General features: G+C 41.1%; 3 protein-coding genes and 1 long non-coding RNA gene across 14 annotated transcripts; 2 read left to right on the forward strand and 2 right to left on the reverse strand.

Annotated features, from left to right (window-relative positions):
• Positions 1-123068: 123068 nt before the first annotated feature.
• On the forward strand, positions 123069-704078 carry KCNIP4 (potassium voltage-gated channel interacting protein 4). Of its 5 annotated transcripts, none has more exons than XM_075930664.1 (8): positions 123069-123305; positions 600983-601107; positions 662147-662216; positions 673560-673630; positions 694348-694455; positions 695913-696017; positions 696701-696763; positions 703942-704078. In XM_075930664.1, exons 1-8 carry the CDS (start codon positions 123218-123220, stop codon positions 703987-703989), a joined length of 678 nt encoding a protein of 225 aa, XP_075786779.1. In that variant the 5' UTR covers positions 123069-123217; the 3' UTR covers positions 703990-704078. The 5 variants fall into 5 exon arrangements, with proteins under 5 accessions (XP_075786779.1, XP_075786778.1, XP_075786781.1 ...); XM_075930663.1 differs by lacking the exon at positions 123069-123305 and adding an exon at positions 328738-329290; XM_075930666.1 differs by lacking the exon at positions 123069-123305 and adding an exon at positions 517725-517856.
• Positions 235056-243834, forward strand: LOC142829477 (uncharacterized). The gene is made up of 3 exons (XR_012903901.1): positions 235056-235295; positions 235726-235832; positions 243673-243834. It is a non-coding gene; the product is annotated as an uncharacterized LOC142829477 (long non-coding RNA).
• Positions 704079-704225: 147 nt separating the features above from the next.
• PACRGL (parkin coregulated like) lies at positions 704226-725322 on the reverse strand. Of its 4 annotated transcripts, none has more exons than XR_012904356.1 (8): positions 725158-725322; positions 720206-720273; positions 716097-716187; positions 711742-711876; positions 708907-709014; positions 708061-708141; positions 706224-706364; positions 704226-704972 (listed from the first exon to the last, which is right to left on the reverse strand). XR_012904356.1 is itself a non-coding variant. In XM_014574487.3 (8 exons), exons 2-8 carry the CDS (start codon positions 722689-722691, stop codon positions 706308-706310), a joined length of 684 nt encoding a protein of 227 aa, XP_014429973.1. In that variant the 5' UTR covers positions 722692-722708; positions 725158-725293; the 3' UTR covers positions 706030-706307. The 4 variants fall into 4 exon arrangements, 3 of the variants coding, with proteins under 3 accessions (XP_014429973.1, XP_025041326.1, XP_075786777.1); XM_014574487.3 differs by lacking the exon at positions 704226-704972 and adding an exon at positions 722548-722708 and having other exon boundaries at positions 706030-706364; positions 725158-725293; XM_025185541.2 differs by lacking the exon at positions 704226-704972 and having other exon boundaries at positions 706030-706364.
• Positions 725323-758116: 32794 nt separating this feature from the next.
• Positions 758117-1146679, reverse strand: SLIT2 (slit guidance ligand 2). Of its 4 annotated transcripts, none has more exons than XM_075930670.1 (37): positions 1146360-1146679; positions 1143963-1144034; positions 1142773-1142844; positions 1128901-1128972; positions 926513-926584; positions 896563-896634; positions 892177-892248; positions 888376-888539; positions 886279-886417; positions 861698-861769; positions 860988-861059; positions 858676-858747; positions 855668-855811; positions 855369-855532; positions 850552-850702; positions 840517-840591; positions 835197-835340; positions 832240-832383; positions 830019-830185; positions 828504-828636; positions 823182-823250; positions 819739-819810; positions 819438-819509; positions 814617-814688; positions 811995-812158; positions 803889-804013; positions 803680-803777; positions 802076-802215; positions 780613-780706; positions 777715-777852; positions 777383-777623; positions 776509-776639; positions 771147-771301; positions 765035-765323; positions 761033-761183; positions 760614-760702; positions 758117-759949 (listed from the first exon to the last, which is right to left on the reverse strand). In XM_075930670.1, the coding sequence occupies exons 1-37, from the start codon at positions 1146527-1146529 to the stop codon at positions 759850-759852; spliced, it is 4443 nt and encodes a 1480-aa protein (XP_075786785.1). In that variant the 5' UTR covers positions 1146530-1146679; the 3' UTR covers positions 758117-759849. The 4 variants fall into 4 exon arrangements, with proteins under 4 accessions (XP_075786785.1, XP_075786783.1, XP_075786784.1 ...); XM_075930669.1 differs by having other exon boundaries at positions 759716-759949; positions 761033-761244; XM_075930668.1 differs by lacking the exon at positions 760614-760702 and having other exon boundaries at positions 761033-761244.
• Positions 1146680-1153433: the final 6754 nt, after the last annotated feature.

Here is a 1153433-nt window from a genome sequence, read left to right on the forward strand (position 1 = left end):
TATTCAACTTGTGGTCCACTATGACCCCTAGATCCCTTTCCGCCATGCTCCTTCCTAGACTGTCGCTTCCCATCTTGTATGTATGGAACTGATTGTTCCTTCCTAAGTGGAGCACTCTGCATTTCTCCTTATTAAACCTCATCCTGTTTACCTCTGACCATTTCTCTAACTTGCTAAGGTCATTTTGAATTATGTCCCTATCCTCCAAAGAAGTTGCAACCCCACCCAGTTTGGTATCATCTGCAAACTTAATAAGAGTACTCTCTATCCCAATATCTACATCATTGATGAAGATATTGAATAGTACGGGTCCCAAAACAGACCCTTGAGGAACTCCACTTGTTATCCCTTTCCAGCAGGATTTAGAACCGTTAACAACAACTCTCTGACTACGGTTATCCAGCCAATTATGCACCCACCTTATCGTGGCCCTATCTAAGTTATATTTGCCTAGTTTATCAATAAGAATATCATGCGAGACCGTATCAAATGCCTTACTAAAATCTAGGTATATGACATCCACCGCTTCTCCCTTATCCACAAGGCTCGTTATCTTTTCAAAGAAAGCTATCAGATTAGTTTGGCATGACTTGTTCTTCACAAACCCATGCTGGCTATTCCCTATCACTTTATTACTTTCCAAGTGTTTGCATACGATTTCCTTAATTACCTGCTCCATTATCTTCCCTGCGACAGACGTTAAACTGACCGGTCTATAATTTCCTGGGTTGTTCTTATTCCCCTTTTTATAGATGGGCACAATATTTGCCCTTTTCCAGTCTTCTGGAATCTCCCCTGTCTGCCATGATTTTTCAAAGATCATAGCTAAAGGCTCAGATACCTCCTCTATCAGCTCCTTGAGTATCCTGGGATGCATTTCATCAGGACCTGGTGACTTGCTGACATCTAACTTTCCTAAGTGATTTTTAACTTGTTCTTTGTGTATCCTGTCTTCTAAACTTACCCTCTCTCTGCTTGTATTCACTACGTTAGGCACACCTCCAGACTTCTCGGTGAAGACCGAAACAAAGAAGTCATTGAGCATCTCCGCCATTTCCAAGTTCCCTGTTACTGCTTCTCCCTCCTCGCTAAGCAGTGGGCCTACCCTGTCCTTGGTCTTCCTCTTGCTTTTAATGTATTTATAAAAGGTCTTCTTGTTTCCCTTTATGCCTGTAGCTAGTTTGATCTCATTTTGTGCCTTTGCCTTTCTAATCTTGCCCCTGCATTCCCGTGTTGCTTGCCTATATTCATCCTTTGTTAGTTGTCCTAGTTTCCATTTTTTATATGACTCCTTTTTTATTTTGAGATCATGCAAGATCTCCTTGTTAAGCCAAGCTGGTCTTTTGCCATATTTTCTATCTTTCCTACACAGCGGAATTGTTTGCTTTTGGGCCCTTAACAACGTCCCTTTGAAATACTTCCAACTCTCCTCAGTTGTTTTTCCCTTCAGTCTTGCTTCCCATGGGACCTTACCTACAAGTTCTCTGAGCTTATCAAAATCTGCCTTCCTGAAATCCATAACCTCAATTGTGGTGGTCTCCCTTCTACCTTTCCTTAAGATCATGAACTCTATTATTTCGTGATCACTGTCCCCTATACTGTCTTCCACTTTCAAGTTCTCAACTAGTTCCTCCCTATTTGTTAAAACCAAATCCAGAACAGCTTCTCCTCTGGTAGCTTTTTCAAGCTTCTGAAACAGAAAGTTGTCTCCAATGCAGTCCAGAAACTTATTGGATATCCTGTGCCTCGCTGTGTTAGTTTCCCAACATATGTCTGGATAGTTGAAGTCCCCCATCACCACCAAATCTTGGGCTTTGGATAGTTTTGTTAATTGTTTAAAAAAGGCCTCATCCACCTCTTCCACCTGGCTAGGTGGCCTGTAGTAGACTCCTAGCATGATATCACCCTCGTTTTTTACCCCTTTTAGCTTAACCCAGAGACTCTCTACACAGCTATCTCCTACGTTCATCTCCACTTCAGTCCAAGTGTGTACATTTTTAATATACAAGGCAACCCCTCCTCCCTTTTTTCCCTGTCTGTCCTTCCTGAGCAAGCCGTACCCTTCCATACCAATATTCCAATCATGCGTCCCATCCCACCAGGTTTCTGTAATACCAATGATATCATAGTTGTATTTATTGGTTAGCAATTCCAGTTCTTCCTGCTTATTACCCATACTTCTCGCATTTGTATATAGGCATCTAAGATACTGATTTGATCTTGCCTCCCTGTTGTGCCCTGACCCTCCTTTCTCCTTGCCATTATAGGCCGTAGTCCCCCCCATTTCCAACCCATCTCCCAGTCCCGCACATTCAGCACTTACCTGTGGGCTTTGCTCACCTGCCCCCGACAAACCTAGTTTAAAGCCCTCCTCACAAGGTTAGCCAGTCTGTGTCCAAACAAGGCCTTCCCGCTCCTGGAAAGGTGAACTCCATCTCCGCCAAGCAGTCCTTCCTGGAAGAGCACCCCGTGATCAAGGAAGCCGAATCTTCCTTGAATCAAGGAAGATTCAAGATCTACAGGTCTATTTCTTGTTGAAATTTGTAGTGTAGAAAAAGTTGCAGTATTTCCTGAAAAGTATAATTTTGAGTTAGTGGTGATACTTTTTAGCACTCATCAACTTATGTATACAGGGCCACATGTGTTCAAAATGACTATTAAATAGTACTAATCTGATTCTGTCATATTTTGCTGTCATGGTGCAATATAACTGCACTATATGAGGACCAATGTTTCAAGACCTTGGTTGGACCCCAAATCCTGTAACCCATTCTGTGGCAAAACTGCCACAGTGGGATTTTCTTTGAATAATTCCAGGATAATTATAGAACCTGTAAAAAAGGCAGCATTGTCAATGCCATTTTATATTTTAGGGATGTTAACATGGTTAATAATGTAACTGTGTAACAGTTAAAAATCTTACGCAGTTACACATTGTGGGTTCTGCAGCAGAAATCTCACACTGCAGAGCCTGCAGAGTAGCCAGCGTACATACCGGGAGGTGGCTCCCGGCTGCCAGCCCCACTCCCAGTCAGCAGACTGTGCTGCAGGCTTTGCAGTATAAGATTTATACTGCAGAGCCCACAGCGCAGGACGACAGCTGGCTTTGACAAGGGCAGAGCTGGTAGCTGGAGCCAGTGCCCGTTGGGAGTCATCTTACTAGTAAACTAACTCCCAGTTGTTGGCCTCTCTGCTGGGGAGCTGGTTGCCGTCCTGCAATGCAGACTCTGATACAGACCCAGCAGCACAGTACGGTAGACGGCTCTCTGGGCGGCAGAGCCAGCACTGTGAGATGACAGCTGGCTCCCCAGGAGCGGGGCCAGTAATTGGTGTGTACTGTTATAGAAACAGATAAGCTCATGGTTTTCAGTTAACTGTTTATACAGTTACGCTTTTACATCCCTATATATATATGGAAGTGTTACTTTTGTACTGTATTTAACAGAAAACTTTACAAGAGTTGTATTGTCTAACTGGAAAGTCAAACCTTTTGCAAAACCTTGAAAATATAGAGGTCAGGCCCTCTGATTTGGGGGGGGGGAGACTTGCTCCGGGGCCCAGAGATTCAAAGAGATTCAAAGAGGGCCCCTGGCTGCTACTGCTACTATTGTGGCAACGCCCGTGACCTGAGCCCCAGGCTGTTTAAATTGCCATTGGAGGCCAATGTGGCATCCTGGAGAGACCTGGATGGTGCACTCTGGATGGTACTGAGGGGGGGAGGTGGTCTAGGCAGTGCAAAAAGATGGCTGTCCCCAACCTCTCCTCTTCTGCCCAGGTCCCTACCCTTCTGGGAGCACAGAGCCACTCTCCCTCCCGCCTTCCCAAGGGCCTGCTAAGGCTGTAGGCTCGCCTGACGGAGGTTCCCTTAATGAATAATAAATAATTTAAAACCTTACTTCTGCAAAGTCAGTGTCAAAATTCTCATTGACTTCTATAGAAACAACTTCCTGCTTCATATTGTTTAACCAGGGAACAGAATGTTTAACCAGGGAACATTTTCACTTAGCCATGCAATATAACGGCCCTGATTCTGCACCTTGTGCAGTCATATACACCTATACAATGGATGTAGAACACTGTTATTCTGATTACTCTCACAAATATAAATTATTATCCAAGATGTAAGGCTGTAAAACATAAGGTTCTAAGTAAATGTAATATGTATTTAAATGGATAACATAGTGGTGTTTAAAAACAGCAGGTTGAAACAATGCCAAGTGTGAACTTTGATTTTGTTGTTTATATATGAATTAAGAAAAATGCTCTAGTGGCTTAGCTTCAGAATTCTAAAAATTAAGATAAACACTATCTACCTTTTTGTGTAAGCAATTCTCTTCACTGTATTATCTATTTGTCTACCCATTGGTAAGGAAATATGCTTTTTAAGAGAAGCTAAATTGTTTAATTTTCCTTGACCAACTCATTTTTAATGCTTCAGCTGAATATCTCCCATGAATGGCTCCTTTAATCACCACACAATGTCCCTTGCTAAAGTTATAATGTTTGATATGTGATTACTATATAAATTTGAACCTATACTTCTCTTCAGATTATGAACCATTTATTTTGTTTTTAATATTAGAATTAATGAAGCAAAAACAAATTTGCTGTAATGTTTTCAACTCTCTCATCCTTATGCTATTGTTTAAAGTAGTTTTAGATTTTTGTTCTTCCACTTGTGGCATGAATATGCCTAAACAACAAGCTGTACAGACTTACTAAATTAGAATGTAAATGCTCAGACAACTTTAGGTTCTAGAGGGCCACACAATCCACTGAGAGACTGGTGGGCCCTGAGGTATGAGATAGGAGGGAGGACAGGTCCTGCCCCAAGTTGGGGCAGTTGTGATATGAAGAGTGATCCTGCTCCTCAGTCACACTTCATTGGCAGTTCCTAGCCTCCAGGGGTGGGCCTGACTCCCCACATGGCCCACTGACTTTCAGCATAGCATCTGGTCACATGTTCACATGCCTATCCCCTAAAATGTGTCTCTTGTGCCTGGCCCCGCTAGACTACATCCTTTGAACTGAGCTGCACCAGGCCATATAGAATTATGGATGTGATCCACAGACCACCAGTTATCCATCCAAAGTCTAGAGCCACTCTACTCCAGGTAAGGGCCTGATCATTCATTGTTTCAACTTGTCTAGTAACTTGCATGTTTGCAAAATGTGTATAAAGTTCACTGATTCAGAATGATAGAAGCTTTGTACTGCTGTAGTATTTTAATGATTTAACCATAGGCTCAGAATACATAATCTTTAACCTTTTTGATAAAAACATTATAATGTCTAGACCTTGTAATTTAATTCATCCCATTAAACATTTCCAATATTGAAAAAGAAAAAGAGTTTTACAGTTTGAATAGTGACTCTTAAAGTTCTTAACTCTTTTCTTTGGAGTGTTCTAAATAGCGCTGGGCAGACGCTGGTTAAGAAAGAGTCCAGAAATAAAATATGGCTTGTGGTGCAAATGATGGAGTATTCAAATCCCTAAAAGTCAAGGGGGTTCAGACACCAAAATATAACACTATAACTGCAGGAGCAGATTTTGAATAATGCCAGGGTGTATGGCATTAAGCCATTTGTCCTGCAATGAGTTATCTCTAGGAGTGCACCTATATGGAGTTCTGGACAAGACAGGGGGTCTTAAACTTCTAAATAATGAACTGTGTTGGATTAATCTGCTTAATTGGCAACCAATTCAAAATACAAGGTGTAGTTATAATAAAGTATCCTGGTTGCTCAAACTAGTGAATAAACATTCTACTGTACACTTAACAAGGTGCAAGAAATAGAGACATCGAAAGAGTCACAAATATGTTACAATACACAATGCCCCAGAATTATATGGCCCAGAGTTCTTGGAGTTCCACCTCCTGACACCACTGACAATATGGGTTTTTGAGTTTTCAGAAACATTTCATGCAATATGTCTGGTTGAAACTGAGGTCTTCTGAAATTTATCTGAGAAAACAAACACAGATGATTAGGTTAGGATACTCACCGAGACATTGGAGATCTAGATTAAAGATTTGGAACAGAGTCTTCAACCTAAGTCTCCTCATCACAGGTGAGTGGCCTCACAACTGGGCTATAGAGGATCTCATTCTGGACCAATGAATGCTTATTTATACAAAGTGGAGCAGCTCCCTCAAACAAAGTGAAAAATGCTTACCTTGAAATAGCCAATAGCCTGGCGGTCAGGACACGCACATGGAAGGTAGACCCACATTCAAGTCCCCATTCCACATGAGACATAGGTTCATTCTTTTCTCATGTCTTTATGGTTCCTAGGCCCAGTTGGAATAGTCTTTGTGGTCTCAGCTCTCATTCTGGTTTCTGGCTCTTCCTTCTCCTAACAGAAATGGAATGCCCCTTTAAATCCTAGCCTCAACTTCTTTCACCTTAGAGAAGTAGGAACTAATTTAAGATTTGCACGTGAGAGACCAAATTAGATCATCTCCAACTTGATGCATTTACATGGGGATTGTGTACATTCTCGTACAAAGTAAGGTTTGCCCTATAACAATAAAGAACTAGAACCTCCTCTGTGAAGCCCTGGCTACCTCAAGGTTGCAGTCTATTCTGAAGATGTTGAGAGAGACTCCCCTTCTCCCCTCCACCAGAACACCAGTCAGAACCCTTGTTCTCTCTGGAGTGGGCCCTCAGCATGTACATGAATGCTAAGTTTGGCACAAAGAAGACTGAAACACTTTGGGGAAGATCTAGAGCACATTAGATGTCCTGAAAGGTCTTGCTATCTTCCATGGGCACTTCCTACTTCTCTTTCTGCAGATCTCACAAGAGGGTTTCCCTAGTTTGCTGCTCCCTCAGCCTCTTTGTCCTTGTGGAGGATTTGTTCCCTTGGTGTAGGTTTGTTGGTCCAGGGCTCCTCTGAGAGATTCCAGTTGGGTCCACCTTTGGTCCTTTAAGATGGCTCAAGAACCATATCCTATTTGTGCCCATTGATCCTTCCCAGGATCTTGCTGCTGCCAATAGGAAATGGAAGACCTTCACAAGCCAGCCATTTGGATCTAGTTCTTTCCTCTCCTGAACCAGTAAGATTGGAGTTTCTGTTCCTCATATTAGCAACTATAGAAACGTCCAGGTCCAGCCTGCAAGCAATCTATTGGTAGGCCTGAATTCCTGCCTTCATATCCCATTTATTTGTCCTATCCCTACTACCTGCATTTCACTCTAGGAAATCTTCATTTCCAAATCTTCACCCTTACTTTTGGGCTCTTGCCCCCTGTGTATTTGTGTCTTTAGTAGGACACTCGTTGTTCTCATAAGCCACAGACATCAGAACACTTGGATAACCTCTTGATTCCTTGTCCTTGTCCAGTCTTGGGAGTGCATCTCTCAGTAATAGATACTCATGCCCTATAAAATAAACTGTAAGAAATTGCAGCTGTCTTTCTCCTAGGAGGTAGCCCATGTGGTTTGGAGAACAGTCCCCAGACTGGGATTGACACAGAGCACTGATTCGTCCTGAATACCTTTCTAGCAGACATTGTTTGGGGGCTATGACTATGCCAGCCTGAATACACCCATTGTCAGGAGCAAATCTATCTTGAGCATGTTCACTTGTATGGGAGAGCACCACTTTGTACTCAGCACAGATCTGTTGTCCCAGACTCAAATCTCCATTGACTGCAGTGTTATCCTCCAGAGATACATTCTTCTTTGGTGGTGTTCAGGATCACAGAAAAGAAAATACCACGCTGAAATAAGGATTGAAGCCAATAAATTGTGGTAGTCCACAGATAATTCACTAACTATTGACTTGTATATTCCTCCCCGGTGCTTGTTCATCCAGTGTCTAACAAAATACTTGAATATCTTCATAATGACAGAAATGTGGTTCCAGACCTTACCTGAAACTATAGTAGTTTAAACAGGGCTAAGAATTTGCATACAAATTGTAGCTTATATAGTGCTGATCAAAAATTATCATGCTTATATAGTGCAGATCATGTCTAGACTGGCATGATTTTGCACAAATACTTTTAAAGGAAAAGTTTTTCCATTAAAAACATTTGTGCAAGAGAGCATCTATACTGTCATGTGCCTTTGCACAAAAGATTTGCTTTTGCAAAAAAGCATCAGTGCCAGTGTAGACGCTCTCTTGCGCCAGAAAGCTCCAATGACCATTTTAGCCATCTGGCTTTCTTGCTCAAGAAATTAACTTGGCTGTCTACACTGGCCCTCTTGCGCAAGAATACTTGCACAAGAGGGCTTATCCCTGAGCGGGCGTGTCGGAGTATTTGTGCAAGAAAGTACAGTACAAAGTCAGTGTTCTTGCGCAAATACTCGTGGCCAGTGTAGACAGGCGGCAAGATTTTGTGCAAAAGCAATTGCTTTTGCGCGAAATCTTGCCAGTCTAGATGCACCCATGGTGTATAACCTCTGGTACCCTTCTCAGTTTTATTTCAAATTTATATTTCTTGATATTTTCACATTTATATTTATGTATATTCTTTGTTTAATACTGCAAACTCTTGGGTCTGATTCTGCAGCAAGTCACAGCATGTCTGAGCCAGTCCTAAAGACCCTATTCAATGAGGATAGTGACCCACTTTAGGGTCCTGACCCACAGTTTGCAAAATGCTGAAATGGATTATGTGATGGGTATGTTATGTCTCCAGCCTTTATCAGGTTGGTTTGGGTTTTGGTTTTGTTGTTTGTTTTTTGGAGGAGGAGGAGGAGTTTATCTATGGGGAGTCCAAGAATGTTTTGTCAAAAACAGGTATCATGAAAGAATGTATAGACACCAGAATAAAGAAAGGAGGCAGCTACAAGTCACCCATTTTAAAAAAAAATTACTTTTTAGGGAAATCCTGGTCCTGGATGAAGTCAATGGCAATAGTTTTAGTGAAATTGAGCACAAGATATCACCCTTTATGTCTAAGTTAAGATAGTTGGGCATGTCTACACTGGGAATTATTTCGAAATAGCTCCCTTATTTCAAAATAACAAGATGAGCATCCACACGACCAAGCCTGTTATTTTGAAAAAATGGGCTTGTTACTTCGAAATAATAACTTCTGCTTGTGAAGAGGAATAAGCTTATTTTGCAATAGTTATTTCGGGAGTTACTATTTTGAAATAACTTATTTCAAAATAACCAGGTAGTGTAAACATAGCCTTTCTGAATGTGATGGATGTTGGGCTTTTTACTAATGTGTTTTGGATATATGTTAACTTTAAGCCACCATAACCCTAACCATTTGAAAAGCAGAGATATATTAAGTGCAACCATAGATTCTTATATTCTTAAATTGTATCTACACTGCACTGTAGGTTGAAATAAGATATGCAATTTGAGCAAAATTTTTCAATCTTATTTTGAAATAGCTTATTTTGAAATTTGGTACTGTCTACACAGTACTTATATCAAATAAATTGCTATTCTGAAACATGCCATACTCCTCATGGAATGTGGTTTACGTTGGACTAGCAAGCCTGTTATATTTCGAAATAGCAGGCACACTCAAAAGACATGGAATAGCTATTTCGGGAGTGCCACTGTTTTGAAATAGCATTGCAGTGTAGACGTAGCCTTAGTAACTACATTATATCCCTTAATAGCTCTCTCAGGAAAAAATTAATATTATTCTAGACCTTTGGCTCTTGTGATTCTACAGACTTGTTTGCTTGAATATGATTTTAATAAAACCTTGAAGAAAAATGAGTTCTTCCCTGAGTTTTCTTCTCTGAAGTTATTCAATAAATTAATAAGAATACCGTGAGTGTATTTTGTAAACTTCAGCTGCTTTATGTATAAAGCTCTAGCTAATAAAACAAGAAGGTGTGTAGAATCAAAACATAAAAAAACTTCAATTTTGTTATGAAAGGTTAAAAATGAAGAAAAAATATATATGCACTTTATTGGACAGAGCATATTTTATCAGTTTGAGGTTGTGTGTCAGGTGAAATTCTGATGAATTGGATTTATTTATTAGGATGATGCTATTAAATGTCTGCTTTACTTAATTGGGTTGTGAAGATCAGGGCTTTTACAGGGTTCAAAGAAGAACTAGATAAATTCATGGAGGTTAGGTCTATCAAAGGTATTATGCACAACTTTGTCTACCAGGTAACTAAGGGTGTGTCTAGACTACATGCCTCCTTCGACGGAGGCATGTAGATTAGCCAGATCGGAAGAGGGAAATGAAGCCGCGATTAAAATAATCGCGGCTTCATTTAAATTTAAATGGCTGCCCCGATCTGCCGATCAGCTGTTTGTCGGCAGATCGGGGGAGTCTGGACGCGATGCCCCGACAAAGAAGCCTTTCTTCATCGACACAGGTAAACCTGGTTTCACGAGGCTTACCTGTGTCGATGAAGAAAGGCTTCTTTGTCGGGGCATCGCGTCCAGACTCCCCCGATCTGCCGACAAACAGCTGATCGGCAGATCGGGGCAGCCATTTAAATTTAAATGAAGCCGCGATTATTTTAATCGCGGCTTCATTTCCCTCTTCCGATCTGGCTAATCTACATGCCTCCGTCGAAGGAGGCATGTAGTCTAGACACACCCTAAGAGTGCAATTTAAAAAAAAAAAACCATGGATTTCCACAATTTAGAATTATTTGAGTTATTTGTTTTTAAAAAGGGCTTTTAACATGTGATTATAAAATGAACCAGGAAAGTGATCAATGTATGGAGTTGCCAAGACTCTGAGCAGCAGCAGGCACTTATGAAATTAATGTAGCATAATTTTCTGGCTAGAACTAGTTTGCCGCATCATCTTTCTGCAGAAGTTTGTGCAAGGACATTAAAACACCCTTGATCCTTTTTCCTGATTAATTTTTAATATTTTAATTGTAAACACACAAACTGTCAAGTCCGGAGGGTTATGACTGGGATAAAAGAACCTATTGTTCTAGGTTAAGCACAAACAAACGTGAAGGACCTGAATAAAGAACTAACACAAAGGTGACTTGGTATAACCATTATTTTTAAAAGCTTCAGGGGATAGTCGAGTTAGTCTGTACAGAAAAAAACAACAACAAATGGTCCGGTAGCACTTTATAGACTAACAAAACATGTAGATGGTATCATGAGCTTTCGTGGGCACAGCCCATTTAGAAGTGGGCTGTGCCCACAAAAGCTCATGATACCATCTAAATGTTTTGTTAGTCTATAAAGTGCTACCAGACCATTTGTCATTATTTTTAAAGCAATTCAATTAAAAAAGCACTTCAATAAAAAAAGATGATTGCCTCAAAAACATAGACCACAAATAATTGTGTACTTTAAAATATGCTCAATACAAGGGCACCAATCAAACAGGTGCAACATGGGAGTTCAGCTCATCTTAGGGTGCATCTACTCAGCATACTAAACTTGAAATAAGATATCTTAGCTCGAATCTATTTCAAAATAGCTTATTTTGAAATTTGGCACGTCTACATAGTGCCAGATTTTGAAATAACACTCTATTTTGAAGCAAAATGCAGGACAATGTAGCACTTTAAAGACTAACAAGATGGTTTATTAGATGATGAGCTTTCGTGGGCCAGACCCACTTCCTCAGATCAAATAGTGGAAGAAAGTAGTCACAACCATATATACCAAAGGATACAATTAAAAAAATGAACAAATATGAAAAGGACAAATCACATTGCAGAACAGAAGGGGGATGCGGGGGGGGGGGGGGGAGGAAGGAAGGTAAGTGTCTGTGAATTGATGATATTAAAGGTAGGGAGAGTGGGATGTTTGTGAGTTAATGGTATTACAGGTGATAATTGGGGAAACTGTCTTGGTAATGGTTGCAGAACAGAAGGGGGATGCGGGGGGGGGGGGGAGGGGGAGGAAGGAAGTTCATTTTTTTAATTGTATCCTTTGGTATATATGGTTGTGACTACTTTCTTCCACTATTTGATCTGAGGAAGTGGGTCTGGCCCACGAAAGCTCATCATCTAATAAACCATCTTGTTAGTCTTTAAAGTGCTACATTGTCCTGCATTTTGCTTCAACTACCCCAGACTAACACGGCTACATTTCTATCACTACTCTATTTTGAGCCATCCCTTTTCCCTCACACAATGAGGTTTATCAGAATGGTGAAATAGGACACCTGTTATTTTGAAAAATATTTTAAAATAACAGGTGGCTTGTGTAGATACAGGGCAGCTATTTTGAGATACTGGAGGTATCCCAAAATAGCTGTGCAGTGTATATGTACCCCTGGATGTAAAGTGCAGGAATTAGGATCTCACAGGTTATAAATTGTCTAAAGAGTCAAATGCTCCCAATGGAGAGTCTCTGGGAAAGATGGCCCAAAAAGACTTGTGTGCAGAAATGCAGAGCTGCTGCTTTGCTCTTCCCTGGTTAGGAGGGCTTCACACAGAAGGCCTGTGTCACAACATTTCTGAGTCTTGGATCCTTATGGATTTCTGAGCAACCTGCTGTCATTGCCTCCCTTGCTATTCCTGCACCTCTCTGAATGAGGTTTGGATGTTGAACTTCCATGCATGGTGCTACCCAGGGCTGGCCCACAACATTTTGGCACCTGAGGCGGGGAGCACAAATGACGCCCCCATGTCCCCTCGCTTGGGCTAAAACTTTGAAAGGTCTCAATTCTGCCTTCTTCCTGTTCTACTCCTTTCATGGTACTGCAGAGAGAATACATATGCACCAGCAGCAGACACAATTTTCTACACTCTGGGTCCTAGTGATGCCCCCTCACAGTCTGGCACCTGAGGCAGCCGCCTCCGTTCACCTCATGGTAAGGCCTGAAGGCAAGTGCTACTTGAAATTATGCAAACTGGACAGATTGCAGCTGCTTTCCAAATCTCTCTTCTGGCCTGACAATTTCTCCCTTTCCCCATTCAGCAGTGTTCATATAAATCTTGGGATAAGCTTGGGAGTTAGAAAGCATTATTCATCTAATTCTAATAGAGACTTTCTCATTGTTTGGTTTCTGAGAAGCTATTTCTCAGTGAATGTGTTTGTTTTTTCTTTGATGTAATCTAGAAGGTCTGCTGCTTCCAGCTTGGTTATTCCGTTATTCCTCATAGAATGAGGTTTACCAAATTCGAAATAAGCGTTCTGCTATTTTGAATTTATTTTGAAATAGTGGTTTGGCTGTGCAGATGCTAAGAAAGTTATTTTGAAATAAGAGCTGTTATTTCGAAATAACTTTGCTGTGTAGACACACCCTTTGTCTGATCTCCTATTAATCTGACAGCCAATGTTGGCTTTTTCAGTTTATTGTTGCTCGATATTTTTTTCCTGGGGTAAATAGCTACTGAACTTGATTTGTTCAATTAACTTCTTGAGAGACTGCTACTCAAGAAAGCTCTCAAGTTATCTTTGAGAGGAATAGATATGAGTGTACAGAGGATCACTGCTTTTGGGAAACTGGGGAGGAGGTGAAACCCAGAAATATATCTATTTCATCTCTGTACTCACAGTTTCACTCCTAGTCTCAGTCCTGGTTTTTAAAAAGATATCAGTCAAAAAGTAATAATACAACCTAATGTATTGTATTAAGTGGAGGGACTCTTTTATTCATGCGACACTTAGCAAACTGAATCAATCTTTACACATCTTGCCACTTTCTCTCTGGGCATTACTCCAGCAATTTAAACTGCTAAATATATTGAGAGTATTCAAAATTAAATGCTATCTCTGAAAGTGTTTTTGTAAATGAATACAGCCTATAAAGAACTGATGTTGTTGTTAATGATATCTGCATTTTTTTTATTGAAGTAGGTAGGACACAGACTATTAGTACATTGTATTTTCAAGTAATTTGTGCTGGAGACATTGACTTGATAGACATTGACTTGATAGAAGAACCAGTTCTATCTCAGATCTAGAGAACCTTACAGAAACAGCAGGTATTAGGAAGACAAAGGCTACCCAGATTTTTTATTTGTTACAACATGAGACACAGGGAATGGCGGTATGTCTACACTACCCCACTAGTTCGAACTAGCGGGGGTAATGTAGTCATCCGCAGTTGCAAATGAAGCCCGGGATTTGAATTTCCCGGGCTTCATTTGCATGAAGCTGGCCGGCGCCATTTTTAAATGCCGGCTAGTTCGAACCCCGTGCCGCGTGTAGCCACGCGGCACGGGGTTCGAACTAGCCGGCATTTAAAAATGGCGCCGGCCGGCTTCATGCAAATGAAGCCCGGGAAATACAAATCCCGGGCTTCATTTGCAACTGCGGATGACTACATTACCCCCGCTAGTTCAAACTAGCGGGGTAGTGTAGCCATACCCTGGAAGGCTTTTAGGCTATGTCTACACAGCACTGTTATTTCAGAATAACTGACGTTGTTCCGAAATAACATAGTCTGCTTCTACACTACAAGCAGTTATTTTGACATAATGTCGAGCTGGAGGGCTTCTTACTCTGATTCCTGTAACTCTCATTGTATGAGGAGCAAGGGATTTTGGAGGAAGAATGCTCTTTCTTGGACTTCCTGCTGTCTAGACAGAGCCAAAAGCCGAAATTAGCTATTTCAACTTAAGCTATGCAATTAACATAGCTTAAGTTGCGTAGCTTATATCAGCTTTAGCCCTGTTGCGTAGACGTGACCTTGGATTGCTTAAAAAAAAAGTAGAAGGAGATAAGGAAGAGTGAAACCAGTATTATTCAAATAACGAGCCAATTAGTCCGTCATAAGACGGGATTTTCAGGTCTCTCCTCCACGTTGGTCTTCTCTCCTGAGCCTCCAGTCTCTCGCTCCGTGTCTCTCTCGCTCTCTCCTCCTCCTACTGCCTCCCCCGCTCTCTCTCTCAGGTCTCCTCCCCCTCCTGCCTCTCACTTGGGGGACCGCGGAGCCCAAACAGCCATTTGGGCATCGCGCTGCCCATGCTGCATGGGGAGTGTGGAGCCCAAATGGTTGTTTGCGCCACTTGCTCCCACACGGCGACCCAGCTGAGCGGCGCAGAAGTCAGCCAAGCCCCACTGCAGAAGGCGAAGGGGTGCGGGGTGGTGATGTTCACGGCCAAGGGGTGGAGCCTGGAGCCACTGTCACGCTGCACATCACTGTCCTGCCCCCCTGCGCCTCCCGCCGTGGTGCTTGGCTGACTTCTGCGCCATTCAGCTGGGCAGCCGCAGGGGAGCAAGCGGTGCAAGCGGGGGTTTGAGCTCCCCTGCGGTGGCCTGGCTGAGTAGTGAAGGGGGGCGCGAAGGGGGGCAGGGTCCCGCCCCCTGGCCGTGTACGTCACTGCCCCACCCCCCTTCCACTCCTGCTGTGATGTTTGGCTGACTTTTGCATTGCTCAGCCGGGCTGCCGCGGGGGAGCAAGTGGCACAAGCAGCCGTTTGGGCCCCGCGCTCCTCATGCAGCACCCCCCTTGCTCCCCTGTGGCAGAGTGGCTGAGTGGCGCAGAAGTCAGCCGAGCACTGTGGCGGGAGGTGAAGGACGTGACTCAGGCAACTGTGCCACTCAGAGGGAACAGCCAGGGAGGCAACAGAGCCGCCCAGAGGGAACAGCCAGCATTTCAGCGTTACAGAGTCACAGATATTGGGCTACTATATATATGATGAATTGCTGTCTAATGTGCTTTCTCTGTGTTAGGTCTCCCTGTTTAACTGAATTTGCTTTTCTTTTTGCCTTCTTTGAATAGTCTCTTCCATTTGTCTGTATCCCAGGCCCAATAGGTCTTGAAGGAGACAAACCATCTCTGAGTAGAATACTATTTCACAGCTCTTCAGTCAGAAACTGGGGAACTGTGAGGACTCAGTGCTCTTTGGTCTGTGCAAGTACAGAAAGCTTTCTTTGGCAATGTTGTTTTTCTGGGACACCCCTGCTGTTCCTGTTAGCAGTATCTTCTTTTTGGCAAGAAAATCAGTTCTGTGTATTTCAAATTGTTCTGGCTTCGCTCACTTGTCCCATGTGTGTGGAAATCCTTCATTGTGTGATAAAAGGGGCTTGTGGGCATGAGTTCAGGATTACTCATAAATATCAAAGCTTCCATTTAATTATGCAGCAGAACCCAGCCAATTGCCAGTTAAAACCTCTATTTCATAGCAAACATCCTGCTGGTGACACATATGTCATTGCAAATGAACCTAGAAATATTTAGGTGATTTCAATAGTTTTCAGTATTGTTGTCCATGTCCATCCACCTGTGAAACCAAGGTATTCTTCTTACTGTAGATCCAAACGTACAAGCTGTGCAGAGGAAAATTAAAACTAATGTATCTATGGGACCCCAATGATTATCAAAAATTGCTTTTTCAGGTCTAATCATATTGTGATTTTAAAATCTGATCTTGAAAATCTTCAAGACTAGCAACTGTGCTGTGCTTGCCCTGGGAAACCAGAGACTTCCAGTACATAGCAAGCTCTTCTTGCCATAGGTCTCAAGGGGTATGTCTACACTACAGCGCTAATTCGAACTAACTTAGTTCGAATTAGTTAATTTGAACTAAGCTAATTCGAATTAGCGCAGCTAGACTTAAAAACTAGTTCGAATTAGCGTTTTGCTAATTCAAACTAGCATGTCCATACAGAGTGGACCCTGAACAGAGGTTAAGGATGGCCAGAAGCAGTGCCGGCAGGGCATCAGATAAGGACTTAGAGCGTGGAGCTGCTGTCTCAGGCTAGCCGAGGGCTGTGCTTAAAGGGACCCGACTCCCACCCCGGACAGACAGTTCTCAGGGTTCCCCGCTAGCAAAGCAGTCCTGGCTTGGAGTGCTTTGAGTGCCCACACGTGGAACATCACAGCACTCAGCCATCAGCCCAGCTGCACTTGCCACAGGCTGCCATCCGGGGGGAGAGGGCAATCGGGGGGCTGCAGGAGAACTTCCACCCCGAGAAGCCCGCAGAGCCAGCCCAGTCCTCCCCATCGGGGGCACGTACCCCATTCCTCCCTCACCTCCTTCCACTTACCCTTCCCTAGCCCCCCTTCCTGATGTACAAAATAAAGAAAACGTGTGTTCAAAAATAGAAACTCTCTTTATTGAACAAAACTGGGGGAGACTGGGAAAAAGAGGTGGGAGAGGGGAAGAGAGAGGCTGGGAGAGGGGAGGGCAACTAAAATGATCAGGGGTTGGGAACAGGTCCCATATGAAGAGAGGCTAAGAGACTGGGAATTTTCAGCTTAGAGAAGAGGAGACGGAGGGGGGATAGGATAGAGGTCTATAAAAGCAAGAGTGGTGTGGAGGGGGTGCAGAAAGAAAAGTTCTCCATTAGTTCCCATAATAGAAGGACTAGAGGACACCACAGGAAAGGAATGGGTAGCAGGCTTCAAACTAGTAACAGAAAGTTGTTCTTCACAAAGCAAAGAGTCAACCTGTGGAACTCCTTGCTGCAGGAGGCTGTGAAGGCTAGAACTAGAACAGAGTTTAAAGAGAAGTTAGATCAAGTCATGGAGGTTGGGTCCATGGAGTGGTATTAGCCAGGGGGTAGAAATGGTGTCCCTGCCCAAAGTTTGTGGAAGGCTGGAGATGGATGGTACAAGACAAACGGCTTGGTCACTGTCTTTGGTCCATCCCCTCCAGGGTACCTAGGGTTGGCTGCTGTCAGCAGACAGGCTACTGGACTGGATGGACTTTTGGTCTGACCCAGTACGGCCATTCTAAGCTCAGGGCTCAGGCCAGGCTGGCAGCTCTCCTGCCCTAGACGGCCACTTTCCTGTGCCTAGTGCGGAGTTCGTGGACAAGGTCCACGATGTCTGCACTAGCCCAGGAAGGTGCCCGCCTCTTGCGGTCCCGGGCAAGCTCCCAGGAGCCGCCAGCCTGGTCCCGGGAAGAGGGGGAGGGCTGGGGGGCATCGGGTGGGTGGCTCGATCCGTGCCAGGTGCAGGGTCTGCTGGCTGGGTGCTGGCAAGCTTGCACCTGGCATGGGCACCGTAGCCAGCCCGTGCCCCTTTAAGGGCTCCGGGGCCGGGAGGGGGACATACCAGAGTGGCCACCAGGGAAAGCTGGGGAGGGCTAGCCTCCCACTAGTTTGAATTAAGGGGCAACACACCCCTTAATTCGAACTAGTAAGTTCGAACTAGGCTTAGTCCTCGTAAAATGAGGTTTACCTAGTTCGAACTAAGCGCTCCGCTAGTTCGAATTAAGTTCGAACTAGCGGTTTGCTAGTGTAGTGCCTATCAAAGTTAATCAAAGTCCGTTAGTTCGAATTAACTTTGCAGTGTAGACATACCCAAGGTTCTCTACATCTGGATCCACTTGGGGCAGCAGAGTAAGGGTACTGCCAGTGATCTGGTTACAGCTCTGTGCTAGTTAGCACCTCAGTGCAGGGTAGAGGTGCTGGAACTGGGGTTGCTGGGGTATTGCCACACTCCCTGGCTTGAAGGAACAATAATCCAAATACATGGTTTCTGCCTTTTGCCTTCAGCACCTTCCACTATAAAAATTGTTCTAGCACCTCTAGCAACACATCCCATGAGACCAAGCAGAGCAACAAAAGCAACTAATAGATCTTCAGTAGGTAAGTTACATCAATCCTTCTAACTCACTCCACTCAGGCTTATGTTTTCACTGCAGTCTGAGATCTAACTGCAGCTTAGTTAGGCAAGCTTTATCCATTTTTCGGAGGCTATTAATACCAGTGCAGGCTATTGCTGCCATTAAATTTAGGGGGCCAGGATTTTACCCAAAATTTGCTTTCTAAATAGTATTATAAGGGTTTTAAGTAAAACTTAAGAAGTTATACTGTAAATTAAAAAAATCACAGTTCTGCTAAGTTTCACTTTCTCTAATGAACATTTATATTTGAACGGAAACATAAGGTTCTGCTTCTACTGTTGTACCAAGATCTGCCAATGTTTGCTAACACCAGATAGTACCTTAATCTGTAAGCAATCTCAATATTGTCAGAGGGACTACTTGTGAAGTAAGTGGAGGTCCCCTTGCTTATTTACAATGCACAGCATAAAGCCTCTAAACAATGGACGGCGGGAAAGAACTTTTTTGTTTTCATTGTTAAAATCAACTCACAAAAACCAAATAGCAAAAGAGATTTATATTTTTATAATTCAGTTAAGCTACAATTGATTTTGTACTAAAAACTAATGCGTATACTATAATTGAAGGGATATTTGTGGCGCATCAGACCAGCTGGCAGCATAGACAGTACAGATGGCATAAGGCACTCTAATGGGATGGAGATAATGTGTTGGCACAAAGAGATTTAAGTGTATGAACATGGGAACTTTTTTCTATTTCGAACTATTTAATCAACTTTACTTGATACAGAATCAACACATTTATAAATCATACACCTAAATAAATATTAGTAGCAATCAGAAATATTGTGCAGTCAGAGTTCATAAAAAAAGAATAATGCAGCAGTAATTCACTCAGAGAAAAGGTGACATGTGTGACTGTAGGGGAGGGATAGTTCAGTGGTTTAAGCATTGGTCTGCTAAACCCAGGGCTGTGAATTCAATTCTTGAGCAGCCCATTTAGGCATGTGGGGTAAATCTGTCAGGGATGTACTTGGTCCTGTTGTGAGAGCAGTGGACTGGAGTCAATGACCTCTCAAGGTCCTTTCTAGTTCTATGAGATGGTATATCTCCATATACTATAACCACTAAACAATCTAAGGTATTGTTTTGTAATTTAAGAGGAAGAGTTACAGGATCAAGTTAGTATTAAATACTCTATCCATCATTCTTAAAGATAAAGAAGGTTGTGGTGATAGTTGGACAACTCATTCTTCTGATCCTGATTTATGCCCAGGCATGGCAAAGAAACAGTGCTTTGCACATATCTCCACACTCCAATGTTCAGCTTACATGCAAACATACCTACATCTTAGCTTAGGGCATGTCTACATTGGGGAGTTATTTTGAAGATAGGCTAACTAGGAACTGTTGGATGTTGAGCTTTTTTTGAAAATCTGGACCTAATAGAAGAAACCAAATGGGAGCCAGTGTAGACTGTAGAACAGTAGTGTTGCTCTCATCAGTTGACTCAGAAGATAGGCTGCCACATATTGTACAAGTTGAAGTCTCTGTTTATTCATTACAGTAGACTTAGAAGTTCCTTGTTAGACTGATATAAATTTATGGAAAACTTTATCTGAGCTAATGTCTGGATGGTCTAATGTCATGTATTTACATTACAATGTATTTGCAGCACTAGTTTATATAATTTATATCCCAAACTCTCCATTGTCCTCTATTACACAATTGTAATAAACATCTTTTTAAAAAGTTGATCTTATAGTGCTGTACAAAATAAAGTATTGTGGTACCTGGTTTACTGATTTATTTTGAGGTTATTAGTTGACAAATGATAAAACTAAAATAATTGGCATTAGTAGCTAATGAGGACATTTTTGGGTTGGGTTGCAGTCTCAAAGAAGAAATGCTTTTACTTTACCTTTGACTTCAATTTCCTCTTCTGAATTTCAGGCCCAGATTTACACCTGTGCATTTCCATTTATAAATAAAATCTCACCGCTTGAAGTAATCGTATCTATTACATCTTTGCAGCCCTAAACACTTACTAGGAAAAATAATAGCCTCTTAGGGCCTTTTGTGCCAAACACTGTTCAATCTCAATCTAACAATCATAAATGGCAGATAAAGTTGTTGCCTGAGGATTTCCCTAGCTAATTTTCACTTTATCTCCCTGATATGAAAGCTAGGAGAAAGGAAATACAGAAGGATCTCTAAATATTGCAATTCCAGCCAATACTTCTCTTGCTTTCTTCCATATTCTCTAGGTAATAATGAAGGCAGTTCCTCTTTCAAACTCACAGGACTTAGTGATCATCATGTCCAGTCTTTATAGGTGTTGTGCATCCTCTGCCCTCCTGTCAATGGGAACACAACATTCAGCTTTTCAGTCTGAGGCAGTAGTAGTCCGATTCTGAATTGCACGTCAGTGAGGTTATTGATATAAGAACAGCCATACTGGGTCATACTAATGGTCCAACTAGCTTAGTATCCAGAGTTCTGACAGTGGTGAGTGCAAGATGCTTCAGATGCAAGATTCTTTTTGAACCCTGTTGTAGTGTTTTCACAATATTACTTGACAAAGAATCCTACAGGTTGACTGTGCTTTGTGTGAAGAAATACTTCCTTTTGTTTTAAACCTGCTGTCTATTAATTTCACTAGGTGACCCATAGTCTTATGTTATGAGTAAATAACACTTTCTTCCTTACTTTCTCCACAACAGTCAATATTTTTAGACCTCTATAATATCTCCCCTCAGCCATCTATTTCCTAAGCAAAATAGTCCAAATCATATTAGTTTCTTGTCATATTGGAGCTGTTCCATACCTCTAATGAGTTTGTTGATGTTTTATGTACCTGTTCCTATTCCAATATATCTTTTTTAGATAGGGCAACCAGATCTGCACAGAGTATGAAAGATTTAAGTGTACTGTGGATTTATACAGAGACAAAACATTTTCTCTCTTTTCTATCTGTCCTTTGCCTAATGATTCCCAACTTTCAGATAGGATTGGGGATATAGAAAAGAAAAACTTAGGAGCTGCAGGAAAGTGATGTCAGTGATTAAGTAGGTGGTACTCTTCCTTGATGGTTAGTCGGGAAGGTGGGGGTCATTCAGAAAATTTTGTTTATGTGCACAGGGAGGCCCCTACAATTCTCCTGAGATCTCTAGATCTTTCCAGGTGGTATCCTGTATTTACCCTTCCTAAGCTTTCTAGTCTTATTCCTTCCTTGTGATAAGATGCTTTCCCATGCCACTTCACAACAGCTCTGGCAGGCACAACAGCTCTGTAGTTAACACTAGCCACATACAGGTCTGGGCAGCTTCCAGAAGACATCATCAGCTGTGCTCTCTGTGCCTCTGTCACCCTCAGGATTGAACTATCCACTAAAATCACCGCCACCTATTATCATAGAATCATAGAATCATAGGACTGGAAGGGACCTCGAGAGATCATCGAGTCCAGCCCCCCGCCCTCAAGGCAGGACCAAGCTCCGTCTACACCATCCCTGACAGATGTCTATCTAACCTGTTCTTAAATATCTCCAGAGAGGGAGATTCCACCACCTCCCTTAGCAATTTATTCCAATATTTGACCACCCTGACAGTTAGGAATTTTTTCCTAATGTTCAATCTAAACCTCCCTTGCTGCACTTTAAGCCCATTACTCCTTGTCCTGTCCTCAGAAACCAAGAGGAACAAATTTTCTCCTTCCTCCTTGTGACACCCTTTTAGATATTTGAAATCCGCTATCATGTCCCCCCTTAAGCTTCTTTTTTCCAAACTAAACAAGCCTAGTTCATGAAGCCTGGCTTCATAGGTCATGTTCTCTAGACCTTTAATTATTCTTGTCGCTCTTCTCTGTACCCTTTCCAATTTCTCCACATCTTTCTTGAAATGTGGCGCCCAGAACTGGACACAGTACTCCAGCTGAGGCCTAACTAGTGCAGAGTAGAGCGGCAGAATGACTTCACGAGTTTTGCTTACAACACACCTGTTGATACAACCTAGAATCATATTTGCTTTTTTTGCAACAGCATCACACTGTTGACTCATATTCAACTTGTGGTCCACTATGACCCCTAGATCCCTTTCTGCCATGCTCCTTCCTATACAGTCACTTCCCATCTTGTATGTATGGAACTGATTGTTCCTTCCTAAGTGGAGCACTTTGCATTTCTCTTTATTAAACTTCATCCTGTTTACCTCTGACCATTTCTCTAACTTGCTAAGGTCATTTTGAATTATGTCCCTATCCTCCAAAGAAGTTGCAACCCCACCCAGTTTGGTATCATCTGCAAACTTAATGAGCGTACTCTCTATCCCAATATCTACATCATTGATGAAGATATTATAACAGGGCTTGTACTCAGTGCCATTTCCTTGTAGTTGTATTGGTTCATACAACTAAAGATTTCCCTCTATTTCCCCCAATGCTCCAACTAAACCATACTTGCCTTTTAGATGTTACTGAAGAACCATGTTGAGCTTTGGCACCCCTGTTATACAAATGTCACCAAGCATATCTTGTGTAAAGCTGCAGCAGAGGAAAAGGGAAGTGAGTTCTGAATGAATGTTTTCCATTGCGACTAGAATGACAGGTATCTCTGTTTCATCTATAGCTGCTACCAGCTCAGCTTTCAGTGGTCCCTTCTCTACATGTGCAGATGCCTGAGCTAGATAAGGAGGAGGAAGAGGAGAACTTGGGATGACATGTTTGCAGGATCTCAATTAGCAAATGCTGCATGACTGTGAATAGAAGCCCTGGAGGGTGAATATTTCAGACTATATGGCGAAAGTCCTACCAGAAAATGGAGATGTAGGGAGATAAAACAGAATATAGTATGGCTTCCCTGGCAGTAAATACAGTTGTTGCAGACTCCTGGAGGTTCAAGCTCAGATGTGCCCCTCCCCACCCATTGCTCTCACTGGAGACCTCCATTTTAGTACTTCCTTTCACCTCCCACCCAGTAGCCCATAAGGCATTAGGGGCTGCATCTCAACCCCTATCACTCCAAACTGGGACCATAAGAACAATCAAAGCTTCACCTACACTCTCCAATGAGAGCCATGCTTGCTGTGTATATAGCCAAGATGGACATGAATGTTCCTTCACCTTACATTCTGGTCCTTTAAACTATTTCATAAGTTTTTTATTTGTGGTAGAAATTGTATTGTATTTATTTTTAATTGCACATAGTTTCTGTGCACTTATTTTGGTACACAATCAAATCTGTTTTTGGGGAAATAAATAATTACTCCACAACATATGTTGCAAAATGTATAGTGCTGCTGAAATTTCCCACTGCTTGCTACAGTAAAGGACCACAGAACTCATGGGAACAGTGAGAGAATTATAAAGGTACAGTATGCACTGCAAAAATTAATAGTTATATTAACAGAATTATTGTCATTAATGTACACCAAGAACCATATATTTCCTAACACCCCACAAAACTTCAGGGCCAGGAGGAGCACAGTCCATCACACCACCTTACTGTCACTGCTTGCAAGGTCTCCCTAAGCTTCTTAGTTCTATGTAAAAGCCCCTGTCTGATTGTTCAACTAAGAAGACAGCTGTTCTTCTTTCATCCACTTTTCCTCACAGCTATTATAGTGGCCTGTTGTATCCTGCATTGCCACTGGAATATATTTTCCTGACAGAAATCCAGTCTTGTAAGTAAATAATACCTGTGTCTCTTCCATCTACCAAAAGCACGTTCAGCTGTCATTCTGCACCTGCTCAGCCAGTAATTGAGTCTTTCCATGGCCCTCTTGATGTGGCTGGTGTGTGACTTCATGAGCCATGGAAGCAAGAGGTAGGCAGGATTGCCCAGGATCACTTCTGGTATTTCATCATTGCCAATGGTAGTCTGCTGGTTGGGAAAAAGTCCCTGCTTCTAGCTTTCTGAGCAGCCTTGTGTCCTGAAAGATGCAAGCATCATGCATCATCCCTAACCAGCAAACTGCTGTCTGTGAAATGTTCCTGGTGAGCTTCCTCAACCATATTAAAATAGCCATAGGATACGTCTAGACTACATGCCTCTGTCGCCTGTCGCCAGAGGTATGTAGATTAGGCTACCAGGCATAGGAAAATGAAGCGGCGATTTAAATAATCGCCGCTTCATTTAAATTTACATGGCTGCCACGCTGAGCCGATCAGCTGTTTGTTGGCTCAGCACGGTAGTCTGGATGCGCGGGTGTCGACATCAAAGGCATTTGTCGACCACCCAGGTATGCCTCCTGGGATGAGGTTTACCTGGGTGGTCGACAAATGCCTTTGATGTTGACACCCGCGTGTCCAGACTACCGCGCTGAGCCGACAAACAGCTGATCGGCTCAGCGCGGCAGCCATGTAAATTTAAATGAAGCAGCGATTATTTAAATAGACGCTTCATTTTCCTATGCCTGGTAGCCTAATCTACATGCCTCTGGCGACAGAGGCATGTAGTCTAGACGTACCCATAGAGTACCTCCACGGAAAGGGCCAGGTGGGCTTGTGAAGAAATAGGGATGTGTACGCCATCTATCACCCCACTGAAGTTTGGGAACCCCATTACTACAATCCACCCACTCTGTCATTGTCAACTGTCAGCATGGCTCTGTTTTTGAAGCTGTGCAAATAGCAAATGATCATGTGACCAGTGTTTGCAATTATCATGACAATAGTCCAGAATTGTGCAGATTCCATGCTTGTGTCAAAGGTGCCAGACAATGACAAGTCCCACACAGTTATGAGATTTTTATAAAAGCATGAAGTTATGGAATAGGGATGGCATTATACTATGGAGAAAGTTGCATGAGAGAATTTGATCTCCTCACTCTGTTAGGTCGTGAGACCTATTTCTACCCCATCATGCATTACTTAAATTTCCCAAAAGATAGTTTGCTGGGTGGTGGCAGATTGCCCAGTGGGATACTTGCCCATGGTGCACCAATTGTGCATCAGAATACTTATCTGCTGGTGACTATGTGCAGGAGACAAGCACACATACACACAAGCAATATGCTAACTGCTTTATGCCAATGGACCATGTACTGAGCAAGGTCTGTGGCATAAACATGACATGGAGTGATTCAGCATTGTACGGCCAGAGTACAGGTAGAGCTGAGTAAAATTATTTTTGTCCAAAACTTTTTTCACCAAAAATGTAGATTTGACTGAGACATTTTTCAAATTCATGTTAAATTCCTGAAATTGTTTGTCAACCCTCTTTCTCTGAAAAATCAAAATGTTTAACACTTTTTAATTGATTTTATTTTATTAAAAAATATTTGGTTTCAAAGTTTCCTTCATTAAAATGTATTTTGAAATTAAAAAATAATGTCAAGGTATGACAAAGCAACTATATTCTTTGACTTGAAATCATTTTAATTTACTCTTTGGTTGTGGGGAAAAAAATCTTTTGAGTTGACCCAAATTGAATTAAAAAAAATGATATAGCCAGCAATTTGAACACCATTGATAATGTAGCTTTCAGTTTGACATCTTCTAGGTATCGCTTTCTCCCTAAAATGGAACTCAGGGATCAATTGTGCCTAAGTAAACTGGGGTCAAGCCTCTTCCTCACTCACTCCTGTCTCCTTTTCAGTTGATCGTGACTTTCAAGAAGCATAGGGCAGCAATTAGTTACTGTTTCCCACCCAAGTGAAACTACTACTGATATTCCTTCTAGCTCTTATCTGGAAAGCGGGGTGTGCACCATTTTCATTTTATGTCTCAGGTTCTAATTGTGTCCCAGAGATTGTTGAGTAGGCATTTGAGTCTTGTGTAGGCATTTATGCTTGTGCAAAGCCAGCCTAATCCAAAACAGTACAGTATAGCATCTTGTACAGTACAGTATAGCACCCACATTACACAGATACAAATGGTTGTGCAAGGCACTAGAGAACCAATCCCTCTATATTTCATGAAAATCTAATCTGTCAACATTCCTAAATACCTTATAAAGTCTTATGGGCTCCTAACTGATGAATAGTATTATATAAATATTAGTTGTCTTCAGCCCCTCAGGATCTCTCACAAGTTCCAGCTGAGAAGTCAGCTAACTTTATTGATTTAACAGATGCTGTTGTCCTTAACTTTTCAAAGTAAAAAGACTAGTGCAAATATGCTGTAGATTCATGAGTTCTTATATTCATAAATACTCCTTACACAGTAGCCATTGCTGGGAGGAAAGACCTATTATAAGATAATTAGACAATTTTAGGATCATTTCTATCTACTATTTTCATAAATGAGTGGATGATAGTATGTAATAAAATAGATTGTCATAGATGAAATCTCTAAGGGTTGTAGATTACTATATTTAGTGAGGGCTCAATTGTTCAGTTTCAATATTGTTCTGCTCTGTCATACTAAGATTTTTTTTAAAAAAAGCCCTGTACTCTACAAGGAGCAAATTTATAAGCAGTGCTTGGCTTTAGACAATGAAAATACAGTGCAAAATGAATGTCAAAGCAACTGAAGTGATGCCATCTGAGTAATGCACATTTATATACAGGTAGTCCCCGGGTTACGTGGGTCTGACTTAAGTCGGACCCCTAGCTACGAACCGGGGGGGGGGGGCTGCTAGTGCGGGGTACCTCCCCCACCGTCGCCGACTTCCGCGGAGCGGAGGGCGCTTCCCCCCAGCAGACCAGGGAGACACGGAGTGGCTTTTCTCATCACGGAGGACACAGGCAGTGGGACAGCATTGCGTCTCAGCGGTCCCGCCACCCGCGTCCTCCGCGGCGAGAAAAGCCGCTCTGCATCTCCCTGGTCTGCTGGGGGGGGAGGGGCAGCTAGTGCACCCCCCCCCCCAAGCAGACCAGGCTTTTCTCGCCGACGCCTGCGGTAGAGCAGCTGGGGGGCTGCCGGGTTGGTCCCATAGCGCTGAGGTGCGGCGCTACTGGACCAACCCAGCAGCACCCCAGCTGCTCTACCCCGGGCTTCCTGAAATCAGCCGCTGATCAGTTTCAGCAGCGGCTGACTTGGGGACACCTGGGGTAGAGCAGCTGGGGTGCTGCCGGGTTGGTCCCCGCAGCACCGAGGTGCGGCGCTGCGGGGACCTACCCGGCAGCACCCCAGCTGCTCTGTCCTAGGCGTCCAGTTGTCCAGATTCAGCCGCTGTTGAAACTGATCAGCGGCTGATTCCAGGAAGCCCAGGGCAGAGCAGCTCTGCCTCAGGCTTCCTGTAGTCAGCCGCTGGTGAGTTTCAGCAGCAGCTTACTTGGGAACACCTGGGGCAGAGCAGCTGGGGTGCTGCCGGGTTGGTCCAGTAGCACCAAGAAGCGGTGCTGCGGGACCAACCCAGCAGCACCCCAGCTGCTCTGCCCCAGGCATGTCCGATTCAGCCGCTGCTGGTCAGTTTCAACAGCGGCTGAATCTGGATGCCAGTTCCGACTTACATACAAATTCAACTTAAGAACAAACCTACAGTCCCTATCTTGTACGTAACCCGGGGACTGCCTGTATTTACAAATGTATATCTCTGTTGAATTCTCATGTGTAAATTGCATGACATCTCAACATGGGGACACATTTTCTTCTCTCTCCTGGTCCCTATATCCTCCTAAGACAGGTTATAGCAGCCAAAGTTGGAATCAGGACAAGTCAGATATGCTTGTGCGGTGGGACATGCCAGATATGCTGCTGTGGAAATTCTGGACTGCTTCAGATTGCAGATTGGTTCACAGGCAGTGCTTGGGAGTGTGCTGTAGACTAGAATCTCTCCCCCAATCCCAGCTACTCATGTCAGGAGTCATGTATGCTCTTTGAACAGCCCAGATTACTGAGGGTACGTGACAAAGTTTGGAGAGAAATCCAAACCTGTAAGACATTATCACCACTTGCAACCCTCAGTGCCTCATAACACTCTGCTGTTGTAGTTCCCAAGCTGGAATGCTCATTATCAGCACACTAGCATTCAGATAGACCCCCTAGGCAGCTCTGATTCAGCAGCTCTGACCTCAGCTTCCTGTCTACATCCCCATAACCCCTCTCTGGTTAATGATAGCCTTGGCTACAACCAAGGAGGTAGCCCCCAATTGACTCCCAGTTCTGAATTTCTCCAGAACTGTGCACTCTGCAATGTCCAGACTTCTTCTGGATAATTCAGAGAAATAATATGGTTTGGATTTTTTTCCTCTGAAAACAACCAAACATATTACAACTTACTAATATACTCTTTCATTTAAACACAGTGCTGGTGTATAAGAAGAATAAAACAAATGTATTAACAATAGGATATAGGTTAAGTGATGCCAAATAAATGAAAAAATAAGAAAGGGTTACAAGTAAAACACAAGTGAAAACACTCATCTGAGAATCTAAAGCTTAGTCTAGCAAAATACAATCTTTGTGTAAGCAGGTTTTCTCACTATGTTAATTTCCCAGAGTCTTCAACTCCATCTGCCCTTAATTGGAGGTCCCATCTTTCCCAGCTGGCAAAAGTGCTAGTGTCTTGTGTTTGTCTAATAATGGATGCCAAAGATGGACTCTATCCTTGCTTCAAGAGACAGGATTACCTCATCAAGCTGTTCTTCCCTTCCTGTGGGCTTTACATCCATCTGTATATCTGTGGGCTTCCACTGTCTTGATTCCACCATGCTTAATTTACATAGACAGGTAAATAGCTGCCTTCTCTCCTAACTGGAAGAGAAACTATTTCCCTCTTCTTGGCACAGACTTTGAAACATATCAGCTACGTCTACACTGGCATGATTTTGTGCAAATACTTTTAACGCAAGAGTTTTTGTGTTAAAGTATTTGGGCAAGAGAGCGTCTACATTGGCATGTGCCTTTGCACAAGAGACGTGCTTTTGCGCAAAAGCATCCGTGCCAGTGTAGATGCTCTCTTGCGCAAGAAAGCTCCGATGGCCATTTTAGCCATCGGGCTTTCTTGTGCAAGAAATTAATGTTGCCTGTCTACGCTGGCCTCTTGCACAAGAACAGTTGCGCAAGAGGGCTTATTCCTGAGCGGGAGCGTCAGAGTATTTGTGCAAGAAGCACTGATTTCCTACATTAGAATGTCAGTGTTCTAGCACAATTACTCTCGGCCAGTGTAGACAGGTGGCAAGATTTTGCGCAAATCTTGCCAATGTAGACACAGCCATCCATATTTCCTCCTATAGTATTAATACATACTGGCTACATCTAGACTGGCATGATTTTCCAGAAATGCTTTTAACGGAAAACTTCTCCGTTAAAACCATTTTCAGAACAGAGCGTCTAGATTGGCACGGACGCTTTTCCACAAAATCACTTTTTGCGGAAAAGCATCCATGCCAATCTAGACGTGCTTTTCCACAAAAAAGCCCCAATCGCCATTTTCGTGATCGGGGCTTTTTTGTGGAAAACAAATCTGGGCTGTCTACACTGGCCCTTTTGAGCAAAAGTTTGGCACAAAAGGACTTTTTCCCGAATGGGAGCAGCATAGTATTTCTGCAAGAACACTGACAATCTTACATGAGATCGTCAGTGCTTTTGTGGAAATTCAAGTGGCCAGTGTAGACAGCTGGCTAGTTTTTCCGGAAAAGTGGCTGATTTTCCCGAAAAACTGGCCAGTCTAGACACAGCCACTGTGGCAGGGCATTGCCCTGTACTGGCCCTTTAAGGGGCTGAGACCTGGAGTCAGGAGGAAGCCCAGCTGAGGCAGCTAAGGAGGGCCCAGCTGGAGGCCATATAGAGCAGCTCCTGGGAGGAGCAGAGGGACCAGAGCCTGCCTGCAATGAGAGAGGCTTTGGCCTAGCAAACCCAGGCTTCCTGGCCTGAGGTCCAGGGCTGCAAGGAGGCAGTCATGGAGGGTGGGGCTTGCATGGAGGCAGTCCTAAAAGGCCAGGCTGCAAGGAGGCAGCCGCAGTTTGCAAGGAGATAACTGTGGTAGACTGGGGGAGTTTGAGCCAGGGAAACCCCAGGCTGTAAGTCCACAAGGTAGGGAGGCAACCGGGCAGGCAGAGTGGGAGAAGAACTAGAGGTCCTAGGGAGGACCCTGGAGGAGAAGCAGAGGAAGAACAATGACTCTCCTCCCTTCCCCCCCCCCCCCCCCCGAAGGGGACAAAGACCAAGACCGGCGTCATCACTGCTAGAGGGCAGTTCCCTAAAGAGAACTCCTCACCCAAAGGGGGCGTGTTGGCATCAGAGCAGCTGGTTACTTCCCCAAAAGCCATCCTGAAGGAAGAGGCCATAAAAGTGAGTCAAAACCACTACAATACATTTCATAATGCTATTAATGCCAGTGTGTCAGAAAAGACCTCACTCCTATACACTGTGTATACTATATTACTGTATTATAAATTAGCTAATTTAGTTGGTATCACTTGAGGTCCAGGCCCCTTGTCTTCATAATTCAGAAAACCTTTGCAATGTATTCTTTTGAAAAGTAAAGACTCTGTCTTTGGTGGGTGTCCATGCCACCCTATATTCTCCCCCAATTGTGAGTGTGTGGTTTGCTTCTATGCATTGTTAGCTTAATGGGTCTATTTGATATGTAAATATATTTTGTTATCTTTTAGAGTTATTTGGAAATAATCCCAGGTGGGGAAAACTTGCCTTTGTTTAGTGCAGTCTTCTTTAAAAACTTCCAAAGGCATGCCCCCGGGTTAAACACAGGGTAGTCAGAACTCTAGCCCATCACATACATACATCACACAAGAGTATTCATTTCAAATGATACCTCACGGCATATTTTATACAAAAATTATTATAATAGAATGTATGGTCTGAATACAGACGTGCTAAGTGTCACGGGATGCAAGTTGGCTTTAAGTAACGGTGGCCTAACAGTAGCTAGATTAGACCATTAATAGAGAGGTGGTCAGCTGCAGATGTTCAGAGCAGGTCAGCCTCCTACTCTAAGATATGATTTTATATACTATGGTCTTTTCTATCGGCAAATCCTTCCCTCAGTGACTGGATGGAGGGGGACCCATATAGTGGGTCAACAATTCCTTTATACCACTGAGTGTTCCAGCTTCAAAAATGCAGATCTAAAGACCCTTACTCCATGAAGGTGTGGTGCAAAAGTCATGGAAACCACTACAGCCCCAAGTCTGGAACAGTGTAGCTCAGGGGAAGATTTGGTCGTCTCCTCTACAAAACCCCCTTTACCAACCCTGAAACATTGACTCTTACTGGGTAATATTCACTTTGCTTTTCCACATCTGTTTTTCTTCTTTTGAATTACTCTTCATTTATCATTTCCAGGAAAGTATTTTCATGACTTGTGAGTGGTCAGGAAGCTTTGGAAAGAAATAAATGAAAACATGCCCATGATTAATGACTTATCTTTGTCTACCTTCATTTATGGCATGTACGGCACATATATTAAAGGTGCTATAAAATCAATAAATAATATACTCAGTTCTTGCACAAAGATAAATACTAATTAGCATGAAAGCACAGTGGAGATCTACTTACTCAGACTTGCGGTAAGTCCATTAGGAGAAACTTTTTAGGGGAAATCCTAATTCCATTTAAGTCCAGAGCCAATGGGGCTAGGAGTTCACCCTCTGTTCTCTTCGCCAACACAAATTTGCAGAGTCTGAAAATCAGTCCTCAGTTGCACTCTGTTGTATAACTGTTCCCATTTACTGCTCCAAATGTGTAATATCTGCAATATAGTTTTTAAAATCCCTTTGTTCTTAATGTTTGTATGTCTCCAGGTATAACTCAGTGTTGGGGTGCACAGCTCCAGTGTTAGCCCGATCGGATCTCAATTTTTCTTGTGGTCAAAAATAAGACACTCCCATTAGCTCAAGCACTTATTTTTAAATGATTTACTCAGCTGTAAAGAAAAAAAGTTTGGGACTCAGTTGCATGATTGACAAAAAAAAAAAAAAAAAACCCAAAAAACCTGAGACTTGTTTTCATGGAGACAAAAACAATCGCAGTAAATATCCAACAAAAATGTACTTTTATCTGGCATCAGCAATGCTGTCAGTATGTCTTGTCCCTGCATTAATTGTCAGGGCCTGTTCAGGTGATGCTGCCAACCCTGCAGCCACAAAGGGCCTCTCGGTCAGATGGCTCCAGCTCATCTTGGACAGGTTGTGATGTTAGTAAGATGTTTTTGTTGTTGACTCCATTGTCATCTGTGAAGAATGCAAGCTGCTTTATTCTGACAGACAGCTTTGTGGAGATAACTGGCGTGCCTTCATGAAAAATATACAAACCGCTTCTGGACATACTCCCTTTGCTTCCAAACTCTTCTGGTTTGAAAAAGGGGGAGGATAAGGCTCTGGACAGCCGGCAGCATAAGGTGTGAGATGTTTGCTATGATTGCCATGGAACTTTGCTTTTGAATGGGGCGCATGTTTACCCTGCCATGGCATCTGCACGGATAACCAGAGGGGAAATGGGTGCAAAAAGATTATTTGCTGTTGCTTTCAAGGGAGGGAGGGATGGAGATAAGTGCATTCTGGGATTCTGATGACATGTACCCAGAACCACTTGCTGTACTGTTTTGATCCCATCGGTTACTGGGAACCTAACCCAAAATGGAAAAGGGCAGTAGGAACTGTGGGATAGCTACCTATAGTGCAATGCTGACACAGTCAACGGTAGCCAATCTACTGGGGATGCAATATGTTGAACTCTGTTGCACAGTGGAGACAAGCACCTTTGACTTTAAAAAATGGGTGATAAAAAAATCAACCGTAATGATTCAACCTTATGTTGTAGTATAGAAAAGGCCTAAGATAAAACTTCTCCCTGAACTCTACTCTCTGGAGAGATGAGTAGCTGAATAACTTTGCAAAGGGCCAGTTTTGTTAAACTAGCCCTCTCCATTCCACTTGAAATGGCTCAAAGTGCATGCTTGAACTCTAAATTGGATATCCCATCAGACTTTGTTTCCTTAATGAAGAACTTAGTTTTTTCTGTTGTACTATACAATATTAGAAAATCTTGTCTCCAAGGAAAGAAAGACAGAAATAAATAGGTTTGGTAAGGAGAGATACTGAATTTCTACAAAGTAAATAGTTTAGTATGCCTGTTAGGAAGCAAAAGCTTAAATCAAACAATAGCCCCATCCTGGGAAGGAAGAGAAGGAAAAGAGGAAATATGTCTTCTCCTGGGAGGGAGGAGAAAGTGACTATGATGGCGCGTCGGGGACCCCAGATCCTGCACCCTCATCTGTAGCAAGATGCGACTCTGCCAGCCAGTAGAATAAGGAGTGTTTATTGCTTCTCAGAGATACAACACAGTGCTGCGGGCACCTGCCACTGGCCACTATCGGCAGACAGGATACTGGTCTAGATGGGCCTTTGGTCTGACCCAGTACGGCCATTCTTATGTTATGTTCGTAAAAGATCTTCCCCCCCCCCCCAAAAAAAAAAACTTCTTCCAAAAGAGAGCGTCCACACACAGGTGCATCGAAAAAGCGATCTGCTTTTTTGAGAGAGCATCCACACTCAATGGACGCTCTCACATGTAAGCTATAATTACTATGGACGGAGTGGTCACCAGGGCACTTGTGTTTTTTCCTCTTTCCTCTTATTTTGAAAGAACTCCCTCTTCCCCATTCTCACACACCTTTCTCTGAAAGAGCTCTTTCAGAAGAAGGTTTCCTCATAGAAAGAGTATTACCAACACCGGAAAAACCTCTGTTCTTTCGATTTACTTTCAGAAGAATACGATTGCAGTGTGGATGTAACTCAGGTTTTGTGGAAAAACGGCCATTTTTCTGACAAACTCTGTAGTGTAGACATACCCCCCAATTATGCCATTTTAAAGAATGTAGCCAATTTCCACCTGCATACAATTTTGCAGCCCCATTGAATTGGATTAGGTATTACAGATATAATTGAGGATGGAATTATAATGATGATGATTTTTCAGTGGGTTTGAGTCACCTTTTTAAAGATGGAAATACATGCACTGGTTTGACCTTTCTATTTACAGAGAAATTCAATACAAATGGGAATTAATATTTTTATTAAAATATATACAGCGTTGTTTTTGAAACATTAAAATGAGCTTGTTCATACCAAAGCATTGACATTTGTTTTTTTAATTGAGAGTGTGTAGAAGAAATGAAAAGCATAATAAGCACTTATTTAGGAAAGCTCTTACTTCTGACTATAGATTATATACTGTTTTTATTAAAAAATATTTTTAGACTGTTAGTTGATTTGGTCAAAAGAAGTTCAACAAATTAATATTCTGTTTAATTCAAAAGCAGTTTATAAAAAAATCAAAGCCTGCAATTTTGATGCTTCAAAACCAGGTGCTTGTTTTTAATTTTATTTTTCTGGCCATTGAGAGGTTAAAGGAAAAAAATGTAATGTACTGATATTTATAAGAATTAGAAGATGCTTTAAAACAATTCCATGGAGTCTTTATTTTTGGCTCAGCTGCATGATATAACAACTTTTGTTCTGTCCTCAATAGAGCTATTTATACTTTGTGGTGCTCTGAGGACTGCTCCTGAAGATGCTATTTTTTTCTCCCTCCTGTTTGTGTTTTGAAGCAAGAATTTAGATCTTTATTCAAAACTTGATTTTATTTTAATACACAATGAAAAACTAACATTTGCTTTTATATTAATTCCATCAAATAATGCTTGCTGTTTAGTTGAATTCAGTTTAAAATGAGTGAAATAAAGTATTTTTATGTAAGGTAGGTCATGAGGAATTGGGTTGGCTGTCAAGTAAAGGGAGCCTCTTACCTATTGAAGGAGGAATGGGACTCATCCTTCCTCCCATACTTTTGTGTGGTGGGGTAGGATATCAACATTCCATGATATTATGATGGTGTGGTGACAGCAAAATCACCACACCCAGAACTTGTAAAAACCTTCAAGAGCCTCTCAAAAGATAGTAGAAACAGGAAATAAAATGAGTGGATGTATTGGAAGTTTTGCACACAAAGATATATTGGGATGATTAGAACTACTTGTCTTAAAAGAGAGGCTAAAAGAGGGGCTACAAAATATCAAATAGCACAAGAAGGTAAATCAGCCATTCCTATCTATCCTACCCCACAAAGGACTTAATCCAAAATCCACTGTAGTCAATGGTAGTCTTTTCTGAGACATTATTAGATTATGGATCAGATCCAATACAAGATCAAAGAGACAGCCAATGAAACAAAAAGTAAAGTGATAACAGGCAATTATTTTTATGCATGGTATAATTAGCATTTGGAACTCAGTGCTTTAAGGTGTAGTTGAATCTAAGAGCTTAGCAGTATTTGGAAAAGCAAACTACAGATCTACTATTACATCAGATACGTTTATGAATGTGCGGGGAAAAGCTGCCAAGCAGTATGCAACTACTTTGCCTAACTCTTACAAAACTACAAAATCCATATACTGCAACTGGTACTACAGAGGGAGCACTCCAGTTTGGAGTTGACCAAAAGACCATGTCCTCTTTGCAAGGCTGAAAAGAGAAAGGGAACCTTAGCCTGCATTTAGTCAAGGGAATTGCTTTTCTTTTCTTTTTTTTTAAATAAAATTTTCTGCCCTGAGGCATGGCTGTGAAATGCTTAGGCATGGCACTAGTTCTTTTGTGGTCCAGTGCAATAACCCCTCCAGCTCTTATGTGGTGGAAATGCCAGGAAATTGCCACAACCTGAAGATAAAAATGGATCCAGAGGCAATATTGAAATGGATAGAGGCACAATAACAGCAGCTGTAGCATCACCACCTACAACTCCAGCAACAGTAGTTTCAGTGGATACAGGAAAGACAGTGGCATGTTCTGCTCCAAGTACTGGGTCAGAAGGGCTCAGACTCAGGCTTTATCTACACTTAATAGCTTAAAGTGCAGATGTGGCTCTAAACTGAAAGTATGGCCATAGCATGCGTGTTGGGAGAGAGATCTATGTAAACCACCTCTGCAAGGGGAATAGGTAATTGCACTGGGAGTACAGCTCCCAGTATTGTAGCCTGGTTCATATTGGTGCTTTACAGCACTATAACTTGATGTGGTCAGAGTGTGGGGAGGGTCAGGTCACACCCTTGAGCCAGAAGGTTACTTGTAAAGACTTGTCCTTAGATTGGAGTGACATCATGATGCTCCAGGAAGGTGGAGAATTTCTCACTAAGACGGAGGGCGAACATGACCCTTGTTGACCACTTGGACAGGAGGCAGAGGGTCAGCAATGAACCCTGGAGGTGTGGGCTATCAAGATAATCTGCTACTTGGCAGGAGAGCCATAGGCTGCATATCACATTATGCGGGGGTCACAGCAAAGGCCTGAAGTGCTGAAAGTGGGCATCTTGGTGCATTTGGGGTTCAGTAAGGGAGGATATCTCCACAGATTTAGACAGACATAATTTGCCCCAGAATCTCAGTCTTGAGCAATGGCTTAAAACTGAGGTTTCTGCTCTCCCTAGTTTAAACTGGAAATTCTCTCCCCATAGGAAACAGTGGCATTACCAACAGTACCAAATGAGCAGGTCATCTGCTGCTGGACTGCCAGTGTGCCTCCTGGAAAGCTTTCTGAAGGCAGGACTGGAGTATGGAGTACTGACAGACCTTGAAACAGGCTGTCACGTTATTGGATTTTAAGGGAAGCAGACAGATTACTGCTGCACTCACAGGGGGATGTTTGCCCAAAAGTCTGTACAAAGGGGGCCATGTGAGGTATCAAATGAAAGCTTGTGTTCTGCTGATTCTGTGTATGCTACTTGTGTGATATCTGTATGTGGAGTGAATATGGACTCTGTGCTTATACTGTGAATGTTCTCTGTCTGAGACAGAGCAATGGGCCTGGGCTGCCTGTTGTAAAGAAGGAATGTCCAGTGAATGACTGTTAATTAGCATGGCCCCAAGGACAGTGTGTCTCAAGGTGGGCGATGCACATCTGAGGAATGCATCTGGAAACCTGCAAACCAGTCAATAGCTAATGGGTGCTGGCAGGGGACACTGGGATAGGTCACTTGACCATGTGACCCACTCCAGCTTGAAAGGTACAAGGAGAAAGAGATAAGTGCCATGAGGCAGACTCCATCTTCTCTTCAATTCTGCTACTGATCCTAGATGCAGCCTTGCGAGGGAAAGAGAGCCGGGAAGGATTGTCGACCCATCCTGACATAGGAAGTACACCAGAGACTTTAAAGATAGTTGTTTGTAACATCTCTTCCGAGAGCCTACATCAAGAACTTGGTTATTGGTACATGTAATGTATACTCCTTAATAACCTTACTCTCAACCTTTTCTTTGTTTTATTAATAAACCTTTAGATTATAGATTCTTAAGGATTGGCCCAGCATGATCTTTTGGGTAAGATCTAAAGTGTAAATTGACAGGGGATCTGTGGCTGGCTCTTTGGGACTGGGAGAATCCGTTCAGGGTAGGTGGGATTGGGTTCTATAATCCCTCACCTGTGTGTAAGGCCTGGGGCTGATTGTGACACAGAGAGAGGTGGGGGGTTTTGCTCATGAAGCTTCCTGCTGGCTGGATTGGCGGCTGAAGTGCTCTGTGTGACTGCTTTATGGCATATTTGGGAAAGGTCACCAGTCTACAGCCATAAGGAGCCCTGGTTTTGAACAATTTGCCCTGAGCAGACGCTCTCAGTGGTGCCAAGACCCAGCCTGGTACGTCACAAAGGCCCATTGCTTGAAGTGAAGCCTGTGGGATCTGAGACTATGCTGGGATGACCAGAGGTTCAGAAGCTCTCATTAAGGAGGGTTCCAGTAGACAGTGAAGCATACTTACAGGCACCAGGGAATTAAGGATAGGTGTAAACATGATATTAGGACTGGGGCTAGAGGCAAGGGAGGCCATTAGCTAAAGGGAAGAGGGATGCCACACTGAGATTGGCACTAATTTGTTTCTTCTGTGTTCAAGTCGTCCCCGGATAATGGGTTTGTTCAATGGGGATTGTGATTATGCCTTAACCTATCCATGTGGATTGTGATTATGCATAAATCTTTTTGGCTGGCTCCCTTTGCATGCCAGTTTCCGCAGAGCCACCTCCCCACTCCCCCACACACTTTTCTGCCTCTCATAGAGGCAGCAGCACAGGTGGAGGGGGACAGGCGGGAGCTCCAACCCGTGCTGTTGCCCAGAAGTGGATGCAAGTTTTGCGGGGCCCAGGGCAGCAGAATTTCGTGCATGCGCCATGGCCACAGCCGACAGGTAGTAGCACGTGTGCAATGTCTATTGAAGTGCAGGGCCCGAGGAAGCCACCCCGCTTGCCCTGCCCTATATCTGCGGCTGCCTCTGGGAGAGGCAGCGAGGGGAGGCAGGAAGCTCTGCCGAGCCAGCACGAGCAGAGAGTTGGCCAGCTCCTCCGCACCTATTAGCTCCTGCCTGCCTCTTTTTGCTGCTTCCTCTGATACAGAGGAAGCCAGGGGAGAGGAGTTATATGTAGTCGATATGATTAACCAATGAGCAGGTTTATCAGTTAGTTATGTAATTGACTACATGCTAACATGCCTTGTAGCCACCTTAATCCTGGGAGCTCTCTTTAGAAGTGCTGATTCCAAACTGCAGAGTGAATGAGGAAGATGGTGATGAGGGAATTAAATATGTTCCAATTAGTGGTGGTAGAATCACAGAGGGGGTGTTCAAAGTATGCCCCAAGCCCATGGCTCATTGGGCTGACAGTTAGGATTAATTTATAGCTAACAGTTTATGGGAGTAATTGGTCAGGATCATATCTTGTTGCCTTTGGATGCCTTAACCCAAATGATCAGAAACCTCTTTTGCACTTCTTTTGAACTGGAGGTGACCTGAAGTTGAGACTTCAACCCACAACCTTCAGATGGTCAGGTACCTTCATTATTTAGCTACTATATCTGCAAATTGGGGCATCATTGTGAAGTTACCCAAAAAAAGGCGATCTGTCCATCTGTGGGAATTGGAGAGGCATTAATCTGCTGTCTGTGCTGGGAAAGATTTTCTGTAGAATCCAGCTACAGAGAATGCGAAAGGGCATTGAGAAAATCCTCAGGGAAGAACAGGCTGGCTTCAGAAGTAGAAGGTTGTGCACGGACCAGATCTTCGTCCTACGCACCATAGTGGAGCAGTCAATAGAGTGGAACTCTTCGCTCTACATTAACTTCATCGATTTTGAGAAGGCGTCTGATAGCATCCACCACCCCTCACTCTGGAGGATTCTACAAGCATTCGGGTTCCCTGAGAAGGTCATTAACATCTTGAAGGACCTGTACACTGAGAATCAATGCTGTGTGCCACATGAAGGACAGCAGAGTGACTGATTTCACATGAAGACAGGGGTCAGACAAGGCGCTGTAATCTCACCTGTTACCTTCCTTGTGGTCATCGACTGGGTGATGTGCAGAGCCACTGAGGGCAGATCAAGGGGAGTGCTATGGGAACCGACTGCTCGGCTTGAGGACTGCGACTTCGCAGATGACCTGGTGCTTTTCGCTCATGATCAGCAGGACATCCAAGAAAAGACCGACATTGTTGACCGGACAGCCAGAAGCATTGGGCTCAGAATTCACCCTGGCAAGTCCAAAGTGATGAAACTGAGGACAACTAACACCAATAAAACCACCGTCCTGTGTGAAGAATTAGAAGAAGTAAATGACTTCAGGTATCTCGGCAGTTACATCTCGGCGGACAGCAACATCAACGAAGAGATCTCCGCTAGAATTGCCCTGGCAGCTCAAGCCTTCCAAAAGCTTAGCAGCATTTGGAAGTCATCACTGTTGCAGACCAGGTCTAAACTGAAGATCTATAGGTCGAACGTGCGCTCAGTCCTGCTGTATGCCGTAGAGACTTGGAGGACTAACAAGAAGATTGAGAGCAGACTCAGAGGCTTTGAAGGGCGGTGCCTTCGTCGTATCCTCAGTCTGCTGGGAACAGCATGTTACCAACAAGGAGATAAGTGAACGCACTGGCATCAACAATGTTGTGAACGAGATCAAGCAGAGGCGCTGGAGATGGCTGGGGCATGTCCTTCGGATGAGCGAAACAAGACTTCCTCCTATGGCACTCAGATGGACTCCACCTGGAAAGCATAAAAGAGGGAGGCCATCGGGCACCTGGAGGAGGACTGTGGAGGAGGACATGAAAAGGAAGGGCACGACCTGGGAAGAGGTCAGCTGGCTTTCTCAGGACTGAAGGCTGGAGAAGATTCGTTGGCGCTTTATGCTCCATGAGGAGCGAAGAGGATTAATAAATAATCTGCAAAATGAGTAGTTCAGTTCTTTCAGTAAGTCTTAGAAGGAGATTTCAAAAAGACAAGGAGATTTCAAAAAGACTAGAAGAGAGCTTTTTTTTTTTTTTTGAAAAGGTTAAATGGGATGACCCGAGTAATTATAGGCCCTGTCAATCTGAATCAGTCATAGGCAAGATAATAGAGCACCTAATGCAGGGTTTGATTAATAAAGAATTAATGAAGAGTAATATAATGAATGCCAACTAACATGGGTTTATGGAAAATACAGCCTATCAAACTTTATCTCTCTTAACGAGTTTGCAAATTGTATCGATAAAGGTAATACTATTGGTGTAATGGGGTTAGGCTTCTGTAAGACATTTGAGTTGGTACTTTGTGACATTTTAATTAAAAAGCTAGAAAGATTTAAAATTAAAATGGCACACATTACAAGGGTTAAAAGCTGACTAACCTATAGGACTCGAAATGTAATTTTAAAAGCAGAATCATGATTGAACAGATGTTCTCTGAATGCTTGCTCATGTCAATCCCATTCTAGATGTGACCTAGATGTGACCAAATGCAGGGCCACTGGACATTTTGGCCTTTGTGCTATCTGTAGGATCAGTAGTGGTGTCCCCTTAAGTGCCACTTTCATGCATTGGTATATCAGGTGCTGCCAGCCTGACTCCTTCTGGTGGTTAGGGTGCTTTTCTGTGCATAACAAGGTCTAGTGGGTTCATCTCTTCAGATTTCAAGAACTAGGGCCTTGTAAATAGCTTAATTAACATGGGTCCTACAATTGACAGGTACAGGTTATCTCCCAGGTCCAGAACCCTCAGGACTTGATTGGTCCTGAACCAGGGAATTTGCTGGATCGGGGAGGTCAATGTGGCAGGGGCTCTGCTTTCCCCTTGCTGTCTGGGAGCTCTGCTTTTTCCCAGGCAGCTCCACTACAACCGAGGGCTCTGATCTTCCCACAACATGGGGGGAAGGGAGGTGCTCTACTTCTCCCGTCCTCTCCTCTCCTCTCCTCTCCATGCTCCTCCAGTGACTCTGTGCTCTTCCCCCAGCCTCCCCACTATGGCCAAAGGGCCCCCACAATCCCCTCCGGCAGCCATGCTGCTGCTCTCCTCCTGGTAACGGAGCTCTGCTCTCCCTACCCTGAGACTGTGTGCTCTGCTTTCCTCCAGGTGACTCTTCTGCCCCCAGGACTCTGTCTTGGCCTCCTAGTTTGGCAATGCTCCTGGCCCAGCCCAACAGTTTATTCCCATGATTGCTCTCACGGACAATACTGGACCAGAGGTGTTGCTGGACAAGGGAAATCCAGATTATGGAGTTGCAATCTGTACTTTTTTTTGCTGTTATATCTTGGTTTCTGTTATTTCTACTCCTACTCATCTGATGTGGGTCTTTCCTACAAAACCTCATGATCCTATATATTTTTGTTAGTTTCTAAGGTGCCACAGGACTACTCATTGATTTTAAAGTTACAGATTAACATGGCTACTCCTCTGAAACTTTGCATATAGTTTTTAGTGTTACATCGTTTTGCTCCTACACCCTCCCTCATGGCCAGACACGCAACTCCCAGCCTGCTTCTGCATTGTACCTCCCACCTAGACCTCACCCCTTCCTGTAACCTGCCTCCTGCCCCCATCCCTAGCCCACTCACTGGCAGCCCTGTCCCACACTCTGAACCTTAGGCTGATTCAGCCAGTTCCCTGGCATGGGGTCCCACGCCTGAGGGGGCCCCATGCCCAGAGAAGCGACGCGTCTGCCGGGAGCACGAGTCTTGCGCAGGGCCCCTGAGTGCACGGTGCATTCGCCCAGGGGCCACGCATTCATTGTACTCCTGGGGCAGTGCACATGTGTGGGCGCACAGCGCCTGCGTCATGACGCACAGGGCATGCGTTGTGCCTCCGGCGCGCAACACATGCGCCGTGCTGCCCGGGGCTCTGCGCATGTGTGGCTCCACTCCCGGAATTGGGCCCTGCGCTCTGTAGAGCCAGCCCTGCACTGAACCCCTTGTTTTTGTCCCCACCTCTAAGGGGGTCCACAAAATCCACTAACTCCAGAATCCCAAAAAAGTAATCTGACCTATAGGAAGCCCTGATCTTCATTCCTCCCTGTCCCTTTCCCTTGCCCCATGGGGCTGAAGCACTGGAGGAATGAGATGTCTCAGTCAGGATTGGAGGGTTTTGGAGGAGTTTTTTTGCTTCACTTGTGTGGTCCCCAACTGATTTGTCTGTGGATCAGTGGCCTCCAGTCCAAAAAAGATTTCCCACCCCTGCCATAAATAAAGAAAACATTGAAACCTTTAGTGTTGGATGTAATTAATATATTTTATTTTAAATCTAATTTGATAAACTAACATGAGACAGTCAAAACACTTAATCTGCCCCCTTCTGCCTGAGGCCCCACCCCACTCCACTATTGCTCCCCTGTGCATTGTATTCATGACTACTTGTTTTTAAATAATAAATTGTGCCTAGAAGCAAGGCCTGAAACAGACAATGTCAGATGTGACATTGATTTTTTTTCTCAGGCTGGTGAGGAAGGCCTTCAGTGTACTTACTGCTTTATCTCTCAGATCACCTGTGTCATTGTGACTTCTCCTGCTGGGATTACTAATTCTCTAAGTAGGTGGTACCCTGTTCTAATGGTCGCCTACTTACATTATCCTGTTAAATGATTTACATGCTGTAGGAATGGAAGAGCATATTACAGGCATATACCATTTCAGGCCAAACTAAGTATTGATGTGCAATGGGGTATAAATTATATGCCAACAAATGAGTGTGAATTTGAGACTCAATCAGAAAATAAGACAGTTTAATATAACATATGCAGAGGAGGTCCAGAAGAAAGTGGTGAAACCATAGATCAAACCAGGACCATGGCCTTTTCCTTGTCTCCTTCATTCTTTCTGAAGTTTGGATGTCTGACTTAATGTCTTTACAGCCTTTATACTGTAATCTAAACTTTCTCCTCATCCTAGCCACACAACCCTCCAGTCAGCATTTCCTATATGGTATCGCACTGAGTAAGCTTCAGTGCTGTTTCATAATGCAAGATATCTTAAGCTGCGTCTAGACTGGCAAGCTTTTCCGCAAAAGCAAGTGCTTTTGCGGAAAAACTTGCCAACTGTCTACACTGGCCGCTTGAATTTCCACAAGAACACTGACTTCCTACTGTCTGAAATCAGTGCTTCTTGCAGAAATGCTATGCTGCTCCCGTTCAGGCAAAAGCCCACTTGTGCAAATGCTTTTGCGCAAGAGGGCCAGTGTAGACAACGCAGTATTGTTTTGCGCAAAAAAGCCCCGATCGCGAAAATGGCGATCAGGGCTTTCTTGCGCAAAACCGCGCCTAGATTGGCACGGAAGCTTTTCCACAAAAAGTGCTTTTGCGGAAAGGCATACGTGCCAATCTAGATGCTCTTTTCCGCAAATGCTTTTAACGGAAAACTTTTCTGTTAAAAGCATTTGCAGAAAATCATGCCAGTCTAGATGTAGCCCCGGTGTATTTCTTGATACGCTAATGTAGTGCTTATGCTGGAAACACAAAGAAACTGTTTTTTGTTTGTTTTTATTTGTATCATATTTGCATTTTAATTTCTTCTGGTATCAAATGTTCTCATAAATAGTCAACTTCAGGCCAACTTTCAGTCAGAATAGTTTACACAATCTTGTGGCATTAGGGTTGCCAGGTAACCTGTTTTTGACTGCAAAGTCAAATCAAAAAGGGGATCTATGTAATGTCTGGTCAGTACTTCTGACTGGATGCCATCAGTCTAGTTGTCAGTGTAACCACAATCAGTCTCCACCACTGGCAGGGTTGAACTGGGAAGAGCAGCTATTACTAGAGGAAGTAAGATCCTGCCAGTAAACAGCATTTGAGGAGTGGGCCAGTGGCCAAGCTCGCCACCTGTAATGGCCTATCCTGTTTTCTCAGCCTCTCCAGCCCGTCGTTTTGGGGGCTCACTCCCCCTCCTTCAGTCCTACCATGCTCCAGTTAGACAGACAGGCAGGCTTCACCTCAGCTTCTTCTAGCCCGGGTCTGCAAGTGGCAGGTGAGTCCCAGAGGATGGGGGAGCAGAGGAGAGAGCAACAGAGGGGCCTGTAGTATCCAGTTTTGAAAAATTGGAAAGTTGGCAACTTTACATAGCATGGTTTATGATTGTAGGCAATATGAAGGTGGAAAAGAATACACAAGTCTTTCCTCTTATGTCTATATTTTTAAAATGTTGGATCAATAAGATGCGTTCTGACACGATCTCAACTCTCACTGTTTTGGCTTGCTGATGTGAGCAGAGTTCATTTGCAGTATGTTTTATTAAGTTTTCATTTAAAATGAGCAATTTAGAAAATATTATTGCCAAAATTCACTTTTGCACGGCTCCAGGGAGCAAAAGGAGGAGTGTATTTAAATATCCCGTGCTTCATTAGCATGATCTCGCCAGCGCGTTACTCTGCTCAATAGCTGTTTTGAAAGTGAAAGTGCACACTGGGACACGTTAGTTCGAACCAAACCCCTTGGTTCAAACTAACGTTACTCCTCAAAAAATGCGTCCTAATGCACACTTTCACTTTTGAAACAGCTTTTGAGCAGAGCCGGCGAGATCATGCTAATGAAGCGCGGGATATTTAAATCCCCACTTCATTAGCAGTTTTGGTTGCCTACATTAGCATCCCTAGTTCGAACTAGTATAGACGTACCCTATGTGAATAGTGTTTCCATGCACATTTTACCCTGTTCTACGATTTCACATTGGAAGGATTAATCAGTGTCAGTCAATTAAAAAATCATGCATAGGACTGTGCAAATCTTTAAAACGATGGCCCTCATGCTTGATGGGCCTGTTGTGGTGTTTTTTGTTTAACTGTAACTCTCTCCTTCCAAATTTAATGTGAAAGAACCTCTGGTGGCAGCTTCATACATGGGGAGGAAGACAAACTGAGGAAGTTTGCCCCTGCTACATACAGGGTGTTATCTAGCCAAAAGAACAAAGTGTATTTCTAATGCACTCAGAGTGTATGATTATTTTAAACTGTATTGCCAGTTGTACAGATTACATTTACTTTGGAAGTCAAATGCTAATCTGTGTTGAGCTATCACCACCTAGTGGTGTAACTTTTCGGAAGTGAAAAAGTTTAACGTGCTGCTAGATTTGTTGTGTTACTCACTTCCTAGAAAAACGTATGACAAATACAGGTGACCCCCGCACTTATGATCTAATTGGTTCCTGGAGAACCATCAGAAGTCGAGCCGTTGTAAGTGGAACCCCTTTTTTCCATAGGCGCAATGATAAAAATGGGGGTTCCATTCCTGGAACCCCATTTCATGCCCTAAAAATGCCAAAATTGACTATGGAAGTGGAGGAAAAGTAAATAAAACAATACTATATGCTTTTACAAACATTTATTAACTTAAAATAAAACATTCATTTTGAATATAAAGCACAGAAAATACCTACATCTTCTTAACTTGGAGAGAGAGATGGTTATTAGAGAAAAGCAAAAGGGGAGGGGACTGGGACTGCATGGCGGGGGGCGGAGATGGTGGTGACAGCCTACCGGAGGGGGGGAGAGGGAGCCGTGGGGGTGCCGAGCTGCTGGGAGCCATGTGGGGGGGGGGGACGCGTGCCATGATGCAGGCTGGCAAGGAGGGGCAGCCTGGCTACCTGCCGGGGAGGGAGGGAGGTAGGAGATGGAGCTGGGGGGGGGGGGGCCTGGGCTTCCAGGGGGGGGTTGGTCACCAGTCAGCGACCTTGGGCGGGGGGAGCTGGGAGCTGCAGGGGGGCAGGGGGTGGGAAGCTGAGAGGCTGACCTGGCAGGGAGGGCCGTGAGCCGTGCGGCACAGAAGCAGGCAGGCCCACTTGTAGGAGGTGGCGGGGGCAGCCTGCCTCATTGCCGGCCTGCCAGTTGGGGAGGGGTGAGTAGGCCTCCGGAGGCCCCCTGGAGGTGCTAGCACAGAGGCAGGCAGGGCTGTCTGTAGAAGCTGGGCGGCCTGCTGGGGGACAGGGAAGGCTGGGAGCCAGAGTTTGCAGGGCTGCCTGCCTCGACAAAGTAACCAGGAAGCAGAGCACACTTGCAGGAGCTAGAACTGGCAGGATGGCCGGCATGTGCACAAGAGGGGAAAGTTTTAAAAAAAAATTGTAAATGGGGGGGGTCATAAGTAGGGCAGTCGTAAGTCAAGGGTCACCTGTAAACTACTATTTATTTCAATTACTTTCCGAGAGACAAGGTGGATGAGTTAATATATTTTATTGACAAGTATCAGAGGGGTAGCCATGTTAGTCTGAATCTGCAAGAACGAGAAGTCCTGTGGCCAGAAGTGGGTCTCTGCCCACAAAAACTTATGCTCCAATAAATCTGTTAGTCTATAAGGTGCCACAGGACTTCTTGCTGTATCTTTTATTGGAGAAACTTCTATCAGAGTTCTTTTTCAGTTTCTGGGAAAAGTACTCAGTGATATTCTGAAGTGTTTTGTTTTCTGGACTGGTACTGTGCACTTTGGGTGCCAGCTACACAGCAGGGCTTAGCTCAATTTGCATAGCTTATTTTGAATTATGTCAATTGCATAGCTTATTTCAAAAGAGCTTATTTTGAAATTGGGAGTGTCTGCACAGCGCTTCTTTCAAAATAGAGCACTCTTCCTCTGACTTCCCTTACTCCTCATACAATGAGGCTGTGTCTAGACTGGCAAGTTTTTCTGCAAAATCATATGATTTTGCCGAAAAATTTGCCAGCTGTCTACACTGGCCGCTTGAATTTCCAGAAAAGCACTGACGATCTCCTGTAAAATCATCAGTGCTTTTCCAGAAATACTATGCTGCTCCCGTTCGGGAAAAAGTCTTTTTCCGAAAGACTTTTGCGCGAAAGGGCCAGTGTAGACAGCATAGTACTGTTTTCCGAAAAAAAGCCCCGATCGCGAAAATGGCGATCGGGGCTTTTTTGCGGAAAAGCGCGTCTAGATTGGCCACGGACGCTTTTCCGCAAAAAGTGCTTTTGTGGAAAAGCATCCTGCCAATCTAGACGTGCTTTTCCGAAAATGCTTTTAACGGTAAACTTTTCCATTAAAAGCATTTTCGGAAATTCATGCCAGTGTAGACGTAGCCTGAGAGTTATAGGAGTCAAAGTAGGAAATCCTCCAGCTTGACAGTATTTCAACGTTATTTCGAAACAACTGCCTGCTGTGTAGACACGGACTAAGTTATTTCAAAATAACACTAGTTATTTTAAAATAATGTTCCTGTGTAGATGTACCCTTTGTGTGGCATAGGCAGATGAGTTCAATCAAAGTTTTCTTCGAAATGCTTATGATTTACAGAGTGAATTTTTGTTCTTTTTAAGAAAAGAAAAGATGCTGCATATCATGGAAAAATTGTTTCTGGGGAGGTGGGGGGTAACTGTAGTTTTCTAAATGCGGTAAAATTAATATATCTGGGATGACACTTATCCACATTATATTTTATTTGCCATTTTGTTGCCCAGTCACTCAGTTTGGTGAGATCTTTTTGAAGTTCCTCACAGTCTGCTTCTATCTGGACTATCTTAAACAGTTTAGTATCATCTGCAAACTTTACCACCTGATTGCTTACACCTTTCTCCAGATCGTTTATGACTAAGTTGAACAGGATTGGTCCCAGGATTGGTGACCCTTGGGGGACACCACTAGTTACCCCTCTCCATTCTGAAAATTTACCATTTATTCCTACCCTTTGTTTCCTGTCTTTTAACCAGTTCTCAATCCAAGAAAGGACCTTCCCTCTTATCCCATGACAATGTAATTTACACAAGAGCCTTTGGTGAGGGACCTTGTGTGACGTAGTGGGGGTACTTGCTGGGCTGTGGTGACCCCTGCTGTCTGGAGCAAGACCCAGCAGGGAAAACCTCATTATGCAAAGCTAATGCCAAACTTGTTGAACCAGTGGCCAGACACCCCCCATGGAGAGGAACAAAGGAAGGTGGAAGGGTGCCCTGGCTGGGGGGCAGGGCTGGAAGTTAGTGAGTTGGTGGCTGGCTGTCTGTGAGCATGGAGGAGACAGCCTAGGGAGAGGAGCTGGAGTTTAGGGGCCCAGTCTCCCCCCAACTCAAGGGGGCCTGAGGCATCCTAGCCCAGCTCTGTGACCAGATTACATCTGTGCTGTGCTGTATCCTGGAGAGGCAATAAACTTCCTCTATTCCACGGGCTGGTGCGGTCTGTTTGTGCCATTTCGGGGTGCAGGAGACAGGGGACCCCCAACGCGCCGTCACACCTTTTCAAAGGCTTTCTGAAAATCTAAGTAATCATATCTACTGGATCCCCCTTGTCTGCATGTTTGTTAACCCCTTCAAAGAACTCTAATAGATTAGTAAGACATGATTTCCCTTTACAGAAACCATGTTGACTTTTTTCCAGCAAATTATGTTGTTCTACGTGCCTGACAATTTTATTCTTTACTATTGTTTCGACTAATTTGCCCGGTACTGAAGTTAGACTTACCGGTCTGTAATTGCCAGGATCGCCTCTAGAGCCCTTTTAAATATTGGTGTCACATTAGCTATCTTCCAGTCATTAGGTACGGAAGTCGATTTAAAGGATACGTTAGAAACCACAGATAATATTTCTGCAATTTCCCATTTGAGTTCTTTCAGAACCCTTGGATGAATGCTATCCGGTCCCAGTGATTTGTTAACGTTACGTTTTTCTATTTGTTCCAAAACCTCCTCTAATGACACTTCAATCCAGGACAGTTCCTCAGATTCATCACCCACAAAGTATGGTGCAGATTTGGTATCTCCCTAACATCTTCAGCCATGAAGACTGAAGCAAAGAAATCATTTAGTTTCTCTGCAAGGGCTTTATCATCCTTGATTGCTCCTTTTGTATCTCGATCGTCTAGGGGACCCAAAGGTTTTTTAGCAATCTTCCTGCTCCTAATGTACTTAAATATTTTGCTATTGCTTTTTGAGTTTTTGGCTAGCTATTCCTCAATTGTTTTTTGCTTATTACATTTTTACACTTAATTTGACAGTGTTTATGGTCCTTTCTATTTATCTCACTACGATTGGACTTCCACTTCTAGAAAGATGCCTTTTTGTCACTCTCTGCTTTTACATGGTGGTTAAGCCTCGATGACTCTTTTTTAGGTCTCTTCCTTTGTCTTTTAATTTGGGGTATACATTTAAGTTGAGCCTCTATTATGGTGTCTTTAAAAAGTTTCCATGTAGCTTGCAGGGATTTGGATCTAGTCACTGTGCCTTTTAATTTCTGTTTAACTAACCTCCTCATTTTTGTGTAATTCCCCTTTTTGAAATTAAATGCCAGAGTGCTGGACTGCTGAGGTGTTCCTCCCACCACAGGAATGTTAAATGTTGTTATATTATGGTCACTATTCCCAAGCGGTCCTGTAATAGTTATCTCCTGGACCGGATCCTGTGCTCTACTCAGGACTAAATAGAGAATTGCCTCTCCCTTTGTGGGTTCCTGTACCAGCTGCTCCAAGAAGCAGTCATGTAAGTCATTGAGAAATTTTATTTCTGCTTCTCTTCCTGAGGTGACATGTACCCAGTCAATATGGGGATAATTAAAATCCCCCATTATTATAGAGTTCTTTATTTTGGTAGCCTTTCTAATCTCCCTCAGCATTTCAATGTCAGTATCACTGTTCTGGTCAGGTGGCCGATAATATATCCCTACTGCTAAATTCTTATTATTGGAGCATGAAATTACTATCCATAGTGATTCTATTGAACATGTTGATTAATTTAAGATTTTTATTTCATTTGATTCTATGTTATCTTTCATATACAGTGCCACTCGGCCACCCACACGGCCTGCTCTGTCCTTCCAATATATTTTATATCTTGGTATGATTGTGTCCCACAGATTTTCCTCATTCCACCAGGTTTCAGTGATACCTATTATATCAATCTCCTCCTTTAATACTAGGTACCCTAGTTCACCCATCTTATTAGTCAGACTCCTAGCATTTATGTAGACGCACTTTAAAAAATTGCCACTGTTTATTTGTCTGCTCTTCCCTGATGCATTGGATTCCTTTATATGCAGTTGTCTGCTCTGGCCCATTGTTTGTCCTCTCCCCTCATCTCTTTCTGACTACAGCCTAGAGAATCTCCATGAATGGATTCTCCTCTAAGAGAAATCTCCATCCGATTTACGTGCTTCTCTGCACCAATTGGCTTTCCCCCATCTCTTAGTTTAAAAACTGCTCTACTATCTTTTTAATGTTTAGTGCCAGCAGTCTGGTTCCACTCTGGTTTAGGTGGAGCCCATCCTTTCTGTATAGGCTCCCCCTCTCCCAAAAGTATCCCCAGTTCCTAATAAATCTAAAGCCCCCCTCTCTACACCATCGTCTCATCCATGCATTGAGACTCTGAAGCTCTGCTTGCCTACCTCGCCCTTTGCATGGAACTGAAAGCATTTCCGAGAATGCCACCATAGAGGTCCTGGATTTCAGTCTCTTTCCTAACAACCTAAATTTGTCCTCAGGACATCTCTCCTATCCATCCCTACATCATTGGTACCTACATGGGCTTGGGTGAGCAGACTTCCAGTACAAAATTTTGGGGAAAGGGGAGGGATTAGCTAGAGCCCCTGGATTTCCCACCTCTTGAGCTGATGAAGGAGAATGGGAAAGCATGGCAACTCAGCACCTCCCTGTATCAACATGACTTGGGTTCAACTATAGGTAAGCTACAAGGTGCTAACTAGGCCAGGATATATAGGTGCCTAATCCAGCAGCGTATTTCACGTGCAGTTTTCCAGTGTCGTTGCTTTTTAGTGTCATTGAGTTTTTATGATTAAAAAAAACAACTCAGTGATTTGGGTTTGCATAAAGTGGAGCAGATCACAGCTACTTTTCTCACAACCAGGAAGGTCTCACCTGCAGAGATTAGAGGTCCCAGCATGGAGTCTGTCTCTTGCACCAATTATACACTTGCTAGGGATGCCCTAAGTACACACTGAAAGGGCTTGCATTTATAGGACATTATTCTCACAACGTATGACTATAACAACGTCCTAATGCTTTAATTAGTAAATTCCTTGTTTTAATGAACTGAAGTTGTATTTTTGGAGCTTTAAATTTATTAGTAGCCAAACACTGTCTGGAAATAGATGTGACCACTAGCTGTTTAGCTTTGGAAACAGAACACAAATGTAGGTCAGCATATGACAAATGAAAGCCCTTAAGGTGGCTGCCAGTAGGACTGTGTACCGTCTCGTAACTTATGTATTTTTATTTGAAGCTGTTATAATTTCATCTGGTGTTTCAAGTGAAAATTTGTCTGTGGGGATAATTGTCTAGCCTACTGCTTCTATTTCTGACATGTATTGCTTCTAGCTATTATGTGACTTTCCCTAGACATGTTGACCTATGTAGTTTCTTTAAGGTCTGTTTACACAAGACTGCTATTGCCTGGTAAACACTCTAGCAGTTCAGATGTCAATCTATCAAGTTAGCTGGGACAAAGCTATCCAGTACATGGCTAAAAAGGCTTGGTCTTCTCCAGTGTCCATTGCTTTTTAGTGACAATGAGTTTTTATGATGAAACAATTCAATTGTCCTGGCACTCTCAGGGTATGTCTACACTACCCCGCTAGATCGAACTAGCGGGGTAAGGTATGCATACCGAACGTGCAAATGAAGCCCGGGATTTGAATTTCCCAGGCTTTATTTGCATAAGCCGGCCGGCGCCATTTTTAAATGCCGGCTTGTTCGAACCCCGTGCCGCGCGGCTACTCGCGGCACGGGCTAGATAGTTCGAACTAGCTAGCCATTCTGAACTATCTGTACGCCTCGTTCCACGTGGAACGAGGCGTACAGATAGTTCGGAATGGCTAGCTAGTTCACACTATCTAGCCCGTGCCACATGTAGCCGCGCGGCACGGGGTTCGAACAAGCCGGCATTTAAAAATGGCGCCGGCCGGCTTATGCAAATAAAGCCCGGGAAATTCAAATCCCGGGCTTCATTTGCATGTTCAGTATGCATACATTACCCTGCTAGTTCGAACTAGCGGGGTAGTGTAGACATACCCTAAGGTAGCAAAGGTTAAAAAGGTATAAGGAGAGATTAAAAAACCCTCATTCCTGTTTATTGGTTCTATGTGAGCACAGAGGTTTACTCACATGTGGCTTATAAGAGTGATGCCTGAGTTTCTCTAAGACTAACAGCTTTTGCATAGTGTGTGGATATGTCAATACCAAATTATAAACTCTGTTTCATGCTGAAATCAAGTCTCAGCTTTCTCAGGGCAGCTTATTATATTACAAGTGAAAGGGTGCTGTACTCAGGGGGAAAAAGTCTCAGTATTTGACACTTCATGGAAGGATTATCATAGCGAAACTATCAGTACTGTAATCAAGGACCATTCATTTTGAATGCCTGTCAGATGACGGCCCTCACCATGGAACAATACTTTTCTCTACATAGGACCCTGTAGCTGGGGCAAGCATGACTGGTGAAGGAGGCTGAAGCATCCCCTGGAACACATTGCAAAGAGAGAAACTCAACTTAAAACAATGCTGCTCTGAGTAGTGGGGAGTGACCATTGCTATATATAACAATGTATTACAGGACAGGGAGAGCAGGATGGATTCTGCTAGCTTGAAATGCTCACAGAATCAGAAAAGACAAGTGCAAAGAACAATACATAAGGAAAAAAATCAACTGCAAAATGGGGAATAAATGGGTACTTGATAGTACTGTTGAAAAGGATCTGGGGGCATAGAATCATAGAATACTAGGACTGGAAGAGACCTCAAGAAGTCATCAAGTCCAGTCCCCTGCCCTGATGGCAGGACCAAATACTGTCTAGACCATCCCTGATAGACATTTATCTAACCTACTCTTAAATATCTCCAGAGATGGAGATTCCACAACCTCCCTAGGCAATTTATTCCAGTATTTGACTACCCTAACCGTTAGGAACTTTTTCCTAATGTCCAACCTAAACCTCTCTTGCTGCAGTTTAAGCCCATTGCTTCTTGTTCTATCCTCAGAGGCCAAGATGAACAAGTTTTCTCCCTCCTCCTTATGACACCCTTTTAGATACCTGAAAACTGCTATCATGTCTCCCCTCATGATAGTTCATAGCTTATAAATTGAATGAGTTAGTGTGATGTAGTTGTAAAAAAAAAAGAGACTAATAATAGTTTAGGATGTATTGACAGGAACATCTTATGTTAAGTCCTCGGAAACGGTTGGTAATAGCGACCATAATGTAATTAAATGTAACATGCTTGAAGGGGAAAATGCCAAAGAAATGCAATACAGCAGCACTTAGCTATAAAAAAAAGGAGCTTCATAAACTAGTTAAAAGGAACTAAAAAAGAATGGTTACAAGAGTGAAATGCCTGCAAATTGCATGGAGATTATTTCAAAACACCATACAAGAGGCTCAGACTAAATGTAAGAGGGAAAACAAAATGCCACTATGGCTACACAACATAGTAAAAAAAGAGGCAGAGACAAAAAGGCATCCTTTAAAAGATAGAAGTCAGACCCTAGTGAGGAAAATAAAAGGAAGCATAAACTCTGGTAAGTCAAGAAGAATGTATAATAGGCAGGCTAAGAAAGTATGTGAAGAATGAGCTAAAGCAACAAAAATTAACAACATTTTGTTTTAAGTGCAGAAGCAGGAAGCCTGTCAGTCAGTGGGACAACTGAACATTGAGGTGTAAAGGAGCACTCAAGGAGGATAAGTTCATTGCAGAGATGCTAAATAAATTCTTTGCATTGTTCTCACTGAAGTGACAAATCTGATAATTTTCCCAGACAGAGGTGTCAGTAGAGGAGATTTTGAAACAAATTAATAAATTAATGAGTATTCAACATTGTAACTGTGCATTAGAGAAACAAGGTGATTGACATGTGTCGTTGATGAGAGAGAAACTTTTGGGCTTCCACAGAAGACTAATATTCCGATTCTCACCAATCATTAGCATGGTACTGCAGAGTGATTGGTTTCTTGAAGCATTAAATGTATACAGGCAAAGTTTTCTATACACTACATATCACTATGGGCAGTGCATGATGTACACCAAGATCACTAAAATTATACTTAACACTAAAACTATGCTGAACTTAATTTAATCTTTGATTCAGAGGGTAATTCAGGATCTTGTAGTGCCTTACGGTCATCTTTATCAACATCAGTTATTGTAGATGTAGAAGGTGTGTAGGAGAATGGGCTGAATCTGTAATGACCATATGACATACCCTGGAAGCTGCATTTTTTTAAAATAAATCCCTCATATCAACTTGTTTGTCTTCTGCCTCTTTTTTTTCATAAAAGTAGAGCACAGAATGTGCAATTGCATAACCTCTTGGACACTATCCTAGTCCAGGTTACTAGAATGAAGATTTATATTGGGAGATATCAGAAATGCCCATTAATTGAGCTTTCTTATTGATTAAGTGCTGGATAATAGAGCTTTTACTGTAGTGAAAACATATTTCAAGGAACCATTCCAGGTGTAGTGGCCCATTAACACCCCACTGAAAGAGGGTTTTGGGGGGAGAACTGACGGCCATGGGGTTGTTAGATTACAGATTGTGGTAATAGGTCATAAATCCAGGGACTTTGTTTTTTGTCTGATACTTAGTGTGCAAAAAAGTTATGAATTTAAGCTCCTTGGCTTATCTTTTAAAGGTGCTGTGCAGTTTTCCTTTGAGAATGAAGACTGAAAGGTCAGATATAGAGTGCTTATTTTGTGAAAAGCATTCACTCACAGGTGACCTGGTGCTTCTGTTTTATTATTTTCCTGTGTGAGTTCATTCAAGTGTGTTGTGATTGCCTGGTTTTACCCCCGTAGTTGTTGTTGAGGCATTTAGGGCACGGGATGAGGTACCTACGTTCTTGAAGGAACTCTCAAAGGAAAATGATAAAAGACAAAAGCACCAGATCTTCTGTGGGTGAGCACTTTTCACAAAACAAGCACTCTGTATCTGACCTCTCAGCCCTCATTCTCAAAGGAAACTTTCACAACACTTCAAAAGATAAGCCTGGCAGCTTAAATTCATAACTTTTTCCCAGACAATAAAAATCATGGACTGAATTAGAGACAGTGGATTTAAGGCTTATTAAAACAAATTATAATCTATTAGCAATCCTCTCTCCACCCTTAACCCATGACTAGAGGAATATTAAGGGACCATTTCATTTTGAATGGTCCCTTGAAATGTGTTAATTACTTCTGCTAAACAATCTGTTCTACCTTGAATTCAGCTGTGCCACTCTTGAATGTGTTTCCCAGACCTGAAGAGGAGTGCTATGTAAGCTTGAAAACTTGTTTGTCACTAGCAGAAAATGGTTCCAAAAAGGTATTGTCTCATCCACTTTCAGTCTCTGAATTAAACAGTAAGTTGCCAGGATCAAATGGCATTTACCCAAAAGTTCTGAAATCATTCAGATATGAAATTGCAGTCTTACTGGAGTATATAACTTAAAATCAGCCTCTGAACCAGATGATTGGAGGTGAGCTAATGTGATACCAGTTTTTTTTAAAGGCTCTAGAGGCAATCCTAGCAGTTACCAAAACTGCATTTATCTGAAAACTTGTTTTTCTTGCCTACCTGTAAGTCTAACTTCAGTATGAGGCAGATTGGTTGAAAAGCTAGTAAAGAACAAAATTACCAAACGCACCAATAGGTTGAAGTATAGCCAACTCAGCTTTTGTGGACAAGAGAGAGATCTAGTCAATATGATGTTCTTGGACTTTCAGAAAGCGTTCAACAAGGTCTCTCCAAATTTCTTAAGTAAAGTAAGCAGTCAGGAGCTCCAGCTATCAGTGCTTCCACACAGTTAATTTAGGGAAAGTGTTATTGGTGAGGATGAACACTACTGACCAAGGGAGCATAAAGTGGACATAAACCACTGCAGTAATTACTCTGGTGGCTGTACATCAACCTAATTTAGGTTGAACTCCATTTTGTAGTGTACTCTTTCCTTAAGTCGGCAAGATGTTTACCTTGGGCAGGATGTTCCTATCTTGGGCCCTTCCATGGTTGCACAGCAACAAGGAATCCTCATTTCACTTTCTAATTTCAAAGCTGCTTTCTATCACATTAAAACTATTTTTACACTGTTTGTAAGGTGTCAGACTGTTACTCATGTGAAAGTGAAATTAAAAAGAGAACTTCCTGTGCCAGGGTTAGTGGGCTGTGTCCTCAGCAAGGGAAGTGAAGGGTTATTAAACTTAATTGCAAGGAATTGAATGCATAGTCTCTTGAGAGCATATGACAAGATGATAGGCATGACAGAGAGGCTGACATTAGGGCCTCATTTAAAAAACAAGACCTTTAAAAAAAGGAAGGATTTTTAAAGGGAAAGACTCTTGCTCCTTTGATTTTCATTGCAGTCCTCTCTCCTTTCAGATTTGTTCCCAATCTGCTTCTACTGAGCCCAGTTTCTTTGAATTACCCATCAGTAATTATTGTAACTGAAAACTACTCCAGAACCATTTCCAACTGTTTTATAAGCAGATTTTATTGGCACACAATAGAGCTAGGGAATAGTGGTCAGGAAATGAAGCTAAACAGAATATACCCATCCTACAGAGATGTTATGGAAAGCTTCGCTCATAGGAGTCAGAATATACTTTACAAGGTATGCCTTTAAGATCCATTATAAAAGAAAAGTCTTTGCTCTCACCTCTACAACTTTAGTGATTCTCAGCTCAGTGTTTCAAGGAAATGCAATGGTCAGCTTTCTCATTTCTATCCCAATTCCTGCTACAGGGGCACACTCTAGTGCCCCTCTTCCCCCCCCCCCTCCCCTGGGGTAGAGCAGCTGGGGGCTACCAGGTTGGTCCCGCAGCGCCGCTCCGGACCAACCCGGCAGCACCCCAGCTGCTCTGCCCCAGGCGTCCTGATTCAGCCACTGCTGGTCAGTTTCAGCAGTGGCTGAATCAGGACTCCTGGGGCAGAGCAGCTGGGGTGCTACTGGGTTGCTCCAGTAGAGCCGAGGAGCCGCGCTACTGGAGCAACCCAGCAGCACCCCAGCTGCTCTGCCCTAGGCATTCCCAAGTCAGCCACTGCTGAAACTGACCAGCGGCTGACTACAGGAAGCCCCAGGCAGAGTTGCTCTGCCCCAGGCTTCCTGGAATCAGCCGCTGATCAGTTTCAGCAGCAGCTGACTTGGGGACGCCTGGGTTTCTTAAGTTGAATCTGTATGTAAGTCAGAACTGGCATCCAGATTCAGCCACGGTTGAAACTGATCAGTTTCAGCAGCGGCTGACGCCAGTTCCGACTTACATACAGATTCAACTTAAGAACAAACCTACAGTCCCTATCTTGTATGTAACCGGGGACTGCCTGTACATTTAAAGGTTTTAGCAAATACTCTGCTTATTGTTTTTAAAAGTTAGAAATTAATAGCCTGTGGATAAGTTATTATCTTAGCATGCTGTAGTTAAGGATTATGGATAAAGCTTTTAAGGTGATAAAGTTATTCTTGAACTTCATATGGAATGGAAAGCATGTATCTCACAAAAAGTAATGAATACAAAACGGCATCTAGGATGCTTAAATCTGATAGATGTATATCTGCTCTTTTTCCTATCCATTGGTGAAATGATTCTTATTGTTGTGGGAGGAATGTCAACCTGGGCTTTTAATAAGTAATGCAGCATTTCCTTTCGGTTCAGTTGAAAATCTTACTATAGTCAAAACAATTGTTGTCAATTATAGAGGAATCCAATATTTCACAAAGCTTCGTGTGTTGGGAATAATTGCCATAGCTAGTAGAGAGTCCTAAAAATTGAATCTGAAATAAAATCTGCAGTAAAATTATGGCTGAAAATATCCTTTTGAAAGGAAATTTAAAAAAAATTTTGAGAGCTCATTAATGGCTATTCAAAAATTAGGAAACCTATGTATAAAAATGTCTCCTTTTCTTCTCAACTATGAATTATCTGATCAGTTACAAAGATTATTAAAAAGCTATTTAGACCTAGATAGAAATGTTACCCCTGGGAGATTTCTTGGCTAGTGTGCCATCAAAATTGTATCTGAGGCCATGTCAACACTAGGAAATTATTTTGAATTTACTAAATTTGACTTATAAACTCTCAATTTAACAAATTCGAATTGGTGTGTCCCCACTGAGAAAACATCAGTCAGTCTGAACTAGCACATACACATTGAACAGAGCCTGTCTCGGACTTAGAACCCCAGAAGCACTTTGGGGAGTGTGCTAGAAAGGCAGAAACTTCCTGTGGCTCTTTGGTCTGGCAAACTGTGACGGGTGCTTACAGGGGCTCCTTTTCACACCTGTGTTTCACAAGGCACTCCTCTACCATCTCCCCCTCGTGGAACAGAAAAGGGATGCAGCACGAACCCCAAATCCTGGTGCTCCTTCTCCTGGGCATGCCCCTTGATCTCCTGGACACAGTGGAACGCTGCTTATATTGTTATTTGGCAGAGAAAAGGGAGCTCTGTTTCTGGTTTGTCCTGTTTGAGAAGATAGGTGCCTTCCAATATTACTGATTCCTTCCTGTATTTGCTAGGTGAGCCGTAGTGGAACATATATTGCAATATAATAAGACTTAGCACTTACATCACTCTTTTAATCTCTGAGATGCTTCACAAACATTAACTGGTCATCATACTATCAAAAGATCCCCAAAGGTGGAGAATCAGCAGGTGATTTAATACTGGTAATATCATGAAAGCTCATTGTTCAAAGGTGTTTATTCTTCTTGTTGCAGATAGATACAGTCAAAAAAGTAATGAAACAATAAGCAGTGAAGTCTTGAGATAGAAGAAAATGTGCAGTATTGTTTATCCTAGGTAGCACAAAACTTCCCGCTCAGCTGGGAAGTAGTTTGGGGGCGAGAAATCCACAGCTGGGACTGTGTTCATACAAGTAGCCAAAGCCATCAACCACATCTTGTTAGGGAAGGTCATCACTCTGGGCAACCTGGACGGCATTGTCGACTGCTTTGCCAACATAGGCTTCCCCAACGGGGGGGGGAGAGTGGCATATAGGGAACACACTTCCTGGCCCCTGACCACCAGGCCTTGGAGTTCATCGACCACAACAGGTACTTCTCCATGGTGTTACAGGTGCTTGTGGATCACAAGGAATACTTAACCGACATCAGTGTCGGAGGGTCGGGAAAGGTGCATGACACCTGCATCTTTTGGAACTCCTGCCTCTTCCAAAAGATGCATGCTGGCACTTTTTTCTCAGACTGGACAGTCAGAGTCAGAGAGGTGGACATGACCATTGTGCTCGTGAGTGATGCACCTATCCTTTGCTCCCTGGCTCATGAAGCCCTACGTGAGCAGCCTGGACCCCTAGGATCTCCTCGTGGAAGTGGAACGAGGAGTACCAGTAGTTCGAATTAGAGATCCTCATTCGAACTACTTACTCCGTGCCGCGTGTAGCTGTGGGCATGGAGTTCGGACTAAGGGGGATTTAAAAATGGCGGCGCCCATGAAGATGCAAATGAAGCCCGGGATATTTAAATCCCGGGCTTCATTTGCAACTCCGGTTGCCCTCATTTGCCTACCTAGCTCGAACTACCGAGCTAGTGTAGACATACCCTCACTGAGGTGAGGGTGGAGAACATGTCTTCATGCTAGCTTTTCCCAAGCAGCTTTTCTCTCCTCCCGGTCAGCCAGCTACTCCTTTCTTGGTGACCTGCTCCTGGTGCTCTGCCTCAAGTTCTTGCACAAGGGACTTCAGGCAGACCAACTACTCCCTCATGAGCCCATCTGGGTTCTTTTCCACCTGTGAATCCCACTCAGGTGAGTAGATGCAGTGGGAGGTGGAGGTGGACCTCAGCTCACAACTGTCCCAGCTGTGAAGAAAAGTTACAAGGGCAGTTATCACAGGAGACACTGTATAATGCCTAGCTCTAATCTCTGAGCTGACACTGAAGGTCTCAGTTCAGACAATGGTGCTGTTTTGAGCAAGGCCACATGTTACCTAGAAAGGAGGAGCACATATTTCCAGCAGGAGCATCGATGTCACAGGTGAGCATCGCAATACACACAGCCTGGGGTCAAGCAGGCATGGGAAGGTGCCAGCCAGACCAGGAGCCTGCTGGCAGGAGAGGGGGATGGGGTGGCTCAACTTCCTTCTTTGTCTTGCACACACTGGGTCTGGCATTTGCAGTGTCCCGCAGAGAGAACTTCTTTCCCTGCCTGCTGGAGGAAAGGGGGAGGAAAGGGGTAGGTGTGTGTGAATGGTCACCTCCTCTGCCACCCTGTCCTCCTGCAGGGTGACCACTTGCCAGAGTGATACTAGGGTCCCCTCCTCTTCCTCCTTCTGGCAGGTTCCCATACACAGTACCAGTGTTCTTCTCATTACCACGCTTAATTGGGAGGGAATGCTGACTAGGTGTGGGCATGATTCTGTGTTGTGTGCAGCACTGCTGTGTGGTTCCATGACCCCAAGGCTACTTATTGGTGGCTCGGCATGAGACGATGTCCCATCGCAGAGACTGGAGTATGGCAGGCTTCTCCAGGAACCTTGTGAGAAGGATCAAGGGATTTCTGTGTGAGAGAGTCATGGTGCTGAGTGCACCAGACTGTAGCTCCATCTGGAGACACATGAACAAGCTGTTTTGTGAGCCCCAGACTGAGTAGGCCGAGAGAGGAGCACACAGCCTCTCTCAACCTGTCGCCTGACCCTGCTTGTAGGTAGAGAAAGTTCCCTCCCCGGGGTCGTTGGAAGCCTGGGAAATTTCCTAAGAGGGGGGAACGCCAGCTTCAAGGTGAGGAGCAGCTACTGGTTCTCAGGCATCATCGCCTGGCTAGCATTCTCCTCCTCCTCCACATTGTCATAATCTTCCTCTGCCACCCTGCCCTCCTCCAGGGCGGTGGGAGAGGTGACAAGCCCCCCATCCAGGATGGCATCCAGCTGGTTGTAATAGAGGCAGGTGTGAGGTCTCCTCAGAGCATCTACTCTACTTACTGGTGGCTTGGCATGGGAAGATGTCCCATTGCAGAGACTGGAGTAAGGCCAGGCACAGCTCTCTTATTTTGAGCCTGCATTGCTCCTGGTTCCTCCTGTGGCCTTTCTCTGCCAGGCTGGCAGTGATCCTGCCATAGATATAGGTGTTCCTCCTCCTGGTCTGAAGTTCCTGGCAGTTGGACTCAACTCCCCAGATCTTGATTTGTTCCAGGATCTCTGTAGCAGTCCAGGCTGTAGCTCTTCTGTATCCTTGGGCAGTGGAGGCTGTGGAAGCAGAAGTGCTGGTAGCCATCAGAGTACTGGAGGGGACATTGAGGGTGCTCATATTTTCATGTGCTACTCGCTTGCATGGGGCTTGTGAAGCTGGCCATGTGGGACAGGCCCTTCTCTTTTAGAGCTCTGCAGGAGGAGAACAGTGGAGACACCAGGTATGGCGATAGCAGTCAGAGCTAACAGCTGCAGGAGGCTTCCAGAGGACAATTAGTTCAAATTAGTGGCACTGGAGCGTACACACTAAGTTCAGAATTTGTTACTCTTGATGAAAAGCAGGCATACAGAGTTTGAATTCTGTGGCCCCTTATTTCAGAATAATGGGCTTGGTAATGTGGATGCACCGCTTAGAAATTCAAACTTGTGGGTTATTTTGGAATAAGTATCAGAGGGGTAGTCGTGTTAGTCTGACTCTGCAAAAACGGCGAGGAGTCCTGTGGCACCTTATAGACTAACTGAAGTGTAGGAGCATAAGCTTTCGTGGGCAAAGACCCACTTCGTCAGATGCATGTCATCTGACGAAGTGGGTCTTTTCCCACAAAAGCTTATGCTCCTACACTTCAGTTAGTCTATTTTGGAATAAGATTCTAGTGTAGACCCGGCCTGTAGTGAAATGTACAGATGACTAAACAGTAGAATATATCCTTTAGTTATCAAAATTACATCCAAATTGCAGGATGACCTACAAATAACTTTTTCTGAAGTTAAAAGAAAAAAATGGTTTGACTTTAAAAATATTTTATGTAAATATTTACTGAGATTCCTTCTGCACAGTATTTGACTACTTGTTACTGGGCCTATTTAAACTTGTCTAAGGCTGATTTTTCTATACACGAAACTGTTGAGATGTCATTCCCAAAAGAAGGCAGATATAACAACACATTCTGTTCCTTGCCCAAAGCTGAAGAAATACTGAAATGACATTTTGCAGAAATCTCTGGAACCCATTTTCTTTTGACTATAAAATTGTATTCTTTGCTTCATGGGTCACAATTTACATCCCACCTCATTTCCCTCTAGATAGCTATATATTGCCTTAAACATTGCCCAAGACATGTTCTTAAGAAAATGGAAAAGCTCTGTATATCTAATCTAGGTGGAATTATTTTCTTAACAGCTTTCACCTCGTTTACTAGTAGAAATAATAGAAATATTTTCAATACAAACTGGGTTTATTGCTGTAAGTTAACTGAGGCTATTGCAAAAGTCTTTCCATTCTTTTTAATTGATTGAATTTCATTGACCACTAACCACTAGAACAGTATTAGTTTTCTTTCTTCATGATTGATATTTTGTCTATCCCCTTTGTCTTTTTCTAAATGGAAAACCTCAAATAAAACAGTGCTTTGATGTTTAATTTATTAAGAATACATGGTATAAGACACAGTTAACAGAAAGGGGGGATAGCAAGAAGGGGAAAAGCAGCGGGTGAAGGTTGGGCTGAAGGAAGACTGTGGTGAGGGAGATTAAGGTGGAAACAGTGGGCAGTATTGAAGGTGTAGGTGAATGATTCAGATGTCTTGACATCTATTTATATCTATTAATACATTTGCAGCTTAAACAATCTCATGATGATTCTTACTTCACCAGGAATGGAGGAGAGAGAAATACTCACTCTATTGTTTGCTGGAAGTGTGGGGCATTCTGGGAGAGAATTCTTGGTGTGAAGGATGCCACGTTGCTCCCTGGATTCCTTGTGTGTTGAGTTGAACACTGGCCTGCTCCTCAGGATCCCTTTTGCTCAAGCTACTTCCTCTTCCGCACATGCAACTTCCCTGCTCTGTAGAATGACAGCTTACTAAGTTTGAAAACTGGATCCCCAAGCTCCAGCTCTTCCCTTGAGATCCTGTCCCCAACTTGCTTCTTTCCCTCCTCTCCTTTTCTTGACACTTGATACTCTCCACCTCCCTCTTTTATTCCCTCCCTCCGAAGCTGGCTTTCCTGTGTTCCAGGGCTAGGATTGAAGCTGCAGCTGTCTTAGAGCCTGCTGCTGCTCACCCATAGGCTGGTGTGGATTTATGACCCAGAGCTTTCCCACCTCCTATCCATGTCCCCCTTTTGACTGGACTTTTCTGGTTTAAAACTGAACTCTCCTGACCATCACTAAAACTGCTGCTTCCTGTCCTTGTAATTCAGACAAGAAAGGGGCTTTTAAAAATGCTGTTGTGGGGAGTGGACTGTACAGGAGATCTCTGCCGTGAATGGATTTCAGGCCCTGAAAACAAATGGATGCCAGAATGGTTTGGGAGTGGGATGAGAGAGATCTGGGGAATGAAAGATAGTATGTGACTAAGGTAAATAATCACTGAAAGAGTTACTTCTTCTAAAGTAGAATAATGCTAAGGAGTAAAAAACGTTCCTAAAGTTATTTTCTCTCATTCTGTAGAAGCTGAGTGAGGTGGTATTTGGTGATGAAGCATTATCTAGCAGCAGAGAATGAATTGGGTTCCTTAGCTATTCATTTCCAGGCATTTTAATTTTGCAGCTGTTCAAGAATATTAAAAAGGTGTAATTTTGTATTTTAGGTGTTAGCGGGACTCAATGAGATTTACAACCTTGATTCATTAACAAATCTTAGGTTTCAAAAGTGTTAAAATAGTGTAGTCATTTTAAATCTTATTTTTGCTCCCCTTACTGAAAATAATCACTGGAGGAGAGACTTTTAAGTGGAATTGGATTAGAGCTTTAAGATTGCTTTAGTTAAAATATATTTGTGTATAATTGTGCTTTGTGTGTATTAAGTTATCCATCTATTAATTTACTCAAGAATCTTCAAATTAGAGAGTCTCTAGTTACATGACACCACTATAGACATAGCAGTTTAGGGTATCATGTAATATTCATTATAGATTCTACTGGTAGAAATTTACATATTAAATAGTAATGGGTCCTTTGGAACCATTACTGTCTTAATGCGTTTATGATCCATGTATTATGGATTCCCTAAGTAGATACTGACATCTATCATTTTGAGTAGGAAAAAAATGGACATTGAACACCTCTTTTATATCCGCTGGGATCATACATTTAAGAAAACTTGATGTAAAACTCAGCTGTAAATTAAAAAATAAATGAAATGAGAACTGTTAAAAATAAGTGTATGGGAGGGGAAAACATGCTTTGGAGTAAGCTTTAGATTTAAAAAACCTAAGTGTTTTCAGAAACTTATACAAATGAAAACTTTGGGTGGATGGATATTTTGTTTTGTTGCATATTTTGTTAGAGAGGTTTGTAGAAAGTAAAACATTTCAAATTAGTGCAAAGTGAAACAAACTAGAACTCAGCGTATGAAAATTGGTATAGTTTTGTTTTCCAAGGTAAATGAAAGGTTAAAAGTCTTAACTAGAGAAGTAAATTATATTTATTAGAATATTACATTTCAAAATTCTTCCAATATTCTTTGTGACAAAATAAGAAATGTTTTAAAATGTTTTGAAGTCCATCAGTATTTCCTTAACTCATCCCTATTGTATAGATGCTGGCACTACAGAGGTCTATAAACCCAAGAATATGAGATGACTTTACAATAATCTGGAATACTTAGATGCACTCCATTATGCAGGTGATCAGATACGTCACTGAAAGCTTTTGCCTACCTGAGAGGTGTGGGGCACTGGAGCAAGCATACAGTGGCAATATTAAATGTAAAAGGTTAATATTGGAATCTTTCAGATTGCTCCATGAAGGTGGACACCTGGCCCCAATATAGCCCCCATGTCTACCCATGCAGAGCAGCTTTCAGGATTAGGGCCTAAAATTTTATTTATAGATCTTCATCCTGATGCTGGTTGCATTTAATATTCTTTTTATGGTACACTGTCTGGAAGATACAATAATTGTCTGGTACTCCATCAGATGTTTGGCCTTCAGTGATCCCTTGGGGTATGTCTACACTACCCTCCTAATTCGAACTAGGAGGGCAATGTAGGCATACCACACTTGCAAATGAAGCCCGGGATTTGAATTTCCCGGGCTTCATTTGCATGAAGCCGGCCAGCGCCGTTTTTAAATGCCGGCAGTTCGAACCCCGTGCCGCGTGGCTACACGCGTCACGGAGTAGCTAGTTCGGATTAGGCTTCCTAATCCAAACTAGCTGTACTCCTCGTGGAATGAGGAGTACAGCTAGTTCGGATTAGGAAACCTAATCCGAACTAGCTACTCCGTGCCGCGTGTAGCTGCGCGGCACGGGGTTCGAACTGCCGGCATTTAAAAATGGTGCCGGCCGGCTTCATGCAAATGAAGCCCAGGAAATTCAAATCCCGGGCTTCATTTGCAAGTGTGGTATGCCTACATTACCCTCCTAGTTCGAATTAGGAGGGTAGTGTAGACATACCCTTGATGTTTTGGGGGTTTGAGTTCCATTTCCTTCAGAATTATCGTTACATCATTTCAGAGAATGTATGGGTCAGATATCCCACTTTAAGTTTAAGACATGAAAGCTATTAATTGTGGACAGTTTTGCATATTAGTAAAAGAAATGGAAATCAAAAGGATTGTAAATTTATACCCCTAAATACTATGGCATAAGGGATCAGACTAATTTACTGGAATTGCATTTTTTTAAAAAAAAATTAGTGTCTAGTTATGTTGCTTGTGGCCAGCAGATGGCATTATCAACAAGCATTATTTAAGCACAAAGAGAAATAATATACATTTGCTTCTCTACAAATGTATTATGAAGATTTTAGTTTCGTTTCACCATGCTCTGGGGTCTGTTCTGTTTCATGTCCATATTACTATAATCTCACAATTGAGGGCTTCAGCCAGTCACATGCAGGGGTCAGGAAGAGAACCCTCCCCTCACTGCCCCCAGTGTATTTTTGTCTGCTCTCCTGCCTCTGAAGCATAAAAGATTGTGGATGCAGATTTAATATCAGACAGGGTAGGCCAGAGCTTTGAGGCGGCAATGAACATTCTCTCAAGTGCTTGGCTACCTGGTGCTTGCTCAGATCTGTGGATCTGATCAACATATGCGGAGTTGAGTGGGAATTTCCCCCAGTCAGATTAGCAGTGACTTTGGGATTTTTTTTTAATTCCTCTGTAGCATGTGGTGTGGGTCACTCACCAAGATCATATATCTTAATTAGTTATTCCCTGCCATTGTAAAGGCTTTGGCATTGGTGCATCTTGGTCCCTCCTGTTATCTGCCTATGGCACAGTCTCCTGGTGGTTGGGTTTACTGTGTAGTGCTGGGTGGTGGTGGTAGTTTGTGATATACAAAAGGTCATATTAGAGCAGGAGTTCTCAAACTGTGAGTTGGGACTCCAAAGTGACAGGGCTCAGGTTACAGGCCACCTGCCTGGGGCTGAATCCCTTGGGCTTTGGCTCCCCACTCCCCCACATCCCCAATGGCAGGGCTCAGGTGGACTCGGGCTTCCATCCCCACTTCTGGGATTCTGTAATAATTTTTGTTGTCAAAAGGTGGCATAGTGCAATGAAGTTTGAGAGCCCCTGGGCTAGAGGATCTGATGATCTCTTCTGCCCTTAAAGTCTATGATTGTGACTTTTTTCTTATGATGTAACATGTGTATGGTGGACATTTACAATCATACAATTACTCAGAGCAATATATTTATTACAATTAAGACCAGGAGGTCAAATGTCAGTACCGGGCAAATTAGTTGAAACTATAGTAAAATTGTCAGACACATAGATTAACATAATATTGAGGGGAAAGTTAACATTGCTTCTTTAGTAAGGCATGATTTCCCTTTAATCTACTAGAGCAGTGGTCGCCAACCTTTAACCACAAAATCACTTTTTCAATTTAAGTGCAATGTAAGATCTACCTCAAACCCAAATACCTTGCCCTGCTTCCTTCCCACCCCTTCTTTGAGGCCCTGCCCATGCTCCATCACTTCTCTGAGGCCTCTTCCTGCTCATTCCATCCCCTTACCTCCCCGTCCTCACTCACTTTCACCAAGCTGGGGTAGGGGGTTGGGGTGCAAGCTCTGGTCTTGGGCCAGGAGCCTGGAGTGCGGGAGGGGCTCCAGGCTTAGCCCAATGTGGGAGATTGGGACCCAAGAGGAGTTTCAGGTGCAAGATCTGGGAATGAGTTTTGGTACAGGGGAACTCACTTGTGGGGCAGGAGGTTGGGTGAAGGAGGAGGTTCAGGGCTGGGGTTCAGGAAGCAGGCTCTGGCTAACTGGGATTAACTGAGATGGCTTCTGGGTGGTGAAGCAGTAGAGTTAAGGTGGGAAGAAAGGAGTCTAACTAGGCATGTGAAATCCTAATTAATCAGTTAACCAGTTAACTGACTGAGTTCCCAGGTGGGAGACGACTCCAGCCCAGCTGGAGTAGCAGCCAGCTCACACAGCTACTGCTGGGGATGGCTCCCAGTCTCAGCCCCCAACTGCACGGGGCAGGTTGCTGGCTGGAATTCTTTGCAAGGGCTCAGTGGGCCTGGGACAAGAATGAAGGAGGTCTTGCAGGGAGCTTCAGCAAAGCTGGTGGACAAAAAACAGTATTGCAAGAAAGAGCATTACAATGCACCAGAAATATACAGTCTTTTGATTGGAGTGACTAGTAAGAATAAAAAATGATTTGGGGATTAAGAATAAAAACTTAATTCTCAAACTTTTAGAGTCCTCTACTCTTTTCCATCCATGTCTGGAATACATTTTTTATGTTCACCGAGGCATGTGTGAAAGTGCACGACTAGCAGAAACAAAAGCCTAGATATAGGCACTCTGCTTATCATCTTGACAGCTTTTGTATCTCTTTTGAGCTGGTGGCACAAGTGCCCAGTATACAAGGAACCATGGTCCATTGTCATTTACTGGGCTGATGATGTCAAACACATCATAAACAAAAACAATGAGGAGTCCTGTGGTACCTTATCCACTTAACAGATTTATTTGGGCATAAGCTTTCATGGACAAAAACTACTTCCTCGGATGTATGGAGGTTTTACCCAAGCAAGCTTATGCCCAAATAAATCTGATAGTCTTTATGGTGCCATAAGACTCCTCCTTGTTTTTGAAGATATAGACTAACATGGCTACTCCTCTAAGACAGGTCCTACACTCTGTCTCCTCTGACTGGAAGACATCCCAAGCATACCTTATGACCTACCCTGCCCTATTTTTGTTGTCACTTTCTCTCCTCACTACCCCCTCACTCCCCTCCGTGGATATGTTGTGATATGCATTGATCCATACATCCTGTTCTACTGACACCTCTCTGTCTGTTCTTTGCAAACGAACACAATCTCTCAAAGGTTGAAGCACCTGGGGATTTAAGGATCAAGGAATTAATTGCAGGCATTTAAGATGCTTTCACTCCTCCATTCCATAAAGTGTTGACTTCACTTTTCTTATGGCTACAAAATACAATCCATCCATTTGCAACAAATACAATTAGTACATAATTATCTGATTGCATAAAAGCAATCTGAAGTGGTGTTCCTGGAATGCAAACTCTTTGCTTTTACAAGACCTTACAGATTTAAAGCACTTCCTTATGAGAAAACAAGCCCATCATTGTAATGTTAATGTTCGGGATGAAAATCCTGCACTTCTTTGAAATTAGTGGTAGTTTTGCCTTGGAGTATTATTTCCAAATACGTTGTTGTTTGCTTTCTCAGTATATGCTCTTCATTTGAAGAGAGAAAACCCTTAACCGAAAAATGAAATAATGAGTTAGAGGGAAAAAGTGGGTGAGGTCCAGCAACACAGCACATGCTATTAATGGATGTTGGGCAGCATTTATCGTATCTGCTGCCATTTCTATTTTGTTTTTAGGAAAAGGACAAAGAGGCATGCTCTCTCATGCTAGGGTAGGGATAGATGGAAAATATGTCTTAAAGTATGATACAAATAAAATCCATAAAAGTTATTTTCTGTTTGAGACCTTGGGGTAGTAATTTATGGATATGAGTACAGCTTATTTAATGAACACACGTGCGCGCTCACACACAATCACACTTCTACAGGGTGGTAAATGCAACTCCTTCTCCTTTTGTCCCCTGCCTGTTCTTCCTGAACAGTTTATAGCCTTCCAAGACAGTGCTCCAGTCATGTGAGTCATCCAACCAAGTCTCTGTTATTCCAATCAAATCATAGTTCTTCGACTGAGCCAGGGCTTCTAATTCTTCCTGTTTGTTTCCCAGTCTTCTTGCATTTGTGCACAAACACCTTAGATAACCAGTTGATCTCCCTACCTTCTCCAACCGAATCAGGGGTCCTCCTTTGTTGCACGTTCCTCTTTGTGATTCTTTCCGGTGTCCGACTTCCTCACTTACCTGGTAGCGTCTTGGCGTTTAGGCAGATGTTGGGGTTTGTAGGGAGGTGGCCAGGCACGTTCTCTCCTTCTGGCTGCCAGCCTCAATGGAGCTGAGCTGCTCTCTATAGCAGTGCAGCCTGAACATTCCCAATAATTTAAAGGAATTGAGGCCTTCTCAGCTCTCAGGGCTGAGTTAACCCCCTCCTACTCAGAGCGGGGAGAGTATGTCCCATCACATTCCTCTTAACAAAAAAATGAAAGATCAACTCTCAGTTTGATGTCTTCTCCGAGCTAGTGTTAGTTGGCAGGCAAATTATCTAGTTTAACACTTTTCATCCTGAGCACTTTAAAGTTAGCTAGCTAAGCCTCACAACGCCCTGTAGAGCAAATAAGTAACTTTTCCCATATTACTGTGGGGAAACAGAGGGGCAGGGAATTTAAGGGTGAAGCTGGAGAAAGCTAAAAAATCGTTGATAAAGTACTTCAAAATCCTCAAAATTGGCTTTAGAAGCTATGAAGTACTATTAATTTTGTACCCAGAACAGAAATGTAAATGCAGTACAGGAAGTGACATTAAATATACCAGCTATGTGCACACTAAATCTCTCTGTAAATTATTATATATTTATTTTACACCAGAAAAATGTAACCAACCCATACCTGAAAGTTCCACAGAGAAAATTGCTGAGTAGCCACATCCTTCATTTTATATTAAATAGTGAGTATATGGGAAAGCTATTTCAAGAGCAAAATGAGATCAGTCCAAGGGCACTTGGAGTGGGGGAACCATATACACATAAGACTAATAACTTCTCTCTCATTTATTTTTGTGAGGTTTCATATGGTTTCATACTCACCCACTTATAACTCATTATCTCCTAAATGTCCTGCTAACAACTGCCTGTCAGAAAATAAAAGCTTGATGAAAAAAACCCAAACCCTTCAGTTTTGAAGATGCATTTAAACATGTTTTCAGGTCATCTTATCACTTGGTACTGGTTTTCTATTTTAGTCTTTATTTTAGTACAAACTAGGAAACTGCCTACTGCTCAAGATTTGATGACCTCTGTGTCTAGGAACTTTTTTTTTTTTACTAGGATATCACAAAGCAAAATTCTAGTAAAGGCAAGCCATTTGCAATTTTAACATGGTAAGCTCTAGGATTCTCAGCATCAATAACAATTAACACTTAACTATTTAGGTAGTTACAACCAGGAACTATCTTGTCTCCAAAGTGTTAATTTGTATTAGCTAACCTTTTGGTGATAACAAGGTCTACGTGGATACCTAGTGAAAGAAGGGTAATGGTCCCGCTATTGTGGGGAACTTTCCTGGCTTCTATACCACCCCGGTGAAATGGACCAGCGAAAGGATCTGAGTCCCCGCTCCCACTTCCTTTACCCCACGGCTCCCTGATCCTGAGGGCTCCCCCTCCACTCTCCTGAGTAGCAGAGTCCTCGAAACCCCAACAAGGCTGGGCCCAGGTTTCCTGGGGCTTAATCCCCAACTTTGTAGTCACTAGGGGCAGCAGTTATGGTGTCCCCACTCTGAGGTGCTCTCTTTACACTGCAGACTTTCTTGGCCCAGTGATCACTTCATAAGGTTCAAATGAAGTACAATTTATTAAACATCAACTGATTAAAGAGAAAAGAATAAGAAAAAATGAGAATGGTTAAATGAGAATACACAGCCCTGCTCTGTAGCACAGGGACATCAAAACAGCAGTCTGCAGAGTGTAAGGACAGTCCACAGTCTCTTCCTTAGAGGCCCTGGATGTGCTGCAGGGGGGCTGCAGGCTGGACACGCTTGCTCTGGCAGTGACCACACAGCCTCAAGCTCTAAGTGGCCAGACCCCTCTCCCAGTCTGGCCTGCTGGGCCTACTGGCTGGTGATATCTCCCTGCCAAGAGCCTCTCCCCGCACTTTGCTGGTCCCAGCTGCTCACGACACCCAGCTGCAGGCTGTGCTGCTTTGCCAGTCTCCAGCTCCTTGCGTTGCTTCTCTGTCCCTTTTGGCTCTCTGAGCACTGCCAGTCTGCCTCTCAACACAGGGTCTGTGCTCCTTGAGCTGTGTGTGCCTGGCTCTGTTGCTGCAAAACTGCCCCTCAGCACAGCTTGCACTCCTTGGGCTGTCTGTGCCTGGCTCTGTTGCTGCAGGACTTCTTCTCCACACAGCTTGCTCCTCTTAGCAGTCTCTCAGCTCTCTCCTTCCTCAGAGAGACCCAGAAAAAATCCCAGCTCACAGGGAGGATGGGGCCTGGCCTCTCACTTTCCTCACTGGCCTGTCCAACCTGTTAATCAGGCCGAGCTGGAGTGTTGGCTGCTTTCCATTGTCTCTGGGGTCTGTCAGTCTCAGGGCCCTGATTTCTCATGGACCCTTCCCTTATTGACACTGGGAGCTGGCGAACCAAAAACTCCCTCAGAGTTTTAGTAAGGGGCTAACAGTCCCCTTACACTAGTACGTCATGTTATTCTGATTGCACTTTCCAATACAATGTCTTTCAAAGTCTGGGATATGATGTAGAAGCCTCTTCCAGCCTTGTGCCTTTGACTTTGTAGACCACTCACAGGTGCTATCTCTATATCTGTAGTCTGGCATGGAATGCTTACAAACAGGGAAACTGGAACTGTTAAGAGAATTGCAGAGTTCCAGATGCCTTGCAGAGTTCCAGATGCCTAGAAGAGCTATGAGGCAGACTCTTCAGTGTTGCGGAGTAGGATGTATTGGGCTAGGTAAGAGGGTTCTCTTTCTGATCAGGGACAAGACCTCGGACTGGCAGATTCCCATATTCTAGATTTTCTCTTCTCCTCCTATCCTCCCTACCCCCCGTGTTGCCATATGAGAAAGGAGATGGATTAGGTATTCTGTGGATTTCCTGTTGGCATCTCAGTGCTGCCAGCTCTTATGACTTTATCATAAAACTTGTGCTATATAGTGTTTTGCTTAAAGTTCATGTGACAATCTTCCATTTTTAAAAAATAAGGGGGAAGAGGGAAGCATAAATATAGAATAACAGAAATGTAGGGCTAGAAAGGATTGAGAGAAGTTATCTAATCCCATCTTCTTCTGTGGTAAAGGATCAAGTAAATCTAGACAACACCAGATAGGTGTTTAGCTTGTTATTAAAAACTTCTAATGATTGAAGTTTGACTGTCTTCCTGATCAAGAGCTTAACTATTCTTACAGTTGGAAGATTTCCCCCTAATATCTAACCTAAATCTCCCTTGCTGCAAATTAACTCCATTATATTATGTCTTACCTTCAGTGGACACAGAGAACAGCTGACCACCATCCTCTTTTTAATAGCCTTTAGCTTATCTGAAAACAGGTATGAGTCCCCTGATATGTCATCTTTTCTTAGGAAAAACATACCCAGTATTTTTAACCTTTCCTCATAGGTCAGGTTTTTCTAAACTTTTTTGTTGCTTTTCTCTGTATTCTCCCCAGTTTGTTCTTGTCTGTCTTAAGGAGCAGCGCTCAGAACTGGACATAGTATTCCAACTGAGCAAGATAATTACCTTCAGTCTCTTATTTATGACACTCCAATTAATATACCCCAGTATGATATTAGCCTCTTTCTGAAATACACTGTTACCTCACTCAAACTGTGATTCACGTGAAACCCTGTATCTTTTTCAGCAATACTGCTGCATGGACAGTTAAGGTATGCATATACTGTGGCACTATTTTGGGATATTTCAGGTAACCCTGAAATAGTTATTCTGTGTCTTTTGAATAAGCCCATTATTTTGAATTATAATAGGTTCGCTATTCCGACATCCCTGTAAACTTCATTCCACAAGGATTAAGGGATGTTTCGGAATAGCGCTCTATTTCGAAATTTGGTGTTGTATAGACAGCACCAAATTTTGAAATAAGCTATTTCAAAATAAGCTACACAATTTGCGTAGCTCAAATTACGTAGCTTATTTCCAGTTAAGAGTGCAGTGTAGACTCACCCTACGTCAGCATTTTGTACTTGTGCATTTGATTTTTCTTTCCTAAGAATAGAATCTTACACTTGTTTTCAAATTTGTCAAGTTTGTTTTGAATTAAAATCCTGTCCTCCAAAATGCTTACAACAGCTCCCAGCTTGGTGTCATCTGCAAATCTACAGGTGTATATGCTCTACTGAATTATCAGTCAATAATGAAAATATTCACTAGTATCAGACCCAGGACAGACCCCAGCAGGACTGCACTAGAAATCAGAGTGTCTCAAAAGTCATTGCATTGCCACCTTCCCAGACCCCTGGGAAGTGGGTCTGAAGTCCAAACTCCACCATCATGGGGAGCACCAAAACTTAAGGACGTCAGCCCTGGACTGAGGGGCTCAGACTTTGGCTTGAGCCCCAAGCCCAAGCAAATCTAATTCTGGCCCTAGCAAATCCATTAAAGTGGGGTTGTGATCCACTTTGGGGCCCTAACCCACAGGTTAGAAACCACTGCACTAGCACCCAATTGTAACGCCAACAGGTGGAAGCAAATCTGAGACTTCTGGAGTTTAGTGCATGAGCCTCTACAACATGAGCTAAAAGTCAGCTGGCTCTTAGCTAAGGCTGTAGAGCAGACTTTTTATTCTCTCTTTAACTGCTCTTGGTGCCACTAGGTGGGACAGTACAACACACCCAGCAGCTGTGTGAGTTACACTAACACAAAATGACAGTGTGTAATCATCGAAACTCACCAGTCCCTCTGTTGCTAGCTTAGCAATATCAGTATTTCCAAGCCACAGGCAGCAGGTGCTCCCCAGGTACTCCTCCAAAATGCACAAGTCCCTTCCATTGCCAGCTGAGCTGCTCTGATTCCGGGCTACATAGACTGAGGGTATGTCTAGACTGCAAGCCTCTTTCGAAAGAGATAGTCTAGACAGCCACAAGGGTTTTGAAAAAGTGAGCCACTTTTTCGAAAGAAAGCACGCAGGCAATCTGGATGTTCTCTTTTGAAAAAGCTCTGTTTGTGTTCAAGATCACCTTTTTTCGAAAGAGCTCTTTCAAAAAAAGGCGTGCTTCCTGGTAAAAGTAGATTTACCAATTTTGGGGAAAAAAAAGCCGTGATCTTTCGATTTAAGTTTGAAAGATTGTGACGGCAGGCCCCCCCTTTTTTAAAAAAAACTCAGTAGTCTAGACACGCCCTAAGAGCTACTCCTTACTTAACTCCTTCTCCAATGTGGAATTTGTATAAGCCATCACATCAAGCCATTAATAACTACTCTTTGAGTACAGTCTTTCAATCAGTTAAGCACTCATCTCATAGTTCATTTAGATCACATTTCCTTGGTTGATTATGAGAATGACATGTATGTCTAAAACTATATTAAAATCAAGATATATCACATATGCAGCTTTCCACCATTCACTAAGTCAGCAAACCTGCCAAAGAAGGAAAATTGGTGTGATATGATTTATTCTTGAAAAAGCCATTTGGCTATTACTTATTAACTCATTAGCCCCAGGTGCTTATAAAGTGGTTATTTAATTATTTTTTCCTGTATTTTTCCAGATGTTGAAGTTAGTCCAACTGGCCTATAACTTCTCAGGTTCTCTTTGTTCCCCTTTTAAAAGATTGGTACTGTATTTACTCATCTCCAGTTCTCTGGGACCTCATCCTCTAGAAGTTATTCAAGAAAATCACTGACATGGTGAATTTCATCAGGCCCTACTAACCTGAATTCATCTAGTCTATAACCTGTTCTTTCCTCATTTTGATTCCTTCACCCTTGTTAATATTGCATTAAATAGCTGGTCATCATGTATTGAAGATTAAAGCAAAATAGGCAATAAACACTTCACCTTTCTTGATGTCATCCATTATTAGATCTTCTTCTGCATTAAATAGTAGAGCTATCTTCTCCATCTTTTTATTGTTCCTGATGTATTGATAAAAGATAATGATGTTCTATGTCCCTTGCTATCTGTAACTTGCTGTGTGCCTTAGCCTTTTTGATTTTGTCCCTACATTCTTCTGCTATTTATTTTATACTCCTTCTTAGCAATTTGTCCATGTTTCCAATTTTTGTAGAGTTCTTCATTAATTTTTCAGGTCACTGAAGAGATCCTTATGGCACTATATTGGTGTCTTACTATTCTATCTTTTCTTCAGATAGCAATAGTTTGCTGTTGTATGTTTAATACTGAACCTAAAGACTCAAATGTCAAAAGATAAAATAATATAAAAATGTACTGGATTTTAAAACCTTGTGATTTCTAAGCCACTCTTACAATTCTTTGAGGTCTGATTCTTGCTTTTTAATATGTGGAATTGATGCTATTGGAGCCCTTACCAGTAGGAGACTGAACAGAACTGTAGTCTTGCTATGTAATATCTCGCTTTGCTGATCTATTTCCCCCTTTCTATATCCTATCTTAGATTGCTTTTCTTTCTTCCTTTTTAACCCCTACTCTAAACCTGGAATAGTGAAAGAAGCAGAGTACCAGGACAGAAGGACTGATGCTGAAGAACAAATGGGCATAAGAAATGAAAAGAAGAGGTGGACTAGGATTTCATATGCATGCTTTGACTGAGGTCTGTTGTGTCCTTGCTTTCTGTTTTTGGCTCAGAGATACATGGTCTTTCATGGAATGTCTGCTCATAGGATGGGAGAAGAGAGAGATACTGTAATAATAAAATCTTTGGTACCTTGCAGGTCTCATGAGCAAGGCAGCATCTGGGCAGTTCATCAAGGTGTGAGTTCCTCACATATATACTTAAGTAATTAATGAACACCACAGATATCCCCTAATTAATCATATTACATGCTGAATTTTGTATAAAACTACTGAGACTGTTGTTTTTGATTGAATGAAGATCTTTTCAACAAATAAGTGAAAATGAATACAAGTGGCTGTATACCATTAAGATAACTCACAAAAGAACTCAAGTTTAGCTTATCTAGATATTAATAGAAAACAATTAATTATGGAAAAGGACCAAATATACAAAGATCATTGATTTTTAAAAAAAAAGAACATGAAATAGCTGTTGTCACCAACCCTGTGTAACTGTCTATGAACCAACTACACAATTTAAAAGGTTTAGCATCACTTTGAATGGGGGCTATATGTCTTTAAATAGAAGGTGGGGATGACATGTGGGCCAGCTCTTCAGATTATTTTCCTTTTCCACCAGCATCACTTAAGTCTTCTCCAGGTTCAGTCTGAGTCAGCTTCTCTTTATCCAAGAACTAATTTCAAGTAGTCATTCAGATAGTGGAAATGGTTATATTGGTAGAGAATGGAGAGAGACAGATGAATTTCATCAGCATACTAGTGGCAGCTAAGCACATGGTATCTCACTATTGCTCCTAATGGTCTCATGTAGCTATTGAAAAAAAGAGGAGATAGTCTGGAGCCTGTGGGACTCTGCAGGGAAAAGTTTTTGGAGAGGAACAGGAAAATGATTTGACTTCTGAATGTCAGATCTGCCAAAGCTGTCCTGTGTTTTGAGAGCAGTTAGAGATGCTACCTTTCTCTTTTGCAAGTAAGCCCCATAGAGTTCCCAAAGGCACTGACATTTGAGGCACATCTCATAGGGTATGTCTACACTACAAAGTTAGTTCGAACTAACAGACGTTAGTTCGAACTAACTTTCATAGGCGCTACACTAGTGCTCCGTTAGTTCGAACTTAATTCGAACTAACGGAGCACTTAGTTCGAACTAGGTAAACCTCATTTTACGAGGATTAAGCCTAGTTCGAACTTACTAGTTCAAACTAAGGGCTGTCACCTGCCCCTACTTCACTGCCCTCCACCAACTCTTGGGGGGCAGGGCAGTCTGTGCCAGCCCGGGGGACATCGAGCCAGGACCAGAGGGCCCTGACCTGGGCGCACCGGAGGGGCCACCGCCAGCTGTTCCAGCAGGGTCGTCCAGGGAGACCGTACCGGGTAAGTAGTTTGAATTAAGTAGTTCGGGGGGGGGGGGGGGGGAGGTGGGAGGGAGACCAGAGTCCGCGTGCGTGGGCCATGCCTTCCACGGATCACGCAGACACCTGTGCACGTGTGAGCACGTGCCATGCCACCCTTGGGCAGGTGGCTCCAGCTGCGTGACACCCAGGGGCCATTGCCCAATAGGCACATGCTTGTGCAAAGAGACGTGACATGCTCCCGACCCCGGGGCAGGACCCAGCAGGATGCTTTCCCTTCACATGTCCCCTCTACACGGAGGCAGGGGACATCTCCCTTTCCCCCCGCCACCCCGGCCACACTATACATGGCACAGAGACATGGGTGCGGTCTTGGGGCAGCTCCCAGTCCCGGGGAGAGCCAGACATCCTGACCATGGCCTCTGTACAAGTGCAGCGGCTGTGACGGTGCAGGACATGGTCACCCTCACGTTGCAGAGTTGGGGAGGGGGCTGGGCATCATCCTCTGCGTCCCCAGGGAGAACTGACCACTTCTCTTCTTTCTCTACAGCTGCACTAGCTGCTCGTGCAAGGTGCACCACCCCGCCCGGGACATGCTCCTGCACCCGTGGCCTGCTCCGGACCGCCAGCACAGAGCAGGAGTACTGGGACCAGCACCTGGGGGCCCTGCGAGCCGTGCACCGCACACTACAGGCCTGGATGAGGGAAGACCTGCAGGTCTGCCACGAGCTGCTGGCTGAGCTCCGAGGGCTGAGCACCAAGCTGCAGCTCCTGCTGCAGAGCATGGTGCCCCGTGCTGGTCCTGCGCCTGCTGCACCCCCAACTGCTGTCCCACCTCTCCCTCCTCAACCCCCACAACCTCTTCCTCAATGTCCACACCCCCCACCTCAACCTCCGCACCCTTCACCCCATCCCCCCGGGGACACCGAGGTCCCCTCCCTCGCCGTGCTGGGAGGCAGTTGGCCCGGCGAGACCCCCACCCCTGATCCTTCAGTTTCCCCACTCCCTCCTTTCCCTTGCTTCCCCCTTTCAGCTCCCTCCTCCCAGTTTTCCCCCTCCCCTCTCCCACCGTCTCTTCCCCTCTCCCACCTCCTTTTCCCAGTTTCCCCGAGTTTTGTTAAATAAACAGAGTTTCTAGTTTTGTCCACACGTTTTCTTCAATAAAGACAGATTCCATTTTGGAAGACACGTTATCTTTATTTTGTACATCAAGAAGAGGGGCTAGGGAAGGGTAAGTGGAAGGAGGTGAGGGAGGACCGGGGCACGAGCCCCCGATGGGGAGGACTGGGCTGGTTCTGCGGGCTTCTGGGGGTGGAAGCTCTCCTGCAGCCCCCCAATTGCCCCCTCTCCCCAGATGGCAGCCTGCGGCAAGTGCAGCCGGGCTGATGGCTGAGTGGTGTGATGTGCCCAGTGTGGGTAGTCCGGGCACTCCAAGCCAGGACTGCTTTGCAAGCGGGGCACCCCTGAGAACTGTCTGTCTGGGGTGGGGGTCGGGTCCCTTTAAGCGCAGCCCTCGGCTAGCCTGAGGCAGCATCTCCACGCTCTAAGTCCTCCTCTGATGCCCTGCCGGCACTGCTTCCGGCCATCCTTAAGCCCAGTTCAGGGTCCACTCTGTGTGGACATGCTAGTTCGAATTAGCAAAACGCTAATTCGAACTAGTTTTTTAGTCTAGATCCGTTAGTTCGAATTAGCTTAGTTCGAATTAACGTTGTAGTGTAGACTTACCCATACTTCTGATGAATCTGGATCTCTCTTCCAATGCCTTGTCTAGTCAGGTAATGTCCTGCAGATGTGAAAAAGAGTCAGGGATTTGTCTAGCCAAATATTGCACTTTCCTGGTGTCTAGAGGAAAATGTAATGGCTGAGCTGGGAGTAAAGAGACGAAGTTCTGCTCTCACTTCTGCCAACTGCTATTTATATATCTGTGCCCTTGATTGCCCTTAGTATTGATCAAAGTGTCTCTTACATTACTGTAGAAAGGAAACAAGTATAATTCATTTTGTTATAAATAAATGAATTGAGAAGTTGCACACTAATATAAAGAACTGGAAACTAAATCCTAGTCTCTAACTTAATTTAGCAGAAATTAGTCCTTCTGCATATTGACTTGCAGATGGAATGAGCCAAACCTGTGCACTAGGCTATCCTGTCTCTAATTACTAGACCACATGCCCCATCCTAATGCCCTACCATTCTATTAGTGCTTAGCAAGTAGCTGTGGAATTTACTGCCATAACACAAGTACACACTAATAAATAAGTCTTCCTTTAGATCAAGCAGTAGATCCTTCATTTTTTTATATTCTTTTACTCCTAATGTCTTTAAGGAAACTTTTATTTCCTTCTATGTCCGTTGCTAGATGTAACTAGTTCTGTTTGTGCCTTGGCCCTTCTGATTTTGTGGTTATTTTTTCTATTATTCCTTTGCAATTTCTTTGTTTCTACTTTTTGTAGGATTCCATATTGATTTTCAGATCATTGAAGAGGTGCTGATGGAGCCATATTGGCCTCTTATTAGTCTTCCTCTTACGATTCTTTCTGTTGCATTGGGGTATTTACAGTTGAGCCTTTAATATTGTCTCCTTGAGAAAATGCCAGCTTTCTTAAATTCCTGTTCTCCTTAGATTTTCTTCCTGTGCACCTTACGTACGAGTTTTCTGAGTTAAAGTCTGCTTTTTGAAGTCTGTTTTTCTTCTCCTGCTGTCACTTGTTCCTTTCCTTAGAATCATCAGATCTATCATTTCGTAATCACATTCATCCAAATTGTCTTCCATATGCAGATTTGCTACCAGTTCCTCTCTACTAATGAGAATCATGTCTAAAATGGTCATCTTGCTTGGTACTTCCTTCACCCTCTGAAAATTAAAATTGTTTCTAGTATATTTATTAGCAGCACTTGTGTTTTCTATATTTCTAATATGGTGCCTCAGTGCCAAACACTAGGATTTAGAATACCTACATTAGTGTTACTGAGTTACCAAATTTTCTCATAACATTATCATTCCTGCTCTGCCTGTTCCTGAAATGTAAACAACAGTTGTTGCTTTATGCCGTGAAAGCTGTCAGGAGTACAAAAACGACTCTTTAGAGCTAGGATTAAATAGCTAGGGGAAAGTGAGTTTTGAAGAAAGAGAAGTATCGTTAGTAAACCTTTTCCACAGACCAGTTAAAGTGTGTGACTATAGGGGAGATACAACTCTGAAGGATTCTGTACCTCTTCTCTAGAGACTCTGTGGATCAATTTTGCAGCTTACTAAGCTTGTAACCTGCCTGTGACGTGAAATGTTTCAGCCTCTCCAGAGATGAGTTATCCCAAAGAGTAATTTATACATACAGAGTTGAATTTCAAATGCATACCCAGGGCTGGGCAAGAGTCTGCCAGTGCACCGGATCCAGCCCACTAAGCTCTTTCATTCAGCCTGCACGGCAGCTCCCGGCCCCACCCCCTAACACGTTGCCTGGGAGTGGGAAGGTGCAAGCCCTTTCAACTGTTTTATTTAAAGGGCCCGCATCTCCCCCACAAGCCCTTTAAATAGAAGCAGTTGAAAGGGCTCGCAACTCCTGGCCCTGCATTGCCTGGAAGCCACCAGAGAGGTACAAGCCCTTTCAGCGTCTGCTATTTAAAGGCCCTGCCCCTTCTGCCTGAGGCACCGCACCCTTCCAGGGAAGCCTGCAATCACTTCAAAACATTTTGAAGTGGACCCCCCCCTTCAAAAATTACTGCCCATCCCTGTGCTTAACTTTGCATTTATAATACATGTAGCTGGTATCGCCTATCAAGCATTTTTCATCTAAGTAATGTGTTTCAGTTCATTGTACTTTATTTGTTGTTTAAAATATATGGCTTGCTGTTCTTGACAAGATCCAGGAATTTGACATTGACTGTCCCTGGGTGGGGAAGAGGTCAAAGTCAAAGCCCACAGGCTTCAGCCCCAGCCATGAGGCCTGTAACTTGAACTCTGCCACTCAGGGCGGAGTCCCTTAGGCTTCATCTTTGGCCCTGAGCCCCAACAAGTCTGTGCAAGTCCTGGTGATTCCATGAAAATAGGGTCACAGCACACATTGAAGTACCAACCCACAGTTTGAGGACTTCTGGTATAAAACATGTTTGCTGATTCTAAACACATTGCACAGCACTAATAAGAGAGGAAGGGGAGAATTTTTTATAAGTGTTTGAATAATAATTGCCGACACGAGAGCAAAAATCAGCCACCCCAAAAATTGCTTCGTACGTCTACGAGTGTTAGTAATCTCCTCCTGCAGCAACCTTGTAAGATGGCCAAAGCCACTATCTCCTTCCCAGTCTCGTGTGAGATTAACAGGAATCCATAACTCAGGGCGTCGTCGAAGAGGGAACACAAAGGTTACATTATCACTCATGGAAATGCAGGTCTTATATCGCACCTCAGACAACATAACAAAATAACAAGAATGGGAAAAATTACATCTCTTAAAACTTGCATTTTTTGCCAAGGCAAAAGCATATGGATGCGAAGTACAAACAATAACACTATTATCTTGCTGCTTAATATAGTTAGATGTATAATGTTCTAAAATCAAACTCCCTAAATTATAACCCATAAATGCTAACCCTATCCGCCACACCCCCTTATGTAACGTGGAGGCCGTGGCGTTATCCCCATTAGTAATAAATTGTAACACAGGACCAGCAGAGCCTCCCCCATGCCACGAAAGGCTATGATTATACCGGCTGAAGGGGACAGTGCGATTGTCCACTTTATCCCACAGCATACCGTGAGGGCCCCAATCCACAACCGTGCCGAATTCGCCCCGGAGTACCAAGGGGCTGCGTCCACGACATGCCTGCCAAACCGGTGTCGCGTCTGCTGATATCCTCTTTATCTTGCAGTGGGGCAAATCAGGGGCGTACGGCTCCCAGGAGTCATTACCGCTTCCGTGCATCCCGGGAATGCTCAGTAAGGTATAGTTAACCCTTCTGTCGTGCTCCCGCGCCACTAGGTGCAACTGTGGCTGCACGGGCACACAACCTGAGTCATAAAGGGTAGAAAAGCAAAGCAGTGGGATGTCAGTGACAAAGGTGACATTGGTAACATTAACGACCTCGGTTTCCTGTTCCGCTGTAGGGCGTATCCACATCCCTCCCACCCAATCGGTACCATTGTTACTGATGGGTGGTGAGGGATCCCACCACGTCACAGGCCTGAATACGGGGGGGGATCAATCATGTGCGCCCAATACAAATGTGCTGTCGCAGTATGCACTCAGAAACCGCTCCACAGGAACCACAAAAATGCAGCGGTGACCGTCATGGATTTGTCGCTATGGATCGGCAGCGGTCCCTTCATTCTCGAGTTGAATCTCTTGCGCCGATGGCGTACCAATCCTGGCTGGCTTAACAAATCACACAGGAAGCCAATAGGGACCTGAGGGAAGAGAAACACAGGCATACCCGTGTCCCCACGTGATTAATGGAACGGGACCTTGCCACTGTCCGGAGTCCAGGTGTCTGTAGTAAACCTGTGGCCGCTCCGGCCACACAGAGCCTCGCCCAAAGTGGTGCTGTGCTGCCGTGAAAGACAAATCAGAAAGATTTAAAAAGTTTAACACATACATAGCTTTGTCCAAACGCTCCTGTGGGGTCATTCCCACTGGATTCCCCCTTTTTTGTTTATCAAGAAGGGTCTTGAGAGTGCGGTGCGTGCGTTCAACAATCACCTGGCCCGTGGGGGAGTGTGGAATTCCTGTGGCTTACACCCCAATCCTGAAAAAAGGACTGAACTTTGTGGGAGATATAAGCGGGACCATTATCAGTTTTAACAGAAACTGGAACACCCATGACAGCAAAACAATGCCGAACAACATCAGGAGCCTTTTCTCCCACATGGGCAGTAGCAACAATAAGGTGGGAAAAGGTATCAACAGTAACATGTACATAGCGCAATCTGCCAAATTCGGAAAAGTGGGTCACACCAGCCTGCCAAAGTTCATTGGCTCATAGGCCTCGTGGATTAACACCGCTAGGTACCGGTATGGCGGATAGACGCTGGCAATCCGGACAGGCGCGAACTATATCTTGCGCCTGCTGTTTAGTAAGGGAAAATTGCTGAACTAATGATCTAGCATTCTGGTGAAAAAAATCATGTGAAAGTCGTGCTTGTTGTAACACATTGGGCCGGATAACTGGCATAGTCAGGGCATCAGCCACAGCATTAGCCTCCGTGATGGGCCCCGGTAAAGTGGTATGTGAGCGAATATGGACCACAAAGTACAGGTGTGTCCAAGCCAATAAAAGTCGTGACAATTGCAAAAGGAGCTGAAAGAGGAGGCGATTATTGACCTCCTTGAGAAAGGAGCTCTCCAAACGCTGTACTATACCAGACACATAATGCCGAGTCTACAACAAGATTTAACTGTTCCTCCAAAAATAGTTCAAAAGCACGCACAGCCACGGCGAGCTCAACAATTTGGGTTGAGCCTTGCACACGGAAAACGTCTGAGTTCCAGGGGGCATCATCGCCGTCCCTCCACACAACTATGGCCTTGCCAGTGTTCCCTGAGCCATCAACAAATACAGTGCGTGCACCAGGGAGGGGGATGTGAGAAAGCATGGTCCGGGGCTGCAGAGGCAGTTGTGGCAAAGATTGTAATAGCTGATGGCATGGCAAGGTGTACTCAATCTGCCTCAAGTAATCGGCCAGTGCAATCTGTAAACTAAGGCTTTGAGACAGCCAAAAATCAAAATCAGCGCGTGTCACAGGAATATGAAGGACAGAAGGATCCGCTCCGGTGAGTTGTTGGCAATGGACACGACCCTGAGAGATTAGACAAGCCAGCATATCCGTTGCCGTGGTAACCGTTTTTGAAAAGGAGTGCGGAAGAAAAAGCCACTCCAAGGTGCGCAAAGATAAGTTTGGGGACACGGGACTGTTGTCCCACTGGCCAATCAATGCATAAGGCTGAAACGTCTGGTAGATTAAAAACAGTCGAATTGGAAGGTACGCATCTCGGCGGTGACCAAAGGCCGTCTGTATTTTTTCCACTACGCGCTGTAACACAGCCACAGCTTTGGGTGTTAAAGCACGAGGCGAGGACAAATCAGAGTTGCCCCTCAAAAGTTGGAACAATGGAGACAATTCTTCTGTAGTGACCCCCAAGGTTGGCTGAATCCAATTGATGGTGCCTAAAAGTTTTTGTAGATCATTTAAAGTGGTGATGGATGTGGCAATTTTCAATGGCTGCGGGCGGATCTCAGACTCATAAAGTTTCCACCCCAGATATCTCCAAAGGGGCACAGTTTGAACTTTCTCCTCAGCGATACACAATCCATATCGTCGCAACAGTCGAGAAGCCAAATCATATAAAGCCTGTAGGACCGCTTGATCAGCGGTGGCAAAAAGAATGTCGTCCATATAATTGTATATAATGGCCTGTTGGTGGCATGTCCGTGCTTCGGTCAGTGCTGAATCCACCACAATCTGGCAAATGGTGGGGCTATTCATCATGCCTTGGGGCAGAACAACCCAATGATATCGTTGCATCAGGCCCTCGTTATTAACCGTGGGTACAGAAAAGGCAAAATGCGAAAAATCATCAGGATGGAGTGGGATGGTGGTAAAGCAGTCCTTTAAATCAATCACCTTCATACATCACTGCTCAGGTATCATGGAAGGAGAAGGGACCCCCGGCTGAAGGGGCCCCATTTCCTCCATAATGGCATTAATCGCTCTGAGATCTTGTAACAATCTCCACTTCCCCGACTTTTTGGGGATGGTAAAAATAGGAGTGTTCCATGGGCTGGTGGAAGGGACAATGTGTCCCAAGGCCAAATGCTCCTTCACAAGTTTTTGCACTTGCAACAGCCTCTCATCCTTCAGGGGCCACTGATCAACCCAAACAGGTTTGTCAGTTTTCCAAGTCAGTTTGAGATGAGGCTGTACGTCAATGGCCCATGCTATACATTTTTTGAGAGAGTGACATTCCACTGGGACAAAAGGTCCTGTCCCCATAAGGTGCAAGGCACTGCCAGTACATAAGGCCGCAAGAGACTCTGCTTGCCTTCGGGTCCCTCGATTAAGAGGTAACGTGTGCTTTGCCAAGGCACCTGCATACCCCCTATACTGGCCACCGCAGCTACAGCACGGATCAGGGGCCACTCCAACGGCCACTGAGACTGTTGTATAATAGTAACATCAGCGCCCGTATCAACCAATCCGGTGAAGGGCCAGCCACTGACCAAGCAAGTTATCATAGGTTGCCCTGGTAAAAGTTTATGGGCCCAGAAAATCGCCTGTGACCCCGTGCTGCTGAAACCCCCGGTCCTTTTGTGGGCCTCTTCACCCACAACCACCCTGGGAAACAACATGAGCTGCTCTATACGCTCACCCTGGGGTACAGTGCAGGGTGGAGAAGGTGTCCAGACCATGATTTTGATCTCGCCGGTGTAATCTGAGTCAATAACACCAGGCAGCACAAACAAGCTGCTCTGGGAAGTAGAGGAGCGTCCCAGCAGGAGGGCCACGGTGTCCGCGGGCAATGGCCCATAGATGCTGGTAGGTATTAAGTGTACACTGGAGTCTGTAATGACTGTTGGTCCGGCAGTGGCCAAGTCCAACCCGACGCTTCCCACGGTGGTTGGGTGGAGGCTGGCGATGCCGCGACGTGTGCCTGGCCCGGCACATTCTCCATGTGCCCCACAAAGGGTTTGTTCATGGCCCTGTTCATAAATCTCGGGGCACCGGGCCGTGCGCCCCTCTGGCCGTTTCCCGGCGGCTCTGCAAGTGGGTTTCCCTGCACATCAAATTTAGAACGGCACTGGTTTCCCCAAAGGTACCCCCTTCAGCATCTGGGACATGGTTGAGACGGGGGGGGGGGGGTCTCTCGTCTAGGTTGGGTCCCACCAGCACCCCTTCTGGGACAATCACGCTTTACATGTCCTTCCCTACCACATGAAAAGCATTTAATGGCCGCTCTGCCCACAGTCAGCTGCTATGCCAGCGCCAATGCTAACATTTCAGCTTTATGTTGTTCAGACCCAACATTTTGACATGCCTTGATCAGTTCTGAAAGAGTTTTCGCCTTATTATGCAGGGGGTCCAAAGCCTTCCTGCAGTCTATATTAGCGTTTTCAGTAGCCAATTGAAACAGCAACAGGTGCTGAGCCTCCTCTGAGTCTACTTGTCATTGTATGGCGGTTTGGAGCCTATCCAAAAATGACACATAGGGTTCCTGGGGACCCTGGTGGACCGTAGCAAAAGATGTGTCCCTTCGGCCCGCATCAGGGACCTGTCGTAAGGCTTGAAGGGTCAGCGATGTTGCTGGCGTAAATACCAAGTGATTCATCTGAGCCTGAGCCTGGGGAGTAGCATATTGACCCTGCCCTATAAGTTCATCCATGCCAACATTTACCCCATTGGTAATATTATCCATAACTTGCGACGTAACACCATCACGATACACGGTGTCCCAAACTGCATACTGCGCCGGGCTAAGTAGCAGGCGTAATAGCGCGCGCCAGTCATGAGGAGCCATAACATATGACTCCGAAATAGCCACAACCAAATTCATCGTATAAGAAGACTGTAATCCATAATCCTTCGCAGATTTGTGCAACTCTTTTACGAGTTCATATGGCAAAGCCTCATGTCGGGCGGGCCGTTGGGGCGCATATACAATTGGAAAAGCTTGTAGAAGCTGCACATCTCCTTGCCGAAGAGCTTCACGTCGGCATTCAGATAAAACCCCTGCCTGTTCATTATGCAAGGGCGCTGCCAAGGGGGGCCCATATGGAGCGACTGTGTGGCTTGTGGACCTGTATGAAGAAGCGGGAGCTAATGCTGGGGCAAAAGGCAGAGGGGCTACAATTGAGGACCGAGAAACAGCTCGTAGCCTCTGAGTCTGTAAAATTTGCTCTGCCATCAGCGCAGATGTCGCCAGGGCCTTGACAGGCTTGAGCGACGGGTATGAGTCAGGCCCTACGCTGACCGCCGCCATCCCTGTGTCAAAGGGGTCCTCGGGCCCGCCGTCCTCAGATTCACTGTCCTCAGGGCCGAGGCAGAAGTCCTCAGGCTCCGGGGAGACCGGGACCGTGGCGTACACTGGCTCACAATCCTCCCCGGGGGGTTTTGGGGGAGGGGACGAGGGATCCTCTGGGTCCTGATATGGCCTGGGATCAAATGTTGCCGACGCTTCCTTCAGGACCCGCTCGGCGGGATGCAATGCCCGTATGGCTGTATAAACAGTTCGCCATGTTACTATGATCCCTTTTGAGAGGGATAATGCAAGATGTTCAGAGGTTCTCAATTCCTTGCCCACCTTCTCCCAGAAGGTCAAATCATAAGAACCCCTTTCTGGGAACCATGGGCAATGGTCTCGTATCCAAACCAACAGCTGAACCAGCTGTACAGGGGGAACCTTAAACCCCTGTTCCTTCACAATGCGCTGCAAGATCTCAAGCTGCAGTTTTTGCTCTTTCGTGGATTGGATAAATGGATGGTAAGATGGATAGAAAGCTGGCTAAAAGGTCAGGCCCAGCGGGTAGAGATCAACGGCTCCATGTCAGGATGGCAGTCGGTTTCTAGCGAAGTGCCCTAAGGTTTGGTTCTAGGACCGGTTTTGTTTAATATCTTTATTAATGACCTGGATGAGGTGATGGATTGCACCCTCAACAAGTTTGCAGATTACACTAAGCTAGGGGGCGAGGTAGATAGGGTCCAGAGTGACTTAGACAAATTGGAGGATTGGGCCACAAGAAATCTGATTAGGTTCAACAAGGATAAGTGCAGAGTCCTGCACTTGGGATAGAAGAATCCCTAGCATTGTTACAAGCTGGGGACCAACCAGCTAAGTAGTAGTTCTGCAGAAAAGGACCTGGGAGTTACAGTGGATGAGAAGCTGGATATGAGTCAACAGTGTTCCCTTGTATCCAAGAAGGCTAATAGCATATTAGATTGCATTAAGAGGAGCATTACCAGCAGATCCAGAGATGTGATTATTCCCTTTTATTTGGCTATGGTGAGGCCACATCTGGAGTATTGTGTCCAGTTGTGGGCCCTCCCACTACAAAAAGGATGTGGACACATTGGAGAGGGTCCAGTGGAGGGCAACCAAAATGATTAGGGGGCTGGAGCATATGACCTACAAGGAGAGGCTGAAGGAGTTGGGTCTGTTTAATCTGCAGAGGTGAAGGCTGCTATCAAATCCCCCCTCACTCTTCAACTTCCTGAAAGGAGGCTCCAAAGAGTGTCAGTAGTGACAGATGGCAGAACAAGGAGCAATGGTCTCAAATTGCGGTGGGAGAGGTCCAGGTTAGGTATTAGGAAATACTATTTCACTAGGAGGGTGGTGAAGCACTGGAATGGGTTACCTAGGGAAGTAGTAGAGTCTCCATCCCTAGAGGTGTTTAAGTCTTGGCTTGACAAAGCCCTGGCTGGGTTGATTTAGTTGGGATTGGTCCTGCCTAGGGCAGGGAGCTGGACTTGATGACCTTCTGAGGTCTCTTCCAGCTCTATGATTTTATGATTCTATGAATGTGTCTGTATACCTACTTGTATAGTATAACTCTGTAGGAACATAATTAACTGCTATAGCTTTGCTAAAAAATCATACTAGTATGCAAACTGATAGCACAATTGTGTAAAGTAGCTTATGGCCCTGTGTTCCAGATGTGTCCATATAGAGGAAAAGAAGCTATGTCTTTCCCTAGTCCCAGCAGAAACCTTTATGGGACTTCATGGGATTGTAGCTTTGATTAGTTGGGTAGAATTGGGAAAGCAGATTGACTCCTTTGGATTTTTGCTCCACCCAGAATTTCTGTTGGAAGCACAAGTTAATGCAGCGCTAATGCTGTTTTTTTCTTACTTACCATGGAACAATTTTTTAAGGGATAGGGAGGATAACTTTCAGGGAGAGCTACAATAGAGAGCACCTGGAAATACAGCTCCTGTAGAAGCTTGCAGCCAAGCATTACAATGGAGGCAGGTGCACTTAAATAATAATCTCCTTTGTCTGGTGTGAAGTATACCTGGATTACTAGTGGGTTAAGCAGGTTAAAATTCTAGCTTCTTCCAGGGGGAGTTAGGCACCTGGGCACAGCACACCTCTCCTACTGAAAAATTATTAGCAAGTTCCTTTTATTGTAGCTCACATAATCTCTCTCCTGTGTAACTGAGTGAGATCCTTATTTTGATTTTTACTGTAATGCTACTTTTGTACCCTACAATTCCTTGTCCTGCTGGTTTGTCAATTCAGTGTATTAGGCTGTGGAATAGGTGTCCAAGAGAAGTGGTAGAACCCAGACTGCTTTTGATGCTTAACATTAAACTTAACAAAACACATGAAAATACATTATAGGGAACCACTGAGCATTTTCAGGGAGATGAGTTATAGTGGCTTTGTGCTCCCTAGTAATTCTCCTTATACGATGGAAATCATAAAGTGCTAAAATCAACACTATTTTACACCAGAGAATCCAACCACATACCCAAATATTTTAGTCCAACATTTTGTTCATCCCGCCACTTGTAGTTGCTAGAGCTTCCATAGGGATGCCCAAAAGGAATGGAGAAACAGGTCTTACTCCTGATAGATTCCTCTTACCTACATACATGCCTGAGAAGTTAGTCCATTTTGTGGTATGAGAGTTTTAGAATTAAATCAAACAACTGGTACAATTTTTCAGGTATAATTTTGCTCACTGCGTTTGTCATTTGCTGTAAAGACTTTTGGTACAATACAAATGTTTGAATGTTTTTCTGTTGTCCATGTTGTTTTAGAGGATGTGTACAAACCAGAAGCATCACTTTTTATTTTCTTTATTCTTTCCCTTTACTTTTTTTCTCCCTTTACTTTATGCTTTCCCTTTACTTTTTTTCTCCCTGTTTGGATTATCCCAATGGCATTCCTTTTTTTTCAAACGCCTTCTACCATTTAATCAGATATTAACTGCTAGCTAGTTCTATTAAAAACAGAGCTCCTGGGAAAGTTCAAACCTTCTCATTATTGAATGCACTATATCTCTTTGGCACTGTTGAAGTCTTATTTGTTCAAACTAGTAGCACTGGGAAGCTATTAATAACATGTTTATATAACTTTAATAAATTAAACTTGGTTAGGATACACACACTTTTAAGAATTTCATTGCTAGTGTATTCACTAGTACTTTTGCTAGTATCTTGCTATCCAATTTGATAATTTACATTAGATGACGATTAGTGCCATATAAAATTATTTTTGACTTTAAGCATGGATATATTCAGAGCAGTTCTTAGGACAAGAGAGACGTTGACTCAAATAGATACAATATAGGTGCATAACAGTTTATGCAGTCTTTTAAAAAACAAATCCAAAATCATCTGTTGTAGATTACAGCCAAATCCATATAGAAAATATGAATTACTTGGTGTTATTGAGTTGTAGAATTTCATGTGCTTCAGAATTTCATCACTCTGAACATCAGCATTAGTAAATGATCTGCTCACCTGATTACATCTTTAATATACATTCAGTCATTCCTAACTGTCAATCCTGCAAACATTTACTACCAGGCATACTAGTTATTTCCAATTGTAAGCACTCTAGCTGGTGGCAAGTATTCAGGCTTTTCAAGACTGGAATCTAAGTTTGCAGCATAAATTGATACAGCTGTGCCTCTTCAAACTTCTTTTGGCAATTGCATTCAACATCTTATAAAACAAGTAAGCGAAGGCACAATATGCCAATTTAAGAGACCTGATGTAAGGAATTTTATTAAATAACTCATGCCATAGTTATGGTTAGGAAATATGCAGAGTACAAAATTATGATGATCTTCATAAACTGTTGAGATTTAACTATCAGAGTCTAACCGTACTGTTGCCAAAAAAAATCCAGATTTCATTTCAACTTAATTTGTATGCAGGTCACGTGTCCCAGGACACTTTAAAATAATTATTTTTTGTCAAGAAAGAAGGCAATTAAAATTTTAATTCCATTAATGGATGGAAATTCATAAAAGACCATTTGGAAGGTGAGGGATAGAAAAATACCAATTAACATTTTTAACCTCTTTTCCCCACATAAAATACCAGATGGAGAAAATTCTCACTATGTAAATCTAGCAGAGACTATAAACTCTTATTTCCTGTGAAACTGAGGAAAATCATAGTCAGAAGTTCTGGAATCCCTCAGACTCTCAACATGGATAAACTTAAACAACAAATGGTCTGGTAGCACTTCTTATATCCCTATAGAGGGCAATTCCTTCATGGAGTGCTAAGAACTCATTCTCTTTATATGCTAATATTTGCAGAAGAAAACTAGTTGCATGCCCACTACAATTTATCATGACTTATACAGGTATTAGTGTGTGCCCTAACCACTGCTTTTTCAAGCTGAACAGTTTTCCTGACTTGTTTCCTTGTGCTACCATGTCTGTCTGTATCTATCTATTGCTTCTATCTTATGTTTGCGTATTAATTAGAGCTGGTTGGAAGTTGTCTGATGATGGGTTTCTCCACTGCAAAATGTCAATTTGTCAAACTCAAAATATTCCTTGTCTACCTCTCTGGTTACCTGCCAGCTGACGTGCCAGTCTGCCTGATGAGTTGATAGTAGTATTCCAGCAGCACCAGTGGGCCCACATCACCAGACTAGGTACTGTAAAAAGACAGTTCCCGCCTCAAGGAACTTACATTTATCAATGTGTGGAGAAAGGTAATTCTGTTTTGTTTACATTTTGATGTTTCAAACTCTGTGTTTTGTTTAGGTTTGGAATGAAAGCCTAACATTTAGAAATTCTCCATGAGCAGAGTATTTGTGATATGTGGTTATTCAAAGTCTGCTTAAGCCTTTTTATATCCAAAGCTGCAAACTTATGTTTTTTTTAAATGGGGGGAATTATCTATGTTTAATTAATTTGCAAACTATTCTTTTATTGTAGTTTGATATGTTTAGGCTATGCCTTCACGGCATGCTATGCACTCTGTTTCCTTGGGGAAAAAAATCAGTTTTTCAACACTTGTTTTAATTCCACATCAGAACATAACTGAGACCTTACAAAGCTTTTTGCAGTGAGAGAGAGCAAGACACCCACCTACCTCAGAATAACTAGGGGTATGTCTACACTACAAAGTTAATTCGAACTAATGGACGTTAGTTCGAATTAACTTTGATAGGCGCTACACTAGTGCTCTGCTAGTTCGAACTTAATTCGAACTAGCGGAGCGCTTAGTTCGAACTAGGTAAACCACATTCCACGAGGACTAAGTCTAGTTCGAACTAGCTAGTTCGAATTAAGGGGTGTGTAGCCCCTTAATTCGAACTAGTGGGAGGCTAGCCCTCCCCAGCTTTCCCTGGTGGCCACTCTGGCCAACACCAGGGAAACTCGTATGCCCCCCTCACGGCCCCAGACCCCTTAAAGGGGCATGGGCTGGCTATGATGCGCTATGAAACGCTAATTCGAACTAGTTTTTAAGTCTGGATGCGTTAGTTCGAATTAACTAATTCGAACTAAGTTAGTTCAAATTAGCGCTGTAGTGTAGACATACCCTAGTAGTCTAGTGCCTTTGCCTCCAAAGCTATTAGCTATTTTGAACAAACATTCCTGGACTTGAGTAACCTTCCTAACTAAACCAAGAAGTTTCTGTACAAAGTTTTGGTTTCTGAAATGGGCATTTTGAGATGGAGAAACATTTGTTTAAAAATTTGCAACCAGCTCTAATTATGACTTCCATGTTGCTAATGCATGCAATTATATAACGTAATATATATTGAAAAAATATTGAAAAAATATTGTATCAGTATTTCTTGTGCAAGAACCTAAAGACATGTAGAAATATTAGTGCGCTAAGTTTCACAACACCCCTGTAATGTCAGGCTTATTTTATATCTGCTATACAGGTGGGTAAATAAAAGCTCAAAGGTGATTTAATTCTTCTCACCATGGACAGAAAAGAGAGCCAATGCACTGTGCAAACAGCAGAGTTAAAGTAGCTAATTGGGATGCCAGTGTGTTCCACAAAGCTTACCTTTCCACCTTCCTAATATCTGCATAGTTCCTAAAGCCTGGGTAAGGTGAGGGTCTGGAAAATATGTGGTCTATTTGGCTCCATTAATTTGCTCCGCTGTGCAGTTTATACTCCCTTTTTTAAGCAAATTGATCCTAATTTTTCTTGTGGCCGTGGAATGTTGAACCTTTATTCATTCTTAATGTTATCCTGATAATTTTATGGAAGTAAATGGAATTTTTATGGACTAAGATATTAGTGTGAGTAATGTTATCACAGTTTGCCCTTTGTATTATAGGTACATATGCCTTTTTACAGAATTAAATATAAAACCATACTCGAGAGAGTTTACAATTTTTATATGAGCTATCAGAAGGCAATGGTTGCACACTGAATGGAATCAGAAGTGTTCAATAGTGTGTAATGGACACTGTTCAACTAGCTGGCCAAGGAGATTATCCTTTAGCTCACATATTAGATCCCAATTGTCTTTGGCGTATAAACACTGGTGTATCGCTGCTGTCACAATTAGGGTTGGAGTGGCAATAGCATCCAGCCTATGAAATGACAGTTGTTAAGACTTTGGTTGAAAGATTTTACAACAGCCAGTTAAAACTATTTTAGCATTATTTGTTTGTATTTCCCCTTGAAATAATATTATAGTGTAATGAAAAACTGAAAAAATTGGTGATGGACATGTACAAAAGCTGAAATAAAAGAGCAGCTTGAAGTAAGGCATTAAGGTCAGTTATAAACAAAGATCTGGACTATTTTGAAAAACATATAATTTTCTAAATGAATTAGATGGAGGCTTCAGTCTTCCATGTAATTATTTGTATTTGGACATTTCTAAATGGGGACTTTTTGTCACAGTAGATTGTAGCAGTTTTACCAAAACCATTATAGCATATATATACCTTGGCATACCAATGACATTGCACAGAATATATGCGGAGTGAAAACACCAGTCAGGATATTGTACAGAAAGAAGTTGAAGCCATGTAACAGATTGGATTCACTGTGGTGGTACCTCCTGTGGTCTCTTAGCCCATGTTTACACTAAGGTGTTATTTCAAAATAACCCTCTTAGGTGGATTTTATCAGCAGAATGTCCATACTACCAAACCCGTAATTTTGAAAGAACAGGCTGATTATTTAAAAATAATAACTCTTGCTTGGTTATTTTGAAATAGCATTACTGTGGACACACCAGTGCCGCTATTTGAAATAACTACTCCCTAGAACCTTGGTTACCAACCTGTCGATTGTGATTGACTGATCAATTGGGAAGCCCCGACCAGTCGATCGCGAGGTGTTCAGGGACCCCCCCCATACCCCCCGCCCCGAAGAAGCCCCACTACCTACATCCAGCAACTAGGGAGGCAGTGCCAGGTTCTTGCGGGGTGGACAGAAGCCCAGCAGCTGCGCACCACTTCCGGGGTTTGAGGAAGTGCACAGGCTGCTCCCCCTCCCCCAAACAGCTGGCGCCGTATGACAAAGCATGCCTCTGGCGTGCCGGATACTCTCCGCGTAGGGGGGGTGGTAGGAGTCCCCAGAGGAGGTAAGCACCGGGGCTTCCCTTCTCCACGCGGGGGCGGGGGGAGGGGTTTCTAACCCCTCATGAAGAGGTGTGTGCCTGGGCTTCCCTTCTCTATGGGGGGGGATGAATCCCCAGAGGAGGTGTGCGCTGGGGCTTCCCTCCTCTGCATGGGCGGGGGGTTAGAAGTCCCAAGAAGAGGCATGTGACCGGACTTCTCTCTTCTGGGGGGGAGGAGTCCACAGAGGAGGCGCATGCTGGGGACTCCCTGTCCCCTGCCGCAGAACCCAGTGGCATCTTATTCCCACTGGCACTCCATCCCCTTCTGCAGAACCCTGTCCCCTGCTCCAGTACCCACTAGCACCCTTCCCCAGTACCATGTCCCCTGCTCTCACCACCACAGTTGGGGCCACATTCGTGAGGTGGGGGCGGAGAGGATTAGAGGAGGGTTTTTTTGCATCTGATTTGTGTGACCCCAACTGACTTTTCTGTGGGTCAGTGACCCCTGACTCAAAACAGGTTTCCTGCCCTTCTCATAAATAAAGACAATGCTGAAACTTTTTGTGTTTGACATATTTTATTTAAAAATGAAGCCTGGCCAACAAACCCCAAATTCCCAAGCCCAAATTCATCTGGCCGCAGCATCATAACACTCGTGCCCTCCCCACCCCCGACCCTAGATCTCAGCCTATCACTCGAACCCCCTGTCCTGAGCCTCTCACATCCCCAAACTACTGTAGCCCCACATCCTCAATCTTCTGCCGCAACACTCCTGCACCATTTACACACCTGAAAATCTGCACCATCCACCCACTGCCCATCTTACTCCCAACCTCCCTGCCCTGAGCCGTACCCTAAGAGTGTATAAGGGCTGGGGATAGCAAGTGATGGAGAGAAGGAGAACAGAGGGCAGGGCTTCAAGGACGGGGTGGGGTTTTGAGGGAAGGATGGGGAAGTAGATCTTGGATGTAAAAAGGTTGGAGATCACTGCCCTAGAGTAATTTGAACTAATTACTCCCAGTGGTTCCTGAGGCTCTAAGTCAAGTAGCGCATCCACATTAATGGAGCCTCTGACTAATTTTGATTTCAATTTTTCAATATCAGGGGTTAAATTCAAATTTAGTTATTTTGAAATAGTTTACTAAAGTAGACATGCCCCCAAGGAATTAGCAATTGCCCATTCCTGAGCAGCTACTCTCTGGGTTCCTCTCTTTCGGGGAATGGCTACTCCTAATCCTACTACTCACCTCAGTAGCCGCTGCTATCCTTAGTCTAGACCAGTGGTCTCCAACCTTTTTACACCCAAGATAACTTTTTAAATGACAGACCAAGCCAAGATCTACCACCCCGCCCCTTCCTTGAAGCCCCGCCCTCTATTCTCCTCCTCTCCATCTCTTGCTATCCCCAATCCTTATACTGCTACTTTAAAAAAAAATTCCCATCATTCCTCGCAGCTACTCACCTGTGCTGTTGCTCGGTGAGTAGTTGCTCCTCAAATGAGGAAATCTAATGTAAATGTACTGCGCAGGTATGCAGTTCAGAGAGGGGTCAAGAGCTACTCTTAGAGCCTCTGAGATCTACCGGTAGATCGCGATCTACTGGTTAGTGACCACAGGTCTAGACTCTTGCTCCAGGGGGGATTTCAGTCTAAACTGGACATACTGCTTCTTTCATTCCCCTGGCTGGCCCTCTGCAACCCTAATACCCTCATGGGTCCCTTAGTTAGGACTTGAGCCTAGGAGTTAATCAGGCTGGAACTTTGCTGGCTCCCTGGCCTTTCGCAGCCTCCTCTGACGGCAGTACAAGACTCTGTTAGGAAGCTTAGTCCATCTCCCTTCACAGCTGTAGAGAGACTGAGCTTCCTCTGCCCTGAAGCCCATTATATATGGCCCAAGCGGCATCTGCCTTAAGCCTTGTCTCAATTGGCTTCTAAAAACAGTCCTCTCCCAGAGCTGTTTTAACCCCTTCTTTTCCAGTGTGGGACAACCCCTGTCATCCTGCAAGGATATTCAGTGGAAGTTGAGGTTACTCAGCAGCTTGCAGGACTAGGCCTTTATTCAGTGCAGTGGATAACTGCCTTTTAAATGTGAATTGGTTGGGTGACTTACATTTTAAATACAAAGGCACAGGTCCAAATTAAGGACTGTCTGGAAAACTTCATTTTTTAAATAAGTGAAACCAATTCTGCACTGTTGGAATACAAACAAGTTCTTTAAGCCACATCCATTACATAAGTAAAACAAATTCAAACCATTTTTTCTTCTTGGTAATGGCTTGGCAGGACATATATCTTTCTAATGCTAAAAGAGCCAAACCCCCACCACAAACTATGGGCATGAATATCTCCTGCACTGAAGTCTACATATACACTCATAGTGACTTCAGAACCTTTGCAATAAGATTCTGGGATTCAGTATAGTAGCTGTTTAATAGTAGTCGGCATCACTACATAACAATTGGGGCAGGAAGTAAAGAATACAGTGTTGTTTTGGGATTACATAGGAAACTCTGGGTAAGCAGAATGTAATTTAAATCTGGCCAGGGCACAAGGGCTAACACAGTAAAAAATTCCATGTAATTTTCATGGGCCACAGCTGGGTAAGATGTAGACATCCTCTGAGAATTTCAGGGTGATGAGCAGACTTACTCCTCTTTAGAGTTTCTTTTCAGCATGGATTACATAGTGCTCTTCCCTCCCTGACCCTCTACTTAGAATCTTTTGTGAGAGTTGGCTAGTCTCTCTCTTCAGGCTGGGGCATTAGGATTTAGAAGTGTCTATAGAACTTCCTGCTTCTCTGGCCCTTAAGGACTGAAAATATAATCTGGAGTCTTGCCTCTCCAATGAATTGTGGGTTTCAGAAATTCCTGATCTCAAACGATTAGCATTAATAAAATTATGCATGAAGGATGGATTATTTATTGCATAGCTAGAGCTGCTTAAAACTTCATGCTTTTTTTCAATTATAGAATTAACTACTTTCCCAAGGATGATTACAATCCCCAGTTTAGACAATAAAAATAAAAATTCACAATCAGATATGCATATCTGATATCTTGCACAACCCTACATTGACTTTGCCATGCTGGTGCAAGTAAAATAGATAAATCTGGACGATGAGTCAAATACTATTCTACTCACCCAGGCAAAACTAATTCATTACTTCAGAGTCTCCATTGTGATTGCAGGACCTGACTCTCTAGCAGAGAAGCAGGAGGTTTTAAAATATTTTATTCTGATATGGTATTTTACAAGTCAAACCTATTTCCCTTTATTAGAAAGTAGCCATCCAGTGCTCACTGCCCATGTAAATCTTTATAAAAACTGAAACAAAAGACAACTATGTAACACTTTAAAGACTAATAAGATGGTTTATTAGGTGATGAACTGAGTGCTGAATTTAGAACTCATGTTGAGAACTAAGGCTACGTCTAGACTACAAGCCTCTTTCGAAAGCCATCTGTGTCTAACATTCTTTCAGAAAATTCTCTGGCTTTTCACACGTTACTGACATATTTTCCAAGGCAACAACAACAAAACTGTTACTTCAGCTGTCTTTCCTTATAAGCCTTTATCTAAGCCTGTATCTGAGCCTTTAGCTATCATAATTGAAAAATCATGGAAGACAGAAGAGACTCCAGAAGACTGGAAAAGGACAAATACAGTGCCCATCTATAAAAAGGGAAATAAGAACAAACCAGGAAACTACAGACATGTCACTTTCACTTCTGTGCCAGGAAAGATAATGGAGCAAGTAATTAAGGAATTCATCTGAAAATACCTGGAAGATAATATGGTAATAGGCAGGGCTCGACAAATAATGTAATCTACTCACTCGTGGCGAGTAGATTACAACCCAGAAGAGCCGGCACTGAGCGATCTGCACATGCACAGAATGCAGAACGGCGCGAAACCGTGTGGCTGGTGAGCAGGGCTCACCACCACTTGGCGAGCAGGGCTCACCACCACTTGGTGAGCCCTGGTGATAGGTAACAGCCAGCATGGATTTGTAAAAAACAAATCATGTCAAACCAATCTGATAGCTTTCTTTGATAGGATAACAAGTCTTGTGGATAAGGGAAAAGCGGTGGATGTGGTATCGATTGACTCTAGTAAGGCATTTGATATGGTCTCTCATGATCTTCTTATCAATAAACTAGGCAAATGCAACTTAGATGGGGCTACTATATGGTGGGTGCATAACTGGCTGGATAACCATTCTCAGAGAGTAGTTAACAGTTCACAATCCTGTTGGAAGGGCATAACAAGTGGGTTCCGCAGGGTCTGTTTTGGGACCGGCTCTGTTCAATATCTTCATCAACGATTTAGATATTGGCATAGAGAGCACGCTTCTTAAGTTTGCAGAGGATACCAAACTGGGAGGGTTTGCAACTGCTTTGGAGGATTGGGTCATCATTCAAAGTGATCGGGACAAACTGGAGAAATAGTCTAAGGTAAATAGGATGAAGTTTAATAAGGACAAATACAAAGTACTCCACTTGGGAAGGAACAATCCATTTCACACATATAGAGTGGGAAGCGACTGTCTAGGAAGAAGTACTACAGAAAGGAATCTAGGGGTCATAGTGGACAAGCTAAATATGAGTCAACAGCATGATACTGTCACAAAAAAAGCAAACATAATTCTGGGATGCATTAATAGGAGTGTTGTGAGGAAGACACGAGAAGTCATTCTTCCGTTCTACTTTGCGCTGATCAGGCTTCAATTGGAGAATTGTGTCCAGTTCTGGGCACCGCATTTCAAGAAGGAGGTGGAGAAATTGGAGAAGGTCCAGAGAAGAGCAACAAGAATGTTTAAAGGTCTAGAGAACATGGCCTATGAAGGAAGACTGAAAGAATTGGGCTTGTTTAGTTTGGAAAGGAGAAGACTGAGAAGGGGTCATGATAGAGGTTTTCAGGTATCTAAAGGGGTGTCACAAGGAGGAGGGAGAAAAATTGTTCTCCTTGGCCTAACAGGATAGGACAAGAAACAAAGGGCTTAAACTGCAACAAGGGAGTACATCTTTTGTGCAAAGGCACATGCCAGTGTAGACGCTCTCTTACTCAAATACTCTACTGCAAAAACTCTTGCGGTAAAGAGTATTTGTGCAAAATCTTGCCAATATAGATGTAGCCCTATAGTCTAGCCCTAAAAGCTATTTAACCTGTTCAGTGAAATGATGATACAAGGGGGTGCTTAACCACTGTGTATGAAAAGCAGATGTGATCAGGAAAATAGGAGTGAGCATGATGCCACTAAGCTATGCTGATCCTTGGCCATGTCTCCAGTTCCACAGGGTTATTTGTAGATTGTGTAAATTAAGGTAACTCTGCAGCTTTGTTGACTTGGCTTCAGAGGACCAGGTATGCAAAGGTGAGCTTTAAGCAACTTTTATACATACATGATATAACTTATCTTTGCCCAGTGCAATTCATCCATAACCCAGCTTTGTCAACATAATTTTGATCTTGTGGCTTTCAATCTGTATCTCTGTTGTATATCTTTGATTGCCATCAGTACTAAAACTAAAAATCCAAACTGCAATATCAGTGCAAAGTTAAGGTTCAAACATTTTAAAGGTTGATTGCTTTTTTGGAAGTTTGAGAGAGATTCCTTGTCTCAGAGGCTATGTCTACACTACAGGGTTTTTGTCCCAAAACAGGCATTTTTGTGCAAAACCCCTTGGTGCGTCCATACCTCAAGCACATTTTTGTGCAAGAAAATCTACAATCAACAGAACAGGTTTTTTTTTTGCAGTGTAGGTATACCTCCTTTTACGAGGCATAACTCCTTTGTGCAAGAGTTATTGCGCAAAAAGGTGCATGTGGACGTTCAACAGGAGTTTCTTATGCAAAAAGAGCCTATTGCAAAAAGCACAGGTGCTCTGATTGCCATTCACAGAATGGCAATCAGAACTTTCTTGCGCAAGAGTGTCCATGCAATATGGATGCTCTCTTGTGCAAAAGCACATCACTTTTGTGATGCACTTTTGAGGTGTAGACGCGCTTTTGCACGAGAACCACAAAAAGTTTCTTGCGCAAAAACCCTGCAGTGTAGACAAAGCCAAAAGGTATGTCTACACTCCAGAGAAGATCAAAGCTGCCACTGTCAATCTTCTAGGATTTTAATTGGCAGGTCTTGTGAAGACACGCTAATTTGAACCTAGAGGGATACTCTGGTAGATGCTGTTAGTCCTGTTTCCATGAGGAATAAGGGAAGTCAAAGGGAGAGTCTTCTCCCTTTAACTTCCTGCAGTGTGGACAGCCCCAAATGTCAAGTTAAGGTAATTGGACTTCAGCTATGCAATTAATGTAGCTGAAGTTGTGTATCTTAATTCGACCTTATCTCATAGCGTAGACATATCCATGATGAATTACACCAAAGAGATTATTAAAATGTTTCTACTGGCTTGAAAGTTTTAACTGCAACCTCTGTGATGCAGTTAGCTGAGTCAGTTTTTCAAGGACTTACTTTTAACAATGTTTGCAACCTGAGTAAAAAATTGAAGATATTTCATGCTACTAGATTATTAGGATCCTTATCTAAATTGTTTATATGTCAGGTTTTCTTTGTAGCACTGAATAATTTGGATGAATGAGCTTTCAGCTGGTAATTGCATTTCCTTAACAACATTTGGGCAATGGTACATAAAAAGTAGTAAAAGCCTTTATCTGTGCCCTTTGCTGGAGCTTGTCACAGTCTCTAGCTCTGATAGTGTCTGACACTTACTACTCAAGTCATATTTTTCTGAAAGCAGTGGCTTTACCAAGGTTCTCTCCGGAGAGAGACAATCTCTTTTAAGGGAATTGTTTAAATGAAAGAAACTGATGTTTCAAATGGCTTCTTTCCCCCCCATAACTACTGAAATATTATCTTGAAGGAACTTCATGGTATCTCACTAGAGCTTTCTTATACATTATAAAAATGCTTGAGAAGCTCTTTTTCCAAACACAGTGTTTTATGTAATATCTCACACCTGTTTTATATTGGGGAAATATGTAATGGTGCAGAATCAAATCCAACAGAGATGTGTACACATTGCCTGTTTGTTAAAGTGCTTGATTTGGTTTTTTATTTGTTTTGTTTTGTTGTTTGTTTGTTTTTTTGTTTTTGTTTTTGGGGTTTTTTTGGGTCAAAACTGCAACTGAAAACACTGGAAGTTTTGCAGGCCTAAGAATTTGAGGATGTGGCCCATCATACACAGTTATATCTGATTATAAAGTGAGCATTAATTTTAAGGCTAAATTGTGAAACCCTTCCTCTTGTTGAGCAATTACTCCGAGGATTAGTGGCAGATACACCAGCGTTAGCAGTTAAAAATATAGCCTGGAAAATTAAAGCCTTTGTAGACAGCCAACAACACACGAGTACTTGACCATACAAGAATGACTTTAAGCAACTTTTATTCATACATGATGTAACTGATCTTTGCCCTGTGTAATTCATCCATAACCCAGGCTTTGTCAACATAATTTTGATCTTGTGGCTTTCAGTCTGTATCTGTCCTAAATGTGCAGTTTGGGACACTTGTATATCTAAGTTTGGTATGTGCAGAAGGAATATTGGCCACATTGTATTAGTCTAACTTTTTGTTGTTGTTGTTAGCCTTCCATTGATGCTGTGAAAGTAGTCTGTAGTGCTCCCATGTGTCTTGTATATCATTTCTACCATATTTCTCTTGGAAGCTCATCAGAGAGATTTGCTCACATTTAACTAATGTTTTTGATTCTGTATGTTAACTCAAATGTGATACCTTGTTACCAAATTGTCATTAATCTTCCATTCATGTCCACTCTTTTTATTCTTGTTCACTGTTTTGTGTGTGTGTGTGCGCGCTACGAAGTGAAGGGTACTTCTATGATTTTGTTAGTGCTCCTCTAATCTGAAAATAACCCTTACCTGGCACTCTGTGATATATGTAACATTCATCAGAAGACTGTGTGCAATATTAGACACGGTGCCAATTACAAATATCCGATGCCCATAACTTGTTTGTAATTTGAGGTTGCTTGTATGTGTGTGTCTATGCAGGCATATATGTCACTTATTCACTTAAGCTTTGTAAACTCACTTGGTTAATTTACTTTGTTTTTTTCTCTTACCCTTATCTTCTCTGTCATTTGACTTTTACAGACTGCTAAGTCCTTCTTTTGTTTGGAAAGCACCAGCACATTGTGATAGCTCCTGGAACCAACAATTAACAATAGAGATTGCAGACTCTTGCTTAAGGATAAAACTGTCAAAAGTTTGTTAAATTCTTATCATTATTTGGTGGCAAATTGGAAAAGAGTATTGTTTAGTTTAATTCCTAGTATGTATGTGCGAGCCAGAATCATGACTGGCACTACTTGGCTTTTTTAAGGATATCATTATTTTAGTTCCTCTATATATGCTTGATTAGTCTGCTTTTTTGAATAACAAATGTTCTAAAATAAGAACATTAGCATATCATCTGTACAATAGCCTCTTCATGCATTTTCTGTATCACTGCTTTTGTTTGATGAGGGTAGGATTTGCAAAGAACTGTTATACATCCAAAGATTGCTGATTGCTGTAAATAAAATAATTGTACTAGATTACAAAAAGCAAAATTTCCTTATTGCATGAAAATATTCAGGCCACTTTGTAATTTATTACACAAGCAGACATTTTCATCAAGGTTATCAGAGGGATGATATTGAATGTGCTATAAAAACTAGCAATGCTCTAGTAATTTCTTCAATTCAAATGTCATCAATGTACTAGAATAATAAGCAACATTCAGAACTGACTTTTTTTTTTCTTCTGGAGACAGTATAATTTTGATACTGTTACAGTGCAAAAAGTGGTTACTAAGAGTTATGATAATGACATATGAATACTTAAATTGTAAATAATCTCAAACTCTTACTATTAATTTCATTCTTATGGTGCCTGCCTTCTAAGTAGTGTTTATACCAGTTTTTCAGCTAAAGCATTTACTACCGTAGTGTTTGTCCTTCAGTTTAAAAATATCTGTTGTACTCATTTCCCCATTTTAGAAAGTAATTCTTGCCTTCTGAAAAGTGATCCTTGAAGAATAATTTTGTCCTGCCAATCAGGCCTTAGAAACTTCCCTAGAAGAACTACTTTTGAAGGCAGTATTGCTATGAGTTCATTACAAACATATGTGCATGAACTGTTCAGAAATGTAACGATACAATCATTTCCATCTTCAGAAACTCAGAATTTCCACATATATTCTCCATCTCTACTAAGTGGTTATCTCTTTAAAACTTCATCAGGTACTTTATTTTCTTAATTTCTTTGGTCTAGATGATATTCTGGGGAAGATCTTCAAGAATACTTGCCTAAATTTAGGCCCCTAAATCATATATATAAAATACACGTACAGATATACACCCTTTTGGCTTTTAAAGGGGTGGGCACCCAGCACCTCCGATTGACCTCAAAACATGTGCACATATGCACACAAGTTGAGTGCCTGTTTCTATCAGCCTTAGTTATATCAAGTAGCATCTTACTTTGCATGTAGTTCCACTGATATCAAGAATAATTACAGCATAATGTACTACAGAGTACAACTAAGGAAGGCAGAATGGTGTAGATAAGAGTTGCTAGCTCTTCATCCTCTCTCAGAAACATAAGTTACTTCTTTGGAGCTCAGTGCCCATTCTCAGAGAAACTGACAGCTGAAGCAAACCCTAAGGCCATAAGTATATTGACACCAGCACAGACTTCAGTATATTAACACTTTGGTAACAAGCATCAAAATGAATGAAATGGAATTTTTTACTCTAAATACCACACACACTCCATCTGTCTTCTGTGCCTCTGAAAGCTGCACACATCTGTGCAAGACACACTAAATTAATATTTTAGTTGCTATTCTGACTTCCAAGTTGTGAAAATGTTATTGAATTCAGCTTCTTAAAGGGCAGTTTTATTTTGAAGGCACATGGCTTAGAATATATACCATATGGTGCCATTCACAATCCTCCTAACATCCACTGCTCAGTTTTCTATGAAAACAAAACTGATAAGAATATGACAAAGCGTCAGAGGGGTAGCTGTGTTAATCTGTAACTTTAAAAAATGAGTATTCCTGTAGTTTGTACTGACTTCGCTAATTATTTTTATGTAGTCTGTTGTAAAATTACACAAATATCTAGATGTACTGATGTACTCCCTGAAAGACCTCTGTGTACCTCCAGGGGAACATCTACCCTTGGTTGATAACCACTGATGTACATATCCTGTCCCCAAACGTGGCGGAGTTAGGGGGTGGCAGAAAACTTTGCAGCTGAGGAAGCAGTCGGTAGAAGGAAGCTTGAAAGGCTGTTAAGGTAGACGGATGGATGAGTGCAAAGGAGTGTCCAAGTGGAAAAGAAAGGTGGGCTCTGAACAATTTTAGGGTGTCTGGAAGGAGGTGTCTAGGTTTGCTACATATATATTGAGAGGATTTGGAATTGCTGAGGCATGTTGTGGGGTTGTAAATGAGTAGCTAAGTGGGGATGTTAGGTGGATCAATGATTAAACATCTAACATAATTAGTTTCTTCTCTAATGTTGCATTACTGTGATCAGTTAGGAAATGTCAAACTCAGTGAAGTCATAGGTGCGCAGAGCTTGATGGAGAATGAACATGTAGCCAAGGGCTTACTACTAGAGCTGACAGAAAAATTTCTGACAGAATAGTTTTCAGTCAGAAAATATGGATTCATTTAAATGGAAAGGATTTACTTAAACATAGTGATTTTTGACAAATGTTTTGATGGAAAGATTGGTGGAGAGCGTTCCCTTCACCTGTCAGCCCAGGGCAGCCATTACGTTTCTGCTATCTGATAGCAAGAAAGTTGGAGCAGCGGTGGGTAAAGGGACACCATGGAGAGGTGGCAGTAGCAATAACACATTTCCAAATTGAAATGGCAAGGTGCAGCACTTCATTCGTATGTGGAATGAAACAAAACAAATCATTAACATTTGGAATTTCCCATGGAATTAATTTCCATTTTGTGGACAGCTCTTCTAATCCTAAGGATCATGGGCTCCTTGCAGTATTAGCCAGACAAATTGAAATAAAAAAGTTGAATATTGTGGACATCTGTCATGGTCTGTTCAAAGGATTAGGATACTAAGATAACAGCACAATCTGTGGTTTAATAGAAAAACAGCAGGTTCAGGAAACAGAAATGAAAATGTATTTTCAAAGGGATCTTCTGGGCCTTAAGAGAATTGCAGGTTTCTAAAGAAAAATGTTTTAAAAAGTACTGTCCTTGCTCTATTAAATTTTTCAACAGCATAAATATTGACTCCATTCATCTTCTTTTCATCAGCTTCCCTTAGGTCAGTTCTACACTGTGATACGTTTTATTTAAGATACACAACTCCAGTTATGAGAATAGCATAGCTGGAGTCGACATACCTTAAATCGAATTTCTCTGTTGTCCTTACTGCAGGAGATCAACAGGAGAAACTCTTGCATCAACTTTCCTTAGTCCTTGACCCGGTGGAGTACTGGAGTTGATAGGGATGCCACCAGAGTTCAATTTAGTGGGTCCTTACTATATCCACTAAATCAATCCCTGGAAGATCGATCTCCAGAGCATGAATCTTTCCATAGGTATAGACGAGGCCTTAGCAATGGGAGCAGTATTAGATTGTGACCAACTCTATCTCATTTCTTGTTTAGTCCTTTGGCTTTTCCCATTGTATTCACCCACTGGAAGAACACGGTTCACTGAAAGAGAAATTTTTGGTTTAGACTGACTAATATGTAGTTTCCTGAAACAATAAACTTAGATAAAACAAGCTTTTTACAACACAGAAAAAGGAATTAAAACTAAAGGAAATGTATTTCCAAATTCAAATTTACATTTCTCATAGACTAAACTGGACAAGGCATTCTCAGTTCAGTTACAGACCAGAAAGAAAAGTGACTTGCTTATTTCCCTCTACAGAAGTGATACTCAGTAGATGGGCCAAGGGCCACAGACCAAGGACAGCTTACCTTAGAAATGTTTATAATTAAATTCATTGTTATTTACTGCTTACCATTTCCCTATGAAGTCCTTAGTAAGTAACTTACTGAATTTGCGGGAAGATGCTTACAGGTGACAAGCAAGAAGAGGAATGGAAATTATAGCTGTTTTTCAGGCATGTACATGGTGGATAAGATGACTTGTTCTAATCAATTTTTTTTTATAGAAGCATCTTATCTATGCCTTTTTCAGAATAGTTTCTGCACTAGATGAAGCTTTCCTATTTTGATGGGAAGAGTTTGAAAGCATAATTTGTGTGACATTTAAGGGAATAAATTCATCCAACAAAAACTGCTTTGAGTACCAAACCCTATCCAAAAATCCTTCTCAAGCACACTGTTTAAGCAGCTGGAATGTGAACTGTGGATTATCTGCTTCATTGAATGGGAAACTGCAGTCCCAGGCTTTGGAATGTTTCCACAAGTCACTGTGGCTCCTGTTCCAGCATATGGGAACTTGTTGGGCCTTCTTGCCCCACCCCTCATGCAGAGTACATCAGGTAGTGGATCTGCATTAGTCCTGTCACCATAGCCTTTACTAGTACATGGACATCCCTTATCTCTCAAAACAGCTCAGTGTGGTGATCTCTAAAAGAAAGGAAAATGCACAATTTTGTCAGTGGTAACTTTGGTAACTTTCCCCTTGTGGGTTGGAGCTACCAGACTGACTTTTCCTCTGCAATACATAAACTACATTTTAGTCAATAGCTAGATATTGGCTGACCTGTCTTATTTGGGCAAATACACAACTCTACCTATTCAGACTATCCTCTTTCAACCCACTGATCATTCTAATGTTGTAAAAATGGTGTGTGTAATGAAAACCCATTAACTGTCTTTTATCTTTGACATTAGAAATGGATTAGAAGTTATGTTTGAGTCTGAGTTTTTTAGCAGAGTGTTTTCTCTCTTTTTTAAGAAACTGCAGTAATTCTCTTCATCCTTCTTAAAGTTTGTTTTATAGGCTGATAGCAGATAAGTTATCTTACAGTCTTGCTTTTTTCAGCTTTAAGAATTACTTACCACACTCCTGCTGTTGCCAGTGTTTCAAAGCACATATGAAGATTTACTCAACCTCCCAGCCACAACGCTCTTCCCAATCTAGATGTCTAACTCTGTGTGGGTCTCATTTGAGACTGAATTCACAGACTTCTCCCCTCACCCTCTCGTCTCTCTAAGTTGCATTTCCTGCCTTTTTGAATAGGGTTATCAGTAGCTATCCTTGTTTCACAAGCAGATACAGTTTACCTGAAGCTAAAGGAAGTTGGCAAGCACGTGGGAGACAAATGTGAAGTTGTATGTGGTAGTAGAAGGAAATGGTTACAAGTTGAAAAGTGACATGGTTGTGCCCTACAGATGTTACAAGACCACAGCCACCTGTATCCATATGGATATGTTTTTAGGAATATCTTAAATATCTGCACAAGATGCACTTTCAGGGAGCTAGTTTACTATGCTCCTGCAGAATTAAATAGAAAACTGTGATGTGTAACATGTCCCTAAGGCCACAGAGATGTCACTTTGTCCTATGTTCAGTCCCATCATTTTAAATTTGCAATAGGTTTGTAGCTCCTGCATGAGTCTACCGAGCATAGGCTATGAACCACAGACTGATTCTGAGTTGATAGGAATGGGTCCCGCAGTTGAATCAGTCATTTGAAAGAGGTAAGAGGTGAAATGTTGAGTAAAAAGGCTTTCATCATCTCTTTAGGTGTGGCTTTTTGTCATTACTTACTTAGCTGTATTTTCATAAAATTCTCAATCCATTTGCAAGAAAAGTTTTATGTGGTTTAAAACTATCATCCATTGCTATGTTTTCACACATCATAAGGGCATGTCTACACAGCCAGGCTAAAGCCAAAATAAGCAATTCAACTTGAACTACATCAGTTGCACAGCTTAAGTCGAAAGCTTATTTCGGCTTTTGGTGCTGCCTATACAGCAGGAAGTTCAAGAGAGCACTCTTCCTCCAATTTCCCTTCCTCCTCGTAAAATGAGGTTAACAGGAGTTGGAGTAAGAAGTCCTCCAGCTTGACATTATTTCAACAATATGTCAAAATAACTGCTTCTAGTGTAGACGTAGACTATGTTACTTCAGAATAACATCAGTTATTCCGAAATAACACTACTGTGTAGATGTACCCTAATTGTTAATGCACATCGTTTCTTCTATGTTTGAAAGGACACCTTTGTAAATTAAATGTTTCATCTCAATAGGTCCTTTCATTCTGCATTAATAGGCACCTATAATATCACTGATTTCTCTGTTGCCAGTTACATACATCAAGAATACATAATGTTGTGCAGTAGCACAAGGGTCTGACCATTTGCCCATTATAGGCAGTGGGAATCTTTTATCTGACATTAGTGAGCTCTGGAGCAGGCTGTAAAGTAGGTACAAACTGCTACCTCCGCTGCCATATTTAAACAGACAGAAATTCAAAATTTGGGAGAAGCCAAAAGAAAGAAGTAAAAGTTAATCTGGAGATTCTGAGAATTCTGGACACTTGTAAAACTTATTAGCTGTCAGTAGTGTTTATCAGGTCCTGTAACTACATTGTCCAATTCCCTTACACTTATGCAAAACTTTGCCTTTTATAGTAAAAAGGGAGAGGGTACCTTCTAAGAATATTATTTAAGGTACTGAAAATAAACTTTTGTGTCTCTGATCAGTAGTATAGTGGCTCTAGTTCCTCTCCAGCAGAACTCAAAATAACAAGTGTTATTTACTCCTCTCCTGCAGGTCTCACTAGGTTCCATATTATTCCCAGTTTACCTCAATAGCTACAGACCATAGGGAAAGATGGTGTAATGCTGCTGAGTTAGCAGCCAACAGTGTGCAGATAGCACTCAACTATATATAACTCTTTCTCTCAAATAATGTAAACATCTCAAAAATATACAAAGAATCTGTTCTTGGATGAAGAGCAAATGTCTCAAGCTCAGCCCTGGCAAACACCAAGTCATGATGACTGGAGAGAGAAAGTGCTTTGAAGAACTGTCTCAGATGTTGAAGACCTATAGCTCTCATTCGTGAAAGTGGTGCAAAGGATCTGATTCCTGTCTGATTTGTTATGCTTGGATGCCCTGGAGCATCAATATCTAAAAAGGCCTTTTTCAACCTCCAGTTTGCTAGAAAATGTTGTTCCTTCCTCCCAATAAAGGACCTGGCCAGTACTCTATGCACTCATAAACTTGAGGTGGATTACCATAATTTGGAGTTTATCAAGATATATATGAAAGAGAATGCATAGACTCCAGCTGGTATAAAATGCAGCTGTCCACAATTCTCCATAGCTAAGACTGCCAGGAGCATACCAGGTCTATGCTCATGCCTCCATTGGTGCTTGCCAGTTTTGATGCCAGTTTAAGGTTGAAACAATGAGGACCAAATATTGATATGTGAACCGTTGCAACAGTTGTGCTTCTTTGGGACAAGGTAATCACAACTCCCAGAACTAGTGCATGAGAGCTGGAAGAAAGCACTCTCAAATGAGAGGATCTGGCTATTGAACAATCTTTCAGAGATCAGTGGAATCAATAGTCTGACCACGTATAGGAAACATTACAAAACCTTCCTCTCTGAAAAAGCCTTTCCAGCACACATCTAGGACTTGCAATACTGACATCTCTTCTACCCAATTAACCTCTAACAACCTACCTACCAACAGACCAACCAAAAAAGGAAATTAATAAAATGTAAAAAAATTAGATACAAAACCACAATTACAAGTAGAGTTCTTCTCTATAACAGGGAGACGTGTCCAAAACTCCATGAAATCCCTTTGGATCTTGACTCTTGCAAATGACTTTACATAGAAAGTTCTAAGATACTATGGTAACAAGCAGCAGTATAAAGCCCCTAAACAAAGTTAGAAGAATTATTACGCCTCCCAAGGTGATGAATGGCCCATGGCCTTCAACCACATACTTGATAACAATTGCCAGGATGTACTTCCTACCCAAGCTTTGCATTGTTTGGTCCAAAATGTACATATTATCTGTTGTACTTGCAGAACCATATCTAAGAACATAAGAATGGCCGTACTGGGTCAGACCAAAGGTCCATCTAGCCCAGTAGCCTGTCTACCGACAGTGGCCAGCACCAGGTGCCCCAGAGAGGGTGGACCAAAGACAATGATCAAGTGATTTGTCTCCTGCCGTCCTTCTCCAGCCTCTGACAAACAGAGACCAGGGACACCATTTCTATCCCCTGGCTAATAACCTTTTATGGACCTAACCTCCATGAAATTATCTAGCTTCTCTTTAAACTCTGTTATAGTCCTAGCCTTCACAGCCTCCTCTGGCAAGGAGTTCCACAGGTTGACTACGCACTGTGTAAAGAAGAATTTTCTTTTATTAGTTTTAACCCTGCTACCCATTAATTGCATTTGGTGTCCTCTAGTTCTTCTATTATGGGAACTTTTCTTTATTCACCCTCTCCACACCACTCATTATTTTATATACCTCTATCATATCCCCCTTCAGTCTCCTCTTTTCTAAACTGAAAAGTCCCAGTCGCTTTAACCTCTCTTCATATCTCAGTGATGTTTGCAAGCACAATGGCTGATTTAATACAGGAGGCCTTTGCATGTGTCAAATCAATAGCTGGAATTTGGGTAGTATGACTTTTTACATAGCCTTGTTTCTATTTGCACAGTGTGTCAATATATTGTTGGCTTCCTTTAAATTGATGTATAATGTTGAGCAGGGCTGAATTTAAATCTCTCTGTGATGCTTTTATTAAATATTTAGATTGTGTCCATTTTTAATATTGGTATATGTCAGGCTTCAAAGAACACGGAGTATATGAGAATCAATGGTAGGAAAACTATTTCCTTTTTTATTTTTCACAGGGAACTCTTCTTTTTCTCTTGTAGTCACCAAATCCACTTAATAGATATACCATCTAGTATGCGAGAGCTGAGTCAACTCCAGAAACCCTTTCAGTTAGAAATGGTGCATCTGAATTCATGACATGCAATATTTGTATGGTAAGGGCAAGCTATATAGCTTTCATTAATGGGTTATGGCAAATTTTTAAGATGGAAGTTCAAAGTTTCAAAAATCAACTTGCTGACAATAGCGGAGTAATGTTTTGTTCTCCTGGTTGTATTAAAAGATTAAAAGTTTTAATCATTTTAAAATATAAAATACATTTGACAGAGTACACAAAACCATGGGTCTCCAAATACTGCAATAAATATTTTAGCTTTCTGCACCAGGAATATTGATACATCTTTCTGTGCAGTTAGTTTTTATTGTTAGGTTGGCATGCAGAGGTTAAAATTATATCACACACTAAAAGGCTATGAGCACTTTAGGTTTCTCAGTGAGAATTTAACAGTATATGCACACTACCTAAGTGTGAGACATGGAAACTACATTACACTGCTCTGTCTGTGTTAAAGCAGATCTACACAAGTCTTGTTTATTTTCTAACATTGTTCTGTAGCTGCCTCTTATGGAAGGCCAAACCAAAAAGTTGCTTGAGTTGATGTAATATTATTCTGGGGATGTCAACATTTAATTAGGCTAATGAGAATGGTGTGGGAGGTTAAGGCAGCAGTTTCTAGTTGATAATCTGCAATATTATTTTCTGTATAAAAAAGAATCCTTGGAGTAAAGCTTTAAGAACTCAGAATAGACCAATACAAGTATTCTGGTTGTTCAGCTAGTTGCAGAGAAACTAGAAAACCACAAAGTGTAATGTTTTCAGAATTATTATTGTTTTAATAAATCGAGATGTAGGCTTCTAGCAGGCTAGCTGCTATATTTATGAATAATATTATGTAGACATAATATGGAGTATGCAATTTTGAAATTATACATGCTGGAAATGTAGCAATGGTGACAGTCATTTTCTGAATGCAGGTACAGGTTATTGTAATGGAACACACATAATTTGTTGATATTATGCTAAGACTCTGTGATGACAGAAATTTTTTCTAATGGTTTTCAGTGTTTATGTTTGGTTTGTGGACATATTCTAAGCACAGCTATTCAGTGAAATACCAAAAAAACAGACATAAGAAGCAAGCAGAAAACCTATATTAATTCTCAATGGGCTAAGTCAACAAAAAGATCCATTAATATGTGGGCTACGTCCTCAGAGGCATCTTATTATGGGATAGAGAGGTTTCAGGCCCATTTGAAACTAATAATACAACTTCAAAGGGGAAGGCGTGGGCTCTTGTTAAAGTCACTTTGGAATATTTTAATCAGTTTTGGGCACTTCGCTAGCAGAAAGATATTACCAAGGAAGAGGGAGCTAAAAGAAGAGCCACAAAAATTGAAGGGATTAATTTAGAAGGATAAAATGAGTCAAATTTGTATAATCTGATCAGTAGTGTGCCATGACAGTTTTAGTAAGGAATGTAGCAACTCAGTTGCATGCTTGAGGCCTATATTGGAACCATGGATGTTTCCAGATCAGAGAATCCTAGATTTTAGAGGTGCAACCTGTATTATGACAGAGAGCTCCCCAGTCTGGAAAAATGCCTCATTCAGTACCAGTCAGGTCCCAAGGGTGCCAGACCTGGAAGTTCCAGCCTGCAGTTAATTTAGTCCCCATTTTTTAGCATATATACCTGGGATTGTTTTCCTACATGCTTTACTTTGAATTTATCAACATTAAAGTTTGTTTGACATTTTGTTGCCCACTCCCCTAGTTTTGTGTGAGCCCTCTGAAGCTGCGCACACCCATCATCTTCAGGTGAGGTTCTTTTATAGTCATTCTGAAATTATTTTCTTAATTACCCCCAGGTGTCCTAATTGGCCTAGGCTGGCTTGACTCTACAGAACTGGTCAATGAGCCTCGAGTGTTCTACTGCCCCTGATTGATTCTGCTGGTTCTAAACCAGCCCTTCCCCATTCTCTCGGGTTATGTCTACACTCGTGGCTTCTTGCTTGAGTAATATGCAAATGAGTCTAAACGTGAAATATTGCCAATCCTCATTTGCATACCTAATGAGCCACCATTTTTTTCAGAAGAGGCTCTTGCTCAAGAAGGAGCTTCTACACTGCCCCTTCTTGCACAAGAAAAACCCCCTTGCGCAATGCCGTTACACCTATTAATTTTCAGGAAGAACGGCATTGCGCAAGAGGGTTTTTCTTGCACAAGAAGGGGCAGTGTAGACGTTCCTTCTTGTGCAAGAGCCTCTTCTGAAAAAAATTGTGGCTCATTAGGTATGCAAATGAGGCTCGACGATATTCCACATTTAGCCTCATTTGATTATTACTCATGCAAGAAGCTGCGAGTGCAGACATAGCTTGGGGGCGGTGATCTCCCATCCAAAACTTTTTTTGATAGCCTTCTGTTATAACCTTGTCACATATCCCCACCCCCACACTCCTGCTCAACACCTTGGGGTTGGGCAACGTGGGTCATCATGCAATATACTCATGACAGACCATCTGCATTGCCAAGATGGCTTCCAGCCTGGTGTTGCATAGAGAATTAGAAGGGTTGTAAAGACAAAAACCATCTGGTTACTCTCTCATTCTTTTCGTTATTGTGCTGCATCCACTGAAGGGGTGCATGGTCAGTCACAAAAGTAAAGTATCAGCACAGCAGATACTAACGGAGTGTTTCCATAACCCACTTGATGGCAAGACATTCTCTTTCCACCACTCCATATTTCTGATATCTCACTAGGAGTTTTCTACTGAGGTAGAGAACTGGTTGCTCTTCATCTCTGACCATCTGTGACAAGACAGCACCCAAGCCTACTTTAGACGTGTCTGTCTGGAAAATGAATTATTTGTCAAAGTGAGGAGCTATGAGTACCGGATTACTGCAGAGAGCTTTACGTAAACCCAAGAATGCTTTTTTTCACTGCATCAGTCCACTTCACCATGTCAGCAGCACCCTGAGCTTTTATCAGATCTGTTGGGACTTGCTCTGGTAGCAAAATGGGGAATGAACCATCTATAAAACCACACCACACCCAGGAATTCTTGGACTTGTTTTTTTCTATTTGGCCAAGTCCAGTTCTGGATGGCATCCAGCTTATTCACCTGGGGTTTTTCCACACCTCTTCCTATGATATAGCTGTGGCATTTGGCATTGGCAAGCCCTGTGGCACACATGGCTGGGTTAGCTATAAGACTAGTCTGTCAGGGTATTCAGTGCTGCTTCCATGTTTTCTAGATGTCTCCCAATTGGGGGTCTGAATTATTATGTTGTCAAGGTTTGCTGCTGCATAACTAGTATGGGGGCATAGGAGCTTGTCCATCAGATGTTGAAAGGTGGCAGGAGCCCCATGTATTCCAAAGAGAGGACAGTATATTGAAATAAGCCCTAAGGTGTAGACAATGCAGTTTTTTCCTTTTGCTAACTTGGCTAAGGGAATCTGCCAATATCCTTTCATTAAATCTAGGGTGGTCATCAAAAATCAGGCATTGCCCAAGTGGTCAACTAACTCATCGGGTAAAGGGTATGCGTCAAATGTGGATATTTCATTCAACAGCCGAAAGTCATTACAGAACCGAGTGGTACTATCGGGCTTTGGCACCAATACAATTGGGCCAGACTATTCACTGTGGGATTCCTCAATGACTCCCAACTCCAACATGCTCTTTACTTCAGACTTAATTTCTTCCCTCTTTCTGGCAGGGACCCGATAGGTTCTCAGTGTAACTTTGACCACAGGGTTTGTGGTTATGTGATGATAAACTTTGGTTGTTCGGCCAGGCTTAGTTGAAAACACATCACGATGTCGGTTGATCATCTTGATTACCTCACTCTTTTGGTGTGGTGTCAGGTCAGGAGATATCTTGGCTTGCTCATGTGAGGTATCTTCCTGGTTTGGTGCCTCCTTGGCAGTCCAGAGAGGCATGTGTGGTCACTCAGATCTAAAGAGATTCATGTGATAAATCTGTTCCCATTTCTTAAGTCCTGGCTGCCTCACCTTATATTTTACCACCTCACAGAACCCTTGCCATTGGGCCAAAAGTTGCTCTCTGCTATGGGTATCAATACAATCACTTGGTCACCTGGCTGGAACTGTGAAACCTTTTCCTGGCAGTTGTAATGAGTTTCCTGGGCCTCCTTGGCCTTTTCCAGATATACAATGGGAACGACTTGAGCTATTGATTCTTTTCATCTGCAAGAAGTGCACATTTATGTTCTTTCTTATATTGAGTTCCTCTTCCCAGATTTCTTTAGCAATATCCAGGATGCCCTAGGGCTGGCAACCATATAATAGTTCAAAGTGTCAAAATTTAGTAGAGGCCTGAGTTACCTCCTGGGCTGTGTCCATACTCAGGGGTTTTTTCGAAAAAAGTAGCCTTTTTCCGAAAAAACTTCACCTGCGTCTAGACTGCAGCCGCGTTCTTTCGAAATTAAATAGAAAGAATGCGGCTTTTCTTTCGACGGTGGTAAACCTAATTCCACGAGGAAGAACGCCTTCTTTTGAAAGTGCTCTTTCGAAAGAAGGCTTTCTTGAAAGCAAACAGGCTTTTTAGAAAGAGAGCATCCAGACTCACTGGGTGCTTTCTTTCGAAAAAGCGGCTTGCTTTTTCGAAAGTTCCGCGTGCAGTCTAGACGCTCTCTTTTGAAAGAGGCTCTTTCGAAAGTATCTTTCGAAAGAGCCTCTTTCGAAAGAGGTTTGCAGTCTAGACATAGCCCTGGATAGTGAACATTAGGTAAAGTAGCAGGGTGTCACAGTCCTTCCCATTTGACTTACTACCTTCCATATCATAGCTTTGAAGGTTTGATTGAATCTTTCAGCCAATCCATCTGTCTGGAAATGATAGACAGAAGTCCTTAGGGCATGTGTATGGAGTAAGGTGCTCCGCAGGGGTACAGTTTTGAGATACTGTGTAGTCTAAGATGACCAGAGTTGTTTTCTCTAAAGGTTCTACCTTTATATGCTTGAATGGGACTTCTGTGATTGGGTGGGATTTTAACAGTGCTTTCAGGTGGGGCCAAGGGCTGTGCAGTTGACACTCAGGACATGATGTACAATACTGGCATACATCCTCATGTACTCCTGGCCAAAAGACTCTTTATAGGACCCACGCTAGGGATTTTTCTAAACCAAGATGCCCCCCAAACTGATGGTTGTGGGCAAGGCTTAATATGGCTTTCTGGTGCTTCTGAGGTTCCAGTAGATGATGTACCTCCTCCCCCTGTATTGAGGTGACCTGATATAGGAGATTCTTCTTCATGCTGAAGTGTAGTCCAAACCCCTGGGTTTTCCATTCCACTAGGACTCCATCTTTTTCAGTCACCTCCTTCCCATATCTGGGATTTTCAGCTTGATCTCATCCAAAATTTTCCCTCCCTGGGCTAATCTGCCCAAATTCTGGTGAAGAAGTGGCTGCCTCTGTCTGATTGGAGGCATTAGAATGTGAGTCAAGTTCTGACACTTCCTTCTCTGGGGAAGTCTCCTGTCTGGCTGCCCTGGTTGGTCTGACCACAAGAGCAGCCTTTTGGTTCTAGGCTTGAATTCAGGTTCCCAAAGCCTTTACGGCCCTCCTTTCTTTTTTTGTTTTGTTTTCTGCGGGGTGGCGAGGGGAGAGAAGAGGGGTCCCTGTAGAGATGGAGAACCAATCAGGGGATATTTCAGAAAAAAATTGGAGGTTGACAATCTGTGGTAGCCACTTCACTTACTTCCAGCTCCACTTCTTTTACCAATTCCCCTGTTGGGAGTAGAGCTTCAAACCCTGAGAAGTCCCTTCCTATGAGCACCAAGTAGGGAAGTTGAGGGACTACCCCTGCAATAATCCCAGTAGTGTGTTGCCCTGGATTTCAATCTGTACTGATATGGTGGGGTAGTAACAAACTGCCCATGGACACACATGTATATTTTGCCTGGAGCGATAGACTATGCTTCCCTGAGATGAGCGTGATGGCACTACCTGAATCTATCGGTGCCATGGTTTCTACTCCATTTAACCTTACTAACTTAGTATATTGGTGTAGGGTCAATGTGACCCCCACAAGATGTATCACAGAGCATGTGTAATTGCCACCAGGCAGATTTAAATCTGGGACCTCTGGAGCTTAGTGTAGGAGCCTCTACAGCTTGAGCTATAAAGCCAGTTGGCGCTCAGCTTAGGCTGTAGAGCTCCCTTGTTCTTATCTGTCGCTGTAAGTGGTCTAAATGCCACTATATGGGACGCTAAGCATGTGGATTACACATGCGTTTTCCAGTCTCCCATACTGCATTGCATTGGATCCTCTGCATTGGGACACTGTGTGTGTCTGTGCTCCCATTCTCCATAAGCGTAGCATTGGTAGGAAGCCCTAAGTGTTCCTCAGTCTCTCAGCTTAAAGTGTCTGATCTCCCAAACTCCTTCACCTTTATTAATTGGAGCTCTTATCACCTCCAATAGGTCCTCTCTTCTTCTTTTCTCCCACCAGGGCTTCCCTGAGGGTCCAGGTATTAGAACCCGGGAGATTGGTGCTGTTGATTTAAGATGAGGGACTTCTCCTCTAATTGGTCTGGTCAGTTCCCTTGTGGCCCTCTGCCTCTCCACTTGTATAACAACTCCTTCATACATGGTTGGTTCATTCTGGATCACCCAAGTGCAAAGGTGTGGTGGTAGCCCCCTCAAGTATCAGTCAATAACCAGTGCCTCTAGCATTTTTTTAAGAGCTATAGACCCCATGTTGTAACCACTTCCAGGCAAGGTGGATCAGGTCATATAATTGAGAATGTGGAGGTTTGTTCTCCTAGTAACTCCATTCATGATATTGCTGGGCCCATACTATGGCCGTCACTCCTGCTTAGGCTAAGATTTCTGCCTTCACCTGAGTGTAGTCTGGTGCAGCTTCAGCAGGCAGGTCATGGTATGCCTTCAGGGCTTCTCCACACAGGAATGGGCCAAGTATAGTGGCCCATTAGTCTCTAGGCCACTTCTCATATTCTGCAATGCTCTTAAAAGTGAGCAGGTAGGCTTCCACATCATCCTCCATACTCCTCTTGGGTTAAAAAGCTAGTGGCTTTTCACCCTTTGGCCATCTAGGCTCCTGGAGTTAGGGTTTTCAGTTGGGCCACTATTTTCCACAGGAGTGCTCAATCTTGAGCTGCCTGATTAACAATTGATTGGTTTCCTACTGCAGCCTCACTACCTCTTGTTGAACATTCAGCTGGGCTTGGGTAGCCTCCTGCTATACTATTGTATCTTGCATTAATGCTTGTACTATTGCATCAATTTAGGTGAGAACATACTCCAAACCCAACCCCACTTTATTTCTTCCTTTTTTCCCTTCTTTCGCCATGCTGTGCACCAATTTCACGCCTGACACCAGTTGTGACAAAGCTCCTATGAAAACTCAGTGGATCCTGTGCTTCTGGAAGATTTGATTGCCTGAGCGGCTCACAGCAGCCACAATTTTAAGCACCATGCCCAGGGCTTTCATTTACTGTTTGTTGAGCAATGTTCATCATTGGCTAGTATGTGGTAAAATGGAGAATAAACTCCACAATCTTTTTCCCTGAGTGAAAATGGGATATTGAGGGGAACCCAGACCCATTTCTACTCCAGGTTTCAGCCTACGGCCCTGTGATAGTAGCTGCTCATGTGAATCCCCAATACCTCCAAGACCCCTGGACTACTTCCCCCCCCACCTTCCTTCTCTCCAGTTCGTTCTCCTAATTGTGATGGTCTTTCCTCCTATTCCCAGCACCACTCTCCTCCTTGCTCCCAGCTGCATGCACCCTATAGCTGCAGGCAAGGTTCTTTCATTGCCATTCTGAACTGGTTTTGTTAATTACCCCAGGTGTCCTAATTGGCCTAAGCTGGCTTGACTCTGCAGGCCTGGTCAATTAGCCCTAGGTTTTCTACTGCCCCTGAGTGCCTCTGCTAGTTCTAAACCAGCCCTCCCTGTTACTCTGGGGGCAGGGATCTCCTCAGTCTAAGACTTATAGATCTCCCCTCCGCTACTGTTTTATAGCATCTGCTCTGACCCTGTCAGTTACAAACCATAGTTAGTAGTTCCACAATTTTACATCTGAGCTCTTTCAGAATGCCATCTGGCCCTGGTGACTTGTTACTGTTTGGTTTATCAATTTGTTCCCAAAACTCCACTAATGACATGCCAATCTGGCACAATTCCTCAGATGTGTCACCTAAAAAGAATGGATCAAGTTTGGGAATCTCCCTTACATTCTCAGCCGTGAAAACTGATGCAAAGAATTAATTTAATTTTTCTGCAATTAACTCATCATCCTTAAATGCTCTTTTGGCATCTTGATCATCCAATGACCTCATTGGTTGTTTAGCAGGCTTCCTGCTTCTGAAGTACTTAAAAAGGTTTTGCTATTACTTTTTGAATTTTTGGTTAGCTGTTCTTCAAATTCCTTTTTGGCTTTCTTAATTATATTTTTACACTTCATTTGACAGAGTTTATGGTCCTTTCTATTTTCCTCACTAGGATTTAAACCACACTTTTTAAATGATGCCTTTTTATCTCTTATTGCTTCTTTTACTTAGTTGTTAAGCCATAGTGGCACTTCTTTGGTTCTCTTACCGTGTTTTTTTTTTTTTTTTTTTTTTTTTTTTTAAATTTGGAGTATACGTTTAAGTTGAGCCTCTAATATAGTGTCTTTGAAAAATTTCTATGCAGCTTTTGCAGGGATTTTGCTTTTGGCATAGTACCTTTTTAATTTCTGTTTAACCTCCTCATTTTTAAGTAGTTCCCCTTTCTAAAATGAAATGCCACAGTGTTGGGTTGCTGTGGTGATTTTTCCACCACAGGGATGTTCCATTTTATTATATTATGGTGACTAATTTCAAGTGGTCCAGCTATATTCACCTCTTGGATCAGATCCTGTGCTCTACTTAGCAGTAAATCAAGAATTACCTCTCCTCTTGTAGATTTAAGAATCAGCTGCTCTAAGAAGGAGTCATTTAAGGTGTCAAGAAACGTTATCTCTGCATCCCATAGTGAGATGATGTGTATCGAGTCAATATAGGCACTTCAGTGTCCCCTATTTTCTGCCTATGACACAACAGTTTAGATTCCTGAGGGCTAAAATCCTTTAGGATAACCCAAGTTATTGGGCTCAGCACAGGGGTAACTATAAAATGTAATGTTTGAAATACATATTATGTTTCATAGATTTCATAGAGTTTTGGGTGTAATTCTATCCCTACACAGAGTGGAATATTAAAAATGCTTACAGATGTGTTCTTTCAGATATGATGATTTTTTTAGAGAAAAATGCACAAAAATATTGTACTTGGTCAATGCTGCCTTTAGAATTAGATCAGACTGTTATTTTTCCTCTGTTAAGCTTTTCTTTAATGGGTTCTCTGTCCTTTAATGGTATTAGACATTATATATTACACTAATAAGTAATGCAATATCCAAAGAATTTAGTTTTCTGTTTGTTTACATAGTATTTGGAATTATTTCTGTAGAAAAACATTAGGAAAAAGTAGTCCGGTGTTTTCTTTTTCATGTTTAAAATGCTCAGTGATTACAGAGAAAACTAAACTTCCTAAAAGAGGCGAATTCTCTCTTATCCAAGCTAATGAATAAAGAATTTGAATCTGGTGGGAAAGGACAAGCTCTTCAGCAGTTGTGGGATGGTCTCTTTTAGGTCGTGGAGTACCAGCAGTCATTTCATAGATGCCACTGCATCTTTACACATATCCCTTCCCCATCGGGGTTTTAAGTGTTAGAGCTACATACCAGCAAACCCAGTAACCATGTCATAGTCTACCTTTTTTACCCCTTCCTTTGTGTATGGAAGGTGCAGGGCAGGTGCACCCCTGTAAAATGCAACCCTATAGCCCTAGGCAGGGGATCTATATTGTAACAGCTCTGTAGAGTTTAACTCTTGTTCTGTGGCAATCTGAGATTCCCACTGCCCTTAGCTGGGTTGAAGGATTTGTCCATTAACATTTAGATCAACTGAGCTGCTCTTTCAAGAAAGTAACTTTGCTCCAGTATACACTATGGAGTTATTTCAAAACAACTCCCCTTATTCTGAAATAACAAGCAGAGCATGCACATCACCAAGCCCATTATTTCAAAATAACAGGTTGATTATTTCAAAATAATAACTCCTGCTTACCATAAGGAATAATGCTAATTTTAAAATAGTTATTTTGAAATAGTAGTAGTGTGGAGACTCTGGTGCAGCTATTTCAAAATAACTACTCCCCAGAGTAACTCTCACTAATTACTGCCTAGTATGTCCTGGGACTCTGAGTCAAGGTAGCACATCCACTTTAACAGAGCCTGCCTTGGACTAATTTTGACGTTTCCTTGCAGTAGAGACACACTGTTTCAAAATGATTTGGAAGTTATTTCAAAATAATTTCCTAGTGTAGACATGCCCTTTCAGGTTAAAATTTTGTTTTACTTCCAGCAGGTGAGATATTATAGAAATAGTGTTGGCTTAGTGTGTATCTGACCTTGAACAGCATGCTTTAACATTTTCTCGGTTCATAATATAGAGTATTGAGTTATTTTGTAAAAAAAACTGTTGCTGTTCTGCAGGATAATTTTTGTCAGAAAACATAGAAATCAAACACGGTCCTGCCATCTATCGCTCCCCACCTGCTTATATGCTGATTCATTGATGAGGAGAAATCTGTGTGTAGAATGGGCATGCAGGCCCCGCCTCTGACTGAATGGTCTGTGAGGTTGCAGTATCTACTGAGGAGATTTCTGTATAAGTGAATGTCTGCTATACTATATCCAGTTTACTACAAGTGTTCCTCTTCAGATAGCTTGTCTATATTGTCAGACAAGGAACTAAGTGACCATACTGATCAGCATCCTATTGTCAGTTCATTATTGTACTTTCATCTGAATTGAACTCCACTAGCTATTTAAGGAATCTCCTTTTCAGACATCAGAGATAAATCAAAGGAGCTTGTTTGGCTTTAACAAGGCAAGTTGTAAGGCAGTCTGTGATATAAACTGGGACAGAAGTTTTCTGTCAGAAACAATTCTCTTTATTTGCTCTTCTCAGAGGAATACCTTATTGCTTAAGATGAGTGGCTGTAGAAAGCGCTGTAAACGTGAAATATTGAAATTTGCCCAGTACCTTCTCAGGCTAATCACAGGTTCTCTTCATACAGGTAATGATTTTTTTTTCTTTTATAGTCAAGATGTGCAGTGTGGTAACATTGTAGCTAAGTTTAAAATAGTCAGTATAATGCTTTGTGCTTTGATATTCATCTAGTGAATAAGAAAATACAGTATGATAAATTGTGGAAGTATTTGGCTGAATATAATAATTTAAGGAATTTATGGCTAAATATAAAAAATTATTATATAGAATTCTGTTTTTTCTAGAGTACTTGACTGTATAACTACATTCACACCTGAATTAGGGTGTGTGTGTGAGAGAGAGAGAATGGAAAGCACCCACAATTATTAGGTTTTTTTTTTCTTACTCTCTCTTTCTGTTCCTTATGTTTTACCTGGTCAATCACTGTATAAAAACTGACATTAACATTCTCTTTCAGCTTACTAGGGCTTACATGGCTCTTGAACTGTACTTCAGCTAAATGTTAATATAACATTTAAAATCCTATTACAAAATGTCTATACAAAACATAGACCTTAAGAGCATTTGCAATCTGTGAAATACCTGTGATAGATTTGTTCTCACATTACATTAACTGAAATAAAAATTCCTAAGCTTATATTGTTGCTTTTAAAATGTGGGCATATTAAGTTTGGACAAGTAAACCATTTTGTTTTTAAAATACAAAGCTCAGCAGACAATGCAGTTGTACTCTTAAATAACACTTTGGAAAATATAGTTTTTTCATTGTAATAGGCATTCTTGATAACTGTGCCAGATGTCAGAGATTCATAGGCTGACTTGTATAATAGCATGTCATTCTGGTGCACTAAAATATAACTGCTTTTTGGACATTGAATATAACTTTTAGCTTCCTGGATCAAAACATAAGTCAGGACTGTGAGTATAGGGTAAAGATGCAATAATTGAACATATTAAAAACTCTTATTTAAAAATAAATGTCATTCAAATCATCATAAGTAATGTTTCATAATTAATTTTCAAAAGTTACTGATGTTGATCGTGAATATGTTTACTTAAAAGCCTATGCCAAGAAAGCTGAAACAAATTGCAAAGAAATTTCACAAATAATTTTAATTGTTAAATACAGGGAGTAGCAAATATCAATGTAGTAGTCATTATTGTATAAACATTGACAAATGGTGCTTAAATAGGAGTGTTCTAGCATTGTAACTCTGTTATGGCCTTTTGGTAACTTTGACTACGGTAAAAGTTCATTAATAGCAACATATAACTGTTGTCTAAAGTCTCCCTGTCTCTGTATTTAGAATAAACACCATTTCCTTTTCCAGCACTTCCTTACCACGGTTCACCCTTTTTTGTGTGTTGTATCAAATGTCAGATTTTTTTAAAATGCTGGTTGTATGTTGCTATGGAAATTAAGTAATATATTATGTAAGAAGAAAGATTTTTTTGAAATAAAAACCAACATTCTCCTATATCCATTTATTTTTCTTTGTTTTCAGTTTATGATGTCTGCCCACAGGCTTCTTAAATACACAATGTTAGAACCATTTTGTTAATAAAAGTATAATGAGTTGTTATAGATGTGATTATTATGGTCGTGAATCTTACATGGCATTATCTTAAGTTTTTCAGTTAAAATTAGCACTCTGGAACAGTGGCTCTCAACCTTTCCATATTATTGCATCCTATTTGAGAGTCTCATGTGGTTTGCATACTCCCAAGTTTCATCTCACTTAAAAACTACTTGATTACAAAATCAGGTATAAAAATACAAAAGTACCTCAACACATTAGTACTGAAAAATTGCTTACTTTCTCATGTTTACTGTATAGAAAAACATAAATTGGAATATAAATATTCTGCTTACATTTCAATGTATAGTATAGAGAGAAGTATAAACATGTCACTGTATGACATGTGAGTGTGTACTGACTTTGCTAAAGCAATTTAGGCAGCCTGTTGTAAAACTATACACATATTTAAGTGAGTTAATGTACACCCCCCTCCCCCCGGAAGATCTCTGCAAACTTCTCAGGACTACACTTACCCCTAAATAAGAACCATTGTTTTAGAAGAAGCTTGCTTAGTTTACAATGATAAATTGCTGGAAGAATGAGAGCATAATATGAAATGTGGCTATTTATAAAAAGTCTCTATGTACTTAGTTCTGAGAAAATTGGATTTCACATCTTTTAACAGTCCTCTTCAATACTGGAAGAAACAAGTATTTGAAAAGTTCACTGATCATATTTACTATAGCTACTATCATAATAATTCCCATCATATTCAATAGTGTGACAAACATATATGAAATGTACAGTGCAATGTAAAATACAGCTTAAGATTTATAGAGCTCCTTTAAGTTCTCATAAAAGCTGGTCTATAAGTTTATTACAACTGTTGTAATAATAGCCACTGTTCACAACTTGGTATCGAACGTGTAATTCATTAGGCAACTTTTAAGTTCCTTAGTTGGCAACTAATGAAAACATTGAAAGCTTAATGGAAAGAAATAGAAAATCTTACCTTTTGGGAATACTTAAGAAAAGTACTATTTCTATCTCCAAAAAAATTAGAAAATACAGAACTGATTATCTGAAGCAATGTTTTTTGTGCTTATGGAAGATGAGCCTTTTGGCTTACAACCCAGGTTTTTGTGTTCTTGTTACTTTATTCATGTGATTCATAGTAGCTGGTGCCATTGAATAATTTCTGCAGTTGCAAGATTTCTCTACTGTAGCCTGTCATGTTTTGATTATGGCATATAAACTATATATGTAACTACTCATGGAAAACACAAGTATCCATTCTCACCTACATTGGAGTAAATTGTTGTAAACAGTCGTCCAAAGGCAGTGCAGTTACAATAGTGTACTAACAGAGGATAGGTCTACAATATAGCTTTTTCTGATTGCTTTTTCGCCATTTGGCCCAGTCTAGACGGGGCCAAATGGCGGAAAAGCCTCCTCTTTCAGCAGAGTCCTTATCCCTCGTAGAAGCAAAAGAGCAAACCTGTTCCTTGGATGCGGTGGAGTTTTTCCAGGATACCTCTGGTATCCCGGAAACCCCCCGCAGTATAGACGTACCCAGAGGGAGAAAAGAAAAAAGCCCACTGTGTTCCTGTAGAAATAGTTGATGTCACTGCCAATCACCATCCACATCAGGTTACAATTTCACAGTCAGCACTTGCCAACACACATTGTTATTTAAGATACCATTATGTGTCCTGATATTTAGAACATTAAAATAATCATAATGCCTCACATGCCTATGTATGTTAATGGCTTAGAAGATGACTCATCATTAACTTTCATCACAGGGATAGCACTACTCCCATTGGTAGGATTACTCGGATGTTTAAAATTAAATACTCATACAATGAGGTGAACCCTGTATTAATAAATCAAAATTTTTCTTCTTTTTACCCCTCTTCAGCAAAAAAGAATCTTTATCCCCATTTGTTTGTTCCTAACAATACTGAGCCATGAGCATCTAGGTTGTGGAAGGGAGTCTTGGTTTAAAAAAAATAATTATAAGGAACATTTTTGTTTAAAAAAAGCCTTTTTAACCTAGTTCTACTACAGACACTTGATCCAGTTCTGTGTATCCAGTCTTCTGCTTAGGAGACTTTCAGTTACCTGCAGACAGTGCTTTTCAAATACCAGCAACATCCATAAGTCATTGCCCTAAAAGCCCAGGAGGAGGAAAAAGTCAATTGGAACAAGGGTCTGGTGATACTGGGACTGGATGAATCAGGAAGAAAAACTCGGAGTTGGAGAAGGAAGACTGAGATTATTGGGAAAGGAGATTGGAGCTGGGAGCAGCCTACTACTGTTTGGCCAAACAGACTGCGACTGGATATAGGGAGGAGAAGACACTGGATTCTGGGTGGAAGATTGGACAGGTGGACAGCAAGCCTGCAGGGGAGGTAAGAGTGTCTGGGCAAGGAGATTAGCACTAGGAGCAGAAGAACGAGGAGTGGAGATTGTGACTAGGTGGAGAAATTGAATAGCTTTTTGTTCAATTTCAAAGATGGGGAAGAGAGAGAACTGGACAAGGGACAGGTTGGAAGGGATAGCGCCAAAGGGAGTCCAACTTGGGACAAGGGTCTGTGCCCACTGAAATGCATTTCCCTCTAAAGCCTGGAATGGAACTCAATATCTTTGAATTACACTATACCTCTGTTGTCAGCAAAAATCTATAAAACCCACTGATTATGGCTTTGTCTACACTAAATGGAAGATCGCTGCTGCTAGGATTGATCTCCCAGACTTTGACTGAGCAAGTCTAGTTAAGACTCACTAAATCAAACTCAGAGGGTGCCCCTGCTGGCATCCAGTACTCTTACTTTTGTGGCCTTGTCTACACTAAATGGAAGATCGCTGCTGCCATGATCGATCTTCTGGAGTTCAATTTAACAATTCCAGTTAAGACTCACTAAATCGAATTCAGAGGGTGCCCCCACTAATGGCCAGGACTCCTGCTTTGCCAGGAGTAAGGGAAGCTGATGGGCATTTGCTTTCATGGGATTACACTGTTGCGACACCACCAAGCTCATCTTAAAGTAAGTCAATTCCAGCTACGTATTCAACATAGATGGAATTGTGTACCTTAAGCCGAGCTGCTGGGTCTAGTGTAGACCTTCCCTGTGTGTTTCATCCCCCTCTACTGCTGGATCACATAGATGATAATAGCCTGTTACTACTGACAGTTACTCCATGAGCTCAAGTGGCAGAGAGGTCTGTGCAGTAGATCTAAAAGTCCCAACCCTGATGTGATCTAAGTGATGGAAATGAACATTAAAAGGATTGCAAAGTCTAGCATTCTAAGTTATCGAATGCCAGAATTAAGGTTTTCTGGGTTTATCTACTTGTGAATATGCACTGAGAGTGTTTACTTACATGAACTCACATTTTTTTCCCCAGAGGGCCCAGGGCAAACTTGTTTTGGGAAAGAATGAGAGTTGTATAGTGAAGGGAGATGTTTATAGGACTGTATCATTGGTTGCAGAAGTTGGGAAGTCTGTAATGAATTAGATAGGGGATTTCAGGAAGAGAAAGAAGGGTCTCATACTTAAGATGGTTGAATGTTTTTGTGGGGAACTAGATTCTGTTTTGGTTCTGCTCAAGATTTCATTTATGATGCTGGGCAAGTCACTTAGGGTACATCTACACAGCAAAATTATTTCAAAATAACTAGCGTTATTTCTAAATAACTTAGTCCGTGTCTACACAGCAATAAGTTATTTCAACATTATTTTGAAATACTGTCAAGCTGGAGGACTTCTTCCAACTCCTGTAACCCGCTGGCTGTGTCTACATTGGCACCCTTTTTCGGAAAAGGGATGCTAATGAGACACTTTGGAATTGCAAATGCCACGGGGGATTTAAATATCCTCCGCGGCATTTGCATGAACATGGCTGCCACTTTTTTCTAGCTTGGGGCTTTGCCGGAGAAAAGCGCCAGTCTAGATGGGATCTTTCAGAAAATAAAGCCTTTTCCGGAAGATCCCTTATTCCTGAATTTAAGAGGAATAAGGGATCTTCCGGAAAAGGCTTTATTTTCCAAAAGATCCTGTCTAGACTGGCGCTTTTCTCCGGCAAAGCCCTGAGCCGGAAAAAAGCGGCAGCCATGTTCATGCAAATGCCGCGAGGGATATTTAAATCGCCCGCGGCATTTGCAATTCCGAAGTGTCTCATTAGCATCCCTTTTCCAGAAAAGGGTGCCAATGTAGACACAGCCTCATTGTACGAGGAGTAAGGGAAGTTGGAGGAAGAGTCTCTATTTCAAAATAAGTGCCGTGTAGATGCTCTGAATTTCAAAGTAAGCTATTTTGAAATAAGCTATGCAATTGGCATAGCTTAATTTGTATAGCTTATTTCGAGTTAAGCCCTGCTGTGTGGATGCATCTTTAGACCAGACTTTTCATGGGTGATCATTAATTGTGTGTTCTACTGTTTGGAATATCTGGTTTGGTATGCTAAGATCTGATTAGCAGAAGTGCTGAGCACTCTTGGCTGCAATCACTGGGAGCTGTGTTTGAATATATAGAATATGCAGTACTCTGCAAAAACAAGTTCTACACATCTCAAGTTGCGCACCCAAAATTAATGGATACTTTTTAACCTTAATCTCTGTGTTTCAGGTTCCTTTCTATAAAATGATCATAAGAACATCCCCTCAGTTCACAGGAGTGTTTGTAAAGATAAATGAATGTTTGTGAAGCAGTAGGGTACAATAATGATGATTTTTTTTAATAGAGTGCAGTTGGTAAGATCTACAGTCATCAGGTGAATAATTAAAATAACACCAAATATTGATAGCTGCTCATTTATTGAGCATTATCTATCACATGCAGAATTTTAAAAAAGTGGAAGGGAAAATAGCATGTGATCATATAAAATACCATAATGCATATGTACAAGAGAAAATTTTTGTTGAGCAAATAAAAAAAAACCATTTTGGTCCCTTTAATTTAAAGCACTGGTCCGCTCCCCTGCAACCCCTGATGATAGTCCACACCTCTCCCTTCAGGATCCTTCTCTGTTCTGTGAAGCAACTTTAGAAAGATGCTTATAAGCAGCTTCAAGCTGTGGAGGCCAGATAACTAGTATAGAGTTAAAGGCTTCTGAACAGATTCACCTTTGGGTGGAGGCTGGGGCAAAGTGGATAATTGTTTCAATGCTTCAAAAGGGTCCAGGGTTTCCAGCCACCACCGCCAATACTGGGCAGCAGCAGCGGCCAGAACATAGGCCCTTTAAATTGCTGACGGAGCTCCATGTGGCATGTTCCAGAGCCCCTGGTGGTGCTGAAGGGTTGGCTGGGGAAGTTCGCCTCAGTCCGGACCCTTCTACCTGAAACTGCACCTTCTGAGAGCATGGAGAGGGCCCTTGCCACCCGGTCCAAAGGCCTGGCAAGTCTGTCGGCCCCTCTGCTTCTGACCCATGTCCTTGCACCTACAATGATTCCCTTTGTGATATCAGTAAAAATGTGTCAGGTAAATCCTCTGCTTTGTGTATGTGGAGGGATTTAGAGGAAACTCGGAGGAATACCTCGTAGAGTTTTCACTCTTGCAGTGACTCTTGCTATCAGCTTTGACATGGGGAGAAGTGGTCTGAGGTTTTCGATATATACCCATGGCTCACTGGCATGCTAATTATCAACTTCTTTAAAAAAATAAAGCTCCAAAAAGTGGTTACAGTTATGTGATAAACTAAAGATTAATTAAAATAAAACCTTTTACATAATCATAATACAGGTGTAACAATCTTGTTAGTGACAGTAGTTAAATATTCCAGACTTTCTTCAAAGTGCAGAGGTTATGTAAAAGAAGAATACTGGGACTAATTAACTCTAATTTTCATATTTAATTATACAGTCTTTTTCCCTCTTGTATTTTAGCACAGAATGTAATGAACAAAACTTGGAGAACATTTTGTAGTTAATTACTGAGTGGTAAATTTAAGTATATCTAATGAAATTACTCCAGCAACTGGTTAGAGCCCTCTTATTCAAGGGATAGTTAGCACAAGAAAATGTTTTGCCTGCTTGTTTTGTGTAAAAGCTGAGAAATTTCTGGTCAAACAAATACAGTGCCTTTTAAATTAGTCTGAACATACCTTTGCAGGCATTTCCCTGAGAAAAGTTATAAATGAGTGATGTTGTATTTCAGAGGTGAACTGATACATCTAATGCTCTAAGTAGAACTGGGTTGTGTCTACACTTATGGACCTTACAACGGCTTGTACTGCCGCTTCTGTTGTGCCGCTTCTGTAGTTATCTTCTACATAACTGCTCTTTGTCACCTGGAGAGAACACTCCCACTCACATAATTAAGCTACTTGCAGTTTTTGGGGGAGGGTTGGGTGTGGTTTAGTTATATATGTAGTTATGTCCACAGGAGACACTTTTCTGTACATGTAGCACTGTCCACGCTGGCAGGTTTGTCAGTGAAACTTGTCAGTTTCTTTCACGCTCCAGCCAACAAAAGTTTTGCAGACAAAAGTGCAAGTACAGACAATGCCTTAGATTATTATTCTGTCTAGATTATCTAGTGATAATGCCTTAATATGTGAGTCTAATGACAAGAAGGGGATTTTGATTAATTATTCACCTAACTCTCCAATTTTGCTTTTTTAATAGTGATTTTTTTTCTCCGCAAACATGGTTGGATTTTCTGAAGTTTCTCACCGAATATGATTGGCAATTAATTGTGAACATTCAAAGCATTTTTCCTGCCTAATTGATCACATGGTGAGGTACTTTTTCCTGACTGATGGGCTTCTTAACCCGTGCGTATGCTAGCGAATGTTCTAAAAAGTTTCTTGTATTGTCAATGCTGTGTTATCAGCACTACATCTATAGTACCGACAGGCTCTGCACTGCAGTCACTTTTAATGCTGCACTAATTTAACCTGCTCAGGACAAGTGTTAATAAAGTGTTAATAATGGCTGTAGCCACTGGAGTCTTAGCTGCACTAGGGCTCCTCATGTTGCAAGCCCTAGAACAGAGGTCGGCAAACTTTCCAAAGTGGCATGCCAAGATTTAACCCTCCTGCCCTGGGCCGTGCCACTGTCCTAGGAGCAGGGAAGTGCTGTCTCCACCATGTACTCCTCTTGGTCTCCTGCCTTGGGGTCCTCTCCAGCATTTCCTGTGGGGAGAGGAGGAGCAGAATGCGTGCGTTTCCCTGCAAGCCAGATCCTGTGTGAAGCTTTGGGGCTATCCCCACCCCAGGAAGCAGGCACTGACTTCAATCTTGCAGAAGATGTGATGCTAGATCACCAGCACAGGCTCCCCATTGGGGGGGGGGGGGAGTGAAGGGGATCCCGTTCACTGCATGTGCCACTGAAAATCATCTTACGTGCCACATGTTGCCAACCCCTGCCATAGTACATATTGCACTGGTTGATTTTTAGCAAACAAGTATAAAAAAGTGATCTGTGCATGAGGTTTCTAGTACAAATATTGCCTTAGGTTTTGGGGAAAGAGATGTTTTATTTCTCAGGGACTGAGCAGTGGGAAACTATAATCAGAGGTCAAATGTATTGTTTTAATATCTTTTCTTTTCTGTTAAGGTCAATTTTGCCAGGAGGGCAATGGTTGGAAAGGAAATCTTTCTTGGAGCTGTCATAAGAGAAAATGGTATAAAGATGACTTGAAACCCCCTGTTTTATTGCAATTCTTGTAAAAAGAAAAATGTTGTAACAAAACATTTCTGCTTTATAGAAGTTCCAGCTTAGGAACCTATCACCGTTCCATAGTAAATGAATGAATGTTAAATTAAAAGCAACCCAAAGTACCGTATTTTCCAGCGTATAAGACGACTTTTTATACTAAAAAATATTCCCCAAAAATCGGGGGTCGTCTTATACGCCGGGTATAAACATACTGTAGCTTCGGCTACATACAGAACGTCCCTATCATTACCTTTTAGCCCGCTGGATGTGCCCTAATACAGTACTGTAGCTTCGGCTACATACAGAACGTCCCTGTGCTGATACTGTATGTACCGCGCTGAGCCAATCACAGCAAGTGGTGTCATCTATTAATGCATACAAAGCCTGCTCGGATTGGCTGAGTCAGAGAGGCAGGCTATTACAACCTTTGCCAATCTGAGCAGGCTTTGTATGCATTAATAGAATACACCGCTTGCCGGGATTGGCTCAGCGCGGTACATACAGTATCAGCACAGGGACATTCTGTATGTAGCCGAAGCTACAGTACTGATGTTATTAAATGGTGTTTCCTCGGAAGGGGGGGTAGTCTTATACGGCGAGTATAGGCCAAAACCTATGTTTTAACTGGAAAATCAGGGGGTTGTCTTATACGCCCAGTCGCCTTATACGCCGGAAAATACAGTAAATAGGGAACTTAAACCCTGAAAAGCCTTTGGTAAATGGAACTAGTTCCAAGTTACAACTTTGACAAAGGAAAGGAAATATGTTTTTTAATGATTTTTTAAAATTTATTTATAAATTGAGTTAAAATTATAGTTCAGCACTTGATTTGTTGGTATGTTGGTGGTGATTGCACTATATAAACAATGACCTGGTTCTCCATTCACTTATTCCAGTTTAACTCAATTTACACTGAGATAAATGAGAGGAGAATCATACCCTTAGATTGAGACAATACCCCAAGACTGAGGCCATCTTCATAAGATCAATATACTTTCCCCTAGCATTTTCTGAGGAAGAGGCTAGAAATGATCCAGTATCAAGGAATACAGAGATTCAGTGAGAAGGATGGAACAATACAAATAATTGCCACCAAGCCTGCTAAAGCAACACATTTGCAAAACTAAATCACTACATCATGCAAAGTGTTACACATGCACAGTGGGATTTCAGTCATAGATTCTTTATTTTACATGAGTAAGGGACTCAGTTAAAGAACATTAATTGGGCACTGTGACCCTGATTCATGTAAGCACGTAGTTTAGTACTTTGCTGAATCAAGACCAATGAGCATTGGATATTGGTAAAGTGCTTAAAATGTTATTTAGAGGTGTGGATTGTATGATCTCTACCCAGAAATAGTGATTGAGTTGCAAAAAGGAATGTGGATGGTTTAATCCTTTTTAGTGATTTCTGTTCCTTTTAAAGATTCTTTGTTCCTTATTGGTCAATATTTTTGAGGGGGTATTTGTTTTTCAGAGAGAGCTGGCAATGGCAGTCCACAAAAACCACAAGCACTTATAAAAGATACTCAAGCAGTAGCTACAAAGGCCACATGAATAACCTGTGCATCAGAGCTCTGTCTGAGATCTATGTATTTTCAAAATAGATTTTAAAAGCCATTCTTTAAATTAACATGAGAGATCTATTGGCAAGATTGTTCTGTATATGTAGTGTAAACACTAGCTGATGAATGAAAAAGTGGCTCCTAAAATACTGCAAAACTTCAGACAGTGAAACTGATGTCAGCATCCATCTCTTGGTACTGTAAGTACTCTCGCCAATAGACGCACATAGGGTATGTCTACATTACATTCCTCTTTCGAGAGAGGAATACAAATGCAGACAAATGAAATTGCAAACAAAGCGCGGATTTGAATTTCCCGCCCTTCATTTTCATAATGGCGTCCAGCTGCTTTTCCAAAATAGTGTATTTCAAGGGGGAAAAAAAGGGGTTATTTAAAAAAGAAACCCTTCTTTTCGAAATAACCCATTTTTTCCCCCTCAAAATACACTATTTTGGAAAAGTGGCTGGCCGCCATTATGAAAATGAAGCACGGGAAATGAAAATCCGCGCTTCGTTTGCAATTTCATTTGTCTGCATTTGCATTCCTCTCGAAGGAGGAATGCAATGTAGACATACCCATAGAAGGGTATTCCTCAGATATGTGTGAATATTTTTTAAGTAGAAGTGAGGTGTATGTAGAGGAGGGCCAAATTTAACCCAATAAGTAAATATAGTAGCATAAGTCTTAAAAAGTACAGTAGATTAAATCCACAGGCCCTTAGTCTCCAACACACATGCACTGAAAGAATGTGTAATCTAACTTTTGAAGGGAACTCTTGGTATCTGACAGGCGCAGAGACAACAAAATATGTACATGCTCACACACACCTTTCTCAAGCATTCTGTGAATATTCCGACCAGTAGACTGGAATGGTAGTTGTTCCTTCTCCATATCTCTGTGTGTGGGCATAAAGGAACACAAGATCTGCAGCCATGGATTTCATGTCCCCTTTGTCAGTCCACTCCAACATTTCTCCTATACTGGCCTGTTTGGATCTTGCATATAGCTCCCTTTCTGTACACAGGAAGTGTGCAAGAAACCTTTAAGAAATCCATCCATTTTCAGCCCTGTGTGTATAGCCCCATCATAAAACTTTAATGCTGCCAAAGCAAGGTTCTCTGTGCACTGGAACAAATGGTGTGAATTCCACCAAACATGAATCTGGGCCTAATAAGGAATTTTAATTGTGTTCTTGGAGTGTTAGCCCAGTCTGACCAGTCATATGCTATTCTCTCCATCATACTGAAAGACATCTTTCCAAGACTAATTTTTCGAAAGACGAGTGTTTTACAGTAAGACAGATGTATAATCTCTTGCTTTTAAAAAGCATCTTATATTGTTATTTGGCAGAGAAAAGGGAGCTCTGTTTCTGGTTTGTCCTGTTTGAGAAGATAGGTGCCTTCCAGTACTACTGATTCCTTCCTGTATTTGCTAGGTGAGATGTAGTGGAATATATATTGCAATATAATAAGACTTAGCACTTACATCACTCTTTTAGTCTCTGAGATGCTTCATAAACATTAACTGGTCATCATACTATCAAAAAATCCCCAAAGGTGGAGAATCAGCAGGTGATTTAATGCCAGTAATATCATGAATGAAAGCTCATTGTTCAAAGGTGTTTATTTTTCTTGTTGCAGACAGATACAGTAAAAAAAAAAAAAAAATGAAACAATAAGCAGTGAAGTCTCCAGATAGAAGAAAATGTGCAGTTTTGTTTACCATAGGTAGCACAAAGCCTTCAGTATTGTCTAATTGCTCTACAGAATAAAATAAAACAGCTACACAATGAACATTAAACTCTGACAAAACTAATCCCCAGGCAGCACTATTGGCCCTCAGTGAAGTCTAAGGCATTCTTTGTGAGCTTTTACATAGACACACAATCTCCTTATTTCTCAATTTTACTTTCTTGGACTCAAATCCTGGACATAGAGCAGAAGCCTGATAAAAAGACTTTGTTCAGCAATCAAGGTGAATAACTAAGGATTGGAATCTCAAGCCCAATTTGTAATGCAGTACCAGCTGCAGAAAGAGCAGATAACATAATTTCATTCACTAAATGATTTTGTCATCCATTTAACTGAAATGGACTAAATTCCAAAATGGAGCACATTTCTCCTTCCCTGCCATCGCATAGTTTACTACCTTTAGGTGCCTCAGTAGACCCTTGAATGGTTGCAGAGAGGTGCACTTAGAGGCCCAGTAATGTAAAGCTGTAGTTTTTAAGAAAGGGGAATGTTTGTATCAAAAGTCTGTACTTTTCCCTTATAATCACTTTGACTGTGTTTTTTACTGTTTGTATTTCTTTGTCATTTTGAACTCCACATGATGGGGTAGAGACATCAAGGCCTGAGCATACCATCCACCATTATCAGATACATGTTGCTATCTGTGGCATCTCATAAATTTTGCATTCACTCATAGCACAGTAATCCCTTCCATTACTGTATTAATGAACATTAAAATAGAGCCAGCATCTTATTGGACTAAGGAGAAGCTTCTGGTCTTCTGTGACTGTTACAAGCTTATTGGTGGCCTGTTCCAAAGGTGATGTACCAAACAGTTCCTTGAAGGATGGCCCCAGAATGTGCTGCTGCTTCTTCTACAGAGCTTTCTCTGGGTTTGGTTTAAGCAACTATTGTCACTTGGCACCTATTGTTGGCTACCTTCAGTCCTCATGCTGGATTCTGTGGCCAGGAGTCTATTCTGGCTGACCAGATTATCATGTATCACTTGTTGGTTCTGTGCATGTCATAAAATGGACATAACATCAGTGGCTTTGTCTCCACTGCAGGTTTTTTGCGCAAGAAGCTTTTTGTGGAAGAGATGTTCAGCAAAAACTTCTGGCACAAAAACGCATCCAGACTTCAAAGTGCAACGCTAAAGTGATGTGCTTTTGCAAAAGAGAGCATCCACGCTGCACAGACACTCTGACAGAATGGCCATCAGAGCACTTGTGCTTTTGCCAATAGGGATTTCTTGTGCAAAAACCTCTCAGGAGCATCCACATCTTCCTTTTTGCATGAGATCTGTAGCGCAAAAAGGAGTTATTCCGAGTGGGAAGAGGAATAACTCTACCGGCAAAAGCCCTCTGTTCTGCCATTTTACTTGCGCAAAAATGTGCTTGAGGTGTGGACGCTCTGCCGGTTTTTGCGCAAAAATGGCTGTTTTTGCGCAAAAAACTTGTAGTGTAGACATAGCCAATGAGCTGACTGAGGAACAATTCTGGTACCTGGATTTTCTTCGCTCAATCTTAAACCAGGTAATCCACTCCCTCTGGTGGTCATTGGTTGGGAAATTTGCAATCTTCTTTGCTATTTGCTAGTATTCCTGGTGGTTCCTGGTACTCTTACTGATGTCCACTGTTTTGTGGCATTGCACCATAGATTTAACAAAATCTGGCTGTGCTCCTGTGACCATAAATCAGTGTGCTTGGCAGAAGGCTTGTTCAGGTCCATTGCAAGGACAGAAAGCTCTCCAATGATGTGTTTGCAACTTGGTGGTTAGAAGATTCATGGACTCATGTTGGGGGAACTGTCTGCACCGCAAAGCAATAGGGCTCAAACCCTGGGATCTGGCTTGACTCAGGGTTAAATTCTCTGTCCCTACAAGGCCCTAGGACCCTACATCCATGTCCAAGTAGGAGAGATTTGTGGGTAGACAGAAGGAGGCTCAAGGCTGAGTCTGAGTGAATGCTGGTAAAAAATGAGTTAAGTTCAAAAGATAAAAAAGGAGAATAACAAATTAAAGATTACTTAGCCAAGTTAGTTGTCTTCAATCACCAGAGCTTCAGGACATGCACAATAGAATTCTCAAAGGGCTAGTTGAGGAGATATCTGAGCCATTCACTATTATCTTTGAAAAGTCATGGAAGACAGGAATGATTCCAGCAGACTAGAAAAAGGCAAGTATAGTGCCCATCTATAAAAAGGGAAAAAAAGACAACCCAGGAAACTACAGACCCAGTCGTCTTAACTTCTGTACCAGGAAAGATAATGGAGCAAATAATTAAGGAGTTTTTTCAAACATCTAAAAGATAAGGTGATAAATAAGAGTCAGCATGGATTTGTCAAGATCAAATCATGTCAAACCAAGCTGATAGCTTTCTTTGATACAATAAGTCTTGTGGATAACAGGAAAACAGCAGATGTAGTAAAAAAAAGGTTGGGAACTACCGCACATGGGAAACTGGAAAACCCATTCAGACACGTTTAGTGGATGGAAACAGTGTATTTCCATATTTGCATATTCATTATTCACGTGACACTTCCGGCCCCGGGCTCCAGAGCCACCGGGGCCCGGCAGCTAACAAGCCACCACCTGGCAGTCTCTCATGACTTCCTAATTAATAAGATAGGAATATACAACCTAGATGGGGTTACCAAACTGTGAGAGCATAACTGATTGGATAAATTTTCCAAGAGAGTAGTTACCAATGGTTCACAGCTGGAAGGGCATGACAAGTGGGATTCTGCAGGAATCTATTTTGGGACTGGTTCTGTTCAATATCTTCATCATAGAATACTAGGACTGGAAGGGAGCTTGAGAGGTCAACGAGTTCAGTCCCCTGCCTCCTGGCAGGACCAAGTACTGACTAGACCAAATCTGATAGACATTTATCTAACCTACTCTTAAATATCTCCAGAGATGGAGAATCTACAGCCTCCCTGAGCAATTTATTCCCCAGTGTTTGACTACCCTGACAGGAACTTTTTCCTAATGTCCAACCTAAACCTCCCTTGCTGCAGTTTAAGCCCATTGCTTCTTGTTCTATCCTCAGAGGCCAAGATGAACAAGTTTTCTCCCTCCTCCTCACGATACCCTTCTAGATACCTGAAAACTTCTATCGTCCCCCCTCAGATTTGGTTTTCTAAACTAAACAAACCCAATTCTTTCAGCCTTCCTTCATAGGTCATGTTCTCTAGACCTTTAATCATTCTTGTTGCTCTTCTCTGGACCCTCTCCAGTTTCTCCACATCTTTCTTGAAATGCGGTGCCCAGAACTGGACACAATACTCCAACTGAGGCCTAACCAGCTCAGAGTAGAGTGGAAGAATGACTTCTCATGTTTTGCTGAAAAGTAATTTAGACAATGGTATAGATAGTATGCTTATAAAGTTAGTGAATTATACCAGCTGGGAGAGGTTGCAAGTGTTTTGGAGGTTAGGATTATAATTCAGAATGAACTGGAAAGTCTGGAGAAATGGTCTGAGTAAATAGGATGAAAATCAACAAGGACAAATGCAAAGTACTTAACTTAGGAAGGAACAGTTTCACAAATACAAAATGGAATATAACTGCCTCGGAAGACATAGTGCAGATAGTGATCTAGGGGTCATGGTGGACCACAACCTAAAAATGAGTTAACAATGTGACACTGTTGCAGAAAAAGCAAACATCATCCTGGGATGTATTAGAAGGAATATTGTAAGTGAGACACGAGATGTAATTCTTTCATTCTACTCTGTGCAGATTAGCTATCAGCTGGGGAATTGTGTCCAGTTCTAGGCTCTGCATTTAAAGAAAGATGTGGACAAATTGGAGAGGGCCCAGAGAAAAGCAAGAAAAATGATTAAATGTCTAGAAAACATGATTTATGAGGGAAGATTGAAAATTGGGATAGTTTAATGTGAAAAACAAATGATTGAGAAGATGACATAACAGCTTTCAAATACCTGAAAGGAGGAGGGAGAAACATTAGTGTCCCTAGCTGCTGATGATAGGCCAAGAAGCAATGAGCTTAAATTGCAGCAAGGGAGGTTTTTGTTGGACATTAGGAAAAACTTCCTATCAGGGTGGTTAAGCACTGGAATAAATTGCTTAGTGTGGTTGTAGAATCTTCACCATTGGAGATTTTTAAGAACAGGTTAGACGAACACCTGTTACCGATGGTCTAGATGAGTAGAGGGGACTGGACTTGATGACCTCTTGAGGTTTCTTCCAGTTCTATGATTCTCTGCATAGGAGCTGGAGAAAAATGCCAGCTCTTTCCAGTGTACAGAGCAAGGGCAGGTAGAGAGTCTGCCTAGCTGCCTGTCAGACTGCACTTTTAATGTCCCATTCAGCACTTAAGGTGCGTCTATACAGAATGTTTATTTTGAAATAACAGCTGTTTTTAAGCAAGCCTGCCTCAGACTAATTTGGAGTTTTGCATGTAGTGTAGAGGTGCTATTTTGAAATAAGCTATTTTAGGAAAAAAATCCAAAATAGCTTATTTCGAAATAAGTATGCTCTGTAGATGTACCCTTAATGGACCTAGATCCCTTTTTGACTCAACATTCTGGTCAAAAACTGGACAGCAATTGTGGCTTCTAAGCTCTTTTTACTCTGTATGCCTGGCCCCCTTAAAGAATTTAACTAAAACTTTCTTTATTTGAATTACCTATCTAATTTCATCTGACTTGTGTTCAAGATGCTCTGACAAAAGCCTTAGTCCTTATCTAAAGACTTCCTTTTTTAACTGAACTTTATTTATGAATGACATTTCATGTGCTGAATTAATGATCCTGAGTAATACTAATAACCAAAAAGTTGGTGCTTTTTAATCTTTCCTTACCATTTGGATCTCTGATAGAAGATACAATTCAGCTTCTCTTACAAGAGATGTAATGAAATACCTATATCAATTACCTCTTTCAACAAGCGTGCTTATTATTCTGTGAGCTATAATGCTTTTGTAAAAAATTCTGTTGTTGGAGTGTTTTACAAGGACATTAAAACTGCATCCTTATATAGGACAGCAGTCTACAGCGCATAAAAAAACAAAGTGAAATGAATGTTAAGTGCAAAGTCAAGCATTCAAAAGTTAGGAAATGCCAGAATTGTTTACTGTGAAATCTTAATTCAGTCCCTTGTACATATACATTACGATGCAGTCTTTAATTCTGTGATCACATACAATTTTTTCCACAAGACAGCTGCCTCATTTAGTGAATGAGTTCTTAAGTATTTACTATAACTCTCATCATTCAGTGTTTGACTCCAGGCCTGCCCTCAACATGCAGTCAAATCCCACATTGAATACAGATGAATATAGTGCTTTCATTTAATATCTTGGTATTTTATAAACATTAAAAATGTATCTTTACAAATACCCTGGTGAGAGAAGATAGTATTCGTCTTCTTCATGGTTTACAGGTAGGAAACAGATTCAGATTCACCAACAAATGTCATCGAGGGAGAGGGCTGCTAAGACCTGACATTGCTAAGAGGCATTGCAAGCAAAATTTGAAGGGGGATCATAACCATGATTCGGGGGAGAAGGGACTTTGAAGGCATGTGGCCACTGCCAGAGTAAGTGTGCGACCCTCCAACACCCCTGCAGTACAGCCAGACTTTGGAAGGGGTGCCTGGGTTATGTGAGGAACAGACTGTGAGCTGCCCTTACATTCCAGAGATGCTATTTGGATGTTCCCATGCTAAGGCATGTGATTATGTGTTTTCTTTTAACCTTCCCCATTTTTCCTTATTTTTTAAAATTGATTGTTTAATAAACTGTATGTAATGATCAGAGAGCCAGGAAAGCCTCTAGAGCAGAAAGAGCACTCAGAGGGGGGACACTTTGGCCCTTCTCCATGTCAAAGTTGGGAGCCAAGCCCCCCCAGGAATACTGGGCTCAGCCTTGTTGCCACCTAGGCAAGGAAGTTGGGGCAGTGTTGCCTCTAAGCTGGGCAACAGCACAGCTTCACAGGTGATTAATCAGCCAGTAAGAGGCTCAGGGCTCTGTGCAGAAGAGCTGACTGACTGGGCAGAGCTGTTTAATCACCTGTGAAGCTGTGCTGCACTGAAGTTTAGAGGAGGGGAAAATAAATGGAGATTGCCTATCTCCTAGAATGGGAAAGGACATCAAGTCCAGTCCTCTGCCTTCACAGCAGGACCAAGTACCATGCCTGACAATTTTTTGCCCCAAATCACCTCCGCAAGGATTGAACACTCAACCCTGGGTTTAGCAGGCAAATGCTTAAACCAATGAGCTATCCTTCACTGATTAGGAATAAGGACTCAGATCCTTTCACTAGCTGATTTCAGTGGGACAGTGTATAAGCCAGAAAAGTCTCTCACAATAGTGGGACCAGCCCCTTGCTTGCATTAGTATATCTGTGTTTGTTTGAAGCAGGGGCAGATGATGATTTTGCAGAGCCTAAGGCAGCACAATTTTGCGGGTCCCCCCCTTTGACACGGTGCATGCGCGGGGCTTCTTGAAGCACGGGGCCCGGGGCGGCCGCCCCGCTCGCCCTGCCCTATATTCACCAGTTGAAGCCTTTGCCAGTTAGCCTACTGATCAGAGTGTTGTGAGGAATGTGTTGGGAGTAACTTCAGATTTGTTGGGGTTTTTTTTCTGACTTTTGCTAAAGTCAGGCAGTTATCCTGGACAGAAATCAAGCAAAAATCTTTCCAACCAAGCCAGAACAGACTTCTTCCTGAACCGTGTTACTCTGTTAGCAGTTCATTTGGTGCAGCTGAATGCAGTTGGAATTTAATGGGTGGAATAAGGAGTTCAAGTTAAATACCATGGTCAGTTCTGAGTCAATTGTTCTTTCTAGAAAGGCAAGTATTAATTTCTCTGGTTTAATTAGCAAAAATAATACCTAGTAGTAAAGTAAACTGCAGTTTGTGTATATCTTGATTTGTAGGCAGGATATAATCTTTCCCTAATACTTGGCTACCTCTTTTGCAATTGTTGTTTTTTGCTTTTCAGATTGCAAATTGCAATCTGGTAAATTGCAATCACTAAAATAATTAAAGCAACAAGTCAAACACTTTGCACAATTTAAAAGTCAATATTTCAACTGAAAAAATGTGTCAGACCAATCTTATTGGATGTCTGGGATAAAACCCCAAACAAGTATAAACTCAGCATGACTCTGTTTACAGCAATGCTGAATGACTTTGGTCAAGTAAAACTTAAGAATGTGGCACATTAAAATATGTTAAGAAATGCGAGAAATGTAGCTTCAAGTACATTCTCCAGAATTTGCATTTATGTAATTTATTGAAAGCATGAGGTATATTCTTAAAAGTGGTCATGAAATTTTTGGATTAGATACTGTAAGTTTGTTCTGCTTTATCCACACAGAGATCTTGTTACTATACAATGCCTTAATATATAACATGAGGAGATCTAAAAGTTTTACCTTGTTTATATGGTCAGTAAACATGACTTCAGTTTTAGAGCTTTGGATTGTCAATTTTCATTTCTAAAGTGGCCTTAATCTTGGATTGAGTTGTACTAACACCAACAGACAGCCCCTTCTCTTTCCAATCAAGGAATTACACTTAAATACTGTGGAATCAGTAATCAACAGACCACCTGCCTTTCAGGATATTTTCCTTGTAACAGAAATACTGTTCTTATTGTCTTGTAGCACTCTAAGGCTGCATCTAGACTGGCAAATTTTTCCGCAAAAGCAGTTGCTTTTGTGGAAAAACTTGCCAGCTGTCTACACTGGCCGCTTGAATTTGCACAAGAACACTGATTAAGATTGTCAGTGTTCTTGCGCAAATACTATGATGCTCCCACTCTGGGATAAGCCCTCTTGCACAAATGTATTTGCTCAAGAGGGCCAGTGTAGACAGGGGAGGACTGTTTTGCGCAAAAAAGCCCCGATGGCGAAAATGGCGATTGGAGCTTTCTTGCGCAAAACCGCGTCTAGATTGGCACGGATGCTTTTCTGCAAAAAGTGCTTTTGCGCAAAAGCATATGTGCCCATCAAGATGCTCTTTTCTGCAAATGCTTTTAATGGAAAAACTTTTCCGTTAAAAGTATTTAAGGAAAATCATGCCAGTCTAGATGCAGCCTAACAGTAGAATATATGGGTTTTCCACAATGAACTGAATCAAAACAAGCCTATGTATATATACTCTGCCAAGCATGTTCTAATTCTTGATACAGATACAGGCAGTGCCCGACTTACGCGGATCCGACTTATGTCGGATCCGCACTTACGAACGGGGCTTTTCTTGCCACGGAGCTCACGGGTGGCGGGTCGCCGCCCATGTCCTCCGGGGCGAGAAAAGTTTCTCCCGGTCTCCCTGGTCTGCCGGGGGGGGGGGTCCAGCGGCTTTGCTGGACCCCCCCAGCAGACCAGGGAGACAGGAGCAAAGCCTCACAGGCGGCATCCCTCCACCTGTGCAGCTTTGCTCGGGGGCAAAAGGAGCAAAGCCACACGGGCGGCGGGGTCCCTCCGCCTGTGCGGGTTTGCCCGGGTCTCCCTGGTCTGCTGGGGAGGGAGGGGGCGCAGCTAGTGCGCCCCCCCCCCCAGACCAGGCTTTTGTTGCGGGACGTCTCGGGTAGAGCAGCTGGGGTGCTGTTGGGTTGGTCCTGTGGGAACCTACCAGGCAGCGCCCCAGCTGTTCTGTCCCAGGCTCCAGATTCAGCAGCTGTTGAAACTGATCAGGCTGATTCCAGGAAGCTGGGGGCAGAGCAACTCTGCCTCTGGCTTCCTGTAGTCAGCCCCTGGTCAGTTTCAGTGGCAGCAGCTGAATCTGGAGCCAGTTCCGACTTACATACCAATTCAACTTAAGAACAAACCTATAGTCCCTATCTTGTACGTAACCCGGGGACTGCCTGTACTAGAAGATTAGCCCAAGTGTTGGTGCTTTTTAGCCCTATCAAACTTGAAAGAGACCAGAAACAAGACATATTCATGGATACAGTCAAAATGAGTATTCATATACAATAACAAGTTAGCACAAATGATAGACTAGACCTATCACTGGGAGGGACAATATCCTTTATACTGAAGTATTGGCATTTTTACTTAGTCTCAGTTCTGTTCTCAGTCTGATTGGAGGCAGATTGGAACATGTTTTTCTTTGTGTATGCTTGAAAGCTTGTCTCTGTCACCAACAGAAGTTGGCTCAATAAAAGATATGACCTCACCTATGCTATGTTTCTGCACAGTATTATTCTGGCAGAATAGTCCAAAAGATAAGTGTTCAGAGAAGTGCTTTTAGATAAATCACAAAAACATCATGTTGGTGTTTACTTGAGAGACTGAACTTGTAACCCCCAAATTTAGAAAACAGTAATTTCTTGTTGGACAATCAAATATGAAGGGCTACCTGTCCATGCACCTGTGACCAGAGATATTTTTTTACAAGCCTGTTTTACAATTATATGCTGTAAAAGTGCTACTGTTGCATGATGGTCAACATAATACCATAGTTATGTATGTAAAATACAAAAGACACTTTGAAAAAAAACAATAACATGTTTCCTGGAAAATATATGGGCAATGAACTGTTTGTTAACAATAGTCCAAATTTTACCTGGCTATTCAATATTATTGACTAAGATGCAGTCAAGAAGAAATGGTAAACCAGATAAAATTCTATAGGACTTTCTGAGCCTGGAGAAAATCAGCTTGTTATGCCATGTTATAGTTGACTATTTGCAACAGTACAATAATACTTTTCATCACACATTACTGTTACATGTCTCAGAGCTAAACGTATTTGTGATAGGGTAAATGCTGACTAGGTTAAGGTGGTCTAAAATGGGCCTATTCACCTTCACAGGTACACCTGAAAGGAGGCCTGGGGAATTAGTGTTTATAACAAGAGATGAAGCCCAGCTGAGGAAGAAGCTGGGAAAGGTTTATAAAGAAAGCAAGTTGCCAACAGTTGGAGTCTGTTGGGAGAATCTTTTAACATTTTTTGAGAGAAATGAGGAGTAAATCCAGGGGGAAATAATAAGTTGTGGGATTCTAGCCTTAAAAATGAGAAGAAACAAGTCTGGGAAGGTCGTGTAGGAAGAAGGGAAACAGCTGCAAGGAGGGAGACTGTATATTTTGGTTGCTGATTATAGGATCTTAGGTCTGGAACCGAGTATGAGCCAGGAAAGCAGTGCAAGACTGTTGGAGGTGCCATCAGGACAGCTGGTCTGGCAAAATGTTGATACCCTGAAATTAGGGAAGGAGGGCATAATATACTGATGCACCCAGAGAGCTGAGTTGCAAAGAAACAGCATTGTGAATTACAAGAAGAGAGACCACTGAAGTGATGGTGTGATGTTTTGGCAGGGGATGCTGTATAAGAAGGAAGCCCCTATTCTGAGTAAGTCTCCTTCTGTTATAATTCTTTGCCTGCGTCAAATATTGATTTTTCTGATACTGTGCTTTCAGATACAGCTCTAAATTTTTAATGATGTGAATAATCATTGGAACAGTTACCAAAGGTTGTGGTGGAGTCTCCAGTATTGACAATTTTTAAATAAAAAGGGAATGTTTTTCTGAAAAATGCACTCTAGGAATTGCTTTAGGGAAGTTTTATGGCCTGTGTTATACAGTAGGCCAGACTACATGATCACCATGGCCATGGAATCTGTGACTCTATATAAGATTATTTAGAATTCTGTGCATAGACTATTTTATATGGTGTGGGTTTGTTTGTTTGTTTTAGAAACTGAGACTTGATGGGTGATAATTGCATGCTGGATTGTAGCATCCTTCACTGTCAAAAATATCAAACTGAAAATCTGTAAGGACTCCAGCTGTTTTATGCTTTGCATGTATTTTATATTTTCCTCATTCATATATAACATCAAAAATACTGGCCAATTTTTTTAATGTCTGAAATTATGCATATTTTAATGGGAATTACTGGATGTTAGTATTTCTGATAATTAGGTGATTTATTTGACTTTCCAAATGTAGATTAAGGAGCCCAAATTTAGGCACCATTTTACTCCTGAATGTGCCAATTTGGTGTCTTAGGGTATGTGTACACTGAGAAGCTATTTCGGGAACCTTTCAGTATCCCAAAATAGCTATTCTGCATCTTGACCGTGCATGCCCATTATTTCAAAATATCTTTCCACGAGGATTAAGGGATGTTTCAGAATAGCGGTTTATTTTGAAATTTGATGTTGTGTAGACAGCACCAAATTACAGAATAAGCTATTTTGAGTTAAGTGTGCTGTGTAGACAGACACATCCTTATTGATTTCAGTAAAGCTGCAAAAATGTGAGGTTCAGAATTAGATCCTTTTGTAAGGGGTCACTTTACCAACAAAAATATCTTGATTTTAATTAAATCTTGCAAAATCAAAATCTTGCAAAAGCAAAATATCTTTTAGCGCTCTGTGACAGTCACAGATAGACACAATCTTCCTAATAAATATTATAGTGTTTACCTCCCATGCTATGTTCCTTTCATGTTCTAAATTTCAGTATTCCAGGTAATCTCGCTGATATTGTCTGATAGCTGTCACCGTTAAGACAGTGCAGTTATATTTTCTGAATGGAATGTTATCCCTCTGTATTTCCAACATTTTGATGTTCAGAGATAAATTTCATTTTATTGTATCTGTTCCATTGAATACATAGTTGAACCATGGATTAAAAAATCATGTAAATGTTCATGTTTTCCCACACATACAAGTTAAGATTTGTATATGTATACTGTATTTTTGAAAATATTTAGCACAGATGTGACACCCATGTTTGATTAAGCCATTGCTTAGAGATCTTCTGGTAAAAGAGTTTTTGCTGCCAAATTTAATGTTTCATGAACATTACTAGTTCAAGCAAAACAAGGTTGCAGGATGCTAAATACAGAAACAAAGCTTTCAAGAGTTAATGATTCTTGAAGCAAGGTGGCACCACACTCCAAAACTGAAAAGCTTCTCCAAATTTATCAGTTCTCTATAGTTGTTCAAATTGTCAGTGTCACATCCATTAGTGTTTAATACTGAAACTTTTATAGGCCTTTCATCTTATACAAACAAGGGCTAGAACTACTTGTTGTTTCTGGGCATTATACTTGGCTGGTTCTGTTTTTCTTTATGGAAGGAATCGTAAGATCCTGATCCTGCAATTTACATTATGCTCATGTGAAGCTTCAGTAGTTCCTTAAACTCCACCCATTATCTGTATCCATGTGTTGTCTATGATCTTATGCTTAAATAATAAGCTCTAAAGAACAATAACAAAAAAGGTTGAAAATAGTTGACTTCTGTGTTCTAAAAGAATGTTTTTGTTTTTGCTATTAGGAAAAAGGGCAAGTAAGAAGTTACATGAAAAAACATATCTAGAATCATTCTTGTCTTAGGTGTAAACTCATTGAAACAATGGAGTTACATCAACAAAGAACTTGTCTGATAAAGTAAATATTGATGCACGGAATGTTTAAAAAAACCACCAAAAACCCATAAATATCCTGGATTTGTTAATTTTCACTTACTATATTTTTTGAATCAAATAAAGTGAAAATTAACAAATCCAGGATATTTTTTAGAAAGACTTGTTAAAATGGATATAAGTGCATTATATGCAATGGGGCATCTTTATATAAGTAATCTCTTTTTAAAGCAATTTTTAAGAAAACATATTAAGAATAAGGAATATTATGTTAGATGGTAGTTATGTTGCATTTTAACACTGATTTTCTTTTTAATTCTTAAATGTCACCAGCAATTGTTAATTAAGTAGCATTTCAGGATATTGCTAATATGTATGTTGTGGAAGATCAAAATGCTTGAGAGTTTAATAGATTCACCTATTTATCTGACAAACTTATGACAAAATGTAAAAACTCTTTTGTTGATGGTTTCATTATCATCATTAGAGCCCTGCAAATCTGTGTGTATCTGCTTTTTATCAGTGAGTGTGGATGCAGATATCTGTACCTCATTTTTGTAGATATGGATGTGAAAACAAATTTTGTATCTAGAACTCTGAAAACTTATATCTGTTGGTATTCATGTCTGTGAATGTGGATGTGGACACCCAGAACTCATTTTTGAAAATGCGTACACAACTTTTGTATCCCTGCGGGGCTCTAATCATCATCATCATGACTATCTGTCTTTACTATAAAGACATTTTAATGTCCATACTTTTTGGGTTTTGGGGCTTTCTTTGAATGAGTAGCAGATTTGAATGGAAACAGAGCATTCCCATTTTTATAAAGGATAATTAGATAAAGTCACTGATACCGATCAAATGATTAGTATAAACTATTGTGGACAACTGACTGAATGCATGTATTTATTTACAGGAAGCTCTGGACAGGTCTGTTACATTACTTGCTTATTGTTTGTATAGTGCTATATTGAGCAGCTATTGAATTGCTGCCATTTTGGGAGTATTTTGGTGTAAGTTATAGCACTTTTCTGATCACTTTGTTAAGTGCTTCTTCATTCTAGTCAGTCTAGAAAAACTTATTTTGATAAAAAGGAAATGGCTTTAAAATAAACTGACCTTATTCTAAAAGCAGGCAGCATTTGACATCAAAACTGAGACACTATGTTCAATAGATCATGGAAATTTATGTAGTTTGATGACCAGCTCAGAAAGCAGGACCAAGATCTTCTGAGTCTCAATTCCAAGCTCTGAGATTGGCGCACATCAACTAATTTCTCTGAGCTCTTTTGGAGAAAAACTTTTTGACTTTATTTCCATAATGTTTATCTGTAGTATATGTAAAGTATTTAGGAAATCTGAGTTGGAATAACAGTCTAAATTATCAGACCATGCTGAGGGAGAATATTGTCAAGATGCTAGGGTACATATACACTGCAACACTATTTCAGGATACCAGAGTATCCCCAACTAACTATCCTATATCTTCATAGTAAGCCCATTATTTCGGGCTCGTTATTCCAACATCCCCATAAACCTCATTCTATGTGGAGGAAGAGACTTTTTGTAGACCGCACCAAATTACAAAATAAGCTATTTTGAAATAGCATCAAAATAAGATGCACAATTTTAAGTTACGATGCAATGCAGACGCACCCCTTATAAGGATCTGTCGTGGTTTCCAAAGAAAGCAAACTCAGAGTAAAAGAAACCCCTACATGACAAATATTTAGTAATGCTGCTGGATGCACTTAGGCTCATGGACTTCAAGGCTACAAGGGAACATTGTGATCACTTAGTTCGATCTCTTGTACATCAGAGACGCAGAACCTCACCAACCAACTCCTGTAATAGGCCCATAATGTCTGTTAATGAAGCCCTCTAAGCTTGTGTTTTTTTTGTTTTTTTTTGTTTTTTTAAATCCAGTTACAATGACTCTAGTTCAACGTAACAAGTGCCCTGTGACCCATGCTGCTGAGGAGAAACCTTCTCCCCCGCCCTTCTCCCTTCCTCCCCCCCAGAACAAATGGCCATTTCTAGTGTGACCAGGGGAAAATTCCTCCCCGACTCTAAATTATGGCTATCAGACCCTGAGCATGTGAACAAGACCTACCAGCCTAATATCTTGGAAAGAGTTATCTGGAGTAACTCAGAGCCCTCGCCATATAGTGCCCTCCTCTCTGGCCATTGGAGATTTGCTAATAGCTGTCACAAATGGGTGATATACCATTGTAGGCAATCTCGATTTTTACCATCCCCTCCATTAACTTATCAAGTTCAGTCATGCAGCCAGTTCCTCTTGGAAGATTGTTTCAGAACTTTGCTCTTCTGATGGTTAGTAACCTTTATCTAACGTACAGCCTAAGTTGATGGCCAGTTTACATGCATTTGATCTTTTGTCTGCATTGATGCTTTACTTCCTCCCTTCCTGGTATTCCTCCCTCTGATTTATTTATAGATAGCAATTATAACACTTTCAGCCTTCTTTTTGTTAGGCTATACAGGCCAAACTATGAGTCTCTTCTTGTAAGGGAGGGTTTTTGTTCCTTGGATCATCCTAGTAGCCCTTTTCTGCACCTGTTCCAGGTTGAAGTAATTACACATGGGAGATGAAAACTGAACACATTATGGCTGTCTACACTACAAGGTTTTTTGCAGAAAATATGCTAATGAGGGTCTCATTAACATGAGTTGCGACATTGTTAGCATATTTTCTAATGTTTCTTCTTTGTGCAAGGGGTTTTTCCGCAAAAAGAAGCAGCGTGGATTTTTTAAATTTTTATTTATTTATTTTTTGCACAAAAACCCCAGAGAGGCATAAGGATCTTGCACAAAATGGGGGTGCCTGACACTTTTTAAAAAAATAATCATGATTTTTTTTTTTTAATTCTCAATTATTTGGGAGGATGGGGGGGGAAGGGCGGGCAGGAGATGATACAGACTTTTGTAAGTCTGGGTTTGGGAACACCACAGCATGAAACATGCAGGGAGGGAGGTAGCGAGTAGAAAAACTTATTGCTCTTAACAGTGTAGGCTCTAGCTACTTTTGAGGTTTGATTTGAGACGGTTATTGACTAGTATATTAACTTACCTTAAAAAGCAGATAAGGCGTATCCACCATTACATCTGAAGTTGGCAGGTGACTGTGCTTTGTGACATTTGGTCTTTGTGAAACTCGTTCCCACAACCTTGAAATCAGTCCCACTTTGTAGTTAGAATGATGAGGTCAAATCCAGTTGCAATAATACTTATCTACCAATGACTGACTTGAAAACCAACTGCGCTCCCCAATAAAGAGCATCACATGCTTGACAGCAATGAAGTATCGAGTATGACTTTCCTTATTCCTTATAATGAGCACATCACAGAGTGGAAGGCAGCTTTCCATAGTTTAAACACACAACATATATTTTTGTCCAGTACCATTTTCCTTCTTAATGCATTTCAAGGTCTTATCTAAGAGGATAAGCTTGTTAAACCTTTCAGAATACACAGTGAAATCTTCGAGCATGGCAAATGCAATAATCAACCACTTCTTAATGTGCTTCATCATTAAAATTATTATTATATTGAGTAGAAAAAAATCTATACTGCAGTGTATTGACAAGGAAGGTGATGCAAGTGTACACTGTATAAAAGAAAAGGGGCAAAGTGTAGAGGCTGCAATCTGTAGAAAATGATTATGAAATGAGTTGTGTAAAATAAGAAATTCGTGTCTGCTTTTGATCAACTCCTTCTCCCGTTCCCCCTACACCATATACAAATAGTTAATAAAATTATACTGTCATAATCTTTTTCTGCAGGTTATTTTGCTATTATTGCATTTCATTTTTATATAAACAGCAAATAATTAAAATAGGCAATGTAGTGGCCTACAGTACTAATGAAAAATTGTTTAGACCATAAAATTATTTGTTCTGCTAGAAAAAATAAAAATTAATCCAAAAATGGACCAACACATTAATATTTAAGAATATCCTACCATAACAGATAAAAACGCTGTTTTTTCTAGGAAATATGAAGCTAGAAAGAATAAATTATGAGCTATTGGTGGAGAGAGATCCTAAATTGAAAAAATTCTTAATTGCTTTGATCCCTATGAAAACAGGGATCGGCAAAGTAATGCAAAGGCACCTCAAAACAGTACCTACGCAGTCCAGTCCTATTACACAGAATTAAGAAGTCTTACTTTTAAGAGAATTTAATCCACTGAACGCATGTTTCTGTGCCTTAGACTCACTTTCAGTTCTCTGCTTCAACACAAATCTGGTATGACCTTCGGCAATTCATTTAGGTCAGATTTTGAAAGGTACTAGGACAACTAATTGTCTTTGATTTTAATGTCAGGTGCTTTAATTCCTTTGAAAAATCTGGCCTATACCTTCTCTGCCTCAGTTCCCTGCGTATACAGTATGGGACAAAATATTTTCTTATCTCTCAGGCATAATGTGAGGATAAATACACTGGGCATTGTGACATACTTGGATACTAGTTCAGTAGGGGTCATATAACTATCCTTACTCACTTAACTCAAAACACTAATTCCCAATATTTCAGGGATAGCCACCTCAGAATGATCTTTCTTTAATATTTGAAAATGAGTGGATTTCATCTGTGCTAGTAGGCTTGTTAATCTTTTGTTCTGAAGCAATCAAACCTATTGCACAATGCCCTGCTTCTTAGTTCTATAGAATGTTTTAAAGTTTCATAACTCTGGTTAGGAACAATTGCACATAGTTTGTTGCAGTCTTTTTATTTTTCTTCCCTTCATTTTTTGAGATTGTGAATGGTTATCAGCAAAGGAGTTAGCTACACGGCAAAGTATGACAAATTGGCTAGTCACAGATATTGTACCAACACTTGAAGTAAGAATACTAAATTGTTTCAGCTGTCTGTGCAAATGTGATTGTTCAGTTTGAATTCCCATATGATGTTTATTGCATTTTATTTCTCTGTAAAAGAGCTAGGTCTTCAGTGTCTGTGCTTCATATGTGGCAAGAAAATCTTAGGAATTTTAAATGAGATGAAAATGTTCTGTAGAGTGTCCAATAATCAACTGTTTTCTATCTCTTTTTTTGTTTTTTCTTTAACCCACATCCAAGTCACCTTGCTTTTAGAAGTCTTTCAAATACATTTGAATAACATGAATTTCATATAGTTCTTATTCTAGAGTTAGAAAATAATTACTGCTCCTATCATATGAATTTATTTGACAAAGTGGGAAACAGTTTAAATGTGTGTTATAAGGTGTTGCTGACTTTGTGTAACACTGAAAAATATTGAGCATATACTGCATTTTACCTTTGACATTAATAGCTGCTGAATGCTGATCAGACTTTTTTTCTTCCACCAATGTTCATATTCCAAAAGCTGTTATAATGCACATGAAGGTTTAGGAATGAGAAAAAAGATGCTTTGTCTGCTGAAGATGAGGAGGGTAGAGTCTGGCATATAAGGCACCTCTCTTAAAACCAGCATCCTGATATTTTTACTTTCTACTGATGCACTAATATAAATACTGTAGTCAAAAAGGTCTTTTGGGGCAGAGCAAATCCCACCATAAATTTCTTTCGTTTCCTTGCCTTCTCAGAGACAGATGTTACTGTCATAGCTTTTTTCCACGTGAAGCCATTCAGTGGCATTAAGATGACAGGTTCCTTTTACTACCATAAGGCCTAATTAATGTTCAGCAAGTCAGAAAAATGTTTCCAAAAACCAAAGAATAGATCCCAAAATGGATGTCAGTTACTGGTGCAAAAGGTATGTAAGCTGTCAGAACTTGTGATCATTTTCGTATGTGATGGCTCCTATGATGCACAAGGATATGTTCCCAGAGGTACATCTCAGTTCCGTAATGGAAAAGAGAGCTGAATGGCAGACTCTGGTCCTTAGAGTCTTTCCCAATTTATCAAGGTCAATACCTCTTGCAGAGTTTTCTCCCCTGATGCTAACTGGACCAAGTATTGAGGAAATCCAAGGAGTCTGAACAGAGTCCAGACAGAGAAAAACACATGCAGATATTTAGAGCAAATACAATTAATTGTATCAGTGTTTTTGTGCTGGTCAATTCCTAAATGAACGAAAGGGAAGAGAGTCACTGCTTTTTAGAAGGGACAAAGAATGAGAAGCCATTATATTAAGCATTATATGAATTGACATCTATCAGTGTCTTGCATGCAGTTATCCTCTAATAAGGAAGAATCCGCAGCACCTTTCTTTAATTTAGCTTTGTATTTATAAAATGTGCCTACACACACAGCATTTGCAAAGGGTTACATCGAGATTTTGCTGCATGTCTCACATAAAGGATATAAAAGACCCATGCTGCCTTAGATGAGCTCTGGAAAGGATCTACCACTCAGTCACTTTTTCCCAGGAACTTGCTGATCCCTTATACTTCAGCTTATTTTCTCTGTGCTAGCTCTGCTACACTGGGTAGCAGAGGGAAAGAAGGGCAGGGCATTTGTGTGGCCTATTCTTTGCCCCATTCTGCCTTCTCAAGGGAAGTGATGGTGAGGAAGCACATCCTTTGTTCTCTTACTCCAGTCAAATGAGGTGGAGAGTGCAGTGGTGGAAGAGGTGTCTTTCCTTTCATATGATCATATTAGGCTAAGCTGCTATCTTGCCCAAAGCTATCAAGTTATCTGTTACAAACTCCTGCATCCACTCAACCTTAAAGGATGAATAACTTGATTACCTCTCCCCCTTCTCTTTTGTGTGTCTCAGCTAGACCCTTTTTCCATACCCTGAACAAATAAACAGGCCTTGTAGTATGCTCTGAATGTCAATTAAAATTGCAGTTTTCTCCAGAAACTGCAACAATTCAAATATGATGAAATTGCAACGAATCTTAGTTTTCTACTGTATTTAATATAGTGTTCCCACTCATCAGTTTTTCCTGTTTCTTTAAGGTTCTTATGCTATTTGGTAATGGGTTCCTTGATTTTTCCCAGATAATCCTTCTCTACTGTAGTGAATAAATCCTTGAAGACTTAAACAAAGGAACATGCTTGTCATTGATGAGAGAAGTCTCTGCTTGTGAACCGTATAAGTACACCTAGCTGCTTTTAAAGCAAAAAGGTGTATAACTTAGCAGGATGGTGACGGCCAAAGTACTGCAATGAGCAGGTGAAAGCCTATATGAGCACAAGGAAGTCAATATAGCTTTTAAAAGAAAATACTGGAGCACTGATAACTATAAGAAGTGCTTAATATAATGGCCTCTCATTCTTCTAAAATCAGCTATTCTCTTCCCTTTTGTTCACTTAGGAATTGACCAGCACAAATAATTAAGCAATTAGCTTCCAGAGCATGGTTCTGTACTGGAAATATTCCACTTATTGTGATGCCTTATATGGGATGTATAACTTCAGACACCTAGGTACAGCAAAATCCTATTTAACACAATTTAGGAAAAGGTGTTGGATTGTGTTCCATACTTGACGAAATGCAACCAGCTATTTCTACCCCTTTATGTAGCAGTAGATGGTAATTCTAGTTGTATAGATCTTTATACTTGGTCCTGCTGAGGTCAGGGTTGGTGACCTTGCTGGTGAGACTTCTCCAGTTTTAACATGTGTCCAGAGAACAATGTGAGTTATTTGAATATGGGACTTAGAAATTGTGGTACCATGGTGATTTCATTATTTTAAAAATAAGAATTCAATAAAATATTTTTTTCTGAGGATACATAACACACTTTGAGATCTTCATTAAAATTCTCATGATGAATATAAAATTACTTTTATACAGGCAGTCCCAGGGTTACATACAAATTCAACTTAAGAACAAACCTACAGTCCCTATCTTGTATGTAAGTCGGAACTGGTACATATTGTAGGGGAAACTCTAGCCAAACATTTCTCCAGAGCTCAGTTTTATTCTCCCACACCTCACTTCCCTCAGTCCTTTATTCTCAAGCTGAAGTGTCTGCTGAGAAGCCGCTGTAAGTCTCCCTGGTCTGCTGGGGGGAAGCAGCTAGTGCGGGGTTTCCTCACCCCGTTTGTAAGTAGGGATCCGATGTAAGCCGGATCCATGTAACCCGGGGACTGCCTGTAATGCAACTACATGCTTGGTATTTTGAGGTGACTAAAGATTTGGGATACTATTTTCTAATGATATCAGTAACACCATGCACAGTCTTGTGTGGGTAAAAGCAGCGTTTCAGGACTTTTCATTTCATTTGCTACTGATGGCTAGCAGCTTTAATCTGGTTGTATATAATTAGGCAAAGCTGCTGGTGGTTTTAAATGTAATAATTATGGTGCTTAGAACTTGGAAGCTTTTAATTATGGCAATGTCCAAATAAACATAAAGAAAAATTTCCACAGAAGAGAATCTCTGGGGATTTCTTTTCTTTAGCTTCTAGAGAGCTGTTTATGTATATGCTATTGTATTCCATTCCTTGCTTTCACCCAAATATGTCCGTGTTTGTGACACAATGTCCTTTTTTTGTTTGTTTTGTTTTCTCCATGATGTTTGCACAGAATCCTGTGGTTAAAATAATCTCTTGAAGTTTTCATCTAATTGGGTAAATTTACAGTTCTTTCTCTACAGTCTGTGGCATGCCCATTCTAAAGTGCTAGCAATCAGTCACTGCCAAGATATAACCTTACCTAGTATAGTCACCAGGCTCTGGGATTGCTATTACTGTTTTAACACTTTGGCTTGAAGCTTAAAAAAATTAGCATTACTTCCTTAAGGACCTGTTCTACTAGCCTACTTAATATCCCCAGATAACTTTCCTCTGCATGAGTCAGACTTGCTATAAGGGCACTTCATTACATCTGACAGTGATGGCAAATGACTTACCAGTCCCTCTAATTGCACAGTGCAATTTAGGAAGCAGCCAAACCACTGTGACTGTCACTACCATAAAAATCTATGCCTGGCACTACTGCAAAGCACTCTAGAGAACTACGCAAGACAGCATAGGATTAACCAGAGCTGTTAGTGCTGGCCATCAAAAGCACAACTGAATAGAAGAAATGATCAGAGAAAATGGAGATTGACTTAAAATAATATGAAGTTGCAACTAATTTTGGTTCTCGGCTCTACTCAATATAAGGAAATATTGTTCCCACTATCGAATTCTATCAGTTTCTCCTGTTTCTTTTAGGGTTCTTTATGTTATTTGGTAATGGCTTTCTTGACCTCCCCAGATAATCCATAGTGAATAATTATTGCAAGAACTTTTATTGTGTTTTTCTAGTAAATTCTATTGTCATATTCTGTAGATATTTTTAGTAGTTCACCTGTTCCTACTGCTCTTTCCTCACTTGACCTTCAATGAGGGAAAAATCGGACATTGCAGGAGGAATCTGGGGAACATGTGGATAATATCCAGAAAAGAGGATTTTCTGTGTGGGTTGAAAACATGGGTTTGATTTGACAAATACACTTTTGAATTATCTGGTCAACTCATTTCCAGGATGATCTCATTGAATCATAAAACACTTCACAGCTTGTCCTAGTGGTTTCATGCAAATGCAAGTAATGTCTCTAAGTTAGATTTACTTATGTCATGTTGTAGCATCTGGCAAGGAAGAGGATTGAACAGAAAACTTATAAAAGCCATGTTTTTGTAGAACTTCATATTGAAGTGTCTGAGAGAGACAGGCTGTAAGATTAAATATAATTCTTTTAAAGAGGAAAATTAGGAATAATATGTCAGGGAGAACAGATGGCACTTCAGACAAGATTGGGAAAAAAAAGTTACCAGGGAAAGGGTGATAGAAGAACCTACTGCTTACTGTGGCTGGACTGAGGGAAGACTGAAAGAAATATAAAACTCAAGATACATAGGGAGAAATAAGTATAATAGAGGATCAGATCATCTAGGTTGAGGTAATCTAGAGTAAAATCTCAAAGTAGTATGGACATTTCACAATGGGTTCTGAAACAGGAAATCAGGATACAAGAGGAATATGCGTTCCAAGTTTTCATGAAGACCAGGTTTGCATGTTGGATCGACTGGCTAGGGGGAACTTATGGGAGAAGAAGTTGATGCAGTTAAAGAAGGCAATTGTAAATTGTATCCAAAAGCACATTCAAGAAATAGTGATCTTCAGAGAAGTGTCATCCCAAGACTGAATTCAGAAAGACAGCCAAGATGTAGGCAATAGATGGAGCCAAGAATTTAACAATAATACTATATTCTGCAGGCACTGGTAGTAGCTGCATAGCTGCCTGGCTGATAATGATTTAAGTTCTAGTTCAGAGAAGCATAGTCCAGTGGGAAGGGCACTGGACTATGGCTCAGTCCTGGTTCAGATTATTAGTAGTACTAGATTCCTCATTGACCGCTGTGTAGCAATGCAAATATACTTGTCCTCTGCATGTATAATTCTCAAACAATATGCACAGATTTTTAAAAATATAGCGTGGGAGGAAGGACTCCAGACTTAGCCATATATTTAACTCCTACCCTCATTTTAATCTTTTGAGAAACACCCCTCTCCCCTTTCTGGAATTGATTTTTGTCTAAACATACAGGAGTTGATGTGCTAGCATGTGGCCTCGATAGGGATTGACATTGTCTCTTCTGGATCTTCTGAGATCTATGAGTTCTTAAACTCTACCTGTTCTCAGGAGGTGGGCAAATATCCACTTTCCTTGCCTAGGAAACTCTGCAGGCAAACTTTGCCTGGTATTCATTCCTTCCCCTACTCACTACTTTCAGATTTCTCGATCAAAGCAACTAGTCTAGCCTGTAGATTTTTATTTTTTCATTGTAGCTACAAAAAGTTGATTCCAAATGTATAATTCTTCTCCTTCCCTTCTAACTGATTTTGAATGGTAAATTAAGTTTACTTATTTTACATGCATTCTGGTTCTCTGAAGAATCTTTTCTGTTTAAAAAAATAATTAAGTGCAGCATGTTAGTGAATTACTAATCCTGGTTAATAGAATTTTAAACTGATTTAATTCTTTACTGTTTTCTGTACTATGCCAAATAGAGCAGCAGGATTGTATATCATGTAGATAAGCCTGCTCAAGCAGCTGAAAGATTCATGGGGAGGGGGGAGGGATCTGCTATTAAAGGAATAGATAAGCAAGCCTTCACAAAAATGTCCACAATTCAGTCAGACATAGTTAAACCATGCTTGCGGTAACTTTCTTTGGGTAGCTACAGTCAGTTGTCTGAGTTTGCAGGCAGTCTGAAGCAATGGTTCAGATCTGTGAACTCCTTTGTCTAATATTTAATCTGAAGAGTCATAACAGTTGACACTGGTCAGTCAACATTACTTATGTAATCTTTTTTGTGGATAGAATGAGAGTAAAAGGTACACTGGGAATTGGGAGTTGTTGTACAAAAGGAAATGGAGACTCAAAGGCAAGGGAGAAGATGGAGGAGGAAGAAAAGCAAAGGGCAGAAATACCTGTGGAGGCAACAAGGGAACATACTTTCTCATTGAAAATGATATGGCTTGAAACAAATAATAAACTAAGCATTTACTTACTATATCATGATCAGTTTCCTTCTCTATGCAAAACTCCTCCCAGCTTCAGTGGGCATTCTGAATGTATTACACACATTCCACAATGCATAGTAGAGAGCCTTTAACAAACTGCCAGCCCTCCGATAATTAGCTGAGGAGATTGAAATAGGAAAAGATGCTGAAGGTCAAAAAATTTAGTGGTATGGAACTACTTCCTTGTCTACTAAATATTTGAGAGAGTCTGTCCAAGAACTCTTAAACCGTAAGAGCTAGGACCACCAAATTCAGTATGCAGCTTCCTCTTGTTATAACTTAAACCAGGGCTAATCAACATAAGGCACAAAGGACACATGCAGCCTGCGGCCTGTTTGTTGGCTTCCTGTGGCCCATTTTGGGTTTACATGGGGCTCAACATGCAGCCCTGTTACATGGGATTCTTTCTACCCAAACCTCTCGGTAACTTTTACTCTCTGCAAGATGGTGTCAGGAAATAATTCAGGGGAGACACGGTCATCTGACCGATAGATGGATGGTACAAACAGGACAACACAAGTGCTTTCACTTAAAGCTAAACTTTACTTGGTCTCAAGCACTTACACACATCCGCAACAGGTTAGTAAATCACCCTCAATAATCACCGAAGTTGTGTGGCTCTTGAGTGACACCGGGTAGGCTTCCATCTGCCTGTGGGGATGAAAATGTGTCCAGATGTGAAGAGTTCTCAAGGAGTCCTCGGTGTCCCTCCACGTGTTCCCCAAAATTGTCCCCCTAATTCACTTTCCTTCCCTATTTATCCATTAGCATTACAACACCATGTCACTCAAACTTGTTAGGCAAGCACTTTTTGAAGTTTAGGCAAGAGGTTTTCTTCTGATCATCACTTTCACCAGATATGTGTTTTCTTTTTCAGAGACTCCATGTCCGTGAGTCCTGATAGATATCTGTCTTAGGGCATTTAGACAAACTTCCTATTTTTCTAAGGCTGCATCTAGACTGGCAAGTTTTTCCGCAAAAGCAGCCGCTTTCGGGGAAAAACTTGCCAGCTGTTTACACTGGCCGCTTGATTTTGCGCAAAAGCACTGACGTTCTACTGTCCAAAATCAGTGCTGCTTGTGCAAATGCTTTGACATTCCTGTTCGGGCAAAAGCCCTTTTCCGGAAATGCTTTTGCGCAAAAGGGCCAGTGTAGACAGCTGAAAATTGTTTTGTGCAAAAAAGCCTTGATGGTGAAAACGGTGATTGGGGCTTTCTTGCACAAAACCCCGTCTAGATTGGCACGGATGCTTTTCTGAAAAAGCACTTTTTGCGGAAAAGCGTCCGTGCCAATCTAGATGCTCTTTTCCGCAAATGCTTTTAATGGAAAAACTTTTCAGTTAAAAGCATTTGTGGAAAATCATGCCAGTCTAAACGCAGCCTAAATGTATAGCTCAGCAATTTCACTAGAGATTTGAGCCTCAGGAAGGACGCAGGTCAAGCTGCCCTCTCTGTGGCACCCAAACTCTTTTTCCTCTCTCCTGACTGTGGTCATGTCTAGGTCTAACTTGGGCTTGTTAGCTTGGTTGCTAACGTTTAAGAAGTAAGCAATAGTGGTTCAAGCACATTACTGGATTTGCTGAAATCTCCCTGTACAGCCCAAGGGTGGGAGCAGAAACAAAAAAGTAGTCAATATAATGGCCTTCCGTTGATATGTGTTTTTGTAGTTAATTTCCTGGACTGTCATTGCTCATTAGAAGTGCTATCATATGGATGGAAATCAGGTAAGTATTACATTTTGTTAGTATCAGTAGAACTGACTTAAATAGGGCCTGTGTTGGGTAGTCTTGCTTTAATCTTTGTATTCATGCCCGTCAGTATGAAAGAAGCTATTTGCATGTATATGCAACCACACTTAAGTTATGGCCCTCAGCATGTGTTGTGAGTATCACTGTGGCCCCCGAGGCTTCCAAAGTTGAGTAGCCCTGACTTAAACCAAGGTAAGGATTTGGTTGTGCCAGAAAAATGAGATGTTTCTGGAATGGGATTCTTCTCAATACGTTGCAGAAAAGTGTGAAGGATTGCTTCTGTTCCTCCGAAGCAACTTTACTTTTCTCTCCCCTGCATTTTAAGAGGAGGGGGACACAGACTTGTCAGTTAGCTCACATTTCTGTATCTTGCACTGGTGTTGGGCACCGATTCCCATTTTAGTGTGCGAAGACACTGCAGCTTGCACTCAGAACTACTTTGTATAGAAATCACTAATGTGTATATAAAGCAATCTACAATGCTGTTATATTTTTTAGGATAGGTATTAAAGAATTTCCTGGAATGTTTCCTAGCTGTAAGTGATGTTTGCTTTACTCTGCCAGGCATCCAGGAGAGAAATGCTTTTTCAACTCATGACAAAAAAAAAATAGATTGTCTTGAGCTTCTGAGAACAAGTTCTATGCCAGTGATATTTATATATAAATGTGTTTGTAAAGTTTTTGGCTCTCTTTTTCATCCCCTGTATTATAAGGGAAGGATTCTTAGGGAAATATGCATTGCAAAAAATGTTTTACTCTATCACCTCATTCTTACCCATCTCTCAGTGAAGTTCCTGATGGAGAAAGCTGAGAATCTTGTTCTCTTTTCCTCACCCATCGAAGACCCTAGACTGTTCCAACTTCATAGTTTTTTGTGGTCAAAAGTAACTGATGGGGTGTCCTGATAGGTATCTTGCGCTGTTAAATGTTAACCATGCCAGGGGTTGTGTGTGTGTTCCCACTGTGTGCTGCCCTCACTCTGCACAGCTAGCCAGCACAACAGGCTCTGGGAGAACCGCCCAAGAATCACTCAATCAGATGAGGTAGGAAGGCGCCAGGCCAGGTTTACTGTAAAAAAGCACAGTAGCAGCACCTGGTAGACTTTGAGGATACTAAGAATGGGTACCCGTGACCATAGATACAGATCAGTGGCAGGATTTTCCACTGGCTCCTCAGTTGGATTAAGACAGCCCCTGTAATGTGCATTTTTATACACAGATTCAAACACATTACACCTGAGGTATGAGGGAGCCATCTTCTGACATAATTAGATACCGCTTATTACCTCGTACCTGCTGGTTCAATCAAAACATTGCTGTCATCCTGACCTTATGCTGAACGTAGGACAGTATGTTCCTGTTCTCTGGGGAGTGTGTTAGTACTAAGATGTTTCCTAATGTGGTGTTCTGGTACCACCCTTCTGGAATGTGTTTATATGACTTGTGCCTAGTACCTTTTAGGTATGAGTGTTTCTGCCATATCAGCCCTGTTCCTGCCAGATTCTGTGAGCAGGGCCTGCTCTTGCTCACAGCTCAGCTTTGCTTTGTTAGCAAAGTCTTGGCCACTTTTACCTAGACTTCAGACAAGGCCTATGATCTATATATGGGCTTATGTTTCAGGCCCTCTTCTTATTATAGTCTATTTTGTACTGGAGATCTTTTTAGCCTATTTTGTACTGGAGATCTTTTTAGCATATGTACATAATGCCAATAAAATATGTACTATAAACCATCCTTTTCATTTCTTTCTTCAACTCCTTCTGCAGTATGTATCCTTCTTGCCCTTCCAAAGGATCAGGGAGGAAACTATACCTCTGCTTTCCCCCTGTTAAATCGATTCTTTTAGCTGTTGAGGAAAGGGCCTTCCTCTCTGAAGCAATCAAACACTCCCTGAGAAATGCAGACATAACTCCAGCTGCGCTAACCTTAAGTATCTTTAACAAGTTGATGCAATATGTAAGTACTATCCGTGTACAGTAGGTTAGTAAAAAGAATCTGCAGTATGCATCAGAGTCCCCTTATTACAGGTCCAGCAGATAATCCTGAGGAAGAAGTGGTATAGTCCCAGCAAAAGAAATTGGATATTTCAAGATTTGGCTTAAATAGGCGAATCTACAAAATTCCTTTACTTAAAATTAGTTTTTATGTTATTAAGTCAAAGAATATACAAGTTTGCTCATGATGCACCTCTTACTGTGATTATTGCAAGTGCTCTGATTTATAAGGCCAGCTTTGTTAAGCAGTCTCTGCAGTCAACTCAAACAACTTCTGATAGCATCCCATCCCTGCCTGAATTAATTAAAAATCTGTGTTATTTATCCACTTGCATTGTTCCTGACTCCTTTGAGCATCTTGCAATGAAATGGTTATGTAAAATCAGCTGGTAGAGCAATGAAGTATATTCTGGTTTTGTAAATATTCTGTAAATGGGATTTTTTAAAAAAATCCCCATATAGAACCACATCTTTACCAAACCAGCTGTTAAATATTTCTCTTCCCCATATGTCTCAGAGGATCTGTTAAGAGGGACGGAAACAATGCAACAATGTCCAAATAAGAATCACTTTGTGAAGTGAAAATTATGGCAGCTGTTTAGGGAAATGATTGCAGATGAAGGAAAACTAAAATATCCCCTATAGCCAATTTTGATTAAAAAAATACTGATTAGTCTTTCATGGGGGGGGGGGGGGGGGAACTACTTGCAAATGAAGACAGGCCTCTTTTGTTTATAGAAGACACTAGTGTCACTGAGGAATTTCCAAGGCCTAAACAGGGCCTGGAAAACCGCATTAATGATTAGATGCTCCATCTCTCTCTATGGACTTAAGTCCTTTAATAGAACATTCAGCATTCCACAGAACTTGGTATTATGCCATAGAATGAGGGTTAGAGATTTTGCCACTGACACAATGGCTGTAGAACTCCCATTGACATAACTGGGGCTAGTCTAAATTGTGTAGAATTTGAATCCTATCTAAGAGCTGTCTTCCTCAAGTAGGGTCAATCAGCATTTGGTTTCTTATTGCAACCTTTGTCATGAAGGGTTATATTTTGTCATGACTATTTTTAAGTCACATGCAATACACATTCACAGAAACCCCTGACCTGTCCTTGACATTATTAAAACTATGTGACAAAATAGGGCTAAGTCCCAGTGCTTCTGTGTGAGGGGCATGTGGGATCCAATGCGTGCCCTTATTGCACCCATTATCTCCAGGGTCCCCCAGGACTCATGGTGGCTGGGAGCTCCAGGTGTGTCCCCTCCTCCAGCTCTTGAAGCGGAGCAAATCATGGGTTCTATAACAATCTTACCCTTAATTCTCTTTGAATTATCACCTTTGGATCTAAATCCCTGATGTAACCTCACTGGCCTTAATGGAGATACATGGGGTGGATATGTGAAATTGGCACAATGATTAAAGGAAGCGGATTGTTCTTGTTATGTATACATTCTATAAGACTGCAATTGGGGCACTGCTCTTGGCTATGGGTTTCAGGTCTGGCCCTCCAAAACTTCTGCATTCACCTGGGCTAGACTCAGCAGTGAACAAATCAGTACTTCTATTTGCTCTATGAGGGCACAATGGGCTCGATGTTTGGCTGGTAGTCGGTTTCAAGTGGAGTGCCCCAAGGATTGGTTCTAAGGCTGGTTTTGTTCAACATCTTTCTTTATTAATGACCTGGATGAGGGGATGGATTGCATCCTCAGCAAGTTTTCAGATGACAAGAAGGCCCCACCACACTGCCAATCTGCTCGTGTGTGGTGACCCCTCAAAGCACTCAACCTGATGTTCTTTGGACAAGGGTACCTCTCGCCATCTGCAGGGAAGCCTTCAGATTTTGTAAACAGCAATGGAGTGGAACAGAGATCAAGTGCCCTAGCTTAGTGAGTCAAAGGTCTATGGAAACTCCCATATGTACACTTAGTCCACTAAAGTCTTGCAGACACCTTGCCTGCCACTTCCATGGCTGCAATATTGAAGTTCCTATGCCCAGGAGAATTGGGTTTTGATAGGAAGAAATAAGTGTGAAAACTTTTCTCTGAGTTCTTTTAAGTCTTCTCCATGACTGGTTAGGAGCCATTGATTAATGCATATTTTATATGTGCCATAGTGCATGAATGGGGTTTTCTAGAGTGGGAGATGTTGAAAAGTCTTTTGTCTAGGATTATGCTGACCTTACTTTGAACTTAGGAACATAACTCACTGAGCAGTACTTAGGGGACTGGTTGGCATCAGTCATTATGTATTTTACTAGGATTGGTATGGACTATATAAAATGAGGCATTTGTGTTCCTTTTTTGCAATATTCTTAGTGAAGGTCAATCACAGCAACTGGTTTATCTGTTCTTATTGTATAGTGTTACAGAATCACTTCCTACCATAAAAAGAAACTGCTGAAGAGAGGAGAAAATCAAAGTGAGTCAGAAACTGATAGCACAATGCAAGGACAGGAAAATAGGGGGAGAAAAATGCATGGCTACAGAAACTGAAAGAAATGGAAAGCAATCACTGAGTATTTTATTTTTGATAAAATAACAAACTCATTTGTGTTTAGTGTAGCGGTAAAATATTTGTGAAAAAGCTTAGAGCCACTTTACAAACACTGGTGTATATTGAAGCTATGATAGTATCCATCTAGCAGTGTGACTACACTTGAAGCTGGGGATGTGATATCCAGGTAAAGATACTTGCGCTAGCTCTCATTGATCCCATGTAAAAATAACGTATAGCTCTGGTGGCATGAGCTAATTGCCCCAAGTATGTACCTATGGGACTGGATGCAAAAGGACAGAGGGTGACTAACAAGTAACTCCACTTTCAATGCTGTGGCTGAGTACTTACCCATTTGGCAGTCATCTTAGGCAATTGGTACATTTCCTCCAAGACAGGAGCATTATCTGAAAAACTGAGGCGTGCATCATGTTTATTTCTACTCTGATTTGTATTGTAGTGCCATTGTACAAACCAGACAGTCCATTCAGTTCTCAAATATTTTCAGTTTTCAAAATACTATTTTAAAAAATGCCAAGTGTTGTGTGAATAATTTGAAATTGATTTTGTCAGTCATGTAATCTGAACAAATTGTGCTTGGTGGGTTCCATTCCTTGACCACTGAGTATAATAAACTTCAAGACTGTGATTCCAGGCCAAAGAATGGGATTTTTTTTAATTCAATACTCTATTTAAACATGAATAGAGCTCTTCAATCTGGTTAAAACTATTGGCTCACCACTTTCTTAGGAAGTGACAGGGCATAACAAATGGCAGCCCGTTACAACTTGATAGACAATTGGAGATAATTGTTTTAGTGAATCTTTACTAAATTCACAGATGAAGCTACCAGAAATCCATGGTGGAAAAGATAAATGCATAATGAAAATGCTTGGCACTTAGTGTTTCTGCTTAAAGGACTCCATAAAGATGGATACGCTCTATAACCTTCATTTTTTATGATGAGCCATTGAGATAGCAGTTGTACGGAATGACAACGGTCTTGCAGCAAATTAGTGGCAGAGATGGGAACAAAACTGAGGTCTCCTGATTGCTAGGCCTACCTGCTGGCTAGGATGTCCAGCTGCCCATAGCACCTTATACCCAATGTTCACCAGTTCATCCAGACACTCTGACCATGCTCTTTGTTCTCCCAGGAATTCATTCTGTCCAAGGGCCTGGGGAGCTTGGGCTAAAAGCCATTAGGTCAAATATATGCCATCTGGGTATTCCTTTTACATGTGAAAACACTTCACTGGGTATGGAAAACCATTTTTTTGGGGGGGGGGGGCACTAAGTTTAAAGTTGCCATTTTAAATTGTTTGGTCTCCACAAAGTGCCAGCCTGTCCTTTCAGCATCACTTCGTTGTTAATCAGCTTCTATTGTGTGTTTAAAAAAAAAAAAAAAAACCACTGGAGAATAACTGCATCGATTTCACTGATCTTTGGTTTAGGTCCCTTAATTTGGAACTCATTTATAGAAAGTGAATAGAACTTTGTTGTTTTCTCCAGATCAGTATGGTCCGGGCTACCCCTAGATATCTTAATGTCTAGAGAGATAGATCACCAGTCACTATGTCTAGGCATATCTTATCCTTTTCCTGATATATTCTCATGTTTTCTACTAGAAAGTTTCAGGAACTTTTACAGAAGAATGATGTGTAGCAATACAACATTCCAGGGTCCCCATTAATAGGCCATCAGTGCTTAGATACACAAAAGATCAAACTCCTATTCTTCAGACTGTGTGATAGTTGAAGGTGTTAAAATTGCCATTTCTATTGTCATGGAATAAACACAGGCTGAGTTTTCATAGAATAATAGAGTACTAGGACAGGAAGGGACCTCAAGAGGTCATTGAGTCCAGTCCCCTACTGGCAGGACCAAATACTGTCTAGACCATCCCTGATAGATATTTATCTAATTTTAAATATCTCCAGAGATGAAGATTCCATAACCTCCCTGGGCAATTTATTCCAGTGTTGATTACCCTGACAGTTAGGAACTTTTTCTTAATGTCCAACCTAAACCTTCCTTGCTGCAGTTTAAGCCCATTGCTTCTTGTTCTATCCTCATAGGCCAAGATGAACAAGTTTTCTCCCTCCTCCTTATGACAGCCTTATATCTGAAAACTGCTATCATGTCCCCCGTCAATCTTCTCTTTTCTAAACTAAACAAACCCAGTTCTTTCTGCCTTTCTTCATAGGTCATGTTCTTTAGACCTTTAATCATTCTCGTTGCTATTCCCTGGATCCTCTCCAGTTTCTCCCTATCTTTCTTGAAATGCGGTGCCTAGAACTGGACACAATATTCCAACTGAGGCCTAACTGGGCAGAGTAGAGTGGAAGAATGACTTCTCATGTCTTGCTCACAACGCATCTGTTAATGCATCCCAGAATCATGTTGGCTTTTTTTGCAACAGCATCACACAGCTGACTCATATTTAGCTTGTGGTCCACTAGAACCACTAGATCCCTTTCTGCTGTACTCCTTTCTAGACCGTCGCTTCCCATTCTGTATATGTGAAACTGATTGTTCCTTTCTAAGTGGAGCACTTTGCATTTGTCTTTATTAAACTTCATCCTGTTTACCTCAGACCATTTCTCCAATTTGTCCAGATCAGTTTGAATTATGACCCTATCTTCCAGATTAGTCGCAACCCCTTCCAGCTTGGTACCATCTGCAAACTTAAGCGTATTTTCTATGCCAATATCTAAATCGTTGATGAAGATATTGAAGAGAGCCGGTCCCAAAACAGACCCATGAGGAGCCCCACTTGTTATACCTTTCCAGCAGGATTGTGAACCATTAATAACTACTCTCTGAGTATGGTTATCCAGCCAGTTATGCACCCATCTTATAGTAGCCCCATCTAAGTTGTATTTGCCTAGTTTATTGATAAGAATATCATGCGAGACCGTATCAAATGCCTTACTAAAGTCTAGGTATACCATATCCACAAGACCAATATCAGATTGGTTTGACATGATTTGTTATTTACAAATCAGTGCTGGCTTTTCCCTATCACCTTACCACCTTCCAAGTGTTTGCAGATTTCCTTAATTATTTGCTCCATTATCTTCCCTGGCACAGAAGTTAAACTAACTGGTCTGTAGTTTCCTGGGTTGTTCTTATTTCCCTTTTTATAAATGGGCACTATAGTTGCCCTTTTCCAGTCCTCTGGAATCTCTCCCATCTTCCATGATTTTCCAAAGATGATAGCTAGAGGCTCAGATACCTCCTCTATCAGCTCCTTTAGTATTCTAGGATGCATTTCATCAGGCCCTGGTGGCTTGCAGGCATCTAACTTTTCTAGGTGATTTTTAACTTGTTCTTTTTTATTTTATCTTCTAAACCTCCCCCTTTCCCACTAGCATTCACTATGTTAGTCGTTCCTTCATACTTCTTGGTGAAGACCAAAACAAAGAAGTCATTAAGCATCTCTGCCATTTCCAAGTTTCCTGTTACTGTTCTCCCTCCGCACTGACCAGTGGGCCTACCCTGACCTTGGTCTTCCTCTTGCTTCTAATGTATTTATAAAAGTCATCTCGTTTCCCTTTATTCCAATAGCTAGTTTGAGCTCATTTTGTGCCTTTGCCTTTCTAATCTTGCCCTTGCATTCCTGTGTTTGCCTGTATTCATCCTTTGTAATTTGTCCTACTTTCCATTTTTATGAGACTCCTTTTTTATTTTTAGATCATGCAAAATCTCGTGGTTAAGCCAAGGCTGTCTCTTGCCATATTTTCTATCTTTCCAACACAGTGGAATAGCTTGCTTTTGGACCCTTAATAATGTTCCTTAAATTGCCAGCTCTCCTCGGCTGTTTTTCCCCTCAGTCTTGATTCCCATAGGACCTTATCTGTCAGCTCTCTGAGCTTACCAAAATCCACCTTCCTGAAATCTATTGACTCTATTTTGCTGTTCTCCCTTCTAGCCTTCCTCAGAATTGTGAACTCTATGATTTAATGATTTTCACCCAAACTGCCTTCCACTTCCAAATTCTCAACCAGTTCCTCCCTACTTGTTAGGATCAAATCTAGAACAGCTCCCCTCCCCCCCACCCCCCCGTAGCTTTTTCAACCTTCTGAAATAAAAAGTTGTCTCCAATGCAGTCCAAGAACTTATTGGATAGTCTGTGCCCTGCTGTGTTGTTTTCTCAACATATATCTGGATAGTTCAAGTCCCCCATCACCACCAAATCTCGGGCTTTGGATGGTATTGTTGTTTCTAAAAAGCCTAATCCACTTCTTCCACCTGGGTAGGTAGCCTGTAGTAGACTCCTAGCACGACATCACTCTTGTTTTTTAACCCCTTTTAGCCTAACTCAGAGACTTTCAACACTTCCGTCTCCTACGTTCATCTCCGCCTCCCTCCAAGTGTGTTCATTTTTTAATATATAAGGCAACCCCTCCTCCCTTTTTTCCCTGTCTATCTTTCCTGAGCAAGCTGTACCCTTCCATACAAACATTCCAATCGCATGTATTATCCCACCAAGTGTCTGTGATGCCAACAATGTCATGATGGTACTTATTTATTAGCACTTCTAGTTGTTCCTGCTTATTACCCTTACTTCCCACATTTGCATATAGGCATCTAAGATACTGATTTGACCTTGCCTCCCAGTTTTGCCCTGATCCTCCTTTCTCTCTGCCATTATAGCCCATGTTCCCTCCCATTTCCGACTCATCTCCCAGGTCTCCATGTTCTCCTCCTCACTAGGTTAGCCACTCTGTCCAAATAGGGTCTTCCCCCTCCTCAAAAGGTGAATGCCATTTCTGCCTAGCAATCCTTCCTGGAATAGCATCCTGTGGTCGAGGAAGCCAAAGCCCTCCTGGCAACACCATCTATGCAGCCAGGCATTCACCTCCAGGATGCCTGGAGATTGAGAGGTTGTTTCATTATCTCAAGAACTTTCTTCTTAAGTAAATGGGGAGAACTCAAAGATTTAGCCTGTCTTTAATTGACAGAAAAAAAACTTGCATCAACATAGCTTTACCTTCCCATCTTCCCTACCAGACTCTCTGTTGTCTTTCGCTTTCAATAAGCAGCTTCCTTCCACTTCTGAAGAGGATATTCTAGGGAGCTGGCACCTGTCCATTTTCCTCAGTGTTGAGAACTGCCTGCTCCTGCTGCTTGTGCATGCTGAGCACTGTGGCACAAGATGCCCCAGAAGTTATTGTTTATTCCAGGGAAATTTATAAATGGAAAGTTCATAGAAACCTACTGGTAAGTCAGGCAAGTTTTTCCAGCGCAACTTGTGCCTTTATATGAGCAAGGAGAACCCATTCTCTGGTAGCAGCAGTTTCTTATCCAAGTGTTGCCCTGTAGGCAGAGGTGATGCATGTGCATGCAAGGTTACATGTTCACCTTCTTTTCTTCACTCCTTCCCCTCCCCCGCCCCCCCCCCTCCAGTGCTGCTTGGCGTATACTGAGCATGATCAAGAATACTGCTGAAGGTGGCTATCCTTGCTGTACTCCCCCCCCCCCCCCAGCAGACATGGGTCATCTCTGCCTATTAGGATAGTGGGGAAGAGGGCAGAAGTCACCCTGGGCAGCTCTTCCCCCAAACACTAGTCCCACTATATTTAAACTGATACTTCTTTTTAAGGTGTAATTCTGATGCATTAAAGAAATGGTTAATTTGTTCTCTTTCAAGGACATCAATTTTCTATTTGTCTAAGTTTGGAAGCCATTAGTAAGACAGATGTCAGCTATGTCTTATTAGGTTAGACTCTGTGCACTCAATAAAAATGTACATGACAGGTGTACTAATGGGTCTCCATGCTTTTGTTCCTATGGAAATATCCATCAGTGAAAATGCTATGTAGAGGTGAGTCAAACTGATGTTATGACCTTCAGATATCTCTGATCCTAGGGGTGTTTAGATGTTTAAGTGTGATAAGCAGTCTTGCATCTGCTGCCAATAGGTAGTTCAGGCTACTTTGTGAAATTACCATCTGCGAGGCACAGTTTCTATAGTTAATATTCCAATATGAAACCTAGCGTATGCCTCATTAGCTCTTAAATGCTGCAAATCCATTTTGTTACTTTTACGGAACTGAAAAGCTAATTAAATTGGCAACAGCTATGTGGGCTATGGGAGGTGCTGAGTAAGACTCCCAATGCAACTTTGTCAGTTTAAGGGTCTCTCCTCTTTCCTCATGTGAAGAATAGATCTATTTTAGGATAGAAGAAAATAATTTCATAACTGTCAAAGAGAAAAAGGCAAAATACCTTGCTCACTGTTATCAGCTTGGCAGAAATATTAATGAGTGTGTTTCCCTGAAGATTTTATAATTTTGAAACTACTAGTGGGCTGCATCCCCTGCTAGCTATGCTTTCCAACCCCCTTCTCTTTGGGGGCAGGTGTCTGGCCAGGGTGAGGATACAGGAGTGGGGTGGGGTGGGGGGGAGACAGGTGTCTGGCCAGGAAGGAGTGGGCAGGAGAAGGCTGGGGTTGCAGGGTCTCAATGGAAGGGGTAAGTGAGGGGGCTGGCGGTGTAGGGTCTCTGGAGATGTGTGAGGGCGCTGGGGGTGTGGGGTCTCGGCCAATGGTGTATGTGACGGGGCTGGGGAAGGGTGAATGGCTCATGGCTCCCACCCCTCCAAAGCACCAGGGAGGAAGGGAGGCTACACAGCTCCCCCTTCCCACCCCAGAGCACAGGGAGGAGGGAAGAGAGGGGGAGGCCTCACAGCTCCCACCACGCAGCACTAGTGAGAGAGGAGACTGGTGGCTGAGGGTGAAAGGGTGGCAGAATGCAGAGTGACGTGTTTACATCACTTTGTGATTCTGCAGGAAATTGATATAAGAGACTCTTCTTAATATAAAAGTGACGAGGAGTCCTGTGGCACCTTATAGACTAACTGAAGTGTCGGAGCATAAGCTTTCGTGGGCAAAGACCCACTTCGTCAGATGCATGCATCTGACGAAGTGGGTCTTTGCCCACGAAAGCTTATGCTCCGACACTTCAGTTAGTCTATAAGGTGCCACAGGAGTCCTCGTCACTTTTGCAGATTCAGACTAACACAGCTACCCCTCTGATTCTTAATATAGTCTTGCAATATTTGTTTCATAATTATAAACTTGTTTAGATTTTATTCCCCATGCTAACATTTTCAAAGCTTGCAGGCTAACTTATGCTCTACCAATTGGGGATGGTAAAGCAGAATATGGGTGTGCTAAACAGAGAAAATGGCTGCTTTCAATATATTTGTGCCAGGCCTGGGACTAATCTGACCACCTGTGCATGGAACTGGAAGCATTTCTAAGAATGTTACCAGGTTCTGGACTTGAGTCTCTTACTTGGATACCTAAATTCAGCCTTCCAGGACCCCTCTTATCCTTCCCTGTTTCATTGGTACCTGCAAGTACTACAGCCACCAGCTCCTTCTCAGCACTACATAGAAGTCTGTCCAGGTGTCTTGAGAGATCAGCCACCTTTGTACGAGGCACGCAAGTGATCATGTGTTTTTTGTTTTTGTTTTTTGTTTTTTTCCAAGTCATCTCAAGCCCAGCAATCTATTGCTAATTATCAAATCCCCTGTTATTATTAATTTTTTCTTCCAATAACTGGAGTTCACTACAGTAGAGTGGTATCCTCAGCATGCGAGGATACCACATCATCATCTGAAAGGAGGTCCCAACTATGGGATCATTTCCTTCTGTTCCAGTTGTATGTTCTCCTTTCCTGAAACATTCCTCTCCTCAACAGCACAGAACTATTCTCCTGTGTCCAAGAAAGCCTCCTCTATATACCCTCAGTCTTCCTTAGCTCCTCCATTTCAGCCACTCTGGTCCCCAAGCCCAAATACCCTCTCTGAAGACCAGGAGCACCTTGCACTAAAGATACATATTTACAACTTGCTCGTAAGTTAGGTTATTGTACATTCTGTGTAGGGTGAAATAAACGGGATGGCCTCCAGTTGCTGCATCCCCTCTTCCCCTCCCCCCGATCCCCTTGCCTCATAAAAATAAAGTATTTTTAAAAATGTGTTTGGCTTTGTTTAAAGAATATTGAGTATATTCTCACTCATCTCCCTCCAGCACACAGTCCTACCAACAAGCAGACCACATGGCATTTTTCAGGTAAGTGGCATGTGCACACATGCTACAGACAACAGCATTACCCCGAGGGTCATGTAATCACTGCCACCTGGAGAACTCCCTCACAAAACTCGTCTGTTAGTAGCTTCTATTCACTAGCTTGAAATGTTTGTTTGTTTGTTTGTTTGTTTAGTCCTACTAAGCAGAACTAGTTACAATAGAACTCCAGGTTCTAGAGGGAATGATTTTTGTTCAGTACATTACTTCCATCCCTCAATGTAAATTTAAAGTTCCACTCAGTTAAAATACAGCATAAATATGAAGTCTGTGTTACAGTCAAACCTCATTACAAATGCATAATTTCAGTCTTACTTGGAGGAAGTAAAACTCCCAAACAACTGATCCTTACATAGGGTATGTCTACACCGCATTCCTCTTTTGAGAGAGGAATGCAAATGCAACTGAGTGAAATTGCAAATGAAGCATGGATTTGATTTTTCCTGCACTTCATTTGCATAATCCCATCTGGGAGCTATTTTGAAATACCCTATTTTGAAAAAAGAAACAGTCTAGATGCAGTTATTTCGGGGAAAAAAAACCCTTTCTTTCGGAATTACTCTTACTCTGTCTAGACTGCAAGTCTCTTTTGAAAAAGAGCATCTAGACTACAACCAGTACTTTCGAAAAAGCAAGCCGCTTTTACGAAAGAGCACGCAGGCAGTCTGGATGCTCTCTTTTGAAAAAGCAGTTTGCATTACATAGCACTCTTTTTGAAAGAGCGCTTTCGAAAAGCGTTATTCCTCTTAAAACAAGGTTTTCCGTGGTCGAAAAAACTGTTGCGTTCTTTCCATTTACTTTAGAAAGAATGTGGCAGCAGTTTAGAAGCAGGGAAAGATTTTTTTTTTTTTTTTTGAAAAAAGCCCTGTAGTCTGGGCACACCCTAAATGAGGCTTAAGGGTGAAAGAAGGGTTTTCTTTCAAAATGACCGCATCTAGACAACATTTCTTTTTTTGAAATAGGGTATTTTGAAATAGTGCCCAGATGCAATTATGCAAATGAAGCGCAGGAAATTCAAATCCGTGCTTCGTTTGCAATTTCGTTCAGCTTCATTTGCATTCCTCTCTCAAAAGACGAATGCAGTGTAGACATACCCATATAGAAAAAGATTAATTAAATCCTATGCAACAACAAAACATCCCAAGTCCATTGGACAAAATACTAGTACAGATGTGGAATGATCTGCTACAGATTCACACGATGAACTGAAATTTTGGAACACACAATGGTTGCTGCAATGGAACTATTTTAAAAGGGTTAACAGATATTAGTGAGTTTAGTGTCACACTCTGTCTAGTCAGTCTTTTATTTTTATTGACCCAGGGTGCCAAGTATAGTGCTTGATTTTGTGCTCCTGAATCCTTTTTCTTTAATTAAACTTGAAACCACAAAACAATTCAGATAGGCTACCAAAAATATTTACAATTGTTACAATTATCAATTAGTAGTTCATTGAACTGGATTTGAGCTATTACTGCACAGTGGAAATATGTATTGTATTTCTAATCCTGAAGTCCTATCATAGGAATAACAGAGGTTGATTAAGAATAACTTATGTAGATTCAGTCAGGGGAGGTCACGCTTTACAAACCTGCTATAAATCTTTGCAGATATTATGGCCATATTAGAAAATTCAGAGGATGTAATGTACTTTGATTTTCAAAAAGTATCTGACAAAGTCCTATGAGATTAATGCCTAGAATAAAGAAATTTGCAATAGAACATAAGGACACTGTTAAAAATAGACTATTCCATGATGTTCAATGTTCAGCTACCAAACTCACCAGCATTGACAAGTGTTATGGGTTACCTCAAAGTCTGTTTTATGACCAGTCACTTAGACAATTTCAGTTCTTTAGAATATGATCACTGAAGCATGATTTAGTCACTGATGCTTTTAGTATAAGTCATGAGCAGGTCACAGGCAGTTTTCCCTCAAAGCTGGGCTGCAGCACAGCTTCTCAGGTGATTAATCGTCCCCACCCCGCTCAGGGCTGTATGCAAGGAGCTGACAGACTGGGTGGGGCTCAGTAATCGTGCTGCGCCACAGCTTGGAACACAGGTCACAGGCAACAAACACATTCACAATCTGTGACCTGTCCATGAGTACTAAAAATGCCTGTGATTAAATCTTGTGGGAGGAAAAATTGGGGTGCCAGGGGGAGGGAGAGGTAGCAGACCACAGCTGCTCCTTGAAACCAGTTGGTCTGGTTGTTCATGGGGCTGCCTCCAGAGCCAGATACTTGGATAGCCCTGGGATTAGCCCCTGCAGAAGTCACGGAACATCAGATTCCATGACCTCCTTGACAGAGCCCTAATAATCACAAGTGAATTGCCACTAACCTCAGTATGCTACTCCTTTTATTGGGCCTCTGATAAGAGTTCCATATGCTCACCATTGTTCCAGATTAGACCCCCCTGTGCTTTTTGTACTATGTCATATTAAGAGTATTTGTCTTAGTCAAAATAGCATCATTTTTTTTCTCATTTTACATCTCTCTAAAGAAAATTGGCTCTAAAGTTATTTCTATGTGCACAGGACTGGCCACTGCTATTCTGCCACTGCTACAGAGTGAGATGGTTATATAAACCTGCTAATCTCATCTTGAGATGCTCATGTAATATCAAACTTGCACTGCAATGTATCAGTGAACCTTACTCTGACTTTCACCCATTGCGGTCTCCTTTCCAGATTTCCCTTTACAGTACCATATTTAAAAATGACCCTTTAAACCATAATGTAGCAAAAGCAGCTCCATTGCATCTCAGTTTTAAATGACAGAATGATACTCTTACCAAACATGCTTACGTAGGCTGTGATATAGGCCTAGACTGTCAGCAGTAGTTACTCACATACGTAATAGTGTGCACAGGGCTATGTTGGCAGGAGAGTTTCTCCTGCCAACATAGCTTATGTCACTTGGGGAGGTGGTTCTTTTATGCTGATGGGAGCTCTGATTGAAGAGCACAGAGCGTCTTCACCACACATGCTTCAGCAGTGCAGCAGCATTGTACATATGGACAAGGTCATAGTCATGATAAGACAGCATAGATATTAAGCTTCCTATTGTATATGAAAATTTATATCTCACAACATGGTATTATGCAAATGCCTTTCAGTACAGCATTAAGTGATATGGAAGAGAGGCATATTCAATGGAATGTTATATTTTATAGAGGTTTTTTAATATACTTACATTGCTATTTGTGTTAGAGAAGGTAAGGTCAAAGACATGCTTCTTTTCCTTGGAGTCCAAGGTGGTGAGGTTTGTGATTACTCTAGGAGTTCATTCCAGCTGCATACAACAGTACAGCTTCTGCACTCAACATGGAGCACAGCCTAAAATAACTTCTGTATTTAAAATATTTTTTTAGGGTATGCTCTACTTATTGGGTGTCTATGGAGCCTTTTGGAGTATGTTCTCTTGTGAAATGAATGAGGCAGGTTTCTATTCAATGCACATGTTTAGAATCAATGAATTGAATTTTGAATCTTGTGAATTCCTGCTGTCTTCCATTTCCTGCAGAGTTGAGAAGAACAGCTACGGAGATCCCAAACTCCTTGAGCTCTGCAGAAGGCAGGGAACTTGTAGCTGCTCTCCTGGGATGTATCTAGACTACATGGCTCAGTCGACGGAGCCATGTAAAGTAGTTTACTCGACATAGTCAATGAAGTGGGGATTTAAATAATCCCTGCTTCATTAAAATAAAAATGGCCTCTGTGCTGTGCCAACGATCAGCTGATCCGGCACGGCTATCTAGACGTGGCGCAGTCGACAAGGGAAGCTGTTGTCAACCGATCTGGTATGCCTTATGAAATGAGGTTTACCAGAAGGCATACCGGAGCGGATGACAAAAGCTTCCCTTGTCGACCACGCCACATCTAGACTGCCGTGCTGTGCCAGATCAGCTAATTGTCAGCAGAGTGCGGTGGCCATTTTTATTTTAATGAAGCAGGGATTATTGAAATCCCCGCTTCACTGACTATGTCGAGTAAAATACTTTACATGGGTCCGTCAACGGAGCCATGTAGTCTAGACACACCCCTTCATAGGTCCTGCTGAACTCAGTTTATCCGTTGACTTATCAGAGCACCTAAAAAGCTACATTGATATTCAGGTAAAGTGTTTTTTTTGTACATGTGTTGGAGAAAGTTGGTTTTCATTTCAAACTGCTTAAAGGCATTTGTCATAATTTTGGGCTATTTCCCTGCCACATTTCAATGTTCCCTTCCTAACTGCTTCAGCTGAACCTTTAAGGAAACCCCACTATTCTTTAATATTATAAACTTGGGAAAGCATTAGCTGAAGGCCTTTTCCTCGAACTTTGGGGGGAAAAAAAATCACTCTTTGGGATGAATAACAGTTATGTTTTGAAGCTCAGGTCAGAAAATCTTGCTCTATATTGGAGAAATTTGCATTCTGTCTATGGGTGCATTTGTTCAAGATCTCCTCCTAAATGGTAAGAGTGAGGACTGCCAAATTTGGTATGCAGCTTCCTATTGTCGTAACTTAAAGGAAGGTCAGGGTTTGGTTGCCCCAAGATAATTGGATGTGCATGGAATTGGATTGCTTCTCATAAAATGAAAAGGGAAGGGTATGGTAGGAGGAAGTTATCCTGTAGAATTACCGCAAGGGGCCAGAGATGAGGATTGGGGCAGCTGTAACCCCATTGGGCTGGCAGGGATGGAGAAAGGAAAAGCTACCTACTACAGATTTCAGAATTTCTGTTGCAGTTTGCAGTTGCAGCAGCCATGGATAGGTACTTCTAACATGGCCTCAAGCTGCCGTGGTGTGTCCTCTCCCCTCCCCACCCAGGGCAGCGTGCATCCTGAACCCTTCAGTCCCACCCCAGAATAAATTATTTAAATGAAGAAAAAGAAAGCTTATTTGAGTTAAGGACCCAAGCAATGCTGGGTAAATCTTCTAGTTATAAAATATTCAATCTAGTGGCATGGATAGAAATACTTAAGTGAGGCTAACAAGGTGGGGACAGTAGCAACAACTATGTCATCTTTATTATATAAACCATTTGTCAAATACAGAGTCATCTGAAATCCAGTCATTCTAAAACTTGGAATTACCATGTTACTTCTACAATTAGACTCACTTAAGAAATTACTACTTCAGGAAAATATCTTGCTAATCATTCTGCAGTGACTGAATTCTATTTATTCTCAAGTGTAAATTACACATAACTACTGTAGGTTGAACTTAAACAACAAATAGTCTGGTAGCACTTTAAAGACTAACAAAATATGTAGATGGTATGAGCTTTTGTGGGCATAGCCCACTTCTTCAGATGACTGGAGTGTTAGTTGAACACCACTGGCAGAGAAAAGCTGACTGGTGTTGTGTACCGAGCTAAAATGTATAACCATTTTTTCACTGTGTAGCTGTTTGTCCATTGCTAATATAAAGATGCTGACTTTTATCCCTAAAAGTCATATCTAGCAAGGTACAATATAAGCAGTGAGTACTATTCAGATAGGGTGGATTTAAGTAAAGTTTATTGAATTGTCACATTGCAGCTTTTCCAAGTCTTCTTACTTTCTTCTAATTCTCATCTCATGGATGGTATAATTAGGCTGGACTAAAATATTTTTTAGGCTTATAGGTGATCTCATAAAACGTTTAGAAATTCCTAAATAGGAAGTTGTTGACTTAAGCTGGGACATTGTCCCTTGAACAGGAAAAAATGTTCTTTTAGTTTACAATGCATTTTTAAGTATGGAAAACATTGTGTGGAATAAGATCATTGGTATATCATTTCTGTTCTGTGAGAGCTGTAATGTGTTTTTCCTTTCGGTACAAAGGGGTTGTAAGTATATTTTTAAGGCAAGGGCTAGAGTCCTAGACGGCATGTTAAAATGACTAAACTATTCCACGTCCAGTTAAAATATCTGTTACATCGCCTGGTGACTCTTCTTCAATAAATTGGTGATTCAGCTAATGTAAACTAGCTGTTGGCCTCTTATCTGAAGAGAAATTTAACTGAGCCTAAAATGAGAGCAGTTAAAGCAGCTTTACACCATGTAAGCCAACAAAAGAAGAAAAATAGACTAGGAATTGGCAAGTATTTGGCATGCTAAATGTTATCTGCCTTAGAACCCCTAAATTTACTTTTGTTGAAAGGGAAGTATGAATGTGAAATTAAATACAAATTTGGAACATCAGAACACTGAGGTTTCCAGAGGAAGATATGAACTCGTGCATTTGTAAGAGAGTGCTCTTTGTGCTCTCTGCTTGGAAGCAATTTCCATACTGAGAACTAGAAATGTTACTAGTATGGATATTAGAACTATAATTAGGAAATAGTGGGTGGTGTGGGGTTTGGATTCCAACCTCCCACCCAGGGTTAAGTAGTAAATTTGTTGTTGGAAGGGGGTCACAGTGCAATGAAGTTTGAGAACTTCTGTTCTAAAGCTGTCTGGAGTGTATTTTTTATTATTTATTTTGATTGATTTTCAGGATAAAATATATAGTAATGTATAGTGTCAAACTTATGAAGAGGGACCACTTGCTATGTCCCAGAAGAATGGAAAGCTTATTTCTGTGAACCTGTCTAAGACGAAAATAATAGTAATGGAGGTCTTAGCTTTCTCAATGCAGCATGACAAGCCTTCTGTAACGTGTTAAGTGCACAGCAACATCACATAAATCATTTCATTCCTTGAGGTGTGAAAATTGTTATATTAAAGATTGAAAGCAAACAGTGCTCCTAGCAGAATAGTGATGGAACGCATTAATACGTAGAGAACTTACAAAAAGGCTTCACCATTAGCATAGACAGTTGATTGCTTTTCTGCTGTGTTGCTTTTCTGCTGTGTTGTCTATCTAGCACAACTAATTTCTCACATAATTAAAAACATCCTGTGGAGCTTTAGGAAAAGTATAACTTCTTGTTTCTGGAGCGGATTGATCAGTCCCACCAGAAAAGTAAGCCTAAAATAACATTGTTACAACAGTCTCTTAAGCAATCTTGTCATGGCTGACAAATTTACTCAGTGTCTTGTCTTAGTCTTAGATTAGATTGATGCAGAGTTTTTGATTTAGTAATGCATGCATGCAATTATTGTGCTCCCCGCACACATACCATACACCTTTTATACTTTTTAAATTGCTTTGTCTGGGTCTGAATTTGATCCCACTGAAAGCAAATGAAAAATTCCCTTTGACTTAGCCTAAGATCAGGCTCTACACTTCATACACATTTGAAAGGTCTACATGACATTATACAATGTTAGGAAGAACCCTGGAAGGAGTCCAGCTGAGACTGGTATGAAATAGCCCAGGGTGGGAGATTGTATCTTGTGGAACTCAGTATATTGCAGTGGGATTCTTCGCTGAATGAGAAGTAGATTGTACTATTGCTGATAGGGCCCTGGGTTAGAACCCAGTGAGTAGGGTGGGCCTGGGTCCCCCTACCATTTCCTCAATCTCCAACCTATGGGGCCTTTGCACGCTTATTACTGACACTGGCCACTAGGCTTCACTGTCCCAGCAAGAGGGGTGTTGGTTACTGACTCCGGCAGCTAGACTGCATAGTCCCAACCAGAGTGTCATGTGTTCAGGACAAGAGAAGAATTGCTGAAAGCATGGGATTGGGGCATGATTTCAAGGGCCCTAGAGACTTGACTATTCCCCCTTGCGAATAGGGAAAGAACAAGTTAAAAATTACTTAGACAAGTTAGATGTCTTCAAGTCACCAGGACCTGATAAAATGTAACCTAGAATACTCAAGGAGCTGATTGGGGAGATCAGAGCCATTAGTCATTATTGATGAAAAGTCATGGAAGGAAGGAGAGCATGCTGAAGACAAGAACAAGGCAAATATAGTTCCCATCTGTAAAAAGGGATATCAGGACAACCCAGGTGTCACACAAAGTCATATATGGGTCCTGCAGCATAGCAGAACTGGGATGGAAGTTTCCATCCTTGAAGTACATAGCCTGGGACCCTGCAAGCACAAATAGCAGCTAGCCCTTATCAGCTTTAACCCATGCACTTGACTTGGGAAACTACTAAGTAGTAAACAAGTTTGATCTCCGGCTCAGCTCATGAGAATGTTAAGAGTGGCATTGAGCCAGTGTGTGCACACCCAGTAAACAGCTGTAGTATCACTAGTGTACAGAGTCCCATGCCTGGTGAGTCTCACCAGGGATCTAGACCTAGGAGGGTGCCCTGGATTCCCCCAGCTGGAGCTATATCCACTGCGGCCTGGTGTGAGGTGACAGGAATGAGACTCCCCGCGGACTGAAGGAGCGTAAGCATTTCTAAGTGACTGTTACTTTGTGCTTATTGATGTCACTTTGCAGTAGCTGTGTAAAGTTCACACTAGAAAACTACAGACTAGGAATGTAAAAGAATAGTCAAGCTTAGGCCTATCAGGTAGTCAAATAATTATTGGGTACTCAAGTCGACTATTTGCACTTCTCCCTCCCTCCCCCCCCCACCCATTTGTCAGAGGCAGCAAGGGAGTGGGAAACAAGAGCCAATGTTGAGGGGGAGCCGACTTAGAAGCCGGTTTCCCCCCAGCACTATCTCCGTGGTGCTACTTGCCTTCTCCCCATGCTGCTGCCTTTACCAGTTGGGTCCCCTTGCAGACAGGGGCTGCTGCCGGAGAAGGCTCTGTTTATGGCCAATTGTGGCAGCTGGGGCTGGCTGTGAACAGAGGCTACTCTGCAGCAGCCCCTGTCCATTGGGGGTCCCAGCTCCCCACTGGGGGTCCCCTTTGTGGACAGGGGCTGCTGGACCTGGCACGAGCCAGGACTGAGCAAGTTTGGCTCAGTCTCAGCTTGCAGCAGGTCCAGGAGCAACACCTGCTACGGCTCTCTAGTTTAAATGCAGTAGGAGCCGGGCTGCCTGTGCACCCAGCTCTTACTACATTTAAACTGCAGGGGCTCAGCGGGGGTAGCTCCTTTTGGGCACCTTCCCTTATCGACTAATCATGTAGCGGATACAAATTGTATTGACAAAATGATTACCTAACTACCCACCTCTTAACATCCTTACTACAGACCAGTCAGCTTAACTTCTGTGTCAGGGAAAATCATGGAGCAAATAATTGAAGAATCCATTTGCAAACATGTAGAAGATAAGGTGATAATCACGTTCAGTATGGATTTATAAGGAACATATCCTGTCAGACCAACTCCATAGCTCTCTTGGGTAAGATGGATGTGATATATACCTAGACTTTAGTAAAACCATTGATAACCTCTTTAATAAACAAGGGATATACAACCTACATGGGGCTACTATAAGGTGGTGTGTAACTGGTTGGATAACCATTCCAAGAGAGTAGTAATCAGTGAGTGGTTCATAGTTAAGTTGGAAGGGCAAAACAAATGAGTTCCATAGGGATCGCATTTGGAACCAATTCTGTTCAAGATCTTCATCCAATTATTTAGATAATGGCATAGGGAGCATGTGTATGTAGTTTGCAGATGATACCAACCTGGGAAGGGTTGCAAGTGCTTTGGAGGATAGAATTAAATTTCAAAATGATCTGGACAAACTGGAGAAATAGGCAAAATGGATGAAATTCAGTAATGATCAATCCAAAGTACTCCACTTAGGAAGGAACAATCAGTTGCACTCATACAGAATGGGAAGTGACTGTCTAGGAAAGAATCCTGTAGAAAGGTATCTAAGGGCCATAGTAGGCAGGGGTGCTAGAACAATTTGTCTAATGGGATGCTGAGAACCATTGAGCCAAACTGTAAACCTTCTATATAATGGAAACCACATCATGCCAGGGGATATTGCAGCACTCTCCCCACACCCTTAGTTCCAGTTCTATGAGTATAACACAAGCCAAACGTGAACAGTGTTACTACCATTTCAGAAAAAGCAAACATCATTCATCCTCTGGTATTAGCAGGCGTATTCAAAGCATAACCTTCTCTGTTCTGATTAGGCCTCAACTGGAGTATTGTGTGCAGATTCAGAGGAGAGCAACAAAAATGATTCCAGTTCTAAAAAACATGACCTTTGAAGGAAGATTGAAAGTATTGGATTGTTACTCTAGAAAAAGAAGATTGAGAGGGGACATACCAGTGTTCAAGTATTTTAAAAGGTTGTTACAAGTGTAGTCCCCTTACTAAAGGAGCCGCTGACTTTTACTAGGAGGATCCTTTGTGTTGCAATCTAGCCCTTGAGACAACAACTCTCATAAACCTTTGGGGAAAAAGGAGGGAACGGTGGCTCTTCCAGGCATGGAGAGAGGTGATGAGTTCCATTTTTGGAGAGAGGAGTCTGGCTGCTGGTGGGGAGTATTTCCAGGCCAGGAGCTGTTGATTGTAGCTAGAGCCTGCCAGGGCAGTATCTAGCAAGCTGCTTCAGCGGCTATTGATTGTCCCTAGAGGGAAGAGAGTCTGGCGCTGCCTGTGGCTGAGAAGGGCCCACATAAACCTGCACAGGAGGTAACTGAGTACCTGGGATCTTTGGGAAAGTATTGCTTGCGACAGAGCACAGAAGACAGACTGACTCTGGGTCCAAAGAGAGGCAGTGTGATCAGCCCAGTGAACCAGAGCTGCTGGCATTTGGTGAGGCCTGCTCCAGTGGCAGAGGGATTTTGCAGCTTGGTTGTCAGCTTGGACTAACACACACAGCACCTGCACAGTGCTGTCTCCACTCCAGCTACAGGCCTTCAAGAGTGCCCACACAAGCAAGTGTCTGGGACTCTGAATCCAGAGGAGTGCACACTCTGCGGTGGGATAAAGGATGGCAATATAAATGCCAGGTAGGCAAGTTTCCTTTCTTTCTGTGTATCTTGTTAATTGATTGTGTTCACTTTTAATCTGTTAAACCCTGTTTCTTTAAGTTATTTAGTAAAGGTGTGTTAATTCTAATTTAATCAATTAGATATATATTATTTATAATTGTCTTGGAGATAGATGCAGACTATTCCTTGAGGCTCCCAAGGCATACCATTAAGTGCGTATAGGGCCAGCGAGGTAGAGGCACTGCCATTGTATATCCTTTAGGAGCAAGGGACAGCAGCAAGGGGTGGATAGGGAATCCCCAACTAAACAATATCACCACTGGGGTACTCAGGATCTCCTTTTATGTTACAAACATCAGGAGCCCAGGCACACATGTGAATGTGACCTGCTCCTGAGTAACCCAGGGAGGAATAACGGGGTTACATAAGAAATATTCTCCTTAAACTCTGATAGGCAAGAAGCAATGGGCTTAAATTGTAACAAGGGAAGTTTAGTTTGGACAATAGGAAAAACTTCATAATTGTCAGGTTGGCTAAACACTAGAACACATTGCTTAGGGAGGTTGGGGAATCTCCATTGGAGATTTTAAAGAGCAGGCTAGACAAACACCTTTCAAGGATGGTTTAGCACAATGGTTCCTAACCTCTTTGGCACTGTTACTCCATAAGCTTAACCAATAAACCAAAATTAGCCCTCCTTTTTTAAATGGCAATAGACAAAAATAAAATTACTATTAATCATTGTTATTGTATTTCATTTTCTCATACATTATGTTGAACAAAATTGAACACCTAATGTATTTTAAACTTATTACCCCTTGAGGGGTAATTACCCCCGGGTTAAGAACCACTAATCTAGAGGGTTTGGGGTCCTACCATTCGTTCAGAGAACTGGACTTAATGACAAGGACAGAGTTTCAGGAGGGCTGGGGGGCAGCAACTGGGCATACTGGGATGCAGCTTGCTTTTCTTCCTATTCCCTGGACTATCCTACACAGACTCTCCTGCCAATTCTGCCCCTAGCTTGGCTCCTTTTGCCCTATGCCCTCCAAACTGTCTTTTTGTCTGAGTCCATTGTCTGTCCCACCACTAGCTCCTTGTTCCCTCAGTCAGCTCCAGTCTCCACTCCTCAGGTTTCTCATCCAATTCTAGCCCAGCCAGTGTCTCACCTGTCATTCTCAGTGTCCCCTTCTTGCTACAGCTCCTAGACCCCTTGTACAGTCTGTCCTTACGCCTTTCTACTCTCATATGTCCACACACATGCGCGCACATACTTCCAGTAATGTGCATGTCCCCACTGGCTCCCAGTTTGCTCCTTATTTAGGGTGTGTCTTCTCCTCTTCCAGCTTTGTCCCATTTTTAATCCAGCCAGTCCTAATCCACCTCCTCACACTCATTCCAGCTCCTTGTCCCAACTATCTCCTTCCCTCAGCCCCCGTGTTTCCCAGGTTCATTCCCGTAATCCTGTCAGCCCCAGCTTCCTCCCCCAACTCTTCATCAATTCTCAGTTCTTCCAGCAAATCATTGTCTCTCTGCCTGCACTAGATTAGAGAAGTTGGGAGCAACCTTTAAAGGGAAATCCAGCTTTGCCCTTTTAATTCTGTGGAGATGGTGTATGGGCAGCCTGCTCAGCACTGGGGGCTATTATCCTCTTGTGGGTCCCTACTTAGCAAATTGTTGTGGGTCCCTACTTAGCAAATTGTTGTTTTTATCAAAGGCTTATAACTTGCTAAATTAGGGCAGAAGTTCAAGGAGACAACCTCTCTCTCTCTGTCTCTCTCTCTCATTTCAAATCCTGCTCCAAAGCATAGGTGCACTACACTGCCAATAAAACTTTGTTTTAACAAAGTACATTTTTCCTAGCAATGTTCTGAGAAACAGCTGAACTCTTTTAGCTGAAAAAAAAAAATTCAGCCTGAGTACAACCCTATGGAAAATTCAGACTAAATGGTTAAAACCAAGCAAAGTGATGAGAGAAACAGAGACTTGTAATAGGAAATGTCAGGCAACCTTAACAGGAACTCCACCTATAATTGTTTTGTTGGTTGGTTTGTTCATATCTGCATCTGCTTGTAAGTGCAAGATAAGCAGTCATGGGTAATATTTCCATCAACCTTATAAAGCGGCAAGAAATTATTTCCAATTTAAATACCGAAATTTCAGACTTTCACTGCCAGTCTTTCACTACAGTTAGACTGAGGATTCAGGAGTATCCTCTTTAGTCTCCTAAACTAGGCCTCACTGGGTATGTCTACACTACAGAGTTTTGTCGGAAAAATGGCGCTTTTCCGACAAAACTTGAGGAAAGCCCACACTGCATTGCATTCTTCCATGAGAAAATAGAAAGAACAGAGATTTTTTTTCCAGTGTTAGTAATCCTCATTCTATGAGGAAAAAGCCTTTTTGCAAAAAAGCGCTTTTTGCAAAATGGCGTGTAGATGGGGAAGAAGGAATTCTTTTGAAAAACAAGAAAAGAGGAAAAAGCATAAGTGCCCTGGTGGCCATTCTGTCCATAGCAATCACAGCTTACATGCAAGAGAATGTCCATTCAGTCTGGATGCTCTTTCGAAAAAGTAGTTTGCTTTTTTGATGCACTTTTGCAGTGTGCAAAATGCAGGACAATGTAGCACTTTAAAGACTAACAAGATGGTTTATTAGATGATGAGCTTGATCTGAGGAAGTGGGTCTGGCCCACGAAAGCTCATCTAATAAACCATCTTGTTAGTCTTTAAAGTGCTACATTGTCCTGCATTTTGCTTCAGCTACTCCAGACTAACACGGCTACATTTCTACCACTATTTTGCAGTGTGGGCGCTCTCTTTTGGAAGAAGTTTTTCTGAAGATCTCTTCCAAAAAAAGCTTCTTCTGAAAGAAGCCCTCAGTCTCGATGTAGCCACTGTCTATGCTGCTATTTATAACTGTATGTGTGCGTCCTCCATATGCTGCCACAAGGAGAGTGCAATAGGGATGTTAAAACAGTTAACTGGTTAAACTCTAGTGCTCAACCAGTTACATTTTCAATTAAGCTCAATTGGCCAACATGTGCTGCTACTAGCTCCTCTGCAGCAGGGCCTGCTCCAGCCAAAGGCTGTTTACCACTGGAGTTCACCAGCAAGGGCTGGTGAACCAGTATGTACGTATGCCAGTATACACCAGACCCATCAGTTGATTCCTCTGTCAGTCTGGATGAGGGATTCTGCACCTGGAAGGCCTAGGGGTATTACCTCTCTGTGTCAAATGCACATTTTCCCCCATATTCAATATTCTAAATTACATCACTTTATTAAGTAGAAAGAAGCAATAGTTTTAATAGCATTAGCAGGGGAGCAGGAACTCTTCATTTCTTTCACAGTGTGTGATCTACAGCCAATCACAGAATCTTTATTTCCCTTCTTTAAAATTGGGTTTCCTTGAAGTGGGTTAGTGTTGTTTTCATTGTTTATATAGCCCTTGGAAAAGGTAAAGCATGAAATAAATACAAACTATTTATTAAGGGGTAGAGAGGACACCATTTAAATTTAATTCAGTAGTAAATGAAGCATGATAAATTGGAAAATGTGTGACTCTCATGCTCTAGTCGTCAGCTACCTAAAATACGTTTTTAAAATTCAAACTCTAAGTTTCATTTAAAATTATAATGAAAGGTTTCTATCAAATCATTGTGTAAATGGATCATCATTGCTAATTATGGAATGCTTTCTAATTATGGAGTGGTTAAATGAGCCATCTTAAGGTATACTTAGCTTGACTCTTAGGATGTTGGTTTTCAATTCAGTAAGACAAGGGGGAAAAAAGGTTAGGCTAGCGTAAAAGTCTTCAACAATTTCTCATGTTAATTTCTGTCAGTCATGTAAATAGCTGTTAACTGTTACACCTTAGTTGTCATCTGTGTATCCTATTAGTATTCGCTGTATAAACACTCCTAAACCAAATTCTTTACAGCAACAATGTAACTTCTCTCCTTATTAAGCAGTATGAGCCAATGCCCTATTTTATGCCTATTATAAATCCATTGCATTCAAGGAGTTGCTCGTCACTACTTCCTTTAACTTAGAATGATCTCTCTTATCCTTCATGACTAAGACCATACTGTTTTCACAGAATTTGGAACCTGGCCACTTATTATGGGGAAAAATATGAAGCTCAAGCTTCCTTCTACTCTTTGTACAGTGCTTGTGCAAAGAAGGTGAAATACCTCAGGAATAAGGCATCCCTGATGTGGTTAAGTCCCCTGTGAAGTACCAGGATAATTCTTTACAGTAAGAAATGATGGGTCTGGAGTAAAATGAATGGCTTACAAAGTGGCCGACATTTACAAAAGCTCAGTAGATCAGATGTAGCAGTTACAATGGCAGTAAAGAAGCAGGATCTCTAGGCTATGATCAGCATACAGGCTTAACAAATCACTATGCCTGAATCTAAATATCTGCTTGCTTTTTATCATCCAAGTTTGAATAGTCTCCCCTCTTTCTGCTTCTGTTGCAGATGATTGGAAAATGAGATCTGTGGAACAATGGGGGGGGGGGGGGGGAAGGGGTAGGAGAGGAAGAGCTGTTGATGGCAGAAGCTGTCATTTATCCATGAAATAGTGTTAGATAGCATCGACCTGAAAAGTGCGGTCACTTTTTTGTACAAACTCACTTTATATCCCCTCGATCGAAAAGAAAAGAATCAACGAAGCATTTGTGTCATAGTTCTACTCAAAAGCTGCACTATTGTGTCTATATTGAAGTGCTGAAGTATTCATATTCACACAGCAGTTTACTGAAGCTGCAAGATTGTCTTCCCCAAAGATTCTATTCTGCAGAATTCAAACTATTTTAGCTTACCCACTAATATTTTATATTCTTTGCAAAAAAAAAATGAATGTCATGCATTTTTATTTTTATTTTTTAACATAGGTTTATGGCATAACTGAGAGTGATGGCCTTATGTTTTATTGCTATTTCTTTCTTTGCATCTGATGTTTAAATGAGATGGTTATACTGCCATTAGGATTCAGCAGCTGAATTTGATTTGTTGTAGAGTAGATGAATATTTTATGCAAAAATGAAGCTGAAGGGGGATTTAGTTTTTATGTATTTATTAATGCACATCTTTAGACAAATTGTGTCTTAACTAATGGAACCACCTTCTTTTGCTGTAAATATGTATACTTGGTTTGGGAGTTCTAAGTTCAGATTTGTTAACCATTTTTTAAGTTCTCAAGAAGTCTGCAGAACTTGGAGTCTGAAAATCAAGGTATAATTCCTTCCAATATGGTATTATATTATTTGCTCAGTCACAAGCCATTCAGGCAGATGATTCTTGCACAGCATATTACTTCTGGTAGTGAAAATACATGCTGAAATACTGAAATTGCTGAAGCACTCCATCTCCGTGAGACCTATCCAGCAAGAAGTAAGAACTGGCCCACAGATTCTCATGGGAGTGTCTGACTAGTCAGCTGCTCCCTTTGTTGCACGGAGTTTCCCTCTTAGATAATGGATGTCCAAGATGAAAATGTTCAGATGCCCAGATATGAGAAGTGGGTTTTCTGGCTGTTCTAGTTGGGATTTGTCCTGCCTAGAGCAGGGGGCTGGACTTGATGACCTCCTGAGGTCTCTTCCAGCTCTATGATTCTATGATTTTTAGATGTTAAAGGGCAACTAGAAACCTAAAGTCCACTCATTGGCAGACAGCAGAATTCTGGTGCTCACAAAAGGAAAAGAGCCCTTGGGTTGAATGGAAACAAATTTGCACACACTCCTATCTCTCTTCCTTCCCACAACCAGCAGTAATTGGAGACACTGCCCTTGAACATCTTAAAGGAGCCATAAAATAGAGTGGTCTGTCTGTCTGTCTAGATGTCTATTATGTTTCTCCTCATGGTATCTCAGCACCTGAATTTATCGTACATCACTCAGGTGGTTGTGATCAGTGAACCCCTCTTTTATATCAGCAGTGACAAATGCAGCACTTTTTTAGTATGTGGCCTTTAAGATAACTGGAACCAGATCCTTCCCCCATCTTGGGTCTCCACATGTGGGAGAGTAGGAGAGGATTGGGTACTACTCTACCCCAAGGCTTCAGAAGTACCCATTGCATGAGTGGCCTCAGTTGGAGGAATTGGGAGTTCTGGAAAGAGTTGCAAATTCCAAGTGGTAGAAATGATTTTGCATGAGCTCTGTTTCTGAGCAACTCTTCAGTGCCGTCGGTGTGTGTGGAAGCCACTTTGTAAGCCTAGAGTGGTCGCTCTTAATTTGACATAGATAACTGTACCTCACTGATCGTGACTTTCTTTTAAGAAAGTGTAAGAAATACTGCCAAGATCAAAGTAACCTTCTCTAGTTAGCAAAATTAAGTCAACCACTACACCTATTCATACAAGGATGATGTGAGGCCTGCATCTGTTGTTGCCAACATTTTTGAGAGTCCTGGGAGACTGTGGACCTTCTCTGCTGGGACAGATCTTGCATTACTGGAGAATCAGACATTACTTACAACTTCCTGATCAGTCATTTACAGTATAATACGAATGTGTTCATAAGGTCTCAGATTTAAGCCGGTATATGTAAAGTTGTGAAGTTCTCACAAAGAAACCTCATTTCAGATGTTTTTGTGTCACTTAAAACATCTTTTTCTGAATTGGAGTTTATAGAGTCTGACTATCTCTATAGGTTTATAAGAATGTCAGCAAGCATGATGGCAGTGTAATGCACTAAATAAAAAAATTGAAAGTATTACAGCTACAATTCATAAATAACTCAAGAGAATTTCAGCTTTAGCTGTTAACCTAGTTCAGTGAACAAGGCTATATAGTTTATCCTCTAAGATGACTGACAGTTTTTTTTAAAGAAAACTGAATTTGTTCTACTTTAATTTTCAGTTTGCTCTTAAATTCACTTTATTTTTTGTATTTTATGAAGTGTTTCATTTATTATGGCACTAAGGATGTTTTCAGTTACCAAAAGAATTAATCAAATGTGGGGGGAAATGTATTCGTGGAAGCATTCAAACTCACTTTGGTATTGGAATAGTGAGAAATCTGTGGAGGTTGTGTAAATACATATTGCCAATGCTGTCACATATTGCCAATGGTGTCAACCATAGGCTTTCACTCCATAGGTGATTTGGGAAAGGAGAAGAATGTGGGGAGATGAAGGGAGGATGGATGATTCAGTAAGTGGGAATTGCAAGCCGCAGACCTTGCAAAACCACACCAAGGTCTGGATAGAGGCATCCATGCTCACGTGCTCTGTCTGGCTATAGGCACAGGTGGAGGAGACAGAAGCAGTGCTGGCACAGGTGTTGCGGGTCTTCCTGACCATAGTTGGCCTCCCTCTGTCAAACTCCCTCTCAAACTCCCCGGTTTGCAGCCCCCTGTCTGCTTTTGTTCCCTGGTCTCTCTGCCTCTGGCTTTTAAAGCCTGCTTGCCCAGGCCAGGCCTACCCCCTCATGAGTCACACAAGGGAAGGCTGACCAGATCAACAATTTAGATATTGACATAGAAAGTACACTTGTTAAGTTTGCAGATGATACCTAGCTGGGAGGGGTTGCAACTGCTCTGGAGGGATAGGGTCATAATTCAAAATGATCTGGACAAATTGGAGAAATGATCTGAGGTAAACAGGATGAAGTTTAATAAGGACAAAGGCTCCACTTAAGAAGGAACAATCAGTTTCACACATACAGAATGGGAAGCAACTGTCTAGGAAGGAGTATGGCAGAAAGGGATCTAGGGGTTATAGTGGACCACACGCTGAAAATGAGTCAGCTGTGATTTTTTTTTTTTTCCAAAAAAAAATCATACCTGATTCTGGGATGCATTAACAGGTGTGTTGTGAGCAAGACACGAGAAGTCATTTTTCTGCTCTGTTCTGGTTAGGCCTCAATTGAAGTATTGTGTCCAGTTCTGGGCACCGCATTTCAAGAAAGATGTGGAGAAATTGGAGAGGGGGTCCAGAGAAGAGCAATGAGAATGATTAAAGGTCTAGAGAACATGACCTATGAAGGAAGGCAGAAAAAACTGGGTTTGTTTAGTTTAGAAAAGAGAAGATTGAGGGGAGACATAACAGTTTTCAGGTATCTCAAAGGGTGTCATAAGGAGGAGGGAGAAAACTTGTTCATCTTGGCCTCTGGGGATAGAACAAGAAGCAATGGGCTTAAACTGCAGCAAGGAAGGTTTAGGTTGGACATTAGGAAAAAGTTCCTAACTATCAGGATAGTCCAACACTGGAATAAATTGCCCAGGGAGGTTGTGGAATCCCCATCTCTGGAGATATTTAAGAGTAGGTTAGATAAATGTCTATCAGAGATGGTCTAGACAGTATTTGGTCCTGCCATGAGGGCAGGGGACTGGACTCGATGACCTCTTGAGGTCCCTTCCAGTCCTAGTATTCTAGGATTCTGAGAGAGTTTGGGTGAAGTGGTAGAATGAGGGCAGGGCTGAGAGCAGAGCAGGGACTGAGTATCCTGCTGCAGGAGAAGGCACCTATGCTGCAAACACACTCAGGGTATGTCTACACTACCCCGCTAGTTTGAACTAGCGGGGTAATGTAGGCATACCGCACTTGCAAATGAAGCCCGGGATTTGAATTTCCCGGGCTTCACTTGCATAAGCGGGGAGCCGTCATTTATAAAACCCCGCTGGTTCGAACCCCGTGCAGTGCGGCTACACGGGGCTCGAACTAGGTAGTTTGGACTAGGATTCCTATTCCGAACTACCGGTACTACATGGAACGAGGTGTACCGGTAGTTCGGAATAGGAATCCTAGTCCAAACTACCTAGTTCGAGCCCCGTGAAGCCACGCTGCATGGGGTCGAACCAGCGGGGTTTTAAAAATGGCGGCTCCCCGCTTATGCAAGTGAAGCCCGGGAAATTCAAATCCCGGGCTTCATTTGCAAGTGCGGTATGCCTACATTACCCCGCTAGTTCGAACTAGCGGGGTAGTGTAGACATACCCTCACAGAGTTCAACAAAGCTACTTGTGAGAATCAAATTAGTCCTATGCCAAAATGTTTGCAGGTTTGAGTCTTTAGGAGTTGCAGTGTGCTTTCATAGTTCTTTGATTCAGGCCTTGGGTGTGTGTGGGGGGGTAGTCTTTGTTTTATTTTTATTTCAAAGTCACATGTACATTCTTTCTAAAGATCAAATATGCACATGGGGTATTTCAGTAGCACCTAAATCCCATTTTTCAGAAGTAATACTTTTAGGAGCCCAAAGCCTGGTCTCAAACTTAGGTAGACCTAGCTACATCACTCAGGGATTTGAGAGAACCCCTCTCAGCAGGATATAATTAGGTTGAGAAATCCCACTGTAGACATAAGTAGGTCAACAAAGATTCTGCCATGGGCCTAGTTATTGCTTCAAGGTGGGTTTACTACAGAATAGAAAAACCTCTTCAATCATTGTAGTGTGTTGTAAGCTACAGTGGCAAAGTTATGTTGCTGTAGCATTTGTATAAAGTAGACGTGGCGTAAGACTTACTGAAAATCAATGGGCAGTCCCTTAGGACCTTTGGAACTTTAAAAATGTTATTCATACCCTTTCCTGTAGTCTTTGTTAGGGACTTTCTTTGTGGTTCTATCCCTTCATTCAGAATCTAGAGTAAAGGCATTTGTGTGGGACTGGACTTCTCATCCTATCCGCATTCTTTCTAAACTGCATTCAGTTAAAACTAGAGTTCATATCACTGACTCATTTTCTCTGCTCTGGATTCACAAAGGAATGTTAGTAATTTTTTGCAGTCACACAAGGTACAAAATTCAGGAATTTATTTTAACATTAAAATTAGTAAACACAAATATCACAGCATGTCAACAGTCTATGCATAGTTTTTTTTTTTTTTTTTTTTTTTTTTTTTTTCCCCCTGATGGCAGAGATGAGCTTCAAGGAGAAATTTTGAATGAGGACAAAGATGATTTTTAAGCCAGTGAGATTATTTTCTTTAGCTTAACTTTTCCTGGTTCCAATACATAAAAATAGGTGGTCTCCTTAAAAATAAAAAGGCAGGAGTAGGTATGGAAATCAAGCTCAGATAAAGCCAGTGAAAAGGACCACGTTATGGTAGAAAATGTTAAAAAGACTAAGGAGGAGTTAGGAAAGCAATTATCCAGAGACAAAGATCAAATATTTTTAAAAAATTCAGTTGTCACTTGACTCCCTATTGCTTCAACAGACCCATTGTCTCTTATGCTTTTGTATGTATGTCTAAATGACAAGTGGGAAGATTGGTGTGGAGGGGAAGTCCTCGCCTTCTAAGTTCCTATTTTATTCAGTGATATGCGTTGTCTCCATACATATACAGGTGCATTCTTGGCAGGGCAGGAACACCTCCATTTAAAAACAAGCAACTGCATTCTTAATAGCCTCCTAAAATGAAGAAAACATTTTTTCCTCACCTGCCTGCAGAAGCCATCTTTTACTTAACATATGGAACTCTCCTCACCTCAGAATGAGAATGGGAGAGGACAACTTTTCATGATTTTTGTTCACTAAGCAATAGTCTAGAGTAAATAACTAGAGTAACTATCCCATGATGATAGGAAACATACTACAGTAGACTTCCAATAATCTGGCACCTTTTGGACCTCGATGGTGCCGGATTATCAGATTTGCCAGAGAATCAGGAGGTCTGGTACAGCTGCAGGGCTTAACAGCTGGCCAGGACACAATCTCCCTTCCTCTCCCCTCCCCTTTCCTCTTTGCATCTCTCTCCTCCCTGCTGTAACCTTATCCTCCTCCTCCCTCCCCCAACCTTATGCTCCCTCTTATGCAGTTGCTGAGCGGCAGGCTTTTTAATCAGCTGGTCAGGAGCACTTGGCAGTATGCCGGAGTATTGGGAGTGCTGAACAGTTGGATGCAGGACTATCGGAGTTTTACTGTAGTTGTGAGACTAGATTAGTTAAAGAATATAAAGAACAAAAAATCCCAAGAGCTATATGAATGTTTCATTATTATTGAAATTTTAATACTACATGGCAACTTTTAGATTTACAGTCAGTATCTCACAAAGTTAGCAACCTAAATAGGGCTTTATAGTTAATGTCTTAATTATCCTGAACTTTCCCAAAAAAGCCACAGAAAAATTTGTGATCCAAACATTACAAATGGACAAAATGATGCCTCCTAGTGGGCTGCAGGGTTCTTTCTAATACTACTTGGAGCAAGTATCTAAGATAATTGTATAATTATGCAAATAAACTTGTAATTACTTTTAAATGCAAGAACATTTCCTCTCTAGATTCTGCTTCATGAAATGAACATATTTGAATATGGTACCTTTTATTTTTCTTGATCCTTATTGACTATAAGACCTGTAAGTTTTCATTGCTTAATTTAAAAACATGCTGCTTTTCATTGTTGTTAAGTAATATAATAATAATAAAAAAAAGCCTGGCACTTTAAGGACTTAGTTTTCAGGTCCTACATGTCCAGCAACATCTGTGGTCCAGCATGATTTTAGTTAGCTGCATGTCCACTTATCATAGGTGTGACCAAGTATCCCATGGTCCCATAGTTTGTTTATAGCCATGAGTCCTGTCTCTGTGCTGTTATTTAGCACTAATGTACCCCTAAATGTCTTCTAAGAGCTCATTAAGCAGTGGAAGTGTTGGTAATGCAACTAGACAATACTGACCTCCCATAGTTCAGCAAATTCTCTGGTTCGGTACCAGTCAGGTCCCAATGGTGCCAGACTAGAGGGATTCAACCCACAGTGCTATATGACAAGACATATCTAAAAAAGCTGTGAATATGATTTCTCTATCTGAGCTGAATCCTATATACACTATTTTGTTTACTGCTTAAGTCAATAGGTGCTGCATTAGTGGAGTTTTTCCCCAACTGTGGTATGTAAAATGAATATTGCTGCATTGCCATTTAATCATCATATTTCTACAATTGAATGGCATAACTACTTCAATCCAAACAACTCAATTCTCTGTGAAATGTTTCAATTCAGGACAACTTTTGAAGAGCATTAACCAACTAAGTCCACAAACCTAGGACAGCTGATCTTGTCATTTAAAATTTTCTCTTACTCATTTGAAAGTGTTAACAAGCACAGGCATTGCAGTCTATGTAACACAGCTTAAGGCAGAGTATCATAGCTACCAATCTGCACTCCACTTTTTCCACTGACTTCCTCTGTGGACTTGGGCAAATCTCACTTTGTATTTCAGACACCTCTGTAAAATGGGAATGCCACAATCACCATCTAATCTTTCTAACTTTTTAGAAAGATTTTTTTTTCAGATTTATTCTACTGAGAAGATAAGGTGTATAGCATTCTGAATATTAACATAAGCTCCTGTTTTCTCTCATGCTGACAAGCTCACCTCAGGCACCTTAAGGATTTCTAAATTTTCATTATGGAGTGCAACTGGAAGGTGTTAAACAGGACCTGATTAAAAGGGCAGAGTGCAATATGTAGGGACCCAGCTCATGGGGACATGTGATTACATGAGAACCTCAGCTTTCATTTAAGGGGAGAGTTTCTAGCTCTCGTGTTTTTGAAGAAAAGCTTAAAACCATAGGGAAAGTGTAATCAAAACAGTGAAATCTGCCTGAATCTGGAGGCAGCCAGACACAGTAACTGAGAGTAACTTACTATGAACTACCTGAGTAATATCAATGAAACATTTAATCTAAGACCCCCACTTCTTTGAGGGTTCTTACCTATATTATAACAAAAGGGCTATGCAAATGCAAGGGGCTGCCACATCCACCCAAGCAACTATATCCTGGTTCCTGGGGTAAGTACTTGGGAGGTCCTTTGATGTCCCTCATGCCTCTCAGGAGTCAAGAGTAAAAAGGTGGCATGTGCTGCTCCCAAGGGAAGGTAGGATCCTGTTGCCTCTTCTGAGAGGCGAAATTCATGCATGTGCCTTACTATTGGCTACTTCAAAAACTCCTTGGCTGTGTCTGGACTGGCAAGTTTTTCCTGCTTTTGCGGAAAAACTTGCCAGCTGTCTACACTGGCTGCTTGAATTTCCGCAAGAACACTGACGATCTAATGTAAGAAATCAGTGCTTCTTGCAGAAATACTATGCTGCTCCCATTCGGGCAAAAGCCCTCTTGCGCAAAAGGGCCAGTGTAGACCGCTCAGATTTGTTTTGCGCAAAAAAGGCCCGATCATGAAAATGGCGATCGGGGTTTTTTTTTTTTTTGTACAAAAGCTCATCTAGATTGGCCTGGACGCTTTTCTGGAAAAGCGTCTGTGCCAATCTAGACGCTCTTTTCTGCAACTGCTTTTAACGGAAAACTTTTCTGTTTAAAAGCATTTGGGGAAAAATCATGCCAGTCTAGACGTAGCCCTTGGGAAGATACACCGCAAGGTCTGATGGTCAGCAGCTGTAGCATGGTATTCCAGATTGGGGTCCTCACACAACACACCTAAGTGGCATTGGCACCTACATAGGAATAATCTACAGTGTGTGCTTATGTGTTGGGACAGAGGTATATTCTTTGGCCATGGTGAAAATAACATAACTTTAAAAAAAAATGTCCAGCAGTAAGTATGGCAAGTTGCATAAAATTTACTTATCCTTCTCTAGGTTTTTACTCCAGTAAATTCCTAAACAATTTGGCTGTTAAGTAACAGTTCTAACAAATTGAGGTTTCCCTGATTAGCTGTTAATTTATTTTGATGATCTAATGTGAAACCAAAAACTTACGTTGCAGTATATGAGGACAAATTGATCAATTTAATAAATGTTCAAATTCATTTAAATTAAAAATTCATTTATGACCTGACCAGCCCAGGAAAGTAACATGCAGATATTAGTATTCACTCTAGTCAAAATGGGACTCAACTTCCCATTCTCCAAAAATACAATAGCCCTTCTCCCCCTCAATTACCTGAAGTGACAATTTAAAAAATGGAGCAGTTAATATGCTTAACAAGATGCTTTTAGCATAATCAAAGGCATTCACAGCTTGATAATGTGATAGAAAGGCTTCATAGGGTTTGTTCTACTTAATCTGCAATCTTGGATGAAGGGGTTTGTGTAACATGAGAAATCAACAGCTGCTAGAGGCCTGAACCAGGCTGAGTCCATTGTGATAGGCATTGTTCAGACATATTGCTCACCAAACTCCACTGAAAGTAATTTTCAAGGTAATTATTTCATTCGTATGATTAACCTTTAATTCCAATCTTGGCTTCACTGCCAAAGTCACATCAGATATCATCTAGGTTCCTCTATAGGCTCCCATCACAATATATGAGCAACTCACAAACATTAACATACCCTTATGACAATACTGTAAAGGCAGCAAGATGCAGTCATCCTCCCCCTTTGATAGTTAGGAATCTGAACTACAGAAAGATGAAACAGCTGAAGACACAGAAAAGCTGTATTAGTTACCAGAATTTGAAGTCAGGTCTTGTAAGTCCTCCTCCAGTTTCTTAGCCACAAGGCCAATCATCTCACATGGATGCATTCTATCCAACGCAGCTAAACAGAATATATTCCATAAGTGGTTATGTATTTTAGTCCATAATGTTGCTTACTTTATAACTAGAGATGAGCTAATTACAGAAGCCCTCTTTTTACTTTGGCCATTATGGATAAATTGGCCATAACAGATCTCCTGCTAGAGACATCTGGGGTACCTCTGCAAATGAGGCCCAACATAAGCAACTTTAACTGAAGTCAGTGGAAGCTGCAAGTGACGAGTACGTTGAAAAACTCAGGTTCTACATATAACAAATCAGGACTCTGAAATACTGAGGTATGAGTCAAGTCAAGCATAGAATCAGTACTCTAGTTTGTTTAATTATTTTAGAATTGTTTGAAACCTCATCTTTTAATGCATTAATTCTAGTAATTTTAGAAATTATTTCCCATAACTCAACTGTCCCAATTTCTATTAATAAGGATAACCTTTCCTAGAGATGAAAAACCATTTGGAATGTACCATAATCTTGAGAAAAATAAAGTAGCTGAGTAGGAAAGTGCTTGTTATTTATTGGGTAAGTATTTATTGTAATATATTGCTTTTTGAACTCTAGAATTTTAAATAGCTACTTCTTTCAGTAAAACATGCATAACTATAACTGTGTCCTTAACAGTTTTAAATGACTCAAAACATATGATATCCTGTCACAAACCAATACAGAGGGAACACTTTAAACACTATTAAAATCTCATTGACATTAATGAGAAATTACAATTTCAGATTTGTTACTCTTGTATTCTAAATCAAAGGTAAAAGTAATTAGTTAATTGCAAAGATATTTTGGGTTTTGTATATTTGAGCAAATGCGAAGAGGTGGAATATATATAATTTTTTTTCTCTGACACACTTGGAGCTTGAAACAATTGCTCGTGAACAGTAGTACATTTTCATATTTCACATGTTAACAGCTGAAGGTACAGCAACTGATTATAACCTGTTTTGCTATAATATAAAATTTAAGACTTTTTTTAAATTTAATTGTTTTTGACTGCTAGATTTAATTAAGCATGGGAAAGTTTGATTGTAGAAAAGATATTGGGGGGAGAGATAGCTTAGTAGTTTGAGCATTGGCCCGTTAAACCCAGGCTTGTGAGCCCAATCCTTGAGGGGGCCATTTAGAGATGTGGAGCAAATCTGTCAGGGATGGTATTTGGTCCTGCTGTGAGGGCAGGGGACTGGACATGATGACCTCTCAAGGTCCCTTCCAGTTCTATGAGATGGTATGATATATTTTCATGTAACCCTTCATGGTTTTCTACTCTGCTCACTTATTATCAAGTGAGCAGAATAAATCCTATTATATAACATTGGTAATACTTTAAAAAGTATAACAATCTTTAGTGTCATAGAATACTGAATGTTTAATCCCTTCTGAGTATTCAAATCATTTAATTTTTTTAAGTGCAAGATTAACCATGTTACATAAAACTATTTTTAAGCCAAGTTCAGACATGTTTTAATGGACTAGGCAGAAGCAATACATATGCATTATCCATAATGGATCTTTAATATCTACCATTCAAGATTTATTATCCTCTATACATTTAAATTGTAATGCTTTATTCAGTCTATGGTGTGGCTGCCTTACAATCAGTGTTACAGATACCAGATGTCTACAGGAGATTAAAGAGTGTTTTAAAATCTCTTCCTTTGTATTGAGTTAAAAAGCTATGAGCGTTATCGGTCCCATCATTGCTGCATCAATTTGTACAGGGTGGAATGGCAGAAGCCCTTCACTCTTGGTCTGACTAGAATTGTGTGGGGAGTGCTTGTTGGAATCATTTGGCAATAGTGTAGAAGTGGAGCTACTGATGGGTCAGGTAGAGTGATGACAGGAAAAAGGGGGCCAGTCAGGTGTTGTGACTGTTGGGAGGTAGGGGAAGGGTCCAATGGATAGGAAGTGTCAGGGACTGCGATGTATCAAGTAGATGGATCAGGCAGTTGTTAGAGTTGAGGTAGGGCTGGGGAGGGAACCAGAGACAATGCCAGCTAGAACTTTAGGAAATGAAGCCATCAAGAATGAAATAGAGGGGTCATTGCCAAGGGAGAACCTAAACTCTTAAGACATGGCAGGTCCAATGGAGGAGAAGATGTATCTGCTGACAGAAGTAACTACATAGGGTTTTTGAAACAACGGGAGCTGTGTTGCCCTTTGACAAGAGTAGTACCAGCAGCTGGGGGCAAAGAATAATCCTGTGCTTTTTACTTCATCCTAGTGAAATGTGGCATACTGGCATTAATCATGTTTTCATTTGAGGGATATTCAAGTTTTTTTTTCCCCACTGCTTGGTGTGTGAACAGGGGGAATATAGGGCTAGATAATCAGCTAGTATAACTCAGCATAGCTCCATTTTTGTCTTTCTAGACCATGATCAAAATTAGAGGGAAAAAGTTTGCTGGCAACATTGATGCTCATGTTGCTGTAAAATAGGTTTCACTGTCCAAGTGAAATATTGCATACTTCTGTTTTATAGTACGTATTAAGACTGAGTAATTTTTAAAAATTTGCATGAGCAGTTTTTTCTTTCAAAGTAGATATAATGCATGTAAATTGAGTTCTCTTCCTAAAATTATCCAAAGTCACTTCTGACATGACTCCAGGGCTTTAAATCTTATTAAAATATAAGGCTACATCTACATTGGCAAGATTTTGCGCAAATACTTTTAACGCAAGCGTTTTTGCGTTAAAATATTTGCGCAAGAGAGCGTCTACACTGGCATGTGCTTTTGCGCAAAAGCATCCGTACCAGTGTAGATGCTCTCTTGTGCAAGAGAGCTCCGATGGCCATGTTAGCCATTGGGTTTTCTTGTGCAAGAAATTCATGTTGCCTGTCTACACTGGCCTCTTGCGTGAAAACAGTTGTGCAAGAGGGCTTATTCCTGAGTGGGAGCATCATAGTTCTTGTGCAGGAAATACTGATTTCACACATTAGAACATCAGTGTTCTTGCACAAGAACTCCCCGCCAGTGTAGACAGGCAGCATGTTTTTGCACAAAAGTGGGTGCTTTGGGGCAAAATCATGCCAATGTAGATGTAGCCTAAGTTTATTGTCAACGACCTGTGGAGTAAGAACTCCCAAAGTGCGCACTAACATGATGGACTTCAATGATTGCATTTGTGCCCCCTCTCAAAATAAAACCCTCTCAGTGGAAAATGGGTCAACTATGCCCTTCAGTCCAGTCACATTGGTACCTTTACAATGTGGTGAATTCTGTTACTCTCACATATATACACCTATGCCATGACTTGTCGCTCCTGTAATGTCATAACCAAAAGCAAAGAAGTGTTGAAAAGAAGACAGAAGGTTGCTGCAGCAGTTAGAATTAGAGCTGGTGGGGAAAAAATTCCTGCAAAAACTTCAAAATTTCCAAGTTTCCCATCCAAAATAAGATGAAAATTTGAGATTTCAACTTTGCATAAGCTGAACCTCCTCCCCTCTGCCTCCCAGAATTAATTCACGTCAATCAAAACAGTCTGATTTTTCCTATTCTTATTTACTGATTTGTAATAATCAGTGTTTTTTAGCCTGTAGTCTGAAGTCCACTGGAAATCTACAGACTATCCTTAAGATTTCCAAGTGAGTCTGCCACACGTTCATTCAAAAAAATTTAGGCATCTCAAATGAAAAAGATTGAAAATCTTTGGTATAAATTAAATTTCAAAATAGTAATTTTGAATGATTAAAGTTAAGGGCATGAATGCAGGATCAGGCTCTAAATCATGAGGCAATGTAAATTCTCCATACCCACTACATGACCCTGTCTCTGAAAATCAGGCCACTTTTATTTAGATTTTTAAATGAAGATTTTGCTTCCCAAATCCACATACTCAAGCTTCCATATTTTGGTCTTAATATTACTGTTCTTCTGTTTTCATATCTGCAAAATTGGTTCACATTTGTACAGTGAATGTGTTGTAGTAATTAAGTGCCTAATAATATTAACAAAAATTTATGTAAATCATAAAACTCACAATGCCTCTTAGCCTATTTACAGTTTTCTCTTGTCTTGTTTGGAAGGCTGAAGATCCTGGTTGTGGAAAGCAAAGGCAGAATTTTGGAGGGATGAGGCACAGGAATAACTATGTGCTCCAGGATGCAGCTTGCTTTTCATCCCGTTCCCCGGACGCTAAGGGAGTGAGGGGAAAGTACTTGCATTCTGGCCATACCACGTGTGAGAGGCATGAATAGAATGCAAGAACTTTCCCCTCACTTTCTTAGCATCTGGGGAATGGGATGAAAAGCTAGCCATGTCCTGGAGTTCATGGCTTTTGTCACCCCCTCTTCCCCCCCCCCCTCCCAAAATTCTGCCCTTGCAGAAAAACAGTGGGGGAGAGATCCTACAAAATCTTGCACAAATCTTACTTTGAACTCACCATTCACTGAAGCTAACTGTTAACTCAGCTCTAAACTATAACTGGAATGTATAAAAGAGGTCTATCCTCAACTATTATCAATTATCTGGAACTCAGCAGCGGATGAGATCCATTGTTTGCTTCTCAGAAAGAGTTAAAGTGAGCCTTCTTGACTGCAGGTGTGCCCCAAGGGCCTTCTTATTAATAAACCGCTTTAAAACTGTGTACATCTCCCTTGTGAGCAGATTTGTTTCTATGGCTGGCTCTGTGGCTCATGGATTAAAGTGGCCAACCTCTTCCTTAGCTGATTATTAATGAGCTGGAGAATGTTCCATCTCCACAGGGTACCAGAAGGCGAGACACCATTGTCATCAAGCGTGCAGGATAGATGTAGTTGAAGGCTCTACCTCTGAAGGGGAATCATTGAGGCTGCCAAAACAGTGGCTTCAGGGAGTCTCTTCTCTATGGAGCCCAAAAGACCAGCAGTGCTTCTATAAGTCTGCAATTGCTGCACTTCAATTTTGTATAGGTCTAGTCCCAGACTTGTTCAGAAATCTGTAGGGTTTTGGCATTGCATTGGAGCGGGGGAGGCGTTAACTGAGAGACTCCTGCAATCCATATGCTAGTGAGTGAATGTGAAGGACTGAATTCTTTCCCTATGACAGATAAATATCATTGGTGTAATAGGCTCCTCACCATGCAGAGCTTTCTTTTAGGTGATTCCCAGCTTACTAACGTTCAAGTGGAGACCTCAGGATTCCTTATTCCAAGGACTTTTCAAGGACTAATCTTGTCCTCCTGTGGAAACCTTGAAGGTGTAAGTGACCATGCCTGGCGCACTATTATTTGTATCAGCCATGCTGTGTGAACATGCAAGCAATGTTTGTGCTTGTGTTGGCAAAGACTTTCAGAACTCCAGCCTGTATTGTTCACTTGTCAACATCAAGGATTTCAGAGCAAAATGAAAAATTAAAATATAGATCAAAGGATGGCTCATAGGACAAGAATTTTTAAAATACTGCACGGTTGATTTCCCATTACAGGCAGTCCCTGGGTTACGTACAAGATAGGGACTGTAGGTTTGTTCTTAAGTTGAATCTGTATGTAAGTCGGAACTGGCGTCCAGATTCAGCCGCTGAACCCCAGGCGTCCCCAAGTCAGCTGCTGCTGAAACTGATCAGCAGCTGATTCCAGGAAGCCTGGGGCAGAGCAACTCTGCCTCGGGCTTCCTGTAGTCAGCCGCTGGTCAGTTTCAGCAGCGGCTAAATTGGGGACGCCTGGGGTAGAGCAGCTCGGGTGCTGCTGGGTTGGTCCAATAGCGCGGCCGCTCCTTGGCGCTACTGGACCAACCCAGCAGCACCCGAGCTGCTCTGCCCCAGGAGTCCTGATTCAGCCGCTGCTGAAACTGATCAGCAGCGGCTGAATCAGGACTCCTGGGGCTGAGCAGCTGGGATGCTGCCGGGTTGGTCCAGTAGCGCCAAGGAGCGGTGCTGCGGGACCAACCGGCAGCGCCCCACCTGCTCTACCACAGGCCCCGGGCTTTGCTCCACATCTCCCTGGTCTGCTGGAGGGAGGGGGGGCACTAGCTGCATTCCCCCCCCCCAGAAGACCAGGGAGGCGCTGAGCAAAGCGGCGCAGGACCCGGGGCCGCACCCGGGGCGCTTCCAGATCAGCTGGAAGCGCCGCGGGTTGGGCCGGGTCCTGAGCCACTTTGCTGATCTGGAAGCGGCCGCGGGTCCGGCCCCGGGTCCTCCGCTGCTTTGCTCCCTGTCTCCCTGGTCTGCTGGCTCCCGCAGCAGACCAGGGAGACGGGGAGCAGCTTTTCTCGCCCCGGAGGAGGTGGGCGGCGGGACCGTAAATCGGATCCGCGTAACTCGGGGACTACCTGTAATCATGCATAGTGAGCTCTTAACACTTCTGCCATTTATCGCTGAAGGCAGTGTTTGAGTTAGTTCTCCTTGCAACTAAGGAGTTATTCACATACTCACTTGGCAGGCACAATGCAGGAAGATATTTTGCAGGTATAACTGATGTGTTTTACTGCTTGATTTCCTCCCACTGGCCTGTGAGTTTGTTACATGCTTTCTGCACTGTTGTGTGAGAGTAACTTGTGGCAGTAAATGATAAGGGTTCTTTCTTTTAAAACCGTTTGTGTAGCTGAAACGGAGAACAGAATGGGAAGCATACCTGACGATCTTCATGTTCTCTGAGCACAGTCTAGACTAGGAAAATGGATAACTTTCATAAACATGTTTAATGCTAGATAAGCTTTTAAAGCCTGGTCACTGATCATGGTCTATCCTAGAGTGGTTGGAGCAAAAAGATAAAAATGAACTTTTACAAATCAATATGAAAAGTCAAAATATCAATTTCACAGAATGAAAAATTGAGGAAATGTTTCACTTTGTATCAGGCCACAGCCATGGGTGGGCCTGAGTGGGCCATAGTCCACCCACTTTATATCCAGGCTCACACCTCCACCAGCTCACCCAATGCTCCAGCTGGGCGAGTGGGGCCGAAGTGCCAAGGCTTACCCTGCTTTGCCCTGGCACTCTGGCTGGGGAGCGGGATCAGGGCTTTCCTTCCTCATCCCTCCTGTCCTATTCCCCCCACTCTTGCCCACTCATCCAAAGTCTGGACCCACCTAAGGGGGGGGGGTGTCTTCTGGCTATACCACTGTTTCCTATCCCTTTAACAAATCTTTGAACTTCTGAACTGTTGCAGTACCTATGAGAGACTTAGATCAGAAGCCTATTCTCCTCTGAGCCAGGATGCCATGATGAGCCATGAGCCAAACTAGATCTCCCATGATGCACCACAATGGTTCAATCATTGGATGCACTATGTTCCAGTCAGGGAGCCCCACCCACTGAAGGGAATAAGGACATAACATGTGGCACCATCACAGCTCAGGTAGACACAGATTAATGTAGAACTGACTCAAAATGAGACATTTAAATTCAGTGCAATGCATAACAATATATTGATTCAGGTCAACATGATCCAACATAGTATTACAATTACATTTTTTTTCTGATCAGAAATGAGAAATATTTAGCAAAATTTGGAATTTTCGTGCAGAAATTCATTTTTCATTAACTGATTTTTTTTTCCATTTTAAAAATATTTCAGTAAATTTCCTGATGAATTCTAATAGTAGTGAACTGGCTTATTTGTATGTGTATTAGTATGCTCTTGAGGCTGAAATCAGAACTGTTCAGTTTTGTTGTATGCCTTATACTTTAAAACACAGATTCTCTTTGTGATCAAATGGTAGGAGGTTGGCAGCTATTGATGAAAAGCAGTCTCTATATACCCGGGGCAATCTAATTGTTACGCCCAAGTCTCCTTAAATCTAATAGGAGTTTTTTTCAGGGATAAAGTGGTTTGACTGGAAATTCTCAGCAGACATATCTTGAAGAAGTAATCAACTCTGTTCATGTGCATTTCAGGTGAAGACTAAAGACTGAGACCCACCTGAGAGTAGTCCATAGCCTGAGAGAATTGAGGTTAAAGTCCTTTGACTAAAACAGGCAGATAAAAGACTAGACCCTAGATCTCCCACATCCCAAACATGTCCTCACTATGGGGTTATTAGCTTTTTTTCCCCTCTCCCTTATCCTGCCTTCCTAATGCGGGAGCCAGCTCCATCCAAGAGGCAACTGAATGACCAGGGCATCCCCAGATAGTTCATTCTGGACTATCAAAACAGGCACATTTTCACAAATAGTGTCAATTTTGACAAATTGGCATTTCTCAACCCCAAATAAAAATTTAATTGCAGTTCTTGCTCAGCTGTGGCTAAGCAGCATGCTTCTCTGTGGATGTGATACCTTGGGGAAATTCTGATTCTCGGGTTGTTATCGTTTGCTTTTCTTTCTTATGCATCTACTGTGTTTTGTGAATTAATCATTGCTTACAGGTAAGTTACTCTTATTTTCAATTAAAAAAAATACATGAAACACTTTCTGCTGTGGTTTTTGCCAGATTTTATCCTGTCACATGGAAGAATAATTCAATTTTTATCAGGCTGTCAAGCACATTTAGTATTTTGGTAACACAACAGAGTTTTGATGTCACACTATCATATTTCTGTGAACTGTAGTGAAATCCAAAAAGCGTTTAATTCAAAATGAAGTTCCTAGTAACATGGTAGTAAAAATGTTAGTGGCTAGATCAGGGCTACTCAACTTTGGAAGCCCCGGGGACCACAATGATACTCACAGCACAATGCAAAGGGCCGCAACTTAAGTGTGGTTACATATATGCAAATAGCTTCTTTCACGTTGATGGGCATAAATACAAAATTTAAGGCAAGACTATACAACACGCAAACCCCAGTTAAGTCAGTTCTGCTGATATTAATAAAATGCAGTATTTACCCCATTTCCACACGTACGACAGCACTTCTAATGAGTAATGATAATCCAAGAATTTAACTACTAAAATGCATATCTAAGCAAGCCGCACCTCAGGCCGTGAACAAATGGGTTGCAGACCGCATGTTGAGTAGCCCCGGGCTAGATGTATCCTAAAGAGGTGAAAAAATTGACCCTTTGGTGCACATGTGGTTTTGTGTTTTGGTTTTGGGGCTTTTTATTTTGTTTTTTGTTTAGAAGTATTATTCTCTCAACATGTTTGTTGTATGGAATCATATTTCCTAGCACTTCTTTATTTAAATGTTTCATACTGAATAAATCCTTTAACTAACCTGCATATTCACATAACACAGGTTATAAAGCCAATTTCTGAACCAAGAAAGCACAGTATATATTATAGGTTATTGTCAGCTTAATACTGTATGTGATCAGTTTTACTTTTTCATATTTTGGGGGCAATTTTATGTCTGATTCATTTCCTAAAAAAGTAGCATGCTTTGTTGCATTTTGACATGAAAAATAAGGCCTTTCTAAATTCAGCAATTATGTAGACATGTTTTCTCATAACAAAACCAGTCATATTTATTTTACATAATTTGCAAGGTACAAATTATTTCCGTCAGCCTCAGACTCAGCAGGGTGCTATAAAAAAGCACTTTGGTAATGCTACAATCAGCAGTACTGTAACAATGCTAGAAACATTTATATTGCTCTGTGCTGTGCCTAGAAAGAGTGGCAATGCTGCCAATTCCATCCTGTCTCAAGGTCCAGCATTGTAAGGACCTTTGACTTCCACTCCTGCAGGTAGTACTCACTAGGCAACTGTTTTTGCAGTGTTGCCAGCTCTTAGACTGTCTTTCTGAACTATGGGGCTGCGTCTAGACTGGCAAAATCTTTCCGCCTGTCTACACTGGTCACGAGTATTTGCGCAAGAACACTGACTTTGTACTGTACCAAATTAGTGGTTCTTGCGCAAATACTCCAATGCTCCTGCTCAGGGATAAGCCCTCTTGCACAAGTATTCTTGCGCAAGAGGGCCAGTGTAGACAGCCAAGTTAATTTCTTGTGCAAGAAAGCCCGATGGGTAAAATGGCCATCGGAACTTTCTTGCACAAGAGAACATCTACACTGGCACGGATGCTTTTGTGCAAAAGCATCCATGCCAGTGTAGAGGCTATCTTGTGCAAATACTTTTAACGGAAAAACTTTTCTGTTAAAAGTATTTGTGAAAAATCTTGCCAGTCTGACGCAGCCTGAGAGTTTACTTGGGGTGAAGTTGGTTTCTTCATGAGACACCCTCCACCCAACAAATATATTTCAGCCTTGATTGACTTGGGAGAATCTCTCGCCCCTTGATGGTGGACAATGGGACTGGCAATCAATCAGGTCTCTTCAGGAAAGAGGCAATGCTTTCTCAGATTCCCTCAGCAACTAAAGGACTTTGAGCAGGGGAGGGATGAGAGGAAGCTGCCATGTTAGCTGGGGCAGGAGTGAGTGGAAAGAGACCAGTAGTTCAAGGCAGCGCTGCTGTAATCTCTCTGCTCCTCCCACCTCTTTGCCTCTAATGCCAGAGCAGCAAGAGGAACAGAGATGAAATGAGGCATGGGTGCATGCACATATGTGAGGCTCAGTAGCAGAACTGAGGGGGAGGCTGAGAAGGTGCACAAGATTTTTGGGCTAAGGGCTGGTCCAATGCAGGAATGAGAGGGCCACTATTTAAAATGGAAATTTTACCCCAGGCCATCCAGTGAGAGCTTCTGCAGCAGGGACTACTATGTCCTTACCCAATAAATGTAGGAGAGTTGGCTCTCTCACGAATGAACAGGAGGCATCCGTACATCAAGACAGACCAAAAAAACTTTGACCCAAAAATCATACTTTTTTTTTTTAATCTCACCATCTTTTAAGGTCTTAGCACCTTAGGTGTAAATACATTTGGATGCTCCAGGGCCATTGTTTCCCTCCAAGGCAGATGTTGCCTGTGGCACCAGTGTGTTTGGTACGGAGGGCACTACACTCATTAGGCTCAATAATTACTGCCTTGTTCTGGGCAATGGATGAATCAGACTGGCTATGGGTTTCCTCTGGTGGTGGTCTGCCCATATTACTAAGATCCTGGGACTCTGATTCCAAGTTGTCAACATTATCCTCCGGCTCCACATCACCTAAAGAACTCTGGTACTTGCAAGTGGGCCAGTATGGCTTGCGGGATTGATGTGTGCCTTATGGAGGTCCTTGGTCCCACCCTTACTGGCCACCAATGCCAGAGCACTTGAACTTAATTGGATGTTCCTCATTCAAAGATCCCACTCACAGCTATAGCAGTAGCTTTAGATCAGCCAAAAGCCCAGGTATTGACCGTTTGAGTCAGGATGTGGACACTGCTCATGCTCTCCCTCAGTACAAGCCAGGCTCCCATTTTTGACTCCTTAGTCCAGAGCACTGTTCTGGTTGGTGGTAGTGGCTTCAGATCAGCCAAAGGCACAGGTGTTGGCAAGCTTCTTCTCTTCAAAAATTGCCAGTGTTCTCCAGCCAGGTACATCTCTGTGAGCGTAAGAGCCAATTCTGGCTGAGACCAGACTTGAATTTTTATTAACAGACAATTCTGTGCTGCTTAGTTCATTATCCCCTCCTCTCCCAAGGTACATCTACACTGCACCTCTCTTGCACAAAAGCCTATGCAAATGATGCATGGATTAGCATATTGCTGTGCTTCACTTGCATACTTCATTTGCATAATTAATTTGGCTGTTTTTGATCAAGAGGCTTTTTTTGTGTAAAATCCCTTTCTTGCGCAAGAGCTGTTCTTCCTGAAAAAATGAGGCATAGGCCTTTGTGCAAGAGAGGCACGGTGTAGACATAGCCCCAAAGGGCTTAAGGCTTACTAAGACCTTTCATGCCACATAGCTTCTATCCCTGGGTATCCACGTAGAGCTCCTTTATGAGAACATACAAACTGGGGGACATTTTACCAGCCCACCATTCCCAGGATAGTAGCTCACTTGCACAATGTGATCTTTGGCTGGTGAGAGCGTTGTGGAGTACATTAGCCTCTGCACTACCAGTAGTGAAATGCATGGAAAAAACACTACTTTGTTCCCATGCAGGGATATGAGGACCCTCTGGGAAGACCTTGAAGTAGAACCTCTAGTCTTTTGGATGGAGTAGAGTTAGTTGAGGTAGTTTAGGTACCTAATAAGGGTGCTTCTTGGGAGGCTTCTATTAGAACTAGAAGCACATCCCACTCGGGGCAGGCCCCAAGACCAATCTAGGACATACTGGAAGGATTCTTTCTCCTAGATGGCTTGGAAATTATGGGGAATTTCCCAGAGAAGCTGGAACCTGGTGCTCCTGTGACCCTCCATGCTGCTATCATGACCATCAGAAAAGTGGTTCTAGTTCCACCAAGGACAAGACTTCAAGTGGCTGGATCTTCTGGGTAGAAAGATCTGTAGGGCCAATAAGGTATACCAAAAATTGCTAACTAACAAGCTATGTGGGCCAAGTGATTTCCTCATTTGGTCAGTTATTCAAAATTTGAAAAACAGTTGCCTACAGTCTCACATAAGGAGCTCCAGGCACTTATTATAGAAGGCTGATTGATGGCCAAAATGTCCATGCCATCTGCCCTTGATGTGACAGATACCTCCACTCTTGCCTGTTACTATAAAGAGGGCTTTATGGTTGCAAAACTGTGGATTCACTGTAGATGTCCATAAGAACATAAGAATGGCCATACTGGGTAAGACCAAAGCTCCATCTAACCTAATATCCTGTCTGCTGACAGTCGCCAATACCAGATGCCCTAGAGGAAGGAAATCCAACAGATAATCATCACATGATCCCTCTCCAGTCAGTCATTTCTGAATAGAGGCTAGGGACACCATTCCTACTTGGTGATCCCTAGTTCTTATATTGCGGGAATAAGTAAATACCTTTTCCTTATTCACTTTTTCTTCACCAGTCATGATTTTATAGACCTCTATGATATCCCCCCAGTCTCCTCTTTTCTAAGCTGAAAAGTCAAAATCTATTTTAATCTCTCTTCATATGGGACCCGTTCCAAACACCTAAACATTTTTGTTGCCCTTTTCTGAACCTTTTCCAATGCCAAGGTATCTTTTTTTTTTTTTTAAAGATGAAGCGACCATATCTGTATGCAGTATTCAAGATGTGGGCATACTATAGTTTTAAATAGAGGCAATAAGATATTCTCTGTCTTATACTCTATCCCTTTTTTAGTGATTCCTAACATTCTGATTGCTTTTTTGACTACCACTGCACACTGAGTGTTTTCAGAGAACTATCCACAATGACTCCAAGATCTCTTGAGTAGTTGTATCTAAATGCATCCCCATCAAGCCATTAAGGACTTTCCCTTTGACACCCCAATCATATATCTTGTCAAAGCACAAGACACTTCAGACTCCTTGTAGGAGTCCCAGGACTACTTTGAGGTCTTTGGAGATTTTGCATAGATAGCATGTATACTCCCACTATGGAACACAGCAGCAACATCCCTTTGCACAACCTTATCCCCTGGAACAACGAGATTGCCTTAGAAGGAGAGTTAGATCCCACAAAAGAAAGCAGTATGGGTTGGGATTGGACACTGATCAAGCCCAGGCTCCCATTTTTTTACTCCTTTGTCCAGAGTACAGATCTAGTCATTCCTCTGTTCTCTATATCCCTCTGGAGACAGCCTGACCCACTTTTTATAATGCTTGTGTAACTATTACCTCAGACAGAAAAGTCTTGGACAGTCAGAATGGGATATGAATCAAATTCATCTCTGTCTCCTTTCCCATTCCTCTTCCGGTACCTCTTTCACAAGACTCTGCTCATAGAGCAGGTCTGGTCTCAGTTAAAGTTGCGTGCAGTGGAGGAGATTCTACCAGAACAACCGAGCCATAGATTTTACTTCCAGATAATGAAATCAAAGAACATGATGACACCCTTTGTGGCCCAAATTCATCAAGTACAGAAGATTCTTTATGGTCATGTTATCTCATCCCTGGGGTTGTTTCAGAATGACTCATTCACTTCTCTAGACAGTCAAGATGCTTACTTTCATGTGGTGATTCTGCCAAGCCATTTTCATTGCCTTCTGCTGGACTCTCTCCAATATGTCCACATCCTTTCTGTAGTGGACTGGGAGCCAAAACTGTATGCAATACTCCTTCTCATCCATTGTAGTCCCAGGTCTTTTCCTATAGGTTTCCTTCTGTAGATAGTCTCTGTGTACCCCTTTCCATTTTCTGTAGTCAGTCTTTCTATACCCCTTCTCCCCATTTTGATCATTCTACACATCAGGCTCAAAGCAGATCATACCAAGTTAATCCTCATTCTTGCAGTGTAGCTGAGACCATGCTGGTTTTCAGTCCTTGTTCTATCATCTTAGCAATATGAAAAACTGCTGCTTCAGAACCATGACCACACTCTTAATGCTGCAGTCAACTCCCTGCACCTTATGGCATTGTTGCTACATGGCTGTCTGAAGAGAAGCAATGCTTAGCAGCTGTCCATCAAGTCCTCCACAGTAATAACTCCAGCAATATGTCAGATTACTAAATGAAATGGAAGAGTGTCTTGTTGTGGTTCTTGGCCTATGAGATCTAACCAAAGGGGTTTCCATTCAGGGCATCTTGGAAAATGTGTGACTTCTTCAAGCCTCATGCTCAGTTAACTGAGAGCATTTGGCAATGATACCAGTTTTTCATCCCCTGATTCAAAAGAAGTCAGGGTTCCCCCCCCCCCCCCAATATCATGATGGTCATATTCCTAAGGGGACTACTCAGTTCTCTGACTGGAGGATATAAACAGATTCCCTTTTGGAACCTGTAACTTGGTGGCACTCAGAAGTACCCCTGTCTCGCTAAGTGTGTATACCGGCACTCTCTCAGCCTTTTAGCTACTCACAGTCTGTATGAAATACTCAACCTCTTCTGTGATATACATCTAATTGGAGCCCATCCCAGTGCCCTCTGCTACTGTGCCTCTGTTTGTCTCAGATGTTTTCCTCACACAGAGTGGTGCCTCCACGGCTCGCCCACCTGTTGACAGCTTCTTGCCCTTATCTTAGGACTTGTACCTCAAGTCCCACGTAGTCTCACCATTGTCCACACTAGCTCACCACACAGCACTCTCCCTGGTGCTGCTGCTCCCTCAGCCAGCCAGTCACCTGATCTTCACAGGTTCAGGGCTCTGGAGACACTGAGCTGACTCTGGTCCTACAGCTTCTTCTTATAGGCCAGAGATAGAGAACCTTTTTTGGGCCAGGGGTCACTGGCCCACAGAAAAATCAGTCGGGGGCCACATAAGTGAGAAGCAAAAACAAAAAACCCCAAACCCTCACTGATGTGGCCACCAACAGAGAAAAATACTCCCCACATTCCCCTCACATGCCAGAGCCTAACGGGGCCCAGGCTAGTCAGTTGTGTGTGCTCCGGCCCCTCAGGTGTAGGGGCTGGAGTGCCAGTGTGAGTTCCCCAGTGCTGGGGAGGGGGAGCCCCAAACCTCAGGGGCTGGATCCAGGCAGCCTAGGGGCTGAATCCAGCTCCTGGGACTCCAGGCCTTAGGTTCTGCACCACTATTATAGGCCTTCTGACACCTGTTTGACTGGTTTCTCTGCAGCCACTCTAGCTTCCTTGAAAAACTTTTCTATGGCCCTTTTCTGGTGTCAGAGCCTGGTCTGCCCCATCACAAGACCTAGAGTCCACTGCACATTGATGACGGCCATAACTTCAGCATGGATTGGATTTGAGTTGTAGGCATTCATGTCTGAGCTGCCTTGTCTTGGTCTTGTAGAGTAGAGAATAATGCTGCAACCACACCCAATTTTTTTATCCAAATCAGATGATTTTATTTACCTGTGTTTATTTACCTAAGATACACTCTTCCCCAGAAGAACGGTGGCTTCACACTTTGGTATTAAGCAATGTCTAGACTTCTCTGTAGACAGGACTGAACCAGTTAGTGTTCTGCCTTGCATGTTTGTGTTGTGTTCAAACTGCATGAAGGGACAAGTGTTCTCTATGCAGACCATCGCTTGTTGGATAATATCCTGTATCAAGGCTGTGTATGAGGTAACTTCAGCTACGTCTCCTCAGTGGCTATGGGCTCACTCCATGAGAGCACAGTTGACATCACTAGTGTTCCTCAGTGACTTCCATACTGGACATTTGCAGGGTGGCCACTTGGCTGTCCATACAGATGTTTACAGCTAACGATGCTGTTATTACTGTCTCGGGCTCCTGTGCTTTATGAAAATTGGCACATGAATGCACAACTCAAACACTCTTTATGCAAAATGCACCATGAGACGTACTATTTTAAAGTTATAACCTGCTGAATTTGTATAATCTGTTTCTGTACATTTATCAATCTTGTATGTGAAGTTAAAAAAAAATGAAGTGTGACTCTATTTATAAATTTAGATATGCTATTGCTGATGAGGGCCATTGGTGATATGCCAGAAACATAATGACTCAATACTCAAACTAATGACCTGTGAACAGCCTCGTTCTTCTTGTAAGACTGCATTGTGGTTGGTTCTGCCAGGTCATGTCAGGACACATGACCAGGCCACCTGGTGCTGAAACCCATTTTGGATCTTGCACTTGTCCATTCAACATGAGAAATTTAACTGAACACAAAGAAAATTCTGACTTGGGCAAAGTGCTTATAAAGGTGGGAAACCAAATTGTAGGGGAAGTTGCCAGATGCAAGGAAACTCCACTTATTACCCATAATGCCTAGGGGAAATCTCTAAGACTAAATAGGAGGAAGGATTGGGCCCAAGTAAGGAGAATGTCTAACTTGTAGAAAAAATTATTAGGACTACTACTAGGTAAAAATTTGCATGTAATAAGTTTCCTAATACAGGCAGTCCCCGGGTTACGTACAAGATAGGGACTGTAGGTTTGTTCTTAAGTTGAATCTGTAAGTTGGAACTGGCGTCCAGATTCAGACACTGCTGAAACTGACCGCCAGTTCTGACTTACATACAGAATCAACTTAAGAACCCCAGGCGTCCCCAAGTCAGCTGCTGAAACTGATCAGCAGCTGATTCCAGGAAGCCCGGGGCAGAGCAACTCTGCCTGGGGCTTCCTGTAGTCAGCGCTGGTCAGTTTCAGCAGAAGCTGACTTGGGGACGCCTGGGGCAGAGCAGCTGGGGTGCTGCTGGGTTGCTCCAGTAGCGCCACTCCTGGGTGCTATTGGACCAACCTAGCAGCACCCCATCTGCTCTGCCCCAGGCGTCCTGATTCAGCCGCTGCTGAAACTGACCAGCAGCGGCTGAATCAGGACCTGGGGCAGAGCAGCTGGGGTGCTGCCGGGTTGGTCCAGTAGTGCCCAGAGCGGGCGCTGCAGGACCAATCGGCAGCGCCCCAGCTGCTCTGCCCCAGAGTCCAAAACAAAAGTCTGGTCTGCTGGGGGAGGGGGGAGCACACTAGCTGCGCGCCCCCCCCCCCCCTCCCCAGCAGACCAGGGACACGGGGAGCAGAGCCTCTGAGGCTTTGCTCTGGCAAAGCCTCAGAGGGAGGGACCCCGCCGCTGCTGCCGCTTCAATCTGGGTGCCTGTGGTCTGCTGGGGACCGTCCCCAGCAGACCACAGGCTCCCGGACTGAAGCCGCAGCCGCGGGGGGGTCCCGCGCCTCTGAAGCTTTGGTCTGGCAAAGCCTCAGAAGCGCGGGAACCCGCCCGGTGCCCCTGGTCTGCTGGAGACGGTCTCCAGCAGACCAGGGGCACCGGAGCAGCTTACGAACGGGGCTTTCTCGCCCCGACTTCCGGGGCGAGAGCCCCGTTTGTAAGTGCGGATCCGACGTAAGTCGGATCCGCGTAAGTCGGGGACTGCCTATATATTGGGCTTAGCTGGAATTATTTTATTTTACTTTATTTTGCTTAGTAATTTACTTGGATCTTCTGTAACTTGTAATCATTAAAATCCTTTCATTCATAAAGAGGGCAAACTTATAAACTTATAAACTCCATGTAAAACTTTTATGCAAAATAAGACAGACTTGTGCAACTGTATGTACACTGTTCCTTCTTATACCTGAATAAGAAATCCAGAATTGAGAAACGGTGTATAAAACAGTTTGACCTGCACTAACAAAAATATTTGGTTAATAAATAGTTCTCAAAGTATAGAAAAGTATAGAAAGTGTATCTGTTACATTCCTATAGTTCAATCAGCCTTTCAACATAATATCCACAATCAGTAGGAACAGTGACATGTAATAGCTTGAGGTAGCAGTCGTTCTCAGTTGATTTTAAATGCTTTCATTAAATTTTTATGAAAATTAATTATATCACTTTAATATGTTAAACATAAGTGCTGATTCAGTATGACCTTGAGATTAGCAGTTTTATACTGAATGGACCCTACCTAAGGTATATTCCCCAGCAAGGTTTGGACAAAAGTTTGAATAAATCTGATTTTTGATTAGAAAAAAATGGGCTGGTTCACATTACTGATGATCAATGATGGTAATGAAATAAGTCAGTATTTTATCAGAAAATTATGAAAATAATACTTCAAGGATGAGCAGTCTTGTGGCACCTCACAGACTAACAAATATAGGTTTTTACCTCTATAAATGGGAACTCTCAGGAATCAGAGTCCTGGTGTGATACAAGGGGCAGGGAAGGATGGTGCTTAGCCTGGCTCTTCTGTGGGTGGGGGAGGGTCCATCGGAAGCTGGGCACATGGGCTGGTTGGGCTAGGGAAGTGCGGGGCCTGGCACATGGCTTGGCTGGGCTGGGGGGAGAGTGGGGAGCCGAGGAGAAGATGAGGGGGGAGCATGGCAACAGGAAGGCCAAAATCCCTATCTGGGACCAGTCCAGTCAGTTGTCAAGCATGCAGGACCAGGTAGGGCCACCTGTATGAACTTTCGTTTATTGCTCAGCATAAATGTGAGATGTTAGTGTTAAGATGCTCAGTATAAATTGGCTTGTGGAATAGTCTGTATCCAGCCTCCAGTCACAGACAGTGAATGAAGAACTTGGCTTGAAGACTCTGGCTTTCAGTGATAGAAATGTAGCCGTGTTAGCCTGGTGTAGCTGAAACAAAAAACAGGACTATGTAGCATCCTGCTTCAAAGGCCTTTTAAGACTTCACTTGAAAGAGAATCCTCTGAGCTGTCATTATGCTTAAATTGGACACTTTACACTCAAGTTTGAATAAAGACGCTAATTATCTTACACATTACAAAGATAGCTTCCTCAATTATCACCTCTAATATCATTAGCTCACAGACATTTACCTCCCCCCCCCATCTCCCTTCTGTTCTGAAATTTGATTTGTCCTTTTCATGTGTGTTCATTTTTTTTAATTGTATCCTTTGGTATATATAGTTATGACAATTTTCTTCCACTATTTGATCTGAGGAAGTGGGTCTGGCCCACGAAAGCTCATCACCTAATAAACCATCTTGTTAGTCTTTAAAGTGCTGCATAGTCCTGTCTTTTGTTCTGGCTTTCAGGAGATACAAATCCATAGTTCAATTATTAACATGGTATTGTGTTGAAGTAATCTGTGGAAGGAGTTGTTTTCCTGCTCTCCCATGTGATAGTGAATTGCTGATATGCAATAATCCACCAGGAAAAGAAAAGGAATTGTTATTGGTGGGGGGGGTGGGGAATTTAGGCATTCATTCTCTGAGAAGCAGGGGCATGCTTGAATCCTTATGGCTGTAAAGGTGGCCGGTGGCCCTTTAACTTCAGTGAGCGTGGTTGCAGAAGTAATGAAGAAGAGCATAGTAATGGCTATATTGCGTCAGACCAAAGGTCCATCTGACAGTGGTCGATGCCAGATGCTCCAGAGGGAATGAATAGAACAGGTAATCAAGTGCTCCATCCCCTGTTAATTACCAGGTTCTGAAAAACAGAGGCTAAGGAAACCATCCCTTCCATCCCAGCTAATAACCCTTGATGGACCTATTTACCATGAATTTATCTAGCTCTTTTTTGAACCCTGTTATGGTTTGGCCTCTACAATATCCTCTGGGAAGGAGTTCTACAGGTTGACTGTGCATTGTTTGAATAAATACTTTTATCACAGGGTCTTGTTGAGCCCCCACGAAACTCCACCTATCCGATCTATCCCCACCCCCTTAACTCAGGTCCCCACTCAGGGTCCTTATGGTTACGCCTCAGCCTATTACCTGGCCAAGGCTCTCTAGTTCCACCAGATACAGTGGTCCCAGCCTCAGTTCAATGCCAGGATCCCTGCTGGGAGGGGGATCACCAAGTCAGTTCTAAGTTCAGTAAGGGGGACCTGGGCCCACCGATTCTCCGGGTCCTGACCTAGGGCCCTAAACACGGGGAAAACCCTTCCCTGACCTGGTTGATGGGGTGCTCTACGCATAACATGTCAACCCACCGGCCTTCCAACAGCTCTGCCCTGGGTCACTTCCTTCCTCACCTCCTCCGTCTCTGGGCTGCCACTTGCCCAGTTCCCTTCTCTGCGGGGAGTTTCCACAGCACTCTTTGGTCTCCTACCACTGCTCTCGTGTGCCCCCTTCTCTCCTGAGCAATGCCCCTTTTCAAGGTGCCGTCCTGCACCACGCCAATATTGACCCCACCCGCCCGGCATTCCAGCATATGCTCCGCACTCAGAACCTGCGTCCCCGCCAGAACCCACCATCCAGTGTCAAGACAGCCGGCCTCCACTTTGTGCATGCGCGGCTGATGGGACACCGCAATTCCCCCTCCCCCAGCGGGCCCCAAGCCGGGCTGTGGCCTGTGGCCTGTGTTAATGGTGCCTCGGCGCCCTGTCACAACTTCCTTTTGTTTGTTTTTTTTTAAACTTGAGACCTGTTTATTTTCATTTGGTGACCCCTAGTTCTTGCGTTTGAGCAGTAGTAATTTTTTTCCTTGTTTGCTTTCTCCATACCAGTCATGATTTTCTAGACCTCTATCATGTCCTCCCTTAATTGCCTCTTTTCCATTTTGAAAAGTCCCAGTCTTAATAATTACTCCTCCTATGGCAGCTGTTCCATATCCCTAATAACTTTCCAGGTCACTACTATTAAAAGGATGAAATAAGGTCCTGAATCTACACACTTGATACATGTGCTTAATTTAACTAATCTGAATAGTTCTGTTGAAGTCGGAGGTACTATATTCATGCTTATTGTACAACACACGCCTAAAGGCTTTGCAGGATTAGAACTTAACTGAATATAAGGAGGAAATAGTGAACATGACTTTACTCTCTCTCTTTGACAGTACTTTGTATAAACTGGAAAAAAAATTTCTCTCTACTCTTACTTACTGTTGTGTTAGATTCCTAGTAAACATCATGGGTAAATATTAATAGATAAAAGTGGGATTTTCTTAGGTGCACACGAATAAACTTCTTAAACACGATGGAGGTGAAAAGTTGGAGGTAAGAGCTGCGTTGGAAACTGGAATATTCCAGGTCAATAAGATGTCCCTTGATCATTGACCAAGGAAGTGTGGCTAGAATTCTTGCTACCTCTGAGTTAATGGTCTGAATATGAAAGTCTCAGACTGCAACTGTAGGCAGGCATGGCAGAATTCAATTTTTTCCCCTACTTTCAACAAATCTCCATGTTTTTATGATTTTTTTTTCTATTTAAATTGTCATTGTGGGAAAACTCTGGGGGTTATCAGACAATTATATAATGACAGTAAACATTGATTTCAAAAGTTTAAATCCTGATAATTAAAACAAATTGTAAACATCATACATCAAAACATTCCTAGTTTGATTGAAAGATACTAAGTTCTCAAGCAACATTTTTCTTTCTTTGTTCGTGTGTAAATTTCAGTTACTAGTGATGCTTTTTGTTTTTTTGTGTGGATAGAGTGAAATCTGTGTACTGACACAACAGCAATCTAAGCCTTCCAACCCAAAGTGTAAGGTTCTCCATATAGATACTTCTGAAATGAGCCAGTAAGATTCTATTCCAATTTTCATCATCCTGGTTAAGCCCTATCCCTTAATGTATTGTATCGGGAGTGAAAATATACATTTTTGGGGATTGAGAAGAATGGCATTGCTTTCTACTTATTGCTTAAAAGGACCATTTTCCACTCCATTTTCCACAGAGCTTATCCAACTGGAGGCTAACAAGGCTACAGAGTGTACCCTCCCTTCGATATTCCCATCTAGCATTGTAGAAAGGGGTTCCTCTAGTTCCCCCACGAGAGGGGCATAATTAGTATGCTCATATAACACAATAGTCATTGTATCAAATGTAAAAAGCAAAACACTTTCCATAAAAAGGCAAAGAATGACCCACAAAATTGTTATTTGTAAATGGGGGGGGGGGACCTGTACTTACCCATAATTTTAAAGAATTTAATCTTTTTTGGGGAATGAATTTGTAGGATTTTCTAAATTATCCCCATTTCTTATATGTTCTAGCAGTGATCTCTTGAAACTGCACTGTTTTTTTTTTTTTCTTTTTTAAGGACTCTGCTGCCACAGTGTGGATAAAAATATAAATTTTGTAATATTCATATTGCTGGTTGCAGCTCATTCTTTTTTCTTTCTTTTCATTGGGGGGGGGGAGGAGATAAACATTGTACCTCAGAATCTTTCACTTATGAGATTTAAATAATTGTACACTAGGGAAGACCAGTAAGGAAGGAGAAGAGTTTGCAAGAAATCAAATAAAATCCAACATTGGTTCCTGAAGTGGTCTAGAGGTAGGATTGTACTCCATCTGGGTCATGTGGGGGCAACATGGTCTCAGTACATATCTGTACAGGGTATGTCTATACTACAGAGGCTTTTTTCAGAAAAACAGCCATTTTTCTCCAAAAAAATCAATTACGTCCACACTGCAATCACGTTCTTTCAAAAGAAAAGAGGGGTTTTTCCAGCATTGGTAATCCTCTTTCTACGAGGAAGAAGTCTTTTTCTAAAAGAGCACTTTTGGTAAAAACGCATGTGTGGACAGGGAAGAGGGAGTTCTTTCGCAAGAAGAGGAAAGAGGAAAAAGCACAGGTGCCCTGGTGGCCACTCCACCCATAGCAATCAAAGCTTACATGTGAGAGAGCATCCATTCAGTATGGATGCTATCTTTTGAAAAAGCAGATCGCATTTTCAATATGCTTGGGCAGTATGGACATCCTCTTCCGGAAGAAGTGTTTTTGGAAGATCTCTTCTGGAAAAGCTTCTTCCGAAAGAAGACTGTAATCTAGATGTAGCCTGTGTCACCTGCTGTGAGCAATTACACACCTGTACGTCATTGTGAGGCATTAACAGGACAAGAAGTTTCAAGTTCAGGCCTGATTTTCAGGGAGTGAACAATAAACATGGTTAGCCCATACCTGCAGTCAGGGCAGATCATCAAGAATCTGGATGCAGGGCTGAGCAGCCAGTGGAGTTAATAAGCCTGGATCTTTAGGGTGGAGCAGGAAGAGTGTATGGCTCAGGCCTGGACGCAGGACAGAGCAGCCAAGAAAGGAAGTGGATCGGGCATTCTAGCTCTGGTGGATAGTGTGCCTTCTTGGCCCAGAGAGGGGTAGACTGCCCTGGGCTGAGACACAATGGAGCAGGTGGGCCTGAACCCTTACCACCTCAAACTGTGAGGAGACAATCTGCCACTAGATCAGCAGAGCTCATTTATTCAATTGCTCTCAGATTCCATCCTTCTCTTTGGGACGTTATTTCCATAGATTATAGGTAGACAGAAAAAGATCTGATGATTACCATACCCAACTGTTTATCAGATTCCTAGTTCATGGAAAATTTGCACTCATCACAGGACCTTCACTATTACTGAGTGTAACTTCTCAATAGGCTATGATCTGGACCTCATGGGCTTGGTTTTATTTTTTGTCATTGTCTGGAACAGGAGGATCCTTGCACTTGAAGGGAAAACACAAGATAAAAGGTATCCTTTTTCATGCTCTTCCTAGTTTTGGGGCACCCAATGTATTGGAGCATCTGGTCCAGATCTTCAGGTCCTATCTTTCAGATATTTAAAAATATCCTACTTTAAGTGGGTTGCATACCCATGTTTTTAGTGTTTTTAATTTTTTTTCATTTTAAGATTTCTCATTATCTCAGAAGCAATCCTCCCTAGTTATAGATTTTTTTTATATATATAAATTGTTACTTAGTAATCATAAGGCCAGAAAGTCTGTTGTGCAGGCATAAAAATAAGTTCAAAAAAATCTCAAGCCAACAGTTTTAATAGTTGTCCAGTTAAGGACAAAATGATGAGAATATTACTCAGTATTCAGCCTTGATATTAACCCAATTTAAAGGGATCAATAGTAGTTTATATAATATGCAGATTCATGTCTCCCCTAGGCTCTGTAATAACTGATGAATACGAATTTTTAAAAAGTAAAATAGAAGCTTTCCCCTGCAGCCCAAATATGATGTGTCCCTGAAAGGTTAGCATTAACGTTATTTTAATAATAGGTTTTAAATTTTTCCTTATTCAATCCAGTACTGAAAGTTGCTTGTTAAATCACAATGTTTATATAGGTCTTGGAGCGGTAGCTGTGTTACTCTGTTTCAACAAAGAGTCCAGTGGCACTTTAAAGACTAACAAATGTATTAGGTTATTAGCGCATAAGCTTTCATGAGCTACAACTCCTACAGAGATGGGAGTATGACAACAGTGCTAATTAAGGAAGCATAGATTGGTTAAATGGGCGTAAAGTGGCTGGAAAGCTGGCTAGATTGTCAGGTTCAATGGCTCAGTGTCTGGCTGGTGGTCGGTTTCAAGCGGAGTGTCCCAAGAATCAGTTCTTGGGCCAGTTTTGTTCAACATCTTTCTTAATGACCTGGATGAGGGGATAGGTTGCATCCTCAGTAAGTTTGTCGATGACAGTAAGCTGGGTGAGGAGGAAGATACATTAGAAGGTAGGGATAGGGTCCAGAGTGACCTAGACAAATTGGAGGATTGGGCCAAAAGAAATCTGATGAGGTTCAACAAGGACAAGTGCAGAATCCTGCACTTGGGACGGCAGGATCCCAAACATTGTTACAGACTGAGGACTGACTAGCTAAGTAGCAGTTCCTCAGAAAAGGGCCTGGGGATTACAGTGGATGAGAAGCTACATAAAAGTCAACAGTGTGTCCTTGTAGCCAAGAAGGCTAATGGCATATTGGGGTGCATTAGGAGGAGCATTTCCAGCAGATCTAGAGAAGTTATTCCCTTTTATTCAACACTAGTGAGGCCACATCTAGAGTATTGTGTCCAGTTCTGCCCTCTCCCCCCCACCCACTATAGAAAGGATGTGGACACATTGGAGAGGGGCCAGCAGAGGGCAACCAAAATGATTAGAATGTGGGGGAATGTGACCTAATAGTAGAGTCTGAGGGATTTGGGCTTATTTCGTCTGCTGAAGAAAAGAGTGAGGTGGGATTTCATAGCAGCCATCAACTTTCTATAGGGAGGTCCCAGAGGAGATGGAGCTATGTTCTCAATGGTGATGGATGGCAGAACAAGGAGCAATGGTCACAAATTACAGGGGGAGAGGTCTAGGTTGGATATTAGGAAAAACTATTTCACTAGGAGGGTGGTGAAGTACTGGAATGGGTTACCTAAGGAGGTGGTGGAATCTCTATCCCTAGAGGTTTTTAAATCACAGCTTGACAAAGCCCTGGCTGTAATGATTTATTTAGGGTTGGTTCGGCCTAGACTCAATGTTCTCCTGAGATCTCTTCCAGCCCTAGGATTCTATGATTCTGTGATTCTAAGTCAGAGTCCATGTGGCTCATCTCCAACTGTGGTGAGAAGGTGAGAGTACCTGAATGGGAAACTTACCTATTGTAACGTGAGAGCCATTCCATGTGTTTATTTTTAGAGCTTGGTTCAGCATGTCAAATTTGTATACGAATTCCATCTGAGCAATTTCTCTCTGAAGTCTATTTTTGAAGTTTTTCTGTCAGAGAATGGCAACTTGTAAATCCAAAACTGTGTGCCCAGGGAAGTTAAATTGCTCCCCTACTGACTTTTGGATCTTCCTATTCTTAATATTTATATAGTAAGACACTGTAGAACAACTTTAAAGGTGTGGGAGGTCAAAGTAACTTTTTTGTTATAGCTCTTTGGGATCAATATAGAATCGGGCAGACAGGCTTAATCTGATTTAGCAATTTTTTTGCAGAAGGGACATTGCAGAAGATATATTCTTTGGCAGATCTGTTTGACTCAGATTTTCCTGGATTCCTGAGAACCTGTAAGATTTCTAATGTGAAGGTCAAGAGACCGTATGGCAGTTAGGAAGCAGGAGAGATTAGAGCTTTTTCCTTCAGAGCCCAACCTCTTATCTGCCTGCCAGTTCAGGAAAACTGTCACTGGCCCTCTCTCTACACACGTTGTCATTTGACTCTCCCTTCAGCTGCCCTTTCCCATGTACATGCACATACACACACACACACATACATACAATATATCCCATGTTACCAGTTAGCAAAAAGTTTCTCTGACATATTGGGAATCAAATATTTAATACAGGCAGTCCCCGGGTTACGTACAAGATAGGGACTGTAGGTTTGTTCTTAAGTTGAATCTGTATGTAAGTCGGAACTGGCGTCCAGATTCAGCCGCTGCTGAAACTGACCGCCAGTTCTGACTTACATACAGAATCAACTTAAGAACCCCAAACGTCCCCAAGTCAGCTGCTGCTGAAACTGATCAGCAGCTGATTCCAGGAAGCCCGGGGCAGAGCAACTCTGCCTCGGGCTTCCTATAGTCAGCGCTGGTCAGTTTCAGCAGCGGCTAAATCAGGACGCCTGGGGCAGAGCAGCTGGGGTGCTGCTGGGTTGCTCCAGTAGCGCCGCTCCTCGGCACTACTGGACCAACCCAGCAGCACCCCATCTGCTCTGCCCCAGGCGTCCTGATTCAGCCGCTGCTGAAACTGACCAGCAGCGGCTGAATCAGGACCAGAGCAGCTGGGGTGCTGCTGGGTTGGACCAGTAGCGCCCAGAGCAGCGCTGCGGGACCAACCGGCAGCACCCCAGCTGCTCTGCCACAGGCGTCCGGAGAAAAGCCTAGTCTGCTGGGGGGGCGTACTAGCTGCGCCCCCCCCCCCCCCACCCCAGCAGACCAGGAAGACACGGGCGGCGGACCGAGACGCACCGTGGTCCCGCCACCTGGGTCCTCCGCGGCTTTGCTCCCCGTCTCCCTGGTCTGCTGGAGACCAGCAGACCAGGGAGACGGGGAGCAAAGCCTCTGAGGACGCCGGCGGCGGGACAGCCGCGGGGCGTCTAGGCTGTCCCGCTGCCGGCTTCCCCCGCGGCTTTGCAAAGCCGTGGGGGAAGCCAGCAGCGGGACAGCCCAGACGCCCCGCGGCTGTCCCACTGCCGGCGTCCTCAGAGGCTGTGCAAAGCCTCGGGGAAGCTGGCAGCGGAGCAGCCCAGGCGCGCCTGGGGTGCCCCGCTGCCCGAGCCCCCCCCTCAGCTTTGCAAAGCCTCGGGGAAGCCGGCAGCGGAGCAGTCCAGGCGCGCCTGGGCTGCCTCGCTGCCCAAGCCCCCCCACGGCTTTGCAAAGCCACGGGGGGGCTCGGGCAGCGGAGCAGTCCAGGCGCGCCTGGGCTGCCTCGCTGCCCAAGCCCCCCCACGGCTTTGCAAAGCCACGGGGGGGCTCGGGCAGCGAGGCAGCCCAGGCGCGCCTGGACTGCTCTGCTGCTGGCTTCCCCGCGGCTTTGCAAAGCCGCGGTGGGGGGGGCGGGGGGGGGACTCGGGCAGCCCAGGCGCCCCTGGGCTGCCCGAGCCCCTCCGCGGCTTTGCTCTGCGTCTTCCTGGTCTGCAGACCAGGGAGACGCAGAGAAAGCCCCAGAGTACACGGGCGGCAGGACCGCGAGGTCCCGCAGTCCGTGTACTCTGGGGCAGCCCCGTTCGTAACTGCGGATCCGACATAAGTCGGATCCGACATAAGTCGGGGACTGCCTGTACTAGAAATCACACGAATTACAATGCTAGATGCAAAAAACTTATTCTAATTTATAAATGCAGTATAGTAGAAGCTGTGGCAGTCCTGGGATATTAGAGATGAGATGGGTAAAGTAATCTCTTTTACTGGACCAACTTCTGTTGGTAAGAGAAACAAGCTGTTGGTGTTTCTCACCAATAGAAATTGGTCCAATAAAAGAGATTACCTCGCTCACCTTGTGTCTCTGCCTTTAAAAGGTATTTATTTTAACAGCAGCACCAATAAGAAAAAAGTGTCTTATTGACATGTTCTAAATAATAATGTAATTATAAAAGTTGATTTCATTTGACAAGCTATTTGGCAAAAAAGCTATTTTGATATATCATGAATTAATGGCTATTTATGAAGTCAATGGCTGAATACCATTAGCAAATACGTAGTTGATCTTTGTTATTGCCTTGCTTGGAAATTGACTTTCACTCTTCCACAATGACATAATAAATATGAATGAAAATTTAAAAAATAATCCCTGAGGTTTAAAGAAATTTCCTACTACTTCCTTTCAGCTTGAAACACTCATCACTCAGGTTGGTTTCAATGGCAGAAAGGAGTATTCAACACCACTTAGATCAAGACCAATATTAGTAACAGTAATACTTCAGGTGCTGTTAATGTTTTGAGTGGACATTCATTTGAAGATAACCTGACAGATGAAAATGTTTTCAAGGTTCCCCCCCTCCCCCCCAGCATTGAACTGGATTGATGAAGGAACATATGATGAAGGAACATATAGTAACTAGCTTATGCTCTGTTTTATTTAGTGGTTTATAGGCTTGAAACAAGTGGGCTGAGGTAGTCCTATTCAAGTGAAATATTAATCTTTATCAGCCAATAGAACATTTAGAGGTTTTTCCCCGAGTATACACTCGGGATTTAACACTATATTTTTGTAAACCTATAACGAAAACCTTCCAATTGTATACTGTATTACTACCTAATTCTGTTTACTCAATTTTGCACAACAACTAACTGCAATAATAAGCTCATTCTTTTTATAGCTTAAGAACATTTAAATCCACTATTTAAAGTATGAGAATTGCACTGCACATGCCACAGCAATGCACAAAGCAGCAGAAAGCTCAATTAATCTAGATGTTTGGAGACAAGAAGGCTACATTGTATTTATTCAGGCTCTCCCACTGAAGTGTGTACATCAGAAGCTGAAACCTGGAGGGCATAACCTTTAAATGCATAATATTGCAAACAATTGATGCAAGTACTTGGAGTGAAGACAGTAAGGCTACGTCTACACTGGCCCCTTTTTCAAAAGGGGCATGCTAATTTTCAACTTCAGAATAGGGAAATCCGCGGGGGATTTAAATATCCCCTGCGGGATTTAAATAAAGATGTCCGCCGCTTTTTTTCCGGCTTGGGGAAAAGCCGGAAAAAAGCGTCTAGACTGGCCCGATCCTCCGGAATAAAGCCCTATTTCGGAGGATCTCTTATTCCTACTTCAAAGTAAGAATAAGAGATCCTCTGGAATAGGGCTTTATTCCGGAGGATCGGGCCAGTCTAGACGCTTTTTTCCGGCTTTTCCCCAAGCCGGGAAAAAAGTGGCAGACATCTTTATTTAAATCCCGCGGGGGATATTTAAATCCCCCGCGGATTTCCCTATTCTGAAGTTGAAAATTAGCATGCCCCTTTTGAAAAAGGGGCCAGTGTAGACGTAGCCTATGTGTAGAAGCCTTCTAGGCTTACTTTGTCACAGTGTCAGTTTATTGCTGTGTGCTGTATGACAGAACTCCTGAACACATCAAGTTAGCAAAAGGAATTGGAAGGTCTGAAATAGAAGTTTGAATGGGAGCTATTACAGTGACCTTTTACATGCTTACAAAAGATACTGTGAAGGTAGGGTGGTAACTCTTGATCCATTTCCAAATATATGTATCTTACCTTACATGCAACTTCTGCAAAACTGCTGTATTGTATAAAACAACAGTTGTCAATATATAGATATATGATTTTTATATCAATTTAGGCTTTGGGTTATTTGCTAAAGACAGTTTTCTTCCTAATGAGGCCATTGCTTTTGAGTAATTAGAGTATCTTGACTTTATAGAATAGAATATGGAGATAGTGCCAAAGAGACTATAGGCAAATGTTAAAATGTTAGACAGACATTTAGACTTACAGAGATATATCCTCAAGAGGTTTAAATAGTTACCTTTCCATTAAAACCAATGGAGTTTGACAGTTTACACATGCTGGGGTTGTGGCCCGTGGTCTTGATTTGTTTATTTTTAAATAGTGTATTAGACATTTAGGAACACTTTGGCCTGGAATAGATATTTCTTGTATGAAAATATTTTAAGAAAACTATTTTGGATAATAAAGCTACGTTCATAATCAAATTAATTATTTATAAACTCACAGGCACGCCCAAGGGAAAAAATATGAATCTATTAGTGTGTGCTGTCCTGAACTTAGAATTCAGGAGCAACATGATATTAGAACATATTAAAATTGTGTTGCTATAGTTTGTAATGCAATGACTCTTGAACTACAAGCACCATACATTCATCAGGACTTCAGATTTATATGATTTCAGTTGGAGGGCACTCAACTAAAACTTCAAGTCTGAATGGTTCACCTCCAGCCCTCCTGCAAATTAAATTATATGAGGAAACCTGCAGTAATTTATCTGTCAGTCTAAAATTAGAACAGCTGTCCAATTGCTAGTTTGCTACTCATTATTTGAGAAAAGGTTGCCCTTTTGTGATAGATACTTCTTAGAAGATATCAGGGTTGATATACAAGTTGAACTTTCTTCTAATTATTTACAGCCTTAGCTAATATCCAGAACTGTTAAGGGAATGTTATTTATTTTCTAAGGTTGCCTTAATATAGGAGACAATTAAATAATTTGTTTTTGTCATGTCATTTTAGGTTTCTAACATTTTTACTTGATTTTATTTATTGCAGTAAAATTGTAGGTAATCATGTCTCTCTCATTGATTTATAGAACATACTGCTACGTGTATGAGGAATGAGTGCTTTTAATCTCTCCTTCGATGTAATTATTAAATTAAGATGAGGAAAAAGTTTTAAAAAATGACAACTACACAATTTAGTTTTATAAGTAACTAGAAGATCCCCAGCATTGCTCAGGTCCTTAACTCAATTAATGTTTGCTTTTCTTCATTTAAATCATTACTCTAGGGTGGGACTGGGGACAAAAGGTTCAGTATGTAGGCTTCCTCAGGTGCAAAGAACTACCCCAGCCCTCTCTCACCGCATCAGTTTGGGCCAGGAGAGAAATACCGTATTTTCCGGCGTATAGGGCGACTGGGTGTATAAGACGACCCCCTATCTTTTTAATTAAAAGATAGGGTTTCATCTTATACCCCAGCACCCCTCCGCCTCCTTTGCTCCCGGTGTCCCTGGTCTGCTGGAGATGGTCCCCAGCAGACCAGAGGCACCGGGAGCAAAGCCGCCAGGAGCGCCTGGGCTGCCCCCCCCCCCCCCCGCCGGAGCCCCTCCGCGGCTTTGAAAGCCTCGGGGGAAGCCGGCGGGGGGGCATCCCAGGCGCGCCTGGGCTGCCCCCCCGCCGGAGCCCAGGCGCGCCTGGGATGCCCCCCCGCCGGTTCCCCCGAGGCTTTCAAAGCCGCGGAGGGGCTCCGGCGGGGGGGCAGCCCAGGCGCGCCTGGGATGCCCCGCCGCCGGCTTCCCCCGAGGCTTTCAAAGCCGCGGAGGGGCTCCGGCGGCGGGGCATCCGGCGTACAAGACGACCCCCGATTTTTGGGGGATGTTTTTTAACATCAGAGGTCGTCTTGTACGCCGGAATATACGGTATGTCTCTCTATTAGGGATGATGACGTATAGATGACTACATGATTAACCAATAAACCTGAGTTTATTAGTTAATCCAGTCAGCTACACGAATTCCACCCCCTCTAGCTGCCTCTGTATGAGTGCATCTACACTGCACCATAGCTCGAAATAAGATATGTAATTTGAGCTATGTAAATCTTATTTTGAGAGCTTATTTTGTACCTTATTTTGAAATAACCCGCTATTCTGAAACATTCCTTACTCCTCATGGAATGAGGTTTACAGGGATGTTGGAATAGCAAACCTATTCTATTTTGAAATAGATGCAGGATAGCTATTTCGGTATCCCAAAATAGCATTGCAGTGAGACGTAGACTGTGAGGCAGCAAGGGGGGGAAGGTGGGTTCTGGTGCCCATAAGGAGCTGACTTTTAAACCAGCTCCCCATGAGCACTGGATCTGCCTTCTCCCTTCCCCCCCCCCCCCCCCCCCCCCCCCCATGCTGCTACTGCTGATAGAGAGGTAGAAGTGCAGAGGGTGAGGGGGGCAGGCAGGAGTTGATATGCATGAGGAGCTGACTTTCAAGCTGGCTCTTCGTGAGTGCTGGCTCTGCGGATCCATATGTCCCTCTTTCACCTCCCCGCCCGCTGCCTCCCACAGAGGGGAGGGGGGCAGGAACTGTTGCCCCCTTCCTGCCCCTTTCACCTGCCTGATGATGTCACTTTTTTCCTGTGTATTTTTATGCATCCCTATACAAATCGGGGGAGGGGATAGCTTGAGCCACGCACTGACACCCTTATCTTGTAAGTTATAAGAGGAAGCTGTATACCAACGTTGGTGGTCTTAGCTCTTACCTTTTAGGAGGAGTTCTTGAATAAACAGACCAGAGAGAGAGCTACTTACTCTTTCTCTCTCAGATGTATAGTGGATAACTGTTGTAGTTGTCTGAGAATACACAGATATACTCACGTGAAAAATATTTTAAATGTGTTTTTAATTTGTGAATATTCACCAAATATACTGTGAATAAAACGGCATAATAGACTTCCTTGGGGAAAGTCACTTTCAGGAAATGCTGTATCTAATGTGTCTATTTTCTGGCATTTAAAATAATTGTATTAATCCTTGTTTGTAAAATTTGTGCCAACTTTTTTCAAGATTATCGTTTAAAAAAGCAACATAAGATTTACTAGGTAAATCTTGCTTATTAGTTACTTTTGAGAGAAAATTACTATAAAAGTATTTCCTAAATCATTCTATATTTTCTTGTTTAATATGCCAAAATATATAAAGCTCATAATGTCCATTGCTTGAAATTGAGACTTTCCAGCATGAATGATCAGCTATTGTATTAGGATCAGTTAAGATCCAGACTCCAAAGTAAATAATTAAAATCAATAATAATTAAAGACTTTGGGAATCCATTCAAAAGCATCTGGTAGCCCAGATTTGGCCTACAGTCTGTCTGTCTGATCACACCTATTTACATGATTCTGGGAAGAAACAATAAAACTCTATGTACACTATGCTATATTTATAGAATTAAGTAGCCACTATTGAAGCCTTTAACACTCTATAAATAGACATCTGCTTATTTAAGGACAATTCATGTAAACAGAAACTTCAGCTTGTGTACATGGCAAGCGTATTAATTTTATTCTTTAGCTTTATGGTAGAATAAAGACTCCTCAAGTTAAGTTAATCAAGTAGATGACCTTGTGATAAATTTCAGTGCTGATCAAAATGTTAAACGCACACAAATATAGGTTAATTAAATAAAAACATACATAACCTTCACTTAATTGTGCAAATAGCATTTCTGCAATTTAGGCCAATATATTTCCAAAGTAAACACTGAGGTATTGTTAGCTTATTTTAGAAAGCCATCACATTGACATAAAATCAAAGTGATATAAATGGGAAATCAAATTAACTGTCTGTGTGATCTATTAGACAGTTTTAGCTTCAGTAAGCAAACTGTATGCAAAATGAAAACTCAATTTTCATTAAGCAATGGTATGAGTACAGAAGAAATAAATTCCAAAATAACTTTATAATCTCTTTGATTAGGAGACACTTTAAGATAAGAGTGGCCATAGTACATAATACCTGCATTTTGTAAGAGCTCTCTGCATGCATACTATACATCCCAAAACTGAATGAGTCGTCTTGGCAATGGCATATTATAAAATCATGTTCAATTTTCCTGCTATTATACAAAACCGGTTTGGTTTCTAGATAACTCTCACCTAACATTATACCTGTACTATGATTTTTTTTCTCTAGCCTTTAATCAGCAGTGTCAAGGATGCCAGTGATCTTACTGTTTTGCCAGTGTCCAGAATTACTGAATGACTTCTGTACTTCAGATAAAACTAATGTCATTAAGCAGAAAAGCAGAACACAAGAATGGCCATGCTGGATAAAACCAAATGTTCATTTAGCCTAGTATCCTGTCTTCAAGACTGGCCAATGACAGGTGTCCCAGAGGGAATGGACATAACAGGTAATCATGAAGTGATCCATCCTGTCACCCATTTCCAGCTTCTGGCAAACAGACTTGGGACTAGTAAAAAGCCATCAGTCTTGTCTAAGTGAGAAGGCAGCTGAAATATGAAGGAGAAGATATTCCACAAATACGGAACCTGAGTATTTTTAAGATGAAAAATAATAGCCAGTTTGAGAGTGTGAAAAATGAGGATGTGACAAAGTAATATCTCTTGGATTTGGATTTAGGAATCTGCAAAATGCCACCTAGTTTTAGATTAAAAGGAAAAAAGAACCAAGTATTTTATTTGGGAAGACAGCACAGCCATGTTCAATAGCATGCAGCCATAAACAAAATCACAACCCCACAGTATGTTGGGTAGTATCCTTTGCCTCTGTTTCCTACCTTTTGCATATGTCTCCCCTCTCCTTCCACTACACCCCACTCACAGTTGGCCATCCTTGGTTAATGAGGACCCAGAATTAAGAGGTACATTATGGGGATAAGGGTGTTGAGTAGTTGCTGTGCTTCTCTTCAGCTGGCTGTGGTCCCCTGAGTGAGAGGCAGGAGGGGGAGGAGAAGAGAAAGAGAGAAAGAGAAGAGCAGGAGGCGGAGGAAAGCTGAGAGAGAGGATGAGGGGGAGGGAGGAGGAGGGGGGGGGAGAGAGATGGAGCGAGAGACCCAAGGCTCAGGAGAGAAGACCAACGTGGAGGAGAGACCTGAAAATCCTGTCTTATGACAGGCTAATTGGCTAATATAGGCAAAAAGGGGTGAAATAAGTAATGGTGGGATTATATTACATGAAGTCGTGCTACCAGATAGTCACCCCTGTAGGTTTCCTGTGGGTGAACTTTTCTAAGGGTACGTCTAGACTACCGCGTTTTGTCGACAGATACTGTCGACAAAACTTCTGTCGACAAAGAGCGTCCAGACACATTGAGTTCTGTCGACAAAGCAAGCTGCTTTGTCGACAGAACTCCGTAGTCTGGACGCAACGTTACAGGCAATAACACCTTCTGTCAACAGAGTTCTGTCGACAGAAGGTGTTATGCCTCGTAAAATGAGGTATACCAGCGTCGACAAAACTGCTGAGTTCTGTCGACGTTATGTCGACAGAACTCAGCGGTAGTGTAGACGCTGGTATAGTTTTGTCGACAAAAGTCCACTTTTGTCGACAAAACTAGGTAGTCTAAACACACCCTAAGAAATATAATTTATTTTGTAGATATTAAGTTTCTGTTTGGATAAGTCCTCAGTGTTTGTCTCAGGTTTTCTGTATCCCATCACCTCTCTCCCATTCTCCATTACCTTTATATCATTTTAGGATAGATGTTGTGGACTAAAGGGGGAAATAAGGTTATGTGAGCATCAAGGATCCAGATGTGCAGTTGGGAGCTCCCACTTCAGAGGCATTAAAGACTAATGGCCTTGCTGAAGGAAGGTGAAACATCTGTGTTGAGCCTGAGCCTTCAGCATCAAATCTAGCTGAGCCCTTGCTCTGTGTGTCCAGCTCTCCTTGTGTTCCTTGCTCCACAGCTAGCAGATGCTGCTCCTTTTTTGGAGAGGAATATAAAACAGTAGTAAGGCCCCCAATACACGGGGATTCAGGCCAGTGCACGAGTATAAGTTGTGGATGGGGAGAAGGATTCATCTGAACCCCTTTTTTTGTGTATCTGTGCAGGGACCAGCCAAAATTTAGTTTGTGTTGTCATAGAGCTAGTACCTTAAAGAGAAAGTGAATGAGAACATATGTAGTCTGCTAGCAGCTGCCACTATAGCATCATACAGGACTTCCCGAGAGCAATTCAGACGTCACATCCAGGGGCTCAAATCACATAACTTTTCAAGTTTAAAAAAGTGTGCCTCATTAGTGAGGCAGGAACTAGAAGTGGCTGGCGGGCAGCACTAGAAAAATCAATGGTTTTGAATTGCTCAATGAATAAGAGTGCTAGTTATGTGTCAGCTGACCTATGCAGTATAGTTGTCTCCATAGTAACTAATTATTGGGTTACCTTGGTGATTCCTTGGCAAGCAGCATAAAGAGGTAAATATGAGATCTGGATCCAAGTCACAGGAACCATGTGATGTTCTTAGATGATGAGCACTGTTTCTGGGTAATAACAATAGAGTCCTGACAATGCAGATAGAAAAGCAGGTAAAACTCCCAGACCTAAAAACATTAATCTGTATTGTCAGATTTAGGGAAGAAGGATATTAAGGACTCTCAGTTAATCCTCTAGCCTCCCTTTCTATGGTAATGAGTCCTGCAACCCGGCAGTATGCTTGGAAGGAACATTTTTAACATGAGGTAAGGTTCAGATTTAATAAGAGACAGAAAATATTTGATAGCAGTTACTTAAAATTAATTTTGTATTGTCTCACTAATTTGTTGAATTACTGGCATAAAACAATCCAAATTTGTAGCTACATTTCAGTATAATGAATAATACCTGAAGAAGAATGCGGGGGTGGGGGATGGAATCCCTTTTAATTGGAAGGGGGAGTCTGGTAATGTGAGCATTGGAATGATTTCTGTGCTCACCTCTGCCACCATGTGTGATTTTTTTTTTTGGGGGGCAGGCCAGTTAGTTGACAGTACATTGGAAAACTTTGATATGTCCGTGTTAATCCATCCTTGATGGACCTAGCTATTAAGATTACCAAACTTAGCTTGTATTGAGAGAGGTTAATCTTGTCCCTAGTCAAATGAGTAACCAGCATATTTTGCAATTTTGCAGACACCAATTAGTAACTCAAATTAGGAAATCTACTTGCTTTCCTGCTGTGTGATTAAAGCTACAGTAACTACTGAAAATCAAATGGGAAATTGCGGAACTGCTAACTGGTATGTAGCCTATCATTTGAAATCTGCTTCTGTACCAGATGCCTGGATATAGCTAATGTGATGCCAATTTTTTTAAAAAGACTCCAGTGGTGATCTCAGCAATTGTAGGCCAGTAAGCCTAACTTCATTACCAGGCAAGCTGGTTAAAACTGTAGTAAATAACAAAACTGTCAGACATATAGATGAACAAAATTTGTTGGGGAATAGTTGAGGTAGCTCAGGCTCAGCTAGCCTGGGGAGCAGATATGGGCAGGCAGCCCCCGCCTTCACACTCCCTCCTAGTCCCAGCTGGCTTCTCTTGAACCTTCCATCCTGAGCCCTCCCCTTGACTCCTGCACCCCCACGTCCTCCACTGAGGGGCCTCCATACCACATTGTTATTATTAATTTAGGATATGTCTAGACTACATGCCTCTGTCCACAGGTTTACAGGAGCGGTCGAAAAAGGCTTCCCTTGTTGACCGATCCGCATCTTGAGCCAGCACAGCGCGGTGGCCATTTTTATTTTAATGAAGCCGGGGATATTTAAATCCTGGCTTCGTTGACTATGTCGGGTAGCCTATTTTACATGCCTCTGCCAACAGAGGCATGTAGTCTAGACATACCCTTAGAGTGGTATTGCTAAGTACAGAATATCATCCACTGGCAATTGTAAATTGCTTAATTTTTATTTTCACTCTTCTTAGTCAAATTACTGATGTGTTTTGCATGTGGAACAGAGCTCACAAATATTCATACCCAATTATCACTTAAATCTTTGATTTTTAAAAAAATGAACAACAAAACAAAGTCCAACAACCAGATTCTGAGTGGCCACACCTCTTCCATAGCATCATCATAGTGCAGATAAGAGCAGCCTGAATGCACCTGTAACTCAAGTTGGATGCCATTGAATCCACTATAGACAACCAGGCCATCCCGGATTCCTCTGTTTCCTGACTAAGTAGCAGGTTTTAGGCCACATGCTATGGCTGGGAAGAGCTGCCCAGTTCATATAAGGAGAGAAATACATAAAGCAAATGTGATGTTCTGCAGAAGGGAAAATCAGTCATCCTAGTGGTAAATGAGGATGTGTCTACACAGCATAATTATTTTGAAATAACTGACATAATTTCCACATAACAATGCAAGCATCTACACAGCAATTCTGTTGTTTAAAAATAAGAGAGAGCTTATTTTGAAATCTGCAAACTTCATTCCATGAGAAAAAACACTTATTCCAAAATAGCTATTTCGGAATAGCAGTAGTGTGAATGCTCCACTGCTGCTATTTGGAAATAGCTCCTCCCCAGGGCCAAACTAATTACTCCCCAGTGGCTCCTGGGGCTCTAATTCAAGTAGCATGTCTACATTAGGGTAGACTGCTCCAGACTAATTTTGAGGCTTCCCTGTAGTGTAGACATGCTATTTCAAAATAAACTATTTCAGAGTATTTCTTCTGGAATAGCTTATTTTGATATAAGTGTGCAGTGCAGACATATCCTGAGAGAGCAAGTAATCTGTTCCAGAATTTGCTTAACTCATTTGATTGCCATTGGTTTGTAGGTGAAAGGCAGATGAGTCAAGGGATTCTAAGCCAAGAAGACTTAGGCTACATCTAGACTGCTCTGCTTTTTGAGGATACTGGAAGTATCCTGGAAAACCAATACTGTGTCCAAGGAATGCATCTGCTCTTTTGGAAAAAAATTCGAAAAGCGGATGCAACTCTTGTGCCATCCCTGTAAACCTCATGTTATGAGGAATAAAGGATGTCGAAAGAGCACTTTTTTCCAAAATTTGACACCCTGTAGAAGCACCAAACTTCAGAAAAGCTTCTTTTGACAGTAAAGCGGAAATATGCAATTTGTGTACCACAAATAGCGTTTCTTTTTCTGACTTACCATCACAGTGCAGACCTAGCCTTAGACTCTCCTGACAAAAAAAGGACATAACTGAAGACCCCAGTCCAACATGATGGCTAGTAGTAGTTTGTGGTAATGGAAGATCTTCTCTAAGAAGAGAAGTGCTGTTTCCAAGGTGGTAGGAATAATGCAGCATAGGCCAAAGTATTCCATCTTAGTATCACCATATACCTAAGAAGTAAGGCAGCTCCACTTGCAATGGATATATAGACCAAGGCTGAGATGGAATGGGCAAGGGCTGGAGAAAGTCAAGTAGCTTCAATTACAGGATCTTTTTTCAAGATAAAACTTATTATATTCTTTGATGCAAGTGTGTGGACCTGACCACCCGAAACGCTTATGAAACCAGATTTCAAGTCTTGGATTGGCCAACATGACTAGGTAGCCATAATTTCAAGAGCCAAAGTCTAGGCTGTCCTTCCAAAATACAAATATGATCCCTCTTCTGTAGGATCATAAAATCATAGGACTGGAAGGGACCTCGAGAGGTCGAGTCCAGCCCCCCCCACCCTCAAGGCAAGCTCCGTCTACACCATCCCTGACAGATGTCTATCTAACGTGTTCTTAAATATCTCCAGAAAGGGAGATTCCACCACCTCCCTTGCAATTTATTCCAATATTTGACCACCCTGACAGTTAGGAATTTTTTCCTAATGTCCAATCTAAACCTCCCCTGCTGCACTTTATGCCCATTACTCCTTGTCCTGTCCTCAGAAACCAAGAGGAACAAATTTTCTCCTTCCTCCTTGTGACACCCTTTTAGATATTTGAAAACCGCTATCATGTCCCCCCTTAATCTTCTTTTTTCCAAACTAAACAAGCCCAGTTCATGAAGCCTGGCTTCATAGGTCATGTTCTCTAGACCTTTAATCATTCTTGTCGCTCTTCTCTATACCCTTTCCAATTTCTCCACATCTTTCTTGAAATGTGGCGCCCAGAACTGGACACAGTACTCCAGCTGAGGCCTAACTAGTGCAGAGTAGAGCGGCAGAATGACTTCACGAGTTTTGCTTACAACACACCTGTTGATACAACCTAGAATCATATTTGCTTTTTTTGCAACAGCATCACACTGTTGACTCATATTCAGCTTGTGGTCCACTATGACCCCTAGATCCCTTTCCGCCATGCTCCTTCCTAGACAGTCACTTCCCATCTTGTATGTATGGAACTGATTGTTCCTTCCTAAGTGGAGCACTTTGCATTTCTCTTTATTAAACTTCATCCTGTTTACCTCTGACCATTTCTCTAACTTGCTAAGGTCATTTTGAATTATGTCCCTATCCTCCAAAGAAGTTGCAACCCCACCCAGTTCGGTATCATCTGCAAACTTAATAAGCATACTCTCTATCCCAATATCTACATCATTGATGAAGATATTGAACAGTACGGGTCCCAAAACAGACCCTTGAGGAACTCCACTTGTTATCCCTTTCCAGCAGGATTTAGCACCGTTAACAACAACTCTCTGACTACGGTTATCCAGCCAATTACGCACCCACCTAATCGTGGCCCTATCTAAGTTATATTTGCCTAGTTTATCAATAAGAATATCATGCGAGACCGTATCAAATGCCTTACTAAAATCTAGGTATATGACATCCATCTCTTCTCCCTTATCCACAAGGCTCATTATCCTATCAAAGCTATCAGATTAGTTTGGCATGACTTGTTCTTCACAAACCCATGCTGGCTATTCCCTATCACTTTATTACCTTCCAAGTGTTTGCATATGATTTCCTTAATTACCTGCTCCATTATCTTCCCTGGGACAGATGTTAAACTGACCGGTCTGTAGTTTCCTGGGTTGTTCTTATTCCCCTTTTTACAGATGGGCACAATATTTGCCCTTTTCCAGTCTTCTGGAATCTCCCCTGTCTTCCATGATTTTTCAAAGATCATAGCTAAAGGCTCAGATACCTCCTCTATCAGCTCCTTGAGTATCCTGGGATGCACTTCATCAGGACCTGATGACTTGCTGACATCTAACTTTCCTAAGTGATTTTTAACTTGTTCTTTGTGTATCCTATCTTCTAAACTTACCCTCTCTCTGCTTGTATTCACTACATTAGGCACACTTCCAGAATTCTCGGTGAAGACCGAAACAAAGAAGTCATTGAGCATCTCCGCCATTTCCAAGTTTCCTGTTACTGCTTCTCCCTCCTCGCTGAGCAGTGGGCCTACCCTGTCCTTGGTCTTCCTCTTGCTTTTAATGTATTTATAAAAGGTCTTCTTGTTTCCCTTTATGCCTGTAGTTAGTTTGATCTTGTTTTGTGCCTTTGCCTTTCTAATCTTGCCCCTGAATTCCCGTGTTGCTTGCCTATATTCATCCTTTGTTATTTGTCCTAGTTTCCATTTTTTATAGGACTCCTTTTTTATTTTGAGATCATGCAAGATCTCCTTGTTAAGCCAAGCTGGTCTTTTGCCATATTTTCTATCTTTCCTACACAGCGGAATTGTTTGCTTTTGGGCCCTTAACAACGTCCCTTTGAAATACTTCCAACTCTCCTCAGTTGTTTTTCCCTTCAGTCTTGCTTCCCATGGGACCTTACCTACAAGTTCTCTGAGCTTATCAAAATCCGCCTTCCTGAAATCCATTACCTCAATTGTGCTGGTCTCCCTTCTACCTTTCCTTAAAATCATGAACTCTGTTATTTCATGATCATTGTCCCCCATACTGTCTTCCACTTTCAAGTTCTCAACTAGTTCCTCCCTATTTGTTAAAATCAAATCGAGAACAGCTTCTCCTCTGGTAGCTTTTTCAACCTTCTGAAACAGAAAGTTGTCTCCAATGCAGTCCAGAAACTTATTGGATAGCCTGTGCCCCGCTGTGTTAGTTTCCCAACATATGTCTGGATAGTTGAAAAAATTCCTAACTGTCAGGGTGGTCAAATATTGGAATAAATTGCCAAGGGAGGTGGTGGAATCTCCCTCTCTGGAGATATTTAAGAACAGGTTAGATAGACATCTGTCAGGGATGGTGTGGACGGAGCTTGGTCTTGCCTTGAGGGCGGGGGGCTGGACTCGATGATCTCTCGAGGTCCCTTCCAGTCCTATTATTCTATGATTCTATGAAGTCCCCCATCACCACCAAATCTTGGGCTTTGGATAGTTTTGTTAATTGTTTAAAAAAGGCCTCATCCACCTCTTCCACCTGGCTAGGTGGCCTGTAGTAGACTCCTAGCATGACATCACCCTCATTTTTTACCCCTTTTAGCTTAACCCAGAGACTCTCTACACAGCTATCTCCTACATTCATCTCCACTTCAGTCCAAGTGTGTACATTTTTAATATACAAGGCAACCCCTCCTCCCTTTTTTCCCCTGTCTGTCCTTCCATACCAACATTCCAATCATGCGTCCCATCCCACCAGGTTTCTGTAATACCAATGATATCATAGTTGTATTTATTTGTTAGCAATTCCAGTTCTTCCTGCTTATTACCCGTACTTCTCGCATTTGTATATAGGCATCTAAGATACTGATTTGATCTTGCCTCCCTGTTGTGCCCTGACCCTCCTTTCTCCTTGCCATTATAGGCCGTAGTCCCCCCCATTTCCAACCCATTTCCCAGTCCCGCACATTCAGCACTTACCTGTGGGCTTTGCTCACCTGTCCCCATCAAACCTAGTTTAAAGCCCTCCTCACAAGGTTAGCCAGTCTGTGTCCAAACAAAGCCTTCCTGCTCCTGGAAAGGTGAACTCCATCTCTGCCAAGCAGTCCTTCCTGGAAGAGCACCCCGTGGTCAAGGAAGCCGAAGCCATCCTGGCAACACCATCTTCGCAGCCAGGCATTCACCTCCAGGATGCACCTCTCTTCCCAGGCCCCTGCCTTTGACAGGAAGGATCGAAGAGAATACCACCTGCGCCCCAAACTCCCTCACCTGTACTCCCAAAGCCCTGTAGTCATGCTTGAGCCGCTCAGTGTCACACCTGGCAGTATCATTTGTGCCCACATGGATGAGTAGCATGGGGTAGTAGTCAGAGGGCCGGATAATCCTCGACAATGCCTCCATAACATCTTGGATACGGGCCCCTGGCAGACAGCATACCTCTCAAGATGAGCTGTCAGGGCGACAGATGGGCGCCTCTGTTCCCCTCAGAAAAGAGTCTCCAACCACCACTACCCTACGTTTCTTCCTCGCAGTGGTGGCAGGAGACTGCTCAACCTTGGTGGTGCAAGGCCTGGTCTCCTCCACTGTGGGGGGTGACTCCTTGTTTCCTGCAGAAAGTAAAGTGTAACGGTTATGTAACAACACAGTGGGAGGGTTAGGAGCAGGGGTGGAACACTGCCTGCTGCCAGAAGTAACTAGCTGCCAGTGCTCACCCTGCACCACTGCCGCTTCCATAAGTGGCGGATCAGCAGTCCCACATCCTAGGACAGTGACCTCAGTGGACTCCACAGGAATACTGTCCAGGAATTCCTTATGCCACCCTGCACCCTGAAAGCTGAATTAGGCTCAGCACTTGCATCACCTCAGTCTGGCAGATCTGGGTTATGAATGGATTGATGGGCAATAGAGAGCAAATGAAAGACATGAGACTGCTGTTCACATACCCACTGACAAAATTGGATGCCTTAAAATGTGAAAGGGGGTTCTCTACCAGGTTTTGAGGTGCTCACTCTTGTGAGACAAAGTATCTGCCTTTTCATTTCTTGTCCCTGGGCAATATGTCGTTATAAAGTCAAATTAGTCAAAGCAGGATCAGCAGATCTGGCATTGGTTGAGGTATCTGTCTGCTTGAAGTTATTCCAGGTTCTTGTGGAACTTAAGGAACGGGACTGGAAATCAAGCTTCCTGCAGGAGATTATGCCAACCTTTGAATGCCACCTTGAAATCTGGGACAAGAAGTTGTTAGCTATACATTTCTTTCTGTGTGGCTTAATTTATGGGAATAAAAGGGATGGAGTGAAATTGATTCCAGGGACCCACTTGTTTGGATAACATCATGCCTGTGGCAAAGTTTAACATGTCAGCATCTACCATAAATGGTTTAGTGGAGTATAGATGATCAAGGATGGATGTACTCTTTAGTTCATGGAGACAGGTTTTTGAAGACCAGATGAGCTTGACTCATACCATCAGGGTGACGAAGCTGAAAAAAACATTGAGGAACTTCGGAATGCATCAGTTGGCCATGGCTGCTGCCATATGTAGGTCCGTGGTTACTTCTTGGGGGAGACAGTACACCACAGAAATTTGAACCTGTCCAGGTCAAATTCACACTATTTGAGCTTCAAATACAGATAGCTTTGGTGAAGTCACTAAAACATAGTGTACATGTTCACTAAAATACCCGAGCATCAGGAAAAAAGAGGTAAATAGCTAATTGGTCCAGTATGTCTCTAAAAATATCATGAATGAAATGTTGGAAAGTTGTACAAGTATTGAATAGACTGAGTGGCATACCCAAGTAGCCAATTTCCATACTGAATGTGGAAGGTGGTCTCTTTATGAAATGTGAACCAACCTGTAAACTGCACAAAAGGTCCAAATTAATGAATTTGTTGGCAGAAAAGAGCTTCTTCAAAGAGCTCATTGATATGGGGTAAAGGATACCTGTCTCAGATATAACCCCTGGGAACCCCTGCTAATCCAGACATGGCCACAGGAATACCTCTTCATACTTGCAAAGAAAATCAGAAAACAGGCACGTGGAAAAATTGAAAAGCTTCCTTTTGCAAGGGTGGTGGGTTTTTTGTTTAAGATATACCCTGTCTAGTGCTAACTCAGATTTGAAGAGAGAATAGATACATTCAAAAAATATCTTTTCTCTAGGCTGAAGATAGATTGAGTAGATAAGTCATAGCTACGATGGGGCAGAAAGCTGTTAGCTTTCTTTTTGTCAAACATGTTGGTGAAATTTGATATTTGGATGGCACAATCAAGGTTGTTGGGGAGACTTCACAGGTCCAACCCCTTCTGTCTCAAATTTCCTAGGAGGCAGGCAGAGCCACAGAGGACTTCTATGGCTGGAATTTTTTGAGGAAGCAACCCTGCTTTCACTACCAGATATGTGGCTCATGGGCAATGAGTCAGGAAATCTAGATGATGACTGGAGAAGGAGATGCATAGCTCCATGATTTCAAAGGGAAATGTCTGCTAAAGGAATAGTCGGGTAAGTGACTGGGCATGAAGAGAGGAGAGATCCATGAATGGAGTCTACCAGTTAGGAAATTTTGCGCTGGGTGGGGACATTATGGGCTCATCTAGACTATGCTAAAGTGTTGAAAGAGGGTATACAAATTCCACAGGAATTTGCATATCTTCTTCTGATCTCACTTTTGAAAGTGGAGTTTTCAAAAGTGAAAGTAGTTTGGACATGGCTTTTTTGGCAAAACTGCTTCCCCTTTTTCAAAAAGCTGCTCTTCCTCAAAAAATGAGGTTTACGCGGCTTTTCGAAAAGGAGACGGGCACCGATAAAGCCATGTCCAAACTAGTTTTACTTTCAAAAGCAGATATGCAAATTCCTGAAGAAGTTGCATATCCTCTTTCGACATTTTTAGCGTGGTCTAGATGAGCCCTACATGCTTGAACAGAGTCCAAGTCCATCAGAGTCCACTTCTAAGCCTTTCCCATTTTAGTGCCATAGGCAGTTGTTGCTTCTATCAGGAGGCTCGGATACACTCAGTGAAGCCACACCAGGTGCATAAACATAAGAGGTTTTATTGCCAAAGCATATTATGCCTTATAGCCTTCATGCATTACTAAATATGTGCTTCTCAGCGCAGAGAAGCAGGCAATTAAGCAAACAAGCGAGCATTCAGGCAAGCAAGGATCCAATGCTTACATCCCTTCTCCAGCTACCACCAGTCCCGGGCCCTTCCGTCTGTGCTTTTGAGGGCTGGTAGTGGGTGCTGCTCCAGCATGGGGAACTCCTGGGCATCCACACGGCCTAGATCCACAGGTGGGACTGCCCATTCAAGCAGTGCCTTTCAGCTGTTTTATAGCTCTCTCTTTCTGAGAAGCACAAACATTCACAGGCAGATTCTAGCAAGAAGCACCACGGCTATCCCATTCCCACACATGTCCTTGGGCTTAATTATCTCACAACTTGTTTATGTAGCTAAGGAGGCCTTGAGCCAGCTCATCACCGGTTACAACCAGCCCAGCGATGGCTCCAGTCAAGCCACCTGCAAAAAACTGCAGGGGTAACTAATGGTCACCCCTGACAGCAGTCACTTCAATTTCCTTTTGGGTAGCATTAACACTGGAGGTATTCATTTATATATGCAAGGTACATTTTAAATGAAACTTTACTGACACTGGATGCCAGACTATAGAACCTCACATCAGCAAGTCTTGGAGAAAGTTTTACAATAAGAAATCATAGTATTTTAAATTTAAGGATTTAACAATACAGTAAAGACAGTTGTTCACAGGAGAGTGTTTTTAAAGTAAAATTTGTAGAAAATAAATTCTAGGTGGTATGATTGTCTAATTTATAACTTCTTCGATGTTGTGAAGGAACAAACATAATTTTTACAATTCACTGGCGTTAATCTGATCTGTTATGAAGTTAACTAATAGTTTTTCAGCTATCATATTCTATATTCTCCAAAGCTTATGTCTTTACATTGGCAGTATAGCTGAATTTGCATTTTAATGAAAGTGCTCACATGAGTGGCATTAAACCCTGGAGCAGAGAGCATAATTTTTCTAAACTCCAAAATGTAGCTTTTAAACATATTTCAGCTACCAAATGGAACTAAAATGCAACCTATTTGTTGATTATTTTACAGTGCATTTAATAGTTCCTTTTTAATTAAGCGTGTTAAACCTATGCCTTAGCCTTTTATTATTTACTATAAATTAATGCAATATTAAGCTATGTAGTAGTAGCATCATTATTTCACACAATAAAATTCTAATCTGAAGAGCTGGATATAGAGTGCCATATGTCAGCATGATTTTATGAACACTTTGATAGCCTGCTAGGTTGCAATTACAACATAAATGTTTAGGCTAATGTTTTGTTTTTTCTTACATCTCTGCTAATGCATAAAACCATACAACAGAATGCTGAGATATTTCAAAGTCAACTAGTATTCAATCTTACATATTTATGTAAGTACTCAGTACTCTGAGTTTGTGTTTCTAGATCAACCAAAACTGAAGGTTGTGTGTGTAAGTCCAGGGTATGAAAGTCTTAGTGTTCTAAAGGTTAAAACACTATTGATGAAGACCAATATTTAGGTCATGGATTACTTTTTTTTTATCCCAGATCTGTTAGCAATATTTGAAAGTAAGTAACTATGGATATGTGGAGGAAGAGTCCAAAATAGCCATTATCTGAAGTTTTTCCACAATTTATCAGTGGCGTAGCGATGGAGGAGGGAGGCAGTTGCCCCCGAGTGCCACGCTATGGGAGGCGCCAATTTAGCTGCCAAAAGTTACGTTGTTAACTTCGTTATAGTATAGTATATAGGAAATAATTATACTACAGCATTCCCCAAAGTATGGGCCATGGCCCGGTACTGGGCCACAGGAAAAAAATACCAGGCCTCAGCAGGTTGCCAGGGTGTTCCAGGATCCCGGAGTGCCTGAGTGGCACTGGGTCTCCCAAGCCCTCGGCCGGCCTGGGCGGGGTCTGCAGCCGGATGTTCCGGCTCCCGGCAGAGGCATAACTAGGGGACATCGGGGGGGGGGGGGGGGGGTGGAAGGAGGAGGAGGGGAGAGCCGGCCACTGGAAGCAGCACTGGATGGGAGAATCGGGGTGGGCTGGGGATATTGAGGGGGAGGGGCATCCGCCGAAAGCAGAGCTGGCAGGGGGGTAGGGGGCTGGCCGGGGACATCTGTGATGGGTTATTTGTCTAAAATGCTGAGAGAAAGCAGATGAGGAATAGAAAATTTAAACAATGTCCATATTTAACAATCAGAAAATACCAAACCATTGGGAAAAATGTCAATCTGGGGAGGAGGGGAAAACTTTAACACGTTATTAAAAACCGTACTCATGGCAAAACAAAGAATACAGATTCATGGGAATGAAAATATAACAAAATAACTTTTTTTATTAACCATAGATGAATTATTTGGGTGTGTGTTTTTGTGTCATTTTTTTTTCTTAAAAGAACATACAAAGAAAGGTGTTAGGAATTTTGATTTACTTCAAGGATACATTTTGGTAAACCAGAACAGAAGAAAAATTAAAACAATTTATGTTCACAAAACACCTCTAATAGAATGCTATTAAAAATACCAGTATTTGCCTGAAATTTCCTCAGACTACTTTCTTTTATTTATTTATTTATTCTAACAGCTTGTCCCCAGATGTGGTTAAAATAACTGAGAAAGATGTATGGTGCAAAGCTCATTAAATGACTAACTGTAGTGCCAGTTTGATGAAATTATGGGCAGGATTTTATTTTGCATAGTAAGTTATTTTTCTTTATCAACAATGGATGTCAGACTATAGCTTTCCTTTTTCCAGAAACTCTTTGTATGCTGTACTTTGTAACTCAGTTTTGCATTTCTAAACTTTGTAACTCAAGTTTTGCATTCAGTTTTGCTGTTCTGATAAAGGGCTTTAGAGGGCAGCAAAGAAGTTGCCAGGAGGGGGAAAAAAATTGTTATAGCAAAAAGTTTCTCTCAGTTTAGATTTTCAGTAAAAGGATTTAAGTTGTCAAGTTACTGAGGAATAATGAAAATTTTTAAACTACAGATAAAATGTGTTTTTCTTCATGGAGTATTGTAAGAAGTGTTCACTTTTCTTTTAAACAATTGTGTAATTGACAGAATTATTGGTATATGGGTAAGAAATAATGGTCACTTTATACTCCTGCTCAAGGAAAATAAGGTAGCTGGTGGATTGTATAGTGCAGGTGTTTTAAGCTCAGTATCTTATTACCAAACACCACAGTTATGAACTGACCAGTCAACCACACTTTTCACTGGATGTTCACAATCGGGCAACAACAAAGACAAAAAAGGAAGTATAGTAGAGTGCTGTATTATATAAACCACTGAATAAAGTAAAGGGAAAGCAGTGGGTTTTTTTCTGAATGGTAAAGTTTTAAATTGGTTTAAGTTACTGTTCGGTTGTAAGCTTTTTAAAAAGAAATACCCATAATGTGTTGTTCAGAGTTACACATTTCAGAGTTACAAATTACCTTGGGAATGGAAGTTCTTTGTAACTCTGAAGCTCTTCTATATAGATAGAACTTTTCATCACTCAGTGAATCAGATCCAACACAAGTGCATAGGCACCACTAGTCATTATCATATGAAAATTGTTTAACAAATATGAAATGATATGGTGGTTGTTAGAACCTTTCCTGATGCATCTCTGAAAAGTCACCGATATATTGCAAGTAGACTCAGTTGCTAGATCCCACATGCTTCTAAGTTAACTGATCTGAGTAGAACTCAGTCGCTATTCCTAGCTTTAGATCTATAGGAAACATTTGAGTTGGAGCTCATCTTATTTTCTTGGAACGTGCGGTGCTGCTGCAGTGATTTCCCAAACCCCAAAATCAGTTTCAAACCTCAGTAGTTCCCCAGTCACAAATGCCCCCAAAACTTTCCCGAGGCTGAGGGCTCTCAAGGATTCTAGTTTAACCCCTGCAGGGACAATGTGTCAGGAAAACAAGGAAGCAAAGGAATAAATGTTTTTCTTAAACATTCAGAAATTACAGAGCTTTGAAAAATAACGGAAGTCCTGAGATGCCCCCTCCCCATTTCAGACCTCTTCTCTTATTTGCACCAAAATAGTCCCAATATTTCAGAACAGACTGGATTTTTCCTGCACTCTTTTCTGCAATCCTATGACTTGCCCAAGGTTACTAGAAATGTTTGTGGTTTCTGAGCAGGATTTAAACATAGGTGTCTCTCAGCCCAGGCTAGTACTCTAGCTCCTGGACCATACTTCCACGATGAAGGCTGAAGAAGCTATAGAAAACAGTGCAGAGAAGCTTGTTCAGCTGCTGTCCATGCTGTACCTATAGTGTGTGCATAAATCATGTCTGGAGCAAGCTGGGGTAGGTGTCTGGCCAGGAGGGAGAAGGCAGGAGCAGGGTGCTGGTGGCGGCAGGGGAAAGGGTGCTAGTGGGAGCCAGGACAGGGTGCTGATGGGGGAAGGATCAGGGTGCAGATGGTATTCTGGCCAGGGGGCAGGGTGCTGGTGGGGATCTGGCCAGGGGCAGGAGCAGAGTGCTGGTGGGGATTTGGGTGGGTGGGTGCTGGTGGGGGCCTGGGCAAGGTGCAGATGGGAGTCTGGCCAGGGGGCAGGGTGCAATTGGGGATTGGGCCCTGGGCAGGGTGCTCATGGGGGTCTGGGCAGGAGGTATTATAGCCAAAAACACAGGCACAAGGACTGGTTTGACAAGGACAGAGATGCCAAAGTTCTTCTTGATAAGAGGTATGGCACACACCTGGCTTGGATCAATAATAAAGAGAATGCTTCCAGGAAATCAGCATATGTTCGAGCTAAGCAAGAGGCACAAGTCAAATTATGGCAAATGAAAGAGGACTGGTGGAAACTTCAAGAAGTTAAACTCCAGGATGCAGCTGATAGACATGACTTTAAAGCATTCAATAATGGGATGAAGACGGTCTATGGACCACGCAAAGCTGGCTGTACACCCATGTGCTCTGCTGATGGCCTCACTTTGATGCTAAAATCCATGACCGCTGGGCTGAACATTTCCACAAAGTATTGAACCAGACCTCAACTTTTTTGGCAGCAGCATCATTGAAGAGATTCCTCAGTGGGCTAATGATGTACAGCTGGATATACCACCAACTGTTGATGAGGTACAAAAAGCTGTTAAACAGATGAAATCTGGAAAGGCACCTGGCAGCGATGCAATTCCATCAGAAATTTATAAAGCTGCTGGTGGCCAGCTGATGTACTGTCTCATTTATTTAGCACTGTTTGGGAGAAGGAGCTAGTCTCCCAGGACTTCAAAGATGCCGTGTGTGTGTGTGTGTGTGTGTGTGTGTGTGTGTGTGTGTGTGTATATATATATATATATATATATATATATATATATATATATATATATATAAAATGAGGAAAGGTGACCGTGCGTGTTGTGATGACCATCTGGGCATCTCTGCTCTCTATAGCTGGTAAGATCTTGGCCTGCATCCTTTACAATCGGCTCTCACTACAAATGTTTAAAAATGGTATTATTCCTGAAAGCCAGTGTGGATTTTGTGCCAGTCAAGACACTGCTGATATATTTACAGCCAGAAAGATACAAGAGAAATGTAGAGAGCAACATCAGGACCTCTATGTGATTTTCATTAATTTGACCAAGGCATTCGACACGGTCAACAGAGATGGGCTCTGGAAAATACTTGGACATATTGTTTGTCCTGAAAAATTTATCAACATTGTTCAGTCTCTCTACAATGGCATGCTTGGTTGCATCCTTGACAATAGAGACACATCAGCACCTTTTGAAATATCAAACGGTACAAAGCAAGGATGTGTCCTTGCTCCTCTCCTGTTCAACATCTACTTTTCAATTATGCTGTTAGTTGCTTTTAAGGACTGCACATTGGGCATACCTATTCAGTTTTGAACAGATGGCAGTATTCTCAGTCTCTGGAATCTCCAGGCTCGTACTAAAATGTTTACTACAACTATTCGTGACCTTCTGTTTGCCAATGACTATGCATTGCTGGCTCATTCAGTGAAGGATGCACAAGAGCTTTTTGATCACTTTGTTACTTCTGCTCACCATTTTGGACTCACAATGAGCCTCAAGAAGACAGAAGTTATGCCTTAGCCTGTCTGGAAAGAGCCCAGTACTCCAGTGATTACTGCTGTTGTTACAGTCCTTAAGGCTGTTGACAAGTTCTGCTACCTGGGAAGTGTGCTGTCCTCTAGTGTAAATGTGGATCATGATGTATTTGCTCGACTAGCCAAAGCCAGCGCTGCCTTTGGAATACTGACCAAACACCTATGGACTGACTCTGGTATTAAACCGCTATCTTGGTATGGAGTTTATCAGGCAGTTGTCCTGAATGTCCTGCTCTATGGCTCGGAGTCATGGACAGTACATCATCACCATGTTTTGAAGCTTGATCAGTTCCATATGCATTGTCTGAGGAAGATTGCCCATGTGAACTGTTGGGACAAAATTCCTAATAAACTGTGTGGTGTCCTGGGCATGGAAGCAATGCTTATGAAAAGTTTTGCTGGATTGGTCATGTTACGAGGATGGATGACACATGGATACCAAAGATCTGGCATGCAGCCAGGGACTTCCTCCCTGCCCCCGCCCCCACCATACAGCAGGAAGCCAGTGCTACCTCCATTTTCCCAGAAGGTAGTGCCAGTGTGGGCTCTTCTTGGGGGTGGAGAGCAAGGGGAGGTTGGAACACCTCATGATCAACTGGTTGTGCCCCCCCCAAAATCAACTATTCAAGCCCCAAAATCAATCGGTCAATCTCAATAGACGGGTTGGTGATCAATGTGTTAGGACATAGCTATTCAGGGCTTCCTGTAAAGGCATAAATAAGAGCAAACCTACAAGAAAGGTAAATGCCAAACATTCCAAAGCAGTAAGGAAGGTACATTCCAAACCAGTCATTGAAACTTAGGTTGACAGCTTTCTGTTTGGCAAGGACCCACTCCGTCTCTCTATTGTTCATCTATCTGGTTCCTTGATTGCTTTTGTCTCCTGTTTACACTCAGCAAAATTAAGCTGGTGGGATATAATTGGTTAGATAATCATGTTACAATATGTTAGGATTGGATAGCTACATATGTATATTAGGGAGGAACAGGAAGTGAGGGGAAAACACAATGGAACAGGGGAAGAAAGGAAAGGAAACAGGATTCTTGTTTGCTGGAAGCTAACCCCAATATACATTGAATTATTCGTATCTCTGGACTTTGGGTATTGTTGTTTTCTATTCAGGTGAGAAGGACCAGTGAAGTTGGACGGTAAAGGAACAAGCCCTCTAACGATGATGTGATTTCAGCCTTCATTCCTAAAGAGAAAAGTACGTTTTTAGCATTCATGGTTCTGAAGACAGCTTCAAAATGCAAACAAAGTACACTGTAAAGACTCAAAGCAGAATGCAAATAAAAACACCAGAACTATTGTATTTACATAATCAAGTGACCTTAAAGCTAGTTTCCTGGTTTTGGATGTGACTTACTCATGATTTTTGAACATATGGGGTTGGCAATACTGGGGATGTTTCACTGACGATGTTTGTCTAGTAGTTAAGCACAATGGAATCCTGATTATTAAACACAAAAGATGCACAGCAGGGAAGAAAATTCTAATGAAAAACCAATCTTGATTTTTTTTTTAACTCTTATACTTAATTTGCACTTCCCTGTGGCTTTTATAGTAGAAATACATAGCTCTTCTAAAACTGGAAATCGCTTTCTGGGAACATAAATAAATACGTGAGTGGTATGAAGGATATACTTGAATTGAAACTTGTTTTGGAGGGGTGCAAAACAACAGACAATGTTAGTGAACCTTACATACCACAAGATTCACCCATATTTAATAATAACTGATGAAAAAACTGAGTTATAAATGTCTATGAACCAGCATAGTTATTCATAATTTGAAATTCACGAAGAAAATGATAAATATTTAAGTATAAGAAGCATTAAAGCTAGGGTATCAGTAGTCTTGTTCTGTTAAATTTTCAAGTAATGGGAATATCATGGCATTAATTTGAGTTCACTTTCTGTGTTCGTACTTTGATAGTACAGTTTGTCATTTGAAAAGTAGCCACAATGTTCTTGAATAAGTAACATACCAAGGAAGTGGAGGTATAATGTGCAGTATTTCATAGATGAATGATTAAATGGAGCATTTATCTCTGTATTGCTCTGGCTACTGCAAATTTGCTGACTGAAGAAGCTAAAGGGCGCTGTTCCTTAAGTTTCGACCAGAGAGCATGGCTGCATAAATGCAGAAGGAGAGTGCAATGAGCAGATACCTATGGAGGTTACTGCTGCCACAACAGAACTATTTACACTAACTTGAGATCAAGGTCAATGTGTGGCTAGGGCTGCCTAAAAGCACTAGAAGGAAATGGTCACAAACTGACCTCCAACCCTTGCACCAGCTAGCAGAGCTGGCCAGCATCAGACGGGCACGGCTACTCTGCTTTAAAGATTTACGGCAGCTTTTCACTCCCCCTTTATGAGAGTCCCTTTGGAAGCCACAGGCTGTGGACAGCGCTGCTGCACATTGCCCTGAATGTGGATGAGAGTCTTAACAGAGCCCTTTATAAATAAGGCTTTGCATAATGTATGAAAGCAGAGGTACAGTAAGACACAGGTATGTGAAGAATAAAAACCTAAAAATCTTTGCTAAAAGCCCCCCAAGCACTAGGAATATAGGTTTTTTGTGAATCCCCACATTCAGTATAAACATATACAGAAGCCTTTAAAGCCATGCTGCTGATGTAAATTGTAATATAAATTGTGTGACTCAAGTGTCATATCAAGCTTCATAGCAAACCACAGTACTTTATTTTATAATGCTGATGAAAGAATTGAGTTTCCAGAAGGAAGAGTCCACCTTCATTTTAATCTGATCTTACATCAGAGGCATCAGAGTTGCTTCTTAAAACTGTGAGGCCCAGCATTAGCATAATTCAAACACTGGATGAAGTTTACTCACGGTATTAGTAGTGAAGTGCCATTAGCTTTCTTTGTTTTATTGGATTTGGTAATATAGGATAAATTTGGCATAGGGAATTAATCATCCTGCATAATATTTACTGATGTAGATGAACTTTGGAGAGATTAAATCCTGCTGTTTAATATAACAGAATTCAAATATCTGTGTAGGACATGTTGTTAGTAATAAAGTGCACTTTCCTAAGTCACAAGAGAACAAATTATAATACATAAGCGATGAAAAAGATTAAATTTTTCAGTCACAAATGGCTAGATTTATGGAGGGACTCAGGTGCCTAACTGCTTTTTTAGGTATCAGTGACATTCACAACGCCGCTACTCAGCTGCCACCTAACCCATAGGTGCTGGAACTCCAGTGCCGGTGGTAGCGCAGCACTTGCTGGCTTGAAGTGGCTTCCATCCTATACAGGATTTACAGTGTGGTTTAATGGCTCTCAGTACCCGGCTTCGCATACAAATTGTTCCATCCCTGGCCTAACCCATCAACTTTCTGCTGATAGCGTCCCTTAAGTGCCTAAGCTTACATTGGTGGTGTACACAAACATGCCTAAAGCAATGTCTATACAACAGACTTTGGATGATGCAAGTAAAATGAGCACAGGACTGCCACAGTTAGTATATCACTTGTGCACCTGCACATTTGGCTACTTGCATCAGTGCAGTGTGAGCTCACCAAGGGGGCTTGTGACAATTCATCGTGTGGGGTACTCCTATTATAGGTTAGAATACCCCGGTACTGCACCCTCATGAAATAAGAAGGAAGTTTGCCAGACCTAGGGAGGTCAATTCTGCCCCTCTGCTGACAGATTCTGGGCTCTCCCAGGGTCCATCAAAAGACCTGTCAGGGCTCCCCTACTGCTATCCTGGGGCTGCTGCTGCCCTTGGGCCTGGGCCATCTGGCTCCCAGGTCTGTTCCCTGCCAGTGGGCTCCTTGGGCTTTCTGGTCCACCAGCATCATGATCCTGCTGGACCACAGATATTGCCAGAGTAGAGTGTCCCGGACCCGAGTAATGTGAATCAACAACGCAATAATGTTGCAAAAAAAGCAAACATCATCCTGAGATATGTTAGCAGGAGAATTGTAAGTAAGACAATAAGTATTTCTTCTACTCTACTCAGCACTGATAAGTTTTGAACTGGAGAGCTCTGGACTCCCTGGTCTGGATCTTGCCAGATCAGAGCATCCCAGACCAGAGAGGTTCCACATATAGTTTGTGATCATTATAACCCTCAGATCCTTTTCTTTATATTCCTTCCTAAGCAGTTATTTCCCCTTTTGTGTTTGTACAATTGGTCATTCTTTCCTAACAGTAGTGCTTTGCATTGACCTCACTGAATTTCATCCTATTTCAGATCATTTCTCAAGATCATGACAGTTGATTGGGCTGTTGCACATAACAGGAGTGCTGTTAGGTGTGCTCACTAAGCTGATGAATCAGGAAAACACACTTCTAAAATACACAGGGGAGGAAAGACCCCTGGGCTGAGAGTCACAGTTGTGACCAGAGTGGTGTATGTGGGGACAGTTTGTAGAGGATTCATGTTGTGTCTACACTCAGACTCTATTGACCATAATACATGGACCATGGCTCATCCCATTGACAGTAGTGGTAGTACTGCTATAATGGGGCTCTTACACTAGCAGGAGACAAATCTGAGTGTAGACAAGCACATGCTTAGGTTGACAGAAGGCAACTGCTGCTTTTCTAACTTCATAGGATAGGCAAGGCCTAAGTCCTGACACCACCAAGTAGCAGACTTAGGACAAGGAACACAAGTCTCTTACTTCCCTGAAGGCTGCTGGATATGCTGGGGTTTGTTCCCTCATCTCTTCTTTTGAAGCTGTTCCCCTATTTATAGCTAAGAAGGGACTAGAACGCATGGCCCCCATCTCACAGGGGAGTGACCTAACCACTTGGCTATGGAGTCACTTTGTGGCACACTGCAGTTCCATAAATATTTAATTATTTTTGCAAAGTGGAGCACTTCCAACAGGCTACAAAACAGCCAATACCCTGGTAGTCAGTGGATGGCTGGGGTTCAGCTCTGTCCTAATGAGACAGAGCAACAATTCCAACATGGGTCTCTAACATCCCAGTTAAGTGCTCTGACCACTGGAGCATTGGGGTGGAGTAGCTCTGCTTTTACACAACAAAGTCTGACTTTCTCCTAATTGAGAGGGTTCAGCATTGTGATTCCCAAGCTGTGACAGGTGTTTCCTTTTGGCCTGTGAGTCAAGCACCTCAGTTCATTTATGGAGCTGAGCACTAACACTCCAATTCTTTTTCTCTACATTTCATTCACGGAAAGCTTATGTGGTTATTGCTTAGCTTTGCTGTCTTCTCTGAGTTCCTAGTCTAGGCACCCTACTCTCCCCATAAAATGTGAGGTGCTTAACAGTTAGGAGCTATCAAACACAAGACTACATTATGAATCCACTCCATCAGTAGTGGCTTTACTTTTTAGGTATTGCTTAAAATTCTGATGTTTTGTTATTTTGTAGAACATCATACAGTTGATATTGCTGTATTATACTTGAATTAAATATTTTGGGGAAGAAAATCAGCGTATCAGGTTTTTTCCCATGTAATCCATCTTGTTTGTTCATTGCAATTGTTACAGCATAAACATTAGGCAATTATAAATCTGTCAAATTATTAGTGGGATAAATAAAAAGGCTATTGTTTAGATAACAGATGTGTTAATAAAGGGTAATTATGTTGACTGAAAATAAGTGAAAGCTCCATCAAGCAGACACGTACATTTTCCCCATCACTGTCAGAAATTAATACCATTTTAATACAGTAGAAAACTACTAGGCATGCCTGAAATAACTACACAATTATTGTGGCTTTGTTTAAAATTCCTTGAGAGACCAGCACAAAGAAAATGATTACGTATTTCAACAATATGGCACTTGCACATGAAAAATAAACTTAGAATGAATTATCAATGATCAGTGTATGATATACTGAAATGGCTTCAACATTAAGTATTCATACATCTGTTGTGAAGATTACCTGGAAAAAAAGGCTAGAGCATAAGTATTAAACCAGAATGCCTTTTAAGTACTGGAGATGGTAGTCTCAGGGCTAAATCTGCAAAGGAATGTAAGGCATTACAATGCTCAAAATTGCAGTACCTAACTTTGATACCTTGATACCCAGTGGAATCTGGAGCCCTGAGTTAGGTGCCTCATCTTCCATTTATCTAGACAGAGGCAGCAGTGTTCATGCTTGCACAGAAACTTAAGTGAATAAGGGACTATAATCATGGAAATGTAGGTGCTATGGATTTAGGGGGCAGTCAAGGAGGCTCTCTAGAGCCTAAATGTTGGACTTAAGTGCCTAAGTACCAGTTAGATGTCTAAGACCTTTGTGGATCTAGCCACCGGTCCCCTCAATCCACTCTGAAACCTAAAATGCACCAGTGAAGTCAGTACAAATTAAAATCTCATATGGACAAGGACTTATTTATACTGTACACTGAAATGTAAGTACGATATTTATACTCCAGTTGATGAATTTTATAATTGCATGGTAAAATGGGAAAGCAAGCCAGGCCCGATGATGGGGGAGAGCAAATGCCCTGGAGTCTGGTGGTTCAGTGGAGCCTGGGGCTCTCGCTGCTGTTGCTACTGCAACAGCAGCAATGCCTGGAGCCCTGAGCTCTTTAATTCACTGCTGGATCACTATGCAGCACACTCTGAGCAGCTCTTAGGGCTGCCTGAGGAGGTGTGGGTGACATATGGCAGACTCGGTGTGCCACTGAGGGTAAGATGCTCTCAGCAATGCCCCTTCCACAGAAAGGAAGGGCCGTAAATTGGTAATGGTCCTGGTCCACAGTAAAGTGCAGGAACCTCCTGTGATGGGGGGTTGGCAATAGAAATGTGGAAGTAGGTGTCTCTTAGATTGACGGCAGCGTAAGCAGTTTCCGGGATTGAGGGAGGGAATGATATATGCCAACATTGCCATCTTGAATTTGATTTTGATGATGAAGGCATTGAGGTCCCTGATGTCTAAGATGGGCTGGAAACCACCCTTCACCTTGGAGTCCAGGAAATACTGGGAGTAGAATTCCTTGTCCCTGAGCTCCAGGGGGATCACTTCCACTGCTCTGAGATTTAGGAGCTGTTGCACCTCTTTTTGCAAGAGATGCTCATGAGGGGGGTCCCTGAAAAGGGATGGGGTAGGGAATTGGGAGGGCATAACCACTCCCTACCATTTCTAGGATCCAACAATCTGAAGTAATGGACACCCAGGCATGGTAGAAAGGGTGTAGGCAATTCAAGAAAGGCTGTCCTCAGGCTCACCTTCAAAACCCCTGGTGAGGATTTTGGGGTTTGTTGGAGGGGCCCACCCCCGATCGCAGGAAGCATGGGAGCAACACTGAAGACCTGGGTGCCAATCCTGTCAGTGCCAGGTGCCCCAACTGAAGGCATGTGCCTCAATGCAGACCTGCCCCTGCTAGGTCTCCGCTTTTTCTGAGGCACAGGAGATTGCAACCCATTCTGAGGCTTACATGGTGCCGAAGAGGCATGTGAATGGCTGGATGTCACAAACTGAGGCTGGGACACTTGAGATGCCAGTGCGGAGTCCAGTGCCACTGCTGGATGGAGGGCTGCCTCCATAAAGAGAATCTTCAAGCAGGAGTCTCTCTCTTGAGTTAAAACCCCTGCATATTTTTCAGGAGGCAGAAAGGTGAGTCTACCCAATGCACTTTAAGCAGGCTTCATGGGGGTCCCCACAGGCATAGGTTTCTGACACTTGATGCAGGGCTTGAAGCCTTGGAGCTCGGGCATACCCCACTCCAGGTGCCAACCCAGGGATGCAAAGTGAGTCCCAAGCCAACAACGACTATCTACACTAGATAACTATTTACAGAAGATAAGAACAATTAACAGTAAAAAAATTAACAAGATAACAAATAACTGCTAAGTTGCACTTGTAGTAGTAAGAGCAAAGCCGGTTCCAACGACCGTCACAGGCGGTGAGAAGGAACTAAGGGGAGCGGAAGGGCAGTGGGGGTATATATCAACAGATACGGCAGCGCTTCTCCAGGAAGCTCCCATGCTGGCCCAATGGATACTGTTAAGGGAAAAACTTTCCAACAACACTTGCATATGGCGTGCACACATCTAGATGGAATGGACATGAGCAACGGGGTCTCGAACAAGAGTTACGAGAGATAAGTAACCATTTTATTTACTCTGTATCCAAACCCTTAGGATACCAGTAGTCTGCAAAGTGTTCTGTGTCTGAGGCAATACTGTAACTGCCTCAGTATCTACAGCTTGTAGGCACTAGCTCTGATGAAGGTCCTAGTCTGATCTGACGAAGTGGGTCTTTGCCCACGAAAGCTTATGCTCCAATAAATCTGTTAGTTTATAAGGTGCCACAGGATTTCTCGTCACTTTTGCAGATTCAGACTAATATGGCTACCCCTCTTATACTTAAAACTTGTTTATAGTTTTTACTTGTTTGTTTTGACTGTTTCAGGTATTTTTTCAACCGTGTGTGTGTGTTGTTTTAAAATTGACCAGATTTAAAATTGAAATCACATTTTAGAAAAATAATCATCCATTTCTACTAAGAACTGCAATCTTCAGCTGTTTGACTGGGAGGCATATCCAAACAAATATGAATCTCTGGAGGAGAAAGAAGGAATGGATGAGAGATTGGTACACTGGAATTTTCTAGCTAGTTGACTATAATCTAGACCAGGGCTACTCAACATGCAGCCCATGAGCCACATGTGGCCCATGGCCCATTTGTTTGTGGCCCACGGTAGGGTTTGGGTTTACGCGGAGCTCAACACATGGTCCACGGACGGGATCCAAAACAAAAGAGTAGTCAATATAATGGTCTTCTGTTGAAGTGTGTCTTAGTAGTTAAATTCCTGGACTGTCATTGCTCATTAAAGTGCTGTCATATGGGTGGAAATGGGGTAAATATTGCATATTATTATCAGCAGAACTGACTTAAATGGAGCCTGTGTGTTGTGAAGTTTGCTTTAATCTTTGTGAAAGAAGCTATTTGCACATATTTGCATGTATATGCAACCACACTTAAGTTGCAACCCTCCACATGTGCTGTGAGTATCGTTGTGGCCCCCAGGGCTTCCAAAGTTAAGTAGCCCTGATCTAGAGGATCAGGGGAAAAAAAAGCTCTCTCTCCTCAAGATTGAAACAGAAACCTGATTGCTTGGCTACCTAGCATATTTTTACATTCACATTTTTCTTGTCACACCAGCTCCAAAGAATTGCATGTGGTCTCACAAAATTTGTGATATATCATTGCCTGGCTTGAGTCCTAGGATCCTGGGGAGAGGTATGGAGGAGGAACTGCTGAGTATAGCTCTATTTATGAATGCCACGTCACCTTCATATATGTGCCATGTGAATGAATTGAAATGTATGTGCTGCTTACCTGTCAGCAGTCATTGACACGATGTGCCTGTCTTGCTGCAGAATATTTGCCTTAGGTAACCATTTCTACATATGGTCCAGGACCATGTACATATGGCCAGATGGGCAAGTGTGTGCATAAGATGCAGTTATTCACAGGTAGGGGACCCAGAATTTGTATGTATTTTCTATTCTAATGCTGAGAAGTCACCATCCTCATAATGTTAAAATAACAAAAAAACACCCTAAAATACTATTTTAAGTTACACAATAGGCCAAATTCATTGATTTTTTTTTTTTTTTTTTTTTGTATCTCTGACTTCAACATGTTTAAACTGGCGTAGTCTTGCATATTTAATCCCCCTTTTTTTTTGTTTTGGTTCTCTGTCTAAAAGTCATTCTCAAGATTTTTACAAACTACGTCTTCTGTCTAGTATTATTTGCAAACTGCTGTAGATGAAACATAGCCTGATCCAATTCATTCCATTTTCTTTTCTTCAAACTCTCTCAGGTGATTTTCTCCCCTTTCAATGTTTAAATGATTGTTAACTATGAAGGAGACTAAAATAGACGAAGTAATTGCCACTTATTCCTTTGTCTCATTGTGTCATGCTGTGCTATAAATGTATTTAATCTGGACAGAACTGAGGGGGTAAAACCTAATTTAATAGCTATCAATCAAATGCAGCAAGCTAGCCAGAAAGACTCTAATGCTATTACTCAGATCTAGAAAAGAAGAAAAGTTACTTACCACAGTAACTGATTCTTTGAGGATGTTGCCTCTGCACATCCAAATTTGTAGGGTATCTGCCACTCTCCTCCCTCAGTCCTTCTAGGCTTTGGAAACTTTTCTGGAAAACAGTACTTGTTGGGATGTTGTGAGTGCCCTTTCATGGTACTGAATGTTCATAGCCAATGTTGTGAAAAGAGTATATACCTCCAAGTTGCTCAGTCCTTTCAGGCAAACTCAAGAGTTCACAACGGTAGAACTCCAAGGAAGCAGTGAATTGGCCACATTAATATGGACCAGAAATACATCAACTCCAGTTACAAGGACAAACAAGAGTTTTCCTTTTCAGGGTGGATATTCAGAGTTTTTGGAGGTTTGTTGAACAGTAAAATCTCCAGGAATGTCGGCTGAGATGTTCCAGTTAACAAGATGGTAGAACAGCCCTCTCAAAGCAAGAATCAGATCTAGAAATGATTTTAGAGAAAGAAGTGATAGTTATGTAAACAGCATCACATAATAAGCAAATCTGCAGATTTTCATGCTGGAAATATTAAAGATGTGGTATAGATATCACCTTGACACCTGTAGAGTGGCTTTAACACCCTAAGGTACTATAAGTAATTGAGGTCTCAATTCATATCTTGACCCAATTAAAACGGTGATAAATAGAAATGGCTATTCATTCACTATGATTCCCACCTCCCACCCCCAATCTAGTTGATTTTGTAAATGCTAGTAGTGGGGCAGTTGCCCCAGTTTGGCCAGAAAGGATAAAGCAAGCTGGAGGAAGCCTACGCAGAGCCCCAGCCAATTATGGAGTTAGTGGCTTGCTGAAGCAGCCCTTTTTATAAGGAGCTACTCAGCAGAGCAGTGAACAGCTGGGTCATGACCAATGAGGATGCAGAACTGGTTCCCTGAGAGAAAGCACCTTAGGTAGAGCAAAGCTGGGCATGCTCAGGAGAGCTAGGGAGAGAAACCCCAGCAGGAAGAGTTAATTCCCAATGCAATCAGCAGCATGTACCATACCAATGCTGAATCCTGCTACACTGCTCTAGTCAAACACACACTGGCTGTGTCTAGACTGGTCAGTTTTTCCGGAAAATCAGCCGCTTTTCCAGAAAAACTTGCCAGCTGTCTACACTGGCCGCTTGAATTTCCGCAAAAGCACTGACTTCCTACTGTAAGAAATCAGTGCTTCTTGCAGAAATACTATGCTGCTCCCATTCGGGCAAAAGTCCCTTTTGCGCAAAGCTTTTGCGCAAAAGGGCCAGTGTAGACAGCTCAGATTTCTTTTCCGCAAAAAAGCCCCGATCACAAAAATGGCAATCGGGGCTTTTTTGCGGAAAAGTGCGTCTAGATTGGCACGGACGCTTTTTTCCGCAAAAAGTACTTTTGTGGAAAAGAGTCCGTGCCAATCTAGACGCTCTGTTCCGAAAATGCTTTTAACGGAAAACTTTTCCGTTAAAAGCATTTCCGGAAAATCATGCCAATCTAGATGCAGCCACTGTCTTTTGACACATAGCATATTGTGTTTAATTTGCTCCAGGCCAGAATAAAATTTTAGGAAGATCATTGAGAGATGCTGGTCTAATTCAAGTACAACTAGGATGCTACCTTTTGATATTAATTGGGCTATATAAGCTCAAGACTACTTTGCCCCTTAAGAATATGTGAAAGGATGATCAGACCTAGAAGTCATGAGTGAGAATGCACAAAGGCTACCTCAAAAAGGAATTAAACATTCTGCATCATGACAGGAATCCTTCATCATTTGAAATTTGTAACAATTTGCATATATACTTATCCCATATGCTAAGATCCTAGTGTTAAATATTTTCTCTGAATAATTAGACGAGGGAGACTACAGATTGCACTTCTTACATTTTATGGCATTTGTTGGCTCCTCATTATGTAGATTAAGAAGATTTCTCTGGAGAAGTATTTTTTTATGGAGGCTAACCTTAAAACTAAATGAGTAACAAGTCACATTTTTTATGTAGAACAGCTTCATCACTGGTTCGGGTAATAGAAATACCATTATAATCTTCCTAGCTTTCAGTTAAGATATCTAGAAGAGCTTTTAAGTGCTGCCCAGACAGTACTAGTGCCAGATTTAAGGCTGCTTCACGCTTAAATTCTAGCACAGCTGGTGACACTAATGAATAAAAGCACATCTGCAAGGACAGTACAGTAACTCTACTGCATCAAGTTTTAGCTGAACACTTCTTTTGGGATTCCAGCAGAGAGCATTTCCTATAGACTTTTTGGGCCTGTTCCAACTCCAGGAGAAGTCTCTGAAACTCTTTCCATTGACTTTAGTGAAAGTAGGATAAAGCCATAGATTCACAGACAGGGTGAAGAGTAGATCAATAAGAAACCATATGTTGCTTTCATCTTTCTAGTGCCCATTTAAACATGTTGTAATGGCCATAGTAAAATTAGCGAGATTTAAATTTTTCAGTAAACTAACAAAGTTCTACATTTTACCATTACTTCTGAAAGGGAAAAAATAGTGTCGATTTTTTTTTTTGTTTTGTTTTCAGTTGTACAGCTAATGCTGTAAAGAAAAGCCTCAAGTTTTATGCCTTGTGTCATTTCATTCTTTCTTATTTCCCAGTGGCCTTTGCTGTACAGCTTACATTTTTCATTTTAACATTCTTGTTCTGAATTTCCTGTCTCAGAAAGTGTAAAATAGCTAATGATTCAGAGACCAATACACATCAAAGAAATGTAAATCATGCTTGAAATTCCAAGATAGCCATAAAAGAAGAGGACCCCTGCTGGCTAGTTAGATATTTTATGGATGAGGACTGGTGAAAAGCAGATAGCAGGAGAAGAAAGGAAGGCTATGATGCTGTAGTATTTTGAATATTAGTAGCTGTCATTTTCTCTTTGCTGTTTGTGATACATTGTGGACATCAGCATAGTGGAGAAAAACATAAATTATCTCAATTGTAGCTTGCAAGTAGTCCAAATTGAGGAGATAGTACAAAGTTTTAAAAATGGGACTTTCTCCAAAATATGCTGGACCATCTTTCTGTAGTAAGATTACTCTGGATGAAAGCACCTTATTTATTAAACAAGTATATGGTTAAATGACATGGAATTGTTCAGGCAGCATGGGTGGTGATGATATTGTTGTATCCTGCTCAAGCAATGATAGTTCTCTGTATGTGGAAATGAGAGAGAGACTTAAAATGTATTTACCCTTTGTCTAACAAGCTATCCACTAAGGGGGAAAATAATATGGGAGGAGGACTATGGGGGATGGGGGAACAACAGCAATGACAGTAGAAGGCAATTAGTTTTACTGAGTGATTAAATGTGTCTCATGTCTTCTGAAAGTACCCTAATCTGGCTCTTTGTGGCAGAGTATGCACTTCCCGTCACTGGGGTGACCTAATTCCAGGGTGTGGATGCCACCTCCTCTGCCAAAAGAGGGTTGGTCGTCACTATAATCTGTAACACTTTGTCAGTATCTGGGCAACCCCGAGTCTATAAGCAGCTCAGCTCGCCAGGCAGCATGGCCCAATGGCCAGGGTTTTTACACACACACACACACACACACACACACACACACACACACACACACACACACACACACACACACACCCTGCATGCCAGCTGCACGGTTTCCCACTGTTCTACGCATGCGCAGATCGCTTTGTGCTGGCTCTTCCGGGTAGTTATCTACTCACATAGATTACATTATTTGTTGAGCCCTGTGTGTGTAAAAAATATATAAATATATAGTAGCCCAGTGTCTGAGAGTCTGTAACGCTGAAATGCTGGCTGTTCCCTCTGGGGGGCGCTGTTGCTGAAATGCTGGCTGTTCTCACTGGGCAGCCCATGCTGCATGGGGAGTGCGGGGCCCAAATGGCTGCTTGCGCCACTTGCTTCCCCGTGGTGGCCCAGCTGAGCGGCGCAGAAGTCAGCCGAGTGCCACAGTGGAAGGGAAAAGGGGGCGGGGTGGTGATGTACATGCCCAGGGGGTGGGGCCTGGCCATGTACGTCACCGCCTCGCCCCCCTTCGTCTCCTGCCATGGTGCCACGGGGAAGCCCAAATAGCTGCTTGCTGCCCCGCAGCGGCCTGGTTGAGCACCGCAGAAAGTCAGCCGAGCGCCATGGCAGGAGGCGAAGGGGGGCGGGGTGGTGATGCGCGGTGTGACAGCGGCTCCGGGCCCCGCCCCCTGGCTGTGAATGTCACTGTCCCCCTTCACCTCCTGCAGTAGCACTTGTCTGACTTCTGCACCACTCAGACAGGCCTCCCCATGGGAGCAAGTGGTGCAAGTGACCGTTTGGACTCCGTGGGGGGGGGAGAGAGGGAGAGAGGGAGAGAGCTGAAAATCCTGTCTTATGATGGGCTAATTGGCTAGTGTGTGTGTATATATAGTGTGTATGTGTATAGTAGTCTGAGAGTCTGTAATGCTGAAATGCCGGCTGTTCCCTCTGGGGGACGCTGTTGCCTGAAATGCTGGCTGTTCCCTCTGGGCAACCTGTGCTGCATGGGGAGTGCGGGGCCCAAACGGCTGCTTGCTCCGCTTGCTCCCCCGTGGTGGCCCGGCCGAGCAGTGCAGAAGTCAGCCGAGTGCCATGACGGGAGGGGAAGGGAGCAGGGTGGTGACATGTGGTGTGACAGCGGCTCCAGGCCCCGCCCCCTGGCCGTGAACATCACCACACCACCTCCCTTTGCTTCCCGCCATGGCGCTGAGCTGACTTCTGTCCCACTCAGCCAGGCTGCCGCATGGGAGCAAGTGGCGCAAGTGACCGTTTGGGCTCCATGCTCCCCAAGTAGCACAGGGGGTGTGGAGCCCAAACAGTTGTTTGGGCTCCGTGGTCCCCCGAGTGAGAGGCAGGAGGTAGAGGAGAAGAGAAAGAGAGAGGAGGCAGGCAGGCGAGGAGGGGGAGGGGGAGAGAGAGAGAGAAACATGGAGCTAGAGACCAGAGGCTCAGGAGAGAAGACTGATGTGGAGAAGAGACCTGAAAATCCCATCTTATGACGGGCTAATTGGCTAGTGTATATATATAATCTCCCTCAGTTCAGGGTAGTATGCCTTACTGGTTAGAGACAATAAATGGTAGCCCTCAGTCCAGGACAGTAGGTCCTACTGGCTAGAGTCAATAAATGATAGCCCTTGGTCTAGAGCAGTATGGCCCACTGGCCAGAGTCAACGAATAGCCCTCAGTTCAAGGCAATATCGCTTAATAACCAGGGTCAGTGCTGTTGGGGCTAGCACTCCAGTAGGGGGACCCGGGCCTACCATGCTCCACCAGGTCCCCACCCAGGGCCCTGTGATTAGCAGCACAGTCTGCAACTCCCTCGGTGGGGTATCCAGCTGAAACACGCCGAGGATAAAGGGCAGGGCGAACAGGGCGGCCGCCTCGGGCCCCGTGCTGAAAAAAGCCCCGCGCATGCACCGTGGCGCCGCCGCGCATGCTCATGGCGTCACGGTGCATGCGCCGTGGCAAAGGGGGGCCCCGCGGAGTTATGCTGCCCAGGGCCCCGCAAAACAGTCATCTGCCCCTGGCTAGAGTTTCCCCTACAATATGTACCAGTTCCGACTTGCATACAAATTCAACTTAAGAACAAACCTACAGTCCCTATCTTGTACGTAACCCGGGGACTGCCTGCATAATGCTTTATTTTTCTGTGTGGGTACAAGTTATAATGGAATTAAGATGTGATTTCAGCTCATGGAGACACTCACAAACTACCTTTAATCTAGCTATCTAGGCCTCACGCTGACTTGTTTGTTTTTATAAGTGAGTACTTTTGAATAATTGTGAGTGTGTTTGGGGTGAGTCAGTTTTGTGGGAAGACTATTTTCAGCATATTTACACACTTTCATATTCTATTTATTGAATGTGTCTGATAGGTATCTTTTCCATGTTAGTAGTAATTCAGTTGTTATAATCTACATAATTACATTATCATGAATTACAGTATACTAAAATCATTGCAATCACCCACAAACTGTATTTACTAATGTCCCAGTTTAAAGACAGTGTCTCATTAGCTTTCTGAATTAAACTGTCTGCAATCTTATTTATATGTAGGACCCCTGGTATGTTGCAGTACAGTAAGGACAGCTACATTTATTCATTTGTATCTGTCACATTGATGACGGGAGATCATTTTTAAGTCTTCTGAAGCTGGAAAATGAGAATTCCATTGTTGGGGATGATACAGGTACAGAGAATTTACAGTATTTTGGAAATATAGTGCTACTGGAAATACTCCAAAATCTCTTTCTTGATGGATAGCAGCTAAGTTAGGCACCATCATTTTGTATGTATGTTTTGCCATATGCATTACTTTTCATTTAACATTTAATTTTATCTGCCATTTTGTTGCCAAGTCACCCAGTTTCGTGAAATCCCTTTGTAACTCTCTCTGTGGTCTGTTTTGGACTCCACTATCTTGATGTATTTTGTATCCTTTGCAAACTTTGCTACCTCACTGTTTATCCCTTTTTGCAGACCACTTATGAATATGATAAACAGCACTGATCTCAGCCCATTATGAGTCCTGCAGAGGGCACCTCTGTTCCTCTCCAATTTGAAAATGGACCATTTACTCCTACCCTTTGTTTCATTATCTTTTAACGGGAGTGCTGGGAAATGCTTTCAGGATCATCTGCGGATCCTTAATTTAATTTAATGACAAGCATTTTGTTATCTTAATCACCCTGCTTCTGTTTATAAACAAAGACAAACGTTCTGAGCAGCACAGAGCTCATCACATTCCATACTCAAGCTCTGAGTGCTGAACACTATTTTTTTCCCATAGGTGCTTGAGCCCTGAAGCAAGCATGGAGTCAGGGCACCTATGCTAGCTAGGATACTGCAGCAGTAAGGACAGGGCAGTACTGGCTTCACGTTGGGCTGTACAAGTCGACCTACAGCCTTTAGTGAGTTACTCTGGCAGCTAGCTGGTATGGCTGTGACTTCACTGCTTCAGGGTCAAATTAGCTGGAATAAATCTTGTTCAGCGACAGCCCGTGGCTGCAGAATAGACACATTGTGTGTCTGACTTTCAAGATGAGTTGGTTCCAAGTGGGAGGATTTTTATTTTATTTTGTGTTCAAAAGAATTGCACAGGAGCTTGTCAGTTACCATTCCCTGAGTCCCATCCAGTCCTGGAGCAGAGAGGTTGGTCTTCACCCTTTCTCCCCCATTTCTTCAGCCAATCACATTGCCACAAAGAGCAGTAGAGAAGAGTCGAACTTCAGCGTTTGTCTTCTCAGCACTGCAGCAGTCCCTGAGTATCCTTTTCCACAGGAAGCAGTGGAAAGAAGCTGAGCACAAAGTCTCACCTCTGCCTTCTCTGACTCCAACCACTAACAGGGTGCAGCAGTGGAGTGGTGTCTATCTCCTGAACCAGAGTGCAGCAGCATGAGCTGTAGAGAGAAGGGGAGAGAAAGTAGAGGCCTCAATACTATCCTTGCTCTGCTCTTTGTTCTGGGAGTGAGGGAGGTCCGCATTAAACTCAAATCCCTGCATCTCTAATAAGAGCTAAAGCTAACACCAAGAAAGCACTAAAAGCACACAGAAGCATAAGTGTTTCTGCTACATTCCGGCCTTTGCACTGAAGGGCAGATGGATGGGATTTAGCTGATGATCGTCCTCTGTCTAGATACTGCAATGCTATCCCATCCAGGGATGACGGATCCCTGGCTCGAGCTGACTTTTAAATGTAACATACCTAACAGACTGAGCAAGAAATCATTTGATCTGAAATACCAAATTGGGGTTGGTTGGTTGTAGCACAGCAGTGATCAGTAAGAGCCAGCTTGACTTGGGGCAGTGATACATATACCACAAAATGTTACTGTTTGCACATATTGCAAAATTTGTCATTTTCATTTCTCTCTTCTGATCAGTCTGTGAATGAAAACAATTGTATGCTGATTTTAAACTTCCAGGACAAATTAACTTTGCCCTACAGTGCAGCTGTCACATAATGATGGGATGTGACATGTAAGCAGCCCATATCTGGGTCATATAGCTTGTAACATTTTAGTCTCCCTACCAGTTCACTGAAGCATTTCTCTCATATTCTTGATGGCAGAAAAAGTGGAAGAGAAACAAAAATATGTTGTATTAGTTTATGCTGGGTAGAACCACACCAATGTGGCCTTGTGTTCATATCAAGGTCATTGAGCCAGTAGCATTATTCTGAAGGCTCATTTGTTACTGAGCTTCCTCAAAATACAAGCCTTAATAGGTCAGCCAAAAAGATGAATTACACCAATGTTAAAGGGCCTTTGAGGGGTTCTCATTGAGTCTGATCCGAGTAGGCTTATACAATGGGGCATGACTGAAATAGGATTCACTCTTTAACAGCTTGATCCTTGGAGGAGTATGTAATGTCTTTATGAAGAAACAGGCTATCTGAAATAAAGTAACTGTGACCTATGAAAAGAAACAATTTTCACCACAGGGATCCCTCCAGGAAACGGACAAATCTGAATTTTAACCTATCTGAAAAACCATTTTATAAAAACCTCTCTGCCATCATAACATCTTTGAGCTGCCCCATATTAGGGCTGCAGAATAAGTAGTGCAACCCATGGTAATCGGTTTCCTCTGCTGCTGGCATTTAAGTAGCTATCTTTTAAAATGTGCTGCAGTCCAAAGTGATCTTTTACAAAAAGTTTCAAAGCAGCAGGACATTTCAATATTCAGATATCATAATACTAAGCAATAACATTGTTTACTGCTTTGGTAAACTTTATTTCTTGTGTAAAGAAATTCAATGTAGGGGGCATATATACCACATCTAAATAATAGAAGAGAAGTATTTACCTGCCATACTGTTTCTGTAGACCCACAATTGGTCCATACCTTCACTATGGAAGAATAGGGCTTTTAACAGCATACAGCTAAAAGGGAGCATGGTCAAAATAATTACATACGCTAAAAAGTGTTGTGTAATTTCCCAAGAACCTCCAATTATAGTAGGAAACTTTTGTCTCTGCATGACATAGCTATATGAACAGTAAAAACTTTAAAAACAACAAATAGACTAGTAGCACCTTAAAGACTAACATAACATGAAGATGGTATCATGAGCTTTCGTGGGTACAACCCACTTCTTCAGCTGACTGGCGTTTTAGAAGTCCAGATCTCTCTGAAACATATTAACAGTATCACCCACGCCATATTCATTTTGGCATCCTCCAACTCATGCATACCTGTAATCCCTCTGAGAGGATGCTAAAACACACGTGGATATGTTTAAGAACACACAAATGGACATACTAGGTTGAGCCTAACCAAATGTCCATCTAGCCCAGTATCCTGTCTGCCGACAGTGGCCAATGTCAGGTGCCCCAGAAGGAATGAACAGAACAGGTAATCATCAAGTGATCCATCCCCTGTAGCCCATTCAGGGACACCATTCCTGCACATCCTGGCTAATAACCATTGATGGACCTACCTGCCATGAATTTATCAACCTCCCTTTTTGAACCCTGTTAAAGTCCTTGCATTCACAACATCCTTGGACAAGGATTTCGACAGGTTGACTGTGTTGTGTGAAGAAATACTTCCTTTTGTTTATTTGAAAACCGCAGCCTATTAATTTCATTTGGTGACCCCCTGGTTCTTGTATTATGGAAACAAGGAAATAACATTTCCTTATTTACTTTTTCCATACCAGCCATAATTTTATAGACCTCTGTCATATCCCCCTTAGTCATCTCTTTTCCAGGCTGAAAAGTCCAAGTCTTTAAGCTCTGCTCATATTGTAGCCATTGCATATCACCAGGGCTTGACAAGTGGCAGTGAGTCCTGCTTGCCAGCCAGGTGGTTTGGCACGCTGCGCATGCACAGACTGCGCTGTGGCGCCATGCCAGCTTAAAATCTACTCGCCCCGGGCGAGTAGACTGACTAATTTGTTGAGCCCTGCATATCCCTAAAATTTTTTTTTGCCCCTTTTCTCCACTTTTTCCAAAGACAAGATATCTTTTCTGAGATGATGCTACCACATCTGTATCCATTATTCAGGATATGTGCATACATGATTTATACAGAGGTATTAAGATATTCTCTGTCTTATTCTCTATCCCTTTCTTAATGATTTCTTATATTCTAATTGCTTTTTTGACTGCTGCTGCACATTGAGTGGATGTTTTCAGAGAATTATTCACAATGACTCCAAGATCTCTCTCTCTCACTCTCTCTCAATCTCACACACACACACACACACACTTCAGTGTTAACAGCTAATTTTAGTCCCCATAATTTTATATATATTGGGGATGATTTTTTACAACATGCATTACTTTGCATTTATCAACATTAATACTCATCTGCCATTTTGTTGCCCAGTCACCTAGATTTGTGATAGCCTTTAGAAGCTCTCCCAATATTCTCTGGATTTTATGTATCTTGAGCAGTTTAGTATCATCTGCCAATTTTGCCAACTCACTGTTTACCCCTTTCTCCAGATCATTTATGAATGTGTCGAATAGGATTGGTCCCAGTATAGACCGCTGTGGGATACCATTAGTTACCACTCTCCATTCTGAAGCCTGACCATTTATTCATACTCTTTGTTTCTTATCTCCCTTGTCCACATGCTTGAATTCTAGTAGATTAGTGAGGCATGATTTCCCTTTACAGGAACCATGTTAACTATCCCCCCACCCCTGAGAGATTATGTTAATCTATATGTCTGACGGTTCTGTTCTTTGCTATAGTTTCAACCAATTTGCCAGGCCCTGTAGTTAGATTTACCAGCCTGTAATTTCCAGGATCACCCTTTAGAGTTCATTTTAAAAAATAGCATCACATTAGCTATTCTACAGTAATTTGGTACAGAAGATGATTTAAAGTATAGGTTACAAACCACAGTTAGTAAGTTTTATAAATTCATTCCTCTAATGATACCTCAATCTGGGACAGTTTCTGATATTTGTCACGTAAAACGATTGGTACAAGTTTGGAAAGCTTCCTCACAACCTCAGCCATGAAGACCATTTCAAAGAATTAATTTAGTTTCTCTGCATTGATCTTAATGTCCTTGAGTGCTCCTTTAGCATCTCGATCATCCAATGGTCCTACTGGTTGTTGAGCAGGCTTTCTGCTTCTGATGCACTTAAAAAAATTGCTATTACTTTTTGAGTTTGGCTAGCTGTTCTTGAGATTACTTTTTTGCCTTTCTAATTATATTTTTACACTTCATTTGACAGGAGTTTATGCTCCTTTTTATTTTCCTCACTAGGATTTAACTTCCACTTTTTAAAAGATTCCTTTTTATATCTCACTGCTTCTTCTACTTGTTTAAGTCAAGTCACAGTGGCACTTTTTTTGGTTCTCTTACTTTAATTAGGGATGTACCTTTAAGTTGAGCTTCTGTTATGGTGTCTTTGAAAAGTTTCCATCCAGCTTGAAAAGATTTCACTTTTGGTACTGTACCTTTTATTTTCCCTTTAAGCAGTCTCCTCATTTTTGTAGCTCCCCTTTCTAGTGTTGGGCTGCTGTGGTGTTTTTCCTGCCACAGAGATGTCTAGACGGTGCTTGGTCCTCCCATGAGGGTAGGGGACTGGACTTGATCTCTCTAGGTCCTTTCCAGTTCTAATATTCTATGATTCTATGATTTTTTTGTGTTATGAAACCCTATTTCCAAGCAGATCAGCTATATTTCCTTTCTCCAATTGGAACCCATATTCCATTTAGGACTAAATCAAGAATTGGCTCTCCTCCCCTGAGTTCCAGAAGCAGCTGCTTCAAAAAAGCAGTCATTTAAGGTGTCAAGAAACTTTATCTGCTCCCATTCCGAGGTGATGTGTATCCCCATTATTATGTACTTTTTTATTTTTATAGCCTCTGTAATCTTCCTTAGCATTTCACAGTCACTGTTACCATCCTGGTCAGGTGGTTGGTAATATAACCCTACTGTTATAGTCATATTATTAGAATTTTTTTATGAAACAGTTTGGTCCCTTTAAAATTTTTACTTCATTTGATTCTACACTTTCTTTCAAATATAGTGCCACTCCTCTCTCCCTCCAATAGTACAACTTGTTCTGTCCTCCCAATATATTTTGTACCCTGGTATCACTGTGTCCCATTGACTATCCTCATTTACCAAGTTTCTGTGATGCCTACTATATCAATATCCTCATTTAATATAAAAAACAGGACTATGTAGCACTTTAAAGACTAACAAGATGGTTTATTAGGTGATGAGCTTTCGTGGGCCAGACCCACTTCCTCAGATCAAATAGTGGAAGAAAATTGTCACAACAATTATATCCTTTGGTGTATATGGTTGTGACAATTTTCTTCCACTACTTGATCTGAGGGAGTGGGTCTGGTCCACGAAAGCTCATCACCTAATTAACCATTTCGTTAGTCTTTAAAGTGCTACATAGTCCTGTTTTTTGATTCAGCTACACCAGACTAACACAGCTACATTTCTATCACTATTTTCATTTAATATGAGGCATTTGAGTTCACACCTCTTATCTAAACTTACAACAGTTGTATATAAGCATTACAAAACTTTAGATGTCTGCCATTGCCTGATATGATTGAATGGGACTCTCATTTGACAGCATCTCATGTTTGTAGTCCATGGTTTGACAAGGAAACATATCATGTAGACCAGATTTTGCTGGACTTCTTCATTCCCCTCTAATGCACCATACTTCCCGCACCCTTCTTACTCTGCTGCATTAATGAATTTTTGATGCAGTTGAGCTTTTGGTGGCTATGCAGTGATGAGGGAACATTGCCACATCCCATCTGAAGGACATTTAAGAACCAATTTTCATGTGATTAACAGTCAGACATAATATCTCTGACAGGAGTATAGGACTCTTTAGCTCACAAAACATCATAATTTGGAAACAGTCTTCACACATATATGTTTTATTAATTCTGTTCTAACGTGCAATTTAGAACTTTTTTCCTCTTGCTTTTTTTTATATTGTAAGGACCGAAAAAAGGATTTTGAGATGGATAAATGTTCAAAAATAAAAGCTTTCTTGCAGGATAATACAATAGTGGCAACTCCATACACAGTTGGAGAAAGAACATTTTGTACTCCTTATCTAAAATGGTGTAGTTTCAGAACAATAGAACAGAATTACAGAGTGGTATGCTGTACATTTATTCCTGTGATATATGAGAAAGCCGGTACTCCTGCTCTGATCTTTATGCCTAGCACTCTTGCAGTGCAGTTCAGCTGATTTGGTATTCCTGGTGAATAACTGATATGATGAATTCTGCTTTTTTTCCTGGTAGTGAATTATTCACCAATAGATTTTAGTTTTTGCAAATTAAATTATCCCATAGTTTATGCAAACAAACTTCAAAGTATTGGCTGTTTGTGATATGTTCTTGTCAACTATTTGTCATGTTTGATTGGTCAGCTAAGCCACTTAATTATTATTTCTGTTCCATTCCTGCTACTTTCTAGAATAATGAATTGAGCTTGCTCACAAATATCCTTCTCTCTCACACAGACAGATAGATAGGTTTTAAGTCCAGAGGGGATCTTTGTGATCTTGCCCAATCTCCTGCAAACCATAGGCCAAAGAATCTAATCCAGTAACTTCCGCATTAAGCCCACAACTTCTGTTTGAGCTGTAGCTTTTCTTAAGTGTTAAATTAAAGACTTCATGTGATGGAGAAGCCACTATGTTCCTACTAAGTAAGTTGTTTCAATGGTTAATTAAACTCACTCTTAAAAATTGTGCTTTATTTCTAGTCTGAATTTTGTTAGCTTCTTCTTCCATCCATTGGAGTTTATGCCTTTGTTTACTAGGTTAAAGGGCAGTCCACTACTGGAAATCTCTTCTCTGTGCAGGTATTTATAGATTGGGATCAAGTTAATAAATAACTTTCTATTAAAGTCACTAAGATTGAACTTCTTTAGACTCTTCTATGGAACATGTTTTCCAGACCTAGAACAATTCTTGCAGATATTTTCTAAAACCTTATGGATATCTTTTATGAACAGCAGTCATTCCTTCAACATTTATGCAAAAACTTACTTTCGTGAAAGAGCATGAATAGGGTCATGAAATCAGTTGAAGGGCTGAATTGGATTTTTCACTGTTTTTCCTTAAATTCAATTACTGAGGAACTTACCCTAGCCGAGTATAGCCATTCCATAGAATAAAGAGAAGCTAGCAAGAAAACAGTGTATTTAACAAAGCATAGGAAGCTGTTGTGGACAAATACAGTGTTCAGCTATCAGCTGAGATGCAACAGAATGGCACAAACTGGATTGTGTATCTGCTTATAAGAAAAACTAAATATAAAACCGAGTTTACATGTTTATTCTACTAGATAAGCAATCTTGATTGTAGGTAAACCCTATCAGTACCGATCTCCAGTGAGTTAAGTATTATTGTCCATTCTCCTTATTCAAAATATACCCAGTAGATTCTGCTATTTGAGGATTCCACTTTTATATGAGGATCAATCATAGCTTGATGCAAACCTATCTTAGTGACCTCTTCCCCCATCCATTAGACATATCCCCTATTCTATGGAAAAGGGGACATAGGATGTAAGGATGTTTTGAGTGTTGGAAAGAGAGCTTCTCAGAACCAGTGGTAAACTGGTGCAACTGGCTGTTCTCAATTGTGTTTGGAACTAGCCAACATTGCCAATCTTGTGATCAAAGGTGATAATATGGCATTCCAGCTACTTTGCACCTACTCCTTCCAAGATGCCTAATGTTCTTCAGAAGCAGCCCAGGACTCAAGTCATAGTAATTATTATGCTTGGCCAGACTCTTAGGGTTGCAGACTTTTTTCTGCTTACATGACAGATGGGAGATGAAACTAACAAAACAAACAAAAACCCTAAATCCCCAAGTCCTTCTTGGGTTGGGCACCAAAAAACTAGAGGAGGATAAAATGAATAGCCTGAAAATGTTTGCCGTAAGTATTTTTTCCTCAGCTTTTCAGTCTTTATAAGGGGCATAATATTAATACTTATCCCTTGTCCTCTATTTTAATGTACCTATAAAGAGGAGTCAGCATATGATGCTGTCAGCTAAGTTCAGGGTCAGGGTTGGGTTAGTGGGGAAGGGAATACGGGGCCTCTCATAACTCTAGAAATAACTTTTTAAGTTCAAACTAAGTTTGCTTATGGGATAGGCTACTCTGCCAAATAGACAGATTCAGAGCTTCAGTTATGGGAAGTTCTTGACAAGTGTATAGTTTTTTGGCTCCTATTTGGAAAAAAAAGAACAAATAATAAAAAAAATAATTTGATTACAATATCTAAACATTACCTGGACTGATTATATTCTCATGTAGTCCTATAGGTCTGTATGGATTAGGGTCAAATATTTAAGGTATTTAGGCACCTAACTCTCTTTAAATCTCTGGCCCTTAATACTCCACATAGCCCAAAGCATGCAACTCAATGAGCTGTGTGGGCTTAATTAATAGTGAGCAGTGTTAACTGGATTTAAATTACTTTTTATCTGCTCTTTGAGTGACTTTTTTCAATCTTAGGTTAATTGAAAAAAAATCTCTCCAATCTTCAAGAAGTCAAAGAAGATTTTGTTGCATGCCAGTGCCATACAAAAGAGAAACTGTTATTCAAATTGGTCTTCTGAAAAAAAAAAACATATTCTCCCCTAATGAAAATAGATTGAATATTTGCCTATTGATTACCTATTGTTAGGAAATGGTTGCCAACAATTCAATTGAGAGGAAATCTTTCAAGCAATATATTATTACAACAAATTTGATTCTATTTCAGCAGCAAGGCTCATATAAAAATCAGCACGAATATAAAAACTACCACCACAGTCTAACGTCCCTTGCTATGATTGATTGCATTAGTTATAGTATTGCTTCAGGTGTAATCAGGAATATTTGTCTTTGTGACATTGCAACAATGATATTCGGTAAAATATGCTAATATGCCTATCTTGGTTTATAAAGTGCTATTAGTCTTTTGTTTCTTTCAATCTCTTAATTAGTGACAGTTGTTTAAAGTCATCCATCTTAGTACACATTTATGCAAATAGTACAAGTTATTAACTACAGTTTCAAAAGAGTTGCATTTATCAGCAGTTATCAAGAAATGTTTACCAAGGCCTAGCTCTGTCACCATTACTCACATGGAGTAGAACCATACTCTGTGAATATCTCTGATGGTTTTGATGAGAAAGGCACTACTCTGTTTGAGTAAGCAGGATAGAATTGTGATCAGAGGGACTTTAAATAAAATGTTATACTAAAAGTCTATAAATCAACTCTTCAGCCATACAATTCTTCAGAATACCAAAAGATCATTTTGCAATGACACAGAATGCAGTAAACAAAATAGGAATCCAAAAAGGGTACAAATTTGTCAGTGACTCAAATTGACATGTAAGACCAGATTTGATGGAGTCAATAATAACAAAAAAACCCCACATTGATTCAATTATGCCTTTCTGCATCAGATGGAGATGCTAGGCTGCAATTGGTGGAAAACTCAGATGAAATGTTAATACCTTGTGCTACTGATTAGTACTAGAAAGGATTGCATCCCATTGATCACAAATCTTTTGAATATCTTTAAGAAGTCATTCAATGTTATCCCTCTCAATATCTAATATAGCATTGCGTGTTTCAATTACATGGTGAGTTTCATGGAACATTTTTAGCAGTTTCATCCACATGGATGACATTAAAATGCATTCAAATTTAGATGTATACTTCTGAATTGACTTAAGCTCAGTGTGAGCCTGTGCTGTGAGAGCAAGAGATTCAAGTTCACTTAAAGCCTTTCTCAGAGTTCAAATGGTGTGCAACTCATTTAATGCCATCAGTATGTGCTGACCATCTCATTGTTGACATACCATGAAAGGAAACAGGCAGATGCTGCTTCAGAATTTCCCACTTTTGAGGACTGCTCTTGAATAGGTTGTGCAACTGCTGGATTGTTCCAAAGTACTTGATTGTGTCCTTGCATTATTCAGTGCAATAAAAGCTGATGTGATTTAGTGTGTGGTTGCCACAAGTGGAGAAAACACAGTTTGGATTTTGCTCCATAAGGACTGCCTATACTCCATTGTACTTCACAGCCATATTGAATCCATTGTCATAGGCGTGGCCAATGCAGACTTGAACATTTAATTAGAAGCCTTCCAGAATTTCTAATACTTGAGTGGTGATTTCTTTTCCATTTTTTCATGAAATTATCAAATAAAATTAATCATTCTTCAATTGAAACCTTTGAATTTTCTGCCATTTTAATGTATTGAACAACCAAAGTCATCTTGTATGTGATCAATTCTTGTATTCCAAGTGTTTGTGGAGGTATTTGCAAGGGAGAGCCAAAAGACTTCTATTGAAGTCCTGCATTTACATAACTAAAGGTCTTGTGCATACTGGGGCATGGCTGGACCCAAGGTTAAGGTATGCTTGTATCATAAGAATTGAAATGTGGTGGTACCATACAAATATTACTGTGGATGGGGTGGGAGAAAATTAATTTGTCAGTAATTGTACCTTTTTATAAGGTAATGTATAGCTGCTAGAATGGAATATATTAATATATTTTAAGGTCAGAAGAGACCATTGTGATAATCTGTTGTCCCCTTGTACAACACCGGAGGATAACTAGAATTATATCTACGTTTGAAACAAAGCTGGTCCTATAAAATGCTAGTTAGTATTTTTTAATGCTTTCATCCTTCCTGTTATGAAGTTGATTTTGATGCTGCAAACTTAGTTGCACAATGAAGGATTACTCAAATGACTAAGCATATGCAGGATCCTTGTAATGAGCAGCGTAGAGGGCCTATTGACTAGAGCATATAGACTCAAGTTCCAATGGTTGCAGTCTTTAAGACGAGGAAAAGTCGGGGGTACCTGTTCCTTTCCTCTTCATGGAATCTTAACTCACGCGCTTTGTCTACTCCTGAACAGGAACAGCTCTTCTGGTGAGAGCCTAAATTCACTGCCCTGGGATACTTACTTCCTGTTTTCTTTGGGGGTGGCCCCACAATGTCCCTGGGCTTCACTCAGTTGCCTCCAAAACTTAGGTCTTCTCCAGAGACTCCCATAGCTGGGGAGGAAACAATGCATCTCTTGGGAGGCTGCACTAGTGATCAGGTTTTATTGGCCCTTCCCATCAGTTAGGGAGGTAGCTAGCTTCTGCCCCTTCACCAGTACACCCTGAACTGAACCTGACTCTCTTCTCTTTTCTTCCTTACAAGTCTGGCATTGGCTGAATGTATTCTACTGAAGGTCTAGCTGGGCGCAGAATCTCTCTTTAACCCAGCTTTGCTGGTTGATAGTAGCTCTGCTTCAAACCAGTCCTCTTAGTCAGAGTAGCTGCACATGAACTGCTTTCTTGCAGTATCCTGTGTTCTCTTTCAGCCATGGTGCTTGCCTGTAGCATGAATCTGGAGAGACCTTTTCTTAAATGCTAAAATGGGCTGTGTTGAAAAGTCCAGGGAATGGTTGAATGGGCATTGTTACAAGTATGGGGACCTGAGTAATTGCCTGAAGTGACGTTTTAAGCGTCTCTCGAATAGATGGGAAATATTCAGTCCTCAAAACTTCCAGCTATTTGTTTTTAAATTCCTAAATCGTTGAAAAATAAACACCTCAAAGTTTCTCACCAAATGTTCACTTTTGTTATCAAACAAATAATTGTGTACAGATGCACTGAAAAAGACAACTCTGATAAACAGCTTTGTTTTCCCTCTAGAGTTGCCTGCATCAAGCACTAAACTGGAGGAATTCATATTTTGTTAAAGAGCTCTATGCTGTGACACATTCAGGCAACCCAACAAGTAAAATATAGCAACTAAATATTGTTGTAGGAATTATTTTCAGAACAAACTATTTATCAGGGGAACACCACCAAAGGTTAGAGTTTACTATGCACAGTGTAGTATGAAGAGAGCAAGTATGTATATCTTTAAAAACATATTAGCCCCAGAAGTAAAATTACTGTTAACTAAGGACATTTATTTATTGAGGTAGCTGCTAAAGGTCCTAATCTGGATCAAGCTTTGTTTGATGCAATGTATGATTATAGGACGATAGATTTCCCACCCCACAATTTTACGAGCTAATGTAATATGAGAAAAAAAGAGTGTTTGTAGCTAGAAAATGCTAGTTCAAGAAAAATAATCAGTATCATTTATTTAGATAAATTCTTGTGTAAATCGGCTGATTTCTTATAGGAACAATGGCCGAGGTAGGTCTTCAGATGAGATTTGAAGGAAGAGGGGGCCGTGACCTTATGGGTCAGTCTGGAGTACGTATTTCATTTATAAAAGGTAATCTGTAAACCCTTTTCAAAAGGTAATCCCTTTTCACCAGGAAAGGGGTTGAGGGTTGTTGAGAATGGGGGGTAGATGTGATACTTGATCTTGTCTTGTAAGTAGAAAGGAGTAAGGTCGGGGGAATGAGATGATGCCACCTATCTGTGTCGTATATCCACTAGCGGCACACTGGTATGGGCTTTGTGCCTTGTTGCACTGTCTCCTTAATTAGTCAGTTTGGCTTCCCCTATTATTTCTGGTGTTAGATCTGACTGCCACAGGAAGGAATATTCGCCTAACTTTTTCCATCCCAATGTGAATCTCTAGAGGTGTCTCTGACTCCTTGAAGGATGGTGTGGTGTGGCAATATATTTGTGGTGCAGCTTACTTCATTTGATTTTACTTGTTTGTGTGTGCTCATTGGGGGCACTGTGCCAATAACATGATCCAGGGAAGCAGCTGAATCATCCTCTAGCGACAAGGCTGTGGGGAGCTTAAACATATATAGCAGCCCTAACTACATATACCACATAGAAGGTGGGGCTCTTGTAGGCAGAGGCCAATATACCTGTGGCATGGTTATCCAATCTATGGGTAGGATTCAGCACCAACCCCTGTGGAATAGTACAGCTGTTCCCACAATGGCTACGGTGCTCTTGGTCTAGTTTGGTATAGGCTTCTTGCCTGTGGGTCAAACTGTTTTTAATAAAAGTGCAGGCACTTGTGACTGATTTGAGGTGTACTGTCAATCACATATCCAGTCTGCTGCTTGGTAACATTGTTTCACTGCAAGCTGCAGATTACATTTCAGATGGAAACAGCCCTTTTCTTGATCACTGGTAATAGCCCTCCATGAATGTGTAACATTTACCATTTTATTTGTAGCAGCTGAGGATGATCTATAAATAGATGTGCGAAAAGATGGACAGTTCATCGTTTGTTGGCATGGAATCAAGACCTGACAGAAGGGGCAGTATGAGTCAATTGCATCATCATTGCCAGGGTTACCATGGAAGCTTTAGCACTTCATAAGACCTTTGCCTCCCTTGTCTACCTAATTTGCTCAGTACACTTTAATTGTTATGGATGAAGTGTATTTCGTACTGTAAAACCTACCTGCCCGTGTTAAGTGAAAGTGTCAGACATGATTTAAATTGCTATATATATTCATAACATCTAATGAGAATGCAAATTTACCTGCTGAGGTTTACACAGCAAAAAGTAGTAGACATGCAAAATTTAAATACATTTTCATCCTGGTGCATATTTGAATATATGTACATAGATTTGCTTAGAACATGAGAGACAGATGCACAGAGAGAACAGAAAATGAAGGGAAGGAAAGGAGAAGAGAGAGAAAATGAAAAAGAGGGAGACCCTAGCATTTAATTCTATTCTTCTGTCTTTCCTGCCTACCATCATCATTTCATTTCACTCTTCCACCTGGAGATTTATTTTAACCTATCTCTACAACACATTGTCATATTTACACCCTTTTCCTCTTCTGTCATTTCAATTTAATTCCTCCCGAGTCCCTCACAAATTACACAATTTCATACATCTGCTTCCAACTGTATTGTGTTAATTGTGCCCCACAAACATGTGCCGCACCCCTCAACATCTTATGTAAACTACCTTTCACATACACCCACTCCTGGTCATTGCGTTTTGAACACTCTTCCCTGCACGTCATTTCAACGCCTGCCCTTACACACACCCCAATTTTTAAAACCCCACCCCCACCACAAGCAATTCATTTGAATCCCTCCCTCAGAAAGCTGGACACTGAGTTCCTCCTCCTTTGGTCATAGTGGAGGGGAATCAGAACACAAGCTGCAGGGCTAGCAAGGTCAACACATCTGCAAGTTCCCCACCCCTTTATGGGTATTATTGCCCTCTACCTCCTTGCCTTCAGGAAAGGGATGGAGTGAAGATGTTGGACTTGCCCCTCTCCTGAAAGCTCGCTATGGGTGGGTTCCACTTTCTGTCTGGGTCCCCACTGTAGCCCTTTCGGCTTTCAGATGGGTTCCTTCCTGTACCCAGAACTTCCTTGCCTCAGTTTCCCCCTCTGCCTGGGTCCCAGTTGTCACTACTGCCTCCCTCAGGTCAGTCTCAGACTGAGCCCATCCCTTTGGCACTCCTTCATGTTTACTTGGGGCACAGGGGGAAGCACCTCTTTATATGGCCCTTCTGGTGGCAGTGAAAGCATCTCTTGTGCCTTCCACTGGCCATGGGCTTCCCATAATCAATGTTTTGCTTAGCCCTTCCCTCAGGGTTAGCTGGAGCCTTGAAGGTCCCATTGGGGCACTCTCTCTTTTTACAAGCCTGGGCTCCTTACAGGCCCAAAATATTTGGTGGGCCCCCTGTTAGCTTCACAGGTGGCACTTTCCTGTCACTCTGTCTAGCTGTGTGGAGCCACCTTGCCCCATATTGGTAGGGGCACTCCCTCTTGCAGTGTCCTTCACACCCACACACATAGCAGTTCCTTGGCCTCTTGTGGTCTCCTGCCTTTTGTGCCTGGCCTCCCTTGAAGTCTATGTGCCCACCCCCCGCAGCATCCAGAGACCCTCTTTTGCTGCTGGGCAAGTCACACTGCATATGCCCTCTACTAAATGTTCATCTTGTACTTTTTCTCCCACAGTTTCTCAAGTTCAGAGTACCTGTCCTCCTGTGGTATGTGGTGTCTGGGTGGACAGGTGGCAGCTCCTCTGTGTCATCAAGGCCTACTACCTGCTTCTGCTGCTGCTCCATGGCCCTTGTTTGCAGGCCCAGTCTGAAGTCCCCAGTTGACACTCACCTGTCATGAGTGCCCCCCATCTAGCAGTGAGCATGTGCCTGCACCGTCTCCTTTTTTAAAGCCTTCCTGGCTACTCAGCCCTCCAGCTGAGTCACGCTCTATGTGAAATATTCAAACCCCTTCCAGAGTACATACTCTGCTAGTGTCTCCAAGTCTGTTCCATACTTGAAAAGAGTGGTGCCTCCAGGTTCTTCCTCCCCTAGAGACAACTTCTTCAGACAGCCTCACAATTTGCCCTCTCTGAGCTCTTCCTTGCACTAATTACTCCTCTGTTTTGCAGTGCCCTTTGTAGCCTTCCTGGTCCCTGATTTACTAGTTCCTCAGCTGCCACTTTTGCCTACTTGGAGGACCACTCTGTTTTCTCTGAGGCAGGGTGTAGCCAGATCACCCTGTCACAAAAGACCAGAATAGAATGAAGAATAGCTAGCCAAAGACTGATAAGGTAATTTAAACATGATGTACGTTTAGACAGGAAGTCTGCTAAACAACCAGAGGGGCTACTGGGCAATTGAGATTCAGGCGTACTCAATCATGATATGGCCATTGGAGAGTAACTAAATGACTCTTTGCATTGGTCTTCATGGCTGAGGATCAGGGAGATTCTCAAATTTGAGCCATTCTTTTTAGTGACAAATATGAGAAATTTTTCCAGACTGTGGGGTCATTAGAGGCCATTTTCCAACAAATTGATAAACTGAACTGTAATAGCTCATCAGGACCAGATGGTATTTATCCAAGAGTTCTGAGGGAACTCAGATTTGAAACTGCAGTAGTACTAACTGTGGTCTGTGACCTATCACTTGAATCACCATCTGTACCAAATTATTGGAGGATAGCTAATGTGATGGCAATTTCTAAAAATTGCTCGAGAGATGATCCAGGCAATTACAGACTAGTATGCCTGACTTCAGTTCTGGGCAAAGTGACTGAAACTATAGTGAAAAACAATATTGTCATACATATGTGAACATATTTGTTGAGAGAATCAACATGATTTTGCAAAGGGAAATCATGCCTCAACAATCTACTAAAATTCTTTGAGGGAGATTAACATGCATGTGGACAAAGGAAAAGCAAGGGCTATAGTGTACATAGAATTTCAAAAAGTCTTTGACAAGGTCCTTCACCAAAAACTCTTAAGCAAAGTAAGCTGCCATAGGATAAGAGGGTTTGGAAACACTGGGTAGGTATAAATCATCAGTTTTCAGAATGGAGAAATATGAGAGAGGAAAATAATGGTGCCCCTAGGAGGCTGTTATGGGACCAGTCCTATCTAACATTCATAAATATTCAAAAGTCCGAGGCAGACTAAAGAGCTACAAAAGGATCTCTCAAAACTGGTTGATTTGGCAAAAAAAGAATGAAGGGTAATATTGATTAATGCAAAGTAGAACACATTGAACATATAATCCCAAAGACAATTATAAAAGGATGTTACCACTCAAAATGAGATCTTGGAATTATTGTGGATAGTTCTCTGAAAACATCCACTCCACGTTTAACAGCCGCAGTCAAAAAAGTAAACAATGTTGAGAATCATTAAGAAAACAATAACTAATAACTTAGGAAATATCATATTGCTTCTGTATAAATCTACAGTATGCCCAAATCTTGAATACTGTGTGCAGATGTGATTGCTTCAACTTAAAAAAATAAAAGGTTCAGAAAGTAGCAGAACATGATTAGGGCTATGGAATGTCTGCCATATAAGGAGAGATTAAGACTGGAACTTTTTAACTTAGTTATCTCTTTTCTAAGGGGGTATATGATTGATGTCTATAAAGTCATGAGTGGTGTGGAGAAAGTAAATAAGGAAAAGTTATTTACTAGTTTCCATAACACAAGAATTAGAAGTCACCCCAAATGAAATTAATATCTTGCCATTTTAAAACAAACAAAAGGAAGTATTTCTTCACACAATGCCTAGTCATTTGCCAGAGGATGTTTTGAAGTCAAAGGATTCAAAAAAGAGCAAAATAAGTTTGAGGGACAGGTCCATCAGTGGGCTATTAGCCAGGATAGCCAGGAATGGTGTCCCTAGCATGTGTTTGCCAGAAGCTGGGAATGAATGACAAGAATGGATTGCTTCATGAGTACCTGTTCTGTTTCTTCCCTCTGTGGCACCTGGCATTGACCACCATTGGAAGACAGATTGGGCTAGATGACCTCTTGTCTGAAGCTGTATGGCTGTTCTTATCCTCTATATCAGTTAAATCGTCCCTCAGCTAGAACTGTGTTTTTTAAGATCCCTTTACACTGTTCTATCTTTTTACTTGGCATAAAAGTGTTAGTGCAGCAATGAAGATATCACCCCAAGTTGGGGGCTGAGAAGTAGAATACAAAAGTATTGCTGTGGTCTTGAGCTATGTTGTCTGGTGGAGAGAAACCTTTGTCAGAATTGCACAGTACAGGAAAAAAATTGTTAGAATAATTGTGTAAGAAATACTGTACTAGAGGTCACAGCTAGGTTAAAACAATACCCCTTCTGTTGACACTGCCTTGACCTTATGGAGTTTGTGGTCCTCATCATTTCATGGATAATATCTGATGAAAATCCCCTGCGAATGAATACATTTCTTGGAAACCTTCATGCTGTTCTTACAGCTTCTCTAGGTATAAAATATTTTAAGAATATTTTATGCTGAGATGAAAAGGCAAGAGGCTATACTTCGAAATTTCTTTTCTGTTGTATTATTTCTTTCTAGCAAGCTTGTGGTGAAGAGTAATATATCTCATCCTTCACTGTTGACTTTAAAACACAGTAGAATTTGCCAGATTATAAAGTAACAAAATTGGAGTCCTCTGTTTAGATCTACCTCTTAGCTTTTATCTAATGAGTTGAATGTGGGTCTGGATGGGAGAAGAGCTGAGCTATATTCTTGACTACCATTTTGTGACTTTGGTCAACTCTCACAGCATCTCTGTGCCTCATTTTTCTTATCTAAAAATGGAAACAAAAATACCTATTTTGCAAAGCTCTTAGGGTATGTCTACACTACAGCACTAATTCGAACTAACTTAATTTGAATTAGTTCATTCGAACTAAGCTAATTCGAACTAGTGCATCTAGACCTAAAAACTAGTTCGAATTAGCGTTTTGCTAATTTGAACTAGCATGTCCACACTGAGTGGACCCTGAACCGAGGTTAAGGATGGCCGGAAGCAGTACTGGCAGGGCATTAGATTAGTACTTAGAGCATGGAGCTGCTGCCTCAGGCTAGCCGAGGACTGTGCTTAAAGGGACCCGACCCCCACCCCGGACAGACAGTTCTCAGGGGTTCCCCGCTCGCTTGTCTAACTCGATGAGGGACAGCAAAGCAGTCCTTGCTTGCAGTGCCCTGAATGCCCACACTCGGCACATCACAGCACTCGGCCATCAGCCCGGTGGCACTTGCCGCAGGCTGCCATCCGGGGAGGGGGGTCAATCGAGGTGCTGCAGGAGAACTTCCAGCCCGGGGAGCCCGCAGAGCCAGCCCAGTTCTCCCCATCGGGGGCTTGTACCCCATTCCTCCCTCACTTCCTTCCACTTACCTCTCCCTAGTCCCCCTTCCTGATGTACAAAATAAAGGACACGTGTGTTCAAAAATAGAAACTCTCTTTATTTAACAAAACTTGGGGGGGATAAAACTGTGGGGAGATGGGGGGAAAGGAGGCGGGAAAGGGCAGGAGAGAGTGTGGGAGAGGGGAGGGGGAAAACTGGGAGGAGGGAGCTGGAAAGGGGAAGCAAGGGAAAGGAGGGGAAGGGGAAACTCAGGGATTGGGGTGGGGGTCTCGCCAGGCCAACCGCCTCTGAGCATGGCGAGAGAGGAGGCCTCGGCATCCCTGGGGGACAGGGTGGAGGGTGCGAAGGTTGAGGTGGGGGGTGTGGACATTGAGGAAGAGGGTGTGGGGGTTGAGGAGGAAGAGGTGGGAGGGGGGCAGGAGTGGGAGAAGGGACAGTAGTTGGGGGGGCAGCAGGCACAGGACCTGCACGGGGCACCATGCTCTGCAGCAGGGCCTGCAGGTTTGAGTTCAGCCCTCGGACCTCAGCCAGCTGCTCCTGGAGGAGCTGTAGGTCTGCCCGCATCCAGGCCTCCACAGTGCGGTGCAGGGCTCGCAAGGACCCCAGGTGCTGGTCCCAGTACTCCTGCTCCGTGGTGGTGGTCCGGAGCAGGCAGCGGGTGCGGGAGCACGTCCCGGGCGGGGTGGTGCGCCCTGCACGAGCAGCTGGTGCAGCTGTAGAGAAAGAAGAGAAGTAGTCAGTTCTCCCTGGGGACGCAGCGGATGATGCCCAGCCCCCTCTCCCCCCTCCCCCCACGACATGAGGTTGACCATGCCCTGCACCGTCAGAGCCGCTGTGCTTGTACGGAGGCCATGGTCAGGATGTCTGGCTCTCCCTGGGACAGGGAGCTGCCCCAAGACCGCACCCATGTCCCTGTGCCATGTATAGTGTGGCCGGGGTGGCAGAAGGGGAGGGGGGAGATGTCCCCTGCCTCCGTGTAGAGGGGACATGTGAAGGGAAAGCATCCTGCTGGATACCACCCTGGGGTCAGGAGCATGTCAGGTCTCTTCACACATGCATGTGCCTATTGGGCCATGGCCCCTGGGTGTCATGCAGCTGGAGCCACCTGCCCAAGGGTGGCATGGCACGTGCTCACACGTGCACAGGTGTCTGCGTGATCCGTGGAAGGCATGGCCCACGCGCACGGTCTCTGGTCTCCCTCCCGCATCCCCCCCCCCCCAACTACTTAATTCGAACTACTTACCCGGTACGGTCACCCTGGACGACCCTGCTGGAACAGCTGGCAGTGGCCCCTCCGGTGCGCCCGGCTCAGGGCCCTCTGGTCCCGGTTTGCTGTCCCCCGGGCTGGCACAGACCGCCCCGCCCCCCAAGAGTCGGTCGCGGGCGGGGAAGTAGAGGTAGGTGGCAGCCCCTGCTGCGGCACCGCCCCTGGTGGCCCTGGCGTACGCCTGACGCAGATGCTTTACTTTCAGGCGCACCTGCTCCTGGGTGCGCCTGTGTCCCTTTCGGGCCATGGCGGCTGCTATGCGGCCGTAGACAGCCGTGTTCCTCCACCTAGTGCAGAGATCGTGGAGGTTGGGGGCCTGCCCCAAACCTCAATGAGGTCCATGACCTCCGCACTAGACAAGGAGGGCGCGCGCTGTCTATGGCCCCTGGGTACTGGGGGACTGGGCAGGGGACGGCTCGCTGGCACTGGCTGCCTGGCTCATCGTGGGGCCACTGGGTTGGGGCAGAGACCGCTGGCAGGGCTGGCTGTGTCAAGTGCCGTCTGGCCAGAATCTACCCCTTAAGGGCCCGGGGCTGGGGGAGAGGAGAGGAGAGGAGTTTTCCTGGTTGTGCCCAGAGTGGCCACCAGGGGAACCTGGGAAGGGCTAGCCTCCCACTAGTTCGAATTAAGTGGCTACACAGCCCTTAATTCAAACTAGTTAATTCGAACTAGGCGTTAGTCCTCGTAAAATGAGGTTTACCTAGTTCGAATTAAGCGCTCCACTAGTTCGAATTAAGTTGGAACAAGTGGATCGCTAGTGTAGCACCTATCAAAGTTAATTCGAACTAACGGCTGTTAGTTCGAATTAACTTTGTAGTGTAGACATACCCTCAGATATTTGTGGATGAAAGTATTAAGGGCATTATTGTTATAAAAATAGATTGTATCTATATGTTGAAAGCAAAGCAATTTTCCAAACTCATTAGGAATGTGCTGGTGAAGTTAAATTTACTTCCAAAATTGCATTTTTCTTTAGATAATATGTAATGAATGGAAAAGAATATTTACCCAGATGAGTGATAGTTGTGAATTTCCTTGTCAGTGAAAAATATTGTACCTTCTCTTCTGTACTAATGAACCCGGTTTCACAAAGTGGACTATTATTTTGCACAGAGCTCAATTCGGCTGAAGCAAAATTGATTCTGTTCCACTTTGGTAGGAATGCAGGAACCAGTACAAACAAGGATGATTATTTTTATTAAAGAGAGAGATGAAAAGAATCATGATTGGGAGCCATGACTCATTTCTCATGAAATCTGAGGTAAGTATCCATTCATTTGCTTCTATTTTTGAAAAATTAAAGATCCCTCTGAGGCATTCCATCAGATTGCTTTGAAGCAAAGAAATACAGAGTTGAATTCTTGTTGCAAATTCCTAATTATGTTAATGTTATCTGTCCCATTAAAATATCCCACTTCAGTTGTAGCACTGCCTGTCAGTCACAAACTCTCTGAAGAATTGAATGAGATTTCTAGCTCTTCTCAACGCATGAAGTATTGTATGTAATTGGCTGCATGTAGCAGTAGTAGCTGAAAATATAAAGTGCATGTTTTCAATGTTACTATACATGAAGAGGATGATTCTCTCTTTCTGGCACTGTAGTAATATATCTTTGGACAAACATGGGTGGAAAGTTACTGCCTGTGTGTGTGGAGCATTTTGTGTAGCAGACTTTTATGTCTACTTTGCAGAAGTGTGAAGGACTACATAGGATACAAAGCAGCGGAGAATCAGGCCCAAGGGACTCTTCTTTGCTTCTGTGGGCTACAGCCATGATGGAGGTGGGAACAGAAGTTCCCAGCACCAGCAGGGGTATCCTGACTCTAGCTCAGAAAGCAGAGACCATGCCCATTCTGGCAAGGGGGAACATCCTGAAGATTTTTGCTTACATTTCTGCACTGTTATGAGGAATGCAGCGGAAAATTGCCAGGCTTGGACCCCTTAACTCATTTTTGAGATGTCTGCTAATGCTACTGCCGCTGTGATTGACTTTTTCTACCTTTGTTAGGGATTGCAGACTCTAGGAGTATGGCTTCCCCTGCAAAGGTGATTTGGAAGAAATCTCATACACACACTGTGTGGAATGGGGAGTAGACTTGGCAATATTGAACCATGAAAACATACAGACTCCATAAGGAGCTCTTTTCACTTACCTTTTTCTCACTGAAGCCACATCTGCATTCACAACAGAGACACAATAAGCCCAGAGAGAGAGATGCTTTTGTTCTTGTAATTGGATCTCTCATTTTCACTGTTTCATATCTGCTCTTGTGATTTATGTTGATGGAAAAGAAAAGACAAGTTGTACTTAAAAGCTAATTCCCATGTTGGGAGGACAGGATCACACGCAGGTGGCTGATTGCAGGCAGACCCAATAGCCTCAATCATTGTCCTGCTCTTTGTTTATAGCCATTTCCACCAGGGTAAACTTTAACAACTGCAGGACTTCCATTTTGTTTTAAAAATTTTCATGGACCCATAACCATAAACTGGCTTCTAATTTCCCTTGAGGATGCACAGCCACTGGCCTCACCCCCACTCCACCCGTGCTCTGACTCTGCCCCCATTTCCTTCTAACCTGTTTCTGCCCCTCCCCTGAGTGTGCCCCATCCCTATTCCTCCTCTTCCCTCCCTGTGCCTCCTCCACACAGTGGAACAGCTGTTCCACAGCATGCAGAGGACCTGGGAGGAGGGGGAAGAGTTGATTTAACTTCTGGATTTAATGCATGGACCACCTGAAAGCGTCCTCTGTTGCAAACCTCATTTTCAGCTCTACTGATATAGTGGATGTTTCTCTCCTCTATTGATCTTTTTGAAGTCTCTTTCATGAATTACTTTTACTCATTTAGGCTTGATCTTCATGTAATTTATCATAAATTGTGTAATATCTCTCCAGTGGACAGTAAATTCCATGATACTGAAATTCATCCACATCAGCTATTAGTATGCAAAGGGATACACTGCAGGGCAAAAGTCAAATTTAAGCTATGCAGCTTCATCTACGTCAATCGTGTAGCCGAAATCAAAATAGATTAATTCAGGTTTTAGCGCTGTCTACACAGTAGGAAGGCAAAGGAAGAACACTCTTCCTTCAACTTCCCTTACTCCACTTCCCTTACTACTTGTGAAATGAAGGTTACCGGAGTTGGAGTAAGAAGTGCTCCAGCTCACCATTATTTTGAGATAATGGCTTGCTGTGTAGATGTGCTCTTTGTTATTTTGGAATAACATCGGTTCTTCCAAAATAACGCTGCTGTGTAGACAAACCCTTAGGGTTCTTACACACTCAAGAATGGAATAAGTATTTGGCAGAAGCTGCTTCAGCACAGGAGGGATAAAGGTGACCCAAATTAATCTTATTTTTGGCCCCAATGGTCTAGCAACATCTCTGTCTGCCCTAATCACTCAGCTGTATCATGATTTTACCTCTGTCTGGACCAATGAGTATTTATTTATTTCTACACGGTAGAACAGTCTTAACTGGAGAAATCAAGAGAGACCCAGCGTGGAATACCTCCTAGTAGGAGGGTGACCCAAGTTCGGATACCTTCTGTATATCAGACAGAGGGGGGATTGAAACTAGTTTTCTCACATTGCAGACTAAAGGATGGAAGAGTAACGCCTCTTCCTCCAAAAACAATGAGCAGTCCTGTGGGACCTTTGAGACTAACAGATTTATTAGGACATAAGCTTTTGTGAGATGAATTGGAAATTACAGAAGAAGGGGTATGTGTATGTGTGTATCCTGAAAGAATGCAGAGAAGAGTAAATATAAGAGGTTCAGGAAGAGGTAGGCCAAGCAGCTTCAACCTTCCTCCCTGGAGGGCTCTACCTATCCTAAGGACACATCCAAGCACCCTTTTTGAGGATGTGCCCGAGGACAATGTAACTCTCATACTGCTGGATCCTTCCCCTGTGTTATTTTCCCACTGTTTGTGCCCCTTCCTCCCTGCTTGGTGCTTTATCAGTATGGACCATAGGCTTCTTGGTATGTGTAGCAGGGCAATACACTTCAGCTCTACTCCACCAGTTCCGCTCCCTATCCCTCTTCATGGACCTGTCTCACAAAAAATAACTGTTCATGTAGGATTCAAAAGTATTGCTGTGACTCAGGGTGGTGAAGAAAGTTCTGCACTGCTCCCAAGCTGAGAAGGGTTGCAAGTGCTTTGGAGAGTAGGATTAAAATTCAAAATCATTTGAACAAACTGGAGAACAGGTCTGAAGTAAACAGGATGAAATTCCATAAGAACAAATGCAAAGTATTCCACTTAAGAAGACACAATCAGTTATACACATACAAATTTGGAAGCAACTGTCTAGTAAGGTGTACTATGGAAAGGGATCAGAGGGTCAGAGTGGACCACAGGCTAAATATCTGTCAACAGTATAATATTGATGCAAGAAAAACAAACAACATTCTGGCATGTATTAACAAGAGTGCTGTAAGAAAGACATAAGAAGCAATTCTGCCCTGCTCTGCACTGATTAGGTCTCATTTGGAGCATTGTATCCAGTTCTGTGTACCTCATATTAGGAAAGATGTAGACAAATTGGAGAAAGTCCAGACAAGAGCAATAAAAATGATTAAAGGTCTAGTAAACACAATCTATGAGGGAAGATTGAAAAAACTGGGTTTGTTAGTCTGGGAACAACAACTTTTCAATTACCTAAAAGATTGTTAGGAGGAGGAGGGGAAAAATTTTTCTTAACCTCTCAGGATAGGGCAAAAAGCAATGGGCTTAAATTGCAGTAAGAGAATCATATGTTGGGCATTAGGAAAAACCTAATAATTGTCATGGTAGTGAAGCACTGGAATAAATTGCTTAGGGAGATTGTGAAATGTCCATCATTGGAGATTTTTAAGAATAGATTAGACAAACACCCGTCAGAGATGGTCTAGATAAAAAATACTCTTGCCATGAGTGCATAGGACTGGACTAGATGACCTCTTGAGGTCCCTTGAAGGCCTATGTTTCTATAATGCCACAATATTTCTCAGTAATCTTTGTACTTAGCTAAGTTACAAAGAGGTCTAACACAATCTGGGTGCTTGGGCAAGAAATCAGCAGATGAAATTAAACATTGACAAATGTAAATAACACTGGCAAACATAGCCTCAGGTATGTTTACAGATTGATGGGGTCTAAATTAGCTGTTCCACTCAGAGATCTTGGAGTCATCCTGAAATGAATTTTTTTCTGAAATCATCTGCTCAGTGTATAGTTGTAGTCAAGAAAGCCACAAAATGCTAGAAATCAATAGGAAAATGGTAGATAGGAGAAACTATCATAATAGCTCTAATCCGTGATACTTCCACAAATTTAATATTGCATGCAGTTCTGATTGCCCCATTTCCAAAAGAAATATTGGAATTGGAAAAGCATCAAAATTATCATGTCTATGGAACAGCTTCCATGTAAGAAGACTTTAAAAAAACTTAGAAAAGAGGCAACAAAAGGGGGATATGTAACCGAGGTCTATAAAAACATGACAGTTGGACAGAAAGTAACTGGGGCAGAGTTACCTCTTCACAACACAGGAACTAGAGGATATCTAATTAAATAAATAAGCGCTGGTTTAAAACCAATAAAAAAGAAGTACTTTTCCACTCAATGTATAGTCAGCCCATGCAACACTTTGCAAAGGGATATTGTGAAATCCAAATGTATGCATGGGTTCAGAAAAGAATTAGATAAGCTCATGAAGGATAGATCCACAAATGGCTATTAGCCAAGATGCTTAGGGACACGTATGTCCCTGAACCTCCAATGGGCAGAATGTGTGACTGAATGTCAGGTTGGATCATTCAAAATTACCTAGTTCTGTTCCTTCCCTCTGAAGCATCTGGCACTGGCTGTCAGAGATAGGATACTGGGCTATATGGATCCTTGGTGAGACCCAGTATGGCTGTTCTTGTGTTCCTTATTGTACGACTTCTTTTCAGTTCCTTGATTGGTAACTTTAATTAACATTGTTTCACTTACAGATCCTCACACTTTAGTAAATGGATACAGATGGCACCTCTGTAAACTAGAACTCTGGTACAGCAACATTTGTGGGCCAGAAGGACCATAGATGTTGCAGGATCAGAGAATCCTGGCACAATGCGTGGGGGGTGTGTGAGAAAGGGGGGATTCAAGGGTGGATCCCAGTGCTATGTGTGTATGGGGGGGTGGGCTAACATGCAGCTCAGCTGGGCTGCAGGGGGTGGTGAGCCAGGAAGCCTGGTGGGGGCAGAGAGGAGGGAGAGGTGGTAGCAGTAGGGCCAGAAATGACCTCACCTGGTCTAGAAAAATCCCCCATCCCAGACCAGTCAGGTCCAAAGGTTGCCCGACCAGATAGGGCCAACATGTATAAGTAAGTCAATGGGAGGAGTTTAATTCTGGATATGTCTGTACTATGGGGACTCTACCAGTACAGTTATGTCAGCATAGATATGATGGCGTAACCACAATTTGTTAGGGCTCTAACAAATTCATGATAATGAAAAATACATCGTGGACTGTGAAATATTGTCTCCCCCAATGAAATCTGGTCTTTTTTGTGCTTTTACCCAATAGTATACAGATTTCACATGGGAAATCAATATCTCTCAAATTTGGGGTCTTGACCCAAAAAGGAGTTGCAGCAGATCACAAGATCATTTTAGTAGATTCACAGTCTTGCCACTCTTATTCTGCACTGCCTCCAAGCTGGGCAGCTGGAGAGTGCCAGCTGTTGTCTAGGTGTCCGCTTCTGAAGAGGGTATCCTTTTAGCAGCAGGACAGAAGTAATGGTGGCAATACCATCCCGTGGCACTCTTTGCTGCTTTCAGGGTGGTAGCTGCTCAGGGCCCACCTCTACAAGCAACAGTAAAGAAATAAGGATAACCATAGCAAACCATACCATACTTACTTCTGTGCTGCTGCTGGCAATGGCTCTTCCCAGACAGCAGCTGTTGCTTTCCAGATGCCCAGATCTGAAGGCAGCACTCTCACCAGCAGCAGCATACAAGTAAGGGTGGTAATACCTCAACCCCCCTACAATAACCTTGTGACCCTCCACAACTCCTTTTTAGGCCAGGAACCCTACATTAATAATACCATACAATTTACTAATTTTAAAATCCCATGGCCATGAAATTGAACAAAATGGACCATGAATCATAGCACAGTAGAACTGGAAGGGACCTCGAGAGGTCACTGAGTCCTGTCTCCTTCCCTCATGGCAGGACCCAGTACCGTCTAGACGATCCCTGATAGATGTCTATCTAATCTGCTTTTAAATATCTCCAAAGATGAAGATTCCACAATCTCCCTAGGCAGCATAATCCAGTGTTTAATCACCCTGACAGTTAGGAAGTTTTTCCTAATGTCCAACCTAAACCTCCCTTGATGCAGTTTAAGCCTATCGCTTTTTGTCCTATCCTCAGAGGCCAAAGAGAACAATTTTTCTCTCTCCTTGTGATACCCTTTAAGATACCTGAAAACCGCTATCATGTCCCCTCTCAGGATATGTTGACACAGCAAAGTTATTTTGAAATAACTTTCCTAGCATCTACACCAGGCTTGCAGCAACATGTCCAAGAGAAGCACCAGAGTGCCCGGGGCAGCTTTGGCTCCATGTTGCAGAGTGCTGTAGTGTCCCGAGTGAGGGCAAGCAGAGCACATAGAGACAAAATGCTTTGCTGTCCCTCATCGAGATAGACAAGCAAGCAGGGAAACCTGAGAACTGGCTGTCCGAGGGTGGGGAGGGGAGATCCCTTTAAGCACAGACCTCAGATAGCCTCAGGCAGCAGCCCCGTGCAGTAAGTCCTGACCTGGTACCCTGCTGGAACTGGTTCTGGCCAGCCTTAAATGTGATTCAGAGTCCACTCAGCGTGGACGTGCTATTTCAAAATAGCAAAATGCTATTTCGAAATGCATTTTGTGTGTAGACGCGTTATTTTGAAATAAGATATTTTGAAATAACACTGTAGAGTAGACATACCCTAAGTCTTCTCCTTTCCAAACCAAACAAGCCCAGTTCTTTCAGTCTTCCTTCATAGATCATGTTCTCTAGACCTTTAAACATTCTTGTTGCTCTTCTCTGGACCTTCTCCAATTTTTCCACATCTTTCTTGAAATGTAGTGCCCAGAACTGGACACAATACTCCATCTGAGGCCTGATCAGTGCAAAGTAGAGTGGAAGAATGACTTCTCGTGTCTTGCTCCAACACTCCTATTAATGCATCCCAGAATTATGTTTGCTTTTTTTGCAACAACGTCACACTGTTGACTCATATTTAGCTTGTGATCCACTATGACCCCTAGATCCCTTTCTGCAGTACTCCTTCCTAGACTTTCACTTCCCATTCTGTATGTGTGAAACTGAATGTTCCTTCCTAAGTGGAGTACTTTGTATTTGTCCTTATTAAACTTCATCCTGTTTATCTCAAACCATTTCTCCAGTTTGTCCAGATCATTTTGAATAATGACCCTATCCTCCAAAGCAGTGGCAACCCTTCCAGCTTGGTATCATGTGCAAACTTAGTAAGCGTACTCTCTATGCCACTATCTAAATCGTTGATTAAGATATTGAACAGAACTGGTCCCAAAACTGACCCCTGCGGAACCCCACTTGTTATGCCCTTCCATCAGGATTTTGAACCATTAATAACTACACTCCGAGGGTATGTCTACACTACCCTCCTAGTTCGAACTAGGAAGGTAATGTAGGCATACTGCACTTGCAAATGAAGACCGGGATTTGAATTTCCCGGGCTTCATTTGCATAAGCGGGGCGCCGCCATTTTTAAAACCCCGCTGGTTCGAACCCCGTGCAGCACGGCTACACGGGGCACGAACTAGGTAGTTCAAACTAGGCTTCCTAGTTCGAACTACCGTTACTCCTCGTGGAATGAGGAGTAACGGTAGTTCGAACTAGGAAGCCTAGTTCGAACTACCTAGTTCGTGCCCCGTGTAGCCGTGCTGCACGGGGTTCGAACCAGCGGGGTTTTAAAAATGGCAGCACCCCGCTTATGCAAATGAAGCCCATGAAATTCAAATCGCGGGCTTCATTTGCAAGTGCGGTACGCCTACATTACCCCACTAGTTCGAATTAGCGGGGTAGTGTAGACATACCCTGAGACTGGTTATCCTGCCAGTTATGCACCCACCTTATAATAGTCTCATATAAGTTGTATTTGCCTAAAATGTGGTAGTGCCTTACCCATAGTGTAGACAAGGCCTCCTCCAATGGAGATTTTTTCCATTGGTGTAGGAATCCAACCCATCTGAATGACAGTAACTGTGCTGAGAGAAGCATTCTTCTATCGACATAGCTGCACCTACACAAGGAGTTAGATCAGCATATTGGTCAAATTTGTGATTTTCTTACATCCCAGACTCACATAGCTATGTTAACCTAACTTGTAAGTGCAGACCAAGACCTAGTGTAAGAGTCTGAATCTATAGAAGTCTTAAGTTTCCCCATAATTTCTGTCTTATCCTCACTACTACGGAATTTTTTGGAGAATATTTCCTTCATGATGCATCTTTCATAACTATATTCCAACAGGCTCTTGGAAAATATTTTCCCTGTAATCTCTCCTTCCCCATAACATCATTACTATTTTTTTCTCAGTTCTGATGATGCTTAAGCCTTGCTTTCAAAATTCATCCCTCAAGCTCAGTAGACTTAAAAAAAAAAAAAAAAAAAAACCATGCAGCACTAGTACTGTGTGTCATTAATTCTATGCTGAGCCCTGTGTCTCATTAACATCTGCTGCAGGTTCCCATCTAAGATAATTATTGCATATAAATTATTAGTATAATCTCTTTACAATTTTTGCCACATTATGAAATAGCTATATAAAATATTTTAACAGGTCAAATTGGAGGAGGAAAAATGGAGGTATTCCTCCAAACTCAACCCACAAAATAAGCTCTACTCATGTGAATTGCCAGAATGAGAAACTGCGTATAGTAATCATGCTTTCTAAGCTCCAATTGGGATACTAGAGCATGATTCTCCCTTAGTGGGCTACAATAATACAATGGGCTCTATAGCTAGCTGGATGCAGCCCTCCTATTGGGATGTAGCTTGCTTGACACGACTCCCCTCTGTTTCTCCCTCTCAGCTACAGCTTGACTAGTTCCTGTTAAGCAAATGCAGTTTAGACCGTTCATATTAGCTGAGCAAATGTGGCTTACATAGTTCCTGTTATGTTGGAAAGTTCCTATAGTGTTAAATATTTGTTAAAATCATGACGCCTTAATAGGATTAATTGTATTCTACTTAAGAACATGTAACTTGTCAAAGTATGCATGAGAGAGAGTGAGTAAGAAACCAATCATGAGACAGCACAGCCTGTATTGCCTTTTATGGCGAAGGAAAACTACAAAGTGCTTAAATGGATGTAACAGGCAGCCAGGTGGGGCCCTTTGCCTTGGAAAGATGTAAAAGCATGCCAAGCTTGGGACCAGACCAGAAGTAGTAGAGACCTCCTGAGGATCTCAAGGGACCCCAGAGACCCCTCTGTTGCCTTACGGCTGATCTCTGGGAGAGCTGTCGCCCAGCCAGTCTCAGCCACTTGTGAAATCAAAACTAACTCTCCTTGTCTGCAGCCTGCCTCCAAACTCTTAGCGTGAATGTGATGTGTATTGCCATACCATTAAGAATCCGTACTAATAAACAAGCTTCAGTACTGCTCAAGTTCACCCTTTGTATGGACTTATTTCTTGGCTGATTCCAAGGGCAGGCAACAGGCTCTACTAACCTGTTCGGGCATGACACCTTTTTGATATGAGGAAAGAAGTGGTGGTATCACCCAAATCCCCCTTATTTATGTGTGAAATAAGATATTACTCATCGTAAATTGTACAGCTCTGAAATCCTGCCCCTCTTTTTACGCTGACTCTTCAAACAGCTATGATGCTCAATAATAATGGGACCTCACTAAGAAGAATGGGCCAGCCTGCATCTCTGCAGGCCCATGTAGACATCTGTGCATAATTTACACCTGATCCATATTTCTGAGCTGTTCTGCACAGCTGTAGTGCTACAGACTTGCCTATTAGAAAATTAAGGCTAAGGCCAAATCTATGCTATAGCTATATCTCAGTGCAGATGTACTGATATAGCATGTCTAGTCAAGATATGCTATATCAGTGGGAGAACACTCTCCTTTCAGCATAATTACTCCACGTCCATGAGAAGCTGAAGGTATGTCAGCAGGAGAACATCATTGTGCAGGTGTGGATAGTGTAAAACTTGCATCTCTTGGGTTAGGTTGTTTTTACACACCCTTGAGAGATGTAAATTATATCAACATAGGCCTTTGTATAGACCTGCCCTGAGATTGAGGATAATAAAAAAGAGGGTCCAAAATGCTGTGGAACTATCTATTAGATCTGTCTAAGCCCTTTGTTTAAAGTAGTAGTGGTTTAAGCTTAACTCTGACCTCAGCAATATTAGCGGTGGTGAAGTGAAGGGACTCAATCTGTATTGCAAGTCCACTCGAAAAGTGTAGAGGTTGTTAATGCAGACAGATTTGATTTCCGGTCAGACAATTCACTCCAACCTCGCTCTAATCATGTTGTAGGTGGCTACTTTTAGAAAAAATAACAGCAGTGTGGGTGATCAAATGATCACTGCTTCTCGTATTATGGATTGATATGTTTCTGAGTGATTGGTCAACCTATTTTTCTACAGAAGTCTGGTCAGCAGTAGAGCACGGATGTCTGAAAGAAGAATTAATGCACTTTACTACTGACAATTGGAAGTTAACCTCTTCACAACAGCACCTAACATTTTCCAGCATAAAATGATCTGCTGGAATGGTGTGCAGTCATTTAGGAGGTCAAATAAGAAAATAGGAAATTCAGAAAATTTTGAGTTGCACCACTGCTCATCTGATTCTTTGTCCAGTTTTGCTGAAACAAGGAGAGCACATTCCTGATATGGTTTAGTTAAACCAGAACTTTTATTTTAAGTGTCTTTTAATTGCCTGGGTGGGTGCCAAGGCTCGTAGGCATAGGCAATGAATGGGTGCTGAGAACCCACCAGCATGCCCCCTGATCCTCTCCAGCCCTCCCATCAGCAGTGGACCTACCAATCAGCTCATCCCCTCCCCCACATTTGCTGCCCATCTGCCACTGTCAGTTGATTGGTGGTATGCCATAGGCATTGGACTAAGGGGAGGAGTTGGGATTGGGAAGAGGCAGGGCAAAGTTCAGCCTGGGCGATGCATGGCCTAGATGTTAGAAGTAGAAGGGGTGGGAACAGCACCTTCTACAACTGAGAGGCTTCTCTGCAGCCCTGCCTGGTGGCTGCCTGAGAGAGCCTGGCTGAGGAGATGTCTTCTTCCTGACTGGGCTCAGGAGCCAGGGTCTCCTGCAACTGAGTCAGGAGGAGAGGGGAAGCGATTTTCTCCCCAGCCAGAGTCTCTCAGATAGCTGACAAGCAGGACTGAAGAGCAGTGTCTGAGAGGGTCCAGCATTAAAATTAGCTCTCTGGGCATACTAGGGAGGACATCAGAATGTGCTGGGAGGTGGCCCTGAGCTGGGCATGTGGAGGGGAAGGGAGAGAAGCAGTACATGACCTGCCCTTTAAAGGCACCATTTGTATATGGAGTGCCCTGAGGGGAAAAGGAAGAACAGGAGTGGAAAGAGGTGGGGTCCTAGGGAAAGGAGACTAGGACAGAGGAGGGGGTTGAGCACCTCCTGGGAAATCTGGTAGTCAGTGCCTGTGCTCCTAGGTGTGTGCGTGGGGTGGTACCAGTGGCAGCAAAGGCAGCCGAGTGTACATGTGGAATCCTTGGCCATGCTGAAAGAGCACTCCCAGCAAAGCATCCAGGAGCCCTTGACTATTGTACATTGGGGCCTGATTTTGCTTGGTATGAAATCTATTCATTTTCCCTCTTCCGGCCAACTAAGGGAGATGGGGTGAGAATGGCTGACCTGGTTTGCAGCTGCAGCAGAATGTCACTCCCTGGCTCCCTAGTCCGCGTGGGCCACACACTTTTTTAACTATCCAGATATTCACTTCCATCACTTAATCTGCGGTGAAGTCATTTGTATGAAAAAGGTGTTTTAGATCTTCTGGTCATCATTACTATAGCAGAATGACATATTACAGTGATGTAATATCTGGGTTTAAGATAAACATGAAAAACAAGGACCAAGGAACAAAAGAACAATTCTTTAGGTAAGAATTTAAGGTAGAAGACAGCTATTGGAAAACTGTATGTAAAAACAAACAGAAATGGTTGCTCTCAGGCACACAACAGGTCAAAAACCCTTTTGATAAACCTCATTTTCCCCTAACAGGACCACACTAGTTGTACTACTAATGCAAGCTCTGCAGCTACAAAAGCATGGACAGGACTTATCCTTTAGGGTACACTCCTAGTAATTCTCAGTGAAGTGGTTTGTTAATTCATGTGATTTTGCAATTTGCCTTTACTGATGATCTAGGTACATCTGCAAAATGAAAAAAAAATTTCCATCAGTTTTCAGTAAGGATGAGAATACAGAACATGTGCATGTAAGTAGTACAGATGATGGAAATAAGTGTTTGAACATGGAAATTACCACATCTGAAGTGGAAGAAAGATTTAAGTTCTTATTACATTCAAATCATGGGGACTGGATCCATCCCAGAATACTGAAAGAAGTGGCACATGTGATTTTCCAGTCTGGTAGCAAAGATTTTTAATGTATCTGTTTGGAGGCTATAGCACATCAGTAGAGAACAGTTAACATAGCACCTGTATTTAATAAAAAGAAAAAAAATTGCAGACCTGTTAATTTAACCTCAATAGTATGCAATGCTTTAGAACAAATTGTGAAGGAAATAATTGAATTCATGGAGGTAAATGAAATGTAGTGCAACATAGATTTGTTTCATGCTAGACTAACCTGATTTCCTTCTTTCAGAAAAGAAATGTGTTTTTTTTATAAGCAAAGTGCACTAAATAGCTGCAGCGGCACAGGAACCAAGCAAACAGAGTTGTAAACAGGGGAGTTTGAGTGGGAGTTTATAAGGGGAGTTTGGATTGTGGGACTTGTTTGGAGTTTGTTTTTGCTGTGGAGGGGGTGTTTTGGTTTGTTTTTGTGTTCACCGGACTAATAGGATTTTGGTGAGAGAGTAGATAAAACACAGAGGCATTAGTGGCCATGGCCCAAGTAGTAGAGAACACAAGGAGGATGATTGGATGTGGTAGCTGCTGTATGTACATGATTCTGGAGGGGGTACCTGAAAGGAGTTTTGTTTGCATGAAGTGCCGCCTGATCGAGCTGATGGAAGAAAAGATCCGAGGACTGGAGATGCAGGTGGAAACTCTGGTTGAGTTTAGAAGGGGGTTTGAGCAGATGATGGGGCAAAGGCATGACGTGGCTGAAGGGGAAAGTTTAGATATGCAGGTGGAAGCAGGATCAAGGGCCTCAGAGGGGGGACTGCTGGGCGAAGAAAATGGACAGTGGAAGCATGTGACTCAGAGAACCAGGCAGAGGAAAAGATGGGTCAGTGAAGGAAAAATAGAGCTCAAGAACAGGTATGTGGAGCTGGAGAATGAAGAAGGGGTACAGCAGGTAGATAATGAAGATGGAAGGGTGAGGAAGAAGAGAAGATAGATAAAGGGGAAGACTTAATGGAGACAACACCAAAAAATAGCATTAGGAGGCTACAGGATGGGTTAAAGAGGATTAGAAGGGAAAATAGGAATGGCAAGGACTTGCAGCCAGAGGAAGCTAGAGATAGACCAGAGAATTTCACTGTCCCTAGGAAAAGGCAGGTCTATGTGATTGGGGACTCCTTATTGAGAAGAATAGATAGGCCTGTTACCAGAGCTGATCCAGAAAACAGAAGGGTGTGCTGTCTGCCAGGTGCTAAGATACGAGATGTGGAACTGAGGTTGAAGAGGATTATTAAGGGAGCAGGAAGGAATCCATTGATCATCTTTCATGTAGGAACAAATGATACGGCTAGATTCTCGCTGGAATGAATTAAGGGAGATTATGCTAGGCTGGGGAGGATGCTCAAGGAAATTGAGGCTCAGGTGATCTTTAGTGGGATTCTGACTGTTCCTAGAGAAGGGCAACTAAGATGTGACAGGATTATGATGATCAATAGATGGCTTAGGCAGTGGTGCTATAAGGAGGGCTTTGGGATGTATGGTCACTGGGAGGCATTTATGGACAGAGGACTGTTCTCTAGGGATGGACTTCACCTAAGTAGGGAGGGAAATAGACTTCTAGGATGGAGGCTGGCTCAACTGATTAAGAGAGCTTTAAACTAGGAATTTGGGGGAGACGGTTGGGAGATGCCCAGGTAATCTCTACGCCAGATTTTAACACTGAGAGGGAGGAAAACGAAGTAAGAAGGGATATAGCTGGGGGTAGGAGAATGTACATGAGGAAGGGTGGGGTGGATACTAGTATAATAGGTCATATTGGAGGTATAACGTCCATGCCAAATTGGGTAAAGAATGTGAATGAGGCCAAACAGCAAAAATTAAGATGTTTGTACACCAATGCGAGGAGCCTAGGTAACAAAAAGGAGGAACTAGAGCTATTGGTCCAGGAAGTGAAACCAGATATTATAGGAATAACAGAAACATGGTGGAATACTAGGCATGACTGGAGTACAGGTATTGAAGGGTATGTGCTGTTTAGGAAAGACAGAAATAAGGGTAAAGGTGGTGGAGTCGCATTGTATATTAAAGATGAGGTAGATTGTAAAGAAATAAAAAGTGGTGGAATGGAGAAGACAGAGTCTGTTTGGGCAAAAATCACATTGGGGAAGAAAACTATCAGATCCTCCCCTGGGATAGTGCTTGGGGTGTGCTATAGACCACCAGGATCCAATTTGGATATGGATAGAGACCTCTTTAATGTTTTTAATGAAGGAAATCCTCATGGAAACTGCGTAATCATGGGAGATTTCAACTTTCCAGATATAGACTGGAGAACAAGTGTTAGTAATAATAATAGGGCTCAGATTTTCCTAGATGTGTTAGCTGATGAATTCCTTCATCAAGTAGTTGCTGAACCAACAAGGAGGGGATGCTATTTTAGATTTGGTTTTGGTGAGTAGCGAGGACCTCATAGATGAAATGGTTGTAGGAGACAACCTTGGTGAGAGTGATCATGAGCTAATTCAGTTCAAATTAAATGGAAGGATAAACAAAAATAAATCTGAGACTAGGGTTTTTGATTTCAAAATTGCTAACTTTAGTAAATTAAGGAAATTAGTTAGGGAAGTTGATTGGAATAAAGAAATTATGGATCTTAAAGTGGAGGAGGCCTGGAATTATTTTAAGTTAAAGTTGCAGAAGCTGTCAGAAGCCTGTATCCCTAGAAAAGGGAAAAAATTTATAGGCAGGTGTGTTAGACCAAGTTGGATGAGCAAGCATCTCAGAGAGGTGATTAAGAAAAAGCAGAAAGCATATAAGGAGTGGAAAATGGGAGGAATCAGTAAAAAAAGCTATCTTATTGAGGTTAGAGCATGTAGGGACAAAGTGAGAGAGGCTAAAAGTCAGGTAGAGTTGGACCTTGCAAAGGGAATTAAAACCAATAGTAAAAGGTTTTATAGCCATATAAATAGGAAAAAAACAAAAAAAGAAGTAGGACCGCTAATTACTAAGGATGGAGTGGAGGTTAAGGATAATCTAGGAATGGCCCAATATTTGAACAAATACTTTGCTTCAGTCTTTAATGAGGCTAATGAAGAGCTTAGGGATAATGGTAACTTAACAAATGGGACTAAAGATATGGAGGTAGATATTACCATATCAGAGGTAAAAGCCAAACTGGAACAGCTTAATGGGAGTAAATCTGGGGGCCCAGATAATCTTCATCCAAGAATATTGAAGGACCTTGCAAGTCCATTAGCAAAATTTTTTAATAAATCTCTAAACTCAGGGGTTGTATCATTTGACTGGAGAATTGCTAATATAGTTCCGATTTTTAAGAAAGGGGGAAAAAAACGACCCGGGTAACTATAGGCCTGTTAGTTTGACATCTGTAGTATGTAAAATCCTGGAAAAAATTTTGAAGGAGAAAGTAGTTAGAGACATTGAGGCTAATGGCAATCGGGACAAATTACAACATGGTTTTACAAAAGGTAGATCGTGCCAAACCAATCTGATCTCCTTTTTTGAGAAAGTAACAGATTTTTTAGATAAAGGAAATGCAGTGGATCTAATCTACCTCGACATTAGTAAGGCATTTGATACAGTACCACATGGGGAATTATTGGTTACATTGGAAATATAGGGATTAATATGAAAGTTGAGAGGTGGATAAGCAACTGGTTAAAGGGGAGACAACAGCGGGTCATATTGAAAGGTGAACTGTCAATACCTAGCGGAGTTCCTCAGGGATCAGTTTTGGGGCCAATTTTATTTAATCTTTTTATTGCTGACCTTGGCACCAAAAGTGGAAGTGTCCTAATAAAATTTGCGGGTGACACAAAGTTGGGAGCTATTGCCAATTCAGAAAAGGATCGGGATATCATACAGGGAGATCTGGATGATCTTGTAAATCGGAGTGATAGCAATAGGATGAAATTTAATAGTGAGAAGTGTAAGGTTATGCATTTAGGGATTAATAACAAGAATTTTAGTTATAAGCTGGGGACACATCAGTTGGAAGTAACGGAGGAAGAGAAGGACCTCGGAGTCCTGGTTGATTATAAAATGACTATGAGCCACCATTGTGACATGGCCGTGAAAAAGGCTAATATGGTCTTGGGATGTATTAGGCAAGGTATTTCCAGTAGGGATAAGGAGGTGTTAGTGCCATTATACAAGGCATTGGTGAGACCCCATTTGGAATACTGTGTGCAGTTCTGGTCTTCCATGTTTAAGAAGGATGAATTCAAACTGGAACAGGTACAAAGAAGGGCCACTAGGATGATCCGAGGAATGGAAAACCTGTCTTATGAAAGGAGACTCAAGGAGCTTGGCTTGTTTACCTTAACCAAAAGAAGGCTGAGAGGGGACATGATTGCACTTTTTAAATATATTAGAGGGATAAATACCAGGGAGGGAGAGGAATTATTTAAGCTTAATACCAATGTGGACACAAGAACAAATGGATATAAGCTGGCTAGTAGGAAGTTTAGACTTGAGATTAGACGAAGGTTTCTAACCATTAGAGGAGTGAGGTTCTGGAACGGCCTTCCAAGGGAAGTAGTGGGGGCAAAAGATCTATCTGGTTTCAAGATTAAACTAGATGGGTTTATGAAGGGGATGGTTTGAGATAACATGATCTTGGTAACTAATTGTCCATTCATTATCAGTGGGAAATAGGTCAATGGAGGGATGATAGGAGTTACTATAGAGAACTTTCTGGGTGTCTGGCTGATGAGTCTTGCCTACATGCTCAGGGTTTAGCTGATCGCCATATTTGGGGTCGGGAAGGAATTTTCCTCCAGGGTAGATTGGCAGAGGCCCTGGAGGTTTTTCGCCTTCCTCTGTAGCATGGGGTACAGATCACAGCTGGAGGATTCTCTGCATCTTGGGGTCTTCAAAGTATTTGAAGGCTTCAATATCTGAGATATAGGTGAGAGGATTATTCTGGGAGAGGTGGGTGAGATTCTGTGGCCTGCACTGTGCAGGGGGTCAGACTAGATGATCATAATGGTCCTTTCTGACCTTAAAGTCTATGAGTCTGAGTCTAGATCTAATGCACTTGGATTTCAGGAGAGCAGTTGACATAATACCTCATGGGATATTATTAGTTAAATTAGGGAGGGAGGACATTGATAGAAGAATTGCAAGGTGGGTAAGAAATTGACTGACTAAATGGAAGAAGGAACAGACTGTTGAAAGGTGAATTTTTGGACTGGAGGGAGATTACTAATGGCATTTCAAGGATTTGTCTTAGGAATCAATCTTTTATTCAATATTTTTATTAATGGCCTGGGCACAAAAATAGGAATGTATTAATGATATGTATTGATACAAAGTTTGGAGGCATTGTCAATCCAAAGGAAGATCAGAATATTATACAGGACGACCTTGAGGACAGAAGTGACAGAAATGGTATGAAATTCAATAACATGAAGTGCAATGTCATGCACTTAGGGGCTAATAAGAATTTCTGCTACACACTGGAAACTCATAATTTAGAAGCAACAGAGGAGGCCAGAGACTCTGGTATGTGAGTAGATTCCAGGATGGCTATAAGCTATGAATGTGAAGCAGCTGTGCAAAAAAGGCAAATTCAGTCCTAGGATTGCATCAGGCAAAGAAATTTCCAGTACAGGTTGGTCTTCCCTTTTCCAGCACCCTGGGGACCTCAGCAGTCCCAGACCAAGGGGTTTGCCAGACCAGAAGAGGTTAATGCTCCTCTGTTAGCTGCCTCACTGCTGGCTTCTCTCCCTGGGGCTCCCAAGGCTAGCACTCCCCACCCTGCCAATGCTGGCCTGGCTGGGACTCCTCACCGGGCTGCTTGCCCTCTGCCACCAGGGTAATCCCCAGGTTTCCTGGCCGAGACTGCCTAGCTACTGCCACCGGGGTTCCTTGCCAGGCAGCCCTGCTACCGCCAGCCCCACTGCTGCTGGGCCATTCCCCAGCTGCCTAGCCCCACTGGCCACCTGGTCCCACTAACACCGGGGTTCCCTGGTCCAGCTGCTGCTGGCCCAGCTGCGACTTCCTAGCCCTCAAGTTCTTCTGGCTGACTTGCCCTCCCGGCCTCTGGGGCTCCTTTGTCCAGCAACATCTGTGGACCTGCTAGACCAGAGAATCCTGGATTTGAAAGGCAGAGAGCTGTAGAGTTAAAGAAGTAGTAATGCCATCCAATTATAGTTACATACAGAAAAAGAATTCTAAACACCCAGGTGCCAAAACATAGCTACTTAGGTGAGTAGGGGAATGAAGGGCCTGTATATGAGAGGAGATCAAAAGATACTGACTTGTTTAACCCAGCGAAAAAGGGTTCTGAGAAGATATGATTGCTCTCTAATACATTAAATAGCTCTTTGCCTTCTCTAATCTAAAAAATAATGTTTGCACAAGAACAAATGGATATAAAGTTGTTATGAATAAATTTGGGCTGGAAAGTAGATGATTTCTGACCGTCAGAGGAGTGAGGCTCTAGAATAGCCCTCCAAAAGGAGTTGGGAGGGTAAATACCTTAATTAGATTTAAGAGAAATGGACAGATTTATAAGCTTAGTTTGATGCAGTTGCTTATGATCAGTTGCCCTAGGCCTCCGTTCCAGTTTCCGTCTTATGTTTTTAAAAGTTCCTGCTTCAGGATTTCAGCTGGCTCCTTTCAGCTTCAGATTCCTTCCTCTGAAGCATCAGGGATGGGTTCAGATGGAGATGGGATATAGTCTGGGGAGAGCCAGTGCTCTGAGATGGCACAGATCATTCTCTCGGGTGGTTGGCTGCTCATTTGCTAAGAGTCTGACTGATTGCCATATATGGAGTCAGGAAGGAATTTTTCCCCAGATCACACTGGCAATGATCTTGGTTTTTTTCCCCCACCATTTTCTGCAGCATGTAGGTGCTAGTCAATTATCTGGGTATATTTCACTCATTTCCCTATGTGGGCCTCGGGTGTTGATAAACCTCCATCCCTTCTATTCTCCTCCTGTGGCACATAATAGTATAATCTGTGGGCTGTGATAATTCAGTTTAATTTTGGTTGTTGAGTTCAGCTGCAGGTGCTGAGTGGTTTTGGTGGCTTGTGATATGGCCATGGCCAATAGGAGCTGCTCTTGCCCTTCCTTGCTGAGGCACAGGTAAGGTTTTCACAGCCAGCCAGCAGCTTGTCCTTATGAGCCATGACCCAGAGGTTGATAACCCTGGGACTAGATGATCTGGTCCTTTCTGGTCTTAAGCTCTATGACTACTTACTTGACATGCCCAGTCTTCTGGTTTTTCTGTTTGTTTAGGAGCCCTTTTTCCTATCTCTGCCTCCGGCAATTTTCATTTCTTCTTCCATTCTTTCATGTTTTTCCATTATTTCTGCCTTCCAAACCTATATTGCTAATCAGTGACTAGTTTGCAACTCCCTCTCTTTGGCAAGTAAAGTTCTCATCTTTCCTCTTCATTGTTCACCTAATCCTGAAAGGTGCTAAGCATCTGTATCTCCCATGGCTAGTCATTAGAAGCAGCAGGTGTTTAGCATTTCTTAGAGGTCAAGTTCCATTTGGAGCCTTTAGTCCCATGACTGTCTTCTCACTATCTATTTCATCACACACTTCCCAATCTACATAATTTTCTGCTAAATGATATAGATCTACTATAAACACGTTTGCCATCAAACTCATCTCTTTGAATCTCAGATTCAATTTTGCACACTCATCTTTTATTTCTAGCTGCTTTCAGATCACAGAATTAATAAAATATTTAAATTAGAGTATTATTTATTTGTCGTCTCTGTATTCTTTCACAGGTCTGATACCAGTCTGAATTGCATAGATGGAAACGGAATATAAACAAATTCATACGTTAAATAAGACACCCATTTTAACAGCGATGTTAATTAACCATTGGAACAATATACCTAAAGTTGTGATAGATTCTCCTCCACTTGCTGTTGATGCAGGAATTAAGGGATGAAGTTCAATGGTCTGGATTCTACAGACTGCCAGATAAAATTATCACAATGGCTCCCTCTTTGTTTAAAATCTAAAAGTTTAGGAATTTCTCAAATTTTAACATATATTTTGGGTAGTTTTCATGGTTCTTAAAGTGAAAACATTCAGGTGTTTTCTGGATTCAATCAGCTCGTGTTGGTAATGAGATATAGGTAGTTACCACTTAGCTGTTTAGTTATGTATAAAATGTTAGTGACTTCAGACAATTGTCCACATAATATGAAGAGGTTCCACATAACTGGAAAACCATGCCATGACTGGCAAAACTGCTCACATCTTTTTAGAGAGAATTCCAGATACACTTGCATCTTGAAAACTACATGGAGATGTGGTTGCCCTATCTCAAAAAAGATATATTGAAACTGGAAAAGGTTCAGAAAAGTGCAACAAAAATGATTGGGGTATGGAACAGCTTCCGTGTGAAGAGAGATTAATAAAACCAGGGCTTTTCAGCTTGGAAAAGGGATGATTAATGGGGGATAGGATAGAGGTCTATAAAATCATGACTGGAACAGAGGAAGTAAATAAGGAAATGTTATTTATGCCTCCTAACACAAGAACTATGGGTGTGTTATTGAAATTAACAAGCAGCAGTTTTAAAACAAGCAAACAAAAGGAAATTTTTCCCTCATGATGCTCAGTCAATCTGTGGAATTCTTTTCCAGATGAGGTTGTGAAGTCAAAGATCATAACAAGGCTAAAAAATAGCTTGCTCCACTCATCTGAAGAAGTGGGTTGTGCCCACCAAAGCTCATAATACAATACATTTTTTTGTTAGTCTCTAAGCTGCTACTGGGCCACTCATTCATTTGTGTGGGTTTTTTAAAATTAAGTTTAGGGACTTTTAAATTAAGTGTAGCACTGCTGACATGTTTATTAATCAACTTTAATTCAACAACTTAAACAAAAACAGTTAGGATCAAAGAATTTTAAAAATGTATGGCTCTCTGATAACTGACTTTTCTAATTGGTTAATTTTCCTTGGGTTTGCTATATTGACTTTTTTATTTAATATAGTATCCTGTAAGCTTTGGCTATTAGGCAGAGATGACAGTCAAAATTCCCCATATGTTTTAGTCACATAAAGCTGCCCTTTCTTTTCTTTTTTGTTAATTGTTTCTTAAGAATTTGTCAGGAGTTATGGCCAGATCATCACCCCTGCCTAGCTGCTTTAGCTTAATGAGGGATGTTGCCCTAGAGGGGCAACCAGAGATTCCCTTGACCATCCTTGAATGCCGTAACACCTGGCTGGCTGGCTCCTGGCCACTTCCCACTTTGAGTATAGGATGTATCTGGGTGAGGATCACCAGCTGGTGTACCAGTCCCTATGAGACTAATTTACAGTTGCCCTTAGGCAATTTTAAATTATTCTGGGGATCTTTTCAGCACCTGCCAGGTGCCTGATTGGGGAATGGAAGAGTGGCTTAGAGGCCACGTAGAAGCCTCAAAACTTTTCTCCCCCACATCTACAGTTATCTCTGCAATTTGGAGCCCGAGCCCTTACTGTTTGATGTGAGATTGATCAGAGTGAGAGAGATCAATTTAAGAGTCTTTCTGTTGATATATGCTTCTTACCTTGAGAGTTAGATTTAGTGTCCTTCTCACAGAAGGCATGGATGGCACCTACTATTAGTATACTAGTCAATTAGCCCGTCATAAGACGGGATTTTCAGGTCTCTCCTCCACGTCAGTCTTCTCTCCTGAGCCTCCGGTCTCTCTCTCCTCCTCCTACTGCCTCCCCCACCCCTCAGCTCTCCTCCACCTTCTGCCTCTCTCTCCGTCTCTCTCCTTCTCTTCTCCCCCTCTTGCCTCTCACTCTCTCTCTCTCTGCTCTCCTCTGTCTCCATCAGGGATGCGTGCTCGTCCACGCCCTGCCCCCTTTTGCCTCCCACCATAGCACTCGGTTGACTTCTGCACCACTCAGTCGGGCTGCCGCGTGAGAGCAAGCAGTGCAAGCAGCCGTTTGGGACCCGTGCTCCACAAGCAGCACCCCTATGCTGCATGGGGAGTGTGGACCCCAAACAGCTGCTTGCACCACTTGCTTCCATGTGGCGGCCTGGCTGAGCTGTGCAGAAGTCAGCCGAGTGCCATGGCGGGAGGCAACAGCGCTGCCCACAGTGAACAGCCAGCATTTCAGCATTAGAGTCACATACATTGGGCTACTATATATACAATTTTATGTCCTCAAGGAGTGGACCCTATGGTTCCCCTCAGGAGTGTACTTTTATTTTTCTCAAGTAGAGCAAAAACATAGTTTGAAGTACTTTTTCTGTTCTACTCTGTGAAGTGGTTAATATGCTTGCAGCAAATGGAAACCAACCCATTCTCTCTGCCTGTGCACATGACAAGCATAATCTTTTTGTTTGTTTCTAAAGCAGCACAAGTTTAGTTTGTTCACTGGTCTCAGTGATACTGATGGAACAGGATTTGTCAATTGTACTCCCTTTGCTTCCTGGCAATCTAGCTTTTTATTAGCAGGGCAAAAACAGTGCTAGATTAATGCATGTAGAAACATAGTTTGTCATTTTACAGTAAAATATTTAGGCAATAGAAATAATAGAAAATTAAATTTATCCAAAATACCAGGTTTTTTAAGTTAATGAAATTTTAGAACAAAGATATTGTAAATTACTCTGGTTTTAACAAAGTGTGCTCTCAGATTACTCTATCCTTTATTCCTCCACTCATGATAAGCTAATGCTCAATGTAAATGTTCACTACTAAAAATTCAGTTGGGTTAAAAGCATGTTTCCTGATGTTGTGATGATACATAAAAAGCAGCCCCTCGCTTTGAAGCACTTCTCTTTGTTATTGGTTGATCAGTATTGATTCTCCCCACTACTGAAACCCCATTATAGGAACTCTTTTCTCAGTATGCCTTTAAGGAGCGGGGCTTTTAAATTTGACAGAGTGGGACTTATAGCCCAACCATGGAGCCTTTAGATATGGGCAGACTTGTGTCCTCTCATCCCCAGATGCTTAAGAGACGCAGCTCTAATATGATCATTTGTGCGCTCACTGATGCTCCTCTGAACTTCCACCTCAATATATATATTGATAAATTAATAAATATTTGATAAATGTTAATAATTCCAGTTCTGTTTTTTCCCCAGTTTCTCCTATTTCATTCTTTGAGCAGTCTGCCATGTTCTAACACTCAACCTACCTCGTTCATTGGCTTCTCTTCTTCTTATGTAAATTACAGAAAATATGGATCCATAGGTGGCTGAGTACAAATTCTCCATATTAAAATTTAAAGAATCATAGGGTATGTCTACACAGCAAAGTTATTTCAGAAAAACAGCCCTTATTGAAATAACTTTACTAGCGTCTACACAGCCAAACTGCTATTTCGAAATAAATTTGAAATAGCGGAGCGCTTCTTTCAAATTTGGTGAACCTCATTCTATGAGTAATAATGCCAAATTCAAAATCGCTATTTTGAAATAAGTGCTATGTAGACACTTATTTCGAAATAGGGGTCCTCCAGCCTTCCCAGGGTGCCCTGGTGGCCACTCTGGGCACAACCAAGAACACTCCTCTTCCTCCCTTCCTCCCCTGAGCCCTTAAAGGGGTAGACTCTGGCCACAGTGCCTGTGCCAGCTCCAAACCTGCCAGCCCATAGCCAGCAGTGACTGCCGCGATCCAGTGGCCCCAAAACATGAGCCAGCAACCACTGGCAGCCAGCCCTCCACTGCTCCTCGGGAGCAGTCTGCCAGTTCCCAGGAGCTTGCCAGGACCCAGAGAAGGCGGGCACCTTCCTGGTCCAGGGCAGAGATCATGGACCTTATTCAAGTTTGGGGGGGGTGCCCCCAACACCCATGATCTCCGCACTAGACAGAGAAACACGGCCGTCAATGGCAGGATAGCTGCCAGCCTGGCCACAAAAGGTCACATGTGAACCCAGGAGCAGGTTCGCATGAAAATCAAGTTGATTCAGCGAGAACCTGAGCCCTGAGCTTCCCCTCCCCATTCTTCCCCTTGCTTCCCCCTTCCAGCACCCTCCTCAGGTTTCCCCCTCCCCGCTTCCACCCTCCTTCCTCCCCTCTCCCACCTCCTTTCCCGAGTCTCACCAGAGTTTCATAGCACCCCCCCCCCCCCCTTCGCAGTTTGGTTAAATAAAGACAGTTTGTGTTTATGAAAAAATGTGTGTTTTATTTTACATCAGGAACAGGGGTTCGGGGGGGGGGGGGGGATAAGTGGAAGGACGTGAGGGAGGAATGAGGCACAAGCCCCCAGTGGGGCAGATCAGGGAGACTGTTAGTGCTTCTCAGGGTGGAAGCTCTCCTGCAGGGCCTCCTGGATACTGATAGCCCCCCAATGGACCTCCCGGATGGCAGCCTGCAGAAAGTGCAGCCAGGCTTGCAGCAATGCATCCAAGAGAAGCACCAGAGTGCCAAGGGGCAGCTCTGGCTCCATGTTGCAGTGTGCTGTGGTGTCCCGAGTGAGGGCAATCAGAGCACGCAGAGACAAAATGCTTTGCTGTTTCCCATCGAGGTAGGCAAGCAAGCAGGGAAACCTGAGAATGGGCTGTCGGGGGTGGGGAGGTCCCTTTTAAGCATAGGCCTCAGATAACCTCAGGCAGCAACCACACAAAGTAAATCCCGACCTGATGCCCTGCCGGACTTGGTTCTGGCCGGCCTTAAATGTGATTCAGCATCCACTCAGTGTGGACGCTCTATTTCGAAATAGCAAAATGCTATTTCAAAATGCATTTTGTGAATAGACGCATTATTTCTAAATAAGCTATTTTGAATTAACTATTTTGAAATAGCTTATTTTGAAATAACGCAGTATTATAGACATACCCATACAGATCTTGGTAACATTTTGATTGGAGGTCAGCAAATGTCACTTGTATGTTAGTCTTTCATCCTTCAAAAAGTTGATGCAGTTATGGGAAATAGTAGGAAAAATTCGGTCTTAGAGAAGTCATTCTTGTTTTAGTGCATTTTTCCAAATGAGGTATTTGAAATATGACATGTCTTATCTTACTTTTTCTAATGTCTTTGACACAACCTCATCCCTGTTTGTTACATTTGCCAGCTAAGATAACAAAAAATATGTTTTGCTTTCATTAAAACCTTTGTATTTGTTATTAAAATGAAAGAGTAACACAGATTTTTTGCAATGTAAACCTAACATTTTTCACACACTACATTACCAAATGACAGGAGAACATCTGACAGACCTTTTAAAGGTGAAAGGAAAGGACGAGCTATTTGCTTTTTTCCTAAGAGCAAAATTTTTATGCTAATAATGCTTTGTACTACTAAATCACTGCCTATCAGGATCCTAGATTCTATTATTCCTTAGCCATTTGTCTGTAATGTGGGGAAAGAAATATTGTTGTGCTATGAGGGACTTGAATGTGATGGGGTATATATCCCACACAGGCTCCAAGAAAGGTTAATGTGGGCTTGAGAGGCCAGTTAATGAGCCAGGGTGCAATTGGAGGGAAAGCTATGCATAATTAAGGATGAAGAACAGATGGGAGAAGAACTGTATGTTGGCTATAAGGTAGCGGTCTGATACTCCCCACCTGTGGGCCAGTCCCGGGCAGAATGGTTGTGGGATGATGGCCGGAAGGGACGGAGCTTGGAGAGAGGTAATAGATAGTCATGTCACCCTGCCCCTCACCGACCAACCAGGAGTCCCAGATCACATTGCACAATGGCTTGGGCTGGGACTGGTCTGTGGGCCAGGAGTTTGCAGGACCTGCTATAAGTAAGGAACTGCAGAGCGGAAAATAGGTTTCAGGTAGTAAGTAAAGCAATGTAATCACTGTGACATTACATTTCAGGGAATCCAAGAGATGAGGTAGAAATAAGCCCTGACATGATCTTTGACTTACAAAAGTCTAGCAAAAGTCATGGTGAGAGATGAAGCACTCGTAGAGAGTGGAACAAGCTTCACTAGTAAGCCTTGATATAAGGACTTAAATGTTCAGGGGTAAGTACATCAGGATTACTGTAATAGAGGGAGCCAGGGACTGTATTCCCCCTCTTTATCAGCCATATGGGTGAGTGACACAGGAATGGGGCCCCAATTTTGATACTGGTGGTTCCCCAACTTTTGAAGGCCTTCTGTCATTCCTGAAGAGCACTGGGAGGTGTTCAGTGGAGGAACAGAGAAAGGGGAACATAAAAGGCCTGAGAGTGGATGGGTAGAAAGAAGCCTAGGGAGGCAGCAGCAGGTAGCTGTGCAGAGTACACTTTGACTGCTGGTTATTGGGTCCCTTGACCAGAGCTTAGTATAATGGGAAACTGAGTTCACCAATCAACGGCCAGAGAAGCTGGCAGGACAGGGGAAGCAATATGGCAAGAGGGAACAATGAGTGTGGAACCCAGAGTTGGAGCTAGAGAAAATATATAAGGACACTGGACTTCAATGTGTGGGACTCTGTTATCCTGGAAGGGAGGAACTTAAATCATTATCTGGCTGGAGGTCCAAGATATGGAGCAGTCATCTGCAGAGTGCACAGTATAGGGTGAGAGCTATTGTGCCATATCACGCCACAAGGAGGAATTTTAGTGGGGAGTGAACTTCACATGGAGGTCTCGCTCAGACAGAAGTAAAATGTTGACATTTTTAAATATAGTCTTGGAGGGGTAGCCATGTTAGTCTGTAACTTTAAAAAAAAAAAGCAACCTTAAAAGCAATGGTTCTGTAAAACCTTAGAGATTAACCAAAAAATATACAGCTAGTATCATGAGCTTTGGTGGGCACCACCCACTTAGTTGATATCTGACGAAGTGGCTTGTGTCCATGAAAGCTCTTGATACTATCTATATATTTTGGTTAGTCTTTAAGGTGCTATGGGATCATTGGTGTTTTTTTTTAAATATTATAGATCACTTTCTAACAGCTATTACAATATGCGAACTATCTGATATAGATGAATTAAACACTGTACTTGTAGTTGATGGTTTCCTAGGGATCAGTGATCATGAATTCACCATACTCCAAAGAAGGAATAGTCCCAACTAGTAACTATACATATATATGCACACTTGGCACTTCAAAAGGGCTAATTTTTCAAAGCTAAAGAAAACTGTGAGAGAGGCTATTTAGAAGGAAACTTTAGGCAAAAAAAAAAATGAAAATTGGTAATTCTTTAAGAAGAATTCTATTGGATAGTCAAATAGCCATTATTCCACAATTAAGCAAAAGGACATGTCTGAAAATTTGGCTAAAAGACCATTTTGGTTCAGCAGTGGAATGAAGACAGCAGTTAGAAAGGAAAATGTAATCTATTAAATGGGAGGGAGAAGCTGATTTAGAAAGCAATCAATATGATTTTGAAGTTATGACATGCAGAAAATTGATAAGGATAGGTAAAATAAGAAAATGTGTGGAAGGGCTGAGGCCTACAAGGAGGAGTTTAAGTGTATTAGGAGCAAAAGAAATCCCTGCAGTGTTATACAGCCATTACTAGGTGGAACTGGTAAGATTATTAATGATGTAGAAAAGGTGGAACTATCAATACATATTTCTATTCTGTTTTTGGAGAGAAACAGGATGGTGTAACAGTGTCATATATGAATGACATTCTTTCCAGTCAATTAGTAAAGCAGGAGGATGTTAACATGCATTAGAGGTAAACATTTTAAAATTAGCAAGCCTGGGTAACTTGTACCTTGGACTCGTACAAGATCGAGCTGAGGAAAGTGCTGGACCACTGGTGCTAATTTTTTTTAATAAACTTTGGAATACTGGGGACATTCCAAAAGATTGAAGAGTGATAATGCTGTGCCAAAGTGTGAAAAGGGCAAGAAAGTTTACTCTGGCAACTCTAGGCTAGTTAGCCTGACATCAGTTCCAGGCAAAATAATGGGAAAAGTTTTTATGAAACTCAATTGACCAACAATTAAGGACATCAGTATAATTAAGGTCAATCAACATGGTTTTATGGAAAATGGTTCTGGACAGATAAACTTGACTTTGTCTGAAGAGAAGAGTATAAGATTGGTTGATAAAGGTAATTGCATAATTCTAGTGTATTTAGACTTTTGTAAAGTGTTTGGCTTATTAATGCATGATGTAGTCCTATAGGATATCAACAAATCATGTGTTAAAAGGATTAAGGACTTACTAACTGACAAATCTAAAAAGTACAATTTTCAATAGTAAACATTTCTATGGATTCCCACATTTTTATGGTTGTGTACTGTCTGTCAACATTTTTATAAGAATGTAGAAAAATCAGAGTGCAGAAAAGAGCTATAAAATAATTTGAGGGCCAGCAAAAAAGTCTTCCAGTGAGAAACTTAAAGAGCTTGATCTATTCAGCTTATCAAAGAAGATTGAGCAGTGACTTAATTACAGTGTGCTAATACCTTCATGGGAAGAAAATACTGGGTACTAAAGGCATAACAAGAATTGATTGGCTGGAAGACGAAGTTAGACCAATTCAACTGGGTAATGAGGCACACATTTTTTAACGGTGAGGATGATTAACCATTGGATCAAACTTCCAAGGGAAATGGTAGATTCTCTGTTTCTTGATGTCTTTCTGGAAGATGTGCTGTATTCAGACACAAATTATTGGGGTTAATACAAGGCTATCTGAATAAAATTTAAAAGCTTGTAATATATTGAAGCTCATACTATGTGATCTAATGGTCCCATTTGGCCTTGAATGTTATGAATGAACCTTAATAAACTGGGCCTAAAGCAATTCTCACCTGTCCTGATCCATCCTGCAAACACTTTCCCAGGTGCTTAACATTAAGCACAGGTGATCCCAGTGACCTAACTGGGATATTTTACATACCTAATACTAAGCATATATCGAGCCAGAAATAGAGATCAAATCAGTTTGCTTTAGATCTTGTTCTTTAAATTTTCTAATATACTTCTTCCTCAAGCTTAGTATCAGAAATAGCATACAATGAATTGTTGCACATGAAAGGAAAAGTCTATGGCTTCCATAGTCTATCTTTCTCAACACCCTTCTCCACAGGTCATGAAGGAAGAGGGTTGCAGAAAGGACTTTTTTAAAACCACCTTTGTATCCCTGTAAGCCTGAAGTCATTGGGTGCATCTAGACTGGCAAGATTTTGCACAAAAGCACCTGCTTTTGCGCAAAAACTTGCCAGCTGTCTACACTGGCCACTTGAATTTGCACAAGAGCACTGATGTTCTAATGTAAGAATTCAGTGCTTCTTGCACAAATACTTTGACACTCCCACTCAGGGATAAGCCCTCTTGTGCAAGAAGACTTGCACAAGAGGGCCAGTGTAGACAGGCACCTTAATTTTTTGTGCAAGAAAGCCCAATGGCTAAAATGGCCATCAGAGCTTTCTTGCGCAAAAGCGCATCTATACTGGGCACGGATACTTTACAAAAGCATCCGTGCCAATCTAGATGCTCTTTTGCAGAAATACTTTTAACAGAAAAGTTTTATTTCCGCAAAATCATGCCAGTCTAGACGCAGCCATTCTGTTTGGGCTGATCATCTAATAATAAAGCTGACTGAAAACTACTGTATCTTATGATGATACAACTAGCGTTAAGGATCAGATGGGGATCACAGGTATGCTGTGGCCATGATGATCCCCCTCCTTATTGATTTCCATTGATAGCTAGGGGTATCTGCAGTGAAGTTGTGCTCACTTTTACCTGCAGTGAATCTGACCCCAGATTTCATTAAGTGCAAATAAAATACTCTGAAATATAAAAACAATTTATCCTTTAGCTTTTTGTTTACCCCTGTGTGTATCTCCTGAAACCAGGGGTCCAATATTGCCGTTGTTTCATGTACAGAACTCCCTTTGTTCTGTAATGAGAGCTTTTACTGGGTATCAATGGATCTGTAACCCTGTCAGAGAAAGGTAGTGTTTCATCTTAATAGCTTATCTGCTTTTGAATATAAGTGAAGCTGTTCACCTTGAGCAAAGAGAGTAAACATTAGAGGAAAGCATCTTGCTCTGATGTAGATGAAAAAGTGCAAAACTGAAAATTATAGTCACCTTCAAGCTAGAAGTTATATGGAAATAAAGAACAAAATAAAAGTTTTTTTTTTCTAGCTTGACTACTGTGATAATGACAATGGTAACTATAATGAGAGGGGGCAGCAGCGGTGGCAAAATAGCTTCTGCAGCATATCAGGACATAATGAAACTGAGAAATGGAGTCTATGTGTGTTGTTGATGACCACATCTGTTAATGGGCTATTGAGGAAAGCAATAAACTTGCAGGAGTCAGAGGAAAGGAGGAGATGAATGAGCAGCCAATGAAATTCATTAGCTCACAATGCTAAAGGATTACTGAATTTGGGGCTTTTAATTTCTCAGCCATGCTTCAGAAGTTTTCCCTGGGAAAGTGGCTTTAAAGCTGACTTACCCAGCTACTGAAGCATTCTCCTCTGTGTAGAGAAATACTCAAGAGGGACAGAGCCACTTCATTATTTTGCAGTAAGAATGATCTGTGTATATTTTCATTTTCTTACATCCAGTTGCATCTAAATGATTTTTCTAGGCTTTCAGTTGTTGCCCACTCTTCCTTAAGTAGATAAGTCTACTTGCTAGATATAGAAAGTGTCTAAACCAAAATTACAAACATATCCATCAGACTTTGAACTGAAGGCAGGATGTGGAATTTTTTTAAAAGAAGCATCACTGGTTCTTTTATATAATGCCAGGAAAATGGTTTAAAAAATGGATGCTAATATTCTTGCCATGTGTCAGCAGACTGCATGCTGGTTACAAATAGTTCTCTGAAGCATGTAATCACTTTTGAGACTATTTTAAGATTTACAGGTAAATAAAACTCAAAGGCAGCACTATTGTATTTCTCAACATCTGAGAATTACAAAACATCCTGAGAGAGATCTCTGGCTTACGCAGACATGTACATATTCTGTTTCACACATTCCTGAACTAACCAGAAATGATATAAATCAATCCCTAATCTTTCAAGTGCAATAAATCTGAATTTTAAATAAAGTCTGCTTTCAAAAGGCTTAGAATGATCAGAACTAAAGAATGAATTAGAATGAATAATCTGATTCAGATTTACATTTTTGGAAAATAAATGAACTAGTTATTAAAAGGAAGAAATTAATTTTAATAGAATCCTAACAAGTGTAATAGTGTAAGAATCAGATTATAAAATAGAAATGTCTCACAGAAAAGAGTGAAGCAGCAAGTATATGAAGACAATTTTTACCAAAGTTTTGCTTTGGTGAATCACTGTTTTGTAGGAAAAAGTTTTCACTTCAACCACTTAAGATGCAGTATAGAGAAGCCTGAAGTGCTAGCTCCACCAGTGTGCCTTAATGTTAATCTTCAAACATTTAAAACAAAACAAAACTTCAGGGCTGAGAAGTTAGTGCAGTCTTCCTGCTTGTTGGGGTGCTCTGCTGACAATGCTAACAAAGGCGTCTGTTTTTTGAGGAAGATGCATGCAAAGTGGTCCTCTGACCTTGGAACTATAACTCATTTTGCATAGCGCAAAGAGCCATTCAATAATGTATATGTATATGGAGTTGATATAAAAAGTTGAAGATCATATTAATACTCTGTGAAGGTGGGCATGGACCCTTTAGGGGTGTTGACAGCTCTGTGACATCCCTGATTCAGTTTCCATAATAAAGTGAAACATCATCCACCTAGATTTTGAGACGACAACTCCAGGGAAACTAGAACTCAGGCTTTTAATACTGCTATGAGCTCCTCGTAGTCAAAGAGGTATGCCTGCACAGAAGTACTACAGTGTTTGAGACCCAGGTTAGCATGATTCAGGGGTCAGAGAGAGACACCTGAATGGATTTAGGAGTTTGACATACTAAAACAAAGGTAGCTGTGCAACCTCACTAATGGAGAGGCTTCATATTTTCTGGCAGGCTTGGAGAATCAATAGGAGCAACATGGGAATTAAAACCTGCAACCTATTTAAGCTATTTTTGTGTAGCCAGCCCATTGGAACTAGGGAAGATATTCAGTCTAAAGTCCCTTTGTTTGTTGTAGTTCTAATAACTGAAGTTCTCTGAAAAAAGAGGTTTATTTCTTTTAAGCATAGGTACCCTTGGTGCTCTGGGAGACTGGAACTCTACCCTGACCATAGGCGGATGCTTGACTCCAAATATCACGTTGTTGAATTGATGCTGCACTCCAGACTTGTTTTTTAAGATGAGCTTTACAGAATGTTGTTTGGTTTCAGTCTCTCTGGGGAGGTTCCTATGGAAATATGAGCTAGAATTTTGGGGGGGACTTTTACTGTTGATTGGCATGAAAGTCCCTTGTTGTTTGTGGTGAACTATTAATGAGCTAATAAGGGATTAGAAAGAAAATGCCAGGCTATCATACATATGTTGTATCAGCTGAAGAAAAAGAACTGTTCTATCAATCCTATTTGTATGTAGAGTTCGTTTTTGCTAAAGGTTTACAGTTGGTATCAACACTAACTAATGAAGCCAACAGGGAGATTTTTTTTCAGTCTGTAGGGATAAGCATACAGCAAAAGACAAATATTTTCATATCCTTGAGGTAACTTTTCCCTTTTCAAAATCAGAGTTGGATATAAACTGTGAATAAATATTTGCTTTGAAATGCCAATTTTATTGTGACAAATGGTCTGGACCCTGTCTCTGATTCTCAGTTCATAGCTTGGAAAATGACCCTATTGGGACTAGTACCAGGGAAAATGCCAATCTAGCTATTGGCAATGGATGGGGCCAAAACATGCCTTTTCAGAATGGTCTATGACATGTGGTCATTAAGCCTTTAAAAGTTGACTAACAATCATCATTCGGGATCATCGTATCTTCAGTGGACCATATCTTAGAAAAGTAAGTGGGGCCAAAAGTCTATTGTGGGTATTTAGGTAACTGGAGAAAACTGATTTCAATGCGGAAGGCTGGCCTACCTCCAGGCAAATGCCTGGACAAATCAGGGCTTTGGTATCTGGACAGCAAGTGTTGCTGGTTGGTTGACCAAAGAGTGATAAGAGGAGAGGATTGAACTGATAAGATATTTTAGTCAGCTCTTTTTAAAAGGTAATTAATCAGATAGTACTGTTTTCTGGAATCTAGATATGTTAAGATCCATTTTTCTTTTCAGATCATTTTCTCTCTTGCTTTGCCTTCTCTTGTTTTTGTTAAGATTACCATTGTTGGGCTACTTTTACAGATGTTCCTGAGAGATAAAGAACCCAGTCACATCTAAAGAGAAACAATAAAAGGAAACAAGCCAAGTTGATAAAACCTTGTCTTTTTTAAGAGCCAAGTGAATTTTGGAAGTGCTAGCAGCACTGAATATTCTGAATATTTCCAATTTAAAAATTAATGTGGTGCTTTCTTTTTCACTTTTCTTACTGAGTGGCACTATTTGTAACTTTAATTAATGTGAGTTTTCAGTACTGAATTATAAATATCCTAATTTTCAATTGCTTTATAGTGGAGTGCAAAATACTTTTTAAATAGTAAATTCTATGAGACTTAGATACTGCATCTAGGATGGGTGCAGCAAATGTATCCCACATGCCTAATGAGGAGATATATCTTTAAGAGAGCTAAAGAGAAGGGAATTGTCTGGCTCATGGCAGCTATGCAGGTGCACAATTAGCATTCTATGCCCAGAAGTTTCTGGAATTGAATGTGATAGTTCTGGGCATGCCCCTTTTTCTGGGCTCATAGATCCCATTCAGGGCCAGTAGTCAGAGCAGCTGCTTTACAAAAGGCCATGGGGATGGGAAACGCATAGCAGCAGAAGCAGGTGGCTTTCCTCTAAATGGGAAACATTTTGCAGCAGGTTTGTGCTATTAACTTTCTAGCAAAGGGAGGCATTATTTATGTTTATATCATGGGTATAGTTCTCCCCTTTCCTTTTTCAAACTTTTCATGTTAATTGTATACCTCAAATGTCTTAAAGCCACACTGTTTTTAGTTAAATGGTTTTAACTGGTATTGATCAACTCTTATTTAAATGTGATGGTGGGGAAAGAGTCACTTATGTTGTGCTATTTTCAGGGTTTTTTTTTCTCTTCTACTTAGTAGTGCTTGGTTAGTTAGCTGACTCCATAGTCCAGCAAAGGAGTAGAAAAAGTGTCTGACTGTATTTCAACTAAAGATTTCTGCAATACAAACAAGAGGAGGAAAGATTATTTTGCTATGCTTTTAAAATGTATACAACCAGTGGGTAAAAACTCTAGCTGGAGCTCAGGTGAACTTTAGATACGCTTTTCAAAATTTGCATTACTTTTTCACTGCAAGTGGATTCACCTGTTTAGATTTGAAGTTTTCTTTGGTTTACATTCATGTACAACAGTGAAGATTATCTGGAGTAGCCTTCTGTAGTAAAAATGTATCTGTTTGTCATAAGAATTTATAGATTCGGAATGAAGTGAAGATTTAAGCACCTTTTTTGGAGTTGACTAAGAGGAGGTTGACTTTGCAGTCCCTGCCGAAAATCCCCAATGACTAAATTCTGGGTCTCCATAAGATTGCTTTTTTTTAATGGGATGTAGTGGTCCAACTATGTTCTAAAATCTACAATTAGTGTGACATCCAGGGACAACCTCCCTCCCCCTGCTTCTGCCTAGAAGACTGGGAAAATGGAGCTCATTACTTCTACCCTGCTGGGCTAGGGGCTTCTGCCAGAGACCAGTAATGCCTACTGAGAGTGGGTGTGTACAGATTAAAGGTTTCTCACCTCCTCCTCCGCACTCCTCCTTCTTACCTTCAGTGGTCCCATTCTGAAGCTCCCAGTTGTTAACTCCATGTGGGGAGGCAGAGGTGAGCTGTTAGGAGGAACCATTGCTTTATTTTCAAGGGAGAGGCAGCAGTAAAACTATTGACTCACTTTGCAGCCCCCAACTGTTTGCTACTGCCTCTTCACATGGTCGCAGTTCCATGCGTCACTTTTGGCTTCTGTTCAGTGGGGTGTGGTCTTGGGGTTTTGGTCCCATGGGCCACAATTGTGGGGGCTTCGGGCTTCAGCCTCAAGACCCCTCTCTACACAGTGCTGAAGCTTGGAGACTGCAGGAAGAGTGATGGCCTAGTAAATTGTAGCCTGCCAAAGATAATGCAAACATGCTCCATCACCCTCTCTGGGGACTCTGCTCTAAAAGTTGCTGAGTTAGATTGATGCTCTGTCTAATCCAGTAGCCAAGTCCAGATGTTTCAGAAGGAGCAACAAATCTCAAAAGGCATAATTGTCTTAGTAGGCAGGTTATTACACACATTTCTCTCTAACTCCTGCTCTGTTAGTCACCTGAGGTTTCAGAATTTGTTATTTATATATTCTCATTCTGGTAGATATTTTTACTCAATATATGTCTACTTTATTTAATCCTCTCTGAATGTTGACCCTGACAGTATCTTGTGACGGGTGAGTTCCAAAGACTCTTCGTTGTGTAAAATAGAATAGAATCTGTGTGTGTGTGTAAATAAATCATCTAGAGTGAGTGAGTGAGATCATTTCACTCTGGCATCCCACAGGCTCTGCCCTCCCACAGCTTCCCTACCCCAGACACTATTCAGGGACCAGCAAAGCCTCCTGGCAGCCCAGACTGAGCAGATTCTGCCTCCCAAAAGGCTGCTGCCAGAGCTGAGTGGGAAGGACCTGTAGGAGGCAGAATCTCTCCAGGTCGCGCTGCCAGGTGGCTTTGCCAGTCCCCAAACAGTGACCGGGGCAGGGAGCAATTCCATCTACAGTCTGCCTTTCTGGATAAGCCTACCAGAGGGAATAGGGCTGCAGCAGCGTGGTTGCCATTGCCTGCAAGGGAAACCCTAGGTAGAGGCTCTGGGGTGGCTGGACCTGGGGACACTGGGGGCCTTCCTGGCAGCAGGCCCACAGGGGAAGTGGTGTAGGGCCCGGTGGCCAAGGGAAGGTGCTGGCTGCACACTGGACTGGCCCTGGCAGCCTCCTGTTTGCACGAAGCAACCACAGTGCCATCTCCCCTTCTGGAAGCTGTCTCTGGTGCCCGACTGCATGTGTGGGGCGAGTGGAATTTTGGCTCATTGCCTGAGTCCGGCTTGTGCTTTGCTCCGGGAGACACCTGTGCTGTGGTTCTGCATTTTAAATGTAGTAAATGCCGATGGATTCTTACTACATTTCAAATGCAGAGGTGCAGTATCCTGGACCAGTGCGAACCAGAACTGCTTGGTCCCACCTCATGCTGAGTCCAGCAGCTCTAGTTTGTAGTGGTCAGCCCTGACTACATCGAACAGAGGCTGCTCTAGCACCAGTCCCGTTTTGTGGGGGACAGGGGCTGCCCTTGCTCGAGGCCAGCCCGGGCTGCCCTTGCTCGAGGCCAGCCCAGGCTGCCGCGAAAAGGGGCTGCTTGGTGGCAGCAGCAGCCCCTGTCTGTGTGGGGGTCCCAGCTGCCTTCTGGGACCCCCACAAACAGGAGCTGTTGCCAGAGCAGCCTCTGCCCATGACAAGCTTTGCCCCCATTGCAGGGTGGTAGGCAGGCATCTTCGCAGAGATGGTCCTGGGGGACCTGGCTTTTAAGCCAACTCCCCCCAGCACTGGCTCTTGTTCCCTGGCACTCAGAGGCAGTAAGAGGCGGGAGAGGGAAGTAAGTGGTCCATACTCCACTCAACTACCCAATAACCTTTTACTTATCCCTAGTCTGAAGAGGGTGAAATTGAAGATGGCACCCAAGGTACCAGGCTGGGTGACAGTTGAAGGCTGGAAAGGGTTGAAAGCAGTGGGACTAATCATGTGACTAAAGTTACTCCTTTGCTTAAATCTTTGCAGGTCCTCAAGCAGGTCAGCTAAATGCATAATATAACTCTTTTGCTGCTTTAAACTTAGGGCTTCTGTTTACAGTAAGCATAAATAATAGTTCAGTTTCCTACTGCTTTAAGTGATTTTCTCTGTCAAATGATTCACAGAAGCATTCTGCTTATTTCCACATATTTTGGATGTGGAACTTCATCACATCCGTATGAATCTATTCATTTGTGTCTTTACAATGATAGGTGTAAATGACTTGCTCAGCAGTCTGTGAATGTATGGGTTTTGTGTCTTGTGTAATTATTAAAAAGGCAATTAAAGAGCTCCTTGTGTGGTTTATAGCACTACTAAAGATTAAGAATAGCAGATACATTATTTACAAATATTTTAACACTGAATCAAGATGTGAAGATGGCTACAGAACTCTAAAATACTGAACCTTATTTAATATCTTTTGTTCTCAGTCACTTGAAAATTTGGTGTTCATTTGGTGCTCTTCATCCCTGTGCTATTACGTCTGTTCTATATGTTACTTTATATTTGCTTTTATGTGTTGGTATTGGGTAAATACAGCTGCTTTCCATAGTGCACCTATGCAAAAGCACTGTAGGTCATGCTCTTTCTTATTAAGAAGAGGTTGCAGTTAATGAATGTCATGGTGCACTACCAGGTCCAGCTAGACATGGTTAACTAACTGGCTTCAAAAAGCATGAAGTCCCACCAGCTTCCAAAACTAGGCAAGATGTCAATAACTCAAAACTTGATGTTCTGTATCACTTAGTTAAAACCAAAGCATGCTGTAAAATAGATTCCCCTCAAATAGTTTTAACACCAACCCCTGACAGTCCACTTTATGTACACCCACAATTGTCATTTTTCAAAAACAGCTTATACAGCATGTTATGTCTCTACAGGTGCACAGACTTTCCCAAATGACAGTTAATAAAACATTTAAAACAATATAAGACTAGATTGAGCCTGTGGTTTAGCAAATGATCAAGCTGTTCTCTCAATAGGATGCAATGCAAAGTAGCTTTTTAAATCTGGCTGAAAAGACTCGTGGAAGATCCCCACAATAGAGGAATCTCTGGGTGATATAGCACCATCATAGCCACTGATAAAATGGTCCTTTTGTTTTCTTTGCACTTCTTAACTATTTACTTCAAAGACTAAATACAAAGGATTAAAGATACAAATGTTTATTCATATCTAATAGTTTTGTTCTAGCCATTTTAAGATAGAATAACTGCAAGATTTCAAATTATTTTTATAGTTTAACAGCATTCTGTGTTGTGTGCATTCTCTATTTTTATGCAAATAAGAAAGTTTAACAGATACAGCTGGATTAACAGGAGTCTCCTAAAAGTGAATGACTAGCCTGTTGAATGTTCACCTTGAACATAAGGAGTGGCAGAGGGGCAACCTCTTCATAGAAGGGGAGAATTCTGCTTATTTGGTTTTTTTAACATTAGAAGTGCCAATTATTATAAGACGCTGAAATGCAGACGTGAGGTTTTAATATAAAAAAAAGCCTAACAGAATATATTTTATTATGGTGATACTGATTTGTCAAAATAGTAAAGGACAAATAGGCAAGAGTAATGTTGCCATTGATTTGCAGGGGCTGAGCTTGGGAGATCTGGGTTCAGTTTTCTCCTCTCTTGCAGACTTCCTGGGGCAAGGGGGGGGGGGTCACTTAACAACTTTGTGCTACAGATTCTCATCTATAAAATGGGGGAAGAGATAAAGGAAGAATTATCCATCTTTTGTCTGTTTTATCTAAATAAACAAACTCTTCATGCCAAAGGCTCTCTTAGTATGTGTGTACAATGGGTAGCTCAGTTTTGGTTGGGGCTTTCAGAAGTTAGCATAATAAAACAGTAATTAAAATTACTCTTTGCAATAAACTTTTAACATTTCCAGCAGCCGTGTTTTAATCTGTGGGCATAGATAGACTAACTCATATTATAATATAATCTCACCCACTTTATCTCTCTAATATGCATCCAAAATTACTTTTGTACCTTTTGCTGCTTTGCGTGCCCTGCATCAAAAGGTTGTGTTGTTGACACTAGTAGGTTTGCTCAGAATGGGATTGTAATTTGCCAGTGTTGGGTCTGTGACCTGTTTGTCTATTGATAAGGTGTCCTTGAAGAAAGTTTAGCATAAGCGGAACAACTTTAGAAAAGTACCTGGTTTGAGAAAAAGGGTGGATGATGGAAGGCTTTACAAACAACCCAGGGAAAGGTAGCCTGAAGAAAGTCCACATACGCAAAATCATTAAGACCTACAGCATTTCTGAAAAAGAACCAGTGAGGCTCTCAGGTGAATCCCTTTAAAGGGAAATTTGAGATTCCGCACAATGTTTTTTTTTCCTCCTAACCATTGACTTCAAGAAGAGCTAAGATGTCACCCTGCAGGCTTAGATTTGCTGCAGCTGCACTGTTGCTCATAGTGTTGTGATACAGCCCCAAGTTTTACTCATATACATGCATACTTAAGCTTAACTACAAAGGACTTTAGATTAACTAATGGTCTAAACTACACCATGAGTTGTATGCTTCATGTGACAATGCTAGTATAGTAAGGTCTAATAAAAATGGACCACTGTATGTCTTGCTATAGAAGCACTGTAACTCTCTTCCATGGGTAACTGATATTACATTGTTGCTGACCATTTTGAAAATATTTTGTATAGCTAATTCTCAAAGGTTGTTTTTCTTTACTAAAGCTTTGTTAGTGAACTTTTTCCCTTTTCATGCTCCCTTTATCTTTCTCTGTTTTAATTTCTTTAATTTCACAAATTTGTTCCTAAACCTCAAAAAAGATACAAGGGCATAATGGATCAGGCTTATACTTTGTATTTAAAAAAAAACCCCCAAAAATAAGTCTCTCTAAATTCCAGAAATAAAATAAAAATATACTTGGTAGGTACAGCTTTGAATTCAAAATCTTCAGGCTCTCTTTTTGACAAGAGAAAACTAAATGAAAAGTCATACCATATTCAGTCTTAAGCTACAATATTTGTCTACAATTTCCTTAGTTTATGGGAGACTATATAGTACTACGTTTCTGGAAACACAAATTTCAAGCCACTGTGATTTAATAATCCTCCTCCTGATTATTTCATGTTCCAATTCTTATTTAGATATGAGGCCTTTTTGTCCCTTAGTGTCCAATGTGAGTCCACGTATTAGTTAGCTTCTGTTACCTAGGCAACTGAATATCCACAACAATGCTACAGTACCAGCAGCACTGGCACAAGAAGCAGCATATTCCCAGATGTCTAGCTATCACTCTAGACACGTCATTTTTACAAGGGACATTTACACGGTGACCTCCTGGGTCCTTGGGTGATCGGCACTTTACTTCATGCATGACTGTCTTTCTGTGTAAGAGTGATAACAAGCAAACGGATAATCCTGACAGGCCTGAGTTTATCCGTCTGCCACTTCTGGCCTCTGTTAGTGTAGACAGGTTGTATTCTCTCTCTCTCTCTCTCTCTCTCTCCCCCTTCCCTTGCAGTAGCCTTCTTAATGTAGTTTAATGGCTTTACAAAGCCAGGCAGAAGAGCACTTTTCTCTGTGGCTGTGGTCGGACCATGACCTAACTCACCATGAACTTGGAAGGGCTTGAAATGATAGCAGTTTTGATCGTGATTGTGCTTTTTGTTAAAGTGTTGGAACAATTTGGGCTGATTGAAGCAGGTTTAGAAGGTAAGGGAGTATATTTCAGTGACTTCTAAAAAATTTTGTTATGACTGATCTCTTGTAACAATGCAAGGGGCACCTGTAAATCAGATGTAAGATATGACCTAAGTCACCCTGACATGCACAACAGAAGCTTTGTGGCTTAAACATTACAAGTTTTAGTGATTTATTTTTCTTTTAACAGCAAAAATGTCATTAAAATGCTTTCAAGTACTGCACACATATAAACTAAATGTTTAGCAAAGATGTTAAAATGTTAGCTCCTCATTGATCTATACTTATTGGAATCAGATTTTAAAATAGTTAACATGCAAATAGATTTGATCTATAGCTATGAGAACATGATATGGGCTGAGAGTGGTGCAATGAGCTATACATGTTAGAATATTTGCAAATCTGTTTATAGTATTAATTAAAGTTAAACAGTGGGTTTGGGGAAAATAACTGGAATCCTTATATTCTGATGAACAACTCTAACATTCATGTAAGGGCAGCCAATGTTATTTGCAAGTTTGTTTTGTTTGCTGTTTATCTTAGACAGTTGTCTTACCCTTATTAAAAATGAAATCTGTATATAAATCATTAAACATAGAAAATCAGGTGCTTGCATTTTTTCAGTATAGCTTTTCTGAGTGCAGTTTGATTTATTGTGATCTTGTTAAAGCGTAGTTATTCTTTTAAGTAGTTAATCTACCAAGGAAGCTGGCTGCAGTATAGAAGAAAATATACAGATATTGTTTTCTAAAGTTCTACAAGGTAGTAGGCTGAAATAATCTGTTTTGTAAATATTCCTGTAAGCCTGAATTTAAGATGATGTACATGTACTTATACATATACATTTGGGAACTCTGTCTATGAGCAGATTATGTTTTATAGGCTAACAAGTAAAAAAAAATCTCAGCAAAATACATTTGCCACTGTGACAAGGCTTACAGTAATCCTGTGTGTAACCCTTTAGAGAAATGCATTCTTTTCTTGAACTGATTTTTAAATGAGAGAGTTCATTGAGAGCTGGCTGTCTTTCTTTCTTTCTGTGTATATTTAGAAATGGGTAGACTTACAGCTCCTGAAAATATTAGTGTCTTCCAGAGAGACATTATCAGATGCATTCTTGTTAAAGCTTGTTTAGGATGGTTTGAGAGTGCATTAGAGTTCACTTGATTGCATATATAATGATTATTGAGATAGAGAACTGAGACCTTATGCTTTTTGAATGTATTATTAGAACCTGATTTTTGTCTTAAATTTCTGTTAGTTACATAACTGATATACTAATGCAGTGCAGTGTAGTGGTAAAAGTTACCTATAGTGATAGCCTCTAACAAAATACAATGTGTTGAACTGGCATATTTCTACATGATCTCTTTTAAGTATGACTTTCGGACTCAAGTGTTTCTATGGTAAAATCCACTGTTCGTGTATGTGTGTGTTGGGGTGATGGAAACTGGGAGACAGGTTATGGAGAATAGGTTTGCTTCTAAGGGTCTGTAAAATTCCTATAAGTTATGTACAGGTTTACAGAAGAACTGACTTTGTTTCAAAAATCCTGCTGTCTAAAGAGAACTGTCCATTTGCATGTATATACAGTCTTTCTACCACTTATTATACAGCTTTCCAGATTGCCAGCTGAATAAAATTATAAGAAGTATAAAACTTATTGCTTCATGGTATTCCAAGTAGTAAAGGAAACAATATGTATGAAATACATGCATATATGTTGAAACTGCTCATTAGATTTATTAATGATTAAATACACAAAAGGGGCTTACACAGAAAAGATAAATGGATGTCTTAGGTTTATTCTTGAAAAGCAGCTTTACTCCTTGCATGTTTCTTAGACATGGAAAATTAAGATTTTTGAATGATGCAAGAGAGAAACGTGTGTGTGTGTGTGTATGTGTGTGCGCGCGCGCGCAAATGTTACTGGGGGATATAAACAATTGTCTGAGATGTTTTAGATAAACTCTAATGAAGTAAACTCTCGCACATGCTACTTTGTGACACACACATTGCATGGGTAAGTACTCAAAAGTTTGTAGAACATTAAAAAATAAATTTGCACAATTACAAACTCATTCATGATGTTTGTATAGTTTTCTGAAAACACTGATAGTTTCTTTAAAATATTTTTATCGTGATATATTGTTTCAGCTTTCATTTTGACATTCCTTTCCATTTTCTATGCTCCAGAATTCATCTTTCGTAGTAAGATCTCCTTGCATATTACATGGAAAAAACAATAGCTCACCTTGACTGACATTGATTTGCTTTCTTTTCACAAGGGAAGAATTGTACTTATCCTTAGATATTTATTTGCAGATATGTGTGGGAAGTTAACTTTTAAAATTCAATAATCATTATGGATCCAAATTAGGATACCAAATAAAACATTTGTTTAACTCTGAAGTTCAGAGCCATGCTTAAACTTCAGAGTTTGTTCCTCCAGATGGAAAGAAAACAAAATCTTGGATTTACACATCATCAAATTTGGGGAAGCTTATATCTGGAGTTGAATTTTGTGATTTGGATACTTTGTCTAGAAGGCTCAAATACTTACCCTATTTAACAAAATCAAAATTCCATTTACTCAATTGAGATTCTGATTTAGATTTGTCTACATAAATATACACTATTCAGTATTTTTTCAGTATTGTGGCATGTAGTTACTGTGCGATATTTGAATACATGCCATTATGCATTACATTTAATTCAGCACTAAGGTACTTTTTATATGCAAAAATGAAGTATTATAATGGCAGAATCAGAACATTTATTTTACAATCTGTTGCACTCACCTAAATAACTATTTTTAATGAGCCTTCTCAATCATTCTCAGGTGCCAAAAGATACTGCTGTGATTATTGTATGTCTATACTAAAAGGAAAGATGTTTTTAAAAATGTATAGCAGATATTAAGGGAAGAAATAGTGTAATTATACATATTGCAAGATTTTATACTTGTAATTGCTCTTCAATTGCTTGTGAACTGAACAGGTGCCTATTGTCCTGCTTTAGTGTATCTCACTGGCATTTTTTTCAAAGGAGAGTATTTACAGTATGGATGAACTATTAATAGAAACATTTCAATGTTTTACTACAGTACAAAGTGAAGTTTGAGATGTTCTTCATAAACCGCACATAATTGTGTGGGAGAACAGGCTTGTTAGATACAAGAACAAGTAAATTAAAATGGGTAGAACAGTAGTCAGGATATCAATTTATATTTTGTAATTTTTGTAGTTTTCTTAATGAAAGTTGATGACATGTATACAAGTTAATCAAATTCACATGATACAGTTTTAAATATATATATTTCCCCTCTGAATCTGTGTCATTGTTGGCAAAGGTCAGGTAGTCTAATCTACCTTTTAAAACAAATATGTAAGAGTAAAAACTTTGAGGGTTGCTGTGTTAGTGGACTACTCATTGTATGTAAGAGTAAAGTTAAGGCACCCTATCAAGTTACAAACATTAAACTGGGTTTCTCTTAAAATTTTTAGAATTTGAATCTCATTACTAAAACTAAATGTATAATAAAGGGTTGTGAAATGACCTGGTCAGTCAATCTCAGAGAGATAGCTGTGTTAGTCTGTAACTTTAAAAGAGTAGTCCTGTAACATCTTAGGGTATGTCTACACTACCACCCTAGTTCGAACCGAAGTTGCAAATGAAGCCCGGGATTTGAATTTCCCGGGCTTCATTTGCATCTTGCCGGGCGCCGCCATTTTTAAATGTCCGCTAGTTCGGACTCCGTGCCCGCGGCTACACGCGGCACGGACTAGGTAGTTCGGATTAGGCTTCCTATTCCGAACTACTGGTACACCTCGTTCCACGAGGAGTAACGGTAGTTCGGAATAGGAAACCTAATACGAACTACCTAGTCCGTGCCGCGTGTAGCTGCGGGCACGGAGTCCGAACTAGCGGACATTTAAAAATGGCGGCGCCCGGCAAGATGCAAATGAAGCCCGGGAAATTCAAATCCCGGGCTTCATTTGCAACTTCTGTTGCCTACATTAACCACCCTAGTTCGAACTAGGGTGGTAGTGTAGATATACCCAAAAAGACTAGCTATATAATACCTATCATGAGCATTCTGAAGAAGTGGGTTTTGCCAATGAAAGCTCACGATACTAATATATAACATTTGTTAATCTCTAAGGTGGTACAGGACTATTCCGTTCACTCAACTAAGTAAGCCCTTATTACGAAATAACAAGTGGAGCATCCACACTACCAAGCCCAATATCACTAAATAATGGGCTGGTCATTTTGAAATAACATCTTCTGCTTTCCATGAGGAATAACTATCTTGAAATAAGCATTATTTAGAAATAGTGGTAGTGTGGACGCTCCGCTGCTGCAATTTCGAAATCATTATTCCCCATAGTCATTCAAAGTAATTACTCCCCAGTGCTTCGAGGGCTCTATGTCAAGGAAGTGCATCCACATTAAGAGATCCAGTCTCAGACTAATTTTGAAGCTTCCCTGTAATGTGGACATGCTATTTTGCAATAGTTATTTCAGGAATTATAGACACACAACTAGTAATAGATACTGCTCAAACAATAAGTTGCCACTAATAAAATTCAGCCAGGAATACAAAGCTGGCATAAAGGGTAGTTATTGTTACACTGAAAAATTGTTGGTTTGTTATACTATTCCTGAATTTAAAATGTTAATTTCATGATATCAATAATAATTTAAAAAACTTCCTTGTGGGGCCTGAGAGTGGCAGCAATAGTTTGCTCTAAACTTTACAGCTGAAATCATTATAATGGAAATAAGTCCACTGGATCACTGGCTTGCTGTAAAATGCCAAAGTTTCTAACACAATCTTAATGGTAGGTACTTCGATGACTTGCTTTCAGTTGGAAAACAGTGCATGACTATGGATATATAAAGAGTTGCTGAGTGATGTTGTAGTGCTTGTTAAAAAGAGAGCAGTATGTATGACTGATAATGACAGCCTCCCTTGTGTTACTTGTGGCTGCTCTTTTCATTCTGCTCTGAAAACAGGAGCTATTGAACCTGTTTGTGACCCAAACTGCAGTCTCAGGGGAACTTCAGAATAATCATGCTTCATTGTGATCTCCATGAAAGGAAGTGGTGGCGGGTGGGATCACATTGGCAATCACTAACCTGTAACAATCACCCAGGATTGTGTGCCATTCTGCCTTTCTTAGAAATGATATTGTACAGTTCTTCTCCTTGATGTCATAGGATGTTGAATGCATGGATGCTTAAAATACACTCATAAACTAGAATACGAGTACATCTAGCTGCATGTGTCAATAGGAAAGTGAGGGGAAATCTTGGACATTTTAAATGGCATTTTCAGTTACTTGCTTGGAAATAGTTGCTACATTATATTTTCAGATTTTTAGAAGAAATTGAAAGAACAGCCATAAAGCAGACCGTATAACAAGACAAAATAGCTGCAGTGCAAGCAACAGATGGTCATCTGTACATTTCAGATATTTACCACATTGGAATATAAGATTCTGGGTGCAATGTCTGAAAACTGGAAGTGTGTGAAGAGGGGTTAGCTAACTCAGGAAATTTAATAATGGGTTCCTTTAACTTTTGTTTCTCTTTGTTATGACTAACCTAATACCTGAGAGTCATTACCTTCTGACACCTGTTCAGCTGCCTTTGTGAAATGTGTATGTGGCCTTAGTTCAACATCCAGTGAAGAACTTCACTTGTGGGACTAATTGCTACTTTTTAAGATGATACTCTACATTTCTTTAGTGATCCTCATCCATGGATATTAAACATGGTAAAGTTATAGTTGATGGCTTTGGCAAATATTTCAAGGTTCTAAAAGGTATGTAGTAGGAGATTGCATCACCCAACATTGATTGGGCTGGCCAATCAGAAATCATGTACACTGATAAAATTACATACTTAGCCTTTGCCATGTAATTGATGGTAGACACAGAATATTAAATTGATGTTGTCAATGTGATACTTTTCACAAAGCTAAATACTCAAAATGAATCCCCAAAAAGCAATGGGAAAGTTTTAAAGACAGAGTTAAATATGAGCAGACATGTAGGCCGTAACTAAAAACTTAACTTGCACATAGGCATGTGACTTCTGGAATAATCTTCTTTTTCTGTCACTATTAGACTTGTTTCCTGGTTCAGTGACTCTCAGCTCCCCCTCTACACAAATTGGTCTAGCAACATTGATAGTGGCAAGCACTATTAATCAAACTATTCATAAATTCTCAGACCCAGAAAGGTCCATTTGATTCTCTAGCCTGTACAACACAGGCCATTGGGTTTCCCTGAATTCATTCTTGTTTGAACAACACATCTTTTAAAACCCATCCCATCATCTATTCCATTGATTAATTATCCTCACTGTAACAAATGTATTATCTCCTGTAGGAATGTATCTAGCTTCAATTCCTGTCATTCATTGGATCTTGTTATACCTTTTTGTCTGCTAAATTGAACAGCTCTTTTTTTTTGTCCATATAGGTACTTATAAATTGTCAAGTCATCCTTTAATCTTCTCCTTGTTAAGCTAATTAGATTGAAGTCCCTCCATCCTTTCACTGACACATTTTCCACTTTCTTAATCACTTTCATGTCTCTAAATTTTCCTCTGAACCCTCTCCAGTTCATCAACATCTTCTTTGAACTATGGAGACTAGAACTGTACATGCTATTCCATGTGGCACTAGTACCAGACAGAGGAAATATAGCCTCCATACTCTTTCCCCTTATCCCCTGTTTATACATCTAAGGATTGCATTGATCCTTTGAGCTCATGTCCCACTGATTATCCACTATGACCCTAAGATCTTTGTCACCTCAAGATAGAGATCTCCATCGTAAACTATGACATGCAGTTTTTCCTAGATGTTTTACTTCACAATGGACTGCACTGAATGCATATAGTTTGCAACTAGTTACAAAGTTATCCCGACTGCTTTGAATCCAGTGCCTGCTTATATTTTGAAGAGCAAATTAAAGTAGCCAATAGTTCAGAGACTGACTAGAAGTCCATAATACCAGAGGGTATGTCTACACTACAAAGTTAGTTCGAACTAACGGACGTTAGTTCGAACTAACTTTAATAGGTGCTACACTAGCGCTCCGCTAGTTCGAATTTGAATCGAACTAGCGGAGCGCTTAGTTCGAACTAGGTAAACCTCATTTTACGAGGACTAACGCCTAGTTCGAACTAGCTAGTTCGAACTAAGGGCTGTGTAGCCCTTTAGTTCGAACTAGTGGGAGGCTAGCCCTCCCCAGGTTTCCCTGGTGGCCACTCTGGGCACCACCAGGGAAACGCTATGCCCCCCTCCCGGCCCCGGACCCCTTAATGGGGCACGGGCTGGCTACGGTGCCCGTGCCAGGTGCAAGCCTGCCAGCACCCAGCTAGCAGACCCTGCACCTGGCACGGCACAGAGCCACCCACCCGATGCCCCCCAGCCCACCCCCTCTTGCCGGGACCAGGCTGGCGGCTCCTGGGAGCTTGCCCTGGACCGCAAGAGGCGGGCACCTTCCTGGGCTAGTGCGGACATCGTGGACCTCGTCCCCGATCTCCGCACTAGGCACAGGAAAGCGGCCATCTAGGGCAGGAGAGCTGCCAGCCTGGCCAGCCAGGAGCAGGTGTGCATGAAAATCAAGGGGGTCCACTGAGACCCCCGACCCTGAGCCCTGAGCTTACAATGGCCGTCCTGGGTCAGACCAAAGGTCCATCTAGCCCAGTAGCCTGTCTGCCGACAGCGGCCAACCCTAGGGACCCTGGAGGGGATGGACCGAAGACAGTGACCAAGCCATTTGTCTCGTGCCATCCCTCTCCAGCCTTCCACAAACCTTGGGCAGGGACACCACTCCTACCCCCTGGCTAATAGGACTCCATGGACCCAACCTCCATGACTTGATCTCACTTCCCTTTCAACTCTGTTCTAGTTCTAGCCTTCACAGCCTCCTGCAGCAAGGAGTTCCGCAGGTTAACTATTTGCTTTGGGAAGAAGAACAACTTTCTCTTACTAGTTTGAAGCCTGCTACCCATTCCTTTCCTTTGGTGTCCTCTAGTCCTTCTTTATGGGAACTCAGGAAGAACTTTTCTGAATGCACCCTCTCCACCCAACCCCTGCTTTTAGAGACCTCTATCCTGTCCCCCCTCCGTCTCTTCTTTTCTAAGCTGAACAGTCCCAGTCTCTGTAGCCTTTCTTCATCTGGGACCTGTTCCCAACCCCTGATCATGTTAGTTGCCCTCCCTTCTCCCAGCCTTTCTCTTCCCCTCTCCCACCTCCTTTTCCCAGTCTCCCCCAGTTTTGTTCAATAAAGACAGAGTCAATGTTGGAAGAAACGTTATCTTTATTTTGTACATCAATAAGAAGGGGGGCTAGGGAAGGGTAAGTGGAAGGAGGTGAGGGAGGAATGGGGTACGAGCCCCCGATGGGGAGGACTGGGCTGGCTCTGAGGGCTTCTGGGGGTGGAAGCTCTCCTGCAGCCCCCCAATTACTCCCTCTCCCCAGATGGCAGCCTGCGGCAAGTGCAGCCGGGCTGATGGCCGAGTGGTGTGATGTGCCCAGTGTGGGTACTCCGGGCACTCCAAGCCAGAACTTCTTTGCAAGCGGGGCACCCCTTAGAACTGTCTGTCCGGGGTGGGGGTCGGGACCCTTTAAGCGCAGCCCTCGGCTAGCCTGAGACAGCATCTCCATGCTCTAAGTCCTCCTTTTATGCCCTGCCGGCACTGCTTCCGGCCATCCTTAAGCCCTGTTCAGAGTCCACTCAATGTGGACTTGCTAGTTCGAATTAGCAAAACGCTAATTCCAACTAGTTTTTAGTTCTAGACGCGTTAGTTCGAATTAGCTTAGTTCGAATTAACTAATTCGAACTAAGTTAGTTCGAACTAGCGCTGTAGTGTAGACATACCCAGAGCTATTAAAAGGCGTCCAAATAGCCCTGTTTTGGGGGCACTTGCACCTTGAAAACTCTTCAGATATCTTTATAAAAATTGTATATGAAATCAATTTAACACCTGCCTATCTTGCTATTGTGAGCATTTTAAAACTGGTATTTTTTAAAATTATCCTTCAAAAATGTATTTGCCTTAACCTTCCAAAATTCCACTTAAGTTACAATATGTGGTACAGAGCACTGCTTTATATTGTTTACAATTATTAAAAGTTAGAGATGAAAATTAAATGTTTGATGTGGGTTAGAATTGTTGTTTTGGTATCTTCCAAAGTGAGGTATTATCTCTCTTCAGGGTGGATTCAGTTTTTAATGACAACTGCTATCCTCCCTGTTTCATTAACACTGAATGATGTAGCGAACACATACAATTGAAAAAAAGACTGCTTTGCTGAGCAGGATGAGAGGTTCTTCTGAATGTCTCCCACCCTCCACTCCCCAGTTTCTGGTCAGTGCTGACTCCTGATTCTCTTTCTCAAGGTTTGACTGAAGTAGTATATTCCTTGTGTGATCTTCTGGAGTGGGAGAGGGACTGCAAACTCTATGCTGTCCCACTGAAGACAGGAGTGTTCTGAGAGGGGAAGAGAGAGAGACATTTTGGGCTGGAGGAGCACCTGTATGCTGATGATATTTACAGTTCCTTCTAAAGTATCCAGTTAGACTGGAGACTGCAATCTTTCCTTTGATAGGACCATTTTTGTCTTCAAGATGCCGCATGTTAGGGACATCCTGAAGACAAAAATGGAAAGTCAACTATTCATTTCCCCCTTCCCTTGCTGCCTCTATCAGAGAGAGGCAATAAGAGGGCGGGAGGAGGAAAGAAGGGGTTCTTCAAAGCAACATTGCTGTGGGGTACTCCAGGCTCCATGCAGCATTGCTGCTTTGAAACGTTGCAGGGAGCACAGGGCCAGTGGGGGACTGCTTAAGTCTCCTGCTGGCCCCTTGCTCCCCGCAGTGCTTTGGCCTTTGAAGTGTAGCAACAGCCTTAGGTAGCCTTAGTGTTGCTACACTTCAAAGGCAAAAGCACAGCAGGGAGCAACTAATCGGATTGTTGATGCAAATTGCATTAACTATTCAGTTAGCCGAATAATCTAAATTTAACATCCCTATTCCAAACCAGACCACTCTCTAGCCAAGTTATTGAAAGGTGCTTTACTTGGGGATACTTGATAGTGGGAAGTTTCAGCTAATGAAGCTTTTAGCTATCCATCTCTTAAGCAAGGGAAATCTGTGTAATATATAACACCTGAATTACAATCTGCGGCCTGGTGTAATTGAAGGGGTTGGCTATCCTCTGAAATGGTATAGCTAGCCTGGGATATCAGTTAGCGGACAGGCCTCTTCCCCTGTTCTTACTAAAATTCTGCTGGAATTCTATTAAGAACATAAAACAGCCATACTGGGTCAGACCAACCATTTGTCTAGCCCAGAGGTGGGCAAGAGAGCCTCTATGGGCCAAATCTGGCCTGCAAAGTCAGTTGATCCACCCTGCCACTCCCCTATACCCAGACCAATCGAGACCTGATGGCAGGGGAGCTCACAGTCTTCTCCCCGGCCGGGGCATATGGCACCTAGAGTAAACTGCCAGCTGTTCAGTCTTGGGGCTGCGCACTCATTGCAAGATAGGGTCAGGGGCAAGAGACTTCACACTCTCCCATGCCCCCAGGCCCTGATTGGGTTGGGGGCAGGGTGAGCATGCGAAGTCTCCTGCCCTGCAAAGGGTGCACAGTGTTTAGAGTGAACCACCAGCTGTTCAGAACAGCTGGTGGTTCTTTCTTAGGCGCCCAAAGACAGGAGGTAAAGATTTCATGTGCGCCCCCAGGCCAGTCAGGGTCCATGGGCAGGGGAGCATGGGAAGTGTCCTGGCCGCACTCCTTTCTCCTGAGGTCTGGTGCATTCTGGGGTGGCATAGGGCAACTTCAAAATTTGTGAAGTGGCCTCCCTCTTAAAATTATTGCCCACCAGTGGTCTAGCCCAATCTCCTGTCTTCCAACAGTAATCAATGCCAGGAGCTTCAGAGTGAATGAACAGAATAGGAAATCATCAAGTGATTCAGCATCTGGCAAACAGGCTAGGGACACTTCAGAGCATGGTTTTGCATCCCTACCCTTTCTGGCTAATAGCCTTTGAACTTATCTAGTTCATTTTTGAACCCTGTTAGTCTTGGCCTTCAGAACATCCCCTAACAATGAGTTCCATAGGTTTACTGCACATTGTGTGAAGAAAGACTTCCTTATTTTAAAACCTGTTGCCTATTAATTTCCCCCTAGCTCTTGTGTTATGAGTCATAAATTACTGTTTACTTTTCCCCCCACCAGTCATAATTTCATAGACCTCTACCATAACCCTGAGTCATCTTTAAGCTGAAAGGTTCTAGTATTCTCTCTCCTTGCATGGAAGCTGTTTCTTATCCCTTATCATTTTTGTAACCCTTTTTTGTAACTTTTCTGATTTCAATAGATCTTTTTTTAATGGAGCAACCAGATCTGCACACAGCATAAAAGATATGGAAGTAGCATGGATTTATACAGAGGCAGTAATGATTATCCCTTTCCTAATGATTGCCAAATTGTTAGCTTTTTTTCTGCTGCTGCATATTGAGTAGATGTTTTCAGAGAACTGTCCACAGTGACTACAAGATCTTTCTTGAGTGGTAACAACTTTTTCTATTGTTCATTTTATACTTCTCCTTTCATCTCTTTTTGTGCAAGTATGAGAATATCTGCAGAAGTCTTATCATACCAGCAAAGAGGTGACTGCTGCTGCTTATACACTTGTCCATTACTTTTCTGCTCTGCTTCTTACCATAGTACTTTGTTTTGTCTTTTGGGGTTAAAAAATGTATTCCACCCAGCCACAAATGTTTTGCTTTCAAAGGTCACTGTAGGCAGAGGATGCCTCTTTGCCACCCGCTCCCTTTGTCACAGTTTTACTTTTGCTTCATATTTGCAAAATTGAATTCTATTCTGATGAAAATCTTCATGAGGCTTTCTATAATGCATTTCACTATTTTTTTTCTTAGTTTTGAGCTATAGCCAGTGGCTGCTTATTTTTCAATGCGTGTAGATAGTACAGGCTAACTTAGGATGGATTTGTACTCATTTGGGGGAAGGTATATTCCTCTTAAATACTAGTAGTTTAAATGGACCCAGTATAAATGTCTTGTTATAGAGACGAGAAATGGGTTATTAAGGATTTTTTTAATCAAATTTTTACCAAGTCATAATTCAGTTTCCAGCAGGAGTGTGGAACCTCAGGCCCGGGGCTGAGGAGGGGAGTGGGGTTGGAGGGAGCAGGGCTGGCCGGGGGAGATCGGGATGGGGGAGAACCAGCCAGCGGGAAACAGGACTGGTTGGGAGGGGGGTTGCAGGGAGAGGCACTGGCCGGAGGGAGGAGCGAGGGTGGAGGGGAACCGGCTGGTGGGGAGAGGGCTGGCCCGGGTGCATGCAGATCCCAGGGTGCTACCCGTCCCGCGCACAGTCCCGGCGGGGCACACAGGTGAGTCCGGCCCCAGAGATCCATCCCGCCTTGGCTCTGCCCTCCCCTCCCCCACTGTGTAGTTGCATACTGCCTGGCTCGTAGACACACTCACGTAGTGTGAGCGTGTCTACCTGCCAGGCAGTATGCAACCCCGTACATCAGTGGTTATTTATTACTCATGATAATAATAAAACTTACTTAATTAGAAAATACCGGACATTTATATGTCTGGTATTTTCTCAATTTGTTTCCCGAACAGAAAGTTCAAAACCGGACACCTGGCAACTCTGTAGGCTGGGCCCCTCTAGACTCTGGTACATGAAGGGAATGTGAAGAGTGTCTTTCTCCTTCTCAGTCAAGAGCCATGTCTGTGAGGGTTTGGTTTCGGTTTTTTGCTTCTCACCCTCAACCCAAAAAATGGTTTCCCATCCCTGGTTTACAGTATAGTGGATTAAATAGATCGGTAACTCTTTCATACTGTAAGAGTGTAGCTGAGTTATGGGATAATTTCTCTTCCAGCCCACCTTGCAATTAACAGGTTAAAATTAATCTGAGTAGTAAAATCTAGTTTTATTTCCAAAAAGCATTAGTACCTGTTACTATTACTGGTTCTTAGTGTGCTTTTTCATCTATAGATCTCACAGCACTTAACAAGGGAGGTAAATATCATTACCCCAATTTTTCAGGTGAGGAAACTGAAGCCCAGAGTACTAAAATAAATAACCAAAAGCCTATACAGATAAAATCAGAATGCCTAAGACACAAAAGGAGTTACATCACGTAAGAGAGAGAAGTCAGCAAGAGATTCTTTGAAGACAGTAGGAACAAGGGAAAGATGAATGCATGGATAGGCTCTCTACTTGTTGGCTCCCCTTCTCCACTGATGACACTGAAAAGCCTGAGGCAGTCGATTATTTTGCTTCAGCTTTCCATAAAAAAAGTTAATGCTGACAAACAATTAAGAAGGGTGAACGAATACAAGTTAAAATAAGGAAATAAAAAATTAAAGTAACTAGATAAATTAGATGCATTCAAGTTGGAATGGCCTGATGGAAATTCATCCTGGTGTACTTAAGGAACTAGTTGAAGCAATTTCAGACCTATTAGTGATTACTTCCAGAAAGAATGTATCCCAGTGGGATAGAGAAGAGTAAATATAGTACCTCTCTTTACATAGGGGGGAGGCAAAGAGGATTCAGGGAATTACAGGCTACTCAGCCTAACTTTGATGCCTGGAAAGATAATGGAATAAATTATTTAACAATCTGTAAGCACGTAGAATTAATAAGGATGTAAAGAATAGCCAGTATGGATTTGTCAAGAATAAACCATGTCATATCAACATAATCTTTTCTTGACAGTGTTCCTGAGCTAGTAGATGGAGGAGGGCAACCATAGAAATCATATCTTCGTTTTCAGTAAGGCTTTTGATACAATCCTACATGGCATTCATATAAGAAAAACAGGGAAATGTCATTTAGATGAAATTAGTGTACCAGTGCGCAGCCGGTTCAAAGATCAGAAACAATAGTTATCAGTGGCTTGATGTCAAAATAGGAAGGCATATCTAGTGGGGTCCTGCAGTGATCTGACCTGGGTCTGTTGCTGACCAATATTTTCAATATGAACTGGTTAATGAATAGGATAATATTCTTATATATCTTGAAGATGACACCAAGGTGAGGGGTTGAAGCCACTTTGGAAGACAAGTTAAGAATCCAAAACGACCTTAACAAATTGAGGAGTTGAACAGATGTCAGCAAGATGAAAATCAATAAAGTGTAAGTCGAAATAGCTTATTTAGACTTTTGGTGCTGTCTACACAGCAGTTATTTGAAAATAGATCAATTTTTCCCCAACTTCCCTTATTCTTCATACAATGAGGGTTACGGGAGTTGGAATAAGAACCCCATTATTCTGAATTTATTTTGAAATAATGGACCTCCTATATAGACGCACACTACATTATTTCGGAATAACAAACGTTATTCTGAAATAACGCTGCTGAGTAGAAGTAGCCTGAGTGCCAAGGGTCCAGAACCTCTGGGCAGCCCAAGTGTTTGGTAAGGGGGTGACCCACAGTGGAGAATAGAAGTGGAGTAATGCAATTCTGCTCCCCTAGCTCACGTCACTCATAGGAAAGGCAGAACCACCCCCCTGTGCTCACCAGTGATGTGGCTGACAAAGTGGCTGGCAACCAGAGGAGTGGGCTGGGGCTGCATCACTCCACTTCCTGCCATTGCTGGTGAGCATGGGTGAGAGAGACTCCTGCTGCTGCATCAGTCCCTCTGGTAGTCCCCTGGGGTGCGACGCTTGGAGCAGGGGATGAAAACAGGGGTGGATCATGGTATCTGTAATATTTGAATGCTTATAGATCAGTGTACTAATTTTAAAAAAGCCCAGGATAACATACAGGTGAGAGTCTGTTATACAGACCTGTAGCAGTGTCTCCTTCCATGCTTATGAGATCCATAATTCTAAATTAGATAATGGTGTCTTTAATATAGTGCCACACTTACACTTTCCTTTCCCTTTTGTGTCCTGACCAGGTTAAAACTGAAGATTTTCACATTATATCATGTGAACTATCCCACCAAGTTTGTTATGCCAATTACTGCACATTTCTTATTTGTAAGACTTTCTAGTCATGCTTGTTACTCAGACTCCTCACATTGCTACATAAGCAACTGAAAAAGTCTTTGCATTCTTTATCACACTGGTTTAATTTACTCATGATATGCTGAATTTCAGTTTGCACTACATTTTCTTTCCTGGTGTCTTCCTGTTCCTTTGTGTGATGTATTTCTGGTTTCTACAGGTAAGAAGTTTAGGACTTCTACCTATGAGAGAGGCTATTCTGGTTATGGAATATGGCCCTTGACCAACAAAATAAAAACCATCAGCTTCACACCCAGTCATATAGTCTCCATTCAACTCCCAGGGGCTACATCTACACTGAAAAGTTATTTTGGAATAAGCTATTCTGGAATAGTTATTCTGAAATAGCTTATTTCAAAATACCACGTCTACACGGCAGAGAAGGCCTCACAATTAGTCCAAGGCAGGCTTCCCTGATGTAGATGTGCTATCTTGATTTAGAGCCCCAGTAAGAGTAACTAAGAATGGCCCTAGTGAGGGCCAGTTTCGAAACAGCAGAATGGAGCATCTACACACATCTTATTTCGAAATAGCTATTTTGGAATAGGCATTATTCTTCGTAGAATGAGGTTTACAGAAGGAGGAATAAGCTGTCTGTTATTTCAAAATTATTTACTGTGTAGACATTTGCATAGTTGTTTTGGAATAATGGCTGTTGTTACCCTCACTGTCTTCTTCCTTCTCCGGCTTCTGGGACCAGAAGGATTTCTGATACTATCCCTTGAAGTTTCCTCTTTTTCTGTTCTCTTCCAAGGTCCCTACAGTAATCTATAGTGCTTGGACTTTTAAATTCTGCTGAACCATTGGATCCACTATATATCATCCTCACTGGAGACTTACCAGACTTCATAAACCTGTTCAAACTTGGGTCTTACATCTCATTTTTGCTGTGGGGATGCAACATCATCATTTTGTTCTCATGGCCCTTGATGAATCCTCTGTCCACTCTTCTTACTGTGGAATTAACAGTTGACCATTTGTTGCCTTTTTAAGAAGGTAAAACAGTGTGTTGTATAGCTGCTTGCTTCATACACCAAGGACAATCCAACAGATAAGTTCCCTTTAACTTTCTGCTCTGTGCTTTGAGTACAGTCTTTCAATAGCTGATTCACTGGTTGCCTGATAATGATTCAGTTAATCTACTCAGAATATTTTCCTCCTTGATCTTTTCCTCGCTTTGTTGCTCCTGTTCATCTAAGATCAGAAGTTCATTTGCCAACTATATAGCTCATAAGTCCAGAAGGAACTATTTTGATTGCCTAATCTGACTCCCTGAATGACATAGGACTAATTCTGGTTTGCACAACAGGTTATCTTTTAGGAAAATCTCAGCAGTTGACTTAAATACCAATAATGGATTTTTTTAAAGTACCCTACTTCCAGTTTGAATTTTTTCTCCAGCCTAAGGAAGCACAGAGAAGTACAGTGACTTGCTCAAGGTCACCTAGCAGACCAGTGGCAGAGCTAGGAAAAGAACTTAGGTCTCTTGAGTCCCAATCCGGTGCTATATCCAGAAGGTTGCATTGTGGTGGTGTTGTTTTTTGGTTGGTTGGGGGTTTTTTTTAGGATAAGGAGATAACTTCCGTTTTTCCATTAGTTCCTTGGGATTTCCAGTAGATAAATCTGATCAATCTATTCAGCCTTGATATGATTGTTCTCAGATAGCTTTAATTGAAAATAGCCTTTTACAGCTGTGTTAAATATTACTCAGCCATAGGGCATACCTCTTAAGTGTTTAAAAGAGCATTGAGGCCAGCACTTGTGTTGATTCCTTCCTTTAAAGTCTGAAACTTAATTTATATTTGAAAGATATGTTTTCTCTCACCTATTTTCCTCAGGACCTTTGTTAAATCTGCAGTGAAAAATATTTGTCAAAGGCCTGGTTTACTTTATTTTGTGACCTTAGGGAAAGGGAGGTGTGTTTAATTTAATACAGAATTTATTTCAAAAGGAGCGATTACAACAGCAGTATACCTAGTTCTTTTAATTAGCCTAAAGTGCTGGATGTCATCTTTATAGCTCAAGGGCCTGATAGTTCACCATGGAAGTTAACAGCAGATTTAGCTCTGACAAATGTCTGTAAAAATGACATTGTGTGCTTCTGTGCTTGTCAATGATTTCCATATCCAATTGTCTCCATTCATGGGGCTGTGCCGGGAATGGGAAATTAAGTGCTGCATTTGTCAAGTCCAGCTGCGATGTGAAGATGAAGCTGGGTTCTCTTGTCTCATTAAATATTTCTGGTAAGAAAAGCAGTAACTTCACCAATCTTCAGATTGTGGTCTTTTTAAAATGTGGGTAATCCTGAGGTAAATTAGTTAACAAAGGTGTAAATAACTGTCATGTTTGGGGTGATGTGTATTTGAGAGTGGATTATAGCCCTGCAAGTTTACTTACTGGTGCTGATTGAAAAGAAATAGAATACAACTCATTCTGTCACAGCTCTGTAGTGCTAAAACAAATCTCAATTTTTAACACTATCATGTGCAGAAGAGACTGAGTCCAACTGGGCAGAAAATCTGTTCAATGGATGGTTGCCATTTTATATCACTATTGAGTATATTTCTTCTGTTCAACTTATTGAAATATTAGGCTATGTCTAGACTATGGAGTTTTATCGGAAAAAGATGTGCAAATTGTGCACCACAATTTGCGTACCTTTCTGATAGTTTTGTCAGAAGAGTCTTTTCTGAAATTTGGCCTGCCTACACTAGGCCAAATGTCAGAAAAAACTCTTCTTTTGGAAGAGCCCTTTTTCCTCATGAAATCAGCAGACAGGTCTTCTGAAAGAGTGCATCTGCTCTTCTGCAAAAAATGTTGGAAGAGTAGATGTGTTCCATAGTCTAGACATAGCCTTAATTACTGTGTTTGGGAATTTTTTTTTGGCCTCTACATGACTCTCTTTGAAAACAAATTTAACTAATCTGAACAAGGAAAACAAAATGGTTTCTGGGTGTTAGTAATTCTTAGATTATAAAACTAGAGCATATCTCTTTCAAGACATATAACCTGGATTTAAAAACTCAAGTGATTATCCATCATGTTCCTTGATAAATTGATATAATTAATTACCTTTGCTGTTAATGTGAGCCATGTTTCAGTTGAAATTATTTTAGCTTAACTTTCTAGTCATATGATTCTACTATGTCTTTGCTAATTTTAAAATGCTCTGTGGCTCAGATGGTTTCTCTATGTAAGCCCTTGTTGCTTTTTTATCTGTTTTAAAGGATTTTAAATTACCTGTTAAAATATACACCATGAAGGGTGAAATACAACATTGCATTGAGAGAAGTGACTTAAAATACACTCCCATTCATGACTGGATTCTGAAACTACTTTTCAGAGAATCTTCTATGGGAATTTTGAATATAGGTGAGCAGGTTATTTTAACCTTGTTGGAATCCATACTTTTCTACACTTCTGTCTTTACAGAGATTTTTGAAAAGCGAGAGCAATATAACAACTTTCCCAGAGCTTAGTCCATCACCACCATTTCTAACTCAGCTGAGGCCAGTCTTTGCAGAAAGATGCACCAGATGCCTACCGTTTTCAAGGACATTTAAGTTCTGTAAAGCTGTGGGCTGACACAAAATGCATACTAGTAAACACAATAACTGTAAAGAAAGTGTACTCCCTGTGGTTTGGTGAGAAATATTAATTAGCAAGCTATGGTTAGGTAGTCTTGTTCAACATTGTAGTGAAGTAATAGGGTTATTTTGTTGTAGAGAGATATTAGCAGGGAAGTCTAGTTTTCATTGGAATAGAACAACGCTCTTCTAGCACCCTATTTTTTCAGAACAAAATACAACAGTTTGGAGGGAGAGGTGTTTTGTTCAGTGGCTTCCCAATACCATATAAGAAACTTGCTTTGATACCTAATCTCATGATCTATAGAAGGTCATCTGGGGCTAGGAGTATTGTGGAGACAGTACTTCTTCCTCTCCCCAAAGGCTTGTCTTCCACTTCTCTAGACTAGTGTAAGGAATCCATCTCCAAAAACACAGATGTGATGCATAAATTAAGTGATCTAAAGCACAGTCTCGCTCAGCATGGTCTTCCTTAGCTGTCATCAGTAAGAGCATTTATACCTTCTGGTGTCCATTTGGTTAAAATACTTCAGTTAGCCACCCTTTTTTTCAAGTTGCCATGAATAAATCTATATATTTTAAAGTTAGGTGTTGTGACCATAATTTTTGAGCAATGCAGCATAGTGGTTTCAATCCTTTTTTCTTATTAAAAATCAGTAGTGAGTCCTGCTTTGAAACTGATACCCATAATATAGCCACCCATTTCCTCTCTGAATGTGAAAGGTAAAAATATTGACATGAAAAATTAAGGGATCTCTGTATTCACAACAATGAACACCAAGCAAAAGAGCTACCTTCGTTTTAAACTATAGTACTTCACGATATAACAACACAAGGAAGGTTACAGCAAACCAGGTAGAACTTGATCAGGAAATTACAACTATGGACATATAGATGCTTACATAAGAATATTGCCACATAGTGAAAACAAGCTTTGATTATCATATATTGTTGGATCCTGAACTGTTAATTTCTAGTGAACAACAATTTTAACATTTGGTAGATTGCTGACTCCGGATGTAAGCGACTAGTTGAGTAATCAACTACCTGATAAGCTTAGTTGCTTCTCCCAAACTAGTCTCCCCTGTCCCCCAGAGGCAGGAAAGGGGGATAGCAGGAGCTGGTGCTGGGGAGAAGCCAGTTCCTCCCTCAGCTGGTTCCTCCCCCAGCACTATCTCCATGTAGAGGCACAGCGGAGGACCAGGCACAAGTTGGGATGCAGGTGTCCCAACTTGCATCCCATCCCAAACGCTGCAGCTCTGCCTTTTATACGTAGTAAGAGCCAACTGGCTCCTACTGCATGTAAAAGGTAGAACCACAGTAGCGTCCCACACTGTGCCTCTGCTTTCTAAATATAGTAAGAGCCAGGTGGCTCTTAATACATGTAAAAGGCAGAGCTGCAGTGAAGTTAGCTCCTGCCCCCAGAAGCTAGCCTTGCTGCAGCTCTGAAGTTCCCCCCATATTAACTAATCAAGTAGTTGATGGAAATTCCATTGACTACTCGATTAGTTGATTAAATGCAATTTAACATCCTCATTACTGACTACAATCTGCAGTCTCGTATAGCTGAGGAATGCTGAAGTGAAGAGGCACAATAAACAGAATATCTCATCCAAGACATTCACCACTGGCCTATGATATTGTTGTCTCTGCGTAAGACTTCAACTCATATATTATCAGCCAGGAGCTGACAAGACACAATTGTGATAAATTATAATCCCACTAGCATGCACTTTCTGAATGCTAACTTTAAAAAAAAAGATAAAATTATTTTCTATTTTTAAATTTTCAATTAGTTTAGTTTTAAAGCACCAATATGTGAAACTCGAGTTATATTAGCCATCTTCTTTTAGGTAAGCCATATATCTAAACACGATGCATCCTTGATTTGCAATAGTGAATAATGATGTCATCAAAAAGAGCTGACAGTTTCTGTTCCACTAGATGAACAGAAACAAGATATGTCAAACAGGAAAAAGAAAACAATAGTAAAGAGATGTCTTTTGTATGACAAACAATGAGGAAATCATGATGAGGAGGGAGAGGATGCTAAAGTGACTGCAACAATATTAGCTATATTAGCTAATACAATGTTTTCTACAATGCTGTCTTACTCTGACTCCTGTGACCCTAATTTTATGAAGAGTAAGGGAAGTCAGAAGAAGAATGATCTAACTCGGACTTCCTGCTATGTAAACAGCACCAAAAGTTGAAATAAGCTATTTCGACTTAAGCTACGCAATTGACGTAACTCAAGTCGCATAGCTTATTTAGGCTTTAGCTTTGCTGTGTAGCTGTGCCTGAGTTAATGCCTTACCCATATGTTCACACAGGTGCCCCCTCTCCCTTTTATGAGTAGCCGATGACTGCTTGTTGCTGTCATCAAAGGAAGTGTCATTCTTTGCAATATGATCTTTGCTGCTTTCCCCCACTTCAATACTGGCCTTGCTATAACACTATGGAAAGGGATGGATGCATGAAGACAAAAATGAGAATGTCAGTCGGTGTTTGATCTTGGGATATGTGGATCACGTGTCATCTTTATTAATTTAATTCCTGTCCATTAGTCTTTCTCTATAGAATTAGGTAGTTTTTACTCCTAAAAGGCATGCTACCAATACAGATTATACTTGATGTCTTGTATAATTTCTGCAAAGAAAAACATTTTAATACATTTTCTTACTTCTCATATTAGGAAACCAGCATGTCTGAAAGATTTATAGACATTTAACAGTTACTCAGAGGAAAACATTACTGAAAATGTTAGTTAGTACAACAAATCATATAAGTGTATGGTATTCATATACTGCAATAGAGTATATTAATATGGGAATATAACACATTTACTGTTGAATTTCTTATATGACATTTATTTTAAAAGTGTGAAGACATTTTCATAGTATCTCTACAGCATAAGATTTGTTTCTTTTCACAATATACAAACTACCATTTTGAAAATACATTTTGAAGCAAAACACTAGAAAATTGTTTACTCTAAATGACTGATTTTTATATTGCAAGTCGTGCTTGATTAATATTGGTTGTAAAATGCCATTGTCACAATTTGAGGGCAACTTCCCTCCTCCTCCAGGACACTTAAATGTTTCTGGCTCCCTGTTGTCATCTGTACTGGGCGGAGACGTGGCTCACTGCCTACCGACCAGGTTCTAAAGCAGAGGTAAAACTCCCAGCCCCCCGGCCATCTACAATCTGAACACTTCCCCTATCTGGCCTGCAAAAATAGTTTGAAAAAGTTATTTAATCTAGCCCATATTGCACCTACGTAGTCACGGCCACAAAGGGTGCTGCTCAGTCTGTGAAGTCATACTGACTGCCTCTTCCACAATGTGAGCCACACTGGACAGAGAGCTGACACACTTCTGGAGCTAGTGGGGGCTGAACCAGTAAGTTTCACTTCAGGTTACTCCAGTGGGTGATCCTAGTCTGGATTTATCTAGGGGAAAAAAAAGCCCCACTAACTTGGAGGCTTGTGATCAAATGAGGAGAGTTGGCATCACTGATATCTAGTCAGTTTTACAAAATGAATTAAGTTTCACAGCTTATACATATGGATAGAATGGCTCTGCATACTATGGATGTTAAATTTAGATTAATGGGCTAATCAAATAGTCGATGCAATTAGCATCGACTATTCAATTAGTCAATAAAGGCGCCTTTGCCTTCCCCTATGCTTCAAAGGTGAAAGCACTGCAGGAACACTGGGCCAGCAGGGAACTCAAGCAGTCTCCCGCTGGCTCTGTGCTCCCCCTGGCGTTTCAAAGTAGCAGCACCACATGGAGCCCGGGATCAGCTGAGGAGTCAGCGAGCCCCGGGCTCCACGCAGTGCTGACCCTTTGAAGCACCGTCTTTTCTTCTCCCCCCACCCCTTGCTGCTGCTTTCTGATAGAGGCAGCAATGTGGGGGGAAGCTATGATGAGCATGTTCCCAACAGTTACTAGCTACCATACAGCTCTTTCTGAGCAAAAGCTTTTATTCCTAGGTAAAAAGCATTGTAGAGAGACACACAAAAAAAAGTTCCACATTCCGGAAAAACTTCAAAAACACACTTCAGGGTGAAACCAAATTTGGAATTAATATGCAAACTTGACACTATCAGACTGACACTAACCCAGGCATGCAAGTTTGGAGTAAGGATGTAAATTAACAAGTAATTTATTAGTTGAGTAGTCAATGGAATTTCCATTGACTAGTTGATAGGCATTTCCGCATTCTTCCTTTACATTTCAAAGACTCTTGTACTTTTCAAAGAAAGAATGCGGAACTTCACGTTCAGCCCGGGGCCAGCAAGAAGTCCTGCTGACTTCAGGCTCCCGGAGGATGCTTACCCTTTGAAATGCACAAGAGCTCCTGGTGGCTTTTGTGCATTTCAAAGCAGAAGCACCTGTGTGGAGTCTGGAGTTAAGCGAGACTTGCCACTGGCTCCAGGCTGCACAAGGCGTGCCAACTTTGAAATGTACAAGAGTCTCCAGCAGGGGCTCTTGTGCATTTCAAAGTGGAAGCACCCTCATGGAGCCTGGGCTCAGCGGGGGACACAGTCCCCTGCTGACCCCGAGCTCCATACTGTGCTGCTGCTTTGAAATGCCACACAGAGCCTGGGGTCAGCTGGGCACTCCCTAGCTGACCCCAGGCTCTGTGTGTTTTGAAATGCCATGCTGGAGCCTGGGGTCAGCTGGGGAGTCCCCAGCTGATCCCGGGTTCCGTGGAAATGCTGCACGGAGCCCGGGGTCAGGTGGGGACTGAGCCTGGGCTCCACATGGCATTTCCCCAGAACCCAGAGTCAGCTGGGGACCCTCCCCCCAGCTGACCCCGGCTCTGCCGCAGGGCTGCGCTTGGCATTTCAAAGCAGCAGCACTGCATGGAGCCCAGGATCAACTAGGGACGCCCCAGATGACTCTGGGTTTATGGAAATGCCACAGGGAGCCTGGGGTCAGCTAGGGAATCCCCAGCTGACCCCAGGCTCCATGGATTGCTGCCCCTTTGAAATGCCACCGCAACGTTTCCAAGCAGCAACACTGCAGGAAGCCCAGGTATGGGATTCCTCCACTTCCCCCTTTTGCTGCCTCTATCTGATGAGGGGATTGACTAGTCGACTTGACTATCTGATAAGCATTTGCTTATCGGATAGTCAACTAATCCTTAACATCCTTAGTTTGGAGTGGCTAAGTCACTACAAAAAGTAACTTTCTCTTTTTTGGTAGCCACACCTTCTCATCAACTGTTGGGAATGGACCACATCCACCCTGATTGAAATTACCTTGATAGCACTGCTAATATACAAAGTGGTTTGCCCATCCTGTCACAGGAAGTTTGGGGCAGCAGAAGGAATGCAACCGGATCTTCTGAGTCTAAGGTTAGTATCTTAGTCACTGGAAGATCTTTTCTTTTTTGGGAAGGGTATCATGGTAAAAGTAAGCCTTAAGAAAGGCTTTTAAAGAGATCAGGATAGTGGCCATTCACAAGTGGATCAAACTGCAATGCTTGATATATTCATTTTTTGCAAAGTTAGGTATATCTGGATTTTATTTCAACCCAGAAAAGTGGAGGGAAGGTGGCAGCCACAGAGTTCAGCTCTGAATCTGAATTGTACCAAAGTTTGGTGCTGTTTGGATCAATGGCTTTTTGCAGACTCTTCTGCTAACCCTGAAAACTGGATATTTTTAATGTAGTGCTTTTGTGTGTTCAACAGTGTTTTCTGTCAAGTTCCTGTTTTTGTTGTTTTAAACCATGAGGAAATTTGGGTAGAATTTTTTATTTTTTATTTTTGGGTGGGCTGGGGAGTAGTAAAGTTTTTAATATGAAAGTTCAGAATTGTCATGTTCAATCATAATGCTTTTTGATGGAATGATCCACTTCAGTGCAACAATTTAATGCCATATTGAAATGACTGATGCAAAACAACCCAGTTCAGCGCATTACATAAAGGACATAAGCTATTTATTCTGAGTGCACAAATTTAGAGCCATATTTAAGAGTTAATATTTAAGTGACCCATTTGGTAACTTGAGAACCAGAAAGAGTATCAACAGTAGAAATAGGCAGTTATTCAGCTGCAGTTATGAAGTTAGAACTGTTTTAGAATCAATAGCTGACCTTTTATTCTGTGTGTGTATGTGATTTTTTTTTCTGAAAAACAATCCGCTGATGTGATAGGTTTAAATGGAGATTGCAAGTAATTTAAATTTCTTCCTAATTGATCTAAAATCTTTGTATTTGATTCTGGTTTATCAGAAGTAATGAGACCAGGGGTCTCAAATGAGATTTTTACAAGAAACAACATGGGAAAATGTATTCATTATTTATAAAATGTAGTATTTGTTTCTGGATTTTAACAACTTAAAAGTGAGCATCAGCTCTACACATCCAGCTTTGAACGTGTGTTTTAATCAAGCATTTGTGCCAAAGGTTGATTGTATGTTAATCAGTTCAAATAAACCAGAACTTGAGTGTCTTGTGACACATAAAAAGGCTATTTTTAGACCAAGTCAGTCAGCGTTGAGGAGGAATTAAAATTCTGTAGCTTACTGCTAGAAAACTGAACTGGAGACACATTTTCCTCTCCGTGGAATTATTTTTTTGGCTGAATATTATAAATAGAATCAATTCATAGTCAGTAACAAACAGCTGCTTTTGTATTCATCCTTCCTTTAACATTCACTGAGGTTAAAATTCATGATAGTATTTACTGAGAGATACAGTATCTGACAAAATTAAATTAAACATGTAATATTCATAATGAAGTGATTTTAGGTTATATTTATGAAGCAGCAACAAATTGGATGGATGAATAGGACTTCCTTTTGGTTTTTTTGAAAGCTGAATCTGGATCTGAACTTATTTCCTTTGAAGTTGATAGACTGAAATAACGCTACCTGATTCTTGGCAATAATTATCATCACTCTGTGTAAGTGCTTTTCTTTAAAAAGCCCAAAATTTCCCATTACCTGAAAAAGCCCTCTTGTACAGCATATTGCACAGATTTTTCCATGCTGAGTAGAAAATGTAATCCTGTGCAGGAAAACACGGTCACTAAAGAGTTATGTTGGTACACGGTCCCTGCAGTCATTTTGGCACTGATGACTGGGTTAAACTGTAGTTGTAACAACATTGGGGAATGAAAAATTCAGGATTCTCTTTATCTACCAAAATTTACCTAAATATTCTTGACTCCACCCAAACTCTATAGGTTGCATCTTTGACCCCCTTGCTCCCAGGCTTTCTCCCATAACTTTATTTTCTGTAAAACAATGTTGGTATTATTTAGTTCACTTTCAGGTGCTCAGTGCTGTTGACAATGCAGTGGTTCTGCACTGAGGTTTTACTATATCTCTATTCATGTTTGTGCTGTTGTGTTTTGATCTGCAAAAATAATTTCAATTATTTTCTGAGAAACATAAAAACAATCTTGAAAGCTGTAAATGTTTTTCTGCGCCAGTCTGGGTAATGTTGCCAAATTGGCAAGACACAAGCAGTCTGTCAGCTGTCAAGCCACTGAAAGTGGTGATCAGCAGTTCACTATTAACCATCTGTCTAAAGAATTCTCAAAACCTGTTGTTATAGTTGCTTCATGGATAATCTTTAAATCTGTTGTTAAAACATTGCACATTATTTCAGTAACTAATGGCTAAATAGATGAAACCATATGGTTTTGACACAGGACATATTTACAACTATGTCATGGATCCATTGAATATTCGTCTGAGGCTAATTAAGCAATGCTATTAACAAGAATTTCTCCTGAAAACACACATTAAATGATTTATAGAGTCTATAAAAATATGTATTAAAACATTCTAGTATGTCTGAATCAAGTACTCCAGAGTTACTTATACTTTCTTTGCCTGCATCGCTTGTGAGCTAGCCATTCATGTGCACAAACTCCCATGTTTGTGCATGCATGCAAATGCTTATGTGTAGAGTCCCATGAATCTGTGGATAGCTGAAGATAAGGATGCAGTTGTAATGCTCTTTACAGATTGGAGATCAGGTGTGGATTCATATTTTTGTATCCATCAAAGGCTGTAACAACGATACTGCTGGTGTGGGTGCAGATGCAGATGCAGATACTAGGGATGTAGTAGTATAGTCAATTAACCAATAAGCAAAAACGTACAGGTTAATGCTATAGACTACATGCATTCTTACCTCCACCCCACCCCCTCACCCCCCGCCAGTAAAAAATTTTTAGCAGGCTGGCTAGCCGGTCTGGGACCTACACGCACTGCGGCTCTGCATTTAAAGTATATTAGGAGCCAGGCAGGTAGGCAGCCTGGCTCAGTTCTCCCCAGACAGGGGCTGCTGCCACCCCATGCTGCTGCCTCTGTATCCAAGGCAGCAGCACAGGGCGACAGGCACTTGGTCTGTGAGGGGAGCTGGTTTTTAAACTGGCTCCCCTTGCAGACCAGCTCCCACCTGGCACCCCATGAATTATGGTTTTATTTTTAATACTGTGCCATGTAAAGATGTGCACAAATTGTGATCAGCTTCCAAACTTTCACAAGACTCAAGAGGTTTCTCTGCAGATGGCTCTTGGGTCAGGACTATCTCTGAGTACATTGTTGCGTGTTTGTTGAATATTGTGCACCTGTACCAAGCATATAAAGCCCTCCATAGGAGACTTGTTTGTAAGTCCTCTCACTAGTACTACATGAGAAACATTTATTTGAACCAGAAGCCAGTTGATACATAAAGTAACTTAATTATGGGGGATAAGGAAGGAAATAAATGGGGGTCTTGACTCAATTTTTGATCTGATACCCTGAAACTCGTGGCCAGATTTCCATTGTGTGTTTCCACAATAATTGTGGGCAATAATTGAAGAAATTCATATGAATAAAAGAGGACAGACAATAGAAATGCAAAATCATGTATGAAGAACTGACTGCTGCTTGAAATCAGATATTGGGAGTTTATTACACTATGGTATAGTCAGTGAAAGCCAGAGAGAACAAAAGTTAGACATTCCTGGCTGCCATTGTCATATTGATTAGGAAATAGATTGCTTTTTGTATATCACTTATAGTATATACTTTGGGTGACATTTAAAACATGAATATTCATCACTCACAGTACTTACATTCATTGTGGTTCTCCTATTACGTCCACTATTATGATTTGGTAAATACGTATTTTTACATAAATAACAGATGTTGGACTGACCTGATAATTAAAGAGTTAAATTAGCCATAGATAGTGACATTATGGTGGGAATGATACAATGGCATGTGGATCATTAGCAAGACTTAAATTCTGAGGGTACTCTACTCTTTCACATTGAGAACTTCGGGCTTCACTTGTGAGGCTTTTAGCTTTGGCCTCGTGTTTAAAAAATATTTACTGGAGTTCTGCTGCAGTGGGCTCCTGATGTATTTAAGCCCAGCCAATTGGTAACTGTCAATAGCAAAAAAACTCCAAAGGTCAGAGATGGGACACTAGTTGGGGAAAGCTGTGACATTCTTTCCTAGATATTTGCCTAATGTATCTTGTCCACATGTTCAAGATCTGTTTGCCATATTCAAGGTCAGGAAGAAATTTCCCCTTCAGATTGGATTGGCAGAAACCCTTACAAGTTTTTCTGCTTCCTCTGCAGCATGGAGCAGAGGTCATATGTAAGTTTAAATGTGTGTAAATGGTGAATTTTCTGTAACTTAGTCTTTAAACCTTGATTTGTGGATTTCAGTAACTTGTCTGGCAGTTAAGGGTTTATTACAGGAGTGGGTGAGTAAGTTTCTGTGACTTGCAGTCTGAAGGGAATTGACTAGGGCTATGTCTAGACTGCAAGCCTCTTTCGAAAGAGGCTAGACTGCACGTTTGCGTCTAGACTGCACGTTGAACTTTCGAAAAAGCGGCTTGCTTTTTCGAAAGAAAGCATCCAGCGAGTCTGGATGCTCTCTTTCGAAGAAGCCCTATTTACATTGAAGAACGCCTTCTTTCGAAAGAGGAACTTTCGAAAGAAGGCGTTCTTCCTCGTGAAATGAGGTTTACCGTCATCGAAAGAAAAGCCGCGTTCTTTCGATTTAATTTCGAAAGAATGCGGCTTGAGTCTGGACGCAGGGGAAGTTTTTTCGGAAAAAGGCTACTTTTCCCGAAAAAACCCCTGAGTCTGGACACATCCTAGATGATCAGGTTTATTCCTTCTGGCCGAAGCCTGAGTTGATTATTTCAAAACTAAGACACAATTCCTTCCCCCCTTTTAAATTAATTTTTTAAGATGAGTAGATCTAAATTCCTCACTTGGATCTAAATATTTCGGCACACCTCTCTGTGTGTGTTATGTGCATTAACATTGTGTATTCACTTATAAGTATTTTTGTGATCCTCCTGACCAGCGCATGAGCATTTAATGAGTTATTCTCAGGATCATCATCCATATCCCATTTTACAGTTAGTACAACTGAGACACAGGCAGATTAGATTATATGGTTTTCTAAGATCAAACAGTTTGAGGTACAGCTGAGAACAGAATCCAGAGACCCTGACTTCAGTCCTGTACATTTGATTAGGAAACCATCAATATTGTGTGTGACAAAGAGACAACATTGTTAAGTTATGTCTCTTATAAGGCAGCATCATTAACATTTACTGAAGTTTCAACATATGGAACTATTTTCTGTCTTATTTTCTTACAAAATCCACTGCTGTGGTTTTTTTTTAGAATCCACTTGAAAGAGCTTGTGCTGTAGGTGATTTTTAGGTGTTCATGATAAATTTTGTTAAAATGTTTGAGTATATAATGTCTTTTAGGTTCAATTTACCCCTTCTCATAAGTATTGTGAGCAAAATCTTGCCTTTTTGAAGTCAGTATGAGTTTTCTTATGATTTAAACAGCTTTAACACTTTAGCATGTAACAAAAAGACAGACAGACACTTGCTAGACATGATACTTTTTCACACTACGCAGAAATTACTTTGTGCTTTTTGTTTTTTGGATGTGCATGGTAAATGGAAAATGCAACCATTCTGATCTGATGCTATTTTGCTAGGACTGAGCAAAACTTGGAAATTCTGTTCTGTGGAAAATTCCAATATTTTGAAATCTGTTTTTATTCTGAATGGAGATAAAAACATAATATTGAAAATTTCTTGCAAAACTAAATTTTTGAAAATTTCATTTTAACTTGATTGAAACATTTTCTTCCAATTTTGACTTTTTAAAAATGTTCTATATTATAATGTAAACTTCAGAACAGAAAATCAGATTACTCCTTCTTGACAATATCAAGATAGAATAGATGGACCTCATCAAAATAGCATTTTCAGATTTTTCCTTAAAGAAAAACAAGTCAGCATTGACATGCTAAAACACATGGGCAGCTGGTATATTAGGCAGGGGAAGGCATTGCCTCCCCAAACCGCCAGCCTACTTCTGCCCACACTCCACCCCCAGGAAGCCTAGTGTAAGCATACTAGGGGCAGAATGTTGCTGCCCCTGAGCACCTGCCCTCACTATACTCTGGGGTCAGGGAGGCTGGAGCTGTGTGCCCTCCTTGCTCCCTGTGCTCTGGGGCCAGAGAGGCTAGGGCTACACACCCTCCTTGCTCCACATGTTCTGGGGTCAGGGAGGCTGTGTGTGTGTGGTGCGCTGCTCTGCCTCCCTGTGTTACAGGAGTGGGGGAAGGGGAGCTGGTTTGGCTCCCATGGGGAGCGGGGCTTCAGCAGAAAGGACAGGGCTTGGGGCTTGCCTCTCCTAGCACTACCTTCACCCATTGCTCATGTTCTTACAGAAAGCTTTGATTTCTAGAAAAAGCATTTTCTAATGGGAAAAAAATCCATCAGAAAATTTTCAATTTGCTCTACTTTTTGCAGCGATAGAAATAACTATTCAAATCACAAGGTGATAGACTCAAGCTCTCTTTAATGTTTGTGCACATAGAGGTATGTGAAACTGTGAGAGTACGTACTAGCAAATCCTGAGTTTCTACCGTTTCTTCTGACTTGTTCCATTTGGGGAGGGATTATTTCTCTCTCAGGAACAGTCTGGCATCCACCTTTATTTGTATATATCTTGGAGCAAGTGAAAAGGCAAATAACCAGCATCTCTGTGCTCTCTTGGGTTCCACCTTCTCATAGCTTCATGGTGATTGTGAAGACATAATGCACAATCCCATGTGCCTACTCTATCCCAAATTTTACAAAATAAGAAAAACACCGCTCAGGACTCTGCAAGAGTTGAAGGGGAAAGAGTATGGAAAGGGCCTTCTTCCCAACATCTGCTGAAACTCCAGTGCCAAGATCATCATCTTGCTGCTCTATGCAGGTTGCCCCACCAATTATTTAATTTTTGTATCATCTTCTCTTCCTCCACATCAAATTCAAGCTTCTCCTCTTCATGTTCAAATCCACTCTGTGATTAAAATCCTGAGACTGTTAAAGTCAATGTCCAAAATCCTATTAACTCAATGGGGCCAGTATTTCACCCTTTAACCTTGTCCCCGTCTATACAACTTCTACATGCTACCCAATTCCTCTCTCCTCTTTGCTCCCTTTGTCTGCCCCTTTCCTTCAAATTAGGCCTTAAACTTAGATTACCCTCCCAGTTCATAAATGCCAACCATCTCTTCCTCCTCTCTCATCTTATTCCAAAAATTAATTCACCTGAGCCATGACTCGTTCAGTTATTATGTCCATACTATCAGTATAGTTTTGGTGCTTTTACTTTGGCTGTATTGTTTTGTATTCCCATCTGTGAATAGACACTGTTTGCTATTTAGTGCTCGAAACTGTTTTGGTTTCAGCATAGTCCAGCAGTTGCACAGTACCTTGTAAAATCATAGTGCTTACACTGATTTTCCTGCTTACGCAGTAGTTTATCCGTATACATGGGGTTTTTATCTGGCCAAATCAGTGCAGCTGCTGTGCACAAACTTTTGCACAAAGTATTCTCCATATTACAATTACATGAACTTTATGATTAAAAAATGAACTAGATAGGTGGGTGACCGCTGAAAGCATATTAATTAACATTGTCACAGTGGCTCTCTTCAGTAATGAGTCTCGGCATGACTCTCAAATCAAAGATACTACTCCTTTGTTCTGACATTGATCTGTGCTTTGTCTGATTTTTTTTTCCCTATGTGTTTTAATTACATGTAAACATTCATTTGCTCTTCTTTGTGATAAAGTAAACAATTGAATTCTGTGAAGCTTAAATAAAAAGTCCCCATTCATCCCATGAGAGGTACCAAATAAGTTCGCCTTGCTGTGAAGTAGGGAGAAGACAAGATGTTTGATTAATCAGATAGGCCTGAAGATATTTATAATACTTGAAAATTTATCCAGCATTGTTCAGGTCCTTAACCTAAATACATTTTTAAAATTCATTTAGGTCATTGTTCTGGGGTGAGGTTGGTGGTGAAGGGTTCAGTATGTATGCTGACCTAGGGAGAAAGGACAACCCCAGCCCTCTCTCTCACATAGCAGCTTGGTGCCAGGTGAGAAGTACCTGTCCATAGCTGCTACAGCGGGTACAGCCAGGGAAGAGGTGAATGTCCCCCGGATGGACAGGCAACAGACACACTCTCTGAAGTATGTAGTAGATAGCTGTCCCTTTCTGTATTACTGCTCCCTGTTTTCCTAATATGGTTATAGCTGTTGCAGTCCCCATCTCTGGCTCTGCAATTTATCTGTGCCTCCTATCAGATCTTTCCCTTTCCATTTTATGAGATTGCATTTTGGGCACATCCCATTGTCCTGGCACAACTCAGCCTTTGCCTTCCTTTAAGTTATGATAAGAGAGAGCTGCATACCAAATTTCATGGTCTTACCACTTATCATTTAGGAGGAGTTCTTGAACAAACATACTCATGAATGGACAGACAGACCACTGCACATTTCTAAAATATATAGAAAACTTTGAGACCTCTCTCCGATCACCGTTGCACATAAATCCAATAGCAAAGTCCTTAGGAGACTTGGTGGAGTCCCTGGTACTTTTCCTCTTTGGGTCCAAATAAGAGCTGGAAAAAGAGCTTTGGTGAATAGAAAGGCTGAATAGACATGGCTGTATTTTTTTAAAACTGAGGGACAATTTACAAAAGGGCTAGTGGAGAAAGAGATGTGGGCCTTTTAACCCTTTGTCCGAAGGTTGGAACTAGGCATGTTAGATAGCAGGTAATAGAATAGTCAACTAACTGCATGAATTCTTAGCAGTTAGTCAACTATTTTATAATCCCCAGGGGTGGGGCTGGCAGTCAGTTCAATCTGGCTTCACTCCTGGGGAGCCCCTGCCACCCGCGCTGCTGCCTCTGTATCAGAAGCAGAAGCATGGGGTGCTAGACAGAAGCTGGTGTGAGGGGAGCTGGTTTAAAAACCAGCTCCCCTCATGGACTGGCTACCTGACATCCCATGATGCTGCCTCTGTAGCAGAGGCAGCAGCATGGGGTGGCAGCAGCCCCTGTCTGTGGAGGGTCTGAGCTCCCCACGGACAGAGGCTGATGGGGGAGGAGAAGCAGGGGAGGCTGCTGTGAAGCAGCCTCTGTCCACAGAGGCCTGGGCTGATAGCTGTCAGAGGCTGCTCCAGCAGCAGCTCCTGTCCATGGGGAGTTCTGACCCACCGCAGACAGGGGCTGTTTCATGGCAGCCACCTCTCCCCTTCCCCCACCCACCATGCTGCTGTCTCTAATAGAGACAGCATTGCGGGGGGCACAGATGACAATGCAGAGCTGGTGCTGAGGGGAACTGTCTTTGAAGATGGCTTCCCCCAGTACCGGCTCTTATTCCCTCCCCGCACCCTTGCTGCCTCTGAATGCAAGGGGGGAATGCAAGTATAAAGAAGATTAGGCCTAGGCTTAATGATTAATCGTCTAACTCAGCTACTCATTCACGTCCCTACTTGGAGCACTCTGCTTGTGGAGAGCAGAGGAACAAACATGGGTTTTGTTGCTCCCTTTAATGTGGAAAACACACATGAACTTAGATTTCCCATGTTGCAGGAAGAATGTGTCTAGATTATTGAATAGTCTAGGATGAATCTTGCTTAATCTTTCCTCTTGAAGCTCTTTTCCTTTCTATAAATACATAGTCACCTGGCTAAAGAGAGTGATTCTATATCCCAGTGGTTCAGGCACTCACCCGAGAACTAGGAGGCCTAAGTTTACATGTGTTGAAGTAGTTGATTATAGGCAATGAACTAGGGATGTTAGCATATAGTTGTTTAAATGATTAACTGATAAGCATAGGCTTATCAGTTAATACCGATGACTGCATGCACACACATCCTTGCTGCCGCTGTATCAGAGGCAGCAGTAGGAAAAGCAGGAACCAGGACCCATGGAGATCTGTCTTTTAAGCTGGTTCCCCCTGTATGCTGTGTGAGCTGTCTGCCCCCCCTTGTTGCCACCCACAGAGGCTGCAGTGTGGGTGACAGGCAGGGGGTGGTGGAACCCATTCCAGGGAAATTTAGGGGAAGGGGGTTTTATTCCCAGTACTTTCTCATTTCAAAGGGAGGTCTTCAACCCATTCTGGATCTCTGGGACCTCAATGAGTTCATAAAGAAAACAAGGGTCAGAATGGTCAATTTTTCAGGCCATATCAAGCATAGCAAAATGGTGTGCAGACCTTGAATTTCAGCAAAGAAAAAGTGAAGGATTTTCCAAAAATTTTAAGTGCTGTTTTGTTTTGCACTTTCTAGTGCTGTCAGCAGCACAGACTTGGGATTTTATTCATCTCCACTTTGGCACATTGTAAATGTGTTTAATGGAGCAGATGCACCCTAGAAAATGGTGGTAATAGTGGAAGTATTTTACCAGGAAACCACCTTTTAAATTGTGCCTCCAATTCCCATAGCACTTCCGCTAGAAGCTTCTTCTGCCTCGAGGATTCATTGAATCATCAGATCTTCCAAGTTGTCTGGTTATGACCCCACTATGGCCAGTAACCCATTGATTGAAGTGGCACTGGCTAGCTGTGGATCCTTTCATGCAGTGGGGATAGGAGCAGATGCTGAAGCATCCTTTTAGGTGAACTTTACACTAATAGCAGCTCTATGCTCTGGGTTATGTGGTCATAACCCAATGCTAGTGAGGGCAGATTAAGACCCGTACATTTCCCTTTCCTTATTCTCTTCCAAGAATAAGTATTTCTAAAGATGCATGATTTTGTAGTACTTTGGTTTTATCTCATCTTTTAAACTGATCTCTATTTACTTTGTATACACTTTGACCAGTTATGTGATATAATGATTTTATTTAAAGAGTTAGCCTTCACATTTTACACCCAGTCTTCTTACTGATTAGATAAACTTTCACTGAGTTTAGCAGGATCAGTACTTCAATCCGTTTCCATTAAACTGATATGTAGAAGTTAATGTATAATAAAATTATCTTCTTGTTTCTATGTCATATCCTTTAGCAATAAAGCAGCTTGAATAAAGAAGTGGTAAAATAATATATGGCAAAGATAGAGGGCAATGTATCAGGAAGGAAAATACTTAGTAGAGGGAAAGTTCTTGATATCTATCGGAGTTCCACAAGCAGAATGAATATAAAATAATCAGCAAGGCAAAAGCACAATTGGAATTGCAGCTAGCAAGGGATGTGATGGTAACAAGAAAGGTTTCTACAGGCATCTTAGCAATAAGAAGGTGACAGGGAGAGTGTGGGGCCCTTACTGGATGAGGGAGGTAACCTATTAAGAGATCATATGGAAAAAGCTGAAGTACTCCATGCTTTTTTTTCCCCTCTGTCTTTACAGACAAGGTCAGCTCTGACTACTGCATTAGGCAATGCAGTATGGGAAGGAGGTGGGCAGCTCTTGGTGAAGAAAGAACAGGTTAGGAACTATTTAGAAAAGCAAGATATACACAAATCCATGGGTCCAGATTTAATGCATCTACAGGTACTTGAAGGAGTTGGCAGATGTCATTGCAGAGCCTTTGGCCATTATCTTTGAAAACTTGTGGAGATCAGGAGAGGTGCCAGATGATTGGAAAAAGGCAGATGTAGTGCCCATTTTTAAAAAAGGGAAGAAGGACAATCCAGGGAACTATTGACTGGTCAGCTTCACCTCAGTCCCCGGAAAAAATCATGGAGAGGATGCTTATAGAATCCATTTTGAAGCACTTGGAAGAGGAGAAAGTGATCAGGAATAGTCAACATGGATTCACCAAGGGCAAGTCATGTGTGACTAATCTGATAAGCCTCTGTGATGAAGTAATTGGCTCTGTGGACATGGGGAAGTCAGTGGATGTGATATACCTTGACTTTAGCAAAGGTTTTTATATGGTCTCCACAATATTCTTGCCAGAATTTCAGGAAGTATGGATTGGATAAATGGATTGTAAGATGGCTTTTTTGGCTAGCTAGATTGTCAGGATCAATGGGTAGTGATCAATGGCTCAATGTCTGGCTGGTGGTCGGTTTTAAGCAGAGTTCCCCAGGGATTGGTTCTAGGGCTTGTTTTGTTCAACATCTTTATTAATGACCTTGATGAGGAGATGGATTGCACCTTGATGAGGGGATGGATTGTCCACCCACTGCTTGAATGGGGGCTGGGAGTACTCTAATCTACCACCCTGTGCTCCAGATGCTGATGCCCTATCCCTTGGGCCCCTCCAGAACCCACACCTCCTCCCTATTCTCAGGGCGTCCCTTATCCTGACTTCCTAATACAGGAGCCAGCTCCAACCCCGGCAACCTGTGTTGGCTGTCCAGCCACTGCCTGGGTGGGTGGAGAAGGGTGGGATCAAGCCCACCACTATGTGTTCCAGAGTCTGATGCTCTACCCCCGAGTTCACTGGAGATCCCACTCCCGCTCCTTCAGCAGGCCCCTTATCCTGTTTTACAAATGTGGTAGCCAGCTCCATCCCTGGGACAGTCTGTGTCATCTGTGCTATCACTAAGCTAGGGGGAGAGGTAGATAAATTGGAGGGTAGGGATAGGGTCCAGAGTGACCTACACAAATTAGAGGATTGGGCCAAAAGAAATCTGATGAGGTTCAACAAGAATCCCAAGCACTATTAGAGGCTGGGAATCGACTAGCTAAGTAGCAGCTCTGCAGAAAAAGACCTGGGAGTTACAGTGAATGAAAAGCTGGATACGAGTCAACAGTGTGCCCTTGTAGCCAAGAAGGCTAATGGCACATTAGGGTGTATTAAGAGGAGCATTACTAGCAAATCTAGAGAAGGGATTATTCCCCTTTATTCAGTACTGGTGAGGCCACATCTGGAGTATTGTCCAGTTGTGGACCCCTCACTATAGAAAGGATGTGGAGTCTTTGGAGAAGGTCCAGTAGAGGGCAATCAGAATGGTTAGGTGGATGGAGCACATGACCTACGAGGAGAGGCTGAAGGATTTAGTCTGCAGAAGAGAAGGGTGGGGGCGGGGCTTTGATAGCAGCCTTCAAGTTCCTGAAGGGAGGTTCCAAAGAGGATGGAGAGAGGCTGTTCTCAGTAGTGGCGAATGGCAGAACAAGGAGTAATGGTTTCAATTTACAGTGGGAGAGGCCTAGTTTGGCTATTAGGAAAAACTATTTCAGTAAGAGGGTGATGAAGCACTGGAATGGGTTACCTAGGGAGGTAATGGAATCTCCATCCCTAGAGGTTTTTTTAAGTCCCAGCGTGAAAAAGCTCTGGCTGATACGATTTAGTTAGAACTGGTCCTGCTTTGGGCAGTGGGCTGGACTCGATGACCTCCTGAGGTCTCTTCCAGTCCTAGGATTCTATGATTCTGTGATAAAATATGAGATCTAGAATAAGTACTGCAGAGGAAATTTTTGCTCAACTTGAATTGAAAATTTGACCTATGGGAATTTAATTGTAACAGAAGTATGGAAAGAAAAGTTCAAAGAGGATTAACCATCCTATTCTGCTGTGGTTACATTTCCCTTATGGATCATACACCTTCTGAACCATGTTTTCTAGCTCAGGCCTGTATGCAGCATGTCAGAATTTTTTACCTCTTTTAGTTCCTACTTTTAGTGCCAGTTTCAAGGCAGAAGTCTTTTTTTTTTTTTCAATTTACCTGCATTCCTGGAAAAAAAAATTATTCTGTGTCCTGGTATCAGATCCTCAGATGCCATAAATAGTTAAAGCTTTACTGAGGTCAGTGGACCTACACTTGTTTGCATCATCTGAGCACCTGATCCCTGAAATAATTAAAATATTTTCAAAATAGAAGGGGGCTTATTGTAGCAAAGGATGCAAGGGTTTGAACTAATCTTGTCTTTAGTTCACTCTGCCCTGAAATTGTATAATTCATGTAAATTTTGAAGCTGCACCAGCTACTGTCATCTTTGGGAAAGCCTGACTAATCTTCTGCATATAATAACATTTTAATCCTCTAGAATTTGTTTTCCCATTCTGCTACTGTCTGGCATCTTCTGTCTTTTTGTTGGTAACATGTTCTTTTAATACGTATCAACTGTGGGCCTTGGGGGAAACAGTTGCTAAGACTTTGCCCTGTCATCATTCACATCTTTCCAGAGGCATAGGAAGACAGTGACAGTGGTTGGTCACCAGCTGATAGGGTTACGAAAAGTTCATTCATCAAGCACTTACTGTAAAAATGAAAATAACTAATGAACCAAATGGAAAAAGAAACAGCTATATTTAGAAACAAAATACAGGACTATGTAGCACTTTAAAGACTAACAAGATGATTTATTAGATGATGAGCTTTCGTGGGCCAGACCCACTTCCTCAGATCAGTCTAGATCTCATATTTTATTTCGTGGGTCTGGCCCATGAAAGCTCATCATCTAATAAACCATCTTGTTAGTCTTTAAAGTGCTACATAGTCCTGTATTTTGTTTCAGCTACACAAGACTAACACGGCTACATTTCTATCAGGTATATTTAGGTGATTTTTAAAGTTAAATTCTTAAATATCTTTTTGCATGTTTGATTAAAAATAAATGCATCTTCAGTTCCCATTTCTCTCCCAAAAGATTTTAACTGTTACACAAAACAACACAAATTGTGCCTAAATCTCTGAGGGAACTTATCTACTGTGTGTTCAGCCAAATCTTCAAAAATGGCTTTTTAGTTTATCTGTAAAACTGCAGCTGATATTGCGAAATCCCACACTTCTGCATTTATAAAGCTGCAGAGCTCAGATTGTGTGCGCCAATCTGATACTGTAATAGAGGTATGCAGTTTCTGCACTCACTGATTGCAAACACAGGTTCTTATAGGTATTAGTAAAAATGTGATCCAATTTTGAAATAAATCATCTTCAAATACATAATTTTTACATGCTGAGGAAGGACACTATAAATTAAATCTTTAGAAAAGCTCCTTTAACTGTTCAACTTGTCCTATTTGGTTCTAGGATACCTAGTTCTTCCTTGCATGTGTGTAGGTAGGTTTTTCCAAAGATCTCTTCTCCTTGCCTGCTCTGCCTGTGGATTCTTCTCCAGGCAGAGTGTATGTGTCTGGTGTATGTGTATGTGTCCACATTCTGCTTTAATGTTGACTGCTATCCCAAGATCCAGGGAAATATTTTCCCACCTCCAGTTCACACATGTTGTTTCCAATGGCTATGTCCCAGTTCAAGGCAACTGCACCTGTATTCCCTCTCCCTGGTCTACGAAGCACCCCCCAGTTGTTTCCTCCTGTGTCTTGCTCTCTGCTTCACGAGGGTTTTTTCCAGGCTTCACAGTTCCCTGATTACACTGTCTGTACTTGGAGTGACATAGATTGCCTCCCATGCTGATCCTCAGAGACCATGAATAGTGTACGTATTCACAGTTATATAAAATTATCATGCAGTCCCCTTTAAGTCATCCCCTTCATTAGGATAAAAGCATTCCAAAGAAAAGTTACCAAAAACAATTGTAACCCCTCCTGTTGGCTAGCCCAGTGTGAGGTTATTCGGCATAGGGGAAGCTTGTGACTTCTTACACCACTGTGGGGGGAGGGCTAGGCCTGAGGCTGCTTGGTGTGCTCTGCGTTGTGTATGTGTGAGTGCACCTCAGACCAGACCCACTCTGACAAATCACCAGGAACAGGCTTTATTCTGTAAAAAACATAGAACAGGAAAACAGTTCAGCAGCCCCTTCTCTCAGCATGCAGCCTGTGTGCTGCTTCTAGCACAGTCCTTGCTGAGACCCTGCTGGGGGCAGAGGGCACATCCTTGCAGGAACCAGGAAGTTCTCCCAACATGCTGCAGTTTGTAGTCCACAACTTGTAGTTCCCAGGGCTGCTGCTGAAACACACTGGACCTTGGGCTACACAATGAAAGAATTCTCATATTCTCAAACAATGAATGTACATTCTCATAAGCTTACCCAGTATTGCTTACTGATTCAGGCAGGAGCTCTGGCAGATGAGCAGTCCCTCAGATCTCACCCAGGGGAATTTCTGTGGTCACAAATTCATAACAGCAATTGGCTCAGAACCAGTGCATCTATAAGTCTGACTCATTTTTCTATTTAGTTTGGGTCTCTTGTCTTCTTCTCATGTAACAGGCAATCAGCAGACAATGGGTTTCTCCTCCAAGCATAGCTTAAAAACGAGGGGTCCAGAGTTGGAAAGTTGCATTTCCATCCTCTGAAGTAATTCCTTGGCCCTGGCTAGAATTTTGTGTGGAAACCCCATTCCACCCTTTCCACCTGTGGTCTTACCCATGGTCTTATCCCATTCCGCCCTTTCCCCTGCAGCCCTGCCTCTTCCCCCAAGGTCCTCATCCCCACTTGATCCTCCACACCACCCCACCACTGTGGCCATGAGACCAGAAAATGGTCTGTGCCCTGGGTGGAACTAGAGGTTCTCTAGTCTTGGGGCTGTGAGGGGGGGAAATTCTTTTTTGGTGACCTGCATTCCCTACTGCCTGTCATGGCCGTGCAAGTTCTAGGAAGGTTTAATCTCCCACAGCCTACATTACACACTGTCTGTGAGTGAGCTTGTCATGATCATGAGGGTTAGCCAGCAGCCTGGGGACTAAGGGGTTAACTATGTCCCTTACCTAGCCAGGTGGAGTGGCCAATAGGAATGTAGGTAGAAATTTCAAACTGGGACAAAGGAATTTTTGGTTTTTCCCTCCTTTGTTCTGGGCAGTTCTATTCAGCTATTGAGGGGGACAGACACTATGTCTCCCTCCAAGAAAATACTCTTTCTTCACTTTCTGTAAGTAGGGTAAAGTTTAGATAAATCTGTTAGGTTTCATTGTTTTATGGTTTGGATATGGGATCTGCTGTCTGTGCACTTTTTAAAAGATGTTTGGCTTTTCTTCGTAACTAAGTTCTAGGCCCATGGAGTTTCTCCATGAGTATATTATTTTTTACTCTTCCATCTAGTTATTATGTTTGCAGCCCAATATCACAGGAATATTGTGATGATAATAAAAGTTTTCTCTTTTCTTTTAGTAACCTGGTATTGGTGAATGGTTGTGTCCTGCTTTGTACTTTAGGGCTGAGATTTCCCAAGTGATCTCTCCCCTGAATTTTCACATCAGTACTTGGGTGGTGAAAGTTTTATTCCCAAAATCTAGGGTTGTAAGATTTTGGGGGGAAGTTTTATACCAAGGCCTGGTAGATAAGGTTTTGGGGTACTTGCTGGCCCCCACTTCTGCATTTATCATGCCAAAGTGGGGAAGGAGCCATGACAGAGCTAAAATATTTCAGCTTAATTCAGAAAAGGTTATCTTAATAAAGTTTGTTCGGGATATGTCAAGGAACTCCACTCAGGAACTGCCAGTCATCTGTGATAAGAGCACCATCACTTGCTCTCTGACTGCTACTCGGTTCTGTCTGCATGCTGCTTCCACTGTACAATACCACTCTTCTTGCACTGCCATTTAAACAATTTCCTGAGTGAATAAGCAGTCACTCCAGCATCATAGTTAGTTTTAGCATCAGTTACTACAGAGAGCACACACAACTGCATGGGGGTGCCTCAAGAAGATTTAATCTGTTTTATGTAGCAATAGGGAAACTTCAGTACGTTCCTGGCTCACTCAAAAGTCTTGGCACTTAGTTGGGCTGCTTCACTCTCTCAAATCTGCAATATTGGGTGGGAATGATGCAAAGAGAGATGTTGTGGTGAGTTTTCTGCTTTCTGGTGCTTGGCCATAAGTATAGACTTTCTTGTATTTTGGCAAATCTACTTCTGAATCCAGCCAAATTCAAGAATTGTAGAGACCTATGAATATGGTGGGCAAAGAGAGTTTTTATGCCTCTTCCCCTAATAAACTTGCTCATCCATACTTAACACATTACTAAATTATCTAGATTTATGGATTCCAAGACAAAGGACCATAGTGATCATCCATTCTGACTTCTTGTATAGCACAGGTGATAGGAGTTTACCAAAATAATTCCTACAGCATATTTTTGTAGAAAACATCCAATCTTGATTTTAAAATGATCAGTGATATCATCACAAATTGTTTCAAAGGTTAATTACTCACAGTTAAAAAATTTTACATCTTTTGGCAACTGCGGAACACTTGGAGTTCACGTTCAGATGATTATCTAACAGGACTTGCAAATATTTTCAGTCACTGGTCCCCCATCCTGTAACTGGTGTAATGGCCTACATTCTTTGTCCCCAATATATACATTTGCATGTAGCCATATTAAAATGAATATTTTTCCTTGCACCTGTCCTCTTCATTATTTGCCACTCTTCCCCCATCTATGTCATTTGCAAACTTTATCATTGGGGGCATGTCTACACTACAGTGTTATTTCGAAATATCTTATTTCAAAATAGTTATTTTGAAATAACACGTCTACACACACAATGCATTTCAAAATAGCATTTTGCTATTTTGAAATAGCATGTTCACACTGAATGGGCTCTGAATCGCATTTAGGGCTGGCTGGGACCAGTTCCAGCAGGGCTCCAGTTCAGGACTTACTGCATGGGGCTGCTGCCCGAGGCTATCTGAGGACTGTGCGTAAAGAGACACCCCCCCCCCTTCCCCAGACAGCCAGTTCTCACGTTTCCCTGCTTGCCTGTCTACCTTGATGAGAGACAGCAATGCATTTTGTCTCTTCATACTCTGGTTGACCTCACTCGGGACACCACAGCGCTCTGCAACATGGAGCCAAAGCTGCCTCTGGGCACTCTGGTGCTTCTCCTGGATGCGTTGCTGTGAGCCTGGCTGCACTTTCTTCAAGCTGCCATCTGGGAGGTCCATTGGGGGGCTGTCAGTATCCAGGAGCCCCTGCAGGAGAGCTTCCACCCTGAGGAGCACTAAGAGCCTCCCTGGTCTGCCACACTGGAGGCTTGTGCCTCATTCCTTCCTCACATCCTTCCACTTACCCCTCCCTAACCTCCCTTCCTGATGTCAAATAAAATACATGTATTTTCATGAACACAAACTCTCTTTATTTAACAATATGGGGGGGGGGGGTGAGGAATGAAACTCTGGTGACACTGGGGAAAGGAGGCGGGAGAGGGGGGAAGAAAAGGTGGGAGAGGGGAGGGGGAAACCTGGGAAGTTCAGGTGTGGGGGTCTCACCAGACCAACTTGATTTTCATGCGAACCTGCTCCTGGGTTCTCATGTGGCCAGGCTGGCAGCTACCCTGCCATAGATGGCCGTGTTCCTCCATCTAGTGTGGAGATCATGAACGTTGGGGGCATCCCCCCCAAACCTGAATAAGGTCCATGATCTCCATCCTAGACTAGGAAGGTGCCCACCTTCTTCGGGCCCTGGCAGTCTCCTGGGAGCTGGCAGACTGCTCCTAGGGAGCGGTGGAGGGCTGGCTGCCAGTGGCTTTCTGGCTTATGTTTTGGGGCCACCGGGTCAGGGGCTGTGCCTGCTGGCTCTGGGCTGGCAGGCTAGGAGTTGGCACAAGGACTGTGGCCAGAGTCTACCCATTTAAGGGTTCCAGGGCAGGGCGGGAAGAGAAGAGTTCTTGGTTGAGGCTGGAGTGTACACATCATGGGCACAATGAATTCAAAAAAGAAAAAGGATACCTATTACTGAGCAGAACTCTTAGTTTTCTAACCATACCACTACTACTCTCCACTTGCAATACCTACTTCTAGCCACACTGTAGCTTGAGCCAATTCTCAGAGCTCTGTTAAGGTTGCATTATCAAACATAACATTAAAGTACTGCAGACTAACATATATGTGAGTGTCCTTGCAATGATGAGATTAGATACTCATTTAAGTGAGTTGGAGAGTCACTAGTTCAGTCCTTTTTGAAAAGACCATGAATAGTTAATTCATTGTTTAAGGTGTAGCTTCAAAAGGATAGCTTTGAAAGTGGGTCATTTTGCTTTTTTTCCTGACCAAATATTTCCTGTGAAACCCACTGAATGCTTGTTTTATGCTTGTTTTATCCCATAGTTTTAAGAATCCTCTGAAGCTCTTCTGTATGATCCCGCAATAAAACATAGATGTTTATATTTTTAATACAGTGAGTTCCAAAGCATCAAAGCTTACTGGTTAACTTAAAATCCATAAGGTTTGTCTAGGTTTGTTACATAGTCATCTGTCACACTCATACTTTTAAGAACAGAATGTTAACGAAATATGACCTAACTAACTCTCTCACATGAATCTCTTCCTCACTTGCTACCCACAATAACATTCCTCATAGTCCTCCCCTTACCTCTCCACTTCGCGTTTACACACATCTCTTCCCAACTCCTGGACTCACTTCATCTTGGTGTCTGTCACCCCTTCCCTCATCCTTTGCCTTGTTACATTGTCTAGAGTAGCTCATTACCATGAGTGCCTACTTCAAGACAAGTATCAGAGAGTTAGCCGTGTTAGTCTGAATCTGCAAAAGCAGCGAGGAGTCCTGTGGTACCTTATAGACTAACTGATGAAGTGGGTCTTTGCCCATGAAAGCTTATGGTCCAACACTTCAGTTAGTCTATACGGTGCCACAGGACTTCTCGCCACTACTTCAAGGCAGATAACCCAAATTGGTGCTATGTTCTATGTCTAGGTTTCAGATTAGATAACAGATGTGAATTCCTGGATCACTATAATAGTCTTATCATGGAGTCAGACAGTTTCCTATTGGCTCTCCAGTTTTATCTTGCCATCTAGACAAGCTGAACTTAGTGATAAATGGTCAGTTATGCCAAATATTGCATAATATTCAGGTTGTTTCTGCTCTTGTGACACCAGTCACCCCAGATCAACTGGTATCCTAGGTCTTCCACCAAAAGCAATGCCTGTTGCCAGTTCTGTAGTAAACTATCTAAAGGCTTATTAATAAGGAAAAAGAAAAACTTAAACAACAAAATAGTCTAGCAGTACCTTAAAGACTAACAAACCATGTAGGTGGTATCATGAGCTTTTGTGGGCACAACCCACTTCAGTCCATTCATCTAAAGAAGAGGGTTGTGCCCATGAAAGCTCATGATACTATCTGCATGTTTTGTTACTCTTTAAGGTGCTGCTAGACTATTCACTGTTTTTTTTTAAAGATTTTTCCACTTCCAGACTCACTCAGCTACACCTCTGAAGGAAAAAGAAGTTAGAGTTATTTACAGTTTCACATATCAAAGATGCAGTAGGGCTATTAACCAAACCTTTGTATTGTGATGTTTCATCTGATTTTGATAGTCCTCCTGGATGGCTGGAAGGATCAGCATCCAGGAACACAAATTCAGAGGATTCAATTTCAGTATTATAAAGCAAAATTCACATATTTTCTTATAGTATGTAATACTGATTTTACATGTAAGATTAATACATGCAGCAGCTAGCAAGCATGTTACAACATACACTCTGATAATACTACTTTTGTAAGCAAAACTAACATATGGGTGAACTGATCTTGTCTCCAGCTAGGAATCTGTTAGTTCTTAGCTAATGCCGTCAGTATAGTCAAGAGCTGGCATTTGGTTTGCCACCATCACATGCCTCATCGTCACATCCTCACTCTGCTGTAATTCCTTCTGTTCATAATAAAGGCATACTGTTTCTTCTAGGGATGTTAGATATTGAATAGTTGTGTAACCACATGAATTCTTATTGGTTAAATGAATGTTCAGTAGTCCCTGGGGGTAGGGCCTGCAGCCAGTGCACTCCAGCCCCACTCCTGGGGAGCCCCCTGCCAGCGCATGCTGCTGCCTTAGTATCAGAGGCAGAAGCGTGGGGTGCCAGGCGGGAGTTGGTCCACAAGAGGAGCTAGTTGAAAAACCAGCTCCCTATGCAGACCTGCTGCCCTGTGCTGCTGCTTCTGATACAGAGGCAGCAGCGCAGGGTTGCAGCAGCCCCTGTCAGCAGGGGTCCAAGTTCTCTGTGGACAGATGCTGCTCTGCCTCCCATGGAGCAGCCTCTGTCTGCAGGGAGCTCAGACTTCCCATGGACAGGGTCTGCTGCTTGGGACCAGCCTCTGTCCATGTCAGCTCTAGGCTCTGTCTACAGGGAGCTCACGCCGGTCATGGACAGGGCTGCTTCATAGCAGCCTCCCTTTCCCCCACCCCATGCTGCCTTTGATACAAAGTAAAACCATTTTAACATGAAAGACGGAGACTCCCACATCAGCAGAGTTAATAAGGCCAGGGTACTTAGCTAGGATATAGGAGAACTGAGTTTTAAGTCACTGCTACGAAATGGGTGTCCCCCATCTTAGGTAAGTGCACAAACCACAAGGATGTGGGCATAGGGAAGGTATCCCCACTGTTTTATGAATAACACTTAAATCTCCTTGTGAATCTACCTCAAACAAGTTGACAAAATTGTGAATTTGCAAAGCATTTCAGTTAACCTGAATCTTCAATTTTCAGTGGAAATTTTATTTTTAGCCAAAAATGTTTGCCCGTCTGTATTCAATAGTTTTTTTTGATTGGGCTTTTCATAAGCATGAACATATGCAAATTAAAGTCCATTTGTGAACATACCATCTGCTTATGTACAGGCAAGAAACAGTGTTAATTTACATACTTTAGATGCTTTTATTACATTTCTACATCCTATTAAGCAGAGGGTAATTCACCCATAGAGGAAATCTGTCACAGACTACATAAAGCCCTGTGGAGGGGCATGGAGACTCAGGGCTTTTTCTAAGTTTCTGGAGTGGAGACAGAAATGGTGCACACAGACTTTCTGAGCCAAGCTTCCACGATAGTCCCTGTGCTTGGCTGCTGCAGGAACAGCTAACCATCCTGGCACCATAGCTTCCCCTGCAGCACTGCAGCAGGGTTAGTTGGAATTTGTGATTCCAACCCCTCTCGGGGTGTTGAGATTCCAGGCTTCTGCCACACACCCGATGAAATTTAGTAGGGGCCAGAGCTTCTACCTCTGCTCTTCAGGGCCATCTCTCTCAATTCTTCTTTTTTGAAGCAGAGCTTTTGATTTGTTTCCCTAACAGTTAAATCAAATAGTTCTACACTGTGAACTGATATCAAATGTCAAGCTCTTAATGAATGAGTTGCCGTCTTTTGATTGACATCTGAAGATAATAAGATTGTGAACAAATCAAACAACCCCACTGAGTTTGTGTAAGTAGCTGATAGAACAGTGTGTTGGCAGATGTGTGTTGTTTTTCCCAGTTATACTTTTTGAATAATTAATCCTAACTTCCTCTGTCTGCAGCAAACTGTAGAGTTGTTTTGGGTTTTTTCCCTCCTTAAAAATAAAGGAAAGTTTTCCAAGTGAAGACTGAACAAAATAGTCAGGAATTAAGAATGTTTAAATTTACTATAATGTAAGAAAATATTTTTTTTCGCTTTGCAATGAGTTTTGGGGGCACTTACATCAAAGGTCCAGAAGTCTAATTGCAAAGTAAGTAACTTGTACACTGTTTACAAATATTAAAAGTATAACGTATCACATTCTGTCTGCATACATTCTATATTTTACATGTCTTGAAAGGTTCCTTAGTGAAGAGTTTTGCTGCTGAATGTAATAAATGGCACAAATAGAATGCATGTGGGACTCAAATTTAAAAATATTCTTGAAGATTGATTTATTGCAAATGCATTCATTCTTGTAAACTATGATCATTTTATATGCTAAAACTGAACTTGTTTTCTGTCTATGGGAGGATTATAGTGACAACCGAACACTGCTTTCTAAATATTTTATTTTCATTCATAGATACTATTTCAAACAAAGTAGATAACAGCAGTTTCCTCAATTGGTCTCTTCTAAATATAATTACATTTTTAATTTGTATAACATAAGAGGAGGTAGAAGAAAATGCAAACAAATGTCTCATGTATTAAAGGTCATTGATTTTTCAGTTTCTTAAAATAACTTCACATAACTTCCACACAATCTTGCCATTTTTTAGCTTCCATGATGGTAACATCACATGTGGACCCAAAACATAATATTGGGACAATACGATGGAAATGCTGTTTGTTTTCTTGAATGAAATACTTCGGGCGAAACTCCTCCACAATTTTACTGAAGATAGGCCACCAATTAATTTGGCTAACTTTTGTAAAGGCACCACTTTTCTTCTGTAATAGAATGAAATGTGTTCTTCCAGATTGCATCCATTATCTCTGGGGACTATCTTCCTGACATTCAGCTCTATTACTAAACAGTAGAATTCTGTGTGTTAAATATTAATATCACTAATTTGAATTAGGTCATCAGTTTTGCAGAGATACGCAAAACAAGTACATGGTGAGAAAATGATAAATCATTCATTTATTTAGCATACTAGATGTTGATTCCTGCCATTTCAGTTACTAGCTTTTTAATCATAATAAATCAATCACATTTTATTTTAATGATTTTAAGGGGTGGGTTGATTATTTTAGGTGATATTGTCAGCTCACTGTGATCGGATAGGCAGCTATGCATATAGTGTCTGTTTTCAGGGAGGGTTAAAATGTTCTTAGATTTACCATTTCACTTGTGCAAAAGGAAGTCCAGTTGCATTAGTGTGTTTTTAAGGTAGAATCATTATGAATGCGGATATAAGTGAAATGTATAGGTAGCATAAAAACAAACTACAAGTATGAAGTTTATTGGCTTTGACACATCTGTCTCTTGGAGCTTTATCTAAGTAAATGAGTTACTGTTTGCCATATTGCAGAAAGGAAGCTAAAACATATGAAAATGTTCATAGTGCCTAAAGCTCAACAGATGGAGTTTGGGAAAAAATTAGTGATGTACTTGTACACTGTTTAGTTGCTTATTTTTAAAAGCTAGTGTTTGGTTATACAAAGTAAACTTTCCTACTGCCCTTCACAATTTTAAGGGCAATTCCAAAGCTGTGTGGTGAAGATTAGAATGCTATTTGAATCTTTGTTGGGTTTAGAGATAGACGCACCTATCCCTATAACTGGCTGTTATGTAACAGTGGGTCTGATTTTGATCTTGCTCACAGATATAAATCAGGATTAACTTCACTCAGGTTAGAGGAATCTAAAGGATGTGTGTAAAACCAATATTGGTAAGAGGAGAAACAGTCCTGGAACCTTTTTGTTTCAGGAGAGCTGGAACAATTTTTTATGATGGGGGTGTTAAAAAACATAGATCCAAACTGTAACCCTTTATAGAATGGAAACGACACAAGACCAGGGAGGTTGAGAGAGGAAGGAAAGTTTGTTTTAAACCACCATGCATCCTCATCTCCAGCATGAAGCATAGTTGTTTGAGCTACTCTGACTTACACCCAGATATTTTCTAGGGGCACATTTATACTTTCTGGAAGATTGATGCTCTGGAGGACAATCTTCTGGGTTCAATTTAGTGGGTCTTGTATAGACCTGTAAATTGAATGCTAAGGGCAGCCCCTGCCAATGTCTTGTGGTACTCCTTTTGTGAGGACTAAGGAAAGCTGACGAGTGTTTTCTCCCATCAGCCTCCCACAGTGTGGACGTCATCAAGGCTCAACTTGTGGTATGCCATCTCCAGCTATTGGCTCAGGCCTAACAACCCTGACCTAGAAAAAGCTTTTGTTATGGAAACAGCAACAAAGAATTCCTTCTCAACTGTGTGTGGTGGCCTTCCAGAGTCACTTACAGTGATGTGTATAACTGCCAGTGGTGAAAACAGAAATGAAGCTACTGACATGAAGATGGAAGTCCTGAGTGCCAAGATTAAGACCAGAATTGGGTTCTGGAATGTACGTACCATGTATGAAATGATATGGCTACCATCGTTATGAAAAGAGGCTAGAGATGGATTGGGCACGTGCTCAGGAAAGATGGAAGCTCCATCACAAAGATTGCTGCGCACTGGACCCCTGAAGCGAAGCGGAAATGAGGATGACCCAAGACAACATAGTGCCGGACTGTTGAAGTAGAAATGAACAGCATGAATCACACTTGGGGTACTATTGAGAGGCTGGCCAAAGACAGAAGTGGAGGCTGCTGCCCTATACACCAGTGAGAGTGAAGGGCAATGATGATGATGACTCCAGCTATGCATTTTGCATAGCTGGATTTGAGTACCTTAAGCCGACCTTCCTAGTCTAGTGTAGAACAGATGTCAGAATCTTGTTGAGCTCTTGAGCTCTTGACTACATCTGGGTCCCAACTGTAGCAGCTCCCAAAATACATTTTGTCATCTTCAGTTGACTAGGTGGTTACAGCCTTTATTTTGGATATGACCCTCACTATGGTTAACCAGGTCTTTGTCATGTCTACTGAAAAGCTCTTTCTGTGGGGCTACTACATCAACCAGAAACCTTTGTCTACTGCTCTTTACTACTTTTGATTTATCTGTATTGCATGTCGCTTATGTTGCGTCTATACTGCATGCTTCTTGTGCAAGAAGCTTTTTGCAGAAGAGATCTTCCGCAAAAACTTCTTGAACAAGAGCGTGTCCACACTACAAGGCTGTGTCTAGACTGGCAAGCTTTTCTGCAGAAGCAGCTGCTTTTGTGGAAAAACTTGCCAGATGTCTACACTGGCCACTTGAATTTCCACAAGAACACTGACTTCCTACTGTCTGAAATCAGTGCTTCTTGTGAAAATGCTATGCTGCTCCCATTCGGGCAAAAGCCCTCTTGTGCAAATATTTTTGCGCAAGAGGGCCAGTGTAGACAGCGCGGTATTGTTTTCTGCGAAAATGGCGATTGGGGCTTTCTTGCGCAAAACTGCGTCTAGATTGGCACGGACGCTTTTCCGCAAAAAGTGCTTTTGCGGAAAAGCGTCTGTGCCAATCTAGATGCTCTTTTCCGCAAATGCTTTTAACGGAAAACTTTTCCGTTAAAAGCATTTGCGGAAAATCATGCCAGTCTAGACGTAGCCCAAAAGTGCATCGCAAAAGAGATGCGTTTTTGCACAAGAGAGCATCCAGATTCTCTCTTGAAAGAAAGCTCTGATTGCTATTCACAAAATAGCCACCAGAGCACTTGTGCTTTTCGATTGGCTCTTTTTGCGCAAAAAAATCCTGTTGCCCATCCACACACACCTTTTTGCACAAGAACTCTTGTGCAAAAAGGAGTTATTCCTCATAGAAAGAGAAATATCTACACCACAAAAATCCCTCTGTTCTTTTGATTTACTGTAAATGTACTTGTGCAAAAATGCTCTTGAGGTGTGGACAAACAGCCATTTTTGCTAAACCCCTGTAGCGTAGATGTAGCCTTAGAGTCCCCACTTACTAGAATTTCATTGTACTAGGAATTGTTCAAATCATAGCAAAACACAATCCTTGACCGAAAAATGTGAAGACTAAGAGTGCCATTGTAGTTTTGCTACAAACTCTGGTAAAGGAGCAGCTTGTAGCTGCAGTGCCCTGAAGCATAATGCGTATTGTTTTCTGGCCCACCTATTGCTCCATGGAGGAAGCAGTTCCATACCTACTGCAGTTTGCTTTCCCCTTCATGCCAGCTGAGCTGATTTGGTAGCCAGTAAGTCTGAGAGGGATTGAGCTATGGCTATGCCCACTCTTTGTGCTCTTGTATAGAAGGGAAAGTAGTAGCCACATAAAGACCACCCTTCAAGGGGACATCACTTTGTGCTGCTACTCAGGATATAGGAAGCCTGAATAAGGATGCAAGGAAGGTGGTTTGATGTCCCCTTACTGCCCTACACAAGCATGTCTGGCCTGCTTAAAGTGAGAGTTCTGTTCAAAGGGAAAACTAAAATGGAAGGCGTCATTCCAACTTGCATTGTTAAGTGCTGTTTGTAATGGTTCCCATTTGGAAGACTAATAGTCACACAGTGGGAAGTAAGAAAATGAGATTGGAAAGAAAAAGCTAGCCTGGGAAGGAAGAAGAAGAGTAGAGGTGGGGTGGGGAGGCAACTGGTTCTTTCAAAATGCCTAGGCGATACTTCCCCGATGTAGCTGGTAGAGAGTCAAGGAAATCCATTCCAAAGGAATTCAGGATAAATACATGTTCTAACAAGTGTTCTGTACTGAAAGGGAGACCCTGCCCAAGGAGGAGTTTCAGAGTCACTGTTGCAGTCATATTGAAGCATAGTTCTGCTCAGGTTCTTAAACTAGTGTCTTGGTGCTTATATATTGTGGTAGGGTCCGTCCCACTTCTAGGTCCCAGCCCTGTGTTCAGTCCACAATCTCCAATCTAGGTACTGCAGCACAGATTTTGCTTACCCCTTTCAATGTTTTTGAGGAGGGTTGTCCCTTGGCAAAATGGCTGTCAGGACAGATACTTCTAGTCAGCTTGGGCTGGGTTACCAGTCCTCTCAGTTACCAGCTCATCTCTCTGGTTGTTTGGGGGAAGGGAGCCCAAATATTACCTGTTGGAGCTCCTCACCTTCCTCCTACCTCGGCAAAGCAGTCATTCTTCTACTCTATTCATATCAGTAGTAACTCCTCTTCACCTCCTTCCAAGCTCCCCTTCTGCTCACCTCCCTCCCCTCCCCCACAGGAAAGGTTTTGAAAGAGCTCAGGTGGCAGCCTGAATCAGCTCATGTGGCCCTTAATTGATAGCAGCCATCTCACCTGCCCCTGATTAGCTAGAGCTGTTGCTGTTCCTTTTTTTTAAGAGCTGCTCTCTCCCCTTCTGTCAAGCCCTTTAACCTGCCCTGACACAATATATATTCTTCTGAGTTCCACTCCTTCATGCACATTTAGGAAAACTGCCTACATTTGGAAGGCTTTCTTCATAATCACACAATCATAGAGCTGGAAGAGACCTCAGAAGGTCATCAAGTCCAGCCCCCTGTTCTAGGCAGGACCAATCCCAACTAAATCAACCCGGCCAGGGCTTTGTCAAGCCGAGATTTAAACAGTAACAAGAAAGGGCAGACTTAATTTTTTTTAAATCACCTCTTCCTTACACCTGTTTTACATTACTGTAATTATGATTCTGCAAGCATTTCTGTGCAGAATCTTCTTCCAACAGTCATCTCACTTTCCAGTAACCCTCCAGACTACACCCTCCTACATTAATACCTTCTGGTCAGTTGTGGAAGTGACAGTGGCCTGCCCGCCTTCCTGCTTGATTCTCCTGAATCAAGCTGGCTCCTCTGCATTGGTCTCTGACTTTCTAGGTTTGTCAATGGTTTTTCTTACACCAAGAAGTCCTTTGAAGAGTTGCCAGCTGTGGGGCTCTTTCCCCAGTCATATTTTTTTCTCCTGGGATTAAGGACTACATGAAGATATGTGTGTTGCCATCTTACCACTAATAGTGCAATGGGAGTAGGAAATACACTTCTAACGGTGTCCCTCTGGGTGCTCCACACTAGATGTCAGTACATCCCAGTGCTGTTGATTGGAGACTTTTGACAGCAATGCCCAATCTGGAAATGCATAAGTAATTGGTGCTTGCAGAGTCAGATTCTGTTTGGTGTGCACGCTTTCTGAGCTCCTCTGTTCTTTTTCAACCATTTTTGACTGAACATGGAATTCAGAGCAGTGCTGCACCTCCTTCCAATGTGACGTGGGGGGAAACAAATAGACTGCTTCAGATGAGTGTATGCAAGTTTTTTACATTTTTAGAAATAGAAATTTAAGTACGGTATTACAAAAAAATTATTTTGTTGTTCCGCTTGCCCATTTTTTTTCTTTGGACTCAATTTACCAGCCTTCCATCATTCAAGGCTCTCCACGTTTTAAAAAATGTCTCTCTTCTAAGGACTCCACGCCACAATCAGACAGACATTCCAACTGTGTCAAATATCTAAGTAAGATGTGCATTCCTTCTAAAGTGCATACAACCTGCAACAACCAGGACTCATCATTACTGGGACCTGCACTTAAAGATGATTCTTGTGGAGAAATCTCTACAACCTACTATAGATATGTGTGGCCCTAAACCCTCTTTTAGATGCTCTCCCTTATGGTCAGAACCAACCAAGAGCACAATTTCATCCTTTACTGAGAAGAAGAAAAGCACCTTGACCTCTCCTCATAGGTTTCAGGAGGTAGCTATGTTAGTCTGTAAGGGCGCACCTACACAATAGGGCTTAACTAGAAATAAGCCATATCAATTGCATAGCTTATTTCAAAATAGCTTATTTTGAAATTGGGAGCCTCTATAGAGCACTTACTTTGAAATAGAGCACTCTTCCTCCGACTTCCAGTAGTTTCAGGAGTTATTCAAGAGAGTGGCAATTGACTAAGACATCTCTCTAGAGGAGATCCAGGAGACTCAACATAAACTTCTGAAGATTCTCCAACCTTCCACGCCATCTAAGATCACTCTCCCTATTAATGAGTCTATACTAGAATGAATGATAATTTTGTGAAACTGCTCTACTTCGTTTCTGCAAAATGCAGGACAATGTAGCACTTTAAAGACTAACAAGATGGTTTATTAGATGATGAGCTTTCGTGGGCCAGACCCACTTCCTCAGACTATTTGATCTGAGGAAGTGGGTCTGGCCCACGAAAGCTCATCATCTAATAAACCATCTTGTTAGTCTTTAAAGTGCTACATTGTCCTGCATTTTGCTTCAACTACCCCAGACTAACACGGCTACATTTCTATCACTATTCTACTTCGTTTCTGTTCTTCCTGGCAACAAACGTGCAGATTTCAAATTAGCCCACATAGAGGGGCAGCTGGAGGTAGAGGACTTGTCTTTTGCCAAAAAAACAAACCAACCAACCCTTTTAAAATCTAAAACAGATGAAGTCCGCCACACTATGAAAGACTCCATAGTCACTCTATGCATACCGGAAATCGATACTGCCCCATCCAACAGGAAACCATACCAGCTGTAACAGTCCTCCTGCCCACCATAATATGCTCTGCTCACCCATGATCCAGAGCATACGAGTCTCCTAGTAACCCTAACAGTCTGAACAGATGCAGACAACCATGGGAAGACATAGTCATCCCAGTTATTGGGAACCACGCCATAATTTTGTATGAATGGTTGAGTGTCTGCATGACTGCTGCTTAATACCAGTGCCAACCTGCCATTTGGCCACTACCTCCACCTTTCCCTCTATGCTTGGCAACAGATAGTACAGAGCTGCTCTAGAAATAGTTTAGTCAGGTTACTGACTTTACTTCATGCCCCCTTTCTCTGTTCCTCTTCAGGGACCCTTCATGAGCATCTACTTCAAGCAGAGGTTACTCACTTTTTCAGCTTAGTGCTGTGTGATCTATTCCACCACAACACAGAGGAAATGTGTGTAATTCCCACTACTTCCTAATCCAGAAGAAAAGTGGAAATCTGTGACAACTCAACAAATACTTCTGCTCCCAGCAATTCAGGATGACTACATTGGAGACAATCATACTTGTGCTGGACCAAAAAGACTGGTTCTCAGCCCTCGATCTTCAAGACACTTATTTCCACATCTCAATACATTCAACACAAAAATGATCCTCACATTTACAATGGAGCAAATAATTTTTAATACAGAGACTTCCCTTTTGGACTCTCCACAGTGCCCAGAGTGTTTTTCAAAAATCTCATGTAGTTACCCTCCTCTGCAAACAAGGGGTCATGGTTTTCCCATACCTTATCAAAAGGCAGTCTTATGATGTGAACCTATTCAGCATGATGTCTTACGATGTGTACCTGCCATGAGGGCAGGGGACTGGACACGATGACCTCTCAAGGTCCCTTCCAGTGTTAGTCTCCTATGATTCTAAGAGCCACCATCTCTTCCTATCCCGCTTCTCTCCCCCCCCCCCCCCCCCCCCCAAGCTCTGGCTTCCAAATCAACGTCCAAAAATCCATTCTCATTCTAACGCAACAAACAGAATTCACTGGGGATTCTCTAGACTCAGTGTCATTCAAAGTCTCCCTGCCTCATGACAGATTCCGCACCATCACACATCTTATATTGACAATGTCTACCTGCCCTATGATCAAAGCCAGAATGTGCCTAATAACTTCTAGGACACGTTGCCGCCACCACTTATGAAGGGCGATTTGAGAGAACACATGCGATGCCTTCAGGCTGGCTAAGCTCAGTATAAAAACACTTCAAGCACAGCCTGCATATGGTAACTCTGCCAAAAAACATTTTATTCTCCCTGTAGTGGTGGACAAAGAGGGAGAACATATGCATGGGCATGCCATTTCACCGAAGACCCATCAATGATACTCACCACAGACACCTCCCTCCTAGGCATCGACGTGGCTACACAGCACAAGGCAGCTGGTCTCCAATAGAGGCCCAACTGCCTGTCAGCATCCTAGAGTTCAGAACAGCCAGGTGTGCCTTCACTTCCTCCCGCTCATGAGACACACCATCATTCAGGACCTCAGGGAAAACATTGCATGCATGTTCTACATCAACAGACGAGAAGGAGTATGCTCATGCTCCCTGTGCATAGAGCCAATCAGACTACGAAGTTGGTGCATCAAGCAGCACATAGACATCTCTGCTGCTTATCTCCTGGAAAATTGTAACATGACTTATAGTCTTAGCAGACATTTCTCATGTGAACATTAATGGGAGCTCAAACTCTCAGTAGTGTGCTGCCTGTTTTTTCTGTGGAGCATTCCAGATATAAAATTCTTCACAATGCCAAGGAACCACAAATGCCATCCTCTTTTTTGCTTGGGGATGGGAATTGGGACCAAATCCAAGGGGGAGATAAGTTCCAAATTTTATGGAACGTTTATGCCTTTCCAGCATTTCCACTTATGGATCATCTGCTAGATCAAGGACAACAAAGCCAAGATCTTACTAACTGCCCCACTATGTCTTAAACAGACATGGTTTAATTATCACCTTTGCACATCTATTCACCCTCCCATAACTCTCCTGCTGAGACCAGATCTCCTCAGGACAACAGTCGCATCTTTCATCTTCAACCTCAGAAACTCCATCTGTAAGCATGGCTCATCTATGTTTCCAGGTGCTCAAGCAGAGCTGTTAAGAACAAGTCATGCATGTCTTACTGCACAACAGATGAATATCCACCCACAGGACTTTCCTACATAAATGGAAACTGTTCACCATGTGGTGCTCATTGCAAACACCCTACCACAAAATGCTTTCTGATTGGACTCCAAAACATGTATCAGGAGCACCCATGTGGGATCTGATTATAGTTTTTTGAGGCCTCACTAGATCTCCCTTTGAACTTCTAGCCATCTGTTCCCTCCTTCATAGATCCATGAAGGTGGCTTTATTTGTGGCTATCACATCAGCCAGTAGAATAGGAGAACTTAGTGTTCCAATGGCTGACCTTCCCTACACTATATTCCTCAAAAACAAGGTCACTATGTGACCCCATCTTAAATTTCTTCCAAAGGTGGCATCCATTTCCACCTTAATTAACCTATACATCTTCCTGCATTTTATCCCACATCCCATAAAAGCCACAAGAGGTGACACTTCACAACATCAACATCAAATGGGCATCTGCCCCTGCTTGGACAGAACTAAGCCATTCTACAAATCCCAAAACTTTTTTTCTGTCCATTACCAAGTGCTCCAAAGACTTTCCCTTATCTGTTGATGTCTCTAAGCAGCAACTGTCCAAGTGGATATTAAGCTGTAATAGGTCCTGCTACCAATACATGCGCTCAAATTCCCTAAGGAAATCTGCACTCATTCCAACTGGAGCTATCTGTTTTCACAGGCTTTCTGTACAATATTTTTATTAACAGGGCTTGACAAATGGCAGCAAAGGCCGCTTGCCAGCCCTGTACTGCTCATGCACAAGAGCCACATTGCGCATGCACATGCCGCTGGTAAACGGGGCGTGTGTCGAGCCCTGTTTATTAATGATATATGCAAAGCCACACTATACAATTGCTGAAAGTTCTGCAGTCATCCAGGATGCTAGATCAGACACCCTACTAACCCACAGGTTGTTGTCTGCTTCTAGTAATCTTGAACCTCCAAAGCAATCTCACCATTAGGGGCACTGTGTTAGCACCTAAGAGGAACAACTCAATCCATAGGGATGTTACTCAGAGAAGAAGAGTTACTCATCTTTTTACAGTAACTGAGGTTCTATGAGATGAGTTTCCCTCTGGGTGCTCCACTTCCCACCTTTTCCCCCTCTAGTTTAGAGGTCACCTTCATAACTCTATGGTAGAGAAGGAATTCAGGGTCTCAGAAAACATGCACACCAATGCCACAAGACACCAATTGTGCGTCTCCAATCAACTGTATAAGGACATGTCAATTCTTAGAGTGTAACACAGGGGGACACATCTTGAAAAACCTTGGTAAATGCACAAGGTGAGTAAACTTCTTTTCTGCTGTCAACTGTCTTTTCTGAGCTGTATATAAAAGGAGTCCCATGATTCTTAGATAAGGAACTGTATTGCTTTCTCATCAACTGCACATCATAGTTAATGTTTCTCTCCTATGTTCAGGTGTTTTTTAGCTACCAAATAATAGAGCTATTGTCGTCCTCTGCTCCAAAGAGCTAGCTAGTATTGCGAGTGGGGATCGGAGATGGTTTGGGAAGAGTTTGTGCAAGTCTTGTATGACTGGGAAGCAACCGTGGAGAGAAATGTGTAAATATGCATGATGCCATCGTTGTCCTTGGTAAGATGCTTTAAGGAAAGAATAATCTAACTTGAATCATCTCATGAATCTGCAAGCAGTTTGTTTCCTTCAGAAGTAAACTCTGTAGAGTTTGCACAGCTCTGTTATTAACTAATAAATCAGAAACTGGAAACAAATGCAAACATGAATAAACCAACTTTTAATCATTTTGCAGTTGCCAGTGCTTGAGCTAATAGTATGCTGTACATTTTGGCCACTCGTTTTAGACTATTTGTTTTAGCTCCCATATCATCAGAAATGGTCTCGCACCAATGATTTGTGATATTTTGTGCTTTTTGAGGAATAATTGAACATTTAATTTAGAGTGCCTAAGAATTTAAGTGAATAGTTAAGTCAATATTGCAGGTCTTAGGAATTGGGGGTAAGGGTACAACGTAGCACTTAAAGCTCTTTATATATTCACAGAGATTTGCAAATGCTAAGTGGTGGATTTCTGAAAAAAAACCACACACAAAAAACCCATCCTTCACTGACTATTTATTCATTTCTTTTTAAAAGCAAGTTCTGCAGTCATGTTTGTGTGTCTCTTGTGTTCTGTAGCCAATGTGCCATTAAAGTTTTCCTGGCATGAATGTTCACGTAAGCTGAATGTCAACATTGCATGCACATTCATTTGAGGAAACAATGTGTTTCTAAAATTTGCATTAATGAGTATTCATGCTACAAGTGTTTGTGTGCTCATGTAACCAGTACCATGTGTCTCATTTGATCCATTATAAGCAGCCCTCACAATATCATGATTAGTATTTTTGAGTGATAATGCACAAAAGCCCTAGTTGGGAATATTTCTGATTTACAGAGAAATAGCCACAATCAACACACAAATCACAAACAAACAATTGAATGCTATTTATATTTGGGGCAATTGCCTCCTGTTTACAGAAAGCCCCTCTTCCATACTGTCCTCTCCCTTTTAGCTGTTTCCTCAAAATTCTGTGGAAGCACAGAGGGTATGTCTACATTGTGTTCCTCTTACAAGAGAGGAATGCAAATGCAGCTTAGCAAAATTACAAATGAAGCACGGATTTGAATTTTCCACGCTTAATTTGCAGAATCTTGTCTGGGCACTATTTCGAAATCCCCTATTTCGAAAAAAGAAATGATGTCTAGACGCAGTTATTTTGAAAGAAAACCTTTCTTTCAAAATTGATCCTTACTCCTTATAAAATGGGGTTTAAGGGTAATTTCGAAAGAAGGGTTTTCTTTTGAAATACCTGCATCTAGACAGCATTTCTTTTTTTGAAATAGCGCCTGGATGCGATTATACAAATGAAGTGTGAGAAATTCAAATCCGTGCTTCATTTGCAATTTCATTCAGCTTCATTTGCATTCCTCTCTCAAAAGAGGAATGCAATGTAGACATACCTAGAGATGTGGAGAAGCCCATCTAGACAACCAGCCTTTTTAAAAAGGAACAAACCATGCCACATAGCTGTCACTCATTCCATTTCTTATGTGATCCTTTGCCACATGTATCTCTTTGCATACATTTCTTTCTTTCCACACAGGACCTTGAAAGAGTTAGCACATCTCTCATAACATTGAATTTCTACATTATCTTTCTTTAGATGCATTAAGTGCTCATTTGTTTTCTTTCATAATATTTCCTAGATTATTCATGTAAAATTACTGAATGCAACCCAGATTAAAGTGCTTCTCATGCAACCTCTTTACATGTCACGCTTCAGCCTCCCATTGCAATTCCAGAATACATGTTTTAACTAGCAAAAGGTTAAAGGTGGATAGGTTAAAAAGTGAGGTGTAATTATCAGTCTGCTGGATAGAACCATTTGTTAATTTAATCCCCATTTGGATAAAAAAAAATCTCATGTATATACAAATAATGAAACCGACAGCTTGGTTAATGCGTCTCGAAAGTAAACTCCAGATAATCTCATTTCACCAGCCCTATCAGGTATCAAGTCATGAGCAGGGACATTATCTCTGGGATAACTGGGTACCAGATTATTAGGGCTCTAGAGATAATGAGCAATAGCCTGGTTTGCACTCAGAAGTGAACTGGCGGCTGATGAAGTTACAGTGTAGTGGTATGCCATCTCTTCATTGGCCTAGTAGAAGGGTGGGCAATAAAATGATGGTGGTTCTCCAGGGTTAGCCCCAGCTGGGCTACCACTGCTATAGTTACCTGAACCTCCACAGGTACTGGAGATTGCAGGTCCCATTGGCCGCAGATCGCCATTCCCAGCCAATGGGAGCTGCAGGAAATGGTGCAGACTAGTATTGGTATTTGTCCACCACTGGTCTAGTTTATATAGAAGGTGGGATGCAGCTTCCTGGTGGGCCTTCAGGATAATATCAAGTGTAATATGCTGCAGTATTTTGAAAATGACTAAGGAACAAATAAACACGGTAAAGAGAACTTTGAGAAGAAGCGGTGGAATCACTTTGACCAGCTGTAATCAAAATATTCTGTGGTATCTTTTTTTTCTGCTTATATTAAAGGCAACTGAACTGGAACTGAACCACAAAGTGAGATGCACTGGTCTCTGCAGGAAGTGGTTATAAGATCTCTGCTGATCACAATTGTCAATCACAAGCCCATCTGTTAAAGCTAAACTCAGCCACTTTTATTTTTGCGTTTTCATGGCCAATTATCCTTATGTTGCGTTGAGATACTTGAGTTACATTTGCACTGTATTGCACTTTGTTTTTAGAGAAGAGGAGTTATGGAATCTATTATAATACTGGACTAGGAGTTAAGAGGATTCTTGATTTCCATTCCAGCTTTGGCATTGACATTTTATCTCTAGCCAGGGGTAGGTCACTTTGGCTGATGCTTTCAAAGGGGGCACTTATTTGGGGTTAATTTTAGATACGAGGGCAAAAAAAGAGATAATGGAAAGACAAAGGTGATAGAAGCTTGTTCGCTGACTTAGTTTGAAATTAACTTGCTTAATGATATGGCAACTAGTGTGTGCTGGTAAAAATTATTCAGAGCTCCTCTATGGGAAGCTGCTGGTCCCATCAAGTACTTCTGTTAATTAAGAAAGACCTGAGCTGTAACTTTTTAATCCATATTATGAAGGCTTCAGATGTCTGTGGTGGTGAGATCCACAGTTTTAGTTCTTTACCTGCAGAGCTGGGCACAGCTTTTTGGACTCAGATACTGTTTAGACTTTGAATCCTTCACATATCAAAATTCAGAAATGTTTGGATAAGGGATAACCGGTTAACCAGTTCCATGGTAAGCAACACCTTTACCAGGTGATGCTTATTGGGTAACAGTTAACTGGGTTTTTAGGGGCAGCATCTTCCCCTCCCCATGGAAGGATGGCTAGAGCTGGGGAGCAATGTGGTCTGGGGGCTGCTTCAGCCAGGCTTGAGTGTACCTCACTTCCCCCTCCAATCCCCCAGGGATCTTGCTTATTCAGTTAAACAGTAAACATTAGATTAACCTAATGTTTAACAGGGTAACTGATAATTGCTATTTTACATCCCTAGTTTGGATTAGGGATGTTAAATATTGGTTAATTGAATAGTCAAATAACCTCATGAATTCTTACCAGTTAGTCAACTATGCTTTAGTCTCTGGGGGCGGGGGCGGTAGCCAGTACACTTCGGCTTCATTCCCGAGGAGCCCCTGCCACTCTGCACTACTGCCTCTGTGTCAGAGGCAGCAGCGTGGGGTACCAGGTGGGAGCTGGTCTGTGAGGGGAGCTAATTTAAAAACCATAGATAGAGGCAGCAGTGTGGGGTGGTGTCAGCCTCTGTCTAGCGGGGATCTGAGCTCCCGGGTCTGGCATGCCCAGAACTGAGCTGGGCTGCCTGCCCACCTGTCTCCTAATGCACTTTAAATGCAGAGCCTTGGCCAGGATAGGTCCTGGACCCAGTCTGAGCCAGGACTGAGCTGGGCTGCTAGCCAGCCTGCTAAAAAAATGTACTGGTGAGGGTGGAGGAATGTGTGCAGTCTATAGCATTAACCTATATGCTTTTGCTTATCTGTTAATTGATTAATTGACTACACTATTACATCCCTAGCTTGGATGTGTTTTGATCCTTATATTAAATTTTAAAATAACTAACAGGCAGTTTTCAGGAAACACGTTTTGAAATAGTGATTCCGTGTCTTGAAATAACACCAAAACTTGATTGCAAGTAAAAAATGTAAATCAGTTATTCACTCTAGACTTTTATTCACTCTAGATAAGCATGTTTTAATAATATTAATGATCTGTACAGCTGAGTGAACTCGAGTTTGTTTTATAATATAAAATATGGACATTTTCCATTATCACAATGCATTAGCCACTATCAGAGATATTCCAGTGTCTTTTTATAATCTCCTTTATCTCACATGGCGTTTAAGAAAATAGAGGCACAGAAATCACAAAATGTTTTTTTGCATGCTATTTTGATTGTCATAAAGTGGTTTGCTGTGACCTCAAGTAAAGCTCTTTAAGCCATTTGGTAATTTATTCTTTAGCTGACAATTCTTTGAATGCTACATGCTTAAAGCCAGATCAATTCAAATACTCCCAGACTGTATCTAGATGAGTCATTCTATATGGGCTGAAATTTTCCATTGAGGGAAAATATGGTTTGGACCCAGACATAAATTATTCATATTTCTGTACCTTGCTAAATAAAATGATTTTATTAATTAAACAAATAGAACTGAGAAGCTGAGTTTCCTGCGAGGTACAGATTTTGTATTTGATGTGACTTGTCAAAGGAACTCTGTCTAATCTTTTTTAAAATACTGATTTTTGGGAATATTTGAATGTAAATTTTGCCCACTTTGCAGACTAATGCTTTGGTGAAAATACATTGTTTTCACCATGTGGTAATTTGCCTCATTTGGGTCCTTATTTTGGACTTTAACTGATTCTGAGTAACACCTGTCTATTAGGCAGTCCTTAATTGAATAATCCTAATTTAGGATTCCATAAATTAGCCTTTTATATAAAAGGAGAATTAAAATTAAAGGCAAATATACCAGGGGTTTAAAGATGATTGAATTTGGAAATGATCAAGGTTCTGTGTATGTAGAAAGTTTTCTGACCAGTATTAGCTGATGAGAGGCTCTCTGATTTGGAGAAATGAAAGTCATATGCTTGGAAATGTGTTATGCTCATGCTGAACTTGAAGAGGGCAGGATGTTCAATAGCCAAAAGGAATGGGTACTGTGGTGAAATGGGTGTTACTTCTCACAAGAGCCAGACTTGCTCTTCTGTCACAGAGTAATTTGGCCAAAATTATAATTAAATTGCATTTCAGTGACCAAATATTAACACAATAATAATAGTAATCAAATTATTGAAATGTGTCACGTTTGACCCAACAGAGTTTTTCAGCTTCTCCTGCACCCTACGCTTATCCCTGGCCCTATGCCAGAGCTCTTACTCCCAGCCAGAGCCCTCATTCTCTTCTGAACTCAGTCACATGCCCCAGGCCAGATCCTCCTCTCATACCCTGAACCAGTCATTTCTGGCCCCACTCCAGAGGTCCTCTCCCTCCCGCTCCAGTACAGAGTCTATACCCCCTTCCACACTCCATCCTTTTTTCTCAGTCCAGAGCTCCCTCCCATATTCCAAACTCTTACTTAACCAGAATATTTGACTAACCTGTCACCCCTGTTCTCCAACATGACAGATAACAAATCTTTTACTGCACTGTACTCCCCCCCCCCTACCCCATCCCCCCATCTGAATACCCTCTTCTAAGCTTAAGAGAATGGAATAATCCTTTTGACCAGCAGAGAGCAGCAATGATGCACTATATAATGACCTTGCACTGAGCCTGCCCTTACAAAACTTTTCAGCAATCTGTCCTATTCCAGCTGCTATACTGGGTATAAATATATTGTACAGTTACCATAAATGTGTTTACTGGTCACTTTGTATTATAATTTAATCATTAGCTGCCAAAATTTGGGTCCTGTTAATCATTTGTACTTATGCTTTATTTGAAAATTTGATTTGTCTCTCCTTTAGTATCTTTCACTGTGAGAATACTAAAGATGAGCTAGCTTTTTTTTAAGTGCTTCTTACATCATCCTCATTTCTTATGGATGGTAGTATTCCCACTAAGCAAAAACATTCCCTATGGAGGTTTCCTGTTTTTTGTTTAGCAATACTTTAGATGTTTAGAGTAAAATCATGACACAGCTGGCAGTTTTGTTATTGACTTCAGCAGGGCCAGGATTTCACCTTTGATGTATCATATGGAATTATAGGTGAGACTGCCTGTTATTAAGGTTACTCAACATTTCCCTTAAGATTTGTTTTCAGTCATTTATAACTCTGCGTACTTAGCCATTTCAGCTGAAATTTTCTCTGTTGGGTTTAATACCTGAGGCTGCTTGCTTTTTTTAAAGAAATCTTCATACAGAACTATGTGGCATTTCCCAGCTTTTGAGTGCTTTACATTGCAACCTTAATGTTTAACTGTTATTTTTTGTGTAATGCAGGCACAAAATATGTAATTATTTGCTCATTTGTATTAGGGTGACATCTAGGGCCACCAATCAAACCCAGGACCTTACTGCATAAAATTATCAGTAGGAAACAGTCACTGCCCGAAAAGATTACATTCCAAATAAATAGAACAGCTAAGAGTGGGGAAGAGCCGATATAACTCACAAGAATGTAGAATAATGTGGTAATCTGAAAATGTCATATTGTTTCCAGGACAGAGATTTTGGAATAATTCATATAGTCAGGGTACTACAAGCAATTGAAATGTACAATAAGCCCTGAATATAATGGAAATCACTTCATGTCAAGGGTGTGTGATAGCACTCCCAGTATCCCTAGTTTCAACACCAATGTTCTGTATATATGGGAGGGGGCTTTTAAAATTTATTTTTAAAGTGGAGTTTTGTTCTGAGGAGATTAGCAAAAAAGAGATGAGGGGCTAGAAATAGGGTAGAGGATATATAAGGGAGTAATGAGATGGAAGAAGAGCATGATGGGGAAAGCAAAATAATGCAAAGTCACAGTTTTATCACAGGGGACAAGTTGGGGGAGGCAAGTACAGGGAGAGCAAAACTGTAGAAACCAATAGAGCATGTTATAGCATCCCTGTTGTCATGTTCTTCTGCATCTCCCACTAGTTTCAGCTTCTCTGGTTCTTCCCAAGGGTTCCTTTATTTCTTGGGCAGCGTTATGTACAATCACATTAATAATTTTAGAACTGAGTATATAATGCTATCTGCTAATACTTTAATAAGGGTAACATGCTCATGTTTTGCAGCAGTCTGTTTACAGTGCTTATTTTGTACATGCTGTAGTGCAGCTCTAAATATCAGTATGATGACTTCATAGACTGTCAAGCAGATTTATAGCCTTTTTTCTGAATTTTGTTACTTTTTGACATCCAAGACCATTTTACTATAGCACTATTGTACTTTAGGTTTTGCCTTTAAAGGATTCCAAAGCTCTGTAATTGCTGACATTTTAAAAATCTAGTCGTGCAATGGATGTGATATATCCAAACTGATCTCTGGGAAGAATGATAGGGTTGACAGCCCCTGAGCTCAATGTTTTGAAAGGTTTGCACTGGCTGGGGACCTCACCATTCTCTGCCCTCACACTGTAAGGAGACCTCATGCAGCTTGATACAAATGTTCTGTGGACCTTTGCAACTAGAGTGTGTGCACCAGCAGAGATCCTTTTAGACTGAGTAAATGGGTCCATTTTAAATGGGGTTATCAAGAGTCAAAGCACAAATTGTAGAGAGACCATAAACAGGAATTAGCAAAAGTGGCTCAGGAAGAAACTAAATATCTCTGTCATATTACTTCTCAGAGGACTCCAACAGATGTAGGGAAAGCACTTTGGGTAAAATAAAAATCATGTTGAATTGAATCAAAAATAAGGTTTTATTCCATTTAGTTTTACTTTGAATTTATTTGAATTTTCATACAGCTGCACACTTTTGAGGTATAACTAGAAATGGGAATGTCAAACTACCGTAAAATAGTATTATTATTTTTTTTTGCTTCCAGCTGGGTTGGCAATACTCTGAAAAATCTCAGAAATGTCTTTCATGAGAAGATTTCCATACCAATTTTGCTGACCCAAGAGGTCTTTGTATTTTGAATAACTATCTGAGGCTTTAGAGTGAGGTGTGGGAAATTATCACTGTCTTACACAAAGCTGACGCTTGAGTAGTTTACCCATCACTGCTTGCTAGTTTGTACCTTCTTTTGAAGAGAAACTTTTATTAATTATGATATTAATTTCTAATTGCAGAGTTTCAGAACTAGGTATAATTCTGTTTTAAGAATCCATTATGGTATTCTAGTCAGTCAATAACCACCACTTGTCCAAGTGTGTAAAGTGAGTTTTGGCCATTTAGTATTATTACACCTGATATGGCATCACCCATAAGTGTTTAGTGGTACACTATCAAATATAAGATTAATGTAAAGTTTCTGGCTTTCTTTTTTATTCAGTCAAGGTGCCCACTTGTATATTTCTTAATGGCATGAACATGTGATGGCTTAACTTTTGGCACTATTATAAACTGATAAAAGCAGCCAAATTTATACTAATATTTTTTCTGAGTTGTAAATTTATTAGAACAAATATTAAAGTTGGTTTAATAGTTTTGATAACTTCCGAATGTGAAACTCGACATTTTAAAGTACAGTTTGAGATAAATCCTAGAAAGCAAGAAGACAGAGTTTAACTAAATTATAAAACCCCTTGGAAAATACATAATAAGAAAAGCTTAAGGTTATCAAATAAATAGAATCACTCGGTACATCTGCCAAATGCAGAGAATGTGTATAGCATGCTCGTATGCTCAATTTTTGTCCTGGTCTTTTATAATGCTGTCATAAAGCAACACCCCAACAGAAGGTCTAATAATAGTAGTATATGAAGTGGACTGGCCTTAGTCATCCATTAAGTTACAGTATTCATATTTTACCGCACAAGTTTAGTTTGTCTTTAACCTGGAAATAGCATATTTTAATATGATTATCAGATAAAAACAGTCCCAAATAACTGTCAAAATAAACATACTGCTTTTCACAGCAGAAGAATCATACTGAGTATTGAAACTATAATGTGTTCACCAATTGCTCCTACTTTTCATAAGTTTGAGAGATACTGTTGAACTTGAAATGAGCAAAAGGAAATCATATGGAAAAAAATATAATTACAGAAACATAAGCATACATAAAATATTTCATATTAAACTGATGAAATATTTGTGACTGTTCTCAAACATTACCATACAAGAAATTATTGAATAGCTATTTTCATTTATCTAAGATGACTGAGAATTCTAATAAAAAAATAGCTTGACAGTTGCTTTTCTCGGCAGTTTTGCATGTTTTTGCTTGTTGAGTGAGTTAGTGAAACTACCTGAAAGTTTCACTTTCTGGAGTCTTACAGTTTTGTATCATTTAATGTTTGTGCTTAATTTTTCAAAATAGTGTGAAGATGGAGGCAGCTTTGCACATTCTAATTAGGCCTGCAGTCATGGCTGTTGGTTTATTTTTACATCTTCTAAATGTACATGTGTACTACAAACATGAGCAATAACATAGGCATCTTAAGTGCCTGCTAATTCAAACATCTGTAGGATTTGTTTTTGTTTTTTGAAGTGATATTATAGTTGTATGTTCCCAGGATATGAAAGACACACAAAGTAGGTGAGGTAATCTAATATATAAAGGAGAATGTTTGTATGCTTGTGCTCTAATAACTTGGACACTATAAGAGCTACCACAACCAAACTTTGCATGGGATAACCTTTCATCCAGGAGAAGGTTTTAAGGTACTTTTGGATCCAAGTGGGCCTGAGCTCAAGCTGTAAAAATAAAGTAACCCACTGTGCTGCGCTGCAGGGGCCACCCGGCCCACCCTAGGTCCCGTGCCCGCCGCCTGTGGCCCCCCAACGCTGTCCAGGACACTCCTCCTCCCACCTGCGATGTTACATAAGTGATCCTCTTCCCCCTCCCCCATGCCGGCACACAGTGTTCCAACCCCCATGCTCACAACGGCTCGGGCGGCTGCCCTGCCCCCCGCTGCACCTGCAGCCCCAGGCGCAAGCTGGGGTACCCCTCCCGCGTGTAACCTCCCCTCCACCCGGGGTCGCGCCCCCCCCCCCCCGGGGATGATGCGGACCTATATTTTAATGCCTATAAAAATCAGTGCAACTTTTCTACCATTCAAAAAAAGATAATGGACTACTGTTTTTCTACATTTTGTTCCTGATAGGCTGAAATCTTTCGAACCTTTGAAGAGCATTGGAGGCCCTAGGACAAAAGTTCATGTCCATTTGTTGGATCAGAAGAAGGCCTAAGCTTTTTTTGTTTAGGAAGGCAAGCTTCAAAGCTGTCTTGGAAGATCATAGTAATCACCCCTAGTGATCCCAGATTATGCAGAAAACACTCTCTCTAGTGAGACAGAACACACAAATACTCATCACCTCTATTCATAAAGGCTTCAAACTAGAGATAAAAGGGGTTAACCAGTTACCTGGTAAGCATGCCCCCACTTGCCCGTGCTATGGTGTGGCAGGTTTGACCTAGTCTGGTTGGAGCAGCCCCCCTCATGCACCAACCACACCATGCTGTGCCGCAGGAGCTGGGGCACTCTGACCCACCCATGCTTGCCACCTTGCACCATGGCTGGAGTGCTGCTCTAGCCTGGCCAGGCTGAAGTGCTCCCTTTCCAAGGTGTGGTGGGCCTGGCCTGAATGAAACAGCCCTCCACCCACAGTGTGGTGCAGCAGGCTCTGCCCAGCTGGTGTGGCAGGCCCAACTGGACTGGAATAGTCACCCCGTATTCCCACTGTGGGCAGGGGGCTGCTCCAGCCCTGCTTGCTTTTACAAGTTAAACATTTTAACAATCTTCTAACTGAGATTTTTACATCCCTGCTTTGAATGTTCTATAGATCTTGCTGTCTGGACCATCTCAGTATAAAATGTTTTGAAATTCAAACATACCATACAGTTTGATACCCCTAAGATGGTGAATGTGGTTGCAATATCTCCCTCACAATGAAGTGGATGAAACTAGGATGACTGCAAAGTTGTAGCTGTGTTGGTCCCAGGATATTTGAGACACAAACATCTTTTATTGAAGGTAAAAAAAGACAACCTTTTAAACTACACAGAGTTCTTCAAGCATGAAAGCTAGTCTGTTTCAGGAATAGAAGTTGGTCCAATGAAAGACATTACTTCCCCACTTTGTTTGTAGGGCTGTGTCTAAACTACATCCTTTTTCTCAAAAACGGGATTTAATTAGACACGTTGATATTGCAAATGAAGCAGAGATTTAAATTTCCCACGCTTCATTTGTATAATGGTGGTCGCGGGGGGGGTTTCGAAATGTGGCTGTTTTCGAAAGAATAATGGCTGTTTAGATGGGGATCTATCGAAAATTAAACCCTTTTTTGAAAGATCCTGTACTCTCAGCCGATGGTCAGGACAGTGAGTGGTGTGTGTGTGTGTGCTATATACCTGAGACTTCAACTGCTGAGACCGGGGTCCCTTGCAGCGGGCAACCTGGAGGAGGTTGACGAGCGCCCCAATAAGTTTACAGGGAGAGCTTATTACACTTCAGATTTTAGCTGCTAGAATCTGTGATTCCTTCGCAGCGGGCAGCCTGGGGGAGGTGAGAAGTGCCCCCAACGGGTCTGCCACCTGGGAGTGACACAAATCCAAACGCCCAAGCTCTCCCTATATCTGTCCCTTAAGACCAGCTGAAGTTATTTTAAATTGTGCCTGGTTCTGTTACAGCAACTGAAGAAGTCAGGTTAAAGCTTAAACAGTTACAGGTTTATTGAGGAAGCTTATAAATCATATGGTTGCAATGGCTATTGTTCTATTTCTTAACTGCTAGCAAAATATAGATCTTAAAAATGGTTACAAAGAAGATAAAGATAGGAAAACAGAAATAATAGTACCAAGTAACAGCTTAATCTTTAAAGAGCTCTAAGTCTGTGTACACTTAAGACAGAGGACCACATCCAGGTACAATTTTTACCCCCTTCTGTGCCTCTCGACTCCAGTGTGTCAGGCCAGGGCCGGTCCCTCAATTCCTAGGAAAGACGAAAATACGAGGTGGGCGTCCCCATAGAACCTCGGGAGGTGAAACACCTAACCCGACCAGCAGGTAGAGGGTAGATTAACACTCAAAGTGAGTGTGCTGCTGTACCCATCTTTATACCCATGGGGTCACGTATTTCTCTTTCTTATCTGTGATGCCAAATAGTGCTGGTCTGCCTTTTGTGAGACCAGTTCTTACAAGGGAGTTGTGAACTTAATTTACACTTGTAAGAGAGAGTTGAGAGGATTAAATTGGAAATACTGGGCATTCTTTTTTCAGTGGGGTATTCCTCTCCCAGGGACGGCTGTGTGTGTTCCTATCAACATGGGTGCCAGCTGGGCACTTCTTGCAGCCTCGAGCTCAGCTTATTGCCTTAATCGTTCTCTCCTCATATCCATGTTTTCAGCTTACTCAGAGTCAGAGAAAACTTGCATATCCTGATCTCGCATCAAAGCAGATCAAAGCTTAATGGCTATGCTGATTTTCCTTATTGTTCCTTCTCTGCCCTGTATACAGACATCTCAGAGGGCAAGCAAGATTGATGAGATGGGGGGACGGGGCTGTCTGGCTACATGTACTCCTGAAAAAATGAAGAGTACAGGATCTTTCGAAAAAGGGTTTGATTTTCAATTGATCCCTTTCGAAACAGACGCTTTTCTTTCGAAAAGCCCCGTTTTGAAAAAAAACATGGCCGCTATTATGCAAATGAAGTGTGGGAAATTTAAATCCCAGATTCATTTGCAATTTCGAAGTGTCTAATTTACATCCCTTTTTCGAGAAAAGGGATGTAGTTTAGACACAGCCTAGGTTCTCTGTGCTCAGATAAAGTGCATGGTAAGGAATTAAGAAAAGTCAGAACAGATAAACTTTATCAAAGGTGGTAGACTGGCAGCAGTAGCTGTGTCAATATAATTACCACATACCGTGATGGTTAACCTTGACAAAGGGCTTCTGGCCTAAGGCCTTAATCAATTTCTACTGTATCTTGTGTTTTTCCATTGATTTCAAAATGAGCAATGCCATATCCACTTCCTATAAAAATTGGCACTTTACAGCAAGATGGTTAGCATCCTAAATTCAGAGAAACCAACTATAATTGTAAAAACTGATATTATTCAAAGTTTGTTTTATAGTAAGAATAACTATTTGCACTAAATACATGAGCTGACCAAATCTGAATATGAAACTGTACATTAGTGTCCATTTTTTGGGGAAATGCAATTGTCTGTCCTCATTATGTAAATTCAGAGCACAAAACTGTTTTTTCACCTTTGATTTTGAGGTTGTAATGTCCATGTGCAAGATCTAAGAGCTTTTAAAATTATTTAAAATTACAAAAACTAAATATAGTTGGAACCAGTCACCCTTTCTGCAGGAATTGCACATAACAATACTAATATCCCATTTCATCAGCCTGCACCACCCTCTGTCTATACTTCTCTTCAAAAACCAACTGAAACAAATGGGCTCTTGCAGCAAGCTCTGAAAGTTAGCAAATCTGGGATGTTAGACCTGGCTTGGGAGGACACTTCAGAATCCTGGGCCTTTATAGAGAATGCTGCCCCCTCTCCACTATATCAGTGCCCTTCTTATATTAACAGCAATCTAGCATCAGCACTTCCAGTGATCACAGCTCTGTCAGTGTGTTATAGACTGAGAGGCACTCTAATGTATGCTCGGATGTAAAACATAATAGATAAGGCTGGATCTCCCTGCTGAAACAAGTTGCTTAAAATCAGCAAAGAGCTGGCAGTTTGCATAGTTTTGGTGGTGTCATTTGCTTGCATTGTATGCAAATATATCCTAATTCCCCTAAACAATGATTTTGATGCACAACACAGAAAAGGTGTAAAAATCTCTTAAAATCTTTTGATGCATGTTTCTTTTTCTAACTTTTTCTCGTTCACAGACACACTTTATCTCTCTTATAGACTACTTTTGCCTTTGGCTTTATTTTATATTGTTTCAGTTCCTCCTTGTAGTTCTTTCTAACCTAGATGAATGAACAAGCCACAGTGATTAACTTTAATCCCCAGGCTATTAAACCTTACACTTGAAGGTCAAATTTAAGCAGAGGCAAATCTATGCTACTTTTAGTAAACTTTGGTTCTTCAAATAAAGCATGATTGATACTGAATGGGAACGGAATTTCATTTTAGGAAATTTCTTGTTCTTCTGGTAAATATTGGTTTAAGGAGCATAATGAGAATCTAAAGTTACTTGTCCCCCCAGAGTGGAGGCATCGTTTTCATATGGCTTTGCTGGAATGTTATGAGATTTACTATTTTTACCAGGTACAAACCATGAGTTCATAGTAGAAATGGAAAAACTTCAGAGAAAGTTAACAGAAATTGATGGTATGGAAAAGTTTTCAGTATGAGGACAAATAGAAAAGGACATCTTGCTCCTTTCCATAATACAAGTCCAAGAGCAATGGTTTGAGTAGCTATATACCCAATCATCTTGCTTGCTAGTAGTTTCTGCAGCCAACAAGAAGGATGAGCAGGAGCAAATCAATTCAACCACCAAAACTAGAAAGGCCAAAAGATTGGACCTTTTCTTAAGGAATCACTTATTCACAGCCAGCCTGTGATTCCAGGTGGCAAACTATCAGGCTGTCATGGGCAGGTACAGTTTTGCTTATGGGATTCCTTTTATAATTTCAAGGAGTTCCTTCCCCAATATTTGAACCAAGAATTTGGCACCTGGGTAGAAAAGGGAACTGCAGCAGCAAGGTGCTGTCTTTTAGTGGCATGGGACTCAGTTGACTTGGTGGGTAGGGCGATCATATTGGTAGTAGTCATAAGGGCAGCTCCTGGTGTCAGACTGCTGGTCTGTCTCAAGATGTGAGTAGGCTCTTTGCAGAGGAGACAGATGCAAGGCAGCATGGTTGAAGGATACTCACGCCTTTTTGGCTCATTTGGTATGCACACACCATAGTCTTCACAGCCTTGATGGGGTCTGCAAGAAGGGATAGTAACACAAGCTTTAGCTGTTGCCACCCTTCCTCCTCCTCAACCATGCAGTGCAGTCTGGCAAAGCATTCGGGGTCCAGAAGTACTCATTCTCAAGGAGCACTCAAGAGCAATGCCCCAGTTATCTCCTGGATTCACTAGATTCTTTCTTCAACCCAATCTCAACTTCTTCACAATGTCATACCTCTTTTCAGTCACTTAAAGTGTGAAGAAAAGCAGAACATCATGCATGGTGCTTTCTTGGTGTGGAAAATAGGACTGTCAAAGGATTAAAAATTAATTGCAAGATTAAAAATTAATCACGACTCACTGCAATTTTAATTCCACTATTAATAATAGAATAGTAATTTAAATTAATATTTGGATGTTTTTCTACGTTTGTTATAATGCAGAAATGCTAGTGTACAGTGTTTATATTATTTTTATTACATATATTTGCACTGTAAAAAAGATATAAGTACATCCACAAGTTGAAGCATGAAGAGACATCAAATGTTTAGCCCAGCTGGCACATAAATGGTTTGCAGCATTGGATACAAGGGTGCCATGTGAATGCCTGTTTTCACTTTCAAGTGATATTTCTAAATAAGAAGAGGGCAGCATTATCTCCTGTAAATGTAAACAAACTTGCTTGTCATAACAATTGGCTTAACAAAAGTAGGACTGAGTAGATTTTACATTTTTTTGGAGAGGGTGCTGCTATGTAAAAACAAAAAAACCCCAACATTTGTAAGTTACACTTTCACAATGAAGACTGTGCTACAGAATGAAAAATCAATTTATGTTGCTAATATTTTTATAATGCAGATATTTAAAATCGAAAATTCACAATGAGCACTGTGTGCTTTCTATTATGTGTTATATTGAAATCAACATATTTGCAAATGTAGAAAAACATCCAAAACATTTATAATAACTTTAAATTGTTGTTCTATTATTTAACAGTGTGATTAGCACTGCAATTTTTAATCATTAATTTATTATGATTTAATTGCTTGAGTTAACAGTGATTAATTGACAGGTCTAATGGAAAACATATCATATTTGGCTACCTCTTATAACTAACTCTGTGGGCTTGTTAAACCCTGTATATTGTGTGACATTATCTGATTTAAATGTGACCATATAGAATGTTGTTGCAACCCCTTTATATATTGCAACAAATTTTGTACAAAGCATGCCAATTAAGGTGTCTATGTAAAGCTATAGTCTTCTGGTTATGATTGTACTATTTGTATGCATATGTCACTTTGGTTTTAAAGTTATGTGTATTGGCTTTGTATTTGTATTTCAAATGATAGTTCCTGGAAAAATACCCACAGAACAGCTAGCCAGCATATTTGGGAAAGAAAGACTATTCATGTTTATTGGCCCATCAAGAAACATTCAATGAACAGTGAAGTATGGGAGGCACTCAGTGCACTGACTGAACTTTAGTGCAAACCTTCAATCTGGAATGTGGGCCATGGTGTCCACCTACAAAGAATGGAGTCATGCATGGACATATGACATGCTCATAAAACTCCAAACTAAATATTGGGAAATACTTTTCCACAGCAAGAACAATGTGACTCCCTTCACAAAGGATATATAAAAGGCCATGGAAATTTTTCCATTGTCTTCAATCCTGCTTCTTACTTCTGGAGGAGCTTTGCTATGAACAGAAGCTATGAACAAAGGACTGAATGACCCATACAATGCAGATCTACTCCAGAAACTTGACTTAAGACAACAGATTATCCTAGAACTGCTGCAAGCCTGAATCAAGAACATTACACATGTTGTATGTATCTGATTCTTTTAACAATTTTAAATCTCACCCTTCCTTTCAATAAACCTTTAGATTCTAAAAGATTGGCTACAGCATGCTTTTTAGGTAAGAGTCTAAGTTATAAATTGATGTGGGAAGTGGGTAGTCCTTTGGGATTGGAAGAATCTTTTTGAGTTGGGTTTTCGTAACTTCTCTTCTATACAAGGAGTGGCATTGGTAGTGATATGAGAGAACTAGAGTGTCTGAGGGAATAGCTTGTATGACTTCTTGTTAGCCACTTTGGAGAACGGAAGTTTTCTTTTTGACTGTTTTGGTGGGCTTTATAGTGGAGAACCCCCAGGCTTGGGCTGTAAGTAGCCATGTCTCTAAGCAGTTTGCCCTGAATAGATATTTTCAGCGATGTCCCTCAAGTTCCCCCTTGTTACAGCTTGGCCATCTTATCTCTGTGACATGAGAAATCGTGATGAATTTTTGATCCTATTGAAATAAAAAGGCAAAACTCCCATTTCACACCTTAAATTCAGAGAACTCAGACTGCTCATATTGTCCTTATGCTCCATATCCTCAGACAGGTTTTGCCATTGAAATAGTTTTTGGTATTATGATTCTTTTCTTGGGCACATCACCAACTTATTCACACAAAGCATTTTGGGCCTTGAGCCATCACCTCTCTCAGAATGGCATCAAGGGGTTCTCCCATTCTCAGGCTACTACCTAGGTTGCAGTCTCCTGGAACTAATTTAGTTTGCCTCATAAAATCTGACTTCAACAAGCCCAGTCAGAATTATAGGATTAGAAGAGACCACGGAAGGTCATTGAATCCAATCCCGTGCTAAATGCATGACCAGTCCCAACTAACCAGTCCCAACCAGCTCTCTTCCATATGAGGCATTGACAGTGGCTAAAGCCTGCTGAAAGCAAAATATTTGTGTATACAGGCAGTCCCCGACTTACGCGGATCCGACTTATGTCGGATCCGCACTTACGAACGGGGCTTTTCTCGCCCCGGAGCTCACGGGCGAAGGGACTGCCCAGAGCGCAGCGGTCCCACCACCGCGTCCTCCGGGGCGAGAAAAGCTGCTCCGGGTCTCCCTGGTGTGCTGGGGGGGACTCCCCAGCACAGCAGGGAGACCCGAGCAAAGCCGCACAGGCGGCGGGACCCCGCTGCCCGTGCGGCTTTGCTGCTTTGCTCCGAGGTAAAGGAGCAAAGCCGCACGGGCAGTGGGGTCCCGCCGCCTGTACGGCTTTGCTCAGATCTCCCTGCTGTTCTGGGGGGGACTCCCCCCCCCCCCCCCCAGCACAGCAGGGAGACGGGAGCAAAGCCGCAGAGGCGGGGGACCCCGCCGCCTGTGCAGCTTTGCTCGGGTCTCCCTGGTCTGCTGGGGGGGGAGGGGGCGCAGCTAGTGCACCCCCCCCCCAGCAGACCAGGCTTTTGTTGCGGGATGCCTGGGGTAGAGCAGCTGGGGTGCTGCCGGGTTGGTCCTGTGGAGACCTACCCGGCAGTGCCCCAGCTGTTCTGTCCCAGGAGTCCAGATTCAGCCACTGTTGAAACTGATCAGCGGCTGATTCCAGGAAGCTGGGGGCAGAGCAACTCTGCCTAGGGCTTCCTGAAGTCAGCCGCTGATCAGTTTCAGCAACGGCTGAATCTGGAGCCAGTTCTGACTTACATACAAATTCAATTTAAGAACAAACCTACAGTCCCTATCTTGTACATAACCCGGGGACTGCCTGTATAGCAAAAGTGCTTCAGCAGAAACATATCTTACAAAAACAGTAAGGATATGTCTACACTACAAAGTTAATTCGAACTAACAGCTCGAATAGGGGCTACACATACAAACCGCTAGTTCGAATATAAATTGAACTAGCGGAGCGCTTAATTTGAACTAGGTAAACCTCATTCTACGAGGACTAACGCCTAGTTCGAATTAAGTAGTTCGAATTAAGGGCTGTGTAGCCACTTAATTCGAACTAGTTGGAGGCTAGCCCTTCCCAGCTTGCCGTGGTGGCGACTCTGGGCCAAACCAGGGAAATTCTTCTGCCCCCCTCCTAGCCCCGGAGCCCTTAAAGGGGCACGGTCTGGCTCCAGTGCTCATGCCAGTTGCAAGCCTCTCAGCACCCAGCCAGCAGACCCTGCTGCCACCTCGCCCTCCGCCTCTTCCCAGGACCAGGCTGGCAGCTCCCACGAGCCTGCCCGGGGCTGCAAGAGGTGGGCACCTGCCTGGTCTAGTGCGGAGATCTTGGACCTCATTGAGGTTTGAGGGGAGGCCTCCAACGTCCACGATCTCTGCACTAGGCACAGGAATGCGGCCGTCTAAGGCAGGATAGCTGCCAGCCTGGCCACCAAAGGCCACATGCGAACCCAGGAGCAGGTTTGCATGAAAATCAAGTTGGTCCAGTGAGAACCCCCAACCCTGAGCCCTGAGCTTAGAACATAAGAATGGCCGTACTGGGTCAGACCAAAGGTCCATCTAGCCCAGTAGCCTGTCGGTCGACAGTGGCCAGCACCAGGTACCCTGGAGGGGATGGACCAAAGACAATGACCAAGCAATCTGTCTCATGCCATCCATCTCCAGCCTTCCACAAACAGAGGCCAGGGACGCCATTCCTACCCCCTGGCTAATAGCACTCCATGGACCCAACCTCTGTGAATTTATCTAACTTCTCTTTAAACTCTGTTATAGTTCTAGCCTTTACAGCCTCCTGCGGCAAGGAGTTCCACAGGTTGACTATGTGCTGTGTGAAGAACTTTTGGTTATTAGTTTTAAACCTGCTGACTATTAATTTCATTTGGTGTCCTCTAGTCCTTATATTATGGGACCTAATGAAGAACTTTTCTTTATTCACCCTCTCCACGCCACCTATGATTTTATATACCTCTATCGTATCCCCCCTCAGTCTCCTCTTTTCTAAGCTGAAAAGTCCCAGTCTTTTTAGCCTCTCTTCATATGGGACCTGTTCCAAACCCCTACTCATTTTAGTTTCCCTTTTCTGAACCCTTTCCAAGGCCAAAATATCTTTTTTGAGATGAGGAGACCACATCTGTACACAGTACTGAAGATATGGCGTACCATAGTTTTATACTTCCCCTCCTCCTTCTTCCCCTTGCTTCCCCCTTTCAGTTCCCTCCTCCCAAGTTTCCCCCTTCCCTCTCCCACCATCTCTCTTCCCCTTTCCCACCTCCTTTTCCCAGTTTCCCCAGAGGTTATTCTCCCTACCCCCCCCCCCCCCCATTTTTGTTAAATAAAGAGAGTTTCTATTTTTGAACACGTGTCCTTTATTTTTTACATCAGGAAGGGGGGTTAGGGAGGGGTAAGTGGAAGGAGGTGAGGGAGGAATGGGGCACGAGCCCCTGATGGGGAGGATTGGGGTGGCTCTGCGGGCTCCTCGGGGTGGAAGCTCTCCTGCAGGGCCTCCTGGATCCTGACAGCCCCCCCGATTGACCCCCTGGATGGCAGCCTGCGGCAAGTGCAGCCGGGCTGATGGGAGAGTGCTGTGATGTGCCAAGTGTGGGCACTCAGGGCACTCCAAGACAGGACTGCTTTGCTGTCCCTCATCGAGGTAGACAAGCAAGCGGGGAACCCTGAGAACTGTCTGTCTGGGGTGGGGGTCGGGTCCCTTTAAGCACGGCCCTCGGCTAGCCTGAGGCAGCAGCTCCACACTCTAAGTCCTAACCTGATGCCTTGCCAGCACTGGTTCCAGCCAGCCTTAACTTCGGTTCAGGGTCCACTCAATGTGGACATGCTATTTTGAATTAGCAAAACACTAATTTGAATTAGTTTTTAGGTCTAGATGCACTAATTCGAATTAGCTTAGTTCGAATTAACTAATTCGAATTAAGTTAGTTCGAATTAGTGCTGTAGTGTAAACATACCCTAAGATAGCTTAGAGTCTGACACTTCCTAGATCTGTGAAGGCCTAAATTCTTTAAATCAGGTTGGCAGTCTAAACCATATTTAACAAAGATATTTGCTAATAAGAAGAGATAACTTAACCTTGTCCTAGAGAAATAAAAACAGCCCAAAATTGAAACCTGATTGAATCTTATTACAGTGGAAATTTTTCTCCCTCCTCTTTGCAACACCTTTTTAGATACTTGAAAACTGCTATCGTGTCCCCTCTGTCTTCTCCATTCCAAACTAAACAAGCCCAATTTTTTTCAGTCTTCCTTCATAAGTCAAGTTTTCTAGATCTTTAATCATTTTATGTTGCTCTTTTCTGGGCCTTCTCTAAATCTGTCTTGAAATGTTGTGCCCAGAACTGAACACAATACTCCAATTGAGGCCTAATCAGCACAGAGTATAGCAGAAGAATGACTTCTCGTGTCTTGCTCACAACACTTCTGTTAATGCATCCCAGAATCATGTTTGCTTTTTTTGCAACAGCGTCACACTGTTGACTCTCATTTAGCTTGTGGTCCACTATGACTCCTAAACCCCTTTTAGCAGTACTCCTTCCTAGACAATCACTTCCCATTTTGTATGTGTGAAACTGATTATTCCTTCCTAAGAGGAGTACTTTGCATTTGTCCTTATTAAACTTCATCTTATTTACCTCAGACCATTTCTCATGTTTGTCCAGATCATTTTGAATTGTGACCCTATCCTCCAAAGCATTTGCAACTCCTCCCAGCTTGGTATCATCTGCAAACTTAATAATTGTACTCTCTATGCTATCATCTAAATCCTTGATGAAGATATTGAACAGAACTGGTCCCAAAACAGAGCCTTGTGGAACCCCACTTGTTATGTCCTTCCAGCATGATTGTGAACCATTAACGACTACTCTCAGAGTAGTTAAGTACTTGTGTGGTAAAAAAGGAGGATGTAGTGGATTATGGGACACCTTATAGAGATATGAAGAGATATTCCTCCAAAGTTATATCAGGAGAATTTGATAGTTGTGGAAAGAGATTTATTGTGTTTTAGCTTATTTATAAGAACACCAGGAGAGGAAATGCTAGAGATAGATGGGGTCAGGAAAATCAGAATAATGGAGTTGAAAGATCTGATTGACTTGGGAGGCAGGAGGATTCGTCAGATTCTGAAAAGCTTCATATACGTTATAGAATACTTAGCTGATCCATACTGAATTTTGAACTATTTGAAGTGTACCCATAACCAACAAATAAAGTTCAATTTGCCTTGATCCTTCTAAATATTTTAATTGCCTTTGTTCTGGGTGTTGAGATGACTTTCCTTTTGTCCTGTGTTAGGAATACTGTTAAAATCACATTTGTTAAAATCTTATTTTAGTCCTGTACTACATTTGTTAATCATGGCTTTTAAGTTTGTCCTTTGCCAGCAGTGATATTCCCATATTCCATAATCTGGAAATTGTAGCCAGTGGAAGTTGCAGAGGGTGGCACCTGTGGATGGGTGTGTCACATGAAGCCTCCTGGCTATGCCTCCATCTAGGAGAAAAAAGGCATGTTTTCCTTCTCTTCCTCCATCTGAATCTCCTGCGCCAGCCCAGTGAAAATGAACAAGTGAGTGAAAGTGGCGGGAGAGTGAGCAACAGGGATAGATATGGAGTAAGCAGAGAGTGGGGCCTTAAAGAAGGATCGGGGCATAGGTAGGGTCTTGGGCAGGGAAAAGGTGGTCTGTTTTCTGTGATTAGAAAGTTGGCAACCCTAGGAGATGCTATTACAAAAGAATCTTAAATGAATAGTTTGTCTTGCATTTAGAGTATAACAATCACTTATAGAGAAGTGAGTGTGTTCATGTTCTCTTAAAGCCATAGCCTGGCTTTAGAATCTGACCTCTTCTCCACAATCTAATTCATGGCCTGTAGAACACAGATTTTTTTTTTAAGTTGCTTATGTATAGATGGATATTACTGATTGAGATCTGGCTTTCTTTCCCCTTGAATCAGTTTGATGTCTGTAAGTTAAGTCATTTTAAAAAGCTTCCATTAATTTAAATCTGAGTGATTCTGGCCAAACTGCTTGATAATGTCTCCTGGGACTTGGAGAGGTAACATGCTATTGGTTATCTATATATATTTGTCTATTTCTGAGCAGGCATGATAAAGTCTCTGATTTTGTCAGAAGATAACCCATTTTAGTATAACCTATGCAGTGTAAATAGTTTAAACTTATTTGTTGGCTGTCTGCAGTTGGATATATTAATTTTTCCAAGTTCACAGTAATTGAAGGATTCAGAAAACTGATCTTTTTCTCTTACATTTTCCATTTTGATTCTGAAGGTTGAATAGAAATTGTTGAAAGCTTTATGAGACTTGTTTAATTTTCATCATGGTCTATCCAGATAAGGGTGATATCTACTTTGAATGGATAGTATATCAAAGGAGTGGTAGTGCATGGTATTAATTTGTTCTGCTTTATTGTCTATCATGAGTGAATTTCATTGACTCTTATTTCACATAATTAAAGCCTAAAATATGCTTTCTTCCTTTAATTGAAAATCATGTTAAAATCACTTATATCCTTTTTAAATGATGCTCTGTCATTCCAAGTACACAAAAAAGGCAGTAATATATTCAGCCCGATGAGTTGTGCCTCGGGCTTAGAAGTGTGACAAGTGCTGTAAAAATCAACTTCAGATAACACATAACCCAATATAATTTGTCACTTTGTTTTCACACTGATAGCTGCTTTTGTTTTGTTGTCGTCCTTAAATGCCAGTATAAAGGAAATTGTTGCTTGGATTTCTGATCAACATAGGTTTCAGTAGATGAATGTTTTTCTCAGCTGGTGAGTTTATAGAAATATCTGGAGATTTAAATGCACAATTCCCAGCGTCATAAAGGGATGTTATGCAGCTAACTTCCCACTCAGTCCTTTGAAAAAAAGGACTTCTCACATTCACTTCCTGAGCTCATGATTTATTTGTGACCTTCTCAGAAGGCAGGAAGAAAAGCAAATATATCATAGATGAATATGAGGTAAATAATGTGCTGTCATATTGCAATTTATTTTTGTTAAGTTTGGGGTCAGTTTTGTGCCTGTAAGGTAGAACCTCAGTGGGAATGTCTGTTGGATGTTGTGCTTCAGAGAACAGTTCCTCAAAGTATTATGTGCTTTCAACACAGACGCTGCGCTACAGGTTGTTAGCATGCAGCTTTCAATATTGTATTGCTTCCTGAGAGAGGAAGAGATATGTTCCAGCTCCTCCTGATTCCTCTGTTTCCCATGCTTCAGGAAGTTCAAGGACTGCAACTGCCTGACCTGTGAACAAATGTAGACATGAGAGGAAGACTGTTCCTTATGTCCACCTAATCTGTGTACAATCTTGCTTTTTGGATATAACTTCTCCTTATATACATAGATTCTTTGTTCATTCAGACTATTGTCCACACATGCTATACTTCAACTATTTTCTAGTTGTTTATTTTAAAGGGATTCATAATTATAATAGTTGCAGAGATCTTCATTAACATTTCCATTAAGTGTTGCCAAGCATTCGGTTTTCAACAGCAATACCTGGTCGAAAAGGGACCAAGGCAGCTCTAGTTAGTACTACTGGCCAGGCCATTAAAAGTTTGATTGGTGGTGCAGTTAGCTAAGGCAGGCTTCCTGCCTGCCCAGGCTCTGCAGATCTCCCAGAAGTGACTGGTATGTCCCAATTCCCTTCAGCCCTTAAGCATAAGGGTGACCAGGAAAACACCACATGCTGCCTCATCTTAAGCGCCATCTATACAGCTTTTGTTGGCAACGAACTATAACCAGGGATTATACAGGGGTGGAGCCTGCAGGCACAGGCAGCCTGTACTTTGGAGAGCTCCCTGATTTTGCCTCCCCTAGGAGTCAAACATACCAGCTGCTTGTGGGAGAAGCTCAGAGCCCGGGGCAGCTTCCTGATAGGGATGTTAGATATCTTATAATTGAATAGTCGTGTAACTGCATAAAATCTTTGTGGTTACATGACTATTTGATAGTCTCTGGGAGTGGGGACACCAGTCAGTGTGCTCTTGCCGCACTTCCAGGGAGCCCCCTGGCACACTGCGCTGCTGCCTATCAGCTGAAAACCAGCTCCCCGCGCAGACCGGCTGCCTGCTGCCCTGCACTGCTGCCTCTGATATAGAGGCAGCAGTATGAGATGGCTGCAGCCCCTGTCCATAAGGAGTCCAAGCTCCTTGCAGACTGGGGCAGCTGCTGCAAAGCAGCCTCTGCTAATGACAGGGTTTCACACTATTTTAGATCTGCAAAACCTCAGAATGAAGAAGCTGAACTTCTGCATGGTCTCTGGCTCACATTATTCCCTCTCTGGATCCAGAGGTCTGCTACACTACCCTCAATTTGGACATATAGTTCTACATGTCTAATCACATCAAATTTCCCTTGATTCTTGGTCAACCACGTCCATTATTAGTTGACAATCCTCCTCTTTGGCCTTTCTGTTGGCCTAGATTGTTCATGAAATGCGTGGATGTCATGTTCACCTACATGCCAAAGTGGCTGGTACAAGATTTCCATATCTAGATGACTGGCTTATGAAGGGCCAATCTCAGACCCAAGTGTAGGACCATGTGAATTTCTTGTTCATGATGTTCTTCAGGCTTGGTCTCATTCCAAATGTGGCAAAGTGAGCAATTAACCATTCACAAAGTCTAGAGTTCATCAGAGTCTTCCTGGACTCCACCCATGCCAGGGCTTTTCTCCTGGAAGCATTCATATGGTACAGTATGTCAGGTTTTGGCTATGTCTCTTTCAGGTCTGGCTAGCCCATGAGTTCACAGGCTGAACTGAGACCATATGGACAAACTGGTCACTCTTATTCTTTGGGTTCTCAAACTCCTCTGATGATGGCTTGACCCACAAGCAGTATATGAGGGAATAAGCTTCTCCACATCCCAGCCATTGATGTTTGTAGTCACAGATGTGTTGGCAATGAGATGGGGAGCCCATGTTGGCAAATCTAGGATGCAATGCTTTTGGTCCCAGGTGGAATTTTCACTGCATGTTGTCAGGGATCTGCAGACCATTTGTCTTGCTTGCCAGATATTTTAAAACCATCCTCAGGGCAGATGTGTATTGAAGGCAATGTTACAGGGATGTTCTATGTCAACAAACAAAGTGGTGCTCTCTCTTAGCCCTATCCCAGGAAGCCCTCAAATGTGGGACTTCTCCATTGCTCACTGAATAAAATTAGAAGCCTTGTTTTGTGAACCTGGAATGTACAAACTTGCCAATCACCTCAGGACGTGTTTTCAGGCCGTGAGTAGTCCTTTCACACAGAGGTTACCATTAACATGTTCCTAACATGGGGATCTCCCCAGATAGACCCATTTGTGGCATGATACAACAGGAAGTGTCATCAGTTCTGCTCCTTCCTGAATTACATGACACCTTGATCTTACCTTGTAAAGAGCACCTATATGCATTCCCGCCTTTCCTGTGCATCCACAGGGTTCTCCTTAAGGTCTGATGAAAGTGTTATTGATCTTAATACCACCACCATGGCCAAATCAGCAGTGGGTCAGTGCACAGTAAGTGGACTGCTCATGCCCATGACTTTGCCCCTTGATCATGCAGGACCATGGCCACGTCCAGCACTTAAACTGAGTTTCTCTCCATTTCACAGCATGGACACTCTACGGCTGAACTCCCCTCTAGAACTTATCTGCTGAGACTCTGTTATGGGAGGTTCTGTTAGACAGCAGGAAACCTTCTACTTCTGCCACTAATCTGGCTAAGTGGAAAAGATTTTTCATTTGATCCTTCTTGAAATGTACTCTTCCATTGCAGTTCTTTATTTCCTTTATTCTGAATGACTTGCTGCACTTGAAACAGCAGGGGTGAGCAGTCTCACCAATAAAGATGCACCTGGCAACAGTTTTGGAATTCCATCCTGGCTCAGCAGGCCAGTCAGTGTTCGCTAACCCTAGGGTTGTAAGTATCTGAGGGGTAGCCGTGTTAGTCTGAATCTGCAAAAGCGATGAGGAGTCCTGTGGCACCTTATAGACTCATGGATTTATTGGAGCATAATCTTTCATGGGCAAAGACCCACTTTGTCAGATGCATGTAGTGGTAATTTCAGAGGCAGGTATAAATATACAGGCATAAGAAAAGAGTACCAATCAAGAGTAAGGCTAGAGATAACGAGGTCAATTCAGTGAAGGAGGATGAGGCCCACTTCTGGCAGCTGATGTGAAGGTGTGAACACCAAGGGCTCATCTAGACTATGGGGAACAGTCTAAAGAAAATATGCAAATTACGCAGGAATTTACATATCTTCTTCCAATCGCACTTTTTCAGTGACACCCCACTCCCTTTGTCGAAAAGCCACGTAAACCTCTTTTTTTGAGGAAAAGCGGCTTTTCGACGAAGGGGGCCGTTTGCCAAAAAAGCCGCGTATTAATTAATTTCACTTTTGAAAGCTAAGCTTTCGAAAGTGCAATTGGAAGAAGATATGCAAATTCCCATGGCATTTGTATATCCTCTGACCATTCCAAGTAGTCTAGATACTCCCCAAGAAAGGAGAAACTGCTTTTGTAGTTTCCATTCAGTCTGTTTAATCCTAAACTGATGGTGTCAAATCTTGGTGACAACTCTGCCCACATATCTACACCAGTGATACCATCACAGGACCTAACCAGATCAGCCACACCATCATGGGTTCATTTACCTACACATCTATCAATGTAATATATGCTATCGTGTGCCAGCAATGCCCCTCTGCTATATACATTGGCCAAACTGGACAGCTCCTACGTAAAAGAATAAACGGACACAAATAAGATATCAGGAATGGTAACATACAAAACCATGTAGGAGAACACTTCAATCTCCCTGGACACACAGTAGCAAATGTAAAGGTAGCCATCCTGCAACAAAAAACTTCAAAAACAGACTTTAAAGAGAAACTGCTGAGCTACAGTTCATCTGCAAATTTGACATCATCAGTTTAGGATTAAACAAAGACTGTGAATGGCTAGCCAACTACAAAAGCAGTTTCTCCTCTCTTGATGTTCACACCTCTACATTGGCTGCTAGAAGTGGGTCTTTGCCCACAAAAGCTTATGCTCCAATAAATCTGTTAGTCTACAAGGTGCCACTGGACTCCCCCTAGGGTTGTAAGTTTCCCCAAGTGGCGGCACAGACGATATCCCCAAGTCAAATAGCTGATGCCTCCATGGGATCTTAACCTGGTGCTCTCAAGGGCCCTTTCTTGAAAAGTGGTGTACCTAGTGACTATAACATCAGCTAGGAGGGTGTCTGAGCTCAAGGCTTTGATGTCCAAGTCCCCTTATGCCATGTTTTATAAGGACACACCAAGTAGCCTCCCAGAGGCAGATTAGCAATTTCACATGAGTCAAGGCACCTTTCTGCCACTGTTCTACCCTAAACCTCATACTAACAGAAAAACACATGCTCCATTCCCTGGATGTCGGACAGGCATAAGCCTTTTCCATTGAGTGAACAAATCCAATTAGGAAGTTGACACAGCTCATTGCTACCACCAAAAGAGTGAAGGATCTTTGTTTCATCCCAAAGAATTTCCTCTTCGATCACGGCCTACATCAGAACATATTATGACCTAGCAAAAATTTTAGTCCCAGAAAAGACTGCACTCCAGAAGGGTGCAGCATTTCTGGCACAGGTCCCCATTCAGGGCATCTGCAAGGCAGTGATGTGATTGTCTATCCGCACCTTTGTCGCAATATGCCATCACACAGCAAACCATAGATGACGCCATGTTTTGTAGAGCTGTGCAGCAGTATGCAACTGTGTCAACTCTTACCTCTCTTCTGGAGAACTGTGTGAGAGTCACTTGCTAGGAAATTATGTGAGCAAGAGCGCAAAGAAAAATGTTACCTATCTTTTGTAATTGTTCCTTGAAATGTGGTTTTAATCCCCATTTCAAGACCCACCCACGTCTCCTCTATCAAAGTAACTAGCAAAAAGGAACTGAAAAGTCAGTGGGTCAGCAGAGATTTATATACACCAAATCTAGGGGGCTCTACCGTCGACCTAATGGGTATTGCTCTACCGTCTAGGGGGCTCTACCGTCGACCTAATGGGTATTGCTAGGGGAAAAACCTTCTGACTGTCATGCACATGATGCACACACATCTTCTTGGAATGGACCTTAGCTACACCTTTTAAAGAACAATATTCTAAAATGTAGGTAACCTTTTTTTTTTTAGTGCTCAAAACTCTGCAGATCTTGGAGCCACTGGAACATAAGAGCACCTACTCCTTATGGCTGTATTGCCTTTGGTGGAAATTCTACTAGATGCTGATGGGACAGCAAACATCTTCCCTCCCCTACCTCATAGTGCAAAATGCCAAACTTTTCAGAGTTGTACATTGGATATAGGGATGTAAGTCACTAGTCAACTATCTGATAAGGAAAAGCTTATCGGATAGTTGACTAATCCCTCGACTAGTTGCTTCCCCTCTTGCTACCCTCTTACTATCAGAGGCAGCAAGGAGTAGGAGTTGATTAAGGGGGAGAGCTGATTATAGGGGGAGGAGCAGGGAGGTTGTGGGACTGAGTGTGAACCAGGAATCAGCTGTCCCAGCTCATGCAGGATCCCCTTTGCTGTGTTTCAGCCTTTTAAATGGATTAAGAACCTCTTAATCTATTTAAAAGTCAGAGCCGCAGTGGGGTTGGTTCCTGGCCCATTGTAGTTCCCCCGCTTATTGACTAATTAACTAGTTGATGGAAAATCCATCAACTAGTTGATTAGTTGATTAAATGAAATTTTAGCATCCCTAATTGGATATGGTGCCACAGAGGTAGAAAACCCCACTCTGCATAGGAGGGATAACCTATCTAGAGTTACTTCTCTTTGTTATTGTACTTGTTTTTTTGTACTGCACTAGGAGTCCAAACCTGAAATGTCTTCTTTTTGTCACATATATTAATGCATATGATCATCAATAAATACAAATGTATATAGATGATTGTGTAAAAGAGGAAATAGTTTAACTGAATGATTCAACTGTTTGTATTAAGAGACAATCAGCAATCCTTTCAAGAGCAGGGGGTTGCTAGAGTGAAAGATGGCTATGGTGGATGTTTGGCTTGAGGAAGATGTGCAATTTTTCTGCACAAAGACCTATTTCTCAAAAGGCCTACACACTTCATATAAATCCAAAGCATCTCTTCAATGCTCCTTATTTTTTTAAGTGTGTCCTGCTAAAGGTCATTCTTTATATAGGCTGTGTCTAGACTACACCTCTCTGTCGACAGAGAGATGTAGATTAGGCATGTCAAAATTGCTAATGAGGCAGGGATTTAAATATCCCATGCTTCATTAGCATAAACATACCCGCTGCTTTTTTCAACATGGCACTTTTTCGGAAAAAAAACAAACCGGCAGTCAAGATGGAGATCTTTCGAAAAATAAACCCATTTTCAACAGATCCTGTAAACAGCATTTTTTGAGGAATACAGGATCTGTTGAAAATGAATTTATTTTTCGACAGATCCCCATCTAGACTGCTGTTTTTTTCCCGAAAAAGCTCCATATTGAAAAAAAGTGGCGGCCATGCTTATGCTAATGAAGCATGGGATATTTAAATCCCTGGTTCATTAGCAATTTCAACGTGCCTAATCTACATCTCTCTGTTGACAGAGAGATGTAATCTAGACATACCCTTAGAGACCAAATTTAAGTCTTTTCTTCCCAATCAGTATGGAATTGTTCTTTATGGAAGCGCTCAGTTCTTTTATTTCTTTTCATTCCCTGCAACTTTGTCAGTATCTCTGGTCATTGCTATACAGAACTATTCTATTAATAGAATCATAGGACTGGAAGAGACCTCAGGAGGTCATCAAGTCCAACACCCTGCTAAAAGCAGGACTAATCCCAACTAAATCATCCCATCCAGGGCTTTGCCAGGCCGAGACTTAAAATCGTCTAGGGATAGAGATTCCACCTCCCTAGATAGTCCATTCCAGTGCTTCACCACCCTCCTAGTGAAATAGTTTTTCCTAACATTCAACTTGGACCTCTTCCACTGCAACGTCAGCTCATTGCTCCTCCTTCTGTCATCTGAGAGAATATCTTCTCTCCATCCTCTTTGGGACCCCCCCCCAAATCCCTTCAGGAAGTTGATGGCTGCTATCAAATCTCCACTCACTCTTCTCTTTTGCAGACTAAATAAGCCCAAATCTTATTCCATACTTTGTCCTTCTTTGTTAAGATTGCTTTGATGCTTCACTTTCTAAAGGGTTAGCTGTGTTTGGAGACCTTTTGCAGAAATGTTTCTAAATATCAGTAGATTCTGGCTGAGGGGGGAGTCAACAAATCAAATAAGGAAAAGAACATCAAAATCAGACTTCTAAAACAGATCAGAAATTAAAGACCCATCACCATTTCCCCATACTTCAATATTTTGAGAAACATTGTCTCTGACATGATTTATTCAGGAGGTCCCTGTCATTTCTGCATAAACAGCAGCATCAGGATTATTGAGTTAGGAAGATAAATAGCTAAGTTTTCATTGAGTTAGGAAGATAAATAGCTAAGTTTTCGTTCTCATTTGCTTTTCTAGTGACTCTGATATTGTTTTGCATGGAAAGTAGGCAGATAACTTAGTATCTGTTTATGTATACTATGAAAACAGGATGTTTACATTATGTATTAGGATTGTTGCACTTAATTTCTGAATTATCTGTTTTTCATTATCTGTATTGGATTTTGTTTTTCACTGTGTGCACCAAAACTCTTCTTTCTGAGAGCCATGTATCCTGATAAGCCCTCTTGTATGAATTCAAGCAATAACATAGTCTGCAAAATCTTACAACTGACATTTTATAAATTTTGTTCACGTTGTAAATTTGAGATGTTCTCTTGACTTTTGATGCTGAGTGCTAAATAAAGCCTCACATTTTTATTCCAAAAAGTCTTGGATTTGTGTGTATTTATATTTGTTTAATATAAAGGATCAGATCCAAGAGAATGTAAATTGTTGTCACTCCCTTAATCTGATTTTATTTTAGATAGGCGTTTTTTTGCACACAGATGTATTACTGCTTTATAAATTACTTCACTATTGAAAATCCTATATCTAAAAGCAAATTCATTGAAATCATATGTTCAGAAAAGCAAAAAATACATTATAGCATTTTTAATAAACTGCATATGGTGACTAAGGTTGCCAGCCTAACCAGTTTTGCCAGGAGTCTCCCAGAATCAAGATCTATCTCCCAGAGGCTACTGAAGCAAAGCTGGAGATTTTAGGTTGCTAAATGTCTGGTGATGCTGTAGGACTAAAGCAGGATCCATCTCTACCCTGGACCTGTTTTGCTTCTAGAAGTGCCTGGCACATCCTTGAGGCGGCTTGCACAGGGCAAGGGGTTTTTGTGTGTTGCCTGTGCTCCCAGTGCCGACTCTGAAGTTTCCTTTGGACAGGAAATACAGCCAGTGGAAACTGCAGAGGTGGTACCTGCAGGCCATGGCAGTATGTGAAGACCTCCATGTCCCACAAGAGCTGCAGGGATATGCCTTTCTCTTTCAGGAGTGGCTCGGGCTAGAGAAGGTTAGGAGCCTGTGTTGGCCCTTTTGTGTTGTTGCCTGGGAGCCACCTGAAATAAGTGACACCAGCCCTCAGTCTGTACCCCTTATCCTCTCCTGCACCCCAATCCGTTGCCCCAGCCCTGAGCCACACCTAGAGCAAGCACTCCAAGCCCCCTCCTGAATCCAAACCTCCATTGCAATCCTCTCCCTCTCTTGCATCCCACCTCCCTGGGGAGGGGCAAGAGATATGGCAAGGTTGTTTGGATTTGTGTGATTAGCTAGCTGGCAACCTTGATGGAGATACTTTGCAGTTGGCAGTGATCTGTCATGTCCGCTGGCCTTGCTAACAGCATTGTGGAGAGCACAGCCCTATTCTGTTATGATGCCTTTTCAGGCTAGTCTGTTCTGACACGGCTTTGTATGTCAATTAGCAAAATGGAGCTTAGATCAAAAACAGTGGAGAGGGATACGTTTGGTGGTTCCATTGAGCCCTGCGTGGCTTGTGCCCTGCGGTATTTACCACCATGACTGTTAAGATCTGGTCTTCAGGTTTAAAAACCAGGGTGTTACCACAATACAATTATAATAACTAGTAATACAGAACTGTTGTTTTATAAAACCTTTCTTGGTGATTGTCACCACTGTAGGTAGTAACTCATTAGAAACTGGGTTGGAAGCCTTTTAATAAATGTGTGACTCTGACAAGCAATCTCACTATGTGTATGAAATATTGTCTGTCCGAACATGAGGTACTGAGGTAGGAAAAGTGAAATGAAGAAATTTAAAACTTTTTTGGGGGACTTTTCTTTCCTACTTTCTTCCTTGGCATTAGTGCCATGACGAAGCTCTTGTAATAAAACTAGAGGTACTTTGTTTATGCAAACTCATAGTTTAACTAAAATACTTAGGGGATCTTTACACATTTCAATGGTTTGAGCTATCCTATTTGTTTTTTTGTTTATTTACTATAGATACTTAACAGTCAGCACCAGGAAAAACATAATTACAGTTCCTTGTTCTAATATACCCATAAGAAATGTGGCTCAAAATACAAGTCTCAAAATATCCAGAACACAGGAGAAAATGTTTTAAGATGCAGACTGAGGAATGGTGACAAAATAAATTGTACTTTTCTAAATGTGCATTTTTTAAAACATAGTAAATTGCTATGATACATAGTTTTAAAAAGTTAATCCCTAATCATAAATCAGTTTTTGTTTTTTCATCAAACAGAATGGGATGTATCCATTTTGTTGCTTTAGTTAATGAAATGCATTTTTTTTCCCAGAGTATAGCAGAATACTCAGTAATTCTTGTCATGTTAATTCTGTGTTACTATTTAGAAATGTGGAAAAGTTTCCATTTGCCCTTCACAACTCCAGTGAGCTGTAAATTCTGAAATAAATGAGCCACCCACATTCTGGTCTACAGGTGATATGAGCGATACTTCATATTAGCATGTAATTAAATTGCAAATATTATGCTAAAATGTGAAAGTGCTGGCAAAAGTTGAATAACTGGATTAAATTACACTCTTATTTAAGGCCAATAAATTAAAAGGTTAACTAATCTGGAAAAAATGAAATCTTTTAACTCTGTCAGCAATTAACCTGTGCTCTGCTGCTAAAAAGTTGTCTTCATCCACCAACAATTGTACTGAAACGCATGATGGCTTTGAACACTAATTTCACAGCCTTTTAGTTTAGGTTAATGGCATTTGACTACAACAATGAAGATTAATTGGGTTTCATTCATTCCAAAGTAGTAAGGAGATACTATACTCTTGGAACCATCACAGATGTTTGATGTCTACAAGTAAATTTTAGATTAGTGTAATAGGAGTCTCATTCCAAAGGGTATATGAATTGCAATTTATTAAAAAATTGATCCTATGTCAGTTTGATTGCAGAACATTGAATGACTCTGTGATAGGATGAATTCATGGAAAACCCCTTTTGGGTGTCTCCCAGAGTGCTGACAAAGCCACTGTCACTCATCTTCCTGATCTCTGAGGCTTCTTACTACCCTATCCTGCTGGGCCAGCTCTGCTGGTCTTCCCAGCCAAGGCACCAAGCTGAGATCAAGGCCTGTTTCCTTAAGGAAAAAAATATAAACTGATCAAAGGTATGCATTTCCCTCATTTTAAAATGTTTTTTAAGAAATTGGTGACAATTACATGTTTCTATAATTTTTTAATTTTGAAACTTTTGGAAAAATAAATGTATTTGGTCAAACAAGATCTTTTGCAAAAAAAAAAGTGTAACATTATTTTTTATTATATACTTTATCCAAAAAAAACCCAATTAGGTCTAGTTAGCTGAGGCCAAGATTAAAAAATGATTACCTAAAGTAACGCTGTTAGGATGAGATTTTACAAGATGCTATGCAAACACAGAACAAAAAGATGATCCCTGCCCCCACAGACGTTACAATCTAAAAATAGTACAAGAGACAACTGATGGATACTGACTGGGGAGGTGGGGTAAAAGGAAACAGTGAGACAATACTGTTGAGCATGATAGATGTGGTTTGTTTGTAGATATCATGTCAAGGGAAAACTTAGAGGAGAGTTTTGAAGGCAGATGAAGCATATGGCTCCACTGTAATTAATAAGAATTGTATGTTTGAATATACTAGTAGATTGAAAAATCTCAGCTCTAAATCTTCCTTTTGAAAATCATGCCAACTGTTCAGATGACTAAAGTGCTTAGACTGCTAGATGCAAACTTTTTGATGCCTCACTATTTGATTGCTATTTGCTGTGGTGGGGGAATAATAGGTTTTAATGGTTTAGTTTTGATTTTTTTTTTTTAATTGGAACCCCTGGTAAACTTCCTCCCATTAACTACTTGAATACTGAATATTCCCATTGCATCAAGATAGAAAGCATCATTTGTGTGTGATGTACCTTAATAGCCATTGCTTTTGAATGAGTATTAATAGATGAAGAAAGTATGAGAGATGTGGAAGAGGGTTGTAGCAAAAGGGTTAACTTTTCTTATAGCATAATAAACATTTCATGTTTCAGAGTAACTTAATTACCTATTTTCCTCTCAAAGTCTTCAGTCCTCACTTTTAACAGTAAAAGTTTGAACGTGATAATCATGGTGATGATTTTACATTTATATAACACCTTTTATCCAAATGTGAAACTTGACAGCTGTGTAGCATTGCACAGCAACATTTACTCAGCTGTAGAGGGTAAGAAATGAAAAGTACTTAACTGTGGTGCTACCAGGGAACTATTGGTGTAATAACTATATTCTAAAGAGATTTACTGAATTTATACCCTCAGGTGCCACAAATTTTGCAGTGTAAACCACTTTTGTATGTTAAGAAAATGAATTATTATATCCAAAATGTCCAATATGGCATTCTTGAAGATGAAATCTTCTATCTTTTAAATGGTTAAAGACAGAGAGGACATTTCCCTTTCTTTCAATGTTCTTCAGAACTGACTTTGAAGAGCCAACTGTGATTTGAAGGAACAGCTCAGACTATACGATCCAGCCAGAGACATAGCCATGAGTGGGCCCCACCCCCATCCCAGCTCTGCTCCTGCCCCATCACTTGCCCTGTTCAGTCTGTCCAGTAGGTTTGGGGTGTAAAGGCTTGCCTTGCTCTAGCACTTCCACAGGGGAGAGGTGGTCGGGATGTGGGGCTCGCACTGTTCTGTACACCTGGTACTCCTGCTAGGGTCAGGGCATGGGGCTTGCCTTGTTCAGGCCATCAGATGCTCCAGCTATGGAGCTGGGTTGGGGACTTGCCCTTCTCCTCCTGCCTGTCACTCTTCTTGGGAAGTGGGCTTGGGTCATGGGGGCTTGCAAGCCACTGACCTCCACTCCCTTGCTAGTGCACTGGAACAGGGCAAGTGCCTGTGCCCTGATTCCACTTCCTGGCAGAAGCATTGAGTAGGAGAAACAGGGCAAGCCCCTACAGCCCAACCCCCTCTCTCCAGCTAGAGCTGGGCAAGCCGCTGTGCCCCAATCCCACTGGAGTATGCCTGGTGTGCCGAGTGCAGGGTGGGTAGTGCAAATGGGGTGCACTTTTCTTCAGCCCCCCCCTCCATTTTTGCAAGCCCTTCAGCGCATATGTAACCCTCTGTGACGGGTCGTGCCGCCCGCACACCCCACCCGGCGGCCCACCCCGCACTCAGCCCGCGGTCGCGCTGTCTCTCCTGGGCGCCACCCAGGGAGCGCAGCGGCACTGCGGAGCCTGCTCCCTTGCCGCGGCCCGGATGACAGGCGGCGCAGCGGGGGCGGGGCTACGCCTGGACGACGCACGATGGGGGCGGAGCCTCAGCGACGTGGCGTCTGTCACCGGACACGGACGCGTGGCAAGGGAGGAGCCTGGTGACGTGGCGCACTGCGTCACCTGGACCGGATGCCGGCGGGGAATTCAAAAAGGGGGGGGAACGGAAGAAGAGGGAGGAGGACGGAGGAGCAAGGAGGGGTAGGAGGGAGACGGAGAGCGAGCAGAGGAGGAAGGAACGGAGAAGGAGGAGAGAGCGGAGGAGGAGGAAAGAGCAGAGGAGGAGGGGAGAACAGAGGAGGAAGGAGGCACAGGGCACTGAAGGAGAGGCACGCAGCACGAGGAGGAGGGAAGTGGAGGAGCACAAGTGGTGAGGGGGACGGTAAAAGGGGAGCAAGCAGAGGCGGCGGGGAGCAGGACGGGCTCTCGCGTTACACCCCCCTAGGAACTGGAGGAGGGAAGAGGTGACTATGATGGCTCCTGCCCCTACCCTCCTGTCATTGCCTATCCATCCTAATTTGGAACTCACCCAAGTTTCCCAGTCTGCCTACGCTACTGTCTGAAGCCCATTGAGATCATCAGAAAGATATTCTTAGGTTTTGGATCAGGTCCAGAGTTAGAAGGCGGTTTGGTGTCCAATCACCTCTGTGATTGCTAGTAGGAATAATCAATGGAAGCGTTCTGTGGGGATGTAAACACTGATCCATTAGAAACTGCATAGAGATCAGCAATTAACTTCATGTAAACCATGGAACAGCCCTCAGGCAGTAATAATTTTTCTCTCTACTTGAGCTGGGCTAACTACAATAGAATATTAAAATTTACAGTCCTAGCACTATGACATTGGCAAGTTGAAACCAGTTTTTAGTTACCATATATATGTTTACCCAAAATTTTGGATTAAGTATTTTTACTATTATCTACTATTATCAAAGAAGGTTGTTTTGTGCAAAATAAACTGCCATGTGGTTTTATCATCCTAAAAGTTTGGATTAAAAGTTCACAATGTTCTTACTATGTAAACATTACTTTTTTAGATTTTTGTGATGTTTTAGTGATGTATTTTGGTAAGAATTCCTACAAGGATTAACTCTTTTGGATCAGCCTAGCTATTTGAAAATATATAAATATAAATTTAATTTAATTATATTTAAATAGAGTTGAAAACAAGGTTTTTCATTACAACTGATATTTCTATGCCTGTTACTGAATGCTAAAAACATTTTGTGTTACTTTGGAAAGTCCAGGATTGCAGGCAAGAAAACTGAAATGGCAATGACTTTGGATGCTGGATTCTGAACCCTTTCAAACTTTAAAGTAGTTTAAATCCATATCCAAACTTTGTTCCTCATGCTTTTCCGAAAATGAGCTAAATTAGAACACCAAATCAAGTGGCCTGTGAACATCAGGGAACTTTGGATTTGCATCTGAACTCAAAACCAAATGTTAAAGTTTAGGCTTCTCTCTTCTATAAACTAATTTCAATCCTACTTTGCTGCTGCTTTTACACCCAGAAGAAAAACTATGTTAATGTTCAAAGTCTTCAGGGAACTGTCATGGTTTATGGGTTAATGAGATGTTATTTAGTGTACCCCAAGGCTAGTGCTAAAAACTTTTCTCTACATTTTATTTAAACAGGCAGAAAAATTGCAAATTACAAAACCTGTTTTAACTCTTTTGTTTTGTGATTAAAAGTATTAATTGGGTTATAACTAAAAAAAAATCTTACACTTTAAAACTGCTGTTTTTTCAAATCAGTTTCCCCAAAAGCAAACTAACACTATTAAACAAAGGAGCAGATAGGAGAGTGGAGGATGTGTTAAGAGAAAATACTTGTTTATAGTCAAAAGATTCATAGATGGTGGCTATTGTTATTACCTCTAGGTAGGCAGTCTGTCGTTTTATGATTCCCTTAGATTCTCAATGTCTGGATGATGAGAAAAGGTCTGATTCCAAATGATACATAGTATTTCCGTTTACAAGTGAATAGACAAGGACCACATGTAAAGATGTTGTTACATTCAATATGTCCATATGCTTGGTTTACTTGAATGTTATTCTGGCTAACAATGATGTGTCTTCTCCAGGCTTTCTGTTGTAGAGTGCGTAAGTCATGAGATGGTAGCTACTGCAATAATCTCTTCAATATAGGTATACCAAGTCTGTCAGTTACACTAGAATGATATCTTCAGAAGGAGGTTCAGAAGTGCAAATTGAAATCACATTTGTGTCTTACCTTTTTAAATCTTCAGTTTCTCAGAACTAATAAAATGAGCAGGATTTGTTTATATACTTCATACTAAAAAGAAAGAAGTAACAGAGTAAATATATAGGAAAATTATGTCCTTGATTACTCAAAAAACAGCTTAAGTGTTGGGTTGAAATTTCATTGACTACAATTTATATATTCTTCTCTCTGGAAATAAGTGGTGTTCTCCTAATGTAATCTCTCTTCACTTGCATTTTATTGACTGTAACAAGGCACTTAGGAATGAGCAATCAGACATGGTCAATAAGCCCAGCATGATGTTTAGATATTATGGCCTGTCAGAAAGCTAATGTATTTAGTTAAGCTCTGTGTTTACATACCATACTGCAGGCAGTGGGGTTCTGTTGCTTGGGAAATGATAGCACTTTTATTGGGTCAGATGGCAACTAATTTCCACATTCTGGGCTATATCCCCCTCATGTGAGTAAAGGAGGAGTCAGTGGTTTTTAAAAGAGCTCTGTTAGTTTTATACATTACTGGTTTGTATATTCAAAGGGGATCTTAAAATAAATTAAGGAAATAAGGAACAGGCTCATCTAATGCCCACTAATTTATCACAGAAGGACCCAATCTTGTCATTGCTTTTTCTTGTTGTTTCTTCCAATAACTGAGGGATTTTTTTCTATCACTTAAATGTTGTAAGAACCAGACAAGACATAATCTTCAACACATCTTATTGGACTGCTGAGAGGCACCAGCTGGTATCACTGTAGATAGGAAATGCTGGAGATGCTAGTCTGCAAACATAGCACATATATGATGACACTGCATAATGAATTATAACCACATTTTAAAAGTAAAGACTAATTGGATGGATAAAGGCAAAAACATTGTTCTAGTCATGGATAGTGCCTTTCTCATCCTATGTTTGCCAGCCTCTGTTTACTTATGTAACTTCCTGACACAACTGAGTATCAGCAGAGGGGATCACATTTGGAAATCTCTGGATCTTAAGTGAGGAACTTCTTCTAGTACCTGAGCTAGAAGACCCAGCTCTGTTAGTCAAAGCTGTTGAGATTTCTCAATCTCTAGTTTCAGACACCACTAGAGAGGGATGGAGTTCCAACAGCAAGTAGGCATATCTTATGCTTATCTGAGGGACTAAAATCATAGACTCATAGACTTTAAGGTCAGAAGGGACCATTATGATCATCTAGTCTGACCCCTTGCACAGTGCTGGCCATAGAATCTCACACCCCTCTCCCAGAATAATCCTCTCACCTATATCTCAGATATTGAAGCCTTCAAATACTTTGAAGACCCCAAGATGCAGAGAATCCTCTAGCTGTGATCTGTACCCCATGCTACAGAGGAAGGCGAAAAACCTCCAGGGCCTCTGCCAATCTACCCTGGAGGAAACTTCCTTTCCGACCACAAAAATGGCGTTCAGCTAAACCCTGAGCATGTGGGCAAGACTCATCAGCCAGACACCCAGAAAGTTCTCTATAGTAACTCCTATCATCCCTCCATTGACTCCTATCATCCCCTCCCACTGATAATGAATGGTCAATTAGTTACCAAGATCATGTTATCTCATCAAACCATCCCCTTCATAAACCCATCTAGTTTAATCTTGAACCCAGATAGATCTTTTGCCCCCACTACTTCCCTTGGAAGGCCGTTCCAGAACCTCACTCCTCTAATGGTTAGAAACCTTCGTCTAATCTCACGTCTAAACTTGCTACTAGCCAGCTTATATCCATTTGTTCTTGTGTCCACATTGGTATTAAGCTTAAATAATTCCTCTCCCTCCCTGGGATTTATCCCTCTAATATATTAAAAAAGTGCAATCATGTCCCCCCTCAGCCTTCTTTTGGTTAAGGTAAACAAGCCAAGCTCCTTAAGTCATAAGACAGGTTTTCCATTCCTCGGATCATCCTAGTGGCCCTTCTTTGTACCTGTTCCAGTTTGAATTCATCCTTCTTAAACATGGGAAACCAGAACTGCACACAGTATTCCAAATGGGGTCTCACCAATGCCTTGTATAATGGCACTAACACCTCCTTATCCCTACTGGAAATACCTCGCCTAATACATCCCAAGATCATATTAGCCTTTTTTACGGCCATGTCACAATGGCGGCTCATAGTCATTCTATAATCAACCAGGACTCCGAGGTCCTTCTCCTCCTCTGTTACTTCCAACTGATGTGTCCCCAGCTTATAACTAAAATTCTTGTTATTAATCTCTAAATGCATAACCTTACACTTCTCTCTATTAAATTTCATCCTATTGCTATCACTCCAATTTACAAGATCATCCAGATCTTCCTGTATGATATCCCGATCCTTTTCTGAATTGGCAATAGCTCCCAACTTTGTGTCATCCGCAAATTTTATTGGGACACTTCCACTTTTGGTGCCAAGATCAGCAATAAAAAGATTAAATAAAATTGGCCCCAAAACTGATCCCTGAGGATCTCCACTAGTAACCTTCCTCCAACCTGACAGTTCACCTTTCAGTATGACCCGCTGTAGTCTCCCCTTTAACCAGTTGCTTATCCACCTCTCAACTTTCATATTAATCCCTATCATTTCCAATTTAACCAATAATTCCCCATGTGGTACTGTATCAAATGCCTTACTAAAGTCGAGGTAGATTAGATCCACTGCATTTCCTTTATCTAAAAAATCTGTTACTTTCTCAAAAAAGGAGATCATGTTGGTTTGGCACGATCTACCTTTTGTAAAACCATGTTGTAATTTGTCCCAATTGCCATTAGCCTCAATGTCTCTAACTACTTTCTCCTTCAAAATTTTTTCCAGGATCGTACATACTACAGATGTCAAACTAACAGGCCTATAGTTATCCGGGTCGCTTTTTTCCCTTTCTTAAAAATCGGAACTATATTAGCAATTCTCCAGTGAAATGGTACAACCCCTGAGTTTAGAGATTTATTAAAAAATTTTGCTAATGGACTTGCAAGTTCATGTGCCAGTTCCTTTAATATTCTTGGATGAAGATTATCTGGGCCCCCGATTTACTCCCATTAAGCTGTTCCAGTTTGGCTTTTACCTCGGATATGGTAATATCTACCTCCTTGTCTTTAGTCCCATTTGTTAAGTTACCATTATCCCTAAGCTCTTTATTAGCCTCATTAAAGACTGAAGCAAAGTATTTGTTCAAATATTGGGCCATTCCTAGATTATCCTTAACCTCCACTCCATCCTTAGTAATTAGCGGTCCTACTTCTTCTTTTTTTGTTTTTTTCCTATTTATATGGTTATAAAACCTTTTAATTCCCTTTGCAAGGTCCAACTCTACCTGACTTTTAGCCTCTCTCACTTTGTCCCTACATGCTCTAACCTCAATAAGGTAGCTTTCTTTACTGATCCCTCCCATTTTCCACTCCTTATATGCTTTCTGCTTTTTCTTAATCACCTCTCTGAGATGCTTGCTCATCCAGCTTGGTCTAACACACCTGCCTATAAATTTTTTCCCTTTTCTAGGGATACAGGCTTCTGACAGCTTCTGCAACTTTAACTTAAAATAATTCCAGGCCTCCTCCACTTTAAGATCCATAATTTCTTTAGTCCAATCAACTTCCCTAACTAATTTCCTTAATTTATTAAAGTTAGCCCTTTTGAAATCAAAAACCGTAGTCTCAGATTTATTTTTGTTTATCCTTCCATTTAATTTGAACTGAATTAGCTCATGATCACTCAAGCCAAGGTTGTCCCCTACAATCATTTCATCTATGAGGTCCTCGCTACTCACCAAAACCAAATCTAAAATAGCATCCCCCCCCTTGTTGGTTCAGCAACTACTTGAGGAAGGAATTCATCAGCTATCACATCTAGGAAAATCTGAGCCCTATTATTATTACTAGCACTTGTTCTCCAGTCTATATCTGGAAAGTTGAAATCTCCCATGATTACGCATGGAGCGTAATCCCTCCAAGGGACCTCCAAATTATTTTCCACTGGCATGACAGTATTGGAACTGCCATAGTGGGTGAGAGCAGTGGTACAGCTAGCCTAGTGTCTTGTCTCTGATAATGACCAGTACCACATGCTTTCAAGGGGAGAAACTTGGATAACTGTGACAAAAGAGCCCATTGGGAAAATGTGAAATCACCACCTCATAGTACTAGAAATGTTGGTTTGTCTTTCTAAGAATATCTTGGTTAAATCACAGTGCTTCTGTATAGAAGATTTTCGAATTAATGAGTCTTTATAGTCTTTGGTAGGGTGACTTATGCTGTATCTACATTAATCAGGGAAACTATGGTAGAGACTTCATAGCAATAATCTGGGATCTATTATAGCACTGTTTCTATAATGTGGTAAACTGGACCTCAAATGAATATTTTGTCATATAATTTGCAAAGCAGATACGGTAAGTGCCAAGTGTCAGTTCATGGTAACTGCATCTGTGGGTCCCGTGAGTCATTCAGCAAACAGTTACAGTTCCCTAGTTGTTGGCTTTTTGGATGGAGATATGTGTTTCTCACTTTTTAATGAGGCATTTCCAAGCTGCACTGTGTGTTCACTGTGTTATTTCAGCTTGCCTAAGGATACCTACTTGCATTCCCTTCAGAGACAGTTAACAGATGTAAATGCTACTGTTATAAGTATATGTGACAGGGTGTACTGATCCTGTAGGGGTTAACTGCATATTACAGGCTGAGGAAGCCATGCCCCATGCCACTGCTGGGCATGCTGAGTCTGGAAGCCAACCACTTCAACACCGTTGGTACACAGTACATTGACTTTGGTGGGGCGAGACTTCAGCACCGTGCCCTGAAGAGTGGTATCAGCACTGCTCTCTGGCACAGATGTCTGGCTCATTCTCTGGGCACCCATCCCATTCCCCGGTGCAGCACAAGAAGATGACAGATAGGGACTGATCCCCCTCCTGGAGGTTTAGTAAGGCCCTGAAGTTGGCCCACACCACACGCAGGCTCCCAGGTCCAAGTGTCTCAGCCCTAGTACCATTGACTTTGGCCCCAGGGATGGGTCCATCAAGTCTGGAGTTGCTGGACTCCTCAGTGCCAGTGGTAGTGCAGGAGGACTTCGACCTTTTCTCAATGCTAAATGCATTTGAAGTCATGTGGGATTTCATTGAACTGATGGCAGTGGCACCATTCAAGGCGCAGCACCTTCCATCGAGCGCACCAGTGAAACTGGTCTTCAAAGTGTTTACGGCACCAACATCTGCATCAATAGCATCAACGAACAAACCAGGTAATTATAGGCCTGTCAGCCTGATCGCAATCCTGGATGAGATAACTAATAATAAACTAAAGGAGAGGGTAATGTAACTAATAGAGATCAGCATGGGTTTATGGAAAATAGAGCCTGTGAAATTAACTTGACATTTCTTTATAATTTAATTTTTTTTAAAGTTGGCTGATAAAGGTTATAATATTGGCATAATATACTTAGACTTCTGTAAGGCTTTGACTTGGTGCTGTACAGCATTTTGATTAAAAAATACTAGAACGATGTAAAATTAAAATTCCACACATTAAATGAACTAAAAACTTGCTAACTGGTAGGCCTCTAAATTTAACTGTAAGCAGGGAATCGTGCATGGTCACATTTCCAATGGGATCCCTCTGGGATTGGTTCTTTGTCCTACTCTATTTAACACTTTTGGTCAATGCCTCGAAAGAAAACACAAAATAGGGGTCGTACACAGCTCAAGAAGACTGGTCACTGATACAGAGCAATGTGGATCACTTGACAATCCAGTTATATGCAAATACTGTGCCCTTTAATGTGCCTAATGTAAATATATATAAAATATCTAGGAATAAAGAATGTAGGCCATATTTAGACAGTGGGGGATTCTCTATCCTGGAAAACAAATGACTCTGATGAAGCCACTACTGGAGTTCTGTGTTCAGGTCTGGTGCCCATAGTTCGAGATAGATGTGAATATGCTGGAGAGGGGTTCAGACAAGAGCTACAAGAACGATTAAAGGATTAGAAAACATGGCATAGAGCTGACATGAATCACAACTTTATAAAAAAATATGTAATAAGAGAATTCTTCAACTTATCAAGTAAAAATATGGAAAGATCGAATGGATGGAAGATTAAACAAAAACTTCAAAATTGAAATAAGGGCCTGTCAAGCTTATCAAGAGAAGTAATAGAATCTCTATTAAATAGAGTTCAGTTGCTTTTCTAGACAAAGTACTATAATTCAATCAAAAGTTATTGGAATCAACACAGGATTTACATTGTGAAGTCCTATGGACCACTTTGTGCAAGTGATTGGACTAAATGACTATAAGAAGTCTTTTTTTGGCCTTAAATTCTGTGATTTAGCAATCCTGGCTTCCGATTCCGTGTTCCACCTGTACGCCTACAAAACACATCATCACTCTTAATGTCCACAAAGCACAGACATGAGTTTCAGTTATTTAAGTATGTTCTGAAAAAATTCTCCTGATAAGTGGCATGAGACACAGTTTTTCATCCAAGAGATGGGTTCTGTCTTTCAATCTATATGTAGCTTTTCATCTGTCACTCTAGGGAGGTTAAATTTTAAATTTGATATTTAGATCACTGAGCCATTCCTTCCTGTGGAAGATTCAAGACTCTGTCTCCTGTTCATTGCTTTCATTTTCCTTTTAACTCTACTTTTCTCCCTGCAGAAAATGCTTCTTCTAAATAGCCTGAAAAACTCCAGGCTTCCCACTAAACCCTGGAAGGAAAGACCTAGTATACAGGGAGGGATATTTCTTATCCCCTTATCTCTGCTCTTCCAAGCTTCAGAGGACACTGGATGATGATACCACAGCACTTTACATTTGACTAGATATTTCTCACCCTTTCAAATATTACAACTTTGTCTATAGAAAAACTGCTAATTAAAGGAAAAAACCTCTCATACATTACTGACTAATAACCAATTTTGTTATTTCTTAGTAAGTGTCATACTGTGTGTGTCACACTTGACTTCATAGTTGATAAGTCTGCAGAGAAAATTCATCTAACAAAGATGATGAAATTAAAGTACAAAACTACAGGAAAAGTTAGTAACCATGACTATAATGGTGCCACATGCTATTTCCTTGAGGCCAGAACTGTTGGAGGGAGTCCAGCGAGCAGGCTGATGATGATACTAACATCTCTTATGCTGTATAATTTTTTTTTCTTCCTGAAAGAGATGCAGCATCACCTAGACTGTATAATGTACACTTGTTCCTCAAAATGCTATTATAATAAAGGAATGATGCTTGAAGGCCCTGCAGCAACCAAATGTTTTAATATTAACAAATAGCACAGTGTTTAACTACTATTAATTATATCTAGATTGGAGTTTTGATTTTCATGCTAGCTTTACCATTTTAAAATTTGAGACACAGCTGTTGCCCTGTAGAGGAATTAATTCCTTGTTTTGGTTGTAAACTTTAATACAAAAATGTGTTTAAAGAAAAAAGACTAGATAATATCTAATTGCAGTTTTTATTTCCATCAGAGACAACATAGTCTTTTTTGTTAAGAATATATGACTGGGAGTTACTGACAGATAGCAGGTATGGATTCTGTTCCCAATCAGTGGCACTTCCATGCTATTTGACCATGGAAAAGCCTCATAATTTGTGCCTTGGATCCCTTTATATATATGAGGGATGAAGACTCTTACTTGGTGCTGTTCGCTCCTCAGATGAAAGATGCTATGTAAGTGCTGTCATTTGTCTGGAGTGGCTCATAACTATGAGCGTGAGCCTCAGGGCAGGCTGTCAAAAAGCAGGGCAGACATGCCAAACTGGATGTGGGTTCTATAATTAGATTTCATCAATCCAGTAACAGATGTGAACTCCTGAAGCACCATAACAGTCTTAAAATGGAATAACAGGCAGACCTCTTGAACATTCCAGTTTATCTTGCTGCCCATGTAAGCTGGACTTAGTGATAGTTGATTGCCATACATCAAAGATCACAAAAGATTCAGGTTCCTTCTAGTCCCATGAAATCAGTTATTAACCCAGGTCAATTTGTTCCTCAAATCTCACACCTAAGACTCTTGTAGCCAATTCTGTACTAAACTAACTAAGGATGTGTTGAATAGGGAGAAGAAATGAGTCTTTCTGATGGTGTCAAATTGAAATTTGAATTCCTATTCAGAATAGATCAGAATAGGAACTAGGAATGGCTAGTAATTTTCCACTTTAGGTATTTTCACCTTTTTAACACATCTACTCTGATTTGAATTAGCTCTGATGCAAGACACCTATGTCTGTATCCCTACTATCTGTTTCTTTATCTTTCACTTCATGCATCTGACAAAGTTGTTGCAATTTACTAATGCTTATGCCATAGTGCAATTGATAGTCTTTAAGGTAGGTGCCACTGGACTCTCTGATGTTTTTGTTGAAACAAACTAACATAGCTACCTCTGAAACCTGTCAGTGTCCTAAGACTGGTTGAAAAATCCTATTTTTTAAATAAGCCCTGTAAATTTTCAAAAAATAAAAAATTAGCTAGTTTTTTCTATCATGACAAAACTAAATATAAACATAAAGTATATTCATGTGACAATTAGCTATACTAACAAAAAATAATGTAACGTGACATGCTTCAGGTTTTATCTATGAGGTTTTATGTCTGGTGTAACAAGCAGTGTATTTAATTTACAGAAATCTCACACAAAGAAACATCATAGCTGTGACTTTCATAATATGACCTTTATTCATGGTTGAATTCTCTGCCATTGTAATGCTCAGAATGTGTGAGTGATCGCATCTTTTCTCCCTATTGGTATAATCTGAAACACTCAAAAAAAGCTGACAGACAAGTTAACACACCTTACTCATTAGACCAAAAGACAAAAATGGATACTCCAGCCAAATGAATGCAGATATTTTATGTGGAAGTTACATGGATGTACAGGCTGAACCTCTCTAGCCTAGCACCTGACCAGTGCCAAACAGCCCCTCAGCACCAGATCGGTGCCAAACAAGAGAATTTGCCAGATCAGGGAAGCCAGTATTGTTTAGTAGCAATATCAACACTTTCACTGCTTACTGGGCTCTTAGAAGACATTTAGGGATAAATTAGAGCTAAATAATATCACAGAACACTGACAGCTAGGACTGGTGGCTATAAATAAATGTTATGGGTCTGCTGGAAACTTGGCCAGTCAGGTTGCAAGGATGCTGGACCACGGAGGTCCACCCTGTATTAGATAATGCCTGAGGTCATTGTTTCTTCACATGCTAACATATAAAGGGTATGTCTACACTACGGCATTATTTTGAAATAGCTTATTTCGAAATGTGTCCAGACACAAAATGCATTTCGAAATAGCGTTTTGCTATTTTGAAATAGTGTGTCCACACTGATAGGATGCTGAATCGCATTTAAGGCCGTCCGGAAGTGGTTCTGGCAGGGCATCAGGTCAGGAGTTACCTTGTGTGGCTGCTGCCTGAGGCTGAGACCTGTATTTAAAGGGTTCTCCCCCCCCCCCCCCCTCCTGCCCCCGGATAGCCAGTACTAAGGTTTCCCTGCTTGCTTGCCTACGTCGCTGAGGGACAGCAAAGCATTTTTTCTCTCTGCATGCTGTGGTTGCCTTCACTCAGGACACCACAGTATTCTGCAACATGGAGCCGGAGCTGCCCCTGGGCACTCTGGTGCTTCTCCTGGATGTGTTGCTGCGAGCCTGGCAACATGTTCTGCAGACAGTAACAGTCTCCCTGGTGTGCCCCACTTGTACCTCATTCCTTCCTCTTGTCCTTCCATTTGCCCCTTCCTACTGTACAATAAAAGACACGTGTTCAGTACAACAAAGCCTCTTTATTGAACAAAACTGCGGTGGGGGGAGAATGAAACTGAGGTGAGACTGGGGAAAGAAGGTGGGAGGCGGGAGGGAGGGAGAGGAGAGGGGGAAACCTGGGAGGAGGGAGCTATCAGGGAGAGGCAAAGAGAGGAAGGGGGAGGAAAAGCTCAGGCCTCAGGGTTGGAGGTCTCATCGACCCAACTGTCTCCCAGAACTGCAGGTGTGGGGGCCTTGGCATCCCTGGGGGTGTAGGGAAGGTGGGGAGGAAGAAGTGGGAAGGGGAGAAGAAGTGGGAGAAGGAGCGGTAGCTGGGGAGGCAGCATGGGCTGGAGCAGCAGGAGGCAGCTAACTCTGCCGCAGGTTCGATGACCACCTGCGGGGGGCACAGACCACCTTGACCCCCAGGATACGGTCCACAACATCAAAATAGGGGTAGGAGTCTGGGTCTGCCCCTGGTTGGGAGCTGCCCTCTGTGGCCTTGGCATGCTGCAGCTCCTTTATTTTCATGTGAACCTGCTCCTGCATTCGCATGTGGCCTTTGGTGGCCAGGCTGGCAGCTATCCACCTGTAGATGGTTGCATTCCTCCATTTAGTGTGGAGATCATGGATGTTGGAGCCATCTCTCCAAACCTGAATTATGTCCCTGATCTCTGCACTGAACCAAGCAGGTGCCCACCTTTTCCGGCCCCTGGCAGGCTCCTGGGAGTTGGCAGACTGGTCCTGGGTCATGGTGGAAGGCTGGCTGGCACTGGCTGCCTGGCTCATGCTGGGGCCACTGAGTCAGGTGCAACAACTGCTGGCTCTGGGTTGGCAGGCTTGGAGCTGGCACAGGCACTGTGGCCAGAGTCTATCTCTTTACGGGCTCCAGGGAGCAAAGGAGTGAGAGGAATTTTCTTGGTTGTGCCCAGAGTGGCCACCAGGGCACTCAGGGAAGGGCTGGAGGCCCCCTATGTCAAAATAAGCATCTACACCATGCTTATTTTGAAATAGCAACTTCATAATTGGCGCTATTCCTCATGGAATTAAGTTTACCAATTTCGAAATAATCCCTCTGCTATTTCGATTTAATTTTGAAATAGTAATTTGGCTGTGTAGATGCTGGTAATTTTATTTCAAAATAATGGCTGTTATTTCAAAATAAGTTTGCTGTGGAGACATACCCTAACAGATCAAGTCTATTGATTTGACTTGTGTATCTTTCTTAAGACAGAAATGGAGTTTGTAAACTCAGAGGCTACGTCTACACTGGCATGATTTTGTGCAAGAACTCTTTTGTGGAAGAGTTCTTGTGCAAAAACTCTTCCAGAAGAGAGCGTCTACACTGGCATGTGCCTTTGCACAAGAGCATCCTTGCCAGTATAGACGCTCTCTTGCGCAAAAAGGCTCTGATGGCCATTTTAACCATAGGGCTTTCTTGCGCAAGAAATTCATGTTGTCTATCTACACTGGCCTCTTGCACAAGAACAGTTGCTCAAGAGGGCTTATTCCTGAGCAGGATTATCATAGTTCTTGTGCAAGAAGCACTGATTTCGTACATTAGAACGTCAGTGTTCTTGTGCAAGAACTCGCGGCCAATGTAGACAGGCAGCAAGTCTTGGCGCAAAAGCGACTGCTTTTGCGCAAGATCACACCAATGCAGACACAGCTAGATTGTAAAGAACATAACTGATTCATTAGGCACACAGCAAATTGCCTTACACTTACAATTTCTTTGGCTATGTACTCTGTGTTCCTGCTATTGATGTATTTATCATGCATTTATGTACATAGTATATAGATACATTTTAGGTTAGAATCATCTTTGGATAACTTCTTTTAAGTCACTAGAGACACACCTGTAAGGAATTGGCCCACTATATTTGATTTAAGTTTAAAAACTGAGTCCATTTTTGTTTCATCTTGGTTATATGCTACATTAATTTAGCTAATTCAGCTAATTTGTGTCACATCAAAATGTTCTGATTTTCAATTAAAACTCTTTTCCACTTTTGCTACATTTTGTTACAGTTTAATAAAGGTTACACTGGGAATGAAAGATAAGGGCTTGTGAATTCACCATTTGGTTTGAAATAGCTTGAATAGGTTGATCTTCAGGGCCTATTTCTCAGCTCCTCTCTCTTCTCAGAGATGTATTTTTGGGATGTTTTGTGTGGCTGGGGCAAGTGGTTGAGTGGGGAATTTTTGTCTGGGAGAATTACTGCACTTGATTGATTTATATAGTTTTGAATTTTAGTGTCCGCCTGAAGTGCATTTGAGCTTTTCTACAAAAGTGCATTTGTAGATGTATATTTAAAAAATCCATGTAAATATTGCAAGCAGGTTAGCATTCAAATTGAATTTGCCTCCTGTACATTGACTTGAAATGTCATTTGTTAATATGTTGGCTAGATATCTAGAGACAGACTAATACTAGTGTTGCATTCTGTAAACAGAGGCCTGTTAATCTTTAATTATTTATACAGTTTAGGGCTTGCTCCAAATCCCAAATGTTCATTCATTTCAATTAGTTTTACTCTTAGGGTTATTGGATTAGACCCAAAAGATTTAAAAAAGAATTATCCAAATATGAGGCTCTTTTTAACTTCACAGTTTATTTTACCAAATATTATAAAAATGATATGGCAGTAGAGATATTGCTAAGCTGAACTCTAATTCTAATTACAGTAAAACCTGTTATCTGGCACGCTTGGGGATTAGGGCATTCCGATTATCTAAAAATTCCAGTTATCTGGGGGTCCCATCAACCTAGGAAAAACCAATGGACAATAATAGTAATACTCAAGGTTTTAATGTTGATAATTTTGTATTGTGAGGCAGTTGGTCTCTCATTCCTATTTTGTTAAAGATGATTAGTACTTCTTAAATAAAAAAAAAACGTTAAGCCAATCATGGTAAACCAAGCCAGGCCTGTGCAACTGAAGATGTGATTGTATTGTGGCTGGGGGCAATGCCGGTTAGCAACATTTTCGGGTTAACAGAGTGCCAGATAACAAAGGTTTCACTGTATTTCAATTCAAATTCCTTCCCAGTAAGAGGGCCCACACACAAATCTATGCACTATATAAACACTATTTAAGCCTTTTACCTGGGTATGAAAACTCACTCTTTCCCCCAGTGAATTAAGTTGTGATACTGGTAATATAGGCTCTAATTCAGCAAAGTACTTAAGATCATTTTAATGTTAAACATATATGTAGTACTCTCAGTGAAGTAAATGTGACTATAGGCAGTCCCCGGGTTACGTACAAGATAGGGACTGTAGATTTGTTCTTAAGTTGAATCTGTATGTAAGTCGGAACTGGCGTCCAGATTCAGACACTGCTGAAACTGACCGCCAGTTCTGACTTACATACAGAATCAACTTAAGAACCCCAGGCGTCCCCAAGTCAGCTGCTGCTGAAACTGATCAGCAGCTGATTCCAGGAAGCCCGGGGCAGAGCAACTCTGCCTGGGGCTTCCTGTAGTCAGCGCTGGTTAGTTTCAGCAGAAGCTGACTTGGGGACGCCTGGGGCAGAGCAGCTGGGGTGCTGCCCGGTTGGTCCAGTAGTGCCCAGAGCGGGCGCTGCAGGACCAATCGGCAGCGCCCCAGCTGCTCTGCCCCAGAGTCCAAAACAAAAGCCTGGTCTGCTGGGGGGGGGGAGCACACTAGCTGCGCCACCCCCCCCAGCAGACCAGGGACACGGGGAGCAGAGCCGCAGCGGCAGCGGGGTGCCGCGCCTCTGAGGCTTTGCTCTGGCAAAGCCTCAGACGCGAGGGACCCCGCCGCGGCTGCGGCTGCGGCTTCAGTCTGGGTGCCTGTGGTCTGCTGGGGACCATCCCCAGCAGACCACAGGCACCCAGACTGAAGCGGCAGCAGCGGCGGTTCCCCGCGCCTCTGAGGCTTTGCTCTGGCCTAAATTTAAGCACAGGCCTAAATTTAAGCACTTTAAGTACAGGCAGTCACCGACTTACGCGGATCCGACTTACATCGGATCTGCACTTACGAAAGGGGCTTTCTCGCCCCGGAGGTTGGGGCGAGAAAGCCCCGTTCGTAAGCTGCTCCGGTGCCCCTGGTCTGCTGGAGACCGTCTCCAGCAAACCAGGGGCACCGGGCGGGTTCCCGCGCTTCTGAGGCTTTGCCAGAGCAAAGCCTCAGAGGCGCGGGACCCCCCCGCGGCTGCGGCTTCAGTCCGGGTGCCTGTGGTCTGCTGGGGACCGTCCCCAGCAGACCACAGGCACCCAGACTGAAGCAGCAGCAGTGGCGGTTCCCCGCGCCTCTGAGGCTTTGCTCTGGCAAAGCCTCAGAAGCGCGGGAACCCGCCCGGTGCCCCTGGTCTGCTGGAGACGGTCTCCAGCAGACCAGGGGCACCGGAGCAGCTTACGAATGGGGCTTTCTCGCCCCGACCTCCGGGGCGAGAAAGCCCCGTTCGTAAGTGCGTATCCGACGTAAGTCGGATCCGCGTAAGTCGGGGACTGCCTGTACTTAAAGTGCTTAAATTTAGGCCTGTGATTAAGAGTCTTGCCTAATTTTGACCATAATACCTACTCTAGTTGCTGATATTTATGGCCATAGCTGTCATATTTTACAACAAACATGTAAGGGAGGAAATAAAAAAAAATAACCTTGAGAGCGGTGTATATAGATATACTTTTAAATGTATTTTGAAAACATCAATAAATTGTGAATATAAATAACACAGGAAAAAAAAGCTTCCTTAAATTGCCGCAACCTGAACAAAAATATTAGACAAAATTCCAATCACAAATCCAATCCTGCATTGGTGCATATCAGTGAATGCAAAAAAAAGTTACATATGAAGAAATTGTAGGCTTCGGTCTTAAGATAACAGAGAATAACTTCAGAATTGCAATTTAAAGTCTTAAGACACTAAATGAATATCATCTTGTACATCTTCCAAACTGGAAAACTGAAATGTAGTTTGCTAAAAAATTCTTGCAGTAATGATCTTTATAGATATTAGAATAAAAGCTATAATATTGTAGCATCAGCAACATTACAATAATTACTTGTTTTAATTTAAAACATTAATATCATTTGTGTTGGAAATTGAATTTCATGTCATCATAACTTTTGCCTTCAGCCAGAAAGCATGTATACAAAGTCTATGAAATTGTAATGGAATTATAAGCCATATTGAATGAGATGTTGGCAGCAGGGTTTGGCACTGTTGTGGCTTAGCCAGGAGCAAAAATTACTGCTTTAGAAATAGTTCTTATAGCAAGCCATAATAATGAAGTGAAAATTCTATATTTCCTAATGAACTAGAGAAATTCTGTCAATCTTTTTCTTTTGGGTTTGCAAATATAAAACTGATGTAATCATGCACATTCCTTGTGCAAATACTGGAGACAACGCTTCTTACAATGAACAGGATTGTAGGTCAATGTTGGAAGGAAAAACATTTTCTGGGCAATTCAAGCTGTCACACCTAGACTCATAGACTCATAGGGCTGGAAGACACCTCAGGAGGTCATTGAGTCCAACTTTCTGCCCAAAGCAGGAGCAATCCCAACTAAATCAACCCATTCAGGGCTTTGCCAAGCCGACTTAAAAACCTCTAGCGATAGAGATTTCACCACCTCCCTAGGTAACCCATTCCAGTGCTTCACCACCCTCCGAGTGAAATAGTTTTTCCTGATATCCAACATAGACCTCCCCCACTGTAACTTGAGACCATTACTCCTTGTTCTGCCATTCATCACTACTGAGAACATCCTCTCTCCATCCTCTTTGGAACCGCCCTTCAGGAAGTTGAAGGTTGCTATCAAATCCATTGGGCCCGACATTCTAGCAGCTTTATATCCTTCTTAAGTCTATTTGTCCAATCCATACTTCCTTAACTTGCTGTCAAGAATATTGTGGGAGACAGTATCAAAAGCTTTGCTAAAGTCAAGGTATATCCACCGACATTCCCATGTCCATAGAGCCAGTTACTTCATCATAGAAGCTAATCAGATTGATCAGGCATGACTTGCCCTCTTTTGGTTTAAATAGTGAGGGGGCTAGAGAGCTGATGGCACCACTTTCTCAGGGCTTCCCTTACATGGATGTGCAGTTAGAGAGAGGAAGGAGACAAGGCTTCACCCCATCTGGTGCAGAGCAACTATCAGCTCTGTGCTCAGGGTACTCTGAGCCTGCTTCTTTCTTGTGCCCCAATAGGTGGAAATTTGAGATTGTCTTTTAGTTTTAAAAAAATTGCAAGAATGATCCAATTTGAATATAAACTCTTTGAAATTATGCAGTTTTTACGCAAAAAGAAATAGCAGACTATCCCCCATGAAAGAAAAATGGGATGAAGAGGTCTGTATGGCTCTATCAGGATCATTTGGTGAAGGGGTTTTACCCACAAAAGCTCATGATACTATATATATATATATATATATATATATATATATATATATATAATTAGTCTTTAAAGTGCCACAGGATGATGAGTTCTTAAAATTACAGACTAATATGGCTACCCCTCTGGGACTAAAAATAAAAAATTAACCTTAGAGAAATTGGAAATGTGGACCAAATTGCAAAGGGTGAATGCAGTAGTGTAGCACAAGCATGTAGGACAAATTCAGAAAGGCTGATACAAAATGAGTTACATTTAGCAAAGGCAATCAAAGACAATTAAAAACAAATCCATAATTACTCTATGAGCAAGAGAAAAACAAAGGAAAATGTAGGTTCTCTGTCATAGGGAAGGAGAGTTAACAAGGTTAATATTTAGATAATTTTGATACATTCAAGTCAGGAGGGCCCACTGAAATTCATCCAAAGGGACAAAAGAAACTAGCTGAAGCAATCTCGGAACCATTGTTGGTTATCTTTGAGAACTCAATGTAGATGGGATGAGATCCCAGAGGACAGGAGAAGAGCAAACATAATTCTTCCTTTTAAAATGGGAACAAAGAGCATCTGAAGAAATGTAGACTAGTCAGTATAACTGTATTATGTATTATGTATTGTTGCTTAATACCAGAACAAATTATTAAGCAATCACTTTGTAAGCACTTAGAGCATAATATGGTAGTAAGTAATAGCTGACATAGATTTGTTAAGAAGAAATCATGCCAAATCTACCTAATTTCCTTTTGTGATAGGTTTCTGGCCTTTTGGATAGGAGGATGCTGTGCATGTGATGTATCTTGATTTTTTTTTTAATAAGGCTTTTTGCACAGTCCCATATAATGTTCTTGTGTACAAACTAGGGAAATGTGGCCTACTTCAAGATGGCTGTATAACTGATTAAAAGAGCATAGAAAAAGTAGTTATTAATAATTTACTGCCAAACTGGGGGAGGGGCATGTCCTGGTTCTGTTTTATTCTCATTTATGACTTGCTTAATTGAGTGGAGACTGGTAGGAATATTTTGGAGGATGGGATTTAGAATTCAAAACAACTTAGACAAATTGGACAATTGGTCTCAAATCACCAGGATAAAAGTCAATAAAGACAAGTACAGAGCACCACAATTGATAGAGAAATCAAATGCAAAGCTACAAAGTGGTGAATAACTGTCAAGGTGGTAGTACTGCTGGAAAGGAGTTACAGTGGATAACAAATTGAGTATGATGTACCAATATGATGTAGTTGTAAAAATGGTTCATAAGCATTTTAGGGTATATTAACAGGAGTATTCTGTGTAACACACAGGAACTAATTATACCTCTTTATATGGTAAAGGTACAGCCTCAGCTGCAGTACTGTGCTCACTTCTGAGAAGATCAGCAAATATGTACAGTAAATTGACTTTTAAAAAAGCCACACAACAACAAAATTTAAACCAAATTAATTATCTGCAGTATTTTGAATAAGTAAAATTTGTCTGATAGCACTATTCTGAACTTAGCAATCAAATGAAAAGTTCTGTTCTTTAATGTATATTCTCTTCCAATAATTTTTCATTTTTATCAAACATTATTACTGGAGGAATTGTTTGAACTTGCATCTCCAGATACACTCAAAAGTAACTCCCATCCTTCTGTGTTTAATTTCAAGCCATTTTTTAAAAATAATGTGACTAGTTGGTACCCTTCAAAGCTTGATGAAAATATACAACTATCTTCCTTCATGATATTTGCCTTTGATTGCAATCTGTTCGTGGTCACTACCCTCCTTTGATTTACATTTGTAAAATCCCATGGGATATATCTGCTGATTTTTGGTGCCTTTGAGAAGAAGGAACTGACATTTTTTTCTGTCAGCCACTGATGTAATTTGCTACTTAATAAATTACTTGCCATTTACTGGAATAAAAATTATGCATGTGCCCATCTGTTTCAAGATGCCACAGTAAAAAGGAAAAATACTGCTTAAAAAATTGTCATATTATTTTTCATACATTTGATTTTATCCAAAACATTTATATAATGAATTTTTTAACAATATTTTGATGGATTAAATATGATTAGATAGTCTACCACTTGAATATGAATATAGCTATTTAAAGAGTAAATAAGTGTCACATAAGGAGGAAGACATTGAAAAAAACCTATTTTTCTCTAAGTATATTTTAGGAAGATTATGTTAAGATACTTTCAGTTTTATTAAATAAATCTTAAAACACTACAATACATTTTTACAGTAAAATATGTCATTCTGAATGAGTTGCATTTAGTTTAGAAAAGAACAATTTTTGTTAAGATTGAATTAAAAATACTGAGCTAGATCCTTAGATGGTATAGATGTTCATAGCGCCATTGATTGCAAGGGGACTACTAAATTTATACCAGCTGACTTAGTCCTATATTTTATTACGTTTTTTTTCCGTGCACAAAAGTATCTGTAGTATAATCATAGTCCTGAACCTGCATCTACAGCTGTACCATAATTTAGAAATTCATTGGAGGTAACTGCAGATGGTTACATACGTGTAAAAGAAAGAGCAAGAATTTTAATAAGAATAACAAATAGTGTAAAGATTCTGTAGCCTCAAACTTCTTCTGCGTACATAAGGATGCCTTACATTGCATCTCATGATGTATGAAATGAAAAAAATGCAGATCAAAACTCATTACTCAACTGATACCAAGACATCTGCACCAAAAAACTTGGCTAAAGCATGTTGAGGCAAAGGTTAGACACTACCAGCCTACTCTGTTTTGAGGAGTGATATTAAGTTTTAAACTATGCTCCCCATCTTGCAATTGCATCACCTCAGGCAGACTGTCACCCATATGGAGCTCTGCTGGGCTTTAGGCAAGAGCTAGTAATCTGCCATACAAAGATAGGATGAGGACTATAACTGTACTTATCACCATTTTTTAAAAACTATTACTACGATAGTACCTCAGGGTTTCGAACGCCAGAGTTCTGAATCCACCAGTCTAACTACATTTCTAATTTAGAACCAGAAGTATGCAGTCGGCAAGAAGAGACTTCTCATTACTCTCCCACACACACAGCAAATACTGTACAGTGCTGACTAAAATTGAGAAAAAGAAAATTAAAAAACACATATGACAAAAGAAGGAAACTGTGTTTGTGCTTGTTTTATTTAAATTAAGGTGTTAAAAGAAGCATTTTGTATATATAGTAAAGTTTCAAAAGTGTGTTAAGTCAATGTCCAATTGTTAACCTTTGAAAGCAATATTAGAACATTTTGGTTAGAGTTCTGAATGTGTCAGAGTTCCTTCCGTTCCTGAAGTGTTTGTAAACCTGAGGTGCTACTGTATACTGCGGTGAGGAGAGATACCTCTCCCAAAGTGCTAGACCTGCTGCAGTGCAGAGAGACACTCCTTGCCTCCTGGACTCAGTGCAGAGCTGCTGTGGCCAGGGGAGAACACTTCTCACCTGGGCCAGAGCTTCTGCAGTGAGAGAGGGCTGGGGTAGCCTTTCTACCTGAGGTAGCCTTCACCCCTCCAAATATCTCATTCCCTAGAGCCCACACCACCAACTGACGCATTCAATTCCCTCTCATGCAGTGTTCTCAGCACTCCACACTTATCCTCTGCCTCAGCCCTGAGACCCCACCTGCACTCTTAAACCAGTAGGTCTACCCCTACCACACACTGTCCATGTGCAGAATGAATTGTGTGATGTACACCAATATGGATGTTATGCTTTATACATTTCCATATTGGTGCACATCACAAGATTCATTTTGCACTTGCACATAACAATTAAAGGGAACACTGCTGGATACACTGCTGGATACCTGTATAACTTTCTTTGATTTCAGTGGTATTCAGTTCTTATCATTTGTATTGGAAGGTAGGATTTGGCCCATAATTTGTTAGAAATAATGTGTCTAGAAATCGTAACCAGAGCAATCAGACATTACAGGGTCTGAATGAACTTGGTTTGCACAAACATGTGCAACGTGGATTTGAAAGTTTTATGCTTGAACTTGAATTTTGTTGGGTTTATATTCTAAATATGGCAGTGGGATGGGGAGTAAAAATTGAATATTATTGTGTTGACTGCCAACAACCTACCTTCTGAAAATCATCTGAAAGTCATCCCAAACGCATCAAATACAATTCTTCTCCATGATCATTCAAAGACCCACTTTGTAACAGCCAAGTTTTGCTTTTTGAGCTCCTCTATGACAAGTTTCACTGTAATCACTGAATCCCGTTGGGTGCTGTGGTCACCACAACAGGAAACATATGATTAGCCTATCATGTGCCCCACTGCTACACCTCTCTCTCTGTCTCTGTAATGTGGATGTGCCTAAGGGGAAATTAATAATTTATTTCTTGATTCAGGTCATATGGCATGAGTCAGGGGGTACAAAAGCATATACTCTATCCTCTAGCCTTGCTTACTCACCAACTCTAGAGGTAGTGTTATAAATGCAAAAGAAAAAAAAGGATTAACATCAACAACAAAAAAATCTTCCTTCCCCCACCCCACACACAGACTGCTCCCTAGAATTCTTGGCTTCTTCTTCGGCTTCTCTTCACAGCTCAGGGGGTTTCTGCTTTTTTCCCCCCATCCATCTTTTTTATGTGTCTATGTGCAGCAATGTACACATATTCTCACTTGAAGAAGCACATGAATTCATGCAATCCTATGTGCATAGTAAGCTAAGCAGAGGGCTGATCAATGCTGCTTCTCCAAAGCCAGTTTTTCTGCCCTATAAGCTTCTGGCTAAATAACTAGGTGTGGAAAGGTAAAAGGATAGATGCTATTGGAAAATGGCCTGCTGAGAGCTCAGAGAGTAAGCAGCAAATAGCAGTGGAAGGAGAAAGGACAGCAACAGGAGTCATCAGCAGAGCTTTTGCTTAGCCCAGTGGTAAAACACCATAGGGTCTGGCAAGATTTGCCAATAATGGCAGCACCTAGACCCTTGCATCCATGCATCTATATGTCACCCTAGCAGTTGGGTCATTGGGTTTCCTAGGACCGGTAGAACCTCTCTCATCCAGCATCTTTGGGACCTTACCAGTGCCAAACCAGAAAATGTGCCTAACCACAGGAGGTGTCAATATTGTCTAGAACCATTACCAACCCTTGCACTGGTTACTGGGCTCTTAGAAGACATTTAGAGGTAAATTACAGTTAAATAACTGCACTGGACACTGAGAGCCAGGACTGGTGAATGTCAACAAACTTTATGGAACCATGGGAAATTTGGTCACACCATGATAAGTGGACATCTGGCTAACTAAAATCATGCTGGACCAGAGAGAGCTGTACTAGAGATGTTCAACCTATAGCTTTTATCTGAGCCATACTTGAGTTTGAATTATAAGCAGGGAGAAGCAGCCCATGAACTGATGCTTGTTCTTCATAAACAAAGATTATTTTGAGATGCTGGCAAGCTTCAGCTGAATATGACATGCACTTCCTTACTTTTTATACTGTATTCTGCAAAGAGTGCTGTTTCAGAAGTGTGCAAGTGTCAAGGCAGAGCAAAATATAATGAAGACTGAGATATAACGAGCAGATAAGCCTATTTCAATTTTACTATCATTAATTTCTTTTAAGCTAATCAGGCAGACTATTTGTTCAAAAGAAGGAATGCAGAATCAGAATGTGTTTTATAAACAAGCTTTATAATTGTCTGAGATCTGTGGCTAGCATAGATGCTTTCTTACCACCATGTGAATCTGGGCAAAATAATGAAATCCTCATTCTATTAACAGTCACAGAAAAATGGCAAAACAAAGTATTTTGTAATCTGGGCTCATATATTCCTTTGACAACCTAATTATTATAGAAGGGATCATTATGAAAATAATATTTGTCCTTATTTCACTGTATTACATTTAGAGGGTATGCCTGCTTTCATTTTGCAGAAAAATAGTGCTGTCTGATTTTGCCTTTACATTTGGTTGAACTCCTGCACCAGTGAGTTCCATTATCAATGTTGTTTTTTTCCCAAAAAAGATCAAATAATTGTTTGCGATGGTTAGAAATATGGATGCAAAATCCTGTTTAGTTTAGTTAATCAGTTAAACACTAAGTTTAACTGGTTATCTGATTAAACTGGAGGCAGGTGGGGTGGGGTGTGTTCCAGCCAAGCCCCTGGCCTGTGGTGGGCCCCATTGAGGATGAGGCTTACTATTAACCATTCACAGAGAAAACATACTCTATGAATTTAACTTACTTCTGACATTTTCTTTTCATTTTTCTATACACTTATTTGTATTAGATTTTCATCTCAGTTGCACCAGTGTTGATGAACTTTCTGGTGTGAGGGGTAGATTTAGGGAAGAGGCTATTCAGCCTGTACAGATTTGAGGGCTGAGTCTGTGAGGTTTTTTATTTGATAAGAGGGCTTGAAATTAAAAAACAAAACAGCTAATCCTGTTAGAAACTGTTCCTCTGGATTCTGTGAGAGAGCTTCAGACACAATTACCACAGGGTTAGGCTCAACGAAAGCAAAACCTGGGCTGACAGGAGGTTGGTCGTGTTCCTGATGAGCCTCAGTATAAATGATTATAAATGCTAATAAACGATAATTCTAACATAGCCACCAATGACTTGAATTATTGTAAAACAGCTTGTATTATCCTTAGATTGAATTCACTTTTAACTCATCAACAATAGACGTTTGTTATCCTGGGGGGTACATTCCAAGGTCGTCAAATGGGCTTTGGTCTGCCACTCCTAAACAGAGAAATTGAGCTTTAATAAAATCAATAACTCCTCACCACTTTGAATTCCTATTCAGCAAGTTTTACTGCCATGGGCATGATTAAATAAAATGAACTATGGAAAATTGCTACTGTGGTGTGTAACCCCAGAAGACCACAGCATTGGCTTGAACATCAGCCATGTCTTCAGGATTTTGTCAAGGAGAACTGCAAAATAGGGTTACATAACAACTGCACAGAAACAAGAGCTCAGTATGTTAGTTGTCCAAAATCCTCATGAATGTTAACTCTTTGTATTAGAGTAGTGTTGGGCACCATTGTGCTGAGTACTGTGTGGACATATAGTAAAGTGATTGTGAAAAGTTATTTAAGGGAATGTTGGAGATGGGAAATTTGAGTGAACTCTGAGCATGGAAAAGAATTTGATAAGGATCCTTTTTCCTGTTACATTTTAGCTATGGGCAATATATATTACCCATGTTTTTTGATAATGCACATCCTGTGACCTGGCACTGAGTAGGAGAAGTGAATTTAATAACTAGCTTCCCACAAAACAACATTGTTATCAAAATGCTAAAACAAATTGAATATTCTCCAGATAATCTAATCTACTTTAAACATGTGCCAGGTATTAAACTGATATAATTGTCTGATAGCAGTAGGTGAATTCAGTGTTGAAATTTTAATGAAAAATAATCCCATTTTTATGCAAAGAGTACTAGCAGCATTTTTTACTGCAGTAAGAATCCATAAAAAGCATTCCCCTTCGATATTTATATAGGTATGATACTGCTAACTGTTCTTTGATTTTGAAAATTTTTGGTGGATGGTCAAGGACTCTTTTTTTAGATACAAATTTTGCTGAACCATTGGTACAGTGATATCAGAAGAACTAGTGGTTGCTGAATCAGAAATGTGCTTTTTTGAACATAAATAGTAGTCGTCTGAGAAATATTTATAGACTATGGTCTGTTTATTCCCTTAGAGCTTTTGGAAGTTGGGGCGGGAGGGGAGTTCAGTATCATAAGATGTAGTAGGCTTGCATTTTTTTGTTCAAACTCCTCTCTATTTGGCTGGAATTAATTTTTGGTTAGCTGGAGGCATACAAAACCTCTGAATAAAATGCATGATCACTTGCCTGCTTGGTGCCCTGTTTTTTTCTTTTTATTAATGTTTCTCCACTGTTATATGAGTTGTCAGAGAAACCGATGTTGAATATTTATAACTTTTCCCCCGTTACTCTGTTTTAGATATGTTTTACACAGACATTAAGTTTGGTGAATCCAATTCATTCCATTTTAGCTAAACATTTTATTGAACTTTGTCCAGTTTACAAAATAGCCTCATTGTACATCCATTGTGCTGTGATTTTAAATAATTGGTCAGTGATCATAGGCTGTGGTAATGAGTTTTACATTCCAATCCCTTTTAAACTATATTCTCAAAACTGCTTGCTGCAATCAAAACACTAATTGTTTCCCAAGTTCAGTCAAAAGAGAATTCTGGTTTTGGTAAATCTTAACTCTGTGAGAAGTATTGGCTGAAATATTACCTGTGTTCTTTATAAGTCATCTTTGCTAAATATGCTTGTCTTATGTTGTTTAAAAATAAATCTGTCTCATGAGGAAATAATTAATTGACAGGTATGATACTTCGTATATGAAACAATATGATAATGAGACCAGGTACAGATTAAATATAATATACAACTCTGTAATACGTTCATCTAATTTGTCTGAAATCAGTTATTCAAGTGTCATTTCCTATATAAATTACATAAGAGGATTTGCTGTAATAGTAATAAGAATACTGCCATCATCTTAATTAGCTGGGTGTTTTCAGTTGGTTAGAATGGAACTAGGAGACAGAATGCCTGGCTTCACTATTTTCTTTAGCCAATGATTTCTTATGCAATCTTTGACAAGTCACTTAACATCTGCTTATTTCTGTCTTATCCCCTCCTTAAGGTGAATACCTAACTTAGGGATAGTAATTCTTAATAAACATTTGGGAAGTCTTTTAAAATGATTACACTAAAAGTGCTCAGTAGGTAGCTGTTATAAAACACAAATAAAACTTCAGCAATTCTGGTTCACAACTCTTATCTTTGGACCCTGGTACTTGTCCACAATACAATATAGATGCCTGAGCTGGAGAAGAAGTAGAAAAAGTCTTGGTTGATTCTTAGATCTACTTGTACTCTCTGGTGGGCTCTTTCAGACTTTGAAGATTTGGGAAAAAAGTGGAAAACATTCTTCTAGTTGGTCGTCCATCTTTGCCTGCTTTATAGGTAACAAATAATACATTATGGGTGCGTCTGGACTGGCAAGATTTTGTGCAAAAGTGGCCGCTTTTGTGCAAAAACTTGCCAGCTGTTCACACTGGCCGCTTGAATTTGTGCAAGAGCACTGACTTTGTTATGTACAAAATCAGTGCTTCTTGCGCAAATACTTTCACGCTCCCACTCAGGAATAAGCCCTCTTGCACAAGAATACTTGCGCAAGAGGGCGAGTATAGACAGGCACCTTAATTTTTTGCGCAAGAAAGCCCGATGGCTAAAATGGCCATCAGAGCTTTCTTGCGCAAAAGCGCGTCTAGATTGGCACGGATGCTTTTGCCAAAAGCACTTTTTGCGCAAAAGCATCCTTGCCAATCTAGATGCTCTTTTGCTGAATTACTTTTAACGGAAAAACTGTTCCATTAAAAGTATTTCTGCAAAATCATGCCAGTCTAGACGTAGCCTATAGGTTTCTGAACTACATTCTTAATATTATTCAACAGATGAAAAACATGGTACAGATATGCTTGTGTTTGCAGTTGTGATTATAAAAATAGTTATGTTTAATTATATTTTTAATAAAAAATGTCAATTCATTTTATTTTAGTCATGGACATTCCTCATAGATAGAATTTTACCTCTTACCTTGTTTTATTGTAATATGGCTCAGTTAGCTAAAATAATAGCTTTCCAATATTGTAAAACTACTTTAGATTACTCTGGAGTTCTTTTTGATTTGATTAATAAGTTTTGGAAGACTGCATTCTACTTACTAGATTTAAACAAATTAAAAGTATTTTAAAATCAGGAAGACTATTTTAAAACTTTCTATTTTTTTTTTCCAGAGAGTTCTGCTTTCCATCCACTGACTCTCTGGATTTTCAGGACACACTCTGAAGTGAATTAACATTCTTGGTATCTTTTCAGTTGGTAGCACAGGAAACAGCAACTCTGCAGAGAATGCTTTGGATGTATCTCTTGTATTGGTATTATGTCAGTCTGGAAAGCACAGAATGCTTAACTAGAACAAGAATAACTTAGATTGAAAAGAAGTGGAAGGTTCTTCAAGTTTCTGTTGGTTTGTTAGGAGTTACATATTGATTGACAAAAGAAGCAGTAATGAGGCTGTACCAATTCTGAATTAAGGGATATTTATTAAGAATAATTCTCATAATAATAGATATTGCTGCAAATACACTGAAGGAAAATAAGGGATTTTAAAGAACTTGGTATACATATAGGGAAGAGTCACGGAAAAGTCAACATTTATCAACAGAGAAATTAACTATAGTGATTGGTTGTCTCCCAACTGCTTGTGAAATGGATAAGGGGGAGATATCATGGTTATGGTCATGGTATATAAACGTAAATACTGTAGTCTAGAGATTAGTATCCAAGGGTATGTCTACACTACCCCGCTAGTTCGAACTAGCGGGGTAATGTATGCATACCGAACTTGCTAATGAAGCCCGGGATTTGAATTTCCCGGGCTTCATTAGCATAAAGCCGGCGCCGCCATTTTTAAAAGCCGGCTAGTGTGAACCCCGTGCCGCGCGGCTACACGCGGCACGGGCTAGATAGTTCGAACTACGTAGCCATTCCGAACTATCTGTACTCCTCGTTCCACAGAGTACAGATAGTTCGGAATGGCTACGTAGTTCGAAATATCTAGCCCGTGCCGCGTGTAGCCGCGCGGCACGGGGTTCGCACTAGCCGGCTTTTAAAAATGGCGGCGCCGGCTTTATGCTAATGAAGCCCGGGAAATTCAAATCCCGGGCTTCATTAGCAAGTTCGGTATGCATACATTACCCCGCTAGTTCGAACTAGTGGGGTAGTGTAGACATACCCCAATTGTTGTTTGAAAGGCTTCATGAAAACTTTGCATCTCCATTATTCCCTGGCAGGATGACTGAGCAACAGGTAGTGGCTGTCCCCGGGACTCCCTTTAAATAAGATTACCACATGCAGTAGTGGGAACCACGGAAAAATTATTCAGTTTAGGGGAGAATTAACTTTAAGTGTGGTAGAGAGGGAGGGAAATGGTATTTCCCTGGCCCACTGAAGAAATAATATTTCCCTTCCCCTCATTACGTGGGTTTCTCTCAACTCAAAATTCTGGCAAGGTGATTCAGAAAATAAATCAAAGGAGACATGGACATCTGACCAATAAATGCCTGGCACAAATGGGACTACAAGAGTGCTTTCTTATATGCTAAAAATGTTGTTGCTGACAGAACAAAGGTAACATGTTTTAGAATCATAGAAGATTAGAGTTGGAAGAGACCTCAGGAGGTCATCTAATCCAACCCCCTTCTCAAAGCAGGACCTATCCCAACTAAATCATTCTTAATAGGTGCCATCAGCCATTTGTTTGATATACAGACAATTTCAGAGGTGCTTGAGGCTGACAGTGGCTAATAGTGACTCCATGCATCCTTCATTTTCTCTCTCTCAATGTTCTGATTTCCCTTAAAATCAACATGATTCTGGCTATTGATGACTGGAAAAATTCCAGGAATTCTGGAATTTTTTGGCTACTGCATTCAACAGTTACAGTGTTACAGAAAGAGGTTGAGTGCAAGACCTTCACACGTTCATCCAATAATTGTTGCTGCAAGTTAGTTGGAATCACATCTCTGTTATTTTAGAGATTCGAGAAAAAATTAAAAGTGTATTGGGTCACAGCGAATGGGTCAGACTCTAGTGTACAAGGCCTATGTTTCTGGTACCGATAATAACAGATCTTGCTTAAGCACATTCAAAATTCCTCTCTTGTTTGTGTAAATAAAGTATAAAATGCTAATAAATGTTATTAAAAGTATTTTCCACAAAATGCATGAACTTTTTCTCTGTCAGAATGCAGGTTATTGTTTAGAGTTTGTTGATATTTGCTCAAATGGAAATACCATTTTTCACTAGTTGTATGGTTACTACTTTTCTGGGTAAGTCCTGCAATTATTTTGCGCCTGGAACACCCATGATAGTCAATGGGAGGCTTTATGTGTGGCTGTGACAGAGTGGGCCCATTAAATGAAGCTGAGCTCAGCTTTCCTGTTCCAGTTCAGTTGCTCCTAGATTGGTCAATTAAGAGGGCTTAGCATCATCTGGGAGGCTATAAAATGTCAGCCAGGAGTCAGTAAGGACTGAGCAAGTCAGGAGAAGGGAATGAGAGCTATGAGAGAGCAGAAGAGCAGAAATGGATGTGTTCCCAAGCTAGGGCTGAAGGAGGGAGTAGAGGGAGCTGACTCCAGAGAGGAGAGGCTGAAAAAAGGAGGAGCTGAAGAGGGGCTTTACCTGCTCAAGTCGTCTTTCTGGAAATGTGAGACCTAAGGAACAGTGAAAGAGGGCTCAATATAGTAGCACAATAGGGTTAACATGGGAGGAAATAATTTTGTGATTTAATGTGTGTACCTGTGTGGCGGGAAATCTGGCATGGGCCTTCTTACTTGACTTGTTCTGTGCTCATTTTCCATTTGTTCTCTACCTCACAGAGACACTGAAACTTGAGGGGAAATTCTCTTATTTTGTGGAGTTCTGTAAATGTCAGTAGATTTTAGAACCAGATAATGTATGCCATATGCAGACTAGCACACTCTTGTTGAATGATACCTTTGTCTTCATTAAGATTACTTGTGTGAACACATGATATTCAGCATAAGGGTTACGCAAAATTGATTCTTAATGCCTGTGCTGAGCTTAAATACTGTGGGTACTAAGGATGGTGGGATACTATGAGTTCCATAAGTTCTCCAATAAATTAGTCTGATTTACTCACTGCAAGGCCAAGTAACTCTTTTTGGTTTGAGTGGAAGTTACTAATTTCTTGCAAATGGGGCACATAACTGGGGGCTGGGGGCTCTGTGCACTGCTGTTCCTCTTCCCTTCAAGCTGAGTTGCTGTGATGAGCACTGCACCAGGAAGCTCTTTCCTGGCGCCGTCTTCACCTACAGGTGCTGCCCCCCTCAGATCCCATTGGCTGTGATTCCCACCCAATGAAAGCTGCATGAGGCAGTACCTGCCAGTGAGAGTGGGCCATACAGAGCAACTTTCTGATCCCCCACCCCCACACACACACACACACACACACACACACACACACACACCCCAAATGGGAGCTGCCCCAGGTAAGTGCCCACACCTTGTGCCCTTCCTACATCCTAAATTTCTTCCAGACCCTGCACCTCAAATCCCTCTCACACCCTAACTCTCTCCAAGATCCTACCTCCAACACCTGAGCCTCCTCTCATATTCAGACCCCACACTCCCAGCCCAGCCTCCTGCCTTGACCCTGCTTGTGCACTCCAAATCACTTGACCCCAGCCTGGAGCCCCTGCACCCAAATGCCTCAGTCTAACCTGAGTCTGTACTCCAAGTTGGCATCCTTACCCCCTGCTGCACTGCACCTATCTTCTTGCATCAACCCACAGACCCCTCCTGCCCACTGATCGCCTAATTTTGATTCCACCCCACAGCCTAGATGGTCCCATAAAATCTCGTATCTCTGGGTCTCCAGAAGAATTAATTTGGCCTGGGGCTACATGAGTAGCAATTGTTTGCATTAGTAAGGGTTTGCTGAATCAGACCTCAGTTTTAAAGAATATTTTGTTGTCATAGAAAATATTGGTGTTTTTCTTTGTTTTTCTCAAGGAGAATGACAGAAATATAGCAAACTTCCTGAATCTCTGAGATTGAGACAAATGGCATCTAAAATACTTCATCAGTTTACTAGTTTTGTTGCTCAATAATTTGAGTTAATGGATAGTTTCAAAAAGGCTTAGTAGAACATGTTGTGTATTATACTTTTATCATATCCAGTCCAGCTTTTAACTTTTGTGACATTCAGTAAAACAGAATTATGTTGATTTATATTGTCCAAAGGTCTGGTGTATATATACAGAATACTATATCTTACTGTTCAAGCATTTTATTTAAAAAGCTAGCATGAAACAGCCCATGGAGCACTATTCAAGATTAGTTTTATGTGTAACCGCTGTGACTATTACCTGTTATATTTGAGAAATTGTTGCACAAACAAGGGAATAATAAAATCTTTAATAATTTCCTTTCCTTTCTAGATATTTTCATTCCAAGAATATTTCTACTTATAACTATCAGTCATGTTCCTGCCAGTGATATCTGAAATGATTTTCAAGCAGAACCTTAGGGAATGCTATGTTTTGAATGGCTAAAGAAAAAAGTTAAAACACTACTGTTTTCCCTTTTTTGTTAGTATTATTTTTATTTCTATTTGCAGTAGCATTGAGATAAGTCTCATTGTGGTAGACCGTGTATAGTCACATGGTAAGGGATAGGATCTGTCCCAAATTACTTAATCAGAACTTAGGATGCAGGCAGTTTTCCTATAGACTTCTGTATATAAGACATGCATGGGATTGGAATGTGAAGCAGAGGTGAAATCATTTGTCCAAGGCCATAGAGCAGGTTAGCATCAGAATCCACAATATAATACCTAATTTATGCTTTTCATCCATAGATCTCAAAACACTTTAAAAATGAGTTAGTCACTATCCCTATTTTACAGCTAGAGAAACTGATTCATGGAGAGAAGGGAGAGAGCTCTTGGCTAAGGGCACTCAGCAGGTTGGTGGCAGAGCTGGAAATAGAATCCAAATCTCCTGAATACCATCCGAGTGCTTGATTTACTAGACTGTGCTCCCTATAATGTTTGTTGTTGACTGCAGTGTTTCCATGGCAAAGGATGAAAGTAGAGTAGCTTAGGCTGGTGAAAACTGCTCTTCTTAGTGCAAACTTTTCCTCTTAGGCAATTCATCAACAGTTAGAGGCTGAATTCTTAGTGGGGCAACTTCACTTTACTGGTATGCAATCCTGCAGAGATAGTAGCAGACTCCATGAGAATTTAGTAGGGAGTGTTTATATCCACACTTCTAATATGCTTCCAGACCCAGCATCCTCTAGCACTTCTAATACTTCTGTAAAGAGATTATTTAATCTTGTGTGTTTTTCACCAGTTTACTAAGTGAAATGTAATAACTGAGTGCAGCTACTGTATTTAAATACTTGTTCACTTATGTAAACAGTCATTTTCTCTATCTCAAAAAAAAAAAAGATAAAAAACCGACTTCTTTAGCTTTTGGGAAGGTGCAAATACCCCAATCCTGAAGGCTTTATACTGTAGCCAGGTTCATGCCTTATGTATCATTCTATGCACTGGAATCATTCACAGGAGGTTTTTATTTGCCACAGGAGGAAATCTGTCCAACTCTTTTACCATTGCACATTTGAAGTTCAGTGCATGGAAATTCTTCTGGAGAGTGGTTGCTTTGTTTGAGTCCACTCTGTGTCAAATCTCTGTCGTGATGACAAATTTTCCAGGTAATTCACAGATTAGATTGATTTAGATCAGACTGCCTGCTTTTGTATTAGTAGATGACTGCTGGTTCTTTGTGGATTAATGCCCCTCAATGGTAGTAAAATTGAGTGCGGTAACACTGATCCATGGCTTAGTGCAGATGTTAATGCTTCCCTATGGAGGGGAGGTTGCAAACTTCTATTATATTAAAAGTTTTAGGGCCTTGCCTAAGAAGCCACTGTGTCTTTTTTTTGGTGAATATTGAGATGGATTTGGCAAAGCCACTGTGGCAAAGTTTGCTTCCTTGAATCTTTTTATTACAGTTTTAGGCCTTGTATGGTATCTACACAAGTTAGCTAGGTTTATCTTTCTCCTATTATAGAGTAACATTTGTCCTGCTGTGAGGGCAGGGGACTGGACTTGATGACCTCTTGAGGCCCCTTCCAGTTCTAGTATTCTATTATTCTGATTTTTATTTTTTGCTTCCTTTTAGGCACAGACATGTCCAAAGCAAATGATTTTCTGTTTTATTTTGTACTCCTGTAAGTTAAAATGACCTCTTTAAATTTTTCTATCAATTTTTTCCACTGAAAGTTTTTGATCCCTTGCTATATCTTGTATGCCATTCTTCAGACTACAGGAAGCTATATAGATGAGTCATAAAGCTCTAAATTGGGGGGTTAACATGAAATTGCCAATAGTCCTTTAGTAAACAGCCAAGTCTGAAAGCTTGGATTGTTCCAAAGAATAGTGCATCAACCATGTAATATTTATTTGTTCTACTTGCTTTCGAACAGCCTGCCAACAGTGATTCCTTTTCTCCAGCTTCACAGCTCAGCATGGGACTTTTCTTGTCAAGCATCATCCAGAGAGATATGATACGTGTGAGATAGGGCTGAAAATTATTTATTTATTATGAATGTGTATATGTCAGTGCATTGTGAGATTCAAATCAGTTCTCTTGCAACAGCTGAATTTAGTAATACACTGTAGCCAAGGGGCTGCAGAGGGACTCAGAAAAGTAATTTGTTAGTTCATCTGATTTTCTGTCAATAAGAATGTAATATTTCAGTCATGTTAAATTTATTTGCAAACATGGGCTTTGACATATAAGGTACAGTGTGAATATGTAGGATATAATGTATTATACCAAACATGTATACTCATTTTGCTGAATTTGTCTTGATTCTGAGGGTGAAATAGTGAAAACTGTTGGAAAAGTGTGTTATTGATTAAAATCCAAAACATTTGCTGCAGCATAGGTGTCTGCATTTAGACTCTTTATCTAATCAGATGATGTTACAGTTGCTATTTCAGATTAAGGTACATAATGATTAATGTACTAAAATGGTCTCAGGTAAAATAGCAATAGGGATACAGAGTAGTGAAAAAGGACAATTGACTAGGCAGTTAAAATTCTGTTCACTACATTGTGAAGTGTTGGATGGAATTTCTGTCCCAGCTGCCTCAATACATCATTTATTCACATAATGCATTCTGGTAGCTTAATGGACATTGTTATCTGCTTGCTGATAATTTGCAAATGTGGGGGAAGCACCTTAACTCCCTCAAATAATTGTTTTGAGTATTCTGTTCAGTTGTATTGGTCACTCTGGATTCTACGTTAAATAACTGGAAAAGAGACAGAAATGGCATCTGATTAAGTGTACTGGTATGTACACACAATCCTTCAGTGTATTGGAGGGACAGTTAATGGATGGACCCCAAATCCCAGCTTCTTACAGAATTATTTCTTGATGATTAATTTTTATTATATATACTAACTGTGCCCAGACTTCCTCAGGAATCCTTTGAATGTGAAGCAGAGGATGATGCATGGACAAATATCTCCGTTTATGTAAATTAAATGTGGGTGAAGAAGGCACCGAATCATCTCATTGGTTGCTTATTCCAAAATTCTGACAATGCATTTCTATGTAATGTCTTAGTAATGGTGGACAGTTGGATAAGTTTGCAGAGGTGAGGAATTGCTTCATGCCCTGAAAGACCAGGCCATAATGTACACACACACCAAAAGGAAGAAATCCTTATACAACAGTAGTTTGTCTCCACTGTTTCTCCTTTGTTTATTGGCACTGAAATGCTTTAGCCAGCATGCTAAATGCATTTCTGTATTTAAAATACACTGTGTGAGGAGGGGAATATAATTTCTTCACGGATCATATTAGGGATGTGAACAAGTAGATGACCAGACAATTAACTGATAAGCTTAGGCTTATTGGTTCATCTAGTTGACTACTCATATCCCCCCCCCTTGCTGCCTCTATATCAGAGGCAGCATGGAGGGTGCAGAAAGCAGGAGCTGATGCTGGGAGTAGTTAGCTTTAAAGCTGAATCCCCCTGCACTGAATCTGTGGTACTGCCTGCAGGCCCCCCCCCCCCCCCCCCCCCCCGCTGCTGCCTTTATCAGAGTCAGCAGCATGGGGGGGAGGGGGAAGGGGAGGCTGCCACAAAGCAGCCTCTGCCCGTGGTGGGCTCTGACTTGCTGCAGGCAAAGGGTCCTTCATGGCAGCGGGATCTGTCCACGGTGGGCCCAGGCTTGCCACATACAGAGGCTGCTCCTTGGGATGCAGAGCAGCCTCTGTCCATGGTGAGCCTGGGCCCATCACAGGTACAGGCTGCTTTGCCACTTCAACCTTAACAGGGTTCAGAAAAGAGCTAGATAAATTTATGGTGGTTAGGTCTTCAATGGCTATTAGCCAGGATGGTTAGGAATTGTGTCCCTAGCCTGTTCGTCAGAGGCTGGAAATGGATGATAGGAGAGAAATCATGTGGTGATTACCTGTTCTGTTCACTCCTGGGACACCTGGCATTGGCCACTGTGGGAAGACAGGATACTGGGTTAGATAGACTTTTGGTCTGACTCAGTATGGCTGTTCCTATGTTCTTATATACAAGAAATAGATGGGGCCAGTGGTGAAAGGAGGATAGCCCTATTATCAAAGAAGTGGTACTTGCCAAGGGACAATTGGTCGTTCCTCCTTTGGCAGTCTCTAGAAACCATTAGCTAGCTGAGAGGGGTTCTGATTGGGTTCCAGAATTTGGACCAATATAGGGTCCATGTGGAATTCTTTCAACTCTGTGTTCAAGCAACTCATTTTACCCACCCAAACTAGAAGTGGAACCCAACCCGACAGGTGCTGTAAGGTCTAGCTTATCAACTACTTAAGGAATCAAGAACAGATTTTTTTTCCTCATTGGCCAGTTGACAGAGGACAAGGGAGTGTTTTGCTTTCCTTGCATATATGCTAGCTATTGCGGGTTAAAGCAAGACTCTGCATGGTATCGTACCAAGATACTGGGCTGGGGTTGCTTATCACAGCCATCAAGCGGATTCCAAGGTGGTTAAGATAATTTAATGAATGGTTTCCATATATAAAATATATTGGATTTTGTTGATGGCTCTTGGCTCATGTGACAGTGTGAGACCTGGGCCAAGATCCCTTTCTTACTGCACCCTCCGTGTTTCTCATGGAGGGAGGGTGCTAGGACTCAGGGCTGAGCCCTGGTGGTAGGGAAGGTTTGGTTGAAGAGATCTTACCCCATGTTATGGGTTATATTTTGAAGAACCCTGTGATCCCTGCGATAAAACTCGCTAAATACTTGGAATAGGAAAGTATGAGTGATGGACAGGCAGCGTCCTTCCCTCATGTTAAAGATATAATAAAAGTTGCAGTCTCTTGTTTAATTCCATGCATGTATCTGCTCTCATTTCAATGAAGTACAATTACAAATAAAATAAAATCCAGTGGAAATGCTGTTAATAGAATCACTAGGTTGACTGGAGAAAAATATTCTGTAGCTCCGCCTATTAACCCTACTCATAAGAGGGAGAAAATTAAAGTGGGATTAGGAAGGAACTTCCATTTGAGAGTCTGTTTCAGTTATTCTGAATGCTTATGTTCCACTTCACTGCACATAGGTTGGTTCAATTCCATGAAAAGATTGTGGTTTGCGCTTCCCCAGAGGAAATATACTGATCTTTAGTCAGAAAGAGACTTGCATGCTGTTTCATTGGATTTGTACAACATTTTCTCTTCAACCAATGCAAGAGCAGAAGCCTTAAAGTGACAAATCAATACATTGCATGCACAGTGTTCACCTATCAGTAATTTATTCAGGTTGTAATAAATATTGAACAACCTTTGATTTGCAGTCAAGATATTTTATAGACCACATTTTAAGCCCAATGAAAGTTATTATGCCAGTCTTGTATTCAACTGCAGTAGTTATATCATCTACATTCTGGTGTTTATGTTGATTCTTTTTTTAAAAAAGCTTAACAATACATGAGGTGATGAGGGAGGGAAGGGCTTCAACTATTATTTATTATTTTTGCTTGTAACAGATGGACATAGCACCCAAAGACCCAGTCAATCAAAGACCCATTTAATATTGAGAGTTCATTTGTATTATGCTCTGTACAAATAAATAGATACAAGAATAAGCCCTGAAGAGCTTACAGTCTAACTTGAAACAAAGTGCTTCAAGTGAATGTGACAAACAGTAGGAGGGAAGATAAGAATATGGCAAAAAGATCACACATCCATGTAGGTTAGCTGTTGTTCAGCTGGATGGCTTCAGATCATTCTAAATTATTGTGTGGGTCTGTCACATAACATTTATATACAAGCACTATTTTGGCAAAATATTTTTCTGATGCTTTGGTTGACTGTAGAAAAATATAACTTGTATAATTAGTTTACGTACAGTATAGTTGTCAGATGGATTTAAAAGTTTGAGTGGTAGAAGAATATCTTTAAAGATTACCAAAAAGTGTGTCTGTTTGACGACCTACTGACAGTGCAAAGTATCTAGCAGGAGGTCCAGAGTGAGGGATTGATCTTTATTCCAGAGCCTTACAGGGTGAGGGTAACATTGTGAAAGCCACACATCCTGATGTCAATTAGGACAGCTTCACCTAACATTATTTCTATGGACAATCAGGGCTAGCAACAGACTTCTGGGTTCTGGTCAAGGGTGAGGGTGAGGGTGAGCTCAGCTCTGGGCCCCAAAAGGGGTGGGGCCTCAGCCAGAGGATGTGGAGTTTGAGACTAGCTCCCCGCCCCACATGCCCAGCCCTTAGTGCTCTCTGTGGCTTGAGCAGCAACTTAAAAAGCCTGCAACTCTAGTTGCCACAGCTGCCATGTGGAGCCCCTCAGTCTTTTAAATCACCAGGTCCTGGGACAGCTGCTCCCCTTTGCCTGCCTCCCTGCCAGTAGCCCTGTAAACAACTTTGGTTTCCAGTCAGTTGTAAAGACTATATCTTTGATTGGTTTTTAACATTCCATAGTAGAGAAATGTAAATGAGGAGAAAAAAGCTGGATAATGAAAAACACTTCTCATAAGTTGAATAAAACAAATTCAGAGAAAATAATTGCATATAGTTTCTCTACAGTGTACACAATGCACTGATGTTGCATCCTATTGTCTAGAAAACTTAAATAATTGTTACTATAAACAAGGAATAAATTAATCAGTGTCAAATGAAAAGGCTACTCATAGATTTCGATAGTTCATTAACTCCCTTACTATATATACTTTTTTTCCTAAGCTTATAATTTATTGTGGGTTTAAAAAAGTCATGACAATAAAACTCCAGTTAATGGCTCTTGGTTTAAATATAGACCCCATTGTACTGAACACAATAGATGGAATCATAGTTCCAAGTGCGGTGTTTGGCAACTTGACATTCAGTGACTGCTCAACTGATAAGGTAACACTGAGATTTCTCACAAATAATACAAGAAACATCTTGCTTCTTCAATTATAATTTGACTTTATATATTAATAATTTTTACTGTTGCAAAGGTTTTTCAGGGATAAAAGGATAATATTTTTATGTTCTGTATGTATCAACCCTTGAAATCATTTTTTTCTAGAGAATATGTACAGGATTGTAAGCAGTGCATATTATAGGTGAAATATAGACCCTATTGTAAAAAAGTCTGATGGGTAGCCGTGTTAGTCTGTAATTTTAAACACAATGAGTAGTCCTGTGGCATCTTAGTCTAACAAAAATACATAGGATCATGAGCTTTCATAGGTAAACCCCCCTTATCAGATAAATTGGGGTAGAAATAACAGAAAACAAGATCTATATCTATATATAAAAACAGTAGAAGTAGTAGCTGTCAATAGTAGTACCTGTGTTAATGAAGCTAATTGAGAGGGCTGGATGTGTCCCATTCATAGCTTTTGATGTGAAAATGTACATGTCAGAGGCAGGAGAAATTGGCTTTGTAATGCACCAACCAGTTAATGTCTTTATTCAAGCCTAGATTTACTAGGTCAAATTTCAAGGTGAATTCCATTTCTGCAGACACTCTCTGTAACTAGAATAGTGATAGAGATGCAGTCGTGTTAGTCTGGTGTAGCTGAAACAAAAGATAGAACTATGTAGCACTTTAAAGACTAACAAGGTGGTTTATTAGGTGATGAGCTTTCGTGGGCCAGACCCACTTATTGATCTGAGGAAGCTCATCACCTAATAAACCATGTTGTTAATCTTTAAAGTGCTACATAGTTCTGTCTTTTGTCTCTGTAACTAGTTAGTGAAATTCCTTTGTAGAAAAATGGCTACTTTTAAATCTGTGATTGAGTCATCAGGCAGGTTAAAATATTCCCCTGTAGGTTTATGTGTGTTACCATTTCAGATGTCTGATTCGTGTCCATTTAGCCTTACTGAACTGTTTGGCCAGTATACATAGCCGAAAGGCATTGCTGACATTTGATGGCGTATATCGCATTAGAGGATGTTGTATGAGCTCCTGATGTTGTGACTTATGTGATTAGTGCCCATGATGGTATCACTTGTATAGATATTGTAGTCAACATGAGTTTTGCCATTGACCTTATAAAATTAATTAGTTATGAAGTTAATAGAATATGAAATAAAATATGAATGGGCCACAATTTTAGAATATATAATAGATGTGTTCCACTGATTTGATTAAATACTTTAAACTGATTTTTTTCAAACTACTCTTTCTAGAATTGGCAAAAATGAAGGCTTCGTTAAATAAATGAATTTCTATTGCTCTTTTAAAAACAGTTTCAAGAGTACTCTGATTTACATGCCTTCGTGAAATTCAAAATCATATGGGAGTCATGAAAACTGTATGTCAAATGCTTATAATTAAATCACCAGCCTCCTATTTGATTCATGAAACAGTGTTGGGAAAAAATTAATTAATCCAGTAAGGTAATGTTAATTTTGTGTTTTGTGCTAGGTCATGTCCACTTAACCTTTTGTTAGTCTTTTTGCTGCTGATTTAATGAATCCACTACAATACTGTTGATTTCATGAATATGATAAATGTCTCAATAAATTCAGGATTCTTATAAAGGACTGTTAATTTCATGTAATTATTTAAATTTGGGACACATTTTAATTGTTTAAAAATTCAATAGCACTTTAATGTTTTTGTGAAAGATTAATTTAATCCATCAACTATAATATGAATTTACAAATGAAAGATAGAAATTTCTTTTGAAGACCAGAATGTGATCAGTTATAAAATTAATAGAATATGAAATAAAATATGCTACAAATAAACACTTTATCATAAAAGAACAAAATCACCATAATATGCACTTGCTTTCCACTTAATTCACTCAGTTAATTAGATCATTCGTTTAATATAAGAAAACAAAACAAACTTGTATTAAACCAGTTTGACTTCTGCTCTTTTGGTTAATCACTTTAGGCAGGCACAAGATAACACTTAATAAAGAAAGAGAAAGTCTAGATGATATTAATCAATAAAAGAGCCCCAGTATAACTCAACATAAAAGTAGGCTTGAAATAAAACTTATTTAGACTGCATTGGAACTGGAATTATAAACATTAGTAAGTAGTGTTCTTCTTTAAGTGTTTACTCATGTCCATTCCAGTTAGGTGTGTGCATGCTGCATGCACAGATTGTCGGAGAGTTTTCCCTTAGCAGTACCTGTTGGGCCAGCAGCGGATCCCCCTGGAGTGGTGCCACTATATCAGTGCATATATATCCCCGCTGATCCTCCACCGCCTCATTTCCTTCTTGCTGTCTGTGACGGTTGTTGGAGCTCTTTTCTCACTTGCTTGCAAGCGTGCGCTCAGCGGTATCCACAAGCTTTTAGAACAGGTAGCACCTAGTTGAATCCCTTTGCTCTTTCCAAATTGTTTTCCCTGTTAAGTACCAGTTTAAATAGTATTAGGTAAGTTTTTTGGGGGGGTTGGGGCTCATCTGTTGCATCCCCTTCCCCTGCACCGTCCTTGATACCAGCACCCCATGCGGTGCTGTGCTCCCCGGTACTCACATCTATACCAGCACCGATGGGTCCTTTGGTACTAGTGGTCTTGCTATCTCAGGAGTCCAGAGAGAACTCGGCATCTAGCAGGCTCATCCCGGTGGCCCAGTCCACGGCACCAGAGCACCTGATGCCCCCACTGACGTTGCGACAGGGGCCAAGCCAGTGTCCATGGTTCGGCATGGGGAGTGGCACTGATCCCCGGGTCCGGCCTCAGCCCTGCCTTGGTCGGAGTCTGACTACTCATTGGATCCTGATGCGGAATTGGTGCGGTCCAAGGTCTTGCTCTCTCGCTTCCACTCCCAGTGCCACTCAGATTCCCAGCACTGATCCCAGTCGAGCACCATGATAGTGTCTCAGACCAATCGCAGACCTAGCCTCCACAGTGACAGCATCTGGGTCAGTGGCTGTTTTGGAACCCCTGGGCATACCATTAGGCCTAAGAGAGTGCTCCCTCCATGGCAGGATCCTTGCATTTGGAGATCCTGGCCCCACCATTGGCCACCCCACTACCTAGTGCCCCGACACTGCAGGCCTCGGCAGTGTGGGATGAATCCCTTTGCCCCTGTTGGACGGTGGCGGTGACCAAGGTCTGTTGGGGCAGTCTGCCCCTTCTCAGGCATCAGAACAGCTGCATGGACTGGATGACTCGATGGTATGCAAGTACTCATCATCCTCCCCTGAAGAGGCCCCAGGGTTGGCCTCTTCATCAATGCCGGACATGGACTCCTGGGCCCATGAAGAACTCCTCCGGAGACTGGCCCAAAGCCTCAGGGTCCATCTTGAATGGGCCTCTGAGGACTCTGACCCAACAATCAACATCCTCAATGCAAAGGTGCCATTTTGTGTAGCCTTTCCTTTGAATAAGACGTTGGGCAAAATCACCAAGATGCTCTGGCAGATGTCAGCATCTATTCAGCCTACGGACAAAAGGGCAGAACAGCGGTACTTTGTCCTCCAGGCAGGCCATGAGGACCTGTTCTCACATGTGCTGCTGGGCTCCATAGTGGTACCGATTGCTAACCACCACAAGTGCCAGGACCAACCTGCCCCTACCCCCAAGAACAGGGAGGCCAAGCTATCAGACCTGTTGGGGCACAAGGCCCACGTCTCAGGGGGCGTCTCCTATTCAGGATTTGCTAACCAGCAAGTCCTCCTAAGTAGGAATGCTTTCAACTCGTGGGCAGCTATAGATTAATTTGAGTCGCTGCCCCAAGACTTGAGGCAGGAGTTTAGGGCCTTGTCCGAGAAGGGCAAGGTAGTGTCCTGGGTGGCACTCCAGGCAGCCCTGGACTCCACACATGTGACAGCCCATACCATGGCAACAGGTCTGGTCCCGTGCAGGGACACATGGCTTCATATGTCTGGCATCTCAGCAGAAGTCCAGAACACCATTCAGGACCTGCCCTTTGAGGATGGGGGCTTGTTTTTGGAATGGACCAATACTAGCTTCTAAGGATTCTAAGGCAACTCTCAGGTCCTTAGGCATCCATGTTACTGCCCCAAAGAGGTGCTCCCTCCCAAGTGTTCCATCCCGCTCTTTCCAGGTCAGATTTTTCTAGATGCAGGGGCTGCAATAATAATAATTGAAGCAGCAGGTGTCCTTCCCACTTGTCTTCTGACTTGGGGGTGTGCCATTCCTGCAAGTCCCAGGGCCCTGGGCCAAATCTTTGAAGGTGCAAGTGAGGACAGTGCACCAGTCTCAGACCAGAGTCCTTTTACCAATCGCCTTTTCCTCTTCCACAGTGCCTGGTTGCTCACTGTGATGGATCGCTGGGTTCTGGCCACAGTGAGAAGGGGTTATTTCATCCCCTTCATTCCCACCCCCATTCCCAGCCCCTTCCCCATCCCTCTTCAGGGACCCCTTTCACTAGAATGAGGCTGCTAGGGCTCATGGCGGCCTGCACTTAGATGGTACAGCATGCCAGGCTCAGGTTACGGCCACTCCAACTACGGCTGATACAGACCCACAACCTAGCATTCCAGCATATGAACGTAGTAACAGTGTCTGCAGATGTATTGAGATCCCTCACCTGGTGGCTTTGCAAGGATATGGAGTCTATGAAGGAATGCCATTCCTCAGTCCTTTCCCGTCCATTCAGTTGATGACTGATGCTTCCAATACAGGCTGAGGAGCCCACCTCGGGAAGCTATGGACACAAGGTATGTAGGGCCCCACGGATCTCTCCCTTCATATTCATGTCAGGGAGTTGAGAGCTATTCACCTCGCATGTGGTGTTTTCCTGCCATAGCTTCAAAACAGGGGCATTTCGATTTTTATCGACATCGTGGCAGCAATGTTTCATTTAAAGAGACGGGGTAGTGCTCATTCCTGTCCCCTGTGCAGGGAGGCTTTCCTTCTCTGGGAGTTCTGCATGGCTCACAGTATTCACCTCTCTGGGGCCCAGAATGGGTTGGTGGATAGCCTCAACATCTCCTTCAAGGGCCAGGAGTGGTCCCTCAGAGTACATGTAACCCTGTCTATTTTCTGCATGTGGGGGTTTCCCCACCTGGATCTGTTCACGACCTACTGCAACAGGAAGTGTCCCCATTTTTGCTCCCTGTTCAACCCAGGGCCTCTGGGGGATGCTCTCATGATCCTTTGGTTTTGGGGCCTGCTGTACACCTTTCTCCCCTTCTGCTGATCCACAAAGTAATTCTCAGGGTCAGGGAATTTCAGGCCTCCATAATCCTGGTAGCCCCAGTGTGGCCTTGTCAGCTTCTTGCACTCTTGATGGAATGGTCTCTAGCCCTCCTCCTGGGCCCGGACCTAATCTCCCAGGAGTTCAGCAGGCTGTGACACTCAAACCTAAGCTTCCTGCACTTCATGGCATGGAAGCTTCATGGCTAATGGCCATGGAGAGGCAGTATTTGAAGCAAGTCCAGGCAGTTATCTTGGGAAGCCGTAAGTCTTCTACAAGGTCCTCTTACCTGGCAAAGTGAAAACCCTTCACTCTCTGGTCAGAAGATAAGGGGTTCTCTCCTATGGAGGCCCCTATGCCTGCTATCTTGGAATTATCTCCTGGGACTCAGGTTCCAGGGTCTGGCTCCTACCTCTGTACATGGGCACCTAGCAGTCATCTCAGCCTTTCATTCAGGCTCAGGTGGCAGGACTTTTTTCTCAGATCCTATGGTGCACCATTTTCTTAAGGGGTTGGATAGGGTCTACCCCTAAGCCCTCTCTTGAGCCATTGGCAATGTGCTCCTTTCTGCAACTTTCCTGGAAGGTGTCCTTCCTGGTGACATTACTTCAGCCAGGTGAGTGTAGGAACTGAGGGCCCTATCAGTGGACCCCTCCCCCGTACATGGTCTTTTTTAAAGATAAGGTCAGGTTGCGCCCCCACTCTGCTTTTTTGCTCAAGATGGTTTCTTTCTTTCATGTTCACAAGGATATTTTTCTTCCTGTTTTTTACCCTAAGCCTCACAGTTCTGGGACAGAATAGGCTTTACACACGCTTGATGTGAAGTGTGCTTTAGCTTTTTATTGAGAGAGGACCAGGCCCTTCCGTAAGTCCCTTCAATTGTTTGCGTCTATAGCAGACAGGATGAGAGGCCAGCCTGTGTCAGCCCAGCATATCTCGTCCTGGATCACAGCTTATATCAAAGCATGCTACGAGTTGATGCAGGTTCTGGCTCTGCCCATTATGGCTCATTCCACAAGAGCACAGGGATCTTCCATGGCCTTTGTAGTCCAGGTTCCCATCATAGGGTACGTCTACACTGCATCCCTAGTTCGAACTAGGGATGCAAATGGAGACAATCGAAGTAGTTAATGAAGCGGGGATTTAAATATCCCGCGCTCCATTAACATGATCTCGCCGGCGCGCTAGTTCGAATCACAGCTGATTCGAACCAGGAAGTGCGCGCCGGGACGCGTTAGTTCGAACTAAAGCCCTTAGTCCGAACTAATGTTACTAATGGCTTTTACTAAAGTAACATTAGTTCGGACTAAGGGCTTTAGTTCGAACTAACGCGTCCCGGCGCGCACTTCCTGGTTCGAATCAGCTGTGATTCGAACTAGCGCGCCGGCGAGATCATGTTAATGGAGCGCGGGATATTTAAATCCCCGCTTCATTAACTACTTCGATTGTCTCCATTTGCATCCCTAGTTCGAACTAGGGATGCAGTGTAGACGTACCCATAGAGATTTGCAGGGAAGCTACCTGGTGATTGGTGCACACCTTTACAAATCACAATGCTATTACGCAACATGCCAGGGAGATTGCTGCTGTGGGTAGGGCTGAGTTGCAGTCCATCTTGGTAGGTTCCGACCCTGCCTCCTGGGGTTTTAGCTTTGGTGTCACCTAAGTGGAATGGACATGAGAAAGAACTCAAAGAAGAAAAAAAATTACTTACTTTTATAACTGTTGTTCTTCAAGATATGTTGCTCATGTCCATACCATATTACACCCGGCACCCCCCCTTCATCGGAGCATTCCGGCAAGAAGGAACTGAGTGGGTGGATGGCCATCGCTGATGTGCACTGATATAGTGGCGCCACTGCAGGGGGCACCACTGGAGGGGGCTCCCCTGCTGGCCTGATGGATACCGCTAAGGGAAAACTCTCTGACAATCCATGCACGTGGCATATGCACACATAAGTGGAATAGACATGAGCAACACATCTCAAAAAACAAGTTACCAAAGTAAGTAACCATTTTATATGGATGGCAGATACTAATAGTTTACATTTCTGTAGCTTCTATGAGAGAATCTTAATGAATTAAGCCTTACCATTCTTCTGTCAAATATGTAAATACCAGTAGACTTAACCAGCATTGCTTAGGTCCTCCAGGCAAGGCAGATGGGTGTGTGGGGATTGCAGGGCAAGGAGAGACTCAAGGCAGGGGTGGGAGGTGCAGAAGTCAAGGAAGGGGAAGAGAGGTGCAGGACAGGGGTGACAGAGCACAGAGGCACACCTACCAGCTGCTCCCCAGGGCTATCCTGGGGCCATATTGCTAGATACCAGCTACTCCCAAGGAATGGGTGTTTGCTGCCTCTCTGTGGTCATCCATGAGTATAACTGTCTCTGCTATCATACCTTCTCCCTTTCCAATGATGAGAAACAATCACATTCTACACACATCCCACTGCCTTGGCATAACTAACCCCTGACCTTGTTTTAAGTTATGATAAGAGGAAGCTGCGCACCAAATTTGGTGGTCCTAGTTCTTACTATTGAGATGTTCTTGAACAAACGGACCCACAGATGGAAAGGCATACACAGAGACAGAGGCACAAACTCTCTGATATATAGTAGATTATTTTATTCCACTTTTTGCTTTGAAGGAAGTAGAATAGGCAACTTCCCCAAGGTTTGGGAGTCTTTGGTAGATTTGGCAATGCTACAACAATACTCCTGACTTCTTATCCTGCATAGTTTAAAAATTTGTGACTCAGACTTAAGCCACCAGCCTGCCCAACATTGGTGGAAGGGAGGTATACAGGGCACAGGATAAGTGGTATTCTCTTTCCAGAATAAATTACTAAAGCCTGCTGCAATAAAATGAAAGCAGGAAAATAGCTGGGACTAGCTAACTAGATTGCTCCCTCAGGCAAATAACTCAACAACTGTAGCTAATTACAGCCAGTGGAGTTGCTTTAAAAGGCCTCCCCTAGGTAAGGAGAGGGGGAAGACAAAGAGGGATGGACTGGAAGAAGAAAGGAAGAAACAAGAAGAAGCTGAGTGTGAGCTGGGAGCTGGTAAACAGGTACCAGAGGGAGACATTTTGGAGGGGTTGTTTGGGGAATTGGCCCAGGGAAAAAGCTGCCAAGTCAGAAGGAAAAAGCAACCCTGGACTGGAACCCAGAGTAGTGGGTGGACCAGAACTCCCCCCAAACCTTCCTCAAGAAGGGAGACGAGGCCTATCAAGGGGTTTTCACCCCAAAACCATGAATGAGCCTGTGATGAGTATGGCTCAGTAAGCTGTGCACTCTGCCTTCTGTTAGGAGAAAGGGGTTGTATATAGGACCACAGCGAGTCTCTAAGGCTAATGTTAATCTGCTAGTAGCGCAAGACCCATGGGGCACAGCCAGAACTCTGCCACATTGGGGAAAGATTATATTTTAAAAAAATACTTCACAGATTACATCTTTTTATGAGCATTTGTACACCTAACTCTTGCATGTATATGTGATCCATATATGGTTGGTTAACCTATATCATATCATATATAGGTTTTTATTGGCTAACATGGATGTTGCATATAAAGCCAGAGAGATTCTGCACATGTTGGTGAAGATTCTTCTCTTTTAATGAGTTGGGTGGTCTATTGGATAGAGTACCTTTTTGACTTTAGTCTTTTGATTTAAATCATGGCAGGATGAAGTGTTTCCCACCCAATCTTGTGAGGAGTCTTTAAATGCATAGTTCTTCAGACAGGAGTGGGACTGAAGCCCTGAGACCTAGCAGACACTTCCCATGGGGCTGAAGCTCCAAGACTCCCTCTCCACCATAGAATGGAAGCACCGAGCCCTCACACACCAGCTCTTGAGATTCTGAAGATTGTTGTATGTAACTCAGAGCATCAAGAATTTGAGCTACCCCTGAACTATATGGTCTGAAAAAGAGGGTTTGGATACTCTCTCCTCCACTACACAAACTCAGAAGGTCCTACTTATTTAGACAACGAAGAGTGCTTTAACCAATAAAATACCCTTACAACTCTCTCTAGACAGTTATCACCTAACATCTTTGACTGAAAAGTTTCATTATGAATGCTTATACATCAGAGACCCTTAATATGCAAGCCATTAGCACTTTGCCATAACAATAGACATGTTTTTAATATCCAATGCTAGTTTTTCCCCTCTGAATCTGAATGTTTGTAATACATTGACTTGTCATTTGCCAACCAGTATACACTGTATCTCAGGGGAGGAGGAGAGGAGGAGGAATGAATATGTGCACGTGTACTGGAGTCAGAGATTTGGATTTTATTCTCAGCACTTCCAAAGATACTGAGAGCTTGGGCCAGTCTCACTTAAACTCTCTGTAGTACCATTTCCTCATCTGCAAAACTAGTGATTTGGAATAACTAACTATTTTTAAACACTTATGAAGCTTAATTTGCTAGTGTTCGTAAAGTGCTCAGATATGGAGGTGACAAATACCAAAGAAATCTTACTCACTGATTAAAATGGTTATAAATTATGAGACACATTTGCCTATCATGTTGGTTTGTGTTAAACTGTCAGATTTTGTACAACTGAACTGTCTGGATACAGGTGTCAGAACATAAGAACAGCCATACTGGGTCAGACCAAAGGTCCATCTAGCCCAGTATTCGGTCTGCTGACTGTAGCCAATACTAGATGCCCCAGAGGGAGGGAACACAACATATAATCACCATGTGATCCATGTGTCTCTTATCATCCATTTCCAGACACAGAGTCTAGGGACAGCATTCCTACCCATTCTGGCTAATTGCCATTGATGTACCTAACCTCCATGAGTCTATCTAGCTCTTTTTTGAACCCTTGTTACAGTCATAATCTTTACAACATCCTCTGGCAAGAAGTTCTACATGTTGGCTTTGTGCTGAGTGAAGAAAAACTTCCTTTTGTTTGTTTTGAACCTGCTGCCTATTTATTTCATCAACTGTGACCCCTCATTTTTATATTGTGGGAATAAGTAAATAACTTTTCCTTATTCACTTTTTTCATACTAGTCATGATTTTATAGACCTATATCATATCCCCCCTTCATTTCCTGTTGTCTATTTAATCTCTCTTCGTATGAGACCCATTTCAAACCTTTAATCATTTTTGTAGCCCTTTTCTGAACCTTTTCCAATGCCAATATATCTTTTTTGAGATGAGGCAACCACATCTGTACACAGTATTCAAGACATGGGAGTAGCATGGTTTTATATAGAAGCAATAAGATATTCTGTCTTTTATTCTCTATCCCTTTTTTAATGATTCCTAACATTCTATTTGCTTGAGTAGCTAAATTAGTCCCCGTCATAAAGTATATATAGTTGGGATTATTTTTTCCAGTGTGTATTACTTTACATTTATCAACATTACATTTCATTTGCCATTTTTTTGAACAATCACTTAGTTTGGTGAGATCTTTTAGAAGCTCTTCACAGTCTGCTTTGGTCTTAACTGTCTTGAACAGTTTGCCCCCTCACTGTTTACCCCTTTCTCTAAATCATTTATAAATAAGTTGAAATAGGATGGGTCCCAGGACAGACCCTTGTGGGACCCCACTAGTTACCTCTCTCCACTCTGAAAACTTACCATTTATTCCTACTTTTTGTTTCCTGTCTTTTAACCAGTTATCAGTCCACGAAAAAACCTTCCCTCTTATCCCATAACAACTTACTTTACTTTAAAAGCCTTTGGTGAGTGACATTGTCAAAGGGTCTCTGGAAATCCAAGTATATAGTAGCCGCTGGATCCTTCTTGCCGTCATGTTTGTTTTCCTCCTCAAAGAACTTTAGTAAGGCATGATTTCCCTTTACAGAAACAATGTTAAGTTTCCCTCAACAAATTATGTTAATTTAGGTGTCTGACAATTTTATTCTTTACTATAGTTTCAACTCATTTGCCCGGTACTGACATTAGACATACTGGTCTGTAATTGCCAGAATCACCTCTAGATGCCCTTTTTAAATATTGGTGTTGCGTTAGTTATCTTCTAGTCATTAGTTACCAATGCCGACTTAAGGATAGGTTACAAACCACAGTTAATAGTTCCTCAGTTTCATAGTTTAGTTCTTTCAGAACTCTTGGGTGAATGTCATCTGCTCCCAATGACTTCTTACTGTTAAGTTTATCATTTTGTTACAAACCTCCTCTAATGATACCTCAAACTGGGATAATTCTTCAGCTTTGTCACCTAAAAATAATGGCTTAGGGTTGGAGATCTCCCCAATATCCACAGCAATTAAGACTGATGCAAAGAATTCATTTAGCTTCTCCGCAATAACTTTATCATCTTTGAGTGCTTTTTTAGCATCTCGATCATCCAAGGTCCCCACTGTTGTTTAACAGACTTGCTGATTCTGATGTACTTACAGAACGTAGTACTATTACTTTTTGAGGTTTGGCTAGCTGTTCTTCAAACTCCTTTTTGGCTTTTCCTCTTATATTTTTACACTTAATTTGAAAAAATTATGCTTCTTTCTATTTTCCTCAATAGGAATTTACTTGCACTTTTAAAAAGATGCTTTTTTCTCTCTTACTGCTTCTTTTACTTAGTTGTTAAGCCATAGTGTCACTTTTTTAGTTCTCTTGTTGTGTTTTTCATTTGGAGTATATATTTAAGTTGGGCCTCTATTGTTGTGTCTTTGAAAAGTTTCCATGCAGCTTGCAGAGATTTTACTTTTTTCAGTGTGCTTTTTAATTTCTGTTTGTTTAACCTCTTCATTTTCATGTAGTTCCCCTTTCTAAAATTAAATGCCTCAGTGTTGGACTGCTGAGGTGTTTTCTCCAACACAGGGATGTTAAATTTTATTACATTATAGTCACTGTTTCCAAATGATCCAGTTGTATTTACTTCTTGGACAAGATCCTGTGCTCCACTTAGGACTAAAACTATCTTTTTTCTCTCTCTCTTTTGTGATCAGTTTTATTGTGCAGCTTCTCTTTTTTATGCTGTGCTAGCAAATGATGGAATTAAACATGGTGAGGAATAAATGGAACTGCTGATTGCATCCACTGGAGCAGCCTGCTTGTCTGGTGATACTGTAGCAGTGCAGAATGGAATACAAGTGTACTCTTCCAAGTTAGCAAGAAAAGTTTAATTGGATTGATGATTATTGGCTAATAGACAAAAATATGGAGAGGAAAATAATCAGCCAATGTAATGCAGGTTGAATGTCTGTTGACTCCAGAAGTTAAGATCTGTACATAGAATTCCTTATGAGTAGATTTGCAAATTGGCAAAAAGACAAATTTAAGAAGTTACATGGTGCAACTGCAAAACAGTAAAAGGTGCTATAGCGGGACTGATAGTTTGCTATTATTTCTAAAAGAAAGTATAAAGAGCAGATATAAGACAACAGACTAGTGAAAGTGGTATTTTATTGCCAATTGCTTATGGATGTAGATTCTGAAAGCATTTTCAATTAAATTAAAATTTATATCTTGTTTGGCTTTTTGTTCTCCAATAGGGTTATATTCCAGAAACTAGAATACATCTTCAGCTTGGTCTGTTGTAACTTATGCAAACACATCTTCAGTGAAGTTTAACAGATGTTTTTATTATATGTCATGCAAAAAAATCACAGGTTCATATGAATTATTCTTCTGTTGTTGTAAACTAGATTGCTAGTGTTGATTAATAAATGTAAATATTTAATATTCCTTTGCTTCATTAAGAATGATCATACAGTAAAAAAAAACCTTTCCTTTGTTTTCCCTGCTATATTTAACAGCACTCCACATGCAATCTTTAGTACATTAATGATTTATCTTATCTATTAAATATTCTACTGTAAAACCAGTTTTGAGATCACAAATTCCTATAAAATTATGAATTTTTTGCATGTGAACTATACGTCCATGAATCTGAGGTAATGACTAAGGCCAACATACAAAATTGGTCTAAAAGATTTCTGTGCTCCTTAACACATCATTTCTCTGGAGTATTGTATATTAATAACAATTTTTTGTCATTTTTAATTCATGATTCACGTTGCCTGCTCTTATGTATTACATACATACTCTGTGGGAGAAAAACGTTTGATTATTATTTATTACCAGGGTGGCAGCAGTCTGAATGACATATTCTACAATATCTTTGTCACATCTTTGCAAGATTAAAAGAAAGTACTTTAGACAAAGACAGTTAAATGTATTCAGTCACGGATCACAATCCTGCTAAAAAGGAGTAACAAGTGGGGTTCCACAGTGGTCTGTTTTGGGACCAGTTCTGTTCAATATCTTCATCAACGATTTAGATATCAGCATTCAGAGTACGCCTATTAAGTTTGCAGATGATACCAAGCTTGGAGGGGTTGCAACTGCTTTGGAGGATAGGATCATAATTCAAAATGATCTGGACATATTGGAGAAATGGTTTGAGGTAAACAGGATGAAGTTTAATAAGGACAAATGCAAAGTGCTCTACCTATGAAGGAACAATCAGTTTCACGCATACAGAATGGGAAGCGACTGTCTGGGAAGGAATATGGCAGAAAGGGATCTAGGGGTTATAGTGGGCCACAAGCTAAATATGAGTCAATAATGTGACTCTGTTGCAAAAAAAGCCAACATGATTCTAGGATGCATTAACAGATGTGTTGTGAGCAAGACACAAGAAGTCATTCTTCCGATCTACTCTGCGCTGATTAGGCCTCAGTTGGAGTATTGTGTCCAGTTCTGGGTGCCACATTTCAAGAAAGATGTGGAGAAATTGGAGAAGGTCCACAGAAGAGCAACAAGAACGATTAAAGGTCTAGAGAACATGACCTATGAAGGAAGGCTGAAAGAATTGAGCTTATTTAGTTTGGAAAAGAGAAGATTGAGAGGGGACATGATGTAAACGGGACCGACACATGGCCGGATTACCGAATATTTCAGATGATAGGGACTGCTGCCGGGGAAGAAGCGGCCCCGGCAGGAGCCCCATCAGCTACTCCTAGAAAGCACGGGGACAGCTGCTGCTGCCGGGGCTGCATCTTCCCTGGCAGCAGCAGCAGCTGTCCCCGTGCTCTCTAGGAGCAGCTGATGTGCTGCTGCCGAGGAAGAAGCAGCCCCGGCAGCAGCAGCTGTCCCCATGCTCTCTAGGAGCAGCTGATGGGGCTCCTGCCGGGGCTGCGTCTTCCCCAGCAGCAGCGCAGCAGCTGCTCCTAGAGAGCACGGGGACGGCGGCTGCTGCTGCTGCCGCCGCCATCGCTGCCACCGGGGAAGAAGCGGCCCCGGGGCACGAGCTGGGAGAACGGTCCTACTCGCTGCCCCGTTGTCCCGGGCAGGAGCGGCAGCAGTTGCTCCAAGAGACCGACGGGGCAGCAAGCGGGGCCGTTGTTCCCGCCTGCGCTGTATCCGACCCTGCAGCTCCCAGGGACAAAGTTCCCAGGAGCTTCAGGATCGGATAAAGCAGCGTCTCGGATTACCGGGAGTTGGATAATCCAGACTCCACTGTATCTAAAAGGGTGTCACAAGGAAGAGGGAGAAAACTTGTTCTTCCTGGCCTCTGAGGATAGAACAAGAAGCAATGGGCTTAAACTGCAGCAAGGGAAGTTTAGGTTAGAAAAAGTTCCTAATTGTCAGGGTGATTAAACACTAGAATAAATTGCCTAGGGTGGTTGTGGAATTTCCATCTCCACAGATATTTAAGAGTAGGTTAGATAAATGTCTATTGGGGTGGTCTAGACAGTATTTGGTCCTGCCCTGAGGGCAGGGGACTGGACTTGATGACCTCTCAAGGTCCCTTCCCGTCCTAGTATTCTATGATAACCTTACCATACTTTAAATGTAATAAGGTCTCGATTATAAATATCCAAGTTGATTTTGCTTGGTTTGTGTAGTATTGCATCTAATAAAAAGTTAGATTACAAAATTAAGCAGTTGAACGTTAGGAAATATTTATTCTAAGTGTCCTTGTGTCATCTGAATTCTGTCCTCTTGAGTTTCTATTCGAAATGAGGCAGGGGTGTTTGCTGGGAGAAAAAGTCTATGATGATATTGGCAAGCTATCCTACAGTGATTCGGGGTCACAAGTATCAATGTCAGGGTAGACTAACATGAAGCAGGACATAAACTCCAGTCACCTGTGAGTTCTATGCTTAGATTTCACCAATCAGTTATCAAGTGTAAACTCCTCAAGCACAATCGCAGCCTTAACGTGGAGTCACAGACAGTCACTTGGGCACTCTGTTTTATCTTTGGGATAGATAATCCTTTACACCAGAAAAATCACAATAATATTCAGTACACTCTTAATGTCAAAGGACCAATTACTTGCCCCAGGTTATCACATCAAAGACAATGCTTCTAGCCAATCCTAATAATGTGTGTAAAAAATTCTTACTGGTAAACAGAAAATAGAGTTATTTACAAGTGTGGGGGTCCTGTTGCTCCCCCTTCCCTTTTTGCAGCCCTCCCGAGCTGTGTGACTATAGCTATTAACAGTTTCTCGATTCCGCTGCACTTCGGGTGCGCAGGGTGGGGGGTCTGGGCCCACCCTCGCTCCCAGACCCCAGCCCAGGGCCCTAAGGACAGAGTCTCTCGGACCTGTCCCACCGGAGGGGTTTAGCCCCTTAACCACCGGTGCGCCGGCTCCGTGCCCTGCCCTGGGCTACTTCCACCCTCCCTGCTTCCATTCCCCCTACCCCTCGTCCCGTGCGCCTCGCTCCTTTCCCCAATCGCCCCCCCCCCTCCCAGTGCTCTCCAGGGGAGCTTTATACCACCCGGATCCCCTTCCCCAGGCGTCTGATGTCACCCCTCCCCCCCGCTCGCCGTCACTTCCGGTCACCATGACTCTCCCCGCGCACGGGGCGCGTTGCTTAGCAACGCCATCTGTCCTGTTGCCCAGCTGATGCAGGGCGGCGCTGCACTGCTCGCAACTCCTCAGCTCCCGCTGTGCCGTCCCCAACAGTGAGAGCGTGATCGCGGGGTCCGTGCGGGGTGGGCCTCCTTCAGGGAAGTAGGCGGGCCCCACCCTGTCACACACCTCCCCCCTTACGTTCTCTTCTTGTCCCACTTGATCTTTTCGATCCTCCACCATATTTCTTGAAAAAAAAATCCGCGTTCCCGTTGGCCTTCCCGGCTCGGTGACTTACTTTGAACCGGTATGGCTGTAACTCTAGATACCAACGCATGATTCGTGCGTTGGAGTCTTTCATGGCTAGAAGCCATCGCAGCGGGGCATGGTCAGTCTCCACCGTGAACGGGTTGCCTGACCATATGAGCAGTCCATATACGGACAGTCCCGTTTGAAGTGCCCCTCTTGCCCACACTGATAACACCCACCAGTTGGTCCTCGGGGCTGGGTAGGATTGTCCGGGCGCACCTCCCGCAATAAGGGCCGGGGCGTAGGCTCCGTGGTCACCGGTCGACTCCACACAGGCGCCAGACGTCTTCCACTGTTCCTGTTAGGACTGGGGGGGTGGTCCCCCTCCCCCTCTCTCTCCAAGCCACGGTGGGGCTTGGCTCCCTCCTCTCCCGCCCCCTACATGCGGGTCCTTTCGTCCCCCGCTAACCCCATCCCCCCCTTCCGCGGCCATATAATCCTCCATTAACGTAACCTCCTCGCCTAACAATGTGGGATGATGGCGGCGCACCCACCGCTGACTCTTCCCCGGCAAAATGTTAATAAATTGTTCTAACACAACCTTTTCGGCCACTTGCGGCCCAGTCAGTTGGTCCGGCTCTAGCCATCGCCATCCCGCCTCCCTTAACCTCTGGGCTACGGCCCTGGGTCTGGCCCCAGGAGGGTATTTCTCCTGTCTAAACTTCTGTCGGTAGGACTCTGGGGTGACCCCCAGTTGGTCGAGTATTGCTTCCTTTACTTTAAAATAATGTGGGCTTTCCGCGGGTCTAAACTCCGATAGGCCAACTGAGCAGGGCCCGTAAGATACGGAGCTAGAATTGTGGCCCAATGCTGTTCTGGCCACCTAGCGGCAGTGGCCACCCTTTCAAAGGTGACCAGAAATGCCTCTGGGTCATCTAGGGGCCCCATCTTCGCTAACCTCACGGGTAGCTGGGCGAGGGCTCCTCCCTCTGCCATATCGCCCCCATGTCCTATGGGTTGCCCCCTGCCCAGGCCTCCCCACTGTCTTACCCAATGCTCCTGGTTTGCTTTATACTGCTCGGCCACCTCATGGAGGAGCTGCCTCTGTTGGTCCTGTTGCTGGGCTGCGAGCTGCTGCAGAAGGGCCGTCTGTTGTTGGTGCTGCTGCCTCTGATTCTCAGTCAACCATTTCAGCATCTCAGCTGTCTCTATGCTCTGCGCCGCCGGGGGGGCCGATAGCACCCCTTCTCCTCCTTCCACCGAGTCCGCCTTTCCCAGTCTCTTTCTTTTCTTCTTTTACAGGGTGGGGTGCTCCCTACCCCTTGACTCGTGTTCAACAACCCCAGCCGACGAGGGATTTCCCTGCACCCCTATCTCCCTAGAACACCCTCCAAAGAAAAACCACCCCCCGCGCCACCTCTCCTCTTTTTTATATATATATATATATATATATATATATATATATATATATATAAAATAATAATATCCCAACTACCCTTCGGGGTTCAGTCTACCCACATTCTCCACCACGCGTGGGGGTCCCATTGCTCCCCCTTCCCTTTTTGCAGCCCTCCCGAGCTGCGTGACTATAGCTATTAACGGTTTCTCGATTCCGCTGCACTTCGGGTGCGCAGGGTGGGGGGTCTGGGCCCACCCTCGCTCCCAGACCCCAGCCCAGGGCCCTAAGGACAGAGTCTCTCGGACCTGTCCCACCGGAGGGGTTTAGCCCCTTAACCACCGGTGTGCCGGCTCCGTGCCCTGCCCTGGGCTACTTCCACCCTACCTGCTTCCATTCCCCCTACCCCTCGTCCCGTGCTCCTCGCTCCTTTCCCCAATCGCCCCCCCTCCCAGTGCTCTCCGGGGGAGCTTTATACCACCCGGATCCCCTTCCCCAGGCGTCTGACGTCACCCCTCCCCCCCACTCGCCGTCACTTCTGGTCGCCATGACTCTCCCCGCGCACGGGGCGCATTGCTTAGCAACGCCAGCTGTCCCGTTGCCCAGCTGATGCAGGGCGGCGCTGCACTGCTCGCAACTCCTCAGCTCCCGCTGTGCCGTCCCCAACAGTGAGAGCACGATCGCCGGGTCCGTGTGGGGTGGGCCTGCTTCGGGGAAGTAGGCGGGCCCCACCCCGTCACAACAAGGTTAAAGCAGGTATATATACACACCCAAATAAATTGAAGTCAAATTTAAAAAGGTAGCATAATAAGCAAGCTCCACCTGTTCCATAAGGCTAACCCCGGCAGATCTCTTGCTTATGCCTAGAAAGTCTTGTCCTTGGGAATCTAAGCAGCACAGAGCTAAACTACAGTTCCTCTTTGGACTTTTTATTCATTTCCCCCTTCTCTGAGCTGCTAGCTCAGTTGATGGAAGGAATTCACTTGCATGTCTTCCCTTTATGAGTGGAGGTAACAGAGAGCAATAAACAAAGTCTTTTTGTCTTCTGATGTTCCACAAGAACTTTTGTTGATGGGCATTTTCTGTTGGGTAGGACCCAGCATCTATCGGAAGCAATGATTTATGTGTCTGCTCTATGTAAATTACCAGATAGGAGTTGGAGTGCAGATACTCAAATACTGTTTTACAATGTGAGATATACAAAAGTTATAAATGAGATTAATGTATACCGCAATTTACAGGTAGTAAATGAAGATTGTTACAAGGTGTATTTTATAACTCTGAAACCTATTTGAACAATACTAACACAAAGGGTGAGCCAGACTAATTCCATCTATTTATTTGTGAGTATCTAAGTGAAGCATCAGGGTTTCAGCATAACGTGACTTGGTTTTACAGTATTTCAAATGTGATCAAAAACTGTATCCTAATGCACATACAGAGTGATGGAGAACTAAGGTTGCAGAGACGAGTTCTTATTTCTAAACTCTTTAGTTTTTCACATTACAACGCACACGCGCACACACATTATAGTCTACTGTAAAAAGTCTGCCCTATTAGCCTGATCCTTTGATACTGTAGTACGGATTGCTACCACTTGAATTACATGACTGTTAGCTGGCAGCAAAAGGACATTACTATTGTCTGTACCAGTTCAATAAAAAAGGAAAGTTTTGATCATTTTTTTGCTCGTGCTTACCTTTTCCTTTTCAACTCTGCTACGCTGTTGTTGGTAGTGGAAGTCCCTTCCTTTCCCCATCTCCCAAGATTTTATGGGATTATCTTCAAATTCAGTCCCACTTTAAAAAGGGCAATAGCTCTGCCTCATTTTCATTTGTTCAGGAAATCAACACTTAACATGCTGTTTCCCTAATCTGCATTTTTAACAACTCTATTGTATGCAGGTTAAAAAAACTGCATTAGGCTAGATTCCCCCCCCCCCCCCCCCTTCTTTCTGCCTGCTTGTTCAGGTGTAGGTTTTGTGTAAGAGCAGAGCAGTATCTTGTAAAGGGTTCCCAGAGTAGAATGCTGAAAAAATTTAAACAACAAATAGTTCTGCAGCACTTTTGAGACTAACAAAATGGTGTAGATGGTATCAAATAAAGAAATGGGTTGTGCCCATGAAAGTTCATGATGCCATTTACATGTTTGTTAGTCTCTAAGATGCTGCAAAACTATTCATTGTGTTTACGCTTTTTCAGTTACAGACTAACGTGGCTACCCCTCTGAATAGAGTATGTTTATCCATTTCTAACCTACTTCACAGAGAGGCTATAGAACCTGTTACAACCAAAGTAGAAAGTGTCTTGAATGTTTTAAGGGTAATATAGGAAAGTCCAAGCTAAATAGATACTTGTTATGAGGAAAGATTGAACTGTAGGGTAGAAAACCTTTCCAGATGTTGTGTGTGGAGGTTTGGGATGAGGAGAAGACTATTCAGTGATGGATTTTGGTTCCCTCTGCAGACAGAGGGACACTCAGATGTGATTTGTGAATACTATAGAGCATCCTTCTTTGGAAATGTTGAGATTTCTCACATACAGCTAAATGGAAGGCTAAATGCAACTGACAAGAATAAAAAAGATTGTAAGCGTAGCTTGGTTTTTACTGTAGTGGCACTCTCCTGTCCCAAAGAATTAAAATTGAATTCAGCAGTGTGCCAGTGGTGCAGAAAGAAAGATTTAGTTCTCTGAACACTCAAAATAGGTAGTATCACCCACCATCTTTGTTGTTGTTGTATGAAACCTGTAAGTATAACAAAAAAAGATAATGCACTTATTATCTAACTCTCAGGGTGGGTTAGAACTCTGTCAGCTGAACAGGACATGAGAGGCACAAATATGCCCCAGTACCCAGACATGGAATAGCAAGTAACTGTTGCACACCCCACTTCTGAATCCATGGATCCACAGAAAGCCCTTGCTGCTGAGTGTCTTCTCTGCAGGCTGAGAGCATGAACTGGCTCTGAGTTCTACATTCAGGAAGGCTGAGATCAGGTTTAACCCTAACGTTTTTGTTCTAAAAAAGTAAACATTTCTACAGCATGTTTTCAGATTTACAGCATGTAAGCCAGATCTGCTTAAAATGTCGTACTCAGGAAAGAAGGCTTTGAAGATTCTGTGTCACTGAAAAGAGTATAAATGAGGTTGGGTATAAAATGGAGAGTGGTGTATTGGTTAGCATTTGTTAATAAATCAAATAAATATCAGACCATACAGGAGACACTACAGAGCACTTCTGAATATTATATTCTTATGGATGATTATTGCATAATTTAAATCTCTCTTGTCAAATGAATATTGCTGTTAAATACATCCCTAAGTAAGATGGGCTCAGGTAAACATCTTTTTTTCCCTATTTGAACTCATTTGGGATTTTCAACACTTGCACTGTCCACAAAAAGGTACCTGTTAAGATGAGTGGTAGAGAATCCATGCATATATTCCTAATTCAGCTTTGCAGTTCAGTGTGGAGTTAAATATTCTCCTCTCTCCTGCCAACCTTTTCCTGTAGATATGCTTTGAACTCCTGCATAGGTAAGGAACTTAAGTGATGATAAATGTCAGCTAACTCAAAAGGATATTTACAAAACTAGCTCCCATTGTTGCTTTGGGAGTTCAGGCAGTATTGTGTACTCTGGTCATGCCTGAATGCCAGAAGTTGGAGAAAGAGAGCAGAAAAATAGTAGAGGGATAATACTGATGAGAGGGAGAGGCCTAGCTGGCTATTCAAATAACATCTTGGCTGCTTCTAGACTGGCATGATTTTCCACAAATGCTTTTAACAGAAAAGTTTTTCCGTTAAAAGCATTTATGGAAAAGAGCATCTAGATTGGCATGGATGCTTTTCCGCAAAAGCACTTTTTGCGGAAAAGCGTCCATGCCAATCTAGACGCGGTTTTGCGCAAGAAAGCCCCGATTGCCATTTTCGCCATTGGGGCTTTTTTGCGCAAAACAGTTTTTAGCTGTCTACACTGGCCCTCTTGTGCAAAAAAAAGGGGGGGGGGGGGGTTTGCCTGAACGGGAATGTCAAAGCATTTGCGCAAGAAGCACTGATTTCAGACCGTAGAACGGCAGTGCTTTTGCGCAAAATCAAGCGGCCAGTGTAGACAGCTGGCAAGTTTTTGCACAAAAGCGCCGGTTTTGTGGGAAAACTTGCCAGTCTAGACGCAGCCCTTGAGAGAAGAAGCTGAAAAAGAAATGTGCTGATAAATAAGCCTGAGTTGAGCTGTCGTGAATAGGAGCTGCTAAGGAGATTCTGACTTACCTGGAGAGTGAGGAAAGGGTTAAGCAACTCTGGAGATGCACCTGAGGGAGGGGGCTTTGGGCAGTAAGCCAATGAAATGCAGATAAAGAATTTCAAACTGAGAGGGGGGTTCCCTTTTTTGGGGTGGGGGAGGCAGAGCAGTTTTTCCCCAGGTAGCAGGACAGATGAGCTCTCCCAGGAACAGACTCCTTGAAATGTGTAAGTAGGGAAAAGTGTAGATAGTCTGTCAGGTTTTTATAGTTTGGGGGTTTGGAAATCACGTCTGAGCTGGTTAATTGTTTTCCTCTTTAGTTACTGAGGATTACAGCCCAGGGATTTTCCCTGAATCTATTTAAATCCATGGCTTTTAACACCCAGTCATTTACTATGCTTGCAACAGTAATCTTGTGTTAATAATAAAAGTGCTTTCTTTTTGTTTTGGTTAACTGTTATTGGTGTTTTTTTTTTTTTTGTGTGTGTGTGTGTGTCCTTAAATCTACATGCCTAAGTTTTCCCAGGAGAAGCAGACCCCCATTGTTCTCTGTGGATTACCTCTGTTTGTTTTCCCAATTCCAAGAAAAACGGAGAGTGGGGAAGGGGAGAGCTTTGCCTCAGGGAGGGGATTCCAACTGATCTCTTCCCTGGAAAAAGGCTTATTTTATATTGTTTATTTGCACTTGATGGTGGCAGCAAACTGGTTGTATTTCTTTTTGGGTCTCAGGGAAACTGAGACCGGACAATTTTGTCTCTGGGAGTTAGAGACAGGTTCTTACTGAGTTTATTCTGCTAGCCAGTCCCCATATCTACACCTGAAGTGCCAGATTGGGGAATTGAGCTGTGACATGAGCTTTTGTTGGAATTTTGTGTTTGTTTTCATTTGAAGAAGTCCTAGTCATGGACAAGTGCAATATTGGACTAGATGCTGTACAAACACATAGCAAAAGATGGCTCCTGCTCCAAACCACTTACAATATAAGAAAGTTTAAGACTAGAGACACGTATATAAGATAGTATCGGTTAGCCTGCTGGGTAGTAGTTTCAGCACACTATAAGCCAAGTACGTATATTAATAGTTCACTAGTTACAGTTAATTGTTGGGGGCTGGAGCAGCTCCCTGCCTGCTACAGGGCTGGCCACAGGCAGAGGGTCTAGCCAGAACACCGTGGGCAAGGTTGCTACAGCCTGGCCAGGGCAGCCCCTGTCTGGCGGGGGGGGAGGGGGGAAGGAGAAGGCATGCCAATCTGGCTGCAGCAGGCATGGGGAGGGGTGCCGCTCACCCTGTTTAATTGGTTAAGAGGTAACACTTAACTTTTAATCAATTAACTAATGAAACAGGACTTAACATTCTTAATTCCAGGGTGTTTCTAGCTTTTGGTAATGCTCTGGGCAAAGGAGAGTGTTTGGGAAGGGATTTGTAGGATGACAATGAGAAAACTTTTGGATGTTCATGGGGTATTCCCACCAAATGAACAATAGCATTGGAAGAAGAATGAAGTTGCTTGTTTGAATATTTAACCAGTGGGCCAGGGAAGCTTACTTGGTCTGATTAGTGACAAGTGCAATCATCTCAATAGCACATGAGAGATAAAAGGCTATTAGCCAGGGGATAAAATGGTGTCCCTGGCCTCTGTTTGTCAGAGGCTGGAGAGGGATGGCAGGAGACAAATCGCTTGATCATTGTCTTCGGTCCACCCTCTCTGGGGCACCTGGTGCTGGCCACTGTCGGTAGACAGGATACTGGGCTAGATGGACCTTTGGTCTGACCTAGTACGGCCGTTCTTATGTTCTTATGTTATGTTCTTAAGTAGAGGGAGGATTGGCCTTGAAGCTCATGTTTGTTGTGAAAATGAAGGAGTAAGTGGAAGGATACAAAGAGAGTGGTGATATGGGCAAAGAGATGGACTATGAGACTTTGTGACAACATCATATGAGGGGAAAATCTAAATTTGTCAAGGCTAGAGAGAAAGATGTTGAGGTGCTAGTTGAATGTTAGCTGAACGAATTGATGCAAAAAGCTATATCTTTGAGATACTATGTAAAACATTGAAAACATTTAAACTTAGCCTGGATCTGAGGACCCAGAGAGGAATCCAAGTTGAAGATGATGCATAGGTTATATCTTTAGTAACAAGCAGGATGGTGGTGTTGTCCACTGTGATGAAGGAAGTAGACAATAGGAAGGCCTTGTAGGGGAAGATTAGGAACTCTGGTTATCCATGTTGAGCTTGATCTAGCAACTATCCATCCATGAAGGGATGCTGGAGAGACAGGCTAAGAATTTGGTTCAGATAAAAGGAGACATTTCTGTAGCAGAGGACTTGGATCTGTGAGTTGTCAGCATAGAGATAGTAGTTGAAATTGTTTGCATATGAGATAAAATTTGGAGAAGAGGACCAAGGACAGATACCTGTAGGAACCTCCCTTCCTTCCTCCCCTACCCTCCTAAAGTTGGAGGGCCACCGAAGACAATCCTCTGGAAAACAAACTGAAGGAGTGATTAGAGAGAGATGAGGAGAACCAGGAGATGATATTGAGACAGAATGCAAAGATTTCAGGAAGAGAAATATGGTTGATGCTGGTAAAAGTAGCTTGATAGATCAAGGAAGATGAGAATGGAGTACTGGGTTTTGTGCTTTAGCTAGGAAGAGGTCATTCAAGACTTTGGCAAGAGTAGTTGCAATTGAGTACCAGGAGTGCAAACTGGATAGGAGTGAGTCTCAGATGGAATTGTTTGTATTTTGAGGGGGAAAGTGCTGGGGGAAGAGGTTGAGGAGAAAAGTAAGAAAGGATGTGAGCACAAGTGCAAGGGAGATCAGGAGATGGGATTAAAGGAAGAGAGCAGACAAAATAGGAATCAAAAGTTATGCAGGTGAAGGGAGAAGAGAAGGCAAGCTGAGAGGAAATAGAAGGTTGTATATTATTTTGTCACGTTTCTGTAGGAAGAATTTGGTGAGATCCTAGTCTGAGAACAAAATGAATGCATGAGGAGTGAAAAGTTTGAATGAGTCCACGGTGGCAAAAAGGCAGCTGAGATTGTAGATCTGGGATTCAAATGAGTTTGAGAAGTAAAGTTGTTTAAGCAAGGAAGAACTGAAGGAAGAGAGAATAATTTGTTCTGGAGGAAGTCAGCCTAGCTAGAGAATATGTCCAGTTTCTTTCTTCAACACATGAGTTAAGTGGAGGAAGCAGATATTGTGGGTGAACCAGGGCTGGGGATTGGGAAGGCAAACTAGCTAAATGGACTCTGTAAAGGGAGAAAGAGTCAGAGGAATCACATGGAGAATCATGCTGTTGTCCATTTAGAGTACTAAATATCTTCAGAGGGAGAATTTGAGCCTATTTTTTATATCTGCATTCACATAGTTCAAACACAATCCAGAGTAAGCTGTGTAGCAAGTTTTATTCTTACAACTTTCATAACAGTATTTCCTTGTACTGCAAGACCTAGTTTCATTTGATTTTGAAGGGCGGGAGAGTAAGGTTTGTGTGCTATAACCCACAGCCCTGTAACTTTAGTAGTTTTACCAGAAGTGACTGTTTAATTTGCCAACCAAGTGGGATTTCTAGTAAATAAACTACAATTTGATTACTAGCTGCTGCTGCTGCTACAACATAAAACTAATACTTTGTATTAGCCTTGTAAAGTGCAAACTTCACTTCTGTTTCTTGAGTGAGGAAGTTTAATTTGCAAACCACTTTGTGTCTTGTCCACAATTTTAAACATAACTGTATAAAACCAGTATTCATTTTTTAAATATGTGGTAACAATACCTCAAACAACCCATAAAGGGTATTCTGGGGGAGATGATTGAAGAAACAACCAAACCCTGAATCAGCCTTACTCAGCAGATTAGTACAGCAGGATTTGGGCCAAGTGAAAGTCAAAACATCTATCTATTACACACTGAGGAAAATGAGGAATGTACACTTAGCAATGTAAATATCCATAGGTGTTTTGTCAGAAATATGAAACATTTCTGTAACTTCTAGAAACTCTGACAAGCTTTCTTATGAAAGAAGTTCTCTTGTAAATTAGAGCAATAACTAGAATTGATGCCCCAGATACTGGATGCAAATATAAGTGAGTGGCTCAAGGGTAGATGCTTTTCTCCCCTATCAAGCTATTTTTGCTTGACCTGACGGTAGACATGCATGGAATGTATTCAGGGACAAAGTCATAATGAGCATCCAACAACAGCAGACAGCTTTAATGGAGGACACTGTGTATGATCAGATTTAGGTTGCAAACCAGATGAATGTTCATCCTTTATACTTGTAGTCATTAGAATTTTTACATAAACTTGAAGTAGATTACTATACTGTTGCATTTCTAAATCATGATCTCAGACCAGTGGTGTCTGTGGAAATTTAATGTACGGTCAAGGAAGATAAAAACATATAAGAACAACTAAGAGTCAGACATATCAGAAAAAAAAGAATAAAAATAAAAATTCTGATACAAAAGCTCAGAAGATGCAGAGGAAATAAATATATTTATAGAAACAAATCCACAACAGTATTTCAACATAATTTATTTTAAAAAATAATACCACAGCATAGAAACTGAGAGAAACCATGTTTTCTTGTTTCCAGCTCTGGTAATTGCATTCTACCAGTTAAAGACTGCTGGCAATTCTGATTGAATAAATAATACAGATTGAAATTCTCCAGTCTGGTACCCTCAGTACATGATCAATGCTAAACCAGAGAATATGCCAAACTGTGGGAGGTCAATATTGTCTAGTAGCATTATCAAAACTTCCACTGCTTACTAGGCTCTTAGAGGTATTAAAGGGTAAATTAAAGCTAAATATCAGAACACGGAGAGCCAGGACTGGTGGCTGTAAACAAACTTTATAGGATCGCAGGAAGCTTGGCCACACCTATGATGAGTGGACATCCCTCTAACTGAATTGTGCCAGAGCATGGATGTTGCCAGATCAGACAGTGCTGAGGTAAAGAGGTTCAACCTGTATGGTATTCTGCTGTTAAATTGTTATCATGTTACTGAGATGAACAAAGGATCCTATGTATTGGTTTCTTATTTTTTTAAGCATGTGGGATTAATGTATATTATTTTACAATTATCTGTAGCCGAATACACAGAGAATGTAGTATTCAGAAACATGAATTCATTTCCTCTATGGATAATCTTTGTCTGGACCTTCATAAATTAAAAAAGCTACTTCTCTGTGTTTCAGCCATGCTTTCTACTGAACAAGATTTTCTGCTGCAGAGCTAAGATTCCCTAATCAGTTTCCTATGTGCATAAAACTATGGGTTATTATTGATGAATGAAATCTTTAACAGATATCTAACAAGAAGGCTAAGCTCATTATCAGCTCCAGAACTTCTGTAATACAGCTTGGTCTGGCATTCAAAACAAATACAAGAAACAGTTCAGTATGCATTATGCTTAAGTTTGTCTGTATTTACTTAAAAAGTCTTTCTTTTCTGGCTGACTGACATTTCCCTATGGAAAAACAGAGTGCAAAAAGAAGGGCAGCTAATTAAATTCCTCCAGACTTTGTCTCGCTTTCTAACTCATCATCAAGTTCCTTTTTTAGCAATGTTTGGGGAGAAAATCAAATAGCCAGTTTTTAATGAAGTACTGTTCCTTACTAGTCAGTTATGTCTCTTCCTTAAATTAGTTATAATGCTAAGCAGATTCCATCATTTAGTAAAATATTATGTCTTTGTATAAATTGATAGCACGCTCTGATCTTGAAAGATGCATTCAGTTTTGGTTACCCCCATCTCGAAAAAAGATGTAGCAAAAATACAAGGTGTCCAGAGAAGAGCAAAGAAAATGATTAGTGATTGATTACAGGCATGGTCAAACATCTGTTTCAGAAAAGACTGAAGAGGCTGGAACTATTTAGTTAATAGAGGAGATGAATTAAAATATATATGATAGAGATATATAAAATGATACAGAAATGAACACTTGAGTATTCCTATTTATCTTTTCTTAAGAAAGAACAAGGGGTAACTAAAAAGCAGCAAATTTTATTTTGGATTATAAGGCCTTTGGGGAGAGCACCATCTTTTTGTTGTTATTGTTGTCTGTCCTCTATTGACTGGTATTGCCTCACATACCCACCTTAGGTTCCTTTGTGGTATGCTGGTGGTCGTAATAATAACTAATCATATATTTTAAAACTGAGAGAAGAAAATAATTTGTAAAATATTTAATATGTGTAACTTACTGCTGAAAGCTGAAATTGAAGTCAAGAATTTAGTAGGATCCAAAAACTGATTTAGATATTTATATGGCTAATGAGAATGTTCAGTTACATCAAGATACAATTTTCAAATAAATTCCATGGTTTTTTTAAACTCTGAGAGAATAAACAGCCACTAACTGATCAGGATCAATAGAAGTTACTTTCTATCAGCTGTTTATTGCATATGTAAGCGGGGGAATGGTCCCGCTCTTGTGGGGAACTTTCCTGGCTTCTATACACCCCGGTGAAATGAACCAGCGAAAGGATCTGAGTCCCCGCTCCCACTTCCTTTACCCCACGGCTCCCTGATCCTGAGGGCTCCCCCTCCACTCTCCTGAGTAGCAGAGCCCTTGAAACCCCAACAAGGCTGGGCCCAGGTTTCCTGGGGCTTAATCCCTGACCTTGTAGTCACTAGGGGCAGGAGTTAGGGTGTCCCCACTCCGAGGTGCTCTCTTTACACTGCAGGCCTTCTTGGCCCAGTGATCACTTCATAAGGTTCAAAGCAAATACAATTTATTAAACATCAACTGATTAAAGAGAATAGAATAAGAAACAATGAGAATGGTTAAATGAGAACACACAGCCCTGCTCTGTAGCACAGGGACATCAACATAGCAGTCTGCAGAGTGTAAGGACAGTTCACAGTCTCTTCCTTAGAAGCCCTGGATGTGCTGCAAGGGGCTGCAGGCTGGACACGCTTGCACTGGCAGTGACCACACAGCCTCAGTCTCTAAGTGGCCAGACCCCTCTCCCAGTCCAGAGCCTTTCCCCACACTTTGCAGGTCCCAGTAGCTCACCACATCCAGCTGCAGGCTGTGCTGCTTGGCCAGTTCCAGCTCCTTGTGTTGTTTCTCTGTTCCTTTTGGCTTTCTGAGCCCTGCCAGTCTGCTGCTCAACACAGGGTCTGCACTGCTTGGCCTGTCTGTGTCTGGTTCTGTCGCTGCAGGACTTCTTCTTGTACTCCTCTTTCAGCTCTCTGTCTTTGCAGGACCTCTTCTGCACACAGCTTGTTTGTTCAGAGACAGAGCCAGAACAATCCCCACTTACAACCTGTCAGTCAGGCTGATCTGGAGTGTTGACTGCTTTCCATTGTCTCTGGGGTCTGACAGTCTCATGAACCCTTCCCCTTCTGAAGCTGGTAAACCAAAAACTCCCACAGAGTTTTAGTAAGGGGTAACAGTCCCCTTACACATATTTATCTCCTTCAGGGTTTCTTACACCTTCCTCTGCAGCATTCAGCACCATTCACTCTTTCAAAGAGGATGGTTGACTAGTTGGAGTACTGCTGTGATTCAGTATAGTGATTTCTGTCTTCTTCAGTCCTGGATTTTTATTTCCAAACTGTACAGAAAATGTGCTCGGGAGCCAAAATCTTACCTAACATCATGTTAATATTTGTGGATGGTGTGACTGTTACCCACACACCTAGGCTATTCTGCAACGTGTGTGGGTAACAGTAACACTATACTTCTACAATTCTAGGGGAAAAAATGAAACCAACCCCCTGAGAATGGGTCTCAGCATCTGGCTTGGGCTTACTATGGACCTATCATTAGCAGTTAGATGGTGCTGCTTGGACTGGAGCACAGTCTCTGATAGTAGTGAGGGATTTTAGCTCCATAGCACAAGCCCAAGTTCATTGACATGGAGTCTATGCTGCTGGGGACTTCTTTGCAAACATACCTTGAAAGAGCAGGTAAAGGTATGGGGTCCATTTCATGAATTATCATAGATGTGTGCACACAACAAAGATTGAAGTGCTTGCACTCTATGTGTAGTCAAAGCTAATATCTAATATACCCTGTTTTGCGCAAGACATAAATGTTTGTTGTAATATGTACAGGAATAATTAGTATATTGCAAAAGAAGCATATTTTTCTGTGGAAAAAAATTGCATGTAATAGTACGTGGGCTGATACAACAGACACTGGGTCTACCGAGGAAGGTACAGATCCACAACACTGCTTGGGAGCTCCAGGAGGAGTGTGTGCCTCAAAAAAGCTGCTGCTGCTGCTGCTGCTTCCAGGACTTTGTCATATAGGTACCTCCGTAGCACTATTAAGAGGGAAAAACTTGTATTTCCTGTGCAACCATTCAACTGCTCTGGCCTACAGGAAGGGAGGAGGGTCAGGCAGGGCGAGGGCCTCAATCACCTCCTCTCAACCTTTTGTGTGTTTCTGAGTCTAACTCCACACAGCCCTGGTGCTTGGCATTTACATGCAGTCTTCCTACCCTCCCTCCTTGCATAAAGGAGAAAAAACAGTTTAGTCCTGTGCTTCTTTTAGTGTGCATAAGCTGCTTTAAGAGAAATCTGGAAGGATATTAATAGGATGTTTTCAAAATGGAGTGGACTTTTAAAGACTCCCACACCACCTTATGAAACCCATATCAGGCTGGTATTCGGTATCCCCATTCACAGTGCTTAGTAGTAATTTCAATTGCTTTAAAAGTGATCCTTGAATGCATAGGCAGTAGACTCAAATGTAAGAGTAAAGTACTAATTTTACCTCCTTATTTGGCACCTGCAATAATATGCCTAGTTCTGTTGCCAACAATTCAAGAACGATGCTGATAAATCAGAGAAAGGGTTCAATGAAGAGCCACAAGAATGATTAAAGGATTAGAAAATATGGCTTGCAGTGATACTCAAGGAGCCTAATCCATTATCTTAACAAAGCAAACGCTCCCATCGGCTTCCCTTATTCCGCACAAGAGCAGGAGGACTGGTGGGAGCACCTTCTGTATTTTGAAATACCCTGGTAGTGTAGACATAGGCCAAAGCTATGTCTATACTGCAGGCTTTTTGTGCAAGAATTTTTTGCGCAAGAGTTCTTTTTGCCATGTGCTTTGCGCAAAAGCACATCTCCTGCGCAAAGAGCGTCCATGGCAGTGTGGACGCTCACTTGCGCAAGAAAGCTCTGATGGCCATTTTAGCCATAGGGGTTTCTTGCACACAAAAACCCTGTTCCTGTCCACACTAGCCTTTTTGTGCAAGAGCTCTTTCGCAGAAAAGGCTTATTCCTTGTGCGGAGAGAAATAACTCTTGTGCAAGAAGCCCTCTCTTCTGACGATCTACTGTAAACTTTCTTGCACAAGAATGGGCTTGTATTATGAACACTCCGCAAGTTTTTGCGCAAGAAGCCTGCAGTGTAGACTTATCCAAAGAATGCTGAAAATATGAACAATGGTTGCATTTGAATGATAACCTTGCCCAAATTCTACTTTGTTTTCAAATGCTATATGAGAGGACATTTTCAGGAAGCATTCAGCATATTGTAAATGCTATGAGATAAAAGTAATGCATGATGCATTAAATAAAATGCTGCTGCTTTTCACCTGCATGAACTTTTGAGTCGTGTCCCTATTGCATTAATTTGCAGAACAGGGATTTTGAGGCTAACCAAATCCATGGCTAGAGGTCCTTTTCTTTGAGAATATCAGTGATAAGTGCAACTTTTAAAATAATCAAAAACCGTGTCAGCCTCTTTTACTGTGACGATCACCATGGAACTATAAAATGATATTTTTAGGACTGCATACTTGAAATGTAGGATTAGAAGGCACCTCATAGGTCATGCAACCCAGTCCCCTGCACTCAAGGTACAACTATATAATAACTAGACCTTTCCTGGCAGGTCTACCCTGTTCTTAAAAATCTCCAATGATGGAGATTCCACAGCTTCCATAAGCAATTTATTCCAGTGCTTACCTACCCCAAAAGGAAGCTTTTCCTAATGACCAACCTAAGCCCCTCCCCTTGCTGCAATTTCAGCCCATTCCTCTTCCTCCTCTCCTCAGGGGTTAACAAGTACAATTGGTCATATTTTCTGGATCTTTAATCATTTTTATTGTTCTTCAGACTTTCTCCAGTTTGTCTGTGTATTTCCTGAACCGTGCCCAGAACTGAACCCAATACTCCTGGTGAGGCCTTCTCAATGTGTGGTAGAGTAGTAAAATTATTTCTCGTGTCTTACGTGTATTGTGACATTCCTGATAATACATCCCAGAATGAGTTTGCGCTTTTTTTTTTTGCAACTATGTTATGCTGTTGACTCTCATTTACCTTGTGATCAACTATAATCCCTAGATCCCTTACTCTTCCCTAGGCAGTGATTTCCCATTTTGTATGTGTGCAAGTGATTGTTCCTCCCTAATTGGGGTATTTTGCATTTCTTCTCACTCTTTTCAGACTATTTCTCCAGTTTGCTCATCTCCTTCTGAATTTTAGTCCTGTCCTCCAAAGTCCTTGCTGCTCCTCCCAGAGTGGAATAATTCACAAATGTTGTAGGCGTATTCTCTATGCCATCATCTAATCAAGGTCTTAAACTCCTGCCTTGTGAGCCATCTACAGCTTGAACAGTTCCACAACACAGCCCCAGGAGAGTGTTTCCATACCCTTCCTCTAAGCCCAGCCCCTGCTCTGCTTTTGCTCTGTCCTCTCTCCCCCATGGTACCTGTTTTCCTCAGGCCTCTCCCCTGAGGGACATAGTTTCAGTCTCAGGGCAGCAGCAGGGTCAGCTTTTCCACACTTACTGCAGGGGTGGGAGCCAATGCAGTAGCCTCTGCTCTGCTTCCATCTCTTAGGCCGACTGATCGCTCTGCTTCTCCACTCTGCACAAAACTCACCTGGGCCACAGGGACATGCTGGCAGCAGCATGGAGGTGGCAGTTGGAAACTGCTCTAGCCCCACTATGCTGCAAGTGGTGGCATTGAGGGCCACCAAGGGATTTTAAATCCCTCTTCAAGGACCCCCTTCCTCATCCCACCAGCCCCTGAATCCTGCCAGGGGGGATTCCTGTTGGTCCACTAAGAGGATTTGAGGACTTGCACTGTCTCTAAGGTAAATTGAGTTTCAGACCCCTGATCTAAATAATTTATGAAGATATTGAAGAGAACGGGGTGCAGGACCAGCCCCTGTAGAACTTGCTGGGTATGCTCTTCCAGATTAACTTTGAACCACTGATGACTACTCTCTGACTACCCATTTTATGCTAGCTTCATCTAGGTTGTTTATGAGAGAGTCATGCGAGTCTTTGTAAAGTCAAGCTAGACATCACCAACAACTTCTCCTCTATCCATGCAACTTGTTACCTGTCAAAGAAAGCTGTTCGGTTGGCTTGACAAAATTTGTTCTTTATGAATACATACTGACTGTTTCTTTTCACCTAATTATCTTCTACATGTTTACAAATTGATTACTTGTTTGCTCCATTATTTTTCAGGATTCTGAAGTTAAACTGGCTCATTTATAATTCCCTGGATTGTCCTGATTTCCCTTTCTATATATGGACAATTACATTTGCCCTTTTCCAATTCACTGGAATCTCTCTTGGCTTTGATGGGTTTTCAAAGATAATTGCTAATGGCATGCTGTGAAGAGCTTCAAAAGGATCTCACAAAAGTAGAGGACTGGGCAACAAAATGGCAGATGAATTTCAATGTTGATAAATGCATAGTAATACATTTTGTTAAACATAATCCCAGGTACAGAAGGCCCCCAACTTGCAATGTAATTGGTTCTGGGGGAAGTGTCACAAATCAGGGGCATCATAACTCGAACCTGCATTTACGATAGGCGTTCTACACCATCGTAAATGAGGGTTGAGGGTGTAAATTGGGGGGTTTTGGCCCCTTCTGCACTTACAAAAATGGTTGTAAGTGCAGGGGGTCAGAACTCGGGCGGTCGCAAGTCGAGCCTCCTGCATACATACAAAACGATGGGGATTAATTTAGCTATTTCCACTCAAGACAGTGATCTTGGAGTCATTGTGGATAGATCTCTGAAAACATCCACTCAATGTGCAGCAGCAGTTAAAAAAAAAAGGTTAGGAATCATTAAAAAAGGAGGTAGAGAATAAGACTGAGAATTTCTTATTGACTCTATAAAAATCCATGATATGCCCACATCTTGAATACTACGTACAGATGTGATCACCTCATCTCAAAAAAGATATCTTTGTATTGGAAAAAGTTCCAAAAATGGCAAAAAAATAATTAGGTGTTTGGAATGGCTGCCATCTGAGCAGAGATTAAAAAAATTTGGACTTTTCATCTTAGAAGAGAGGAGATTAAGGGGGGATATGATAGAAGTCTATAAAATCCTGACTGGAGTGGAGAAAGTAGATAAGGAAAAATTATTTACTTGCTCCCATAACACAAGAACTAGGGGGGTCACCAAATGAAATCTATAGGCAGCAGGTTTAAAACAAACATAAGGGAGTATTTCTTCATACAAAGCATGGTAAACCTGTGGAACTCCATGCCAGAGGATGTTGTGAAGGCTAGGACTTTAACAGGGTTCAAAACAGAGCTAGATAAATTTCATGTAGGCTATTAGCCAGGATGGGTAGGAATAGTGTCTATAGTTTGTCAGAAGCTGGAAATGGGTGCCAGGGGAGATCACTTGATAATTACCAGTTCTGTTCTCTTCCTTTGGGGTACATGGCATTGGCCACTGTCAGAAGACAGGATACTGGGCTAGATGGACCCAATATGGCCATTCTTATGTTCTTATGAGAAGAAAATAAGGTGTGAGAATCTGACTGACCAGAGAATGGGCTACAATGTGAAATGAGAGAAAGCAAAGTGGGGTGAGTAGAAAAATGAGAAAAAGTAGAAAAAAGAACAGAAAGCTGGAGAATAAAAGCAGTGCACAGAAATGAGAGAGAATAGAAAATTAATTTGAAGATGGATCGATTCAATCACATAAGGACAATGAGAAATAAAGGAGTTAAATACCTGGAAGATTAGAATAAGCAAGAAGATGCACACCACATATTAATGAATTTAGTTTATGTATCATCTGTTTTATTGTGCTGCTTCTGCAGCTATCTATGGTGATGGGAGGGGGGACTGAAAAGATGCTATTTTGAACATTTACCTGAATATGGCTGAAGATTCTGGATTAGTTAAATTACGGGAAGGAAACACCCACAACAAAACCAAAGAAGCTAAGTTTAAATTAACTTGAATGCACACAATTCTTCAATGAATGAACCTTTTAGCTCATAAACAGCTGTTTTAGAATGGGGAAATGTTTATTTTGTTATTTTCAATGCTGTGGAGGGTTAAATCTGAGATGATAGACTCCTTTCTGCAGCAGCAAAAGAGGCTGATGGTATCCTGAAGACTATCGGCCCTCCGTACTTCTATTGTCAGTGGCTTCCTGCAAACAGTAGAGGTATCAAAATTTCTCAAAAAAAAGTTAGCAAGAATCACTTCCAGTGAATGTTCTTAGACAATCTAAATATAGGGATAACTACTAAATGCTAATAATTTTATTACATAATTATAAAGTTATTATTGAGGATAGTTCAAGGTCCATCTTATGGTTCTTCCTTTCATGATTCTTATTCTATTGTCTGCCTAGTATCCCATTGGATAAGACTTAGTTAAATTTGGAGGGAATAGGAGTAATTGCTTCACAGGTCCTGCCTTAAAATTCAAGAAGGCTGTTACTGCATAAACAATTCTTACAGCATGCACTCTATATGTTGAGTATCTTTAAATGCAGTTAAAAACAATAGAAGTTCAGGCTCTAGCCATTAGTCAAAAAAGAAGCACTTCTGGTTTCTAAAGATATGTAGCAAAAATTGGGGACAGGATGACATGCCCCTTGTACAACATTATATTTTGTTAAGCAGGGACACTATGTTAAGTCAACATGTTATCCATTATTTTCATTAGAAATTCTAACTAGACTTTGCTGTTGTTCAAGAAGAAGGGATACGGCATTTGCAAATACCACGCACTAAAATGCAGAAGGTAGTATTTTTCTGACATGAAGAGTTTGACACGTGAAAACAGATGTCTTCACTAAACTGGCATTTGCCAAGTTTAATCAACCCCCCTCCAAAAGGAGAAAGGAAAAAAAAAAAAACAAGCGTGTATTAAAATGAGTGCATGGGTAGAATTGGAAAGCATGAGTCTAGGAGAATTATAATATACAGTGCTGGTTGCAGTGTGCTCCCTAGTGCAAGTTTCCTGGGAGTGGTTTTTTTTTTTTTTTTTTTTTTTTTTTTGAACTGACACAGCAAAGTCTCGAGTTTTGAAACAGATGTTCTTCCAGCAGCTCTGAAGTAACATTATTTGCAGGATACAATGTCATATCAAGGGGTTAGTGGTCCACTTCAGTATTCTAAGAGGACTCACTGCTAATGAAATCAAATGCTTAGAGAAGCATGAGATGCAGGGCTTTAGCTTGTATTTTGGCTCAACTAAGGTGGTCAGTTAATTTCCACAGTATAGCACAACGTTGCATTTCACCATTGCAACTTTTTTCAAAACAAAATATTGGCAAAATCCTCTGATTTCCCTTTAATTACAACCTGGCTTGAAGACTGGAATGATTTGTTTGTTTGAAGAATGTTGACGTTAGAGTGGGAGTCAGAGGGACTGCAAACAGTGGGTATTGTTGTGATTATATTTGCGTCTCTGAAGCTGCTTCATTTGCTGGGACTGATTGATTTTTCAGAAGGTAAAGTGGTCAATCACGGTTTGTACTGTTCATAGTACTGTATCTAGTCTGCTTAGAGACTGTCTCTGTAAAACAGACTGCTAGTCTCTGGTTTAAAACCTGTAACGTGAAAATGCTTGAAAAGTGAGAATAACCTGTGGACTGTGAAATCTTGGTTTTGTTTCTGTTGCATTTATGTACTATTTTAAAATGAAACTAGAATCTGCCATAGGATTTATTATATACAGTGCATCACTTTTTACATCATGTCTGCATTGAAATACGTTGGAAAGGTTGAAAACACATGCATCTATCAGTTATAGTAACCTTTGAGAGCTGCTCACTAGTAGAAAACTTAATTCATACAGATTTATCTCTGCTGTATATAACTGGGTGCTCTTTGGCTTTGATATATGCTCTAAAATAATTATTCTGGGGAGACAGAGAGAGAGAGAGAGAGTGTAACAATTTTTTTATTAGACTGTTCCTTATGTATATAGGGCCATAACATGCCATTTGTTAATAAGAACAACTTCCCCTTAATTTTAGTACCAAGTTCTGTTTAAAATTCAGTGGCACAATGCAGACCATTATACAGATACTAAGCATTGTTGCATGATATTGAATATGCTAACTTCACATTTGCTAATTAAATTTAGTTCTAAAATCAAATTATGCTATCATCAACTCCAATTTCTGTCTGAATGCTGAAGTAAACAAAAGTCATTTACAGCCTAAAGCTTGATTATGTTGTTGTACAAATACCAAATATTTACTGTCACTTCGGCACTATGATTGATTTCTGGTTGCTGTCAGCTAAAGAGAATATATTAATTTTCTGACGCATACATTTTTTTCATAGTGGGAAAAGATCTTTGACTGATAGAGGCTTGAAAAGTGACTTCATAAAACTGTTCAATGTACTGATGAAATGTGAAATATTTAACCTAGTACTTTTACAGTTACTGAATTATTAAATAATTCATCCTTACAACTTCATGTGAGAATTTATCACATTTAGCAACAATAAAGCTTGATACTAAATACTTTTTTATGGAATTGTGAAATTGTTTTTCAAAGTTTTAAACTACAGGTTAATCTGTCCCTCATAATATTCACATTTTTTCTTTTAAACTCTAGGTTATGTAGACTTGCACATAAACATTCAGTGTCTTCAAAGTTTCATCTTACTTAATTGCATGAAAACATCAACTTGATAACTAATGGCAATGAAGTATTTATAGAAAAAGTCTAAAATACAGCATTCATCCATTTAGCAATTATGAGTTTATCCCTTTTCTTGATTCCTCACAAAATCATATTGTAATTAAGTCCGAGAAAACATTCTATATGTTACAGCAAAAGCAGTACATCATGCCCCTAAAAAAAATCTGCTAGTAACAAACCAACCGTGTAAGAAACAGACAGTGCAGTGTGATATAGAATAGAAAGCATAACTATTTACAGTTAAGATTAACATTATGCAATTAATTGCAACTGTGATATTTCATCACATAATATAATAATTGTATTTATGATCACCCAGCAACATGGAATTGAGAAATCTGTGCAGTAGAAAAATAACATTATAAAATACAGTAAAAACATTATAGCATTAGTAGTTTGATTTAAAATAGCAGGAGTAGTTAGCAGGATTTCTTGCTCAATTGAGGCCTGTTTAATGCTTATCTCTTATCTCTTACTCAGCACCCTCCACCTGCTAAAGTTAACAACAATATTTGCCCATGTAAGAAATGGATAAGGAATAATTCATGACATTCACTGCAGCTTTGCCACTGGCTTCAGTGGGAAAAGGATCAGGTCCTGTTGGTCAAATGCTGATGTTTTACACAAAAAAGACTGTTAGGAATCATTAAAAAGGGATAGAGTATAAGACAGAATATCTTTCTGCCTCTGTATAAATCCATGGTACGCCCACATCTTGCATACTGCATGCAAATGGGATTGCCTCATCTCAAAGAGATATCCTTGGCATTGGAAAAAGTTCAGAAAAGGTCAACAAAACTGATCAGGGGTCTGGAATGGGTTCTATAATAAGAAAGATGAAAAAGACTGGGGATTTTCAGTTTAGGAAAGAGAAGACTAAAGGGGTATAATAGAGGTTATAAAATCATGACAGGTTTGGAGAAAGTGAATAAGGAAAATATATTTACTTGTTCCCATAACATAAGAACTAGGGATCACCAAATGAAATTAATAGGTAGCAGGTTTGAAACAAACAAAAGGATTCTTTTTTCATGCAGTGCACAGTCAATCTGTGGAACTCCTTGACAGAGGGTGTTGTAAAGACCAGGACTTTGACAGGGTACAATAAAGAACTAGATACATTCATGGAGATTAGGTTAATCAATACTTATTACCCAGTCCCTACACTGTGTTTGTCAGAGGCTGAAAATGGCTGACAGAAGAGGGATCACTTGATGATTACCTGTTTCTGTTCTCTCCCTCTGAGGCATCTGGTATTGGCCAATGTCAGAAGACAGAATACTGAGGTAGATGGACCGACTCACTATGGCTGTACTTATGTTCTTATAGAAAATAAGATAAAAAGGGTTGTGTATTTAGATCAAAATGAAAGATAAAGGATTATCTCAGATCCCACAACCAGAAGGCAGAGCATGAGGCACCTGTACAAGCAGGCCAATGCAGCAACCTTGTGTTTGTTTATAAGTGTAGGCTTTTATGTGGTACTCTTCAATGATATTCCATCTACACTAATGAATTTGTCTTGCCAACACTACTGGAGGATAGGATAGTATTTTAATCAAACACAGAGGGTGAAAGGATAAAACTTCATTGGGCCCAAATTGTCAGAACTCCACTGAGCTCAGTAAAATTATAACATTGATGCATGGCAGTTTACACCAGCTAAGGATCTTCCCCAAAGAGATGTGGCTATGCTCAGTCAGAAAGTCTGTAGCACAGGTGAGAGCAGAAATCAGATCTCCTCAGTCTCAGACCCAGTCCAAAGGTTTACTCACAAAATTACCCTTTCTTCCTATTTGAGATCAGGAAAATACCCTTGACATTTCCCTACGCTTACTCTCTTCCCTCTCCTCTGTCTGCATGTAGCTGAAAAGGGCTTTGCTGTCCCTTTACTTGCCTCACTGCTTCTTAATCTATCCACACTATGGAACTGTAGCACTTTATTGTTTATTTAATTACGATCATTTACAATAAAATAAAAAGGCCCCCATCTACTATTCTAGGCCCAGTAGACAGTGTCAAATAATTTTACAACACAAACACAGCCACAGAATTCTCCTAAAATACTCCACCAAGAAGAAACATGAGACTAGCCATATGGGTCAGACAAATGGTCCATTTAGAGCAGTATACTGTCTTCTGGCCGATGCCAGAGCTTCTGAGGGAATTAATAGAACATGGCAATTATTGACTGAGCCCTGTTATCCCATCCCAGCTTCCTGACCATCTTTGCCAATAACCATCCATGGACAATGAACTTATCTCTCTCCCTTTTTTTAAACCCAGTTCCACGTTTGGCTTCCACAATATCCACTGGCAATAAATTCACCTGGTTGACTGTGAATTGTGGGAAGAAGAACTTCCTTATGTTTTTATTTTTAAAACTGCAGCCTATTAATTTCATTACGTGACTTCTGGTTCTTGTGTTATGTGAAAAAGTAAATAACTGTTCTGTAACCCTGTCCAACCTCCACTGTAGTCCCCTTTACTTGTCTCTTTTCCAAGATGAAAAGCCCCAAGCTTTTTAATTGCTTCTCATATGGAAGTTATGTCATACCCCTAATCATTTTTTGTTGCCCTTCCACTCCAGTTCTAGTGTATCTTTTCTGATCTATTAGAATTTGACTCTAATACTCTGTGTGTATTGTGATATATATGCTGCATATAGTATTCAATATTTGGGCATGCTGTAGATTTATATAGCAGCATTATGATTTTATTAAATTCATTATCTAGCCTCTTTTTTAGTGGTTCCTAATATTCAGTAAGTTTATTTTACCAGTGCTGAACACGAAGTACATTTTCAGAATTCTGTCCAGGGAGACTCTAGGATTTTTTTTGTTAAGTGTTGTCAACTGACTTAGACCTCACCATTTTGTTTGTAAAGTTGGGATTATGTTTTCCAATGTGTGTTGTATTGCATTTATCAACAATGACTCTCATCTGCAGCTTTGTTGCCCAGTCATCCAGTTTAGTGAGATACCTTTGTAACTCACTCTAGTCACAAATGAGTAGGCAGTATTTTCCCCAAAAAACTTCTATGCACAGTCACCCCATAAGGAAACATTCTCTTCAGCCAGCCAGACAAGAAGATGAGCCTTTTAGTATGCCCTGATGGGTAATAGTGCCTGAATGAAAGCCTGGTATAAAGATCGCCCTGTAGAGAAAAGTTCCACTGCTAGTTCCCTCTCTCTTAAATGAAGAGTAGCCAGCCAGCCCCTTCAGATGTATTGCAGTATGTCAGTTTTATTTATATAGGTATCTGGAAAGGTGTGCATTTCTGTGGTGTTTGTAGATTTGTATTTGAGCTTCAGGAGTGGGCCTTTAATGTACTCCTTGCAGCTGGGATAATGCGTGGTCCTAATTCCACACATACATTTAAAATAATTCTACTGGAGAAAAAAGATTGAGTTGATTACAAAAATGGGGAAGGGAAAGAATCATGAAAGCTTTGTGAAATATTTAAGAAAAAATACCCTTTTTTACTTTTTTATTGACAGCTGTGGTGTCCTGTAACAAATAAAACCTGAACTTAGCATAATAACGTGCCCAAAATAAATACAGTGAAAATGAGCATTTGAGAGAGGATGGGAGAGAGCAAGCAATGGGGAGATGGGGACAGGGTCTCAGGGAAGGGGCAGTGCAATGGGCAGGGGGTCTCAGGGAAGAGATGGGCAGTGGGTGAGGCAAGGGTTTTGGTTTTCTGGAATTAGAAAGTTGGCAAACATATCTGTAGAGCAGATGGTGCCAGCCTTCTCTTTGTCCCATTTATTCTACTCCTTCCTATAAGCAGCAGAGAAAGCAGCAGCTCCAGCATAGGGATTGCCCAGGCAGCAGTAACTACGGTTGAAGAAAGCAGCATGAATAGTGCATATATATGAGGAAAGAGCGTGGCATTGTATGTGTATTTCAGGGCTGGGATATGAATTCTGTAGGCAGCATTTTGTGTAGAGAGTTACACAGGAAGGTTAATGGAGAGCTGGGCAGCAACATATATGTATGAGTGCATTGACTTTGAGTCCTACAAAGCCAAAATAGGTGCCTCCTGTTTGGTGTAGGGCTATAATTTACAGAATATAATGTTTTTAAATACGGAGTATGTTTTTTTAATCTTAACTGTGTACATCAATCAAGTCAAACACTTCTGCAATCAATTAGGAGATGTTCTTCTCTGCCACCTTTCCCTCCATTTCCTAGTGCAACAAAGAAAGTCCTTAAATGAGTTTTTTTAATCTGTCAGACTGACCCACTGTGCAGTGAAACGTGGAGTCATATATTTCAATCATTTATCACCCAGTTTGATGGCTTGTGTCATGCATTTGCAAGTTGAAACATTGAGAGGCATGATCCAACATAAGTGCTTCCAATAACCTCAGCTGGGGAAGCTTGGAGAGAGTATTCTTTCAAGCAGGCATGTCTCAAGCCACATCCAGCCAATATAGATCCCAAAGTATTGGTGTCAGATGCTGCAGGTAAAATATTCCATATACCAACTGAGTTTCTGCATTCTGCACCAAATGCAGTTTCAGAATGCTATGAGTGTCTAGCCTTGTATAACAAAATCTGTCCTTGAGATGACAAGGCTAACAGAAGAAAAGTGTGCTTCTGAAGAATGGTCACAATCTGACTGGAAGCAGATGGTGAAAAAAGCATTTCAGTCACATGATTTTTGGGCCTATCGTGGCCACCTTGAACCTAAAAGGATTTGTGCCTTAAAACTGTAACAGCATTATGCAGAAGTATATATAGAAATGTTTAAAATGGAATTGTGTATAATTAAATATGCGCAATGGTGAAATGACTGATCATAAAAGATTTCCGTATTATTAGTCCCCTCTAGTCTTGACTTCTTATTTAATTAGTATAGTGATAGAGATGTAGCCGTATTAGTCTGGTCTAGCTGAAACATAGTTCTGTCTTTTGTTTTATTTAATTAGTGTGATTGACAAAGTTGTTGTCCACAGGAGTATTTGGGATATGTGATTTTTAAAGAGGACAAAGATGCTGCTCAGCATGTGGATTATATAGGTGCTAGTGTGCCTGAATTGGTCATGTATAGATCTATAAATAAATGTGAAGGTTTGTAAATCAGTTGAATCAGTTCCATCCAAGAACCATAACAGATTTTTAAAAATCCATTATATCATTCCATTATCTGACATGATCCTTTAGTACATATTAAAAATCATTTCAAAATTAGATTAAAAAGCATTGCACAGCAGCCATAAAGCTAGTTTAGCTGGGCAGTTAAAAGTAGGTATACAACTGCTTTGTGTCACTAGAGAGGTATAAAGCAGCCAGAGCAAACCAGCTAAATCTGGAGTGAAGTCACTTTCAGTTGTAGAAACACACAATCTCTTCTAAAATCAGAAACCTATGAGCTTTTGTGTGCTATCATAACTAATGTGTGAGAGTAGGGGAGGGAGAGATATTTGTTTTTAATATGTTTGAAGGAATAAAATGTTCTAAAGATAAGACCATGTGTTCCACGTTTGAATCTGTATTTTCAAGATAAAAGAAGCAAGCAAATTGAATATGTAATGGAAACAAGTGATGTATTTTAACTATTGTAGTTCTAAATAAGTCACTTATAATATTTAAAAATCTTTATAATTACTCCATTGGTGGTTGTTTCTCAAAAAAGTAACTGCTGAGTAAGAGTCTAGTACTGTCTTATTAAAAAGGTAATCTATTCAACACATTAAAATTTTATTTGGTTGTAAATGGGTTATTTGCATATGTGTATTTGTTTATGAATAAGTAAAAATAAACAAACATGCATATTTGAAGTATATAGCTGACTGTGTTGTATATATATTTTATTTTCAACCTTGCATTATTCAATTTTAGAAGTGATATCTTATAAAATAATTAATGGTGCATGCAAACTGGCTTTAAAACATTATAAGTAACATTATAAGGAACTTTACAGTAATAATCTAAGCTTACCTGAAAATCTGACAATTGAGTTAATTTTTTTGGAGCTCCTGGAGTTGATGTGACCATTTCAGATATGATTATCTTGCATGGGGATCAGGAATTTAAAAGAGTCTAGTTTGTGCCATGATAGTGTTGACATTTGGTGTTTTAACGAGTTATACTAGGTTAACAGCCAGTGTAAGCTAATGAGGTACCCTATCCTGATACAACTGTGGGAATTTATGACAGAAACTCAGAGAATTATTTATATAATTCCCATGAATTATGTTGTCTAGGATTATATGAAATCATGTGTCACTGGGAATGGGGCAGCTGGAGAATGTGGCATCCTATGGTAGAAAAAGAGACACCTTTCAGCTGACTAGGAATAGTTTACACTGGAATTTGGAAGAGGCAGCAACTGCAAGTTCATTAAAACTGGATTTGGGCCTTACACTTTCTAACTTCAGAATTGACAGATAAATGTAGAAAATCTTTCCCATACGTTTTAAACTAAAACCAATGCATTACACATTTGTGGAAGCCTGTAATTTGATGATTCGGTGAAATCCTGAGTTTTTAACTGTTCAGCCTGTAACCATATCACCTTGCTGGGGCTATGATCTCCTGTGGTTTGATGAGCTAAGCAACACTGGGCAGTGGTAGGCCAATATTTGGATACGGTAAGGGGGGGGTGTCAAAAGGAACTGGGTTTGTGTATCAATAGTCAGGATTCTTGCCTCTGAATCAGTAGTGTAAAGAAGGTGGCCATGATGTGAGAAGCTACTGTTTTACTGGATATGTTATCTTTAGGATGAGATATAAAATGCTGCTACTGATGACTTATGATCACTATGGTACCTCTAAACTATAGCTCTCTGTCGGTAGAGGGATGTAAATTAGACATATTGAAAGTGCAAATGAAGCCAGGATTAAAATATCTCACACTTCATTTGCATAATGGCAGCAGCCACTTTTTTTTCGAAACAGGGCTTTTCTAAAATAAAACGGCAGTTTAGACAGGCCATTTTTGACAGAAAAACCCTGTTTTGAAAGATCTTTGAAGGAGTACAGGATCTTTCAAAACAGGGAGTTTCTGTCCAAAAATGGCCTGTCTAAACTGCCGTTTTTTTTTATAAAAGCCCCGTTTAGGGGGGGGAAGCGGCAGCCGCCATTATGCAAATGAAGCGCAGGATATTTAAATCCCGGCTTCATTTGCACTTTCGATAGGTCTAATTTACAATCCTCCGCTGATAGGGGTGTTGTTTAGACGTACGCTTAGGGTAATTCTACACAGCAACATTATTTTGAAATAACTTAGTCCGCGTCTATACAGGGCTGGCCCACAATATTTTGGCACCTGAGGTGGGGAGCTCAAATGACACCTCCATACCCTATTGCTTGGGCCAAAACTTCGGAAAGTATCAATTCTGCCTTCTTCCTGTGCTACTCCTCTCATGGCACTCCACCATCTCTGTGCATCTAGAGCAGAGAAGACTACATATGCACCAGCATCAGACACAATTTTCTACACGCTGGGTCCTAGTGGCACCCCTCTCTTCTCCCCAGTCTGGCACCTGAGGTGGCTGCCTCAGTTCGCTTCATGGTAAGGCCAGCCCTGTCGAAATACTGTCAAGCTGGAGGACTTCTTACTCTGACTCCTGTAACACTCATTGTACAAGGAGTAAGGGAAGTCAGAGGAAGAGTGCTCTATTTCAAAATAAGTGCTGTGTAGACACTCCCAATTTAGAAATAAACTATGTCAAAATAAAGTATGCAATGAACGTAGCTCAATTTGCATATCTTATTTTGAGTTAATCCCTGCTGTGTAGACACACTCTCAAAGTCGAATAACAGTTATAAGAGTAGGGATAATCCAAGCATCCTAAACAACTTCTGTTTTGGATAGTTACATTCAGCTTCCCTAAATTCCAGCTGTAGTTTTAACTGACTATAGTGGCCCTTATTCTCCTCTCAGTTTCACAGGTATAATTTATGTAATTCCATTTAGCAGGCAGAAAAAGATGAAAATGATCCAGTATTTGGGGGTAGGGAGATGGTGGCTGGGATTTCAGAGACCTGGGTTTGATTCCCTTTCTTTGTGATTTTGTGTAATTCTGTGTCTTAATCATTCGTACATACAAAGGGAATGATAATACATCTGTATTTCAGAGGGGTCTTGTGAGGATAAACCCACTAAAGATTGTGAGGTGCTCAGGTAACAGGGCTTATGTACCTAAGAAATATGGATTCCCATTTAAAACATTCATGGAAACCAGGAGTTTACTAGCTTAAGCATTTCATCTAATCTCAACAGGGAGAGAGATGTATCTCCTGTAGCCAGGATCTGTGTGTGTGTGTGTGTGTGTGTGATATATATATATGAGAGAGAGAGAGAGAGAGAGACAGACAGGCACTGGGGATAACATATGTTCAGCTGTCCATGTAACAGTGCTTCAGACATGCATATAATTAGTATGTTACAATACCAAAGTATTGTAGCTTGTGCTAAGTTCAGATATAGTAACCAATGGGGGGAAAAGCTGATAAATACTAGTATAATTTACTATGATTATGATTCTGCATATCTTCCTTAGTTGGTGCATCATGGATTATATTGACTACTATTGTAAACTAGCCAATAGCCCATCATAAGATGGGATTTTCAGGTCTCTCCTTCACGTTCTATTCCCTTTCTATCTCACACTTCTCTCCTGAGCCTCCAGTCTCTCTCTCTCTCGCTCTCTCTCTCTCCTCCCACTGCCTCCCCCCCCCAGCTCTCCTGCTCCTCCTGTCTCTTTCTCTTCTCCCCCTCCTGTCTCTCACTTTCTCTTTCTCTTTTCCTCCTCCTCGTGCATTGAAAGGGCAGAGCCCAAACGGCCACTTGTGCCACTTGCTCCTGCACGGCGGCCTGGCTGAGCAGTGCAGAAGTCAGCCAAGCACCATGGTGGGAGGTGAAGGACATGACGGCAGTGAAGTACATGGCCAGGCCCCACCCCGCCCTGCCCCCCTTCATCTTCCGCCATGGTGCTCAGCTGACTTCTGTGCCGCTCAGCTGGGCCGCTGCGGGGGAGGAATTAGCCAATTAGCTCCTCCACGTCAGTCTTCTCTCCTGAGCCTCCGGTCTCTCTCTCTCTCTCTCTCTCTCTCCTGCTCCTACTTCCTCCCCCCCCCCCCCAGCTCTCCTCCGCCTCCTGCCTCTCTCTCTCTCTGTCTCTCTCTTTCACTTCTCTTCCCCCTCCTGCCTCTCACTCAGGGGATTGTAGAGCCCAAATGTCCATTTGGGCTCCGCACTCCCCATGCTGCATGGGGGCGCGGAGCCCAAACGGTCGCTTGCGCCGCTTGCTCCCACGCAGCAGCATGGCTGAGCAGCGCAAAAGTCAGCCCAGCGCCACGGTGGGAGGTGAAGGGGGGAGAGGCGATGATGTTCACGGCCAGGGGGCGGGGCCTGGAGCTGCTGTCAAGCCGCACGTCACTGCCCCACCCTCCCTTCGCCTCCCACCGTAGCACTCGGCTGACTTCTGCACTGCTCAGCCAGGCCACCACAGGGGAGCAAGTGGCTGTTTGGGCCCCGCACTCCTCATGCAGCACAGGCTGCTCAGAGGGAACAGCCAACATTTCAGGCAACAGCGCCCCCTCCCCCCCCAGAGGGAACAGCCAGCATTTCAGCGTTACAGACTCACAGACACTAGGCTACTATATATATGGTTTGCGAGGGTTTTAAATTTTTTACCTGCAATGTTTTGGCTGCTGCAGAGAAAGTGTGTATGCTGTATTTTAGGATCTTACAAAAAGGTGCTGTCAAGTAGATCAAATACTAATAGGTTTGTTGTCTTTTGTAACCTAACCTTCATTTCCCATTGTATTTCCTCTAGCCATAGATGCCCTCTATTTAGCCATTGTATTCAGCTTTCATTAGACTTTGATCTATGTTTTCTTCATTGCATAGTTGCTATGACCAATCTGCCAATTATTCCTAAGTATAACATAATTAGTGGGACAGAGCATTCTCTTCTGTCTGAACAATGTACTGAACACATGGACAGATATTGCAAATAAAAATTCCACAAGCTATCTGTATTTCCTTTTTAAATGCCTCTCAACATAGGCCCTAATTCTGTAGTCATGTGAATAGTCTTATTGATTCCAATGGGGCTGTCATGAAGATAAAATTACTCATCTCTGTATGTCTAGAATCTGGGCATTAATTTCCTTGAAAAACACAAAGCCTTTAAACATTCCTGAAACTTAACTCTGTTAAATATAGTTTCTACTTCTTCAGCTGCAAATTGGAAATGGTGCTATTTATTTTATTTTATTGTTTGCACATATGCATAGGTACTAGCCTCAATTTGACCCTTCACTGTTCTCCACTGTCACACTCCTTCATTTTTATTTATTTTTTATTGCTGGCTCAGTATTTAAGAATACTGAAGAAGCCACTAAAAAGTAAATATTTGCCATGTCTTTCCACAGTTACCATAAAAACCTCTTCCATTAAGTATAGGGAAAACTAGTGAGATATTGGTAATTGTTGACAAATGCTGACTTTATAATAACCATTGGGAAAAAAAATCTTGTTGAATTCATAGATTCTTAGGCTAAAAGGAACCCTTGTGATAACCTAGTCTGGCCTTCTGTAAAACACTGCCAGAGAAGTTTTCCCAAATTATTCTTAGAACAGATCCTTTAAATAACTATTGGATCTTTTTCTAAAAGTTGTCATCAATGGAGAATCCACTATCACCCTTGGTAAGATGTTCCAATGGTTAATTACGCTCATGGTTAACAGTGTATGTCTTATTTCCGGTCTGAATTTGTGTAGCTTCAACTTCCAGCCATTTGATTGTGTTATACCTTTATCTGCCAGATTGAACAGCCTAGTATCAAATATTTGTTCCTCATGTAAATATGTAAACTGCAGTACAAGGCAGAAAGATAGTAATTCAACGGATTGTTGGATCTGTAAAACTGTGGTATCAAAGGTAACTTTGTTTCATTCATCCGTTGGTATGCCTTATCCCTTTCCATGGCTGTGGTATGAGTTTTTTCTCCTTTCTGTGGAGTTGGTTGGGGTGTTTTTTTGGGAGGGGGAAAGGTTTAGTTAGCAAATACAAACCCATTTTACTATACACAGGCTAAGAACAGTTTTTCAAATGATGTGCAACTTGCATAAATTATATATATACATCATATCATATATTATTCATATATATATATATATGATGTATGAATCTAAATTTTTGAGAAATATCCTACTTATTCTTTATTTTAAATAATATTTTCAAAAAATAATTCCACAATAAAATGTTTTATACAGTATATTGATTCTCTATATACATTTCTGAGTGTATCCTTTGCATAATGGTCATCTGACTTAAGTTGCAGCAGTTTTTGTTCCCAGCGTTTCCTCTCTTTCTTAGGCAACCTTTTGTCCTCCTTACTTAAAAACATTAAATAGAGCAAAGTCAATTAATTCACAGTAATCATTTTGGGATTTGGGTTCCACCCTGATTCTCACATACTGTACAATGATAGAATTTCAACTTCTCAGATGAGTAAGATCAATGAGCTACACTGTACAAAAGCAAAGCTAATTTCTTCAGAGGTTATACATGCCAACCAGTTTAATCCCTTAGCAGGATATTGTATACAAGATGGCAATATTCATAGTAAAGTAAGCAACCCATGCACAAGCATAGATTTATTTCTATGAAAGAAGCAGCACCTCAAGTGCTAACAATAAATGGATATTTCTACATATACTCTTATATTATCAGTTTGTACTGTTATGCTACTAGCTTTTGACATCTATACGTATCCTGTTTAAAGTATGAATGGGGATGAAACTATTAAAATACTGTTATAAGACTTTCATTTCAATTTTTTCATCAGATCAAACATGTGCTCATGGAAAAATGTTTCAATAAAAGTGGCTGAAAATGATGATTAATTAAATCAAATCCTTGCTTTCATGGGCTTCATTCAATTGCTGTTGTCTCAGTTTCAGGATAACTTCACCTGTATTCTTCCCTGGTCCCTCAAGATCCCCATTTAAAGGATTCTGATTCCCAGCTCTTACCTCTCTTTGGCAGAGAGCTGCGTCTCACACTCTCCTGGTTTTAAGGTTGCATAGGTACCTGGATTCACGCTGTGATGTCCTGCCTAAGCAGACCAATTTCTCTTTGAAGGCTAAGACCCATGTTATTGCCCACAGTTATAAGTTACCATCTTTATCCTTCTAATCAAGCATATACATTCTTAAGACAAAAGAATTACAGACACACCATTAAATCAATTGGGGTATGTCTACACAGCAAAGTTATTTTGGGATACCCCTAGTATCCCGAAATAACAACCCTGCATCTTTTGAATATGTCCTCTATTCCAAAATATAGTGGATACGCTATTTTGCCATCCCTATAAACCTCATTATATGAAGAGTAAGGGATGGCTCGAAATAGCACTGTATTTCAAAATTTGGCGCTGTGTAGACAGCGCCAAATGATGAAATGAGCTATTTCGAAATAGACTTGAAATAAGCTACGCAATTTGTGCCACACAAATTGCATATCTTATTTCGAGTTCCAGGTGTTGTGTAGACGCACCCTAAAAGAACCTACATACATACTAGAAAGCCTACCAGAGACTATCCCCAGCTCTAACCTAGGACTCTGATGACTTTCAGTCCTTCAAAGATCCACAACTGGGTTTTCCCCATGGTTACAAACTCATCCCTATTAAATCCAGAACAAAAACTGGGCTGGTCAGCAGTTTCTTTGTGCAACTCACGCCTTAGATCTTGGACTTCTCTAACAGGTAATCTACAAACAGGGCATTGCTTCAAAAGACTGAATTTGCATATAATGGAAGTTAGGGAATTTGCATTAACATCTTAGGGATTCCATTGAGAATCCACTTAAGACATATTTTCACCAAAATTGATGCTCATCTGGCATATTTTCAATGCATTCTATTGAACTTTCAGGCCTCACATCTGTCACATTTTCCCCTTAGAGAGTTGCAAGGATATAATCCAATGTTTCACCATTGTTACATTGTAATATTCATATAACAGTAATACCCAGAGATTCTAATCGGGCCTTTTTTTTATAGTAGGTGGCAGAAACATACCATTTGTAGAAACATATAGAAAGACACAAAGTCCTGCCTCAAACAATTTGTAGCTCATGCTATATCTTTAGGTCATATTATCATTGTTGCATTGTTCTTGAATCATTCCATGATGGAGTTTATAATTCTGAGAGTCACAATCTCCCTCTTGTTCTCCTGGTGGCTCCAAAATTATAAGACAATATCATAGGAGATTAGGGTTGAAAGAGACTTCAGGAGGTAACCTAGTCCAATCCCCTGCTCAAAGTGGGACCAACCCCAACAAAATCATCCCAGCTAGGGCCTTGTCAACTTGAGTCTTGAAATCCTCCAACGATGGAAATGTTGTCTAGAAATGCCAGCATGGGTAGGAATGGTGTCCCTAGCCTCTGTTTGTCAGAGGTGGGGAATGGATAACAGGAGATTACCTGTTGTGTTCCCTCCCTCTGGGGCATTTGATATTGGCCACTGTCAGCAGTCAGGATACTGGGTTAGATGGACCTTTAATCTGACCCAATATGGCCGTTCTTATTCCACTACCTTTTTAGGAAGTCCATTTCAGTGCTTCACTACCCTCCTGGATAGCCAACCTAGATTTCCCCCACTGCAAATTCACATCATTCCTTCTTGTTCTGTCACTGAGAACAGTCTAGCTCCTGAAGCCTTTCGTCAGGAAGTTGAAGGCTGCTATCAATTCTCCCTTCTCCTCTACAGACTAAATAAGCCCAATTTCTGCAGCTTCTCCTCATAAGTCATTCACTCCAGGCCTCTAATCATTTTAGTTGGCTTCCCCTGGACTCTCTCCAATTTGTCAACATCTGTTCCATATCGGGGGGGCCAAAATTGGATACAATACTCCAGATGTTTTCTCACCAGTGCCAAATAGAAGGGAATAATCACTTCCTTCAATCTGCTGGCAAAGTTTACATTAGTGCAGCCCAATATGCTGCTAATGTGTGAACAGCGGTAGCATCATATGATCTCTGACAATGTCTACATAACCACAACATTGGGAGCACTGAAGTTGGAGGGACAATTTAAAGGCAGAGCCTTTTCCCATCACCATGCTTAAGGAGGAGTATTGAGGTTCTATAAAGCCAGCTTTCTCCTACATCACCAGTACAACGGAGCATGGGAGTACCTTACATGCAAGATGGACTACAGTCAATCTCTAAAATGATAAATGAGGGGCATGGGAACAATCAGACAGAATTTTATTTACTGGATCTGAAGTCCTAAGACAGTCTATACTCTCTTTATAAGAATTACTGATATAAGAATCTACTGCATATGGTAATCAAAATCATGCCTATATTAACCACATTAAACTACTCTCCTGGTAAGAATCATTTCAGGGCAAACTGACTACATGTAATAAAATACTCAATTAGGTGCAATAACATGTGTTAACCCGATAAAGCTGATTTGAATTTGGTCATATCTCATGTAATCAGGCATGTATCATGTATAAAGTATAATCCCTTTGTGAAATAAACAAATAGTGTTGTTTATGTGTGAGTCAACATAGCAGGAAAAAAAAGACACTTCCTGCAGATGAAATTTGCCACCTTCTGGAGTGCTAAGGTAGCCTGCCCTGGACCAGGCAAAAAGATGCAGCTCAGAAATAGGACATTCCACAACCTTCAGTATCTAAAATTCTCAGAGACAGGGAGAGCATCATACAAAATGAAAACAGAAAAAGAATGTGGTTAGGAAGGTCATCTAAGTTCAAAGTGGTATTTATGAAGTAAATAAAAAATGCCAGAAAGATATCCCTCCCCTCATTCCCAACGGACCTCTGGTGATGCAGAAGGTGGAAGGACTGGAGGTGGTCCTAGATGTTACTGACTTTCAAAACCAGTACTGGCTAGTATGAGCTCTCTATAAATGAGAGTGGACTGTTTTTAAGAAAATGCACGGAGAAGCCTAAGATGCAGACATTAGGTCATATGAAGAATTGTTAGAGAACAAGTGGAGTGAAATGAGACATGAATTCACTGAAGAATACTTTTGGAATGCAGATAAAACTGGAATTTACTTTTAAGTCCTGCTTGATGGCACTCTCACCTTTAAATCACATAATTAAAAAGGGGGTAAAAGAAATCTAAAGAAAGAATTACTGCTCTATTCATCTGTTCCATAACAGGTAAGAAAAAGGACCTTTTCATCTTCAGGAAATGTCAAAATCCTACAGTGTTTTAAAAATGTGAGACATCTTCCAGTCCATTACATTGCTACTGTATCTGCCCAGAAGAGAGGAATCTATTTGGTTAATGGCTGAAGGACTGGGATTTAAATTTGGGCCAGAAAAAGAGAGATTTTGCTTCTTGTGGACAACTGCAAAGCCCACGTGATGAAAGATGCAGTACTGGAGTATATTTGTCTAAATTCCCCCCAATGAACACAACTTCTGTCTTTCAGTGACATGATCAGGAAATTATCAGAACTGCCAGTGTGTACTTTTGCATGCAAAAGGCTCAAATGTGCCACATTGATAAGACCAACAACTCTCCTCTTGTGGAAACTCTGATGTGAACATTGTGACTGATATTAAAGACCACTTTGAAGTGAAACTCAAAAATGATACAGAGGTACTTGTCCCATCCTGAACCCAAATAAAGGATGACACAAAAACTTTGAGCAATGGTTTATGATACAGGGGGCTTCTATGATTTTAACTTCCTACTTCAGCCTGAAAAGGAGGTTGATAATGTTGTGGATTGTGCAGTAACCCAGGGAACACTGGACAAGTTTGTAATCAAACAGTGACTGCACTACTGCATTTTGAATTCAGTGACAGACATACAACTCGTGATAGTTGGTGACACACTGAAATATTCATTAATTTCAGGGAGGTAGCCGAGTTAGTCTATAACTAGAACAACTTAACCAATGAAGAGTCTAACAGCATTTGTATTTATGCTACAAAAGTCAGGGTAATGCACTTTCATATGCTATGTTTGTTGCAGTTTAAGAGAGTTTTGAAATTTTTATCTTTATATCCTTAAGAGGCAAATAGCACCACTAACATACTTTATACAAAGTTGTGACATTCTGTACAATATTGTCTTGAATAAAAGCACCAGCCAAATAATTGCATATTGCTCATTTTAGAATATTGGTATGATTTTTATTCCATATTGATTATATGTAAAGTTTAAAAAATTTAGTAATAGTAAATGAGATGCTTCTAAAATAAAAACAGTGTAAAACTGTTATTGGGTTGTAGATATAGATCTTATTGTAATGGTAACTGAGTAGGTCACTGGGGTCAGGCCAGCTAGTCTGGGCTTGTTCTAGTGAGTTCTGTACTATGCAATAGAATGGACACTTGCACCTACTCAAGCTCTCTGCCTTTCCCCTGATTTCTTCCTATACTGTGAAACTTCCCACGACAGAACAAGTGGCGACGAGGATGGGATACCTGTGCTGCCTCCAACAACAAAAGAAGTAGAAGTCAATGTAAGAAAACAAACTCTTTTTGGCTGTTCTGGAAGGTGAGGGTAAGAAATGACTGCTACACAGTGCAAACTGAAACTAAGATCAAGGAGCCCAGAGACTGGAACAGAAAAAAATGGGGGGGGGGGGGAGTGCAACAGCCATGGCTACACTTACAGGGCCACTGGGACCTTTTGAGGAGACTTTAGAGCAATGGCAGGTATATACTGAGCGTTTTGAACTTTTTGTTATTGCAAATGACATTAAAGAAGAGAAGAAGGTGCCAATATTTTTAAGTGTTGTAGGGGCTAAGACCTATTCTCTGCTACGCAGTTTGCTGCTCCCTGTTAAGCCAGAGACCAAATCTTATAGTGACGTTGTGGAAATCCTGGAGTCACATTATATTCCAAAACCACTGGTAATTGCAGAAAGGTACAGGTTCCATAGCAGAGACCAAAAAGAAAGTGAAACAATTGTACAATTTGTAGCCAATTTGAAAAAGCTTGCTGAATACTGTGAATTTAAGGAGATGTTAAATTATGCCATACGTGACAGGTTAGTGTGTGGCCTACACAGTGAAGCTATACGGAGGCATCTGTTAACAGAAGCTCAGCTCACCCTACAGAAGGCCATTGATATTGCCGTCTCCATGGAACTGGCCACACAGGAGGTACAATACCTTAGTGCACCCCCTGGGGTGCATAAAATGTCCCAAGAACCTACTCACAGAACAGTGGGGAGCCAGGAATTCTACCGCTGTGGTAAGACAGGTCACCATGCATCAGAATGCTAGGGTCAGAACCGAGTGTGTTGACAGTGTGGGAAAAAAAGGACACATTGAGTGTGCCTGCAAACAAAAGAAAAAGAGGCCTGTGGTCTGGCGGAACAAAAAGGAAAATCTGCATACCATCCAGCAGATGCCTGATGATCACAGTGACACCCTGTCTGAAGAAGAAGTGCCATGCTATGTTTTGTCTTTGGAAGGGTGCTCCCATGAATACTGGGTAACCCACTGTTGGATGGCAAACCGGTACGCATGGAAGTGGACATTGGTGCAGCAGTTTCATTGGTCTCAGACACGGTGTATAAGGAAAAGTTAAAGCATCTTCCACTTAAGGCAATAAAGATCATTCTGAAGACACATACAGGAGAAGCAGTACCCCTATTGGGCACTACTGATGTTAAGGTGGAACTAAATGGACAGACTGCAGAATTTCCACTGTTTTTGGTGAAATGCCATTACCCAACCTTAATGGGGAGATCGTGGCTTAGGAAGAACCAACTGGACTGGGCAGAAGTGCACCAGATGACTAAAGAAGAAACAGGTCTGACTGATATATTAAAGAAACATGCTGCTGTTTTTGGAGAGGATCTAGGAAGTATGAGGGGAATCACTGTGAAACTGAACATTAAACCTGGTAGCCAACCAAAATATCTGAAGGCCAGAACTGTGCCATATGCTATCAGGCCAAAAGTTGAAGCAGACCTGGAGTGCCTAGTCAAAAATGGAGTCCTAATACCAGTTACTCATAGTCCATGGGCAACTTCAATAGTTCCAATATTGAAGAAAGATGGTTCTATTCGGATTTGTGGGTATTTTAAGGTCACTGTTAACCCTGTTTTATGTGCAGAGCAATACCCCCTTCCTCGCATTGATGACATTTTTGCGGGCCTGCTGGGGGACGAAAGTTCAGCAAGATTGATCTGAGTCAAGCATATTTACAGATGCAAGTTGATGAGGAATCCCAAGAGCTGTTGACTATTGTGACTCATAAAGGGCTTTAGCGTCACTGCCGCTTACCCTTTGGAATAACTTCTGCCCCAGCTTTGTTCCAGAGAGCTATGGACCAGATCTTGTGTGGCTTGCCAGGAATTCAGTGCTATCTTCACGACATTCTGATCATGGGCGAGAATGAGGAGGATCACCTTAAGAACTTAGAGGCTACCCTACAAAGACTGGAAGAGTATGGCCTACAAGTCCGAAAAGATAAGTGTGCATTCTTTCAGCCCTCTGTTGAATATTTGGGACACATCATTGATGCTACTGGTCTTCATAAGTCCCCTTCAAAAGTTAAGGCTATTGTGGAAGCTCCACCCCCTCAAAATGTTAGTCAACTTCGCTCATTTCTAGGACTATTGAACTATTATGGAAGGTTTATTTCACAGCTAGCCACACTATTAAAACCACTTCATGAGCTCCTTGGCCAGAACAAGGCCTGGAAGTGGACTGATGCTGTGATGTTGCATTTAACAAGGCTAAATGTGCATTGCTAAACGCAGAGGTCCTGATGCATTTTGATCCATCCTTACCTTTACAGTTGGCTTGTGATGCCTCCCCATATGGAGTGGGAGCGGTCTTGTCATATGTTATGCCTACAGGAGAGGAGAAACCAATTGCTTTTGCTTCACGCACCTTAAGCACGGCTGAAACTAACTATGTGCAAATTGAACATGAAGCATTGGGAATCGTTTTCGGAATTCGGAAATTTTACCAGTACCTGTTTGGATGGAAGTTTACACTTCTCACTGACTATCGACCTCTGACGGCAATTTTTGGTCCACACTCAGGTATTCCACCAATGGCTGCTAGTCCTATGCAACGATGGGCATTGTGGCTTTCAGGAAACACATATGAGATCAGATATCGGAAAGCCACTCTACATGGCAATGCAGATGGTCTCTCCAGGCTGCCTTTGCCAGTCAAGCATCAAGATAGTGGCCAGAAGGAAATCTTTTACTTTGAACAGGTGGAGAACATGCCCATCACTGCTGCACAAGTTAAGAGAGCAACTTGTGTTGACCCAGTACTCTCCCAAGTAATGGAACTAGTGATGCATGGAACATCTCTATGGAACTCTCAGGTCTCATCTGACCTTGTCCTCTACATGTCCAGGAGAACGGAGTTATCGACCCATTTGGGGTGCTTGTTGTGGGGAATGTGTGTCATTATTCCAAAAATACTGAGACAACAGATGTTAGAGCAGCTGCATTCAGGTCAGTGTGGAATGGTGCGCATGAAAGAAATTGCTATTTTTGGTGGCCTGGCTTGGACAGTGACATTGAAGAGAAGGCAAGAGCTTGTATTTCTTGCCAGGGTGTGAGGAATGCACCTCAATTGGCACCTCTACACCCATGAGACTGGCCTGAAAAACCATGGCAACGTATTCATGTTGATTTTGCTGGCCCATTTGAAGGTAGCATGTTATTGGTGATGGTAGATACTCATTCCAAATGGCCAGAAGTCTGTATAATGCCTTCCACTACTGCTGAGAATACTATCCAAAAATTACGGGGAATCTTCTGTCATTTGAGTATTCCTGAACAACTTGTGAGTGACAACGGTCCACAGTTTGTGTCTCAGGAGTTTGGAAATTTTATGAAAGCAAATGGGATCCATCACATCACTTCAGCACCGTATCACCCAGCCACAAATGGATTGACTGTAAGGTTTGTCCAGACAATGAAACAAGCTTTGAAATCGGTTAGAGGACATTCACTCGTACAAAAGAGTCTGGACACCTTCTTACTATCCTACAGAAACACTCTTCATGCTACAACCAAAGTGTCCACAGCTTTTCTAATGATGGGACGTCAGCTACGCATGTGCTTTGATTTGCTGAAACCTTCAGAACCGCGACAAATTGTGCAACATTAGCAGCAAGGTCAAGTCATCAGGTGTGCATCCAGAGCAAAAGACCGAACCTTTAGTCCTGGACAGCCAGTTTTGGCTCTGAACTATGCTCCTGGAGCTAAATGGGTACCTGCCACTATTATTGCTCAAACAGAACCTATTTCCTATACTGTCCAGACTGCGAAGGATCTCATCTGGCAGCGGCATGTAGATCAGTTATTGACAGGTTATTCCTGCCCCCAAGGCACATCTCCAGTTGAGTTGCCCATCCTTCCCACTGCTGGTGAGCTACCGTGTCAAGAATCACCTGCTCCTGACTCTCCTTCTCCATCACCACCAGTGGCGAACAATAACTCCCTCCCTGAGCAGGCTGATCCAACAGCCCCACCTGTTCATACTTCAAGTTCCCAGCCCCATGTCAGGCCTGCACCCATAACATCTTCGGGTGTGAGAACACCAGATGTCCGCCATAATCCACCTAGAGAAAGGAGGCCTTCTCAACGGCAGGACCTTTAGTTGAGATTAACTCACAGATGGGGCAAAATAATCTCCAGGGTTAGCTGGGAACTTGAGGCATTCTACCCTCATTTCATAGTTAGTTTTTGTTTTCTTAAAGGGACATTTTAATTAAGGGGGGGAGGAATATGTTGTATATTGGGTTGTAGATATAGATCTTGTTGTTATGGTAACTGAGTAAGTCACTGGGGTCAGCCCAGCTATTCTGGGCTTGTTCTAGTGAGTTCTGTGCTATGCAATAAAATGGACACTTGCACCTTCTCAAGCTCTCTGCCTTTCCACTGATTTCTTCCTATACTGTGAAACTCCCTATGACAGAACAAAAACATAATGGTAAATTTCGTATGTTCTTTGTAATTCTGCTGGTAAGACACAACAATTTATAAGAATCAAATTTCTATGATGGATTTAATTCTTACAAAAGAATAACACTGTATAAGTATTTCCCCTTATAGAGCAGTGTTTCCCAAACTATGGACTATGGCCTGGTACCGGTCCGTGGGGATAAAAATACCGGGCCTCAGCGTGGCTGCCGGGGTGTTCCGGGCTTCCAGAGTGCCCATGCAGTGCCAGGTCCCCCAAGCCCTGGGCCAGGCTGGGCGGAGGATGCAGCTGGATGTTCTGGGCTCCCGGCAGAGGTGTAGCAAAGGGGGAGCAGGAGGGGCAGTTGCCCCGGGTGCCATGCTAGGGGGGCACCAGACTGGGCTGCAGGGGGGATGCGGGGCACTGGGCTCACCTGGGCTGCAGGAGGAGGGAGGTGCTGGGAACCCAGCACTGGACTCAAGGGGGGGTAGGGAGGGAGGGAGGAGTAGGGAATCAGCGCTGGGCTCAGCATATCTGCACAGCTTGGAAGAAGGTGCAGGGAAACGGAGCTCAGTTGGGCTGCGAAAGTGAAGAGGTGTGGGGTGCTGAGCTGAGCTGGGCTGGGCTGGGCTGTGGGGGGTGGGGAGGTGCGGAGCTCAGAGATCAGTTTGGCTGCAGGAGGAGGGAGGTGCCCGGAACCCAGGACTAGACTCAAGGACAGACAGGAAAGGAGGGGCAGGAAATCAGATCTGGGGCCAGCAGTTCTGCAGGGCTTGGAGGGAGGTACAGGGAAATGGGGATCAGCTGTGCTGTATGGGAGGCATGCAGGGAACTAGTGCGGGGCTCAACTGGGCTGAGGTGGATGGGGGAAGGCATAGAGAATAGAATGGCAACTCAGCTGGGCTGTGAGGGGCTGCAGGAACTGGAGCTTCACTCCGTTGGATTGTGGAGGATAGTTTTGGGGGGTGCAGGGAACCAGTGGGGGTGGACAGCTCAGTTGGGCTGCAAGGGAGGGATGGAACCAGGAGCCCTGAAATGACCTCCCCTGGTCCAAAAAATCCCTCATCTGAGACCAGTCAGGTCCAGAGGGTGCCAGACCAGGGGGGGTCCAACTCCTACCCAAGTCCCCTTCTTGCACCCTGCCTCCTTGGCAGATACCCTACTCCCTATCTGCTGCTGCTCCTGCCTCCCGGAGTGCCCGTGTGGCGCCAGGTCCCCCAAGGCCTGGCCTGGGCTGGGCGGAGGATGCAGCCAGGTGAAACAGTGAAAATTTATTCATTTGTCACTGGTCCCCATGTCAAAAAGTTTGGGAACTTCTGTTATAGAGCATAAAAGAGTAAGTTTTGAGTGTTCTATTTGTTGGTTGATTCCTTTATACGTGTTGCAACAGAGGTGTCTTGGATAAATTTGCGGTGAGTGTTCTGTGGTGTACGGAGCAGCAAAGAAGAAGGCAGAGTAATGTTTATGGGGAACAATGATTAAATGGGAGCCCCACTGGTGATAGGAACTAAGTAAGTGGCCTGATTTCCACATGGAGCATTTCTGAAAATAAGGCCACTTTGATTTACATGTCCAAATCTAGGTAACCAGGTTCACTATGTTTCTTCTCTTTGTGTTGCCATTTTAAAATGCCTGGTTCCAGTGCGATAAATATTTTGGCTTCTCTTTACTTATTCAATTCAGATATTTACCAGGCAGTGTTCTTAATTGTCAGAATTAATTATTCTATGTACAGGTTTAACAGGGACTTTCTGGTTCTGGAACACCACTGGAGGTTTGGCACCTGGGGTCTTCCCAGCAGGGCACTGGGAGCCCCACGTGTGGCAGTGGGAGCACAGTACAGGAGCTGCCCATAGGGGCAGTGGGAGCCAGGCTTTGCAGTGGGAACCTAGCATGCAGAGTCAGCGGGCCTGTTGGGTGCTGGAGCAGAAGCCTGGTGCATGCACAGGTGGTGGGACTACCTGGTGCATCAGTGGGAACCCATGAAGCAGAGGCAGCAGGCCTGCATGGTAGCACAGTGGCAACTAACAGAGGGATGTAAGTGACTAGTCAACTATCCGATAAGCATAAGCTGATCAGATAGTCAAGTAGTGACTTGACTAGTTGCTTCCCCAGACTGTACTGTTCTCCAAGGAAAAAAATCTCTCTTCTGATTAGTTTAAAATGTTTTATTTAAATGTTTATTATTGTTAAATATTAATTTAGATTTCATTCCAGTTATGATGGTCATGTTTTCTAGGCATAATCCAAGATTTAAAAATACATAATAACTTTTACAAAAGAGAGAGAGAGAATAGAACTACTGACACTTTACCCAGTCTTTAAAAAGGTTACTCACCAATCTATCCCTTCCTTGACCCCCATTTCAGAAAAAACCAGGAATAGCACGTGAGTATTTTCAGCATGCTCTGAAAATCTTCTGATACTAGCTTTGGCAAATCCGTTGGGAAGATAAACTTGCAGCCAAAGACATTGGGCCCTCCAATTAAAACATAGGAAGCTTTTGCCTCTGGCTCATCAAGAAGCTCAACTACCCTTCTATTCAGAGGGAGGAAAGTGGACTCAGGTATCCAGGACCATGTTTTAAGCCACTTCATGCAGAAAGAACAACTTTCATACTCTTGCCTCTTGAATAAATTTTCACTCTTATTCCAATAAAACCAAAGCTTTGCCCTGCAGGTACTTACAGGATGCATTTAACACAAAATGATTCATACTGTACTATTACTAGATTAAAGTTGTACATTTATGAGGAAAAAATGACCTAATAATGGCTTTATTACTTTCTTCCTATTATAATTAAAATAATAAAATAGGGCATCACTCTCTGCCTAAAAATGATTGCAAGGCAATGAAGAGAGTTTAATTCTACAAGTGAATATAAAAATGGTATTTTCTCTGATGTTTAGAATTCGAGGGGGAAGTAAAGAAAAAGTAATAGCAATAATATTGCTTATATTGGAGCCATTTTGAAATGGGATGAAATAGGTTATATTATATTTTTCATGTTTTAGATAGTGTGAGCATCACTTTGCCCCGAAGTTCCCCACCCCACAAATATACAAACATATATATACAGGGCTCGACAAATTATACAACCTACTCGCCCGTGGCAAGTAGAGCCGGGTTCCGGCAATCTGCACATGCTCAGATCATCGGACAGCGTGGCTGGCGAGCGGGGCTTGCTGCGGTTCGGCGAGCCCTGTGTGTGTGTGTGTGTGTGTGTGTGTGTGTGTGTGTGTGTGTGTATATATATATATATCCAAAGTTTATATAGGGAAAATAGTTTCAGAATTATGGAAATCAGCAGTCTGTAGAAGAAAAATCGTGAATTTGGGAAATATGAACTAATTTACTCTCTCTTAAAATTGTTCATTAATAAATATTTTGCATCTATAGAGTACTTTTTATATAAAAATTTTATAGCTCATTGAAGGGTGGCTAAGTAATAATATTTAAATGTACAAATGAGTTAGCTAATGGAAATAAATTCATGTCCCCCCAGTACCTTTCTCTGTTATAACATAAATGAATGATGTTAGCCCACATAAATATCATATAATATTAGAACTTCAAGGAACCTCGAGAGGTCATCAAATCCAGTCCTCTGCACTCATGATAGGACCAAGCATCATCTAAACCAGCGTTTCCCAAACTATGGGCCGTGGCCCAGTACCGATCCATGGGAAAAAAATACTGGGACTCGAGTGGCTGCCGGGATGTTGTGGGCTCCTGGAGTGACCGTGCGGGGCTGGGTTGTGCTGAGGATGCAGCTGAATGTTCTGGGCTCCCGGCAGAGGTGTAGCGAGGGAGAAAACGGGGGCAGTAGCCCCCGGGCACCACGCTAGGGGGGCACCAGGCTGAGTTGCAGGGGAGGTGCAGGGTACTGGGCTCACCTGGGCTGCAGGAGGGAAATGCTGGGAACCCGGCAATGGACTCGGAGGGGAGGGAGGGAGGGAGGGAAGGAGGAGCAGGGAATCAGCGCTGGGCTCAGCATGTCTGCATGGCTTGGGGGCAGTGCAGGGAAATTGAGCTCACCTGGGATGCAAGAGTGAAGAGGTACGGGGTGCTGGGCTGAGCTGGGCTGCAGGAATGGGAAGGTGTGGGGGGCTGGGCTGGGCTGGGCTGGGCTGCGCTGCGGGGGTGGGGCAGAAGGTGCGGGGCTCAGTTTGGCTGCTGGAGGAGGGAGGTGCCGGGAACCTGGGGCGAGACTCAAGGGAAGAAAGGGAAGGGGAGAGGGAGGGGCAGGAAATCACAGCTGGGCTCAGCAGTTCTGTGCGGCTTGGGGGGGAGGTGCCGTGAAACGGGGCTCAGCTGTGCTGTGGTGGGAGGCATGCAGGCAACCAGTGCGGGGCTCAACTGGGTTGAGCTGGATGGGGGAAGGCATAGGGAACAGAAGGGCAGCAGTACAACTGGGCTGTGAGGGGCTTCAGGGAACTGGTGCTGTACTCCTTTGGATTGTGGGGGATGGTTTTGGGAAAGGTGCAGGGAACTAGCGGGGGTGGGCAGCTCAGTTGGGTTGCAGGGGAGGGAGGTGCAAAGAAGCCTAGTGGGTAGGGAGAGAACCAGGAGCCCTGAAATGACCTCCCTTGGTCCAAAAAAATCCCTCATCTGGTACCAGGGAGGTCCAACTCTTACCCAATTCCCCTTTTTGCATCCTCCCTCCTAGCCAGATACCTTACCCCCAATCTGCTGCTGCTCCTGCCTCCCGGAGTGCCCGTGCGGTGCTGGGTCCCCCAAGCCTTGGCCCAGGCTGGGCAGAGGATGCAGCTGGCTGAAAGTGAAAAATTATTCATTTTTCATTTTTTTTTTAATATGCGTTTATATTTTTGGGCTGCAAAAAACAGTACTGAAAAAAAACGGGTTCCAACTAAAGTAAAAAGTTTGGGAAACCCTCATCTAGCCAGCTTTCTATCCATCTTACAATCCATTTATCCAATCCATAGTCACTTAATTTGCTGGCAAGAATATTGTGGGTAAGCGTATCAAAAGCTCTGCTAAAGCTGGCACTGGGGGCTTTGGGAGGAAAAGAAACGCCTTATTTGCATATTCATCATTTGGTTAATGAATATGTAAATATGCAAATGAATGTTACCTGTCCTCCAAAAGCTCGTGAATGGATTTACTGGTCCCTGTGTCAAAAAGTTTGGGAACCCCTGATCTAAACCATCTCTGAAAGGTGCTTTTGTCTAACGAATTATGGAGATTCCACAATCTCCCTAGGCAATTCATTCCAGTGGTTAATGACCAAGCTAAATCTCCCTTGCTTCAATGTAAGCCCATTGCTTCTTGCCCTATCATCACGTTAAGGAATGTATTGTTTCTCCATCTTCTTTGAAGCAACCTTTTAGGTACTTGAAAGTTGTTATTCTATCTCAGTCATCTTTTTTCCAGACTAAACAAATCCACTTCTTCCAATAGCCCCTTACAGGTCACGTTTTCTAGATCTTTCATTATTTTGTTGCCCTTCTCTGGACTTTTTCCAATTTGTTCATAGCTTTTCTGAAATGTGGTGCCCAGAACTAGACACAATACCTTAAATGAGGCCTAATCAGTGCAAAGTAGAGCAGAATAACTTGCTTACAATGCTCCTGTTAATATATCCCAGAATATTTCCTTTTATCCCCAGTCACTATCAAACTGTTGACTCATATGTAGCCCTAGATCCCTTTCTACAGTACTCCTTCCTAGAAAGTAATTTCCAGGTAGTGTGGCTGAAACTGATTGTTCCTTCCTAAATGGAATATTTCACATTGATCTTTACTGTATTGTATGTCATCCTATTTATCTCAGATCATTTGTTCAGTCTCTCCAGGTCATACTGAATTTTATTCTTCCCCTCCAAAGCACTTGCAGCCACTTTCTGCTTGGTATCATGCACTATATAAGTGTACTTCATATGCTATATGTAAATAATTGATGAAGATATTGAACAGAACCAATCCCAAAACTGATCCCTGTGGAATCCCACTTGTTATGCCCTTCCAGTAGAACTGTGAACCATTGATAACTACTCTCTGGGAATGGTTATCCAACCAGTTATGCACCCCTCTTATATATAGTAGCTTCATCTACTTTGTATCATCTAGTCTTATTGATAAGAAAGTCATATGAGACTATATCATCTGCTTTACTAAAGTTTAGGTACGCATGATTAGCATGCTTTACAATTGTGTCCAACTTTATTATCAAGTGTTTAGCCTTCCCAAATGGTAATTCTTTTTAAAAGCACTTATCACCTGGTAGTTCCCATTAGAGAAGCTTTAGGTGGGATCTGAGCTCTTTTGAAATTATCTCCATTTATTTATCTCCCTAAATGGAAGTTACTGAGTGATGAGCTCTTTTGAAAATATGAGGTCTAAATTTATAATGGGTGAAATTCTGCCCTCTAGAGAAGGCCTGCAAAAAAACAGATGCACAATTTAAATCCCATTTATGACCTCATAACAGTGCTTAACTGTTGCATAGACCAGTGTTTCCCAACCAGAGGTACGAATACCCTTAAGGATACTTGAGAGAAGTCTGGAGGTACGTCAACACAACTGAAATTTGGAGAAAACTGAATTTTTGTTTTAAGTTTTACAACGCTTTTTTATGTTTGTATTTTTGACACCCAAAAATTTCATCACCCACCCGGCTACAATTAAGTTGATTAAACAAATGTGTTGCAATGGTAAAAAAAAAAAAAATTGTGTGCCTGAAAACTGTAGGTACTACGAGTACTTTTTTTTTTAAGGGGTACTTTATTAAAAAAAAAAAGGTTGAGAAACACTGGCATAGACCTTGTGCAGGCCTTCTTGCACAGCTGAATTTAACCCATTTAGGCCTTGCATAAGGCAGAGTGTGCCCATAATGTCTTTCATTGTGAAGTTGTTTCTGTCCTTAAAAGAAGGGGTTTTTTTTCACTCCAGTAACACCGTTATGTGGTGATAGCAGAAAACAACTTTGATAATTTGCATAACTGCATATAAAGTGGTTTCAAGACAATTCAAAAGAGTTTCTAGTGTGTACAGTTTAGAGAAATCATTAACCTTCCTCTTATTAACAAATTTCTTAATCCCCATAAGGCAGTTCATATATTTAACAGACTAGAGAGAACATATATTTATACTGTGATGCAGAATTTGATTCTGTGATTGTGCTCTTTGGATCTACGAGGAAAATATCAAATAACTTATGTGCAGTCGATTTTAAAGTTGTTTTATTTGTAAAAATTTAACTTCAAAAGGTTAAAAGATTCTGTAACCATTTTAGCTAGTAATGAGGTGCTATGGATTATCTTGTGGGAGGAAATAATTACTGAATATCCAATAATTGTATTCTGTCTCATGTCTATCAAAACAACTGTGTGTTATTGAATAGTGAGATTCATGGAGAAAAAATACATAATTTAATTCATAACTAAAAATCTGATTAAAAGGTTATAACTCTTGTTGGTTTAAAATCACAAATGTTCTGCACCAGTAGTTTTCAAGCTTTTTTTCATTTGTGGACTACTACATGTCAAATGGAAGTGTGGACCCCTTTGGAAATCTTAGACATAGTCTGAGGACACCCAAGCGTTTGTAGATCAGAGATTGAAAACCACTCTTTTATAGCTTTCAGAAAAGCAATGTCTGTGAATCACAGGAGAGATAGGGAGGAGAAGCACCATAGAACCATAGAGCTGGAAGAGACCTTAGAAGGCCATCAAGTCCAGCCACATGCCCAAGGCAGGACCAATCCCAATTAAATCAACCCAGCCAGGGCTTTGTCAAGCCGGGACTTAAACATCATCACATAAGCTTTTATTAGTGTTCTTTATTGTGTAAATTAGCATATTAAGTTTAATTCTTGGTGTTATGGCAGCAGGGAGGACTTTATATGTAATTAACAAATAAAAATAGCAGTTCCGATAAACCTCCATTCTGAGATCAGTTTCCCTTCATTCCTAAATTATTAGGCTATTACAAAATACAACACTGCAAAAGGTGAAGATGAATTCAATGTTTACGTTCTACATTGAGAGACAGTGGTGCCCCCTCTGGTCAGCCATGGCACAGCCCTTTGACTTTCAGCCTCACAAGGCTGTTAATTTATTCCTGGTGCATGGGAGTCTGAAAACCCTTTCTTTACTCCCAAGTCCATCAGGAACCCAGGTCTACCTAGTCCACTGAGTTTCAGCTCAAGGTATCAATGTTCTTTGATTCTGACTGTACATTGAGCTGCTTCCTACCATCCCATGGATCTCTTCAGGCTTTCCCGCCTATTGATCAGTTTGTCCTTTCCTAGGCTCTAGTCTCTGAGCAACATTTTAGTACATTGTAAGCATGGTGTTCCTTTCTCCAGCCTGCTCATTCCTGACTGCCTTTTATGTCCCTTGCTAAGTGCAACAAGTTTTGCGTCTTCTCTGATTTTGTCCATATGTGCTTGTAGCTTTCTCTCGATCTCATAATTAGCCTATGCTTCTGTTTTCTGTAGGATTTCATTCTGATTTTCAAAAAAGGGAAGCCACAGGGAATGCTCTAATTGAGCTCAGCTCCACTGTAACCTTTGCCAGCAAGGTCACTGTGGCAATCCTGCAGTGAAATCGTAGGAAAGCATCTAAATGAAGGGTGGGCCCTTCCAACTCCCTGAACTAATGATGGTGGATACATTTAAATCACTTTGAAAAAGAGAGAAAGACATTAAAAGTAGATGAGATGTATAATCAATGAAGAAAGGAAGTTAAAACAGCAGTTGCATGCCTATCAAAATCACTGCAACCACGGCATAACAGTTTAGCAAGGGAAAACCTATGCTTTACCTCAGAAGGGGTAGCTGTGTTAGTCTGTAACTGGGAAAAAAAACCCTCAAAAAACTGGTGACTTGTTTACGTTTTTTCTAGGCTTTACCTGTGATTTTTTTAAAGTACATCGGTGTTGCTAGGTAAGCATGTATTAAGAGTGGGTTAATTCGGGGTGATCCCTACTAGCTTTCCATAGTGAGCTAGGCTGTTGTATACTATAACACAAGGGGAAAAAAGCTTTCCAGATCATGTATCTTCCTTCAGGGGAATACTTTAAATATTTAAAGCATGCATCTCAAGCATAATACTTGCCTACAAATCTTACAACCCCACTAGGGACTTTAATTAAGCACCATGCAACAAAGATGCCAAAACCTATGACTAATTATTTATCTCTAGGGCTAAACTCACTTAAACGAAGAATAAAGGTCATTGTCAAAGCTGACTGAAAAGAACAATTTCTGTCAATATTTATTGAATTACATGTGTCTGTGTTCTCTAGGATTCATATATTGCACCATGTTGCAGAGACTTCTTACATTTCCTCATTAGTTTGTCTGTAAGATGCCATGGCGCTCATTTAAGAGCCAAAGAGAGAGTATGTTATCACACACATAGGCTGTGTCTACATTGGCATCCCTTTCCGGAAAAGGGATGCTAATGAGACACTTTGGAATAGCAAAATCCGTGGGGGATATTTAAATCCCCCGCGGCATTTGCATTAACATGGCTGCCGCTATTTTCCGGCTTGGGGATAAGCCGGAGAAAAGCGGCAGTCTAGACGTGATTCTCCGGAAAATAAACCCTTTTCCGGAGGATCTTTTATTCCTACTTTCAACCAGACTTTTTGGGGTCTGGTCTAGTCTTTTTGTTTTTTGTTCTTTCTTTTTGCCTATCTTAGTTTATTTAAGGTGAAATTCAATCCAACTACTTAGAGCGCCATTATGTGGTCTCTCTTGTCAAGGAGATGCAATCCATCACTGTCTAGCTCGGGCTAGGATGTATGGCTCTTGGGCTACTCTTCCAGCTGGTGAATTTGAGTAGTGGTCACAATCTCTTCTTATTGGCTGCATATGATAACAGGGCTATGTAAGCTTGCATAGGTAGCAAGCTTCTCTGACCTGCTGCAATGGCTTATGGGAATTTGGCATAGTGACAATGTCATGTGTGAGGGGCCAACTCACCGCCACGGTGCCATCAGCTGGCTGTCCTGGGAATTAGCTCTTCATGCTTCACTGGATGCCTTTCTCTAGGTAGTGTCGCCCCATGTTTCTCTTCACGTGATGGCATCCTCTTCCAGACACTGCCCTCTGGCAGTGCCCACTCGGGTCTCTCTGCGTCCCCTTCCGGCATGGGGTGGGGGAAGTTGTGGTGTGGTGTGGACCTGCTGCCACACCTGGAAGCCTCCTGCTTCCCCAGTCAGGCCCCTGCTGCTCTCTGTCTAGAGCCACAGTCAGTTCCCCCACTCCCTCAGGAGTCCTTCATTATATAGCCCCCAGCTGGGACCTAGTTAGCAAGACCTGCCTCAGCTGGGGCTTTACTCTCAGCCTTTGCTCAGGGCTGGGGTTTTCCCTTAAAAGGCCGGTGCAGGGCAAGCGCCTTGTCACAGCATGCACAGGATTTATTACCAGGAGATGGGACCTCCACTTCTGTTAATTCCCAATGCATAGCTTTTGTGATGCACACGGCTGTGCTTTAGTCTGAGCACTAGAGTAAATATCACCCAACAAACACTTCAGTCAACATACTGTTAAAATAATATTTACATTATATTTGAAGGAACATTAGATTTTGTAAACCTATCTTGTACAATTTCTGCCATAATATTATTTTAAATTAGGTAAATACACAATGGGGCATTTTACCTGTCATATTTAAACAGGTGCCGTGAACCTTTATGCTGCTTATTCTGAATAACTATTTCATTTTAAAGCTATTTTTTACTGGAAAATAATTGGGATAGCTGAGATTTGCATTCATAATATAGGGCTAGTTGGGGCCCATCCTGTATTTTTCTCCTATACAGAGATCCCTATGAACTTGATATGTAACTCATTTTTAAAGTCAGTAGGATTTGGGGGTGCAAGAAATGAAGAATCAAATCTTTTCATTATTGTTGGAAAAACAATCACCCTTCATTTTATACAAAACAAATTACAGTTTTACCCGTTTGGAAAGGTCCTCTTTTATCTACCTTATTTCATGCTAAAATTGCTCTCTTATTGCTAAGAATTAGTCCAATGGTTCAAGATCCATCTCTGATAAGGCAACTTAGCAGGAGGAGCAGGAAAGAGACTCTGAAAAGTCAATGACATTTTTACTTTTGTTGTGTCCAGTGACATGAAAAATTCATGCTTCCCAAGATTAAGTTTTGGAAATGGAACTTTTAATCAGGGTAAAATATTAATGGCTTGTTTTTCTAGCAGGACTAATAATATGAAATCATCTTTATTTTAGGAAATCTTTCTTCAAGTAAGCTGTGGTGGGAGTACATCTACACAGCAATATTATTTTAAAATAACTAGCATTATTTTGAAAAACTTGGTCTGTGTTTACACAGCAGGCAGTTATTTTGAAATCATGTTGAAATACAGTAATTCCTCATTTAACACGTGCCTGCTTAACACATTTTCATGATAGCACGATTTTTTTTTAGGGAACATTTTTTGAATTACACAACCGTCCCAAGAATAACACGATTTCCCCAGCCGGCCCATTGCCGGCGGCTGCACGGGGCTTCCCCCACCTCCCTGCAAAGTGGCGGAGGGTTTGCCACTTGCCGCGCTGTTCCCCGCTGACTCCCTCTCGCTGGACTTCTTGCCCTCTTTCCTCCGTCCCCGCTTGCAGGCCAGTCGCTGGGTTTCCGCAGCCGGCCCGTCGCCAGTGGCTACGCAGAGCTTCTCCCACCTCCCTGCAAAGCAGCGGAGGGTTTGCCGCTCACCGTGCCGTTCCCCGGTGACCCCCCCTCGCCTGACGCAATGCAGGTACCCGCAGACCCATCACAGGGGCATACTCCCAACCCAATCCCCCTCCCGTCTCCTCCTCTTCTCTTCCCCAGAGCCAAACACCTCCCATCCCTGCTATAATGCAGTCCCTTTTCTCCCCCAACCTTATGTCCCGGTCTCAACAGACTCCACCACTTGAAATGCAACCCCCACCTTTTCCATTATTTTCAATGGGAAAATTGACCCCACGTAACACATTTTCACTTAACACGATCATTTTCTGAAATATATCTATAGTGTTAAATGAGGAATTACTGTACTGTCAAGTGAGAGGGCTTCTTACTCCAACTCCTGTAACCCTCATTGTATGAGGAGTAAGGGAAGTAGGAGGAAGAATGCTCTCTTCTGAAATAAGTGCTGTGTAGATGCTCCCAATTTCAAAATAAGCTATTTCAAAATAAGCTGCACAATTGACATAGCTCAATTTGCATAGTTTATTTCGAGTTAAGCCCTGATGTGTAGACACACCCTGTCTGATCAGTGTGGGAAGTAATGGTTTGAAAGGAAACATATCCTTTTTAGCTATAGATGGGCTGCTTTCCCCCTCTTTGGATAAAAGCTTTGGTCTTTAAACATCAGTGGAGAATGAGAGAAATACCAATTTTTATAGCTATCATGTACCTCAGTTTACCAATTTGATATTAACTTATCTACCTGCATAAATCAAACGAGGCTATAAGGGAGAAACAGAGAGTAAACAGAACAATAGAAAATATAAAGTATATCTAATACCAAGAGTCCTTGGTGAAACAATTGGGATGCTATTGATTGGTCCTCTGCCCTGGCTTCACCTAGGCTATCAAGGCTTATTCATCCCAAGCCAAACATAGGGGTAAAGGGAATACCGAAACCTGAAAGAGCCCAGCTGAGCGAGGAAGTGGGGAGGGGATTGAGCAGTGAGCAATAACAGTTAGAAGAGATTATCTGTCATATTGCACACACAGCATGCTGCAGAAGGGCAGTTGGCTTTGTCTAGTCTTGAGGTGCAGGTCAATTTACTGAATGGAACTTAACTGAACATAACCGTCTGTGAGAGCTTTCCTTTGAGTCACTTTAAGCAGTTCCTGGACACAACCTCCTGGAGGAAAAATTAGACTTGTCATATTAACATTCGGAAAGAGCTGGAGGGAAGGGTGCTGCAACTCTGAGAACCAGCCCAAAAGTGACCATGCCACAAGATTCCGTCCTTTGAGAGAGGTCAAGTCTTTCACCTGAACAATACACTGGAGAGGGACCAAAATGTAGAGCTCTGATGGTACACATTTTGTGAAGGGCAATGCCAGTGGATCAACAAAGAGTCTTTCCCAGACCCACTCTGCCCTCTTCACTTCCGTATACTGGGAGGTTCTGCAGAGTTGGGCCATACATGAGTTGTGCACCTACACTGACTCTCTTACTTTCTTGTATTTCTCCTTCAACAGAGGACTTGAACTGGAACTACAGTTCTGCGGTACACCCTGGGTCCTCTTGGCCAATAGATTGAAGGAAGTAGGATTTGCCTCCTTATGCATTTCCTGAAAGCAAAAGGTTAATCTAGCAAGGAATAATGAGTAATCTAATTTTAGTGTCTGCTTCTCTGTGGAAGAGAGAACTCAATTTTCCATCAAACTTTGCTACAAATTTAAACGTTCAATTGATTTTTACTCCCTATTGACCAATCAATGTCTTATAATCATTTCCTGGTAGCCTGCTAGTCATCTTGAATAAAGCTAACAGGATTGTGTTTTAACATCTTTAACATCTGTTTCTCATCTTATGAAAGTACAGCTGAATTTTCATCAGCATTTTCACCATTCTCTTTATCCTTTTAAAAATCAACATTAAAGATGTGGCATGATTGCTTCTAAAAACATGCACCACTGAATGCTTCATAGCAAGTCAATATGGCATATGCCATTTCACAGAACTGGACTGCTAATCTGTATCATAGCTGTAAAAACGTTTAGGGAAAAACTTTCTACAGTATCAAAGCTTGTCCAAATCATTTTCCGGGAGGAACCTGTTTAGGACTACTTCAGACCTTTCTGATGGATGAAAATGCCTTACTTGCCCCTTTGGAACAATGTGATTGTAAAAGACTACAATGAACCCCAGCCATTCATGACAAATAATCCAAGAGATTGGAGGACTTTGGTATTTGATTTCACAAAGATGTAATTATTATGTCTGAGAATTCTTCTCAAATCGGTGAACTATATGAGTTGCTGCTAAAGACCTTAGAACTGAATGACTCTAAACAAATTGATTTGGGTTTTAATTATGCCCAGAACGTTTTAATGTGGTCAAAATGATTTTCCCTAAACTTGTTTTTTTAAACAATTGAACTATTTTGGGTGAAATTTTCCAAAAAAGGCAGATATCCAGCATATAAAAATCAAACTCAAAAGGTTAAACTTTGGTAGTTATGAGCAACTTAAAACAGGGTTTTATAGTAAGACGTATTTCGCAACATCAGCAATATGTTATCAGAGCCACCTTACATAAAGAAAATGTTATTAAAGCTTCTATTTTTATATATAATGCGGCAATTAAAATAAGAGCCCAAGAACAATTTCAGAAGAAAGTTCACTTTTCATTTTTCCCCTCTTATCTGACATGGTGACATAGATATTATTATATATGGAGAATTTTAAAATGCTTGCTATAATCTGAGTGCCAGACACCCAGAATTGATTGCAATATATCCCAAAGTAAGTGGATGAGCAATAGTTGTCACATATCAGAGGGGTGCTTCATATCTCACAAAGACTGTTAAGTATGTGGATTGTGTGGCAGAACTCTATGAATATGCTTGTCAATGGCATATTGGATCATTTACCATTTAGGGAGCTACTGTGTCCAGCTGTAGATTTTATTGAACTAAAACCTTTCATTTATAAGATTTACATTTTTTCCCCACGCTAAATCTTGTATTTTATATTTTTTTTCCCCTCTCTTATAAAACATGAATATGGAAAATTACTGCCAATTTCTATTACGGAAGCAACTGGTCTAGTGACAAGAGAAACTATGTAGGAATCTTTAAAATTTTCACATTGATTTTAAGAAAGTATAATTTCTTACCAAAGCATCATTGAAGAAAGAAAACTCTGTGACTACATGATTTAATAAGGTTGTAAAATAATTAATGTGATAGTAATATGTCGTGTAAATGTTATAATTTCCAGAATTTCATAAGAGCTACAAACTGATGAGCAGCTGATGGAACATACATGGCAGCTTGTTCCAAAGTAATGCCGTACTCACTTCAGAGTCATGGCCATAACAAGGGTGGGGCAAGTGGGCCACTCGCCCCAGGTACATCATAATCGGGCACAAACATGCAATAGGTAAAAATAATAACCTGCAAAAGTAAAGAGTGTGACATGTGCTAACCTAAGGAGAGGTGGTGCATAATTAATATTGCACCCCAGGCGCAAAAATACATAGTTACTGCACTGTTCTGAATATTCCCCAGCTTTGTAATGAAGAAGACCATAGAAAACTGTCTATTCAAATGTTTGGTTGATTCAGCAAGAAATCAGCTTTCCCATAGACTCTATTCCTGCTTTTTTTTTTTTTTTTTTTTTTTTTTTTAAGGATGCTTCTAAAGCTTCACAAAAGTGTATAGAGGGAAGGCATATTAAATCTTCCTCTGCAGCAGTTCACAGCTACATTTTTCAGGCTTGGAGATGACCCTATCTTGGGCCACAGAAGTAGAATGGTCTTGATTGTCCAACTACAGATCTATATAAAAAAAAGATTCTATCAGTTGTAGTTGTCAGTGAGCCAGGGAACACTCATCCATCAAAAGAGAGATGAGTTACCTTCATTCAAGGTCACCCAAATGTTACAACTTGTGAAGTGTTTAAGGTCAAAACCTAAATTACTTAAACCTTTTTAATCAAAGATAAGTAGACAAAACCATAACAACCGCCTGTATATACATCCATCTTCCCCGATAAATACAAATTGCCTATTAGACTTCAGTAGCACTGGAGACCTGAAATTTTATAGTGGCCATGTACTCTAAACCCCAAAGAGGGTACAGATTAAAAGAGTTAGGTTTTTATTGATTTACATCTGTTTATCAATCCACTCAACATTTTTCTCAGGTACTTATTTTTCTTTGATCTATGTGATTGTTGTCCTGCAGCTCTGAGACTGAAGCAGTTCTGCAGTATAAAAATTGGAACATACACATGGTGAAGAGTGGAACATCAAACCACATTAATAGAGTGCTTTAATTGGCTAAAAAAATATGCTGTCTGCCTATTTCTTTGACGCTGTATTTAAACAATCAGTCCCTCACAAAAAAATAAAAAGGTAAACTTTGGATGAAAACATTTATGCCTGACTACCAACAAGAAAAACCATGCTTTGAAATTTTCAAGAAAAGTAAAGATTAGAATGAAGAGGATGCAGTTTGCCGCAAGTACTGCAGCATTAAGGTCAGTACTCATGCTGACAGAATAAAGGAGCATGCTGAAAACAAGTGACACAAGCTTCAGGAAAAAAAAGAGCTTTGGAATAAACAGTCAAAATCAGGAGCTTTCACCAGGTCTTTAATGAAAGAGGACACAGCACAGTTGAATCAATGAATTTGTGTGTGTTCTTTGTTTCACAGGACAACCACTGTTAATTGCAGAGGGGCCTTTTGGTGACTTTGTGCAACGATAATGTCCAGCAGTTAAAACCCTTCCTAGTGCAGACAACCTCACTGGTAAGTATCTGAAGGAAAATGCCAATGCTTAATACATAAACTGATGGAACAAACTGAAGAAAATACAGTGTCTTGTCTGATTTTTTTTTTTTTTACAAGTCTCCAAATGCTTTGGATCCTCTAATTCTTAGTCTTCTGTTTTCATTTCTTAATTTCAAAGTGAATAAACCTGCATCATTTTGTGCTAATGTGACATTCATCCCCTCTGCTACACCTGTTTTGTTGACACAGCAATAGCTCACATATTTAAGATGTACCAAGTTAGCTTGGGGAAAATATGGCTACAACTAACACAGAATCTGCTTCCTACATGGCTAAATTTGCATGGTAGATTAAACTCAATCAGAGGCTGGAGCTGCTAAGTTTTACCTATCCTGCTCATCTGACGAACATTGCTGTGTCAGCAGCCGCAGCTAGAGAAGAAATGGAAGATGAGAATTCATTCATCTTTGGATTCAAGGCCGTTTTCAAGCATATGAACACGTTGAAGTCTTTGTTTCATACAGTGCAATACAAGTGCAGAACCAACTGCACATTTCCTCTCCCTTTTGTGGAAGAGCTTGTACTTCACTCCCTGTCATGTAAATAACCTGTGAACTGTGCTAATCTGTTAATTTGATCATCCTGAGATTGTTGGTTGTAAGGCAGAATCTCTGAAGAAACTGGCAAATAATGAAAATGGTCACCAGATTCAGTGCACCAAAGTAATTTTCACTGATGAAAACTTGGAATTGCTCTGTAGCACACAGAAAATGCTGAAATTTTCTCTGACTGTTACTAACACACTTGTCAATATCAGATCCTGACAACCAAAATCTCACCTGAAACAAACACACAATCTGCAGGAGAAACATATAGAGAGAAAACCCAACTACTTCTGGAAATCCTTCTGACTCCACAATACAGAAAAACAAAACAAAAATACTTTCAACACAATCCTCAGCAGGAAATGGATGGTGATGGTGGCCTGTAATCTGAACCCCAAAGTGAATGACATTCAGGTGTTACACCTTTTCCTGAAGGTGAATTTTGCAGCAGAATTTTAAGCCAGAGTGTTTCAATCATTTGCAGGGTTTGATGCCACATATCATTGTACAAACATTGAAGAAGCAATATTTGCTCCCAAAGCTTACAGTCTAAATTGAAAAAAAAAAAAACCAAGGGCTAAGTGAAAGCAAGTATTGTTATTTTATAGAGGTTAAATGACTTGCCAAGGTCACATAGGAAGTCTGACAGTGCCAAGAAATGAACCTATATCTTTAAAGACTTGGGTCATGAGTGTTCTAGAAGGCTACTTCTTACTGGTGTCTAATGAACCCGGGAGCACTTAGTAGAATGCTTGCAGGTGGTATCCCTGGTATTATTCCTGTCTCTGTGCCAGAAGCAAGAATAATTTTCTTACGCCAATTTTCTTTCTTCTCTCCACCAAATATATCAATGTAGGTGATTCTTTGCCATCGAAATCTGCCTGTTGGGAAAAGGCCATGGACTACCCAGAGACATTGTTACCCTAATTGTATGGATAGGGTGCTGAAGAGCTTTCATTTCAAAACCTTACAGCATGCTGAAAATTAAAATAAAAAGAGAGATAGTATAAAACTAATTAAATTTAGTATCACAATGAGCAACATAGAACTTTGATAATCCAATTGAAGGGGGCAATGGAGGGGAAACCATTTGGGGAGCAAGAGTGCATATTTCTTGGGTCGCTGATGTATAATTATGGATTCCTTGATGCATTATTTAGGTGTAATTTGCCACATATACAATTATGCTTTGAGTGTAAGCATATTCTGTATACCTCTTCACCTTTAGCCAATATGGCTTTGTGGGCATGGGTAGAGTAAAGGAGTTCTTATAGCCTATATATAGCCTGGCTCCCTTTGCTTTGTTTCATTTTATTTGTATAATTCCTGCAAAAATGTGGATATGAATTGCAGGTAAAAAGATTTGTGGATTTGAATTACATTTGTGAACTCTGCAAATAATTCATGATGGCCTTATTCTCTAAGAGGTTGACCTATCAATAAGCGAAACTACATGTTTATAGAGTAAATCAAAAGTGTTCTCTTTCTGAATGCCTAAAGTAAATTCACTTACCTGATGTGTTGTTTAAGGCACAATAATTTTTTCAGCACTGAATACAGCTGAAAAAAAACCTGTGATGCCATTAAATATGGTGTGAAATAGAAACCTTCCTGTTACTGTCTGCAACAGGCTTAGTGTTATAGTTGCCAGTCTTAGCTGTCAAGAACAGAAAGTGTTAGATAACTGGCACTTTGTCTTGACACAAGGAAGCAGAGGTTGGATAAACCCTCTATCAATAATACCTGGTATCCTAAAACTCCAAATGACAGTTTCCCTGTACAAAATAGCCAGATAATTCCTTTGTTTTTCAACATAAAGCACAAATTCAGTTACAAGTGAATAAAAATCAAGATTTTGCAGATGGTGCATGAATAGTTTGAACGCAAATGTAGTCATGGTGTATGTGCATATGAGGAAACTGTCTGTATCAGTCAGAGAGATCAATACAGTTGTACCAGGGATTAATGTGGCTCACTTTAGTTTATTCCTAACAAGGATTAGATGGCTTGAGGAAAGTTTGTTGATATATCTTTTCTCAAGTCATCTGTAACTTTGTGTGTAATATGTATGTTCACACTGTATATAAATAAGTCTAAAAACTTGTCTAATTCGAGGTTTTGGTGTGGGTTTTTTTTTTTACAATATCTTTCCAGATTTCCAAGTACCTCCTCAGATTTAAATACAGCAAATTTTAAATATTTCATTATAGTATTTTGATCCATCAAGTTCCTGGTTACTTTTTTTTCAAATTAGTAAACTCTCTTACAAAACTAACAATATTTTACTCTGCTGTATCATACACCCTCTCTCAAACTCCAGCTACTCCATATCATGTCATGATGGAAGTTGCAGTATCTGGTTGGTTACTAAGCCCTCATGAACCTAGAAAGCAGTATTTCAGATAAAAAGTCCCCTCATAAAGAATGTCCTATCAAAAATATTTTCTTGGGCAATGTCTACTTGGGCCTCTTTTTAACAGAAGACCCAGTATTAGGTGTATTATAATCATATGGTGAGGTTTTGTTCCAGTTACCCTCTTTAACACAATGTAGAAATGTTTGTTCTTTGAGTGGTTGCTCATGTCCATTCACCATCCGAATTACAGAGAGAGACTGCAGAACTGGAATTCATCTACAAATTTGACACCGAGTTTGAATAAAGACATTAACTGATCAATGCACTACAAAGCCAATTTCCCCTGCCTTTGACATCCGTATTTTTTACGTCAAAAACTATGAATGGGATACATCTAATCCACTTAATTAACTTCGTTAATTAATATGGGTCTTACAATTGACAGGTACTTCTTTTGCTGATATACAGGCAGTCCCTAGGTTACGTACAAGATAGGGACTGTAGGTTTGTTCTTAAGTTGAATTTGTATGTAAGTCGGAACTGGTACATATTGTAGGGGAAACTCTAGCCAAACATTTCTCCAGAGCTCAGTTTTATTCTCCCACACCTCATTTCCCTCAGTCCTTTATTCTCAAGCTGAGGTGTCTGCTGAGAAAAGCCGCTCTGCATCTCCCTGGTCTGCTGGCGGGGGCGCTAGCTTCGCATCTCCCTGATCTGCTGGGGGGAAGCAGCTAGTGCGGGGTTGCCTCACCCCGTTTGTAAGTAGGGATCCGATGTAAGTCGGATCCATGTAACCCAGGGACTGCCTGTATACATATATCTGGGATTTTGTTATTTTCACACCTACTCATCTAATGAAATGGGTCTTACCCATGACAGCTCATGTCCTATATATTTTTGTTAGACTTAAAGGGCTACTCATTGTTTTCATTTTAATACAGCCCACATTTCACAGCCCACAAAATAACCAATGTATGAGCCCTTGTGGGGAGATTTCCTTTGTAAGAGGTGATTAAAATCACTGCCTCACCAAAAAAAAAAAAAAAGATTTGCCTCTGATGGAACAGGCAAGTCCCTGAGTCATCTGTGGAGAAACCTAAATACCTCTATGCCAGCATTAGGGTCTCCTGAACTCTGTTGGATAATGTGCATTCCTTGAAGCATCATATCAACTCCCTTCCCACTCTACATGCAGTTTTGGTCTCCCCTAAGAGGGATCTTTGTGGGAAGGGGGAGATAATGCTGGATAGGTAGCTGCCCTGAAATGCAAACCTTCAGCATAGGAAGGAGCAGTTGGGTGAAGAGGGTTCCTTCCAAGCACTGGTGACAAGAAGATCTGTCAGGAAGTTCTGCTATTTTAGTTGTAGATTTTGACTGCAAACTACCAAGGGAATAGCTCTGTTGAGGTGCTGTTTTCATGGTCTGCTTTCATCTTTATATCACCAAGTTTTGTTTTCCTTTCTTTTCCCTTTTTCTGGTTTCCATAGCAACATTCACTAGCAATGTTACAGCAGGTTTCCTTGCTGCAGAACTTTTCAGGGCTGTAGAATGACCAATCCCAGACTCCTGTAGCTGTTTCACTTATATTTAAATAATTTCTATTTTCTAACTTCAGAGGGAGAAATGGATAAAAGGTTTAGATGTTTAATGCGAACCTCTTGCTCAAATGTCAGTGTGCCTACTAAGCCCAAACAACATGTTGATTAGTTATTTCAGTCTTTGGGTGCATCTATACAGCACCCTAAACTCAAAATAAAATACACAATTTGTGTAGTATAAATTGTGCATCTTACTTTGATTGAATTCGAAATAGGATATTTTGAAATTTCGCACATCTACACTGCACCAAATTTCAAAATAACACGCTATTTCGAGACATCGTTTAACCCTTAGGAAAGAGGGATACTGGCGTGCCAAAATAGTACACCCATTATTTCAAAAAATATTTTGAAATAACGGGCAGCTTGTGAAGTTGCAGGGTAGCTATTTCAGGATACTTGTGGTATTCCGAAATAGCTGTGCAGCGTAGACGTATCCTTTGAAACCACACAAGCTAAATTAAATATTTATTACATTTCTTCACTGTTAGTTGCCTGTTTTCTAGTTAGATTAATGATTTCTGAGCTGCAGATTATAAACCTGTAAAGTCAGGATGATAATATGAATGTTAAAAGGGTTAACTAGTTAAAAATAGCACTTAACCAGTTAACCATATTAAACTAAGTCCCATTGCCTGGCCACCACTGGAACTGACTGGTAAAGGGCAGTTAACCGGTCAGATGATGATGATAATAATTACCTAAATGCCTCCACTTGCAGTGACCTTAAATCCTATGTATTTTCAGATTTAACCTGGAGAAAATAATTCTCACATTTTATATATAGATAAACTGAGGTCCTGAGGACACAGCCAACATTTTCAGTGTCTTTCGATATTGAGTCTCCTATGTTTGGGTGAGCAAATTTGAAAGGCATGCTAAGAGACTGATTTTCAGTGTTGTTGAACAAATGCAGCCCCTACTAAAATAAATTGGAAATGCAATCGCTCAAAATTTTTGCTCCCAGAGCACAGCCAGCCTGAGCACTAAATGAGGCAGGATGCTGTGCAAATCAGTATATAATAATGTAATTAAAGACTATCATAATGCAGACAAACAAGAGCAGAGGCAACCTAAATTATGCCATTTCCTAACTTTTGAACGCTTGACTTTGCAGCCTTAATGTTCTTTTAATATAGGGTTTGTATGTCTAATTTTGGGATATGTTATAGAATTTTGTTCCCTAAATCTCTCTCTCCAGTCTCCCTCTCACCCCCCACACTCCTGCCCCATTAAAGGAGCTAGCTCATATTTTGGATTTAGTTAGGGAATGAAAAAGTATCTTTAGCTATCTGCACTTCATACCCTCAGGAAAAGTACATGAAGCCCTAGAAGAATCTGTCAAATTATTAGGTGGTGAGGGGTAGGGGAAAGACTTTCAGAAGTGCCTTAGATGTACAGATGCCTTTGACTTGTAATGTTTTATATGGAGGGACTTTTGAAAATCTCCCCCTATGTTTCTTAAGGCATTTTTTAACCACAGCCATGAAATCACAATGATTAGTGTTAGTTAAATCTAATGGGTGATGCAACTCCCTTCTCTCCAAATTGCTGCTAGAAAATTGTTATACGTTTTGACAGTTTATAAAAGAGTTATTTTAATAAGCTAGTGTATTCTACTGTATTCTGGTATTTTAAATGTTTGTTTTAGGGTTGTTAAAATAATTAAGTAGTTAAACAATGGCACATAACTAGTTAACCACTTAAACATATGCCCTGACACTCAGTCACCGCCTAGTCCTGCTGCTGGCCCCACCATTGCTTTGGGGGCCCTGTTGACAGTCCTGCTGTGGCCATGAGGTTCTGCAGCAGCTATGGGGTCCTCCACAGCTGGGGCTGCTGGCCACTGGCAGAGTTCACTGGCAAGGGCCAGTTAACCAGTAAGCTTATCTGTTAACTATTTAACATCTCCACTTTATTTTTGTTTTGAAAATTGAGAATTCCCATTTATTATATCAGCAAGAAATTAGTTGCCTTTGAGTGTGATGAAGATTTTAAGAATCTGAGCACATTCTTTGATACTTTGGTGGAGTTTAGGCTAGTTATTTTTACTGACTCAAATTTCATGAATTCTACATGTTTCCCTTTCTAACCTACATTTCCTGTAGCTTTAATTTCTTTATTCAACTTCTATGACATGGCTACTGTCAGAACAAGAATACAATTAATTGTATGTATTGCTATCTAGAGGCTTACAGGTATAACATATTGTATCATGAGTCTTTGCCATATGTTTTTTGAGTGAATATTATACATTTTTGGAAGTCCATTTTGTAGATTTAATTTGCTGTGGAACTTGAAAACCTGTTGATACTAACTTAAATTGGGTTGGATCAAATCCATTTGGTTCTTTTACAATTTTTAAACTTCTAAATTTTGCTGGTACAATTAAAATAATTTGATGGCATAAATATTTGAATTTCCTTGTCTAACCACCAGACTTGATCTTGCCACTCACATAAAGTAATAAGATATTGAAATGCTAATATTGATGCCTTTCACTGGCTCCTCATCTAGAACTGATTTTGTAGATTTACACATCTGGTGTCAGTCCTTTAACTATTTGGCCTTATAAGGCCGAATAGCTGGATAACTTGGAATCCAATTATCAGCTTCTGGGGTGGTTAGAATACATCACTCCATTTGCTGGTGTTATTAACAAACTGAGATTAATACAGTGGCAATGCTGGAACTACACCCCAAGATATTTTTAGTATTACATAAAGACCTTTCATGAAAGTAAGAAGAGGATTAAGAAAAAACAGCTATGTATTACTGTTATATATTAACACATACTATTTGATTAGTGTGTATCTGATTAGGGTGCAAGCATCTGTTGCTACATACTGTAGCATTACACCACAGTTGTCCTATCAGGCCAAGCTGTTATGAGCAATATCACTAAGGATCCAGCACAAAAGGGATGTGATGGATGATAACACAGATCCTGTTTAGAGGAAATTAGATTTTCAGAGCGCTAAAGAGAAACATTAAACTCAGACACGGTAGTAAATAATGGCTTTCCATCCTTTACTCTGAAGGAAGTTGACATTTATTTTTTTCTAAGTCACAAAAGAATGTAATTTTAATAACTGACATCATACTCTCAGTTTTACATAAGAATATGTGCTATTTAATTAATTAGCCTGGAAGGTAGTTGGAAATTCTGAGTTTTGCTTTTATTATTTTTCTCTATGTTCAGAAATTCATATTAAGGGGAATTATGGTATTTGTTCGTTGGTAAGGGCTTTTGGGAAGCGTGTGGGGGGGGGAGTCTGCCCAAATGTATCATCTTGTGGAGATCTGCATTACTGTCATTACAAACATACATCACTGGAAAAGATCAAGGTACATAGCAACACCTCTCATAGCAGACAACAGGGGCCCTTATTCTGCAGTTGGCTCTTAGTGCCCAGACCCCTGAGCAAACATGAATCAGTTGCCAGCTCAGGGCCTATATTGTCATGTTCAGGGACTGTTATTTGTGCTGTGTGGATGTGTAACAGAATTCTTGTTTAGAACTTTGTCTATCACTTGGAATGTATGCCTGAACTTGAAAATTATGATGATTGGTACTGACTTATTGAATCCAGTTTACCTACTCAGAAGCCAGGTGTCAGAAGAAGCAATTCAACATTGGTAAGTACCTATCATGCAACGATGTACTCCCATTTCAAACAGTACATTGTTGATGCACACTTGGAATGTTTTAGTGTGTGTCAGCAGGGTCTACACTGGGCAGTTAGAGTATGTCTAGACTACATCCCTCTGTCGCCAGAGGGATGTAAATTAGACATACCAACATTGCAAATGAAGCAGGGATTTAAATCTCCCGCATGTCATTTGAATAAAAATGGCTGCCACCTTTTGCCGAGTCAGCAGTTTGTCGGCAAAAAGCGGCTGTCAAGACAGGGATCGGGTGACAAAGAAAGCCTTTGTCGGCCGATCCCTTATGCCTCATAAAACGAAGTTTACAGGATCAGCCGATTTAAATCCCCGCTTCATTTGCAATGTTGGTATGTATAATTTACATCCCTCTGGCAACAGAGGGATGTAGTCTAGACATACCCTTAGAGCGCAACACCTTAGAACATTCTAAAGTTTACTAGTGTCAGATGGTGTAGAAAAGCCCTAAAGAACTAAATATGCAGAAGGACACAAGGTCAGATCATAGATATTAATAGCTTCTTCTGTTGATACCTGGCTATGGAGTAGGGATGTAAGCCACTAGTCGATTAACCCAGTAATGATATTCAGCAGGGGGGGGAAACAGGAGCTGGTGCTGGGGGGAGCCAGCTTAAAAGCCAGTTTCCCTCAGCAGCATCTCTGCGGGGAGGCAGGGAGGCGACGCAGAAGTACAAAGGGGAAATGGCACGAGCAGGCACTCAAGATCATGGGGCTCTTGTTATAGTTCTCTATGCCTCTCCGTCAGTTTCTGTCCATATGATTTAGTGTTTGGTATGCTTAGATAAATTCACTTGTTCTGATTCTTGACGAGACAATTTCAGTTGCTACCAGTATTATAGATTTACCACTACTCCTAAGTTGTTTTTTTTCCAGAATTACAACCTTTTAATAAAATATTCCTAGTGGCACATTATCATTCCAGACATGCTGTTATGCTTATTAAAATACCAAGTTCAAAAAGAGATAAGGTAATTGTGAAAATAACCCAGTGAATGATGAGCTGGGAAAATTTCATAGATGGTACAAAGGCATATTACTTTCTTAATTTACAAAATTAAAAAATCTTGATAGCCTTAAACTCTTTCTGTCAAAAGGGACAATATTTATTAATAGGGCGCTTTGCATCGCCAGAGAAAATCCTACAAAAATCTACTAACTCTACGCATATTTTATCACCCGTTATTGCCTATAATGAACTTACTAAATTGATCACTACCCATTTAAGTAAAGGTAGTGATTTGCCTTGGCCAGGTAAGTTTTGTTCTATGGACCAAGTATATAGACTGTTTTTAATATGAGTTTTACGTATATGTTTGGAATTGAAAGATGCAATTATTCTAATAGCCGCTATAAAACTTCTTGTTACCAGTGCCTTTGTTAGAACGGAATGGAATTTTTTACTATACATCCACTCCATTGCTTTTTGCCTTCAATTGTATAATACACGAACCACAACTAGAATCTTTAATATTAGGTGCATGTCTTTGTCTATAAACTCTTATACAGGCAAAGATGTTTTGTTTGCTTATCCTTGCAACTGGTATCAAACTTGTTCAAGAACAGCTTTGAGAATTTGAAAATTCCCATAAAATCTGTTTCTGTAGAGGACTTTCTCTTTGTTGTTAAAGTCCCCCTATCTCTAATGGTAAATTTTCTGCAAATAACGATGAGCTTTAATAAAATATGGGTAGAGCCAGGTGCAAATAAAAAATAGATATATGCAGATATGGATATCTGTGGCTATAAAGCTGATATCCAGGGAGTTGCAGAGCTCCATGAGGAACAGCAGCATGTCAGACTGCTGCTGATAGGAGCCAGTGCCCAGCCCAGACAGCAACTACAGCGTGCCCTCAGCCTTGCCCATTGGGGTGGGACCATGCTCACAGGAAGCTGTCCTTGGTTATGCAGGTATGTGCACTGCAGGGAAGAGAGTCCCGTCAGTGGAGTAGCTGCCCGGGCTGTGTGTAGGCTCCTGCAAGCGGTGGCCTGACATGCTGCTGTTTTCACCACTGTGGTTCCTGATAGAGCCCTATAGCTCCCCAGATAAATGCTTTATATCAGTGGGTATCTACATTTGAGGATATAAATATTGTACCTCTGCAGGGCTCTAAATATAGGATTATAAAATTAATTAGGTATGATACTCCTCATCATAGGTGCCGACTCCATGGGTGCTCTGGGGCTCCAGCACCCCTGGAGAAAAAGATGGGTGCTCTGCACCCACCATCCAGAGCTGCTTGTTGGCTCCAGTGCAGGCTGCCAATCAATTGTTTAACAGCGAGGGGAGGAGGCAAAGCAGGGGCTTGAAGAGGCAGAACAGGGGTGTGGATTTGGGGAAGGATGGAACATTTCAGGAAGAGATGGAGAGAGGTTGAGGCCTCAGGGCAGACAGGAGGTAGGATGCTCCCTGGGAAAATAAGTCAGCACTCATGCCCTCTGTATCCAATATTTAATCTATTTTTTTCATCCATGTGCAGAATAAATTTTGTTATGTGAACCAAAGCATGTGCAGTGTGCTCCCCCAAAAGCAATACATGCTGCCAGATGTAGGGGTTGTGGACGCTCTGCTAATCAACTGAGTGATATTTGAATCTCTCTTCGGTGGCCACACAAGTCCCTAGCTTACAGGGAACACTTCCCATATCTCAAACATCTCAGAACCCCCTTCAATTTGTGGAAGATAAAAATTAAAAATCTGCTTGGCATGGTGATTTATCTGAGCATGAATAATAGGTACTAGAAATTCAAAGTCAATTTATTTGCCAACTCAGGATTGTTTCCAGAGTATATTTCTAGAAATATTGCCACTATGCAATTCCTTTCTGGTCTTAAAACTCTTAAACTTTAAGCTTCCTTACTTCCCTGTGATGCAGAGAATTATTATAATCCACATTTTACAAATGGGGCCAAATATTAGAAATAGAGATACATTTAAAGACCCGATTATGCAACCTGTATATCAAATAGCATTTGTACGCAAGGACTTAATCTTGTAAAGGCTTCAGGAGATGAATAAGTCCATTGATTTCTGATAAACACAGGTTTTAGTGTTTTAGTGGATTGAGTCCAGAATGCAAAACCGAAGCCCAAGTGATATGTTTGTTCTGATTAAATCATCTTTTTTAATGCATCATGTGTCTCTGAGTTTTCAGATCAGTGGTTTTCAAACTTTTCCATTGGTGGACCCCTAAACATTTTTCTTGATGTGGACTCCTTTAAAAATCTTAGACATCATTTGTGGATCCCCAGACGTACACGAGCCATATGTTGAAAATCACTATTTTAGATCATATTATTTGATTACACCATATTTTTTCCATTCTGCAGTGAAGGCTGTAACACTGCAGAGGTGATTCATTCTTTCTCTGAGGCTGCTACCTATTGAATGCAAAGGTAGATCAGCAAGTTCTTAGGCATTTGGCCAATGGAGCAAGAAGCATGTCAGGAGGAGGAGACTATAATCTTTACAGCTCTAAAACCTGCATTGCAGTTAGCTGCTTTGAATATATCCTTTGGATACACTTGCAACCAGAAACTAGCCCATTATGTGAGGAAGGGGCAGCATAAAATAAATATCAGCCATTTAAAAAAGAATTCTGCATATTTATGTTGGGTACTAGACAACGACAGAATTGGATTGGAACCTAAGGGTATGTCTACACTACCCCGCTAGTTCGAACTAGCGGGGTAATGTAGGCATACCGCACTTGCAAATGAAGCCCGGGATTTGAATTTCCCGGGCTTCATTTGCATAAGCGGGGAGCCGCCATTTTTAAATCCCCGCTGCTTCGACACGGGGTTCGAAGCAGCAGGGATTTAAAAATGGCGGCTCCCCGCTTATGCAAATGAAGCCCGGGAAATTCAAATCCCGGGCTTCATTTGCAAGTGCGGTATGCCTACATTACCCTCCTAGTTCGAACTAGGAGGGTAGTGTAGACATACCCTAACTGTTATCACAATAGTTGCCTAGGTTAGAAATAATTATGAACAGATACCTTATACCATATACCACCATATGGAAAAATAACAGTGTGTTATTAGTGGCGACCACTAATCTTTTTGGGAGGAAACCCATATGTTGGGTGGGTCTCTGGTGCTATTTTTTTTCCTATTAGCAATTACAGAATATAAGATGAGTATGTTCTAAAGAAATATATATTGTGCTTTTCATCAAAAGAAATCCAACTTTTGTCATTCAGACATAAACTATTAAATTATCATGGGGCTACTAATTTGGCCACATTTTAAAATCTGTGGCTTTTCCAGTATGTTTAGCTATAAATTGCAGCACTGTATAATTCTAGATTCTCTTTCTGCTGTGTGCATACATGAATTAACAAAGTGCAATGGCTTGTTTACTTAACCAAAAGAGAAAGTATAATCCTGATTTCTTCCCCCTGTAAATAATTTTTGCAAGTTTCATATGAAGTATCACCCTGATAATACCACATTGTTCTTGACCTACATATCTTCATTATCTCCATCTATTTTAAATCTCTAGATTGTTAATTTCATGCACCCTGCAGCATACTTGCTTGTGCATGTTACTTCACTCTGTGGAACAGTTTACATTGCAGTAACATTGTGTGAAATTTTCAACCCAAAAGTGAAAAGCCCTTCAAAATTTTCTCAAGCTGCTTCCATGTAAGGGACTCATTAGAAAAATTCTTGCTTTGGCACAATTTTTGCCCAAATTGAATAGTATGGGCTTCATTCTGATCTTACAGTGTTTAACAATCTAAATCTTTTAACTTAGTGGAGTTATTCCTTGTTTTCCCTTTTGTGAAAGAATATTATCAATTTTCAGACTATTTAAATGTGTTCTTTAAGATTTTAATTAAAAAGATAAGTCAGAAAAAATTAACTGTTCCATGTCTGTCTCAAACTTTGTCAAAGGCAGTAGCTTAGCACTCTACATTTTTCTAATTTCTTCCGTTAGTAAGAAAATTTTAGTTTATTTTATATTACTCTTGTCTTATTTTACAAGTGTCCTCTGAAAGGAAATCAGAGTAGTTTCTGTGTGTTTGTAGGCAGAGATTTACACTTGCTTATGTTTGGTGTCCTGTCTTTTCTCAGACATTATTGAGTAGGAACTGTCCTGCAAACTCTAACTATTTGAGATATCTAAACCTCAGATTCTTACAGCTTTGCAAGAGGATATCAGAAAAAGATCTGAGTTCTTCTTTAAGAATGGTTAGCACATGCTCCTGGCAGAGACCCATGCATAGTCCCCTAGACTAGAATGCTCTCATTATTACTGCCTGGAAAGTGAACTGTTTAATAATCTTAGATCTTTTAGGGTCATTATGATCATTTGGGAGATTTTTGCAAGGAAACGTGTCCCCTGATAAGAATTACTCCTTTTATACCATTACATGGTATATCCAGCAATGGAGATTTTAACTAAAAATCATGGTTAGCATTTTATTTGTTTTGTGACAATGTGTTCCATACTTTACAAGACACTATTAAGCAAAGGAATTCTTTTTCCCAAGAATTCACCCACACAGATACTAAGCAGGTTTATTAGCAATGCATTGGGGAGGGCTCAACAGCAGCTTCCAAAGAATTATTTAACAAAACAGCTTCTTGTAAACCTGTGAGAATTAAGGAGGATGTAATAATTTTAACAAACTCAGTGAAGTTTCAACAATGCTCAAGGTCCTGTTGAAGTTGTGCTTTTATCTTAGTCAGGCTTTGAAGCTCAGCACAGGAAAACAAGGCTTTGTCCTAACAACACAAAGATAAAGAAAGCCATTGACACCAAGAGGTTATAGTAAAAAAAAAAAGTAGACCCTAAACAGTCTCTAGGATAGAAAAATTTATGGGTTGTTATGATCTCAGAATTTGGGGGCACTGTGGAATAAATGAAGTTTTAGTATGGTTTTGAATAATGAGGAAGGTGGATTTGCAAACATTGCTGGGAAGAGCGTTCCCTGTATGCAGAGGAATTAAGAAAAAGCATTAAATGGCATTAAGAGAGAGAAGGAAACTCATGCCAAACAGAATCACTGGGAGGAGTAGAGAAGAACAGGGAGATGGACATGAAAGAGTGTCACATATTTTGGCAAAGCAGAATTGTATTCCACTTGAAAGACTCACAAATTATTGAATTATGATGGGTCAGAATCTTCCATTATTCACATATAATGTGAAAATTTATAATTTGCATGTTTTTATTATGAAGAGAACCATTTTGAAGAACTTTAATATAAATGCAGTGAAATCTTCAGCTGCATATTATTTCCTGAAGAAAATACGAGAGCAAAACTGTCAGTGGATAATTTTGTCATACAATCCCAACACTTTCAAATCACTTTATTCATGGACCTTCCATGCTGCCAGCATTAAACCAGGTGGTTGCCAACAGCATTTGATTCTGAATTCTAGAGCCAAGAGTAGATTATCTATATGCAAAAGTAATTTCCTGTATTTAACTGATTAAAGATGTTTAAAAGATCAGTAACTTTAACTGTGACTATCAGTATAATCCGTTCACGTGTAATTTTGAAATTACTGTCAGCAGACTAGTATCATTCCTTGAATAGTATGTATGGTCCACCATATCACATATTAAAAGACACAAAGGCACTAAGGCAGAAAATGAGCTCAAATTGTCAAGAGACAAAAAAGGTGAAAAGGAAACATTCTAAAATATATTGGAAACAAGAGGAAGACCAAAGATAGGATAGGCCTATTATTCAATGAAGAGGGAAAAACAATAACAGAAAAAGTGAAAATAGCAGTGGTGCTAAATGACTTTTTTGTTCAGTTTTCATCAAGAAGGGAACTGGTGATTGGACGCCTAACATAGTGAATTCTGGTGAAAATGAGGTAGGTTCACAATTTAAAATAGAAAAAGAACAAATTAAAGATTACAAAGACAATTTAGATTTCTTCAGTTCCCCAGAACCTAAATACTCAAGAACCAGGTTGAGGAGATACTTGAGCCATTAGATATTATCTATTAAAAGTCTATGAAGAAGGGAGAGACTCCAGAAGACTGGAAAAGGGCAAATATAAAAAGGGAAATAATAACAAATGAAGAAACTACAGACCAGTCAGCTTAATTTCTGTACCAGGAAAGATAAGGCACAAATAATTAAGGAATCCATTCCCAGTAAATCCATTGAAATTAAAGTGGAAAAGGGCAAATATAAAAAGGGAAATAAGAACAAATGAAGAAACTACAGACCAGTCAGCTTAATTTCTGTACCAGGAAAGATAAAGGCACAAATAATTAAGGAATCCATTCCCAGTAAATCCATTGAAATTAAAGTGAAATAAACTTTACATAAAGGCTACATCTACATTGGCAAGATTTTGCACAAATACTTTTAACGCAAGAGTTTTTCCATTAAAGTATTTGCGCAAGAGAGCGTCTACACTGGCATGTGCTTTTGCGCAAGAGATGTGCTTTTGTGCAAAAGCATCCAAGCCAGTGTAGACACTCTCTTGTGCAAGAAAGCTCCAATGGCCCTTTTAGCCATCAGGCTTTCTTGCGCAAGAAATTCATGTTGCCTGTCTACACTGGCCTCTTGCGCAAGAAAAGTTGCACAAGAGGGCTTATTCCTGAGCGGGAGCATCATAGCTCTTGCGCAAGAAGTCCCCACCAGTGTAAACAGGCAGCATGTTTTTGTGGAAAAGCAGGTGCTTTTGCACAAAAATCATGCCAATGTAGACACAGCCAAACTGTGTGGTTTGGGTGCCTGAATCCCTTTCTAGATCTGGGCCAAAAAAATGCCTTTTAAGTTAGTTGCTAACAATATGATAGAAGCCTAATTCCAAATTGTTGTGTGGTCTGTATCAGCTCAAAATTGAGTTTTATTTTATTCACAAAGGGAGCTCAACATGAAACCCAAACATCGAGCCCAATTTTTCTCCGCGGGCATGACCACTCACAGGGATGATGCCCTAGGATTTTTTAGGATATGCTCTGTAGAGAGAAAGATAAAATGGATTCCTGCTACCTTTACATATAGTTTGGGTAATCAGCAACACAAGTAGGTGGCATTTTCCAGCAGTTCCTTGTCTACTAACAGGCTGAGATTTTCAGGTAACACTGTTAACATAATACACTAATGTTAAAGCAACATTATCACTTAAAAATCACATTTATGCTTGAAAAATAACTGCTTACCATGATTATAAATACAATTTTAATTGTTTCGGTATGTTTACTTTTGTTGGTAATTTTTTATATTTTATCAATTTTCTTTTTTTAATGTTTGAGATGGTATCTCACTAAACAAAAGAGAAGAGGAAAAACTTTATGGAATAGGAAAATATGGATTCTATGTAACAAAAATTGGAAGGGAGATTTGAAGGCAGCTGTGGTACCTAAAACTACATTGTATTCCTTTTCAAACTGACAATTTTGAGTTGCTGGTTGTAATAGCTCTTGCCAACATGTTGTTGTTAGAAGAGATATGAGAAACACTTCCCTTAACTTGTTGCTGAGAACTGTACAGACAGGTGTTCCATCCTTCACTTGGCTCCAACTGCTAGCAGTGAATATGTGCTTTTGCTGATAAGGGTCACTAAAGGTACATCTAGACTACGGGTTTTTTTCAAAATGAGATATAAAAATTTTGTGCTAATTTGCATATCTATCAATTGCTTTTTCAAAAGCAGGTTTTTCAAAAGTGAAAGTAGTCTGGACATGTTTTTTTTCGGAGAAAAAACCCTTTTTCAAAAAACCGTGTAAACCTCCTTTCTTTTAGAAAGATTGTTTTTTTCGAAAAAAGGGATTTTTTCCGGAAAAAACACGTCCATACTACTTTCACTTTAAAAAAACCTGCTTTCAAAATGGCAATTGGGAGAAGATATGCAAATTCTTGCAGAATTTGCATATCTTCTTTCGAAATATGTATTATCTAGATGTAAGATGATTACCCACATACAACACTATGGGGAATTTTGTTTCCTACTATCATTACATCTCCTTTTAAAAATACAGTTAATCTAAATTTGAATTTTTTTATTTCCTTGGTCCAGTTAGCATCCACAACTCTGAACTCCTATGAGTCTAGAAAAATTTGTCCTGAGCCTAGCACGATGTCTTTTAAGATAGACAAAGGAGTATAAATATCCTTTTCCATTAAAAATGGAAAGTAGGACAAATTACAAAGGATGAATATAGGCAATCAACACAGGAATGCAGGGTAAGATTAGAAAGGCAAAGGCACAAAATGAGCTCAAACTAGCTACAGGAATAAAGGGAAACAAGAAGACTTTTTATAAATACATTAGAAGCAAGAGAAAGACCAAGGACAGGATAGGCCCACAGCTCGGTGAGGAGGGAGAAACAGCAACAGGAAACTTGGAAACGGCAGAGATGCTTAATGACTTCTTTGTTTCAGTCTTCACCGAGAAGTCTGAAGGAATGACTAACATAGTGAATGCTAGTGGGAAGGGGGTAGGTTTAGAACAGTGGTCCCCAACCATTTGAGGTTGCTGGGTGCCAGGGGGCATGGCCGTTTGCCTGCCGGGCGCCAGAGGGCGGGGACCCCCATAGCCACATGCCCGGGGCCAGTGCCCCCTCCAAGGGCCGGGGCCGGCATCCCCTCCAAGCGCCGTGCGCCCAGTTCTGGCGCTCCCCTCCCCAAGTGCCGCATGCCTTGGGCCTGTGCTCCCCTCCCCCAAGCGCCACGTGCCCAGGGCCAGTGCTCCCCCCATGCACTGCACTCCCAGAGTGCGGGTGGCCAATCTGCGGTGCTCCCGGGGCCGGCGCTCACCGTGCACCATGCGCCCGGGGCCGGCTCCGGCACCTTGCATGCGCCACGTGCCCGGGGCCAGGCCAGCCCCGAGCACTTGGCAGGCGCACACAAATGCCCCCGTGAGCGCCATGGCACCGTGTTGGGAACCACTGGTTTAAAAGATAAAATAGAAAATAGACTAAAAAAAGAACAAGTTAAGAATCACCTAGAAAATTTAGATGCCTGCAAGTCACCAGGGCCTGATGAAATGCATCCTAGAATACTCAAGGAGCTGATAGAGGAGGTATCTGCGCCTCTAGCTATCATCTTTGGAAAATCATGGGAGAAAGGAGAGATTCCAGAAGACTGGAAAAGGGCAAATTTAGTGCCCATTTATAAAAAGGGAAATAAGAGCAACCCAGGAAACTACAGACCAATTAGTTTAACTTCTGTGCCAGGGAAGATAATGGAGCAAGTAATTAAGGAAATCCTCTATAAACACTTGTAAGGTGGCAAGGTGATAGGGAACAGCCAGCATAGATTTGTAAAGAACAAATCATGTCAAACCAATCTGATAGCTTTCTTTGATAGGATAATGAGTCTTGTGGATAAGGGCGGAGCGGTGGATGTGGTATACCTAGACTTTAGTAAGGCATTTGATACGGTCTCGCATGATATTCTTATCAATAAACGAGGCAAATACAACTTAGACGGGGCTACTATAAGGTGGGTGCGTAACTGGCTGGATAACCATACTCAGAGAGTACAGGCAGTCCCCGGGTTACATACAAGATAGGGACTGTAGGTTTGTTCTTAAGTTGAATCTGTATGTAAGTCAGAACTGGCCAGTTCTGACTTACATACAGAATCAACTTAAGAACCCCAGGCGTCCCCAAGTCAGCTGCTGCTGAAACTGATCAGCAGCTGATTCCAGGAAGCCCGGGGCAGAGCAACTCTGCCTGGGGCTTCCTGTAGTCAGCGCTGGTCAGTTTCAGCAGAAGCTGACTTGGGGACGCCTGGGGCAGAGCAGCTGGGGTGCTACTGGACCAACCCAGCAGCACCCCATCTGCTCTGCCCCAGACGTCCTGATTCAGCCGCTGCTGAAACTGACCAGCAGCGGCTGAATCAGGACCTGGGGCAGAGCAGCTGGGGTGCTGCCGGGTTGGTCCAGTAGTGCCCACGGGCGCTGCAGGACCAATCGGCAGCGCCCCAGCTGCTCTGCCCCAGAGTCCAAAACAAAAGCCTGGTCTGCTGGGGGGGGGGAGGGAGCACACTAGCTGCGCCCCCTCCCCCCAGCAGACCAGGGACACGGGGAGCAGAGCCGCAGCGGCAGCGGGGTGCCGCGCCTCTGAGGCTTTGCTCTGGCAAAGCCTCAGAGGCACGGGACCCCCCCCGCGGCTGCGGCTTCAGTCAGGGTGCCTGTGGTCTGCTGGGGACCGTCCCCAGCAGACCACAGGCACCGGGTCTCATGCGGCAGCAGCGGGGGTTCCCGCGCTTCTGAGGCTTTGCTCTGGCAAAGCCTCAGAAGCGCAGGAACCCGCCCGCTGCTGCCGCTTGGGTCCCGGTGCCTGTGGTCTGCTGGGGACGGTCCCCAGCAGACCACAGGCACCGGGACCCAAGCGGCAGCAGCGGGCGGGTTCCTGCGCTTCTGAGGCTTTGCCAGAGCAAAGCCTCAGAAGCGCGGGAACCCCCGCTGCTGCCGCATGAGACCCGGTGCCTGTGGTCTGCTGGGGACGGTCCCCAGCAGACCACAGGCACCCTGACTGAAGCCGCAGCCGCGGGGGGGTCCCGCGCCTCAGAGGCTTTGCCAGAGCAAAGCCTCAGAGGCGCGGGGAACTGCCGCTGCTGCCGCTCCAGTCTGGATGCCTGTGGTCTGCTGGGGACGGTCCCCAGCAGACCACAGGCACCGGCACCCAAGTGGCAGCAGCAGCGGTTCCCGCGCTTCCGAGGCTTTGCTCTGGCAAAGCCTCAGAAGCGTGGGAACCCGCCCGGTGCCCCTGGTCTGCTGGAGACGGTCTCCAGCAGACCAGGGGCACCGGAGCAGCTTACGAAAAGGGGCTTTCTCGCCCCGACTTCCGGGATGAGAAAGCTCTGTTCGTAAGTGCGGATCCGACGTAAGTCGGATCCGCGTAAGTCGGGGACTGCCTGTAGTTATTAATGGTTCACAATCCTGCTGGAAAGGTATAACAAGTGGGGTTCCGCAGGGGTCTGTTTTGGGACTGGCTCTCTTCAATATCTTAATCAACTATTTAGATATTTGACATTGAAAGTACACTTATTAAGTTTGCAGATAATATCTCTGGAGATATTTAAGAGTAGGTTAGATAAATGTCTGTTAGGGATGGTCTAGACAGTGTTTGTCTTGCCATGAAGGCAGGGGACTCGACTCTATGACCTCTTGAAGTCCCTTACAGTCCTAGTATTCTATGATTCTCCTCTATATTCAGACCCGGACTCAGAATGTTCAGTAGATGTATCTGTGGTGGTGTTTGCATTTGAGTTGGATGCTGATACAGTTGCTGTGTGTTCTATGTTTTCTTTCCTCTGTTGCACAATTTTTTTAGTGCTCATCAAATCTTTTCTGTTTCTTCTGTAGATCTTTCCTTCCTGTGTCTCACCATTCAATATCTTTGATCAACAAACTGCCCCAGACTTGAATGGAAGTCTCATTGCTTTGCAAAAATTTAAATGTTTCTGAAACAAAAACTTGTCCATTGTCTCCACAGAGTTCTTCAGCTATGTCATACATTGGAAGTGTAGACTTGTGATATCTGATAACAGACACGCTTTGAGTGTTATAAAGCAAACAGACTAAGTATTCCAATTAATCATCAGACAGAGTAAGCTCATCTGCACCATAGAACTCAGACAGGTCCATGTCTAATTTCTGCCAATGTCTGTTTGGGACCTCATGTGGTACTATTGTTTCCTTTTCAGTTTTCTTTCTGAGTGTTTGACATGTAAGACTGTGAAGTATCTTCAACTTGATTATATATGCTTGGCCAATAGACACATCTTAACATCTCAAGTCTGCTCCCACTTGACTCTCAAGAAAAATAGTCAAGATCTCTTTTCTCCAGCCCTGCCCCTTCCACCCAAGGCCCTGCCCCTTCTGGAGTCCTCACTTAACCAGGGGCCCAGCATTTCTGTCAACAGCTCTGCCCTCAGGTCCGTCCTTTTATCATACTGACTCTTTGCCCCAAATGTAAGTTTGTCACAGCCTGTAAGCCCAATATTGCTCCTGAATCCACCACTTTATACCAGGAATGGTTTCTTATCTTGATACTTTCAGTCTAAGTTGAATTCACCATACACTTGGGCTACGTCTACACTGGCCCCTTTTCTGGAAGGGGCATGTTAATTTCAACTATCGTAGTAGGGAAATCCGCGGGGGATTTAAATATCCCCCGCGGCATTTAAATAAAAATGTCCGCCGCTTTTTTCCGGCTTTTAGAAAAGCCGGAAAAGAGCGTCTACACTGGCCCCAATCCTCCGGAAAAAGCGCCCTTTTCCGGAGGCTCTTATTCCTACTTCAAAGGGCCCTTTTCCAGAGGATCGGAGCCAGTGTAGACGCTCTTTTCCGGCTTTTCTAAAAGCTGGAAAAAAGCGGCGGACATTTTATTTAAATGCCGCGGGGGATATTTAAATCCCCCGCGGATTTCCCTACTACAATAGTTGAAATTAACATGCCCCTTCCAGAAAAGGGGCCAGTGTAGACGAGCCCTTGCAGATTTATCCCTGAATAAATTATCAGCTGGATATTTGAGCTGTGAAGTGGTTTGGCCCTTAGAGTGTTATATATAATTTTACAGTCATCACATTGTAATGCTTGTAAGATAATGATAAAGCATGATAATGCTTGTATTCCATTATCAATTTGAAAATTCATGTTAATGAGCAAATCCATATAACACTTGTTCTTGGGGAGTTTAGTATGCAGCATGCTGAGGAGATATCTTTTGAAGGAGATATCTCTTTTGAAGGAGATATCTCTTCTTCTGAGAGTAAACATGTGTTTACCTGAGAGTTTCTTTCCAAAGTTCCACATTTTAGAAAAGTGATTGTTTGCCATATCTTTTGAACTCTTGCACCTATTCAGGATAATTCGTTATGCATAGCTATGTCCATGTTTATAACTGCTCTTAGTTGCCTCTGATAGCTCTTTTTCACTTCATCTGCTCACAAGACTTTATTAACACCGAATACCCTGCTTGTCTGAGTGCTTACCAAACACAGACTTATGCTGCAATTTGTGCACATGGTTTTCTGGTTCGCCCGGTACTTTCAGTTATTTGCACCCATTTAATTTGCCTGAGATAATGCCCATAGCTTGTTCAAGGGTAAGTCCTCCTCAACAACTTAGCTTACAGAGTCTGATATAGTACCACAGCTGATAGTTCTTTTAAAAGGGATTCTCACAGTTCTCCATAATTATAAGATTGTGCTGTCAGATTTAAATCAGTTACAAATTGGTCTGTATTCTCCTCATCTGTCTGACTTCTGATTAAAAATAGTGTTTCTCATATATGGTGGACAGTTTGTCTTAAACTTACTCTTTAAGACCTGTATTTTTTTTCTTTATCTGGTGCATCATCAAATTGAAAAATAATGCTGCTTTAAGCCACTCATCTTTTTTTCTTACGCTATCTGCATTGTTGTATAGCTCAAATCCTTGCTTTGTCTTTGTCTGTTTTTCTGCTGAATTTTCTTCACACAACAGCTTTCTTGGGGGGTTTAGTTGGTATATGTGTTTTCTTTTATTTTTTCTAATCTTTTCTTTCTTTTAGTTTTATTCTGACACCATGTAAGAGCTATTGCCAACTAACAAGAACTCATAAGAAAAGGAAATGGAGACATTTAAAGTAACCGTAAACTGTTTACTAAACTTGTTGCTGAGAATTGTGCAGATGGGTATTGCTGGCTTGCCTGCCTGGCTCCCCAAAGCTATCAATGTGCTTCAGCTAATAAGGCTCGCAACTATGAGTAACATTGGTTCCTACTCCAAACTTTCTGTGATCATTACAATGGTATCCCTCTAATGTCCCATCAGTGTATTCATTAAGAATTTCATAGTGGACCTTTGAAACCTCTTGAATTAAGCGTTCTGTAGAAAAATCAGAAGTCTTTATGTCTGGTATAAATAAGAATTTTTGAATTTAAAAAAGCCTCCTAGTCATGTTGTTTTCATTAAAATTGATAAGGCAGAGAATGTAAAAATATACATCTGTCATAAGTCACCTGAAGTTGAAACCCAATTTCTTGTAGCCTGCTACAAATGCCTGTCATGAATATCTGTCATTGATGCAATAAACAGAATGAATATAAAACAAATTATTGAAGTTCTAGGTGAAGAACTTCCCTCCATAGTATTCATGATAAATTCTAATTAATACTTTATTTCTCTGTCAAGTTTGTATTGTCTGTGAATAATACTTGAGGAGCTACAGATAAAAGATGGATTTGCAATCAGATCCTCGACTGGCTGAAGTCTGGCTGAACATGATACACTGCATATGTCACATCTATTCTTTTTTATTTCCTGCAAAAGAATAAGGCCCTATCTTATAGCACTCACCTCCTATCAGATATGGCTTAGATCTTGCTGAGTCAGCTCATTCCCTGGGCTAATTCTGTCTGACCTCTCTCAAGGAATCTGGGAAAGCATTTTCTAGCAGGATGGTTTGTTTTATTTGAGTCTTCTTACCAAAAAAACCTTGCAGACTTTTCCATCAAAATATGTTCAGGGCTGAGCAGTCCCTTTCACAAGCCTATTGGTTAACTCTAATAACGAAAACTTACTGGCTCTTCCCTCAGCCTCTCAGCAATAAAGGATCTACACAATTTCCATGTAGTCTGTCTGATTGCTAGAGCAGTGCCTCTCTGCAGTAGCTCCAGTAGCAGCCCATTGAGAACACTGTCTGCTGTCCTCTTTCACAAGGGTCAGTTCTCTCTCAGGTGCATAGAGTGGTGCTAATCACTAGCCAGCCAGCTGCAGGCATCTGACTCCAGAGGAAGAATAAAAGACAAAAGAAGCATTTTTGGCGAGTTTGGCCACAGAGATCCCCCAGATTAGAAACTGTCACTTCGGCTATGGCTACACTGCTGGGGGTTTTTTAGAAGAGATGCAAATCATGCTCGCATTTGCATATCTTCTTCCAATTCTTTTTGCGGAAGAGGTTTTGCCGATATTTGGCCCCGGGTAGACGGGCCAAATGATGGGAAAAAAAACCTCTTTTGCAAGACCCCTTAGTCCTCCTAAATAGAGGTTTACAGGGTCTTGTGAAAGAGGTTTTTTTTTCCCAACATTTGGCCCCGTCTACACGGGGCCAAATATCAACAAAACGTCGTCCACAAAAAGAATTGGAAGATATGCAAATGCGAGTGCGATTTGCATATCTTCTTCTGAAAAAACCCAGCAGTGTAGCCATAGCCTTCATGTGGTGAAATACCTTCCTCCCTGCTCTTTGGATTGTTCCACCAGCCTATTCTGCTGAGCCAGACCCTCTGGTCTTCTCCAGTGTTGACACAGAGTTGAGGTCACAGCCCTATGCAGAGTAATATAGACACTGAAGTCAGCTCTGGGGAAGCTCAGTCAAAGGGACTTGCCACAGCACCCAGGCACACCCCCCCAATGGGACCAGCACCTCAGATAAATCCATCTTATTCTGTATAATGTTTTCTACAGAGCAAGATCATAAAATGTTTGCCTTCTTTATCAATGAAAGAGAGAGATGTACAGTTATGTCCTCACCTCATACCAGTTATTTACACTGGGTTTATTAATAAAGAAAAGTGATTTTACTATAAATAAAAAGTAGGATTTAAGTGATCATAAGAAATAACAGATAGAACAGTGGAGGTTACTAAGCAAAATAAAAAAAACAATTAAGCCCAATACACTAAGAAACTTGTTACATGCAAAATCTTACTGTAACAGTAGTTCTGATTTTTTTTTAAAGCCTGAAAAGCCTCCCAGTGTGGGTTCAATCCTTCTTCCTCTTCAGTCATAGTTGTTTCCAGCAGTCAATTTGGGTAGTAAGCAGGTCTTGGCATCTGGCAGAGCCCCTAGTATTTTGGTTTCCCATCTTTATATAGATTTTGCCCAAGATATGATTCCTTTGTGTTGAGTTTAAACTTTTTTTGACCTTCAGTGGAAAAGGAAAAGGACCAAGATGGATTACAGTATCAGATGGTCACATATGTTTGTAGCACCCCAGAATCTCTGGGTAGCAGCGCAGCATGTCAGTAGGAAGACAATTCTCCCCTACTCAATTGTCTCTTGCTAATGAGCTATTAGCTGTGTGTCTTGCTTCTTCATTGTTGTTCCTGATTGACTGGCAATAGGTTTTTCCCAATATGAACACATTAATAAATTTAAGGTCAGTATTCCTAATTTCAGATACAGAAATGGTACATGCATACAAATAGAGTATACACACTCAGTAGATTACAAGCTTTCCAATGATACCTTACAAGAATTACTTTGCATAAAGTATTTTTCAGTTTGCTTATTCATAAGCATATTTTCATAAAGCATAGGGAATATCCCATCACAGCATTATTGATATTTGTAAATGTCTTGGTAGTAAGATGTACAACAGTAATTGGGACCAGTGTTGTACCAGCTTTGAAATGAGATGGTCTTTGACCTGCAAGGAATTTGCCAATATAGTTTCTTGTTACGGCAGCCCCACTCCTCCGCTATGTCCATGATATGAGCTTTGGTGCGCCTTGTGTCAGTTTCCTCCAAATCATCAGCATTCTTCCACTCGACTCTGCATTGATTAGGCCTCAGTTGGAGTATTGTGTCCAGTTCTGGGCACCACATTTCAAGAAAGATGTTGAAAAAGTGGAGAAGGTCCTGAGAAGAGCAACAAGATTGATTATAGGTCTAGAGAACATGACCTATGAAGGAAGGCTGAAAGAATTGGTCTTGTTTAATTTAGAAAAGAGAAAACTGAGAGGGGACATGGTAGCATTTTTCAAGTATCAAAGAGGGTGTTACAAGGAGGAGGGAGAAAAATTGTTCTCCTTGGCCTCTGATGATAGGACAAGAAGCAATGGGCTTAAATGGCAGCAAGGGAGGTTTAGGTTGGACATTAGGAAAACTTCCTCATTGTCAGGGTGGTTAAATACTGGAATAAGTTGCCTGGGGAGGTTGTAGAATCTCCATCACTGGAGATATTTAAGAGCAGTTTGGATAGATGTCTATCAGGGGTGATCTAGACAGTGCTTGGTTCTGCCGTGAGGGCAGGGGACTGGGCTTGATGATATCTTGAGGTCTCTTCCAGTTCTAGTATTCTATGATTCTATGATTTGTAGTGGAAAAAGCTTTTCCTACTCTAGTTTGCAATACCATTTCCTTCCCCCATTCCCAGTGCTTCGGTGGGGGCAGGGAGGGTGACAGCTCTGCAGCCTCCAACCTCCCTGGTGCTCGGGGGTGTGTGAGCAGGGCCATGTGGCCTCCCTGGTCCTCCGGAGGGGAGAGAGAGCCATGCAGCTTCCTCCCTCTCAGGGGGAAATGGCGGGAACTGTGTGGACTCTCCCCTTCCCAGTGCTTCAGGTGGGTGGGAACCACTTAGCTTTCCCTTTCCCCCGCCCCCGCTGCTCTGGGAAGGTGGGAGGGGAGTGTAGCGAGAAGGGGGCAGCGCCCCCATGTTGACATTGATTGGTTAGCTTATATTGATATAAGACTTGAGTGTATTGTTTGAGAAAGAAAGACGTTTACATGAATACCTATTATGAGCTAGATATTTTTAGGACTGTTCCTGCTACGTATATGTCTGTCCTCTCATCTGATTGCTCAGCTTTAAATTGTAAGATATTTAGGTATGTATATGGAACTTGTAATTAATCACTCTGAACAATAGCAAGATCTGTTCTATGGGTTTTATTAACCCCTAGGGTGTGTCTAGACTACATGGCTCCGTTGATGGAGCCATGTAGATGAGTTTACTCGGCAAAGGGAAATGAAGCGGCAATTTAAATAATCGCCGCTTCATTTACATAAAAATGGCCACCGTGCAGTGCCGATCAGCTGATTGTTGGCACAGCACGGTAGTCTAGACGGGGATCTGCCGCTTTGTCATCAGATCCTTTATGCCTCATGAAACGAGGCTTACAGGATCTGACGACAAAGCATTCTGGGGTCGGCAGATCCCTGTCTAGACTACCACGCTGTGCTGGCAATCAGCTGATCAGCACAGCGCGGTAGCCATTTTGATGTAAATGAAGCAGCAATTATTTAAATTGCCACTTCATTTCCCTTTGCCGAGTAAACTTATCTACATGGCTCCATCAACAGAGCCATGTAGTCTAAACTCACCCCCTAGAGACCAGTAATGTGAGTAGTTATCTGTCCATTTTTATTGTGGCTGCCTTCTTTCCCTGGTTTTGGACTTACTGCTAAATCTGAATATTTTATGTGTAAAGGGAGTTAACAGTGGATCTTGTGCAAAAATAGTGAAGACTGCTGCACAGGACTCTAATGAAACAAAGTACAATTGCTGATTTCTTCATCACATAATCTCTTCATATTTTGATATAGAAATAAAGGATTATAAAAAAGCAACAGATAAATAAGTAGATTACCTTGGATACAGTTTCCAAATATAGTTAAAAGTATTAGTATCTCTTGAGTGGCTGAGCTACCACAAGATCAATTGGGTCAGTGATTCCCAAGTTTGGGGCTATGGGCCCTTTTGGTTACAATGGTGAAGTTGTAATCATATTCTAGGCAGTGAAGCTTGTCCGTATAGCTCAATCTTAGCCTTTTCAGTGGTCTTTTGATCCAGTCAAATATCAGATGTGTCTCTGTCTGTCTCTGCTCAGTGGCTGCTTTAAAGGTTTTTTAATCAGTTTTTTTGTTTTGTTTTTTTGTTTAGGGAGTATTTTTGGTTTAAGTTTGAATGTGATCAAATTATTAAATATGCATAAGGAATGATTGCCAAAAGCCATAGCTAGGTTTGTCCCTTCAAAAATATATTAAATGATAGTCTATCTCACAAAGATTTGCAATCTATTAATAAGATGTAACCAGTGGATGAGATTTAAAAATGGATGTGAGTAGGTGCACAAATCTTAAGTGATTATTCATCGTAATCATAGTTCTTCACCTTACTAGTCATAATCAGGTTGTGCTTCCTGTGTGAACTGCACAAAAGGAGAGATTTAAAGAATAGAATGTGGTGGTTTCTGGGATTTTGATTGGGAGTTCTTCTCATCCATGAGGGACAAATATTATGTTTAAAGTATTTCAGTGCTTTGTCTAGTCCAGTTCTGAAAATCTTTTAAAGGCAGATCTCATTTCCTGTGCAAGTAATACTTCTCTTAACTGTAATAGGAGTTTTATTTGCTGTAAAGGTATAGGTCTGGGCCTTAGAGGCTGTAGAATTGTATTAACTATGCCAACAATTATTTTACTGAATAGTGAAAATAGCGGCAAATACATTAATGGAATTTCTTCCTTAGCGCACGTATATGTTGGGTGAATCAGATCTTGCTTTTATTATGGTTTATAATTTAACACTTTTTATTCTACCATTAATGAATATTTTCATGCATCTGTGATGGATTCACAACCAGCTAATTGAAATAAATAAGATGGTTTTCAAAACAGTTGTGAATAATCCCAACTTTACAAGAAATTGCTACATCTAAGGAAATGGTTTGAAGAAATTATTTCCTAGTATGTTTAAATGTTAAAAAAGAAAATACTTTCAAAGGAGGGGGGACCTTGCAATCCTATGATTTGCTTATGAGGAATTCAGTATGAGTTTTTCATTTTCCTTTTGCCTAAAGGGAAAGATTAGAGATGCAGAACGGATCCTCATAAACTATAAAAGGAATATTTCTCTTGATTAACACCTTTTAGATAACTCTGAGTTATCCTGCCCATCCCCCTGCCACTTCAAGGTTGATTATTTAGAGTGAAATCTCAAGCTTTTTATAGATTTTAATTTAGAATTTATTGTTTCAAAATTACTTCTCTAATGCTGACTTGGAAAAAGAAAATTGAAAAGGGAACAAAGTTACACCTGAAATACACAGCAATATTTCCATCTTGTTCTTATCTACTTTCCACAGTGACAATGACAGACAGTATTACCTCATAAAGTTGTTTGTGGTTACTTATTAGACTCAGACAGTAACATTAAGATGGGCAGACTAGAAGCTTCTAAATTGAAGCTCCACATGTAACATGGGGTCATCAACAGACTAATTAATCACATTTTTGGTTCTTTCATAGGGAGGGATATGCCACAATGTGTTTAACGTACTTGCAAGATGTAATTGAAAAACTGTCATTCTTAGCCATAATTTTTAATATGCTAATTCATCTTTTATTAACAGAATAGGAGTTCAGGCTGTGGTGTATAACATAATTAACAGTTGGTTCTCAGATTGCAATCTACCACTTATTTGCTGTAAGAGCTGCAAAATATAGATGCATGTTTGTAGAATCGGGTATGTTTTTTCAAATCACCAGAATATTATTGTATTGGGTAAGAAAAATACTCTCAATATTTTTATGCTATTATGAATGGTACACTGTCTATTTCAGGGGTGACCAACAAGTGGCCTGCAGACGAGACATGGTTTGCCAGGGTTAGCCCCTGGCAGGGCCTAACCCTGACAAACTGCGTCCAGCTCACAGGCCACTTTTTGCCCACCCCTGGTCTATTTGCTATTGTAAGTTAATTATCTATGATCACCTAGCTCTTTAATGATGGAAAATTAAGCACTATCCACACTCAGTATTCCCTCTAAGGTGTGTGCTTGCACTGCCGCACACAAAAAATTCTATACCCACCCACCTCCTTCCCAGAACTGCACAGCAGCATTCACCTTCCTGCTTTATCTGCTCCCACAGCTGGGAGATGGCTGCTCCCACAGCAGGGGCCGCGTGGCCAGGGTTGTAGCTGGGGCTGCATGACCAGCACCAGTGGCTGCTACTCTGACAGCTGGGGCTGTGTTGAGGGATGGCTGTTCCAGCTGCTGCCATGGTTTCAGCCATGTGACAGGCCAGCAGGTGTCTGCCACTGGGCTGTGGGGCTGTGGGTGGGTGTCTGCCGCTGGGTTTTAAGGCTGTGGGCAGGTGGGTGGCTGCCACCGGTGTTTGGGGCTGCAGGCTGCCATCAGGGTTTGCAGCCACTTGGCGGGCAGGTGGATGCCACCGGGGTTTAGGGCCATGAGCAAGCATGCGGGTGACTACCACTGGAGTTTGCAGCCACATGACGTGAGGATTGCTGCCGCCGGGCTCTGGGGCTAGGGCAAACTGGCACCTGCTGCAGAGGTTTGGGGCTGTAGGCGAGTGGCTGCCGCAGAGGTTTGGGACTGTGGAAGGGTGGGCAGCTGCCACTGAGGTTTGGGGCCATGAGTGAGTGGGGTGTTGCTCCTGGAGGCTGAGGCAATAGGAGGGCTGCTGCCCAGGGCTTGAGGCAGAGGCCACATAGCGAGTGGGCAGCTGCTCTGTGGCTGAGACTCTGTGGCTCAAACTGGAACACAAGTGGCAGGGAATAGAAAATACAGAATCAGGTACAATGAAAGCAAAAATCAGCATTTCATCTGTCTTGAGTGAGACTGACTCTGCTCTCCACAGCTGTTAATCCACAATAGTGAGAAAACAGGTATGCAAATAAATATTTATACTTTTTAAAAAAACAGATGAACACAAAATAACATTTTGGGAGCTGTTTTACTTCAGGACTAGTTTTGGAGCTTACTCTGTTTGTAAATTTATACATTAGAAATGGACTCACTCGGTTTTGAATGGTCCTTTTTTTATTGCTACCATAGTTTAAAATTCTTACTTATTTTCCTTAGCTCTATTGGCCATAGTTTTCCATTTGTGCTCCTTGACTTCCCTTATACATTTGCTACAATTCCTAACTTTATTTATAGTCATTACTATCAACTTGCCCTTTCTTTCCTTTGTTATATATTTGCTTTTTTTCATCTGCCTTCACTTCCTTGCTAAACTAAATAATTTATCTTCCCCCCCCCCCCCCCCCAACCCACATGTGCAGTCTTCTTTCTCAGTTTGTGTAATTGTGGATTTTGGAAATCTCTTAAGGTATTCTTGCCTGATTCCTCATTAGTCACATTTTTTGCTTTAATTCTTCCTGCCAGGTGAATTGGCTCATAACAGTTTTCAGCTTTGTAAAATTGGCCTTGTAAAGGGACCAGCTGTATATATTGTATATATTACTGTTGATGACTTTTTCTGCATTATAAATGTGATGTCATGTTCATTTGTACCTAAGCGAACATTAAGTTTTAGTTCTGTGATCAATTCATCTTAATTAGTTAGATGTAGAGAGTCTAATATACGCACATGTTAGATGCAACACTTTTTGAATTAGGAAATTGTTTATAATTTTAGAAATTCCAAGGATGATGATACATTGCAGGTCTTATGCTGCTGATATATCTCACTTAAATTGAAGTCACCCATATTCCATATGGGATTTTTTTTTCTAAACAAACCCAATTCTTTCAGCCTTCCTTCATAGGTCATGTTCTCTAGACCTTTAATCATTCTTGTTGCTCTTCTCTGGACCCTCTCCAATTTCTTCACATCTTTCTTGCCATTGATGGCAAGATTGTGTGGCAGGATGGAAGTGAATAGAGGGAATGGAGATTTCTGTGAAGCAAGCTGCACAAATTCTATGGCAAGTTTAAAAACCAAGAAGTCGTATGTGGTCCCTACCCATTTTGAAAAACAAGGACTGATGCTTATCTATATAGCCTCCACCGGTTGCTTAGGAACTCTCTGACTAGAGTCTAGCAATGAAAATGCTATTAAAACAGTTATATATTGAACTACAATATCTTTAATGAATCAGATTGTGATTTGGCAAATGACCCATTGTATTCATCTATATTTATCTGTATCTGCCTCATACATTATTTCTGTAAATTGCTGAAGTGCAGGAATAAAGTTATCACAGCCCTTTTCTAGGAATGGAGGCATTCAGAATATGAAAAAAAACTATCAGATACTGTTGGTATTAGGGAATCCTGCTTCTACCAGACATTTGTATTCACTAGTACATCTTTCAAATAAAGTCCTCTTGTAAATATTTTCATTTCAGAAATACAATCATATCCCAGTTATATTGATAAATATGCTGTGCAACTGTTTCCCCTCCTGAGTCTAACATGTATAGTGTACTTTTACAGGCTATTGAAAGACAGCACCATATTCAATCTGTATTGGCTATTAAGTACTTTAGTTCAGTATTTGAGGATTTTTTCCTCAGAATGCCTTTGAGCAATCCAAGATTGAAAATAAAAAATTTAGATTACTTTGAATAGGAGAAGCTACAGAAAAGAAACCGGCCCTGTTTACAGTTCTTAAAATTGCATGCGTACCCTTTGCTATCTCAGGATTACTCTCAGGAGTTTTCAGGATGGTCACGTTAGCAATTATCCTAGTGTTAGAAAAGGGAGATTGGTTCTCAGCCCTAGACCTTCAAGCACTTACTTCCATGTAAAAGCGGCGAGGAGTCCTGTGGCACCTTATAGACTAACTGAAGTGTAGGAGCATAAGCTTTCGTGGGCAAAGACCCACTTCATCAGATGCATGTCATCTGACGAAGTGGGTCTTTGCCCATGAAAGCTTATGCTCCTACACTTCAGTTAGTCTGTAAGGTGCCACAGGACTCCTTGCCGCTTTTACATGGAAGTAAGTGCTTGAAGGTCTAGGGCTAAGACCCACTTCGTCAGATGCATGTCATCTGACGAAGTGGGTCTTTGCCCATGAAAGCTTATGCTCCTACACTTCAGTTAGTCTATAAGGTGCCACAGGACTCCTCGCTGCTTTTTCAGATTCAGACTAACACGGCTACCCCTCTGATACTTACTTCCATGTGTCAGTCATATTGAGTCACAGATGATACTTGGCCAAGACCACTATCAGTACAGAGTACTCTTGTGGACTCTCGTTGACCCTCAGAGTATTCTCCAAGTTCCATGATTTCCCTTACCTGAATGAAATAACACTTCTGTCTGTAGACATAGCCTTAGAGTGCAATCCAGCCCCCAAATCCAGCCAGATATTGCCTTCAGCTTCTGGGGTACATGGCCATGGGCACATCAATGATACCTTATGGCAGACTGTGCATGAGATGCTTCCAATCATGGTTCAGTTTGCTTTACAAACTGAATCGGGACAACATAGACAAACTTCTGTCAATGCCTATCAAAAGGAAACAATTTCTGAGTTGGTGGAAAGTCCCAGAGAACTCTTGCACTGGAATTCCATTTGCTCAACCTCTCCCATCACTATTCCTCAATGCTGATGCATCCCTCAGACGATGGGGTGTACATCTCAATGATCTCCCAGTGCAGGGTAAATGGTCTCATCCAAGATGTGTCTTCGTATCAGTTTATTCAAATTCAAAACAGTCAAGAGCATGTGCTCACTTTTTGCTGATGATCAGAGGCACAAACGCAAAGGTTTTGATGGACAATATAGACTACACATATTATAAAACATCAAGGAGGTGACAAATTGCCCTCGCTTTGTATGGAATTACTAAAGCTATGGAACTGGTGCATTTACCACAGTGTTACAGTATCAGCAGCTTATCTACCATGAGTAACTAGCATCGCAGCAAACAGTCTCTGCCACAAATTCCTCCATGACCATGAGGGGGTGATACTCATTGGTACTCCACAACATATTCTGCTGCGGGGGCACTGATAATAGGATTGTTTACTTCTTACTAGAACAAGAAATGTCCACTGTACTGCTCCAGAGCAGTTATGAACCAGTGTTCCATGAGGGATGTTCTCCTCCACTCATGGGACAAGGGCTTCCTTTATGCCTTTCTCCCATTACCTCCATTGCTGAAAGTCCTGTTGAAAGTTTAAAAAAAATAGGAAAAACCAAATGTCCGGCTGAGTGCTCCCATCTGGCCCAGACAGAAATGGTACCCTTACGTGTCACAACTAGTGCTGTGTCCACCAATGAATCTTCCAGTTAATTAGCCTTGTGATAGAGTGGAGGTGTCATGATTATGAGGGTTAGCCAGCAGCCTGGGGATTAAGGGGTTAACTACACCTAGCCAGGTGGAGTGACCAATAGGAATGTAGGTGGGACTTTTCAAACTGGGACAAAGGAATTTGGTTTTTTTTCCTTTCTCCCTTTTGTCTTTCTGGGAGTTCTCTGCAGTTACAGAGAGGGACAAGCATGTCTCTCTCTCTCTCTCTCTCTCGCTCTCCCCAAGATGCCATTCTTCATTTTCTGTAAGTAGGGTAAAGTTTAGGTAGTTTCGTTAGGTTTTATTGTTTTAAGGATTGGGTATGGGATCTGAGATCTGGCACTGCTTAAAAGATGTTTTGGCTTTTCTTTGTAACTAAGTTCTAGGCCCATGGAGTTTCTCCATGAGTATATTTTGTTACCTCCCTATCTAGTCATGTTTGCAACAGGAATATTGTTGTAATAATAAAAGTTCTTTCTTTTCTTTTTTTAACCTGGCAGTGGTTAATTGTGTGCCTTGATTTTTATCTTAGGGGTGAGATTTCCCAAATGATCTTCCCCCTGATTTCTTTATCAACATTTGGGTGGTGGCAGAGGAAGTTTTGTTCCCAAGATCTAGGTTTTTAAGATTTTGGGGGAAGTTTTATACCAAAGCCTGGTAGATAAGGCTTTGGGGTACACTTGCTGGCCCCCACTTCTGCATTTAATAGGCCAGAGTGGGGAAGGAGCAATGACAGGAGGGAGTAGGGCAAGTTATATGTAGGCCATTGTTACTGTCCCCTCCATCCCTATTAGAAAAACAAATACTTGTCCCTCATCACAGTCAGTAGTAACATTGTGCAGCTGTGCTGCATGTGCCTTTTCTTAAGCCATGCCCAGAGTCATAGACTCCATAGACTTCTAGAGGGCTGATTGGATGTGGGTGCACACAGAGACAGATTTCATGGATGAGACAGCAACAGCATTGTTTTATGACCAGTTTGTGCAACAGTCCCTAAAATGCCCTTATTGATATTAGTTTCATCATTCCAATTGCTTAGCCACTCCTTTACGTGACAGATTTGCTGAGGTTTATACGTCTCTCTGTTCCATGAAGCTGAAGGTAATGGTGATAATTTGCAGGCCTGGCCAAAAAATGCTTAGGCTGGCTCTTGATTGTAAAGAGCAGGTGGCTGGCTGATCTAGGAGCTCTTTATTTGGCTAGGTGTGATAATAATGTTGTAAACAATTATATTGCCTGGCCAAGTTGGTTACATAAGTACTCCCTTGAGAGGATTCTGCCTTGGCTACCGGCACAAGTCATGAACCTATGAGAATAAAATTTTGTCCCCATCTCCTTTCCATCTAAGCTGACAATATATTGAGACTACCAGCTGGGAAAAAATGAATTGAACAGCTGAAATTGGGCCCACCATAGGGTGCCTACAAGAGATACTGCTAGTAAAATATTAAATTTAGAAATGTGACCTCCGTGACTAGGCATAGCCCATTAACAGCTTTGTTTTATGGGCCTTGTACTAAGCATCCTCCAAAAAAATTCCCATGAGGGACTAGTAGAGCATAGGGATTTTTCCCCATTCACAATGATAAATGACCCAATCATTGGTACAAAAGGGGATATACCCAGAGCGTCATTGCCTCCATCAAACATCATGATTTTGTGATATTTATTGATCCAGAGGAGCAGTGTTCCATGTAAGCTGTGCACTTGCATGGCCACTTAGGGAAATTCAAATGCTGCCCAGCCGACTAAGCACAGCACCCACAGCAAGGTTTTTTTTATTCCACTTTTGGCGCACATTTGCACGTCTCAGTGCATGTAAAATCATTTATTCCACACATGGATGGAAAAATCCACAAACAGATGAAAAAAGATGAGGGAACATTGCAGAGGAGACATACTGTCTAAGGAAAATATTATTTGCTATTTTATTCACTGACCATCTGTAGACTTGCATGCCAGAAAAACACTAACTATAGTTCAAAAGCATGACTTGTGAACTAAACAGGGCTGTAAATTATAAAACAGTATTCTGCTTGATTTCTCTGTCCAGTAATATTTGGTACAATGCTTTTCCAGACTGAAACTGAGAGAAATAAAAGCAAAAAAGGACCATAATTATCATTTAGATAAATGTTTTTGCTGAGAAAAAAATATTATCACCATCAATACTCACTTCACCCATAATTCATGTCTCTTCTGCTGCTGCTGCTGCTGACATTTATATGTAATAGCATCCTTGGTATATGAGAGAGAATGTGTCACAAGAGAAAAATAGCTACATGCTTGTAACACTATTCTCTTCTGGAGGGTCTAAACAGGAGAAGTTCAGATGTATGAACCCATGATATATTTTCAAGGTTATTTCAAGGTTTCTAAAGAGGAAATTTATTCTTGATGTTTTGAAACAATGTGTTTTCTGTCAGTCTTTCCACTATTTGTTGTCATTTAAGTTGATTTTGTGTGACTGTTTTCTCATTATTTGCTTTTGTGTTTGTTTTCTTGTATTTACTTAACCTGTAATTAGCATGTTAAACTAGGCTAGTAATGCATTGGTAATGGCAACTTGTTTGTCAGGTAGGTGTCTAAAACCTGTGAAGTAGACAGAAATAGAGGGCAGCTTAGCTGTTCTGACAATATAATGGATTTGGTCACAGAAAGTTGAGAACATTGCCCTCACCAGCTGGTGACAGCAACTACTGCCAAGTGAAAAATTGAACAGAATTGTAATTGGGAGCTGCTCACCTGCAGCCTTTGCCAATATTAAGATGGTAAATGAAGCCTAGAAAATAGGATTGGTGAAGAAAGTCAAAGAAGAAAGAATGTAGAAAACACTGTTGATGCTGCTAGGTTCAGTTCTTTATTCTAGTGATTTTCAAACTTTTTTCCTCACAACCCAGTTGAAATCGCTGGTGCCTATGATCGAACATAATGATATCTTTTGACTAGCGTGAAGGCTATGGCGTCAGGATGGTAGTGGTTTGTGGAGGGAGGAGAGGGCACACCCATGTGTGTGTGCAGGCTCTAGAGTGGGGGGTAGGAAGAAGGTTTTGGAGTATAAGAGGGATTCTAGGCTGGGGACAGGGTTCAGGGTGAGAGAAGAAGCTCTGGGCTGGGGTGGGGTGAGTTTCAGGGTGGGTGCAGGCCCCATTGGGGCTGCAGGTTCTGGGGTGGAACAGAGATGAGTTTTTTGAAATGTAGGAGGGGACTCTGGGTTTGGAGAGGCTCAGGGCTGGGGCAGGTGGCTGATGCTCAGTTTTCTTTGCTCTCCCAGCTGCCAGTTAGCAGGGAAACAGGGGGGCAAGGTAAGCTTCCTGCCTGTCCTGGCATTATGGTCTGCAATACCCCCTGAGAGTGGCCAGCAAGAGATCTTATTCAGAGGCGCATAAGTGACCCTGCACGTTGCTTTCACCCACTGGCACCAGTCCCCAGAGCCAATGCTCAGAGTGGAGACAGGTGCAGGGAGTCCCATTCAGCCCTGCCTAGAAGATGGACCAGCACTGTTCGTATATTAGCAGAACATGAATCTTGTTCTTGCCAACTTCTACATGTACAAGGAACAGAGGTCACACACAGTTTATCTACAGTATGATTTGCAAAGCATACTGGGAGTATGCAGTCTATTAAGGATAAGTATAGTGTAACTTTTAGAAGATACAGAAGAACCAGGGCTGGATTACCCGATAAACAGACTAAGCATATGCTTAGGGTACCTGCAAAGCAGGGGCACCAACAACAACAAAAAGAGATTTTATGGTGTACTATTGTTTTAATTTTGAATTACATATGAGAGGCACCATAATCTTTTCAGTGCTTATGGCCTCTAAAGGTCTTAATCCGGCCCTGAGCAGAACCCTGTTTATCTGATCTGACTAGGACCAGATTGGATAATCAAATATCCAGATAAACTGGAGAATAGGAAAGTGCTATCGTACATCACCATAAAATGGTCACAGGATAGTTTTCCTCTTCTGGATCTGTGTTCCACTGGTTGTCTGGTTAGCACAGAGGGTTGGATAAATGGGGTTCTACTGTATATGATATTGGCTAATTATGTGACTATATTCTCAAGGACCTGTAATTAACTTGCCACCACCACCACAAAAGGGAGAACCTTCTGGGCTTTTAATTTTGTTTCTTACATTACTGCTATCTTCCATTACATGTCATCTGATGTGCTGGCATTGAGCTGGATTATAAATTTGATTATAGACACTTTACAGAAAACAGATGAGATCCTGCTCCTGATGATAATGGTAAAACTCCCAATGACTTCAGGCATTATCTGTAATCCTCTTTCTTATTCACCAGTGTTGCCCAATAAATTTCCCTGTCTGCTAATGAAGTCCAAAAAAAAAGTTGGATGGTAGTGTTTCACACACAAAAGCTACAGGTGTTTTAAAGATAATGATGCACTGAATGGTAAAGGTCCAATTAGTCTTTTGAAGTCAGTGGCCATTTTACATTTCAATCAATGGGAACATGAACAAGTTCATAATATTCACCAATAGTTAGATTCTACCTAATCTAGTGAGATGGAGAAGGAATACATTTCCTCTTCTCCTAGCACACTCTGTGTAAGTGCCAGGTAGATCTGTAGTTGCTGAATACAGGAGAGTGAGGGAACTGTTCCTTAATTCTCCAGCAAGGTGGGGGCAAGGGACTAGCAATACCAGGATGCAAGAGGGGACAGAATAGATGAAAACACACTGAGGGAATTGTACAGTGAAGCTTGGTGGATATATAAAATCTTGTTGATATTGGTGTTTTCCTTAAAGTGTCAGTTTCTAGAGTCAAGATATTATCTCAGAATCTTTCGTTTTTAAAAAATATATAAATATCAAGCCCACATTGTTGCAGAGAAAAAATTAAGAACATGAAAAATTAGAAAGCAAAGCAAAAGAACTCCTAATGCAATTTTTTGAGACCTCGAGACTTTTCAACCAATCTCATGATTTAGTGATTGTGTGGAGTTACCAGTACTTTGTATTCTTTAGCAGGGGATTTAGCAGCTTGTGTGATTCCTTGAAAGCCATGCACTTCCCTAAGGTAGATGGTCTCTGAGCAGAATGGCACGATTCCTCACTAGGAGCTATGGCATTTTGCGCTGTCAAGCGTGTTGCAATTAAACAATACCTCTAAAAGATAATGAATATGAATCTATCACATATGTTTTATTGTAATTAGTCTGTTTTAATTTAATTTAATAATAATTTGTGTATGTGCACTGGCATTATGTTCTTTTATGAGCACAGTCACAGTGATTGTTTTAATTTGGAGAATAACAGCTATTCTGCTTGCTTGCATATTCCATTTGAGCTCTGTCTAGAGTTTTTATTTATATTATTATTACAAGTGACTGTGCTACACTTAAAAAAACATAAAGCTTGGACAAAGCCCAGACATCTTTTAAAAAGGAATAAAAGACCAAAATTTAGCATTAACATTTTTATTGGCTGTTTACATGAACTGTATTGTACATATGTATGTATGCTTATAGGGCCAAAGTCTGCCCCTACATGGTGTAAATCTAGAGTAATTCCATTGTCCTTAGTGGAGTTATGCCATTATAACAGGATATGATTTATATCAAATAACAAAAGCCACACTTAGGGCATGCCTTCACAGGAAAGTTAACCTTAGGTGATCAGCAGATGGATTAGCCTTTCTTAGATCTGGCCAGAGACTGCAAAGCCATTTGAATTAATGAGCCCACATTGGTATTGTACTTACTGTTGTGAGGCATTGGGACTTCTGGAGTTATATCATATGATTTGCTACTGCTTCAGTAAGCTGAACTGCTCAATAGGTCAGTAAATTGTGTAAGAAGTTGTGTGTCCTACTGGGCACATGGGAAGAATTGTGGGAAGGCAGTTGGGGACAATCAGCACTCAAGTGGTTTAGCTTGACTCCTCACTACAAATTGCGAGAATCACCAGCCCAACTGTAAGCAGCCCTTGAATTAGAACCTAACTCTAGGAAAGGATGAAAAGCAACATCCCAAGAAGGCCAGAGGTTTTGTATATATATGGACACCAAATTGGGGCAACAACTGAGGAAGTGTCCAAGTTAACTTTGCATTGACAACAAGGCCTTAAATAATCCAAACCAATATGAGGTCTATAAATCATTACAGATATGCTAAGAATTACTGTACTATTATTATGCTCTAGCACTGTGATAGAAGCAGCTTTTTATCTGCTTAATAGTACTTCCTGGAATATCAGCATTCTACAAACAATAATTTGAAAATTGGCTAGGAGGCCTTGTAATGAGATATTGAGCCTTTCACCGGTAAATTACAAATTTTAATCTGTCTCAGGTTGGTAATGACCGAATGTTGCTATCTCATAGCACTTCTGTTTTCCCTGTATTTCACAGTGGGTAGATATCTACAGAGGTACACAACAAAATGCTACAATATTTGGTGTTAACTGTTTTCACAGTCTCAGCAGAGATTAAAAACTGAGCAAGCATATGATTTAGTGTTGAGTAGTACTTTCCTCTGTGAAATCCATGGAGTAAGGTGAATGAGTGAGATTCATAATCTGACCAATAGTGATTCTACTGTGCTTTTCAAAGCAGAATTGAAGCATGTAGTAGGGCAGTGAACAATCTGCTCTGTCCTCTTCTAGATTCCAACAGGTTATGTTTGAGACACATTGGCTGGGCAGTGTGAGGAATTTGTACTGTAGCAATCTCTGGTGTATTTTTTCTGTAGAACAAGAACGGCCACTCTGCCAACTTTCATTAGTATTAAATTCACTTTTAAAAAATTACTGAGATGCTTTACATTTTCCTCTAAAATACTAAGAATGATTACCATTTTGTCTATCAGATTTATTGAATTTCAACATAACATTAATGTAATTTTGGAATTTCAGTGCAAAAATAGTTTGTTTTTAATCATTTAAATTTTACATGGCTGAATATTTTGGTTGAAAATAAAAAAGTTAGAATGTGTTGACATAGCCTTTAACTATAGTAATGCAAATGCTATGATTATGATGGTATAATATACCCTACAATCAAATGTGCAGGCCTGAGTTCTCACATGTATACAACTTCTACTATCACAGATGATATCTCACCTTATCCCCATTTTTATTCATCATCTTCACTGACCTCTAGTTACAGGAAAATGTAGGTGTCCAGTTCTATATGTGGGGTCCTCATCCCACCACTCTATTTGGTATGTCATCTCAATGCCTCAGAGAAGCAGAGCATTCACAATATGTGGGCTGATACTCTGTGGAGGTTGTGAGGATTGTGGTGGGTGGCTATAGCATGAATGAACTCATTACAGATATCAAAAAATGTAAGATTGCTTGCTGATTCACTATGCTGTGAAAAGGTTGGCCAGCCACTTTACCTCATACCCCTTCGTAGTGTAAAGTCTTTACAAAGTTTTTATAAATCATCTTTGTAACCATCAAGGCAGATTCAGTAGTCTTCAAAGTGAGAGCCTGTCCTATCTCTTGTTTACCCTTCTTTGTGTTGTCATTAGTTCCAGATTTTCTCAGTTTACCTATGGTCTTGATGATGCAAATAGATGAGTTACCTTAAGTCCACATAAACGCCATTGAATTCTTTGGGATCCATGGTGGCGAGTCCAGGGTCATTAGGAGAAGGAATACATTTCTTATTGTGTTTGTAAAGTATCATGAACATCTGCAGAATTGTATAGAAACTAGTGATGTTAAATTGTATTTAATCAACTAATCGAGTAGTCAATGAAATTTCCACCGACTACTCAATTAGTCAATAAGAGGGGAAACTGCAGGGGGGCAACCCTGCTGCAACTGCCTTTTAAATGTACTAAGAGCAGCATTTGTTGCTAAATAGTTTCCAAAATAGATTCCCTAAGAGTTAGTTCAGACTTCCTTAAGCCTGTGCTGATACTGGGGCCTCCCAGCCACTTACGAAGTCTGCCATTGCCTTAAATTTTCTCCCCATGCTGCTCTCCCTTCAGGACTGGTGCTTTCATCTTCTCCGTCCCTCCTTTCTCCCCAAAATAAAAAGTGTGCTTCTTTCAACTTTTAAAAAACATTTCCCAAACTTTTTTCTTTGTTTTTAATTTAATTTTTAAAATCTTTTAAAAGCACTTTCACATCCCCAGTAGCACTGCAGGCTCCACAGACTGTTTCACCTGCAGCTAGTGGTTGGATGGATAGTCTGGATTATAGTTACTCACTTTCAGGAGATGAGAGAAAAATATCTTTTCTTCCATAACACTTTCCACTCCAGTATTCAGCACAAACCCCGGAACTCTGCTGGAACACCCCAAAATTATTCAGGCCACTAGAGTACGTCCAGAGCCACCTCTGGGTTCCACCATGCCTCATTTCTTCCCCTCTCATTCTTCAACCCGTCTACCAGAGTAGGAACTCTTGGAAAAGTGCTGTCAGCATAATGCTATAGGTGATAGAAATGAGAAGTGTGGGAATTGTGTGATACGCAGATCAAGCACTACCTTGTGCAGAAAGATAAATACATGATTTGCTTTATACTGATTAACTCTGTCACAGGCATCTATTATCACCATTCCTTTTCCACTAATGCAGGCTAATACTGGTGCCAATAAAAATCTGCCTCGTTTCTTAATTTACTTTAGATAAAAATAAGCTTAATAGCTTCATTTCTTACAATTTATATATGAAAAATAAATAATTGGTAGTTATAATTCTCTATACATCAAATGACGGAGAATGAAGGAAAGGCTGTGTATTGAGTAGCATCGTAATCTTCAGGAAAGGCAAAAAGCACCAGCTGGTGGTCACAGTTGCTAAATAAATTATATATAGTCAAACTCTCTGGAGCTGGAGAACTGTCATGTGGGACAACAAAACTGTTTTTTTTTTTTCATATTTAAATCACATGGCAATTAAAATAACTACAAAAGTGTTTGTAAATATTTTGTAACTTAAATCTTTAAAAATACCCACTCATCCTGTTTTCTTTTAAAGACATGAGTTAATGTCTACATTTTGCACCTTATTATAGTAAACATAGCACTGTTAAAGATGCGTACTCATAGGAAAACGTTGCTGATAGAAAATATGCAAAGACAAAGCAACTTTGTTGTCCTGCTCAATATTTCTGATTGCCTTTTGCAAGCTGGGATTGTCACACTGCTGCCTGTCAGAATTACCCATCAGAATTTTAGTATGATGAGTTTTGCAGCATGCACATAAGACCATGTTAACAGTCCTGATAATGTATCTTCTAGGTTTCCTCTACACTCAGAACAGTACCAAACGCAGCATTAAAGAGCGACTTATGAAGCTCTTGCCCTGCTCGGGTGCCAAAACGACATCTCCTGATATTCAAAGCAAGTGTTATTTTTCACTTGATTTTGTTTTTAGGTTTGAATGTGTCACAATCTCTACTCTTAAATGATTTTATTAACTGTCCATTTGGCAAACAAAGTATCTTCTAAATACTCACATGGTTTGCTGATGTTGGAGGTAACTCGGGAAGGGTGTATTGACTCCCAGAATTTTTGACCTTGCTCACTCTGATGTCAGAGTGTCATTGCTGTAAGCAGGTGTTGACTGAGATGCTGGTTTAGGGGGGTTTCTGTTTACAAGCTAATTTAGAATTAGAGACTCAAGGTTGGTGAGCTAATAACTATTCTTCTTCGAGTGCTTGCTCATATGCATTCCAATCAGGTGCTTTTTTCACTAGCAAATAGCTGTAGGGTCAGCCTGGGTGTCTCCCGGAGTGTCGCTGATATGGTACCTAATATAGGCCCTGCCTATCCTCCCTCTCCTCAGTTCCTTCATACTGCCAGTGACAGTAGCTGGGACTAGTCCTTGCTCATTTTTTGCCTCACAAGCAGATAAACATTCTCTCAATTTTGTATATACAGGCAGTCCCCGGGTTACATGGATCCGACTTACATCGGATCCCTACTTACAAACGGGGTGAGGCAACCCCGCACTAGCTGCTTCCCCCCAGCAGACCAGGGAGACGCGAAGCTAGCGCCTCCCCCAGCAGACCAGGGAGACGCGGAGAGGCTTTTCTCAGCAGACACCTCAGCTTGAGAATAAAGGACTGAGGGAAGTGAGGTGTGGGAGAATAAAACTGAGCTCTGGAGAAATGTTTGGCTAGAGTTTCCCCTACAATATGTACCAGTTCCGACTTACATACAAATTCAACTTAAGAACAAACCTACAGTCCCTATCTTGTACGTAACCCAGGGACTGCCTGTAGTTAGCAGTTAATTCATAGTTCTAGTAGTTCTTAGAGTTGACGTTAAGATAAGTTTGTTAGGGGCATTCCTCTCCTCATCTTGTCAAACCTGTTCCCAGGGCATGCCTCATTCCCTGGGTTTAAAGGCTTGTCAGTCATGTGCCAAGTGCATGCCAAAGAGTGACCCTCATTCCACCTGCCTAAAGTGACTTAGTGAGGGTCACCAAAAGAACTGCCACAAAGTTTTCAGGAGTTTGGACCTAGAACTATAAGTGAGAAGGAACAACAACTCTGAATTTTACTTATGGAGTCAGCTCTGAAACCACAATGCCTAGTCTGTCTTTGTTCATCCAGATTTGTGCCCTGCACCGGAACCTGCATAGTTCTGCATAGTTTACTTGATCTGTTATTCTGTCATTGGATCTGGCAGACAGGTATGCCATCCTCAACTTAATGGACAAAGATTTTCTTATAGCAATTGCCCAAGCACACAGGAAATAGTGAGTACCATTCACCACATAACTTAACTGTCAGTTCATGGTACTTCCATGTGGCCTATCTGTAGTTCATCAGGGGCTCACCAAATGTATGGTGGTGGTAGCATCTTACCTTCAGAGACATCAAATTCAAGTGTTTCCACACCTTGCCAATTGACTGATCAAGACACACTCCAGCACTCAGCTAGAGGCTCAGCTTGCACTCATCATATCCACCTTTGACAACCCAGGTCTCCTTGTGAATGAAGCAAAGTCCATTCTGAAACCAGTTCAGAGATTAGAGTTTATAGGGGCAATCCGGCATTCAGCACAGGCCCAAATGTTCCTGCCACAATTGAGGCTTAAGCTCCTATCCAATGTCATTCAAAGTTTTTGATGGTTTCCCACTAACATAGGAAAGAACAGCCGCAAGCTACTTGGCCATATGTCCAGTACGGCATGTCAGGCTCAGACTCAAATCACTGCAGTTGTGGCTGGTGTCAGTCTATGCTTTAGACATGATAGTGACTCTACCACATGAATTGAATTTCTTGATTCCCTGATCTGGTGGATTTGACTCACAGGATGTCTGATCAGAGGCTCCCTTTGGGACACCACAACCTCCTATGTCACTGGTCATAGACGCCTCAAATTTGGGATGGGGCACTCACCTGGGGGACCTCAAAACACAGGGTGTTTGGTCTCTAGCCAATCTAATGCTCCAAATCAACATCAGGGAGCTAAGGGAAGTTTGCCTAGCTTGTCAAGCTTTCCAGCCATACCTGTCAGGACATTGTGTGCCAGCAATGATAGACAATACAATGACAATGTTCTGTATCTGCAAGTAGGGGTGCATACTCCTCTCCCTTGTGCCAAGTAGCCTTCCTTCTCTGGGACTTCTGTGTAGAACATTGGATTATTCTTCAAGCTTCATACCTTTCAGGGGTGCAGAAAAAGCCGGCGGACTGCCTCAGCAAATAGTTTCAAGGTCACTAATGGTCTCTTCACCCAGATATTGTGAGCTCAATCTTCCAGCACCGGGGCTTTCCCCAAATGGACCTATTTGCCATGAGATACAACAGGAAGTGCCAGCAGTTCTTCTCTTTCCAGAGCCACAGCCCTGGATCAGCCACAGATGTGTTCCTCCTCTTGTGGAAAGGCTGACTGCTATATGCCTTCCCACCCATACTGCTCATTTCCTCAAACAGGAGGGAACAATCTCACATTATATTGATGCACCAGTTTGAGTGCATCAACACTAGAACACATCTCTTCTGGACATGATTCTGGACCTGATCACCCTACTACTCTATACAGACCGTCTGACACAGGACCATAGGCATCTTCACCATCTAGACCTTGAGTCACTGCACCTTATGGCCTGGAAACTCCATGTCTGAACCCAGAAGAGCTGTGTTGCTCAGACCAGGTCAGGCAAGTCTCCTCAGTAGTAGGAAGCCCTCCACAAGGACTATGTATCTTTCCAAGTGGAAGAGATTCTCCATCTGGTCAACTTAGCATGGAGTGTACCCAACTCTTGTGCCTAATCCTTTCATCTGGAACTATCATCTCAACTTTAAATAGCCAGGGCCAATTTGGTGGCCAAATTGGTGTTCTATCCGGGAGCACAAGGTCAATCGGTGTCCTCCAATCCTTTAGTTAGTCAAGTCCTAAAGGGGCTGATTTCACTATGAGATCCACCAACCATTCCCTTGCTGGGACCTTAACATAATTCTGTCTAATCATGGCGGCCAACCTTTAGCCACTTGCTCATAAGGTAGTTTTTCTGTGAGGAGAGTGTCTGATCTGATAGCCCAAAAGGATAAGGTGCAACTCCACTCACATCTGACCTTCCTACCAAAGGTGGTCTCCAGTATCCATATGAGTCAAGACCTCTTTCTGTTGGTGTTTTACCCCAAACTGCATTCTAGTGCTAGAGAGCAGAGTCTCCATCCCCTTGATGTGCAAAGAGAGCTGGCTTTTTACATTGATAGAACAAGACCATTCAAGAAGTAACCTCAGTTATTTGGAGTCATGGTTGACAGAATGAACGGCCAGCCAGTATCATCTCACTCTATTACAGTCCAGACTCTATTTCGCATCCAGATTACCATCCAGGCCCACAAACTGTTCCTCAATACATACCTTTGCTGCGCATTATGCAATTATACAATAGTCAAGAGACAACCCAATCTTTGGGCAGACAGTGCTCCAATCAATGCAGAACTCTGTCCCAACCTCCTAGATTTGGGCTTGTGAGTCACCTGTTGGAATGCACATGAACAAGCACTTGAAGGAAAAACAATAATTACTCCCTTTGATAACTCTTATTCTTTGAAATGTATTGTTCATGTCCATTTCAATACGGACTTTCCTTTCCATCTGTCTGAGTAGCTGGCAAGAAGGAAATGAGAAACAGGAAGGTCAGCATGCCCTATCTTGGGCACAGTATTGGCGTGACTAGAGGGGTTGTCTAGGCCAACCCTTCCACTAGCTTCTAGGGGAAACGTCTTCCAGCTGTTGTGAACATGCCTGATTGGAATGGACATGAACAATACATCTTAAACAACAGTTATGAAAGTTGAGTGACCGTTTTTTGAGTCCGCTTCTGTTAGTGAAAAAGACAAGCTTTTGAGCTTGCAAGTTTGAAACTGTCCCTCTTTCACCATCAGAAGTTGGTCCAATAGAAGATATCACCTTATACACCTTGTCTCTGTATACTTGGGACTAATGTAGCCACATCAACACTGTAAACAATTAATAATTAGTTCACTGAATAAGTGAAATGCTCAGTCTGTGTGTAGGACAAAGGTGTTATGGTTTTTAAATGGCCATTTATGGACAGCCTATAGAACACTACCAGTATAACTGGTTCTGGGGGAAAGCAATTGCTCTGCCATTTGTAACTACTTATACAAATTATTAGTATTTCAGGAAGATTACTCATGTTTTGTAGTTTCACTGAGTAACAATTTACAGTATATGTATGAGAAAAAAATGGGGGAAAGAAAAAGAAAGGCATACATGCAGCCTTTCAATAGTCTGATTCTATCTGTGAAAGACTAGATTGCTCAGAATCATTTAATATAGGCTAAACTGAAGAGAAGTTTGTTCTCCCCCTATAAATTGGTCAACATAATAGTTGGATTAAAAGTGATTTCTGGCCCCAGCTATGAGCTGGGAGTCCCCTTATCCAAGCCCAGAATTTGACAGACACACAGGGTATGTCTAGACTACATGGCTTTGTCAACGGAGCCATGTAGATGAGTTTACTAGATATAGGAAAATGAACATCAAAATGGCCATTTACATCAAAATGGCCACTGTGCTATGCCAGTCAGCTGTTTGGTGGCACAGCGGGGCAGTCTGGACACGCCACAGTCGACAAGGGAAGCTTTTGTCGACCGCTCCGGTATGCCTCGTGAAATGAGGTTTACCAGAGCGGTCGACAAAGGCTTCCCTTGTCGACCGCGGCACGTCCAGACTGCCCCACTGTGCCACCAAACAGCTGATCGGCATAGCACGGTGGCCATTTTGTTGTAAATGAAGCGGTGATTATTTAAATCGCTGCTTCATTTTCCTATGTCTAGTAAACTCATCTACATAGCTCCGTCGACAGAGCCATGTAGTCAAGACATACCCATAGAGTCTTTGTTGGCCCTGGTGTAACTAAGCAGTTTAAGCTATTTTTTTAAAGTAGGGGCTATTCTAATTTATAATGGATTTTCAGAGGCACCAATGAGCTATTCTAACAGCTCAAAATAGCAGGAGCACAGGGCAGTCTCTATGTACTTTCTCCTACACAAAGGACTTTCCCCTAAACTGGGGAAGTGCACTATGATAGGTGCACTGTAATGCCATTATGCCAGTCCTGAAGAATGCATTCCCAGCTCACCAACTCCAGATTCTATAGGCTTCTCTCTTCTGACCCCACTAAAGTATACCCAAAACAAACAAACAAACTCTAAACTACCTACAACTCAGGACCAAATCTACACATAAACACCACCAAATACCCAACCAGGAGTTTTCTATGTGCTACCCAAGATCCATAAACCTGCAAATCCTGGATGTTTCATCATCTCAGGCATTGGCACACTTACAGCAGGATTATCTCATTATATTAACTCTCCCCTCACACCCTATGCTACCAGCACTCCTAACTATCTTCGAGATACCACCAACATCCGAGGAAACTACAAAACATGAGTAATCTTCCTGAAAACACCATCCTGGCCACCATGGACATGGAAGCTCTTTACACCAACATTCCACATAATGATGGATTACTGGCTATCAGGAACACTATCCCTGCTGGTTACTGGTTACACTGCACATCTGGTTACTGAGCTCTATGACTTTGTCCTCACCCACAACTATTTCCAATTTGGGGACAATTTATATCTTCAAGCTAGCAGCACAGCTATGGGCACCCGCATGGCCCCACAATATGCCAACATCTTTTGGCCAACCTCGAACAATGTCCTAACAGCCTTACTCTACTTGTGCTACATTGTCAAAATCTTCATCATGTGGACTCGCAGGAAAGAGACCCTTGAAGAATTCCACAGGGATTTCAACAATTTCCATCCCACTATCAACCTTAGCCTGAACCAGTCCACACAAAAGAGATCCCCTTCCTTGACACTACAGTATAGTCAAACGACAGCCGCATTTCCACCACCTTATACTGGAAACCTACCGACTATTACACTTACCTACATGCCTCCATCCAAGACTCATTTCCCAATCAATTATTTACAGTTGGACCCTAAGATACAGCCAGATTTACTCCAATCCCAAAGACAGAGACAAACACCTACAGGATCTCTATCAGACATTCCCACAACTTACCCACCCAGGGAAATGAAAAAACAAATCGATAGAGCCAGACGAGTCTCCAAGCATCAGCTTCTTGAAGATAGGCCCAACAAAGAAAACAACAGAACACCGCAGGTCATCACCTACAGCACCCAACTTAAACCATTCCAACGCATTATTAACAGTCTCACCTTCAGACAACCCCCTAACCTTAAACAAATTGTTTCCAGTAATCACACGACATACCTCCATCATACTCACCCAGGAACCCACCTCTGCAATCAACTCTGGTGCCCACTTTCTCCACACATCTATACAAGCAACATCATCACAGGACCTAACCACATAAGCCATCACATCAGAGGCTCATATAACTGCACGTCCACCAGTGTGATCTGTCATCAAGTGCCAGCAATGCCTCTCTGCCATGTATATTGGCCAAACAGGACAGTCTCTATGATACAGAAATAATGGACACAAATCAAATATTCAAAATGGTATCACACAGAAACCTGATGGGAAACATTTTAACTTGCCCGGGCACTCACTAATGGATCTAAAAGTGACTATGCTATTGCAAAGCAATTTCAAAAAACAGCTTGAGACAGAAGCTGCAGCACTTGGTTTCATTTACAAGTTTGGCACCTGTAATCAAGGTCTGAACAAAGACCTGACCTGCATGTACCACTACATTCCACACCCTGATGACATAAAAAGCTAAGTATGAGGTACTTACAGCCCACTCCATTAGCCTCATTTAGCACAGACACTCTAAATGACAATATGTTTTCTCCATTTTTTCCCTTCTCTTTCCCGTCCTACTCCCTCTCGTTCTCTGCTATTTATTTGGATCCTGGGCCATTTAACTCCATTCATTGGAAGAAGTCAATTTTGCCCATGAAAATTCATGATGCCATCTACATTTTTGTTAGTCTCTAAGCTGCTACAGAACTATTTGTTGTTTTTTAGGCATTCCCAGCTGGAGAGTCCTTTATACCATAGAACTGTTAGTAAGTTTCTGGGATGCAACACAGAATCAGAGGCTGTGACTGCTATATGGGGCTTGGCGAAGAAATGTAAGAATCAACATAGTAAAGAAAGTTTGAGACCCGCATTGTAAAGAGGACAATCATTGGCATTTTAAATAGTATAATGGGAGATGGGAGAAGGTTTATAAAGAAACTGGAGGAAATAAGAGACAACAGGAAAGAGAAAATAAAATCAAGTAAAAATAAAGATTAAAAACTATACTAAAAGAAAAAAAAAGAGAACAGAATATGGATGAAAATAATAAATAAAATGAGACAATCAAAAACAAAGGAGTAAATAGTTGGAGGTTTACAAAGAAAAGGAAAAATGGGTAGAGGTTAAGAGAAAGTAAGACTGGAAATTAGGTTTGGAAATGAGTGAAGTGTGACAGAAAAACTCTTACATTGTGTTGCTTTATAAGTTGTCTCACTATGAACTGATTCAAAAGAGTATTCTTCATTTGATTGGTTCCATTTAAATCAAAAGAGATTATATGGTTCAATGGATAGGGCACTAATCTGAGTACTCAGAGAGTTGGTTTTAGTATTGGGTCTGTCATTGTCTTGCTATGTGATCTTGGACAATTCACGTCTATATTTCTGGGTGCATCCCACTACAACCCCAGATGTGACAGCAGCATGTGTAGATGCTTTGATATAACAATTAACTTTGATATAGCTAGCCCTGGTACCAATGGCAGTGAAGCTGCAGCATGGGCTGACTGCCTGAGTAAAAACCTTACAGGGAGCCTGGGTATGTCTTCTAGTGGCAGCTAGGCAATAGTTTTGCTATTTCATGGCTATTGGTTAGGTCAAAGCTGACCTTGGTGCAATTACACCTTTAAGTGCAGGGTAGACTTTACCTTCGGTGCCTAAGTCACCTTTGTCTTTATAATGAGGACTGTAGCATTTGCCCAGCTTTACAAGTATGCTTTGTCACAGAAAGCTGAAAAGCACTGACTTTTAGTATTAGTCATGTCTCGTGACTATAGGTTTGTATAACTGCAGTTTAAATTGTTTGGAGAGCAACCTTTCTTTCTGCATGCTCGTTAAGAGTCTAGCACATTTTTAACTGCTATATAAGTCTTCTGTTTTTCAGGGTTTGTTAATTTTCATTTTTCAGGACTTATTTTTAGTAATTGTTGAGGTTCTTATAAATGTCCATAAATCAGGGAATTTGGGGGCTTTCTCTTTCTATATGCTGTAATTAATAATCTCTTTGTAATGTTCCCTAGTGTGCTTTAACAAGTACTATTTCAAACAGCAGTCTTAATCTTTAGTGTGCACCTGCAGGGTCTACATAGTGAGTATGCTTATGTTAGCATGCTTCAGAAATCACACTCCCCTAGTTCACATTACTGCTCCATGGAGACAAGCCCTTAGATTCACAGAATGATTTCCAGTGTTTTTCTGGAGTTCATTAGATAAATATCAATCTGGGAGTGGAGGCATTGGATATGATTTTTTTCAATGTTAAACCTAAAATTACAAGCCCTATATACAAATAATAATATTCTGCCCTCCCCCAATAAAATAGATTGTTTCACAAATGATTAAACAAGTCCTTATAAACAAGTCTTTAGCACAAACAAGTCTTTAGCACAGGAGTTGTACTTGCTTGCTAATAAGTGGTTTTCTACACCAAATAAAGCAAGTTGAAGAAAAATGTGCATAACTTAACTGTAAGTACACTTAACTGTATTGGGGAACAAAATATAAAAAGCGAACATGGAGTCAGTATCTTTCTTTGTACTCTAGCCAGTTATATAGCACTAATTTTAAATTTCTCTGCACTCGATAACACTCCTCACCACTATCTACTATCACCCTTTTGACACAACTATTGCTTGGTTTGGCCGCACAACATTCTAAAGTAGTAGAAAGGAAATGAGCATCACCCAAACATACTTTGGTTTGTGCATTGTGAATTCTTACATGACTGTAAGAGGTATATTTTCGGAAGCAGTGCTTGATAACAGTAAAAATAGGCCCACATACAATTATGTCCACTACATCTTAATTTCTTCACTCAGCTCAAATAATATTGCATGGAAATGAATAGATACTAGCATTCATGAAGGCCCTAATTCAGCATTTATTCCTGTTCAGAAAAACATTTAAACATGTGCTTAATTTTAGCCATTAATTTCCCATTACCTTTAATTCAGTTTAAGACCAGGTTTAAAGTGACATACATATCCTTGCCAGCTCCCACAATTTTTATATTAGTGACATGTTTTTGGAGCAGGAGCCATTCTTTCAATGAGCCAAGAACTTCCAGTGCTTTGATAGACTGTTTCACCATTGTTGGCCTTTTAGGGCAGAGTGACAAGTCAGAGATGCAGCAGGAAGAGCTCTCTCCCTCCCGGTAGCAACCAAAAGCCATTGTCATAGGAGCAGGGAGGGGAGGAGGGAGTAAAAACAACCAACCAATTCTCCCCTCCTGTGAGTCACAGGAGCTGCTGCTCTGTTCCTCTTTCTCTTTCTCCTCCTTGCAGCACCTGGCCTGAGAAGTGGCAGAGTGGGGTGAAGAGCTGGGGCAGCTGCCTGGAAGAAGGAGAAGAGATCCCATTGCAGCACTCCAAGACATGGGAGACCAGCAGAAATGAGGCTGAGGGAATGGAACACATGTGTGTAGGGGGAGGAGGTTTCAATTACTATGGGTGGGTGAAATGATAGGGCAAAGGCCAGATAGGAGACAGATTCATGTTGGAGTTACTGCTTCTGGAGCAGGAACCAAAACCACCTGAACCAGTACATTTGGGAGAGAGGGCAATGTCAGTTGTCACACACTGGGGATAGGTAAGGAAGTTTAAAATCAAAACACAAATAGTTTTTCTTTAGAAATCTAATGAATTTTGGAGGGTCTTGAGGTTGGCAGTACTTAAGTGCTTTGCTGAATAAAGCTGGACTTATGCACATACATAAGTACTTTACTAAACTGGGACCAAGTTGAGAGCTGATATACAGAAAATAGGGTAGTTTTGAACATGCTGTCTTACTGATTACTAGCCTTGGGGCAGACTGTCAAGAAGCAGGGCACAAACCCCACAAACTGGCGGTGTGTTCTGTACTTAGATTTATCCAACCAAGTAACAATTGTAAACTCTTCTGACACTGTACAGCCTTAACACTGAGTCACAGACAGTCCTCTTTGGCATTCTGATGTATCACCCAGGCAAGCTTGACTCTGTGACAAGCAGGGGCAGATTACGGTTTTGCGGGGCCCGGGAAGCATACTTCCGTGGGGCCCCCCCTTTGCCACGGCGCATGTGCAGGGGCCTGGGGCGCATGTGCAGGGGTCTGAAGTGCAGGGCCTGGGGCAGCTGCCCCATTCGCCCTGCCATATATCCGCCCCTGGTGACAAAAGTGGTCATAGTATACCAAAGATCACAAAATATTCAGGTTTCTCCCAGTCCCAAGGGTTCAGTCACTTACCCAGGTCAATTTGTACCTTTGATCACACATCAAAAACAATGTTTGTAGCCAATCCTGTAACACATGAAATAACGGTTTACTAACTAGGAAAAATAAATGAGATATTTACAAGGTTAAAACAAGTAACACACATACAAATGATAACAGAACTTCTATAATCAGCAACTTTATATGTGTTTTAGGGCTGAGCTAAAATGTTGGGGATTCCTTGCTTATGCTTATAAATCCTCTCCTCTCAGAGTTCAAGCAGCATAATACAGGTTGCACCTCTATAAACCAGGATTCTCTGGTTCAGCAATATCTGCGGTCCAGCAGGCACACTGGTGGTGGTGGGGAGAGGACAGGGAGCCCAACATGATGCAGGAGGGAGGGGCGGAGCTCCTGACCTAATGGAGGGGGGGGACAGGAGCCCAGGCCAATGCTGGGGGGGGGGAAGCTAGACATGGGAGGGGGCTAATCCAGTCTATGGGCTTGTGGTAGGGCATATGGACTTCTTGGCTGGGCATGCAGAAATACAGCACAGGCTATAAGCAAGCCTTTCTGATCTTTGTTGAAAATCTGGCTTACAGTCCAGTTGGCATGGGGTGGGCAGGTTCCTTATTGGGCTTCACGTGGCTTCCTGGAAGCAGTGACATATCCCTGCTGCTTCTAGATGAGGGAGGGGCTATGGAGGCTCATTACTGTTCATTTCCCTTCATAGACCCTGTTAAGTAATGGCTTGGCGAAATCTAAAATGTAGATTCCTGAAACCCAGGCACACTATTCTCATGATCCAGTTATGAAATGTGGTAGCTGCTTTGAAACAGACTGTACCTGCTGTTTTAACTAGTCATGTTTTATTGTGCCACCTGATGATTACAAAAATCCTGTTTCTGTGGAACTTATTATGTGATCCTTAGGCATATTCACAACCCCTTTAACATCCACTGAAGTCAGTGGTTGTTCAGCACTTCTGACAACCAGCCCCTTAATAACCAACTGATGATGATTTCCATGCAAGCAGAATGAAGCCCTATAAATTCCGGTATAGAATTAATTCCTATGGAAAATCTTTATACCGCAAACCAGTGTAAAACAAATTTGACTTCTAAAAAATGTACCACCTTGGCTTAGACCTTGCACTACAAGTTCCAGCAAATTTTGCAGGCCATTTATCAAGAAAATTAGGGTTTGTAAAGGAAATGCCTACAAAGTCCTAAATACTAAATTACAGAGCTAACTGGTTCTTGTATTGTAAGAATAAAAAGATTTCATTTTCAAATGCAAATTAAAATATTTGAATTGTATCAGGAAGAAAAAAGCTTTTAATTTTTAATTCAGAATAGTCTAATAGTGTGCCATGCATAATCTTTGTCATAAACCAGGGTAGCATGTAAATGCACTAACTGGATATAATGGTACCTGTAAATAAGTGACCTAAGTAGAAAAGTTCTTTGCTTCTTAGCATACTAAGCCTTTCTGCAGACAGTGAGAGCTGAAACATTTTTGATAGGGTTATCTTCTGTATGTAAAGTCAGTGTACTAGAGAATAGAGACAGGAAAACATCTAGATGAAGAAGTAGGCTGCAGTGAAGTTACAAACTTAGAATCAATTTTTGACAGCCCGTATAATTTCATTTACTTCTCACTCATAATTGCAACTATTAAAATAATTACTGCTAATTTGAAAAAGATTAAAATAAAAGTCTGTATTTACTTACCAGTCACAGGGCCTGAATTGTTCCACACCTCATTTTCTTGTGGTGTGTACTCCACATTCAGAGAAGGGATAACGAGGCACGTCCATCATGAGAGACAATGGTAATGGTGTAGACGGAAGAGAAGTAGAGACAGAAGAGAACAAACGTGCTTGCTTCTCAGAAAGTTACACTCACTGATCTAAAAAATACTGCAAATATGATGCAAGAAAATTTTTAGAATAATATATCTTAGTGCATATATCTTGATTTCAGTTACCTGTTGGTACTGATTCATGCTGACGAAATTTAAATATGTTCTGGAGAAGGAAAAAAAATTAGTCACACTAATTAAAGCTACCTCTATTGGCTTCCAGAGAGAAACTGTACACAGGTGATGAACTGTTACCACATCCTATTAAACTGGGCAAATTTTGGAATGTTCAGCCTTGCATTTTATAAACATCAGTGTTTAAAATGTATAATGCTGTTCATAGAATATTAGGACTGGAAGGGACCTCGAGAGGTCATTGACTCCAGTCCCCTGCCCTCATGGCAGGACCAAGTACTGTCTAGACCATCCCTGATAGACATTTATCTAACTTACCCTTAAATATCTCCAGAGATGGAGATTCCACAACCTCCCTGGGCAATTTATTCCAGTGTTTAACCACCCTGAACTTTTTCCTAATGTCCAACCTGAACCTCCCTTGCTTCAGTTTAAGCCCATTGCTTCTTGTTTTATCCTCAGAGGCCAAGATTAACAGGTTTTCTCCCACCTCCTTATGACACCCTTTTAGATACCTGAAAACTGCTATCATGTCCCCCCTCAATCTTCTCTTTTCTAAACTAAACTAAACTAACCCAATTCTTTCAGGCTTCCTTCATAGGTCATGTTCTCTAGACCTTTAATCATTCTTGTTGCTCTTCTCTGGACCCTCTCCAATTTCTCCACATCTTTCTTGAAATGCAGTGCCCAGAACTGGACACAATATTCCAACTGAGGCCTAACCAGCACAGAGTAGAGCGGAAAAATGACTTCCCGTGTCTTACTCACAACACACCCATTAATGCATCCCAGAATCATGTTTGCTTTCTTTGCAGAAGAATCACACTGCTGACTCTTATTCAGCTTGTGGTCCACTATAACCCCTATATCCCTTTCTGCTGTACTCCTTCCTAGATAGTCGCTTCCCATTCTCTGTGTGAGAAACTGATTGCTCCTTCCTAAGTGGAGCATTTGCATTTGTCTTTATTAAACTTCATCCTGTTTACCTCAGACCATTTCTCCGATTTGTCCAGATCATTTTGAATTATGACCCTGTCCTCCACAGCAGTCGCAACCCCTCCCAGCTTGGTATCATCTGCAAACTTAATAAGGGTACTTTCAATGCCAATATCTAATCGTTGAAGATACTGAACAGAGCCAGTCCCAGAACAGACCACCTGCGGAACCCCACTTGTTATACCTTTCCAGCAGGATTGAGAACCATTAATAACTATTCTCTGAGTGTGGTTATCCAGTCAGTTATGCACTCACCTTATAGTAGCCCCATCTAAGTTGTATTTGCCTTGTTTATTGATAAGAATATCATGTGAGACCATATAAAATGCCTTACTAAAGTCTAGGTATACCACATCCACCGCTTCTCCCTTATCCACAAGACTCGTTATCCAATCAAAAAAAGCTATCAGATAGGTTTGACAGGATTTGTTCTTTACAAATCCATGCTGGCTGTTCCATATCACCTTACCACCTAACAAGTGTTTGCAGATGATTTCCTTAATTACTTGCTCCATTATCTTTCCTGGCACAGAAGTTAAACTAACTGGTCTGTAATTTCCTGGGTTGTTCTTATTTCTCTTTTTATAGATGGGCACTATATTTGCCCTTTTCCAGTTTTCTGGAATCTTTCCTGTCTCCTATGATTTTCCAAAGATGATAGCTAGAGGCTCAAATACCTCCTCTATCAGCTCCTTCAGTATTCTAGGATGCATTTCATCAGGCCCTGGTGACTTGCAGGCATCTAACTTTTCTAAGTGATTTTTAACTTGTTCTTTTTTTATTGTATCTTCTAAACCTACCCCTTTCCACTAGCATTCACTATGTTAGGCATTCCTTCATCAGATTTCTCGGTGAAGACCGAAACAAAGAAGTCATTAAGCATCTCTGCCATTTCCAAGTTTCCTGTTGCTGTTTCTCCCTCCTCACCGAGCTGTGGGCCTATCCTGTCCTTGGTCTTTCTCTTGCTTCTAATGTATTTATAAAAAGTCTTCTTGTTTCCCTTTATTCCTGTAGCTAGTTTGAGCTCATTTTGTGCCTTTGCCTTTCTAATCTTACCCTGCATTCCTGTGTTGATTGCCTATATTCATCCTTTGTAATTTGTCCTACTTTCCATTTTTTATATGACTCCTTTTTTATTTTTAGATCATGCAAGATCTCGTGGTTAAGCCAAGGTGGTTTTTTGCCATATTTTCTATCTTTCCTATGCAGCAGAATAGCTTGCTTTTGGGCCCTTAATAATGTTCCTTTGAAAAACTGCCAACTCTTCTCAGTTGTTTTTCCCCTCAGTCTTGATTCCCATGGGACCTTACCTATCAGCTCTCTGAGCTTACCAAAATCCGCCTTCCTGAAATCTATTGTCTCTATTTTGCTGTTCTCCCTTCTACCCTTCCTTAGGGTGTGTCTAGACTACCTAGTTTTGTTGACAAAAGTGGACTTTTGTCGACAAAACAATACCAGCGTCTACACTACCGCTGAGTTCTGTTGACATAACGTCGACAGAACTCCGCGGTTTTGTCGACGCTGATATACCTCATTTTACGAGGCAAAACACCTTCTGTCGACAGAGTTCTGTCGACAGAAGGTGTTATTGCCTGTAACACTGCGGCTTGCTTTGTCGACAGAACTCCATGTGTCTGGACGCTCTTTGTCGACGGAAGTTTTGTCGACAGTATCTGTCGACAAAACTTCCGTTGACAAAACGCGGTAGTCTAGACGTACCCTTAGAATTGTGAACTCTATGATTTCATGATCACTTGCACTCAAGCTGCCGTCCACTTTCAAATTCTCAACCAGTTCCTCCCTATTTGTTAAAAGCAAATCTAGAACACCTTCCCCCCAGTAGCTTTTTCATAAACTGTAGTCAGATAAAATGGCAGCATTTAGCAGAGTTGAGGAAACTGACTTAGATGGACTTAGTAGTGGCCTAAAGCTTTGCCCTAAAAGAATATTTAACTAAACTTAATCTATATCTTTACTGAACCTTCAGAAAGTTCACAGGAGTTGAGTTTTTACTTTTAAGCACCTTGCTTATGTACTTCACAGATTCTGCAAAAAATTGAAGTATTGAAAACCTGTGACCAAAAATTACTTTCACTATAGGAAGATGTGGTCTAAGGTAAAGCCTTGGGGAATCAGGATTCCTGTATTTTCCTCTTTGCTCTATCACACTTGTCTGAGGTTGGGCAAATCACTTTGGCCCTTCTTCTCCCACAAAATCTTTTCTCGGGTGTAGGAATCTTCCTATTTGGATCATATTGCAGGATTTTATTCTCTTATCCTCAGTTCTCCCATCTCTAAAGTGGGAATAACATTTACCTATCTTATGGAATGTTATTTTAGCTCTTAAATGTTTGTACAGTGCTTTGAGTTCCTTGTATGGAAAGCTAGATTAAAATGTCTTTGGGACAGCAAAGTGTTGTTCTAGCTATATGTTTGTACAGCATCTAGCAAAATGGGACCCCAGATCTTCATTACAAATAGTAATAACAATAAGAACAAAGAATAGTTATTTCTGTCTTGGCAGGAATCAACATGGCCCAAAGATTTAATAGCAGACCATATTCCTAAAGATTTCCAGATAAAGGAAAAATATAGATTTGCCTCCAAATTTATGCAAGTGGGCGAAACTATGACAATTTACCCATCACTTGTAATTAATGTACACACATAGGTTTTTTCCCGCCGGTATTGCTAAAGTGACACGCATGTAAAGCAAGGGCATGTTAAGTGAGCTGTGTGCCGATTACACACAACAGTGAGAGCTGTGCCTTCTCTCTGTATCCAATCAAAGTACTGTTACGGTTCAATCAGAATTCCCCACAGCATCTAATTATGCAAGCATTGTTAGCAAAAGTATCTTATCTTGGGAAACTGTCTTGGTTACGAAAATCTTGCAGCCTGCTGAGATTAAGGAGGCCCATTTGTGTGGCCAACTCAATAGCCTAGGTTACCCATCACTTAGCTATAACCAACAGCTTGCAAAGAGTCTGTGCACAATTAAGTTGCTTAAAATTGAGCTAACTACAGTCCTCCTCCTCTTTAGTACTGGATATGAGGTGTGCAGAGACACTACAGATTCCGGCATACGAAAGGTCCATCTTAATTTGAACAGAGGATGCTCATTATGGTATATATCATTGCCTCCTGGAAGCTTTAGTTAGTCTGTGTTTCAATTCAGTATTTCAGATGTTGATGGCTACATAGTACATGGCATATTTTGGCTGGATTTGGGCTTGGAACTTGCCTTTCAGCCGCCCTTACCATAAGTCTTGCTTCCGAGGCATCACCAAATGAGTTTCTCTGATGTTACAATTTTTTAAAATCTCTTTGAGGCAGCAAATCTGAAAATGACACCAAAAGCCAAGCGGCACAAATGAGATGGGGGAGGGGAGGGAGGAAGCTTGACCTAGTAAAGGTCACTCTTGTGAATTATTGTTGACAGGATTTTAATTTTTGTGAATTCATTCTTTTCTGTAGGTAGTCACTAAAGACTTCAGATATTACCATTTAAATGAAATAACACTGTTGTTATTTCATGACTGGCTGACTGAAACTTTTAAGATGAAGAATAATATTGAACAGTGAATAATGAATATTCTTGTCTACACAGGAATACCCTTATTTACATGATAATGCTGGTGTTTATATGAAGAATTGCCATTCTCCTAAGTATAGTAAATGATTTTTTTCAATGTGAGTGTTCCAGAATGCTGCCAAAAAAGAGGGCATAGCTGAAATAATCAGCTGTTTAAAATGTGAACTCATGTTTGTGAATGGTGTTACTACAGTGTTCTACCTGCTCTAGCTAAGGATACCATAGCACCTGAGCACCTCACAGTAATCAATGCATTTACCTTTATAATATCCCTTCAAAGTATTCACATTTTGCATATGGATTCTGAAGCACAGACGTGACTTGCCTGAGGTTACATAGAAGGGTCTGCAATGAACTGAGCCCTCATCTCCCAAGATCCAGGCTAGTGCCTTATCCATTGGACCATCTTTTCTCTTGTGGACACCAAAGCTATTTACATTTTTTTACTTTCTTCTGTAAAAGTTAGATCTTCTGTCTTTTGCCAGAAAACTAGGCAAAACTGTGTGATTATGTTTATGTATTGGGGGGGGCTGTTTTTTTAAACTGGGGTTTCATTTTTATTGGTGTTGAAATCAACTTCCTGAAGCCAGATTTCACACTGGCAGCTGGAAGTCACTATTGTAGCAAATGTCAGAACAAAAAAAAATGGCTTGTCGGGGAGAGATTCCTTAAGTGTAATACTATTTAAGGAATATAGTTTGATCATGGAAAAAATAGATGTAATAATGTTTCCTAGGAAGACTGAATGGGCACTGAGCCTTCTGAAACAATGTTTCTGCATTTTGTGTTTTGTATGATCTAAGAAGTGTTATGTATGTTTGTGTTTTGTTTTTTTGGCTCAGATTACATATCTATAGAGGGATCAACTATTACTCTAGAACAAGGTAGTGAATTTAATATATTTGTCCCTGGAGCACTACAGAAGTTTCACTCTGTGCTATGACTCTCAAAATACTGTGAAACAATTTAAAGATACCACCAACCACAGGTCTATTGCTGGCATCAGAGGCATGGAACAACGTTACGACTCTCGACTCAGTATTTGTCACATAAAGGCCATTGCCACAACTTTATTGAACTTTTTTTTAATTGTCAAACTTTAACTCAAACACATAAATCCAACCGTTATCTGGGAGAGTTCACTCCTTGTAAGCTCATGCTCTGTTGCAACCATTGAAGGTCTACATGTTCTCAAATTGGCAAATCCCCCATCTAGTTTCCCAACCACAAAAAGATAGGATTACCCAGGAGGCTGTTTTGTACCTGTATACAGCAATAAAGCTTACCCTCAGAAATGAAACACCGATCCTGTTATGTCTTACAGAATTCCCAATGCCACCTTCATCTTTAGGGCAACATTTACATGCTCCAGCCAAAAGTTGCAACACCCATTCGTTAACTAATCAGTGGGTCAGCAGAAGATTCCTGGAGTCAGTGCTACTTTGTGAAACTTGGGTTATTTTGGCTTTCATAAAATCATTAGCATTAGAGGTGGTGAAGACCTATTAAGGAGGTTGTGCATAACCATGCAGGATTTTTCCTTGACATGTCTTGATGTTGTTTAATATTTATATTTTGGTGGTGTTTGGATCTGGTCATTAGGATTGGGTCCATATAGTGCTATCCAGCCATAGAAGTAAACACAATCCTTGCCCTGTTAGCTCACAATCCCATTACACTTCAATGTTGTAAATGGCTTTTTCCTAAAGAGTTTGTTGGGGGGTTTTTTGTATTTATAAAATGAACAAATATTTCTATGTCACATATATTCTTCTTGAACTTTCTTTCTGTTCTGTAGACAGCGTAGAAGATGAAATGGAAATGGCCACCGTGCGGCATCGGCCTGAGACTCTTGAATTGCTGGAAGCACAGAGCAAATTCACAAAGAAGGAACTTCAGATCCTGTATAGAGGATTCAAGAATGTAAGCACTTTCTTTCTGACTTTATTTCACTTAAATAGCATGTGTAACCCTCAACAAAATCAGAAATGGTATATGATTGGAATGCAAAATGAAAGTGTTCGTGATGTAAGTAACAAGATACTATCAGCTGGTCAATTTAGCAAAAAGCAAAACAAATCCCAAACAAACAAAAACTACATTTGTCATAAACAAGATAAGATGTTCAAGGAACACATAAGCTTGACTGTTCAATGTGAAAGAGGGTTTTATTGTTTGTGGTTAAGTTCTGAGAGACATGCACTAACATCATATACAAAAGTTTGCTTACTGAGAAATAAAGTCTATGCCAAACTCTAGACCAAAAAACATCAACACTTGGTAGAAGTTCTGATCCAAAATGGGCTCAGGCACCAGGTTATGATCCTTCTTCAAACTGTGTGAAAGTTTGGATATGGATTGGGATCTAAACTTTGCAGCCCATCTCAAAATTTAGTAGATGTACTGTTTTAGAGACTAAAATGGATAAATGAAAAGAAGTGTCGTTAGCCCTCAGAACTCATATTCTTGTTCTCTTAACTGTGCTGCTGATTTGCAGTGTCATTTTCAGCAAGTTACTTAATCTCTGTTTGGATCATTTTACTCATCAGGATTATATCATCTACCTCAGGGTATGTCTACACTAGCCCCCTAGCTCGAACTAGGGAGGCTAATGTAGGCATTCGAAGTTGCAAAGGAAGCCCGGGATTTAAATATCCTGGGCTTTATTTGCATCTTCCCGTCTGGGCACCATTTTTAAGTCCCCTTAGTCCAAACTAACTGCCTGCGGCTACATGTGGCAGTCAAACGTTAACTCAAACTAAGTCCTTAGTTCGAGTTAACTGTTACACCTTGTGGATGTTACGCCCTGCTTCTCTCCTACTTATTTTGGGTCTGCACATCCTAAACTCAAAACTCCGGTCATCTGAAGAAGTGGGTTGTGCCCATGAAAGCTCACGATACCATCTACATATTTTGTTAGTCTATAAAGTGCTACCAGACCATTTGTTGTTTTTTCTGTACAGACTAACTTGGCTATGCCCTGAAGTTTCTGTCCTTATACTAGTTATTTTAACATGCATAAATTAGTCATCTTTAACCAAAGACATGAGTCTTGTTTCTTCACTATCTTCTTGTACCTTATTATATTATTTACACTTGTGAAAAGTGGTTATCAAACATCAAATCAAGATGATAGTATTTTGCACAAGCTAAATCAGATGGCGTAACATGCATCTGAAAATAGTTATTGCGTCACTGAGTGGAATTAAGCTATTTCTGAGTCTGGGTGACATCTAAATCCACCTTAAAGTATCAAGAGGTGTATTTTTTATGTTTTTGTTATGCATTATTTCCATTTGGTTCCACCATTAAAGGAATGTTTTATATGGCATTATATACAACTAACTTTGAGCCAAGATGCTTGATTTTGAATGAGCTTTAATAATATGAATTTGAGTTGCTCACCAGTTCAGATGAATGCAAAAATGATTCAACTTTCATTTATGGCCTTTTTGATTTAGTTTTTCTTTTGACCTTCACTTGGCATTTATTATAAAAATGAAATTCAAGAAGTTAGATGCATTGCCACTAATAGCATACTGATAGCACAATGACAAAATGTAGCATTAAAAATACTTTTTAGTGGTAGGCACTCAGAAGAAATAGCAAGTCTTACAGCTTTCATATAATCTGTAATGAAAGAAGTGCAGTAGAAATTTCTTTTAAACAAAAAGTTTTCAGTGAAAAATCCAAATGCAAATAAAATGCAGCCAGACCCTGAGGGCATCCTGACCAAATATCATTCCTGACATCAGTAGATATCTGCCATTGGTGTGGTTGTGATTAATAGTGATAGCTCTTAAAAGCTTTCCAGCTTCTTTAGATAACTAGAGAACATTGTCTTGTTCTTCACAGTATTCTCTAGCTATTACAAATCCTGAGGTGATGTTCTCTAATTATCTAAGGCATAATTGGAAAGGTTTTAAGAGCTACCACTCTAAGGTGAGCAAATTGAGGCTTCCTATATGTTTCCAAAAGAGCAATTTCTAGTTCTTTGAGTATTTCTGGACCTGAATATTTTTTTCAACACAGAACCATTTATGTAAAAAAATCTCAGCTATCAGGAAATAGTACGAGTATTATCAATATAGCCTAAAATGGGAATTCCTTCTCTAATACTTATTTTCCCCATTTACATCAAGATACATCAAATATGTTTTATCACAGTAATATATCTCCTGGTTCCTTCCTCAGATGTTTCATTCTCTTGCCATTCATGATAATCCAAGAAATGCAAGTTGTGAATATCCTGAGTTAATGAGCATGAGCTGTAGTTTTTCTTCATACATGGTGAAATTATCAGTGTCTCCAAAACTACTGCAATGGATGTCTCAGGCTTACAGACTGTTAGAGAAGTGAGCAAAGCAACAGATGCTAGCCCAAGTCACAGAATTCAGAACTGGATTCTTTCCAAAGTTCACAGTTGCATCTGGGGTCTTGTTTAATCTATTCTAGTAATAAATTTTAGCTGCAAAGTGCTGAGGCCCCTGATCCCCACCTTCCTCATCACATGAGTGGGTTAAGTGCACCTCCAATACAGAAAAACAATGAGTGTGTCTCTACACTGCACTGTTATTTTGAGATAACTAGTGTTATTTTGAAGTAACAATGTGAGCATCTACACAACCATTCCCGTATTTCAAAATTATTTTGAAATAATGGACATCTTATTCCGAATCTGTAAACCTCATTCTACGTGGAATAATGCCTATTTTGAAATAAGGCATGTGCAGACGCTGTACTGATGCTATTTCGAAGTAGCCCCTCACCAGGGCCATTCTAAGTTATTCATCCCCAATGCCTCCTGGGGCTCTAAATCAAGATAGCATATCTACATTAGGGAAGCCTGTGTCGGACTAATTTTGACGCTTTCCTGGAGTATAAATGTGCTATTTCTAAATAAGCCATTTTGGAACAACTGTTCCAGAATAGTTTATTTAGAAATAGTCATGCAGTGTAGACATGCCCTTAGAAACTAACAAATATATTAGATCATGAGCTTTTAGGGGGCACTTTATCTGATGAGTTGGAGTAGAAATTACAGAATCCAAGGTATGTATATAATACAAAAGCAATTACCTGTCAACTATAGGACCAGTGTTAATGAAGCCCATTAAGATAGGCATTTGATGAGGAAAAGCGAATGTCAAAGGCTGGGGAATTGCCTTTGTAGTGTGTTAACCAGTTCATATCTTTCTTCAAGCCCAAGTTGATTTTCACATCAAATGCTATCTATCACATCAAATTTCCATTTGTCAAATGGAATACCTAGAAACCATCTACTTCAAGACAGACCCAAGAAAACCAACAATAGAACACCACTTGTCATCACCTACAACCCCCAACTTAAACCTGTCCAACACATTATCAAGAAACTACAGCCTATATTGGAACAGGATACCATACTCAAAGAGGCTCTGGGAGACAGACCCATAGTCTCCTATAGACAACCACCTAACCTCAAGATGATTCTTACCAACCACCACAGGACATACCACACTAATACCAACCCTGGTACCTTCCCTTGCAACAAACCCCGTTGCCAGCTTTGTCCACATATTCATTCTGCTGATACCATTATTGGACCTAACCAAGTGAGTTATAAGATCAAGAACACATATTCCTGCGCATCCAGAAATATAATCTACGCTATCATGTGCCGAAAGTGTCCGTCTGCTATGTACATTGGACAAACATCTCAGACACTTCGCCAAAGGATTAATGCCCACAAAACAGATATTAGACAAGATCACAAAGAGAAAACAGTTTCTTGCCACTTTAACCAGAAAGGACACTCTCTAAATGACTTAGCCACCTGCATTCTGCTACAAAGACCTTTTACATCTGCACTTGAAAGGGAATCCTCTGAACTGTCATTCATGTTAAAATTCGACACTTACCAACAAGGACTTAACAAGTCTTTGAACTTTCTCACCCATTATCAAGACAGTTTCCCCAATTATCACCTGTAATACCATTAACTCACAAACATCCCACTCTCCCTACCTTTAATATCAGCAATTCACAGACACTTACCTTCCTTCCTCCCCCTTCCCACCCCCCCGCATCCTCCTTCTGTTCTGCAATGTGATTTGTCCTTTTCATATTTGTTCATTTTTTTTAAATTGTATCCTTTGGTATATATGGTTGTGACTACTTTCTTCCACTATTTGATCTGAGGAAGTGGGTCTGGCCCACGAAAGCTCATCATCTAATAAACCATCTTGTTAGTCTTTAAAGTGCTACATTGTCCTGCATTTTGCTTCAACTACCCCAGACTAACACGGCTACATTTCTATCACCATTTGTCAAATGGAATTCAAGCAGCTTTAGTGCATACTGAAACAAAAAACAGGACTATGTAGCACTTTAAAGACTAACAAGATGGTTTATTAGGTGATGAGCTTTCGTGGGCCAGACTCACTTCCTCAGATCAAACAGTGGAAGAAAATTGGCACAACCATATATTTGTGCCAAAATTGTGCCAATTGTCTTCCACTATTTGATCTGAGGAAGTGGGTCTGGACCAGGAAAGCTCATCACCTAATAAACCATCTTGTTAGTCTTTAAAGTGCTACATAGTCCTGTTTTTTGCTTCAGCTACACTAGACTAACACAGCTACATTTCTATTAGTGCATACTGGACACTGATGCTATCATCAGAATGCTCTCTACAGATTTGACTCTGGATGTTCTTGCCCCTGTGCTCATTGGCTGTTTGCTCCAACCACACCCCACATAATGTATCTTTCTCTCCTCCTGCCTTCTATGTTCTTCTCCTTCCTTGTCTCCCTCTTCTCCCCTGCCCCATCCCCCTTGCCTATCTCCCTGCAGTCCCCACCTGCTTTCTTTGTGTTTCCCTTTACCAAATCTCCCCCTAACAAAACTGCTCACACATGAGGCACTAACATGACATTTGCAAACCATAGCTTTGCTTCTTTCCATTTCTCCATACCTTGTCTGTTGTGTAAACTCAGGGTTTGTTGAATGGAAAAGTTGTATTGGCATAAGCTAAATTGTGAATTTAAATCAACATAATTATACTAATGTAACACATGCACACCTGGTCTTGGAAATTGTTATTCTTATAAAAAGGAAACAATGTTTTTTTCAGTTTAACTTATGTTGCTATATAGACGGGAGGTAAGTCAATTTACTTACTGTACTACAGAATCCCCCTATCTGACTTGGAGTATTTGCAGAGACCATGAATTGCTATCTTTGCAAGAGCTTGATTTAGTACAGAAATCCTCTAAATGCTAAAAGTTGACATTGTAATAGGATTCACTTTCTTTTGCTTCTTAGGAATCCAGTACCAGTCTTTACCATAAGATAGGTATGCACAGAGACAATTAATAATTTAAAATACCTTTTTACTAGTAACTCTTAGTTACTCTTATCCAAAGATAAACTCTTATAGTACAGCAGTTTTAATGTACTCTAGTGAGACTAACATCACTAACTAAAGATTTCTTATTTTCCGTTAGTGTGAAAAATGCAACACAGGATCTAATCCCTTCCAATCCCTGTATTTATTTTGTGACTTCTGACAATCAGAAATTTTCTGTTTCCACATAGGCCCACCGTGGATATTACATTTACAGTTAAATAAAACATTTAGTTGTACCACATAACCTGATATTTCAGCATCCTCCTGTATAACATCAAATAAGAAAGGGAAAAAATCTTGACAATAACTGTAACTGTGGAATCACACACTCTCTCTCATTCAATGATGTAATATACCTCCCAGAGACATTTTGCCTCCAGTCTGCAATTCCTCGTCTATGCTGTTTTCTCAGTTTCAATCCCACTAACATCTGTAAAATTATAGAAAGCTATATTGAGATCCAGCTCACTTTTCAGTCTGGTTCACCCTGAACAGTTCTATTTCTCCTTGCACAGCTAGGCTGGATCTGACTGGTGCTCACACTGTCTGCTAATTTTGTAACTCTGCTAGAACTGACAAGTGATTGAGCAGGAGCTTACAGTTTCTAATTAAGGGAATGTGTGTATACATGCCTGAATGTCTGCCCTTAATGCAGCCTTCCACCTTAGTTTTAAAACAGCAACTGAGTATGGTTAACAGCTTTTTGCACTCCCTCTAACATGCTAAAATAGCAGCTACTTCTTTGCAATTACTCAAGGCTCTATACTGCCACCTTGATGGGAATGTTTCTGTATCAACTTAGTGCAAGTTGAAATAGCTGTTTTAATTACAGAAATAGATTTTTCAGGTTGAACACCATGAAATAAGAAAAAAATGGATTATATTTAGGAATTGTTTTAAGGTAAATCCAAAATAACCACTCTTAGATCAGAATAAAAGTGTTCAGTTTAACCCTGGTATGGTAGAACAATAACAGTTTTACCATCTATACTGGTTTAGCTAAACTTTCCTGTAAACAAGTCTCAGAGGGGTAACAGTGGTAGTCTGTAACTTTAAAAATGAGTAGTCTTATAGCACCTTAGGGTATGTCTACACTGCCACCCTAGTTCGAACTAGGGTGGCTAATGTAAGCATTCAAACTTGCAAATGAAGCCTGGGATTTAAATATCCCGGGCTTCATTTGCATGTTCCCGGGCGGGTGCCATTTTAAAATGCCCGTAATTCGAACTATCTGCCCGCGGCTACACACGGCATGGACTAGGGAGTTCGAATTAAAGCTCCTAATTCCACATGTTGTGGCCTCCCCAGACGAACTACCGTTATTCCTCCTGCATGGGGGGCCTGTCAGTATCCAGGAGGCCCTGTGGGAGAGCATCCACCCCGAGGAGCACTCGGGCCTCTCTGGTCTACCCACTGGGGGTTTGTGCTTCATTCCTCCCTCACGTCCTTCCACTTACCCCTCCATAACCCCCCTTCCTGATGTCTGGTGAGACTGGGGAAAGGAGGCGGGAGGAGGAGGAGAGAAAGTGGGAGAAGGGAGGGGGAAAACTGGGAGGAGGGAGCTGGAATGGGGAAGCAAGGGGAACAAGGGGAAGGGGAAGCTCAGAGCTCAGGGGTTGGGGTCTCTCTGGGCCAACTGTCTCCCAGCACAGCACGGATGGGGAGGAGGGTGTGGAGGTTGAAGTGGGGGGTGGGGATTGAGGAGGGGGGTGTGGAGGTTGAGAGGCAGGAGGGGGAGAAGGAGTGGCCGGAGGGGGAAAAGGAGTGGAAGGAGGAGTGGGAGCTGGGGAGGCAGCAGGCATTGGAATGGCACGAGGCAGCATGTGCTGCACCAGGGTCTGCAGATGGGCACAGATGGCACGACCCTGGGCAAGCAGCTCCCGCCAGAACGCTGGGTAATCCTGCACCCACTGCTCCTTGGTGTGGTGCAGGGCTCACAGGGCCCCCAAGTGCTGGTCTCAGTACCCCTACAGTGTTGCGGTGGACCTGCTGAACCCTCGGGTGTGGGAGGATGTCCCAAGAAGGGTGGTGCACCCTTCTTGCGCAGCTGGTGCAGCTGTGGAGTAAGAAGAGAAGTGGTCAGTTCTCCCTGGGGACACAGTGGATGAAGCCCAGTCCCCCTCTGCGAGGTGAGGATGACTGTGCCCTGCACCATCAGAGCCGCTATCCTCGGGAGTGGGAGCTGCCCCAAGACCGCACCCATGCCCCTGTGCTGTGTATAGTGCGGCCGAGGTGGGGGCAAAATGTCCCCTGCCTCTGTGTAGAGGGGGCTTGTGAAAGGAGGGTATCCTGCTGTGTCCCGCCCCGGGGTCAGGTGCGTATAAGGTCTCTTCACACACATGTGGCTATCAGGCAATGGCCCGTGTGTGGCATGCAGCTGGAGCCACCTGCCCAGGGGTGGCACGGCATGTGCACAGGTTGCTGCATGATCCATGGTAAGCAAGGCCCACATGCGCAGTCCGTGGTCTGTCTCCCCACCCCCCGTCCTCAGGAAGGGGACAGTGATGGCACTCACATGTTGTGGCCTCCCCAGATGACCCTGGTGACTCAGCTTCTGGGACAGCTCAGGGGTCCTGTCGGCGTGGCACCCTCTCTGGTGGCTCCTGCGATGGCTCCTCTGCACCCTGGTCAGGGCCCTCTGCTCCCAGATTGGTGCCCCCCCCGGGGAGGCACGGACTGTCCCACCCCCCATTATGCAGTCTGGGGCATCAAAATGGAGACAAGTGTCTGCCCCTGTATGGAAGCTACCCCGTGTAGCCCTAGCATACGCCTGCCACAGCTCTTTAATTTTCATGCGCATCTGCTCCTGGGTACGCATGTGTCCTTTGGTGGCCATGGAGGCAGCTATGCGGCCCTACACAGCGGCGTTCCTCCATCTAGTGTGGAGATCATGGACATTGGAGGCCTCATCCCAAACCTCAATGAGGTCCATGATCTCCGCACTAGTCCAGGAGGGTGCCTGCTGGCTCCTGGGAGCTGGGGGAGTGGGCGGTGGACAGCTGGCTGGCACTGGCTGCCTGGATCATTGTGCGGCCACTGTGTCAGGGGCAGCGACTGCTAGCAGGCCTGGCTCTGGCATGTGCAGGTGGCCAGAGTCTACCTCTTTAAGGGCTCCAGGGCTGAGGGAGAGGAGAGGAGTTTTCCTGGTTTGGCCCAGAGTGGCCACCAGGGGAAACTGGGAAGGGCTGGAGGCCCTCTTTCGAAATAAGCATCTACACAGTACTTATTTCGATTTAGCTATTTCGAATTTGGCCTTATTCCTCGTAGAATGAGGTATACCAAATTTGAAATAAACGCTCCTCTATTTTGAATTTATTTCGAAATAGCGGTTTGCATGTGTAGACACTATTGAAGTTAATTCAAAATTAAGGTGTTACAGGACTACTCATTATTTTTCCTGTACAGTCAAACTTTAGATTGTAAGCACTTTAAGAAAGGGATTATCTACTACTTTGTCTTTCTACTGTGCCTCAAATGACCATATCCAATCATCGCTTGGCCTCCAGACATTATCATAATACAACTTATAATAGTATAACATCAAAGCTGGGAAGAAGTATAAGGGTATGATACTAAACAACCACAATGCATTTCTATTATGGTAATATATATAACATGAAAAATTTCAATATAATCCTCTTGAAATCCATATCTGAATAGAATTTTTAATTGTAAATGCCTTTTGTGCATCAAAAATTATGTACTGTTCATGTAAAGTATAATTGTTGTCTATGAATTTTTAAGTGCATTTTTACTTTATACAATGCAGTTCTCAGTTTATCCCAATACTGAAGGAGGGACTAAGGTATTGGATTCCAGTCATGATAGAAATAAAATGTAATGTGCTGTATAATAATGCCCACTGTGTGCTTGCAAGCTACTTCCATATTTCGGCTTGAGTGTATCTGAGCAAAATATTATCTGAATCCAGTGTTTCTGTAATGTGCATGACATTTAAAAGTTTTGGGCAATTACTTTGTTGTTGTTGTTTAATTAAAAATTAAGTAAGCCTTCAAAGACTTTTTAATCAATTGGATTTCCTTATGCAAGCAAATTACAGTAAGCTGTACAATGATCGTCCCAGTTGAGATTCACAACATCACAGCACCCATCATAGAATAATTCATGTAGTAGAAGCAGAAAGTCAAGGAATGAGTCTTTAGGACTTTATATGGATGCTTTGATTGCTTGAGAGAGAATTACTCTGGTAGAACATCACCTCTGCTGCAATGTTAGAGAGAGAGAGAGAGAGAAGTAGAGGATGATTATACAAAAAGGGCCAGACGCCCTCATATAATGTTCTAGGAAGGGGTTGTTTGGGTCATGGCCATGGCCACTAGGACGGGCGAGAGATGAAAGGAAATGTGAGGGAGAGGGTGATGATCCCTCAGATGGGATAACAGCTGTGAGAAGGATATGTACTGTGGGAGGACTTAGGCCTATGTTCAGTAATTTAGAAATTTTAAAGATTTTACATTATCACTGAAAAATTAGCTTAATGGAAGTCTCAGGCCTCTCCAGGCTCCAAAGATTTTCCCCAGCATTCTGGATTCACAATCTTCCTGGAGTGTTGTTGATGAATTGTTGCTCAGCTACCATCACAGTGGGACCTCTCCATTTTCTATTTGGCTTCCTGTCTTCCCATTTGTTGTAAATTGAAATTGTGATTGCTGCAATCATTAACCTTTCAAACCAATGGCTCTGTGGCATTCCTAGTACAAATGGCACTTCACAGTAAATTGCCTGGTCTATCAAGCATGTACTCAGCATGTGAACATTCTTTTTCTTTTGTCTATTAATAAGTCTCTCACAGCTTTCAGCCACTGCATATTTCTATGTAAAAAATACTTAGAGCTGGTCTCTGCTGGAAATTTACATCTGCACAGTTGTCTCTCTGAGGTGAGACAAATCCATACCCCTAAAAAAGAGAGAAACAGTTATCCTAACCAAATCGTCAGTGTAGACAGCATTGTGTCTGTTGTACTAATAAATATATCAGAAAGCTACCAGAGGGTCAGGGAAATATAGATAGCTTTTTAATGTGTGTCAGTAGTGAAACATATGCAACATAGGGTCTTTTTAGGGGAAAAGGTGAAACGTTGCGTTTATTAAAAACATTTATTAAGAATGCGATAGTACAGCCACTAACTAGGATATGTTCACATACACACACACACAATAGTTTCCAGTCTGCTGTTTAAATCAGCCTACTGGCCAGATAGGCAGAGCAAGGGAGGAGTGGGGCTCTATCAGTCCACACCTATGCTCCAGGACTTTGGCAGGATGGAACCCAAAAACTATGGCAAAGCAGCCCCCTTTTATGTCAGTTCTCCTTCATTGGAATCACTAAGGGTACGTCTAGACTATATGCCTCTGTCACCAGAGGCATGTAGATTAGGCTACCAGACACAGTAAAATGAAGCGGCGATTTAAATAATCGCCGCTTCATTTAAATTTACATGGCTGCCGCGCTGAGCCGACAAACAGCTGATCAGCAAGGGGTACGGGGCCGGGAGGGGGGCAATAGAGTTTCCCTGGTGTTGGCCAGAGTGGCCACCAGGGAAAGCTGAGGAGGGCTAGCCTCCCACTAGTTCAGCAAAAAAACTTCAGGACCAGACTTCAAAGAGAAACTGCTGAGCTACGGTTCATCTTCAGCTGCTAGAAGTGGGCCTCATCCTCCTTGATTGGATCCACCTTGTCATCTCCAGCCTGATCCTGGCCTGCATATTTATACCTGCCTCTGGATATTTCCACTACATGCATCTGACGAAGTAGGTCTTTGCCCACGAAAGCTTATGCTCCTACACTTCAGTTAGTCTATAAGGTGCCACAGGACTCCTCATCGCTTTTGCAGATTCAGACTAACACGGCTACCCCTCTGATAAATTAAAGTATGTTACAGTTATAAAAACAGCAACAAACAAACCTTCTACAAAATGAGACAAAAATACTATGGTCAGGTGAGGGCTCTTATGGTTGGAAAGGGGATTCCAGATTCTAGCCATGTACCTCAGCACAAATACCAAACCACCCTCCTTGGGGGGGAGGAGGACTCAGAGTTAACCCCCTAGAAAAATAATTACCAGACTTATATCTGATCCAGGTCAGAATCTCTAGCAAGGGGTACACAAATTCTCTCACTCCCAGAATAGCATTCAGCAAAACAGCTCTTCACTATCCCATGCCTGGCCAGGCACACACCTACACTCTGCCCCACACCAGTGCAATCCCCTTCATCCTTCAGATGAAGGAAGAAATCCCCATACCCCAAACATCACCATCTGCTTAGCAGACTGATGTGATGTTCTATCTTAAAAGCTGAAGTAAATGTCAGCCTTTATTTCTTGTTCCATCTGTCATAGGCTGCAATTATTTGTGGGTCAATGGAAAGCCTTGAGGAACAGAAAATTTGTAGTTTTTGCTAAATTTTGATCTCATTAGACTTTTACTGATGATTGAACAATGTAATCCTTTAAGGAACCTCCTGAGGGCTGGCACAGTTCTGAGAAATTAAATACTCTGCTTATTGCAGGGCCACCAAGTATGGTGCAATTCTTCTCTGGAAATGTGAGAATTCCCTCTTGTCATGATTTTTAACACTCTTGTCATCTGTTCTATTCACAAAAAGCCTTCATTTGGCTTTTATCTGACTTTCAGTCCTTGTGTTTCCAATAATATATTAAAATCAGAATAACCAGATAAATAGTTCTGTTTTATTATTCAGTTTCAATAACTATTACTGTTTGATAAAGTATGAAAGCACTGCCAAAATTAATACGCCAAGTATCTGTATGTAGAACAGAGGAAGCTTCAAGCAGTGATATGGGAGGTTGGTTTTATGAGATATAAATGCTGTAGACGTAACTTCAATAAAATTTCAAAATATATTTTTCTTTCATTTAACCCTGGAAACATCTGACACTTATGGAGATGTGGATGTATCATAAGATCTTCCATTATCTGCTAAAGTCATTCACTCCTCTTTTCCAGAGCAGATGAACAGTATGATCTAAACCCATTGGCTACGTCTACACTGGCCCCTTCTTCGGAAGGGGCATGCTAATTTTGAACTGGGAATAGGGAAATCCGCGGGGGATTTAAATATCCCCTGCGGGATTTAAATAAACATGGCCGCCGCCTTTTTTCCGGCTTGGGGAAATGCCGGAAAAAAGCATCTAGACTGGCGCGATCCTCCGGAATAAAGCCCTTTTCCGGAGGATCTCTTATTCCTACTTTGAAAGGGCTTTATTCCGGAGGATCGCGCCAGTCTAGACGCTTTTTTCCGGCATTTCCCCAAGCCGGAAAAAAGGCGGCAGCCATGTTTATTTAAATCCCGCGGGGGATATTTAAATCCCCCGCGGATTTCCCTATTCCCAAATTCAAAATTAGCATGCCCCTTCTGAAGAAGGGGCCAGTGTAGACGTAGCCATTGTGTCCAACATGCTAGCCACTAGCCACATGTGACTATTTGGCCTATTGAATATGGCTAGTTTGCTATAGCAGTAGCGAACTATAGTATCTACTGCTTCAGAACTGGTTGGACACTACGGATCTAAAGTTTTGGCTCGTAATGTCCTTAGAGCTCTAACATGACTGTATGGCATAGGGTCTAAATGACAGCCATGTAATTCTATCGTCCACAGTGAAACCAGGTTGCAGAGTTGTATAGAACTCACATGCTCTTGGTGAAAAAACAGAGGAGGCGTGGATGTGATCTGTGTTGGTATGGCCTATGGATTCATGACTAAACAGGATTACTTAGAAAAAGACTATAGGGAACAATCCTGCATGGAATAAGAAGAGAAATTGTGTCAAATTAAAATTCCAGCCATAAGGTGCTAAGCAACCCAAGGACAATTTTTTTTTCTCTTACATGTTGCATGTAGAGAAAAGTTTTGCTTCTGTGTGCCTGGTTCATTCTTATATGAGTTTTACACCAGTGTATCTTCATTCTTATATGAGTTTTACACCAGTGTATCTTCACTGACTTGAGTATTTTTTAGTTGCTTCTAGTTTACACCTATACAAGCTAATTCCTACCCAGCTCTGTAACTCATGTGTTTAAAGTCATACACGTTCATATGGATTTGCAGAATTAGGTCCTTGCTCTTCAAAGTATATGTTTCTAGGAACTCAGTGGCATAGTTTTAACTTTGTTTCTCATTTCTTCCCAAAGGGATACTTTTTATTCTTTTCATTTCTGCACGTTGACAATATTTTCTAACAGCTGGACTTCTTAACTGTATTTGTTCATGTTTAGTATTTAACTAAATATTTTCTTTTTCTCCTCTACCAATGAACTTCTTTGAGAAACAATAAATGAGTACTCTTTGAAAAGTTTTGAAATAACATGAGGCTGATAATAGCCAGATGCAGTCACAGGCACAATTTCAAAACAAACATTTTGTAAATATAGATGTGTTCATTAAATCTGAATTGCCAATTCACTGTACTGTATTTCATGACTGACATGATACAATTTCAATTCAGTGTTGCTACTCCAGCTACTAGCATACGTTTGATTGCCAGATACAAAAAGCTTAAACAGTTTGGAGTGTATACAACAGTTTCAGTTTATTTCTGTTTTCAGTCCTAATAAACAAGCCAGAATATCTGAATCTGTCTAGTACCCAGTATACAGCTGTCTAGATCCCAAACCACCATTGTTATTGATACTAAGTGGATCATTGTTGGCACTCTGGCAAATATATTTTACTGATTTGGAAAGTTATTTTTAAAATATGAATAAGAATTTGTGCTCATAACAAAAAGTGCCCATTCGACCGTTCTAGAAAATGAAGCTCCCTTGACACAATTTCTCATTCTGTTCCATGCTGGATTTTTCCCTATAGTCCTGTCTTCAGGGAATTGTCCATTCTCATTTTAAATTATGCAAGAAATAGAGCCAGTCAAACTAAAATAAAAACAGCAAATAACTCTCAACCTAGAGATCAATTTTCTAATAAAAGAATAACAGGAAACATTCAAGCTAAGGGCTATGTCTGAACAGAAAGCCACAGAAACATAGAATCATTGGATGGTTACCTAGGTCATCCCTGGCATGGGTTTGTATAACCTGCTCTTAAAGATCTCCAATTATATAGATTTCCATGTACAATTTATTACAATGCTTAACCACCCTGATGAGAAGTTTTTTCCTAAGGTCCAATCTAAACCTCCCTTGCTACAATTTAAGTCCATTGCTTCTTGTCCTATCCTTGGAGGTTAAGGAATGTTTTTTTCTTCCTCCTTGTCCTTGTAACAACATTTTATGTACTTGAAAACTATTATCATGTCTCCTCTCAGTCTTGTCATCTCTAGACTAAACAAACACATTTTTCAATCATTCCTCATAAAATATCATTTGCGTTGCTTTTCTCTGAATTATCTCCAATTTGTCCACTTCCTTCCTGTATTGTGATGCTGAGAATTGGACACAATATTTCATTTGAAGACTAATCAGCATGGAACAGAGGGGAAGAATTACTTTTTGTGTTCTGCTTACAACACTTCTGCTAATACATTACCGAATGAAGTTTGCTTTTTTTTCCAATAGTGTGCATGGTTGACTGATAGTTAGTTTGTGATACACTATGCTTCTCCAGATCCCATTCAGTATTATTCCCTCCTAGATAGTCATTTCCCATTTTGTATCTGTGCAATTGATTGTTCTTCCTAAGTAGAGTATTTTGCATTTGTCCTTATTGAATTTCATCCTCTTTCCTTCAGAGCATTTCTCCAGTTTGTCCAGGTGATTTTGAATTTTAATCCTATTCTCCAAACCATTTGCAACCCCTCCCATCTTGGAATTGTCTGCATACTTTATAAGTGTCCTCTCTAATCTAAACCAGTGATGAAGATACTGCACAGAACTAGACCCAGAACTGATCCTTGTGGGACCCCACTCAATATGCCCTTCCATCTTGACTGTGAACTACTGATAGCTACTCTCTGGAATGGTTTTCAAGACAGTGATACACCCATCTTATCATAGCTCCATCTGGATTGTATTACCCTAGCTTGTTTATGAGAACATCACGTGAAACAGTATCAAAAGCTTTACAAAAGTGAAGATATACTGTATCTACCACTTCCCACTCAACCCATAAAAGAAAACTTTCAGGTGGGGTTGCCGTGATTTGTTATTGGTGAATCCATGCTCTCGCTTATCACTTTATTATCTTTCTAGCTGTGTACATTGATAGCATCACATATACATTTCACTTGAGCCCATGTGGCTTGTGACTACCAAAATGTTCACAGAAGCAGCAATCACATAATTCATTTGGAGCCTTATTTTTTGCCTACCTGTCTTTCTGTTCTTAAAGTCAGTGCCATGGAATCTCCTTTCACTTTTGCTGAGCAATCACAGAAACGGTAAGCACCATTTGGATTGCATAGATTTGCCCACAAAATTTGGCAAGCTTGGCTTTTTTTTTGTTTTACACTCAGTTTATAAGCCCAATTTATTATAGTTGTTTCAGTGCCATCACTAATAATAGGTAACTAAAATTGTTAGCTGGCTGGCATTGCTGTGTAAAAAAACAACAGATTAAAATGTTGCTGTAACCAGTAGCCAATTTCTTAATTGTTGCTTAGTTTATCAAGTCACATAGGATGGATGTGAACCAGTCCTATTTATGTTGGTTTGAAATTATATAAGATGGTTGTAGTCATTAGCAGTTGGGAGCAGGTTGGTATATATTAAATAATGCAGTGCATAAGAAAGCTTAAAACCCCATACTAATATTAAATGCATTTTGACCATATCACAGGACATATTATTATATCTGTTTCACAAAGAGATAAAATGAGCCATAGAGAATTTTGAAGCTTAGCCAGTAGACAGAGAGCCTGAACAAAATTCTTAAAAAAATATTTTGCAGCTGGATAGTAATCAGAGAAGAAAGATGTTTATTTACACCAGTATAACTCCATTGACTTCAGTTAAGTTACTGCTGATTTATACTGTTGTCAGAGTAGTATAATTTATTTGAGCTCAAATTTTAAATTGTAGAGCTGAGAATTTAGCAGCTCTGTTTCTCTATTGACCAGCTCCTAAAACAATTGGAAACTGCAGTGCAAAGTGCATATAAAATGCTACTATTTGGATTTTGTAATGTTTAGTACTCATTTTCCATTGATGTAAATGAATACGTAAAAGGTGCAAGGCAATTTAAATGCCAATTTCCTTCAGCTTATATCTGGACTAACCAGTTATTCTGCTACTTTCTCTTTAGATTTATTTTTCTTTTCTTGGTCATTCTCTTCTGTGTCTGTTTACTTTCCTGTTTTGAGAAATAAGCAGAAATAAACTCTTGCCTAAGGTTTTGGCTACCCTGGCAATTGAGCGACAAAGCTTTTGTCATTCATAGGTGCTTAATGCCTCCATCCTTGAACCACAAAAGCTTTACTCCAGCAAGTACTAGTGTAAACAGTGTTTTGACAACCCGAGTATTTTTCTGCTAACAAAGCAAATACTGCTCTTAGGGTGTGGAAGTTTTTTGTCAGCAAAAGCACCAACAAACAATATTTTCACTGCCTGACTTGAAGGACATGGCTGTGTGGACAGTTGTCGTTAAAAGCTATGTAGTACAGATATATCCTAAGAAAAATTTGGCAGTGTGTTGCGGAAGGTTCAATTGCAGTAGAATAAGAGCCCTCACAAAATAATTCTTCCAATTTTCTGAAGCAAGAGATGGAGTGAAACAAGTCATAGAATCCTACCATTTCTTTACATATGATTGACATCTCTCATTATTATTTATTATTAACGTAGTGCTTCAAGATATACATTTAATTCCCTGTGCTGAAGAGTTATGGTCTAAGGCCCAGGAGGATCCATTACTTCATCTGTGCAGGGACACTGGGTATGGTGACCATATATTCTGAACCAAAAATAGGGACACATTAGCCACGCTCCCTGAAACCACTAGCTTGACCCTTTAGACACCGCCCGCCTGCCACAGGAAGTCCCACCTCATGGGTAGTAATTCTAGGGTCAAGATGAACACATGACTGGAAGTAAAGGGTGTCATGTAACCCCCTCTAAGAACTTTTCCCACCATCCTCTACCAATAGGGATGGTTTGGGCCCCGTAGGAACCCCCCATATAACTATACTGCAATTGAATTAACACAGGGTCTAGGCCTAGGGTCCCATGATACTGCAGTACTAGGGGTCCAATGTCGACTCAAGATGAAAACCAGGATCCAAGACCTGTTACTTTGCAGTGTAGATGCAGCCTCATTTGACCCAGGCCCTGGGAATTATCCAAAACTATCCCACAATTTCATGGGACAACTGCCTTAGTCCTCTTAATGGATAATGCTTACCAGTTCCAATTAACTGGTAATCAAAGGAGCTTGGAGCAGCTGGGCTGCTCCAGCCCCACAGATGGCCCATGGCAGACAGGGGTTGCTCTTGTCCAGAGCAGCACCCATCTCCGGGGAACCCAGGGGCCCCATAGGCAGGGACTGCACAAGTGTCTGGAGCATACTCTCTCCTTGGGGAGTACAGTTTTCTATGGACGGGATAGTCTGTAGAGGGCTGGGAGCTGGCAGCAGCCCCAGTGGGACCAAACATTAACTGGTTAACTGCATGGGAATTTACATCCTTAATGAGATGTACTGCAACTGCATTTCTTGAAGTTACTGCAAAACTATCATGTGCCCTCAAACCAGAATGCCAATTACAAGGTGGAGAAGACCATGTCACTAACCCTCACCACCACTGCTTGAAAGGTACATTTCCTATGGAGATCAATGGGGTTGGGCTGTTTTATATGTAAATCAACTACCAAGAAAAGTATATGTAAATATCACGATGGCAATGCCTATATTATGTAAATAATACCTAATAATTGCCAAATGAGACCACTTCCCAACGTGCTTGCAAAGGGCTTGATCAAAATTAAGTTTTAAGATAGGAGTGGGCCCAAAGCCCAAAGATAGGAGACTTTGATATTACACAAGAAGATCCAGTTAACAGTTAGTCACCCTTCAAAAATATAAGGGACCAGTCAGTAAAAGCCCCACTGCCTGATAGAGGTGATCTTTGAAGAACATTGAAGAGACTTTGAATTTACTTCTTTTGACAGCAGCACTTTCTTTCACTGGAGGTGGGGTCTTTAGCACAGGTTTCACTTTGTGTGTCAGAATAACTCAGACATGCATTGTCACCGCTAACTCCATTCAGGTCTAGAGAATGTGCAGCCCTAAAGACAGAAGAACAAATCCCTTGAAACTTCAAGTCAAAACATCTCATCTCTTCACAGAGCTCACAAAGGACTTGTTTACTCAGACACACAATTTATGACAACCCTCTCTGGAGAGAGACGATACAAGTGTTTTTACGTGGCATCTTAACACGTTGTTCAAATCATCAACTGATTAGATGAGGAAGACTCACAAAGCGTCTGTCCATCATCCACAATGGAGTGATGCAGTGATTTCACCACCATGGGAACAGATCTGATTTCTCGGTGGGCTCATGTGGAGCAGCAGGGAGCCTGTGGTGTTCTCTTGGTAAGAGAGGCCCAGGATGCCTCTGTTTCAGTGGTTCTCAAACTTTTTGGCCCATGGACCACCTGGCTTAATGTAAACCTTTCCACAGACCACCAGTTGCTAATGGAAAGTCACCTTTAATTACACAATTACGCCCAAGCCTTTTTGCTAGTACTACAGCTAGAGCGAATTGTTTAATTTAAATTATTAAACAAATTAAGCATTTTAAATTTCTCATGTTAGTTTATTAAACTTCATTTTAAATAAAATAAAATATTAATTTATGCCCAACACAAAAGGGTTCAATGTTTTCTTTATTTATGGCAGGGGTAGGCAATCTTTTTCTGGGTTGGAGCTACTGATACACAGAAATATCAGTTGGGGATCACACAAGTGAGAAACAAAAAAAATTCCTCCCAAAGCCTGAAGTGGCCCCCAATCCTTGGGGCTGTTGGTACACTTCAAAGGTGACAGCGCCCTTATCGACTAATTGAATAGTTAATTCAATTTGCATTGACTATTCTATTTGCACAATGATTGAAATTTTACATCCCTAGAAGGACAGGGACGACTGAGGTTCAGGGCTTCCCATAGGCCAGATTTTTTTTTCTGGAGTTCCAGACTTAATGGTTTTTATAGGCCCCCTTAGGCTCCAAGACAAAAATTAGGGGTTCAATGTGTGGGACAGAGCTGCTGGGTGGGACAGCAATGGGGTGCAGTATCTGAGAGGAAGGTGAGGTGCAGAAGGGGGAAAGGTTGCGAGGTCTGGGTAGGAGGTAGGATGCAGAAGCGGGCTAAGAGTATAGTGTCTGGCCAGGTGGAGGGAACAGGAGCAAGGGAGGGTGAAGTGTGTGGCCATGAAGGAGGGTTCAGGAGCAACAGTTGATGAAGGAACAGGATGAGGGTAGGTGTCTGGCCAGGGGCGAGGGTGCAGGATCAAGAGGGTGTCAGAGCAAGTTGGAGATGCAGGGTCTTGGCAAGTGAGAGTGGAGTGAGTGAGAGCATGAGTGGAATGCTTACCTGGCTTCATGCGCCTTGGCAATGGGGAAAGGTTCTAGACAGCGTACTGCCCTTCCCCCAGCAGGATGGGGAGGGAACTCAGCTCTCCACTCCCCCACACTGTGGGCAGCCCATGCAGCCATGGCTTCCTGGAAGGAGACAGGGGTAGTGTATGTGAAGAAAGTCCCCACCCTTCCAGGCCCGGCTCAGGAAGAATGGCAGAGTGAGCAGCTTTGTGCACTGCTGCTCCCTCAATGGGGTGGGTAGGGTTGCCAGAAAAAAAAAAAAAAATGGGGGACCAAAGTTGTTGAGCAAAAAAAATGGCACAAAAAAAAGTCACTGTGCCTTTAAATCCCCATGCTCCTTCCTCCTCTGCCCCCTCCCCGCACCAGACATAGCAGGGGCAGAATGTCCCAAGCGGCCTTCCATCCGAGAAAAACAGAAAATACCAGACATATTACATGTCCGGTATTTTCTGGGTTTTTTTTACTGGACAGAGGCCACAAATACCAAACTGTCTGGGCCAATACCAGACACCTGGCAACCCTAAGGGTGGGAGAAGAAAGAGTGGCAATGCACAGAGTGCACTGGCTGAGCCCGAACGTGTCCCGCCCTGCAGCATCTGAGCTGGGCTCCATGCAGTCCCTGCCATGGCAGCTCCAAGGAGCAGCTCGCTGGGTTTATCTTCAGATTGGAGCCTCCCGCCCAGCAGTGGTGACAGCCACTGTCCCAAGAACAAGCAGCCAGCTACAGCTGGAGGAGGTGGCATGGATGAACTGGCAGTTCCTCACAGTGGAAGCAGTCCTGCAGGGAGAGGGAAGGGGCCATGCAAGGGTGGAGGCTTGCTGGGCATTGTTGTATACTGCACAGGAGCTTGGAGCTCTGGAAACCGCATGCCACTGGAAGCACCGGCAAAGCACCAAGGGAGCCACTTACGTACTGGGGGAGGGAGAGTATTGGTGCTGGGTTGTGCTAGGGCTGAGTGTCTGCAAAGGTGTCCCAGTAGGGGAGGCAAATGGCAGTGCCATTTCTAGCCAGATCCCGATGGACTTTCTGGGACATTTCCGTCTTTGATGGGATAGAGCATTTAAATTTGGGACTGTGGCAGAAAACACAGGAAGGATGGTCAGCGTAAGACTGGGGCATATCCTTCACAGGCATAAATGGACATAGCTGAGACTCTGCTCCAGTGACTTTCAGCAGAGCTCTGCAGAGGCACAAAGGAATGCACTTACTGAACTAGCAATCCAATTCCAGGGTCCAGGAGCCACATTAGAGATTGAGTAATGAGGGGAGAAAATCACAAACAAGGAGGAAGAGGAAGAAAGGATTAAGATGAAAACAGTGAAATGTCTATGCTTAGGTGTAGTATGGAAAAATATTGTGGGTTCCCCATTTTAAGGGTTTTTTATGGTATGTTTGTGTTCTCTAGGTAAAGGGGATGCAGGTTCTCTTGTAGCGAAGGAAGAATATCAGAGCAGCAAGAAATGGATGGAGAATGGAGGGAGGAAAGCTGAGATGAAGGTGTTATGCTTAAACAAAGCACACGAGATCTTTTATATGGGAAAAGGCAGTACTCAGCATTTATTGAGAATACAATAGTTGCATATGCTTTTCAATCATTCACACACAAACACCATACACACACACACATAGTTACCAGTCCAGATTCTGTATCAGTCTAGTGGCCAGCTAGATTGAACACAGAGGGAGAGCAGGGCCTTTGTTGGTCGATCGATCTGATGCTCCTCTGGAGTTGGTGGCAAGATGAACCCAAAGTTCCATAGCAAAGCACCCTGCTTTTATTATCCTTTTGTCTGTTGAAATCAATGGATGCTGCTGTGTAAGCCGGTGACCGGAATGTTATCTTGTTGATCTCAATCGTTCCCAAACATCTCTTGAAGGCTAATCCTGTAATCAATCATCTTTTGGGGGTGCCAGCTTTGCTTCAAGGCTTGCCAAGCTGCCAAAAGTCCAATCACTCCTTATTATGGCTATGCATCTTTGACACTGGGTAGTCTGGTTTTCACCCACACACAGCCTCCTTCTTCAGCCATCTGATTCTGAGCAATAACTTTTGCACCTTATCTTGACAAGTTCATACCCTTTTTCACACACATAAGCAATGTTACAAGGGTCCTCAAGGTTATGTGACACAACATCAACATCTGCATTGGCAAAGCAAAAAGGCATTGTAAATCAAGCAATTAAGGCCTCAGCCTTCAACATCCCTTTAATCTCATTAACACAAACACAATACCAAAACTATATTTTTACTTAGGCCCATTTACTAAACTCACTAAACTTTAGGACAAGGAAATAGACATTTAACTAAAAGGGGTTAATTTAATATTACATTATTAAACTATATTATTATATTACTAAACCTAAAATACAAATATAAAAAGCATAAAACTTTCAGTTCCAACAAAAGTGAGGAATGCTTGTTCTTGGATCGACATAGACAAGGCTAGTAGAGAGAGAATGACAATAAAGAGAATGGGAGCACCAATGGAGGTGTGGAGTTTGGACAAGGAATGCTAATTCATTCAAATAGGTGATGAAGTAAAAGGCTGTCCAAGTGAATAGAGCTGGTTCCATCACAAGTTGATCAGGCTTTTCACAGCCCTTCAGGAAGAATGGAGGCTTCTAAAGGTAGCCTGAAAAAGATATTGTCTTGCATGGGGAGAGGCCTACCTGGATGACGGGGCTAGTGGTGCTCAGGCAGCTCTGTGATGATCTCTTGGAGGCCCTTTTTAATGGCAGTGTGCTGAAGAAGAACAGATGACTTCCCTTGAGGATTAAACGGTTGGCAAGGTTATGGGAAGGCACAGACTTTCATTAATTTCAGGCTATTGCTAGCTACCTCACTTGCAAATTCTCTGTGTTTTGGTATTCAAGCAATAGTACTATGGGAAATAAGCACTGGTATGAGATAAAAATGATCTTGTAGATATTAGGTCATGGGCAGGCAAGATACAGCCCGTGAGCTGCACCCGGCCCACCAAACCTTTTAATATGTCCCATTGTCCACTCCACCAAAACCCTCAGGCACAGATCAGCTCCATGCAGCTCAAAATCAGATGGCTGCTCCACGTGGCTCTCTGCACTATGTGCTAGGGATAGCGGCGGAGGAGGGGGGGGAGGCTTTCCTTATGGCCCACGTCCCTAACACAATCCGGCCAATGGGAGCTGAGAGATTGTGCTGGGAGCAGGGGCATCCTGTGAAACCTCCTTTCCCCCTCACACCTAGTGCACAGAGCCACATAGCTCAGCCAGCCACTCTGAGTGGTCTGGGGCTGTTGGCAGGCAGGGAGTCTGCCTGAGGGTCCTACTGGGTTGCTGGCCAGGAGCCATCTACATAATCACCTCCCAGCCAGAGTCTGCTTCTGGCACCCCACTCTTATGCTTAAAAGAAGCACACAGGATCTTTTTCAGGGGGATAAGGCAACATGCCACATTTATTGATAATATAACAAAGTATCATACACACACACACACACACACACACACACACACACACACACACACACACACACACACACACACACACACACACATATCCTGCTGATGGAATAGTTACCAGTCTGTTGTTCCACCCAACTTATTGGCCAGATAAGTTGAGTACGAGGGAGGAGCCGGGTTCTTCTCAGTCTGCACTTATGCTCCATGGTGGTAGCAGGACGGAACCCAAAGAACCATACAAGATACCCCATCCTTTATAGGATTTTCCTTCCATGTGAGTCTATGCATTTTGCCCTGTTAGGCCGTAATCAGTCATTCAGCATCACAATCAGTCTTTCTGAGACATGTTAATCTGGAGGTTGTTCTTGCAGTCATCTGGTATCAGTATGCTGACGACCCCTTGGGGGTGTTGTCTTCTGGTGAAAATTGTTATTGGTTCCCTATCAAGGGGTGCTTGCTAGTAACTTCAGGGTTCATCAATCTGCCTTGGTCCCGTTTGCATCTTCAGTGTGATTAACTTAGTTGATAATTATTTGGTGCTTCTGAGTCTCCGGCCCCTCCTCTGACCATCTGGGCATGCAGTGGCCTTCACACTTATCTCTCTTAAAACATTCTCTCCCTCATTCATACAAACAACACATTTATATAATTGCAACATAGACCAAAGGATACTTCTAGTCACTTTAACAAAGTTACATTAAACTTATGTCCATCTATTACAAGGCTTTACCTAATAGTAACATCACTGTGCATTACAATATTCCATCCTTTCACTTTAACATCAGAATATACTAGCATCAAACAGAGCTGGAGCTAAGTTAACAAAGCTGCCTGGGCTGTCTGAGACCTACATCTTGTGTTTAAGTCTCTTAAAATATAATCCAAACCTTATGCTATAACATACATTCATTATAACTAACTTATTACTTACAAGGCTACACCACCCTCTCCCTCACCCCAACTCTTTGCCTTAGGTCACCACTTAGGGTACATCTAGACTACATGCCTCTGTCACCAGAGGCATGTAGATTAGGCTACCCGACATAGGAAAATGAAGCGGCAATTTAAATAATCGCTGCTTCATTTAAATTTACATGGCTGCTGCGCTGAGCCGACAAACAGCTAATCAGCTGTTTGTCGGCTCAGCGCGGTAGTCTGGATACGTGGGGATCGACATCAAAGGCATCTGTCAACCACCCAGGTATGCCTCCTGGGATGAGGTTTACCTGGGTGGTCGACAAATGCCTTTGATGTCAACCCCCGCGCGTCCAGACTACAGCGCTGAGCCGACAAACAGCTGATCAGCTGTTTGTCGGCTCAGCGTGGCAGCCATGTAAATTTAAATGAAGCTGCGATTATTTAAATCGACGCTTCATTTTCCTATGTCGGGTAGCCTAATCTACATGCCTCTGACGACAGAGGCATGTAGTCTAGATGTACCCTTACTCCTGTCCCAGATCACCACCCAAATCCTATGCACCCTGATGCCCCAGTTCACAAATCCCTACTAGACCCTGCTCCCATTCCAACACTCCTCCAGCACTACTCCTTCAGGCCAGAATCTCTGCTGCATTCATATTTTCCTCTCAACCCTACATCCCAATCCCCTGCCCCAGGTCTCAAACTCCTCCACAGACTCCACACCCTCTCATGCACCACAGTCCCTATCCTGAGCTCCCTTCTACAGCCAACCTCCATCACAGACCCCACATCTCTCTATAGAAAAATATGGCCTTTGGCCATGTACCAAAATCTTGAAGTGCCCCCTCCCCCCCCCCAGCAAAAATTATTGCCCACCCTTGTGTTAAGAGGATAGGAAAGATTTGAATTCTGAATAAATATGGAGCATCTCTGGAGGGAAACCCATAATTAACATATAATATTTGAAATTGAATCTGGACTATTGGAAAATATGTAAAAGGCACTCTTTGAATTATGGTCTCGATCCTGTACCCATTGAAGACACTGAGAAATCTTTTTTTGGGTTGAAATCCTGGCCTACTGAAGTTAAGAGGCACCTGGACATAATCCAGGTGTATTGGTTCAAACTATGTGTGTCTGACTAGCAAAACGTTTTTTTGTGATTTCATGATTTCATTGCTTGTTAGGGTTAGCAATAAGGCATCATTCCAAATAACTGCACAGAGTTCATTTAAAAAAGAAATAAAAATAAGAACTGTTTGGCAAAGGAAAGTTACTGGTAAAGCTTTTCTTAGATCCCAGACTTGGCATAGATAACATGAAAGAGGAAAACAAAAAATAAATCAGTTTAAACGGGAGATGAATTTAAATAGCACTACCACTCCCAATAATAGTCTGAGTAAAACTGATCATTAAAATTAAAAAAAACCACTGGTTTGCAATATAATTGAATTAAACACAGGTTATTCAATAGAGAAAATTAGAGAAAATCCATCTATATAAAGCTAGATCATTATAAGCACAATCATATATAATGTATATACTTGTACATAGCAGGGATAATATCCCACCGAGCGAGAGAATATTAATTCTGGTTTTATAATTACAAATTTTAGGAGAGTTATTTAAAGCAACATAGTAATAAAAAGTAGTATTTTCCACTTACATAATTCCTTATTCAGACCTTAATGTATTTGATGCATGTTAATGAACTTTAACAAATATTAATGTATCATAACAGTGAAGCACGGAAGCTCTAGCAATATGAAATTCAATGAAATCTCTTCAACTGTAACTACAGTTTAATTGCTAGTCTTCGGATATTTTTTTCTTTAACTAGACTCGTTAGTGTAATTGGGGTCATGAATTATGGTATCATGTATGTGTGTATACATGATAAAAACAGGGTGAAAATATAAATATACATGCCTATCAGATGATTTACACTAGGTGAAGACCTACTCACCTATGAGTATTCTTAACTGTGATATTAGCACTGTTGCACTTGAATTAAAGTCCAGTCCACTGAGGCCCAAGCGCTGCATACTGTGGACATCAAAAACTACCAGCTATTAGCTTTGCAGAGAATTCTGTGTATGCATCAGCCAGTGAGAATAATCTCATTGAGCATTTGTTTACCAACCTCATGAGGTTAGAAGGTGTATAATTAAATGAAATGTAGAAAATAATTTAAATATAAGATAGGGAAATTAGAACAAGCACAGACAATTATGTAAGGAAATCTGATCAGTACAGAGGAAATATATGGAATTTCTGCCCTGCCTTCCCTTGCTGAGAAAACCAACTGGCACATTCTAAGGATGGTTCAGTGGTGGCAAACATGGAGCTGTTTCCATTGATTGCAGTAGATTGAAACAGTAGGCAGACCACTCACAGCAACAATAAAGGAGGAGGTGAAGCTGTAGAAGATATTGCTTATTCAAGCTAGGGTAAAGACAGGGAGCTCTCTGTCTTTACAGAGGGGAAGCTGAGCTCACCCCTATTTACATTATTTGTTTTGTGTGTTTCTATTGAAGAGTAGGAAAAGCTTTGCAAAATAGTAAGCCTGAAAAAATGAGACTTCATAAAATATACAGTTACTCTTGGGTCTCAAAAATGTAGCCTCAACTGTTGAATCCTTGTCTATGAGGATCCTATTTTTTGTGTGAATATTTGCAATGTCAGATTTTTCTAGTAAGAAACATTCAGTGATGCTACAGTCAGGCCTTGCACATCCGTGCACCCTGACCGAGCTGAGGACATAAAGGGTCACGCAGACCCAAGAAACTTGCAGTTCCCTCATAACAACCATAGCAGTGAGTTGGAACTACTGTGTCCTCTCTGCTTCTCACTTGTGACAGTCACACACAGTTTTTTTTTTAATTAGTGATTGTGTATAGGTTTAGATTAACAGGTTTTTATAGTGAGTTCACAGTGGCAGCTTGCTGTTTCCCTTTCTGTCCTGGGGAATGTCCTCAGGCATTTGCACCTCATCATCCTAAGGCAGACTTCCAGTTCTGCCTTGCAGTAACAGGCTGACCCTTTTAATTGATGAACAGGACAGGTGCTTTTTCTGCTTGAAGGAATCCCATATCTCCAATCTTTGTTCAGTCTGCAGGTCCTTTACTTCTTGGATCAAAAATTCAAGGGAATCTCACCTAAAGCTGCACCTGTAGAACAGTCTTTGAGGGATACCTCAGAGCCTGAGTGACCTTCCCTGGTCTCCAAACAGTCTTCCCAAGCCAAAGTCCCCCAGTGTTCCTGTGAGTAGAGAGTCCATTATACTCCTTAACCTCTGATTCCCCATACCCGTAAAAGGTCTCAAGATTGACACTGCTCTGGGGACCTCATTCCAGTGCTGCTTGCAGCTGTCACATGGGACCCTGGTGCTGACCCCTGTCCTCCTTGATACCACTCTCCCCAGCACCAATCCCATCAGTACTTCCTTTGCAGCCCTTCTTTCTCCTCAGCTTCTAATAGAGAGCACTTCCTTGCTATTAAAAGTCCAAGTAAAGTTATCAGCCAAGCCTGCCCTAGGGAAAGGGAGCCTTCCCTCCATATTTACAGGATTGAAAAACCTTGGAACACTGCTTCCTGCATCCTCCCCCACACTTCCAGTCTTTCTACCTTCTGTGGCTTTATTAGGCATGCTAGAGGCATACCTGGTGCACATCAGGGTCTCATTCCCCTGCAGCTTCAACTAGAAGGAGATCAAGATCCTCTTCATTGCAAATGCGAGACTCTCTCAAGCATACACAGACTTGTAGTGAAAGTTAGAATGAGGTGACAGAGCAAACAGTGGCTTATCTTTCATCATGGTCTAATGAAACAGTCTCACCAGTACCAATTTCACTGTCAGATGTTTGTAGGGCTTTTCAAGACTTGGTTGGCAGACTATTATCTGAGACACTCAAAATACAGATTTCAGTAACCTAAGAAAAGACCCCTAATGTCTTCAATGTTCTCCACTTTTAGATGCTAACCAAGACTGGTTTTGCCAGTCTATACAGGCTGCTTAGAACTAGTGAATAACTTATAGTAGACTCAGTCCTCAATCCCTACAAACTCAGAAAGGGTCAACAGGGGGTAGTAAGCAGTTAAAGTCAGTCTATCCACATTCAGTTCATCTCTAAGGCTGTGTCCAGACTCAGGGGTTTTTTCGAAAAAAGTAGCCTTTTTTCGAAAAAACTTCCCCTGCGTCCAGACTCAAGCCGCGTTCTTTCGAAATTAATTCGAAAGAACACGGCTTTTCTTTCGATGGCGGTAAACCTCAATTTACGAGGAAGAACGCCTTCTTTTGAAAGTTCCTCTTTCGAAAGAAGGCGTTCTTCAATGTAAATAGGGCGTCTTCGAAAGAGAGCATCCAGACTCACTGGATGCTTTCTTTCGAAAAAGCAAGCCGCTTTTTCGAAATTTCTCCGTGCAGTCTAGACGCTCTCTTTCGAAAGAGGCTCTTTCGAAAGAAGCCTGCAGTCTAGACATAGCCTAAGTGGGTTACACACTGCATATCTGTTTGTTACAAACTGACAGATATTCCTCTTCTCCTGAGAATTACAGCTCATTCAACCAGGGCTCAGGCAACCATCCTTAGCTTTCTGAATAAACATTCCCATGTCAGAGATTTGTAAGATAGCTACATGTAGCTCCCCACGTATATTTTTCTTTAAACACTCCCTTTTGACCTGGCTGCCAGAGCTGATTCCTGGGGTTAGAAAGGCTGTTTTCAGTTCTTCTTTTGACTAATTAGTTTTTGGTCATTTTTAAGATAAGACTTTAGTTCACCCTCCATCATGGTGAGTAACAAGTAGTAATATAATAGAGGGATCCACATACACAAAGACTCAAAGTAAAAAGAATGGTTACTTTCCTTGCAGTGAGATACTTCTAGCTGTCTTTCCAAGTACAGCCCACATCTCATTGTCCATCACCAGTCCTGTTCCTTTGGAGTCCTCATTCTGGGATTCCAAATTAATGAGGGAACTGAAGGTTGGTTGAGTCCTTTATGGCTTTCTCACAGGGAGGGCGTGGATGTGCAGGACACAGGCATTGCCCCAACCCTTGCTGCTTTCTAAAAGTTTCTAAAAACACACAGATAAGCTATCTCAAAGCACCATGTTTACTATAAGGTAAATATTAAAAAAAGGTTACTCATCTTTTGTAACTGTTGTTCTTTGAGATGTGTTGTTTATGTCCATTTCAATCAGCTGTGTAAGCATGTACATACACGGTAGCTGGAAAATTTTTGCCCTAGCAGCTAGCTGTAGGGCGAGTCTGGGCACACCCTGGAGTGGCACCTTTATGGCATCCAATATAGAGCCCTACCAACCCGCTCCTCACCCAGTTCCTTCTTGCTGGCCACAGTGACAAGGGAAAGGAGAGTGGGTATTGGAATGGACAGGTATGTCTACACTGTATTCCTCTTTAGAGAGAGGAATGCAAATACAGCTGAGCGAAATTGCAAATGAAGCACGGATTTGAACTTCATTTGCATAATCGCGTCCGGCCACTTTTTTGAAATACTCTATTTCAAAAAAAGTAACGCTGTCTAGACACAGTTATTTTGAAAGAAAACCCTTCTTTCGAAATTACCCTTACTCCTTATAAAATGAGGTTTAAGGGTAATTTTGAAAGAAGGGTTTTCTTTCGAAATAATCGCATCTAGACAGCATTTCTTTTTTTGAAATAGGGTATTTCGAAAAAGCGGCCAGAAGCAATTATGCAAACGAAGCACAGGTAACTCAAATACGTGCTTCATTTGCAATTTCACTCAGCTGCATTTGCATTCCTCTCTTGAAAGAGGAATGCAGTGTAGACATATCCGACATGAGCAACACATCTCAAAGAGCAACAGTTATGAAAGGTGAGTAACCGTTCTTCTTGTCTGAGTGCTTGTTCATGTGCATTCCAAGCAGTTGATTCACAAGCCCTTGTTAGGTGGTGGGGTTGGAGTTCTGCACTGATTGGAGCACTGCTCATCCAAAGGACACATCATCCTTAGTGTGTGTGTTAATAATGTAGTGTTTATAGAAGATGTGTATAGAAGACCAGGTCACTGCCCTGCAGACCTCTTGTGTGGGAATCTATTTTTTCTGTTTACCAAAATAAATATCTAGATCAACCCCTTCTCTATCACCTTCTCCCCAAAAACTCAATAATTTTGAATTAAAAGCCCTATTTTGATTTTAACCATACCATTTAACTCCTTTAAAAAAATACTGAAGCAATCCCTGTAGTCAGTTCAAGTCCCAGAACTTTTAATAATTTTACAAGCATGAATGTCACTATGTAGGCAACTATATTTTTCTTGAGAAGAAAGTACCACTTCTTCTATAGTGCTCTCTTGTAACTTTGTGAAGGATCACTTTCTACACTGGTGGTAAATAGGAAGGTATAGGATTGTTTTCATGATGGCTTAAATTAACATGCTGATTTTCCATCATCTAAGACACCTTTGTCAAGTGTAGATGAATCTTAAATAATCAAGAAAACCAATTTACTTGGGCAGTAGATGAAACAACTAATTTTACGAACTTGCAACCAAGTAAAGAGATTTTTGGAAAGCTTTGTTCTAACAGTTGCGTTGGTAAATTGGAATGGTGTATGCACTAGCAGGAATTTCTCATCCTTGACACATTAATCATTACTTGAATATAGTACTACTTGAATTTACTTAGAAGCACAAGATATTCATTTAATAACCTCTATGACAGTTAAGAAATGCAGCATTCTGCTGTGAATAAATGGCCTGAATTTTTAGTTGCCCAGTGACTTTGGAACTGGATAACTCAGTATGGGCACCCAAAAGGGGCCTGGTCTCATAAATTACTCAGCAACTGCTCTCTGAAAATCAGGTTCCTTTAAGGTCTCTCACATTAAGCATCCAAAAATTGAGGCTAATCACTATACACATTTGAAAAGTTGGGCCAGATATGTCTGAAGGCAGTGGGTCAGATTCATTCCATAATGTCTGATTCTTTAGGTGTAAATGCATTACACAGACCTCTAAGAGGAGACTCCATCAAAAGAGATACTACAGTAAGTTAAAGGAGCCATAGTCTTGTTACTTGCTAGCATTCAAAGCTGCCTCAAAACTAAAGCTATTTTCCTGACATGGAATCTCCAGGGGAGAGCTGTAAATGAAACATCACCTGCCCCTAAACATGTATTAGTTGGGTGAATCTGGACCTACTTTCAAAAGAGCAAAGGTTAAAAAAATGGAGAACATGGATGAGCACAATTGTTTTTCCTCTTCTAGAAGTGAAAAGTGTGTTGACCTCCTCCTCTCTTTTGACTTGAAAGAACTCAGTTCCCCAGAAATCTTGCTCATCCATAGCTGGTACAGTGAGGACTCAATAAGAAGGGAATCATAAACCGGAACAGACAAGCTGTTTCTGGAGTTCCCAATACAGTAATTCCTTCTAGTAGATGGAAAACAGCAGCACCTAATGGGAGGAGTGTCCAACCTGGTATTAACCTATTCATCTTGTCTTTGGAGGATGGAGGTCAGCTCTTCCTTCAACACAGGAATTCAAACCACCTGCGGGAGAGAGGAAGAATAGCATCCCCTTCTTCCCAGCATCCTACTTCTGTCTCGGAAGTGTGATGGTGAGAAGCTAAATTATGAAACATTTCTTTTGTATTGTATTTCAAAAATTGTAGAAGGGGGGAATACAACTTTAAAGACCTCACAATTGTATTTTTTCCATTAATACAAATTCCTAATCCTGTTCAATTTTTTAATCCTAGAACAAATTTGAATGTGGGGAGGGATAACCAGGGATTTTTCTGCATGTGCTTTTACTTGTACCTGGCATTCTTGACTTTTTTTCTTTATTCTTGTTTTTTTTTCCCTTTTTACTGAACCGTTTTCAAGACTGTATGCATAACCTTATAAGGTCAAACCTGTGTTGACAGATGCAAAAACTCCCCCTCCTATCTTGATGTTCTTTCACTTCTCTGAAAGAACATTTTACCATAAAACGTTCACCGTGAGAGTTCCACTTGTTGAAAAACTTCATTATTCATCCTATAAATCTGTAACAAGAGCTGGAATTAAGTGTTGGAAGGCCATTGAACAGTGTATTTTTCAAATAAATCATAATTAGAAGTCTGAATTAGGCGTGATTAGACACCTATGCCAAAGAACTTTGCATTTATCTAGTGTGAATATTGACAGCCCTTCAAGTATCTCATTTTTTATCTGCACTTAGGAGGTCAGGGATTCCAGCGTAAAATATGAAATCACACGAGTGGTCAGCCATTCCAAATACATCAGTGTCAGTCATGGTACTGGCTGCTTTTTCCAACAATGGTACTTAATGAGACTCAAGACCTTTCACAGTTCTAATTGGAAAGAGGAGGGGGGATTAGAGAGATTGTGAGTGGGTTGGAGGGAAGAGGTTGAGTGTGCGTTTGTACAATGATGAAATTCAATAGTTGGTAAAACATATAGACAATAGAACTGTTGTTTTCAGTATCCCCAATTAAATGCAAAAGCAGGTGAGTTGTGAGTGAACACAACAGCAGAGTGTTGAACCAGGCACTACTGGGAAAAGTATTTGCTGTTGGAAATTTGTGATTAGGCTTAACAACTGTGAGTTAGGATCAGTTCAGATGCAGAGGGAGGAGGTATGGTGGTTGTAAGTGATGCATATTGTGATGGATCCATATACCTCTGTTCCTACCTTTGAGTCCTTCTCCATCTCTCCTTTATACCAACCCCACCTGGAGTGACTATGATTCTCACTCTGTGTCTGGCACCAATTCAACATAGAATCATAGAACACTAGAACTGGAAGGGACCTTGAGAGGTCATAGAGTCCAGTCCGCTGCCCTCATGGCAGAATCCCGTACCATCTAGACCATCCCTAATAGATGCCTGTCTAGCCCAGGGTTTCCCAACCTATGGGTCTCAGCCCAATTATGAGTCACCATTACATTTCAAAAGGGTTTCCAAGTGTCTCCCCAGGTGGCTCTTAAGGAGCCATTCACACATTTGAAAAGAAAAGGCTGGCTTCCTCTTAAGGAGCAGTTCACCTGAAGTGGTACTCAACTTAATTGGTTTAACAACCTTCAGGCAGTTAAACCAATCAACTGAATTGAATACCATTTCAGTGACTCAGAGCAGAGTAGGGAAATATTCCTGGAGATGGGCTAGGGAACCCAGAGAAGAAGCAGCGCCCAGCTCAGGTAGGTGCGGGTGGGAGGCCAGGTGTCAGGGCATCTGGTTGAGATGTTTCCAGCCGCCCTGGCTAGTGTTCCCGTGGCCAGCATTGGCTGCCCAGGACTCTGCCCTGGTCAGTTTGCAGCCACAGGGGAGGCCGGGGTCCCCCCGCTACCCCAGCTGGGTTTCTCGTGTCTGGCAAAATTAACTACGCCATTGCGCGCTGTGTAAATCAGGGCTACTCAACACATGGATGGTGCCCAGTGGGGAGTGGTCTTGTTTGCAGCTGCCCAGGGGCTGCCTCCGTGCCAGTGAGCTCTGTATGCCGGGCCTGGGCGGGGAGGCAGCTCAGGCCTTGTGGCGGAGCCTGGGGAAAGGGGTAAGTGCTGGGACTGTTCTGGGGGCACTGTTGCTAGGGTAGGCTCTGGGATTGTGCTGGGGAGTGCTGAGGTAGGTGTTGGGACTGTGTTCAGAGTCTGGGGGTAGGGGCTGAGACTGTGTTCTGCGGGAGTGCTAAGGTAGACGCTGGGACTGTGTTTGGAGCCTGTGGGGAGGGGCTGGGACTGTGCTGGGGGGGTGCTGAGGTAGGTGTTGGGACTGTGTTTGGGAGCCTGGGAGGAGGGTCTGGGACTGTTGGGGAAAATGCAGGAGTAGGGTCTGGGACTGTGTTTGGAAGCCTGGGGGGAGGAGCCAGGACTGTGCTGGGGGGCTGCTGGGGTATGGTCTGGGATTATATTTGGAGGGGGGGATTAGGTTGCAGTGGGAGGGTCCCTGGTTCTGGGGGAGGGGTGGGTGCATTGGAATAAAGCAGTGGGCTGGGGTGCCTGGCTCTGGGAGAGGAGAGGGCATTGGGTTGGAGCAGGGGACTGGGGAGTACCTGGTTCTAGTGGAGGGGAAGAGGATTGGGTTGGAGCAGGGAAGCTGGAGGGTGCCTGGCTCTGGGGTAGGAGAGGGGCTATTTTGGTAAATTTTGTGATCTGCATATATTTGCATAGTTGTGGCCCTCAGCATGTGCTGTGGGTATCATTGTGGCCCCTGGGGCTTCCAAAGTTGAGTAGCCCTGGTGTAAATAACAGCCAGTCATATAGGCCATCTCAGACTTATCATGTTGTACAATCATAATGCGTGTTAAGTGCTTTTGTTAGTAAAGCAGCAATCTGGTGTTTGCTTGGCGCAATGTTACAGTGTGCATGTGTTTTTGTTATTAATACAGCAGGGAATTGTAAATTTCATTTTGCCCTTTATTTGAAAAAATAACTTCAGCAAAAAGAAAGTATGTTGAAGAATACATCAAGTTTGGATTTACTTCAATAATTACAGCAGGAGTGGAAAGGCCACAATGTGTCATATGCATGGAAGTTCTTTCCAATGAATCACTGAAACCAAATGAATTGCAACATCATTTAAATACTAAACTCCATCAATTTAAGAGCAGAGATGTGGATTTTTTTTAAACAAAAAGCAGAAGGTGTCAAGAAATGCCGACTTGATGTTGGTGGGTCTTAGCAACAAAAATTAGCTGTCATAGAAGCCTCATACGTTGTAGCATTGAAAATTGTGAAAGCTAAGAAAGTGCATACCATAGCGAAGGATCTAGTTCCCTTTACCAAGAAGATTGTCTGCTTTTTGGTAGGTGCAGATGCTTTGAAAAAGCTGCAACCTTTGTCCATGTCCAATAATACAATGAAGAGTAGGATTACCGACATGTCTAACAACATCAAACCTCAAGTCATTGAAGAAATTAAAAATTCTCCTGGAGTATGCAGCTTGATAAGACAATTGATGTGTATAATCTTGCACAACTGATGGTATATGTTCAGTATATTAAAAATGATGTGTAAAAAGAATTTTTGTTCTGCAAACCATTGGAAACTATGACCACTGCACAAGATGTGTTCAATATCTTTGGGTACGTCTACACTACAGCGCTAATTCGAACTAAGCTAATTCGAACTAACGCATCTAGAACTAAAAACTAGTTCAAATTAGCATTTTGCTAATTCGAACTAGCGCGTCCACACTGATTGGACGCACGGGCGCATTTAAGGGCGGCTGAAACTGGTTCTGGCAGGGCATCAGGTCAGTAGTTGCTTTGTGTGGCTGCTGTCTGAGGCTATCTGAGGCTCGTGCTTAAAGGGACCCCCCCGGACAGCCGGTTCTCAGCTTTTCCTGCTTGCTTGCCAACTTCGCCGAGGGACAGCAAAGCATTGGTCTCTGTGCCCGTCTGTGTCGGTGCTTCCCTTCGGGGACGCCGCCGCAGGTGGCAACATGGAGCCAGAGCTCGCCCTGCACCTTCTGGTGCACTTTCTGGACTTGCTGCTGCAAGCCTGCCAGCAATGGCTCGAGGCTGCCTGGCACCACCTGGGGAACGTCAGCCCCCTGCCTCTCCGCCTGGCCGCCCTGGGGGCCGTGGAGGAGCCACGGCGGCGCCCCGGCACCTGCGTGCCCCGCCGCATCTGGCGTCTGGACACCAGCAGTGACTGGTGGGACCGCATTGTCCTGGAGCGCTGGGAAGACCGACAGTGGACCCAGAACTTCAGGATGAGGAGGGACACCTTCCTGGAGCTCTGCGAGTGGCTCGCCCCTGCTCTGCACAGAAGGGACACTCGCATGAGGCCTGCCATCCCCCTCCAGAAGCGGGTGGCCATCGCCCTCTGGAAGCTCTCCACGCCGGACAGCTACCGATCCGTCGGGAACCAGTTCGGCGTGGGGAGATCCACTGTTGGAGCGGTGCTCATGCAGGTATGGCACTCGTTGGCCACTGCGCCAGAGGGGGAAGGGGGCTGCAAGGAGGGGATGGGCCGCCCCAGGGACAAAGGGGGGGGAAGGAGGAGGCGAAAGAGCCCCGCACCAGAGGGGTCGGTCTGTCCCGGCCGTACTACACGCCACCAGGGGGGTTGCTTCCGGGAATGGGGCGCGGGGCACTGTCAGGGCACGAATGCTCCCAGCCACCCGGGCGCCCCACTGATTGGCGCTTTGCTGTGTCTCTCTCCGCAGGTGGTCAAGGCCATCAACTGGATGCTGCTCCGAAGGGTGGTCCACCTCGCCGACCCGGACGCCGTCATCCGGGGATTCGGCGCCCTCGGCTTCCCCAACTGCGGGGGGGCCATCGACGGGACGCAAATCCCCATCTGTGCCCCGGAACACCAGGTGTCCCGGTACGTGAACCACAAGGGGTACTTCTCCATCCTCCTGCAGGCCGTGTGTGACCACCGGGGCCAGTTCACAGACATTAATGTGGGCTGGTCCGGCAAAGCACACGACGCCCGGGTGTACCGCAACTCCTCCATGTGCCAGCGGCTGCAGGACGGGACCTTTGTCCCCGACCGCCACATCAGGGTCGGGGACGTGGACATGCCCGTGTGCCTGGTGGGGGATGCCGCCTACCCACTGCAGCCATGGCTGATGAAGCCCTACACGGGGCACCTCAATCCCTCCCGCCAGGCCTTCAATGCCAGGCTGACCAGGGCCCGCATCGTGGTGGAGGGGGCCTTCAGGCGACTGAAAGCCCGCTTTCGATGCCTCCTCACCCGTCTGCACCTGGCCGAGCACAACATCCCTCCCGTGGTGGCAGCATGTTGTGTGCTCCACAATTTATGTGAGAGAAAGGGGGAGGCTTTCCTGCCAGCCTGGATGGCTGAGGCTGACCACATAGCTGGCCACTACGGTCAGCCCCGCACCGCACCGCCGCTGTCCGGGAAGCCCAGCGGGGGGCCGTCCGGATCCGGGAAGCCCTGCGGGAGAGCTTCCTGGTGGAGGAGGAGGACTGACCTCTCCCTGCATGCCCCACTAGGGCCTTCTTCCACCCTACCCCCTTCCCCTTTCCCCTCCCTACCTACTGTCAAATAAAGACACCTGTTTTTCAAACAAAAACGTCTTTTTATTTTACATAACTGGGGTGGGGGGAGGGAGGAAGGATGGTGGGAGAGGGGAGGGAAAAACCTGGGATGAGGGAGCTGGAAGGGGAGGGAAGGGAGGAAGGGAAAGGAAAGCTCAGGGGTGGGGGTCCGGCTGCCTCTCCTGTCTCGCAACGCTGCGGGTCTGGGGGCGTTGGTGGGGAATGGTTGTGGAGGATGGGGCAGGAGGGACGGGGGGTGTGGAGGGAACAGAAGGGGGAGCAGGGGGAGGAGGAGGAGGAGCAGGGGGAGCAGGAGGGGGAGCAGGAGGAATTGGGAAGCGGTCGAGCAGGCTCTGGAGGTGGCCTCGCAGGGCACGGCCCTGCTCCTCCAGTGCCTCCAAGCTCCTCCGGCACTGCCTGAGGTCCTCCTGGACCCAGTGGTCCTGGAGACGGAGCTGTTGCTCCAGGAACCGGAGGTGCCGCCTCTGGTACTCCTCCTGGTTCCTGGCTCTCCTGCTTGCCCGGGCGTGGGCGGCTGCTGCAGGCGGAGTGGTGCGCCCTGCAGTCCCAGGTGCTGCGGCTGTGGTGAAACAAGAACAGCGGTCAGTTACCCCAGGGGCCCAGGTGTGTGAAACCCAGCTCCCCTCTGCAAGGCCAGGGCCCCTGCAGGATCCCCAGCTGCTGCTCCGTGGTGGGCAAGGCCCAGGCGCACGGTCCCCGGGGCTCCACATAAGGGGAGCACGATGGTACTCACATGTGGACGCCTCCCCGGCCTCGGACGACACAGGCGAGCGGCTCTGTGGGGTGCCTCGGGGGTCCCGGGTCCTGGGCAGGCTGCCGGCAGGCTCCTGGCTCTCGGAGCCTTCCTCCTCCTCCTCCTCCTCCGTCTCCTGGAGTGGTCTCTCTGCCCCGGGGTCTATCACGTCCCGGGGGGCAGGGACGGCATGAGCCCCCAGGAGGCGGTCCAGAGCCTGGAAGTGGGGGCAGGCCTCCGGGTCAGCCCCTGGCAGGCAGGCCCGAGAGTAGGACTGCCGCAGGTCCTTGATTTTGCAGCGCACCTGCTCCCGGCTGCGCTCGTGGCCCCTGGCGGCCAGGCTGGCAGCCATGCGGCCATAGACTGCTGCGTTCCTGTGGCTAGTGCGGAGATCGTGGACATTGGAGGCTTCCCCCCAAACCTTGATGAGGTCCACGATCTCCGCACTAGACCACACGGGCGCTCGCCTCTTGCGGTCCCGGGCAGGGTCCTGGGAGCCGCCAGGCTGGTCCCGGGAAGAGGGGGAGGGCTGGGTGTCATCGGGTGGCTTGCTTATGGGTGTCAGCTGCTGGGTGTGCTGGCACAGGTGCTGGCAGCCTTGCAACTGGCACAAACTGTGTAGCCAGCCCATGGCCCTTTAAGGGCTCCGGGGCTGGGAGGGGGGCAGTAGAGTTTGCCTGCTGTTGGCCAGAGTGGCCACCAGGGCAAGCTGGGAAGGGCTAGCCTCCCACTAGTTCGAATTAAGGGTCTACACAGCCCTTAATTTGAACTAGTAAACTCAAACTAGGCTTAATCCTCGTGGAATGAGGATTACCTAGTTCAAACTAAGCGCTCCATTAGTTCGAATTAAATTCGAACTAACGGAGCGCTAGTGTAGCGCCTAGGAAAGTTAGTTCGAACTAACTTTGTAGTGTAGACATACCCTTAAAATTTTTTTTGAAGAACCTTCCATAGAATGGAAAAACTTGTGCAGCATTTACACAGATGGGGCTCCTGCTGTGCTTGGTTGCAAGTCTGGATTCCAAACCATGGTTAAAAATGTTTCTCCAAAAATAATTGGAACTCACTGTTTCATCCATCAGCAAATACAGGCAGTCCCCGGGTTACGTACAAGATAGGGACTGTAGGTTTGTTCTTGTAACTCTAGTTGTGTTAAGTGCAATGATGGGGTAAAACTAGAACATAAAATCTGAATCTGATAAGCTTTGGTTTAACCACAATTTGTTGGGCTAAATGCAGAAATTGTGAAAACTAGATCGTCTAACTTCAGGCCCACTTTCAAGGTTTAAACTGACCAGCAGCGGCTGAATCAGGACGCCTGGGACAGAGCAGCTGGGGTGCTGCCAGGTTGGTCCGGAGCGGCGCTGCGGGACCAACCCGGCAGCCCTCAGCTGCTCTACCCCAGGGGTAGGCAAGAAAAGCCTTGTCTGCTGGGGGGGGCACTAGCTGCACCCCCCCCCCCCCAGCAGACCAGGGAGACGGGGGTGGCGGGACCGCCCAAGTCCTACACGGCTTTGCTCCGTCTCCCTGGTCTGCTGACCTGGGAGACCTGGAGCAAAGCCGCAGAGCACGCGGGCAGCAGGACAGTCCAGGCGCGCCGCGGCTGTCCCACTACTGGTGTGCTCCGAGGCTTTGCTCCCCATCTCCCTGGTCTGCTGGTCAGACCAGGGAGATGGGGAGCAAAGCCGCGGAGCACGCCCGCAGCGGGACAGCCCAAGCGCACCTGGGCGGCTTTGCTCCCGGGCAAACGAGCAAACAAGCAAAGCCGCCCAGGCGGCGGCTTTGCTCAGGTGTCCCTGGTCTGCTGGGGGGGTCCAGCGGCTTTGCTGGACCCCCCCCCCCCCAGCAGACCAGGGAGGCTGGGAGAAGCTTTTTTCGCCCCGGAGGACATGAGAAAAGCCCCGTTCGTAAGTGCGGATCCGACATAAGTCGGATCTGCGTAAGTCGGGGCCTGCCTGTACTAGCAACAAAAACTTTACCTATTTCTTTGAATCAGGTACTTAATGATTGACTTGTGTGAATCAGGCTTCTCACATTTGCATACAATTTAAAATATCAAAATAAATTAAACATGGAAGATGATCTTCGATGTGCCTTCACCACAACAATTCCGAGGATACAACAGTTAGCAAAGCATACGCAAGCGCAACCATCCCATTAATTTAAGCTCAGGTGAAACTATTTGGTACAATACTAAATTTTACTTGTTTTTTTGGATAATGTGTATTATGTTTCTAATATTTTTGTAACACCTGTAAGACTCCCAGCCCCAAAGTGTGCCCCTCAGGGCCTGACTTCCAGCCTGAGTATGACTCTCTGTGATTTCCAGCCCCTCCAGTCCCTGAGTGTGACTCCCAGCCCCAGAGTATGTGACTCTCCCTGAGTGTGTGACTCCTAACCCCTTCAGCCCCTGAGTGTGACCCTCAGGCCCCTGATGAGTATGCCCCCCAGACCTCTGACTATGAGACTCCCAGCCCCTCCAGCCTCTGAGTGTGGGGTTTAAGCCAGAGGGGGGGGAGAGGAGAGCAGTTTGGGGATGAGTGTCTTTCCCCCACCACAACTCAGATAAATGTAGTGTTATTATCAATGTATTTTCAATTTTTCTATGAAATAACTACTGTGAATATATAAACAGGAGGGGGCACAATTTTGTATTCTTGCCTCAGGCACAAAAATAGCTAGTTACGGCACTGCTCTCTCCCCTCCCCGTTTGGAATTGCCTTGTCTCCAAGTCTTCCTGAATTGTCAAAATGGTTACCTATCTGGAAAAGGCTGGGAATGGCTGGTCTAGCCTGTTCTTAAATATCTCCAGAGATAGAGATTCTACAACCTTCCTAGGCAATTTATTCCAGCATTTAACCACCCTGACAGTTAGGAAGTTTTTCCCAATGTCCAGCCTAGACCTCTCTAGCTGCAGTTTCAGCTCATTGCTTCTTTTCCTAGACTCAGAGGCGAAGGAAAACAATTTGTCTCCCTCGTCCTTATGACACGCTTTTAGATACCTGAAAACCGCTGTCATGTCCCCTCTCAGTCTTCTCCTTTCCAAACTAACAAGCCCATTTCTTTCAGTCTTCCTTCCTAGGTCATATTCTCTAGAACTTTAATCATTCTAAATGCTCTTCTCTGGTGCTTCTCCAATTTCTCCACATTTTTCTTGAAATGTGGTGCCCAGAACTGGACACAATTCTCCAATTGAGGCCTGATCAGCAAAGAGTAGAGAGGAAGAATGACTTTTTGGCTGTGTCTAGACTGGCAAGTTTTTCCGCAAAATCATCTGTTTTTGCGGAAAAATTTGCCATCTGTCTACACTGGCCGCTTGAATTTCCAGAAAAGCACTGACGGTCTCATGTAAGATCGTCAGTGCTTTTCCAGAAATACTATGCTGCTCCCGTTCGGGCAAAAGTCTTTTTCCGAAAGACTTTTGCGCAAAAGGGCCAGTGTAGGCAGCAGAGATTTCTTTTCCGCAAAAAAGCCCCGATCGTGAAAATGGCGATCGGGGCTTTTTTGAAGAAAACCGCGTCTAGATTGGCCACGGACGCTTTTCTGCAAAAAGTGCTTTTGCGGTAAAGCATCCTACCAATCTAGACGTGCTTTTCCGAAAATGCTTTTAACGGAAAAGTTTTCTGTTAAAAGCATTTTCAGAAAATCATGCCAGTGTAGACGTAGCCTTTGTGTTTTGCTCACAACATTCCTGTTAATGCATCCCAGAATCATATTTGCTTTTTTTGCAACAGCATCACACTGTTGACTCATATTTAGCTTGTGGGCAATATCCCATTTCCTAGACAGTCGCTTCCCATTCTGTATGTGTGAAACTGAATATTCCTTCCTAAGTGGAACACTTTGCATTTGTCCTTATTAAACTTCATCCTATTTACCTCAGACCATTTCTCCAGTTTGTCCAGATCATTTTGAATTATGATCCTATCCTCCAAAGCAGTTGCAAACCCTCCCAGCTTGGTATCATCTGCAAACTTAATAAGCGTACTCTCTATGCCAATATCTAAATCATTGATTAAGATATTGAACAGAACCGGTCCCAAAACAGACCTCTGCAGAATCCCACTTGTTATGCATTTCGAGCAGCATTATGAACTGTTAATGATTACTCTCTGAGAATTGTTATCCAGCCAGTTATGCACCTACCTTATAGTAGCCCCATCTAAGTTGTACTTGGCTAGTTTATTGATAAGGAGATTGTGCTAGACCATATCAAATGCCTTATTAGAGTCTAGGTTTACCACGTCTACTGCTTCTCCCTTATTCACAAGATTAGTTATTGTAGGGGTAAACGGAATTATTCCCTACAGTTATCCTACGAAAGAACGTTATCAGATTGGTTTGACGTGATTTGTTCTTTACAAATCCATGCTGGCTGTTACCTATTACCTAATTATCGTCCAGGTGTTTGCAGATGTATTCCTTAATTACTTACTCCATTATCTTTCCGTGAATAGAAGTTAAACTGACTCGTCTGTAGTTTCCTGGGTTGTTCTTATTTCCTTTTTTATAGATGGGCACTATATTTACCCTTTTTTCAGTCTTCTGGAATGTCCCCCATCTTCCATGGTTTTTCAAATATGATAGCTAACAGCTCAGATACCTGCTCTATCAGCTCCTTGAGTATTCTAGGATGCATTTCATCAGGCCCTGGTGACTTGCAGACATTTAATTTTTCTAAGTAATTTTATCTTCTAAACCTATCCCATTCCCACTAGTATTCACTATGTTAGGCATTCCTTCATCATCAGACTTCTTGGTGAAGACTGAAACAAAGAAGTCATTAAGCACTTCTGCCATTTCCAAGTTTCCTGATATTGTTTCTCCCTCATTACTGAGCAATGGGCCTACCCTGTATTTCAATGGTCCCCAACCATCTGAGGCTGCCGGGCGCCAGGGGGCGTGGCCGTTCGCCTGCCGGGCGCCAGAGGGCGGGGACACTTGGGCGCCTGGGGGCGGGGCTCCCCCCATAGCCGCGCGCCCGGAGCTGCCCCCCCCGCCCAAGCGCCGCACGCCTGGGTCCGGCCCCACCCCCAAGTGCCGCGCGCCCAGAATATGGGCGGCTAATTCACTCCCAGAGCCAGCCCCCCCCCAGCCAAGCGCCACGTGCCCGGAGCCACCCCCCACCCCCCGCCCAAGCGCCTCGTGCCCGGGGCCAGCCCCCCCCTCCACGCGCCGTGTGCCCAGAGCGCGGGCAGCTAATTCACGCCCGGGGCTGGTCCCCCACCCCCAAGCGCCACGCGCCTGAGGCCAGCCCCCCCCTCCAAGCGCCCGGGGCCGGCGCCCCCCCAAGCACCGCATGTCCAGAGCGTGGTCGGCTAATTCGTGACGTTCCCGGGGCCAACGCTCACCGTGCACCATGCTCCCAGGCCGGCTCCGGCACCATACATGCGCCACATGCCCGGGGCCAGGCCAGCCCCAAGCACTTGGCAGCACACACAAATGGCCCCGCGGGCACCGTGTTGGGGACCACTGCTGTATTTGCTCTTGCTTCTAATATATTTATAGAAAGTATTTTTGTTACCCTTACGTCTGTAGCTAGTCTGAGCTCGTTTTGTGCCTTAACCTTTCTAATCTTTCCCCTGCTTACCTGTACTGTTGTGTATATTCATCCTTTGTAATTTGTCCTAGTTTCTACTTTTATATTACTCCTTTTTGATTTTAAGATCATGCAAGATCTCCTGGTTAAGCCAAAGTGAACTTTTGCTATACTGTACTTTTTGTCTTTCCTATGCAGAGAAATAGCTTGCTTTTGGGCCCTTAATAATGTCCCTTTGAAAAACTTTCAACACTCTTCAGGTCCATGGGACCTTACCTACCAGCTCTCTGAGCTTACCAAAATCTGCCTTCCTGAAATCCATTGTCTCTATTTTGCTATTCTCCCTTCTGCCATTCCTTAGAATCATGAATTCTATGATTTCATGATCACTTTCAACCAAGCTGCCTTCCACTTTCAAATTCTCAACCAGCTCCTCCCTATCTGTTAAGATCTAATCTAGAATAGCTTCCCCCAGTAGCTTTTTCAACCTTCTGAAATAAAAAGTTGTCTGTGATGTAGTCCAAGAACTTATTGGATAGTCTGTGCCCTGCTGTGTTAGTTTCCCAACAGATGTCTGGATAGTTGAAGTCCCCCATCATCACCAAGTCTTGCACTTTGGAAGATTTTGTTAGTTGTTTAAAAAAAGCCTCATCCACCTCTTCCACCTGGGTAGGTACATCACCACCCCAGATCTGTTGGATGTTCTGTGACCCCTGTGGGAAGCCAGAAGTGGATGCAAAGCATAATTTTCAAAATAGGTAGCTAGAAGGGGAAGGTAGGGCAAGCTGACTCCAGAGTCAGATAGGACTGCAGATGGGGTATTGGATGAGGTACTCTGGTTGGTAGATTAGGGCTATGTGTTACGTGTAATGCCTGGAAGATGAGATCCCTGTGCAACTGGATGTGTTGGGATGATTTATTGATTCATGTACTGGCCCAAAGCACAACTTCAAAATGCCCACCCTCCAGTAATAATCTTAGGTTGCCTGTGGCACTGTTACTTATCCTACCAACGCCCTCCTCAGCAATATAGTTACCTGCTACCTCTGCATGAAGCCCCATAATTAGCTCCTTGGTTGGGGAAGCACATTACTCATGGCACACAAAGTTATAAGCAGATCTGGCTGGGGTTCATCAGGAAATGAGGGAGATGTGGGGTGAGAGGAAGGAACAGATCTGGGTTGCAGATGAATAGTGTCTGAGCAATCCTGATGAATTAGAATTATTCATATTTATTATGCAGTCACTACACTCACTACATTAACAAAACATATATAAGAATTTGCTCAAGATACTTACAAATGGGTTAAAACCAAGGCAGATGGGACCCATATTGGTTGGGTCCAATGTGGTCAGGCAGATATTACCAATGAAGTCTTTAAGAGTTTATTTTTATACCCTTCAACATACCAGTGATATAATTGCTAGTTACTGACTGCAGCTTAAAATCCATATGAGGCAAGTCTTCTTTTTTCCAGCCTTATTCATGCAAAGATTTACAACTTCCTTTCTTCCCGTGGCCTTTCCTTCCCTCCTCCTTGCTGACCAACAGGTTGGGTTTTTTTTCGTTGCAAGGGTTAATGTAGGTTTTAACATGGGTGTATGTGTGTTGGGAAGGGCCATAATGTCTCTTTTTAAGACATTCTCTTTTATTTAAAGCCATCTGCAGTCAGCCATATCAGTAAGGGGTCTTCCTTTTATGAACTTTCCCCTATCTCATTAGTTATTATTTGAACCAGATATCCTCCCTCTTTCATTCCTTCTGGCTTTATAATTCATTATCTTCAAGAGCTTCCTTCTGTTTGCTAGTCTGGACCTTTTGTTTATAACAGACATGTATTTTCTTTACCAATTTCAACTTTAATTCTTTACTTTGTCATTAATATTATATGCTGGAAAATGTGACTTCTCAATAGCCATGATGACTTTCTTTCCAGGTAGGTCCTGGGAATATCTGAAATGTCAGCTATGAGGTTCAGGGGTTTCCCATAGGAAACTATGTTCTTCTCTCATGCTGAAAAACAAGAAACCTTCTCTTTCCTCTGTTTCAGGCTGTTCCTTTATCTTCAAACACATTTCTGTGAACCCCCTCCCCCCCGAGTTCCAGAGCTACCAGAGACATGGGGGACTATGTCCTAGATAGTCCTGTTTCTAGCTCTGCCTCTTGTTTCTGAATCTATACAAATGTAAGTTAGGACACTTACCAAAGGCCTTTAGTCCCAAATATTGCCAGATCGTATAGATGAAAGATGGATTAGAGAAGTAATCATTATCACGCATGTGTACAAAGGGAACTCACAAAAACCACAACTAGGTTGGGTCCTATTGTGCTTTCCTTGTTCAGACATAATAAACAATAGTCTCTATCCCAAAATAGCTTACAGTTCAGGAGGCAAAATGTGTGGCAAATGGATGAAACAAATGCAATGGGATAAAATGTGGTAACAAACAAATACAATAAGATGTGCCAATTCTTAGCTGGTCATACTTAATCTGTTCTTATACAGTGGTATTTGGTTTAGTAATAGCAATTTTCCCTTGTGTTAACAAATATTAAACAGTTTTAACAAAATTACATTGAAGAAAGAACTACACTGTGACCGAACCCTCCAGCAGGCCTGGAATCATTAATTAACTCTGATAGTTGTTGTTAGCTTTGAACAAACAGACATTTGGGATTTGTAGGGTGTTTATAAAATATTAGTGTAGCCTTTGGCATTATATTAAAGAAGTTTAATTATTTAGTCTCCTCTAGGGAGCTTATTTTCACAGACACAGGACAAGAATACAGGGTCTGATTTATCATTACATTTCTGTCTCTCTACACTGTTTTCCAGTGCAAGGAGGGCAAACATCAAACAGAAATAGCTACTAAGCATATCCTGTAGCAAAGTTATTCTGTGACTCAGCTGCCCCTAGTGAATGGGTATGACTGGGGTAAGGGTTGCAACCTGAGCATACTTCCCTGCTCCCATCATCTCCAGTTACCTTATTGGCTCCTTAGAGCTATAGGTAGATAGCTACACATAAGGGAAGACCTGAAGCTTCTCCAGGGACATGCAAAGTTGGCATAATGTTATTACAGGCAGTTCCCGGGTTACGTACAAGATAGGGACTGTAGGTTTGTTCTTAAGTTGAATTTGTATGTAAGTCGGAACTGGTACATATTGTAGGGGAAACTCTAGCCAAACATTTCTCCAGAGCTCAGTTTTATTCTCCCACACCTCACTTCCCTCGGTCCTTTATTCTCAAGCTGAGGTGTCTGCTGAGAAAAGCCGCTCCGCGTCTCCCTGGTCTGCTAGGGGGGTGGGGGCGCCAGCTTCTCGTCTCCCTGGTCTGCTGGGGCGAAGCAGCTAGTGCGGGGTTGCCTTACCCCGTTTGTAAGTAGGGATCCGATGTAAGTCGGATCTATGTAACCCGGGGACTGCCTGTACTCACAAACTGAGTGGAGTTTGGGAACAACCAGGAATCAAGCCCTTAGAGTGCAATTAGAAAAGTTCAGTAAGAACAGAGGGATGGGAAAAAATATAATTGACTCATGAGAACAGAATAAGCAGAAATCTCTTTTACGCTCTTTGCAACCAGCTCGCACAGGTACCAGTTTTCCCAAATCATCCTCATAACTCCCATTTGATGTGGAATTGTTGAAAGATCTATCAAGAAAAAGGAAATTAAACATTTCTATTGTGCATTTAACTTCAAAAAGCGGTGTTAAAATCAGGGACCAAATGTTAGCAGTTGTGCTACATGGAAAGGTGTTTCAAAGAGACAGTTCAGAGAAAATTATGTCTGTAGTGAAGAAAAGATTAAATACTTCTGATCCTGCTGGGAAATAACTTCTTTCAGTTTTATTAACTTCTAAATATGATTAACAAAAATCTGTTTACAGTTACACAGGGGCAACTCCACAGAATTCAACTGAGCTATACGTATTTTAAAGTAAAACCATGTATTTTTCTTCTACTACATTTTCTAGAACTAGAGCAGGGAATGGAAAGAGAAATCTAAGTATGGTGATTGTACATTAAATCTTTTTTGTATATAAAATAATATTTGTTCTTATGGCATGTATTTGCTGTACATAAACATTGCTGAGCAGTCTAGGAGAAGTAACATACATATTTATACTGCAAATCTTCTGTCTGTTTTCAGATACAAGAAACACCACATGATATTAAATATTTTACCTATCTTGTTGCTAGGAGAAAAAGTATTTGTGCAATATCACCATCTAGCATAAATTGGCATAGCTTCATGAAGCCAATGGAGAAATGCTGATTTATAGTGACTCAAGATCTGGCCTTCTAGATTAATTCCCCTTTTTAGGATCTTGAAGCATGGCCAAAAATGGGAGTCTAAGACAAGTATGAACTTTTTGTAACATCTTAATGTATTCAAACAGACTTTCCTAGGCACACTGAGCTGTTGTCATAGACTCCCATTTGTTGACCATGCTCCAAGACCATAAATCAGGGAATAGACCTAGAAGGCCAGATCTTGAGGCAAATTGAGGGAAGTGATTATTCCCCTCTATTCAGCACTGATAAGGCCACATCTATTATTGTGTCAAGTTTTGAGCTCCCCACTACAGAACGATGGTAAAAAATTGGAGAAAGTCTAATGAAGGGCAACTCAAATGATTAGGGAGTTGGGGCACATGCCTTATAAGAGGCGGCTGAGGGAACTTGGCTTCTTTAGTCTGTGGAAGAGAAGAGTGGGAGGGTGGATCTGATTGTGGTCTTCAACTGTCTGAAGAGGCGTTGCAGAGAAGATGGAGATGGCAATCTTAAGAATGAGTGATGTGGGTGACCTTTCAGCATGCAATGGTCAAAAGCAGATGCCATTGTCAAGAGGCTGTTCCTGAAGGGTGCTCTGGAAGTCACCAGTAAGTTGACCGTGGCAGAGTATTGAGGAGAAGGGGGTCTGCCATTGTCTCACCTCAACTATTTGCAGTTGCCAGTTGCTTATGGAGGATGAACTCAACTGGAATGGCTGAGATGAAGCACGGGAGCTGTTGACTGACTAATGGGACAAAGAGAAGGCAAAAATATGTTTTAGTGTTTTGTTCAACCAAATGTTTCTGCAGTTAGGGTTTCTACTACTTTACTTGAGACGTTATTGTACAGGGCATGTTTAGAATCTCCCTATTGGGTAATTTTCCTTATGTCCAGAATAAATGTTCTTTTCGTCTATACATCCTTGACCTCAAAAATCTCCTCTTCTCTAATAATAATAATAAACCGTGATTTCCCTAAGGTCTTTTCATAATTACTATTTCCAGGTTGCTATCATTCTTACACCCTCTAGTGTTTCTTTTCCTACCTTCTCAAGGGGCTGGAACAATTTATATAGTGATGGTGCGGAGAGCCATTGAACCCAACTGTAAACCTACATATGATGTAAACCATTTCAAGTCGGGGTGCAGCAGCACCCTCAACAATTCTAGTTACAGCACCTATGTACCTTTTGATGTTCTTTCTTTAATATGTTGCTCAAAATTGTGCTTGTTGCTCCAGGTGTAACTGTGCCAGCCCTTTTCATAAAGATTATTTCTGATTTGTATCCTACTCTCCATCCTGATTTTTCATGCTTGCAATCTGGTCATATTTCCCCTCCCCTAATCTCTCAGTCCCACACAGTATTGCTATCCAAAAGGAAAGCAGGCAATGTATCTTTTCCCAGTTAAACCATTGAGGCCAAGGCTGTAATGTGTAGCTAACAGAGCAAGTATTTAGAATCTGTGGGACATTCTCTGTTAGATTATCAGTGTTAAGGTATATCAAATGTTGAGCTTAAATTACTAGACAAGTATATAATTAACAACCATATAAGCCTAATACAGTATTGAGAAAAGTACCTTAAAGGTGTTGTCTTGAAGTTAAAACATATTCAGCTAACTGTGGGTTAATCTCTGTGGCATAATTGCTTACTAACTGACTAGTTTTCATTTAGGTTTTTTTTTTAATCTTTTCCGAGGTTTCAAAACTGTCTGAATGACTTACTCATGTGAATAGATAATTTCATGCCTTATCATCTGTAAATCAACTGCGTTCATAACTGAAGGATGTATAGAGTGAAATCCATAGAGTGGAATCCTGCCCCGGCACAGGAAGGAATGCTAGTAGTGTATTCTCTCCTCGAGAGATCCTTCTGACTGGTGTAGGATTCAGGAGAGCAGTCTGGGAAGCTGCTTACTTAGGGTATACAGCTCCTTCCTGTCTAGTGAATAGGGATAGATGGCGACTGGACAGACTTATCTGCTGCCCACTGTGGGACTGTTGTACATACTAGAGTGAAACTGTATCACTAGGATGCTCTCTTACATGCTGCATCCTGCTCTGCTTCTGTGGGTAGGGAAGAAGCTCTCTATGCAACCTTCCTTCTGCTTTCTACACCCAGGCAGAAGGATCTTTCACAAATGACAATGCAAAAGAAGATTCTTGGAATGCTGCAGGGTGAATAGATTAGGAAGAGATGGACTCCACTCTTCTTATGCCTGATTATCTGCCTCCTAGGTGATGGGTTTGGGGATGGGCTTGTGATTGGGTCGAGTGACCTGGCATCACGTGATAGTAGCCTGTGCGTGTCATTTCCTAAAACAACAAGCCTGTGTCAGCAAGGGAGAGATTAGTGTCTAGGAAAGACCAGGGAGAGGCCCTCTGGAGATGCCCAGATGAGCCTGGTAGAATATCCCTATTCAAAGGGACTTGGGGAACTTAGGTCTGGGTTCCGATACAAAGGTAAAGAGGAAAGATTCCTTTAGGGAGCAAGAAAGCATCTAGAGGAGAGTGAGAGTCAGAGAGGGCAAGGAGTGAAGCTCTCCCTCCCAGGCATAGGGAAAGGCATGCATAGAGCTGCTATAGCCAGGGTCAAGAACAAAAACACTTTAGCGGGCATTAGGAGCCTATAAGAGGGGCATAATGAATGGTATCCAAGGAAGAAGGAGGGTGGGATAGTCTAATTTTGAGAGGAACTGTTATTTTATATTAACAAAACAGACCGAAAAGGGGAAGTAATTTTGTTTGATAAAGGAAGAAAGGAAGGAAATTGAGGTAGCTGCAGACTGACGCCTGAGGAGTCAAGATTGGGCTATAATGACCATGATGAAAAAAAGAAAGCTGAACACTCGGGACATCTTGACAGATTACTGCAGTCACAAACAATCTTTTATTGTGTGGTCTAGTTCTCTGTATTTTAATTTTACAGTCTCTATATTTTCTATTCAAACTTTAACTTCACTCACTAGGTCAGGTAGTTCACTGTTTCATCTGGCTACAGAGAATGCAATTTCGAAGGTCAGACTGCCTCAGAAGTAGAAAAAGCCAGACACATCTGATGCCCATCCCTCAATAATAATATTTGGATTTATTGCAGCCTCATGTAAATGCTTTTGGATTCCTAACAAAACTGTTGCTAAAACTCAAAGCAAACCCCACTTTATTTTTAAATCTGATGTCAATTTAACTCCTCCCTATCTCCCTTCTTCCTCTCTTGCTACTTGCCTTCTGCAGTTAGGATCTCATCTTTTTATATTTACAAAATTGAAAAACTATTGATTCTGCAAAGCCATGACCTCTATTAAAGACAGTGGAAGGAAGACACATTATTAGTTGGAATGAATTGACAAAAAAATCTTCCTGGCAAAAAGCCCAAATTTTTGTCTATTCATTAAATCAGTTGAAAGCTAAAATGTGCTAGTTTGGCTTTAGTGTGCTCCCATTTTCAGAGTTCTGTTTTTGATCTCTGAAGAGAGAGGGAGAGAGAGAGAGATGACAATAGTTTGGCTACCAGAATAAGATATTGGGAGAGGGGAAGGAGAAAAGTTGGTGAAACTTTTGACCAGTGGCTTGCTGAAGATAGTTATTCTCCTCAAGAGCCACAGACCCTTGACCGTGGAATCTGAAACAAATTTACCATGTTGCAAATGCAAATCAGTTAAACTCAGAACAGTCCTGTTTCTGAGCAAAACTAGAGTTGGATATTTAATCACAAAATAAAAATTCATATTGTAACTCCTAGCTAGGGTGATGTATTTGGTATTGTAAGAAATTGCTATGAGTAAATTATCACTCGGCTCAGTATATTTCAAATATAAAAATCATGAGGAGATCTGTGTTTCATTCACACTAATCAGAGGTGAAAGGAAAATTATACAGATTACTGTTACTCTAATCTCTCGAAGCACTGCAAATACAGCTAGTACTGTACTCAAATCATGCAGATTTGGAAGTCCAGAAACACCTAATTCGAAGCTGAGTCTAGTTAACATGAAAAGGGATAAAACATGTAATCAGCAAAGCTCATCCTCTGTTATAGACAACAGGCTCCTTTGTCTTGAGGCTGAGGCACTGTTTCTTTATAGCTTTTAAGTGCACCAGTTATAACAAAATCATCATTAATTCAAAAGACGTGATGGTCACCTTTCCCAGCTGAGCTAGACTTCTTATTATGGACTGCTTAGCTGATCTGTACCCTTGTCTCCTGCCCTAGTTATCAGGTCTGTGTTTATAATTGGCAAGTTAACAAGGTCCACTTACTGAATGGACATACTGGTTTAATCTTATAAAAAAGCTCTGTTATCTTCACAGATGAGATTTCTTGGGGAGCTAGTTCAAGATTATGGAACAAATTCCCATGGGAGTCACACAAACCTCACCATCTTCCATTCTAAGGCTGTGTCCAGACTCAGGGGTTTTTTCGAAAAAAGTAGCCTTTTTTCGAAAAAACCTCACCTGCGTCCAGACTCAAGCCGCGTTCTTTCGAAATTAAATCGAAAGAACGCGGCTTTTCTTTCGATGGTGGTAAACCTCATTTCACGAGGAAGAACGCCTTCTTTCGAAAGTTCCTCTTTCGAAAGAAGGCGTTCTTCAATGTAAATAGGGCTTCTTCGAAAGAGAGCATCTAGACTCACTGGATGCTTTCTTTCGAAAAAGCAAGCCGCTTTTTCGAAAGTTCAACGTGCAGTCTAGACGCTCTCTTTCGAAAGAGGCTCTTTCGAAAGTATCTTTCGAAAGAGCCTCTTTCAAAAGAGGCTTGCAGTCTAGACATAGCCTAAGTGAAAGATGCACGTCTTTGACCTTGCTTTCTCCAATATAAACACATAGGCTACACTACAAGTTAGAGGCCCACATACACATACTCTCTCTAGCTTGATGAGAGTTCAGTTTTTAGAATACCATCTGCAGCCTTCTGTGGAGATATTGCTACCATTTCTAGTTATTTGTTGGGGGAAAATAATATCCCATTAGTATAGTATCTGAACACCTGTGCACCTGTCACTCTTTACTTGACATATGTCATTCTTTACTGATGAACATGGAGAGCCACATTTTAAGGTATTTTAGGCACTAATTCCCATTGATTTTAATGGAAGTTAGGCGCCTAACTTCCATTTTGTATTGCTTATCCAGTTCTTGAAAATTAGACTTGTATTAGATCTATTTAAGAATAAGAAAAGTACACTGGATAGCTGAGTGTACAACAAAAGAAGGCCAAATTTTGCCCTTGAATATGCTCCCATAGACTTCTAGTTGACTTGTATGGTATGACTGCAGGCACAAGGGCAGAAACTGGATTTCAGAGTCCCATTGAATGTTTCAGTATTGTCACTGGCACACTTTTGATTGTCATGTGTCACTGTTATAGCAAAAGAGCATTCCAGCAAGAGACAACCTTTAGCACTGCCATTTCTGATTCGTCTTCATCAATGTTTCATAGAGAACATATTTAAAAGGTGTTACCCTTTCCTTTCATTTAAATGGAGGCTGGAATGAGATTTCCCTGCCAAGCTGAGATACAATGATATTTCAGATACAATTAGCTGAACAAGGTATTTGAATGCAGTCTGTCACAGTGATAAATTATAATGTTATTCCTGCTGTCGTTTTGGTCACTCTGGCCTGTGTGACTGTAACTTCACTTATACTGCAACTAAACTCCGGGTAACTATTTGGAAGTCTGAGTTTGTATTCAAGCAGCATTTTGTACTCAATATAATATTTGCCCACCATTACACAACATATTTTGTGTTAATGCCAGCTCCTAGAAGGATGTATGTACAATAAATCCATTCAGATGACAACAAAATTGCTGTCTGATGATACTGCAGTCATAGAATCATAGAACACTAGAACTGGAAGGGACCACAAGAGGTCATCAAGTCCAGTCCCCAATACCAAGACCATCCCTGATAGATGTCTAACCAACCTGCTCTTAAATATCTCCAGAGATGGAGATTCCACAATCTTCCTACGCAATCCATTCCAGAGTTTAACCAACCTGACAGTTAGCAAGCTTTTCCTAATGTCCAGTCTAAACCTCCCTTGCTACAGTTTAAGCCCATTGCTTCTTGTCCTATCCTCAGAGGCCAAAGAGAACAATTTGTTTCCTTTCTCCATGTGGCACCCTTTTAGATACCCGAAGACCACTATCATGTCCCCTCTGTCTTCTCCTTTCCAAACTAAACAAGCCAAATTCTTTCAGTCTTCCTTCATAGGTCATGTTTTCTAGACCTTTAGAAAAGGTCTCAGTTGCTCTTCTCTGGAGCTTCTCCAAATCTTTCATGAAATGTTGTGCCCCGAACTAGAGATAATATTTCAACTGAGGCCTAATCAGGGCAGAATAGAGCAGAAGAATGACTTCTTGTGTCTTGCTCACAACACTCCGGTTAATGTATCTCAGAATCATGTTCGCTTTTTTTTTGCAACAACATCACACTGTTGGCTCATATTTAGCTTGTGGTCTACTTTGACCCCCTAGATCCCTTTCCACAGTACTCCTTCCTAGACCGTCACTGCCCATTCTGTATGTGTGAAACTGATTGTTCCTTCCTAAGTGGAGTACTTATTAAACTTCATCCTATTTACCTCTGACTATTTCTCCAGTTTGTCCAGATCATTTTGAATTATGACCCTATCCTCCAAAGCAGTTGCAACCCCTCCCAGCTTGGTATCATCTGCAAACTTAATAAGCATACTGTCTAATCCATTATCTAAATTGTTGATGAAGATATTGAACAGAACTGGTCCCAAAACAGATCCCTGCAGAATTCCACTTGTTCTGCCCAACCAGCAGGACTGTGTATCATTAATAACTACTCTCTGAGAATGGTTATCCAGCTAGTTGTGCACCCAGCTTATAATAGCCCCATCTAAGTTGTATTTGCCTAGTTTATTGATAAGAAGGTCATGCAAGACCGTATCAAATGCCTTACTAAAGTCTAGGTATACCACATGCACCACTTCTCCCTTATCCACAAGACCCATTATCCTATCAAAGAAAGCTATCGGATTCCCTTGACATGATTTGTTCTTTACAGAAGAGTGCTTCATGAACAGATCTTTCCACAGTGAAGTTTGAGTATACAGAAAATATTCATCTAACTCTGCCTCTAATTATGTTATGTTCATATTCTTTAATCTGTTTATATCCAGACAATGAGAGGGATCACATCTTTGTTGAAAACATTAAGGCCCTGATGTTAGTGACTAGAATGACAGTTGAATAAGTATGATAAGTGTGCAGCATCAGTCAGGATCAGGACTAATTTTTTAATTGAAATTTACTAAAAATTTTACTTGAAATTGTATTTTATGTTATATCACAACCTATTTTATTACATATAGCATAATTCATACAAACTGTTTAAATGTTGAACAAAGTTAGGACCAGATATTATGAAGTCTTATGTATCTAAATAGTCCCACTGAAGCCAATTAACTGATCATTTAATTAAGTGGCCTTTTTAGATGAATAAGTGATCTAGTTAAAGGTAGACGTCCTAGAATCATAAAGATTTTCCCTTTTCTCCCACACTCACCCTTAGAGTTTGACAATACCCAGTTGTTTTCAGTTTCTTTAAACTCATGCAGCTGGAAGGACAGTTTTGTGCTAAGGCATAACACAAAGCCAGGAAATATATGTTCTGTTTTCAGCTTAGTTTCAGACTTACTGTGTCATCTAAGGATGAGATGCTAAACTCCATTGCTTCATTGATAAACCATATTGCAATGTATCTACTGTATTGGAGTTTTGTGGGCTTAATTTGTAAAGCATGAGACCATCAAATGGACAGCTCTTTAAAGTACAAAGTATTTCTTCAATTTTCTTCGGCCTGCAAATGAGTAATAGCATTAAAGGAAGAGTGGGCAAGTACTGTGTTAGTGGTTCTTGGTTAGCTGGAGGGAACAATGTGGTAGCAGTGACTGAGAGGTAATTCAGATAAGCTATCAGAGAATTAGAGCAGACTTTTAAGTTGATAGAAAAGAAGGAAGGCACTGCTGTTCAGGAATTGGTGGAGGGCAGGGTTAAGGGAGAAAGACCAAAAACTAAAGACACCCATGCTACGCTTTTTGCACTGAAGATGACAGGACACAATTGTTAAGCATTCATTGGTAACCTGCTTAGAGTTCATTCCTGCTTGGACTGAAGTGGTAATGCTATTACTCATTTCAATGGGATCAGGATCAGACCCTAAGTATTAGGTTTTAGAGCAGTGGTCACCAACCAGTAGATTGAGATCTACCAGTAGATCTTGGAGCCTCTGCCAAGTGATCCTGACTGGTTTGGCTGGGAAGCTATCAATCTCTCTAGGTACAGGAGTGGAGGGAGGAAAGACACCCTTACTTCAGTGCCCCCCTTCTCCCTCCACCATCCTGCACTGCAAACAGGAAACTCCTGGGGCCCATGTGGCCGCTCCAAGCCAAAGGGAAGGAGCGGCATGACAGTGAGTGGAGTGGCAACTGAAGTGCCAGTGCTTGATAGCCTCGTGGTCAAACCAGTCAGGATCACTTGTCAGGGGCTCCAATATCTACTGGTAGATCCCAATCTACTGGTTGGTGACCATTGCCATATAACAACCTTCTCTTTTCTTATCCTGGATTCTTAGCTGAAAATAAGGTGGGACGTTTTCTAATTGTCATAAGATATTTTCATAAAGTAATAAAATAGCAGCAAAACTTGCTGAGCAAAAAAAAAAAAAAGAAAGAAAAGAACTGACTGGGGCAGCAAAACTTAATGGGGGAGGGGGAGCCTCGTAACTAAGTACGCTTTTCCTTTCAAGTAGGAATAAGGGATCTTCCGGAAAAGGGCTTATTTTCCGCAAGATCCCGTCTAGACTGGAGCTTTTCTCCGGCAAAACCCCGAGCCGGAAAAAAGCGGCAGCCATATTCATGCAAATGCCGTGGGGGATATTTAAATCCCCCGCGGCATTTGCAATTCCGAAGTGTCTCATTAGCATCCCTTTTACGGAAAAGGGTGCCAGTGTAGACACAGCCCAGTAGATTAGTAAGGTATGATTTCCCTTTACAGATACCATATTGACTTTTCCCCAGCAAATTATGTTCATATGTGTGTATGACAATTTAATTCTTTACTATAGTCACAACTAATTTGCCCTGTACTGATGTTATGTTGTTAATAAGGTCCCAGACGTAGCTTCATCGAATATCTCTAGACCAATTTGTGCTGGAACTACTAACCCTTTATTTGTAATGACTTGTCGTGTGAACTGTGAAGTTAGAATTTCATTGCTAAACTCTCATCCTATAAGTATCAAATTAAATGTATTATCCAGCTCCATTACAGTCATTAGATGAACATGCATTGTCTTTATTAAGAGTTGGATTGGGCACTATAAAAAACCATTTTTTTAAAATTTGAGGAATCCAAATTAATGCACAGGTATTTCTCCATTATATTTTGGGATTATAGTATAAATTAAATTGAAAATTAAAACATACTCAGAGGGACAGGACAAGATGAAACAAATCAAATACCCGCAGACTGGTATTAATTGGACTTTTAAAATTAGCAGTAAATTGAAAAATTCTAGAAATGTGGAGTAATGTCTCTGGTAGAAATCACTGAAATGATTTGTCGTCTTTAATGTTATTAAGATCAGGTTGCTGCCCTTCTTGGCATTGTTTTCTGGAAGACATTGAAAGAGCCAGTGGGATGCGTGAGCTGGCAGAGAAACAAGTTCATCCTCCTGCCTCCCATTATCTGTGTCACTTCTAGGGGCCCTAGGAGGTCCCAACCAGACAAAGCCATCAAGAGAGAAGTGTAATGACATCAGCACCTCTTTCAGCTCTGGATAGCCCCTGAACAACATCTACTACTGTTCTGCGTTTGTTCCTGTGTCATTTCCTTATTTCTCCTCTGTTGCATCTTTCTCTTTTTGCCTCCTGGATAAAAAGAGCCTGCCTTACTTGGACGAAGAAAACTCTCCCTTTTGGATTACACTGCAGTAAACCTTTGCCCAGAAAGGCCAAATGAAAGCAAAGCCTTAGACAACCTGACAATGGTAAAAATTTGCCAGGTTTAGGAGTGTCTGATAAGACCATAAACTGTGTCTGTAATTTCCTACAGTTGCAAATGAAAGGGATTGTCAGAGACAAAGGCTGCATTTTCTATCTTTAGTATTCTTTTGTCTCCCCTTTTGTGTGAGTTTATCTTGTTTTCTTTTAAAGGAAACAGGATTTGACTTCAATGACCACAGCATACAACCAATTAAATTAACTTTTTTTTTCAAAAAGGAACAGTTAAAACCAGCATTCATTCAGTGTGAAAAGACTATCAATCAGATGTTTTCTCCTATTTAAGAAAACAAACAAACACACAAAACCTCCACACAGCTAATACGGTATAAGAAATTGTTCAAATTAAAAGCTTATTTATTTTTTTCAGTTTCAAATGCTTTAACTGTTCTCATTCCTTTTCTATGTGTTTAATAAAAAGTTTTGAAGATTAGTAAACAAGTGTTTTTTAAAATATTTTATCCTTTGGTGGGCCAAAGACACCCTCTTAACACAAAAGAGTTAAATTTATAAGTCTAGAAAAGAGATCATTTGAGGGGCACGGGATCTTTGTCTTGAAATATTTTCAAAATAAAATTACTAAGGAAAGAATAGAACTGTCCACTATCTCAGGGAATGTCAGCACAATGAAAAAAAGGTCTTAGAGAAGAGCTCTCGGGGAATGTTAGAACAAGGAGAAGTAAAGGAGAGGAATATTTAGGCTAGACCTTACAATGAACTTTTTTAGCAAGAACAATTGACCAGTAGAAAAGCTGTGCTTAAGATGCCATTACTGCAGCTGTCCAAGGACAGAAGTGATAAGACATCAGTGGAAATGATGTTAAAATCCCAGTGAAATTCAGAGGGTTATATTAGGTCATCAAATGGTCATTTTTGGATCTTCTGCTATACAATTCTATGAAAGGGGTTGCTTTTCAAACATTATTTCTTTCAACTGGTGTATTAATACATGAGTTAAAAATAAAGTATCACAGTTTTGGAACTAACATAATAATCTTAGTCTACAAATCGGAGATGTATTTTGACAGACAATAGATCCCATTTCACATGTAAAGAAACTAGACTGGGAATTATTATTCTTATTATTCTTCCCTCCCACCCCCGCCCTGAACTCCTATTTGATGTTTAGGATAGATTGTTAGAACTATGAATGCATTCAGTGTTCCTCATTTTGATTGTTATGAGTGTGCAGAAAAATTACATTGTAATCATGTTATCTTCCCATACCTCACATGTCCCCTTTCCTGAGTTTTGGTCCAGAAATTCCTAATTTTCCATTGCTCCAAATGGTAAGCATAGCAATGAATAAAAATTAAATGTACTAACTTGAAAGTTTTGCTTTTCTTTCCTTTCTGTTTAATAAAAATGCTTTGCATTTGTATAGTGCTTTCCATTAATGGCTTTTAGAGATCTTGGCAGTGTAGGTCAGTTTTCTTATCCTCATTTTATATTTGGGGAAACAAAGGCACTGAAAAGTTCAGTGAATTGCCAGGGTCAGAAGCCAAGTCAGGAACTGAACACAGATCTCTCAGATCCAAGTTTCCTGCACTAGCCAATAGATAACATCATCTCCCTTCTATTTCTTCTGTCTCCAAATATCATTTTATAACATAACCATTCTATTTTTCTTTCTTCCCTTTCATCTTTTTTCAATTTGCCTAGTTTCACTTCCTCCTAATCTGCCTTCCTTTTAGCCTTGTTTCCCTCTCTATCTAACTTTCTCTCCACACACAAGGAGCAATGGGAACGAGGATCTTCAGGGCTTGATTTTGCTTTTCTGTCCTGGCTTCTTTTGAGCTCAACAGCCCCATACTTTGCCCTTGTGGTGGGGTCTGAATGGAATATTGCCTCCGCGCTGTACAGCTGGCATCCATTCAGTATAAGAGCAGTTAACAGTTGTGAGGTAGCCTAGGGCCCACAGCTACATTGACAGCCCCAAAAAAGAAGGACTGCAGCAGAGCTTAGTGCTGCTTGTGTCAGTCACCCAGCTCTGTGAAATTACTGAAATGTGAGTGTGTGGCATAGAACAGCAGGTCTCCTAGGGTATGTCTACACTACCCCGTTAGTTCGAACTAGCGGGGTAATGTAGGCATACCGCAATTGCAAATGAAGCCCGGGATTTGAATTTCCCGGGCTTCATTTGCATAAGCGGGGCGCCGCCATTTTTAAAACCCCGCTCGTTCGAACCCCGTGCAGCGCGGCTACACGGGGCATGAACTAGGTAGTTCGAACTAGGCTTCCTAGTTCGAACTACAGTTACTCCTCATTCATAGGAAGCCTAGTTCAAACTACCTAATTCGTGCCCCGTGTAGCTGCGCTGCACGGGGTTCGAACGAGCGGGGTTTTAAAAATGGTGGCGCCCCGCTTATGCAAATGAAGCCCGGGAAATTCAAATCCCGGGCTTCATTTGCAAGTGTAGTATGCCTACATTACCCTCCTAGTTCGAACTAGGAGGGTAGTGTAGACATACCCCTACTGTGTGTCAGGACCCCAAAGTGGGTCAGGGCCCAGTTTTAATGGGGTCATCAGAGCTGGCAATAGATTGACAGGGACCTGGGGCTGAAGCCCGAGCCTCATTGCTCAGGGGCAAAGCCAGAACCCCAGCACCTGAGGTGACTTCCATCCTGTGTGGTTGGGCTCATATTATAGGCCCCCTGCCGAGATATGAAGGTCTTGGACTTTGGCACTGTCCCCATTGCCTGAGGAGGCAAGGTTCCATTAAGCTCAGGCTTCGGTCCCCTGACCCACTCCTGGGGACATGTAATAATTTTTCTGTCAGAAGGCAGACATGCTGCAGTGAACTCCTTGCCATAGAGGAAAACCTCATTCCATGCGAAGGTCATTTAAAAATGGCTTTAAAGTGAGAAATTATTAATATTTATTTTAGAAAGAAAGAAAGAAAGAAAGAAAGAAAGAAAGAAAGAAAGAAAGAATCAGATTTTGTTTTTTCAGTATTGTAATATCCCAGATTTGTCTATATCAGCTTTATCACTTGGATGTATGAACAGCTGATTTGTTTACACTGAGGTAAATGGACAGTTTACTCATATGTCTTGTCTGTGACTTTCTTCAGGAGTGTCCCAGTGGGATTGTTAATGAAGAGACCTTCAAAGAGATTTATTCTCAGTTCTTTCCACAGGGAGGTGAGTACTCTGCACACATAATTAGTATCGCTAGCATTTACAGAGAACTGTGCTTGTGAATTTCTAAATTGGATTAATCATCCTATTGTTCATCTTAATAAACTGGTGGTATAAAGTTCTATAGAGAATTGTAAGTCTCTTAATGGATAGAAGTTTTCACAGACATGTGTGAATGTAATCGACAATAGGAGGTCTTTACAAGATGGCAGTATCTACTTGGAATACACAGTCCAAGTATCTTTTTGAAAATTAGGATTCCCTCAGTAGCTCATCTCTTTGTAAGTTTTAATGCAGATATGCCTTTTCTACTCTTCTCTCCCTCGCCCGCACCCCACCAGATCTTATGGACTGGGAATTTATGTAGAAGTTAGTTAAATGTGTGGGGCTAATTCGAATCTAGTGTATGTGGATGAAATCCCATTTACTTCAGTGGGATTTCTTTCCCTACACCAGGTCTTTTTCTATTCTCTTTATTCAGTCAAGTAATTTCCAGTGATGTACAGTAATTTCTTGATCTTCTGTCTTTAAGTATAATGAAAGTACACAATCACTTCTGTATTTTTCTTGAACCTCAGATTTTTCTTTATTTTTCTTTTTTCCTTCTATTGTTCCCACCCCACTTCTTTGATATTCAGTTGTCCCTCTTCATCTCTTTCTACAACACTGGAGAGTGGAAGGTTTCCATGGAGCTGACAATGGCCGTTACTTTTCAGCTGTATATATAAAACATTAATCAGTAACAACAAAAACTCCCAATTTTGGGGAGTTAATTTTATTTTAAATAAAAACTAGAAGGTAAGGGGGTAGTAACTCTTATGGGTTACCACTGTTGAAACTAACAACAAGCAGGAGCATTCTAAAGGAAGAACAAACCATTTAAGAAGACTAGAACTGCCTGATGATTATCTGTCTAGTTTTTTTATACCAATAAGTATAAAACTATAGTACAACTTGGACCTCCCTGGTCTGACACCCTCAGGACCTGACCGGTCCCAGATGAGGGATTTTGCCAGACCAGTGAAGGTCATTTCTGGGCTCCCCCCAGCCATGGCCTCACTACCAACCTCCCAGCCAGCTTCCCTTTGCTGCTGCCCCCTCAGTGCAAACCTCCCAGCCCTGCCACTACAAGCACAGCCCCGCTGCCAGGCTCCTGGCCTCACGGGGAAGCTCCCTTACTGGACTCCAGTTGTGTCACCAGGCAGCAACAACACTTGGGCTTCAGTCTTGTTGGGCAGCCTCCGCTGCCTCCCAGAACCACCTGACAGCTCCACTGAGTATTGCCAGGCTCTATGCTGCACTGCTTGGCAGCTCTACTGTGGTCAGGCTCCTGGTCTCTCAGGCCAGCTTCACTGCCTCCCAGTCCCATCACACGGCTGAGCCACTGGTTGGCAGTGGAGATGCAGGACTCCTGGTTGTGCTGCCAGACAGCCCTGCTGCCGGGTTCCCAACCCCACCACCTCTGGTCTCGCTGTTGAGCTCCAGCCCACCAGGCAGCCCTGCTGCCTCCCAGCACTCTCCCCCCCCCCCCCCCCGACAAACACATACCCTGCTGCTTCTGAGCTCCCATTTTTGCTGCCACAGGGCAGCCCTGCTACTGGGTTCCCAGCCACCAACCCTTCCAGATGAGGGATGTTGGTGGACCAGAGAGGGATGTTGGACCAGGGATCTTGGTGGACCCTGGTTAAGAGAGGTTCAACCTGTATCAGATAGTACACACATAGGTTACCCTGGTTTGTAAAAGGCAACTTTTCTCACTGTATTTCACCATGCTTTAGCAAGTTCAAGCAACAGAAGAAAGAAGAAGAAAGAAACTATGAATTTTCAGTCTTCCATATTTTAACTACTAGACATTCGCCAACTTAGACCAATATAACTGAACTCACCCTTTTTCAGTCTTGCTTACCATAATATTGGTAAACTATATGAAACAAATGGCATAGCCATATAGGACTTGTTCCTACAAAGCACTGTGCATCCTCAGTTGCAAATGATTTTAAGATCATAGGGCCGGGCTACTCAACTTTGGAAGCCCTAGGGGCCACAATGTTACTCACAGCACATGCCAAGGGCCACAACTTAAGTGCAGTTGCATATACATGCAAATATATACAAATAGCTTTTTTTCACACTGACAGGAATAGATACAAAGCACTTCCCACAATGCCTTGGCACTCCCGGCACCTCTTCCCTCGCAGATAGAAACCCTTTTCTAGCCAGCCCGTGTGCTTCCATCTTTCAATTTTCACCCCGCCTGGGTGATGCCTTGCCATTGTGCAGTGGGTTCCCAGTGGATCCCACCCACATAAACCCAAACTGCACTGCAGCCCACAAACAAACCAGCCATGGGCTGTATGTTGAGTAGCTCTGGACAGAGCAAAATTCTGACTCTCCTGAAATCAGTGGCAAAATTCTCACCCAAAGCCTGTCAGCTTTCCTGAATTGAGAAATTTCTTTTCTACATATTTTGCAAAGGAGATCCATATATACGAATATCATCTTGGTGTTTGTCCACATTAAGAAGTATGAAATCCAGTGAATTCATTAATCAATAATAGGAGATGTTATGGAGAGCAATAATGTGTTTATCTTTCTCAATAAGATGCTTGCAGAGATTTTTTAAAAAGTTAATCAGAATTCTGTTATTGCAACTCCACTTTCTACCTCCCATATCTTTGCTCATAATTCTCCTTGCATCAGGAGGAATTTAAATAACATTTATTTTAGAAAATTAAAACATGTAAACAGCTATCACCATCTACATGACTCGGCTACCCCCTAAAGCTTCTGACCATAAATTTAGTATGTGATTGGTTGGAATTGTGAGAGAAGATAGCATTTAGGTCAGTTTCTTCTCTTGGTTATACCAATTTTACATCTGTGAACTCTATTGACTTCTGTGGAATTAGTTATAATTTGCACTAGTGTCAGTAAGCTCAAAATCTTTCCTGTAAAGTTTGTTTTCTTAGAGTACTTCGCATTGAACAGAGGTACAAATGAATGAGTTGACAAGATTATTCAAGGACATTGTTAATAGTGGCTCAGCTATAACCCATAGCCACATACACAGTTTCCTTAAACTCACTATCCCCATATGCTTCACTGTGTTCTTCATTAGAGCTGCCATATTGTTACCATGTAATAAGATTCAAGTAATCCTTATAAAGTACATTGGAAGAATAGTGATTGACATGTTGGTCATACATGGAGATATATGTTCCTATTTCAATCCATGGCAGGTGGAATTTTTAAAAGTGCCCATCATTGACCTAACTCTGCTTCCATAATGTGAGCAGAGTTCGCCCAATGTAAAGTTGCTTTTTAAAATCCCATACTGAAACTTTACTCATTTACAAAATTCAGACCAGTTATGCAGCCAATTTGAAAATAACTTGTAATCCTGGCTTCCTTAAACACTAACAAAGTCATATTTATTGTCTGTTAGTGCCATGGAGCTTACAGATGTTTTATGCATCACTTTTTAACTTTTGTGTAATGTAGATGGATAACTTTCATTGCAAGAAGCCCCTGTTAAAGACACTTGTTTCACACTGATATTTTTCATATTCAGAAAACTCAATGTCCTAATTAATATTTTTAAAAAGTAGATTGGTATTTTAAAAAATGAACTCTTCATCTCTGGCTTTCTGCTGAATCTTTATTGTTCTAGTCAGAGATAATATATTTATGCACTGTTGTAAGAGCAAGTACAATATAAATTCATGTCTTCTTTCACTTTTTGTTGTGAAATAATGTTTTCATTCTGTTCAAATCATATCAATACACAATGGAAAAAAAATGTGATTTGATAGTGTAATCCTCATTTGGACAGAAATCCCACAGAGATTTGGTCAGATAAGGATGATAACATCCAGTGATGTTAAGAATTTTCAGTAGTTTAGAATTAGGACAGACTCCAATCCTATGCAGAGTACCACAAGGACGGATCACTTCATGAAGCTTCATTGGTTTCATTTGGGCTCTTTGCTTCTCGGGTATTCAAGATACCATGGCTCTGCAATGATTTATAGACCATCTGTATAAATTACAGATCCAGATTATCAGATGTACACTTCTAAACAATGGCTGGATTGCGAGCTGAGCTGTCTTGAAACTCTGGCATAAATAGTATATGTATTTAGAGTCACAGAGGTTAAGGCAAGAATGGACCACCAGATTATCCAATCTGACTTCCTGAATATCACAGCCACCAACACAACCCAGCACGAGCACAGTAAATCTCACAACCAAAATTAGACAAAACGTTGAAGTTCACAGGAGACAATTATGTGTCACAGGCAGAGAATGGGCGGGACTGAGGTACATCACAGCAGAGGCCCCTTCAGTGGCAGGCAATTGATTAATGAGCTATATTTGATCCCAGCAAGTGACCTACATCCCACACTGCAGAGGAAGCCAAAAAAAACCAAAGTCAGTGCACAGCTGATCTCGAGGAAAATTCTTTCCCACCCGCACATATGAACTGAGAGAAAGAAAGGGAGATGCCCTTTCAGAGAGCCATCCCACTCCACCCAATGCCCCATCTCTAGCTGTGGCCCTCACTGCTGCTTCACAGGAAGTAGACAGAAAATAAAAATCTGAGAGTACACTGGGCAAAAAAATAAAAATAAAATAAATCCTTTATGACTCCTATAGATAACTAACTGAAATAGTGAAGCATGACATTCTAGTAATATAAGACATAAACCAGAAGGAATTTGTCCCAGGGCTGCTGATCTCTTCTCAGCCCTACCTCCAATTACATTTGAGATCTTTTGTTTGTTTGCAGTTCAGTTTTCTTGGATTTTTTTATGTACATCTGAATATTCAAAAGAATAAATAGATTAGCTTACTATAGAGAAACAGGTGTGGGGTACACCTAGAATCATTATTCCTGTACTGTGTGTAGTTATATGCATCAGCAGCTCATATAGTGTGAACAAATATAAAAGGTGAGACAATTTCTTGTTGAATCTTCCCATTCCATTTGAGAAAATCAGCTGTGGTGTTTTTCCTCTGTATGGCAAACAAGTAGCTTCTACCAGCTGTCACCAGACACTAGTTTCACGTTACCAGTCAAATCATTTCATTAAAGTACAGGAGAATTGGGAAGGAGCAGAAATGGCACAAAAGTGTGATTTGGATTTCAGATAAGAATTCAGTGTTCAGTTCAATGGATGTGTTCACATACCACCAAAAAAAAATTTCAGACTTGAGCCCTAACCTTTCAGGTCACAGATAAAGTGGACTTACTGGGCCATTATTAAATTGTTTACCCTTGCTGTTCAAAAGGCAGAGACAGATTTTGCTCCGCCACTGCAAGCACAGCCCCGCTTGGGCTTCAGGGTTGTTGGGCAGCCCTGCTGCCTCCCAGCCTCACCTGGAAGCTCCACCAGGCAGCAGCAAGGCCACTGGGCTCTTTGCTGCACTGCTCAGCACCTCCACTCCTGGGTCCCTGGCCCTGCCGCCAGGCAGTCAGCCACTGGGGCAGCTCTATTGCCTCCCATTCTCGCCATGCAGCTGAGACACTGGTCGGCAGCAGGAATGCAGGACTCCTGATTGCGCTGCTGGGCGGCCTTGCCGGGTTCCCAGCCCCATCGCCTGGCAACCCCACTGCCTCCCAGTGTCTCTGAGCAGCCCTGCAGCTGGGCTCCAGCCTGCCAGACATCCCTGCAGCCTCCCAGCCCCACCACTGCACCCTCCTCCTACAGTGTTGCCACTGGGTAGCAGCTATGCTGCTGCTGAGCTCCCAGTTTCGAAGCCCTGTATCTCACTCTGCAGTCTTTTCTTGAAGCAAAATTCTAGTCATCCTTGATGGCTGTTTTACCTGCACAAGTACTGCAGAAATAGGGACCTAAAGAATATTTTTAAATATACAGATTGCTATAAAGAATATATTTTGAAAACATGGACAATTGTTATTCATATACTATGATACATATGATAATTAAAAATGGAATTATGTTCCTTCAGTCATTTGTCGTCTGAACAAGGCAGTAAAAAATAGAAAATAGTTTCTTTAATGAATTTATATTCACTCTAAACAGACAATAAATGGGAAAACTTTTACCATGCTATTGAGAAGAATTATTAAATCAGTGTACATTTAATTATAATTCTATAAGCATAGCTTATTGCATAGAGTTCCCATAGCACCAACCACAGCACAGCAAATCTCCTCTTATTACATTGCAGGAATTTTTTGTATTAAAATTTCAGCTATACATTGGAATCTGCAGCCTTACAGTACTAGAAATAATAAAGTGGGGATTTGCTTTGTGGTTGGTACTTAGCCATTTAACCAGTATTGTGATCTTCTGTGTCACAATAGGATTTTCTTTTTTAATTCAATGAAAATGCATTAGTAGCCAATGTTCAAACAGTGCAGAGCTTGTTCTTACAACAAGTAATGTATATAATACCAAATTAACATATTGTAATAAGGGCTAATACTTGACTTAATCGGATGAGTTTAATACTTGCCATGGATTTGAAGTCCTTATTCAGATAAAAGTCATGAGAATGGGTTGTTTTTTTAAATTCAGAATGGAATTTTGCCTGCATTAGGAGTGCATGAGATAGCCTAGAGAAAATGCTATTGGTATATCCAATGCAAGAAGATTGTTTTGGCCCTTCACAGCGTGACCAGTTTTTCAAGTTTAATATGATTTTGCTAAAACAAAAATGGAAATAGTATACAGGAGCCAACAGCTTAGTCCCTTGTAGATCCTGCTAGGTAGAAAAGGACTTCTCAGACAGTAACAAGGCTGCTCCTTGATGAGACCTTGTGTTGTGGCACTCAGGAGTGCTGCCGCTAATGCCAGAAGGTGTGACCTGGAGTACAAATTCTGATCTGATATGATGCGGAAGGTAATGAAACAGAAGGGTAACAGAATAGTGTAGACTAGAGGGTTACTATCACAGGATCAGAGGACTGAAAGGGCCCTAAAGAGGTCTTCTAATCCAGTTTCTTGCACAAAAGAAAGGACTAAGTATAGATTGAATCTCTCTGATCTGGTACCCTTGGGACTAGCCCGATGCCAAACTAGAGAATTTTCCGAACCACTGGAGGTCATTATTGTTGAGCAGCATTAACAGGCACGTCTACACAGCAGGGCTTAACTTGAAAGAAGCTACACAAATTGAGCTATGTCAATTATGTAGCTTATTTCAAAATTGCTTATTTCGACTTTTGGTGCTGTCTACATAGCACTTATTTCAAGATAGAGTACTCTTCTTCTAAATTCCCTCACTCCTCATAAAATAAGGGTTACAGGAGTCTTCCAGCTTGACAGTATTTTGACATGTTAAAATAACTGCTAGCTGTGTAGACGCAGACTGTTATTTTAAAATAATGCTAGTTATTTTGACATAGCCTTAGAGAAGACATGTAGTGGTAAATTAGAGCTAAATAATGGCACAGAACATTGAGAGCCAGGACTGGTGGCTGTAAACAAACTTTATAGGACCACAGGAAACTTGGCCACACCCATCATAAGTGAACATCTGGCTAATTAAAATCATGCCAGACCATGAATGTTGGTAGTTCAGATTGTGCCAGATGCAAGAGCTTCTGCTTGTATTATCTAGACCATCCCTGAGTCATATTTGTCTAATCTGTTCTTTAAAATTTCCAATGACTGACTGCAAAACCTCCCTCATGGTTTTAATTAGGGTGAACAAACTGGAGCAGAGGAAAAATAAAAATCTGAACATTCCTGCCAAATTAATACCATTTCAGAGTTGGAAAACTTTTGTTATCTATGATAAATATGCACACTTCTGTGTTCACTGTACAGCCAGGACCCAAAGTAACAAAATACTCCAAAGAAGACTTTCCTTATGCTGTTTCTGGACTGGCTGGATCAAAGCTATATAGAAGAGATCCTGATTTTACAGATTGCATAATAATTGCAAGTCCCTTTGGGAGTGAGCTGGATAAGCTTCTGGCAAGCACTCAAACTTTTCAATACTTGGCCAGACACAAGTTTACCCATCACTTAGTTTTAAAATCTGCCTACACACACAATTCCAGTCTTTAACCATTCCTTCTGTCCTGGAGGGAGGAAGTGCCCAAAGCTGAACTCCAGCACTATCCTGAATGGAGTACACAGACTACAAGAGGTTCTTATTATTTTATATTATAATATTTGTATAATCATAACACTAGTCATGGACTTTGCCCTTGTTGTGCCAGCTGCACAAACACAGAACAGAACATATGGTCCCTGCTCCACAATCAAAGTATAAGAAATGATATAGCAGGTGGATATGGACACTGGAGAGTATAAGAAACAATGAGAGAATATTGTGCTGAATGATAGCATTGACCTCAGAACACCAGCATCCTGCCATCCACAGGTTTTTTTGTAGGCATCAAGGAGGCAAAGGAGAATTAAAACAATGGATTTGAAGGAGGATGATGAGGTAGCTTCATGAATGATTATGGGGAGCACCCACATACCCAAGTACTAATGGCAGCATAGAAGAAAAGTGGATGATGGACACCGGAAACATGGATTGACCGGAGGCAAGAGTCAACCTTTCAATAGTGGATCAGATATGGATCATGAAGGTCCTTGGAAATTCGGACAAGTGCCTTGGAAATTAGGACAAGGGGAAGACAATGGAGGGATGCAAAGAAAGAGTTTGTGTGTCTAAAGCGACATGCTACAACAGCATTCTGCGGATATGTCTACACCACAGGTAGAAGCATGTCTCCTGGCTTGGGTAGACAGAATCTCACTAGTTTCACTTGAGCTAGCACATTAAAAATAGCTGTGTTAACACTGCAGGATGTGTGGCAACTTGAACTAGACACACAAACTTGAACCCAGGAGTTTGATGGGCTTTGATTCAGGCAGCTAGCTTGAAATGCCACACATAAACTAGCACAATACAAATAGCATAAGTAGAGCTAGTATGAATATATCTACCTAGGCTGGGATATGAGTTTAGTATCCCTTAGTGGATATGAGCTGATCGAGATTACATTTGTCAATGCCAAAGAAAGGATGTCGCAGAAACTGAGACACAAATGATGGTGACTGGATAGGAGAGGCTATATCTTAGAGATGTTCTGGAAAAATACCTGGTGAAATTTAGATATAGCCTGGATGAGAGACTCTAGAGAGGGGTCTGAGTTGAGCATGACACCCAGGTTACAAACTTTAGTGAGTGACATACAGAATAGTGCTATCATCCACAGTGAGAAGAGAGGCAGCAGGCATGACTTGGAGTGTAAGAAAATTTTACTTTGAACAGACGGAGATAGGCCTGGGGTAGAGAGGTAGGTTGGTGAGTTATCCCCATACCCATGGTAGTTGAATTTGTGCTTGCAGGTGAGATCATTCAGGGGTAAAGTATACAGAGAGAAATGAAAAGAACCAAGGACAGGGCCCTGTGGAACCTGCACAGAACCAGATAAGGCTGGATGAGGAGGAGCCTTCAAAGGATGCACTAAAGGACTGATTAAAAAGATAGAAAAAAAACCAACATAGGACAGAGTCACAGAAGCCACGGGAGAAGAAGATTTAAAGAAGAATATGGTCAACAGTGTCAAAGGAGGGTCAGGATCAGTTTCCAGTGTGGTTAACAAAGAGCCAGTTTCCAAAAGACATGGAATTTTGTTGATGGACCTTGTGTCCATGGGGTAGGGAGACACCTTGTGATTTTGTCCTCCCTTTTTACTTCCCTCTGTCTGTGGCATGAGGAAGGAATGGATTTCCGTAAAGCTAATCCTAGGAGTAGACAGTGGAGATTCCCCCTTGTGTTGTAGGTTGTATGGTAAGAGCTCTGTAACTCGCACACTGGAATCACTTAAAAAGCCTGTTATACAAGAGTTTGACAGGGGGTGCCATGCCCCTCCTCTATGTTTAATAAAGTTGTGGCCTGATGTTTTAAACCAATCCCTGCATCTATCCTCACTTGCTGATGTATCTGGATCAATAACATAAAATAGAACCTAAAATCCCTCCCTGAGGTGCCTAATCATAGAATTCCCTCCAGGATTTACATCCTAGCTCCTTAGTTTCCACTCTCTTGCAAGATCCTCACTCACCTGATCCTAAGCTGGAGTAATGATCTGCACCTGCTACAATGAGATCGCTGAAATTTATCACCTTCTGGTATGGTCATCCCTTCTCCTGAAGCAACACCCAGAACACCCATCTTTGGTTTTCTCTGCCTAACTTTGAGTGATTAGTTTAAATCTTTCTTTGCCGCAGTTCCTTATCTATAAAATAATAGCACTTCTTTGCCTCACAAGGAATTTCTCAGACCAAAATTAATTCAAATGTGTGAGCTCCTTAGTTATTAAGGTAAAAGCACTGTAGGAAAGCCAATGCAATTACACAAAGCAGGGAAATATTCCATTATAAACAGTGGTCAGGAAAGTAGGGCAAGTAATACCTCAGGCAGTATGTGCTTGCATGGTGTTCAAGCATAGGTTTTGGGTGTGCACCGGGGTGGGAATGGAAATCCGGAGGATAACTGTTTGGAGCTCATAGAGAAGAAGGCTGCTGTTGTGGTTAAGGCAGTAGACTATGACTCAGATCACATCTGATCTGATTTTTTTAACAGAAGCTCTCAGTCCACTTAGTTCTTTGTGCCTCAACTCTGTATCAATAAAAAGATGAAAATATTACCTATGGTACAATGGAGGTGTCAGGACAAATTCCTTAGTGTTTGTGCACAGAAAATCCTCCAAATAAAACAAGCTTCACTTTTGAGCTTAGGCAGTCCCTAACCTGAGAGAGCCATGTGTAAATATAAAGAGGTTTGGCAAATTTTTTATTGTGTGTACTTCCAGTGCTCATTCATGTTGAAGCCTGCTGGCAGGTTCAGTTACAAACTGGATAACACAATTCCCTTGAAAATAAAAAATAACCCACTAAGTGCAGTGACAGTTGTGCTTTGTTTCTTCCTTAAAAGTGAACAAATGAACATCTTCTGCAACTCTAGATACAGAACTCGTTATGGTCCCTTATCTGAGTAGCAGAGCCCTGAGCAAATGCCAATTGTTCATAGACACTGAGCATAGTACAGTAGGCACAATAAAATCATACTATAGTGACTGATGCCTTCTATGTAATAATGAAGATCAGATTACATAAGGATAGTCTGGACTAGATTTTTAGAATGCATATTTAATGGTGTAGTTATTTGCACCTAGAATTTTGTTCCTGCAAAACAGGGAAACCTGATGAAGGTTGGAGATAAAATTTAGCCTTGTTTGTAGCTAAAAATTTTAATGAAAGAAAATTAAAGAAAATGTGTTTTAGGGCACAAGGTATTTTTTAAAAAATGTACTTACTAAGGAACACTCTTGCTGTTTTTAAATTTTAGATTCCACAACTTATGCACATTTTCTCTTTAATGCATTTGATACTGATCACAGTGGAACTGTGAGTTTTGAGGTAAGTGCTCTTATCCATTTTGAACTCTGTGTATGTACCTCTGTTGCTCACCAAGTTAGCTTTTTTAAGCAGTGGTCCAGATTTCAAATGTTTCCACGGTATTAGCAGTAGCCACTATTATTTTACAACTGCATCTTTCAGTATTGTAATTCAAACTGTGCTGCTGATGTAATGTTCATTTAAAAGGCAACCTAAATTAGATGCAAGTGACATATAACCACATATGAGCTTGCTAAATGCCTCCTGTGAGATGACAAGTGCTCTCAACTCCAATTAAAGTTAATGGGATTTGTGGGGCGGGTGGGGAAAGGATTACTCACATGCACAAGTAGTTTCTAGGAGCAGGCTTTACTTTTAGAAAATGTGGCTTCACAGCAAATGTACTTTATGACATAAGCATTTAAAATAAGCTCTTCCTCCACTTATATGCCTAGACATGATTTCAGGGTTCTGCACTTTTCCTGCCATAGTGGATGACATCATCAACAGCATGCTAAATAGCACAACTCCCTGGTGTGTTTTTTGGAGTAGTGATGTGGGTCTTCAAATATTGAACAAAAACCTTGAACTTAGGTCAGAGAATTTCAAAAGCCTTTCAATTCACCTCTAAAGAATATGTTTATTTTATTTCATGTCCGCCATGAGCAGTGGCTGTTCCCTTCACCGTTAAGTCCATGACTAGCTAAAATAAACCCACTTTTTAATTTGCCTGAAATTTCTTGTGTGTATTACTTTGTAAGGACATGTCTACATAGGGAAATTATTTCAAAATAACTAATTCTGAAATAACTCCTGAACTAACTATTTTGAAATAGCACATCCACATTACAAGGCAGAATCGAAATAGCACAGAATTGTACTGATTGGATCCTGCATTGCATTTAAAGCCCCCGGAAACACGCTAGAGAGGGCACCAGGAGAGAGGACACTTCCTGTAACTGATTGCTGAGGCTAGCTGAGACACGTGCTTAAAGGGGCTTCTCTCTTTGGTCGCATCTCACACTGCTCTACTTCACTGCCTACCCTCTTGTGGGACATCAAACTCATGCTGTGTGCTCTAGTTGCCCTTGTGGACACCACAGCACTGACTACATGGAGCCGGAGCTGCTGCACAGCAGTGCCAGGCTCACAGGTCTTGTGCTGCACCCATGGCGCAATTGTTCCACACTGCCCATGTGCTGATTCAGGGCCATGACAAACAGCCTGGACGGGGGGAAGGGGAGAGAATTTCTTCACCCAGGCCGTGGTGCTCCTGATGCAGAAAATGGTCCTCCATTCGCTGCACACCGTGGAATGCCACTTCTGGTGGAGGGAGACCAGTTCCAATGGGTGAGACCTCATCATCCTGCAGTCATGGGATGATGTGGCTCCAGGACTTTTGCATGTGGAAAGCCACCTTCCTAGAGCTCTGTGAATGGCTCCCCCCTTCTCTCAGATGACAGGACACCCAGATCAGACCCGCCATCCCCCTCCAGAAGTGTATCGCCATTGCCCTCTGGAAACTTGCCACGCCTGACAGCTACCAATCTGTGGGGAACCAATTTGGTGTGGGGAAATCCACAGTTGGGGCTGTGCTTATACAGGTAGTAAAGGCCATCAACACTATCCTGCTATGGAGGGTCATCACCCCTAGGGAACATCAACCGCATTGTCGCTGGCTTTGTCACCGCTTATCCCAATTGCGGGGGCAGAAACAGCCCACATCCAAATCCTGGCATCCAACCACTGTGCATCAGGGCTTATCAACAAAAAGGGATACTTCTTCATGGTGTTGCAGGCCATAATGGACCACAGGGGATGGTTCATGGACATTTATGTTGGGTGGTCAGAGAAGGTCCATGATGCGCACATATTCTGGAGCTCAAGCCAATTCCAGAAGATGAATGCTGGCACTTTTTTCCCCAATTGTGCCATCAGGACTGGGGACATGGACATGCCTATGTGCATCCTGGTCAACACAGCTTACCCCTTGATTCCCTGGCTCATGAAGCCCTACATGGACAGCCTGGATCTCACTGAAGAACAGTTCAGTGCCAGGTTCAGCAGGTGCCACATGGTGGTTGAGTGTTCCTTCCACCACTTGAAGGGGAGGTTCAGGAGTTTCATCACCCACCTGGACCTCAGCACTTGAGACATCCCCTATATGATGGCAGCCTGCTGTGTGCTCCACAACATTTGAGAGCAAGGGGAAGACTTTTCTGCCAGGGTGGGGGGCAGAGGCTGAGCACCACTGCCATACAGAGAGCACATCAGGGGCTGTGCTCATCCAGGAGGGCCCAAGGGACAGTTTCAGCCAAGGCCACCAGTGAGGGATGAGGCTTGGACTGGCGTCTGCCTCAGGAAACTCGGAAGGCTTCAGCTGCCCAGGAAGTCTCAGCACCACGTATTTGGAGGCCTCAGCAGGTTTTGAAAGCAAAAATAGTCTGGCCACAGGTTTTTTGGGAAAAAACCCTTTTTTGAAAAAAAGCCCACATAAATCTCATTTTTTAAGGAAGAGCGCTTTTTTTTAAAAAGGGTTTTTTTCCCCAAAAAAGTGTCCAGACTACTTTCACTTTTGAAAGCTCTGCTTTCAAAAGTGAGATCGGATGAAGATATGCATATTCCTGTGGAATTTTCATATTCTCTTTTGAAAACACAGTATAATCTAGACATAGCTAACACTATTTTGAAATATGACATGACAAGCAGGTGTTATACTTTCAAAATAACCAAACAGTTATCTTGAAATAATGTGCTTGGTAGTGTGGATGCTCTACTTATTATTTAGAAATAAGGGGAGTTATTTGAAATAACTCACTAGTGCAGACCAGGGCTCAAATTTTGGCAATGATGTATGATTACACAGGACACTTCTACAGGTATTTGCACTATTATATTATTGCATATTTATAATCAGCAGGTTCCCTTGTCCAGCTAGGTGTTCTGTGACTACAGCATATAAAACTTAATTCATTAGGGATTTACTATATTTAAAAAGAAAACAGCGACAAGATTTTGTTTAGGCTTTAGGTTTATTTGAAAATGCATGAGCCCTTATTCTGCATCTGGATCCATAAGGTGATGTCTGCCAACTGATGACAAGCTAGTGCTGTGCAAATAGGAGAACGAGGGCCTTAATCTATATATTTGATACATGGACTAATGAGTTGCTCCTCCTTTCTCCTCAAACTGATAACAGAAGAGGTTTTAGTAATGCATAGTCAGTTGCTTGACCACATGTTTGTTATGTAATATACTCAAGAGCCCAAATAAACTAGAAGCTTCAGCCAAGTTAGTTTGTACATTATAATCTTAAAAAACAACAAAAGGTCTGGTACCACTTTTTTGACTAACAAAACATATAGATGGTATTATGAGCTTTCGTGGGTACAGCCCACTTCTTCAGATGACTGGAGATATAACGAAAGCTCATAATACCATCTATATGTTTTGTTAGTCTATAAAGTGCTACCAGACCAAATAAACCAGGTCAGCCAGTTTAATTGCTATAAGCCAATGATAATACAGTAAAAGAAACAGGTTCTATATGATAAGAGTCTATGGGAAACTTTCTCATGTAACGTTTACATTTATATAATAAAAGTGATAATCCACAAATTACACTCCCAAAGCCATACATTAATACCCTACCTGTCCACATGTAAAAAACAATACTATGAACATTATATGAAACGAGATTTAACCAATAAGCTTTCCAGCTTGTTTTTCTGATACTATGGTGTGTTGCCTATCTCGAAACACATTATTTCAGGTACCAAAGGACAAGACATTACCTCCTAGCTTTGTACTAGGGTATAACAATCAGATGTCTTGGCCTCATCCTTTGGGACTTTCCTGTACAGGCTTGTGAGTGTAACTACGTTTCTGTTGCTGTGGTAAAGCATTCATCTGTCTTGATCTTGATAGTTTACCTATTTGCTCAAGTCAAAACTAACTTCAGTGAATGCAAGGAAATAATATTAAAATGGCCATGTTGGGTTAGACCAATGGCCCATCTAGCCTAATATCTTGTCTTCCAACAGTGGCCAGTGCCAGGTGCTTCAGAGGGAATGAACAGAACTGGGATGCTACTAAGTGATCTATCTCTCATTCAGTCCCAGTTTCTGGCATCAGAAGTGTAGAGACACGTAGGACAGGGGGTTACATCCTTGACTGTCTTGGATAAAATCCACTGATGGAACTATCCCCCGGGAACTTATGTAATTCATTTTTTTAACACACCTGTACTTTTGGTTTTCACAACATCCCTTGGCAACAAGTTCCACAGGTTGACTATGTGCTGGGTTATGCAAAGCTTAGCCCAAGTGATCAGAGATATATAAAAATATCATTGGCCAGTTTAGGCAATGTAAGTGCTATAAAATTTGTGCTTAAGGTATACTAATGTTCAGTGTTCCCTCTAAGATTTTCCACCCATGAGTGAAGTGAGTTTTGTTTTGTGTACCAGTATTGAGGTCAGGTGTGCTTGTTCAGATGTGTGCCACTGTGGCACCCAAGTTATTAATAAATATCTTATAAACCACTCCCCTTTCCCTCTGTGCCCTGTCTCCTACCCTTCCCTCACCCCATTTGCTCCAGTGGTGCTTGCTGCTGCCTCCCCCCCCACCGCTCACCTTCCTCTGCTGTCCTGACTCTTGCCCTTCGCACTCCCCTCAGCCCTCCCAGGACCTGCCCCCTTCCCCTGCACCAGCCCTTCCCTTCCCCCTGTGCCCACTCCTCCTCTAGACCCACTCTGATCATCTGTAGATACCTCTCCCTATAACTTCTCCTAACACCTCCTTCTACCCACCTGCCTGCCCTTTCTCTGTTCTCTGGTGCCCATCCCTCCTCTCCACGTGTCTGCCCTTCTGCTTCATCCCCACAGTCCCCTGGCACCTGCACCTTCCTGGTGCCTCCCCTTCCCTCGCTCCCCTCCCCACCCCTCCTTGCCTTCTTTCTCCATGGTGCTCACCCCCTCATCACCCACTGCCCCAGTTCTCCTCATGCTCCTCTGTGCCCTCACACATGACTTGCTTCATCCCCCACCTTCCTCATGCCCACCCCTCCTTTCAACCCCTCTTCTCCTGGCACCCACTCTTCCTCTCTCCTCTTCTCCTCACTGTCCCTCCCCTCTCCTCTCCCAGCATCACCCTGTCCCCTCCCTTCTCACATCCCCATTGACAACTTCCCCCCCTCCCTCCTCCTGCCCTTTTCCTCATTTTCTCCTCTTGGCCCCCTTATATTTGTCTCTCTTCCACCCTGCCCCTTTCTTCTCCTACCCTGGCTCCCTCCTCTCCCATTAGCATAAGCCCCTTCCTCCCCTCACCCTCACCTTCCTCTTGGTTCTCCTCCTACCCCTTCCCTAACTTTCCACCTTCGACATGGAAAGTAGTTTGCGCGGGCTAGAGCTGGGGCCGTGGAGCTATTTTTAGTACCATGGTCCTGGCCCCAAAAGCTCCCACAGCCCCACCCCCAGCTCACCGGGATGGGACTGTGTGCTGGGACTGGAGCAGAAGCAGCCTGAGATGTTATTTTTAGTACTGCAGTCCCAGTCCCCGTAGGACCGCGGTACTAAAAATAGCATCACAGGCAGTCCCAGCTCCAGCTGGAGTAAAGTGGCAGCCTCAGGAGGTTCATTCCAGCTAGGGCAACCTCACCAGAACAGCCTCACCTCATGTGTCCGGGCTCCAGGTGGAGCAAAAGGGCAGCTGCCTGCCGCCAGGAACCCACCAAGCCACTGGCTGCCACTGCTGCCACCACTCACCTTCCATTCTAGGAGGAATGTGAACAGAGAGTGCTGCTCTTAAAATGAGGTGGGTGGACCTAAAATTTCTAGTGCGCAGCCGCACAGGTGTGCAGCTTAGAGGGAACACTGCTAATGTGGTGTGGATAATACATATTATTAATGTTAGACACACACACACACACATATACTTGCCAACATATATTGTTCAACAGAGGCAACCCTGGCAAAGAATTGTTTGCACCAATTTTCCAACCACATTTCTGCCGCTACTATCTGTTGTTGAAAAAAGTCACTGCAAAAGCAGCGCCTGCATCTCTCCCATGTTATTTTGTTATTTTCTTATCATGTGTGAAATAAGCTCTAAAAAAGGAAGGACATACCTAGCCTTATTCTGTTAGAGTTTCTAGAGGATCTGAACACACTTAAATGAAACCCTTTGTACATTAAGGGCTTTAAAAAAGGAAATAGAAAAAGAAAAATGAGGTTCTGTTTTGGTCATTTCTAGAAGAAGTTTTCACGTTCAGTTTTATACAATGTTAACCTAAGTGGAATGATCCAGATCTCATTTACACTGGTATTATATCCAGAGTAGCTTTATTGCAGTTAATGGAAATTGGTCCAATGTACTTTCAATATGTAGTAGCATAATGCCTACAAACTACAGTAAAACTCCGATAGTCCGGCATCCAACTGTTCGGCACTCCCGATACTCCGGCATCAAAATGCCAAGCTCTCCTGACCAGCTGATTAAAAAGCCTGCTGCTCAGCACACGTGCTGCCTGTAACCAGAAAGATCATAAGGTTGGGGGAGGGGAGAGTGGGAGACCTGCTGGCTGTAACCTTATAGAGCATAAGGTTGGGGCGGGGAGTGGGATCCTGTTACAGTATGGAGAAGAGTGTTTTGCTTCAGCGAAGGAGAAAGGGGAGGGGAGAGGGATGAGGATCAGTTTACAGCACAGAGGAGACTCGAAGAGGAAAGGAGAGGGAGGGAGATTGTGTCCTGGCCAGCGGTTAAGCCCTGCAGCTGTACCGGACCTCCCAATTCTCCAGCAAATCTGGTAATTCGGCACCACCTAAGTCCAAAAGGTGCTGGATTATTGGAAGTCTACTGTAACTGCATAATATTACTATCTACATTACTATTTTTTATTCTTTAGAGTAGTATAAACATTTCTAAACATTATAAATTACCCAGTAGTTTACTATAAACAGTATGTAGATTCATTAGTCAGTGTGAAGAAATGACTCTAGAATGTGTGAATATAATCATAAATTGAAAGTCTGCCAAGCTTTTTTCTATATTGATTTGTATCGTGTAGGTATGGCTATCCTCCAGCCAGCCAGTAAAAGGAAAAAGCTCTAAAAAGTTGGGCTGTGTCTAGACTGGCAAGTTTTTCTGCAAAATCATCTGCTTTTGCGGAAAAACTTGCCAGCGGTCTACGCTGGCCGCTTGAATTTCCGCAAAAGTACTGATGATTTCATGTAAAATTGTCAGTGCTTTTGCGGAAAAACTATGCTGCTCCCGTTCGGGCAAAAGTCTTTTTCCGAAAGACTTTCGCGCAAAAGGGCCAGTGTAGACAGCAGAGATTTCTTTTCCGCAAAAAAGCCCCGATCGCGAAAATGGCGATCGGGGGATTTTTGTGGAAAAGTGCGTCTAGATTGGCCATGGACGCTTTTCCGCAAAAAGTGTTTTTGCGGAAAAGCATCCTGCCAATCTAGACGTGCTTGTCCGAAAATGCTTTTAACGGAAAACTTTTCCGTTAAAAGCATTTGCGGAAAATCATGCCAGTGTAGATGTAGCCTTGGGGTATAAATATGATTTGTCACCAGTTGTTTTCTTAGTAGTTATGGTAAACTGTATTTGTTGCTAAAATCTTCTCTATCGATTACCTCATTGTATCAAAAACAAATAACTTGAGCTGTCTTTTATGTAAACAGGCTATCTGGTTTCTTTTGGAAGAGTCAGAAGAGCAAATTCCTTTCTGTTATGTTCTCCTGTACTAACCTAATTTGTAGGAATATAATACAAAACAAGGGATTTGCTGGAATTGTGGGAAAGAAAGGAAGCAATTATATGCTCCAACTTTTCTAGGCATTTTCACTCCATTTTTCAACTAGCAGCAGCACTAAGTGAGGATATACCATTTCTATGTATTACACTCCATTTGAGACCCAGTCCTGCAAAGGTGCATGCAGGTGCTTAATTTTTAAGCCTGTGAGTTATAGTTCTGAACTCAGTGGGATGACCAGCATGCTTGAATTAAGTATGTGTGTAATTTTGTGCTGTATTAGGGACCAAATTGTCTGCGTCACAGCTGAGTTGAGCAGCCCTGATCTGAGTTTGAGTTTGTCTCACAGCCATGGCTTATTTCCCAAAGGCAAGGCATCAAGCTATAGCCTTCCTTTCTCAAAGTCCAAAACCCAGTCCATCAAGAGCATTGGATGCCTGCCTTCAGCTTCTGAACAATGCATCTGTAAATAAACAAGTATGAAATGTTCAGAAAATGTATGCATGTTGTAAACCTTTAGAAGTCTTTGTTCAGATTTCTGCAACTCCGCCCGGAAGGTTCAAATGGACCTCATTTGAACCCCTACCCCACAAAGCTTTAAATGAGTGTACAGCTCACAGAAAGGTTCAAGAGTCAAAAGCGAGATGCTAAAACATTAGTCTTCGAGTGATAGTCACTATATGAATTCCAAAGGCAGTTGCACATGTGCATCCATTTTTCAGCAACCCTAATGGCCATCTCATGTCACCATGTATCCCTGTGAGGTTATAAAAGGCTATGCAGGGGAATGCATCCTCAGTTCCCTCTTACTGCATCATCAGGGTTGAAGTCCTTCCTGCTTACTCAGAAAGGAATAGCTCAGTGGTTTGAGCATTGGCCTGCTAAACCCAGAGTTGTGAGTTTGATTCTTGTGGAGGGGATTGGGGGCAAAATTTTGTTAGGGATGGTACTTGGTCCTGCTGTGAAAGTAGGGGACTGGACTTGATGACCTTTCAAGGTCCATTACAGTACTAGGAGATAGGCAATCTCTGTTAATTTAAAAAATTTACATTTTATGAGAACTATGGTCTGTTGTCGACAGTTTTGTTGCCTTTTTAATTTATACTTCTGTAATAGCTTTAGCAGTGTATATCGTAGCCCCTTCCAGGGACTCGCCCATTAGGAAACTATGTCCCACATTGCAGGGTTCACAAACTGTACCTCATGCCCTTACTCATTCTCTGTGAATTCATAGATTCATAGACTTTAAGGTCAGAAGGGACCATTATGATCATCTAGTCTGACCCCCTGCACAGTGCAGGCCACAGAATCTCAACCATCCCTCTTAGAATAATCCTCTCACCTATATCAAAGATATTGAAGCATTCAAATACTTTGAAGGACCCAACATGCAGAGAGTCCTTCAGCTGTGATCTGTGCCCAATGCTACAGAGGAAGGCGAAAAACCACCAGGGCCTTTGCCAATCTACCCTGGAGGAAAATTCCTTCCCGACCCCAAATATGGTGATCAGCTAAACCCTGAGCATGTGGGCAAAACTCACCAGCCAGACACCCACATTGACTTTACTGCCTGGGCTCGATTTTGGTCAGTGGTGCTGATGATGCACTGCCCATGTAATGGACAGGAGGAGTGCTGAGCAGCACCCGGTGACTAAGGGGTTAAAACTCAGGTAGCTAGCAAAAGTGTTGGCTAGGGGGCCGGGAGAACCAATCGAGATCGAGGGATGAAATTTGAATTGAATAAGATTCCTTGCCTGCTTTCTTTGTGTGGGTGAGAGAAACTGTGTTTTAATTTGTTTTCCTTAGTTGCTCTGTAATATCTACCAACAAAGCATGCTTTATCAAGTTTATCTTTTGTTTTGCAATAAAAATCTCTTTTTTTAAGGGGATGATTTGATTCTTCTGTCCTGGAAGGTACAGGAGGTATGTCTGTCGGCCTCAGACTGAGGTCAGCTATGAGAAACTGCAGCTTGTTTTCTCTTTTCTTTTTCCAAGCTCCTTTAGGGCAAAAGAACTTGGGATAACCCGGCAGGCGAGGGGGGGAGGGGGAGGGAGAAGTTTCAAGTGTTCACTCCTGGTTTTTAGGGATAAAATCACTTGATGGTGGCAGCAATCCCCCCAAATCTGTGTATTGTGATTCTGGGGCGAAGTTTTTTGTAACCAGTGCCTATAGAGGCAAAGGTCCCCGCCCCTTTGAGCTCTTTGCGGGCCCCCCATCTTCTGCACTCAAAGTACAAGAGTGGGGAACAGCCTTGACAGCCCATCATTAGCAATGAGCACTCTGCTCTTGATTTCACTCCCAGATCCATTGGAACCACTGAGATATGAGAAGGTGCACAAAGTCAGCTGTGATTGCACTCACAAATACCATAGCAGATCCCCATTGCAGACCACTGCAGCGCATCACGTTTCCTCCCTGAGCTAGGAACGGTTGGGTGAGATGCCATGTAATGATTCCACTGGGTCATCCCCAAAAGCAGAAGGTGAGGCAAATCATAAGATATCTGAGTCCAGTGTTAAGGATTCACTAGCATTCAGTCTCCAGAAACCTAAAAGTCCCTTAGGTATCAGAATTTCTGGTATGGGGTGTGTGCACAGCCACCCAAATCCTGACACCTCTGAGCATTTCAGTTCATCATACTTCAGCCTAGATGGTATGACTCTCCCCCTCTCCCTCCCCCTCCCCCATCTGTTTTGCTCATGGAGCCCAAGCCAGTAGAAGTACCCAGATCATCATCATCATCAACCATGGGCTCAATGCCCGTTGGTGTCCAATGCCTCCCTCACCATTTCCTTCCATCTTTTCCTGTCCAGTGAGGAGTGGCTTAGTTTCTGTAGACCAAACTATTATACCATCTACCCATTCTCTGTGGGGTCTGCCTCTCCTATTCGGACAATCCATTATGCCAAATACCAGGGTCTTAACTTTTTGCTCATTGTTCATTCTGCAGACATGCCCAAATAGCTGTAACTTCCGTTGTATTAATCTTCTACAGTAGGTTCTCTTTCAGCTGTATCTTCCTGTATAATTCCTCGTTGGTGACCTTCTGCGTCCATCCTATTTTAAGGGTCTTTCTATAACAACTCCTCTCAAATGCCAGTGTACCCTCCAAATTGGGCCCTGTTGAAAATATAGCTGGATAAAGTGCTCTCCTATTATCCCAGTGGTTGTTAGCACACTGATGCAGGAAGTGAGATACCTAGCTTCAAATCCCCACTTTGCTTTATGCAGAGACTTGAATTTAGGAGTACGACCTCCCATGTAATTGCTGGGGTCGTGTATCTTTTAATATTCTCAATGCTGTTCCACTTTGTTTAAACAATAAAGTATTTATTGGAGCAGGGACTAGAACCTGGGTATCACAGGAGACTATGCTAATTTCTCGCTCTCATGGGCCCAGTGAATATTTAATTATTTTTACAAAGCCAAACAACAGAGTCAAAGAGATACCTGTCCTGGAATAGCTTGATGGTTAGGACATTCACTGAGATGTGAAACACCTGCATGCAACTTCCTGTTCTAGATCAGATAGAGTGAGAATTCACACCTCAGTTTCCCACAGCCTAGTATCTTAGCCCCTAGGCTATTAGGTCTCAGTGTATGCCTACACACACCGGCTGTGTTTACACTGCACCCCTTTTCCGGAAAAGGGATGCAGATGAGACAAGTCGGAATTGCAAATGAAGCGGGGGATTTAAATATCCCCCGCTTCATTTGTATAAACATGGCTGCCGCTTTTTTCCGGCTCGGGCTTTGCCGGAGAAAAGCGCCAATCTAGATGGGATCTTTCGGAAAATAAAGCCTTTTCTGAAAGGTCCTTTATTCCTCTTAAAATCAGGAATAAGGGACCTTTCGGAAAAGGCTTTATTTTCCGAAAGATCCCGTCTAGACTGGCGCTTTTCTCTGGCAAAGCCCCGAGCCGGAAAAAAGCGGCAGCCATGTTTATACAAATGAAGCGGGGGATATTTAAATTCTCCGCTTCATTTGCAATTCCGACTTGTCTCATCTGCATCCCTTTTCCGGAAAAGGGATGCAGTGAAGACACAGCCACCATGTCTGTCTTTTGTGCAGAGCCTGAGCTTGTAGATGTGCTCTGAACCATGCCTCTATGCGTTGCACTGATGAGATAAGTGTGGATGCACACTGTTTGATACTCCTGATTCAGTGCAGCTGGCCTCTGGCTTGCACTCATATGCCAAGCGGCCGAATAGCTGTGGAGCACCAGCTGGCCTTAAGCAGATTTGCACATGCCTAGCAGCAGAAATCTTGATACCTAGTGACCATATGAACCTGTGGGGTTAGGTGGCTGAGGAGCAGTTTTTCTGAGAAAGTCAGTTATACCTAAATATTGGATTTAGGTGCCTACGTACCTTTGTGCATCTGGTCCTTTAGAGCCTAAATCCTATGGATTTCTTTCAATGAGGCTTGCTTCCATTGCTTTAACACTGGACTTAAGCTTTGTAATTAACTTAGGCACAGATTGTCAAAGGTATTTAAGCACCAGTGAGAGTTAGCCCTTGCAACTCAGAGGATAGCAATGTGTAAATATGGGTATGTCTACATTACAAAGTTAGTTCGAACTAAGGGACGTCAGTTTGAACTAACTTTCATAGGCGCTACACTAGCGCTCCGCTAGTTCGAATTTAATTCGAACTAGCGGAGCGCTTAGTTCGAACTAGGAAAACCTCATTTTACGAGGATTAAGCCTAGTTCGAACTTACTAGTTCGAATTAAGGGCTGTGTAGACCCTTAATTCGAACTAGTGGGAGGCTAGCCCTCCCCAGCTTCCCCTGGTGGCCACTCTGCCCAACACCAGGGAAACTCGTCTGCCCCCCTCCCGGCCTCGGACCCCTTAAAGGGGCACGGGCTGGCTACGGTGCCCGTGCCAGGTGCAAGCCTGCCAGCACCCAGCTAGCAGACCCTGCACCTGGCACGGATTGAGCCACCCACCCGATGCCCCGAAGCCCTCCCCCTCTTCCCGGGACCAGGCTGGTGGCTCCCGGGAGCTTGCCGGGGACCGCAAGAGGCGGGCACCCGCCTGGGCTAGTGCGGACATCGTGGACCTCGTCCACGATCTCTGCACTAGGCACAGGAAAGTGGCCGGCTAGGGCAGGAGAGCTGCCAGCCTGGCCACCCAGGAGCAGGTGTGCATGAAAATCAAGGTGGTCCACTGAGACCCCCGACCCTGAGCTTACAATGGCCGTACTGGGTCAGACCAAAGGTCCATCTAGCCCAGTAGCCTGTCTGCTGACAGTGGCCAACCTTAGGGACCCTGGAGGGGATGGACCAAAGACAGTGACCAAGCCATTTGTCTCGTGCCATCCCTCTCCAGCCTTCCACAAACCTTGGGCAGGGACACCACTCCTACCCCCTGGCTAATACCACTCCATGGACCCAGCCTCCATGACTTGATCTCACTTCCCTTTAAACTCTGTTCTAGTTCTAGCCTTCACAGCCTCCTGCAGCAAGGAGTTCCACAGGTTGACTCTTTGCTTTGTGAAGAACAACTTTCTGTTTGAAGCCTGCTACCCATTCATTTCCTTTGCTGTCCTGTAGTGCTTCTTTATGGGCACTAATGAAGAACTTTTCTGTATGCACCCTCTCCACCCCACTCCTGCTTTTAGAGACCTCTATCCTGTCCCCCCTCCATCTCCTCTTTTCTAAGCTGAAAAGTCCCAGTCTCTTTAGCCTCTCTTCATATGGGACCTGTTCCCAACCCCTGATCATTTTAGTTGCCCTCCCCTCTCCCAGCCTCTCTCTTCCCCTCTCCCACCTCCTTTTCCCAGTCTCCCCCAGTTTTGTTCAATAAAGACAGATTCCATTTTTGAACACAATTGTCCTTTATTTTGTACATCAAGAAGAGGGGCTAGGGAAGGGTAAGTGGAAGGAGGTGAGGGAGGAATGGGGTACGAGCCCCCGATGGGGAGGACTGGGCTGGCTCTGCGGGCTTCTGGAGGTGGAAGCTCTCCTGCAGCCCCCCAATTGCCCCCTCTCCCCAGATGGCAGCCTGCGGCAAGTGCAGCCGAGCTGATGGCCGAGTGCTGTGATGTGCCCAGTGTGGGTACTCCGGGCACTCCAAGCCAGGACTGCTTTGCAAGCGAGGCACCCCTGAAAACTGTGGGGGTCGGGACCCTTTAAGCGCAGCCCTCAGCTAGCCTGAGACAGCATCTCCATGCTCTAAGTCCTCCTCTGATGTCCTGCCGGCACTGCTTCCGGCCATCCTTAAGCCCGGTTCAGGGTCCACTTAATGTGGACATGCTAGTTCGAATTAGCAAAACGCTAATTTGAACTAGTTTTTTAGTCTAGATCCGTTAGTTCGAATTAGCTTAGTTCGAATTAACTAATTCGAACTAAGTTAGTTCGAATTAGCGCTGTAGTGTAGACGTACCCTATATGTCTTTGCCCTCAGTGAGTGGCTCTGATTTAGAGTGATTTTTAGCATCCTCAAAGCCTCATGGATAGTTGAGGTTGCTTGTAGGATCTGGGCCAAGTGAAATTGAGATCCCTCAATATGCCCCAAGTAATGCTCAAGAGTGAGAGGGTTGAGGTGCTGATCCACAAAGGGATTTAGGTAGTCAAATGCCCTTTTCATGTCTCTAAATCCAACATATAGTCCTCGTCTATGGCAGTTGGTAGGATATGTGTAGCTGGACACTGCAGTGAAAGACTGGTGGGGGAGGATAGGGGGAGGCAACAGAGAACGGCTCTGGCACTGAGGATGCAGAGAGGCCCTATACTGATAAAAATAGTAGTGTAGCCTTTGGAGGCACAGCTAGGGTGAATAGAGAACTGTGTAGGGTACATACATTAGGTTCTGGTACATCTTTACTCTGCTTTCCTAAGGAGTGCCTCCCCCACTACATTGCTATTTATACCTGTTTGTTAGAGTGTGTGTACAATGTTTGTACTCTAAATGTAGACATAACCGTAAGTGACACTGAGATTCTTCAACTCCCCCACCCACTCATCTGCTGCCTAATCCTGTAGGTGCATAAGTTTTTGCATGGGCATTGCTGCCTGAGTCTGGGTTCCTGTCTCATACCTTAGCCCCAAGGAATCCTCATGTCTTTTTACCACCTAGCTCACCTTCAGGGCTTTTGCTGGCAGAGTATGCAAATGAAGCACTAATTAGCATTTTGTCACGCTTCATGTGCATCATCTATTTGAGCCGTTTTTGCGCAAGGGGTTTTATGCTGGGAAGTCATAAGGATCTTGCACAAAAAAAGTTTTTTTGGGCAAAAAGGAAAGGTGCATACTGATTTGGCCTTATCCATAGTTAATTAGATAGATAGCATGGAACTGTGTCAACATAAGACAGACACTTCCCCACCAAACTATTCAGGTGAGACTCGAGAGCGCGGGAGGTTAGTGCTTTTGGCTAAGAGATGAGCACCCCAAATTCAAATCCTTTTCCCATATCTGGGGACTGGGAAAGGGAAAATTAAATTAAATGCCCTAAACACTTTGGCATTTAGTCTGTAAGACGGGGAGGGGGCCTTCTACCTCTGCCTTCATTGTTTGCAAGCCCCCTTTCTTATAAACAAAGTACTAATGTGGAATGCTTAATTTGTAACACAATTGGTGCTGGGGCTCAAGCAATTAGGTTCTGGGAGGTGAAGCATTTTGCTTTAAAATTTTCCTACCTGATTTGGCAAGCTCAGAGGTTCTGGGGCTATAAACTGCCAAGCTTAGTGGTGCGGGCAAACCCTTCCACAAATTAAGCACTGTTAACATGCCATCCTTCAGGAGAAGGAGCATGGCTGAGAAGCTCTGCAGTTTGGAGACTAGCTCACTGATTATGGCTGGCTGAGCTCATACTCTGCTTGTTGACACTGGCTACCATAAGCAGCGCAACATGCTGGCTTTTAGATCCCATGCTTATGCATCTCTTGCTCCCCATATATTGAACTAGATTTATCTGGTCTTGCTTGAGTCCTTTATTAGTTTTTTTGGAAAATAAAATGAGAGTGTACATGCTTCAGTTACATCATTGCTTTGGGGGATGAGGGAGTTCAGTATGCATGCTGCTCTGGGGAGAAAGGCCTACCCCCCAAACTCTTTCATCACAGCCGCTTGGGCCCAGATAAGAGGCATCGCTTCATGGCCGCTGCAGCTCCAGTCGGCATAGTTGTGGGAAAGGGTGCAGGTCCCCCGTCTGGGGCAGGGCCTGGTTCCTCTGCCTCCTGCACTCCCCAGCCACATTGAAGAATGCGCCAAACTGTGCACTTTGACAGAGGGGAACAGCTATCAATATTCCTGCATTAATCTGGGGGAGGGAGGGAGGTGCGTCAGCCCTGCCAGCCTCCCTAAAGGGTGCTTGGGGGTATGTGGGAGATTCAGGGCTGGGACATTCCTGGATTTGGGGAGGGGGAGAGGGGAACACTCTCAGACAATCAGCCCCTTTCACCTGTCTGGTGATTATTTCTTTTGTGTATGGTTTCATGAGACGTAATCTCATTCCAAGCACATCCCATTTTCCTGGCACAACCAAACCCTTACCTTGCTTTAAGTTATAACAAGAGAAAGATGAATACCAAATTTAGTGATCCTAGCTCTTAGGAGGGATTCTTAGACAGACAAACTCTCTCATATACGTATATATATAGTAGAATATTTAAAGGTTAGGTGTTTCAACACCTAAGTCCCTTTGTGGAACAAGCCCTACTGCATACATCTAATTTCTGCAAAAGAACTGATTAAAACCTCTGTTTGTGAGCTATAAGGATGATTAACTCTCTCTTAATGGTGCCAATGACTTTCTGATTTTTTTAGCCTCAGTTATTCCCTGAGAACTAATTAAATAACACCCTTAATAATACACTAGCACAAAACTCAAAATTATGAGCTGAATGGAAAAGTCAAGTTCCTAATCATGTCTTCCTTTGTGTCTTGTTTAGTGCCAAATGCAACATTGGCACTTAATAGTGACAAAAACATAATATGTAAAAAAAGTAATTGGCTGATGAATTGGTTCCCATGGTCAGTCTGTAGGATTATGCACAAAACAACTTGTTTGGTGGCCTATATGAAATCAGTCAGAGTGTTTTGATCCATTTCACAATGTACAGTGGTTTACCTCACAACCACAGTCACAGCTGGCATCTTTGCTTATATTTTTAGCATGGTGGCAATGCTTACATACTATGGAGTTCGGTATTAATGAAAACCCAAAGAGGCAGAGAGATTTTCTTCTGATCAAAATAGTTTCTCAGGAACATAGGTCAGCTACATGGGTGCACATAGTCCCCTTACATGTGAATAATGTATTCAGGTTCCAACAGTGAGAATGTGTCCAATTCCCAAAGCACTCAATTGCACACACAAAGAATTTAAATTAAAAAAACCCAGATAATTTTAAACTGGGTTGCTCCCCCATGAACAATGATGGATGAAAGATCAGAAAAGAATTGCTGTTCTTTTGTGTGGCAGATTTCGCAACTCATATTATGTTTTTAAATGTATGTCAAGGGCAGCCACAGTTTTGGATAGGTATCCTTATATTTGTAAGTTTTAGACTGAAATGTAGATATAAATAAATAACATGCACAGTGAAGGTTGGTATGATTAGACTAACATGTACATTGTTAAAGTAAACTTTTTAATAGACAAGATTAATCAGCCTTTTCATCTCCATACAATTTGATCGCTGTGTTGTATCTGTCTGAAATGAAAGTATACACAACAAAAAATCTCAGCACGTCATAGGTTCCTATTAGTGTTATTCCTTATTAGCACTTATACCTTATGGAAAGAGAACATACAATCAAAAAGCAATTTACTTTCACAGTACTGTCTACTGTTCTCATTGGTATTAGAACTGAAAATATGAGGTCAAACCATTAGCTGATCTTGCGAGATGTGGACCACATCCAAAGCGCTGAGTCTTTCCAACGCTCATGAGACTCAATGTGCACTCACTGCCATGCAGGACATGCTCCAAATATGCTATTAAACCTTCAATGATCATCTTTTTAAGATGGGCAGACAGAGGAACATTTTTCTGCCTCTCCCAAAATGGCTTATTAATTCTGTCATCATCCATGTTTCTGCTTAGCCTCTGAGGAAAAGTGTGGCTTTAGTGCAGAATACAGAAGGTAAAGGGGAGCAAACAAGGGAAGGAGTATAGCAGTAAAAAGGAGAAGAATGGCACGTAAACAGGAGAGAGAGCTCAATGGAGAGGAGCAGAGTAATGAATTAAATGCCAGAATGAAAGCTGACAAATCCACATTAGAGTTAGGTGGACTTCAGGAAAAGAGACGCCAATATTTAGAACACAGAAAACTGGGAATGATGAGATACAGATTGTTAAAATATATGGTCAAATCTAGTCTCAATTCCCTGAAGCATAATGGTTTAATATTTGGCAGTATGCTTTCAAAGAGCTATTTAGAGATTTAGCCTTGTAACTCTCAATACTTGAAGCTATAAGTTAGTTTATCAAAATGCTTTTCAGGATTCATGTATTCATAACTTTAAGATGTATCACAGAGTGAGTGTACTGAAGCACTAATATTGGAAAACATAAGAACATCAGCAAGCCCCAGGGCACACTAAACTAAAAAGTGAAAGAAAGACAGGACTTTGATACAGCTATGCAGCCTTAGATGATCTAGTTCTCAATATATACTTGTAAGGGTGACTGCATTAGTACAAGCAACATAACATTAAAACATGCTGGCTCAGCCCCTCTTGTCTTTCACACAAGCCATTAGCTGTTTAAACCTTTCCCCCATGTTCGTGTTTTAAAATTCTGCTTTCTTGAACATATAAACCTGGCCACTGTCGATACAGAATTACTGATAGCCAAAGGGCTTGGCACAGCTTTCGAATTTTGTTGCTGCTGGACAGTCTCATTTCAGTTTGTGCCATTACTTCATTATCTGTTGTTGAATTGAGCCCTACCAAATCCAGCATTCATTTGGGCAAGTTCATAGTCATAGCATTTCAAAATTTAAGTTTCATTATTTCACTTAGTGTTGTAATTGTAGGAGTCTTGACCCAAAAAAGAACTGTGGTGGGAAAGGCATGGTTATCGTAAGTGAGTGTGCAATACTATTACCATTCTGCACTGATTCTGGCAGCAAGTCTGCCTTCAGAGCTGGGCACCTGGCCAACAGCTGCCACTATCTGGACACCCAACTCTCAAAGCAGCTCATCAATAAGGTTGGCAATACTGTGATCCTAAAATAATCTTGTGATGTCCTTTGTCCCCTAAAACTTTTGGGTCAGGACTCCCAATTTGAGCAGCATTGGTCTTTCCTGTGCAAACTGTACAGTATGGAGAAATAGCATACAAAAGACCAGATTTCACAAGCCGTGATACATTTTACATGGCATGAATTTGGTAGACCCCTAGTTATGTGTCCTATGGAAATGTCTGTGATCAAGCATCCTTAATAATTAAATAATAAAAAATACAAAAGAAATGTAACTAATAAATAAATTTGACTTTTTCATCAAATCTCTGTTGAATCATGAATGAGGTTCACGCTGCAATAAAACAGTGTTAATTAATTCTAGTGTAGCACTCTTTAACACAAGTGTAGTAATCAGACTTCTTGGCCTACAAGGAAGCAATGTAACCTCACTAATTTCTTTCTTTGAAAGCTGACACCATGTTATTCTGTCAGAGTTATCTACCACCAAGTATCAAAGGAATGGATTCAGCTTTTCTTGTTCTTCCATAATTTTCTCTATAATATTTTAATGTACAATTATCTCTATTTTCACCTCTTTTATATGAAATATTGAGTTGAATTTCTCTAATGAATAGTTTTCAGAATTGCCTTTTTGTTGTTTATGCTCCAATTTATAAAGCAACCAGCTTCTGAAGAAAACCTCCACTGATATGTGAATATTTTAATCCTGTGGGTGTCATTTGCTCCCATATAGCATTCCATAAGAAGTCATATATGCAATTTAAGTCCCAATTATTTCCTAACTTGGGATTTTAAGAAATACATAGACTTTGTTCTGGACCTCACACTATGGTGATGTGTTTTTTCTCCACGTTGACTTCAAAAGGAATTGCCACCATACATCACTGTATAAAGTACTAGAAGATTTATTTAGTATTGCCCGGATCCTTCAGGCCAGTGGACTGGCAGCGTGGGGGTTGCAGGAGTCAGGTCAGGGCTTCAGGGATGTAGTCAGGGCGTGAAGCTGGGGATGTGAGAAAGGATTGGGAGAGGTGAGAAGGGGCTCAGATTGGGGAGTGGTTCCCATCTACTGGGGCTTTCTCTCTTCCCCTGGCCAGCAGGAGCCATCTTTCTCTCCTCTGTCCTTCAATCTGATAGGGTTTTCTCCCTTCACACCCTTCAGAGCTTCAGCCAAGAGCCAGTGGAGGGAGGGGTTTGGAGCAGTAGTGCTACTTACCCATTGGTGGCAGGATGGTGAGCCCCAGCTCACCACTCTATTGATGGTGTAGCTGCCCCACAATGGTCACTCTGCAGTATAGCTCTCCTCTGTGCTCACTGCCTTCAGTCCCATCGAACTGCATGTTCTGGAAAACAGTCCCATTCCTGGCACTTCCCATTTTCCTGGCGCAACCAAAGCCTGACATTGCTTTAAGTTAGGGTAAGAAGAAGCAGCATACCAAATTTGGTGGCCCTAGCTCTGACCATTTAGAAGGAGTTCTTGAACAAACGGACTCACAGAGAGACAGCCAGTCACATGGATACTAATATATATAAATATATTATACACACACAAAATAGTACATTCAAGTTATTCTGTACGTTAACAGAAGGGGCGGGCTTCAAAACTGATTGTTGCTTGTATTACATTAGTAGAGCAATGCAACAAAACAAAACAAACAAACAATAAAAAACACAACTATTCTTTACTATTCATTACCAAAATAAGAAACAGCAACAATCCTTCTTTCCAGCCTAGTATTATATTGAAGAACTTATCTGAAAGCTGTATATTTAGACAAGAGATAGCTTACCTTCCAACCACCTTGATTTTTTTTTCTATCTAGGATTTCATTATGGGTCTCTCAATTTTACTTCGAGGGACAGTACAAGAAAAACTCAACTGGGCTTTTAATTTGTATGATATAAATAAGGATGGATATATAACTAAAGAGGTAAGAATTCATTTTGCAGCCACAGAACCTGAAACCATACCATGTATGTGTCCCTCCTTCTTTAGTTTCAAAGGAAAGGGGCTTTAGAGAAGCTGTTGTCAAAACTCTGAGACTATATCTACACTTCCTCCTAAAAAATATGCAAATGAGGTGAAGCATGGAATAATGCCACTCCTCATTTGCCTAATTAATGAGGCTCTGTTTTTGCACAAAAAATCCCTCTTGTGCAAGAGCCGTTCTTCCTAAAAAAATGCGGAAGAACAGCTCTTACTCAAGAGGGGGGTTTTGCACAAAAACGGAGTGTCATTAATAATGCAAATGAGGTACAGTGATATTCCACACTTCACCTCATTTGCATATTTTTTGCATAAAATGGGGGCAGTGTAGACTTAGCCTGAGTTGGGTAGCAAACAGCAAGACAACTTATTTTCTTCCCACAACTTAAAATGGTTAAAATAAATGCAATTTTATAAAAACTTTAAGAAAAGATATTTAAGAACTGGTCACAAACTTAGATTTTATTAGTAGACATAGACGATATAGCTGGCCAAATTTCTTAAGGAAGAGACACATAAGGAATGGGTACCTAAATATGCCCAAAGAATTACTAAAAATAGGTAGTGAACATAAAAATGGGTATCCAAAAATACAAGTGAACTTCAACACTATTTAAAATAAAATCTGTAATTTGTTGTTAGCACAGAACATATTAAAATACTACAGACTGAACCTCCAAAATCTGGGACTCCCTGGTCCGGCATGTTGCTGGATCAGAGAGCCCCAGCGCCCGGGAGTGTGAATGGCTGGGGGCCCCATCCCCAGTGAACCACAGCTGGGCAAGGCTACCTTGGGACCAGTGATCCCCATCCAGATGTGGCAGCAGTGGAACTGGTGAGTCCCATCCCTGGGGTGCCTCGGCCAGGTGGGGCAGCAGCCAGGTAAATAGTGGCAAAAACAGGGCAGCCAGCAAGCCCTGTCCTCAGGCTGTCCTCAACACAGTCAGATCAATTACATATTTATAATCATACTTATAGATCAATTTTCAAAAACATATCTCAGAGTACCTTAACAAAAGCTGGAGAAACTCATGCACAGGGAGATGATGACGTTTGCCCAATCATCTCTAGCTACAAACTGTTTTCCATTTGTTTCCACTTACTGGACTACAGAAGCTTTCTTTCCACAATATCATTAGACGTATATGTAGTAAAGCATTTAAATTCAAAAGCATAAACCTACATCTGCTTAAGAGTCTTCAGTTACTTTACAATGTTTTATTGAGTTCTCTCTATTGTAGAACATATGTAAGCTGCAGTGCCTAATTTAAAATTTCAAGGTGATCCATGTGAAGTTGTTCAATTACAATTTGACTATGTGGCTTAGTCTGAAATATTTCTTCTAAACTATAAATGCTCAAAATCTAAAGAAACATTATATGAACATGTTTTTCTCTTCAGGAAATGCTTGATATTATGAAAGCTATATATGATATGATGGGAAAATGCACTTATCCTGTTCTCAAAGAGGACGCCCCTAGACAACACGTGGAAACATTTTTTCAGGTAGGGCAAGACATCCAAAAAGTATGATTTACAAGTGAAAATCATATATTGATTTGTAAACAATTTTGCACATCCTATTATTTTTGTTACCCTGTCTTCCCTGTGCTCCCAACCTAACCTACTTGTCTAATTAGTTATATCCAGGCTTTTAGACTGTAAACCCTCTGAGGCAGAAACAATTCATATAGAATCATAGAATCATAGGACTGGAAGGGACCTCGAGAGGTAATCGAGTCCAGCCCCCCGCCCTCAAGGCAGGACCAAGCGCCGTCTACACCAGACAGATGTCTATCTAACCTGTTCTTAAATATCTCCAGAGAGGGAGATTCCATCACCTCCCTTGGCAATTTATTCCAATATTTGACCACCCTGACAGTTAGGAATTTTTTCCTAATGTCCAATCTAAACCTCCCTTGCTGCACTTTAAGCCCATTACTCCTTGTCCTGTCCTCAGAAACCAAGAGGAACAAATTTTCTCCTTCCTCCTTGTGACACCCTTTTAGATATTTGAAAACCGCTATCATGTCCCCCCTATATTTACATACAGTGCCAAGCAAAATGACACCCTGACCTGGTTGGCCACCAGCCTGCAATATAACTTTAAAATAAGTAATAAAAAAGTAAGTATTTTTACGCAGGATTTTCTGATGATGTAAGCAAATGTTCTTACTCTTTCTGGACAGAAAATGGACAAAAATAAAGATGGAGTAGTTACCATAGATGAATTCATTGAAAGCTGCCAAAAAGTAAGTAAATATCTCACATTTATCATTAGTTACACCTATCATCTGGCTAAATGGTTCTTACATGATACTACCAATTACAGGATTTGAGTGTAAAGATGTAGCTTACATGTCTAGATACTAGGGACTACATTTGCCAAGGCACCTGTACAAAAAAAAAGTGTATCTGAACAACTGTTCTGCAAAACACGGAGTAACATATGCAAACATGTACAGTATTTGTATTCACAGAGATGATACTTTTTGAAAAGCTAATCATCTAGTTTACCAATGTGTTTACATCCTCTCTTCCTATGCAAAACTACAATGTAGTAGATGATAAACTGTTTGTTATAATATTTTTCCTGTCTTGTGCTGGGTAAATATCTGCCAGAATTCACATTTATTCACTGTAAGATAATTGAATGTGCTATTATTTAAGAACTTGCGTACAGTAAGCCAAGAGAGCCCCATAAAAATAAGTTCTGCAATTTATATGAAAAATGTACTAAAAACATAAAAGCTACTTGTGTGGGAGTTATACTAGAGGAACAAGTTACATAAAGAAGATGCCATGACTACATTAGATCAAGCGTTGAGATCCAAACTGGGAAAAAAGGCTAGTAACGATTGATCATGCAGACCGATTTTCTTGAGGAAAAAAAAACTGTCAATAGCTGTAAGAAACTAAAACAAATCCTATCTAACAGTAATATTAAATAAGGTACAGTAGACTTCAGCTGACATACCTCTCTATCTGGGTTGTCTTGGATAGGAGAAAGGAGATTAGGAAAACCAAAAATAAGACTCAATATATTGCACTTAAAAAAGCATATGAGAGTATGTCTACATAGCAAAGTTATTTCGAAATAACAGCTGTTATTTCGAAATAACTATCCTAGCATCTACACAGCTATTCTTGCATTTCGAAATAAAATCGAAATAACGGAGAGCTTATTTTGAAATTGGTAAACCTCATTCCACGAGGAATAACGCCAATTTCGAAATTGCTATTTCGATGTAAGTGCTGCATAGACACTTATTTCAAAACAGGGGGCCTCCAACCTTCCTAGGGTGCCCTGGTGGTCACTCTGGCCTCAAACAAGAACACTTCTCTCCCTCCACCCCTCCCCGGAGCCCTTAAATGGGTAGACTCTGGCCACAGTGCCTGTGCCAGCTCCAAGCCTACCAGCCCAGAGCCAGCAGTCACTGTCCCAGACCCAGTGGCCCCAAAATATGAGCCATCAACCCTCTGGCAGCCAGCCCTCCACTGCTCCCCAGGAGCAGTCTGCCAGCTTCCAGGAGCCTGCTAGAACCCGGAGAAGGTGGGCACCTTCCTGGTCTAGGCTGGAGATCATGGGCCTTATTCAGGTTTGGGGGGATGCCCCCAACGTCCATGATCTCCACACTAGACGGAGGAACGTACATGTCTATGGCAGGATAGCTGCCAGCTGGCCACCAAAGGCCATATGTGAACCCAGGAACAGGTTCACATGAAAATCAAGTTGGTCTGGCAAGACCCACAACCCTGAGCCCTGAGCTTCCTCTCCCCCTTCTTCACCTTGCTTCCCCCTTCCAGCTCCCTCCTCCCAGGTTTCCCCCTCCCCTCTCCCACCCTCTCTCTTCCCCTCTTTCGCCTCCTTTCCCCAGTCTCACCAGAGTTTCATCTCCTCCCTCCTCCCCAGTTTTGTTAAATAAAGAGAGTTTGTGTTCATGAAAATACGTGTATTTTATTTGACATCAAAGGGAGGGGGTTTACGGAAGGGTAAGTGGAAGGACGTGAGGGAGGAATGAGGCACAAGCACCCAGTGGAGTACACCAGGGAGGCTCTTTGTGCTCCTCAGGGTAGAAGCTCTCCTGCATGCCTCCTGGATATTGTCAGCCCCCCGTTGGCCCTCTCAGATGGCAGCCTGCAGAAAGTGCAGCCAGGCTCGCAGCAACGTGCACAAGAGAAGCACCAGAGTACCCAGGGGCAGCTCTGGCTCCATGTTGCCGAGTGCTGTGGTGTCCCAAGTAAGGGCAACCAGAGCACACAGAAACAAAATGCTTTGCTGTCCCTCATCGAGGTAGGCAAGCAAGCAGGGAAACTTGCTGTCCAGGGGGGTACTTTTAAGCAGAGGCCTCCGATAGCCTCAGGCAGCAGCCACACAAAGTAACTCCTGACCTGATGCTCTGTTGGACCTGGTTCCAGCCAGCCTTAAGTGCGATTCAGCATCCACTGAGTGTGGATGCGCTATTTTGAAATAGCAAAAATCTATTTCAAAATGCATTTTGTGTGTAGATGCGTTATTTTGAAATAAGCTATTTCAAAATAACTATTTCGAAATAACGCTGTACTGTAGACATACCCTGAGAGAAGAGGGCCAGCAAACAAGAGTTGGCAATACAGATATTGGTAAGCAAGACTGGAAAAAGCTTGTCTAGCAATAAACAAGCTGTATGAGAAATATAAAATGTGGTGTGTGGTCTGTTTTTTTTTCACTTGCATCTGTAGGTATTCCATGAGGAATTGGATCAAAAACAGGGAGATAGTGAAAAGTTATAGAGACCTAGCCAATGATGTAATATTCTTAACTACACTTCTAATAGTGGCTGATAGGCTTTGGATAGAATTGATCATAGAATGGATGGTGTTCTCTGCAGTAGATCCATTCTAAGATTGCAGTGTTGCTGAGTATGTTTTCTTTTCTGGAGAGATTTGATATAGAGTGCGAGGTTTTTTCTGTCTCAGAGGGGTAGCTTTGTTACTTTAAAAACAAGTAGTTCTGTAGCACCTTAGAGACTATTAAATATTAATATTAAAAAAAACCCCGACAAATAGACTAGTAGCATCGTAAAGACTAACAAAATATGTAGATGGTAGTATAAGCTTCTGTGGACACAACCCACTTCTTCAGATGATGAGCTAGTATCATGAACTTATGTTTATATGAGGAAGTGGGTTTTGCCCATGAAAGCTCATGATACTATATGGCTACGTCTACACTGGCCCCTTTTCCGGAAGGGGCATGTAAATTTCAGCAATCGTCGTAGGGAAATCCGCGGGGGATTTAAATATCCCCCGCGGCATTTAAATAAAAATGTCCGCCGCTTTTTTCCGGCTTTTAAAAAAGCCGGAAAAGAGCGTCTAGACTGGCCCCGATCCTCCGGAAAAAGTGCCCTTTTCCGGAGGCTCTTCAAAGTAGGAATAAGAGCCTCCGGAAAAGGGCACTTTTTCTGGAGGATCGGGGCCAGTCTAGACGCTCTTTTCCGGCTTTTTTAAAAGCCGGAAAAAAGCGGCGGACATTTTTATTTAAATGCCGCGGGGGATATTTAAATCCCCGCGGATTTCCCTACGACGACTGCTGAAATTTACATGCCCCTTCCGGAAAAGGGGCCAGTGTAGACGTAGCCCTTATGTATATATATTTGTTAGTCTCTAAGGTGCTGCAGGACTACCCTACTAAGGTTTTATCTAGTCAGTTCTCTTGTTCAGTATATCTGAAAGGCTATTCAGGAAGACTGATCATCAGCATGCAGATGGCATTCATCTAATCTCCCTTTCATTCAACAGCAGTTCTGTTATTTCCTCAGTGCCTGAGGTTTGGATAAGGTTGATTGTAAAATTACAGATGGAGTCTGGACAAGATTGCAATGATGCTAATGGAGTAGGAAAATTTCTCTACAGGAATAGAGGAGGATTGCACAGTGAGGGCTCCAATGTGATTCTCTCCCAGAATGATTCACAGCTTCAATTATTTCAGAACAGCAGGATCAAAATCAACCCTCAACTGTCAATGCCAGTACTAAGTCCTTGTTATATAAATGGGTTTGATAATATATTAGCCCATATCACCAAGGTTTATGTGTTAATTATATGTATACAGTATGAAAGCATCTGATACTTTTTCGTAATTTAGGAATTTGTACTGTAATTGTTTCCTACGCTTGAGAACTAGTTATTAGTGGAATAACTGTACATAGAAGAGATTAATGTAGTTAGCAATCTCCACTAATAACACTAGAACTTAAAAAAAAAAAAACATGTACCTTCCAAGACCAATAGCATTGATTACAATTGCAGTATATCAGCACCTATTGTTTTGCATGAGGAATAATGGGGTAACGGGAGACCAAAAGTATCAGTAGATTTAATTGCACTGGCCTAAAAACCTATACTAGCACTATCACCAATGGTAGCAATATCAGTTGTCTAACAAGAAATCTTGTTATTAGTTCAGAATGTATACATTCTTTCAAACAGCTATGGATTTATAGTTGAAGGACAAAGCAACATCACACCATTGATGGAATAGGAAGGCTAAGAACAGACTGAAAAGAGATGGTAGAAAGTGTGATAACTATACTCTGTGGTGAACAACAAATGGACTTGCTACCATTAGAAAGATTGGTGCTCTATACTATTATTAAAGAGGCATATTGGCTAGCCTTCCACACACCATCCCAACTCTAGTAGTGGAGACATTTTTTTGCTGGTAGGTAACTGGTAGTTACTAGGTATGTGAAAGTGTAATCGTGTACATGGTTAATGCATGAGCCTGGGCTCATTGGTTAATGTGCACTGTTACACACAGGCCGCTTCTCCCCCCATATCAGAGGCAACAGCACACGGGTGCAGGCGCAGGGGAGCAGGAGGGAGCTGGTGCTCACAGGGAACTGCCAACTCCCTCTCCCCACATGTAACCCTCTAACCGCTGACATTTTCAGCAGTTACACATTACTTGAATAAACATATTTTAACATCCCTAGAATTTACTCATACTGTTTAGAATATTGTTTGAACACAAGTTTTGTTGTTGGATTTGTAAGTAGAACAAATAATCTATTGAAGGCAATGGAAGGAGAATCTGTTGTCTGCAACTGAATGCAGATAAGACAAATAATGTTGGTTGGTTGGAGGAAGGAACCATATGATAATATGAATACCCTTCACTGAGCGAGTACGCACTCCATTTGTTAAATATGGCTGCAGAATATGTATTTTTAAGAAGATACCTGACTTCTCCTAGATGCCCAGGTAATGGATATGGTCAAGTATCCTATTTTCCAACTGCATTTCTGAAGAGAATTCATCATTTTTACTTACAGTTATTGTCATCTTGATATTGGTTTATGGTAATTAGCTACATGACGAGACTATTTGGAAACTCAAGCTAGAAAAGAACATGGGCTAGCTTATCAGGTGAAATGTTATGTTGAGATTTTATTATCAATAAGCATCTGGGTGGAATTCAAGGCAAGAATTTTAATCTGTTAAGAAAGCCTTGAATTATTTGGGCTCTAATTACTTAAGAAATCATCCCAGTTGAAATCAGATATGGAAAGGATATGGTGCTATCTAGATCTTGGAGACAGCACTTTTCATAAAGTAGTCTATTCTTAAATTCACTCTTCCTTTGGTCCAAAACTGGTTAATGAAAGATCAAATTATTTTCTTAGGTGAGGACTAAGGTGGTATTACTGTGACTGCAGCAAGTATTCATTATTTTTATGTATATTTAATCAGTGGGGGAGATGACATTTTGAGGATTCAGAGGAAGGGCACCTCTAAAAGTTTTAAATAACCTGGATTAAATTAGTTTCCTATTTAATATCAACAAACAGAAATAGCATCAGAGAACACTTGCTATATGTCATGAGGGAAATCTCAGCTGAGGAGCCAATTTTTACAAAGTGTTTGGGAGATTTATACAGATGTTAAGCTCACACAGTGATGCATGGATGTGCTGATTCAGTTTTAAATTGTTCTAGACTCTACAAAATACAATCAGTCCCCGGGTTACGTACAAGATAGGGACTGTAGGTTTGTTCTTAAGTTGAATTTGTATGTAAGTCGGAACTGGTACATATTGTAGGGGAAACTCTAGCCAAACTTTTCTCCAGAGCTCAGTTTTATTCTCCCACACCTCACTTCCCTCAGTCCTTTATTCTCAAGCTGAGATGTGTGCTGAGAAAAGCCGCTCCGCGTCTCCCTGGTCCGCTGGGGAGGGGGGAGCGCTAGCTTCACGTCTCCCTGGTCTGCTGAAGGGAAGCAGATTTTGTAAGTAGGGATCCGATGTAAGTCGGATCCATGTAACCCGGGGATTGCCTGTAGTCCATTATGCCAAAGGGTATTATGCCAAAGGGTTTTAAGAAAATATACTGTGACAAGTAAAAGTTTAAAAAATATGGCTGTGCGCAAATATTACATAGGATATTACCATGTATTTATAAAGCTTTTTACAGTGGTATCAAGAAAGCAATTGATTACCTCCAAAACACTAAAGACTGTTTTACAGAATGATTAACATATAAATGTCTACTCAATATGATCTCTTTTTTTTAAACTTCAGTAACTATTTAGAATTGATATTTTTCCTAAAATCAGAATTTGTTTCAGAGTTAAGTTTTATCATCATTTACTTAAGTACTTTTTTCAAACATGTTGCTGCTATCAGTAACTAAGGCCTTGTCTACAGTATGGGGTGGATCAATGCTGCAGCAATCTACCAGCCATTGATTTCTTGCATCTGCTATAAATGCAATAAATTGATCTCCAAGGCTTTGTCTACACTCATGGCTTCTTGCGCAAGTAATATGCAAATGAGGCTAAGCGTGGAATATCGCTGAGCCTCATTTGCATACCTAATGAGCCACCATTTTTTTCAGAAGAGGCTCTTGTGCAAGAAAGAGCATCTAAACTGCCCCTTCTTGCTCAAGAAAAATCCTCTAATGCAACGGCGTTACACCTATTACTTTTCAGGAAGAACGGCGTTGCACAAGAGGGTTTTTCTTGTGCAAGAAAGGGCAGTGTAGATGCTCCTTCTTGTGCAAAAGCCTCTTCTGAAAAAAATGGTGGCTCATTAGGTATGCAAATGAGGCTTGGCGATATTCCATGCTTAGCCTCATTTGCATATTACTTGTGCAAGAAGCCACGAGTGTAGACATGGCCCAAGTGTGCACTCTTTGATGCTGGTACTCCACCAAGTTGAGAAAAGTACCTGGCATTCATGGGAGAGCAGCCCACTCCTACCTCACTGCATGGAAGATGCCATGCAGAGTATGTTAACTCCAGCTATGGTATCTACGTAGGTGAAATTAATTCACGGCACCACATAGTGTAGACAAGGCCTAACATTAGTGACCTGCACTCACTTTCTTTCCCTATACACTTCTCTATAGGAAATGTAAGAATCTGATGTGTATATTTCTTCTACTTACAGGATGAAAACATAATGCGTTCCATGCAGCTCTTTGAAAATGTGATTTAACAACATGGTTTACTCTGCAATTAATGGACAAATGTGAACTATTCTTCAACATTATTAAAGCTGGATTTGCCACATTTACCATATGTAGGATTGCTCAGCTTTACACTGAGACATGTATTATGCAAATAAGTTTTGTTTTATTATAAAGCCTTCCTCCCAAAAATGATTTCCCAAAGGTTAGGAATTAATCATTTGTCCTTTATTTAACTAATGGACTATTCTAAAAATATTAGGTATTGCCCCCACATTTCTAAAAATAGCATAGCATCTGCCATTATATAGCTTTATTATCATTCCAACCCCTAGATAAAAGAGGCTTTAACACATGGAAATAAAAATGGTTGTTTTCTGATATTACCATTGGATCAAGTTCCAGAATCCCCAGCGTCTTAAAAATCCTTAAAGAGCGTCTTAGCCTCTATTTTCAGAGAAATCACCCTTTATTTCTTTTCACATTTGTATGGTGTAATAATCATTTTAATATAATGCTTTTGAATAAAAATTGTTACAGATAATGAGCCATACATATCTTCCTGCAACAACATCAAATTGTATTTGGCTTTCTTTCCTCTTTTATTGAAACCTAGCTAATTTACATAAGAGGAAGAAATCTTTTTTATAATAAAAAAATTTATGACTCAGATAGACATGTACCACTGGTAGGCATTAAACACATCATCCTTACCTAATAAATCCGCATTTATGAATTTTTCATGAAATGAGTACATGAAGTCCTATATATTGTATTTGTAATTCTGGTTGGACTGTCAGTAAAGTTTTCTGCTCAAAACTAAGGACCTGAAAAGGTTTGGAGTTCAAAGTTCTTTGTAAAGAAATTCAGAGTGGATTTCCAGAAGTACATGTCTTACCAGTTTTAATGAGGAAAAAAGGAGATAATGGTCTTTTGAGGCTTCCATCTCACTTCAGTGCTCAGAATGCAGTAATATCTAGACAGTCTAATATCTGTTTCAGTGGTCTGTTTACTATGAAAAGGGAGTGAAAAAGAAGCAAAATCTTTAGCTATACCCCAATGTTTCTTGTTAGCAGTAATATTATTACATTTTTTAGGAACATTAATTCTATCAAAGTAGGAAATACTTTAATTCTGGACTTAAAAAAATTATAAGTGCACAGACCTGAAAGGTGAAAATGGATTATCTTTCCCTAATCACAATTAAGAAGTAAAAATGACTATACTATTGTTTTCAATGATTCCAGGCCAATACTTAGAAATGCAACTGAAAATATGGCAATCTTTATTGTGACATTTCTGCACAAAAGATGTGAAGGGCCTACTAGAGTAGAAAGAATGCTGCAATCATTATTTTGCAAAAATAAATCAGGTATCTATTCTGGTGTAGAGATGGAATGTTGAAGGCTGCTCTGCTATCACCAGTGTAGGAATAAGAGTAGTACAGTACATGTACACCTGAAATTTGCTGTAGTGTGTCTGCGTAAATTAAATGTGCACATTTTGTAAAAAAAATAAAATAAATTACAAGAAAGAAAAACATGCACACTGTTTTTTGTTTTTTGAAAAAATGCTAGACTACAGACATGTATTTAATACTTAATTCAGGATGCATGGTTATTTAAATAGTAAATTTTGTTAAACTGTTATTTCAATACTGTGCTAAGATTTAAGTTCCTCATGTGACAGTTTTTAAAATAAAGAGTGACTGGGATGGAATATGAGAAACAGTATTCCAATATCAAGACCTGATTTTTACACTATTTACACTACTAGCGCAACATTGTACAAGTAGTTTTAAATCAGTTCTTTTGTGACAGAAAACTCCTTTTCATTTCCATAACACTTATCATGGAAATAAATCATTACATATTTATTTTTATATAGGTAAAATTTGCAAACGTACTTTAGCAGTGAGTTAGTTACTGCTTAATTAATAATTACAATCAAATGTTACTTTTTAAGTAATATTTAATAATCACCACCGGTGTGGCAGAATTATTAAAGGAAATAGTAATGCATAGCAAAAATGAATTAACATTTACTTTGTCTACACCTGAAACAACAAATGATAGTCAACCATTTATTAACTGTAAACATAAGATTGGCCATACAAATAGATTTATATACCAAAATTATATAAATGTTTGCCATAAGTACACTTTATCACAAGATGTTATGCACACATTTACTTCATCTTCATTTTTTCTCTCAAGCCAGATTACCCAATATTTGTGGTTAGTTTTGCTAAAATAAATTGTACCATAAGGAAATTCCAACAGCATCCACAGTCAACTTCTGGTGCCCACAACATCACGCTGTGTAAATGACTATATGGTTCTCTCATTCAAGAGGAGATGGAACAATAGGTTGGAATTTTAGATTTAATGATAGCCACACTTTCCTGTTGATAAAAAAAGAAGAGTACACAGTATGAAGCACTTACTTCTGAAGGCAACCAAGAGAAGTATCTGAGTCATAACATTTCCTTAAAATTATACACATCTAAACATCCATCATGCAAACTAAACAATCAAAAGAAGAGAGTCGAAAAAAAATTAAATATTTTATGAGATCAAATTTCTCTAATAAGAAAAGCAGCAGACACAAATAACTTCAAAAACATGAATAAACCTAATAAAATAATAGAAGAAAACAGAAGACGTAAACGAGGGTAGGTTCTGTGTGTCACTGACTTGTGGGTTATTTATTAACTATTGTTAAGTTCTTGCTGCTCTTACTCTAATAAATCTTTTTTTTAAAAAAAGGTGCTTATAAACAGCAAACACACAAAACACAGAATTTAAAAGTTCCATAAACCACGTGTCTGACTGAGAAAAATTGTTTTTAAATAATACTGTTTATTTGGCAGCATTATTTTCTTCTTCATTACTTAAACTGAGTACCCAAATGTGGGAGGGGAGAGATGAATGAAAAAAGCTCAGGTGCCTAATTTAAAAATCTTCTTACAAATGTAATTCTCAGTTAAATCAATGGAAGCTGTGTGTCTGACAAAGGCAGAATTAATCCTTGATAATAGCTAGTTGATAAATGAAAGACAAGAAAGGAGTAAGATAATTTAAAGATGGGCTCGTAAAGAGAATTTCTCTTAAGGGGACAAGAACAAAGCATAGCACAGAGGACAAAGATAAGAAAAGGAAAAAGTGGAAAGCAGAAAATAGAATACAAAAATATATCAAATGTATGAAATATCTCTTACTAAAATTGTGTTTATAAAATGTATTTCACAGTAATTGTATTATTTTTTTTGAAAAATCCTGTTTGTTTGGGACAACAAAATGTTAATACAGATGACACTTGGGTCAAAGTAATGTTTAAATACTTCAGGTTAACTAACAAAGCCAGCATTTTAAAACATTATATGTCACTGCAGTAAGTAAACTTTTCCTCACAAATTTCATGCCCTGGAAGTAGAACTATACAGCTCTTCTAGTGACAAGGGAGGAAAAGAATAGCAAATGTTCCACCCTACCAGTAAGTATGCACACACCTCCTAGCAGAAACAGTTTAATGTTTTAGACATTTATCTTGCACAGGGGATGTCAGTGGACAGGCAATTACTTCTCAATGGAGCCCCAATGAATGGGACATGGTATAAGCAAGAGGCCTGCTCTGTGGCTCTCTACAGAGATGTAGAACCTTGCTATGTCATGATAAGGTGTGTACCTTCATTTCTTATGAAGCAGCACAAAAATAAGTGTGGGATGTAACTTTTAACTTAAAAAAAAGCTTTAAAAAAGCAAAGCAAAATACTGAGTCAATTATAGCCTTTTATCTAATTAAGCAGATTCTTTTCTGTGTCATCATTCATATACAAGAAGATAAAACTAGTTTCACATTATGAATCGATACACACCACCACTAGGCTCCAACCCTGCAAAACATACACATATGCTTAATTTTACATATAATGTAGTCACAGTAAGTAGAGTTAAGCACATATATGTCTTTGCATAAGAGCTCTAATTCGAAGGATTCAGAGATTTGAATCAGTTTTCTTGATGTGTTTTAAATTCAAGTATATTTTATATATATATTAACAAAAGTGTAAAATGCAGAGAGTAATCTGTTTAACTCACCTTTCCACCATACTGCTCCAGCTTTTGTAATGCAACAGTGATTTGCTCTTTGAATTTCTTGTCCATTAGCCTCTTTGAAATCTATTGGAAAACATAAAATATAACTATAACTTGGAAAGAAAATTATTTTAATACAATGTATGAAAACTGACTACATTTATTTTTGCTTTAGCATACTGTTTTACCTTGGTTCAGGAAAATGAAAGCAAAAAGAATAATTACTTTATCCCTAGTAGCCAATGCCAAGTAAGATACATGGTTAAAAGGTAAGATGAAAACAAAGTTTTCCAGAATGAAAAACATAGCTTTGCAGAAAATGATCAGCTAATGCAATTTTGGGTGGCACTATAATATCCACGGACAGCCAAGCAGCTTTTATGTTTGTTTAAAACTATTTTTGATGCAGAAGTAGGGTGTCAAATGGAATACAAAATAGTTGTTGGGAATAGTGTCTGGATGAAGAGTACACATGCATTTTTTCTGTTGTGCACACAAAATGAGCCAGCTTACTGTAGTTAATTTCTTGGCAATTTTAATGAATTTCGTTACTAAATATCAATATTTAAAATTCATAAATAACTTTATAATAAACAACGTTGCTTCAAAACACAGCAACTACTTTGTCTGTCTTCAGGGAGTTTTGTGGTAAAAATTGTCCATTGGATCTAGTAGTAATATACTGAATATTAGAATAATAATTACAATAAACGATGGATCTCTGTTAAATGTATTTCATAGTACAAATGAAAATCTCATCATCTATGTGTGAAATTGCACAAAGTCTCTAAAGAAAAGTAATATAAGACATGCACAGACATAGGTACTTCATCAATTTTTTGTACTTACACTTGTAAGTAGATGTTTCAGCTGATCATTAAGAGCAGGGCCAACAACGGCACTCAGCTGTACCAAAGCATTCAACCCTCTTTCAAATACTTCACCATTTGAATGGGCCTTGTAAGGGGGAAAAATTAATAATTTACTATGAAAGAGTAATCAACTATCAAATTTTTGAGCTATCTAAAACACCAATTACTCAAGTACAATAATTAGCACTGACAAACTAATGTTTGATGAGATTTAGAAACACAAGTCCGGTATTTTTGAACATATTAATATCAAACATGTAACATTTAAATGCCAATGTATTTTTAGGAGAAACACAAACAATACAGCATAGCAGTCAGTTGTGGATGCTGATCACAACTTTCAGATGTTATTCAGAATGAAACAGGGATGTAAGCAAGTAGTCGACTACTTGACTACCCAATAAGTATAAGCTTATTGGATAGTTGAGTGGAGTACTCAACTACTCACTCACTCTCCCCGCCCCATCGCCACTTCCTCTCAGTATGTTACCAAAGCTCCTTCAGGACTTAAAGCGGGGGGTGAGATGTAAATTAAAGTAGCTTACTCACTGAAGAACTACAGAGAGGTTCATATATACTGATTCAAAATGGATTTCTGGAATTAGGAAAATAAAGAAAGCATTTGTGCCTTAAAAAAAGCTGTGTTTGAACTGACACAGAGCCTTCTTTCTGTTCCAGCAAAAGGACAGGACCTTCCATACAAGGGAGTCCCAAACCATGTGATATACCTTTGGCCTTCAAGAGCCTTATAAGACTGACTGGGTGACTCCTGGTATGTCTAAGTGTGTGGTTAAGTCAGTTTATTTTTTATTATGTCAAATATGTAACGCTTTCACCTAAAAAGAAAATGCGCTTGCTTAGAAAGAATTGTGAGGTGACTTGTAACTGCTAGTAATACATTGTTCATAGTCTCTGAAGAAAAAAATATCTATTTTACTGATGCTGGCCATTAGGCAGACTGGATTTCTGAGGCTGTCCAATGTAAGGCAGGGCTAGTGACAGCCTTAAAACTCATGCTCAGATAGTAGTTGGTTAAGGGTTCCTATACAAAGACTGATTATGGAGAGAGAACTGCGAACTGCTGAGGGGAAGAGGGGGCAAGGGACCAATAGCCAACAGGCATAGTTGTCTCAGACCCTGCGCTTTGGGACCCAGGGGACCAGTAGCGTTCCTGGCATCAGCAGTATGGATTGCTTCCCTATCCTCTGCACTCACTGGCAGCAGAAAGTGCAGTGACCCAGCTCCAGCCTGCTCTGTTACCCTTGCTGCCAGCTGTGCCGCTCAGGGGAGGGGATTTGGGAAGGGGTAGAACTTCCCCCCTGCACTCACCGGTGGCAGGAAGTGGAGCGACATGTCTGGGAGTTGGGGAAATGGAGCAGGCTGGGGCTGGGTTGCTCCATTTCCCACACAGTCAGTGAATGCCTGAGGGACCAACCTCTGCTACAGGTAGGTGCCAGGCCCTCTACTAATCCCCCGGGCCATGTCGCTCAAGGCAAGAGCTTGGTAGAAGGAGTGAAGTGGAGGTGGGCATAGAAAGAGGCAGTGCCCTCCCTCAGGCTAGAAGTAACACAGGGAGGAGTTATTTGGCGAGCCAGCCACACGGCAGGTGCTCCCCTTGTGTCCCTCTCCAGCAGTTGCCACTGTTTCTCCTAGATCGTGGATCAAAATAAGTCTTAGGTGGAAGACAGGAATCCAGGTGCCTAGTATAAGGCTGCAGTGTGCATACTCAGAGGCAGATACTTGTATGCCTAGGGAACTTTTAGTGGAAATTTAGCTCTGAGTGAATTTAAGTTCCTATAAGACTGGGCAGCAGCCAAGTGAGGAGGGTTAGAGCTTGCAGAGGCACCTAAATCCTGGATTTTGGAGCGTAAGTATTTTTGAGGATCTGGACCATGGTATTACAAGCCCCTATTCCAACCTAAGACTTTGGCCTTGCTCTAAACTTTCAGTTCCTTCAAATGCATTAGTGAAATAAACATTTTAAAATAGCAGGCTTTTCACAGTCATATCGATTTGCTCTCAGGTCTGTGCATTGTACCTTTGATTGTATGCATGTTACATATAAAGCATAATGGTATTGAAGCTTTATTGCTATCTATTTCCTACACTCTGAGTATATCTACATTGAAATATAAAATTAGGGTTTGTGAGATATCGATCAGCTGACTTGTGTTAGGCAACCCTAAGTTTGTATTTCAACCCTATGTTAAGAATTTTCTGACCTATGCTTGAACTTAGTTTCCTGTTGTCCACACTGCACTGTGAAGATCCACATCAATGTAATTATATCCCAGAGTTAACGTTGATCTGACCTGCTGTTGTTTGCCCAGAGGGCGTGTAGGGATAGGCTTCTGTTTTCAACAGCACAGACTGGAACAGAGAGGAATAAATAACTTATTCCATGGAATCATGGGATATTTCTGGTGACTCTGGGACCTGATTCAAGTGGAGTTTCGGCTACACTGCAAAGCAATAGAGCTCAGGACCTGTTTGACTTGAGCTCAGACGCTGCAAGTAGGGCCCTGGGACCTTGGGTCCAAGACCCAAGCTAGCAAAATTGCAGTGTAAATGCAAGAGGTTTTAGCCTCGAGTGTGGGCTCAAGCATGAGCTTACACTACAATGTAGACATACTTTCAGAGCCTAAAGAGACATCTGAGAGCCGCATGCCTTCTCACAGCTTGTTAATGTCATCCCAGGACTCATATTTCCCATCTGCAACCCCAATATCAAACTGTGACTTTTTTCTTTATATTTCATCTCTGTAAGACAAAAATCCTAGGGTGTAATACATGAAAAATAAGAGAAACATACCAGAGCAGTCTTTAACACTGGAACCAGACGAGGCAACAAAGGAATTGCTTTTTCAGTAGCACCTTCAACCAAGAGTAATTCTTTAAACCCCTCCTTTGATACAAACGTATATGGATGTTTTGTTTCTTTTAGACCCTGTTTTTTATATACATATGGAAAATATGTTTTCTTAATGTCTAACTTTTAACAGAACACTACATTAAAACATCAAAGGTTCTTCTAGGAGCAATATACTGCTTATGTTTTATTGCAGCCATTAAAAAAATAAAATACACTTACTCCACCATGTGGATTCATTGAGTATAATTCTGCTCACTCAATATTCTTATTCATACTTCCCCCCCGTCCCCCTAATATGTGAAAATACTTTTATTCTTTTCATAAGGTCATTTTCATCAACAGTTTTAACTACTTTATCTTCATTCCATCATCTCAAATTCATTTCTCCATAGCCCCATTAAAAGAAAATAAATGACATTTGTGAGGGATTTCTCTACACTTAAGGAAAACAGAATGTGGTACAAAGTGGACACCTTAACGCTGTACAAATGTGCAGACTTATTATATTGTGAATCACAGGAGTTACAGCAACTCAATCTACATGACTGAAATCTGATTTGTTCAGTGAGAGAAATTCTCTCAGTCGCTTCATATATTAAAAGATTATTTTTTCTTTCAAAAACATCTAAACCTAGCTCAGGTTCAGCCTAGCACTTCTCTACAGGACTCTAAGGCCTGGTCCTACCCTAAAGTTATGTCAACCCATCTATGTTGCTCAAGGATGGAAAAATCCACACTCGTAATTCTTCTGTCAATCTAGCAATTGCCTCCTAGGGAGGTGGACTACTGTTTGGAGAATCTCTCTGGTTGGTGTAGGTGGCATCTACAATGAAGCACTGCAGATGTGCTGCTGTAGAATTTCAAGTGCAGAGAAGTCCTACATTTAAGTTAGTTGAGATTCCTGGAATGTCTTTGAATGCAAACCCCATGGAAAATAGTGAAATATTAGGAAAACAGGAAATGATAAGACTGGACAGAAAGTAATTTGTAGTGACCAGTACAAAAACAGAAGGTAAGGATAAAACTGAGCGTGTTTTCTACCGTCTCAGAGGGGTAGCTGTATCAGTCTGTAACTTAAAACAAAAAAACCATGTATATATAGGAATACCTGTCAATTGTAGTACACCAGTGCTAATGAAGCTGAGTGCACTGGATGTGTCCCATGCTTAGCTTTCAATGTCATTTGGGTATTGCTGTTATAGTTAATACCCAAATACTATCAGGGTGCCAACTTGGTCACGGGAAAGGTGGTTCCACCCCTGCTCCCAACAACCACACAATGGTTCTGGAGAACCATTACGCTGTTCTGGACATGGGAGACAAGGAAGTAGCCCTTAAGGCAGAAGAGGAAAAACCTTGTACCCCCAAGGCAGGGAGCCCTGCAGCCACCACTGCGAAGAGGAAACATAGGGTAGTGGTGGTAGGGAACTCTCTTCTGAGAGGAATGAGGGCACCCATCTATCATCGTGACATATCTTGGGAGCTATGCTGCCTGCCAGGGGCCTGTATCCAAGACATTATGAGGGCATTGTCGAGGATTATGTTGCTGTCTGACTACTACCCCATGCTATTCATCCATGTGGGCAATAAAGGATACTGTAAGGTGTGACCTTGAGCAGATCAAGAGTGACTACAGGGTTCTGGGGTATGGGTGAAGGAGTTTGTAGTGCAGGTGGTGTTCTCTTCAGTCCTCCTTTTCAAAGATAGAGGCCCAGGCAAAGACAGGCGCATCTTAAAGGTGAATGGCTGGCTGCGAAGATGGGGTCACCAGGAGAGCTTTGGCTTCCTTGAACACGGGATGGTGTTCAAAGAAGGACTACTGCTAAGCAGAGATGGAGTTCGCTTTTCGAGGAAGCGGAAGAGAGTATTTGGATACAGGTTAGCTGACCTAGTGAGGAGGGCTTTAATCTAGGTTCAACCGGGGCAGGTGACCAAATCCCACAGGTAAGTGAAAAAACATGGAGACCTGGGAGATGGGTTGAAAATAGGAGGGAGTCTGGGTTATAATAGGAGAGATAAAGGACAGACAAGGCAGAACTGGGAGCAAAAATCAAATTAGATGCCTGTATACCAATGCAAGTAGTATGGGAAATAAGCAGGAAGAACTTGAAGTGGTAACAAACAAACATAGTTGGTATTACAGGGACTAGGTGGGATAATGCACATGATTGGAATATTGGTATAGAAGAGTACAGCTTGTTTAGGAAGGATAAGTGGAGAAAAAAAGGGAGGAAACGATGCCTTATATATTAAAAATAGATATACTTGGACTGAGGTGGAGATGGACGTAGGAAACAGACTTGTTGAGAGTCTCTGGGTTAGATTAAAAGGGGTAAAATACAAGAGTGATGTCATGCTACTACAGACCACCTACCCAGGCAGAAGAGGTGGATGAGGTTTTTTTTAAACTAACAAAATCATCGAAAGCACAGGATTTGGTGGTGATGGGCGCTGGAAATCTGTCATGGAGTTCTGATTCCTTAGGAAAAATGTGTCCAAGAACAACTTAAAATAATATTAAGGCACAAAACTGTTCAAACAGTGCTGTAAATTATCACAACTGCCAGAAAGAGCTATAGTGAAATTTTCCAGTTATTTAAAAGCATTATTAGGACAAATAAATATTGAGTCTATATTAGGTCAAAATGAATTTTTAAATAGATTGTGTAAGAGCATTACAGGGGGATGTGTGATGTATTAGTGCACATCTGTACATGCCTATATCAAAACTCCATTTAGTTTTATAAATGGCATTCTGAGTGTTTTCACTGTTGTTTTTACCTCCATCTTAGAACGGAGATCCCAGAAATATTAACAAAGGGCTAAAATGCAGCAAAATCAAGTGTCATTAATCTGGATAGTTTCCCAATCAAATGAGAAGAACCTAAGATAATAAGCTAACAGCTACCCAGTGGAACTTGTTCTCCTAGGTGAGTCTGTAACTGACCAACAGATCACCTACTGAGGAACTCAACGCCACTGAGGAAAGTCATGTCAAAGAGGGGACTGCAACCCTATAAAGGAAAGGCTAACTAACTGACTTTTTTGGGAATTAAGTGGGGATGGGGAGGAGAAGACAACAATGGTGATGACAAAGAGAGTCTTGGGATCCTGAAAGGACTAACCAATAGATTTTTTGAGTAGTGAGCACTGGAAGTAGACTTTTGCATAAAGGTTTCTGTTATTTTCTATATATCTCATGTACATTGTTTATGATTAAAGTACAACTAATTTAGCAATTATATTCCAAAGTTTGTGTACCCCTTGTTTTCACTGTTCTCTGATGAGGAGAAAAATTCAGAGGATCCACAATGTCAGTAAAAGCGACAAGGAGTCTGTGGCACCTTATTGACTAACAGATGTATTGGAGCATAAGCTTTCATGGGCAAAGACCCACTACGTCAGATAGTGGTGACATAGTGGGTCTTTGCCCACGAAAGCTTATCCAATACATCTGTTAGTCTATAAGGTGCCACAGGACTCCTTGTCGCTTTTGCAGATCCAGACTAACACAGCTACCCCTCTGATACTTGACACAATGTCAGTGCAACTCTAGGACCACACAAGAGCTATTGAGAGGCTTGGAAGATGGCAGTAGATTCAGGGACTAGGCAATAGGACTTCTAGAATCCTCGCTCTCAAGAAGGGACACCAAAGACAGGAAACGTGCAACTGTGCATAGAAACTCAAAGACAACATCCAGACTTTCTCCAGTCCTAGCCAGCCTAAGAGCACATGGGATCCAATGGTGGGATCCAGAAAAAGGAGACTACTGAGTGTCCATCAGTAGTAGATCATCCAATAATCCAGAAGGATCTATTATGTACAATCTCTAAGAAACATAATTTTTTGGATCCCACACTTAATAAGGATGAAGTATCACAATTGGGAAAGAAACTCAGAAGGGTAAAATAAGTGTTCCAGTTCATTGGAGGTTTCTGAAGGGGTATAAAGTATCTGCTTTTATGCAGATCCACTGTTGCTCCCCAACTTCCTTCTCCTGAAGGTTCCACTATGCAGCTGAAATAGTTGATCTGGACATTGGGAACTAGATTTACCGCTTAATGAACAACATCAATCTTATTTATTTTTCTAATCTGTATAAGATTTGATCTTGGAAAACGACCAACTATAATAGTATCTAGATACCAGAGTGAGTTGGAACTTGACATATGAAGTAACAATAATAGTTATCAACTTTCAGTTTGAATAATGCATGCCTATTTCATTTTTTGACCTTTTAAAGGGGCAAAAACACATTATATTCTCTAATTAATCAAGAAAAACAAGCTTACCTCAGCTAAAGTAATAAGAAGAGGATCAAATGGAAGAGTTTCAGGAAGACATTCCCACTGCAATTTGTGTTTTACTGAACCATGAACCAACCTATCATGTAGAACAAAAGTTAGTAAAGGTACAGAGAAATAGACAGCATATATCAATTTCTTTAACATAATTTTCATACCAAAAGATCCCCAAATGTTTTGCAAACAGATAACTTTAAAGATTGATATATGCACAGACTACTTTAGTGAAATATTCAGCCCTATTTGGGCAGAATGTTATAGATACTTTGACACAACATTATTATGATAACTTCTGAAAACGGTAACATCTAAATTCTTCCTTTAACAACCTCTCTCTCTCCATATGCTCATATCCACACATGCCTTTAAATGTTGAAGAAAGAATTCAGATGTTATACACACACACACACACACACACACACACACACACAGAGAGAGAGTGAGAGAGAGAGAGGCTAAAGTAAAATAGATATAAATGGCAATATCATCATATTTTCCATATACATTAACTCTAGCAGATTTACTTGGCATTGCCAGATACTGCCAAAACAGAGCACTACTACAAATGTCTCAATTTAATCTCTTTTCTGTAAGGTTTATTGAAAAGCAATCATATTCCAGGTTCATCCCCTTTTTCAGGTTCACATTGGTTTAGTTTACAAAGTTATGCCAATTGTGAGGACTGTACGTGCTCTGGTGAATCTGTCTCTTTTACGCTTTGTTTTGTGAGAAGCAATCCTATTCCAGATACATTCCATCCATTTTCCTTGCACATCCTAACCCTTATGTTGCTTTAAGTTATGATCAGAGGAGGCTGTATGCTGAATTTGGTGGTCCTCTTGCTACTTAGGAGTAGTTCTTAAACAAAGAGAAAATAGATGGACACGCAGACAGACTCTCTCAAACATATAATAGATTTAAAAATTAACTATCAAGTTTTTTTAACTAAGGGATTAGTAAAGTTTATCTGTATTTATGCTGCATCTAACTGGATCTTCTTTAAGTAGATGCAGTAATGTGTTCTGCTTAGATGTAAGCATGCCCAGGACATCAGAGCTGGAGAATTTTGCTAGCAATATCCACAGGAGATAGCGCTGTTGCTCACAGCCCCTCCCCTGACCTGTACCACCTTGATACACCTCAGTTCCTTCTTACTGCCTGTGACTAGACTCAGGATTCTGAGAAGTTCTTAACCTCACAATCTCTCTCAGTGACTTTTTTCTAGTTGTATATAGTTAGTTAGTACTCTGAGTATTTTTTGTTAGATTTAGTATTAGTTACCAGTAATTAACGAATTATTTCCCTAATAGCCTCATCACGATTTAAACATTGTCCATCATGTAGGGAAGTGCTCTTCAACAATGATCCAGCTCATGCTCTGGAGCCTGGACTTCTCTGGAGAGATGAAGGAGACATTTCACATTAAGTGCACAAAGAGGAAAAAGACCAAATGAGATCATTTCAGGTCTCATGGAAATTCTTTTGCCTCCTCCAGAAAGAGCATGTACTTGCATGCAGGATGACACAGGTGCCTCTAACCACTCCCCAGTACTGCATAGGAAGGTCAGAGACCCTGCACTGTCAAAACCAATTCTGGCTCCAGTGTATCTGTTGAGTACAATGCTGACAACAGAAATGCCTGCACGCACTAGTTCTGCATTGGCATGATATTAGGCAGTAAAGAACCTCCACTACCCTTCCAACCTCTCTCTTGGCCCAAGATTATTCTATATTTGTTTATAGCCTTGTTGGCTGAACTGGCTGCTGAACCTTTGTGTTGGCACCACACTGCAATGTTTCCCTTCCACAGTTTATGGCACAGTGCCAGGCTCTGTACAAGGGACCTCATCAGTCCTCTTGCATCTGGTGGCAATGATGTCACCTTGGTAGCTCTTACCACCTCCCATTTCAACACCATCAACTACTTCAGTACTAATTGCTATCTTTGTGTTCACATTGCTACTGGCATTGGGAATAAAAAAGGTGTATGTGGTGCTGGTGATACTGTTTCCAGTGTCAGTGCCACTCTCTCCCTTGCTTTGGACAATGCATGAATTGCTCACCTCCTCAAGCCTGGCTCCACCTTTATCCCCACGAACCTTCATCTTCCCACTGTCCTTTATCTAGCCCACATGAGGGCTGTTCATGGAGTACCATGAGTACCTCATTTTGCAGGTGGGGACAGGGGCACCTCATCCTGTACCTGTTTGACACCAATGCCCTATCCCCGTGCCAGTGACCATATCCGAATCTGTAGGATGCTCCTAAGTCGCAGTGGTAACACTCCTCATCTTGTTCTAAGATGAAATCACCGGTAAATTGAGTGGCAGGGACCAACAATCCACCACAGATTCCAGCAACAGTGATCCCTGCCCCTTGTGAAGCTTCTGGAATCATCCCATATGGGTCCACCAGTCCAGGAGCAAACTCTAGCCTGGGGCAGTTAACCACCTCTTCTTTGTTCCTGAACAATTTGGCAGTGCCTGGCCCTTCCTCTTCTCTTCCCCTCTTCTAAGGGCAAGGACTCCACAAGGATTAACTTCCCTCAAATGTTGATTGTAAACTAGCAGGCAATCTCTGTTTAAATGACTGGATCACAAGTAGGGATGTTAATGGTTAACCAATAAGCCTCACCCTTAAGTTAACATTTAACTGGTTAATTAATTAAACGGGACTTTACATCCCTAGTCGCAAACCATAAGAATGAAAAATGACTGAAATATTTCACCAGTGAAATACACTCCAACTCTATGGGAATAGATGCCCAGTCATATAGATAGTTGCAAGGCATGCCATACACATTTCCACTCTTCGTACTCCTCAGAAAAGTGATCCAAAAGATGAAGGGGGAACAAACAAAGATAATAGTGCATATTCTGACAAGCAGACGAAACCATGGTTTTCCAGTTTCGTAGAACAAACTGGAAACATCATTACCAGTACAGGTTGAAACCGTATCAAATGGGACTCCCTGGTCAGGCTTCTATTTCTGGATCTGAACTAAATTCAGCATCTAGTGCCACAAGGAAAGTGTAGACTGAAGAGATCCAGGGATTCCATCTATTTTGGATTTCACCTAACAGTATATCGATATAAGTCTTTGACTCAGTACTATAGCATGCCAGTTATCAGCCATTAAGAGCATTCTACTCACAGGATCTATAATAGAGAACTCCCAAATATTCAGGTTTCTCAGAGCAGTCAGACTGGCCTGACTCCACCTAAACCTGTATTCTGGTTGCCATTACATCTGCTAGTGAAGTCTCAGGGTTGGCAGCACTATCTGTGCAGTAACCTCGCTGCATGTTCCACAATAACAAAGGTGGTGCTGAGAAGTTCAGAATTATTTGTCCCTGCAGTAAATTCTGTTTTCCATGCTTCATAGGAGATTATTCTTCTCATTCTGTCCAAGGCCACAGCACCCACTGAGCTGTTGCACATGCTAGATGTCAGAAGAGCACTGAAGTACATAGTGATTGGGTTGGCACTGAGGTTATTGTTACTATTTTTTTCTGCAACTTTTGAAATGACTCCTCTGATAGCAAGAAGGAAAAAAGGGATGAGGCCAGCATGACTAGGGCTGCAATCTAAACTGCCTCTGGAAACTGCAGGGTAGAAGAGAGCAGTCCAGACCTAACAGTTGTGGAAGATGCTGCTAGCAGAAAAGAAATTATCATGCAAGAACTTTTCCATTCTCTGCATTTTTTCTGCTGACAAGAAGACTGGCAATCACCTGCCCTCTAAATGACACCAAATATAATTTGATCCTGCCTCTATGAGGAAGAAAACATCACTGTATGAAGAAATCAACTGTTTTTACAAAGCAGATGCAGTAAATCATATTTTGGAGTGCTGCAGCCTCTTCAACTCTGTATCACAGTAACTAACTAAATGAGTGATTACTTCTTTTTGAGAAGAATTAAATATCAGAGGCACCTTCAGCAATCAGCAAAATAAAGTTGCCAGAAAACATTCAAGTCAGAATATAGTTTTCATCTAACACTAACACTAATGAAGAAATGATTCTTGACCTCCTAAACTGTACTTAACACTACTGCCTGAATAGAGTCAGTTAAATTGTTTTAAAAATTCATTACCTGCAAGGTATACCACCTTTGGAGTAAATGGCAGAAAATGCAGAAGGAGCTCTTGAATTATCTCCAAACTGTAAACAAAAGAATACATTATTTTACTTGCTATCACAATATTTCAGTTATAATCATTATAAATATACTTTTGTACTGCAGGTTAGAGAGAAATGTGACAATTTTGTGATCAAAAGATAATTGTAAAAGACACTACAGAGATTGAATGGAAAAAGAATTCTCAATTTTAAGAGATGTAAATAAGAAAGTAAATATAATGTCACAGCAGTATGTTGCTACTGTTTTGTTAATAAAAACCAATAAATATGTTCATCCTGAGTGAACTTTTCATTTCCCATCTAATTTTTCTATTTTCTCATGCAAGTAGCCCCAGTAAAGTCAATGATGGCTCCATGATGGGGAAGGATGAGAGAAAACCTCTTTATATAAGTGAAGAGAGGGCATGGCTCCTGGGCTCTCTGTGTTCCTCTGCTAGCAGCCAGACAGCATGAAGTCTGACTTGAATGAAGTGGGAATATAAGATGAACTGGGTTGGGAGAAGAAGAGGAGGATAATATTGGGACAAGGAAATTGGGAGCCTGTGGGGACATGATGAATGCCAGGGAGGAGACTGGGACTGGCTTGGCAAGGGGACTTGAAGCAACTGAGAGGAGCGGCTGCTTTTAGGGTTGCCAGGTGTTTGGTATTGAACCAGACAGTCCGGTATTTTCGCTTCCTGTTGGGTAAAAACATTCAGAAACTACCGGACACCTAAAATGTCTGGTACTTTCTGATTTTTTCCCGGGCAGGAGGTGAAAATCCCAGATCTTATTGAGTTCCGCTGGGGAGCTGTCCAGCCTGGCGCAGAGAGGCAAGATGGCGGACGGCCGCTGGCAGTGCATTAGGGCCAAAAAGCCTCAAAAGTGTTTCTTAAAGGGGCCACTTTATTTATTTTTTTCTCTGGGTCTTTGTTTGTTTGTTTGTTTGTTTTTGTTCATTATTTTTTCAGAAACCATCTGGCAACCGTAGCTGCTTTGCAACCATAATTTGGCTTCCATGACCCTTTTAACCTTCTCTTGGTTAAGTTGATAGATGGCTGCTTAATCTAAAACATGTTGTCTAAGTCTTTAATCATTCTCATAATTTTTCCTGAAGCTTCTGCAATTTATCAACTAGGACTGGACTAAGTATTTCTACAGTGGCAACATCAGTGCTTAATAAAGGGGCAAAATAATCTCTCTACTCCTACTTGAGAGATTTATTTGTGTGAATCCAAAGATTGTATGAGACCTTTCACCACAGCTTTGTGAGGTCATGTTCAGCTCATTATCCATCATGACCCCCTAATCTTTCTAGGTGTCACTGAGTCCCGAAATAAGAGTCCCCCATCCTTTAAGGATGCCTGCATTCTTCATTTCTAGATGTACACATTTATATTTAGCTGTAGAATTGGCAACCACTTTGTATTCTTTTCAGCTAATATTCCTGAAGTGTGTCAAAAGTTTACAATCATGTCCAGCCAGCCTTGACAAAGACATTTTTGGTAGCTATTTGGTATAGATCAGCACCTAATTAGTTATCAATGTTGGCAGCATAGGAAGGAACAGTGGAGTGGACGGGAAAGAAAAAGGGAAGGTATTCAACACACACTACTATCTATAGTCCCCTACACTTTTGCTACAAAAAAACTATCATGGCTTCTGGGTGTACAAGACAACCTACCAGGGAATATTTTGAAGAAATTCATTCCCTGGGTAAAAAAGAAAAATGTGTCAAATGTAAGCAGTGCAAGAAAATGATGCAGGGCCTAGCTGTAAGAATGAAGCCTCATAAGGAAAACTGCTTATTGAGAAAAAATGATGTTGAAGATGATGTAGATATTAGAAATGTAAAATCCCGATTAATCAATTAGCCGGTTAAACATTAGGTTGACCTAACATTTAACCAGTTAACCGACTAGATGGGATCTAGCCTTGCAGCTGAGGCTCCCGGTCCCAGATGCCTGCAATTGTGTGTATATGATTTAGTTCTTACCTTCTTAATGAACTGCTGCTGCATCTACAGCTTGACACAGGTAATGAGTACTATGTATTATTTCCTAAATTCATAAAAATCAAGTTATCTAAAAAAAAATTACAAAAGTATACTGTTTTAGATGTTGTAAAATACTGTATTGAGCTGTAAATTAATATGTTTCAATGATCAGATTTGCACCATTGTTTGATAATTCTTCACATATTTCTTCAATGGGAAACTTGATTTAAATCAATCCACCATGTCATTTTTGGTTTGGTCCTACTCATTTATGTTGGCACAGAAGGAAAACTTAATTTAGAAATACGATTTTTACATACCGGATCAATAGTTTTGGGGTTAAGTTTATCACTAGGCCTGGGCTGTGGCTTAACTGCAAGATCTGGAGAACTAGATGAAGACGATGAAGACGTCTTGCTTTTCTGTATTGCAGTCTTTGGCATTATTTGGAAACCTGATGACATTATTTTATCATAACTTTCTAGAATGAAAAAAGGAAAGAAACCTAAAAACAGAGTTCTTATTTCCACTTGACAATACAAGCTCTTTAATCCTGATTTTTTGTTGTGCCTATATTTCACATTCTTGAGTGTGCAAGGAATATGAATCAATGCAGAGAAGTCATGTATAGCAGAACACCCAAAACAGTACAGGGTACATACAAATCACTCCATTTTTCAAACATGTGCCTCCACAGCTCTTTGTTTCCTGCATTATTTTCCTTCTACTACTCTGCTAAAGTGACACTTGCAGGAAAGTGAAATTAAGTTTAATCAGTTTCACTGTGCTACTATTGCTGCACATGAAGCACAATGCTGTTCTCTGAAGGGAGGATGGTTGGATACCAATATAACAGAAGAGGAAGCAAAAACATTGGAAGGGATGGGAGAGAAGGAAAAGTGAATGTAAGTGCAAGGAACGATTTAAAAAGGCACTGCAATTAAAGCAAATTCAGAGAACAATAAAGTGGAAAATGAAGAACTGAGAGACAGAATGGGGAAAAAAACCCCAAAAACAAAAAATGAAGTTGAGATTTCAAAAAATAAATGTCTGAACACAGATCACATTAAAATGAACAATCATAAATATAATGTATTAAATAAACAAAATATTCAAAGTTTAGAAAAACAATTATAATATAGAAAACACTATCAGAGTATTCTTTTAAAAGGAAAATGTATATGTATGTGTAATTTAACACATCAAACCTCAGTGTGATATTTTAGTGAAGAACCCAAATTATTACTGAGGATGATATGCAATTTCAGTTATCACCTCGTATGTAAAGACACATGAATTAACATTTTCAGAGTTAAGAGTTCTTCAGAAATACAGGTTTTTAAACAAAAATATTAAAAATTTGTATGCCACCAAATTGCCTTAATTCAAAATGAATTTCTATAAATTGTGTTGGTCCTGCTGGGATCTTTCAAGGTCCCTTGCTCACAGTGTACATTGTTAAATGACACAACCATTAAATCACTGCTGAAAAAACCCCCACATTTACCAAAATCAATTCCATTCTTGGTTTACCTCATGGATTCTCCTCCAAGGCTGTGTCTAGACTGGTCAATTTTTCCGGAAAATCAGCCGCTCTTCTGGAAAAACTTGCCAGCTGTCTACACTGGCCGCTTGAATTTCCGCAAAAGCACTGACTTCCTATTGTAAGAAATCAGTGCTTCTTGCGGAAATACTATTCTGCTCCCGTTCAGGCAAAAGTCCCTTTTGCGTAAAGCTTTTGCGCAAAAGGGCCAGTGTAGTCAGCTCAGATTTGTTTTCCACAAAAAAGCCCCGATCACGAAAACGGCAATTGGGGCTTTTTTGCGGAAAAGCGCGTCTAGATTGGAACGGACGCTTTTCCGCAAAAAGTGCTTTTGCAGAAAAGCATCCATGCCAATCGAGATGCTCTGTTCCGAAAATGCTTTTAACGGAAAAATTTTCCGTTAAAAGCATTTCTGGAAAATCATGCCAATCTAGACGCAACCCTTGTGTTTTCTTCCCTTACCCTCCCCTTGGAACACTGGCATTCCATGCCTATATTGCAGGTCTATTTTACAAAAAATGATTCAATATAATACTGCTTAATGTCCTGTTGATACACAGGAAATCTTTCATAAAACTAATATTAATTATTGATTAAACTTGTTGTCTAAAAATATGAATTCATCTACTGTACTAAAGCTGGCAATGATTCTATAGATAAAATAACATTCCAATGTAATAATATTTTTTATTTTTGTACCTAATACATTTTCACCAGCAAGTGACAGGATCATCAAAGTTCTTATTACCACATCACACTTAAATAACATATTCCTCCAACTGCAGGAATAATTGATTTCGAAATATTTTCTATATTATAAAAGCTCAAAATAAGGTGTGGAGGAGTACACGTGGCATAGAGCCGGGGTGTGATATGTGGGGCTCTGGTGGGGGGGGGGGGGGTGCAGGATTACAGAGCTATAGAGGCATTTTAGGGCTTTCTGGAGTACATGTCAATGCGGGTGCACGCGGGGCTCAGGAGAAATGTGAGGTTTGAGCTACACGGATATTTGCACGGTTCCAGCGAGGACCTGCGGTTCAAGTCCATGGGGGAGTTGGGGAGAGAAGGGGACAGGGTTCCGCTTCCTAGGGGGGTTTAAAGAGGCTCTGCGAGACTTGGGTCCATGGGGGTATTTACAGGGCTCTGGGGGGCGAAGCGATCAAGGCCCTGGGGAGGTCAGCCGGCCTACGGGGGGGGTGGCGGGTCTCTGAGGCGCTGCTGGGAGCCCGGAGCTCTACTCTGTGCGGGCGTTTGCAGCCTCCAGGAGCGGGGCTCGGCCCGTAACGCCGGCGAAGCCAGAAATGACAAGTCGCGAACAGCCCCCAGCCGCCCAGGGAAGCGCCGCTCCCTGCCAAGGCCGCTGCCGGCTGCGCGTCGCTATTCTTACCCGGCCCGCCAAACGCCCGGGCTGCGCAGCTGCTCGGCCAAAGCGACACCTTCCGTCGTCCCGTCGGTTGCTAAGGAAGCTCTGCGTGTCTACGGGCCGCGGAAAGGCCAAACTTCCTCGAGGGCGGCTGTAGGCGGAGCCATGGAACATGCGCGGACTTGGAAAAGGAGGCGGGGGAAAGCGTCCGGTCTGTCCAGTCCTGGAGAGTGGTAACCAGAAGCCAAGCTCCTCTGTCCTCCTCCTTCGGTAGCCAGACAGGGGCACCCCAGTGGGTGGGGCACAGCTGTAGTGTTTTAGCCACAGAGACTAGCACTTTGCACACCAGGGGGCACATTCCCTTTGCAGGGACGTCTTTCGGCTCAAAACATTCCAGTGAAGATACTTAAAAAACCAGGAATAGCCCTGCCGTACTTTGCTGTTTTGAGCGCATGCCAGTGAATCCCCCCGTAGGAGACCTTTTTATTATTGATTATATACAATACAAGGTATCTGCTCATTTCTTTCAACATCACGAATAGAGGGGCATTTTATGCGATTTTAAAATAAATTTGATTAGACCTCTCCAGTTGGTTTCACTGCAGTAATAGATGGGAAAAGGAAATGGCAGTGCTGAAACAAAGTTATGGTCCAGCTGTCTGACAACTAACAGGAGTCCTAGATTTTGGTCAGCATTTTGGAATAAGCCTTATCCTTATCCCACGTAAATGATTTGTATCTTCCAACAACTGAAAGTTGGACAGATAAAAATAGCAACACGTCTATTAACTCATTTGGAACACAGCCCAGCAAAGTCTGTCGTCAGTCCTGGCTAGTTGAAAAGTCTGCAAACTAAATAAGCTCCAATTTGGATAAGTGAATTCACCATGGGTAATCTTCTTACAAATATTTCTGAAAGGTTTGTTTGTTTGTTTGTTTGTCCTGAAAGATCTCTGAAACGGTAAGAGCTAGAAACACCAAATTTTGCATGGATACTACTGATTTCCTAACTTAAATAACTGGGTTGGTTATATCTCGAAATCGGTTCCCCCTGTTCCCACAGAGCCCCAATTGGGCCTACTGATAATTCCAAAAGATCTCAGAAACAGTAAGAGCTAGAAACACCAAATTTTCATGGATACTACTGATTTCCTAACTTCAATAACTGGATTGGTTAGATCTCAACATCAGTTCCCCCAGTTCTCCAAGAGCCCCAATTGGGCCCACTGATAATTAGCTTTTAGTAGCGCCTGATCATAGAAACACAAAATTTTGCACGGATACTCCTGATTTCCTAACTTCAATTACTAGATTGGTTATATCTCTAAATCGATTCTCCCAGACCCCCAATTGGGCCCCCAGAGTCCCATTTGGGCCACTAATAAGCTCTTTTAGTAGCTCCAGATCATAGGCATTTGCTGGATTCTTCTTTTAAGCATGTCACATAAACTGCAACTACGAGATCCCTTCCCTACGATAACAGAAACAGTACTAGCTATGTTAATTTCTTACAGTAATATATAAGAGAAAAGTATTTCCAATAAAATATGCTATGTTAATGTCATTGACGTAGTTCAGTCATCACACCTTTTACTATATAGCCAGTCCCCGAGTTACAAATGAGTTACATACCAAACACTTGGTCGTAACTCGATCTGTTTGTAAGTCAGACCCCATTCATTTAAATGCAGCCGCACTGTTCATAAGTGCGGGTTGCATTCGTAACTTGGGGACCGGCTGTAATGCACTTAATGGGAGTTGGTCATAACTATGAATGGTTGTAAGTCAACGCATTCTGCTAGTGTAATGGTCAATTGTGGAAGAACTTTGTATGTGCAAGTTTAGGGGTGGTGAGGCCTGCATTCTCTCCCTCCTCCAGCCTTTTCCCTACTACTGATGAGCCAGAAGCGTACGCCATTTAAGATAAGCATTGTTGCCAGTATAGCAAGAACAAGTATAAGATAAGGGTAAAGGGCAAGAATGCATAATCAATTCTGTTTACCCTAATGTACTGATCACGTAAACAAAGAACAAGTAGAACTTGATCAGAACCAGATCAATAACTAACAGCTAAGCCATACTGTAACAAGCAATGAGTAACCCCTGGAAATTTCCAAACTGCAAAACAAGGCAAGAGAATTGTATTTAAGGCTGCACCAAAGCACAGCAAATTGAACCTCACCGATGGGCTTTGGGTACCGGCGCCTCGGAAGCTGAGACAACCTCCCACTTCATCTGCAGCCTACCCGGGGTTCCAGGCTTGCAGGAAGGGACGTAAGATATGCCGCTTCTTTGTTATATTGTTCGTCCAGTTATGGGGCACAGCTGTTAGCTGTCAGGAAATAAACTGTTTGGGTGCGTCTAGACTGGCAAACAAAAATGGCCACTTTTGCGCAAAAACTTGCCAACTGTCTACACTGGCCGCTTGAATTTGCGCAAGAGCACTGACGTTCTAATGTAAGAATTCAGTGCTTCTTGCGCAAATACTTTGACGTTCCCGCTCAGGGATAAGCCCTCTTGCGCAAGAATACTTGCGCAAGAGGACCAGTGTAGATAGGCACCTTAATTTTTTGTGCAAGAAAGCCTGATTGCTAAAATGGCCATCGGAGCTTTCTTGCGCAAAAGCGCGTCTATACTGGGCACGGATGCTTTTGCGCAAAAGCATCTGTGTCAATCTAGACGCTCTTTTGCGGAAATACTTTTAACGGAAAAACTTTTCCATTGAAAGTATTTCTGCAAAATCATGCCAGTCTAGACGCAGCCTTTGTGTTTGACAGATACCTGTCTGGCGTCCTTTGTGCTTTGAGAACCCAGTGTCAGACCTTAGACTTTCTCTTGCCAACTACAGCTAGTATTACGTATAACAGATATCTCTGCAAATTTGAGGAGAATGAGTGAGGACAAATAAAAGATGGGAATGTGTATAAATCCAAGTAATCTCCTCCTGGGGGGAAAAATATGTATGCTTTTGTGTATGCATACATACAAACACAAAAAGTCATGCACATTCAGTTCAATATTAGAGTCACTTCTATTGTCCACATCTCTTCCCTTCTACAAGCTAATGCTTTACTTGCCTTCTTATAAGATATCTGGCTAGACTTAAAGTTACCAATAACTGCCTGTACAGTACACTTGTAGGCAATTGTTCACTTTGGTAGAAATAAATTATGTCAGTAAGGACACAACTTGCAAATACCAGTACTGTTACAAATGTTCTTCATTTAATGTATATGCCCATGAGGGTAACTGCACTGAAGTGGGGATTCATTCCACTGCATTCTACCAGAAAAAGCACTACCACAACTACTTTTTGCAAAGAAAAAACATCATTAATATATAGCCAGGTATCCATAAAAATCCCACTAATGCAGATCACCTGGGAGATGTACTGAATTAGTACACCTTGTAGTGTGCTGGCAATGACCTTTTCCAAGATGGCTCAGATTCAGTTCATTAATCAGAGGAGAAAGTACAAGAAGCTTGACCATTTCACCCTCTCTGAGCATAAGTTCTACACTGGTAGGAAAGGAGGTGAACCACAGTCCTCATTTTACTAGTAAGAATCAAACCTTGCAGTATATTATTTTGTAATACAGCCTTTCTCCGAGTTACGAACGAGTTATGGACCAAACACTTGGCCGTAACTCAATCCATTCATAACTCGGACCCCATTGAGTTACACGCGACTGCGCTGTTCGTAAGCATGGGTAGCATTCGTAACTCGGGAACTGCCTTTACGACCGCTCCATGGGAGCTTTGGTTGTAAGTGTGAACTGTCGTAATTTGACTGTTCGCAACTCGGGGAGCGGCTGTACTACATTTAATAAGCACGGAACATCCACAGGAAAGTGAACTTAGTGTAGAAGGGTATCTCCCAGGGTCAATTGTTAGTCAAGATTTGTTGCAAATATATAACACTGGCTGCAACAATTATATGGACATATTTTAATCAGATAATGTAACACCTCAAAAAAAGGGTTTAAAATAAAAAAATATATAATTTACTTATTTGGGTATAAAAAGGATGATGGTAGTTTCAGGGTCCTTTGGAATGTTTAGCCTAGTAATTAGTTTTAAGAATAAGGCTTCTGATTACATTAAAAATAGTTTAAATTAGAAAATCCAGTAATGGCAGACATAGGGTAATGGAAGGTTCCACTTCCTGTGGAAGATCTCATTTCTAAGGAACATAGGAGTCCATTACCTATGATATAATAATTTCACTTACTGTGATGTAATGGTAAATTCCATTGCTGCTAGTGAACTTTGATTGACAGCTCTGGGGGTCATCCATAGGTCAGCTGAAAACCCCAAAGGAATACATAAGAGCCTGTAGGAATGTATAGGGGTGAAGCAGTTAGGAGATTGTATTGCATCATTTCTGGATCATGCAGTTGAGGCATGATATTTCATCACTTCTGGTGGGGAATGACTCAGCAAAGTCCCATAGAGATACAGTGTAGCCCAGAGAGAAACATGGTACTTTCTGTCACATGATAGTACATGTGACTAGCGGATCATATGCTGAGAAAGGGAGATGAGGATGGATCACTTGATTACCTGTTCATTCCCTTTGAGGCACTTGATGTTAGCCACTGTCAGAAGACAGAATACTGGGCTAGATGTACCTTTTCTTGACTTTGTGTGGCCATTCTTATGTTCTTATTATACTACTCCTACAGATTTCTGTGGTATAAAATTTGGAACTCGCAGCAAAAATAGCTTTTGATGGTAACTGTATCCTCTTTAGGGAGACATTCACATCTGATGTGCTTATTAGTTGGGTAAAATTACTTTCCTAACAGTTATTGATGATCGAGCTGGTCAGTACAGATTGAACCTCTCTAATCTGGCACTCTCAGGACATGCCCAGTGCTGAACTAGACCATTTGCTGAACCACAGGAGGACAATATTGTCTAGCAGCCTGACCAACACTTCCAGTGGTTACTGGGCTCTTAGTGTTCTGTGCTGTTATTTAGCTCCAATATACCTGTAAATATCTTCTAAGAGCCAGGGCCTGGGGACCATAAACAACTTTCTGGTACCGCAAGAAACACCGTCACATAAAAAGTCATATGTGAGGCCTGCAGCTCAGCAGGTCTGGGGTAGAAGTTTCCATCCCTGCTGTACCCAGCTTAGCATAGCCTGGGACCCTGCAAACGCAAACAGCAGCTGGGCTTTATCAGCTTCAACCCATGCTTGAGCTGGGAAACTACTGAACAGTAAACAAATTTGACCTCCGTCTCAGCTTATGAAAGTGATAAGAATGTTGTTGAGCCAGTACGCACACACCCGTAAACAACTATAGTATAACTAGTGTAGGGAGTCCCATGCCCCATGAGTCTCACCAGGGACCTAGACCTTGGAGGGTGCCCTGGATCCCCCCAGCTGGAGCCACATCCACTGAGGCCTGGTGCGAGGTGACAGGAACGGGACTCCCCGCAGATTGAAAGAGCATAAGCATTTCTAAGTGACTGTTATGCTCTTTTATGCATAGCTGTACTTATGCTTATTGATCAGCCACTTTGCAGTAGCTGTATAACCATCTGGCAGCATTAAGCCTATAATAGTAGTGACGTAATGAGAATAATAAACGCAACTATCCCTAATTGACTCTGTCTTGAAGCAAATCCATGATCCTGTTTGGCCCTGGGCCCCTGACTTGACACACCACACTTATGATAAGTGGATATCTGGAAAACTAAAATAATGCTGGCCCACGGATATTGCCAGGCAAAAGAGTGCCAGACTAGAAAGATTCAACCTATAATTAGCAAATTACTACAGATTGGTTGTTTTAATTATCATATTCTTTTAACCTAGATAATCTGGAGTCAAAGTGAATGTAGCTTGCATGCTTCTTAGGCATGATATAGAGATCGCTTTACAGTTGATAATTAGGCTGATAGCGTGAATATAGTAGAGAGCCAGAAAAAGAAGTAGCCCACAGGGATAATTATTTTTCAGTTTGTATTTTGACCACGTGGTGGCGTTCATTCACTATTTTTGTTCATTGTTTTGCCTGTGCTAGATTTGTGTAATATTATCAGTTACTCATTGTTCTGTTGCTGCTGCTGTCAGTTTGGGGAATTGAACAAGTTAAAAATAAAATAGTCTATTAATTCCAATATTTAAAGTGCCAAAATAGAGGAGATTGGTGGCTAGGAAGGGGAAGCATTTCTTTGGTCAATTCCCAAATAAACTGTTTTATTTACTGAGAAATCTTTGTCTAATTTTATTGTAGACCAGGAAACAGAGCATATATGACATAAAATGCTGATTAAGGACAGGTTGGCTGAATTTTATGGTCCCTGCGTGGACATATAATAAACATGGAAATAAATGCTTTGTCCATTCCTGGAGACCATGAAAGCTCATCCACTCCCCAGTTTCAGGAGCAATCCATGGGGCCTGAGCTCTTGACTCTAAAGGAAACATGTTGGGGGGCAGGAGATGAGAAGGGCTGGGAGGTTGTTGTTCTGGTTGTCATGCTTCCCTGCCTGCCAAGGAGTTTTTCTGCATGAGGAACTAGCCAAAATAAGTATTACTAGAAAAATAAGAGAGTACAGCAAGGGAGAGGTGGGGGCATCTGATAGGGACAGGAAACAAAATTGAGGGACAGGCCCTCCTAGTATAGGAGCGCCCTTTCCTCATATGGCCATTGTCCCCAGGATTTGCACACAGAAAAACTTATTCTGACTTCACATACCCTGGTTTTACACTGATACACTTCAACTGTGAGACTCAGCACTGATTCTTTAAGTCTGTAGAAGGAAACTAGAGGGAGGAGAAGCTGGGGAAGGTTCTAGGGCTGGGATGGGCAATAATTTTTAAAGTGAGGCCACTCCAAGATTTTGGAGGGATAGCTGAGTTAGTCTGTAACTGGAAAAATTTAAAAAAACAATGAATAGTCTAGCAGCATCTTAAGGACTAACAAAACGTGTAGAGGGTATCATGAGCTTTCGTGGGTTTCATCTGAAAAAGTGGGTTGTACCCATGAAAGCTCATGATACCCTCTACATGTTTTGTTGTCTTTAAGGTGCTGCTAGACTATTCACTGTTTTTTAAGTTTTTCCAAGCTTCTGGTAAGTGGTCAAGGGCTGCACTTCTGTAGAGGGGGTGTGGGGTCTGAGATGACACGTGGGGTGTAAAAAGGGAGCTTGGGATAGAGGATTAGGATACTGGAGGAAGTTTGGGGTCTGAGAGGGAGTTTGGGTGAGGGAGGGGGTTATAATCTGGGACAGTGTCTTGGATTACGGTGTTCAGGAGGGGTTATGGGTACAGGAAAGGATTCTGGCCTGCGGGAGGGGGACAGGGTTTGGGAGGGAGTGAGGAGAAGAGATACAGAGGGTTTGGGTGGTAGCTTGGGGTAGGTAAATGGAGGAAGAGATGGGGTGGGATGCCAAAGGCAGACTCTGGCTGGGAGACACTTACCTAGGCAACTCCAAGCCAGCAGCCCTCGACAGAAACTAGACAGTGAAGCAAAGAAAGAGAGTAGCTCAGCTATACATAATGTTTCTGTTATTTTCATAGAGTTCCTTCTTCAGTATTAGAAGAAATTGCAATTCATTACAAGTACCACCACCGAGTTAAATTCATTTACACCATATCAGACTCAAATTCAGGACATTGTTTCTGAAATGAGGTACCTAATTACTTAGGTAATAGGCATAATTTGTAAAGTGATATATAGAAAAATGTAAATACAGATACCACATGATTTCCCTTTACAAAAAAAAATGCTGATTTTTCCACAACAAATTGTGTTTCATCTATGTGTCTTATAATTCTGATCTTTACTGTTGTTTCAACTAATTTGCCTGATACTGAAGTCAGACACACTAGTTGCTGGGATTGCCTCTGGCGCCCTTTTGAAAAATTGATGTCACTTAGCTATCCACTAGACATTTGGTACAGAAACTGATTTAAATGATAGGTTACAAACCACAGTTGGGTGTGCTGCAATTTCATACTTGAGTACATTCACTCTTGAGTGAATATCATCTGTTCATGGTGACTTATTACTATTTAATTTATCAATTTGCTTCAGAACTTCCTCTAACGACACCTCAGTCTGCATCAGTTCCTCAGATTTGTCATCTAAAAAGAATTACTCAGGTTTGGGAATCTCCCTTAAATCCTCAGCTATTAAAAATGATGCAAAGAAATCATTTAGTTTCTCTGCAATGGTCTTACCATCCTTGAGTGGCCCTTTGGCATCTCAACCATCCAGTAGCCTCACGACTGATTTAGCAGGCTTCCTGCTTCTGTTGTACATAAAGAATTTTTTGCTATTACTCTTTGGGCGTATCTAGACTATTCAGTTTTTTTTTTAAATGGCCTTTTTTTTGGAAAACTCCCCCCAAAACCCCCCCGTACCGCCGTCTAGACTGCCATCGCATTCTTTCAAAATTAAATCGAAAGAACATAGCGGTTTTTTCAACAACGGTAAACCTGCTTTTACGAGGAAGAATGAATGTTTTCGAAAGAGCTCTTTCGAAAAAAGGCATGTGTGGACATGGGGAAGCCAGTTCTATCGAAAAAAGAGTCCTCCAGGAAAAACCCTGGTGGACAATCTTTCCCCAGTAAGCAGAACTCTGTAGTTCCTGTCTCCAGCCAGGATTTAAAGGCACAGGCACCCAGTTAAGCCAGTGTGCCAGAAAGCTGGATGCAGAGTAGCACAAGTGGTCACACAGTTCACCCTGCGAGAACCGGAACCAAAAATGGCACAGCCACAAGGCTCTGGAGGCACCCCCTCCTCCTTTCTAGGATTCACCTGAGGGAACAAATGCCATGCACCGGCGTGGTCAGGAGCTGAGATCCAGTCCCTGCAGGAGTGGGCAGAGGAGGAGGAACTCCAGGCCCTGCACTCACATCGGCGGAATGCTGACATCTATGGCAGGGTGGCCACTTCACTGTCCCAAATGACAGACCACCACTCTCGCACCCTTGATCAAGTGAGAGCCAAGGTGAAGGAGCTGCGTCAAGCATATGCCCGGGCCCATGACGCCAGCTCCAGCACCTGCATCCTGCCCATACTAAAGGGAGCTCCACTAGATAATGGGTGGTGGGGATGCACGGTCTCAGGTGGTGTCAGGACTTGAGGGCCTATGGTCACACAGCTGGAGCAGCAGAAGGACAAGGATGACCAGCTGGTCCAGGAGGAGGAGGAGGACACTGTCACCCTAACCCTGGATCTAGTTCCCCAGGCCCAGGACTCCTCCCGGCATCATCTGACACTGGGGAGGGAACATTAGGTGAGTGCTGTGAGGTTGGCACATGGGCAGGGTGCGGGAGACTGGTTCAGAGGGGAAGGGGCATGATAATCACGTGTAATGCTTGGCCTGGACAGCATGTAACTGGCCAGTCAAGCATGTGCAGCAGCAGTGTGCCCCTCTCATGCAGCTGTGAACCCACTCTGGACGGACACTTCCCTGGGCTGCTTATCCATGGGGAGTGAAGCATGCAGGATGGGCCCCTGGACACCTCAGGGGCCCTGTGAGGCTGGGACTGCTGGGGAGGCTCTATGGGTGTCATAACCATGAGGGTTGGCCAGAAGCCATTTTTATTGCCTCTCCAAAGTCTCTGAGCATTTCACAGTCACTATCACCATCCTGGCTAGTTGGTCGGTAGTATATCCTTCCTTCTATAGTCTTATTTGAGCATGAAATTACCATGAGGCTTCTATGGCACCGTTTGGTTCATTCAAGATTTTTACTTCATTCGATTCTGTGCTTTCTTTCTCATATAGTGCCACTCCTCACCAGCACAACCTGTTCTGCCCATATATTTTTGTATTACTGTGCCCCATTTATTATTTTCATTCCACCAAGTTTTTGTGATGCCTATTATATCAATATCCTCATTTAATACAAGGCACTCTAGTTTTCTCATCTTATTATTTAGACTTCTAGAATTTGTATACAAGCACTGAAAATGTAATTTTCCAGTTTTCTGTCATTACATGCTATAATTGACTGGAACAATCCTGTACTTCAGTTTCCTATCTGTATAATAGTACTCTCTCTCGCTCTCTTTTCTTTTCTATTTTAAACATTTCCTCCCTAAAATATTCAGATCTATAAGTCCAAGTGATGCCCTCACAGCATGTTGAATCTTTTTGCTCAAAGTGCCTTTGGGCACTTCCCTCTCATTAAAATACTCTTCATTTTGGGCTTCATACTGGTGGAATTGATTGAGGGTGCTTAGGAACTCACAGGATCAGGCCCAGTATGATGAATTGCCTGAATTGCCTCTCGGTTGTAGTATTTTTTTAATCTCTTTTTCAATAATGATGTGGGAGCTTGTGAATCTGAGTTTCTCAGGAAAAGTGTGTGAAAGAGGCCAGTTTTGTGCACTGTATTTTTGTACTGTATCACCAAAGAAGATAACAAAATGCAATGTCACACAACATTGGTGCAATAAAACTAAAACATGTATCTCTCTAAAGGGAATTAGAGTGACAAACCTAAATAAACAGAATTTGAGGTTTGTGGGTTTTTTTAATTGTGTTGACTTCATTGCCCAAGGTGTCCCTTGTCAGACAAGTGGACTGACAGATCTCAAGAGTAACATAAAACCACTAAGTTGCTCTTTAATCTTGCACCTTCTTTAGACCCTTTTAATCAATTAACCATAAAGCTACTCAGCTTGTCTTATTTACTACACGTAAAACTACTTTGGTGTGGCTGACACATTACTACATTATAGATCAAAGATAGTAAGAAATTCTACATCCAATCAGGCTAATTATGAGGCACTTTTCAGAACCTCTTAGATGCGCTTTTATCCCAGGGATGGAGAAGAACAGCATTTTGATTTAGATGGAAATGAAAAGCTTCATGAGTATTTAAATAGGTATCCCAAACTGATTTGTGAATAATATAGCTGCTATTGGCTGTGGTTGGGATTCAGGAACAGCTAGCTTAGCCTGAACAAAGTCTACTTTAAACATTAACAATAAACTCAGTTGATAAAAAGAACAGTGCTGGGCTGTGTCTGCATTGGCACCCTTTTTCAGAAAAGGGATGCTAATGAGACACTTTGGAATTGCAAATGCTGCGGGGGATTTAAATATTCCCCGCGGCATTTGCATGAACATGGCTGCCGCTTTTTTCTGGCTCGGGGTTTTGCCGGAGAAAAGCGCCAGTCTAGACAGGATCTTGCGGAAAATAAACCCTTTTCCGGAAGATCCCTTATTCCTACTTTCAAGTAGGAATAAGGGATCTTCCGGAAAAGGGTTTATTTTCCGGAAAAGGGTTTATTTTGCTGGAGAAAAGCGCCAGTCTAGACAGGATCACTGCACAGAACCTCCTTCTAGTCAGTCTGGGAATTAGCTCTTCTCCAGTGCTGGAGCATCCTCCTCTGGCCGGTGTTTAGCCAGCTGTCATCCCCCATTTCAGCATCTCCACTAGATCAGTTCCCACCTCCCTCCCAGACTGTGGCATCCTTCCCTGGGATTTCTGCTCTCTGGCAGTAACCACATCCCAGTTCCTCCCCTCCCAGGATTTTTACCCATTACCCCTAAATCCACCATTGGTGTCAGTAACCCACTGCTATTCTTCATCTAGCCCCTTCCAATTTCATGAGCAAATGTAAGATGGAGATGTTGTATGAGACACTATTTTACATTGTACAGTTACTGGTGATAGATAGACACACACACATACATACATATATAATTCAGATTTGCTGAGGGTTTGAACAAAGTGAAACTGAATGGAAACTTCTAATTTTTTACCTGCTTTTGAGTCTAAAACATGCAAAACATAAATAATTTCAGGTTTATGAAAAGGTTTGCAAATCTAGACAAAGTTGGATTCAGTTTCAGGTTTATAGCAAAGCCTGAAATCAGGAAGGAATTTAGACTAGTTTCAAGTTTCATTACACAAGTCTTCAGGTTTCATTACAAAACATTTTTAACTCAGTTTTGATCCCTTCAAATGGCTAAGAACAAGCATAGTGATTTCCATATGCACACAGTCATTTCAGTGTGTATAACTAAAATTGATATGCTGTCACCCAGTGTGAACTACAGTGTGTTCTATACAAAAATGTTGCAGTCAAGATGAATTAGGTTAAACTTCCTGACTCCTACCTATCTTGAATCTGTAATCATACTAGCTATTGTTCAGAGCTACTCAGGGAAATCTAATAGCATGAAAGTTTGCTTCCGGAAAAATAAATGTGTATGTTCCACCCATGTTACATGTATACTAGAGACAGAGTTATGATGTTACAAGGACACAATAAAGTTCTTTTTAAATTTAAATATAAATTTCACTACAATAGAGTCTTTCTCCAGGCCGGGGGGGGGGGGGGGGGGGGCGGGGGGCTCGGGGCTCCAGTATTTAATCTAGTTTTGGCCTCTATTCCTGAGGGAAATAAAAAAACCCTCAAAACTCTTAATTTCTTTGCGGAGGATAAGCAAAGTGTTGAAACACGTTCTCTTTTCATTTCCCTGGGATCCTAAGCAATCCCAGTACGGCGAGATCCTTTTTTGTCTCCTGAAAATGGAGCAACAAAAAGATCTTCAGTTGATGATCCACAGAGGAAGCAGCACCAAGCTTTAACCCACTTAAATGCACTGAAATCTTGATTTTTACCCAGTTTTTAGCACACAGAGTCTATGTCTACATTCGTGGCTTCTTGTGTGAGAAATATGCAAATTAGGCTAAGCATGGAATACCGCGGAGCCTCATTTGCATACCTAATGAGCTGCCATTTTTGCAGAAGAGGCTCTTGCGCCAGAAGGAGCTGTCTACACTGCACCTGCTTGCGCAAGAAAAGCCCTCTTCTGCAATGCCGTTACACCAATTATTTTCAGGAATAACAGCATTGCGCAAGAGGGTTTTTCTTGCACAAGACGGGGCAGTGTAGACAGTACTTTCTGGCACAAGAGCCTCTTCTGCCAAAATGGTGGCTCATTAGGTATGCAAATGAGGTTTGGCGATATTCCACGCTTAGCCTCATTTGCATTTTTCTCATGCAAGAAGCCATGAGTGTAGACATAGCCAGAGAGTTTACTGGCTTTGGGGAAGTTAAGATACGTTCATGTCTGCTCTGCGTCACTGGGGCAGCTCAGCATCTTGAGTAAGTTTAGTAAATCTGACCCAGATTTTTTATTTCATTGTTCTTAATAATACCCTGCTTATTCTGCATTTAATGAGCCTATTAATTACCTTGTAAAATTCAAAGAGCTTGTGATCTCTGGTTCCAAGTGTTCCTTTAGCTTTCCTATTCTTGATCAATTACAAAGGTGATCTAGGATGGCTTTGTCTCAGATTGGTATCACTGCTATCTGAGACATAACACAATTGCCTTCTACATAACTTGCAACACTTTGGCCTTATTTGTTACTCAGCAGATTGTTTTGTGGTTAATTCCCTCATGAGTATACAATATGCTGTAGCTTGAAGTATCTTTAGAGCTTGTACCTCTTTCTTTCAATTTTCATTTTCCTTCTTACCTGGTCATCTGCAGTGGATACCCATAATTTGTCACTTTTTGATTTTTATTCCTTGTGCCTATAATTAAAGAATTTGTATGACTTTGTTGTCAGATTGTACAACCACTAAACTAGCACCATAGACACATTTGATATACTACACTAAGCCTCTAACTTTTTTTATCCTAAAAGATTGTACCATGATGTATTGGCATTCCAGTTATGACAATCCTCCCACTAAGTTTTAATTGTTCCCACTATACCACCACCATCATCATTATCAGTTCTTACATTGGTTTCTTGTATTGGTATACAGACATTTTATTAGGTTAACATTTTCCCTATTCATGTTTGCCTAGTATTAGATGGATTCTAATTAAGCTTAAGGTATATTGACCTTTCCAATTCAAAACTAAGTGGTCTTGTTGTGGAGCTGTGCAATAAGAAACACAAAGAATGCGAACTTTCACATAGAATCGTAGGGCTGGAAGAGACCTCAGAAGGTCAAGTACAGTCCCCTGCCCAAAGCAGGACCAATTCTAACTAAATCATCCCAGCCAGGGCTTTGTCAAGCCAAGACTTAAAGACCTTTAGGGATGGAGATTCCATCATCTTCCTAGGTAACCCATTCCAGTGCTTCACCACCCCCATAGTAAAATAGTGTTTCCTAATATCCAACCTAGATCTCCCCCACTGTAACTTGAGACCATTGCTTCTTGTTCTGCCATACATCACTACTGAGAACAGCCTTTCTCCATCCTCTTTGGAACCTTCTTCAGGAAGCTGAAGGCTATCAAATCCCCCCTCACTCTTCTCTTTTGCAGATTAAATAAACCCAAATCCTTCAGCCTCTCCTCATAGGTCATGTGCTCCACTAATCATTTTGGTTGGCCTCCACTGGACACTCTCCAATGAGTCCACATCCTTTCTGTAGTGGGGGGGAGGGATGAGCAGTATTGGATACAATATTCCAGATGCAGCCTCACCAGTGCCAAATAAAGGGAAATAATCACTTCTCTAGATCTGCTGGCAATGCTCCTCCTAATGAACCCTAATATACCATGAGCCTTCTTGGCTACTAGGGCACACTATTGATTCATATCCAGCTTCTCATCCACTGTAATCTCAAAGTCCATTTCTACTGAATAGCTACCTAGCCAGTCGGTTCTCAGCCTGTAACAGTGCTTGGGATTCTTCTGTCCTTATTGAACCTCATCAGTTTTCTTTTGGCCCAATCCTCTAATTTTTCAAGGTCACTATGGACCCTATCTCTGCACTCCAACATATCTACCTCTCCCTGTAACTTAGGCCGTGTCCAGACTCAGGTTTTTTTTCGGGAAAAGTAGCCTTTTCCCGAAAAAACTTCCCCTGCGTCCAGACTCAAGCCGCGTTCTTTCGAAATTATTTTGAAAGAATGCGGCTTTTCTTTCGATGGCGGTAAACCTCGTTTCACGAGGAAGAACGCCTTCCTTCGAAAGTTCCTCTTTCGAAGGAAGGCGTTCTTCAATGTAAAGAGGCCGTCTTCGAAAGAGAGCATCCAGACTCGCTGGGTGCTCTCTTTCAAAAAAGCGGATTTCTCTTTCGAAAGATCCGCCTGCAGTCTAGACGCGATCTTTCGAAAGAGGCTCTTTCGAAAGATGCTTTCGAAAGAGTCTCTTTCGAAAGAAGCCTGCAGTCTAGACATAGCCTTAGTGTCATCCACAAACTTGCTGAGGGAGCAATCCATCCCCTCATCCAGGTCATTAATATAGATGTTGAACAAAACCAACCCTAGAATTGATCCGTGGGGGCACTCCACTTGAAACTGACTGCCAACCTGACATTGAGCCATTGATCACTACCCATTGGGCTCAACAATCTAGTCAATTTTCTATCTAGTCCATTTATCCAATCAATATTTCCTTAATTTGCTGGCAAGAATATTATGGGAGATCATACCAAAGCTTTGCTAAAGTCAAGGTATATCACATCCACTGACTTCCCTATGTCCACAGAATAAGTTACCTCATCATAGAATCAGATTGGTAAGGCATGATTTGCCTTTGGTGAATTCATGTTGACTATTCCTGATCACATTCCCTCTTCCAAGTGCTTCAAAATGGATTTCTTGAGGTTCCCCTCCATGATTCCCCTCCCCTCCATGAGGTTCCCCTCCTTCTCTTCTTTAAAGATAGGCACTACCTTTGCCTTTTTCCAATTATCCGGGATCTCTCCTGATCTCCACAAGTTTTCAAAGATAATGGCCAAAGGCACTGCAATGACATTTGCCAACTCCGTCAGTACCCTTGGATGCATTAAATCTGGACCCATGGATTTGTGTATGTCGAGCTTTTCTAAATAGTTCTTAACCTGTTCTTTCTCCACCAAGGGCTGCCTACCTCCTTCCCATACTGCATTGCCTAGTATAATAGTCTGGGAGCTGACCTTGTATGTGAAGACAGAGGCAAAAAAAAGCATTGAGTACCTCAGCTTTTCTCACATCATCTATCACTAGGTTACCTCCATCATCCAGGAAGGGTCCCACACCCTTCCTTATCACCCTCTTATTGCTAACATTCCTGTAGACACCTTTCTTGTTACCCTTCACATCCCTTGCTAGCTGCAATTCCAATTGTGCCTTCCCCTTCCTGATTACTCCCCTGCATTCTCAAGCAATATATTTATACTCCTCCCTAGTCATCGGTCCAAGTTTCCACTTCTTACAAGCTTCCTTTTTGTGTTTAAGCTCACCAAGGATTTCCCCAGTAAGCCAATCTGGTCCCCTACCAATCTAATGAATATTCAGTACAAAATAAAGCATCAGCTCCTCTTCCTTCTGTTTTCTATTTATTTAAAAGTTGCCTAGCAAGACCACTCAGTTTTAAATCTAGTAGGTCAGTATTACTGTTAATGAAGTAGAGCCTAAAAAAAGGTTTCATTTCAGACGTTTCAAGGAAGTGAGGCCAAAATGCTCCTGTTTACAAAAGCCAGGCTTTCAATGAGTGATCCCTAATACCAGTTTCCTTTCTTTCTTCTAACCTAGCAAGGTTATTGGTGTTGCTCCTATCTTAAACTCTCTTCTAAATTGCAGAGGTGATTTCTGTGCTCACCAGATGTCCTTTGCATTTATGGGGATTATAATCAATGAAAATCTCTGCCATGCCTTACAATATCCAGGCCCCTTATTATTTTGTCAGCTCTGACATTTGGGAGGTGAGAAACTATTCTGTTTACTTTTCTAGTGCCTAGATCCAGGTTGTTCACTACAGATGCACTGATCAGAATTAAGTTTCCTCATCTTGCTAGCTGAAGGCTTCATTTCACCACTCTATTCTTGGTTACTGGTTTGGTAACTCTCAATACTCTTCCTCATCTCAGCTTGCATCTTTGTCTTTAGCCTCCATAACTGTGACATCCTTTGTGGCAACCTGAGATACCTCTGACAGTACCTTCAGACATTTTATCTGATCTTGTTTCCTATATATTGTCCAATAATTTTAATTGATGGGCAAGCATCGAATCTTTTCCTTTTGAAAGAAAATCAGCTTCTACTTGATGCAAATCTAATGTTCACAATATTTGTTTAGGGACATAAACATCACCAAAAACACTTCGGCTACGTCTACACTGGCCCCTTTTCCGAAAGGGGCATGCTAATTTCACAGGTCGTAATAGGGAAATCCGCGGGGGATTTAAATATCCCCCGCGGCATTTAAATAAAAATGTCCGCCGCTTTTTTCCAGCTTTTAGAAAAGCCGGAAAAGAGCGTCTACACTGGCCCCGATCCTCCGGAAAAAAGCCCTTTTCCGGAGGCTCTCTTATTCCTACTTCAAAGTAGGTCAGTTTCAGCAGCGGCTGAATCAGGACGCCTGGGGCAGAGCAGCTGGGGTGCTGCTGGGTTGCTCCAGTAGTGCCGAGGAGCCGCGCTACTGGAGCAACCCAGCAGCACCCCAGCTGCTCTGCCCCAGGCGTCCCCAAGTCAGCCGCTGCTGAAACTGACCAGCGGCTGACTACAGGAAGCCCGAGGCAGAGTTGCTCTGCCCCAGGCTTCCTGGAATCAGCCGCTGATCAGTTTCAGCAGCAGCTGACTTGGAGACGCCTGGGTTTCTTAAGTTGAATCTGTATGTAAGTCAGAACTGGCATCCAGATTCAGCCACGGTTGAAACTGATCAGTTTCAGCAGCAGCTGACACCAGTTCCGACTTACATACAGATTCAACTTAAGAACAAACCTATAGTCCCTATCTTGTACGTAACCCGGGGACTGCCTGTACTGCAGAGAGGGGAGAGCCAGTCATTCAAGATGTTTGATTTGGCACTGGCAAACTCCAAACTCAAAATACCAAAGAGGAAATGCCATAAAAGGAAAGGGTCACCTGGTACCTCCTTTACTGGTTTGTCCATAGTACAGATGAAGAAGTGTGATTAAATAAAGCTAATCACCCTCTCTTGCAAGTCAAAATAGTAAGTAACAGCAGCTTAGAGATACAGGCCTGAGAAAACTTTGAAACAAAACGTACTTCTAAATATATGTTAGGAGTGACTCTAAGAATATCTGTGGGAGAACAGAGAGGGGAGACATCTGCCCTGGAAATTTTCCACAGTGGGCAAATGAGTCATCAGGAAGCAAAGCAGATTGCAGTACAGAATGTGCAAACTAAGAAACAGAAGAAATGCTGCCAGGTCCTTTCAAGGAAACTTAATGAGAAAGTAAGCAATCACAGCGCAGTAATTATATCTATACCTAACTCATATGAAATGGAAAATACCTAAATAAAGCCAAAAGGAAAAAAATGATATAATTTTTAGGACAAAAATATAATTTCTCCAATCCAAGTCCAGGATTAGGAGATGCAAAGTAGGTGCTGCAAAAAAGGAAATTTTGAGAAGTAGTTCTGGAGGTGTCCTTATTTTTCCACAGCTAAACTAAATGTGCTGCATAATGGGGAAAAAATCTTTTTGGGAATCCAGCTCTGTGCTTTGTCTTCTTAATAACATTCAGGAAGAGAGTAGTAGACTTAGTAAGGACTCGGAGGGCAAGACCTCATGAATAGCGAGGATAAAGTGTGATAGGCCGCATTTTGTTGAGCTGTAGGACTTTCCATTTTGTTTTTCTTTTTAAAATATAATAATATGCACTGATAGACACAAATACAATGCTTGGGAAAGGCACAAATAAAATATTTTCCTAGTTATACGAAAAACAATTCTAGTATATTAAATTTTATCTGCTGTTATGCATAGCAGGAACTGAGGGTCAACTGAGCTATGAAACTCTTCTTTTGCTCCCCATCCCAAGAGGCCCTCTGTTCTCCAAGTGGTAGTTCATCCTGGAAAAAGAGCATAAAGAAAAGTCACTATTGCTTTTGCTGGATCTCCTGCATATAGTGTAAGGCAGCTAATAAGATTAAAAAGGGATGCCCCATACATCATTTCAATGGCTAGTTTACTACTGAGGCAAAATGAAATGTAAATACACTGCAAAACATACAGGGCAGAAAACATGGAAAGGATCAATATGCTGAAATGAAACTGTGGGCCTGTGAAATAATTCTGATGCCTGTTCCCAGGGGTGAGCAGAATTCTTTCAGTGTGGGTATCATTCTGCAGACCTGAAGCAATTTTGTGGGAATGCTTGAAAGCCAAAGGTCTGGGTGCTGTTCAAGGGATGACTGTTTTTTCTCAGACTGACGAATGGCTTTTAGCACTAACAAAATGTGTTTCCTTGGGACATATTCTTTTGCTGGCCATCACCCCATGGACACTGGCCAGAACAGAAGCAGCAGGAACATACCATTTAACCCTGACTTAATCTCATGAGAGGAGTGACTATAGTTGTTAACTCTCTATTTGGGTTGCTTTTTCCCATCTGTGTTTTATTGCACTGCAATGAGGAATTTCTTACCTGATAATTTTCATTGTTAGCTTCTCCTCAAATGTATTAACTGTGAACTAATGTCCCTCAACTGTGGAATTCTCAAGCACCAGGACTGTAATAAGTTTCTCCCTTCAGCTCAAGCTACCAGAAGAGCTCTATTATAGTTGAAGAAACACTCTGCAATCAATTATTATAGCATTAAGACAACTTGATGTAATTGTCCTTTTCAAAAAAATGTTCTATTCTGGTTATCTACCTGACTACTAGCGAGGGCTGAATTCACAGAGAAGTGCTAACAGGAAAAAAAAAATCAGGCAAGGTATTTCTTATTCTATAGTAATTTCACTCTTCTTTCTTTACCCATGGGAGGAAGCAAACTGTGAATCCTGGAAGTAGGGAGGGAAAGGACAATCAGAGTTTAATTTATACTACAATAATTGGGAGGAATGCAAGTGTTGTTTCCCACCCCTGCTATAAAGCAAAAGCTTTGTAAACTAAGGAATTATGTGGAAACCAACCTGGAAGCACATTGTCATACTTTAAGTATCTGACTCTGAGGTATTCATGATGGATGATGCAGTAAACAGGGAGAAATTCCAGAAATTTGAGATTGCTTTTCAAAAGTCAGATAAGGCCTACTTTTTTCCCACCATTGCAGGTGTTCCACCCATTGGTTCCACCCATGCAAAACTGATAAATTTATCCTGTGGTACAATGGCATTTGTTAATATTTTGTCACGTGAGTTTTTTATAACAGCATCAGGCATTGTTTCTTTTAGGGCCACTAAGTCCAACATTTCTTCTTTTGCAATTACATCTGCAGATAGGGTTGCCAAATGGTTTCAACAAAAATGCCGGACACACTTGATATTACATCACAATCTATATTACATCTTATTTAGAAAATACCGGATATTTATATTTTCTCATTTATATTTTCTAAATTTATTTTCCAAACAGAAAGCTCAAATACTGGACTCCAGTTTAAAACCGGACACCTGGCAATGCAATCTGCAGAACCACAGTGAACAAATATTGCTAGTTGTGGTTTATCTGTTGATTTGTCAAAATGTAGGCTGAATATTAGAGAACATTTTGCATCTTGCTTGGAACATGGGCACTGATTTGGGAAATCTGTGCAGTGTGGCACAAAAATGGAATTTGCTGTATTAGTTGTTGAAGTTTTGTGTTACTTCTGTTTCATGTGTTTTGTGTTACTTGGATCTAAAATTTCAACCACTTCTGCAATATGGTTCCTAATAAATTCACCATCATCACAATATGGCTGTTTTCCACGAGCAATATTCGATGCCAGAATAAAACTAGTTTCAGACATTGTCTGCTTCCTTACTGAATACCAAAAGTAGTGTCTGTTGACAGTTGGAGTGTAATTTTAATGCAGTTAACTGTTTTACTTAATCCTGATCCAGGAGGCTATTTAGTTGAAAAATTATTGTGATTCATTTCATAGTGCCATTTCAAGTTGCTTGCCTTGTCTGGAGAGAGAGCAATGCATTGCAGATATGGCTCAGTGGTTTTCTACCTTTATCAGTGCATACAAAATCTTCCTCTCATTCTGGCTGAAAACTTTGGTTTTTTTTCTCATTTTTGCATTTCTTACAATTTGAAGATGTCACTGTCATCCACAAACTTAATATTGGTTTAACACTCAAATCTAAAACTATTCAAATATACAGTACACACAGCCTGTCATGTGAAGCATGCAAAAAATATTGCAGCACATGAAGTCTACAGAGTATTGCAGTGTTGCAATTTCCTGTTATAATGAGCATGTGCTGCTGAAGTCAGTGCCTGGGCCCCACCTGCAAGGCTGAAGCCCAGCAACAGCTCACCTCTTCCTGTGGGCTGAAGCATCAAACACTGACTCACTGTTTTCTGAAGGGATGAAACCCTGAGCCTTGCTGCCTCATTGCAGGAATAAAGCCCTCAAAATTGGCACACCCCTTCTTGCAGGGCTGAAGCCACCAATGCAACTTGCCCCACTATGGGGAAGAAGGGTGAAACCCTGAGCCTCAGCACCCACCCACAGGGCTGGCACTGTGAGTGCTGCCTTGCTTTCCTCCTTCCCTGTGGGGTGAAGCCTCAAGCTCTGAAAGCCGCAGTTGACACCTTGAGTCATGGTTTGGCCACAGCTGCTATATATAAACTGTCTTGAGAGGCAGTAGATTCTCTTCTATCCAGGATATTATTTCCATTCTCATGGTTTCGCTCAGGTTTTGGAATATAAATACTCGTGGCTCAATCTTAAGACAACCCCAAATGGGAAGCAGAAGGAACATAACTGTCCACTACCTGATGTCTTGCACCTTCCACTGAGATAACTGGTCATGAGTGTAGACAGGATACTAGTTTAGATGGCCAATTTGTCAGATCCCCTCTGTGCTGTGCATGTTTGCAGGATTTTGGGATTTATTTTAAAACAGGTATGTTGATATGAATAAAAGGATGTGTATTGTGGGATTCTGGAAACTAGTTTTTCAATTATGCTTGCTTGCATGGAGAGTATGCAAGTCTCTGGAGTGGAAATGTGTTTGGCGTTCAGCATTTGTTTAAACTTACTTGTACACAAAAAAAATTTCCATGTCATATAAAAATGATGCCTAATTTTATATTACATCAAGTGCACAGTTGTAGGTCCTCAGGAAGACTTTCAGCAGCTGCATTTAGAAAATCCCCAGGCCAGGCACAGTGTGTGTGGGGGGAGGGGGGGGAAGGGGGCGCAAAATTGGGAATCTCCACTGTGTGGGTGAAGTTGTGGGAGAAGGAAGAGGAAATCCCTAGGCCCCAAGAGGAGTGGCATGGGAAGGAAGGAAGGCGTGGCCTGGCTCCATGAGGGGCCATGTTGTGTGTGTGTGTGTAGAGAGAGGGGGAACCGTCAGGTCCTGGTGAAGCTGTGCAGAGGGGAAGGGGAAGAAATCTGCAGGCCCTGTGAGGAGGTGTGGGGGGTAGGGGAGATGGGAATCCCCATGCTCTAGGTGAAGTGATGGGGGTGGAAGGGGAATCACCAGCCCTGATATGACAGGTGTCTTAGTAAAGTATCAGTAAAGTGACACACATGTAAAAAGCAAGGGCACAAAGTGAGATGCATGATGATTGCACACAGCATTTACTGTGAAAGTCGTGCATTCCATCTGCATCCAGTCAAAATGCTGCACAACTAGCACAACCCACAAATTCTAGGAATGCAAGTGCAGTTAGCAGAATTACCCTATCATGAGAGACTGTCTTGATTACAACAATCTTGTGACTCACTGAGATGAAGGAAGACCACTCATCTAGTCAACTCACTAGTGGAGGCTGCCTCTCATTGAGCACAAAGTAAGAGCAATTCTATACTAGGCTTCATTATAGAAGTTCTAGGGATAAAAAAGCTCAAATGCAGGAAAAGTGGTAGCCCTTAGCAGATTAGTAATGATGAAAGTCAGCATATAGAAATCCATCTGAGTGGAAAAATTATTAAAGAGAATCATCCGACCTGCAAGAGGTAGGAGAAAATGAGGCTACAATATTAAACAAAAACTTCTGTGTGAGGGAACTTCAAAAATTATAGATAAAAATAAAATTACTGCACCTGTCAAATATGACATATGTAATGAACTGCTAAAACTCCCGGATGAAGGGAATCTAAGAATACTACTACTACTATAAAACAGTATATGGTGAACCAGTGAGCTATGGAGTGGAGACATATAGTTCCTTATGGACTAAAAAGAGAATCCAAGAAATAGCTAAGAAGCAAATTAAGTGAAGCACTTCGGTACACTTAGCATGAAGTGTAGAATGGGGAAACATGTGGGACTTTAACTTTTCAATTTTCAAAACCAAAGGAATGACATTCACTAAAAGGAAAATTAAAAGATTGTAAACTATCTTTCTATGGACAAATAGAGAACAAGAGTCAACAAATGGAATTAAAAGCTACAAAAGCCTAGATATAGCATCTGATAGCAAACTAACATGTAAGACTCACATTGAAAATATTGGAAATATGCAAAAAGGTAAATTTAAAATACTTTAAAATATTTCCAGAACCACCTGAGCTGTGGATAAGAAATCAATGGTGGTGCTTTATAGAGCATTAATAAAGTCACACATTGAGTATGGATAGTCAGGCTATGTCTAGATTAAATTTTTTTTAAAACTGCCCTTTTTTTGAAAGAACTTCACCTGCGTCCACACTGCAATGGTGTTCTTTTGAAATTAAATCGAAAGAACGCAGAGGATTTTTCAACATTGATAAACCTCAAATTATGAGGAAGAATTCCTTTTTCGAAAGAGTTCTTTTGAAAAAAGGCATGTGTAGACGCAGAACAGGGACATTTTTCAAAAGAAGAGGCAATCGGAAAAATTCTGTGAATAGTAATTAGGGCTTTCTTTCGAGAGAGCATCCATGCTCTCTTTCAAAAAAGCAGATCCCTTTTTCGATCCAGTTTTGAGGTGTGGATGCTCTCTTTTGAAAGAAGCTTTTTCGAAAGACAGTCTAGACATTTTAGTTCTGTATCAAAAATGGGATTAAGGAAGAAAGACTTAATCTGAGCCCTGGTATTACATATTGCATGTGGTGCCTGTGTAATCCACACACCTACTGGGTGTTGTTCATTGTCCATGTCATGGCACTTAGGCCACTTACAAAGAGAAAGAATGAGTTTCCTATACAGCCTTAGCTGAGAGCCAGCTTGCTTTCTAGTTCAAGTTGTAGAGACTCATGCACTAAGCTCCAGAGGGCCCAAGTTCAGTTCTGTCTGCCTGCATTACATCTGCATCAACATCTCTGTGTATAATGCAGATAGCTGCTGGTGAAATGCCTGAAGGGTTAAGAAGAAATTGCTGAACCTAAACTGTGGAGCAAACGTTAAAAGAAACAGCGACTGTGGAAACCCTAAACAAATATACAAAGCATGCTGGGGAATTTAGTGGGGAGCCCCTTTCCACAACTGCCTTATGTCAATAGGATTAAGTTGTGGACAAAAGAATTAAGAGATAAGAAAGATGTAAAATACATTAGTATATACAGCCATATGAAATTGCATTAAGGATCAAAATATCATGCCCCTTGATGTAAATGTAGAACTGAATAAGGGAATTAAAAGGAAAGCTAAATGTATTATATTTAGGAAATTAATATCTATGTGATTAAAGAGACAAATATTGCCAAATATTTACAGACTAGCCAATTAGCCCATCATAAGATGGGATTTTCAGCTCTCTCTCTCCTCTTACTGCCTCCCCCCTCTCTCTCAGCTCTCCACTGCCTCCTGCCTCTCTCTCCCCGTCTCTTTGGGTATGTCTACACTACAGCACTAATTCAAACTAACTTAATTCGAATTAGTTAATTCGAACTAAGCTAATTCGAACTAGTGCATCTAGACCTAAAAACTAGTTCGAATTAGCATTTTGCTAATTCGAACTAGCATGTCCATTTTGAGTGGACCCTGAACCGAGGTTAAGGCTGGCAGGAAGCAGTGCCGGCAGGGCATCAGATTAGGACTTAGAGCGTGGAGTTGCTATTGCAGGCTAGCCGAGGGCTGTGCTTAAAGGGACCCGACCTCCACCCCGGACAGACAGTTCTCAGGGGTTCCCCGCTTGCAAAGCAGTCCTGGCTTGGAGTGCCCTGAGTGCCCACACTCGGCACATCACAGCACTCGGCCATCAGCCCGGCTGCACTTACCGCAGGCTGCCATCCAGGGGGGTCAATCGGGGGGCTGCAGGAGAGTTTCCACCCTGAGGAGCCCGCAGAGCCACTCCAGTCCTCCTCATCGGGGGCTCATACCCCATTCCTCCCTCACCTCCTTCCACTTACCCCTCCCTAGCCCCCCTTCCTGATGTACAAAATAAAGGACACACATGATCAAAAATAGAAACTCTCTTTAACAAAACTCGGGGAAACTGGGAAAAGGAGGTGGGAGAGGGGAAGACAGAGGATGGGAGAGGGGAGGGCAACTAAAATGATCAGGGGTTTGGAACAGGTCCCATATGAAGAGAGGCTAAAGAGACTGGGACTTTTCAGCTTAGAAAAGATGAGACTGAGGGGGGATATGATAGAGGTCTATAAAAGCATGAGTGGTGTGGAGAGGGTGCATAAAGAAAAGTTCTTCATTAGTTCCCATAAAAGAAGGACTAGAGGACACCAAATGAAATGAATGGGTAGCAGCCTTCAAACTAATAACAGAAAGTTCTTCTTCACAAAGCAAATAGTCAACCTGTGGAACTCCTTGCTGCAGGAGGCTGTGAAGGCTAGAACTATAACAGAGTTTAAAGAGAAGTTAGATAAATTCATGGAGGTTGGGTCCATGGAGTGGTATTAGCCAGGGGGTAGAAATGGTGTCCCTGGCTCTGTTTATGGAAGGCTGGAGATGGATGGCACGAGACAAATGGCTTGGTCATTGTTTCGGTCCATCCCCTCCAGGGTACCTAGTGTTGGCCGCTGTCGGCAGACAGGCTACTGGGCTAGATGGACCTTTGGTCTGACCCAGTACGGCCATTCTAAGCTCAGGGTCAGGGGTCTCACTGGACCACCCTGATTTTCATGCACACCTGTTCCTGGGTGGCCAGGCTGGCAGCTATCCTGCCCTAGACTGCTACTTTCCTGTGCCTAGTGTGGAGGTCGTGGATGAGGTCCGCACTAGACCAGGTGGGCGCCCGCCTCTTGCGGACCTGGACAGGCTCCCGGGAGCTGCCAGCCTGGTCCCGGGAAGAGGTGGAGGGCTGGGTGGCAGCGGGTGGCTGGTTTGTGCCGTGCCAGGTGCAGGGTCTGCTGGCTGGGTGCTGGCAGGCTTGCACCTGGCACGGGAACCGCAGTCAGCCCATGCCCCTTTAAGGGCTCCGGGGCCGGGAGGGAGGCAGACGAGTTTCCCTGGTGGTGCCCAGAGTGGCACCAGGGAAAGCTGGGGAGGGCTAGCCTCCCACTAGATCGAATTAAGTGTCTACACAGCCCTTAATTCGAACTACTTAATTCAAACTAGGAATTAGTCCTCATGGAATGAGGTTTACCTAGTTCGAATTAAGCGCTCCGCTAGTTCGAATTAAGTTCGAACTAAGCGGTTTGCATGTGTAGTGCCTATCAAAGTTAATTCTTACAAAGTAAGCTTACTAAGTTTGCAGATGATACCAAGCTGGGAGGGGTTGTAAGTGCTTTGGAGGATAGGGTCATAATTCAAAATTATCTGGACAAATTGGAGAATGGTCTGAGGTAAATAGGATGAAGTTTAATAAAGATAAATGTAAAGTGCTCCATTTAGGAAGGAACAATCAGTTTCACAAATACAGAATGGGAAGCGACTGTCTAGGAAGGAGTACGGCAGAAAGGGATCTAGGGGTTATAGTGGACCACAAGCTAAATGAGAGTCAACAGTGTGACGCTGTTGCAAAAAAAGAAATGTGGGAGGGGGAAGAGGAGGGCTGCATGTAACCATGTACTTTGGTGCACATTTATATCCCTAATCAACTCATGTCCATTTTCATCATCTGAGTCAGATCCACCTGCAGAAGAGTTTCCTTTTTGGTGATTGGGGTTCTGTAGTTTCCACATCAGAGTGTTGCTCTTAAGACTTCTGAAAACATGCACCTACCTTCCTCCTCTTAAATTTTGGAAGGCACTTCAGATTTTAAAACTTGAGTGCTATAGCTGTCTTCAGAAATTGCAGCATTTGTTTTTTGTCATATCTACAGTGAAAATTTTCTTAAAATAGACATGTACATAGGTCATCATTTGAGATTGCTATGGCAGAATTTGAGTAAGATACAGAACAGGAGACATATAATTCTCTGCCAGAAATTTGGCCACAAATTTAATTAAGACAATTTTTTAATGAGCATCATCTGCAAGGAAGTATGTCTTCTGGAATGGAGGCTTATGCATGAAAGGACATACAAAAGTTTAAGCATATCTGGAATGTAAATAACTTGCAGTACAAAAGTGCCATGTGAACCTTTGTTTTCACTTTCATGTGACACTAAATAAGAAGCAGGTAGCATTATTTATTATATATTTTGAAGACTTTGTGGATTTGTTTGTGTAAAATAAAGTTGTACTTCATGATTACCTACAAATGACAAAATGTGCATAAACAATCCTCCTACTTAAATTAGCTAAATGCACTACTTTTTACACTGCAATATGCTGGGCAAAATATTTAAATATTTATTTTTGTTTTTCATCAGAAAAAAAGTCATGACTATTATGATTAGAGTTCATAAAAATCTTTGCTAACAAAATTAAAATCAAGTTGCCTATTCTACTGTCATTTTAGTGCAAAGAACATTTTGGCTGTGTCTAGACTGGCCAGTTTTTCCAGAAAATCAGCCGCTTTTCTGGAAAAACTTGCCAGCTGTCTACACTGGCCGCTTGAATTGCTGCAAAAGCACTGACTTCCTACTGTAAGAAATCAGTGCTTTTTGCGGAAATACTATGCTGCTCCCGTTCGGGCAAAAGTCCCTTTTGTGCAAAACTTTTGCGCAAAAGGGCCAGTGTAGACAGCTGAGATTTGTTTTGCACAAAAAAGCCCCGATCGTGAAAACGGCTATCGGGGCTTTTTTGCGGAAAAGCACGTCTAGATTGGCCATAGACGCTTTTCTGCAAAAAGTGCTTTTGCGGAAAAGCGTCTGTGCCAATCTAGATGCTCTTTTCTGAAAATGCTTTTAACGGAAAACTTTTCCATTAAAAGCATTTCCAGAAAATCATGCCAGTCTAGACGTAGCCTTTTACTGTTACATATCACAAAATAATTTAAATTAGTTACAGAATGAGTAATGAAGCTTTATGAGTTTCTGATTCAAATTTACCATATATGGTAATTAGTCAATAAAATGAATAATGTTTGAAGTTGAAATCCTAAACATTTAAAACTTCTCTTACTTCTCTTTTGAATGCACATTAATAACAAATTCTATTACATATATATAATTTTGTGAACTGTCCTGTAAGTGTAAGCTATGCAAAACGACTTTGCTCAATCAACAATGGGCATCATCTGCTAGTCTTCCATAAATGTATTGTTTGCCTTAGCAATTGGCTGAACAAGAAGTAGGATTGACTGAACCTGTACACTGCACTCAAAACTAAAACAGTTATGTAACAAAAAAATCTACATTTGTAATCTGCACTTTCATAAACATGTGACTGCCCTACAACACTAGTATGAAGTGAATTGGAAAATATTTTATTTATCTTTTTTACAGTATCAAAGTAAATACAAAGTGGTTTTGTAATGAAAAATAAAGGGAGCAATGTACAATTTATATTCTGTGTTGTAATTGAAATCAATATATTGAAAATGTAGAAAAATACACAAATATTTAATACATTTCAATTGGTATCTATTGTTTAACAATGTGATCAAAACTGCAATTAATTTTTTAAATTGTGATTAACTTTTGAGTTAATTGTGCAAGTTAATCAACACACTTAAAGCACACAAAACAAAACAAAAAACCCTTTTCATCTTTCTTGCTGATCAAAATACAGTTTTCTTGTGCTTAACCCTGATTAAATCTGTACAGGCCATCCCCGCTATACATCAGTTCTGCACTAACGTCATTGATGAATTTGGGAACTGTTTTGTTATAAGCCCTCCCATTCCCCAAGCTTATGTTGCAGCCCCCCGCCAAAAGTCGCTGAAATGAAAGTCAGATGCTTGAATGCAAATAAAAGAAAATGGCCAACTCCTGTGCTGCACAGACATAGCAGATGGGGAGGAATACCGTACACTATTGCAAACTGCACCAAGCATCGCCGCTCTCAGTCTTTGTTGTGTTCAGTCATGTTGTGCAAAAATACCATGCGCCCATCATGTCATCCTTTATATTTTATTTCTGATTGATATTGTGTTACGTTGTGCAATCCTTCCACATATCTAAGGAAAGTGCAAATGGTGTTAAAAGTAAAGTTGGTGAGTGTAAGAGGCATCGGAGTAGTATTAGTCAGGATGTGAAGTTGGACGTATTAGATCGTAATACGAAGGGTGAATGATTTGTTGATATGTGCGCCATCTGGGATTGCCTCAGACAACCATATTCATGATTATTAAGAATCATGAGACAACTTTGGAGACAGAAAAACTTGTGCTGAAGTGAGCTTCTATTAAGATTACATGGCAAAGAAGTGGCAGGATGCAGAAAATGGAATATGTTGTCTATATGGTTGCATGATCTGTATAAGCAGAATATACCCATCAGCCTATCCTTCATTCAAGAGAAGGCAATGAGCTTGTATAACATATTGAAATAGAAGGAAAGACTGGTGAATCTGGACCTTTTAATGCCAGCCATGGATAGTTTCACAGGTTCCAAAAAAGATATGGCTTCAAGATCATGTAAGTGCAGGGAAAGGCTGCAAGTGCAGACAAGGGTGCAGCTGTATCATTTCCCGAAATCCTGAAGACCATCATTGAAGAAGGCAACTACGACCTATAGCAAGTTTTCAGTTTTGACAAAATGGGCTTGTATGCATGGGTGGAAATGCATGCCATCTAGGAACTATATTTCTGTGAACAAGAAGTCTGTTTCTGGACTTAAGGCCTCAAAGGATTGCCTAACTTTGTTGTAGGGGGCAATGCCAATGGAGACATGAAGCTGAAGCCGTTCCTAGTGTATCATAGTGAAAAATCCACATGCTATGAAAAACCAATGTGAAATCTCAGCTTCCTGTCATTTGGAAATCCCACAGAAAGGCTTGAATGACCAGGCAGATTTTCCATGAATGGTTTGTGGATTATTTTGTTCCAGAAATGAACAAATATTGTGAGGAGAATAATTTTACATTCAAGATTCTCCTCATCCTGGACAATGCTAGCACCACAACCTGGATTTTGAATCCCTCTGTCCTAACATCAAGGTTGTTTTTATGCCACCAAGGATAACCTCACTCATGCAGCCAATGGACCGGACCAGAGGGTTATCGCAAACTTCAAGCTTATTATTTGCAGAGGACATTCCGCAGACTTATTTGGGAAACTGATGGAGAAGAAAAACCCAGGCTGTGTGTCTAGACTGCATCCCTTTTTCGTAAAAGGGATGCAAATTAGACATATCGCAATTGCAAATGAAGCGGGGATTTAAATACCCCCTGCTTCATTAGCATAAAAATGGCTGCCGCTTTTTTTTTGCCACGGAGCTTTGCCGGAAAAAAGCACCAGTCTAGATGCGGATCTTTTGGAAAATAAAGCCTTTTCTGAAAGATCCTTTATCCCTTTATGAGCAGTGCCTGGAAGAACCCGTATCCTCATGCTGTGCATGACTTTTTGGGCTTTCCGGAAGTCCTCATATGTAAAAAAATTGTCCAACTAGCAAAGGAGTCTGGCTTTCAGGAAGTCAAAGAGGATAATGCGAAAGAGTTGTTGGAATCTCATTTTTTGCCTCTCAGTAATGAGGATCTAAGCAGATTTGGATAAACAGTACCACAAAGAAGATAGTGTTGATGCAGATGAGGATAAAGATAAAAATGCAGATACCAGCCTGACAATCCCTATCTTCTGACATGTCTTGGACCTGTATGAGGAATGTGACCATCTTGATTGTTCTTTAAGAGCAGCAGCAATTGTGGCAGATGGCTTGTCATGTTACAGACAGATTTTAGATGCCAAACTTAAGCGCCCCAAGCAAACAATACTGGATGATTTCTTTACTTAAAAAGTTAAAAAAGGATTCCAAACCATTCAAAGATGAGTTTCAACCAGGACCTTCTGGCATTAAAAAGCAGAAAAAAACCCATGAGGTAGCTTTTGAAGAGCCTGTAGAAGTTGTGATGTTGTTTGTTATTGACACCGACGCAGCAGGCATTGCTGAAACTCCAGTCGTTGAGGTGATGGATGTTAGTGATGTTGAGATGGCAGCTGATGATCCTCCACCTGCTTCTCCATCAACACCAACATCAGGCCAATCAAGCAAAAAGTCACCTTCTCAAGGTAAAATTATTAAAAACTACAGTAATATGTCATAAAATCACGTTTTCGTGTTGTTAAAATCAGAAGTGTGGCATTTCCTAAGTTCTGGAACCTCCCCTCCCCTTATACCATCTAGTATTATGCAATAAAATTCCTTTTTTATTTTAAGGTGTCTTTAAGGTGATGTAAAAACTGTTCTGGAACATATCTCCCCATATTTACATTAATTCTTATGGGAAAAAATTTCCCGCTTTACATTATTTTGCTATATGTGCACATTTTTTTAAACGAATCTTGGACGTATAGCGAGGATGGGCTGTATTGTATCAATCTGATTTAGACTGAATGATTCTGGGGGTAAGAACTATGACTTATGTTGTGTACACATAGTATTAGAATAGAATAAATGATCAAACAAACAAGGAAGGGGGCCTCTCTAATTACAAAAAAAACAAATAAAATTATTAATAAAAGTTAGAACTTGTTATTGGTGCATTTAGTCACCAAAGACTATGCCTCCTCACTAGAAATACATAAAAAGCATGCATTTGAAAACTTGGCCTCTTACACTTTTAGTGGTTATCATGGTATTTATGCCCTCAAGCATTGGAACTCCCGTGTACCCAAATTCCAAAGCCAATGGTTTCCCCCCCATAAGCATGAGAACAGAATTCAGAGTCTGGTTCCACATAGTTAGCGTGTGGAGCTTTAGGACTGAATACAGCTTTTGAACACAAAGAAAGATGTTGTAATATTATGTCTCTGGAAATGCTAAATAAATACTAGATTATTCTGTGCTACCACATTCACACATTGCTACTGACGGTTAGAGAAGTTACTATTTATTTATTTCAAAATCATAGTAACATGAGATGAGGCATCCAGACTAAGTGTTGTTTTGGTAGATGTTTAGTCAAGTTCTAAGAAAATAGACACACAGCATATAAAAACATTATATAAATCACAGACCACCTAAACATTATCCTGACCAATTGCTTATCCTGACCAATATTTGTTAAACCTGACCAATATTTAGCCCAAAGGTGGCATCTTAATGTAAAAAAGTACAAAGAATCAAGTTAGTCTATCGAATAAAACAGCAAAGAATGAGCTATTTGTATTTTCATTAAATACAGGCAATGGGTGGGAAGTGAACTTTTCACATATGTGTGTTTCTCATTACTCACATTTTCAGATGACATTGTGAATACCTTTGAAACTGTAGAATAGTGATAGAAATGTAGCCGTGTTAGTCTGGTGTAGCTGAAACAAAATACAGGACTATGTAGCACTTTAAAGACTAACAAGATGGTTTATTAGATGATGAGCTTTCGTGGGCCGGACCCACTTCCTCAGATCAAATAGTGTAAGAAAATAGTCACAACCATATATACCAAAGGATACAATTAAAAAAAAGTGAACACATATGAAAAGGACAAATCTGATATGTGATTTGTCCTTTTCATATGTGTTCACTTTTTTTTTAATTGTATCCTTTGGTATATATGGTTGTGACTATTTTCTTCCACTATTTGATCTGAGGAAGTGGGTCTGGCCCACGAAAGCTCATCATCTAATAAACCATCTTGTTAGTCTTTAAAGTGCTACATAGTTCTGTATTTTGAAACTGTAATAATCCTATGGAACCTAGTCCTTTAGTTTCTCAGCAACTGTACACTAGAATTGGCGTTTTTTCCCAAAATATTCTTTGCAACTACAGATGTTTAATTAAAGATTGTTAAACAATTTAGATCCTCAGAAGAACACAAATAAGAGTTATTAATGAAGTAAATATCTGTTTAATTTACAAACATCAGTAGCTTTACTGATATCAGTCCAAATAAGACAAAGCACACGGCATTACACATGTACATCTAACTTCTTCTGTAAAAAAAAAAAAATTGAAAAAATTGCATTTTTACAGGGTATCCTTGGATTTACTGAAAGAACACAACCCACTATGAATTGTTACCAGTTCTACATCGTAATTTAGCAGCAACATATTAACATAGGGAACATTAGGACAATAAAGTAGTTTTATTATTTGGAAAAAGTCACAGTCCTTGATAGTACAGCCTTTTTTTTCTTTCTGTTTTTTTTTTTTTTAAGGTAAAGGAACTCCATGGGATTATTAATTTGTAAAGGTCTACTATCTAGTGTCATTTTCTACACACCATTTTATTTTCTGTAAGTATTGTGTATATATATAGGAAAAATTTACTTCTATACATTTGCCATCAAGTGTAAAGATATTTTCTCTCATACAAGTTTTCAAGAGGTGTCCTGAATGACTGTTGTATGTGAAAAATGCAAACTATTATCACTTTCCATTTCAGACACCAAGTGGTGAGATGCTTAGGAAAAACAACAAAACAAAAAACAGACCAAACACATTTACTCCAAGATGACATGCTATGTTAGTTCTATTGCAAAAAATCCTGATTTTTAAGTCTTTCTTTAAAAAAAACAAAATACAAAAATATCAGGACAAATATAAATTAATATATATTAAAGCATTGAAAAACAGTAAAAGGGATGACCTAAAAAGGTTAAGGTACAATGTACTTTGATACAATAAATATTTCTCAATGAAACCGAATACTGTATAGAGCTTTTTAGAACTCATAGAAACAAAAATCCATATTATTACTAATTTATCCATCAATAATCTATTTTTATCATTCCCTTAACATTTATATTACAAAAATTAATACTGGAAAAGGGTAGATAAAACACTTTTTGTATGCTTCTTTTGCTAACATGCTGATATAAAAGTATACATCGTCAGAAAATTTCAGTATATTCTCACATTTTAATGTCTCCCATCCATTAAAGGGGCATCCCCTCTTCCCAAGATGCTTAATAATTATGCCACATAAAATCCTTCACATACATTTGTTAAACCAATATAATCTGAATCCCTTTTCCCACAACTCTTCCTCATCTATAAGTAATTGGTATGGTCTGTCAACATAATGAAATATATTGATATGAAAGTGAAAAAAAAACCCCTTCATGTTCTGGTCAATAATTTCATCACTGAGCCGTAGGTTGAAAGTTATGTGTGTATAATATCAGTTTATCTTCAGCATGTTATAAAGAAGAATCCATGTTAAAAGCAGTTACATTTCCCATCATTGTTGCAATGTTAAAGGGTCTTTTTTTCCTTCAAAGCTCCTCTTGATTATGAAAAGTTTCAGTTCAAGCACTTGAATCTTTTTGCAAATGACGAATAAGTCTTTATTCTCTTAATAAAAATAAGTCTGTTCTGTATTTTACAATATATTTCAAATATTTTCACTATGAAGTATTAATTAGTCCGACATGGTCAATAAGTATACAACATTTTCAAAAGACAGGGGCACATTTAGGAGGGGCACTTTGTACAGCCACACTTCACCACCTTCTCAACCTCGTCCACAAATGAGGATCCATCAGTGCATTCAAAAGAATATTTCCGTCTCTTGCTTCTTAGTGGTCCGCAGCACTGCCCATTTGAACATCCTCCTTTACAGTCTAGTCTTGATACCTTCTTGGTCGTCTGGCACGCGGCATACCCTTGCTGCTTTTGGTAGTAATCTCTGATTCGTTCCCCTCGACAAGAGATTTCTGTGAAAAACAAAAAAAACAAAATGATGTATGGCTTTAAAGATGCAAGTTACAGAATGTTTTATAATACACAGCTTAGATAAAAAGATGTCATACTTCTAAATTCAATTCCTATTTTAGAGTTCAACTTTCATTATATATCAGAAATGAATGATTTCACTTGCATTTTCTTGTTTTCTATACTTTACCTTTTTGTGCCCTCTATTTTCAGTAACATCTACATTGTATATATGTAAACCATAAATAAAATACTAGTAGAATGACAAGAAAATGGGAAGATAAAATCTTTATTATGCAAATATACATCTTTTATTCTTATATTGCTTGCAGTTGGTTCTATTTACTGTAGGAAAATGTTTCCTAGAGCATGCAATTTATTAGGTCTGGAGTTTAATATCATTCAGTTTATTATTTAATAGAGGCTATACACATTACACTAACTTTATAAATTACTGAGGTATAAAATCATCGAAACGTGATATCTGTTAAAAGTTCTACCAGTATATTTCAATATTCTAGTCACGTTGATGCACAATACAAAATAAATAAATGCCAGCTGGGGTCAGAAAAAAAAAAGGTGGGGATAGAAAGGAAGTGCTTTGATAGACAAAGGAAAAAAGAAAAAAGATAGGGAAGAAAGTCATCCTGTTTTCATCCATCTCACCTGCATAATTCGTTGTGATATATCAGTTGAAGCTGAGAGGTCAAAAGTAGAGTTTGTGATAAAACTAGGAGCAGAATCATTGGATTTGGCTTCTCAGTTGCAGAAGACAGAGAAACAATAAATACACAAAGATACAGCAGGTAAAAGGTAATAATTATATATAGCAAAAATTTGCTTCTCAATAAAGTCAAAAAGAGAAATGTTTTCACAGCAAAACATGATGAAAAAATATTAAAAGTGTAAAATATTTAATAAATGGGCAAATTTGTTAGATTTTTTTCTCTCTCACTAAGACAAGCCCTTTACAATGTATTTTTTTAAAAAAGGAACACAAATGTGTATTGTGAAAAAAAAGTATGGTAATGTTCTGATTGCTTATGTTCTAACACCAAATAATGATAACATGCTGAATTATTTACCTTTATCACAGCTGTCCCCAGTGTATCCGCTGCTGCATTCGCAATATGGTTTCCCCAGGCCGGAAAGCCTGCATTTTCCATGTTTACATCTGATGGACTGGCAGGGGTTAAACAACTCTTCCTCTTCATCACAGAGGACTCCCCCATGTCCCTGCAGGCATTTACAACTGTATGAAAATGCATTGATTGGCAAGCAGGTACCATGTACACATCTACAGGGGAAACAAGCCCAAGAGAATAAAAATAAATTATTCATAGAAGTTTAGATTAAGCAACATTAGCTACATAAACTTTGGATTGTACTCTAAAAGAAATTGCTTTGAGACTTAAATGCATTTTTTTCAATGAGATGCAATTAAGTGGTTTAAGCAAGTTTTTTTTAGTAATTGGTATGAAAGTTTACAGAAAATAAACTGCAGTATAGAATACTATTCTGTTATTGCCAAAAACAGCCACTGTAGATGTGTTATGGAAGTCTTGTACATGTCATAATTAAATAAATCCAGCATTCCTCATGCACCTACATTTTAAATGAGAGTTTGGGTGTATAAAGAATGCAAGAACATACCCCTAATGAACAAACACTTTAGAAATTAAACTTGAACAGCAAATAGAAAATGTTACTTACCTGTAATTTTGCTTCTTTGAAAGTATCATTTCACAAGGTATGTCTGAGGTGTTGGGCTCCCAGCACAAGACAGGCCAGTATCTCACTAACTCAAAGGTTTTTGGCCCTCTAAAGCTGTGGCAGCCTGGTGACTATGCACAATACCTACCATACCAAATTCAATGATCATTTGCCACCAACTGTTATTCCTTCCAGGTCTATAATCTTCCAGACAGTTCCTGACTGCTTTTTCCACTGGGATCTCAAGATCCACTGAGACTGCACTTTAAAAAGAGGTGGCACAGGTACTATGATTTCTGTTTTGGCTATGAGACCCAACATTTGTAATATGGTCAAAATGTTCCCTTCTGATTCTCATAAACCCCTTCCAGTAAGCTTGTAATGTACTGCATCTGTCCTGAGGCTTAAAGACTGCCTTGAGTTGCATCTACCAGGATGCCTATGTACATTGCTGGAGCACACAGTCAATCACACTCCTCTAAAAGAAGTATGATGTTTCCCAGACGGACAATGTTTAATTTTATTTCACTAAGCACAGACTGAAATCCAGGGAGAAATAATTCCTGACTCTTAACAAAATTATTTAATTGTTACTGTTTTGATTTGATGGTCTTTCTTCCTAGGAGGAATTTTATGTCCTGTAACATTCTTCCTGATATACTAGTTTCCTGGACATGTATTGGTTCCAAGGGACTATCTGTGTGAAAATTCCTGGATGGATCTAACCAATCCCAACAGTCCAATTCAGAATTACTCTAATGCTTCTCCTTCCTGTCTCCAACTTCATCAGGAGAACCCAAATTGTGCACCTTTCCACACTGTACCTTTGGTTCCTCATGAATGATTTAGTATAGTGTGCTTAAAGACTTGGGAGGAAAGTCAATGCTGCTGGATAAGGTATTGACACCACTTGTATCATGGCTGAGCACAATCCTTCTCCCATCCATTGCAGGCTGTGTTGAAATTAATTGCATATAGCATAGCTCTGCCTGCACTGATGTAACCCAATCCCAAGAGATTCAACAGCAGCTCAAACAAGACTCCGGGGATACCAAGACCTCTGACATGCTTCAGCACTGGACCTGTGCAGTCCCTTAATCTCAGGTCTTTTCCAAAAGCTGCAAGTGTTTGGGATGTGGTAATCAGAAGCTTACAGGCTGCACTGCAAAGTCCTGGGTTGTGGAAGTGTCCCAGTGCTGCTGGGCCTCATGTGGCACTTTCTGCATCTAGGCCTTTGATTGAAACAACCCATCATCCAAGAAACAGCCAGAGCTTATGACATCCAACCTGCATGTTCTGCTGAGGATATCAAAAGCCTGATGTGCTATAAAGAGGTTGTCTTTGATGAAAATACAAACTGCATCAAGTCACCTAGTAAGGAGGATCTGCTTGATTTAGAAGGTAGTCAGAAATGTGCCAGTGCCAAGTCCTGAATCCAACTGAACCTTTGAAGCACTCCAGGCCAAAATGGAGTAGAAGAAAATCAAGTGCAGTCTCTTGATCTTGAAATCAAGTGCAGCCTCAATAGCCAAGATCAAACATGCCTAAAATATTACCAAAAGCTACAGAATGAGGACCCTGGAGAACAACTCTATTTTTCTGACACAATGAAACTTCCTACCATAAGAGTAAAGCTCATCTGGGCAGGAGTCAGAACTTTCAGCGGGGCTGGCCTGAGACTATACAAGGAACTATCACCCTCTTCCATTCCTGGCTGAATATTTTCAGCCTGACCATCTCCAGGATGAACACACAGAGGAGCATAAATTCAAAGAGTATGACATAAAAAGTACATGAAATTAAAAAAAAAATCAAAACAGAACACTAAGTTGTCCTCTTAAGGAAATGATAGAAGAAAGAGCAAACTAATCAGGATAGATTTTAATGATGTCACTTAATGCATTACCAAAAGGTGTTCAGACATGTAAGTGATAAAAATAGTACAGAAACTAATATGTAACAGAACAGAATTATTTTAGTGGTGCCGTGCTGCTAACTGGGTCTTTAGTTGCACCCCACACAAAATTTGATGGATGGCATTTTCACATTATATTTGACTTCCAAAACACAAAATGCAGCAGACTTGTTCAGCTGTGATGGACATCTTGAAGCTGATATGTTTCTGGAAGCCACTAGGATTTTCCTTTCTTTGTCCTCTTGAGAGGCAAAGAAAAATGGTTATCCTGGAAAAGAAATCCCATGAATAAAATCCCAGAAGCTTGGTGTGACAGTGAGTGTTAAAATACTTCAAAACTTCACTGATGTGCTGTGGTTTTGGGAGAAGACTTATAAACTTCAAAATACTGAATCATTCTGGAGGCAGTGCAAACTGCTGAAATAATTAAGCCAAAGTCTCAAGGTTATCAGTAGTATCAACACAAAATATGCCAAAAAAGACACTTAAAATCACTCGGTGTAGGAGCTGAAAAACAGCTCAACAGAATCTGAGCTAAACCCTAACTGAACCCACTGGACATCAAAGGAATTTTGTGGTTCTGGATCATGTAGACTGGACTACTGAAAAACTATCAGACAAGAAAAGCAAAAAAATACCTGTGTTTGGAGCTACTTGCAAGAATGAGAGATCAGTGATAACCGTTCCAAAAACTGCAGCTCTCACAGGAATTGGCTTGCTGAATTATGGTGACGAAAATTGTATGGGGAGATGTAACAGGAAACGTAATCAGTAGGTGATTAGAAAGCTCTGAGTTAGCAGAGTTCCTGACCTGAGAACCTTGTGAGGATGCTTTCTATATCTATCTATGCACTGATCTAGAAAAACAGTCAACAGAAATATGCAGATAGAATAGTTTAAAACAAAATTGCAACTCAGGTGTTACTAACATAATTGATTATGAACATACAACAGAAGTTAGATCTTCTTCCCAGTGCACAATCTACCAGGTGAGTAATGTGACAACATGGAAGCATAAAAAGTAACAGAAATGGATGTGTGCTTTATTTGTAAAGTCCCATGATTATTTTTTACACCAATCCTCATGTCCTATGTGAATAGTTATTGTAGTTCACATTGTAGAAATTGTATGCAAGTACTTAGGTACCATCTGTTATAACCTTTGGTGGGGCTTAAGAGGTAGAAATACAGAAACTTTGTCACCATCTGTACTGGGAAATTTCATTCATTAACAATGTTTAAAAATGAATTGGCATACCCAGACCATTCTATAAATACAGAATGTTGTCACAAACTGTAGTTTATGAGTATTCTTCAAGTTTAGCCCACAAAAAGCTACACTTACTCCTATATGCACAGTATATTTGTATCTTTCTGAAAAAGTTTGAACTTTACATTAAATGTACATAACAGGGCATTAGAAAATGAAATTATAGCTCTGTCTCGAGGAAGGACATACTTATTTCCAAGACAAGGGTCATTGGTTTGTTGATCACACAGTGGTCCAGTCCATCCTCCTTCACACTCGCAGGTAAAGCCTGACTGGCTTGTAGCATGGCAAGTTCCATGCACACACATTTTCTTGTGGCAAGGCTCACAACCAGGAATAATTCCCACTTGCAGTGGCACATTTCTGAAGTCCTGCAGTTCACTGTTGATGTACAGATTACGGATGCAGCCATGAAAGCTGGTGCCATTCTGGCTTGGGGACTGGCGTAGTGCTGCAACATTGTTTTTTACAGGCATACCTAGAAAATGAACATTATCAACTCATGAGTACATAGTTTGGTGAGTACAGTTCTGTATTCTTTAGTATTGTTTTTATTTATTAAAATTAGTGTTCCCCAATTAACCATTCATAGATATGGAACATTCAATTATCAGAGATGGACTCAATATCTGGCCCTAGATATGGTCTAAGTATGGTTCAGATTAGGCAACAACAAAACACATTATGCTAACCTTGTGATACTGTATTTCATCCAAGTAAGGTGAAAAATTCACAAGATCAGCTAGTCTCACATCTCAATCATCTTTAACTGCAGAGTTCAGAGGCATGCAAACCAAAACCAGGCCTTTCTCAGACCTGGATGACACCCAAGGTCTCCACTGTAAGATGGATTTAGTTTCAGCATTCAAATAAGTACCTCACAGAACTGAAAAATTTAGGTCTGAAATTCTGGCTTTGGCCCAATTGGTATAGATGATATTTGTTTTCTAAACCTTTACTTTCATTCACAAATGATTTTAAAAACACAGTTGGTGTTGAAATTTAGCATACAGGATCTGATTTCAAAGATGCTGAGAATCCACAATAGAATCTGAACTCATTGGGAGCTGAGGAAGTTCAACCCTTCTGAAAATCAAGCCAATGCTTCTTATATTCTTATATGTGAAATTTTGTATGTAAAAAAAAAAAAAAAATCACAAAAAATGTCAGCGGTCTTGAAAGGTGAAAATTCATATATCACTGATTATTTTCACAACTGTAAGTTCTAATCTAATCTACAGTTTTTACAGAGGCCACTTGTGGGGACTGAAGTAAGGCAGGTACATGTACTGCAATTGAATATACCCTTTAAAAATTCTGGACTTTAATTCAGAATGAGAATTACTATACAACACTGTGTTCTTGCAACAGTAACTCTCAGTTTTTAAACTTGTCTCTTGCATAATGGTCTAATAATTGTTTCATGAATGCTTAATACTTCCCGGGATGAATAAATTACAGGAGTCACAGTCTATTTCAACTAAATGTGGAACTTCAGGTTACCTGAATGCAAATGATCCCATTGTTTGAATAGAACTTATCTAAAATTAAAAAGCAAGGAAGTTCTAAGTTTGATTAGTCAATAGAGTGGGAGTTAGGCCCAATCAGATTCCCTAAGTGTCCGTGACTCAAACTGCACATGGAGTCCCTTGAGAGACCTGCCTCTCAGCCTCTTAGCTATATGGGCTGGAGAGAAAAAAAATAACAACAGTTGTTTTGACATGGTCCGCAGAGCCAGCCACTGGAAAAAAGGAACACACAAAACTATATGAAACAAAGACACCAATGCAACACTGAGATGTAAGAACTAGGGATTTCTGAGTGAAGGTTCCCACAGCAACTGGGAATAGAGCAAATGTGCATTACAATAGATAAAATAATATCAGGCAAATATTACAATGTAAGTCAATTCAAATAAATGTTTCTCTAAAATCAAAGATGCATACATGTAGCATAGTGAAAGACTCACCTACAGCACATAGGCAAATGTGGGCAGAGGAACAGTTGCTATGGAAACCTTCACTCTAAAATTACTGACCTTTTTATGTTTATGAATTCATCCATTATGATTAATTAATATTTTTTCCATATGCACCATACATGATGCATACAGTTTCCTTGCTAGGACACTCATCTTGCAGGAACATCCACACAGGTACAGACTTTTGCCTATGCAGAGTCAAGAACATGGGTCTTCCCCCAACTGTCACTTTGGGGACTAAATCAGAAGCAACAGAAGGAATGGTGACTTATTTGATATACTGGAGTTCTCACTTTACATACTGCAGATACCACTGCAAGTGTTTGCAGACCTGGAATTTCTTAGCCAGTCCTGCCTGCTGGGATTCTATATGAAGCTGTATGCCTGTACAGTGAGTGTATAAAAGGTGGAAGCAGCCCCAAGCACTATTTCTTCACTGGTACAGAAAATCCAAGTAAGGACTCTATTGGTGGGGAACCATGCAATTTGTGAGATCTACGTGTACAAAGGAATCTCAAAGAACTCCAGTGACTGCATGGTGAACAATCTTTTATTTGTGTATTTGTCCATATAGAGTCCACTGTAGTTGGCTAGTAGGTATTTCTGAAGGAGGTGATAGATAATCGTCCTAGTTAAATAGTAAGTGAGAACACCCTAGACAAATTGGATGTAGGATATAAAATGCACCACAATGGAGTAGTGATGAACTTATGAATAGAATTTCAAGTTACTGCCGTCTAAATCTCAGAAATACCTCTCTAAGGCTGTTTGCTTATGTGTTGTTTTGGCCTCTGCAAAAGAATCATGAGGAAAAAATACTATAGGTTAAGTATATAAATTGGTTTATATGAAAACCTGAAACCACTTTTGAAACAATTTCGGATGTGGTCTCAGAATAACCTTGCCTTTTTGAAAAATGATTTTAGGGGGTCTTGTTATCAAAGCCTAAATTTCCCACAGAGTGCTGGTGATGGCTACCAAAAATGTCAGTTAAACACAAGTGACAGAGAGAATGTGAGATCAAAGGGGGGAATCCATCAAAGACAGGAGAATTACATTCAAGTCACAGGTAGAAAACCACTCCTTAGCTAGTAGAAATGCATGAATTAAGCCCTTTAGAATTGTAGACACCATTTGCCAGTATCATGTGGAACACTGGGTGTAGTTCAGCAACATGATATCTGAGAAGTTCAGAAGTCAAAGAGATGGTCTGATGGATAGATACATCAGCTCAGCATACCAAAAGTGATGTACCCATGCTGGACCTACCACTGGCACTGAGCCCTGGTCCTGATACAGCTTTGTGAAAACTGGCAATTAGTGGAATGGAGGAAAAAGCATAAAAGAAAGTTCTTTCCCACTGAATCAGAAATGCATCTGCCATAGATTCTGGTCTTACTGCTCCCCAAGAATGCCTTCCAGACTAACAGAGTAGACCTCAACTCTGCAACATTTATTTGCAACTGACACACTGCTCAGGACCATATGCCCTGAATCGGAAGAAAGACCAACTAAGCACCTCCATAGTGGCTTCATGGGTCAACCACCAGAATCTTTGAAGGAGGTGGTGGATCAAGCAGAATACACTGATACACATTTTGAATATCTGTCCATCAAAGCAGAGACGATAGTATTTTCCAAAGAATGTGTACCAATAAGTGCATGCTGCATTTGATGACCTAATAAATTAACCCCTGAAGAGGCTGGAGGATCATCTTGCATGTGGAATCAGGTATCTCCAACCTGCCATATGACCCAGTACATTTAGGAGACTTCTCGCTGCTATTCTGGGATGAGCCAATGTATGAAATGAGGTGATTTATCACTTAATTTTTTTTGTAGAAAGCTATACTCTTGCCAATTTGGGATGCAGCATTACTCCAATAAATTCTAGGAACTCAGTAGGGGCAAAAATGGACATCTCTCACTTGATCTGGTGGCCCCGTTTGGAAATGAGCTGTAGAACTGTGTGATGACCTGTTGCTAATCAGCCAAGATACAGATACAGAACAATTGATCATCATCCTGTTTAAACACCCTATTAGATATTTGAAGACTATTTCATCATACTGCCTCCCTAAATCTAATTCTCTACACTTAACATGCCCAGTTTTTTAAATCTTCCTTTATAAACCATATTGTCTAAACCTCTTATTCATTGTATTGCTCTTCTCTGGACTTTCGTCTATTTGTTCACATCTTTCTTAAATGTGATACCCAAAACTGAAAACAGTAATTCACCTGTGACCTCACTAGTGCTGAGTAGAGCAGAAAGATTTCTTACAGTGTCTGCCATATTACATATAATGACATAAGCCTTTTTTGTAATCATATTACCTTTTTGTTTGCTCTACTATAACACCCCGAACCTTTTCTCCAGTATCATGACCTAACTAGAAATGCCCTATTCTGAATTTGTTCATTTGATTTTTTTCCCTCCTAAGTGCAGATTTTTATACCTGTATTTATTAGATTTCATATTACAGATTTCACACCAGGGAACATGAAACCTCTCTGAAGCATGAGATTTATGACAAGAAGGCATCAGTCAGGCATCACTTCAGGTAGAGAAGGAGATCTCGGAGATTCTGCTGCCATTAGAAGATGATGCATATGAATAAAATTCTTCTCAAAGAGATCAAATCTCTGAGGTGTAAGAAACAGGAAGACTCAGACATGACAGTATGAGCAGCTGGCAATGGTACTGTAGAAGCTAGATGCTTCATTTTCAACACACTGGGCTCTGGTACCAGCATAGATTTTGATATCAAAAATAAAAGAAAAACATGGGACTGGGGATAGCGAAGGGTATATTGGTTCTGGAGAGATGGTTAGATTTGCAGGAGATGTAAAAGTAGCCATTGCAGACACAGGAGGCAATTCTAATGACAATCGCACCGTGACCATCAGTAGTGGCATGGGAGTCTTAGCAGATAAATTTTTATAATAATGCAATACTGATGAGTCTGTGGCATACAGTGTTAAGGAAGAAGTGTTAGTCACCTGAAATAGAGGCTGTAGAACTGCTGTAGAAGAACACAATCCCAGAATCTCTGATGACCCTCAGTACCAATGAGATTTTGAATGAGTTAGCTTAGGCAAGTCAGAGGAATTTTGACAGTTAGCTTTCTCCTTGGCTAATATTGGGGATGATGATCACAGATTTTTGGTCCTTCTGACCTTGGGCAGCAGAGGCCTCTGACTCACCTCACAAGGATTAAGAAGGATCAGGAGGCTTAGCTCCAGCATTTGCTGGAACTATTTTGGAGCAGGACAACACTATTTCTGTAGAGGGACCTCAGAATGACACACACATCTTATTGAGTTTTTCATCAGAAAGAATTTCAAATGGGCACCATGAGTCTTCTGTGAACTGTCATGGGTGGTGAAAAAGAACAATGGCATCAGGAATGCTCTACCTTTGCTGTAGGGGCCTATGGATGTGGAGAACATAAGAGCGGCCTCAAAGGACACTGTTGGCTTAAAGATACTGGGCTCATGTGCATGGAGCACACATACCAACAACAAGTTCTGTGCGGATAAATACTAAAACCCGCCACAATTTCAATGATTTATCCTCACAAGAGTCTAATGCCAGCTTAAAATGATTTGTATGGCAAAAAACACTGACATAATATGTATAGTGTGAAAGCAAGAACTGTCACAACTTTTTACTGTGTAAGTCGCCGGCTGTTGCTGTCTCTTGCCTAAGGTCTTCTCTCCATGCATTACAGCTCTTTTATAACCTAAATTGTGAGCTCCTCAGGGCAGAAACTAAGTTTGTAATGTTTCCAGTGCCTTGCATCTTGCCATCATATAGGTGTGTCTATTTACAGTGTAAAGTGAATGTAAACCACTACTGACACAAAATGGTAGAATTTTACCACCCATGATGAACAGCCATAAATGACTATTCAGGGGGCTAAGGAGTCAAAAATAGACCTAGTATCTTTATATATATAATGCTATGCACTTCTCCAGTCCTGTTTGAAACTAAATAATAATACTAGGAAAAACATAATTATAAAATATTACAGTTTGGATTGCATCCTTACTGTCAGAAAACAACAGTTATTAGCTATCAGGAATGATCTGGTCCTTCAACTAAGCTTCTCTATTTCCTTTTAGAGTGTTATGTAGAAATTTGAATCATCTACTACTACAGTTAACAATGAGACTATTTCAGGATTAATTGCTCTGAATATCATCTTTGGGAATTAACTCAATGAAGTGACACTTTACAGTGCTTTTTTTGTCAATGTATATTTCCAGAGTATATTTGCTATAACATCTCTAATAGAAAACAGTAAGTTCCCCTACCTCCTACATAAAGTGGGGAGTCAATGTTCAGAGTTGATTGCTTAGACAAGTTGGTAATGATCTTCGGGCTTCCTCCATCAACAGATAAAGAAAGAATCTGATCCATGGCTAGCAGCTCCACTATGTGGAAATTCCCATCATTTATTGTCTCAACACTGCAACAACAAAAAAAGTTTTAAAGCATTTGAATCCTGGTTAGGATTTCTTTAACCTTCTGTCTTTTAAACAGTATACAGCTATTTACTGGTGAAGAACTACTGCAGAAAGCAGGAGAGGTTTACTCACCTTGTGCAGTCATTGTAGTTCTTTGAGATGTGTACCATTAAGGGTGTTCCACTTCAGGTAGCACTGCCTGTTCAGTCCACACATGCACCTTAAACACCCTAGTGCTCCACAACGAGACTATACAGAGCTGCACAGGCAAACCATCCTCAGTTCCATCTCTTTTGCAAAACTCCATAGTGGAAATTGCAAAGCAGAGGGGAAAACTCAGAGCAAAACTTCTCCACTAATGTCATCTTCTGATAACTAGATTTTAAGTAAAGATGTGCAGTCATGCTTATTAACAGACAATAACTTGTATTACTATTTCTAGAGCATTGTAACATTTCTAATATGTACAATTTACATACTGATGACATCTTTCAGTCTGAAGTATTCCCAAAGAGATTACTAACCATATATATATGACTTCAGTCAGACATTGTGTATACTAGAGTAGGAGGAGAGAAATTTTTGACTACAAACAATCTCCTCCCTTTACAAAGTGTGCCATGAGATCATGCAAAGTAAAGAGCAAACGGTATTCCATTTATTGATATTGAAAGAGTTAAGAGCTGAGTTGACACCAGTGAGATTTAAATCTATAGTTCCACAGAACCCAGGCAATGTCTATACTTTGGATTTACAGACATATTCCCATCACTGCTCTAGCACTGGGGCTGCAGCTATATTTGGAGAGTAAAGGCATGATTTCCAGGTCAAGCAGACATACTCATGCTAGCATGCTACAATAGTAGTGACACTGCAATAGGAGTGGCAGCAGCAAGCAGCAGCCTGAGCTAGCCATGCCAAGTACATGCTCATAGGGTCTGGCATGTTTATAGAAAAAGCGGCTAAACTGTGTTGCCACTTGCCAGTGCCCATGCTATAGAGACTATACTACTAGTTGATGAAAGCTAGCATGAGTACCTAGTTGGCAGGGAATATCAGTCCCAGCTCCAAGTGTAGATGATGTATTACCAATAAAGAATTAGGATACACTAAGCACAGGTAAATTTATGCATTTTCCCCTACTAATACAGTGACATGGTGGTAAAAAAAGTGTTTCTGCTTGTCTATATCCTGTCTTCTCTCCTTGCTAGCATGGCAAGAGAATCTCTGAGGGCTCCTAATGGAGACAATTCCATCCTGTTTCAACCCAGAGGGTTAAATGTCTAAAATGCACTTTTTGGCATGTGAAGGAGCAGGGACTATTATGCTACAAATAAAAAATAATATTTTTTTTCCCCAGATTCCCACATAACAAGGTCTATTTTTCTGACCACTTCATACATATATATCAAGTAGGATGTGCATAACGGTACTGCTTTTCTTCATATATAGAAAGTGAGGTTTTCAATCTGACAGAAAGAAGACTAAAAATATCACAGCTCTATGTGCAGCAATAAAAAAAAGTAATACTGACTTTTATTTAACAAAATACAGGACTATGTAGCACTTTAAAGACTAACAAGATGGTTTATTAGATGATGAGCTTTCGTGGGCCAGACCCACTTCCTCAGATCAAATAGTGGAAGAAAATAGTCACAACCATATATACCAAAGGATACAATTAAAAAAATGAACACATATGAAAAGGACAAATCAAATTTCAGAACAGAAGGGAGATGCGGGGGGGGGGGGGGGGGGGGGGGAGGGGAAGGTAAATATCTGTGTGTCTCAGAGGGGGAGAGATGGGCCTTAGACTCATTTAGATGGTCAAGACACCTAAATTTTATCTCACATGGAAGGGGAGAAGGATTCTTATGGCTCCCACCACCAAACTGTAAGCCAAATGAACCTGACTCTTGTAAGGGGGTTCTAACAGCCCTAAATGGACAGAGAGCCTCTCAAACATAGGAAGTCAGGAAGCAGGGCTTACCCACTCCTAAAGGGCAGGGATACTCAAATTGCTGTTTACATGAGGTGGTAGGATGAAGAGGATCAGACCACCACAGATAGGCAAACCCCCTTCAGAACCTGGCTCATGTAAGGAGGGCAGGGTCACACTCTGGATGGGTTGGGAGCTCCCAAATCATGGCACATACATGGGAGAGGAATGTGTGGGGCTGGAAGGCACCTTGCCCCAATTCTTTTCCAACCCCCCTGTCCCTCACCTCATAGCCCCTTTTCTAGTGTTCTTCTGAATCATTGGGCCCTGAAGCAACTGATCCCTTTGTCCCCACATCAGTGGGTCAGTTCAGTGTGGTATCAACGGTGATGTAAAATATTTTATTTTGATGGAACAGTCTCACATGTTATTTTTTAATATTAAGATCTTTTGAATAATGATTCTTCAAAGCATCTCTCAGGGTATGCCTATAGGTACAGTGGCATGGAAAATACAGACACTGCATACCCAGCTAATACAGATATAGCCAGTATAGATGGTGAGGTATAGATTAGGTGAGTAGAGTGCCCTACATGACTGCACCCACAAGGTACAAATCCTGTATGGCTCTTTATACACACAGGCAATAACTCCCATGTCTACACAGATTTTATGTCATGCTGCTGGAGCTTTTCCTGGCTGCCTCCCTCCTTCCAGAGCTTTTTTTGCCATAGTGAAGTGGGTCTTTGCCCCTGAAAGCTTATATTCAAATCTGATAGTCTTTAAGATGCTACAGGACTCCGCGTTGTTTTATTGATTTTATTTTTATCAATACATTCTAACACAGCTACCTTCTGACACTAGTGAAAGGCTGTAGCAGCAGAGAGTGCGAGAAACTTTCCCCACTCTCCTCTTCCCACATGAGCTTTTCCTTACCATAGTGAAAGGCTATGCCAGTTCAAAGCTTCCAGAGCCTTTCCCAATGGTGTGAAGCTAAGGGTATGTCTATATTTGCACCTTCTTTCGATAGAGGGATGCAAATGAAGACATTCAAAATTGCAAATGAAGCCGGGATTTAAATATCCCGTGCTTCATTTGCATATTTGCATGATGGCGCTATTTCAAAATAGCGTTATTTCAAAATGACAGACGCTGTTAAGATGTGGTTATTTTGAGAGAAAACCCTTCTCTCGAAATAACCCTTATTCCTCATATAATGAGGTTTACCAGTTATTTCGAGAGAAGGGTTTTCTCACGAAATAACCGCGTCTTAACAGCGTCTGTTATTTTGAAATAGTACTATTTTGAAATAGCACCATAACGTGAATATGCAAACGGCTTCATTTGCAATTTCGAATGTCTTAATTTGCATCCCTCTATTGAAAGAGGGAGCAAAGTATAGACATACCCTAAGAGAGTAATTCCTGAACTTTATACACAACTGTAAGGCTATGTCTAGACTGCAAGCCTCTTTCGAAAGAGGCTTTTTCGAATGATACTTTCGAAAAAGCCTCTTTCGAAAAAGAGCGTCTAGACTGCAAGCGGAACTTTCAAAAAAGCAAGCCTCTTTTTCGAAAGGCAGTCTGGATGCTCTCCTTTGAAAAACCCCTGTTTGCATTCAAGAATGCCTTTTTTCGAAAGAGCACTTTCGAAAAAAGGCTTTCTTCCTCGTAAAATGAGGTTTACCGCCGTCGAAAGAAAAGTCGCGTTCTTTCGATTTAATTTCAAAAGAACGCGGCTGCAGTCTAGACACAGGTAATGTTTTTTCGGAAAAAGGCTACTTTTTCCGAAAAAACCCCTGAGTCCGGACACAGCCTGAGTGTAGACTAGAAGGCTGAAATGCACAATCAGTGCAAGTAATACTACATAAAATGTACAAGGTAGATGGCAGGTTGTAAGTTTTTAATATGGAAAGAGCTAGAGGAGATGACTTAAAGGGTTTAAGCAAGCCAGAATGCAAATAACTGAAAAGTGCATGCAGTCTGAGTTGTTGTTTGCTTTCAAAGCTACCTGATAAACCCAATAAATATAAACCCAGAAAAACAATCCTTGTTTATCCCTGTTCCTATCAGTATCTCACTTTCTTTTCAACATTATCCCAGAGAAAAGCATGATTATCTTATTGTGAACTGCAGATTCACAAGGAAATAAGGAATTTGCTCTATTCAATTCTAACAATTCTGTTTTAAAAACTTATCTTGATTCTTTTGCAAATTTAAGTCCCATTTTAATTCAATTCAGTTAAATGCATATATTTGAAATATGAAATATTACTCCTACAAATTATGGTATAGCATCAGATCTACAAACAAAATGTCATAAATAAGTCTTGCATTAAAAGAATGGAAGTAATTTTAAAATGGTTACTGTATAAGGCATCATACTTTTTATGATTAAATCACACTATAAGTTATAAGGATATTTTATCTTATACATTATCTTAGTTCCCTTGATTTACTGCCTAACAAAGTTTAGCATCATTTTCCCCAGAGAAAAAATTTAGGATTTTGATTCTGTTTTCACATTTGAGGGAAATTTTTGGGAATCCTGTTTATTTTAAATAAAATAGCTCCTACAAAATGTAAAATAAGTGCAAGTTTCTACAATTTCCATCAAACATGTACCATTATATCGTACACCACCACATAGGTATGGTTACGATAGCCAGCAGTAGGAGCTTGGTCAATACTACAAAACTAAACAAAACAAAAAAGATCATTAGCGTTCAACTCAAATTTAAAATGAATTTGCTTTAGATGTGTTCACATCCATTTTGTATTTCCTTTCTGAAAGCTCTGGAAAAGATTATGCCTTGGAAAAATGCTTTGAACAGCTTACTTGGAATTTTATGCTGCTGGCGTTTGGCCTGGTTTCAATGAGGAAGATTCCTACCAGCCTGTTTAACTGATTTGGTGTGGACCTAACCTAAGTACCAGCTCAGCACTTTACATCTGTACCCAGAAGCTTTTCTGGTGGTGGTAGTTGAAGTCAAATAAATAATGGTAAAATCTTTTAGCCTTTTGCTTCCCCTTGCAGTCTTAACCTGTCAATTCTGAGTCAAAGGGATGATGCCCTTTGGTGCTGCCTCCAGAACTTTCCTTGGCAACCAAGAAGGTATCTTGAAATGTGGTTATTTTGAGGAGAAAATGACTAATTTGGACGCAGAGGGAATTCTTCTAAACGGCTACTAAAAAATCTCTGTTTGGGCCCCACCCAGCTAGAGATCATACACATTTTGTCTTGAACTGTAATTTATGGTATGTGGTTCACCTGTAAATGGCAGATGCTGGATAAGATCCTGTGTCATAACTGACCCTCACTCGACCACGGTACAGTTCCACCGCTATATGATCTCTGTCACCCTTGTACAGCAGGATCCCACTATCCTCGTCTGTGGCAATCTAGAGAAAAAAGAAACACTAAGTTATAAGGAAATGAATTGGAATAAACCTGACACACTAAATAGGTTGCATTCATATTCATGGCCACTACCAACATTTCTTCCTTTGTTATAAAACTCTTAGGGTACGTCTAGACTACAGGCTTTTGTCAACAGAGGCTTTGTCGACAGACACTGTTGACAAAGCCTCTGTCGACAAAGAGCGTCTTGACTACATCCAGTTGTCGACAAAGCAAGCCTCTTTGTCGACATGAGAGTCTAGACGCTCTCTTTTGAAAAAGCACAGTGTAGATGCAATAGCGCCTTTTGTCAACAGAACTCTGTCGACAAAAGGCGTTATTCCTTGCAGAATGAGGTTTACCGCTGTCGACAAAATTGCTGCATTCTGTTGACTTACTGTCGACAGAACTCGACGGTAGTCTAGACGCAGGTATAGTTTTGTTGACAAAAGTCCACTTTTGTCGACAAAACCCTGTAGTCTAGTCATACCCTTAATGGAATGGTGATATAAAGATAATCTTTTGTCCATCTGTGGCGTTAATTTCAGTGGCGTTTTAGTTCTCTGTAGGCCAGAGTCTAAAATTTTTAATGGATCGAATGACAACTTTCATATGTATGCATTTGTTTTAGCTTTTCCCCCTCATACATGATAAATGACCAGGACCCATGCCAACTTGCAGTGACTGACAGTGAAGAAAATGACCCTGGCTCAAGATCAGTTCTTGACAATGCATGCCTTCTTACCTGCAGAGTGATGTTGGTCTGAGGGCGGACTTTGCCTGAAGGAATTTGCAGATAGGATTCTTTGTTCACAAAGTTTACGCTGACCAGCTTTTCGCATTTGTCACCCTGGTAACCTGACAAACACTGACATATTGGTTCATTTACTTTTATGATGCACTGAGCTCCATTCTGACACTCATAGTTATCACAAGGGCTGGTGCGAGGGAGGACCATCGGTGGTGAAAACTCACAAAAAAGGCCACTAAACACAAACACAAAAACCGGTATTTCAGAGAAAATCACTCTGGTGGTATGATACAAATATGTTTGTCCTGTCTTCAAGCATCTCTCACCTGTACCCTTCTGGGCATATACATGTATACCCATTCACAGCATCAGTACACTGTGCTCCATTTTTACATTTGTTATCCTGACAGTCATCATAGTCGATATCACAATGTTCTCCCACATATCCAGGTGTGCAATCACATCTATTAAACAGGAAAGTATTTTCATTAGTACTATGTCTGTCTATAAAAACAATGTACTTATGACAATACCAGAGATGTAGTATTTTATTAACTGATTCTAAAGTACAGCACTATTTAGAAAATATGTTTTCTGATCACATTTTAACAATGTATTATTAAAATGTAACTTTACTGTGGTTATTGAAAACCTGCATATAGTGATTAATTACATCAGGTATACCCAAATTCTGAGGCACATTTCACTAGGGGGCACTGAGGAATGTTAAGGGGGCATAGCTGGTGCATGGGCTAGTCTCTGGGGGTAGGTTGAAAAGGAGTATTACCTAGTTTGCTGTGTCTGTGTCTGGCCCCTCACTCCTGGCCTTGCACTTGCAGCCCCATATGCTGGTGCTCTCTTTGCCAGCCTCGACCCCTGGCTTAGGCTCCGCTCTCAGCCCTGCCCTTGCCCCCCACTGTGGCCACACCTTCAGCCCCCTTACTCTGCCCCCTACCATGGAGCTGTGGCCTGCTCTCGGCTTTTTTGAAAAAAAAATCCTCATTTTGCTGCTCACATGCCTTCCTTTCCTTAAAATCATGAAATTTATCATTTTATTATCACTTTCATCCACCTTCAGATTCATCACCATTTTCTCCCAGCTGAGCAGTATGAAATTTAAAATTACTTCCTTCCCGGTTACTATCTTCACTTTCTGAAACAAAAACTTGTCTCTAAGGACTTACTGAATGTTGTTTTTTGCCATATTACATTGTGCTTACCGATTATCTGATATTATACCAAATATTCTTGGTGTAAACCCTTACAAATTGTTCTGACAAGTTCTCCTTGGAATATATGAGTAATGTACATTCAGTCAAAATAAGTAAACATAATTAACTTAGCTGCTGGGAGTCAACAAGAAAAAAACTCCAAGACAAGTTCTTGTGTAGATGTAACAATGTGTTTACAGAGGCATGTTAGAATGATCACAACTTTATTTAAATTTCATCTAAGAGAATTTAGAAGAAATAACTTTGTTGCCTATCAACCAAAGTAGTTGTAGGGCACTTATTTTTATTTTACTTATCATAAGAAATTAAAAAAACATTCTTCAACTGGAGTATTTTCTATATTGTAACTAGGAAAATGTCACCATTAATGTTAATGGGAACTCTTCAGTTAAAGCTTAAGACATTAAATTGAACAAGTGTTCAGAATCATTTAGCTCATAGATCCATGGATAAGATTACAAATGCATACTTGCACAAACACAGCTGTCTAAAAGTTAATTACATATTCTCTTTTTTCTTTTAACAAACACCTAACTACATCAGTCTTTGTGGGTACATCTCAGTGGGTCTGTTTCAGAATACTGGAGGGAGGTATCTCTTAATAGCTACCCCGCATCTTTTAAATGCACCTGTTATTTCAAAGTATTTTTCGAAATAACGGGCATGCTATGTCGGCATCCATGTAACTCTCGTTCCACAAGGGATAAGGGATGTCTCAAAACAGCACATTATTTCAAAATTTGGCTCTGTGTGTACGTGCCAAATTTCAAAATAAGCCATTTCGAAATAAGAAACACAATTTGCATAGCGCAAATTGCATATCTTATTTTGAGTTTAGGGTGCTGTGTATACGCATCAATCTCATACTTTTATGCCTTGAAGCTTCAGGGGGTAGCTGAGTTAGTCTGTTACAGAAAAAAAAAACCAAATGGTCTCGTAGCACTTTATAGACTCATTTAGAAGTATACAGTATAAATTTAAATACCCACATATCTCTTTAAATTAGGCCCATCAATTAAAATGTATCATATCTCTCAAGCCTTTTATCTGACAAAAATAAATGTATAAGTGAAGGAGAAAAGAGTATAAAGCACAGTTTTAAGCTAAGTGAGATGCATGCTAAAAGCTACTGAAAGTGTCATCTTCTGATTTAAAATCTCAAAATATGGGAATTTTATGTCCTAGATTACAAACTAGAAGTAGTAACAAACATTTGTAATCAATTTTATTGATTGACCAGATGAAATGAATAAATGCATATAATTTACAATGTTAATCTTAATATTATGGTGTACATGAGCTCATTGCATGTACGTTTGAATATCGCCAAATAAAGTCTGCACTGTTTAAAATAGCCTGATATTTAAAATGTGCTAAGAATATCAACTTCAATAGCATACGCTGCTTCTGAGCACAAAAAAATACAGCACATAAAACAGATTGCACATGAATGACTGTTTAAAGAAACAGGTTTCCTAAATCTACTAATTTAAAGTCCATCAAAGTACTTTTTAAGAGTGCATGCTAATTAATGTTAATAAGGATGTCATGTAATTAAAGATTAGTTTTCCTGATGATGAACTGCCTTATTTTACAATGTGTCTTACTAGTAACCTGTCCTGTAATTACTACTCACAAAACAATACAATAATCCCACTTTAATTTAACTTAATTATTCTCTTTATAGTCCAGGTTTCTAAAAGACTTTTGTGGATACGGTCACAGAGAATGAAACTCTCCCTTCTTCACTAGTTCTGTTTCATGTGGTTAAACTGGTTAATTTGCTGGATACTTTTCAAGTTAATACATGGGTGTACATATAAACAAATAGGCCAGGTTCTGCCACTGATAGGTGTTCGCAACTATTATGAGTATGCATTGATATTACAGCAGAACAGAGCCACATTAAAACAAACCCTGAAGGGGTGCAGAAGAATAATAGAATGATGGGAATAATTGTGTAGTTGAAGTATGACAATATTTTATGCTTACTTGTATCCTTTGGGTGTCAGGATGCACTTTGAGTCATGTTGACAAGGGTTTAAATCTTGGGCACAGAAATCCAGTTTCTCCTCGCATAATTCACCTGCAATATAATATTCACAGTCAGTTTGGGGGGAATACCACAGTGCCCTAACAATGGTTGGCTTTATCTCAATAGCAACACTTCTTATAATCATTGTGATTTAACTTATTAATATATGAAAAAGTCTACACTTTATAATACACAAACAATTAATATATTTTGATTTTTTCTGATATCATTCAGGAATACAGCTTCTCCAGACCAGCCTCCCCCACTGTGCCAACAGAGTAAATGTAATTTCTTGCACTTAAAATATTTTGCACTATGAAGTAATTATCTACTTGTGGTGACTAGGAACACACTAATGCAGGGGTGGGAAATAATTTTAGAATGGGGGCCACTTCACAAATTTTTGAAGTGGCCCTGGGCTGCCCCGGAAAGGATGGGGCCAGGACACTTTCTGCTCCTCTGCCCACAGACCCTGATTAACTTGAGGGAGGTGGAGCACATGAAGTCTTTGTCCCCAACCTCCCTCCAGAATGAAACTGCCAGCTGTTCTGAACAGCTGATGGTTCCCTCTAGGCACCTGCACCTCTGGTGGTGCGAGAGACTTCACATGCTGCCTTCGCCCCCAGACCAATCAGCGCTGGGGAAGGGAGGCTGTGTGTGTGCAAAGTCTCTCGCTTCCTGCCCCCGCCCTGCAAGGGGCGCGTTACACTTCGAGCGAGCCTCTAGCTATTCAGCACCCCTGGCAGGGGAAGAGACGTTGCACACTCCCCATCCCCAAGCCCTGATTAAATGGGGGCAGGGAAGTGGCAGGGCATCCACAGGCTAGATAAATCCGCTTGGTAGGCCAAGTCCAGTCTGCAGAGTCTCTCTTGTCCACCCCTGCACTAATGCCTCTATTTTATATAACTGGTATGAAAAGGTCATCAATATTCTCTCCTCCCAAATCAAAATGAGTTTACACAGTGATACAATGAGTTTACACAGTGATACATACGTATAATTCATGGGTATAAATTCTGCCCATACTGTGCTTAAAGACCCACAAATCTAGTGTGGCCTGTAGATTCCAAGGATAACCCTCCCCCTGCCCCCCTTTAGACATTTGTTCCAATTAGCTATGGAGGTGAGTGAGCAGAGTGGAAGCCACATTGGGTACTGAAGGAAGAAAAGGTGAGAAGACAGTGAGTCCCAAACACTCATCCTCACTACTGAAATGGCTGTTTGCTATGAGGAAGCAGAAAAGTTTTGACACCACACTGTCATCCACCAGCGCTTACAGTCTGTTTCCTACACTGGCTCCATGCAGCTGCAACTGTGCATGAGGATATAAAACATCATGGCTTCAGCCTCTCTCTCCAAGTACTCAAGGACGAGAAAATTGATGGAGAAGGAAAAACTGATAGGGAAGGAGGCATGCCGTCAGGAGAGGGGCAATACCATTTTGAAGGGTAGGAGAACTGGGGAAAGGAGAAAGATGGAAGATCCTGGAGTGGGTTAGAATATACTTCTGGGGAAAATGTGTGTGAGAGAATCCAACTATTGTTATGTCAGATAAAAAGTAATTAATTTACATAATTAAGCAGTCACATATTTCTCTGAATAATCATATGAAACAATCTACAATAACAATTACAATAAAGGTTTTATTTTATGACTGCTTTACAGTAGCCATAAGAGAAGCCTTGTTTCTTTCTTTAGCATAATAGTTACCATCATATCTTGTTATGGGATCAAGGAGTGGGTAATTATTTGTTGGGCATGGGCTACACTTGTAGCACACTGTGTTTTAGATGTCTCTCTGTACTGTAAATACTCAGAGTATGAAATTTTCCATTCAGCCAGGAGTATTTAGACATATGTTCTATTAAGAAACATAGAAGTATAGATGCCTGTGATGGTGATGTTTTAGCATCTCCAGTGTAACTGGAAGGAAGTCTATGAATGCGAAGGATTAAGGGGTACATGACTGAGTGAGATTTTGAGATTATATAGAGTAACCATTCTTCTTCCCTTCTTATACTTCTCCAACATGAGATAGATTTCTAACAAGATAATGGAGTGGCTGATATAGGATTAATAAAGAATATAATGCCAATTTGCATTGGTTCATAGCAAACAGAGTCTATCAAATTAACTTGATATCTTTTTGTGATGAGATTACAAGTTTGGTCATTAAAAGTATCAATGTTGACGAAGTATACCAAGACATCTATAGATGTTTGACTTGATACGGCACAATATTCTGATTAAAAAACCTGAATGGTGTAAAATTAGCATGGCACACATTAAAGGGGAATCATTATCAGTAGGTATTTCCCCAATGGGGTCCCATGGGGATCTATTCTTGGCCCTATGCCAAATATCTTTTTAAAATCAGTGATCTGGGTGAAAACATAAAATCATTATTGACAAAATTCGCAGATGGGATAAAAATAATGAATAGGACAGGTCACGGCCCAGACTGATCTGGATTGTTGGATAAATTTGGTGCCAACAAACACTACACATTTCAATTTGGAAAAAGGTATACATCTAACAACAACAAATGTAGGCCATACTTGTAGGATGGGAGACTATATCCTGGGAAGCAGTGACTCTGAAAAAGATTTGGGAGTTGTGGTTGATAAACAGCTGAATTTGTTCTATTTGGCCAAAAGAACTAATGCTATCCTTCGATATATAACCAGAAGACTCTTGAATAGAAGCAGAGACATGGGTGTTCGGTATGTAAGGGGGGGAAAGGCCTTTGCTTTTCCAAACTGCCAGGCATAGCCCTGTCCACACTTTGCCCCAGAACATGTAGGCTTTCTGGAATGGAGTGTTGCTGTCCCCAGTGCCTGGATGCCCTGTTGCCCAGAGCTGGAGAGGCAGGGCTGTGACAGGCCATGCAGAATTCCCTCCTCCGGCACTGGGGAGGCTGGGACCATGCCACACGCTCTTTGACCTCCTTCAGGGCTGGGGAGGCTGGGACGAGTGTGCACCTACCTGCTCCCCTCCTCTTCCCATGGTTGGGAGCGGGAGGGAATGCATGGCAAGCCATGGGGAAGGGGCAAGGCCTCAGAAGAAAGGGCAGGGCTGGAGGTTGGGCTAGAGGTTTGCCTCCACCAGCCGTATCTTCACCAACTGTCCATGGGTAGAGAGGTTATTTTACATCTGAATTTGGCTTCAGTGTGACTGCTGATAGAACACAGTTCAGTTGTGGTGCTCAGAATTCAAGAGGATGTTGATAAAGTGGTGAGGTTTAAGAGAAAAACCATAAAAATAATTAAAAGAGTAGAAAGTCTTGTAGTGAAAGATTCAGAGAGCAATATATTTAGATTAATAAAGCAAAGGCTAAGGATTGACTTATTATAGTATATATGTTTATATACATGTAAAAATATTCAATAATAGTCTCTTCAGGCTATCAGAGAAAAGTATAATACAATCCAATGGCTGGAAATTGAAGTGAGAGAAATTTAAACAGGAAATAAAGCATAAATATTTATGTTTGCACTGGTCTAAAGAAAACATGTTGGAAATATACATTCCTTAAAGATGGAAAGATATGTTCACAACATGCTATTCAGAAGCACTAGAGTTAAAGAAAAAAAGGATCTATAAAATACTTTCCCATCATCTGTTGTAGAAGAGCTTGTTTTTACAATTCCATGGCAAGCGTTAACTTATTCTATCATCAAATCCCAAAGTAGGGTGTTAGTATTCATTCTGACAAACAGAATTTGCAGCTGAGAAAATTCATACAAATAATATTCAATATATAGTGCAATGTATATACATTTGGCCATCAGAAAATCCATGCCAACAATACACATGCAACGCTTACCAAAGAAGTTTGATAGCACACTATCAATCTATTAAGACATTTTTCACATAGAACTGTACTGTCTTAACTACAAAGACCACCAATCTCACAAAACCATGGCCATATGTATATGAATTAATAATACAAGTCACAGAATCTTAGACTCAGAAAAAATTTGAGTTGGAAGAGATCTCAGGAGTTCATTTAATCCAACCTGGTGCTCAAAGCAGGACCAACCCCAATGAAACCAACCCAGCCAGCTTTGGACAAAACCTCTAAGCATGGAGATTCCACCACTTCCCTAGGTAACCTATTCCAGTGCTTTACCACTCTTTTAGTGAAATAGTTTTTCCTAGTATCCAACTTAGACCTTTCCCCAGTGCAATTTGAGACCATTGCTCCTTGTTCTGTCATCTGCCACTGATGAGAACAGCCTAGCTCCATCCTTTTTGCTACTCCCATTCAGGTAGCTGAAGCCTGCTATCAAATTCCCCCTCATTTTTATCTTCTGCAGACTAAAGAATGCCAGTTCCCTTAGCCTCGCCACATAAGTTATGTTACCTAATCATTTTCGTTGTCCTCACTGGAGATTCTCCAATTTATCCACATCCTTTCTTTAGTGGGGGAAGCCCGCAAAACTGGCCTCACTAGTGGCAATTCAAGGGGAATTATCTCTTCCCTCCATCCGCTGGCAATGCTCCTACTAGTGCAGCTGGATATGCCATTAGCCTTCTTGGAAACAAGGGGAAACTGTTGACTCTGATCCATTTTCTCATTCATTGTATTTCTCCAGACCCAAGGTCTGCAGAACTGCCAATTAGCCAATTGATCCCCAGCCTGTAGCAGTGTATGGAATTCCTCAGTCCTAAGTGCAGAACTTTGCCCTTCTCCTTGTTGAACCTCATCAGATTTCTTTTGGCCCAATTCTCAAATTTGTCTAGGCCATCCTGTACCCTATCCCTACCCTCCAAAAAACGTACCTCTCCCACCATCTTAGTGACATCTGAAAACTTGCTGAGGGTGCAATCTGTCCAGATCATTAACAAAGATGCTGAACAAAACCAGTTCTGGGACTGACCTCTGGTGCATTCTGCTTGATACTAGCTGCCAAAAAGACATCAAGCCATCAGTCACTACCCATTGAGACCAATGATCTAGCTAGCTTTCTATCCACCTTATAGTCTGTTAATCCAAATTATGTTTCTTTAACTTGCTGACATGAACACTGTGGGAGACTGTATCAAGCACTTTGTTACAGTCAAGGTATATCACATCTACTGCTTTCCCCATATCCACAGAGCCAGTTTGCCGTCTATGAGGAGATATCAGGTTGGTCAGGCATGATTTCCTCATAGTGAATGTTAATTGGTCCTGATCATCTTCCTCTTCTCCAAATAGATTCCCTAAGGATCTGCTCCATGATTTTTCTGTGATCTTCAGAAGCAGAGTACTCAGTGGTTCTGAGGGAAATGGCCAATAATATTACTTAATAAATATATACAGGGAATTGAAGAAAGCTCATTCACAGGTCACAAGGGCTATCTAAAACACAAGATTTGAATTTTGTTCTCAAAGTCTTTCGCCATTTCCATTTGGCAAATGAAAGACTGTAGTTATTAGATCAGTTCAAAAAAGAATCCTAAAAAAGAATCCACAATGTAACAATATCAAACCAAAAACTCAAGCTTCTCTTTTGAAGCACTTGCATTCAAATAAATAAATGGTTGAGAGAGAACATTTCTTCAGACACATACAAATTGCAGAACTCACTCCTGAAGAGATTATAGAGGCAATTAAAAATATTTAAAGGATGAAATACATCCAGCAAAAAATCTAATTTTTTTTAAACTCCTATGATCCTAAACTGAAGCCAGCAAAAAGCCCTTTGTATTTACTTAATTTGTGTGTGTTCTATAGGCTCGGAACATATTTAAAGGAAAGACTCTTTAAGTCTGCAGTACCATTATTCAATAAATTATATGACTGTGGAATCCCATAATATATGATGTCCTGTTCCTGAGTGATATTAAGATGTCCCTGCAAAATGCTACTATAATTCGGTATTCACAGAGTCAGACAGAAAACCTCCTATAAATTCCACCAACTTGGATTTTGTTCTTGTTCATGCAGCACAGTCCTTTAGAAACAGAAGACTTCCACTATCCACTACTGAGGTAAAACAGCAATCCCAGCTCCAGAATACCAAGAAACTTTCTGGCTCTCAAGTGTCAGTAAGTAACTTGACATAATTTGCGATACTATAGAATGACAAATGATTCATAGAAAAAAAAATTCAACACTGAAGACCCATAGGACATAGAAAAATCCTGTCTAATAAACACTGATATAACATGGCCAATAATCCCATAATCACTGACAACTTTATTGAACCCGTATTCCTTGTTCCACTAGTTGGAGATTGTGCCAAAGGCTGTATTCCCACTGACATGTCACCATTGGCTCTGACATCAGAAATTGCCTGGGGGACTGCCAAATGTGGCAGCCCTCTCTGTGGAACAGGGATTTAACACTGTGAAATTCTGCTAACCCTCTTCATCTGGATGTGAAGGGTGTACAGAAATAAGTGCATTTGGTTAGAGTACACTACCCGCTGGTGACTGCCAGGTTGCTCTAAACTACACAGAAGGACAAATCAGTTCAAGGATAAAGGAGTTTAAAGGCCACATTTCTAGCTGTGGCCAGTGGGATACTGGGTACAGTTGAAGGTTGAGGTCAAAAGTCAAACTCAGCTAAAAATGTAATTTCATATTGCTTCTGTTTGAAAATATAAAATCAATGCAACTTTGCTAGAATCCGGCTGACAATTGTGAAATGGTCAAAAACATCAGAATCTACTTCTGAGGACCTGGTAAGAGGTATTTTTTGTTTTTTGTTTTTTAAATATAATGAAAGGTTTACACAATATATAAAGTGCACAGTCTAATGTACAATAATGAGGATATGAACCAACTAGCTGATCAAAATGTCTCCTGACTTGAGGCAATACTGCATAATGTGTTCTGAAAGTATGAAAGGAAGAAAAATATTTTATTTTTTAAATTTTAATTTCAAAACCCACAGAGCAGAATGAATATTGTGAATTAAATCAAGATGTCAGTTATTTCGTGAGCATTCATGGCCTGACAGACAGAGAATATTTAGTTCAAAGAGAACATTAATAGGTAATCTAAGAAGGGAAATGCTTCACTATAACAAGGAAGTGGGAAATCCTGTGACCAATGTGGTGAAGAATGAACATAAAATCTGTATGAACAAAGGCTAGATTTTTAGTAAATACGATGTGATCAAAACAAGAATGGATGCTCTGAAAGGTTACAAAGAAAAGAAACAAAGAACCAAGTTTTCAAAGAAGCATTAGAGTGGCCCCCCAAAATTTGCACTCCTGAAATGTTATTTTTGCATCTACATATATACCAGAGGAAAAAAATAAATAAGAGCTACACTGCATATTTGCCCATCTAAGAATCTGTATAAGCACCATTAAAGACACCCAAAAATAAACTATTATAAAAAATAAATTAAAATGAAATTAAAAAATCTTGTCACCACTGAAGAATAAGCATGAAAAAATTACTAACACAATTTTTTAGTTGTGTTAATTTGAAGACTATTTCTGAGAAGTTGTTCCAAGGAGAGTAAAGAGAGGGGAAAAGAGTGAAGTTCTCGAGACTGGTGAATATAAAATCATGAGTTCTCTAGAATGTAATCAGTGTGGGCAAGGTGCAAGGAAGAAATTTAATTTACAAAACCCACAGAGATAGTGACAAAAATGAAAAAGCTACAGAGATGACAGATTGTGCTTTTTGTCTTCATGGATATGGAAAATGTTGCAAAGCAACCTCAATCAGAAATTGTAGATCCACTTTTTTAAAACAAATACTTCAGTTAAGAAAAATGGTTGTGATACCACTGTGCATCTTTATGTTCAACAAAGTTTCACATCAATATTACATGTGTACAGTCATCCACTCATTCACCAATTTAGTAAAATAATAGCTGTGGCTTTCATACATTTCTTGTCAAGTGATCCGATTCTTAAAGACAAGAAAATTGCTATGTTCTAAGTCATTTAGAAAACTGAGCAATAACAAAATAATGTAAACAATCAGTTGTGGGGAATATATCAAAATAATTCAATAAAATAATTCCACAGTTTAATTAGGATCAGACAAAATCGTTTTTTGTATCAGATAAGTTGCTTAATTATTTTACTCAACCTCAATCCTCAAATGGAATTCCATTCTCATATGTAGGCCCTACAGTCTGAGCTACTAGAACCTAGATGCTATTCCAAAAGCAAGGCCTATAAGTTCATCAAAGATGATATTCTTATATACAATAGATGTTATATACATGGCTAGTCAAACAACATATAAACATGGTTGATAAGTGCACCTTGGTTATCTAGTGAGAAGAGCTTATCAAGTCGCCAGATTTATATATCAATTTTCTTCCTTGACAGATTGTAACTTGAATTAATGACTTGAATGAAACTATTTAATAGCAATTATCCAGGTTTTCTAAAGCTAAAAACAATAGCAAAGAAAGAAAGAAAGAAAGAAAGAAAGAAAGAAAGAAAGAAAGAAAGAAAGAAAGAAAGAAAGAAAGAAAGAAAGAAAGAAAGAAAGAAAGAAAGAAAGAAAGAAGACAATAACATTCCAAAGGATTTAGATTATTATTGTTATTTTGGGTAACTGGATATGTAAATTGTATGTGTAAGTTATTTACAAAGCAATTGGGAGATGTTTTAACAAAAAATGAAATGATAAAGGAAATACAGGTTGGACTTCCCTGGTGTGGCACACTTTGGACCTGAGTGATCCGGTCCAGAGTATTTGCCAGACCAGGGGAAGTCAAGGCTCCCATGCTGGCTGCCTTTCTGCCAGATCCTCTCTTTGGGGCTTCCTGGCTTGTCACTGCTCTGATAATGCTGGACAGCCAGGGCTCCCACCTGCTGCCCGCCTGCTGCTGCTGGGGGATTCCCCGGGCTTCCCTAGCTGGGCTACCATGCCAGAGTCAGACTCGTGTGGCTGCTGCCCGCCCTACTGTCATTGGAGGGTCTTCTGCGAGGGCGGGGGATTCCCGGGCTACTGTCCGGCCCTGCTGAAGATGGGGTTTCCCTGCCCAGCTGCTGCTGGTTCACCTGGGACTCCCCAACACCTGCATTCTCCCAGCTGGCTCCTACTCCCAGCCTCCATGGCTCTTTGGTCTAGTAACATCAGTGGCCCTTCCAGACCATGGATGTTACCAGACCAGAGAGTCCCAGATTTGAGAAGTTAAACTGTAATAACTTGACAAAGCACCAACTAAGAAAATTATCTGAAGCTATCACAGAAATATCTTTAAACCCATCAGCATTACAGAAAAGGCAAACAGAATATTCAAATCTAAACCAGGGACAAAATATAAATAAAAAGAAACAGTAATCAATTTTATCACCATAAGAAAGTATATTGTGTTCCAAAGCATAAATACCAAGTGAACAGGGCAGGTTTAATGGTAGTTAAAGTAGTTACTGGGTAATGTATATGTATGTATAAATATGAGTCTATTTCTGCAGTATTTTTACATTCTATGAAAGCTACAGTTTTTCCTCCTCATAGTTTGATTGTATTCCCCAGTTATTAGCTATCTCCGATTTAAACAGCAAGCACTGTTTTAGGGATGTTAGTTCTAGTTAAACTATATGGAATTAAAGTGGAGAATTTGGCAAATTGTACATACACTAAGTACTATTTTAACTTATTTTAACAAAGATTAAGGGGAAAAAATCTGTGGCAGTAGGAAGTAGGTTACAACACAGAGTCTTAAAGTCCAGTTGTAAAACTAGGGTTGCCAGGTGTACGGTATTTTCTGATTTTTATTCCTGGCCAGGAGGCAGAAATACCAGACACCTAGCAACTCTACCCCCTGGCCTCGCTGCCCTCTCTCCTCCGGGCCCCAACACCTCCAGCCCTCCCACCCCCCATGTTTACCAGGTTCCGCGGGGAAGCTAAGTTCTGGCTTGAATAAAACACAAAATGGCCACCAGCAAAAAGCCTAAAGAACAAGGGGAAGCAAAGCCTTCCCTGGGTCTTAGTGCTCAACCGCTCCCCTGTTCCTATCCCTATTCTAACTCTGCACTCACTCTGAAAGGGACCATGCTGTTTTATTATTTATTATTTTTTGCTTAATAAGTCTCTGAGTCCTTTTTTTTGCTCAACAACTTTGGACTCCCCCTCCTTTCTTTTTTTCCTCAACAGAATTTTTTCCCCAGTGTTTTTTTTTGGGGGGGGGGGGGGAGAGGTGTTTGGTATTTTTGGTTCAACCATCCGGCAACCCTATGTAAAACACTGAAAATCCAATTAAAATTATTTAAAATATAATTTCTGGCTCAGCTTCAGCTCTGCATTATTCCAATTTCATACCAGTGGAATTCCATTAATTTACATCTCATGCTAGTGGATCCCCAGTGCAAGACTTAGACCTTACATACTAAGCTGTTTCAATACTAAAGCAATAATTGGTATTGGCATGCAAGAATCGCATACTAATTATTTTAGAAACATATATCACTACGCAGAAAATGATGAATTATTCCTGATGATAGTATTCATCGGAACAGACCCACTGAAGTCTATGAATCTAATTACTTTAACAAAGATCACATGCATTCTCTGGACTGGGCCCTTAATCATGAGTAGAAATGAATCAAAATTAGTGGAATGATTACAGTGATCCAATAATAATTTACAGTCATTTCCAATACACTAGTACATTAAACAGAATACATTATTAGTAGAAACCCAGCATGAGTAATAAAAGCATCTCTGTTTAAAGTCTCGTAAGTTACAACATCAAGACCTTGGTTTAGCAGGGTACCTAGGCCCATGACTTTAAACCAATACAATTCTCACTTAAATTTAGCATAACTATGTGCTTACAGTCAGGCATGTGCTTAAGTACTGAGTTTAACTGATGCCAAAGTGCACTAGATGTATTTAAGTTTCTATTCATTAGTCACTAGGATTGTGTAAATACTACATTTTTGGAAATGTGTAAATCATGTTATATAATTGGTTGGTGGAGTACGTAACTAAACTAAGAGATATATTTCATTTATATCATTCCTCTTTTTCTTACTGAATTAACAAGTAAGACAAAGGCCTCTGCTAGTAATTTACATTCAGCTAAATCTCTTCCATGTTCCACTAATAAACTAAGTACCATAAGCAATGCATCACATTTCTATACACATTCTTAATTTTTGCCTTTCCAATCCAGTTCAGCTCCCTTCAGTTATTTAATAATTTGATAGTGTGTTAGTTACTGTTAGATTCAGTAATTACAATATATTATGTCTATCACCCATGTTAAAAGTTTTCAGTAACTATTCAATATTTTCTGATTATATTTTCTCTTTTAATCATCCATAAACAGATATTTCAGCTAGGAAACATAATTATACAAGGGGACTATCCATCCAAGCTTGAATAAACCCCTTATTTCAAAATAATAAGCAGAGCGCCCCTATAGTTTTCAAGAATTCAAGAATTCATTGAGTGCACCAAAAATACACTTTGCACTCTTACAAAGCAATTTTTTTAAAAAAATTACATATGCAAAATCAATAGTCATTGGAATCTGGTTTTGGTTCACCATTAAAAAGAAGATAGATTTGTTTGTAAATAGTGGTATTGTGTTTGAATGGTAACTAGCTTTCCTAATATGTACACCAATAAGCATAATAAAATAAATAATTGTTCACCAGTCTGGCAAAGTGGTCACAGAACAATGAAAATATAAGAATATGAGTGCCATTAACTCAGCTTTCAGAAGTATCTTATGTTGTTTTTTAATCGCCCATTCCACCAATTCAAAGAATGGCACAAACAGAGTCAGTTCACCTTTCATCTCTCTAAAGGAAGATTTTCTGTATGGGGCCAGATTGTTTGGGGAAAGAAAATGGAAAGAGGACAGGAAATGATGGAGAGGAAAAAAACAACAACCATATCCTTCAGCTGCATAGATGTAATAATGAAATACCAGTGCTAGGAAATGATCTAAATGTGTAATTCAGAATGATGGATCAGAATCTTTTCCATTATTTCGTTAAATAAACTTTCTATTTTAGTGGCATTAATGTTTTGACAGAATCCCCAAAAGTAAGGTTAATTCAAATTAAGGCCATACGTGTCCATCTTCATTATCTTTCTTTGTTACAGACCCTCAGATAACTGATTTTTTAGATGCAGAATGTGCTGCAACAGTTGGTCATTACAATGATAAACAGGAGGACATCTCAACCTAATAACTAGCAGGACAATTCATATAAGAAAATTAGCTGGGTATTTTAAAATGTAGAAAGCATTACAAATGAGCCAAAGTGTATTTTACAGCTGTTGGATGCAAGCTTTATTAGAAGACCCTCTCTGTAAAGAAAGCCATTTTCATCCGTCAACAGAGAGGATGCATAAGGTAAGTTTCAATATATTTGAAAAAGACAATGTATACAGTATTAACAATCTGTTCTTGTAACACTGTCTTCTGGGCAAAAAGCTGTATTTTTACCTTTAATAGCATTCATTTGATATGTATGCAAAAACATTTAAATGCCTGATCTGAGAATACAGGGTAAGCTTGCTAAATGTCAACAATATCATTTCTCTGACCACGTGCATACACTGAAATCCATGCACCTTCAAAGAAAAGAAAAGAAAAGAAAAGAAAAGAAAAGAAAAGAAAAGAAAAGAAAAGAAAAGATAGATAAGTGAAAATAGGCTTAAAGGACAACTGACCTTTTTCCACTTCATTCAGATTAGCAGCTTGCAGTGACAAAGACAGAAGAGACAAGAGACTTTTTACATTGTAATACAACAACACATTAAGCTAATGCACAACTATAGCAGCAGAGAGGTTGACAAAGTGAAGCAAGCTTCAAATTTTTACCAACAGCAGAGCAAAACAAACAAGGAAAGTAAGAAGTATGTGCTCCTGCTGGCATAGAAAGAGTTATGTGTTCTAGACCACAGAGATATGTGTTCTAATGACTGATGGTAATGAACAAAATAAATGATCAATTTTAATTTCTATGATGTACATTTAATGGCCTGACATTCATTAGATTTGAGGATAAAAATATGAGACGATCATGTTAATAGAGCAAGGCAAAGTTAAAGAGTGCAGGACATAATGTGAAAACTTTACATATTGTTTCGTCAGCAACTCTGGGTCTCTTCTGATCCATGTGCTTACTGCTGGTTTCACAGTTACATTCTGTGTAATGTTTGTAGTAAAACACTCATGCCATACTTATCTCTGATGCTATTGTGATGACAGTGTAACTGCCAACCACAATCTTAACATGGCAGATATAGACTTGTAACTATTAAGAAAGCCACAAGCCACATTTTTAAATTTTGTGCCAACTGTTAGAAAAAGGTGTCAATTTTCAAAATATATGAGGTTTTGAGATAGAACACCATTCATAGGATTTTTAAAAAATATCTATATAGGAAACTGCAGTTTCAGAGATAATCTTGAGATCTGATATAACATACAATCCCTCCCCTCAGAATGAATAATTTAAATTTTAGATTTCCAAATTCCAACCAACATTTGATTTTATTCTATGAAGAAATATTAAACTACATTTACAGACAGCCATTCACTAAAAAAATATTCTGGCATAATGCAAGTCCACAGTCAGTTGCCATGCAGTGTGAAATAGGAACCACGAGAATCTAATTGGAAAAGAATATAATCTAAACTACTAATTAATTGTTAAAGAAGACACGAATTAAGCTCTAAAAAAGTGGTATCAATCAGTATAACTCCACAAAAGTCAATAATGCTCCAGGGCATGTTACACCATCTGACGATATGGCCCCATATAACTGTTCACTTCCATTGATTTTATGGCTAGTTCTGATTACTGGGTCACTGTTGACATATTAAGAAATGCAAATTGCTATATAAATAATCATTTAGGTTACTAAAATACATATAATGTGAACAACATGATTTATACTTGTCACTCTTTATACTCTGGTTATTTATGGCATTTTATCCAGTGCGGACAATAAAAATAGATTAGTCAGTATCACTTTTGTTTATAGTCAATTACAATTTTCAATTCTCACACATTAGAAGAATGCTGTAAGGACTGAGGGTATGTCTATATGACACAATTTTTAGTGACAGGGATGTGTCAACACAACCCTGTGGCTAGAAGTCAGGATGTATAAATGCTGTTTGTCAGTACTTTTATTGACAGAATACTTTCACCCCCCAGTGAGGGGGCTTTGTTTGTTGGCAGCAGAATGCTCTTGCCAACAAAGCCGTGTTCACACTTTCACTTGCTGCAGCAAAACTCTGTTGTTCATACAGCTTCAAATAATTTCATACAGCTCCATAGAATCATAGTACTGGAAGAAACCTTGAAATGTCATCAAGTCAGTCCCCTGCACCCACGGCAGGATCAAGCACCATCTTGAACATCCCCGACAGGTGTTTGTCTATCTTGCTCTTAAAAATCTCCAATGATACAGATTTCACATCTTCCCCAGGCAATGTATTTCATTGCTTAGCCACCCTGACAGGAAGTTTTTGCTCGGCTACATCTAGACAGCGGAGCTATTTTGAGATGCCAGAAGTATTCCAAAATAGTAATTCTGAGTCTTTAAATGCCCCCGTTATTTCGAAATATAATTCAAAATAGGTGTGTTATTCTGGCATCTATATAACCTTCGTTCCATGAAGGTTAAGGGACTTGTCAGAAAATTTATTTTGAAATAACCTTGAAATAAGCTATGCAATTTACATAAACACAAATTGTGTAGCTTATTTTGAGGTAAGGGCACTTATTTTTTGAGGGTACGAGGTGTACCGGTAGTTCGGAGTAGGAATCCTAGTCCGAACTACCTAGTTCGAGCCCCGTGTAGCCACACTGCACGGGGTTCGAACCAGCGGGGTTTTAAAAATGGCGACTCCCCGCTTATGCAAATGAAGCCTGGGAAAATCAAATCCCGGGCTTCATTTGCAAGTGCGGTATGCCTACATTACCCTGCTAGTTTGAACTAGCGGGGTAGTGTAGACATACCCTATGTCTCTGGTATTTTGAGTGGAAGAACATGAATAGAGAGTCTTACGGTCTCATGAACTCTATATGCTTGAGATAGATTTTTAAGGCTCTTCTGATATCTCAGTTTGAATAGCTGGTAAGAAACAACAGATAAATTTAAAACAGTGAAGCCAAAGGCTCAAGGAGAAGATGTGCCAGGGTCCTCAAAACTAGAGTAGGTTCCATTCTGCAAAGTGATCTGACTACTAATCTGGCTAATTGAGTTACTTGAAGGAATTTTGTATCTGAATTTTCTGCCAGAGACCCCAAGGATCCTGCAAATAAACAAGCTACAGTAAAACTCCGGTGTTCCGGCATCCAGTGGTCCGGTACGCCTGATGGTCCGGCACAAACTGCAACCCGGAAGTGCTCCGGCAGCTGCTTCAAGTTGTTAGTGTAATTGATTAACTGCGGCTGGATCCACAGCCGACAGGCTGTTAATCTACCTTTCCTCTCTACTGCCTGGAGGAGGGGGGGCAGGGGAAGATAGCAGTCGGCGGGGGAGGGGGCGAGGGTGTGCCAAACCTTCCTTCCTGCTGCAGGGAGGCAGAGCCTGTGAGCGGTGGAAGGGGAGAGGCGGCGACAGGCAGGCAGCCACATTCAGGACGTTCTAATCAGTTACACTTACTCCGGCTGGATCCACAGCCGACAGACAGTTAATCTACCTTTCCTCTCTACTGCCTGGAGGAGGGGGGGCAGGGGAAGGTAGGGGTCGGCGGGGGAGGGAGTGGGGGTGTGCCAAAGCAGCTGCATTCAGGACATTCTAATCAGTTACACTTACTGCCTGTCTCCGCCTCTCCCCTTCCACCGCTCGCAGGCTCTGCCTCCCTGCAGCAGGAGGGAGGGTTTGGCACACCCCCGCCCCCTCCCCCGCCGACCCCTACCTTCCCCTGCCCTCTCTCCTCCATGCAGTAGAGAGAAAAGGTAGATTAACAGCCTGTCGGCTGTGGATCCAGCTGGAGAAAGTGTAACTGATTAGAACGTCCTGAATGCGGCTGCTTTGGCACACCCCCGCCCCCTCCCCCGCTTCTCCTCCGAAGAGACCCGCCCCTGCCAGAGTACCTCCTGATAGTCCGGCATTTCAGATAATCCGGCACCACCTGGGTCCCAGGGTGCCAGATTATCGGAAGTCTACTGTACTAAGAGTGGATACCTGATGCCCAATGGTATTGGGCTGAAGGCCTCTTTCTATGCCTTTCTAGAGAAGTACAGAGTGGTTAGAATTCCAGGACTTCCAGGATATGCAGTGAACTGTGCACTGGTAGAATACGGACCAGATAGAGGAGTGTGTTTATAGCCTTCCAGACTAAAGCAATGTCTTAATGACTCTGGAGAACAAGAAGAAACTTCCAGTGCTTTCCTCTCAGTAGCTTTGCTGTTAGTTGAAGCCATTTTGAGTCCACATGAAGAACAGGGCCTTGTCAGAAGAGGCCCGCTTTCCGCTGAAGCTGGTGTGGGGGTTCCACTTTCAGTTAACTGAGATCTGAGAATCAAGGTCTCTTTAGCCATTGAGCAATTAGAAGATTTACTGTCACAGGTTCTCATTTTATTTTCTGGCCCATCTTCCACAGTAGTGGGAAGGGTGGCAATGCACACAGTAGGCCCTGCAGCCAACTATGGAAAAGGGCATTTGTCCCCATGCCTCAATTGTCTGCCTTCCTTGTGAAATATTTTGAGTATCCACAGTCCAGAGATGGAGACACAGGGGGTATTTGGCTCTGAGCTAGAAGGCTTGGCTCAGGCTGAGAAGCTCACTGCATTCACTCTTTGTCCATAAGGGCTTTGAGATCTTCCCATCAGGAAAGAGATGCTCTTGCAAAGCAGGTAGCTAAAAAGATGCTCAGAAGGAAGCACAGAGGGCTTCAACGTCATTTTTGAGAGTGCCCTCTGTCTTTCTATCCATGGGATCCGTGGGGAAAACTCTTTCAGATGAGCTAATCACCTCAAGGGAAGGAAGCTACAAAGTCATCAATAAAGCCCTTAGGTTCTTGAATGTTATAGCCTGAGGTTGCTTTCGTTAATGTCTTGTTCTTATCAAGCTTGTTCCATTCATCCCTAACCACTTCCCTGAAGGAAGAACGAAGCAGTATTGTTGCCTCAGGGAAGGATTTTGAAACAAGAAATTTACTCTAAGCTATGTCCACACTTGCACTAGCTCAACAAAACTTCTGTCATTCACAAATCCTTAAATCTGATTTCCTCCCTGCAAATGACAAGATTTTACCATGGAAAATGCATGTGTGAATGCTGCTTTGTAGGCAAATGAAACCTGCTCCTTCCAGGTGGAAGTATTTTGTTGGTAAAAATGCCAACAGAAAGCATTCACATGTGCCAACTTTTAGTGCCAGGACTGCATTGACATAGCCTTATTGCTAAAAGCTGTGTAGTGTAGATATACTCTAAGGTTTAATCTGAGGAGACTGCTCAGGTTTAATTTGAATTATGGACTGGCCTTGATGCTTTAATTTTCTCTGGGTTAAAAAAAAGCCAAACCCCTCCCCCTCTCTGTTCCTGTTTGGATTTGGAGGAAGGGACGGAGGATGAGAAGGGAAAGACGACAGATGACTTCTCTCTCTCTCTCTCTCTGTGTGTGTGTGTGTGTGTGCGTGTGAGATTTTTCCTTTCCTTGTTGCTTGTTTGTATTTTTTAAACTTGTTTAGCTTGATCAGGAGTGTAATAGCTCTCCTGTGGTTTGGTGAAGCCCTTTTTTTTTTTTTAGTTTGTCGTCCTTAAGGCCTGAAGCCCTCACAAGAGGCTTGAATCGGAATCCTTCTCTGCTGCGTTTCATTCCCCCAGTAGGAAGGAGGAGACTGGTTAGTTTGAGAGGAGAGAGGCTGATTAGATACCTTGCTTCTTTCCCCAGGGCATACAGAACTTACTTTCAGACTGGAGGAAGGGAGAACTTAGGGCCCTACTAGTCTCCACACTTCTTTCTGAAAGGATTCTCTGGGACATACCCTGAAGTTGAATTCTCAAGCTCCTCATGACTTCTGGAACCTTGTCCTGCTGAGTCATGCCTATCTTGTGTGGTAGGGACCCCATCTGTCTGTCTGTCTGGTAGTTCCATGACTAAATAGTTAGAGACGGTTGTCTGGGTGTAGACTGGGTATAACTCATCATCTGCTACACCTGGAAAAGCAGCCTCAAAAACAGTGCACTGCTTCAGTCTGACCGGTGTTTTCCTGGTTGTTCTGCCTTGCCTGTACAGGGGCAAAGGAGCCAGCAGGGAGACACCGAAGTGGCGAATCAGGGAAGGTTAAATCCGTGAGGGGTTAATCAACCAAGGGAACAAGAGAAATTTGGAAAGAAGCCCATAAAAGTAGGCAGACAAAGCTATAAACAGAAGAATGAAGGTGCGAGCAACAAAAACTGCCACTCTACTGCTATGGAGAATACCGGGGGTGGATATAGGGCAGGGCGAACGGGGCGGCTGCCTCAGGCCCCGCACTTAAAAAAGCCCCGCGCATTCTCTGTGGCGCCACCGCGCATGCGCATCGCGTCACGGTGCATGCGCCGTGGAAAAGGGGGGGCCCCGCGGAGTTACGCTGCCCGGGGCCCCACAAAACAGTCATCTGCCCCTGGAGAATACAATGGCAAACTGAAGCCAGGGGGACATGACCAGAGATTGCAATGTCAAAACACTGATTTGCCTCTGTGAAGCTGCAAAGGGGAGAGCAGTCCGGATATCCAGAGCTGTGGGAGACAATAGGTTGCCGTATGCAAAGATTGCAGTACATGAATTTTACAAAGTTCTTCATGCAGCTTGAGTTACACAGACTGAGATTTAGTTACTTGCCTTTGAATCAGGCAGACAAAAAAAATCATAAAAACAACTTGTGACCTTTAACCAATGGTAACATAGTAGCATATAGAGTATAAACCACTTTTTCCAATCTCAGATCTTGACATGGTTTGTTAACTGTAGAAAATTATAATTGTAACACAATAGTCTTTATTTCAGACTGCAGAGTGAGTTAGGCAGGATGTAAAGCTATTGTACACTGGATGAAATCACAGTAACTGATTTTACAGTGTGTATAGATTATATAAAAGTCAGGGAGTTAAGAATCTGGCCACTTCTATTTAAAAAAGTATTTGGCAGGAGGAGAGCAGGGCAGGATGAAGAAAGCCTGAGAGGTACTTAAGTATTTTAATGTATTGGCTATAATCATTAAATATTACACTTTGGCCATATCCTCAGAGATGTTGAGAACGTACTGCTGCCTCTGATTACATTGACTTAAACAGAAATTGTGAATACACAGTACATCTTTGAAAACAGAATTCATTGTTTTTAAGAGTTTAAATTATTCCCCCCCCTTTAAACTAGTCTGAAAGTAACAAAATCAAAATCAAAGTTTTGATTTAGAGAAACCAGGATGAAGTTTTTTTTCTTAGAGTCGTTCTGTCCAAGGACAGAATTCTACCCTCCACAGAAATGTAATTACCTGACATTTCCCCAGGGATAAGTCACCTTTTTTGTTTTTAAAGTTACAGTACTGTTTTGCCACCACACTAAAAACAAACAGCTGCAACAGAAAATTAAAATAAAAACACATTACCAAATTTTTTACCTTTCCAATCTGTGTTACATTTTCCTAAACACACTTAAAAAGCAAAGTGGGACAGACATTCTATAAAATATATTTAATAATTTTATGTTACTACATAAATTAATTCTAAAGCAAAAACTGAGACAAAGGGCACAAAACAAAAACAAACCAGAATACTGGTAACATGCCACAAAATAACTAGGAATAAAAGCTCATGCATAAGATGTCTTATTTTTTTCCCGGGATATAAAAAAACACACCTCAAAAAAGCTAATGCAGAAAATATTTTGTTAATGACACCTAGCTCTACATTTCCCACCTCTTTCAATCTGCATGTGGAATCACTTATCTAGAGGCTAATGGTGTGAAATGGGTGACAGCTAGCTAGCTGGCTGGCTGAGACCCACCTAAGACTGATATTAGGATGATAGGAAAAATGCTAAGCATTATATATGTGCCCTTACTGGAGCTATTATTTGGCTACAGCTTGTTTTAAGACTTATAGTAAGGGGTTCTCTTGATTCAACAGTTGCTCCTCGATATACTGATAGGAGCAAATGGCAAGAGTCATTTGTACTTTACATAACATTATGTCCTTTTTTTTTTAAGATGTGGATCTCACCCCACTTATTCATAACTTTGCTGTTGAGCCACACCACCAAATCATTTGGAAATTGCAGACGGTATAAGAATGCAGTTATCTGACTTGTGAATGGTATTGCTTGTAAAAAACACATTACACCAAAGCTCTATGACCTATACTCATTGCCATTTGATTTCCAAGCTTCAGGTTTAGGCTTTAAGTTTTAAAGCTTAAAAGTGTGGGCATCTGGGGTGTGGCATTCAAGTGAATATTGCCCTGGTTTAAACAGAAGAATGGAGGCCATCTACCAGAGACCAGATTTAGTGCTTTTTATACCATACTGCAAGACTCACCTGTTTTCTTCTGTTTTTTCTTAGGGGAAGGAATACCAATTGGGATTATGGGACCCAATGATTGAGTAGACTTTATTCTGGAGTCACAGCAATTCTTTCAATAGGTTGTATTTTTTATTACGATTTATGATTTTATCCCCTACATGCACCTAGCAATTTACTGACACACAGAGAATGCATTTCAATATATCAAATATCCTGGTTCCCATTTGCTATTTTTTTTTATTTTCAGTATCTTCCATTCCCACTGTCTATCTGAAGCCACAGAGTCTGTAAGAGTGACAACAGCAATAAAACTTGAAAAACTGCCCTTTATATGAAATAGGAATGGTTTATGCCTGGCCTTTAACTGACATCAAGAGGCGAACAACAAAAAGATATAATTGCTGGGGAGCGTGTGTGCGCGCACTGGGACTGAGAATGGAGGGAAACATTACATTTCCTTGTTATCACTATGCTTAAATGTAGAGGGAGCTCTTGCCACAACCACTGTTGTGACAGAGTGTAAGCTCTCTGCTCCGTTAATATTTTGCAGATGTAGACGAAGGAAACCATAAGAGTTGGTCTTTAGAGCTGCACAGCTCCTAATTTTTAAGTCTTTCCTAGAAGAAAGACTGTTCTCCACTGGGCTTAGCCGGTGAAGACAATTTTATAATTTAAATTAAAACAAAATTTTCATGATTTTACATTTCAAAGTGTTGTTAATTACAAAAAAAAAAAAAAAAAAAAAAACCAAGAAAACCCAACAAAAAACCAAAACAGTGAATGCACATCAACATAGTATTGGTTGGCATGCTGTGTTGGTAGTGTGTGAGGTTTTTTCCTGTAATTAAACAACTAAATCAAATTAAAAAGGCACAGGGTCAAATCCTGACCCCACAGCAGTCAATGGCAAAACTGCTATTGACTTCAGTGGAGCCAGGGGTCAGCCACAAACTTTCAAGCACAATACTACTCATCTACAATTAGCATTAGACTGCCAGTGTTTTCTCTTATGTTCTTACCAGTGTATTCAGGTGGACAAAGGCAAGTGTAGTTGTTAATTCCATCTACACACGTAGAATTATTTTCACAGTCATTGTCTTCACAGTCATCAACATTCACTTCACAGTTTTCACCTTCAAATCCATCTGCACAAGAGCACCTGTAATACAGAAAATATACTTGCTTACAGTGAATCATCAGCTGGGGAAATCAGACAACTAAACACCAAATTAAACATAAGATTAGTTATTAAGCACTATAACATATATAAAAGGGCTATTTTTAAAATTTTATAATCCTGCCAAAGTATTTTTCAGAAAATAATTTTAATATAGACTAACCACTGGATTTCAAAATGAAATGTTTCCTCTACAGAACGCATGCTACTTTTATATTATAGGAAGCTTATGTAGGCTGATGTGTAAAACAGATTTTTTAAAACAAAACAAAAAAAATACCATGAAAATGTTATAATATATCATTACATGTAAGGCCTTTATCTTGCAAAGATTATGCACATGCTTAACTTTACTCATGTAAATTGTTGCGGGATTAGAGTCTAATACATAGTATATAATAATGTAATACAAAATAAATATATATTCATTGTATTTTATATCAAGACTGTAAACTCTTCAAAGCAGAGACTGTACTTTCTTTTATTCATGTTTTCGTACCATAAAGCATATAAAAATTAATAAAATAAAAATATTATACACACATGCACATATCTACGTGACACGTATTTTGATATAATTCAATGTATTTGATATAATATTTTGTAATTAACAACACTGTATTTATATTACACCCATAACTGTAAATTTGTTAATTAGACTTTGAAAAGAAAGGACAGATTATGAGGTTTCAAACTGTGACTGTATCCTTTTTATTCTAATTAAAACATGACTATGGCATCATATTAAAATGTAGAGAGTTAATATTGAATTGGAGTCTAATCTTGGACTAGAATTTGGATATAAAAATAACAATAATTTCGTAATGAATTGCCGAATAAAAAATGTTTCTTTATAAAGTGGCATTTCTAACAAGCTTGAGGAGTAGATTAGCATTCTAATGTGAAATTATTAGTCATTTAATAAAGAACTCTTTTTCATAATTCATGAAGTACATCTGGAGTAATTGTACTGTGATTAAATAACTCAAGAATAAAAATGCTCACAGCATGTTTATCTGCTGGCATAGTGGTCTGGAATTAATCATTAATTTTCTGTTTCACTGGGATTTACAACTTATTTACATGTGTCTGTTGAAGTAATACATACAACAGCTGAATTGTGAGACTCTTTCAGCAGGAATCTAGCTAGCTATTAATTAACATAATAAAGTCAATACTATGTTGTCTTGCCATGATATGCCCTGACTAATCATTTAAAAAAACACTTTTAAAGCACTTGAGTTTTCTGAAAGAAGAAATTTTCCTAATACTTCAGAAGCCCTAAAAAGACTACTGCTGTGGTTTTGTGTTTATCAACAAACATCTCTTCTCCTCATTCCTTCCTAGGATTCAAGGAGTAATAGCAAAAAGAGTTTATCTTTCCTTAGTTAACAAGAGTAGTTCAATCTCGGTTGACTTTTGTTTTTATTGATTAAAGAAACCTACCAGAATCCATCTTTTTCTCCTTCTTTTAAATGGCAAGTTCCACCATGTTGGCAAGGGTTACTGATGCATGCATGAATTGGAATATCACAGTCCTGGCCCTGCAGACAGAACAACAAAATAAGAAAACTGGTGGAAGTGAGCCAAAAGAGACTTTTTTTCATGACTAGGGAGAATGATGAAGTTGTATTTTCCTTATCCCCAGTACTTACCTTGAAACCATAAGGGCAGGTACATCTGTAGAAGTCAACAGGATCATTGTTACAAGTGCCATCATTTTGACAAGGATTCGATAAGCAGGGACTACATTTGGCAAGTATATTAACATCCACAGGACCTTAAATGAAATACAAATTTGATAGTCAGAAACTAGCATTTCTCATTGTTTGTTTATTTTGGATGATTTACTTGTGTCAGTTTGCTTAGTGTCTACTAACCCCGGCATTTCTGCATATTCCATATACAGGGGTAGCCTTACTTTTCATTTTTTTATTTTTAATCAAGACTGAAAACACATTTGGCCTTCAACCTTCTTTTCTAACACTAAGGTAAAAAAAACCAAATTAATTCAGCTATTTCACCCCTCTCTTTCCCCAACTCAAAATATAAGTAATATGCATCTACCATCCTTGCCTCCCACTTAAATCTTATGGAAATGAACAACATAGTCTCAGTCATTTGTCTCTGAAAACCAGGAATGTTACAGTTTTCACACTTGCCCCCCGTGGCATTACAGAAAGCAGTTCTGTACTGTTTTTCATTTTTTTTTAAATAATCAAAAAATGTTGACAATAAAATCTATGGTTTTTCCTCATAGGCCTGTGTGGGAGATGGGACCAAAAGAAACAGAAGGGTGACTGGATCTGTCATTTATTAAGAACACTGATAAGTGTAGAAAGCCGTTGGCCCCCCCTCCTCGCTATTTGAGTTAACAATAGTATGTGAAGAAGAGTCTATGAGAGAGTCTAGTGAGGCGAGGAGAACTTCATGGGGATGCAGAGACAAAGGAGGGTCCAGATTTTGATATTAAACTAAACTGCAAAACCTTTGAGACTCCTATATTAATTTTACATGTAGCAGTTCAGACCTAAAAGCCTAGTTTACTGCTTTATTTTATGTGTACCTCAAGGTTAGATTACCATGTGCTCTTGAACAGCAAATAGCTATTTGGAAGCAGAGGTTTGTAAAAAGGAGTATTTAATAAGCAATTTTATAACTGGGCAGGCTAGTTCAGTGCATGTATGTTATTTTTGTGGTTGTAAAATAGAGGCTTGCATTTTTATTGTCTTTGTAGTCCTACACAAAGGGAAAAATTATTTAAAGCTGAAAAGAATTTTGTGTTATTCTGAAAGTCATAAATAAGCTGAGTAAAGTTGAAAATTTAGGCTGTTACAACTCAATAGGGCAGGAAGCTGTCTATGATTCAGCTGAGGCACAGTTATATTCAACTGATTTGCTAGAGCTTGGTGGAGCACCCTGACAAAAACAATTTTTGTAATTCCCTGAGACACCTATGGTGCTTTGCAATAATGTCAAGTTTACATCTGATCGCTCCTTCTCAATATTATATTCTACAACTTTAATTTGCTAGTCTTCAACTTGTTTCTATTTGCAAGAAACAGTAGGGATGTTAGAAAGCATGTAATTGAATAGTCATGTACCTGCATGAAATGTACATGACTATTAAATAGTCCACGAAGGCCAGTGCACTCCTGGTTCCACTCCTAGGGAGATGCCTGCCACCCCACACTGCTGCCTCTAACTCAGAGGCATCAGCATGGGGTGACAGGTGGGAGCTGTTCTGCGAGAGGAGCCACTTTCAAAACCAGTCCCTAGTGAGCTCGGACCCCTCCGCAGACAGGGCTGCTGCTGCAGAGCAGCCTCTGACTGTGGCGAGCTTGGGCTGCAGCAGACAGAGGCTGCTTCGTGGCAGCCCTCTTACCCCCCAACACTGCTGCTTCTAATAGATTTAAATCTGATACAGGGGCAGCAAACAGGTGGGGAATGTGTGTAGTCGACAGGACTAACAGATAAACCCAGGATTTTTGGTTAATCATGTAGTCGTCTACACACTGACATCCCTAATAAATATCCTGCATTAGTTGCTTTTATTTAATAATGCTGTGACTGCACATTATAACTATTGAGGCAAGATGAGTGGCTGGGGACAGGCAAAGAGAATTGTTTAAATCTGTCTGTTGCTGCTGGCCCTTCTGGCATGTGACAGAGAAGACTTGTAATACAGGATCTGTTTCTTGAATGCAGAGCTGAACACACATTGTTGGGGTGCTCTTGGGGTAGGTCGACATTAAAGGAAAATGTGGTGGGCATAAAATCACCTAAAACAGACATAGACTTTTCATATGAAAAAAAAAAGATCTAATATTAAAATTATATCCTTGCCAGAAAATCAGAGATAATTCAAAATGACTGGAGAATTTTATCATTTAAAGTAGTTCACTAGAATGCTGTTTTAACCAAATAGTAAATAAATTACAAATTATATTTCATGCTTTTCTTGTCAACCTGTGTGATAGTCAAACATTTTATCTGGGAGTTAAATGGGGAGATTCTGTTATAATGAAGATGGCATTCATGGGGGCAAAGGAACCAAAAAGCTAGGTCCTCAAAGATGATTCTAGCACAAGCAGAAGCTGATATCAGTTCACTTTCAAAACTGTTGTTGTTGGTATGACTCTGTGTCAAACCTTGTAAGACAATGTAAAGAAATAAAAAGCACTAAGCTATAGTAAGGAAGTGGTATTTTTGACCAATCACACAAACTGTATATGGATCACTGACCATTCTTGGGTCATTGCCTTATTTCAAACAAGAGCTCTAAAACTAATTTAAGTTCCTGTTAAAGAGACAAACAACAGAGCTATGAAAGTTGAAACAAATGCCATAAAATTATCATCTGAAAAGTCCTGCCTGACTGAATGTCAAAAAGACTCAATGGTTAAATCAAGCAAAAATGGAGCAAGTGATGTACTGAAAAAATGAAATCAGCAATTATAACACTGTCTCGTAATCCTTTATCTTTATTTCCTCGTCTTTTCTGAATATCCCACATAGCTGACACTTGCCTTTCCTGCTTATGTAACAAAATCTTTATTTGGTTATCTTTCTATTAAAAAATAATCATATCTATAGCATTGATTTTCCTCTTAAGTTCTTTGGTCTAAAAATCTAAGTGGAAATCCTGAGTGAAGAGGCTGTTTTGGGAGATTTCTGGTAATCTGTAGTTTTGTATCAGGAATACCAACACAGCAACTAAGGTCACTAAGTGTCACAGTGTGTGAGAAAAGGAAGATATACGTATTTTACATATAAAGAACTGTTTTGAGCTTTGGGTGAAATTTCTACCAACTCATGGTTAATGTAAGTCAGTTTACTCTACCCTAATTAGACAGAATCCAACATTCTAATTTTCATTGTATAATGTGAATTCAGCTTAAATGATATAAACACTATGTGAGAAAAAATTAAACATCATCTGCTTTACAGAAGTCCTATTACAAATAGAATAAAAACCAGTTGTCACCTTTAAGGCCATATCCAGAGGGCCTGTTCCTATTTCTGCTCATTCAGGCTATATCTACACTATAGGCTCCTTGCGCAAGAGAGCATCCACACTGCAAAAGCGCATCGAAAAAGTGGTGTGCTTTCGTGGAAGAGAGTGTCCACACTACATGCACAATCTCTTGAAAGAAAGTGCTGATAGCTATCCACAGAATGACCACCTGTGCTTTTTCCTCTTTCCTGTTTTAGCACAAAAATACCGTTACCCATGCACATGTACCTTTTTGCACAAGAACTCTTGTGAAAAAGGAGTTATTCCTCGCAGAAGGAGGAATACCTACACCAGAAAAATCCATCTGTTCTTTCGTTTTACTTGCACAAAAAAGTGCTTGAGGTGTGGACGCTGCGTGAGTTATTGTTCAAAAGCGGCCGTTTTTATGCAAACATTCTGTAGTGTAGACATAGCCTCAGAGGGGGCAGAATTAAACCCTAGACTTTTCTTGTATAATCTCCCGCCCGCCTTCATTTTAGTGTGTTTTACAAATAACACTCCCAGAGAATGCATTATACCAACATGTATACAAGCCCTAAATTACAATTTCAAAAGTGACTTGGGTACATAAAAGTTCAAGTCCCAATGTGATGGCAACTGAAGTTTTACCTGATTTTGCATTATAAATGCTTATTTCAAATTTAAAAAATTGATTCACCCATTTTGAAAGTTATAGGGTTACAAAAAAGACGGGAAAAATTAAGATACTTTTAACTCAACTCTTGCTCAAAAATATTTTTTAAATAATTTGTGGTCACATTAATCTTTAATGTAAATAAATATAGGCTAACACTTTAAAGTCCTTGGGTGTGTACATATAAATGGAAATAAAACAAAGGTTAAGATAAATAATGTGAATGTCTTAGGCTAGACCTATAGAGAAGGAAAGGATATATATTTCTATACTATGTTACCTAGCTGACATGCTTTAAATAGTCCTTTACTTTGCAAAGCATAAAAGCAGTGAAAGGTTCTAGGACCAGATTTTCATTTGCACTATGGCCCTTCTTGTTTCTCTGGAAGTGTAAATAAAGAAGGCTTCATGTGAAGAAGAATGAGACCCACGGGAGACTGCTCAAAACTGTACATCAGGAGTAGGGAACCTTTTTTGGGCTGGGGGCCACTAATCCATAGAAAAATCAGTTGGGGCCCCCAAAACCTCACTGATGTGGCCCCCGACTGATAAGGAGAAATATATTCCTCACATTCCCCTCACACACCAGTGTCTAGGGGGCCCTTGCCTAGTAGATTTTGTGTGCTCCAGCCCTGTGATAGGGTAGCGGGGAGGCTGGAGTGCCAGTGCAAGCTCCCCAATGCTGGGGGGAGGGCCATGAGCCTCAAGGGCCAGATCCAGGCAAACTGGGGGCTGCATCCAGCCTCTGGGCCTAAGTTTCCCCACCTCTGCTGTACATTATATAAAAGTCCCATCACATGCACATATGCTTTGCTCATCAAATAAATCTGTTAAATACCGAGGGGCTGTTGTATGAGGTATAAGATGCATTGTTTATATTACACTTTTTAAAAGAAAAATAATATAAACAAAACCAAAATTATCTCACAAAGAATGTGTTGGAAGAGAAACTCTTTAGCCCTGATGTGACTTGGCCCTAAGTAATCTTTTATCACCAACATATGACCTAATTTTATAAATGTCCACATTGAGTTACAATTGAACAAAAGTTGTTCCTAAGGTTCCTAACTACAGAACAATGCAATCACACTGCAGTGGTAACCATAATTTCTATAAGGTAGTTAATTTTCAATCCTGAATCCACGCTATTTACGATATCAAGATTATTTATATAGTGATATTGTATAACATATAATAAATAATCACCCACAAACTTATCCAAGGAAAAGGAGGGATGCAAACATTAAACATGCATGTTTTAGGAAAGAAATCCGATTGAGGTACATATAGGGAAGGTCAGAAGGTCTAGTCTTAACCAGATAACTCATTCAAAGGCTATTTACAACCTTACCTGGTATGAGAAAACCACAAGGCCCTGGAATCTCTAGAAGCAGGGCATGGATTGTGAAAGGCCAAAAGCAAAAGATTGAGAGTCTGTTAGAAGTATGTATACAAAAAATCCTAGGGGAAAAAAGTCTAAGGAAAAAAGTAAAGCAGGAGTGGTCCCTATAACTTCCAAAACTAATTCACCATCTTTCAATGAGTCATTTATGTGAATCTTGTACCACTCAGAAGGGATTTTCACTGGAAAAGCTGTTTTCTATTGGATAGTAGCTACCTGTTACACAAGCCAACATCATCACTACATTTTGCTTTCAATAGCAACCCAAACATCGATAAAAAGGAGTTCCCTGCAATTTTTGTTCTCTGACTACATATATTATAAGAAACTACCATTCTTAGGTCTGTGCACCTACATGTGACCAAAGCAGAAACCACCAAAGTTCCAAATTCTTGGTTCCAGCACAGGCATCCACTAGAGAACCAATATTCCTCCCAGTGTCCCTGCTGCCAAATGCATTCTGTGCAGAGGGAGAAATTACTGACATATGCATGGGGGAGGGAGGGAACCTGAATAGTAAAGACAAAATGGGAAAGGACTACCTGGGAAGGAGCACTGTGGAAAGATCTAGGGGTCATGGTGGACCATAAAGTAATACGACGGAGTCAACAATATGATACTGTTGTGAAAAAAAAGCAGCAAACATCATTCTGGGATGTATTAACAGGAGTGTTGTAAGCAAGACACGAACAGTAATTCTTCCACTTTATCCTGCACTGATAAGACCTCCAATGGAGTACTGTATCAAGTTCTGTGCACTACATTTCAAGAACACCCTGGGGAAGGTCCAGAGAAGAGTAACAAAATGATTAAAGGCTTAGAAAACATGACTTATGAGGGAAGACTGAAAAAATTGGGTTTGTTTAATCTGGAAAAGAGAAGACTAAAGAGAGATCGTGATACCTGCTTTCAATTATCTAAAAGGTTGTTCCAAGAAGGAGGGGGAAAATAATTCCTCTTAACCTCTGATGATAGGATGAAAAGCAATGGGCTTAACTTGCAGTAACAGACATTTACATTGGACTTTAGGAAAAACTTCCTGTCAGGGTAGTTAAACACTGGAATAAATTGCCTAGGGAGGTTGTGAAATCTCAGTCATTGGATTTTTAAGAACAGATTTGACAAACATCTGTCAGGGGGATGGTTTAGGTGGTGCTAAGTCCTGACATGAGTGCAGGGGAGAGGACTTGATGACCTCTCGAGGTCCCTTCTGGTTCTGTTATTGTACGATTCTATTAATGTGTTACAGGGCTTTCAACTCACTGCAGCGAGTGGCTGCAAATCTCCAAGTTAGACTGGATGATCGTGGCGGCAGATTTGTTTGAAAGGAACTGGCCTTGACATGGTCTCAGAGTAATAGTCGTGTTAGGTTATAACAATAGTTCTCTTGGGGACAGCAAAGCCTAATGAATTAGCGTAAAATTCAAAACAAATAACTTGGACACTCTAAGGCTTTAATTTACTAAAAGCATGGTGGACTCCCACCATCAAGCTTGTGGAGAGGAGCCTCATTGAGATGAGAATGCTGAAAAAGGAAAAAAAATGTTCTGATGAGATCAACTAGGGTAGAATTCTATAACTATTTTAGGAAAGAGCATAGGATGCATCTATAGGCCCACCATGTCTTTGAAGCCTTTGCTAAGAGATGAAAAAAAAAATCAATAGAGTTTCAAATTCGCTCTGTCTATAAACTTAAATCACTGCCACAATAATCTTGTATGGAAAAGCTGAGCTTACATTTATCAAGCATTTCAGGAGGAGTTATCAATTTAAGCAGTACCACTATACCACCGTATTTATGGATCTTTTTATCCATACTTTAAAGTATTTAACAATCTAAAGACGAAGTGTAGCAAAAGTACTCTATACATTTAAGAAGTTTAAGAAAAACCAAGAAGAAAAATGGAGTGGGGAAAAAATAATATGTAAAATAACAGAAGTCCTGTTTCACACAAGAGCCAAGCGTTAGGATATCCCAGACCCTTTGAGGCCACAAACTTATTCAGATTCTTAAAAGAGACTGAATAGCAGCATCAGATTCATAAAAGTGACTGATAACAACATCCAGAATAATAAAAGCTTATGTGAACAAAAAGAGTACTGGCAAAAAGATAAAACTTAAAATGACTGCTTCACTCTCACCTATTGGGAAATAGGATGAGACCATCATGGAGAGCAATTATCTCATGCTTCTTGTACTCCCTTTGAAGCATCTAGTGCTGGAGACACAATATTAGTTATAATCCAATCCATTTCCTAGGATGCAGCAAAAACTGCAAGGCTCACTTACCTAATAATTATGAAAATGTTTCCAAGTTTTGCTGGAAATACTGAGAATGAGGTACCAGAAGTTAGTGAAACTATATTATTTGAAGAATAAGATAATTGTTATAATAGTGTCAGTTTGGGACAGGCAGCAATGCAATTTGGGATAATAGTTCACTGTGAACCACAGAAGCAGCTGCTACAACTTTTGTCAGAAAGGAACTACATAGGTCGATATGCTCTTTGCTGAAACCAATGGCTTTATAACTTTGAATTTGAGAAGTATCCACTTTGGATCTGCCCATGGCAAAGGACCCAACCGTGAAGATGTTATGATGAATAACTTTAGAGAGTATAGGATTATTCTATCATTTCACAACTTAACTATTCAGGTGTACAATTTCAAAATCTGTAGTCACATCAGAAGAAATACAAAACAGTACCTTGGCAAGTAAATTTTTTAGATGGAGTTGTGAGAAGTAGTTTATCTGCCATTTCTCCAGGTCCAGCACAACGTGCAATACCAGGTTCTTTGTATTCTGACTTTACCCAGTCAGACAACCATTGCATGTTACAATCACAGTACAGAGGATTAGCTCCAATAGCTCTGGGAGGAAAAAGATGAGAGTTTTGTGTATTTGTTTTACATAACAAAACCAAATCTATTATCAGCAGAAAATTCCTAGAACCTAAATGCAGTACATGGATTACCTGGATCTTGGCTTTCAAATTAGGACTCAGCAGCAAACTTTGCCAGAATGCTAGCCATTGTTCCTAGTTATATCAGTATGGACTTTGGAGAATTGATACTAATGAGCTCAGTATCACCCTTTATGCTTAAATGGCCAATTTATTTGAGTTTAACAAAGAGCATCTGCAGAAGAAATTTTGTAGTGGGAAGTTAAGTTAGCCTAAGGATGAAGTAAGACCATTGTACTCCTGTGGATCGTCAACTGGGGCCTAAGCCTAGCCTGCAAAAACTGGGGAAAACTATTTTTTAAAATATACTTCTCAATTCCAGTCCTTTGCTGTATGCCCTGAATAAATCATTTGCTTTTACCTTTCTCCCCACAAAACTCTGATTAATTATTTCCTCTTTGGAGCTCTGCCAAAGAATATAAAGCTATGGTTGCTGATCTCCTCAACATGATTATGTAAGGAGATTCTCCAAGCAAGCTCAGCACTGAAGGCATCAGTAAAGGCAGGCCCAAAAGATATGCAGCTAGGGAGGGACAGGTCTCTGCCACTAACAATCTGAAGTAATACAACATTTTTAGCAAGTTCCACTGGATCATTCTCCCCTGAGTGGGCTCTATGGAAAGCCTGTTTATCTTGAATTCAGTTGGATGTAACAGTTAAAAATTTATTTTTAATAATTTGAGCAATTTTGTTGTTTAAAACATTTTAAAAGATTTTCTGAATTACTTAATTTGTAAAGTGCCTTCTGTAACAGTCAAAGTTTCCGTGCTAGACAGCACAAGTGTTCTTACAACTTGCGTAGGTGGGAGCAAAATGTTTTGCGGCTAATGTAGAGAATACATTCAGTGTGTCACTTATAAAATTAGTGAACCCATAGTTCCTATTGTGCTGAAATGAAGTTATATTGGTGGCATAAAGAAATAAGTCTGGAATGTGTCCACCTTTTCAATAGGCAGTCCCGGAAATGACTTTAGTATTCCACTGCCTTTGAGACTGTTCCACACCACTGGGCCTTCTGAGAAAGAAAAATGATCCCAGGAGAAATGATCAGAGCATTGCTCAAATGCCCTGAACAGAGTGAAGATTGCAGAAATGCTCCACATTCTGCCAGACTTAACAGGAAGCACTTCTATGATTTACTCTGCAGAACCCACTTATTCAGTCAAGCTGAATGAGGAGCAATAAAAAAATAGACCCAATTTTATAGATGCTTTTTATCTCCTTATTGCCATGTTACTCATATGAGAGATATTCCCCCCTCCCTATTCTTGCTCCAGAGAAAAAGAGGAAATGTTTCTCTGAGAGAAGGAATATGCTCCCAAGAGAAGAGTGATGTTCCAGCTTCAGACTGAGGGAGTAAAATATCCTTTCTTAAGAAGAGATGAGGAGGAAGACCATGATAGAACTTTATCCTTTCTAGAAGTGTGTGTGGGGGGAGAGAGAGTGTGTGTGTGTGGGGCAGGGGGGAGGCGATAGCTGGAATGCATAATGCATAGTCACTGCTCCAAAAAAGCAGTAGGCTCTGTCAGCTGACATGGTGAGACAATGCTATGTCACCACAAGATGGCACAAAAATGTCACCAGGTAGAGCTGTGATGAGGAAAATAGTCCACTCAAAAGTCTAACTGCCAGTACAAAAGGCAAACAACTTTTTTTTTTTTTTTTTTTTTTTTGGAGGAGGGGAATAAGGAGAAAGTCAAACTTATATGATCATACATGTTTTTAAAATCTTCTGAAGAGCATAACCAAAGATGCTTATGGCTGCCATCTTGGAATCAGGGAAGGGAAAGACAAAAACTCAGAGGGTTAAAACCACTTTGTCATTTTACTTTGACTGTATAAAATAAATTCATTTCACTCTTTTTTCATAACCTCCATCTCTCTATTTGTCCCTTTCAAATTCCTCATACTGATTTAATCTGTCTTCATGCACATGTCATCCTGATAGCACATTTGAATATATTGTAAATAAGGATGACATCAAACTTAATCAGTACTCCTTCAGTTTTCTGTGACATTCCCAAATGCTAAATACATCTGACACAAAGTTGGACCATTAGTTGCTTACAACAAAACAGATGAATACAGATAAAGACACTTAAAAACTGCACCTGTTTAACAATGTCAAACTCAGGGACACAGTAATAAATCCTCTCCCCTCTTGCAAGGATCAGATTCAATATCTTCATCTAAACATCAATGGGCACATTTAATGGTTCCAATTCACCTTTGCTCTTTGTAGCTCACAGAAAACTGAGCAAAATAGCAAGATGTTATTCAAGGAAAAAAAAGTCTTCCATGAAATGTTGATCCAAGCAGGAGATCAATATACATGTACATAAAATAATATATGATTGAATACTCACAGATGTGATAATGCTGAAAGGTCATTAAAAGCTCCTTCGGGAACAACAGAAATATCATTGCCATGTAATGACCTAAGGGGGGAAAATGACCAAAATAGGTAAATTAAAAAAACTATATATGTATAGAACTCAGCAGTTTAACTTTGCAGGCTTGTGATTTTAAAAACTTGGTTCAGTTTCACATTCAATTTCACTTCCTGTGGATTTGCAGCCTTCCCAAGACCATCTCTTTGCCTATCAGGTTTTTGTTCCAAATTTGGACTTAACATTTTATTTTTAATTAAAAATAAAACTTGCTTAAGAGAGATGCAGATCAACTATTAACACAGTAGTACTCAGTGAGTTCAAAACAGGAAAAACAGAGAAAGTAATTATTTAACTTTACAGCAGCTCAACTAGAATAGCACGGATTGTGTTTGTGCTCTTTATTGCTTTTTGAATACACTGATAAACACATATGCAACAAAGGTTCATGAAAATCAATTGTGTGTCTGTAACTGATAATATAATCACAAAATAAAATTATTTATTGATGAAGTACACAAGGCTGAGTCAGTCATACTGGGCAGACCTATTCAGCAGAGTTCCCTCCCTCTCTACGCAAGCTTTCATTCACACATACATCTATTCTACATATATCAGGTTTACGAATAAAGTTGTATAGGTGTTTTTAAAAACATGATATAAAAACAAAATCCAGGTGCTAACTAATGCCCTGTATATACAATACACAGTAACCGCGATTTGAAACATCTGGTTCACTGCGTTATAACATGCTAACTTGCCTGTGTGGATAGAAACACTCCTACCCCCCCAACAAACAACATATAACTAGGGCTTTTTTAAAAAGGGCAATTCATGCAGGAATCTTTTTTCAATTAACAGTAAAGTAGAAAAAAAAAACCAAAACCTCTGTTCATCTTTTCCCAGTGGGATAACTGGACATTTTTCAATAAACTGAAATTGGAAATTTTGATTTTCAGATTGTTGGAAAACCAACAGATTTCAAATAAAATTCTTTTCCTGAAAAAAAATTAAGAAGTCATTTTTATACAAAAAAGTCTTTCTAAGGTAATTAATGTGGCCCATGTGATCACAGCATCTGCATATTTAATGTATCTATTCTCACAAGCAGTGAGGTACTATTATCTCCATTTTCCAGATAGGGAACAGAGACACACCAAAGTTAAACAACTTGCTAAAGATCATACAGGAAGTCTGTGATGCAGATGAGAATTGAACCTTGGCTTCAGGACTAGTATCATAAGACCTGGATCACACTTCATATCTGACCTGTTCTAATTATAACGACAGTAGGGAATTGTGATTCCACTGTGCAGGAGGAAGCATGGTTCTTTAATATGGCAATCATGTACACTTGCCCTCAGGTCAGGAAGGCAGTAAGGGTGGAATTTTGGACAGGTGTGTGGGGAGGGGCGGGGGAAAGGGCAGAAGAGACACAGAAGCTATGCGTACCAGGACGCGGCTAGCTTTTCATCCCATGCCCTGGACACTAAGGGTACATCTACACTTGCTCCCTAGTTGGGACTAGGGATGCAAATGTAGCCGACCGAAATTGCTAATGAAGAGGGGATTTAAATATCTCGTGTTTCATTGGCATAATCTCACCCACGGAATGCAAGTACTTTCCCCTCACTTCCTTAGCCTCCTAGGGAAGGGATGGAAAGCAAGCCACGTCCTGGAGCTCACGGCTGCTGCCCTCCCTATCTGCCTGAAATTCTACCCTGGGAAGGCAGGGTATGGTTCCAGGCAACACCAATCAGCTGAGCACCACTTTTTGCAGAGAGGCTCCCATTGACATGTGCAAGTGCCTGAACTGGCTTATTGGAATTGTGGCCTCAACAAAAAGAATACCTCATACTACACACTGCTGGTTCCACTGCAAAAATCAATATCCTACCATCCCTTCTCCATTCTCTTTGCCTTTACTGGTGGAGGATAGTAACAGAGCTGCAGTTCATATGCTGTGTTTTGGGGTTCATAATTACTGAGGCAGCAGCTTTTTATGTGAGTCAGATAGCCTGAAGCATTTGCGTAATGCAAGGATTTAGAATGATTGTGATGGATACTCAGAGACTTGGACAATTGAACAGGGTTCTTGCATGGGTCCTTATGAAGTTATGTGGTTGGTTTGTATAATACTATTTTCTGAATCAGTCTGGAGTTCCTTATTCTTCTTCAATATTGCCATCTTGACAGGATCACAACTTGGTGGAGGTCAGGTCCTGATAACAAGGAACTCCCTTTGGTGGAGTAGTTATTTGAAGTGCAAAGGGTAGTGATTAGCTGAAGGGGTTGAACCAGGATTTGGAAACTGCTGGTGTTTGTATGCTGTAAAGGCACATCTCTGAAGCTACTACCTTGTCCTCCAGACTCTCATTTAAAAAACAAACAAACAGCAAAACTCTAGCTGTGGTGGTTGGGAAAAAAAAAAAACCTCAAATGTGAGTAATATGGTACAAATATGAGATAGTGAAATAATAGCTGAGGTGTGTGAACTGCCCCAGTCAGATCTGGTAATAATAACTCAGAATCTAGTGATATTAATTAGGACTTTTAAAATGTTTCATTCATTGGGTAAGAAAGAAGAGGGGGAACCACAGAATTGCTCACTTTACTATGAGTGGCCTCTCATTTTGGTGCCGTAAGTGGGTTGCATTTAGAACTTCGCAGATCCCTTAAGAATACTGAACTCCCATATAGGAGAAGCCAAACTGGCTTCTCAAATAATTTGAACAATATACTGTGGGAAATTGTCTCATTTTGGTGAGTCATGTGGGTAGATCTCATTTTGTGTACAGTGCTTGGAAGAATTTCATCACCTTTTCTGTACCTCCAATCTATTACCTGAGTTGCCTTCTTTGAGAATTAATCACCTGCTAGGAAGCAGGTGTTGACACTAGCAGGAAGCTTACACCACTTTTACAAAGCACAGAAGTTGCTCTCAGTTGCGGTAGATTATCGAATAATACAACAGATGCTCTATTAGGGCTTTGGACTAGAGTGAGTGGTTCTGCAATTAGAACATGCTCCAGGTTTGAATATCAAAGGGGTACAACTGGTGATAGCTTGGGTGGCAGGTGCCTACCTCCTTTTACCACTGAGAGCTTTGACAAGTTATCCTGTTTATAGATTTTACAAAGTAGCTGGTATATGACTAGAAATCCCCATTATATGTGTCTCCATCCTCACTAGCCCTTGTCATTCACGGTGTGTCTTTTTCAGTTCACACAGGCAAGACAAAACATGTTTAACTTGGCTGAGTGGAGCAATGATGTCCAGGGTTGCTATGAGGATGGGTGTGCAGAGAGATTTTTTTCAGGAGGAAAGTAAGATAGGGACAAGATAGCTAAACTGGGGGAGAGAGAAACACTAGTTTGGGGCATAAACTAGAGAAGAGCGCAAATCTACTAGGAGAAGAGCAGGGACATTTTGCTTAGGGGAGAGAACAGAGTCGGGGATATATTAGCTGAAAGAAAGTAAGGGGAGGGACATGGAGCTGAGGCACAGAGAGTGTAGGGTCAGGATAACTGTAGGGTAATAATGGAAACAGCGCTTAGCAGGCAGTATGAAATTGTCAGGTATGGGGCATCAGCAATTGGGAAGGTGGTCGTAATGGAAGGGGAGGAGAAGGGTCTTGGAAGAAATTCCTAATGAGTAGTAGGAGCATCTAAGAATGAAGTTCTGAGGAGCCCTAGGTGAGGGCAGGAAAAGCAAGGAAAATGAACTTATGGCTTGAAATATTCTCTATCCCAATGCCATTCCCTCAAATCTGATAGAGGCATGCAGCTCCAGAAACTAAGCAGTACCTGGTGACATGCATGGCTGGCAATTAAAGAAGTATACCTCCAAAGGCCCTGATCCAACTATAAATCAGGATGTGGATTGGGTCTGAAATACCTTCAGTGGCTCTGTGCAAGCAGGAAACTCAATGAGGCAAATTGATTAACAGATGGTAAAACTGGATTGTTGGTTGTTCTGCACCACTGGAATGGCTGAAAAGATCAACATCCTAAATCTTGTCAGTTGTACTTTGAGTCAACAAATAGGCTCAGCTTAGCTTGTTCACATGAGGAATGAGCTTGTGCAGGACTCTCTGGCCCACTACATTGGAGCCTATTGATATGGACCCATCCACAAGTTTTGCCACCTTCAGAACCAGCCCTAAAAAACCTAGTTCCTAATTAGATTTATGCTTCCTTCCAGATATCAGGTGACCAATCTTATAGCTCTGATACTGAACAGCAAACACTTGAAGTAGTCTATAGACAGAAGTGGTGCATTGTGCACCAAACACTTAAATAACTTAAAGCAACACACAAATAAAACTAAAATAGAAGTCTGTCTGTTAAAATAAACTGGATTAAAGTATAGAATATTTTGTTCATCAAATTTTGTGTTGGAAAATTACTCAAAATTAAGTGAAAGAAAGTAAGCAATTTATTAAGAGAATACTAAAATGCATTTAAAATCTAATGGCAAAAATAAAATACCTAGACTAGGACATTTTAAGATATACACCAGTGAATCTTTCAAGAAAGAACATGACGTAAGAGAAAAAAGACACAAGAGATAGAACAGAAAATGGTGCAATGAACACTCTTTGTATGCACCTATTTATACTCCCTGATCCACATTTTAATTGAATAATAAAAAGCAGCCAAGTAATATTTTGTGATTCTTTGTAATTTTTTTTTGTTCAAGTACTCATTGGGGGTTGAAGATTTATTAATGACATATGGGTTTCCAAGTTTGTTATTACATAAAATATTTTTCTTTCAACATAAAATAACTACTTACAATAATCTAAGTGACTTCAGCCCATCAAATGTCCGTGCAGGTATACACCTCAGACGGTTGTAGCTAAGAATTCTAAAAGCATATAAAATAAGACAAATAAATAAATAAACAAACAAACAAACACATACATACAATGAAGAGCATATCAAATGTACATTTTTGCTTTCATCACCAGTTCAGAAACAATTATCTTACAGCCTCCAAATCAAGCAAGTTTTAATATTAATGTGTTGCCTTTTCTTTTCAAGACAATAAACATTGTTATGGATTCATACACTCATTGTTATACAGTTAAACTTACAAAGTGAGCAGTTGAGTCATGTTGCTGAAGCTCTGGTTAGAAAGAGTGCTGATTCTGTTGTTACTTAAATCTCTACAAAATACAAATTCAAAAATTCAGTCCCTAAAACGATTGCACAAATTCTGAAACACCTTATTCTAGAACTGAAATAGCATATTATTTTTATTAGTAGAAGTAGTATTGTTATTAACATAATTTTAAATAAAATTTATTGTTACATGCTACATACAAACCAAGCAAGAGTTTACACTGATAAATGAAAATATTCTCATTTCAAAGGATAAAAGGCCAAGCAATTCAATATCTTGCATTCTTATATAATGCCAGTGACTATCATGTTCACTATCAGATGAACCTGGAATAGAGATGTAGGTAGATAATTTTAAGTGGAAATCTTCCTAGCTACCTTCCTAATGAAATATGAATATGTATTACCAGACATCCTTAATCTAGGAGGTCTCAAAGCATAGGTCTAGCTATTTTAAACTAGGTCCTCCTCCCAAACCTTGTACCTCATTTCTAATGCTCCAATAACATGTGAAATCTTGGGTCTGCATGGATGAAAGTTTTGAAGTTCTTGTGGCTGCTCCATATTCTCATGAATAAAATCTTTCCCTTTTATTTAGATTAAGAAGGCTGGTGAAACAAACTTTAAAGAGTACTGTATTTGATGTGGAAAATTTGGAAATAAATCATGATAAGGGAAACTGTAGTTGATTCTACATTTTCATACCGTTGTTCTACCTTCTCTTGGCTTTGCTTCTGTTGATTATTTCATTATTGTTTTTAGAGCATTCCTAAGCAAACAACGACATTAACTCAAATATTGTACTCTTATCAATACTTTAGTTATGATTGTCTATCAGTATTATTGAATAAGTAATGGCAGAAATGGTATGCAACAGGCTTCTTCATCAGCATTTGCCATTAGAAAACCTAAGATGACAAACCTATAATGTACTCATCAACATGTCAGCCACATAAAATAGAGCACAATATACTTGGAACCAGAAAGAGAAAAGAAGTGAAGGAGGATAGATCCATGGGATGGAATATTGGACTGGGGCACAGTAGGGATGTAAGTGACTAGTCAATTATCTGATAAGCAAATACTTATCGGATAGTCAAGTAGCAACCCAACTAGTCATTTCCCACCCTTGTTGCCTCTATCAGAGTGAGGCAGCAAGGGGGAGGGAAGCAGGAGCTGGTTCTGGGGGGAACTGACGGTTCCCCTCAGCACCGTCTCCGCAAGGTGCAGGGGAGGCAGAGGCACAGTGGGAAAATGGTGTGAGAAGGGACTGCTCAGTCCCCAGTTGCGCCGGTTCCAACTGCGGGCACTTCTGCTTTTGAAATGTACAAGGGCTCTTGTACATCTCAAAAGCAGAGTGCTGTGCTCTCTGTGGTGTGCAGCAAGTGGGGGGACAGGAATCAGTCCTGAGGGGAGCCGGCTTAAAAGCCAGTGTCCCTCAGCACTGTCTCCGGGGTGCCTTTTGCCCCTCCCTCCCACTGCCAGAGGCAGTGGGGGGGGGGGGAGGGGGAAGGAGGGGAGATAGGGACACTGCTGAGAAGCATTGCCACCAAGCAATCCCTGTTCGCAATGGCCAGCCCCAGCAGCTCTTATTACATTTAAAAGGCATAGCCGCAGTTTGAGTGGCTCTGGCATTCCTTGTCGACCGATCAGCATCTTGACTCCCGCGCTGTGCCGACGATCAGCTGAGCTGGCACAACGCAGTGGCCATTTTTATTTTAATGAAGCGGGGGATATTTAAATCCCCGCTTCATTGACTATGTCGGGTAGTCTTTGTCGGCAGAGGCATGTTGTCTAGACATACCCTTATTGTTTAATGTTATAGTGGAATTCTAACTCAGGAACCAATGGCAATATACGTTGTAAATCACAATGCTACTGGAATGATGATTGACCTGGGGGTTTTCATGGTAAGTTGACAAAATCATCCATTTCCTGCCACGAAGGTTAAAAATATACATAAAAAAGGTTTATGAAACAAGAATGCCTCAATCACCTGGATCCTTTTTAACGTATACAAGAAAAGATAGGAATTTACAGATAATCTCTCAATATGAACAGTTTGTCCAAAAATGTAATACATGGCTTGTTACTTTTGCAATATTCACCCAGAATTTCAGAATATTAACTTAATAATATACCTTATTGTTGACTGAACAATTTTGCAGTTTGTTTTGCATTTGCACGCTTCCAAAATTATTTATTGAAATGTCAGCCTGACTGAATAATTATACTACAACTGATATTGTAATTTGCATTTGTTTTATGAGCCTTCAACATTAAAATACATGGCAATGCGTTGAGCATCGCTACTCCAAAGAATCCTACCTTCAGACATGCTTCTTGTGGGCCAATATGATGCAGGAGTGTTTATCACTACAGCAAACAGTAACCTACATGCATGCTCTATATAGGTTGACATACTGCAAAGTAGGTCTCCTGCACCTCTTGCAGCACGAATCCACAAACACTCCATGCAGACCTAGACTGTACATATTTGAGAACTGTGCAACTGCTCATACTATTCAGAAATTCTGTAAAAATGAGAGCCATTCTTTACATATAGAAAATAAATGTATCATTTAATCTAGAATAAGGCATCGAAAAGGAGCTGGTGCATTTTTAGAATGTTACACTGATTTGTTGCCTAATTTTTAATTTGTGGCTGCTCCTAATGCCAGTAGGTATTTCAAAACTTTACAGAGTTCAACTCCAGCTGATTCACTGAAGTCACTGAATTTGTGACAATTCAGCTGAAGATCTGCCTACATATCTCACAGAGAAAGCAGTATTATTTCTAGGCCCACCAAAGGTGGTGGTGGAGGAAAGGATCAACTGCCCTGGGGCCCAACAATTCCAAAGGCCCAGGGGGCTGTGAGGGTGCCCCACTCCTTTCAGAAGTACACAGCTACCGCCCCACACACCTGTTTTATAAAGGCATCAACTGAAGCATAAAGAGCTTTGCGATTAGTTCAAAACCACGCAGCAAGTCAGCAGCAGAGCTAGAAATAATAATGAAGTGTCCTGACTTAATTGTGGCAGGCTACTCAATTGTAGAAATGTAGCATTATATTTGTGAAACAAATGACAATTTTTTCTGTAACAAATAATTTCATGCCTTTATTGAAGCTAGAACTGTATGTTTATGTAAAACGCACTGAAGCTATCATATTCTACTGAACATTAGTGAGATGTTGCATTTCTTTGCAGGTTTACTATAATTCTTGCCTATTTACTTTGCAATAAAATGTGTTGTGATCACTGGACTAAAAAGATCCAATTTATAAAATGTGCCTTTGGGCTATATTTGTTAAAAGGTTGGTTACATTTTATGTTTTTCTTGTAACTGTTTCATTAAATGGAAGAGCAGCTTTTTGATCAATCTCACACAAAATGATACTTTAAGGTTACTTACATAAGAGTTAAATGTTTGTAGTTAGAAAGTTCTTTGGGAACAAGGGTAAACTGGTTTCCATCCAAATAACTACAACAGAAAAATAAAATAATGAACTATTATTCACCTAATTAAAAGATCAATACTTCCAGCAAGAAAATAGTTAGTATTAAAGCAATAAATAAGGTTCAGATAGATGCTTTAAAAATACATGCGACTACACAAAGTTTCAGTTTTACTACTGCAACTGGTGACAGTTTTACCTTCTTCAACAGCAGGATGACATGATGGCTAAGGATAGATGGCACAATCAACTTGTATATGCCCAATATGCTCTTAGGAAGTCAAGATTACATTAGGCTTATACAAGCAATTCTAACAGTTTACTGGATGTTATGCTACTGTAAATAGAAACTGAACTTGACAGCTAAAAGCTATATTATTAGTTCAATCTGGTCCTTCATAGTGGGTACAGCTACATTATTATGTTGGACAAAAATGGTGAATGAGTTCTCTCAGATAGCTGCTTTTTGCCCCACCTCTAATAGTAAGCCTATTATGTCATACCTACAATCATAGGAATACCATGACGGACTGGAGTACCAGATTTGATAGATACATAAGCGATGGGACCATTCTAAATGCTCTCAGCAGCAGTGAACACCACGGCTAGTGAAGATGAATCAAATACCACAAGGGGAAAACACTCTCCAAAAAATAAAGAATGGAAATAGAGGAGTGCTTCAAATAGCCTTAGCTGACTTACGTCAGAAGTCAAGAGTGCTGTAGGACATGCACCTGTGACTTGGAGAGTCGCCACATGGGTTGGTTGGTGGCTGGGCCCAGGTTCACATAGCTCTGATGACTGTGGATATACAGGCAGTCCCTGGGTTACGTACAAGATAGGGACTGTAGGTTTGTTCTTAAGTTGAATCTGTATGTAAGTCGGAACTGGCGTCCAGATTCAGCCGCTGCTGAAACTGACCGCCAGTTCTTACTTACATACAGATGCAACTTAAGAACCCCAAGCGTCCCCAAGTCAGCTGCTGCTGAAACTGATCAGCGGCTGATTCCAGGAAGCCCGGGGCAGAGCAAATCTGCCTCGGGCTTCCTGTAGTCAGCGCTGGTCAGTTTCAGCAGTGGCTGACTTGGGGACGCCTGGGGCAGAGCAGCTGGGGTGCTGCTGGGTTGCTCCACTAGTGCCGCTCCTCGCTCCTGGCAAAGCCTCAGAGGCGCGGGACCCTGCCGCGGCTGCGGCTTTGCTCCCGGTGCCCCTGGTCTGCTGGAGACGGTCCCCAGCAGACCAGGGGCACCGGGAACAGCTTTTCTCACCCCGGAGGTCGAGGTGGCGGGACCGCTGCCTGCGCACTCCGGGGCAAGAAAGCCCCGTTCGTAAGTGCGGATCCGACATAAGTCGGATCTGCGTAAGTCGGGGACTGCCTGTAAATGTCCCTGCTGCCTATACTTAAAGGGTCTAAATTGTTCCTTTTGACAGTGACTGTGATTCAGCATCTCATATGTTACACAGACATGAAAATGAATATATGCCCAAATGGATATTTATCCATATTTAGCTAAATAAATTTTGGTTTATTTTTTAAAATTTTAATTTCTTTCAAATAATAATTGAGCAGCTCCTGTATTTTAACTTGTTTAAAATTGAAGGCTATACAATTTAAGTATGTTAAAATGGGTTTAACTAAATAAACATGTAACTATTGAAAATTTCAGCAATTACACATGGAGGTGGCTCCCACCTGCCCCCGCCCCAGGCTGCTGCCTCTGATGCAGATAGAGAGGTAACAGTACAGGGGTGGGAGGCAGGCAACTCCTCGGGGGACAGAGTGCACGGGGAGCTGGTTTTTAAGCTGGCTTCATGTGCATATCAGGAGCTTGTGTGTAACCGTGAAGGTTAACCAATGAGCTCTGCCTCATCGGTTAATCACGTACACCGGTAAACTTTCACATCCCTAATACAGTTACACATTTTTTATTATTTTCCTGAGGATTAGAGATGATAAAATGTTGGAATTTTCATTTTGGGTTGTTTGGGACGGTGGAGAACTTTAAGGAATATGTTAGGTGATGGTAAGTACGAGGAGGTAAGATATGTTGGTGGAAGTGAACTAGCATTTTGAAACTCAGTGTCTCAGAGCTCATTGGGTTGCTGGGAGCCATCCCAGAATATTGGTTTGAATATCAGCAGTGGGAAAGGACCAAGGGAGGAGGGAGAATGGAGACTTTCTAGCTGAAGCTAATTTTGGTTGTGCTGGCTGAAGCTGCTAAGAAAGGTGATTCCAGAGACTAATCCATCAGGGCTGCATAGGTCTGGTCTGCTGGGATATTAAAAAAGTATATTAAAAAAGAGCCAGAAGATTTTCCTTGGCTTCAAAAGAACAATAGGCAGCACTTACAAAGTTCATTCAAAGGTTTTACAGTAAAACTCCGATGGTCCGGCATCTGATGGTCCGGCACCATCAGGAACCCGGAAGTACTCCGGGCAGCCGGACCATTGGAGCTGCTCTGCCCCCAGCTTCCCCGATTCAGCCGCTGCTAAAACTGACCAGTGGCTGAATCGGGGAAGCCGGGGGCAGAACAGCTGGAGTGCCGCCAGGTAGGTCCCGTAGCGCTGCCCCTCGGGGCTGCGGGACCAACCTGGCAGCACCCCAGCTGTCCCCGATTCAGCCGCTGCTGATACTGATCAGCGGCTGACTCCAGGAAGTCCAAGGCAGAGCTGCTCTTCCCCGGGCTTCCTGGAGTCAGCCGCTGGTCAGTTTCAACAGCAGCTGAATCGGAGTTGCCTAGGGCAGAGCCAGACTATCGGAAGGGGGGGCTATGAGGGGTCTGGGGTAGCATCCCCCCCACTCCACCCTAGACAGCTCATAGCCCCCCCCTTCTGATAGTCCAGCATATCAGATAATCTGGCACCCCCTAGGTCCTAAAGGTGCCGGATTATAGGAAGTTTACTGTAATTGTAAATAATAAATTACAAGTTTGTTTATTTAGTCTGGAGTGTAGCTGTGATGAATAGGAGTTTCTGTACTTTTCTCCAAAGAACATCTGCTGTACTTACCAGGAGAATCCTGTTCCCAGTAAGGAGAGCACAAGGAGGGACTGCCCAAAATAAAATTTATCAGAGAGAAGCTTGGTGGTAGCAAGTAACTGATATTGGGCTGGCTTAAAAGCCGGATCTTCATGGGCACTCTCTCCTGTCTCCCTCTCTGCCTGATGCAGAGGCAGCAAGGGAGGGGGAATGTGTGTGGGCTTATTGGGTAATTGTGAACTCAACTACATGTTGATATCCCTAGTCACACTAGATGTTCCTGGAATACTTCTGAAAACAAATCTTATGTACAATTGAATAAGTCATTGTTCCTGATTTTAGGTCAAATGTATGTGTTAGGCAGCAATGGTTTAATTAAGGTACTTAAAAAAATTGATCACAAAGATTATCCTTTTCTTCACTAGCCTGCCAAAAATAATTCTCACTAGCTTGTGTTTGGGAATGACAAATGTAGTTTTTGTGGTATTCTGTTTTTACCATGAAACAAGTGATTGATGTTTTAAAACCTTCTGAATAATTGCAGTTGTAAGACAAGGACGGTATAAAAGTGTTGAAGTGCACACTTAAGCTGCCTTTCAAAGAAAATACTTACATTAATGAATTGTAATATTAAACAGAGTGGATGGACAATACCTCAAAGCCTTCCTGTGTGTTTAATTATTAACTGACACTCTTTGTAATGATAGAAGATGATGAAATATTAAAAGGTATTTATTATTCTTGAATTTTCCAGATGTTTCTTTAATTTTTAAAATATGTAAGATGAAGTTTCAAAGATGTCACAACCCATTTTCTAAACTTGTTTCTGAACTTTTACATTCTTTTTAGTGTAAAATTTGTGTTATCCCAAAATCTTTATAGTGCATATACATAGAGCATTTCAGTAGCTGGCTACATGAAAAAACAATCTGCACTACTAAATTATATCTAGGAATAGAATGACCAGTGCCTTGAGGATCTAAGGGTATGTCTACACTGTCACCCTAGTTCGAACTAGGGTGGCTAATGTAGGCATTCGAAGTTGCAAATGAAGCCCGGGATTTAAATATTTGCATCTTGCCGGGCGCCGCCATTTTTAAATCCCCCTTAGTGCAGACTCCGTGCCCGCAGCTACACGCAGCACAGAGTAGGTAGTTTGAATTAGGCTCTCTACCTACTCCTACTCAATCTTTACAGGTTGACCTGCTCTAGTCTGGCACCCTTGGGACTTGACTGGTGCCAATCCAAAGAATTAGCCGAACCATGGGAGGTCAGTGTTGTCTAGCAGCATTATCAACACTTACACTGCTTACTAGGCACTTAGAAGACATTTAGGGTAAATTAGAGCTAAACAACACAGAATACTGAGAGCCAGGACTTGGTGGCTGTAAACAAACTCTATGGGACTGCAAGAAAACATGGCTACATCCATGATAAATATGGGCAGTGGGTGAAGGCCCAGCTGAGGAAGGCAGCTGAAGCCTCGCCCATTTTACCCAAAGCCACAACACTTTCCCTGAGACCATGCTCCTTCACAACCTTCCCCCCACCTCTAGCCATGCAACACCTAACTCCAGCTGAGGCGGATGGGCAGTGTAGACTGTTTTTGCTTACGTTATCCCCCCTCCATGATGATAAGTGGATATCCAGCTAATTGAAATCACACCAGACCATGGATGTTGCCAGACCAGAGAGTACCAGATTAGAGAGGTTGAATCTGTATTATTTTTTCCAAATTCACAACATTTTTATTAAAATAAACAAACTTCCACTGGAGAACTGAGAGAAAATTTAAACATTACCCTTTTCCTTAAATATGTCACTAAACATTCCCTAGACTATTAAAATTATAATAATTTTAAATAGCTAATTGTCCTGATGCTATTTATGTTATTTACTCTCTGCATTTCTTTTATGTTCGACAATGAAAATTCGATGTGGTATTTTCTCTATAAGCAAGAAAATATATCCTAAATACACATATACAGATATCAAATTATTATATTAAGAAAAAAATTAACTAACCATAGGAATACAAGAATTTCTAGAAATGCTAGAATAATTCTTAATTATATGAACCCTCTTACCATTATAAACAGAATGTTTGATATTAAATTTCTTTGATAAAAATTTCTTGGTTGATTTACAGGTCAGTTTCTAAAAAGTAATAAAGTCTCAAACTACAGCTGATTGGTTAATATCAATTCTTCATTTTGCATACTTACGCTGCCTCATTCTTGAATCAGCCAATATGACTTTGAACTTGGCATTTAAGAAAAGGAAGAACTTGTGCTACTTACAGTTCAGTTACATCTTTTGGGATGCCTTTGGGCAAAACCTTAAGGCCTTTGTTGCTGCAGCGAACGACAGTATCTAGGCAAGTGCATTCTGCAGGACAGCGAGACAATGGGGAGCAACTGTTGTCATCATTTCCTGAGTAGTGAAAGGAAACAGATAAATAAAGCTTTGCTCTGCAGAGAGCATTTATGAACTGGCAGGAACTAAACATATTTAATTTCACTTTACAGACATGAAGGTTCTGTACTGCAGTAGCTCTATGGATGGAAATCATACAGGGTCCGTCTACACAGCCATTATTCCAAAATAACACAATCCATGTCTACACTACAAGGGGTTATTTTGACATAATGTCATAATAATATTGAGATGGAGGACTTCTTACTCTGACTCCTGTAACCCTCATTTTACGAGGAACAAGGGAAGTCGGAGGAAGAGTGCTCTACCTCAGACTTCATGCTGTGTAGACAGCGCCAAAAGCTAAAATAAGCTATTTCGACTTAAGCTATTCAATTGACGTAGCTCAAGTTGTGTAGCTTATTTCGGCTTTATCCCTGCTGTGTAGACGTGCCCTAAGAGATTGCCGTTAAATGATATAATTTGAAATGGAGTTATTAAATACAACGCTGTTTTAATATTCAAGGGTACGTCTAGACTGAGGTGCTATTTCAGAATACCGGAAGTATCCTGAAATAGCAATGCCACATCTTTAAACATGACCACTATTCTGGCATCCCTGTAATCCTCAGTTAAGGGATTTGTCGGAAGAGTGCCTTATTTTGACCTAGACTCGGAATAAGCTACGCAATTTGCAAAGTGCAAATTGCGTAGTTCATTCCGACAGAAGAATGCTGTCTAAATGCACTCTAACAGTCATATTCTTTAGAAAAAGCCTGATGAAAGTAATTCCTGAGCATAGTGTAGTAAAGTAATATATGCAGTGATTTCTAAAAAATACAGTAATTTCAAGTAAATAAAAGCAGCTTATTATTTTTAGGGAAAGTTATACATTTGAGTATCAGCAAACATACCATTAAACTTGGAATTACGAGGACTGGGATGTCAGAGACGAGTATCCAAATATTTGCAGAGAAATATAAAATAAATCAATAATACATTGACTGAGCAAGAATATACTATTTGAATTTTTAGCTTGAAAGAAAGTATTGAATTCAAGTGTCAGTGTTCAAACCATTTTCATTTGTACTGCTGTTGTCAGTTCAATAATCTCCATCTCAAAATTTCTACCTCAAAATACCAATTTGCAGTACTAAACTGTTATTTTCAAAAGGCTTGTTGACAGATGTATATGACCTGTTGCATGCCTTTTAATCATCTACATTTGGGTGCGTTCTACTTCTTGAATAGACATGATTATTCAGGAGTTAAATTGGGATCAAAGTGTATGAAATGATAAAAAAGATGCCTGTAATATGGGCCACTTGATCTATGGCATGTTAAATGTATGAGAGGTGCAGAACTATATTGCTCTGACAGATCCAGAGTGTATTTCTTACCATCATCACAAGTAAAATCTTGAATTGCCACATCTTGGATGGGAATCTCCTTTAGGAAGTAAGGTTTCTGACAGCGAGGGTTTCCAGTTACAATGCGTTTCTTCCTCAGCCAATCTCCCAGCCACGCCAGGTGGCAGTTACAGTTGAAAGGATTGGCCAGGAGGTTTCTGAGAACCATATGCAAATAATACATAATTTAGTTTCAATGATGTAACTTTGTTTTCATTTTAGAAAGTTTAATGTGTATTTCCATAAAGTTAACTCTAAATGAAATTATTCAAACAATTCCATATGCAAACCAAAGTTGAGAGCAGCAATTTAGGATTTGTGCAGTGAATCTTGATATAGCTCATTTAGAAATAATTTAAACCTGTCAAATATCTGACTTGCTGTCAAACTACCCTGCACTGATAAAGCAGTAACTTAATATAGAGATGAAGGCTGATTACTTTATACTATTAAGCTTTAACCTGATAACAGCTATTTCATTAATTTGTCATCTCAAGATTTCCATCTTATATTTGCTCCAGAGAATAAGTTTCTCATCTAAACTGACAGCTAAGTTGATTACATGCCAGTTATAAAAATGAATTTACTTCTACAAGTCTGAGTACTTTTGGCATCTTCTCACTTCACCACAAGCCTATTGACAATTCCATTATTTAGAAACATGCCATCTTTAATATGCACAAATTAGTCACTAGGTGTAAAGTGTCTCATTTTATGTGGAAAGAGGATTAAATACTTTACTGAGTGCTGCTTCCCACAGTAATTACTTCTTTGGTAAACTGACTTTGTTAAACAGGCACTTTTTTTCTTCTCTTTCCCCTTCTTCTTTTCTTCCCGCTACATAAAGAAAAGATGTGAAGGCAGACAACCCTTTCAAATGTATTACTTCTAGCACAGCCGTTTCTTTTTATAGAAAATGGGACTGTGTTTTAGTGCTCCATCATACAGCAAGAGTAAGTTAAGTTTCAAGGTAAGCTTTAGCCTATCTATGAACTTCAGTTTAAAAAAAAAATGGAAACTGTCAGAATGCCAGTGACTACAGGAGACCAGTCACCTTGGGCTTCAACTACTGGAAGCTTCCCTATTTTTGGCAGTCATGGCGAATATTTTCTAAAAACCTAGCATAAATAAAGGAGCACAGACCTGAAAGGGACCTTCTGAGGAAATGAGTATAGTCCCTTGCTATCACAGGAAATCCTGTCATAATCTCATCCAAAAATCTATGAAGCTCAGTCCTAAAACTAATTAGCTTGCCCCCTCTACTTTTAGAAGACTGCTCCAGAACGTCACTCCTCTCATGGTTAAAAACCATCTTATAATCCTCAGTCTCTATTTGCTTATGTCAGTTTATATGCTTTTTCCCCTAGTGTTTACCCCCTCTACCCTCCAAGTATTTACAGCAAGCAATCATATCTTCTCATGTAGGCTTTGTTTTGCCAGCCTAAACACGGCAAATTCTTTTAATCTCTACTCATACAAGAGGTCCTCCATTGCCCTAATCATCCTAATAGCCCTTATCTGCATCTATTCCAGGCTGAATTAATCTTTCTTGAAATATGGATGACCAGAACTGTACCTAGTAGTCAAGGTGAGATCTTACTGTGCCTTGTGCAATGGCATTAATACTTCCCTAACTCTACTTGAAATACATATAAGGATCACATTTGCTGCTACTTATTTTTTAAACAGACACATCACTTTGGCTTATCATCTTCCTGAGCCTGACTAATTCACCTAGAGCTTTCTCTCTCTCACTCTCGTTTCCAACTGATTAACCTACAGTTTATAGCAGAAATTCTTGTTATTAATTTCTCTAGGACATCAAATTCTTTCTTTATGATATTTTGCTCCTCCTTTGTATTGGCAATGCCTCTAAACTTCTGTCACAGGCAAATTTCATTAACACACTTCTACTTTTTGTACCAAGGTCATTCATGAAAAATATTAAATAATGCAGTTCTGAGACATTAAAGATATCAATGTCAATATCAAGGAACACTGTCAGTAAGTGTTAAAATACTTTGCCTGAATTAACATTTGTATGTGAATACAGGCATTGTACTTCAAAATGGCCCAGGACAGAGACTTTCTGATATTCTGTTGCATTTTTCTTTAGTGGAATCTTAACATACAATGCAAGAACAAATACAAATGTTATAAACTAGTGAGTGGCTTCAAGTCCTGGAAAAGCTAAAAATATAACATAACTTACAATGTAGAGAGTGAATGGAGAGTATCAAAGGCACCTGGAGCAACTGTAGTAATTTGGTTATCATATAAGGAGAGCAAACGGACAGAACTCAATCCTGTGAAACTATCATTGCCTATACAGCTTATACGATTGCTCCTTAGCATCCTGAAAAAGAAAGGATTAACGTTTATTACTTTAAAGAAGATCTACCATACACACTCACACTCTCTCTCTATTTTCTGAAATGTTTAACTATATTGAATATCAGCATGGTTAATGTTTAAGAAAACCTTCATACATTAAATGCATTATATGATGAAATTTAGTAAATGGTAAGTAAGCGTAATAAACTGTAGAAAGATGTTTAGATAAAATGGTTATGGTAGACCTATCCCCTTTTTAATGATTCCCAACATTCTATTTGTTTTTTTGACTGCTGCTGCACACAGAGTGGATGTTTTCAGAGACCTATACACAATGACTCCAAGATCTCTCTCTTGAGTAGTTGTAGCTAAATTAGCCCCATCATAATGTACGTATAGTTGGGATTATTTTTTCCAATGTGCTTTACTGTACATTTATTAAGCATTAAATTTCATTTGCTATTTTGTTGCCTAATCACTTAGTTTGGTGAGATCTTTTTGAAGCTATTCACAGTCTGCTTTGGTCTTAACTATCTTGAGCAGTTTGGTATCATCTACAGATTTTGCCATCTCACTGTTTACCCCTTTCTGCATATCATTTATAAATAGACTGAATAAGATTGGTTCCAGTATGGATTCTTGGAGGACTAGTTACTTCTCTCCATTCTGAAAACTGACCATTTATTCCTGCCTTTTGTTTCTTGTCTTTTAATCAATTATCCATCCATGAAAGACCTTCCCTCTAATCCCATGATAACTTACTTTACTGAAGAGCCTTTGGTGAGGGGCCTTTCTGGAAATCTAAGTATGCCATATCTACTGGATCCCCCTTGTCCACATGTTTGTTGACTCCCTCAAATAATTCCTGCAGATTAGTAAAGTATGATTTCTTTTTACAGAAACCATGTTGACTTTCCCACAACAAAAATATGTTCATCTATGCGACAATTTTATTCTTTACTATAGTTTCAACTAATTTGCCTGGTACTGACATTAGACTTATTGGTCTGCAATTGTCAGGATCACCTCTAGAGCACTTTTTAAATATTGGCTATGTTAGCTATCTTCCAGTCATTAGGTACAGAAGGTGATTTAAAGGATAAGTTATAAACCACAGTTAATAGTTCCATAATTTCCCATTTGAGTTCTTTCAGAACTCTTGGGTGAATGCCATGGGTGAATGCCATCTGGTCCCGGTGATTTGTTACTGTTAAATTTATCATTTTGTTCCAAAACCTCCTCTAATGACACCTCAGTTTGGGACAATTCTTCAAATTTGTCACCTAAAAAGAATGACTCAGGTTTGGCAATCTTCCCCAATATCCTCAGGCATAAAGACTTAAGGAAAGAATTCATTCAGCTTCTCTGAAATGACTTTATCATCTTTGAGTGCTCCTTTAGCATCTCAATCGTCCAAAGGCCCTACTGGTTGTTTAGCCCTGCTTCTGATGTCCTTAAAAATATTTTGCTATTACTTTTTGAGTTTATTACAGAACAATAGAAAAACTAAAGCAAGGCATATTTTGAACACTATTTATTGTAATGAAAACTCACTAAAATGTTAGTGTTTTAGCTATGTGAATATTTCAATAATGTTACAGCTCATGTGAAGATACTGGTTAGGAACTGTGATAGCTCTTTTTGCTATAATACAACTACTTTTACAATCTAAATATTGACATGATTATTTGTTACAATTTTTATATATTCTGGTGACATTTCACAGTCCATACTTTTGTTCATTAACATATTGTAAATAGGAATGCTGGAACAATTTATATAGCGGGGGTGTTGAGAGCCACTGAACCAAATTCTAAATCCAGGATATGATGAAACCATTTCAAACCAGAGGCTGCAGTCCCAGCCCAAGCATACACAGTCCCTGCACCTATATTAAAGCACTCTTAACATGCTCAACAAATCTCAACTACAGAAACCAATGTGTTTCTAATATAGTGATCCCAGAACTCTGAGGTGCAGATAGACACAATTTATTACTGGTGAAGAGGGGGTACAAGCAGAAAAGTCTGGGCACTTCTGTCTAAAAATTAGTAGAAAGTTTAGAATATTAAAAAGAAAAATAACCTTGGGAAAGAAATATTTCTCTCAAAAATATTATAGGATCAATGCAGTTTCAGGCATTGCTGGTTTTGTGCTTGTTTGTCAATAAACCCTAGAATTATTTTCCTACTTAGATTCACAATAACAGCAAGTCACAATATCAAAAGTTTGAAATAAAAATAAACCTAAAATTAAATAAAGCTTAAAATATTAGGTGCGATATAATAAAAAAATATCTGCATCTTTCTCTGCTACAGAGCCCAGACCACTAAAGGTGGATCTGTTGATTAGAAAGTTTAGTGTGCAAGAGAAGCCCCAAAGAGAGTTGAGGAGTAATCCAGAATGTAGAGAGATTGAGGTAAGGGCATAATAATGAATCTTTCCCCTTCCTTTGGTGTAATTCCCAACAACAATTAACCTGGACAAAATCAAACTTCTATACTAAAGATGTGGCAGTGCAGAATGCACAATTCCATGGCTATAAGGGATATATTTTCATCCACTCACAGAATCAGGAGCAGCCTCAGCAGCTGCATATACAGTTTCTGTGAACAAGAAGCCACACAAATGAATTTCAACTAGGCCAGGCCCAAAGTCAATGAATTCACACTATGAATGGAAATGCTTGGTGTAAAATGAAAATAAGAGCTAGGACATGCTTCTGTGTGCCATAGTTTTTTCTTCAAAATGAAGGTTACAAAAAAAGTAGGAATTTATGTTGAGTAGAGATCTGGCACACAAGGGGAAGAAAAACACCCACTTGGGTAGACTTACAAAGTTTTGAGACTTTCTAATCCTTTAAACATCTTGTGTCGAATAGCCTCCAAACGGTTACTGGTGAGCAACAGTTCATTCACACCAGATGCTCCTTCGAATGCTCCTTCTTCAATATCTGTGATCTTGTTATTGCTCAGATTTCTATTTTACATTCCCCAAAAAAAGAATTAGAGAAAAAATATTTTTAATATTGTAGGCTAATTAACAGTTGAAGAAACAGCAGGCTATAACAGAAAGCTTTAAATAACTATAAGATGTTACTATGCAAGACTAGAAAATAAATCAAAGAGTAAAAATAACCATATAACCATATTTTAGTACTGCAAAGCAAATTTCAATAGAATCATAACAATACTGATTGGGATTTTCAAAGGAAGTTTGGTACATAATGCCCATTGAAAGAATATCAGATTTTCTATCAGTGCCTACACAATATAAGAAAATGTTTTCATAAAAATTTCAAAAGATACTAATACAGTATTTTAAAGCGTTCATTGATTGCGGTGTTTTGAATCCAATCAACAGTGTAATGCTAGTGCCTGAAAAACATAACTTAAATTAACTAATTTAGTTTCAGTTTCTAAGATGAGAGAGATACAAAAATTAATTAAGTAGCATAAATGATGACAAGTAAATGAAATATTAATGATTTATACTGCCACTAAAAAGGGTGATGAATTTTTAAACCAACAAGAGGTATGCTTTTGGCTCTACCTCTTGTGCAGAACATTTCTAAAATATGGGAAGAAAATCTGAAAAAATTTTTGCATCATTGTTTGCAATAGTGTTGAAACTGGACTTAAAATGAGTAGCAGTGACTTTTAAAGTCTCAGAGGGGTAGCTCTGTTAGTCTGTAACTTAAAAAAAAAACTTAAAAAACAATGAGTGGTCCTGTAGTACCTAAGGGTATGTCTACACTATGGGACAAAGTCAAACTAAGATGCTCAACTTTGCTACATTAATTGCATAGCTGAAGTCAAAGTAGCTTAATTCAGCTTTTGGCAGTGTCTACACTGCAGGAAACTGAAGGGAAAATACTCTCCCTTTGACTTCCCTTACTCTTCATGAAATCAGGACTGCCAGCACCGACTGGAACACCCCACTCAGTTTGAATTAGGTGTTTTAACTAGACCCGCTAATTCAAACCCTAGAAGACTGATAGGCTGTGTCTAGACTGGCAAGCTTTTGCACAAAAGCAGCTTCTTTTGCGCAAAATCTTGCCACCTGTCTACACTGGCTGCGAGTATTTGCACTAGAACACTGACTTTGTACCGTACAAAAATCAGTGGTTCTTGTGCAAATACTCCGACGTTCCCGCTCAGGGATAAGCCCTCTTGCGCAAGTATTCTTTTTAAGTTACTCTTTTTAATTACTTTCACTTTCGAAAGCAGAGCTTTCAAAAGTGCGATCTGAAGAAGATACGCAAATTCCCGTGGACTATGCATATCTTCTTTCGACCGTTCCCTGTAGTCTAGATGAGCCCTAAGGATATATCTACACTACAGGGTATGTCTACACTACAGAGAAGCTGCTGCTGTTGATCTTCCAGGGTTTGAATTAGCAGATCTACTTAAAACATGCTAATTTGAACTGAGAGAGACACTTTGGTCCTTGCCAGTAGTCTTGCTTTGGGTAGTGTGGACAATGCGAAAAGTCAAGTTAAGCTACTTTGACTTGAGCCACAAAATTAACGTAGCTGAAGTTGCGTATCTTAATTCGACCTTGTTCCATAGTGCAAATGTACCCTCAGGTGCTACAGGACCACTTGTTTCTTAAATTTTTTTAGCAGTGACTTTGTATCTGCTACAAAGTATCTGATTTCAATATTTACATATAGCTTTAAAGATTTTAGTGATACTTATGTAATATTTTATTTTGCTCTCTTCAAGTAACAATATTTATACTTAACTTAAATTTTAGTTAAACATCAAATATGTATTAATATGCAGTGTGATGTTATAAGTAATGTTTTTATAAAGCAACTATATAATCAAAACAACATATTAAATTATTCTAAAGTCTTATTTCTTTTTTTTGCTATTTGATATTTGGAAGAAAAAAGATAATTTGATGGTTTTTTTGAAACATCGGTCTATTTATTCAGTTTAAGAGAAAATATATTATTCATTATAGCTAAAATCTGTAGCAGTATCTGACAAAGGTAAAACCTAAATTGTTGCTTTCAGTTGAATTTTGTCAAGTCAATTCTTGCATAATATTAGTTTAAATATACTTTGCCCTTGATGAAGAATATGATTTGGTCCATGTGATTAAAGCTCATGTCTGGAAACCTAAAACTATTTTTCCATAATCCATGATTCTCCGCAGATTTGATGTATGGCCCATAATCTCCTTAGTTTCATCTGACTTTCTTCATATGGAAAGTGGAAATATTACTGTAATATGTATATATCATGCAAGGAATATTTAACATTTGCACAGTTCATCAGTGAGTCAAAGTGCTATCTCATATATACAGTTACTAATATTGACAGAGCATCAACTTGATTAAATACTTAGACCCTAGTCCTCCAATGTGCTAATCTATGACCTTTCCCCTGCTTCTCCTGATCCACTGTTTGAAATAATAATGATATTATCAGGTATATGGCTGATCTTGATATGTTACTCATTAGTTTAAAACAGGCAAGGGGACAAGTAGGTGAAAATACATAATTGGGTTGTCAGGCTTACTATAGTTATTGTTAGGAAATAATTGAGAATGGATTGACTTGACCGATTAGTATTAATTATTAAGCTTAATTATGGAAATCCAGAATTCCAGATGGAATAGACACAAGCATTGATCTTTTATAACTGGGGTATCATAACAAACAAGTATACATCCATGATATCTACATAATGGGGGTAGATGGCATCATGTTTTATTTCCATGGGTTCTCTCATACTCTGAACTAGTATCAACTTGAACTGTGGCCTTCTGATGTTAAGGTGCTAATTTTCATCTATTTTTCTTCTTCATACTCTTTTATAACGTGAATATAAAAAGTGCTTATTACATGGACACTAATGGATAAACAAACAGGCTCTTTGGTTTGATAAGTTTATGCCGTATGGCTGTGATGGGTGTACCAGGCCCTCTGAGACCACCTTCTGGAGGCGTCATGGTCCTACTACCCTCCCCTCCCCCAGAAAGGAGTGGTGAATGAGGATCATTCTAGGCCTGACTAGAGAGAGTGCATAGAAGCAGACAATCAAAGAAACAGCTGCAGGGGCTGAGCACATCTGTTCCTGGCTAGGACCTGAGTGGCAAAGAAAGGTGCTATGCTCTGGCCCCAGAAGCCTGAGAGATGAGCAGAAGTTGAGTTCTGGCTGCATTTTACTTTCTGCAAAGGAAGAGGACTGAAAACTATATCCATAAGGTAATGGATATAGTAAAGAAAGATATATAGTGGAAAGATGCTCAGAGAAAACACTAGCAACTAACAGAGGTAAAGGGAGCATTCCATGACTGATGTTCACAGAGTGTCTGTATTAGAAACTTATGGAGCAGTGTTAATAGCAATGCTGATTTTATACTGAATTTTTCTCTTTACTCTTGCTTCTTCTTTATGATCCTAAACAAAGCTACTCTGCTTTAAATTAGATAGCCAACCTAAGCTAAGTTTCAGGGGGTTGCCTTGTCAGTCTGTTTCAAAGCAACAGCAACGAAGAGCCCTGTGGCACCTTAAAGACTAATAAATGTATTTGGACATAAACTTTCGTGTGCTGGGACAAACTTCGTCAGATGCAAGTGGGTTCCACTCTACAGCTACGTCTAGACTACAAGCCTCTTTCGAAAAAGAGCATCTAGACTACAAGCAGATTTTTTGAAAAAGTGAGCCACCTTTTCGAAAGCGAGTCTAGACACTCTCTTTTGAAAAGGCACAGTTTGCATTCAATAGCGCCTTTTTTCAACAGAGTACTTTCAAAAAAAGACATTATTCCTCGTAAAATGAGGTTTACCACGATCGAAAAAACTGCCGCGTTCTTTCGATTTACTTTCTTACTTTTCTTAAAAAGGCTACTTTTTTTTAAAAAAAACCCTGTAGTCTAGACACAGCCTAGGGTTGGATAGGACCTTAGTAGGTCATCTAATCCAACTCCCTTCTCAAAGCCAATAGCATGAAGCCACAACAGCACTGACTTCAACAGGGCTGTACAAGTCCACTCAGCAGACTGAATACAAAGTCCATGTTCTTGCAGCTTTGCTGATATTGGGACTCAAGCTTGCTGGATTAAAGCTGCAATTACATCTTCAACTGCAATGTAAACATGACTCAACTGTGACGCTGAGTGACAAAGTAGATGTGAGCGAGTAGTTAGACTGGACATGGCATTTGATCTTTGGTCTTTCTGAATCTTCTACAAGAATACTGATGTGTACTGTGTAACACAGGTTTTCATGGGTGTGTGCATCTGTGGAGACCCTCCCAGTAGGAACTGGACTATGTATATCAACTCATTTCACATAAGTTGAACCACCCTCAATAGTGATAATTTTAGCCATTGCTAACATAGGGCCCTTTTCAGCTTCACATAGAATACTCATTTTATTGCTCTCTTTGTATACATAGTGAATAATGCATAATTTTTCATGGATTTGCTAGAATTGTATTCCCTATCCTCTGTGCTTATGTCTGTAGTTTGAAGAAACATTAATAAAAGACTGAAGTAAACATAGTTACAAGAAAGTGACATGTTCTCTTTCCTCTCTGACAAGTATTTCTGTATTTCACTAAGTTTAAAAAAATGACTCTTCCAGTGTGTGTGGGGAGATTATATTGGCTTCTGAAATGACTTATGAAACTGTTGAATGTCTAAATTTCTCTTGGAATATGAATTGTGGGCATTAATTTACATGGATGAGCTATCAAGCCATATTTCCAATAATTTAGTTTTGATATTTTTTCCCCTAATGGTAGTTTGATGAAGCAAAAAGTTCAAAGGCATGTCCTGAATGTGCTGAAAGAAGCAGAACAGCATGGTTAGGGAGTAATAGAGGAAGTTACTAAAGATTGCTGGAACTGCTTAGATTGCTAGATCTCTGCTCTGGCTGAACAACAGACCAACTGGCTGAACACTAAACTAAAGGTGCCAAAGCTGTACAGCATGAGAAGTTGCAACTGTTTCTGTCTAGCTCCACAGAAAACTCTGATTTAACTTCAATATTAGGCCAAACCTATGCTGCCGTCCACCTCTTGATTTTGGAATGGAATACACTAAATCTCTCAAATGTGAACTAATAAAGTTTATAGAAAATTACACCAGTGAACTAATATACCATTTGAACAGAGGTCAGTGAAGATAAACTTACATTTTACGCAGCTGAGGAAGCTTTTTAAAGATCCCAGTAGCCTCTAATACTGTGAATTCATTGTTATTCAGTCTCCTGGAGAAAACAGCAACAAGAGAGTCACAAAATTATTCCAACACCAACATGGCTTGACAGACTGTTTTCTAAAACAGATTTTTTTCCCCAAATATCTTAGCTAAAATATCTGCAGTACTCCAATAAAATTTCAATATATGCTGCCACTTCTAATTCTGTAATTCCTATGTACACAGGTGTCATAAATCTCAATTAGAGGATCAAGAACAGAATGTACATATTTTAAATATAAATACTGATGGGAAATATAAAAGAAAGTTTTAAATTTTAATCCTCTCTCTTTATACTGATAAATAAAGATGCATAATAAATTAACATTAAAGTCCATTGAGGGAATCTGATGTTGGCATGCCTTCTATCCTAATCTGCCTTCTGGAAAAGATCAATACAATCTTGCTACCTTCTCCTCTCTGATACTAGGATGAGGAGCAATAGGCAGAACACACAAAGATCCAGTCACTAAGAATATTCAATTAGGCAACAAACAGGAGCAGCCTCATAACCCAGGAAGGCATTACTTGTCACATTTATAAACCGTTTTTTCAAGAGACTTTCAAGGTCCAGAACGAAAGGGCTGTTCCTATTTCTCACACAGGTAAGGAGACATTTCCACTGTTGAAGTTTTATTCCTCTCAGGGTTAACACACCACAAATACTCCAGGGATGAACTCATAACAACTTGTAAATAATAAGAAATATATACAAACAACTGAAAACTGGTCATTACAGTGATACTAGGTGGAGTCTGATAGACATCTGGAGATTCTCACAGAAATATCATTTACAAGAATGAAATTATTCTTTCAGGCTTCCAGTTTCCTGACTGGGAATAAAGGGCTCTACAACATAGTACTGTTCTTAAGCCCTAGAGTAAGCCCATGATTGCTAGCTGAAGTCAACATGTTTGGCCATAGACACAGACTCCAGGTCATACTAGCTATCGACCGTGTCTGAGAAATTGCCAAAAGCTACTCTGTAGTGCTCCAGCAAGGTAGGTAATGAGCTGCAGATGGCTGCTTGAAAACTCTTAAGAGAATCATTCTCTGGCTCAGAAACCAAAGCCCCTTTATCAGACTGCGGCCTGAACTTTGAGAACCTGTTATCTTGAGCCAACTTTCATACTTCAATATGGTATGCATCGATCCAAACAGCTAATGCACAAAAGGCCCTTTTCCCTTCTTAGGCTTCTTAAAAAAATCCAAAAATCTAGACTTTTCAGGTTTAGGAAGCTAACATTTTACTTTCTTTATCCCATTCAGGGACTGCGTCTAACCTTCTATTTAGGGGTTTGAGACTAGGAGCAAACCACAGGAGATCAATTTCTGAATCACCATGGAACTCTAAATCTAACATGGGTCTAAAACTGGAAATACTTCTCAGGGTGATCTTGTTGAGAAAGAAGGTGAGAAAGGGAATGAAGCAACAGCTGCTAGTTCATACACCTGTCACAGGGCATTCCATATGCTATAGTAAAATATGTTTCTGAATATGAATATGACATCACTGGAATATGCTTTATGCAAAATACCTCATGTAATATATCACTGGAAAAGTTCCAATCTACTGAATATGATTTTCCCATTTGTATGCATGGTATCATTCCTATATTTGAAGTTGGAAATATGAAGTATAAACCTGTGTTGCTAACACAGTCATGCTAAATGAATGCCATTAATAGTGCTCAAGGAACTTAATGGCTCAATAGTCAGGACAGTGATCTGCGAAAAAATTTTTTTTCCTGTAAGCCTGGGAGGAGGGGTTAAGATTGGTCTTACTAAGACATATGGCCATATCACCTATGTTGAGACCTACCATGGTACTGTACTGTGAGAAAATGTTTAAACTTAACACAAAGAAGTCCCACCTTGGGCAAAATACATATATAAAGATGAGAAGCCAAACAATAGGAGCTGCTGCCTGTCATCAGGACCCTCCTTTTTACTACCCAAGATAGCTGTGTGGAAATTCTAATACTGAACAGGGGGGAAAGACTGAGCCAAGGCTGGGAAGCTTTTCAGTCTGTGAAAAAAGTTTCAGAATAACTCTGAAGGTAAGATATAATATATAACAAATTTCTTAGTGTATAAGCTTAGCCTGCATGTTTTGTTTCATTTTGTTTAGTAACCTACATTGTTCTGCTGTCCCTTATCAATGCTTAAATCCTACCTTTTATATTTAATAAATCACTTTTGTTTATTAATAAACTCAATGTAAGTAATTGTTACCTGAGGAATCTGTGTAGCTATTGTTGCCCTGAAAACAAGCTTACCTTATATAAGACCTGACACACAGTAAGACAGATTTATCTGGGTTCTAGGTCCCATTGAGACTGAGTTTGGGTGCTGTGACAAGCCCCTTTGGCTGAGCCTTCCCAGAGCTGATATGATCTCAGTGTCTGTATTATACCAAAAAAAGGCTTTGATTCTATCTCCGTGTCAATGTTGGAGGAAGCCAGCGGACCTGGCTCAGCAAGACTGGGGGATACCCAGTATGGTAGGAAAGTAGGCTCAGTGGTATTTCAGCACATCAAATAATGGTCCTGGGGGGGTTTAGCCGAATTAGAGGATAGTCAGAGGACGCGTAATGAGGTTATCAATCTGAAGTGCTGGTAATATAGTCGTTTGAACAGTTGATTGAAATCCTGCATAACCTTGAATTGGGAATGGGAACAGTAGTTCTGGACAGGTGTAGAATATTTTCCAAACAATGTGAAACACTCAGAACATGAATTTCAAGACATGCAAAATGTCCACAAATCCAAATTAAGTCAATGAGCAATGGCAAATCTGATGCATACTCACCAATGACTGAGATTACACCAAGTAACCTTTAAAGTGACCTCTGAGAGTCTGAAACAGGATTTTTAATTATATCTGTTCTTTCTACACCAATAAACAAGTTAACCAAGGACATGTAGAACCTTATAGAAAAGCTGATTTCCTACATGGTAACAAACTATCTAACATTGCAACCACAAGCCATCTGTAATGCCAGCCATTCAACTCTCTGGAGAAACCTGTGAGGGGGTATGAAGGGATGAGGCCCAGCTTCAAGAAGAAAGGGAAGAATCTCTCTAATATACTGTAAGCATTTTCTGTAGTATCCTCTGTGATACAGGTGAGACTCAGCTGCAGTAAACCGAAAGATTGATAGATCCTGGGGATACACATGCCTTGGAATTCTCATTGACTCTAGCTTGTAGACATGTGCTGAGGTTCATGAGGTGAGCTCTACCATAGGAAGCCTGAATATTCCAGAAGAGCCAGGAAACAGTCATGGAATGGGGAAGAGAAAAGGGTTAAAAGAAATCGAGAGATTTTTCTGCCAGGCCCCTTTGAGCAAATTTGACACTGAAGAGGCTGGTAGTAGGAATTGATGTTTGACATGGAAAATAGAACTCAGTCTGCGTGCAAAAACTGTAAATTAGACTTCTTCATGAAGCAGCAGTGATATCGGTGGCCTCTAAAGTCAAAGGCCAATGCTCTTAGTTGGGGCAATGTTAGAATCACCCAGCTGGTACCTTGCAGTAATAATAATAATGCCTAGTTCTTACATACTGCTTTTCATCTTTACATCTCAAAGCACTTTACAAAAGATATAAATAGGTACGGTAATTGTTATTAAAAACCATAGTCAGATCTTGCTGTTAGGGAATGATTTTAAGATTTCGCACTCTATTTGGAAGTTTCTTGGTAGTTGTTAGGTTATTTCATGCTCCTGTATGAAGTATAAGGAAGATGGGTTGAATACAAAGATTCTTCTTGTTGCAAGTTGAGGCTCAAACAGTGTCATTGCTTTTGATACTGCATGTGTGGTGCTCTAGTGCACACTACCATCAATAATGTCAAAATCCTCAGTGGACATTCAAGGAGGCAAGATACATGGACTAAAGTGTTGTAACTTGTATGGTTATGGATCACATGGAATGTATATGTTTGGAGCTGAAAAACTCATCTACTGAACAGCTTAAGATTTTGAATGGTTAAATATTTGTCCCAGAGGTTTGTGTTCTGTGATCATTATATTCCACACATCTAAAAGGGGACTGTAGCTCCAAGTCTCAATGAGAGCTTCCTTCTCCATTGTTCCATTGGTGTCAGAGTTCTCCTAGAAACTGCAATTATGCTGGCAATGTTTGTCACTGAATCACTGTATGCTAGTCTGCTGATGCCACCATCAAGTTCCTGGAAAGTCAGATATTACACGGTCGCTTGTCAAAGCAGATAAGGAAGCAACAATCTGTCTAAGGACATTAGACAGTATTGCTTTTCAAGTCTGAACTTCTCCGGTGTATGCCTTCGCTTCAAGGCCACTATTGTGGAGTTCGAAATGAACTGTACACAATAGCTAACCATTTGCTGGAGGCTGCGTACCCTGTGGTACTGTGAAGCTTTTGATGGCAACTATCAAATACGGATCAGGTGCTATGCCAGTTGCTGAAAAAATATAGCAAAAACCATGAAAGAGGATTTATAGAACTGATATTTTGTTCCATTTAGAGTGAGGTTCTTCTCCTGGATTTGTCAAGGTCCTTGTGAGTTGTCCCACCTGTCAGACTGTCATCAGCAAAGTATCTTACTCCCGGGATGCCTTACAGAGCTCGTTAGACTGTGTGCCAGAGCACACAGAGGGAGGGATAGCTCAGTGGTTTGAGCATTTGCCTGCTAAACCTAGGATTGTGAGTTTAATCCTTGTGGAGGCTGTTTAGGGATTTGGGGCAAAAGTTTGTCAGGGATAGTACTTGGTCCTGCTGTGAAGGCAGGGTACTGGACTCAATGACCTTCAAGGTCCCTTTCAGCTTTAGGAGATAGGTAATCTCCATTAATTTTTTTTAAACAGATACTGCATGACCAGCTCCTCTGCCTTTATTTTCCAAAGGACTTTGGACCAAATACAAAAAAGGAATGATCAGAGCAATGCTTGGTTCTGATTCTGACTATGATCAGAGCAATTATGCCTCTACCCTGGCTGTATTAGTCATGTGAGTTCTAGCTATTCCTGAACTAATCTGGAGAAATATTTTCTTATTGAAATCCTAACTGTTGAGCCAGTTCAATTCTGGTACTTGCGTAGCCAAATAGCAAGTGGGAGAAATTTTACCCAAGAAAACATCTCTCTCATCTCTGTGGCTATGGACAAGCTACTTGTTCCCCGCTGCTTGATAATTATCCATAACTGCAGAGGTGTTGGTGAGTATAAAGGACAGTTGATAAAACTTTTTTTCATCCTTTTTTTTAAAGGATATTGCATCGTAGGGTTCATCTGCACTGCAATAAAAAATCCACAGCATGGCTGCAGCTGACAGAGGTCAGAAGAATTGGGCTCATAGGGCTAAAAAGTACAGTATAGATGCTGGGGATGGAGTCTCAATTTTAAAGCCTTGCAAGGGGGGTGAGCCCAGGGCCCAGCCCAAGCCTGAACATATAGCCTGAAATATTTATCCCACCCCTAAGCCCTGTGAGGCCAAGTCAACAGACCTGGGCTCTGAGATTCAGTGCTATGATTTTTTAAATTACAGCATAGCCATGCCCTTCAGAGTTAGCGGCCTGAATCCAGCCAAACCTAAACACCTGAGTAGGAATCACCTGGTTCTTCTTTAAAAGCAGCAAGAAGCTGCAGAGACAGTTTATTAAGGGCTGTCTCTAGACTGGCCGCTTTTCCGTAAAAACTTGCCAGCTGTCTACACTGGCCACTTGAATTTCCGCAAAAGCACTGACGATCTCATGTAAGATTGTCAGTGCTTCTGCAGAAATACTATGCTGCTCCCGTTCGGGCAAAAGTCTTTTTCGGAAAAACTTTTGCGCAAAAGGGCCAGTGTAGACAGCAGAGATTTGTTTTCCACAAAAAAGCCCTGATCGCGAAAATGGCGATTGGAGCTTTTTTGCGGAAAAGCGCATCTAGATTGGCCACGGACGCTTTTCCGCAAAAAGTGCTTTTGCGGAAAAGCGTCCTGCCAATCTAGACGCGCTTTTCCAAAAATGCTTTTAACGGAAAACTTTTCCGTGAAAAGCATTTCCGGAAAATCATGCCAGTCTAGACGTAGCCAAGGAGTTCTCAGGAAGAACAGAAGGGAGTACTGAGATTGCTGGGAGTGAGTAGGCTCCAGGACAGAAACGTGAAATCTGCTTAGGGAGACAACAGGCAGGGAAAGCCTGGGTGAATGTATGGACTTGAAAACTATGATGTGAATATCTGTTAATTTAATAAAGCAGGGACCCCTTTCTGGAAGAAGGATTGGGACCTGGAAGCTAGAGTCAGAGGGCTGAGCTCCAGCTAGGAAGAGCAGAGAGGAAAAAGTAGGGAAAACCCTGAGACATCAAGGAAGTCTGGAACTGTGCTGGAAGGAAGACTTTTATGTTAATTTTTTTAAAACTTTCAGTTAATAAACCAGACCCTATTAGAGCATTTACAAAAGCCACTTAAGAGTGAGTAAGAAAGAGGGGACATGGAGCTGAGGGGCTGCTAGTAGGGCTGCCATCTCTGAGAAAAGAAAGGGATGAGTGGGAGAAGGCCACTCACTGATAGATAGCATGACTTTAGACCCATCCTTGAGCTTGAGGAGACTGATGTGGTATCTTTCATCAGCTGTACAATCCTTAAGATGCAGAGATAAATGTTGCTTCCCAATTCATTTCTGCTGAAAAGTAGTAGTGATTGCCACACTGTATTGTTTTCTCCCATAACCTTAATAAAACACTCAATCCTGGATATCATCCTCTTTGTAGCAGACCTGACAAAGCATCAACCTTTTTTGATTATTACAGGATTCCCAGCAGAGCTGAGCCTCAGAATCTGAGTTGCCTGGATCTTTTCTGCTGTTTCTGTTTTCTTGCTAATTGTCAAAATTGGGTCCTACATGGAAAGGTGTAGTGTTCTGGAAATATTTTCTGTCAAAATAACTTGATATCTTTTTTGTGAGCTTAAATGCTTGTCTGCTGAAACAAATACTATCACCTACCTCTTAATCTACTGCCCTTTTTCCTTTCTTTGCCGAGCTTAATGTACAACCACTGTCTACAACCACTCGTGCCCTCCAATTCCCTCTCTAGCGACCCAATCTATTTCCTCTCTAAGTAAAACTGATTTTATCAAAAAGTTTTGAATGACTTCTTCACTCAAGTCCAGTGCCTCTGCTCTATCCTCACCCTCCTTGATTTTTATACCTCTTCCACTTGAAATCCAAGCCACCATTTGTTTCAGCCACCCTATCCTCCTTCTCCTCCTATCCTTCTGAACCACATGAAATGTATCACTTTTTTTCTTTTGGTAGGAACTTCCAAGGCTGAGTGCTTGGACCTTGGCTCTTTCTCTCTTTACCATCATATTTCTATGCAACTATTCTACACATGGATGGATTTATATAGTATATGCCAACAACCTGCATATATATATCTCCACTGATATGTGGTCTTCCTTGACCCAGTCTTGCATCAAAGCTTATCTGTCGAACACCTGTTGATCAATTTCTTACCAGCTTTAACTTAACAACTTAACAAAGCCTTCTCTTCTTCTCAATTTACCTATCCTTATGATAATGAACATCATTCAGGCCTGCAAGCTTATCTTTCGAACACCTGTTGATCAATGTCTTTCCAGCAGCTTTAATTTAACAACTTAACAAAGCCTTCTCCTCTTCTCAATTTACCTGTCCCCATGATAATGAACATCATTCAGTTTGCAATCATCGTTATTTTTGCCTCCTCTCTACTCATATATCCAGACTATAACCAAATCTTCTCGTTAAATTTTCAAGGATTTAGCCTTACTGGTATGTACAAGCTGCCAAAACTCTTGTCAGGTCTTCATCACATCATTTCTCAACAACTGTAATTTCATCTTGACATCAGTTTCATTGCACCTTCTATTTAAAATGCTGCTACCAGCACCCCCTTTCTGTCTTGTTATTCTGAATATATCACTCTCCTCCTTACTTCCCTACACTAGCTCTCTCTTTTCCACTACAAACTCCTCTTCTTTTCCTTTAGGCCCTTCACCATTTAGTCCACTCTACTTATCAGATCTACTAAAACATCAAAGCATTAGCACATAAGAACTGCCTAATATCCTGTCTTACAAACCATTATTTTGTATGTATAGCTGGAATTATATTTGATAAGTGCATTACTTTGAACTTATCAACACTGAACTTCATTTGCCATTTTGTTGGACAGTCACCCAGCTTAGTGAGGTCTTTTTGTAACTCTCTGCAGTCAATTTTGGATTTAACTATTTTGCATTACCTTGAATGTCCTGTCCACTTTTCCATTGCACAGTTTACCCCATTTTCCAGATCATTTATGAACATGTTGAACAGCACTGGTCCTGGTAAAGATCCTAGAGCGAGCCTGTTTCCACTTTCTACTGTGAAAACTGACAATTTATTACCCACACTTTATTTCCTATTTTATAGCCAGTTACTGATCCATGAAAGGATCTTCCCTCTCATCCCAGAACCACTTTCTTTGCTTAAGAGCCTTTTATGTGCAACCTTGCCAATAGCTTTCTTAAAGACCAAGTACACTATCCATGGATCACACTTTTACACATGCTTGTTTGCAACCTAAAGTATTCTCATAAATTAGTGAGTTATGACTTTCCTTTACAAAAGGCAGTGCTGAATTATCTATGCATCTGATAATTCTCTTCTTTAGTAGAGTTTAAACAAACTTGTCTGATCACGAAGTTAGGTTTACTGGTCTTTTATTGTCAGGATTGCCTTTGGAGCCTTACTTAAAAAAATTGATGTTACATTATTTATCCTTTAGTCATCTGGTATAGAGACTGATTTAAGTAATAAGTTACATAGTACAGTGAGTAGTTCTACAATTTGATATCTGAATTCCTGCAGAACTCTTGGTGAATACCATCTGGTTCTGGTATATGATTACTGTTTATCGATTTGTTCTAAAATTTTCCCCACTGATATCTCATTCTGGGACAGTTCCTCAGTCTGGCATCTAAAAATAATGCTCTGGGGTGAGAGTCTCTTATCCTCAGCAGTAAAGAACTGATGCTAAGAATTCATTTAGCGTCCTTGCAACAGTCTTTAGTGCTCCTTTGGCATGTTGATTGTCCATTGACCCCACTGATCATTTGATAGGCTTTCTGCTTCTGATGTCATTATTTTGGTGTTAGGTTCTGTGTCATTTGCTAGTTCCTTTTTTTTTTTTTTGGCCAGCCCAAAATAGTTTTGACTTGTTCGAATTTATTTTTCTTGCCTCACTCTGTCAATAACAGTCATTCACCTGTCAGTTTAATTTTGAAGCTTTTCAGCGCTTCTGTGCATACTGCCCCCTCTTCATGGGACAAACTCATGAAACTGTCTGAATTTATACTCTCTTTAAATTCCTCTTCAAAACTTACCTCTGTTGTAATGCCTACAAATCACTTCCATTTGGAACTGGTTAGGCAAGCACAAAGCTGTGAGTTCTCTTTTTCTGCTAAATTCTTTTATTGTTCTCTCCTTGTTACATCCCAACCCTTTCCTGTTGTTTCATCCACCACTTGTTTACTGTTTGATGTGTACATTGTGAATAACATGGAGCAGTCATTTTTTTCTTTGTTACATGCCTGTACATCACCAAGCCTAATGTGGTCCTGATTCTGGATTGGGTCTCCTAGTTGCTACTTTAATATAATTATAAAATAAACATACAGAATAAAAACAGTAGATAATCCTGGAGCAGAAATATGGCATAATACAGCAGTTATTTTTTGTTAGTTTAGATATTCTCTTTCGCGTTTGATGAATTAAAACACTTGTATGGGTTGAGTGTTAAAAATGCTTTATATTTAGAGATGACATTATTCAGTGTTCAAAACAATGGAGGAAGGGAAGGAGGGGGGAGTAGCTTGAACTTCTGTTTCCTCCTCTTAATTTTAAGGTGCGTTGACTCTTCATACCAAAATTTTAGCTTTACTCTGACTTGTAAGCAGCACATTACTGAAGGTAGAACTTACAACTCTGCTGTGTATTGGGGAACGTGGTCAGGAATTTTGCTGAGTTTCTGATTGGAGCAGTCCACTGTGGTTCCTTCACAGCGGCATTTTTCAGGGCAAGCCAGATCTGCAAAGCAGTCTCCACTTAGTTTTGATCTGTAATCTTCTGTGCCTGTGGAAGAGTCAAGCCAAAATATAGACACTGAGTCCATAGAGTATAAGATACATTTCTAATGAGAAAATTAAAATGACAGATGTGCAATGCAGACTATATGCAGATAAATTGAGAAATGTTTGGTAAACTTTGTGCTACTGAACAGACATTAAGGCTTCAAGAGAGGGTCAAATACAAGGGCTTGAGATATATTGGAAAATTTGTGACCAAGTTCATGTGATGGGAGAACACTGAAAACTCAAGCTTTTCACAGCTGTACTTTCTGCTGATTGTGCTGTCAGCCAATCTTGCCTGGTTTACGTCGAATTACACAAATGCCACTAATTATTACAGAATTTATTTATCTCTCTGTGTGTCAAGACTTAATAGACTCTTGTATGCCATTTCTTTTTTCGCGAGTTATTCTTTTTGTTGTTGACTGGACTTCATTAGCCTTCTATGTTCATTTCTTTAAGAGTCCCCAATCCTCCACATAATCTCATATACATCAGATTCAAACCCTATTTTCTCCTTCAATTTTAAAAAAATGTGTAATCCTGACTTAAGCCTCAGCAGCTTGCCATGCTGTAGAAAGCTGCGTGACGTTCCATGGTGCTTGACAGAACCATGTTTTACTCATACCTTGCAACCACATGGTTAGATCAAGCACAACAGAAAATCTCGCTAAATTATCATAACTGCATCCACTAGGCCAAGGACAAGAGCAAGGGAAAAGAGGTAGGAATAGGGAAAAGCTACAGAATCTCTTGAAGTTTAATACGTGCTTACATGACATGGCATTCCTGTTACAGAATGTCCATTGCCACTGTAACAGCATTACTGTCACAGCTTAACTAAAAAGTACAAGAAATAGACCACATTGCAAGTTTCTTTCACCATTTCCCACAATCAACAGAACAAAAATAACATCCTATACAGATCAGAAGAAAACATCCAGAAGGGAATTAAGGGTGGGTGATCAGGAAAACAGAGAGAAGCTCAAAGGATCTGTGGGTTCTTCTTGGACAAAGGTGGAAAGACACTAATAGAAGGAAGTGCACTAGGGATAGGAAGTACATTGTGATTTAGTTCAGACACTGAACTTTACTTACAGCCAAAATGGTGAACTCCTGCAAAAGTAAAGATAGCCAAGAAGGAAAGAAAGACAGAGTAATCCCAATTAAAATAAAAACACAAAACTAGGCACTCTCACTCTCTTGCCTCAATATTATTTCTTTGATTACAGGATGATGCAATGCGGCATCATCTTTGGAACAGAGAGAAAAATTCATTTTAAGTGGCCTACAAAATTTTAACTAAGCTAAAGAAAGAGCTTAATTATGAACTATGTATTTGAAGATGATACTTTTCATGTGGTATAATTTAGCTTTTAAAAAAATATTTTATTATGATAAGCTAGAGTAATGCTGCTTTATACAAATGTATGTTAAGCCACTTAAAATAAAAAATAATCAAAGAAACTTTGGGGAAAATGTCATAAGTACCTAGGAACAAAAGGGGTCTTGTATACTGTAATATTTTAATTTCTACTTAGCTTCAAGTAATATATATGACATAACTACTTGAAATATTTTATAAACTAATACAAAAGCAGGATTTGTTCAAGTTCCTGCTTTATTATTGTTATAACCTTTAGTCTCCAAACATGACTATGTGAGAATACTGTTAAAATAGCTTAAGTGTCTGTGCATTCAGACCTCTCAGCTATAAAAAGTCTACATTCAACTTCTTATAGAAAACATTGATTTTTTTAAATGATATTTATCTAGGCATAAAGTGTATCCAATCTTTTTTTTTGCTTCCAAAAATGGGGCATTGAGAATTACTTATGAGGAAGAAATATTTTAACTTGTATGGGCATAGTAGCTCAAACTAAATCCCATAAAGTATCTAGGCCAAGATCTCTCAGGTTTGAATAAATGTTACACATTGTACATTATGTCCATTACGGTATGTCTACACTACCCCGCTAGTTCGAACTAGCGGGGTAATGTATGCATACCGAACTTGCTAATGAAGCCCGGGATTTGAATTTCCCGGGCTTCATTAGCATAAAGCCGGCGCCGCCATTTTTAAAAGCCAGCTAGTGCGAACCCGGCTAGTGCGTGTAGCCGCACGGCACGGGCTAGATAGTTCGAACTACGTAGCCATTCCAAACTATCTGTACTCCTCGTGGAACGAGGAGTACAGATAGTTCGGAATGGCTACGTAGTTCGAACTATCTAGCCCGTGCCGCGTGTAGCCGCGCGGCACGGGGTTCGCACTAGCCGGCTTTTAAAAATGGCGGCGCCGGCTTTATGCTAATGAAGCCCGGGAAATTCAAATCCCGGGCTTCATTAGCAAGTTCGGTATGCATACATTACTCCGCTAGTTCGAACTAGCGGGGTAGTGTAGACATACCCTTAGTTACTTATTAGGAAGAACCTACACCAAAGCCACACTTCAAAAAGTACCACTCTCAGAACTTCCTGATGCGTTTTACATTTTAGAAATTGCATTTTTAAGCAGTATATTATTTCTTGTAGGTAAGCAAATCAGGGCTGTATGTGTGGCCATATAATAAATTGCCTGTTAAAGATATTTGGTGTTAATACACTTGTAATGTAGAGACAAAAGTCATTTTAGCAATACGGAGTAGAAGTCTCTGTGAGGAATACAGCTGTTCTACCCATTATGGAATTCAGGTGGCCAGATAGATTTGGGAAATCAGATCCCACAGCCCCACTTTATGCTGTTTTAAAATAAGTTTCAACTGCACCTTGTCCCATTTTATTTTTCCCCTACAAAACTCAAGCCAGCATGTTAGTAGAAGGGCAAGAAAAACCTCACACAGTCATTCCAATTTAAAACAAAAATTACATAGCAATAAAAGCAAAGCTGTTAAACATACCAGTTTAAAAGGCAATAGGTAAGATGTACTTAAAACACTGCAGAAAGACAATATAGATGTAGGATTTGAAAGAACAAGTGCATTGTGTCACAATCAATAACTGTAAATATTTTTTTTTACTAAACTGTGAGAGAAATGTTCTGTAGTTATACCCTTGTATACTTTGCCAATCAATTATTTAACACCTGTTAGGAAAATTATATAGGTATTTTCTGTAAAGAAAACAGTGTGATCACTTGACAGCAGAGGGAAAAGAAACAAATTTCAAAGAGCTAGGGCAATATGTTTTCTTTGGAAAATGTCACAGTATTTGAGTAGTTTAAAGTGATGTTTACATTTTTATTTCACCCCAACTCTAAAATTTTGCTTCCTATTTATCAAAAAGTATTTCTAATGCACAATGTATGTGAGAGATTTTAATATGCCTTTAATAAAGATCACCATCATTCATTTCCTGGCATTCTGTTGTGATTTTATAAAACACAGGAATCATAGGATCACAGATGAGCAAGCAATAGCTGCAGATAGACAGCAGGAAACTGCTGGTTTAGAGCATAAAAGCAAAGCAAGAAATAGTTCATTTTAAAAAGTGGCTTTAAGTTGTACTAGCTCTTTGACAGTAGGAAGGGTTTCTGTGTTTAAAAGCAGTTCAATAGCTACATTTTAAAAACAGAAGTGTTACAGCAGATAAGGTATGAAGATATCAGTTGGAATATATAGTAACAGGTGCAACCTTCTAACTAATGTAATTGTAAGTACCATTTCTTAGGCTTGTGAAGATTTATGAGACCAAAAAAGATATCAGGAGCTGCATGCAAAGCCCTCATATTCAGAAAACAGAATTACTAGTAATCTACACAGGAAAATATATCTATCTACAGAATATTAACTATATGTAAAACACATGCATCAGTTTCCTAAAGCTATGACAAATTTTGTTTTTTTCGGGGAGAGGAGAGGATATCTGCAGTTAGTCTTACTACAGAGCCAAACCTACCTGGAATGAAATACTGTTCTTTAGCTAAATAAAAAACAAAGAGAAAAAATAGAAGATGCACCTGAATGTCAACAAGCAGAGAATGCATTCTATTAGATTAAGTATGGACTATAGTTAACTGCAGATAATTACATGAAAAAAGTGAATTCACAGCAAAAGCTGATAAACAACATGTGAATAGTCTTAAATATATCTGGGACATAGGGAATAAATAGGGGGTTTTTTTTGTATTTGTACTCAAGGCTGAATAAATTGTAGAATATGAAATGCACCTGGAGCAGCTGGATACCATATGACAGAGGTTAGGGCTTAGAAAAATGTAAGTAGGAAATGGAATAAGATTAGAAAAAGCAAACAGTAAATTTAAAGATGAGGTAAGCTCCCTGTGTAACATGAATATGTCATGTTTCCATATTTTGCTGGAAATATTTAGATCTTTTACATACACCAAAGCGTTGTGAAACTTTGTTTAAATGATTTACACTGGTGATCCTTCTGGATAATAACGCTAGCATTTCATTCTGAAGTGCTGTATATTGTATTTCTTCTGTTAGATTTAGGGCTAGTTAGATTTAGTGCCAAATGTGTTAACTACACTATGTTTCATGATCAAATAATGTGAGCTGTCCATTATTTTCCCCTTTGTTCAGTCCAAGAACAAAAAAGGTTCTACAATGTTTGATAAAAGCAGCTGGTTCTTTGCTGAATTATTAAAAGTTCTGTAACCACTGTTTTTGGCAATAAAGGAGAAATAGCAGCTGAACTAAGCAAATTACCTGAGCAGCGGAATTTCTTGCTTTTGATCTGGCCAATCCTTTTGTTTGCCAGACGGCGGGGGCTGGTGCAACGGGCACCACTGGTCTCAATAGGGTTTGTATGAAGATAATCCGCCAGCCACTTCAGATGGCAGTCACAAATGAATGGGTTCTGAGCCAAATGCCTTTCATGAAGAAAAAAGGTAAAATTTGTACACATTATTTGCAATTAGTTTCAACTATTCCTGATATTCTGTTGTTATAGAAAACAAATTAATAGAAAATTACATTAGGTACAACACAAGGAAAAGTGTACATACAAAGTCTGAATTGCACGTAGGGGTGAAAAGGTGCCTTTGGCAATGGTTTGAAGCTTGTTATCATACAAAGAAAGAAGGTTCAGGTTGTGTAGATCTTGGAAGGCATCTACTCGTAGGCAGTTTATCTTGTTGGCATTTAATAATCTGTTATACCAAAGACAATTGTAAATAGAATTAGTTTACTGTCACTAACTTCATTGTGGCATCATCAATAATTCTTTGTACTTAAACCAGCACAAGAAGTTTGATTTGTTTATTGTACAAACCTTAATTAACAAACGCAAGTGCATATTTACTGAATTAAAATAACTTATTTAGGTGTTCTGTAATTATTCCACACCACTTACACACAGGAATTGAAATGCTCTAACTTCTTTAGTAAAATCACAGTCCCGTACGTATGTGTTCATGGAATGTATGCATGCGGTACTTATCTGAACAAGGAAATGAGCTTGAGATATCAAGTATGGGCAAGGAAAACATTTCCTTTTGCCAAAAGGATTGAACATGGTGTTCATTAGCCAGAAGAGATATACAGTGGCATGCTTAATTGCATGTTACTAATCAGAATACTCTGCCACATTTCCAAAGGTTGTAGTAGAATACTGGGGGCACATTATGTGCTACAGTCCAGATTTATCCTAGATTTGATTTTTTTCTCTATCTCTAAAGAGAATCCTTTCTGATCTCCCATATTATAAATATAAAATGATATAAAAGAAGACTGTTTTCATAGAAATCTATTACCTTTTTAAACATGAAGACTGTTGGATATGTCAAATCAAATCCCGTTTCAATTTTTTATCTACCAGGGTGAATAGTGAAGTTAGTGTATTCTATGCTTTGAAAAACTAGGTTTTATTTCAATGTAAAGGTGGTTTTGTATTTGAATAAAAGTGTGGTCGAGGGAGGACAGGTACTTGAAATAAAATAAGGAAAGAAACAGCAAAATTTATCAGTGCATAGTAGAACTTTCAATATAGAGTGAATAGAAAATATCTTTGGGTATGTCTACACTACCCTCCTAGTTCGAACTAGGAGGGTAATGTATGCATACCGCACTTGCTAATGAAGCCCGGGATTTGAATTTCCCGGGCTTCATTAGCATAAGCGGGGAGCCGCCATTTTTAAATCCCCGCTGCTTCGAACCCCGTGTCGCGCGGCTACACGGGGCTCGAACTAGGTAGTTCGGACTAGGGTGCCTATTCCGAACTACCGGTACTCCTCGTTTCACGAGGAGTAACGGTAGTTCGGAATAGGACCCTAGTCCGAACTACCTAGTTCGAGCCCCGTGTAGCCGCGCGACACGGGGTTCGAAGCAGCGGGGATTTAAAAATGGCGGCTCCCCGCTTATGCTAATGAAGCCCGGGAAATTCAAATCCCGGGCTTCATTAGCAAGTGCGGTATGCATACATTACCCCGCTAGTTCGAACTAGCGGGGTAGTGTAGACATACCCTTTGATCTTAATTATTAAATATAATTCTCTATAACAAACTCTTCTCAGAAGGAAAGAAAGGAAAACACATTCCTGACTACTGTATCATGATCTAAAGCAGGGGTCTCCAAACTTTTCAGCCCGAGGGCCGCATTAACTATCAAACAGCAGTTCGGGGGCCGATTACACACTTGAGGTCCAAATAAAAAACAATCAAAACATGGATGTTGCTTTTAATTATTTATTTAATATTATTTTATTCAGTTATTATTTAATAACACATTGATACACTACACATGAACACCTGTATTAGTGTGAATGGTGAAATTGTTTCCTGGATGCCAAAATAGCAGACATTTCTGGCTTTAGATTTGTTGTCCCTAACATCAACAGTGACCTGAGATTATCATCGGACAAGTTTGTTCTCAAATTGTTCTTCACGTAATTTTTTTTCCGTAGACAAAAAGGTCTCCACGGGCCGGATGAGAGGGCCTCGCGGGCCGCATCCGGCCCGTGGGCCGTAGTTTGGAGACCCCTGATCTAAAGAATGAAACATCAACCCCAGATGGTACTGTGATTTACATGTTCATATCACTGACTTCCTACTTGGCACTTTCTTCAGCAAGTACTTATAGGAGAAATTTTGCCATATCACTTCTGTATAAAGTCTGGGCAAGAAGTGCCTCTAATCAAGTGGGTAGATGTTATTTTCTATCATCATCAGTCTTTACAGCTCCAAGCCAGCTATTCCCAGATTCTCCCCTGAAGAATATCACTGCTGATTTATGGCCCACTGCACACAATCTATTTTTAGACAGTACTACAACCACACTGTTGAGCCTGCTGACTTTTTTTTAGAAGGTATGATAAACATATCACTGTAATGCTTCCCTTTATACTCACTGTTAAATCAAAACAGAGATGGCTCACAAGACTTTTCTTGTGGGATTGTAGGATTGTTAAATGAAATAGTAGTTGAAAATCATAACATTAAGACATTCCCTTTACATAACTGTACATAGAAGAGCTTCAGAAGGTGTATTAAACAATCAATAAAAGAAGAGAGATTCTACACTGAAAATAGGTGCTATTATAAAGAAAATAAACACCAAATCAATTATATGTCCTTTATGTATTTATTGTGTTTAACACAGCAAGATATATCTACTATGATAAATGTAGACTCTCTGCCAGGTCTCATTGTATAAAATATCTGCTGCTTAAGTATCTCAAAGCATTTTACAATTTTTTTTAATTTTCACAAGCAAGATTAACTTTATATCAATTTTAATGGTGTGTAAGTAAACTGGGACACAGAGTATATATGCTTTGACCAAAGGAATACCTTATGAACAAAACTGAGAGTCCAAAACAAAAACAACAAGTCTTGACTCCTCTCATTTCATATACTAAAACTAAAATTAATGGTTTCACCACCCATCTGATCTTGCACACTAGGATAGTTTCCTAGCCCTTCTTTTCTGGACACATATCAAAGTTTCAAGTTCCCTCCCATTTCCTTCCCTATCAGTTAATGAAAAATGAGATTAGAATTAAACAAATAATACTCACAGCAACTGTAAAGAGAAAAGTCCTTCAAACAGGCTTTTTGGAAGCTCTGTAATTTTATTTCCATAGAGGACACTATAAGAGAAAAGAAATTATCAAGGTAGCTACAGTTAAAGTACAGGTATTCTGGTTCTGACTTAAAAGACAGAAAAACTTCTTCCCTCTTCCCTGAAATGATTCTATATAGAAATAACCAAGAAATTTAAGGCTTAAGACCCCTGTAAACGCCTCTGTATGAGTGCAGAAATTGGTTCCTACAGAGTATACTATAGGATCAAGGCCCCAAGTATCTACTTTAAAAAGGTGTTAGGAAACTTAGACTACTGATTGATTGATCAGATGGTAATAAAGATTAAGTATTGACAAGATTACTTTTGTTTAGGCAACTTTTTTAACGTACTCATGGCCCCAGACAGCAGCTAATAACACGGACAGAGACCTTCCTGACACTAAAGATTTACTTCTGAATTTGTTTCTCATTGTTGATTCTACAGCAGACACTAAAATAAATCCCCATCATACTCTTTCAGAAGTGGAAGAGTTCACTTGCTAAAACCCTATTATACTGATCTGGCCACATCTCTTAATGAAATACTGATTAAGTGTATCACCTTCTTTGCTGTGAGAGATGATATAAGTCAGAATGTTCATCTAAATAAGAAAATTAGTTAAAAGGCCAGTGAATGACTATATATTATACAAAAGGTTCGCAAATTGCAGCTCTAAAACCCACAATGGCACCCTGTAAAGAGCCTGGAGGCAACAACTGATGTGCATGATAAAGTAGATTTGTAAAATAATTTTAACAAATGCATGCAGCAATACTACTCTCTAGCTTTTGAGTTCTTGGTTTTGCCACCTTAAGAAAACAACAAAGATTGATATAACACATGTCTAGTATATATCCAGAGTACAAAAATAATTCTTAGCTCTTTTTCTGGAACTTTTTAACCAAAGATGTCCTAGCATTTTATGACATTCCCATTTTACAGATAGGGAAAGTAAAGCACAAAGAAACAAAACGATGAGCTGAGTATCACACACACCACGTCAATAGCAGAGCTGAGAGTAGAACCCAAGACTTCAATTCACAGACCAGTGCCTTCTACAAAGACAGACCACACATGGAAAAGTAGAGCAAGTTACATTTACCCCCGTAAGATTTCCTGAAAGTGAAAGTTATAATCATTTGCCCTTTTAGATCCTCAAAAGTATTATTTGCAGAGAGACTATTTCACTATCTTCACCGGGTAAATATTTACGTGAAAAGACTTATTCTCTAAAATCTATAACTTCCTCATGTTTGGCTTTAGCAGGAAAAATTAATTAAAATTATGATTTTTTTAACAGTTGAACAGCTGGCACCACATATTTAGATGATTTCTGCTGAAATAATTTGAGAAGCAGCTTGCATGGCATCTTCCCATGCAGCTTTAATAGGAGCCAATCTTTTAATGTGAAAAAGCAACTAGGATGGGATATGTGAAAATAGAGTAGATGCTTCTCAGGGGAACAAGCAAAAACAAAAAAACAAAAAATCACTATATTTAGAAAGTAGTGGAAACTCAAAAAAAAGGGGGAGGGGGATGTAAATTTAAAGCAATGGTAGAGACTTCTATTCCACTTCAAAGTATTTGTGAATTAACCAATTCCGTGATAACAAAATCAAGTAGGAACAGTAAAACATTACTTAATTGTAATTAAGGCTCAAATAACAGAAGTTGAAAAAGTAAAAGGTCCTATTCTCTCACTGCTATAATCAATGGAGAGCAAAGTAGCATAAAACTATCAGTATTTACTTTGTAAGCTTTGGATGTGGAAATGAAGCCTGTTCACAAAATTAACCAGTGTAAATTGTCACTGTTTCTGCTAAGGATGATCATGATAAAATAGAGACAAACCCCTCAAATTTTCAAGCTGGAACAAAATTAAAATTATCCTAAGTTTACTCTGGAAAATATTTTTCAATTTAACAAAAGTGAATATGGTACGAAAAAATGGGCATTTTCCATCCCCATCTAGATTTAAAGGGCCTCAACTGCAAAATTGGGCTACTTCCTGCTCTCAGTTATCAAATGACCCAGATGGGATCTTTTTACATTAACAACATATGCATTCTTCTTAAGACATGTATCTAAAACAAATGTTAGTGTTCAGCTAAATATAAGGTAATGACATATGACATTATCCTATAGTTTTTGAAGGCAAGAATAGAGAAGATTGAGAATTTTGCATGAAGCAGAAATTTTAAAGTTGAATACCACAAATGTTAGAAATTTTGCCTTTCTTTTGAGAAAAATCACACTGATACTTACAGTGAATTGAGTGAACGCAGACCTTGGAAAGCATCTGGAGCAGTCTCAGAGATCTGGTTATTGCTTAGGTCACTAAAATAAAAAATGAAGGTATATTAAGGATTCTAGTCCATTCCATAGAAAATTAAAAATATTATGTAATTAGCCTTTGGTCATCCAAGAAAAGGCTAAACCTAAGTATTTATTTTGACCTTTTGATACAAAATTAAAACATTAAAATATCAATGCACAAAAATAACTTTATTACATTGAAATACCACATAATAAAATAAAATAAATAGACATAAAATTATTCTTAGTTTATTTTTAGTAACAATAAAAGGGTTAAATACATTTTATGACTTTTCTTTGAGTTAGGTTGATATGGCAACAAGATCTTACAGCATCAATAGCATTATGGAATGACAATAGTATATAATTTTGAAATATAGTCACAAAAATCTGTTAAATGATTATTTTCATTATAGTGACATGCTATTTCTCTATATATGCATTTTTATTTTAGTTAGTATCATTACAATGAGTTACTAGCGATTGTTATTACCATGACAAAGACACTATATGATCCTTGCAATCAGACAGCCATATTAGTTAATCCTCTGGCTGTCAAAAACTCTTAAGTATTCATACTTTGATGGGAATTTCTTTGTATGACCATGACCTGTTTTAGAAAAATGTTTTTATATAATTCTAAAATATTTCTCACTCACATTCTTCTAAGCTTTTTATATGGTGAGAAAGCTCCAGGAGGGATGACCTTGATTGAGTTTTGCTCCAACCGTCTGCAAAGAAAAAACATACCATAAAAATACAAAATGAAATGCTGAAGAGCAATCTAAAATGTATACAATTCATGTCAGAATAAATTAGCAGAGATGTATTTAATAATAGTATTCCCCCACTACTACAGTGTGAGTTTATGCCATGAGAATCAGGGTCAGTAAATGTTTTAATTTCAAAAATTTAATTTTGGGCTGTCGACACATGTTCTCTTCTTCACACAGAGTTGTAACACTATAAATTACAGGTTGAACTGATCTGACATATACCACTTATCTGGGATTTCCAAGTAATTTAGTCAAGAAGTACAAATGATTAAACTCTTTCTTGAGACCTAAATTACGTATCTTTAGTAATTTCACACTTTTATGATATCCAAATGCTTGCCAGCAATATATATTTACACATAAAATGGAGTAAGAGCTATGTTAAACAGATAGCTGAGATGATGGTGTAGGGAAGAGAGATTTAGATTGATTAGAAACTGGGCAAACTTGTGAGAAAGGGAAAGCCTATACAGAAAGTATGGGCTCTACCTAAACCAAAATGGAACCAGATTGCTGGCACTTTAAAAAGTGCTCTACCACTTTAATTTTAACTAAGAGCTGGGGAAAAGCTGACAGGTGTGAAAGAGCATGTGGGTCGGACAGATATATTCCTCAGGGGATGATCTTTTAATGGAGATTTCCCATGTCAGCATTTCTCAAAGTGGGCCATCGGTCCACTTTGAGAAAGCTGCTAATGGGCCACTCTGAGCCACACTGTTTCCTGTGGCTCCTTTGACTGCAAACAGCGAATTGCAAGCCTCCATGACTGTGGAGCTGTTAAATGAACAAACCAGAGTGGCCCATTAGCAGATATCTCAGAGTGGGCCCATGACACTTAGGAAGGAGGAGAGGATAGAAGATGATAAAGTGCCAGAAAGATCTGCTGAGAAACAGTCAAATGAAAAAGGATCCCATTAAATTACATCACATCACAGCAGACAGCTAAAAAGTGATACTTTTTAAAGTGTTTATACACAAATGCTAGAAATCTAAATAATAAGATGGGTGAACTACAATGCCTCATATTAAAGGAGGATATTGATAGAACAGGAATCACAGAAACTTGGTGGAATGAGGATAATCAATGGGCTATAGCAGGGGTGTCCAAACTTTTTTCAAAGAGGGCCAGATTTGATGAAGTGAACATGCGTGAGGACCGACCATTTTGCCTGACATTCTTTGAACCATTAAAATTAAATGCAAATTAACTATTTTATGCAAAGCTTATTGCAAACGGCATACTTTTCATTTCGTCACATGGATGGCAAATTTAAACAGGTGTTAAATCACTCTGCCTTTCATATCTGAAGGCCAGATGAAAAAAAAATCCAGGAAGCTGAAATATATGTCAGGAACATTGTAAAGTACATTACATATTATTGGTAATAAAGGTTGTCTGTCAACTTTTAAGTTCAAAAAATATGAACAGGAACATAACACCAAGTATACATGTTGTGTCCAAATATATTTATAACAGATTTAGACCAACTGACATTAACTGAGATTTTACAATGTATTCATCTCAATACATATGGATTCGTTGGGGGCCATAAAAGATAGATATTGCCAAATTACTTGGGGGGCCGTATTAAACCGGAACACGGGCCGCAATTGGCCCGCGGGCCGGACTTTGGACATGCCTGGGCTATAGTAATACAGGTTGGACCTCCCTGGTCCCGTACCCTTGAGACCTGACCTGTCCTGAAGAAGGGAGTTTGCAGGACCAGAGGAAGTCAATTCTAGCCCCTCTGTTGACAGACTTGGTACTTTCCTGGTGTAGTAAGTTGAAGGTCAGTAACATGGAGTCAGCAGGCCTAAATAGAGGCCTATAACATGAAAACAGCAACAGGCCTGCAATCTAGTGAGCAAGACTTTGGTTCAGTAACATAGGAGCCAAGAAAGAGGCCATACTGATGATTGTGTAAGTTAGGTCGAGCATGGAAGGACATAGGGAGGCACTGGGTACAGACTGTAAGCCAAAGGGGAGTAATGGAACATCTTAATAAGAACTCTCTTGGTACAAAAACTCCCTAAAAACTAATGCACATACCGACCTAGGTTCAGGACCAGTTTGGAATTGACAGCATGAAGGATAGTAAGTAAGCCTCCCTTCTAGAAGGTGAGGGGTGGTAACTACGCAACAGAGGGTGATAACCTGGTTAACCTGGTTACAGAAATGATGTAAGTTGTTTGTACCTGTCTATAAAAGGACACCGCAGAGGGTGCTCTCCGGCTGACCTGGGGGAAAGGGGGGCGCACTAGGCGCCTGAACGGCAGGTGTCATTGCTTAAACTTACAGAATGCACAGTAGCTTAACTTTTACTAACTGCTGTTAATATCTGATATATGGCAATAGGCCTGCCCGGTGTTGGTACCTTGTCAACGCGGGCCATAGTGCCCAGTGGTGTAACACTGTACTGATCTCTGTTACCAACTGGTAGAGCTTCGCATTTGACAATAAACCTGCTCGATTGATTTCAAACCTTGCCTGCATCTGTTGTTTCCGGGGCCTCTCAGAGATCTCTTGTGTTGACCCAAGTGCACAGGGTCTAACACTCTAGATAAAGGGAGTACCAATTGTTACGCACGCAGCCGAAAGCTTATCACCATCAACGGAGTAGAGGTCCTGTCCGGAGGACGACCCTGACCAGATGATGCTGACACTGACAGTTCAGACCATCAAAGGTGCCGAGGTACGAAAACACCGAGGTACGACACCTCAGTCTGTCAGCAGACCCAAGTGGGCTCCCCTCCTGCCCACTAGCTCTGCAGCTGGGTTCCCTGCTTCTGCGACACCAAGTCCCCTGCCTCTGGGGTGCCACCAGCTTTCACAGCCAGCCCCTGGGCCACTGTTGCTGCCGCCACTGAGCTCTACTGTCTTGGGTTGCTGCTGATGCCACCACTGGGCTCAGCAGCCAGTCCTAGAATGCTGGGCTCAGCTGCTGGGCTCCGCTACTCCTGGATACCGCCAATACTGGGCTCAGATACCCAGGTGTGCTGCCAGGCTCCATGGCCAGCCCCAGCATGCAGCTACACAACCAGCCCTGAGGCAATGGGCTTGGCTGTCCAGGAGACACTTGGGATAGTGCCTGGGCTCTGCTGCAACATGGCTGCAACTGTCCCCGGGCTCAGCTGCTCCAGGGTTGCTGCTGGGTTCCACAGTGCTGGGACTATCACCGCTGCTGGGCTTGACTGCCCCGGGGCACTGCCAGGCTCGATGGCCTGTGGCTCCATGTCCTGCCCCAGGACACCAGACTCGGCTGCCCTGGAGCTGCCACTGCTGGGCTCAGCTGCTCTGGGGCAATGCTGGGCTCCTCAGCAATCGCCAGCATGCAGCTTCACGGCTCTGCAGCCAACCCCAAGCTCTGCCAACCCTGGGATCCGCTGGGCTGCTAGCTCAAGGGTAGGGAAAGGGGCCTTTATGGGCCAAATTCGGCCCACGGCTGCTCTACCACTCCCCTACCCCCAGGACAATCGAGACCTGGGGATGGGGGAGCGCACAAAATCTCCTCCCCACACAAAGAGCACATGGTGGCTAGACAGAAATGTTGCTGCTTTAAAACAGCCGGAGATTTTCTCCAGCCTCCACACTCCCTTGGGAGAGCCGATATAGGAGGCAAGAGAGTTGCGTGCTCCCCCTGTTAGGGAAGCATGCAAAGTCTTAAAACAGCAGGCAATTCTCTCTAGGCTGGGGCAGGAGGGAAGACTTCATGTGCTCCCCACCCCTCAAGCCAATGAGGGTCTGTGGGTGGGAGAGCAGAGCCTCCTGACCTTGCCCCTTCTGCCCAAAGGCCTGCCCTATTTTGCATGACCTGGGGCCACTTCAGAAATTTGTGACGTGTCCCCCTTCTAAAAATTATTGCCCACCCCTTCCCTAGCTCCCTGGACAACTCCAACGCCCAGGCTTCATAATGCCGGAGCTCTCTGTTCCAAGAGCTCATTGGTCTAGGAAGTCCTTGACCAGAGATGTTCAGCCTATACCAGGGTACAAAAATATACTGGGAAAGAAAGCACAGAAGCAAGTGAAGAAACAATTCTAAATTGTATCACAGAGTCTCTATGAATAGAAATTCCACGCTATAAGAATACAGCAGTAGGGATATAGTACAGACTACCTTGCCAGGCCAATGATATTGAGTATGAAATGCTCAGGGAGATTATAGAGGATGATGATGATGATGATAGTAATAATAATAATAAAATTTCAACTATTTCCATATTGGCTGGGTATATGTCACTCCAGGACAGGATGCAGAGACAAAGTTTTTGACAACTTCAATGACTATTTCTTGGAGCAGCTAGTCCTGGAACCCACAAGAGAAAAGGCAATTGATTTAGTCCTAAGTGGAGCACACTACCGGTTTCAAACAGATGTGATAAAACAGTAGGCCCAATAAGGTGACAAAGGGAACCATGTGTTACATCAGATGAATTTTTCTGCACTGCTGTTTGATTTCTGCATTGCTTATTAATTCAATGTTCTGTAGTTCATGTGTTTACAGTTTGTTATAGCAAGTAAGAATGCCATTAAATTTATCAATGTACAATTTTGTTCACAAAATATATAGCTCCAAAAATAGAAAAAAGTCCTACATCTGATTAATGAACTTACCAAGTTATCAGTGTACATACTAAAATGATCTCTATATCAGTTTTATCAAATGTTTTCTTTTAATAGAAAATTTACAGATTGACACAATCTGATATATGGTCTGATTTACAGTTACATAGTTCTGGGATACACTTACAAAGATAAAGGATTTGTTATAGTAGGATCATGTAAATATGCCTTTTATTACCTTCAACAAATGTGTACACTCTAAAAACACATCACATTTCAGAAAGAGGTTAATAAAAGAGAGGAAAATTGTTAAATCAGATTATATAAATACAGAAGTAAAATCTTTTATACACTGATGTTGTCCATAAAGAAAGCAAATCAAATTAATGCTTTCAAGCTTTGTTATCCTCTAATCTTCTCCTTTATCTGCCTAGAATCAGCTGAATTTTACACAGTGCAAATTTGCACCCATCATTCCATGAAAAATCTAATTAGATACATTACAGGGTCACAAAGCACAGAATATCTCAAGGAAATCTGCATCCTTCTGACAAAGCTCACAGTAATTAAAAACAGCTTCTTTATATTTCTAGCTCATACTGCCTGAAATATTTTGAATTCCTGAATAAAACTGTGTTTAGTTAGCTAGGACTGAAAAACCAATTATACAATGTACATAAACTACATGGCTCAACCAAACTTGCTATTTTTCAGGAGGGCAAAATCTTTTGAGAATCTGTAAAGTTCTATGTATATGTTTATCAAATGTTATCTCAAAATATCTCCTCCTACCTCAAAATATTTTTTATTTTATTTTATTTTATTTTATTTTATTTTATTTTATTTTATTTTATGAGAAGTGATTACATTTGTATCACAAAACAGTGACTATGGTCCCTCCTTGAAAAGCCTCAGCCAATTCTAGTTGCCTGTTAAATAAGATAAAATAATGGAATATAGTTAAGTAAATGCTTCATCAACTGACTGGACTCTCAGAAAAACTGCTCCTCATGTAAGATCTCCTTAAAAGGCCCTTACCACCACAAAAACAGTAATTACTGTTCATGACATTCTCTCTCTTTTTTCTGTTTGGGCTTCTCTACAATGAAAATTTTGCTTTGATACACAAATGTTGTGTCATCATCTACATTGCCAGTCTTCTTGACATCTTTTCAAAGATTATTCCCTATTTACTTCTATCCAGGAAATATATTGTGAAGAGTTCCCCATCCCCCAAATCCATCCTCTGTCCACCATTACATATACTCACCAACTTCAGTACACACTTTTATTCTACAATATATAGAGGTACTTTCTGCAGCTGCAATTTCCAACCTAATCAAATCAAATTATGCTCCTGAGGAGTAGATGGCTCCTTTTCTCTTGCACCCCAGAGAGCTATACCGTTGTGACACGCAAATTACTTAACACATTTCAATGGCAGGTTCTTATGTCCTCTAAACTTACAGCATACAGTATAAGATGTTCATTAGTGCTCGCTAATTTGCAGAGACAGGCTACAGATACATTAAAACTACTCTTTCCAGCTTATTTTTCAGGTTAACTTTTGTTTGCTTTTAAATGTAGAATACGGAATGTATTTGAATGCTCCTCTACAAAATAAAAGACATTTTTCTGAATAAAAAATTTGATTCTAAGTTGTACAGATGGGTTACACAAAATTCTTTCAATACACCAAAAGCCTATTCAGTAGAATTTGGGGAAGGGCAGAACATTTATACTGTAAAGACATACACGATACCTATGTGCTTAAGAAGAAATCACTATCAAGGGATCAGCAATAGATCTAAACATTGATTTACTAATGATAAAATGTTATACTGCTTAAGAAAACAAACAGTTGTATGTGTAAATATATTTAGAAATAAATTATTCATGTAATACAATAATATTATAATTGCTTTAAAAATTTAGCTAGACGCATTTTCATTGAGCAAATCTGGTCAGGGTTAGTGGCTTCAGTATTTACTTAATATAAACTGTTTATTTTCAGCAAATCTTCATATATAAAAAGATTGTAAGAAGCAAGTCGAGAAACTCCAGAAGAATTTTTAAAACAGAAAAGAACTTGTAAGTTGCTTGATGAGGCTAATGTATTGCACAGATGCTGATTATATATGGTAATAAAACTGACAACTCTTCTCTGTATTTTTCCCCATCTGCTTTTAAAGTAAATGGCAAAAACAGCTGTCTGAACAGAAAATAGATTTCAGTAATGGGATTCGCTGCAGCTCCTGAATCTAAAAACCACTGTAAATAGCCATCACCTCTCTTGACACAGATAATATCTGCCAGTCCATTACTGCTTACTCTTTCTTAAAATTCTCACTTTGCTATAGAGAGCCTTCAAGTTTCGAATACTCCTCCCCACTTAATAACTGCACCTCCAAAGTACTTGCGACCATAGAACGTTGCTTCTCATTTTAGCAGCAAAGAATTTCACTGGAATCTGTGATATCATCCACGTCCAACACAACAAAGGTTATATTTTTGAAGTACTGTGTTACTTGACGTAGCAATTTCAGACACTAGTTCTGCATGTATTTAATAAATCTAGTTAGCAGTTTGCTAAACATTAGTATATAAGGAACCATTATCATTGTCCTACAGCTTGCCAAACTGTTAACATCCATTCTAATCTTTCCTTCAAGTTCTTCTTCAGGGGATTGATTATACATAATAAAATGCATTTAGAAAGACTTGTGTCACATGACGTGATGCACTCTTCTTATACTGCTACTAAATAACTGTCTACTCAAAAGCAAGCCCCTGAATTTGGTCAGTCTTTTCATTTTGGGAAGGATCCTCTTACATTCTGATCTTTACTACAACATTACTACTGACATGTTTTCAGTTCACTGACTTGTTAAATGCACAGCTTGGTACAGTGTGAGACCACAAACTGACACAGATCATGCAAGGTGGTCAAAGAGATATGAAAAATTAAATTTGTCATGTGGCTATGGAATTTAACATGTAGTTCCCCTTCCCATCATACATATGTAAATATACTGCTGCTGGAATGCTGTGTCCAGTGCTGGTGCTCACAATTCAAAAATGATGTTTATAAATTGGAGGAAAATTCAAAAGAGCCATGAAAATGATTAAAGGATTTGTTTAAAACCCACATTTTAGAGCACTATTCCTCCAAATAGGCCATGGGCCTGCTTTGGGAAAGCCACTAGTGGGCCTCTGCCACTTTGTTTTCCTAAAGGATCCATGGACAAAGAGCCTCACAGTTCCCATTGGCTCTGTTTTGTTGTTTCCAGAGCCAATGGAAAACACGAGACTCTGTGGCTACAGACACATTAGGTAAGCAAAGTGGTGCAGGCCTGCTAGCAGCTTTCCCAAAGCAGACCCACAGCTTTCTTTGAGAAACAGAGTGAAAGACTCAAAAAGCTCAATCAATTTGCCCTATGAAAGGGAAGTTTAAGGGTAACTTGATCACAGTCTGTAAGAACCTACAGAAATTTAATAAGAATGGTCTTTGGTAGATTAAAAGTGTAATGAGATCCAGTATCTGGGATATGAAATTAGACAGATTCAGATTAGAAATAAAGCACAAAGGTAAACATACTCTTCAATGGGGTCTGGGTTTCTAGTCCCCCTATGTTTTCCAAGGGATCCAGGTTGAGCAACCTGAGCTCTAAGAAGGAAACTACAGTTTTCAGTCACAATTTTTTTTCTACCATTTCAACACATTTGTTTAAACAACTTAATGGTAGTTGGGCAAGCGATGAAATATTTGGGTGTAAAAAGTACAAAAATAATAAAGTGCTGTAAAACTTAAACAAAAATTCACTTTTCTCCAAATTTCAGTTGTATTGAGGTACCCCCAGACTTCTCTCAAGTATGCCTAGGGGTACTCATACCACTGGTTGAGGAACACTGGGCTAGAGAACAGAGCATACAACAGGGGCTGCTTAATAGGAAAGCTGCTGAAGAATGTTTGCTGCCTGGATCCTCAGAAGAGAGTAAAGGAGTAATCTTTTTGGTACTGGGGGTACTTTTTTTTTTTTTTTTGGAAAAGGGGTACTTTGTAAAAAAAAAAAAAAAAAAAAAGGTTGAGAAACACTGCTCTAGCCCTACTTTCATCTAAGGGTACGTCTAGACTACATGCCTCTGTCGTCAGAGGCATGTAGATTAGGCTACCAGGCATAGGAAAATGAAGTGGCGATTTAAATAATCGCCGCTTCATTTAAATTTACATGGCTGCCGCGCTAAGCCGATCAGCTGTTTGTTGGCTCAGCGCGGTAGTCTGGACGCGCGAGTGTTGACAACAAAGGCATTTGTCGACCACCCAGGTATGCCTGGTAGCCTAATCTACATGCCTCTGGCGACAGAGGCATGTAGTCTAGACGTACCCTAAGTGTCACCCTGCACTGGGCTTGGATCCTCTCACTGAAGGAGCTGTCCCTCTCCAGTCTCGACAGACCTTGTCGGTTGCACAAACTGCTGTGCCTCTCTTTTTCCCTCCTTTTCCTCCATTGATTGGCTGGCTGTGGATGTGTTTGGTTTTGTGTATTTATGCTCTGCTGATTGGCTGGTCATTTTCCTTAACTCCTCACTGACACTCAAAGAGAAGAGAAGGTGGGAGAAGGACAATAATGTCACAGAGTCATTCCTGCTCACAGGTACACTGGATATGGGCTGACTGTGCCCAGAGGTGTTCTTTAACCCAGAGGTGAAAATGGATCAGTATGGCATACCTGCTATGGCATACCAGGAAGAAGCGGCCACTGGTATCAGCCATACAAATCACCACCAGAGCCCCAGGACTCTGGCTGCTTCTACCACTGCCCCTGTGCTCCAGTAGTGGTGGCCACGAAGGGCTGGCTGAGGAAGTCTGGTCCCTAGCCCCACCCCTTCCACTCAAGGCCCCACCTTTTCCAGGGACCCAGAGCCACCCCACATTTTGCCCAGGACTCCAGCCAGCCCAGACTGCATACCAGTAAGTCTGGATACTTACTTTCACCCTTACTTTAATCCCTTCCTGACTCAGGTGCAGTAGGAAAGGTTAATGCCAGAGGAAGTTGTTTCAGTGCTTAATTATCCTCATTATTTCTTCTTGTCTGAATTTGTCTAGCTTCAGCTTCCAGTCATTGGGTCTTATTATGACTTTGCCTTGCTAGATTAAGGACCACTCCACAATGAAATTCATCTTCATTTTACACAGTAGCTTAAATACCTTGATCAAGTCACCTCTTTACTTCTCTTGGATAAATTCAATAGATGGAGCTTAAGTTTTCCACTGTGAGAAAGGTTTTCCAGACTCTTTCTTATACCTCTTATATGAGCCCTCTCTAGTAATACAATATATTTTCTGCTATGGCGCCCACACATCAAAAACTGTATCCCAGAAACAGTCCTAGTCATCATAGAATCATAGGGTATGTCTGAACCCTGGGCTTACAGTGCAGCGTAAACGTAGACCCTTTCATCAACATACAAATCACACTAACTAAGGACTCGGACCTAAGGTCACAGAACCTCATAAGGATGAAGAGTCAAGCCAAGTAAGAGTGCTCTGGGAGTCTGCCAAGAACATCCCGCAATCAAACTTGTTTTGTCCTCTGTACTGTCAAGATGTCCCACAATGCATCCTGGACAAAGGGACTAAATGGCCACATTTAGAGATAGCAATAGGAAGTCTGGGGTATGGACGGTCAGATTTGAACCTGCATAAGAGAGTGCAGACACTGAAGCCCAAGATTAGGCCCCATAATTGAGCAGTTCCTAATCTGAGGTTACAAATGAGTGAAGATACTCAAACCCAAAGTAAACAAACCCAGGGACTGCTAAACCAAGTTCTACCAAACCCAGGCTTATGTTGTAGTGTAAACATACCCACAAGGCACCTTCAAGCCCTACATTTCTGTGAGTGTATCTGTAAAGCAAAGAAAAACTCACAGTTGGCCCATGTCAGCTGATTCATATTCATAGGGATTGGGTTGCGGGGCAGTTTTATTGCTCAGGCTTGGCTGGAGCTTAATCTCTAGAACTCTTTTACCCCACTGGGTTGTGGAGCCCAGCCTCAAGCCAAGTCCAGAAGTCTACACAGCAATGAAACAGCCGTTCAGCCCAAACACAAGTTGGCTGATAGGGGCCTGCCACGGTTTTTCTTTCCTATGTAGATACACGGGAGGTCAGCCCTTGGGCAGAATCAGAACCAAGAAAACCCAGACTATTCCTGACATGTTTGTCTAACCTGTTCTTAAAAACTTCCTTTGAAGGGGATTCCCTATTCTCCCTTGGAGGCCTATTACAGAATTTGATTTTTGTTCCAATTAGGGTTCTCCCCTCCCCACAAATATATAACCTAAGTTTTTTCCCCCTGACTTCTATTCTCAAAATAAAACATGTCCAGGTGATTTGCCTTTCCTCACAGGTCAGGCTTTCAACCTTTTATTATTTCTGTTGCTCTTCTCTGAACTTTATTTATCCACATCTTTCCTAAAGTGTGGTGCCCAGAATTGGGCACAGTACTCCAGGTGATGCCTCACCTATATTGAGGACAGTGAGACAATTACCTCCTACATATTACAGGTAACATTCCTGCTAATACACCTCAAAACCATATTGGTTATTTTTCTGTGAATGCATCACATTGTTGACTCATTCAATTTTTGATCCACTATAACCCACAAATCCTTTTCAGGAGTACTATCACCATTGCTATTTCCCCATTTCGTAGCTCTGCATTTGATTTTTTTCCTAAGTGTAGCACTTTTCACTTGTCTTTACATAATTATATGTTTTTTCAGACCAATTCTCCAAGTCAATTCTCAAGGTCATTTTGTATTCTAATGCCATCATACTAAGTGCTTGTAAGCACTTGTTGCTCTTCTTGGGCTCATCCACAAATTTAATAAATGTACTTTCCACTCCATAAATCCTTGAACAGGAATAATACCAACTTCTGATTCTGCTGGATATTCCCCTACTTATACAGATATAACAAAAGACCTTGTGTAGCACACAATTAATGACAGACTCATGGAATAATAAATGTGCCAAAAGAGAGAGGATGAGATAGAAGAATGTGAGAATAGGGATAAAAATAGTAAACTTGGAATACTTTGGGAAAAAAAGATACCTACATAAAAAGGTATAAAAAATATGGGAACTGACAAGTGAAATACCAGAAAAGTTATGTGACAATCAAACAAATATGATTTTTCACACTGAAACTACTGAAAATATTCCCTACCTCAGAATGAGCAAACTTTATCTTGAAAACAACAGCATTTTTTCATTACACAGATGAATGAAGTTGGACTCCTGACATTTCCACTACATATTTTGGGACTTCTCCTGCCTTTTAAACAGCAGTTGCCAACAATAAAAAATATGGCTTTTGACCCCTAGTCTTCTAATCAAAGGGGGGGGGGAGCAATTAATTCCCATCTCTGATTGCTTAAATGCTTATTTACACTTAGCTATGTTTATCACAGCAGGTCATCTTATCACCCTAAAGTATAGCAAAATCCATTCTACTGCAGACTTTATTTTCTCTTCCATTTGAACCACTATGCTAAGGAAAGAGATTTTAGGAACAGTTATCTGATTAAAAGTATCTACTAGTTCAAACAGAACAAAAGCCAGACTTTTCATAAATCAGCCCACACCACAAACAGCTTCCTGGCCCATTTACTTTGAAAATCTGATTACTCACTTTTAAAATTTCAGTGATTAGTAGGTTTAATAGCCTCACTGCTGGATATCTCCTCTGACTTTCTTGACTTTCTAGGAATTCCTATTTTGTCATGTGCCAAGGTGCATCACATATCAAGGAAACCACTTCGAGACAGCATTCTTAGGCTTCCAGTGTGGAAGATGAGCTTTGAAATGCAATTAAAGGGAGGGAGATCCAGACTGCTGGAAAATGTAAATGTGGAAATAGAAGCTTGTAAAGAGACTTACTGGAGATAATAACCTTTGAAAGAGATTCACATGTTAAAGATGAATATGAAATGGGCTTTTTGAGCATTATGAATGATCCCCAAGTCATTAAGAGAAGGGGAGGATAAGTTGGCAAATGAAACAATCCTTATATCTGATAGAGTTCAATAGAGAGAATACTTGCAGAAAAAAATCCCAAGTAAGTTTGGTGGAGAGTGAAAGAGCTCTCAACTCAAGCAAACAAATTTAAACTGTGTCAAATCAAACTGTTCTGAAATTAATGAGTGAAGGGCTAAGTGATTAAAGAAACTAACATGAGCTGTATGTATACACACATACACACATATGAATGCAGAAGTTACAGGAATATGCTTAGGGGAAATATTCAGAAGAATGATTTTGGATACACGTTATTTAGTTATTTAAAATAACCATTTTCAGATCATACCTAAAATCACATTAAGTGAAATGGTCCTGAAAAGAAGATGCTTAAGAATTTACATGCTATATAATATTCTAGTGATGCAAGTTTATTGAACTGAAATGATGTTATTGATACAGAATATAGTATTATACAATAAAAATTAGCAATTGGGATTATTGGAGCCTTAATTACTTATGTCAGCCTGTGCTCCATAATGCCTCAAAAGGAAAAGAAACTACCATGTCCCAAAAGGTCAGATTCATTTGCCTCTTTCAGAGAAAATTATTAGGGTTATCTGGAGAGCAACAGTATGGAAACCCCAGAGCCATTTGTAGGCAATACAAAGTAGGGATGTGAATGACTAGATGACTATCCGATAAGCAAATGCTTATCAGACAGTCAACACACGAGTCGACTAGTCACTTCCCGCCCCCTTATTGTCTCTATCAGAAAGAAGCAGAAGGGGGAGGGGAGGCACGGAAAAAGGAAGGGGTACTTCAAAGTGGCAGTGCTGCATGGAAGCCGGGAACAGACCCTGAGCTTTACTTGGTGCTGCCGTTTTGAAACACCACATGGACCCCCAGATCTGCTGCTTTGAAATGCCGCGTACAGCCCAGGGCCAGCTTGGAGTTAGCTGCTGCTTTGAAACACCACGGGGAGCATAGGGCCAGAGGGAGACAGCTTGAGTCCCCATTGGCCTTGTGTTCCCCACAGCGCTTGAAGTGCAGCAACAGCTCTGGGGCATTTGCATCGACTATTCGATTAGCCAGTTAATCAAAATTTTATATCCCTAATACAAAGCTCCATGCATAAGAAATAGTTTCAGGGGAAAGTCCTGCTTCTTTTTTATTCTGGGCTTAAAGCTCCCACACATCTGTACAACTGGTGGCCTTCTCCAAGGCACTTAACACAGGAGTTGTGTGGGTCTCCCTTTGGCATAGGCTTTAGGCAGGCCCTGCACAAGTTGAAGCCCTGAGACCAAAGCGTGCCCTGGTCTCTGGGACGGGATTGCGGTGGGAGGAGGAGAGGGTGTAACCTCCAACATAAATTTAAACTAGCTATGCAATTTAAATAACTAGAACTATTCAAACTATTTGCAGATACAGAAGAAAAGAGTGGAATAACTTTACAATGGAATCACTTGCACACACAAGAGAGGAGTGGCTCCAATGAATATCACTGGCAGTAAACATGAACTAGAAAGGTGGTGTGTAGGCAGGGATTTATACGCACGCCATGAAGGCAGCACTCCAGGGGACTGCACAACTGACCCCATGGGTACAGCTGTGGAAAAACCTCCAGACAATTGTCCACACAGAACATGTATTCCTACTTCAAAATGACATGAGCAAACACTTGAACTGCAACAATAATTAAAAACAGAATTATAAAAAACACCTAGAGGAACAAGATGAAATACAGACAAAAATAATAGCAAAGCTTCCCTCACAGAAAATAAGCTAAAGGATTTCTTTCAGTAAGACAACAGAGCAATGGCGGAGAGACCCATTAGATGCAATTTGGATTTTCAAAAAGCCCAAGTTGCTTACAAGAAGCTTTTATGAAAACTAAGCAGTCATTGGGCAAAGAATGAAGTCATGGCATGGATCAAAAATAGGAATAAAGGATCACTTTTTATTGTGGATAAAGACTTGTAACATGCAGTGTTAACCTATATACTAGAACAGTGGTCATTAACCTCTCTATCACAATCAACTGGTAGACCTGGGGACTTTCCCACTTGATCACTCTCTCTCGCTCCTGTCTGCAACACCATGCCTGCAGCTATACCAGCAGAGAATGGGGAAACTGTGGCCAATGGTAGCTGAGGTGGCAGTGCCAGCAGAGAATGGCAGCATAGGGGAGGTGGGAAGTCAGGAGCCGGTGTGAGGGTGGAGTGGGCCTGGCTAAAAAGGCCTCTAGTAGATGCAGCAGCATGGGGTAGGGCGGTAGGGGAGGATACAGCAAGCAGCTTCTGTCCATTGAAGGACCGAGCTCCCTGCAGATAGAGGCTGGTGCCTGGGGTCCATGCTCCCTGTGGACAGGGGAGGTAGAGCAGCCTCTGTCTGTGGGGAGCCTGGACCCCCTGCAGACATGAACTGCTGCTCTTTGTCAGAGGCAACTGTGTAGGGCGGCAGGCAGTCGGTCTGGGCAGGGAGTTGCTTTTTAAATTGGCTCCCCTCACGGACTAGTTCCCACCTAGCTGGACACTCCCCAGGAGTGGGGCCAGAGCGCACTGTCTGCATGCCTCGCCCCCAGGAACAATAATCAAGTGACTGATAAGAATTCATACAGATACTCAACCTTTTTTCCAATTACCCGATATCTAAGGGTATGTCTACACTTCAAAGTTAATTCGAACTAACAGAAGTTAGTTCGAATTAACTTTGATAGGCGCTACACTAGCAAACCGCTAGTTCGAACTTAATTTGAACTAGCAGAGCGCTTAATTCGAACTAGGTAAACCTCATTCTACGAGGACTAACGCCTAGTTCGAATTAACTAGTTCGAATTAAGGGCTGTGTAGCCATTTAATTCGAACTAGTGGGAGGCTAGCCCTCCCCAGCTTTCCCAGGTGGCCACTCTGGCCAACACCAGGGAAACTCGTATGCTCCCCTCCCGGCCCCGGAGCCCTTAAAGGGGCACGGGCTGGCTACGGTGCCCGTGCCAGGTGCAAGCCTGCCAGCACCCATCCAGCAGACCCTGCACCTAGCACGCCTCGAGCCAGCCACCTGCTGCCACCCAGCCCTCTGCCTCTTCCCGGGACCAGGCTGGCAGCTCCCAGGAGCCTGCCCAGGTCCGCAAGAGGCGGGCGCCCGCCTGGTCTACTACAGACATCGTGGACCTCATCCACGACCTCCACACTAGGCACAGGAAAGTGGCCATCTAGGGCAGGATAGCTGCCAGCCTGGCCACCCAGGAGCAGGTGTGCATGAAAATCAAGGTGGTCCAGTGAGACCCCCCACCCTGAGCCCTGAGCTTAGAATGGCCGTACTGGGTCAGACCAAAGGTCCATCAAGCCCAGTAGCCTGTCTGCCGACAGCGGCCAACACTAGGTCCCCTGGAGGGGATGGACCGAAGACAATGACCAAGCCATTGTCTCGTGCCATCCATCTCCAGCCTTCCACAAACAGAGGCCAGGAACACCATTTCTACCCCCTGGCTAATAGCACTCCATGGACCCAACCTCCATGACTTTATCTCACTTCTCTTTAAACTCTGTTCTAGTTCTAGCCTTCACAGCCTCCTGCAGGAAGGAGTTCCACATTTGCTTTGTGAAGAAGAACTTTCACTTATTAGTTTGAAGCCTGCTACCCATTCATTTCATTTGGTGTCCTCTAGTCCTTCTATTATGGGAACTAATGAAGAACTTTTCTTTATACACCCTCTCCACACAACTCATGATTTTATAGACCTCTATCATATCTCCCCTCAGTCTCCTCTTTTCTAAGCTGAGAAGTCCCAGTCTCTTTAGCCTCTCTTCATATGGGACCTGTTCCAAACCCCTGATCATTTTAGTTGCCCTCCCCTCTCCCACCCTCTCTCTTCCCCTCTCCCACCTCCTTTTCCCAGTCTCCCCCAGTTTTGTTCAATAAAGAGAGTTTCTATTTTTGAACACACGTGTCCTTTATTTTGTACATCAGGAAGGGGGGCTAGGGAGGGGTAAGTGGAAGGAGGTGAGGGAGGAATGGGGTACGAGCCCCCGATGGGGAGGACTGGGGTGGCTCTGTGGGCTCCTCGGGGTGGAAGCTCTCCTGCAGCCCCCCGATTGACCTCCCCTCCCCGGATGGCAACCTGCAGCGAGTGCAGCTGGGCTGATGGCCGAGTGCTGTGATGTGCCGAGTGTGGGCATTCAGGGCACTCCAAGCCAGGACTGCTTTGCTGTCCCTCATCAAGTTAGACAAGCGAGCGGGGAACCCCTGAGAACTGTCTGTCCAGGGTGGAGGTCGGGTCCCTTTAAGCACAGACCTCGGCTAGCCTGAGACAGCAGCTCCACGCTCTAAGTCCTAATCTGATGCCCTGCTGGTACTGCTTCCGGCCATCCTTAACCTCGGTTCAGGGTCCACTCAATGTGGACATGCTAGTTCGAATTAGCAAAACACTAATTCGAACTAGTTTTTAGGTCTAGATGCACTAGTTCTAATTAACTAATTCGAATTAAGTTAGTTCGAATTAGTGCTGTAGTGTAGACATACCCTAAGATCCCTACACTCCAACACTGCTCCAGCCCAAAGCCCTCCTACACCCAAATTCCCTCCCAGAACGGATCCCCTCATCCCTTCTTGCATCCTAACCCCCTCCCCGGGCTCAGCTCAGAGCCTCCTCCCATTCTGTGAGCCTGTTGGTCCCAGCCCAGAGCCCTCTCCATAACCACAATCCCTTACCCCAGCCTGATGCAAGTGAGTGCAGGTGAGGGAAGAATGAGTGGGGTGGGGCTTTGGGTAAGGACTGCCCTTAAATTCAAAACAGTGATCTTGGGAGTTAAAAGATGGTGACCACTGTATTTATTATGTTATTATAATGTATAATGTATATTATCAATCATATCCCAAAAAATGGTGTGCTGGTCTATAGGTTAGTTGGGAGTGGGAATGAAAATGGATGGGCAGGGGTCCTTGGCCTACAAGTTTAGGTCTAGGGGACTTATGAATGGAACCAGCTCACCTCTTTTTCCTCTCTCTCCTCCTTGAGAGTTGGGGGAACTCCTGCCAAATTATTAAAACTATAATACTCACCTGAGGAATTGAAGAAACAGAGTCAGACGGGGACCCAGAAGGCACCTACTAAAGGATAGACCCAACAAAAACAAATAATAGTGTGCCACTGGCCATTACCTATAGCCCCCAGCTACAGCCTCTCCAGTACATCAAAGAAATACTAACTCAGGAACCAATCCCTGCAACAAACTCTATTCCGCATATCTATTCAAGTGACACCATTGTGGGACATAATCACATCAGCCACACAATCAGGGGCTCATTGACATGTACCTCTTCTAATGAGATATATACCATCAAGTGCCAGAAATGACCCTCTGCCATATACACTGAACAAACCGGACGGTCTCTGCACCAAAGAATAAATGGACACAAATGAGACATCAAGAACGGTAACATTCAAAAACCAGTCGGAGAGCATTTCGATCTCCCTGGACACCCAGGAATAGACTTGGAAGTTGCCATATTTCAGAAAAAAAACCTTCAAAAACAGACTTCTGTGTGAAACCACAGAGCTGGAATTAATGGGGAAACTTGACACTATCAGACTGGGTCTGACTAGAGACTGGGGGTGGCTAGCTCACTATAAAAAGTAATTTTCCTCTCACCCCTTTTCACTGATGTTTGGGAATGAGTCACGTCCACCCTTATTGAATTGACCGTGATAGCACTGGTCCTCTCATAGAAATGTAACATACCCATCTTTGCATGTGTATTTATATACCTGCCATACATCTGCAGACGTGGGTTCCAGCCCTAAAAATTCATGCCCAAATAAGTTTTGTAGTCTCTAAAGTAGCACATAATTCCTTATTTTTCCTGCAAGACTTGTTGCTTGCATAAAGTGAGCGAATGGGATACTAAGGCCGTGTATGGAGGAATGGTAAGATCACCATGCTGGTGCTTGCCCTTCCCTGCTGCTTCAGCAGCTCCTAGCCATTGCAGGTGCAGAGCTAGGAAATGTCTTTTTAATGTTCAAGTTCAATTATTATTTACTGTCACAATTTTCCAGGGGACACAAGTGAAAAAGTAAAGGGTGATTTTTCACTAATTCAGAATTCAGTTAAACAGAATTGAATAAAGAAATGATGTTTCTCTGGTCCACAGATTTTCTCCCAGATCAATCTCAAAGTCCTACTATGTTGTCTTTAAAACACTTAGCAAGAATCAAAAATGCTTTCCATGGTAAGCAACCAAAACAGAAGGGTCACAACCATAACAACCTGGAAAAAAATGAACCATGTAAAAATGTACAGATAACACACATTTTTTAAGTTAAAACTAGACAAAACGAGACGAGGCTGTCAAGATACTGAGGGGGAAATAACAAAGCTACGTGAATAGGTAGCACAATGGCAACTGAATTCAGTGCTTAAAATGAAAGGTAATACAAATTTGGATGGAACAATATGATATACTCATACAATTAATGTAAAACTCAGAAATGTAACAAGTTAGGAAAAAGATCTAGGCATCATTGTGAATGATTCACTGAAAATCTCTACTAACTATGCAGTAGTGCTCATGGAACCAAATGAAGTATTCACATATATAAAGAAAATGACAGAAAAATGTAATCCCATTATAGAAATTGATGGCTCACTGTCACCTGGAATACAGCGCTCAGTTTCAAGTACTCGATCTCAAACAGAGAGAGGGAGTTCAGAGATGAGTGATGAAAATGATTAAGGCATTGAAAGAGTCATATCAGAAGAGACTGAAAGGACTTGGAATGTTTAGGTTACTGAAAAGGAGAATAAGAGATGTACATGATAGCGATAAATAAATGATAAATGCAAAAGTAAATAGACTAACACAGCTATGCGTCTGAAAATAAATTGTGAATTCTCATTTATCCTCTTACACAATATAAGAAGAGAATAATTAACTGAATTAAAAAAGGAAAATATTTAAAACTGGAACCAGTTTGAGCCCAAGTCTTCCTTCTGTCCACACTCAGATGAGTCTGACACGGGTCAGCAAGTACTCAGGACATTGCTGGGGGCAGGAGGGCGGAGAGGTGGGTCAGAGCCTAAATCCCACTATGACTTGGGTACAAATCTTGCAATTTTCCAGTATATAGACAAAGGTTAATCTTCAGACTTGAGTCAGAAGGTCTGTGTAGTGCAATTAGCATGGCTGTGAGTTTCTGATCCAATATCTGCAAACCCATATTTACAATGCACATATATGCTCAAGCATAGGTTTGGAAACTTCAAGTCCACAAGACTGGATCCACTGGTTACGTTTAACTGGTTAACCAATTAAGCGAGATCCCATGGATGGGGGACCACTCCAGCCCAGTCAGGCTGGAATGGCCCTAGCCTGTGGGTGGGGCTGCAAGCCCTGTGGGGTTGCTAGCTCCCAGTCTTGGAAAGGGTGATGCTTACCCAGTTTAACTGATTACCCCTTCACATCCCTCCAGAATGTGTAGACATCCCTCCAGAATGTGTAGACATTCCTCCAGAAATATGATCAAATCTTGATCGTAATTTCTTGTTCCTCCAAAAGCACTCCTCTCACCTGCTACCCCCTTTGCCCTTAGAAATGTATCACATCTCACTTTAACTATGTGATAAATAGTAACTTCCTATCTTGCCTTCACTCTCTCCCTTTGTCAATCTATACATAACAAAGCAGTAAAGATTCTATTCTTGTCATGTCACTCTGACTATATCTTCGTGAAGTATTCCACTGTCCATTCTAGTCCTTTCATTGAGTTTGTTCTTTACTTAGAGTCCTGTGTCTCTCCTCATCCAGTTACTTCTGTCAATGTATCTCCTTGTTCCCCCAAATGCACTCCTCTCACCTTGCTACCCCCTTTGTCGTCTTGCTTTCTGTGGCAATGCCCATTGTAGCTGGAGTCCTTTCCAAATACTGGGTGCTAAGTATACTGTATTTTTCACCTCAAAAACACCACTCAAAATCCTGATTCTTATCATAATATTCAACCACTAAACAAAGCACCTTTCTCATCATGTTAAACTGATGTTAAAACAGCCCAAACTGTTTTGAAATACTTGTTGTGTTCTTGTACTGCCTTTAAACTGATCTAAGATTGTGTGCACTCTGAGGTAGAAATGTTATTTCTTCAATTGCCTGTACTGTGCCATTATGCAATTCCAATGCTTTTAAAACCAGCAGCAACATGGTAGCTCAACCTGTGTAGTCAACCTGTGGAACTCCTTGCCAGAGGAGGCTGTGAAGGCTAGGACTATAATAGAGTTTAAAGAGAAGCTAGGTAAGTTCATGGAGGTTAGGTCCATAAAAGGCTATTAGCCAGGGGATAAAATGGTGTCCTTGGCCTCTGTTTGTCAGAGGCTGGAGAGAGATGGCAGGAGACAAATCGCTTGATCATTGTCTTCGGTCCACCCTCTCTGGGGCACCTGGTGCTGGCCACTGTCGGTAGACAGGATACTGGGCTAGAAGGACCTTTGGTCTGTCCCAGTACAGCTGTTCTTATGTTCTATATACTTACATATATAATATAGACTACAGCAAATTCTTCTTTTAATCACACTTTGGAAAACTTACTGAAGATAATGAGTATTCCTGGGTATAAATATATGCTGTCCAGAGGTGATACTCAAAATGGATAATGTCAATAGTGCGATCCAGTACCTGGAGTTAATAGCTGAGGGCATTCTTTGTTCATCTGAGGGTTTTCAAGCATTTTTCAAAAAACTAAATATTTCTGCATAAACAATTTCTAATGTATTGAAAAATATTCTTCTTGGACATAGTGCTGCAAATTCAGTTACTTTTAATGTATCATCACTGAATGTTGGATAAAGGTCAATGTAAATTGCTTCATCTGTTTCTGCTTCACCTATTCGCTTTAAACTTTTTTTTTTTTTTTTTTTTTTTAAACTCAGAGCATAGGTAAGTAAATCTGTGGATGTGCTGTTTCAGAGAATCTTCAAAATTATTTTTATTTGTGAAAAACCCACACAATTTGAAGATGGTTCCCTTATCTTGTGTATCTTTCACCTTCCTTTTTTAATGCTTCTGAAAGGAAATAAGTTGTACTGTTAATAAGTATATGTTTGTACTTCATATTTTTTCATGGGAGTTTTGCTCTTTTTATAAAAAAGGTTGCTAACCTGTTCAGACTTGTTGCACATCTCAATTCCACTCATACTGATCACCATGTACTAGGCACACATATACCAAGAATGGAATGCACATGCACAATCACTTGAAGGAGATTTAAACAAAAGTTTAGTCTACAGATGTGTGGAAAACATCAGAAGTACACTAGTCTATGCAGTGTAGACTACATTTTAAAATCTCACTTTCTATACAGGGTTTTTACTGGAAAAGTACTGCAACTGGAGAGTAACCTTGTGCTGTGGTTTTTCTGTTTTAAATCATGAAGCCTGGTGGCTCTGTTTTAGCTATTGGATAACCTGTTAATAGTTTTTGGCAAGAACAACCGACTTACCAGTGGAGCAATACAACAAAATCATTTTAGGTGACTTGGCCCTGTGCCAGCCAACTGAATTGAGTTGTGTAACTTATACAGCATGTATATTCATATAAACTAAATTCTGATATTAGAAGGAGTTGTATATTCCAAAACTATTCCTCCTGTATAACATATGAAAAGTTAAGCCTTCTAAAATCATCAGACGCAGTAAGCCAGCTAAACAACCAGTGGTCCCTTAGACGATTGAGATGCAATCAAAGAGGATAAAGTCATAGCAGAGAAGCTAAATGAATTCTCTGCTTCAGTCTTCATGGCTGAGGATACTGGGGAGATTCCTAAACCTGAGCCATTCTTTTTAGGTAACAAATCTGAAGAATTCTCCCAGATTGAGGTGTCATTAGAAGAGGATTTGGAACAAACTGATAAACTTAACAGTAACAAGTCACCGGGACCAGATGGCATTCACCCAAGAGTTCTGAAAGCACTCAAGTGGGCAAGTGTGGAACTATTAATCTGTGGTTTTTAACCTATCCTTTAAATCAGCTTCCATACCTAATGATTAGAAGATAGCGAACGTGACGCCAATATTTAAAAAGGGCCCTAGAGGTGATCCTGGCAATTACAGACCGCTAAGTTTAACGTCAATACTGGGCAAATTAACTGAAACTATAGTAAAGAATAAAAACACATATGGATGAATATCATTTATTGGGGGAAAGCCAACATAGTTTCTGTAAAGGGAAATCATGCTTTACTAATCTGCTAGAGTTCTTTGAGGGGGTCAACAAACATGTGGACAAGGGGGATCCAGTGGATATAGTATACTTAGATGTCCTGAAAGCCCTTGACAAGGACCCTCACCAAAGGCTCTTAAGTAAAGTAAGTTGTCATGGGATAAGAGGGAAGGTCCTTTTGTGGATTGATAACTGGTTAAAAGACAGGAAACAAAGGGTAGAAATAAATGGGAAGTTTTCCAAGTAGAGAGAGGTAACTAGACCCCCAAGGGTCTGTCCTGGGACCCATTCTATTCAACTTATTAAAAAATGATCTAGAGAAAGTGGTAAACAGTGAGGTGGCAAAATTTGCAGATGGTATCAAACTGCTCAAGATAGTTAAGAACAAAGCAGACTGTGAAGAACTTCAAAAAGATCTCACCAAATTAAGTGAGTGGTCAGCAAAATGGCAAATGAAATCGAATGTCAATAGATGTAAAGTAACGCACAATGGAAAAAATAATCCCAACTATATATATCATATATAATAATCCCAACTATATATGATGGGGACTAATTTGGCTACAATTAATCAAGAGAGCGATCTTGGAGTCATTCTGGATAGGTCTCTGAAAACATCCACTCAGCGTGCAGCGGCAGTCAAAAAACCAAATAGAATGTTAGGAGTCATTAAAAAAGGGATATGGAATAAGACAGAAAATATCTTATTGCCTCTATATAAAACCATGATATGCCCACATCTTGAATACTGCATACAGATGTGGTTGCATCATCTTAAAGATATACTGGAATTGAAAAAGGTTCAGAAAAGAGCAACAGAAATTATTATGGGCTTGGAATGGGTCCCATATGAAGAGAGATTAAAAAGACTTGGACTTTTCACCTTAGAAAAGAGGAGACTAAGGGGGGACATGATAGAGGTCTATAAAATCATGACTGGTATTTAAAAAAGTGAATAAGGAAAAGTTATTTACTTATTCCCACAATATAAGAAGCTAGGGATCACCTACGGTGAAGGCTAGGCTAGGACTTAAATTTAGATAGATTCATGGAGGTTAGGTCCATCAATGGTTATTAGCCAGGGTGGGTAGAAATGTTATCCCTAGCCTCAGTTTCTCTAGAGATGGATGACAGGGGAGGGATTTCCTGTTGTGTTCCCTCCCTCTGGAGCATCTGGTATTGACCACTGTCGGCAGACAGGATACTGCACTACATGGACCTTTGGTCTGACCCAGTATGGCCATTCTTATGTTCTTATCCTTTTGATGATATCCCTTTACCAGCAATTTACTCCAAGCACAATTCGTTGTGGATGTCTAATGGAGAAATTTGCTGCACTGGGAATAGGTAGTTTTTTAAAAAGGGATGACTAGGGAAAGCCACCTAACAGAGCAAAGGTAAGATTGTGGTATGTTGTCTGGATGACACATTTTAAGACCATTTTGGTTGTAACATTAAAAACAGATCTCTGGCTAATGTCCCTATAATGAATCTATTGTGGAAAATACAACATTATAACAAATAATTTCCTGTTCATTAAATAGAATATTTCTGGTATATTCCAAAATACTCTTCCTATCCAGTATATTACTTATGACAGCAAATAAATATAAGTAAATAATACTACATTTCTGCAAGTTAATGGCAAAAAAATAAAAGAAGCAAGATCACCTACATTTCAGTAATCGTTTCTGGAAGATTGGTTGGGATCTCAGTAAGGCCTTTCCCACGACAATCAACAATGTTGTTACTACAGGTACATGTGGTAGGACAATGCAAGACGCTGCAGGAGGGAGCCATAAAAGACTGATGACCTGGAACAGAAAGCAGATTGCTTCTTCTAAAACAGCAAAATGCAGTCAAATAGAAGTGCAGATCATTCTACTAGTGAACCAACCTATTTCTCCCTTTTCCTACAAAATAACAGAGCTACAAAAATCAATTACTTGGAATTACAATAATTAATCTGAATAATACTTGCCTGTTGAACTATGTTAAAGAGAAAATTCAGCTATATAGCTTGAACTCTTGGTTTCATAATTTCTTAGATTGCTTAACATTCATGTGTTCCAAAAAACTGCTTGTTGCACAAAAATATCTGGGCAAAATGAAATGCACTGAAGATACAGATTCAGCCAAGATTTTCAACCATTTTTTCTTTTTCATCTTCACACGCCTTTTTCTGAAAGAGGTCATTCAGAAAAAGGCTTCTTCCTAGTAGAAAGAGAAAAATCCCTCCGTTCTTCAGATTTTTTTTTCAAAAGAACGCGATTGCAGTGTGAACATAAGTGAAGTTTTTTTCAGAAAAACAGCTGTTTTTCTGAAAAAACTCTTCAGTGTAGACATATCCTTAATCACTGTAGCTATTTAAATTCAGGAGGGTGAGAGACTGCCTTTTTTTGTTTGTTTGTTTTGCTTTTGTTTTGAAAATTGGAGAAAGCTTTTCAACCCACGAAAAACATGTTGGTGACTAACTGCGCAATCTTGATTTTAAGACTAACATGTCCTTATTCTCTAATGTCATACTTTCACCTAGAATTTTTATGATGCTAATATAGATAAGGCAATTTTAAAATTGCTATAACTAGTTGCATGTTCAGTATTTCAAACTTGAACTGATCCATTTTAAAAATTACACTAACAAACAAGATTTGCCTTGTAAACTACCACTTTTCAATATCTAAAGTTCAGTATTAATCTCAAGTTACAGGAGAGCCAAACAAGCAGCCAAAACTTAATATACCTATGCTACTCTTGTTACACTCCTAATGTAAAAAAAAAACCCAGCCAAATTGATATTGTTAAATGAAAATAATCTGACCCAGGGCTAAAACATGTATATCAAGGCATAGAGATCTAAATCCCCCAAACTTTGGATTTACAATGGGAATGTTCACAGATATTCACTTAAAGCTGAATTTTTAGGTTGGATCTCAGCAATTGCGCCCAAAGGCAGTATTTGTGAACGGAGGAGGCATTATAATCAATACAGCAATGCACTAATTAAGCCTTAATCCTACACGCTTTGTATGGACAGATCCTGGTGCCTGTGTGGTACTCTATAGTTGACAGTGGTGTTCTGCTGGACACACAGGTCTGCCTGCATGATGAAACTCGCGGATCAGGGCTTAAATACTGCAGATGCAGTTGCATGTATGCAAGAATGTTAGAATTTGGAGAACCAAAAACATTACCAGAAACCAACATTTATAAATATTTTTTAATCCCAGTCTAAAACTAGTAAAAAAGAAACATGAACTTGCCTTCTTCCTCATCTATGAATAAAGGGAAGAAAAACGAATAAAAAAGTGGTTAGTACTGAATTGTTAGTCATTTCATTATTTCACTTCAGAAAACAACCAGCGTTGCTAAAACATACACATGGTATTCCAAAAGTGGCTCTTTTGTGAGAACTGTGGAAAATATTGAAGTAGGGAACAAAGAGCTTATAAATTTAAAGAGTCATTTCATTTAGACAGTTTCCTTGCTGTCTCAAAATGTACGTTTATATTTCATTTTCATAGTCACCCACCTCCAAAAATTATTTTTAGAAAGGCATGAATCATTTACATGAAGTGCACAAGAACACAATAAACCCACATTGCAGCCATTTATATCTCCAAAATAAATGAACAGGCTTTCAAACTTCTTTACATTAAGATGATCTGAAAGGCATAGAATGACCACACCGTGCATATCAGTACAATTGCTGTTAAACTGGTGTTAAACATGCATTAAATCAGGGCTCTGTTACATAATTTGTTTCCCTTACCACTGCAGACAAATTCTCGTTTTTGAACCTCTGCTACATTGTGTCCCCTCAGGTGGGATGGGCCCATACACTGCGTGTACAAGCCAACTCGAGGTCGCTGTCGCAGCCAATCAGATAGCCAGGCCAGGTGGCAATCACAGTAGAGATTATTGGAGTGAAGTCGACTGAATGAGAGGAAACAAGTCAATATGTTTAAATTAACAAAAAAACTGAGTGACAGTTTTACAGATCTGGAAGATTTACTAATAAGAAATCCTTAATGAGGAATCGATTTTTTAAATTTTTCATTTGAAGCTGGAGAGACTCATGTAGCTTTATTTATTAACATTTAAGTAGCAAAAAGCCTTTTTAGTTGGTCCAATTAGTTTAATAAGAAACTAGCTTTGCTATCACAAAAATGAGTATCTACACAATTTCTTCATTCTCTCAAAAGAGAAAAACAAATACACCAGTTGTTTGAAAACAACTCTTGAATTCTTTAGCTTAGCTCTGTACAAAAGGCCAATAAAACAAGAAAGTCTAAAGCAAACTGGTTTATCACAGTAATATACTGACAACAAAAAAGTTAATAAAAGATTTGGCTTCCAATTAGAGATATCAGTAAGTCTGGCCATCATTAGTCTCTATAGAAACTACTTGCAAAATCCTTTTAGAAGGTCATATTCATTTTGCTGCTGAACAAGATAGAATAAAAATGCAATATAAAACACCTTCTTTCACATCCCTTCCTGATTTTCTCTCCTTTTGTTTAAACACAGAAAAGGGGATTAGCTGCTTTTGGCTCCTAGGGACCCATATTCAAAGCAGTGCCTGAAATTAAAAGACCAAATGGCAATGAGTGAAGGAATTAAGTAAGCTGCCTCTCTGTTGGCAGGGACCTACACAAGATCATGGCTCCTTGCCAGGTGCCAAAAAGCACTTTGCCATTGATAAAATATCCGACAAACATATTCACTGAATTAGGTAAATTACTTCAGCCTGGATTTTATATTTTCTGAAACTAAAGAAAAGGACATTCAAAGCTATAAATCACAACTTTGCTCCCAGAAACATCCCTAATTGAGTAATATAATTTTAGCCCTTTTCTGATAATGTGTTCAATTCTAAGCAAATAATGGATATTAAAAAATTAGAACTCAGCCGAGAAAGTTAATTAACCCACTAAAAACTGTATTAAGTAACATCAAGGCTGTGGAACCAACCAACAAATGCAAGTTGATTTAATTGATTCTTATTTCCATTCACAGAGGAATATAAATTAAAGTTAAAATTGATGTATTTTCCCTAACTAATTTTACATCATGTGGATACTACAGCAGAGAGATACAGAATATAGTATGATGCAATGTAGTACATGACCACCACTAGGTAAGGACATAGTGTCTGATTCTCCACTTTCTCGCACCATTGCAAACCCACAGAAACTCCACTAAAGGCAATGTAGTTACATGTGAGTATTATCAAGGTAAATGGGATTAGAATGACAAAGCTCTCTTTTGAATTCTCCTCTAGCTATTTATGGTTACAGCTAAATGTTACAGTTATAATGTAGGATTTTTTGTGTGAATTTCTTTGTTTCTATAATAAATGTTAAGAACAAACTTCCCACAAAAACCTGCATGAAGGTTTGCAAAAAGATTAAAATCATGCATTATAGTCTATTGCCTAAATACCACTTGTGTTTAAGGAGTTGAAATACAGTTTATGTAAATATATAAAGAGAGGTACAGGCAGTCCCCGGGTTACATGGATTCGACTTACATCATATCCCTACTTACAAACGGGGTGAGGCAACCCCGCACTAGCTGCTTTCCCCAGGCAGACCAGGGAGACGCGAAGCTAGCGCCCCCCCCGCAGCAGACCAGGGAGATGCGGGGTGGCTTTTCTCAGCAGACACCTCAGCTTGAGAATAAAGGACTGAGGGAAGTGAGGTGTGGGAGAATAAAACTTGAGCTCTGGAGAAATGTTTAGCTAGAGTTTCCCCTACAATATGTACCAGTTCTGACTTACATACATATTCAACTTAAGAACAAACCTACAGTCCCTATCTTCTACGTAACCCGGGGACTGCCTGTACTGTATTTGTCAAACATGGCCTACATATAAAACAAAATTAAATCCAAGCCATTTTGGGTCATACAAGTGCTATCTATGGGCCATTCCATATTTTAGAGCATTTGAGCATCAACCCATCCAGGAGCTTGTCCATCCATCTGAGAGTCAATCTGTTCAAGAACTCTTCCTAAACGGTAAATGCTTGGACTACCAAATTCTGTGTGCAGTGTTCTCTTTTCCAAACTTAAAGAAAGGTCAGGGTTTGGTTGTTCCAGGAAAATGGGAAGTGTCTGAAAGGGGACTGTTTTCCATAACATAGAATGGGAGGGATCTGATAGGAAGGACAGTTATGCTCCACAATGACCACTCGGGATATTGAATGTGTGGGACAGTTATACTGCACAGTGATCACAGTGGAGCAGCTGCACCAGAAAGACAGTAGACAGCTGGGGCCAGAATTCTATACTGCTGGACAGTGGCAACAGATAAATGGTCCCCTTTTCTCCAAATCCCTCACTCCTGGCCCTCAGCATCAGTGCCAGACAGGCGGACCTTGCCACATAACAGTCCCACTGCCATCCCCAGCAGCATTGCTAGGGATGACCAGCACAAGACCTCCCATCCCAAAGGGGACATGGGCAGCATGCCCGCTCCCCTCCACTCCGAGGAGATGTGGGACTAGGGGGCGGGGGCAGGCAGCACAACCCTGGTCCTCCTCTCCTGGAAGGAGCCGCTGAATGAGGTGCCATCACCAGAGCAGTGCCACACTTTCTGCCGGAAGTGGCACCAATGCCTTCTCACACCTCCCAGCCCTCACTCCTGCCCTGAGCATGCAAATGACCTGAGCAATGCCAGATAAATTCTCTATTGAGAGAGAGAGTGAAAGTGTGTGTGTGTGTGTGTGTGTGTGTGTGTGTGTGTGTGTGTAATTTAACAGCTATTTCATCTTTTATTAAAAATACGTCCTTAATTTTTGTGTAATTTTATGTAAACTTAAAAAAGGCGAGAAGTTGCAAACATAGTTTCTTTGTTTCACATTAGTAGCCTAAAGCATACTCTTATGTTTCAATCGTAACTGCTAAAAATGGGGGCCTTAATGTAAATGCTGACACAGCCTTAATTATAACAGCACTACCAGTTGATGCTATAATTTTTTGTTTCAAAGAATGCAGGAGAGCCAGTTTAGTTTAATTAGGGCTGCTAGCAGTGCATTCATAAAAGAAAGATTTCCCATTTATCACATCTGACAGCCAATCAAAGATTCTTCTGAATTCTTAAATGAAATGTGACCTACTGAATAGCTCAAAGTAAAACACTTTTTTCCCCACTTTCAAAAGCACCTATTTTTAGATACAGTTGTAATATGCACAGTAGTCTTGCTTACACTTCACCTTCCTCTCTTGGTGGTGAAACTCATGTAGTGTGGAGGGCATTGGTGCACTGGGGACAGGATAGAGAAATGGTCATGGCAGCTGCATTTGTGTGAATCCACCCTGTTTAACTGACACATGGGTGTCTAGTTTATGGGCCTCACTTACTGGTTTTGGGTTGAGGGGCTTTGTTAATGTCACCTCCAAGATCCCTCTGTAATGCTGCTGGAGCAGATCTCACCCAGGAGATCTTTCACTTGCACTTTTCCCTTTCTTACCCCCTAATCCATCTAGAAGCTTTTTCCACAATTACTAGCAAAATTTGTGTAGAAGTAGATTAACAGAAAAGACCACTATTTTCACTGGGACTACTTACAAGGTTCTAAGTTTGGGCATGTGGTTGAAACTTGCCACTGAAAGTCGAGTGATGTTGTTATTGTTGAGAGTGCTGCAAAATAGCAAAAAGATTCAATTTAGCATGCTGTCGTTATCAGGATTTTAGGTATTATCCAATAGTTTCTGAAGAAAATTATATCCTATTACTTGAGATACCAATTTGCTATGATGATGCAAAAAAAAAAAAAAATACAGCTGGTATAGAATGCAGGGGTCTGCTTTTTAAAAGCAGGATTTCAGCAAAAGAGCATTTATACCTGTGCTGTGCAATCCACCTTGGCTGCCAATTAATTCCAGATGTAGTGTTGGCATTTGATCTTTATGTCCTAAATGATTCAAACCCCAGCTACCTGAAAGGCTGCTTCCCTGTCAGCTACTGCAAATGTTGCCATCATGTGACTATTTAAAGATAGGGGTGCCATCCTAGTATAAAGTAGAAGGCAGCTGGTGGCAGGACATTCTCAGAAAGAGATCCCTGGTTCTGGAATTTCTTTCGCTCTGTGGTTTCCAGATTTTCTGACTTTGAAGACATGCTGTAAGATCCACTTGGCCCAGGTTTTCCTGGAAAGTCTGATACTGAGCCTTATTGCGCTATGTGGAGGATAGGGCAGGCCCGGCCTTAGGGCAAGGCGAGCAAGGTGGCTGCCTTGGGCCCTGGGCTGCCGGGCGCCCGCCCGCCTGGCTGCTCACTTGCTGCCCTGGCTGAGAGCCACCTAGCCACATAGTGCTGTCAACCACTACATGTCACCTTGGACCCCTCACACTCTTTGGCTGGACCTGGAAAAGGGAGCCATAATATTTTACCAGAAGATTTCTATTTATGTTGTGCAAAGTGTTTACAATTTGGCACAGATAGAGTGAATACAAAGTAAATAAATACTTAGTTATCAAAGAGTTGTCTTAAGCATATATTAATGGCAAAGATAATGAGTAATAGTGTATGAAAGCTTCATTAAATATCTTGCATGTAATTATTATACTTGGTTTGATATAAAAGGAAACAAAGACACCAACATGATTGAAAGAGTTTGCACTTAATATTTCACCATACTTTGGTCTTACAACTTGTTTTGAACAGCATGGAATACATTTTCAAATATTATTTGGCACTTTAATAAATAAATTGTAATGGATTGAGAAGTCCATTGGCTAAATCTTTGTGCTCCTATTTGAAAAAGCAAGCTTTCAGTTATATTTAAAAAAAATTAAGCATAATTTGTGCTGGTTTCTCAAGACTTTTACATTAAAGTACTGAGTACATGCATAAGGGTAATTGCCAGGAGCAAGAATGGTACCAGAATGAGCACCTCCAATTGGCTATGTGGGTTAATTTCTGGTGCAATGTGTTGCAAATTTACCTTAGTGTGTTTACTGATTTCTGTTCCTAAATGTTCTCTTCACCCATACACACAAGGTAACTCCCCTGTATGCCCTGAGGAGTACAGAAACCAAAGAGGAGTAGAATCAGGAAGAAAGGAAGAAAAAAAAAACATTTTGCATAGGGGCTAGTGAAAAGGTAAGACTACCAGGAAAAGGGTCTAAAATGATGACATGATCACTGCTAGATCTTTACATGACTCTCTGTCATAATGTTCAAACTTAAAAAACCCCAAAGAAACCCACAAACCAGTCCCTATAGACTTTCCCTGCATGACTTGTTAATAGGTGACTTCCAAAATACACCTTTTTAAAAAGACAATGCAAGCCAGTATGCACTGATGTATGTAGTTCCTACACTACTTAAATAGGACAGGTTTTATAAACATTTTAATAAACAAAAACATTATTTTTGATGTTTGTTTTAGTCATCTAATTTTTTTCTTCCCTTGACTGTTCTTGTCTTCACCTGATTTTGCACCAATTTAATTATATGGATTTATCAGCTGGAGTACACCAAAACAGTAGCTAGCAGTAACTTAATGCGTTAGACCATAAATAATTTCATCTAGTAACCCAAATCTATGGCATTCATTAAAGGGTCGCTACTAACTTTCAAAAAAAATCATACTTCTATCTGAAATATTTTCACCTACCCCCAAAATTCTGAAGATGGAGAGAGTAAAAAAAAGATAATTGTTCATATTTTTTTCAGTTTGTTTATTTTTTGAACTTGACAGGATTGTGTGAACTGCCAAGATCACCTTGAATAATCAAATTCCCCCCACATGCTTCTGTTACACAGCTGTGGTAAAGATAAAAACATTATAAAAATACAAAAATTTAATGGAAAGCCATAGAAAGTTTCAGGGGGATTCACTGCCAGTAGTGAAACATGAAACTACTTTTATCTCTTTTTAAAAATTACCGAGATTTCATGTTAACTGTATCTCTTTAATTATAATCTTCTCTGAACCTCTGCAATGTTACTAAAGTATTTCAAAGATGGAAATATATTTTTCAGAAATTAACAAGATCTGTCACTTTAGCAAACATTTTAAACCATGATTAAAGCAGGGTACAGATAATATATTAAAGAACATACAACAAGCTGTATTATATACATATTTTCATAGAAGATATGTACTCTATGCAAAATAAATACAGACAGTAATTCCAATAAAATACAAAACCAACATACTTAGTTTCACTAATTATTCAATATATACTTTTGAATAACTTCAATATCTTCTTTTTTAATTTTTATTTATTTATTAGACAGTATGGATGCTGCAAAGTTCCATTCAACATATTTGCCTCCACCATGTTTGCAGTTTAGGTTCTTCTATAATATTGTTTGTCAAATCAAATAGTTTAATACAAGATTCCAGTTAATTTAACTAATGGTAATAACACAGGTATATTCAGGCACAAAATTCTGCATGATTACTTGCCTTGTGGTACAATACTATTAATTTGTATGTGTTTGATTCTGTGCTCATTGAAGCCTAAGGAATTTTTACCATATTTGAGCAGTAAAAATAGTGGCAGTAAAGTAGCACAAATAATATTTGATTTAATTAACATACACATTCAAAATTGATTTCTCTTGGACATATATAAAATGCAATGCTAAAAGAAGATATACATTTAAAATAAGGTAAAATGATAATCACCCTATTCAGCACTGTGAATATATAAGTTACCCTTAGGTGATACACGTGAGCTTGTATCGTGAAGATAAAAATCACACAGTACATCAGGTATGCTGACAAACCACCCATTTACATAGTTTACAATTTGCATATGTTTCTATCAAATAAACAGTGTATTTTAACACATTATTTAAAAGATAAACCAAATGTTGCTTTATCTGGTTACTTAACTCTAACAAATTAAAACAAAGAAATGTGATAAAATGTTAGAAGTTAAAAACAAATTGTCATAGCTAGCCACTCATAGTAACCATAGATTAACTCTGCTGCTGAATAACTGCCACCTTTTCCTTAAATTGGTCACATTTTATCCTTTGGATTCCATTTACAAAAAGATATGTGTTCTCAGAAAAACTTACTGATTTTTCATAATTACTAATAAAAATTAAGACTTAAAGCTCCATTCTCCCACCAATTTAAATTTAGATTTGGGTTTCCAAGTCATTTGAAGCAAGGATGATTTAAAACAACATTCAAAGAAGCACTATTATAGACAGACAACAGAGTCTCCTGCTTTCTTTGAATGTATAAAAGTAACTAAGGAATGTGACACTTTGATTGACAGATGAAATATTTAAAGAAATTATAGTACCTCAAATTCTTTGGGAATTAGACTTTTTTCTCATTATAGTTACTGTTTTCAGGTCAAGAGTCATTGTAGATTATTTTGTTACCTTTATTCTCATTTGACAGCAATTTCAACATGAGAAAAACATAAGTAAGGCAACATACAACCCAATTCTTTAATCAATGACCTACACACATTGTTTATAAAAATATCACTTGTAAAGCATTTAATAATGGATGGCAAGGCAACATATCAGATATCATAATTCTCTTTACTAGAAAAGTAGCTTCAGGAAAAAGGCAGCATCACAAATGTATCTAATATATTTATCATTTGTATATAGACAGACAGGCAGGTAAAGGTTATTTACATCAGATTACATAACAAAAGCAGTATTAAAATGTGTAGCAATTCAACAAAAATATTTTACAAAACCAAATGGCTGCATTAGCACTTTTAAAAAAATGAAGTGTATCTTTCTTACAATGCATCTGATTATTTTGTGAAATGCTTTTTTGGGTGAGCAAAATAATATCTATGTCTTTATATATATTTACTATTTGACAACATATCACAGTGGATTATTTTAAAACATCTTTTCACTAGACCATTTTGTCACCAGGCTGAAGCTAACAGATAAGATTTTACATTAGTACTCCCTAGATACTAAGCTCCCGTAAAAGTAAGAGATTCAAGCAGTACTTACAGCACTTCCAGGTCGCGTAGAGCCCTAAATGCCCCATCTTCAATACAGCTGATCTGGTTGTAATCCAGTTGCCTGTTAAACAGATTAGAAGGGTATATGTAAAAGAGATGAACGCTGTGTAAGAAAGCCTCCTAAAGGGTCGGCGTAGCTAGGCCATAGTAACTGAAACGCTCTCACAAATACACTCATCTGCTTAAGAATGTCACACGCCATTCTGGCCTTGATGCTGCCACTGAAATCTCTTTTTGTTCTGAACTGTCTGTGCAAAACAGCGGCTCTGGGAAAGCTCCAGTAAATAATAACTGCACCTTATATTAAATGCCAAAGGAATGCAATTTCATTACATCAAGAAAAGCTATCCATTAAAAGCTCTCAGCGTCATCTCGCTGAAACAATTTCATTAAGGTAAAGGACTGTAAATCACTTAATGTCACATGCATCCCCTCAGTGACCTAACAGAATCCATTTATCAGAGAAGACCAGCTGCATGTTAATTTCACTATCCTTGGCAAGAAAAAGCAAGGGAGACCACTTTTGGGGTTTTTCAAAGGCAGTTTCCTTCCAGAATTCTTCTAAATGAAGAAATAACATTGTTCCAAGCATATACACTTGGTTAGTTACATTCTTTAATTCTGCTTTAAATATATCTAGCATTTGTTTTGCAATAACCTTCAGTGTATAATTTTTGCATAGCTTGTGTTCTTTGTAATTATAAAGCAGATAAGATGTACTAAAGGGGCACTTGAATCCTGAAAATAAAACTCAGCAATGCCATCCCATACATTATTAATCTTTAAGTATTAAGTTATGAAAAATTTATAATAATTCCTCCAAAGAATGTTATTACTTTTTAAAATTCAAAACATTAATACAGTATATTATACATGATTCCTCTAAAAAGATAAACACATTGCTGAAATTAATTATCACTCAGTTAAGAAATCCACATTTCTACATACCTAATAAGCTTTTTGCCAAGTAGGTATTTTACCAGAAGCTGCTGTTTAAACTTAATTTTTAGATGCTTTGTGACAATCTTAATCCAGGTAAAGCAAACATGATATTGCCTCACTTTAAATTGTCAGATGTTCTCTTAGCCATTCAGGTAAGTTGCAAGAATCAGGAGCATACATGAGAAAATGTGAGTGAACAATATTAAGACTATGAGCATAATACAAATGAACTTTGCTTCTTGTGTTTCTCATTATATATACTAGCTATCAGAGCTAATAAAGCTTTTACTTAAAGCACTTTCAAAGGTTCTCCTGAAGCTGTGGTAACCCTTTACTTAGATAAGAAATCATAGCATATTTGTTCATTGTAACTTAGCAACTTTTACATTGCCTGTGCAATTTCACATATATTTTTTGGTTTCTGTTTCTAGTACACAGAAACACTATACCATCGTGGCTATACTGAAACAGTGTTTCTGTTTGCTAAAAATGAAAACCAAAATATAATTTCCTGAACATGTTGCTGAATCATTTTTGGTGCAATATTTGTACTGCAGCATGTTTTTCTTTAAACCTAACTTCCTAAGAACTCTTTTGATTTTAACTAATTAATTTCATTTTATAATTATGTTAATAGCCTTTTTCATTCTGAAGAGGTAAAATATATCTACAGTACTATTCTCTAACCTCTGGAACAATTTATCAAAGCCATTTAAATTAGTACAATGGCATGAAATGTTACCCTTGACACAACACAAAAGAGAAATTGTTTCCAGACAAATTGGCAAAATCTTTTAATGCCATCAAATTTGCCTAATGCAGTCTGCAGGTTAATCTGTAAAAGGGTGAGCTGTATGTTTGCCCATATCTTATTATCCTTAGCTGTCAATGTATAAATCAGTGCTGACACAGCTTCTTCTAAATCATCCATATTATATACAAAACGGAAACAGTTAGCAATAGGGAAAGCACTCAAGCTTGTCCTACAAGAACTGAAATGCAGACTTCTTTCACTAAATTGGCAGCAGGTGAGATGCACCTGAAATCTTTTGGACATTTTATTTTAGTAATGCATGCACAGCATTGCTATCATAAGGGCAAGCTGCTATTTTCTTTTTTCTTTGGGTTTCCGACACAGATGCTTTTGTTCATACAGAGCTGAAGTATAGCATGAAACTAGTAAGTTTAAAAACATTTTAAATTAAATAATGTTTCATTTTTAAAAGTTTCTAAAAAGTAGTGTGTCCTGTTCTTTCAGGTGATTGGCTATCTGTTGTGCCTAATGGGTCAAACTCATTAAGTAGTAAGTATGACAAACAGCTTTTTAAACTATTTATTTAACTTTGAAAAGTAGCTACTGTACCTAGTTATCCTACTTGTATTAAGTTACAGACATCCACCATATATAATCATCTAATTCAACAGTTTAAATAATGGTAATTCTGATAGACACAACTGTAGGACCTATATATGTTACTGAGGGCAGTGTTACATTGGCAGTGTTGAGAAATTATGAAGTTTATAGACAAGATATACTTCTCATTTCAAGGTAGTAAGATGGACCACAGTTAATTCTATAAGAGGATCCCTGGTGTATACTTTTCATACTCCCAGCCATCATTTGTTTTTAATATGTAAGCTTTCTAAACATATGTAAGCTTTTTTGAAATCTACAGCATTGTTGTAAAGCTTTCTACTTCTGACAAGTTAGTGAAGTATATCAGCAATCTTAACTCTATTTTAAATGTCTACCTCTTTTCAAATTATTACAAATTCCTCCACAACAGGGTTCCGTGTGGAGGCTGCTAATTGTGTAGAAATGGAATTACCTCCCTGCAGACCACACTCATCTTCACACAGCTTCTTTCATCCCACTCAAATTTTCACTGCAAGTGGCACCATTTCCCACCACCACAACAATCACTATTTCCCCTCATGTACCTCCTTTTCTGCCCTTTCTCTACAATATGGGCAATATGGGCAATACACAGGGCAATGTGTTTTCGTAAAGTTCACAGGCTACCTTATGTCAGTCCTCATTCTTAAAGACTTTCAGTTGCTTGGGAGAACTCGTATTTTCATTCATATTTGCAGTGTTACCTGATTACTTCCTGTATTTAATACATAGCCATTTTAAAAATGTTTCAGCACTATTATCTAAAGGTACGTCTACACTAGCCCCCTAGTTCGAACTAGGGAGGCTAATGAGGGCGACCAAAATTGCAAATGAAGCACGGGATTTAAATATCCCGCACTTCATTAGCATGTGTCCAGCTGGTCGCCAATTTGGAAACTGACTAGACCGCAATAACTTCCCGTGTCTATACGCGGCAGAGAAGCACGATTCCAAGATAAACCCCTTAGTTAAAATTAACAGTTAAACCTCATGGAATGGCAAAGTTGTAAAGTTTCTAAAGGCTATGAACAAACTTTAAAAATGTAGCTTTGTCCTGTAATCTTATCTATACATCATGTACAAAACCTACTGTTAGCAAAATATTATTAATCATAGAAGCATAGACAGAGTTGAAAGAGACCTCAGGAAGTCATCAAGTCCAAACCATACTCAAATAGGACCAACCCAAACTGAATCATCCCAGCCAGGGCTTTGTCAAACCTGACCATATATAAAACTTCTCTGGATGGAGATTCCACCACCTCCCTAAGTAACCCATTCCATTCCTTCACCACCCTCCTAGTGAAATAGTTTTTTCCTAATATCCAGCCTAGACTTCACCCAGTGCAACTTGAGGTCACTGCTCCTTGTTCTGTCATCTGCCACCACTGAGAAAAGCCTGGTTCCATTCTCTTTGGGACCCCCCCCCCCCACACACACACTTAGATAGTTGAAGGCTGCCATCAAATCCCGCTTCTCTCTTCTCTTCTGCAGACTGAACAACCCCAGTTTCTCATCCTCTCCTAAGTCATGTGCTTTAGCTTCCTTATCATTTTTGTTATCCTTTGTTGGACTCTCTCCAATTTGTTCACAAACTTTCTATAGTGGGGGGCCAAAACTGGACACAAGAACAGATGTAGAGTCACCAGTACCAAATAGAGGGAATAAGCACTTCCCTGGATTTGCTGACAATACTTCTACTAATGCAGCCCAATATGCAGTTAGTCTTCTTGGCAACACGGCCACACGGTTGACTCACATCTAGCTTCTTGTCTTCAAGTCTTTTTTCTGCAGAACTGTCACTTAGCCAGTTAGTCCACAGTCTATAGAGGTGAATGGGATTTTTCTGTCCTAAGTGCAGGACTCTGTATTTGTCCTTGCTGAACCTTATCTGATTTCTTTGGTCCAATCCCCAATTTGTCTAGGTCACTCTGGATCCTATGACTACCGTCCAGCGTATCTACCTCTCCCCATAGCTTAGTGTCATACATGAACTTGCTGAAGGTGCTATCCATCCCATCATTCAGATCATTAATGAAAATGTTGAACAAATTAGCCCTAGGGCTGATCATTGGGGCACTTTGATTCTGATTGCCAAGTAGACATCGACCCACTGATTGCTGCCCATTCAGCCCAATGATATAGCCAGCATTCTATCCACATTGTAGTCCATAAATCCAATCCATACAACTTTAACTTGATGGCAAGAAAATTGTGGAAGACAGTAACAAACACTTTGCTAAAGTCTAGGTATATTACTTTTTTAGTTTCCACTATATCAAAAGAGATATATATCTCATTATAGAAGGCAATGAAGTTGGTCAGACATGACTCGCCTTCGGTGAATCCATGTTGACTGCTTCTGATCACCTTCCTCTCCTCCAAGTGTTTCAAAATGGATTCCTTGAAGACCTTTTTAATGATTTTTCCAAGGACTGAGATGAGGCTGATGGTCTGTAGTTCACTGGATCCTCCTTCCCCTTTTAAAAGATGGGCACTATTTTTGCCTCTCTCCTACTTTCTGGAGCATCCTCTCCCAATTGTCATGAGTTTTCAAACTAGCTTATAGCTCTGCAGTCCCATCTGCCAACTCTCTCACCACTTCCAGATGCATTATATGTGGCCCCATGAACTTGTGCATGTCTAGCTTTTCTAAACTGTTGCTAACCTGTTCTTTCCCTATTTAGGGTTGCTCACCTCCTCCCCATGCTATACTTCCCAGTGCAGCAGTCTGTGAGCTGATCTAGTCTTTAAGACTGAGGGGGAAAAAAAAAGAGTACATCAGCTTTTTTCACATCACCTTTCTCTAGGTTGTCTTCCCCATTCAGAAAGAGTGCCACACTTTCCCTGATCTTCTATGGGTGTTAACATACTTGTAGAAACCCTTCTTGTTATTCTCACAGCCCTTGTTAGCTGCAACTTCACCTGCACTTTGGCTTTTGTGATCACACCCTTGTATTCTTGAACAGTATTTCTGTAATCTTCCCTAGTCATCTGTCCAAATTCCCACTTCTTATAGGCTTCCTTTTTGTCTTTAATCTCACTGAAGATTTCTGTTAAACTAAGGTGGTCAACTATGTCCAGAGTCAAGAATACCACCCTCCCCTCATGAGGCAAATGGTGACCCAGAGTTAGTGACATGGGGTGCAGATTCACAACCTTGGGAGGCAGAGATGGTAGTGGGGTTGAGAGACTTGGCTTCACCTTCTCCATTGGGTCATAACCTAGGGCCCTATCAGTTTTATTTTCAGGATTCAATGGCCCTGAGCTCCAGGATGTTGATGTGGAAATGCCTCTCGTGTTGGGCCCAGGTACCCTGTATTGATGCTGCACCACAATGGGCTCCCCAGCCCATGAGTGATGTATTTGTTGTTATAGTGACTAAGGGGGTCTGGCTGGTGGAAGGGTATGCTGTCAAGCAGATTGGCTGGAGATGTCCACCACTCTTTAGATTGCACTACTGGTGGAGGAAGTTTGAGATGCCTCGTGAGGCTGTGTCAGGTTGGTATATAGTTGATTACAAACCAGTGTTAAAGGCATATCATGTGTAGCCTTGCGAATAGGACTACAAACGTTGTGGCAGCCATATGTCCCAATAGTTAGAGGCACGTCTGGACCATGGAGAAGGGAGTCTGCTTGACCTATTGAATGAAGTCACAGATTGCCTTGAACCTTTGTGGTGGAAGGTAGGCTCTGGCAATGACTGAGTCTAGTAATGCCTAGATGAATTCTATCCTTTGCATAGGCTATATGGTGGATTTCTGTATATTCATAAGCAGGTCAAGTCGGGAAAAACATACTCTGGTAACTGTTGTCATGACAGTACAGGGGTGGCCAACCCGGGGCTCGCGAGCCACATGCGGCTCTTCCCCCCTTAAAGTGTGGCTGACTAAGCCTCCCCCGTGGCTCGCAAAGCAGCCCCTGCATGCCTAGAAATGGTCCCCATCCTCCTGTGCTCCCCGGGGTAGGACAGCTGTCCGTTGTGGTGATTCAAAATGGCATCGCAAAGATAGCGTCGGCTGACAGGCACCTGATATGGCCAAAAAGCCTTGTCTTTTAAAGAGGCAACAAAAATTGCTCAAAAAAAATTTCTGGTGTAGCTCTTTGCATTTTTTCCGCCACTGTTTCAGATCTCTTCATTTAATGGGTTGGCCACCCCTGTAACAGTAGTTTGCTGATAGGTAGGGTCCTTGATTATACAATCATCGAGGTAAGGAAAGGTAATGACATTTTGCCTTCTTAGGAAAGCGGTAACTATGGCTAGCATCTTTGAAAATACTTGAGGGGCCATAGAGAAGCCAAAGGGGAGGATTCTGTACTGATAGTGGTCTTGGCCCATGACAAATCTGAGAAATCTTCTGTGAGATCTGTGGATAGTTACATGAAAATATGCATTTTGGAGGTCGAGGGCTGAGAACCAGTCCCCTTCGTCCAGTGTAGATATGATGGTTGCCAGGGTCACTATCCTGAATCTTATATTGCGAATCATCGGTCTCCATCCCCCTGTTTTTTTGGTTATGAGGAAATAATTGGAGTAGAACCCTCTCTCTCAGTGTTCTTTGAGGATGGCTTCTATTGCCCCTATGGTGACTAATTTTTGTACCTCTTCTCGTAGTAGGAGCTTGTGAAAGGGGTCCCTGAAAAGGGACAGGGTAGGGGCATGGATGTGAAGGTGATTATATAACCTTGATTTGATCATTTCTAGGACCTATATGTCTGTGGTAATTGGGCCCATTGCTGGTAGAAAGGTCTCAGGTGGTGATGGAAGGTGACATTGGAATGCACTAGTATGTGGGGTGGTCGCTCAGACCCCCGACCAAGCTTCAAATTTGTTGTTCGAGGTGGATTGATTTGTGAAGGAGTGGTTTTGCTGAGTCCTCCTCGTGTTAAGATCATTGCTTAGGCTTGTTATCATATGGCCTCTGCTGCTGCCTGTAGTAATTGTAATTATAGTTCCTAGGTCTTTGGTAGGGAATATATTTGGGTTTCTTATTGGCTGGGGTGTATATCCCGAGCGTGCGAAGTGTTGTCCAGGAGTCCTTCATGGAGTGTAGGATCTCATCTGTGTTGTTAGCAAATAGTTGTTTTCTGTCAAAGAGGAGATCCTCCACCCTTGCTTGAAGTTCTCTTGGGACCCCTGATGATTGCAGCCATGAGGCCCTACGCATTACAATGGCTGTGGCTGTGGCTCAAGCCACAGTGTCTGCGACATCCATAGTGGCCTGGTAAGCAAATTTTAGCTATTGAATAACCCTCCTTAATAATGAGGTCATTTATTATCAGGGAGGTCCTGTAGCAGGTCTTGTAACTTATCATAATTTACATGGTCATAATTGGCCAGAAGGGCTGTATAGTTCGATATATGGAACTGAAGTGTGGCCGAAGAGAATACTTTGCAGCCAAAGGTATCAAGCCATTTGTGTTCTTTGTCACGGGATGTAGATTTAAATTATGGGTTCTTCGCTTTGTGATTAACTGAGTCCACCACCAGAGAGTCTGGCTGGGGGTATGCAAAGAGAAAGTCCATGTCCTTTGCAGGGACAAAATATTTTATGTCCGCTCTGCGGTTTGTGGGCGTAACTGAGGCTGGATTTTTCCACAAAGCATCTGAAGGTTCAAGGATAGCTTCATTGATAGGTAAAGCTACCTTTGAGGATGCTGTGGGTTGTAATATTGTGAGTAATTTACATATTTTATCCTGAATCTCTTGTAAAGTGATGTTTTGGGATTGAGCTACTGGTTAAAATAATTCCTGAAAAGCAAGATCTGGAAAATTGCTTTGTCCTGCCTAGACCTAGATTCATGTGAGGAACTCTATGAATCTGAGTGAGATAAGTTGCCATGCTCATTAGAACCTGCTTGAGAAATTACTGATGGTGGGTGGGCAGACAAGGAACATGCAGAAATTGTGGGTGAGTGCATGGAAGTGTGCTGTTGTTGGGATGCAGAGGCTGTGTGCCTCGAGTGGTAGGCATGGGAGGAATGTGGTACCTTGCCATGCATCCCAAGGGGCCCATTGAGGCTGGAATTGATGTGGGGGATACGTCCATGGCTGGTTGGACCACACTGGATTCTGTTGGTCTTTGTATGAATGCCAGGAAGACAGTGATAGAGAAGAAGAGGAGTGGCCTCACGAGAACCTGCTCCTATGCCTGCTACCGTACTCCGATCTTGGGGATATTGGTGTAGGCGGGGAAGGGGCATCCATAATAATATACCCCTGCATTGTGGAGTGTGGAGAGCAAGCTGCGGCTCTTGTGTCAGGCTGAGATTTTTGCATTTTGCGCAGCGTCTTTTTATGCTGCGGTGCTGGGGGGTGATCAAGGTCACTCTGCCCCATTTGTTCAGGCACCAAGGGAGAGCTCACAAGAACTGATGTTGGAGGCATATGAAGCTTCCCTGGGGCTACTGCCTCATTGGCACCAGTCGGAGTGGCAAGTTTAGACTCTACCTCAACTCTCCTGGCTAAGGCTGACTTACCTGTGATCATGAAATCAGAGAGTTCACAATTCTAAGGAACGGTAGAAGGGAAAACAGCAAAATAGAGACAATGGATTTCAGGAAGGCGGATTTTGGTAAGCTCAGAGAGCGGATAGGTTAGGTCCCATGGGAATCAAGACTGAGGGGAAAAACAACTGAGGAGAGTTTGAAGTATTTCAAAGGGACGTTGTTAAGGGCCCAAAAGCAAGCTATTCTGCTGCGTCGGAAAGATAGAAAATATGGCAAAAGACCGCCTTGGCTTAACCACGAGATCTTGCATCATCTAAAAATAAAAAAGGAGTCATATAAAAAATGGAAAGCAGGACAAATTACAAAGGATGAATATAGGCAAACAACACAGAAATGCAGGGGCAAGATAAGAAAGGCAAAGGCACAAAATGAGTTCAAACTAGCTATGGGAATAAAGGGAAACAAGAAATTTTTTTATAAATACATTAGAAGCAAGAGAAAGACCAAGAACAGGGTAGGCCCACTGGTCAGTGAGGAGGGAGAAACAGTAACAGGAAACTTGGAAGAGATGCTTAATGACTTCTTTGTTTCGGTCTTCACCGAGAAGTCTGAAGGAATGCCTAACATAGTGAATGCTAGTGGAAAGGGAGTAGGTTTAGAAGATAAAATAAAAAAAGAACAAGTTAAAAATCACTTAGAAAAGTTAGATGCCTGTCACCAGGGCCTGATAAAATGCATCCTAGAATACTCAAGGAGCTGATAGAGGAGGTATCTGAGCCTCTAGCTTCCATCTTTGGAAAATCATGGGAGACAGGAGAGATTCCAGAAGACCGGAAAAGGGCAAATATAGTGCCCATTTATAAAAAGGGAAATAAGAACAACCCAGGAAACTGCAGACCAGTCAGTTTAACTTCTGTGACAGGGAAGATAATGGAGCAAGTAATTAAGGAAGTCATCTGTAAATACTTGGAAGGTGGCAAGGTGATAGGGAACAGTGAGCATGGATTTGTAAAGAACAAATCATGTCAAACCAATCTGATAGCTTTCTTTGATAGGATAACGAGTCTTGTGGATAAGGAAGAAGCAGTGGATGTGGTATACCTAGACTTTGGTAAGATGTTTGATACAGTCTTGCATAATATTCTTATCAATAAACTAGGCAAATACAACTTAGATGGAGCTACTATAAGTTGGGTGCATAACTGGTTGGATAACTGTACTCAGGGAATAATTATTAATGGTTCACAATTCTGCTGGAAAGGTATAACAAGTGGGGTTCTGCAGGGGTCTGTTTTGGGACCGGCTCTGTTCAATATCTTCATCAACGATTTAGATATTGGCATAGAAAGTACGCTTATTAAGTTTGCAGATGATAACAAGCTGGGAAGGGATAGGGTCATAATTCAAAACGATCTGGACAAATGGAGAAATGGTCTGAGGTAAACAGGATGAAGTTTAATAAAGACAAATGCAAATGCTCCACTTAGGAAGGAACAATCAGTTTCACACATACAGAATGGGAAGCGACTGTCTAGGAAGGAGTACTGCAGAAAGGGATCTAGGGGTTATAGTGGACCACAAGCTGAATATGAGTCAACAGTGTGATTCTTTTGCAAAAAAAGCAAACATGATTCTGGGATGTATTGTGAGCAAGACACGAGAAGTCATTCTTTCGCTCTACTCTGCACTAGTTAGGCCTCAGCTGGAGTATTGTGTCCAGTTCTGGGCACTGCAATTCAAGAAGGATGTGGAGAAATTGGAGGGGATCCAGAGAAGAGCAACAAGAATGATTAAAGGTCTAGAGGACGTGACCTATGAAGGAAGGCTGAAAGAATTGGGTTTGTTTAGTTTGGAAAAGAGAAGATTGAGGGGGGACATGATAGCAGTTTTCAGGTATCTAAAAGGGTGTCATAATGAGGAGGGAGAAAACTTGTTCATCTTGGCCTCTGAGGATAGAACAAGAAGCAATGGGCTTAAACTGTAGCAAGGGAGGTTTAGGTTGGACATTAGGAAAAAGTTCCTAGCTGTCAGGGTAGTCAAACACCGGAATAAATTGCCCAGGGAGGTTGTGGAATCTTCATCTCTGGAGATATTTAAGAGTAGGTTAGATAAATGTCTATCATGGATGGTCTAGACAGTATTTGGTCCTGCCATGAGGGCAGGGGACTGGACTCGATGACCTCCCGAGGTCCCTTCCAGGCCTAGTATTCTATTATTCTACCTTTCTCTGTGGTGCCAGAGACTGATGGCACCAGGGAACGTGAGGCTCTGGTAACACTGATAAGGAACATGCCAGGGAAGCCCTTGTGACTTGAGAGCCTTTGCGGGGTGAGGAAGCTGCCCTTTCAGAGGGCTTTTGCTGTCCCTGAGCCCCCTCTGGTTTGTCCCTTGATGGTTGAAGAGACGTTTTCCAGAGTAATGTTTTAAACCACATTTTGCGGTCTTTTCTGGCCCTAGCCATCATATTCAGGCAATGAGTGCACTTATGTGCTGCATGAGACTCCCCTAGGCATTTGACAAAGAGGCATGGTCATCTGAGGTAGGCATCATGTCTCTGCAGGAATCACATCTTTTAACACCGGAGGAACCCGGCATATTAAAGAGAAAAAAAGCTTCTGCTGTGGCAGATGCCACTTTTTTTTTAAAACATAACAAATGTTGAAACAAGCTATAACTAACTAAATTGTGAGGTAAAAACCCTAAAGCTATTTGTAAAATTCTTACTTCCTGTCAGGAAGAAGAGCGCTGCTCTGAACTCCATCTTTAGCAGAGGACGGTCGAAAAGGAACTGACGGGACTCGAGCCGCATGCACACTCCACAAACAAGGGGAGGGGGAGCATGATAGGTGCACAGGCACGGTACGAGGGGCCTGCTCTGAAAAAATCTCCAATCCCTGGCACAAAGACTCACCGAGACCTGAGTGGAACACCCACAAGGACACCACTTGCTGAAGAACTAGCTTATCAGCAAAGATCCCAGCAAGGACACAACTGCTTTGCTTCATGACATGATTAAGTTAGTATCTACTGTCAGTGCCTTTGGTGAGTGCCTGTCATAGAATTCTAGGAGTATAGAGCTGACCAGCACTTCGTCACTAAGGTACTAGCTATTTGTGGATTTAACTGGGAGATTGGTGCTCAGTGGCTTAATTAGGCAGGCAGTTGACAAGCTAATGGGAACAATTTACCTATCAGCTGGGAACTTTTAGAGAAGAGGAAGGAAGTGCAGGGAGAGGAGGATTGGCAGGGTACCAGGAAACATACTGTGAGTAAAGCTTTCCTTCTCACTTCCCAGAAAATGGGCTAAGAGGAAAGTTTATGTCCATCAGTACAGCCTTGCATAGCTGAACTGGTGGAGAGGGCCAAATAAACACACTGGTGCTTATAAACATGGAAATAATCCAGTCTGTGTGTGGTGGTCCAAAAGAGTGGAGAAGGAGCCCAATCAAAGTGCACCATGCAGATCTAGTGGACTGTAAAATACACACTTTTATATTAAAAATAAATCTACACTCACAACATAAGACAAACTTTTATTCACTTTCATTCCTCTCCTTTCATTAATTTAATAGAGGCTCATATATCATCATTTTATCCTTATTTAATCTTTCATATCTTCTTAGCTTAAACCTATCTCCCCTGCCTTTCCTCATATAGAATCATACAACTGTGGGACTGGAAGGTACTTTAAGAGGTCATCCAGTCAAGTTTCCTGGATTAAATATGTTCTTTTAAAACACCCGCACCTACCATGAAACTCTGAATGGTAGGAATGATCTGGAAAGTTAACAAGTTTAGCCAGAAAGAAATATTAACAGCCTCTCTGTACACATGAAAACACATTTTTGAAATACTGTCATTTTTTAGTATTTTCCGAGAAGACTCCGGATCTTCCAGCTCATCATTCATTAGAGAAATACAGTTATTTTCACTTTGCTTGGCCAAGAGATGCTATGAAACATTTTCTGGAAAAAAAAATTGGCACTTAATTAGTGCTATGTAATAGATGAAATCACCTATCAATGCAGCACTGCAAATGTCATCTATTTGCCTAACAGATATATTATTTCATATGAAGTCCAACATCTGTGCTTATTAAATAAACCTATGAAGAATCCCCAGTAAATGCTTCTTCAAAATTACTCTTAGTAATAGGTATTACTGCAGACAGTTTTACAGGAAAGTGACCAGTAATCGAAGCAAAAATAAGAGCAAAATTCAGCTCACTGAATTCAAATAATCTCTTATTTAAAATGTCAATATGAACAATTTTCTACCAAAACACCATACAATTACTGCCATACATTCTACCAAAACGCCATACCTTCCTACAACAGAAGGCAAGTTGTTCTATATGCTAGCTACAATATGTTGATACCCGAACTGACTTGAAACAAAAGTTAATTTAAAGTATGTCTGATCAAATGTACTATGGGCACATGTGCACACAACTTCACTGGAGATTTGCTTTCTCTGGACATTTGCCAAATCACTAGATTTGAATTTAGTTAGGTGCCTAGCACATACACAAAACATTAGTAGAATTCATCACAGGCACATTGAGATCTATCATTTCAGCTATGTGGCATGAATCCTTTTGATGACTGCCCATTCTGTAATCTGCAAATACAGTGGCAGACTCTCTGATGTAAGGTAATAATTACCCTCCATCTGAGATAAGAATCTCCCCAAGTCTGCATGGAGCAGTGTGGAGTCGGATAGATAGCCTTCCTTAGGCCAACTTCACCACTGACCAGACTTTTAACAGCCCAGTCGGCGGTATCAACCAGAGACTCTTTATGACCAGGCATTCCATCAAAAAACCCTAGCAAGCCTACAACTGCATCATAGCTTTTTCTTTAGCTTTGCAGAAGAAAATGGCTGTGCAAATGGAATTTTCATAATTAAGATGAATGTGATCGGTATTGTCTGTAGCTGTGTGTGTCTTATGTGAGATGAAAAGGCAAGCTGTCTTCACACGGAGCTTCTTCCCCGTCCCACTTCCACAGGCTATCCACATTTGGACAATTTTTCATATTTCAAAATCCAGGATACTGCTTGGTACAATTAGCAGTTTGTGCTTAGAACTGTGATAAGAAGGGTAGTTGCATTGCAAATCAGGAACACTGTGTAAGAACACATGACACTTTGCATCTTGTTTCAGTCAATGCTGTCATTGCCTTACTTTCCTAAGAAACTGTTTCATTTTCCCCATTCACCGAAAGAAGAAAAATCCAGAACTTTAAAATGGATTAGTAGTTCTATTTACTGGCTTTATACAAAACAATATCTGAATGATTTTTGTACCAGACAGAAATGTCTGTAAATTTCTGCAGCCTAAATTAATCTGAAAGTTTAGAACACAGATGCATTTTTCTTTTGGGTATCTCTGGAGATACTGAGCCTTGCTGATATTTGCTAAGGGAAAATATCTAAACCTAGAACCTACAGTTTTGGCTATACGTATATACCCACAGAATTTGTTTATAAAAGATAGAGCATCTAGAAAAATGTTAGTTAAATACAGTAAAGAACTAGAATACTAAATAAATTCTACTGCTACTGTATTACAGCCTCCTTTCTAACAATTTTCTCTGGAGATAAGTATTATTTTTCAGGCAAAAAACACCTCTTTTCCAATCACTTTATTAATTGAAAGTTCAGAAATTAGAAAAAAATATTCCACAGAGATCCATGAATGCATTGTGCAATCTTCTCTTTAGCAATGACATCTGAGACCTAGTCCATTTATGTACAATATTTGAATGATGGGCCAACAATATTTATCTAGAGGTTTTTATTAATACAGTAAAACTCCATTGGTCCAGCATCCAATGCTCCGACATTCCTGACGGTCCGGCACCATCGGGAACCCGGAAGTGCTCCGGGCAGCTGGACAATTGGAGATGCTCTGCGCCCGGCTTCCCTGATTCAGCCGATGCTGAAACTGACCAGCAGCTGAATCGGGAAAGCAGGGGGCAGAGCAGCTGGAGTGCTGCCGGGTTGGTCCGGTAGCGCCACCCCTCAGCGCTGCGAGACCAACCCAGCAGCACCCCATCTGCTCTGCCGCAGGCATCCCCGATTCAGCCGCTGCTGAAACTGACCAGCAGCGGCTGAATCAGGGACGCCTGGAGCAGAGCTGGACTATCGGAAGGGGGGGCTATAAGGGGCATCCCCCACCCCACCTCAGATCCCTCATCGCCCCTCCTTCCAATAGTCCGGCGTATCTGATAATCTGGCACCCCCTGGGTCCTAAAGGTGCCGAATTATCGGAAGTTTAGTGTAATAATAGTGATGCAACAACTTATACTTCCAACCTGATCTCCTAGTGCATTCTTCCCCTAGTCCTTATGCTCCACCAGAGAAGCCAAACTCAGTTCGTTTTCCACAGACCAATCTATGATTTCTTCCTTGCTGCTCCTTATATTTAATAAACCTTTCCAAATGTGTTTCATCAGAAATCCCCTACTTTCCTCATTTAAATTGTTCCACTTCACAATTCCCCTGCAGCACTGTCCTGACTCCAAATGACTGAATTAAAAGTGTAAACTATTTAAGGTAAAGTAAAACCCATAAGAAATATACTCTGAAAAGCCATTAAATTGTATTTTCCCATATTCTTCTTCTATTCTTGTTCTAGATTTTATCTTCCCTTGTCTCTCTCTGAAATCCATGGGGGAAGGATAGCTCAGTGGTTTGAGCATTGGTCTGCTAAACCCAGGGTTGTGAGTTCAATCCTTGTGAAGGCCATTTAGGGATTTGAGGCAAAAATTGCTCAGGGATGGTACTTGGTGCTCTATGAAAGCAGGGGACTGGACTCAATGAACTTTCAAGGTCCCTTCCCATTCTAGGAGATAGGCAATCTCCATTAGAAAAAAGTTATTTAAATTTTGAGGCCTTCTGTCTTTCATGTCATTTCCTATGAAATGCCTAACCTTCCCTTTTATAAAGCCATCATCTTATTGGTAAAACTAACCAATAGGTATCAGATTCGTGCATCACAGAGATGTGTTAGAGATAAATAAGTGTACCATTAAAGTTAATTTTAAACCCTATTATAAAACTCAACATTATTCCAGGTTAAATAATTTATAGTCTCTCAATCGTGTCCTCCACAAATCATATTAATGCTGTTAATTTTTAATTTACAAAATGTTTGATTACGCAGTCTTTAATATGGAAGTGATGTGTAGCTATTAAATGTGCTGAATCAAAAAAGATCTTTTTTTACTAATAACTGTGTCTAGACTAGCATGATTTTCCGCAAATGCTTTTAACGGAAAAGTTTTCCGTTAAAAGCATTTTCGGAACAGAGCGTCTAGATTGGCACGGACGCTTTTCCACAAAACCACTTTTTGCGGAAAAGCGCCCGTGCCAATCTAGATGCGCTTTTTCACAAAAAAGCCCCGATAGCCATTTTCGCAATTGGGGCTTTTTTGCAGAAAACAAATCTGAGCTGTCTACACTGGCCCTTTTGCGCAAAAGGGCCCTTTTCCGAATGGGAGCAGCACAGTATTTCCGCAAGAAGCACTGATTTCTTACAGTAGGAAGTCAGTGCTTTTGCGGAAATTCAAGCGGCCAGTGTAGACAGCTGGCAAGTTTTTCCGGAAAAGCGGCCGATTTTCCGGAAAAACTGGCCAGTCTAGACACAGCCTAGGGGTATGTCTACACTACAAAGTTAATTCGAACTAACAGCCGTTAGTTCGAATTAACTTTAATAGCAGCTATATATACAAACCACTAGTTCGAATTTATTTCGAACTAGCAGAGCACTTCATTCGAACTAGGCTAGTCGTAGAATGAGGTTTACCTAGTTTGAATTAAGTAGTTTGAATTAAGGACTGTGTAGTCATTTAATTCAAACTAGTTGGAGGCTAGCCCTTCCCAGGTTGCCCTGGTGGGCACAATGGGCCAAACCAGGGAAACTTTTCTGCCCCCCTCCTGGCGCCAGAGCCCTTAAAGGGCCACAGTCTGGCTACAGTGCTCGGGCCAGTTGCAAGCCTGCCAGCGCCCAGCCAGCAGATCCTGCACCTGGCACGGCATGAGCCACCCACCCACTGCCACCCAGCCCTCCGCCTCTTCCCAGGACCAGGCTGGCGGTTCCCAGGAGCCTGCCTGGGGCCGCAAGAGGCGGGCATCTGCCTGGTCTAGTGCGGAGCTCGTGGACCTCATCGAGGTTTGGGGGGAGGCCTCCAACATACACGACCTCCGCACTAGATCAGGCGGGCGCCTGCCTCTTGCCCTGAGCCCTAGACCCCGACCCTGAGCCCTGAGCTTAGAACAAAAGAATGGCCATACTGGGTCAGACCAAAGATCCATCTAGCCCAGCAGCCTGTCTGCCGACAGCGGCCAGCACAAGGTACACCGGAGGGGATGGACCCAAGACAATGACCAAGCGATTTGTCTCATGCCATCCATCTCCAGCCTTCCACAAACAGAGGCAAGGGACACCGTTCCTACCCTCTGGCTAATAGCACTCCATGGACCCAACCTCCATGAATTTATCAAACTTCTCTTTAAACTCTGTTATAGTTCTAGCCTTCACAGCCTTCTGTGGCAAGGAGTTCCACAGGATGACTATGTGCTGTGTGAAGAAGAACTTTCGCTTATTAAGTTTTAAACCTGCTGTCCATTCATTTCATTTGGTGTCCTCTAGTCCTTCTATTATGGAAACTAATGATCTTTTCTTTATTCACCCTCTCTACACCACTCATGCTTTTATAGACCTCTAGCATATCCCCCCTCAGTCTCCTCTTTTCTAAGCTGAAAAGTCCCAGTCTCTTTAGCCTCTCTTCATATGGGACCTGTTCCAAACCCCTAATCATTGTAGTTGCCCTTTTCCAAGGCCAAAATATCTTTTTTGAGGTGAGGAGACCACATCTGTACACAGTACTGAAGATATGGCGTACCATAGTTTTATAATTCTCCTCCTCCTTCTTCCCCTGGCTTCCCCCTTCCAGCTCCCTCCTCCCAGGTTTCCCTCTCCCCTCTTCCACCCTCTCTCTTCCCCTCTCTCACCTCCTTTTCCCAGTCTCCCCAGAGGTTAAACCCCACCCCCAGTTTCATTGACTAAAGAGAGTTTCTATTTTTGAACACACGTGTCCTTTATTTTTTACATCAGGAAGGGGGGCTAGGGAGGGGTAAGTGGAAGGAGGTGAGGGAGGAATGGGGCACGAGCCCCCGATGGGGAGGACTGGGGTGACTCTGCGGGCTCCTTGGGGTGGAAGCTCTCCTGCAGGGCCTTCTGGATCCTGACAGCCTCCCGATTGACCCCCCCTGGATGGCAGCCTGCGGCAAGTGCAGCCGGGCTGATGGCCGAGTGCTGTGATGCGCCAAGTGAGGGCACTCAGGGCACTCCAAGACAGGACTGCTTTGCTGTCCCTCATCGAGTTAGACAAGTAAGCGAGGAACTCTGAGAACTGTCTGTCCGGGGTGGAGGTCGGGTCCCTTTAAGCACAGCCCTCGGCTAGCCTGAGGCAGCAGGCCCACACTCTATAAGTCCTAACCTGATGCCCTGCCAGTTCAGGGTCTACTCAATGTGGACATGCTATTTCGAATTAGCAAAATGCTAATTCAAATTAGTTTTTAGGTCTAGATGCACTAATTCGAATTAGCTTAGTTTGAATTAACTAATTCGAATTAAGTTAGTTCGATTTAGTGCTGTAGTGTAGACATACCCTAGTTTATCTTTTTTAATGTAGATTTGTAACCTACTAGTCCATAATCTTCATTTTGAGCACTTGTGGGATGCTATATTCTTACTTTACAAATATTTCCTGATACCTGCCTTTATCACTTAGTATACACTTTTCATTGTATATAAAACCTAAAAAAGTATATATTGGGTAAAATTTTGAAAAGTGCCTACATAACTTAGAATTTTAAGGAATTACATGTTTTAGAATTGAAAAGTGACTTTAAAACACATTCTTCCAGCAAGACTTTGGCTGCTAAATGAGTTTTAAAAATGGGACTTGTCTACACATGAAAAATTACAGAATGATAGAAACGCAGGTCTGGAAGGGACTGGAGCTCAAGACATCATCTTGTCTACCCTCATACTGGCAGAAACAAATATAACTAGTCCATCCCTGGTACATGTTATTAATAACTTCCACTGGCAAGGATTCTACAATGCACTTTGGATGTCTATTTCAGTGCTTAATTACCCTGTAATTCTAAAAGCTCAAAATTAAATCTCCCTTGCGATAGATGAAGTTCTTTACTTCTTGTCCTACCTTCAGTGGAAAGAGTACAAATGTATCATTGCCTCTTTTATAACATTCATTAATATATTTGAAGGCTTATCAGGTCCTCTGGTAACATACTCTTCTCAAGATTAGGGGTGTCAGAAATCATGTATTTCAATAAACGTGTACTGTAACCACTAAAATTCTTAGTGGTTACATGATTACTCAGTACTCCCTCCCAGGAGTGGGCTGGCAGACAGTTCACTCCCAGCTCCACTCCCAGGGAGCCCCTGTTACTCCGCACGTCTGCCTCTGTATGAGAGGCATCAGTGTGGGCAGCAGCAGCAGCCCCTGTCTGCGGGGGGTCAATGTCTCCATGGACAGTGGCTGTTCCCACACCCAAAGAGTGAGCCCTGAGCCCCCTGCAGACAGAGGCTGCTCCATGGGATGCTAAAGCAGCCTTTTTCTGCAGAGCTTGGGCCCCCCTGCAAATAGGGGCTGCTGCCACCCTGAGATGCTACCTCTTTAAGTTGAAGTGGTTAACCGGCAAGCAAACCAATAAGCACTTATCTGGTTAATGACTACTTGGTAGATGTCCCTCCTTAAGATGATACTTACATTTTTAAACTTGCCTCAAAAGTCAGGCTTTCTAAACTTTTTATCATTTTTGTTACTCTCCTCTGTATACACTAATTTTTACAAATCTTTTCTAAAATGTGGCACCTAGAACTGGATACAACATTCCAGCTGAGGTCTCACCATTATTTAGTACAGTGGAATAATTACCACCCATATCTCACATGCGACACTTCTATTAATAATACTATCAATCATTATATAATCTTTTTCACAACTTCTTCACATTGTTGACTCATAATCAATTTGTGATCTACTTCAAACCCAGATATTTTTCAGTTGTACCGCTACCTAGTCAGTTATGCTCCATTTTCTAGTTTTGCATTTCATTGTTTCCCTTTACTGTAGTACTTCATCCTTGTCCTTACTGAATTTCAACTTATTGATTTCAGATTATTTCTCCAATTTTTAAAGGTCACTTTGAATTTTAATCCTATATTCCAAAATGCTTGCAATTCCTCCCAGCCTGGTGACATTCCCCACTTTTATAAGCACTTACTCAAATCTTTTTTCCAAGTCATTGATGAAAATGTTGAATAGCACTGGACCCAAGACAGACTTCCTGCAAGACCCAAGATATATCCTCCCAGTCTGATACCAAGCCATTGTTAATAACTCTGAGTACATTTTTTCCAACCAGCTGTACACTCAATTTATAATAATTTCATCTAGATCACAGTTCCTTATTCTTCTTATGAGAATGTTATGTGGGATTACATTAGAAGTCTTACTAAAATCAAGCTATATCATGTCTTTACCTACTTTCCTAGCCACAAGACGCAGTAACCCTGTCAAAAAAAGAAATTAGGATGGTTTGGCATGGTTAAAGTGGGATTTTAATGTAAAGTAGAATAGCCATTCTAGAATAATCTAGATGTAGAAACTTTTATTTCATTTTTTCCTGGTGTAGTTTAATCCACCTCCAAAGTAGATTAAGCTAATTTGGAGAAGGGTACTCTTATTTCAGAATAAGAGTTTCCACCCAAAGTTATTTTGGAATAGTCATAGTGAATAATTGCAGGAGTCATTTGGAAGTTTTTGAAAATTTTACCCATTCTTCTTTCATTCTCATTGACTTTGAAGAAACTGTAAAGTGAGAATATACTAATAGATATGCCAGCACATCAAAAGATGTTTCTACATGTTACTGGAAATATATTTACTACTGTACATTTGACTTTATGGAAATATTTTTTTTTTCCTTTTTGTTATTTATACTTTGTTTTTGTGTTAAAGAGGATGCGAAGACTACCTATAGTAAAAGCTAGCATCTTCATAATGTTGGTGTATGTCCCAAAGAGGGAACATATCTGGGTCATCATTTGTGCAGATATATTGCCTATAAACTTGAATTGGAATGTCATGGGATACTTTATCATGATCTTACAAGAGTCCAGAGCTTGAAGCCAATTATGAGTTTTATAATCACCCCTCAACTGAGCATAAAATTTATCTCCAACTAGTGATGTTTTCAATCTCAGAAGGTCAACCATAATATTCAACAGTCGATGTTTAAGTAATTTTAAAATAATTTTGTAATATGTTTATGGTATGCTGCTATGTACAGGTACATAAAATGTTTGAGAGTTAACATTTTTGTTTGTACAGGTAAATGGACTTGATAGTGTTTATTTAGGTAACACCACATGTGGACAACAAAATGCAAATAGGTAGAACAACAGACTATGGGTAGGCAGTTACAAGAAGGGGATAAGCCCATCCCCAATGCAACTTTATTGTTTTTAAAGAAAGGATTCCTGATCATTTAGCCTTTCCCATAATCCTAAATGAAAAGTTAGGTGGGAGGAGGTTCCTGGGATAGAAACTGCAGTTGAAATGGTTGAGAAGTACTTGTTCTATGGTAACATAAAATCATTATTTACTGTATTCCAAATATACACCCTATAATTTACTTTAAATGAATAACTTTGTTTTTTTCTTCTCGTCCTGTTAGACAGTGGTTCTCAACCAGGAGCCTGTGTACCCCTGGAGGTACGTAGAGGCTTTCTAGGAGGTACATTAAATTTATCTAGATATTTGCCATTTTTTTACATCAGGCTACATGAAAAGCTCTAGCAAACTCAGCACAAACTAAAATTTCAATGATAGAAATTGAAATAGACAATGATTTGTTTACTGCTGCATATATTATACACTGATATGAAAGTGCAATTATATATTGTACTATATTGTACCGTATTCTGGAAAGATTGAGAAGCACTATCCTAAGAAAGCCCCAGCCAAAAATTTATATTTGAAACTTGAAGTGTATGCTTAGAAGCTAAAATAATATGATGCAGACTAACAGCCTTAAGGAAATGCTTATATTTAAACTACTATTTACTTATCCTCTCAATATGCTAATTCATTTGCACAGGTAGCAGTAGTTAGTAATTACTAAACAGATTTTAAAGTCACCTAATAGTGGTCTTTTCCTTCTAAAATTCATTTGTCTTCAGATAAAGTATCCAAAGACTCTGATGTTCATGAACTATGCAGTAAAATAAACTCGATTAGAGTATTTTAAATCAAGCTATATCACCTGTAAACTATGATGATATTAAGAAAAATGTGGCATATGAGCCTAGATCATACACATAACATACACTGAGGTTATTTCACGTGGAGGTGATTCTGAATAGGATACTCCTGTAGCAGAAACAACTGAACACAGATTTAGCATTTCTCTACCCTTCACATGCCATTTCAGGCCAGATGGGGATAGTACAACCAAAACTTAATTATATATCAAACAAAAACTATATGGGGAGGAAATGCTAGAGATGGGCTATAGTATATTCAGTAAGGTTGAAAAAGTTCAGGACATCCTTATATCTTGAGACCACCAGTCAGTAGGATATTCCAAATAAAGTATATCACTAAAAACATGGGTTTCCAAGTCTGTAGAATGCTACACACAACTTGCCAACTTTGATTTACTAACACTGTTTTTAATGGTCTTGAACTTGTGTCAGCCTACACACTCTCAAATACCACTAGACTCCACTACTTAATGTCATTTTGTCCTGAAGAATAAGTAGGTAAGGACGACGTCAGAAAAAAAAAGTATAAGAGAAAGTTTATAAGAAAAAAGCAGGAAATAAAGGCATGGGGCTGAAAAAGGTTCAGAGACAGCAATCATTACGTGATCTCTCTCCTGTCATCCATTTCCAGACAAACAAAGGCTAGGGACACCATTCCTATCCATCCTAGCTAAAAGCCATTGATGGACCTAGCTGCCATGAATCTACCTAGCTCTTTTTTTTTTTAACTTTGTTAAAGTCCTAGTCTAAACAACATTCTCCAGCAAGGATTTCCACAGATTGATGGTACGTTGAATAAAGAAAAACTTCCTTGTTTGTTTTAAACCTGCTCCTATTAATTTCATTTGGTGACCCTCTAGTTCTTACATTGTGGGAATAAGTAAATAACTTTTCCTTATTCACTTTTTCCACATCAGTCATGATTTTATAGGCATCAGGAAATATGAGTCCTTAAATGGAGTAATACTGCAGACATGGGGGTAGATAAAGGTGGCTGCCTTTACAAGCAGGTTGTAGGGTAACACAAGAAGGCACTAACCTGAGATTCAGACTATTTGAGTTCAATTCTCAATGCTACAGACCTCCTATGTCATTATAGGTACATAATCATTTAATGATTTTGTACCTTTGTAAAATATAGAAAATACTCCTCTCTTTCATCAGGTAAATGAAGAAAATTCTCTTAATATATGTGAGGTGCTCAGATACTAGGGATGTAATATTGAAATTAACTGTGTTAAGAACTTTTTGTAATTACTCCTGAAAAAATAAGCACAAGCACGTTAAAGACGGGAGATTTAGAGGTCACTGATGGTTCTTAAAACAGAAAATAAACTTTCTCTGTTTCCAACAGTTAGATAGAGATTTGGTGGTTTGATAGCATGAATCACCTAAACTGAAGCGTAACATCAATGACTGTAGCAAAGAGCTAAGAGCAACAATATTGAAAACTATTTTTCACATGGGTGAAGGCAATTTTTCTGAAGAAGAAAATTCAGGCTTTGAAGGAACAGCAGCAGATCCTGCCATATAAACTGCTGGCTTACCAGGTACTGGGAGGCCTGTCTGTGAAAACTAGTATAAATTATGCCTAGTCACCCACTGCACTCAGCAGCAACAGTGAGGAAAAGGCCCAAGCAATCAGTTACTGATTTCTGATGCAAAATGAGTTATCTTTGGCATTTGTCACCATTTATGTCATGCTGAATATATCCGAATATAACAAACTTTCCATGGACTGAACCTTCTTGCCTCTGAAATCATTACTTATTAGGAGGCTTTTGACAAAGCCATTCACAGTCTGATATTAGGAATGGCAACATACAAAAACCTGTAGGGCAGGCATGTCCAAAGTCCGGCCCGCGGGCCAATTGCGGCCCGTGTTCCGATTTAATACGGCCCCCGCTTCCTCCCCCTCTCCTGGCTCCCCGGCGCTCTTTTGAACTGGCGCGCCCAGCGCGCCGCTGCCACCACCGCCCATGGCCTCCGCGGTCCTAGAGCCTGCCCTGTAGGGCACATCCGCAGCCCCGCTCCCCCGCTCGGCTGCGGGTTCGCCCTGCCCCCGGGCCACCGTGAGGCCGGCGTGCCCTGCGCTCTCTGCCCGCCTCCGACCCTGCGGGCCCTCCGCATTGGGACTGAGAGTGCGGGGACGGCCCTCGTGCATGTTCACTTCTTCAAATCTGGCCCTCTTTGAAAAAAGTTTGGACACCCCTGCTGTAGGGGAACACTTCAATCTCCCTGGACACACAATTGCATATCTAAAGGTAGCCATCCTGCAGCAAAAAAACTTCAGGACCAGACTTCAAAGAGAAACTGCTGAGCTACAGTTCATCTTCAAGTTTGACACAATCAACTCTGGATTAAACAAAGACTGTGAATGGCTTGCTAACTACAAAAGCAGCTTCTACTGTCTTGGAATTCACACCTCCAGATCAGCTACTAGAAGTGTGTCTCATCCTCCTTGATTGGATCAACCTTGTCATCTCCAGCCTGATTCTGGCCTGCATATTTATACCTGCCTCTGGATATTTCCATTACATGCATCTGACGAAGTGGGTCTTTGCCTATGAAAGCTTATGCTCCTACACTGCAGTTAGTCTATAAGGGTATGTCTACACTACCCTCCTAGTTCGAACTAGGAGGGTAATGTAGGCATACCTCACTTGCAAATGAAGCCCGGGATTTGAATTTCCCGGGCTTCATTTGCATAAGCGGGGAGCCGTCATTTTTAAAACCCCGCTGGTTCGAACCCCATGCAGCGCGGCTACACGGGGCTCGAACTAGGTAGTTCGAACTAGGCTTCCTATTCCGAACTACCGGTACCGGTGGAACGAGATGTACCGGTAGTTCGGAATAGGAAGCCTAGTTCGAACTACCTAGTTCAAGCCCCGTGCAGCCGCGATGCACGGGGTTCGAACCAGCGGGGTTTTAAAAATGGCGGCTCCTCGCTTATGCAAATGAAGCCCGGGAAATTCAAATCCCGGGCTTCATTTGCAAGTGCGGTATGCCTACATTACCCCGCTAGCTTGAACTAGCGGGGTAGTGTAGACATACCCCAAGTTGCCACAGGACTCCTTGCCGCTTAAGTATTTGTAGTAACACTACTCGGTGATGCAAGTACTTTGGTGGTTGCATACTAGCTAATCACCTGAATTTATAGATGGAAAATAGATTTTAAGCACTCTAATTTGTAATGGCTTTTGTTTGCAAATTAGTTCAATCATTATAAAATTAGTTCAATCAATTGGTCAACTGTTTCCTGACTGCTCTGAAAGAGAATACAGTGTTTGCTATTGACAGATATAGCTTTTATGGATAGGAGACTGTGGTTTTAAACTCTGCCTCACTTTCTCAAGTCTCCTGAGAGGTGTGGAGGGCATCCATTTTCTGAATACATGATTTATTTTAGTAAATGCTAACACCAGTCTGTCATTGCCAGTTACACAAAGACCATGAAACCCTGCTCCCGGCCACCGGACTGGCTCTGCTGCCAGTTCCTGCTGGACTCCAGACACTGGCCTCCCTGCCTTTCCCCTCCCCCACTCCTGCCCAGCTCTGCTCTGGATGCAGGTTGCATCCGCTAGCCCCCCACCCACTGAACTTGTTCCATTCATGGCCCTGGACAGGCTCCGGCCACCAGAATGGCTTTCCTCGCCGCCCTGGCCAGATACCAGCCACTGGACCCTTCTGCTCCCTGCCCTGACTGGGCCACCAGACTGACTCTGCTTCTGGCCAGACCAGGAATATTGCCAGACCAGGGAGTCCCAGACCAGCAAGGTTCAACAAGTATTTGTGTTTGCTCTACTAGTGACAAAAATCTGAGAACCAATTCTTTTTTATCCACTCTGATACCCAACATTTTGGTGTATAAAGATGATATGGGCTTTTTGGTATTGTTCGGACTTTGCTGATTGCTTTTTCTGGTTCATCTCCAGATAGGGAAAGGCTTTAAATAGTACCATTTTTGGTGTATTCAAAACATGAAGTGATTTGAATTACCAGAACTTTGGCAAACTGTTCTGTAGGCTAACAATCTAGAATGCATACCCCAACCTTTGTTAAAGCCAAGAGGTAATTCAATGCCATGTCATACAGGAAACTGGTGTCTAAATTACAATGTAGTGGAAAACTTCTGACATTCTTAAATCTCACCCTCACATTAGAAAGTTCCTACATTCATTTTCAAGTCATATTAATTTTCTCAAGCAAAGGATCATTCAGAAAAATATTGCCCTTTTGCAATAGCATTTTTCTTAGACTTTAAGTAATTATGGAACCCTCAAAATGCAAAAAATTAAAAACTCATACGAAAACACCATGAGCAATATTTACAGAAGGGGTGGAGTTTGTCTCTGATTTGATTTCAGGCTTTACTATACAGTGAAACTTCAACATGAATATTTTTAAGCACATAAAAACACAATCAAGAACCATAATGAATAGGACTAATATTCTGCTTTAAACTTTCTAGTAAGTTTACAAGACTATGATAAAGCTCACATTCAGCTGACTAAAAGCAACATGAGGAATACAGAAATAACTTTACAAATTTGCCTCCCTTACCTATAAATGTTAACATTCTTCCTAGACAATGCTCTTCTACACATCTAAGCACACTGAAAGAAAATGGGGGATGACTGACCACTACAGCAATTACAGAGCTTAGTCCTCTTAAAGGATGTACAGAGATTGTCAAAGTGTGATAAGGAGGATGGTGCACACAAACAATTGTGCAGACCCTGGAAAGGGATAGCTACTAGGGTAAGGAGGGCAGAGACATTTGAATTTCTGTAAATAGATTCAAGGAACATGACTGACCTATTTCTGAAGCTATAGCTCTAGGCCTGAAAATTAAGAGAGTTTAATCCACCAGGCCCCATTAATTTGCTAGCCTGATACCAGGTGCAGAAATCTTGTTTCCCTTCCAGGTCTCAGGCTGCCTCATTATAATCTATGCAATGTTCCTCCATAATTATTTGCTTTGCTTTTTACCTTCCCTTTCCCCCATTCAGTTTGAACAAAAATTTCTTCTCAAAAATTGCTTGTTACATTTGCCTCTGTTACATGCAGAAGAACAATTGAAGAAAATTGTATCTGGAGGGGAACACACGAGAGGGCTTTGAAAAGTCCTGGTTCACTACTGCTGTCTGCAGTAGAATGAAATGCTGTTTCTTCACTCACTAATTGTAAATGGCAAGTGCAGAATGTTCGATTTGTTGTCTTAGACCTAACAAAATTCCGCATATACGAACGATGAAAAATTGTACATGAGTTATGGGTGTTCCCTACCAAATTCATGGCCATGAAAAACACATCACAGACCATGAAATCTGGTCTTTTGTATACTTTTATTTATTTAGTACCTAGATTTTTATGGGAGAGACCAACATTTCAGAAATTTGGGATCCTGACCCAAAAGTGGATTGGGGGGAGTTCAAACATTACAGGCAGTCCCCGACTTACGCGGATCCGACTTATGTCGGATCCGCACTTACGAACGGAGCTTTCTCACCCCGGAAGTCGGGGCGAGAAAGCCCCGTTCGTAAGCTGCTCCGGTGCCCCTGGTCTGCTGGAGACCGTCTCCAGCAGACCAGGGGCACCGGGCGGGTTCCCGCGCTTCTGAGGCTTTGCCAGAGCAAAGCCTCGGAAGCGCGGGAACCGCTGCTGCTGCCACTTGGGTGCCGGTGCCTGTGGTCTGCTGGGGACCGTCCCCAGCAGACCACAGGCACCGGGACCCAAGTGGCAGCAGCGGGCAGGTTCCCGCGCTTCTGAGGCTTTGCCAGAGCAAAGCCTCAGAAGCGCGGGAACCCCCGCTGCTGCCGCATGAGACCCGGTGCCTGTGGTCTGCTGGGGACGGTCCCCAGCAGACCACAGGCACCCGGACTGAAGCCGCAGCCGCGGGGGGGTCCCGCGCCTCTGAGGCTTTGCCAGAGCCAAAGCGGCAGCAGCGGCGGTTCCCCGCGCCTCTGAGGCTTTGCTCTGGCAAAGCCTCAGAGGCGCGGGACCCCCCCGCGGCTGCGGCTTCAGTCCGGGTGCCTGTGGTCTGCTGGGGACCGTCCCCAGCAGACCACAGGCATCCAGACTGGAGCGGCAGCAGCGGCGGTTCCCCGCGCCTCTGAGGCTTTGCTCTGGCAAAGCCTCAGAGGCGCGGGACCCCCCCTCGGCTGTGGCTTCAGTCCGGGTGCCTGTGGTCTGCTGGGGACCGTCCCCAGCAGACCACAGGCACCCTGACTGAAGCCGCAGCCGCGGGGGGTCCCGCGCCTCAGAGGCTTTGCCAGAGCAAAGCCTCAGAGGCGCGGCACCCCGCTGCCGCTGTGGCTCTGCTCCCCGTGTCCCTGGTCTGCTGGGGGGGGGGGGGGGCGCAGCTAGTGTGCTCCCCCCCCCCCCCAGCAGACCAGGCTTTTGTTTTGGACTCTGGGGCAGAGCAGCTGGGGCGCTGCCGATTGGTCCTGCAGCGCCCGTGGGCACTACTGGACCAACCCGGCAGCACCCCAGCTGCTCTGCCCCAGGTCCTGATTCAGCCGCTGCTGGTCAGTTTCAGCAGCGGCTGAATCAGGACGTCTGGGGCAGAGCAGATGGGGTGCTGCTGGGTTGGTCCAGTAGCACCCCAGCTGCTCTGCCCCAGGCGTCCCCAAGTCAGCTTCTGCTGAAACTGACCAGCGCTGACTACAGGAAGCCCCAGGCAGAGTTGCTCTGCCCCGGGCTTCCTGGAATCAGCTGCTGATCAGTTTCAGCAGCAGCTGACTTGGGGACGCCTGGGGTTCTTAAGTTGATTCTGTATGTAAGTCAGAACTGGCGGTCAGTTTCAGCAGTGTCTGAATCTGGACGCCAGTTCCGACTTACATACAGATTCAACTTAAGAACAAACCTACAGTCCCTATCTTGTACGTAACGCGGGGACTGCCTGTATTGTAGGGGAGATATGTATTGTTGCGAGGGAAGGGGGGGGTCACGGTATTGCCACTTTTGGCACTACTTTCAGAGATGGATGGCGGCAGCTGTTTATTGGATGCCCAGCTCTAAAGGCAGCAGTGCCCTCAGCAGCAGTGTAGAAATAAGGGTAGCAATACTGCAACCCCCCCTACAACAATATTGCGACCCTCTCCCTCTGCCATCCCATGTTTGGACCCAGATCCTACAGTTACAACCCCAGAAAACTTCAGATTTAAATAGCTGAAATAATGAAATTTGTAATTTAAAAAATCCTATGGCCATGAAATTGACCAAAATGGACTCCTAGTTATGGAGCTACCATGTCTCAAGAAAGATCTTGCATTGTCATGAAAAACAACAACAACATGAAAGAAGTAAACAAATAAAAAGTATAAATCTATTATAGTGGATTAGTTGATAAAATGATCTTAATCTCTCTCTTTTACAAGGTTAAACAAAAGGCAGCCGCCTCTAGACTCCAAAGAGAATACATTTTTAACAAGAAATCCGGGGAAAAAAGATAGCTCATATTTTGATTTTTCAGTAAAACACTGAAAAAGTTCTGAAGACTAGAAATTAAACCCTGTTACCATAAGCAAAGCACTATACTGTTTTATCATCTTTCATTCCCTTTTAACCATTTGCATTTGGTGAAAGTAAATTCTAAGATGTTCAAAATGTATAACATAATTTTGCTAAAAACATAAAGCTCTTGATTTTCAGGAAGAGAGTCTCACAACAGTTGCTACAAAAAGTGTTTAAAGAGAAAAACGTCTGCTAAAACAAGACAATAAACAAGTAAAAATATAGCCATGAAAATATAAATGTCAATAGGAAACTACTACTTACAGATTTTTAACATCTACAGCCCCACGGAAGGCCTTCCTTGGAATGGCTTGAATTTGATTTTCACTGAGGTCACTACAAAAAGAAAGATGAAATGGAACTTAACAGTTGTTGTACATATTTTATCTGTATGAAACAACTTTTGTAAGGGAATACCATGTAAGAAAAGGATTTCAAAATTAATCCTGATTGCTATAATTCAGTCTACACTCTTTATGAAAGATATTTTATTACAGCAACTGACTTGTAATTAACAAAGAAGAAATCAGATTTATCATACTTCTTGAGCAGCATAGCAATAAAAATACCCATATATATATATATATATATATATTCCATATAATATGCAACAAAATTATATATTTGTAAACAGATGTGGCCAAATTGATTTTGTTTAATTCTGAATCCACTTAAACACAGAGTTCAAAAGTTTGACTGAAAATTATTGTGTTACATTCCACCAAAAGAAATGAGATGAGGGATGACAGAGAGGAAAACAACCTGGTAAATAAGGAGATACCTCATTGGATCAGACCTGCGCTCCATGTAGACCTGTGTTCTATATGAGATAGTGGCCAGCACCAGATGATTCAGAAAAAAGTGCAGACAATTGGGAGATGCCCCTGCATTAGATCTGATCCTTATCTGTAATAACTGGAGATTGGCTTAAACCCTGAAGAATGATATTTAAGATTCCTTGAAAAATTGTGTTAGCATTTACTGTATCCATTTAAATAGCCAATCCCTTTTAGAATCTTGCAAAATCCTATGCTTCAACAACTTCCTGTTAAAATGAATTCTACAAAACCAGAGTAAAATGAAATAAAGAGCTGAGAGAGAGAGACAGAGAATGAGACTGGATAAATAGATGGACAGAGAGGAGGAAGAAAAATACGAGTGACACAAATAGTTAATTATATGTAAATAGCCTAGCTTTTGAAAGTTATTTTTTTCCTTCTTATAACCTGTAGCACAAGCTCAGGCTTCCCATGACAGAAAACAGAGATGAGGAATTCAAACTAGATTTGAGAACCCTCAAAAGAGCACAAGGAATTCACAAAACCTCACACTCTGTAACATTTGTCCATTTCCAGATTTTAAACTACTACAAGGTTTATATTCATATAATTTGTTTTGAAAAACAATATATACATGTTACATATACAGATGGAGACTCTGGACAATATATATGCTACAACCATTTTTGGTTAGTTTTCTACATAGTGTTTATATTCTGAATAAATAAAGCCAGTCTCCACCACCCATTGGTCAACTTCTCCCACAAGCATCTTTGTGCTTCCTACTACACCATCCCTCACATATGGAATATCCTTTTTGAGCTAACCCACAGATTCACCTCCCGATGCTGTACCAAATCCCTCTTCCAGATGCATTTCTGCTGTGATATCTACAGTAAATTGCTTAATAAAAACAGCTAAATGGTTGGCCGGGACTTGCAGTAATTATTTCATTTATGTGTTATGTATCATTTATAATTAATAAAACAAAACAAAAACCATCTAGCTGTAAGACTAATTGCCCTGAGTAAATACATCTTACTGTTCTTTTCTTTTTCATCTCTCCTTTTTTTTTTTTTAACTGTTACACTTACTTCTACATCGTTTTTTAAAATTTATACATTGGAAAATGGGGCCAATAAATCAGCAATGAGAAAGATGGGTGGGATTAATGGGTTTCTACTAGTCCTCTTGTATGGGTTTAAAATTACACACTAGTTGCCATTTAAAAGCTAACATGTACTTATATTTACTACACAGCGGTACAAGAAGTAACTGTTTAGACCAGTATCAGTATAACTACATTGGTCAGGGACATGAAAAACCTACATCCCTGAGTGGTCTAGTTACATTGACATAACTACTGCCTCTGAAGGAGGTGAAATATGCTGATGGAAGAAGCTCTCCTGTTGGTATAGTAGTATGTTTACTAAAGAGCTAGAGCAGCGGAACTGACAAGCCCTTACTTATGGCAGAATAAGTAATTAATTGTGTAACTTTGGTTGACTTTTTAATGTAGACTATTCCACCTCTCCTGGGTCACTGCGATGATTGCTTACTATAAGGTAGGTTGCAATCAGTGATGGTTGGGTTACACTATAGATTACAAGAGAATCAGGGGGCTCTGTGTCCTTGGCCAATATTTTCCATTCCTGTACAGCATGCAGTCTAACAGGTCATTGCTCGCTCTTGCCTGTTACATAGGGGAGGCAGCATTTGTTATGCTATATGTACTTTACACATAGTGGCTGTGTCTAGACTGGCAATTTTTTCCGCAAAATCATCTGATTTTGCGGAAAAACTTGCCAGCTGTCTACACTGGCCGCTTGAATTTCCGGAAAAGCACCGACGATCTCCTGTAAAATCATCAGTGCTTTTCCGGAAATACTATGCTGCTCCCGTTCGGGCAAAAGTCTTTTTCAGAAAGATTTTTGCGCGAAAAGGCCAGTGTGGACAGCATAGTACTGTTTTCCAAAAAAAAGCCCCGATTGCGAAAATGGCGATCAGGGCTTTTTTGCGGAAAACCGCGTCTAGATTGGCCACCGATGCTTTTCCGCAAAAAGTGCTTTTGCGGAAAAGCATCCTGCCAATCTAGATGTGCTTTTCCGTTAAAAGCATTTTCAGAAAATCATTCCAGTCTAGATGTAGCCAGTTAGTGTAGCTCGCTGGGATCCACTGGAATGAAAGGGGCTTGTGATGAGATGTACAAACCTCACTTTGGAAAGGAAGGAGTAAAAGAGTTACTTAAAAAGGTGATCAGAGTGGTTCACCGGCAGATAGAGATGAACTGACCTCCATGCTGAGCTCAAAAGAGTATCAGAGATGTTCTTGTTGTCATAGGCCTGGACACACCCACAAAGCAGGGACCTGTGACTCTCTGAAGATTAGATTTTATCTTTGTGTTTTTGTTCTTTGCTTTACCTTGTGGGAAGAGAGCAGACAGATAGGAATTGATCCAAAGAGACTGCCACATAATCCTGTGGGTGAAGGATATGGCTGCCTACCTAAGGGCTCTGCACTGGAACCCAGTGAGAAGGTGGGCCCAAGTTTCCCTATCAACACATAAACAAGGAGACTGCTATAAGCCGCTGATGCTCAGAATCTAGTGGGCGGGGGAAACACTGAAGATAAAAGGTCTGGCATGAGAGATCCTGCACAAGGAGGCCTTCTGCTTAATCCTGAGGACTCCCCCAATTGTTGGGCTCTTTATACATACCAACAAGACAGACTTGAACATGTGACTTGGCTGGAGGACAGAATTACTGGAAGGACAGACCAGCACTGGGCAGAGTATTAGTAGTAGTAAAGAGAGGTACCCTGGTGGAAGACAGACTGCCACTCTGCACCTGAAAAGCAGGTGTCACCATTGGTGAGCAAACCCCTTCATAGGGTTCCATAAAAATACAATAATATTAACTAGTAAAACACAGATAGCCATTTGGTTTCATAAGTGCAAGCCTGAACTTGGGAGAAGGGGCAATATTTGTCTCTGTTATCAATCTGGGCATTTTACAATAAAGGGGCACTCCCATGGAAATAAAATATTCTGCAGAAATATTATAGCTCCATAACTTACACAAAAGACAGAGTGTCTATGTAACAGTATTATCAAGTCAAAGATGAATGAGTGAATGAAACAAGTAGAGAAATTAAATGAAATAATTTTATACAATTAGTTTCATTCCAACACAGGAAATTGCAGTACATTGTTTGCCAGAGGGTGCAATGAAACAATATTCAAACCCTTTAAATTCAGCTGATGTATAGCAAATTCTGTTTACCCCAGGAGCCTCTTACAACTAATTTTTTTTTCATAATTCTGTTTAGCAATTTGTACAGAGTGGGTATAATCCAAATTAATAAGGCACCTAATGAATTCTATAGGCAGGCTTTGACCCTTTTATAAGAGGTACTCAAGAAAGTGCAACTTTGTGGGTTTAATCTACCACAAACACTGGCTTGCACATGGCCTCCAGGAGTACCGCATTTCATAGAATCATAGGACTGGAAGGGATCTCAAGAGGTCATTTAGTACAGCCCCCCACCCTCAAGGCAGGACCAAGCTCCGTCTACACCATCCCTGACAGATGTCTATCTAACCTGTTATTAAATATCTCCAGTGAGGGAGACTCCACCACCTCCCTTGGCAATTTATTCCAATATTTGACCACCCTGACAGTTAGGAATTTTTTCATGTCCAATCTAAACCTCCCCTGCTGCACTTTAAGCCCATTACTCCTTGTCCTGTCCTCAGAAACCAAGAGGAACAAATTTTCTCCTTCCTCCTTGTGACACCCTTTTAGATATTTGAAAACCGCTATCATGTCCCCCCTTAATCTTCTTTTTTCCAAACTAAACAAGCCCAGTTCATGAAGCCTGGCTTCATAGGTCATGTTCTCTAGACCTTTAATCATTCTTGTCGCTCTTCTCTGTACCCTTTCCAATTTCTCCACATCTTTCTTGAAATGTGGCGCCCAGAACTGGACACAGTACTCCAGCTGAGGCCTAACTAGTGCAGAGTAGAGCGGCAGAATGACTTCACGAGTTTTGCTTACAACACACCTGTTGATACAACCTTGAATCATATTTGGTTTTTTTTGCAACAGCATCACACTGTTGACTCATATTCAACTTGTGGTCCATTATGACCCCTAGATCCCTTTCCGCCATGCTCCTTCCTAGACAGTCGCTTCCCATCTTGTATGTATGGAACTGATTGTTCCTTCCTATGTGGAGCACTTTGCATTTCTCTTTATTAAACTTCATCCTGTTTACCTCTGACCATTTCTCTAACTTGCTAAGGTCATTTTGAATTATGTCCCTATCCTCCAAAGAAGTTGCAACCCCACCCAGTTTGGTATCATCTGCAAACTTAATAAGCATACTCTCTATCCCAATATCTACATCATTGATGAAGATATTGAACAGTATGGGTCCCAAAACAGACCCTTGCGGAACTCCACTTGTTATCCCTTTCCAGCAGGATTTAGCACCGTTAACAACAACTCTCTGACTACGGTTATCCAGCCAATTATGCACCCACCTTATCGTGGCCCTATCTAAGTTATATTTGCCTAGTTTATCAATAAGAATATCATGCGAGACCGTATCAAATGCCTTACTAAAGTCTAGGTATATGACATCCACCGCTACTCCCTTATCCACAAGGCTCGTTATCCTATCAAAGAAAGCTATCAGATTAGTTTGGCATGACTTGTTCTTCACAAACCCATGCTGGCTATTCCCTATCACTTTATTACCTTCCAAGTGTTTGCATAGGATTTCCTTAATTACCTGCTCCATTATCTTCCCTGGGACAGACGTTAAACTGACCGGTCTTTAGTTTCCTGGGTTGTTCTTATTCCCCTTTTTATAGATGGGCACAATATTTGCCCTTTTCCAGTCTTCTGGAATCACCCCGGTCTTCCATGATTTTTCAAAGATCATAGCTAAAGGCTCAGATACCTCCTCTAACAGCCCCTTGAGTATCCTGAGATGCACTTCATCAGGACCTGGTGAGTTGCAGACATCTAACTTTCCTAAGTGATTTTTAACTTGTTCTTTGTGTATCCTATCTTCTAAACTTACCCTCTCTCTGCTTGTATTCACGACGTTAGGCAACACTTCCAGACTTCTCGGTGAAGACCGAAACAAAGAAGTCATTGAGCATCTCCGCCATTTCCAAGTTTCCTGATACTCCTTCTTCCTCCTCACTAAGCAGTGGGCCTACCCTGTCCTTGGTCTTCCTCTTGCTTTTAATGTATTTATAAAAGGTCTTCTTGTTTCTCTTTATGCCTGTAGCTAGTTTGATCTCATTTTGTGCCTTTGCCTTTCTAATCTTGCCCCTGCATTCCCGTGTTGCTTGCCTATATTCATCCTTTGTTATTTGTCCTAGTTTCCATTTTTTATAGGACTCCTTTTTTATTTTGAGATCATGCAAGATCTCCTTGTTAAGCCAAGCTGGTCTTTTGCCGTATTTTCTATCTTTCCTACACAGCGGAATTGTTTGCTTTTGGGCCCTTAACAACATCCCTTTGAAATACTTCCAACTCTCCTCAATTGTTTTTCCCTTCAGTCTTGTTTCCCATGGGACCTTACCTACAAGTTCTCTGAGCTTATCAAAATCTGCCTTCCTGAAATCCATTACCTCAATTGTGCTGGTCTCCCTTCTACCTTTCCTTAAGATCATGAACTCTGTTATTTCATGATCACTGTCCCCCATACTGTCTTCCACTTTCAAGTTCTCAACTAGTTCCTCCCTGTTTGTTAAAATCAAATCCAGAACAGCTTCTCCTCTGGTAGCTTTTTCAACCTTCTGAAACAAAGTTGTCTCCAACGCAGTCCAGAAACTTATTGGATAGCCTGTGCCCCGCTGTGTTAGTTTCCCAACATATGTCTGGATAGTTGAAGTCCCCCACCACCACCAAATCTTGGGCTTTGGATAGTTTTGTTAATTGTTTAAAAAAGGCCTCATCCACCTCTTCCACCTGGCTAGGTGGCCTGTAGTAGACTCCTAGCATGACATCACCCTCATTTTTTACCCCTTTTAGCTTAACCCAGAGACTCTCTACACAGCTATCTCCTACGTTCATCTCCACTTCAGTCCAAGTGTGTACATTTTTAATATACAAAGCAACCCCTCCTCCCTTTTTTCCCTGTCTGTCCTTCCTGAGCAAGCCGTACCCTTCCATACCAACATTCCAATCATGTGTCCCACCCCACCAGGTTTCTGGAATACCAATGATATCATAGTTGTATTTATTTGTTAGCAATTCCAGTTCTTCCTGCTTATTACCCATACTTCTCGCATTTGTATATAGGCATCTAAGATACTGATTTGATCTTGCCTCCCTGTTGTGCCCTGACCCTCCTTTCTCCTTGCCATTATAGGCCGTAGTCCCCCCCATTTCCAACCCATCTCCCAGTCCCGCACATTCAGCACTTTGATTTGATGGAATCCTTCTAAGGGTTCATCTAGATTACATCCCTCTGTCATCAGAGGGATGTAAATTAGACATACCAACATTGCAGATGAAGCGGGGATTTAAATCTCCCGTGCATCATTTGAATAAAAATGGCTGCCATGTTTTGCTGAGTCAACAGTGTGTCAGCACAAAGACGGGGATCGGGAGACAAAGAAAGCCTTTGTCGGCTGATCCCTTATGCATCATAAAAGAATGTTTACAGGATCAGCCAACAAAGGCTTTATTTGTTGCCCGATCCCCGTCTTGACAGCCGCTTTGTGCTGACACACTGCTGATTCGGCAAAATGTGGCAGCCATTTTTATTCAAATGAAGCACGGGAGATTTAAATCCCTGCTTAATTTGCAATGTCGGTATGTCTAATTTACAACCCTCTGGTGACAGAGGGATGTAGTCTAGACATACACTATGATAGTAGCAAGTGTTTCATCTATATTTTAAGGATCAGTGTAACAAGATGTAATCTTAGCACTTCTATAGTGGAGAAGAGGGGAGCTCTTGGCTTCCTCAAATCTGAGAGGGCATCTCTGCACTGGAGAGTTATTTCTAAATAACTCCCCTTATTTTGAAACAAGGAGAGTGTCCACACTACCAAGCCTGTAATTTCAAAATAATAGGCTTGTTATTTCAGAATAACTTCTGCTTGTGAAAAGGAATAAACTTATTTCAAAATAGTTATTTCGGGAGTTATTATTTTGAAATCGCTTATTTCAAAATAATCTGGCTGTGTAGATATAGCCAGACTGACAATGGCTGACTAGAAACTTTGAAGTGAACTCTTGAGACACATGAGCAGGTTCATTTATAATGGTTTGTTTCAAGTTCAAATATAGTTCAGCTGTGTGAGGGAAATATGGGCAAAAACTTCGCTGGTATGTGCTACTTTAATTGTATCACCCCCAAATTCAAACACATATACACACAACAGACACACACACCCCCAACTATAAATTCACTCACACTAGAAAGCTCTGAATTTTTGTTTTGTTTACTTAGGACTCCAAAAATTCTGCCCTGCTGTATAGGCCCTTTGAGAATCTGACCTCTGTTTTTTGCACTTTCGAAGAAGGTTATACTGAAGCTGGTTTCAAAATCAGGTCCTAAATTTGCTGAATTGCAATAAAATTATCCTTGAATGAATATGAAACAACAAAATATAGTCTACCAAATATTCAAGCTAAGACATCTAGACAGACACACAAAATGGTATTTTTTTTTGTTTTTATGCTGATATTTCAAAGCATGAGGTGCAGTACCAATAAGATCTCATTACAAACAAAGAAATCTAGTATTAATTTTTGTTGAAAACAGTGTTGGGCTGCTGGTTCTTTATAAGAATTTTGGATTTGAAGGTTGGTATGGGGAGAAGCAGTATCTTGTTAACATTTGCATTTTAGACGAGTGTAATATACTCATCTGTTTTCATATAAAAAAACTGGAGGTTTGTACATTTTATTGTTTTCCTAATAGCTCTAAAGATAAAGTCACTATACATCCTAATATAAATGAATCTGAGCTACTGCATCAGCTCTTCGCAAATGAAGCCAATACTGCATTGCGGCTATTTTATTACCCACCATATACAGTTTCCAGTTGAGTATCCCATTAACCTTACAAAGCAATGCTATTATTTTAATTATATAAATTGAAATAGCAATGTATAATATCTATATCATGCACAGCTAAGATTAGAGCCATTTTTGTGAGTTTGAAAACTATCGTTCAATTTGATGCAATAGATCTTTTGTAGATGGCAAACCTACTTGTACATTTAATTAGTGGTAATTTTATTTTCCTCCATGGCTTACAGTCTGACCAGTGATATCATAAATCTGTACTGCCATTTTCTACTTTGTAAAGTACTGAGTAATGGAAAATGAGTAATGTGTCCTGATTTTAAAGGAAAAGGAAGAACTACTGAGTCAGATAGGAAGCACCAAAACCAAGACATTTATTCTGTCTTACAAACCAGCCCAAAAAAGTTCCTATTCTGTGTCCTTGGGTTCTTTCACAATTATTAAAAAACAGGGATATATACATTATACCTAGATCCTATTCATCTGTTGAAAAGCAACAAATTAAGCCTGTATATTCTTAAGGAAAAATAATAAATTGAGCCATAGATATATTGAGACTATATGGGGCGAAGAATGAAATAATATTTCTGATTTTCATAAAGTTTAGATAATGAACACACAAGTCACAAAAGCCATGGTGGAATGGAAGCACAAATGACTTTTGCTAGTTCAGTCTAGAATGTTCAAGTGCCTAGTGGTGAATGGTGGAATAATCCAAATAATAGTTGCAGTGTTTGTAGGAAGAATTTATGAAGGAAGCAGGACAGGAGATTGGTGTTTATCAATATACCACTCTGAAGTAGTTACCATATTTGCCCTTATATAGGTGTTGTTATCCATCTTCCATTAGCTGCCTACTTTTCTTTGCCACATTTTCTAGAGGAGGTGCTCCTAAATCAACCAGTCTTAAACCCTTATTATTCTCTACTGCCTTCCACATTGTGAAGTCCTGTCTATTGGTGTTAACTAGATGCAAAGCTCTTCCAAACTGGAATTACAGCATGTGACTCCTTTTTGCATTGGTATAAGGAACTAGTATAAGGCAATGGAGATGCTGTGTTCTGATATCAACTAACCCCAAAATAGCCTTATCTGAAATATATCAAATTCTTCCACAGAAAATAAACAATATATGAAAAGATTTAATGTGTAGTTTTTTACAGCTGTGTGAACTAAACTACTACAGATGAATAATTAAACAAGTATCCAACACACAATCTCTTCTCAAATCTAATTGACATCTACAATCCTTTCTATACTCTAGTTTTGTGCAAAAACATATTCTACATGCTTAATTCAGGTGCTTGGTTTACACACATGGGCTACGTCTAGACTGGCATGATTTTCCGGAAATACTTTTAACAGAAAAGTTTTTCCGTTAAAAGTATTTCCACAAAAGCACGTCTAGATTGGTCCCAGAGTTATCATTATAACGATGCGCTTTTGCACAAAAGCGCGTCTATGTTGGCGGGACGCTTTTGCGCAAAAGCAGAAGCCCGGAACCATTTTAAGGAGGGCAAAAGGGCAGCAGGGGCAGGGACTGGAGCTCCTTTGAGACATGTGCTTAAAGGGATCTCCCTGGACAGCTGTTTCTCTCCTGCTGCGTGCTATAGGAACTCTTGCAGGGACTGTCAACCGTAGCAGTTTTGGTGGTTGCCCTCTGCCTTTTTGGTCACCCCTGCCTTTTGCCACTTAGTGCCTTTGCTTGGTTTTTTTTTTTTTATCTCCCTTATTTTTTTTGCCATGGAGCCGGGGTGGCCATGCGCCTGCTCTGGCCCCTGCCAGCCATTTTGGAGTGCCCGCAGCTGGTGCTCCAGGCTGCTTCCCTTCTGTTCCAGGGAATGGAGGCGCAGATTGCTTTGGAATCCCTCACCAGGGAGGCGGTGGCATCCCTGTGGCATCCCCACCCCTGCATGGAGAGGCCACTGTGGAGACTGGACACCAGTACGGACTGGTGGGACTGGCTGGTCCTGTGGCAATGGGACAACCAGCAATGGCTCCGGAACTTTCACATGCGAAAGCGGATGTTCCTGGAGCTGTGTGCCTGCTTGCCCCTGAGCTCCAGGGAAGCACCACCCAGCTGCGGGCACCCATCCCCGTCAACAAGAGGGTCACCATCGCACTATGGAAACTGGCCACCTCGGACAGCTACTGATCAGTGGCACACCAGTTCGGGGTGGCCAGATCCACCATCGGTGTCGTCGTGATGCAGGTAAGTCCCGGGGGAGTGAGGATGGTGTTGCACTCCATGCCCAGGGGCAGCCAAGACTCCAGGCCGGGTCACCCAGGGGTTTGGGCCATCCCTCCCTTGCACAGGCCTGCTGGTGGGGGAAGGGGCCATGGGGCAAGGGGGCCCTGGTGTATATATGTGTGTGTGTGTGTGTGTGTGTGTGTGTGAGAGAGAGTGCACATCACGGGGGAGGGAGGTCTAAGGGAGCACACACTCACCCTGCCTTATGTGATGTGTTCCCCTGTGTTTCTCTGCACCCTCCTGCAGGTCGTCCACGCCATCAACGACGTCCTGCTCCCAAGAATCATTCGCCTGTGCGATGTGGACGCTACTGTGGCCAGCTTCGCTGCCCTCGGGTTCCCCAACTGCGGGGGAGCCCTGGATGCAACCCACATCCCTGTCTGGGCCCCGGAGCATCGAGCGGCCCATTTTATGATCAGGAAGGGGTACTGCTCACTTGTCCTCCAGGCCCTCATGGACCACTATGGCCACTTTAGACGTTTATGAAGGCTGGTCCAGCAGGGCACATGACTTCTGCATCCTCCGGAACTCCAACCTGTTCATAGCCCTCCGGAACTCCAACTGGAGGCAGGCACCTACTTCCCCCGGCGGGAGTTGACTGTCGGGGATGTGCCTATGCCCATATGTGTCGTCAGGAACGCGGCCTACCCCCTGCTGCCCTGGCTAATGCGGCCCTATATGGCGTGGCCAGACCAGAACCGGGCCCGGTTCAACGACCACCTCAACGGGGCCCGCAATCACGTGGAGTGCGCCTTCGGCCGCTTGAAAGCCCGCTTCCGGTGTTTGCTCAATGAGCGGAATGCCACAGAGATAGTGGCTGCGTGCTCCACAATCTTGTGGAGCGGAGTGGGCAGCCGAGGGCCAGGGCTATGAACAGCCCCACACAGCTGCCATCCGCCAGGTGCACCAGGATGAGGTGCGTATCCGAGAGGCCCTAATGGACATGTTTACCCAGGCCCCATAGTAGGGTTGCCTCGGTCTCCCTTTGAAACTCCCTCTGATCCCTTCTCCTTTCCCCTCCCCTCCCCTCCTCTTACCTCCCAATAAACACCGAACACAAGTTTTGTTTTGAACAGAAAAAACTTGTATTTTTTTATTTACAAGGGGGAGAGGCGGAGGAGATCTTGAACCGGGAGGGGGAGGAGATCCTAAACCGGGAAGGGGAGGAGCTACTCCTCGGAGGGGTGGCCCCTGCGAGCGCTCCTACGGGGGCGGACCTGCACATGGGGGGCAAGCCGCATCGGGGCAGGCTGCACAGAGCAGTGGGCAGGAGGGGCCATTGCAGGAGCAGGAGGAGCCATTGCAGGAGCAGGAGGAGCCATTGCAGGAGCAGGAGGGGCCATTGCAGGAGGGAGTAGGGGCAGTGCTAGGGGAGGGATGGCAGGGGCATGGGGCAAGGCCATGCCATAATGAATGGCATGGCTAATGTGGGCGGTCAGGGTGGTGATTGAATCCGCCATGCAGACACACTGGGCCTGGAAGGCACCCCAGGCCTCCTGGCACCACTGCAGGTCCGCCTCCACACGTCGAGTGATGGCTGCCTCAACGCGCTCAACAGCCTGCACGTGGCGCCGAAGGAACTAGTCCCGGTGGCGGAGCCACTGCCTCGGTGGTTGGGCAGCTGGAGGTGCTGCTGCTGCCGCCGCCGCTGCTGCAGGATTCGAGGGTCCCCGGCTTGTGCTTGGTCCCGCTGCAGGGAAGAGAAAAAAGGATGGATCGGTCAGGCAGCCCGGCCACTGTCTCCACACCTCATGCCCTCCACCCCTGAGCCCAGGTGACACCACTGTAGTGTGGCTTGGGCCCAATCGGTTACCCCCCATCCCCATGTTGTATGTTTGCATACAGGAGTGTCCCTGGAGTAGGGTCCTCCTCCATGTATTGAAACAACTGGTCTGTGTCCTGACCTGGAGGAGGGTTGGAGGGCGCTTGTGTTGTGTTCAATTGTGGAACTTCCTGCCGGTGGAGGCTGTGAGGCTTTGGGCTACTCAATGGTGTTTGACAGGGAGTGAGAGGAATCCCCATACAGTGCCTGAGATCACATCTGGCAGACGTGGTCTGGGCTCTCAGATCTCCATCACGTGGGATGTCTCCTGGACGGAACCAGGGGTGACTGGGATGTACCATCCTTGCGGCAAAACTCAGGTGGCCCTAGGGCCGGCTCGAGCTCTTCCCCTTCTCCCCCTCCCATTAGCCCTCACACACGTAGCCCAGGGACATGTGTGGCCGCAGTGGGGACTTCCCTCGGGGAGCCAGCCAAGGCACCTGGAGTTGGCGAGGGGCTCAGTGGGGGCCACGCTCAAAGGGCTGTGATGCTGTGGTTTTCCCACGAGTGGTGTCTGTGGTGCCTCACAGCCAGGCATGGGACAGTGTGCCGTTCTGTGTGCTGTACCCTTGTGGAGGTGGGCGGGCTCTGGCCTGAGTCCCTGGGACCCTGGCTGGGTCCAGCCGGCATCCACCGTTCCCCCCTGGTCCTGCCGGATGTGTGAGAGCAGCACGGTCCCAGGCCATGGCCACAGCCAACTCGGTCACCAGGCTGCACCTGGTTGCACGTGCTGGTTCCTGCCTAATGCTACACAGCGTGCAGCTCACACGGCCTTAGTGATGTGCTGTCCCTCTCCACCCCCCCCCCCCCCACCCTTGTGAGTGCAAAGTGTAACACTCACCGGTTGATCCTTCCCCGACCTCTGAAGATGCACGGGAGACATCGGGGCTGCCGGAGAGGGCCTGCAGGGTGGCAGTGCTGGCCTTATCCTCCGACACACTGCTGTCTCCTTCCCTGCCTTGGTGGTCCTGGTGACGGGGGGGCGGGGGGAGCTCATGCTGCTGTCCACGGGGAGGTCCAGTGCCTCTGGTGCTGGCTGGCCTAGGATAGTGTGGAGCCGTTGGTAATGGGGGCAGATGTAGGCTACTGCCCCCTGGCCTGGACATAGCCTAGGCGCAGCTCTTTGACTTTAGCCTGGACTTGTTCCAGGGTCCAGGCTGGATGGCCCTTCTGGGCGAGCACCTGGGCCATAAGGAAAAAGATCTTCCTATTCTGGTGCTGGGAGCGGGTCTCATGCAGGGCCTCCTCCTCCTGCCAGAGGTCCAGGAGGGCTTCCAGATCCCCCGGGGACCAGGATGGGGCCCTTCTTTTTCTGGCCCTGGGGGCCTCCTGTGTTGGGGGTGCGGGTGGCTGATCCCCACCTGAAGCTGCCATCTTGCTGGGGGGGGGGGGGGTGTCTGCTGGATGGCAGGGGCCACGTGGCAGAGCTGTGGCCAGAGGTCTGAGAAGGGCTCCTGCCTTGTAACCTCAGCAGCTGGCATCTACTTTAAGGAGGCTCAGGTTACCAGGAAGTCCTGGCTACAGAGCTTCCGAATGTCCACTAGGGTTTTTTTCCATTTAGCCTGCTTTTGCGCAAAACATCTTAGCTCCCTGTCTACACTGGCCCTTTTGCGCAAAAACATTTCCGCAAGAGGGCTTTTTCCCAAATGGGAACGTCAAACATTTGCGCAAGAAGCACTGATTTCAGACAGTAGAACGCCAGTGCTTTTTCACAAAAGCAAGTGGCCAGTGTAGAAAGCTGGCAAATTTTTGCGCAAAAGCACTTGCTTTTGCTCAAAATCTTGCCAGTCTAGACGAACCCATGGAATGGCAAAACTAAAAATCACCTGTGCTTAAATTTTACAATACCAAACTGATTTATAGTAATTGCAGACAACACATACGAACAACAACAAAAAGCAACCGCTAATCCCAAATAATGAAGCAGTCAAAAATAAGTAGACAGTGGATTTTCTTATAATAATTTAATAAATAATCCACTATAAAATTTTGGCTCTGGGATTTACACATGTATTGGTGAAAGAGCCATAAATGTGGTATAGCAAAACAAATAACACTTGCTTTTTAGAAAGGACATATGCTTAATTAGTTTTAATATATAATAAACAGTATTTATTCATTCCCAATCTAAAACATTTGTTTATTTTGATTATTTATATTTGATAATTGATCCTATAATTGATTTCCTCTCATCCATTTCTATTCTCACTGCTTGAGTGGATTACTGCAGTGTAGTCTACATGGAACTAGGGATGTAAGAGTTTAACCATTTAATCAGTTAACTGATAAGCATAAGCTTATCAGTTTCCATTGCAGTTAAACTCTTCTTGCCTACAGGAACATGCCAGCTCCCAGCGTGCACTGGCTCCCAGCTGCCAGCCCTGCTTCTGGGGAGCTGGCTGCTTTGCGGGCTCTGCAGTATCAGAGCCAGCAACATTGGGCAGCAGCTGGCTTCCTAGGAACGAGGGTGGCAGATGAAGCCGATGTGCACCAGGAGCCAGCTTACAGGATTTTAAGCAGTTACATGGTGTGGCATGGTCCCCAGCCCTGCCCTCTTCTTCCCAAGGTTAAAGCAGGCCCTGAGGCCTAGTCCAGCACAATCGCAGGCCCTGAGGACTAGTCTGCAGTTAAAGCAGGCCCTGAGGCCTAGTCCACGCCCTGAGGGGATGGGTTGGCGGGGTCCGGGCCCTCCCTCTCCACCGGACCCCAACTCAGGGCCCTATTAGTGGTGGGTGGTTCCCACCACCGGCTTAGCGGGACGTTCTCCCCAAAACGTGCGAGCCCACAGGGGTGTTCCCTGCCCCTTGCCCTGGGTTGCTTCCTACCCCAGCCCTGTGGCCGACGGAGACCCCACCTGGCAAAGCTGGGCTGGCGGTGGCTGCAATGTTGGCAGGTCCCGTGTCTGGGGCAGCAGTTAAGGGGTTGTCCACTGCAGCGGGGTGGGCACTCCCCCGGAGTCAGCGTTGCGGGTGTGCTCGACCTGGGGATGATAGCAGCAGCGGCGGCGGTCCCAACGGCTCTTGTTCCAGCAGCAAGTCCGGGTCTGGGGGTTGGGCTGGAGCTCCTTCCTCCACAGAGGTCAGCCACAACTGAGCAGCCCAGCAGCCTTTTATACTGGGGCTGCACTGCAAGCATGCCCATCAGGGCTGTGAGAGAGGGGCATATTCTACCCAATAGACGGGCTCTTCGCCCCCCTGTTCAGTGCGGGGCAGGCCAACCCCATCACACATGGTTACTTTTTTAAAAACATTTTTTACATCCCTACATGAATCTGCACCTTAAATCAATCCAGAAATGTACATTAATGGAGAATTCAGTAGTCAATTTATTAAGCTATGTTACCTCATGGCAGAACTTGAAATATGTGCTCCATAATCTGCACTGCTTATTGGTTTCCAGAGTGAATGTAAGGTGTTTACTTACTTCAGTCCTATATAGCTTCAGATCTTCCTACTTCACAGGACCTCCTCCCTCTTTGTGCCATCCTGCAACAGTTGCAAGCCCATGGAGGTGTTCAAACTGGATCCTCCTCAATTTAAAAGATTTTTCTGTGAAAAGGACTCTGTGATCATGGCCGACGACGTAGAACCTCATGTCAAGACCCCAAGCGGTGTCTATTGTGTGAGATCTAAGGTGTTACTGGCGTGGGATAATTGACTGGTCCTTTAGGATTGGGAATAACGTGAATAGTGCTATGATATTAGATTGTCCCATACATCAATCACAAAGGTAGGCTTGGGAGGTAAGATAGATGGAAGTACCCCAGGGGACTGTCTGAGAACCCATGCTAAGGTTGTCACACTACTTGAGGACTTTACAGTTAACAGTAGTTGGAATCTAAATACAGATGTCACAACTGATGTGGGGTTTGTGTCCTGCTTCATGTCAGTCTGCCCTGGGGTTGCACTGCAGGACAGATTAACAGGCCCTGGCTTTGGAACAAGATTTTCCTCGCTGATCTAACACAGTTGTGATTTCTTGACCTTCTGGGAATACTGCAAGGTGCCTCTGAGAAGGCTGCTTCAGAACTGGGCTTTTGAGAGTAAACAGATCTGTGGAGCATAGTGAAGTCACAGGGGAGGAGTTTGTGTTCTTTTGTCACTGATTTGATTTGTTAAAGTAATTTATGGCAGAGTATCTAATGGTGCTGGATAGATGCTATTTTTCTACATTTGAGAGAGAAAGAAAAAGAAATAAAATAAATGTCCCCTACTTCATACTGGGTTTTCTATATAGTGAAGACTTTCATTCAAAAAGGCACTTATTGCTTTAGATTTTCTATTCATTGCTGTGTAAAGTAAAACTATCTTCCTTAACTGTTCCAATATAGAAGAGAAACTGGTCTGAAAGCCTTTTTATTGCTTTACAGGCAGTCTTTAGTGACATTCAATGTTATTGCATTAGAATAACTTTTTTTAAAAAAAGGATAATTGTTTTCTAGACTGTATAGTGTGATACAAAGAAACAAGAACAATTACTGAGCATAGAGAAGCTATTAAAGCATTATATTGCTATATAAATGCAAGGAGAGTAAGCAGGATAGAACATTTCCTCTAAAATTAACAGCGCAGGTGAAGACTAAAGTGAATCTATTAAAGCTATTTTAGAGTTTAAATTTCCATCATGGTACAAGGTATATCACATTGTAATACATCCTTAATAATCAAATATTTATATATAAATTGTATTGTGATCCTTTTATGTTTGTCACACCAAAAATTATAGTATGTAGTACATAAAGTTACCTTTCCTATTAAATGAGGCTTATCCAGTTAATTGTTTCATACTGACAACTTGGACTCTAGATCAGCGGTTCTCAAATTTTTTTTCATTTGCAGACTCCTAAAACGTTTTGAATAGAGGTGCAGATATTTCTGGAAATTTTGGGTGTAGTCTGCAGACTGGGATCCGTAGGTTGAAAACCACTAGATGATCAGTGTATCACAGCTCTCAGTACAACATAATTTATTTATGATGTTACTCTTACACTCAAATGTCTTATTATTTCCAGGCATAGCTATTTGGCATGTACAGATCAACTATGGCAAACAGAAAGAAAAATAAATGTTTATCAAGTCATTTTGCAGAAATCTGATAGGTCTAAGAAACGTGATTCTACATTTCTCTATGAAATATCACTTATTGGCGGCAATAGTATTATTTTTTGGTTTTCAAAAAATATCTAGTAAAACTCTTATTCTCAATAATGGAGATAAGGAATGAATGTACTGCTTTCAACAATGTTTTGCTGATACTCCACATGGCATGCACATTTATCTCATTTGCCAAAGACTCAACAAATTATACATCTTAGTGTTAAAACTATAGAATCGTCAGTACTGTATTGTTCATAATACCGTTTTTAATTTCTAGTGCTTGCCATCTGAGGATTAAACTCTTACAAAGCCCCACAATAGGTAGATATTATCTCTCATTTACAGAAGGGAAACTGAGGAACTATATTTAACTATGTAACTTCTAAAAATCACAGATCCAATTAGCAATCAGTCACAGATCCCTGAATTCCCTGATTTGTGCTTTAGTCACTATGCTTGCCATTGGCTCTGCCACTCATTTGCCAGAGAATGTTGTGAAAGGAAAAGTTAGTCAGTCATTTTAACCATTCCCCTGCTAATTCAGGATTCCTCCTACCATAAATATTATAGCATTCTGCTCTGTTGAGTTATAAATATTGAAAATAATAGCACTTCCACCACTTGAACTTGGAGAACCCCAAGGTGCAATAAATCTCAGCCAAAAAGTTTTTCTTGACCCTGATATTTAGCTTCAACTTCCCTCTTCATTTTCATCTCATTTCATTTTAAATTATACCCCCTTTCATTACCCTAAATTCTCCTCAATCCTTCAGGTTTAAATTAGGAGTCTTTTTTCTTTTTGTATATCTATATTTGAACACAACTAATGTACTACCCATTGTCAATAGCACTGTATTATTGTAAAACTCTTTTTGTAGGCCAAGTCAATAGATTGCATAAAATATATAAACAACAATAAAATGGGAATATGAGGCCTTGAGTTAGATTAATATTGCAACTCCTCCAGTACCACACATACTAAAATTACAATAATTAACACCAATAATTAATATATCTATTATCGCTCCAGGAACAGTGTGGTTCTTAGTTTTTCATAGGAAATAGTATATACCATATCAGTTCACAAAACTAAGCCTTGATGATTTTAGAATTCATGCAAGATGAAAATATCAGAGTAGTGCTGTTTCTTTTGCATTTTTGTAAAGCTCATATTTAGATTTTGGAATGAAGCAAAACCTCCCATCTCAAACTTGCCATGAAAGCTAATCTATAGGCCACAGAATCAATTCCATCCTGCAACGTCTCCAAAAATGCACTTAAATCAATTTGCTACAAAGGCTTTTCATAAAATTGTGCATGGAGAAAATGTATTCTGTTGTAATATAAATATAATTACTTAAGCCAGGGGAGGGGAACCTCAGGTCCCGGGGCTGGATGCAAGTCCTGAGGCTCAGGGCCCCTCCACCATTGGGGAGCCCTTCCTGGAGCTCCAGCCCCCCCTGTTCCGCCATCGTGGGGCTGGAGCACACCTAGGCTCTGGAGTACAAAGGGAATGTGGGGTGTGCTTTTCTCCTCAGTTGGGGACCACATTAGTGAGGATTCTGGTGTGGTTTTTTTTTTTGGTTTTTTGCTTCTCACTTATGTGCAGTCCCCAACTGATTTTGCTGTGGGTCAGTAGCCCACAAACCAAAAAAGGTTCCCTACCCCTGACTTAAGCAGACTCATCGCTGTTACCTCATTGCAATACAGTATCTTAGCTTGACAAATGTTAAACATTAAAAATAAAACAAGCGTGTCAACAGGACCACACATATACATTACTTGGCGTCTAGCAATTATTTTTTAAAAGACAAATAGTCTTGTCTTCTGAGTAGTTTCTTTCTTTACTAAATTAATATGTAGTTCTCTTGCTTAAACACTAAGAACAAAGTTATAACTCGTAATTGTTCTGTTAATAGGCTGTCAGAGAAAGGGACCACCCATAATCTGGAAGGGAATTATAATACACTTCAAACTTTGGCTTTAATGCAATCCTTTTTCCAGGAAACAAGTTTTTAAGAGGACTACTTGAGACCCTTAAGAATTAAATAAAGATTTGTTCTTTATTCCCCATAGAGAAAGTCACATTGGTCAAGCTGATGGGGAAGTTGAATGACAATTATTGACTTCAGGTTGTCATGAATTTGAAATCCAAGTGCAGTTCCATAATAACTGGTGAAATAACAGCACAGCTGGGAAGTATGACACTATTGACCTATAACCTTATCTCTTCTCATGAAAGCTGACTTTTAGCCATATGGACAGAAACCTTATGTTAAACGTTTCAGAGAATATAATTTTTTTCAATACATTTATTTCGATGTATTCTACAATCACATACCTCTCTTTGTATATTACTACTTTAATAACAACACTTGTCTCTGTGAGAAAGATGCATTTTTATTTGTCTATTGAGAACCATATACAAATACAGTTTTTCGTTTGTATTCCTTCTGATGGTTACCCAATTCAAGTTGTTCTCAGGGTTTATGAAGGAGACCTTGTAAACATTCACTGTTTGAAATTACTAGCCTAACAAAATAATTCACTCTAAAATGATCTCAAAATGTGTATCACATAAGACTAGAGTTCTTGTACCGTAGCGGCTACAATCCCCACACAACTTATTTAGAACTGTAACACAAAACCACAACAAACTTGCAAATGTATTTGCCTCTCCAGTCACTAAAATAATGTATGAGAGGGATTTTGCCCATACATCTTACAAAGGTGCAGAGTGAATGGCTATTCCTTGACAGTAGCTAGCAATGCTGTTCAGGTTCCCTTGATCAATAAGCAGAATAGAATTTTGCCTATCCTACCTGCTTGTGCCTCACATCTATTTCAGAAGTGAAGCTATAGGAACCAAAACCATCCAAATCTATGCATCAATGTTTACATCTATGCCAATTGTTTACAGCCCAAAATGACACGAATGTGTATTTTATTATGAAAACACAATGATTATTTGAATGTGTATGTTTTTTCTTTCTACGCCTCTGAATTTTTTCTTATATACACATTGAACCTCCCAAATCCAGGACTCTCTGGTCCAGCAATATCCAGGGTCCAGAAGGGCTACAGACATTGCTGAACCAAAGAGTCCTGGAGGCAGACAGCAGGAGCCTGCCAGAATAACCCAGGGCTGGGGGGCCCTGGCTGGGCCAGCAGTGGCTGGGCCAGGTGGCAGCTGGGGAGCCTCAGCACAGCTGAATAACCCTTGGCATCTGCAGGACTGGCAGCAGCGAGCAGGAGCCCCAGCCTTAGGAGCCTGGGAGTGGGACAGCTAGCAGGGGAGCCTTGACCTTCCCTGGTCTGGTAAACTTCCTTGTTCAGGATTGGTCAGGTCCTGACTGTGCCAGATGAGGGAGGTCAAACCAGTAATCATGTTTTTAAATTAGATGGGTTTGCAATCTTTTATAAATTGTTGATGTTCTTAATATTTTATTTATTTGAGGATACAACAAAAAGATGTTATTTTTTCCATCACTTTGGTTACTTTTTAGGATCAATTATCTGTTGCAGTTCACATTGCTGTATACTGTTTTACAGATCTGCTGCAGTCAACATCTGTAGAAAAGTCCTAGAAATTGATTTACGGTTGAAACACAAGCATGTCCAATTCTACTACTTTGCAGGGTCATATATCTTTTGGTAGAAGAATGTCCATGTCGTCCCCACATGTGTTACTGATAACACAACCCTACCAGGCACAGATGTAGTTATAGCTCCAGGGAAATACCACCTAACAATGCACAGGAACAACCCAACCATTCTAACATTTGTATTTTAAAACCTTCTATTGTACTATAGACAATATTTCTCCCGTTTCCTTCTGCATTTTTCCAGGGTATCAAGACATTCCTAAAGGACAACAAGTATAGGGTAAAATACAACTGTATATAATCTAGGATACGCTGTTTTCCAAACCTCCACTTAATAGTGGAAAGTTTTAAAAAATAATTGCTCTTCTGGCAAACTCAAAGAAAATGGAACTAGATGCTGACACTTTTTCATTAGGAGGCTTGGCATAATAAAGTTAATGGATGGGAAGCTTTCTGCAATTAAACATGACAGGTGCATTGCTTTCTCAGTCCCTCTAAACCACATCAATAAATTCTATCAGAAAGTTTAGTTGCATGAATTTTAAAACTTCTTCCAATTTACTCAACTTTTATACTGCAACGTACTATAATATCATTTATTATATATTTTAGCAATATAAACCAATGACTTTATGAAAGACAGAAATTTTCTAAGATTCACACATCTGACACATGACAGTTTTAGCTTTCATCTGGCCAGTCTAAATAAGGTTCAAGATTTAGATTAGATTGTGTGTTTACTTTTATCTTCTTTACTACCCCAGAAACCGCTCAGTCTCCAGGGCCATCGATTTAGCATCTTCTGCAAAGATTAAATAAAACAAATATTGACACAAATACTGTAGCAATATGAAGTTGTAGTGTCATTTATTTCAGCAATGCGGTCACAATGCAGCATACCACAATAATTCATTCTTTTTAGGTGACAAATCTGAGGAATTGTCCCAAACTGAGGTGTTATTAGAAGTAGTTTTGGAACAAATAGATAAACTTAACAGTAACAAGTCACCGGGACCAGATGGCTGAAAGAACTCAAGTGGGCAAGTGTGGAACTATTAACTGTGGTTTTTAACCTATCCTTTAAATCAGCTTCCATACCTAATGATTGGAAGATAGCTAACATGACGCCAATATTTAAAAAGGGCTCTGGAGGTGATCCTGGCAATTACAGACTGGTAAGTCTAATATCAGTACCGTGCAAATTAGTTGAAACTACAGTAAAGAATACTATTTTCAGACACATGGATGAATATAATTTGTTGGGGGAAAGTCAACATGGTTTCTGTAAAGGGAAATCAAGCCTTACTAATATGCTACAGTTCTTTGAGGAGGTGAACAAACATGTGGACAAGGGGAATCCAGTGGTTACAGTATACTTACATTTCCTGAAAGCCTTTGACAAGGACCCTCACCAAAGGCTCTTAAATAATGTAAGTTGTCATGGGATAAGAGGGAGGGTCCTTTTGTGGATTGGTAACTGGTTAAAAGACAGGAAACAAAGGGTAGGAATAAATGGTAAGTTTTCTGAGTGGAGAGAGTTAACTAGTGGTGTCCCCCAAGGGTCTATCCTGGGACCCATCCTATTCAATTTATTTATAAATGATCTAGAGAAAGGGGTAAACAGTGAGGTGGCAAACTTTGCAGATGATACCAAACTGCTCAAGATAGTTTAGACCAAAGCAGACTGCGAAAAGCTTCAAAATGACCTCACCAAACTAAGTGAGTGGTCAAAAAAATGGCAAATGAAATTGAATGTTGATAGATGTAAAGTAATGCATATTGGAAAAAATAATCCCAAATATATAATATGATGAGGACTAATTTGGCTACAAATATTCAAGAGAGATCTTGGAGTCCTTGTGGATAGCTCTCTGAAAACATCCACTTAATGTGCAGCAATAGTCAAAAAAGCAAATAGGATGTTAGGTGTCATTAAAAAAGGGATAGGGAATAAGAAAAAAATTTTTGCCTCTACATGCAACTATGGTACACCCACATCTTGAATACTGTGTAAAGATGTGGTTGCCTCATCTCAAAAAAGATTCAGAAAAGGGCAACAAAAATGATTAAATGTTTGGAACGGGTCCCATATGAAGAGAGATTAAAAAGACTTGGTCTTTTCAGCTTGGAAAAGAAGAGACTAAGGGGGGATATGACAGGTCTATAAAATCATGACTAGTATGGAAAAAGTGAATAAGGAAAAGTTACTTATTCTCACAATAAAAGAACTAGGGGCCACCAAATTAAATTAATAGGCAGACAAAACAAACAAAAGGAAGTTTTTCTTCACTCAGTGCACAGTCAACCTGTGGAACTCCTTGACGGACAATGCGGTGAAGGCTAGAACTTTAACAGGGTTCAAAAAATTCCTAGAGAGTTTCATGGAAGTTAGATCCATCAATGGATATTAGCCAGGATAGGTCGGAATGGTAACCCTAGCCTCTGTTTTTCTGGAAATGGATGACATGAGAGGGATTATGTGATGATTTCTTGTTGTGTTCCCTCCCTCTGGAGCATCTGGCATTGGCCACTATCAGAAGACAGGATACTGTGCTAGATAGACCTTTGGTCTGACCTAGTATGGCCGTTCTTTTATTCTTAATTACATACCTAACTAAGGGTATGTCTACACTACCCTCCTAATTCGAAATAGGAGGGTAATGTAGTCATACCGCAATTGCAAATGAAGCCCGGGATTTGAATTTCCCGGGCTTCATTTGCATAAAGCCGGCCGGTGCCATTTTTAAATGCCGGCAGTTCGAACCATTTAAAAATGGCGCCGGCCGGCTTTATGCAAATGAAGCCCGGGAAATTCAAATCCCGGGCTTCATTTGCAATTGCGGTATGACTACATTACCCTCCTATTTCGAATTAAGAGGGTAGTGTAGACATACCCTAAGAGAATGCAAATAATCCCATCCTTATTCAGGAAAGTACTGAAGCATGTGTTTAATTTACAGCATGTGCTTAAGTCCCATCAACTTCAGTGGGACTACTCAAATCCTTAATGTGATCAAGTATTTTCCTGGATTAGGAATCATGCACTGAATGCTATATACAGGCAGTCCCCGGGTTACGTACAAGATAGGGACTGTAGGTTTGTTCTTAAGTTGAATCTGTATGTAAGTCGGAACTGGCGTCCAGGTTCAGCCGCTGCTGAAACTGATCAGTTTCAACAGCCGCTGAATCTGGAGGCCAGTTCTGACTTACATACAGATTCAACTTAAGAACCCCAGGCATCCCCAAGTCAGCTACTGCTGAAACTGATCAGCAGCTGATTCCAGAAAGCCCGGGGCAGGGGCTTCCTGTAGTCAGCCACTGGTCAGTTTCAGCAGCGGCTGACTTGGGGACACCTGGGGCAGAGCAGCTGGGGTGCTGCTGGGTTGGTCCAGTGGCGCCCAGAGTGGCACTACGGGACCAACTGGCAGTGCCCCAGCTGCTGTACCACAGGCGTCCGGAGCAAAGCCGTGGAGCACGGGGGCAGCGGGACAGCCCAGACGCGCCGTGGCTATCCTGCTGCCCTCAGGCTCCGTGGCTTTGCTCTGCTTTGCTCCCCATCCCCCTGGTCTGCAGACCAGGGGGACGGGGAGCAAAGCGACGGAACACGCGGGCAGCGGACAGCCCAGATGCGTCTGGGCTGTCAGCTGGCCGCGTGCTCCGCGGCTTTGCTCTGCTCTGCTCCCCGTCCCCCTGGTCTGCAGACCAGGGGGACGGGGAGCAGAGCAGAGCAGAGCAAAGCGGTGGAACACGCGGCCAACGGACAGCCCAGACGCGTCTGGGCTGTCCGCTGCCTGCATGTTCCGCCGCTTTGCTTCCTCTCCCTGGTCTGCTGGAGACCAGGGAGAGGGAGGGTCCCGTTCGTAACTGCAGATCCGACATAAGTCGGATCCGCGTAACTCGGGGACTGCCTGTATCCTGTAGAAGAGAAGTCAGAACGTTTTATATGGTTTTGCCAATCTGTTTTATGTGGAAGATGGTCAAATAACATGGTGACAGGTGCAGACTGTTCTCAGGTAAAGAGCCCATAAAATAAAAAAATTACTTTATTTGATAACCCCCCCCCCCCCCCCCCAGTTTCACACATGCATCCCAGCCAACTATTTAGAGCTGTGATGAATTACTATGAACCATGTTATGACATCACAGGTACTGTCCCATGGAACTGGCCCAGTTATACATTCTAATGCATACTTTTTCATACTTAATAAACTTGCACTCCTCTCATTCCAGAGGTTTTTTTAATTGTGTAATTCAATATCTTCATGAGAAAAAATATTAGATGTATTCCATTCTCCCCGCCCCCCCTCAAGTACTCAGAACAAAAAACATTTTTTCAAACACAAGAACAACTCCCCTGTGACTGAGGAAAGGAAATTTCAGCCTATGCCGTTAATATTTTAGAAACTTTGCAAAACCCAAAATAAGATATTTTAAAATTTAAGAGAAGCTGGAACTTCACAGCAGAACAGGAGTCAGTTAGCAACTAAAGACTTACTTTATAGTTTGTATTCTTGACTGTCCCTCTTAGGCTGGTTAGGAGAGTAGGGAGTACTTTGGATCTGATCCAAACCACAATGAAATCAACAGCAGTATTCCTATTTTCTTTAGTGGGCTTAGTATCTTAGGATCAGGAACTTCTTGCTGAAGCTGATACAATGGTATATCTTAATTGCATTTATATTTAAAGAAATTATTGGAAAATATTTTTATTCAGAATTGCATGGGAAAATGCCTAATTATTTCCTTCAGACTGGGAGATGTACATTCAAATACAATTCAAATATCCATTTACGTAGGGTGGGTATTAGAGAGAAAGGTCTACAATCTGTGAAAAAGAAAAGAACAAATTCAACATGATTCTAACATATCTAATGGAGTTTCAGTTCTGCAGGTGTACAATTCTTGAAGTCTGTTATTCTCTGGTCCAATTTGTCTCAGACATTTCCTTATATATCCAGTGAACTGTCTGTTCACACACTGTTAACAATAGCTAAAGCGAGCCAGATTGTGCTCTTTCATATTATATACTATCCCAGTATCTGAGTAGAATATTAGTCAAAAAGGTGTATTTTTACAAATAAGCAATGAAACCAAGTAAATAGAATTAATCATACACCATGATCCCAAGAAAAAGAATGGGACAAGATTAATTAGATGATCCAATTATTTATCTCAATATATAGTTCCTAGAAAAAAAAAAGATTTCTCAGGGCACACCTATATTTCAAAAGAGCAAAAAAGCATCCACACTACCAAGCCTGTTATTTCAAAATAATAACTCCTGCTTGTGGAGAGGAATAAGCAGATTTCAAAATAGTTATTTTAGGAGTTATTATTTCAAAATAAGCTAGTAGTGTAGCTTTAGCCTTGGACTTTAAAGTCTCAGTTCAACAAGACACAGGTTACATGTTTGACTGCAAGCACATGCTTAAATCCCATTAACTTAATTGGAATTTGAAAACATGTTTAAAGTAAACATGCACTTATGTGCACAGATGCACTTTAGCACCTGCTTAAGGCATTCTCCGAATTAGTGCCTTAACCTGAACTAGGCATTACCAAAACTCTATACAGATTTATCAATTCACAACACTGATGAATATTCCATTCATGTAAGAGGGTGCAAAACATCCAAAACATCTTATTTAGACTCTTCCTGCATACTTCTGTCAATTTATGCCTGAAAACATTTATTTTAATTAGGGGCACATTTTATTCCCATAGGAAAATTACCCTCTGTGTAAGTAAATCTTTTGAATGAAGCCTTCCATATAATAATTAACTTGGTCAAATGTTTTAATGCATGGAATAATGTAAAACTTGAAGAGCACAGGAAATCTCTCTCTCTCGGTCCATTTTTCATAATATTTTCAATATTTAATGATTCCCACTCCCATCTCGAAATATGGAACATAAAATCTTTGATCCCCAGAGATCACATTTTAGATTCTAAATGGAAACAGAGTAGGCAAAAAGGAATTTGAGTTATAAAGAGGCACTGTTAGATTTTTTTAAAGGGTATACATACATGCATATTGAAGTTATTATTCCTTCTAGTAACAAAGTTTTTAATAAAATTTTGTTAAAGAATTGAAGAAATATAATTTAGTTTTCAATATTTATGATGCTGGTTTTCATTTTGCATTTGTTTTCAACTTGGACACTGAAAACAGAGTTCCTAACTATTTACCTCCGAATTAAAAAAAATAAAATAATGGAAATGATATGTTAAGCCTAGATTTTGTAAAAGCTGGGGTATTCCTTCATTTCTCCCATAAGCTCTTACAAAATGAAAAGCTTTGAGCCACATCATATCTGCAGAGTATTGCTTTAATGCAAACCCTGTACATAACTATTACACAGTTTTTGCTTTTTTGAAATCTAGATATTATCAGAAAGTAGAATTTTTTAAAAAATTAAGGTCAATAATGCCAAAAATTTACAGACTGCTAGAATCCAAATACCTCGGATGACAGACTTACCCATAAAAATGAGGAAATGGCATGTGTACACAGCACATAAACACCCAAGCTGGTCCATGACAGTTTGCTTGATTGCTGGGCAATAAACTTGCTATATAGACTTTTGGGCCTCATTTGAAGCCCATGCCCTCAGATACCCAGAGGAAGGATACCAGAGTTTGGGCTCCAACCGGAATGTCTACACAGCAATTTTTAGCCCCAGTATGTATGACCCGGTCCAACTATATGCGCCAGTCTGCTGGTCCAGACCAACTGCGGCCATGCATACAAGTCATCTATTGTAAGATATATGTACCTAAAGGGCAAAATGCTGGCTCCACTGAAGTCAATAACAAAACTCCCATTGATTTCACTACGATTTTACCTAAAGACTATTATGGCAAATGCATGTGCATAACATCTGCTCTGGTCTTGCAGATAGGCAGGATATTGTAATAATGAATCTTTATGACGCTATGCAAAAAAGGGAACCTAGCTCTACTCTGAAAGCTCTTCTTCCTATCTATACTCTTAAAAGTTGTGATTGTTTCTACTATGGCAAATAGCTTTCTGTAAAGATGCCAAATTCAGTTACCATTGCAATATTTGATTTTCTGGTATTTCACCATGCACTTCCCTAAAAATACTAAATGTGGGATGGGAAGTATTCCATAATTGTTTTACTATCAGAAATGGGGTGCTATGTAAAATGTCCTTGCATTTTGGTAGATTAAAATCTCCACACAGTCAATACAGGGAAAACCCAAGAATTATGTACTGTGGGGCATAATATACAATAACCAATTCATGTGCTAAACCCAGAGGGTTTAAACTAAAAAGGTAACACAAAAATAAGGGGACGTGAAGAATTTCATGACAATTTCATATAAAAAACCCACCCTTTTTTACTTTAATTTGAATTTTGCTTATATAACTCCAAAAAGTCTTTTAGTTTGCTTTCCTAACTAGTTCCCATATGGATTAACCTTTTCTCACCTCTGGTTGTATACACACTGAATAAACTATTTCTATGAAGCTGCTGGACAGTTCATTAGAGCAGTTCCTGCTGTTTCTTCCACAGAAGAGGAGGAGACTGTAGTCACCACACAGGCAAGGCCAGGTCGACATGTTTCCTAACAACTTCTGGCAGCTTTGATCAGGCTGGTGGTTCATACAAGATTCAGAGAAAAAAAATATGAGCAGGATCTTTAAAGAATTTCCTGCTGCTCCTTTGGAAACCAAAGACCACCACATGCTAATTCACACAATATACTGATGGCATGGTGGAGTCAGAATGGGGTTCTTTCAGCCTGTTGAGTTCTTTTAAGCTGTTTTGGCTTTTTAAAAAACAAACAAAATGTGTTTATATGAATCATTTAATGCACGTGCAAAAGAAGTTATAATTTATCTTGGTAAAAGAGCACAGCAAGAAAATAATAGAAAGGCAATATTACAGAAAGTTTGAAGATTTGATATTTTAAAAAGTATCATCCAATTTTAAATTGTGTTTCAGATCAACAAAACTTAAAATAAACTGTTTGTTTGCTTGGTCTTCAGGTTTGTAAAATCCTTCATTTTCCCCCAAATGTACTGTTCTACATCCCATGGTTGCAAAGAATGTGAAGCCGTATTTATGTACTTGAAACAGAGTCCTCCCTGTCCAGATCCACTTCCAACTGTTCAGCTAAGTCTCTCTCCTTGACACCTCCGGTGGCCAGGCCGAAAAAGTCAAACAGTCTGAAGTAATGAATGAATAGTCTAGGACTTTTTCATAATAGTGAAGTTGATTGAGGCCCAGTTTGAGAGGCCTTACCTCATTTCCCACACATTTTCTGACCCATTTTGTCTGTCTTTTCTCAGAAGGGTTTTGCCTGTTATATTGTGGGCTAAGCAGTAAACTAATTATCTTGTTCAAATCCCTTTGCAACGCCTCTAATCCTATTAGTTATAAGAATGTGTGAATACTGATTGCACATTAAAAAAAAAGAAAGAAAGAAAGAGAGAGCGAGAGAGAGAGAAGTCCAAGTGGCACGATCCAGGAGTACCCTGTAGCCAATTCTTTTGACTAAGGCTTGAGTGGACACCCAAGATTTTTATCCACTCTAGTAAATAGCAGACACAGACTAAAGGACAATTAATAGATTTTGTGTTATAGTTTTCAGTTGTCTTTTGTATCGACTCAAGAGTTGCTACTACTACGAGCCAATAAAGTTCTGAACTCTTTACTCACAGCAGATCTTGTTGACCTCTGACCCCAGTTAACAGCTAAATTTCTTTCTTTCCCCTTCAAAATGAACATTTTAATGAAAGGGGATGACAATATTACAAAGTGTCAAAGAAGCCATATGAAGTGCAGGAAATGAACAAATGTTAGTATAGGCCTCCATAGGCCCTATGAGTCCTATTTCTTCTCTTCAAAGAATAATCACATGTCTTATTAAAGGCCTCTCTCACTCTGCTGAAGATACTAGAGCTGTTGCCTCCTGCTGTCCAATACTGACTGAACTTTAATCACTTTTCCTATTTTGTTCACACTGGGGAAGGAGCCAGGCTCCAATGAAAAGCCTGCAGTCACAGTCGATGTTAAAGAGCATGAAATTTATCTGACTTCCATAAAAGATGAGTTCTGCCCCTCCATTCCTGCTTTTGCTAAGCTGGCTGCTCCGGGGATAGCTATTCTCTCTCCAAAAAACAAATATTTGCTTTTAGTGTGGATGGATGCTGCTGCCTAGGAGCGTCCTTTCCCTTGGACTTTTAAATTGTAAACCTAGTTGTTTCCACCTACAAAGAACAACTGTGGTCTTGGGAAAGAAATTTAACTTTATCATTTAGACATGCTGTTTTTCAAATGAAGGTTTTAAAAATGCAAATAGTTAGTGTTTTACATGAGTGATAAGCTCTGGCTAATTGGTTACCATAGAAGCAAATTCACTGGAATTCTCATAGTGGCATAGGCAGATTTACCTAATACTTTTTTCTGCACAAAAGTCACAGTAGAATGACAAAATAAAACCTACCTCTAAGCAAGCATGATGTAAGAAACAGTTTTTTCCATTATTTACACACCATCTTTCATCTCAGTCTTCCCATTATTTACATACCATCATTCATCTACACTTATTTTTTAAGTGGATAAAAACTGAAATAAAAAAAATATCTTCATACATTCTCTGTCTCCAAATACTTAAAAATCTGCAATTGTTCCTGTGTGTATTTGGGAACAATCTGGATTTTTCAGACCAAACTAACCTCCATTACAGAGACTAGTTAACAGCAATAGAAGATATATGACAATTTAAAGTGTTAAAATCCTTCCTAAACTACAGAAGCAAGTAATCTTCCACTGTGTATGTCTCTTAGGAAGCATATATGACACAAGCAGTAACAATTTCCTTTCATTTTATTATTATCACACCTCCCTCCAAATACAGTATAGAACAATCCACATCTGTTCAGAAACAGCAAGACCCCATTTGAACAACTTCAAAGAAAAATAACCCCTGAATGTCATATATGCCATTAAAAGAATTAACAAGCAGTAACAAAAAAATGTGCCAAATGGGATTGTTTAATAAAATACAAACTCTGTTAAAATTGGAATGAAAAGTAGTGCTTATTCATTGACCATCAGTTCTGCATGCCATAACCCAATCTAATCCCCAATTGATACTGACAACTGCAATGACAAGGGCTAAATTGGAGTCATAAGTGGGAGTAATGATAGCCTGCCACTTCAGTATGTCAGCAATTTCCAGATTAAAATTAATACCATACAAATGCTCTTCTGTAAAGTGGAGACTTATCAAAGCAATGGAAGCACTTGTTTAATGGTAACGCCTCCTGAAATGTGCCACAGAGTCTGGGAACAGTGACCAGTCAACAACAAAGGTTAGCTGTTTGTCAGAAAGAATGAGATAAATATGACAAAATTGTTGATGCTGTATTTTTAGTTCTGGCCACCTAGGGGCACTCAAAGTCCTAGAAATGCTTTCTAAATTCCAGATTTGATCTACTACCATCGCTATAGATACAGCATAGAACATATCCTCCACCAAGTCGCCCTGCAAAAAAATGATATAGAATTTAAACAACGATGCTGTGATACATTACTGGCTATTGACACTGGCTATTGACACTTTGGTGTAACTTAAGTATAATGCTAATCCATTAACCATTCTTGAATGTTTGTTTTATTCTGAAATAAGTTTATAAGTGACCATATTTTCTTCAAATGAATCTGAAAGACTTTTCTTATATCAGTGATTGTCTGAATGCTTCAACATACCTTCAACATTTCAAATTAATATGCACAATATGATCTGTATATTATATTGTATTGTATTATATTATTAATAATCTGAATTAATATACAGATCACATATAAAGAAGTGGATTTCAAGTTTAATGCTGGACTTTTGCTTGTGAATGGCAAAGCAGCTAACAACTGTTTAGAAAGCTGCCTTGTGGAAATTCTCTCAGCTATATTTCATTATAATGATGGAATGAACAAGACAATAATAGGAATGAATATAAAACCCAGGAAGGTACAAAAGGGCAAGTGAATTGCAAATTTTCTCTCTCAAAAAGTTTTCATTTCTCTTTTATATTTATAAGGTGTGTGTATATATCTGTATCTATACCCATGTTGTTAGAATTTTATAGAGTCCCAATATTATAATCTGTGCTCTTTGAGAAAAAGCCCTGCTTGTAATTAATCTTCTACATTTATTATCAAACAACTGCACTACATTACAGGAGATGAGATGATCAACAAAATATGCATTAGACTGAATCAAGCAAGTCATAACCAAGTACGTGCATTACAGTAGCAGTCTACTAGCCAATCATGCCTGTTCAAGTTTTACAGTATGAATAGTCTTTCTGACACTTTCTGTTGTCTTTGTTCAAACAGGGGGTCATGTAATAAGGAGAATGCAGACCTGCAGCTATCCATTGTGGACAGCTTCACTTGTTGAAAGTCTTAGAGAATCTTGGAACACTGCAATAGCTTTTAAAGGAACTTGGCCTGTAGCTGTTAACAACTAGCTTTGGATGTATGGATTTCCATTGACAAGCACCTCATACAGAGAGGTTAAAAAATTGCTACCATATGCTTTCAGCTTTTTTAATCTGTAATTTAAAGACCTAAAATAAAACTTGTAAGTATGCAAACCAATGTATATGTAAACGTTCACTTTTATCATATTTAGATGCCATAAAGTTATCAAACAATTATTTAATTTTATGCAGTGGTATTGAAATGTTCCAGTTCCAGCTCCAGCATTTGATGTCAGTGAAAGTATCTGTTGGTTATAAAACCTTAACAGTTTTAGGCATTGGACACAAAAGTTATAAACAATTTTGTTAAATCCAATATGAAATAACAACAACAAAATCCTGTTTTACAAAAAGGTTCAGACTACAAAGTGAAGCACTCCATAGTTAAGCAATGCAAACATTAAGGCTGCCTGCACAACATTAACTCTAACCTGATGTACATATATACTTTATGAAAGCCTTCAATTATGTGATCACATAAAACACTTTCCACATGATCCCTTTTTCACTTACTCAGCACAGCATTTGGACTATATACATTTTGAAGCAGCGATTCAATATTTGTATTTGCACTGCTCAGCAAGTGACACCAGCTTAATTAATGGCACTGTCCTGCCTCTATACTACACATGCTAAATACTGCCCTTGCTGCTAATAATGGCCGTAACTTCTCTCAGTTATACCAGTGTAAATCTAATGTACACTGATTTCAGATTTTATAGATGGTATTATATGTTACTCTCATTATAGAATATTTTTCAGAATATAGAGGATCAACCAAGAATGACATCTAAATTTACAAATACCAATGGGCTGAAAAAATGCCCAGGTCAGTAGAAACAGGAAGTCATGTAATAGCTCTTTGGTAGCAATATGCAAGATGAATATCCAATTCGTCCAACATGGATAGCAGAAAATCTGTTAACAGATTCAAAGATTTTTTCCCAACTCATGCTATTGCTATGACAGAGCCAAAGAGATCTTCCTTATCTGCCTTAGTCACACCCTGAACAACTTTTCCAAACCATAAATCCACTTAGCTAAAACCAGATGATATCCATTCATCCTATAAGCTAGCACTCTTCATTGTGATCATTTATCATACTTCTCAGATAAAACCATCTGTATTTGGTATATCCTTCTGGGCTACCAAGAATGAAGAAGTGGGCTGTGCCCACAAAACCTCATACCACCATCTACATGTTTTGTTAGTCTATCAAGTGCTAACAGACCATTTGTTGTTTTTTAAGTTAAATATAGTACCTGAAATAAAACACCCTCTTTCCAAAGATTAGCCCATTCATACAAATGGCTGCTGCAGAAGCACTGTAGCAATCAGATCCTAAATATCTAGGTACTTATACATTCTCATACCATAGTCTCTAAATACCTGTCTTTAATGTACTGATCCCCCATGAATACAGAAATACTGTTATTCCCTTTTTAAGAGGCAAGAAACAGATCCTTGATCTTCCTGCCTAGTAAGAAAAAGAGGAGGACTGGACACATGGGACTCCCAAAAGAAATTGTCACCATTTCCATTAATTAAGGGTAACTTCAACCTGTCCTAGAATATGCAATAAACTGACCAATATTAATCCTTGATTGGCCTACTCTTTCACTGATATGTAGTGAGATAGTTATTGCTAGTAGTACAGGGCATAAACTGTATTCCCTTGCTTTTTCCTCTAACAGTGATTGACAGTTAACTGCTTTTGGAACAATGATTTCGACTTTGCATTGTAAATGCACACTAGCATCCCTATTCCATAACCTCCATCTACACACTCATCTATCTTTATGTGCCTCTTTATTACCACTGTAGTGACTTGCAGAACTATTTTAATTTAGAGGTCTGTCAGCATTTGTACAATAAGATCTTTTCAAACTTTTCTGTCTGTGTGTAAACCACATTTTAATTAATGTTGCATGAAGCAGGCAACGATCTCTTAACATTCCAGACATTTTGCCTTTGGGTGAGAATGGGAAGGTTGTATAGAGGCAAAATACATTGTTTGGTTTTACATATTTTTGTATTTTCATTAAAATTTAACAGTAAAATAAATCTTTTCTTTGAATTTCGATTGACCTGTTAACTATGACGACATGTTATTTAGTGAGGAAGTCAGATAAGGGGAAAATATATGGTTGAATACTTCCACTGATGATGTTTCTAGCAAACAGGATAATATGCAAATGAAAATATGTCAATTAATATATTCTATATGTGATCACAGCAACAAAAGTCCAAAAATATAATGGGGCTTTAATGGGGCTCATCTTATAGTATTTGGGTTAAATCTCAATGAATTTATTATAAAGAAATATTACCCAAAAAAGGAAGAAAATAATCAACCTAAACCCCTTTTGAAAACTGAAATACGAGCCAGTTTCTGCTGTCATTTACTTTAGTGAAAATCCAGAATAACTCTGTTCAGTGGAAGTATTCTGAATTTATTCTAGAATTAACAGAAAACCTGGTCCTCTCTCTTAAAATTACAGTATCCTTAGACTCTTTATATTACATTTTGCAAACTTATTATTCCTAGAACTCTACTATTTACACTCGGGTGTCACTTAGAGAGATTATATTAAAATAGCACCTGAAGGCCCCTATTGTGCTAGGTGCTATACAAACATAAGACCACGGCCTCTACTCTGAAGAAACTACAATATATTTTAAGGCAAATCAGTATTCTTGGGATAGCAAACAATGGCAGGAGCAGGCAGAGTGATTTAGAGTAGCATTAGAATAAGTAATACAATCATTTGACATGGTACATAGCTGGAAATTTCAAATGAATATGTATCATTATTATATTTTTATTATACTTTTGTATAATTTTGTGGACTCTAGGATGATTGTTATGGATAGAAGAGAGGAAATAAAACAACCACTTGTAATTAACATATGAACATCCTATCTTTAATTCTTGTTTTCAAGCACTGTCATTCTCACCTTCGTTTGTAATCAAAGCGAGAGCATTTGAAAGATTAACAACAATTTGGGAATAAAGGGTAGATTTAAAAATAATTAATATAAAGGATATCAGTATTTTATTTCCTGATCTTAGATCGAAATCAGGTGCAATAACAGCAGGCACATTAACCAAATTATGGTATGAACGCCAGCTAGATAGCATGTAGGTTAAGCCTATTCACCTGAATATCAGTAGGCTCACGCAGTGTCACCAAACAGAACAAGCAGAAGCTTCAATCCTCACTACTCAGCAAGCAGTATTTCATGACCATCTGTGCAAGTTGTATTTCTCTACTCACTAGATGCTATATAACAATTTATCACTACTGCAACCTGAGGTATAACTGACAGCTTTTTAGAATTGATACATTCCAAGATTCCATATGAAACTTCAGAAAAAAATTCAGAAATGATGAGCAATGTCACCTGATTTAGTTTTTTCCAATCTTTTTCATAATTACTGTTTTGTTCTGTATATTTTTTCTTTTCTTATAATAAGTTAACAATTGACTGCACAGGGATTCCTGCAAAGATAGATAGATAGATAGATAGATAGATAGATAGATAGATAGATAGATAGATAGATAGATAGATAGATAGATAGATAGATAGATAGATATAATTATTTGGAGAGTTGAGCAGCTGAGCCTGCATTGTTGCAAGGAGTAATTATTCTGAGTATCTGCAGTGTTAAACTAATTACCCTCACACTTCAAATGCAATATCAAATACCAGTGATGGTTTAAACCCAGCTCTACCTTGTGATCAAAGATCCCAAGAGGTTGGCAATGGCGTATTATGACCACTTCCTGGCAAATATCTCCCATGATTTTGCACTAACTCAAAGCCTGTTGCTTAAGCATTTGTGTAGGGGGAGAAGGAAAGTGAGGATCACATAATGACACATTTATCAAAGGTCAATAAAATGCCAATTCACTTAAATAGCAACTCGTTTTGGGATGTATGTTTGAGGGGATAAGTGGAAATGGAATACATTCATGTTTTTTGTCTTGTTTTGTTTTTAACAAAGCTATCACACTGAAGTTTACAAATGAAAAGCTAAGTCATGGGCATTAAAATGAAGGATATGCATATAAAGAAATAAGACCACTCCTAAATCTGACTTTATCTTCCAGTGTGTCACAGTATATTGGTGAAGGCAACAAACTCTGGAGGGATACTATTAGCAAACCCTAAAAAACAATCCCTGCAGGGTTCTGATAAAGGAGTCTGGCCTACAATCATTACTTCTGAAAGGAGCGCAAAGATGTGCCATAGAGTCCCATGAGGACATATGTATGTACTGTCAAAACAGTATACAATTAATAATTTTTTTAAAAAGCCAAAGGGAATTTCAAATAACAATGCTGTTTTCTATCTAATGTGATTGATATGTCACATTATTGAATCACAAGACTGTTATCACAGCTTTAACTGTTTTCTTTCCTGCCCACAATGGAAAAATTAATCCTTTTATTATTTGTATTTTAGAAATTTTTCAAACAAAGTAAAAAGCTGAAATTAATGGGCCCAAGTACTACACTTTTATAGGCCCTGTCTTAAGGTGCACGACAAACATTGATTAAAGATACCTACTTTGCAAGGATTTTGTGTATTATTACACTCTTTTCACAAATACATTGAGGCAAAGATGTTAAATGCAAAGAATTCCAGAACTCCTTATTCTCATTTTGCTAGTTATTGACTTACAAACACTGTCTTTGCTTACATTTCCATTCCAAAAAATACTGTTCTTAAAATATTTGGAATCCTAAACTCAATTAAGCTATAGCTACTTTATTCTAAATAGTTTATTGCATAATTTAACATGCAAAATCACCTAAATGGATTTAAAACTCAAAACATTAAAAAAACCTTTTAAATTATTTTAAAAAATGTGTTTATGTTTAGTATAATTCCCAAGAAGAATGTATAAACATATGGAAAAAAGAATAAACCTCTTTCAAATATTTAAGATGTCATTTTCAAGGAATATCATTCCATAAAATATTTGCATATGGTACCAATCTTCTACTTTTCTGTCATTAAGTTATGTAGCTTGATTTTTCTCCTTGACTACGTATCATAAAACTATCTCATTAGCCCTTTTGAAATAATGAAGAATATATGTTGCTACAATGCAAAGCATTTGGAAATAAGCTCTATACAATAGAGATGTTATTTTTCAGGTTTCTAGATGATGTTTAATGAAGTGTTATTAGAAATCACACATTCTATTTTGCTTTACAGATCACTGGGACATCGTGTTACAACTTTCAGCACTTTGTGCTGCAGTTTGGAAAAAGAAAGGAATATTGAAACCCTGCTTCTCTGAAAATGAACATCTTATGGAACAGTCTCAATCTTAAGTTCTTGTGTTTTCGCTATGGATCAGGAAGGAAAGAGAAGTTTTTCACCTCCGGTGTAGTAACTGTCGTTCTTTGAGGTGGTGTCTCCGCGGGTGCTCCCTCGGCACCACAGACGGAAGCTTGTCATGAGCAGCGTTCGGCCGGACCGCGCATGTGCCGCGGGCTCGCGGCTTTCGCACTCTTTTCTGTCTCGCGCGGTCCCCAGCCCCCTGCCAGTTCCATGAGACCGCCTTGGAGTCTGTAAGAGACAAGAGCAGAGAGAGAGAAGACTCCAAAGCGGGGAGGAGGGCATGTAGTGGAGCACCGGCGGGGGCACCACCTCAAAGAACGACAGTTACTGCACCAGAGGTGAGTAACTTCGCTTTCTTCTCCGGGGATGTCCCCGCGGGTGCTCCACTATGGGTGACTGCGTAGCAGTAGTCGCCAAAACGGAAGGAGAGCAAGGAGTCCTTATTTATCTGCTGTGGAGAGTACCGCAGTCGCCACTGCCCCATCTGAGCGAGTGAGTAGAGAAATAGAATAGTTTGGTGAAGGTCTCATATGAGGACCAAGTCGCCGTTCTGCAGATGTCCTTCAGAGATACCCCTCTATGAAACGCTGTAGATGTGGCCATGGCTCTAGTGGAGTGAGCGCGTGGGGTAAGCCTTTCGTTGCATACGATTGCACTATGCACAAGGTTACGAGATTGGAAATCCTTTCGGAACATAGGCGTTGACCTTTTGACCTGTGTACCAAGGAGACGAATAAGTGGTCCGTAAGCCTGAAAGGTTTAGTGCGATCTATGTAGAATGCTCTGGTCCTACGGGTGTCCAAGGAGTATAGGGCCACTTCTCGTGGTGAGGCATGGGGCTTCAGGAAAAAGGTTGGCAGGATGACTGATTCGTTAACATGGAAATGGGAGACAATTTTGGGTATGAATCTTGGATGTAATCTCAAGACTACTCCATCCTTACGGAAAATTGTATATGGTGGCGTGGCAATCATGGCGGAAAGCTCACTAACTCTGCCTGCTGATGTTATGGCGAGCAGGAAAATGGTTTTCAGAGTGAGGAAATGTGAGGATACAGTCGCCAGAGGCTCGAATGGCGGCCTCGCTAGGGCATCGAGTACTACATCCAGGCTCCACACAGGTGGAACTGGGTCATGCGGTGGGGCCATGTTGATAAGGCCCTTGAGATATCTTTTAGTAGGAGGATGGGCGAAAATAGAAACGCCATCTATCGGTGATGTGAATGCTGACATTGCTGCGAGGTGCACCCTGATGGAGGCTAACGCGAGACCCTTGTTCTTTAGGTACAGTGCGTAGTCAAGTACGGAAGGAATTGACGGAGATATCGGATCATGGTGGTTTGAGGTACACCAGGAGGAGTATCTGCGCCACTTGTGAAGGTAAGTTTTTCTTGTGGTTGGTCGCCCACTGTGTACTAGGACGTGTTGGACTGGAATGGAGCAGAGAGATTTGAATGGAGTCAGCCAGTTAGGAAACATGCTGTTAGGTTCAGCATTTGTATCTGGGGGTGTTTCAGGTGTCCTCGGTCTTATGTGAGGAGATCATGGAGAGGCAGAAGGTGGATCGGTGTCTGTGCAGAGAGACGGTGCAGGAAGGGAAACCAGTGCTGGCGAGGCCAGTCCGGGGCTATGAAGATTAGCGTAGCCCTGTCCGCCTTCAGCTTCTGAAGGACTTTAGGAATCAGAGGTATAGGGGGGAATGCATAAAGGAGGGGTCCACACCAAGTCATAAGGAAGGCGTCTCCCAAGGATGTGCGGCCCAGGCCTGCCCTGGTGCAGTACTTGCGGCATTTTGTATTGGTGGGAGTTGCAAAGCGGTCCGCTCAGAGAATACATTGGAAGATGTCGTTTAAAATGCTATCGTGCATTTCCTATTCGTGTTTCAGATGGAAATGTCTGCTCAGGAAATCTGCTGTTCCATTTGTGGTGCAGGTAAGTAAGATGCCATAGGAGTTACCCCGTGGCGAATGCACCAGTTCCAAAAGCGGATGGCTTCTGTGCACAGGAAACGGGAGCGAGCGCCTCCCTGGTGATTTACGTAATACATGGCTGTGATGTTGTCCGTAAGTATCCTCACCGTGGTGTTCCGAATATAGATGAGGAAGGATTTGCATACGTTGAAAATGGCACGTAGCTCTAAAAGGTTTATGTGTAGCCTTGCTTCTTGTGGGGACCATTGGCCTTGGACTGAGAGGGAGCCTATGTGGGCCCCCCAGCCTAGTAGGGAAGCATCTGTTGTGATTTGATGGAGTGGCTCCTGTGGATGGAATGGTACACCTGACAGTAGGTTTGTGTGACTGGTCCACCATAGGAGTGATTGGAGAATGCCAGGTGGCGGTGTTACAGGCCTGTGGAGATCGTATCTGGTGTGGTGGTATACAAGAGTCAGCCAGTACTGAAGGGCGCGCAGATGTAGTCTGGCGTATTTCACCACGTACGTTGTGGCGGCCATATGGCCCATGAGTCTGAGGCATGTGATGAGTGGAACGGTAGGGCTGACAGAGATGGTGTAAATGAGGTCTTGGATGGCATGAAACCTCTGTAAGGGTAGGAACACTCTGCCGGCAAGTGAGTCCAGGCAGGCTCCAATGAACTTGATGTCCTGAGTGGGGTGCAAAACGGACTTTTGCTTGTTGAGGAGGAGTCTGAGCGATTGAAAGACTTGCCTCGTGAGGTGAACCATGTGGGAGACCTCCTGTGCAGAAGGGCCCTTGAGTAGGCAGTCGTCCAGGTAAGGGAAGAAGAGTACCCCTTGGCGTCGGAGGAAGGCCATGACCACAGATAGAACCTTTGAAAACATCCTGGGGGCTGAGGATAGCCCAAAGGGGAGGACCTTGTATTGAAAGTGGTCCTTTGCCACGACAAAGTGCAAGAACCTCCTGTGAGCTGGATGGATAGGGACGTGGAAATAGGCGTCCTGGAGGTCGAGGGCGGCAAACCAGTCCTGTTGATTTAAGGCAGGGATTATGGCAGCTAAAGTCATCATTTTGAATCGTTGTTTCCTGACATATTTGTTCAAATGGCGGAGGTCTAGGATAGGGTGCCAACCTCCGGACCTCTTCTGGGTGAGGAAATAATGTGAGTAAAAGCCCCTGTTCCTGAAATCCTTTGGGACTGGCTCTATGGCACCCAGAGAGAGGTGGCCATTCTGTGAATAGCAATCAGGGCTTTCTTTTGAGAGCGCGTCCATGCAATCTGGACGCTCTCTTTCGAAAAAGCAGATTGCTTTTTCGATCTGGTTTTGAGGTGTGGATAGTGTCTTTCAAAATAAGCTTTTTCAGAAGAGTTCTTTCGAAAATGCTTCTTTCAAAAGAAGCTTGCAGTCTAGACTTACCCTTAGAAAAGGTATAGACAAAGGAAACAAAAATTATTAGGAAAATGGAACAGATTCCATACGGGAAGAGACTACCAAGAATACGACTCTTTATGTTAGAAAAGAAATGAGTAAGGGGGTGTTAAGAGTGCTAGCTGTGGCACTCTGGTCACCAAGTTAGCTGCATAACAGAGAAGATTACAGACTTAGTTGGAGGCAATTAATCTTCACTGGAGATTGATGCAACTTGAGGGCAGCGTTAATAAATTAACTAGCCAATTAGGCAATAGATATAATTAGCAGAAACAGGATGTAAGGAAGGAGCTCAGAGAGAGGTCTGGATGTGACAGAGAAAAGAGAGTAGAAGGCTTTTCTTGACCCATCCCTGTCCTATGCCCTGCAATTCTTTGAATCTAAATATTAAAAATACACTTGGGAATCACTGAATAAAACTTTGTCTGTTGATGTGGAAGAACAGAATATTGATGATCCCACAAAAGAGACACCACAAATTTCTCAACAATGGAAAATCGCATTTGATAACTTGATATTTAACAAAGATTCCTTTTCCATATAATTTATTATCAAGTGAAAGATACATATCAACAGGTCTTTTCACACCTTAAAGAAGAAGTGGCTCAAAAAAGAATTGATGACATATTATCTTCATGTATTAGAAAATTCAGTCTTGTGAACAAAAATAAGTATATTACAATGCTATTCAGTGGCTTATGAAGGTCACATTCCTTCAGTCACCTCTCGGAGTGTGAATCTTACATATGGTTATTGTTTTGGTTTGTATTTGAAACTTTTAAAGCTTCCCCATATCTTCCCCACCATATTTGGCTACATCTCTGTACTGCTTCTTAGGTTAAGAGAAACGATGAACAGCTATCTCATCATCCAAAATAAATGTCAATGTTTGGCAGAGTTTTTTATATCTGGCTTTCAGTTTGCTCCCACTTGGAAATTGGACCTCAATGGTTTCATGCAGTGCTTGGAATGACTTGGTTTAATCAGCAGGATCTAATTGGATTTGGGAAATAATCCTTAGTCTTTCACTGCCAGAATCAAAATATTCATCTACTAAATCAGACGACCAAAGAAAAATTAAAACATTTACAAGATGCAAAATATTCAGATTATGCTATGTTTTTAATCCCGTAGTTACCAATAATATTACCATTACATTGGATTATGCCAAGTTTTTAAAGTGACCATAACATTTGAACTCTCAGTTGCCCTCGAGTGTAGCAATTTCAGTTCAGAGCAAAGCAAGCAGGCCTTTAAACTAGACTTAAGAATAGGTACTAAGTACTGAGTTTATAAACAGTAATATCACAATTCTCCAGTATTTCTTAGCAGGAATCTGACACAGGTTCAAGATGTTAGTTGCAGATCCATGTTCCCATTCAGCCCTATTCCAGCTGCGGTTCAGGTGTAGTCAGGTCTGTCAATGTGTGTGTACGAGGGGAGAGGGCAAAGAAGGCAATTACCCTGAGGCCGAGTGATTCAACAAGGCCCAAGGATCCCAGCCACTGCTACTGCCTCAGTGGCAGCAATTTGAGCCCCACGTCCTTTAAATTTCTACTAGAACTCCCTGTGGTGATAAGAGCTAGCTGGGGGAGCCTATCACCCAGCCCCCACCTCTTCTGCCTGAGGCCTCATCCCTTCTGCGTGTACGAGCCACCCCCACTCCTATGTTTAGGGGCCCAGCAAGTCTGACACCTCCCTCTCCCTTCCCCCCTCCGGATGTAGCACAGATCAGCTTTACTACATCCCTTTCATCACTAACTCAGTCCATCCTGATACACTACTTCCGTCTTCTTATACTCACTGGCCTTAGTGGACTGGTGAATTTTCTAGCCTTAAGTTTATGTGTTAAACAGGAAGTCTTCCACATATCATAAACACAAAGCTTTCTCTCTTCCAGCCTATTCAATAGGCAAAAAAATTAATGTAATCATGTATGAGATTGCTATAAAGCATTCAAAAGGACAGTCATGAGACAGCTAACTTGAATAGATGCCCTTCTCTGGGCTCCCAAAGCACCCATTGCCATCCAACAATTCATACAAAATGCTGCTAATGTAGTCTTCCCTTCCTCATCAATTTGATTATTTCACTTCCATCTCAAATCCCTCCCTTAGCTCAATAACCAACTTATCAATTTTAGTCTTCTTACCATCTCCTTTAAAGCTCTATATAACTGCCCCTCTTCTTTTCTCTCCTTGTATCACTGAGCTTTGTCTGCACCCTTCTGTACTGCTGTTGTTCCCAGGCTCAGCTGGGCATTTTTGAGCTTCTTGTACACATATCATCCACCATCTGCACATGCATGACACCATAAGGCCCTTGCCCTCCCACAATTAAATTCCTCAAGTTACTGCTTTTGGTGTGCTAACAGTTATTGTGTTGATATACACTGCCTATTGTGGTTCCTCTTTCCCTCATCAGTATTCTTGTGTCTGTCTCTGTCTCTACATTGCAAATGACACTGGCCAGGGACTATCCTTTTTCAAGTGCCTGGAAAGCATTTAATAGATCATGTGTGCCATCATAAATGAAGAAACAAGAACAATAATAATAAAGTGGATATTATATGGATGCTGTAGTTTTCCCCTACTGCTTTCATTCTTCTAGTCCATGTTTTCCCTCATATGAATTAACTTCTTTCTTAGAAAAGCTGCTATTTAATTTTCCTTTATGTGGGTATTAATTTCCACTACAAATTTTATCTTCTACTCAAGAGGCTATATCATCTACACAAATACTCCTATAACTGGTTTGTGGAGTGTGATGATTATGGGCAGTCCGACTCAGGTCTACAAAAATACAGCATTGTAGTATTTCTTCCATCAGTTAAAGCAGTGAGTGTCCAACCAGTTTTGAAGCAGTAGCAAAATACCCACACTGAAGTGGCCAATTTGCCACACTCAAACCAGCCAAACAGGCACATGTGACCAGGGACTAGCATGTTGGACACCATGGAATTAGAGCATCAGGCTACTCTGAGCAATAGATAAAATTAATATTACAGGCAGTCCCCGGGTTACGTACAAGATAGGGACTGTAGGTTTGTTCTTAAGTTGAATTTGTATGTAAGTCAGAACTGGCTTCCAGATTCAGCCGCTGCTGAAACTGACCAGCGGCTGACTACAGGAAGCCCGAGGCAGAGTTGCTCTGCCCTGGGCTGCCTGGAATCAGCCGCTGATCAGTTTCAACAGCAGCTGAATCTGGACGCCTAGGACAGAGCAGCTGGGGCGCTGCGGGGACCAACCGGGCAGCACCCCGTCTGCTCTGCCCCAGGTGTCCCCAAGTCAGCCGCTGCTGAAACTGATCAGCGGCTGATTCCAGGAAGCCCGGAGCAGAGCAACTCTGCCTCGGGCTTCCTGTAGTCAGCTGCTGATCAGTTTAAGCAGCGGCTGACTTGGGGACACCTGGGGAAGAGCAGCTGGGGTGCTGCCCGGTTGGTCCAGTAGCGCCGAGGAGCAGCGCTGCAGGACCAACCCAGCAGCCCCAGCTGCTCTACCCCAGGCGAGAAAAGCCTGGTCTGCTGGGGGGCGCACTAGCTGCACCCCCCAGCAGACCAGGGAAACCCAGATGGCAGGACCGCAGAGATGCGCCGCGGTCCCGCCTGCATCCTCCCCAGCTTTGCTCCGTGTCTCCCTGGTCTGCTGGGGGGGTCTCCAGGAAGACAAGGAGCAAAGCCGTGGAGGGGCTCGGGCAGCGGGCAGCCCAGGCGCTTCTGGGCTGTCCCGCTGCCGGCTTCCCCCGAGGCTTTGCAAAGCCCCGCAGCCCCAGCCCCTCCGCGGCTTTGCAAAGCCTCGGGGGAAGCCGGCAGCGGGACAGCCCAGGCACGCCTGGGCTGCCCGAGCCCCTTCGCGGCTTTGCCTCACGTCTTCCTGGTCTGCAGACCAGGGAGATGCGGAGCAGCTTTTCTCGCCCCGGAGTACACGGGAGGCGGGACTGCAAGGTCCCGCAGTCCGTGTCCTCCGGGGCGAGAAAAGCCCCGTTCGTAACTGCAGATCCGACATAAGTAGGATCCGTGTAAGTCGGGGACTGCCTGTAATATTAATATACCTGCCAGGCATTTTGCCCTAACACAGGAAATACATTCAAGTCTTTTTTTTTAAACTCTGAAATTTTTAATTTTTGCATTTCCATTATGCCATCATAAAAATGTCTATTGAAACAGTATGAAAAAGGGCCTGCATTTTGAGCGTCATTTCTTTCCTATTCTATCCTTTTCCCAGACACAGGGTACAGCAATATCTGATAGTCATTATTTCATGTGACTGTAATCACATTAGCTTTGTTTTTTATATAACCTTCAATGGCTTCTTAGCTTTCAAGATGCTGAGCAGCAGAACCCACTTTGAGGACAATCCACAGTTTTTCACTTCTCACTGTCATAAAATTCAAGTGGATCCAGTGACACCTTTCCCTGATTAAAAATAAGAGGATAAAGAGTCAATTTATTTTGGCCAATGTTCAAAATAATATTGTTTTAAAGCATGGAAGAAGCCACAGTTTCATTCTCAATAATTAGGCAAAGTACTACAGACAGCAGAACCAGGAAATTAGGGAGGCAGCTGAGAAGTACAATCCTGAATATTATTATTACAAAAGATAAAATTGTATCTGTACTGCGAAATGCCCCTAAATCTTCCAATACCTTTTACAGAAGACTCTCAATAACATCAGGTGATAGCTCTTGTCAGTGGGACATGAAATATTGAAGATATTTCAGAAAGCATCGGTCTTTAACAATCTTAAAGGAAACTCAGTCTAAAGAACTGCAGCATACATACTAGAAACATTCTCTGCAGCACAAATAATGGACAATTACATTACCTTATTGTATAGTAAATGCTGTGGCCTATATAGATACATTATCATAGCACAATGTGTCACAGGACATATGTGTTTTTACAACAGTTGTAAGCAAGAAAGGAAAATAGATGCCTTCCTTGAAAAGCTACTCTCTTGAGAGTGCATGGGCCTTACTTCTTTGTACAGCCAAAGAAAAATGTGAATACAATACTATTGTACTCTTCCAATGATTAAGTCAGGAGAACATTTTATGGTCCTTTTAGATCACTATCAGGTACTTTAGGGAGTTGTAAAATGAAGAACTTACACGGTGAGTGAAACTGAATACTTGTAAAGGATCTGTTTATAAGAGCATAAGATTAATTAGGACTCTATAATTGCCTACAAATTCATAGTAAAGAGAAACAAAGGAAGACAGGATGCTGTATCTGGGATGTGGACAGTGGTCTGTGTTAGCATGGAGGAATGAATCAGGAGTTGTGTGACTTTTGTAAAGTCATTTATTTTAAATGACTGTGCCTTACTTTATTGAGCTATGAACTAGGTTAATATGGTGTCTGGGGCTTATTTAAACCATGTAAAAAACCCATGTAGGTACTACCTATGAACAAAAATAATTTTGCGTATGAACATTACCCTTGACACATTTCTGGTAATTTAAAGGGGCCTTAAATAGGTGTAAATACATTTGCCTTAAATATGCTTAATCCTGTTTTAAGATGCCTTCACTCTTAGTACAAATGGAAATTAATGTAGCCTCACAAATCTTTTATTAAGATTTAAACAATTAAACCATTACATTCCAAATGTACAGAAAGACAACCATTATTCTTGGTCTATAATAGTTGTAGTGTCTGTTTTGCCTAGGATAATGGAAATATAATTCCTTTAAGGAAATGCACATGCTGGGATAGGATCACATGGGAATCTGGTAATCATTTACAGAAAGACAGGATACAGGGAAACTATAAAGACCTATTTCCTGAATGTCTTCTGAGATAAATAGAGCAAGTATTTCTGATATAAAATAAATACTGACTTTATTTTAGGGTTGTGATTTTTAAAAACTACTCTGAGCAAACTGATTGAAATGTAATTTGTGAAACAATCCTGGTTTGGAACAGAGGTGAGGAAAGTGACCTGACAGGTACTAATGTCTATTACTTTAAGTTCTACTTATTATACACATTTCTAAAGGAGTAGTGACATAAAAATAGTTTAAAAAAAGACAATATTCTTCGGAAGACATTAAATTTTCCTACAAATATTTAAATGATTAATGATCATAGCTAAATGATCACTAGCTATTTTGGAAATTTTTTCTAATCACCTGCAGAAAACTGTATAAATTATTAAGTAGCAAGTTTTAATAAATTATTTGCCAATGACATTTGAAAGTACAATTACTAACAGTACTTCACATGACCACCTACATGAGTACTATATAAATGAATGAATGAATCCTAATTATGCACCTTACAGATGCACACTAGATGCCAGGACAGGAACAAAAACATCTCTTAGGATAACGTAAGTGCCAAGATGAATGTCACCAGGGACCACTTCAAAGGCCAATTTCTTGCATCTATAAAATCAAGTTTAAATTATCTTCTATGAGGTTAGTAGTTACCAGGAACAGTCAGGACTCATGTACTATTTATGAACAAACCAGAGTGACACATTAACCATTTTCAAATTGTATTCAGTCTTAGCTACAAATGGTTATTTAGGATAGCTAATCTATTTTTTGGTTTGCTGTATTTATATAAAATAAGAACATCTATAAAATTATGTAAATTTTAACTGCAAAGGATCCATAAGGTCTGTTTATTCATAGCAGTCTCACTATAGGCTTGATTGATTAGTCTTGGTACAGGCAAACTTCCTTTGATGTGACGAGACATTTCATCTGGGGAAAATATTGCAGAATTGAAGCAATTTCTGAGTTTTTAAGCAATTGTTCCCTCCCACGCCATCCTGTATCAAGATTATGATAAACTGCTTTTAAAAAGAAATAGAGAATGCAACCCACCTAATATGCCTCTAATTGTGATGTTCTCTTGCATATTTCTAAAAGAAATAATACTGTGATTTCACAACCAGCTACTGAATTATTTCATTTTTTAGTCATGATCCCAAAGTCTAGGTAAGTGAGGAAGAGGAGGATTTGAATGGAATTGAGGCTCAGAGCTCATTTTCTTGTATTTTCTGGTGGGCTCTATTTTGGTTTTCTTTATCAAGTCTTCCCCCATCACAGGTCAGCTTAAGTGGAACTGGCTTCCCAGATCCCTCAATATCTAACCATGTAATCAGTCAACAAAATATAAAACATGGGACTCAACTCCCAGACATCTCCACTCATTGAGGGCTCCAGAAAAAAAAGTAAAACCCGCTGCCTGACAGTTTTAACTTAAAAAAAAGTCAGGAGAAACTGCTGCCAAGTTTTGCTTAGTCCCAGGGAGAACCCAACGATTTTTCACATTTTTCATCCCTAAATGTATCTTCAAAGTGCCTGAAACTCAGACAATCTGTACAAACCTATTCTATGTGTCAAGTATTAAACTTGTACTTAGCTCTAGTTAGGACAGATAAGTAAAAAGCAAAATAATTGTATTTACTTTATCTTCCTCCCTTTAAGGAAAGTAGTCATTGACTAAGGTTTCCCTCTAGTATTAGCATGAACACTCCTACCACATTTGTGAAAGAAAAAAGAGAAGGAGTGGGCATTTCCAGTGATTCTGGCAAGGGGGATGACATACTTGCCAGATCTACCCATTATATCACCCTTTACTTGTTTTCCTGAAAAATATGACACTTTCCAAGCTACAGTTACATGGATTGGCACAAGCTGCTTGCTAAGCAAGGAAAACTTTGCTTCAGCTATACTCAGCTGAATCCCTTTATTATGCAAGCTTGGGCATCAGATAGTAGTTGAAAGCAATGCATACCTAGTTTTCTTCAGTGTAACTATACAGCTAGGCTGCATCTAGACTGGCATGATTATGAGGAAATACTTTTAACAGAAAAGTTTTTCTGTTAAAAGTATTTCTGCAAAAGAGTATCTAGATTGGCACAGATGCTTTTGCACAAAAAGTGCTTTTGCGCAAAAGCATCCGTGCCCAGTATAGACGCGCTTTTGCGCAAGAAAGCTCCGATGGCCATTTTAGCCATCGGGCTTTCCTGCGCAAAAAATTAAGGTGCCTGTCTACACTGGCCCTCTTGCGCAAGTATTCTTGCACAAGAGGGCTTATCCCTGAGTGGGAGCATCAAAGTATTTGCACAAGAAGCACTGAATTCTTACATTAGAATGTCAGTGCCCTTGCGCAAATTCAATCGGCCGGTGTAGACAGCTGGCAAGTTTTTCCGCAAAAGCGGCGACTTTTGCGCAAAATCTTGCCTGTCTAGACACACCCCTAGTGTCTAAATAGAGTTAACTTGGTAGATTCAGAACCATCTTTACCTATATGCTGTTGAGTAGGGCATCTGAAAATTTGGGGCACTACTGGGTCTTACTGTCCACCCACCTGCCTATTCACTGTTCTGTGGCTCTGCTTCCTCTGGAGAGGATCTAGTTAATTTAAGAGTGAAAAAGCCTGCCAAACCCAATAGCAGAACACTGAACTTGTAAAAAGATATTCAAGTGGTAATAAAACCATTTAACAGGAATTTGCCAACCCCAGGTACATACTGTCAGTTTCGGAAATACATACTGTATTATTTCATTAAACAAATTTTAAACTATTTCATTAGTGTGTTGATGATGATAATAAAAATCACATCACTAAAAATGTGTCGTCCACTCAGCTGCTATCAGACATAGGGGCACTAGTTTAATAGTATTGCGTTGGACCCCATAAATCCTTAGGATGGGGTTGGTCAGAGTCATCTCTGTTGTTAGTGCACTGGTTTCAACAGAGTGTGAAAAGGAACAGATTTCCCCCCTTAAAAAAAATCTGCCAACATCAATTTCTGGGAAGAGAAAAATTAAATATGAATTTTGATTTTGAAGTACTTATTTCTGTACAGATTTTCACTCACTCGTTGAGGTAAGACATGACTGCTGTTACTCTCTTGGGGTATGTCTACACTACCACCCTAGTTCGAACTAGGGTGGTTAATGTAGGCAACCGGAGTTGCAAATGAAGCCCGGGATTTGAATTTCCCGGGCTTCATTTGCATATTGCCAGGCGCCGCCATTTTTAAACGTCCGCTAGTTCGGACTCTGTGCCAGTGGCTACACGGGGCACGAACTAGGTAGTTCGGATTAGGCTTCCTATTCCGAACTACTGTTACTCCTTGTGGAACAAGGTGTACCGATAGTTCGGAATAGGAAGCCTAATCCAAACTACCTAGTTTGTGCCGCGTGTAGCCGCGGGCACGGAGTCCGAACTAGCAGACATTTAAAAATGGCGGCGCCCGGCAATATGCAAATGAAGCCCGGGAAATTCAAATCCCGGGCTTCATTTGCAACTCCGGTTGCCTACATTAACCACCCTAGTTCGAACTAGGGTGGTAGTGTAGACATACCCTAGCAGTCCTAATTTTTCACGTACGCGAGCTTTAGCAATAACCAAGAGATGATAGATCTGTAGAACAAGCTTAGTTTCTTAACCAACAAAACAGCATATTGCTTTCTTCTTGTCTTCCAGTATTTTCCCCAGCTGTCTATGAATTTTCAAATGTAATTGTCACTACAACAATAAATTCATTATTTTCCTGTGTCCCCCAAATGGATATAATCCCGATCAGACGTTTTAGGTCTCAAAGTAGTGTGTGCACCTAAAGTTCAGAAAGTCCTGTTGTGGAGAGGGGTCTAATGCAGCACATGTTCAACCTTACAAATTATTCACCAAATCCTGCTTAAATTTTACACACTGTAGGTAAAATCCTGGCCCTACTGAAGCCAATGGGAGTTCTGCCATTAACTGCAATGCAGCCAAGATTTCACCCTGTGAGTCATCTCAATGGAACTACTGTTTGTCACACTGCATAATATTAAGCATATATAAAAGTATTTGCAGGATTGGGTCCGAATTTTTAAATATTAGTTTTTACAAAGCACTTATTCTAAATTGTTAGACATCATTGAAATATTTTCTTCTTAGAGAAAGTTTGAGGAATAGTGTCAACAATCATTTTTCAAATACTAGTTCCATACTTCTTTCTTATTCATGCACACATTTTTCCCTTGCCCTTTTTTCTCTCTCCCCTCCCAAATATATTTCAAAATCCTTTTATTTACACACATTTTCTCTTGGAAAGCATTTTTGTCTGCCTCTCTTCTCCCTGTGAGCTTTAAATCATACTTGTATATTGACAATCGATCATAAAATTAGGTAATTTTTAATTAACACTTTACTCCCTATGGGTACTCACAGTTCTAGATGTTTGCTTTGTACCCACCAACTTCATTTTTTTATCTCAATTAGCACTGCAGAATCAACATAGATTAGAACAAGCTGGACTCCAGTCCTCACTTACAGGCTGAACCTCTCTAGTCCAGCAGCATCAGGACCTGATTGGTGTTGAACCAGAGAATTTGCCAAACCATGGAAAGTCTACATTATCTAGCAACATTACCAACACTTCCACAGCTTACTGGACTTTTAGAAGACATTTAGGAGTAAAGTAGAGCTAAATAGCAGCACAAAACACAGAGCTTTATAGGACCATGGGAAACTTGGCCACATGCATGATAAGTGAACATCCAGCTAACTAAAATCATGCCAGACCATGGATGCTGCTAGACTAGAGCGGTTCAACCTGTACCTTATTAAGAGTCCTTAATCAAGCTTGCATTTCAAAAGTAAACTACTTGCACTTGTACAAGTCTTACATGCACAAGTATAATTGAGCCAACATCTTGACCACCAATATCTTCAGCATTGGAAATGATGTGAGAGAAGAAAAAAAATCCAGGCTAACTTTTTAAACTTAACTTCACTATTTAATGCCTAATGCAGTAATCTGATCTGGAAATCACTGAAACCACATTTTGATAGTTTATTCAGTTTTGTTGTTTCGTTCATCTTTTCAACCTCCAGCACAGGGTTGTTTGGGTTATTTTGTGTACTTTTTTATTTTAAGCAATCCCCACAAAGGCATGAGGGCCACCTCTTGCAGACACTGTTCTTTTACCTCTCCCCCCCCAAAAAAAGTTACTGTGCTTTACAGCTTAAGTCTCTGAAATCTCTTCCAATTATCACTGTAATCTGTAGTAGCAATATATTTAGGATTTTTCCACTTTCACAAAGGTAAATTTCATTATTTCCAGTGACTAATGCTCACTAAAAATTTTAATCCCCAACAATTTTATTTCCTGAAATCAAATAGCTTCTTACGGTTTGCATTCCCTAAGCCAATTCCTTCATATGCCAAATTCAAGCAACTCATGGTTACTTGTTCCAAAATTTCTTGTTTTCACATTCTCAATTTCTCCCTATTATTAAGGAGTAAATCTAATTAAATTATAGTGTGCAGATCACTATCACTTTACCATATGTAAAACACTAATGCAAGTAAAATTAGTTTCTTACTGGTGAGGGGGTAACACCAACAAAGGGGTCATGCATGTGACCCCCCATATGCCTCCACCCCGGTCCTAGCCCAGAACCCCCACATTCTTCCTTCCCTATGATCTATCCCACATTACCTGCGGGAAGGATGGGGCAGTACAACAGCCAGAGGAAATCTAGCCTCATACAGTAGAAACTCTGCCAGTTCTGTTCCTTTCTCCATTAGAAGGAGCAGCAAGGAAAAGAGCTGAATGCTGGTAGGTCTTCTGGCTACTGTACCCTCTCTGTTCCGCTTCTCAGCTCTGGTCTTCTGTGGGGCTGCTGCTGTATAGGGAGCCGAAGGAGGGAGGGGGGCAGGGTACAGTCTCTTTACGGTATGTAGTAATGGCTTTAAATATTTTGCTGATATGGCATACCAGACCATATTGGCCTATTTGCACTGCTGATATTAAAGACTCATCACTACTTAGCAGGAGAAAGAAAGCTCACAATGAACAACAGCAAGAAGGCTAAGGTGTTTAATGCCTATTTTGCTTCGGTCATCTCTTAAAAGGTTAATGGTGACCAGATGTCCAACACAATTAATATTAATATCATGCAGGAAGGAATACAAGCCAAACTGGAAAGCACAGAATATTAGACTATTTAAACTAATTAGATATATTCAAGTAAGTATGATGAAATTCAACCTAAATACTTAAAGAACTAGCTGAAGCAATCTTGGAACCATTAGTGATTATCTTTGAGAAGCAATGGAGAATGGGTGAGATCCAGGAAGACTGGAGAAGGGCAAACATATTCCCAAATTTTAAGAAGGAGAAGACAGAAAACTGAGCAAATTATAGACTAGTTAGCATACCTTGAAAGATGCTGGAACCAATTATTAAACGATCAATGTGCAAGCCCCTGGAGGCTAAAGGGTTGATAAATAATAGCCAACTTCAATTTGTCAAGACCAAAACATGCCAAACCAATCCAATGTGCTTCTTTGTCAGGGTTACTGGCCTAGTGGCTAGGAGGCAAACAGAAGACATGATATATCTTGATTTTTAGTAAGGTTTTTGACAGTCTCATGTGTTAAAACTGGGGAAAATGTGGTCTAGATTAAATTACTATAAAGAGGGTACATAATAAAAAGACACACTCAGAGTGTAGTTATCAATGTTTCACTAACAAACTTGAAGGGTGCAGCTAGTGGAGTCATATATAGGGGGTCTGTTATGGTTCCAGTATCGTTAAATATTTTCATTGGTGACTTGGATAATTAAGTGGAGAATATACTTTAACAAGTCTATGGAGGATATCCAAATGGAAGGGGTTGCAAGTATTTGAACAGGATGAGACTTTGGAATGACTGATAAATTGGAGAGGTAAAGACAAGTACAAGTGCAAAGTTAGGAAGGAAAAATCAAATTCACAAACACAAAGGAGGAAATAATGGGATAAGCAGTAGAACTGCTGAAATAAATCTAGAGGTTTAATGGACTACAAAATGATTATATGAGTTTCAAATGTGATGAATTTGGAAAAAAAAAGCCAATCAAGCCAATCACATCCTGGGGTATATTAACAGAAATGCCATAGGTAAAACATGGGAGCCTATTCCACTCATTGCTGGTGAGGCCTCAGCTATCATACTGGTTGAATTTAGCTTTAATCCAGCACTCTTTGGTCCAGTGACATCCATGGTCTGGCTTGATTTTAATTAGCCAGATGTCCACTTATCATGGGTTGTGGCCAAGCTTCCTGTGGTCCCATAAAGTTTGTTTACAGATATCAGTCATGGCTCCCCGTGTTCTCTGTTATTTATTTCTAATTTACCCCAAATGTCTTCTAACATGCCAGTAAGCAAAGGAAGTGTTGGTAATGCTGCTAGACAGTATTGCCCTCCCATGGTCTGGCAAAATCTCTGCTTTGGCACCAGTCTGGTCCAAAGGGTGCTGGACTGGAGAACTTTAACTTGTATTATGTCCAGTTCTGGTTGCCACAATTTAGGAAAGGTGTGGACAAACTGACAAGAGTCCAAAGGACAAAAATGAAGAAAGGTTTAGAAAAACCTGACCTACGAGGAAAGAGGAAACTAACTAGGCATATTTAGTCTTGAGAATAGCAGTAAGGGGGGAGGAGCTGATAATCTTATGTTAATAAATACATTAAGGATTCATAAAGATCATGATGATCAGTTTTCTCCTTGCCCATTGAAGGTGGGACAAGAAATAAATCAATTTGATCTGCAGCAAAGGTGATTAAGGTTTGATATTAGGAAATGCTTTCTAAATGCTAAAGCTTAGCCCTGAATGGACTATTAAAAAAGGTGTGGAATCACCATCATTGGAGGCTTTTAAGAATGGATTAGACTATGATAATCTAAGTATCCTTGGTCCTACTGCACCTGGGTGGATGGATTAGAAGATCACAAGATCACTTTCCATGCCTACATTTCTATTGATTCAGCCTTTTTTACTTAGCTCAATACTGAAGAAAATATGTGTTAAAATACTACTGTGTTCATTTAACCTTTCCATTTTGGCATAGTAGGACAATCCTCAGAATAAGGTTTGTGGCACTGTTATCCTATGACACTTTGGTGCCTTTCCACTCCCAACAGTTGTTTTCACTGCATGCCTGTGGTACTTCCTGTTCTTCCCCAAATCTGCTACTCCCATCCCACCCAGTTTCAACCTCAGGACCAAACTGCTCCCATTTCACCAATGCAAGCACTCAACTCCATCCAGTCCTACAGACAACCACTCACTGTAGTCCACCTCATACATCTAGCTCTCAGACTGCTATTTTATCCACATATGCCCCTGCACACAGATTTCACCTGAGCTTTCCTGTCTTTCAATTCAACAGCCTTTTCCATCTGACTTTTTCTTCATTCTCCTACCACCTGTCAGGAGAATTAATCACCAAAGGTCCTTCAGGAATGATGAGGTTAATGTCATCTAACCCTCTGACAGTGATAACTGTAAGCACCATTTACCTTTTATATTTAGCTGTGCAACAAAGTTAAAGTGTTACTATTCCTTTTATAAAATAGACACACATATATACAGGCTTTTTTTTCAAACACACACTGTACATTCACAAAAGTGGGAATTGATGAAAGCTCAAGTACTACGACAAGAAATTATGACAAGGGTTTCTGCACAGAAATAAATTTTGTGTCCTTTCCTTTGAGTTGCTTGATTAATTCTTTACATTCACAAAGAGTTTTGTTCCCCTGAGAAGGATAATACTTTTTGTAAAATATTAAACAAAGAATAGCTGCAAAAGCCTTTGTAAAATAACTCTTCTAGATACAATGTTCTCTACATGAAGATAATGCTAAGTATTTATAATGTGTTACATTTTCAAATAATTTAATCATGATGCGATAGGGTGCTCCAAGGGCTGGGTGGTTAGTGGTATTCAATTGTGCTCTAACCCATTGTCACTCTCTTGAGATGGGTAGTGGTGTCCGGTTTCTGATCCCAGACAGGCAGTATTTGGGCTTCCTCCCACATGTGGGACTTTTGCCCGTAGGGTGGATTGTGATAGAGGGTTATGGGCTCTCCCTCACCACTGAGTCTCTGCCTGGGGCCCTAAAGGAAGAAACATCAGCCTGTTGAGAACCTAATTCTGCCTGTGTAGCACTGGAATGGGAATCTGACCAATAGGTTGGGTCGAACAACAGACTGGTAACTATTCCATCAGCAGGACGAATGGACGTACGTACGTGTGTGTGTGTGTTCCTCTGAGAACGCGCGTTACTTTGTTATATTATCAATAAATGTGGTGTGTTGCCTTATCCCCCTGAAAAAGATCCCATGTGCTTCCTTTAAGTGCCATGCGCTCCTGGCAGGGCAGGAGGAGACTTCACGTGCTTCCCCGCCCTCAAGCCCTGACTGGCTTGCGGACAGAAGGGGGAGTGTGCAAAGTCTCCTCCCACTTCCAGGGGCATGGGTGCATAGGGGGAACCTCTGGGGGGGCAAAGTCTTCATGTGCTCCTAAACCACCACACCAATCTTGGTCTGTGGGCAAGGAAGCAGAGAAATATCCTGGTTCCACCCCTTTCGGTGCAACCCGGGACCACTTCAAAAATTTCTGAAGTCATCCCCAGTAAAAAATTATTGGCCACCCCTGCTCTAGATTTTCCACAAGACCCCTTTTTGTCAGTGTCCCTGGGATAGATGGTTATGGAGCATTATCTTCCCCACTCAGAGTGACTCACTGCTCTCCCAGGCAAATATATCACCATTTGCTGGTTGAACCAACATTGTTGTTCGTGGTGCTACACTGACATTTCTCTAAACTGTTGCTCCAATTTTAGGCAATGCATTGCTGGAGCAGTTGGTTCTGTTACATGTGTTACCTGCTTTTGCTGATTCTCCAGGATCCGTTTCAGCAGCTTCTCAAAATTCAACCCTGCTTTCCCTCCTTCCCTTCTCTCATCTACTTTCAGGTCCAGGATACTATGTTGCCTTAATTCCCCACCACATGGGATAGGGTGCGTGAAGTTCTCCTGACAGAGCTAGCAATCAGTGCAGTGATCCTGCTAGGCAATCTGGAGCTCTTGCACTCTTCAGACCCAGTTTAGCATTCATATTAGCCTCTCAGACCTCCCAGTACCTATGTGGGCCAAGCAAGTAAGCACAGTTATTGCTATTTTGTGAATAGAGAAGCTAACAACTGGGAGTTCAAAGTCTTGACCACAGCCAGACAGTCACTTTATGGGGCTTATCTGCACAAATAATTAGACTGCAACCTACTAAAGGGTAAATCTACCCTACACTAGCATGCCAGAGTTTGGCTGCAAGCACAGTGCTGATGTTTATTAACAGTCCACTAGTATGCTTTCATCTAGTCTGTTTCAAAGAGGACAATCAGCAAACCACTTTAACAACTGTTACATGCACGCAAGCAATTACAATGTAAGAACGACTGTACTGGGTCAAAGCAAAGGTCCGTCTGTTTTCCGACAGTGGTCAATGCCAAGTGCTTCAGAGGGAAGGAACAGAACAATTAAACATTAAAAAAATCCATCACCATTGTCCATTCCCAGTTTCTGGCAAACAAAGTTTAAGGATACAATCCTTGCCCATTCTGGCTAATAGTGGACCTATCCTCCATGAATTCATCTACGTTTTTTTTAAAAATCTTTTGGTCATCACAAAAGCCCCCAGAATAGAGTTCCACAGTTTGTCTGTGTGTTGTGTGAAGAAGTCTTTCCTTTTATTTGTTTGTTTCAAACCTGATGCCTATTAATTTCATTTGGTGGCCCCTACATTTTGTGTTATAAGAAAGACTAAATATTTTCTCCACAGCAGTCAAGACTTTACAGACCTCCATCATACCCCTCTGTTAGTCATCTCTTTCCCAAGCTGAAAATTCCCAGTTGTTTAAATCTCTCCTTTTATGGAAGCTGTTCCACACCCCTAATAATTTTTGTTGTACTTTTTTTCTGAATCTTTTCCAATTCCAATACATCCCTTTTGAGATGTGGTGACCACATTTGCACACAGTATTCAATATGTGGTTATACCATAGATTTATAGAGAGGCAATCTTTTCTGTCTTATTATCAATCCCTTTCTTAATGATTTTCAACATCCAGAGGCAATCTTTTATTACTATCAATCCCTTTCTAAGGGTATGTCTGCACTACCACTCTAGTTCGAACTAGGGTGATAATGTAGGCAACCGGAGTTGCAAATGAAGCCCCGGATTTGAATTTCCCGGGCTTCATTTGCATCTCGCCGGGCGCCGCCATTTTTAAATGTCTACACTAGGTGGTAGTGTAGACATACCCTTAATGATTTTCAACATTCAATTAGTTTTTTTGATGGCTACTGCACAGAGTGAATGTTTTCAGAGAACTATCCACTATGGACAGTTAGACAATAGCAGGCTAGTGCAGGACTCAATTCCCACGCAAGAATATTGTGATCTAATCATTCATATACACAACCCTTATGTCAGAGAAGGGATTTAAATTCAAGTACTGCTTTCTACTTAACCCTTCACACATTGACTAACACATAGGTGTGTGGGTTTTTGAAATTTGCAGATTCCAAAATAAATTGTGCATGGCTCTAACTTTATTTGGAAATACAAACATTTTTTAAAGTGAAAGAACATGTGGCTTTCTGATGGTAAGAAAGTGGATGAGAGTTACAAAAACCTTTAGCTCCATCACATAAGGAGACTAAATTTATACTTCGCCACTGTTCTTTATGATGGTTTAGGGAGGAAGGGAATAACTGTACAATTATACTGTCACTTTTTTTTTTAAAGGACATAAAATATTAAGATGCATTTTTTACAGGCTGGAAAGTTGTATGATCTTTATACTTCCTTTTAGACCAAATTCTTCTAACAACAGTGGGTCACCTGTCCATACTAAATGTGGGACAATGGATAAGTTCTGCTACAGAGTGTCTTTAAGTAATTATTCTTGCTTAGATTACCCTCAGCCATGACTCAGGGGAAAATATTTTATAACCTATTGTTGTAAAAATGGAAGAATGCAGTGAATGTTCAACCATCAATGCTCTACAGAAAATGAATTGGTGGTCTCAGTCCCTAACATACCTGTTCCGTGTTGTAAAACTACCATCATATCGGACACTAATTATTTCTGACCTTTTTGGCAGAAGCATTCAGGAATAATATTATTTATTAATTGTTTTATTGAAGTACATCAGGCCTAACTGAGGGAAAGGCTTGCAGTGCTAAGCAAACATGGAGTAAGAGATAGACACACATTTAAGTCTAAAGACTAAAGGTGAGAGGAAACATAGCTAGAGGTAAAGTGACTTTCCCAGGGCCACAAAGCAGATCAGTGATCAATCTAGGAATAAAATCATTCTTAATGCCAAATCCTAGGCAACCCTATCTCCTAGGCAATGCTGCCTTCCTAGGTAGAAATATGCTTTCTTACATAAAATAACTTGTTTCTAATTTTAATCTCTTTGGGTACTTCTACAAAGTAACACTATTTCAAAATAACTTAGTCTGTGTCTACACAGCAGACAGTTCTTTCAAAATGTCAAAATACTGTCAAGCTGGATGACTTCTTATTCCCACTCCTGTAACCCCTCACTGGGGAGGAGTAAGGGAAGTCGGATTTAGAGTGCTCTATTTCAAAATAATTGCTGTGCAGAAGCTCCCAATTTCAAAATAAGCAATTGACATAGCTCATTTTGCATAGCTTATTTCGAGTTAACCCCTGATGTGTAGGCACATTCTTTTTGAAATAATTGCCAAATATTATGAAAGTTTAAAATGTTTTGGAAGAGCATGCATGGAAATTTTTTCTTTTTATTCCCCCACTAAATACAAATACCATTGCATTTGTATTCTACATACCATTTTAAAGCTTCCATTATAAGTACTCTTTTTGTAAATGATTTTGACCTTTTAAATTGAATCTAATGTGACAACAGAGATATAATGTGTCATCATCCAGCTGAATCTAAAGTATAGACATCTCAAGTCTCACTGAACTGAATGGAGCTGTATGTATGGAACAATTCACAAGTTGAACTCAAACTTTCTCTCACAGTCATCACATTCGATATAGGTCCTAAATCTGTGAAAAAGCAGCACATTGGTTAGTTGAATGATTTTTATATTTCAAGGTCTGCCTAGAATATTAGCTGAATAGTTCCAGATTATGAAAGGATGTCATGAATTTGCATAGTGTTGGGACTTTTGCACTTTATTGAAATGCTCTGTAATGATACAACTTTAATCTGCTGTATTTGCACTACTACTTGAGTTATTGTTTTTAATTAGGCTTTTGTTTCTACAGTGCAAATATTAGTATTAAAAATAAAGTGAGCACTGCAAACTTTGTGTTCTGTGTTATGACGGAAATCAATATATCTGTTGGCCACATTCTCAATCTGAATTAATAATGACATTTCAGAACATGTTTGATAGACCCAGAGCAAAATGTAATTCTGATACAACAGAATAGCCTAGCCAGCAAAATTTAGAGCAATCCTGTGGTTTCTCTACTTTTGCTAGGGTTCAGTCCATGGGGGACACAATAGAAAGAAGAAAGATCTTATTAGGAAACAAAATACAGGACTATGTAGCACTTTAAAGACTAACAAGATGGTTTATTAGATGATGAGCTTTCGTGGGCCAGACCCACTTCCTCAGATCAAATAGTGGAAGAAAATAGTCACAGCCACATATACCAAAGGATACAATTTAAAAAAATCTGCACTTGAAAGGGAATCCTCTGAACTGGCATTCATGCTAAAATTCGACACTCTCCGTGGGGGGCTGAACAAAGACCCCAGCTATCTTACCCATTACTAAGATAGCTTCTCCAATTATCACCTCTAATACTATTAACTCACAGACATCTACCCTTCCCCACCTCTACTATCATTAACTCACAGGCATTCACCTTCCTTCCCCCCCTCCCCCCGCATTCCCCTTCTGTTCTGAAATGTGATTTGTCCTTTTCATATGTGTTCATTTTTTTTAATTGTATCCTTTTGTATATATGGCTGTGACTATTTTCTTCCACTATTTGATCTGAGGAAGTGGGTCTGGCCCATGAAAGCTCATCATCTAATAAACCATCTTGTTAGTCTTTAAAGTGCTACATAGTCCTGTATTTTGTTTCAGCTACACCAGACTAACACAGCTACATTTCTATCACTTATTAGGAACGATAGTGATTATCCACCCCAGGAAATTCATGGCTCCAACTACATTTCAAAGCACACTTGTAAAGTCCCATTCAGCCAACTGTGGAAGAAATGATGTGACACTAACTAAAAGCTCCCCTTTACTATAGATAGAGAATCATTAGAACATCAGAGTGCCTGTTCCGTTTTGTCCATATGACTCAGGTCATCTGAGAACAGTGATGATTTGTGACAGAAGAGTTCTAGTTGTGCTAATGAAAAATGTAAAACAGAAATAGGCACTATGATGCAAAAATTCATGCAAGTCTACACTACAACATAAATCAGCTGCTAAATCACTCCCAGCAGGACAGTAAACCAGTTTTTGACATCTCTTCTACTCATTATTCAACACCAGCACCAGCCTCTTTGAAGAACTATCAGTCTATTTAATGGATAAGATCCTATAAATCCAAGATCCCAGAGTAATGGAGAATTAAAACATGGACATCAATATAGGAGCAAGTTTTTTTTTTCTGATTTTGGTCCAATCCCACAAAAAGATGCCCTTGAAACACAGAGAAAAGTCTAGAAAGATACATTTGGTTTGGAGTCATACCCATCTTGGCATATGCAGTACAGCCATGAGTGTCTGGGCTGAATTCAGAAAAATAAGAAAACAAAATCAGGGTAAAACTTTATTTAAATTCCAATTATGTGCACAACTCTTAGGGTATGTCTACACTAGCCCCCTAGTTCGAACTAGGGAGGCTAATGTAGGCATTCAAAGTTGCAAATGAAGCCCGGGATTTAAATATCCCAGGCTTTATTTGCATCTTCCTGTCCGGGTGCCATTTTTAAATCCTCTTAGTCTATGAGGTGTAACAGTTAACTCGAACTAAGGTCTTAGTTCGAGTTAATGTTTGACTGCTGCATGTAGCCATGGGCAGTTAGTTCGGATGCCTACATTAGCCTCCCTAGTTCAAACTAGGGGGATAGTGTAGACTTACCCTTAGTTATTAAGTTAGCAAAAACCAGTTCTTCCTGATGCATGACTCCTGCTTCACTGTGCCAAAGTGCAGAATAGACATGGGTATACTTCAGCAAGTGGACCCAAAGCAGGAGAAGGTCTTAATGGAATTGACAGCTGCAGAAATGATGTAAAGGGCTCTTTAAATCATGTCTATTTATTGAGCACATGTACAGTTAAGTTTAACAGTGGCCAAAATTTTGACAGACACATAACACTAGACAGGGCTATGTCTCAGTCTCCTCTGCTCTCATGATTTTTGGGTGTAGCATAGGGACTACATCAAGTATTCAAAAAAAATCAGAGGAGCAGAGCCTTACAAGCTGCTGCTGGATCTGAATGGGATGAGAAGTAGACTTCAGGTATGCAAACTGTAACCTTTTTCATTTTTTCTGAGGTAAGGGAAAGAACCATGGTACCAGCAAGTAGCAACTCCAGCCATGGGAACAGAGCAAAAAGGCTGCTGCTGCCTTTCTGCAGATGGGACAAGACAGCTCCTATCTCCTCCTCCTTTTTTTTTTTTAATTCCAAGAAGGAACACAAGAGACAGAATCTGATGATGACATAAAGCTCCTCGATGGCTTGCTGATAATGTGATGCTACACTCACTGGTGTCCCCACCCAGCACATGTACAGAATCTGCCTGAGATTTCAATACCGCAGAACACTGCAAAGTAAGGCCCATATCTACACTACCACTTATGTTCACAAAGCTTATGTTGCTCAGAGTGAAAAAAAATCTTCACTCCTGAGTGGTAGAAGTTTTGTTGGCATATGTGCTTGTGTGAAAAGTGCCATGTTGACAGGAGAGCTTCTCCTGCCAACAAAGATACCACTGTTTGTTGAGGCAGAGGTCTCTTGCATTGGCACGGAGCAAGCTACTCAAGCAATCTTACAGCAGCACAGCTGCATCGGTAGAGCGGTGCTGCTGTAAATTCACTAGTGTAGACATAGCCCAAGGAACACACTGTTACTAAGTATTATGGACCTGCAATATACTAAAACGTGGACTTAGTGAGTTTATGCCATGCTGCAAAATAGAAAATTTGTCTTAATGCTGTTGGGCAGCACCTATTTAATACAGATAAATTTCAATCTGGGATTAAACTTTTGTTCTGTTTTTTTTTAATTATAACAGTATATCCCAGACAAAGTCTCATTAAAATGTGATAAGGTATACCACAATTGTAACCTATATACAATAACCCTCTTCCCATGACTATGCTGCTTGCTCACTTATTTTATTTTTAGTTATATATCTGAGATGCTGGATCATGAAACTGAGATTACAGAATATGCTAGATATGCTAAAGAACTGCTCTCACATCACATTTGCTTCCTGCACTATTATATATGTCCCTCATTCTGGATCCTAGCAAATTGAAAAAGCTTTTTAGCATTATACATTTATGAAACATAATTTCTGCACCTGTATTTTTTGGTATATGGTCACAATTTTTTTTCTTTTAGGTTTCTTTGTCTATGAAATGTACAGTATGTGAACCACTCATGATTCAAACTCACAAAGCAATATGGGTCTTTTGAATAAGATCACACCACTCCCTACGGTATAACAGCAAACAAAATATTTATGGGAATGTACGGTCATTGATACTTGCAAACAGCTCACTGGTATTAATATTAATGAAAGTTATTTGTACATAGATAGACTAGATCCCTCACAATGTCTTTACAAAAAGTTAATACTGTACCTGTAGATTTCAATCTCGGTAATAGTCTGCAAGCACTGTGCTAAGTTGTTTTGAATAAAGCTGTTATGGTTTGTTGAAGCTTTGTGCTAAGTTTGCACCTGCACAGGGGCCCCAACTTTTAAGAGGCCATGTGGATCAAATGCTTCTCTAACTGTAGTTAGTCATCTGTATCAGAATCACAGCAGACTCCTTCATAACAAAGTCTTTTTGTTGTTGTTGTTAATTAAGATAGTACAAAAAATAAAGTTACTTATTCATTCATGAGGACTGAATGCTCCCAGTAGGTAGTCTTTTTCACAATTCAATTTCCCTGATGGGACTCCAAGAGGAAATGAAACAACAAATTGTACTCCTGATGATCTAAGCAGAAGCTGCAATTCCACAGGGAGTCCTGCCAGGTCAATTAGTTCATCATGCTAATAGAATAGCAATCCAGAAACCAATATTTCAACAAAAAAAGGCTCAGAAAAGTGAAGTTCAATGCCCAGTTGTAAGACTGTGCCCAGTAGAGGCCGCTATTAAGGAACAGGGATATAGCTCAGCAACAGCACACTTAAGGTATGTCTAGACTACAAGCCTCTTTCAAAAGAGATAGTCTAGACAGCCATATGACTTTCAAAAAAGAGATTTACTTTTTCTAAAGAGCACCCATGCTATCTGGATGCCCTCTTTTGAAAAAGCCCTGTTTGCAATCAAGAATGCCTTTTTTCAAAAGAGCTCTTTCGAATAAAGGCATTCCTTCCTCGTAAAATGAGGTTTACTGCTGTTGAAAAAAACTGCTGCATTCTTTCTTTAATTTCAAAAGAATGCAATGGCAATCTAGACGCAGGTGAAGTTTTTTTCGAAAAAGGATACTTTTTTCGAAAAAACCCTGTAGTCTAGACATACCCTTAGAGAGTATACAAATAGCATAGCAATACTAACAAGGTAGAAATGTTACTGCATAACTGAGACAAGGTGAATAAGATGCACTAACATTGTGGCCTGAACGCCTGTCTGTCTCTCTCCAACAGAAGTTGGTTAAAAAAAAAATTCTCGCCCACGTTGTCTTTCTAATAGCCCTGAAATGACAACACTACAATTGCACTTCACACTGTATAACTGGATTTACTCCAATGTGAGTTGACTGGAAGCAGTCCACCTTTCTCGAATTTCAGTCTCTTATTGGTCGGTATTGTGCAAGTTTACCTTATTGAAATATTTAGCTTTTAAATTAGATATATATATCAGATAAGATATATTTTTCTCAGAAGTCAGAATGCAGTGCTCTGGACTAGTTTTAATTCCTAATTTCTTATATATTGTAAGCCATTCTACACACTCTGAAAAGTTGATACTTTTATACTAATAACATATTGCATCAATATGGGATAAACACATTTTTGGTAGCAAACTTCCAAATACTTTGACATTTGTCCGATTGTACTGTTTAGTACAAGAGTCAAATTTGGCATGATGATTCATTGTTCCAACAAGTGTCCAGTACAAACATTTTACTCTAATTAGCATAAGATAAAATCTGTAAAAGGAACAATTAAGGCAGCAAAATATAAAGGCAAACAGGTAGCAGCATAATTGTATTCTAATATATCTTTGCAGATGTTGGAGTTTTCCACCTATACATTAAATAGGAAGTAATTGTATGGTATTAGTTGGCTGACGTTGATCTTTAAATGGCAACCACTACAGCTGAAATTAGTAGATCAGCTGCAGAATACACTGGAAGAGCAATGTGGTCTTTGTACAATGGGCTGGACTAAAATCCTGGGACTCTTAAATTCCTGCCATCCAATTGCTCTGTGATTTTGAACAAGTCATTTAACACTGTTGTCTCAGTTATTCCACCTGTGAAATGGTAACAACAATACTGTTATTTACCTATCTCACAAAAGGGGTTGCAAGGATTAATCTTGGTACACAGCTTTGATAATAAAAAAGAAAGATATACATTTTAAGTTGTTGCACTATTTCCATGGGCATATAGCATTATAAAGTAGTTGTTTTATACAAGATGTCAAATGTAAGATAGATATAGTAGTAGATTATGAACATAATAGATATGATGATGAAAATACATTTTCTCCTCCAAAGCCTCCTTAAATGTTTCAAGGCTTTGCAACAAAAAATACTTTTGGGGGGGGGGGGGAAGGTTACAGACTGGTCACAGCTGTACACTAGCAAGGTGCATAAAGCAAAGTGGATTATTCTGTTATAGTTTATTTTACTGCCATCAGCTACTGCAATATTAGACCTTGGTTCTTTATTTACAGAGTTCCCCACTGACAAAAGATAGCACTGCATAATGAGTACACAAATGCATTTTCAAGAGCACATCTTGAAAGTTGTTTTCATAAAATGCCTTCTGGCTGAAATATTTGAATGTACTGTATGCTGACAGTCAGGAGGGACAACAACACAGATGTGCTTTGTTTGGCTCTTAATGGATTCAGTCCTGAGTAGCATTAAAAAAAACCTAAACCTTTACCATTTTATGACTGCCTGACCTCTCGCTCTCTCTGTGGTCCTACAGTTGAAATACTGTGGTACAAAATTACAATCTATTTATTATATAAATTTTATAAAAATTCATTTGTAAAAGAATGAATAAAATGTAGAAAAGGGTTTTCTTTGCACAGAAATAATTCTATAGAATATCTTGTCCCCACAGCGATAACTTCATTAGCTTCAAAAGTCATAACCAAAAAGCCTTCGGAAATCAAACACTACTTATAATAATTTTTCTGGAGAAATGTTTGGATTTTTGACAAAAAATATTTATGCTTTGAAATGCTTAATTGAAGAATATTGACGTAGTCTTTCCAGAAATGTCACTAAAACTGATCACTGCTGTAAGTTTTTCAGGGCTTCTAGTTTTATGTAGCTCTATGTGGTTTACTAACACATATATTTAAAAACCGTATCACTCATTGTGTTATCATGAGAAAAAAACAAAAGGAACATTATATTAACTGGTGTTCTTCAAGGTGTGTGGTCTCTGTGGGTATTCACAATGGGGGCACATGCACTCTTTGTATCTGGGACCAGGCATTCTTCAATAGCAATGTCTGCTGCTTTTTGCCGGTGCTCTTTACCTCCATGTGCTCCCAAAGAAAAGCGTAAGGGGCAGCACAGATCAACTCCCTCTCTAGTTCCTGCTCTTCTGCAAGTAAGAATATCCAAGCAGAGGGGAAGGATGGTAGACAATGGGGACCACACACCTCAAAGAACTCCAGTTAATAAATACACTGTAAGTAACCTCCCTTTCTCCTTTGAGTGATGGTGCTTATGAGTGCACACGGTGGGTGATTCCCAAGCAGTGTTGGTTTGAGAAGATGAGAACTGCTCGGCACCAATGTCGCAAGGGGTAGGAAAGAAATGAAGAGGTGGTTGTTCTCCATTACCCCATACGCCTTCATCTGGAAGCACAAGGACGTGAAAGATGCAGACATGGCCCAATGGACATAAACCTTTGAAGCGGGGTTGTTGATACATTTCAAAGGCTGAAGTGCTGTATTGGGAACCGGTGTGAGCAGGACTGCTTCAGTCCCTGCTCGTGCCATTTCCCCGCTGTGCCTCTGCTTCCCCTATCCCCCAGGAGGATGGCTTTTAAGCTGGCTCCCCAAAGCACGGACTCCCGCTCCACCACCCTTACTGCCTCTCTCTTATAGAGGCAGCAAAGGGGGGAGGGAAGTGACTAGTCAAGTCATTATTCAAATACCCAATAAGCAGGGCTCAACAAATAATGTAATCTACTTGCCTGTGGCGAGTAGATTACAACCCGGAAGAGCAGGCGCAAAGCGATCTCGGCATGCACAGAATGCAGAACCACGCGGCAAGTGAGTGGGGCTCCCCGCCGCTTGGTGAGCCCTGCCAATACGCATAAGCTTATGCTTATTGGATAGTCAACTTATTGGATAGTCAACATCCCTAGCCCCCACACACCGTATTTACCTCCTGTACCTGCAGAGGCATAGATCACAGCTCCCATTGGTGGAAGACCATCTCTCTCAGCCAAGGGGAGCTGTAATCACCCGTACCTGCAGAGGTGCAGGTAAGTATAGCAGCAGCAACCCACCAGGGACTAACCCTGCTGAATCGTCACCATGTTATTGCCCGTCCCTGCTATGTATACTTTGAATGATTTCACACTAGATGGCTGTACTAATATAAATGTGCAAGCAGCGGGGCTAACAGCAGAAGAGGCAGGGCTGGGGCACGCAGCCGTTAGCACTGCCGGGAGCATGGCTCTGGGCCCCTCCCACCCAAGCTCTCGGAGTTAGGGGGAGAGCATGGTGCGCCCATGGCAATTTAAAGAAGCTGGTACTCTGGCTGCTGCTGCAGCAGCGTCAGTGGCAGCTGGGAGGCCCAAGTTCCTTTGAATCGCCAGGCCCCGGAGAAACTGCCTCCTTTTCCCCTCACCAGTAAGGCTGTGTGCAATCAGAAAACAAGACAAACCAGTGTGTCCAATTTTTACTTACCATGATACATGAAAGACCTTGCCTTATTTCAGCTCCACAAGACATTAATTGTTTGCAACAAGTCTAAGCTTTCAAAAAATAAATTATGCTGACTTCATCCCCTAAGAGGATGTTCTTACAGAAGCAAAGGTATGAAAGCACAAGCAACAAGATGAAACAATGTAAACCTGAGCTAGGTTACAAGGTTAGCTCATAGCTTACATGGTTTAACAACTGACTTTGCATTCCTAGGGACCTTTGCATACATTGTCAGCAACGTCAGGTGGGAGTCAAATACAAGCCAGGAATCCCTTATGTGGATCGACAGAGTATGTAAACATAATACCCAAGCCAAATAACCAAGTTCCTAAAGTGTTTCCAGATCCCTGAACGAAAGTAAAATTAGTGCTATAGCAACCTGTGGAAAACATCTCTTAACAGCAGGAGATGTAGATAATTCATGCCAGAAGATAGCTCAACTGCCAAAAATAGTGTTAATTTTTTGACACTACACACCTTAGGCAGCAGGATGGGAAAGCAGGGTTATGACTCAGAGGGAGATGTGGTAGGCTGGAAGAGTAGACAAAAATGATTTATGACAATAGTTGTCTTTTGTACCTTGAGGAGAACTTCTCTACAACTTACAAAGGCAACACACAAATAAAAAACATATTTCCTTGTTATTACTCCATTTCCTTTCTTAAGAATAAATACAAGGAGGATTCAAGAAACAAAGCAATGTGTCAGTATCATGGAAACACACAAGTGTCTGTTACAATTGTGCTGCTTCGATATGACACCTATCAGGAGCACTAATTATTGATATTCAGATTTCTGTTCCCAATGTTTATTAGCTCTCAGAACTAAAGTTCACTACAAAGTACAAATCTTCATTTTCTATCCTTTGCAGCATTGCCTTCTTTGATTCTTTACTCAACTGCTTAGTTCTCATTAAAATGTGATAAAGGTTTCATGGTATGTCTTTGCTGATGGACTATCAGTCCCATCTAGCTTCTTCGTTGTTGAATCTGAAAGATGTTTTCCAGAGAACTTCCATTTGAAATACAGATCCCCAGTCAATATTCAGAACTTCAGATACAAAAATGATGATGAATAATTTGTATTTGATATAGATTTCAAAAAAACAGAGAAGTAATTCTAGATTATGAAATCTGTCACATGATGTTGCCTGTTTTGCACCTTAGCGAAAGCAATTTTATACTAGTCAAAGTTTTATTTTGAATTTGAATGTCAATTCCAGACAAAATGGAAAGGCAGATACGAAATTCAATGAAAGAGAAAATGAGGAGTACAGGATCTTTCGAAAACTGGTTTTATTCTCGATCGATCCCCGTCTAAACGGCCATTTTTCTTTTGAAAAGCCCTGTTTCGAAAAAAGTGTGGCCGCCATTATGCAAATGAAGTGCAGGAAATTTAAATCCCAGCTTCATTTGCAATATCGAAAAGGGATGTAGTTTAGAGACAGCTTCAGTGTTCTGTGCTGTTATTTAATTCTAATTTACCCATAGATTTCTTCTAAGAACCCAGTAAGCAGTGCAAGTGTTAGTAATGCTGCTAGACAATATTGACCTCCTGTGGTTTGGCAAACTCTCTGGTTCAGCACTGATCAGGTCCTGAGGGTGCCAGATTAGAGAGGTTCAATCCGTATTAAACAGTTGTATAATATAGCAGAAAAAGGCTTTAAAAATCCATCAGTTGAAAACAAAGAGCAACATGTTAACAGTGAAGATAATCAACCACAGGAGCAACTTACCTAAAAATAGGGTGAGTTCTCTAGTACTAGAAGTATTTATACCAACTTGAGATATCTTTCTAAAATATATGTTGCAGCTCAAACAGAGATTATGACCTTGCTACAGAAATTACTGGTTATGTAGATAACCCAATCCCCTTAAAATATATGAAACATCTCTGTGCCTCAGATGGGGTGTATTTGACCTTTGTGGCTCTCTGCAGGGAGACCCATGTCTTATTAGACACAAGAAGTAATAACCTGATAGGAAAACAGAATTGAAGATGGATCCTCCAACATTTGCCTACAGTAAACTTGATTGTTTATTTTAGAAACCACAGATCTGAAGGGCTAATCACAGCCAATCAGGGCCCTGCTGATTAGTGGGATGGTCAGGTTCCACTATAGGTGACAGGATAATTTGGGATAAATCCCCAGAGGGGCATAGGATTTATTAGGGAGCCCAAACAAAGGGATGTATGTAAAAGAGTCAGAGCCAGGACTGGAGACCCTAGGGAGGCCAAACAGACTGTTTAATAATTGGAATCCTTTAATACCCAAGTTCATTTGCACTTCGTGACAACCTGATGGCCAAGCCATTGAAGACCCACCAAGGCTGGCTGACAGATGATAAGAGAAGGACTGCACCCAGCTACAAGGAGGCACTAAAGAGGTGCTTCTCTTTTCAAAGCTCCCCTTCATCCCTTCTTTGTTTCTGGGCAGGGCTCTACACTGATGTGAATTATGTTTGACTAATTTAACTTTTGTTTTGATACTGATATATTTTGGAGTGGTAGGAGAGGTATGTTTAAGACTTGCATAGCATGTCCTACTGACTCCTTAAGTCCTTTTTATACATGGATTTTAGGCTCCTAATCCATGTAGGATTTTTGAAAATTGTACACAGTACAACTCAGTAAATACAGCAATTTCTACTTAGAATATTGAATAAAGTTAGCTTGCAGTAAACAGCCAGCAAACTAACTCGTCTAGTAAGAAATTAAATCAACTTCTGCAAAGAATGAAAGTACAATGCCAAATTACATCATATGACCACATTTATTAATTCCAGGAGTAATGAACCTCTTGGCACTTCACTTATTGGTCTCAGCTCTTCTCTATTTTCCTGTTACATTTCCATCACAAACACTGAGCCTATTGTTTGAACTAGTCATTTCATGCATCAGGAATACTGTGATGGTTCTTGCATGAGTCAGTGTATACTATGGTGCATTTTAAATAAGTACCAACCCATCAATAAAAATGACAATGTGGAATACAGAATTTTGTAATAAACATTAGAAATTATTTGCTTATGTGACCTTATTAAACATATTGGGCTCGTCTACACTGGCCCCTTTTCCAGAAGGGGCATGTTAATTTCAACTATCGTAGTAGGGAAATCCGCGGGGGATTTAAATACCCCCCGCGGCATTTAAATAAAAATGTCCGCCGCTTTTTTCCGGCTTTTAGAAAAGCCGGAAAAGAGCGTCTACACTGGCCCCGATCCTCCGGAAAAAGCGCCCTTATTCCTATTAAAGGAGGAATAAGAGCCTCCGGAAAAGGGCGCTTTTTCCGGAGGATCGGGGCCAGTGTAGACGCTCTTTTCCGGCTTTTCTAAAAGCCGGAAAAAAGCGGCAGACATTTTTATTTAAATGCCGCGGGGGGTATTTAAATCCCCCGCGGATTTCCCTACTACGATAGTTGAAATTAACATGCCCCTTCCGGAAAAGTGTAGACGTAGCCATTAGGTAACTGACACCCAATCCTACTTGCCATTTTTCAAATGTTTTTCAAAGTATAGACTTATATTAGGCATTACCAGTGAACATATTTGTGATTGGCTGGATCACAGAGATTCCCTGGAAAATGTCATTTGATGGGCTGATTATACCACTGAGCCTGCCGGCATGCCCCCTCAGGTGCCCCACCACCTTTTACTGCTGAGCCAAAACCTCTGGTCTCCTCCAGTAAAGCCACAGAATTGGGGTCACAGCCCACTGCAGACACTAAAAGCAGCTCAGTTCTGGGAAGGCTCAGGCACAAGGACTTGACACAGCAACCAGTTGCACAACCCCAATGGGACCAGAACCCCAAATAAATCTGTCCTACTCTGCATAAAAGTTGTATACAGAGCAAGCATGTAACTTGTTTGCTCACTTTATCAATGAGAGAGAGATACACAGCTGTTGTCCTCCCCTCTCTCCCTGGTCAGGTAGCAATTATTTACACTGGGTTTAATAATAAAAAGACTGATTTTATTAAGCATAAAAAGTGGTTATAAGTGACAAAAGACAGATCAAAGTAAGTTACTGAACTAAATAAAACATTCCAGGTCATCTTATTACTTTGGGAAACTTGTTACATGCAATTTCGTGCCATAAAGAACTTCTACTCATCATTTCTCACAAATTAGACAGCCTCCTAGCTTGGGCAAGATCCTTCCCCCTGTTCAATCTTATATGTTTCCAGCAGTCATGTTGGTGATAAGCAAAGGGTCTGCCAACTGTTTGGTTTCCTGCCTATAAATAGATTTTGCCCAAGGTGGGAATCCTTTGTGTCCAGTTTCAACCTTTTCACATCCCCATGGAAAAATACCACATCGAAAATGGGTTCCAACATCAGGTGGCCTGGCCATATGCCTTGGTATGACCAACCATAATCTAGGCTTTCAGGAAAAGCAAGACTATTCAGATACCATGTCATGACTACCAGGCCATTAAGTTCCTTGAGTACTACTAATGGCTCGCTCTCATTAGCTTTTCTAGAGACATAAAAGGGCTTATACAGCATAGTTCTAATTTCAAATACAGGAATGGTACATGCACAATAACAGAATATACACATTCAGAGGATTACAAGCTCTCCAATGATAACTTACATGCCAGATGTTGCACAAAGCATATTCAAATTAAGCATATTATTTCATTAACATTCAGAAATATCCTTCCATAAAAATATGGGAGCGCAATATCACAATGTTTTACTGGTATTTTTAAATTCTATGTGGAATTAACCACTCCCAAAAATGCCTTACCTGGCTTCTGTACAGAGATCTAAGGCTGAATAGAAGCAAAGTATGCAACATGCATACACAAGAGTTGTTAGCCACAGTTGTGTCTGCATTTGCAGGTGTACCTATGGGCTAGTACAAGGGCTACTGTCCCCTTCCGTTTTCTCTATGTAAGAGTCAGACAAAAAGATTGGCCTCAGATAGCATCTATACTCCTTCCTTAAGCCTGTCTCCAATTTTGCCTCCACTCAGAACCAGTGCACAGACAGTAGTACATGGGAGCCTGCCCCATCAATTTTCACATAGTTACACCACAGGGATTTTTTACTCTTCCTTTGCCTTGTCATGCTGTTTATTTATCTGTTTTCATTCTGCCTACTAAATAAACAGCAATAACAAACATGCAAATGATCAGTAGGTATTACTTATTTTCGATAGTACCCACAATGGTGTCGGACCACACACACAAAAAAAGATATAAAATAATCTATAAAAAAATCAAGATTTTAGGTTTTAGAAACTCAATGCAATCAGAAAACAAGACAAGATTTTAGGTTTTAGGAACTCAGATCTGTATACTAGAGCCTTCTGCCAGCAGTTACCAAAGGATATGTGGCATGCATCTTAACATGGACAGCATGATCAGTCTATTTCCATATTTTGTTCTATTTATGAACCAATCCAATTGTGATTTTGCAAATACAATTATCTGCCATTTAAAGTCCTTTATGTTAATGACACATTCCCATTGTATCAATGTTTCATTGTTGTTGTTGTTTTAGGGTTGTTTCGTTTGTTTTTAGGAAAATATATCAACATTGATTGAAACAGCTTGTAAAATGGCCTTTCCGTTTGTATTGATCTAAATGACATGTGTTTGCTTCAAAAGAGATGCATACTGCTTTGATTCTCAATTTGATTTAACCAAAAAGTTTTTTCTACCCCAGTTTCAGGCACAGATTACACAGAACAGAATTCTCAGGTATCAATTTCCACCAAGACAGGATTGATTACACTAAATATGGGCTTCCCTAAGTATGCAAGTCATCATGGGGAAACTGTCAGTGAATAGAGGAATTTGTGTATAGAAATGACTGGTGATACTCCAGCTCTGCCTGGATCATCTCTCCCTTGAAGAATGGAAGAAGTGGGAGAAGAAACCCCCAGCAGCTCCCTTCCAAACAACAAAGAAGAAGAAACTCTTGTGTGCTTCCTGAAATTTTCTGGAGAGAGAGAGAGAGAGAGAGAGTAAAAATTCCATCTGCTCTCCTGCCTTGAACAGAAGAAAACTAAAGAAATCCAGTTTCAAACAACCCCTCCCCATTCCTATACTCAAAGGAGCAAAACCTTGGTTCCTCTATCTTATGTGAAGCAGTCTGCTGGGAAAGAGAGAGCCGGTTGACTTTCTATCCCACTCACCTCAAAGATCTCTGTTTTTAGCCACCTAACACTCTCATGGGCATCCAGAAAAAATCATTCACTTCCATTCTAACTCTTCAGGGAGACTAAGAAGATCATGATACCCCAGAGTAAAGAGAGTCTGAGAAGAAACCATGGTCCTCATCTCAGCCAGCTGGAGAGGACTTCTTACAAAACCAGGAATGTGGTGAGGGGGGCAGTTCCCTCCCTCCACCCTCACCACCTAGGCCTGGCTCCATGTGATAAGGAGTTGATGTTATTGGGGAAGAATGTGGTAGCGGACAGTTTCAGAACTCCTCAAATAGAAATCTGGCCAAATCTGAACACCAGAATTACCGCTCAATAAAATAAAACTAAGCCAGTTCCCAACATTTCAGTAGATATTGTTAAAAAAAAAAAAGATTACTTTACTACTAACTGAAGTTGGCAAAGTGTATCTCTCTTTCAATCAAACTATTACAAGCACATCATCAAATAGTATAATATCCTCTTAAGTTGATGGATTTGCTCATTCCTGATTACTATGTCTGAAACACTAATAAATGAATCTATTCTCTCAATGCTATCCTATTGGACGCCAAGTCAGTGAGGAGTACTCAATCTACTGACAAGCCAAATCTTATGTAAAGAGGTGGGAACCTGATTTATTTTAAATTCCAATGCACTGAATATTGTATTTTGTGTTGTATCTTCAAGACAGCAACATTAGGTCTGCCAGAGGACCACAGAACAGTTTGAAGATAGCAACCACCTTCTGAGAGTCTTTCAGAATGGCTCTTATGGAAGGCAGTCTGTGGAGCACCAGCAGACTTCTCAGTTAACTTCCCATTAACTTTACCTAATTTAATTTATACCATTCAGCAATGTGAAGGAAAGACTGAGCAGTTCTAATATGAACAGCACATTTTCACAGTATTTCACCAGTGGTCCATAGCTGCTGCTGCTTCTTAAACCTTTGTACTCCGAGTGGAGCATAGGTCATCTACATATCTCCTCCACTACACTGTCTTAAGACAAAACTTCTAGCTGACTTCAGGAGTACCTCAGTTGTTGTTCTTCAATCTCAGTAGATCTTCTCCATGTGTGAGAGCTTGACGGACAATGCTGAACGATGGCTTTCTGAGAGCGTAGGCTAGCCATCCCCACTTTCTTGTCTTGATTTGATCATCAAGTGGCTCTTGTCCTGCTCTGTTCCAAAGCTCCTCAATTGTGACAGTCTTACCATTTGATATGAAGGATGTACCTCAGGCATCTGTTTATGAATGTCTGTAGCTTGTGATTTGAAGACTTTTTAGTATGCAGCTCTCGCACCCATACAAGAGCACACTCTTCACAATTGTGTTGAGGTCCATAGCTGCAGAAAAGTAAATTTTACTATATGTGGCAGGCAGAGAAAGCAGAAATTAATAGAAATTTGATGTTTCAACTCAATGCATTAGTAATTTGGATCCCTAAAACGAGAATGAGGTAAAGAGAATGTACATGTAGAACCTTTAGCAGGCAACACTATTCCATACAAATCCATCAGACAGGAAGGATGATATTTACAGTATTGGAGTAGAAAGATCAATACTGGCAACTGAAATTGGCTGAGAAATTTTATAATATTGGATTAGAAAGATCAATACTGACAACTGAAACTGAATGAGGAATCCATGTGTCTGTTTAATGTGCATATGGGGGACATTACAGATTTTGTACATCATCATCGGGAATTAAATCAGACAAGGGAAAATTCCAGAAAAAGAAGACTGAAACAGTTTGTGGTATTCTTGAAGTACGCATAAATTGCTAATGACATGATTATTGCTGCAGCTCATAGAGTTGATCAGGATATCATTTAGAGGAAAGTAGCACAGAGCGAAAAAGGGGGGAAATACAAATAAAACACAATACCATATTGCTGAGCAAATCTACAGATAATCTGGTAACAGATTTATTGGAGCATAAGCTTTCGTGGGCAAAGACCCACTTTGTCATGCATCTGACAAAGTGGATCTTTTCCCATGAAAGCTTATGCTCCAATAAATCAGTTAGTCTATAAAGTGCCACAGGACTTCTTGTTGTTTATGCAGATTCAGATTAACACGGCTACCCCTCAGATAATCTGGCGTTTCCACAGAGTCTTAAACCTGGCCACATGACTGCTAAAAACACTCAAATGCCAACTCCTTTAGGTAAATGAAGTTCAAACCTGTACAGATGCATCAAGTTGCTCTATTGGGGGCTACAAAGGCAATTTATCCTACACCCGAATCCTGACTCAATATACTAATAAATTACCACAGACTTTATTACAAGAAAAACATTTTAAAATATTCATACAACACTAGAAGTGAGTAGTTACTTCATTTAAATACATGAATACTTTCAAAAAGGGTCCTACAAATAGTCATAGAGACGGTCAGATTTCTATCTAAGGGAATACTTTCTCTCTCAGTTACCCCAGCTGCAAACAAATTCAGTTACCATCTCGATGCTGACAACTCTCAGCATTACATCTCTACTTCAGATGTCACTTTCTATCCAAACTAAAACCTCAGCCCATCTCTCTGACATCAGTTCATCATGTTGACCAATACCGTTTCTTTGTATTTTCCCACCTGTTTATACCAGCTTTTTCTCTTAATACTTGGATTGCGAGCTCTTTGGGACAGGAATCGTTGTTTTGTTCTGTATATAGCACTTAGCATGATGGAGTCCTGTTCTAGGACTAGGGCCCCCAAGTGCTACAGTAATACAAAGGTAATAATAATAATAATGATCAATCTGTCATTAATACCACTTTCCACTCATTTTTAATCCATGTGGCATTGGTCAGACAAATGCCTTATTTCTAACTACAAAATAACCCTTTCACTCAAATCCATTTCTGTGGTATCTGCCAATAAAGCATGTGTTCCCACTGGCAGAAGCAAACAAAAAAAAACAGCTCCTCCCCAAGGCCTGATAATTAGTTCAACATATGTGTGTTGGCCACTGAGAGATAAGGCATGTTTCAAAGTCAGTTGTCCTAAAAAAACTGGCCTAGCCTTTCCCACAAATTTCTCTGATTGCAGTTGGAACCTTCAGCTCTAACACAGAACGGAGTTCTTTCCTCACACACCTGCATTTTCTCATAAATTGATGCTACAAATACTGAAGTCACAGGGCAGCTTGTGGGACATGTGTTGTGCAACAGTGACAACTAAATTCAATGACTACTGACTCAAGTATGTGATTGTGGTAATCAGCTTTGGAACCCTGATCTAGGTCGTGTGAGGGGAGGAGGGTCAAGAGATGACCTTCACTCTTTCCCCATTGCTCCTTTGTGTTCTATTTTCATGACAGTTCAGATAAGAGAATTATTGGAGATGCCCAAAACAAAATACTAAAATAAGCTATGACTAAGGAGAAATACACACAGTATAGCAGCACAAGATGGTATGCAGACCTATACTTAGAGTAAAAGAAGAAATGACACAAAAATGGAAAGTGATGCTGAATGCATTGCACACAATGAGAGATCCCAAAGACAGGATGTGATTCTTACAGGAAAGAACAAAGAACTGTAAATATACATACAGGCATCAAGAGGGTTAAACAATAGTAACTAAATCCAAGACAGACCACCAAGGGCTGGAACAAGGGGAAGATGTCTTATTCTGAGCATAAAAGGGTAAAAAACATATCTTCCCCCCCTTAGGGTTGCCAGGTATCCGGTTTTTGCCCAGACTGTCCGATATTTGGGTCCCCCGTCCGGCAGGGTTGCCAGATGGTCTCCCAAAAAATACCGGACATGCGGGATAATAAGCCTCCCCCCATTCTGGGGCACCCAGAGTGGCGATCGCAACCCCGCCTCCCAGCTGGGACTCCCAGGCTGGAAGGCAGGGACACGATTGGTGCTAGGAGCCTGTGATTGCACAGAAACCTTGTGGGGGCGGGGGGAGCGGCTGAGAGTCCTGGGCACTCCCCCTCATCCCTGCCAGGCTTCTGTGCAATCACAGGTTCCTAGCGCTGATCCAGCCACTCCCCCCATCCACGCCAGGCTTCCGTCCAGTGTGCAGCCAGAAAAAAAATCAGAGAATACCGGACATTGCACATGTCCGGTATTTTCTGATTTTTTTTTACCAGACAAAGAGTGCAAATACCAGACTGTTCGGTAGAATACTGGACATCTGGCAACCCTACTCCCAAACCAGGGCAAAAAGAGTTATTCTGCTGATGCTAACAGGTTTAAATATCTGGTGCATGCTCACTGAGAAGAGGAGACACTTGATCCAGCTGTTCTTATGAACGATGCTCTTTTAGCATAAAACCGACTAGGTGCACACAAACAATTAAAAAACAAACATAAGGTGAGCCATTAACATGGTGGTGCACAATACCCTAGTATGCCTGAAACCAGAGATGAACCGACAGAAGCCAAGGACAGCACCTCTCAAATGTTGCCACCAGAGGCTTTTCATGAGGCCACAACAGCCACCTGGATGGTAATAGGAGATGAGAGAACGCATCACTTTTAGACACCATTTTCCTGGCCCTGCATCTATCCCACAGGCGGGCAATCATTTTTGCAGAGGGGCCACTTAATAAATTTTGCAATGTGGTCATGGCCAGACTCCAACCCTCAAGAAGGGGCTGGAAGCTTTGAATTAAAAACCCAGAAAAGATCTCATGGTTTCCCGCCTTGCCACTACTGCATTGCTGGGTGGCTGCTTAGAGTTGCTGCGGCTATTTAAAAGGCGTGGGGCTCCAGCCTCTGACATAAGCTGGAAGCCATTTAAACAGGATCCTGCTGCCTGAGTCACTCTGTGGAAATTCAGTGGCATGGACAGGAGGATATAAATAGAAAGTGGCCAGATGCAGTCTGGGGGCTGGATCAAAATGTTAGATTCTGGGCCAGATTCTGCTCCCGGGCCACAGCTTGCCCAGCCCTGATCTATCCCCTCATTGGTCCAATCCTCTGCTGCCCTCCCCAGTTTATAACCACCCTTTTCCCCATCATCTCCTAATCCTTTTGCTGCCTTGCACCATATTCATCCACTCATCATCCGAGGCCCTCGCTGCCTTCCCTATCATGCATTCATCCCATCATCTTCCTGCCCCTCCCCAGACTTCCCTCATACAGGACTTAATTTGCCCTGGGGCTTGCTGAGAGAAGTGATATTAATAAACATGCAATTATCACTTTTTACTGCAGACTTAGTAGCTAGATGGGAGACTGTGAAAAGTGATATTTGTATGTTTGTTAATATCATTTTTGCAGCCTCTCAGTTAGCTAATAATTGTGCAGTGAAAAGTGATTTTAAACAAGCAAATATCACTTTCACAGCATTATCAATTATTATTAAGTCTGCAAAAAGAAAATCTTATATTCATAAATTACAATGATTTGGTAGATGTAAATATGTATTTGTTTTTCCTAAAATTACATAAGTATTCTAGAAAAAAGTTTCAGTACAGTCACCAGTAAGAGCTGGTGTCTGCACTTTGTTGCTAGAACGCAAGAACCCAGGCTCAAAGAGTCCACGGGAAAAACTACACAGCATAAGCAATTAGGGAGTAAGACACAGAACAGTAGATCCTCCATCAGAGGACATAGTGAGCAAATCATAAAGGTAATGGAGCAACGGAAACTTATCTCAAACATAGGAGGGCAAAAAAAAAAAACCATGAAGAGGTCATTAAAAGATCATTTGCACTTGAGAGCTCTCCCTATATGTCCTGGAGCTGAAGAAAAATAGGGAGTCTATCAGGCTTATTGACTGAAGGGACAATCAAAATCTCTGATCCCTAGCCAGGGAAGAACTGTCCTTAAGATTAGAACCACTTTCCCTCTTTTCAACAAAGCAGGAAAGGGGTTCCTGATGCTACTCTCTCAGCTCCCATACTACTTCGAGTGGACACAGTTTCCTCTCTCTGCTTCTTAACCCAATGGCCATATATAGTGAACCACTGAATCTTGGTACAACACTCATAGAAAAGAGAAAATCCCCAACGAAGTCAGAAGGTGGGATGGGTCACCCAGATAAAAATGTGTGCGCTGTGCAACTTATTTATGATAGTCAGGCATTGTCAGCATTTCTATTTTAAACCCGTTTTCCAAGAGTTTCAATACACCTGCAGGAAATCACACTCACCAGAAACTTAACATACAAAATCTCAACCACAGGACATCACTAAAAAAAAAAATCTGAAAAATAAAATCTGGACACTGAAGTGATTTTTGTGAACTGAATTTATGCAAGCCCTCCTACAAATGTATAATTGTAATTTCAGATGTGTTTTTCACCTCCTATAAGGGAAACCATATTAGCTGGGTTTTTATTCATATTACATGTACACAAAACGAAGGAGCAGCTTTGGAAAAATAATATGAAAGATTACTAAGTTATTTTGATTTTAAACATTTATAAGCAACATAATGGCTGAAAAAAACTAAAATTTTCTTAGCACATGGACTCAGTGGACACATGAAGCAATCACACTCCTGTGAATTATTACTAACAAAGAAAGACTTGTTAAAACAGACTGTAGTCTGTTTTGTGCACATATTCAAAGACACGTAAAAAAGAAAAACTGTGTTGAGCTCCCAAATTAACAACATTGAGTAGAGAGACAGATCAAGAGACAACTATTCCAAGGCAAGTAAAGAAGATAGGCTTTTTTATATTATGAAGATAAATATTCCCTAAAAGTACTCAACTGAAATAATTGAAACTTATGTCCTATTTCTCTATTCCCATGCCCCATAGAACAGGTACAATGCAATATGTGCAGTGATGGTTCAAATTTTCTCACTTACATGCCCTCCACTTTGTCCTGGAGATAACATTATTACCCATGTTACTCTTGGCTATTCTGTACAGATTCTCAGCAAGGTGCCCTAGCTTCTGTGGTTTGCCATGTGAGCACTTGAATATTTACTGGAAATTGAGCAATGGCATTTGAGCACAAAAATTCAACTCAACACAGCTCACAAACCATCAGCAGGTGTCTGATCCTGCTTCCAGTAAAATTACAGCAACACCTGCATTGCTCTAATATTGGATTATACTCTAGGTCATGTGAGTTCCAATCACCACCGACACAAAACTGATTCCAGTTAGCAAACTGGGACTGAAAGGCTCTCATCCTTTATACTAAAGCCATGAATCTTCATCCTGTCTTACAGTACTGCATGTTACAGCAACAATTTCTATATGCATGTGTCAGAGTGTGGTGGAGTCACCAGGCCCTACACCTCCACCCCAAGTCTGACCATCAGCCAGCAAGCAGAACAGAAGATTTATTCGTTGACAGGGATACGGCATAGCACAGAATTGTGTTAACATTGGAACCCAGTCAGAAAAATCCAACTTAGAGAGAGGGAGACTGGCCCAGGGCCCCCTCTCTGCCTTTTCTGCCAATCAAGAGGATCAACACACTTTGCAGCTCCTCCCAACTCTGCAGGCAGCCCTGCCTCCTCCTTTGTCTAGCTTTCAAAGGTGTCACCTATTGAATCTAGGGTTGCCAGGTGTCCAGTATTGACCCAGACAGTCCAGTATTTTCGCCTCCTGTCCGGTAAAAAAAAATTCAGAAAATACTGGACACTTAAAATATTCGGTATTTTCTGGGGGGTTTTCCCTGCCAGGAGGCAAAAATATCAGACACCTGGTAACCCTACGGACACTCTCAGCAACCAGGCCCAGCTCCCAAATCCCTCCCCCCCCCCCCATACCTCCTGCTTCCCTGGTTCCGCTGGGAAGCTGCTTTCTGGCTCGACCAAGAAAACAAGATTGCTGCCAGCAAAAAGCCTCAAGATCCCGAGCAAAGGGAAGCAATGCCTTCCCTGGGTCTTAGTGATCAATCTCTCCCTCTCCCTATTCTGACTCTGCACGCACTTAAAGGGGCCATGCTATTTTAATTAATAAATTTATTTATTGCTTTATAACTCTCGGGGTCCTTTTTTTTGCTCAACAACTTTGGTCTCCTCCTTCCCCCCCCCCCCAGTGTTTTTTTTTGGAGGGGGGGTGGCATTCGGTATTTTTGGTCAAACCATCTTGCAATTCTCATTGAATCTTCCACCTAGGTTCAGGTTACAAGACAGCCTGAGCTATCATTGTGTTCAAGCTAAGATGGGGCAGTCTCCCCATCAGTGAGTCACATCCAACATTCCCACCCGCAGCCAGGTACCAGTACAGTGCCCAGGGAAACTGATACACAGGATTACAACAAAACAGTACAGGACAGTAGAAATCACATACAACGTAACAAAACAAACCCCCACTACATTACAGCATGCATCTAACTATTCAATTCACAGTAACAGTTAAAGACTTTAAAAATACTAACATTGTACTTGTTGGTAAGAGTTATTATCCCAATTCCTTTTTAAACTAAGTCTTTTTAAAACTAAGTACAAAAACTTTCTGAAAACCAATTCTAAAAATCATAGAATCATAGAACACTAGAATTCTAGAACTGGAAGGGACCATGAGCGGTCACGGAGTCCAGTCCCTTGCCCTTACAGCAGCATCAGGCACACACTAGATCATCCTTAACAGATGTCTATCCAATCTGCTCTTAAACATCCCTCGAGATGGAGATTCCACATCCTACCTAGGCAATTTATTTCAGTGTTTAACCACCCTGACAGTTAGGAAATGTTTCTTAATGCCCAACTTAAACCTCCCTTGCTGCAATTTAAGACAACTGCTTCTTGTCCTATCATCAGAGGCCAAGGAGAACAATTTCCCCCACTTCTTCCTGTGATACCCTTGTAGATACCTGAAAACTGCTCTCATGTCCCTTCTCAGTCTTTTGCTTTCTAAACTATATAAGTACAATTTTTTCAGTCTTCCCTCATTGCTCATATTTTCTAGACCTTTAATCATAATCTTCTCTGGACCTTCCTGAATTTCTTCACATCTTTCTTGAAAGAACTGGACACAATATTCCCATTGAGGCTTAATCAGCACAGAGTAGAGCATAAGAATTACTTCTTGTGTCTTGCTCACAACACTCCTGTTAATGCATCCCAGAATCATGTTTACTTTATTTTGCAACAGTGTCACACTGTTGATTCATGTTTAACTTATCATCCACTATGACCCGTAAACTACCTTTCATCGGTACTCCTTCCTAGACAATCACTTCCTATTCTGTATGTGTGAAACCTTGCATTTGTCTTTATTAAACTTCCTCAAGCCATTTCTCTAATTTGGAGACTACTTCAAGCCATTTCTCTAATTTGTACAGGTCATTTTGAAATTTGACCCTATCCTCTAAAGCACTGGAAACCCCTCCCAGCTTGGTATCATCTGCAAACTTAAAAATCGTACTCTCTATGCCATCATCTAAATTGTTGATGAGATATTCAACAGGACCGGTCCCAAAACTAGACCCACTTGTTATGCCCTTCCAACATGACTATGAAATACAAAACGACAACTAGGTATCAATCAATGCATACTTTAGCATGATTTTTGGTATGACTACACTTACTCTGCATGCAATATATACATAAGAGTTCAATTAGAAAAATAAATTAATACTTACTTTTATGATTTAGGACATATTAAAAAATAATTATAGCTTTCAGTCATTTAAAAATCTAAAGTCCTGGAAAGGTATGATGCAGTGCCCAGTACTCAAATAAAATCATCATTCAAGTAAGGATTTAACAAACTTGTATTTCAAAGGTCTGAGGTCCCAGTACAGTGAACAAATAAAATTAAATTACTAACGGAGTTTTTCATTTTAATTAATTAATCATTGTAGTCGCACAGATGAAAAACCAGTGCCACAGGACATTACCAGCATACTATATCTGATGTATATGCATCATTTTTTCATCGATTTCTTGTTGTGCCTTTACAAATCCTGTTCATGTTTCATATCACTGCACATCAATGCACAACCACAATTGTGCTATTCTTTGTACATACTGAAGGACACAAATAGAGTCTATACAGTAATGTTCTGGTATTTTTTAATATTACAAATTGTAAAAGGAAAAACCCCACTATGATCACTGAACTGTGTCATACTACTTCCTAGGAAATCTCTACAGAGATAAAGCTAACAGAAACTAACCTTTCCAAATCAGTCTGGGAACACAGCTATCATAACAATGCTGGTTGTGTTCAAAATGCTCACTCTACAGAGAATAAAAACGTAGCATCATTCAACAAAATAACTTTTTTTATTCCTCTATTTCATTTATTTACTGCTAGCGGAAATGATCCTTCATGGGTCAGTTTAAAAAGCCACTCAATGAAAAAAAGGCATATATGCCCACCTTTTATATTTTACTTTTCATTTAATCAGATGTCAGGTGTTAGACACCCACAAATCTTCACAGGCTTATAATTTATGTCACTTTTCCTATCTCTTCTCCCAAAGACATCCACGGGAGCTACATCCATCCTCCCCCTTATATACACCTTCCCTTGGGAAAGGGATCTAAGAATTGAATTTACTTCTCCTCTTCCCAGTTAAAATTGGCCAGTAGCTAACTGGAATCTGAGCTCTCAGCAGAGTTAATTAGCCACAGCTGCGAGACAGCTGAGAAGCAGCAACACACCCTAGCTACCAGCAAAAGAGGGGTATGATGCTGGTGTAGAGCAGTCTTCTTCAGACTGGCAGGGCAAGGACCAGAAGAGTTGGGGCCGGAGACAGCCTATGGAGGGATCAGCAGCAGCACATAAGAATCATGGGGCACAAGGGGAAGCAGGAATGCTGGGCAATAGGCACTTACTTGCCAGTGAGCCTGAGCCTTACCACCAATATGGCCCTCAATGGCCATTAGCAGATCTCTGAGCGCAGGGGCCCTACCAACATCATTATTCTGGTCCTTGGCCTGGGTTGAGGGAGAGGAAGGGATCAGAATAGGTGGGGCAGGAAAAGCTGCAAAGCCAGATAGGAGACTGAAAGCTGAGCCTGCTTCATGTGCTGTGACACCAAGCTCATATGCAAGAGTTGCTTTGGCTCTGACAGCTGTCCTTTTATAGGAAATAGGGTAATCAGGAAGAGCAGCCCATCAGGTGAGGATTTCCTCTCTGCACTAGTCTGCCTTGAAAACACACAGCAGAATCTAAAAACCCATAGTCATGGAGAGAAAGGAAACCAGGCAGGCCTACCAGCCCTATATTTCATAGTTTCACAAACTGATACTTTTACAAAACATTAATTCCTAAGTGAATAATTTCCAACTGCTTAGTGTCTGAGGGTGAACAGCTTTTGGAGAAGTGGAGCAAATGTTTTCACCTGTTTTTGATTTAAAGGAGAATGAAACAACACTCAATTATTCCACATTTTTTTGAAAAACCACATAATATTAAAATTAAAGTATCTTGCCTTCAAGTGTGCACTTAAACAATGGTCACACTCTCTCCAATTTTTTCAGTTGCTTTAGATAGCTACATGGACATTTGGGTATTGCCAATAAAGAAAATACAGTGAAATGCATCCCTATGCAACAGGTCAAAACAAAGTCTTTGCACCATGGATACCCTGTTCTTCCATAGCGCAGTAAGGACCAGATTTCGCAAGTCACTGACTGTTTTCCTAGCGGTTCTTAATGTGCTCTCCAGTTGAATTGATTTCAGTGACTTCCTAGGGCTTCCTCACTCATCTTCACTCAGGAGTTTGAAAAAATATGCCTTAAATCAGTGACATCAGTATCTAGAGAACTTATAAGCAGTCTTAATCATTTTTAGTTATAAAATATAATGAGTGTCAGCTCAAGGTTCTCTTCCTGAGCTATGCACACACTAATAGTTGGGGAAATAAAGAATTATGTTATATCCAAACATCTAGGCTATGTCTACATTGCATTTGTTTTCTGGAAAAAGACACAAAAATTGTGAACCACAATTTGCATTCCTTTTTCCGCTTGCTTTTTTGGGACAGGCTTTTACGACATTTGGCCCGTCTACATGGGGCCAAATGTGGGAAAAACCTCCTCTTTCTTAAGATCCCTTATTCCTCATAAAATGAGGAATACAGGAATACTGAAAGAATGTGCCCGCTTTTTTGGAAACTGTTCCAAAAAAGTGGACACATTCCCTGGACGTGGCAGAGTTTTTCTGGTATTCCAGAAAAACTCTGCAATCTAGACACATCCCTAAATTCCCTATACGTCTAATTCTCTATGAATTTTTTTCCTGAATTTTTCCCTCAACTCAACTCTCACTGAAATCAAGGTCCTTAAGTAACAAGTGACGTAACACAGCCTTGCTCCTTTTGCTCTTTACCGCATAAGAAAGACTGTATGTATTTTCCACTTTATTAATATATTACAGTTGCAAATATTATCAGGACCTCAGTGTTCCAGATAATGGACACACACGAAAGAAGAGACAGCCCTTGTCATTTACAGTTTGAAAAGACACAAGAGCTCAGGTCACACAGATCACTGGCAGAGGCAGAGATTTCCGATCCCCAATCTAGTGCTCAGTACTTTTGTGGAGTATCCTTTTGGTTATCAGGTTATGTTTGGATTTCCATAACACATTATAAGCACTTATTCTTTGAATAATAACTAAATTTGTGAAATCTATATTGCTCTTAACTTGTTATTGATAATGACAAAACCTACACTATTTCTTAATATAGTATTAATCCACGGATATTTTCTTTTCCCTCACCTTAATAAAATGTTTGAAACAAAAATAAATTCCAATTCAAATACAATTAAAGATGTAACACCAGCTAAATTAAGTAAATTCAAAGTGAAGACCACTGTAAATACTGCCTCTCAGGTAAGGGTCTTCTCTTTCCAATTGTCTATTTCTTTAAGCGATAGTGCCATGGATTTCAAGTTTTGATGCTCTTACTGTCCTTCTCAGAGTGATATATGAAACAAATATTAAAGAAAAAACTTGTATGAAATTTTGCTTCCTTTCTTGTAAACTTTAGTCAATTTCTCTATCAGGCAGCTACATTGTCCATCAAGGTTCCATGGCTGATATTGTATGCTAGGGTATTAGATCAGAGTAGAAGTCAATGATCTAAGGGAGGCTGAAACATGAAACTGTGAGAAGAAGACAAGCAAGTTTTGTTCTTTCAATATGTTGAATATACCTCTTGGTTATCAGAGACATAAAGGTTTTATGAAAATGATTTGCTGGTAATCTTTAAAACAAGCAGATGCACTGCTTTGAGCAAACAGGTGTCAGGAACTGCAAAATTATTTTCCTTCTACTCATAGGTTTTAAATGTGAAAATGGTATCAATAAGTAAACACAACTATTAAAGTAATTGTAATGAAGCAGAGTTGTTCACCTCTCCACTGGAGAACAAGCTGGGAACTACACTCAGGTGGGTTGAGCCAGACCTGACCTGACCCCCTTGCCAGTACCAGGCCCGGAAGTATAAAAGAATGGTCCTACATTTCGGTTGTGCCAGAGCCCATAGAGGAGAAGGACAGCCCTGCCATGTTGCAACACCCAGGAGGGAAGAACCTGCTCCCAGCTGCCCCCTGGTTACCAAGGAAATGATCCCAACAAGGAGTTGCTGAGATTGAGGAGCCCGAGAACCACTGGGAGCCAGAGGTACCAAACCCCAGGGAGGCAGGAAGGAGTCCAGAGACAGCTGATGACTAGTCTGTTGTAGATCTCTCTCTCACTGTGTTGCAGCTGGATACCCACTAACCCAATGGTCATGTCCCCCTGCCACGCTGGGGTGACAAACTCTCCACTCTCACCAGGAGGCCTATGCTCTAGGAAACTCCCTGGCTACCACCCTAACTGCTTGCCAAGTGCACAAATCCCTGTTTGAGCCCCCCGACTGTGTAGGTGCTCTCCCTTACCTGTTTATGGACTGTGTTTGCTGGCTGCCTGAGGCTGAAGTTTGCTCCCTGGCTGGCCCCACCAATGGCCCAGAGCAGATAGACTGCTTGTTTGCTGGCTGCTGAAACCCAGAAACCAATGCTTCAGACCGCTACTGTGAGTACATTTCCACCCAATGGGCTCACAACTATAGACTACCTATACCTTGGCCTCATTATGGTGACAAGAGGCTGATGACAAAACCCCGAGACAATGCAGAAGAGTGGCCTCCCTCCCCACTGGAAAGCAAGGGAGCTTTACGGTAATCTTTAGAAATAAACTGCTATTCTTGCTGAGTAAATAATTATTAAAGATTATTTGAATACATTAATTTGAGACAAATAGAGGCCTGAGCTGAAAAAAACCCTCATTTTATCAAATCCATTAGCAAGTCAGTTTCACCTCTCATCCCCACTTACTAAAAATATAGCCTGGTCTATACTAGGCCAAGGTGGTCAGATTAAGGTATGCAATTCTAGCAATGCAAAATGCATAGCTGGAGTCACCTTATCTTAAGCCCAGCCATGGTGGCATCCACACAGTAGGAGGCCAATGATAGCAAACAGCTGTTTACACTTTTCTGCTAAATATTTTAACTGTGTTCATAACTAAAATAAAATAAATTAATATATATTAATTAATGGAGATTGCCTATCTCCTAGAACTGGAAGGACCTTGAAAGGTCATCGAGTCCAGTCCCCTGCCTTCACAGCAGGACCAAGTACCATCCCTGACAAATTTTTGCCCCAAATCCCTAAATGGCCTCTGAAAGGATTGAACTCACAGCCCTGGGTTTAGCAGGCCAATTGTGAAACTGGCACTTTTAAATCAACAACCATATAAATATATTATTGGTTTGGCCTTTATTGTATAGTCACACAACAAATGTAATCAAGTAACGATCACTTACTCTTAAGCAACCACTAATTGTTAGTTCTGTGACCACGGAACTAAAACGGAATTCCTTCAGATTATATGTAACATTTTTTTGAGCTTGGAACTTGTCATCCAGAGAATTACTAAATAATATAGGTGTTTTTGAATGAGATTTCCAGCCTATATCACTCACATTGAAATCTTCCACAATAATGCAGCTTTTCCCCTACACATTATAGAAATAGGTGCATGCTTAAGGATCTGGTCATTCTGTCCTGTAATGTAATTTGTTGGTTGGCAGCTGACACAAACTAGTACCCCACACCTTTACCTGTTTGAACATTGATCCATAAACATTCAAGATAATTTGTTTCTAAATTGTCAGCCATTAAAATAGGTAATGACTTCTTTTTAAGTGTTACTCCTCCTCTCTTTTTTCCCCACTTGATCCTGAAACTTTGCCAAGACAGACACTTCAGTCTCCAGGAAAGTGATTTCAAACCAATCAGTTTCAAAGGAAATGGCACCTAAAACTCTTGCAAACTCTTGCCTGTGGCCCCATTACAGTGAATACAAGTGTAAAAGAATGAAATGAATGTATCTTGTCTCAATAATATTTTCCATTGCCTGTTTGCTGTAAAGATAATGACTAGGTGAAGATGCAATAAAAAGTCAATAATCACTCCAAAACCTTTGTCTTCTTCCCTATCAAAAAACTGAAGGCAAGGATAAGGGGCTTAGTTAACCCATCTGGAAGCTTTAATGAACTGTTTTAGACAAAGTAAATAACTTGAGCAATCAATATAGTATTAGGTAAAGGAGAAAAGAGTAAAGATTAAAAAGATTTTGCTGGCAAAATATACAGGCAGTCCCCGAGTTACATGGATCCGACTTACATCGGATCCCTACTTACAAACGGGGTGAGGCAACCCCGCACTAGCTGCTCCCCCCCAGCAGACTAGGGAGACGCGGACTGGCTTTTCTCAGCAGACACCTCAGCTTGAGAATAAAGGACTGAGGGAAGTGAGGTGTGGGAGAATAAAACTGAGTTCTGGAGAAATGTTTGGCTAGAGTTTCCCCTACAATATGTACCAGTTCCGACTTACGTACAAATTCAACTTAAGAACAAACCTACAGTCCCTATCTTGTACGTAACCCGGGGACTGCCTGTAATAAAAAACAAGAGCTAATTAAGCAAATTAATCACTTATCTGACCAAAGTGGAACTTTTAACTAAAAGAGCAATAAAAATACCTCATATAAACACAAAGGCATTTTGGATATCCACTGACTCAAAAGACTGATAATCTTCAGACTGGATAGTTACAAAGAACCTTCCCGTCCCCCCCCCCCCCCCCCCCCCCCCCCCCCACTTAAACTCTTGGGGTAAGATAAACTCCTATGAACTGCTGAAATTTAAAAAATGCAAATCATGTAAAAAAAATCAGAGGCAAGTACTTAGTCGTTTAAAAGTATTTGGAGTAGTGCTTTATACCTGAATGCTCCAGCAACCTCTTTGTGTGTCCTGAAGTGGATGGAATTTTTACCCTGACTTCTTCCTTACTTTTCTTTTCATAGCTTGTCATATTTTTATTTTTTACACTCCCAGCAGGCTAATCTGAAAGTCATCTATTCTAAAATGATATTTACTCTAGTCAGATAAGATAGGAATTTTATAAAAAGACAGGAAAGTCTAGATAGTGTTCACATTTCACACCTTCCAGGGACCACAGATTAAAATTAATTAAGTAGGAGCTCACAGCGTAGCAACTACTGCCAGAAATTAAAAAGATTTTGTGAAGGTTTCTAAATAGAAACCTTGTAGGTTAATTCAGGCTCCTGCCCATCTTCAGGTTTAGTATGTATTGATATTGCTTTACAAAGGCCAAAAGGGCTTATAGGAAAACAAAAAACAAGAATGGCCATAATGGATCAGATCAAAGGTCCACCTAGCCCAGTATCCTGTCTTCTGACGGTGGCCAATGCCAGATGCCCCAAAGGGAGTGAGCAAAACAGGTAATCACCAAGTGATCCCTGTCCTGTTGTCATTTCCAGACTCTGATAAAGAGTCTAAAGACAACATTCCTATTCCTCCTGGCTAATAGCCATTGATGGACCTAACCTCTATGAATGTATCTAGTTGTTTTCTGAACCATGTTAAAGCCCTTGTCCTCACAACATCTTCTGGCAAGGAGTTCCACAGATTGACATTGTGCTGCGTGAAGAAAAAATTCCTTTTGTTTGTTTTAAACCTGCTACCTATTAATTTCATTTGGCAACTTCTAGGTTCCACTCCATGACAGCAAGAAAGGCAGGCAAGAACTCCTCTATCAGTCCATTTAGTGATAAATAGTGTAGCGTCCCCTCTCCACCTGGTTACCTTCTTTAAGGCCAATCTGCTTACAGGTTTTGATGGATAGGTCTTGGGTTCTTCTGGATCCTGCCTCCCACTCAACTTTATTTTTTCCGATAGATTTATTTGGCGGTGCCTCCACTCTCCTCACTCCTTCCTGGCAGAGTCACCAGGGCAGCTTGGAAGGAAATTTCTAACCCATGGTAATCCCCACATATTTGCCAGATAGATGGGAGACTCCCAGAAAATAACACAAACACATACACTAAAATAAACACAGTTATATTAAACAGGAGACAAACATAACAGAGTAAAACACTATTTTTAGGTTCACCGGCCCAGCAACTGTAAGATTAGTGTCCCGTTGGTACGCGTACTTTGTTGGGGCCCTTGATGACTTATGACCACAAAATTCTTCTCTGCAGTGGTTTTGCAGTGTGGCTGACTGGGTCCAGTACATCCCAAAGGACTCACAAGTGGGAGAAGATGGTAAATCCCTCCACAGGTTTAATATGCAGCAGGTCATAAAATTCCCAAATTCCCTGACTTACTAACTAAAAGATGGTGCACTCACACACTCCATGCATGAGCCTCAGGTTCAGAGATGACTCAGTCTCTGCAGAAGGGCTGGTCTCTTCTGGCAGGAATCATGCTGCTTCAGTCCCAGGATTTCCCCTCACCACAAAGGCGTGCAGGCCACACAACTGCACCAGTATTCAAATTATAACCTCCTACTCCAGCATTCAGACACACAAAGCAGGAAGCAGCCCCGAACCAGCAGCCAGAGCAAAGCTGACCATATGGTGACTGGTCTCACCCAGGGAGCCAGAGAGCCAACTTAACCTGGCTGGGGAAGCCTCCCAGCAAACTCCACAAACTGGGAGTCAACAGTGCAGAAATAAAACCCAGCTGATGGATCCTGCCTTCAGGTCCCTAGAGGCTAGTTCTCAGGGGGAAACCCTGCATGCAGGCCTGGGGCTTATTAGCTCCCACGCGGCCAGTCCTACCCTTGCCCTGGCTGGCTCTAGACTCCTCCAACAGTGGCTCCTCCTTCCTCTCCTGAACTCCCTGGGAGGTGTCTCTCACTCCCTATGGGTTGCCAGGCAGACTCTGTCCCTGGTAGGGAGGGGGACCCAAGGCAAACTCAGTGTGCCTGTCCCTGGGCTGCCAGCAGACAGAGCCCCAGAAATCTAGGTAATCTCCTTGGGGGTTACATAGGAACTACAATAAAAGAGTTTGCATGTGAGCAAAGGCTGGGAGTGTGTGCATACTGCTTAATAATGCATAACACAGGCAATTCATGTGCTCATTTTATGTAATCAGTGTTGGTGCAAGGAAGCCATGGAGCACACGAAATGTGTTCAAGGATATAGTACTAAACCAAGGGGTCCCACCGGTAGCTATGTGCCACATCTTCAGGGGACCCAGGCAGAGGGGTATTGGGTGCAGACGTGTGAGCCAGTGTTTCTACACCTCTGCAAAGAGCTGTCATAGCTTGCACTAGAGGACACATCAACTCCCACAGTATCTTGAATATAGGAAGCTCCAATTCCCTCCCATCGAATGCTGCATCAGCACTTGTACAAATGCAATTGAAAGTATGTCTGTAGGGAGCAGTGGGAGGGATAGCTCAGTGGTTTGAGCATTGGCCTGCTAAACCTGGGGTTGTGAGCTCAATCCTTCAGGGGGACCATTTAGGGATCGGGGCAAATCTGTCAGGGACAGTACTTGGTCCTGCTATGAGGGTAGGAGACTGGACTCAATGACTTCTCAAGGTCCCTTCCAGCTCTATGAGATGGTATATCTGTATTGCTAGCTGACCCACACTAGTAACAATAACAGTATAAACCTGGTAGTAGCATCTATTAGTCTTTTGGGCTCCTAATGGAGCATAGGGTCTCCATCTCTTGTGATCCTTAGCAATAGTCTTGATTTGATCCCATGGTAAGCCAGCTGCTTTTACTTCGTCCAGGCAGCTTCATTTCCATATTTGCTTGGGATGTCCCCTTTTCCTCTTTCCCTTTGGATTCCATTCTAGTTCTTGTCTCATGATACATTCCTCAAAGTCCTTACGCAGGATGCGGCCTGCCCATCACCATTTTCTTTTCTTAATCTGAACCTCCATTGGTTTCTGATTTGTTTTGGTCCACAAGATTTAATTTGGCACTCTATCGTACCACTTTAGCTGGAGAATGTGTCTAAGGCATTTATTGACAAACATCTGAATTCTTAGTGTTGATCTGGACAACGCACCACGCCTCTGAGCCATACAGCAGCACTGATTTCACATTGGAAGTGAAAATCCATAATTTGGTTCTTGTTGAAAGGGCTCTTGTACCCCAGACTGTTCATAGTATGGCAAAGGCTTGTTGCGCCTTTCGTATTCTCACATTGAAGTCCTCTTCAGTTCCCCCATTCTTGCTGATAACACTCCCCAAGTATACAAATTGATCTACCTCTTGCACTGCTTTTCCTTCAATTGTAATTTCACCTTCCTGTCTGTTATTAATGCACATCAAATTGGTTTTCTCTTGACTAATCTGGAGGCCCACTCACTCAGCTGTGTCCTGTGGACATCTGTCTTCTCTTGCATATGCTTTAATTTGTCTGCAAGCAGGGCTAAGTCATCTGCAAACTCTAGATCTTCCAGTTTCCTAGTTTGAGTCCACTAGAGTTCCCTTCCTGAGTCAGCATATGCTGTTTTTGTGACCCATTCTAGGACAATCAGGAAGAAAGAAGGCAGCCTTGGAATACACATGCTGTGACCTGGAATTTTTCCGACAATTTTCCATCATGGATGACCTGGCAAGAGTATTCTTCATACAGTTTCTTGATGATGGTAGCAGCATGCTAGGGATCTACTTCCATTACTATCCTGTACTGAAGTCCATGCTACTGTGCCTACACTGCTATTTTTAGTCTGATAGCATGGGTAAAGTTAGCACAAGTATGTCTACTCATGTTGTAATCAAACCACATGATGCAGTGGAGATAGACCTTTATCTCCATGGTTGTTTGCTTTTCCTGGCTAGCAATTAACTACTGGACTAACGACTAAATAAGTTTCTGGATTTACTCTGCCTGCACTTCCAGTCCAAGTCATAAAGGTATCACTGATCAAGGAAAAGGGTAACATGAAAAAGTTCTCTTACATGGACTACAAATTTTCCACTCTCTTTTAAGAATAGGCACATGGAAGAGAGAATGAGAGGATTCCAGAGACTCCTGACTGATACTATCCTGCTGAAACACATCCAATGAACTAGGGATACAAAATCGCATTTAATCAGTTAAACGTTATCAAACAGGGGAGGGGACACTGCTCTAGCCCACCTGGATGGGGACTGCTCTGGCTGAGCTGGAGTGTCCCTGCCTACGGCAGGCCCCACGGGGCTGGAGCAACCTTCTGCCTGCCGGGGTCAGGAATCTGCTCCAGCCTTGCTGGTTGACAGTAACCAGTAAGCAACATCCAGTAAGGAAGACTCTTATCAGTTAACCAACCATATCCCTGCAATTAACTCTTCCCTAAATAGAATACTTAATGTATTAATCCAATCGAAATCTCATATAAGTTCAACCAACTTAGGTTCAGGGAAATGAACTGATATTTTTCTTTACGTTCCTAAAGAAAGTTAGGGCTCAAATATAAACACACAAAACATAGCTATTCTAGCAGCTTCAAAATCTCATAGCGAGATAAAGATAGTGAAGAAGAATCTCACAATTCCCCACTTTACAAACAAGACAGCACTTTCCATTTTCTTCTGATGTGGAATAGGCAATAAAAATCAATGAAGTGCTTCAAATCCAGTCCAGAACAAGAATAAAGTTATCAAAAGAGAAGTACAAAGGAGCAGAAACATTGAGCCTTAGAGGTCTGAAGAAGGTGAACAAGAAAAGGAAGAAGGTGAGAAATGAAGTTGGCTTTTCCAATGTTAGGGATTTTGTATGGTTTTTTTGGGGGAGGGGAAGGAGGTTGCAATAGGAAATCGCTTTCAATAAAAATGTATTTTCAAGTAGCAATGTGGAAGACATTTCAGACCTTCACTGATGTCCACATTTAGCTTTAAGTTGCATCCCTCCAATTAGGCAAAATAAGTCTTGTGAAATGTGAGGACCGACAGGAATGGTTGTGTTCCCTAGTAACTTGCTTTCCTTGTATATTATTTCTCCATTTCTAACACTATAAGCAAGTGCAGGTGAAATAATAAAATATTTAGATGTAATTTCTAAAAGCTACCTATAGTTTCATTTTGTTACTGAAAATGTAACAGCTACTAACCTTTATATATAGATTTACACCATAAAAACAGATTTCATAGTGACGGCTTAAATTTTGTCTTCTTGGAAAAATAGGAAGGTATCATTTTATTCATTTCATTATTATTAACACATTACCCAGATATATAAACTCCTTGATAATAAAATGGATACTCCAAATATAAAAGAACTTGGATGATGGGTCCTGATTCGCAGTTAGAATTTGAAACTGGTTTGTACTAGGTCCAGTGTTATTCAACATATTCATAAATGATCTGGAAAAAGGGACACATAGTGAAGTGGCAACATTTGCAAACAATACAAAATTACTCAAGATAGTTAAGCCTAAAGCAGACTACAAAGGACTACAAAGGGATCTCATAAAACTGGTTGATTGGGCAGCAAAATGACAGGTGAAATTCTGTGTTGATAAATGAAAACTAATGCACCCTGGAAAATATAATCCCAACTATACATACTAAATAATGGGGTTTAAAATAACTATTAACACTCAAGAAAGAGCATGAAGGCATTGTGGATAGTTTTCTGAAAACATCGATTCACTGTGCAGAGGCAGTGAAATAGCTAATAATGTAAGAACCATTAGGAAAATGAAAGATGATAACACAAAGATACAATGCCACTATAAATCTGTGGTCCTCAGACACCTTGAATACTGCATGCACTTCTGGTCTCCCCATACCAAAAATACTAAAATTGGGAAAGGTAAAGAGAAGGGCAAGAAAAATGATGAAGGATACGGAATAGCTTCTGTATGAGGAGAGATTAAGACTGGTACTCTTCATTTAGGAAAAGTGATGACTAATAGGAGATATGACAGAGCTCTATAAAATTGTGACTAGCATGAAGAAAGTGAAAAAGGAAATGTCATTTGCTCCTTCACGTAACACAAGAATCATTGGTTTCCCAATTAAATTAATAGATACGGGTTTAAAATAAACAGAAGTACTTTCTTCAAACAGCATGCAGGCATCCTGTGGAACTCATTGCCAAGGGATTTTATCAAAGCCAAGACTTTAACAAGGTTCAAAAAAGAATTAGATAGGTTCATGAAGGAAGTTAAGAGTTGGAAATGGAATGAATCATTCAATGATTGCTAGTTATACTTATTGGCTGTGTCTACACTGGCCCCTTCTTCGGAATAGCCATGCTAATTTAGAACTTTGGAATAGGGAAATATGCGGGGGATTTAAATATCCCCCGCGGGATTTAAATAAACATGGCCACCGCTTTTTATCCGGCTTGGGGAAAAAAGCGTCCAGACTGGCGCGATCCTCCGGAATAAAGCCCTATTCCGGAGGATCTCTTATCAAGTAGGAATAAGAGATCCTCCGGAATAGGGCTTTATTCCGGAGGATCGCGCCAGTCTGGACGCTCTTTTCCAGCTTTTCCCCAAGCCGGAAAAAAAGCGGCGGCCATGTTTATTTAAATCCCGCGGGGGATATTTAAATCCCCCGCACATTTCCCTATTCCAAAGTTCTAAATTAGCATGGCTATTCCGAAGAAGGGGCCAGTGTAGACGTAGCCATTCTGTCTGAAGCAGGCAGGACTGGTCACTGCAAGAAGACAGAATACTAGGCTAGATGGACAACTGGTCTGACCCAGTATAGCTATACTTATGACTACTCAGGAAGTGTTTTTTTTTTAAACAGTGTGGTTCTATTCATGAGCAGTTCAATTGACAGCTTTGCAAAGTGTTGCTGTATTTTTGTTTTGCCATCTTTTGCTTCTCTTGTTATTAGTATTATCCTTCTTCTGATGTAGTAAAATGAATGGAGCTTCTTGCATGGTAAGACACTACTCAATATAAGAATGACAGAATATGGCCTTCAGTGAAATATTCAATTTATTTTGATAGAACTATATTCCAGGCAGCAACCCTTCAGCTAGTGCCAATTCTGACTGCTGTCAGAGAGTGAAATCTGTTTAAGTATACTATGAGGTTACAGATGCTAGGCAGGAATAGCAGTACTAGTACATATTTTGTCAACTGAAAGACATCAAATCCCAAGTCTTATTGAACTACTTCGGGTATCTTTATGCGGGCCATGAACAATTTACCTCTTGGGAACTTCAGTCAATATAGTATTTGTCTCCTTATACTCTACTGAAATTCTTCACCTATTGTTAATGATTCATCAGAAAAAAAGCTGGCATTCTATATACAGTAGACTTCCGATAATCCGGAACCTATGGGATTTAGGTGGTGCCGGATTATCAAATATGCCGGACTATCAGGAGGTACTATAAGCAGGTTATATATATACTGTAAACATTATATAATGTATATAAAGTGTTCTTAACCCTTTTTATTGTACATACTGTATACAGTATACTGTAATGTTTTAGTTTTTTAAGCCTTTTTTACCCTTTTTGCTCAGTTCAGCTGCTGCCACTGTTACCTTGTGACTCTTTTTTTTGCCAAAGCTCACTCACTAGGCTCTTGCCATTTTGATGCCGGACTATCAGAAGTGCCGGACTACTGGATGCCAGACTATTGGAGTTTTACTGTAGTTCATTTCAGCTCTGCTCACAGGTATTTTATATATGAAAACAAAAATAAAAAATAGAATAATGTATTTCATCTACGAGTATATGACATTAGTCACCTATTACAGAGGTTTGGAGAAACTTTTTAAAAGAAAAACTCATAATGTTATTGAGGAAAGTTGAATTATACATGATAATGTTTTCCCCACCCACCACGGCCAAAATTGCAGAGGACCATTAAAAAGAATAGCACTGTCTACAGTACACCAGATGATAATGTGATACAGCAGCCAACATCAGTACAACTTTGTCTCTAATCTAACAAACACAGGCTAGAAAAGAAACATTAAGGTTTCTCACAGTGCCACTATCTCTTTCCCACCCATTTCACAGAATATGGGTGAAAGACAGACAGGTGCATACACCTCTATACTTTTATACACACATCTATTACATGTTCATGTATAGTTCTGTCTATAAAAAAATTAAAAGTGGCTCAGGTCACAGGAGACTCTGGCTCAATTCCCTCCTCTGCCCCAGACCTTAGAAAAGTAAATCTATCTGTGTCTCAGTTCCCCATCTGTAAAACTGGGATACTAATACTTCCCAAACTCTTGAGAAATGCAGATCCATTACCGAGCTAACTCCCTATCTGAAAGTTTCCAAAGTTTACCACATGTGGAATGCCACAATGAAAAACCAGAAGTTGTTGTCCACTGGCTACTACTGTGAGCAGTGTGGATTTAAATTGAACCAATAAAGACTGCAACAGGAAAACTGAATAAACTAGTCATTGAATTGAGCGAGTTAAATAAACAGATATAGGAAAAATGTTCTCTGCACCTACAGAAGTTGCTCCCAAAAGCTGGTTTAGCACGTCAGCAATCTCTGGTTCCACATGCCTAGCCTGTGTCTTCCATAAATACAGTGGTTTCCACCTTTTTTTAAAACTTTGACAGCAAATATGTTCTACTTTAATATTTTTAATTTAAATTATGAAATATTTTAATATAACTTTATATTATTTGAAATCCCTTTTTTTGAAAGAAAAAAAGCAGCTATGTAATTCAAATTAAAATAGCAATTTAAAAAATAATCATTACTTTTTTGGCAGCCTGGTTCTGATGATTAAGAATTCTGGAGGTAAAACAAGAAGGAAAGGTTGTACAAGTTGGACCTCCCTAGCCCAGTACCAGCGGAACCTGACCAGTCCCAAACGAGGGAGTTTGCTCGAACTGGGAGGTCAATGTTGGCCTCCTGCTGCTGGCCTCCAGGCTCTCCTGGGGGGGGGGGGGGGGGGTCTTCCAGGCTCTTGGCCAATGGGCTCCTCTCCTAGCCACACTTCTGGCCCTGGCCCAGCCGCAGCTGTTGACTGTGATCCCTGGCCCCAACCATACTCCTGGCCCTGCCGCTGGCCATTGCCTCAGATGCTGGATGTACTACCCAGTCGCACTTCGCAGCCCTGCCCCTATCCCTGATGCAGGCTGTGGCCCTGTTTCCAGCCCTGCACTGGCTCTATTCCCAGCCATACTGCCAGCCGCAGCCTCAGTCATGCACCTGGTGCCAACTGCTGGTCATACTTCTTGCCCTGCCACTGGCCCCAGACACTGGCTACTACTCCCCGGCCATACTCCCATAGGGTTGCCAGATGGTTTCAACAAAAATACCGGACACACTTGACATTACAGCACAATCTACATTACATCTTAGTTAGGAAATACCAGACTCTTATATTTTCTCATTTATATTTTCTCAATTCATTTCCCCGACAGAATTCTCAAATACTGGACTGTCCAGTTCAAAACCAGTCACCTGGCAACCCTAATTCCCAACCCTGCGCTGGTTTCATTCCCCAGCCCCAGCTGTCACACTCCTTGGCACTGGCTCCGGCCACAATCCCATCACTGTCCTGGTTGTGCTCCTGAGCCCTACTGCTGGCTACTAGACTCCTGGACGTGTTTTCCCCCCTCCCCCAGTCCCTGTCTAGAATGAGCACAGATGTTGCTAGACCAGAGAGTTCCAGACCAGAGAGATCCTACCTATAGCGAAAGGCACAGATCTCTCCAACAGACATGAGAAATCCCAGGCAACTTTCCTCTTCCCTCTCTCCCTCAACACAGCCCAAGTCCCAGCTTGGAGCACAGAGATGAGAAGATCCAGGGGGCAGCCGGGTTCCCAGTTGGGAGCTGTGTGCAACTGAGGACCCTGCCACTTAGTCCCCCATATTGCCTTCTTCAGTCACTGCAAGCACCCCTGGTGAAGTGTGCACCACCAACACAAGGAACAGACCTCAGCCACCCAGTCCTTAATGCAGAGACTATAAACAAATCTAACATAGATTGACTCAAGATTGTAATGGAGAACTTGGCTTATGTCTCCAAGTTCTACAGAATCACATATAGGATTGGAAGGGACCTCAGAGGTTATCTAGTTCAGTCTCCTACATTCTCACATGATTAAATATTATCTAGTATTTGTAAACATAATATTTGCTACTATAGATTATGCCCATCATTTTAACCTTGGATTAGTGAAAGCAATTAATTAGTCCCTTGCAACACTCGAAAAAAAATATTTGTTCAGTTTTCTGAAAGTTCCTGATATTCAGAGACGGAACAGTCCAATTAACTTAGCTTCACAACATGACAGATTCTACAGGCCTACTACAGTATCACTTTTACTGTTCATTCTCCAAGGCAGGCTATATGTACAATCTGGAGACTACATCAGTATAACTATTTGGAATAAAACTAGTGCATACACAGCTCAAGCTGACAGACAGGGCTTTTCTATTAGTGTAAGAACATTACCTCTCTGACTGAAGTTATGTAAGATGATGAAAGCATTCTTCTGTTGATAAAGTTGCTTCTACACTGAGAGTTAATTAGGTCAGCATAGCTTGGCCAGGATTTTTCACACTCCTGACCCACCCATGGCAACATTTTTCTCTGTGGTACAAAGATAACTGCAGAAATATTTATTTCATTGGCTTCCATGGCAACATTATTAAATCTTGTTTGTATTCTATCCCTCTAATATATCCTAGAATTTTGTTCTCTTACTAACATGCAAGTGGGTTAATGGTTTCAGCGACTTTTCAACAATAGTGCTAAATACTGATCAGTATGAAATGCTTCCATCACTTTCCATATTTTCTAGGATGAATCCTTGCTATGAGAAAAATTGTTTTATGTTTTTCTAAACTCAGCTGTATTTATTAAATGCTGGACCAATGAACCAGAATAATCTAAATCCTTTTGAATCTGCTCACACTATTTTGCCCTACTTCTACTGTTTCCAAATTATATTTCCAACAAATTTGGAAATGTTGTTCTGTAAAACTCTAACCCAGACAATTAAACAAATACTACCACATACCGTACATAAGTAGACATGCAGAGAGAAATACACATATGTACCTCAGAGACCCTAACTGACTTACGAAAGAAGAGAATTTAAAAAATTTTAAATGTGACAGCTGGCATTTCCATTTTTCAAATTACCTGCCTTGCTCACCTACTACTGAATGACCCTGACAAGCCAGTAAGTTTTTAAAAGTACCATCTGAACAGTCCAAAGAAGTGGATTTTATATCTGACCTGAAACAGTATCATCATAGAACTTAAAAATCAATTTACGTTGCTCTCCCAAGTAGGTATGAAGATCATTAAAAGCAACAGTAAAAGTTTTCACTTACAAAACTTTTAAAATGCTATATTATACTAGCATTCAACCCACAAACATTTATAGAAACTGTTGGTTACTCCAGGAACTGTGATCTACTCCAAGGCAAACTCCTGGTTACCAGGTCACAAAAACAATTTGGGATTCTTATAAAAACAATTTCTCTACCAATAAGACTGCCTTTTGATCTATACAGTTGGAAGTTTTTGTTGGAAGAGTCCGGAACTTCCTGATACACCCAGATGACAAAGAAGCCTTCCTTGTTCACAGGCACCACTGCCATAAACAGACATGTCAATCAACAACAATTACGGGGAAAAAGTTTCAGCACTGTGGGAGTGTGACAGATGGCTGTTCCTGAACAGATGAGTTATCATTTCTTTGTATCCACAAGAGATTTGCTGCATCATTTAAGACTGTTCTGCATGGAAAATACTCCCATCAAGCAGAGTCAAAACAAACCCAAGCCTGCTACTGAGCTAATAACTCCGCTAGAAGAGTGTGAACATTTACTCACACAGCAAATGGTCCTGGATTGACATGAAAGAATGCCCCAAGTGCTATTTTGAAATGGATTGTTTGTCATTATGTGTTTCTTCCCTCTTTCTTAAACATTATTTAGTTTAGAACAGGTGTGGGCAATAATTTTGGATCAGGAGATACACAAAGATTTTGGTAAGTGGTCAAGGGCTCCATATTTCTATGGAGAGCGTGAGGGGTCTGGGACAGAGGTTGAGTGAAGGAGAGGATTGTCATCTGGGTCAGAGAACTGGGGTGCAGTTCTGGCATGGAGGAAGGGTGTAGGAGGGGGTGTAGGCTCTGGGAGGGAATTGTGATCTAGGAGATGCAGAGAAAGGGGGTGCAGAGAGTTTGGGTGATGACCTGGGAGAAGAGGGTGCAGAGTCAGGGAGAGAGTATGAATGAAAGAGAGGATTTTGGCCTTGGAGAAGGGGGGATGCTGACAGTTTGGGTGGTGACCTGGGGCAGCAAGAGACTGGGGTGCCAGAGGCAGGTTGGGGCTGGGAGGTATACCTTGGTGCCTCCCGGCCAGAAGCCCTGCAGGACCCCAAGGCAGGTTCCCTGCTTGCCACACTCCCAGCTGCTCAAAATGGGTGGATATTCCATGTGGCTTTCTACTTTGGGTGCTGGAAAGGAAGGGCAAAAGCTTCATATGCTGCCTGTACCCCCAGCACAATCCTAAAGCTCCTACTGGCCCGGGGAAGGGGGCAACGCAGGCAACCTCCTCTGCCCCCGATTCCTGGAGTAGAGAGCCTACAGGGGAAGCCAGCCACTTAAAGCAGCTTGGGGCTTCTCTGTACCTGAAGGTCCCTTGTTTGGATGGATGGATGGATGGATGGATGGATGGATAAACAATTCATGAACTTAAATAGGGAATCTACAGCAGTGGGTTTTTTTAACTTCATGCTTTAAAAACTCTTAACATACAACTATGGTGTGCACGTATTTCAACTGAGTAATCCTACAATGAATCTTATTGCTCTAACCCTCTCCCATACAGTTTGTCAGCTCCGCTAATTGTCTGACTAATATTTAGATCAGTGATTACTTAGAAGCCAAATTAGCGATCAACACTTTCCCAATGAGCCACAGTAGTGGAAACTCATAGTTTCATGTACGCTATAACTATTCATATTTAAACATTATAATGGTAGAATATTTATTTTATGTACATATATTAATCACACAGCAAGTAAGTTAATAATATAGTACAAGCTGATAACTTAAATGGTTAATAACATAGTAAAAGCATCCTCACAGGTTAATTAACTCAAAGTATTTTAATACCATGTGCTGCAAAAAGCCACAGGAGGCACATTAAAGAGCCACTTGTGGCTTGCAAGGTACAGTCTGAGTATCAATGATTTAGACCATAAACTCACTGGGGCTTCTCCCTGAGGCTGGTCCAGGGATAAAGGGTATGGCCAGCCTGGGGGCAGGAGAAGACATGTAGGCTAGCCCAGAGTGGCCACAAAGTGGCCAGCAGATGCTCCCCACAACAGGACACGATGGCAGGAGCTGTGCTGCTGGCCAGTGTCTGCTCGCTGGGGTGCTTCCTGCCCCCCTTGTGGTCATTTGTATCCCCCGTACTTGTTGCTCCCTGTGGCCAAGAGTGAATATAACTGTTCCTGCTATTACACCCCTCAATTTCTGTTTGATATGAAATTATCACATTCCCTGCACATCCCATCTTCCACAATCAAACCCTGACCTTGTTTAAAGTTATGATAAGAAGCTACATAACAAAGATAAGAAGCTACATAACAAATTTGGTGGTTCTATCTCTGATCGTTTTGGGGAGTTCTTGAACAAATGGACTTACAGACAGAACGACAGATGCACACTTCTAAAATATATAGTAAGGTTTTAAAAAAATTATAAATTAAATTAAAAATCTTTTGGATACTGGCTAACTTAAAACACTATCTGTCTTTGTTTTAACACAATGCAGCTCAAGAGCAGCTAAGGTTATGCTAAATTTGTTCAGGAAAGTGGGTCCAAAAAATGAACCTGACTTTTTAATTTAACATGTTGGCTTGCCTTTAAAAAAAAAAATCGAAGTGGTTCCCTACAAACATCAAAGGCAGCATGCCTTCTTCAAAGTTACAAAGGACAGTAGTGTGATAAATGGAGGTACATGTCAATGAAGAGGTGGTATACTGAGATTCGGATCAGAGAAAGGTGTATTATTTTTAATGATATAAAACATATTGGGAGAGCTGCTTTTAGATGAGGTACATGTCTCTGTATGAAGTGTGTTCTTAATGATAGATAGATAGATAGATAGATAGATAGATAGATAGATAGATAGATAGATAGATAGATCTATTTATTTATTTATTTATTTATTAAATAGAGTATGCTGGCTTCACTTTTCCTGAGGCTTTTTAAATAATCATGCATTAACTTGGTGGGCATCAATTAAAATTGTTTACCGGCTAATATAGTGTCTGTTTATTTTTTTAACCTAGACAGTCATGCACACTACAATAGGTAGCTACAATTAAATACACTCCTGAACTAAAAAGTAATTGTTTTAGCACTAAAAAGGTCATGAAAAGCAACCACATTGACTGTGACTTTCTGAATCTGTAAGCACTCGGCTGGTATGACTTAGGAGGTAGAGAAAAGTGACTGGAAGGTTTTACTCAGTAGAAGGGTTTCCAAGCAACCTTGCACAGTTGAGCAGCCTCAAGCAAGTGGAACAATGACTAACACTGGCAGGGCTCCATTAAAAAGAAGCCTGCAGCAACATCATTGTGTTTCTACCACCAGTGGCTATAAATGCGGGCTACATTAAATAGGATAACAAACAAAAGAAAAACAAACCTGAGTATGGGGAAGCGGGGGGAGAAAGGAGGACCTACATATATTTCATGTTGTTTTAAAGTTCCCGTTCTTGTAGGACACTGTGAATACATTCAATAAATTTGTTTTTTTTAAACACATGCAAATTTGTTTTTTTATCTGTAAATTAAATATTTTGAATAAATGTAGGTTTTGTTCCAAGCTAAATTCTGAAAAATACCTCCACATATAATCTGGTCTTTTTTCCTGACTGGAAATCTGAGGACATAAAAAGTTACTGGTCTACCTTGTTCAGATTCCAAGTCACCTGTTAAAAATAAGGTTTAGATCTTTAACAAGGTATTTTAGCTTAACCGCAACTAGAACTTTTCATACCCTCCCTGGCCTTGCTTGGAGAGAACTTGCTTTTCTCCTCTTTGAAAAAAGTAAACAAATGTTTAGAAATTTAGTCTACAAGACTGAATAATTTAGGGGAGACTGAAGGTATTTGAGTGCAGTTATTTAATGGTCATCTGCAGCTGTGGGCAGAATAGGCAGAAGGGAACAGGGGGATGGGGTGTTAATTTATTAAGAATGGGGGAACACTGATGTTTTTCAGTATTTAATCATCCTTTTTAAAGCCATCATTATTTTACAAAATATCTACAAGTTAAATTAGCCACCATGTCATTGTTTTTTACTCAGATCATTCAACAAATTTATGCTACTGTGTTGATATATCCAATAAAACATGCATTACTAATCACAATTATCTGCGATGTATAATATGAAGGTTCATTTCTTTTTCCCTTGTTTTTTTGGTCTAATGTAAACAAAAAAGCCTCACAATTTCTGTTTTTAACTGAAAATTTTGCATCCAAAAATACCCTACTGAAAAACATCTTAAACAACATCTTTCTTCACTCACCAGAGGAGGTAATATTTTAGCAGGTTTGACTGAATTACTTAGTCTTAAAGGTGATGTATTTCATCAGACAGCTTGTGTATGTAAGACAGGGGTTTGCATTAAAAGGAATCACCAAGACAAATTTAAAGGTTTAGTACATATACTTCACCACAAATACAGGAAAGCAACCTTGCAACCCTGCCAAAGTAACTGTGGCAATTCTGAGTACAATTTTAATATTATCATAACTGTAATTTAATATTACATTATATATTATATGCAACAAGTTCAAGGGTGCTATGTTTGTTAGAAAAGTCATGTTGAATCTTTCTTGTTTTTCTGAGGGTATATTTAAATCACGCTTTTCCAAAAAGCCAAATTTTTTATATTTTATGAAAAATTAAATAGGAATGAAATAAAAGCAGACCTCCTATCTGGCCTCAGACTTAGAAGACACTGAAAGGCATGAAATTACCCTAGCCAACTGCTGTGTAGTAAAGGCAATCTATGGATAAGTCAGATCAATTTACAAACCAGGATTGCAACATTGTTTACCAGGAGAGAGGTGTTAAACGGTACGATTTAATATTCATTCAGACAAAGGAAATTCATTATCTCAAGACATGTATAATACTAATAATTATACACCTGTTTTCATGAAATTTTTAAAGGTTCATTGGATTTATTTAAAATTTTTGAGACTTGACAATTTAACAATAACTTTCCAACTTTAATCAAATTAAACTGAGAACATATTGAAATATTTAATGTCAAGCTTTAGAACTGTAAATATGTTAAGCGAAAAGCAGAGCTTACCTTCAAATGTATTCGCAGGTATGCAAAATGAGTTCTCCATTACAAAAAGTAAAATGGGACATTTTCCTCTCTCCAAAATAAAGGGGTCTCTGTTTATTCTGTTGCCATATTACAGCAGATGGTGATAATGCATAATTAGATTTAGTAGTCTTGGTTCACTCAGATCAATTTCTATAGTTTCTGCTATCATTTAGCCATTTAGATTGTTTGCAAACCTTATTAAACACAGAGTAAAGACATTTATATCAAGCTGTGACCATTCAGGCAAAAAAAGCTCTTAACAATTTCAAATTAATGTGTAGGAAGCAATATAAATGATTGTAGCTGAATATTTAATTTGCAACAGGTTTGTTCTGCCTCTTCAAACATCTTTCCTTTAAATTTGAGATACGGGTTTGTTTTTAGTTGTGTTGCTCATAAATGCACATGACTATTGCACAGTTGTTTTTTTCTTCACCCTTGGACATCTAATCAGTCCAGAACCCAGATTAGCACTGTCAGGTTGTGTCAGGAGTTTACTGAGAGCGCTCACTAGAGTGCCTTTAATCCTCCAAGGTTTACTCAAATGTCACAGCCATCTGGAGGGAAAGGAGGCTCCCTGCTAGGTTCTGCTGACCACAAATTACTTTCTGAAGAGAAGATGACAATAGAAAGCAAAATAGTTAGTAAATATGTAATTTTTTCTTTTTCCCAGTAAATAAAACAAAACTACTTTTGGTGTGCTGAACAAAAATACACTTAATTACTATAATTAAAAATTACTCGAGGGTATGTAATATGTAAGTTAGTCAAAAGGGCAAACAGGCATAGGTAGGGAGGAGATTGTTTAAGATAATTAGTAAACATGATTAAAAACTCATCCTAAATATTGTTTATTATTTATTTGGATTGTGGTGAATTGGGACCCCATTGTGCTAGGTGTTACACAAAATACAGAAGATGATACAGTCCATGTCCCAAAGAGTTTATAATCTACCCTTTCTTCCTAAAAATTTACAGCCACTCATGTACACCGTGACACTCTCAAAATTACAAGTAAATTATTTGATTGGCAAAATGAAGATTCTTACTTTCTTTGATCAATATCAAATAATATAACTGCACCTTTTCCACAGTTTTGATTACAAAGAGGAAATCTGATATGGAGCAAGTTATAGCACTACATTGTCTCTCACATATAGCAATGAGGGTTTTTTTTGTATCCCCTCGGCAAGTTTCTGTTGCCTATAAAAAATCTGGATCTAGTTTTCCCCTCTGTTTTAGGAGGTACTCTCATAATCCTTTTCTCTAAGAAAAGCCACTTCCCTTCTCTGGCTTGGATAAGACTGGGAAGCCAGCTGTATCCCATTCTTTCAATTACTGACTCTACAGCTGCATTAACTTTCCACATAGTATTTAAAGTTCTTACCTGGGTTTATAGTTTAAGTCATCCATTTATATAGCCTGAAATTACTTCCATTTTATTAGTAAAACAAAAGGAGGAAAAATAGTAGCAGTATACACATTTGTGTTCTAAAGATAAAAATCTTTGCTACACTTGTTAAAATATCTTGCATTGCTTTCATTACTTCCTGCCATTCTCGTCGACACAAAATTTCATGGTTTGAAAGTCATTCAGAGAGTGTGAAAATGCTTAACATCACTGCGCAGAGCTTCAAATCATCATAATTAAAGCTGCAAGAGCTATTTTCAGTGAACAAGCTCTCTTCCAAATATAGTCTTTTTATCCCATTAGTAAAATATCTGTGTGAACACTCATTTTTACAAGATTATGATTCACTGTGAAAAATGTGACAAGACTATCTTCATCTGTTTACTCTCTCTATGGTGTATGACTGGCCATTTAAATTGACTACTTTTACTGCTCCTTGATTGGTTGCCTGAAACTTTATAAACAAAAGGTGAACACTTTTTTGGTGTCAACTGCAGATACCTTTGTTCACATTGCAGCGGTCTTGTGCATATATGAATACATCCATTTACTAAAAGCAACCATTTTCCCAAATTTCCTAGTGTGACGGGGGGACCCACCCCCGCACTAGCGGACGCGGGATCCGCAGCCCCGCGTGGAGGATCAGCTGGCGCCGGGAGGCCGACGCCGTGCGGCGGAGCAGCCAGCAGGGTCGGGGGAAGCCGGCGGGGCTAGCATGCATGCACCCGGCAGTCAGGAGGCTAGCGGGCGGGTTTTAGGACCCAGAAAGCCGGCGGCGGCCCCGGGAAGGGCGGGGGCCGGAGGAACGCCGAGCGGGGAATTTAAAAGGGGGGAGAAAGAGACAGGAGGGGGGAGAGGTGAGCGGAGAGCAGGTGAGATTCTGCTCTCAGCCTCCTCCGCAGGACAGACCGCAACACCAGCTGGGGACACAGCCAGGAGAGGACGTGGAAGGAAGGTGACTGACGCGGGGGGCCGAGGCGGCACGGAGAGAGCCGACGGGAAGCCCTGCGGTGGTGGCATCGCTGGACCAGCCAGCAATCCGGAGCAGCGGCGCAGTGGACAGGGTGCAAAAGGAAGCCTCCGGTGGGATTGGCGAGGACGCGGGGAAAGGACTGTTGGGAGTGGACCGTGGGAACGGCGCATTAGAAGCCGGGGCAGGGAAGGGTCGGGGTAGTGGCCCTCGAACTGGAGGGGACCCCAAGGCCCCTAGCAGGCCACCCGGTTACACCTAGAATAAAAAAAAAAAATCTGTCTGAACTATAGATCGTGGAAAAGCAAACCTAATATAAACTTCTGATTACCTTTAGAAATTTATTCCACAGACAGTACCTTAAAAAGCCTTCGGAATTGCAAAAATATTCTAATAGCTTCTACTATTTATTCATCTTTAACCAAGGCTAAGCTAGATCCAATTCAGTTTATATTTGATCTCTACTCTTTACATTCATGCCCCCTAAATTGCCTCCTCTGAACATCTGAAAATGTCACCTGAATTTAAAACCTAAGTTAAATATTATAATTTCACAATTTGTCATTAAAGTAGCAAAGAGAAGAAAGGAATTTTAACATTTTCCCCTAACATGTTAACAAGGGCATTACTTGGGATAGTCTTTTGTGCTACTTTCTGAAAATAGCTTCATTTATTTTCATTGCCCTTTTCAAAGAAAACAAATGGATCTGGGGACCCACACATACATACACCAAATATCAAATGTCAACTGCCAAAACAATTATGAGCTGACTATCCCTGCCACGTTTAAAAACTTGTGTTTAATATGCAAAAATTTGAAGGTGTTCAATATCTCTTCTACAATCTGTTCACAAAGGTGACAAAAGGCAGAATCTGTTGTGATGGTTCTTCTTCAGTTTTCCCACTTAGTTTCCATATCACATGGAGTTACTTGGAGGGTACACCAACACAGGCTCATGTAATAAAAATTTGCTTACACTTGGCTCTACTTCACTTCCATCCTAGTTCACTTGTCTAAAATTGAAGCATTAGTGAAACACACACAGAATTCAATGAAGGAATAACATGCTAGCAGCAAACTCTCAAACAATGACACTTAAATGGACTAATCACATACATTTCTATCATATCAGACATTTATTTTAATGGAAGTACTGTTTTCCCAGTTTGACACATTTATACTTCCATAAACTCTAAACACATTGGATGTGTCCAGTCTACTGAGATTCTTTAAAAAAGTGCCCTTTTTTCAAAAAAACTTCACCTGCATCTAGACTGCCATTGCGTTCTTTCAAAATTAAATCGAAAGAACGTGGTGGGTTTTTTCGAAATTGGTAAACCTACTTTTACCAGGAAGAATGCTCTTTCAAAAAAAAAAAAAAAAAAAAAAAAAAAAAAGGCGTTCTTGAAGGCAAATAGGACTTTTTTTTAAAAGAGAGCATCCAGATTGCCTGGGTGCTCTCTTTCGAAAAAGTGAATCGCTTTTTCAAAACGCTTGTGGATATCTAGACGATCTCTTTCAAAAGAGGCTTTTTCAAAAGAGCTTTTTCAAAAAAGCTTCTTTCAAAAGAGGTTTGTAGTCTAGACATACCCATTAAGTACAAAACCATGCAGAGTTTATTTTTCACCATCAAGCTAAAAAATGGCTATGAACATTACTTAAAAAAATACACAAGGACAGGTAACAAATTATCAGAGCATGGAACGTGTATTAATATCTGATAATCCAACAAAAGACCAAAAGGAGTATCAACATTTTCTATATAATGACCAACCATTTAGCAGGTTAGTTGCAACACTATTTACAAAATGAGCTACAGCAATGGATATTTAAGTTGTGCAAAAGACACACTGAGTAGCACTATACCATAGGGGTTCATTCAATCATTGGAAAACAAGAAGAAAAATGACAAGAATACAAAAAAGAAAGAGCACTGACATCAGTGTGACTAAGCCTACACTTTGCCAGCAGCAACTGGAATCCTATTCAACAAACAGCAGCAGATGCAATGCCATATGAAGCCAATAAGAAAAATTAAAATATATGAGACACACAAAATAGGTACAGCCCAAAGATACAATAATCTGTCAGATTTTGAAGAAGGCATATTCCAAGGTAGTTATAGTAATTTCTCTACTAGAAAAATCAAAATATAAAATCCATTATCTTCTGAAAAAGCCCACTGATACAGGAGATTAGGGAAGGACATTCCATAGACAGTATAAAAATTAGGGATGTTAAAACACAGGAAATAGGGTAAATGTAACTGCTGAACATCTCAGCAGTTACATGATTACATGCGCTGCAGGCTCTACAGTAAAAAGCTTAGCTACAGAGTCCACAGCGAAGCCTCCCCCGGAGTAGGCCTGCCAGCTCATGACAGCCCAGCTCCTGGAGAGGTGGCTTCACTGCCAAACCAAAGCCTCCTTCCTGGGAGTGGAGCCGGCAGCTCTTGCTCACCGGGCTCTCGGGGAGGAAACTTCATTGCTCTGCTGTAGCAAAGCTGCCTCTCTGTGAGGTTGAGTATAACCGACGTCATTAATGGATAAGCATCCACTTACTGGTTAAACACTTAGTCGTTTACACCCTATCATCCCTTATATGAAGCAAACTATATTAAAGACAATATTTTCAATACTTAACTAAAGGACTATTGTTTATATGATGTCACACATTTATAACTAATGCTGATTACAGGGCCCTGATTCAGTAAAGAACTTAAAGACATATTTAAGTCTATCTTTACTCACTGAAGCACTTAAACATATTATACGCTTAAAATTGAGCATATGTTTGTGCACTTTCCTGAGTAGGATGGACTTGAGAAAGTTTTAATCACTTTGCTGAATAAAGGTCTAAACTATTGGGATATTTTCAAGTTTTCTGATGACCAGAAATATGTCGGATAAGAAAAAGACATTCTAACAAGCTCTTCTTAGCAACATATACATACATATCCCTTTATAATGTCTTATATAGTGTCTTTAAATATTTTCCCTTTTTCCCAACAATCACAGACAGCTATAATTGTAATGCTAGCAGACCAGCTGCCACCTTATGACAAGGTCCTGATGTCTCACTGAATACTCACAAATGCATAGCTGGAAACTAGTCTGTCTCACCTGTGTGTTAGTCTTGTTACAGTAGATATTAGATTTAAACCAATGTGTATAATGTTTAGACTTTATGAAATACTTGTAAATTGCTGCATGCATTAATCCCACAACCTTCATATTATGTGCTATAATTCTTAAATGTTTGTTCTGTAACTCTAATAGTAAAACAAAACCTTCACCTAATGCAAAATGTTGAATTCCTATGGAAGGTGTTATCTCCTGCCCATCAGCTTGAATGCTGGGGTCAGGGAATAAAAATGTCTGTTCAGAAGAATATATTATCCCTTTGCCACTTGAACTCTACAAGTGATGTTCTTTATGCATATGCAAAGAATTTCCCACTGTTCTGCCTAGATTAGCCCGAAGGGAAATACAAAAATCTGCTTGCTACAGAAGTTGCACTACCTTTTGAAACCAATTTTTGATATTTCATCCTTGCTGACTTCCCAAAACATATTAACGTTTTTGATGTTTGTTTCTCTCTTTCTTTTATAAAGTGCAGCTGATAGCCAAGGAAAAAACAATTCATTGTCTAAAGAAGATGAGTTCTCAATGTAATATTTTAACATAACCAGTGCATAATTAGTAAATGTACACACACACACACACACACACACACAATTAGACTACAAACAAGATACATACACAGTGCATATTTTAAATCTTTCTATTCATCATGTTCATCACACAGTTTAAGAATGAATTTCTACAGTTAGCAATTAAACTATTTCCTCATGGTCACCATAATGTTGTGCTATGCTCAGACTTACCCATTTTTTAAATCTTAATTGCTTACATTTTAAATAGAAAACCCTCGGGCAAACAAAACAAACATACCAGTGAGGCTATAATTCCAATGCCAAGTAATTAAGACTGAAGACTAGTGACAAACTCATTTAGGAATTTACAACTGTAGGGGAAAATAAATATAATGGAAGAAATACACAGAAATGCTGAATTGTTTCCACTATGCAATACAGTAAAAAATTAACCAAATTAAGAGTCAAATTCGCACAAGTTATAGTTTAATCTTTACAGCCTGACCACACAACAGTTATATTTTTAAGTACAAGTGAATTGCTAGAATGGCTCTAATATAATTTCTCTGATGAGTGTGAAAAGGCATTGAGAACCATGTAATAGTTTACAGCATGTTGTATAACAATTATACAACACAAAACATCTTCTTAGAAGAAATAATATAAACACAGTTATTACAAGAAGAAAAGTCTCCACAATAGTCCAGGAAATTATACTTTAACACAATCTCTGAATTTCCTTGGTTTACAAAACTTGGATTTGGGATAATTTCAGCATCATGAAATTTAATTTACCTTAAATTACTGATATGTACCCTCAACTTTAACTTCATCTTAGCACAGTTTTTGTATAGAAACAACTATTAATTATGAAAAAGAAAAGTCAAATGTACACTTGAAATGTACACTTGAAATTACACACGACAGACACTGGCACACATCTGAAATAAAAACATTTTACAGTATGACATTTGAACCTAGGGTAAAATGAGGGAACCAAGAGATGTTTGTAAGTCTCTTTTAAAATAAGATATAATCCAGCTGACAGCAAGATGTGTATCATTAAAGTAAAGGAGCACTAAATAAGTAATTTGTTGTGAATGTTATCCCTTCTGCAAGTTTGAATAAGTTGAATAAATTTGTACATTTCTGGAAGTATTTTTATTTTCGGTAACAGGAAAAAAAGGGCCCAATAGTTTGTGTACTCGTCATTCTATGGTCAAGAGAAAAAAAGTACAATTAGCTAGAGAGAGAATGGCTTTAAAGGTAAGAATAATTTTCACAGACATACAAATTATTATAAATTACAAGTGAATTTGCACATTTTAAAATTACACTACACTCACACCTCAACCCCGATCCCCTCACAAAACACACACACACAAAAATGGAATCCACACCATAAACATGATGGTCTTGTTTATGCTGACAGCTCTGTGTTTGTGAACCTTCTGTTTTGATTTCAGAAAATAAGAATAGACGCCACACTGTAGACTGGCCAAAAGATACATTACATTGGGTTAAAATTAAACTTTGCAAACGAGTAAACATTATCCACAGCAAAGAATAAAATAGGTACTCATAAATCACTAAACAGAGAAAGAGGGAAGGAAAAAAGGGTGGGGTAGAAGAAAAAGAAGTGGACAATTGCAGATTCTGATAAATTGGGACCAAACTTGGAATTTGGGTGTCCCACGTGTGGGCAATCTATTCAACATTAGTTGCTATAAAACAATTAGGGAATGGCAGAATTGAATTATTTGTGATCATTTTGACAGATATCAATATTTAAGCTTTTTAAAAAAATCTCTTTCAATTTTTACAGCTGGAGGGTCAGACAATACAAAGAGTGCCTGATCTTTATAACAATAATCAGAAAACCCTTTTGTGATGGCACAATGGCAGAAAGAAGCAATATGCCATTTCTAAATAGAATTATAATTCTATCAAATGACTACAATCCATGGTGTTCTGCAAGATTAAACTTTCGACTAGATGAAAATGGCTCATTTTACCCATTTGCTATACTACTGCTGATAATTCATGTCAAAATAAAGAATGACAACTATTAGATTGTTTTTACTTCTGATATGTGCAAACAAGTCAATTAAAATACAAGTATGTTCAAACCAGGGGGGAGGTTATACAGCAATTCATGGAATTGCTATTTGCGATTCTGCATCCCTCCCCTGTTCCCAACCCCTGCTCTTTTCTGGCACCTTCCTCTCCTCTTCCCCAGATTGTACCCCATCCCCAGCTTTAGGAGGAGTGGAATACAACCTCAGGAGGGGGGGCCCCAGAAGCAGTCAGCTTTTACACACACACACGCACACACACACACACACACCCCAATTGCTCCACTCTTCCCACCCCCAGTATTTGTAGATTTTGCCATTCATGGTGGTGTTACAAATGTATCCACTAGGTATAGTGAGGGTTTACTGTAATTAGGATTTTACCAAGTTTCTGGCCATGAAGAACACATCATGGACCATAAAATCTGCCCCTGCCATGAAATGTGGTCTTTTGTGCTTTAATCCTAAATGACAGTAATTCCCCAGAGAGGAGGGGGGCAACTCAGCTTTCCTCAAATTGGGAGTCCTGATGCAAAAAGGAACTGCAGGGGATGACAACATTGTTTTAGAGAGATTGTGGTATTGCCACCCTTACTTCTGCACTGTCTTTAAAGTGGGGGTGGCCAGAAAGCAGCAGCAGTTGTCTGGGTGCCTAGCTCTGAAGTCAGCACCCCAGCAGCAGCAGTGCAGAAGTAAGAGTGGCAATACCTTACCTATGTGATGTTCCTCCTGCGATGCTGCCTTCAGAGCTGGGTGGCCGGAGAGTGGTGCCTGCTGACAATAGGGTTGCCAGGTGTCCAGTTTTGAACCAGACAGTCCAGTATTTGAGGTTTCTGTCCAGGAAACAAACTGAGAAAATATAAATGTCTGGTATTTTCTAAATAAGATGTAATGTAGATTGTAATGTAAAGTCAAGTGTGTCCGGTATTTTTGTTGAAACCATCTGGCAACCTTTACCTGACTGAGGGCCCAGTTCTGCAAGTAAGGGGGCAATATGTACCATGTCATCCTTACTTCTCTGCTGCTGCTTGCTGAAGGGATGTAAAATCCTGTTTACAATGTTATGTTTTGCACCATGGGCAGAGAGGGAAGGGGGTGTTGGAACAGTCCCCAACCTGCAGTGCAGCAGGCCCAGGCAGGGCCCACAACACCACACTGTGGGTGGGTAGGGACTGCTCTGGCCCAACCAGACACCATTTAACTTGATAGAGATATAGCCGTGTTGGTCTGATCTTGCTGAAACAAAAGAAAGGGCTAAGCAGCACTTTAAAGACTAAAAAGATGGTTTATTAGGTGATGAGCTTTCGTGGGCCAGACCCACTTCCTCAGATCAAATTCTGGAAGAGAATTGGCATGACCATATATACCAAAGAAATACAATGAAAAAAATGAAGAAAAAAAAGTGAGAACATTATAAAACTGACATATATAATGTGTTCACTTTTTTTTTCATTGTATTCCTTTGGTATATATGGTCATGCTAATTCTCTTCCAGAATTTGATCTGAGGAAGTGAGTCTGGCCCACGAAAGCTCATCACCTAATAAACCATCTTTTTAGTCTTTAAAGTGCTGCATAGTCCTTTCTTTTGTTTCACCATTTAACTGGTTACCCTGGTAAGCATGCCGGTACAGCAATGCTTACCAGGTAGCCAGTTACCCAGTTAACTCTTTACCCCCCTAGCTTGCAGCAGCTCCTGCTTCAAAAATAGTCTTCTGGCTAGCAGCAGCCACTCACCAGTTGGCAAGATCCAATGATACCGACTGAATCAGAAGTAGGAAAGGAAAGTACCTGACAGACCAGAATAATTTAAAAGGAAGAGTCTCAGAGGGTAGCCATGTTACCATAATTATGAAAACAATGAGTAATCCTGTGGCACCTTAGAGGCTAACAAAATATATAGTGTTATGAGCTTTTGTGGGCAAAACCCACTTCATCAAATGAACACAAAAGTTCATGATACTTTATATAAAAGGTGCCACAGAACTACTTTTTTTTAAAGGAAAAGTTGCAGTCTACTATGTAACTGCACGTTAAAAACATTTAAATAAGGAACATTTAACAAGTTGCACCTCTATAAACTGGAACTCTCGTCCAACGGACCATAAATGTTCCAGGATCAGTGTCCTAGCACTTTGTGGGGTGGAAAGGGCAGGGGAAGCCCAGTGCCTGGCTCAGCTGGGCTCCAGGGGGATGTGAGGGAGTGGGAACTGTTGCGCAGCTCAGCTGGGCTGTGATAGGAAGGGAGGCTAGGAGCTGGAACATGGCTTAACTGGGCTGGGAGGAGGGAGTGAGTCAAGAAGCCCAGTGGGGGACAGAATAGGGGGGCTGGCAATGGGGGGGAAGCAGAAATGACCTACCTGGCCCACAAAAATCCTACATCTGGAACCAGTCAGGTCTCGAAGGTGTCAGACCAGGGAGGTCCAACCTGAATCAACTAGATAATGTAGCAATTCTTCCTGACCTGTACCAATCTATTGGCTGACAAAATGGAAACATTTTCAGGAAAGCAAATTATGGAATATTTAAAAACATGCTATGGGACATGGTGTTTAATAGCATTAGTGTAAATGAGACCTGAGAAATCCTAAAATATGCCATAATTAAGACAAAGAAGACTACTAGTTCCTTTGAAAAAGAGGAGTTGGATGGGGGCCTGTAAGAAGGTTGTCAACAATGTTTTAAACCTGTGTGGAAAATGGAAACCCTGGAAAGCAATCAATCAAGAATATTCAGACTTTATGAAGTTTAAAGATTTATACAACCAAAAAAACCCCATCTTGTCCCAACTACACTGTCCAGACACCACTATTTCTGCAATGCCGACTCATATTTTGTTTTTATTGTAGTTAATTATGCCTGTAGGATTTGACTGTGCCTTAAAAGGCTTAAATCTGCATTGGGATGTTAGCCCAGTATTCCTCAACCCTTAGGGGTAAGCAAGAGAACTCTGGGAGGTACATCAACACACAGGACTGTCAAATTGAAGGTTCCCCAGACCCTGAAGGGAGAAGTGCATGGCTGCAGCAGCGGTGGCAGCAACAGCTCCGGTGAGACCCAGGCATTGGTTTGCGGGGGAGGGAGGCTGGCTCTGTGGCAGTGGCATAGTGAGGGGAATTAGGAAGGCAGTTTCCCCCAGGCACCACACTTGGGGGCAGCGGGCTGGGGTGGGAGCACACAGCCTCACGCAGCAAGCCCAGCGTTGGTGGGCCACTTGCTCCTTAGGGCTGCGCGGCGGGAGCAGGCACTTCAAAGGCTTGCCGGGAGCCCAGAACCCCTGGCTCAGAAGCTGCTCCCACCCCCACTGTGCAGTTTGGTACCCAGATTGGACAGGACCAGGGGCGGGAGCTGGCAGAGCAGAGACCGGATCTCACCCCACACCTGGGTCCCAAGAGGTGGAGGGCAGGGTAGGGGCTGGACGGCGGCTGCCCCATGCAGCACCAGTGGCGCCCTAGTGGGCTCCCCGTACTCTTCTGTCGGATGTGTAGTTTGGGACGGGCACTAGCCACTGGCCCCAGCTCACTACGCCCAGGTGCTGCCCTCGCCGCTCATTGGAGTGGGACTGAGCAGCTCCGCGGAACATCAGGCGTAGGCCCAGGCCAGGACCCCAGCTCTGGCCTGCAAGGAAGGAACAGCCTGCAAAGCACTGCCCGCCCCTGGGAGTAGTTCCTCCGGGACCCGGAGCCCTCACCATTCTGCAGAACCCCTCCACGCACCCAACTGCTCCACTCCTTCCCCGCAGGTGGCTCCAGGTTGCTGTGTCAGGATTCTAGTTTGTGTGCCCAAACTTGGGCTAGTTTGAGGTATGCAATTTTGGTAACCAAGTTTTGAGTCCATGCAGCATTTTTTATCTGATTGTGTTATGCCCGTATCAGCTACTGTTGCTACATAATTTTCATTTTTAGTGTAAATACATATCACTTTGCAGGAGGAAAAGGGCATTGGGTTAGAGCAGGGAGCCTGAGGGTGCCTGTCTCTGGGAGAAGGAAAGGTCATTGGGCTGAGGGGGGAGGGGCTGGAGGGTGCCTGGCTCTGGGGAACGGAAAGGTTATAGAGTTAGAGGGTGGGGGGGAGCTGGAGGGTGCTTAGCTCTGTGGTAATTACAAACGGATACTTAATAAAAAAAGTTTTAGAAACACTGTGTTAGCCCACCCTGGGAGAGCTGTGCTCTATAGAAGGTACCCCAGAAGGAATTCCATCCAATTCAGTTTGAAACCTTAATGTGGCTCCCAGAAAGCCCATGCTGCAGAAGTAGCTCTACTACCCTTTTAAAATGGACTGTAAGGTAGTAATGCCCAGAGTCAACAAATATTTTCCTCCGGCAGTAATCATTTCTTGTTATCAATCCCAGGGAAGGGGATAGTTGGCTTAGAATGAGTTAATAATTATGCCTGCTTTAATGAATTTTTCTCCAAATATAACATTGTGTGGTGGTGACACGGGTGAAGATATTAAGATTTAAAAAATGCTAACACTTTAATTAGGTTGATTTAACCCATTAGAAAGGAAAACATTCATGTCAATAAACTTTTTGTTTTATCTAATGCAAGTTTGTATCTAATTTTCAAAACAGTTAATATAATCTGATATCTAATGTGAACTGCATATTACTGTACTGTGCTTGGTGGAGTAAAGTAGAGTATTTTGTTTTCTCCCTACTTTATTTTGAAGGGCTGTTTTTTTTCCTCTTGAAAATAATAAAAATATAAAATAATTTGTCAGAATTGTTCCAGAATCCGATAATTTATTAACATACAAAGAGACTAAGTGGGCTTGGACTCCATCTTTAAGAATGGATGATTATTATAAGGCAAGTATCAAAGGGGTAGCCATGTTAGTCTGAATCTGCATAAACAACTAGAAGTCCTGTGGTACCTTACAGACTAACCAATTTATTGGAGCATAAGCTTTCATGGGCAAAGACCCGCTTTGTCAGATGCTTATGCTCCAATAAATAGGTTAGTCTATAAGGTGCCACAGGACTTCTCGTTGTTCTCTGTGAATGGCTATCCAGCCAGTTATGTACCCCCACCTTATGGTAGCCCCATCTAAGTTGTATTTGACTAATTTATTGATAATATCATGCGAGACAGAATCAAATGCCTTACTAAAGTCTAGGTATACCACGTACACCGCCTCTCCCTTATCCACAAGCCTCGTTATCCTATCAAAGAAAGCTATCAGTTTGGTTTGACATGATTTGCTCTTTACAAATCCATTCTGGTGGTTACCTATCACCTTATTATCTTCCAGATGAATTCCTTAATTACTTGCTGCATTATCTTTCCTGGCACAGAAGTTAAACTGACTGATCTGTAGTTTCCTAGGTTGTTCTTATTTCCCTTTTTATAGATGGGCACTATATTTGTCCTTTTCTGGTCTTATGGAACCTCTCCTGTCTTCCATGATTTTCCAAAGATGATAGCTAAATGCTCAGATACCTCCTCTATCAGCTCCTTGAGTATTCTAGGATGAATTTCATCAGGCTCTGGTGACTTGCAGACATCTAACTTTTCTAAGTGATTTTTAGCTTGTTCTTTTTTTATTTTATCTTCTAAACCTGCCTCATTCCCACTAGCATTCACTATGTTAGGCCTTCCTTCATCATCAGACTTCCTGGTGAATACCGAAGTAAAGAAGTCATGAAGCACGTCTGCCATTTCCAAGTTTCCTGTTATTGTTTCTCCCCCCTCACTGAGAAATGAGCCTACTCTGTCCTTGGTCTTCCTCTTGCTTCTAATATATTTATAGAAAGTATTCTTGTTATCTGTAATGACTGTAGTTAGTTTGAATTCATTTCGTGCCTTTGCCTTTCTAATCTTGCCCCTGAATACTTATAGTTTTCTTATATTCATCCTTTTTAATTTGTCCTAGTTTCCACTTTCTACATTACTCCTTTTTTTATTTTTAGATCATACAAGACCTCCTGGTTATGCCAAGTCGATCTTTTGCCATACTTTCTATCTTTCTTACACAGCAGAATAGCTTGATTTTAATAGAAATGAGGACAATAGGCCAAATTAAGCCTGGCATAAGAAGGTACAGAAGATGACAAATTATGTCAAGGTTGAATTTACTTCCCCACTTCAGTTCCTCTTTCCCACTCCCAAAATAAATGTTTAACGTTTACCTGATTCTCAATTAGTAAATAAATATTTATCCCAGCATGTAGCATTACTGTGTTTCCCTCCCACACACTATTGCTATCTCTGAGAACAGCTACTCAATATGTATCACCAGCCAAAAAAGCTAAAAGAATTTTGGGAATCATTAGGAAAGAAATTCATAATAATTAGCGAAAAAAATCATATTGCTCCTATATAATCTATGGTATCATTTCCTCTGAAAAAAAGATAGATTGGAATTTGAAAAAGAACACAAAAGAACAACAAAAATTAAGGGTTTGAAACAGCTTCTGTCTGAGGAGACATTAACAAGACTAGGACTTCTCAGCTTGGAAAAGAGACACTAAGGGGGCAATAGGATATAGATCTATAAAAATCATGACAGGAGTGATTAAAGTAAATAAGGAAGTGTTGTTTACTCCTCATAACTCACCTGACATTGGCCACTGTCAGAAGACAGGCTACTGGACCACTGCTTTGGTCCTCCTTAAGTTCTACACAAGTCTTTTGCACTGAAGATATATTAGATAATCTAATCCAACTTCTTGTCAATAAAGAATTGTTTGTGATATTATACTGTTCTAGTGCTCTGTACATTCTAATTTTGAAAATGGCTCAAGCAATTTGTCTTCCATATATACTGACAAACACTTTGCTCTCTCCTAGTAATTTCCTGGAATGTCTCCATTTAGCAAGAAGTACTCAATTAATGAATATTAAATTTAGTACTCCACATTTTCATGATTGCTATTAGAAATAAAAATATTTGCTGGATTTTTTTTCATAAGAGAATAAAAGTGAAATGTTTTCCTTTAAAATTGTTTCAGTTTTCCAAAAGACAATCTTCATTCATATGACAAGGGAATAGTTTAATAAACCATTTCCTAGAATGAACAGCAAAATAATTTATACTCTGCAATTTTAGGTTCTACAAATACTGTTAATGAAACCACTTTTCTTTTCATGCAAAAATTCATTCATTTGCACACAAACTCAGCCAAACTACATAAACACTGCCAGATTATTTAATAAAAGGTAATATATTAAAATATTTTATATATCTTTCTTATGTGTCTATTAGACAAAGTATCTAAACAGCCCATGCAGAACTGCATATAAAAAGAACAAATAACCTTTTCTGGGTCTATGCTTTCTGATGATATACAGTTTCTGCACAAGTCTTTTTCACAATAAAAAGATAAGTCTTTTTTATGAAAGACACTAATAAATGAACAAAAAGTCCAGTTTAAGTAACAACTATTTCTACATTAACTTTTAGGTTGATTTAGTAAAGAAATAATTATTTTCTCTTTGAATACACTACCTTTTTATCCGACTAATCAATCTCTGCTATTTTTGGGTGCATCTACACTACACCCTTACCTCGAAATAAGCTACACAATTTGCACAATGCAAATTGTGTAGCTTATTTTAAAGTTATTTCAAGCACTATTGTGACAAATCCCTTAACCCTTAGTTACAAAGATGCTGGAATGGTGTGCCTGTTATTCTGAAATATATTTTGAAATAACAGGCACATTTAGAAGACACAGAATAGCTATGAAATAGGCTACATCTACCCAGTGAAACTTTCTGAACTGCCTCTATAAAGAAGTAGCTCAAAATACCAGTTTAAAAGTACAATGGGTAAGTCAGCTGTGACCAACCCTTTTGTAGCCAATAAATATATTGCTTCATTATACATCAGATAATCTCCCAGAACATACTCTACATAGGTTCATTTGAAAATACTTCATTCTCATCTGTAAAATGTGCTTAATGATTCTGACATCAGGAATGTCTAATTAAGAAAAGTAGATGAGGGAAGAAACTACTGTAACAGTTCATATCCATACAAGTTTCTTGTATTTTTCTTTAAAAAAAATAAATAAAAAGAGCTGAACTAGTTCAAGATACAACTTTTCATAGCTGGTGTTTTTCAGTACAGACTCCTGTTAAGAGTCCCCTCTCTTCTGTTCATGCTGTGCATGGTCAATGCTAATAGAGTTCATCCAGTTGTGTTTCTGATCATGAATACTTAACCATAGTGATCTATGTTAGTCGTTATCTAAAACTGGCCAACTTGGGTTTAATAGAGACTGGACAAGAGAGATCAGCTACTGTTTCCATTTGATAGAAAGTGATTGGTGAGCAAGTTGGAACTCTTGCAAATTTTTTCTGCTCCCCATAGAAAAAAAAAAAGTATAAATCAAGCAAGCGATATTGCTGCAAGCTATCACACGGATTCAAAGAAATGGTGTTTAACTGATTAATAGCTTAGCTGCATTCCTGCTTCAGGTTCATATTATCTAAAGAAACCACTCCAGACAATCGAAAGAGGACATAACGCTTTCTAGAAAATAAGCATAATAACTGATTTTAATTAAAAAATATGAACTGAGATGACCATTGCTGACCCCAAATAACTGGTTTCCACTCTATTTGTGCAGATAGGCCATCATTAAAGTGTTTTATTACTTTTAAGATATTTCAGTGAATTAATTACATGCTGTAAATACAATACCTTACCACAGAAAGAACAAATTATTTAGTGCCCTAAATTTGTTAAAAGTTGAAAACTAGCTAGAAGGAAAATGCTTTATATAGAATATAGGAAGACATGAAAAAAGCAAGTGCATTTGGAAACGTGGACTTCTTCCCCAAATCAAGCTAAGGAAAACAGTAATCAAATGTACAAACATACTAAATAAGAGCTATTACTTACATTAGATAGATCTTAGAGCAAAGCCATTACCTCTTGCCTTAGAAGGAGGAGGGAGGGGTGAGGGCTGAGAACAAGGACTAACATCTCTTCCAGTGCCCCCTTCAAGGAAAGATCTCGAGTAAGAGGCCTGCCCCATTAGTACTAAGAACTTTTAGCCGAAGGTGTCGCCTGCAGCCATTATCAGGAGCGGGCTTAAAGCCAAGAGGCCTCTGCTGGTGGCGGGCTGCTGGCAGCAGGCCAAAGGGGTCTACCCTTTGGGTGAGCCCTTCAGGGCAGACCGAGGGCAAAGGTGTGTGCTGTGATGGTTTTGTGTGATATAGCATAAAGTCCACCAAACACACTTGTTGGTTGTCTGGTGACCTATTCAGTCCCTGGTGAGAGCAGGGAAGGCAGGAGAGGGTTCTTGGTGAGAGGAAGTTCCCCTTATCTGCCCACACTGGAGGTCAAGGAAGGGTTGTGTTTATTCTCTTTTTTCATTATGTGCTTTGGCACAGATGGGGTGGTTAAGGGGGAGGGTTCAGAGAGAACTGTGGCAGTTGTGACAGGTAGGGGAAGATATGGCAGTAAGATCTGGACTGACCAACCAAGGCGAACGAGCTTTAGACAGTTATGTGCGATTCCTTGTTCCGGTCCTGTTTCCAACCTCAATCACTCTGGGAACCTTAATACCTGGCCATCAGCCCTGATGGTGCTGCTACTGAATACCAAGTTAGTATCCCACAAAACAGCTGTCATCCATGATTTAATCCTGGATAAAGGGACTGACCTGGCTTGTATCACTGAGACCTGGCTGGGAGTAGAGAGAGGTGTTGACCTTTCCTAATTGTGCCCTGCTGAGTTCTCGGTACAGCACAAGCCATGGCTCGATGGTGGGGTAGCGATTGTCTATTGAGATACCATCTCACTGGCCAGGGCCTTGGTCCAACAAAGTGTTGGATTTGAGTGTTTGTACCTGATTTTGGGTGGCCAGGATAGATTGGGAGTTCTACTTCTATATCGTCCACCCCGCTGTATGGCAGATGTTCTGCTTGAGCTGGCCATGGTTGTCTCAGATGTGGCATTGAGAACCCCAAAGCTTCTGGTCTTGGTGGACTTTAGTATTCAAGGCTGAGGCTGTCCTGTCTGGTCCAACTCGAGATTTTATGGATACCATGACGACCCTAGGACTATCCCCAGAAATAACCCCCATGCATGTTGCAGGTCATACGCTCAATCTGGTCTTTTGGATTCAGGGTGATAGAGCTCTTGGGATAAGGGGTGTGGTTAGACTCCCTTTGTCATGGACTGATCACTACCTGATCAAGTTTAGACTATCTGTTGACCTTCCCCTCAACAGAGGCGGGGGACCAATTAAGATGGTCCGCCCTCAGAGGCTGATAGATACAGAGGGCTTCCTGAGGGACCATTTAGATATGGTAAATGGTCCTGTCAATGCCCTAGTTGATGTATGGAACATCGAGGTAACCCAGGAAGTTGACACTCTGAGACGTTTTTCGCAGGTTTTATGTCCCTCTGGGGTCTCATACTTTAATTTTTTATATATATTTGTATTGTGTTTTAAAAAAATGTTGTAAACTGCCTTGAATATTTTAAATAGAGAGGCGGGGTAAAAATATTTTAAATAAATAATAAACAAACACAACCCTCCCCCGGTCTCACAAAAGCCGAGACAGTGAAAGAAGAGAGAGCAATGTAAAAAGGAAGCTCATTAGTTATTGACAAAACAAGTGACGGGTGTGTAATCTAGTTGCTTAATGTGCTATTGGAAGGTACTCAAATATCACAGTGATGAACACAGTTTAAGAATGTACATAGAACAGAAGAAACATTATGGAATTATTCCTTTTCAACCATTCAGAAGACCATGTTGCAGTCTTTTAATGACCCAAGTGTCATCATATCTGGTCCACTTGTTATTTAACCTTCTATGAGAAAGATAGATATTCAATACCAGCTGCTTATCAAGACCTTTAACCAACCTCAGTTCCATCAGTTGTATAGTTTGATGGGTCAACAGCCCTACTGCAGTTTTATTCCCCATCTGTTGGAATATTAATTTATGCTACATGTAAAGAAAAAACTATACCCCAGTTAATGTACAGAGGAACAATACAGAATAAACCAGTTTCAGCTCAGTTTACAGGACCTGTGTTCTAAAATAAAATTTGGAAGGAAACTAAGTGATGGCAGACAGGATCACAAGGGACTGAATGCAAGCAACAGACTGGTGTGTGTTTCTATGGAGAGAGTTGTGGGGATACAGAACACTGTGGTACTATTAAACAGAAAGAGGGAACAACTTTCATTATGTGCCCAAGCTCAGAGCCACTATAAAGAGAGAAACAACCTCATTTCACAAAGATGGATCAACCTAAGTGCCCAGATACTATGATGAGGCGAGCTACATAACAACAGAGATACAATTTATCAAATCTCTGCTCCACTAACATTTCAAATGCCCACTGATAGGGTCCCAGTATTGTAAGGGTTAATTGCGGAAGAACTGTGTATATGCCAAGTGTAGGGGTGTTGAGGCATGCATTCCCCCCTTCCCCTATATCTGATGAGCCAGAAGTAAGTCTCTAGGAACATTCACCATTTAAGATAAGCAATGGTGCAAAAACCATTTGTATAAAAACAAGTTATAGATAATGCATAACAATCTTGTATATACTCATGATATACTGATCATGTAAACAAGATCAAAGGACAAGTAGTATCAAATTGATAGTTAACAGCTAAGCCATACATCAGCAAGTAATGAGTAACCCCTGGAAATTTCCAAACTTTATTTAAAGCTTCACCACAGCATAGCAATTTGGATCTCACTGATGGACTCTGGTACCAGTGCCTCAGAAAACGTAGACGACCTCCCACTCATCAGCAGCTGAAACGGGGTTCCCAGCTTGCAGAAGGGACATAAGACGCTGCTTTTCCTATCATGTTGTTCTTTTAGTTAAGGGACACAGCTGAAAACGATCAGAAAATAAACTGCTTGGCTACGTCTACACTGGCCCCTTTTCCGAAAGGGGCATATTAATTTCCCAGGTCGTAATAGGGAAATCCACAGGGGATTTAAATATCCCCCGCAGCATTTAAATAAAGATGTCCGCCGCTTTTTTCCGGCTTTTAGAAAAGCCGGAAAAGAGCATCTACACTGGCCCCGATCCTCCGGAAAAAAAGCCCTTTTCCGGAGGATCTTATTCCTACTTTGAAGTAGGCCCCTTTGAAGTAGGAATAAGATCCTCCAGAAAAGGGCTTTTTTTCCGGAGGATCGGGGCCAGTGTAGACGCTCTTTTCCGGCTTTTCTAAAAGCCGGAAAAAAGCGGCGGACATTTTTATTTAAATGCCGCGGGGGATATTTAAATCCCCCATGGATTTCCCTATTACGACCTGTGAAATTAACATGCCCCTTTCGGAAAAGGGGCCAGTGTAGACGAGCCCCTTAAGTCTGACAGATACTTGTACAGCATGTTTTTGTACTTGGAGACCCCAGTGTCGGACCTGAGATTTACTTGCCGGCAACAAGTATGCTGAAGCCTCTCAGTGCCTACAGGCTTAATAGCACTGTCTGAAGCACCCAGACAGACAGCACACAAATAAGTATAGTATAAAAAAAAAAAACTTATTTCTTTAGTTAAGCAAGAAGCAAAAACAAAGGAAATTTTAGGAATCCAACAAAATATCCTGCCCCTCAAGGCTGGTGTACTTGCTACCCCTGATGGTCATTTGTCAGTATAACTGCCATACTTGCTGATCCCAATGATTGCTGCACCCTGTAGTCTTTCATGAGTATAACTGTCCCTGCTATCAAACCCCTCTGTTTCACAGATAATGGAAAGGATCGCATTCCACGCACATCCCATTATCCTGGAACAATCAAACTCTGACCTTGCTGTAAGTCAGGGCTACTCAACATGTGGCCCGCGGGTGGGAGCCAAACAAAAAAGTAGTCAATATAATGGTCTTTTGTTGATATGCGTTTTAGTAGTTAAATTCCTGGACTGTCATTGCTTGTAAAAAGTGCTGTAAGGGTGGAAATTGGGTAAATATTGCATTTTATTAATATCAGCAGAACTGACTTAAATGGGGCCTCCATGTTGTGTAGTCTTGCCTTAATCTTTGAATTCATGCCCGTCAATGTGAAATAAACTATTAGCATATATTTGCATGTATATGCAACCACACTTAAGTTATGGCCCTTGGCATGTGCTGTGAGTATCACTGTGGCCCCCAGGGCTTCTAAAGTTGAGTAGCCCTGATGTAAGTTATGAGATCAAGCTGCATATCAGATTTGGTGGTTCTAGCTCTTGCTGTTTAGGAGGAGTTTTTCAACAAACAGCTCAGACGGATGAACGGAGAGACACACAATAAAATAAAATAAAATTTAAAAAAGTTACTGATACCTATATTGTGGCTGTCCTTCACCTAACCAATGGAATGTGTTTTCAACTGCCACAAATTTAATCTAGGTATATAATTATCATTAAAACTAATCCTACATAGCCTGCAGAAAAAATGCTCTTTAACACATTTTCTTTTTTGTTCTTTTTTTTAATATGATACTGCATGACAGTATGCTAGTTTTAGATTTACCTTAAAATATTTAATATTATCAGAACTAATAATTTAATCAGGAGTCATTCATTTCATTTTTAATGAAAAATGTGTGGTATGTGCATATACTACCATCCCCGCATTCAATATTCACTATATAACTACTCTGGCAATTTCCAATAGATTCTCACTTCACCACTACATTTAAAATATATTATTTTATACCTGTAATAAAAGAACAGAAGGAATGATTTCCTCCCCATTCTCTTTCATCTCTCAGTGCTAATTCTCCCAGACTTAAAACAGCACATTCTTAGTTCTTACTCTATCCACAGGTTTCTTTCATAGCACTTTATTAACCCTATTCATTTACAAGTTAACCCTAGCAGAATTTATTTCATTTATTACTATTTTTATCAAACAAATAAAACCTCTCTTTTTTCAAACAAAGCGTTTCTCAATTACTTCAATATGCAAGATAGCACATTCATGGCTCATTTCACCAGTCAGAACTAACTCTTTCAGCAAACATTGCTGTTTCAATTGACCCACGAACACTAGCTTATTTCCAGCTTCCTCTCTGAGGAAAGAAAAAACCCCCTCTAATGTAGTAGAGTTTTATAAACAAATTCTGATGCTTTTCATTTACTTTAAAATTAATCATATTATCCTGTCAAGTACAAATTGGAAAGGCCTATTTGGACAATCTAACTCATACCTTCAGGTTTACTTGTATAGAAGGTACTTTGTAGCATTTTAAAATCTAGTTTTAAAAGCTGTTTAAACATAATTTGGTTGCTTTTCACATATTTCTGACCACGTGAGAGAGATGGGGTAGGGAGGAGTTAAAAACTTGTGATGTTACTGTAATACTGCTCCCAGAGAGTTAGAGCAATGCTGAGTGCTGTGTCAGTCTACTAAAAGGTATTGGTCAAAACTGTCAACCACTGGTGCATGTAGCTAGTTGTTTAGTTAGGTGTTTGCTTTTCAGAAGGGTATAACATTCTTACCTCTATTAGCAACTATCAAAGCTGCAGGTACATAGCTCCTTAAAAAAAAAAATCAGACTAAATTTAAAGTACCCCACACTGAAAATTCTGACTACTGACTTCATTATTACAATTATGTTCAAACTTTTTAAAGTTCAAAATTACTAACTTATGTGACACAAAACAAACCCCAAGGTTTGTGGAATAATTTAACCTTTACTCTCTAGTTTAAAAGACCTGTTGGAAAGTAATGTGCCTCAAACAAACATCAGTATTTGAAATCATGACTTTTGAGACTGGTTTTAATGTAGTACTACAATTATGTTTAGACAAACAAAATCTTTGGGTTTATTTTTCTTTAATAGTCCACTATAAAAAAACTGATATATTTTACTTCACACAATATCTATCCCTTTTGATGGATTTCCATTTGTAGAATCAAAGAAAATATTGGGAAGAGAAAAGAGCACTTTAAAAGAAATAATATACTACGCTGGTTAAAGCAGGATAGTGGTACAGTAAAACTCCGATGGTCCAGCATCTGATGGTCCGGCACTCCTGATGGGCAGCCAGACCATTGGAGCTGCTCTGCCCCCAGCTTCCCTGATTCAGCCGCTGCTAAAACTGACCAGTGACTGAATCAGGGAAGCTGGGGGCAGAGCAGCTGGGGTGCTGCCGGGTAGGTCCCGTAGCGCTGCCCCTCGGGGCTACAGTACCTACCCGGCAGCACGCCAGCTGTCCCCGATTCAGCCGCTGCTGAAACTGACCAGCGGCTGACTCCAGAAAGCCCGAGGCAGAGCTCTCCTGATGGGCAGCCGGACCATTGGAGGTGCTCTGCCCCCAGCTTCCCCGATTCAGCCACTGCTAAAACTGACCAGTGGCTGAATCGGGGAAGCTGGGAGCAGAGCAGCTGGGGCGCTGCCGGGTAGGTCCCGTGGCGCTGCCCCTCGGGGCTGTGGGACCTACCCGGCAGCACCGCAGCTGTCCCCGATTCAGCCGCTGCTGAAACGGACCAGCAGCTGACTCCAGGAAGCCCGAGGCAGAGCTGCTCTGCCCCAGCTTCCTGGAATCAGGAACACCTGGGGACACCTGGGGCAGAGCAGCTGGGGTGCTGCCAGGTTGGTCCAGTAGTGCCAAGGAGCGGTGCTGCAGGACTAACCCAGCAGCACCCCAGCTGGTCTGCCCCAGGCATCCTCAAGAGCAGCTGGGGTGCTGCCGGGTTGGTCTCACCGCGCCAAGGGTCAGCACTACCGGACCAGCCCAGCAGCACTCCAGCTGCTCTGCCCCAGGAGTCCCAGATTCAGCCGCTGCTGGTCAGTTTCAGCAGCAGCTGAATCAGGGACACCTGGGGCAGAGCCGGACTATCGGAAGGGAGAGCTATGAGGGGTCTGGGTGGCATCCCCCACCCCCACCCCACCACACCCCAGACCACTCATAGCCCCCCCTTCCGATAGTCCAGCATGTCTGACAATCCGACACCTCTGGGTCCTAAAGGTGCCGGATTACTGGAAGTTTGCTGTACTATGCTTTGCTGTACAACCTTGAAAAAATACCACAACTTCTCTGTGCCTCTCATTTACCCTTCTGAAAAATAGGTTTAAAATGTATTAATCTGTGCACCTCCACACAAAGGTCCTGATCTACTAGACTTTGTTCATGTCAGTAACTTCCTGGTCCCAATCTGGTATTAAGGATGTTAAGTATTGGGTAACTGACTAATTGAAGGATTTTTTTCATCGACTATTTGATTAGTTGATAGGGCACCTCCGCCTTTGAAGTGTGGCAACCCTAGGGCTGTTGCCGCATTTCAAAGGCAAAAGCGCCGAAGCCTGGGGTCAGCTGGGGACTCCCCCGGGGATCCTGGGCTCTGCTGCTTTGAAACACCGCAGGAGAGTTTCAAAGCGGCAGTGCCACACTGAGCCCGGGGTTAGCTGGGGACTCCCCATCTGATCTCAGGTTCCAAGCAGCACTGCCACTTTGAAAGTCAATGAGGAGCCCGATGGCAGGCTCCCCGTGGCATTTCAAAGTGGCAGCCTCAAGCTGATCCCGGGCTCCACGTGGTATTTCAAAGTGGCAACTGCCGCTTTGAAGTGCCCCCCTGTTCCCTCCCCCTTGCTGCTTCTATCTGATAGAGGCAGCAAGGGGAGGGGAGCAGAAGCAACTAGAAGCATTTGCTCAGATCTGTCACCTAAAAAGAATGGCTCAGGTTCGGGGATCTCCCCAATATCCTCAGCTGTGAAGACTGAAGCAAATAATTCATTTAGCTTCTGTGCAATGACTTTATCATCTTTGAGTTCTCCTTTAGCATCTTGATCATCCAAGGGTTCCTCTGGTTGTTTAGCAGGCTTCCTGCTTCTGATGAACTTAAACATTTTACTATTACTTTTTTATTATTACTATTACTCCAGGTCACAGACCAGACTTTGCACGCAAATCCCCTACCCCCAGTCACAAACCAAATCCTTGCACCCCCCTTCTGTACTCCTTCCCCAGGTCACTACACCCCCTCCCAGATCCTGCAACACCTCCTGCACTCCAGTCTCCTATCCCAGGTTACAACCCCTTCTTTCAACCAAATTCCATCCTAGATCCTTCCTGCATCCTAATCCCTTACCTCAAGCTCCCTTCTGCACCAAAACTCCATTCCAGATCCTACACCTCCTCCATTAATATAATGGAAGAGTTCAGCCATTTACCACTTACCAAATTCTTGGATTGGCCTTCCCATCAAAAATTATTGCCAACACCTGCTTTAGCACCTCCATCATCCAGTGGCACTGCCAACTATTGTTAGTTTTTGTGTCCTTAGCTAGTTGCCCTTCAAATTCTTCCTTGGCCTGTTGTGTTATGCTTTTACATGTGATTTGCCAAAGTTTATGTCTTCTTTGTATTTTCTTCAATAGAATTTTACTTCCAATATTTAAAGTATACTGCTTCTTTTGCTTGTAAGTGTGTCTTTTACTTTCCTTTTTGAGCCCTGGTGCCATTATTTGGGTTCTCTTATTTATGTTAATATAGAGCTGTAATGGACAGGACTACTCCTGACTTGCACCTAGGCTATGTCTAGACTGCAAGACTCTTTCGAAAGAGGCTCTTTCGAAAGATACTTTCGAAAGAGCCTCCTTCAAAAGAGAGCGTCTAGACTGCACGTGGAACTTTCGAAAGAGCAAGCCGCTTTTTCGAAAGAAAGCACTCAGGGAGTCTGGATGCTCTCTTTCGAAGAAGCCCTACTTACATTCAAGAACGCCTTCTTTCAAAAGAAGCACTTTCGAAAGAAGGCGTTCTTCCTCGTGCAATGAGGTTTACCGCCGTCGAAAGAAAAGCCGCGTTCTTTCGATTTAATTTCGAAAGAACGCGGCTGCAGTCTAGACGGAAAAAACCCCTGAGTCTGGACACAGCCCCAGTGACTAAGGGGTTACATTCAGGTAGCTAGCAAAGGTGTTGGCCAGGGGTCTGGGAGAAACAATTGAAGTAGAATATTGAAATTTGAATTGGATATAGATTTCTTGCCTGCTTTCCTTGTGGTGGAGAGATAAACCAGGAGTTGAGAGAGACAGAATGATTTAAACCCAAATAGGACTACTATGTCTCCAAGGAATTTGGAACATAGGATAGGACTGAACAAAGAAAAAATTGGAAGTAAGAAAGAGGAAAAGTGAATCTAGTCATGTTCAGAGTAATTTTTCTTTATTTTGTGCATTGGTTGGAACTACTCTGTGTAAATCTATGCCTTCCCTCCCCATTTACTACCTTGCACTGTGCCCAGAGACTTTTCCCTGTGTTGCTCTGTAACATCTAGCAACCAACTATGCTGTATCAAGTTTATCTTTTGTTCCATAATAAAAATCACCCTTTTTAAGGTGATGATTTGATTCCTGTGTTCTGGAAGGTCTGTCTGTGTGTATCTGCATGTCTCTGACTGAGGGGACAGCTACCAGAGACTGCAGCTTGTGGTTTTTTTTTCTTTTTTCAAGCTCTTTTGGGACAGAAGAGCTTGGGGTACCTCTGGGGTTGGTTTCAAGTGTTCACACCTGGTTTTTAGGGATAAAAAAGCACTTGATGGCAGCAAGTCCCCAAAATCTTTGTATTATGATTCTGGGGGGAAGATTTTGTAACCAGTGCCTGTAAAAGGAAGGTTTTGAAGCTTTCTTGTGGGGCCTCAACTTCTGCACTCAGTGCCAGAGTGGGGAACAGCCCTGACAAGAGCACACACATTTGTTTTCAGCAAGTATCATAGTGTTTTTTTAAATAGTCTCCATGGAATTGGCAGGCATCTCTTGTGATTATTCCTTTTAATTTTTGTTCAGCTAGCTTCCTCATTTTTGCGTAGTTCACCTAATTGAGATTAAAATGATTGTGGTGTGTTTATCTGTCATTTTTAGTGATTTCAAGAATATACAAGATGTTAAATTTAAGTTTATGTACAAACTTTCATGTTCAGAAAATGAAACACCCAAACAATTTGCCTGAGATATATAATTATTTCTTTTTCTGAGCCAAGGAACAAAAAAGTAGTAGCTGATCTTTTTGTTTACTAAATATGCTTTGCTATGGATTTAAAGATCACAGCTTCAACAAGTCCTTTATTCATAAGCACAACCACTTGGCTTGTTAATGTGCTCCAAGCAAAATTAAGTATCTAGTTAGTGCCACAAAAAGTGTTCACTTGATCTTCAATAATATCAGTTATATGTATCTTTATTAGATTGAATCATAAAAAAGGAATAAAACTATTGTAATTTGCCTAACAACTTTGTAATGATTAAAAAAACTGGTTAATTAGTTGTTCAGTACAGAAATAAAACCACTCAACTTAGGAAGAGCTTAAAAACAGCACTCACACACATAAGCATTTGGAAAATGTATTTGTGCTTAATTTAAAATTTATTAGCAAGACCTGTATATCCTACATTAGGGTGGTTCAAATTTGATTATGGAACCTGGAGACAAACTAGGCCTGCCAGTCACTGATAGCAGATAGGGCCTCTAAGGACACCAATACTTTGAAAATTTCCTAAGATAAAAGGAACTGATAACCACCCATTTTTTTAAATAAGGGCAATCTATTGAAGAACTTGAATTTTCTATAATCAGTAAGTAACAAGTAGTCAATAAGGTTGCCAGATGGTTTCAGCAAAAATACTGGACACACTTGATATTACATCACAATCTACATTACATCTTATTTAGAAAATACCAGACATTTATATTTTTCTCATTTATATTTTCCTCAATTTGTTTCCAAAAAAAGAAAGCTCAAATACTGGACTGTCCAGTCCAAAACTGGACACCTGGCAACCCTAGTAATCAGTAAGTTTCCATTCCCAAATTGAATTGAGCTCATAAGGTGGTTGGACCTGTGGACTTTGCTATTTGAATAAAAGATAGCAAGTAAACAGATATTTTCTAATTTTTCCCACCAAAACAAGGTTCAATGGTATTTTATCAACTATTGTCATTATGCGTGCTTACAAGAGCAGAACTATATTTGAAAACTCTATTTATTTTAACCCCCTTCATTCTTCCTCTGACATACAATTTACAGCACTACAGGCAGTCCCCGACTTACGTGGATCCGACTTACGTCGGATCCCTAGATACGAACGGGGTGAGGCAACTCCCGCACATGCACAGCAGCATTCCCGGGGCTCGCTCACCTGGGTCCTAGGATCCTCCTCCTCCTCGGGCCGGCTCCGACTGGGGTCCCACAGAGCTGCCGGGCAGAGGAAAAGTGCCTCCCCATGCCCGCTGCCAGCAACAGGCTGCCCCCTCCCCTGAGCAACAGGCTGCGGAACAGACAAAAGCAGCCTCTCTGCCCCTCCTCCCCTCTATACATGCCGGGCTCCCTGGGCAAACAAAGACTCCACCAAAACAAACAAAGTGCTGGCCTCATTGTGTTAGCAAAAAAAGGACCCTCCTCCTAGAACCCTGGGAGGTGTGTGGAAATAAAGCTATTAGCTCAAAGCATGGTGCAGAGCTGTTTGGTATTTGATGAGTTACTCCTTTAGTCCTGAGTTTGTCACAGGGACAGAAATAGATGTGAAATTTTCTGAACAGGGGAACAGACAGCAAAACAAACATTAGAAGGAAGTTAACCTTTCCCTATGCTATCCAAAACTAAAAAAAAAATGTTTGGCTAGAGTTTCCCCTACAATATGTACCAGTTCTGACTTACATACAAATTCAACTTAAGAACAAACCTACAGTCCCTATCTTGTACGTAACCCGGGGACTGCCTGTATTTGCATCTTCAGTGGTCAAGCACTGGTTTTTTGGATCCCAGGCAGAAGATGAACCTTTTCTGGGAATATGCAGCCTTTCTCTAGGATAGTCTTTTCTTACACATTGTATCTCATGTAACACCTTGTACCCTCAGGTTTATCACTTTTACATAGTTATGATACATTTTGAACAACATATGCATTGTGAGATGTAACGTCAGAACTCAATCTGATGAAAATAACTGTCCTGTTAAAATATGTGTATCAATATTGCATATGGAATTATGAGATTTTACTGTACATTTGTTATTATATGGCTGTGAGAGACCACATCCTGGAGAGGCTGCAAAAGAGCTGAAGCATATTCATGCCCAAAGGATGCTCCTCTTCAGACTGGGCCAATGAGACATAAGAGGCTGAAGAGATAAATACATGAATTCACCACAATGGAGATTTTTCTGGGTTTGTTTAGTCTAATTATCCAAGACTGAATGCCTTGCTTTTTTATCTGTTGGAGGAGAATAACAGTTTATGGTGCATCTTGTCCTCATTCCTACAGTGCATGGTGGCCTGTAGCCTCTGTTTGTTTTTAATCTAACACCTTTGCCATAATGTTGTCCATTTGGTTTGCTGAAAAATTGGTGGCATGTTACCCAACAGTAGCAATTATGCCTTGACGCTAGCCTTCCAGGATTGAAGGATTCTACTTCTTTAAAGCTCAATGTAGCTGATGGTAGCCAATGCATATCCATAGATACACTGCCTACAAACCTTGCTCTTAGGGATATTTATCATATGGAGCCCCTTAATTCATTAACCATTTTTATCCTCATTAGCAGAGCTATGTTGTATATTTAGGCTGAAATGAAATGCTTAAGAGTTTTGGTGTGTCTTTACTGCAGTCTGCCCAGATTCTTATCCAGGTGTTGCACCTAACCCCTTTACCATCCACACCAAAAAATCTTTTAATGCAAAATTAAGTGGCATTTTTAATCCATGTTTCCCCTTACAGCTTTTTTTGTATGTGTTTTTTTGACCGTTGGTCATATTGATAAACTACTAGGGTTGCCAGATGGTTGAAACAAAAATACCAACCCCCCCTCCCACACACACACACACAAAACACTGGGAAATAATTCTGTTGAAGGGGGAAAAATGGGGGGGGGGGAACCAAAGTTGTGGCGAAAATACCAGACTGCGTGGCTGAATACCAGACACCTGACACCTGGCAACCCTATAAACTACCCATTTTACAGACAGGACAGGCAAGTTCCCCCACTATTTATTGGAAAAGAATCGGATTAGCTCAGTTTACTGCTGCACAAAGAGTCATCAAATATACCCCCAGAAGCCATAGCAACACAAAGAGAAAAGCACAGCATCAGTAAGAATACAATAACTTGGATATGGCTTTGCAGTAGGTTTCTCAGACTCAGGTGCCATTTACCCCAGCTACCTCTGCAAAGAAGACATACCAATCAGGTCAATTTCACTCTAGTGAGTCAACATTCCAAAAGAGAAGAAAAGGAAGGCACTGGAGTTAGTTCCTGGGACAGACTAAAAAATGGAGGTCACACTGGAAAATGGAGGAACGGTAAAATAACATTGGGCAATGCATCTCAATATTTCCCATACCATATCCCCATGTTACAACATGAACATTTTTCAAGGTTCTTTTCTCCTCTAGTCATAAGGAATGGGGAGGTGATCATGGCACCTTCCTTCTTTGTGACTTTCATGATAGATATCCATGGTGTAGAGATTTTGGTTTTGGCTGATATGAGGAAGGAACAGAGAGAACACACACTCTTTCTCCCTTGGAGCTGCCAGAAGCTTTGAAGGGTTCTTAATTTCGTGTAAGCTCATCCTGAAATTAAATATGTAGCCCAATGAACAAGATCTAAAGTCATCACCTTGTAAAGAGAAAGTGAGGGAGAAAAACAATGTCTAACAAAATCAAATGATTATCAACGTTACATTTAACTATAATATAAAACTGTGGGGGATGCATGTATCAAGTGTACTAGCATGTTTAGACTACAGTCTAATAGGCATAAAGAATATTTGTGAAGACTTGGTGCTGAGACTTCACAGGATTATTTATAATACATGTATATGAATGAAGCTTTCAAATATTTTTTCCTGTTTTTGTATAAAATACAACCGCCAAAGAATCTGATAAATCTATATAAAACCCCACACAGGAGTTGAATATGTATATGTTTCAGCTAGAATATGCCCATTGAAAAAAAATAGTACATGTGGACTGGACATGTTTAGATACTGCACAAACCAAGGGACAGCCACCTTCAAGTAGTATTTTGAATTGGAACTTTGAGTGTTTTCTTCAGATTTTTTCAAAAGCAATTTTGTGGGAACTTGTATTTAAGCATCAACTTCACAATCAAGTATTAAGTACTGATCAAGTTCAACATCCAATCCGCAATTCATTGGGACTAAAATAAGGAATGCAAAAGCTGTTAAGTGTCCACCTAGTTTTATGTTAAGCTTGGGCACTGAATTCCTTTGTAGTTTCTGTAGGGCATTACCATTAGTATAGAAGGGTTAATGGAAAAGGCTGATGATTGTTTAAAAATTCACATTACCGAAGTGGATTACATTGCATCTACTGAAGGGATCAACAATGTAAGCCTACACTAAGCCATTATTGTAGAAACAAAGCTTTCATTTTAAGCCTTTGGAAACAAGCATAAAATGGACAAAAGAAAAAATTCTTCTGATGTAAGAACAAGGCAAACACTACATGCTTTTCATACAGACTCATTTTCAGAGCCATGCAGTACTCACGAAGATGGGACAAAGAGACTCTCCAAATAGCTCATCATGAACTCCTGACAAGATCAGTAAGTTATAGAAATGGACAAACAGACAGATGAGCATGGGTTATTCAAAGCCATGAAGGAAGTCATTTGATTTAGGACAGAAGAACTGAATATTCAAATATATATGTAAATAAAATGTTCAACTCCTAAATCCATTGTAAAATGCTTACATATACTATCTGCCTTATATCAGAAGATGCCGACTCCCCACAATTTCCACTGAAGTCAACAGAAGCTATAAATGCTTGAAATATCTGAAAAAGCAGGCCACTTTGGTATGTCTACACTGCAGTGCTATTTCAGGGTACCAGAGGTTTCCCAAAATAGTTCCCCTGAATCTTCACAAGCCACCCATTATTTTGAAATATTTTTCGAAAGATGGGCATGCTCTTTCGGCATCCCAGTAACCCTCATTCCACGAGGGTTAAGGGATGACTCAAAATAACACTTTATTTCTAAATAAACTCAAAATTGCATAGCCCCCCCTTCCGATAGTCCGGCTCTGCCCCAGGCGTCCCTGATTCAGCCGCTGCTGAAACTGACCAGCAGTGGCTAATCGGGACGCCTGCAGCAGAGCAGCTGGAGTGCTGCCAGGTTGGTCTGGTAGTGCTGCTCCTCGGCGCTACTGGACCAACCCGGCAGCGCCCCAGCTGCTCTTGGGGACACCTGGGGCATAGCAGCTGGGGTGCTGCCGGGTTGGTCCCGCAGCACCGCTCCTCAGCGCTACTGGACCAACCCGGCAGCGCCCCAGCTGCTCTGTCCCAGGTGTCCAGATTCAGCCGCTGTTGAAACTGACCAGCGGCTGACTCCATGAAGCCTGGGGCAGAACAGCTCTGCCTCCCGCTTCCTGGAGTCAGCCGCTGGTCAGTTTCAACAGCGGCTGAATCGGGGACACCTGGGGTGCTGCCCAGTTGGTTCCGCAGCCCCGAGGGGCAGCGCTAGGGGACCTACCCGGCAGCGCCCCAGCTGCTCTGTCTCCGGCTTCCCCGATTCAGCCGCTGGTCAGTTTTAGCAGCGGCTGAATCAGGAAAGCTGGGGGCAGAGCAGCTCCAATGGTCCGGCTGCCTCGAGCACTTCCGGTTCCTGATGGTGCCGGACCATCAGGAGTGCCGGACCGCCAGATGCCGGACCATAGGAGTTTTACTGTATTTTGTAAATCCTATCATCTAGTAGTGCAGATGAGTATACATTAAAACTAGAGAAACACAAAATAGAGGATTTTTTACATGATGCAAATGTTTCTCAAACTGCATTCAGATGGAAAAAAACATTTTAAAATTACTCAGGCTATGAGAATTTCCTTTTGTTAAAAAAAAAGTTCAGAATCAATTTAAAAGCCAACTTGCATTTGAATTAGACTACAGACCAACTATTGAAGAGAGTGTTTCAGTGTAAGTTTAAACTTCAATTAATGCTTGAAATAGGCTAGTAGAGAAAGGTGCAGCATCTTAATAGCTGAGGTTTTTTCCAAATTACTATTAGGACATTCCTGTTAGTTTCATTTTCTGCAGTAAAGTTAATCTAGTGAAAAATCGCTGAAGAGAAACTTTTATAATCACATAGGTGATAAGCTGACATAATATAAACTTTCCTCAACAGAGTAGAAATTTATGCTATTGTTTAGTTAAGGGCCTGATCCCACTGGGTACTCAGCCAACTGGTGTACACTATGTTCCGCATCCTAAGGAGGTGCTCTGGGCTCACTCCTGACGCAATGATAGAGCAGGAATATTACTACTGATTTCAACTGCAGCAGGATTAGGACTTTAAGATGCACTGTTGGTTTGTATTTCTCTCAAAAGAAAGAAATTGAAGAGCTATTAGATGGACAATTTTACCATTGCCAAATGCAGGAACTGCTGTGTAATAGGATTGAAGCAGTGAAGAAACAGGGATAGGGCAAATTACTATGAATAATTTTCTTTCAAACATTCCGGAAATGTTAGTTTGCAAGATATTCACCTTAATTCTCTTTGGATAACATTTTCAAGACCACCTATGTCCCATGTAAAGCCTATAGCAAAAAGAATACTCTTTCCAGAATAACTGAGAAATTCTGTCTCTTTTTCTATTTGCCAATTACCCGGAAATCATGTGCGATTTTTTCAACCATATTATTTATTCAAAATTATACTCCAACCAATTGATCTGCAAACAATGTGAACAGTTTATTGTAATTATTACACACACATACAATTCTAGCTGTGTAATTAGATTTGGCTGGAGATATTTTGTAATCACATGATCTGTTTCTGTCTTCTGACTAGATGACCAGATCAGGTCTATGATACACATGTTTTTAAACTCAACTTGGTTTCCACAAATATTTTAGGATGCTTGTTTAAAATATACTGTTTACATGTCTACTGCCCAAAGGGCTCAACATGATTAACTTTATCAAAACTGGCAAGTTACACAGAGGTTAAACAAAAATGATGGGTATTACTAGAAGGCAAGAAGGAAATGATCTATTCTTACGTGCTTTAAGCATAGTAGTTTTATAGTTCAGGATTTAATCCTTACAGGAAGTAATTTAAAAAGTGAGAAAAACTTTGCTTATAAAACCAGCACAATTTTCTACTATGACAACTCCTCCCCCCAAAAAAATCCATGACCAGTACTGTATTTCTAGAAAGCTACCTGATATGGAGCTAATTCTTTGCTACAGCCCAAGGCACTGTTATTGATATATAATCAACGCTTTACCCTATTTTTTGTATAGGGCTACATCCAACACTCTGGGATATATCAGTGCCACTCAACTCATACACTGTTAGAGAAAAGTAGCTGTTTATATAAGGTTCACAAAATAATGTGAGCAGAAAAGCATGATTACAAATCTGCCCTTGCAGATTATGACATGAAGTACCGATATTTTGTTTTCAAGGGAACAGTTTCAGACATTGATAGCTGCCTGTCACAGATAAATAGTACTTGTGTAAATGTATGCATGAGCAGTTCATCTTAACCAGTACTGTATTACCAATACATTTACTTTATCATTTTTAAACAAAATAAAAAATAGCAACACCCTTCTGTTACAAGGCTTAAAAATTTACAATAACAAACAATCTATTTCCTTTGCTCCCATGCTCCTGCTATTTTGTTTTAGTATTTTTCTGGATAGAAAAGTTATCTTGAGACATTAAACCATCATCACCAAGCGCCCAGCATTGAGAGAGAGATTTCAGATGAACTACAAAGGATGTACTGAATGCGAAATGTAACTCTTTTTACTGTCCCTTTTAGTCTTCTCTTATCAAGTCCAGCTGTTTTTGCCTTTAATGAAACATACTGGCTGTACTAAAACAAGAACAAAACTATGAGAAACGATAGGTCAAAAAATGACCCAACTGAAATATTTTTCCAGACTTTTATAAGAGCATGTATACTCACTGTAATTCAGGAAAATAAGGTACTGATCTTCTGTTACAACAATGGTTCTTCAAGATGTGTCTCCCCATGGGTATTCTCCCCAGCCCTGACCCTTCTGTTGAGGCTCCGCCCACAAGGGAGCCAAGTCACCCTCCCCGCACTCCACCATCACGGGGAGGTGGGGCAGTGCCTCACATGTGCATCACCACAAAGGGAATCGGGGGCGGGCATGCCAGAAAATGGCTCTTGAGCAAAAGGGAGAGGAAATCCAAATGAGAACACAACATATGCAAATGAGCACTCCATTTGCATTTCCTCTTCCTTTCTCTTTTGTGTAAGAGCCAAGAGGCTCTTTAGTAGTTTACATGTAACCTATGAGTGAGACATAACCTATGAGTGAGACCAGGGATAGTCTTGAAATAGGTGGGCTTTTCCCTGTAGCACATCTAGGTCAGCTCCTATGAATTCTAGACATTGCACTAGCATGCGGATCAACTTTTGGTGATGATCTGAAGACCCAGTTCTGTGAAGAAGTATATTATGACATCAGTGGCTCAACCAGCCTTTTGGAGTGACTGGGTTCTGAGACGACAATCATTCATTCGGTTAAGAGTAGATTATTATTCTTTGTGAGGATACATGAGTGGCTACAACAGACAGAACTTTAGAAAATACTCTCAGAGTTGATAAATCCAAAGAGGTTCACTCTGTACTGATAAGGGTCATGTCCAAGGGAATAATTTGTGAGCTGGCAATATTTCAATATAAAAGTTGGTGTCCTAGATGTCAAGGGTCAAAAATGAGTTTCACTCTTCCAACGATCACTTGATTGTTGATAAAGGGAGCATCTTAAAGTTCTGAGACTTGACAAATTAATTGAGAGCTCTGAGGGCCAGAATAAGCCTCCATCCTCTCTGCCTTTTAGGAATTAGGAAGTAGAGCTTGGGAATAGAGCTTTTGAGTAGTAGTCCTTGCCTTGTAGATGTTGTGATACTAGTTCCAGATCCTGTAACAGCAGGATTCACTCTATCTCTTGATCACGAAATAATAGAGTGATCACGAAATAATAGAGTTCATGATCTTAAGGAAAGGTAGAAGGGAGACCAGCACAATTGAGGTAATGGATTTCAGGAAGGCAGATTTTGATAAGTTCAGAGAACTTGTAGGTAAGGTCCCATGGGAAGCAAGACTGAAGGGAAAAACAACTGAGGAGAGTTGGAAGTATTTCAAAGGGACGTTGTTAAGGGCCCAAAAGCAAACAATTCCGCTGTGTAGGAAAGATAGAAAATATGGCAAAAGACCAGCTTGGCTTAACAAGGAGATCTTGCATGATCTCAAAATAAAAAAGGAGTCATATAAAAAATGGAAACTAGGACAACTAACAAAGGATGAATATAGGCAAGCAACACGGGAATGCAGGGGCAAGATTAGAAAGGCAAAGGCACAAAATGAGATCAAACTAGCTACAGGCATAAAGGGAAACAAGAAGAGCTTTTATAAATACATTAAAAGCAAGAGGAAGACCAAGGACAGGGTAGGCCCACTGCTTAGTGAGGAGGGAGAAGCAGTAACAGGGAACTTGGAAATGGCGGAGATGCTCAATGACTTCTTTGTTTCGGTCTTCACCGAGAAGTCTGGAGGTGTGCCTAACGTAGTGAATACAAGCAGAGAGAGGGTAAGTTTAGAAGATAGGATACACAAAGAACAAGTTAAAAATCACTTAGGAAAGTTAGATGTCAGCAATTCACCAGGTTCTGATGAAATGCATCCCAGGATACTCAAGGAGCTGATAGAGGAGGTATCTGAGCCTTTAGCTATGATCTTTGAAAAATCATGGCAGACAGGGGAGATTCCAGAAGACTGGAAAAGGGCAAATATTGTGCCCATCTATAAAAAGGGGAATAAGAACAACCCAGGAAACTATAGACCGGTCAGTTTAACATCTGTCCCAGGGAAGATAATGGAGCAGGTAATTAAGGAAATCATATGCAAACACTTGGAAGGTAATAAAGTGATAGGGAATAGCCAGCATGGGTTTGTGAAGAACAAGTCATGCCAAACTAATCTGATAGCTTTCTTTGATAAGATAACGAGCCTTCTGGATGAGGGAGACGTGGTGGATGTCATATACCTAGACTTTAGTAAGGCATTTGATACGGTATCGCATGATATTCTTATTGATAAACTAGGCAAATATAACTTAGATAGGGCCACGATAAGGTGGGTGCATAATTGGCTGGATAACGTAGTCAGAGAGTTGTTGTTAACGGTTCTAAATCCTGCTGGAAAGGGATAACAAGTGGAGTTCCTCAAGGGTCTGTTTTGGGACCCGTACTGTTCAATATCTTCATCAATGATGTAGATATTGGGATAGAGAGTACGCTTATTAAGTTTGCAGATGATACCAAACTGGGTGGGGTTGCAACTTCTTTGGAGGATAGGGACATAATTCAAAATGACCTTAGCAAGTTAGAGAAATGGTCAGAGGTAAACAGGATGAGGTTTAATAAAGAGAAATGCAAAGTGCTCCACTTAGGAAGGAACAATCAGTTCCATACATACAAGATGGGAAGCGACTGTCTAGGAAGGAGCATGGCGGAAAGGGATCTAGGGGTCATAGTGGACCACAAGTTGAATATGAGTCAACAGTGTGATGCTGTTGCAAAAAAAGCAAATATGATTCTAGGTTGTATCAACAGGTGTGTTGTAAGCAAAACTCGTGAAGTCATTCTGCCGCTCTACTCTGCACTAGTTAGGCCTCAGCTGGAGTCCTGTGTCCAGTTCTGGGCGCCACATTTCAAGAAAGATGTGGAGAAATTGGAAAGGGTGCAGAGACGAGCGACAAGAATGATTAAAGGTTTAGAGAACATGACCTATGAAGCCAGGCTTCATGAACTGGGCTTGTTTAGTTTGGAAAAAAGAAGATTAAGGGGAGACATGATAGCTGTTTTCAAATATCTAAAAGGGTGTCACAAGGAGGAAGGAGAAAATTTGTTCCTCTTGGTTTCTGAGGACAGGACAAGGAGTAATGGGCTTAAAGTGCAGCAGGGGAGGTTTAGATTGGACATTAGGAAAAAATTCCTAACTGTCAGGGTGGTCAAATATTGGAATAAATTGCCAAGGGAGGTGGTGGAATCTCCCTCTCTGGAGATATTTAAGAACAGGTTGGATAGACATCTGTCAGGGATGGTGTAGACGGAGCTTGGTCCTGCCTTGAGGGCGGGGGGCTGGACTCGATGACCTCTTGAGGTCCCTTCCAGTCCTATTATTCTATGATTCTATGATAGTAGCGTCTCATGGAAAGAATCCCTGAAGAAAGATGAGGACAGGTGATATAAAGGTGGTAGAGAAATAAAGTGAATAGATTTTCCAGAGGGGTCCTTGAGATTAGCCAATCTGTCTGAAATTATGCACTCCCAGGCACTTTGGAATGCTGCCAAAGAGTGGCCAAATGGGTGCGTGAACATAGACAATAACAGGGAGTGATCTTTTGGTGCTTCAACCTGCCTGTCAAAAGACAGAGGGCAGAGGTAGGGAGTTGGGATGAAGGTTTATGGTTTATAAATTGTCTGTTTTTCTTTTGGGACCCATCCTGGCACTATGAAAGGAATAGAGAGAAACAGGGCCTGCATTGGGCCTGGGGGCTAAAATGTCTCTTTGTCCAGGTTTGCAGATTTCCCGTGGCCCTGGAAGGCTTCAAACTGTAAAGACACGGATCAGTCTTTTTTGCAGAGTCTCACATCTTCCAAGGTGTCTTAAGGCATTTGCTCTTATCCCTTAGTACCGAAGAGTCCATGCCCATGGGCTATTAGCAGTACCAGATACCAAAGATTTCCAGAGACCATAGATGCCAGATTTTGTTTTCAGTGCCAGTGGAGCAGAGGATAATGAGTGAGGTGGTGATCCCTTTCAGCTGTCCCTAGATTTGCTGGAGGGAATTCCCACTTTATTTTAATTTTATTTTTTTAAACATGAGAGAATAGTCCCCATACAGTTATTTCGACCCAATATCCTTTGAAGTTGAAGAAAAAAGGGAAGACTCACACCTGCCAGAGGGCCTGTTTTGGAAAGCTGCCTCCATAAAGATTTTTTGGTTAAGTTCTCTACCTATGTTGGATCTCGGCCACTGCTGTTCGTAGAGGGAGTACCTCTGCTGAATATGTCCCTCACCAAAGCAGCAGATGCACTGAGAGCGCTTGCCTGTGATAAGGATCTTCTCACTACAAATGAGGTACTCCTTGAAACCCACAGAGCTGGGCATATCATTGTCCAGGAGGGTCCCGCACACACACTGAGGGTTGACAAAAGAAAAAACTCTTTTTTTTTTTTTGAGGGGGCATGACCAAGTAAACTGAATGAGGAAAGAAATAAAAAGGCCTCATAGGAAGCTAGAATTCAGTAAAAGAAAGAGAGTTAATAGACAATTAAGGCTCTGTCTTCTGGAAGGAACTGAGGCTGGTTACCCCCTGCACACTGACTAGCCTCATGGTGCAGCACAAAAACACAGTGCATATGTAGGCCCGATGGACACTGCTACTGAAGTTCTCCCATCAGCAGCCTAGGCATGCAGACACACCTCCAGCAAAGCGCACAGAGGGACACTCAAAGAAGAATCTGAACGGCCTCATCTCTGCTGTATTCTCTTAGATTTTATGTCCAGCATATTTTTAAGACTTATATACGAATATAACTTGTCCTGAAAAAGGACCTGATAAATAAATGGAAAATAGAAACTTTCATTGAGAAAACAATTTTCACACATCTGACTAAAATACAAATCCACTCACCAAATATGGCATTTCCCCCACAACTATCCTTCTCACATTTATTTTATAATATTTATGGTATTTATGTAAATAAGAGTATCTCACTCTCCTTCCCCTTGAAGGTTCCTCCTTCTTGCAGTGAAGTTGTGATGTCACATATTCCACACTGCAAGCCTCTACTCCGTAGCAGACTGCAGTTCTGAGTACAGGGTTATTACTTTACTGTAATGTCTAGAAGGACGGGGAGAAAGCTTAATAAAAACAGTTTCAATAATAGTACCGTGAAGGCAGGTAAAACTGACCAATTTTTTATATATTTTTTTAAAGAGAAGTAAAGTCCAGCTCACATTAAATCAGGTTGGAGAAAGCATAACAAGAATCCAAAAAGATTCATAATTTACATGGATAGCCACACTATAAGATAGAGAAAATGCCTTTTCTTAGACAATGCATATAATTGCATGTCATTTTAGGTATCTACCAAAAAGTACTGCATATTGAACTGGGAGGAAAATGAAAGGAATCTACCAAGGCTTCATTAAATATTGGCCATAATAGTATTGTATGGAGAACAAGAATAATATGCTTATTCTTGGCTTGGAATACAGAAATGACATTGTCTGTGCAGTGAAGAAATGAGAAATTCATGTCTGAAATACTGACATAGGATGTTTCCATCTGATAGATACAAGTAGCATAAAAAACACATTCACAAACTAAAATTGAGATCTGAACAGAGCTCTCTCTTGAAAACCAGGAATGTTTATTCTGATGTGGTAATCAGTTGATACATGAATGAAAGTCCAAAGCAGATTCAGTACTCCTCTGTCCTTCCTATGTGGCACTCAAATGGGGCAAAGAGAAGAAATGACCGGCATCTCAGATTCCCTGTCGGGGTGGGAGAGTCAGAGTTGGCTTTGACGGAGTACAAATTGCTTAGAATACGAGTTTGGTCTCTAATCCAGAACTCTTGCCTCCTTGGGTCCTATACACTTCAGCTCTGACTATCCTATCCCACTGGAGGAATGTCTACACTGTGGTGCTATTTTGGGATACTTCCGGTATCCTGAAATAGTGCTTTCTGCGTCTTGACAGTGTGCCCATTATGTCCAAATGTAATCGAAATAACGGGCATGCTATTCCAACATTCTGGTAAACCTCTTTCCACAAGGATTAAGGGACTTGCCAGAATAGTGGTCTATTTTGAAATTTGGCACTGTCTATCTTGAAATAAGGTACGCAATTTGCGTAGCTCAAATTGCATAGCTTATTTCAAACTAACGCCACCGTGTAGACGCACCCTAACAGAAGACCTCATCGCAAAGCCCATTTTATTTGTTAATACCACAGTTTTTCATATGCTGAAGAGAAACCTCTTAGCATGAACTCATGTCTTGAAACCTAGAAGATTTTCCCTCACAAAATAATTTTAAGTCAATGGCATACACAGTTAAAATATGGAATATCAAATGTTTCTTTTTAAATAAAAAATTTCAATAAAGAGTTCTAAAATAAATTATAGGTAATTAATCTTGCTATTACTCCATATATTTGCCTAGTTTACAGAATTATTTTACAGTTAAAACTCTTTAAAAATAAAGCTGATAATTTATAGTTCCTGTCTGAGAAATACATTTTAATGGTCACTGTCTCAATAAGGAATATTCATCTTTATTATCTTTAATTCATTATCATGACCTAACAAGTCTATACAATTTCTTTTAAAAGCTGTTTTTCCTTTATAAGTAATTTAAATGAGTACTTGCTTTAAAAATATAATTATTTGCCAGTATGTTAAAATATATAACAAATGTGTCTATTCTTTTGAAATCATATTCTGGATCAATACATTGGAATATTTTCATGTACTGTGCTGATAATCTGTATGAATTTTTTACTTATAGACAAAGCTATAAATACATGTTACTACAATGTTTAACAAAAAAGGAGAAATGTGACACTTGTGTACCTATTTGTAGCTGAGATGAGGAAAAGATGTTCTTAAAACTAAAGTCATGGCTCACTAGATTAGATGTCAGTCACACATACACACTCTATTTTTAATGAAAAAATTTAGACATAGCAGTCAGCTTATTCCTGGAACTAAATTGTAGGGCCAAGTTATGAACCCAAGAAGTGTATGATGACAATACAGAGATAGCCATACATGCACCACTATAATAATGGCAGAGATTATTAAATTACATCATAGTAAGAAACTGATTTCAGTAATCACCACTACAAGTAATCCAGTAGACCTATTTCTCTAACTGTGCTAAATGAAAAATATTACTACCAGCATCCAAACACGGTTTCCTGGCAATGCAAAGCCTTTGGTTTTACCAATACAATTCATACCTGACAGTCAATCAGCAAAAAGTTTCTTAATGGACAGCAAATCATGTCCTAATATGAAGTAATAAGTTTGGCCAAATAAAGTATTTAAAACAAAATCTAAATTGAAAGGCCAGGTCTTCCAACTTCTATTTTAAATTGTATATATAACACTATCAACATTTTAAAGTTTACTTTGACAGAAAGAACACATTTTAATTGTCCATTTAAAGGGAAAAATGGGATTTTTCTAATATAGATGTAGAAGACATTTAGAAAAAACATTTGGAAAAAAGAAAAAATGTTTATGTGACTGGAATGGAATTTCATTAAAGTTTTCTTCTCTATAAATGTATGTTTATTGTATTAATACTTTTCACTTTGTTCTTAAGTTAGTCTAATTTCAAAATAAGATTTTACTTCCTTGCACAATGATAAATAACAAACTGCTTATGGTAAACACTTCCCTACAAAATAACTTTTAAGTGCTATTCTTGACAGGATCATCTTGCTGGATAACTAACGGTAGCTACAGCTCTTTTAATAGAGGTTTGGAGTATATCCATCATGATGTTGTACTAACTTCATAAAGCAAGCCTGTATTACAAATTTACTATATAATTAGTATGCATAAGATGCAAATGAAATATAATTTAGCTTGATAAAAATGTAAACATTTAATTACAACATTTAATCGCAAAACAAGACTGCTTTTCTTTAAGATCTAAAATGCATAAAAGAGGTCTCTAACTGTAGTTGCAACCTTCTAGGTGTACACCTTCAGGTGTGAAGACTGATTTTTGATCACAAGGTGTTTTTTGGGGGGAGAGATGCAAAGACATAAAAGTACCCATTGTACAAAGTTTCAGACATAGCCAGGTGGACACAGTGCTAAAGGTTGGAATTAAACTTATTTTTGTTTAATATGAGCTGCTAAAGCATTCTCATATACCCACTATGCTGTGTTGTTCTATAGTCCTTTTGCAAAACCATAAAATAATAAAACTATAATTTCAATTTTAAAATCTACTGAAGGAGTCCCCTTTTCTTCAATATGTCTTGAAGTTTGATCTTTCGTTTGGCCTAGTACTTTAATTTATGACTCCACCTCCTGTAGATACACTCATGATCTTTTCTACTCACAGTCCTTGCCCCCAAATGCCACAATGGTATCTGGGCCATGCTGTTCCTTCTAGCTCCTCTCACATTAGTTTTCCTGCTTCAGTAAAAAATCAACTCTTCCATCTGGCTCATATTGCCCATCTTAAGACTTGATCCCCAACACACACAGTTTCTCTTATTCTAAATTCCTCCTCTTGCCTTGCTGAACTTCATTGACCACTTCCATGGCCCTTCCAACTCTGCTATCTCCTTTTCTTCCTCCTGCTGCTGTAGACAGATCCCCACATTCATTCATACAAAAGACTTCTTTGATCTCTCACTTTGAGTAACTTCTGAGCACCAGTATCTTCATCAGCATCACTTTCATCTCTCCCTTCCCGCCTCGCCCCCCATCTCAACTCCTGCACCGAGAAACACCTACTGTCCTTAGAACTTATATAAGAAAAACTGAACACATTAACATTTTCTGGGTGTGGCGGAAATACTACTTCTCTGAAATGTTCTCCAGAATCTATTCCTCCATCTTGTCTAATATGAGCCTCGTATGAGCTCCATGTAGCATTAAAGCCATTGAGAAATGAATAAAAAAGCAAAGAACAAAACTAATGAATAATATGGAACTGGGACAAAAAGGTAACTATGAAAGTGCTCTGTTTTATATGGAAGAGACATTAGCATACATGGGAGATGAGCCTTTTGTCTAGGAAGCAGCAGTAAAATAAACATGCTTGGAATACACATCAGAATCCTTCACAGTGCAGTTCAAAATTCCTACAACATATTTTGAAATATTAAGGTTTATTATATCATAGAATATACATGCACTGAAAGTGTATGCAGAGTTATGTTCTCATCTAGCTGTGTAAGATTTTAGGTTTAAAGCCACAAAATTAAAATCACAGTACTTTTGCTTTGAAGTGTGACCTCTATGACTTTTAGATTTTTTGGGGGGGGGGGTATAGTCAGCATCTGGTCTAATGGTTTTTGATAACATGTTTCAATTTGGGTAAAAAGAAGATTATAAGTGCATAAAAATGTACTCACTACATGAGATGTAAATTGTATTTGTTACATAATTTGTATATATTAGGTATATATGCAACACAAGAATCTGAATACTACAAATAAGTAATAAGATTTTGATCAAGCTTACTGCTTTTTATAGATATTTTAGTCATGTAGTATTTACAGTACTCAACTTTTAAGATTTCAAGTTTCAACCATAGCATGTAAAATAAATACTCTTTCAAGTAAATAAGCACTAAAACTGAGATCACTAGATTATCTGGCTGCTAGCCATGCAGACTAGGGACAGATTCTTATCTTAGATGAAAAGTAATTATCACAGAGTCTGCCACTGTACTTGTAGATGTAAAGGAATGTGCAGTCACTAAAGTCAAAAGAAAGGGGTACGTGCCACATAACTGAAACTGTAGTTCTAAATACGCCTATGACGAATTCTATTAATGTTTTGTGTATGTCGATTAGTTCACCTTACAAATGCACAAAATGAAGATTATGGAATAGTCTACAGAATGTCCATTTTAAAAAGTAAAGCAGCAATTCAGTTATTGGTATCAAAGACCTTCTTTTTTGATTCGTCACACTTAATGGCCAAACAGCATATGCATATTAAAAATTGTACTCAAGAACTTTACAATTTAACAGCATTCATATGAACATTCTGTGGAGGAGAAAAAGAGAATGAGAGACTATATAAACTATGAATTATGTAACTTAGAAACATGTTTAAATTTACAGTATGTTCTAAAATGAACTCTAATGGTCCACTCATTGATCTGACATCACTGAGGTGCAAATCTGACACCCATTGGTTAGTTCTGACTATAAAATGATTTTTTATGGCAGGTTAGGCTAGGCATTTCATAAGAGACTATATAAAAGACAGGCTCCTGACCCGAAGATCCCAACATTTAAATGATAGATTTGACAGACAAGAGAAGATAAAATCTAGAATAATAGAGGAAGGATATGGGAAAATATAATAATATACTAAATAGAAGGAACATCATGGAAGAAAACAAACAGGTTTGTGGAAAAGGTGGAACTGAGTCTGATTTCTCTGGTGGAGCACAAAGAATAAGAGAAAACTGCACAAGGGGTCCTGGTCACAGGCATAAGATGTTCTATTAATAATATTATTCATAAAAGCCCCTAAAAAGCCTATTCACACTCTGTGCAGTAGCCTGCCCTGAGTGATAACTGCACAGCTCCTATTGGCTAGGAACTGAGACCCATGGGAGCTATGGGGGTGATACCTGTGGGTGTGAGGCAGTGCCTGGAGCATCCCTGGTCCCTACACATAGGTACAGCAAGGGTCTGGGAAGCCATTTGCTGGCGGACATGATAAGAACCACCAGGGCCCACACCCTTTATCTTCTCTGACACTCCAAACCCAGGCCCCAGCCTGGAGTCCCCGCCACACCACAAAACCCTCATCTCAGAGCCCACACCCACAGCCAGAGCTCTCAACTCCCACATCCCAATTCCCTATCGCAGCTCCGAGCCTCCCCCTGCACAAGCCCCTATCCCTGGGTTTACCCCAGAATTCACACCCCCTCCCACATTCCAAATCCTTCGGCCCCTGCCTGAAGCCCCTTCCTGTACCCCAAATCTCTCATCCACAGCCCAACCCAGGTCCTGCAGCCCCAGGCAGAGCCCTCACCATCTCCCTCACTCTGAACCCCTTAGTCCCAGTCTAGAGCCACCCCTGCACCTCAAACACCTCATAACTGGTCTCATCCCAGAATCCACATCCATTCCTGCACTCCAAAATTTTCAGCCCCAGCCTAGACCCACTTCCTGCATCCCAAACCAATCAGTCCAAACCTCACCCCAGAGCCTGCATCCACAACCAGAGACCTCACCTGCCCTCTCCGCATCGCAATCCCCTGCCCCAGCCCAGAACCTTCTTCTTCACTTTGAACCCCTCATTTCTGGCCCAACCCACACCTAGCATTCCCATCCCAGAGCTCCCCTACCCCCTACAGACAAATGAAAATGAATGAAAACTGGGAAGAATGAGCAACAGAGGGTGGACTGAGTGGGGTATGTGCAGGCCTCAGAGAAAGCATGGCCAAGGGTGGGGCCTCAAGTCAGGACACAGTTGTTTGGTTTTGCATGATCAGGAAGTTGACCAGAAGATAAATTCCAGCAGAAATAGACACAATCATATTAATATATAAGATAAAACAAAGTAACATTGAAAGGTAACCTATTCTGGCAGTAACAAAAGGTGGAAAGGAGACAGGTGCCATCACTCTGCCTCCCTTTCTGTAGTCAAATAGTTAGCACTTGCAATGTCTAAAAAAGGTCCACTTAAATTTAAGCCCCACATAGGCCTGCACAACTCCATAAACAGCTAGAGGCCCCACAGACTACCATGCAAGAAACCATCAAAATTTATAACAAGTGCCATAGATAATATCTTTGACACTGAGGGAGGGCTGATGTCTATATACTCCATCCCCCAACTTCCAAAGCATTGCAAGAGCCCACCATCCACATATTTGAGATTAGACGAAGGTTTCTAACTATTAGAGGAGTGAGGTTCTGGAACAGCCATCCAAGGGAAGTAGTGGGGGCAAAAGATCTATCTGGTTTCAAGATTAAACTAGATGGGTTTATGAAGAGGATGCTTTGACGAGATAACATGATCTTGGTAACTAATTGACCATTCATTATCAGTGGGAAATAGGTCAATGGAGGGATGATAGGAGTTACTATAGAGAACTTTCTGGGTGTCTGGATGGTGAGTCTTGCCCACATGCTCAGGGTTTAGCTGATCGCCATATTTGGGGTCAGGAAGGAATTTTCCTCCAGGGTAGATTGGCAGAGGCCCTGGAGGTTTTTCGCCTTCCTCTGTAGCATGGGGTACAGATCACAGCTAGGAGGATTCTCTGCATCTTGGGGTCTTCAAAGTATTTGAAGGCTTCAATATCTGAGATATAGGTGAGAGGATTATTCTAGGAGGGGTGGGTGAGATTTTGTGGACTGCACTGTGCAGGGGGTCAGACTAGATGATCATAATGGTCCCTTCTGACCTTAAAGTCTATGAGTCTATGAGTCTATATTCAACCCCCATAACAGGCTACAGCATCCCTTTCCTAACACAGACACAAACTGCACACTTTATACACTATTCACCTAATCAACTGCAACCCAAAATACAGTGCTCTTGCAAACCTACTTCACTGCAACGTATCCATGATCACCTACAGTGGGATAACAACCTTACCTATCAAGTGAAACCAAATCAATGAACAGTCATATTTTTAAATGGGCTGCACTAGCCATCTGCAAATCCCAGCATACCTGAGAGATGCCCTGAAAAGATTCCTTTACAAGGAGACAGCCATTTTACAAATGCTGCTCAAGAGTGAGTGTCTCCTTAGCATAGTCCCACAGTATGGCACTGGCTGGTTAGACTAGCAGCCCTTGTTGCTTGCATAGGCTATTAGGTGAACTGGATCACTAGTAAACACATCACAATCAGCAAATAAAAAATGAACTAGGCAAAGTCAACTCATCAGTTTTCACACTAATCTGATATTACATTCTTTGCATTATAGCACTGGTAGCTCACTTCTATGCTTCCAGCAGGGTCAATATTTCAATATTTATAAACTGCAAGCAGAGAAACCAGCATCTTCTTTTAGAAGAAAGAATTCTTCTTTGAAATTAAATTTTCCAGCTGATGTAGTAGAGCTGTGTGCTGGGAATCAGGACTCTAGGGAGCTAATCTTGCTCAGCTGTTAATTTATTATGTGACTTTAAGCAAGTGACATCATCCATTGTTCAGATAAGTAAACTAAGGCACAGTGACATTTACTACTATTTATCTACCTCAGTGACATGGATTCTATGAGGCTAATGTTAGTAACATGCTTTAAAATCTGCACAATATAAGTACAAAGTATTACTATTACTGACTATTAGATGTAAAAGCTACCTTGTGAGACTCAAACCATTTGCGGATTAGCTGGCTCTGCACAATTGTTTCATGTTGCCATAAAAATTCCAGAGGTGGTATGTAGTACTGAGAATCAGAAACAATATCCTTTGTTAGGAGAATAGCATTTCCAATTTGAGGGAGACAGAAGAAGGAATGGAGGGTATATAAACAGAGGAACCAATGGGACTAGAGATGTAAGAGATTAGTCAACTACACAACAAGTTTAAGCTTATCGAGTAGTCAAGCTGACTACCCACATTCTTCCTCCCTTACCTCTTGCTGCCTCTATTTCAGAGGCAGTGAGGGAGAAGGAGCCAGTGCTGGGGGGAACAAGTTTAAAAGTCAGTTCTCCCCAGCACTGCCTCTGCTTGCCCACCCTGATGCCTCTATCAGCCCTCTGAGTAAAGGTGCCAGAGGTTTGGGGGAGCGGTGGGAAGAAAAGCAGATTACAAATCAGCTTGCATCACTGTGACCCTTCCTCACCACCCCATTCCATAAGAAGTTTTTATTTACAGCCCCAATTCCATGAGGCTCTACTTGTGGAAATTTGGAAGCGAGTTCAGGCATTACTCTTTAAAGTGTGAAGTGTATATTACTTATCACTGAATAGGTGTGTCAAAGAACAGAATCTTTGACTAGATGAATGTTCAAGAGGTATATCACCAACCCTTGCTCTACACTAAGGATTTATTTTGAAAAACCATCCCCTTTATTTTGAAATAATAAGCGGAGCTTCCAAACTACCAAGCCCTTTATTTCAAAATAACGGGAAGGTTATTTTGAAATCTTCCTTCCTGCTTTCTCGGGGAGTAACGCTTATTTTGAAATAGTGTTAGTATGGACACTACGCTGCTGCTATTTGAAAATAATTTGAAGTAATTACTTATCAGTACTTTCAGGAGCTCTAAGTCAAGGTTGTGCATCCACAATAACGGAGCCTGCCTCCAACTAATTTTGAGTATCAGAAGGGTAGCCGTGTTAGTCTGAATCTGCAAAAATGGCGAGGAGTCCTGTGGCACCTTATAGACTAACTGAAGTGTTGGAGCATAAGCTTTCATGGGCAAAGACCCACTTCGTCAGATGCATGTAGTGGAAATTTCCAGAGGCAGGTATAAATATGCAGGCCAGAATCAGGCTGGAGATGACGAGGTGGATCCAATCTGGGAGAGTGAGGCCGAGGCCCACTTCTAGTAGCTGATCTGGAGGTATGAATTCCAAGAGAGGAGAAGCTGCTTTTGTAGTTAGCAAGCCATTCACAGTCTTTGTTTAATCCTGAGTTGATTGTGTCAAACTTGAAGATGAACTGTAGCTCAGCAGTTTCTCTTTGAAGTCTGGTCCTGAAGTTTTTTTGCTGCAGGATGGCTACCTTTAGATCTGCAATTGTGTGTCCAGGGAGATTGAAGTGTTCTCCTACAGGTTTTTGTATGTTGCCATTCCTAATATCTGATTTGTGTCCATTGATTCTTTTACGTAGGGACTGTCCAGTTTGGCCGATGTTTATAGCAGTTGGGCATTGTTGGCACATGTTGACATATATTACGTTAGTAGATGTGCAGGAGAATGAACCACTGACAGAATGGCTGATCTGGTTAGGTCCTGTGATGGTGTTGCTGGTGTATATATGTGGGCAGAGTTGGCACTGAGGTTGGTTGCATGGATTGGTTCCTGAGTTAGAGTTATTATGGTGCGGTGTGTAGTTGATGGTGAGAATATGCTTCTGGTTGGCGGGTTGTCTGTGGGCAAGGACTAGCCTGCCTCCCAAGGCCTGTGAAAGCGAGGGATCATTGTCCAGGATGGGTTGTAGATCACTAATGATGCATTGGAGAGGTTTTAGCTGAGGACTGTAGGTGATGGCCAGTGGTGTTCTATTGGTTTCTTTCTTGGGCTTGTCCCGTAGCAGGAGGCTTCTGGGTACACGTCTGGCTCTGTCAATCTGTCTCCTCACTGCCTCGTGTGGGTATCATAGTTTACAGAATGCTTGTTGAAGATCTTGTTGGTGTAGGTCTCTGTCTGAGGGGTTGGAGCATATGCAGTTGTACCTCAATGCTTGGCTGTAAACAATGGATTGTGTGGTGTGTCCGGGATGGAAGCTGGAGGCATGCAGGTAAGCATAGCGGTCGGTAGGTTTTCAGTATAGGGTGGTAATTTTGAGGCTCCCGCATAATGGGGACAAGCTATTTTGATTGTTATTTTGGGAATTATTATTTCAAATTTAGTTATTTCAAATTAATTTCCTTATGTAGGCATGCCCTAAGTTAGTCTATAATCACCCTATTAAAAATACTACTTACTTGAACATAGTATTTTTCTACAAGTTTAAGTTAAATGTCTGATGTTACTGATTTTTTCAAGAAAAAAAGAGATACTTGACATTTCTTGGAAAAAAATCTTCAAAAATATTTAATAGTCACTTCAAATTTCTAAAAATTCGTTACAGTAAGATATATATTTCATTTTAGCTTAACCATCGCCCAAATCTTTGTAGTAAATGAGTTCTTGCAAAGGCAGGGGCAAGAAGGGGTACTCTTAAGAAATTTGGCAGTTGAAGCCTCTGCAAATACCCATTATTTATTATTAGCATGAAAACAGTGAACAGGTATTAATACATTTTATATTATTTCTTTTTAAAGTGTATTTATTATATATGGTAGAGAGTCAGAAAACTAAGTTATTCCTCTAAAGCAAGCACTGTTTTTAAATTATTAGATTATGAGGTTTTTCTGTTTATTACATCCTGAAAGAATGGGTTTATACTAATGATGACATTTTAAGTAACAGTGAACTTCACGCACAAACCAGCTATGATATTTCAGAGGCTTGACAGGCTGCTGGATGATATAAATTGACTGCATGTTATGAAGGCACCATCTTTAGGTTACACATCTAAAACCGCAGACATAACTAACTGCACAATAATTTTCTTTTATCAGTCATAGATACTATTCACTGGAGATTCCTGCTTTTTTTAAAAAATGGACTAAACTTACGGGGCCAGAAGTTAGAAGGACCACATAATTTAGGTGAAATTTGCTTCCCCACTCACCCTTTCAAGATAGAACGCTTTAAATTCAGAGGAGATGATGCCAACAGTCCCCAAAGGAAAAAAACCCGACTGGCTGATATTGCACAATTGGACTAAAGAATATTGTTCTTGGACCAATACCTCAGGTGCCACACAAATTATAATGGTGTCACCCTGAGAGAGAAATACCTGCTTGTTCACATCATGAGCCCGGTTTTTCCTGCTTGTCTCAACTGAGTCATGTCTTCAATAACAAAAGGGGGTGGGGGTCTTTTTTCACTACATTAATGTAACAGTGTAGATATTGGGACTTGATATGTGTAATTGGCAACTCCCACTGATCACAGAATTTCTTCTTCAGATCAAATGTGCATTGTTGTGGTAGTGGGGGGTTGCCTTTCCAGTACCTCCTGCAGTGATAGTCTGGCTGGGACTTGAGTTACGGCATAACCTTTCATGAAATCTCCTGTTGCAAGGAGGCCACTCATGAACATTCATTTCTTCTTCTTATAAACATTACCTCAGACCCAAGAGCTCAACTCATAAGTAGTGGAATTATAAGTGTGGGGGGCTTGAAGTAAGAGCCATTAAGTATAGGGTTTACTGCTTCATTCAGTACTCTCAGCATCCCTGCATCTATGGATCAGGTTCACATCGTGCTAGACTCTACAAAGGACAAAAAGATAGCCCTTCTGCCCCAACGACAGCAGGAATCTTTCAGAATGCGATTGCTGTGCCATTCAGGGAGAAAATCCTTGGACACAAATACTGTTATTTCTGGGCCCTTTTCTCACATCTCAGGTATCTGTCTGCAATAGGAAGAAGAACTAAGGGATGAAGAATTATGTTCAGATGTTGGGTTACGCAAGCCTATCCTGCCAGGGTAAAGTAAGTGCAGTAGGTATGTCTACAATTCTATTAACTGGGCATTCTCTGTGGACCTTAAGAAACCCTCTTGTAAATTGGCAGTGATCAGAGGAATCTGAAGACGCTAAGAAATCTTTAGTGGGGTTTTCCAAGTAAAGTAGCAACCAGTGGCCTTTTAACCTGTGCCAATGTCAGGGTTTCATTAATGCCATCACATATGATAATAGCATCAATTAATCCATGACTTTAAACCCTCTTTTCAAGAATAACCTTAAATCATGTACTTATTTAAAAAGTTATTTGGATTCTTTTTCCTGCATCTCCCCTTAAAAATGAAAGTTAAGGTAATGGTGATGCTAAGGTACTATATTTTTTGTGCACATTGCCTTCTCAATATCTCCCCAATAAAAATAGTTAAATCTGACTGTAGAAATTCCAAACATTTCCAGTCACAGAGTTGAATCTTTTGACATTTTTGTCACCCATATAGACATGCAGTGTATATGCTACTACATTCAAATCCTGGATTTAGTGACCTATTCTGTTCCCTATACAAGATATCTAAAACAGCATGTGCTGTTTCAGCTTTACACCATCACCTTCTGGTTAGCCCGCAGAATGGCAAAAATAACTACCTGGGCTTTCACCTTGGCATCCAAGGTGAAACCTTTCAAAAAAAACCATTTCAAATCTCAAATGTATTGTATTGCAATATATTTAATAGATACATAAATTAGCCAATAAAAAGTTAAAATATCTTTAAAAATATAGTTCATAAGAAATCCAAAACAGATTCAATTGTTCCATAGACTATGCACAAATCTGTCATTTTATGCAATTTCTGGTACAAAACATTAGACTTTAGCTCCTCACAATTTAAATAAAACCACTAAAAACGCTTGGGAATTTAAGTGGGTCAGCACAAAGGAAAGGTTACTTTAAGTTACTCCTTAAACTCTGAAAACTCATATTTCAGATCCTCATGAAGCTCAAATTGAAGGCCTTAAAGACGTCAAGTCTAAATAGGGACACAATCTTATACGAAGATGTAGGCCACACTGGAAGTGAGAAGGATACAGAATAGGGATGTTAGATATCATCTAATTGACTAGTTGTATAACCGCATTAAATCTTAGCCATTACACAAATATTCAATAGTCCCCAGGGGGCAGGGCCTGCATGCAGTGTGCTCCCAGCCCCACTCCTAGTAAGCCTCCTACCACCCTGCGCTGATGCTTCTGTATCAGAGACAGCAACGCAGGGTGGTAGGCAGGACCCAGTCCATGAGGGCAGCCAGTTTAAAAAGCAGCTCCCCTCATGGACTGGATGCCTATCGCCCCACGCTGCTGTCTCTGACAGGGTATGTCTACACTACCCCGCTAGTTCGAACTAGCGGCGGTAATGTAGTAATCCGCAATTGCAAATGAAGCCCGGGATTTGAATTTCCCGGGCTTCATTTGCATGAAGCTGGCCGGCGCCATTTTTAAATGCCAGCTAGTTCAAACCCCGTGCCGCGCGGCTACACACGGCACTGAGTAGCTAGTTCGGATTAGGCTTCTAATCCAAACTAGCTGTACTCCTCATGGACATACCCACACAGAGGCAGTAGCGTGGGATGGGAGCAGCCCCTGTCTGCAGGGGTTCGAGGTCCTCGTGGACAAAGGTCAAATCCCCCATACACAGAGACTTCTGCCATGGACCAGCCTCTGTCCATGGTGAGCCTGGGCCACCTCTCTACCTCCCCTGCATTGTGCCTCTGGTGCTGACGAAACCAGCTTTTAAGCCTGTCTCCTCTGTAGGAAGCGGGGGGGGGGTCCCTGAAACCAACCTGGTCCCCTCCCTCTCTACACTGCTCTATCAGAGGCAGCAGCACGGGGACAGGGAGCAGGCGGATCCCGTGCTCAAGGGGAGCCTGCTTAAAGCCACTGCGTCACAGGCAGTGGCTCTTGCTCCCCCTTCTTGCTGCCTCTGAAGGTAGCAAAGTGGGGGTGCATGCGTATAGTTGACAAGATTAACCGATGAGCCCAGGATTATCAGTTAATCGTGTAGTCGACTACATATTGACGTCCTTAACAGAGAAGACAATAGTGAGAGTAGTACAGGAAATGAATACATCTTTGAAGACAATGGGCCAAGCTAGCCAATATTTCAAGTAAAAAGTTTTACCCAATAGAAGCTGACATGCTCCAAGTTGATTTTTTTCTAGAATGCATAAGACAGACTGGTGATGGGAAATATGTCATTACACCAAAATTACTTGTAAGCGAACACAACTGACTGATCTGTATTACAGTGAAAGTCTGCACTATAGAAATGGCAATCTCATACATAAGATACATTTTTATAACAGAACTGACTGTTTTTGTGTTTTCTTTTGTTTTTACACAAAGTCATACTGGCTTGAAAGCTATATGCAAGGTCTTCACTGCAATATAGTATGTTATCTGGAAGTGCCATTTTAAACTAAGGCTATCAGAATATTCCAGGGCCAAATTATATCGAACATGGAGGTAACGAACGGAAGCAGTTTCCTAAAGAGAAGAAAGATCCTTACTAACAGATTTGTGCTACCTTAGATTTTAGGATATCATGTCTATGCTGATATACCTATAATTCCTTGACTTGTTTTAAACACTCTTTACATAATGATTCCATCTGACCTGGTATGAACTCTACCAAATGTGTACTTAAAAAACCCTAAAATACACACATAGTGGTACAAAATGTCTACTTAAGTAGTTATTCTTTTCAGTCATACTAACAGACAGGACTCGGCAAAAGACATTTTTAATCTTTCGTAAATTGCTCTGCATTTCAGCTGGTTGAGAAATAGAAGGGAGAAAATTACCCCCCCCTTTAGAATTTCAAAAGGTTTGAAATGGACCAGTATTACTATGCATACAAATGCACTTTTCTTTGTTATTTTACCTGTCAAAATAAGTGATTTGATGAACACAGTGAAAGGCTGTCTGTCTTCACTATAGCTTTTGCAATAGGATTTTTAACTGTTGCTAAGGAGCTATTTTGTAGCTTTTCATAGTAGTAATGAGTGAAACAGTAGTTACACCTTCTAGAGCAAATACTACCCAAGGGGTTTTCATTTATCCTGCAATGGAATTAAAACACCACAAATCGAGGCACCTTTCTGTACTAACACCTTGACTTAGATGCCTATCTAAAAAAGGAAGGGACTTGGGAAAAAAAATTGTTTGAGGTCTTCATTTAGAAATTCAATTAATAAGTTGGAGTTCTTATGAATAAGCACGGGAGTGGCAAGTTACATCTTGTTAACTAATTTTGAGCTTTCTTCTATACACTAGTTTATGCAATGTTACAAGATAATAGAAAAATCACTTTTAACAATGAAATAAAACTAATCTAAACATTACTTCACCTTCAAATTATTCAGGTGTTCAAAGTAAATTCTACTATATTTATTTATTTATTTTATTTAAATATTTTTACCCAGCCTTTCTATTTAAAATATTCAAGGCGGCTTACCAAAAAAACCAATACAAACATATATAAAAATTTAAAATATGAGACCCCAGAGGGACATAACCAGCTAAAAACATATAGAGAGGAGAAACACACACATACAAACTCAAACATTAATAAAAGCATGAATAAAAAGGGTGGCTTTAGCCTGACACAGAAACAATGTTAGCGTTGGCGCCATGCAAATAACCTGAGGAAGAGAATTCCACAGCCTGGGAGCAAAAGCTGAGAATGCCCTGTTCTGCGTAGATGTTAATCTTATCTCCACAAGTGGGGGAACACAAAGCAAAGCCTCCACAGCTGACCTCAATCTCTGGTCAGGTTCATATGGGAGAAGACGGTCCTTCAGATATCCCTCACCCAACTCATTTAGAATAGTGATAGAAATGTAGCCGTGTTAGTCTGGGGTAGTTGAAGCAAAATGCAGGACAATGTAGCACTTTAAAGACTAACAAGATGGTTTATTAGATGATGAGCTTTCGTGGGCCAGACCCACTTCCTCAGATCAAATAGTGGAAGAAAGTAGTCACAACCATATATACCAAAGGATACAATTAAAAAAATGAACAAATATGAAAAGGACAAATCACATTGCAGAACAGAAGGGGGATGCGGGGGGGGGGGGGGGGGTGGGAAGGGGGAGGAAGGAAGGTAAGTGTCTGTGAATTGCTGATATTAAAGACAGGGAGAGTGGGCCACCTGCATTCTGCTACAAAGACCTTTTACATCTGCACTTGAAAGGGAATCCTCTGAACTGTCATTCATGTTAAAATTCGACACTTGCCAACAAGGACTTAACAAGACTTTGAACTTTCTCACCCATTACCAAGACAGTTTCCCCAATTATCACCTGTAATACCATTAACTCACAAACATCCCACTCTCCCTATCTTTAATATCAGCAATTCACAGACACTTACCTTCCTTCCTCCCCCTTCCCCCCCCCCCCCCCCGCATCCCCCTTCTGTTCTGCAATGTGATTTGTCCTTTTCATATTTGTTCATTTTTTTAATTGTATCCTTTGGTATATATGGTTGTGACTACTTTCTTCCACTATTTGATCTGAGGAAGTCGGTCTGGCCCACGAAAGCTCATCATCTAATAAACAAAATGCAGGACAATGTAGCACTTTAAAGACTAACAAGATGGTTTATTAGATGATGAGCTTTCGTGGGCCAGACCCACTTCCTCAGATCAAATAGTGGAAGAAAGTAGTCACAACCATATATACCAAAGGATACAATTTAAAAAAAATGAACAAATATGAAAAGGACAAATCACATTGCAGAACAGAAGGGGGATGCGGGGGGGGGGGTGGGAAGGGGGAGGAAGGAAGGTAAGTGTCTGTGAATTGCTGACATACTTCACTGACTACAGTGAAAGACTCTGCCTCACACTATCCAAGATACAGACAGACATCTAATAAACCATCTTGTTAGTCTTTAAAGTGCTATATTGTCCTGCATTTTGCTCCAACTCATTTAAGGCTTTATAGGTCATAACTAAAACCTTAAATTGCGCCCAGAAACATACCGGAAACCAGTTCAGTTGCTGAAGCACTGGCATAATGTGCTCCATATAACTAGTGTTAGTTAAAACTCGAGCAGCTGCATTCTGGACCAGTTGACGTTTTCGAAGGCTCTTTAGAGGGAGCCCCACATAAAACTTGCAAGTAGGAATAAGAGATCCTCCGGAATAGGGCTTTATTCCGGAGGATCGCACCAGTCTGGACGCTCTTTTCCGGCTTTTCCCCAAGCCGGAAAAAAGCGGCGGCCGTGTTTATTTAAATCCCGTGGGGGATATTTAAATCCCCCGCGCATTTCCCTATTCTGACTTCTCTCATTTCCATAGCTATTACGGGTTATGTGGCCAGTGTAGACGTAGCCCTCTAGGGATGGCGACTCCACTACTTCCCTAGTTAATCCATTCCAGTGCTTCACCACCCTCCTAATGAAGTAGTTTTTCCTAATATCCAACCTGGTCCTCTCCCACCACAACTTGAGACTTGTTCTATCATCTGTCACTACTGAGAACAGCCTCTCTCCATCCTCTTTGGAACCTCCCTTCAGGAAGTTGAAGGCTGCTATCAAATCCCCCCTCACTCTTCGCTTCTGCAGAGTAAACAGACCCAAGTCCCTCAGCCTCTCCTCATAAGTCATATGCTCCAGCCCCCTAATCATTTTGGTTGCCCTCCGCTGGACCCTCTCCAATGCGTCCACATCTTTTTTGTAGTGGGGGGCCCAGAACTGGACACAATACTCCAGATGCTGCCTCACCAAAGCTGAATAAAGGGGAATAATGACATCTCTGGATCTGCTGGCAATGCTCCTCTTAATGCAACCTAATATGCCATTAGTCTTCTTGGCTACAAGGGCACACTGTTGACTCATATCCAGCTTCTCATCCACTGTAACCCCCAGGTCCTTTTCTGCAGAACTACTACTTAACCGGTTGGTCCCCAGCTTGTAACTATGCTTGGGATTCTTCCGTCCCAAGTGCAGGACTCTACACTTGTCCTTATTGAACCTCATCAGAATTCTTGGGGCCCAATCCTCCAATTTGTCTAAGTCATTCTGGACCCTATCTCTGCCCACAAGCGTATCTACCTCTCCCCCCAGCTTAGTGTCATCCGCAAACTTGCTGAGGGTGCAATCCATCCCCTCATCCAGATCATTAATAAAGATACTGAACAAAACTGGTCCTGGAACCGAACCTTGGGGCACTCCACTAGAAACCGACTGCCATCCTGACATTGAGCCATTGATCACTACCCGCTGGGCCCGGCCTTCTAGCCATCTTTCTATCCATCTTACCGTCCATTTATCCAATCCACTTTCCCTTAACTTGCTGGCAAGAATATTGTGGGAGACCGTATCAAAAGCCTTACTAAAGTCAAGGTATATAACATCCACTGACTTCCCCCTGTCCACCGAGCCAGTTACCTCATCATAGGCGCTAATCAGATTGGTCAGGCACGACTTGCCCTTTGTGAATCCATGCTGACTATTCCTAATCACTTTCCTCTCATCCAAGTGCCTCAAAATGGATTCCTTAAGGATCCCTTCCATGATTTTTCCAGGAATCGAGGTAAGACTGACCGGCCTATAGTTCCCTGGATCATCCTTATTCCCTTTTTTGAAGATGGGCACTACATTTGCCTTTTTCCAATCATCCGGGATTTCTCCCGATCTCCACGACTTTTCAAAGATAATGGCCAAAGGCTCCTCAATGACATTTGCCAACTCCCTCAGTACCCTCGGATGCATTAAGTCCGAACCCATGGATTTATGTACGTTTAGCTTTTCTAAATAGTTCCTAACCTGTTCTTTACCCACCACGGGCTGTCCATCTTCATCCCATCTTGCGTCACTTGGCGCAGAAGTCCAGGAGCCGACCTTGTCCGTGAATACAGAGGCAAAGAAAGCATTGAGTACTTCAGCTTTCCCCATATCATCTGTCACTAGGTTACCTCCTTCGTCCATTAGGGGCCGCACACGCTCTATGATCACCTTCCTCTTGTTAACATGCCTGTTAACATGCCTGTAGAAACCTTTCTTGTTATCCTTCACATCCTTAGCCAGTCACAATTCCATTTGCGCTTTCACCTTCCTGATAACCCCCTGGCATTCTCGAGCTATACCTTTAAACTCCTCCCTGGTCATTTGTCCAAGTTTCCACTTTTTGTAAGCTTCCTTTTTGTGCTTAAGTTCACCAAAGATTTCCCCTGTAAGCCAATCCGGTCTCCTACCATGCTTGCCTCTCTTGCTAAGCATCGGGATGGTTTCCTTCTGTGCCTTCAATAAGGCTTCTTTAAAATACTGCCAGCTGCCCTGGACTCCTTTCCCCTTCATGTTAACATCCCAGGGGATTCTGCCCATCAGATCTCGGAGGGAGTCAAAATCTGCTTTTTTGAAGTCCAAAGTGTGTATTTTACTACTCTCTTTTCTTCCTTTGGTCAGGATCCTGAAATCTACCATCTCATGATCACTGCTTCCCAGGTTGTCACCCACCTCCACTTCCCCTATTAGTTCCTCCCTGTTTGTGAGAAGGTCAAGCTGCGCATGGCCCCATGTCAGATCCTTCAGCACGTGTACCAAGAAGTTATCCCCAACATTCTCCAAAAACTTCCTGGATTGCCTGTGTACTCTCGTATTGGTTTCCCAACAGATGTCAGGGTGATTAAAGTCCCCCACCAGAACCAGGGCCTGTGATCTGGAAGCTTTGCTGAGTTGTCCGAAGAAAGCCTCATCTACTTCATCCACCTGAGTCGGTGGCCTGTAGCAGACACCAACCACAACATCACTGCTGTTGTTTCCTCCTTTAAACTTAACCCATAGACTTTCAACAGGTTTTTCTCCCTCTTTATACTGGAGTTCAGAGCAATCGTAATGCTCTTACATATAGTGCAACTCCTCCTCCTTTTCTCCCCTGCCTGTTGTTCCTGAACAGTCTATACCCTTCCATGACAGCACTCCAGTCACGCAAGTCATCCCACCAAGTCTCTGTTATCCCAATTAAATCATATTTCTTGGTCTGGGCCAGGGCCTCCAGTTCTTCCTGTTTGTTGCCCAGGCTTCTCACATTAGTGTACAAACACTTCAGGTAACCAGCTGATTGTCCTATCTTCTCCATTCGAAACATGGGTCCTCCTTTCTTGCCCCTTCCTCTCTGCATTTCTTCCCGGTATCCAACTTTCCCACTCCTCTCAGGGTTTTGGTCACCATCCCCCGACGAACCTAGTTTAAAGCCCTCCTCACTAGGTTTGCAAGCCTGCCCGTGAAGATGCTCCTTCCTCTCTTCGTTAGAGTTGGGTGTCATCTGCATATTGATGGCACCATCCTCCAAAACTCCTTATGACCTCTCCCAGCAGCTTCATGTAGATATTAAACTGCATAGAGGACAAGATGGATCCTTGTGGGACCCCAAAGCACAATCGCCATGGGGTCGAATAGCAGCCCCCTAGCTCCACCTTCTGAAAGCATGCTAACAGGTAGGACCAGAACCACTGCAAAACAGTGCCTCCAACACCCAACTCCGCCAGGCATCCCAGAAGGATATCATGGTCAATGGTATCAAAAGCCGCTGAGTGGTCTAAGAGAATCAACAGGGATGCACTCCCCCCGTCTGTCTCCCAAGCGTAAATCATCTACCAGGGCAACCAAGGCTGTTTCAGTTCCAAAACCAGGCCTAAAGCCAGACTGAAACGGATAAGTTGTCTGTTTCTTCCAAGAAAGCTTGGAGTTGCAATGCCACTGCCCGCTCGAGCACCTTGTCCAAGAAAGGAATATTAGCAATTGGGCGATAGTTATTTAAGTCATGCGGGTCCAGGGAAGTCTTCTTGAGTAACAGTTTTATCACTGCCTCTTTCAAGGCAGCAGGAACCATACCAGATATAGAAGACGTATTAATAATCCCCTGGACCCAGTCAGTCATCCCTTCCCAGCTAGATTTAATAAGCCATGAATGGCAGGGGTCAAGTGAGCACGTTGTTGGTTGCACTCCAAGCACCTTGTCCACATCCTCAGTCTGCAATAACTGAAATTGATCCAGAGAAAAAAGACTGGGTGGTGCACTCAACACATTCTGTGCCCAACTTAAATAGCAACCAGAGTCTAAATCCAACTGGATGTGGGCAATCTTATTTGCAAAATGCTTTTCAAACAGATCGTAGCGGGGAGCCAAAGTCTCCTCTATTTCATCATGAGTGCCAGACTGCAACAGGCCCCACACTACTCAAAACAATTCCGCTGGATGGCATTGTGCAGACACAATACGGGTGGAAAAGTAGCTTTTCTTTGCTGTCAGCACCGCCACAGAGTAAGCTCGCAGTTCAGCTCTAACCCACAGTCGATCGGACTCAGCTCTAGTTCTCCTCCAGTGGCGTTTTAGCCGTCACACAAACTGTTTTGCTGCCATCGGCTCCCCAGAAAATGAGGGAGTAAACTTGGCTCGACTGGTCTGAAGAGGGCGCTTAGGAGCAATCATATCAACTGTCCAGGCTAACTCGATGTTCCATGTATCGACTAGGGCATACAGGACCATTTGCCATAATGGCTGAACAATCCCTCAGGCACCTCAGGAAACCCTCCGGATCCACCAGCCTCAGAGGTCAGATCATCTTAATTGGTCCTCCGCCTCTGTGGAGGGGAAGGTCAGCAGATATATATCACTACTTGGTCAAGTGTAGACTAACACATCAGTGATAAGCACAAAAATCCGTTTTTTCACTGAACTGAGAATAAATTTAATATTTAAGAAATAGAAAATTTTGGGCTGACTTCAGACTAAATCAACTGACCTCAAATGATTTATACTAATAGCACAAAACAAAGCCAGACCCTCTGAATTTAACGTAGATGGGGAAAAAGGTGAAGCTGCTCATATTGTTCCATCTCCAACTAGCAAAAATATTGATTATTCCCATTTTGGGCTAAAACTACTTTGGAGCTACACACAAGAGAAATGTCAAGGATTACTAACATGGCCTCTCCATAGCCTCGGGAGTGTGGGACTTTCTCTGGATGAACATGACAAAAAACCCTTCGTCTCTTTAAGAATTGTGTTCCTGCTCTCCTGCAGACTGGAAGAGATCTCAGTGACTAAGTTGCACAAAATAAATCTGTTGAGTCCCTCACACCCAAGGGGAAGGCCTAGAAACACCATTCTATGCTAGAAGTTCCCTCTGAGATTAGAATAGGACTAGGTTTCAGCCTTGCTGCAGACATTATACTAGTTGCCTTTTTGGTGCTGTAAAGGAATTTCCCCCTCACTGAATAGTTGACCTGGCTGTATGATGTGTGGGGAAAGAAGGGGTTTTTGGGGGTTCTTTTTTTAATGCCTTCCTTTCAGCAACCAAGGGAACTGGTGGATAATGAGTTGTGAAATTTGTGTCCCAATTTGACAGGTACCCTGGGCAAACTATCATTCCATTCAATACAATATTCAGTTTCCTGATAAACTAGAATAAGTAGAGGATTATGAGAAAGCATCTCCTAAAAAACAGAGAATGGAATTGGGCCTCTTAATATCTGATGTAGTAAAGAGACAAAAGCCCCTCTTTCCTACCTTACTAAACCTCCTAATAAATGGAGAGTAGTGCTGTCTCAGTGGTGGTTCTGGAACAAGTTTAATGGAGTGGGTGCTGATGACAGCCCTCCACCAGATGGAACAGATTACTAAGGATGGATGGCCTGCACTGGATGAGTTATTGCCAGATAGGTCCCAGATGTGTTACTTTAATAGAGTTGCAGGCCAGTTAAACTACACTCCAGAGTCTTGTCTTTCTTCCTACAGCCTCCAGGACATTATCTCTAGTGATGTCAGGGTGCTTACTATTCCACAGGCTCATGTCCCAACTGTAATTTTGGTGGCCATAGGACTACTCCTAAAATATGTTACAAACAAGTATGAAAGGCAATTATCTGTGGTGTTCTCTCTTCACCTGGCTTATAAAATGCTTAACAGTTCACCACCACCTTGAAAAGAATCATGCTCATTTAAGAGTGGTACAGTTTATCAAAAAAACTATATAACTAAAGTCCAGCTGCATGTCTCCCTGTACCTTCAATATAAAACACGGAGGTCTGCTATAAGCATGCTTTGAAAGACTATATAAAGTGTTTTTCCATGGAAAAGCTAAAGCTATAGGAGTAAAAATGTCAGTGTTAAAATCCTACTAAAACATGTGTACTCTTGAATACCCTTATAGATTTTCAATTTGGATTCTACTTGCTATATTTTTATAACTATAAATTTTTACAAATAAATGACTTTGTTCATCAAAAGAACTCTGGTTCAGTGAGAAACGTGACTATTACTAAGCACTAAGCCCAAAGTTGTCAAACTTAGTGATGAATATACTTAGCTCCGAATCAGAAACCTCCAGTGCCATCAGATGAAGGTTGCCAGGCATTTGGTTTAGAAGCACATCACCTAGTCAAAAAAGGGACCATGGTGGCTCCTGTGATCAGGCTGTTAAGTCCAGTTAGCAGCACAGCACAGATCTAGGGCAAAGGAAGGGTCTGTACCTGCCCTAGTTCTACAAAGCTTCTGGAAGCAGCTGGAGGGTCCGAGGCCCCTTGGCTCAGGAGTTCCTGCGTACCACAGGCATCACTCCTATAGTTCCCAAAGGCTTAGAAACACAACTAATGGGAGTTGTAGGGACAATGCTTTCCTGGCTGCCCACCATGTGTTTTGGGTCTACAGGAATCTGGGGACCACTTCCTAGTAGCCACAGTAAGAACTGCTGGAACCCCATCCCAGTGTTCCCTCTAATTTTTCTATTTATGTGCAGAATAAATGTTATGTTCACCAATGCATGTACAGATGTGCACCACCCTTAGAAACACATGCTGCTGGGTGTGGGCCACCCAAGTGCTCAGCTTAAAGGGATCGCTGTCCCGATCCCTAGTCCCCTCACACCTCAATTACCTGAATTCCCCACCCACAAATTCCTTCCCAAAGCCTGCACTGCCATTCACCTGCCTCAATCCCGAGACCTCTCCTACACCCCAAACCTTATACCCTCAGCCCCACTAGAGCCAACATCCCCATCTGGAGCCTTCATTCCCTTCCGGCACACCAACCCCTGTCCCAGCACAGTGAAAATGTGTGAGTGGGGGAGAGGGAGTAACAGAGTGAAATGAGGATACGGCCTTGGAGAACGGGCAGGTTAGGGGCAGGACAGAACTGCACTATCTGTACTATCAGAAAGCTAGAAAGAAACCCTACATAAGACATTGCTTGGCACATGCGCAAGGCTGTGTTATTCCTGACCCACTTTTTGTATGACCTTCATATTTTTAAGTTGTACAAGCTTTCTGTCTCTGAACAGTGTGAGGAAGCATTCTCTGAATTCCCACAGCTACCCAAATTCCCTTGAAGTCAGTGTAAGATTGGGAGCTCTTCTTTTGTTGTTTAGGAAAAAAAGTGGCTTTAGTTTTTCCACCATCAGAAAAGTTTATAATTGTAACCAGGTTCCAGCTCAACAAATCTTTACAAATCGTAACAAGCTACTGTTCTTGATTACAGTTCCTAATTTTCCATGTTTCTTGTATTTCTGCAATAAGGCATGTACTCCCTCCACCCTTCACTTACTGGTCTTTTATAATCATCTTCTGACTAAATAATGTCAAAGTATCTACTCTTTAGAATCCAAGGTACATCAGAGGCTTTAGAAATGTGTCAATCCAAAATCTTAAAATCTCTTCATACAAATATTTTTATTTAGGATTCTGAAGTCAGTTTAGTAAAAGCATTTTTCCCCACAACAGAAATAAAAATGTGGGGATGTGAAAGTACACATTTACAGCAGCAGCAAATCAATAAATTTAATATTACAACTATTCCCTAAAAAACAGTTAAATACATTACAAAACAGAAGTCTCCATTCATTGAGCACATTTTTATGCTTATGTACATTGTAAAAAAGATAGAGCTGTCAAGCAATTTTTTAAATTGCAGTTCAGCTAGTTGCACTGTTACATAACAATAAAAACACCATTTAACTATTTTGGGTGTTTTCTACATTTTCAAATATATTTAATTCAGTTACAATATAGAATACAAAGTAAACGATTACTTTACTGTTTAAATATTTTCAGTTCACTTCAAATACTGTAGTGCAATCTCTTTATCATGAAAGTTGAACTTACAAATATAAAATTATGTACACAAAAGTAAATGCATTCAAAAACAAAACAATGTAAAATTTTAGAGCCTAAGAGTCCACTCAGTCCTACTTCTTGTTCAGACAATCGCTCAGACAATGTTGTTGACATGTACAAGAGCTAATGCTGCCTGGTTCTTATGTATGTCACCTGAAAGTGAGAACAGGCATTCACATGGCAGTTTTGTCACTGGCATTGCGGAGTATTTACATGGCAGGTATGTTAACCTTCATGCTTCAGTCACCATTCCATGCTAATAATGCTCCTTTAAAAAAAATGAGTGAATTAAAAACTCCTTGAGGGAGGATTGCATGTCTCCTGTTCTGTTTTACCCACATTGCGCCATAATGCGGCCCCACAGGCTGAAAGTTGAGCATGGCCATAAAAGCTTTACTGAGCCATGGCTGGAGCTAAGTTAAATGCTGGAATAAGTTGCCTAGGGAAGTTGTGGAATCTCCACCTCTGGAGATATTTAAGAGCAGGGATGATCTAGACAATGCTTGGTCCTGCTGTGAGGGCGGGGAACTGAACTCTATGACCTCCCGAGGTCCCTTCCACTTCTAGTGTTGTGATTTTATGACTCTCAATTTTGTGATATGGAAATCTCAGATGACAACCCAGCATATGTTGCTCAATTTAAGAACACTCTTCAGGCAGATCTGACATAAAAAAGCAAAGAAGGTGCCAGTGAGAAATTTCTAAAGATAGCTATAGCACTTGACCCAAGGTTTAAGATTCTGAAGTGCCTTCCAAAAATCTGAGAGGAATGAGGTGTGAAAGATGCTTTTAGAAGGTTTAAAAGAGCAACACTGATGCAGAAATTACAGAACCTGAAACAGAAAAAAAAAAAGTCAACCAGTTAGTGGCATCTGACTCAAGCAATGAAAATGAATGCGTCAGTCTTCATTGCTTTGGATTGTTATTGAGCAAAACCACCATCAGCATGGAAGCAAGTCCTTTGGAAGTTGAACAATGTATGAAGGGGCACATGAATCTTTATTTCATATGGAACAAATCATGTGATGCTGGCTACAACAGTGCCATGAAATTCTGTTTGCACTTTCAGGTGACACTAAGTAAGTGGGCAGCATTATTTCCTGCAAATGTGAATATACTGTCTGAGCAATTGTCTGAATGGATTTAAAAGTAGCCATCTGTCTACAAAAAACTCTTCAAAAGCAGACTACAAAGAGAAACAGCAGAGCTCTAATTCATTTGCAAATTTAACAATCAAATTATAAATTAATAAGGATTTAGAATCGGGGTCTCACTACAAAGGCAATTTCCCATCTCTTGATATTCACACCTCCCTGCCTGTCTTCGCCCACGAAAGCTCGTACTCCAATAAATCTATTAGTCTATAAGGCACCATAAGTCTTTTCATTGTTTATGAATATTCAGACTAACACAACTACCTCTGATACTTGCCACCTGTCAGGTACTAACTAAGTGACAACTATATACTGGAGCTCCTGAAATTCTGCAAATAAAATGGTCAATTGGATACCTTATTTAATTTTAGTATGCTGTAATTCAATTAAATTTATATTATTTTCCCATATAAATAATTGGAGATTCTTCTGTGACTCCTTTTACTTGATATATTTTGTTTTCTAACTCATCCCCCATCTAACATTTCTCTCCCACTCACCCTCCCATGCAATCATCTCCTCAACCGCCATGTATACAAAGAGTTAGAAATCTTCTCAGAATCTGATGCCAGAGAAATAAATCCATTAGAAAAGAGCAAAAAGGAAAGAGGAGCCCTACACACTGTCCAAGGGCAACACCCAAGCAAAAAGCTAAACTTCTCCCCAGCTATTTGGAAAAAAGACAGTGCTTGGATTTCAGGATTCCTACAAGGGGCACTGTTTCTGAAGTATGCTTTTGGTCCAGTGGATGCAGACTGTAGCTGACTGGTGACTGACAACAGAAGATCTCCTCATTAGGCTGCTGGAGAGGAAAGGGCAAGAGAAAATAATTCTCACTGTTTCCTGAGTTGCCCACACCACTGATTCCAGAACTGCCCTACTGAATTCCACAACTTTCGTAAAGAGAGGAGTGAGACTAACTTAGGTTTTGCTGTTTCTCAGAAATCCCAATGGCATCAGTGAAAACTAATAAGTTTTCACTCTGCTGCTGCTTGACAAAACTATGAGCAGCACTAAAGGCATTACTGCTGGCAGGACATACAAAATAGATCACTGCAGCAATTATACTCCTTTACATTGAGAGATTTATTCTCTCTACTATAAAAACTATATATACACTTTTCCTTTAATTAAATCAAAGTGAGGATTTCACAGCATAAGGTGGAGCACACAGAGAAAAATACTAGCTCATAGACCTTGAATTATTTGAGCTATTCTACACACTGTTGTACAAGTCCCTGAAAGTGGCAATGCCAGACTAACAAAGCAGGACTATGTATTATCAGACTTTTAAAAAATATATTTATTGCTTGATTTTTAAGAGTAATTTGTCAAATTGCAATCTACTGAATTCCTAGATTAAAACTTTAAATACCCTGAAATAAGCAACCTGCTTTATGAAGCTGAGTTTTATTGCCATTCCCTCCTATTGCATATTCCTCTGCATTAATAGGAGTGGGGAAAAAAAAAATCATACTGGCCCCAATAGTAAATTGTATAAATGAGGACCATACGTTAGGAGGAATAAAGATAGATAGTTTAGCATTTCGGAAGATGTGTCCTCTAAGGGATAGAGAGCCTCAGAGTACGTATGCAGTAGTCATGCAGCAGGTCAGAGTGGGGACACTGACCCCTGTCCCGAGATGAAAGGAAGGAAGAGGAGGTTAGAGAGAAACATGCCAGGAAGAAGCCCTCTTTCCTTAACCAAACTATGCAGGGTATTTGATAGGGAAGGGAAACAGTGATCAAACAAATGAATTGATAAAGGATGTAAAGGAGTTTTTTGTTCAAAGAAGAGACATGGGGGTACAGGCTATGTTCCCGATAAGGTGCGCAGCTGACCAGGAGTGCTTTAAGTGCTGCATAGTTGATTAGCAGAGTGCACAAATCTTGCAGCAAACATTCAGGTGCCCCTTCCCCGTTATTCTACAGTCATGTTGCTCTTGCAGCTGCTTCTGGGACCCTCTTGTTGGCTGTGAAAGTAGGAGGGAGGTGATGTCAGGATGTCCCCCTGCCCTCTACCTTCTCTCCATGGAGGAGGTGGGAGAGCAGTAACAGCCTGGTTCAGGACACAGAGCTGCTGCAGTCTGAGTTCTTAACTACCCCAGACTGTGCTATCAAGCCTGCTCTCCCCTCTCCCCCCCAGATCTCCACCATACCCCATCTCAGGAGACAGCAGGATAGCCTTCAGTGAGTACCTTAAAGAGACAGTGAATGGAGTCTCTCAAGCTTTCCCAGCAGCAAGTACACAGTCTCACAAATATATAATCTTTCACACTCATCTAACACATTTGTACATGTTACAGTCTCTAATTTTATTCTTTGCAAGTGTGTATTCAGTGTTTTGAGTAGTCCATGGATTTCTTAATTTTTTTTTCTTACACAACGTAATTCTTTGAGTACAGGCAGTCCCAAGATTACGTACAAGATAGGGACTGTAGGTTTGTTCTTAAGTTGAATCTGTAAGTCGGAACTGGCATCCAGATTCAGCCGCTGTTGAAACTGATGAGTTTCAACAGCGGCTGAATCTGGACACCAGTTCCGACTTACATACAGATTCAACTTAAGAACCCCAGGCGTCCCCAAGTCAGCTGCTGCTGAAACTGATCAGCAGCTGATTCCAGGAAGCCTGGGGCAGAGCAACTCTGCCTCGGGCTTCCTGTAGTCAGCCGCTGGTCAGTTTCAGCAGCGGCTGACTTGGGGACGCCTGGGTTGGTCCAGCTCAGGTGTCTGCCAATAGCCTAGGTGGAGCCCTGTGGCAAGGGAGCCAGCACCCTGCTGACTGTAAGCTCAGCTGAGCCGGTAGCAGGGTACGGGAGCTGGCTGGGAGGCCAGCGACCAGGACAAGAGCAGAGAAGGGCGAGGGGGGGAGGGGGTAGGGGAGGGAGAGGTGTCCAGAAGTGACCTTTCCTCTGGTCTGGAAAAATCCCTTGTTTGGGACCCATCAAGACCCAAGGGTGTCAGACCAGGAAGGTCCAACCTGTATTAGAGCTCCAGATCCCTCATAGCTATCAAGTGAAACCTTCACTTGGAAAACAGTAAAGAAAAATTTAGAACTTTTTGCATTTTTATAGACCTATTTACCTCATATATCACATCCTTCTCTGTTAATACCATGGTTACCAGCACCAGGTGAGATGTTCAAGAAGTAGGACATTTGTCCTGAGGTGCTCATGACCTTGACATCCATCCATCTAATTCCCTCAGTCCAAAAGAGCCCATAGTTGGTCATGTTCAGGATACACTGATGAGCCTATCTATTTTCCCAGTCTTTTTGCAAGACCAAGGTACACAGAGAGGCTCATAATTGGGCAGTGCAGGCAGCTGTTTGACTTTGAAGGTTTTCTGGATGGTAATTATTGGTTTTGAGGTTAGGAAGTTGCTACTGGTTTTGCTGCTTACTTATTGAGATATACAGCAAAGGCACCTACAACTCTAGATGAGCACTTCTATTTTGTATATACATAAACTGAAAGAAAGTGATTAGCAACAATACCAATATCAGTACATAACTAAAAATTATAACATCTGTATTAGATTTATATATTACTAAAACTCTGTAAGGCAGCAACATCACAGCTTTTGACAGGAAGAAGAAACAGTTTTGCATTTAGTTTGCTAATTAGCAATAACATCAACATACATTGGCATCAAGAGTTTAATAAAAATTGGATTGTGTCTATTTCCTGAGGCTTACATGGTATCTGTAGCAATGCATCACACCATGGGATATCGGAACAGAATGGAACTGTTTACTCTGTTAGTCACTTGTCAATCCACACAGCTCTTCAAATACCACTTGTGTTTGGAAGTTGTTTCGTCAACTGCAGTAATTAAATTTTTAAACATAATGATAGACATTTTACAAAACTACTAAATTAAAGCTACTAAACATGCATGGGGGAAAAAAAGTGGTGTCATGGTTACACTTCTACAGTTGAAAAAGTACTCCACAGATTTTCATGCACAGAAACCCAAGTAAGATCATGAACCTGGAATCTGAACCAAGGCTATAAGATGGAAGACAAAGGGAAGAAAAAAAAAAAAACCCAGAGTCTCCTTCTCCAAAAAAGATCAAACATATAAAGGAGATTGTGTTCCTGATGAAACCAATGCAACAAGGTCATGCAAGACCCTGGGGGCAATAAAGAGAAAGTGAGAAAAAGAATAAGGAACATTTCTCTTAGGGTACGTCTAGACTACAGGGTTTTGTCAACAAAGCTTCTGTTGACAAAGCTTCTGTCGACAAAGAGCGTCTAGACTACATTCAGTTCTGTCGACAAAGCAAGCTGCTTTGTCGACAAAACCCTGTAGTCTAGACATAACCCTAGATGCAACAACACCTTCTGTCGACAAAAGGCGTTATGCCTTGTAAAATGAGTTTTACCAGCGTCGACAAAACTGCTGAGTTCTGTCGACGTTATGTCGACAGAACTTGGCGGTAGTGTAGACACAGGTATAGTTTTGTCGACAAAAGTCCACTTTTGTCGACAAAACTCTGTAGTCTAGACACACCCTTAGAAACCTAACAGGAAAAAAGATTTCATTTCATTTCATCCATGCATCTGTTCTAGGTGATAACTAAAGGATGGAAAGAGAACAGTCAAACAGAACTTTCCCCTACCACTGGCAAATTTCTATAAGTGACAAGTGTCACCACAGACTGTTGCCATCATGAATTTATCCATTAAATTGTTCTCCTTCCCCTTGTAAGCAAGCTTTTCTTGTATAAATTCCACACAGCACAACGTCCCTCCACATGCACAGGAAGTGACAGAAGAATTTAAATCCAAGTCTCCTATATCATCAATTTGACTGATCTTGTTACGAGCTGTATCTGAATGGAAGGAAATATGAATTCCTGTATATCCCTACTCTGGATCCTAGAACTTTGATTACAAGTTTGGCTGGCTAGCATTCTCTCAGGAATTCAGCACTCCTTGCAGCAAAACATGAGACTCTTGTAGAACCCCAAACATCCGCAGAAACTAGGAAAAGAGAAAACTGTAGCGGGCCTAAGCAACTGCAATCTGGGTGCAGCCTCTATATAAGTTGAGGAACAGTTACTTCACCATTCAGAATTACCCAGTAATGACCAATAAGCATATACACCCTTTTAATCTTTAAACAATTTTACGAATATGCAGGATAACATTCCCCAAGAATCATTGACCCCATATTCAGCAACTGGAAGAAAGACGGTCAAATAACTTGACAAAAATTACAAGAGATAGCATCAGCATTCAAGAGTTACTAATCCAGTCTATTATTCATACCATGTTGCTCCGTACACTTGTCTTCAGCTCCTTACATGAAGGCTAATCTAGATCATGACTAAGACATCAAGTGTAGTCATTGTAGGCAACAAACTGAGTGAGTGAAGGACCTATGGATGCAGGCATAGCCATAAAGTCTTTATCCAGCCTCAACATTCATTACAACAGATTCCTGTTCATTCTCTCTTGCCACATGAGACTCTAGAGGTAAAAAGCTCTAATCTCAGTACCACCAAAAATCCTAGCAGTCAGCCATGCCTTCTCTGTTCTTCGTCAAGAGGAGAGACAAAAATGGGTTGGGGCTTGCCGAGTGTGGGAAAGGTTCTCAGACAAATTTAGTTGCATTTAAGACATTTGAATACAATGTATTTCCTTTGAGTATATCTAGACTGCATGCTTATTTCAAAATAAGCTATTCCGGAATAGTTATTCCGAAATAACTATTTCAAAATAGCATGTCTACACTGCAGGGAATCTTCAAAATTACTCCAAGACAAGCTTCTCTAATGTAGACATACTATCTTGATTAAGAGCCCCAGGAGGCACTGGGGAGGAATAACTTCGAATGGGCCTGGTCAGGGGCTATTTTGAAATAGCAGCAGTGGAGTGTCCACACATGCCTTATTTCGAAATAGCTATTTTGGAATAAGCATTATTCCTTGTAGAATGAGGTTTACAGATTTTGGAATAAGCTGTCCATTATTTCGAAATAATGGAATGGCTGTGTAGATGCTCGCATTGTTATCTCAAAATAACGGTGTAGTATGGACGCACCCTCTGACTCTTCCATCCTGTCCAGGGGAAAAATAATTCAAAGATCACCAAAACTATCATTCGTCAAGGATATCAAGTATCAATTTACAGCATATTGTTTATCAGTCCATATAATTTAGATTCAAAATAGAATCCCTAAGGCCAAACGTGGCAATCAAAGATGGAGATTCTTGCTTCAATCAGCATGAAAGGTATAGTTATTCCCAGCCTGCAGACACAGTCAGCAGTTTTTAAGACTCACACTCAGGTTGGAGCATTGTTCTCTCCATTTTCATAGATTCATTTCTTCCAAGGAGGGACCACAATGATCATCTAACCTGAAGTCCTGCTTAACACAAGCCATAAAATCTTCCCAAAACAGACTCTAGAGAATATATTCTGGAAATAGATTAATTTTTAAATAAATGGGTACCATGACCTTTGGTTAGTTGTTCCACGGGTTAATGACTCACTGAAACTCTTATCCCTCATTTCCAGTCTCAATTTGTCTAGCTTCGACTTCCAACTATTGGATCCTCTTACACTTCTCTTACAGTATGTCTACACTTGCACTCTAGTCCAAACTAGGGATGCAAATGCAGGCATTCGAAAGAGTCAATGAAGCGGGGATTTAAATATCCCACGTTTCATTAGCATGATCTCGCCGGCATGTTACTGATCACAGCACTGATTTTGAAACAAGTCCCTATTCCGCTGACTTCCTTAATCCTTATACAATCCTTAATTCTGCTGACAGATTTTTTTCGCATGTCTCTTGGTTCCCTTAATTTTCTACAGTTCCTAATTTCTGAATTATATTACAGGCAGTCCCCGAGTTACGCGGATCCGACTTATGTCGGATCCGCAGTTACGAACGGAGCCCTCTCCCTGGTCTCCAGCAGACCAGGGAGAGGAAGCAGAGCGGCAGAACACGAGGGCAGCGGACAGCCAAGACGCGTCTGGGCTGTCTGCTGCCCACGTGTTCCGCCGCTTTGCTCCCCGTCCCCCTGGTATGCAGGCCAGGGAGTCGGGGAGCAAAGCAGAGCAAAGCCGCGGAGCCCGAGGGCAGGAGGACAGCCACGGCGCATCTGGGCTGTCCCGCTGCCCCCGTGCTCCGCAGCTTTGCTCCGGACGCCTGTGGTACAGCAGCTGGGGCGCTGCCGGTTGGTCCCGTAGCGCTGCTCTGGGCGCTACTGGACCAACCCGGCAGCACCCCAGCTGCTCTGCCCCAGGCGTCCTGATTCAGCCACTGCTGGTCAGTTTCAGCAGCGGCTGAATCAGGACTCCTGGGGCAGTGCAGCTGGGGTGCTGCTGAGTTGGTCCAGTAGCGCCAAGGAGCGGCAGCGCTACTGGACCAACCCAGCAGCACCCCAGCTGCTCTGCCCCAGGCGTCCCCAAGTCAGCCGCTGCTGAAACTGACCAGTGGCTGACTACAGGAAGCCCCTGCCCCGGGCTTCCTGGAATCAGCCGCTGATCAGTTTCAGCAGCAGCTGTCTTGGGGATGCCTGGGGTTCTTAAGTTGAATCTGTATGTAAGTCGGAACTGGCGTCCAGATTCAGCCGCTGCTGAAACTGATCAGTTTCAACAGCCGCTGAATCTGGACGCCAGTTCTGACTTACATACAGATTCAACTTAAGAACAAACCTACAGTCCCTATCTTGTACGTAACCCGGGGACTGCCTGTAGTTACCATTAACATCCCCTTCTTTCCATTTGCTCTACAAATTCTTTTGTAGAGTGGTCTTCACTTCCCCTCTAAACTAAGACATTTTCTAAAACCAGTATGACCTTCTTCCATTGAGGTATTGTAGATTTTGGGGCACTTGATAAGGTGTTCTCAAAATGCTTCACAGTAGTTTCACTTACATTTTCTGATTACATTTCTTCTCCCAGATGAGTTGGCTCAATTATTTTCAACTTTGTGAAACTGGTCCTATTATAAGAATCAAGTGTGCGCACGCATGCACTTTGTGTATTATATTAGAGTCTCTCTCTCTCCCTCCTCTCCCCTCCCAGGGAATTACAGACCTGTCAGCCTAACCTTGATGCTTGGAAAGATACTAGAAAAAAAAAAAAGCAAACGAGGTCTACATGAAATCATAAAGTGGGTACAGAACTAGTTGAAAAAAAAAGTTCTCAAAATTTAATCATTTGTCGAATTGGGTGGACACATCTAGTTGGGTACCACAGGGATATGTTCTAACCCAGTATTGTTCAATATTTTCATTAATGACTTGGATACTGGAATGAAAAGTATGTTCATGAAGTTTATTGGTGGCATCAAAATGGGAAAACTTGCAAGCACTTTCTGAAACAGGATTAGAATTCAACAGGATTGAAGAATTGGTCTGCAAGCAATAAAATAAAATTCAGTATAGACAGTGCAGTGCAAAGTACTATGATTAGGAAGGAAAAAAATCAAATGGACATAGCTGAATCTGAGACTTAGCTTTCCTTATTGTTTGGGAAAGGAAATTCACCTCTGACAGAAGGATCTATATAACCTGTCAACTCCTAGTGGTCAACATTCACCACAGATACTGGTACCCAAATGTTGGGAAGCCACCCTTGGTGGACCCAAATCTAGTCTAAGAAACAAGATAGATAGCATATGAACAGATTTTAAGAACTGCTTTGGCTCTACTCTCTGGTTGTCATATATGCATTGCTTGTTCATGAGAAACTAGTCAGTAGTTGTTCATATAAACAAATGGGCTAATGGGATGACTTCAAAACAGGAAACAGCACAAAAGTAAGGACTCTCCTGCACTGAGAATACTTTCCCCTAACTTAAACTCTGGTTTCTGAGAGGTCCCTATAAACTGATTGTTTTATCATGCAAGCAAGGTACTACCAAACTTCAACAGGACAATTTACCAAAAGTGAAAGCTCTTTACAAAGCTGCTGCACCCCTCTAGTGCTCATTCAGCCCTGGCTAATCTTGTCCCCACTCCTTGTTTCCTGTGTTTCCAGTGCTCCCAGTTCTAATAATTACAAGCAGCATCTAAAACACCACACTGATCTAAAAGACAGGCCTGCTAGCTACAAGGATACAGACATGTGCTGTGGTAAAATATTAGTCAAGTTTTTAAAAATTTGATTCTGAGTATCCAGTTGGAGAGCTAAGAAAGTGCAGGCCTCTGACCACCACACTATTTCCACAAGGAACCTTTTCTTGATAATATATCTGAAAACTTAAGATTTGTCTTTCTGCTAGTTGGGGCTGAAGAATAGCTTATTATCCAGAAGGCTCTGTGGAGAATTTGCAAAACCTACTTATGCTGGAGGGGGGAAAAAAAATCAGTATGTTGAGATGTTTATGAAAGAGGCTGTACACATTTACAAAGATTTCAAAATGCATCCCGCCTTTGGAAATGGCAATGCTACACACACACACACACACACACACACACACACACACACACACACACCCCCCCCCCAGAAATCTGATTTTTTAAAATCTTATTGAGACTTCCATTTTAAAAGCCTTGTGTACAGTCAGTCTAAGCTTCTGTTTCTAGGGTCATATTAAAGAAAGAAAGTTCATTCCCAAGTACAAAGGACAATTCAGTTCCTTTCTACCATAATATATATCTACCACATAAAAGAATCTGGTATTGTGTTACCATTTAAGTCACATCCTAGGAGAATGTTTCAATTTCCTACTTTTTTTTTTTAAGTGTGCTACTTATTTTAATCTACTTGCAAGTGACTAAATATTTGTTAGTGTTTCCACTATGGAACTATTTATCTTCATAGCCATGGTAATATATCCACAGAAGGGCATCAAAGCTGCCAAATTCCTTCCTTACAATTTGGCTTTTAGTGTGAAGGCTGGGTTGTTGGCACTTACATCTTTCTGGTCCTGCAACAGCAGACACTCATCATCATCAAGTCATTATCACATTTTCCCTTCATGGCACAGTGTATTTTAAGCAATTCCCATGTGATCAGACACTAACGAGACTATGTTATAAAGATCAATTGTGCAAAGAAATTTAGTGCAAATGGATATTTACATATTTTTCCTTTATAGTTCACACACATTGTAAAGTCAACCACTACAGACTTCCATCTCTAATCTTCAACCAAAAAAAAAACCCAAACTAATCATGCATGCTTCAAAACAAATCAGCCAAAACATTTGCAATCCATCATTCATAAAAACATTACCAACTGGAGTTAATCATTTTCAACACGTTCCAAAAACCCACATATCTGGAAAGTTTTACCTAATGGAACTTTATCTAAACACTACAGACTCATTAAATCATTGCAGCGGACGCTGCCCAAAGCATAATGTAATACAGGGGGAGACAAAATTATACCAAATTGTAGTTTAATTTTTGGTTCTACAATATCTTCCTCAGTTTGGTAAGGAATTCACCAAATTCAGAACATTCCCTTTAATCTTTTTTCCTGTTTAAATTGAAACATTTCCAAAGTTTAATTATTCAGTTGAACAAAAGTATCTTTACTGCACATACCTTTCACCACAGTGTCTACATTCACAACCAGCTTACACAAAAATAGGGATGATGGGTTTCCTCAGCTTGATTCAAAGGGGAGAGAGTTCGCAGGCAGGCTTTGGCAAGTACATCAGCCATAAGTAACCGAAATGAAGGTGGAAAATAAACACTTGTGTTTCCGGTAAAATACTGCAGCCCCCTTGAAGGGATAACACTCAGTTTCTCATACTTCATGTTGATATGTAGGGATGGAGGGGAAAATAAAAAAGAACACTCCCTCCTTCTCACCTGCCTTAGTGAGTCCAGGTAGGACTCAATTCTTCTTCATAGGCTGAACCCTATCCTTACACTTCTGAAGGGAATTGGTCTTTTCTCTGCCTGAATAAAATGTGGTTATATCCACAGGCAGTTCTGAAGAAAGTAGTGCCAGGCCCCCAGAAGAGGCATGGCTGGGGGCTAGCACTGCCTGGCCACAATGCCTGGGGCTGTATCAGAAATTTAGAGGGCCCAGGGCTCCAACCGCTTCTGTGAGCCCCAAGCCCTTTTAAATTGCCAGGCTCCGGGGTAGCTGCCCCTTTTATTGATCTGAGGAAGTGGGTCTGGCCCACAAAAGCTCATCACCTAATAAACCATCTTGTTAGTCTTTAAAGTGCTACATAGTTCTGTCTTTTATTTCAGCTACAACAGACTAACACGGCTGCATCTCTATCACCCTTTTGCCCACTGACAGCCCAACTCACAGGGAAAAGGCATTCTACCAGAGCCTTATATTTCAACTGTCATTAGCCTGCAGATGACACCTAAGTTTTAGAAGCCAAGTTCTGGAGGATCAAATCCACAATGAGCAAGAAGCCAGAAGATTCCATGACAATAAGGAGATGCCAGAGGGTGAATGCACCATCTTGGCATTTGTGGGGCACATTGGAGAGTACCGGTGGAAGGAAGAACTACAGTAAAACTCCAATAGTCTGGCATCCAATAGTCCGGCATCAAAATGGCAAGAGCCTAGTGAGTGAGCTTCGGCAAAAAAATGAGTCACAAGGTAACAGCGGCAGCAGCTGAACTGAGCAAAAAGGGTAAAAAAGGCTTAAAAAACCTAACACATTACAGTATACTGTATCCAGTATGCACAATAAAAAGGGTTAAGAAAACTTTATATACATTATATAATGTTTACAGTATATATATAACCTGCTTATAGTACCTCCTGATAGTCCAGCATATCTAATAATCCGGCACCATCTAAATCCCATAGGTTCCGGATTATCAGAAGTCTACTGTATATTGTTCTGGGTGCATGAGATAATCCGAGGAACAGGACTGTGATACAGACTACTGGTGAGTACTTTGCCCTTAAGGCTCATGTAGCCTCAAGGGAAGTTGAAGGCCAAGTAGCTGAGCAGCAATATAACACAACAGGTCACCAGTCCAGACTGAGCAGCCACCAGGGCAGAGCACCTTATTAAAAGAGTGCTTTGGCTTTATGTGAACCACTGGTGAAGCCAGAAGCCTGAGAGGCAACATGTAGATACTCCGAGCTTTGGGAGAAGGGATTATGCTACTGCATCAGTGTTTAGTTTTTGTTGAAGTCCCTCATCCCCTTGGTTCTTTATTTAAAAAAAAAAAAAAAAAAAAAAAAAACCACCACTGTCTCAGGACTGGATTTTGGTGTCAGGGCTTCCAGACCCACTTGAGCAAAAGGGGCCAGTGCCTGATAGGGTTGCCAGGTGTCTGGTATAGACACGAACAGTCCAGTATTTTTCACCTCCTGTCCAGTAAAAAAATTCAGAACATACCCGACACCTAAAACATCCAGTATTTTCTGGTCCCCCCCCCCCCCCCCCCGCCAGAAGGCAAAAATACCGGACACCTGGCAACCCGAGACACACTCAGCAACTGGACCCCACTCCTGGACCCCCTGCTTTCCTGGTTCCACAGGGAAGCGGCTTTCTCAACCAAGAAAACAAGATGGCCACCAGCAAAAAGCCTAAAGACCTCAAGCAAGGGGACGCAATGACTTCCCTGGGTCTTAGTGTTCAACCTCTCCCTATTTTGACTCTGCATGCACTTAAAGGGGCAATGCTGTTTTATTTATTTTTGGTTAACTTCTGGGGTCTTTTTTTCCTCTCAAGAGCTTGGTCTCCCCTTCCCCGCTCCCCTCCCCCCGCAAACAGAATTTTTCCTGTGTTTTTTTTGGGGGGGGAGGGGGGAAGAGGGGTTCAGTATTTTTGGTTAAACCATCTAGCAGCCCTATTGCCTGACCTAAATTAGGTACAGGCCCACTACTATAAATCCACAGCTTTTCATTTATTCTCTGCATCTCGTAGAACTTAATAATTAGACACTGCACAAATTGGACTTCATTGATCACAACAATTATGATCTACATTACACAGAATAAGATAACTGACTGGTAAGCCATTTTTTTGGCTTAGACAGCCAGCAAGAAATGCATTTCTGAGAGTATAAGTAAAATGAATGCATTAAACAGTGAATACATTAAAGCATAAGCTGATGTACAGTTAGAATCATAAAAAAAAGAGTTGAATTAGACTCGCAAAGTTCTTTTTGTGCTTACATGGTTGAGAATGGATCCTGTAAAAAAATTTTTGTACCATAATCTGTCAGAGAACAGATCTTTCACAATTTCTTACCATACTTTTGTTCAAAATGACAGTGCTTAAAAGTATGTAACTAACCCATAACTGCAAAATACAGTTTTAATTGATATACATGATATTTATCTCAGATGCTTTCTATTAGACAAATTCAACTTAGAGGTGATTGTCTTCATACAATTTCTTTATTCAGAAAGTTTGTTACTGAAGTGAAAGTATGTCTCTTCGCAGTTGCACCTCAGATGTCTCATGTTATTTGACTATCGAGATGAATTTTGATTCCATTCTCAAATATTGAAAACTTTGGTTCAAACATTTAAAAGTGTGCATGCATGTTTCTGCCATGTTTAAAATATATGTACACATTATGGTTGCATGAATACAAAGGTACGGGGATTTGCATGTGCCTGAGTTAGAAATCCAGAAAAGTGTATCTATTTAAACATCTTCCCTTTTTTGCTGTGGTGTTCTCAATATTGGGCAGGAAGATGGGTGATCTTTCTCTCCCACTCCAAAAGAAGTTCAAATAAAAAAATACCTTGCCCATCTTGCTTTTCTAGGTACTGATTATTATGTTTTATGCCTATATTCCCCCCATATTTCAGTGGAACAGCAGACTCACATGATTTCACTTCAACAACAAATGCTTTCTAAACTAAGAACTTCTCTATTAAGACATCTGACAATTATTTTGTGCTTTAGTCTATATTTGTTCAGATGAAAGCACCTGAGATAATACATACAAGCCATAAAACAATTAAAAGCGGTTTTCGGTCAGTCTTTATAGTGGCTACATAGGGAAGGTTTCTTTTATGAAGAAAGAGGAAGAAAACTGCATAAAGTGAAAATGTCAGTAAAAAGTCTAGATAGGCATGCAAAATTTCTCGTACACTCAACTAGAGCTACTTATAGAACAATAAATAAACTATGTTAAACATTACCAATAGTCTGCTCTGATTTTGTGTACATAAAGTAGATAATACATTGGGTTATGCCAGGACTTAGCAGAATTGTAGGGTTGCCAGATGGTTTCAACAAAAATACCGGACACATTTGACATTACATCACAATCTACATTACATCTTTAGAAAATACTGGACATTTATATTCTCAATTTGTTCCCAGAACAGAAAGCTAAAATACTGGGCTGTCCGGTTCAAAACTGGACACTTGGCAACCCTACAGAATTGTCCCCTTGAGATCACTCTCTCCAATTAGTAGGAAATATGATCCAGAATAACTTAGCCATTTCTGATGTACAAGACTCCATTCAGCTATTTTTAAATCAGTAGATCTTATTTGACTATGTATGCAGTCTTTTTGCTACCATGTTGTATTGCCAACCCCTGCATAATACCACTTAAAGCAATTCTATGCCACTTGGGATTTGCCAATCCAGCTATCTATATATACCAGCAGAGGCCCTCTTTACCCCGTGAAGATGTAGCTTATACTTGCAAAAGTAGTTATTTTGTTGGAATCATTAAACTATCTCCCTGAACAAACAAAGTTGGCAAAAAGACTCTTGCCAATATTATAGCTGCAGCTGCATACACTGCTGTTGGAGCAGTGGAGGGTCATTTGCCAACAGTTATGGCAGCTAGTGGCTGTTTTTCCCTCCTCCGCACACACACTTTCCTGATACAGTTATGCTGACAAAACTGTGTAAGGTAGACCTAGAGTAAGTCTATTTTAGTATTATTGCTTGCTAGTTTTTCCCCTCATTAAGTATTTATCTGGATTTTGCCTCAAACAAAATATATGTTTCTTCTACTCTTGCCACAATTCGAATATAATTTATCCATATTTCTAATTTAAGTTCCATTATATTATTTTCTCTAGCAACGCTTACCAGATAATCATTTATAAACTTCATTAATATGATGTTTACATATTCATGACCATTCTAACAGACTGATGAACACTGGACCCAATACATATTCCTGTGACACCTCAGCTTAACATTTTGCATAATCATTGTTAACAGTTTTCTTTTTGGGCTATAAGGAAAATATTCATATCCCAACAGATTTTTGGCATAAGATTTTAGACAAGATGACAGTGGAATTGAATTTTGAGTCTGTGGACTCTATTAAATAGGACTCTTGATGTTGATATGGAACTGTAATTTTGTTAATAATGCTGAATGATTTGCCGTTAAGGACAGGAGTAGCATTCCCAAGTGATTAACAAATGGGGGGCTTTTGGACCCCAAAATGCAGGGGAATTCTACTTGTGCTGCAGACCACCGTGCTTCCAGCCTCTATGGTGGTTATCTGTGTATCAGAATAGATGCAACCTGCAATTGGTGTGAAACACAGCTGCCCATTTTATTGATTTAGTCAGCTGCAAGAAGAATACTTTTGTTTCCAGGTGAAATTTAAACTTGGCACAGATCCTATGAAGCCCCATCTGGTTTGAATCTTGTCTGAGACTTACCTCCCTCCCTCAGTTGTCACTGCATTGTCTGAACTGGAGGCCTCTGGATATGTTAAAATACGGTGTGGGGAAAGCCTTGTGTATTTAAGTTAGTTCACCAATTCAATACATTTGATATTTAACATGATTACATTGCAGAACAAGTGATCAAGCTTTGTGCTATGCAAGCCCCACCTTTATTCTGAGTCATCCCTTGGTTCATGTGCCACTAACTGGAGTCTGTATAATATACATACATAGTAAGTATATCCATGTTCATACAAACTCAAATTAAAAAAAAAGAACTTGTCAAGTTTTTTAAATTAATTTGATGGATTATATTAATAAGTAAGGTTTCGTTTCAATAGGCAAATATTTTCTACAGCAAGAAAGATTCAGATACAGATAGCTACACATTTATTCAAACGGAATATGTAAATTCAATATATTCATAAGCAAGATCATGTTTTATATATAATGTTATATTATTGGGATCTTACTCCCTGACAGAGTGCACATCTATGGAATATTTTACCTGCTGCATATTTTGCATTGTTTGTATATGGAAAAAAAATACACAACTAGCATTTGTAGACAGAACTGTCTATGCTTCTGCAGCACAACTGAAGGGCTGTGTCTACATTGGCCCCTATTCAGTAATAGGGATGCAAATGTAGCACTTTGGAATAGGCAAATCCGTGGGGGATTTAAATATCCCCCGCGGCATTTGCATTAACATGGCTGCCGCTTTTTTCCGGCTTGTAGATAAGCTGGAGAAAAGCGCCAGTCTGGACTTTTCCGGAGGATCTCTTATTCCTACTTGAAAGTAGGAGAGCTTATTTTCTGGAGGATCGCGTCCAGACTGGCGCTTTTCTCCGGCTTATCTACAAGCCAGAAAAAAGCGGCAGCCATGTTAATGCAAATGCCGCGGGGGATATTTAAATCCCCCATGGATTTGCCTATTCCAAAGTGCTACATTTGCATCCCTATTACAGAATAGGGGCAATGTAGACACAGCCAAGATGTATTATAGTGCTTGTGGTGTAGACATAGCCTTAGTATAAAACATGAGACAACAGATGGATCTAGACAGTATGACTGCAGTACAAGGGCAAGAGGAGAAAATATTAGCTGGCACAATAAAACTGTGAGCTCTCAGCACATCAACTGCCTAATTTTTAAGTTCTTATGGATTCCTTTATGAATGAAAAGCCATATATGTGGGCATGGGAAGCTTAGACTTACTATAGCAACCAGAATCTTTTTTCTATTGCTGTAATAAATGTATCCCCTCAGGAGGCAATAGCTAAGTCAGCAGAACATCTGTCAACCTAGCAACATTTATACCAGACTTAGGTTGGATTACCTATATTCCCTGAGGGTATGAATTTTTCACACACCTGAACAACACAGCTACATCAACTTACATTTCATGTATAGACAGAGTCTTAAAATGTAAGTTTTTGGGCCAGATTGACTTATTGCATAGCTAGAGCGGCCAGGCATTTGGTTTTTTTACCTCAACGCCTGATTGAGAAAGGATCCTGACAGGAGTCAAATCATTAGAAGTCCTGTCAGGAGGGCAGTGGGGTCACTTCTCCCTGCCTCTCAGCTCCATGCAGCTCCTAGAAGTGGCTGGGATTTTCCTCCAACTCCTAAACAGAGGTGTGGCTCCCAGGGCTCTGTGCTTTGCCCTCACTCAGCGCCAGCTTTGTAGCTGCCACTGACTGGCAACTGCAGCCAATGGGAGCTGTGGGAGTGCTGCCCGTGGACAAGAGCAGAGCAGAGCCACCTGCCCATGCCTCTGCCTAGGGGATGGAGGAAAATGCCAGCTGCTTTCTGGAGCCACCTGAGGTAAATGCCACCCAGATCCTACACCCTGAACCCCCTCTCACTCCAGCCCTGAGTCACCTCACACCCAAACTTCCTCCCAGATGCTGCACCCCCTCACACACTCTGAACACTTCAGTCCCAACATACAAACCCACACCCTACCCCCATCCTCTCCAGCTCCATCCCAGATCCTGCTCCCCCCACCCAGCCAGATCTCTTACTCTACCCCGTCGCAGCACTGCACAGGACCCTGAGTCTCTCATTTCTGGCTCAGCCTAGAGTACACACCCACATCCAGAGCCCACTTCCACATCTCAAACCCCTGTCCACTCTGGTGAAAATAAGAGTGAGTGAGAGTGGGAGAGGGGGAGAAGAGTGACAGAAGGGGAGATGGCGTGAGCAGGACCTTGAAAAAGGAGGCATGACCTTGGAAAGGGTTAGGGCAGGGCAAGGGTGTTTGGTTTTTTTGCATTCAGAAGATTGGCAACTTTATACACATCAGTACAATCAATCTTAGACCATGACAAGTGCCCGTCATGAACAAGCATGAACCCAGAAAAAAAAAAAAAATGGTTAGGTCACTGTTGAGGGAATGAAGCTATGACTTATTTTTTATTAACACTGAATGATAGAATTGGAAGGGGCCTCAAGAGGTCATCAAGTCCAGTCCTCTACCCTCCCTGCAGGACCAAACACTGTCTATCATCCCTGGTAGAGATCTATCCAATCTGTTCTTAAACATCTCCAGCGATGGAGATTCCACAATCTCCCTAAATAATTTATTCCAGTGTTTAACCATCCTGATAGTTTGGAAGTTTTTCCTAGTGTCCAAACTATACCTTCCTCCCTCCTACATGTAATACCCTTTTAGGTACTTGAAAACTGCTATCATGTCCCTCTATCAGTCTTCTCTTTTTCAAACTAAACAAGCCTAATTCTTTCAGTCTTCCCTCAGATCAGGTTTTCTAGACCTTTAATCATTTTTGTTGCTCTTCTCTGGACTTCCTCCCAAATCTGCCTTGAAATGTGGTGCCCAGAACTGGACACAGTACTTCAACTGAGGCTTAATCAGTGCAGAGTAGAGCAGAAGAATGTCTTCTCATGTCTTGCTCACAACACTCCTGTTGATGCATCCCAGAATCATGCTTGATTTTTTGCAAGTGTCACTTTGTTGATTCATGTTTAACTCGTGGTCCACTGTGACCCCTAAATCCCTTTTTGCAGTACTCCTTCCTAAACACAGTCACTTCCCATTCTGTGTGCAACGGATAGTTCATTTCTAAGTGAAGTACTCTGCATTTGTCTTTATTAAACTTCATCTTGTTTACCTCAGACTGTTTCTCTAGTTTCTCTAGATAATTTTGGAAGACGTAGTTAAAATTCAAAGTGCTTGCAACCCCTCAGCTGGGTATCATGTACAAACTTTATTGTATTCTCTGTGCCATCATCTAAATTGTTGATAAAGATATTGAATAAAACCAGTCCCAAAACAGACCCCTGCTGAACCCCACTTGTTATACCCTTCCAGCAGGATTGTGAACCGTTAACTACTATGGAGAATGGTTATCCAATCAGTTATGCCCCATCTAGGTTGTATTTTCCTACTTTATTGATTGGTCATGCAAAAATCATATTAAATGCCTTACTAAAGTCTAGGTATATCACGTCCACCACTTCTCCCTTATCCACAAGACTTGTTATCCTATCAAACAAAGCTATCAGATTGGCTTGACATGATTTTTTCTTTACAAATCCATGATGGCTGTTACCTATCACCTTATCTTCCAGGTGTTTGCAGATGAATTCTTTAATTACTTGCTCCATTATCTTCCCTGTCACAGAAGTTAAACTGACTGGTCTGTGGTTTCCTGGGTTATTTCCCTTTTTATAGATGGGCACTATATTTGCCCCTTTTCCAGTCTTCTGAAATCTCTCCTGATTTCCACATTTTTTTTTAAAAAAGGATTAATATTTTCTACTGTTTGAAAAAAAATAAGTTTAAATAAAGGAAAGCCTGGAAGGATAATCCAAAACCAACTACAACTACAACAATGTTCTGAGTAATATAATTTTAGTTTTCACTATATGTAAAGTGTCTTAATACACACTGGTTGCAAAGCAGCTGCTCTAAAACACAGTTTCCTATTGGGTTAGCTCTAGGATGTAAAAAGTTATTCAAAATGCTTCATAGGTCAATATGACAACACTCATCAATGAGGAAGACCAAATTAAACATTTTGGTTAGCCCTAAGTTTTTTTTCCCCACCATACAATGGAGCGTATGAAAGCTGCTATGTGCTGTCTAAAATAGTTAATTTTTTGCGGATGTTTCTCATCAATTCCCTGTTGCACTTTTGTCAATTTCAACATAGTGTATTTTATTTTGATAGCGGCTACTGTATCCCTTTTAAACTTAACATGTAGTCATCTCTTTTTAAACATGATACAAGTTGGTCAAAACTAAAAACACTTGAGAATTTTAACTTATGAAATTTACTAAATGTAGAACAGTATAATTTTCTACAAAAAAATAGAGAGCTTTTTATAAACAGATTTTTTTAAACTAGAGAAACAATTTGCTGTTTGCCAAGTGTGTAATTTTAAGAACCTGTAAAATAAGTAAGCTATATTTAAAATGCTATATAAGTCAATGTTTAGGATGATGGGTCAACAGGGGTTAAACTGTCTTTCTTAACTAGCGTCTTTCTTAGCTGTTCTTGCAGAAGCAATCACAGTGTAACTTGAATATTAAAACCTCCAAGGAAACCATCAATAAGAGCTGCTAAGAATGTCACAAGTTTTTTTTTCCTGTAGGTGTTAATTAAATGATCATTTAACACTGAAATGTAAACACAACATTTTCATCTACTGACAGCATAGCCTATTATAAATCCAGCGTAATAAAAGTCCTGGTGTTAATACTCTAAACCAAGTTCCCACAACACTTTAAGATGCCTTGTCATGTCTAAGGTTAAGTATCTAGACACAAAACAAAGATTGTGCCTACTCGACTTCCAGTTCAATTTTCCCATCGCCCAGTGACCTAGGTAACACTTTGAGCAATAAAGAATAAATTTAATTTCTTCAGCATTTTGTGAGGATTAAGAACAATTGTTGGCTTGCAATGACTTTTTATCCTTGGATTCTTTTTCTTCAGAGCATTCCCCCTGTTTTAAAAGCAAATTCTGATGGTTTAAGACATAGAACAAACAGAACTTTAAATTAGGGTTTTTTCAATCAATTGGAGCTGTTGGAGGGGAAGCAATCAAGCTTTCTTTGGACTTCTCAGCTATTCAGTTACTTTGAGCTTTAATCTTCTACCAGCAGAAGAAATCTACCATCATGGGGTGAAGTTCAAATATTTTTTCATTTTTCCCCTGGCCTGATTTTTCTCCTCTTATTCTCACTTGACTCAAAATGGCATAACTACACTTCAATGTTCACCTAGTGCAAGCTGAGAGTTACAGATGTCCTCTTTATAAAATGTTTTACACCACAAGTCTGTTCCAGATAATAATTGTATTTCCTTTGACATGCCTTTTTACTTTTCATTACTTCCTTCATTGAGATTCAGTTTCCTACTTAACTACTGCCTGAAAGGTTTCCTATACCATAGTTTATCAAACCTTTCAAGTTTAACCTTGCAGGAACAACCCACTGACAAAAATCAGACTGGTCATTAGCTTGGTTGTAGCTGAGGTGACCCAAGAAGAACTACAATACGATGTTATAACTTGAATTCAACTCTTTTTGTAAAGAAAACTGACAATATTCAGAGTCTGCTTTGACAACAACCCTCCCATCACACAACTTCCACCACACCCTCACAGTCTAGCAGACTAACATAATTAGGCCATCAGTTTTTAGCAAAACTCCCCACTGACTTAATACAAATTTAAAATAAAACAATACAAAGTTATGACTAATAATTACTTAGCAGATCTAAATGTGACTTGTATCTTTTCAACAGACATATTTAAATGGCAACAGCAAATACTAAAAGAAATTTCAAACACCAGAAGCATTTACTTCGAAACCAAGAGAGTGGCCTTAAGCTATAGCTTTGTTTGCTTGCCTGCTGTTTTTATCATGGTTTTCAAATTAAGGTTAGAGAATGTCCTTAAGCCACAGTTTTGTTTGCTTGCTATTTTTAACATGGTTTTCAAATTAAAGTTAAGCAGGACTATAAACTATATTGAATGTCTGCCAGAATGAAAGTCAACATTTGTAAGTGTTCCTATAGATGCCTGTCTGCTGAAAATAGACTATTCATTCAGATAATGTAAGGATGTAATGGATTTGTTCACTATCAGAGGTTAGTTTACAATCCAAAAAAGTCTACCCAACTTGCTGTTTCATCCCACTACAAAAAAAAGATAATCTTACAAGATGTAGTCTTTATAAACTAGAGAATGTAAGGAGCCAATTTAAAAATCATCTTAAAGTCACTCCAATTACCTCAAGCTAAAATTCTGAGAACACAACACGGAATGTGTATTTTACCAGTGAAAGAAAATATTTGCTTCACAATTAAAAGTGCAATTGCACGGACCAATATTTTAACTTCATGAGCACCTAAGTCCCTCTGTGAAGTGATTGATTTCTTAATATTTAATTGCATATTTTCCACTTATTTCCTATAATAACCATGTGTTTGGACAGCACCAAGTAGAACAAGAGAATTCACTCAAAGGGTAGAGAAAGGAACACAATATACAAGTAAAGCAAAACAATTGTTCATGTTCATAGAATCATAAAATACTAGGACTGGAAGGAACCTCGAGAGGTCATCGAGTCCAGTCCTCTGCCCTCATGGCAGGACCCAATACTGTTTAGACCATCCCTGTCCTAAAAATACACTGTTCTTAACACATCTATCTTGGACTACACTGCACACACTTTAAAGATTCATTCTGACTCCAGTACTATTCCCAATTTCAAGTGTAAGGATTAAAGCTGAAAATAGTAACAATTCTAAAACCAGATTGAGTGTATCCACTATATATCCAAGTACCTCCAATATCTTACCAAAAATAGCCAGTTATTCACACTGCAATGTATTTTTTGCTTTTCTCCCCATTAGGAGATAGATATTACAGCTTTCTACAAAGCCTTCCTGCTTTCTCATGCTGAGCCCCTCATTGTGGTCCCACTCCAGAGTTAAGGGGACCCCACAAAATCTAATAGTTTTGGGCCTCCAGAAGAGTTAATCTGGCCCTGACTACAGGTGAGATGAGTGAAGGTTTGAGATTTTTTTTTGCTTGTGTGTGGCCTCCAACTGATTTTTCTGTGGGTCAGTGGCTCAGGACAGAAAAAGGTTCCCCACCCCATCCTAGATAGAATGAGTGTTCCAAGCTGAACCAAGAAGCAAGAAAAGAAATATGAGACATCAAATCAACAGTGTTTATGTTCTTGTTAGATCCTATTTCTAATCTGAAGTACAAGATAGACAGTGGAGAAAGAACACTGGTCTTGGAAGTAATTACTCATTTCTGTAGCTGTGGGTTAGTATTACAACAAAAATACAAAAATAATACCTTAACATTGGAGACCCACTGCTAAATGTATTTGCCCAACTCATTTCTAGGTCTTTTGGTATTAATATAGTATAGTCTGTGAATTGATTTATCACAGAATTTTAATAATTGTGTTCTTCCGCTGCCAAAAAGAGAAGGACAATCCCCTTAGGGTGCTGTTACTGTAGGGAGATTTTGTAATTTACAAAGTTTATTGCATATCTACAAATGACCATAAAAATGAAATCTTATGTGCATTAATTGTAGTTGTTAATTTCAAATATTTCACAAAATAAATATTCAGCAAAGAAAAAAATAGTGTTCCCCGTGGTTTATAATTATTTAAAGAACTGAAACCATTGGACTATTAGTGAGCCCTTGCCAATTCTTGTAAAACTTTAACAAATAAGAGTTAAATATGCAAAGTGATTTAACATTCTGGGGGGGGGGGGTTACAAATAACCATCACTCCCCCCCCCCCCCCCCAAATTATAGCTTGCCATACCTTGAAGGTTCAAAAAAGAAAAAAAAAAGCCAACAATAGCATTATGGAAGCATAAGAAATATTTGTTTCCATTTAGCTTCAAAACTAGAATATTGAAATACAGATTTCAAAACAATTTATTAGCATTTCTCAATTGCTAAAATGCGTAGGAACAAGTCATAAAAACTCAAGTGACCTCACTAATGCCTCAGAAAGCACTCTGTTTGGAAGAATGTACTAAACTAAAAATGGATTTCATAGAAGTAAAGGTTATAATATTGTATCATTTTCTGATACAAATGCCCCTCTTTGAAACTGGCTATTGCATGTGAACCACACTTGCACAGAAAGGTATAACTCTTACTAAAAGTATTACAGCATATATGTAACAGCTGAAACCTACCAATTACTGCTTTTGTTCAGTAGCAACTCATCTAACAAGCTACTTCAAAGAAGAGAACTATTCAATATTCCCTACTACAATTGGGAATGCATTCTTTTTGTACATCAGATTTTTAAGCGCCAAACCACCTGTTTCCACTTGGAATACAAGTCATCAGAAGGTTTAGTATAATGAGGCTCAGGATCTCTAGCAGTTTTTGTAACAAAATTCTCTTTGCGTAGTCAAAGGGGATTATCAGATTATTATAGATACAATATTTTATCTACTAAATTACTAAGAAATCCTTGCTTATAAAATTTAGAAGGAATACAAGAAGAACTATATATTTATTTATGCATGCTATACAATGACACTGGTGGTAAATAAACAAAACAGCTTAATAAACATCAAAAATGGAAAGTTGTTCTTCTAGACACATTCACCAACTTTTTCATTCTCACCTCTGATTGGTTTTACTTTTAAAACAGAAAACAAAGCATGTTAACTTGTGACAGCTATAGGCGGTACCAACTTTAATGATGTTAAGAGCAGGTTCTCTCAGCCATAACAAAAGAGAAATATGACAGCAATCTGAAGAACTTTCATCCTTTTTGCGTCAAACATCTTCAGTGTTCCCAGCAAAGAAAATCAGCAGTAGCTATCATGATAGCTCACTGGATGAGTAATGATGTGGATCTGACCAGACAACGGTAACCGTAGCAACTGTAACCTGCAATTCCTGCGTAACCATTGTTGGATTTATTGTGGCAGGGGCCAAGGAGGCCAAGAGTAAAATGAAGCAGAGAACTATGGTGTCTGACACATCTAGTACCACACACTTTAATCATAGCTGGCAGAAATTAATTCAGGAGGAATTTTTGCAAGGGCTCCCCATGCAGTTTTCTGCTTTTATTCTTGGCTACAAAGATCTTAAGCCACTAAGCAGACATCACTAAACTAGGTGTTTCTAACTGTCAGATTACTTTAAGACCTTTTCCTTTAAATATGTAAAATGTCATATGCCAAATATACTTATTCAGGTATGCTAATGGTAGAAAGGAAAGGTGTACTGTGGAACAAAAGACTTGGTACCTAGATTAAGTTGACTGTTTCAGAAATATTTGTTTACTTTGAGCTATAATGACTCTGAATCATGTCCATTCAGGCATGGAGCTCTCCCTCATCCAACTTAAAAAAAAATTGTTCAAATCAAAATGTACAGGTGCACACAATTATGTATCATTCATGCCACCACCTAAAAACATATTTTAAAGACAAACACTCAAAGAGCTTGGAACATAGCATTTGGTATCCTGCAGCAAATGGCAATGCAATGAACTGTGATCTAACAAGCCAAATTAAGTAGTCAGAATCTGTTTGCTTCAGATAAAACCCAGTAGGCCGTAATAGTTCTTTATTTTAAATATACTATTGTTGATGCTGGACAAGTCAGTGTTAGAAAGTATATGAATCATTGGAAAGAATACAGGCGGTTTTTGCAATGAAATATACTTTTTGAATAATGGCTTCATGCAAAAGAGTTTAAATATTATCCAACAGGATCCACGCTAATGGTATCTATACACTATTACTTTATCAAAATCTTTAAGATAAATATTTTCAAGCTCTTTTGAAAATTAAAAAAAGATCAGGAAATATGAAGTTATTCTCACTATAACCACACATTTATCATCTTTTTGAAACCTAGTAACACAAAATAGAGTTTGTGCCGAATCATCTTTCCAGTTTAATTCAAAATAGGAAATATTTTAGCTTAACCTGTAGGAGTTTTTTGGAAGGTTATTTTCCTCCAGCATTATTTATCTGAAAAATACAAACTAGAATATTCTCTATTTTAGAAATCAGGAAGACAAAATTATGTACTCTCTTTTAAATGCTCAACCTATAATTTTCTTTTACTTACACTTTCCATCTGTCAACAAGTGCTTGTAATTTTATTACACTGTCCTGTAGTTTATGCAGAGTTGGTATTATTTTACAGAGTTCTGTTAATGGACTGGATAAATGGTAATGCTATTTAAACTACTCTCCTACTCCAACAAACACAGCTGCAACTGTACTACTATTTCTGAGCAAACATCTTGACCTGAACATGCAGTGCTCTCTCAACCCTTCCAAAGAGAAATTGGAGCAGACAGCAAAGGGAAAGCATAGCCGGCCGCTGGCAGCAACCAACCGTATCTAATCATAATTCATATACAGTGTACCCTCTCTTTTTTATATTGCATTTAGGCTACACAACAAGCATATGTGCTTCTTCACCTGGCATCTCATTTACAGCAAAGGGTCAAATGGTAATTATCATTCACAGAAGCTAAACAGCCTACTGAGAAACTTATAGCACACATACTATAACATATTAGCTATTAAGTTTTGTTTTTAATTGGGAAATTAGATTAAAGTGATACATATTTAAATGTCTATGTATAGCCAACTTCAAATCTACTTTTTTTTTAAAGAGACTATAGCTCCCTATGTAGATGTGTATATAGGCATCCCTAGCATGCACACTAATTTAAAACAAACAAGAAATACGCACAGCTTGTTCTTGGCATTGTAGCCAAATTACATGAAATCCAAAAGCTCCTGATCATACACAACTGGCATACATCATTTCTCAACAAACCTACTTCTGCCGTTCTAAGCATACAGCTAAACTATACATTTCAGTACAGTTAATGTATTTTTAAAACATGCATATGTTCTAACCAGACATTCACTTTCATGGTCTGATCAACAATAACCCTTGGGCAGAAGAAATGTAATACTGCTAAGCCAGCCATCTCTTACTTTCCACTAGATACACCATATGTGTTGGTATGTCCTATATCCAAAAGCAAAAAAAAAAAGCTTTAAAAACATATCAACCAACTGTAGAATTATAAATAAAATGTATTCAAATATGCCTTAAATGAGCATCCATTTTAATTTGCAAAGTATCTCATGAAATTGTATTCCATTTAATATAGCAAACAAACATTAATTTAAAGGTGAAATAAAATAGGATACCCATAACTCTCACCTTTTCCAATATGAAAGTAAAAAATTTTAGTTTAAATTCCCTAGAAAGCATGGAAATATTAAAACAAATGGTTGACTTACTAGCTTTAATAAATAATGAATACATACTGTGATATTTGTGAAGTGTGTACTCTAATTTGTTAGCTGAAAGAACTTCTTTTCCAGAGCAGAACCCTTTAGCACAGTATTTCTCAACCTTTTTTATAAAGTACCCCTTTTTCAATAATAAAAAATAAGTACCCCAGTACCTACAGTTTTCAGACACTTTTCTACCATTGCAACACATTTGTTTAAACAACTTAATTGTTGCCAGGTGGGCGATGAAATGTTTGGGTGTAAAACGTACAAAAATAATAAAGTGCTGTAAAATTTAACAAAAATTCAGTTCTCCAAATTTCACTTGTGCTGACATAGCCCCCAGACTTCTCTCAAGTACCCTTAAGGGTACTCGTACCACTTGTTGATAAACACTGCTTTAGCATACTGCTGTCTAGTTATCCAACAAGTGTTTTATCTACAGAAAATGATTTTGAAACAAAAACCAAACAAAGGGAAAAGGCAGATAATAGTTAACTATATAGTACTGATATGTATCTGGCTACAATTTAGCCATTTTAAGATTCACTTCACATTGGAAAGGAAGTTGGAATGAATCATTTAAGGAAATTAGAATAAAAATCAACTTCATTATGAAAATTTACTTGATCCACGTCCGCTTCAAGATCATCATGAACTAGAGCAAATTTGATCAGATACTAAAAAAACCAAAACTATTATTCCCTTATGTAGTTGGAAACTGAGGAAAGATAGCTATCTTCCTGGCTACTGATTGCATACTGATGAATTAAATCTCTTTTTGTTTGTCAAACTATTTTGTCCATTAACAATTCCAGCAGAACGGTTTCATGTGAAGCCTACAACAAAAATCAAGTATGTGTTTTTCAAACAAGCTTCAAATTATGTGCTGTCTTTTCAGAGCTTCTTGATAAAGTATTACTGCTGTGTTCTCTTCAATCCTTCATACTATGAAAGCAATTCAAGTTATCTTGAAGTTTATTGTATTAAAATAATCAGCAGATACTGCTGTGTGTTAGATAAATAACCTAAGTCTATTCCACATGCATGTTGTGAAGGAAAATAATTGAATTCTAGAACAGTACTGGCCAAAATATCAACACTCCAATTTAAAACATTAATACCCAAACTATAGAATCAAAAGTAATATGATATACTGCACCTTGTATAGCTGCTAGTTAAAAATGTTAACGTTTTGTATTTCTCATTTAAGTCATCGGTCCAAATAGTAGGTTACCATTTTTATTTCCAGCAACAGATATACAAGATGGCAACAGACACTGAAGTAATACTAGAGAATGGTTTTTAGTCCACAAACCCAGAATATGCCAGAACCAAATTATGAACAGCCTTTGTGTAATTTCACTGGGCCGATATTTCTAAAACAATTGCTTTGGATTTTTTATGCTCTGTTGAAAGTCAAAAAAGAAAAATAACTAGTGGTAAACCAAACTATTCTTCCATTAAAAAAAAGGCAAACTTTTGGAAGTGGGGAAGGACAGGAGAGAAGAGAAATTCATATTATCTGAGCTAGAGAATGAAAACAAACACTATAGAGTAATCAAAGAAAATACTAAACTAAAATAAATTATGTTGTTCTTTACAAGGTAAAACTAAGCAGCACACTTCAGAAAAGGACAGGATAGATTAGGTGGTATCTTAACATATATACACTCAATGTATGTCACGTAGGACTTGCAAGGTTTCCAAAAGCAATAATGGATGCTAACTACTTACAGTCTGTATAGCTTTGGAGTCCCTAGGAACAGCAGTTCAGAAAGCAGCTGAAGATTATTTCTGTTTAAACGCCTTTTGAGAAAAAGAAAAAAGGTTAGATTACAAGTAAGACAAGAATCCTATAATAAATTTATTACTCTCAATCCTTTGTCCTCAATTCTCAGCGCACGAATTGGCTAGCTATACAAACTAGTACATCTTGTGCAAAAGATAAGCTTTTAAAAAGGATGAGTCATCTTTTATGCATTGTTCATCATACACAATGTAAGTGTGGTTCTTCCAGATGTTATTAGTGTGGATCCTATTATAGATGTATATGCTTCATACAATTGAGATTTTTGGTAGAGAGGAAACAAAACAAAACAAAGAGCCACCAGAATGATCATGTCCTTATCTCTTTTGATCTTGGAAAGAGCCCTGGGAATCAGAAGAATAACATACAAGTAAACCTCTCCAACTGCAGGAGGAAAGCAATTGGTAATTACCCAGAATTCAAACCTCTGTTATAGAAATAGCTGTAGCATTTGCTATTGTCCTTTACAGCAAACACCTCTTTTTTACGAAGACCCTAAATGGTAATGAGGATTCCACCTTATCATAAACCTCACATTACCTCCCATGGAACAGGTGTATGGCTATGCGGAGAAAGAAATCAAGGCTGCATATGTACACTGTATCTTCTTACACTTGAGAGAATAAAGAGCACAACAGCAGAGGTGGGAGACTAGCTGTGTCATTAGGTGAGAATTAGAAAGTGAAAGGCTAACCTGTTTTCAACAAAGTAATAAAGGATCTTTGGTAGGGACCTGGACTAGGTCCAACACTTTTTTGCATTGTCCACATCGAGAACCCCTTCTACTTCTAAGTCATGGTAGATCTTTTCTGCCTTTGTGACAGAATTTCCCAGACCTGCAGGAAGCAGTCTGAGAGTCACTTTCAGCCACATGCTAAGTATGGAGACTTTGGGTCTGGATGAGTACATGGCCAACCAAAGAATGAAACTGGCACACATCTGGATGGCCTAGGAATTAGACTGGAGGCTGAAGGTTGATCTGTCACTTCTCTGCTAAAAAGGAACCATCAGAATGATCATGACATTCTCTGAATCTTGGAAAGTGTCCCGGGGATTAGAAGAATAGTGTAGAAGCAAGCCTCTGTTCAACTGTAGGAGGAAGGCAATTAATAACTACTCAGGAGTCAAACCTTGGGAGCAACAAGGATTCAACCCCACCATGAACCTCACATACTTCTTGTGGGCCAGGTGTATGGCTATGTGGAGGAACGCAATCTGCTGTGACACAGTTGTTTGAATAGGACCATTTTCAGACACTGATCCCTTGACTTGAAGTCAGATAAATTTACATACCACATGCTTATCAGGGATGCTCATGAGATATTCATTCCAGAGATCTCTGAACGGATTCCTTGGATCTGCTGTGTTTATCTTCACTTAGCTAGGTTATATATCTATTTGATTTTTTCCTTTCATCTAATAGTGTGATCTGTATTTACAGTTCTTAATCTAAAGGGCAGCATTGTTCACCATGAATAAACTTAAAAAGGCATGTGAAAGTTACAGGCATGATCTTGCAGTTGCTTCAAATTAAGGATAAGGACTCGAGGATTAGGTCTTGTGTTTTCAAGTTAAAACTGGCACGCCTCACATACTAGCAGTGTCACACGCATTTGTTGGATGCTCATTTCAGCTACTGTTGCCAAAGGACCTGTAACAAATATTAAAGCAGGCTGGGAACTTGTTTTTACAGACCCTCGGTTTTTAGTTAACTAATAAGTTTATTCCGATTGTTCAGTCGCTAGTAAAAACAAGACAAACAATTTTACTTTCACGTGTTAGACTCTCAGAGAGCCACTGTTACAACTTTGCTAATAAAGTAAGTAGTCACAGATGCTATTTGCCATTCTGAAAAATTTTCATGGACAATTATTTGCACCAGAGACTGCTGGACTAAGGAAAAGTGGTACACTTTCTCCTTAAGGCCATGGGCTAGAATCCCCACTAGCTTACACTTAAAAAAAAAAAAAAAAAAAAAAAGCCTAGTATGTGCCAGGTCTGTGTAATACTGCCATCAATTTAAATGGAGAATTTCCAGTTAATGTTTTATAAGGGTGCAAACACCACAATAAGATGCAAATATGAAGAATCAGGACCAAATCTACTTTGAATACCAGAGCCCATGTTTTCTCCATAATGGGTATGTCTTCATTATAAACACAAACACTTTGCAATAAGTCTCAACCTGGATCAACTGACTATTTGTGCTGCAAGACTAAAAATAGCAACAGATGTTCCAGCTTTGGTTGGCATCTTGGCTCTGAAGTGTGGCAATGAGGATGGGTCTCAAATCCCAAGCAGGAACTTGTGCTACTGTGCTAAAAATAGTATACAAGACCAAACCAGCTGGCCTGGACTCCAGGACTCATTGTGTGAGGTTTTATTTATTTATTTTTCAGTGTAAACATACTCTCTAATGGCACATCTATACTGCAATTAAGCACCTGTGACTGGCCTGCGTCAGCTGGCTTCAGTTATGAGTCTATTTAATTGCAGCATGAACTCACCTTTCAGGGGCCTAAAGCCTGTGCTCCAACCCACACTCCAATATCACAATTAGACAGCCTCATTGCCTGAACTTCAAGCCTGAGTCAGCTGACAAGGGCCAGCCCCTGTTCGTGAACAGCAGTACAGATATACCCTAACTCTCTCCATTCCCAATTTATGTTACCTGGCCTGCAGTGCTTAGCTTCAGCAAAGAATTAGGAAACACATTCAAAGACTGCCATGAATGAATTTCTTGTTACGCAAGTGGGAAAAACTGAAAAAGGTCTTGCTTTCTATGCACACATCCAGAGGCTAAGTCCAGACATTCTTTTCTTGGATTCCATCAGCTTAGGAAATAGGTAACAGCTTTTGAACCTATGTATTTGGGTAGATGAGCACGACTGTTGTGCTGTGATTCATATACAAAGCAGCCCCATAAGAGTTTTAAAATACAACTCCTTCCGGCTCTCCCAATCTTATACTCCTTTTAAAAAAATTTATTCTTTAGGACTTACCTTGTATATTAGGATGAACTTAAAAGAAATGTGAAGGTAATGGCTTTTCACGTTAAGTTAGGAGAATCTGCTCTAAATGATGCATGGAAGAAGGTTTAAGAAAGTTACCAGGCAGGGTTCAGTGGCAAAGTGAAGATGAGAAAGTGTGTGCAGTAGAATATTGCTCTGTTTAAGCCTCCAATTCTTAGCTCTGTAAGATTAAGAAATTCATTAACTTAATTTTTTGGGGGGGGGGGGGGGCAGGCAATGAATAGGAACCTGTGGAAGGACTAAAAAAGAGTGTACTATGATCAAATATCAGGAAAGAATGATCTTGCAATAGCATTATGGGTGGTTGGTGCGGAGGGAAAAAAGTGAACTAGGGAGGTAGAAGAAAAGCTACAGGATGGCCTTCCCTTGTCCAGCACCCTTGGAACCGGAGGATCCCAAAGGAGGGAGTTTGCTGGACCAGGGGAGGTCAGGCCTTCCGCTGTCCCAGATCTCCCCTTCTGGCTGCGGGCCTGGCTAGCACCCTACCCCAAGCAAAGCTCCAATCAGTGCTGCAGCCCTGCTCAGACCACTGGGGCTCCCTGCCTCCAGACCGTGGCAGCTCTGTGCCTCCAACTGCTGGGGCTCCCTGACCTGCATAGCTTCATTCCAGCTGCCAGGGCTCTGCAGCCACGGCCAGCAGCAGCTCAGCAGCTCCAGCCTACAGCAGCTTCAGGGCGAGTGTGTGTGGAGGGGGGGGGGGGCAAGAAGACGGGGGGGGGGTCACCTCCTGGCTGGCTCCTGCCCCCAGGCCACTTCCCCTTCAGGATGCCTACTGCTAGACATGCTGAGCTCCAAGCCGCTGGCAACCTCCATGGCTGGGGTTTTCTAGTCCAGCAACATCCATGGTTGCTTGACCAGAGAGTCCCAGACAATAGAGATTCAACCTGTACTACCAAACACTTGCCAAATGACAGACGCAGATGGCATTTATCTAGATCAGGACACATTTTTCAGATAGTGGAAAGACAGAAAAAGTGGCAGTATTTGGAGACAACCTAAATCTCTTCAGAAAAACAAAGTTGTATCCTGGAGACTCAGGCTTACTTTTGCCTACAACACAGTAGGGATATAAACTAGTCACTTCTCCTCCCTCCCGCCTTGCTGCCTCTACCAGAAGCAGCAAGGGTGGGAAGCAGGAGCTGGTGCTGTGGGGAACGGACTTAAAAAGCCAGTTCCCCCCAGCACCATCTCCACAGGGACCAGGGGAGGCAGAGGGGTAGCAGTGACAGAGCAGAAGACATAATCAACTGATTCCCAGCTTGTGCCCAAGCTCAGACACGGTACCTCTCCTTTTTAAATATATTGAGAGCCAGGCGGCTCTTAATACATTTAAAAGGCAGAGCTGCAATGTGGTTAGCTCCCTGGTCCAGGAGCTAAGGCCACTGTGGCTGCTCTGCTTATCAACAAGTCAACCAGTCAATGGAAATTCCATCAACTAGTCAATTAGTTGATTAAATTTAACATTGCTACAACACAGACCTTTACTTTTCCATGAATGCTAACCCAAGTGCTGCAGATAACTCTTCAAAAGGTGGCTAGCAGCAGATACTGCAGAGGATAGTAGAAGAAATCCCCCTAATGGGGAAAAAATGTCTAATAGGAAAAGTTTCTTCAGAAGGGTCCATGGGAATGTAGTGTTATGAGTCACTGCCTGAATGACAGTAATTAAGGCAAGTACTCCATCCATTGGTTTTGAAGTGTACTCAAAAATCTATATAGGAATTGCAGTTAAAAATAATACCATAGAAATCTTGAATCTTAAACAGAGAATTATATTGCCTTGTTTCTGCAGGCAGCCTTTTTGTGCCTAGTAAACATTTAGTAGAAACATTAAAACAATATGTACTGAACAGACTGCAGTGTTAACTATAAAGTTCAACTAATACTTTGCAGCAAAGTTCTCCAGAAAATTTAAGTTCAGTGCCCAGAAAACTTAAATTAGCAATATTTGAGGATAATGTATAAATTTTAAACAAAACTAGATGCAATATATTTTTGTAGTGAGACAAAGATAGTTTTAAAATTTTGCAACAGTGCAAACTACCCATTCCAGAGGAAGTAAAAAAGGAGAGCATCCAGCAAACACTGGCACAAAGGATGAGCACAAAACAGATGTGGGAAAAATAAACAGCCTTCCTGTCTCGGAATTTGTAAAAAGGTCTGCAAAGAGCAAACAGGACTTCTCCCTGTAATTTGACTTCTAGACCCATAAAAGGGTCCCATGAGAAACTAGACTTCGAGCTGAATAAAATATGCGGCTAACAGTAATACTGAAAATTTACATTAATTTAAATGCACAGTTTACAAGAGTTCATAACACTTCCAAAAAGATTTTACTACAACAGCATGTGTATTACTCTGAAACTGAAATAATGATATTAATCGGATTTTAAAATCCTAAAGTAATAAAAAAAAATTAAGATATTTCAATGCTTTAGCCACTATGTTCCATTACTAGGAATGTTGTAGAGACTGAAAACTTTGCTAAAGCAACCTCACAAATCTTACCACAGGATAATTGTTGTAGCACTGTAGTAATTAAACGCACCAATATACAGGTGCCTTGGTATAATTCTGACAATTCTTGAGGGACAGAACTTGCATTCCTGTGCTAAGTGATTAGCTCCACAGGCATCTTGGTTTCCACCCTGCTCAGAGATAAGTAATGTGCTATGTATTGCCTTTAAACTATGCAGGATTAGGTAGGAGAAGATTCTCCACATCTGTGATGAACAAGGAGTAACTTTTTTCCTTCAAGTCCATTGAGCAACATATTCTACACCTGGACTCTTTATTTTCATGCTGCCTCTAACAGAAGCATGAAAATACCATGAATACTGACATTTACCAGACTGCAAGCCAAATGTGTGTTTATATATCCACTTTAACTCTAAAATGCAAAGGAATTTCATTTTTTCTAAAAAGAAAGGAAAGCCCAGAAGTAAAGTTTCAAAATCCAGTTTGTATTTTATAAAGCATTTTGAGAGTCTGAAATTGTATTGCTTTCCAGTTTACAAACAAGCATTGCCAGCACTAAAGCCTTGTCTCACCTAGGTTTTAATAAAGCCTGACAACAAAAATCCTCTAAGTCAGGGTAACAAACTGTAAAACAGTCAAGGTCTAATTTATAATGTATGTACACTACTGGGGGGAAATGCAAATCTCACTGCTCAGTGAATATAAACTGAAGTTCAAAGTTTTGTCACTACTAAAGAAACATCTTGTGCAGCTTTCTTTCAAACAGTAGTTTTAAGGCCAGTTCCACCCACCCACAATTCCCTTGGGACTACCTGAGCAAGGCACTACTCAATATGGAAAAAAGGTAGCAAGATATGCCTCTTAAGGAAAAAAGTGGAACAAATATTTTTAGTTTATAGCACAGTAGCCACATGAATTGTAGCACTATAGTAGTAACTCAATAACGTCAGAAAAAACCCAGTATTGCCATCTTACACTAAACTACACAATCTCCTTTCCTGCTTGAATTATGTTTATGCTTACATAGAGATCAAATGCAAGCTTGAGGTTAATCAGATAAGTTGCTTTTAGTTACACGGTATTGCTGACTCTTAAAATTGTATTGCAAATTTTGCATTACTTTTTTCCTCCCTTAAAGAACCCGATTCTGGAGTCATGTGATTTTGCAATAATTTCATCTTTCCTGTCAAAACAAGTTTGTCTCTTTAAAGCCAAAAGCACTAAAATTCTTGCAACATGAATTCTAAAGGCTCAATATGCCAATTAAAAAGATCTAATTTTAAAATTCTCTTTTGGAGTCTGATTAATGAATGCTTTATTCTGGCAATACTGTTTATGATGCTTAGAATAACTGACGATATTCTCTTTCGGATATTGTATTTCCCTTCAACTATTACAACTCAAATGCCACGGATAAAAACTACAAACTTTTATCAGATCAATATCCAATGAAATGCTAGTGTTTGTATTTATTATACATATATGCACGCTCTTTAGCCTGTGTCCATTACGATTGTGAATGTAATCTGGACTGTTACTATGAAAGCTTATTAATTTCCTTAATAAAGTAACCTTTCTATTCCAGCTCCACTTAAGGGAAAAGTGTATAGAAGAGATGTACTCCACCACATTAAAAATAAAAAAGTCTAATTAAAATGTTAGACACTACACCAAGTATTTCACCATTCATATTGTGGCCTCGGATATTTTGGAACCCTTGCAAGAACCAAACAGCCAGCCCTTAAACTTGGAGGACAAATTTAAAAACACAGCTTATCATGGATCTTACATATTTCACTGTCTATGCTCTAATGACTAACCCATACTGATTTCCAACAGCTGATATTGAAAACTCACTCCAGTGAGCAGTCATACTATGAAGAAACTTTCCTACTTTGAATTAGTCAAGCTTTTATGAAACCATATTTTCAGTCAAATCATGTATTTTTAAAAGGCTTTGTGAAAATTCATTTATGCCTGTACAATATGATATCTCGTAGTGCAAGCACATAGAATATATTGTTGGAGCTCTATTCTAGCCTCAGATATAAAATATGGACAAAAGCATCTTATCTTGAAAATTCTGCTTCTGTACTCAACAACCTTTGTTCAGTATCAGAATTTTAAAATCAATTTATAAGAACCCATGCACTTGGTTAGAATTACCCCTTTGTTACATATTTTTCTTCTGACAAAACTAGGAAATAGAGTAAAGCAATGTTCTTTAAAGGAAAGCATACTTTCCCCTTATAGGTAAGTGAGTAGCTGAAATTGTGTATACTGCAATATCTCATACAACACCATGGTATCTGAACATCTACACATTTAAACTTCATTCAAAACACAAACTAACAACTGTAGTGACTTAATACTACCGGGTCAAAGTTTTCATATAAATCTTCATCAATAGTTCTCAAGGAGCTTGTTCTTAGAAAAAGTAACCACCCTCCTTTCCACAATAATACACGGAGTGAAGGACAAGTAAAGTCAGATTTACATCAAATACACATTTCCGTACCATAACTGAACACATGCATTTTAACTTAAGTACTTTTCCAGCACTTACTATTCTTAAAATAAAATCAAAGTTTACCATGAAACAAAATATTTAGTTCTGTATTTCAATTTCGGAAAAGAATAATATAACAAACAAAGTCTCCAACAACTGGAACTGGTGACCTTGGCTGGACATAGTATGGAGGAGGATTTTTCCCCATAGTTTTCCATTTTGGTCAATACATCTCAATTATTAAAAAAAATCCACTGTTGAAAGCTGGAGCATTCCTTTACTTGGTTCTCTTGCCTCCTTTATACTTAAATAAAAAACAAAGCAAAAAAAAAAAATCTAGACAAATTCTTTTGGTAATTCTGTAATAGTGGCCTACAGAAAGGCTAAATGCAAACTACATGCTTCTTGTACAAGAAGGGTTTTGCGCAAGGGTTTTTGCACTAAAACTTCTTGCACACGAGCACGTCCACGCCTCAAAGCACATTGCAAAAGCCATGTGCTCTTGTGCATAAGAGCATCCACACTGCATGGACACTTGTGCAAAAAAAGCTCTGATGGCCGTTTACAGAATGACCATCAGAGCACCTGTGCTTTTTCCCCATCGGGGTTTCTTGCACAAGAAACTCCTCTGGAGCATCCACACTTGCCTTGTTGCACAATAGCTGTAATGCTAAAAGGAGTTGCGTCTCAGAAAAGGAGGTTTACCTACAGTGGAAAAAGCCCTCTGTCCGGTCGTTTAACTGCCCATTTAATTGCACAAGAGCTCATTTGAGGTGTGGACGCTCCACAGGTTTTTGTGCAAAAACCTTGTAGTGTAGACATAGCCAAAGTGATTGTGAGCAATTTGAACGTGTCTTAAAAAAAGAATGAATAAAAAAAGTTGTTTCCTCTAAATCCATGGCATCCAACATGCTAGCCGCTTGTGGCTATTTGGCCGGTTGAGTGTGGCTAATTCACTACAGTGGCTACTGCTTCAGAACTGGTTGGATACCACCATTGAAGATCATATTTTACTCCATTATATCAGTAAAAACCCAGACTAACTATTGAAGACAATGAATTGCTCCTGATTGATACTAGAGTCCTGAGGAGGATTTGACCCCTTAAAGAAAATTTAAGATCTTGAAAAGTTACTTGGTCAAAAAGACTTCAGCAATTCCAAACTGAGGCAAGAACTGAGAATGTGTTGAACTGGTTATTGGTTTTCTGGACTTTTAAATTTTGCATTGAGGATAATTGCTACTTTCCTCTTAAGGTAGAAATAGTTTAATTCAAAAAAAACCAATGACCCATTTTGTGATATTGTGGCTACTGGTAGAAAAATCCTAAGAAATATAAGAATGAGCATCATGAGTAGGAAACTTTCTGATAGCAGTTAAAATATTTACATCTGAAACCTATATGACTCCCCAAAAACTTTCAAGCTAGCAATCTGAGAGAAAGGATCCCACTTTCTAAAAAGCTTTTCCTCAAATCATCACAGATGACACTTCACAAGCAAATAGGTTTTTTTTTGGGAGTGGAGAAGGTGACAGGCGAGGAAAGATTAGGTATCTAAGGTTTTGTAAAGTTACATAAGAAAACAGATGAAAAAAGTTCTGCTTTTCAAAATAAGCAAGAAAAAAGATAGTATGTTCATGTTAAGGAGTCAAAAGACTCTCTGCTTTTAATCATGGCTCCACCTGTTCTTGTGGCAAGGGAAGTGTCCAGAGTTTACTCCTTGTTACACAGAGCTTCATAATTCAAGTATTCTTTTAAAACACCCTATAGGCCACATTCTAAATCTCTCACATGCTGCTCCTTTTGTTTCACATCCTGACCCTCCTCCTCTTCATGATCCCACTGACATTTGTTGGGCCACTCACATAATTAAAGGATTACTAGATATGTTGAACATATCTAGACCCTACATTTGTAAACATGAATCAGGAGGTAGCAGGTGTGGTGATTTCTTCCTTAGTTGTTCCTATCCCTGAAACAGTAGACAAACTGCTCTAATCTAATCTAAAAAGACAGGCAACCATTTTGATATGGAAACTATTTCACTGCTAAACTGAGCAGAACCACCTAGATAGTGTGTTTACCTCACAATCTGAGCTGCCTCCTCAAGTTTCCCAGGGGCTAAGTGCCCCATATGTCCTTACTTGGTAGCTAAACGTTTTAGCAGCCATCACTACCTTGCCCCATCAGATTATATAGTGCAGTTAGGCATTATCAGTATAAATACGAAGCTGGGGCTACTCTGGAGACATTAATGAAGACACTTTCTACTTTTAAAGATGATGTGCTCATGAAGTTTCCACTAGAATGCTTCAGAATTCATAACTTCTATACAGTAAATGGGATCTTATTTGATATTTGTACATATTTCTTATGAAATCAAACTGTACAATGGAAATAAATTCCTCTTAACTGATTAATATAGATATTATATGACCTACAGCTGTATTTACACTTCATTAGTAGTTCATTCTAGTTTTACTATAGAGAGCAGGCTCAAGAAACGGAATATTTTCCTTCTGATTATCTCCAAACAAAGTTTGATCCTGGAAGATGCTGTAAGCCTTCAACTCCCATTTATGTCGATGGGATTCAAGGGTATCACTTTACAGGAATGAACTTGCACAATAGTATTAACACACGCTCCTTACTCTCCCAAGCAACTCCATGGAAGACATGGTTCACTGGTGTATGGAGTATTTATGAAATTATCAGTTTGCAAGTTTAGCTCTTCTGAAATACAAGTTTCTCAACTTGGCAAAAGGATTTATTTTTATTTTACTTTTATTCTGAGGGTAGAGAATGAGAGATCTATCCTTTCTGCAAGTCTAGATAATTAATATAATATACATCAGTTTTGGAATTCTCATTAAAATAACTTTAGCATAACCACAACACAGACATTTGTAATATGTTTATGTAACTAGATATAAATAAACTAAATATAAAACCATGCACAATAGCTCTGGAGCCCTTTGTTCACAATATTAAAACTACTGTATTACATAAAAAAGGATCTGACAGTATCTAGGCTTGCTCCCTACAAAATATGGCATTCTACATTTAAAGATAATGCATCCTTTAACACAACAACCTTGCTATGTTATGTATGAAAAGGGAAACATTTGAAGAAAGTATCTATAAGTTTCCTCAGAAATGCTTTTGAATTCCAGAATCCCAAGGAGATTAATTGGCTGTCAGATAACAATGCGCCTCCATCAGATGGACTTGGCAGTTGTAAACAAAAGGAATTTTCTCAGCTTTTCCGTACAAATATGAAATATTTGCTCTTAGCCAACAGCTGGGGTGATTTAAAGAAATCCTGCATATATATTAGTTTCATTCAAAACTGCAAGCCCCCTTCCCACCTCAAAACATCCGACTGGATTGCAGAAGAATAAAAAAACTTGATGCCATTAGAGTAGTAAAAGCTTCCAAGCTGAGCACACTACAGTATCTAACTAGGGAATTAAATTTAATAAAAGAAATACTAAGGTCTCAGTTTCATTACTTGAAAAGTGTCACTATAGAACTAAACTCCACTGTTGCAAAAAAACAGTGCCCTTGATATTAACTGCACCTGTCTTGAAAAAAAAAATCAAAATGTCATTGATTAAAAATGTAAACATCCATGTTAACATTTGTAAGAAGTTGCTTAATATTCCAAAGCTTAAAGAAAAAACTTTAATTTCTTAGTCTATCAAATATTTATTATTAATTTAAATTCCCATTGTGGTGCACACATGTAATATAGTTAATTTGTTTTAAAAAGTCAAAGACTCACTGATCAAAATACATCATGATTTTTTTTATACAAGAGACTTATATTGGATAACATTTTCAAAGCACGTAGCAAAAACCAAGCAATATTTTAAAGAGTGAATTAAGTTGATTATAAGAAAATCCTTATTATAGGATATTCAGGAATGAACAGAATTATAAACTTCTTTGACTACAGACAAGACACTGAGTTTATCAGTTGAGTAACATCAAATCATATCGATGATTAAGATACTGACCTTCTGAACTCTAAAATATTCATACTGTTCCTTAGTCAATCTTCTAGTACAATGTAGATTTCAGTTTGGTTTTCTGAGATTAACGTGCAGAAACTAGGTTTAGGAATATTTTAAGTGTATATTCTGCATATTACCCTCCCACAAGTCATGGGAGCAGAAACGCTAGTGTTTATTAGCCACTCAGTTACATAAAATTGACACGTTTTAAAAATTTTACTTCATTATTGCCTTATTTTTGTAACAATTTATATAGAAGGCTTTTTTCAATAGCTTTGAAAAAGCTTGAATAGTCTAATCAGTTCATTTGAGAATTGTGCACATTACCAATTTCTAACAGCATGGCAAAATTGTTACATGGTAGCACTTTCCTTTTGCAGGTGGTTGAAATTTGGTTTCTTACAATGAACCAAAAACTGCACACTTAATCAAAATGTATGTAATCAATGGATTTCTACAGATAAAAGTTGATTTAGCATCTATCAGTTTGTGTCATAAGTTAGAAGCTCATCTCTAGCCTTATATTTGTGTATTTGTAGTTTAAATATTACAGACAGCAGTAGGGGATACACAGCATGAAAAAATTAGGAAGATACCATGAGCCAGATTCTTCTCACTTATACGGATGTAAAGCAGGAGTAACTCCATCAATGTTGGTAGGGTTACACTAATGAAAGACCAAAAATCAACCTCCAAATGTGTACTTTTGAAAAAAAAATAAGAATATGGGACTTGATCCTTCAGAATTGGGCCCCATTTTTTAAAAGAACAAAGTAGTATATTGTATTACCAAAGTACGTTCAGATCTATTGTAGTGTTTTCAGCATGGAGAGAATGTAAAATATTTATACCATGCTATAGATTATTAGAATTTTAATATACTAGAGGTATTTTGCCCTTAGAGATACAATACTGTACACAACATAACCCATAAATTTCTACAGCTATTTTCATATACAGTATCCAAAAAGTAGTATCCTGGGAAAGTTTGCACTGGAAACTTGTAAAAAGCTAGCAATACAAAAAGCTAATACAGTTTAAAGAAAAACAGAGCTCAGCTTTCTATTTACTAGTCTTAATGCGGACATCTGTATTTTGATTACCGTCTGTATAGTTCTGTTTCTCCTGAGTGTTTTGTGACTATTTCCCCCTCTATTCATCAGCTTTCAAGAATAGCAAAGCTACGTAATTTTAAGGGAACAGAACCCAATAAGTATACTTCACATTTTAAAATATTTTGTATAGGCCAGAGTTTTAACTAGTTTTATTTATTACAAAACAGTTAGATGAATGCACATACTGAACATTTTTGTCTATATTCTGTACAGTGAGAATCACACACACACACTTGGCATCTATTCTAGTAATTATAAAGTGTCTTTCTACAAACTGTTGTAAACACTCAAACTCTCCAAGACTGAAATCTCACCTTGGATCTCAAAAAACAAAACCAAAGAAATAGCTTTAGAATATAGTCCCATGCTCATATGGAAAAAAAAGTTAGGTATGTAAGTCCTCGTACATTCAAAGGAGACTTTTTCTTTAGCATTTGAGCCGTTATCTTTGAAGAAAACTGCAATTTACATTTTGAATCTAGACTATTTATCCAGGATTTCCCACCCATTGTAGGTACTGTGAGAAATGCCTAGGGCTCTTGTTTCTCAAACATTTCAAGAGTTGGACTATAAAAAAACCAAAGACAAGTGAAGTGACAAAAAATATAATAAGTTACATTGTCATATGTTTGAAATTAAAAATACTTACAGCCTCTCCAGCTCTTTCAGATCCTGGAATGCTCCCCTTTCAATAGTACTAATCTTGTTCTCCATGAGCTGACTGAAATGTAGAATATTTATATCAGTGAGTTTTAACAGCTTTATGATTACTGGCTGCATTAACACCTGCCATTACTGCACTTTAGCACCTGGTACCTTGCAATCATTTCACCTTTATTAACTCTGCAATTCTTATTCCAAAGTGAAATTTCACATCCAATTTAATATATTTATAACCCCTGTCATTCAACTGGGACACATGTGCATGAGAGGGAGAAAAATAGTCTTTATCATTAAAGGATCATAAAAGCAGACCTCTAAAACTCCAGTTAAATAAGTGGGATAGCTGATCTACACTTTGTATGGCAAAGAAATAAATTATTCAATTAATATTTCACAATTCTGGAGAGACACCTATATCCCCTGGAAATATGCAGTGGTAAAGCATGTCCACAAATGGTATAATACACACACACACACACACACACACACACACACACACACACACACACAAAACTGTGTGTAACAATTTTTAGGACAATTCAGTCCCAAACAATTCTTTTGGCTTCCCTGAATAAAATAGCAATAATTACAAAAAGAGGCTTCATTTAATCAGTTTATAACCAGAAAAACTTAACATTAAGACCTAAAATAATAGACATTAAGGTATCCAGACAATAAATCCAGACAGACAGACTATAGAATATCTATTGGTTTTAGTTTCTAAACAAAAGCAAACAATTTTAAAATAGAGAGTTGTGATTACTTTGAAATTGAATGTATTTATACTCACCTATAGGATTTGGTAATCCTAAATTTACAGTCTACTCAAATGAGAATAAGCTAATTTTAACCAAAAATGAAAAAAAATCCCTTTTCATACATTTGTAAACTACCAATTATTTTAAAGCCTCAAATTAGTTTGTTATATTTATAGTTTTAAGGAAAAGTGTACAAATCATTAAAAGTTATATCCAAAGTAGCTAGCTACCGTGGAATTTTCCAAACTTTTTTTGTCATTGCATCATTGTCCTCCCCCAACCAATATATTTTAAGTTCAGATGTTATAACGTAGGAGTTAAATGAGGAAAATATATAGCTTCACTTTTTAAAAACTAAAATAAATTTTTTTTCCAAAATGTTACACCATTACATCAGAAAGTAAAAACAAGAACTTACAGGACTCGAAGATGTCTTAGGCCAGTAAAGTCAGTCTTGGTGATTCTTGTGATATTATTTCCATTAAGGTCCCTAAAGTGAATCACATATTAGCAGAAAAATGAAACATTCAACAAGGGATTCAAAATTATTTGTTCAGTTTCATGTTCAGTGCTTTAAAACCAATCAAGAACTTAAAGTGCCTACAGTTAATTCATAACATCATCTCTGTATGAATTCCTCATAAAGGGACCATAAATTAAATGTATTTTAAAGTTAATCATTTTAAACTTTGTAAGAAGGACCTTATAAAAACCAATGTATTTACCATTATGTGGCTCATTTACTCTGAGTTTTGGAATTATCTATTTTGTTCATCACAAGTTTATCTTAAACTTTTTGTAATATTTGTATCTAAGTACAATTAGAACTAACCAATAATTAGGCAGAAAACTATTAACATACCAGCATAAAAGAAATACAAACTATGACCAAGAAACAGAGTAATCAGGAGTTATTTGGATAACTATTTTTGCAGCTTATTAGATCTATTACTAAATATCAAAACTTCCTATGGCAAACAGTGCCTAGAAAGCTTCAAAAAGAATCTTCAAATATTTACATTTATAAGAATTTTCCTTACAAACATATGCTTGAAGAGCTTAGTATTCATACTTTCACAGCTCAGGAAATCCCACTGAGACTGAAAAGTGCAAACTCAGAAGCAATGATGGAAATAATAATCAGGCCTTGACATTTTTGTTCAGATTTCAGCACCACTTTCCCTTCTGGAGTTAGTGCCTCTTTTCTGGCATCTTAGGTCAAGAACTAAACTGGCCCTGGTTCCAATCACTGCAAGTAAAACCAGGCTTTACTGTGACTTGAATGTACTTCTTGACCTAAGCCATAGGGGAAACAGTGTTACATAGAAACTAACCTTAGGGTTACTGATCATTTAGAACATTCTTTAGAAAAATCAGCACATTATGTTATTTTAAGCAAAAGTGGCAGGAAACAGTTTCCACTGAACAACGCACAGTTTCTTCACAGGGAAGATTACAGTCAATCACTTTGGGATTTATCTGAGTGCAGACACTGCTGGAGTAAGATGTGTTTACACTTAAACCTTTAAACAGTTCTGAATAGCATGAAACAAGTGATGAACAATTTAAAAACCCCCAAACTTTTTTCCCTCCTCTTCCCTTTTCAAGAAACCAGGACAGTATTAGAGCCAGCAACTCTTTCAGGGGAAAAAAATATGTATTTTTCAGAGAGGATCACAATCTGTATGCAGCGCTGTTATAGCTGTTTTGGTCCCAGGACCTTAGAAAAACAAGGTGGGTGAAGTAAGATCTTTTATTGGGCTAATTTCTGTTGATTAGAGCACAGATCTGGGCTTGTACAGAGAGCTCTTCAGGTCTGGATCCCAATTTGACAGAAAAAAAAAAAATCAGAACTAGGGACAGTTTATTCAAAAGCAGTAGTATGTGTAATTGGGGTGAAATCCTCTTGCATGCCCGCTTAAGGGTAGCAGAGAACGCAAGACCAGCTGGGGGCAGGAAGGAAGACATGGAAGAGTTTGAACTTTTTGTAGGGGAAAGATGTGGGCACTAAGGAACATATGTTCTTGCCAGTCTTTCTAAAAAGGGAGTGTAAACACAGTCTCACACACACACACACACACACACACCCTCCCCATCTCTTTGCATGTGCTACGGGATTCCCTCCGCTCTTCCTTTCTAAAAGCGGAATAGCAAAGGCAGAGGGTTGAATTGCCATTTGCCAACGCGCGCCGCTGGGGAGCTCTGTCCTAACCCTCCAGGGCCTCCTTGCGGAGCCGTGGTTTTGCACACCAAGTTACCGCCGGGAGCCGGGCAGAAGGGGGCACGCCACAGGAAGGGGAGAGGAAAGCAGAACTCACTTGGGCAGCCGAGCCGAGCCCAGCCCCTGCCTTGGAGCAAGTGGTCCCAGCCGGCTGCGGGGCCCTGCCCCCAATTTAAAAGCCAGAGCGAAGTTTAGCTTTGCACTAGTGACAAAACTCCCCCACCTACGGCGCCGGGCCGGGAGCAGGGAAACTACCGCCCTACATGTCGCCTGCTCTGTGCCTGCAGCCAGCGGCCGCAGAGAGGAGAGGCGGCCGCCTTCCTAGCGGGAACGGCGAGGCGCTGGGACCGATGGGTCCCTCTCCTGTCCCCTAGCCTAACCCTCCGCGAGGCGGAGAGCGGGCAGAGGGCGCAGGGACCGGAGACCTAAGCAAAGCCTCCGAGGAGTGCGAAGGTGGCACCTGCCCAGGCGCGGGCGCGTCGCAGCGAGGAGGCGCCACAAGGGATGGGCGAGCCAGGAGGCCGCGGGGCCCCCACACCCAGCCACCCGGGGAGCGCGCGGCGCGTTGCGGCAGGCGGGCTGGGGGTTACTTACAGCCTTTCGGTGTTGCGGGGGATGTTCCTCGGGACGCTCCGCAGCGCCAGCCCGTGACAGTCCACGGTGCTGCCGGAACAGGAGCACTGAGCCGGGCAGGGCTGCGGCGCCCCCTCGCTCAGGATCACCGCCAGCGCCAGCCCCAGGCAGAGCCTCCCGAAGCCGCCCATCCTCCGCTGCCGAGGCTGCACCGCCACCGCGGAGCCCTCGAGCACTGGCCCCAGGCCCGGGAGCCCCTTCCTCTTTAGCGGAACGAGCCCGGGAGCAACTCGGAGGGTAGGAAGGCAACAGCCGGAGTCCTTCGCGATCCAATGCGCGACCACAAATCCCCGGCAAGGTGAGAAGGCGGCACCAATCCGCCCCGGGTTCAACTTCGCCGCGGGGCGAGCCGGCCAAACGGAGCCCTTCGCGTGGCAGGGAAGGTGCAGGACGTGGGGCTGGGTCTTCTCGCTCTCGCCCCCCGCAAACACGAAGCCAAGCCCCCGACTCCGGCAGAGCTGGGCGACTCCGCTTCTCCCTTCGCCTTGTCCCTTCTCACGCCCGCGCTCGGCTCCCCGCGGCTAGAAGCCACGCACCCCGCGTTTGCTCAGCGCTGCCCGTTTCCCATAGAGCTGCATTGCGACCGGCGGCACCACACGCGAGCGAGTCAGAGCACTTGGGCTGAGCGGCTCCCACACGCGCTTCCCCCACCGGCGGGCTGGGCACAGTCTCGCAAGGGGGTGGGGGCTCGCTTTGCAACTGCTCACACACACACACGTCTGCGAGAGGCGCCTCAGCAAACCAGCCCTCGCTCCCACAGCTTTCATCCAACTGCCTCCTGGGGGGGAGAGAGTCAGCGCACAGGATGCTGTTGCCTCGTAAGCTCCCCAAGCCAAGTTTCGCAGCCCAGGCGGCAGCGGCAGTTGAAGTGATCCCGTGCCCTGCTGCAGAGCGCGCTCATCCACCGCCTCCTCCTCGGTGACAGATCGCAGTCAAGCGGTCCTGGGAGCGCAGCGAGACGGGCTCCGAGAGCCAACGGGCTGGGCTGGAAGTTACGTCCCCTCTCGTCTCCCGGATACGGCGGCGCTGCTGCAGCAGCCAGGCACCTGATGGGAAAGGTAGGAGCGGTGCGGGTCGGAGAGGAGAAGCAGTTCAGCAGCGCCCGCGATGGCTGGGTAGAGGGGCAGCGGGAGGAACTTTCCTTCCCTCAGCCTGGGCAGGGAGACTGTTTCCGTTCCCCTCCCAGATAGCCGAAGGCGCACCTGAGCGGAGGATGTCCGCACAAAACAATCCAGCTGGCTCCAGCCCTGTAGCTCCGGGACTGCTGGTCTCCTGCACAGAGGGAGAGGAGAACGGGGGGGAGAGGGTGGGGAAAAAGAGACAACACGCAAGCTGCCGCCTTCACACCCCCAAGTCTCGCAGTTTGAACAATAGGATGAGCCACATACGCAGGCCGCTTCTCTTCCCGTTGCAAGGTGTGTGTCACTGCTCGCCCGGCAGAAAGTGCTTCCCAGGGCGCCACAAAACCTGTGCCAGCGCTTCCCGAGCTGCTACTGCTCCGCGCTTTAGCAACCAGGAAGCCTCCAGCAGCTTTAGCCACAGACACCAGGACCCTCCGCCTTGCCTCGTCCTTCGCCGGTTCTCCCTGCTGCCGCAAACATCCAGGCACCTCTCCCGTAAACAACACCAAGCCAGAAGTTCCCCACGCTCGCTTGTTATATACGGGCGGCGGAGCCTCGCCTCCTCCGGCTACGCCCAAAACCGCCAGGGCAGCATTCATTGGCTGGCCGACTCCAGACCTCCAAGTCAGGGGGGAGGAGGTGAGTAGAAAAGGAACGCAAACAATGAATGAAAGTTTAGCGAGACCGAGAAAACCTAGCCCCTAACAAGCGACCTGCCTTCCCAGGGAAGCTGGCGGCAGCTGCACCGCCTGCTGCTGCTTAGTCTTAGGGTAGAAAGAGGGACAAAGTTCCCCTGAAGCTGAGCACGACATAAACCGCGCACCCTTTTCTGCAGCGATCGCCACCAAAGACTCGTAGGGACTGGTTAATATTTGCAAGAGTGCTAGAAAAACAACTGCAAGGTCTATGCACAGCTTCAGTTCGCTCCCTCTCTCTCCTTTCTCCCGCCAACGCTCTCACACAGTTTTAGTTCTTTTTCAGACCTGAGATTTTTCTCACACACTTTAAACACCTCAGTGCAGAGAAAACTCAAGCTGAGTTTGTGAGACAGCTGGAGGCGGGTTGCATGCCTATACTGGTGTCGTTTGCTTGCGAAAAGCTAAACAATCTTGAATATTTTTATGCCTAGCTTATAAACATCTCAACTATGCCATTGAGTGTTTCACCACTAACTGAAGAGAGCAGTTGGAGGAGGATATGTTTGCCATTTTCTTGCATTTTTAAAATCCATATTTTATTTAAATTATACCAGAACCTTCTGAACAATTAGTTTCTGAAAATTCAAAGTTTAATGTGATTCTGTATACCTTTAAATAAGCAAAGCATCAGCATCATCTTGTTTTAGTTATACCTGAATGGCAGATCCTGTTTTCTTTTAAGGGAAAACTAATTACTTGATCTGTTCCATTCTGACACCTGTAAAATGCATGCTCAGTTTTACTCTGGGATAGCCTCCTAAAAAATGTCTAGCATTCCTAACAACTTTTATATATGCCAGTCTAAGGCTGTCTCTTTACTGTATTGAATTTATTCCTCCTCCCAAATTTAAACAAGGTGATTTAAAAAAATCTAAGCTGAGAGAGATGAGAAGTTGATTCCTCATGCACAGAGGACACCACCAGAGAAGGCCATGTGATTAGCAAGGTGTAGTTTGTAAATTCTCCAGGGAATCCCCAGCTTCTTCCATATGACTGGGTCCAGCTGAGCCTCTGTCCCTGGAGTCTGTGCAGCACAATTCAGCAAGATACTCACTACACCTATCTTCTTGGTACCAAGGAGAAATTCAGTTCTTAGTTATCAGGACTGCCTCTGCTCCAGCACAGACTGTCTCAATCTCAGTTCTATTTGTCATCTATGTCTACTATGGTGACCTGAGAAGTTATAACTTCCTACAGTTTTTAAGGTGTTTATGATGTCAAGAGACAGCTAGGATTTTCTTGCCATTACTAGGAGTAGCCACTTTCTCCCATTGCTCCCAAGAAGGATGAAGCCAAAGGCTCACTTTAACCAGACTGACAATTTCCATACAGCCTTTTCAGGTGTAAAAGAACCTGACTTTCATAACAATGTCCAAAGTTTTCCTTGGGACTAACATCAGACTGTCCTCAGTTGAGATGGACCATCATCATTCACCAAACCAGAACCAGGTATAAGTGGTGTTTCCAATCCTCAGTATTCTATCATACATCTCAACTGTTTTCATTCAAAAGTAAGTTTCTATCTCCCATAGTTACATAGAAAATTGTGGAAACAGAAACCAAACAGATTCTAAATGCTAAGAATGAGAAGCAAAAAAGAACCAATATATTTTAAAATTTTCAGGGGTTTTGCAGGCTGGGGGGAATGTCTATCATGATTTCTGAATACTTGAGATTAGCCTAACTGCTAAGACACTGCAGGACACAAGGAGGGCTCGTCTACATTGGCCCCTTTTCCGGAAGGGGCATGTTAATTTCAGAGATCGTAATAGGGAAATCCGCGGGGGATTTAAATATCCCCCGCGGCATTTAAATAAAAATGTCCGCCGCTTTTTTCTGGCTTTTAGAAAAGCCGGAAAAGAGCGTCTACACTGGTCCCGATCCTCCGGAAAAAGCGCCCTTCAAAGTAGGAATAAGATCCTCCGGAAAAGGGCGCTTTTTCCGGAGGATCGGGGCCAGTGTAGACGCTCTTTTCCGGCTTTTCTAAAAGCCGGAAAAAAGCGGCGGACGTTTTTATTTAAATGCCGCGGGGGATATTTAAATCCCCCGCGGATTTCCCTATTACGATCTCTGAAATTAACATGCCCCTTCCGGAAAAGGGGCCAGTGTAGACGTAGCCGGAGTGTTTAGAGGGGAAGGCGAAAGGGAATGCTGAAGCAATAAAATGTTGATGCAAGTGAAAATGGGAAGACTTGGCAGGCAGTGAGAGTTTCATCAGAATTTTTTAGAAGTCTGTCCCCACAAAGGTTTTAATTTGGATAAATCATTAAATTCTGTAAGAGCTAAGCACAATTTTTAATTCCACTGGTATCACAATAAGGAGAAAAGAATCAAGAACAAAAATCCTACTAGATATTATTTTTAGAAAATAAAAATAGAGTTAGGCCTTTAGTATTTACAAAGAATTGATTCAATAAAATGTTAGGTTGCATAACAACATTTTTTTCTCCCAGTGAATGTGGCTATTGTTTGTTATATTGAAGATACATTTGTCTTGCTGGGCAGAATTCTAAGGTCGGAAACACTCCCCCATGCCAGAGACAACTTGTAACTGCTGATACAAGTGGGGGCAGAGTGAGGATGGACCTATGCATTACCTCTGCTCTGCTCTCCCCCTCCCCCACCCTGCCCAGCAAACCAAAATAATAGCAATGCACTCATGTATAATTTTGAAGATGTGTTTGTGATATTATCTTAACTGGAGGGAGAGGATGTCACAAAAAACCTCTTCAGCAACCCTTAGCCTATGAAAAGTCATCATGTGCCATAGTTGCATTTCTTGCAAAGTGGCAAGGCCCTGTAAGAAAAAAAATGCACTCTCACCACTATTATAAGTTACCAGCAAGTGCTTACCAACAAAAGCACCAAACTACATTCCATAGAGCAATAAATATTTCATAGTAAAATAAAGTGATAGTGATAATAATAATATAGTATCACAGTGTAGATCAGGCTCTTATTATATTTATTATTATTATTAGTCCTCTTCGCTCCTGAAGGAGCATGAGGCGCCAACGAATCTTCTCCAGCCTTCACAGTCCTGAGAAAGCCGGCTGACTTCTTCCCAGGTCGTGCCCTTCCTTTTCATGTCCTCTTCCACTGTCCTCCTCCAGGTGCCCAACGGCATCCCTCTTTTACGCTTTCCAAGTGGAGTCCATCTGAGTGCCATATGGGGGAGTCTTGTTTCGCTCATCCGAAGGAAATGCCCCAGCCATCTCCAGCGTCTCTGCTTGGTCTTGTTCACAACATTGTTGTTGCCAGTGCGTTGGCTTATCTCCTGGTTGGTAACATGCTGTTCCCAGCAGACTCTGAGGATACGACGAAGGCACCGTCCTTCAAAGCCTCTGAGTCTGCTCTCAATCTTCTTGTTAGTCCTCCAAGTCTCTACGGCATACAGCAGGACTGAGCGCACATTAAACCTATAGATCTTCAGTTTAGTCCTGGTCTGCAACAGTGACAACTTCCAAATGTTGTTAAGCTTTTGGAAGGCTTGCGCTACCAGGGCAAGTCTAGTGGAGATCTCTTTGTCGATGTTGCTGTCTGCCGAGATGTAACTGCCGAGATACCTGAAGTCATTTGCTTCCTCTAACTCTTCACCCATGACGGTGGTTTTATCTGTGTTAGTTGTCCTCAGTTTCATCACTTTGGACTTGCCAGGGTGAATTCTGAGCCCAACGCTTCTGGCTGTCCAGTCAACAATGTCAGTCTCTTTTTAGATGTCCTGCTGATCATGCACGAGACGCGCCAGGTCATCTGTGAAGTCGCAGTCCTCAAGCCGAGCAGTCGGTCCCCATAGCACTCTCCTTGATCTACCCTCAGTGGCTATGTGCATCACCCAGTCGATGACCACAAGGCAGATAACAGGTGAGATTACGCAGCCCTGTCTGACCCCCGTCTTCACGTGAAACCAGTCACTCTGCTGTCCTTCATGTCTCACACAGCATTGATTCTCAACGTACAAGTCCTTCAGGATGTTAATGACCTTCTCAGGGAACCCGTATGCTTGTAGAATCCTCCTGAGTGAGAGGTGGTGGATGCTATCAAATGCCTTCTCAAAATCGATGAAATTAATATAGAGCAAAGAGTTCCACTCTATTGACTGCTCTACTATGGTGCGTAGGACGAAGATCTAGTCCGTGCATGACCTTCCACTTCTGAAGCCAGCCTGTTCTTCTCTGAAGATTTTCTCAATGCCCTTTCGCATTCTTTGTAGCAGGACTCTGCTGAAAATCTTTCCCGGCACAGACAGCAGATTAATGTCTCTCCAATTCCTGCAGATGGACAGATCGCCTTTTTTGGGTAACTTCACAATGATGCCCTTCTTCCAGGCCTCCGGTACCCTCTCTTCTTTCCAGACCCTGTTGAAGACACCCCTCAGAGCTTGTGCGCTTGCCTTGGGGTCTGCCATAAGCATTTCAGCAGTGATCTGGTCTTCCTCGGGCACTCTGTTTGATAGCATCTGCTATCTCCAGCTCACTGATGTCCCCACATTCCATGTCTACTTGGAGGTTCATACTTCTAATATCAGCCTCTTCCTCTGGGTCGGGTCTGTTGAGAGTCTCCCTGAAGTGTTCTGTCCACCTGCTGAGCTGTTCTTTTGCTGTCACCAGCATTTTCCCATTCTTGTCTCTTACTACAGTAGACTTGTTGGTAAAGTCTCCTATAAGAGTCTTGGTGATCTTGTACACTGTCCTAGTATCACCTCTGTCTACTGCTGACTGGGCCTCTATGGCAATATTGTCCACATACGCTCTCTTATCTCTTCGTACACTTCTCTTCACGGCAACATTTAGGTCCCTGGAGACCTGTACAGCTGCTATTTTATCTTCGTCACTGCCTGCAAGTGTGCGCTGTTTAACTGCCTTTCTGTTCTCAATGAGCTGCCATGTAGCATCTGAAATCCACTCCCTTCTCTGTTTCTTCTTGTACCCCAATACAATCTTGATGGTGTCCAGGTATACCTTCTGGATATCCTCACAGTGGATATTAATATCATCTGCTATCAGGTCTTCAAGCAGGCTGAATCTGTTGGACAGCTCTAGAGTGAACTGGATCTTCACTGTTGGATGTTTTAGTCTACTGAAGTCAAAGAACTGGCCACCAGTCTTTCTGTCTGTCCTTTTCAGCCGTTTCAGCTTGAGCTGCAGCTTGCAAAGAAGGAGATGATGATCGCTGTTGGCATCTGCTCCTCTCAGCGCTCGGACATCTCTCATGGA

The sequence above is a fragment of the Pelodiscus sinensis genome, chromosome 5 (assembly GCF_049634645.1).
Source record: "Pelodiscus sinensis isolate JC-2024 chromosome 5, ASM4963464v1, whole genome shotgun sequence".
NCBI classification, from domain to species: domain Eukaryota; kingdom Metazoa; phylum Chordata; order Testudines; family Trionychidae; genus Pelodiscus; species Pelodiscus sinensis.

Excerpts from the sequence above, each read along its gene's own strand:
- KCNIP4 (XM_075930663.1), top strand. The coding sequence starts at position 329,191 with ATGAACTTGGAAGGGCTTGAAATGATAGCAGTTTTGATCGTGATTGTG. Across the intron at positions 601,108-662,146 it reads TGTATAGAGGATTCAAGAAT|GAGTGTCCCAGTGGGATTGT; the intron begins GTAAGCACTTTC and ends GACTTTCTTCAG. Across the intron at positions 662,217-673,559 it reads TCAGTTCTTTCCACAGGGAG|ATTCCACAACTTATGCACAT; the intron begins GTGAGTACTCTG and ends TTTAAATTTTAG.
- PACRGL (XM_025185541.2), bottom strand. The coding sequence starts at position 725,307 with ATGTTCCATGGCTCCGCCTACAGCCGCCCTCGAGGAAGTTTGGCCTTT. Across the intron at positions 720,274-725,157 it reads CCGGGCGTTTGGCGGGCCGG|TTTGGAGATAATTCAAGAGC; the intron begins GTAAGAATAGCG and ends TTTTGTTTACAG. Across the intron at positions 716,188-720,205 it reads AAAGGTGGTATACCTTGCAG|GTTGGTTCATGGTTCAGTAA; the intron begins GTAATGAATTTT and ends TCTACATGATAG.
- SLIT2 (XM_075930668.1), bottom strand. The coding sequence starts at position 1,146,529 with ATGGGCGGCTTCGGGAGGCTCTGCCTGGGGCTGGCGCTGGCGGTGATC. Across the intron at positions 1,128,973-1,142,772 it reads CTGAAAGAGCTGGAGAGGCT|GCGTTTAAACAGAAATAATC; the intron begins GTAAGTATTTTT and ends TTTTCTCAAAAG. Across the intron at positions 830,186-832,239 it reads CTCCATTCACTCTCTACATT|AAACCTCCTGGCCAATCCTT; the intron begins GTAAGTTATGTT and ends TATGGTTCTCAG.